The 1,153,433-nt window shown below is 40.5% G+C and overlaps 3 protein-coding genes, 1 long non-coding RNA gene and 1 pseudogene across 9 annotated transcripts; 1 reads left to right on the plus strand and 4 right to left on the minus strand.

Annotated features, from left to right (window-relative positions):
* Nucleotides 1-70,362: 70,362 nt before the first annotated feature.
* Stpg2 (sperm tail PG-rich repeat containing 2) lies at nucleotides 70,363-570,083 on the minus strand. The gene is made up of 13 exons (XM_052178828.1): nucleotides 569,771-570,083; nucleotides 563,951-564,063; nucleotides 544,224-544,352; nucleotides 540,927-541,091; nucleotides 518,058-518,170; nucleotides 511,729-511,840; nucleotides 476,386-476,493; nucleotides 468,461-468,617; nucleotides 465,454-465,614; nucleotides 457,783-457,872; nucleotides 378,178-378,337; nucleotides 267,943-268,061; nucleotides 70,363-70,503 (listed from the first exon to the last, which is right to left on the minus strand). The coding sequence occupies exons 1-13, from the start codon at nucleotides 569,877-569,879 to the stop codon at nucleotides 70,363-70,365; spliced, it is 1,677 nt and encodes a 558-aa protein (XP_052034788.1). The 5' UTR covers nucleotides 569,880-570,083.
* Nucleotides 291,415-304,760, minus strand: LOC127682449 (cytochrome c-like; annotated as a pseudogene).
* Nucleotides 570,084-687,320: 117,237 nt separating the features above from the next.
* On the plus strand, nucleotides 687,321-839,279 carry Rap1gds1 (Rap1 GTPase-GDP dissociation stimulator 1). 5 transcript variants are annotated; one of them, XM_052179136.1, is made up of 15 exons: nucleotides 687,321-687,518; nucleotides 709,623-709,730; nucleotides 743,638-743,760; nucleotides 749,655-749,780; nucleotides 779,114-779,260; nucleotides 803,810-803,938; nucleotides 805,820-805,945; nucleotides 810,344-810,487; nucleotides 810,904-811,035; nucleotides 812,053-812,187; nucleotides 813,367-813,492; nucleotides 814,222-814,361; nucleotides 824,303-824,429; nucleotides 833,653-833,781; nucleotides 837,480-839,279. In XM_052179136.1, the coding sequence occupies exons 1-15, from the start codon at nucleotides 687,515-687,517 to the stop codon at nucleotides 837,605-837,607; spliced, it is 1,824 nt and encodes a 607-aa protein (XP_052035096.1). In that variant the 5' UTR covers nucleotides 687,321-687,514; the 3' UTR covers nucleotides 837,608-839,279. The 5 variants fall into 5 exon arrangements, with proteins under 5 accessions (XP_052035096.1, XP_052035097.1, XP_052035098.1 ...); XM_052179137.1 differs by having other exon boundaries at nucleotides 814,225-814,361; XM_052179138.1 differs by lacking the exon at nucleotides 779,114-779,260.
* A 21,368-nt stretch (nucleotides 839,280-860,647) lies between these two features.
* Tspan5 (tetraspanin 5) lies at nucleotides 860,648-1,039,242 on the minus strand. Of its 2 annotated transcripts, XM_052179141.1 has the most exons (8): nucleotides 1,038,822-1,039,241; nucleotides 901,350-901,400; nucleotides 875,630-875,776; nucleotides 870,994-871,164; nucleotides 868,736-868,861; nucleotides 867,102-867,149; nucleotides 866,880-866,996; nucleotides 860,648-862,743 (listed from the first exon to the last, which is right to left on the minus strand). In XM_052179141.1, the coding sequence occupies exons 1-8, from the start codon at nucleotides 1,038,900-1,038,902 to the stop codon at nucleotides 862,678-862,680; spliced, it is 807 nt and encodes a 268-aa protein (XP_052035101.1). In that variant the 5' UTR covers nucleotides 1,038,903-1,039,241; the 3' UTR covers nucleotides 860,648-862,677. The 2 variants fall into 2 exon arrangements, with proteins under 2 accessions (XP_052035101.1, XP_052035102.1); XM_052179142.1 differs by lacking the exon at nucleotides 860,648-862,743 and having other exon boundaries at nucleotides 866,889-866,996; nucleotides 868,736-868,797; nucleotides 1,038,822-1,039,242.
* A 78,151-nt stretch (nucleotides 1,039,243-1,117,393) lies between these two features.
* On the minus strand, nucleotides 1,117,394-1,132,777 carry LOC127682072 (uncharacterized). The gene is made up of 4 exons (XR_007977344.1): nucleotides 1,132,678-1,132,777; nucleotides 1,125,560-1,125,676; nucleotides 1,124,716-1,124,795; nucleotides 1,117,394-1,119,359 (listed from the first exon to the last, which is right to left on the minus strand). It is a non-coding gene; the product is annotated as an uncharacterized LOC127682072 (long non-coding RNA).
* Nucleotides 1,132,778-1,153,433: the final 20,656 nt, after the last annotated feature.

A 1,153,433-nucleotide genomic window follows, 5' to 3' on the forward strand; every position in this document is an offset into this window, starting at 1 on the left:
TCCTTTCCCTTCTCTTCATTTGGATGTTGAACACCCATATCAAGCTCCTCCCTTTCAAACTTCTTCCCAAAGCTCTTTACCCCAGTGTCCTTAGTTCCATTTCCTCAGAGGCTTAGGCACAAATCTAGAGAGTCATCCTCATGTTCTCTTGTTTCTTATATTCACCTTGTTGATCTCTTAGGCAACCCTGTTGGCTCTTCCATCCAAACATGCCCAGTGTCTGAGCATCTTCTTCTCTCTGCTTTCCTGTTAACACCCGTCTCCCATGTGAACCATACTTTTCTGTTTCTGTCACTAGGCTCTCACTGTTCTCTTTCTGAGAGAGAGACAAGAGTAATCTTGCTAAAATCTGAGCCCAATGGTCCTAAACAATTTAAAATTCCTTTCAGGTGCTCCATTCAAGTCACAGTCTTCAAGACTCTTCCATCGTATCTTTGCCTTCATGTCCTTTTACCCCTCAGTTGGAGCACTGCCATTCCTTAAATAGCACACTCTAACTTCTGACTTTCTAGGCATTTATACTTTATCTGGAATTCTTGTTCATAACTATCACCCATTGTTGCCTGACTTCCTCTCAAACTGACCTGTTCTCAGTGGGACCTTCCTTTCATCTTCAGACTAAAATCTATTTCTCCCTCCCTTTCTTTCCTCCCTCCCTCCCTTCTTCCCTCCCTCCTTCTCTCTCTATGTCTCTCTATGCATCTCTCTGTCCTTTTCTGTATCTATCTCTGTGTCTGTCTCTGTCTCTCTCTCAATTGTTCTCTCTCCATCCTTCCTTCTTTTCTTTCTTCCCCTTCACCTTTTATGTAATTGATTTACCATCCATCCCCACCCTACCACCACCATGAAGCCTGCATATCTTTGTTTTGCTGCATTGCAAGTGCCAAATAGAGATGGTATAGAAAAAGCTGATATGCAATAAATATTTAGTAAATTAATACATGTATAATTCATGGAATAATAATAATGGACTAGGTGAAAATCTTAGGAGAATGAAAAGAGGAAATACAAGAATGAAGGTGTACTAGCTAGATTGTGCATCAGCTTGACACAAGCTGGAGTTATCACAGAGAAAGGAGACTCCCTTGAGGAAATGCCCCCATGAGATCCAACTGTAAGACATTTTCTCAATTAGCGATCAAGGTAGGAGAGCCCCTTGTGGGTGGTACTATCTCTGAGCTAGTAGTCCTGGGTTCTATAAGAAAGCACGCTGAGCAAGCCAGTAAGTAACATCCCTCCATGGCCTTTGTATCAGCTCCTGCTTCCTGACCTGCTTGAGTTCCAGTCTTGACTTCCTTTGGTGATGAACAGCAATGTGGAAGTGTAAGATGAATAAACCCTTTCCTCCCCAACTTGTTTCTTGATCATGATGTTTGTGCAGGAAGACAAACCCTGACTGACACAGGAGGAAAATAACATTGAGAGAGGAAAGAAAAAAGAATGGAGCGTGGTTAGGAGGGGCAGAGGAAGGGAAGGAGGAAGGGAAAGAGGGAGAAAGGATGGGAGGGAGGAAGGGAGGGAGAATGGGAAGCAGGGAGATTTTTCAAATACATTTCTGGCCCATAGACATTATTTTTTCCTATCAAATAACTTAATAAGTAGGAATAACCAATCACTACGAACCTACTTTATTTACCCATTCCTTCTTTTCCAGTCCTACTGCCAAAATCTCTTCAGATAGCAAACCTTTGACATTGGTAGTTTCTGACAAGCCTGCCACACCCAAACAGCTCTGATCCCAGCCTTCTTTCAGCTGATGTATGAATTACGAATAAGGCTTTCCAGCAATAACTGATTATAAGGCTACACATTTCAGTGTCCCAGATTATTGAGAAAATGATGTTATTTCTAAGAGAAAAAAATAAAAACACTCCTTGGAGTCTCTTACATTGGAAGGAATTTTTACTGGGCTGAAAATAATTTTGGAGAAGATAATGTACCGTCAGGGTTGAGGTTATAAAATGGGAGTAAATAATTAGAAAATGAGATTGAAAAGTTCTACTTGGTTTTATATTTCATAAGATTACCAGCTAGTACTTTTCACTACATTTTATGAAAGTCATCTGCTACACAGTGAGCTCAAGCAAACACAAATGACCTTCTATTTCCATCTCTGAAACCCACATCACAATGATTCAGAAGTGCTCCATTCAGAATATAATTCACACACAATTATGCTCCATATTTGTAAGAAATCTAGTACATAAATCTCCAAATGGAACAGTTTAACCAACTTTAAAAGAATGAGCTGCTGAATGGACTCATAATGATATAATGTAGAAGCACTAAAATGGAAAGAATATAGCTGCCTTGTAAATTCTCTCCATTCCATATTTATGCTCTCTCTTCTATTTATTGTATCATATATCAAATCATTCTGCTTCCTTGGAAAGCTATTTTTATAAGAATAGCACTGGAGACACAAGTCATCTAACTCTAAAGGAGAAACTTAAGGATACCTGACCTCCTATTTGCTGCAAACATATAGGGTTTGAAATGCAAAGAAGTCCTGTAGACATAAGTCAAATGGCAATATTTACATGTTCACTAAGCTGAAATTTTCTTGGGTGAACAATGAGTCTGGATAAATGTGTACATTTGGAAAGCAACATAACCCTAGACTTTCTACAGCCAACTAATAGGAGTCATGAATAATGTGGTGGACTCCCCCAAAACAAAAGTAAGTGACTTTATATAGTGAGCGAGCCTTCATCTTAAGTGTCAAAAAGTTAGAGTGGTTAATATACATGCTGGCCTTAGAAATAATGTTGAAAACGGTTGATAAGATTGAATTATTTAAATTGTTACTAAATTGTGCCCTTAAATTTCTTTTTTATGATCAGTAAATAGGCTCACCACATTTGATAACATGGCATCTAGTGCTATTTCATAAGAAGATGCAGGTAGTATGTGGTATTACCTTGCTTAAAATACATTTATCTCACAGGATTTAAAAATTCTTCTATTCATCGACGATAAACACCTAGAGTATGCTTTGACTACCCATGATCAAATATTCATATTTATCATCTTATATATTTATGGCTTTCCTAAATTTAATCTATGAATATTCTTTTATTAGAGAAATAAAGCATCATTAACTCATTACTCAGAGGAAGGCCATGCTACCCGTTTTATTTATCTATAACAGAAATTCAGATGTGTAAAATATTTTTAATTTATAAGGCACTTGCATCTACAAAATAACCATATGCCAGAAAATTCTTAAAGGCTAAGAGCATCTTTGCAAGGCATAAATTTTACTGAGAGGTGAATATGTAAGAGGTTTACTAAAGCTAATGCAATGTAGTAAGGAGAAGAATTTAAAGCTGCACATATTTTTCATACAAAAAATTAATCTCAAGCTTAGCTGTCTGCTCAGAGCATGACATGTCTGGCCCTATAGAACCTTGAGAGATATAAAGAGTCAGAGATTGGTGGCATACTGAATGCACAGCTAGACTATTTTAAACCTTCTAATTGGCATGTGGTAAGGAAGTAAGTCTTAGATATGCCCGTATAAAGGAGGACACTGAGGATAGAAATCCAGTCATCATCGTAATTAGTGAATTGTGAAATATGGAACTATTTTTCAGGTCTTAGATCTATCAGACTAAATTCCTTTCCTAAAATTTATGTTTTTAATGCTCACAAAGGAGAAAGAAACAAAGGAAAACGTAGCTAAAGCCAGGCAGGAGTGGAGTTGGTAGTTATAGGTGACTCCTAATTTATTTATCTATCATAATCTTTATCTATCATAATATTTCAATCTGCCAACCTATATACATTTCTAATTTTCTATGCATCTATTATAAATAGAGTGTACAAATGAAAATTTAAAAGGAAATATTTTTTGATTACAATAATGACTTCAGTGAAACTATTGACTGTAAGACACTCAAGACAGGATTAAGTTACAAGCTAAGTCAGATCCTGGACAGTTATATAGAAATAGAGTATTGACTCTTAAAAGTTGTGCTCTTCCACACAAACACCATACATTCATAAATACAACACACACACACACACACACACACACACACACACACATACACGAAGAAACAATAAGGTAAGAAGTGGAGCGATTGCTCATCAGTTAAGACAGTCTTGCTGATAAACCAGATTCAGTTCACAGCCATCAGTAACTCCGGTTCCAGGGGTCAGATGTCGTCCTCTGACCTCTGTGGACAACAGCCATGTTGTATCTGACACAATATTTCATACTAGTTATGTGTCACCTGTATATTTTGACTTAGACATATAAGAAGGACAATGAAAATTATCTATTCACTAGTCTTTTCTGTGAAAATTAAATGGGAGAATACATATAGCATATTTTGTAAGAATGCAATAAAATTAGAAAGGACTCATTTTATATGGTTTTTGCTTACATTCAACAGTTAAAATTAGAGCACCAGACAAAAGCATGTCTTGATTATTTTAAGGTATTATTTATTGGTTAGTTAAAATAAGATTTAAAATTTTAAATTTCATAAATTTCTATTTTAGGCAATACCAAAAATTTTTAAAAATAACAAAATTAAAGTTCACACTAAAACATTTCCCTATCTAAACTTGATTTAAATTTGGGATTTTAAATATTTTATTAAGCAAATATTTAAAATATGATTGAACATTTAAACACATTTATTTTTGTTCTTCATTGATTTCCCCTTTCAGTGATGCTTGGAATATGAAATTGTGTTAAATCCTTAAATATGTAAGTCAATGGTCAGTGATTGGTCAGATTTTTCTAATGACTATGGTTTACATATGTTTCATGGACCCATTTACCTCATATATTTTGTTGAAGTACAAAACTAACTTTAAGGCACATGTTCATGTACACCCTGAATTTGTTTTATTGATTAACTGCCAATATATACAATTTTTGCCTAATCAGTAGTGTTTCAGTCATATTTTAGCACTCCATACATAACTCCCAAGGTTTCAACTATTTGAAAAGGTTCTGGCAATTTTGATCTTGTCTCTGTAAACACTCTGTCCCTGTGCCCCGAGCCAACATGTAAACATTTGTTACATTTGCCTTTAAATGCGCATACATGGTCTTTGAAAGAAGCCCAGTTATCTCTTCATTCTTCAAAGAACTGAGAAGCTACAAGAAGTTACATGATCCTTTTGTAGACCCCCAACAGTGGCTGACTGGAATTTCACTGTAAATATCTCATTAATGATGTTCCTACCCTCCCATAATCCTCTCCATAAAAATGGGGTAGAAATTGACTTGACTCTATTACTTGAGAAAAGTCCGTCCTCTGACTACCACCCTTGTGTAAGCTGACTGACTTATTCTCATTGGACAATGAAGGACTATGTAGAGAATACTCACTCTCCTGGCAAGTTGCTGCTGACAGCCTACCGCTTCCAGCTCAGTGAGACAGCCAGATTATGTCAAAGCCTTCATTGCATACAGACACAAGAAACTATATTCTGCAGGGGCCTGAACGTGAGCATCCTCCCATGTGAGCCTTCCAGTGAAAATGCTCCCCAACCGTCACTGGCTCTCATCCAGTGAGACTGGATCCTGGGAGCCATTTAAACTGTTAGGACTCCCGATCTATGTAGACTGCGAGGTCAGAATGGTGTGTTATTTTAACTACTAGTGTTAGGGCAATTTAGGAAAAGGTGATATAAAAAACCCTGAATGGGAAAAATGCCGCTCAGAATGTTCTAGAAGGGGAGGCTTGGAAGACACAGTTCTGTTTCCTCCAGAGAACTACACTGCACTGCTGGTGTTTCCTCAGCAATTGTAGCTATGGGTTTTGAAACAAATCCAGGAGGGACTGGAACTCAGAGACAATCCTGCCAAGAGGACAGGAGTTTTCCTCCTTCTCAAATTCAAGTATTTTTATTCAAAAATGCAAATCATCTCCTGAGTCATTATTATTCAGCATCAAGAATGGAATGTTTGAACTGAGATTTTGCTTACTCCTTGGGAGGGGGGGAAATAACAATATTCTTTTGTTTCTCCTGTGTGCCCTGATTTTCCTGGGTGCCCTTTATAAAAAGTCAAGACATACCCTGGGAAAACGGACCAAATTTCAGAGACTTAGGAGCCATGTTGCCTAGTTACATAAACTATTAAATGTCAGGGCAGATCATCTGGAAAGAAGAGCAAAAGTGTTAGTGAATTACTATTACAAACTTTTGGCTGCTGTAAAGTTGTGAAGACCGTTCAGCATGAAATTAACCAGATATAGTGACAAGCAGTGCATAGTTGCTTGATGCCTCCTGTCAAATTTCTTTCATGGTCAAGGCAGAGCACAAACCTAGCATCTTTTTTTTCCATTTTCTCTTTTTTTAATTTGATATATTTTTTATTTACATTTCAAATGATTTCCTCTTTTCTGGTCCCCCACTCCCTGAAAGTCACAAAAGCCCCCTTCCCTCCCCCTGTTCTCTTTTACAACATAATTACATCAGCTTATACTTGTATGGGTAAACACTCTACTAGCCCTAGGAGTTGTTTTTCCCTTAGTTTATAAGGTTAAGGCCAATGTATCCTAGGACTGCTTTTACTGGGATACTATGTGAAAATTCATCCCTTCACTCACTTAGAATCTCATCTATTAACAGAGCCCAGTGCCATGGGGTTGGCTCTAGTATCCTCTTTCCCTGTAGCTGTTAGATGTAATTTTTAGCTTCGAGTTGCTGACAGTATTCTTTGGCTCATTGCCTCTTTCTCCAACTCCAAAGCCAGAAAGAGTGCCTTGAAGCATTCTCATATTTCAAATTTCACCTTCTTCATCTCTCTCCAACTTTTCTCATCCATTGAATCTCTGACTCTAGATAGAGAAATTCCTCAGCATGTCAGGGGTGATATGACTGGACCACACAGCAGCAGGATAATCTCTCATTTCAAAGACAGGGGCCCTCTTCACATAAGCTAAATCCTTTTGCCAGCTAATTATACTCTAGTTGAAGGGTTTGGGGATAAGGGGGAGGGTCCCTTAGAAAGTCATTGCTCCATCTATCATATGATTCTTAAATTAAGATAAATAGCAACAAAAATTATAAACAGCTATAGGGAACCAGAAAAAAATCCTCAAACTCTGGGAAATACTATTCCAAAATAACATTATTGTTTATATTTGATTATCTTGATTAAGAATTGACCAAATTGGCCTAGAGTAAGGAATGTAACCTTTCTCTCATTTTTTTTTTGCACTTAATAAAAAAAAATGACCATTGAGAATTGGCTCATTGGTTATTTCCAGAGAAAGTCAGACAAATTCTTAATTGTGCAATAGTAAATAAGGAATGTATACAAGTTTAAACAATTTTTATTGAGAGAAGAAAATATAGATCCTTCTGTTTCTCTTCATGCATTTTGAAACCATGTAAGTAAAACTGGGCAGCTATAGTTTTAAAAGTCTCTGATCTTTCTTGTCATTTCAAGTTTGCTCTCAGTACTTGTGGCCACACTGTCTCCACCCTGAAGGAGTCTATACCTCAGGCACTGTAAGACAAAAGAACTCTTCCATCTGTTACTTATCATGACCCTGGTGTTGTATCAGAACAACAGGAAAGAAACTAAAGCTACAGAAGTTCATTTTTCTTTATGAGCAATAATATTCTATTCAGTATGTAATTAACATATTTCCCATATTTATTTGGTGGGAGTACATTTCTATAATTTTGTTTAGAATTAGTCAATTCTAGATGATGTGACAAATTCTATTCTTTATTTTTCCCTGGACCCATTTTTGCTGACTATTGCAACACTTTCCATTCCCGCCAGCAGAACATAGCATTCTAATTTTTCGACTCCCTTACTCATGTTTTACATTCATTTCTAATCTAAGGTATCTTGCTAAAGCAGTTTAAGAGACTAGGATAACTGAGAACATTTAGTTTCTTTCTATGTGTTTCTTATTGGTTGGCTTATCTTCTAAGGGGATACATCTATTCAAGTCTTTTCTTCTTTCTTGAAATCAGTTTGCTTCACTTTGTCAGTTTTGCCAATTATTAGTATTTGACTCACATGAAATAAATTATTTAAAAGAATTTCCTACTATTGTGAGTTGTCTTTTTATTTTCTTTTTCAATGTGCTCTTTTAGAAAAAAGATATAGACACAGACACCAATATAGATATAAATACAGAAATAGCCTAAAAGTTTGGTGCCACATTTGAAAACTATTGTGAAACCCGAAATCATAAAGGTTAAAAATCTTTCTTTGTCCACAACATTGTTATAGATTTAGTTCTTACATGAAGTTCTTTCTTTAATCCACAATTTATATTGACTTCTATCTTTTTTCTTTTTAAGAATATAAATTATTATTATTATTACTCCATGTGTGTGTGATGTACATGTGGGTATGTTTGGCATGACATGAGTGTGGAGGCCAGAGAACAATTTTTGAACTTCTTGCAGTCTTCCCACCTTTACAAGGATTCTGGGATTGAATGTCCACAATGAACGCCTTCATCCACTGGGCCATCTTGCTGATTCAACTTCTATTTTTCTAGGATTAAAATTCAAACAACAAAATATTTTGTTCATGATATTGTTATTTGCAATACTGTGGCCCAGGTATAAAATTCTTTCATTTCAAAGGGAAACTTAAAGAATGAACAGTATTGTTCTTTACTTTCTCCATTTTAATAATTAAGAATAGAGATCAGGGATTTTTACAACTCTAGCTGCCCAGGGTTTTTTTCTTACATGGTTTTGAGATGTATGAAGAGAAAGGAAAGGATCTATATTTTCTTCTCTCAATAAGGCATTTCTTAAATTTAAATATTTGTTATTGCATGGCTAAGAATGTCTGTCTGACTTCCCCTTAAATATGATTGCATTAGCTCCCTATTACTTGGATGCAACAAATAACTACAATTAAAACAGGTTATTTTTGCTGATAACTGCAAATCTTTGATTGAAGGTTGAGTTAATTTGGGCCTGTTGTGAGACAGAGGGAATGCATATGAAGCAACTCACAAACCTTGTGAACCAGGAACAAAGAACAGTTAAAAAGACAAAGGTAATATGCTCTCTTCCAGGGGATGACCCTAATGCATTAAGTATCTATGTCTAGGTCCCATCTCCAGGACATTCTACCACATGCTGCTAGTAATAAAGGTTAGGTAATTGTGAAAACATGGAAAACGGGATACTCATCCAACCATAGGATAACCTGAAAACTCATGAAATGTAATGAAGACTAGATAATTCGTTTGTGATTCATTATTGACCCCTCAACTACACTGGATATTTTGTACTAACAGGGTCAATATGTACTATAAAATGCCATCAAATAATTCATGCCAATAAAATTACTTAGGATTGGAGAGGCCCATCTCATAAAATCACTCCATGTAATTGTAGGTCAAAATTTTGACTAAGTGGGTCCTACATTTGGAAGGTGAGAGGAGGACGGGGATTAGACTCAACTCTGTGGTCAATATTTCAGTCAGTCATAGCCTGCAAAATGACGTTTCAAAAAAGTCTCTGGATACTGAAGCTTGAATGAACTGCTCTGACTGTCAATCCCAAGTCTCTAATTTCTATAACTTTCGATTATGACATTTCAACTAATAATCATATGAATGTATAATCACACAAGCCTTCTGTGTTTCTTCTTCAATACAGCATTTTTTAAGTTTTATATAACATTCAGTACAAAGGCCTTGTGCTAGATGAGTTTTGCTCAGGTCTAAACTAATGTAACAATTGTGAGCCCAGGGGCCACTTGGGCAGCCTATGAGATGTTGAATGTTGGCTAAGTCTAGTTTTTTACCCTAGCACATTCTCACTGTGTATGTGTGTGTGTGTGTGTGTGTGTAGCGTGTGTGTGTGTGTGTGTGTGTGTGTGTGTGTGTGTGTGTGAGGGAGAGGATTATATAGGTATAACCTCATCAGAAATTAAAGGACCTCACATTGACATGGAGTGTGAAGATCTCTCTAGGTACAATGAAAGCATTGCACCTGGACTTCTCTTAAACTTGCCTCTACATAGCATCTGTTGGCTGATTCTAATTTGCATCCCATTTCTATGATAAAACTATATGGATTTGCAACACGTTTTGTGGTTTTTATAAAGTACAGATTATGTAATCCGAGTGCATGAGGCAACTAGTCAGAACTTTAAATGTGTAGTAAATCTCGAAGGCTGGCATAGCCTGTTGGAAGACTGTGCCCACGATTCCTGTTTTGCCACATCCTGGTGCTTTGGTCTTGTCACAAGACTGGATGGCAAAGGAAATAGGAAATTATTTGTGGGTTAGAATTATCTTATTGCTCCACATATACATACACACATATACATACACACACACACACACACACACACACACATACAACCCAATCCAAAGCAATTGGATTTCCAACATTATAGAGATATAGTTGAAAACCATGTATCTCCAGAAAAGAAAAAAACTGTTAAAATAGTTAGGAAATAAAAATAACATTAACATCCTTCAACAGATAAAAAGAAAATAAGAATGAAAAACTTAGATTCTAGTGGCACTGGGATCCTATTCAGCTGTAATGAAATTTCCTATCCAAGCAAATGGAAAAAGCTAGAAAATATTATACTGAGCGTGTAAAATTATAGCCAGAAGGACAAATGCCGAATGTTGTGTTATTTGTGTTTCTATGTCATATTCTTTAGATATGAGTGTACAACCTAGACTGAATGCAAAACCTAGGAAAGTAAAACGGGATTATGTGGGGTTGTGTGGAGAGGGAGCGGTCAGCAGGAGGTCAGGAGGAGGACGAGGGAGGGGTGCTATGGACAGGGTCTTGGAAATGAGAGGGAATAACTAATGTAAATGTGTCTGAAAAGGCATGGAAAAGCATATTATATTCATCTATTTTACATATAATGTATGTACAAGTATATATACACATATGTGGTTTAAGTGAAGTTATTTCACTTGTGGTGATAAAGTTTTCCCAAAAGCCATGGATAGTACAACAAAAATCCAGTACAAATCATGAAAACCCTCCTTTCACTTGTTGGTCAAGGAGTTCCAGGACTCTCAAAACCATATAGACTATCCACACTGCCCCTGGTTGTCTCCTAGAAATTTAAAGGAAGCTCCTATTGCTGAAAATATTGTACACTTCAGACACAGAACTTAGAGGAATCTAGATAGATATGATCTGGAAGCCTACAACTCATATGCAAACCTCAGCAAGGATCACCATGTACAAATGTCTCCAAAGAGTCAATAGTCTGATTCCTTATATTCTGGGGATAGCCAACAGCTAGCTGTCTTGTTACAATAAATATCTCCTCAAAATGAGGGCCTTCATTCCTGGTACCTGTTAAGGTGATACAGCCCAGAGGAGAGCACACCACTCACATGTTCTGAGACACAAAATAATCCCTAACTGCCTTCCAAACTATCCTTGTACCTGAAAACAGATAAGTACAGTTTTCACAGTGCATGAAATAAGTTTCTTTTTGCAACAGATGGAGACCATTACAGAGAGCCACAACTGATAAAAATGTAGAGAAAAGAATAACCATGGAGTGATGCAATGGATACATCTATAACACAATGTTGTTATACATCTACGACTCAGGGAACATCCTGATAGAGAGGGCTCAAATATTAAGAGCCAGAATACTAGGATAACTGCTGTAAGATTGTGTCTTTTGTATATGAGAGGGAAGCTGCACTCATGAAATCACAATATTTTTTACCTACAAAAAAGACTCAAACAATGACATCAGAAGACATACATCCCTGAAAGGGACAAATCTCATGTCTATATGAAAACATGCCCCTGATTTGAAGATCTGCAAGTAACTAAAGACTACTGAGAGAAGAGAATCAGTCTTCCTTAGGGATGAGTGCCCCAGTTGGGTGTTCAATTCCAAGTATTTGACCCTAAAAACCATAAATGTGTGTGTGTGTATGTGTGTGTGTGTGTGCGCGCACACGTGTGTAGTATACATAATTTAAATATGTAATAATGTTCATTTTAAAGGGGGCATGAATTTGAGAGGGAACAGGAAAAGCAGGGTTATGGGAGGAAAGGGACATAAAATGTGAAGGCAGTATTCATACATGAAATCCACCACAAAAAAAATTTTCTAAATTCATCTGTGATCGAAACATACCAGCATCTCATTAATCACCTACATCTAAAGCGTTCTTAGAGATGAGCGAACACAACAGGTACTGACCGTGTGAAGAGCAAGCATTTCTAGGAAGAACACTGACTTCTGACAGTTTTCAAAGTAGACTTTTCAGGTCTCAGAAGGGACCATATACTCCGGAAGCAGGAGAGAGTAAAGAGAAGGGGCCAAAGGCTAGACAAGCATGACCTAGTATCATCACAGCTGACAAAGAAGGGGAGGCTGACTGCTGCATAGCCTAGGGATGTTTTTTCTACAGGGTGGCAACTTGCCATACAGAAGAAAAATGAAAACTTGGTGTTTAGATCAGAGTTAGGAGAGTTGAAGGTGATTTTCAGTCACATCATTAAGGCTAAAAGCTGATGTCAAGACTGAAAGGGCAGCAGGGGAGAAAGGAAGGTGGGGCGTGGCTGGGAGGACTGCCTGAAAAGCCTAGGATGAGTGGCATTCCAAGGATGAGCTGAGGACAAGTCCCACCAAGGAGCTGAAGGACAGGGTAAAGGCCACAAAGACCACTAAGCAGGAGAAGAGGGTTGTACTGAAACGAAGAGCTTACCTAAAGGATCGAGTCTCTGTATATAAAGTGCGCCGAGGAAGAGAAAGCCAGATTAACCTGTTCCGGAAGAATCCTCAAGAGCATTGCAGAAGTGGTCATGCTTGCACATGCTCTTGAAGGTAGATGATGCTAGGAAAAAGTATGAATAGGGACCTGGGCACAGAACACTGTGAAGATGTCAGGTGAGCTGATTATCTACTTTCCCAAGAGTTTTATAAGGTGAGGGGCCAGAAGTCCAAGTAAAAAGTGAGAAATTATTTTACTCCTAGAATTTCTCCATAAGAATTATACAATCCAGCTATTAAAAAAAAAAAAAAAAAAACCGAGGACATCATGAGTATTGCAGTCAAATGGGTAGCACTAGAAAATATCCTGAGTCAGGTAACTCAGACCCAAGATGACATACGTGGCATGGACTCACTAATTAGTGGATATTAACCAAAAAGTACAGAATATCTAGGATATAACCCACAGACCCTAAAAAGTTGAACAACCAGAAAGGCCCAAGTGAGCATGTTTACATTCCACTTAGAAGGAGGAAAGAAACAATCAGGGGAGGCAAAGGGAGGGAGGGGCTTTGGTGGAAGGGGGGAGGGGAAAAGGGGAACAGGATTAGGTATGGGGGGGGGTTTCAGGAGAGAAGCCCAGAGGGCCAAGAGAATGAATGGAGATAAGCAACATTGAAGGGTAGGTGATGGAGGGGACCTCAAGAAAGTTCCAGAGACCCAGGAGGTGAGAGACTCTAAGGACTCAATGGGAGTGACCTTAGCCAAAATGTTCAACATTGGGGAGATGAACCTGAAGAGCCCACCTAAAGTGTATAGACAGGGTCTCAAGAAGAGGGATGGTGTTACTGACCCACAGTCAGAATTTATGGCCCAGAACTGTTCCTGTGTAGGGACAAAAATGAAAGAGACTGAAGGAATGGTGGTCCAATGACCAGTCCAACTTGGGATCCATCCCTTGGGAGGACACCAAGACCTGACACTATTTCTGATGCTATGATATGCTAACAGACAGGAGCCTCGCATGGCTGTCCTCTGAAAGGCCCTACCAGCAGCTGGTTGAGAGAGATACAGATACCTACAACCAACTATTGGACTAAATCCAGGGACTCCTATGGTTGAATTAGTGGGAGGGTTGAAGAGTGTCAATTTACCACCCCAGGGAGCTCTCAGAGATTGAGCCACCAAACAGGAGCAAATAGGGTCTGGTCCAAGGTGCAGTATATAGCAGAGGTCTTCCTGATGAGGCCTTAGTGGGAGAAGATGCCCATAATCTTTGAGAGAGTTGAGGCTCCAGAGAAGGGGGAAGTCGGGAGGGGAAGGAAGGAAAACCATCTCAGAGGTAAGGAAGAGGAGGAATGGGATGAGGAACTGTGGGAGAGGGGACAGAGAGAAGGGGCAATGACTGGAATGTAATGAAAGAAAAGAATTACAGGCCAAAAAATTAAATGTTAAGTCCTTGAAAACAAATATAACACTTTGCTATCTATAGTCTAGTAATATGACATATTGTCATCTTCATTTATAAAATACAACACCAGCAAAGAAAGTTTATAGCTCAAAATCCAACATTTATACTTACCACTTAAATTGAAGACTTAAGGTTATTTTGGGGGTGTTCATTTGTAGCCTTATTTTATTTTCAGTTGGACATGTATGGTATAAAGATTATTTTAACAAACATAGTACAAAGAATAAACTCATTCACACTGCTATTAATCAAAAGATGAAAACCATTAATGATAATTGTGTTCTTCCTCAATAGTTATTCAAATCTCTGTATATTTTATATCACTGAAATGTTACAAATATTCATATTGATAAATTGTACTTGAATTGGTTTACAAGATTTGTTCTGTGACTTTAAAGATTTTCAGAAATTATATTGAAGGATATAAAACATTTTAATGTTTAAGCATTTGTCTGCTATAAATATTTTTATTAGTTATTTATTTACATTCCAAAAGTTGTTCCCCTTCCTGGTCCTCCCTCTATGGGTTTTTTACCCCCATCTCCACTCCTCTTGGCTTCTGAGATGGTGTTCTCCCCCACCCACACACTCCTACCTCACCTTGCTAGCATTGCCTGGGGTATCAAGTTTCTACAGGATTAAGAACATCCTTTTCCACTGAGGCCAGACAAGGCAGTCCTCTGCTACATATGTAGTGAGGGCCACCGACCAGCCCATGAATGTTATTTGGTTGGTGTCTTAGTCTCTGGAGTTCTGAGGGGTTACCAATTAGTTTATACTCTTGTTCTTTCTACTGGATTGCAATCACCTTAAGCTTCAATCCTTCCTCTAATTCTTCCATAGGGGTTCCACCTCAATCCAATGGTTGGCTATATACAAATGCATCTGTTTCAGTCAGCTGCTGGTAGAACCTCTCAGAGGAAGTCATGCTAGGCTCCTGTCTGCAAGAACAACATGGCATCAGTAATAGTGTCTGGGTTTGGTGCCTGAGCATGGGATGGATCCCAAATTGGTCCAGCCTCTGGATGGCCTTACCTTCAGTTTCTGCTCTATTTTTTCCCATGTATTTCTTTTAGACAAGAACAATTTTGGGTCAAAAAATTTCAAGATTGGCAAGTAGCCCCATGCCTCAAATGGGGGGCCATGTCTATCTACTTGAGATTGTCTTTAGGTTCTATCTCCCGACTGTTATAAATATTGAGTTTCCCTGTTTTCACAATTCTAAGTGATTTTCATATGTTTGAGTCTCTGTACAATACACTATAATATATTATAATAAATTTCTGCATACTGTACAATAAAGCCAATAAAAGTAATTGATACCAGTTATAATTGCTCTTTCTTTGTTCAAAAACACAAAGACTTGTTTTATATAACTTCATGAATGTCCAAAAAGGTATAGTTCTGAAAAGGACTAGTTCTGGCCTTCTGATTTCTCTTTGAAATTATCATACTACTTTTGTTGGAAATTGTTTTGCAAAATTTGTTCATTGGGGTTGAAAGAAGAGGAAAAATAAAATAAAATAAATCTCACAGTTATGCCAACTGCCAAAAATAGTCGTATATATCCATTATAATGGAATAAAATGTGATTTGTAATAGTATATAGAAGATATTATCTTGTGATATCACGGAGCATCCATGCTGACAGTTGCCTGACAGTCACAGTCAAAAACCATATAATGCTTTATCCCATTTCCAGCGGTGAAATGTAATGCCTCTGACAAAAGACAGTGTGTGGTGATGAACAGATTATAGATACACAGATGATTAGAGATAGATATATAGATAATTGATAGGTGATGGATAGATGATCGATAGATAGATAGATAGATAGATAGATAGATAGATAGATAATACATATGTATAATAAACAGGTAATAGACCTATAGATGATAGATAGGTAATGGGTAGAGAGATGGATGATTTACCAGCCAAAAATACATAGCTGACAGATTTAATGTATTGTATATTGACTGGTAATAGATAAATGATAAACAACTAACAGACATATAGATGATATACAGATAGGTATTCAGATAACAAATAGATGATTGATAGAAATATGTATAAAGAAGACAGATTATAAGCAGATAAACAATAGATAATAATTAATAGGCAGATCAGATAGATATACATTAGATGATAAACAGATATAATAGATAATTTTCTGTGTGATTTTGGTTGGCCGGCAATGGTACCTAACTGGTTAAATGTCAGTCAAGATGATATTGTGAAGATATTTTTGATTTACCTGTAAATTCATAAAGTAAACAACCAGAACAGCTTCTACAAGGTGTTTAAATCCTTTTGTACTTCTATAACAAAACATTTCAGATATCAATGAAGTCAGACTCAAAATCGAGAATAAGAGACATTGAAGGGTTCCATGACAACCTTTGTCCACCCCATCTCACCCCACCCCATACAGGAAGCTATTGAAGAGAGTCCTTAAAATTTGTGATACAGATGCTAATGTGGCTCTTCACAGTTGAGAGTTTCAGGTAGGGGAGCAGGAGCAGCAGGAAGGTACTCAATTATCTTTAAAGGGTTGATCACAGGTAGTTTGACCACGCTCACAATGACTATTTAGGCAAGACAAATTGGGCTTGGCATTTTTTTTTTTAGTTCAGTTTTGTTTTGTTTCATTTTTCTTGTGTGGGTTCACAAGGATGGAGGAATGGGACCTGAGTATAATTGGGGTGCACTGTATAACATTTCCAAATAGATAATAAAAATATTATGTTGGGAGAAATGTCTCTCAGTGAATGGGTGAGTGGATGGAAGGATGGAGGGATAGAGGAACGCACCATGAGACATGTTATGTGATATAGCCAGAGTGTCATATGGTCCAAAGAATCTGGACATTGTGTGAGTCAATTACACCCATTTGCAGCACCAATACCTGCCCAGAATGGGCATAACTTCAAACAAACAACTAGCGGGAGATTTTGTTAAGTGATATTAAAGAAGACTTGTTCTTCCTAGGGAAGCTGGTAAGACGAGTTGCGAGTTGCAAAGGTTCAGAATTCTAATAATTCTTTTACCATATGGTGTCTCCTATTTTTCTTAATTGACAAAGATTACAAGGCTTATCCTCCACATACTCATTTGGATAATGAAGAGAAGAAAATGGTATATCAGAATATGATAGATGAGTACCTGTATTTAGAGAGGCATTCTCTGCCTAGGGGCTTAATTAGGTTATAATTTCTAAAGGTTCTTTGGGCTTCCTGATGCAGGCCCCACCGTATTTTCAAGCTTCCGTTCTTACACACCTCCCCTCTGAAATGTTGTTGCTCACAGACCATCAGCTATGCTAACTGGGCACCAAAATTTCTCTCTTATAGGTGGTAGGATAGAAATTTTAATTTAGGTACTTTTTAGCTGCAAAGTGAAAGTAAATAATTATGTTCCTGTTGTCTGTGACAAATGGTTACAGACACCAAATGTGATGGAGCCTCTCATCTGTTGCACTAGGGGTTGAATGCTGAGATCTCACCCAGAAAAATTAAGTAATCGTTTCTTTGGTTGGTAGTTTTCCTGGTCGGGCAATTGAGTTTTCAAAGTTCTGTGAATAATTGTGGAAAACGGTTTGGTAATTACGGTGAGTGGGACGAACTGCTCTCTGGTTTGACAGGACAATATCTCAGGTCTCAAGCTTGTCCTTCTCTGTCAGAGAACTGCTTGCAAGCAGTTGGCCTCATAGGGCTTAGTTATTAATCTTTTGATGACAGCTCATAATTTGATTAGCTCCTTTTGCTTAAACATACGTATACCTCAAATCAAACCTTCCTTCCTTCCTTCTTTCCCTCCTTCCTCTGTCATTATGTATTATTTATGTGTTCATCTCAATATCATTTTTTAATCTTTTAAGTCCTTGCCCTTATGTGTCTTTTCTCTCTATTTTTGGTCAAAGAACTGATAGAAGGCACACCAATACATTCGCAGTCTACATCTCTACAAGAATATAACAAATGCAGAACCCCCTACCAAGGATATAGAATTTCCCAGAGGCCTCAATTATATATTTCTTTTCTTCTAAACAAAGCAATCTGCGGAAACAACATTTGCCCAGTATTACTATAGGAACAGAAGCCATGTAAGGAAATTCTCCTCTAGATGATGGATACTGAGGGAAATCGTGTCAGTGGGCTCCAGATAGCACCCAGTCTGCTGTGGCTTAATTGTAATCCATCTTACTTTAAACAAAGAGGGAATCGGGAGGACTTAGTTCCAGACACTTACCAGCTATGGAAGTGTTCTATGGCCAGGTGAATTACACACCATAGAAGCAGATAGAATGTACAGAAAAACTCCTGGCTGAACTACAAAGCTTCCTTTAGATGTGCCCATAAAAGACTAAGAGAAGCTGGAAAGTCTCAGCTAAGCAGATGTTTACATGTGAGATTTGCTCCAGGGAAAAAACATCTGTACACGGATAAGGACTTTTCTCATCCCAATGCCCTTGGGAAATCCTTAAGTCTACACATAAAGTCTTCCTGAAAATATGTCCTGATAGACTTAGGTGATCAGGTTGGTCTGAATCATTCTTTTTTTTTTTTCTTTACTAAAAATATTTTTTTAAATTTTTTTATTCGATATAATTTATTTACATTTCAAATGATTTCCCCTTTTCTAGCCCTCCACTCCCCGAAAGTCCATCATTCTTAACTTGTGATTCAATTACATCAATCTTCCAGTTGCCTTTCTTGCTACACTTTAAAGTTTCTTTTTAGGATTCTTTCAAAAACCCAAATTCAAGAAAAACTATCTACAGCTCACACGTGTCTGGGGTTTCAGAAGGAAGAAGACTCACACTCCCTAAAGGTCTTTGCTGAGTGGAATTGCTGCTTTTTGGTTTGGCATTTTCATATTGCTGCAGAACAACTACTCACCCCAAAAAGCCTGGAGGAAGAGGACAAATCATCATCCTACCAGGCTACAGGGTGCTGGGTTTGATGAGGCCAGTACGTTGTTCTTTGATAGGTTGTGTGACACATTTAGAACCTTGGTGGTGGGGGTTGGGGTGAAGGGGTGGAGCCGCCATGACTCCTGCAGGCTGTTAGAGGACTCTAGGGTAACTCCTCCATTTCCACTCCTCTTCCCACAACACTTGGAAGCTGTGTTCTACAAGAAAAGACTCACGGGCATAAAGTAGAAGGGACAGAGAGCACTGTACACTGGAACAGAGCCACTACAACAAGAGACTGCTAGAGAGGGTCTATACAGAAGCCACAGATCCAGCTAGTTCTTGCCCAAAGGGAAGAGTTTGAAATTCCTATGGAGGCATGTTTTAAAACCACTACAGTCATCACTTCTCGGGCCTTATCTGTTTTGCCTCTGCATTTTCCCTGGAACACTGCAGGCATGCCTGACTTCGGTCTTTGCACTACTGTTCCTTACAGGCCCAGGTGAAAGTGCCAGTCTCCCCCAGCACACACGGCATCTCTATTCAGTTCTGCGATACCAGCTAAACCTAAGAAACCCCCACAGATAAACTATTTTGTATCCTCCATTATTCATTTTTTAAGGAAACTTAACCTCACTCTTCCTTTGGTTGGCTTAATGGATCTAGTCATTACTGAATATAGAGTGAGTTGGAGGGCAATTTATCATTGATATTTATAATAATGGCCCAAGTGTATGATGATGTATTAGAATCATAAAATAAGTTGTTTTGTATGAATAATTATTAAAGAATGGAATATGCATTTAATTTTTAAAAATTAACAATAGATATTCATGTAGAAAAATAATACTATTTAGTTCAGGGCCAAGCAGATTATAATTTGAAACGTCTCTAGTCTTCCATTTCTTATCGTCACAGTTCCATTGAGGTAAGCATGGGATACCTCCTCACAATAGATGGCAAATGCTTCTTGCATTAATCTATCTCTGCCTGAGTGTTATGTTCAGAATGTGTGCAGGAAAGTGATGTGATAGTTTCTCAGATATACATTTTATTTTTACTGTCTTAAGAACTGACAATAAAAAACCATTATAATGGTTGAACATTTTCAGGCTTTTAACAAGGTAATTGAAAAATGCACGCTTTTCATGAAGGAGTATAAAATGCTGGAGGGATCATACACTGTTACCAAAATGCCCTTTGATGAATGAGGGAGGAAGAAGGGGCATAATTATCCTATGTCATGTCTCATGTCCAATTAAGCACTAAGTGCCACATGTTCATCTCAAGTCTGTCCATTCTTCTGCGCCCCAGCATTGCACCTTGAATTACACCATCGTCATTGTGTAGACCACTAAGGTAACAATTTCCTAAATGGTTTCTAAGATTCCTGCCTTACCCCCTTTAAGTCCATGTTTGACATTGTCAACTGAGTAATATTTCTTAGGATGAAAGCGAAGCCCGCAGTGACACACTTCCCTGCTTAACACTCTTCACTAGCTCTCTAATGCCCCAAGAGAAATAAAAGGGTGAACTCCCTGTGTGACATCCAGATCTTAAGAGGGAAGCCCCTCTTCCTCCCTTCTGGTTTCAGCCCTTCCCCCTGCAATGGCCATTTAAATATCAGTCTCTGTAGAGCAGAGCTCGACCTCTCTTGTCTCCTAAGCTCTGTCCTTGCACTTCTTTCTTTTCTTTTCTTTTCTTTTTTTATTAGATATTTTATTTATTTACATTTCAAATGTTATCCCCTTTCTTGGTTTCCCCTCCAAAAACCCCCTATCCCATCCCTACTCCCCGTGCTTACCAACCCACCCACTCAGGCTTCCCTGTCCTGGTATTCTCCTACACTGGGGCACGGAGCCTTTTCAGGGCCAAGGGCCTCTTCTCCCTTTCATGCCCAACAATGTCATCCTCTACTGCATATGCAGCTGGTCTCCATTCTTTTACTCTGGAAGAGTAGGAGTCTGACCCCTGTCTGGCCTGCTCTGTCTTCATGAATTGGGGATAGTGCATGTTCCAAGTGTCATGTAAGTAAAATAGTTCCATACAACTGCCATAGTTCTGGCAGTAGAACAAGTCAGGAAGGACTGATGTTCAAGCAGTCTCACACAATACCCAGATGGAAGAACATCCTAATAATATCCACTGACTTTAGGCTGGATGCCTGCTCCATTGCTCAGAGTGGAAATCAGTGGCTATAATCACCACTGGGTTGTTCTGACGTTCTTACAGGTAAAGAAGCCCAGGTGCTCGTAGCTTCCCGGGCATCTTCTGACTTGCATTGGATTTGGTACTTGGGATTTGAGACTTTACAATAGGATGTTCCTCGCAATCCAACTGCTGCTTACCTGCACGATTTCTCTGTTGCCCCTTCTGGCTCTGTCTAGCCTAGGTGAGGCAATGACTCCAGGGAAGGTGATAATCTTAGGCTAGGCGATAGCCCCAGTCTGAGTGAAAGCTCCAACCTAGGATGATGGCCCCAGTCTAGGTGGTGAATCCATCTTTGTGCATCTTAGAAGCCAGTATTTATTTCTGTGGTTTCACCAGCCTCTATTATGAATGCCTCTTTATTATTTCCCCTCCTTATTTGCCTGGTTTTTATTTAACAGCAACTGTCAATAATGCTCCATCATCTACCACATGTCCAATACATCATGGCTTCTGACTTAAAGAAATGAAAAGATTCCTGAGAACTTGAATGCCACCAGAGTTTGCAGCAATCACTATAGAATATTCATTCTCATATGGAGGACAAGGAACGAAATAGGAGAATGCGAGATTCCCTGCATAAAAATTTCATAAGTGACTGGTAAGAACCTAAATTTCAAAATATAGACAGCATTATTGCATAGCCTTAAAGACACAGTTGATTTCCTTGCATTATTTTCACCATAAAAGGAATAAAAACAAGAAGTGTTTCATTATTAAATATAGCAAGGACTGTAGGTCTGTCTGAGATGTCTTAAATCAAACCGAAAGGATTGTCTTTTACATAGAAAACTGGAATACCCAAAACATAATCCACACATCAAATGAGATACAAGAAGAAAGCAGGGAAGTACAAGGGCGGCGGCGGCGGCGGCGGCAGCAGCGGCAGCAGTGGCTGCTCCAGCTGAAGGGCCATCAGCAGTGGAACCAAGGCGTCACAGGGACCAGTTAGGCCCTGCGCCCACGACCACTGACCTTCGCTGACCAGCCGGACAGCAAGCAGCTGCAGTTGTGCGGCGCCTTTCCTGCACGGAGGCCACTTCAGAACTCGGCCTCCCACCAGTCAGGAGAGGAGAATCCATCTTGGTTCCGTACTCCAGGAATCGGACAGACTGAGGTACACAAACATAATCCGAGGCCAACACCGCGGTGGTCTGAGCCCGACGGGCGTTGGCCTGCACCCAGGCCCTGGGCGGGTCGGGGGGCCATCGGGGTGCCAACCCAACCAGGAGGTTTTTTGCCCAGGCCTGCGAGCGCGCCACCGCCATTTTGCCTGCAGGACGACAGAGAGCTCAGGCGGGCAGACCTGTAACAGGCATAGCCTAAGGCTAACAAAGCGGGGGTCCAGGCCCCAAAAGGCACAGGACTGACCCCAAGAACTGGGCGGCTTGGTGGGCCATCTGTGAGTCAACCCGCCCAGGTGATTGTTAGCAAAGCAGACTCTCCCGGCGCTTTCAGGGAGCGCGGGCGCACACGCCCGCCATCCTAGTCACCTGGCAAACCCAATTAACAGTCAAAGCCGTAGGGGAACTTTGCTCGGACCTTGGCCTCCCAGGCTTTTGCCTGGACTCAGGGACTGGGCGGCCAGGCTAACCTTGTGTGCGACAGCCCGGTTGGCAGATCGGCTGCCCAGCGGAGTGAGCGGAACTCAGGGGAGGTCACAGTAGCATACACCGTCGGCACTCCCTGGGAGTGCACACGGGCTCCATCTGCTCCACAGACACAATCTGGGGCAAGGCCTCAGGCAGAAGCCCTTAGCTCTACTCTCTCCGCTTCCGGATCCAGATCAGTCTGGGCGGCAGCATTACATCTCCAAGTCCTGCAAGTGGCTAGCTGGGCTTCCGGGCGGCCAGCTGGGAGAAGTCAGTGTGCTCCAGTGAATCCAGCGGGCCCCAGCGGGAGCCTTCGGGTGCCTGCTTTGGGATCTGAACAGCCTGGGCAGCAGCACACTGTCTACAAGCAGTGTAGGAGGTAAGCTGTGCACCAGAGGCCAACTGGGAAGGGGCAGCTTACACTGGTGAGTCCAGCACTGACAAGATAAACTAACACCAGTGAGATCTAGATGGCAAAAGGCAAACGCAGGAACGTCACTAACAGAAATCAAGGCAATATGGCAACATCTGAACCCAATTCTCCTCTACCAACATGTCCTGGATACCCCATCACACCAGTAAAACAAGATTTGGATTTAAAATCACTGGTCATGATGCTGGTACAGGAACACATGAAGGTCATACGTAAAGAAATTCAGGAGACAATGGATCAAAAGGTAGAAGCCCTTGCAAGGGAAACACAAAAATCATTGAAAGAAATCCAGGAGAATACAAAAGCCAACAAGGAGGAAATGCAAAAAACACTTAAAGAAATACAGGAGAACTTTGCTCAACAGGCTGAGGTCATGAAAGACGAAACACAAAAATCTCTTAAAGAAATACAGGAGAACTTTGGTCAACAGGCTGAGCTCATGAATGAGAAAACACAAAAATCTCTTAAAGAATTACAGGAAAACACAAACATGCAAGTGAAGGAGCTAAGCAAAACCATCCAGGATCTAAAATCAGAAGTAGAAACAACTAAGAAAACTCAAAGGGAGACAACTTTGGAGATAGAAAGCCTTGGGAAGAAATCAGGGGACAGAGATACAAATATCAACAACAGAATACAAGAGATAGAAGAAAGAATCTCAGATGCTGAAGATTCCATAGAAACCATGGACTCAACAGTTAAAGAAAATGCAAAATGCAAAAAGCTTGTAACCCAAAATATCCAGGAAATCCAGGACACAATGAGAAGACCAAACCTAAGGATTATAGGCATAGAGGAGAGTGAAGATTTACAACTTAAAGGGCCAGCAAATATCTTCAATAAAATTATGGAAGAAAACTTCCCTAACCTAAAGAGAGAGATGCCCATGAATATACAAGAAGCCTACAGAACTCCAAACAGACTGGACCAGAACAGAAATACTTCCCGTCACATAATAATCAAAACACCAAATGTTCTAAACAAAGAAAGAATACTAAAGGCAGTAAGAGAAAAAGGCCAAGTAACATATAAAGGAAGACCTATCAGAATCACAGCAGACTTTTCACCTGAGACTATGAAGGCTAGAAGGTCCTGGGCAGATCTCATGCAGACTCTAAGAGAACACAAATGCCAACCAAAACTACTATATCCAGCAAAACTCTCAATCACCATAGATGGAGAAACTAAGATATTTCATGACAAAACCAAGTTTACCCAATATCTATCCACAAACCCGGCCCTAAAAAGGATAATAGGAGGACAACACCAATACAAGGAGGGAAACTTCACCCTGGAAAAAGCAAGATAGTAACCTTTCATCAAACCCAAAAGAAGTTAAGCATTCAAATTTAAAAAATAACGTCAAAAATGATAGGAAGTAACAATCACTATTCCTTAATATCTCTTAACATCAATGGACTTAATGCCCCAATAAAAAGACACAGACTAACTGAATGGATACGTAAACAGGACCCTACATTTTGCTGCTTACAGGAAACACACCTCAGGGTCAAAGACAAACACTACCTTAGAGTAAAAGGCTGGAAGACAATTTTACAAGCAAATGGTCTCAGGAAACAAGCTGGAGTAGCCATTTTAATATCAGATAAAATTGACTTTCAACCCAAAGTCATCAAAAGAGACCCTGAGGGACACTTCTTGCTGGTCAAAGGAAAAATACAAAAAGAAGAACTGACAATCCTGAACATCTATGCCCCAAATGTAAGGGCACCCTCTTTTGTAAAAGAAACTTTATTAAAACTAAAAGCACACATTGCACCTAACACAATAATTGTGGGTGACTTCAACACTGCACTTTCCTCAATGGACCGATCAGGAAAACAGAAACTAAACAGGGACACAATGAAACTAATTGAAGCTTTGGACCAATTAGATTTAACAGATATATATAGAACATTCTATCCTAAAACAAAAGAATATACCTTTTTCTCAGCACCTCATGGTACCTTCTCCAAAATCGACCATATAATTGGTCACAAGACAGACCTCAACAAATATAAGAAGATCGAACTAATCCCATGCCTCCTATCTGATCACTATGGAGTAAAAGTGGTCTTCAATAGCAACAGAAACAACAGAAAGCCCACATACACGTGGAAACTGAACAATACTCTACTCAATGATACCTTGGTCAAGGAAGAAATAAAGAAAGAAATTAAAGACTTTTTAGAACACAATGAAAATGAAAACACAACATACCCAAATCTATGGGACACAATGAAAGCAGTGCTAAGAGGAAAACTCATAGCCCTGAGTGCCTCCAAAAAGAAAATGGAGAGAGCATACATTACCAGCTTAATGACACACCTGAAAGCCCTGGAACAAAAAGAAGCTATTTCGCCCAGGAGGAGTAGAAGGCAGGAAATCATCAAACTCAGGGCCGAAATCAATCAAGTAGAAACAAAGAGAACCATACAAAAAATCAACAATACCAGGAGCTGGTTCTTTGAGAAAATCAACAAGATAGATAAACCCTTAGCCAGAATGACCAAAGGGCACAGAGAAAGTATCCAAATTAACAAACTTAGAAATGAAAAGGGAGATATAACAACGGAAACTGAGGAAATCCAAAAAATCATCAGATCCTACTACAAGAGCCTATACTCAACACAACTGGAGAATCTGGAGGAAATGGACAATTTCCTTGACAGATACCAAATACCAAAATTAAATCAGGACCAACTAGACCATCTAAACAGTCCCATAATGCCTAAAGAAATAGAAGGAGTCATAGAAAGTCTTCCAACCAAAAAAAGCACAGGACCAGATGGCTTCAGTGCAGAATTCTACCAGACCTTCAAAGAAGAGTTAACACCAATACTCTTCAAACTATTCCACAAAATAGAAACAGAAGGAACACTACCCAATTCCTTCTACGAAGCCACAATTACGCTGATACCAAAGCCACACAAAGATCCAACAAAGAAAGAGAACTTCAGACCAATTTCCCTTATGAACATCGATGCAAAAATACTCAATAAAATTCTTGCCAACCGAATCCAAGAACACATCAAAACGATCATCCACCATGATCAAGTAGGCTTTATCCCAGGAATGCAGGGTTGGTTCAATATACGGAAATCCATCAATACAATCCACTACATAAACAAACTCAAAGAACAAAACCACATGATCATTTCATTGGATGCTGAAAAAGCATTTGACAAAATTCAGCATCCCTTCATGCTTAAAGTCTTGGAGAGAACAGGAATTCAAGGCCCATACCTAAACATAGTAAAAGCAATATACAGCAAACCGGTAGCCAGCATCAAACTAAATGGAGAGAAACTTGAAGCAATCCCACTGAAATCAGGGACCAGACAAGGCTGCCCCCTTTCTCCTTATCTTTTCAATATTGTACTTGAGGTACTAGCTCGGGCAATTCGACAACATAAGGAGGTCAAAGGGATACAAATTGGAAAGGAAGAAGTCAAACTATCATTATTTGCAGACGACATGATCGTCTACCTAAGTGACCCAAAGAACTCCACTAGAGAGCTCCTACAGCTGATAAACAACTTCAGCAAAGTGGCAGGTTATAAAGTCAACTCAAGCAAATCAGTGGCCTTCCTATACTCAAAGGATAAGCAGGCTGAGAAAGAAATTAGGGAAATGACCCCCTTCACAATAGCCACAAACAGTATAAAGTATCTTGGGGTGACTCTTACCAAACATGTGAAAGATCTGTATGACAAGAACTTCAAGACTCTGAAGAAGGAAATGGAAGAAGACCTCAAAAAATGGGAAAACCTCCCATGCTCATGGATCGGCAGAATCAATATAGTTAAAATGGCCATTTTGCCTAAAGCACTATACAGATTCAATGCAATACCCATCAAAATCCCAACTCAATTCTTCACAGAGCTAGAAAGAGCAATTATCAAATTCATCTGGAACAACAAAAAATCCAGGATAGCTAAAACTATTCTCAGCAACAAAAGGAAATCTGGGGGAATCAGTATCCCTGACCTCAAGCAATACTACAGAGCAATAGTGTTAAAAACTGCATGGTATTGGTACAGTGACAGACAGGAGGATCAATGGAACAGGATTGAAGATCCAGAAATGAACCCACACACCTATGGCCACTTGATCCTCGACAAAGAGGCTGAAAACATCCAATGGAAAAAAGATAGCCTTTTCAACAAATGGTGCTGGTTCAACTGGAGGTCAGCATGCAGAAGAATGCGAATTGATCCATCCTTGTCTCCTTGTACTAAGCTCAAATCCAAATGGATCAAGGACCTCCACATAAAGCCAGACACTCTGAAGCTAATAGAAAAAAAACTGGGGAAGACCCTTGAGGACATCGGTACAGGGAGAAAGTTTCTGAACAGAACACCAATAGCGTATGCTCTAAGAGCAAGAATTGACAAATGGGACCTCATAAAATTACAAAGTTTCTGTAAGGCAAAGGACACCATCAAGAGGACAAATCGGCAACCAACAAATTGGGAAAAGATCTTCACCAATCCTACATCAGATAGAGGGCTAATATCCAATATATATGAAGAACTCAAGAAGTTAGACCCCAGAAAACCAAACAACCCTATTAAAAAATGGGGTACAGAGTTAAACAAAGAATTCTCACCTGAAGAACTTCGGATGGCGGAGAAGCATCTTAAAAAATGCTCAACTTCATTAGTCATTAGGGAAATGCAAATCAAAACAACCCTAAGATTTCATCTTACACCAGTCAGAATGGCTAAGATTAAAAATTCAGGAGACAGCAGGTGTTGGAGAGGGTGTGGAGAAAGAGGAACACTCCTCCACTGCTGGTGGGGTTGCAAATTGGTACAACCACTCTGGAAATCAGTCTGGCGGTTCCTCCGAAAACTGGGCACCTTACTTCCAGAAGATCCTGCTATACCACTCCTGGGCATATACCCAGAAGACTCCCCACCATGTAATAAGGATACATGTTCTACTATGTTCATAGCAGCCCTATTTGTAATTGCCAGATGCTGGAAAGAACCCAGGTATCCCTCAACAGAAGAGTGGATGCAAAAAATGTGGTATATCTACACAATGGAGTACTATTCAGCCATTAGAAACAATGAATTCATGAAATTCTTAGGCAAATGGATGGAGCTAGAGAATATCATACTAAGTGAGGTAACCCAGACTCAAAAGGTGAATCATGGTATGCACTCACTAATAAGTGGATATTAACCTAGAAAACTGGAATACCCAAAACATAATCCACACATCAAATGAGGTACAAGAAGAAAGGAGGAGTGGCCCCTGGTTCTGGAAAGACTCAGTGAAACAGTATTCAGCAAAACCAGAACGGGGAAGTGGGAAGGGGTGGGTGGGAGGACAGGGGAAGAGAAGGGGGCTTGCGGGACTTTCGGGGAGTGGGGGGGCTAGAAAAGGGGAAATCATTTGAAATGTAAATAAATTATATCGAATAATAATAAAAAAAAAAAAAAAAAAAAGAAGAAGAAAGCAGGAGTGGTCCCTGGTTCTGGAAAGACTCAGTGAAACAGTATTTGGCAAAACCAGAACGGGGAACTGGGAAGGGGTGGGAGGGAGGACAGGGGAAGAGAAGGGAGCTTACGGGACTTTCGGGGAGTGGGGGGGGGGGCTAGAAAAGGGGAAATCATTTGAAATGTAAATAAATTATATCGAATAAAAAAAAAAGAGCTGCTGAACTATGCCAAACGCTATTCTGATTCTACTGTGGTTATTTTTAATTTTCTTTTTAATCTTGTGAGATATTTTGGTAAAACATTTTAGTGCTGAATGAATTAAGCATCCTGAGATAATCCCTGATAATGATCTAACATATTTCATGCATTACTGCATTTAATTTGCTGATATTTTGTTGAGAACTCATGACAAGGTTCATACGTTTCAGATTTACTAAGTTCTCCTGTCAGTTCAAATTTTCGATCTTTCCTTGTCTACGTCAAGATCACCTTAGCTCGTCAACTCCTTTAAAATTTATGTAATTGTTTTTATTCCTGAAAATCTTATTCATTATTTTCCATTTCTTTCTTGTTGTCTTAGGTTGCTTATATTTTCTCTAGAACATGCAGCATATTTCCCATAGCTGTTTGAAATTCTGCCTGAGAATCCCAGCATGTGGTCTGCCATTGAATCTGATGGAGGTGATTCTGTCCTCTTCACACTATTTTATTCCTCCTCTCTGTATCTTAGAAGTTTTCATTACATTACATTATTTTGTGAACAAAAACACAGAAAAGAGTACAATATTTAATTATAGCATTTATTACCTAGAAATATTTATTCTTCTTTTACTACAAGACTGCTAGTATGAATTAATTTAATATGAATATGATTTTAGTCTGTACTTTCTTGTACTTCCAATTAGGTGCAGTAACTATCGAATTCGAGTTACTTGGTAAAGTAATGAACTCTCCTTTAGAAGTAGAAGCTAGAAATACACAGTGCTGTTTTGAAAACAGCATTATGATTTGTGCGTGAGCTTTCAAATATGTGACACATGCTTTAAATTCTTACTGAAGAACACATGTTTACTACTTAAACATGTTTTCAGTCTTTCAAAAAATATTTCAAGAAATTTGGTAATGTATATTAGTATTAATACTGATTAACTAATATGTCCAAAGGATAGAAATACTGTTACAATTACAGCAATGTAGTGTATCCACAGAAAAAAGCAATACTTCCTTCATGTGTGATATGTTCCAACCCATGACAGATTTCAAGCAATGACAATTTCTTTAGATTGCAAAGAACAGGTTAATATATACATTAACCTGAGATCATATTAAAATATATTCCTGATTTAGTACATTTGAAATGAGTTTGAGAGAAGGGATTTTCACTCAGTTTTAAAGTTAGGACTACTCTTGGATCATAGTTTGAGGTTTAGTCTCTTAGTATTAATGTCAGAACTGCGGTCCCCTATTATGGTAGCTAGCTTCCAAAGGACCCCTGCTGATCCAAAATCCCTAGCATTTGTACATAGTCCAACATTGTACCAGAGCTGGGTAAAAAGATAAAAGAGTGGATCCAAAATCCAATTGCCAATGGCTCTGTGACTTCAGCCATAGTAATAACTCTTTTCTCTCTACCTAAGACCACACACCTAGATGCCAACTGCCTGATAAAGTCTAATTGACAACAGGGAACTGGGATGCGAATGTTACTACTGAACCCACAGAGCTTCTACAGAGAGTCAGAACTTCAGACCCTCAACTGGGTTGCTTACATTTCTTGACCCTCAGATATCACTAGAAAACAAATATTTTCTGTTTAAACTTAGGAGATAGTTTCTTACACACGAAACTGATTCAAGTTGCTTCACTTCTACATTTTAAATTAGTATTTTCAGACACACGGGAAGATGGCTATGTGACAACTACAGCAAAGGAAAGTTGGGAAGGCTAAGTGTTGACAACCACTCTCACAGACAGGAGGGGTTCTCAGAGGGTAAGTGGTGCAATCTCACCCAAGAGGCTTCAAAAGGTGTGAGGCTGCCAACCCCTTGTTTTTGGCCTTCTATGATTTAAAATTGTGCAAGAATAATTGTGTGTGTGTATTAAGTTGACCACTATGCAATGTATTATGACAGCTCTGGTATGGGATATAGGATCATCAAGACTGACTTATACAATATAAAAATATATACATACCACTCACCTGTTGAAAAGCCATAATAAGTAAGAATTTCTTTTCCAGTTTCTCTTTTATTATTATTAGATATAGACTTTATTTACATTTCAAATGATTTCCCCTTTCCTGGTTCCCCCCTCCCCTAAAGTCCCATAAGCCCTCTCTCTTTCCCTTGTTCCCCAATCAACCCCCTGCTGCTTCCCTGTCCTGGTATTCCCCTAAACTTCTGCATCCAGCCTTTCCAGGACCAGGGGTCTCTCCTTCCTTCTTGGATATCATTTGATATGTTAATTGTGTCTTGAGAATTCAGAGCTTCTGGGATAATTAATATCCACTTATCAGAGACTGCATTCCATGTGTGTTCTTTTGTGATGGGGTTACCTCACTTAGGAGGATATTTTCCAGTTCCACCCATTTGCCTAAAAATTTCATAAATTCATTGTTTTTAATTGCTGAGTAGTACTGCATTGTATAAATACACCACATTTTCTGCATGCATTCCTCCACTGAGGGACATCTGGGTTCTTTCCAGCTTCTGGTTATTATAAATAAGGCTGCTATGAACATAGTGGAGCATGTGTCCTTATTGCATGCCGGGTAATCCTCTGGGTATATGCCCAGGAATGGTATAACAGGCTCCTCTGGTTTCAAACATGGGATTACAGTATACACATTTGAACTTGAAGCTAATAATCAAAAATCCATTCTAGAAACCACTGAACTTGATGACTTTGAAGCACTAATTCCAATCTTAATGGCTTCAATCCCTGGTGGAATTTTTAAAGTGTATTAATTTATTGTCCCATCATGATTATTTATGTGGGCTCTAAAATGCCATTTGTCCCGATTTTGATGTGACGACATGCATGAGCCTAATTAACTGTTTGCACATTGATATCCCATGTGTTGAATTAGTCACATTAAATTGTTTTGAAGTTGATATCAGCTTTAAAGATAAACATTTATATTTGGAGGGATTTATAATTTCCCTTAAAAAGAACAACATATGGCTCTTCTCCTGAAAACTCCTTCACAAAGAATAGTTACTTTATTTTGTTGCATATTTTAGAATTTTGTGATAAAATAGAAAATTATCAGGATCTGCTTCTCTAGCTTTTGCAAAAAGAATTATTGAAAAACATATCAAACAGATGCTGGATATAAATAGATTTTATAAAGTCAGACGTGTGGGAACTTCTGTGGATCCCACACATCACTTGTAGAAATGTACTTTGATGAAAGAGTTATTGTGTGCTTTTTCAGATCAGTGCAGCAAGAGGAACTTCTTTGTCTGGATGCTAAACAACAAAGGTACGATGGCATCATGGTCTACCTGGCATGGGGGAGGTAAGCACTCCTTCTCTATATACAACTAGAGACTCAGTTGTCTGCAACTACTTTCGAAATAATTCTATTTTGTTTTCTGTTTTGTACAAACACTACCCCAAACACAAAGAACAAAAGTGTTCAACTGGAAATAAAGATTCCTAAATGTACTGGTATGGCTTCACAAAGAAACAACTAGGACCAATACATCAGGACCACAGGCCACGCGGCTTTGAAGAAAGGTTTACCTTTCCACTGCATCAGCAAATTTACCGAAGATGAAGATCAGACCAATTGACAAGCTCCATTTCAAGGAAATTAAGTTTACAACTGATATCAGCATCACACTCAGAGGAATTCATGGAATTCAGGTGAAATAAGTAGCCACAGAAAGGGGGAGAAGGCTAATTGTGTTTTTGAATATTAGCTGTTTACTGTAGGGCAATTCCCGGTTTAGGATGACTTCTGAATATTAACCAGGCAGAGGTATATATCATAAAATATGATTCTCATGCGAGCTTCAATTAAGGTCATCAAAGAGTACCAAGGGAAAGAAACACTGGGGTAGGATGGCAATCAGAACTTTCTCCTAAACCAGAAATAACGTTCCTTAATTGACAAATCTTCATTAGTAGCAGATGGTAGGTGAGCAAGAATTTGGGGGAATGGCCACCTTTTTGACATTATCTCTAATTAAGAAGGTTTTCCTCAGCTACCAGGGCAAGTTTTGAAACCTTCCTATTTTTCCCAGGTCAATAATAATTCAGCAAGGATAATGAAGTCTGTTCCCCTCTGTCTGTCATTTCCTCTAGCTGTTTCCATCTGCTCTAAGGTGAAAAGATGAACTATTCAATGATTTTTGTCTAGACGGAGCACTCCGGAGCCCACAGTGACTCATGAGTGTGACTTCCTATTGGATAACTGTTAGGGGAGAGTGCTCCTAGATACCATGCATACAGACCAGGAAGAAGGATGATGCTCTCAAATAGGTCCATTATTCACAGCACAGACGGCATAACAACAGGAGACAAGCGGATGCCTCTTTGAATGCCATGGAATGTGGCAAAATTGAGAGATAAACCAACCCAGACTAGCACAGCTAGTGAAAACTTCTCAACTATCCTTAACAAGCCACTTACTCCCATCAGAAGATAACTCTGATAAAGAGTTTATCATATATAAGCATCTGATAAATTACACTGAAGAATATCCCCAGTGCAACTTGATTGCTTTAAGTCTATTTGTAAATTAGTTACGGTAGCAATTTTGCAATTTTCAATAGTAGTCCTCAGAATGGCAGTTTCAGCATAATCTTGGAAGTTACTAAAAATGCGCCTCACAATGAGAAATCCAGGGGATAGCCTCAGCAACCTGTTTTAACAGTCCTCCAGGGTTGGAAGCATGCTGTCTTGGTCCCTCATGCTGTTTTTGGTTTAGTGATGTGACCTGGGCATTGCAGTTCTTTCTTTGGATGTGTGATGTGAGAAGATAGCCTGCCTTAGCTTGAGCCAGGGCAGGAGCTGTAACACCAGACTGGTCACCAAAACTGGCACACAAACTGCATAATTGGACCAGGCAAAGAAAGCTCCAAACCACGGGTCTGAAGCTAGGCCTATGCATGTGGCAGGAGTTGGACAGAATGTGAAAAGGTCGTAGTTACTTACCTGTCAGAGTGGCCCTTGGGCAAAGCAGGTTCAGAGGCCAAGGGTGAGGCATGGGGGCTAATGACAGGGAAGGAAGTTTAGCAGGCAAAACATTTTAAGCATCTAAACTCTAAAGGTATGATAATAGAAATATATGTGAGTTGATGGATAACGCCACATAATATAGTAGATTTAACATCCAGCTATTAAATTGGGTTATCCTCACACTAACTAGGTAGACAAGGTTTATTGTTATCCAATTTATAGCCCAAGAGTCAGAGATGCTGGTAGAAAGTCACTTGCTCATTCATTTAATCACAGAACAAAATGCATGAACCAAAGGAAAATATAATAACTTCCCAATTTTGTGAGGAAATACTTAAGGCAGTTTTAAAAAGACAAGTGCAGACCCAAAATGAAAGCATATATATATATATGTAGACATATATATGTATATATATGATATATGATATAGGATTATAATACATGATGCATAACTGATATATATTATATTATATTATATTGTATTATATATTTGAATATAGATATGAATATAGAATGGAAAATATATACTGATATATTTGTGATGGTTTGTATATGCTTGGCTCAGTGAGTGGCACTATTAGGAGGTTAGGAGGTGTGGCCTTGTTGGAGTAGGTATGTCACTGTGGGCATGGGCTTAAGATCCTTACCCTCACTGGCTGGAAGCCAGTATTCTGCTAGCAGTCTTCAGTTGAAGATGTAGAACTCTCAGCTCTGTCTGACTGTGTCTGTCTGGATGCTACCATGTTCCCACCTTTGAAGACACTGGACTGAAAGCCCCAAATATATGTCCTTTATAAGCCTTGCTTGGTCATAGTATTTGTTCACAGCAGTAAAACCCTAACACACACAGACACACACACACACACAAACACACACACAAACACACACACACAAACATACATATATGAAAAAAAGACACTAGAGTTAATGGTCAATACATTTGTGATTAAGAAATGACTTATATGATGAAAATAAAAACCCCTGTATTGTGTTAGAAAAAATCTATGTCTCATTTTAAAATATAATTTAAAGCTACACAAATAAGTATTTCCCTAAATTTCAACAAGGAGGCAGCAATTTGACACATACATTTGATCCTCTCCAATCTTTAAATTGCAGCAGGCAGCTCTTGTATCCGTCCTCATGCTAGGAAGAGACCACAGGATAAATATGTGTAGTTCAGCTTCCCTGGAGACCATATCTGACACATTGTATATTCAGATTTGAACAAAATGAAATACAAACAAACAATAAAATGTATGACACTTGTTTTTAGGAATTTTATAAAAGAAATATTTCATATATCATTTAATGGCCCTGTAAAGAACCATCCCAAGCAGCATGTTAGAATAAATTTTCCATAAGGTACTTCACATCCAGACAGTATTTTCACTGGAGTTTAATGAATCTTCCAGGAAACATAACTGCTCTGTTGAATACGTCTGAAAAAATTTAATTACACTTACTTGTATTTTGTCTCTGTGTAAGTCTTTTCAGAGAAGTTAGTATATTTTGTAAATGCTCAAAGGAATTGTAGCAGGATAAAAGTTCCTAAATTCATAGGACATTTTTGAATGATCATTGTGAGAGTGAGATTAATTATTTTGTAATTTATGACTTAATATCTAAAGCAATATAATTCTGTGATGAAAAGTAATGGTTTACAGTTCTAGGATTCAAGAGACGCACATAAGTATCTACTTACTTCTGGAGATAACCTCTTTGGCCACTTTATATAAATAGATAGTTATTGCAGGACCTTGTGTGTAGATGTGACAGGAGATGGGCAAGTCTGTTTTGGGCCATGATCAGACTTTTAAACACCTATCTTATAAGCCCTAACAAAGACCCAAGAGAAGTACATTGATTCCTTCCAAAGCCACAACCCCAGTAGTCCAATGGCTTCTCACTAGTTTCTTCCGCTTAAGAGTCTTCATCATATTCCAGTATCATGATGCTTGGAAGCCCAGCCTATGACATATATACAAGCTTTAAGGATTTAAAACCCCCAAACCAGAGTACTAGGGTTCTATGGAATGTTAGGACATATTTATATAACTCAACATTAAGATTCCCAGGGGTATCATTTTCTACAATCCTGCCTTATATACTAAGATGCAGAATCAAACTGTAGGTCTGGTTGCACACAGAGTTAGCATAGCACTGAAGAAAACAATTAACATAAAACCTGAGTGCTCTTCTTCAAAGGCTGGTGCTGTCCCTTGTCAGCTACTCATGGCCACTTGTGAGATACTCAACTTTCTATGTCTGAGTCCTCTGTTCTGAAAAACGTCATTTCCCAATAAGACCAGCTACGTAGAGCTGTCCTAAAGATGAATATTTGTAAAATGCTTAAAACACTAACTGGAATTATATAAACAGCACACAGTGTATGTTAACAAATACTTTAACCAATTTGGGGGCTGACATGGTTGCTTTTGTCTTTTGACCTCTGCTTGTCAGCTTATATGCCTCTTTTATTAATTTCATGTATCCAAGTCATGAGTACCTGGCATGTCTTTGGAGGGTTATATAAATGATATCATAAGGCCACACTCTAAAATGAAGCAGATGGGATAAAAGTAGAGAAAATAAATTTCCTCTGTCAGTTTTTTAAAATAAGTGGCAAAAGTCAGTGCTCTGTCATCTTAACGTTAATATAGTCAATGGAGTCCTCCCCAGGTAAACTTTCCTATAAAGACCTAGTTGGTAAAATATTATATTTCTCTTAATAGTATTTTTGATACATGTATTATTCTTTGTTCTATATGAGTAGCTTACTGTATTCTACCAGAGTTTGAACACTGGATGGGCTAATAGAGTTTTGCTCTTATCCTGGCAAAGTAAGGGGCAGAAAAATTGCAGAAGAAGCTGGACTCATGCCTGTATTTTCCACAGTCAGCTCTGCTTCCATTTCTATGGTGAGGATATAGACTCTAGCTAGCATGGATCTTATGTTGGAGGCATCATCGGAGGAAATGGAAAGAGAGGTGTTTGCCATGTGACAGGATTAGAGTTGTGACATGATAATCATGTCAAGATGGAGACCAGGTTTGGAACCCTCCAGTGCTAATGAAGATTTACTCACTAGAGACATTTGATCAGATCTTCTGGGTGGATGCTGAGCTTTCATTAGTTAAAGACATAAAGCAGTCTGCCTGATTAAAGAGGCAAGGGACAGTGGGAGAACCCATAAATTACTAGGGCTCAATTAGGTGCAGACAGTTTAGTGAGTGTTTATTACTAGTACAAAGGAAGATTTTCCAATTAGATTAAAAGGTTTAGAAACAACAGTTACACTCGTAGTGATTTAAGCAGAACTCTAGAATAGTGCATCGTCAGAAACTTTATTGATTAAAATTGAACTGGTAAGTTATTTGTAGAGTTCATTGTTTATCCATAGAACCCCTGATGTGAAGTACAATTTCCCTCCGTGAGATCAATGGGAGGACTGTGCTAATTTCTTCCTGCCCTGAAAACTGATAAGAACATAAAGGGCAGCCCGTCCAATGATGAAAATACCAACATGATTTATTCAGGTTAATCATCAAGAAAGTGGCATAACATAAATCACGGGAGATGCATGGTGTGCCACAGAAGGCCCTTCAGGCTGCTTCAGTGTCAGAGTGGGACCACAGTAAGATGCCTAGGTCTTAATCAGAAAAGTCTTTAGCTAGCTCAGCTGCAAGCAGCTACTCTACACACTGGAAATAGTAAGAAATCAGGGGAGGCTGCACAGATAACTTCTCTGGTGGTAACTCCTAGAATTTATGAGGTTAGTTGAGTGGGGTGGATCCTGATGTTGCATTCTGGGATCTCTTATATCTCATTGTCTTGAAGTCTCTCCAAATGATATCTAAAAGCTCAAAACAAGCTGGAAATTGCTTGACCCGATCTAATGTGTTAAGATCCATATTTCATTGGCCACAAGATTAAATATGAAAGGAAGAAAAGAAGGGCAAGTAACTGGTAGCAGATATCCTGGTGTTTTTGACTTACAGGAGCTGATATAATTGTCACAAACTAACAATGTGATTACAATAAGATAATCACGTTGTGATTACATACACAGTAATCACCTTGAGGGAAAGAGTTGTGTTGTTCCTTTCAAGCTCTATGGTAAAAGAATAGTAAGGATGCCTGAGAAAAAGATATAAGCAATTATAAAATTAACTATCTACCTAAAAGTATCTATCATACACCCTAGTCAATGCATAATTATACATACATGATTTATTGAAAAACTTCCATGTGGGATAAAAATGTTCCTTTCAAGAGCCAAAGGCGATCTAACAAAAATCCCACTGGGCATGAGGAACTCTGTTTTCAGTTGTTGGCCAGGATTGTACAAGTCACTTCCACAACTTTACAGGCTATGGATATTGTCTTTGGCTGACCCCACAAGTGAAGGTAAGTCTTCATTGCTGAAGAAACCATACATCTTCAGACACAGGGCTCAGAAGTGCTAAAACTGATACTGAACTCAAAGCTTTCTCCCTGAAGACTAGCTTTTATAGTTAAGCCCCACAAAAGCTTCCAAAGGAAGGAAGCAAAAAATATTCCTACCCATCTATGATGCCTTTGAAGCAGCATGGCTATGAGAGTGTAGGAGTGGCACACACACTATGACAGTGACCACCAGTTTTTAATTAAAATTAAGGCCCACAAAATAAGTGAGAAACCATACTTGCTACTGGTGCTCAGGGCTAGTGAAATCATGAGTCTTAGAGGTGAACCCAAAACTGAGCCTTACTAAACAGCACAATCCAAAACTGCATTGAAAACATCGCCCTTATACCCACAGGTAACTGTAATCCTCACCCCTCCTCAAGGAAACTTCTTTTGGGAACATTAAAGAAAAGTACAACCACTCAGAATGGGGAGTTGTGCCTTCTAGTTTTCAATGATGCATCTTTTGTACAATTCTGGCCCCTAGAGCTCAGGGATCATTTCAGAAGAGGAGGCAGAAAGATTTTAAGAGTCAGAGGAAGAGGGAATTGTGATAGTGATTCATAGAAATGTTAACAGCTACAGTCACCAAGTCTCACCAACATGACTGCCTAATCATGAGCTGGACAAGGACCACAGCAATAGGCATGAAAACGTTGATAGGGGAAGGCATGAGGACTCAACAGGACACAAAGTGCTGCAGCGAGCTAAGGAAACCTGAGAGCGGGAGAAAAGACCATTGGTTATCTAATACCAAACGGTCAGCCCTGTAAACACACATAGAAGTAACATTACACAAATTGGGCAGGTTGTAACTATATACTTAGAAACAGTGTAAATGTGTCTATATATACATAAAAACATTATATACATGTATATGCATATATAATATGTATATTATATATGTATATATAATAATAATAAATTTGACTATGAGCAAGTAGAATATATGGGAATGATATGAGGGAGAAAAGAGAAACAATATACTTATAATCCCAAAATAGAAGATAACATTTTAAATAAAATATAGCCAATTGATAAGCACTGTTCCCTTTCAAGGCCCATACTGACGAATAGCATTTCTTTTACTCACAGAATTACCACATATGGTTCTACTCTCTTTTATATATTTTTTTCTTAATTTTTCTTTCCAGATAAATTTTGAAATAGGAATCAGTGGTCTGAAATATCCAAAGGACAAAAATATAACTGGTGCTCTGCTTTGAAATTTAATATTTGCTTTTATTTCCAGAGAAACTGCATAATGAATCGTTTTCAAACTGACATTAAGAAATTAAGATCCTAGTACTAGTTGACTACTTACACATGCACATACATACATACATATACACACACACACACACACACACACACACCACTCAGGTATTTGAAATTAGACTTCTGGTTTGAAAGATGACCTGAACTGCATGTCCTAGGCCTTAAATATATTAATAGTGGACTAATTTTGATCACTCCTACCTCTCAGTTTTCTATTCTGGATGAATGTAGATAATACATTTTTAATGTGGTTAAATGTTAAAATGAATAGTTAGGCTACTATGCATATAAGTTGTTCCTTATAATAACTGTCACACAAGAGATGTGCAAAACTGTAAAGTTTTGTTTGCATTACACTTTAGTAGCTTTTGTTCCATTTTGTTTTGCTTTCTGTACCTACATTGAAGAACCACCCACTGATGCAATGCAGTCGATCAGTGCTTCATACAGACTGTTGGGACTTGAAGCATAAGCTGTTTTATGTGGCTCTGTGGATCGACCTCAGGTTTTCATGCTTCGTGTCAAGCACCTTACAAACTGAACTCTCTCTCCAAATGTGCACAAATGTTTTCCCTGAAGGCCTGAGAAGACAGCTCAGTTGAAAGAGTTCTCACCTAGTGCGCATGAGGTACACACCTCTCATCCATTCCCAGCAGTACACAGCTCAGGCATGCTGGCACCCACCCAAGCACTGGGAAGGCAGAGACAGGAGAATAGGAAGTTAAAGGTTATCCTCAGCTATGCAGTAAGATTGAAGTCACCCTGAGATATATGAGACTCTGTCTCAAAAATAATTATATGTATGGCCTTGGCCACCAACGCTAGGAGGCATTCCATGGAAAACTGCCAGCCAGCTCAGCCAGAGATTCAGGTAGGTCACCTTTCCTCTCCCTCCTGCCTCTGACTCCAACCCCAGTATTATCCCCAGTTTAGAAGCAGGCCACCTGCTGTGGTCTCTCCTTCCTCTCTGCCCCCATTCCCAGGAGGCACACCCAGCTTTGATACCTCCTGTGGATCATCTCAGTGCCCTTCCGCTAGTCCATCTCCATTTCTTAGTGTCGCCTCCCAGTACTTATCAACACAGCATCCCAGCGGCCATGTGTGGCAGCATTTATTTTTCCATTAATTAATGCATGTACTCGCTTTACATACCATTTGCAGCCCCCTCTCTCCTCCCAGTCTCCCCCTCACATAGTTCTTTCCTACAGATTCCCTTCCCTTCCCCTTGAGAAGAGGGTGTGACCCATGGGTACTAACCCAACCTGGTACATCAAGTCATTGCAAGATTAGGCACATCCTCTCCCACTGAGGCCAAACAAGGCGGCACAGTTAGGAGAACAGGACCCATAGGCAGGCAATAGATTCAGGAATAGGCCCCACTCCAGTTGTTGGGTATCCCACATGAAGACAAAGCTGTACAACCACTACATATTGGGGGGTCTAGGTCCAGCCCATATATGCTCTTTGGTTCAGTCTCTAGGAGCCCCTAAGGGTATCGGTTAGTTAACTCTGTTGGCTTTCTTGTGGAATCTCTATCCCCGCCAAGTGCCTCAATCCTTCCCCCAACCCTTCCACAAAACTCCTGGGGTTTCATCTAATGTTTGGCTGTGGGTCTTGGCAGCTGTTTCAGTCACCTGCTGGGTGAGGCCTTTCTGATGACAGTTATGCTAGTCTCCTGTCTCCAAGCATATAAGAGTATCACAAATAGTGTCAGCTCCATGTCCCCCACTGCTAAGAATCACAGCTAAAGTCACACCTTATAGACAACCTGGAGCTTCCCCCATCCTAGGTCTCTGGCATATTCTAGAGGTTCCAACCTCCCACCTCACCCCCACCCTGAACTGCTACTGCTTTCTGTCCATTTTCCTTCTCTTCCCAGCACTCCCTACATCTGATCACCCCATTCTCCTCCCCATCCCCTGTCCTACATAGTTCCCTCCCTCAATCGACCTCTGATGATTATCCCCATTTTTTAGTGAGAATCAACCAACCTCCCTTGGGCCCTCCTTGTTATTTAGCTTCTTTAGGTCTGTGGATTGTAAAATTCTTAATATATTATAGATATCAGCCCTCTGTCTGATATAATGTTAGTAAAGATCTTTTCCTCTTTTTGTAGGCTTCCCTTTTGTTCCATCAATAATGTTCTGTGCTTTACAGTAGCTTTGCAATTTCATGAGGTCCCATTTATTAATTTTTTATCTTAGTGCATGAGCTATTGTTCTGTTCATGGAAGTTATCTCCTGTCCCAATGAGTTCAAGGCTTTTCCCTACTTTCTCTGCTATTAGATTCAGTATATCCTATTTTACGTGGAGGTCTTTAAGACATGTGGACTTGAGTTTTGTGCACGGTGACAAATATGGATCTATTTGGATTCTTCTACATGGAGACATCTAGTTAGACTAGTCTCTGCCTCCCAAATTACAGTATTAAAGGCATGAGCAACCACATGCTGCCTACACTGGGCCTTTAAACCCTGGTCTATCTTACCATTGTGGCTAAGTGGTCAAAGCTCTCCTTAGGTGTCCATCTTGTTCACTAAATACTTGACACCATGTAGTTATCTGGAAACTTGAAGACCCAGTGATCCTTACCACCTAGAAAGCTTCATAAAACATATATCCCTGTATAGAGCTAAATTCTAAAGGCAGGTTCTCTGGAAGGAGAGATGGGAACTTGTGGAGACAGACATGGTTTCTGGTTCAAGTCTCAACCTTTAATGCATCTCTCCCAAGATAAAAAATGCAGGCCCAGCCCCTCCCCTGAAAACTGGAAACTGGTTCTGCTTGTTCTGCAGGAGGTGGGCTGTCAGGTTGCTGGCTGCTATGCTTTGAGAACAATGGGCTTGGGAAGATCACATCCCTAAACTCTATTCTACTCTTGAGTTTTTGACCTAACAGGGATGAGTATCTATGATGCTAACACCTGAAATACTCAAAGCCAGGAATATGTAAGGAATGGTAAGTTTTCTTAAATTTTATAACTTTAAAGTACTTCATTCACTTAGTACAATGAACAGCCATGAGTCTTTGCATTATTACCATTTACTGAAAATAGGCTTCTTTGTTGGCTCCGAGACTGTTGGTTAAAGATCAGTAGTTAAAACAAGTGACATAAATGTGGAAATGGCAGAACTTAGTGCACAGTGTGCAGAAGTAGCATCAGCACACAGGTGAGCAAGATTAGTTGCAACACTCAAAATGCTTAAGGAGCTTGAAAACCTAGCCATCCACATAAACTTGTGGTGATATAGTGAGTCACTCCTTACTGATTAAATACACCTAAATCTAAGAAAATTGCGTTGTGAGATGAATTCTTTCTTCTCAACTCCCCTAATGCTCTAACCTGTACACCTCAGAATGTCTAGTAGTATTAGCAAAAGGTTATTGTATAATTGGTGGGTTTAGTGTGGTTATATTGGAGGGGTGGCTTTGCATTATGGTAGCAATGCAAAGACTCATGGCTGCTCATTGTACTAAGCAAATAAAGTACATTAAAGTTATAAAATTTTATATGTAGAAATAAAGATGTAGATGTGGATACAGGAGCACATTTTAAGCTGTAGAGAGAAGTCAGGGGTGCAGTGGGTGTCTGGAGGTGCCACAGGTTGTCTCTTAACCACCAGAAGGAAGCCAGGAGAGTAAAAATGGCCACAGTTATTTCCTATAATCCTCAGGGCAAAGAGAACTCAGTTTTCTTGTCTATAAAACTCCCAGGCAAAATGCTTCTGTTCTTGAGAACAGCTCTAGCAAGCGAGTTCAAAATAATGATTAGCTTAGAATATAGGTTTGAAAACATAAATAATATAAAACATTATACACAAAAACTGTTTGCATGCAAGGATGGTTCATGACATTGTCATTCAAGGAGTCACGAAGCAACTCAATGCACTTTCTCTGGTTTTTTTACTTCTTCAGTGTTTCTCCCTGACGCTCTGTTTTCTTCCCTAACCTCGGATTCCAGGGAGATGGGGCAGGCTAATAAACACCTTACAGCAAGAGAAAGATGACCCCTAAGGTCCAAGGAGCCCTGTGGTATACATCACCCCCAAAATTAGAGTATTTGTGTATGATGGGGAGCTGCACCCTGGAGCAGGAGCAGTCAGTTCAGGTTCCGATTATCCCCCACCATCCAGAGGCAAAGAGTCCTTTTTGAGAGGCCCTGCAGCATCAGAAGTAGCATGCTGATCAACTGGACCGCATTCCACCAGACTACTTAACTGTGCATACATCTTGGGCCCAGCAACAATCCAGAGGAAGGATTGTTTAAATCTGAAGCTCAAATCAGTACCCTAATGATAGACTAGAGGTGACCGTAACCCTTTATCTGTCCCTCCTCCCAGTGGCTCCACTGATTAAATCTTCTTTAGCTGTCTTTCACCAAAGCTCATCCCCTTAATTGACTTAACTGGGACAGGTGGCTGAGGCTCCCCTGTTGGGACTCCCTAAGCCGGGACTCCTGCCTTAAAACTCCAGGAACATAATGATCTGTGAAGGACAAATGTAACATTGTTCTGGATCTTAAGCTTTGAAGCCAAATTCAGAGAGAACTTTATAGAAAGCACGCAGAATTTAGTTTACATTTTAAAGCGATGAGACTTAGAGATTAGTTCCTTTAGTCATTATGTGGGATAGAAAGTTGGCTTTGCAGATTTAATAGTTTGCATTTTCTAAGAGTTTTTAAGATATCTGTGAGTATTTTCGGTTATTTTAAAAATTCTGACAGGCACAGTGGGAAGGGAAATGCTATGTTCTTTCTTTCATGCCCTCTAGCACACTAGCTAAAAATGGTGCCCCAGTGGTCAGAGAGAGTTAATTCATATCCCAGATGCCTTGCTCTCTCCCTAGGAGTAGATTGCTTATTGGCCTGACAAGGTCATTCTTCATTTTAACCATTACCATAACATTTTATATTGTCAAGCACTATGTGGTTTTGCAGTCCTTAAAATCCCCCGGTGAAGTCGAGGAGATGACAAACACAATTATGTCTGATTTACAGACCGGGGAACTGGGACTCAAACAAGAGACAAAGCCATCATTGGTAAGGGCCATCCCAGAAGGCAAGGCTAAGGTCTCTGTTTATCATGTGAAGTACAGGAGCAAGCCTCAGGGATATCAGCTATGCATACAGATTCTTACGTTCTTTGGAACTTTAGCTCCCGCCCAAGCTGATTCTTGGCAGCAACCATCTGTCAATGACTGGAGGTCCACGGAAAGCAAGGCACAAATTTATGTCCCACGTGGAGAAATTTTAGCTACTCAAGATTAGGGGTTGTATGAAGAAATAAAATGAAATATATAACTTGGAATTGGCTCTCTGAAATGATAGCAGAGAACCCAGGACATTCTTTACTATTTGTGTGGCTTTGATAGCAAATAGTTAAAATGGTCAAAAGTCTATGGTTGCTTAGGAAAAAAAAAACCCTGAAAGGATGGAATTATTTATTATTTGGTATAATTTCATCTAAATAGTATATGAACGTGAAAATACCATAGTTTCTAATCTGTTACTAATGTGAAGTTCAGCCTGCAACTTAGCATTCCAACAAGGGCATTTTACCTTCTTTGGCAGCATATAAAACCAGCATTTGTCTAGATACTGATTGTCAAACAAAGCTAGACTTTTTGTTATGTTTGAAGGGAGTACATTCTGATTCAATCCCACAGCCTAAAATCCCATCTCCTAGAAAGTGATAAAAATTTAAAATGAAGTGTCTGAGAAAACCCTTGAGAATAAGTCAACATTTGATTCTCAACCTGCGCTCTAGCAGCAGGCTGAAGGTCAGGTGCGCGGCTGAATTTCAGACTTCTAAGTTTGAATGTTGAACATTTCATGTCTATTTTAAGTCAAATCCAAACATGCAGACAGCCAAAGGAGATGTGATTTTTATGTAATTTAGTGTTTACTTGAAATGTTCTAACCCATTTTCCCCCTGCCAATCGGAGACCTGGGATTGCCCTGATGTTCCATTGATTCTAAAATCAATGACTGTACTCTGGTGTTTAAGAGTATGATTGCTCTTTCAAAGCAAGCTGCAGAGGAGAGGTGGTCCTTTTGAGTTTGATCAATTTTTACCACAATGAAGCAGAAGAGCTGAGAATCAATATGATGAGCTAATTATAATGAAGTTTCTGGGGTTCTGCTGTTGTAAAGATGCACAGACTGAATTTACGATTTGGTGGCCTGACAAGAGTGGGGATAAACTCTGGAAACATATGGAATATGATGCATACCAGCTTTGTACCAACAGACACACTTTAACAAAAAGGAACACAAGTTAGAATTTTATTCTCTCATCTACTTTGTTTCCTTCAATATATTACAGAATTCCTGGTTTCGTGAAATCATAGAGTATGATATGTAAAGTAACTTCCTGACAGAAGATGAAATTGATACTACTCATTCTGCTACAGAATAACCAGCTATGAGTCCCCAGATACCAATACTCTTCAACTTTAAGACAGAATCTCACCTATCATAAATAGAAGTGGTTGTTTGAAGGAGAAACTAAACTTCAAAGGAGTCCAAGTGATCCCTTCATTTGTAGGATCTGTTTTCACTGAATATTTTTATTGAGATAAAATTTCTTTTTAAAAATATATAGCTAAGTGGAATTTAGTATATTTTTTAGGAAGTTTTCAGAGAAGGGGACAGAGTAATAGGGAGAGAAGTTTGTGAGGGTGGGACTGGGAGAAGAGGAGGGTGGGGGTTGTGATCGACATGTAAATGGAATCAATTAATTATTTAGAAATAAGAGTAGGGGGCTTCCATGTGTCTTTTCAGAAGTATTTAGCATTATTAACACCTTCCCTAATCCCTTCTCCACTCTACCCTTTACTCCTGTATATGGATATAAACTTTCTTGTTCCAGTATTCCTTTAAACACAGCATTCCAGTTCATTATAAGTACCTCTCAAAGGCCTCTCTATGGCCCCTTAGTGATTTCTGGACTTCAGTGGCTATTCTCAGCCAAACACACATAGCTCAAGAGTTAATGCTAACAGCCACACATGTGAGAAAACATAATAGTACTTGTCTTTCTGGGTTTGAGTTATACCACGCAGAAAGATTGTTTCCAGCTCCCTCCTCTGGCCTAGTAACTTTATTTTTTTTAGTATGTGAATAACATTCCACTTTTATGCATACCACATTTTTATTGTACATTCCAAAGATGATGGACATCTAGGCTTATTTCGAGTTCCTGAATATTGTGTATAAACAGCCATGAGCGTGGATAAGCAGATATTTCTAGATATGGAGTCCTTCAGATATATAGATCCAAGAGTAACACTTCTAGATCATGTGTGTCATTAGCTTTTTGAGGAACATCCACACGGGGTTGATAGTGGCTGCAAGAGCCTGCACACCCAGAAGCACTCAGTAAGTGTTCCCCTATCTCCACATCACACCATCAGTTATTGACAACAGTATGTTCGTTTAACCTTAGCTGTCTGATTGGGGTGAGATAAAGTCGTAAAGTTATTTTAATTTCAATTTCCCTGATGATTAAGGATATTGAACCTTCGTTTAAATGGCTCTCAACCATTGTATGTCATCTTTGGAGAACTGTTTACTGCCATGGTCTAACCTTTATGATTTTTAATTATTATTTTAAGATAATATATCATTCTCCTCTTCCCTTTCATTCCTCCAATCCCCCATGCACCCCAGATCTTAGCTGTCTTTCAAATAATGATGTCTTAATGGTTTTAAAGTGTGTATGTTCATTCCTAAATATGTAAATACAACCTGCTCAGTCTGTAGCATGTTACTCTATACCATGCTACTAGTCAGTATACATTTTTCTGGCTATCACTTGGAACTGGATAACCAGCTGATATGCTCTCCCCTGAGGAAGCCCTCAGCATTCTTCAATGCCTGCAGTTCTTTGTGCAGGGTTGAGATCTAGTGATCTTCTCCCATTCTGCATCAGTGCATCTATTGGTGCAGCACTTGTTCAGATCATCTTTAGGCAGCCATGCTGTGAGATTTCCCAGGTATAGCTTCTCTGACATTTCTAGTAGACACATTTTCACATCAATCTCCCTGTTCCTCTGGTTCTTACTATCTCTCTGCCTTCTCTGGTCCAATTATCCCAGAACGTTACTTAGGTTCCAGAACTGTATTGCAGATGTATCATGTAAAACTGAACTCTGCAGCTCATTGTGATGGGTTGGGGTTTTCTGTAATGGTCTCTGTATGCTGCAAAAAGAAGCTTTCTTTCTAATTAAACCATCCCCCTCTCCGTTAGTCCTCCCCCATCAACTGCAGTAGTGTTTCTTCACGTCCTTATTCTTTGCAGTTATTCCTGGTTATATACGAGCATCTGAAGATTTGGAGCTTAGTCTCTCAGAAAGAATAGGTGGCCTTTGTCTTTCTGGTCTGGTTACCTCACTCAATGTAATCTTTCCTAGGTCCATCCATTTTCCTAAAAATGTCATGCTTTCTTTTTTTCTTAATAAATGAATAGTATTCCATAATATACATGTCCCATGGTTTCATTCTTTTGCTGAAGGGCATTTGGGTTATTTCCACTTCCAGGCTATTGTGAATGAATTGCCAATGAACACTACTGAGCAGGCATCTGTGGAGAGGAATGTCAAGTCCTTTGGGCATATGCTAAGCAAGGTATAGCTGGATCACATAGTACATTCATTTTTAGATTTCTCGTTTTATGCTTTTTGAGAATTCTCCACACTCGTGTCCAGAGTGGCTGCATCAATTAGCATTCTTAGCAACAGTGAAGGAAGTTTACTCTTTCTTCAAGTCCTTGCCAGCATTTGTTGCTAGTTGTTTTGTTAACCTTTGCCATTCTGATTGGGGAAGAGGAAAACTCAAGGTTCTTTTAATTTGCATTTCCCAGATGGCTAAGGATGTTGAATTTTTTATTTGATGTTGAATATATTTAAAACTATCTTTCAACCATTTCTAGTTCATCTTTTTATAAATCTGTTTATTTCCATACCTCAGTTTTAATTGAGCTGTTTTTATTATGTTGAAATTTGTCCTGATACTTTCATAAAATGCGGGTGACCACAGATATATTCACTTATGTCTATATTCTCTTCTCAATTATATTCTAATAATCTAGATATCTTTCCTTATGCCATTAAAGCACTGCTTTTACTACTATAGCTTTGTAATATTGCAAACAGGTACAACCACTCTGGAAATGAATCTGGAGAGTCCTCAGAAAATGGGAAATAGATCTACCTGAAGATCTAACTATACTACTCTTGGGCATATACCCAAAAGATCCCCCACCGTGACACAGAGGCATGTCTTCCATTATGTTCATAGTAGCCTTTATTGTGATAGGCAGAAGGTGGAAACAACTTAGATGTCCCACAACAGAAGAATCAATACAGGAAATGCGGTTAATTTACACAATGGAATATTACTTAGCTATTAAGAATGAGGACATTCTTAGTTTCTCAGGAAAATGGTTGAAACTAAAAAATATCTACTTGAGTGAGGTAACTCAGATCCAAAAGGACATGAATGGTATGTACTCACTAAAAAGTGGATATTAGCCAATATATATATATAGAAAGAGAGGTATAGATACACACACACACACACACACACACATATTACCCAAGTTACAGTCCACAGAACTCAAAAACTTTAACAAGCCAAAGGGCCCAAGTTAGGATTTGTCAATCCCACTTGGGAGGGAAAAGAAAGCAATCACATGAGCAGGGAAAAGAGAGGGAAGGTCCTGGGTGGAAAAGTGGTCAGGGAGGAGAAGAGAGAAACATGATCAGGTATTGGGTGGTGGTGGAAGAACTGAAACCCTGAGGGCCAGCAGAAAGAATGGAACATAAGAGGTAGAGAGACCCTCCAGAATGTACCAGAGACCTGCAGGTGAGAGACTCTCGGGACTCAAAGGGAGAAATCTTAGATGAACTGCCCTACAATGGGGAGAGGGCACTTGTAGAGCCAATCTCTAGCAGGAAGAGAGGGCATCAAGTGAAAGAGGGGATTGTCATCCCACAGTCAAAACCTCTGACCCATAATTATTCCTGTCTGAAAGAACTGCAGTGACAAAAATGGAGAAGAGCCTGAGGACAAGGAGGTCCAGCCACAGGCCCAAATTGGGATCCAGCTCAAGGGGAGGCCCCTGGGCCTGATACTATTACTGAGGCTATGGAGTGCTCACAAAAATGGGCCAATGGTGACTGCCCTCCTAAAGACCCACCAAGCAGCTGAAAGAGTCAGAGGCAGATATTTGCACCCTACCAATGGACAGAAGCTGCTGACCCCTGTGGTTGAATTAGGGGAAAGCTGGAAGAAGCTGAGGAGGAGGGTGACCCTGTAGGAGGACCAGCAGTCTCAGTTAACCTGAACCCCTGAGATCTCTCAAACAGTGAACCACCAAATAGGCAGAATATGAGGCCCCCAACACATATACAGCAGAGGATTGCCAGGTGTGGGTTCGGTCAGAGAAAATACACCTAACCCTCAAGAGACTGGAGGTCTCAGGGATTTTAGAGGTCTGGTGGGGTGAGGGTGGAGGGTGGGGACATCCTCGTGGAGACAAGAGGAAGTGGGGGGGGAGGTATGGAATATGGAAGAGTCAGAGACTGGACAGGGAGAGGGATAAAATCTGAAGTGCAAAAAAAAAAAGATTAAATAAGATTTTTAAAAAATGGAATTGAAATGGAACTGGAAAACTTCATTGTTTATTTTCAAGACTGCATACTTTAAATTCCTCATAAATTTTAGATTTTTCTTGTCCACAAATCAATGAGAATTTGGATGTAATTATGCTGCCTTTTCTCATGATTCAGAAGATTTCTTTTCGAAACAAGGTTAAAGTTTAAAATTCATTAATCTTGAATGATTTTTCACCTAGTTAGCTTTATGATTTAACATTTTAAAGCTTATTTAAATATATATTCATTACTATTTAATTTGCTTTTATGATATTGGTTTTTGATCTTATTCTACCTCCAGTTTATTGTCTGTTTTCCCCATGGGATTCTTTTAAATAACCCATATTTACAATGGTCAAATTTATAGAAAATTTGAAATATATCTGTCGTACATAAGAAAGACTGTGAGCTGGGTTTGGTGGACTCTGGTGTAATCTGGTCTAATTCCAACCCACTGTGAGGCTGAAACAGGAGGATCATAAGTTCAAGGCCTCCCTGGGCTACAGAGAGTTCAACATCAACTTGGTAAGCTTTCTACGATCTTATATAATATGGCAGGGAGGTAGCCTGTTAGAAGCTGCTTGCCTGGCGTATGCTAAGTCCTGGATTAAACCCCAAATACTACAAAAGCAAAGCAAAGCAAAAAACAAAAAACCAAACATACCAAAAAGCCAAATACAAAACAAAGCCAACAACAACAACAAAAACAAAAAAAACTTAAACAAAACAAACCAAACCCCTCCCCAAAACAAACAAAACCAGAGGATGGGAAGAAAGGGAGGAAGGGAAGAAGATAAAGGAGGGACAGAAAGAAGGAAGGGAAGAAGGGAGGGAGTCTGGGGAGATGGTAGAGTCCAGGGTATGTGTGCACTGGCTGTCTGGTTATCTAACTGTAATAAGCATGACTCAGATGTCACCATAGAAGGTCACAAATATTAGGTCATATTTTTTAATTTATTTTTATTCAAAATAGATTCTCTTCTCACAATACTACATCCTGATTTCTTCTCTTTGCTCTTCCCGGTTACTCCTCCTATTCTTTCCCATTCAGAGCTGCTCCCTTTATGTCTCGCGTTAGAAAAGAACAGGCCTCTCAGAGATGATAATAAAATACAATATAGTAAATATGATAAATAATATATCTTAAGATGTAGTGAGATAAATAATAAAAAATAAGTAAGATAAAAATTAAATAAGATAAAAAGCTATCACATTGAAATTGACTAAACAATAAAACAGAGTGAAAGGAACCTAAGAGAAAGCACAAGATTCAAAGACCCACTCATTCACACAGCCATGAATTCCATAAAAATATTAAACTGGAAGACATATATATAGATAGATATAGAGATAGAGATAGAGATAGAGATAGATAGATAGATATAGAGATAGATAGATAGATAGATATAGAGATAGATAGATAGATAGATAGATAGATAGATAGATGATAGATAGATAGATTCAGAGTGCCTAGTGCCGACCAGTGGAGGCTCCAAGCTACCAAAAGAAAAATGTAAAACACCAAGTCAGCCATAAGCTGTTGGATCTATCCTACCTACAAGATATCTTAGGGCATGGTTGGCATAAAGCATGTGGAGTACCTGATTAATGTCTGGTATGACATAAGCCCTACTCCATGAGGTCAAACACATACCTGACACTAGTTATCCCAGAGACCTGGGGTGGAACCAAATATTTCTGAGGTAAAACTAAATCAAACCAAACCAAACCAAACCAAACTAATAGTAGTGATAAAACAACTCCTAATGTTATTCTATAAACAAAATGTTGCTACAAAGAAAATACAAAAAATATATGCTACAAAAGGATAAGATAATATGGTCAATAACCAGGAAAGTTTCCGGAAAGAAAATCAGAAACTTAATAATGGTGAAATAAAAATTACCAAACATCACAGATAGACTCTAGCTCTGGAATGGTTATATGAATAGAGGTGATGATGATGAGAACTGAATTCTCTAGCACTAAAGAAAAACAGCTCAGGGGATAAATAAATTTGCTCAGGGATGATCATAGGGAACAACTAAACGAGTAAAATGAATCATGCACAGATACAGGAGACGGAATGGGAAAAGCAGGATCAAAATAAAACCATGAACTAAGTCAACAATATGTACAGCTTGCATAACCAGCGTCTTTATAAACCATGAGCCCATCCAGGTGCAACACAGATCTTGCCAGAGGTCTATCTGGCCTAAGTGTGAAGAAACTCCCTGAAAAATTCTTTATATAAAGTAAAGTAAAATCACACAATTTATCCCATCAGTTGCACATGACATGGTAAATTCTGCTTAAGGCACAACCAAAATTTTCTTTAATGATAGCAAGAGATAAGTTACTGCAAGATAAGAGGAGCGTGCTTTCTTAAAGAACATATCATGCTGGCCCAATATATTCAAAAGTTTAAGTCAAAGTCTATAACTGTAGTAAGTCACTTGGCACTCAACATCTTATGGCAATTATCTGAAGAGACGAATCTGCCCCTACAAAGGCTAGCAAGAACATACTGGTGATCTAGAAACTAAAATTCTAAATCGAAAAATATTTTATTCATGAACAAAAGAGTTCTCATTTATAGGTTTTTTTAATGACATAATTTATCAGAGACTTAAAAAGAATTTTGTGTTCTTTAAAAATATCAGTTTAGAAACCATATTAAGAAAACCTTCTTGAAACTCCTTCCATTGGTAGATGCTGTTAGCCATTCAGCACTCAGTTTCTGAGGGAAGATTTTCCCAGACAGCCTGTGCCATCAGATCCTTCAAATGATTGACTCAGTGACAATCAGCCACCTGTCAAGTGTTCATAATCATTTCCAGGGTGACTACTTCCAAAAAAATTGATCTGTTTGGGGATATGAAGGTCAGTCTGCTTAGCCCTGTAGAATATTGGGTATTCCATCTCACAGCCAGAGAGCTCAGGTGTGAAACATGGCTGCCACCAATCCATCCCATCCAGATGATGCTGGTGTGAAACAGGGATTCCACAGATGGAGACTCACTTCTACCTTGGTTCTTTACCACTTCATCTATTTCTCAATGTTGAATCCAAAGCATCTCTTCCCTCTTCCGTGTTCAAGTGCATAGCCAAGAAAAGCAGGCTATGAAAATGCTTTTTTAAAATTTTTGTTAAGGTTGAGACCTCCTGGGATTTTTCTATCCCATTTGGCATGTTCATTGGTGTCAACCTTGTTCAGCTCACATTTTGGTGGTTACATTGGAGAGACTTTATTTATGTAACTCTGATGTTACTATGAGACATAGTCTCACATCAATCTTCTTTATCCTCAGGCTCTTAAATTTTTTCTTTTCCTTCCTCTGTTGTGTTCTCTGAGCCTTAAGTGTAGGAACCCTTCATAAATTATTCTCTGAGATTGAGTTTCATAGTGTGCATTCTGATTGGTTGTGGATTTCTTGAGTGGTCTCTGTCTATTGCAAAGGGAACTTCTCTTGATGAAATCGACGTATTTGTGGGCACAGGACAAATGTTGACAGATTATTGTTAGGGACGTGCTGGTTTACCAAGTTAGTAGCTGTAGGTTCTCCTCCAGTAACCATGATTTCACTAGCACCAGATAATTAGCAAGGTTTGAGTATCCTTCTTTTTGGTTAGGTCTTAAGTTCAATTAGAGAATTGTTCTCTGACAAGGTATGTGTCCCACTACTGCGTCCCTTGTGTCACATTCTCATTGATGTGGTTTATAGGGACCATAGCTGGGACTGTTGTTTGTCACCTTCTCAACTCTATGTGGAACAACTACAGCTAAAGGTTGGAACAGCAGAGGTGGGCCTCCCTAGGAAACAGCATATCAATTAGTCGTTCAGTGTCAAACAGTCAGTCCTAAAAACATGCATACAAGTAGCATTATATGGACTCAATAGGTTATTCAGGAATATATATATATATATTACATATATATAATACATTACATATATATTACATATATATGAATATATATATCTGAATATGTATATATACCTGAATATATATATATATATACATATATATATACATGATACATAGAACTCTGCAATAACAATTAATTCAAGAAAGAGGCTATGAATTTATAAGACAGTAAGGAGAGGTATATATAGGGATTTGGAGGGAAGAAAGAAAAGGGAGAAAAATTTGAACGAAAAGGTAAATAAATAAATCACTATTAATAGATTGTAGGGAGCATTTTTTTAGTTACTAGTCACAGAATAGTATTGGATAGAGAATTAATTTCAAGCTATTCAGATGGAGAAGTCAAAGGAAATAACCACAAGCTTACTTTGAATAATGTCATTTATTGCTTAATCAATTTTAAAATGCTTCTCCATGTATACATGTACTTAACTGGTATTAGACAAAATGAGAAACATTAATAAAGTCAATAGGGACAAAATGGAAAAGCATATTAAAAAATAAATTCTGTGATCAATTTATAAAACCAGCTCACCTGTGGTTTGTTTCTATTTCTATTTCTGACATTAGTTTATAAAACTGTTATAATATTATACATATAAAATAATAGGCATACAAGTACTTTTAGGATATAATTGAAAAATGAAGTGGTAACATTTTCTGATAAAACTGAAGATTTTTATATGACAAATGTATCATAAAATTGAGGATTACATAGGATAAGTGATAATATAAATATTTTTTGGAAAAAAACTCATATACAATGCTAGGGATAGAAATGCATTTAGAATATAATTTTAAAAAGTAAGTGTAGATATTTTATCCTATGTAATCCTCAATTTTGTGATACATATATTATACAAAACTTTTCAGTTTTACCAGAAAATGTTACCACTTCATTTATCAATTATATCCTAAAAGTATTTATATGCCTATTATTTTATCTGAGTCTTTTTCAAAAAAAACTTCAGAATTATCAACTATTCTATGTCTTCCTAAATTTTCACACACAGGATAGATGAAGATCCTCATTATATTCAAAATTATCTATACTTATTTTTCAATTATTTTCTAAATGCATTTGTATGCCTAGAATTGTTTCTGAGTGTTTTTCTGAATAAATCTTCAATTTTATCAAAAACAATATGTCATCCTCAATTTTATCATACATATGTTGTATGAAAATCTTCAGTTTTTTCAGATAATACCTCCACTTCGTTTTTCATTTATATTCTAAATGCATTTGTATGCCTAGATTTGTATCAGAGCATTTTTCAAAAAAATTATTTTATAAATTATTTTATAAATTATAAATTATCAACTATTTTATATCTGAGTGTTTGTATGAATAAATCTTCGATTTTATCAATAACACTATGTAATTCTCAATTTCATCATACATGTGGTTTATGAAAAATCAGTTTTATCAGACAATGTCTCCACTCGTTTTTCCATTATATTCTAAATGCATTTGTATGCGTGGATTTGTATCAGAGTGTTTTTCCAAAAAAATTTTATTTTATAAATTATCCTATGTAATCCTCAATTTTGTGATATATATGTTATATGAAAATCTTCAGTTTTATCAGAAAATATTACCACTTCATTTATCATTTATATCCTAAAAGTATTTTATGCCTATTATTTTATCTGAGTTTTTCCAAAAAAACTTCAATATTATCAATTATTCTATGTAATCCTCAATTTTCACACACAGCAAAGATGAAAATCTTCATTATATTCAAAAATATCTAAACTTATTTTTCAATTATATTCTAAATGCATCTGTATGCCTAGAATTGTTTGAGTGTTTTTCTGAATAAATCTTCAATTTTATCAAAAACACTATGTAATGTAATCCTCAATTTCATCATACATATGATATATGAAAATCTTCAGTATTATCAGAAAATGTTACGACTTCATTTATCAATTATATCCTAAAAGTATTTGTATGCCTATTATTTTATCTGAGTTTTTTCAAAAAATACTTCAATATTATCAATTATTCTTTGTAATCCTCAATTTTCACACACAGGATAGATGAAAATCTTCATTACGTTCAAAAATATCTATACTTATTTTTCAATCATATTCTAAATGCATTTGTATGCTGAGAATTGTATCTGAGTGTTTTTCTGAATAAATCTGAAATTTTATCAAAAACACTATGTAAAAAAAATATTATACATATACATTTTGGTTGGCTATAAATCACTCACATCACTTTCTTGTTTCCTAAAGATTATTTTAATATCTAACAACATGAGGGATTATTTCCCAAAGCTCTGAAGGAAGGATGTTTGCTGTCTCTCTCCAGGCTTCAGGTGGACGTCTGGTGTCTTTAGTGCTCAGGCTCAGCGACCTCACTGTCATCTTTGCCTTCGTTGTCATGTGCTGGTCTCCCTGTGCATGTTCCCATATCCACAGCTGCACTCTTTATAAGAACACAGTTACACTGAGGTTAGCCCCACTCTGATTTCAAGCATTCTCCATCATACAGTCTACTTAATGGTCAACTTTTCCAACACCTTAATTGCTTACTCAATAGAGAATGTGCTCCTGGGCAGGGCTCCAGAGACTCTAGTTCCTCCCAGAATTTAACTGTCAGAGTTGAGCTCCAGTTTCACAAATCTCAGAGTTCATGTTATTCCTGTTGTATTTCTTTCAGACATTATTTCCTCATGTCTCATATGAACTGTGGAGTCTATTTTTTACTAGATCTTTTTCAGAAAATTCAGACAATTCTATATATCTGAAATTCATTCTACAATTTAAAGCATCCTGGAAACCACTCTTTAAAAATAATGTAAGCTTCACATTTTGTAGAAAGATTTTCATTGTCATCTGAATTAATTTCTTTATAACATATTCTGTGGCATGTAAAGCTGCTGTGCCTCTGTGATGAGAACTCCTGATGACAATTCTGAATGATTTATGTTCTGCCCATAAAACACATATACAGGTGATGGAGCAATTTGCTTAGGAATCCATGGCTAGGACTTGAGGACAAAGTCTTCTCCCCAGTGCCTGGTAGTTATGAGATATTTTATACAATTCATTTCAGTTCAATTTATTCAATTCAATACAAGGGTACTTATTCATTGAGGAGTTATCCTGTTTTGTTGTTTTATTATTTTAATCATTAGTGATTCATCTCGGATACATTAAGGAGGATGTTTTGCAACAGATTGTCTTGAATTAGAATTGGAATATCTCCAAAGTACTTGATCTTTCTGAAATTACATTGATTTTCAAATACATGGATAACTCAATTACTATCTAAATAATTTCTGTAGCTCTTTATCAAATCTCAGTGTCAATAATCCTTCTGAAATATGAGCAATGACTTAAATCATCCTGCAACTAATTTGTTTTTCAAAATAGTATTTGTAACAGAACATCTACCAAGCTTTTGAGATTTAATATGTAAACTTGTAATGTGGATGTGATGAACATGAACTGACAGAGCATGAACCAAAGTAACAGAAGAAAACTGAATTTTGAGCATGATTGGGAAAAGGGGAGAACACTGTGAATCAGCAAAGAAATGCCTGAAAACCTGATAGTGAGGACAGATACTAAAGCATTGTAAAGGTAAAACAAACAAACAAAAACAAAACAAAACAAAACAAAACCAAATTCCAACCATAACCCCATCTTCCAATGGGATCCTCCCTAATTCTGTCAAGTGAAAAGTTTGTTGAACAATATCACCAACCCCAATCACAGTAGCAGGCAGGGAACTTAACTGCGGGAGAATTCCATGGTCCCACCTTGCATCCACTGTGGGGGCCCACCTGGTGAGTTTCCTGTCTGCTTTGTTACCTAGTAACCTACTTCATCTATTTCATCCCATAGAAGCCAAACCTCTGCAAAGAGTTCTTGTATCGACACCAATTTTTTAGGTACTGGCGGCTGGGCCCTAATGGAAACTGAGCCATGTTCTGCTTCATCTTTGTATATCTTGTAGTTTTAGGTCCAGCAGATTTCTTAGGCACAAGCTGAAATCCTACCTACACTTGCCCCTTCTGTAATTGCAGAGCTATAACTACTGGTGCTATGGGCAACTTCTGATGCATTGTCAAGGTCCTGGATAAAATTTCCTTTTCATGTTTAGGCTCAGTAACTGGCATTATAACATTTGGCATTACTGATATTTTTCTCAAGGGACTTGGGAATAGATAGTGTTTCCACATATTGAAACTTTAGCAGCTACTGGACACAACCAAATGACATCGAATGTTTATTTCACTGAAATTGGGCATGTACATGTATGGAACCCCATATCCATGGCAAATTTTATAACAAACTTCATTTCCCACTTGATTCTAGATAAATGATACACTTGAAGATACTGACAACATTGAGAAAAAAGAAGAAATAATACCAAAGCCAAACTTAGGTTTTCTCTATTTCAAAGCTGAAGCACCTACTCCACTGATGTCCTATATCCCACATAACAGCGAAACTGTTTTCCCACAAAAGCTACTCCATAAAATTGGGGGAAAATGACCATCAGAGCACAAGAATACACCACTGGCACAAGGAAGCACACATGAAAGGAAACTTGATTTCTCTAAAGGAGAACAGTAATTCTCCAGCAGTAGACTTCCAATGGTAATACCCCAAAAGGAATTCAAAATGAATATTCTAAGGAAACTCTCTTGAAATACCAAGGGAGCAGATAGGTAATACAAGTAAGTTTTAAAAATACTGTGGAATATGAATCCAAAATTCAACAAAGAGATACACATATTTTGAAAAGTCAGAACTTTGGAGCCAAGTTTGCAATCAGTGTGATAATAATTGTTCTTATCTTGTATATCAGACTAGAACAAAGAAAAACATTTCAGAACCTGACAAGTCTTCAGAGTTAATCAATCCAGATAAAGCAAAAGAAGAAAAGAAAGGAAGCACAGTGATGAGATGAGATTTAAAAAACTAAAAACACACACAAAAATAAGCAAATTAAAAATCACAAACAAAACAAAACCTAAGACATCTGAGATGTAATACTATTAACTTAATTTTCCCATTACCATGATTTCAGAAGGTTTAGAAAACAGGAAGTAAAACTTCACATGAAATGAAGTCTAGAGACCTTAGAAAGTTTCAGAGATATAGATATCTATACATAAACAACACAAAGGAAGAAAGCCAAATAGATTTACCCCAAAGGCATGATGCATAGGGTGCTCAAAATTATAAGAGAAGATAGAATTAGAAACATGAAGAGCCCTGTGAGTGAATTGCCCACTAGATTTCCAGCATTGTTCTCAACAGAAAGCCCAACAGGTCAGCATCACATGCCTGAGATCCTAGCACCACAGCAACAGATGTCACTCAGCAGAACCAGCCTTCATAATTGAAGTCAAAAATACTTTTGTGAATAAACATAAGTTGGGAAAATTCATTGCCACCAGATCAACTATATCAGAAATACGTATTGAATACTAGGAATCAAAGATAATAATCACCATCATAGAAGCACATGTTGCAACATGTGCAGAATTGCCATAAGCAATAAAGATTTTCATATACTTCTGCTATGAAATTCTTAAGCAAATGAATGGAACTAGAAAGTGTCATCCTGAGCAAGGCAACCCAGTCACAAAAGATCACATGTACAGAGCCATATTGGGGCAGTCATGCACTTGGTCAGAGTTTGACTTTGGTCAAGGTTAACTTCTCCCAGATAGCCAGGATCCTGCTCCACCTAGGGTGGAGTGCTCGAAGTAAAGGTTAAGTTCATTGTTCCTCCAGGTCTAGGAATTCCTGAATTAAACAGGTGACCCACCCAGCTGCCAGAGCAGTCAAGACGAGGACCTCCAAGAGAAGCTAGACAACTTCCACCGGAACTCAGCCTGGAGTCTGGGGGGAAGGGTTGCCCAAACTGTTAAAAGGTCTGGCGCCATTAAAGTTTCAGGCTTTGATCAGTGAATATTGTCTTAGCCGTACTTCTTTTCGCCCCTCTTCCCTATTTATTCCTCAGCTTCTGTTCCAGAAACCCACTTCGTAATAGCTGCAGGCAGCTATGGAACCCTACATATTGGCGCCAGAACGTGGGACAACCTGGTACGGGAGAATATCCTGAGGTAACCCTATCAAGCGAAGCTTCGCAGAAAAGGTGAAAAGGAATGGTATCCGCATGGTAAGCAACATAGAGGTCAAAACTAGCGCTAGTGGAAAATTGTGTCTATCGTTGTGAGTGCAGAGGGATACGGGTTTTTCAAGCAAACTGTGTTGACCCGGCACAGTGGCCGCTTGGGTTGAAAAGATAGGGAAATATGGGGAAGGAATTTGGTAGGCATTTGCCCAAAGCTCGTAAGAGCTGATTTCGGCGAAAAGAAAGGGGTTTTAAAAATAGGCATATGTCCACAGCCTCTACGAGCTGTTTAAAGAGGAAAATGGATGCAATTGCTTAACAAGCACGCTTAACTTTCTGTGTATCTTTCCGTGTTTGTCCCGGTGCACCAACTGTTTGTCTATGTGTATGTTTATGTCCTCTCTGTGTGTGAATGACTGTTTCATGTTAAAAAGAAAAATTGGTAAGGATTTCATCTGCTGGTAACCTCTTGAGCCAGCCACAGTTTGTGTGGAGATTGATTTAAAGGCGCGCCGCAGCAGCGCAGCTCACTCACCCAAGAGGCAAGCATGGCTGGGGAAAAAGCCGCTTTTAAAAGCCCAGAAGCCTCAAGATTTGGGAAGACTTTGGTTTGGCTTGTGAAATTCATGTAGTCGCTTTATACTTGTTTCTAATTGGTTTTAATGGTATAAGGCTTTACATTTCTTGACTAAAGAGTTATAAATTAATTGGTTATTATTTAAAAGGTATAATGTTGTTAACAAAAGTTAGGTTAAAGCTGGTAGTTTAGGGTAGTCGCCATTTTTAAACAACATGTGGCATGACGGTTAAAGCTGGTAGTTTAGGGTAGTCGCCATTTTTAAACAACACGTGGCATGACGGTTAAAGCTGGTAGTCTAGGGTAGTCGCCATTTTTAAACAACACGTGGCATGACGCAATCCAGGAAATACAGGCCTTTAAGATGCTCCTAAATTGACATGGTGTTTCATGTGAATCTTGGCCTGGAGATTGGACTTAATGAAGATTAAGATTTAAAATATTGTCTCTTTAATAAGTTACACTGTCATACACTTGAACATAAGAACTGGCAGACAAACCTTGTGCTGTAAATGTGTTTGCCATTGATTTTAAAGAAAATAGATTGTTTAAAATTGGGATTTGCTTCCAAAATTGCAATTGTGCTCTAATATTGCAAGAAAACATTGAGTTACAATAAAAATCAGTGTGTCATTGGCTGCAGTTTTCAGTTTGCAGGCTCATAATTGTTAACATTTTGTAATTAAGATAATTTTGAGAGTGATACAGCTATGGGTTTTAGAGGCCCATTGCCACTTTTCCACAAGTTTATAGGCTACAACGGTAGGAGCAAAATTTAACCCTCCAAGATTAAAAAGGAGATCTCAGTGAAAATGTATTTGATATCAAGTAGGTTCCTTTGACCATGGAATTACAGATTTCTTTTGTTTAATCCTCAAAATGTCTTTGCAGGGCTGGGTAGTTTTGGGTCTGGTCTTAGATAAAAGGATCAGATTAGAAGATATTTACATTCGAATAATCTCATACAATGTCCTTGCCAAGGACTCAAGGTGGATCCTAGGGCAGATAAAAAAAATTTTACATTTGAGTTAATGCAAAACTTAGAGCTGCCTCAGGGGAAGCTAGTGAGGAAGTTTTGAGAATTGTTTCTGCCTTACAGGCCCCACCTAGGGAGTGTTTGGCCTTTAAAAAAAAGTTTTTGACTTATCCAGGTGTGGGTTAAAATACAGTTCAAATCTATAAAAGGTCAAGGAGGTTATAAAGGCATTAACATTTGGCCTGTCTACTCCCTACAAAATTATTTTAAATTTAAAGGGTTGGTTTTTTACTTTACATTCTGATAATTATAAAAGCATTTGCTTCTAATTTTAAAGAAACAACAATGCAATTTCATTAGAAAGTTTTTGCCTCAAGGAATGGCTAACAGCCTTACGTCTTGTGAGAAAAAATGTTTGTCTCTGTTTCAATACTAGAAGTTAAAATCTTAATATTCAGTGTATAATGTTCATGGAATGTTTGTTACAGGCCCTTGCTCCTAACTATGGACGTTTAAAATTTTTAGATAAATGGCTTTCAAAAGTTGTTAAGATATATTAATTGGCTTTATCTTATATTTACATCATTTTAAGCTTGCCACAAAAGGTCTTAGACCTCAGTTTTCAAGGTAGGAAACATTTGTTCCTTGCTTCAAACAACAATCAAATTTATTACTAATGGTTGATCTATTACATGACAAACATTTTTAGGCAAAATTAATAATTGTTATCCAAAAGATAATTTATACTATCAGATCACATGTTTATTCCTTTAAGTTTCTCCCTGCTTCAACACAGATACCTGAATTGGGTGCTATAGCAGCTATTTTTAAGATGTTAAAAGTCAAGCTTTTAATAATAGTAGATATATATAGCTCATGGTTTATAATTGCTTAAAATTGGTCCATTTTTAATACTGCTAATTCTTAATTTCTACAGTTTATACAAATGTGATTCAAATTTCTAAGAACAAAGGATATGTTCTCTAAATGACTGTCCTTTAGGTATTTAAAATAATTTTATATTTTGTGCACATCAAATTGTAAAGATTTGTTCTTGATGTCCTCAATTTCTACCTCTACCACGTAATGGTGTTAATCCTAGAGGACTTAGTTATTACAGATAAATGATACTCATATTTCTAATTTAGAAGATTAAAAAATATGTGCATGTGACTAATGATTCATTTTTAGGCTGTCTAGTTGCAACTGCTCTAACAGAAAAAGCAACTAAAAATGCTACGTTTATTTTATATAATTACATAGTTATTGCCTGTGTTATGGTGTATACTTTGTGTTACAACTTAAATTAATAAAACAATATCTTCTTGGAAGAGAGAAGAGAGGGGAAATCGTGTCCCTGTACATATCATTTATATTATGCTTACATGTTTTTAAGAAAAATTTTAAAATTTAGATGCCTAGACACTCCTTGCCAAATTTATATGACATCTTGTAATTAGGCATATTGATGTCTAGGTGAAATGAAGGAATTCACTTATTGACATATGCCATGATCCTGATTTAATATTGGGGAAGGCATGTCCCCTATGTTTTTTCCACAGAATGCTGCAGAAGATATGCTGACTGTGTGCTTGCTGAATGCCCAGACCATGGTAACATAAGAGCTATATTGGGTATATGTTCTTGACTTACCTTAATTGTCAAATGTCCCAGGTTAGATAAATTGCCTAGCTTCAAGCTTTTAGACTTTGTGGGACAGAACATGGAGACTGTTAAGCTAGCTTAGGAAAAATTAATCTAAAGAAGAGTTAAAATGACTCTTCTCCTTATTGTGTTCAGCTGACTCAACCATAGACTGGTCTAGAAATAATTCCAATATTGAAGATTCCAATTTTGAAGATGGCTAACAATCTTCAGCCAGCTGTGTTAATTTAACATATAGTCTCCACTTTTCCTGAGAAGTAAAAGCATATCTCTTGATACACAAGGCTACCTCTCCCACCCCAGAGGCCAAGCTTTGGGTCCTTAAAGTTGTTAATTTGCAACTGAATTGGATACTTCAGGGACAAGTTAATCCTATTCCACCTTTAACTCTTGACCTTGTTTGTTAAGCAGACTAGCTGTCTCCACCCAGGCTCACCTGGATGGAGAGATTGCATGTCTGTTAAAGACACTTGCAGACCCCCCTGGCTTCAAAACTTACACAAGTGGATCTCCAAAGAGGGAGCCACATAGAACTCAGATCTATGTGTGTTTGTTTATGAACAAACATGGGTACCAATGAGACGTGCGAGGCAAAGCACCGCATGGGGAGGTGAATTTCTGCTTCTGAGTCCCCAGGAAGTACACCTAATTGCATAGGAGTTAACGTCGAGAGGCTGTCCTTAAAATAATAAGGGAGCCTATTACCCCTCCTCTGAAAAAGACGTTATACAATATTTAAGAGGAATTACGGTCAATGCTTCCCCTCCTGGTTAAGGCCCGCCTTCTTATGAAGGATATTTATCCACTTGTTTTCTACCTCCTCGTGTTCTAATTAATAAAAAAAGGGAGGACATGTACAGAGCCATATTGGGGCAGTCATGCACTTGGTCAGAGTTTGACTTTGGTCAAGGTTAACTTCTCCCAAATAGCCAGGATCCTGCTCCACCTAGGGTGGAGTGCTCGAAGTAAAGGTTAAGTTCATTGTTCCTCCAGGTCTAGGAATTCCTGAATTAAACAGGTGACCCACCCAGCTGCCAGAGCAGTCAAGAAGAGGACCTCCAAGAGAAGCTAGACAACTTCCACCGGAACTCAGCCTGGAGTCTGGGGGGAAGAGTTGCCCAAACTGTTAAAAGGTCTGGTGCCATTAAAGTTTCGGGCTTTGATCAGTGAATATTGTCTTAGCCGTACTTCTTTTCGCCCCTCTTCCCTATTTATTCCTCAGCTTCTGTTCCAGAAACCCACTTCGTAATAGCTGCAGGCAGCTATGGAACCCTACAATCACACATGGTATGCACTCACTAATAAGCAGAAGTTAGCATAAAACTCAAAATAAACAGTTACGATTCAACCAGCACAGGAAGCTCAAGAAGAAGAACTTAAGTAAGGGTGCTTTAGTTCCTCTAAGAAAGGGAACAAAATACTCACAGGAGCAATAAGGGAGACAATGTGTGGAGCAGGAGCTGAAGTAAAGGCCACCCAGAGACTGCCCTACCTGGGGATTCATCCTATAAATAGTTCAACAAACCCAGACACTACTAAGGATGACAAGAAGTGTATACGAAAAGGAGCATGCAATGGTTGTCTCCAGAGGGGCCCTGCCAGAGACTTACAAATAGAGAGGCAGATGCTAGCAACCAACTATTGAACTGGACATGAGGTCCCCAATGGAGGAACTGGAGGGTGGTCCAGAAGAGCTGAAGGGGTTTACAGCCCCATGGGAAGAACAATGATTTCAGCCACCCAGACGCCCCAAGACTCCCAGGGATGGAACCATCAACCAAGGGACTCACATGGTTCCAGCCAAAAATGTGGCAGATGTGGAAGGAATGGTTCTTGGTTAGGTAAAGGCTCAACAGAGGCCCCAACAAAGGGAAACCGAGGAGGGGAGGTGGGAGTGTGTTGGGTAGAGGGGCATATACGTGGAGGCAGGGGGAGGGAGGAGGGGTTGGAAATCCTTGGGGAGGGGGGAAATTGGGAAAGGTTTTACCATGGCAATGTAAACAAAGATGATATTCAATTTAAAAAAAGATATAAAAAGAGCCAAGTGAATATTCATCTTCCCAAACGGTAGGCCATGGAAAAGGGTTCGTGACAATTTGATTACATTTCCTTGTTTTCCTACTTGTCCATAAAATAAACACAAGGTGAGACATAGTGAATAGTCTTTTGTGATTCTTTTACTTTTATACTTTTTGATTTTCAGAGCAATGGAGCATAAGAAAATTAGCCAGGAATGCAGCGCAGACATGCAACAAGAGCACTTGCTCAACCTCAGCGCGTTTGGTGTTCAGAGCATCACGGCACTCTCTGGTGAGAGATGGAGTCTAAAGTTAAAAAAGCAAAGCTTTCATCAGATGTCTTTATTTAACCCCGTACTTTGTGTGGAGGCATCGAAAGCATGTGTTTATAAAGAATACGATGTAGAATATGAATATATATTTATTTATATATATTTATTTATATATATTTATATATATATATCTTCTGTAATAGAGACATTTGATAGAAAAATAGAATAGACGTTCCTGTCTGTAGAGGTTAGAATGGACTCTGTGTTTTTTGAGCAGCTGATGAAGGATGTCACCAGGGAAATGCATCTCTGAGAGAAGGCTGCCAGTTTACTGTGGGTTATGCGATGTTGTCTTTGGGATGTATCTGTGAGGAGAGAAAAGTTGTTTCAATAAGTTGTGTCTCCCATTGCATAGATGTCTACCTGAGCCAAAATATGCTTTCTGGTTGCTTTTTTTAAATCTAAAACAAGGAGCCAGTGTGGTGGTTCAGTCAAACATCCTAACTGTGCAATACGTTTTAAAATGTGCTTCTTTATTTAAAAAAATAAAAAAAAAACAATTAACTAAGTATTTTCAAGTAGTCCCTCCCCACAAACATGGCCTTTGGGTTGAACTAATGGTCTGCTGGAGACTGGAGATCGTATAAATTAATGTTAGTGATTTGAACCTGCAACCATGTGATGCTGTATCACAAGAGTAGCACATCTACCACTACCCCTCCCCCCCCCCCAAAAAGAATAGCACATCTAAAGAGACAAACCCGAGAGAGTCTAGAGGGAATACCAGTAAATATGCTCTTAATTCCTTTATAGTATAACATAATACACTGTTTTTTAGGAGGGACAAATGGTCTGGGAGCAAAGTTCTTTTACAGCGTTACAGCAACAACAAGCCCAGTGTGGTTAATTATATGATATGCTTGCAGCATGTAAGGCGCTCTGTTAGGATTCATCTGTGGAGAAATGCTAGCCTTTTTTTCAAGCTTTGTGTCTGCGAGATTACATATGACAAATAGTACTTTGATACCTTTGATGGCAAGGAACCCTTGAATACATGACCTGATACAGGGAAACCTGGGAGTGTGAGAGTTTGTTCAGGTTCTATCCCTCTTACCATCTGATGTGATGTGCCAAACCAAACCAAGAGGTGGTTGTTTTCTAACTTTCAACCACAGGGCACTGTTCTGCTGTCTCACTTTGTCCTGTTACACACACTTGGGTTGGATTGGTGTCAGCATTTGGACATAGTAGCTCACTTATCTCCTTGAGAGTTGGTATAGTAGCTCAGCCTAGCAGTAACCTTCTCTCTAATTGTGTACTAATTAAGCATGTGCTTTTGTTTTGCCCAGAAATGTAAGTAAAGATGGAGACTCCAAGTAGCATCGTATTTACTGGAGTGAAAAAACACTCCTACATGGAAATCTGGCAGGTTTCTCAGAGGGTTTGCACTGACAACAGCAGAAGACTGAGAGACTGAGTTTATAAGACTGTCCTTTTTTCAGTTGTAAAATGTCCATTGGCAATACTAGGTTTCAGGAATTGCTAATACATAAAAGAATACTAAAGAACTATGATAATAAAAAATTTTAGATATGGTAATGAGCAATATAGACTATGTATCTGAAAAATCATGTTACTAAGAACTTTTTTGTCTAAGTACACACCAAGGAGGGAGGGCACAGAGATAATCAGAAGAACCAGGAACCTGGAAAAGAAAAAGGAGCATGGAACCCAAGGCTGTGCGCCCTGTGAGGGAGCCAACAGGGCAATGCTGAGAAGATAAGAAATCACTCCAAGAAGCTCCAGCAGTTGACCCAGACAGACCCAGACACCCACGGTCAAACAGTGGATGGAGCTTGGGGACTCTTAGAGAAGAACAGGAGGAAGGATTGCAGGCCCCAAAGGGAATAGGAACTCTACATGAAGACCCACGGCGTCAACTAACATGGCCCTTGGGACTCTCAAAGACTGAACAAGCAGCCAAAGAGCACAAATGAGCTAGACCTAGGCCTCCTGTCACATGCACATATGCAGCAGATGTGCAGCTTGGTCTTCATGTGGGTCCCAAACAACTGGACCAGGGGCTGTCCCAAAAGCTGCTGCCTGTAGGTTGGATATGTTCTTCTAGCTGGGCTGCTTTGTCTGGCTTCAGGATAAGCCTAGCCTCATAGAGACTTAGTGTGCCAGAGTGTCGGGGGATACCCAGGAGGGTTCCCACCCACTCGGAGGAGAATAGGAGGGGGAATGGGGGAAGGATTGTGGGAGGAGGTGACCTGTAGGGGGACAGTGAGTGGGATGTAAGGTGAATACGTAATAAATAAAAAATAACTTTTAAAAAAGAGAGAAACCAGTCACAAGTATGTAAGAGTCTAAGCTTAGATTATGTGGTTTCAGGGTCCTACAGGTAGAACCTGAAGACACAAGAAGAACATGTGGGAACCCCACATCGTACCAACTCTCTAATGGAAGATATTTATCAAAACCCATGTATGTGTGGCCAATAGACCAAAAAGTAGCATTTAAAAGGACAGCTGAAAATCTCAGCAGTGGCAGAGTGTCTAAGTGTCCTCCATTGCCCAAAAAGGAGAAAAACAGACAGAAGAAGGCATGGTGACCCACTGACCACGGGGAGACTCCAGAGGGTTAGTACCTGAGAAATGAGTGACAATAACTAACTCCTGACAAGTGAGGGAGCCATGTTCTAAAGAGGCTGGTGCCAGCCATGCACACATCCCTGTACGGGCATCTCTGCAGTGGATGAACGTGTACATCAGAACATCAACTATGTGGTAAGTTTTCATAAGCAACATTGATATGAGCACTACTAGCCATTTTGTCAGATATGGTGAAGAGACAGAAACCAGGAGGCAGACAAATCCTATAAGCAGAGCCAAGTCTCAGTCGCAGTCAGGGCTGCCTTCTATGCTTTAAACTTTATGGAGAGTGAAAGGCTTAATGCCAACAAGACAGAGCTTATACATAATAGACAAAGTGAAGTTTCGGAGAGGAGATAAAAACATAATTAAATTAAGAATACAGTAGATGCACTTATCTTCAAGTTAGCTAACGGAAAGTTGGCGAGCTACAGGAAGTTCTTAACAATCAGAGAATAAAATGTAAATAAAATAGTTACAATGCTTATGAGAACATGTGGGATTCATCAAACATAGGACAAAAATGCTTGTCACCAGACTATGAAGTTAGGGTGAGAAGGGATATAGAACAGCAATATTTGAAAATATAAGCACTTATATTTTCAAAGTATAGGCTATAATTTTTATGACTAATAAAAAAACCACCAAATTCCACCATGTCCAATATTAGCAAACATCAAAGAACACTGTGGAGAAAGCTGAAGGCAAGAAGATGTAGGAACATGGAGTCTGTGTGGGGGCTGTTGTTTTGTTTTGGTTTTTTTTTCTGATGCTCTGAAAGCAGATAAAAGACCCAATCTTCAAAGCAAAAACAACTCATTAGGAGACTAAGAGACAGATACTGGTGATTTGGATATCCAGAAAGAAAATATTTTCCAAGACAGATTTTATTTTAATTTAGCAAAAACATTTTCCAAAAACTAAAATAAAACAAGGACATTACTTTTCTATACAAAATACTTATGTAGTCACTCCTGTAAAATGCAGATATTCCAATCCAGATCATCACTGGCCAATACAATTATAGTTTTGGACACAGATACTTTTATACTAACTGCAAAAAAATGAAGAAATAAAAACCTTAACCTGCATAAAAATAAATATCAGAGTTATTTATATTTGACCTCAGTGATACTAATAAAAATTTCATTTCTCTGACAATCTGTGATGTATCAGAATTTATAGGTTTAGATGTTTATTAATTTGATAAATAACTTATTTAGAATCTAGTTCTGTAATAATTAATATAAAAATCCTCAAGCCCTGACGTACAATAACTTTTAATAGTATATACACTGAAATGGGAAAGTATCCTTAGATACAGCACCATCAATCTGTTTAAGTCCTATGCTACACTACAGAAAAAATTATCAAAGCCTAAGCTGCTATCATAGTCATTATGAGAAATTCAGTGGTCAGCTTGCAGCTAGTAAGCTATCTGCTAATGCTTTATAAGAGAATATCTATTGTTTGCCTAAATGTACACAGAGATACAATTTATGCAGAAGATATTTATTCTGACATATCATACCATCCCAAAATATCTAGCTCAACAATTTATTATAATACAATGTATATTGGAAAACTAATTAATTGAGATTCCATAACTTAATCACGTTAAGGTAATTCCTTTGTCTTGCCATTAAAAACAAAAAGAAAAACAGAGAATTAAAACCAGATTAGCAGTCCAATGTAAAAGCATGAAGCTCATTTCCCCTATAATCTCTTTAATAAACCAGGCTAATCACCTTGAGGGAAGTCAAGGATCTGACCAAGACATCTATACTGCAGTGAAAGTGCATGTTACATACATGTCTCTCCATGACTGTTTGTCCAGCATACTTACCAGTTACTGTAATTTCTCTCTTTGAAATTTCTGTCCAGCTTTTTGTGATGAACAACCAGTATTTTCTCTATTAGGAGAGGATGAACATGGCAGAGTAACATTGTATGTTCTCTTCAGAATAGAATGTCTTAAAAATGGACTGAGCTGTGGATAAAAAAGAAACAACTTACCTTAATTATATTATCTATATGCCTTAAAGGAGTAGTTTTACATAAATGAACAAAGATCTCATCGATACAAATTAATTTACTCTATCATTCATTAGGATACTACAATTTGGAATAATATCTTTAAATGTTCTTTAACATACAAAAAATTATTAGTCATGACCTTAACCAAATTTTACTTACTGTTCTTGCCATTTTATTCATATATTATATATATTATAATTATACTATAATATATACTATAATTATAGTATAAATATATATTATATTAAAATATGCTACATATAGTATATGTCTGTACATGTGTGTATATATAATACTATTTCAGTATTATGAACATGAGCTAGAAAGATATAAGCCATTTACCTTGCCTTGGCAATATATCAATAAAAACATTGAGAAGAAAAATTTGAAGCAACTTTACAAGTGATTAAATACTAAATAAATGCAATGTTTATTCATCCATTGTTATCTGTCTTTTTGGAGACATTTGTAAAATCATGAGAGTGCTGTGGCACTGCTGTCAGTATTAAATGTAATCGTATATGTGAGCAGACCAAACCTAACACTCGGTGGTAACATAGCCCTTGTCACACATCTTTTCTGAGTTGGACTTCCCTCCCAGTGGATACCACACCGTAGAGTTTATGGATGATCTGGGAACTGAGAAGAATAGTTTAAGAAAACAAGTTTAGAATCCTGCATTCTAGGGCTTATAGTTTTCCATATGGGGCTGAATGTGATAAGACAACAGTTATAGGCTTAAAATCAGCTTCAAATAGGAGGCTGTTTAGCAATTAGCAATGTGTCTTCCAGAAGATTACCCCTTATTTATGAGCTTTAATTTCCTCATCTTTGAAATGGAGTCAGAGCTATTTTACTTTATATTACTTTACATTTGATAGACAAATTAACACAATCAATATGAAGTAGCCCTTATCAAGTCCCTCCTATCTTCAACGTTTCTTCCCTATAACTACCCCACCACTTTTAAGCTACTACCCTGGCACTCTGCAATGGCTCTGGATACTTACTCTATGTTGTGGTGGCTGTCAACTGTAACAACTATTTTTGTTGGCTACTTCATACCTCGAATTTTGCTACTGCTTTGACTTGTCATGTGCATATCTGTGTTCTCTCATGGTCTGAGGTAAACCTGTATAAGGACTATTCGACCCCCAAAGGTGTTGAGATCCAAAGGTTAAGAATCCCGGCTCTAGAGGTTTTCCCCCCATCTGTGGGTTAATCCTAAATAAGGCCTGTGCTGTCTTAGAGATGTGTGTTTCTCCTCCTGCCACCCTTCCATACATAAAAACGGGATTAGAGCAATCATATTCTAATTTTGAAATACTAGGATGTCATGGATTGGCCAAAATTCATAGTCTCTCTCTCTCTCTCTCTCTCTCTCTCTCTCTCTCTCTCTCTCTCTCTCTATCTTCCTCTCCCCATCCCCCTCTCCCTCTCCCTCCATCTCTCTCTCTGTCTCCCTCCCTTCTTCCCTCCCTCTCTCCTTCTCTCTCCTTCCCTTCCTCCCTCCCTCCCCCTCTTTCTCTCTCCACCTCCTCCTCCCTCTACCTCTCTGTCCCTCCATCATACCTCCCTCTCTTCCTCCCTCTCCCTCTCTCCATTCCTCAATCTCCCTCCTACCCAACTCTGTATATGTGTGTAACTTGGGATCACATAAACTGAATAGAGGAGCAGAGATTTAATTCAAGCCACTAGTTCCCATTCCTTACCAACTTCTAAGCAAAAACACTGATTTCAGAAAGGCTAAAAGTTTGCCATGTCTAGAAAATGAGGAAGTGAGGAAAAAATTAGGAACTAAGTTTTGACCTTAGCCATTCTGACTGGTGTGAGGTGAAATCTCAAGGTTGTTTTGATTTGCATTTCCCTAATGACTAATGATGTTGAACATTTCTTAAGGTGTTTCTCAGCCCTCTGAAGTTCTTCATGTAAAAATTCTTTGTTTAGTTCTATACCCCACTTTTTAATGGCGTTATTTGGTTCTCTAGGTTCTACCTTCTTGAGTTCTTTGTATATATTAGATATTAGCCCTCTGTCAGATTTAGGGTTGGTGAAGATCCTTTCCTAATCTGTTGGTTGACGTTTTGTCCTTTTGACAGTATCCTTTGCCTTACAGAAACTTTGTAGTTTTATGAGGTCCCATTTGTCAATTCTTGATCTTAGAGCGAGCATAAGCTATTGGTGTTCTATTCAGGAACTTTTCCCCTGTGCCCATGTCCTCAAGGGTCTTCCCCAGTTTCTTTTCGATTAGTTTCAGTGCGTCAGGTTTTATGTGGAGGTCCTTGATCCATTTGGAGTTGAGCTTGGTACAAGGAGATAAGAATGGATCGATTCGCATTCTTCTGCATGCTGACCTCCAATTGAACCAGCACCATTTGTTGAGAAGACTATCTTTTTTCCACTGGGTGCTTTCAGCTCCTTTGTCGAAGATCAAGTGACCATAGGTGTGTTGGTTCAGAATGGCTAAGGTCAAAAACTCAGGAGACAGCAGGTGTTAGCGAGGATGTGGAGAAAGAGGAACACTCCTCCACTGCTGGTGGGATTGTAAGATGGTGCAACCACTTTGGAAAGCAGTCTAGTGGTTCCTCAGAAAACTGGGCATGGCACTTCCAGAGGACTCTGCTATACCACTCCTGGGCATATACCCAGAGGATTCCCCAGCATGTAATAAGGACACATGCTCCACTATGTTCATAGCAGCCCTATTTGTAGTAGCCAGAAGCTGGAAAGAACCCAGGTATCCTTCAAAGGAGGAATGGATACAAAAAATGTGGTATATTTATATAATGGAGTACTATTCAGCCATTAGAAACAATGAATTCATGAAATTCTTAGACAAATGGATGGAGCTAGAGAACATCATACTAAGTGAGGTAACACAGTCTCAAAAGATCAATCATGGTATGCACTCACTGATAAGTAGATATTAGCCTAGAAACTTTGAATACCCAAGACATAATCCACATATTAAATGATGTCCAAAAAGAATGGAGGAGTGGCCCCTGGTTCTGGAAAGACTCAGTGCAACAGTATAGGGGAATACCAGAACAGGGAAGCGGGAAGGGATAGATGGAGGAACAGGGGGACGGAAGAGGGCTTATGGGACTTGTGGGGAGTGGAGACCCAGAAAAAGGGAAATCATTTGAAATGTAAATAAAAAATACATCAATAAAGAAAAAAATGTAAAAAAAAAAATTAGGAACTAAAGGCTGGGGAAAAAAATAACAACAATGTTGTGAGGCCCCAAGTGTCCACACTGGGTCTGTACTCAGTACAATCTTCAAAGATCATATGATAATTTCAGTTTCAAGCAGACTTAGCACAGAGCTGAGATATTAGTAGATCTGAATTTGAGCACAAAATAGTAGAAACAGAGTGGGTGTGTTAAGGTTCCATCTACATCAGAAACAAAAAATAACCAATTTACCAAGTCCACTAGGGCACAGACTCTTACAAGGCCCTTCGCTATGGGCTCCTCATGCTAAAGATTTCAGATAAGAAATGTCTCCCTCACAAAGACAGACAGAGCACCACCCAGGAGAGAAAAACATAGGTCCATACTATCTAAGGCAGTGGATACTCATTCTGCAAACAGTGGTGAATGAAATAGAAATGTACCTTAAAGTATCAGAATTTTGCATCATATAACAAAGCTTCATTTCAAAAATGGGTATATTAAAAGGATGCGTGTCTGAATGAGCAGATTTTATTAATAGACAGTAAATGATAACATATCATCTAGACATAATGTACCTATAAAAATTAAAACATCTAAATGTTTTAAAAGTTTAATCATAAAATATTAGTGCTTGCTTTGTGTAGAATTTTATTTCAGAAAATCATCCTGATTATAAAAATTAGATAACTGCTTCAAACAAGACAGTGAATTTTATTCCAAAATCTAAGAAGAGCTTTGCACAATTGTGTTTATATATACTAAAACAAGGAGATAAAATGTTGCCTTAATTACTTTACTAAGTTATGAGTGTGTGTTTCCAAACCATGTGAACTCGAAGGATATGTGTACACTACAGGATTTGAACTCACTAGAAAGCTGAACCAACAAAACCCTAGCTGACACTACCAGGCATCCAGTTTAGGATAAAGGCACAAAACAATACGGTGGGGTCACTAAGAGCCTTTGGAGTTACACTACTAGGAAGCCAGAGAGAAATAGTGCCAGTGATGCAGCCATGATGCCAGTGCCGTGATAACCAGAGAGAGCCATGGCTCAACAGTTAAGAGCACTGACTGACTACTCTTCTGGAGATCCTGAGTTCAAATCCTGGGAACCACATGGTGGCTCACAACCATCTCTAATGAAATCTGATGCCCTCTTCTGGTGTGTCTGAAGACAGCAGCAGTGTACAATAAATAAATCTTTAAAAGAACTGAAAAGTCTATGTAGAGGTCTTTAAAATCAATGAAAAAACTGTATGAATATATAGTAATAAAGAAAATATATATTACAAAAACAATTTGACACTGAGCAACTAATTCTAACCCACTGTGAAGACATCAAATTCACAACTCTGTTCTTCCTAACTCGCATGCATGCAGGGAAAGTAGAAAGCTTGCCACCCTTACTAGAGACTGGGAATCAGTCATTTTGCATTTCTCTCAGTTTATGACTGAAGATAGCACTGAATGTGACCATATGCCTTTGGTGTATTTGAGCTTCAGAGAAATCATGTGGAGACTATGGTTTTTAGAACCTGAAAGTCTCTGAACGTACATTCCTGCAATGAAGAGGAGTCTAAAGTCCACTTAAGAATTTTATATTATGCATCATAATTTGTCTTACAAAACCGATTTAAAATTAATCTGAACTTAGACGAATTTATGTACGTTGTTTCCTTTAAATGATGATGAATGGACTTGAGTCATGAATTACAGTTGAGGGACAATCAGTCCACTTTTAAAACCTATGTTCCTGTCTCAAACACTTAATGAAATAAATTTGAATATGTTTTAATTTTCCATTGGTTATGGCTTACAGTAAAGTTATAAATAACATGGCACATATTCACTATGTGCCATAAAATATATTGCCTAAATCATTTTCATCACAAGGGGTTATTAGCACATATTTATTCATATGTTTGCTTGGATTAAAAGTATATATTTTCTTCTCCAGAATAATGAATGCCTTTCCAAATAACAGCAAGATATATTTTTTTTCTTAAAGTCATTACTTTGTTCCTTGTGAGAAAAGAAAATAATAGGGTTGCTACATATATATATATATATATATATATATATATATATATATATATATATATATATATATGTATAAAGATAGAATATTGAAACCATTAACAAATAACTTCAAATGAGTCACAGCCATTTGTACATCTTGGATATTAGCCCTCTATCGGATGTATGGTTGGTAAAGATCTTTTCCGAATTTGTTGGTTGCTGTTTTGTCCTTTTGACAGTGTCCTTTGCAATTTTATGAGGTCCCATTTGCCAATTCTTGATCTTAGAGCATACGCTATTGGTGTTCTGTTCAGGAAAGTCTCCCCTGTGCCCATGTGCTCAAGGCTCTTCCCCAGTTTCTTTTCTATTAGTTTCAGTGTGTCTGGTTTTATGTGGAGGTTCTTCATCCACTTGAACTTGAGCTTAGTACATGGAGATAAGTATACAAAGAACTCAAGAAGGTAGACTCCAGAGAGCCAAATAACCCTATTAAAAAATGGGGTACAGAGCTAAACAAAGAATTTTCACCTGAGGAATATCAAATGGCTGAGAAGCATCTAAAGAAATGTTCAACATCCTTAGTCATCAAGGAAATGCAAATCAAAACAACCCTGAGATTTCACCTCACACAGTCAGAATGGTTAAGATGAAAAACTCAAAAAAAAAAAAAAACAAAAACAAAAAAAAGAAAACAAAACAAAACAAAAAAAGAAAAAAAGAAAAGAAAAGAAAACAGGTACTGGTGAGGATATGGAGAAAGAGGAACACTCCTCCACTGGTGGTGGGGTTGCAAGCTGGTCCAACCACTCTGGAAATCAGTCTGGCAGTTCCTCAGAAAACTGGATATGATACTACTGGAGGACCCCGCTCTACCAATCCTGGGCATATACCCAGAGGGTTCCCCAGCATGTAATAAGGACACATGCTCCATTATGTTCATAGCATCCCTATTTATAATAGCCAGAAGCTGGAAAGAACCCAGGTGTCCCTCAGTGGAGGAATGGATACAGAAAATGTGGTATATTTACACTATGGAGTACTACTCAGCTATTAAAAACAATGATTTCATGAAATTCTTAAGCAAGTGGGTGGAACTGGAGAATGTCATCCTGAGTGAGGCAACCCAATCACAAAAGAACACACATGGCATGTGCTCAGTGATAGGTGAATATTAGCCCAGAAGCTTGGAATACCCAAGAAATAATTCACATATCAAATGATGTCCAAGAAGAAGAGGCCCCTGGTCCTGGAAATGCTTAGTGCAGCAGTGTAGAGGAATACCAAGACAGGGAAAAGGGAAGGGGGTTATTGGGGAACAGGGGGAGGGAAGAGGGCTTATGGGACTTTTAGGGAGTGGGGATCCAGGAAAGGGGATGTCATTTGAAATGTAAATAAAAAACATATTGAATTTAAAAAAAACACAAAAAACCCCAAAAATTCCAATAAAAGAAAAAAAGAAAAACAAAGCAAAACAAAACAAAATAGTCACAGCCCAAAAATACTAATATCAAAACCTGTTCCAAAGAAAAGGTAGCTAGAGGAACACAGTGACTAATGATTTATTCTGGACGTGAAATATTAATCAAACAGGGTAATTAGAATATGATCTATATTACAGATAATAGCACAGTAACAATGTGAGAACCCCTGATTTTTAATCACTGCTTTGTAGTTTTGGGAAAGAATATCTTCCTTGCAAGGAGATAAATTTTGATGTACTTAAAAGTGAAAGATTGTGATACATTATAGACCTAATAATGTCATAAAATGGTTTATAACAGTGTACAGCTATTCATGTGTGAGGGAGAATCAAAAAGAGACATGGAATGGAAGTTTAAAACATATTTCATGCAAGAATTAAAATACTAACGTTTGGTTGTTTTTCAAAATACATTTAACAATGTGTAAATCTTATATTTTTTTTAATTTTACGTGTTTGGGTGTTTTCCACATATCACAATGTGCCCGATGCTCTCTGAGGCGAGGTTAAGGAGGGTAGGATGCCCTGTAATTGGAGTCACAACTGATTTGGGGCCATGGGTGGTGGGTGCGGGGGACTGAAGCTGGGTCCTATGGAAGAACAAGTACATTAAACCACTGGACCATCTCTCTGGCCTCACATCATGCAGTGGTACAGTGAAGTGTCATCTCTGCATCTCTAGCATTCAGCTACTCTTCAGCTGCGGTTGTTAAAATCTGGCTTCCTCTAGAAATGGAAGCTCCGGACTGGAGTGCTGGCTCATCAGTAAAGAGCACTGGCTGTGGAGTACAATGTCTCATTCTTTGGGTGAGCCAAGGAGTCTGTGACCCAGGGAAAGGTTTAAGAACCAGAATACTAGGGAGTCTCCTGCAAAACAGTAACTCCTACACATGGTGGCATAAACAAGATTGAACAACAGCAAAAGTGATGGGCATATTAACACAGAAGAGGAAATGTTTGTAGGGTTCTACCAGTAGACAAAGATTACAGGCAGCTAAAGACTGCTGGGGGAGGGGAATTAGTGTCTCCAAGGAATGAACTCCTTATTGGTTGTCCAGTGTAGAGTGGTCAGCCCTGAAGCCATATATGCAGTCAGTGAAAATGGACTTGGCAGGTTGTATTTACATGTTTGTGCACACACATGCAGATGCATGCACATATGTATATAGAAAGGCTATCACCTCATGGGAGGATCTGGAGTGGGAGTACCAGGGAGGTGCTAGGTTTTCATGCTCAGAATTCTATCCAAGCCCTCCACATGGTATGCATGTACTAGCCTAGCAACGAACTACCTCTGGGCACAGCAATGTCTGCTATGAATGTTAAACAATTCCAAAATTTTTGAGAATGTTGAAAGCTTTTAAATATATATTACTGAGCTACTTTATGGCCCTTCGAATCATCTAATCTAACTCTATCAATCCTACCCAATGCTCTCACAGTGCTAAGTGTTTTCCATTTTCCTCTCAGTATCATCATATAATATGGTTCTTTAATATTTCACTCTTTCAAACAACTCTAGGGTACCACAAAGCAACATGATGTACAATATTGGGGGATACCTCAGAGTCAGGAAACCAGCATCTGAATTAACCTTTGCAGAGAATTTGTAGCATATTTATAGAAAGAAACTAAACTCTGTTTCCTGCTTTATCAACCTGCACACACTACATTTTCCCACCCATCTGCAACTATATTCCTGTATTCTGTTTCTTCAGATACAGAAAGGCTTACTCTGAAAACCCCTTGAAAGATTTCAATATTGCCCACACCCAGCCTGTTTCAGCGTCCCGTGGATGTTTCTGCTTCTCACCTGCTTGCAAGATTGCATCGCGATTATGTTCTGAATAATTTGTTACCTATTCCAGAAACTGTTTTTCTCCATTTCTTAGTACAATACTGGAAACTATATCTGACATTAAAGCACACAAAGTTCTTATTTTGTTTTCATTTGATTTACAGTCTGAGATCATTTGGTCACTGTCAGTTTCTAGAAAAAAATCCTCTGCTAAAATTCTATCATATGTTACTTTCCTATTTTCTTTACTCCCATTTCAGATTGCTGCTACACAAATTTAACTATCACAAGCTACTTACTCATGTATTATTTGAGCCAATATTCATTTTCAAGTATAATATATATATAAAGATATGCAAACAAGCTACGATTTTCAGAAAAGCACTGCTACAGAAGCAGTCCTTAACTAGTTCATCCCTTCAATCTGCCTCATATCTTCACTAGATGGACGCACAGAGAAGACCTCTGTTTGCCTCTGGCTTCATCCATTCATTCGCATTTGGCTTGGGATATAGATCCTTGTGGTTAAGTAGTCTTTTCATTTCATCCATTTACTCATTTTATAAACACACTAAAGTAAAGCACTTTATAAACTGTTTCTGATGATCACTATAGATAGTTTCTAGTTTGGGCTATAAAAATTAGTGCTATTGACCATCAGTGTACATGAATGCTAATACATACAGGAACACACTTCTGTTCTGTACCCAGAAGAGTACTAGGTCGAATATCTGCACATTTAGTTTTACGAAACCGACCAAGGAGTTTCTGCAATTATCTCGGAATTGCATGTGTTTCTGCACTTTTCCCAGTGTTCTGTGCCCTTTGCCCCCCTCTCATCCTTGTGTTTTAGCTATCTTAATGGAAATGAAGTGGTAGAACAGTGCCACAAATGGAATGTCTGTGTGTCCCTGAAGTTCACGTTCTACAACTTATGCCCCAGTGTGTTGGTCTAAAGTGGTTCAATAACTAGGTACTTGTTTTTAGAGGCAGCTCTCAGAGAGAGTTTGGTGCTCTCATATGACAAAGAGGCAGGTAGCTAGCTTTCTGCTCTGTGAGGATGCAAAACCTGGGTAGTCATGCAAGCCTGAGAGAGCTCTTACCAAAACCCAACCACACTGCAGTCTGATCTTGGAATTCTAGCTTTCAAAAATGTGGGAGCAAAATTATTTTGTTTAAAAGCTAATCACCCTATACTATTATGTTATAACATACTGAATTATCAAAAGGAATATCATCTAAATGTATTATCTTTAGCTTTACTATCTATGTGTACACATACATATACACATATATACATACATATGCATACATATACCCACATATACACATGTACATACATGTGCATGTACATACATGATATGTATATACAATGTATATATTCATATCTATATATGTATATATGCATACAATATATAATATACAATTATATAGTGTATATTAATGTATGTTCCTATGACAGTTAAAGCTAACTGTCAACTTGACAGAATCTAGTATCACATGGGATATAACCTCTGTACATGCCTGTGGGAGTCATCATGATTACATTAATTATGAAAGGAAGACCTACCCACTGTTTTTAGCATCCATTCTCTGGTTTAGATCCTGGACTGTATAAATGGACGAAGGAAGAGCGTGCCAACAAGGGTTCATCACTTTTTGCTTCTTTAATGAAGATGAAATGTGGCCAGCTGCTCCCGGCTCTGGCTGCCTTCACTTCACAATAAACCCTTCCCCATTAAGTGCTTTTGTCAGGGTATTTTATCATGCCAATAGGCTAAGACTCTTAGAAACTTACTTTATTTCATTTTTTCAGAAGTTGTACTAAATTTACTTTTCGTGTTTAGATATACAACACATCTAGAACTGTTTATATTTGTGACATAAGGTATCAGTTCTCCTTATTTCCCACACGAGAGGCTCTTGTATACCGTATGGAAGCAACACCTGTTAATAAAAAGCTGATGGTCTCTTAGAAAAAGGCAGGAGGTAGAAGGAGAGAGTTCTCAGAGAGATTGGCACTCTGGGAGATAGTCAGATGTGGGAAGATTCTCCAGCAGGACTCTGAGGAAGTCAGACATATGAAACTGAGGAGAGGTTGCCAGCTATGTAGCAGACATAGAAAGTTTTAACTGGTTAAATAAGTTATGAGTTAGTTGGTGGAGAAATGCTTAACAAAAGGCCATAACCACTGTGTATAAATACGCCTCCCCTTCGTTATCCAGGAACTGGGGCACAGGTGGGAAAGCCAAGGTCACAAAAGGTCAACTGGATGAGCATTATTTCTCAATGACATCAACTTCCCTGGTATAATATACTATCGCTAAATCTCTGAGGTTAATATTTGTTAAATATACTCTTCCATTTGTTTACCCCATGTCAGTTATTACAAAGGGGGTTCAAGATAGGACCCTAATACAAGCTCATGATGACTGAGAAGGAACGCGTTGGTGTGCACCTCACTAACCCTGCAGTCCCTAGCAGTTATTAAGTTTCCATTGCTCAGAATGGCCAGAGAAGTATGTTTCCAATCTGTTGGTTCAACACAGGAACACAGTTGCTGGTGGGTTCCTTTTGCTTTGTGAAGCTGCAGAATTGTTTTCAACACTGCTGCCCAGACACCTTCCTAAGGAGAGCACATTCAGCTCTTACACCAGCGCTTTGCAGCCTTACCAGCCACCGCTTGCAACTGGTTTTTGCATTAGTGATATTTAGTAGTAGTAGTAAGAGGCTACATTTGTGACCTGTGCTGCTGTTTAAAAAAAAAAAAAATTGCTTATCCTTTTTTTTTTTTTTACACTCCAACTTTCCCGCTCCCGGTTCACCCTCTGACTCTTCCCCATCCTGTACCTTCTCCCCACAGCCCTGTCTCCATGAGGTTTTGCCCACCCTCCACCCCCACCCCACCAAACCACTCCACTCCCTGGGGCCTCCAGTCTCTTGAGGATTATGTGCATCTTTCCTGACTGAACTCAGACCTGGCAACCCTCTGCTGTATATGTGTTGGGGGCCTCATATGAGCTGGTGTATGCTGCCTGGTGGGTGGTCCGGAGTCTGAGATATCTTGGGTGTCCAGGTTGAGACTGCTGGTCCTCCTACAGGGTCGCCCTTCCCCTCAGCTTTTCCCTAATTCAACCACAGGAGTCAGCAGCTTCTGTGCATTGTTTGGGTGTAAATATCTGCATCTGACTCTTTCAGTTGCTTTTGACACGCACTCTTACACAATCACCTAATGGCTTTCAGTTGGGAAAAAGGCTCACAATTGTGTCAGATGATGTTCTTTCTCCTAGGGAGTTGTCCTTTATTATCCAAGTAGTTATCTTCTTTCTGGGGACTGATTTCTCAGCTTCTAAAAATTAAAGCATGGTTTAGAGACAAACCATGCTTTTGTACTCCATGAAGACTGCAGTCTCTGCAGAATCGCTGGTTTGTGAAACTGCTCTGCAAGCATCCCAAGCTCCGATGGCCTCTGCTCCAGGTAATGTCTGTGCCAACCAAAATTTCCATTCTGAGTTCTATAATATTGAAGATTTGCTAGTACTGACTCTGCGCACCTTCTGGTCTACTGAAGTGCCACACTGTGTACTGTTCATGAGTGTTAGCACCTATTGTTTACAGACACTCATTTACCCTCATAGTGGTTGTGAGTTGTTGTTCTTGTTCTCTCAATCTTCATGATTAGGGATGAAAGGAAACTCAAGTGAAACCATTGAAAAATGAGGAACAAAAATAACAAAACAAACAATGTCATAAAAATGTTTTTGATTCACATCTACATAGTTCTATAGTTTAAATAATCCTTAAAATCTAATTGTCATTGAACAACATGGAAATAAAAATTGTTATGCATATCTCTGATATAAACAAGCCCAACACTTTAAATCTTCATGATAAGTAGAAGCCATATCCAATCTACAGTACCAAGCCCATTGGAATCCCTGTCCAGTGTTAAAACTTCAGTGAGTTTACATAGTCTTTCCTGATAGATAGTAGACTCATGCTAGAATTGACACCTATCAGTTTTGATTATTAATATTTAGTTATTTCCCAATTATTGCTATATGACTTCTTTACAGTTTTGTTGTAGTGGCTGCTTTATTTTTGTGTTTTATAGAACTGATGACAGAATACATGCACAATGTAAAAACTGACTATTTTATTCTTTCAAAAACATACCTTAGCAGTGCTCAAAATAATAATATATTTATTTATGTCTCACTTCAATACTTAGTTTTACTAACATTATTTTCATGAATTTGCTTTTAAGCTAGTTCATTGACACAGAAATTGTAAGTTCGTGCAATTAAACTATGAATTTAAGCTGTTCAATTCACATTGCTTAATTTATTTTTTATGTCTTACCAGTAACAATTTCCAATCAAGTTCTTGTTAGTTTGGCTAGAACTCAGAAATAACTGGTTCATTTGAAGAATACACCTCGAGTATTCTAAGAGTAACAGGGTAACTCTTCATAACTAACTCTCGTCATGTTAGTTAAGAAAGGTTGTCATCTGAGCCACACTCTGCATATTTAAAGTTATTCACTGTCTCATAATTTTTGTGTGCATCTGGGAACTGAGTCTTATTTTCCATCACTGGGAATAAGCAGTTCTTAAAAAGAGTTGGCTCATAGTAAGTGATCTCTGATTTGTTACTTCTGTCTATTATCATGATTAGTGTAAGGAGAAGTAGGGCACAGGCCCACCAAGGTATGCATATGGAGGTCACAGGACAACTCTGTAGAGTCATCCTATTCTTCCATATTGTACATTCATTTTGAAGTTAAACTCAGATTGTCAAGTATGTGTGACAAGTGATTTCACCTGGACTATTTCACTGGCCCTCTCTGCTGCTGCATTTGTTAGTAATATAACAATATTATTATTGTACTTCTTTCTAAAATGTTAAGTGTCATGATTTTTCATGCATAACATTTTTGATAGCTAAACTGACTACATTTTTCTTTTGTGGGATTCTTCCATTTGTAGTTATTAACATATTATCCATAACTTCCTAGGCTTAGTAAATGTATCCAAAATGGAAATAAACACAGTAAAACTGTTAGATTGGAGCTGCAGAGATGGCTCACTGGTTAAGAGTACTTCCTGCTCTACCAGTGAATCCAAGTTCAGCTCCTAGCATTCCTACCACATGGCTCACAACCACATGTCACCATGTCACTGCAGAGCTAAGGGAGCCAATACACTCTTATCTTCCAAGAGCATCTTCTACCCCCATTCCACACACTACCCACCCTCCTCTCCATCTCTCTCTCTCTCTCTCTCTCTCTCTCTCTCTCTCTCTCTCTCTCTCTCCTCTCTCTCTCTCACACACACACAAACACTCTCACTCACATGCATGCACACACGCACGTGTGCACACACACACACACACACTCACGACTAAGTAAGTAAAATAAACATAGGTACAAACCAAATTAATTAAAATTAAAAAGAATGAAATTAGTTAATGTAAGAAACTAAGCAGGTGATCAATTTCCATGTCTTCTCAGATCTAGTGTATTATGCATTCAAGTAGATGTGATTATATATAACTTCAAAAATGACTCTGAAGTTCTAAAGGTATCTGCAGTAGACTTTTTTGGTACCAATACTAGTGTAGTCAAAACTTACAAATGTGTAAAAAAAATAGTTAACATTTTAGTGACATTTTTTAAAAGTTCACAGCATTCAAACGAAATACTGTAGCTGAGAAGTGGAAAATGACTAAGTTCTCTCCAGCACATAAGAAAGGTCATGAGGAGCGTCTACCCACTGAATCCACCCTCTGCTGGGCAAGCCGGAACCAGATAGAGCTTTGACATTATTACAGGTGGAGGAGATAAGCCAAGTTCATTGACTATATTCAGAACTTAATACTATTATTTCTCTTTGGTTTTCATGGCAACTATTAGAGATTTTCCATTTCTTAAGTTAAAATGTTAAAAGTATACATTTTTCCTGATGGTTTTAATGTTTCAAATATCAAATTCTTAATTATAAAAACATAATTGTACATTAGCATAATCAAAGGCTCTCATTTTACTCACATTTTAAAAATGGAAAACATCATGTTTCTGTACTAATGGCAAATTACAAGAGGATAAGCAGATAATGTCTCAAAAGAAGTGTTCAAGTTTAAAATAAATTGCATGTATAATGAGTTCATTTTACATTCATTCAGTATTTATATTATAATAAGGTGATTTTAAAAAACCTATTAAAAGCAGACCAGTTCTTTAGATGATTATACTATAAATGGAATTTGGGGGAAATTAAAAAGCAAGCAAGTAGGGTAAAAAGTTTAGACATTTGTTGACTGGGTCAGGAGCTATATGTAAATGCTGATGTACTAAAGTTAAATAGATTGGGAGGAAGGAACACAGCCAGGAAATACAAATGACATGAAAGTCATCTTGTAGTCTGAATGGAAATATGTCTAATAGTTATTAAGATTGTTTTGCAATTCCTTTAGAGAGGCAATTCCATATAATGCCATGAGAATGAATTTTTTCTAGGAAGCAGGACATCTATCAGGCATCTATGTAAAGCATTACATACTATAATCTTTCTAGTCTATTTAGAAATGCTAAGTCATCTATAAAAGATCAGAATATCGGAAATGGCCATTGAGATGCTGGCATTATTTTACAACATGACATCTTAAAAGTGAATCCTATGGCTAAATTATAAACAAAACCAATCATGGATTTCACTTATATCCAATAAAGACTAAAGAAATATTTCTACCCAAATATGAATGTTCACAAGGCTCTGAGACATTAGTTTGAGAATGAAATCTTTGAGTAAAACATTTTCTGTAATTTCACAATTCTTTAATGTCTGCGAGAATGGAAAATGCATATTAAATTTATGAATGTTTGAGTGTGATAATGCCGAGTTTTTTCTTTGGAATCCAAAAACTCACGATTAAGCAATTTAAGTTTATTCCTTCATTAGTCAGGAGTAAGAACTTTTCTCCTCCAGTTCATGGGAAGGAAAAGTCCCGTTTATGCACCTTCTGGCTCAGTTCCTACAGTTGATGTCAACAAGAATGAGTGTTCCCTGTGACCTTCACTCTTCTTTAGTGCCTCACCCCAAATGTCTATTTTGCAGTCGTCAAAGATCTCTTTCTTGGACTTTTGATCTTTGTGCAAGGTAAGATCCTGATTTCAAAAAATGGGTTTCTCTGTATATGGTTGTTAGAAATACAGTCACTTTTTCATTTCTTTTCCCTTTGTCTTCTAAGCACTGTAGAGGATCTGACACAGTATCTGAAACACACCAAATGTGGGGCAAATGGACTGTTCCCCTAACAGAAGAATTGGTGAGGTTAAAGTGGGTTCAAAAACCCAGGCAAATCTCAAAATTGGGAATATCACACATTGGAACCAGCTCCCTGCCAGGTTCTACTTGTCCTGGAACACTTAACCACGAAACCCCACCCAGATGTCCCACAATAGTAGAATGGATACAGAAAATGTGGTTCATTTACACAATGGAATATTACTCAGCTATTAAGAATGGGAACATCATGAGTTCTGCAGGCAAATGAATAGAACTAGAAAATATCATCCTGAGCGAGGTCAGACCCGAAAGGACATGCATGGGCTTATCATGAGTATCCTCTGCAAGTCCCAAACAAGCAGATGAGTCAGATGTGTATGTGTATGTATGTGTGTGTATACACACACACACACACACACACACACACACAACCAATAGACAGAAGCTAGTGACTCCTGTGGCTGAATTTGGGAAAAGCTGGAAGAAGCTGAGGAGGAGGGTGACCCTATAGAAAGAACAGAGTCTCAACTAATCTGGACACCTGGGTTCACTCCAACCACCAACCAGGCAGCACACACCAGCTGATATGAGGTCCCCAACACATACAGCAAAGGACTTCTGGGTCTGTACTCAGTCAGAGAAGATGTACCTAACCCTCGAGAGACTTGGAGCCCCAGGGAGTGAGTGGGAAGGTCTGGTGGGGTGCCAGGGTGTGGGGACATCTTGGAGACAAGGGCACAGGGGAGAGTTTGGGATGTGGAACAGTTGGAGGATGGAATGGGAGGGAGATAATGTCTGGATTGTAAAAAAAAAAAGATTAAAGAATAAAAAAAAAACAAGTTGAAAGTAAAAGGATTTTCTTAGACCATTGTTTCTTCTTCTGACTGGATATATTCGTTTTATACAGATAGTATTTCTGGTAATATGTTCCCTTTCTGTTTTTATTTTGTTTAGTGCTTTATCTCTATTTAATTTCTTCAACCAATAAAATTTATCTATGTAGTTGTTTTTTCTTCTGATCTTACCCTCATGCCTTCCATTATTATAGCTAAACTAAAGTACCACATAAAATATGATATAAAAACACAAAACATCATTTTCAATGTCAAGATTTTAAATTAGCATTCTAAATATTTCTACATAGATTAGGCTTAGAATTAAGTTCTATATAGCAAAACTATCTCTTATTCTTTGAGGTAAATATACATTTCATGCCTCAGTCAAACTTTTAGACTTTGTGGGTCAGAGACCGTGGAGACTGTGGAAATTGCCTTCAAAAAAATAATCAGAGAAGTTATAATGACTATTCTCTTTCCTTATTTGTGATCAGTTATTCTGATTCAATCATGGACTGGTCTAGAAATCAATACAATATTGGAAATAACTGTCTTCATTTGGAAGACTGGTCCTGGGCATTTTCAGAGAAATATTCAAAAATTTACCACTGCCTTGTATGAAGTTACATTTGCAGTGGACAAAATTGGACAGAAACTGGACTTCTGAACAAGTGTTAGTGCATGTGTTAAGGCTCTTAATCTTTTCTTAATTGTCATGTTAAAAATACTTTTGTTTCTTCTATAGTATTTAATGTAAGTTGTACTGACTATACACTTTCTAATTGTGTCAGTGTATTGAAAACTGGCATGTCTGTTATAGTGGTCTATCAACCAGCTTTTGTTTTATTGCCTGTGAGTATTACAGGACCTTGGTATTCTGACAAAAAAAAAAGTTTGCAGATACCAAAAGACGTGAATCAGGCTTTAAGCAGAAGCAAGACGATAGTGGGCTTGCTTATTGCTGGTAGAGCAGCTTTAATTACATTAATAGGTAGCACCACTGTTTCTGCTATTGCTTTGACACAAGAAGTTAAGACAGCTACTGTTGTTAATCATTTGGCAGAAAATGTTACTAATGCTCTGAGTATTCAAGAGGATTTAGATGGGTGTTTGGAACAATGGATTGATGCTCTTTATGATGCTATTTAAATTATTGGAGGATGGAAGTTCAGAGTTTAAGAGTAAGAAGCTATCTAAAGTGTCATGCTAAATACCAATGGATTTGTGTCACTTCTAAAATTTATAATGATAGTCACTATAATTGGGAAAATGTTCAAATACTTGCAGGATATTTGGCATAATTCTAACACTTCTCTGGATGTTTTAACTTTGCATACCAAGATTATGAATTTAAAGAATGCTGCTCCACTGAGCTTTGCTGCTGATATTGCTTAGAAAATTATTCATGGCCTGAGGTCAGCATTTTCATCTTGGTCAAGCTTCAAGAATGGCATATATAGCTTGCTCATGCTAGCCCTTCTTGTCCTGGGAATAATTTTATTCTTGCCCATTGTGATAAAACTTGCCTTTAACATGTTGGTGGCCAAAATACATGGCTTTAAACTAAAAATGAACCCCTAGACAGAGTTATTAATTTAACAAGCAGGCAGCCAACAATGGGTAAGTTCTGCAGTCTTACCAACCTATGACAAGTGCATTGTTTTTGATAATGCATATGCCACAAAGGTTAAGGAAAGCATTCTTGTCAGAATGACCTAAGATAAGTACACTCTTGTTTATGAAATAAAAAATGGGGAGATGTGGAGAGCTTTGGGGCTACTAGGCATGAATTTGACATAAGACCATGACAAGGAAGTAAGCTCAGGGAGGAATATAATTTTAGGCTAGAACAAAGAAGTAGGCTTGAGGCAAGAATTTGATTGGACTACAACAGGGAAGTAGGCTCACATATCTTGGTCATCCGGATAAGCCCTTAGAGACTGTGATCACAGGAGTGGTCACAGGGACTTTTTTATTGCCTTTCTTATTTCCTGACCATTTGTGTTTATTGTATTGCTTGTTCCTCAACCTAGAACTGACCTTATTACTTGCATGTAATTAAAATGTCATAAAAGCAGATTTGGAAAAAATAAACCTGCCTCAGCCTCAGAACTGGCTGGGTTCATGCTGAAAAGAAAAAACAAACTATAATTTGGATCAAAAATGATGGTGTTATCAAATCATAATTCAGCTAAAGACATATGTTAAGCTAAGAACAACCTATATAATTTTTTGTCACTTTTACATTAGACAAACCACTCTTCCTAAATTTACATTCTTATACTTAGTATTAAGTTCCATGAACAGGATAAGTATATAACTCCTCATTTAAAAAAATTCAAAACATATTCGATTGTTAATAAAGCAACTTGTTTTTACAAAATATTATAAATTAATTATATTAAAAATGATATCTAGGTCAAATATTAAAAAACATAATAATACACAGAATTTAAAACTTCCACTGACTTCCAATTAAGTAGATTGACTTAAATAGTTCAGGCAGCAAGATGGCTTACTGGGCCCAACTACTTGCTAAAAATCTGAGTTCAATCTTAAGAACTCATGCTGGGGAAAGGGACAACAGTCTGGATAAATTGTCTTCTGATGTCCACATACCATCCTGACTCATAGATGCATGCACACATGCATGTATGTGCATGCAAACACATACATGTAAACACAAAATTTCAAGGATAGACTACTTTAGTGCATGCCACTGTTGAACACCCCTACATCAATGAACGGCTCCAGTCCCTGGGTGTTTACTGCTGCTTCCCTCAAAGTTTTGCTACAATGAGAGGTGAGGAAAGATTGGTCATTGTGCTCCTACATGCCATGGACATTTTAGAGATGTGTTAAAAAATGATTTACACACACACACACACACGTTGAAACTTCAGCAGAGGTAGATGCATTTATAAATTATGAATATGTTAAGATAATAAAGGCAAAGTTATTGAGTAACCTCATTTTCTAGGTTTACATTATTACTTTGAACATGAACGTATCATAATAGTTAAAGGTATTAAAATTATTAACAGTATTTAAAAGATATTAATGGTATTAAAGGTAAGAATTCCTACACGTAAGGAAGGGTTTTCTATAGCTATGTTTTTTTTAATTATTTTATTCATTTACATTCCAGCCATTTCCCCTTTCCAGTCCCCCTCTACAGCTCCTCATCCCATTCCTCCTCCCCCTTACCTCAGAGAGGGTGCTCCTCCTCCCATCAGGCCTCTCCCTTCCCTGAGGCCTCAAGTCTCTTGGGGATTAGGGACAGGCAGTCCTCTGCTGTGCATGTGCCTCGGCCTGGTTGGTTGGTGGCTCAGTCTCTGGGAGCTCCCTGGGAGGTGCAGATTAGTCGAGACTGCTGGTCTTCCTAGGGGTTAGTCCTCCCTTCAGCTTCTTGAATCCTTCCCCTAATTCAACCATAGGGGTCCCCGACTTCGGTTCAATGGTTGGATGTAAATATCTGCATGTATCTCAGTCAGCTGCTGGTAGAGTCTCTCAGAGGACAGCAGTGCTAGTCTAGGCTCCTGTCTATAAGCACAGCATGGCATCAGTAAGAGTGCCAGGTTTATATTTTACACAGGGTAACTAATTTGCCATGTTTTCTTTGCTTTTAACAACTCTAAGTTCTTCCCTAGATCAATACAGAGTTTTAACATTGAACAGAATGCCTTTTGTAACTCTAGGCAAACAAAATAGAGTTGTGTCTGGAGAAAATTATCACACATGCCTTCCTCCAAGATACACACCGAGCTCAGGATTATAGTGTAGCTTCTAGTCATAAAAGATGGTGCTTTGCCTTTCAGTCAGCTGTCTCCTGCTGCTGCAAATACACAAACTCACACACACACACAGACGGACGCACGCGCACACACACAAATAGACACACACAGACAAACACACACAGATGCATGCACGCACACACACACAGACGCACACAGACACACACACACAGACGCAGACACACAGACACGCACATGCGCGCACGCGCACATACACACAGACAGACGCACACATACACAGACGTACACAGACACACACACACAGACGCACGCACACACACACACACACATACACACACACACACATTTATGCTTTGTTTCAGAAAAGCTTTAACCTGAGAATTACCGCATGCCACAGTCGCCAAGTGAACCAGACTGCATAAGCTACAAAACAGCTAGAAAACTAGTTTTGGAAAATAAAATAAACTATTGGGAAGTCACAGCCATGCCCCTTGAACTGCTGCAGGCCTTGGTGCGATTCCACATCTACACTCTCAAATATCCTAAACTCGAAGGAAGTTACTGCAGAGCGCAATGTGTCTCCCAGCAGCAACTGGATCTTGCTTCTTACCTAATAAGTGCCTGCAAATATACTTTGGTTGTTATTTCACTTCTCCAAAGGTGAGGCACACTGTGGGGCGCCCATTTTGCTGACAAATATTTCTTCCGAGGTTGTTTGTCTGTTGTTACATTTTAAAGCTCATGATTTCATCAAAGGAGGAGAAAACAATATCCAAACCAAAGCACTAAAATGAGTTTGTGCTCCTGTCAACCACGTGTGTTTGCAAGGATCCCAAAAATAGAAAGAAAAAACAAAAGTAAGCAAATGTTCATGATTAATCACACTGTCTTTTTAATCCTGGAAGCATGCATAGCCATTTACACAAAAAATAAAAGCATCATTTGAGATAAGTTGTTTAGTTACTCAAAATAAAAATGACAAAATAGTCTGGGAATTTTACTTTTTCTATGTATTCTTAAGTAAGAAGAAAAATTTAAACAGGAAACAACATATGCGAGGAAATGTATATACTTCTGACTGTTTGCCAACTCAGTATACAAAAGCTAGACTGCATAAAATAATACATTCTTTACCATGTCTCCCATGTCAGTCACTTCACGACAGTGTATAGAGGCCTAGAAACTTAATAATGATAAGCTTAATATCACTAATTATCTTATATGAACATAATATATAATATTAGTAGAAGTTTTCCACTTAACATTTCACAGAGTAGAAAAGGCAACACAATTCTGCCCTGCATGTTTTCCATATGGTTTTTCAAACTTTAGGCACTCTGTGCTAGTAGAAATCTTCCAATCAATATAGCAGCTATATTTCTCAGGTTAAAACCTTCCTTGTAGGGCAATGTAAAAGTGCTTGTGGCTAAGCCTGATGAGTTGCATCTCTGGAATTTACATAGTAAAAAGTTCAGACTCTAACAAGTGCCATTTAATCGTCACACAAGCTCCATGGCATGTGTGCCTCTCCAAGGTAAGCAAACACACATGGACACACACACACACCACACATGCATATACACACACATACACACATACCCATATATACATACATATCTAATACATACATACATACATTTACAAGCATACACACATACCCTATATACACATATATACACATGCATAATACACACATGCATATACACACCCATATACACATACATACACATGCATACACACACATATACACACACATACACACACATCCATATACACATATATACACAGGCAAACACACAATTTGAATGTTCAGTATGCATATTCATGTTAGCTTCTTTCTATGAAGTTAATTTGAATTAACTTACATAGAATGCAAAATAATTTCTCAGGAACTACAATCAAAGATTGTGATGTTGTTAGAAGTTTTAAAAGTAATTACCAAATTCAGCAAATCCATAATTTTCTGCATCACAAGACTCTGCCTATTTACAGTGTTCTGAAAGGAGCGTGGCAAAGTATACCAGGTAAATGTGTTTGATTTCAACCCTGGTGAGGTTGGCATGGACCAGGCAGTTAACACTACAGATCTACCCAACTCTTACTAATGTGGTTGCTCTCCTTATCCCTGGGTTTCTCATTATTTCTGCCTTCTATTAATTACTCCATTTTGTTGGTGCCACCTAAATATGTTTTACTGACATGAGGACTAAATAAATTTCAATGGAGACAGACTCAGAATGAGTCCCCAGTTAGTATGTGCAGAAAGTCCTGTAAGAAACTGCAACTGCACACAGCTCTTAATGAGACCTTACCGAAACCAGGGTTCAGTAACACTACTTCTCTTTGCTAAAAAGCTGAGCATATGACTACTACATATAACAGAATGAAATCTAGTGAGCATTAAGCTACTCTGGCATATCCATTGTAAGTGAGCCAGCCTGGCAATTAATAACTTAGTATCTATCATTTCAAAGGCAAACTCCCACGAGAACTTTCAAATATCAGAGAACACACTCCTGAATCACACCGTTCCTTAAGTAGGCAAATGTGTGTTATTTATGTATAAAGATTAATCATATCTTAATATGGCCCATGTTCCTCAGTTTTATTACTAAGTCTAAGTTCTAAGACCAACTCCCCTCACAAACATCTCTGTTAGCAATTGGAAAACTGATTTTGTTCTCAATGATATGAAATGCTGTATGATTCCTAAGTCATAGAGTGTATTTGCTCAGAGTTAAACAAAATAAATATGTAATTACACAATAGAAATAATATCATATAGAAATATTTAAAGTCTACAACAGGGAAAATGTTTTTCTTTAATCCTAAGAGAAGTCATGAGCTTAAAACTTGTAATTAATTGACACACATTCTAACTGAAATATGAAACAGAAACTACCCATGGCACAGGTTACAGGTATGTTTTTAAATATTAAGTTAAAAATAATAAATTCATGCATTTTTGCAAAGATGAGATGGAAACATGATTGAAAATCTGCTTCCCTTAATATTTAACAAAATACAGAAACAGTTCAAGTGCCCGAGCTCTGCAATGGACAAACCGTGAGGAAGGCCCAGTGCGGAGCCCAGGCTAGAAAAGCGGCAGTTACAGCAAGAAAACTGGCATCTGGGTTAAAGTATGACTCTTTCCTTGTCCCGAAAAGGTGACATTTGAATAAAAATTAGTTAAATTGATCCTGAATTTTTCAACAATATTTTCTAAGTTTGAGTTAAGCAAATGATAATCAGGATAAGTCCAAGAATATAGAAACTCCCATGATGCAAGGAACCAGAGTTTCTGGTCCACCAGGGCTTCTAACACAAATGTGTCCTGAAGGATGGGTTGTAAGTATGTGGAAAAGCACAGACATCACATAGCATGGGCTTCACAGAACTGCAACATCAGTCCATTTCTTTTTACCATATCTGCCCATTCATTTATTTCTTCACCGTCCTTTCTTTAGACTCTACTTATGTATCTCACATGATTCTAATATGTATCTCATATGATTCTAGTTGCATGTCTAACATGATCCTAGGCACTAAGGAAATAGCAGTAAAAAAGATAAAAAATTTCTAACCTATGGAATTTAAAACACAATAAAGATAGGTAAATGAACAGAAATGAATTGAAACTATGGCTTGCTGGAATGTGTTGTTTCTTATGAAGGAAATTAACAAATTGTCCTTTCATGACAAAGGATTTCAACATGCAATAGAGCAGTGAAGGAAGGCCTTGGGAGAAGGTGACAGAACAGCAGAGGCTGGAAGACAATGGATGAGCCGTGTAGACAGGTGCAAGTGGAGGTTCCACAGAAACAGCTGATAGAGCGTCAGGCATGGACTGAGCTAGGTGGAAAATAGTAGATGGTAAGATAACAATGAATTGGACTTGAGCTGGGGGCAAAAATAACATGTATGCACAAGGTCACTGTAACTATTTTAATTCCCATAAGGAGTCGGAAGTGAAGACATGAAGAATTTTGAAGTGAGACCGAGTTACTTACTCAGATGTTAAATTTAACGTGATAACCATACACAGTAGTGTGCACAAAGTCATATGTCAACACTCACATATATTTTATTTGGAATTCTCATTATGGTTACCATGACAAATAACAGTAGAAGAAAGTACAGAAGACTCATTTATACAGTTATAATCCTGTATAAATGATTCCAAGAAGAGGTGACGGCAGCAGAAGCATGGGGCCTGCACAAAGACCATGGTATCTGAATGCACACGGAAAGTAGAGCTAATAGGACTTACTGCAGGAAGACATGAAAGACAGGAGTCAGGTTTGTCTGCAGAGAGTCCGATTTGTCTGGAAGCTGGAAGGATCTGTTGCTGTTGAGATGAGGACGGACAGCCTAAAGCTGGTCTCGGAGAGAAGGAGCTCTGTCTTGAGGAGAAGCTCAGCAGGACAAGGCGATGCTGCCAAGACTTCGGATGGAGTGGAATCGCAGGACACACAGTGGGAAGCAGCAGCTGACTCCTGAAAGCTGATCTCTGACTCTACACTTGCGCTATAGCACATGCACGCTGAGCCGCTCACAATAATTGTGCCTACAATTCATTCCTTGGTGCAGCAGAACTGTCGACTCTTAGCTTAGCTACTATGGAGGTAAAATCCTTTGGTGATGTGAAGGACATTGAAGTGCAGCCCTATTACAATGAACTCCAATGTCTAAAAATTGTTATTTTGCGGTTGTACCACAGTAAGAGCCAAGATTTTAAGTTCTGCTAAAACCGAAACAAACAAAAAGACTATTTTTTATGTTCATTTGATAACATGTCCATTTTTATGATTGGTATAAAAATATATATTGTGTTGAGTTTAATAAAAAATTAAAATTAATATAAAAAACCTTTAATGAGTGTGATTTTTAACCTTACATTCAAACTTTGTAATGCCTATTATTCAACCAAGCAGAAACAGACATAGGATTTAACTCAGAGTTCTGGACTAAAGATAAAACACAGGACCAACACAGACAGCATCCAAAGCTCTCACCCAAGTCATAAGTAAAAGTTGTGAACAACCGTCCACTTCTGTGAGGCACTTCACCAACTTCAGAGGGAATCAAAAAACTAAACTGAAAAATGGTTGTTGTGTGAAGTAAAATGTTGTCCTTGGGGTCAAGCACAGAAGTTTCTAGTACGAATGGATGTCAAGTGCTGTGTTAAATGCTGCTAATGATTAGATAAGAGAGGAATGTGGACTGGAGAGACAACCTGGTCACATGGCAAGCACTGTGGACTATGAGAAAGTGCTCTGTCTGCACTGCAGAAAGCGGAACCCTCAGGCTCAGGTAAGCAGAGAACAAGCTTGACGTGCCTTACGCTTTTGTTGACTGGAGACAGGGTATGGGGCAGGGGGCCACCAAACACTTTTGAAATGTGACAGATAAGAATGTGTTTACATACTGCTGACAGAAAAAAAATGAAAACACTGAAATGTAAGGGAAGCAGAGATATTTTTTTTCCAAAAAGATAATTTCACATGAGGAGGGACTTAATGCTGTCTAGTACCAGAGAGGAGGACCGAGAAAGAGGCAGACATGTCAGGACCTTGCCAAACACACAAGCCAGCCACACTGTGGACATTGGGTTACTTAGTCTTTACATGAAATGATGTATATAAAATCAGTACAAAATTTTGAAAATTTTGTGTCCAGCATATTCAGATACACAAAGTCAGAATCCACTCAAAGGCCCCAACAAAGCTGGTCGTTTTTTGAAGGGAGGCGTTTAATGATAAGTTTATGTAGAGTGTTATTTGGAATTATTCAATGGAGATACCAATGGGCAGGCTAACATGGAAGGGGGAAAGTTCATGCAGCCTCATCACAACACAAAGAAGTGAGGGTTGTGTGACAACGATTAAAGAAAAAGAGGCCATTGGTTTAGGAGCGGGGTGGGGGGGGGAGTGCATGGAAGAAGCTGGAGGTGGAAGGCAAAGAGGCAAGAGATGCCTCAGTGGGTGAAAGGTCTTGCTGCCATGGTTAACAAGTGGATCCCCACATCCTACATGGCAGCTCTCACAAAGCTGTTTTCTGATATCTCCTCATGTTCTGTAGCAACTGCAGAGATATGCACACATACACCCACAGACATGTACTTAATGTAAAAAGTAGGACATATGTTTGAATCAATATATATGTATATACATATATGGATGTATATATACATATACAAATATGTGTGTCTATATACAAATACATATATATTTATATTGAATTATGTGTAAGTTATCAGTTTAACAGACAAATAGAAAGGGGATAGAAGTATTACAAGCTAAAGATAAAAAGAAAGAAAAAAACAGCATAAACTAAACAAAAGGCAATGGATTAGGTCACATATAATCCCAGGACTAACACATATTCTCAGCATTCGATATATAGGAGATTTTGATAAAAGCCAAATTCAAACATTATTACTTTAATTGCTGTTCCTCAAGCAGTCTGGACATCACTCTCCCTGGCTATTGAAAAATCAAGGTCAGACTCCTGTAATCCACTAAGTACAGAACAGTTGTCTTATTTAGTCTGTTAGTTTATATTCATTTATTTATTTATAGAATAATAATTTATAAAAGGATACTTCTTATGCATTATTTGCTTGATTGGGAGTTAAGTCAAGTGTAATAGGATAATAAGATTTTAATATTGTACCCTTTGTACACCTAATTTTCAGAATGGTTAATAAGATACTTGCACTACTGTATGGGACTGTGTTACACAGGCTCACATAATGTCAGAAATCTGAAGTGGCATATGCCAGGAAAGCAGGAGTCACAAATACTCCATTTTAAAAGCATTTTGGTTTTCTTGTTTAGATTTGTTTGCAATGGCTTGATCTGATATTTTAAAGTAATACCTGCTTTTAAAAAGACTTTTTCAGAAACTGTTGTAAAGTTAGAAAAATAGAAAATATATTTCAAATTATAATCCATAGTCATAATGCTGAAAGTCTCTTGTATATTTCTTTATGAGATGTTAATATGAGTTTTAATAGAATGTTTAGATGTAATATATACATCTAATAATATGTGTACATTTTATAATTTGTACTGTAAGCTAAAGATCTTCCTTTGTTTAAACATTCATGAATATTCCACCTGAAGTAATAATATTTGTACAATTTTGGGTTTTTTGTAATACATCAATATTTTAGTACATTCACAGTTGAACATTTCTCTTCTATTTTTGATAGCTCTTTAAAAATGTATTTTACAACTTACATTTATAGTAAAGGAATATTAACATCAAGATTACTATTACATATAAATAAACATATATTTCCTATTTTCTACTCAGCAGATTCAAGTTTTACATCAAATTATACTTCTGCATTGAAATGCACTGTAGACCTTTAGACTTGGAAAGAACATGGTACAAAACCAATAATGCTATTAAATGAGAACAACCTAAATTATACCCGTGGGAAATAAGATGAGAAAAACTGCTCTAAACTTTATTTAAAATTCTAAGTTATATTATTCCAAATAACCCATTACATTTAATAGGAAAATGCATATATAACTTTGGTAAAGTTATTTCTTTCTAATCCCTTAATGTCTGAATTTATCCACTTATACTGAAATTTTAAGAGAAAGAAATCCACTGTCAATATCACATATTATTGCAGATTAATAATGAAATGTTCATATGGTATTCTGCAGGGATTTTTTAAATATGTAAATACATGGAAAAAATTGATAATAGTTTCCCATACCAGGCTTGATTTTTTTCTCACGTTGTGTGGGTCTTAAATCCAATTAGAGACTTTTGGTTACCTTCACAGTATGTGAGTCACTACTACACCCTTAGGGTTAGCAGGCCATGCCCTGCTGGTCATCATTGTGAGTCACGAGTGTCACAGCTGGGTAGAACGGAACATGAAGTTTTTAGTAGACTAGTTGAGCACTGAGCATGGAGCCCTGAGGAGCAGGTTTGTCTCTGCTTCTCCCTGTCCAGCTCTGAGAATGCAGACATGGGTCCAGTCCTCACTTCTGTGTGGATCCTGGGGGTCTGAAGTTAGGTTCACATTCTTGCCACTTACATAGAACTTTAGCCGTTGAGTCACCTCCCCAGTAGCAAATGCATATTTCTCTCTCACTATTTCCGACATAATTCAGAGAACTTAGATTAATGTGCTCCTTTGATTTAAGCTGTTCTGTTGTACATTCTAGTTCCTATGTGCACTGTTATGACTCTGTATAGCAACCACTGAGTTACTTTTTGCATTACTTTTATCTGTGTGGTAAGCTATGCCTTTTTTTCTTCTGTGTAAAGAATTCCTTTTAGTTTATCATTTGGCTGGCACCATTTTTTGTCAGTTTTTATTTGTTTAGAATTACTTTTATTCCACCTTCCTATAGAAAAGAACTTTATCCTGTGTGCAGAATTCAGCTTGGAGGTTTTGCTTGTTTTCTTTCTTCTACTGGAGAGGTCTCAGTGGTTAACATCCCACTTTCTTCTTCCAAAAGATGTGAGATGATTACTTTTAATCTAAAAAATTTTAGCTTAAAATATTGAATTGTATTTACTATTTTTCTGGTATTTTATAAAGTCATGTTTGGTAAGATATTCTGTCTCAAAAAATAAGGTAGAGAATAATCCAGGAAGAGATCCAACACTGGTATCTGGTTTCTATAGGGACATACTCAGGAGAACACACACATGTATGTACACACACACACACACACACACACACATACACACACACACACCACAACAACAAAAATCAATCTGATGTCACACATGAAAAATATTACCTTTTGTTTTCCATTTCATTTACTTAATAAATTGGTTCAGACGTTAACAATAAGTTACAAAAACTAGTGAGATCTCTTGTCTTTTGAACAAACTATATAATACAGCATAAAATACAATTCAATATTTTAAGCTAATAATTTTTAGGTTAAAAATAATCATCTCACAACATCTATGTCTGTGTTGCTCGACAGGAGAGCGGCCATGATCCTGATGCTTTGTGGAGAAGCAGCACTGCACTGTAATGTACCCACACTTTTCACTGTGGGCAGTTCTCACAGTTCGATACTTTCCCCATTTCCTTTCTAAATCTGTGTATTGCACCCCTGAACTTCCTGTCATTCAATTGCTGCTTTCCTGTGCACTTTAGCCCTGTAATGCCTACCCATGTACCCAGGACAAAGTCAAGCATCATGGGATAATCCCCACTGCTGGAAAATAAGATCCTTAGGCCAACATAAGCCTGTAGGTTCACTGCATTCCAAGTTTTAACTGAGAACCTGGTTTGTCCTTCTCTTTGCAGTCCTGAGTCCATAGACAACTCTTTGTTTTCCAGGAATGTTAAGGTACTGGTGAGGTCACAGTGTTAAGAATTCTAAGAGACAGGGAGAAGAGATGCCTGTATTGAAACAGTGTTTCAGACATCACAGCACGGCAGTACACATGAACAATTCTGAGGATGGAATAGCATGCACAAGTCCTGCATGAGATCAAGCCATCCAAATCCGAGCATGGACTGAAGTGGCTCATGAAGTCCCAACTTTAGCTGAGGAGTCTTGGCTGCTGATGGCTACGGAGGGTAAAGCCACCCATGCTTCAATAGATTGTCCCAACATCCATATACATATAAGGAGCACAAAGTCTATTCAGTGGGTATTAAATAGCATTTAAAATGAAGTTATATTAATTTCAGAAGAAGGAGAAATACTTGCAGAATAGAAGAGAAATTGGAGGGGAGGGAGAAGGGAATGGATTTTATCAAAATACATTGTATTCATGTATAAGTAATTAAAATAATTGTGTGGAATGGAGGGACAACTATTATAGGACCCTCGAACGGGGAGACCCCACTTGAGTTTCAGGTCTGCATACACCCAAGGAAACGTGAGAGACCGGCTTGATGCAAGAACACGAGGCAGTTTAATGGCAGAGCTCCAGGCCAACACATGCCTCATGCAAGAGACAAAGGAGTCAGCCCTGAAGCTCAAAAGCTAGGGGTTTATGTGGGAAAAGGCAAGGGGCTTTAGCGCACTTTTAGATGATTGGTCACTTCATACATTGGGGGAGGAATTGGCACACAATTACATCAGCGGGTAGTACATGCAGGACAGCAAGTCAGCAATGTAGGAGAGTGGGAGGCTTATCTTTTGTTAGCAGATGTCCTGGTTAACATTAAACTACACAAGAGAAGAGAGGGTGAGGGGAGGGAGCCCAGATGGCCCATAACTCAGCAGAGGTTGTTTAGGCTACTTTCTTATCTTTATGGCCGGCTAGTTTCTGGATTGTCTTTTTTTTTTTAATTTTTTTTATTCGATATAATTTATTTACATTTGAAATGATTTCCCCTTTTCTAGCCCCCACTCCCCGAAAATCCCGTAAGTCCCCTTCTCTTCCCCTGTCCTCCCACCCACCCCTTCCCACTTTCCCGTTCTGGTTTTGCCGAATACTGCTTCACTGAGTCTTTCCAGAACCAGGGGCCACTCCTCCTTTCTTCTTGTACCTCATTTGATGTGTGGATTATGTTTTGGGTATTCCAGTTTTCTAGGTTAATATCCACTTATTAGTGAGTGCATACCATGATTCACCTTTTGAGTCTGGGTTACCTCACTTAGTATGATGTTCTCTAGCTCCATCCATTTGCCTAAGAATTTCATGAATTCATTGTTTCTAATGGCTGAAAAGTACTCCATTGTGTAGATATACCACATTTTTTGCATCCACTCTTCTGTTGAGGGATAGCTGGGTTCTTTCCAGCATCTGGCGATTATAAATAGGGCTGCTATGAACATAGTAGAGTATGTATCCTTATTACATGGTGGGGAATCCTCTGGGTATATGCCCAGGAGTGGTATAGCAGGATCTTCTGGAAGTGAGGTGCCCAGTTTTCGGAGGAACCGCCAGACTGATTTCCAGAGTGGTTGTACCAATTTGCAACCCCACAAGCAGTGGAGGAGTGTTCCTCTTTCTCCACACCCTCTCCAACACCTGCTGTCTCCTGAATTTTTAATCTTAGCCATTCTGACTGGCATAAGATGAAATCTCAGGGTTGTTTTGATTTGCATTTCCCTAATGACTAATGAAGTTGAGCATTTTTTAAGATACTTCTCCACCATCTGAAGTTCTTCAGGTGAGAATTCTTTGTTTAATTCTGTACCCCATTTTTTAATAGGGTTGTTCGGTTTTCTGGAGTCTAACTTCTTGAGTTCTTTATATATATTGGATATTAGCCCTCTATCTGATGTAGGATTGGTGAAGATCTTTTCCCAATTTGTTGGTTGCCGATTTGTCCTCTTGATGGTGTCCTTTGCCTTACAGAAACTTTGTAATTTTATGAGGTCCCATTTGTCAATTCTTGCTCTTAGAGCATACACTATTGGTGTTCTGTTCAGAAACTTTCTCCCTGTACCGATGTCCTCAAGGGTCTTCCCCAGTTTCTTTTCTATTAGCTTCAGAGTGTCTGGCTTTATGTGGAGGTCCTTGATCCATCTGGATTTGAGCTTAGTACAAGGAGACAAGGATAGATCAATTCGCATTCTTCTGCATGCTGACCTCCAGTTGAACCAGCACCATTTGTTGAAAAGGCTATCTTTTTTCCATTGGATGTTTTCAGCCTCTTTGTCGAGGATCAAGTGGCCATAGGTGTGTGGGTTCATTTCTGGATCTTCAATCCTGTTCCATTGATCCTCCTGCCTGTCACTGTACCAATACCATGCAGTTTTTAACACTATTGCTCTGTAGTATTGCTTGAGGTCAGGGATACTGATTCCCCCAGACTTTCTTTTGTTGCTGAGAATAGTTTTAGCTATCCTGGGTTTTTTGTTGTTCCAGATGAATTTGATAATTGCTCTTTCTAACTCTGTGAAAAACTGAGTTGAGATTTTGATGGGTATTGCATTGAATCTGTATATTGCTCTTGGTAAAATGGCCATTTTAACTCTATTGATTCTACTGATCCATGAGCATGGGAGGTTTTCCCATTTTTTGAGGTCTTCTTCCATTTCCTTCTTCAGAGTCTTGAAGTTCTTGTCATACAGATCTTTCACATGTTTGGTAAGAGTCACCCCAAGATACTTTATACTGTTTGTGGCTATTGTGAAGGGGGTCATTTCCCTAATTTCTTTCTCAGCCTGCTTATCCTTTGAGTATAGGAAGGCCACTGATTTGCTTGTGTTGATTTTATAACCTGCCACTTTGCTGAAGTTGTTTATCAGCTGTAGGAGCTCTCTAGTGGAGTTTTTTGGGTCACTTAGGTAGACTATCATGTCGTCTGCAAATAATGATAGTTTGACTTCTTCCTTTCCAATTTGTATCCCTTTGACCTCCTTATGTTGTCGAATTGCCCGAGCTAGTACCTCAAGTACCATATTGAAAAGATAAGGAGAAAGCCTTGTCTGGTCCCTGATTTCAGTGGGATTGCTTCAAGTTTCTCTCCATTTAGTTTGATGCTGGCTACCAGTTTGCTGTATATTGCTTTTACTATGTTTAGGTATGGGCCTTGAATTCCTGTTCTCTCCAAGACTTTAAGCATGAAAGGATGCTGAATTTGGTCAAATGCTTTTTCAGCATCCAATGAAATAACCATGTGGTTTTGTTCTTTGAGTTTGTTTATGTAGTGGATTGCATTGATGGATTTCCGTATATTGAACCAACCCTGCATTCCGGGATAAAGCCTACTTGATCATGGTGGATGATCGTTTTGATGTGTTCTTGGATTCGGTTGCAAGAATTTTATTGAGTATTTTTGCATCGATGTTCATAAGGGAAATTGGTCTGAAGTTCTCTTTCTTTGTTGGATCTTTGTGTGGCTTTGGTATCAGTGTAATTGTGGCTTCGTAGAAGGAATTGGGTAATGTTCCTACTGTTTCTATTTTGTGGAATAGTTTGAAGAGTATTGGTGTTCACTCTTCTTTGAAGGTCTGATAGAATTCTGCACTGAAACCATTTGGTCCTGTGCTTTTTTTGGTTGGAAGACTTTCTATGACTCCTTCTATTTCTTTAGGCATTATGGGACTGTTTAGATGGTCTAGTTGGTCCTGATTTAATTTTGGTATTTGGTATCTGTCAAGGAAATTGTCCATTTCCTCCAGATTCTCCAGTTGTGTTAAGTACAGTCTCTTGTAATAGGATCTGATGATTTTTTGGATTTCCTCCGTTTCCGTTGTTATATCTCCCTTTTCATTTCTAAGTTTGTTAATTTGGATACTTTCTCTGTGCCCTTTGGTCAGTCTGGCTAAGGGTTTATCTATCTTGTTGATTTTCTCAAAGAACCAGCTCCTGGTTTTGTTGATTTTTTGTATGGTTCTCTTTGTTTCTACTTGATTGATTTCGACCCTGAGTTTGATGATTTCCTGTCTTCTACTCCTCCTGGGTGAAATAGCTTCTTTTTGTTCCAGGGTTTTCAGGTGTGTCATTAAGATGGTAATGTATGCTCTCTCCATTTTCTTTTTGGAGGCACTCAGGGCTATGAGTTTTCCTCTTAGCTCTGCTTTCATTGTGTCCCATAGATTTGGGTATGTTGTGTTTTCATTTTCATTGTGTTCTAAAAAGTCTTTAATTTCTTTCTTTATTTCTTCCTTGACCAAGGTATCATTGAGTAGAATTTTGTTCAGTTTCCACGTGTATGTGGGTTTTCTGTTGTTTTTGTTGCTATTGAAGACCACTTTTACTCCATAGTGATCTGATAGGAGGCATGGGATTAGTTCGATCTTCTTATATTTGTTGAGGTATGTCTTGTGACCAATTATATGGTCGATTTTGGAGAAGGTACCATGAGGTGCTGAGAAAAAGGTATATTCTTTTGTTTTAGGATAGAATGTTCTTTATATATCTGTTAAATCTAATTGGTCGAAAGCTTCAATTAGTTTCATTGTGTCCCTGTTTCTGTTTTCCTGATCGGTCCATTGAGGAAAGTGCAGTGTTGAAGTCACCCACAATTATTGTGTTAGGTGCAATGTGTGCTTTTAGTTTTAATAAAGTTTCTTTTACGAAAGAGGGTGCCCTTGCATTTGGAGCATAGATGTTCAGGATTGAGAGTTCTTCTTGTTATATTTTTCCTTTGACCAGCAAGAAGTGTCCCTCAGAGTCTCTTTTGATGACTTTGGGTTGAAAGTCAATTTTATCTGATATTAAAATGGCTACTCCAGCTTGTTTCCTGAGACCATTTGCTTGTAAAATTGTCTTCCAGCCTTTTACTCTAAGGTAGTGTTTGTCTTTGACCCTGAGGTGTGTTTCCTGTAAGCAGCAAAATGTAGGGTCCTGTTTGCCTATCCAGTCAGTTAGTCTGTGTCTTTTTATTGGGGCATTAAGTCCATTGATGTTAAGAGATATTAAGGGATAGTGATTGTTACTTCCTATCATTTTTGACGTTATTTTTTAAATTTGATTGGTTAACTTCTTTTGGGTTTGATGAAAGGTTACTATCTTGCTTTTTCCAGGGTGAAGTTTCCTTCCTTGTATTGGTGTTTTCCTCCTATTATCCTTTGTAGGGCTGGGTTTGTGGATAGATATTGGGTAAACTTGGTTTTGTCATGAAATATCTTAGCTTCTCCATCTACGGTGATTGAGAGTTTTGCTGGATATAGTAGTTTTGGTTGGCATTTGTGTTCTCTTAGAGTCTGCATGAGATCTGCCCAGGACCTTCTAGCCTTCATAGTCTCAGGTGAAAAGTCTGCTGTGATTCTGATAGGTCTTCCTTTATATGTTACTTGGCCTTTTTCTCTTACTGCCTTTAATATTCTTTCTTTGTTTAGAACATTTGGTGTTTTGATTATTATGTGACGGGAAGTATTTCTGTTCTGGTCCAGTCTGTTTGGAGTTCTGTAGGCTTCTTGTATATTCATGGGCATCTCTCTCTTTAGGTTAGGGAAGTTTTCTTCCATAATTTTATTGAAGATATTTTCTGGCCCTTTAAGTTGTAAATCTTCACTCTCATCTATGCCTATAATCCTTAGGTTTGGTCTTCTCATTGTGTCCTGGATTTCCTGGATATTTTGGGTTACAAGCTTTTTGCATTTTGCATTTTCTTTAACTGTTGAGTCCATGATTTCTATGGAATCTTCAGCATCTGAGATTCTTTCTTCTATCTCTTGTATTCTGTTGTTGATATTTGCATCTCTGTCCCCTGATTTCTTCCCCAGGCTTTCTATCTCCAAAGTTGTCTCCCTTTGAGTTTTCTTAGTTGTTTCTACTTCTGATTTTAGATCCTTGATGGTTTTGCTTAGCTCCTTCACTTGCTTGTTTGTGCTTTCCTGTAATTCTTTAAGAGATTTTTGTGTTTCCTCTTTCATGACCTCAGCCTGTTGACCAAAGTTCTCCTGTATTTCTTTAAGTGTTTTTTGCGTTTCCTCATTGTTGGCTTTTATATTCTCCTGGATTTCTTTCAATAATTTTTGTGTTTCCCTTGCAAGGGCTTCTAACTTTTGATCCATTTTCTCCTGAATTTCTTTAAGTATGTCCCTCATGTGTTCCTGTACCAGCATCATGACCAGTGATTTTAAATCCAAATCTTGTTTTACTGGTGTGATGGGGTATCCAGGACATGTTTGTAGAGGAGAATTGGGTTCAGATGTTGCCATATTGCCTTGATTTCTGTTAGTGACGTTCCTGTGTTTGCCTTTTGCCATCTAGTTCTCACTGGTGTTAGTTTGTCTTGTCAGTGCTGGACTCACCAGTGCAAGCTGCCCCTTCCCAGTTGGCCTCTGGTGCACAGCTTACCTCCTGCACTGCCTGTAGACAGGGTGCTGCTGCCCAGGCTGTTCAGATCCCGAAGCACGCACCCGAAGGCTCCCTCTGGGGCCTGCTGGATTCACAGGAGCACACCGACTTCTCCCAGCTGGCTGCCCGGAAGCCCCTGTAGCCTCTTGCAGGACCTGGAGATGTGGTGCCGCCACCCAGGCTGATCTCAGTCTGTCTGATATCTCTGGAGTCCGAAACCAAGATGGAGGTGAGCCTCTCCTGACTCTAGTTTCTGGAATGTCTTAATGACCTTGGGTGGATCATCCTGCTATTTTAACAACCTTGAGAAGGCCCCAACTTGTCTGGGCTTGCCCCTGGCCTGCCTTATGCCTGGGCCGTGGATTGGATTCTGTGAGGTCTTAACTTCGTTTTGTTTCTAACGTCCATCACTATATGTGGTTGTAATTGAAACTATAAACACGGGCTTTAAGATGGCATTAGAGTTGTTAAGTGAGGACTTGTTAAGTGAGGATTTGTGTAATAGTGTGTGATAGGGTATAATGGTGCACGTGTGCGTGCACATGTGCATGTGTGTGTGTGTGTGTGTGTGTGCATGTGTGTGTGTATGTGTGTGTGATGGTATGTCTGTGTATGTGTGTATGAGATGTGTGTGGTGTATGGCATGCGTGTAGTGTGTGTGTGTGTGTGTGTGTGTGTGTGTGTGTGTGTGTGTGTGTGATACCATAAGGTTAGAAAAGAAAAACTGAATAAACTCTTAATACATTTTATAGGAGAAAACTGCATATAAATATTAATCATTATATTTGACACTTGAAATGACAGAAGGATGTAGAAATGATAAAGGTGACGAATATACAAATGTGGAACTAGGGTAGGAAAAGCATCAAACTTAACACTAGACAGAAACAAGCAACATCAAAGACCTTGAATAAATATAGTTTTGTTCCTGGCAAAGTGATCCAGTTTGTTTGGAGTATATAAAAAATATCATATCGGTACTTCTGCAAACACCTGGGGACTATACTAAATTAGTACAAAAGTAAGATTACATCTTATTATAGTCTGTATTTCATAGGCAGTTATATTATGTTCATTTAAAACTAGAACCATATGTCATAGTCTATTAAATTATTTATATCACTATTAACTAACATTTGCAGGAAGCTTTCTAGAAAGTTCCTAGACCCTGAGTTGACACACTTGGAATACTTCATTATTTCTCACTGGCCAAAAGTACCCCTTTACTAAAGATCTAATAAAAAAGATACTATTTAAATTATCAAATGCACTTTACAAGAAAACAAAGAAAAGTATAATGCTGATTACATAAGGCATATGTCTTCCAAAACATTGGCCAATTAATTCTAACTCACAAGAAAACAGTTAAAAGCTTATATACAATTATGAAAAACAGCAAAAGTTACTACTTAAGTTTTGAAAGTGAAACTAAATTTACCACTGTGAACTTTAGAAATCTAATCCATAAAAATAAGAATTGATATTCTCAATTTTAATTAGATTCAGAAAAGAAATCTTATAAGAAAATGTTATACTGTCTTCTCTCAAAATAAACTGTAAAGAACAGTGAGATTTCATTACCACATTGTTCCGGGAGTCATAGAGAAGTTACAAATAGGAAAGAAAATGTGATGAAGAGTGGCTTAATGAGGATGTGTGGTATAGAGAATGAGGGCGCTCTGAAAGAGGAGTGTTGGTGCTACAGTTAGGGGTTACTAACAAGGCTTTTAAGGTGATAAACATGGACTTGCAGTTGATGTGTTTACAGGCCTAACAAACTAACAAATTGCCATAGCTTACCACAGTTTTGTCACACTTTCCCTGAGTGGAAGATTTCATCCACATTTAGAGGAGAAAACAGTAGTTAGTATTTCAAGTTATAGAATTGCAACATAGCCAGGCAGTGGTGGCGCATGCCTGTAAACCCAATACACTGGTTGGCAGAGGCAGGCAGATTTCTGAGTTTGAGGCCAGCCTGGAATACAGAGTGAGTTCCAGGACAGCCAGGGCTACACAGAGAAACCCTGTCTCAAAAAAAAAAAAAAAAAAAAAAAAAAAAAAAAAAAAAGAAAAAGAAAAAAAATAATAATAAATAAAAAAGAATGGCAACATAAAGATGTGTTTTGGGTACCACATGTTATTAAATTGATTACCAGAACTAATTTGGAAAACAGGAACAGTGACTCATGCATGTTACCAAGTGGCAAAAAGAACAGGCAAAGCAATCAAAGATTGAGGGGGAGTGAAAGTCTTATCGCCAGCAGAGTCAGTTGATTAATTCCTGTCAGGGTCAAAGTTGCAGTTGCAGCAATACATTACACCTTGCCATTACAGAGTAAGTGCTGGAAAAAACCTCTTCAACAAGCCATCTCAAACACCTCAGCTGATAACACTTACTGAGACTAACCGTGGGGACTATCTGGAATCAAGGAAGGAATGGAAGTTCTAAATTCTAATCATCTTGGGCTCATAAAATTTTCATATCACGTGTCCACTTTACCTGCCACACAGCATTGGTACAAGTCTGTGGATGCTGACCTAGAATCTTGAGAGTCTGAAAGGCAGATAAACACAACTCATACTCACCTCCAATATCCCAGCCTCCACACATCTCCACAAAGCACCATGATCCTCGAATAAGTCCAATGACAGAGCTACACAGATTATTACCATATTACAAACACACTTGAAAAATCTGATCATGAGCGTCTGTCTGTACAAACTGTTAATTTACAATAGTTGCCTATGTCTCAAGACATTGGAGTGCTGTTATATAATGACTGGATAAGTTAATTTCCTGATGAACTTTACCTACCTAGGTGATCACTGATGGATTATTCCTTAAGAGATTGTGTGTGTGTGTGTGTGTGTGTGTGTGTGTGTGTGTGATCTGAGAGAGCATGGTGACAAAAGGTAATTTGCTGAAAGAAGGAGAAAGTAAATTAATAGGTGGGTAGCACAGATGTAGTGTGACACGTGGCTATCAGAGAAGCCACAGACGTGTCCAGTTATCCATGAATCAAATTTCCACAGCTAAGTGTCAAAGATAAAGCTGGGGCTGAAGGCCAGCATGAAACTGTTTGCATTGTGCTTGTTTACAAGTCAAAGTGCTGCTAAGTGTCTCGTTACATGTGCTTGCTTGACATCTTTCTGAGATTGTGCACAATTCAAAGCTAAAGTTGATCTCACATACTCTTTCAGAGGAAGGGAGACAAATGTCGTTATGACTTCCATCCAGAAGGTCCAATAGGGCATGCTCAAGAAACAGAGATAGACCAAAGTTAACCGTCATAAGTAAAGCAGAATCCAAGACTTGATCTTCCTGTGTCTTGGACTGGCGCAAAGTGAGTAGGCTCTCTAGGGAAAACCCCTCACCAGATAAATCATAGAACTAAAGCTTTTACAAATGTTCTATACGCACGAACTGGCATACAATCAGAAGGTACTAGTCATGCAAAGAGGCAGGAAAATATGACCATCCATCAAGACCAGAAGTGACCAATAGAAGTGGAAGAACAAATGACCCAGACATGGAAGTTATCCAAGAAGAACGCTAAAATAACTAAGATCAATATGTTATTAAGAGTTCAGGTAAAGATTGACAAAATTGATGGAAACAATGAAAATTTCTACAAGGAATAGAAACCATAAATAACCCTCAAGTAGACATGTATAATTTTTAAAAAATTACAATATTGAAAACACGCAACTCAGTTTGATGGAGCTAAGAGTGAACTAGACAGAGAAGAAAACAGAATGGGTGAACTATGAAAATGATCAGTAAAAACTGAAAATGTAAGCACAGAGAAAAACCCAGAAGGAATAGAGTATAGAGGCAAGAGGTGCAGTGACATTCTAGCATGCAATCGCAGAGTTTTAAATCAAAAATATATTTGAACCAATAATGAAGCATATTTTTCTGGAACTTCAAGGTATCAATCCACACATTCCAGAAGCTCACAAGATCAAAGGGGCACAAACAAATTGACGACCACGGCAGAGCACATCATGAGAGCAAAGGGATCCAGTCACATAGTAACTGTAAAAGTGACAGCTGACTCATCCTCAGAAATTCGCAAGTCAGTATAAAATGTGCTGTGTGCACTGCAAGATTTTAAGGACCTCATAAACAATAGAAATCTTTGCAGATTTTAACCGAGTGAAACGTCCTTCTGAGATTGTGATTAAAATATTGTTATCAGCTAAAATTGGTGAGGGCTGAATAAGGGATACTACAAGTGGCTTTTCATGCTGAACAAAAAGTGATTCCAATGGAAAGTCCAATAGTGAAATGACATTGTAGATGGCCAGTGAAAAGTACTTGTTGCTTAGAAGAGAATTATCTCTCACATCTTGTGATGAGCAACATAGGTGGAGGAGATTTTCCTCATAGCGTAAAGCACAGGAGTGAAGCTAAGCTGTTTTGTGGTCTCGGTATTGAACTTGAATGGAAGAAGGTCAGCAATACATTTTGAAATCTCAAGGATAAGCCCTGAGATGCAATACATGAAAAATAAGTAAATATGGGCATTTATAATTAATGGCAATGATGAAATAACAAGGAAAATATTCTTGATTATTCAGTTAGTAAAGAATGATAATAAATAAAAGTAACAAATGCACACAGTAGATCTGGAAATGTATCACAAAACTGTAAGTTTGAACACAGCTATATGAATAAGCATATAAAATCTAAAAATACTAAAATATACAATGAAAACACAGAAATGATCAGAGTATCTAAAATTACCAAAATACACTATTATAAAAAATGTGTCTTAAAATTATGAAAACACATAATAGCAAAAGAAAACAATGGAGAAGATAGTATCAAACATGAGTTAAAGGGGAAAATGCTGTTCAATAAGTAAGAAGACTTTAAGATAAAAAAAATGTCTGGCATCTGAAGTGGAATAATTTAAATGATAAATCAGTAATATTAATATTAAAATAAAGTAGGTTTTAGTTATTATTTAGTTATTACAAGTTCTAAAACTACAAATTTAAATATTTATAAGAAATAGGAAGAAATGTGTCCACTTGTTGATCACAGTAGAGTTTAATATCCCTTTATTTCAGAGACATTTATATTTAATAAAACCTATAGATTATAGGGTAGTGTCAAAGAAAAATGAAATTGCCTGGAATGCCAGCTTGATGTAAGCAACATATATAAAACAGGTTATAAATCAAATGTAACAATTATCTAGTATAACACTGACCAAAATGTATGACTACATTCACTTATAGTAGGTTCACTTATAATGAGAAGACAAATAAAAATTAAATAAAAAAACAAAGTAGCTGATTACATGATTATCCTTCAATATGATAAAAAGAATGTTCACAGGTAGATATGCTTTGACAGCTAAATTAAAGAAAACACTATTGCCGACTCAGAAAGAAAGCTATTCAAATAATGCTACATCTAAGCCTGCAAGCCAGTTATTGTGTGTGGAAAAGGGTTTGCGGTGGGGCTGGAGTAACAGGCAGTCAGTCTGAATGACTTGCCAAGTTTGTGGGATGTCTTCTTTTCAATTTTAAGATTGTATAGAAAAAAAATCCACAAGATGTCAGAGAAAAAATCAAACTAGTAGTTGGAATGTTTCAAACTGACAACATTTAGAAATTAGATTAGAAATACATAGGCCATGGATAGTCACTACAGTAAAGTGGGTGACAATGGCAGAAGAATGGAGAAAGAGCACATGGAAGATGGTCCATTTCAAGTGAGAGCAACAGTAGAGAATTTATGATCCTGGGTGATCTGCATAAACAACTACGGCAAGACGGACGGGCAACACACAGGATGTAAGAGGAACTGGAGCTAGATCAGGCAGGGCAGAATGATCTGTATTTGAGTCATGTCTGAAAGTCTGTAGATGGAATAATTAGCAAAAATCAATAGAGTCTATTTGATCATAAAGAATATTCAAAACTGATGAATGGGCATTCATTTTGTCAGCAGTTGAAGCAGTCATCATAGTTGTATGTGAATTCTAGAGCTGAGACACTGAAAAGAAAATAAAGGGCAAAGGACAAAAGAAACTCAGAGCCTATGTTTAAAACAAAAGTTACCTGGTCCCTAAGAGACTGAGGCATCGATGGAAGAATGCTCACCGAACATGGCCAAGACCCTGAGTTCCAGCTTCAGCATCAAAGATAAATGGTTGCTATAGTTAATTTTATTTTATGTGTATTTTAGCACAATATAATGATTTAGAAAGTTAAACAGTAATTTTCACTATACTCTGAGAACACTTCTAAGAACCTATAAACTCACATACCCTCCCCCCCCAAGCAATTATGTGCATGACTTTAGCTGGTTGTCTTCTCACTCACGTTTGAGATCACCACACAGCACACACTCAGTCCTACAAGGTCTCTACCCTCCCCAAATTAGATGCCATTTGCAAGTCCAGGCTATGCTCTGTACTTCTGACTGCATGGCTATAAATTAGGATTTCCTTGACCCTGTGTATAGTCTATAAATTTATTAGAGTCACTCCTAAAACTTAGGGAAATGCTTCAGCTGATTTTATATTAAAGAATATGAAATGAAGGCTCAGGCACCTCCAGGTGATAGAGATGTATAGTGGAGGTAAGGAGAGGGGAGGGAAGAGGAGGAGAGGAGAGAAGAGCTTCCATTTTATTGCTGGGCACACCACTCTACACAAGTCTACATGTGTTCAACCATCCAGATACCCACCAGAGTCCTGCTCATCTGAAGTCTTACAAAGGCTTCCTTATGTAGCCACAAATTGATAACTATTGGTGAACAATTCAAACGTTACTGACTGCCCATTTCCTACAACCTGGGGTAGACCTGAAGTACCCAACTCTAATTTGGAATTACATCTTGCTCTTTATAACTAGCCTTTACTTTGTAAGCCTTGTGGGGACCCTTACTACCTGTAGTTTAGCCAGTGTCTTATAGACACATCTCACTCCAGAGAGTCCTAGGTTCAAGAATCAATTTGTAAGGCAATACAGAGGCTGTACTCTAACTCTCAGTATTACAAAGCCAATTGAACTTCCCTTCAAAAATGTAATCCTAACAGACTTATGAAGGAGATAAAATTTCCCCCCATTCAAATAAAAGAAAAGCATATTTAGAGAGATAATATTAAAAAAATTGTTAGTCTTTCAGCAGACCTCAGTGAAATCAAGGCTCTTGAAGAAAATAAAAAAATGCATGTGGGTCATGATCTCCCAAAACATGACTAATATATGTTATGAGGACTTAATGTTATAAATTGAACTGCACATCTGTTTTGTTTTGTTGTAGAACACTTTCAGAGATGAAAACATTACTTAAAGGAATTTACATGTCTGTAAATCATGAGTTTAGTAAATCCATGTGGTTGCATTATTATTAATAGTTATGGATATTACTAGCAAGTCGTATATCCTTCCGGCTTTTCAGATTTAGGGTCCTGTACACAGAAATGTACAACCATCTGGGACAAACCATTCGGGAATTTTTAGCAAGATATGAAATTGAATTTTCACAGAAAGTCAAGCTCGTTGTAGAGACCACACTCCAAGTAAATGAGAAAGACACAGACATGCATTCACGGGTCCTTGAAAGGAACAGTGGCAAAGGGGACTGAAAGAAGAAACAACTGGAAAATAGTCACCCCATAAAAAGTCAACCAGTGGCTCTGGAGTAGTAAATCTGTAGTAAAGTTGTGGGAGCAATTTAAAACTGAACCTAGAATGGAATGCTTTTTCATAACTTTCAAGTATGGGATTTTAGGCAATGCTAAGATATAAAAATCTTGGGAGCCACGTTCTTTTCTTTTACTAACATCTCAGTTCTCCTCACTTCTCAGTTCACCTACTATGAACTTATCATCAAAGCACATTAGCAAATATCTTTTTTTCTTTCATAAACTTAATAAACAAGTACATAATTTTTATTGAATTCTAAATTTAAAATACTGAGTTAAATGCTTCTTCTATGTTATTTATAAATTAATGTATAATACTTTTAGACTGATTAAAGACATTACTCTAAAAGTCACTCCATTATTAATAACAACCCCCCTGAAAAGGGGGCATGGGTGGGAATAGAGAGCATAAATGAAATCAAGCCGACCAATCCCCTTTTGTTATTCAGGATTGGCTTCAAGTGGGTCCTGAGAAACTCCAAAGCTCTTCAGCGTGCCCCTGATCTACCTCCATGTAGACCACGGGGCAATAAAATTAGATTAGTGGAAAGTGCCTTGTTCTGAGGTCAGTTATTAACCAATGAATAAAATATCTCTGTCTTTAGTTAAAATACCCATTTTGTACACTAATTTTTATCTGCATTACCTTAGGTGAGAAACTCAGTCACAAATTTAAGGACCAAAAGGAACTTTGGAAAACAATGTGATCAAGACTCCTTTTTAAAGATTTATTATATATACGTTATACATATAATATTTTAGGCCATCTAAGGCAATGTTCCTTAAGTCTTTTATACCGTTCTTGGAAACTTAGAAAAATATCTGTCTTTTTATTACATTTATGAGCTTGGGGCCAAAAGATGCCCCCCCATGTTTTTTTTAAATAGACCCGTTTTTGCTAAAACATTGAAAGAAGTCCTGGAAGCTACAGAGCCATGAGCATCAAGGAGAAGGCTGAATTATGGAGCTCCTTACAAGGGGCTGTGGAGGTCCACACAGCAGTAGCACTCTCATAAGAATCTCTTGCAATCATACTGAGAACGCAGCAAATTCAAACTGTGTCTTATGTCAACTCTACTGGGACTTTTAACCCTTGAACTTAGTATAGTATTGGTTTTAATTTTTTTCAGATTTCAAATGCAATAAACATTACCTCAATGTATTTATTACATTATTTATATTTATTAATTTCACTTTACTTTCAAAATATTTTTCTCTCCAATAATCCTGGATGCCAAAAACCCATTAGTTTGAAAAGCTGCATTACCACAAAACAATAACTTAAAAAATTTTCCCCATGATTAAATCAGAGCTAAAATGTTAACAAGTGAATTAAATTTAATATGCAATCACCTTGTTGGTTTTCCTGTGTGAAGCTTTCTATCCCTGCTTAGCGGTGGGAACTTCAACCATGTTGTCTTTATAGATTGCTCACTTATTCAAATAGCTATTACTCATCTACTAAAAATAAGGTGAATAACAGAGCAAGCTTTCTGAAACTATATATCAAGACGAAAGTTTTATAGCTTTAGTATTGCTTACAAATCAATTCCTTAGACCTGGACTGCCATTAGGAGCTTTTAAGGCTGCTGAGAGCTGTGTCATTCACCGCTATTTTGACACATTAATGCACTAATGGTATGTGCAGGCTGACATAACGTCTCTCACATTCTATTACAATAATTATCAGGACCCTAGGAGACATTCAAAGTTAAGCAAGGTGACAAAGAGTATGTAAATACTCAAGTATTCCTGAAGCATCCGTTTTAAAATGACAGTGAATAATTAAGAAGCTGTAAAAATATCAGGATAAAAACTGTCGGCTAAGAACCTCTTCTGAGGAAACAAACCATAAATATGAAAGAGTCACTAGAAACAGGGGAAGGAACATTCCAAGTATTTCGTGTCACTTAAAATAGGAAATATTGTATTTATAGATTTTTATTAAATAAGGATAAAATTTCTGACACAGTCATATAGATCACATGTTAAGACTGTGAGCTACCAGCAGTCTCAGGTTACATCTATACTTAAGTGTATGATTTCAGGAAAGTGTAAGTGTGTTGAAGTCATTCAGCATTGATGGAAAGATACATGCAGTTCTGTGGGAGAACACAAAGCATAAACACAAATCAGTAAATACAGTCTAGCCGTGAAGTCAAGGCGTTACTGCCAAGAGTGCCTAATAATCTATTTTCTGCACTCTCCCTTTTTTTTTTTTTGCTGAATGTACAAAATGTCTTCAGACAAATTATTATTGTATTAGTTTTGTTAAAAGAGTAAAAATCCTTTTTTTAAAAAATTATGTGCTTTCTTATACTAAAACAAGCTTTTCCCACCTGCACGCTCTCCTAGCTCAACCTGATGCTGGCACGAACTAGCGGTAGGATTGTCCTGACATAGTGATTTTGTTGCCAATGTCTTCCTATGCTCTAAGCATCCAGACACTGGCAGCCCTTCGGTGCTGTGAGAGATACTAGAATCCAAGCAAGACATAAAAATCAAACAACTAATCCAGTGGTTCCTGTTTAAGAAAGAGAATTAAACAGTAACTCCAGCAAAGAAGTAATGGCCCCAGAGGACTCACTAACTCAGCCAATGAAACCTCAGGCCCAAACAGACCATTAAATAAAATGGGGCTTCTTCAACCGGGAACATAAAGCCATAAAAAACCGTAAGAGAAAAGCAAAGGGGAAGGGAAAGAAGAAAGAGGAGACCCAGGGAGGCACAAAGCAAACCGAGAGAGGAGTAAAGACACAAACATAAAATAAATAAATTCAAAAGACAATTTTTTCATAACAGTATTCTTAAAATATTGGCAAGAATATTTGTATTAAAATGAAAAATATTTAGCTTTTGAAGTCTAAATCAGAAAGCTAATGAATAAATTGTGTTTAAATTTAAAGATTATCCTCAACTTTATTAAAGACTAGGCTTATATTTAAAAGTAAACATAAACAAATGAAGCATTCATTGTCTAGAACTGGTAAACGAGTGAATCACATTTCAAAATTGTATTATGGATATACAAAGAGATGGTTATTAACAATAGAGACCTGTTACTTATTTCCCTTTAGTTCATTCTCCTTGGTAAGTGTGGTAGATCGAATAAGATTGGCCCCTGCAGGTTCATATATATGAATGCTTTGGGAGTGGCATTAAGAGATGTGACCTTGTTGGGGGTGGGCTTTGAGGACAGAAGCTCAAGTCAGGCCCATTGTCCCTCTCTTCCTATCCGTCCATATGTAGAAATCTCAGCTCATTCTCCAGCACCATGTCTGCCTTCCTGCTGCCCTGCTTCCCACCTTGACGAAAATAAATTAAACCTCTGAACTGTAAGCCAGTCCCAATTAAATGTTTTCCTTTATAAGAGTTGTCATGGTCACAATGTCTCTTCACATCAACAAAACTTTGACTAAGATCGTAGACATTTGAAAAGTTAAACTAGAATCTCATCTTCAACAGAAGCCTATTATCCAATTTTTTCATAAAGAATTTACATCAAAACTATATTTTAAAGTGAGCCACTAATAATAATATATAAGCTTTGAGTATCTAAAACATAGTTCTGAAGTAAAAAATCCAGGATGAGGTAAAAGACTCTTAATGATAATATTTTCTAAATTTAAACTTAATTTTCCCTTTTAAAAAATAACATAAAAGTATTGCTAATGCACATGTACCTTATGAAAGATCAGTTATAAATCAATATACGTCAGAACAGGCGAGCAACACAGTGAGCACCCCTTAGGCTGTAGCACAAACACTGCTACCTTCTATCAGCCACTATACTTCCTTCAAATCTGACAACTTACAATAATGAAGAGAAGACAGGGGAGGGTAAGGCTCCCTGCAGAACGGCTCCACATACGTGGGTCTGTTAGATGTTTTGATGCCGGAGCTACAATAACTAAGAATGCTACTCACAGGTTCATCAGTGCTAAGTCATGTACCCTCGGGATTTTAGCAATTGTCATAGTTTTTCTCTTTAATGATGAAGACTAAGAAAACCATTATGTGTTTTCCCTTTGAGTAAAATAAAAGTTTATTTTATATGTTTGGAGACTTCCATAATTTTAAGAAACTAAACACTTTCCCCAGCATTTTATATTCAAATATGGTAGAAAAGGTAATTGGTGAAGAGCAGCCTTTGTTGAAATTTGCCTTTCTGACATTCAACCTGACGCTCTACCCAAGCAGAGACTGTGCATTCCTTGAGTGATCTTACTAGCCCTGGCCACATACAGGGCTGAAACACACACATGCAGAAGGATATTAGGACTCTGTTCTCTGTACCAAGAGTACATAGATGAGGAATAAAGAAAAACCATTTGGGGCCCAAAAGGATTTGAGCCTAAGAACAGTGGCTTATCATCTTGACTGAATGCTACATATGTCTAAAGGAAGGGGTTCACAGAATGATCTTTGTGAATTATAAAATTTATGAAATTATGATTTTCATTTCTTGAGATGTTGTATAGCTTGTACCTTCTGAGGCATTTGTCATAGGAGAATAGGGAGTTTCCTCTGCTGCAGGAAAGTGGCTCTTTGTAGCACCTTGCTAGTCAAACAATTTAAAATGTCAAGCTGCTTTTAAAGTTACACCTTTAATGTAATGCAAAGCATTTTCATCTATTATATAAATAGCACATGGCATTTGACATTTTCCTACTGTTTTATGGCTTTAGATATACAACCTTAAATTCTCAGTTCAAAAGTTGAGTCCCTGGGCTGGAATAGTAGACAGCCTTCAGGAAATTCAGTATCAAATCATCAGGATTATAACATAGGTTTTTTCCTGTGTGTAAGCTGAACAAATGCTTACACATTTAGACTCACACTCACCTTCTATAAAGACAGTAAGCATGATAATATATCACCAGGTAATTGCAATGACTAACTAAAGCAATTATTACATGGAGACTATTAAGCACAAAATAGATGCTAAATAAATATCTTATTCTGATCTTATTCTACCAGGTTCATATCCTCCTCACATAGGGCTACATGAAATGTGATTTTGTGATTCTCAGCATGTGGCTACTAGTAATAGATGAATCAATAGTAAAAAACTGTTCATTATATTTTAGAAGCAAGTTAGAGAAAATATTTATTTATTTATTTTTTAATATTTTTATTTTCTATATTCTTTGTTTACATTCCAAATGATTTCCCCTTTCCCGGATCCCCCCTCCCCATATGTCCCATAAACCTTCTCTCCAACCATTTTCACATCACCTCCCTCCTTTTTCTCTGTCCTTATATTCCCTTCCAATGCTAGATCAATCCTTTCCAGGATCAGGACCCCCTCCATACTTCTTCATGGGAGTCATTTGTTATGCAATTTGTGCCTTGGGTATTCAGGGTTTCTGGGCTAATTAATATCCACATATCAGAGATTGCATTCCATGTGTATTCTTTTGTGACTGGGTTACCTCATTTAGGATGATATTTTCCAGATCAAACCATTTGCCTAAAAATTTTGTGAATTCATTGTTTCTAATTGCTGAGTAGTATTCCATTGTGTAAATATAGCACATTTTCTGTATCTATTCCTCCTTTGAGGGGCATCTGGGTTCTTTCCAGCTTCTGGCTATTATAAATAAGGCTGCTGTGAACATAATGGAGCATGTGTCTTTATTGCATGCCGGGGAATCCTTTGGGTATATGCCCAGGAGAGGTATAGCAGGGTCCTCCGGAAGTCTCATGTCCAGTTTTCTGAGGAACCTCCAGACTGATTTCCACAGTGGTTGTACCATCTTACAGCCCCACCAGCAGTGGAGGAGTGTTCCTCTTTCTCCACACCCTCGCCAACACCTGCTGTCTCCTGAGGTTTTGACCTTAGCCATTCTGACTGGTGTAAGGTGAAATCTCAGGGTTGTTTTGATCTGCATTTCCCTAATGACTAATGATGTTGAGCACTTCTTAAGGTGCCTCTCTGCCATCAAATTTCTTCAGGTGAAAATTCTTTGTTTAGATCTGTACCCCATTTTTTAATAGGGTTATGTGGTTCCCTGGGGTCTAACTTCTTGAGTTCTTTGTATATATTGGATATTAGCCCTCTATCAGATGTGGGGTTGGTGAATATCCTTTCCCAATTTGATGGTTGCCGTTTTGTCCTTTTAACAGTGTCCTTTGCCTTACAGAAACTTTGTAATTTTATGAGGTCCCATTTGTCAATTCTTGATCTTAGAGCATAAGCTATTCAGGAACTTTTCCCCTGTGCCCATGTCCTCAAGGGTCTTCCCCAGTATCTTTTCTATTAGTTTCAGTGTGTCTGGTCTTACATGGAGGTCCTTAATCCACTTGGAGTGAAGTTTAGTACATGGAGATAAGAATGGATCAATTCGCATTCTTCTGCATGCTGACCTCTAATTGATCCAGCACCATTTGTTGAAAAGGCTATCTGTTTTCCACTGGATGTTTTTAGCTCCTTTGTCGAAGATCAAGTGACCATAGGTGTGTGGATTCATTTCTGGATCTTCAGTTCTATTCCATTGGTCCACTTGTCTGTCACTGTGCCAATACCATGCAGTTTTTAACACTATTGCTCTGTAGTATTGCTTGAAGTCAGGGATACTGATTCCCCCAGAATATCTTTTGTTGTTGAGAATAGTTTTAACTATCCTGGGTTTTTTGTTATTCCAGATGAATTTGAGAATTGCTTTTTCTAACTCTGTGAAGAACTGAGTTGGGATTTTGATGGGGATTGCATTGAATCTGTAGATTGCTTTTGGCAAGATGGCCGTTTTAACTATATTAATCCTGCCGATCCACGAGCATGGCAGATTTTTACATTTTCTGAGGTCTTCTTCGATTTCCTTCTTCAGAGACCTGAAGTTCTTGTCATATAGATCTTTCACTTGTTTGGTTAGAGACACACCAAGATACTTTATATTGTTTGTGGCTATTTTGAAGGGTGTCATTTCCCTAACTTCTTTCTCAGCCTGCTTATCCTTTGAGTATAGGAAGGCAACAGATTTGCTTGAGTTGATTTTATAACCAGCCACTTTGCTGAAGTTGTTTATCAGCTGTAGAAGTTCTGTGGTAGAGGTTTTCGGGTCACTTAAGTAGACTATCATGTCATCTGCAAATAGTGATAATTTGACTTCTTCCTTTCCAATTTGTATCCCCTTGACTTCCTTATGTTGTCTAATTGCTCTAGCTAGAACTTCAAGTACTATATTGAAAAGATATGGAGAGAGAGGACAGCCTTGTCTAGTCCCTGATTTTAGTGGGATTGCTTCAAGTTTCTCTCCATTTAGTTTGATGTTGGCTACCGGTTTGCTGTATATTGCTTTAACGATGTTTAGGTATGGGCCTTGAATTCCTGTTCTTTCCAATACTTTTAGCATGAAAGGATGCTGGATTTTGTCAAATGCTTTTTCTGCATCTAATGAGATGATCATATGTTTTTTTTTCTTTGAGTTTGTTTATGTAGTGGATAGCATTGATGGATTTCCTTATATTGAACCATCCCTGCATTCCTGGGATGAAGCCTACTTGATCATGGTGGATGATCGTTTTGATGTGTTCTTGGATTCGGTTGGCAAGAATTTTATTAAGTATTTTTGCATCAATATTCATAAGAGAAATTGACCTGAAGTTCTCTTTCTTTGTTGGATCTTTGTGTGGTTTTGGTATCAGCGTAATTGCGGCTTCATAGAACGAGTTGGGTAGAGTTCCTTCTGTTTCTATTTTGTCGAAGAGTTTGAAGAGTATTGGTGTTAGGTCTTCTCTGAAGGTCTGATAGAATTCTGCACTGAAGCCATCTGGTCCCATGCTTTTTTTGGTTGGGAGACTTTCTATGACCCTTTTTATTTCTTCAGGTGTTATGGAACTGTTTAAAAGATCTATTTGATCCTGATTTAGTTTTGGTGTCAGATATCTGTCTAATAAACTGTCCATTTCCTCCAGATTCTCCAGTTGTGTTGAGTATAGGCTTTTGGAGTAGGATCTAATGATTTTTTGAATTTCCTTAGTTTCTGTTGTTATATCTCCCTTTTCATTTCTAAGTTTGTTAATTTGGATACTTTCTCTGTGCCCTTTGGTCAGTCTGGCTAAGGGTTTATCTATCTTGTTGATTTTCTCAAAGAACCAGCTCCTGGTTTTGTTGATTCTTTGTATGGTTTCTTTGTTTCTACTTGATTGATTTTGACCCTGAGTTTGATGATTTCCTGCCTTCTACTCCTCCTGGGTGAAATAGCTTCTTTTTGTTCCAGGGCTTTCAGGTGTGTCATTAAGCTGGTAGTGTATACTCTCTCCATTTTCTTTTTGGAGGCACTCAGGGCTATGAGTGTTCCTCGTAGCACTGCTTTCATTGCGTCCCATAGATTTGGGTATGTTGTGTCTTCATTTTCATTATGTTCTAAAAAGTCTTTAATATCTTTCTTTATTTCTTCCTTGACCAAAGGTATCATTGAGTAGAATATTGTTCAGTTTCCACGTGTATGTGGGTTTTCTGTTGTTTTTGTTGCTATTGAAGACCACTTTTACTCCATAGTGATCTGATAGGAGGCATGGGATTAGTTCGATCTTCTTATATTTGTTGAGGTCTGTCTTGTGACCAATTATATGGTCAATTTTGGAGGAGGTGCCATGAGGTGCTGAGAAAAGGTATATTCTTTTGCTTTAGGATAGAATGTTCTATATATATATATATCTGTTAAATCTAATTGGTCCAAAGCCTCGATTAGTTTCATTGTGTCCCTGTTTAGTTTTTGTTTTCCTGATCGGTCCATTGAGGAAAGTGCAGTGGTGAAGTCACCCACAATTATTGTGTTAGGTGCAATGTGTGCTTTGAGCTTTAATAAAGTTTCTTTTATGAATGAGGGTGCCCTTGCATTTGGAGCATAGATGTTCAGGATTGAGAGTTCTTCTTGTATTTTTCTTTTGACCAGCAAGAAGTGTCCCTCAGAGTCTCTTTTGATGACTTTGGGTTGAAAGTCAATTTTATCTGATATTAAAATGGCTACTCCAGCTTGTTTCCTGAGACCATTTGCTTGTAAAATTGTCTTCCAGCCTTTTACTCTAAGGTAGTATTTGTCTTTGACGTATGTTTCCTGTATGCAGAAAAATGTAGGGTCCTGTTTACGCATCCAGTCAGTTAGTCTATGCCTTTTTATTGGGGCATTGAGTCCATTGATGTTAAGAGATATTAAGGAATAGTGATTGTTGCTTCCTGTCATTTTTGACGTTATTTTTTAAATTTGATTGGTTAACTTCTTTTGGGTTTTATGAAAGGTTACTACTATCTTGCTTTTGCCAGCGTGAAGTTTCCCTCCTTGTATTGGTGTTTTCCTCCTATTATCCTTTGTAGAGCTGGGTTTGTGGATAGATATTGGATAAACTTGGTTTTGTCATAGAAATATCTTAGTTTTTCCATCTATGGTGATTGAGAGTTTTGCTGGGTATAGTAGTTTTGGCAGGCATTTGTTTCTCTTAGAGTCTGCATGAGATCTGCCTAGGATCTTCTCGCCTTCATAGTCTCAGGTGAAAAGTCTGCTGTGATTCTGATAGGTCTTCCTTTATATGTTACTTGGCCTTTTTCTCTTACTGCCTTTAATATTCTTTCTTTGTTTAGTACATTTGGTGTTTTGATTATTATGTGACGGGAAGTATTTCTGTTCTGGTCCAGTCTGTTTGGAGTTCTGTAGGCTTCTTGTATATTCATGGGCATCTCTCTCTTTAGGTTAGGGAAGTTTTCTTCCATAATTTTATTGAAGATATTTGCTGGCCCTTTAAGTTGTAAATCTTCACCTCTCATCTATGCCTATAATCCTTAGGTTTGGTCTTCTCATTGTGTCCTAGATTTCCTGGATATTTTGGGTTACAAGCTTTTTGCATTTTGCATTTTCTTTAACTGTTGAGTCCATGGTTTCTATGGTATCTTCAGCATCTGAGATTCTTTCTTCTATCTCTTGTATTCTGTTGTTGATATTTGCATCTATGTCCCCTGATTTCTTCCCAAGACTTTCTATCTCCAAAGTTGTCTCCCTTTGAGTTTTCTTAGTTGTTTCTACTTCTGATTTTAGATCCTGGATGGTTTTGCTTAGCTCCTTCACTTGTTTGTTTGTGCTTTCCTGTAATTCTTTAAGAGATTTTTGTGTTTCCTCTTTCATGACCTCAGCCTGTTGACCAAAGTTCTCCTATATTTCTTTAAGTGTTTTTTGTGTTTCCTCCTTATTGACTTTAGTATTCTCCTGAATTTCTTTCAATGATTTTTGTGTTTCCCTTGCAAGGGCTTCTAACTTTTGATCCATTTTCTCCTGAATTTCTTTAAGTACGTCCTTCATGTGTTCCTATACCAGCATCATGACCAGTGATTTTAAATCCAAATCTTGTTTTACTGGTGTGATGGGGTATCCAGGACATGCTGGTAAAGGAGTATTGGGTTCAGATGTTGCCATATTGCCTTGATTTCTGTTAGTGACGTTCCTGCGTTTGCCTTTTGCCATCTAGTTCTCACTGGTGTTAGTTGGTCTTTTCAATGCTTGACTCACCAGTGCAAGCTGCCTCTTTCCAGGTACCCTCTGGAAAGAGCTTACCTCCTGCACTGCCTGGAGACAGGGTGCTGTTGCTCAGGCTGTTCAGATCCTGAAGCAGACACCTGAAGGCTCCTCTGCAGGGGCCTGCTGGATTCACCAGAGCACACTGACTCCTCCCAGTCAGCCTCCAGGAAGCCCCTCTTGCCTCTTGCAGGACCTGGAGATGTGGCGTTGCAGCACAGGCTGATTTGGATCCAGAAGCAGAGAGATCTGAGGGCTCCTGTCAGAGGCCTCAGGACTGGAACCTAAGCTCCGAGTCACCGGAGCAAGCTGTGCACTCCCAGTCTGCCTCAGGTGCACACCAGGTCTCCCGCACTGCCTGGAGACTGAGTGCTGTGGCCCACGCTGTTCAGATCCCAAAGCAGACACCTGAAGGCTCCTGCAGGAGCCCGCTGGATTCACCAGAGCACACTGACTCCTCCCAGCCGGCATCCTGGAAGCCGAAAATATTTATTATAAGTGTAATTGACTGTATAATTATTTGATTATCAACAAGATTATATTATGAAAGTAGAGCTCAAAAATAACTTCACAATATTAATTACTAAATGTAAGTAATTTTATTATAAGTATTATAAATTATAATTATAGAAAAATGAGTATAGAAAAATGAGCAACAGGAAAGAAAGAAGTTTGCTGGGTGAAAAAAAAACACTTGTTTTACCTACCCAATATCAAATTATGGTATTCATTTACAACTCATTAATTTAGCAGCCATATGTTGTCCTCACTGCAATCAATGTTCAAAAAATAGTGACAAGAACAGACACTAAGATCATAGATGTAGCCGCTAGATGAGCAGTAAGAGCAAGCAGAAAGACATAATAATACATTTATGATTAAAACTACAGATAAGAAACCTGGGCCTCAACAGAGAAATCAGGCTCAGTAGAAAAATGGAGGAATTTCTAAATAAAGAATTTAGAAAATCATATATAGAGCAAACTAATGTAGTTTTGGTGGTAGATGAACACAATGGAGACACACACACACGTACTACACTGATTACCTGAGCTACAGCAAAGCAAAGCAGAGATTGGGTGTGTTTATTTTGCAATATAAAAGAACAAAATATGAAGAAAGGAATTCAGATAAACCCAACTACCTGTAGGTAAGTATGTTGTGCCTACTTCATAACTGGCATCTTGAGAGACATTAGTTTAACCAATCTCATCAACAGAATCAGAGGTATTCCTCCTGGGACTGGTTGTCTAAACTTGATAACAGAAAATAAAGAAATATATCAGTTTTGTAATGTTTACGATCTTTAGAGGAAATGTCTAAAGGTGTTTGAGGAACGAGGAACAAGGAATAAGGCTCATTTTGTGTCGAGTTCTTTAGTCTTCATTGGTTCCTCCTTGAATTCTCCTTCATTTCATTTCATGCCAACACCTTTATTTCACTTCTGCTGTGAAACCCCAGCAAGATTCTCATGTGAAGGAACTTATTTTCATAGAACAGTAACACATCAGCCCATTTGTTTAACGTAGTCCTCACACTACAGCAACTTTCTATTTAGTAGAATAATTGTTCTGACATTTTTCCTAGTGATAGGAAAATTTTCTTGTCTCCAGCCTGAAGTTTCACTCTCAGTTCTACACAACCAATCACTGAACTTCCCATATGATGCAAGCCAACATGTCGAGAGCTATTCTTCAAACGACATTATTTCCTATCCTAACAAATGCCTATGTTTATGTCCCTCTCTTTCAAATATTAAACTTCTGTATCCCAAACTGAGAGAGATATAAAGATAAATTGACTTTTGAATTACAAACTTGTCATAATATAGAACTTGCACTGTGGAAAGGAAATTGCCTAACAGTTAAAAAAACAAACTATATTTCATCTGAGACTGCCCCATATCCTCTAAAACCATTCTGGCATGATCTACTATTCTCTAAGAGTGACTCCTTGAAGGTATTTATAGAAAGATCAATATTTTAGACTACACCAAGCTTTTTGCTCGAATTGTGCCATGATATGCTTTGGAGAGCTCAATCATCAATATTATATTCAATCTGTAATTTGTACAAGTATTTTTAAGTTGAGTATAATTTACTTCTATTTAAAAATATCACTTCTATTGCTGTTTTATAAAAATTGTGATTGCAAGGGAATTAAACCTTGAAACTTGAGTAAACGGATCATCACTTGTGGCTGTTTGAAGAGGTAGGCCAGGTTATGCGAGATGGCGTTTTTCAACAGCCAACTCATCTGTGAATCCTGTTTTTCTTGTGATGTCATGCTGACTCAAAACAATGTATAATTTTTATAACCTTGATTAAAGTACATCTCACTGTGGCAAAAATAAATTATAAGCCTGATATCAGATTTGTGGTGGAGAAAACATGGCAAACAAGTTAAACCTGTGAAGTTCTTTACAAATGTACTTTAATAATTAGCCAGTACCGGGCACCACACTTTTCTACCTAAGGAAACAAATAAAAATGTTTTCAAGCCCACAATTTGGAGATGACGAGAAAGAGTCCAACAGGGATGTGGCATTTCTTGAGAGCAGAGGAAGAAGGCAACTGAACCTAGCAACTGCCCGTTCCTCCAGAGATCAAGCATGTGACCAGGCAGGCAGCTAGGGGCTAAACAGCTAGAAAATAAGACAAATGTGAAGACGTGAGAGATATGAAGATAAGTAACCCCAAAAGCATATGAATGTGTCTCTTATGTCTCTCTAAATTGTGAACAATAAATGAATATTTTAAGACTCTTTAAACAAAAAAGAACAAAATCACTAGGCCATCATAGCCTGAACAATACCTAGAGTTCACACTCAATTAAGGGAAGTTTAAGTCAGACAAGACTGAGGGAAGAGACTTGGCTGACAACAACTCGCATGTCAGTAAATAAAGAAGAGTTACATTACATGGATTTGGTAGTCACCTTGGAGTAAAGACTAATCTAATCTAAAAGATCCCAGATTTTCTTTAAAATAATTACACTCAGTTATTTGGCAGCATAAACCCAAGAACTCTTTGAAGAAAAAAGAACAATAAAAAATGATAGCCATATTTCTTAGCATCTACCCCTCCCCATACATGCTACAGAAACAAACATTATTGGACATGTGTATGAGTAAAGGCTTTGATTTGTACTAAAACAACAATAATAAAACCATCTATAGTAATAAATCCAAGAGACAAGATAATGTCTTGTTTACCTTGCTTACCACTCCAAAGCTGAGACAGCAGGACCAGAGTCTGAATCCAGCCTGAGCTATCTATTAAGACATTGTCTCACAAGAAAAAAGAAAACAATAGAAATAGCCTTCTAAAAATGCCTGGGCAGTTATCACGAGATTGCCTGTTTCCATTTAGAAATGGAGAGGACCCTGAGGAAAAGAAGGTCCAGTGACAAGCCCAAAGTAGGTTCTAGCTCAAGCAAAAGTCCCAAGGCCTGACACTATTACTGAGGCTATAGAGCACTCACAAAAAGGGACCTAGAATGACTTCACTCCAGAAGACCCAACAAGCAGCTGAAAGAGTCAGATGCAGATATTTGCACCCAACCAATGGACAAAAGCTGCTGACCCATATGGTTGAATTATGGAAAAACTGGAAGAAGCTGAGGAGGAGGGCAACCTTGTAGGAGGACCAGCAATCTCAACCTGGACCCCAGAGATCTCTCAAAAACACTGGACCCCCAACCAGGCAGCATACACCAGCTGATATGAGGCCCCGAACACATGTAGAGCAGAGGACTGCCGGGTATGGATTCAGTCAGAGAAGATGCACCTAACCCTCAAGAGACTGGAGGTCCCAGGGAGTTTACAGGTCAGGTGGGGTGGGGGAGGGAGTGGGCACATCCCTGTGGAGACAGGAAGGTTGGGGGCAGGTATGAGATGTGGAACAGTCAGAAGGGGGACCGTGAGGGAAATAAAATCTGGAGTATAAAATAAGCAAAGAAACAAACAAACAAATAAATAAATAAATAAATTCAAGCATACATACATACATATATACATACATACACACATAAATGCTTAGGCAGTTAAATTTTGTTCACAGGGAATTTTAGGCATCTATTTCAAGCATATTCAAATATTTCAAGAAAAATCCATATACTGGCAAATATGAAAGTGAGGTAAAGTCAATTTTTTTTCAACAATCAATGAGCAATCTTTTTCTGTTTGGTGTTGGAACAAAACCAGACAGCCATAGAGAACTAGATTCATAATGCCCAAACAGGTTAAATTAAGATGACAAAGAAGGAAAGAAAAGAATCATTGAGAACAAAGCAATAAAACATTCAATTAAAACACAGTTAGAATGTCAATAAAGTAATAAAGGATGAGGAAAGCAGTTCCAAATCCCTGGTACATAGTGCCCTAACCCGGATGCACTTATGCTGTAGTTTCGGATAAAATAGATCCGGGAGCATCAAGAGTAACTATATACCAACCCACACAGCCAAGAGCAGACACCCTGAAGCCAGATACCAGAGGGCCACAGTAACTATGACTATGTAAAGAAAATATCCTAATTTCCTCTCATTAAAAACGGGCATACCTACAATGACAAATTAACTGTTAACCCCGGGACACTAGATAGCAGAGGCAATTAGTTTTCAGTTTCATAATGCTAAGTGGATACAAACTTGATTTCTGGAAATATGAATTCTGAAATTTTCTGAAGTTAAAATGAGATATTTTCAGAAAAGTAAAAACATATTCTAATAGGTCACTGCTCATAGAACTTATAAATATAAAATAAATACATTAATTTAAACAGAAGCTATAACATTATTACAAATGAGAATTGCAGCTTATACAAAGAAATGAAGGCAACGTTTCCATTAGAGTTGCTTTAGGTACAACAAACTTGTGAATATAGCAGACACCCCTAAAGCTGCCAAGCTCATGGAGTAGTCAACATGTCAGAGCAACAGAAGACAACAGTTTGGAGACTTTTTTTGTGATTAAATATCTGTATATACACTAGCAATCCAATTCTAAGTATTTTCACAAGTTTATCCAAATGTCATGTTCACATGCAAAAACCTTTATAAAAATATAAGTAAATCTATGCATAATCCTTCAAACTTATAAAAAAAAAAACCTCAAATAGTCTTCAAATGTGAACTGGGTGCATAAATTTTGGTACACTCATAAACTAGAATATTTCAAAGATTATCAAATCTTGAAATATGTAACAGAGCAGAAGGATTTTAGGAATACAGTGAGTAAAAGATACCCCACTTGAGAGGTTTTAGTGCTTTATTGTTTTTAATTTATAAAATGTTTTAGCAAAGGAAAACCAATAGAGTCAGCATATTTGTGGTTTAAGGATGGTAATCGTAGGGAAGCTTCTTTATAAGTTTGTGAGTTTTCTGGCAAGAAAAGCAGAGCAATGCAGGGAGGTGGGAGGTCGGGGGGGAGGGGTGAAGGATGAAGGAGTGGTGTGGAAAGTTAACCCAAGTGAAGAGTTACAAAAAACCCTGGCTATACGATTTAAAAAACAAAAAGGGTTGATTATAGATAGCATTCAAGAGTAAATAATGCCAACCCAAGGTGTAATGAGTTACTAAACACAAACTCAAATTATAGGATTTCCTCTCTGTAGGAAAGGAATGGAGAGGAAACAACAACAACAACAACAACAACGCTCTTTGTTGGTAAGGAATATTACAGGAGCTCACAAAACAATAGAGGGCACTGTGATTCTGCTTGCTTTTCCCACCAGAACTAACTGATTACTACCACATTGCTAAAGTCATCACGCGCCTTGGATACAATGCTAAGAAAAGAAGCTGGAACTGGAGGGAAAGTGTCATCAGTGCTGGCTAGTTGTCATGCTGACAGGTGTTGCTAGGCGGGCTGGAGGGGGAGAACATGGCATCCACTGTCTTGGTGGGCTGTTGTACAATAGTGGCCTCACTGCCTTGGAGGTAACCAACTGGTCCTTATAGGATTAGAGTCCAGTTTCATAGGAGAAAGCCTATAGCTAGTACTATAAACTCAGTCAAAACCCCATTAGGGATGAATCTGATACTGTTGCTTAAATTGATATAGCAACAAACTGCTTCCGAGTACATGCTTATATCCACAGACAAAGGCTACTTTCAGCCTTGATCAGAGAAGCCTCTCTTTACAGCGAATCAGTGTTAATACACAGACACATAGCTGCACAAAATGCTTATAGTAAAGGAGAGGTGATGGTTCATCCACAAAAGAATAAAATAAATAAATAAAAACTAGAAGAAAACAAACAAAAAACCATTGATACTAACTCTTAAGGCCCAGGGAACATTGTAGAAGAGAGAATGGAGAAAATGCATGCTCTAGAAGAGAGAGAGAGAGAGGCAGAAAAATTCCAACTTCGAAGCACAATGTGGCCATGGTAATCATGAAATCATGGCTGCTGTGCCTGTTAACACTGGAATATACAAGTTGCACTCACCAAACAGAGAGTTATAGACGGAAAAAGGCTCATTTAATAATCTGGCAACTGCCAGATTATTGGAGAGGGCCAGCTAGCTTTGAACACACTGGTGAGGGTATGCAGCTCAAACAGACTGCTGAAAATCCATGGTCACACAAACTAGACTGACTCAGAAAAGTGATGAATATGGATATATCCCATATTCGAGATGAATATGGAAAAGAGATGTGCAGGGAAGAGGGGTGTAGAGCTCACAAGATCAGCAAGAGATGGGGACAGAGAAACTAGAATGGATAGCTTTTTATTTAATTTAATTAAATAAAATTAAAATAAAAAGAAACTTAAATAAAATAAAATAAAAATTAGAAAATTCTAATAGGCCAATAGTAGCAAATCTGTGCAAAGGGGTCCAAGGAATTATATTTTGAAACTATATCATTTCAAATCATGTTGCTCATAATATTAAATATACCTGCCAAAAATATGAGCATATAACTCTAAGTTACACTGTATAAAAAAATTAACTCAAAATCAACAATAGATTGTATTGAAAAAGGCAACAATTACAACATCTAGCGATTTAGAGTAAAATCTTGTAAATTTTTGTGGAATGATTGTTTTTCAAAGATAAAAAACTGCATATATTGAGGATAAACAGAACTGTAACTCAATGATAATTTGAAGAATTCAGTAATATTACCCACATTATTATTTAAAATGTACCCGATGTACACCTTAAAGGGGTAAGAATAATACAAAATGATGCTCAACATACTCAAAAGAAAAATTTAAAACCATATGAAATTTCACTATATATTCATTCATAAACTGCCAAAAATCAAATAAAAAAAGTATTGGGTAGGATAAAAAAGTGGAAGTAGCATGTTGTTGGTAGACATATATAATATAGCACAACCAAAAGAAATTCTGTAATTTCCAGTTAGTAAAAACTATCCATTACATGATCCAATAATTACATTTCAAATTACTGTCTAGAAAATATTTATACACAAATAGCCTACATATAGATTTTTCACAGAACTTCCTTAGAAGAATATCAAGTTATAAGAATCTTTAAAATTATTAACAGATATAATAAAGAAGTTTTGATATATTTGCACAACAAAAGATGGACTTGGCAATCACAAAAATAGAATTTGCTCATATATGGAGCATCAAAGAACTTTTTTCAACAAACACTTAAAGTCTTCCCACAACGAGTTCATACTGCATGGTTCTATGACATTATAGTGACAGGAAATATGTTAACATGTGGAAAGTTGCCTGCACCTAAAGAATGCCCAGCACTGAGAACGAATATTTTGTCATAAAGTTGCATCTTGACTAGATTACTGGATAAGTGTGGATTTACATTTGAAAGCTTATCAACCTATGTATTGAAAATTGATTTTAAGGATATTTTATTGTCATATGACTCAGCAGTTATATGTACATGATACTTTTGCCGAGGACCTGGGATCCTTTCCTACAATCTCCTTGGCAGCTCGCAACCATCTGTAACTTCAGGGCCAGGGGTTCAACACTCTCCTCTAGTCTCTGTGGATAACAATCATACACATGATGCACACACATTTAGGTGCATACTCAAATATCTAAATTAAATAGATTTTACCATATGCAATTGATATTTTAATAAAATTAAGAAAATGTAAAGACTACAGATAGAAAAATCTATTTGATCAATATTACCTCCATTTCAATAAGACACCCAATATTCCTGGAGGCTATGGATATTAGTTATGCATGACAAAAATAAATTATAATAAAAAATATTTTCATTACCTATTGTATTTATTTATATGCCACTTTGAGTTTTGAATTCCTAACTTGCAATTTCCTGGCAGTTTATGTGATTATGCATCAATATTCTAACATAAAATATTCTAAATAAAATAGGATCTTCTAATGTTATCAAGGATACATTGCCTTATTGTTATGAGTATTTAAATGTTTATCCTATCTATGAAAAATCAAACTTTGCTTCTCATCCATTGTTTAGTAGCATAAGCATTTTCTGTCAACTCTAACCCACTATGAGCACATGCTGGTAAGACAAATCATTTTTATCACCCCTTTAGGGCACGTTCTATTTCCCTCCTGCACTGTGATGAGAATAATTAATCTATATTATATTTCAGCACGTCTTTCAAGAAGCACACATTCCACTTGCTTTGCTTAATTTAAAGAACGCACATTTTTAGATTTGGCTGTGTAGCGGGTAGTAAGGCAGTTAATTTCCCTTTCACTATGTGCTCCTTTATGGGAAGTAGAAGAAAGGGAACAGTGATGGGCAAGAAGAGGTTTACAGGAAGTGAGGAGGGGCAATGGGGAACATAAGACAGAAGCGTGGACAGGAGACCAGCAGAATACAGTGCATGACAAAAATTCAGGGTGGGAGGTGAAGTAGATTGGGGGATTCAAAAACACAAATTATCCATGAAAATTCTGTAACAAAATTTTTACCTTGCATACTAGTTAAATTCTAAAGTAAATAACTAAGTAGACTATTGTGCTGATTTTTTTGGAATATAATCATTTCCAATCATTTAATAGGTTAAATGAACATTTTAACTTTACTTGATTTAGAATCCTATTTAACTATTGCTAGACCTTTGTGGTGGTTTGAATAAGAAAGGCCACAACTGGCTAATATATTTGAATGCTAAGCCATCAGGGGGCAGTAGTAGTACTTGAGAAGGATTGGGAGGTGTGGCCTTGGTAAGCAGGTGTGGAACTTGCTGGAGGAAGTGTGTCACTGGGCTGGACTTTGGGCCTTCAAAGCCCCAAGCCAGTTCCAGTGTCTCTCTCTCTCTTCCTGCTGCCTGTGGATTTGGATATAGAACTTTCAGGTATTTCTCTGGCACTATATCTGTCTTTGGACCCCTCTAAGATAATGGGCAAAACCTCTGAAACTCTAAGACAGTTCCAATTAAATCTTTTTTTTTTTTTTTAACAAGTGTTTCTGTCTTTTCATGGCACTGACTAAGGCAACTTTCCATGTTGAAATTTGCCTGTGAAACCACTGGAAAATTCCTAGATGTTTCTGAACTGGTCTGATTATATATACTATTTGTAAGTTTTCTTAATTTCTTATATAAAGTTTGAAGTGAATCTGAGTGAGAGATTTCCTCTTTTTACTTGTCTTTTTACTTTACTTTTTACTTGTCTTTCCCTCCCCTGGCTATGTGTAATTTGGATATGCCTACAGTGGCAGTTGGATTAATTGTAGAGATCTGTTGCATTATCATCGTCTTTCTGTGCAATAACCCAATAAAATTCCCTTAAGAGATCTAGAACTAGGCCACTGACCTAATCATTGACCTTTTAACTCCAGATTCCTACTGATATAAAATATACATGTTCTCACAAAAGCATATCCCTTTCTTTATTAGACTACCTCAGGCAGAGGAAAACAATAAGTGTAACAAAATAGTCATTTACTTCTGAAACAAATCAGTGCTCTTAATACCACAGAGAAGACCCTCATAGACTGGAAATACCACATTGGGGTGTGTGAAATTGGTGGGGTTTTTTTTCTTGGTTTTGTTTTACAGATTTGCTTTATAGATTCTAACTGATAAACTTGCTGTTATAAAGCATTAAGTACTACTGGACATAAATGATAAAAAAAAGAAATAATGTAAGTAAACATATGAGTAAATTAATTCCTAACATAATGAAATAGATGTTATAGGGAACATGATAGCTACTGAAAGGAATAAGGAAAGTGTTCTCTAGATTGATAAGATGGAAACAGACATTGAGACGTGGAACAATCAGCTGGCAAGGATGCTCAGGCCAGTCCACTGATGAGACAGAAGCAGCTGGCACTACCACGAAGAAGTCACGTGACTGAACGACCAAGAATGAGGACAAGAGTGGCCCAAACTATGATAGAAAACATGCAGTATATAGAATCTTGAGACAGATATTAAGAAAGCCAAATTAGGTCGTACTGTACGGTTTAACTCTTTTAGGAAAAAATATTCACAACCATAGCTTTCTCCATAAATGGTAAGACCATGGCTTGATTTTTGTAGACCTACTTAATATAATTCCACCATGGCACCCATAAATTTGAAATATCTTCTAATTTACCAGGAATTACCTGCTCACCCACAACACTACCATCTGTTCATTCATAAGCGACATTTTCTCAGACACTATTTCCCCTAGAATGCCCATTGAGAGCTCATGCAAATAGAGCCACTAGACATTCATTCTGATAAACAAGTCATCAGGTTTATGACTCTTCATTAACAGAAATTGATGACTCTCACAGCAGTGGTCTGGAGATTTGTTACAATCACTTGCAGAACAGTTTTCTGAAAAAGAAATCGAATATATGAGAAATTCCAGGGGCTGGACCATGTGACAAAGAAAGAAATAAAATAAGTTTTCTGACTTGTCATAAAAGAAAGGGACTCATTGTTTATCATTTACAAACCATGTCAGGGTTTGTAATCATAGGATCATAGGCATCTATAGTATATTTTCCTACCTAAATGTTTATTCCTGCTTCCACCCTGAAATCTAGTTTTAACACAGTAATAAAACCTTAAATTTAAGGAATGTTCAGATTTCTCAAGTTGTGAATTAGTAAAGCTATTGTTATTGTAGGCTCTCACATATTTACTATTTATCTCATTTATTTGTATCATAAGTTGATTATATGAGCCTTCATCAGGTCTTCTTAAAAGCATAAATTGTTGCTTTAAAAATTTACCACATTTTAGTAAAAATCAGCTGAAGAACTTATAAAATACAAAGATGAATAGCTTCAGTAGATCCTGGTGGGTTTTAAAGATTTATTCAATTGGTATCTTCTTGATACATGCGCTCATGTGCTCAATGAGAAACATTTCATAAAGTTTGAGTGCCTGAAAGGCTTGCCATCATAACACGATTTATCAAAAACAAAACTCAGAATAGGGGTCACACCGAGGATAGCTTAAAATTAAACTTATGTACAAAATAGCATTGTAATAAGGGAATGAAACAAATATAAAAATACTTGTTTGGAAATATTTTTCATAAAAGTTTTGTGCATACAAAATTAGAATTTATAATTAGAGTTAATTCCTTTTTAAGCTAGTATCGCAGAATACAAAATTTCCATGTTAATGGAACTAAAGAGATAACCACAAAAGTGCACAGTGGAAATTCTGATCACAGCTCTGGAAGAGACTTAGGTTTCATGGATTACATCTGCAAATTGTAGAGCTCATTATGAGATGTATACTTGGGGGAAAAGTCAGCATACATGGGTTAGGTAATTTTAAAGATAATGGGAATACCGTTATTCCAAATAATCAAAGGACATTCATAAAGGAAACAGAGCAGCTCTGTGAACTGCAGCAAAAACTACTGAAGATGGGAGCTGTTAGATAAAATGTGTGAGGGAAATAGTCTGTGGCACTCACAGCTACACAATGAGACCTACACACACACACACACACACACAAACACTACAAAACATGAAGAGAAGGCAATTTCTAAATAGCCAGAATATTACAAAGGCAGAAAATTAGCATGGCATTCGACTTTTTCTAATACCGGAGGACCCTGCTATACCTCTTCTGGGCATATACCCAAAGGATTCCCCAGCATGCAATAAAGACACATGCTCCATTATGTTCATAGCAGTCGTATTTATAATAGTCAGAAGCTGGAAAGAACCTAGATGTCCCTTAAAGGAGGAATGGATACAGAAAATGTGGTATATTTACACAATGGAATACTACTCAGCAATTTGAAACAATGAATTCACAAATTTTTTAGGCAAATGGTTTGATCTGGAAAATATCATCCTAAGTGAGGTAACCCGGTCACAAAAGAATACACATGGAATGCAATCTCTGATAAGTGGATATTAATTAGCCCAGAAGCCCTGAATACCCAAGGCACAAATCGCATAACAAATGACTCCCATGAAGAAGTATGGAGAGGGTCCTGATCCTGGAAAGGGTTGCTCTAGCATTGGAGGGGAATATAAGGACAGAGAAAAAAAGGAGGGAGGTGATTGGAGAATGGATGGAGAGAAGAAGGTTTATGGGACATATGGGGAGGGGGGATCCGGGAAAGGGGAAATCATTTGGAATGTAAACAAAGAATATAGAAAATAAAAATATTTAAAATAAGACTTTTTCCTAATACATCAAAGGCTATAAAATATGTATGCAACATCAGAATAAAAAAGAGAAGCTACTGATCTCTATTTCACCCTTTTGTTTTAAAGTTATAACATGAAGTTAAGCATAATGTGCTAGGTAGTAAATTCTGTCAGACAAGAATTTTAAGTCTGGCATACAGCTTCTTGATACCAAAAAGAAGTACAGATTGTCCAGTTAGTCCAGAACCTACATCTAGAAAAAAACCAAACAAACAAACAAAAAAAAAAAAAAACTAACCTTGGAGGCAAGGGACTTAAGGAGTAAATGAAATTTGTAGCAGTTACTATATAATGAACTAATTGTTTCTTATACTGTCATTTCTCTAACTGTGAACTAAAGAGTATATCAGTAATCTAAAATGGCCCCAATACTCACACCTGACTCAGTGGTCTGAAGGGACCTTGAATGCCACACATCTAATAATAAATACCCCAGCTGATTCTGCTTCTTCTGATGTTTGAAATATAATCTCAGTGAAAGTTAAGACAACCGGAATTCATCTAAATGTTTCTGTTACTGGAAAATGATTTAACAAAACCATGCTAGATTTCAATCCAAGACAATCAAGGAGAAGCACACATTTACATCTTTAACAAGTTTTCGGAGTAGTTTAAGTTGTGATGCACTGTGGAGTAGGGGTGGGGGTGGAGATGGAGGTGGAGTGGGGAACAGGCACTGAAGGACAGGTTGGAAGGAGACTTGCTACCTATAAACAATAGCCTTCCTCACACTTCCCTCCTGGGAGCTTTTACACTTTAAAATGTCCTTTATATTAACTTTCACAGGAGTTCAAATGAATAAAACTGTTAAGCAATGAGATTGCAAAATGATTTGTTCAGGGGCCTCTACCCACCTGGGGATGGCCCTAAGCCATTCAAAACAGGTTAAGTGGTAGAAATTGAGTGCAAATAAGTTTCAAATTCACAAGAAGCCAAGAGGTTAATTATCAGGGTCAGTCCAAGATCCAGAACCTTGGGCCTTTGGTTCAATACCGTCCTTAATGATCTTGAAAAGAAGGTGAAGTTTTGAAATTTGCAAGAAAATTTTATTTTAATTTTATTGAGATTAGGGAAATTGGTTGAATTCCAAAAAGTCTTAGAGTGTGAAGTAATTAAGAAATACAGAGATTGATAGAATCCATTCAAAATATGAAAGGGCAAAGAACATTTAAAAAATAAATTAAAAATTTTCCTATAGACTCATGTGGTCTGAGCTAAATGTGATTTTTCTCAGGGAGAAGATTTGTATGTCTTTTATGCAGGGAAGATATTTGTTCACTATCTAGAGGCAATAAAAATGGAATGAGGTATTAAACCATATTAAAAAGAAGCCAAACTATGATACAGAGAGATATCCAATTTCTGAATCAATAATATCTCTTTATCTTAGCTATAGTTAAATAGCATTTGTCTTAGTAGTATCATTGTTTTGAAGCTAAATGAAAACCAGAAACAAAAAGACCAATGAGAAATTGTGATCTTTATGAGGGAAATAATGTACCTTTAAAAAAATGAAGGACACACTTAGCTGAGAAAGAAGAAAATTAAAGGGTATAATATTATATAAGGTAATGAATACTAATAGCAAAGCCAATTGGGAACTCTGATCTTCCCATATTTCTAAAGACCATTTTCTGGTAATAGAAAAAAATATAACTCAATTATATTAGAAGATAGATAAATATTATAGGCAAGGAAGAGTCTTTCGACGAAAAGTCCATTGTAAAGGTATTATATTACCAAGGTAAATAAAATGACAGAAGAAGATAAGCAGACATTGTTTAAAAATAATGGCCTATAACTATAACTGAGGATGATGTGAAGAGGACTAGGTAATAATCATTTAGAATTAGGAAGATGATTTTTCTCTAATTCTTACAGTACTTGGCAGTACAGTGAAGAAAATGAAAATGAAGAGAGGAAATGTGTCTGTGTTTAACCTGACCAACACAGGGGATCTAATTTCTTGGATCAACTATTTCTAAGACAAAAAAAAACAAAATATTTTTTTAAAAGTCATCTACCAGGTGCTAGAGACATCTGAGTATTTCATAACTATCTTCGTTAGGGTTATGTTTCTATGAAGAGACTCCACAACCAAGGCAACTCTTATAAAAACAATATTTAATTTGAGCTGGCTTACAGGTTCAGAGGTTCAGTCCATTAGCATCAAGGTGAGAAAAGGCAACATCCAGGCAGGCATGGTGCAAGAGGAGTTGACAGTTCTTCATCTGAAGGAGTCTAGGAGAAGACTAACTTCCAGGCAGCTTGGATGAGGGTCTTAAAGTTCACTCCCATTGTGACACACTACCTCCAACAAGGCAATAAGTATTCCAACAAGGCCACACATCCAAATAGTGCCACTACCTCTTCCAGCCACTACTATCATGCTCTGCTCTTCCAGAGGACCAGAGCTCCAGCGTTTGGCTTCCACCGACATCAGATATTAACTCCAGCTCTAGGGGATTTCCTATTTATCGGGAAAATGCATTGAAAACTAAGTAAATTTTGGGACTAGCAATATAGATCAGTGTTATAAGATTTGCCTAACATGTAAATGGCTCTGAATTTAATCTTAGCACCATAACATAATATAAAGTCGAAAATACAGATTAAATAGAAGACAATGAAGCCTCAAGCCATGAGATTCTAATTATCTAGTAATCAAGTAATGCATACTGTGTACAAGTACCAAGTGTGGGCTGGGAACTTGCAGCAGGAAAGGTAGAGTCCATGACTTCATTAAGCAAAAAATACCAGTAGTTATATCACAATATGAGAACTGAATCACAAGGAAAGTATGTGAATGTATAATGTTAGAGAGCACATAGAGGCTATCCTGGCCAGGATCAGAGCAACAGGCAGCAGCCAAGGAAGCTGGAGCAGTAACTGAGAGGTCACATCTTGAGACACAATAATGAGTCAGAGAAAGATAACTTGGAATGGTATGGGCTTCTGAAACACTCACATCCAGTGACACATCCTACAACAAGGCCACTCCTTCTAATCCTTCCCAAACAGTATCACCAGCTTGGAACTTGAACTGAAACTTGAGACCATGGGGATCATTTTCATTCAAACTACCACAACCACCCTCAGGAAAATAAAGACATTAAAGAAGCAAATAGGCTGAATAATAGTTTTTTAATTGTGGCACATAACATAAGACTGAAAACATAGCTAGATAAAAGACAGATGATGGAAAGGAAAAGCTACAGGACGGCCTTTTCATTGTGACACCTGCTGCACTGAGCTCAGCATTTTGACTTGAATCAAAGACAATAGGCATTGACATCAGTGGAGAATAAATTTCTTATTGTTTTATTATTTCTCTCTTATTCCAATTGGAATATAGACATGATTAATATCTTGATTTATCAAATGAGTATGAGTTTTGTAAAGAATAAATGATTTTTATTTAAAAAGACTATTATTTTTAAATTGAATAAAAATTTCATTAATTCTGAAAGTATGAAAAGAAAGAAAACATAGGTACAAGTCTAAGGTATTTTGATTAATAATATCTAAGATTTTACTTTCACATTTACCTATTTACTTAGTTGCATGTTTAATTAGTATGCATGTGTGTGTAGGTGTGTGTGGTGAATAAATATGTATATGAGTATACTAATGTGCCCATGAGCAAAGGTCATGTCAGTGCTGTCTTCCATTACTCTTCACATTATTTCAGGACAACTTTGCACACAATCTAGAACCCTCTGTGTAGGTTGGCCAACAATTCCCAAGAATCTGTTAACTCTCTTCAAACCCCAACCTCAAGCTCTTACATGAATGCTAGAGATAAGCACTAAGATCTGTATGCTTAAGCACCAAATATTTTACTGAGCACCTATTCAGCCTTATTAAAAACTTTTTAATTAAATGTTTACATACAAACATTGCCTCACTATATCAGATTATTAAAGTATTCCATACTTAATATTTTTTATTATTACTATTTCTATTCATTCCATTACTATTTTCATTGATAACCTGTTTCACATAATCCTGTGGCCATCAGTCATATGTAGGGCCAGGTTCCTAGTGTTCTGGACGGACTCTACCACTACAATCACCTGGCATTTTCCTCACCCCACAGTTACCCAACAACAGCCAGGTAACCCAGCCCACTATAAAAGGAACTGCAAGGCCCCTCCCAGCTCCCTTGCTTTTTTTCTCTTGCCCTTACTCTCTCTTGTCCCCGTTTCCCCTCTCTCCACATTCTTCTCCCCTTTCCACATGGTCATGGCTAGCTCTTGCCCCTCTACCTTTTCTTTCTCTCTTTACTTCTATATCCCTTTTCTTTTCCTACTTCTCTATAATAAAGCTTTGAAACCATGAGCTGCCTCTTCTTATCAAAACCCTCCATGTAGGAGCAATGAAATGGGCCTCAGCGTCTCCAGCCACCAGCCGTCCCTATACGGGTAGGGCCCGGCCTGCTTTCCCTACAGCTCTGGCCTGCTCATTTTCCCTACAATAACCTATCATAACGATGTTGAAAGAAAAGCTGCATAGGTAGCAGAGGATGGTCTTATCTGGCATCAGTGAGAGGGAAAGCATTTGGTGCTGTGAAGGCTTGATGCCCCAGCACAGGGGAATGTTAGGATGATAATGCGGAAGTAGGTGTATGGTGAGGGAGCACGCTCATAAAACAAGGGGGAGGAGGTGGGATGGGGAAACCAGAAACGGGGATAACATTTGTAATGTAAATAAATAAAATAACCAATAAATTAAAAAAAACTGTGTATACAGGGAGTTTAAGGGGGTGCAAAACAATGGCTGCTCTATTAGAGGACTCAAGCTCTATTCCCAACTCCCAAGGGTCAGCTCGTAGGCACCCATAACTTCAGGCCCAATGTATCTTACACTCTCTTCTGTCTCTAAACTGCCAATAAAAACCGATAAAATGATTTCAAACTTTAGATTAATAAAAATCTCTGGGCTTCTATGATTGAATGATATAAGGCAGTAGAAAAAGCTATTCAGAAATAGAATTATGATCAATCCTGGATAAAATAGAATGCAAACCACCGGAAGGAAGTAGAGCACTATATTCTGTGCCATTTTTCAGAGTTTCTTCCTTATAATTTCTACTTAAACTGCAGTTTCCTAATCACTTCTGATCAGGAGCTGCTGTACATTTCTCCAGTTTGCATTAGAACAAAGCAAATTTCAATTCCTGCTGACTATCCCCAAGGGAGATCTGATTCTGGTCTCCATCCCTACAGGAGATCTGGAGGCCTCAGTCCTTCCTCAGCAGCTTCACACTTCTGATCTTTATTATGCAAATTACCACTTCCAAGTGAAGAATTACTAATCTTGAACCTGGAAAAAAAATGATCTCATTATTCTTTTAAAAGTACTTTCTTGGTTTCTTTGACAATGGTCAAATATATAAATATAAATCAGAAAGAGCTTTCAAGTGAGTTCATAGAGTTGATTGGGCCTTCTGCTTTAGGTACCTGCTTATGTGTGCTTTGACAGGAAGTTATCTCTTCTTGTGCTCATTAAATGAGTTTCAGAGATGACCCTAAAACTTAGATGGTTAACTAATGTTATGACATTATATTATTATTTCAGAACTTTATAATATAAGATGATATAGACATCATGAGGATGAATTGACATGTGAGAAATTTAACTACAAGGTTTTAAAAAATACAAATAAAATATAACAAGCATTTGCATTAGATTGGTTTGTCTCAATGAAGCTTGGGCATCGGGTTGCCAAGGGGCCCTAATAGTGCCAAGAATGAATAGAGATTAATTTTTAAAAATTATCTAACCCTAATCTATGTAAGATATCTCTCCTTTTTTGGTCTCTGATTACTTACCATGAATTATGTATAATAATGGTATTTACTGCATAAGGCCAGAAGGAGAAGCACACCTGACAAGCACTTAGCAAGCTTCTGTCACAGGTTCAGCCCCTGGAGCACACGCTCCTGACACAGACATTCACCAGAGTGGCTACAATGGGATCGTCTAGAAGACTCAGACAGTCAATCACTCGGCTTGCCAATTGCTATGCCCTCCCATTCCTTTCTTGACAAACTGGGCCAGTGTTTATTCAGATCTCTAGTTAATCATATTTTCTATACCTAAATAGCATAACAAAAAAGTTATAAAAGTGTGGATTTGAGCTATTTACAGAAGCAGTAAGCATATAAAACAAATGTATGTGATTATAGAACAGAGGAAACACAAACATTGTGTTAAAATAGAGAATAAAATTTTTGGTTTTGATTTCTTAAATCAATAATAAAGCTCACTTTAAAGCATATATTTTTAGATGTTAAAAAAGAATGATGTAAGAGAAACAGTACAGCAAACCTGGGGACGTTTGTTTCAAGTTTTCAAACGCATGCAAGCAGTTGCTTTTCATGACAGCAACAGCTCAGATGAATTATTTTATTTAATGCTACTGAGTTTAGGTTCTCAAGTCTTAACAAAAGTTCAAGCCGGGTCTTGAGCTACATTCTAAAGCCAATCAAGCTGGACTGATCATCTTAACATTTAATGGCTTTCCACCAGAGTAATAAGTACAATCACAAGGCTCTCTTCAACGCAGCGCTTCTCTAAATAATCTATCCCATTATGGAAACAGCAATGGTCCGCCTTTGGAGTTCTCAAGACTGTCTCCAATTTTCTCTATTATGAAAGCAGTTAATGTCTTACTTTCTATTTCTATGTGACAGGAATACTAACAACAAAAGCCTGCAAGATAAATGACTAAATTGGAATCGAGGGGCTTTGTTGGAAACATTCTTAACCATGACAAAAACTGCAATGGCTTCTGATTTTCTTCTACTTTCTACCATACTTATACTTCAGGACTGCTTCACTTTTTGTTATAAAATAACACATTGCTTTACATGTTCAAGAATAGGTTTTCCAGACTAGTGTGTATGCACCGGTCCTTTTTAAATCACTATCAAATATTATAAAAAGCTTAAATGAGAAACAGATCTATTGTCTATACAAAACACTTAATGAATGTTGACTCTGCACCATAACACTTGTTAGTATTTTCCATGATCAATTTTGATGTGAGAACAAATTTCTAAGTCTCTGCTTAGATTACAAGCTCATTAGTTATTTATATTTTTCAGAGAATCTGAGCACACACAGTGAATTTTCAATAACTGGTCTCAGATTAATTATTCTCTATGAATTTCGCATAATGTTTGGGAGGTCCGCCCATTCTTGTCGTCACCCCCATCTGCCCCAGACAGTTCTGTCTTAGTCTGAGTCAACCTGAGCACCAATGGCAGTCAGCTCGCATCAAACAAGTGCTGATCCTTTGGGTCCATTTTCTCTTTGAGTTCTTATCTTTAGGCCTTCAAAAATTCATTAAAGGTAGCAGCGGCTGGGACAACTGTTCTAATTTCATTTAATATTTCTTAGTCAGCTCAGGAGATATTAGTGTTTTCAAAACACAATTTGTTGCCTCTTCAGGGAGAAACTTGGTTTTTCAACTGTTCTCTCCGTGTCTATCAGTCATAAATTGCCAAATCTATTCATTCCTCATCAGCAATGCTACAGCCATCTCATTACATCCCAAGTCTGACAATATAAAAGCCAATCCTCAGAGATGTCCCTTGGAGACTTTGGGATCTGGTTGTACAAACCAATCCCTTCCCTCCTCTGTAAGAGTGTAGGTACTGAGTGTCACTTCCTTGATGTACATGAATTATGGTGACTGGCTGTCCCAAATATACAGACTAGCTATGGCAAGAGATTTTGTGGTCATTGGAAGTGCAGAAGCCTTTATCATCTTTATACAACAATAGCACTTGCCCATGGCTCTGTCAATGTGCTGGAAGGAAGCACAGATCTTCTTGCTCTGCTATTCTTGCCATGAGTCTCCTGTTTCTATTCTTAAAACTTGGTACAAGGCTCAATAGAGACCCCAGTGTGGGGAAATGGAGTGAGGGATCATGGGAGTGAGTTGGGTGGAGGAGCATATTCTTGGAGGCAGGGTGTGGGAGGATGGGTTAGGGGTTTTGGGGGAGGGGTAAACCTTTGAAATGTAAATGAAGAATAAATTCAATAAAATAATTTTAAAATGTGAGGAAAAAAAGAAAGTGGATAAAAGAGAGGATGTTGTCCTGTGGTAGGTGGTCACATGTAATCCATGTGTGGAGGAAGCTAACACCATGATAACTTCAGGCAACACTCTCCAACTGCAGGGCTCAAATCACTTCTGTTCTTTTAAGGCGTGTGCTCCCTTTTCCTTTGAGCAGTCATGATGACACGTTTTCTCCTCCTTTCATCTCCGCAGAAAGCACTGGCTTACCATGAGGTTCACCATATTATATCAAAACCTTAACTGGAAGAGATATGAACATAGCAAGGCCAATGGGTATCTTCTGAATAAGGATATTCTGTGTAGGTAATTTTGTGTAAATGCACAAACAAGAGAAGCTCTGAAACGTCAGTCTTTTATAAGGGAAATATCTAGCTGTAAAGGAAATCCTCCTCTGCCCCTGTGATTCTCTCTATGTGAAAAAGGGAATGGTTAATGAAATCTCTCTAGAGTATATCAACAGAGAAAGTGTGCGTCTGATGTTCCACAGTTCCACAACACAGTTCTTTGCTTTTGTTGTCTGTTTCCTGCTAAGCAGTCTCCTGAGCACTCTTGTTCACTTGTTTCAGACAAATGTGAGAGCTAAGCTGGAGGCCAGGAACACTTAGAAACTGATCCTTGGCACACCCTCATTTCTCCAGGTGATCTCCATGGGCACATGTGCTACATACGTTCTGTTTGTTTTTCTCTTTTAACCCCTGTCTAATTATGGCGAAAGTCCAGCCAAAACCTTATCAAGTATAGAGGAAGAATTTTTCTCCTTTAAGCTAAGTAAGAGATACTACAAATACTAGGTGAGACTTTAGTCCCCCTAAGGGAGGGAAGTTTATGTAAATTTATTTATCATCCATTATATTTTCTTCCCTGTAAAAGCAATGTAGAAAGAATAACCAGAGAACTGAGGGAGATAAAAACATCACCATTAATAACTTAATGTTGCAATTTTCACCTAAAAGGTAGACAAGAAAAATTATTTATGGTCATGTTGACCTATGAACAGAGGAAATGAAAATTCCTAAGATTAATTACTGAGTGATAAACATTCAGCATACTCTAAGTCTAGCCTAATTATCTCCAAAATATGTATAACATTTGGGATCTGGTTGTACAAACCAATCCCTTCCCTCCTCTGTAAGAGTGTAGGTGCTGAATGTCACTTCCTTGATGCACAGGAATTATGGTGACTGGCTGTCCCAGACTAGCTATGGCAATAGATTTTGTGGTCACTGGAAGTGCAGAAGCCTTTATCATCTTTATATAACAGTATATTACTATATACTATATATACAACAATATACAACAGTATATAATATTGAGAGCAGAATAACATAAGATGCCTAGATGTGGATGGGTAGAGTACCACTCCAGTTTTTACACAGTCAGGGTGGCAATATCTAGTTCTGGTTCTATGTAAGTCACACTTTTTCCAGTATGACACCATCACCTATAGACATTTGTCATTCACAAAGGTCTTTATCAGTCTATATTTTTTAACATAACATATAGCTGCTCTCATATTTTAAAGTCCAAGAGGATTTTAAAAAAACCTTTAAAAAATGGATTCATTATTATATATTCCTGAGTAGTAAAAACATTTTTATGGAGAAACTAGTAGCATCAGAAATAAAGAGGCTTTATTGCATAAATATTAAACAAAGCACTCTTCACTTACTAACAGATAAGCAAGAAAGTGGTCATTAGAATAAATGGTGAACTTACTTAGATTTACATAATAATGCATGGAATTAACCATATTTAATGTTATTAGAGAATAGCCAATTTTTCTCATCATAATCATCTTGATCTACTTCTGTCCTCAAATTTTTAATTCATCTAACTTAAAATGTGTTCAACAAAAGCACTTCACAATATTAGTCCAATTTGCATCAAATGCACTAGAGAAAATTACCTAATACAATTTTCTAAGCCATTTAGTATCATGAACTTGGCACTAAAAGGAGAAAATTGCATTTTATGATTTGCAGGCTGCGGGAAACATCATACACCTGAATTCACACAATCTGCATATATTATATGGTTCTCTCAATGAAAAGCCAAGCATTTAACAAAGCAGAACACTAACTTAAGTGCTTTACTACATCACAGTGACACAGAAGATAAGACATCTAGTCGACTTCAGAAACAAATGGTTTACCAATAAAAACACTTCAATCATTTCTCTCCTATTTTCACAGTAAAGTTATATCTTTCCTTATCGCTACTGTCATTTTTATAATAGTGGATGAATAAAAATTACAGGGACTTAAATTAATATATAGGTATATTAGTAAATTCAAATGCCTTTGAATTTACTATAAAAACTATCAAGTAAAGGCATCAAAGAAAGAGATACTTTTCCCACTAATTTAGTCTAAAGATTACATCATCCATTTTCTCTTTTCACATAGAGGGAGTCACAGGAACAGAGGTGAATTCCTTTTATTGATATATATTTCTCTTACATAACTCTTTTTCCTCTTTTACTTACAAGTGCTGGTATTAAATTAAATAAACTGAATACAGTTATTCATTTAGAAAACTTAACTTGTAAGCTAAGTTTCTTGATGTGTAACTTCAGAGACATCCATCAGACAAGTCAAGCCTTTGCCACTGTGTTCTGTAACACGAGTACCTTTTCTTTTCAAATGAGAACTTCAGGTGCCTATTATTTCTCTCTCATCTTTCTCACAATGTGGCACACAGCAACGCTGACTACACAAGGCATAAATGAAGATCCCATAGAAATTTTTCCAGTGCCATGCCACTAAAAACTTAGAAGGCTGACATTTCAACTCAGATATCCCCAAACCTGACTCATCCCGCTGAAGGAAATATAAAACATCTCTTAAGCTCAGCACCAGAAAGAGAAATAAGATGGCAGAAAAGACACAAGGCAGACACGGATTTTTCTTTTTGCAAGCAAGAGAAGGAGGAGTAGGGCCAAGCAAACAGACAGAAGCCATCGCCAGGGTTAACAAAGAATTCAGGCGGCAGCCATTTTGCTGGGCATATGGGAGCAAAGGAAGCTAACTCTTCAGAAACCAATATATAAAGACTGTACTTAGCGTGTCCTTAGAGCAATTGCACTAGAAGTCAGGGCGCTCTTGCCTAAAGGACAGCATCTTCATAGAGATAACAACACCAAAGAATAAAGGCAGGAAAACGAGACAAAACTGAGGAATAGAAATTAAAGTGGAATACAGACTTTCTTAAACTGTACCAACTTTTGTTGCTTTTTGTTATTCTTACTGTTTTATTTACTTTACATCTGAATCACAGCTTCCCCTTTCTCTTTTCATTCCCTTACTCTTACCCTCCCCTGTCTTCTCAGCAGAGAGACCTCCCATGGATAGCAATCATTCATGGCATATCAAATTGGCAGTAAGACTAGATGCACTTTTTCTATTGAGGCAAGACAGCCCAGTTAGGGAAAAGGGATACAAAGGCAAACAATGTAGTCAGAGATAACCCCTGTTTCCACAATTGTCCAGGCTCTAAGATCAACAATTAATAAATGGGACTTCATAAAATTGAAAAGCTTCTGTAAGGCAAAAGACACTGTCAATAGGATAAATAGGCAAACTATAGATGGGGTAAAAATTTTTCACTAACCCTACATCCCAGAGAGGGCTAATATTCAAAAAATATAAAGAACTGAAAAAGTTGAACCCCAAAACCAAATAATCCAATTAAAAAATGGGATACAGAACTAAACAGAATTCACTATAGTAGAATCTTGAGTGGCTGAGAAGCAAGCACTTAAAGAAATGTTCCAAGTCCTTAGTAATCAGGGAAATGCAAATCAAAATGACCCTGATATTATACCTCACACCAATCAAAATGGCTAAGATCAAAAACTCGAGTGACAGCACATGCTGGTAAGGATGTGGAGAAGGAAGAACACTCCTCCAGTGCTGGTGGGACTGCAAACTGGTATAACCACTCTGGAAATCAATCTTGCAGTTCCTCAGAAAATTGGAAATAGCACTACCTAAAGACCCTGGGCATATACCCAAAAGGTTCCCCACCATATCACAAGGACACATACTCCACTATATAGCATAGCAGCCTTATTTGTAATAGGTAGAAGCTGGAAATAACCCCACATGTCCCATAACGGAAGAATGGACACAGAGAATGTGGTTCACTTACACAATGGAATACTATTCCGCTATTAAAATGGATATAGTAAATGGATGGAACTAGAAAATATCATCCTGAGTGAGGTAACTCAGACTCAAGAAGACATTCATGGTATGTATAAGTGGATATTAGTCAAAAAGCACAGAAAACCTAGGATACAACCCACAGTCCATAAGAAGTGTAACAAACAGAACGGCCCAAGTGAGAGTGCCTTAATACCACTTAAAAGGGGAAAGAAAATGATCATGGGGCAGATGGAGGGAGGGACCTGGATGAGGGAGGGGCAAGGGAGGGCAAAAGGGGAACAGGGTTGTGGGGGACAAGAGAGAAACCCAGAGGACCAGGAGAATAAATGGAGATATGTAGGGGGTTGGGGGAGGCAGAGGTGAAGGGAACGTTCTAGAAAGTATCAGAAACCAGGAAGGTGAGAGACTCTCAGGACTCAATGGGGGTGACCTTAGCCAAAATGCCAATATTGAGGAGAGACTTAAAGAGTCACCTCCAGTAGATAGACAGGGACTAGGTAGCAGAAGGACTAGGTTACTAAGCCACAGTCAATTTCTGACCCAGAATTGTTCCTATCTAAAAGAACTACAGGGACAAGAAGAGAGAAGAGGCAAAGGTGGCCCAATGACTGGCCCAGTGTGGGATCCATCTCATGTGGCTGGGGAGACAGGGGAAAGGCCTGACACTATTATTGATGCTATGACATGCTTATAGACAGGAGCCAGGCATGGGTGTACTCTTTGAGGCCCTACCAGCAGCTGACTGAGAGAGAAGCAGATACTTACACCCAACCATTGGACTGACTTTGGGGACCCCTGCAGTTAAATTAAGGGAAGGAATGAAGAATTCATAAGGGAAGGTGACTCCATAAGAAGACTAGCAGTCTCAACTAGCCTGGACCCCAGAAGTGTCCCAGAGACTGGGCCACCAACCAGGCAGCATACAGTGGCTAGTCCAAGGCCCCTGGCACATAAACAGCAGAGGTCTGCCTGGTCTGGCCTAAGTGGGAGAAGATGCAGTTAATCCTGGAGAGACCCGAGGCCCCAGGGAAGGGGGAGGCCTGGTACACAGAGTGGGGCAGTGGGAGTGTTGAGGGGACATTCTCTCAGAGGCAAGGGGGAGGAGGAGTGTGATGAGGAACTGTGGAAGAGCAACCAGGAAGGGGATGCAATGGCTGGAATAAATAAATAAGAAAGAAAGAAAGAAAGAAAGAAAGAAAGAAAGAAAGAAAGAAAGAAAGAAAGAAAGAAAGAAAGAAAGAAAGAAAGAAAGAAAGAAAGAAAGAAAGAAAGAAAGAAAGAAAGAAAGAAAGAAAGAAAGAAAGAAAGAAAGAAAGAAAGAAAGAAAACAGTCCCATATGAAGACCAAGATGCACAACTGTAACATACATGTAGAAGGCCTACTTCGATCCCATGCAAGCTATCTGGTTGGCAGTTGAGTGTCTGTGAGCCACTGTGGCCCAGGCTAGCTGCCTCTGTGGGTTTTCTTGTGCAGTCCTTGACCACTCTGGCCCCTTTACTCCCTGTTCTCCTCTTCCACAGGATTCCACAAGCTCCACTTAACATTGGGCCATGGGCCTCTGCATCAGTTTCTGTCAGTTGGTAGGTGAAGACTTTCTGATAACAGTTATGCTAGGTACCTGTATAACTGTATACCTGTCTGCAAGTATAGGACAATATCAGTAATAGTGTCAGGGGTGGGCTCCCTCTCAAGGCGTGGATCTCAAGCTGGGACAGTCATTGGTTGGGACTTCCCTCAAATTCTGCTCCATTTTTAACCCCCGTATATCCTCTCCTGTAGACAGGACAAATTTTGGGTCTAATGTTTGTGGCAGGGTTGGTGACACAATACTTCCATTGCAAATCTTTCATGGTTATAGGAGTTCAAGTCCCAAACCCCAAATTCTGAGAATCAAGAACTCAAGAAACTAGACATAAACAAACCAGATAACACAATTAAAAATTGGGTACATATCTAAACAGAGAATTCTTGACAGAGTAATATCTAATGACTGATAAGAACTTAAATTAATGTTCAACATCCTTAGTCATCAGGGGAATAAAAATTAAAAAACAAAACAAAGCTACCAAACAACAACAAAAACACTGAGATTCTATCTTACACCATGATAATGACTAACATAAAAAAAAAAAATTAAGTGATAGCAAATGCTAGGGAGGGTCCCAAGAACCAATGGTGATGACTTTAGCTGAAATACTCAACAAAAGGGAGCTACAACCTGGAGAGACCACCTGCTTTTTATAGACACAGTTATGGTTGAGGGATGGGGCCAATCATGCATCTCAAAATTTATAACCCAGAAATATTTCTGTTCAAAAGAAAGACAGGGACAGAAAATGTAACAGAGGCTGGAGGAAAGGCCATCCAGAGTCTTCCCCACATAGATATCCATCCCATCTGCAGACACCAACCCCCCACACTACTGCTGATGCCAGGAAGCCTTTGCTAGCAGGAGCCTGGTATGGCAGTTCCCTGAGAGGTTCTACCAGCACCTGACCAATACAGATGCAGACGCTCACAGCTAATCATCTAATGGAGCCCTGGGACCCCAATGGAAGAGTTAAGGGAAGGACTGAAGGAACTGAAGGGAATTGCAGCTGACTGTACCACCCAGAGCTCCCAGAAACTAAACCACCAACCAAAGAGTACACATGAAGGGATCCATGGCTCCAGATACATATGTAGCAGAGGATGGCCTTATCAATGGGAGGGGAGTCTCTTGGTCCTGTGGAGAAGCTTGATGCCCCAGTATGTGGGGATGCTAGAGCATTGAGTGAGGCAGGAGTGGGTAAATAGGTGTATAAGCACCATCATAGAGGCAAAGGGGAGATAGGAGAGGGCAAAATGGGATGGGAGATTGAGGAGCGGTAACCGGGAAGGGGGATACCATTTGAAATGCAAACAAATAAAATGATTATTAAAAAAGAAAAACCAGAATAACTATGCTACAGATCACAGACCCAAGGAAGCTAAGTAAGAAGGAGGGCTCAAGGGATGGTATTTTTTTAATGAAAAATTTAACTTTGTATCATTGCTCTATGGTACATCTGTTGGAGTAAATTCTTTTCTTCTTTTCTTTATAAATGTATGAAATGTTTATACACATATACGTATGTGTATATATTTATATTAGACCACTTAGAAATTCCATACAATTTAATATACAGTATCATTCTACAATGAGACTGGTCATTGGTCATTGGTCAAGAGTAAAGGTTCAGGTATTTTTCAATGAAACATGTATGATCTATTAGTAATAAAAGTGATAATTAACATGCTGATTGGAAAAATGTCATGCAAAGCTTTATGGATTTTTTTTTATATCTTTCAGTCACCATCCTATACTAGAGACAGTATAGGTAAACCTCCATGATACACAGCTTTCTAATGTGGCCTCAATGGTCACCAACTCTCATTTCAACCCATGAAAAATCCCTTCTTTGTGTGTGGGTTGACTCTGACTGCTGTAGTAAATTAAAGGATGGGCTCTCACTTCACAGCACGTTATAAGAGTGTGTGTGACCTCCACCTTGATTATACTACATATGACTCTTCTTGTTCACGTCTAAGGGTAGCTGGCTGCCTTGTATGCTGCTTCTATATAGGAAAAATTATATGGCAAAAATGCAGGCCAATCCTTATGCCAGCAGGCAGAGAATGGAGTTCTCAGTTGAAAATTCATGGCCATCTTGCCAAAAGCAATATACAGATTCAATGCAATCCCCATCAAAATCCCAACTCAGTTCTTCATAGAGTTAGAAAGAGCAATTCTCAAATTCATCTGGAATAACAAAAAACCCAGGATAGCTAAAACTATTCTCAACAGTAAAAGAACTTCTTGGAGAATCAGCATCCCACACCTCAAGCAATACTACAGAGCAATAGTGTTAAAAACTGCATGGTACTGGTACAGTGACAGGCAAGTGTGTCACGCCTAACTCGCCAGCAAGGAATGACTCAACACAGGAAGATCTTCTTTAAGCAGTTTATTCCCAGGGGGATTAAAAAACACAGACACAGGTCATTCTGCAAGGAGAATGTCCTCCCCCCCTTTCAAACCTTACTAAGAGACCAGCAATATATATACTAGAGGTCAGGGAAGGAACAGGAGAAAACAATTATAGTTATAGGTCAGGCACCTGGGAAGTCCGTACAACACTGGGCAAGAAGGCAGGAATCAAGCTAAGCCACGGGATGTTTTGCTCTCAAGAAACCTGTGCAAACAGCTCAGCTGGGGGCGTTGAGCCAAGCTCTCTGGCTCCCAACAGCTCCCCCTTTTTTATTTTTTATTGTTTTAAGAATGAATAGCGTCTGTCTTAGGACACCTTCTGTCCAACTCCCATTACCTGTCTCTGGGAATCTCAGCCAGTCTCAGAGCCCCTGTCTTAAGTTGGTGTGGACTGCAAAGGAGTTGCCCGTCATAGACTAACTATTCTTGATATAGGCTGAGCCAGATTTGAGCAGATATATTATCCTGTGCCTAAGCACTTGTTCAATTACTGTTCTGGACTGGTTTTGTTGTTTGCACATATGGTTTAGCAGGAACAATCCCAACGTGGTAGCTCCACAAGCCAAAAACCCCAGTGCCATAGACCCAGACCTTCAGGGAATCTCCCTTCATTATTTAGAGGCATAGACACAATTCCAGGAACCCTTCAACCACAGCAGCATCTTCATACTCTCAGTAGTTTGTCAGTACACACAATCTGCTAGAACAATTCAATTTCTTCTTGTCTTCTTTCTGTTCATTAAAGACTTTTCGAACTACAGAAGAATGGGACTAAAACACATGGTTTAGTATTCATGGAAACATTGCAAAGCACTCTGTTCTACTTTTAATTTAACTGCAGTCTTCCCCGTAGTTCTTTTAATCTCAAACATCTGATCCTTAACCTTTGTACCCAATAGAAGAAATAACCATCAGCCTACTTGCTCTAGAACTTGAGAAGCTGCTGGCCCTTTTTAAAAGTAGCTTTTCTCTAGCTGTGCTTGACTCCCAGCTAAATGCAGGGCAGTTTAAATCAGCCTCTGCTGTGTAAACTGAGACTGATCAAGAGATGGACCTCCAGCAGATAAAGTTTTTACCAATTTTTCTTTTCAACATGAAATAAAGTTTTGTCCCACTTAACCGGGAACTTTATAGTCTCTCAATACCGAGAACTTTACTTTGTCCCACTTAACCGGGAACTTACCAGCGCGCTACCCTCACTGCAAAAAGTTCTGAGCCATTCCTTGGAGAGGAGAGGTCGGGGTCCCAGTACAGGCCACCACTTATTGCGCCTAACTCGACCAGCGAGGAAAGACACAACACATGAACTCTTCTTTAAGCAGTTTATTCAGGAACCTTGAAAAAAATCTTCTGACTTCTGACTTCTCCCCTCTTCTTCTTCTGACTTTTCCCCTTCTGCCTTCTGCCTTCTGACTCCTCCCCTCTTCTTCTGACTGCAAAAAGTTCTGATCCTTGACCCCTCGAACGAGGAAAGTTCTCGGGTTTCGGCACCAGTTGTCGCGCCTAACTCGCCAGCAAGGAATGACACAACGCAGGAAGATCTTCTTTAAGCAGTTTATTCCCAGGGGGATTAAAAAACACAGACACAGGTCATTCTGCAAGGAGAATGCCCCCCCTTCAAACCTTACTGAGAGACCAGCAATATATGTACTAGAGGCCAGGGAAGGAACAGGAGAAAACAATTATAGTCATAGGTCAGGCACCTGGGAAGTCCGTACCACACCGAGCAAGAAGGCAGGAATCAAGCTAAGCCATGGGATGTTTTGCTCTCAAGAAACCTGTGCAAACAGCTCAGCTGGGGTGTTGAGCCAAGCTCTCTGGCTCCCAACACAAGTGGACCAATGGAATAGGATTGAAGACCCAGAAATGAACCCACACACCTATGGTCACTTGATCTTCGATAAAGGAGCAGAAAACATCCAGTGGAAAAAATCCTTTTCAAAAAATGGTGCTGGTTCAACTGGAGGTCAGCATGTAGAAGAATGCCAATTGATACATTCTTATCTCTGTGTACTAAGCTCAACTCCAAGAGGATCAAGGACCTCCACATAAAACCAGACACACTGAAACTAATAGAAAAGAAATTGGGGAAGACCCCTGAGGAAATGGGCACAGGGGAAAAGTTCCTGAACAGAACACCAATAGCTTATGCTCTAAGATCAAGAATTGACAAATGGAACCTCATAAAATTACAAAGTTTCTGTAAGGCAAAGGACACTGTCAAAAGGACAAAACAGCAACCAACAAATTGAGAAAAGATCTTCCACAACCCTACATCTGGCAGAGGGCGAATATCCAATATATACAAAGAACTCAAGAAGTTAGACCCCAGAGAACCAAATAACCCTATTAAAAAAATGGGGTACAGAGCTAAACAAAGAATTTTTACCTGAAGAAATTCAGATGGCTGAGAAGCACCTTAAGAAATGTTCAACATCATTAGTCACTAGGGAAATGCAAATCAAAACAACCCTGAGATTTCACCTCACACCAGTCAGAATGGCTAAAGTTAAAAACTCAGGAGACAGCAGGTGTTGGTGAGGATGTGGAGAAAGAGGAACACTCCTCCACTGCTGGTGGGAATGCAAGATGGTACAACAACTTTGGAAATCAGTCTGGCGGTTCCTCAGAAAACTGGGCATGACACTTCCGGAGGACCCTGCTATACCACTCCTGGGCATATACCCAGAGGATTCCCTGGCATGCAATAAGGACACATGCTCCACTATGTTCATAGCAGCCTTATTTATAATAGCCAGAAGCTGGATAAAACCCAGATGTCCCTCAATGGAGGAAAGAATACAGAAAATGTGGTATATTTACACAAAGGAATATTACTCAGCAATTAAAAACAATGAATTCATGAAATATTTAGGCAAATGGTTGGAACTAGAAAATATCATCCTAAGTGAAGTAACCCAATGACAAAAGAATACACATGGAATGCAATCACTGACAAGTGGATATTAATTAGCCCAGAAGCTCTGAATACTCAAGACACAATTAGCATATCAAATGATTCCCAAGAAGAAGAAAGGAGAGGGCCCTTGTCCTGGAAAGGCTTGATCCAGCATTGTAAGGAGTACCAGGAGAGAAAAATGGGAGGGGGTGACTGGGAAATGGGTGGAAAGAAGAAGGCTTTTGGGACATATGGAGAGGGGGTAACCAGGAAAGGGGAAAGCATTTGGAATGTAAACAAAGAATATAGAAAATAAAGAAAAAAATCCATAGGAGGAAGTGAATCCTGCCAAATCGAAATGCTATCCTACACAGTCACACCTCAGTGTGAGCACAGACTAGAAGACACCTGGACCTCAGCTGTAGAGAAGACTGTGGAGAAGATTGTGGGCACAAGGTCATGGTACACAGAATCCTCAACAAAAGAAACCATTATATAACAAGTGTCGATAGGAGACACTAATGGCGAGTGTAAGCTATTAATCAATAATTGTCAAAGTATACAAGCTCACTTTTTTAAAGTCTTGGTTTATTTTCCTCTAATTTTGGTTCACATATCACTAAAAACTAAGCAAATTGCTGAAACCAAAAAACTGATGGTGTATCATACTAGCAATTTTACAGCTTACCTGAAAGCTCTAGAACAAAAAAGAGTAAGCACACTCAAGAGCTGTATACTGCAAGAAATATGAATTAAATAAAATAGAAACAAAGAGAACAATACAAAGAATCCATAAAACAAAGAGTATTTCCTTCAAGAAAATAAACAATAGAGACATTTCCTTATCCAAACTAACTACAAGACAGAGAGATAATATCAAAATTATCAAAATCAAGAATAAAAAGGGTGTTCTAACAGGGCACTATGGAAATTCAGAGAAATGGCATACTTTAAAAACCTGTACTCCACCAAACTGGGAAATCTCAAAGAAAAGAATAATTTTTTTGACAGGTACTACTTACCAAAGTTAAATCAAGATTAGATAAACAATTTAAATAAACATATACCCTATAATAAAATACAAGCGGTCATTAAAAGCACACACACACACACACACACACAAAACCCAGGGCACAAATTCTACCTGATTTGAAAGAAGAGGTAATTCCAATACTATTCAAATATTTTCATAAAATAGACACAGTAGGAAAATTGCAAAACTCATTTTATAATGATATGGTTACATTGATAAAAAACAACACAAACATTCAACAAAGAAAGTTACAGATAAAACTCCCCTGGGCACATTGATGCAAAAACACATGTAATTCTTGCAAACCAATCCAAAGATACATCAAAAATATCATCCATGACCAAATAGGCTTCATCACATAGATGCAGTGATGGTTCAACATACAAAAAAACAGTCAATGTGATCTACCATATAAACAAACTGAAACACACACACACACACATACACACTCACACACACACAATCATGTTATTGAATACCAAAAAAAGGCTCGTAACAATGTCCAACATCATTTTCATGATGAATACCTTAAGTTGATAACTCTAATCTACAGTAATCTTGCAGCCAGCGTCAGATTAAGTAGAGAGAATCTCAAAGCATTTCTACTAAAAGGAAGAGCAGGACAAGGATGTGTACTCTGTACATACCTATTCAAAACACTTCTTGAAATCTTGGCTAATGCAGTAACAGCTGAAGGAGATAAAAGAGATGCAAATTGCAAAAGAAGTCAAATATCTTTACTTGCTGATGATACCCTATTGTATATGAGTGACCCTAAAAATTCCACTGGGTAACTTCTACAGCTGTAAAACAAGTTCAGTAACGTGGATGAATAAAAATTAATCAGAAATATCAGTAGCCCTCCTGTGTTCAATTTTCAAATGGGCAAGAAAATAAATCAGAGAATTAATGTATTTCACAATAGCCTCAAATAATCTAAAATGTTTGGGGTGACTCACATCAAGGAAGTAAAAACCTTGTATGATAAAAAATTCAAGCCTTTGAAGAAGGACATTAAAGTTGATGTCAGAAGATGGAAAGATTTCCAATGTTCTGGATCTATAAAATTAACATAGTAAAAATGACCATCATACCAAAAGCAAACTACAGATTCAATGTAATCTCCATCAAAATTCCAATAAATTTTACAGATCTTGAAATGAAAATTCCCAACTTCAACTTCGGAAACGCACACACACACACACACACACACACACACAGAGAGAGAGAGAGAGAGAGAGAGAGAGAGAGAGAGAGAAACAGAGACAGACAGAGACTGACAGAGAGACAGAGATAGAGACAGAGAGAAACAAAAACGCAATAGCTAAATCAATTCTGAACAATAAATGAACTGCTGGAGTCTTACCATTCTAACTTTGCTTACAAGCACACCACAGTAAGATCTATAGTCATTAAACTCAAACTTGGCATTCAATAATATAATGTATAATTAAAAATAATTATTCTGGATGTACTAACACACAAACAAATACCACTATTTATGACTATCTTATGTATAAAAAGGCACTGTTTCTCAGATATATGCAGTAACCAAAATAGTGTTATATATGAAGAGTTTATCACCAATTTCAAATGTCCAATCAGTGAGTAAACAGATATAATAAAAGTAACTGTGGATTGATAGCATACTCCAATTGTTATCATTTAACAATGGCTATCTAATCACTAGATTATCATACAATACAGTGAGAATGTAAAGTCAAGGTGCAGCATCAAAAGTAGCCATTCACTAATCCACAATGTAAAAATTTCTCTGCTCTTTAGCATCAGACAAAATGAAGACGCTGCTGATTAGTCTGCAATGAATCTTGAAAAAATTTATTCAATTATTTTATTGGTACCCTATCAAAATTACCAGATTATACATGTATATAAATTATGTCACAATAATCATCATTATGAAACAAATAATATGAATTATCTAATAGGCCACTACTTGAGTAAGTCTTGTACTTACATCTTAAGAAAATTAACACAATTTCCCTGTATATTATCTTGACTGCATTAAAATGATCAATCGTTGATGATCTGCTGCATGAAAAATTTGAAGCTATAACAATCTCTCTCTCTCTCTCTCTCTCTCTCTCTCTCTCTCTCTCTCTCTCTCTCTCTCTCTCCTCTGTGTGTGTGTGTGTGTGTGTGTGTGTGTGTGTGTGCGTGTATGTTCAGTATACAGAAGTTCTTCAAAAAATTATTTTTTAATTCCAAACAGAGAATAAATGTTTTCAGTTTCGACTGAACTACAGAGAGCAAGACAAATCTATGAATGTAATTCTGTACCATACAAGGTAAATATTTAAATGTAAGGCAATAATAATTTCATGGGAACTGAATCATTAAATACTTTGTTCTCACTAATTCTTCACATGCATTTATATAAGTTCTAATTCATTAAGTACAATAAAATTAAAATTTCATGAAGATAAAATTAATTCTAATAAGCATTAATGCTCCTTTTCAAGTTTATATTCTGAAAATACTTTTCTTATCACTTATATATTGATAAATATACAACCAGAAAAATCAAACAGCTTTGATAAAATTTTTATTTTATTCCTTTATGATTCATAGTGGCTATGATATGATTACAATGACCGTCAATATTTTTTTATCACTTTTACCCTTTACATCTATGGTGTACACTGGTCATGAATGGCTAAGTTTCAATTAATTAAAATTAAACACAATTAAAGCTTCATTTCTTTTGTTGGCCTAATCACACATTAGTTGCTCTGTTGGGAAGTTAAATGGAATGCTTCCATTATCTCAGAATGATCTTTTGAGCACTGCCGCTCTGCAAGTGCTAGAGGGACAAGATTATAAGCCTGGGAAATTGGCATTTCCTGAGGAAAATGGCTAAGGCTGAACCTTACATATGCCCTAGAGTCTTAGATTTTAGAACTACACGCAATTGATGGTTGCTGGGAGGGACAGAAACAGTCTTTTCCTGGGGTGGGCCCTCTGATAGTTTAGACAATCCCAAGAGGACTGCTCTAAAAACATAGGCATAAAACTAAATGATTTTGGCAAGTTGTATTTATAAATGTGAGTGTGTATGTGAATATGTGCTTACATGTGTGACTGTGTGTGTGAAAAAATGTGTTATATATACACAATGGAGTACTATTCAGCCATTAGAAACAATGAATTCATGAAATTCTTAGAAAAAATTGATGGAGCTGGAGAACATCATCCTAAGTGAGGAAACCCAGTCTCAAAAGATCAATCATGGTATGCACTCACTGATAAGTGGATATTAGCCTAGAAACTTGGAATGCCCAAGACACAATCCACATATCAAATGATGTCCAAGAAGAAGGAAGGAGTTGCCCCTGGTTATGGAAAGGCTCAGTGCAGCAGTGTAGGGGAATACCAGGACAGGGAAGTGGGAAGGGGTGGATGGGGAAGCAGGGGGAGGGAAGAGAGCTTATGGGACTTTCTGGGAGTGGGGAGCCAAGAAAGGGGAAATCATTTGAAATGTAAATAAAGAATATATTGAAAAAAATAGAAAAAGATGGAGTCATATAAGACATATAAAAGAAAGAAAAAGAAAAAGAGAGAAAAAGAAACAGAGATAGAGAATTATAATTAAAGAATAAGAAACCATGAATTTGAAGAGAGATATACAGGAATTAGAGGGATGGGTAGGGAAAAATTAGGTAAATGCAATATTCATATATAAAGTTCTCAAAAAATGTTAATGAATTTTTAAAAGAACTTTGAGTTTTCCAACTGTGCCTGGCTTTTAGTAAATATTACCCATTAACAAAGATTCTGTTAATTTCTAGAGCGTAAGAAAAATTAAAATATGTGGAATGATTTTTAAAAACTAGAACTTTTATTTGGTCTGATTTGAAAGCTATATACTATGTGAAATATTCTAGAAGCACACCAGGATTAAATTAATTTACATTTTACTAATATATGTATCAAAGAGACACAGGACTCAATCTATTTTCCAACATGATTTGCCACTGTTGCTTATAAAGTCTAAATATCAAGCAACTTATAAGAACACTTATAATGCAACCCTATTGTTTTCCAAATTTCATTTTGCTGTCCATCAAGTAGAAACTGATTATTACAGTATCACATGTAAAGAGAAATGTAGAAAGATAATTATATGTCTTAAAACCACATCCTTGAAGTGGTTTAAAACTATCTCTAATTTCTAGCGGAAAATGAGGCTGTTTTATAAAACAATAGTTAGCACTGCTAAAGTTTCAGAGGACTCCATTTATATCTGGCTGACACTATGGGAAACTTTAAAGTACCTCACAGCAGGGTCACAAGCTCCAGCCCCTGCCTCTATTGGCCCTAGGAAACTTACATGTTTCTAAAATAAGAAGATAAGTATTTCAGTTAGTCTATACCCAGTTCAAAATTATTACTTGCATTTATTGTTTGATTCCTTTCTGCTTTAGAACTTTCAAGACATTTCTTTTTGCCTAAGTTCTGCAGATTCCTTCACCATCCATTCCTAGGATCATAACATTTCTAGAGTAATAACAGCTTTCCCCCTCACACTTCTGCTGTGTTATGTTTATGATTCTCTTATGACTTCCAGAGACTGAACCATGGGTCTTGGGCATGGAGGAAAAGCTCTCTGCACATCTAGGAACATTCCATAGTTCCAATTTTGTAAAATGATTGTATCATTGACTTTACAAGTAACACCTCGCTACACATTTTCCCATGAATGTCATGGCCAATCAAAGCATATAGAGGATGTGTATATCAAAATTTCAGCTGAATCAGTTTAACAGATAGATTAAAGAATGAATTCAATAAATATATAGCTTTGCAAAGTAACAAACACCAGATATAATACAAACATTTTAAAATAATTACATGGTGCATAATAGTGACTGAAAACAAAAATGAAGTAATCCATCACTAAGTAGATCTTATTTTGCTGTGATAATAAACAACAAATTGACTATTACATCTGATATTTCTTTAGTATGAGGTAATCAACACTGAATCTTTCTTTGTCATTAATTTATGTTTTCTTCTTTTTTTTATTTAAAACAATATATTTTAATCACATTTCCCCTCCCCTAAGTACTCCCAGATTTCCCTACCTCTTACATTTCCCACTTCATGCTCCCTCTACATCTCTGTTGGAGCATGATTTTAAAAAAGTAAACAAATAAATCAGAAAAAAACCAAAGATGACAAAAAATCACCAAAATAAAATAAAATGAAACTAACAGCCCACACTCACATAAACATGGACTCAATTCTGTGCTGGTCGACAATGTCTGGGCATGGGACTTGCACTGGGACAGAGTTGATAGACCCAGTGTCATGCTAGTGGGGGGAAAAGATGTTCCTATTTACAGCAGGTATCACATACAATTAGCTTCATGGTTAGGAATGGGACCCTGTATCTTCCTCCCCTTGTCCTTGCTGGAATTTTGTCAGGTAGAAACCAGTGTCAGCATAATTCATGGTGTTACAGACTCTGTGAATTCATGAGTGTCAGTACTGTTGTGTCTGAAAAAGACTGTCTCTTTGGAATCCTCCATTACATCTGGCTTTTAAAATCTTTCAACCTAATTTTCTGCCCAGATCCTTGAACATTGAGGTGGAGGTGTGGGGGAAGTATTATAAAGATATTTCAACTAGGGCTAAAAACTCCAAATTCTCTCACTCTGCACACTATATAGTTATAGATATCTGTGATTACTACCATCTATTATGAAAGGAAGATTCTCTGATGAGGGCTGAGCATTGCACTAACCTATGAGTATGTCCTTAGGGGTCATTTTATTGCTATGTTGTTTTTAATAGGAGTCGTTTTACTGTTTTGTTTGGGGGTTTTTTGGTTTTTTTTTCTTTTTAGGGGTATAATAAAACAGGTTGTCCCTAAGAGACATGACCTATCTATTTCAGGTTCTTGGCCACTTGAGCAGTATCAAGTATGTCATAAAGTGGGCGTTAACTCTAATCAAATAGTGTTTGGCTATAACATTTGAGGCACTATTGCACCAATATATCAGGTAAGTCAATGTAGGTCAAAGTGTTTGTTTCTTATTGATATACACGATGCCTTTTATTCTCTGGTAGCATGCAAAGACCTTCTAACACCAAGAATTCTAGTCAGTAGGGCTGAAGCTTCTAGTTTAAGCAACAGTTCGATTTCACCATGTCCTAAGACATGTAAGTTCTATCTTCAGCAATAAGGCATTATCATCAGGTTATGGAACATAATAAATACTTTTGGCAATAACCTGACATGTTTGAGGATATCTATGGGAACCCTACCACCAAAGACTCAACATGGTGTAAAACATTCATCACAGCACTGAAGAGTTTACTTGGTAGCATAAGATGTCTACTTTTGGCATGCTCTCCCATATAATATAATTCCGTTTAAAATCCATTCATATTTATATATTTCAAGAGGCGTCTATGGTCGTTGGTTTGCATATAGATTCTCAAAAGTCTTTAGTGTTAGTTGTGCCCCCTGTTCCCTTTGCTCCCACACCCTCTTATTTCCATTTTCTCTTTCTAATGCTATTTCTCCTCCCTTGGAAGATCCACTCCCTTCTGGTTCCTTATTAACTACCTAATATATGTGCTTATTTGGGATAATATAAGCATATCTAAAGCTCAAAATCTAACATCCATATGTAGGAGAAAACATTCAGTGTTTGTCCTTTGTGGTCTGGGTTACCTCACTCAGGATGATCTGTTTCCTATCCATCCAAGTATCTACAAGTTTCATAATTTTATTATTCTCAACAGCTAAATATTCCCTTGTATAAGTGTTCTACAGTTCCCTTATCCATTCACCATTTGATAGACATCTAGGTACTTTCCAACTGTGAGGACAGTAGCAATGAACAAGGATGAGCAAGTTTCTCTGGAATAGGATGTAGCCGTGGCATATGCCAGGAGTGGTATAGCTGAATCTCAAAGGGAATCAGTTTCCAGCTTCATGGGGATCCATCCCACTGGTCTCCATAGTTGCCATCACTCCCACCAGCAATGAGAAAGTTTTCCCCTTTCCCTGTATCCCTGCTAGCAGGACTGTCATTTGATATATTGATCTTGCCATTCTGACTAGGGTAAGATAAAACCTCAAATAGTTTTAATTTGCATTTTCCTAATGGATAAGTATGTTAAACATTTTACTTTTCTTTCTTTCTTTTCTTTCTTTGTTTGTTTTTTCTTGTGATAGGATTTCTCTGTGTCGCTCTCGTTGTCCTAGAACTTGCTCTGTAGACCAGGCTGACCTCAGACTCAGAGATCTACCTACTTCTGCCTCCAAAGTGCTGGAATTAAGAGCATACACCACCACAGCCTGGCTGTTGTTATTGTTGATAATGATGTTGATGATAATGATGATGATGATGATAATTGAAATGTTATAACTTTTTAAGAGGTGAATCCTCAAAACAGCCACATTTATAGGTCAAGAATATTTTAATGGATGGCAAATGGAAGCAAAACTGTTGTTTTTTCCATGGTGGGGTAGGGAGACTGTTTTGGCTAGAAAATTGATTTTCAACAATATTGCATTAATAGTTGTCTGTAGCTTATAGTGATATAAAATACCTGCTATAGAATCAAAGGAAGCTCCAATGTATGCTGTAAATAATGTAGGTTTCCAATAAAGCACAAGAACTTCCTAGCAATATAATGAGGCTATTCGTTGTTTTGTTTTGTTTTGTTTTGAGAGGGTCTCCCTATGGAATCCTAACCATATAGTATCTTACTTTATAAATGAGGCTGGCCTTGAACTTAAAAAGATCCTCCTATTCTGCCTCTGTTTCACAAGTGTTGTAAACCCCATTTTTAATTGGGGTGCTTATTACTGATATTCAGAATTTTTATTTCATTTTATTTTACTATATATTCTAGATTCTAGATACAAACCTTATCACATATGTATCATTGGGTAAGTTTTTTTCCTATTCTGTACTACGCTGCTTTGCTCAGACAATGGTTCCCTTTGCTGGTCACCATTGGTGTCACTTTAGTCTATTAGTTGCTATACTTAATGCCTGTTCTCTCAGTGCCCTGTTCAAGAAGTCCTTCCCTTCTCATGAGTACTCAAGAGCTTAAATCTTACTCTGTCTTCTATCAGATTTGGAATATCTAGTCTCTTTGGTATGGGAAAATACCCTGTAGGCTCCAGGAAGGAAAATCTGGGTATTAGCCCAGCCATAAAACTCTTGACCTATAAGAGACTTGACAAGTCTCTCCTGCCTTCAGGATGTGCTGGGGCAATGGTGGCACAGAGCTAGTGGGAGTAGCCAGTGAATGACTGGTTTGACTTAAGGTCCACAGCATGAGAGAGAGAGCCTGATACTGTCTAAATGGCCAAGAATCAGAGACTGGATATCCCAGAGACCGGATATCCCAGAGGCCTAGAGTAGACCCAAACAAGACTGGCATAAGTAAGTAAGTAAGTAAGTAAGTAAGTAAATAAATAAATAAAAATAAATAAATAAATAAAATCAACCAGTGAAAAAATTCCTGATGATAGTCTGCTATACTCATAGGTTGCTGCCTCATCCAATCCTTATCAAAGAGGAATCCTGAGGGGAGCAGATGAGAGCAGATGAAAAGACTCACGGCCTGACATTATGCACAGAGGAAGCCTAAACAGGAGGTCTTGATTGGGTCCTTCCCCTTAGAACTTAGAAATCCCCATGGATGAGGGAGAGGGAAGATTTTAGGAGTCAGAGGGATGGAGGACACTCTGAGAACATTGTCCATTTAATTAATTAAGAAGGTCTGAAATGGGCTCACAGAGGCTGGCGTGTCTCTAATTCTTTGCCTGCCCTTGGGACTCATTCCTAGTTGCCTTGTCCAGCCTTGATATGAGGGGCTTTGGGCTTATCTTATTGTATCACATTTTGTTCTTTGGTTGTTGCTTCTTGGAGGCCTGCTCCTTTTTAAAGGGAAGTGGAGGAGGAGTGGATCTGGGGGAAATAAAAGGTAGGAAGCAGATACTAGGTGTATTTTGAACTAGTATTTGTGGTATGTCAGAGCTTATGAGTCCAGGCCTTCTGCAATTCAAAATTGCCATTGAAAAGCCCAACGTTATTCTAAAGAGCCTACCTTTTTATATGACTTGCTCTTTTTCCTTTGTGTCTTTGAAACCCTTTCTTTGTTCTGTAACATTTTCAGTTTTGATTACTATGTGCCCTGGGTAGTTTCTTTTTTTTTAATTTATTGATATATTTATTTACATTTCAAATGATTTCCCCTTTTCTGGACCCCCACTCCCCGAAAGTCCCATCAGTCCCCTTCCCTACCCCTATTTTCCCACCCAACCCTTCCCACTTCCCTGTTCTGATTTTGCTCTATACTGCTTCACTGAGTCCTTTCAGAACAAGGGGCCACTCCTCCGTTCTTCTTGTACCTCATTTGATGTGTGGATTATGTTTTGGGTATTCCAGTTTTCTAGGTTACTATCCACTTATTAGTGAGTGCATACCATGATTCATCTTTTGAGTCTGGGTTACCTCACTTAGTATGATATTCTCCAGCTCCATCCATTTGCCTAAGAATTTTATGAATTCATTGTTTCTAATGGCTGAATAGTACTCCATTGTGTAGATATACCACATTTTTTGCATCCACTCTTCTGTTGAGGGATACCTGGGTTCTTTCCAACTTCTGGCAATTATAAATAGGGCTGCTATGAACATAGTGGAACATGTATCCTTATTACATGCTGTGGAATCTTCTGGGTATATGCCCAGGAGTGGTATAGCAGGATCTTCCGGAAGTGAGGTGCCCAGTTTTCGGAGGAACTGTTTCTTTTCTAGTTGATGTTCTATATGATTCTTGAACCTAGATAGGCATCTCTTTATTTAGATTCTAATTTCTCTAAGATTTTGTTAAGAGTATTTTCTATGTCTTTGACATGAATTTATTCTTCTATACCTAACATTCATAGGTATGTTTTATTTTTCCATGGTTTCTTCCTGGAAATTTTGTGCATGAATTGTTTTAGATTTAACATTTTATTTAATTGAGATATCCATTTCTTCTAATTTGTTTTTAAGACCTGAAATTTGCCTTTCCATATTTCCTTTTAACCTGTTGGTGAGGTTAACCTCTGAAGCTTTTGTTAGACATCTTGAGTTTTCATTTCTAGTTTTATGTGTATGGGTTTTCTTTGCTGACTTTACTTCTTCATTACTTTTTACTTTCATTTCTTAAATTGTTTTCATTATTTCATTCAGCTGTTTGTGTCTTCACAGCCTTCTTTAAAAGACTCCTAAGATTCTCAAACATATTCATAATTGCTATTTAAAGTCTTGCCTAATACCTCAACTAAATTGCTTTTCTCAGGGCCTCCTGCAATAAGTTTGCCAGCTTCAGCCTCATGGTGAGGACTCAGCATCCCCTAGTTCTTGCCTTTCCTTTTTTTTTTTTTCAACTTTTGAGATCTTTTTCATTTGAAGGTAATCTTAATGCTATTGAATTCACAAATATGCTATTTTTTATTACACAATTCTAATTATCTAAAACACACATTGCAAACATACAAATATCTATTCTCTCTCCACATGTCCCATTCATCATTGTTTTGGAGAATAGATTCCCCTTAAATTGCAAGTCAGTAGGTGTTTTTTTACCATTAACTTTAGCAAAATTCATTCAAAACAGTAATTAACAATGATCTTCTTGTTAACTCACAAGGAAACACCTTCAAAACTCCATTTTGTTAAAGTTTCTGTACTAAAATGTAGAAAAACTGAACTACACAAATATTGAAAAGTTAAATATTCCTTAATTTTTTATTCCTGGTACCACTACCACAATTTACAGGGCAATATACCTGATGTAATGAAAAGAAAAAGAAAAAGAAAAAGAAAAAGAAAAAGAAAAAGAAAAAGAAAAAGAAAAAGAAAAACAAAAAGAAAAAGAAAAAGAAAAAGAAAAAGAAAAAGAAAAAGCTACAAGAGATAGAAGACCTCAGGAAAGTGCATCTAATTGACACTACACTGCATTCATCAATAGCTGCATGTTTTGCAAACTGTGGCTATGACAGTCCTGAACAGGAAGGGTTTCCTGTTTAAGCTGCAGTGACTTTCCTGACTCTGGGTCATCATCATTCCTTCTCTGGCAGATTTTTATAGTTCCTCTAATGCATTTGGGACGACTGTCTCAAAGTAACCTGCGACTTTCCTGACAACTCCTTGCTCTCTCTCCTGCTGAGAACTGTAGCCGTTTCTGTTTTATTTTAAAACCTTCTGCTATCATGTCCACCAATTCCTCCTCCAGATCCATAGGGACTGCCTGAGCTTCTTCCAGCAAAACTGCCCTCCTTCATGGGTCCATAATTTGATGGTTGCTGTCCACTTTAATTTCCATAGTCATTATAGTTCCCACCACCACCATAGTTACCTTCGCCAAAATTTCCTCCTTCATTGTAACCATCGTATCCTTCTCCTCCAACACCATATCCATCACCTTGGTTTCCATACCCTTGTACACCACCTCCATAACCTCCTCTACTACTGTAACCAGAACCACCACCATAGTTGCCACCATCATCTCCAAATCCATTATATCTACGATCATCACCTCCACAACTACCTCTGCTGCCACCACCTCCACCACCATAGCCTCCTCCTCTACCATAGTTTCCTCCATGACCAAAGTTTCCTCCACAATCCATACAGGTGTCAGACCCCCCTCCATGGCCTCCCTGGTGATCCAGCAGACTGCATCTCTTGTATATAAAGGGCCTTTTCCACTTCACAATTGTGCCCATTAATAGTGTGGTATTTCCGAACAACTGGTCCATCACCATTGCCTTCTTCTTCCAGTCTTTAGACCACCTCTCTTTCAGGGACTCACAATCTCTACTCTTCACTGGAATCAAGATATTCAAACCAGTTATGACTCCCAAGAATAGAATATGTTTGAGGTGTGTACAAGAGAAAGTTTAAATCAGTTAATTGTTAGCACTTGCTGTATTTATTAAATGCATCTAAGTATCAATAGTGATGCCAAGAACTACTCAGATATAATTTTAAGTTAACTGTCGCACTGCCAGGCTCTGCATTCTTTACTCTACAGCATGCAGATAAGAGGCCAGTTTTATGGGAAATACTATCAAAAATTGTGGGGAAAGCTCTAAAAAGTGACAATATGGAGAGTGTAAGAGTCTCCTGATAGCTTTGAAATACTGTCAAAATCTTATCAGTGAAATATCCTGAGGGATTTTTTTTTTAATACAAGCAAACACCTTGACAATGTTGGTGAAAATTTTGTTACATTGTGATGCTAGGTGTTAGGCCTTTATGATCTGATCTTGTCACTTAATATGCAAAAGTAGATTTTCTGATTTTGACTGCCCTGGTTTCCTGCAAAGATACAAAGAGAATTGCTGGGTTCAGATTTATCCCATACTCCTATACAGGTGACTATTTTTAGTCTGTCCAGGCTTATTCAGCTTGCAAATGACATCGTTATGCACACTTAAAAATATGCTTATATAAGTCATATATCCCTGCAACACACTCACACAGTAAAAAAGGCCAACTATGAGGCATCTAAAATATTTAAGATGCCTCATGTATAGAAAACAGATGAAAATACTGAGAAGGTGTAAAGATATATTACAATGATTATCATAAGCTTAAATAATGTAATATCCATTACTAACATAGAAAGGAGGGAAAACATGATGTAGATTTATTCTCATGTTTTGAATAAATAAAAGATAGGACTAAAGGCAAAGATTTCAGTTAATAAGCTGGCTAAAGAATAACAGTTTGGAAAAAATAGTCTAAAGAAGAAATATAGACATTGAAATAATAAAGATGCATTTAAGATCTAAGGGCATGGAATAGAACCAGGCAACCTCGGGGAGTAGGAGGTTTGGGGGACCATCCAGAATGCTCCAGAGACCTGGGAGGTGAGAGACTCTCAGGACTCAAAGGGAGGGACCTTAGATGAGATGTCCAACAGTAGTGAGAGGGAACTTATAGAGCCCACCTCCAGCAGGAAGACAGAGCATCAAATGAGGGAGAGGGAGGCCATCCCACAGTCACAACTCTGACCCATAATTGTTCCTGTCTGAAAGAACTACAGGGATGGAAATGGAGAGAAGCCTGAGGAAAAGAAGATCCAGAGACAGGTCTAAAGGATCCAGCTCAAGGGGAGGTCCCAAGGTCTAACACTATGATACCATAGAGCACTCACAAAAAGGGACACATCATGACTGCCCTCTGAAAGACCAAACAAGCAGCTAAAAGAGTCAGATGCAGATATTTGCACTCAACCAATGGACAGAAGCTGCTGACCCCCATGATTGAATTAGGGAAAAGCTGGAAGAAGCTGAAGAGGAGGAGGAGGAAGAGGAGGAGGAGGAAGAGGAGGAGGAGGAGGGAGGGGAGGAGGGGAAGGAGGAGGAGGAGAACCCTGCTGTAGGAAGACCAGCAGTCTCAGTTAACCTGGACCCCCAGATCTCTCAAACACTGTACCAACAAACAGGCAGCATACACCAGCTGACATGAGGCTTCCCAACACATATTCAGCAGAGGACTGCTGGGTCTTTGTTCAGTCAGAGAAGATGTACCTAAGCAGTCAAGAGACTGGAAACCCCAGGGAGTTTAGAGGTCAGGTGGGGTGGAGGTTGAGAGGTGAAGACATCCTCATGGAGACAGGAGGGTGGTGAGAAGGTATGGGATGTAAAACAGTCTAAGGGTGGACCTGGAGGGGGGGGGCATAAAATCTGGATTGAAAAAACAAACAAATAAATAGATAAATAAAGGATTTTAAAAAAAAAAAATAAAGAAGATAAAAGTATAACAGATTGACCTAGTGGAAATTTTAAACAATTTACAAAAAAGAAAAAAACTGTTAACATTTGTGGTTTACAAATCAATTTCTGTGAATGACCTCTAAATTTGGAATTAGACCAGAGGAAAATTTATTGCCTGATAAATAACAGAAAAGATACAACTCAGTCTCAGGAGCAAAGAATGAAAAAATAATCTGTTATTCAGTTTTCTAAAACTGCAGTTGGTTTGCACAATAGTGAAGGCCAGACTGCATCAGATGATCTCCTGCAAGCCAACTCATACACACTTGCTCCATTCCTGAGGCACAAAATGTCAAGTGTAAGGGTTTGGAAAATTTCTGTAGTTATAAATAAAGGGCTCACTGTTTGGATAACTGGATTCTTCCACAGATCATCACACTTGAGGACGAAAAATGATGAGAGACCAGACCGAGGGATGGGGCTCTGAACGATGCACCTTTCATTTCTTTCAAGCCTATGCTGTACCCCCATCTGCTATGGTTCACTGAAACCAAATTGGTTTTCTCTTCTTGTATCAATATCCAAATCACGGCTTGCTCAGAAGGCATCTGCTAACCTTCTCATTAATCCTGTGAATGTCATCAGTCAGGCTGTTGGGAGCTAAGACATGTGCCCACTCACAGGATGTACACAAAGTTTTCCACAATCTCCAGACATGTTTGAAAATAGTCTCTCTACTAAATGATATATACCTGCCCTTCTAAGTAATTCCCCAAGTACACTGTTCTTTGGGTGAATAATTTTTAAAAAATATTCTAGTGACTTAAAAAGATTTGCAATTCAGTAAAATATATGATTCAAAAATAGAAACTACAAAAGGACAGATACTAAAGTTCTTCAAGAAAAAAAATGTACTGAATTAGGTGTCCAACACAATAGCAATTGGAGAGGGAAGAAGAAAAAATAATAATCATTCTCATAAGTAAAATTAACCTTTATAGAATAAAATAAAATATTTCAACATTTCCAATATCTATAAATCATTTCATTTTATAAGTGACAGTAGAAGGGATGAAGGGCAGCTGAATTGGGAGAGTCCTTGCCTACAATGCACAAAAGCCCTGGATTTGAACTCCTAACCACATAACAATGGACTTAGTGAACTGGAGATATGACTCAGAGGTTAGTAGTGTATAGTACTCTAGCAGGGAACCTGAGGTCTATTCCTAGTACTTATGTCAACAACAATCTGCCTCATTCTCCCCTGGTACTTGGGGTCTTTGTTCTCTGTGGCACCTTCACTCAGATGCACATAACCTAATACATACCTAAAACTGGAAGTAGTAATGGAAGCCTCTAATCCTAGAATATGAGTAGCTGAATGGAAGGATCAAACAGTCAAGGTCATTGTCAGCTATTTGATGCTGGCCTTGAGGCTGCATGGCAATTTGACTCAACAAGAACAACAAAATTAACAAACATATAGACAGACAGACAGACAGACAGACAGATAATATAGGTGATAGAGATAGCTACATAATCATAGGTACAAATATTCTGTTCTCAGTTTTTTATGTATATACACATATACGTGTCTTTTTTTTTTTTCAGAGAGGCAGCTCTGCTATATTCAGGGTGAACAGGGCTACATAGTTTTAGGGAACCAGGTGGGACTTCCTACCTGGTGGGTATGTATCATTGGATGGAGCTAGAGTACTAGGCAGGATTCATTTGCAAGAGAAGAGGCATCCTAGGAATTCCAAGTGCTTGTTGCACAGGTTTCTTTATCTGGAGAAAGGAAGTTGGATCTGTAATCTCCCAATATTTACAAGACTACATGAGATTCCTCAAGTAGAGGATCAGCCAAAGAAGAGGAAGCCCCAATGAGAAAGAGGAGTTCTCCATCTTGCACCAAGCTCAAGAGAGCTATGCAGACATGTATCCTTCAGGAGTGGTATCCAACGTATTTCCACACCTCATTCCCTTAGTCTCTGCACTCCAAAACTACCACACTGGCAATGAAGAACCTGACAGCTGAACTTATTCAAACCCTACAAATGCCTACTAAGGTTACAGGCATACCCCCAAGAATAATGCAGTCCTTCTTACAGCCTCTTATATCATTCAGAGCCTGCTCTCTCCTTTTCTTCCTTCTTAATTATTTGTACCTCACAGAGTCACCTAATTCTCTAAGCCTCAAAAGTGTGCCTGATATGCGTATATGTGTATTTTAATGAAATTATGCAATGTTTATTCATTTTCTAGCCTCTTTACAATTTTTTTGAAATTCGTATGTATGTATTTTTTGTTTGTTTTTCAAATATTTTTAAAATTAATTACTTATTTTATTTGTTTACATCCCAAATGTTGCCCCCTTCTTGGTTCCCCATCCCAGAGTACTTCATCCATTCCCTCTCCCTTTTGCCTCTGAGAAGGTGCCCCTCCCCACCCCTGGCATCCCCCATCCCTGGGGCATCAATTCTCTATAGGACTAGGCACATCTTCTCCCACTGAGGTCGGACAAGGCAGTCCTCTGCTATATACATGCCAGGAATCTTATACCATTGGGTGCATGTTCTTTGGTTGGTGGCTTTGTCTCTAGGAGTTCCCAGGTTTCCAGGTTAGTTGACACTATTGGTCTTCCTATGGGGTTACCATCCCCTTCCGTTCCTTCAAATCCTTTCCCTAACTCTTTCATAGGAGTCCCTGACCTCAGTCCAATGGTTGGCTGTAAGTATCTGCATCTGTCTTAGTCAGCTGTTGATAGAGCATTTTAAAGGTCAGCCATGCCAGGCTCCTGTCTATAAGCACAACACAGCATCAGTAATAGTGTCAGGATTTGGTGTCTTCCCATGAGATGGAACCTGAATTGGGGCAGTCACTCTTCAGCCATTACTTCAGTCTCTGTTCCATTTTTGTCCCTGCATTTCTTTTAGACAGGGGCAATTTTGGGTTGAAAATGTTGAAGGTAGTTTGGTGTTCCCATCCCTCCCTCTACTGGGGGTTTAGTCTAACTTCTGGAGTTGGTCTCTTCAGGTTCCATATCCCCACTGTTGGGCATTTCAGCTAAAGTCACACACACACACACACACACACACACACACACACACACACACACACGTTGAGCCCTGGGAATCTCCCCCTTCCCAGGTTTCTGACTTTCTAGAGGTTCCCTCCACCCCACCCTCAGAAGCTGCATATTTCCATTCATTTTCCTGACCTTTCTGGGCTTCTCTTCTGTCTTTCCCCCATATCTGAAATGTCCCCATGTCTCCTCCCCATTCCACTCAGGTCCCTCCTTCCCTCTGCTACCTATGATTATTTTGTTCCCCCTTTTAAGTAGGACTAAGGCATCCTCACTTGGACCTTCTTCTTGTTTAACTTCTTAAGTCTGTGGGTTATATTTACTCTGTACTTATGGTTAATATCCACTTATCAGTGAGTACAAGCATTTGTTTTATATATAAGCAAAATAGAATACTTAGAAAAATTGTCAATGATAATTTCTTAGTATGATAATAAAATAATTATACACATATACTCCTTTTCATTCTTATATTCGTGCCTATAAGATATCAATTCAGAAATTCAAGTACTGAGTTCATACATAAACAGTGTTGATGTTCTCTACACTTGACCACTAATGAATTCTATAATGGTCTCTGTTTTCTGCCCCCCCCAACCATGTTTCTCTGATGGTAGATGAGAGCAAACTTATATATTAATTAATAAATTTGATATAAACATATTTAAAATGAAGTGATTTTGTTAAAATCTGGAGATGGTATTTGGGCTAAATAAAGAGAGGCTGAATTTCAGTGGTGCGAGTTTCCAACACAGGTAAATATATCATATTGAACCCAATAAATACACATGATTAAGTCATGCTAATAAATTCTAGAATGGGAAAGACACTTTTATCATGTCAAGGTGCCTGTCACCAAGCCTGACAACCCAAGTATTATCTCCAGAACCCACATGATGTAAGGAAAGAACAGACTCCCATAAATTGTCATTTGACATTCACATCAGAGACATGTGAATGTGAGACATATAAGGGACATGTCCTATACATGCCCCAACACATAAATGATAGACAGACAATCAGATGGACAGAAAGAAAGGCTGATAGGTAATAGAGAGCCCAAAGGAATGTCTTTAAAAATCTTTTATAAAATCCACTTTGACAAATTGAGAATTCTTTTCAAGTGAAATATCTATCTACGAACTCATTTAAACATGCTTTCTGAAAGAGACAGAAGAGAACATGAGGATGGTGGCATTACAACTTAGCTGTCTACCTGTGAATACCAAGCTCTAATGAACAGTCTCATCACTCCATCTCCGTGAACTAATGTGAGTACAGAAACCCATGCTGCCGCTCTTGAACTGTTAGCTGTTTTAAAAGCAAAACATGTGAATGAGCCTGAGCCTGACTTTCCACAATGGGTGTGCCGGTCCTGACCTTCCCAGTTCTTTTCATAACCAGGAGCTCATGTTTAGTTGACCCCGCACCCCGCAAGCTCTATTCATGGGAATAAGGATTTCATGGGCAGAGAGGGACAAACTTACTTATTCTTGCAGCTGAAAGATCTTATTGACCAGGTCTGAGAGCCAAAGGTGATTTTTTTACTTTAGGTTCTCTTACACTTGAACAAAATATACTAAACACATCAGTTAAACATGATTAAGAGACCTTCCTGTATTCAGTTTCAAAAGCAAGATGATCCTGTGTGTATAACCAAGTCTTGCTATGTAGCTAACCCAGGTTGTCCTCTAACTTTAGTATTCTGGGCTTCAGCCTCCAGAGTGCAGGGATAACAAGAGTACAGCTTCTTCACCAGCTCTGTGATAGCCTTAAAAAATACTATAGACAGATATTATCCTTTCCTTTTGTAACAATGTAATAGAACTATGATACTCTCCAAAGGAAACCCCCCACTTGAACTTCAAATGCTTTCTACTGACCTCAGCTCCCTACTGTGACATGGAAACTATCTACTTCCTAAAACAGCCATTGAGGAGCAGGTTCACCCTATTTGTGTTGTCATTTATGTGGCTTCATGGGCAACCTACTTTCTTCCTTCTTGTCTTGATAGGCAGAGAAAATGTAAGCTCCACAACATAGTGTTGCATTAACTTTCAGTTTCGTACTAAGAAGGGCAAGGGGATATGAGATCTCACTCTTCACTAATACAGTTTTCAAAGTGAATATGAGAAGATTTCCATCCCAGTGAAATGTCTACATAAAAGACTTCAATAAACAATGCGCACATAGCTCTTGACAATATTTAGAATCTCCATCATAAATGTAATGCATATTATATCATTAAATTTAAATATCACATAGAAACCATCTATCTAAAAGTATGTATCAGAAAATTCTTAGTTGTCTGAATTACAAAAATAATAATTGAGAGATCTAGAATAAAAAAAATCTAGTCCAAGATTTCAAAATCCTACATTTTTAATATTGAATAAAATATATTGCCACTTGATATAATGGTAATAACACTAATAGAAAATCACTTATGATAATATGAACAATTATCAATCTAGGATTGATCATAATATAAGTATGATTCTTAAACATGGATGAGAAAGAGTACTTAGATACTAGGACACCTTCAATGTCTATTAATTAATTCAGGTATTTATTAGTAGTGACTCAAAGATTTCAGTTTCATTTTGTGTTTTTACAAGAAACTAAAAATGAAAACTATTTTTGCTCAACTAAATAAAAAGGAGATATAAAAACTCTACATAAGTTTTTCAGTCCCATCTTAAAACATTTCACCAAGAAGCATTTGAAAGGTAGTTCAAAGCATGGCAATTTCATTGCTGTGGGTTTTATATGTGTCATAAAGCTTCCTGCTATGGAATTTTTAGATCTAATTTCCATCCCCAGATAAGAACTGAAAGACAAATTACTTTAAAGCGGCAGCTTAGCTCTATTCACATTCTTCAAAATGATCTGAAATGGTCCAAAGCTTTTCAGAGCACACAGTGTTGACTGTATCTCCTCCCATCACGGAGGCGTCTGCAATCTGACTCTCTGGTCTTCCTGTCTGACCTCTGCAGCCTCGTGGCATGTGTCCATAAAAGCAGCCGTGGTCTCTTGGTGCATGCTGTCTTCTAAATCACAACTATGTCATGCTCCTCTATTTGCAAGGAGGTTTTGTTATTTTATTTTACTACTTATCAATACTTTTTCCAAATATGAATATATCCAGTGCACTGGCAGAGTGGCTGCTCTACTAGGCTGTGCATTTACTGAAAATCCAGAAGGGATGCTGCTAACCAATGAACTGTAGCATGCCAAAAATAAGGAAGAAAAAAAAGTAAATACAGCATAAATGCTAAAATCAAGGTCTTCAATGAAAATTTCCTCTCACGAATATGTTTCAACAAGAAAAGTAATTAAATAGAATACACATTTAATCCACAAACTGCATGTTTTATTTTCTAACATAAGACTTTTGTGAAAGATGCTATTTAAATACAATGCACTACCATATTCTTTATAACATCCCTCTTTATATAGTCAAAGTTAATAATAGATGGCTGTCATAATTTATGTCCTTGAAATTCTTTGTATTATTATTATTGTCTTTTAACATCTGCAAGCATTTATCTGCATTTTGTTATATATTTCCATCTTTGCTATTATGTATAAAATAATGCCTACAGATATATCACTATGATTTTGACAGATATTTTCAACAGACTCAAGGAACAGCTGCACAGAATTCAAGATTAAATTTTAAGAAGTACTATTTGGCCAAAATTAACATATTCTGTCCAAATTTTTATCAGTCTGTAGTACTGTCCCTTCTATATGACAGACTAAAGACAAGTGTCACACAAAACTACTGTAAAAACTACGGTAATGCTTACAGCTTCACTTTCAACATAACAGGATCTGCATAGAAACTTTCCCTTAGAGAAATTAATTTTACCCACAATTTGATATATATGGTGTTTAATGTATTGTTTGTTATATTAACAGGAAAAGTAGCTTCCAAGCTGACTGATTCAATCTGGCCTCTCTTGGCTTCTCACTGAATTTCTCCGCTTGGTCTCAGACTAACTTTGGCAATATGTCCTCGCCTTCCGGCTCTTCCTTCTCTTGCTCATTCTGTCTTTACCTGTGACTACTTTGCTCTTTCTGCCACCTGTTTTTGTGGAACTGTTCTGCTAAAACACACACACACACACACACACACAGAGATTTTTTTTCTCCTTACACTGGTCTAGTCTATCCTCTCCTTCCTGTGCTGTTCTTGTGAGAATTGGGTGCATCCTATTTCTGACTCATTCTGTCAAATCTTTCACTGATTCTTCTCATTGTCTGCCCTTCAATTAGACATCACTTTCAAACATGGATGCTTCCTTCTATAAACTAACCTTAGCTTCACTGTTGGACATTAAAAGGTGTGTACAAAGGGCATGTCTTGATTCTGGCCAGATCAAACTGTAATCCAGAGTGTGTCTGCATTCCAGCTTGATCACATAACCCTAGAAGGTCTTTGGGGGTGGCCCCTGCCAGAGCAGCCACATTGCTGGATTACAACTGCTCTACACCATCCCCCTTGGTGTTTAAGCTAGAAATTGTACACAATTTAACTATTACAACAGACACAATTATCTTTCCAAAAATGTAACCATCCGAATGTCCTTATGGAGGTCCACTGATGCAATGATCCTTTATAACTGCAGTCGTTGTCATGTGTCCTGCAGGAATGTCCATTTCAGCAGCAAGGTTTTCCAGTCTGCCAGTGAGATGAATGATCCTTCCTTTCTTCAGTCAGTAGCTTGGGCTCTCCCCATGCAGGGGGAGGGGGTGTCAGCTTCTGCTTTGTCTGCACTGCTGTCTTCCTGGGTCTCTTCCTTCCTTGAGTCAGGCCTTTTCTGTGTAAGATTCTCTTATTCAGATCACATTTTTGTCAATTTTGATGGAACTCCTAGCCTTTCATCATCTGTGGAAATACAAACGAAGCATCTTCCCCAACATTCCCTGACTCCCATTCAGTAGTTTTGGTTTTGGTTTGTTTTATTTTGTTTTTCTATAATCCAGTGTCTTTCAGGAGTTGTTGTTCCTGTCTCATTAGCATTCAAAATTTTTAAAGTTAATGATGCATGACTCAGTCTTTCTCTGGGAGTTTCTATTACCCCTTTCTGTTTATTACACATCTCCTGTAAGACACAGTTAGATCGTCATGAGTCCACATATATCAAGAGCTAGCACATTTTACCTTTAAACTAGGCACTTGGGCACCCACAATCCCTGCTCTCAGACTCACGGCTGCCTGGAATGGGTGAGAAGCACCACAGATTGCAGAGGGTGGTCAGTGAGATAAGATCTCTTAACAAAACTTCAAAACCAAGGTTTAGCTCTTAAAGTCATGGTTCTTTCACTTTATCTAGGGGTGGCGGGCTGCAGCCATTGATTAATGTACCAAATGAAAGTGAAGGAAGGGCAGCATCTTCACACTGGGCTAAGAAGGCATGATACCTGTGCAAATATCTATTCATCTGCTGTCTGCTCCGAAATGAAAACAGAAACAGCAAGCAATCACTGTTAAATGCCATCAAAGCTTGGGCGCTTTACTGAGTACACAAAAGCTTCAAAGGCCCTATGTTAACAAAGGGAAACAGGACATTATTAAGCCCAGCTTCTCTGGTGTCCTACTTGGCATGTCTAATAAGTAGTGCTGTGCCTTATTAAAAGCACATGAAATAAAATTACTTCTAATTTCCAAGTATTTATAAACAAAGTAACATTTTCTGTGCAAGTAAACAACCACCAAGAAGTTGAAGGATCAAAATAATTCTGATTATACTTTATTAGAATTTATATTTAATTAATTTTATATATAAAGAGAATTAATTTTGGAGCTATTAGACCTCTATAATTAAGTGGGCTTAATTAAGGTCAACAAATAAAACATTACCATTTTTGTTTACCAGAACTAAAAAGTGATCAAAATACATGCAAAACACACACATGTATGCTTTTATTATTACATATGTGTATATATATATATATATATATATATATATATATATATAATAAGGATGATTTATAGCTCACTGTTCAATTGAAAAAAATCCTGAACAGTTTCATATTAAATGTTTAGTACTTTAGAAGTCCTGGTTTGTCCTCCCCAGTTGTCATATGAAAAGATACTTAAAACTGAGAAAACCATCAAAGTTATGAAAGCAATGTCAACTGTGGGAGCTTTCAACTAACTAAAGGTTAGAAAGAACCATTAAATAGATGCTTAAGAAAGAGGATGTAAATTATATCCATCAACCCTTAATGCATAGTCGTGCCTCAGAGACATGGTGACATCCCTGAGTACAGCAAAATAAAATCATTGTCTTAATCAGTAGAAACAGTGTCCTAAGCAACTCAAAGAAAGTTTCTATTGTCTGCCATTACTTCAATTGAGGCTACAGATTAAATCCAATAGTCAACAGTACCCACAAAAGGCCTAGACTGGAAATAACAAATTAAACTTATAAAGACTTAACAGGAAAGGGAAGGCAGAAATAGGCATGAGAGGACTGAACACGCTCTGTGCTACAGTTTCCATAATTGCTTTCAATAGTCTAAAATAAATCCTATCTGCAAAATCACGAGGCAGATGAGGTAGGAAAGGAGAAGGTAGAAGCCCGGCCCAGCAGAGCATTTTAGAGAGAGATCTAGCAGTAAGACGCTAATGCTCTCTAGTATGACTGAGGAATGCTCAATTACACTAACGCACCTGAGGATCCCAATGGTTTCCATTCAATTGTTAGAACAAACTAACAAGTTCATTATGGTACAAAACAAAAAAGAGAACAATGACTCAGTCTGGGTTGTGCAGATTAAAGTTTTGTTCTTTAACACTATGAAATATAATCAATAGAGATTAATTTCTGAAACCAGGTGAATGAGTATTTGTGAATCTATGCTGATTTTATATATGAATGAAACAACATTTTCATGAAAGGTTTATTTTTAAAGTATTAGAATTTCTACTTTCACGGAGTTATGAGCTTAGAGATCTAACAATTGTTTCAACCCAGCAAATAACAGATAATGACACACTTAGTAAATTTGCTCATGTAATGCCATTATGAGGTGCTTTGCTCAGCTGTTTAACACGGTGTGATGGGCAAAATATTTACTGCCCTATGCTGACGGAGCTTGCAATGTAATGTCTAGTGAGACCATGAATCCAAAGGACAAAAGAAAAGGGGAGTGCGAAACAGAATTCAAACTAAAATCACAGGAGAGGACACTTTGTCCTAATAAAGAGAGAAAGGTTAGAACTAAATCTGTCATATGATTCCACTAGCCCACATTTCAGCATATGCCCATTGGACTCAACATTGTACTATACAAATTCCTGCTTGGCCATGTTTATTGCTATCCTCTTAACAATAGCTAAAAAATGGAGAAATCCTGGATCTCTTTCAGCTGATGAGCAGAAATAATGACCATCATAAACAATGGGAAAGTACTCAGTTATAAAGAAAAATGAAATTATAAAATCTGTACGTAAATGGATATAACTGAAGAATAAATGCTAAGTAACACAGACACAGAAAGACAAACTGCATTACATGTTCTCTCTAATTTGCAGATTGAAGTTCCAAAATTTTACACTTCTCAAATTCCTTCCCTTACTGATAAAAAATTGATAAAAATAATTTTATGAAAATGCACAAAGTAAATTTAATTCATATATTAAAAATGATGGTAATTTGAGAAAATCAAGTCTCGTGAACAATTTTAGGATTGTAACAATAAAAATTTTGTCAGCATGCAGAAGAATGAGAATCGATCCATTCTTATCTCCTTGTACTAAGCTCAACTCCAAATGGATCAAGGACCTCCACATAAAACCTGACACACTGAAACTAATAGAAAAGAAACTGGGGAAGACCCTGGAGGACATGGACACAGGGGAAAATTTCCTGAATAGAACACCAATAGCTTATGCTCTAAGATCAAGAATTGACAAATGAGACCTCATAAAACTACAAAGTTTCTGTAAGGCAAAGGACACTGTCAAAAGGACAAAACGTCAACCAACAGATTGGGAAAGGATCTTCACCAACCCTAAATCTGACAGAGGGCTAATATCAAATACATACAAAGAACTCAAGAAGGTAAAACCCAGAAAACCAAATAACCCCATTAAAAAGTGGGGTATGGAGCTAAACAAAGAATTTTCACATGAAGAACTTCGGAGGGCTGAGAAACACCTTAAGAAATGTTCAACATCATTAATCATTAGGGAAATACAAATCAAAACAACCCTGAGATTTCACCTCACACCAGTCAGAATGGCAAAGTTCAAAAACTCAGGAGACAGCGGGTGTTGGCGAGGATGTGGAGAAAGGGGAACACTCCTCCACTGCTGGTGGGATTGCAAGATGGTGCAACCACTTTGGAAATCAGTCTGGCAGCTCCTCAGAAAACTGGGCATGACACTTCCTGAGGACCCTGCTATACCACTCCTGGGCATATACCCAGAGGATTCTTCAGCATGCAATAAGGACATATGCTCCACTATGTTCATAGCAGCCCTATTTGTAGTAGCCAGAAGCTGGAAAGAACCCAGATGTCCCTCAACGGAGAAATGGATACAAAAAATGTGGTATATTTACATAATGGAGTACTATTCAGCCATTAGAAACAATGAATTCATGAAAATCTTAAGACAAATGGATGGAGCTGGAGAACATCATACTAAGTGAGGTAACACAGTCTCAAAAGATCAATAATGGTATGCACTCACTGATAAGTGGATATTAGCCTAGAAACTTTGAATACCCAAGACATAATCCACATATTAAATGAGGTCCAAAAAGAATGGAGGAGTGGCCCCTGGTTCTGGAAAGACTCAGTGCAACAGTATAGGGGAGTACCAGAACAGGGAAGTGGGAAGGGGTTGATGGAGGAACAGGGGGAGGGAAGAGGGCTTATGGAACTTGCAGGGAGTGGGGACCCAGAAAAGGGGAAATCATTTGCAATGTAAATAAAAAAATATATCACTAAAAAAATTAAAAAAATAATTTTATGACAATGCACAAAGTAAATTTAATTCATATATTAAAAATGATGCTAATTTGAGAGAATCAAGACTCATGAACAATTTTAGGATGGTAACAATAAAAATTTTTGTCAAAAGGCTAAAAACAAATGTACCACGTGACCCAGACACATTGCTCTTGAGCACACAACCAAAGAAATCTGTATCTTTTTTTTAATTCGATATAATTTATTTACATTTCAAATGATTTCCCCTTTTCTAGCCCCCCCCACTCCCCGAAAGTCCCGTAAGCCCCCTTCTCTTAGAAATCTGTATCTTACCACATCCACTTTCATTAATGATCTACTCACAAAGCCACTAGTAAATTCCAGATGTTCAGAAATTGATGAATGGATAACAAAAATGTGGTACATTGGCACAATGGAGAAAAGTAAATATTTTTCTTTCTGGAACTAGATAATTAATAAACAAAAACTAGAGAAGTATTCAGAGACACATGTGACTAATAGGTACTAGAAAATCATCATTGTTCACCAGAAGGTGACTGATATCAGAATTGTACAAAATGATTAAGTGCCGCTTACAAGTTACTTAGTAATGATGAAAGCATTTGCTTTGTATTTCTTCTGAAAATAAGCTTACTCATGAAGAAAACATTTCTAAATCTCCAGTATTACATTAGTCAACTTTGCATTATTACAAGAAAATATCAGTCATGGCCTACTTGTCAAAGAAGACAGGTTTATTTAGCTGCACTTTTGAAAGTTCGAAGTCAAAAATCACCTTGGTTTGACCTCTGGTGAAGGTGAACCGTGACAACACATCATGCCAATGTATTTAAGAACAATCTCATCTCCAACCAGCCATGGCAGAGAAAGAAAGGAAGAGGGCACAATTCCTATTTTTTTTTATTTATTCTCTATATTCTTTGTTTACATTGCAAATGATTTCTCCTTTCCCAGTTCCCCCTCCCCATAAGTCCCTCAAGCCCTATTCTCTCTGCCTGTTCCCCAATCAACAGCCTCCCACTTCTCTGTCCTGGTAATCCCCTATAATGCTGCATCAAGCCTTTCCAGGACCAGGGCCCTCTCCTTCCTTCTTGAGAATGATTTGATATGTGAATTGTGTCTTGGGTATTCAGAGCTTCTGGGCTAATATCCACTTATCAGTGACTGCATTCCATGTGTATTCTTTTGTGAATGGGTTACCCCACTTAGGAAGATAGTTTCCAGTTTTCATTTTCCTAAGAATTTCATGAATTGTTTTTCATTACTGAGTAGTATTCTATTGTGTAAATGTACCACATTTTCTGTATCCATTCCTCCATCGAGGGACATCTGGGTTCTTTCCAGCTTCTGACTATTATAAAGAACCGCCAGACTGATTTCCAGAGTGGTTGCATCAGCTTGCAATCCCACCAGCAGTAGAGGAGTGTTCCTCTTTCTCCACATCCTTGCCAACACCTGCTGTCTCCTGAGTTTTTAACCTTAGCCATTCTGACTGGTGTGAGGTGAAATCTCAGGGTTGTTTTGATTTGCATTTCCCTAATGATCAATGATGTTGAACATTTCTTAAGGTGCTTCTCATGGCTGAATAGTACTCCATTGTGTAGATATACCACATTTTTTGCATCCACTCTTCTGTTGAGGGATACCTGGGTTCTTTCCAGCATCTGGCAATTATAAATAGGGCTGCTATGAACATAGTAGAGCATGTATCCTTATTACATAGTGGGGAATCCTCTGGGTATATGCCCAGGAGTGGTATAGCAGGATCTTCTGGAAGTGAGGTGCCCAGTTTTCAGAGGAACCGCCAGACTGATTTCCAGAGTGGTTGTACCAATTTGCAACCCCACCAGCAGTGGAGGAGTGTTCCTCTTTCTCCACACCCTCTCCAACACCTGCTGTCTCCTGAATTTTTAATCTTAGCCATTCTGACTGGTGTAAGGTGAAATCTCAGGGTTGTTTTAATTTGCATTTACCTAATGACTAATGAAGTTGAGCATTTTTTAAGGTGCTTCTCTGCCATCCGAAGTTCTTCAGGTGAGAATTCTTTGTTTATCTCTGTACCCCATTTTTTAATAGGGTTGTTTGGTTTTCTGGAGTCTAACTTCTTGAGTTCTTTATATATATTGGATATTAGCCCTCTATCTGATGTAGGATTGGTGAAGATCTTTTCCCAATTTGTTGGTTGCCAATTTATCCTCTTGATGGTGTCCTTTGCCTTACAGAAACTTTGTAATTTTATGAGGTCCCATTTGCCAATTATTGATCTTAGAGCATACGCTATTGGTGTTCTGTTCAGAAACTTTCTCCCTGTACCGATGTCCTCAAGGGTCTTCCCCAGTTTCTTTTCTATTAGCTTCAGAGTGTCTGGCTTTATGTGGAGGTCCTTGATCCATTTGGATTTGAGCTTAGTACAAGGAGACAAGGATGGATCAATTCGCATTCTTCTGCATGCTGATCTCCAGTTGAACCAGCACCATTTATTGAAAAGGCTATCTTTTTTCCATTGGATGTTTTCAGCCTCTTTGTCGAGGATCAAGTGGCCATAGGTGTGTGGGTTCATTTCTGGATCTTCAATCCTATTCCATTGATCCTCCTGCCTGTCACTCTACCAATACCATGCAGTTTTTAACACTATTGCTCTGTAGTATTGCTTGCGGTCAGGGATACTGATTCCCCCAGAATTTCTTTTGTTGCTGAGAATAGTTTTAGCTATCCTGGGTTTTTTGTTATTCCAGATGAATTTGATAATTGCTCTTTCTAACTCTGTGAAGAATTGAGTTGGGATTTTGATGGGTTTCTTAGGCAAATGGATGGAGCTAGAGAACATCATACTAAGTGAGGTAACCCAGACTCAAAAGGTGAATCATGGTATGCACTCACTAATAAGTGGATATTAACCTAGAAAACTGGAATACCCAAAACATAATCTATACATCAAATGAGGTGCAAGAAGAAAGGAGGAGTGGTCCCTTGTTCTGGAAAGACTCAGTGAAGCAGTATTCGGCAAAACCAGAACGGGGAAGTGGGAAGGGGTGGGTGGGAGTACAGGGGGAGAGAAGGGGGCTTATGGGACTTTCGGGGAGTGGGGGGCTAGAAAAGGGGAAATCATTTGAAATGTAAATAAAAAATATATCGAACAAAAAAAAAGGTGCTTCTCAGCCATTTGAAATTCTTCAGGTGAAAATTCTTTGTTTAGCTCCACAATTCCTATTAGTATCAACTCTCCAAGTACCTAAGAGCTGCTCATAAGAGCGTATCTTCCAATATTATGATGAAAATGAAGCCATCACACCAAGAACTGAGGAATATTTGCACATAACCACAGCAGATCTCTCTCTCTCTCTCTCTCTCTCTCTCTCTCTCTCTCTCTCTCTCTCTCTCTCTCTCTCTCTCTCTCTTTCTCTCTCTCTCTCTCTTTCTCCAGCTTATTGATGAATGGGTATATGATGAACATGGATATTGGATATGAGCTTTATTTGGTCTTCCTTTAAGTGACATTACATTACCTCCGTCCATATGATACTGTATAGAAACAAGTCATGTGCTCTTTTTAACTACAAAAAAATGTTAGGTTACATAGTGATGTAATGTGCAGAAGGCAACCAAACAGGTTTTAGTTATCACCTAGGGAAATCTGCCACATCATCTTTTCCAACCATGATAATAATGTATAGGTGCAAAGATATAAACAAACAACAGTATGTTGTTCATTGATGCTACTATACTGGATATTTCTCTTTATGATTTGAATTACTGTTTCATGAAATAATCAGTGTTGGGGGAATTTTACCATGCTTATTGAATTTACAATTTTTATTATTGTTGAATGTGCATGCACTATATTGTGAGTATGTGGGTGTGCATGACAAAACATGCATGTGGAAGTCAGAAGACAACTCTGAGGGAATCAGTCCTCCCATCTCTATATGAGTTCTAAGGATCAAACTCAGGAAAGCAGGCTTGCATGACAAAGTGCCTTTATGCATGATACTCTAAAATGCTAATTTTCCCTACATATCCCAGATAAGAAGGTTACCATATACACTTCACATCGTACATAGTCATTCATCAAAACTACAAAATAAGCATTGGCATGCTACTCTTAATTAAATTTCAGAAGTTTGTTCCACCAATTTTTGCATGGATGCCCCATTTCTGTTCTAGGATATCCAAGGAAGACACTTAATTTCCTTAATTTCCTTTAATCTATCAAACTTTCTCATTATTTTCTTGTTTACTATGATATGGACCATCTGCCATTTGAAGACTGACAGTCAGATCTGTGTGAGTGTGGGATGTGCATGGCTGTGTGGCTGTATGACACTGTCATAACTGTCATCTAGATTAAGCTGAGATTGTGGATTTGGGAAGGGTACCTAAAGCTTGAAATGCTGTTAATGCCACCACCTACAGGATGAGAGTGGGTATTAACATGGGAAGCACTAGCTTTGATCATGAATATAAGGTACTCCATTTTCTTCCTTTCCAGAATTACACTCCCTAAATTTTAAGTGTGTGTGTGTATGTGTGTGTGTGTGTGTGTGTGTGTGAATATGTTTGTATGTGAACATGAATTGTGGATGGAAGGGGAGGTGACTTATGGACTCTTTCTTACAGGGAAAGCTATCTATATAGAATATTTAAAATTCCCTTGAGGAAAATTCATCCCTTTTTCATTTCTTTATTATTAATGTGTCAATATTTATCTTATACTGTGAATTTTAATGAAATATCAAAAAATCTGTGCCACACGTTTGCTCTCGGTCACCAGTGTGGGCATCAGGATGCTTCCACCCATCGAGGGTCTCCAGCTCGTTTTAAGTCCTCAGCCTTACACGACGTTCTACAGTAATTCTGAATTCTTCCTGACACAGTCCTAAAAATTCAATAATTTTTCTGAGGAGTTCAGGTTTATTTTACTGAAAAATAACATCTGGAAGCCAAAGGCCTGTATCCACAGCTGTCTTCATTTACAGCTACAACGGATGAAGGCTCAGTGCTGATGGTTACAGTGAGAGGAATGGGGCATCGGTGACAAACTAATCAGCTTCAACTGCTCGAGGCTGCGGACTGAATCCAGCTTTCCACTCTTCCGTGGCAGAACTGCCTGGCGTTACATTATTTCTTTTTGTTACTTTTATTTGAACTTTATTAATCTTTTTAATTTTTATGATTTTTCCTTGACAATTTTATTTATGAATTTAATACATCCTGGATTTTCTTTAAAGTTTAATTTAGTTTTTCTTTCTTTTATTCCCCACAACACATCTTCCCACGGAGGACAGGCTAGTTTTAAACTTACTATTTATCTCAGGATGGCCTTGAATCCATGATTCTTCTCCCTTGGCCTCTTAAATGCTAGAAATCACAATGCAGTTATGTGGTACCATACCTGGCTGTCATATTTTTAAAAATCTATTGTTTTAACCATAATATTTTGAATCAGACTTTTCCACAGTATATCATATAACAAATTATTATATTTTATATTTTATTGACATCTCAAGTGTTTGTTCAGGAAATTTTGTAATAGTATAATAACACAGCTTGTATTATTGAATTGGTAAAAAGAGATTTAGCAGTCTTTAACAGCAAGACAAAATTAAGCCATTCAGTGTGTGGCTTTAGTGGAAGATGATATAAAGATGAGATCATTTGAAAAAAATCATAGAAATATATGGAAGTTCTTTAAGAAGTCATGATGATTAAAATATCCAGTTAATGTTTTGTTTCTGGAAAGATTCCATACTATTTCCTAATTCCTTTTAGTGAGATCAGGAGGAAAAAATATTATGCAATATAACCTTAATTAGTAAAGGAAAGAAATGGAATCAATACTGTCCTAACTTTTCATTTTCTCTCCCTACAGAGGTTTCGATTTTTATAGTCCTATTTTCTCAGGCAAAGTAGCAATAGAACAGTAACTATCCATAACAAATTTTGAAAAATAACATGATTTCTCACCTATCTAGAAAGAAAATCCTTTAGGGGCATGCTTACGAGTTTTCTTTCTATTATTTGTAGCTCTTGGAGACTAGGAAATCACTTTATTGTACTAGTGCCTTTGTCTTTTTCTATTTGGCATTATTGATTTGTCTCTACTCCATTTATTTCTGAGCACAGAACTGCACGAGAACTGATTGTTTAATTTGTTGTTTGTCAAAAACATATCAGTAAGGTTTAGGGAGTAGCACGTGCTGACTTAGGCTCACCTGTGCATTACTTCCGAATGCCCAGCTTGCCCTCCACTCCATGATGTAAAGAGGACAACTGCATACAACATGTTTTAGAGACATATTTCTTAGCAAAATCTGACCAGTGTGTGCTGGGTCCTATAGGTCCTCAGGAAATTCTTATTAAGATGTAGGATGATCAAGCGTAGGAATGATTTTCTTGGTATGATAAGGAATTATATAAATTTGAATACATGAATTGTAAAACACATATTATAAATACAATTAAAAACTCTTACTGGGTAGTCTATGGATTAAATATTTTTAATTTTACCTTATTTTAAATATTAGATTATAAACTTACTAATCAAATTATTCTACATATATTCCAACTTAAACAAAAATATAAATAATAAAAAGGATTATTTGGATATAATATACTGAATATATATTAATTTAAATATCTGATAAATCATATTATATGTCAACTTTTTTCAGTCACTATTGCTAAAATTTATGAAAATAAGGAAGGATACACAAACACACACACACATATACACACACACAGGGAGGGACAATTTTCTCCCTACACTTTTAGGTAATTCTCCTTGGGTATGCCCTCACTGACCACCCTATGCAAAAGTATTTCTCCTAATGATTTCAGACCTAATCAAGGTAGCAATTAAGATTATCATAAGAGAAACTCACAGAGAATTATTACCATCACACTTCACAGTTTATATAAGAATGGTGGTATTTGGTCTCTGTTAGTATTCGTTGTTATGTGTTGTCAGCTTTGGTAGCAAGTAACATCTAAATAAAATTCCATATTTGCTTGTAAATCAAAGTAACCCTAAGTAACTGTGAGCAATTGTATCTTCCAAAGACCATCTAACATGTGCTTTGGTAGTGTGTTTTCTATTACTGCAACAAGAGTTCTTCTCTAGGAGCAGGGCAGAGATCTGAGCGGTGAAGAGCACTGGCTGTTTCTCCAGAGGACCCCAGTTGTATTCTCAGTACACATATGATGACTCACACTTGTTGGTACTTCCAGTACCTGGAACTCTGATTCCCTCTTCTGGCTTCTTTGTGGAAGAAATTTTTGAGTTTACCTAATTCCATTTACGGTTAGGTAATGCGGAACATACAGTGAGGATAAACATCAACAAGAAGAGTTATGGCGTTAGTCAACATCTACAACACAGTGCTGTTAGGTGTGAGCAGAGCATAAAGCTCATTTCTGAATGTGTGAGATACAGCCAACACCAACGACTCATTAGTAGGGAGTTTATAATCATCCATCCAAAGTTGCGTGTGATTACTGTAAGAGCTGAGTAAATGTTTGTTCTCATTTCCTTTGTCTGAACACAGACACTGCTTCTCTCTTGCCCTCCACTGCGTGTGTCCTCCACTGAGGAGAGAAAGGCAGGAGCTGAGCCACATTAAAAAGCCATGTGTGCATGAAGAACAGTGTCATAGAGCTCCTGCCTCTGTTGAAATCCAACAATGAACATGTGAAAACTCATGGATCATTGTGTGTGAATGTGTGTTTGTGTGCATGTACACGCCGTGTGTATATGTGTACATCTGATATCTGATATGGCTTGAACATGTCCTTCTAAAGGTCAGATGGCATGGGTGTGTTGGGATTAGAAGAAGGATGGCCCTTTGGGGTGATCAGCTCATGAGCATTCCTTCCTAATAAATGCTTTAACGGCCTCACACTTTGGCTAGCTTGTCCTTCCACCTTCTGCTCTGTGAAGACACACAGCCCCTCCCTGACTTAGCCCTTTCTGTACAACTCAGCCGTTCTAGAACATCCTATCTCCTAGAACTAATGAGCACATTTCTATCCCTTATGAATTACTTGGCCTCAGACAGTCATAAACAGGATGAAAGAGAGAACACGGGTGCCCAGCACACCTGATAATCTTCACCCTCAACCGGAAGACACTTTCACTTTGTTCCATTAGAAACGCAGAGAATATAACCTGGGCGCTACAGTGAAGATGGCTTAACATTATTGAACTTGCCAATCTTCACAAACCCAGACTTAAATATGAGGGATTTTTCTACTGCAGATGCTGATATATATAAAAGCATAATTCATAAAGGTGTTGGGTAATTGAGAAAAATGCTTTGTTTGTTACAGACCATAGTTGCCTGAGGCAGTGTACTCCTGAGCGCTAAGGGAAAAGTATTCTTTGAAGCAGAGGGAAGTGGATGCAGATAGAGGCCTTCCCAAAGAACTTACTCTGTGTTTACCACTATCACTAAAGTTGTAAGCAAAATGTGGAACTCAAAAACGTTTCTTAAAACCATCTGTGGGCATATGGACAGTAGAAAACATACCACATTTTATTTTATAAAGTAAACAGGGATGGATCTCTCATCTTAGTTTATAGAGCATATAAAACAGCAAAGAAGATTGAACTAGAGACATTCTAAAAGACACAGATGATCAAGTTTGTAGTACAAGCACAACTCTTAGGATAAGAACTCAGGCTGATTTATTTTGTAGTGGATGTGAGTTGAGACAATCCACCGCTGACTGTGAAGGTCCCTGTATAAGCTTGTTGTACACCCGAGACAATCCACCACTGACTGTGAAGGTCCCTGTATAAGCTTGTTGTACACCCGAGACAATCCACCACAGATTGTAAAGGTCCCTGTATAAGCTTGTACACTGAGACAATCCACCACTGACTGTGAAGGTCCCTGTATAAGCTTGTTGTACACCCGAGACAATCCACCACTGACTGTGAAGGTCCCTGTATAAGCTTGTTGTACACCAAGACAATCCACCACTGATTGTGAAGGTCCCTGTATAAGCTTGTTGTACACTGAGACAATCCACCACTGACTGTGAAGGTCCCTGTATAAGCTTGTTGTACACCCAAACGTGGTAAGCACTGGCCCCTCTTTTCCTGCCCATTTCCCTGAGTTTGCTTTGACCCAAGCAAATGATGCAGCACGTCCTCCCAAGAGCAACCTGTTTCCAAGGGGTATAAAAGCTGTGACTCTACCAAGCCTAGCCTTTTCTTGGGACAGAGCCTGCACACGCTGAAGTTTCCCTCATGAGTCTTACACAGCCCGTGAACTGTAACCAGATAAAACAGTAGGTGTTCGAAGACCGTTAATGTATAACAGAGTTGATGCTTGTTTTCTGTTTGATTTTAAACAGAAAATAAAAGGAGTAACTGCTCCTTTTTTTCTTTCTTTTTTTTTCATTTCAAAATGTCTACCAGTGCATCCGTGATGGACAGCAGAGAGACATACGGTGGAGGGTCTGCCTAGTTGACAAAGCTGCTTTAGAATGCTGGTGGTTCTGTTCCTTGGACACTACGCACTTTTATATTATGTGTTAATGCTCTGATTCCTAGGACCCAAAGGTTCACCTTGGTTATATAACTGAACACTCTGAACACTCATCAATCTGTGCTTTTTTTAAAATGGTGCTTAAAGAGCCTATCCTTTGCAAATCATCCATGGTGTTCCTTAGGCATTTTATCTTTGCTCAGTTGTTAAAGAGTGGTGGCTTGTTTTCATGGTTTTTGTATTTGTGTCTAATGCACGTTTTAAGATGATAGACGCAATGTAATGGGTAACTACACTTTTATGTAAAAATCAATCTTGTAGGAGTTGTTTTTCAGATCTCCAATACATTTTTTCTTTAAATTTCAAAAAAAAAAAAAAAGGTAGATGTCCAGGTAAATGTAAATTAGATAAACTGTGATTTTCTTAATTTATTTTTATTTTTTAATAAGTGCGTCAACTATCACATAGCATTTACCAATAATGAGAAAAAACTTAACTAAAATTCACATTAACCAGTCTCCTGAACTCTTATCCATGCAATATTTAAAGTATAGATATAAGGAAACAATTTGAATTTCAGGTTTTGGCATTGCTACGATTAATATCAAAATCCTTTGCCTCTGACACAGCAATCAAAATCAAAATAGTGTATTCACTAAAATGTAGCTCTAGAGGGCTTTAAAGTTGATGAGAAGCAATTCTGCCTGGCTCTCATTCAGTGCCTTGCAAGCAGGAGTATTATCTTGTTCTAAGTTTTCATGGATATTTCTAGAGAGAACAGCCTCAGTGGACAGAACATGTCCACCCATCCAATGGTTCTCAACCTTCCTAATGCTATGAACCTTTAATATAGTTCCTCCTGGTATAGTGCTACCTGATGATAAAATTCCCATTGATATTTTGTAACTGATTTTGCTACTGTTATGAATTGTAACATACATATCTGTTGTGTAGGATATCTGATATAAGACTCCTGTGAAAGGGGCATTCAACCCCCAAAGGGTCACGACCACAGGTTGAGAACTACTTATATAAAGACCAGATTTGTTTACTGTTCAGTGCAGTAAACATAATGTCCACCTTTGTTATAACTTTCAGATAGGCTTATTGAATCCTACATAATATTAAAATCTTCCAAGTGGGATGTCTCTCTGCTGTAATGTGACTTGCACACAGGTTCCATCTGGACCTTTTACTGTTACCAAATAGAAAATGGCCCTTGAGAAAATGACATAAACAGTCCTGTATCTGATACTGCTATAGGTGAAACTTGGCCTCATGTCTCAAACAAAAAATAAATCTATATTTTTTTCTTCTCCTTACTAGCACTCATGAAATTGGGGTGAGCCAATTTATTATTTGTAGGTTGTATATATTATGACCTACTTATATATCTTGAGAATTTTGATACTGATGTGTTATTTTCCATATCCCTACTGAATGTTTTGATTCTGGAGCATTTCTACAGGGTCCAGGCGAAGCTCTTTCTCATTGACATGGCAGCCATTCCATGAGGCTAGCGATGGCCACTGTCTTCATTACCTTTATTGCTATGACCAAATACCATGGCCACAGAAACTGGATGAGGAAAAAGATTTACTGGGCCAACTGGTGCAGAATTTCATAAGGGGAAGGCAAAGCAGGAACTAAGCCAAGAGCATGGAGATGTACTACTTACCTGCTTGTTCTTTCTGGCTCACTCTGCTAGCTTTCTTAAACAGCCTAGGAACACCTGCCCAGTTATGTCAAGATGCTCAGTGCCTGGACCCTCCTCTATCAACTAGCAATCAAGAAAATGGCCCATAGACTTGCCTACCTATGGGTAATCAAGGTGCCTTATCCCCTTTGACTCTAGCCAGTGTGGTTGACAAAAAAAGAAAAAAGAACCAAAACAAAACCAAAAAAAAAAAAAAAAAAGCAAAACTAATCCGGACATTTACTTTGGAGTCCTGCTCCTTTATCTTCCATAAGTAATGCTAAAATGCTTGTACTCCCCTGCCTGAGCATGCATCACATTGTAATTTCCTATTTGCACAAGTTCACTATACATAAAGGATGCTACAGTCCAGGCTGGCACAGAACCCTTGTTTCTGCCTTGGCTTTCTGAGTCTTGGGACTATATCTGTTCTCCTCCATACCTGGTATTAGCTAATGTTTTACCCATCAGACACTAAATTTCATGGAGAGAGATATTAAAGTTGAATATGCCTGCATTATTTAGAATTTCTTATCTCCTGATGAAATGTCTGACAGAAGCAATTTAAGAAGCTAACTTGCTCGCACTGTTTAGGAGGACAGTTCCATCAGGGTGGATGAAACAGCTCCATATATGGCAGTGGAAGACTTAACTAGTCACCACAGCTATACCTGCTTCCTATCCCAAGGGTCCATAACACCCCCAAAACTGTGTCACCATCTAAGGACCAACTGTTCAAACATGAGGCTTTAGGAACATTTCACATCCTAAGTACAAAAATGACCTAGGAAAAATAATTGTATAAAATAAACTTATAATGGATAGTTATTGAAAGAGAGTTGGGAAAACAGTGGGAAAAATAATTTCTTTCTGATACATTTGGATGATGTTTAAGAGTGGAGACAGGGCATGATGATGCAGTCCTGGCTGGCCTGGAACTCAATTTGTAGACCAAGCTGTCCTCAAAGTACAGACCTGCCTGCCTCTCTCTCCTGGCTTCTGGGATTCAAGGTGCGCATCACCGTGCTTGTAAAAAAAAAAGAGGTTTCTTTTTTTTTATTCGATATATTATTTATTTACATTTGAAATGATTTCCCCTTTTCTGGCTCCCCACTCCCCAAAAGTCCAATAAGCACTCTTTGAACAGTAGTCTGTTATATGCAGTGGTATGTTGGAAGATGTGTTAAGTAAAAGGACTGAGTCCCACTGTTTTATTTTGTTATTCTCTTCTCAGAAGCCTTTTTCCAAGATGGTTCGCTTAATTTGAGATTTGTAAGATAGCATTTCTGTTCTTGAGTTTCTCTTAAGCACTAATTTCAGTGAAGATAAATTATCTCTAGAAGTGGAATTAAAGCATAGCTAGGAACACATCAGCGAGCAGGCTGAATGAACCTCTACTGAATGGCTATAAAGCACTGAAACCATGCTTTGCAGGTGCCATGCCTCAATTGTGACCCTAATATCCACGCATAGAAGCGCTAGCACTCCAGTGGAGTAATCAGACTAATCGGAGACAGAGCTTTCAGAAGATGATTATGGTTAAACCGGATCATTAGCAGGACCCAAATACCGCAGCACTGGTGAATGTACAGAGATACAGTTATGCAAGGAACAGCAGCATGAGGCCTTACTTGAGGAAAACCACCTCATATTTCTTTCACCAGAATTCACACTGAACTAAAGCTTAGTCTTGAGCATCTAGATTCCAGAACTGTAGTGATGTAAACGGACAACAATGCTTATTCCATGAAGTCTGGAGTACTTTATCATGACAGTAAATCGATGACTCCAGCAAGCAGATCAGAAACTTCGCCCAAGTTTTTTTTTTCTTTTTCATGAGGAAAATAATTATTATTATGACAGGTAGACTCAAATAGATTTGGTTATTAAAATACAGGCATGGGATTCCGCCGGCGGCGGCAGCGGCGGCAGTGCAGCAGTAGCTGGTCCAGCTGAAGGGCCATCAGCAGCGGAGCCAGGGCGACACAGGGACCAGTTAGGCCCTGCGCCCACGACCACTGACCTTCGCTGACCAGCCGGGTGGCAAGCAGCTGCAGTTGTGCTGAGCCTTTCCTGCACAGAGGCCACTTCAGAACTCGGCCTCCCACCAGCCAGGAGAGGTGCATCCATCTTGGTTCCGGACTCCGGGGATCGGACAGACTGAGGTACACAAACATAATCCGAGGCCAACACCGCGGTGGTCTGAGCCCGACGGGCGTTGGCCTGCACCCAGGCCCTGGGCGGGTCGGGGGGCCATCGGGGTGCCAACCCAGCCAGGGGTTTTTTTTGCCCAGGCCTGCGCACGCGCCGCCGCCATTTTGCCTGCAGGATGACAGAGAGCTCTGGCGGGCAGACCTGTAACAGGCATAGCCTGAGGCTAACAAAGCGAGGGTCTAGGCCCCAAAAGGCACAGGACTGACCCCAAGGACTGGGCGGCTTGGTGAGCCATCTGTGAGTCAACCAGCCCAGGGGTTTGTTAGCACAGCAGACTCTCCCAGCGCTTTCAGGGAGCGCAGGCGCGCACGCCCGCCATCCTAGTCACCTGGCAGACCCAATTAACAGTCATAGCCCTAGGGGAACTTTGCTCAGACCTTGGCCTCCTAGGCTTTTGCCTGGACTCAGGGACTGAGCGGCCAGGCCAACCTTGTATGCGACAGCCCGGTTGGCGGATCGGCTGCCCAGCGGAGTGAGCGGAACGCAGGGGAGATCACAGCAGCATACACCATCGGCACTCCCCGGGGGTGCACACAGGCTCCATCTGGTCCACAGACACAATCTGGGGCAAGGCCCCAGGCGGAAGCCCTCAGCCCTACTCGCTCCGCTTCCGGATCCAGATCAGCCTGGGTGGCAGCACCACATCGCCAAGTCCTGCAAGTGGTGAGCTGGGCTGCCGGGAAGCCAGCTGGGAGAAGTCAGTGTGCTCCAGTGAATCCAGCGGGCCCCAGCGGGAGCCTTCGGGTGCCTGCTTTGGGATCTGAACAGCCTGGACAGCAGCACCCTGTCTACAAGCAGTGCAGGAGGTAAGCTGTGCACCAGAGGCCAACTGGGAAGGGGCAGCTTACACTGGTGAGTCCAGCACTGACAAGATAAACTAACACCAGTGAGAACTAGATGGCAAAAGGCAAACGCAGGAACGTCACTAACAGAAATCAAGGCAATATGGCAACATCTGAACCCAATTCTCCTCTACCAAAATGTCCTGGATACCCCACCACACCAGTAAAACAAAATTTGGATTTAAAATCACTGGACATGATGCTGGTACAGAAACACATGAAGGACATACTTAAAGAAATTCAGGAGAAAATGGATCAAAAGTTAGAAGCCCTTGCAAGGGAAACACAAAAATCATTGAAAGAAATCCAGGAGAATACAAAAGCCAACAAGGAGGAAATGCAAAAAACACTTAAAGAAATACAGGAGAACTTTGGTCAACAGGCTGAGGTCATGAAAGACGAAACACAAAAATCTCTTAAAGAAATACAGGAGAACTTTGGTCAACAGGCTGAGGTCATGAAAAAGGAAACACAAAAATCTCTTAAAGAATTCCAGGAAAACACAAATATGCAAGTGAAGGAGCTGAGCAAAACCATCCAGGATCTAAAATCAGAAGTAGAAACAACTAAGAAAACTCAAAGGGAGACAACTTTGGAGATAGAAAGCCTTGGGTAGAAATCAGGGGACAGAGATGCAAATGTCAATAACAGAATACAAGAGATAGAAGAAAGAATCTCAGATGCTGAAGATTCCATAGAAACCATGGACTCAACAGTTAAAGAAAATGCAAAATGCAAAAAGCATGTAACCCAAAATATCCAGGAAATCCAGGACACAATGAGAAGACCAAACCTAAGGATTATAGGCATAGATGAGAGTGAAGATTTACAACTTAAAGGGCCAGCAAATATCTTCAATAAAATTATGGAAGAAAACTTCCCTAACCTAAAGAGAGAGATGCCCATGAATATACAAGAAGCCTACAGAACTCCAAACAGACTGGACCAGAACAGAACTACTTCCCGTCACATAATAATCAAAACACCAAATGTTCTAAACAAAGAAAGAATACTAAAGGCAGTAAGAGAAAAAAGGCCAAGTAACATATAAAGGAAGACCTATCAGAATCACAGCAGACTTTTCACCTGAGACTATGAAGGCTAGAAGGTCCTGGGCTGATCTCATGCAGACTCTAAGAGAACACAAATGCCAACCAAAACTACTATATCCAGCAAAACTCTCAATCACCATAGATGGAGAAACTAAGATATTTCATGACAAAACCAAGTTTACCCAATATCTATCCACAAACCCGGCCCTAAAAAGGATAATAGGAGGACAACACCAATACAAGGAGGGAAACTTCACCCTGGAAAAAGCAAGATAGTAACCTTTCATCAAACCCAAAAGAAGTTAAGCATTCAAATTTAAAAAATAACGTCAAAAATGATAGGAAGTAACAATCACTATTCCTTAATATCTCTTAACATCAATGGACTTAATGCCCCAATAAAAAGACACAGACTAACTGACTGGATACGTAAACAGGACCCTACATTTTGCTGCTTACAGGAAACACACCTCAGGGTCAAAGACAAACACTACCTTAGAGTAAAAGGCTGGAAGACAATTTTACAAGCAAATGGTCTCAGGAAACAAGCTGGAGTAGCCATTTTAATATCAGATAAAATTGACTTTCAACCCAAAGTCATCAAAAGGGACCCTGAGGGACACTTCTTGCTGGTCAAAGGAAAAATACAAAAAGAAGAACTGTCAATCCTGAACATCTATGCCCCAAATGCAAGGGCACCCTCTTTCGTAAAAGAAACTTTATTAAAACTAAAAGCACACATTGCACCTAACACAATAATTGTGGGTGACTTCAACACTGCACTTTCCTCAATGGACCGATCAGGAAAACAGAAACTAAACAGGGGCACAATGAAACTAATTGAAGCTTTGGACCAATTAGATTTAACAGATATATATAGAACATTCTATCCTAAGACAAAAGAATATACCTTTTTCTCAGGACCTCATGGTACCTTCTCCAAAATCGACCATATAATTGGTCACAAGACAGACCTCAACAAATATAAGAAGATAGAACTAATCCCATGCCTCCTATCTGATCACTATGGAGTAAAAGTGGTCTTCAATAGCAACAAAAACAACAGAAAACCCACATACACGTGGAAACTGAACAATACTCTACTCAATGATACCTTGGTCAAGGAAGAAATAAAGAAAGAAATTAAAGACTTTTTAGAACATAATGAAAATGAAAACACAACATACCCAAATCTATGGGACACAATGAAAGCAGTGCTAAGAGGAAAACTCATAGCCCTGAGTGCCTCCAAAAAGAAAATGGAGAGAGCATACATTACCAGCTTAATGACACACCTGAAAGCCCTAGAACAAAAAGAAGCTATTTCGCCCAGGAGGAGTAGAAGGCAGGAAATCATCAAACTCAGGGCCGAAATCAATCAAGTAGAAACAAAGAAAACCATACAAAAAATCAACAAAACCAGGAGCTGGTTCTTTGAGAAATCAACAAGATAGATAAACCCTTAGCCAGACTGACCAAAGGGCACAGAGAAAGTATCCAAATTAACAAACTTAGAAATGAAAAGGGAGATATAACAACGGAAACTGAGGAAATCCAAAAAATCATCAGATCCTACTACAAGAGCCTGTACTCAACACAACTGGAGAATCTGGAGGAAATGGACAATTTCCTTGACAGATACCAAATACCAAAATTAAATCAGGACCAACTAGACCATCTAAACAGTCCCATAATGCCTAAAGAAATAGAAGGAGTCATAGAAAGTCTTCCAACCAAAAAAAGCACAGGACCAGATGGCTTCAGTGCAGAATTCTACCAGACCTTCAAAGAAGAGTTAACACCAATACTCTTCAAACTCTTCCACAAAATAGAAACAGAAGGAACACTACCCAATTCCTTCTACGAAGCCACAATTACGCTGATACCAAAGCCACAAAAAGATCCAACAAAGAAAGAGAACTTCAGACTAATTTCCCTTATGAACATCGATGCAAAAATACTCAATAAAATTCTTGCCAACCGAATCCAAGAACACATCAAAACGATCATCCACCATGATCAAGTAGGCTTTATCCCGGGAATGCAGGGTTGGTTCAATATACGGAAATCCATCAATACAATCCACTACATAAACAAACTCAAAGAACAAAACCACATGGTCATTTCATTGGATGCTGAAAAAGCATTTGACAAAATTCAGCATCCCTTCATGCTTAAAGTCTTGGAGAGAACAGGAATTCAAGGCCCATACCTAAACATAGTAAAAGCAATATACAGCAAACCGGTAGCCAGCATCAAACTAAATGGAGAGAAACTTGAAGCAATCCCACTGAAATCAGGGACCAGACAAGGCTGCCCCCTTTCTCCTTATCTTTTCAATATTGTACTTGAGGTACTAGCTCGGGCAATTCGACAACATAAGGAGGTCAAAGGGATACAAATTGGAAAGGAAGAAGTCAAACTATCATTATTTGCAGACGACATGATCGTCTACCTAAGTGACCCAAAAAACTCCACTAGAGAGCTCCTACAGCTGATAAACAACTTCAGCAGAGTGGCAGGTTATAAAATCAACTCCAGCAAATCAGTAGCCTTCCTATACTCAAAGGATAAGCAGGCTGAGAAAGAAATTAGGGAAATGACCCCCTTCACAATAGCCACAAACAGTATAAAGTATCTTGGGGTGACTCTTACCAAACATGTGAAAGATCTGTATGACAAGAACTTCAAGACTCTGAAGAAGGAAATGGAAGAAGACCTCAAAAAATGGGAAAACCTCCCATGCTCATGGATCGGTAGAATCAATATAGTTAAAATGGCCATTTTGCCTAAAGCACTATACAGATTCAATGCAATACCCATCAAAATCCCAACTCAATTCTTCACAGAGTTAGAAAGAGCAATTATCAAATTCATCTGGAACAACAAAACACCCAGGATAGCTAAAACTATTCTCAGCAACAAAAGAAAATCTGGGGGAATCAGTATCCCTGACCTCAAGCAATACTACAGAGCAATAGTGTTAAAAACTGCATGGTATTGGTACAGTGACAGGCAGGAGGATCAATGGAACAGGATTGAAGATCCAGAAATGAACCCACACACCTATGGCCACTTGATCCTCGACAAAGAGGCTGAAAACATCCAATGGAAAAAAGATAGCCTTTTCAACAAATGGTGCTGGTTCAACTGGAGGTCAGCATGCAGAAGAATGTGAATTGATCCATCCTTGTCTCCTTGTACTAAGCTCAAATCCAAATGGATCAAGGACCTCCACATAAAGCCAGACACTCTGAAGCTAATAGAAAAGAAACTGGGGAAGACCCTTGAGGACATCGGTACAGGGAGAAAGTTTCTGAACAGAACACCAATAGCGTATGCTCTAAGAGCAAGAATTGACAAATGGGACCTCATAAGGTTACAGAGTTTCTGTAAGACAAAGGACACCATCAAGAGGACAGATCGGCAACCAACAAATTGGGAAAAGATCTTCACCAACCCTACATCAGATAGAGGGCTAATATCCAATATATATAAAGAACTCAAGAAGTTAGACTCCAGAAAACCGAACAACCCTATTAAAAAATGGGGTACAGATTTAAACAAAGAATTCTAACCTGAAGAACTTCGGATGGCAGAGAAGCATCTTAAAAAATGCTCAACTTCATTAGTCATTAGGTAAATGCAAATCAAAACAACCCTAAGATTTCATCTTACACCAGTCAGAATGGCTAAGATTAAAAATTCAGGAGACAGCAGGTGTTGGAGAGGGTGTGGAGAAAGAGGAACACTCCTCCACTGCTGGTGGGGTTGCAAATTGGTACAACCACTCTGGAAATCAGTCTGGCGGTTCCTCCGAAAACTGGGCACCTCACTTCCAGAAGATCCTGCTATACCACTCCTGGGCATATATCCAGAGGATTCCCCACCATGTAATAAGGATACATGCTCTACTATGTTCATAGCAGCCCTATTTATAATTGCCAGATGCTGGAAAGAACCCAGGTATCCCTCAACAGAAGAGTGGATGCAAAAAATGTGGTATATCTACACAATGGAGTACTATTCAGCCATTAGAAACAATGAATTCATGAAATTCTTAGGCAAATGGATGGAGCTAGGGAACATCATACTAAGTGAGGTAACCCAGACTCAAAAGGTGAATCATGGTATGCACTCACTAATAAGTGGTTATTAACCTAGAAAACTGGAATACCCAAAACATAATCCACACATCAAATGAGATACAAGAAGAAAGGAGGAGTGGCCCCTGGTTCTCGAAAGACTCAGTGAAACAGTATTCGGCAAAACCAGAACGGGGAAGTGGGAAGGGGTGGAAGGGAGGACAGGGGAAGAGAAGGGGGCTTAGGGGACTATCGGGGAGTGGGGGGGCTAGAAAAGGGGAAATCATTTGAAATGTAAATAAATTATATCGAATAAAAAAAAAGAATCTAATTTCTGAAAAAAAAATACAGGGATGGTTATACTTAGTGTAAAAGATACAATCAAAAATTCTGCCTCAGAGCAGAAGGAGATAAACTTAGCTCATGGTTTTAGAGGTATTCGCCATCATGGTGAAAGACAGTGGCTAGGCAGAGTTCTGATGATGGTAGGAGAGGGAACTGAGCAGGCACTTAGCTTACTTGCTCCTTTTTACTCCCAGCTAAAGAAAGCATACCACCCAGTCTGGGTGTGTCTTCCTTCCCTTCTATAACTCTGCAGAACTGCCTTTACAAGCATATGTCTGATATGCTTAACCAATCTCCTAGGGGATTTTAAATCAAGTTATGTTGACAGTGAAGATGAACTGTCAGAATAACTAACTCACTGTGAATCCAGGGACAAAAGCCTTCCCTTGCCTGAGACTTACGAGCTACTAGTGAAAGTCTCTTATATACCTTTAGCTAACTTAATGCTCTTACATATTACAGACAATTCATAGACTAGTCATTCTGTATACTTGGAAAATGAGGACATTTCTTTTTACGCCTGTGAGAACATGTGATTCTCTTTCCCACTTTATAATGTACTCAGATAATGTGCATGGCTCTTTAAACTCAGGGAAGATACATAATATGTTCAGAATACGTTAAAATCATGTGTGCAGATAATGCACATGGTGGTTAATACTCAGAGAACAGAAATAATGTGTTCAGAGAACAGTAAAATCCGACGTGCCCCTCCGAGTAAGCGCACTAGGCCGTTCTCCCGTCAGCTTCACAGCCTGCCTTTCATTCTCCAAGGCTCACTGCTGGGATTTGCTCAACTCCCTCTTATTCCCAACCAAAGAGAACTGCACTCATCCCCTCCTGGGCACATGGCATCTCTTCCTATTGATCCTTTCTGCATTTTAATTTGCACTGATAATTAGTTTTGTTTTTCAGCTATGACTTTTTCCAGGGCAGAGTCTCACTTCATGCATACCTGAGTGTACAATAGGCCTGCCAATTCCAAATGTGACTATTTTTCCAAAACTATTCCTCCCTCTGTTCTTTCCCCATTTCCTTCTTCTGCTTGCTTTCTTTGGTTATGAAATCTCACAAATTTCATTCCAGTAGATTTACAAATTTAAATTATTAATATCTGGCATATTGAAGAATTTACAATTGTAAATTTTAAGGATCTATATAAATTACCTATTCTTTTAAAACATATACAAGATTTGCCTATATGATAGAAGTTAACATTTTCATTTCCTTGAGATTTATTACATAGTCTTGTTCAGTATAAAATTATAAATAAAACATATTTATTTTAGTAAGCGAAATCTAGTGTTCCAAAAATTGCTTCTCAATAGTAATTCAATAACTGAGATTAGCATAGTAAGGGAAGGTTAAATTTGGATAAGAAGAATTATCCAATTTCAAAGTACTTATTTAACATATGAAGATAAAATATAATGTCAAGTACCTGGTCAGGATCTGTATGATACATTTATTGGTGAAAATTCTTCAATAGCAAAGCAAATCCATGAAACTCAATTCAACTTCTCTTTTAAAGCTCCATAAGAAAATGTTTAAATTTAATTGCTAATAGGAAGGGGATTTTTATTTCAGGAACCTAAGAGAAATAGATTCAATAGAACATGATGCATTATGATGAACTGTCTCAGATATCTGTGGAGAGTGACAAGTCCTCTCACCTGAAGAGCTGGAGACCCAGTACAGTGGGCAGTATGGTTCTGAGAGACAGAGCTTACGAATAATAGAACAGGATAACTAATAACAACCCTGGGAGGTGGCATCCAACATTATAAGATATTTTATCCTGAAAATGTGTTGTCAGTGGAAGGCTATTTTTTTGCTAATCATTTTTGCTTACTCAGAGGCAAAGCTGAGCCGCACCAGTAACTTACAGGACATAGCTCTGACCGGCATGTCTGCATTTTCCCAGGCATCATCAATAGATACAAATGCCACTGATGCTACTTTAAATTGTATAGCAATAGGCAGTTACGAGGTTTGTTTCCTATTTTTGAAAAATAGTACTCCATTGTGTATATATACCACATTTTCTGTATCCATTCCTCCGCTGAGGGACATCTGGGTTCTTTCCAGCTTCTGGCTATTATAAATAGGGCTGCTATGAATATAGTGGTGCATGTGTCCTTATTGCATGCCAGGGAATCCTCTGGGTATATGCCCAGGAGTGGTCCAGTGGTGTCCTCTGGAAGTGTCATGGCCAGTTTTCTGAGGAACCACCAGACTGACTTCCAGAGTGGTAGTACCAACTTGCAACCCTACCAGCAGTGGAAGAGTGTTCCTGTTTCTCCACATCCTCGCCAGCACCTGTTTTCTCCTGACTTTTTGATCTTAGCCATTCTGACTGGTGTGAGGTAAAATCTCAGGGTTGTGTTGATTTGCATTTCCCTGATGACTAAGGACGTTGAATAGTTCTTTAGGTGCTTCTCAGCCATTCGATATTCCTCAGGTGAAAATTCTTTGTTTAGCTCTGTACCCCATTTTTAAGTGGGATATTCGGCTCTCTGGAGTCTACCTTCTTGAGTTCTTTGTATATCTTGGATATAAGCCCTCTGTTGGATGTAGTGTTGGTAAAGATCTTTTCCCAACTTGTTAGTTGTACTATTCAGCCATTAGAAACAATGAATTCATGAAATTCTTAGACAAATGGATGGAGCTGGAGAACATCATCCTACGTGAGGAAACCCAGTCTCAAAAGAAGACTCATGGTATGCACTCACTGATGAATGGATATTAGCCTAGAAGCTTGGAATACCCAAGACACAATGCACATATCAAATGGTGCCCAAGAAAAAGAAAGGAGTGGCACCTGGTCCTGCAAAAGCTCAGTGCAGCAGTGTAGGGGAATACCAGGACAGGAAAGTGGGAAGGGATGGATTGGGGAACAGGGGGAGGGAAGAGGCCTTATGGGGCTTTTGGGGAGGGGAGATCTAGGAAAGGGAAAATCACTTGAAATATAAATAAATAATATATCGAATAAAAATGAAAAAAAAAGAAAAATAGTATTTTAATCGTCATTATGTATTTAGTTAGTGCCAGATTTCTATTCATTACTTAATGAGCATTCATAATCTATTGATTCTAAAATATTTAGTCTTTCTTAATTGAAAACCTTAAATCTGTACTATCTTACAGTTATGAAAAGTTATATAAACAACAAAGAAGGATGGTATATGCTTATAACCCCTGCACTTAGCAAGCTGAAGAAGGAAAAATGTGAGTTCAAGGCCAGCCGGGGCCACATAGCGTGATACTAAGGCAGTCAGGGCTGCAGAACAAGATCTTAGGACAAAAACAAGCTAGCATAAGATGAAATAAACAAAAAGATACCAGACTTACAGGGTGCGGCTTTCCCTCTCAGTAATAAATTTGGTGGCAAGCTATACAGTGTCAGTTGTTCATAACCAAGTTGCTTCCAGAATAACTTATTAATGAAATTTAGAATTAGGACACCTACCCAAGAGCAGCAATCCCATTTTTCATCATTTCTTTACATTGTTTATTGGATTGGTTTTTGTTTCAGGTTTTTTTTTCCAGACAAGTTCTAGTTGCCTAGACTGGCTTTCTGTGTATAGCACAAGCAGTTTAAACACATAGAGATCCTCCTGCTTAACACTCCTGAGTGTGTGTGTGTGTGTGTGTGTGTGTGTGTATTTATACATACATACATATATATTCTAATATAAAAGTAAAAAAATCAAACATTGTAAGTAAGTTTCATAAAATGTCGGTTGCAAATGTATGAAAATAAATTGGGAGCCATGAATTTCCAATAATTAAAAAAATGGTCCTGGAGAAATATTCAAAACACAAGTCACTGAAAGAAATGGGTAGTTTAAGTGTGAATGTCATATGATAACATCAATTACTTCTTGAAAGTTGTACATATTGTTCGTACACAAAAGTGCATTAGGTACATGTTATACATATAAAATGCACATTATCATCAGTGACTTTCATTAATGCTATTCCACTCTTTTTGCTGTAGTAATATATTACTAGCAAATACACAAACACTATAGATTGTTTGATAAGCAAGTGGGAAGTCCTTTAGAAGCAAAATAAGATAAAGATAATACTAGGGTTTTTTTTCTTATAAAACTAAATTGTCGATTTTAAACATACTTATGAGGTAATAGTCATAAAAATGAATTAAAAGTCTAAGAATGCTTTAAGCAAATACAGTGAATTAAATAGAACATTGATTTTCAATTAACAACAAGTATTCTAAGACAATTAGTAGAACAATGACAGAGTTACAGGAGCACTAAACACAGAGAGCAGACACACTGGCAACAGAGCTGTGTGCGGAACCCAGGAGCAGCAACAGTACTGTGAGATGCGAGAGGAGCAGTGGGCAGAAAGAGGTCAGGACTGCAGAACTAACAAGGAGGCAGGCAGTGGGAAGGAACACGATCAGGATGAAAGAAATTCTGTAAGGCAAATATAATTTGCACAGACACAAAAGAATTGGAAAGCTCTGTGTGAAGCAAATGTGCATATTAATCAATAGACAAAAATGCTTATCCTGAAGGAAATCAATCCCACCAATATTGACTGACTGTGAAACAAATCAATGATTACCCACATAGTGAGCATCGTTATCTGTTAGGGCTATAATACCATGCAAATCCTAGCACTGCCACCTCACTATGTCGCCATTTAAAACAATGGGACTCAATGACCAGTTCAACACACACAAAATGATGACACAAAGAAAGCTTAGATTCACTAAAACCACAAAACTCTAAGAACTCAACTTAATGGACTTAGTACTTTATTACAATTACTTATCCCCTCCCAAATGTAGTCTATGTTGCTGTTATATAAAAAGTCTGCTTCAGGGAGAATAGGTTAGTATGGAGATGGGTTAGTAATGCCAAAGACCATTCAAAAAAAGACATATGGAAACCTACTAAAGTAGAAGCTTCCAAATATATAGATGATAGATAGATAGATAGATAGATAGATAGATAGATAGATAGATAGATTAGATTAGATTAGATAGATAAGAGTTAAATGAGTTCACTCACATATATTTGTGTGTATAAAAATGTACATATAAATGTACACATACATATATACATAATACATACATACATACATACATACATACATACATACATACATACATACACACACATATACATGAGTTACAATGGAGATACCCTATTATAGAAAGACAATGTCACTAATAAACACTAGTAGCAGACTAATAAAAAGTCCAGTGTAGGAATGATATAAAGCAAGTTTGCATAGACTCATCTAAACAATGCAGTTCTTTTGTATTGCTCTTGGTTATCCTCCAGAACTTAAAAGGAAGATCCTAAGGCTGAAGTTATTATATACTTGAGTAAAAGAACATGGCAGAGACAAAGCTGGTAAGAACCTAGATGCTTTACACCACTGTTAACTTTCATACTGCTGGAAGATGCTATGATAGAAGAGAAGACAGATAAGGATCAATCATACTCAGCCAGAATTCTGCAAGTAACAATAATGACTGTCCTAGCAAGACATTTGGATTGGTGCAATAGGTGCAAACACATTTTGAGAGTAACCAAACACTTTTTGATTATATTTAAATCCTACTTCATGGAAAGAAACCTATACCTGGTACCTTTATTGGACTAAGAACCAAGACACATATAAGTTGAAGAGCATAGGACAGAATATATTACTATCTTTCTGCTAAATATACACAGAATTAAACCTATTTCTAATGACTTAATATACCCATAGATAAAGGCATCTCGTAACCCTCACCATCAAATGTGACCCAACAGTTGTGTCACCTTCCAGTTGCTTATGGGGTCCAACACCATGATCCATAACTGGCCAAAGTGCAGAAAATAAAAGACCACATAATATTTACACCTACAGGGAACATGAAGACTACACCTTCCCTCCCAAGGCTCAAGAATCATGCAGAAGAGGGTACAGAAAGACTGTAAAAGCCAAAAGTCGTAGATAAATACAAGGAAACATTATCTTGTGAACACAGGAGGGTTGCTGCACATTTGAATTTACAGTAGTTGTGATGGTGCCCAGAAAACTTATGGTAAGGCCAAACCAGACCAAATACCACATGGAGTGGGAAGCTGGGCAGAAAATCCCACCCCTAGCTGTGAAGCTATTGGCACATATTAGCTAAGGTAAAGAAGAGACGATATTCTCTAATAGTATAGCCCCTGGTAACTCAATCATATCCCACTGAAAGACCTCACATTTACATGTATTTGGACATTAGAAATTGGAGTTGAAAAGTCTTTAAATAGAGATACAAGGTTGGTTGTTTAGGGTAAAGAATAAATCTGTGAAGAGTTATGGGAAGGAGGGAATTGATCAAAACTCTCCAAAAATTAATAGCAATGTTAAAAATTAAGAAAAACTATTTTCAAAATGTCTGCTTCAACTGGATAATGAAACAATTTTAACTATTGTCTTAATCCTATATTTTATAAAGCACTATACCTATGATATAATAAGGAAGAAATCAATCCAATTTTTAAACATTAAGTACTATATTTAAGTATGTCTCTGTTGGTCTAATGTTTTATTCTTCAATTGCTTTCATTTAACATGTTATTATTTAAGTATACATTTAAGCTACAATTGCATTTGATACACATTTTAGAAGATTAACATGCAATCTGTATTAGAAAGAAATTATATGCTTCAAAAACATATGTTAGATTTCATTAAATTAGTGGACTGACAACAGAAATATCAAATTAAGTATATGATAATAGAGATTTAAGAGAATATTCAGCTGGAGAAATTAGTCAAAATCAAAATGGCTTGCCTTTTCCGTGATGAGCACTTAAGCTCATGCACACTTCAGACAAAAGTAAACTACAAAGCAACATGTGCAAGCGTGCCAGTCTGAATGGTGTGCATGAAAGTGACACACTTTGGAGACCGACCATATAGTAATAATAATTATAGAGAACAATAAAAAATCTAGGAGTTCATGACTGAATAAAAGAAAAACATCATTGAGATCACAGCCATGATTCATTTAAAATAAATAAAACATCCCAAAAGAGTAGCAACCCTTGTATAAACTTATACAGAGATCATTCATAAAATCCAAAATATTTCTCAATTTTTAAGGTTGATTTTCTATTTCGGTTGAGAATATAGGTCTTACTAATCCTGACCACTAAAACCAGAGGAAACGACTCCAGAGACACCATTTTGGATGATGATCTCTTTGATGAGATATCAATAATATTACTAAGACTCAAATTCAAAATAAGAAATGGGTTTATAGTAATTCAGGGACGTACGTTGCTGGCATTTCATCATCACTGTGAGGACACATTCTTGAGTCCTGGGGGACATTTACCAAGTGACCTGGGTAATGCTCACAAACTACAGCCATTCTGATGTAAAAATGAATGTCTTTGGCAAATAATTAAATATACTCAGCCATGTAGAGAATTCAAAATACACCCATACATCATTTATATATCCTGAAAGATAAAAACTGCAAAACATTTACCTTTACAGAATCTTCAGCTTGGGTGAATTTTTTAAAAAAAAAAAAAAAAACTGCTCTATTAACTTATATTTGAAAAATAATTTTGAGTTTCTAAAAGTCACCTTATCCTTAGTGAGGAGCGTTGAAACAACTGGAAGCAAAGTTTCTGCACAGCAAATGCTCCCAGACCCCACAATAAGGGAGACGAGGCAGAGAAGCTGCCCCGGTCCAGCAGGAATCTTTCTGTTAGATTGCTCTAGGTTGGGTGAGTTTCCAGAATAAGATAAATGGAGCTGGGCGGTGCCATTAACCTGTGACATTTCTGACAGTGCAGGGCTGTGTGCAGGGAGAAAGTGCACTTTTTCCTTTGCTATCTTTCAACTTATAATAGAAATAAGAAAAGATAGGTGAAATGTTCTCATGAAACACAGTAACAAATCAGGATGCCTACCTTGAATAATAGATGTTTTCCTACCATATGAAGAAACAGATTCTCTATCAGGAAGCCTTACTAATGAATGCTATATAAATCAATCTATTTAAAAGAGATGAACAGGAAAATACTTTTATATTCACATGGATAATTATGAACAACAAACCTCTTCACTGAAATTATGACTTGTTCTACAATCTACATGTAAAATTAAGTCACCCCACTTTTTGTGAAAATAAAATTATGCCATTCCTAAAATAATTATTAAGATTTTTAACATACATATCAACAATAGTTTTATTTTTAATATTTTTAAATTTATCAAATATCAACAAAATTTTATCATATATTTTGTATTGTTTAGTTTTCTATTGGCATAAAGAAAGCAGAACAATGAGGTCAAAGCTATCATTTCACAAAATAGAGTGTCGTAATATTTTATGGAAATGGTAAAACTCAACAGGATCATGAGTTCCTGCTGAAGATACTCACTGTTTATTTGGGAGAGAATGCAGTAGCTGATGTTATTCCTTCCTCTCCATGTGTCAATAAAATGACTTCTTCCTGATCCCAAATCCTTTCTCATAAATATGATAGAAATGTGCACAAAATGCATCATTTAAGGACTATACTATAGCACATTTATTGAGTCACAGCAAGCAGGTTCTATGATACAACTGTGATCAATATGCATCAGCAAAATTGATGGATGAGTCAGTATGCTGCAGGGTAAGGAAATGAAGAGGCAACAGGCTGAAGACTTTGAGGGCCACATGTGGCCATATATGGAAAAGGATGTTAACACAGGACCAGCCCCTATATCTACAGCACGGTGAGGAAACATGGAGCCTGGAGAGTAACGTTAATATTCTATAACTGAAAATGCTACGAGCCATCATGACGGGGTGAGGGCTGCCCCCATTGGAGAGATGCTGCTGTGTGGAGAAGAGGGTGTACAGAGCCATATTGGGGTAGTCATGCACTTGGTCAGAGTTTGACTTTGGTCAGGGTTAACTTCTCCCAGATAACCAGGATCCTGTTCCACCTAGGGCCGAGTGCTCGAAGTAAAGGTTAAGTTCATTGTTCCTCCAGGTCTAGGAATTCCTGAATTAAGCAGGTGACCCACCCAGATGCCGGAGCAGTCAAGACGAGGACCTCCAAGAGAAGCTAGACAACTTCCACCGGAACTCAGCCTGGAGTCTGGGGAGAAGGGTTTGCCCAAACTGTTAAAAGGTCTGGCGCCATTAAAGTTTTTGGCTTTGATCAGTGAATATTGTCTTAGCCATACTTCTTTTCGCCCCCCCCCTTCCCCATTTGTCCCTCAGCTTCTGTTCCAGAAACCCACTTCGTAATAGCTGCAGGCAGCTATGGAACCCAACAGAGTGGCGCCCGGACGCGGGACTGGCTAGATTCCAGAAGATTACCTGAGGTGACCCTGTCTTGGCGAAGCTTCGCGGAAAACGGAAAAAGGAAAAGATAGTATCCTGCATGGTGAGTTATAGGATACGGACTAAGTGAGGCAGTATGGACCCAGTGCTGTACTCGCTTAGGGGATAGACAGTGGAATATGGGGAAGGAATTTGGTAGGCATTTGCCCAAAGCTCGTTAGAGCTTATTTAGGCGAAAAAGAAAGGGGTTTTAAAAATAGGCATATGTCCACAGCCTCTAAGAGCTGTTTAAAGAGGAAAATGGATGCAATTGCTTAACAAGCGCGCTTAACTTTCTGTGTATCTTTCCGTGTTTGTCCTGGTGCACCGACTGTTTGTCTATGTGTATGTTTATGTCCTCTCTGTGTTTTTGTGTGAATGACTGTTTCATGTTAAAAAGAAAAATTGGTAAGGATTTCATCTGCTGGCAACCTCTTGAGCCAGCCACAGTTTGTGTGGGGATTGATTTAAAGCCACGCCGCAGCAGCGCAGCTCACTCACCCAAGAGGCAAGCATGGCTGGGGAAAAAGCCGCTTTTAAAAGCCCAGAAGCCTCAAGATTTGGGAAAACTTTGGTTTGGCTTGTGAAATTCATGTAGTCACTTTATACTTGTTTATAATTGGTCTTAACGGTATAAGGTTTTACATAACATCTTGACTAAAGAGTTATAAATTAATTGGGTATGATTTAAAAGATATAGTGTCAGTAAGAAAAAGTTAGTTTAAAACTGGTGATTCAGTGTTGGAGCCATCTTAACTAGCTACACGTGGCCTAACGCAACTCATGCTTTGTTCTTGTTTATAATTGGATTTAAAGGTATATTCTGCATGTCTTGACTATAGAGTATTGGCTTAAGTCACTGGACATGATTTAAAAGGTATAATGTTATTAACAAAAAGTTAGGTTAAAGCTGGTAGTTTAGGGTAGTCACCATTTTTAAACAACACGTGGCATGACGGTTAAAGCTGGTAGTTTAGGGTAGTCGCCATTTTTAAACAACACGTGGCATGACGCAATCCAGGAAATACAGGCCTTTAAGATGCTCCTAAATTGGCATGGTGTTTCATGTGAATCTTGGCCTGGAGATTGGACTCAATGAAAATTAAGATTTAAAATAATGTCTCTTTAATAAGTTACACTGTCATACACTTGAACATAAGAACTGGCAGACAAACCTTGTGCTGTAAATATGTGTTTGCCATTGATTTTGAAGAAATTAGATTGTTTAAAATTGGGATTTGCTTCCAAAATTACAATTGTGCTCTAACATTGCAAGAAAACATTGAGTTACAATAAAAATCAGTGTGTCATTGGCTGCAGTTTTCAGTTTGCAGGCTCATAATTCTTAACATTTTGTAACTAAGATAATTTTGAGAGTGATACAGCTATGGGTTTTAGAGGCCCATTGCCACTTTTCCACAAGTTTATAGGCTACAATGGTAGGAGCAAAATTTAACCCTCCAAGATTAAAAAGGAGATCTCTGTGGAAATGTATTTGATATCAAGTAGGTTCCTTTGACCATGGAATTACAGGTTTCTTTTGTTTAATCCTCAAAGCGTCCTTGCAGGTTTGGGTCTGGTCTTAGATAAAAGGCTCAGATCTAGTCCTTGCCAAGGACTAAAGGTGGATCCTAGGGCAGATAAAAAAAATGTTTTGTCTTTGTTTCAATACTAGAAGTTAGGATCTTAATATTCAGTGTATAATGTTCATGGAATGTTTGTTACAGGCCCTTGCTCCTAACTATGGACCTTTAGAATTTTTAGGTAAATGGCTTTCAAAGGTTGTTAGGATATATTAATTGGCTTTATCTTATATTTACCTCATTTTAAGCTTGCCACAGAAGGTCTTAAACCTCTGTTTTCAAGGTAGGAAACGTTTGTTCCTTGCTTCAAGCAGCAATCAAATTTATTACTAATGGTTGATCTATTACATGGCAAGCATTTTTAGGCAAAATTAATAATTGTTATCCAAAAGATAATTTGTACTATCAGATCACATGTTTATTCCTTTAAGTTTCTCCCTGCTTCAACACAGATACCTGAATTGGGTGCTATAGCAGCTATTTTTAATTTGTTAAAAGTCAAGCTTTTAATAATAGTAGATATATATATAACTCATGGTTTATAATTGCTTAAAATTGGTCCATTTTTAATACTGCTAATTCTTAATTTTTACAATTTATGCAAATGTGATTCAAATTTCTAAGAACAAAGGATATGTTCTCTAAATGACTGTCCTTTAGGTATTTTATATTTTGTGCACATCAAATTATAAAGATTTGTTCTTGATGTCCTCAATTTCTACCTCTACCACGTAATGGTGTTAATCCTAGAGGACTTAGTTATTACAGATAAATGATACTCATATTTCTAATTTAGAAGATTAAAAAATATGTGCATGTGACTAATGATTCATTTTAGGCTTTCTAGTTACAGCTGCTCTAACAGAAAAAGCAACTAAAAATGCTATGTTTATTTTCTATAATTACACAGTTATTGCCTATGTTATGGTGTATACTTTGTGTTCCAACTTAAATTAATAAAACAATATCTTCTTGGAAGAGAGAAGAGAGGGAAAATTGTGTCCCTGTGCATATAATTTAAATTATGCTTGCATGTTTTTAAGAAAATTTTAAAATTTGAGTGCCAAGAAACTCCTTGCTAAATGTATATGACATCTTGTAATTAGGCATATTGATGCCTAGGTGAAATGAAGGAATTCACTTATTGACATATGCCATGATCCTGATTTAATATTGGGGAAGAAGGCATGTCCCCTATGTTTTCTCCACAGATTGCTGCAGAAGATATGCTGACTGTGTGCTTGCTGAATGCCCAGACCATGGTAACATAAGAGCTATATTGGGTATATGTTCTTGACTTACCTTAATTGTCAAATGTCCCAGGTTAGATAAATGGCCTAGCTTCAAGCTTTTAGACTTTGTGGGACAGAACATGGAGACTGTTAAGCTAGCTTAGGAAAAATTAATCTAAAGAAGAGTTAAAATGACTCTTCTCCTTATTGTGTTCAGCTGACTCAACCATAGACTGGTCTAGAAATAATTCCAATATTGAGGATTCCAATTTTGAAGATGGCTAACAATCTTCAGCCAGCTGTGTTAATTTAACATATAGTCTCCACTTTTCCTGAGAAGTAACAGCATATCTCTTGATACACAAGGCTACCTCTTCCACCCCAGAGGCCAAGCTTTGGGTCCTTAAAGTTGTTAATTTGCAACTGAATTGGATACTTCAGGGACAAGTTAATCCTATTCCACCTTTAACTCTTGACCTTGTTTGTTAAGCAGACTGGCTGTCTCCACCCAGGCTCACCTGGATGGAGAGATTGCATGTCTGTTAAAGACACTTGCAGACCCCCCTGGCTTCAAAACTTACACAAGTGGATCTCCAAAGAGGGAGCCACATAGAACTCAGATCTATGTGTGTTTGTTTATGAACAAACATGGGTACCAGTGAGACGTGCGAGGCAAAGCACCACATGGGAAGGTGAATTTCTGCTTCTGAGTCCCCAGGAAGTACACCTAATTGCATAGGGGTTAACGTCGAGAGGCTGTCCTTAAAATAATAAGGGAGCCTATTACCCCTCCTCTGAAAAAGACGTTATACAATATTTAAGAGGAATTACGGTCAATGCTTCCCCTCCTGGTTAACACCCGCCTTCTTATAAAGGATATTTATCCACTTGTTTTCTACCTCCTCGTGTTCTAATTAATAAAAAAAGGGAGGAATTGTACAGAGCCATATTGGGGCAGTCATGCACTTGGTCAGAGTTTGACTTTGGTCAAGGTTAACTTCTCCCAGATAGCCAGGATCCTGCTCCACCTAGGGCCGAGTGCTCGAAGTAAAGGTTAAGTTCATTGTTCCTCCAGGTCTAGGAATTCCTGAATTAAGCAGGTGACCCACCCAGATGCCGGAGCAGTCAAGACGAGGACCTCCAAGAGAAGCTAGACAACTTCCACCGGAACTCAGCCTGGAGTCTGGGGAGAAGGGTTTGCCCAAACTGTTAAAAGGTCTGGCGCCATTAAAGTTTCTGGCTTTGATCAGTGAATATTGTCTTAGCCATACTTCTTTTCGCCCCCCCTCTTCCCCATTTATCCCTCAGCTTCTGTTCCAGAAACCCACTTCGTAATAGCTGCAGGCAGCTATGGAACCCAACAAGAGGGTATGAGTTCAGACCTCCGAACTCCACAGAGAGAGACAGACACAGCAGCACGTGCAAGCCAATAACCAGCACTGCAGACTGGGGAGTTACAGCTAGGTCAGTACCATGGCTTGCTGGCCAGTCAGCCTTGCCTAATCAGCAGGCCGGGGAGAGACCCTGCCTCAAAAACTAAGAACAACCAAACAATCGGAAGGTTGATCTCAGGCCTCCACAAGCATGGGGACAATTTCAATCACCCACCCACAGGTGTACACACACACACACACACACACACAATATACACAGACTGACCCATGAAAACAGGCATAACCATTTGCTCACACAGTTTTTCATCTCAGTTTGTTAAATATATTCTATAAATCAAGAATTGACTCAGTCAATTAAGAAATCCATACATATTAATGGGAGGACATGTAGATATGCAGACAGATTAATAGAAAGGGTGATTTTTTTCCAGCATTAGAAAATATAAGCCTTATACACATATGTCAATTATTTTAGTTTCTTGATTCATAAATTCTTATAATAATACAGTAAATAAATAAATATAAAGCAAAAGAAGAAACACCACTGGATGTGTACAATACTGATAGTTTTAAGTTTTGAATTTTTTTTATTCTACTAAGGTTTCTTTTTGCTGATTTAATTCCAAATATAGCCCAAAGGAAATATATGTTTTGAACACAATCTCTCGAAAGATAATCTAAGCATATAGTTTCATTTTGATGTGGCAACTGCAGTGGAAGATTTAGAAACTCGTGTGAAAATAAACTTTTATATAAAATTCTCTTGTTTATAAATGAAACATATAAAAGTTTAGAAATAAACCTGGTTCACTCTAAGGATTTTAAAAGCCTCAAAGCATCAGTGCTGAACACTTTGACAGTTGGTGAAGTTGCTAAATCAAACATATGTCATATTTAAAAGAATGTAGCATATGAAACCATATCTTATATTTAAAAGAATAAACGATATGAAACCATACACTATTTAACAACACAAAATATAAAGATTACTAAAATATTTTAATGGTTTCTTAATGATAACCAACTTAGAAATAAACATAGCTCATTGATTTTTGCATACATATGTATCAAAACATATTTATATATCAATACATTAATATATACAATGATAAATTTCCAAGTGTATAATGAGATTTAAAAAACTATACACTAATAATAATGGTAAAATTATTGACACTACTTGTCACTAACTTTATGTCAGGATGTCTTTGTGTTTACATATATGAACTCATTCAAGTTTTGTAACCACCACACAAGATAGGTTCAGCTTGCTACCCTGTTAATTAGGCAACACAAAACATGTAAACACCCTGGCTAGTGAGGTCATGCATCATGAGGATGGCCTGCTATGGCCACTTTTCTAAACCTGTATAATTTATAACTGCATTTAAAATACTCATCCCTATATACACGGATAGGTCTTACTCTTTATCAAAGAAACTTAATTTTATAGCAGATTAAGACAGCTACTGAAAGATACAACCTGTCAGGACACAGAAATGACAGTCGGGTGCCCAGCCCCAACTGATACAGCCTTAAAGCAGCTTCTACACCTGAGACTCAGGAACATCACAGAAGAGGAGGCAGAATGATCACAAGAGCCAGAAGACTGAGGCCATGAAACTGGGCTTCTGTACATGACAGGAAGTTTCACCCATGAAACCCCAGCAACACCAACAACAAAGGAAATGCCGGTGTGGACAGAAGAAATCTTCACAGAGCCCCACCACAAGAGCAAGAGTTACCAGAGTGACCGAAAATCAAAGACTGCAGAGGGAATGACTTTTCTTCTTTCTCTTGGGAACGGGCCGCTTAATTGGTTATTATTTCTAAATTGCCTAGATTCTACTTAGTTAAAACTAATTATTACTTTAAGAAGTTTCAATTGTTCTATTACCTTTATCCTGGTGAAAAGGTTATTCCCATTATACTGAAAAGTATTTCCTGTTATGCATAAATCCCAAACAAGGCCTGCCACAATGTCACTTCCTGAGCCCAGGGATCGATTGTCCTGCTGGGTCTCTGCTGCTTCTGTCTGGGCTCAGCCCTTTCAAATGACTGAGGAGGTGGAGGGTAAAGCTCGCTCGCTCGCTCGCTCGCTCACAGACAGCGCACATGCATGGCATCTGTGAGGGAGGCCCAGCCACATTCCATACCTAGGACCCAAACAAATGTGGAGTAAAGACAGAGAGACAAATGGTCTAACCCTTGACTATGAAAGTACTGCTCGTCTCCTACAAGTCACGGGCTTTATTATCTATGTAGAATCTTGCTCTCCTTACACAAATTAAACTGAGGATTTGAAGTTTTTGAGATCCGTTTACTTCAGGGAAGCTAATTCATGAAGAAGTAGTATTTTTTAAAACCTCCAAGGGACAAATTGTGTTTGTACATACTTCAGGTTATGCATAGAGGAAGTCAGATTTATGATGACAAGACAGACAATCTGGCACTCGCCCATCCTTTGCCTCACAGTACAATGGTTATATTATTTCTTAAAGTAACATTTTTACCCATTCCTTGATAATTCCACACATTATCTTTTGACTATATGTGCTCCCTGCCACCCTCAGTACTAGTAAAAGCAAAATATAAAACAAGCAAACAAACAAAATCCCATGTGGCGACTACAGTTTTACAGCTAACTACCCTGGGTGTGGGTGGTGCTCTAGGGTATGGACCATGTAGCAAGTGACAATCCACTGAAGAAAACGGACTTCCCTTTGCACAGAGGCAAACCAGTGCCAGCAGGTTCTTAGTCATATTCCCGTCAGATGCTTGATTGAGAATTAGAAAGGAGCGCTTAATGTTTGTTCTCCATTTTAGTATAACTGCTTTATTTCATGGAGGAAATCAATAACACATTACTTTTAAACATTATATTTTACATGAATCTTAAATAATACATTAACCACAACTAAAACTGCGCCCATAATGAAAAGCAGAACCGTAAGAGCCTATTAAGGCTCTGTATGTGTCCATACATTGAACTCCTATTAACATTACTAATAACATTAGTAACACTATAGTCTTACCAAAAGATTATGTGATTATGCAAACCAATATCTACAAATACTCTTTAAAATAAATTTACACTTATTCTTTAATTTAAAAGAATACATTCTAAGCAACAATGGAACTGTAAGTATTACAAATTATCATAAATTACTCAAACTCTAATAATTACAAGGCTATTTGTTGACTTTTGGAAAATTTAGTACAATCTTTTCGAAGTATTTTTAGCTATGTAATGCCTCTGACTGGATTAAGATTTGATACAGAGAATCTTTTCTCATAGTTTACCCATAAAATTGGTAACATCATTAGAACAGTCAGTGGGTCTCCATAAGGAGAGAAATCTCTCCAGATTAACACTGGTACTGTTGCCTTCTTTCCGTTTTCACTAAGTTAGCAGCAATGGCATTTAATTTTATTCTGGCTCAAGTCTGAAGTATAATTGCATGTTTAGTACTCTGTTATCAATTAAAGCATAATAAGAAATCTGGATCTCTTTTTTACAAAAGTAGGCTAATTCTTCTGGTCATTTGAAAAGGTGAAAGAGGCTGAGAATTGAATTTCTTTGTGCTGTTCATCTTTTAAATCAGCTCTCACTGGTCCTTGCTTACTGAATGGGGAAGACTCAGTCATCCTGCTATGACCTTTTGCCCTTAGGTATCGACTACCTGATTGATTGACACAAGGTGCTACCACTTAGCCCAGGTTGCCCATGAACTTGCAATGCCCCTTCCTCAGCTTCCTGAGAAAGGAGGATTATAGGCATATACCACTACCCTGGGCTCTCATTTATTTTAAACATCAATATTACTAATGACTATGATTAGCTTTCATGCAGTAAATTAGCTGGAAGTGACATTTAACCAAGTGGGTTGAAAACAAGCATTTGCAATTCTAACACCTCTGGGCAACTGACTACCCTCATGGGCTCCCTTAATCTTCTGCTTCTTCCTCCTGCCACTGTGCTACAGAGGTCAACAGCCCATGGTCTTTGTCTGAGGTTACCCCAGACTCCTTGTATCCTTTTGCTCTCTTGCTCTCTAATCTGCCTATTTAGAGGGAGTTGATTTCCACAGAAGCTACAGAGTACTCAGGAACTATTTGAGGATGACGAGGGCTGGAAAGCCAATGGTGTGTGGTCACAAGTCAGCAGCAGGACTCTGATTTGATTTGTTCCTCCAAAATGGAACAGATTACTTCCTTGTATAGTTGGATCTGCACTAGGCAGAAACAGGAGGCAGTCCAATGATGCAGTAAGGTATCTGGCAGTCTAGCAGGGGCAAATACAGTTCAAAACAGTCCCTCAAATCCAAGTGCCTAGAACAGGGAACACTGGAGTAAACAGGAGACAATAGTAAACTCTAGTAGAGGGATAGCCCACATTCCTTCCTAAAGGCTGCTGAGGGGTTACCCATCATCGAGTAGTGAATAAACACAGCATGCCAGTGTTGGAGAAGAAACAGGGTCCTAAGGGATGCAACTGTAAGGGGTCATATATGTATAAGTACCTTTATAGGGACAGAGTCCACTGTACTTATATATTTAGGAATACAAACACACATGTAACAAAAAAAATGAGATCATGAATTTGAGAGAGGAAAGGAGGTACAGGGGAAGAAAGGGAAGAGGGAATGGTGTAATTATACCATAAGTTCAAAAACAAAATATCATAAAAGAAAAGTCAGCATTAAATCTTTAGATTCTGGGGTGGGGGACAGGGGATGGTGCTAAAGTGATCACTGAGACAGATGAACAGTAAGGGTTATTTTTTTTTAAGGTGAACTTTATTAAAAGCCACAGCACATTTCAAAAACATTTTAAAACCACTTAGCATATTACCAAACATCCTTGCTTCCTAGAAAACAGCAAAGACTTTCCACTGCACCCTGACACCCTAGGCTTGAAGTAGGATTCCACTACAAAATACAAACCCGGAAGAACAGCGATGCCAAGATCCAAAGGCATTTAAGTCCAGCTAGGCACAAAGAAGTCCTTCAGTGGCTGAGTGAGTGAAGGAAACAACAGGTGCCCATGCAGAGCAATCTCTCCAGCCTCGCCCTCCAGGAAAGCGTGCAGCACTTATTTACCATCAGCATTTGTGGACACTCAAACAGAACTGATGCATGAGGCGCTGTTGTTAACAATGAAATGGGAGTCTGGCACAATGAGCCTATGCTTTTATTCAAATACATCATAGCTCCATCCTACCATTGATCCTACCATATATAGTGATCATGGACACACCGGTATTGCTCTTTGACACTGTGAGACATAGGACACTATCCTTATTAAAAGTCATGATATCGACTACACAAACATCCTGGAAATTGAGGACATTTATAGATGTTTATGAAAGAGCACTTGGAACAAAACAAGCAGCCCTTGTTGGTTTGTACTAGTGGCAATGTTATTGATAGAATGCATTTATTGGAGCAGCATGGCCTTTTAACAAAATGTCAAGATTCAATACTCAAGATATTTTCAATTAACTTATCTTTACTTAGCCAAATGCTAGACTCCTTTCCATGTTGTATATCCAGGGTCAGGATGCTGCACATCTGTCACTAAGGCCAGTTTGACTAATGGTAATTCAGATATGGTACTTAACAATTACCACTAAAGGCATGTACACCTTCTAAACTTCAGGTTGTGTGCATGCGAATGATGCTAGGGCAAACCATGGTGTCATGATCTTTTCTAACAACAAAAATAAAGTTAACAAGCCCTTAGAATAATTCCTAACTTTAAATTTTGCATATAACAGCAACTTTCATGTATGTGCATAAATATATGTGTGTATGTGATTTCTAAGTGACCACTATCATTTTCAAAATAAAAAACAGTTGCTATTGTTTCTATTTCTTTAGTTTTAGAATGATTTATTTCTAAACAGAATTATGAACATACTGTCAGATAAAAGAGAACACATAATCACAAATAACCAGCACTTGAATTCTAACAGCAGGTAGAATTCTATTATAACTCCACTCTAGTACAAAGGAGGTTCAGACTTAAAATCATGAGGAAATTTTAAAATAACTTACATTGCAATAATTCACATCAATGATTGTGGTGTCTAGAATACTTAAAATTACTAGGAAAGGCAATAACATTTGAACTGTAAATAAAGAAAATATCTAATAAAAATATTAAATAAAATGTAAGTATATGAATACAGAGAAGAGTAGTAAAGCAGATAATATTACAAAATATGGTCTTAGCCAAGCTCATAAATTAAAGATGAAATCTCACTCATTTTGATTTGTATTTCCATGATGGCTAAGGATATTAATTTCTGTGAGTGTTTCTTGACCATTTGAAAGTGCTCCATTGTGATTTCTGTGTTTAGATGAGAACTCCATCTCATCTTAATTGGAGATTTGGTTTGTTGATGACAGTTTCATAAGTTCTTTATATATTTTGGATATTAGCCCTCTGTCAGATGTGTTGGTAGAAACTCTTTTCCACTCAGTAAGATGCCATTTTGTCATAATGACAGTATATCTCTGACACTGACCATAGCACCATTATCCTATGGACTTCCTAGTCCAGCCTTGACATTAAAGATGTATGTGTTCGGTGGACTTCGGCGGCGGCGGCGGCAGCAGCAGCAGCAGTGGCTGCTCCAGCTGAAGGGCCATCAGCAGTGGAACCAAGGCGTCACAGGGACCAGTTAGGCCCTGCGCCCACAACCACTGACCTTCGCTGACCAGCCGGGCAGCAAGCAGCTGCAGTTGTGCGGCGCCTTTCCTGCACGGAGGCCACTTCAGAACTCGGCCTCCCACCAGTCAGGAGAGGCGCATCCATCTTGGTTCCGTACTCCACGGATCGGACTGAGACACAATCTGGGGCAAGGCCTTAGGCAGAAGCCCTTGGCTCTACTCTCTCCACTTCCGGATCCAGATCAGTCTGGGCGGCAGCATTACATCTCCAAGTCCTGCAAGTGGCTAGCTGGGCTTCCGGGCGGCCAGCTGGGAGAAGTCAGTGTGCTCCAGTGAATCCAGCGGGCCCCAGCGGGAGCCTTCGGGTGCCTACTTTGGGATCAGAACAGCCTGGGCAGCAGCACACTGTCTACAAGCAGTGCAGGAGGTAAGCTGTGCACCAGAGGCCAACTGGGAAGGGGCAGCTTGCACTGGTGAGTCCAGCACTGACAAGATAAACTAACACCAGTGAGAACTAGATGGCAAAAGGCAAACGCAGGAACGTCACTAACAGAAATCAAGGCAATATGGCAACATCTGAACCCAATTCTCCTCTACCAACATGTCCTGGATACCCCAGCACACCAGTAAAACAAGATTTGGATTTAAAATCACTGGTCATGATGCTGGTACAGGAACACATGAAGGTCATACATAAAGAAATTCAGGAGAAAATGGATCAAAAGTTAGAAGCCCTTGCAAGGGAAACACAAAAATCATTGAAAGAAATCCAGGAGAATACAAAAGCCAACAAGGAGGAAATGCAAAAATCACTTAAAGAAATACAGGAGAACTTTGCTCAACAGGCTGAGGTCATGAAAGACGAAACACAAAAATCTCTTAAAGAAATACAGGAGAACTTTGGTCAACAGGCTGAGCTCATGAAAGAGGAAACACAAAAATCTCTTAAAGAATTACAGGAAAACACAAACATGCAAGTGAAGGAGCTAAGCAAGACCATCCAGGATCTAAAATCAGAAGTAGAAACAACTAAGAAAACTCAAAGGGAGACAACTTTGGAGATAGAAAGCCTTGGGAAGAAATCAGGGGACAGAGATGCAAATATCAACAACAGAATACAAGAGATAGAAGAAAGAATCTCAGATGCTGAAGATTCCATAGAAACCATGGACTCAACAGTTAAAGAAAATGCAAAATGCAAAAAGCTTGTAACCCAAAATATCCAGGAAATCCAGGACACAATGAGAAGACCAAACCTAAGGATTATAGGCATAGATGAGAGTGAAGATTTACAACTTAAAGGGCCAGCAAACATCTTCAATAAAATTATGGAAGAAAACTTCCCTAACCTAAAGAGAGAGATGCCCATGAATATACAAGAAGCCTACAGAACTCCAAACAGACTGGACCAGAGCAGAAATACTTCCCGTCACATAATAATCAAAACACCAAATGTTCTAAACAAAGAAAGAATACTAAAGGCAGTAAGAGAAAAAGGCCAAGTAACATATAAAGGAAGACCTATCAGAATCACAGCAGACTTTTCACCTGAGACTATGAAGGCTAGAAGGTCCTGGGCAGATCTCATGCAGACTCTAAGAGAACACAAATGCCAACCAAAACTACTATATCCAGCAAAACTCTCAATCACCATAGATGGAGAAACTAAGATATTTCATGACAAAACCAAGTTTACCCAATATCTATCCACAAACCCGGCCCTAAAAAGGATAATAGGAGGACAACACCAATACAAGGAGGGAAACTTCACCCTGGAAAAAGCAAGATAGTAACCTTTCATCAAACCCAAAAGAAGTTAAGCATTAAAATTTAAAAAATAACGTCAAAAATGATAGGAAGTAACAATCACTATTCCTTAATATCTCTTAACATCAATGGACTTAATGCCCCAATAAAAAGACACAGACTAACTGAATGGATACGTAAACAGGACCCTACATTTTGCTGCTTACAGGAAACACACCTCAGGGTCAAAGACAAACACTACCTTAGAGTAAAAGGCTGGAAGACAATTTTACAAGCAAATGGTCTCAGGAAACAAGCTGGAGTAGCCATTTTAATATCAGATAAAATTGACTTTCAACCCAAAGTCATCAAAAGAGACCCTGAGGGACACTTCTTGCTGGTCAAAGGAAAAATACAAAAAGAAGAACTGTCAATCCTGAACATCTATGCACCAAATGCAAGGGCACCCTCTTTCGTAAAAGAAACTTTATTAAAACTAAAAGCACACATTGCACCTAACACAATAATTGTGGGTGACTTCAACACTGCACTTTCCTCAATGGACCGATCAGGAAAACAGAAACTAAACAGGGACACAATGAAACTAATTGAAGCTTTGGACCAATTAGATTTAACAGATATATATAGAACATTCTATCCTAAAACAAAAGAATATACCTTTTTCTCAGCACCTCATGCTACCTTCTCCAAAATCGACCATATAATTGGTCACAAGACAGACCTCAACAAATATAAGAAGATCGAACTAATCCCATGCCTCCTATCTGATCACTATGGAGTAAAAGTGGTCTTCAATAGCAACAGAAACAACAGAAAGCCCACATACACGTGGAAACTGAACAATACTCTACTCAATGATACCTTGGTCAAGGAAGAAATAAAGAAAGAAATTAAAGACTTTTTAGAACACAATGAAAATGAAAACACAACATACCCAAACCTATGGGACACAATGAAAGCAGTGCTAAGAGGAAAACTCATAGCCCTGAGTGCCTCCAAAAAGAAAATGGAGAGAGCATACATTACCAGCTTAATGACACACCTGAAAGCCTTAGAACAAAAAGAAGCTATTTCGCCCAGGAGGAGTAGAAGGCAGGAAATCATCAAACTCAGGGCCGAAATCAATCAAGTAGAAACAAAGAGAACCATACAAAAAATCAACAATACCAGGAGCTGGTTCTTTGAGAAAATCAACAAGATAGATAAACCCTTAGCCAGAATGACCAAAGGGCACAGAGAAAGTATCCAAATTAACAAACTTAGAAATGAAAAGGGAGATATAACAACGGAAACTGAGGAAATCCAAAAAATCATCAGATCCTACTACAAGAGCCTATACTCAACACAACTGGAGAATCTGGAGGAAATGGACAATTTCCTTGACAGATACCAAATACCAAAATTAAATCAGGACCAACTAGACCATCTAAACAGTCCCATAATGCCTAAAGAAATAGAAGGAGTCATAGAAAGTCTTCCAACCAAAAAAAGCACAGGACCAGATGGCTTCAGTGCAGAATTCTACCAGACCTTCAAAGAAGAGTTAACACCAATACTCTTCAAACTATTCCACAAAATAGAAACAGAAGGAACACTACCCAATTCCTTCTACGAAGCCACAATTACGCTGATACCAAAGCCACACAAAGATCCAACAAAGAAAGAGAACTTCAGACCAATTTCCCTTATGAACATCGATGCAAAAATACTCAATAAAATTCTTGCCAACCGAATCCAAGAACACATCAAAACGATCATCCACCATGATCAAGTAGGCTTTATCCCGGGAATGCAGGGTTGGTTCAATATACGGAAATCCATCAATACAATCCACTACATAAACAAACTCAAAGAACAAAACCACATGGTCATTTCATTGGATGCTGAAAAAGCATTTGACATAATTCAGCATCCCTTCATGCTTAAAGTCTTGGAGAGAACAGGAATTCAAGGCCCATACCTAAACATAGTAAAAGCAATATACAGCAAACTGGTAGCCAGCATCAAACTAAATGGAGAGAAACTTGAAGCAATCCCACTGAAATCAGGGACCAAACAAGGCTGCCCTCTTTCTCCTTATCTTTTCAATATTGTACTTGAGGTACTAGCTCGGGCAATTCGACAACATAAGGAGATCAAAGGGATACAAATTGGAAAGGAAGAAGTCAAACTATCATTATTTGCAGACGACATGATCGTCTACCTAAGTGACCCAAAGAACTCCACTAGAGAGCTCCTACAGCTGATAAACAACTTCAGCAAAGTGGCAGGTTATAAAATCAACTCCAGCAAATCAGTGGCCTTCCTATACTCAAAGGATAAGCAGGCTGAGAAAGAAATTAGGGAAATGACCCCCTTCACAATAGCCACAAACAGTATAAAGTATCTTGGGGTGACTCTTACCAAACATGTGAAAGATCTGTATGACAAGAACTTCAAGACTCTGAAGAAGGAAATGGAAGAAGACCTCAAAAAATGGGAAAACCTCCCATGCTCCTGGATCGGTAGAATCAATATAGTTAAAATGGCCATTTTGCCTAAAGCACTATACAGATTCAATGCAATACCCATCAAAATCCCAACTCAATTCTTCACAGAGTTAGAAAGAGCAATTATCAAATTCATCTGGAACAACAAAAAACCCAGGATAGCTAAAACTATTCTCAGCAACAAAAGAAAATCTGGGGGAATCAGTATCCCTGACCTCAAGCAATACTACAGAGCAATAGTGTTAAAAACTGCATGGTATTGGTACAGTGACAGGCAGGAGGATCAATGGAACAGGATTGAAGATCCAGAAATGAACCCACACACCTATGGCCACTTGATCCTCGACAAAGAGGCTGAAAACATCCAATGGAAAAAAGATAGCCTTTTCAACAAATGGTGCTGGTTCAACTGGAGGTCAGCATGCAGAAGAATGCGAATTGATCCATCCTTGTCTCCTTGTACTAAGCTCAAATCCAAATGGATCAAGGACCTCCACATAAAGCCAGACACTCTGAAGCTAATAGAAAAGAAATTGGGGAAGACCCTTGAGGACATCGGTACAGGGAGAAAGTTTCTGAACAGAACACCAATAGCGTATGCTCTAAGAGCAAGAATTGACAAATGGGACCTCATAAAATTACAAAGTTTCTGTAAGGCAAAGGACACCATCAAGAGGACAAATCGGCAACCAACAAATTGGGAAAAGATCTTCACCAATCCTACATCAGATAGAGGGCTAATATCCAATATATATAAAGAACTCAAGAAGTTAGACTCCAGAAAACCAAACAACCCTATTAAGAAATCGGGTACAGAGTTAAACAAAGAATTCTCACCTGAAGAACTTCGGATGGCGGAGAAACATCTTAAAAAAATGCTCAACTTCATTAGTCATTAGGGAAATGCAAATCAAAACAACCCTAAGATTTCATCTTACACCAGTCAGAATGGCTAAGATTAAAAATTCAGGAGACAGCAGGTGTTGGAGAGGGTGTGGAGAAAGAGGAACACTCCTCCACTGCTGGTGGGGTTGCAAATTGGTACAACCACTCTGGAAATCAGTCTGGCGGTTCCTCCGAAAACTGGGTACCTTACTTCCAGAAGATCCTGCTATACCACTCCTGGGCATATACCCAGAAGACTCCCCACCATGTAATAAGGATACATGTTCTACTATGTTCATAGCAGCCCTATTTGTAATTGCCAGATGCTGGAAAGAACCCAGGTATCCCTCAACAGAAGAGTGGATGCAAAAAATGTGGTATATCTACACAATGGAGTACTATTCAGCCATTAGAAACAATGAATTTATGAAATTCTTAGGCAAATGGATGGAGCTAGAGAATATCATACTAAGTGAGATAACCCAGACTCAAAAGGTGAATCATGGTATGCACTCACTAATAAGTGGATATTAACCTAGAAAACTGGAATACCCAAAACATAATCCACACATCAAATGAGGTACAAGAAGAAAGGAGGAGTTGCCCCTGGTTCTGGAAAGACTCAGTGAAACAGTATTCAGCAAAACCAGAACGGGGAAGTGGGAAGGGGTGGGTGGGAGGACAGGGGAAGAGAAGGGGGTTTGCGGGACTTTCGGGGAGTGGGGGGGCTAGAAAAGGGGAAATCATTTGAAATGTAAATAAATTATATCGAATAAAAAAGAAAGATGTATGTGTTCAGTCTTACTGTAACTTATTTTAATGTGTTTAGTTTATATCCCTGGAAGGCTCGCTCTTTTCTGAAGAGAAATAGAGAAGAGTGGATCTGGGTAAGAAGGGAGGTGTGTGGAAGGACTGGGAGGACAGGTCAAAGGGAACTGAGATTGGGGTGTGATGTGTATGACAAGAGTAAAAATCTAAATTTAAAAGGATATGTTGTCGGAATAAAACACATATGACCTGAAAAAACCAAATCATTCCAAATCAGAAATAATCTAAATAAAATATCTGTAGATTCCAAGCCAAAAACTATGATAAACATAGAATTAAAAAAAAAAACTAAAAATACCTAGAAAAATGCAAATGTTTTAACTGGAATCACACACTTCAAACCAATAAATGTACATTCTAAGTTTCACAATAAATGTTCTATCCTGAACCTAAGATGTATATTTCCATATCTCTTATCATTGTATATGTAACCAATAAGTCAAGAAAAATAGAGGCAGTATAATGAAATAATGTGATAAATAATTTGAGGTAAACTTTTGACAATTGCAGGGACTAAAAATGAGCATACTGAATTTTAAAAGCAAATACAGGAAAAAGCAGGCTTACATAATTAAACAGGTTTTGTTTTTTTTGTTTTGTTTTTGTTTTTTTTGTATTTTTAAAAACATTGCCAAATTACCTGGACCCCTGAGATCCCTTGGAGATTAAGTCACCAGCCAGGCAGCATACACTAGTTGGTCTGAGGCCAAGGACACATATATACCAGAGGGCTGCCAGCTTTGGCCTCAGTGGGAGATGTACCTAATCCTCAAGAGACTTTAGAGCCCAGGGAATGGGGAGGCCTGTTGGGGAAGGGGAGAACATACTCTTGGAGACAGGGGGAAGGAAGAATAGAATTAGGAAATGTGGGAAGGGGGACTCAGAGGGGAACAACAGCTGGACTATTAAAAAAAACAAAAGTAATTTTAAAAAATAACATCTGTAGCATAATATAAAACAAGCCTGAAGTTCCTTCACTGACTCCTAGATAAATCCACATGAACTTGTTCTTGTTTTAGAAAAGACTCATGTTCTATGAAAAATAATTATACCAAAAATATCTAGGGTGAAATTGTGAGTCTGCTCATTACTGGAAATCGGAGGTGGTAACAAGTAAGGACAGCAAGTATTCACTCATGTGATCCAAGAGAGTCCCTGTGACATCCGTGCCCCTGCAGGCTTGTCTCAGCCCAAGTGTGCGTGTGTGTCTAAGTGCCCTGAGACATCACCCATGATAAAAGTTTTATGGAGTTCTGATAAATATTTCCATTTTCATATTGTAGTGAAGGAAGCAAGGTCTAGGAAAGACATTTAAATTGGCTGGTACACTGTAATACTGTTTTGCAACTATTCTGAAGCCTGCAAATAGAAAACAGGAAATTTGAAGAATATAAACAATACCAAATGTATCTTCTTCTGTTAAGAGCACATCTTTTTAATCAGTCTTGTTCTTTTTGACTCTGACCACCTAACCCTTTGCTCATGATTTTAAAAGTAGAGAGTACAGGAAATGCTTATAAGCATCTTTTCTGAAAGGAAAGAAAACTGCCAATTGATATTCATCCATAAGTTGGTACATTAGATGCATGGTATTTTGTTAAGTGAAACATACAGTGTTTTAAATCTACATCTTTTATCTAAGAATTCTGAGATGACATCCCAAGCTCACTCTCAGTACTGTATATTGGTATACAGTTAGAAATAAAATTAAATGTATATCTAAAGAGAAACAATGTGTATACATGAAGAATAATGAAATACAACATAAATTTTGTCATTAAGAGTAATGCAAAATATTAATGAAGGACTGGGGAGATGGGTCAGTGGTTACGATCACTGACAGATCTTCCAGAGGATTCTTGTTCAATTCCCAGCTCCTACAAGGCAGCTTGTAACCATGAGCGTTTCTACCGGGTCTCTTTGTTCCCTGAAATAATGACTCTGAGACTTAATAGTTTATGAATAACTGCTTAGGCCAAAAGATTCTGATTGTTTTCTGACTAGCTTATAACTTAACCACCCATTTATTCTACTCTAAGTCCACCCACATGGTTGGTTACCTCTCATAAGTTTCATGTGACCATCTTTCTTGGAGTTCAGGGAAAATCTGTGCTTGACTATATCACAGATGTCCTACTGTGGAGGATGTCCTACCTGGTAACCTTGCCTCAACTCATTGGCCATAGATTTTTTTATTGACAGGTGATGCTTTCTACACAGAACATAAAGATTCTCTCTATAGAAGCTCACAACTGTCTGTCACTCCAATTCAAGAGGAGCGAACATCCTCTTACAGATATACATGTAGTCAAAACTCCAATGCACATAATATTAATTAATTAATTAAAATCTTAATGAAAAACAAGTAGTTCTAAAAGCATATTATGTATGCACAATACTAAATGACTCGGCAGGATGTGTGTGTGTGTGTGAGTGTGTGTGTGTGTGTGTGAGTGTGTGTGTGTGAGTGTGTGTGTGTGTGTGTGAGTGTGTGTGTGTGTGTGTGAGTGCATGTGTATAACAATAATAATTAAAGAAAAGGGGGCATAATATTAAAAAAGAGTAGGAAGGATGACATTTTCTTGAAGGAAAGAGAGGGAGAGAGAAGTGATGTAAATACAATACACAGATAGAAAATTAAAACATATATAATTAATAATGTAATAATAATATAGGATAAGATATGAAAATGGTATTTTATTGTAATTTTTAAAAGCAAGCTCTGGCAAGGAGACTGCATGGGTTAGGACACGAGCTGACAAGCCTAAGGCCTAAGTTCAGTGCCCAGAGCACACCAAGCACAAGTTGTCCTCTGACCTGCACAGGGACACTGCGGTACACTAAAGAGAAAAGAGAAAATAAAGAGCGGGGAGAGCAAGGAAGGAGGGAGATAAACTTTATAAACTTTCATTGTTTTTACATTTTTATTGTATATTATTTTATTTACATTTCAAATATTATCCCCTTTCCTGCCCCTCCTTCCCGGAAATCCCCTATCCCATCCCCCTCCCCCTGCTTCTATGAGGGTGTTCCCCCAAACACCCACCTCCTCCCCCCTCCCTGCCCTGGCATTCCCCTACACTGGGGCATTGAGCTTTCACAGGACCAATGGCCTCTCCTCTCATTGATGACCAGCATGGTCATCCTCTGCTACATATGTGGCTGTAGCCAAGGGTCCCTCCATTTGTACTCTTTGATTGGTGGTTTAGTCCCTGGGAGCTCTGCGGGATCTGGTTGGTTGATATTGTTGTTCCTCCTATGGGGTTGCAAACCCATTAAACTCTTTCAATACTTTCTCTAACTACTCCATGGGGGACCCTGTGCTCAGTCCAATGGTTGACTCTGGCAGAGCCTCTCAGCTTTATCAGGCTCCTGTCAGCAAGCACTTTACAGCATCCACAGTAGTGTCTGAGTTTGGTGACTGTATATGGGATGTATCCCTAAGTGGGGCAGTCTCTGGATTGCCTTTCCTTCAGTCTCTGCTCCACACTGTCTCTCCATATTTCCATTCAGATTCAGTGAGAGACCCAATCTCAAGTGGAAAGTAGAGAAAAAGTGAGGTAAGGGGAGGTGCTTGGTCCTGTGAAGGCTCCATGCCCCAGCATAAGGGGATGCTAGGGTGCTGAGGTGGGAGTCAGCACCCTCATAGAGGCAGGGTAGGGGAGAAGGAATGGGGTTTTGCAGAGGGAAAACCTGGAAGGAAGACAACATTTGAAATGTAAATAAAATATCCAAAAGTAAAAATTGAGGAATGCATTTGACATTTTCCTCTGGTCTCCACATGTGCATATATTCACACAAGCACACACATATACCAGAGGGGGAGATGGAAGGAGCAGAGGAGAGAGAGAAAGAGAGAGAGAGGGAGGGAGGGGAGAGAGAGAGAGAGAGAGAGAGAGAGAGAGAGAGAGAGAGAGAATTATTTGTTACATTGTAGACAATTAATAAAAAGTACATAAGTCTCTAAATTCATAAAACAGAGGAAATGCTATATGCAGTTAGAGTAACAAAACTCCAAACCTTCAAACTCCAAGTGGATCAAGAACCTCCACATAAAACCAGACACACTAATAGAAAACTAATAGAAAAGAAAGTGGGGAAGACCCTTGAGGACATGGGCACAGGGGAAGTTTTCCTCAACAGAAAACCAATAGCTTATTCTCTAAGATCAAGAATTGACAAATGGGACCTCATAAAACTACAAAATTTCTGTAAGGCAAAGGACATTGTCAGAAGGACAAAAAAGGCAACCCACAAATTGGGAAAAGATCTTTACCAACACTACATCCGAAAGAGGACTTAGATCCAAGATATACAAAGAACTCAAGAAGGTAGACTCCAGAGAGACAAATACCCCCTTAAAAAATGAGGTACAGAGCTAAACAAAGAATTTTCACCTGAGGAATATCGAATGGCACCTAAAGAAATGTTCAACATCCTTAGTCATCAGGGAAATGCAAATCAAAACAACCCTGAGATTTCACCTCACACCAGTCAGAATGGCTAAGATCAAAAAGTCAGGAGAAAACAATTGCTGGAAAGGATGTGGAGAAAGAGGAACAGTCCTCCACTGCTGGTGGGGTTGCAAGCTGGTACAACCACTCTGGAAGTCAGTCTGGCGGTTCCTCAGAAAACTGGGAATGATACTTCCAGAGGACCCTGCTATACCACTCCTGGGCATATACCCAGAAAATTCCCCAGCATGTAATAAGGATAAATATTCCACTATATTCATAGCAGCCCTATTTATAATAGCCAGAAGCTGGATAGACCCAGATGTCCCTCAACGGAAGAATGGATACAGAAAATGTGGTATATATACACAATGGAGTACTATTCAGCCATTAGAAACAATGAATTCATGAAATTCTTAGACAAATGGTTGGAACTGGAGAACATCATCCTACGTGAGGTAACCCAGTCTCAAAATGACACTCATGGTATGCGCTCACTGATAAATGGATATTAGCCTAGAAGCTTGGAATTCCCAAGACACAATGCACATATCAAATGATGCCCAAGAAGAAGGAAGGAGTGGCCCCAGGTCCTGGAAACACTCAGTGCAGCAGTGTTGGGGAATACCAGGACAGGGAAGTGGGAAGGGGTGGATTGGGGAAGAGGGGGAGGGAAGAGGGCTTATGGGACGTTCGGGGAGGGCGGAATCCAGGAAATGGAAAATTACTTGAAATGTAAATAAAGAATATATCGAATTAAAAAAAAACTACTTAAGGGGATGTGCTAGAAAATTATATGAAATTAATTTAAAAATAAATGGATGCTGAGAGTTTGTTAAAGGGAAGAAGTGGGAAAGTAGCTCCTCCCTGAGGATGTTGTGCAATGTCCCAGGATGGATGACAATGGACACACCTGTGCAATGTCTCAGGATGAATGACAATGGACGCACCTGTGCAATGTCCCAGGATGAGTGTCAATGGGCCTACCTATTAAATGTCCCAGGATGGGTGACCAAGTGATTAGGGAAGGGAAATGCCTAATAAAGGCAGAGTAGTATAGCTGGAACTGCCACAGGTCACTGCATCTTTATACTGCACAGTAGAGAAAAGAGAGCATCTATACACACACACACACACACACACACACACACAGTATTTAAAAAATTAAGTAACATTGTTCTTTCTCATGGGGTAACCAAATCAATTCCAAGTTAATCAGATCTCAATGTTAAATAGACTTCAACTCAAATCTCAGTGTTAGACTTGAAAGTCTGAGCCGTCTAGAAGAATGGGGATGCATTCAGGGTGTCAGGATGCATTCAGGGTGTCAGGATGCATTCAGGGTATCAGGATGCATTCAGGGTGTCCGTCATCCAGATGCATTCAGGATGCTAGGACGCATTCAGGATGTAGGGATGCATTCAGGCTGTCCGGATGCATTCAGGATGCTGGGATGCATTCAGGGTTTCCAGATGCATTCAGGATGCTGGGATGCATTCAGGATGTCGGGATGCATTCAGCGTGTCCAGATGCATTCACGGTGTCAGCATGCATTCACGGTGTCCGGATGCATTCAGGGTGTCCGGATGCATTCAGGATGCTGGGATGCATTCAGGATGTCGGGATGCATTCAGGATGTCGGGATGCATTCAGGGTGTCCAGATGCATTCAGGATGTCAGCATGCATTCACGGTGTCAGGATGCATTCAGGGTGTCTGTCATCCAGATGCATTCAGGATGCTAGGATGCATTCAGGATGTGGGGATGCATTCAGGATGCTGGGATGCATTCAGGGTGTCCGGATGTATTCAGGATGCTGGGATGCATTCAGGATGTCAGGATGCATTCAGGGTGTCCAGATGCGTTCACGGTGTCAGCATGCATTCAGAGTGTAGACCCACGTAAAGAATTTCTCAATAGAACTTCAGTCACACAGCAAATAGGACCAACAGCCCACAAGTAGGATCTCATAATATTAAAAAAGCTTTTGTGCCACAAAGAAACAGTTAATTGATTGTAAAGGCAATCTCCTGAATGGGAAAAATAATTATTACCAACTATATGTCTGATTGAGGATTCGTGTAGAAAAATATACAAAGAAGCAAAAAAAAAAAGGCAGCTCAAAATTTATGAAAAAGGAGCAGATAATTTACAGAGGAATCAATTAAAATATAGAAAACAAACTTAGTTGTTTTGACAAGGTTGTGGGTAAGCGGACCCCTCATAGTAGAGGTGAAAACTGGTGTACACTCTGGGAATCAGTGTAATGGCTCCTGACAAAACAAAAACAGAATTGCCATATGGCCCAGCTCCACCACTCCTGGGCATATTCCCAAAGGAGTCTATGTCCTACTAAAGAGACACATATTTATCCATCTGTACTGTTGCTCTATTCATCATGGCTAAGACATGGGGAAAGCGTGAATGCCCACCAACAGATGGGTAGAAAAAATGTGCTATCTACACACAATGGAATTTTACCTGCTATAAAATTGATAAATGAAACTTGCAAGTAAAAGGATAGAACTGGAAAACATTATGCTGAGGTATCCCAGACCCCAAAAGACAGCATCCCATGTCCTCCTGACATGTGCATCACGGCAGTGGGTCTTCAGATTTGTGTTTTTAATCTGGAACACCTATAGGACTACCAAATGGGAGGGGAAAGAAATCTATACAGGGAAAGTGGAGAGCAGAGCACAGGAAGTGTGAAAAGGGAAAGTGAGGAAATGGGGGGAGAAGAGTGGGTTGAGGAGTGGGAGAAGAGGGTGAAAAGAGGGGGAGGAGAGGAGGAGAGAGGGAAGGAGTTGGGGGAGGAGAGAAGAGTGGGAGAAGAGGGAGAAAATGGGGGAGAGGGGAAGAATGGGGTGGAACCGTAGGCTGGTATGAGAATTGGGAGCGAATACCCAACACTAAGGATTTTTGAGAAAGCCAAATGGAAGTCTATTTTATAAACTTAATATATGTTTTCATATAAGAGTATAATTTACTTTCCCTCTGTGGGCTCCTCCCAGAAGCCACAAATAAGAAGCTTGGTGCCCTTGAGTTGTTAGTCAGGGGAGTCCTGCAGACCCCCCAAAATAATACAGGCTATGCCAATGCCCTTGACTGCCCTCCAGAACTTAATGATAAGATCCCTCTGATGAAACACCACATACTTTGTCGACCGGGTATGAAGAATTCCAGTCATTACCAACCAGGAAGCTTATTCTCTGCCACAGAATAGGAAAGTGTGGTGAAGGATGCTGGGGAGAACAAGGCATCCAGTCTTACCCAGCTCTGAGTTACTAGAGTAACAGGCCTGGCACAACTGTTACGGGAACATGCAACTATTTTCTGATTGGATTTAAGGCATGCTTCTCCGGGGAGATATGATCTACACTATAAATATGCCCAAGAACCCATGAATGGAAGTTCATAGGCCCCAGAAATGAACCTACTATAATTCTCATATTGACTATAAAACCACATCCCTTAAAATGCTTATTTTTGCAAACAAAGATTATTGCTGCTTTCAGGCCATATCAGAGAAGTTATTTTGTGTTGTGGGTCCTGGATAATGAGTAAACTCACACTGGTCAAAGTTCAGAGAGTACAGGACTGGGAAATGTTCAGGACAGGGACCATTGCTGGAGGGGGAAAGAAGGCCTGTAAGAGCCAGGGATTGTAGAAGACCTGAGTGAAATGATCTCTTCTGGATGTGACAGGAATGCTGTTGTCTTGTTTAATAGCCATTGTGCTTGCCTATATAAGATTTACCAACATCAGCTGGGCAGTGGTGGTGCACGCCTTTAATCCCAGCACTTGGGAGTCAGAGGCAGGCAGATTTCTGAGTTCGAGGCCAGCCTGGTCTACAGAGTGAGTTCTAGGACAGCCAGGGCTACACAGAAAAATCCTGTCACAAAACCACAAAAATAAATAAATAAATAGGATTTGAAAAAATTAATTTTATGTAGGTTATTTTAAGAAAAAAATATTTAACAAGATCAAACCACTTAGCACTCTAGAATAGTGAGGGGAGAGCTGTGGAGCTCCAAGCCCTAGGACCTACAGGAAGCCAATGGCTTCTGGGAGAGGGAGGGTCATTTTCTTCTAAGACTATGGCCCAGTGAATAGCCTCACAAGCATGAGTACATAGGCAACACAAACTGGACTCAGTGTTATGAATAAATGTGTGTGTATGTATGTGTGCGTGTGTGCGTGCGTGTGTGTGTGTGTGTGTGTGTGTGTGTATGTGTGTACAATGTTGAAAGGGCCTAAAGAGATTGGGGGGTGTATGAGAATTTTTAGGGAAAGGAATAGGCATGAACAGAATCAAATACATTGTATGCAAGTATGATATTCTCAATGAATCAAGATAATTCATAGAATAAATTTGATATTGAAAGGGCAAAATTTAATATGAAGCTTAACAGCTTCCATTTCAAATGCCAATTCTAATTGTATATACATTTCTTATGTTTTACAGTCTTTGAGTTCAGTTAATTTTAGTAAGTAATGTTTTTATTTATTTTCAAGTATTTATAAAAAATTATAAAATAAAATTAAAAATTAAACTAAAATAGTAAAAAATCAAAAGTAATATATCAAAAGATGTTGACTATATAATGTATATATAAATTATAAAAATAAAAATGCTATGGGATATACTTTGTAGACTTCAAAACTGTGTATTATTAAATTACCAAATGTCTGTAAAACAGCAATAATGTGGAATAGTAGCCAAATCTAGCTCTGGATGAAAAAAATAACATATTTTTTGATCTTTATACTAATTTTTATGCACCATGTGCTTTTACTCAATAGGAACTATCAAGTTATTTTCACTGTAAGGATGCAGTGAATATAATATAGAAATCTAAAATTGGCTAATAGTTCAATCTCAAACTTAACTAGAAAGTAGTAAATTGAACAAATGTGCAACAGATTTTGAAATGGAAAAGATGTATATAAATCATATATGCTTCTATGTATAACAATATATATACATAGAAGTATATGAAATACCTGATAAAACAACTTGAGAACTGTTATGCAACCTAAACCTTTACCCAGGAAAACAGAAGAAGCACCGAGACAGGATTACTGTGCACTCAGTACCTGCTGCTCTCTAATGGGATCCATTGATCTGAATTTTATAAGAAAAAGGAGTCTACTAAAATCTAAGTTGTTCTTTCTCATTCTTTGGGGGTATCTGATAAAAATATTAAGACAAATATAATCTTTCAATTCAATTAAAAATTTTATTCATATTAATATCAGTTTCCTGTCTTGCTATTTTTAATAATGTAAATGAAATTCCCAAAGAACATAGCTCCATCATTTGTCTAGAAAGCTCAAAACTGTATAAAAGCTACTTTATATTTTAATAATGCCCAGGACACATGACTAGAGATTTTACTAATGTCCTTGAAGCTATCTGAGTTGCTTTTATATCTTACTGGATTTTAAAAACCATGTTCATTGAAGAATCACTGCTGTATTGCAGACTAGTTCTATTTAAAAGAGCAGAGCAGTTGCTCTCCACATCAATGTGGTTTTCTAATCTCTCATGTTTTAACAGAAATTAACCAGACATACATTTTGTTCACACATGGGGAAGTTTATACATGCATAGAACATGCTTTAATAGGGACTACTGCCCAAATCCCCCAGATGCTGACAAGGACGAGGAGAAAGAGGGACACTCCTCCATGTCCTGGAGTGGGACTACAGGCTGGTACAACCACTCTGGAAATTAATATGATGGTTCCCGAGAAAACTGGAAATAGTTCTACCTGAAGACCTACCTATATAACTACTGGGCATATACACAAAGATGCTACAACACATAACAAGGACTCCACTATGTTTATAGCAGCCTTGTTTATAATAGCCAGAAGCTTGAAACAACCCAGAGTCCCCTCAACAGATGAATGGATACAGAAAATGTGGTATATTTACACAATGAAGTACTTACTACTCAGCTATTAAAAACAATGACTTCATGAAATTCTTAGGCAAATAGATGGAACTAAAAAAATACCATTCTGAGTGAGGTAACCTAGTCACAAAAGAACACACATGGTAAGTACTCACTCCAATCCTTTCTCTTTTTTTTTATTCAATATATTTTTTATTTACATTTCAGATGATTTCCCCTTATCTGGCTCTCCACTCCCCGAAAGTCACATAAGCCCTCTTCCTGCCCCCTATTCCCCAATCCACCCCTTCACACTTCTCTGTCCTGGTATTCCCCTATACTGCTGCACTGAGCCTTTCCAGAACCAGGGGCCACTCCTCCGTTCCTCTTGGACATCATTTAATATGTGGATTATGTATTGGTTATTCCAAGTTTCTAGGCTAATATCCACTTATCAGTGAGTGCATACCATGATTGATCTTTTGAGACTGGGTTGTCTCACTTAATATGATGTTCTCCAGCTCCATCCATTTGTCCAAGAATTTCATGAATTCATTGTTTCTAATGGCTGAATAGTACTCCATTGTGTATATATACCACATTTTTTTTAATCCATTCCTCCACTGAGGGACACCTGGGTTTGTTCCAGCTTCTGGCTATTACAAATAGGGCTGCTATGAACATAGTGGAGCATGTGTCCTTATTGCATGCCAGGGAATCCTCTGGGTATATGCCCAGGAGTGGTATAGCAAAAGTCCTCTGGAAGTGTCATGTCCAGATTTCTGAGGAACTGCCAGACTGATTTCCAAAGTGGTTGTACCATCTTGCAATCCCACAAGCAGTGGAGGAGTGTTCCTCTTTCTCCACATACTCACCAACACCTGCCTTCTCCTGAGTTTTTAACCTTAGCCATCCTGACTGGTGTGAGGTGAAATCTCAGGTTTGTTTTGATTTGCATTTCCCTAATGATTAATGAACATTTCTTAAGGTGCTTCTCAGCCATCCGAAGTTCTTCATGTGAAAATTCTTTGTTTAGCTCTGTACCCCACTTTTTAATAGGGTTATTTGGTTCTCTGGGGTCTACCTTCTTGAGTTCTTTGTATATATTAGATATTAGCCCTCTGTCAGATTTAGGGTTGGTGAAGATCCTTTCCCAATCTGTTGGTTGACGTTTGGTCCTTTTGACAGTGTCCTTTGCCTTAAAGAAACTTTGTAAGTTTTTGAGGTCCCATTTGTCAATTCTTGATCTTAGAGCATAAGCTATTAGTGTTCTGTTCAGGAACTTTTCCCTGTGCCCATGTCCTCAAGGGTCTTCCCCAGTTTCTTTTCTATTAGTTTCAGTGTGTCAGGTTTTATGTGGAGGTCCTTGATCCACTTGTAATTGAGCTTAGTACAAGGAGATAAGAATGGATCAATTCTCATTCTTCTACATGCTGACCTCCAACTGAACCAGCACCATTTGTTGAAAAGGCTATCTTTTTTCCACTGGATGTTTTCAACTCCTTTGTCAAAGATCAAGTGACCACAGGTGTGTGGGTTCATGTCTGGGTCTTCAATCCTATTCCATTGATCCACTTGCCTGACATTGTACCAATCCATCTGTCACTACTTCAGTTTCATGACACTACTCAGTGCTACCACCATGTGTGTGGGCAGAGGACCATCTACTAGAGAGCATGGGTAGCTCCTTAGGAAACAACTTAGTTGAGTAGAACTGTCTCTCTCTTCTAATATGCAACCAATTGCCCATAGATGTGGCACCAGGTTCTGAGCTTCCTTCAGGGTATATTCCCCTCCAAGACTCAGAGAGGACAGAAAAGTCCAGAACATCTGGGGTCTGAATTCCACTTCTCCCATGGGGCACTGGGTGCTGCTGAATGCCAGGTCAGAGGGCAGAAGTAGAGTCCTGGACAAGCAGGGTCCCAGTTTGGTTGGGACCCAGTGTGCAGGAGAGGCCGTCTCTGAGGATCTTGAGTGAAGCAGTTCTCTGAGATGATCATCCTTGTTTGCATTTCTTTATTGTAGGTGGGTTTGAATGGATATACTTTATTCAGCATGAACCAAGGGTTAAATAGTTGTTGGAAAAGTATGGGAATATCCAGGGAGGGAGAAGGTCATTGGCTAATGGATAAGACTACTGAGATGCCTCATTCACATGGGGAAGAACTCCAGATGGTAGGTTATATTACTGACTGCCTAGGACCACCTGGTTGGGGGTCACCTGGTTACATCCTCAGTGGGAGGCACTGTAACAGGAAAGGAGTTAGTCCTACTCCTACCAGTCTCAGGATGAGTCTAATCTCAATTTTTGATATTTCTAGGGTTTGGGCATGCTCAAACTCACCTGTTCCATTTCAGTTCCTCTGGTGACATGGTCCACATGCCCTACACATAGTTACTAAGTGAGACATGGACTTTATGATCATCTACCCATCCCATGCAAGAGTTGTGTCGCTTCTTCCTGTACAGGTCTTGTTAAAGAATAAATATATCTACATCTCAAATAGCAGGGCCCAACAGTTATTTACTTTCGAATTTTAGCTTTTCCACAATTTTTTCTACTTGGACTCAAAACATTACCTCAGCCAAACTAGTTGGAAAAATTTTGATGATGTTATTACAAAATAATTTAATTTTGTATGCTAATTATTTTGGCATGAGACTTCTTTAAACTCCCCTGATCTTTTAAGTGTTGTAGCCTCTAAAAGGAACTCAAAGTTGACAAATCCCCTTCCCAGGAATACCCTTGACCAAGCAAGATTCAGTTGGAATAGAAGTTGACGCCATATGTGGGAACTATGGTCTTTTGTTACCACAGATTCCCTAATGTCTACATTAGTTATATGTTTTATTTAGATTTTGGTTCCTTTAGTTATTTGGTTGTTGATTTGGGGGTGGAGGGAGCCTGACAGACTAAGACATTTCTATCTAACTCATTGGACAGGTTTGGCTAAGGAACTCAGTTTATGCCATGCCCAAGACATAGAAAATGGGGGTTGGCATTCATCTGGCTGTCTACTTCTTTTGTCTTTTAATCCCTCAAAGTACTAAGCATGAGCTACGGTACCATTCATACTCATGGTTGTTCCTTCCCCTCATGTTATTCCTCCTTAGAAGGCTCTCTCAGACATACCCAGAGAAGCCTTGGTCTACTGATTGTAAATCTAGCCCGCTTCATAAGATTAATCTTCACAGGGCCCATGCATCTCTCCCCCAATTATTACGTTCATACTAAATTTCCTTGCTATCTTCATTCTTTGCACTAAATTTCCACATTGTTCTCTTTATTATGAAACACTATTAGAAGTATGACTCATGAATTTTGGAGAGTTGTTTTTATTTCATTCAATACTCACATACATGTAAGCAGTCCTTATACACATGTAAACAAATTTTATTTTTCTCAGGTTACTCTTTCTCAGGTCAGTACATGTCTCAGACTCAACAATCAAACTCTTAGAGGGTAAGTTTTCCCTCTGTTGTTTACTTTCATAGTATTCTACAAGTTCTACTGTACACCTCAAACTTATCAATAAAATCATTTATAAATAGACTATTGTCTAAAATATAATTTCATTGCCAACTATCAAAATAAAGAAAGCCTCCTGTATATAACACATCAATCGGCATCTACTCTCCTGTGTCCATCTGACTGTCAGAGCACAGTGGCATGGTCAGCTGTAGCATATTGTGTGAGGTGTGTTAAAACCACTGCCTCTGCACAAAATCTAACTTGTACAGAATAACCAAACTACACATAAAACATATGCATGGCCATTACAAGATGAAGAATTTCAAGACATGAGACACGATGAAGTATTCACAGTGTGTTGTGTCCTTCTTGCTATTCCATGGCAGGCCTTCTAAAATAAGCACGTCAGCATTTCAGAATGATAAGCAAATGATAAAACACAACATAGCAATGATATGTTTCCTATTCTGTGCCAGTGTTAAATATGGTATATGGCTGTAATCTCCAACACTTGAGTGTTTGTTCTTAAGGAGAAATGTATGATAAATTTCAGCCATTGCCTTCCAGTGTATGAGTCATTAATCAGTTTTACAATTCTAGCCCCGAGTGTATAAGATTGGAAACTTGAAAGACAGAAGGTAAAGCAGACTAATTTGTATATGTGCCAATACATCTAAAACAGGGTTATCCATTGATGTGGAGACAGACATGGCCTAGGATACAGCAGGAACAGGTGACAAGGGTAAAAAGGACATCTATAAATAGGCTCCTCCCCCTCAGAGATAGGTCATTTCAGAGTGACTGTCCCATCTGTTTTCTTGAAATCCAGCCTCTTCATAATGCATGCTACACAGCAAATGTATCTCAAAAGGAGTTACATTATCTGGATGAAGAGAGATGCCAACAAAGCCTGGATACCAGGCCTAACTGAGAATAGAAAATAGTCAGTAGAATGGCACTTTGTGCTGAAAGGTTTGCAACACCTTCACTGGAATAGATGTAGACAATTGCTCTTCATAAGAAATTAAGATTTCTCTAAAAAACAGAATAGACATTGTTATATACTTGTGTGTATGCATGTGCATAATGTGAAACTATGTAAAATATTTTCGTATTATTATAGTAGTGCCTATAGAAATACAAAATCAGTTATCTATCCACTGTATAGAAATACAAACATCAGTCAATCAATTTAAGGGAGGTAACATTTAAAAAATTTATAAACCTAATTTTCTGTCTCATTCACTCTTTTCTGTATTGTGTGACTTTCTCCTTTTAAAACATGAGCTTTGTACAACATACTCGGGTTTCCCTCAAACTTTAGATCCCCCCTCCTCCAGCCTCCCAAGTGCTGGAGTCACAGATATGAGCCACCTAGATTTCTCCTACTTATTTGACAAAGCAATCTATGATGGAGGAATGTCCAGACAGAAAAATTACTTAATAAATAATTCTGTTTTAATTTCTATAGTAAATGTTAATAGACAAAACTCACATAAAATCTATCTTGTTGAGGCCCTCAGTAGCTCATTAGAGTAAAAAGTGACTTTGAAAGCAATTCTGTTGTTTGACCAGCTTTTACAGAAGCCAAAGTTACATAATACCTTTATTGATATAGAATCAAAGAGGACCTGTAGTAGATCATCACCACCAGAACAAAAATCTGTTAGCTAGAGATAGAAAAATAATGATTAGATATCAGGTAGGTAGATGATAGATGGATGGATGGATGGATGGATGGATGGATGGATGGATGGATGGATGGCCAGTAAAACAAACAGACCAAACATTAAAAGTAAAATAGACGAAGCCTGTGGACTCTTATGAAAGAATAGAAGGAAGGATTGCTGTCCCTAAAGGGATAGGAACTCCACAAGAGGCCAACAGAGTCAACTAACCTGGATCCTTGGGGCTCTCAGAGACTGAACCACTAACCAAAGGACCAAGGTCTCCTGCACATATGTAGTAGATGTGAAACTTGGTATTCGTGTGGGTTTCAAACAACTGGAGTGGGAAATATCCCAAAAGCTGTTGTCTGTAAGTTGGAAATGTTCTTCTAGCTGGTCTGCCTTTTCTGGCCTCAGTGGAAGAGGATGCACCTAGCCTCACAGACTTGATGTGACAGGGTTGGAGGATACCCAGGTGGGCCCCTAATGACTCAGAGAGGAAGGGGAGGGGGGAAGAGGAAAGGATTGTGGGAGGGGATAACCAGAAGGGGAAAGGTAGCCAGATGTAATGTGGATAATTAAAAAGTGGATGTCTATCTATCTATGGATAGATAGATAGATAGATAGATAGATAGATAGATAGATAGATAGACAGATGGATACAGATAATAGACAGACAGACAGACAGACAGACAGACAGACAGACAGACAGACAGATAGATAGATAGATAGATAGATAGATAGATAGATAGATAGATAGATAGATAGATGATACTATAAATGAAAAAGCTGACAATGCATTCTTTGTTGTTTAACTGGATTGAGCATGTGATAGCTCCACACAATTTGCAGACCATTAAAGATATAAAATAGCTTAATTCAAAGTCTTCTCATTTCAATTACAAGAATCCAGATCACGATCCAGAACTGAAAGATGGTCTGCTTTACGTAGACATGTTATCTTCCACGGGGTGATCGCACGTGGCAATGTGTTCTCATATACCCTCATTTTATGTCAGCTCATGAAGCATGCTAGAAGATACATCAACAAATAAGATTTATTTGTTTGTAAAGAAAACAGAGCCTTGACCTTCTCCATGTCCCTGACAGACTTCAGTGCCAGATCAATGATATAATAAGGACTATTTTGGGCTTATGAACAGTTTACCTAAAATACTGCACATGGCCTCTTTAGTTACATGGTAAATAGTAGTTAGTGAGACAAAGAAGCTGGGTTGTTAGAGCTTGCTAGACCTAATGGGCATGTGTTGAAATGACTTTGATATAAACTAAAGTGTATGCTGTTAACTTGAGACTTGAACACATCAATCATCCAAATGACAACTCATCACAATATTCTTCCTCTCAGCCTGTGACTATTAATTTGGAGGTATTTTTTCTGAGAGAGAAGGGGCATTGGTATATGAAGTTTTGTATTATAGTGATGGATATATCAAATTAGGATTTTCTTGGTAGTTGTTGAGCAACTGAGCTACAAAAAGAGCCCCCCACACATATTTTGACATGAATTATTGGATACTTCATCACATATAATTACTAGAACAAAACTACAACCATGATTCCACTGGAGTAAAGAGGATATATAACCCATGAAAGAAAGGACATTTTTAGTTCTAGGAATGAATGAGAAGTGGCAATTTCTTGATATATAGCTCTTTGATGAAATGCATCTACTAAATAATCAAATATTACTAGATATGAAACTATTGCTATCACTATTGAATCCACATTCAAAATGAAGGTCTGATTACAAGATCCATTGAGCACTTACTGTGGACTAGGTAGATACAAATAAATGTTTTATATGTATTTGTTCATCATATTCAGAAATCATGGAAATTGATATTATTTCCATGGTAATTTATAGATAAGAAGATGGATTTGTCAAGAGGTTAAAAAAAATCACTGTTGTATTTCACATTGACTATCAACCATTCAATACTGATCTAGATAGAATCACTGGAAAGACAGGCCTCAGGGTGTGTCTGTGGAACATTATCAGGGCTAAATTAATTGAAATGGTTTGATCCTTACAAAATGCAGACTGCGTTATTCTGCTGGCAGACATCCTCAACTAAACACAAAGTGAGCTAAGAACAGAATCCCTCTCTGCTTTCTGGTTGCAGATGGGACCAGTTGCCTCAGGCTTCCCAGCTGTGATGGGCTGTACCCTCAGACCATGAGCCAAAGGAAACCCTTGCCTCCTTAGGTTGCTGTTGTCAAGTGTTTCAGTCACAGCAGTGAGAAAATATAGTCATAAAGTTAGTATATGAAAGAGAGTAGTTTAGCGGATTTTTATTATCATCATTCACAATATATATGTTATAATGCTATACAAGTGATATTTATTTGAATTAGGACTCCCCAATCATATGCAAGTGAAGTGAACCTGGCCAAACCACAGAAAATGAGCAAAAAGAAAAAAGCTTATTTTCTAAAAGTTCTAGTGCTTAAAAGGTCCCTATGGATGCAAAGATGTCCTAAATGCCAAACCTGTAAACTGATTAAACCAGTCCAGATAAACCATGTGTAGGAGTCACAACAACAGGTGTAATTCAGTGCATAAAATAAGTCATCCTTAACAAACAGGTCAGTGATTATTGAGAAGTACTTCAGTGTGATGAGAAGCCAAAGAAAACCCTACACAAACCAGCTCAGTTGTGAATGAAGCACAGACATGGACACGGTTCCTTCTTTTAAAGCTGTCTCTCACCAACAGAATGGAGATCTGAGTATCCTTGCAGCAGGGTGTCCCTAGGATTAGCAGATGGATACAAATGTCTTTATGATATGATCAGGTTCTGTGGCGTTTTGAAAATGCTTTGCCCAGGGAGTGCTTAATAAAGAGGTGTGGCCTTGTTGGAGGAAGTGTGTCACTGTGAGCTTGGGCTTTAAGACCATCATCCTAGCTGCCTGGAAGCCAGTCTTCATCTACATTTTCAGATGAAGATGTAGAACTCTCAGCTCCACATGCATGCTGCCATGCTCCCTCCTTGATGATCATGGACTGAACCTCTGAACCTGTAAGCCAGCTCCAACTAAATGCTGTCCTTATAAGAGTTGCCTTGGTTATGGTGTCTGTTCACAGCAGTAAAACCCTGACAGGCTCCTGCAATCCAGAATCACCATGTTGTTTTCTAAGATGAATTATATAAAACTATAGTGTTACTAACAATTTTGTGATTTTCTATTTTTAAGTAAAGAACAACAGATGACTCCAACAAATTCAAAAAAGAATTAGAAAGCACAGACTACATGCTATCAAAAAATCTTTTAAAAATGAAGTGAGAAATGGTTAAAGTCTACACTTTTGTACTATTCTGGGAATAAACTAAAATAATGGAGGTGAGGGCCTTTGCATAGTACCTGAGCATGTTTAGCAGTTACCATATGTCACCCACGAATATCACCATGGCAACTGTTAAAACAATTTCATGCTTGAAACATAAACCATTCTTAGACTCTTAATTCATAGAGACTTATAAATTCATAGAGTACTGAGGTTCAAAACATGAACACAGATGAAAAGATGGAGGGAAGGAACACAAAGGTATCTCAAGTGAGGTTTTATTTGTCTGTTCCTTTGGTTGGTTAGTTGGATTTTGTTAATCATGATACTATCACCTTGACCAGTATTTATTTCTCTGCTATCTTATTAATATATATTCATGTAATATTGATTCAATATCATTAGTGGGAACTCAGAATTGAATCTTGGATAACACTTTCTAAACATACGGCCGAGCATTCTTCCTCCTGGTGTATTTGCTGAGGCTTGTACCCCAGGCTGACTGCTGACTCCCAGCACATCCTTCTGATCCCTCCCCTCCGATGACCTCCGATGACCTCATCTGCTCCTGTCACTCCACTCCTTAAGATGGGTCTCAGGTGAAAGCTCTTACTTTATATGTATTTGCCATTTTTGAATGAGAAAGGAAGGTGAGACCCTGCGACATATGAACAGAAGTGATTTCACAGCACTTTCCGATTGCTTGTCACAGGACGCCACGATCCAACTGCCTCTTACACACATGAAAGCAGGTAAAAGCAGCATGTAAGAAATTGTGATTTTTCTTTTATTCTCTTCTTTCTTTCTCTTCCTTCCTTCTTCTTTTTTGATATAATAAAACCAATGAGGCTTAAAACAAGAAATCTAACCAGTTTTTCAAACTATTAGTGCTTAGAAAACATCAAGTATATGATAATAATATCAAACTGATTCAGAATAATAGACATATCAATTTTTATTTTATCTTAAAATATATATATAATACAATGTCACTTTAATGGTTTCTAAGACTTCTGTGTCCATAGAATTATTTAAGAGTCTGAAGATGCTATATTTAAAATGCGGATAAATAATATTTCACATTTAAATCCACTAACTCTTAAAAATCATTGATAACAAATTACTGATTAATAATCCATAATAAAACTATAACTAAAATTTTCTTTTTAGAAGTTTAAATATTAATTAATTATCAAACTAAAATATTTTGTCAGTTTTAGAGGAATTGAAATTTATATTTTGGGTGTGAGTCTGAGTCTTTAATGGCTGAACCATCTGAAGATAATTCCAATAGGCTAGTCTTCATAGAAATCAACCTGTTTCCATTTAATAAGGTTTTGTGTTTTCACTTTAAAAAGTACACTCCTATGAATGCTCTATCACATTAAATTGTACTGAATAGCATAATAATTGTATCTAACTCCTAGGACTATTCTGGGAATAAACTAAAATAATGGAGGTGAGGGCCTTTGCATAGTACCTAAGCCTATTTAGCAGTCACCATATGTCAGCCATTATTATCACCATGGAGACTGTTAATATGATTTCATGCTAGAAATATAAACCATTCTTAAACTCTTAGGAAGCACACCATAGAAACAAAAGTAAACCAGTAAAAATAAAATAAATTTCAAAAGAAATTTATATAGCTACACATATGAGTAAATCAATTTAAAAGAATGCATATCAAATCAATATTTCATTTGAAAACAAATTAACATTTTAAATATTTATTATATTATATTTTTATTTTGTGTGTGTGAGCGCTCTCGTGTATCTCATGTGTGTAGACGAGGCTGAAAATAACAGAAGACCACATCAGATACACTGGTACTAGAGTCAGAGGCAGTTATGAGTCTCTGGAACCAAACTTGGTTCTTCTAGGAAAGTTCTTCCTTGAACCCTTCTTGCCTTCAAAACCAGTCCCATCTGGGTGACTCTTACCCACTACCAAATATGGCTGCAGCATGAGGTACAACCTTGGCTATCTCTGGAACACAGCTTCTTTGTGCTCTCAGAAAACACTTCTCACAGTCACCTCAGTGATGCTGGTCTCTTCTTGATCACTGCTAATTTCTTAGCTCCAGCTAACCAGCAACAATTGTCCCAGCAGTCCCTTCTACTTTTTGCTCTAAAGCCGGAGCTCCTTGGCCAAAGCTACCATGTTCTGCTGCTTGCTGGGGCTGGAACATGGCCTGCCTTATTCTATTGCCAGCTTTCTGTTTTCTGACTCCCTTTCTACCTAAGCTTGGCTTTCCTGGAACTTGCTCTGTAGATTGACCTTGAACTCAGAGATCTGCATGGCTCTGTCTCCTGTAATCCAGGGATTAAAGACATGTACCACTATGCCTAGATTTAAGCTTTTCTTCACCTTCAAACTCCTTTGTCCCAAGCTGGCCTTGAACTCAGAGACCTGTTGGACTTTGTTTCTGGGAATTAAAGGTGTGAACCACCATCCCTGGATCCAAATTTAGCTGGATAGGGTCTTTTGTTCCCAAATCCCTTAATCCCTAGGGTGCAGTTTCATTTCACTTCCTGGTGCCCCATTAATATTTGAACCATATATTTCATATTTTTTTCCTTTCTAAGCTTGATATACTTGTTCAAAACGCTCTTTACATGACTTAATCAGAGAACGTAGTCTCTGCTGGGCTTTTTTTTGAGACTTCCTTTGTCAATGCAACTAATACAAATCTCTTTACTGTAGACTCAGGTGGGTTCTTCAGACAAAGGCAAAAAGCAGCCATATTTTCCACTAAAATACCACAAAACAGTCTCTAGGCCACATTCTGAAATTCTCCACTGAAAACTCTTGGTCTAGCTAGGTCTGCACTATTCAAATCACACTCAGCAACAAAGTCTTCTATATTCCTACTAGGATAGCCCATTAAGCTCAACTTAAAGCATTCTACTGCTTTCCAAATCCAAAGTCCCCAAATCTACATTCCTCCAAAAAAATAGCATGGTCAGGCATATCAAAACAAAAACCAACTTCTGATACCAACTTCTGTCTTAGGGTTTTACTGTTAAGAACAGACACCATGACCAAGGCAAGTCTTGTAAAAGACAACATATATTTGGCGCTGACTTATAGGTTCAGAGGTTCATTCCATTATCATCAAGGTGGGAGCATGGCAGCTTCTAGGCAGGCATGAAGTATGCAAAGCTGAGAGTTCTACATCTTCATCTGAAGGCTGCTAGTTTGAGACTGGCTTCCAGGCAGCTAGGGCGAGGGACTTAAGCCCATGTCCACAGTGACACACCTACTCCAACAAGGTCACACATTCTAACAGTGCTACTGCATATACAAACCATCACAGACCCACAGCCAAACTTTTAAGTAGAACTTGGGGAATCCTGGGGAAGAGGGACAGGAAGGAATGAAGGAGTCAGAGGGGTCAAGGACACCACAAGTAATAAACCTACAGAATCAACTAACCTGGGTCCATTGGGACTCAGAGACTGAACTGCCAACCAGAGAGCATGCATGGGACAGACCTAGGCGCTCTGCAGTAAAGGTAGTAAGTTACACATTCAAAAAACAACAAAAACCAACAACAACCAAAGAGAATCTTCCCAACTGAAAATTAGTAATTAATACCTAAACACAATTGCTGGGCAATTCTTACATTAAATAAAGGAGAACTACAACCCAGCACTATGCAATCATCCTGCATTTCATATATGTCAGTTGCTATAATGTTTCAAGCAAGTATTATTTAAGACTACAAAATAATAAAAAAGAATAAAACAATAAAAAATTAAGTATAGATGAAATTTCTTAAATCTTTTCATTTTATGACATTTGGAATAGAACAACTATTATTTTTAGGCAAGTAAAAGGTAAGGTTTTAGGGGAAAATGAACAAAACCAACTAATTCATATCTGAAATTTATAACAAAGGAAACAATGTGACAGAGATTGACTTTAGAAGTTTTGAGTTTGTACCTACAGCAGAGGCATATTGGTGAGAGCCCCAGTAGTATAATAGTATAATACCTCTACATGGCACAGAAAATAACATAGGAAAGATTTTGTAAACCTTTCACTCTCTCTGTTTATTTGCATTCTATAACTGCATGCCAAACCAAGCATATCATAGGTGTTGTGGAACTGTCATGCTTCATCCAAGGACATTCCAAGTAAAGAAAATTTGCAAACTGATGGCAAGTGTCTACAGCCAAGCATCATCTCATCACTCTCCACAAGCCCCTGGTCAGTCACTTGAAACTAATTCATTAATTACTTAATGAATTGTGCACACATGTTCAAAGGTAAAATCAAAAGACTGTTGATTGTAGCACTTCTTAGATAAAACTGAAAGATAGTAGCAACCTATTTTGTCCTCAGTAGAAAAATAAAATATGGAGATTTATTTACCAAATTGGAGAATATAGCAATTAAAATTAAACAGCAGAATCCTCACAGTTTGGTATGGTTCTATCTTAAACCAGGTTGGAGTCCAAGAATCAGCTATAAAGGTTGGGCAAAGCATGAGTACATTTATGTGAAAAAATGTATAAAATATACAATGAATATTTAGAATCTGAGTAAGGAAGAATAATCTGGAAGCAAATAAGAAAGACACTAAAGGAAGTAATCAAAACAAAACAGTTCTGTGCCTGAAATAGACAGAAACAGAGAGAGAGAGAGAGAGAGAGAGAGAGAGAGAGAGAGAGAAGGAGGGAGAGAGAGAGAAGGAGAGAGAAACAGGGAGAGAGAGAAACAGGGAGAGAGAGAGAAAGAGATAGACAGATAGATCGATAGATAGATAGATAGATAGATAGATAGATAGATAGATAGATAGATAGATAGATAGATAGACAGACAGACAGGCAGACATAGAGGCAGATATTTTCTAAGGTTAACAGTAGTCCTCTGTATGAAAGGATCAGGAAATGAGGCAGGCCAGATAGTAAGTAGAATATGAAATAACATGATGGCTAGGTTACAGAATCTGAGCCTTGCCATTAAAACTGGAGAGTCAGAAAAGTGAATTCATAAGAGAATAGCATGATCAAATCAATGCTTAGAAAGATAACTGTCAGGTGGCGAGGCCAGTAATCATTTTAAAAGCTTGTTACAATAAGTGAAAAGAATGAAGTGTCTCAGAGAGGAGCAAAGTGGCACAAATTCAAAAACAATTGTAGATGGCAAATTCACTGGGCTTGATGGTCAGTAGAATTTTGAAGAGTTGGAAAAGAAGAGATGAAAGATGACATCAAGGTTTTAGATGAGAAATACTGGTGGGAAAGTGAATGGATGTAATGGGAGAGTCAGGATGCTATCGTTAAGTGATTTTTAAGGAGCATATCACAATAAAAGAGATTTCAAAATAAGTTTCTCACAAGAATTCTTAAAATTTCATCTAGATTTTCCATTTTGCTGAGTATAGACTTTTGTAATATTATATGATGATTTTTTTTTAATTTCCTCAGTTTCTGTTCTTATGTCTCCCTTTTCATTTCTAGTTTTGCTAATTTGGATAATGTCTCTGTGCTCTCTACTTAGTTTGGCTAAGGGTTATCTATCTTGTTGATTGTCTCAAAGAACCAGCTTCTGGTTTTGTTGATTCCTTGTCTAGTTCTCTTTGTTTCTACTTGGTTGATTTTAGCCCTGAGTTTGATTATTTCCTGCTGTCTATTCATCTTGGGTGTATTTGCTTCTTTTTGTTCTAGAGATTTCAGATGTGCTGTCAAGCTGGTAGTGTATGCTCTCTCCAGCTTCTTTTTGGAGGCACTCAGAGCTATGAGTTTTCCTCTTAGCACAGCTTTCATTATGTCCCATAAATTTGGGTATGCTCTGCCTTCATTTTAAATTCTAAAAAGTCTTTAATTTCTTTCTTTATTTCTTCCCTGAACGAGTTAACATTGAGTAGAGAGTTATTCAACATCCATGTGTTTGTGGGCTTTCTGTTGTTTTGTTGTAATTAAAGACTAACCTTAGTCTGTGATGATTTGATAGAATGCATGGGATTATTTCAATCTTGTATCTGTTGAGGCTTGTTTTGTGATCAATTATATAGTCAATTTTGGAGACAGTACCATGGGATGCTGAGAAGATGGTACATTCTTTTGTTTTAAGGTGAAAAGTTCTGTAGATATCTGTTAAATAAATTTAGTTCATAACTTCTGTTAGTTTCACTGTGTTTCTGTTTAGTTTCTGCTTCATGTTCATTGGTGAGAGTGGGGTATAAAGTCTGCCACTATTATTGTGTGGGGTTCAATGTGTGTTTTGAGCTTTAGTAAAGTTTCTTTTACAAATGTGGGTGACCTTACATTTGGGACACAGATGTTGATTGAGAGTTCATGTTGGTGGATTTTTCCTTTGATGAGTATGAAGTGTCCTTCCCCATCTTTTTTGATATATTTAGGTAGAAAGTAAATTTTATTCAATATTAGAATGGCGACTCCAGCTCATTTTTGGGGACCATTAGCTTGGAAAAAAATTTTCTAGCCTTTTACTCTGAGGTAGTGTCTGTCTTTGTCACTGATCCAAAGTGGAATGGGGATGGGATGGGGGATTTGTGGAGGGGAAACTGGGAAGGGGGACATTTGAAATGTAAATAAATAAAATAACCACTAAAAATAAATATAAAAGAATTCTTTTTATTTGATATTTTATTTATTTACATCTCAAATGTTATCCTCTTTCCAGATCCCCCCCCCAGAAATGCCCTAGCCTATCCCCCTCCTCCTGCTATTATGAGGGAATACCCCCACTCACCTATCCAATCCCACCTCCCTGCCCTCGCATTCCCCTACACTGGGGCATCTAGCCTTCACAGGACCAAGGGCCTCTCCTCCCATTGATGCCCAACATGGCCATCCTCTGCTACATATGCAGCTGAAGCCATGGTTTCCTCCATGTGTACTCCTTGGTTGATGGTTTAGACACTGGGAGCTCTGGATGTTTGATATTGTTCTTCTTCCTATGGGGTTGCAAGCCCCTTCAGTTCCTTCAGTCCTTTCTCTAGCTCCTCCAGAAACTGGGCATGAAACTAGGATACTGGAGGTAAGACAGACTAAGACAGAAACTAGAGAGTAGAAACTGGCAATCAAACAAGGCAAAAGACAATGGAAAAGACAGAAACGTAAACAAATGTCAGAGAGAAATCTGAAGAAAAGAAAAGAACAGATGAGGAAGAGATTCTCTACAAGTGGCTAGCTAGGTGAATGTCATGTTAGGATATTCATGACTTGTGGAATAACTAGTATGCAAGAATAGTTCATGTGAATAGTCTTAAGACTTTTGAACGTCACATGCATGGCATATGTTCTGGTCTTGAATGCCATACATATTGACTGGTTCCATGTGTGAACTATATGACTTAGAATGTGTTATTAAAAACACAATTAGTAGAATCAGATCTGGCAGTATAGTTTACAGAACAGGAAACAGAAGTGGAAGATTGATATAAAGAGACTCTGACTTATATCACAACTGATCTCTTTATCTTTATTGAAAAGTTTTTCGTTGAAAGTTCAACCCACCAAGTTTCAACATAAAGCCATTATAATAGTAATGGGGTAATTGATTTTAAAAGATCTTTATGAAAGAACATTTACATGTTCAGGTGAGAAATATAATACATAACAAACTGGATCTGTTCCCAAAGTAGAGAGCCTCTCATTAAAAATAATTGTCCTCACTTAGTATGATGTTCTCGGGCTTACGGGACTTTCGGAGAGTGGAGGGGCTAGAAAAGGGGAAATCATTTGAAATGTAAATAAAAAATATATCGAATAAAAAAATAATTGTCCTGTGAAGCACATTTTTACTACTGTTCTATTCTGTTCTGTACAACTCAAATAGAAATGGTATTGTCTCAGTTGGTTTTCTACTGCTGTAATAAAATACCATGACCTTTTGGGGTCATGTGCAACTTGGGGAGGGAATATTTATTTGGCTTACATATCCATATCATAGTCCACCTCTGAAAGAAGTGAAGATGGGAACTAAAATAGAGACGAAACCCGGAGGCAAAGGTCAATGCACAAGATATGAAGGGGTTCTGCTAACTGGATTGCTTCTCCATGGCTTGCTAAGTCTGCTTTCTTATAGAACTCAGGACCACCAGTGCAGGGGTGTCCCTATCCACAAAGTTCTTAGCCCTCCCCCATAATTGCTCATAAAAAATGCCCCACAGCTTGCTCTAATGTGGAGTATTTTCTCAATTGTGGTTTCTTTCTTATAAATAACCCTCACTTTTGTCAAGTTGCCATAAGCTAGCCAGCACAGGTCACTACTAAATCAATTTAAAGTCCTTATTCAAGAAAAACCTCTGTAGATCATTGGGAGCATTTTTGGATTAGTAATAAAATTCCTACCTTTAAGATTCATATTAAAATTTTTCAACATATATAAATATTACAATGGTACAGCTATTTTACTAATTTCTTATCATGATTTTATTAATAAATCCCCAAATTTATAATATTGATAAATTATTAATTATAAGCCTAAATATTTGATTAAATCAAATATATCCCAGTAGCTCCAGAAAGATTCAATAATCTTCAAGCAATTATTAAAATAGAATCAAAAAATAAAATAAAATAAAATAGAATCAAGAATGGTTAGTCAAGATTTGGACATTTAGTGAATTTCATCAAGAACTTGGCTTAATTAATCTATCCAAATGATCTGTGTAGTGCATTTCTTGAGAACTCTTAATCTAAAACCTGCATCTAGGAAAGGCAAGTGAGTAGAAGATGCTCTTTAGCCTGCAAAGCATTCTCCTGCAATAGACTGAGAGCTCAAATTATACTATTTTCTCTTAGTCTGGTAAATTTATTCTTGACCTTGCCTATTATTACATAAGAGATCACTGCTGAGAATTGCAGTTAACACAGCTATGAAACTTTAATCTCATCGTCGCTTTTTACAAGTGGTGTGATTCCTGTCATTACCGACGTAGCTTGGATTGAGACATAAGCGCAGATGTGGTGACACACTGGATAGCCGTGCAGTGGATGTCGGACACAGGGTAGATTCAGAGGAGGGGAAAGGAGCTTCATAACAGGCCCCATGTCTTGTCATCAATTATGGACCTGTCACACTAATGACTAAGGAAACGCAAGGAGCAGCGACAATGGGAGCATTCATCTTCCTCTTCCCTGGCAACGCTGCACCCAGGTCCCCCCGCACTCTGTCTTCTGCTGCCTCCCGCCTACCTGACTTTTGTTCCCCATGACAGTGAATGTGAGCCTGAGGATGCAGCCTATCCGTCATCCTTTCCTCCTGAAAGGCACCTTGACTGCAGTTAATGGCTGTAATAAGACCAAACAATAGACATCCTACCCTGCCTCTTATGTTCAGGTTTCCTAAAAGTGGATCCAACTGTGACAAAATAAAATCAAGAGATTCCTTCAGAAAGGTGAATGATATTTGGGACCATCTCACATATTTTGCTCTACCAGCTTATGACGTGAACACGAGCTATACTCTGGAGAGAGATGTGAATGAAAACTGATGGGACCAATCTTCTCATGTGAATTACACAGGCAGAAGCAATAAGCCATAAGTGTAGAACATGCTTATGAGCTCTGTACACAGGCTTTGTGGTTTTAGATGAAGTTATCTACAACCAAGGTTTCCTCTCAGGAAAGCTACAGTACCTCTGAACAAGCATCTACACCGCTGACACTACTCTTCTATTCTTTGCAAGATAAATTTATACAATGTGTCCATATAGAAAGACTATTAAAAGAAAAGTATAATTTTGCACTGTATGAAGAAAGGCCATTAAATAAATAATTTTTGTTGAGCATTGGTTTTTTTTTTTCAAGACAGATTTTTTGTTTTATGAGGCTAACTTGGAGCACATTATGTAGTCATCCAAGTTGGATTTAAATTGTGACAGTGCTCTTATTTCAGACTCCGGATTGCTATGATCAGAGGCATGAACTACTATGCCTGGCTAACAGTTATTTTTGAGTAGCTATTAGGTGGCATGTGGCCTTCACATGAATTGGACTGCATAATGCAACATCTTTGTTTTGTCACTACAAGGACTTAAACTTTGTATTTCAGTATCTATATCTTTTTAAGAGCCTCTTCTGATAGCTTCCACCTCTTAAGGTTGTTGCTAGGAGCAACTTGACTAGTAATAATGTCTAAAGAAAATTCTAAATAGCAGTTTTAAAATAATGCTATGTTCTTAAACTCTAAAATTGGAAGAACTCTTTCTGTAACATTAAATATAAAAACTAAGCTGAGCGTGGTGTCACATGTTTGTAATCCTAGCACTTAGGAAGCAGAGATAGCAGGATATTGTATTCATGACTAGCTTGGGCTGAATAGGAACCCTGCTTCACAATGGATGGACAGACGGATGGATGGATGAATGGATGGATGGATGGATGGATGGATGGATGGATGGATGGATGGACAGACGGACGGATGGACAGACGGACAGACTGACAGACTGACAGACAGACAGATAGATGGATGGATAGATAGACACCATGGTTTTTATTGATGTTGTTGCTGGCACTACATAAACATCAAACACTGAAGGTACTTTCAATAATTTTGATTATCATAAGACACTTGAATGGTAGATTGTTATTATTTCCATTTTGCATAGTAAGAAATCCTTACACGTTAAATCATTTGCTAGGAATTTTCAGCATTTATTCAATATTTTGAAAATAAAAGCTACAAAAATAAATACAACCTATTTTTACAAATTAAATGCTTCAATATGAAATAAAATAATCAAGCAATCTAAACCATGTCTGCAAATATTTATGACATAAGCTCACAATCTGTCAAGTATCCATCACCCACAATGTCTCAGACAAGTAGTGTCTGTAATGTCACTGGCACTTTGGTGCAAGAGGCAGGGTTTGGGACAGTTTGCTTGTGCTTAATGAGAAACCGTGGGTATAGGACCCACGTCTAACAGCAAGCTTGTTATGTTCCAGATGTACCTTATATACACATCCTACAAGCAATTTTAGACAGTATTTTTGGAGTATGACTGGCTACATGAAAAGAAGTATAAAATTTTGCCTGTGTATCAATATGAACATTTTTCAACATGCAGAATTTCATAAATACTGGAGAAAAGATGCTTAAGAAATGGTCTTTTTCGAGTGGAATAGAGACAGAGAAGATCAGAGAAAAGGAATTTAAACCTAAAAAGAGCGTGACTGTTTCTGCTCAGGAGGCCAAGATGCATGTGCCTACCAGGACAGGACAGTTACGCTCTCGAGACACACCCGGGCACACAGTACACAGGTGATAACAACTTTAAGGCTCAGGTTAAAATTCATCACTGAGATGAAGAAATTGGAGTTAAAGGCCAGCCCTCAGCGCATTCCATGGGCTGGTTCTAAACACAGGAGACTGTTCACTACCTTTCTCAAATTGACAAACCAGTTCCAGGGGTGGACGTTCTGAACGGGAACCTAGTGATCACCTATATTGCCTCAATATATTTTACCATCTGAGGAAAGCTCTCACTGGTGATGCTTTCCAAATATCAATCCACTAAAGTCATTTGTTTTATTATAAACAAGCTTATGCTACATACTAAATACTAAAGCAAACACGTGGAAAAGCATCAATTATATCTCCATTGTTGATGTGACTGTGGTTGACACAGGAAGCATCTGAAATAGAATATAGGATATACAGACACACCCCTTAAATTTCAGCATTTAGTCACATAAAATAAACATATTGATTTATAGGCACAAATCAATAATCACTGGAACTTTAAGACTGTTTCAATACTATTGGAAATATCTTTCTCCTTTTTGGTAAATACATTCGAATTCCAATACCTGGATAAAATCAAGCAATTGGTAACTAGTATATAAAATTTTTGTGTAAACTTGCTGTTGTTATAATAACTAACTCAAGGTTTGTTTTCACAGAGCATACATCTGCGCATTTGTTTAAGTCTTTATTAAACTGTCAAGTGAGGCCTTAGCCTCTGGCTTCAGTTATGTATGTTCTAAAAGGATTACATGAAAAATATGAGTTTTTACATTGTTTTTATAAAGGCAGAGTCCTGTAATTGTGAAAACACAAACATACATGATTCTTCTGTAACTCTGTAATACATCTATATTCAGAAGATAAATGCATCTTTCAATAATTAGTTTATTGGAGGTACCAGGAACCCAATTTTTCAACAATATTGGAAGCATCTTTTGTGTTAAAATAATTTCTGACAGACCCAGAAAGAGATCTCAGGAGGCAAGGATCAGATATGAATAACAATAAGACAAAATAAATTTTTTTAATTATTTTTGCCCCAAAAGATAGTTTGCTATATCTGAATTTTGAACATTAAAAATATTTTAAGGCTTATATTTGTTTAGGAAAGAACTGAGGAAACATGGAAAGAAGAGAGAGAAGACGAGAAAAGGAGAGAGAATGCACTGGATTAACAACAAACCCTTTCACCCAGGTTTCAGCAGTGTCACCAGGTTTGTCGTCAGTGCGGCCTTGCCAAATGTCGTAAGTGATGGCATTAGCAGATGCATTCTCGAACATTTCTACAAGCTTAGAAATTGCATGTTGGACAATTAACTGCATGTAAATCTCTAGCTGTATAGCTACACCCCGAACAGACAAAAGCGTGCACCTGAATGATCACCTCATTCATGAACGTGTAACTAGCCATCACAGTTTAAGCCCTTTGCAAGTATTTGGTAAGACTGCAGATTTTGATTTTTTCAGAATTAAAACTTTGAGGTAAAATACATTTGCCCCTAAAGCCAGTCACTGGAGCATTTCACCAGCATGAAGGCTGTCTCAGCAACTCCAAATCAAGAAGCCCCTGCTCCAAAGCCACGAAGTGCTCCCTGCAGCTGGGACTGCTCCGGCTCAGAGAAAATGCTTCAAGGAAGAGGAAAGTAGTTTGATGTATCAAACCGCAGAGTACTATGACAGAGATGTCTGTCTTTTACTTTAATAACTTACCACTTTCATAGTAGATGAGGCAGAACCAATTACAGCTATTACAATAATTGAATCATGACAAACAATTGACAAATGGGTTGTAATAGCCAGACCAATTGCCACAAGTTAAAAGTCAGATTTCACCGCCGTCCTTCATGCTCTCCAGTGTGTGCCTACATTCTTCAGAAGGTATGCCATGGACTCTAGTAAATGACTTTACTGTTCCAAACCTTAATGGGCCTCCTTACACAGAGATGGCCAGCCCTGGTTACTCACAGGGAAAGAAAATTATTACCAAATTGAAAACTTAAGATTTTACAGTGAGTTTGGAGTGATGTCTTTCAAAGAGAAGGAAGTGTGTTTTGGGTCATTTCTTCCTAGCCATGGAGTGTGAGTGCCGCCTGCACTGGGCCTCTTGAGCTGCAAGGCCAGCTTTGCTATGTTAGTTGGCAGAAGCCCATGACCTGGTAAATTCAAACATGTTGCCTGAGTCTTCCCTGGAGTTCTAAGCTACCAAGCTCTTCAGTAGGAGAAAGGAAGAAATTTCCATATTTATTCATTTTTATTTTACATGTATCAGAGACTAATCTTAATCAGAATGGGCATTCAACGATTAAAAATTGATTTAGTTCTCATTAAAATTATAGACGTATAATTTTCTTTACAAAAGTCATGAAAAATACACGTGTGATACTTATGCCATCAGACATTGTTCTTTGAGGAAATGTTACAGCACTGCATGCTCAAATGTTTTGTGTTTTTTATGCTTTGTATATGTGAATATTATTGGCTGGAAAATTCTAAATGGAATGCTAGACACTGAAAAACAATATCTCAATAACAATATATAAAATTCAACTTTCACTGATCAGATTCTAAAAAGTAATTTTAAACTTATATTTAGAGTAGCTTCAATTTTCAGTTTCGTAATTGGAACTGCTGAGAAATCGTGCTGTTCATTAAGCACATATAGCTAAGAACTGCACCCTAATGGTGTCTTACTGGGAGAGGTATACCTGTAGCCATTAGGTTATGCCCTCAACAAAGACTACAAATCAAACATGTAGAGAGTGCGTGGCATTTCTTGCATCTTCTCCCATTCAGCTAATACCAAGGCAGCCACCATAATCACAATTATAAATGGAATTTTGCTTTAATACATTAATCATACAAAGACTTGTTTATTTTGAAAATCACTTATAATTTTATGATTTATTGTTTGTTCAGTTGTATTATTAGTGACTTATTAGCTCATTGTTAAGTTGTTGGCATTGAGATTTCAGGTTAAGCCAGCCACATGCTAACTGTGAATGTAGCAACTACTATAACTTTATTTCTTGGGGGAAATAAAGACATAAAAAGGGAAATATTAGGACAAATTACAGCAAAAAGAAAGTAAAGACTCCTAGAACATAATGATTAGTGGACAATGTTCAGCACGTGGAGGTGAGTGCCCACTGGGACCTCTGAGGTAAGTGATCAAGCCGCCTTCCTGACCTCCCTCAACTCCCGGCTTCATCTGAGAAGGCCACGCATTATTAAAGCAGGAGGGCGGGGTGCTGCAGGCTCCAGGAGGGGCCGGCGATGGCCAGCCAGTTCCTCCAGCTCCTGTCACTCACATCTTATGATGTCAATCACTGTCCTATGCACTTTTCTCACGCTGCTTTCTTGCTGTCGAGACTTTATCTGCTTCTGCCATTCTGTTTCTTTAAAACGGAGGTGTCTGTTACTTAATAGCAAAAAGCTAAATATAATTTTAAAATTTATACCATCAAGCAACAATCCATGAGGAGTTTGTTGTTGTTGTTGTTGCTGTTGTCTGTATTCACCCGGACTATTATTTAACTAATTCTCTACTATAAAATTGTTGCCCTAAGAAGAAGTAACTATACCGTGACTAACATCTTGCTGTTAGTTTTTTTGAAAAGTGCTCCTTACACTTCCTCATTTTCACGAACATATTTTTTATAATAACAGCATGTACTCTGTATCTAACAATCTTCTCCCAGCTCGGTGAACTTTAATAATTCTAAGGAATGTACAATTGCTTCCCTTAGCACAGTAGGAAAAGGAAACAGAGACCTATAGCAACTCCCACAGCAAAACTCCTATCATCTAGATAGGGTTTTGTAGAAAGACTAAGATTTGAATTCAGGCATCTAATTTTGAATCATTGATGTTAACCACTGCTCTATACACCTGTTAATTTTTCAATTAAACAAAACATTAGATTATAAAAATGAGCTGACTGACTGTGGAACCGAGCAGGGCAATGGTAGAGGGGCAGTTAAAGGATTTTTAAAAGAACAGGCTTTCGTGCAGACCAGCTACTGCGTCAAGTAGAAAGAAGCAGAAGTTCCATTTCATTGACTATCATCCTCTTTCCCAGCTTCCCTTCCACAACTCCCTCCTCCCCACCCCTTCCCATGTTTCTGTGAGGGTGCTCCCCCACTCCCCCACCAATACTCACCACACTGCACAACCATTCCCCTACACTGGGTCATCGAGCCTCCACAGGACCAAGGGCCTCCCCTCCCACTGACGCCAGATAAGGCAATTCTCTGCTACATATGCAGCTGGAGCCACGAGTCCTCATTGGTTGGGGGTTTAGTCACTGGGAGCTCTGGGGAATCTGGTTGTTCTTCCTATAGGTTGTTCCTCCAGTTCTTGCCCTAACTCCTCTGTTGGGGTCCCTGTGCTCAGTCTGATGCACTTCTTGGCATCAGCAAAAGTGTCTGTGTTTGGTGTCTGCAGATGGAATGGATCCCTAGGTGAGGCCAGTCTCTGTGTGGCCTTTCCTTCAGTCTCTATTCTTTGTCCCCATATTTCCTTTAGAAAGGAGCAATTCTTTTTTTTTTAATTCGATATATTCTTTATTTACATTTCAAGTGATCCCCCCTCCCCAAAAGTCCCATAAGCCCTCTTCCCTCCCCCTATTCCCCAATCCACCCCTTCCCACTTCCCTGTCCTGGTATTCCCCAACACTGCTGCACTGAGCTTTTCCAGGACCGGGGGCCACTCCTTCCTTCCTCTTGGGCATCATTTGATATGTGCATTGTGTCTTGGGTATTCCAAGCTTCTAGGCTAATATCCATTTACCAGTGAGTGCATACCCTGAGTGTTCTTTTGAGACTGGGTTACCTCACTTAGGATGATGTTCTCCAGTTCCATCCATTTGTCTAAGAATTTCATGAATTCATTGTTTCTAATGGCTGAATAGTACTCCATTGTGTATATATACCACATTTTCTGTATCCATTCCTCCGTTGAGGGACATCTCGGTTCTTTCCAGCTTCTGGCTATTATAAATAGGGCTGCTATGAACATAGTGGAATATGTATCCTTATTACATGCTGGGGAATCCTCTGGGTATATGCCCAGGAGTGGTATAGCAGGGTCCTCTGGAAGTATCATTCCCAGTTTTCTGAGGAACTGCCAGACTGACTTCCAGAGTGGTAGTACCAGCTTGCAACCCCACCAGCAGTGGAGGAGTTCTAGGTTAAAATTTTGAGGTGAGTGGGTGGCCCCATTCCTAAAATGGGGCTGTGCCTAACCTCTGCATAAGGTCTCTACAGGTTCTCTTTCCCCTATGGTGGGTATTTCGGCTAATCTGATCCCTGTTGGGTCCTGGTAGCCTCTTGTTTCCTAGCATCTGGGACTTGCTGGTGGCAAGTGCCAGTGTTTCTCTGTGTAGCCCTTGCTGTCCTGGAACTCACTCCGTAGACCAGGCTAGCCTTGAACTCAGAAATCTGCCTGCCTCTGTCTCCCAAGTGCTGGGATTAAAGTTGTGCACCACCACTGCCCAGCTTTATTTTTTTTTAATGCTTTTTATTGGAATTTTTTATTTACATTTCAAATGTTATCCCCTTTCCCATTTCCCCCTCCCACTTTCCAGAAACCCCCTATCCCATCCTCCCTCACCCTGCTTCTATGAGGGTGTTCCTCCACCCACCCCACTCCCACCTCTCCCCCCTTCATTTCCCCTACTCTAGGGCATCTATCAATCCTTCATAGGACCAAGGACCTCTTCTCCCACTGATGCCTGACAAGGCAATCCTCTGCTACATATGCAGCTGGAGCCATGTGTACTCCTTGGTTGATGGAGTGGGGTAACCCAACCACAAAAGAACACACATAGTATGCACTTACTGATTTAGCCCAAAAGCTCTGGATAACCAAGATACAATTCACAGACTACATGAAGCTCAAGAAGAAGGAAGACCAAAGTCTGAGTGCTTCCATTCTTCTGAGAAGGGGAAAAATGCGCACAGGGGTAAATATGGAGGTAAAGTGTAGAGCAGAGACTGAAGGAAAGGTCATCCAGAGACTGTCCCACCTGGGGATTAATCCCATATATAGTCACCAAACCCTGACACCATTGTAGATGCCCAGAAATGCTTGCTGAATGGAGCCTAATATGGCTGTCTCCTGAGAGGCCCTGTCAGAGCCTTGAAAATACAGAGGTTGATTCTCACAGCCAACCATTGGACTGTGCATAGGGTCCCCAATGGAGGAGTTAGAGACAGGATTGAAGGAATTGAAGGGGTTTGAAACCTCATAGGAAGAACAACAATATCAACCAGCCAGACACCCCCAGAGCTCCCAGAAACTCATTTTTATAAGATAATTGTATACTAACACACATCTCTAAATATAGAAAATGGAGTAAATTTACTTAAAGCAGAGGTCTAGACATCTACTGAATGTCTCCATACTTCTTGAATGTGATACTTTGAAACTAATATAGACTCTCAAGTTCTCTAGAAAATTAATTTTCCACAACTGTAATTTTAAACAACCTTGGCCCACTGGCCCCAAGCAACCAAAAAAACAAAAAACATCAAAAACCAAAACAAAACAACAATACCACCTTGAAGGAACCCTACATTAGAAAGAAAATGGATAAAAAATAACATTGTTAAAACATAGAAAGAGCTCTTATATTTTATGGTTGTGAGCCTAGCCTTTAACGGCTGAGCCATCTAAAGCAGGAGTGGTCCCTGGTTCTGGAAAGACTCAGTGAAACAGTATTTGGCAAAACCAGAACGGGGAACTGGGAAGGGGTGGGAGGGAGGACAGGGGAAGAGAAGGGGGCTTACGGGACTTTCGGGGAGTGGGGGGGGGCTAGAAAAGGGGAAATCATTTGAAATGTAAATAAATTATATCAAATAAAAAAAAAGACAACAACAAAAAAAAAAAAAGAAATATTCAGACAAAAAAAAAAAAAAAAACATAGAAAGAGCAGCAGTGTGGTAGTAGTGCATGCCTTTAACTCCAGCACTTGGGAAGCAGAGACAGGTGAATCTTTGTGAGTTCAAGGCCAGCCTGGACTACAGAGCAAGTTCCAGGACAGCTAGGGCTGTAGGGAGAAACCCTGTTCCAAACAAAACAAAACAAAAATATATGTGTATGAGCATGCGCACGCGCACGTGTGTGTGTGTGTGTGTGTGTGTGTGTGTGTGTAATCACAGTTAAGGTGGACCAAAAAGAGTATGAATAGAATAAGAAGTTACAGTGTACACTAATTAACCCAGAATGATAAGAGCAGAGAGCAGAGGAAGACAGGAGCGAAGGAAATGTAAAGTATACAGGAAAAGTTTTTAAATTACAAGAAAAAGGACTTCCGTGTCAAATAATGTAATTCTAAGTAAGCACTTTCAGTTAAAGATTTATAAGCTGGACATAAATAAGAGCTGAAAGGATCTGCTACCTGCGAGAACATCATTTTGATTTAAAAAAAAAAAAAAAGACACAACAAGGACTAAGTGTGACACATTCCACTAAAATCAGAACACGAAGTCAGCAGGGCGTTTGTGCTTCTGATACACGGAGCCTGGAGGAGCTACAGAATTCGTTCCACTAGAAAAAGACTGCAAATGAAGCACAAGAAGATTCCAAACCAAACATATAAATAAGAAATGCCAGTGCTTGTGGGGAACCATGGAGTTGGCCTGAGAGACATGCATTGTGGGTTTTTCAAGTCAGAACCCATGGCTTCTGGGGCAGTGTGCCTTTCAGTTCCGGAGAAACCAAGGCACTCCTTCAGGCAGCGAAACATTCATGCCACCTTTTCATTCTTCATGTTCCCTAGAAGCCAACACAACACATAGGAGCTTGACAGGACAATTGGTCTTACTCATTAATCTTGTGTATCCTGCATAGCTTAAAAATCACCATTGTATCCTGGCAACCACCACTATATTCTGTTTCTGGTAAGGGTATAAAAAGTCTGATTTCTTGCAATAGATCTGTCTCAGGATCAGTCTTGCTGAGACCTCTCCATCCCATCCTTGTTAAGATTCAGTTGTCATCATCCATATCATGTAGCCTTAGCCCAGTTAATAAGTACTAGAATTTATAAGTGCTCATCAAATATCCCATAAAATACACCCAAAAGTATTATAAAGACCTGATCTGAGCACAATAGCCACTCTTCTATACAGATTTAAGCCATACTCTCAGAAAGTCCTCATCTCGGAAGACTGCCATTCACTATGAAGGCAAATGACATCCATGAAAATACTACATATATAAATATATATTTTTAAAAGTAGAAAACATCCAAATGCTTCTTATATCCATAGGAAAGTAGATATGGCAATACTATAGAGGGCATATTTAAAATTTAATACAATGTTAAATTTATAATTCTTCAATATTTTTTCTTAAAATATCAAAATACATCTTTCAAAGCATCATCCTCAGGTATGAGATTCTGATTTGTCAATAATATCAATAAACCAATAACTAAAACTCATTGCACATATGCTTTGTACTTTCTAGAAATAATTCTACTCATGCCATAGCTAAGAGAAAGCTTTGACAAACCTCATATGTTGTAGGGCCAGGAGAAAACTCGTCATGACACTCCTCAAAACGCTTTGGTCCTTTAACGAATGAGATTATGGCACCAGACTTCATTAAAATAGGATTGTAGGTTGCAGGTCCTAAGAGAAAAGAAATATAAATTTAAAGTATATTTTCACTTACTAGCTTTAATTAGTTACCTGTTGCTCTTTGTTGGTCTCTGTTTGTAGCCTACAAAATAAGAAGCATATGCTCTGTAGTTTCTCTAAACAGTTAAGGACTCTGAACCACGATAAGCAGGAAATGGTGCCCATTTATTCAGTTGTAAATGTATGAAAAAAATTTCAAAAAAGAAGACAAAACTGCTTCCTCAACACAAACATTATAAAAAAAAATACTTCACCATTTAGTCCCCAAATATTGATTCCCATTCAGTGAGGGCATCATAGCAGCTGCATTTAAAAAAATATTAAGAAGACTAAAAAAGACAGACAACAAACAAGTTATGCCTGTAATTTCAACTCCAGGGAATCTAATCTTCTATCTTCTGCAGGCACACACAGAAAGAAGGAAAAAAAGAAAGGAGGGAAGGAAGGAAAGAAGGAAGGAAGGAAGGAAGGAAGGAAGGAAGGAAGAAAGGAAGGAAGGAAGGAAGGAAGGAGGGAAGGAAGGAAGGAAAAGAAAGGAGGGAAGGAAGGGAAGAAGGAAGGAAGGAAGGAGGGAGGGAAGGAGGGAGGGAGGGAGGGAAGGAAGGAAGGAAAGAAGGAAGGAAGGAAGGAAGGAAGGAAGGAAAAGAAAGGAGGGAAGATCTTTTTCAATAGAGAAAACAAAAAGATATAAATCATCTATGAAAATGGTAATCTTACAAAAGAAATGACCCAAACAAGGGAAGCATGGAAGGAAGGAGTTACATCATAAGTTTAGTAAGAATGACTTATGCATCAAAGTTGTAAATATTTCCAAGTAATAATATCAAAACAACAAAGCTCAGTAGGAAACTGATCTGGAGACCAAGAATCCACTTAATCACGTAGGAAAAATGGTTGGGACTAAAGGTTGAGAGACCAACAGAAAAAAAGGGGAGTAAAGAAAAAGACAAAGGGAATCTAGTGACAGATTGTGACTATATTTATACAGATTTTTATTTATTTATGAACATCCCCAGAACTCCCCCTACTCCCAGCTCCCGCCTCACAGAGTCCCTGCCCCCATCTCCTATTCCCTTCTACTCTGAGAGGGTGGAGAACCCCTAAGTATACCTCCATCTGGGCACATCAAGTCTCTGCCAGATTGGACACATCCTCTCACATAGAGACCAGATTATAGGGGATTCCACAGTCAGGCTACAGCTTTAGGAAGAGCCTCTACTCCAGTTTTTGGGGGGGCCCACATAGGAGACTGGAGACTGAGCTGTATCTACTACATATGTGCTGTAGGCCTAATTCCAGCCTGTGTATGTTCTGTGGTTTTTGGATCCGTTTCTGACAGCTCTCAAGGGTCCAGGTTACTTGACTATGTGGATCTTCCTGTGGGGTTCCAATTCCCTTCAGGGCCTTCAACCCAACCCCCAAATTTTCCATAAGAGTTTCAATGTTTTGTGGTGGGTATCTGCATCTATTTCAGTCCGCTGATAGGTAGAGCCTCTCATAAGGCAGTTATGCTAGGCACCTATCTGCAAGCATAACAGAGTGTTATTTAAAGTGTCAGGGATTGGTGCTTGCTAATAGGATGGGTTTCAAGTTGGGCCAGTAATTGGTTGGCCATTCCTTCAGTCTCTGCCCTATTTTGGTTCCTGCATTTCTTTTAGACAGGTCAAATTTTGGGTCAAAAGTTTTTTAGGAGGGTTGGAATCCCCATCCCTCCACTGGGGGTCCTGCTTGGCTCCAGGAGGTGGCCTCTTCACATTCCATGCCACTAGGTTAAGCTTCCTGGCTAAAGTCACCTGCATTGACTACTGGGGCCTCCCCCATCCCAGGGCTCTGCAACTTCCTAACTTCATTCACTCTGGGCCTCTCTTTTGCCTCTCCTCCAAAAATTCTTTTATTGTTCAGCATTATTTTGGCTACCCTGGGATTTTTGTTTCTCTGTATGAAGTTGAGTATTGTTCTTAAAGGTCTGTAAAAATTGTGTTGGAATTCTGACAGGGATTGCATTGCATCTGTAGATTGTTTTTGGTAAGATGGCTGTTTTCACTATGTTAATTCTACCAATACATTAGCATGGGAGATCTTTCCATCTTCTGAGATCTTCTTCAATTTTTTCTTCAGGGACTTGAAGTTCTAACAAAGATCTTTTCTTTCTTACTTAGAGTTACACCAAGATATTTTATATTATTTGTGTCTATTGTGAAGGGTGTTGTTTTCCTAATTTCGTTTTTCTTGGATATTTTATCCATTTACATTTCAAATGTTATCCCCTTTCCTGGTTTCCTCTCTGGAAACCCTCTATCCCATCCCCCTGCTTCTATGAGGGTGCCCCCCACCCACCCACTCACCCACTCCAGCCTCTCTGCCCAGGCATCTGCCCATTTATCATCTGTAAAAGGAAGGCTACTCATTTTTTTTGAGTTGATTTTTATCAAACTGCTTTGAGGAAGTTTTTTTATCAGCTGTAGGAGTTCTCTGGTAGAATTATGAACATGGCTTATCTATACTATCATATCATCAGAAAATATATACCTTGACTTCTTCCTATCTGATAATATCTCCTTGGTCTCCTTTTGTTGTCTCATTGCTCTAGCTGTAACTTCAAGAACTATATTGAATACATAGGGAAAGAGTGGGCAGCCTTGTCTTGTTCCTGAAGAAGCTGGGATTGTTCAAGTTTCTCTCCATTTAATTTGATGTTGGCTATTGGCTTGCTGTACATTGCTTTCATTATGTTTGGCCATATACCCTGCATCTCTGATCTCTCCAAGACTTTAACATGAAGGGGTATTAGATTTTCTTGAAGACTTTTTCAGCATCTTCTAAGATGATCATTTAATTTTTTTCTTTCAGTTTGTTTATACAGTAGCTGACATTGACGAGATTTTGTTTATTGAACCACCCCTGCATCCCTGAGATGACACCTACTTGATTATGGTGAATGGTGTTTTTGATGTGTTCCTGGATTGGGTTTGCAAGAATTTATTGACTACTGTTGCATCGATCTTCATAAAAGAAATTGGACTAAATTTCTCTTTTCTTGTTGGGCCTTTGTGTGGATATCAGGGTAACTGTGGACTTATAAAATAAATTAGGTAGTATTCTTGTTTCTATTTTGTGGAATTGTTTGGGGAGTTTTGGTATTAGCTCTTCTTAGAGAGTCTGGTAGAAGTCTGCACTAAAACCATTAGCTATGGGCATTTTGAAGGAGATTTATAATGACTGCTTACATCTATTTCCTAGGGGGTTATGGGACTGTTTAGATACTTTATCTTGAGTTAACTTTGGTGAGTGGTATAAATGTCTAAAAAAATTAATCAGTTTCATTTAGATTTTCCAGTTTTGTGAATTATAGACTTTTGAAGTCAGACCTAATGATTTTTTTTAATTTCCTCAGTTTCCATTGTTATCTCTCTCTTTTATTTATGATTTTATTAATTTAGATACTGTCTCTGCCTTTACTTAGTTCAGATAAGAGTTTGTCTACCTTGTTGATTTTGTCAAAGATATTAGCCTGGAAAACTGGAATACCCAAAACATAATCCACACATCAAATGAGGTACAAGAAAAACGGAGGAGTGGCCCCTGGTTCTGGGAAGACTCAGTGTAGCAGTATAAGACAAAACCAGAACAAGGAAGAGGGAAGGGATGGGTGGGAGAACAGGGGGAGGGAAGGGAGCTTATGTGACTTTCCGGAGTAGGGGACCAGAAAAGGGGAAATCATTTGAAATGTAAATAAAAAATATATTGAATAAAATTAAAAAAAAATACTAAGAGAAGAAAACCTTAAAAAAAAAAAAAAAAAAAAAAAAAGAACCAGTACTTGGTTTTGTTGATCCTTTCTATTTCTTTCTTTCTAATTGATTGATTGTATATCTGAGTTTATTTCCTGTTATCTATTTATCTTGGGTTTGTTTGCCTCATTTTGTTCTAGATCTTCCAGGTGTGCTGTTAAGTTGCTAGTATGAAATTTCTTCGAATTTTTTTTTGAAGGCACTTAGTGCTAGGAACTTTCCTCTTAGCACTGATTTCATTGTGTCCCATAAGTCTGGATATGTTGTGCCTTCATTTTCATTGAATTCTACAAAGTCTTTGATTTCCTCATTTCTTCCCTTCCCAAGTTATTGAGTAGAGAGTTATTCAGTTTCCATAAGTATGTGGGCTTTCTGTTGTTTCTGTTGTTGAAATCTAGCCTAAATATGTGTTGATCTTACAGAATGCATGGTGTTATTTCAATCTTCTTGTATATGTTGAGGCTTGCTGTGTGCCTAATTATATAGTCATTTTTGGAGAAGGTTCTGAGAGGTGCTGAGAAAGAGTATTGTTTTGTTTCAGGGTGAAAGGTTCTGGAGTTATCTGTTAAATCCATTTGGTTCAGAGCATCTGTTTGTTTCATCGTTTCTGTGTTTAGTTTCTATTTCCATGACCTGTCCATTGGCGAGAGTGGTGTGTTGAAGTCTCCCACTATTATCATGTGGGACTCAGAGTATGATTTGAGATTTATTAAAGTTTGTTTTACAAACGTGGGTATCCTTGCATTTGGGGCATAGATATTCAGAAAAGTCATCTTGTGGACTTTTCCTTTGATGGGTATGAAGCATCTTTCCACATTTCTTTTGATAACTTTTGGTTGAAAGTTTATTTTACTAGATATTAGAATGGCTACTCATCTTGTTTCTTGGGTCCATTTGCTTGGAAAACCTTTTTCCAGCCCTTTACTCTGGGCTAGTTTCCAACTCTGCTTCTGGGGTATTTCTTGTATGCAGCAGAATGATGGAATCTGTTTGCATCTCCAATCTGTTAGCCTGTCTCTTTATTAGGGAATTGAGTCCACCAATATTGAGACATATTAATGACCAAGGATTGTTATTTCCTGCTATTTCGATCCTAGAAGTATTACTGTGTGTGTGTGTGTGTGTGTGTGTGTGTGTGTGTGTGTGTGTGTGTGTTGGTGAGTCTCTTATTTAGGGCTTTACTGTGAGATGATTAATTTCTTGTGTTTTCTTGGGTGTTTTCTCCTTTTATTGGAGATTTCCCTTTAGTATCCTCTGTAGGGATGGATTACTAGAAAGGTATTTATTTAAATTTGATTTTGTCATGGCATATCTTAATTTCTCCAAGTATGGTAATTGAGAGTTTTGTTCGGTATACTGGTCTGGGCTGGCATCTATGTTCTCCTAGGATCTGCTGAACATCTGCCCATGATCTTCTGGTATTTAGAGTCTCTGTTGAGAAGTCAGGTGTAATTCTGATACATTTGCCATTATATGTTACTTAGCCTTATTCCCTTGCAACTTTATTATTCTTTCTTTATTTTGTAAATTTAGTGGTTTGATTATTATGTAGGAGCAGGATTTTCTTTCCTGGCCCAATCTGGAGTTCTGTAAACTTCTAGTACACGTATGGCCATCTCTTTCTTTAGGTTAGGGAAGTTTTTCTTCTTTGATTTTGTTGAAGAAGCTTTCTGGCCCTTTGAACTGGGAATCTTCACCCTCTCCCATTCCTAATTTTTTAGATTTGGTATTTTCATAGTCCCAAATTTCCTGGATGTTTTGAGTTAGGAACTTTTTATACTTGGCATTTTCTTTGATTGGTATATCTGTTTCTTTGCTATATCTTCTACACTTGAAAGTTTACCTTTCTTGTATTTTGTTAGTGATGCTTGGATCTGTAAGTTCCTGTTCTCTCTCCTAGGTTTTCCATCTCCAGGGTTGTCTCCTTTCGTGTTTTCTTTATTGTTTCTATTTCCATTTTTTTGGTCTTAGACTGTTTTAGTCATTTCCTATGCCTGTTTGATTGTATTTTCCTGTTTTTCTTTAAAGAATTTATTTGTTTCCTATTTAAGAACTATTCAGTTGTGTTTTCCTGTGTTTCTTTAAGGTGATTATTTATGTCTTCTTTAAAGGCCTCTATCATCTTCATTAGATGAGATTTAAGGTCAGATTCTTGCTTTTCAGATAGGTTAGGATATCCAGGGCTTGTTGTAGTAGAACAGCTGAGTTCTGATGGTGCCATGTTGCACTGACTTCTGCTGATTATATTCTTGCACTTGACTTATACAACCTGGTATTTCTGGTGTTAGTTGGTCTGGGTGCCCGAGGTTGGAGCAGGCTTCCCAGGAGGCAGATGGAGCTGTGGGATAGGGAGTGGCTCACTGATCAGTGACTGTAGATGTTGATGCAGATTGGAAGGAGGATGGAGCGCCTTCCAATGGACATGGCAGGGCAGAGTCCACACTGCTGCTGGGCTTGCTGGGGGCTCAGCAGGTGTGGGATTGGGGTAGGGAGGTTTTCACTTGTATATTTCAGGTTAAAGCAGACCTCCTGGGAGGCAGGCAGAGCTGTGGGGTGGAGTGAAGTGCGATTTTCTGTGACTGTCTCTGGGGTTATCTGCAGTAGTAGATCAGAGCACCATGCTCTACCCCACAGATTTATACAACTTCATAGTGTAAATATAGACAGGTTAATTGCTACACTCATAGTCTGTCATTAACCAATATTAACAATGTCTGCTCCATGCCAAATCCTGTGTTTCAAGAAAGAGTTCTATGAGGTCAAACACTTCAAAAGGACAGACTTCATGGAAGATTATCTTTCCATATATGTGAGGAATATTTCAGGACAGTTGTGATAACTGAAATTAAAACAGGGGAATTCAAGAGGCACTTCAGGAATATAAAATAATTTGTGGCTTAGAATATCATCAATGAACATATGCAGTAATAGTAAACACAAAGACATTAATTGAATATAAATTTAATGCTTCTGCATCTCTAGCCAACATTCATTCAAAACTATATATATTTGCAAGCATGCGTTCCTTGTTCCAAGTCTAATAGCTTTTTAGAATTAATACATTCATATGAATCATTATGATCTGTTTTTCCTTGTAGTACAGCATTTCAAAATTTGGAGAAGAAGACATCCAGGCTTTAGGTCAAACATTCCATAGCAACTGAATTAACAGTTATCACAAGTTATAAACGTCATGGTAAAAAGCTAATGGATAATGACCCACCAAGGCACGTGTATTTTAACCTATCTCTTCTTACTGTAAAGTAACAGTATAAGTGACTTTAGGATAATGTTATTTGTATGGAACTAGAATGTAGTAGAATAACAAATATATTTGTATACAAAATATGTTGTGACAGACTTTCATATACAAATTCAAATATACATAGAAAATGCATATATTGCTGCTGTAATCAGAGAAGAACTACCATTGAAAACTGTCTGTGTAATTCCAGTAGGTTAATTGACAACTGCAACTGTACTGACCTTAATTGACAAAGGTTAATGCAACAGGTAAGGCTATTATCCAAACATTATTTTATTGAGACATTTTATTTTAAATTATGAAGAAATCTAGTCTATCCTCTGCATTCACTACTATGCTACAACAATAGATAAGCATGTTTGCTAATTGCTATACAGATTCTTTCTATATTCTGCAGATATATGTATGCATTCTGAATACATATACATAATACAGATATAGTGAAGCAATTCTTCAAGTATAATTTAGTAGATTTTCTTCTTTTGTTGTAATTCCTCTGAGGAGCATTAAGTAAAGAAAAATATTTCATCATTCATCTTCTTGCATTTTAGCACTTAGTCTGTTTTAAGCTACAGAGTATTAAAAAGGTTTATTTCACTTAGTCTTAAAATATATTTCCAATTATGTATACTTCTGCTCAGATGATACAGGTCAAAGACTTACATCACTACACCAGCTCTGATTCCCAGCTGGATTATACAGAATCCATCTCCTATTTATATACCAAATGCCACATTTTAATCACAGGTTTTAGAAGAGGAAAACTTCTCATCCAACACCTATGAAAAGTCTGACTGAATCCTGACTGGTATATAATAGGAAATTCCATAGCAGGTGATTCTTATAATTACATATTTTCCAGCCCTCTGCCAATTCAGTCTCTATGAAATGTCACCCAATGCCACAGGGCAAAAACAGAAGGGAACAGAAACACTGAGTAATCTAAAATAAAATCTGTGCTCACAGCCCTTCAGTGTGACCATTTTGGTACATAAGAGTGGACTCTAAAATAACCACTTATATATAGAGCTGGAAATCTTTGATTAAAAAAATGGCTGTCTCCACACTGAGTCAAAATTTAGAAATCAAGAAATCATTCTTAAGAATAATAAACTCCTTGTCCTGTAAAATGACAGAAACTCACTTAAAAGTAAATATTCCATGTGTGGGTACAGTTTTATGAATTTAAAAAAATGAGAAAATTGCTTATTTGAGTAAAATACCAGTTACAGAGTTCATATTTTACACAAATTATTTCCTCACAGTGACTTGGTTATTTGTTTTTTACAAATGAAAGAATATCAAAGAAAAAAAGATGAGTCCACCACGCATGCCATCAGTACTAGAAATATGTTTGATTGGCTGTTCTCTACTGTATAGGAGATTCAATTTGATTCAATGGCACTTCAGAGTAGGAACCAGTGTCTCAGTCTATTAAACTGAACTTTCAGATAATGAAGAAAAATGCAGTCTAAATCTACATAAATTTTTAGTAAAATTCTCATGTCTGTGTTTACTAGATCATTAACTTCTCTGTCCAAAATCAAACTAATGTTGCACACGTGTTCTGTTGGTTGCAGGACTCAACCTTTACTGAATAAGCCATATCTCCTGCCCAGCACTGTTACATATTCAAAGACAGAATGCATAAAGATAGTGACTCTTTAAATACTTCCTTAAATATTGAATATTTACATCTTTAAAGTTATTATAGAGCATCAGGAAATACCTGTCAAAGGTCCTTAAGAATATTATAGTACACTCCAAACTAAATATATGAGGGAATTCATCTGCCTAAGCCATGTTCCTGTTAAAACACTGTTCTTCACATTGATTAAGCAATAGGGCTGTCTCTGCTATGACATATAAATATACAATCCTATGGATGTAGCTTCATTGACATGAAGCTTCAGTCAGCAATAGCTGTCTGTTTGTATGTCTTTACAGTATACACTTACCAAAATGTTCACCTATGAGCCCTGTCAAACATTATTATTTCTTATTTTCTGGTAATATAAGAACTTTGTTTTCAAATTTCATTAGACTGAAGGATATAAGCATTAAAACCCAGCATTCCAGGACAAACTATAGGAAACCAGTGGAAGGGAAAACATGTTTGATTTAAAACCCACTGTGTGGGCCACGAGCAGCCTAGAAGTGCAAGAGGCCAGCCTGGAAGTGCAAGAGGATCCAGCCCTGAGGCCTCTGGCAGGAGCCTTCAGGCTTCCACTTCTGGAACAGGAGCAGCCTGGTCCACTGCACCCAGTCTCCAGGCAGTGCAGGAGGTCAGCTGGGCACCCAGAGACCAGATGCGAAGAGGAAGCTTGCACTGGTGAGTCCAGCATTGACAACAAGACCAACTAACACCAGTGAGAACTAGATGGCAAAAGGCAAACGCAGGAACGTTATTAACAGAAATCAAGGCAATATGGCAGCATCTGAACCCAATTCTCCATTAGCAGCATGTCCTGGATACACTAACACTCCAGAAAAACAAGATATGAATTTAAAATCACAGGTCATGATGCTGTTACAGGATCACGTGAAGGACATAAATAAATCTCTTAAAGAAATTCAGGAGAAAATGATCAAAAGTTAGAAGCCCATAGAAGGGAAACACAAAAATCATTGAAAGAAATTCAGGAGAATTCAGAAGCCAATAAGAAGGAAACACAAAAATCACTTAAAGAAATACAGGAGAACTTTGGTCAACAGGCTGAGGTCATGAAAGAGGAAACACAAAAATCTCTTAAAGAATTACAGGAAAACACAAACAAGCAAGTGAAGGATCTAAGCAAAACCATCCAGGATCTAAAATCAGAAGTAGAAACAACTAAGAAATCTCAAAGGGAGACAACTTTAGAGATAGAAAACCTTGGGAAGAAATCAGGGGCCATAGATGCAACTATCAACAACAGAATACAAGAGATAGAAGAAAGAATCTCAGATGCTGAAGATACCATAGAAACCATGGACTCAACAGTCAAAGAAAATGCAAAATGCAAAAAGCTTAAACCCAAAATATCCAGGAAATCCAGGACACAAAGAGAAGACCAAACCTAAGAATTACAGGCATAGATGAGAGTAAAGATTTACAACTTAAAGGGCCAGAAAATATCTTCAATAAAATTATGGAAGAAAACTTCCCTAACCTAAAGAGAGAGATGTCCATGAATATACAAGAAGCCTGCAGAACTCCAAAGAGACTGGACCAGAACAGAAATACCTCCCGTCACATCATAATCAAAACCCCAAATGTACTAAACAAAGAGAGAATATTAAAGGCAGTAAGAGAAAAAGGCCAAGTAGCATATAAAGGAAGACCTATCAGAATCACACCAGACTTCTCACCAGAGACTATGAAAGCTAGAAGATCCTGGGCAGATCTCATGCAGACTCTAAAAGAACACAAATGCCAGCCAAAACTACTATACCCAGCAAAACTCTCAATCACCATAGATGGAGAAACCAAGATAATTCCATGACAAAACCAAGTTCACCCAATATCTTACCACAAACCCAGCCCTACAAAGGATAATAGGAGGAAAACACCAACACAAGGAGGGAAACTTCACCCTGGAAAATGCAAGATAGTAACCTTCTTTCATCAATCCCAAAAGAAGATAACCAATCAAATATAAAAGATAACATCAAAAATGACAGGAAGTAATAATCACTACTCCTTAATATCTCTTAACATCAATGGACTCAATTCCCCAATAAAAAGACATAGACTAACAGGATACATAAACAGGATCCTACATTTTGCTGCATACGGTAAACACACCTCAGTGTCAAAGACAAACACTACTTTAGAGTAAAAGGCTAGAAGACAATTTTACAAGCAAATGGTGTCAGGAAACAAGCCGGAGTAGCCATTCTAATATCAGATAAAATTGACTTTCAACCTAAAGTCATCAAAACAGACACTGAGGTCTCCTCAAAGGAAAAACACACCAAGAAGAACTCTCAATCTTGAACATCTATCCTCCAAATGCAAAGGCACCCTCATTCATAAAAGAAACTTTACTAAAGCTCAAAGCACACATTGCACCTAACACAATAATTGTGGGTGACTTCAACACTGCACTTTCCTCAATGGACTGATCAGGAAAGCAGACACTAAACAGGGACACAGTGAAACTAATTGAAGCTTTGGACCAATTAGATTTAACAGATATATATAGAACATTTCACCCTAAAGCAAAAGAATATACCTTTTTCTCAGCACCTCATGGTACCTTCTCAAAAAATCGACCATATAATTGGTCACAAGAGAGACCTCAACAAATATAGGTAGATCGACATAATCCCATGCCTCCTATCAGATCACTATGGAGTAAAAGTGTTCTTCAATAGCAACAAAAACAAAAGAAAGCCCACATATACATGGAAACTGAACAATACTCAATGATACCTTGGTCAAGGAAGAAATAAAGAAAGAAATCAAGACTTTTTAGAATTTAATGAAAATGAAGACACAACATACCCAAATCTATGGGACACAATGAAAGCAGTGCAAGGAGGAAAACTCATAGCCCTGAGTGCCTCCAAAAAGAAAATGGAGAGAGCATACACTAGCAGCTTAATGACACACCTGAAAGCCCTGGAGAAAAAAGAAGCGAATTCACCCAGGAGGAGTAGAAGGCAGGAAATCATCAAAATCAGGGCTGAAATCAATCAAGTAGAAACTAAGGGGACCATACAGAGAATCAACAAAACCAGGAGCTGGTTCTTTGAGAAAATCAACAAGATAGATAAATGCTTAGCCAGACTAACCAAAGGGCAAAGAGACAGTATCCAGATTAACAATATTAGAAATAAAAAGGGAGATATAACAACAGAAACTGAGGAAATTAAAAAAAATCATCAAATCTTGCTACCAAAGCCTATACTGAACACACCTGGAGAATGTGGAGGAAATAGACAATTTCCTAGACAGATACCAAACACCAAAATTAAATCAGGATCAAATATATCATCTAAATAGGCCCATAACCCCTAAAGAAATAAAAGGGATCATAGAAAGTCTCCCAACCAAAAAAAGCACGGGACCAGATGACTTCAGTGCAGAATTCTATCAGACCTTCAAAGAAGACCTAACACCAATACTCTTCAAACTGTTCCACAAAATAGAAACAGAAGGAACACTACCCAACTCATTCTACGAAGCCACAATTACACTGATACCAAAAACCACACAAAGATTCAACAAAGAAAGAGAACTTCAGGCCAAATTCCCTTATGAATATCAATGCAAAAATACTCAATAAAATCCTTGCCAACCGAATCCAAGAACACATCAAAACGATCATCCACCATAATCAAGTGGGCTTATTCCCAGGGATGCAATATATAAGGAAATCCATCATTGCAATCCACTACATAAACAAACTCAAAGAAAAAAAAACCATATGATCATTTCATTAGAATGCTGAAAAAGCATTTGACAAAATTCAGCATCCTTTCATGCTAAAAGTCTTGGAAAGAACAGGAATTCAAGGCCCATACCTAAACATAGTTAAAGAAATATACAGCAAACCAGTAGCCAACATCAAACTAAATGGAGAGAAACTTGAAGCAATCCCACTAAAATCAGGGACTAGACAAGGCTGCCCCCTCTCTCCATATCTTTTCAATATAGTACTTGAAGTTCTAGCTAGAGCAATTAGACAACATAAGGAGGTCAAAGGGATACAAATTGGAAAGAAAGAAGTAAAATTATCACTATTTGCAGATGACATGATAGTATACTTAAGTGACCCAAAAAACTCCACCAGAGAACTCCTACAGCTGATAAACAACTTCAGCAAAGTGGCAGGTTATAAAATCAACTCAAGCAAATCAGTTGCCTTCCTATACTCAAAGGATAAGCAGGCTGAGAAAGAAGTTAGAGAAATGACACCCTTCACAATAGCCGCAAACAATATGAAGTATCTTGGTGTGACTCTAACCAAACAAGTGAAAGATCTACACGACAAGAACTTCAGGTCACTGAAGAAGAAAATTGAAGAAGACCTCAGAAAATGGAAAAATCTTCCATGCTCGTGGATTGGCAGGATTAATATAGTTAAAATGGCCATCTTGCCAGAAGCAATATACAGATTCAATGCAATCCCCATCAAAATCCCAAGTCAGTTCTTCACAGAGTTAGAAAAAGCAATTCTCAAATTTATCTGGAATAACAAAAAAACCCAGGATAGCTAAAACTATTCTCCACAGTAAAAGAACTTCTGTGGGAATTAGTATCCCATGCAATAGTGTTAAAAATTGCATGGTATTGGCACAGTGACAGGCAAGTGGACCAACGGAATAGAATTGAAGACCCAGAAATGAATCCACACACCTATGGTAACTTGATCTCGACAAAAGAGCTGAAAACATCCAGTGGAAAAAAGATAGCCTTTTCAACAAATGGTGCTGGTTCAACTGGAAGGCAGCATTCAGGAGAATGCGAATTGATCCATTCTTATCTCCTTGTACTAAGCTCAACTCCAAGTGGACCAAGGATGTCCACATAAAACTAGTCACACTGAAACTAATAGAAAAGAAACTGGGGAAAACCCTTGAGGACATAGGCACAGGGGAAAAGTTCCTGAACAGAACACCAATAGCTTATGCTCTAAGATCAAGAATTGACAAGTGGGATCTCATAAAATTACAAAGTTTCTGTAAGGCAAAGGACACTGTCAAAAGGACGAAACAGCAACCAACAAATTGGGAAAAGATCCTCACCAATCCTACATCTGATAGAGGGCTAATATCCAATATATACAAAGAACTTAAGAAGTTAGATCCCAGGGAACCAAATAACCCTATTAAAAAATGGGGTACAGATCTTAACAAAGAATTTTCACCTGAAGAAATTCGGATGGCTGAGAAGCACCTTAAGAAATGCTCAACGTCATTAGCCATTAGGGAAATGCACATCAAAACAACCCTGAGATTTCACCTCACACCAGTCAGAATGGCTAAGGTTAAAAACTCAGGAGACAGCAGGTGTTGGCAAGGATGTGGAAAAAGAGGAATACTCCTTCACTGCTGGTGGGATTGTAAGATGGTACAACCACTATGGAAATCAGTCTGGCAGTTCCTAAGAAAACTGGACATGACACTTCCGGAGGACCCTGCTATACCTCTCCTGGGCATATACCCAGAGGATTCCCCAGTATGCAATAAGGACACATGCTCAACTATGTTCATAGCAGCATTGTTTATAATAGCCAGAAGCTGGAAAGAACCCAGATATCCCTCAATGGAGGAATGGATACAGAAAATGTGGTATATATACACAATGGAGTACTATTCAGCAATTAAAAAGAATGAATTCATGAATTTGTAAGGCAAATGGATGGAACTGGAAAATATCATCCTAAGCGAGGTAGCGCAATCACAAATTGCACATTGAATGCAATCATTGATAAGTGGATATTAATTAGCCCTGAAGCTCTGAATACTGAAGATATAATTAGCATATCAAATGATTCCCATGAAGAAGGAAGAAGAGGGCCCTAATCCTGGAAAGCCTTGATCTAACATTGTAGGGGAGTACCAGGACAGAGAAAAGGGAGGGGGAAAGATAGGAGAATGGATGGAGAGAAGAGGACTTATGGGATATATAGGGAGGGGGGAACTGGGAAAGAGGAAAGCTTTTGGATTGTAAACAAAGAATATAGAAAATAAAAATATATATTAAAAAAACCCACTGTGTGGCAGTCCATAAATATGCAACTCATAATTGATTTTGATCAATAACTGAACAATATGATCAAATTTCACAAATTTCAAGCATTAAAATTGTCCTCAAGGTAAATAGAAGACAAAACTGATCTGAAATACAAGTAGCAATTTTCCCTCCCTAAGTAAATTTGGGGTTTATATCCAACTGCTCATTTTTTGCATTCACTGGCAAAATTAAATTTGCAGACAAGAAGATTATCTAATGAAAAAAATAAAATAAGTCTCAACATGATCACAACATTCTGCGATCACTATCATGTCAACACTTGCTCAACCTGGACTCAATTAGAAAAGCTTAATTTTCAAAAATGTTTTTGTCTCTGAGAATGGTTATACATACTAGCCAAATAATACTTTCCATCCTTGTGAGACATATGATGTCAGAGATCAGGCAAATTCTCTCTTTAAAGGGAAATACCTGCTTTAATCTTAGAATAATGGAAATATTAGAGTAATCTAATTAAACCAATTAAAATACCATACATGAGCTATGATCTAAAACAAACACAAAAGAAAATGAAAGATTTTTCTATTGTAACCACCATTTTTCTCAACTCTAGATAAAGCTAGACACACCACTGAGAGAGAAAGGGAAAATTACTGAAAGGCAATTTAGCAAATCTAAAACCTTTAGTTGTTGTATAAATTAACAAACTCTGCATACAAAGCAAAAATGATACAATAACCTTTGTGCTTTGATGTCATCTATCTTTTTTAATGAATATGTTGGCACATCCTACAATCAAAGAATCAATGAGTTTGAGTCTGGCCTGGCTTATACACAGTGGTGTAATCAAGCAAATGGCTAACTTATGAATTTCAAGTGTCTCAGTAAGCTTTGTGCTCCTTTTTGTCCAAAACCTATGTACAACTTTAAGTATGAATAAGGCTTTTCATTAAGGAACAGTGCTCTGCCCTTCTGTGATCTCCTGAGCAGGCTGAATTGGAATAAAGAACCACAGCCCACTGTAACATACCACTACCACGAGAATTCCACAAATGTTCTTCCAAAGTTTCTTCTCAAATACTACAGGTTTGGGCCAACCAACACTAATAGTATTAGGACTTTTTAATATCACATTTCCTTTCAAATAATTAAAGGGTTTCTTATTGTGAGGACCTATTTTTGTTTTTTACAGAATACTCATTTATACTTGAACTTATTTCATAGCTTGAAATGTCAGGTATTAAAAACAAAGATATTTATATTTATGCATTTTATCCTAGTTCTCTTAAAATGTAGTTCATGGACCACAAGCATCAGAATTATCTAGATGAGGTTCTGTGCTTGTTTTGTGGTGTTTCTAGACATCTTACTCTAACCCAGTTGGCCTCAACCTAGAGATCCTGCTGCTTTAGCTTCAGGAATGCCTGGATTGTAGGTGTGAGCTATCACAAACCTGTGACCAAATCTATCTTAAAATGCAGGTTCTTTTGACCAGCCACCCTACTAGAATAAGCTGTGTTTTATGCAAAATGGACCAAGACAATTGAATTTCACGGAAACCCTTTGTTTTAGACCTCTGGCCTACGACTTAAATTTTTTTTCTGTCTAAAATATATTTAAGTATCAAAAACATTATGCCTCAAATAATCAAAAGAAATGGTGATGCCTATAATCTATCTTCTGAAAGCCCAGATGAGGATATCATTGCTTCTTGAAAGCTAACTCAGTTGCACCCGCCCACAGTAGAGTGGTAGAGCCTCAATAATCTCAGGACATACCAGAGTCCCGTTGATCTATTCATAAGACTTTAAGATGTTTTACTTTTTTCTTAGTAACTGTCTAGAGCAGAAACTGCTTAAATCATATTTCTATTTCAAATGTTAAAATCATATTCAGATTGTATTCTACATGTGACTTTGTAAGCACGTTAAGAACAATTGGTTTAAAAACAGAAGGAAGTGATAAAGACTGGTATTGTAGAAGTAGGAATGGCACTTGCATTGAGCTATGCTTTTGACAGTACTAATGTTTGCCAGATACGTCCTCCTACCTCAATCTTGGACCAATTTTGTAAATATATTTCATAATCCTTTGAACTTTAATCCTTTCTAGAATGACTGTATTTTTCCCTCCATTATTTTGCCCTGGTGTTTTCCAGGATGAGTCTTAGATCTGAAGTCAAGTTCAGTCCTTCTTACTTGCCATGTGACCTTGGTAAATCCTCTAAACTTGCTAAGTTTTAGTGTGCTCCTTTGTGAAGCAGGGGTAAAATGGTCCTGAGAAGTTAAGCATCCCTCAGATGCTACGGTGAGCATGAGCACAGGTCTAAGCTGATTAACCTTAGACCATCACTGAGTAGAAAGAAGGAAGACATCACTAAGAGGCTACAGGAAGCCGAGTTTAAAGCCCACACTGTGACCTGCCAATTGCTGTGCCTTCACATTGCCCTCGGGGTTGCTAGCACCTCCTCAAACTCCAGACTTGCCAGAGGAATATCAAATGAACTAAATGAAAATGGCCTGCTCCCCTGAATGTGGTATGCTCCTAACAGGTGAATGTTTCTAATAAGCTGGAGTAAAGCTGATAAATTAATGGATTTTGCCGCTGGGTGTACTTTCTATTTTATTCCTATATTTTAAAAGTTCAAAGTATAAACACACCAAAGAAAATAAAAATGTCACAGTTCTAAAATCCCTTTTAAACTACCACAGTGCCAGATATCTGGGCTACTACACAAGACTACTTTCTAATCCCATTCAACTGTGCTTCATTTGATGGGGAAGGCTGCCTCTCTGTGGTAGAATATGATTGTGACATGTTTTCTGGGGGACAATTTGTATATCATTCCTTTTTAACATCTAAAAATCTGCATAATACTTGAAAGCACAAAGATTTAAATACAGTATTTTGACCATTATCATATGTTTACTTCATGTTATAAATGTCTTTGAACCTTAAGAAACAGCCTTACTCAGCTAGGAAAGATGGAAAGGAAATGGCATTTGTACAAGTAACAGATACCCGATGAAATAGGTTTGCTCAAATAGAATGGTCACATTAGCTGTCTCGTTTGAAAATAGAAGTCATTATTCACTTTACACTGAGTGACCTCTACTGGTCAGAAAGACACATTAATAGACATCATATCCACCAGAAAGCAGCTGGTGTCTTAATTTTGCCAACAACTGACTCATATATACTGTGTCATACATGTTGCCTGCTGGTCACTTACAATAAAATCATACAGAGATGTCCCATAGCTCAGATACTGAAGACAAGCACATAGATCAAGTAAATAAATTTTAAAATCCTGGTTTCTTGTTCTTCCTCATGGTGACAATTTTTGCTTGAAAGGAAAGTATACATAAAAAGTCTTACTGTATGAGATGCTTAGGAAAGAAACAGACTCTATAAAAAAGGGGGGTCTCAATATTTTGATATTGTTAAGTATACACCAGCGGACAGACACACATTTATACCCTGTTAAATGAAGGCCAAACTGGTTCTCTCTATCATAAACTTGCTTCATTACTCTTCAGAAATAAAGGATTTATTTAATTAAGAATAAAGACACAGAATTAACATATATGTCTCTAAAGCAGAATTTTATTTTTCTTTCAGAAACAAAGAAACTAGGAAACAATAAAGAGAGTTGCAGTAAATCTTTCCCTAAGAGTTCCATCACCAGTGTTACACAAACACCAGTACAGAAACAGCAGATTATTTCCTTGTGGTCTTAACAGAGGTCAAAACGTGAAGTGTACCAGTAGAAACAACAAAGAAGGTTGCCTGCAAAAAGTTTTAATGAAGAATATTGTTATAAATCTTGCCTGCTAATTATTATAAAATCTCCTTCCCTTCTTTATTTTTTTTGCTTTTTAACGACGTCCAAGGGGTGGGGAGAAACAATTTGGTTTCTGCTTCAGCTGAAATCTATTTATATGCAAATAACTTATCCATTATTACTGTGAGAAGAGACTTGTGCATAAAGAGAGAAATAAATTATCACTAGAAGCCATTAATGAAATCTATTTCAAAACAACATTTTACAAGAGCCTTCACTCATGTAATATTTGTTTAAGCCTCGAGGGGAAATGGTGAAATTCTGCACATAGATGAAACCTGATACTACAGTATTTCCCATGCCAATTTGCTTTATATAATGCATTTATCCTTTGCTTAGAAATGACAAACGGCACTCCAGGACATCTCTTTAGAGAACTTCACCAATGAAATCAAAACCGGTGTGTGTATCATACAATTGCCAGACTTTGGAGTTTTCTCTGTTGTGACTGTTACTACTACCATGGGTTTAAAACATCAACATTCTTTTTATTCTGCAACAGTAGCAATGTGCAATGATATGAGTATAAGAAGAAACAAGAGTCCTACAGGACAACTTGAGTTTCAGGAGAAGAATAAGATGATAATAAGAGGCCTATAATGTAATCTGATATGTCCTGTCCCTTTCCTGTTTGGATTTCTTTGTTCTTTAATTTATAATTTCCTTTTTTGGAGAAAAGTGTCCCTCTATTAAAGTAAGTGCTATATCTTTCTTCTGGCATCCTCTTAATTCTGCATAAGATGTCCAAAATGGAACTGAAATCCTTCATCTTAATGTAAGCTATTTTACTTTTGACCCTTTTTATTGCAACATTATTCCCCGATATTTTCTCCTAGGGTTTTCTACTTTTTATCTTTTATCTTTCAACATGGTACTTTGTAAGGACCTAATCTTATTTTCTTCAGTAAGAGTGTCATAGTAAACACTATGTCCTACTAAAATATTAGTCTTTAACCCTTGGGTTGTGTAACATCTATACATTTAAGTGTCTTCATATGTGTATGAGTTTTCCTCTATTGTGATCAGTTTGTTTTGATTTTATGTGAAAGCAGCATTTTATTAATATACAAATATTTGTCTTATGCAATGCAGTGAATACTCTAATTATTCATATACTCTTTACTTAGCTTTTTCTGAACTTTTATTTTTACATATTCTTTTTAAAAGAACTCCAACAGAAATCATAAATCATTTCACTCACTAATTAAAGTGCTAGCTTTATGACATGAAGCTGAGAGCACCTGTTGCTCCTGCACAGGGTCCAGGCTCAGCTTTCAGTAACCACATGGACGATCACAGCCATCTGGGACTCCAGTTACAGGGGAATCCTCCTGACCTCAGGAAACAGGCACTCATGCAGTTTACATGCATGCATGCATACAAAACAATTATACACATAAAATAAAAGTAAAAATAAATTGCTGTAAGGGACTATAAGCTTTAGATTAAAGCAAGCTTATCTTTTCTTCAAAGGTTTCTCTTTCTCCTGTGGTTCTATTTAACTTTGTCAAGAAGATACAGTATAAATAAGTATCTTTGTGGCAAATCCGAATAGAACAGAGAACTCATTAAAAAAGGAAAACCTACAAGGCTACAGATGTGATAAACCATACATTGTAGAAGAGACAGTGTCTTCAAGAAATGATATGGGTAAACACAGATATCCACACAATGAAGAATAAACTAGATTATATATTCCCTCACCCTATACAAGATTTCATTAGAATGAATCCACGACTTTAACATAAGACCTGAAATACTTCAAGATACCAGTATTAGGAAAGGCTTTCTGTAGAGGACTACAATAGCCCAGGAAATAATAGTCCACACGGACAAATAGAAATTAAGTAGTTTCTACCAGCAGGGAAACCAACCGAGTGAAGAAGCCTGTGGAACACTAGGAAACCTTTGCCTTCTGTACTTTTGATTGAAGATTAGAACCTAGAATTTATAAAGAACTCAAATGCTCATCTCAAGAGAAGCAAATACTGCCAGGCAGCGGTGGTACATGCTTTTAATCCCAGCACTTGGGAGGTAGAGGCAGGCGGATTTGTGAGTTCAAGGCCAGCCTGGTCTACAAAGTGAGTTCCAGGACAGCCAGGACTACACAGAGAAACCCTGTCTCGAAAAATCTTGAAAAACAAACAAACAAAAAGAACAAAAAAAGAGAGAAGCAAACCACCCAATCAATAAATAGGCCAATGAATTAAAATAGACAACTCCTAAATTAAGAAATACAAATGGCCACTACTATTTGAAAAAGTGTTCGTCTTTAGCCACAAGAGAAACACAAATTCAAACTGCCCCCCTTCCCAGCGAGAAAGGCTGCCATCAGAGAAACAGGGGCTTGTCTACAAGAAAACATAGCTTGTAATGGGAATGGAGCGTAGTTTATTCTTGAGCAAAACATGAGTGACCATGGCCCAATAACATCAACACAAGTTGCTTTAATAGACATGTGCCATTGTGTGTGTGTGTGTGTGTGTGTGTGTGTGGTGAGGGAGGGTTACAAGAGACCTTATTGACTACAGAATAAGGAAAATCGTAAACTGAAGCATTTACCAAATGCTTGTGTTTGAACACTTGTAGGCTGGTAGCAGCTAAGCAGGGAATCTCTGTAAACTTTGTCATACTATGAGCACATTTTTGGGTTTTGGGTCAGTGTAGGTAGCACTCTGCTAAGCATATATTTTAAATGCTTTGATTATTACCATGATATTAGGTCACAAAAGCTTTATATTTTAATTCAAATATGGGGATACTTGCACATGCACATTTATTGCCTCAGCAGCCAATATTATGAGGAAATGGACCAGCCTAGATATCCATCAACAGATGAATGGACAAAAATTCATAAAACTATGAATTGTATGCAGTTTCAAAAAACAACAAAATCATGATTTTTGTATAGCAATAGAACTAAAAATCATGTTAAACATTCCAGAACTCAGAAATACAGCTACTACATGTTTTTTTCTCATGTACTCTGTGTGTCTGTGTATGTGCATGCATGTGTGTGAGTGTGTGTGTGTGTGTGTGTGTGTGTGTGTGTGTGTGGACATTGGGAAGGAAAAAAGAGTCCTAAGGCTGAAGAGAGAAGGGTTGGTATACAAGACACATAAACACACAGATAGGGCCAACAGTATGGGGGAACGATGAGAGAGGGGGGAACATTAACAAATCATTTTGACATCTCTGTATAAAAATGTTTCAATGAGCTCTCTCATATACTAATTTTAAAAGCAATAAAAAAGGAAAAATAGTGGTATAGATTGTAGCCTTTAACATGTTAAGAAAATTGTAGCCATGATTTTCCATTAATTATGAATTGATGAATACATGATTAAAAGCTAGCTTGGGTGACTTTTTATTACATTAACTCTTCAAAGAGTACAACACAGAAAACAAAAATTCTCTAAAATGCACTGTCACCGAAACGCATCCTGCCAAACCCCAATGTATTAGTTCTTCCCTTGGGCACCTGGGCAATGCTTGAGGCAGCGTCCCCCGGCCCCCATGTCACAGTCACCATGCCTCACAAATGGCCGAGCGAAGCAGAGTGCGCAGAGAAAAGAGGCTACGGGATTGTGTCCGGAGAGCTGTCAAGAGCTCCACACATTTATCTTCACAGCAAACCCTACTGATCCATGTGTGTCCCCCTCTAACATACAGAGTTGAGAGCCAGACCTGTTAACAAAAGAAGTGACAAAAATCTCAAATTTTACCCAGTGTGTGGTGTGGTGTTAAAAGCCTACAATCTCAGCACTGGGGAGGCTGAGAAGGAGGAGTGGAGGAAGAATTTGAGGTTAGCCTGTGCTACACTATAGTGTGACATCATCCCCAAAACAAACAAACAAGCAAACAAATGCCCCAAGTTTGAAAGTTGAAAGTGTTTCTGGAGAAGCCTGTGGTGATCATGGCAGTGATTTTCTTAGTGCCCTTGAGATCCATCCACACTTAAAAAACTTGCTAAGAGGATATGTTTCTGCTACGGTTTCTAAAGAGATACAGTTACCTTTAACTGTAGAAGAAAGAAATGTTGTGTGTATGAAGCTAACTAAATGTAGCAAAAATGTAACCGCCTAGTTTCAACTAGTAAAAAAACCAAGTGGTTTTGGGTTATTTTAGTTTTGTTTCCTTCTGTTTTTTTTTTTTTTCCCTTCTATAATGAATCTCAAGATCATGACTTTTAAATCACAAAGAAAAATAAAACATCCTGTGTTCTTTCAGCTTCGTCATGGAGGGAATTTTTCTTCTTTGTGTTTGAAAGACTTCTGTTTTTCAGGAAGCACTTTGCTGAATTGTGTTCAGTGTTGCTGTGTGTATCATACACATGTACACATACGGACTACATAGATAACTACACATACACTGCATCGGTGTCACCTGATGCCTTCTCCAGGAGATGACTCTCAGTCAGTCTCCTATGATGCTTCCTAAGCTTGACAAGAAGGGGTAAAACAAAACACGCAGAGCGTGAATTATCAGCCATGCTCCAACTCATCTCTGTGGCCTGTGTTTCTAAATCTATGCCCTGCAGGGAGATGGAGAGTTTTGAAAAGATGTTATGATAAGTGAAATGCCCTGCACAGGCTTGGGTTTCTGAAAATTGGTCCCCAGCCTGCAGTGCTATTTAGGGAATTGCCCAAAATTTGAGAACTACGGTCAAACATGAAGAAGCAGGTAGCTGGGCGTGAACCTGGAAGGCAAGCATAAACGTCCTCATCTGGGCAGATGTGACAAGGAGTGACACAAGGTCATGCCAACACAAACTGAGCCACCGCGCCCATCAAACTGCAGCCATGAGGATCCCATGGCAAATAAACCTCCCGCCCTCTTAGATTCCTTCTGTCAGGCATTCTGTCACAGAGGCGGAAAAGTAACTTGTACAGGTATGTGCAGATGAATTTAAATTCCATAGTCATAGGAAAGAATGAGCACGAGGCATGACCATTTACAACCTGTTCTATAATAGTAGAGAACATTGAAAAAGTAAAATTGTATAACAAATGCATTATACATATAACAATATCTATAGCTTTTTAGCTTTGCTGTAAAACAACTGTAGATAAAAGCATGATATTATAGTGTCACATAATAATCTGCCATCTGATGTTTTCATGTTAGTTTAATATTTATTATATTAACAGTCATATTCTTTAATAATATTAACTTAAATTTAAATATACTACCTATTATCTATTCTCAATTACCCAGTGAGAGTTTTGCTGTCATTGAAAGAATGACAGGTTTGCTCTGTGAAAAGTCTAGAGTCAGATGAGGATGACAAGATCTGTTTTACCACTGATCACACACACACACACACACACACACACACACAAAACTGAAACTACTTTTTCTAAGCATTAGATATTCCCCGTGGGTTTTTTCTGCAGAAGGAACAATTGCATATGAAGTTAATAGCTATCACATTTAATTCTGTTATCAAATAAATTTGAGGAAACCTAGAACAAACAAACTGCTGTTATGTAAATTACATTAGCAACTTTTTATTTCAGAATAGCTATAACAATTTTTCAGTTGTATTATTTCCAAGTTGTGATAGAAGTAATATTCGGTGCTGTTAGTAGTGATACAATGTACACAATCTCTGAGCAGGACTTTCTTCTCCATAACTATCCTAAAAATCTTACTTACTTTCTCTTTTATGGTATCATATTGATTTTTTCTATTGCCTGTTAAAACTTCATTTAACTAAGAAAAATGACAATTTCAATTCTGACTATATCTATTCAAGCTGCTGACACAAGCTGAGGAATACTTTATATATGAAAATATCAATATGGAGTTATTTAGCCTAGTTGAAAAGCTTGAACATACCCGTCTATAGATCTTATATTTACCTACAGCACTAATATACAAAATACATAAGATGTGCAACCAATAGCAGATGAAGAAAACCCTAATTTAAATAGGTAAGGGACCTACATCTGAATGATTTTTTTCCACAAATAAGGTTGTACAAACACACACAATAAGTGCATAAAAATATCCAGTGTTATCAATTATTATAGAAATCAATAGCACAATAAACAGAATTATGTACTTATTGGGATATGCATTTTTAAATAATTAATAGTGGTTAATGTCCGGAAAGTTGTGGAGGAAAACAACTCATTTATACTATGTGTAAGAATGAAAATTGGCATAGTCATTGTAGAAAACACATCAGTGACTCCTCAATGCTTAAAATGAAACTACTCTATGACTCAGCATTTGTCTTCTAAGAAAAACCCAAAGGGAAAAAAAGTGACTTCCACATAGAGATGTCTGTACAGTCCTGTTCATTTACATATTATTTATACCAAATTTTATATGATAAAAAGCGTCCATATAGAGATAGCAAGTAAATTGTTTTGTAAATATACAGACAAACACAGAGAGGGGATTGTTATTCACCCTGGAAAATAGAAATCCTGGCAACTGGAAACAGCATGGATGAATCAGAGGACTTATCAAAAAAAAATCTCTACCATAAATATTATATAATCTGTATTATATAGTACTAGTTTAAAGCTTTTTGGTGCTATCTTGAACACAAAGAGGAAAAAAATTTATCAAGTGCTACCTTAAGAATATTCCAGTGGATAGATAAACAAAATTAGACTATAAATAAGGTAACAATACAAAACTGAATATTATCAGTACCATTATTTCTCAGAAGTTCCAAATAAGCAAGAAAACTTATTGGCAGAATTAAAAAGGTCACATAAGAAAGGGTAGTTTAGATTGACATGCCTAAAACTGGGAATAATAGTTTGCTAATTGAGTTCAAGATACTCCTAAGTAAAAGAAATAAGTTGGAATTCTGACAAAGCAAAAGCATAATTTGAAAACAAAACATATTTCTAACATTAATTAGAAATGTCTAATTTAATCATATGATATAACACAAAACTTGATGTTGGGAGAATGGAGAATTGAAAAGCCAGAGCAGGCACGCAAAGTTCAGGCCATCAAGACTCAGCTGAAGGCCATGTATTTACATAGCAACGTGTCTGAGAAAATATGAATGGCATAATCGGACCTGTGTGTTAGACCTTTGAACCACTTGTCTTTCCACACATGAGAATAATAAGCAATAGCTTCTCAGATTACTGTATTCCTTCTGTCTTCAGTAATGGTTCTTATAACTTAAATTTAACAGTTATACTCTTATTGTGGACAGCATTTTGGATAATGCATGATAAGCTATGACAGAACAAGCCACAAGGCAATGATTACTGGGTCTCCTCTGGAAGTCGCATGATTCTTTAGTTATTGGGAGGGAGCAGAGAAGAGCGTCACTACTATCCGGAGGCACTGCCATCATACTGGGCACCCGCAAAGAGGCACTTTTAATAATAGTTTAACTGGATGAGTTGGTTAGTTATGATATATTTCTATTACCAGAGTCAGATTTAGATCAAATTATAAAGTTCAGGGGGAAGACAGCAGTAAATTCCTTCTTCTTCATCATCTAACAGTGTTAATTTAGTTATGGGAGAATTTTCCCTTCTGGGTAATGCTAGGAGGTATTTCCAGAAAGCCCTCCTTATAAAATTGCCTGTCCAGTCAATATATAAACAGGCTAACAGTGGTTTAGGAATAATTTATGAGCTTCTACTAATGGTTCAAACATGGGCTTAAAATTAGATGTTAGTTTGGTGAAACTTAACATTTAAATAGAGATCACCATTCAAAACTATAAGTGTAGAGAAAATGTCCCTAACTGATCCAATCAAGTCAAACACACCAGGAAAGAGCGACTATGACTATATTTAATACTATTTAATTTTAAATAAGTCTATTAAATTATATATTAATTTCTGTACAAAAGGAATTTTTAAACTAAACGTGTTTTTCATTTCCCTCTTAGTCTGTTGATTTCATGAGAAATCCCATCATATTAATTAATAGGGCTTTTCAGATATGTTATAATAAAATGTTATGGCCTGATATATCTAATTAAAATCAACAGTTTGCCATGTGACATTGGCAGTAAAGTTAATAATACCATGACTGAATTGTCTGAACATGGATGGGAACACATACTGCCAATTCAGCAAGCACTTACCTGAGGAGTGCAGCCGACTTCCTATATGCCGGTTTACACAGGGCGTCACTGCCCAGTGTATCTACACTAAAATCCAAGTAAGAAACTAGAGCAAAGTTCACAGGATTTGATGTTCATAAAATATTTATCTGAGTCATTTAAGTATGTGCTAAATGTACCAAAGTGGGGGTCCGCTAAATCTCACTTACTGATAACCATTACTGGAAAAAAATATGGAGATAGTGTTAATATCTGTATTCTAATCACCAAATAAGACACATGAGCAGACAAGGGCAATCATTAGAGCCAATTTCTCTCTGGGACTTAAGCGCCTCCTCCCTAGCTCTGCCCTTTTCTGCATGATCCAGTAGCCGTTCTGTGTGTAACCTGTAACCACTGCATCAGCAACAGTTTGCTCCGTACAGATGGTCACCTGAACATTCTCAGTCAGTGGCATGGCTAAGTAAAGAGCTATGAGGCCGACACACCATGGGAGTGACAAGTGATATTATGGCCTTATTACTGAGCATTCAATGTATTCTGTTACCTTATACATAGAAAAAGTATCAATTTGGATCTTTAACATTCTAAAATGAAAGCTTTTGACAAGTTTTAAAATTGCACATGGCTCTGTTGTACCGATGCTCGTGCCAAGCTCACACAGTATAATATCAATACCCTTGTCTTCCCAGGCGCTATGCGGTGGTACTCCCTGTATGGTGTGCTTGTGCTACTATTCAGTCTCATAGTTAAAACTTCTTCTGTTGGCAAAATTATTAGCAAAAACTGAAGAGAATGTTTTCTATAAAGTGAAACACAGAGAAGCAACTTTAGCTGAGTAGGAGAAGACAAGAAAACGCTGGATTCTTGGGCTGTGTGATTGGAAGGATAAAACTGTGATGTGGAAATGAAGTCCAAATATAGGCAGGCAAATGTCTTTTTATTTTGGCATGTGTGTTTATGTGCGTGTGGGAATGTGTGTTCATGCTTGTAAACATAAAGCTGGAGTTAACATAGACTACCCCCCCCCCATCATTCCACTTTCTGTCTTGAGGCAGGGTCTCTGGCTGATGCAGCTGGTTTGAACAGCTAGCTTTCCTAGGGATTGTCTGTCTTTGCCTCCCTAGGGCTGGGATTACAAGTAGCTGTTGTGCTTGCCTGGTTCTTTTGTGGGTTCAGGGAATGCAGACACTCGTCATGCCTGCAGGGTAAGCAATTTATCTATCATAATATTTCCAGCCCTAGTTAACCAAGATATAAGTGTCAATCACTAGCAGAGAATAAGGGGGGGGGGGGCTTATTCAAGAGGCTTGACCTAATTATTTTGGCAGATAATCTTTCAGTTTTGTTACCTTTTCCTTATTATTTGCCAAAGTCTAAAATATCCCACCTACAAATGAAGAATCTCTAAAATCCTTCAACACATTTTCTGATAACTGGGTCTATTACATGGATTCTGTCTTATGGATTCTCTACAAATGTGTAAAAGGACAGAAACTTTGATGAGTAAGGAAATGGAGGTAGAACAGTATGAATGATCTCTCTCAGAAGAGATTGTACAGAAATCAAAACAGGCACTGACACACAGAAACATAGATACACACACATTTTCCCATGCACTCTCACACTATACACTACACAAAAACTTCTCTTAAAGACTTCTCTTTAGTCACAGAGCTAAGGATGGTTATGTAATCAATCCTATTAGAGAAAAGGATACAGAAAGGATTATTTAGCTTTATATCCTCTATAGCTGAGAAAGCACAAGATAAGATGCATCAGACACCAAGTCTGAAGTATTACTGCTAAGTAGGAAGATAAACCCTTAGTACACATGCCTCGTAGTTTTAATGTGAATGCTATTATTTTGTCATTGTTTGACTTAGTGAAAATGGAATCTTATTAAAGTACACAGTAGATGCCAGATAATAGAAAGACAAGTTAGAAAGCACAAAAAGGTTAGTGCTTTGAAAGGTAATTGAATTGCTACTTCACTAACCCAAAGAGTTCTGACAAGGGCAATTTCACTTCTGATTTGAGAAGGTTTCTAATTACAGAAGGTATAGAGCAAAGGGCTAAGGATAAAATATTACATTTCCCAGTGATTGGATCAGGGTCAAGAGGATTTTCATGCCCTAGCCCAGAGAGTAATCTTTTAAGTTGTGGTCTCTAAGATAAGGCCGTATAAAGTGGTCATAGGCGATGTGGGGATGAAGGAGCATCATTGTATCCCAATAAAAGTTTCTATATATCAACATTAAAATTTGAATTCCATGTAGAGCAGTGTATAACAGTATTCTTGTTTTGTTCTTTTTGAGACATCTTAAATATACAGGTTGTATGAATATAACCAAGTTTGGTTTAGAAGCCTTCACTTGGCGGCTCCTTACATGAGTACGAGTTCTCATAAATTGACATGCTTACATCCAGTTCCCCGGTACAATGAAAAGATTTCTAACTAACATCCCATTAGATTTAGATGTCTGCTTTGCTTTCTGGGATGGAGCCTTGCATAAAGTAGTGGTTCTCAATCAGTTTCTATAAAATTCACTACGAGGAAATTTAATGTGTTGGATCAAGCCAGTGGATAAAGGAGACAAAATCATCTGCATAGTTACCTGGGGATAAAAGTCAGGTTTATACCTGCTGTTTATGTTGCTTTAGTCAAACATGAAAGCTTCCATCCATGATAAAGCAAGAGAGGCAAGTATTATTGCCCTCTGTGTATCTCTTGCCAGACAGACTGAAAAGTATGCATGCCCACTACATTTTCTGATTTAGTATTACTGTCAGTGACTTCAACCCATCCATTATTCACCGTTTTATTATGTATTCGAGTAGATAATTATCTTACAAGAAATATCAAATGCTTAAAAGTAAGATGATGAAAACTTATGGGCTTAGATCAGGAAACAGCTCAATCTGAATTGATGAATTTACAAATTAAATGGAATAATTTAGTGAACATTTTATTAATGTGTAGGAACTCTGAATAAAAATGTATGTAGGATCTGTTATGCACAGGATGACCCTACTTGGCAGTGGGCATAAACAAGAGATGAATTAAAATTCCTGTCTTGTGTGATTACAGATGGGTTGCCACACCGAGAAGTACAGCAGTGGGGGAAACAGGCTGCTAGAGCTTCCTTAGAAAGTAATATTTCTCATTTTCTCACTGACAGTCAAAGATAATTACCAAGAAGTACACAGAACCCACTGCAGGAAACACTTGCACCTAGTATCTCCTTTCTCTTGCTGTACCTCACATGCCTGTTCATATTTTAAATCTTAATCTGTAGTCTCTTCCATAAACAATCATTGAGTATGTGGTTACCAGCACTGGGAGTCCTGGGACCTGTATAATGAAGAATGAGTCTAGAGCAGTCGTCATCATACAAGAACAGGAGTCCGGTGTGAGCTGAGGTTACAGTAACATTACAAATCATCTTCTGGATAGACCTGGTTTGTTGGTTTGTTTGTGAAACAGGTACTACTCATTACTACAGTGCAATACAGGAAAGAAATTGGAAGTCAAACTGAAAATATTTCTACTAAGGAATTTCTGCCATAAGGGATAATGACAAAAGAGTTTGGATGTAAGAGGGTATCTTGAGAAACGAGGCAGAAGAGCGAAGTGGACAGAAACCCCTGACTTCCAGCTAGCACGCAGTCACCTCAGGAGTTTGCTCCATGAATGTAAGTGGCTAAGAATTCCTCTTCATGAAAGTACTAAGAGAAGAAAGTCCCAAAATGGACGTCTAATTTTAATCACTGACTCAACCTTCTGGCTGCCCCGGCTTCTGCCATACCCCTCCCTGCACACATCACTCCCCTCCTAATTTTAAGGACTCAATTCAGCTTGTCAGGAATAATTTTTCAGAATTCTGGAAGATCAAATTCGAATCAATGAGAAAATGATTTATAATTTCTAAGTACTTATTTTTATTTATAGTTTATAAATAGCACTGGCAATTACTACTTTATACAATTCCTAATTTTATTTTTATTCTCTAAGATTTAATAACATTTACTATTATGCACATTTTTAATTATATGCATTTTCTGCAGGATAATATTCCATAGAATTTTTTATAAATTTTTTTCTGTAGCTAATATTTTGTTATGGCACCCCTAAATATAGGTTGAAGTGTTCTCTAATTGGCTTGGTTATTTCCCATTATGAAAAAACATGTGATCCCTTCATCCCAAAAAGGATAAACTGAAGATCAGAAAGGTTATGTAAGTCAGTTATTCGTGTTAAAACTAGATAAAGAAGAGCTTCTCCGGCTTTCTGTGGGAGAATTTCTGACCTCCCTTTCTTCGCCCGTGTGGATTGGCGCCCATTTATTGGTCCTGGAAGAAAGAATGCAGTGCAGTCTCTCTGCTCTACTTAAGCACTGGTTCCAAACCCGCAGAGGGAGAGCCCCACTCTTGGCAGTAGCTCGCAGAGTGCTCTGCGGCTCAGACACTTCACATCAGCCCGGCTCAGAACGAGCCCGCACTGCACCCTGGGAGTCAGGGGGCTCGCTGCAGAACTAATGCTTACATGCCTGTTTCCCTTGCCAAGGTTTAATTTCCTCTTCTTTTATGTGTAGAAATGCTGAAATCTTTTTGGGCTCTGTTCAGATCTTGTATCCTTCATAAAGCCTTTTCAATCACAATAACCCCACTCTAATCTTTTTCATTCTCTGAATTCATAAAACCCTTTTCAGATGAATACAAAGTATCTTCCCATTAGAGGTAAACTATCTCAATTATTCACTCCCATGTCAATTTCCCTGCAATGCAAAGAAATAACTGTACTGACTGCCCTCATTTCAAAGTCATGAATGTAAATGCTGTACTTTTTCCTGTGGTTAAATAAATACCATAATCCTGGCATTTGCAAATGTACTTTCAGATGACATTAAATTAGTTTGAAATGTATTTATCATACTTTTATGATAACTTTTTCATTAATGCAATGCATTTTATCATAACTATTATGATAACTTTTTTATTAGTAATAACTCTCTTTCCCCCACTTGATTCAGCCCCTGGTAACTTATATTTTCTGACTGTGCAATTGTTTATTACAAATACCTGAAGATATCTCACATAGGAGGGACTTTGTGATAGCTGTTCATTGTGTCTAACTTATTTCACTGAACATAGCACTGTAGAGGCTTATCCGTGCAATAACATATAACAAAATTTCACTTCCTTTCATACATTACTAGCATTCTCTGGGAGGTGATATGCTCTTTTGATCCATTCCTTGCTTGATGAACAAAGGCTTGCTACTTTTTTGCCATGGACAACATTATACAAATTTCCACTAACATTTCTAACTTCAATTAATTTAGATTCCCAGAGTTGAAATGTTCAGGTATATGGCAGTTTTATCTTCAAATCTTATAAAACAATAAAACTTCCCCACATTTTACATACCACTTTATAAACCACTAAGATTGTGCAAAGTCCCTTTTCTCCAAACTTCTGTATCTTAAAAACAAGTTTCTATTATAAGTTACGGGGTTTGTACTGGGTGATATTGATGATGCCCTATCTGGAAGTGTGTAGAGTCCCTTCTAGCACAGTGAATACTAGTCAGCAGGTGTGATGCTTCTAGATGGTCATGCGCAGTCTGACTTCTCTGTTTGATGGCATAAGTAAATGTTGTCTTCAGCAGTAGGGCTTGTCTGTCAGGTTGTGGGAGGCAACCAACAGCCTTGGCAAGAAACTGATGAGTCGTGTGCTCCTGGGACCACTTTGGCCAATGACTCAACAGGATGTAACAAATTCTTGGCACTGGAGATTTTATTTAGTGGCTTGTCTCACCTACGATTTAGTGACTTCATTTAATTTTTGTTTTTACCAGATACGTATATTTGAGGAAGCTTCTAGTATAGTAGATTTCCATGTAATTTTTCAAGTTGCCTTAGTGTTAGTTGTCCCTCCCCATAGTCCCTCCCTTATCCTTCTTACTCACCCCCTTACTATGTAACACTCCTATGTGGTTCCCCTCTATCTCTCCATAACATTGTATTCTATTTATAATTCCTTGTGAGCTCCTCCAATCCTTACGCTTTCCTAACTGCTGTGGTCAACAGATTAAATACCATTGGTCATGCTAAAATATCTTGTTTCTGTCTTTGCTCAATATAGATTTGAAACACTACTCAGTGTAAATAGCTAACTAAAAAGTAAACTAAGAAGAAAAATAAGTTAACATCAAAGTTTCTGTTTTATCTTCAGACTTTCTAAACATGCTCTATTTGTGATATATTTAATGAAAAATAACATAATTCTAATTATTAATTTCATTAATCTAGTAAAATGAGTATACCAATTTCTCTTATGTAAAGTGTTCTTAAATCTAACAGAGAGTGACAGTGATATTTATAAGTAATTCAAGCATGCCTTGAACAAAATAGTTATAAGTTGAGAATCTAATACTCCAAATACTGCCAAATATTCTGCCTAAACTATTGGATAACAGGACGCAACAGTGTTCATGTTGCATGTACCAATTCTTCTCTGTTGAAGCCCATAGTACTGTGCTCTGTCACTGATATTCTTTACCTATTCTGACATATGCCTATTTCCCACACATACAGACTACTTTTTTTATCCCTCCTAGTATGAATTGTCCATTTCTTTAAGAAAAATAGAACATTTGCATTCCTTTCATTTACTTTCAATTTTATTTGAAATGTTTATAAAATATTGATCTCTGAGAAATCAGTGTGCAGCTAGATTTGACTCATACTAGATGAGCTAAAACTCCTCACTAATTGATATTTATTTATACCCCTAGATATGCTCCATTGAGGATGGGCTCTATGTTTGTATTAGAAAATGATCCTCACTTCTACAGGTACTCAACCAAAAATTAAACATTCAGACCCAATTGTTCAAAGGGTACACACATGAGAGAAAGCATGTGACATCTGTCTCCCAGGGGCCATGCAGAGGGTGTCCTGACTGCCCTCAGAGCACAGCTGATAGAATGGGGGAAATGCTGAGGGTGGAAAGGTTTAACCAAGCATGGGAACTGGGGGATTGGAGAAATTAAAAGGACAGGACAAAGGGTTAGCCAAAATGAAGAAAATATGGAAAAACCGTATATAGAAGCCTAGATGCCAACTAAAACCATAAATTTAAAAACTAATAGTTAAAAGGGAGATATCCTGCATGACTCAGTGACCCTTCTTCTAGACACTACTGTTCACTGGGCAGATTCCACTGTCAGGTGTGCGATACCTCTCTATGGGTTGTTGGTCAGGAAGAGCACAGGGTCCTCCAATTCCTCATAGTTGTTGACCAGAACCACATAACAAAGACCCTATTGCTTAAAGGACCCTATTGCTCCTGTTGGAAGACAAGATGAAATCTAACTCTGAATTGGAATTTTCCTCCCTGGTACCTTGATTTCACAATGCTGGAAAATGCTATGAAGGCTCCTGGGATATAAATTTTACCCAGCTATGACCTCCACAAACTATAGTGCCATCCTCTAGATCAAGATTTGCCTACTGGTGTGACAGTGACATGACTAATATAAGAGCTTAGTAAGGGTTTTCATTGCTGTGATAAAACTAGAACCAAAAGCCATTTGTGGAGGAAAGGCTTTATTCGACTTACACTTCCATAGTGCATCATTGAAGAAAGTTAGGGCAGGAATTCAAGGCTAGAACATGAAGCAGGAACTAAGGAAGCAGTCACAGGCAAGGCCACCTTACGGCTTGCTTCTGTGACTGGTTCAGTTTGCTTTCTTATACCATCCAGCACCACCTCCCCAGGGCTGGCACTGCCCACAATTGGTTGGACCTTCCATAACAAATAGTAATTTTTAAAAAGGCCACCTAAGACTTTCCTAAAGGCAAACTGATCAAGGTATTTTCTCAACTGAGCTTCATCTTCTCAGATAATTCTAATATGTATAAAGCTGACTAAAAGAAAAAAATATCAGGTGTAACCAGCCGCCCTCAGGCTAGTGCTGAGACCCATTCTACACTACATTTGATTGGGGCTATAGTACAAGACTATGAAGTCACCACCCCTATGGATAATTCACTGTTTTTAGACAAATTGGCATGGCTCAGAATTGCATCCTAAATATTATACCCATAGGCAAATGCTACTCTCGCTCTTCAGAGAAGTTTCTCTTTGCAATGAGAAGCAGTTGTGGCTTGTGGCTGCTCAAGGTGCAGAGAAAATGTGTTGAGAGGGCATTCAGCACTGAACAGGGCATTTATCCCAGCCCGTAAGGCTTGGGGAGCAGAAAGAATGCACTAGCCAGGAGGAAGCAAAAGAGTCATGACCCGCTTTCTTCAGGACACAATATAACCACTGAGAACAGGTTCTTGCGAGCTGCAGCTATATGAACAAGAGTTCCAAAGACTGGGCTTGTTAAGAACCCGTCATAGATCTAGGAGGCATTTATGGAAACCCACTCTTCCTCGATGAACAACCCGACTACTGGCGGATTCTTGGGTGATAACAGTAATTGTTTTCCATTGTGAACCCAATAATAAGCCTACCACATTCAATAAATAGTGCAAGGCCCATGTTTACATAGGCAGTCCTTGTTAAAGATCAGTGTGTTAGAAACAAAAAGATATGAATGTGGAAAACACATGAGGGGAGGATGCATTAGGTTTGTGTGCAAAGATGACAAGACAGATTAAATTGAAGTTTTAGAAGATCCTCTTCTGAAGACATACTAATTTAGTCATATATTAAGAATTCATATCTTTGGTCAGTGTTTCATTTTGAATTTTTAATAAACATAATCAAAAGTCTGACACCTGGCTAGGATTTGCATGATGGAAAGTCCACTGTGACATGAACTAACCTTTCAAATCTGGAATTTCTCCTGGGTTTCCATGTGGCTGTTTCTATTCTGGATATATTTTATCATTCACATTTTCTTTCCAGCCTGTCTCTTTTCTAAAATTTCCACATTTTTAAGTGTTAAATAATCTTTATTTGATATCATACATAAACCACAGTAAGTACCTTTCAGTGGTAAAAGGCAGCATCTTTGATATAGGGAATTATAATCAAAACAGCACTGTCAAAAATAGGCCACTACTTCCTGGTGTTTAGCCATTGCCTATAAGCGGCCAGTGAACACAAAATGAATTACAGGTGAGCCGGGCGGTGGCGGCGCACGCCTTTAATCACAGCACTTGGGAGGCAGAGGCAGGCAGATTTCTGAGTTTGAGGCCAGCCTGGTCTACAGAGTGAGTTCCAAGACAGCCAGGGCTATACAGAGAAACCCTGTCTTGAAAAACCAAAAAAAAAGATGAGAGAGAGAGAGAGAGAGAGAGAGAGAGAGAGAGAGAGAGAGAGAGAGAGAGAGAGAGAGAGAGAGAGAGAGAGAGAGAGAGAGAGAGAGAGAGAGAGAAAGGTGAGTCTTCTTGTTTCTGAGTCACTGATAGAATTTTGCCAGTATTTAAACATATTCATATACCCAGTAATATAAATCCAAGTATGAAACTACTTAATAGGTTTCAGGTGACATCCATATTTTATGGAGAGTGAAAAATTACTAATTAAGTCCAATCTTATCTTGAGAAAGGAAGAGCAGTGGTAGTCTGTGTACCACCAGAATTGTTACTTTTAAGGAGATTATATCCACTTTACCACAAGTCAGTTATACTTAAATCAGGACTGTCCAAAAAAAATTGTTAGCCATTCATCATGTATGAATTAAATTATGGTATACATTAAAAATCGTAAGACATTTGTTTTATAATAAATAAGGCAGTGGAGTTACTCATTAGTAGCCTTTTAAGATAAGCTATTAGGTCTCCCCTTTCTTTCTTCTTGATTTCAGCGAAGATCATTTTTGTTCCAGGGATGTACTTTTTGGGATCCTCCAAATACTCCATGAGGGCATCCTCTGCCAGGGGATGCCTTTGTTCTTGTTGGCATTTGTGTAAGTGAACCCAGCTGCCTGAGCTGTCTTCTGCCCGGACAGACCATGGAGATCTGATCCAGTCTCATCCTTGCCTCCACAGTGTGAACAAAAATCTTGCCCTTTTCAACATCACCCATTCTTAATTCACTCCTGGCTGGTCAATACCACAAATGTCCCAACCAGAAGACAGAAATACTACTTCCTGAATTTCCCCCTTTTATATATGCATTTCTCTGTAAAAATTATTTCAAAGCCTTCTACTATTTAAGAGACATAAATGAATCAATTCCCAGATATAGTCCACCATACCATATTGTTATGTTTTATTGACAAATCATTAAAAAATTAAAAGTACAAAAGAGATTTGACTTGAAACATAGATAATGATAATTCTCTATACATAAAAAATGTTGTCACCATTTCATGAAGAAATCAGTATCTCTGAACAGATGTTCAATAGAGTCCTTGGGTATATTCCTTCCTCTCATTCAAGAACCACATAAACATTTCCTCAACTTTTTATTCTTCCTTATACTTTCAGTGGAATAAAACTAGTTATAAATTATCAGCAGAAAAGGTTAAACATTTAACATTAAATAGGAAACTTGGAAGCTAAAGTTGGGAAGAAAAGAGCCGCACGTTCTCCCTCACGTTCTGATCCTCGCCAATAGTGTATACATGCAGACAGCTGTAACTATGGGTATACTATAATGTTTTAAAATCATGCCAAGAAATTCTCTGTTTGGGCCCATAGCCCATTTTAATTGGAGTATTTGCATTTTTCTATCTAACTTCTTAAGTTCTTTATAGATTAGAATTCTATCAGATGTGGAATTAGTTTTTAAAAATAATCTTTTCCCATTCTGTAGGCTGCTGCTTTCTCCTTCTAAGGTCCTTTGCCTTACAGAAGCTTTTCAGTTATATGAAGTCCTACTTATGGTCAATCTTAGTGCCTATGCTATTGGTGTGCTGTTTAGAAAATCTGTACCCAAATCTTAATTGTATTTATGTGTTTCTGGATTTTTGTTATATTTAATTTCTTGAATTTTTTTTCTTCTTGAATTTTTTATATATTTTGGATATTACTCCTCTATTGGAAAAGGAGTCGGTAAAAAAAGAAGTTAAGCAATCAAATTAAAAAAATAACGTCAAAAATGATAGGAAGTAACAATCACTATTCCTTAATATCTCTTAACATCAATGGACTTAATGCCCCAATAAAAAGACACAGACTAACTGACTGGATATGCAAACAGGACCCTACATTTTGCTGCTTACAGGAAACACACCTCAGGGTCAAAGACAAACACTACCTTAGAGTAAAAGGCTGGAAGACAATTTTACAAGCAAATGGTCTCAGGAAACAAGCTGGAGTAGCCATTTTAATATCAGATAAAATTGACTTTCGACCCAAAGTCATCAAAAGAAACTCTGAGGGACACTTCTTGCTGGTCAAAGGAAAAATACAACAAGAAGAACTCTCAATCCTGAACATCTATGCTCCAAATGCAAGGGCACCCTCTTTCATAAAAGAAACTTTATTAAAACTCAAAGCACACATTGCACCTAACACAATAATTGTGGGTGACTTCAACACTGCACTTTCCTCAATGGACTGATCAGGAAAACAGAAACTAAACAGGGACACAATGAAACTAATTGAAGCTTTGGACCAATTAGATTTAACAGATATATATAGAACATTCTATCCTAAAACAAAAGAATATACCTTTTCTCAGCACCTCATGGTACCTTCTCCAAAATCAACCATATAATTGGTCACAAGACAGACCTCAACAAATATAAGAAGATCGAACTAATCCCATGCCTCCTATCAGATCACTATGGAGTAAAAGTGATCTTCAATAGCAACAAAAACAACAGAAACCCACATACACGTGGAAACTGAACAATATTCTACTCAATGATACCTTGGTCAAGGAAGAAATAAAGAAAGAAATTAAAGACTTTTTAGAACACAATGAAAATGAAAACACAACATACCCAAATCTATGGGACACAATGAAAGCAGTGCTAAGAGGAAAACTCATAGCCCTGAGTGCCTCCAAAAAGAATATGGAGAGAGCATACATTACCAGCTTAATGACAAACCTGAAAGCCCTGGAACAAAAAGAAGCTATTTCACCCAGGAGGAGTACAAGGCAGGAAATCATCAAACTCAGGGCCGAAATCAATCAACTAGAAACAAAGAGAACCATACAAAGAATCAACAAAACCAGGAGCTGGTTCTTTGAGAAAATCAACAAGATAGATAAACCCTTAGTCAGACTGACCAAAGGGCACAGAGAAAGTATCCAAATTAACAAACTTAGAAATGAAAAGGGAGATATAACAACAGAAACTGAGGAAATCCAAAAAATCATCAAATCCTACTACAAGAGCCTGTACTCAACACAACTGGAGAATCTGGAGGAAATGGACAATTTCCTTGACAGATACCAAATACCAAAATTAAATCAGGACCAACTAGACCATTTAAACAGTCCCATAATGCCTAAAGAAATAGAAGGAGTCATAGAAAGTCTTCCAACCAAAAAAAGCACAGGACCAGATGGTTTCAGTGCAGAATTCTATCAGACCTTCAAAGAAGAGTTAACACCAATACTCTTCAAACTATTCCACAAAATAGAAACAGAAGGAACACTACCCAATTCCTTCTACGAAGTCACAATTACGCTGATACCAAAGCCACACAAAGATCCAACAAAGAAAGAGAACTTCAGACCAATTTCCCTTATGAACATCGATGCAAAAATACTCAATAAAATTCTTGGCAACCGAATCCAAGAACACATCAAAACGATCATCCACCATGATCAAGTAGGCTTTATCCCAGGAATGCAGGGTTGGTTCAATATACGGAAATCCATCAATGCAATCCACTACATAAACAAACTCAAAGAAAAAAACCACATGGTCATTTCATTGGATGCTGAAAAAGCATTTGACAAAATTCAGCATCCTTTCATGCTTAAAGTCTTGGAGAGAACAGGAATTCAAGGCACATACCTAAACATAGTAAAAGCAATATACAGCAAACCGGTAGCCAGCATCAAACTAAATGGAGAGAAACTTGAAGCAATCCCACTGAAATCAGGGACCAGACAAGGCTGCCCCCTTTCTCCTTATCTTTTCAATATTGTACTTGAGGTACTAGCTCGGGCAATTCGACAACATAAGGAGGTCAAAGGGATACAAATTGGAAAGGAAGAAGTCAAACTATCATTATTTGCAGACGACATGATAGTCTACCTAAGTGACCCAAAAAACTCCACTAGAGAGCTCCTACAGCTGATAAACAACTTCAGCAAAGTGGCAAGTTATAAAATCAACTCAAACAAATCAGTGGCCTTCCTATACTCAAAGGATAAGCAGGCTGAGAAAGAAATTAGAGAAATGACCCCCTTCACAATAGCCACAAACAGTATAAAGTATCTTGGGGTGACTCTTACCGAACATGTGAAAGATCTGTATGACAAGAACTTCAAGACTCTGAAGAAGGAAATGGAAGAAGACCTCAAAAAATGGGAATACCTCCCATGCTCATGGATCGGTAGAATCAATATAGTTAAAATGGCCATTTTGCCAAAAGCAATATACAGATTCAATGCAATACCCATCAAAATCCCAACTCAATTCTTCACAGAGTTAGAAAGAGCAATTATCAAATTCATCTGGAACAACAAAAAACCCAGGATAGCTAAAACTATTCTCAGCGACAAAAGAAAATCTGGGGGAATCAGTATCCCTGACCTCAAGCAATACTACAGAGCAATAGTGTTAAAAACTGCATGGTATTGGTACAGTGACAGGCAGGAGGATCAATGGAACAGGATTGAAGATCCAGAAATGAACCCATACACCTATGGCCACTTGATCCTCGACAAAGAGGCTGAAAACATCCAATGGAAAAAAGCCTTTTCAACAAATGGTGCTGGTTCAACTGGAGGTCAGCATGCAGAAGAATGCGAATTGATCCATCCTTGTCTCCTTGTACTAAGCTCAAATCCAAATGGATCAAGGACCTCCACATAAAGCCAGACACTCTGAAGCTAATAGAAAAGAAACTGGGGAAGACCATTGAGGACATCGGTACAGGGAGAAAGTTTCTGAACAGAACACCAATAGCATATGCTCTAAGAGCAAGAATTGACAAATGGGACCTCATAAAATTACAAAGTTTCTGCAAGGCAAAGGACACCATCAAGAGGACAAATCGGCAACCAACAAATTGGGAAAAGATCTTCACCAATCCTACATCAGATAGAGGGCTAATATCCAATATATATAAAGAACTCAAGAAGTTAGACTCCAGAAAACCAAACAACCCTATTAAAAAATGGGGTACAGAGTTAAACAAAGAATTCTCACCTGAAGAACTTCGGATGGCGGAGAAGCATCTTAAAAAATGCTCAACTTCATTAGTCATTAGGGAAATGCAAATCAAAACAACCCTAAGATTTCACCTTACACCAGTCAGAATGGCTAAGATTAAAAATTCAGGAGACAGCAGGTGTTGGAGAGGGTGTGGAGAAAGAGGAACACTCCTCCACTGCTAGTGGGGTTGCAAATTGGTACAACCACTCTGGAAATCAGTCTGGTGGTTCCTCCGAAAACTGGGCACCTCACTTCCAGAAGATCCTGCTATACCACTCCCGGGCATATACCCAGAGGACTCCCCACCATGTAATAAGGATACATGCTCTACTATGTTCATAGCAGCCCTATTTATAATTGCCAGATGCTGGAAAGAACCCAGGTATCCCTCAACAGAAGAGTGGATGCAAAAAATGTGGTATATCTACACAATGGAGTACTATTCAGCCATTAGAAACAATGAATTCATGAAATTCTCAGGCAAATGGATGGAGCTAGAGAACATCATACTAAGTGAGGTAACCCAGACTCAAAAGGTGAATCATGGTATGCACTCACTAATAAGTGGATATTAACCTAGAAAACTGGAATACCCAAAACATAATCCACACATCAAATGAGGTACAAGAAGAAAGGAGGAGTGGCCCCTGGTTCTGGAAAGACTCAGTGAAGCAGTATTCGGCAAAACCAGAATGGGGAAATGGGAAGGGGTGGGTGGGAGGACAGGGGGAGAGAAGGGGGCTTACGGGACTTCGGGGAGTGGGGGGGCTAGAAAAGGGGAAATCATTTGAAATGTAAATAAATTATATCGAATAAAAAATTTAAAAAAAATAAAAAATAAAAAATAAATTTAAAAAAAAGAAGAAAAAAAAGAAAATGCAAAATGCAAAAAGATTGTAACCCAAAACATCCAGGAAATCCAGGACACAATGAGAAGACCAAACCTAAGGATTATAGGTATAGAAGAGAGTGAAGATTTACAACTTAAAGGGCCAGAAAATATCTTCAAAAAAATCATAGAAGAAAACTTCCCTAAAGAGAGAAGTGCCTTATGTTGCTTGTTTTTTCTTCCCTTTGTAGCTTTTAATATTCTTTCTTTTTACTGTATGTTTAGTGGTTTGATTATAATGTAGCAAGGATAATTTCTTTTCTGGTCCAACATCTTTGGTGTTCTGTATGTTTCTTATATCTTTACAGGTATAAGATATACCTATTCTTTAGGTTAAGAAACTTCCTTCCATGGTTTTGTTGAATATATTTTCTAGGCCTCCTCTATTCTTATAATTCTTAGGTTTGGTCTTTCATAGTGTCCCAGGTCTCCTGGATATTTTGTGTCAGTAATATTGTACATTTAACCTAACCATTTCTTCTATGGTATTTTCAGTGCCTGAGAGTCTCTCTTCCATTTCTTCTATTCTGTTCAGGAAGGTTGACTCTATGGTTCCTGCTTGAATTCTTAAAGTTTTGATTTCCAGAATTACCTCCAAGTTGTGTTTCTTTTATTTCCATTTTGGGTTTTGACAGTTTCATTTGTTTCTTTCAACTGTTTATTTCTATTTTCAGAGATTTCTTTTTTATGTATTTTTTTATTCAATATATTTTTATTTACATTTCAAATGATTTCCCCTTTTCTGGTCCCCCACTCCCCTAAGTCACATAAGTCCCCTTTCCTCCCCCCTGTTCTCCCACCCACCCCTTCCCACTTCCCTGTTCTGGTTTTGCCTTATACTGCTACACTGAGTCTTTCCAGAACCAGGGGCCACTCCTCCTTTCTTCTTGTACCTCATTTGATGTGTGGATTATGTTTTGGGTATTCCAGTTTTCCAGGCTAATATCCACTGAATAGTGAGTGCATACCATGACTGATCTTTTGAGACTGGGTTACCTCACTTAGTATGATGTTCTCCAGCTCCATCCATTTGCCTAAGAATTTCATGAATTCATTGTTTCTAATGGCTGAATAGTACTCCATTGTGTATATATACCACATTTTTTGCATCCATTCTGCTGTTGAGGGATACCTGGGTTCTTTCCAGCTTCTGGCTATTATAAATAGGGCTGCTATGAACATAGTGGAGCATATATCCTTATTACATGCTGGGGAATCCTCTGGGTATATGCCCAGGAGTGGTATAGCAGGATCTTCTGGAAGTGACATGCCCAGTTTTCTGAGGAACCGCCAGACTGATTTCCAGAGTGGTTGTACCAATTTGCAACCCCACTAGCAGAGGAGGAGTGTTCCTCTTTCTCCACATCCTCGCCAACACCTGCTGTCTCCTGAATTTTTAATCTTAGCCATTCTGACTGATATAAGGTGAAATCTCAGGGTTGTTTTGATTTGCATTTCCCTGATGACTAATGAAGTTGAGCATTTTTTAAGATGCTTCTCCGCCATCCGAAGTTCTTCAGGTGAGAATTCTTTGTTTAACTCTGTACCCCATTTTTAATAGGGTTATTTGGTTTTCTGGGGTCTAACTTCTTGAGTTCTTTGTTTATATTGGATATTAGTCCTCTATCTGATGTCGGGTTGGTGAAAATCTTTTCCCAATTTGTTGGTTGCCGATTTGTCCTTTTTATGGTGTCCTTTGCTTTACAGAAACTTTGTAATTTTATGAGGTCCCATTTGTTAATTCTTGAGCTTAGAGCATAAGCTATTGGTATTCTGTTCAGGAACTTTCCCCCTGTACCGATGTCCTCCAGGGTCTTCCCCAGTTTCTTTTCTGTTAGCTTCAGAGTGTCTGGCTTTATGTGGAGGTCCTTGATCCATTTGGAGTTGAGCTTAGTACAAGGAGACAAGGATGGATCAATTCGCATTTATTTATTTCCTCTTTAAGGGGTTCTACCATCTTTATATCATGGGTTTTAAGGTCCTTTTCTTGACCTACTTCATGGGAATATTCATGATCTGCTATGGTAAAATATCTGAGCTCTTGTAGAGACACATTGCCCTAGACATTAATAATTTCATCCTTATACTGTCCTATAGGTATCTGGGTTTGAAATGATTTTAGGTCTAGGTGCTGGTTTCTGGGTTTGTCTTTTTCGGGTGGTGTTTTTTTTCCCTTGGTTTCTGTTTCCCCTCTGTATTTTTGGAGAGTGTGAGAGCTACATATTGCCTGTTTTTCTGGCCTTTCTGGTGGTGTCAGAGCCTGGGATTCAGAGATGAGCTAGGGGACGGAGCGTAGGAGGGACTAGTCTGGGATTCACAGGAGATATGGGCATGGGATCATGGATGCTTCAGCTGGTGACCTGTTGCAGTGAGGGGGACTGGGTCTGGGGAAACAAAGAGGCAGGAGGTCTGTGCGCAGCCTCCCTGTTTTCTGGCAGTAGTGACTTAGTTAAATTTCCATTTCAGGAAACATATATTCTTTTGGTATCAGCAAGTGGCAGAGAATGATGAAGTCAGCAAGCGACTATAGTCGATTTTACCTAATCAATACTTTCATATGAATCACTGCCGGTATTCTCCTAGCCATTTTACAGTCCTTGGATGTCTCTCCATGCAGTAAGAAATGAAATACATTCCAAGTGAAATACATTGGAAAATATGAATAAAAGCATATGCAACTTAGCACCTGCAGCCTGTCAGGACGCACACGCAGTTCTTCCCTCCACTTACAGTTCAAGTCTATCCCTCACCATTGCACTCCGCCATCCTTTCCTCATAAGCAGCTCCTCCCCACAGATGAAGTTAATTAGATCACAAGCAGCTCCGCTACTAATTGAGCTTACCTACACCACAAATGCATTGTCCCACTTTATTAGGATGAGGTGCTCTGATTGTCAATCAGGGGAGTGCTCTGTTCTACTAGACAGATGATGGGAAGCTAGAATCAAGGGGGAAAGATCACCCTCTCAGATCAGAGTGAGGTGACTTCTGATGCCCTTCACTACAGGAGTGAGTGACAAGTTTCTATTGAATTAGGTACCAAATTTACAACACTTTGTTGCTGCAGTGCTAGCAGATTAACACACATGAAGCACAGTAGCTTCCCAGGTTCTGAAACTAAGGACATTGGCACATTGAAGGGAATATCATTCTGCTAACCAGTCAGTAAGAAAAATGGAAAAAGAAAAAGAAAGAAAAAAACCCAGAAGATGTCTGTCCCATAATTTAACATTAAAAAGATGAATTTTGTTTGGAAGAAGAAAGTTTTTCTTCTACTGTGGGGTACCTTGAGTCTTTTATCATCCATGAAGCCTTCTGAGTCACTGAAATGCTGTTCACCACTGGGATTTTTTTGTTTTGTTTTGTTTTATTTGGGGGTGGGGCATTGTTTGGTAGTGGTTTCTTTGTGTGCTCATTAGGTGAATCCAGTGCATTCCTACATGTAATTCCTACACCTATGTGTAGTTTAGGTGTGCACAGTTCAAACAGCAAACCCTTGGTGAAAAATGCCACTCACAAAGGCACGGAGAGATGAAGAGGCTAGCAAAGCTGAGATGGCCAAACCTAGGTGTGCTGGAGATGCAAAGGCAATAGCTTCTAGCTTCAGTTCTGGGGGTGGGGGTGGGTTGAAAGGATGCATTTAAATCCAAATTGGCAGGTGGCAGAATTTATTTCTATCCATTTTGGAAGAAATATATATATATATATCCAAAGTTGTTTTAACCCTAAAAAAAGGAAAAAACTCACTTTCCATATTTTGTTCTGTCCATTTTATCATTCTCCTTACTAATAGGGAAATACGACACATTTGTCTTTTGAGATGAGGCATGCCCTCTGCCATCCAGTCTTTACAGAACATTCCACTCAGATCTAAGCTGACTGTGGTTGATAAGAGCAAAGGCAAGAGAATGTGCACAATGAGGAATAAACAAAAAGGCACTTCCAGGCAAGCAGGGAGTTTCTCCTGCTGTTAGAAGACTCTGCTACTACACACACACACACACACACACACACACACACACACCTTTAACAAATATGCACACTGAATTCTACACGCATCTGAAATATGGGGGAGGAATACACAGAGAAAAACACAATTTGACAATAGCAATGAAAAATCAAAGATACTACTAACTCTATTTTACTTTTAAGTATTTTATATTAAAGAAATATTTTAATTTCCTTAGCCATTATCATCAAATTATAAAAAGATATTACTCTTAATATCATATGACTAAAAAGTAATAATGTAATCTATTTTTACATAAATGTTACCCTACCTCTTTTCTCTGATATTCAAAGCTTACATATTAAATCTTTCTAATGTGCTCTCAAGTCTCTCAATCAACAATAGAATGTTGTACTTTACACAAACACTGACACAAGAAGAAAAGAGCCTCTATCTACCATGATTATTAATAAACTCTAGCATACAGTTTCCTATATGGGGCACTTATTTACCAAAAAGGTAAAAGTAGTGAATATTTTACCTTAACCTTGGATTATAGAAGGCAAGACAGTAATCATTCACTATAAAGAGAAAAACAAAAGATTTATGAGATGATTCAGAGCCTATTGAAAGAATGTCAGCTCAAAGTTCGCAAGTGTGTTTAGGTGCCAATTCTGTAACTTGTTCCTGTTGTTTGATTTGCTGGATCCCTTCTATATAAGACTTAGCTCATAACTAATGATAAATACAAAACACAGATGTAGTGTGGTTACATGATCCAGTTATTCTTAGACAGTCTTATTTAATGCCATCATCAACAAGAGCTGCTGTCAACTCAAAGCTTTTTAAAGGGGCAATATTACACTGTCCTTCAGTTAACAATATAATCAGGAGAAATAAGATAGAAATAAAGTGTATCTTCAATAAACAACCTTTAAAGTTACATTAATAATTGTACAAAAATAATACTCCTAACCAGGCTCTAGCAGGTTTGTGACAGGAAAACACAGGAGCACATAGTGAGGTCGCCGTTCTGGGTTCCCTGTGATAGGCATGCGACAGCTGAGGCGTGATGCATTGGACTGTTGACCTTGCTGCTGTCTGGTAGCTATGATCTAATGAGCCAAGACTTCTCTTTACATAAAAAAAATTAAAAAGAAGCAAAAACAAAAAGGGAAAATGTTGATGTTTAATAATATATTGATATTTTTGTTACTACCAAGAGGTAGCAAATCTTATCATTCCAAATTGACTTCAAAATTAAGCTAGATTCCTATTGTTACTTTAATGTATTTTGGATTCTGTAAGAAGGTAGAAAAACCTTGACATTGGGATACATGCCTATGACCCCATCACGGGGGTCAGGGGAGGCTGAGGTAGGAGGCTTGGTGTTCCATTTGAAGCCATCCCATACTAAATGTTGAGGCCCTCAAAAATGTTGAGGTCTCAAAAGTAAAATGTGGCGGGCAGGAAAGAAGTCTCCCAGTAAAATAAATAGGAAAACAAATTTTCTCAAAACAGAAATACCTATGTTCTCAAAAGCATAGTGATAAGAAATTAAAGTCTTTTGAAAGGGTCACATGTGCCTTTTCATCTTTGTTTGATGTAGAGTTGCTTGTGTGAGGGTTATTGCCCACCAAAAAAAGAGTTAACAGATACACGCATTCAGAAGTCTGGGGGTCAGGAGAGAAATGTGTGATCAAACATGGGAACTGAGGAATGGAGCGTGGACAGCAGGACCCTAATGTCCAGCGTCAGCTTTAGTTTTGAGGTCAATGCCATACATGACTTTGGAAAAGTGCATGCACTGAATGCCGGCAGCGATTGTGGTCATGAGAATTGTGGATCCTGCCATCAGATCTTATCGACTATGATCAAAAAACTGTGATGGGAACAGATGAAGAAAACCATGTGATGGGACTGCTGTTGGGGTTGCTAGTGTACACCAGTCAAATGTAAGCAATGTCCTCACAAATACCCTAATTAACTATATTTAAAAATAATTTTAAATTTCTATAATTAATTTTATTTTACTGAATTCAAGCAATATTGCTGACATGACATAGCAGTCAGTAAACTGTTCTGCACTGTGCACATGGAGAGCAACATTTTGGCTTCACATGTGAAAGCACACAGATCTGAAGGACTGAGCATACACCCTGTCAGTCACCTTAGTCACAACTCTTCTTACAATAAGGGAATTACAAAGTTAGAGAATTTGGATTCCAAGATAAGACAACTTTTGAAATTAAAAGTAAATCAAGTAGTCAGAACACTTTTCTGACTAATATAAGAACTAAAATAAGAACAACTTAGGTTTGGGGTTTTTGTTTTTGTTTTTGTTTTTGTTTTTGTTTTTTGAGGGGGTACTTGCTTTTATTAATCAAATAAATTTAGTAACATCTCACTTTTAATTGACATAAAAAATTATAAACATCAGTTTCTACCTTTTCTATTTTGTTACACTCAATTTTGATTTATTGTGCATATAATTTCTTATGTATTTAGTAAACTGCAACAATATAATTATACAGTATAATATAATAATTACAATATAATTATATTAAACATAACTACAACTAATGAAAAATGAATGTGATCATCTAAAATTTCAAAATGTTAAGCATAGGTAACAAATACCTTTCTGAAATTCATGAAAAACGTTGTCTTAGATTTCTATGTTTGGTGCTTTTATGATGGAAAAGGTAATTAAGCTCAGTTGTTGACAACCTGAGATATACTTTACAGAGTTTATTCCACGTCTACCTGAGTCTGCTCTTTCTTCTACTATACTGGTGGAGAGAGCGCTCACCCTTTCACCAGGGTTTCCTCCTATGCCTACAGCAAAGGCACGAAAGAGCACAGCGACTCAGCCTGGGAACACGTGAGCCAATGCTTTGTCTTCCTAATTGATGTTTTAAGGTTTTGTCATTTGTTGTAATAAAGACATTTCACTGAGTAGGAAAAATTACTTTAATATGTTAAAATGGATCTCTCTAACAATTAAATGTGACAGTATTTTTAACAGTAATAAACTAGCATCCCTTAGACTTTTGATTTTACAATATTTATATAATTAATTACAAATTAAATATGTGATTTATATTTCTATGTAGTTATCATATTATATCATATATAAAAATACAATTTAAAGCATTTCTTCATTAAAGTTATATTTTGTCTAAAACAATAACTATATAATAAACCTAAAAGTGAACTCTATCGCCTAAATTTGGGGTTCAGAATTGGATTGTTGGTTCACAATTATAATCTCCTCACTGAAGAGGCTCAAGAAAAGAAATATTGAGTTCAAAACCAGCCTGGACAGAATAGAAAAACTGTCAGATCAATCATGACAATATTTAGAAACTGGAGTTTAGACTATCTTAAATTCAGTTTAGTGGATGACAAACAGTCATGGGGCCATGAGGATGCAGTGGAGGGCACGGCACAGAGAGTGCAGTGCCCCTGGCAATCCCTGTGAGTCCCTGAGAATGCAGGCCTGCCTGAAGAATGGAAGACTGGGGCCCTGAGCTGAGCTCTGGGATTTGAACTTGTACAGGAAACAAGAGTCAAGTGCACAAAGTGTCCATCCTGGAAAACAACGAGAAACAGACAGACCAGAGACAAGAAAAAGTAGGATGTTTCCAGTGTGGGTGAGTAGGATTTGACTCTTGTTGAAAAAGCCACAGACGGACAGACGCTTCTGCATCCCACAACTGACGGGCCTTAATCAACTGGAAGGCTGCTGAATGTCCCCACAATGCCATCTACTGAGCAGGCTCAGCAGCGTGCTCAGTACAGAAAGGAAGGCAGAAAGGAATTGGTCTATTTCAAATTCATGTATTGAGAGATGAATTTGGAGCTGAGAGACAATGAATTGATAACAACCATGTATGTGTTGAGATTCATTATTAATATCTGAATAGCAAGTCATGATAATAGGCAAGCATCCCTTAAGTAATTCCACATATATGTATATGGTTGACTTCTATCCTTCAACCAAAATGTAATTATATAATTGGAATTTGTTGTTACAAGGCTAAAAGCTGATATTTATATAGTTTATCACACTGTACAAAACAACTATTAGAAACTGAAATATTTAAACAGTGAACAGTCAGTCTGACAATCCAAACTAAACCTAGCAAAAATATTTTTAGATTAGAAAATGCTTTTTAACAATAAATGTATATAGAAATTTAATTCTATTTTTTCCATTTTTATTGGTTATTTTATTTATTTACATTTCAAATGTTATCCCCCTTCCCAGTTTCCCTTCCAAAAGCCCCCCATCCCCTCCTTTCTCCCCCTGACTCTATGAGGTTGCTTGCCCACCCATGCAGCCACTCCTGCCTCAGTGCCTTAGCATTCCCATATGCTGGGTAATCAAGCCTCCACAGGACCAAGAGGCTCCCCTCTCAGTGGTGCCAGATAAAGCATGCCTCTGCTACACATAAACTGGAGCAACAGGTATGCCCTGTGTACTCTGGTTGGTGGTTTAGTCCCTAGGAGCTTGGGGGGAGGGTCTGGTTGGCTTATATGTTGTTCTTCCTATTAGGTTGCAAACCCCTTCAGCTCCTACAGTCCTGGCCCTAACTCATCCATTGGGGAGCCCCGTGCTCAGTCTAATGGTTGGCTGAGAGCATCTGCATCTGTATTGGCCAGGCTTTGGCAGAGCCTCTCAGGGAACAGCCATACTTGGCTCTTGTCAGCAAGCACTTCTCGGCATCAGCAATAGTGTCTGGGTTTGGTGTCAGCAGATGGGATGGATCAACAGATGGGGGAGTCTCTGGATGGCCTTTCCTTCAGTTTCTGCTCCACTCTTTGTCCTTTTCAACAGGAGGAACTCTGGATTAAAATTTTTGAGGTGGGTAGGTGGCCCCCATCCCTCAACTGGGGACAATGCCTATCCACTGGATAAGGTCTCTACAGGTTTTATCTCACGTTTGTTGGCTATTTTAGCTAATGTCCTCCCTGGTGGGTCCTGAGAACCTCTTGGGTCTCTGGCATCTGAGACTTTGTAGTGGCTACCCCGAGTTCCCCCTCCCCCACTGCTACACACCTACTTTCAGATTCCTGACCCTCTGTACTTCTCCCCCATGCCCCCATATCAGAACTGGACCCCTTTTTCCCTCCCCCTCCTCTCTCCCTCTAGACCCCTCTCTTCCTCTACTTCCCAGAGATTATTCTCTTCCTCCTACTAGGTAGTACTATAGCACCCACACTTTGGTGTCATCTTCTTTCTTCTTAGTCTGTATAGTCTTAGTCTTCTTTCTATATAGTCTGTAAGTTGTATCTAGGGTATTCTGGGCTTCTTGTTGGCTTATACCACTTCTCAGTGACTTCATACCATGTGTGTTCATTTGCTACTGGGTTACCTCACTCAGGATGATATTTTCTAGTTCCATCCATTTGTCTAAGAATTTCATGAAATGGTTTTTAATACCTGAGTAGAACTCCATTATGTAAATGTACCACATTTTCTGTATCCATTCCTCTGTTGAGGGACATCTGGATTGTTTCCAGCTTCTGGCTATTATAAATAAGGCTGTTATAAACATAGTGAAGCATGTGTCTTTGTTATATGTTGGAGCATCTTTTGGGTATAAATATATAATAATAGTATATTTAGGTCTTCAGGTAGAAGTATTTCCAGTTTTCTAAGGAACTGCAAGTCTGATTCCCAGAGTGGATGTACCAGCTCACAATCCCACAAGCAGTGGAGTAGTGTTCCTCTTTCTCCACATCCTCCCCAGCAACTGCTGTCTCCTGAGTTTTTAATCTTAGCCATTCTGACTGATGTGAGGTGGAATTTCAGGGTTGTTTTGATTTGCATTTCCCTCGTGACTAAGGATGTTGAACATTTCTTTAAAGTGCTTCTCAGCCATTTAAGATTCCTCAGTTGAAAATTCTGTTTAGCTCTGTTTCCCATTTTTAATAGGGCTATTTGGTTCTCTGGAGTCTAACTTCTTGAGTTCTTTGTATATTTTGGATACTAGCCATCTATCAGATGTAGGGTTGGTAAAGATCTTTTCCTGATCCATGGATTGCCATTTTGTGCTATTGACAATGTCCTTTGCCTTACAGACGTTTTGCAATTTTATGAGGTCCTATTTGTCAATTCTTGATCTTAGAGCACAAGCCATTAGTGTTCTGTTCAGGAAATTTTCCCCTGTGTCAATGTGTTCAAGGTTCCCATTTCTCTTCTATTAGATTCATCTTATCTGGTTTTATATGGAAGTCCTTGATCCACTTAGACTTGAGCTTTGTACAAGGAGAAAAGAATGGGTCAATTTGCATTCTTCTACAAGCTGACTGACAGTTGAAACAGCATCATTTGTTGAAAATGCTGTCTTTTTTTCCATTGGATGGTTTTAGCTCCTTTGTCAAAGATCAAGTGACATAGGTGTGTAGGTTCATTTCTGAGTCTTCATTTCTATTCCATTGATTAATCTGTCTTTGTACCAATACAATGAAGTTTTTTAATCAATATTTCTCTGCATATGTAAAGCCTGAGTTCAGGAATGGTGATTCCCCCATAATTTCTTTTACTGTTGTCATTTTTTTCCGATATCCTGGTGTTTTGTTGTTGTTGTTGTTTTTGTTATTTCAGATAAATTTAAGAATTATTCTTTCTATCTCTGTGAAGAGTTCAGTCAGAATTTTGATGGGGATTGGATGACTCTGTAGATTGCTTTAGGTAAGATGGCCATTTTTACTATGTTAATCTCCACAAGCCTGGGAGATCTTTCCACCTTCTGAAATCTTCAATTTCTTTCTTCAGAGACTTGAATTTCTTGTCATACAGATCTTTCACTCGCTTGGCTAGCATCACAACAAGGTATTTCATGTTATTTGTGACTATTGTAAAGGGTGCTGGGACCCTAATTTCTTTCTCACTCTGTTTGTCCTTTGAGTAGAGAAAAGCTACTGATTTGTTTGAGTTAATTTTATATTGAGCCACTTTGTTGAAGTTGTTTTTCAAGTTTAGGAGTTCTCTCGTGGAATTTTGGGGGTCATTTAGGTATACTATCATATCATCTGCAAATAGTGATATCTTGACTTCCTCCTTTCCAATTTGTGTTTCTTTGATCTATATTTATTTATTTATTTATTTATTTATTGCCTAATTGCTCTGGCTAGAACTTCAACTACTATACTGAATAGATAGAGGGAGCGTGGGCAGCCTTGTCTCATCCCTGATTTTAGTGGGACTGCTTCAAGTTTCTCTCCATTTAGTTTGATGTTGGCTATTGGCTTGCTGTATATTAGTTTTATTATATTTATGTATGGAGAAATTTAACTAACTTTAAAAGGACTTAGAAATGAGCTTATATAATACTTAATGTTTCAAAAATGTTCAGCACATTAACTTTATAAATTACAGAAGTCTAAGTAACATAAATACACTTTATAGCCATTTGATTTTATTGAGGTTATAGATCATGTTTTGGTAAGGGAGTGGTAAAACAGAGTCTCATACTGTAGCCAAGGATGGTCAGGAACACCCTGCTTAGGTGAGGCTGGCATCAAGTTTCCTGCTATCCTGACTCAGCCCAGAGGGCTGGGATCACAGGCAAACGTGATGATGTGTAATTGATACATCATGAATCTTGAACTGCTGCTATTTGGGAATTTATTTCAAAAGTGTGTGGGAATGATACCATGCCTAGCAGAAGAGCTATGAGTAATAGACAGATGCGGGTAGAGGGAGAGTCAGTTGTCTTTAATGTGCGGCATCTGGTGGACTGACTGTGCTTCCAAGGATGGCCACACAAAAAAGGATATATAAACAGCAGGAAAAAATGTTCAATTGCCTATAAAAAAACCAATAAGGATACAAATTTGGGTGAGTATGGAATTAGGGGTAGATATTGGAAGATTTGAGGGAGGAGGCGTGAAATCAAATTACAATGTATGAATTAATAAGATTTTTAAATAAAAAAGTAAATATAAGGTAAAGACAGAATACTAACTTTGCTACCCTGATAGCAAAGACCTATCAATTACCTGTGTCATGCATGCCTATCCTCCATCCAAGAAAAGAAAACTGCCAACAATAAATACATTTCTACCTATCTTAAAAAGATAATCTGGGCCATAAACATATAAAGAAGACAAGATGTGAGAGATACAAGTGAGACTTTGCAGACTAGTTGCTATTTGAGAAGCCTGCTCCAATACTATGATTTTCAGTTACTACTAGAAAAGTGGCTAGTTTGCTCCTAAGAGGTCATGCAGCACAGCAGGCATACTCAGATGGGGCTGTACTGTGCTGTCCTTGGGAACACCATGAAAGAGCTCCATATAATGTACTAGTGAAGCTGTGCTGTCATCAAAATTTACACACAAGGTCAACAAATACTTATGTGCCTTCTCTAGAGACACATAACCATCTTTGTGCTGCATCTTTAACTCAAACTCACTCTTAATTTCCTCTCCGAAACTTTCCTACATTCTGTTTTGGAAAGCACAATACTGATTTCCATGATTGAAAGGAGGGTGTTTTCAATCGCGTACTTATTTGATTTGACAAGAAAATTGCAGCTGATGCTATTTCTAACAATGACATTGAAATAGCTGTATTGTCATTGTATGAGGCAGTGCAGTATTTAAAAGCCATCTTTATAAATAAAACTATTCACATGATGACAGGAACTTAGGACTGGAGAGATAAAAGCACTCCTTGGTAAGCATGACCTTTAATGCAAATGCCCTTCCAATCACACTGATACAAAGCAACAAAGTAAAAGGAAATTATTTATACCATTACTTTATCACTGAACACATTGTAAAAGCAAATCAAGCTGTAACTGCCATTCATGCCACAGTATGCAAAACTAATTAAGCCATATGTTTTACACCAGGATGGGACACTGAAAATTTAATATGACAAGTCCATATTCCATTGGATATTTATTTAGATTTTCTGTATTTTCTAAAAGAATTAAAAAATATGTTTGTCTGGAAAAAGGATTTTAAATCAGTTATAGGTCATGGGCCACTAGGTCTGTGTCAGAAAGGTTTGGGGGCAGAAATAGGAACTTACCTTCACTTCTTGGGAGGCCCAGTCCCAAAAGATAACATCTACAATAAACTCCTGCACATAAACTCAAGGATCACTGCAGAATGTGCAGAATGTGAGGGCAGAGAGTCTAAAACCAGAGAGAGGAACAGCAAGTTTTCTGTGAGATGGTGATAGAAGCTTCATCCAAAAGGTCTCACTAACATGGCCACATAAACAGGAGACAAGGAGAAACGCACCAACAGACATGCTAACACAGATGAGAGGACACCATGAGATCTTGACCCCACACCCATAAGACTTCCCAACATGGCTGCTCAAACCCAAGCTGAATGAGGACACACAAACTGGCTGGGGAAAGCACATGAGGCCTCAGCCATACACAGAGAAGTGCAGGTGACAGAGCAAAGCTGAAAGTGTGCAAGGTGGCCCTCCCCACTCCCCTGCCCCCCAAAAAACTAAGGACACATAAACAGTTTCTCTGAATAAATGCCTATCCTCACTAAGGAAAACTGAAGTATAATCAATCTGTTCTCTCTAACCTATTACAATAGATCACCTCAAACATAAATAAAAGATGTAAAATTTTAATAGAGAATATATGAGGTTATTGAGAATATTTTAAAAAAAGCATAACGTTAAGTAAACAGCACCTTTGGGGAATGGCATTCCGACAAAAAAGTCACTGAAAAATAAAGAGCAGAAGATAAAAACAAAAGGCATTTAATGAGCTAGTATTTACAGACACAAACTAGAGACACATCTGTCTCCATGGAAGCCATATTCTAGCACATTGGAGGGGATAACATACATGGCTCTACAAAGTCACGTAGAAAACTAGCCACAGAGTAAAATGGCTCACAATATCTTTATTACCTATAATCAATCTTCAAAATATTGCAGCAGCCTTAATAAAGGAAGGGCTATTTAAACTGTTTTATATTTATTTTTTATTGGTTATTATTTATTTACGTTTCAAATGTTATCTCCCTTCCAGGTTTCCCCTCTGCAAATCCCCTACCCCACCCCCCTCTTTCTCCCCTGCTTCCTTGCAGGTGCCCACCCACTCCCACCCACTCACCCACCCACTCCCACTCACCCACCCATTCCCACCCACCCACTCCCACTCCCACTCACCCACCCATTCCCACCCACCCACGCACTCCCACTCACCCACCACCCACTCCCACCCACTCCCACTCACCACGCTATCATTCCCCTATGCTGGGGCATGGAACCTTCACAGGACCAAGGGCCTCCCCTCCCACCGATGCCAGACAAGGCCATCCTCTGCTACATATTGTTAATGAGTATAAATAGATATAGTAAAGAAATAAGCATTGTCATTTTAAATGATACAAAATATCATTAATAAACTTTCATGTTTGGAATATTGTTGTCATTACTTATTTCAATAAAAAAGATAGAGATTTTCACCTTATAAATGTGTGTATGAATGTACATTAATAAATATATAAGTACAATTATATGTAAAATTTAAGATGAATCTTATTTTCATTTAATCCCAATAACATTGGCAACAATATTAGGGTTATTCTATTTTACAAATGAGAAAACTGAGTAACAAGGCATTGTGCTATAGCCTGACAATGGTCACATGGCCCATCAGTGGCAAAATGACTCAGTTCTGGGAGACCGTCCCAAAGTCGTCACTCTTAGCCAGTTCCCCAGGTTTTCTCTGCACCCATTCTTCCATCCCCTGAACACTCCTCTCCATTCTCATTACCTGACGTTTGCTACTATTAGATCTTCTTTAGCAATGGTAAAGTGGTTATTCTCTAAAGAAAATGCTAAAGAGACATCAGTGAATTAGGGAAATGAGGAAAACAAAGTTTTATTTGCCAAGATCTGTCAAATGTCTGTAGGAGGCGGTACATAATAATTCTGGAGTGATAGATGGGGTTCCCATAGGAAATGTAGCCTATAGAGAAAATGAATAATTTTGAAAGTATTAAGGTCATTAATATCCACCACATTAATATAATTAAATAGATCAATCAAGCACAGGAAATCCCTGGAAATCCTCCAAGAGATAAATCCTCTTTATTATCACTGTTGGCAGTTTTTCAGTGTAATGGGATCTCTAGAAGTAACAGTGAAGCAGAAGTACACTGCACTGAGAGCCAAGGGTGCTACAGCGGGACTGCACCACACTAAGAGCCAAGGGTCCTACAGGTGTTCTGTTCTTTCTGATGTTAGGAATGGTGAGAAAATTATTCTTTGTCTATGCTGCCTTTCTCACAATCTTTTTTAAACACTAAAAGAAAAGTAACTGCTAATTACATATAAGTTTGGTCTACAATGGTACATTGCTGCCAGTTCACTAGAGCTTGGTAAATAAAGGCAAGAATAGAATGAGGCACTTCACACTGACAATCCAAGAATAACTCTTCAAAAAAGTGATAATGGATGTTCTTATTCGAAGGAAATTGATGAACCCTCAGCTTATATTTAAAACTGCACTAGCAACAGCCTCTATAGGTTTTCTCACTGTCGGCTTCTATCCAGAAAGTCCAAGTAATAATCCTCTGTATTAGCCTTAACTTAAAGATCTCATTGAGATCCCACTATAAAGAAAAGTTACACAAAGGATAATTTAATTGTGCTATCAAACAGACATAATTGAGGGAAAATTACAAACCCCATAATAGGTGCCTTGTACAGATTCCAGTCTGTACAAACAGTGCTCCTCTGGACCAGGCCATGTCGCCCGACCAGGTGTAATTATACCCAAGGATGAGAGAAAAATTCGCGGGGCCAAAGGAAAAGAAAATGCTCCTTCCCTTCTTTTGCATATATAAGCATTTTGCAGTCAAATGCATAGGATATATAATCATTACTTTTGTTAGACAATCAGATGTGCCCTGGGCAACTATTTACTATTTTAGAATAAATTCTTTAGTCTCAAATACATGGTTTAAGAAAAGTAGAAATGATCTGGATGCCCACTCCTCACTGTATACATCCATCCGCATTACCAAAGGACCTTAGCTAGACCACTCCATTATCTCCACCCACCCCACAACCTGCCTAAAGAACACCTGACCTGTCTGTCTGCATGTGTCCATTCCTGCATACCCTACTCACCACTGCCAAGGCTCCTCACATTCTCATGTGGATGCCCTCATCCCTGCAGAAAACTCAAACCCACCAAGTCTGTTCCACCCTTTCCTGACACATGAACCTTGCCCTTTCTCTGGGAAGAAACCAGACTCAACCCAATATACCCATCCCCACAACCTGTGGACAACCCTTCTCCAGAGAGGGGCACTATATCTATAATCAGTGACTGTAACCAACCCACAAACATGTATGCTATACCTGCCAGCTTATTGAAGATGCTGTCTTTCTCCAACTGAAATACTGACTTCTTTGTAAAAGAGGATAGCTACATGTAGAACAAAGAAACTCAATCTTCTTTCATGACACTGCATTAAACTCAACTCCAAACAAAACAAGAATTTCAACATAAGAGCTAATACCCTAAATCTGATATACAAAATATACTAGAACTCAATGGCAAAGGAATGTATTTCTGAAGAAGACAAAGATAGCACAGGCATTTGGGTCAACAACTAATAAATGGCATTTCATAAGACTAAAATTTCTATATAGCAAAGGATTGTATCACTCAAGAAAAAAAGCAGCCAACATTGTGGGGTAGAAATCTTTATCAAGTATATATCTGATAGAGAGTTATAATTTAGGATGTATAGATGGATGGACGGATGGTTACATACATGCATACATACACACATACATACATACATGCATAAATATATTCATTCATAGATGATACACACACATACATAAACTCAAAAACTTAACCTCAAAAGAACAAACCACCCAATTAAAATGTGTGTCATGGGAATAGACTTCTCAAAAGATGAAATAGAAGTGACTGAGAAACTACTTACTCTTTGGGGTAAAGTCTCTTTATTCTCTCTTATTTTGCCTCTCCTTCAGGGGATCACACTGAGGCCACCCCTTGTTTAGCATTTTACCTGTAAGTTTTTCTATTATATTACATTCCTGAGTAACAAATTATGGGGCTACATCACCCATTATTGATTTCTGGGACTCAAAAGTTGATTTTCATGTGAATGTGTCAACACAGGCAAGACTATGATCTTATTTTTTTTAATTTAATTCAATTTTTTCTCATTCATTTTATATCCTGCTCACTGCCTTGCCCTGGTCACTCACTGCCTCCCACAACCCTTTATTGAGCCCCCTCTCCCCTTCTCCAATGAGCCGGTGGGGTCCCTCTGGGTATTCCCCCTACCCTGGTACTACAGGTCTCTTACAAGACTAGGCACTTCCCCTCCCACTGAGTCCAGGCACGGCAGCCCAGCTAGTAGAAAAAAAGTCAACATTGTGTGTATTCTATCATTAGGATTTTGTAAGATGTTTTTTTTATTCGATATATTTTTTTAATTACATTTCAAATGATTTCCCCTTTTCTAGACCCCCACTCCCCGAAAGTCCCATAAGCCCCCTTCTCTCCCCCTGTCCTCCCACCCACCCCTTCCCACTTCCCTGTTCTGGTTTTGCCGAATACTGCTTCACTGAGTCTTTCCAGAACAAGGGACCACTCCTCCTTTCTTCTTGCACCTCATTTGATGTATGGATTATGTTTTGGGTATTCCAGTTTTCTAGGTTAATATCCACTTATTAGTGAGTGCATACCATGATTCACCTTTTGAGTCTGGGTTGCCTCACTTAGTATGATGTTCTCTAGCTCCATCCATTTGCCTAAGAATTTCATGAATTCATTGTTTCTAATGGCTGAATAGTACTCCATTGTGTAGATATACCACATTTTTTGCATCCACTCTTCTGTTGAGGGATACCTGGGTTCTTTCCAGCATTTGGCAATTATAAATAGGGCTGCTATGAACATAGTAGAGCATGTATCCTTATTACATGGTGGGGAATCCTCTGGGTATATGCCCAGGAGTGGTATAGCAGGATCTTCTGGAAGTGAGGTGCCCAGTTTTCGGAGGAACCGCCAAACTGATTTCCAGAGTGGTTGTACCAGTTTGCAACCCCACCAGCAGTGAAGGAGTGTTCCTCTTTCTCCACATCCTCTCCAACACCTGCTGTCTCCTGAATTTTTAATCTTAGCCATTCTGACTGGTGTAAGGTGAAATCTCAGGGTTGTTTTGATTTGCATTTCCCTAATGACTAATGAAGTTGAGCATTTTTTAAGATGCTTCTCCACCATCCAAAGTTCTTCAGGTGAGAATTCTTTGTTTAACTCTGTACCCCATTTTTTAATAGGGTTGTTTGGTTTTTTGGAGTCTAACTTCTTGAGTTCTTTATATATATTGGATATTAGCCCTCTATCTGATGTAGGATTGGTGAAGATCTTTTCCCAATTTGTTGGTTGCCAATTTGTCCTTTTGATGGTGTCCTTTGCCATACAGAAACTTTGTAATTTTATGTTGTCTTAGGGTAAATTGGGTAAAGGTAGATGGGTCTTCTTTGCATTATTCATTAAATCCATGTTATTTTACAAAATAAAAAGTGTAATATAAAAATTGTGCTTATTGATTCATCAGAGAAGAATAAAAGAGAAACATTTTTGAGTTTGAATCATACTACTGTTAAAAGTTTGTTGCAGTTGGTATCTGAAACCATATCAATGACTTTCTTCGGGTATTATCACATTAAAATCTATTGGTTTATCCTAGGAAAAAACAGTTCAACATACTTAGACCTCGGGGAAATGAAAATGGAAACTTCTCTGAGATTTTATCTTACCCAGTAAAAGTTGCTATGGTCAAAAAAAGTAAAGGACAACAAACATTGACATGAATGTAAGAAAGGAGACCACTCCTCAGTGCTGGCTGGAATGCAAACCAGTGTAGACACGATAAAAGTCAGTGTGCCAGTTCCTGAAAAGACTAAAAATATATAGCTTACTCAATCCAGCTACAGCCCTCTTGGATGTACATGAAAGGACTCTATATCTTACTCTAGAAATATCTGCTCATCAATGCTTATTGTTTTTTCTATGCACTGTAGTCAAGAAATAGAAACAGACTGCATATCTACTAACTTATGAATGAATAGTAAAACTGCAGTATATTTACACAACAGATATTATTCAGTTGTAAATAAAAATGGAGACAAATGAATGGAGCTGTTAACAACCATTCTGAATAAGGAAGCCTCAACCCAGATAGACAAATAATGCTTGTATTTTCTCACTTATGTAGAAAATTGAATTTTAATCTTCAGAAATGTTTTCTTAATTTGAAGTATCTAGAAGGATCATGAAGAACATCTTTCAAGTAAGGAGCATTGGATGCACTGGAATAGTGTTAAATGTGAGTAACGAATCAGGAATGGTTACAGTATGCTGGGGAGTAAAAGACCAAGGAAGGAACATAGAGCAATACCACTAGAGGCATTTCAAAAATATAAAAATGCTACTAATGTAGAAACTTCCCTTGTGAGCATGTGTGTGTTTGTGTGATTATGTGACTGAGTTGTGTGCATGTGTGAGTGTATGTAAGTAAGTGTGTAAGTGTGTGGGTGTCTGTGTGTGTGTGTGTGTGTGTGTGTGTGTGTGTGTGTGTGTGTGCACTCAGCTAAAATGAAGTTTCCCTACCAAAGGGGGGCAATGCCCACTACTAATGACTAAGGCTAATATGAAGCAGTGCAAAGGATGGTTTACCTCTTTTGAAAATGCTGAACCAGTGAGATCCCATAGACCCCCAAACATATCAGGATACTGTAATTACTCTTGGTTACCCTCCAGAATGTGACCATAAGACTCTGAAGACATCACATACTCAAGTCTTAGAGCATGGAGATATCATGGTGGTGTGGACCTGAAAGTTTCATCTCCAGTGGGTACCTTCCATGGTTCTAGAAAATTATATTCAAGATACAAGAGAAAAATAATGCCCAGTCATAACCAGCTATGAGACACGTGAGAGATGTACACACTGGTGCAATAGAACATAAGCCTAATAGGAGTAATTCATTACTTAAGTCCAGCCACACAAGGTGAATCCTATACATGCATTATCTGATGCAGAACATATGAGGAAAGCCTACTACTATTATTCTACTAAAGGAACATAGTATCAAAATGAATCCTGATGACTTAACATGATAACCATACATCAACAAATCTCTCACCATCATCAGGCAGGTTTCTATTGGCAGTGGATGGTTGTTAAATTAACATGGTGAGCCACACCTGGACAAGGTGGAAAGAACAAGAGACTGCAGGGTTTTGAATCCCAAGAGGAGCATATGTAACATGGGCACCCTCCAAAGGTTCGGGGATCGTTGTGCATGAGCAGACAGAATGAGCATGAGCGCCTAGGCTGGAAGCTGGCTCCAAGGAAACAGTACCTCCTGCCAGTGGCAGAGGATCTGCACATATTAAGGTTCAATAGACAGTATGTCCAAAGCTGTGTCAGCCAACCTATACCAAATCACAGCCTGAGCAGGGCGGTCGGGCACACACTGCCACCCCTGGGCAGGTGTTATTGGCACTTGTTAGAGTCTGGACAGAGAGACAAACATTTTCTGTAAGAGTGTAACCTGTGGTAAGGTGACCACTGGCTGTTCTGTGGAGGACCACATATCCAAGAATACTTGGGCAGAAAAAAATGGGCTTGAAGGATTTAACATAAGGCCACAGAGCTGGGTGGGTAGGAAAGGCAGAGATCAATCAGGGATAAGTAGGTGTAGAAGATAAATATGATCAAAATATACATATAAAACTCAAGGGCAGGGAGGTAAGAGTGGGTGGGTGGGTGGGTGGTTGGGTGGGTGGGTGGAGGAACAGTCTCATGGAAGCAGAGGGAGGGAGATAGGAGAGGGAGTTTCTGGAAGAGGTGGAAACCGGGTAAGGGAATAACACTTGAAATGTAAATAAATTAAAATAGAAAAAGTAGAAAAAAACTCTCAATATATCTAATTTTAAAATGTCTATTCAGAAGTAAGTAAATAAATATCCAATTTAAGAAAACAATGCCTATTTAGTTGTTTAGCTCATATTGAATTAACTGTTATCAATTATTTCTCTTGCAATGTCTCTGATAGTCATCCTAAAATATTAAATCATTACCTATTAAATTACTGCTTTTAGAAGCTATCAGCAAAATGTGAGGCATAGATGCTCTATCTGTGGCCTACTTTTTTGTGTGCAAAATTAAATTCTAATTGCTTAAAGTTAGAACAAACAGTAAAATAGGTCTATAATTTGGATAACTTTCTATGCATCAGGAATTCCATTTTTACTAATGGACTATTTACTTGTTTTCCTGATCTAAATTTTCTCAATTTGCTGTTAAATTGCCTCTGCCAAATATATAGGATAATAAATTTTACTATTAGTGATTTAAATAATGATTTTTCTTTTTTCTGTTTTAATGCTTCTAGAGTGAACATTTTTAAAAACTTAAATGATTAGAACCAGAAACAAAATGCATTAGTTATAAAGTTCACATCTATATATATTTTATACAGATTAAAACAAGTATGCAATGTAGTAAGGAACAAAATAAGGAAAGGAGAAAGGGGACGAGAGAAAGAAGGAGTGAGGAAGGAGGAAGAAAGGGAGGGAAGAAATTTGTACACTCTGAAACAGAAACAGTATGACAGGCCTTGACCTTTGAACTTCTTTCCTCATAATCCAATGATTCATGCTGTGAAAACTTACAACATTACTACATATAAACTAAACATTACTTCTAGGCTTTTTTCTAGTTCAAATAATTGTGGACCTCTCTAATTGGCATTGATTGGAGAAAAATATAGGATGAGCTAATGGTTTTAATGAGCTCTTGATGATTATTCTGTGGACATACTTATTGAACAGAATTTCCTTACTATATAAAATATGGATGGTTATATATTATTATATAGTATATATCTAATATACCTGTTTATAGTGAAAGCAAATTTATATAGCACATACACATATGAATATAATAACATAAAATTAGTTATGTATTATATGAACATATATATGTATATTAAATTTCCCTTAGAAGGGCTAGAGGCCATGAAGCTAAGTCTTACTGAACTTTGATTTCAGTCCTGACTTGCTACCACAACCTGTGTGGTAGTTTGTACGTTCCTTACCCGTACCCTTGTGCTCTTACACTTCTGAAAATAAGGGGAGATTGCTTCCTGTCTACCTGAAGCAAGCTACGGTTCTATGCAATTCAATTTAGAGATGTCAAAAGCTTTTATGTCATTTATATAAAATTCACGAGTTGTCTCTCTTTTTCTTTCACTTTGATCAAAGATGACTAAAACTGATCAAAACAATTTGTCCAATTTGTCATCGTGACAAGCTCTCCATCAACTCTGATCCAGGTGTGTATCAAATACAGCTTCTGATTTAACAGTCCGCCAGTCACATGTGAGCCACTGTGAAGTGTTCATGAATGAAACTTCTATTCTCGTTGATTCCGCTTCAGTCCTGATGATAGTTTTCCTTGCAGCAATGCATGTAGCCATAGCAAGGCGGTGCTTCCACACACACACTATCCTTAGCCATCCTTGCCGTGATACAATTAAAGAAATATATACAACCAATCTTCTACCCATGTTTACAAAAAGGTTCTTTTCTCAAGATAAGTGGTAACCATTTTTCCCTAAACTCTAAAAGCTGAAATTAACTATGAAGCACAAAGCAACTGACATAGCTCACAATGTTTTCTATAATATTTGTCTTACTAAATAGAAGGGGAGATGGGAAGGATAGGGAAATTGTGATTTTTTTTATTCTGTCATTTCTTGAAATCTGTTTCAAAAACTACTAAAGCATAAAAACAATATTATGATGAAAATAATGTTATTTTTTAAAATCATAAATATTACTGAACAAAAAAGAAGATGAAATGCATAAAACATCTTCTGTGAATTTCATCTGTAAGTTCTGACAAAATTTATTCTTATTTAAACTTTCTATAATTTCTTCAAAAGAAAATTCAACTACAAAAATATGCTTTAACAAAATCCAAGATAGTTCTGAGTTTTCCTGTGATAGATAAATGAAAAAGTTTGTATGAGGGAAAAATACAGAGGCATCACAGGGTTCTTACAATTGCTTTCATTTGCCTGAATTATTAAAAAAAAAAAGGCACAGGCATACTACAACCACACTAGACACATCTTTTAAGAAGAATATAAGGGGTACATTGTTCCAAGCAGAGATTGTTTAATTAATATGAATTATATTAATCTGGCATATATTCAAATGAAGACACACCTAGTGCCCTGAGAGGACAGTACTGTGAAAACAGTAAAAGTGCCAGGCGCCATTCTTAAAGTCTGTGAAGCACCAGGACACTGTGCATCCATGAACAGTCCATTACATAGAGGACTCCACCTTAGAGAGCTCCACTACATATTACTCTAATCGTGAAAAGAACAGTTGTTAGATCAGCGATCAGCAGCGAAATCAGGTTTCTTAAGCACTTTCTATGTCAGGATATACTATAATTTATACTAAACTATAATTTCCATGGATTTTCATGTATGCAGCTGAATGAATGATTTTTCTCTGAGAAGTGCTTCTGTAAATGTAGCTGAAGATTCACAGGCAGGTAATAATTTAGGTTTCTAATTTTACATTTACAAATCCAACGTTAATTTTAATATAGTTAAACACACCATTTCACATGTCATATTCAAGGTATGGATCATATGTACCAGAAGCATCCTTAGTTTACTTTCTATCCAAACACCTTCCTCTCCACATGTGCAGAACTGTCAGCTTGAAGTAGACCTTGTAGGTAGTCAGTTGTTTGAATTTATCAGATAGCTTTCATTTCAACAGTATTACTTTTTCTGATATATGGACATGGTGTGTCTATCTGCTTCTTTATTTATATGGGAGTAATGCTTTCTGGGCTTCTACTTTCAAATGTCAAGAATAAATTTAGAGAATACTTAAAATTCTCTAAATATTATACATCATCATGCAATATAAATCATATTTTCACATTGAACATCATCTTTTGCATTGCTAACTATTATATTTTATCTTGCCTCCTGTGGACGTGCGTGGATCTTTGTACACAGACGTGAGCATGTGGAGTTTGAGGTTGATATCAGATCCTCCCTCCACCGATCTCCACCTATTCCCCAAGGTGGGGTCTCCTAACCGAACCCAGCCCAGCGTTAGTCTGACTGGCCCCCATGCCCTAAGGATCCCCTCTGGCTGCACTCTAGGCTCTGGAGCCATACAGGCCACTAACCCCCCAACACGCACCTCCTGGAACTATCTAAATCTTTTTACTACAATTACTTCCAATAATATTCTATTTCCTTCAAACTATGTAACTACAGTCTTTATGACTGGAAAGAATATGGAGCCAAACTCCAGGCTTCATGTTTACTGTTGTTGCTCCACAACTCTGCATTCTGATTGGTTGTGGTTTTCTGTAATGGTCTGAATCTGTTGCAAAGAGATAGCTGCTTGATGACAGTGAGGGCTACACATATCTGGTATAAGCTGGTTAGGCAAAAGTGTGGATGTAGGTTTTTCTACAAAACATCTATTTCATTGGCTCTGGATTTGCTAGGTTTCTATGATCAGGAATGGCTTCTCTCTTATTGAATAGGCCATAAATCTGGGATAAAAAAATTGAGATGGGTGGGTGGACCCATGCCTCCACTAAGGGCCATGGCATCTACTGGAGGCATCATTAGGTTCTATCTCCCCACTGTTGGGTATTTTGGCTAATGTCATCCCCATTGGATCCTGGGAGCCTCTCACATCCTTGATGCCTTGGATTTTCTAGTGGTTTCCCCCTGTTCCCTACTACCCACAGCTACATATTTCTATTCATTCACCTAGCCATCTGGACTTCTGTCCTGTCTCTTCCCATACCTAGTTCTGCCCCGCCCCCTTCCCCCTCCCCTGTCCCACCCAGGTCCCTACCTCCCTCTGCCTCCCATGATTATTTTCTTACCCCTTCTAAGAGAGTTTGAAGCATACACACTTTGGCTTCCTTCTTAAGTTTCATATGGTCTGTGAGTCGTGGGTATTCTGAGTTTGGGGCTAATATCCACTTCTCAGTGAGAACATACAACGCATGTCCTTCTGGGTCTGGAATACCTCACTCAGGATATTTTCTAGTTCTACTCATTTGCCTGCAAAAATTGAATTTGAAATTTGAAAATGTCCTCATTTTCTTTTTATTGAATATATTCTTCATTTACATTTCAAATATTATTCCCCTTCCCGGTTTCACCCCTCCCCGAAAACCCCCAACCCATCCTCCCACACCCGGCCTCCAAGAATATGCTCCTCCACCTAATGTACTCCCATGGCCCCCACTTGATTTCCCCACACTAGGGCCTCCATTGAGCCTTCACAGGACCAAGGACCTCTTCTCCCACTGATGCCCCGACAAGGAATTCCTCTGCCACTCTTTTGGCTGGAACCATGTGCACCCCTTGGTTGATGGCTTAGTCTCTGGGAGCCCTGGGGCATCCTGTTGGCCAACATCATTTTTTTCCCATGGGGCTGCAAAGCCCCACCCCAGCTCCTCCAGTCCACCCTCCAACTCTTCCCTTGTGAACCTTGTGCTCAGTCCAATGGTTGGCTGCTAGTATTCACCTCTGTATCTTTAAGGTTCTGGCAAGGCCACTCCAAAAGACACCCATAACAGGCTCTTTTTGGTATGCACTTCTTGTAATCCATAGTAGATTTGGGGTTTGGTGACTGTTTATAGGATGAATCCCCAGGAAGGACAGTCTCTGGGTGGTTTTCTTTCAGTCTCTGTTCCACACTTTGTCTCCATAGTTGTTCCTGTGAATATTTTGTTCCCTTTATCAGAGGAACCAAAGCACCCCCCTTTGGTCTTCCTTCTTCTTGAACTTCTTGAGATCTGTGAATTCTAACATGTTTATTTTGAGCTTTTTGTCTAATATCCACTTATCAGTGAGTGCATACCATGCGTGTTCTTTTGTGATTGGGTTATCTCACTCAGGATGACACTTTCTAGTTCCATTCATTTGCCTAAGAATTTCATGAATTCATTGTTTTTAATAGCTGAACAGTACTCCATTGTGTATATATGTCCTCATTTTCAATTGCTGAGTAGTGTTCCATTGTGCAAATGAACCACATTTTCTGTATCCATTCTTCCATTGAGGTGCATCTGGATTGTTTCCAGCTTCTGGCTATTATAAACAAGGCCACTATAAACATAGTGGAGTATGTGACCTTGCAATATGGTAGAGTATCTTTTGGGTATATGCCCAGGAGTGGTACAGCTGGGTCTTTTATCTCCAGATTTCTGAGGAACTTCCAGATTGATTTCCAGAGTGGTTGTACTGGTTTGTGGTTGTAGTGGCTGTACAATCCCACAAGCAATGGGGGAGTGTTCCTCTTTTTCTGCAGCCTCACCAGCATCTGCTGGCTCCTGAGTTTTTTACCTTAGCCATTCCAATCAGTGTAATCTCATTTCATTGTCCTTGTCTATAGGACAATGCAGAGACAAAAATGGAGCAGAGGTTGAATGAAAGCCCATCCAGAGGCTGCCCCACCATGTGATCCATCCCATTTGCAGACACCAAATCCTGACACTATTGCTGATGCCAAGATATGTTTACAGACAGGAGCCTGGTGTGGCTGTCCTTGAGAGGCTCTGCCAGTAACTACGACAGATGCTTATACCAACAGCCAACTATTGGTCTTAACCCTTAGGACTCTGATAGAACAGTTAGAGGAAGGACTGAAGAAGCTCTGAAGGGGATTGCAAACCCAAAGGAAGAACAACAGTATCATCTAACCAGACCTCTCAGAGCTCCTGGGGACTAAACCACCAAAAGTATACATGGGCCAGTCCATGGCTCCCTCTATATATGTAGCAGAGGTTTGCCTCATCTGGCAATCAGTGGGAGAGGAGGTGCTTGGTTCTGTGCAGGCTTGATGCCCCAGAGAAGGGGGATAGATGAGAGGTGAGGTGGGAATGGGTCGGTGTATAGGGGGAGTACCTTCTTAGAGGCAAAGTGGGGGATGGATGGAGGATTAGAGGAGGGAAGACTGGGAAGGGGGATAACATTTGAAATGTAAACAAATAAAATGATTAATAGAAAATTTAAAAACAAAAACAAAAACAAAAAATAGACTGTAAATCCGTGTAAAAGAGCTGCTGGTTACCTGTAATGTACTTGTGCCATTACTGCACCCTAGAGGGATGCTACCTCATGCTGGCCTTTGCTGTGGTTCACAGTCATCATAGAGAAGTAGAACAGATTTTGCTTCCTTCTATTGAAAGTTTGCATGGTACCTTCTGCTACCACAAAAGCTAGTCTTCAGGGAAGCAGCATCAGGTCAGATCTGGCTCAAGGCCCTAGATTGCTCCTTCTGATTCCTTGTTTGTTTGTTCATTTGCCTGTTTGTTTGTTTTTCAAATTAAGAAGGATTGGATGTACATACATTTTGAATGCCTGGTAGAATTCTGCAGTGAAACCACCTGACCCTAGACACATTGTTTCTTTTTTTAATTTTATTTTCTTTTCAGCAAAAAGGCTTTTTATTATTATTTAAATCTTATTTGATATGTGTTTGTCTAGTTGTTTTCCATCTTAATAGAATATAGGATTTTAAAATATTACAACATTCTGAATTTCTTTAGTGTCTGTTTTTTTAACTTGGATTTTCTATTTATTTATTTATTTATTTATTCCTTTCAACTTGCTCTCTCTCTCTCTCTCTCTCTCTCTCTCTCTCTCTCTCTCTCTCTAACTTGGACCAAAAGTCTGTCAATCTCATTGATCTTCTGAAAGAACCAGCTTTTACATACATTGATTTCTTGTTTCTATTTCATTGATTTCAGCTCTGTTCCTTATTTCTTGCCATTGACTAAGTTTGAGTTCAGTTTGTTCTTTTTCCAAATATTTTGGTTATATCCTTAAGTTATTTATTTGAAGCCTTTCTGGTTATTTAATGTAGGCACTCAGAATAAATTTCCATTTTAAAACTGCTTTCAATGGGTCCCGGAACCTTTGTTGTGCTCTGGCTCATTTTCATTTAGTTCCAGGAGCTTTTTTTCTCATCATTTCTTCTTTGAAACATCCATCATTCAATAATGAGTTATTTAATTTCCATGAGTTTTTGCATTTACTAAAGATTTATTTGCTGTCAACTTTAAGTAGTGTTGCATTTTGGTCAGATAAGAGATAAGGAGTTACATCAATGTTTTTGAATTTGTAGACTTGGTTTTTGTTCCCAAGATGTGATCTATTTAGAAAAGATTCCATTTCCAGCTATGCAGGATGTATATTCTTTGATGTTTAGGTGGAATATTCTGTAGATGTCTGTTAAATATGTTTCATATATATCAATTAATTCTTTTTGTCAAGATGACCTGTCTATTGGAGAAGGTGGGATTTGAAAACACCTTTATTAATAGATGCACATTCATCTGTGACTTTAATCCATTAGTACATTTTTATGAAATTGGGTATACCAGGGTTTGATACATATTTTTAGAACATCAATGTCTTTTCAGTTAAATGTTCCCTTGATCAGAATAAAGGATCCCTCTATCTCTTGTGAACAGTTTTAGGTTGAGTCTTTTTTATCAGATACTGTGATAGCAGTGATTATTTTTTTCCTAGTCCCATTTGATTAGGATTTTGTCTATCCTTTAACTCAGGTGGTGCCTATCATTAAAGTTAAGATGTGTTTCTTTTAGACAACAGACAGGTGGATTTGTTTCTTGATTCACTCAATCAGCCTGTTTTTGTAATTGAAGAATCAAGCTCTTTAATATTTAAAGTTAGTACTGAAATGTGTGTTAACTGTTGTTATCCGGTTGGTTTTTGTGATGATGTTTGTCTTCTCAGTGGTACTTTGCATTTTAATTATCATATTTCTTACCACAGTCTCTCAGATATACATATTCCTCTCTTTAGCCCAAAATAATGCTTCCCATATTTTCCTTTAGTTTGGTTAGTTGGACATAAAAGTTGAAGGTGTTTATATAATATAAAAGGCTTATTTTCTCCTATAATTATGGCAGAAAAGTTTTGCTGGGTATATTAGTCTGAGCTGGCTGCCATGGTCTTCTGGGCTTGGCATGCACTGTTTTGGATTACTCTGACTTTCACAGTTTCCATTGAGAAATTAGCGATGATCCTGAGGCGTTCTCCTTTACATGTGTCTCATTCTTTCTCTCTTCTGTGTGCTTCGTGTTTTAAGGGTGATGTGCCGTGGGTGTTCTTTTGTGGTGTTGTCTAGTGGGATCTATCTGTGGGTGCTTCTGTTTGTGAATCTTGTATATATATCCTTCCCTAGTGTGAGAGCATTTTCTTCTATAAACCAAGTAGAAAATCTGGCCTATGACATTGACTTTAGACCCTTCTCCCCCATCTATGCCTATAATTCAAAGATTTGTTTTCTTTTGTTCTGTTTTTCATGATGTGGTGGATTTCCTATATGTTCCTTTTCGATGTTTTCTCCATATTCTTTGTTCATTTGCCCTAGATTCTCTAACTGTACCTTTAAATACTGATATACTACATTCTGCTCTATCATCCAACTTGCAAGGCTAGTTTTGTTTCCTAGTTTGGTTTTTTTTTTTTTTTTTGAAAAGCATGTTCTTTTATTTAAAAAAGGAAGTAAAAACACTTTATGATAAATTGAAGATTTATATGGTAAATATTTCTGATAAAATAGAAGAAATATATAGAAAAACATGTTAAAATTGAAGAGTATCATGAAAAATAATGCGGATAAAATGATAGACATAAAAATTACTAAATTAATTGAAAGAGGAATTACAAACATTTTCTGACAAAATAGAAGATTTACATGAAAAATATTTGTTAGTCTATGTCTTTTTATTGGGGAATTGAGTCCATCGATATTAAGAGATATTAAGGAATAGTGATTGTTGCTTCCTGTTATTTTTGATGTTATTTTTATGTTTGTGAGGTTACTTTCTTTTGGGTTTGTTGGAAGATTACTTTCTTGCTTTTTCTAGGGTGTAGTTTCCCTCCTTGTGTTGTTTTCCATTCATTATCCTTTGCGGGGCTAGATTTGAAGGAGGATATTGTGTAAATTTTCTTTTCCTAGTTGAGTTGGGTTTTTCAACTCTATCACTGTTCATCTTGCATCCTCACCCATGTTTTCTGTCCCCTTACTGAATTTGGCTCTCAGGCCCTCGATTTTCTTCATTTCCATCAGTCTTACATTTCTTTTTGCTTGGGTATCTCTCAGGCATTTATTCTCCTTACATTACTTTCCCTTAACATCATTATGTTGTTTCTTTGTTTCTTCTTTAAATTCCTTAAAATCTTTGGTAAAATTTATCACCGTTAAATTCTGTGTCCTGGAATTCATCTAAAACATTCTCATTGGCAAAAAGATCTACAGTACTGTTAAGTCTGGAGAGGACACTGGCTTGTCTTCCACATTGTTTGTACTTTTGTGATTAGATCTGGGAGTGTGAATTTGTTTTGTTATTTTAATGTCTAAAATGAACAGAGCAGTTTGAGACAAATAGAGGAAATACAGGAAGGTTAGCTTTAGAAGTTGAAAATAGCTTGGAAGGGAAGAAGTCACGTAGGCAGAGAGTCTGCCTTATGGGGGGGGGGGTGTTTTCTCATCCAAACCTGTGATATAAAAATAGATCTGGCTAGACAGAAAGGCTGGATGTGATGTGGAAGGGGCCTGTGGTTGAAGAATAGGAAGGGTATGTCTTGGCAAAAGTCTAGAGATTGGTTGAGCTCAGCTCAGGCAGGAATGGTCCAGTTATGCTCAGGAACCAGATATGAGACACTGTCTAAAAGTGATATGTTGGGGTAGTTACGTGGAGGTCAGGTAAATTCATGGACTAGACTCTGGTGAAGGACATCCTGATCTATCTGACTGGAGAAGTTGGTATGTGGTATGGAAAGGACTTCTGGGTCACTGGCAGGTAAGAAGATTTTGATTGAGCATTAGACTAAACCAAGACACTGGATTTGAGACCTAAACTAGGTTTGCTGGTTGGGAAGAATCCTTCATCAGGAAAGTAAAGTAGACTCACCAGGCTAGGTCCTGGAGAAGAATGTGAGAGATCTAGCTTGGTGGAGAGGTTGGGTACTTGTGAGTAGTGGAAGTTACAGGGGGGTCCTGGTTGAATTCTAGAGGTAGCTACAGTGAAGGCAGTGCTCACCAGACTAGACAAGGACATTGAACATTGGATCAGAGCTAATCTGATTGGGAAGTGCATGTGGATGTGGAGAATTATATAACAAGCTAGACCCTGGAAGATGATGTGAGCGGGTCACTGAAGTTTTTCAGGTTTAATTTTTAATAAATTTTATTGGAATTGATCAATTATATTAATGTTCATATGTTAACCAAACTTATATTTCAGAGCTCTGTGAGTAATATTAGTAGTATATAAAAATATACTTGGACTTTATTGTATTCATCCTTTAATATTTTAATTTATCTCTTTAACTTGATGAGCCTACCTAAAGTTTATCAATGCCCTAACTTTTTAAATGATGAGATTATTTTTCAAGGTCTATTTTTTTCTCCCTTGGATTTCAAATATTTCTTCTTTTTCTCTTGTTAATATTTAAACTGCTAATTTGTAAAATGGTATATTGGAACTGAAGCAGAAATTTCTGGTTTCATTGGAGACTCAGTTGTGTCATGTGATGTTTTTATGGAAACTGTTTTATGAGAGGATGTTTTTGCTGAAGCAGACCCATAGGAAGATGTATTTCTGAGAACAGAAACATGGTGTGTTTCTAGAAGCTGCCTAGGAAAAGTGGCATGTGATGATTTGCTAGAGCAGATGCTTGAGAGAACACATGATGTTTAGAAAAGGTATAAACATAACCCAACAGACAGTGGATGACATTATGTGGCACTGGTTTGCTGTCCCAGTCTTTGCGGGGCTTTGTTGGGCTTTGTTGATTCTGGTCTTCACTGAGAACTCTGTGGCATTGGTTTTGCCTTGTCTTCTTTGCTGATCAGCGCTTGTCATGACTTTGTAGGGAGAAATACAGCAAAGAACGTCTAGTGGTGTTCTAGCAGGTTCTTGCTGCTTCCACAGTCTCAGGCCATTGGCAGAGCCTTTTGTTTTCCTCTGGATCAAATTCCCATTGATGATTTGTGAACTGTGTTTGCCAGTAGAGTGAGCTACTGCTGCTGATTCTTGTAAACTGAGCTGCTGCTATCCTGACAATGATGATTGGACTGGCTCCAAAGAACTATTTCTAAACAAGCCCATATCCAATTTTGCCCTTTCCTTTCCATTGTCTGGGGAGGGTAGTGGGATAGAAGGGAGGATAAAGCATTTAAGTACTCTCATTAAACTAGGTTTTGAAAAATATAAGTCTACAGGGAGAGTCACCAATTTAAAAGGTATGCTACAATTAGGTGCTAAACTTGATATTGTAGGTTTTTATTACTCCATTTCATTTTCTATCAATAAGTGAAGAAAATAATAATTACCACATAAATTAACTGGATTATTAAAATAGAAAGTAGCTCCAAGTTACTTATGGATTAAGCAAATTATATGCTATTTAAAACTAAAGTATCAATTCATATTAATAAAGACATGATTAAGGAAAAATCACAACTCCAATAACAATATTGCATCTAGATCTCCATTATGTATATAAATTATTTTAAGTCCAAAACAAATATATTAAGGCCAATCTCAGTATCCTTTCACAATTTCTTGGTATGTATTAACTACAAAAATCATCAGTTACTGCTTTCTTCTAATGAATCCACATTAATGCCATCCCCACATCAGGAACTGATAAAATGATGCATCTCAGTTTCAATTTTTAAGTTCTAAAATTATAGAATAGGTAAGAACAACTTAAGACTAAAATTAATTTTCTATTATGGGATTTCTATTATACTATTTTTCATGTGATTAAAAACTATAATTTTGAGGAAGTCTTTTGTTTGTTTTGTTGCTGCTGTTTAGTTTTTTGAGACAGAGGTCTTTTATGTAGCCTTGTAGCCTTGGCTGCCCTGGAACTCACTATGAAAGTCAAGCTGGCCTTGAACTCACAGAGATCCACCTGCCTCTGCCAAGTTCTGGTATTAAAGTGAATGTCACTTCACCATGCTTTTGGGAGGACTTTTAAATGCCTGAATTCCCTAATGTGTTTCTCATCTAAGTGCTCCAGATAAGCATTAATGTGAGAACATTAGGCACATCTATCGATGCCTGAACAGAAGGCGAGGCATCTACTCATTGCCCTGAATGATGACCTTCTAAAGACGGTGGTTTCTCTGTTTTTTTCTTTCAAAATTTCCTTCTTTTTTCCTTCTTACCCCTAAAATGGTAAAATCTCAAGACCATCAAAGAAGTCATTAATTTCCCACTTAGGTGAAAAGCACCCTAACCAATAAGAGGGAGGTCATCGAATCATAAAAATAAATAAATAAATAAATAAAAAATGTTGTTCACAAAGTTCACAAGTCTTATAATAACTGATTCTGCATACATTCATTTGTTTATTCATTGTCTGCTTATCCAACCAGAGTGTATACTATACATAGTGGGCTGTTTCTTATGGTTTTCCTCGAACCTCACAGACTATCGCTGAAACTGTTTGTAGTATAATATTTCCTGTTTGTGATGGCTAATATTAATTGTGAATGTGATAAGTCTGGTTTATCCACTGGGTTAATTAAAGTGAGAAGCCTCATACTGACTACCAGGCTGATGAGAGGGCTAAAAATCAGCATCCACAACACTCTGCTTCCTCCCTGTGGATGTGTCCTGTCCAGATGCATCCGGGTCCTGCAAGCAAGACCTCTTGGCTACGGTAGACTATACCCTTGAACTATGAGCCAAATAAGTCCTTTCTCCTTAAATTGCTTTTATTTTATCAAAGCAAAAGAGAAATAACTAAGATATTTGACTTATTTTGCATGGTAATATTTCAGCCCTCTTCAAGAGCTCCTATTTTCAAAGCAAAAAAAAAAAAATCTTACTACCAATTATTTCAATTTTGCATACTATTTAACAAATTACTACATTTTTGATAACAAAAACGGACAAATTAACCCATAATTATTAGGGTGAGAAGTTTGCAAGTTTCAGCTTGTGTCTCTGCCTGTTTCTCAGAAGACCAAAACAGAAGCTTCAGGGGACTCTGTTCTTTTTGGGGGTGGGGGGCATTCCAGTGGAATAGTCACTTCAAGACTCCATCAGATTTTTTTTTAATCAGATTTGAGTTCTTGAATAGGACGCAATTTCTCTTTACTGGCTCTCAGTATCACAATAAGATCTCAAACTGTCATTCTCTCAATGTTTTGTTTCTGCCCCTTCTTCTGGCCTCAACAGCAGCACTCTCAGCATCTCCCTCGGTTCTGGGTTCTTTGACTCTGCCTCCCACTTCTACTGCATACCTCCTGTTAACACTGCTTCCTCTCTCATTTTAAGGAGCATGTGGTTAAATGGGACCACCTGAAAAATCCAGGTAGCCATCCCTGTTTTAATAGCAGCAGACTGTCAGCATTCAATTTGCTCTGTAAAATCCCTTTGCCATGTAAAACGTTTCAAACATTAAGCAATGGACATCAGAAAAGAGGCCATTTTTTGTTCCCATAATCCAGCAGTCTCAAGTAATCAGTCACTAAACTTTTATAACATTGTAAATATTATAATACAACACCAGATCCTCATATTTGGCCAAACTTTTCAAGTTCTCTAAGCATCCTACAAGAATACTTTCTGAACCTCTGAAAAAAGCAAAGCAGACATTTGAAGGCGTGTTTTCATTATTTGTTACTGACACAGGTTCACTTCAATTTATATTTAATAAAAACTTATGGCTGCTGTATGAGAACTGTTCAGAAAAGGTGCATTGAGATGGAAAACTGTCTTTCTGAACTTTTTCTCACACTAAGAAAAGAAAAATCACTGTATAGTTCAAATAGATAGGAATTGTTACAACCTCTGAAAGAATGTACCCTGCAATGAATTTAATTTAATCTTTACAAAGTAACTTGAGTGGAAAACATAGTTCAGAAGGCCATGCTGAACAATGAATTTCATTTATACAAAAATAAAATGGCTAAGAGAACAACTATAATCTCTACTTCATACACTGTACCAATGTTTGATTTTATGTAACATCATTTTTCTGCCAAGCAGTGAATGCAATTTTAAAGTTGTCAAAGTCAAAAACAGTTCAGAATACAAATAATCTCTGTAAAATTTAGGTTATATCACAATAAGATCTCAAACTGTATCATTCCAATTTGTTCCAAATGTGAGTCTTCTTTTTTCTTGTTGTATTCTATTTTAGGCAACAAAGATTAGAGAAACGACAACTGTGTTAACCAAGATTATTAATCACATAATAGGAGTATTGTAATAAAAATATATGGAGATAACAACCATATAAAAAGTTTTATTTGCAGTTAATCTCAATATAGAGGAGCCCAGTTTTCTACTTTATTTCATAAGTAGATCTGTAATTTGTGATTTTTAATGAATTGGCTTGTAACATCAAGTTTGCAAGTGAATCAATACTTATTCTTTTTTTTTCATTTTTTTATTCGATATAATTTATTTACATTTCAAATGATTTCCCCTTTTCTAGCCCCCCCACTCCCCGATAGTCCCACAAGCCCCCCTCTCTTCCCCTGTCCTCCCTCCCACCCCTTCCCACTTCCCCGTTCTGGTTTTGCCGAATACTGTTTCACTGAGTCTTTCCAGAACCAGGGGCCACTCCTCCTTTCTTCTTGTATCTCATTTGATGTGTGGATTATGTTTTGGGTATTCCAGTTTTCTAGGTTAATAACCACTTATTAGTGAGTGCATACCATGATTCACCTTTTGAGTCTGGTTTACCTCACTTAGTATGATGTTCTCTAGCTCCATCCATTTGCCTAAGAATTTCATGAATTCATTGTTTCTAATGGCTGAATAGTACTCCATTGTGTAGATATACCACATTTTTTGCATCCACTCTTCTGTTGAGGGATACCTGGGTTCTTTCCAGCATCTGGCAATTATAAATAGGGCTGCTATGAACATAGTAGAGCATGTATCCTTATTACATGGTGGGGAATCCTCTGGATATATGCCCAGGAGTGGTATAGCAGGATCTTCTGGAAGTGAGGTGCCCAGTTTTCGGAGGAACCGCCAGACTGATTTCCAGAGTGGTTGTACCAATTTGCAACCCCACTAGTCATTGCAACCCTAATGACTAATGAAGTTGAGCATTTTTTTTTATTCGATATAATTTATTTACATTTCAAATGATTTCCCCTTTTCTAGCCCCCCCCCACTCCCCGAAAGTCCCGTAAGCCCCCTTCTCTTCCCCTGTCCTCCCTCCCACCCCTTCCCAGTTCCCCGTTCTGGTTTTGCCAAATACTGTTTCACTGAGTCTTTCCAGAACCAGGGACCACTCCTGCTTTCTTCTTGTATCTCATTTGATGTGTGGATTATGTTTTGGGTATTCCAGTTTTCTAGGTTAATAACCACTTATTAGTGAGTGCATACCATGATTCACCTTTTGAGTCTGGGTTACCTCACTTAGTATGATGTTCTCTAGCTCCATCCATTTGCCTAAGAATTTCATGAATTCATTGTTTCTAATGGCTGAATAGTACTCCATTGTGTAGATATACCACATTTTTTGTATCCACTCTTCTGTTGAGGGATACCTGGGTTCTTTCCAGCATCTGGCAATTATAAATAGGGCTGCTATGAACATAGTAGAGCATGTATCCTTATTACATGGTGGGGAATCCTCTGGGTATATGCCCAGGAGTGGTATAGCAGGATCTTCTGGAAGTGAGGTGCCCAGTTTTCGGAGGAACCGCCAGACTGCTTTCCAGAGTGGTTGTACCAATTTGCAACCCCACCAGCAGTGGAGGAGTGTTCCTCTTTCTCCGCACCCTCTCCAACACCTGCTGTCTCCTGAATTTTTAATCTTAGCCATTCTGACTGGTGTAAGATGAAATCTTAGGGTTGTTTTGATTTGCATTTCCCTAATGACTAATGAAGTTGAGCATTTTTTAAGATGCTTCTCCGCCATCTGAAGTTCTTCAGGTGAGAATTCTTTGTTTAACTCTGTACCCCATTTTTTAATAGGGTTGTTCGGTTTTCTGGAGTCTAACTTCTTGAGTTCTTTATATATATTGGATATTAGCCCTCTATCTGATGTAGGATTGGTGAAGATCTTTTCCCAATTTGTTGGTTGCCGATCTGTCCTCTTGATGGTATCCTTTGCCTTACAGAAACTCTGTAACCTTATGAGGTCCCATTTGTCAATTCTTGCTCTTAGAGCATACGCTATTGGTGTTCTGTTCAGAAACTTTCTCCCTGTACCGATGTCCTGCGAGTTGAGCATTTTTTAAGATGCTTCTCTGCCATCCGAAGTTCTTCAGGTGAGAATTCTTTGTTTAACTCTGTACCCCATTTTTTAATAGGGTTGTTTGGTTTTCTGGAGTCTAACTTCTTGAGTTCTTTATATATATTGGATATTAGCCCTCTATCTGATGTAGGATTGGTGAAGATCTTTTCCCAATTTGTTGGTTGCCGATTTGTCCTCTTGATGGTGTCCTTTGACTTACAGAAACTTTGTAATTTTATGAGGTCCCATTTGTCAATTCTTGCTCTTAGAGCATACGCTATTGGTGTTCTGTTCAGAAACTTTCTCCCTGTACCGATGTCCTCAAGGGTCTTCCCCAGTTTCTTTTCTATTAGCTTCAGAGTGTCTGGCTTTATGTGGAGGTCCTTGATCCATTTGGATTTGAGCTTAGTACAAGGAGACAAGGATGGATCAATTCGCATTCTTCTGCATGCTGACCTCCAGGGTTACCACATAGTTCAAGTACCTCCTAAACCATAAAAACAGTGGATCCAGTGAGGGACAAGTTTAAAATACAGGGTCTAAAAGTTAAAACCTTTATTATATAGATGTTTAGTATATATTTTACCCAATATACTTGTAATTTTTGAATAGCTATTTATAAAAACAAAACAGAAAACCTACAATAGACTGAGTGCATGAAAAACCCGAGAGATTGAAAATAGGCAAGATTGATAAGGAGACCCTCACTCAGTCGAGCACATGCAAGGAAGAAGGAAGACAACCGTGAAAGGCAGACCTAAGGGGCAACTTGAACTCATTACCTGGCTAAAATAATTAGGCTTCTCCAATCCTTCTCCTGAGAAGCATTCTGTGCTGAGGTGGGCACACCTCCCCCGACACAGTGAATCCCTTCAGTCTTTCTGCTTTAACCATTCCAGCTTCTCGCCTGTACCTGTGTCTTTGTTGTTGTGGTTTGTTTGTTTGTTTGTTTTGATTTGATATATTCTTTATTTACATGTCAAATGACATCCCCTTTCCTGATCCCCCCTCCTCGAAAGTCCCATAAGCCCTCTTCCCTCGCCCTGCTCCCCAATCACCCCCTTCCGTTTCCCTGTCCTGGAATTTCCCTACACTGCTACACTGAGCCTTTTCAGGGCCAGGGGCCTCTCCTTCCTTCTTCCTGGGCATCATTTGATATGTGAATTGTTTCTTGAGTATTCCGAAATTCTGAGCTAATATCCACTTATCAATGAGTGCATACCATGAGTGTACTTTTGTGATTGGGTCACCTCATGCCTTGAGCATATGGGCACAGGGGAAAATTTCCTGAACAAAACACCAATAGCTTATGCTCTAAGATCAAGAATTGACAAATAGGACCTCATAAAATTACAGAAGGCAAAGGACACTGTCAAAAGGACAAAATGGAAACCCCATTACCAATACTACATCCAACAGAGGGCTAATATCCAAGATATATAAAGAACTCAGGAAGGTAGAGCCCAGAGAGCCAAATAACCCTATTAAAGATGGGGTACAGAGCTAAGCAAAGAATTTTCACTTTAGGAATATTGAATGGCTGAGAAGCACCTAAAAAATGTTCAACATCCTTAGTCATCAGGGAAATGCAAATCAAACAACCCTGAGATTTCACCTCACACCAGTCAGAATGGCTAAGATCAAAAACTCAGGAGACAGCAGGTGTTGGCAAGGATGTGGAGAAAGAGGAACACTCCTCCACTGCTGGTGAGGTTGCAAGCTGGTACAACCACTCTGGAAATCAGTCTGGCGGGTCCTCAGAAAACTGGACATGACACTTCCAGAGGACCCTGCTATTCCACTCCTGGGCATATACCCAGAGGATTCCCCAGCATGTAATAAGGATGCATGCTCCACTATGTTCATAGCAGCCAGAAGCTGGAAAGAACCCAGATATCATTCGTCAATGGAGGAATGGATACAGAAAATGTGGTATATTTACACTATGGGATACTACTCAGCTATTAAAAACAATGAATTCATTAAATTCTGTGCCTGTGTCTTGACCTAGCCAGTCCTTACTGGAGTCGATGTTCCCTTGCTGCTCATCTCCTCATTTCCCTCACCTTTCTCTCTTGCCCTTATTCAGAAATCACTTCTCTTGTGCAATGACCACTATCTCCTCTACCTAAAAATGTTCACCTTTGCCTCATTTCTTTCCTGATAATTAATAAGTAGCACATGCTTTAGTATATATTTTATACTCTATATTGTTTGTTGAATATAGCATGTACTAGAATTTTAGTTCCACAAAAACAGGAAAAGTTTATACAGTTATGGATACATATTACATATTCTCTGCAGACAATATACTGACTTAGATGAATAGCTGAGATCACTGCTTAACAAACGTCACTTACTAGGGGATTTCTTCTCCTACTAGAAGATTTCTAAAAGATACCTAAGATTCATTAAAGGTATTTTGGTTTGTTTTTTTTTTCCATTTAAGAAAAATATAAATGACTCTGGAACAATGAACCTATATACAAAACAATAAAGAAAAGAACTCACGAAAGGGAAAAAAATAAAAATAATCCAAATTAACTTATTTTTATTTTTTATTGGTTATTTTATTTATTTACATTTTAAATGTTATTCCTCTTCCCAGTTTCCCTTCAGGAAGTTACAGAAAAGCATAGCTCAGAAGGAGCAAAGTTTTTCATGCTACATATACTTTATCACACATGCATATAACAAACCCAAAGTTTAGTAAAATAAGAAACCAGACTATTTGCCTACAAATAGGAAACAAGTGAAATAGGGGTGAAAGTGTAGGGTGTGGAAGAGGGTTGAGTGTTTGCAATAAAGGAAGATAATGGTGTGTGTGTGGGGGGGGGGAATAGAAAACAGTGTTCAATCTGCTTGCGAAAGTAATAATGATGATGATAATAAAGAGATCCAAAGATGATAATAAAAAGATCCCAATTTAAGAGTCAGATAATAGTGTGAAATAAAAGAAGATGACATACTAAGTTCTCACCTTCTTGTCAGCAAAAACAAAAAATGATGACAGAGGGAGGGAATTTTAATATGATAAAAGGTTCACTTCTCCAGAAGGCTATAATTTATAGTCAACTAATATTATTGACTCCAAAATCATTAATCAAAAGTTAAATAGAAGCAAAAGAGTAATTATAAATTAGATCACTAAGGTGGGAGTTTTTAACATTCCCTCAAAGTAATTATTAAACAAGAGACAAAAATATTAAAAAAATCAATTAATAAGCTTACTTTAGGAAATATCTATAGAACTTTGTGTCCAACTATCTGCAAATATGCATCATTGTAAACAAAAATGGAGTCATTGCAAAAAATGCTAAGCATTTAACTGTAGATTAGATAAGATAATTTTTTTAAAAAAATGGCAATTTTTTTGTTACCAAAAAGCAGTGAATTTACCATTCTGTTATGGAAAGACTATACAGTTTGGGATGATAACATAAGGTTATCTCAGTTGGTCAGTTTCTTTCTTGACAGGCAAAGAATCAACTCCCAGGACCACAAAGAGCAGGTAGCCACGAAGTAGAGGGTCAGGAGTTCAAGGGCATCCAGAACTATAGAGAAAACTCAAGGCCAGTTTGGTGCATAAAAACCCTGTCTAAAAAGTATATAAATATAATGATTTTTTACATTTACAAACATATAAAAATGATAACTATAATTTTAGAAGGAGAGATGACATAGCAAATTAGAATATCTAGAAATGAACGCTACTGTAACACTAAAGATAGAAGAAATAGTGAAAGTACTTAAATAATAACCATTGTTATTTTAAGTTCGTGAGGCTTTGAAATTGCCCTGAAACTATTTAAATCAGAACAACATATAATTAAAAATGTTTCCCTGTTTTACTCTTAAAGCCAAACAGGAATGATCAAACTCTGATAGCAAAGTCATGAGAGGTAAACACCATGAGAGGATCATAAGCCAGCCTCACATGTGATGTTTGCATGCGAGGGTGGGGAGACAGCTGTGTTGCTGAAGCGCCTGAAACACAAGCATGAGAATGTGAGTTTGGATCACCAGCTCCCACACTGAACTGTAGGTGTGGTCACTGTCACAGTAGGATGAGATAGACCCCTTGGATCCCCAGAGCTCCCAGGCCAGCCGGTTAGACAATGGGTACACACCCAGTCAGGAATCATGCCAAAAATACAAGGTGAAGAGCAAGCAAGGAAGGTATCAAACATTAACCCCAATCTTCTACACACACGTGTGCATGTGCATGTGGACCTGTACACATGTACAAATATACCTAAGCTACACACACATAAGAATATAAAACAAATATATGTTTTACATCCTTTGTAAAAATATTGGCTGTGAATTCCAAAAGAGTATTAAGAATATGAAAGGAGGTCCCATTTGTCAATTCTTGATCTTAGAGCATACGCTATTGGTGTTCTGTTCAGGAACTTTCCCCCTGTACCGATGGCCTCAAGGGTCTTTTCCAGTTTCTTTTCTATTAGCTTCAGAGTGTCTGGATTTATGTGGAGGTCCTTGATCTATTTGGATTTGAGCTTAGTACAAGGAGACAAGGATGGATCAATTCGCATTCTTCTACATGCTGACCTCCAGTTGAACCAGCACCATTTGTTGAAAAGGATATCTTTTTTCCATTGGATGTTTTCAGCCCCTTTATTGAGGATCAAGTGGCCATAGGTGTGTGGGTTCATTTCTGGATCTTCAGTCCTGTTCCATTGATCCGCCTGCCTGTCACTGTACCAATACCATGCAGTTTTTAACACTATTGCTCGGTAATATTGCTTGAGGTCAGGGATACTGATTCCCCCAGAATTTCTTTTGTTGTTGAGAATAGTTTTAGCTATCCTGTGTTTTTTGTTATTCCAGATGAATTTGAGAATTGCTCTTTCTATCTCTATGAAGAATTGAGTTGGGATTTTGATGGGTATTGCGTTGAATCTGTATATTGCTTTTGGCAAAATGGCCATTTTAACTATATTAATCCTGCCGATCCATGAGCATGGGAGGTTTTTCCGTTTTTTGAGGTCTTCTATTTCCTTCTTCAGAGTCCTGAAGTTCTTGTCATATAGATCTTTCACAAGTTTGGTAAGAGTCACCCCAAGGTACTTTATACTGTTTGTGGCTTTTGTGAAGGGTGTTATTTCCCTAATTTCTTTCTCAGCCTGCTTATCCTTTGAGTATAGGAAGCCTACTGATTTGCTTGAGTTGATTTTATAACCTGCCACTTTGCTGAAGTTGTTTATCAGCTGTAGGAGTTCTCTAGTGGAGTTTTTTGGGTCACTTAGGTAGACTATCATATCATCTGCAAATAATGATAGTTTGACTTCTTCCTTTCCAATTTGTATCCCTTTGACCTCCTTATGTTGTCGAATTGCCCGAGCTAGTACCTCAAGTACAATATTGAAAAGATAAGGAGAAAGTGGGCAGCCCTGTCTAGTCCCTGATTTTAGTGGGATTGCTTCAAGTGTCTCTCCATTTAGTTTGATGCTGGCTACTGGTTTGCTGTATATTGCTTTTACTATGTTAGGTATGGGCCTTGAATTCCTGTTCTTTCCAAGACTTTAAGCATGAAAGGATGCTGAATTTTGTCAAATGCTTTTTAAACATCCAATAAAATGACCATGTGGTTTTTTTCTTTGAGTTTGTTTATGTAGTGGATTGCATTGATGAATTCCGTATATTGAACCAACCCTGCATCCCTGGAACAAAGCCTACTTGATCATGGTGGATGATCGTTTTTTATGTGTTCTTGGATTCAGTTGGCAAGAATTTTATTGAGTATTTTTGCATCGATGTTCATAAGGGAAAGTGGCCTGAAGTTCTCTTTCTTTGTTGGATCTTTGTGTGGTTTTGGTATCAGCGTAATTGTGGCTTCATAGAAGGAATTGGGTAGTGTTCCTTCTGTTTCTGTTTTGTGGAATAGTTTGAAGAGTATTGGTGTTAGTTCTTCTTTGAAGGTCTGATAGAATTCTGTACTGAAGCCATCTGGTCCTGTGCTTTTTTTGGTTGGAAGGCTTTCTATGGCCCCTTCTAATTCTTTAGGGGTTATGGGACTGTTTAGATGATCTATTTGGTCCTGATTTAATTTTGGTATTTGGTATCTGTCTAGGAAATTGTGGGAAGGGCTGGGTGAGAGAACAGGGGGAGGGAAGGGGCCTTATGTGACTTTCGGGGAGTGGGGGACCAGAAAAGGGGAAATCATTTGAAATGTAAATAAAAAATATATCAAATAAAATATAAAAGAAAAAGAAAAAAAGAATATGAAAGGAGTCCTAGAGAAGATACTTTTACAACGTGTGTATAACTATGGATATAATCATGATGCGGTACCAATCTGGCAGCTCATGGGACAAAGGGGCTTGATGCCAAGCCTAGTGGCATGAGGTCATACTTGGAACCCACATGGCGGAAGGACAGAACTGAATCTTGCAAGTTGTCCTCTAATTTCCACAAACATACTATGGCACAATCATGAGTATACACACACACACACACACACACACACACACACAATACATACATATTACACACACACTACATACATATTAGTAAATAAATAAATGTGATATAAATTTTTAGAAATATGACATATAAAGAACAATATAAGATCAGTAATAAAAGTAATCTAATAAGTAGTGAACAGATTTGAAGAATTAGTTTACAATAAAATATTAAATGATATACAGAATTAAACTTTGCTACTCATAAGGAAAATGACATGACAACCTTAAGGAAATACTTCTAAGTCAGAAGAGACAAATGAAAGTGACTACCAATACTGTACATTGGTAAATCCTAGAACAACTGTAAACCACATATACTTCTTATGGAAATGTAATCACTAGATTCATTTGGGGAAAAATATATTAAGCAAGATCTGTTAAATGAAACATCCAGGTCTTCCTGCCACCATCTGCACCCAGGAGCCAGGCAGCTCCACAGCCTTCAGTGCAAGGCCCGCCAGGGGAGAGGGATCTCCCAGCAGAGCTTTCACTTCTGAGCCCAAGGTTGGCCAGTGAGCCCCAGGGATCTGCCTATTTCTCCATCCCCAGCATTGGAGTGACAAGGGCCTGCATCCACTCCTGGCTTTTCTACATGGTCTTCTCCACACTGCTCTGGCAAGCACTTCAATATGTTCAGCTTTGTTTTCATGTTTATGTACTTGCAGAAAACATTAGGAAAATATTTTAATTAAAATTGTTCTAAATGCATTTAATAAAAATCAAGTAATACCTCTATCCCAAAAACTGTAAAGGGGGATGAAATAAATTTTAAAAAATTTAAGAGAGTTGAGAAGTACAAAATATACACAGATCAGAAAATATAATATCGTTAAGATTTCAAATATTAGGGATAGAGAGATAACTAAGCAGTTAAGAGTACTAGCTTCTCTCTCAAAGGACCAAGGTTCAATTCCCAACACCCACATGACAGCTCATAACTGTCTATAACTCCAGTTCCAGGTTATCTGACACCCTCGCATAGACATACATGTAGGCAGAACACCAATGTGCATAAAATAAAAGATAAATTTAAAAATACTTTAATTCTTTCTAAATTGACCTATCGATAGAACATAATCCTAATCCAAATACTAGGGCAGTTTTGTATAATTGATTATATGATTTCACAGATTGAAGTATTAGTGTCTTCTATGATTTGAAGAATTAGTGTGAAAGTACAGGGATTAAAAGAAGTGGTATTACCATCATTGCAGAAAATAAGGGATGGGATTGACTAAAAAATCAGAAACAAGGCCCATGTATTCAGAATTAATTAACTGTCTACAATCAAAAATAATAATAATCTTTTCAACAGTAGAGCTAGATAATCTAAATTATATGTTAGAAAGTGAGCCTCCTCCCCTACCTCCCAGCACTCTTGAAGGAGAAGCATAAAGAATTAAACTCTCCATCATGTCTGAACCTCAGCAGACGTGATCCTTTGTCTTCGGTAACGGGTGGCCTACTTCACACCATGCTTCTTGAGCAGTAAATTAACATCTTCAACCAAGGCAAGAAATCATTTTTATGCTTGAACCAGAATATTCTGGTGTGTGACCAATATTCCAGACATTAAAGTAGAACCCAGAGGACTCTGGATAGACATTAATGTTCACTAGAAGGTGCGTACATCCTTGACACTTGCATAGTTAATACTGAGTTCTCTCAAATGCTCGTAGCTGCCCTTTGACATGAATACTTTTCACAGTTGATACTGACAAACACAGAATGATTTCTGACCAGCCTTCCTGCTGGGTTGACTCCTCAGGACATGCAACATCTCCTCTTTCTTAATAAATAATATAGCAAGACAGAGCTTTCTTTGATAAAAGCAAATGCACAAATATAAGAAACTATAGTTTTCTAACTTTGTAGTATCTAGAATACTTACAGTAGAAAAGAGTCCTGTTGCACTAAGTGACTTTTAATGTCTAGATGACACTGATGCTGTGTGCATGACATCTAATCTCCAGAGTAGATCTCCTCTGAAATAGTGTCTTATTTCCCAGAATGCTGATATGATTGAGACTGTCTCTATCCTCTGGGTAAATAGTTTTCAAAATATTATGCCCTGATACTAGTGTATTTTGTGGAGCAAGAATGGATAAAATAGAGACTGTGGGATTGTTCCAACATTAATCTTAAGGAGTAATTGATACTTTAAATATGTTAGCCACTAACTCTTCCTTTGGTGGAAACCATGTCTGCTGCATTAATAGTAGCTATAGACAAATTTTGCTCAAATCTAATAATGTGGGAGGTTAAGATTATTAAAACTAATGTACTAGCTGGTCTTGTGAGTCAACTTTACACAAACCGGAATTATAGCAGAGAAATTTCCTCCCTTGAGAAAAATGCTTCTATGGAATGAACTTCTAAGGCATTTTCTCAATTAGTGATCAAAGATGGGAGGGCCCATTGTGGGTAGTACCATCCTTGGGCTGGTAGTACTGGGTTCTATAAGAAAGCAAGCTGAGAGGTGAGATCTCCACCTTCTCTCTGGAGGGGAACAGCTAGAAGGGCACAGGTCATCCAGTCAGTGGAGCTGCTGGGACAGGCGTCTTCCCCGCCATTTGCACCTGAGCCAGGCAGTTCCATGGCCTTCTGTGCACTGACCCTGCCAGAAGAGAGTTGGTCTCCCAGGAGTATCAACACAGGCTTACAGGCCCACAGGAGGGACAAGCTCCAGCCAGAGACAGCAAGACCAGAGATAACCAGATGTTGAATAGCAAGCACAAGAACCCTACAAACAGAAACCAAGGCCACATGGCAACATTAGAACCCAGTTCTCCCACCACAGCAAGTCCCAGATACTCCAACACACCAGAAAAGCAAGAGTTTGATTTAAAATCATATCTCATGATGCTGATAAAGGACTTCAATAAAGACATAAATAACTATCTTAAAGTAATACAGGAAAACATGGGTCAACAGGTAAAAGCCCTTAAAGAGGAAACATAAAAATTCCTTAAAGAATTACAGGAAAATACAAACAAACAAGTGAAGGAACTGAACAAAACCATCAAGGATCTAAAAATGGAAGTAAAAACAATGAAGAAACCACAAAGGGAGACAAGTCTGGAGATAGAAAACCTTGGAAAAAAATTAGGAGTCATAGATGCAAGCATCAACAACAGAATACAAGAGATAGAAGAAAGAATCTCAAGTGCTGAAGATACCACAGAAAGCATTGACTCTGCAATCAATGAAAATACAAAGTGCAAAACTCTTGTAACCCAAAACATTCAGGAAATCCAGGATACAATGAGAAGACCAAACCTAAGGATTATAGGTATAGAAGAGAAGAAAGATTTCCAACTTAAAGTGCCAGTAAATATCTCCAACAAAATTATAGAAGAAAACTTTCCTAACCTAAAGGAAGAGATGCCCATGAACATACAAGAAGCTTACAGAACTCCAAACAGACTGGACCAGAACAGAAAGACCTCCCAGCACATAATAATCAAAACACCAAATACACTAAACAAAGAAAGAATATTAAAAGCAGTAATGGAAAAGGTCAAGTAACTTATAAAGGCAGACCTATCACAATTACACCAGACTTCTCACCAGAGATGATGAAAGCTATAAGATCCTGGGCAGACCTCATACAGACCCTAAGAGAACACAAATGCCAGCCCAGACTACTATACCCAGCAAAACTCTCAATCACCATAGATGGAGAAACCAAGATATTAAAGAGGAAACACAAATTCAATGTGTTTTCTCCATGATAAAACCAAATTTACACAATATCTTTCCACAATATCCTACAAAGGATAATAGACAGAAACCGCCAACACAACAACAAGTATCATGTAAAGTACTTCAAGTACAGAAGTATCATGTAAATCTTCAATTTTATCAAAAAATGTTTGTAATTCCTCTTCCAATTAATTTAGTAATGTTTTTATGTCTACCATTTAATCTGTATTATTTTCCATGATAATCTTCAATTTTAGCATGTTTTTATATATTTCTTCTATTTTATCAGAAATATTTTCCTTGTAAATCTTCAATTTTATCAGAAAATTCTACTTTCAATCAACTTAGAACTATTTTTATGCCTACCATTTTATCTGTATAATTTTCCATGATAATCTTCAACTTTAACATGTTTTTCTATATATTTCTTCAACTTCAGCAGAAATAATTTCCATGTAAATCTTCAATTTTATCAGAAAATTGTTTAGAATTCCACTTTCAATCAAATTAGAAATATTTTTATGCCTACCATTTTTTCTGCATAATTTTCCATGATAATCTTCAATTTTAACATGTCATTCTATATTTTTCTACAATTTTATAAAAAATATTTTCCACACAAATCTTCAATTCTATCACAAAATGTTTCTACTTTTTTTCAATTAATTTAGCAATGTTATTCATGTCTACCATTTTATTCTTTTTCCATGAAAATTGCCAATTGTAAATCTTCATTTTATCATAAAATGTTTTACTTCCGTTTTCAAGAAAAAAAGAAAAAAAGAAGAAACATCCACAAAGATTATGATTCAGAAATTCCATTCCATGTAATGTAATGAAAGAAAATATATACTTATTTGTAGCCTTAAATATATGTATAAGAATGCTCACTATAACATCAGCACCAAGAAGACAAAGCAAATTTCCAAGTCTGCAGGAAAATGGATAAAGAACTGTAATATATTATTCTACTTAGGATGAAGTAAATATAATTGTTGTTTCCTGAAACAACATGCATTAATTAGAGCCTGCAAATTTCAAGTCTAGGGAAAGAAACCATACAAAGAATAATACAAGCTTCACTATTCAGCTCACACATAAACTGGACAGCAGCCAAAAAAAATCATTGGTGGCAGAGACAAAACAGTGCCTACTTTGGGGCAATGGTAATGCCAACATGAAAGATAAGGGAGAGGCTGGAACTAGGGGGTCACCGTGTGATGCTCCTTCATCTTAACCGTGATTACATGGGTGGTTCACTGAAAGAAATGCACAGATATGTATGGTTATGGTTCATATGTATCTCTACACATACTTTATGTGAAAACTTGTATGTGTGGTGTCTTTTGTGTGTACACATGAGTACACACATGAGTGCATGGATGAGTACATGCATGCACATGCCTTTGAAAGTCAGAACAGAGCTTTGAGTGTCTTCCTCTATTGCTCAGGTCTCTCACAGAACTTGAAGCTTTGGCTGGACTGGCTGCCCTGGGAGTTCACAGGGGACTGTCTGCCCCTCCCCCCCCATGCTGGAATTATAAGCCACACACAGCTTGAAATGTTTATTTTAAATTATGGATGGTTTGGAGTTTATGGGTTATAATTAATAAGTAATGACACAAAGATATCTAGTAATATAAATCATGATTTCTATTAATTATTTTGTAACATTTATGATAAAATATTACATATAAAATATGATCCCCAAAATGCTAAATTGAATCTATGTTAGTATAATTTAGCTTTATGTGTGGAAAGAATACTTTTAAAATACACTTTTGGTCTCAATATTTCTGCATCTCATTACACTTCGCCTAAATGCACATCTTTCTTAATAAAGACTAAACAGTCTTTCTATTCTCAACTTGGGGCAATGAATGCTTCTAACAACATGGTGGCATTTTAAGTTATAGGTACTCTAATGTGATCAGGTAACAAGTGCTGACTCTACAAAGTACCTACCAAGATCAATTTTTATCACGTAAAACCTATTGCAATTAGACAGCAATGGTATGGCACTGACACACTAATGGGTCTCAAAATATTTCAAAAAGAATAAGGGAATCGCAATGTGTGTTAATTGAAGTGCAGCTGTGATGAGGATAACAAAGTGGATGCTCTAGCATCCACACGGCTAGCATACAAACTAGCATCCCAGAAGACACTAAGTTTTAATAAGCACCAGCATTGTCTAGCTACATTTTATATTATAATTGCCATACATTGAACCTAGTTTAAACTTACAATATCTTTTAATGAAATGGGAGTTGTTTGTCTGTTCCAGGTATTTGATTTTTAATTTTATTTTAGAACAAGAGTGTAGCATTTCCAAAAAGGATCCAGTCTACAAAACTGGACTTGCTTGAAAGGACTATCATATCTGACCTGGCTGAAACAGTCTTGTGTATTCTACCACAACAGCAAATTACATGAAAATAATTAAACTGGAATTAGACATCAGTTTTCTAATTCCTGGAGTGTTAAATTAACAGGGCAAAAATGATCATCTCTTGCTGGAAAAGTTGTTATGATTATGTATAAAAAGTAGGAGCTCCACAAGGGTATCAGGAGCCTCGATTTCCTATCTGTCCCCATTCCCTTAACCATTCCTTGTCATTTAATAAGTGCCCTAATATCAGTAACAATGTTTCCTGGACTTAGAAGGAACACTCTGACTTCCTCCAAATGTACACATCTTCATTTTTTAATTATTCAACTAGGTCAAAATGCATCATCTTCTTTTCTTTCCAACTTGCCCTTCCTTCATTCATTCTTGGTCCCAGCTCAACCCTGATTCGGCTGTTATACGAACCAGTGAAAATCCTGATATTGGCGAGTAGTGCTGCATATGTCACAGCAATCTGAATGCTTTTAACCATCACCACAGAAGCTGCGATGATTGTGCCAGCTAAACACATGCACAGTGTAGCGTTGGCCAGCAGCATATACATGCTCCTTTCATAATTAGAAGGACACCAGAAAGGAACTTGCATCGAAACTCTAGAATACTCTGTGTCTTCCTTCTCTGGATTATAAATGGCTGTGGGAGTGTGTCAGCTTCTTCCCTGATTTCTGCCTGATGTAGCGAACTTGTGTTCACAATTGACCCTGTCCATTCTCAATTTTATAGTTTCTCTTCCATGTCTTCTCTTAACTTTCTCGAACTGCCTCTTCATGCTTCATAAAGCCATCAGTAAGCACTGAACAAATGCTTCAAACTTTCATAAGGAGTTGATAACTAAAGAACATTTAATGTGGATATTTTAATTTTAGTTCTAAGTCAAGACTAAACCTTAGTCAGCAGTTCTCAAGCATGTACACAAATCAGGTGCTTTGCACAGGGCTTTGCAGTGCATGCACGGTAGGGTCTCAGCTGTCTTATTAAGTGACTCAGGCTAAGGTAGAAAATATGCTGATACTGCTACTGTTGGTATTCTGTCTAAGCTCCACCCCACAATTACCTGGCAACAGCCAGGTATGCCCCGCCCCATAGACCTGGCCTACTATAAAAGGGGCTGTTTGCCCCTCCTCTCTCTCATCGCTCTTGCCTCTTGGCACTCTCACCTCTCTCCCCCCTCTCTCCATGTGGTCATGGCTGGCCTCCACTTACCTACTTTCTCTCTCTCTGCCTTTCTCTACCTCCACTATACCATTAACTCCCATTCTCTGCCCTGAATAAACTCTAGTCTATATCATGTCTGTGTGCATGTGGTCCCTCAGGGGGAAGAGGTGCCTGGGCATGGGCCCGCCTAGGCACCCCCTTCCCCAACACCGCCGTGCCACATTCCCTAAACCCCCCCTCTCTCTCTTTCTCTCTCTCTCTCTCTCTCTCTCTCTCTCTCTCTCTCTCTCTCTCTCTCTCTCTCTCTCTTAAGGCCCCTTCAGCTACTCCAGTAACATCATGGACGAACATGTTTCTTAATGTAAGTGGGAGGCTACCTAAAGTGGCATTCCTCGGGGATGCCTCCCACTGCACCTGGTCCATGCTCCCTGCGAAAGAATACTCCTCTCACCTGTTCCTACAAAAAAGAAAATTACCACACCAGCCAAGGAAGCAGAAACACACCCTGTCTGCTCCCCAGAAGAAACACCTGACAAGATCTCAGAAGCATTTCCTACCAGGAAACCCACCCACAGTTACCACACTCTAAACACACACATCTAAAAGCCAAGAGGAGCAACCAAAAACGAGGCACAAAACAACCACCCAACAAAGACAAACACATCCTTACATATTCTTCATACATCAGACTCTGGAATACAAGGACAAACTGACTTATCCCCTGCCTGCAAGAAGCTCTCAGAGCTTTGTGCCCTCTCCCCCCACCCCCAGCCTTTGTGAGAGAGAGTTTCAAAACTCTGCTAGCCACTGCTTCCTGCTCAGACCAAGGTGAAGCATTGTTTTCCAGCCTCCTGCGGAGCAAGCAGAACCATTTCTGCAGTCCCTTTTCCAGCCTGTTTCCAGCCTGTTTCCAGCTTTTGGGGGAGGGGTCTTGCCCCACATATATATATTTGGAGACCTTCATTAAAGTTTGAGCCTTGAACAAGAAATTCGTTTCAGCTCCATGTTTCTGTTGTCACTCTGTTTCCTATCCCCAGCTTTCCTTCCAAGGAATCTGGTAAACCATTTGAATGTAGCCACAGGCGGCTACAGTGCTTGACACAGAAGGCCACAATTTGATTACTGTGCCATTACTCTATATTTAAATAAAATGTTCCAGGAAACTATTTTTATTAAAAATTATCACCACAGAAATGGGAAAGTATTTGTATGCTTTATAAAATACGAGTACCATGTGGTCAACCCAAATGAGACTTAGGAGAGGGAGGCGGGTGGGCTGGGGGAACAAAATTTTCAAAAGAGGTCAAGAATTGCAGAGGAAGTGGTCATGAATTCTAGAGGAGTCAGGAGAAAGAGTTGGAAAAGGAGAGGAAGGGAAGGAAATAAAGTAAATATAATGTGCTCATATATGAAATTCTCAAGAATTAATAAAAGCAAAGTTCTTAAAAAAGGGATATTTTATTCATTTGTTGTCTTCTGAAACCTTATGCTTTTTTAGTAACCAACAGAAGTAGAAGAAGTTACTTTTACCTCTTTACGGGTACGGGCTCATCTAATGGCTTGAGGTTCAACTCACCATGGATTGTTATTCAGAATCATTATGTGAAATCCTTTTATTCTCTCTTCAATATTTGATGACAGGTTATGAATGGATTTAAGACTAATCTTTAATGTTCTCCTTTAATTTACAGAAATATTATTTTAAATTATATGTATCTGTTCCATGCATATTTGTAAAATTGTGGATTCAAAAGTAATTTTCATTCAGTATGTCTAACATGTTGCTCCTAATTATTCTCTATAATGAACTTGAATAAATAATTTGTGAAAGTGTGACTATTATGATTTCCAGTTCACTGAAGCATTGGTTGGTTTGATGTTGACAGCTTAAAATTCTAAGTGAAAAATCACACAACAAATACAAGTCTAGTCTATATTGGTCCTTTTGTGTTGTATTGTCTACATGGCCATCTAAAAATGCAAAAGTCTGGGTATTTATTCTTAAGCCCCTTTTTCTTGTGATAAATGCGATCTCCTGGGGTTATTTGCAATCTCAAGGATTTAATAATATCCATATTTAACCATCCCCTTTTTTATATTCAACCCAGACAACTCCCTAAGCTTTGTATGATATATATATATATATATATATATATATATATATATAAAACTTATTTCAAAGTCAAATAGGAGGACTGAAGAGATGTCTCAACAGTTGAGTATATAGTATTCTTGCATAAGACCTGAGTTCCATTCACAATACCCTTATTGTGTAGCCTAAAACTCCTAATAAAACTAGCTCCCAGGGATCTAACACATGTACCCTTACCCAAACACAGACACAGATGCAATTAAAATAAATCTTTCAAAGCCATACAATCTCACATTTAATACATATTTCCCACTGTTATACAGTCTTTTTTTTTTGCATTTCTTCTACATAATTTACCTATTTCCATGTCCCTCTGAACCATTCCATGGACCACTCTCCCACTAACTCACTAGCTACCTCTCAAACCCATGGCCTCTTTTTTTTTTAATTGCTATTATTTTATCTATGTATATGCACCATGCACTGCAGACACAGGATGCAGGGGATCCAAACTGTATATGACCTGAAAGTCTGCTCCCTAAATCCTAGCATTCAGAGTACCAGCCAAGGTCGGACTGAGTAATGCCTTAAATGCCCAGGCTTTTGTATCTATCAGATTCTGGTCATAGGGACAATGCAACCAAGAGGTCCAATTCGGTCTGCATATGGATACTTAAAATACATTAAGGACTACACCAGAAAAAAAGATGTATCTGATAAACTCAGTAAAGTTGCAGGATATAAAATCATGACTTCTTTATATATCAATAACAAATTCCTGAGAAAGAAATTAGAAGAAAATGCCTCATCCAAAATAGCATAGAATAACATAAATAATAAACCAACAAAGTGGCAGAAGGTAAATATTGACAACATTAACAGCAATAATTAAAGAAGATACAAGATGTTGGAAAGATCTCCCATATTTCCAGACTGGCAGGATTAACATTGTAAAATGATCAAAAATAATCAAATTGTAAATTTGTAAAAGTAATCAATTACAATCAATTACAATCAAATTGTAAAAGTAATCCATATGCTCAATGCATTTCCAGTTAAAATTCCATTACCATTCTTCACATAACTAAAAAGTAATAACCCTGAAACTCATAAGGAAACACAAAAGGTCAGACACAGGCAAAAAAAAAAAAAAAAAAAAAAAAAAAAAAAAATCCTAAGCAAAAACAACACTGTCAGAGACATCAGAATTAAGATCAAATTACACTACAAAGTTATAATGGAAAATGCAGTGCGTTGACAGTGATGGTATGAAGTAGGCATGTGTACCTGTATAATACACTAGAGGACCATGAAATAAGCCCACATATATCTGGTGATGGCTTGAAGTATGCATGTGCACCCATATAATACACTAGAGGACCATGAAATAAGCCCACATATATATGGTGATGGCTTGAAGTATGCATGTGCACCCATATAATACACTAGAGGACCATCAAATAAGCCCACAAGTTAGGAGCATCTAGGTTTGGGCAATGGTAACAAAAGGTACAATGACAAGAAGATGGTCCATTCAGCAAATGATGCTAGAAAGGCGAGATCTGCCTGCAGAGGAGTGAATGTAAGGGGAATATTTCAAACTACAGGCATAGGTTACAAGAGTCTGAAAAGGACTCCTGTTAAACAGGAAATAAACCCAAGAACTGTAGGGAAGTTTATACAGAGATATAAACTTTGGATCTAAGTAATTTTAATGTGTTACTGTTTTTAATTTGCAAGGTTTTTCTTACAAAAAAGTTTACAGTTGAAAAAATTCTAAAAATAGACCACCTATAAGACCTAGTTATATCATTCCTAGGCATCTATCCAGTAGACTCTATATCCTACTTGGGCATCCATGAATATTGATGCCCTTCACACAATAACAAGAAAATGAAACCAACTTATATCTCCATCAACATGAATTGGTAGCATATGTCAGTTGGATAATATAAACAATGGGATTTATTTCAGACACAGAGAAAAAATAAATTTAGCAAAACTATAGAATCAAATATAGATCTAAGAATCATTATATTAAGAATGGTATATCAAGTTGTAGACAAACACTACATATTCCCTCTCATTTGTAGACATGATAACTTCTAGATTTTACGTATGTGCATATTACATATATCCTTTTATATGTTCAGGATAAGTGCAGATATAGGCCATGAAACTAGAGAGAGGGTCATTATGAAGTGAAAAGAGGCTTTACATCAGGGAGAAAGGGTGATATAGCACAAACATCATAAAATAGAAAGGGGACTACTGAGGATATGGGGTCCAAGTATGGGGGTCAGAGAAAATACCAAGGAAGAAGGATGAGTCAACATAAAGTGTGCATGAAAATGCCATAATGAAATCTGTTATTTTATATGCTAATTGAAAAAATAAAAACTTAATTGAAAATAAAATAATTGACAAGAGATAAAAGGTCTCCCCATGGTGTGCACACCTACACTTGTGAAGCTAAGGACAGGCAGGAAATGATTGTGATTACATAGTGAGGCTATGTCCCAAGAGAGAAAAAGGTAGACACCATGATGTGAAAGATACATGCATAAGTGATGTACTGCGTCCATGAAACCAGCTGGTAACTATAATGTGCACTAGGGTCAAGGGTACACTGATAAAATACCAAAACACAGGCTGAGCAATGTCAAGTCAGGGATAGAGAGGACAACACTTTCAGATTGGCCACGATGTTCTGGGAATCGGACAGTTGAGATTACAAGTTTGTCCTCAGCTAGCTTTTATGCTACATTGAGCTCACACAGATGTTATGACAGTAAGCATGATCATACTGCTGCATGAATATAAAGGGGAGGAAAGTCTTTGATGTGCACCTACATAAAAAAAGTGAGTATAGTATCTTCCAGCTCTCTGAACTTTAGTCAGTAGGGGTGAAGCTTCTAGTTGAGCACCAGCTCAATTCGCCCATGTCCAATGACAAGTTTGTAGTGTGGTGAGCAGCAGGGTCTTACTGCCAGGTGGGATAAGTAACCAACAACACTGGCAATAGCTGTGATGCTACTGGGTATCTGTACTGTTTAGTCAATGACTCAAAAAGATACAATTTGTTCCTGGTGCTGGGGGTAGCTGGGATACTGTTTCTGCTATTATTTCATGACTCCATTTAAATTCCTTTCATATATTCATTTGCTTTAGGAAGCCTCTACATCAGTAGGTTTCCATGTGACTTTTCAAAGGGCCTCTAGTATTAGTCACTCCTCACTATTATCCCTCCCCTCACACTCCCTGTTTAATCCTCCTATTCTGACTTCCCTTTGTATGTATATGATACTGTATTATTTTTCTCTTCCTTGGAGATTTCCTCTTCCGTCCTTAGTAGCTCTTGAGATAGATATTCATACCATAGATATTCTGATCGAAACACACACACACACACACCTTAAGTTTAAAAGCTATCATACAAATATAGAAGAGAACATACAATTGTCTTATGAGGGTTTGGGTTACCTCACTCAAGATGGTTGTTTCTGGCTCCATTTGTTTTCTTAACACAAGTGAATAATATTCCATTGTGTAAATGTACCGCATCTTCATCATCCATTTATCATCTGGTTGTTTCCAGTTTCTGGCTATTTATGATAGAGCAGCAATAACCATGGATGGTCAAATATCTTTTTAGTAGGATTTAGAATCCTTTATGCCCAAAACTGTTATACTGGGTCTTTTGTTTTTATGTCTTATGTAATTTTTATTACTTTTGCATTCAATTGATACATGTCTTAAAGAAAACTACAATCGCCAGGCAGTGGTGGCACACGCCTTTAATCTCAGCACTTGTGAGGCAGAGACAGGTGGATTTCTGAGTTCGAGGCCAGCCTGATTGTCTACAGAGTGAGTTCCAGGACAGCCAGGGCTACACTGAGAAATACTGTCTCGAAAACCAAAACGAACAAACAAACAAAAAAAAAAAAAAAAAGAAAAGAAAAGGAAAAGAAAAGAAAAGAAAGAAAGGAAAGGAAAACTACAATCATATCAATATCACAACCCCAATATTACATTTGTCTTTTACAATGGAATTGAATTTTTTTTCTTACGTATTCACTTTACATCCTGTTCATTGCCCCCTCCCAATGACCCCCTTCCACAAACCTTCTGTGCATTTTCTCTGCCCCGCCTCTTCTCCTCTGTAGGTGGTGGGCATCCCCCTAAGTATCCCTCCAACCTAGCCTGCCAAGTCTGATAGACTGGGCACAAAGGTGGCTCCATTAAAGGCTAGACTCACAACCAAAACTAGCTGGATCTTATGATCTGTTTTCAGATTTCAAAGTACCCGCTGAACATGTTAGTAGCTGTTCCAGTCCACACTCCCACCAGCGTGAACATACCCTATTGGAGAAGGAAAGCAATCATCAGTCTCACCTACCTACAAGCCCCTCAAGCTACAGTGGTGACAGGCTCACAAGATGTACCCACAGATGCGATAGCAGCACAAATTTCATGAGAGTACCAAACACATTCTAATTTGATTTAATCTACGAGATGGAACACATACCTGATACTGTTAATGAAGCAATACACCCAAGTCTAGTCCTGGGTCCTAGAGGAAGCAAACTGCTATCATTCTTCCAAGTGAACATAACAGTAAATAATGACATACTGCTGTACCCATCAGTCAACCCTCATCAGAACAGCTTCTAGCAGGAATATGGGAGTTCCTCAAGACTTGGGAACCTCTGCTGAAGAAGGAGTGGAAAACTTTTAAGAGCCAGAGGTGGTAGATGACTGGAAATAAACAACATCTACAGGATGTAATAAAGACACAACAGGACTGATGCACAAATGAATGCACACGGACTGTGATAACATGGACAAGTCCTCCACAGGTTCGAGTCAGACAAAATCTCAATGTGAAGAAGGGGAAATGAGCACAAATACAACCTAACTGAAAAGCTGTTTGCAATCAATAGATTCTGGGAGAGGGACAATCAATTTTTTTAATTGAATGACACTGAGTATACCAATCACACTCCAGGACAGGCCTTGTTCTAAGGAGCAGTTTGCCAACACAAAACAGACTCCTCATTATTCTGTGTATATTACTTGGTTGGTTGGTTGGTTGGTTGGTTGGTTGGTTGGATGATGGATGGATGATTGGTTGGTACATTGGTTTTGGTTTGCTTTTAGTTTTTCTAAGAGAAATAATATGAAGGTGTGTGGGTAGAAAGTGGGAAGAATCTTGGAGAAGTTGGGAGAGGGCAAACAATATGATCAAAATATATAAGCAGAAAATATTTTAAATATATATTTAAAAACAGAAATCTGAATGTAATTAATATGTTCATATTTTAACTATAATCTATGCTTAGAAAAAATCATTCTCAACTTGTGAATAATTAAGAAATATTTAAAATATGTTTTATAGTAGCTAAAAAACAAACATAATTTGAAATTGAAAAGGTAGTGAAATTAGTTCATATAGTATAATAAAATAAACATATTCCAAAAGTTGATCCTATCATTTCTTTCTCTAGTCAGAATTACCATGCATTCAAGCAGCTCAGAAATATTCCTGGAAGCTACAGATGGGGGAAAAAACCCTCCATGTTTATAGCAATCTGTTGACAGCACTCAATGCGAGGGAAGAACTGCATTTGGACAGGCTTTATGGTACTTTGGGAACCAGAATATTACAAGTCACTGGGAAAATAGAAGCAATAATTAGTTTTCACACTACAGTGATTTTTATATCAAAGGTATTACTTATGTTTATTAAAAGAGAAAAACAGCTTCATGGATTATGTTCAATTAACTTCTAGGATAAATTATATTTGTTTCTTAAAATAATTTCCTTCGGGAATCTGATGCAGAAATGACAATGTTATCTTCCTGAGAAATGAACTATACATGCACAGTAAAGTCAGTCAGTACCTGATTGTCTTAAGCAATAAATATTATTTTACATGCATTGTGCTACTTTGATAATCACTCAGTCAAACAGTGGGATGCTACTAATAAGCATATTTTAAGTTTCAAGGTTCTTTGTCATTCAAAATTTGAGAATAAAACTGGCCAAGAATCTTTATTCTCCCTCCTGTTCTCTAATTCCAATCTCCCAGTCTTATCCCCACCTCCGGAGCAGACCACCTCCATAAATCTCTCCTTCCTCTTTTCCCCCTATCTCCAGGGGATCACTCTCCTCCAACAGTCTTCCCCTATCACCCCATTCCTTTCTCTCAGCTACTAGTTCCCAAAGGTACTTCCTGGAGACTCACTGACCATATCTGCCAGGGAATCTGGTAAGCCATATTCACCCTCCTTCTAGTCCTCCAATTCCAATCCTCTCTGTAGCAGGAAGACTATCTTCCACATTGGGCAGAGCCTGAGCAGAGGAGACTTCAAAGCCCACCTACACAGTGACATACTTCCTCCAACAAGGTCACAGCTCCTTCCCTATGGTCAAGCAATCAACCCACTAGATCCCACACCCTGCTACCCATAGGCTTGCTCAAGCCTGAGTTTATGGGACCATACCTAGCCATAGGATAGTGCAAGATAATAGGATAACATTTAGTCCAACTTCAAAAGACCCCACAGTCTATAAGTCTTAACAATGTTAAATATCCAAAATTCAAAGTCTCTTCTGAGATTCATGTAATCTCTTAATTCTAGTCCCCTATAAAATCAAAATTAAAAAGCAGATCATATACTTCCAACATTACCATCCCCAAACATAGTATGGGTATTCTGAACCAAAGCAAGACCAAAAACCAACTGGGCAAACTCCAAAATCTTCATCTCCATATTTGATGTCAAACTCCTTTCAGCTTTGTTGGCCACAACACAATTCTTTCTCTTGGACTAGTTCCAACCCCTACTATCAGCTTTACTTCACAGGTATCCCTGTGCTCTGGCATCTTGAATATTGTGGGATATCCAAGGAAATTTCAATGTTACAGCTTCTTGTTCCAGTGGCTGGGGTCCACACATGATCTTCTGGGCTCCTCCAAAAGGCTTTGGTCACAGCTCAGCTCTGCCCTCTGTAGCACTCTAGGCTCTGGCTGACTCCTCTCCGCTGCTGCTCCTGTTCATGGTAATCATCTCATGATACTGGCATCTCCAGTTTGTCAGGGTCTTCCGCTGCAACTAAGCAATAATAGCCTCTCATAGGCTCCCTTTATGGTGCCAAGCTGCAACATCTTAGCATGGCCCCTTCAGTCCTAGGCCACCAGCTGAAACTGAGGCTGCAAGTCTGCCCTTCCCTGGCCTCTCACAGTGCCAAGCTTCAGCTGCTCTCCATGACCCCTTCATGCCTTCACAACCAATACCACCTGGGTGACTCTTACACATTAGCAAGTCCAGCTGCAGCACAAGGCACATCCTTGGCTGTCTCTGAAACACAGCTTCTTTATGCTCTTAGAAAACAACTTCCAGAAAAATTTACCACATTGATGTTGGTTTCTTCTTAATTATCACAAATTTCCAAGCTCCAGCTAATTAGCATCAATTGTCCAAGTAACCCCTTCTTTTCTTGTCTTTAAAGCTAGAGTCACACAGCCAAAGCTACTGAGTGCTCCAGGTTCCTGGGGCTGGAACATGGCCCCCTTTTCTTATTACATTTTCACCAGTTCGGCTTCCCAATTCATTGCTTAAGCTTGGCTGTCCTAAAACTTGCTCTGTACATGATCTTAAACTCAGAGGTCTACATGCCTCTGTGTTCTGAATGCTGGGATTGAAGGTTTGTACCACCATGCCTCGACAAGATCTCTAAATTCTGGATTGTAGTTCTTACCAAATATATTCAAGTTGACAAACAAGAATATCTATCACAATCCATCGTTGTCAATGGGACACAAATCTCATTTCAAAATGAAAGCAATATCTAGGCCATAATAGTGCTTAGGTATTAATATCCCTTGTTCAAATGCAAACACATACACAATAAGCTTTGCTGGGTGGAATCTTGCCCTGGGGCCACCACTCCCTTAATCTGTTTATTTCCTGGAACATAGCATTCAGCTCCACTCCACTTCGTGCAGCCCCTTTAATACTTGAACCATACACTTCACATTCAACCTTTCTCTTCTTGATTGTTTTCATCACAATGCTCTTCACAAAAGTGAACTTAGCAACCACACAAAAGAATTTATACCAGGCTGTTTTGAGATTTCCTTTGTTAATGCAATTAATCTAAATCTCTTCATCTTAGCCTCAGGCAGACTCTTTGAACAGGGGCAAAAAGCAGCCATATTCTTCACCAAAGTATCATGAAAACAGTCTCTATGCCACATACTAATTTCTTCTCCTCTGACTCTGCTTGAGCCAGACCACCATAGTTCAAATCTTCCTCAGCCCTAGCATCTTCCACATTCTGATGAGGATTGCCCATTAAGTCCCACTAAAAGCATTCCACTACTTTCCAAATCAAAAGTTCTAGAACCTACATTCCTACAAACAAAATCACAGTTAGGTCTATCAGAGCGATACCACAATCCCTGGTACAAACTTCTGTCTTATTTTGGGTTTTATTTCTGTGAAGAGACACCGTGACCATAGCAACTCTTATAAAGAAAAGCATTCAATTGGCGCTGGCTTACAGTTCAGAGGTTTAGTTCATTATCTTCATGGCAGGAAGCACTGCAGTGTACAGAAAGACACGGTGCTGGAGGAGCCAAGAATTCTACATCTTGATCCAAAAGCAACCAGGAGAGACTATTTCCCTCACTGGGTGGAACACAGACATAGGACCCCAAAGCCCACTCCTATATTGACATACCTCCTCCACCAAGACACCTATTCCAACAAGGCTACATTTCCTTCAACAAGATCATAGCTCCTAATGGTGCCATTTCCTGTGGCCAAGGACTCAAACCACCACATCTGACAAACTGAATTCAATACCAAGACTCAAAGGTAGAAGAGAGAGAGACTCCAGCCAGTTACCCTCTGATCTCCACAAGCACACTGTGGAATGAGCATGTGAAAGCACAAACACACACACACACACACACACACACACGCACGCACGCACACACGCACACACGCACATACACACATGTGCATATATTACATACACAGCAATAAATAAAATGTAATAAGTATTTTTTTAAGAATTTGAATATGTTAGAGCATGGTGACACATGCCTACAACTGTAGCATCAGGGAGACAAAAAATAAGAGCATCTCCAGTCGTACGGCAGCTTGGGCTGGACATGACGACAAAAGATAAAATCAAAACTCAGAGATTACGGCTCCTGTACACTCTCTCAACCTCTCCAGCAGTCAGCCAGAAGGTTTTGTCAAAAACTAAAGGTATTTATTTTTTTGTATTTTATTTTTAAATCAAGATTATTTAAAGTTTTTCTCAAAATTTTAATTAAAAGTAAATATTTTACCTACTATAAAGGAACTATATTCCTAGAGAAAGTGTCTTTTAGTCTTATTCAGTATGTGTTAGGCCCTGGTGATCCAGCGTGAGCGGGTAGGTCAGACGGTCAAAGCGCAGCTGTGTGGAGCTAGCTCTCTCCTTCAGCCTTTACCTGGGTCCTGGAGACAGAACTCGGGACACAATCATATTTGGCAAGCACTTTTACTTGTTGAATCATCTTGCTGACCTAAGAAACTATTTTTAAGTTGATGGGTAAAAAAAGGAAAACAAACTTTCTAACCAGCCTTAGGTAGTCGCTCTAAGGTTATTTTTCTCATAACATGATGTGGGGGGACTCATTCCCACTCTAAAGCCCTGGTCCTTTCTGTCTTTGACCTTGCCCCGCAGCCTTTACAACATATCCCTGTCTGCCTGCATCATCCTTTCCTGGCCATCATCTACTGCTCCGTGTGCCTCGGTCACTCAGGAAGTGTACACTGTACCTGAAACTGCGCCCTGAGGAGCAGGGGTCCTTGTCTGCTGTTCACTGCTGTACAGATGCTTAACACACACCCACACATAAGAGAAGCTTAGAAGGCAAGTGAACAAATGGATTAAATCTATCTTTTTGATGAGATTTCCCCAGTTTATAAAATATATAGCATTTTCTACATTTTTTGTAGATCTCTACTCAAGTTGCTATTCAAATGAACTGAACCACACATTTCATTTAGGAAATTAAACATTTTAACTTCCATTTGATAACTGTCATCAGCAGTTCTGAAATTATGAGCACCCCATTTGGGTAAGTTTAGAAATAGAATTTTGAGTCAGACATCATATATATTTGAAACAGTCTTTTAACCTACCCTTTAGGAATGCAGATAGCAAGTTACACACCCACCTCTAAGCAGGAGTTCTAACTTTCTACTCTCAACAATGTCTTCAACATCCATTTTCTCTTTAAAATTCTAAGCTTTCTCTCCACTAAATGTTCTAAAGCAGGTCAATATAAGAGGTAAAGTAATATTTAAGTACTTTTCCACTTAGCAATTTCACATTACCTGAGCTGGATCAATCACAAAATCATTTACATACCTATGAATTAAAACTTGGAGTAATAAAAGGAGATTGCTTTATAATGTGATACACCTCATTTAATAATTTCTTCATTAAATGATTCTAATGTGTTTTTATTGGTTACACAACATTTAATGGAATACAGCATACTGATTGCAAATATACTCTTTTCCTGTTTAATTTGGACTAATGAGTGAGTTTTATCTTTCTTAAATACATGCACTCAAAGAAAAGGCTTCCTTTGTAATTAAGGCAAAACCCTTCCATACCTGTTAAAGTTCTAAAGCCATTTAAAGCAACTACATGGCAATAAAATGCTGAGTCAAGATACATATTATAAACCTATGAATCTTATAAAATTATTCATGTTTATCAACTTCTGCTCTTTATTTTATCTATCCATATAAAAAGCCAAGAAATTAATTTTAAATTGTAATTTTATTAAAAAGTAAAAAAGATAATAATATATTTTCTTTAATTCTATAAAGTAAACCCCTCCAAATAATATCATAACAAATAACAAACATGTATAACACACTCTAAAACTCAGTCTTATGATTTCATTTTTATTTGTAGTGTAGTACTTGCTGGAAAGAACCCAGGTATCCCTCAACAGAAGAATGGATGCAAAAAATGTGGTATATCTACACAATGAAGTACTATTCATCCATTAGAAACAACGAATTCATGAAATTCTTAGGCAAATGGATGGAGCTAGAGAACATCATACTAAGTGAGGTAACCCAGACTCAAAAGGTGAATCATGGTATGCACTCACTAATAAGTGGATATTAACCTAGAAAACTGGAATACCCAAAACATAATCCACACATCAAATGCGGTACAAGAAGAAAGGAGGAGTGGCCCCTTGTTCTGGAAAGACCCAGTGAAGCAGTATTCGGCAAAACCAGAACGGGGGAGTGGGAAGGGGTGGGTGGGAGGACAGGGGGAGAGAAGGGGGCTTACGGGACTTTTAGGGAGTGGGGGGCTAGAAAAGGGATAATCATTTGAAATGTAAATAAAAAATATATCAAATAAAAAAAAACGTGGGAAAAAAAGTACACACACACACACACACACACACCATTCTCTCTCTCTCTTCCATCATAGTGTAGTTCAGTTGGCCAGAAAAAAAAAAATGAGTTTTTTTTTTTCTTCACACCAGTGAGTTCATTTTGGCCAATTGAACTGCACTGTGACGGAAGAGAGAGAGAAAAAAATAATAATATCATAACAAATAACAAACATGTATAACACACTCTAAAACTCAGTCTTATGATTTCACTTTTATTTGTAGTGTAGTACTATAAAATAATTTGATATATAATGAGTTTTAGATTTAACATGAAAAATTCCTTTCTAGAGATATTAAAGTAAAACAAGGGTCTAGGAAGGTGACTCTGCAGTTAAGAGCTTTGCTGCTCTCAAAGAGGACCTGGGTTCAAGTCCCAGCACCCACATCCATTGGCTCACAACTGCATGTAACTCCAGTTCCAGGGACTCCAATGCTTTTCTCTGGCCTCTACAGGTACCAGTCACGTGCCAGCTGTACACACATGGAGGCACTTATGCATATACATAAAATATGAATAAATATTTTTAAACTAATAAAGAAAACTACCAATAGCTAAATAGCAAGTAGAGTAAATATTTTTTTTTGCTGAGTTATTTCTAACAAGTGGGTGATATAAAAGGACACCATTCATAAGACAAGCACCATCACGTACAAACTGGACGAGCCTCACTGAACTTCACTGTTAATACTCATTCTTCAGAAGTATCAAATACCTTTGTCTCTGGCAAAATTTAAATCTATTAAGAACTGCAAGTATAAATGAGGTGTTTTATCAGAAAACGCATGATCATGATGCTATATACATATATACATACATGTGTATATACATATATATCAAAAGAAACAAAGAATCTTTTATCATTCTAATCCGTTTGGAAGCACTACCACTCCCAGCTAAGATTTTAACTTTGATTTACACCTGAAAGTTGACAATGTAAGAGCAGTACAATATAGCTCAGTAAGGAAGGAAGCAGGTGAAGAAGAAAGGAAGGAAGGAGGGAGGGACGGAGGGAAGGAAGGAAGGAAGGAAGGAAGGAAGGAAGGAAGGAAGGAAGGAAGGAAGGAAGGAAGGAAGGAAGGAAGGAAGACAGCAAGCAAGAGAGAAAGAACAGTTACCACCTTTCGACTTAAAGAGCTTCTGAGGCATTCTGTCACTCATTTGACAGCTTATCATCTCCTACTTTAGTTTCCCACTAAAAACTCTGGAAAAAGAGAGCTTCTTAAGTCTGCTTCACCATTTTCTTTCATGTTTTCCAAAGACCCGGTACAAATTGCTTACATCATAACAAAGCCTTTGCTGCTGTCCTCATCGCCAGTCTGGCTTTGCTGGGTGTGTATGTTTGGCTACATGTACACTGACTTAGCACTGGTCTGGCTTTGCTGGGTGTGTGTGTTTAGCTACATGTACACTGACTTAGCGCTGGACCAATGACTTCTCTTGCTGCTCTGACCTAACCCTGATAAGAAAAGGTTTAAGGGAAAAGCAGGTTACTTGGGATCATGGGTCAGAGGACTCATCCCTCGAGGCAGGGAAGACAGGAGACCACATCCTGCCGACTGCTCGCAGAGACCCCATGCTCTCATCTCCATGGAGACCCTGTACTTGGCTGGCATTCTCCTTTTCCATTTTCATTTATTTCATTACCTCAGACCATTCATTGCCACCACCCTCAATCAGGGCTAGCCTCCTGCTTCAGTAATTGTGCCTGAGAACACTCACAGGAACACCTCCAGCTCCACTGCCCCAATGCTTTGGGCATTTCACAGTCCAATGCACTGACGGAGTTGACCACCGAGACTGTTCTCTTGGTATGTGAAAATATTCCAGTAGCTTATGTAACTGGGGTACACTTCTTCTACTATACCAATTTCTCCAAATGGGGGGAAAGTACTTTTCTCCTTCAACAACTTTTAATGTGCTATGAGTTCTGAGTTTTCCCCAAATAGAATGCCAGATTGCAGTGGTAGCCCAGTGAAGTCTGTAAACATGATATTTTACAGACAGAGGCGAAAGAAAAAAATGTCTCCTGGGAATAACAGACCTCCCTGTATATTTAGAAGCTAAAAATCTCACTAGGCAATTTCCTAAACTCTCCTCTTTCCTTATAGCTGGGACATGGTATAACCAAGCAAATATAGATATGTAAGTATCCATCTTAGAGCAAAAAATTCTGTTTTGCTTTGCTCCAACCACTTATGTTATTACAGTAGAAAAGGCATTCCAGAAATTCCAGTCACAAGTTTCATTTTTGGTTTTCTAGTTACTGCCTTTCATGGCAGATGTATTCCAAACAATAGGCCAAACTAAGGATATTTACATCTAAAAAATTGTATGAGGTCCCTGCCATACATATGAGTATTGGGCAAGGTAGAAAGAATTTACATTTGAGTTGATACCTAGTCCCATAGCTACTACCTTCCCCCACAAGTTAATCCAGTTCCGCCTTTAACTCTTGATTTTGCTTACAGACAGACTATCTCAGGCCCACCTGAATAGCAAGGGAAGTTTATGAGGAACTGGCCTTTTGTGTTACAGGCCTCACACAGGGAGCCCTTGAGAAAAACAACCTTTCTTAGCTTATCCAAATGTGATTGAAAATACAGATTATACTTAATACTTAGAAAGACTGAATTGAGTCAGAGAGAGAGAGAAAGAGAAAGAGAAAGGCAGTAGATAACTTTTACTCAGGGAGGCAGTAGATTCTCTCTACTCAGAGAGATGCTCGAAGGAAGAATGAGTTAGTTCATTCAGGCTGGACCTAAGGGCTAACGGCTGGTTAATTTACCAGGCTGGCCCAAAAAGCTGGAGCCAGTTAGTTAATTCATCAAGCTAAGGGCTAGAGGCTGGAATGGATCCAGCTAATTGCGCAAGGCCTAGGGTGGCCCCTGGGCTGAGGCTAGGGACTACAAGGAACTGATCACCAGGGGCCTTGGAGGGCCTACGATGGCCCCAGGCATGACACAGAGAAGAATACAACCGAAAGACTAGGCAGAAATACTCTTGAAAGACAGCTTCCCAAGCTCTACAATGTCGCCATTTTCGCCAGGAGGCTAGGCACGAGAATCATCCTTCTTCAGCTCCCGGGCTGGCCTGACATTGAGACAAAGATGAAGAAGCAATTTAGCCGCATGGGCCCTGGACTTTGGGTAAACACCCTGTATTACCTGAGAAAGCCTAGATAGCCTTTTACAAATGTATATGATGCTTAATTCGAGATGGTAACTTGACTGAACTTTGGGAGATACCCAAAAATACATTCAGATTTCAAACCACCTCTGTGGTCATGTCAGTTTGTCATTTTCTGCCGGACCTGTGTCTTCCTGGACCGAAGAATCCTGGTTATCCCACAGCAGACCCACAGTCTGTAACACCAGATGAATATATTATCTTAGGCGAAACTGATAAAATGTCTTTGGAATGATTAGGAAACACCTGAGACCCATTTTACATTTAGAAATCAAAAATCTCCATTTCTCTTTGGAGGGCAAGCCTCTGCACTTGCACAACTATCACTGTGAATGTGCTGAGATGGGCTGTTCATAGGGAACATGTGACTTCCCGCAGCCTCCAGGAAGCCTTACCTGGCCCATCAGCGATTTTCCCCAGGCACCGAGGAGCTGCACTCAGGAACGAGGTATGCCTTTTTGTAGCCACCGAACTGCGAGGTGGCATGTACTTATGCTTAACTTGGGACATCTCGAACGATTTCTGAACATCATAGCGGCCAGGAGCTGGAAGACTCTAGAAAATAAGTGCAAAAGAAAAACATAAGCACATTGTATATAAAAGATATCCAAGTACATATTGGATAAATGTCCACACTCAGAAAAGTACTTGTTAAAAATACATAAAAAAAAATAGTTAAAAACCAAGATTGGAATGGAGATTCCACCAACGCTATCTGTATAACAGTACAATTCATTATCCAAAATAAGGGTGAACAGAGTCAGGAGATGTAAGGTCAGGATACTTTAAAGAGCAGGCCTCAGGACACTGGTCGGATGCTCATCTACAACTTTAGTGATCAATACTGAATCCTGTGCAGGGCTCCGAACAATGAGTGTTGCCTCACTGTTCTGACTTTCTCTATGAAATGAGGCTGCTTCTTTCAGGTTTAATAGGCTCCAGTTAAGCTGGAAAGGCCCTGCTCGAGTCACTTACTGCTTTAAATGGTATGAGCTGCATTTGCATTTTAATCAACATGAACCACATAGAAATTATAAGATTAATTCTAAACTAAAATACAAATGTCATGGGCTGGGTATATAATTAATGCCTTGAAATATTATCTAATTGTCTCAATGGAAACTTTAAAAAAGAATTCTGCACAAATTATTTTACATGCTGTATTATTTTGAGTCACTTACCTTATACATGAAAAAAATCTAAACCATTTTGGGGCTGGAGAGATGACTCAGTAGTTAAGAGCAATAGAAGCTTTAACAGTGTTCCCAAGTTTAAGTCCTGGGACCTGCACAATGGCTCATACCCAACCATCTGTAACTCCAGTTTGAGGGGAATCTGAACTGTCTTTTGGCTTCTAGGCTGCAGACACGCATGTGGTACACAGATATATATATATATATATATATATATATATATATATATATATATATATATATGTATATAAAAGCATACATAAAGACTAATGATGAATCACTCAAATGTTCTACATTTTAATTATTTAGTGAGACATAACAGTGTTTTGGTTGAGTGTGGGGTTCAAGTGTCAGTTGCTTGCTTGCTTGCTGTGTGACCCTTTGATAATCACTCAATTTTTGTGATCTTCCATGTATTTCAATTAGTGAAAGCTAATTATTTATATCATGAGATTAATACAATTACAACTCAGGCCTAAAAGGTACAAAAAAATCATGTGAATGTAATCTTCTCTTTCTAGAAAAACTAATTTCAATGCAAGTTAAAACACACAGATAACTAATGAGGGTTCAGACTACTAGGGAATTTTGTTCATGTTTTTGTTCACAGAAGAAAAAAAATAACTAGTTATACTGCCCTGGAAACTTCCTCCCTACTTGCTCACTTACCTAATTTACTTCACCCTATTTATGTGTCATTTGTATTGTCTGAATAAGATTCGTTAGGTGACTGTCCTAAGGTGATGATTACTACAACTAACATGAAACTCTGTGTGGCAGCAAGAATGGAAGTTCTTCCAATATGTCGTGTCCTGAATGAGCACTGTGGTGGGGATAAAAGTGCAGTGGAGACAAGAGCATTCCCCTTCTCTTGTGACCTCCTATACTGCACAGGAGACAGGGAAGGAGCATGAAGAATGGACAGGATGGACATTCCTCCGCTCGTCAGTCTTATCCTTTCCCCAGTGTCTTAGTGTCACTGATATGGTTGTGATAAAATACCCCGACCCAAACACACACACACACCAATCCTTAAAGAGAAAGACTTTATTCGGAGTAAGGTTCCAGGTAACTGTTGTCATTGCTGGAAATTCACAGTGGAAACCTGAGGCAACTGGTCACATCCGCAGTGCAGAAGAGACAGAATAAATGCATGTGTGGCTGCCAGTGCTCAGCTCATACCCTCTGTTTACTCAGTCCAGGGCCCAGCTCAGGACATGGTGCCAACCACAATCAGGGTGTGTCTTCCTGCTTCTAACCCAATTAACAAATTCTGTTGCAGACATACAATACGCAATACCAATCCAGACAATTCTTTATTGAGAGTTCCTTCCCAAGTGATTCCAATTGTGTCCAATTGAAAACACTCACCACCACAGCCAGTATTTGAGCACTGTTCATATATAAGCATGCAGCAGAATCTTCTTCCCAACACAAAAGCTAAAAATATCAGATTCTCTTTTTTCTGATCTCATTTTCCTTTAAAACTAGGACATGAATTTAGGTCATAGGCTTAAATGATAGCTTTTCAAAGAAACAGAGAACATTAGCATTTCATTCCAGTGAGGAGGCCGGCAGAACTAATGGGTACATGTCCCAGGAACAACAGGCAGAAGCAGAAAAGACAGATCCAAGAGGTCTGACGGAATAAAGTGTATGTTCAAATGCAAAGCAAGGACAAATTGGAACTGCCCAACTTCCTCATCCAGAAGGCAAGGACCCTACTCAATGCTCATCCACTTGATGTCTGCAGAATTCTTAGTACAGCAGGCACATCTACTACTATTGTCACAGTCTTCAGTTGGATGGCCCTGTATGAAACCCTTAATGATGACCCTACACATGTCAGAAAAGAGATACTGGCAGGACACTGATAGGAAAACCTTGTTTACATATATATATATATATATATATATATATATATATATATATATATGTGTGTGTGTGTGTGTGTGTGTGTGTGTGTGTGTGTGTGTGTGTGTATTTGATATGTTCTTTATTTACATTTCAAATGATTTCCCCTTTCCTGGATCCCCCCTCCCGGAAAGTCCCATAAGCCCTCTATCCTCCCCCTGTTTCTCAATCAACCCCTTCCCGCTTCCCTGTCCTGGCATTCCCCTGCACTGCTACACTGAGCTTTTCCAAGACCAGGGGCCTCTCCTTCCTTCTTCTTGGGCATCATTTGATATGTGAATTGTGTCTTGGGTATTCTGAGCTTCTGGGCTAATATCCACTTCTCAGCGAGTGCATACCATGAGTGTTCTTTTACCTCACTCAGGATGACATTTTCCAGTTCTACCCACTTGCCTAAGAATTTCATGAATTCATTGTTTTTAATAGCTGAATAGTATTCCATAGTGTAAATATACCACATTATCTGTATCCATTCCTCTGTTGAGGGACATCTGGGTTCTTTCCAGCTTCTGGCTATTATAAATAGGGTTGTTATGAATATAGTGGAGCATGTGTCCTTATTACATGCTGGGGAATCCTCTGGGTATAAGCCCAGGAGTGGTATAATAGGGTCCTCCAGTAGTATCATGCCCAGTTTTCTGAGGAACTGCCAGACTGATTTTCAGAGTGGTTGTACCAGCTTGCAACCCCACCAGCAGTAGAGGAATGTTCTTCTTTCTCCACATCACATTAATCCCCAAACAAACACAAAAGGAGTAACTAGAGAGGGGTTAAGTTGTTAAGCTGCATCCCAGGAAGTTAAACTCGCTGGCTCCAACCACCTTGCAGGAGAGTGAGTCCACCTATTGGTACTGTATTCAAATCACTTCATAAACTTTGTGACTTCATTCAATACTCTCCAGTTGAAAACCTGTGGGAAATTCCTCATATTCAGAACCATTAAATTTGCTCACACTATAACCTCAGGTGCCACTTCCTGCTGTCATCCAAAATCAGAATGTTTCAATTCTAGTGTTTGCTGAGACTTTGACATATGAAATTCCCTGTCTGTTCTGGTCCCAGTGTCTGAAAGTGTACATAGTTGCTAATTTTCCAACACTGTCATTACCAAAACTAATTTAACTGTGAAAACCCTCAGCCCAGCTAATGAATTAAATGAGCATCTGACCCATGAGTTAGTGTTCTTGCTGTAACAAACTGGAAGTAAAAACTGGACCTGATTTTTTAGCATCAGAGTAATATATACATACACATATATACATATATGGAATGTATGTGTGGGTATACATGCATGCATGCATGTATGTATGTATATCTGTGCTTGTGGACTGCTCTAGTGATTTCTTCAGGTAGCATAAAATGAATTGATGAGGATAATCTCAAAAAGTACACATGTGAAATCTTCCTCAACCAAGGGTAAGAAGTCAAGACTCTCAGAATCCCACAGTGACAATCATCTCTTTCCTCTGAAATGGACTGAAATGACTTTGGACAAATTTATCTGGTTAACACCAGAATGCAAAGGATGGCCACACAGTGCACGCTGAGAAACTGGCTCCCTGGGTGCACAGCAGTGCATATGATGTTACATAGCCTCTCTTGGCCTAGCACTGCAACCTTTGAGTATTTTCAGGCTGTGGATACCAGAGATATAGTGCTACTGCTATCAGGGAACCCTCAGGGGGAAATGCACCCCATAGGACAGCTTCTTTCTCACAGCATCTGAATGTACTGTATCCACCATTTCAGCCCATCTAATGGTGGCCGCCAAGTGGAAAGGAAGCTTTTCATATCTGACATTTGTTCTTGTGAAATTTATTGTTTTCTCTTGAAATATAGCACTATAAAATGGTCTACAAGATTCCAACTTTTAAACTGCACCTACCTAGTTAATTAAGTATAGTAAATGAATCTTGACTTTCGAGTTTAGTTCCTGATGTAGTTAGGTCAATATTCATGTTACCTATGTGTGCAGCTGTGCATTTGCAAATAAGATTGGATTGTTCAGGTAAATTTAACCTTTGAAAAATACCATCAGAGACTATCTATTTCTGAATTGCTTTTCATCTGAACACTGTTACTTGTGTATCAACTTTTAAAATTGGTAACCTTTTAATCCTTGTTTAAGGTTATAGAAAAGCTGCAAAGACAAGGGGATTTCATGCACCAAACTCAAGAAAAGAAGGAACACTTTCTGAGCAAGCGGAAATTTCAGGTTGTTTGCTTCCCTGTGGGCATTTACTAGGTCTCAGCAAAGGCCAGAGTGGCTTTGTCAAGGATTAATCTAAGGGAAAGTGGAATTAACAGAACTTTTCAAGGTCATATAGACAAGAACACAAGAAGAAAACCCATGGAAGCTAAAACCACAGCTGATGCTACTGTGGAGCATATGAAAATCCACAACAGGGAAAAGCACTGAGGTCTGAAAATCAGAGTATTTCTCCTACAGCTAAGTGGCTCTCAGGATCCACATTATAGCAAGAGTCAAATGGATACTTTGAATCTGGCTAGTTTGGATCAACTTGACAGGATCTAGAGTCATTTAGAAAAAGGGACTATCCATTGAGAAAATGACTCCATAAGACTGGTCCATAGGCAAGTCTGTAGTGAATCACTTAACTAGTGATTGATGTGGGAGTGTCCAGCTCATTGTGGTTCATGTTACCCCTTGGACAGTGGTCCTGGGTACTGTAGGAAGGCAGACGGAACAAGCGGTAATAGCAAGCAAGTAAGCAGCATTCATTGATGACCTCTACTTCAGTTCCTGCCTCCAGGTTCCTGCCTCCAGTTCATGCCCTGACTTTTAACATGAAATGAACACTTTCCTCTCCAGGTTGATTTTGGTTGTATTCCTTCACAACCATGAAACCCTCTATTAAGACAGATATTACTGTGTGATCCAGAGTACTTGCTTAGGAGTTCCGGTTGTTTGAATAGGAATGGCCCCCATATGCTCCTATATTAGAATACCTAGTCATTAGGGAAGTGTGTAAATGGAGTTTGACTTTGGTGTTTCTTATGATCAAATCAGGCCCAGTGTCTCTCCCTCTTCTGTTTCTTGTGATAGTTCTTATACATATCATATTTTATCTTTAAATGTCAATCATTATAATCTACACTAAAACTGACTTTATGCTCCAGCTGTTCTTTCATGGCTAAGAGATTTATTAAAATAGTTTAAGATTTCAGGCTTTCAGCCTAAGAGTCCCAAATACATAATTATAAAAAGCAATTAAAAAAACTCTTTGACAAAAGTTTGTCATATTGTGAAATGACTTAAAAAGACTTCCCAGCTTTCAACCAAACCTCTCAATCAAAATCTTTAGTCAAATATATACAGTGAAAACTGTGTAGGTCATAAATATCATGAAGCATGTTTGAATATGCAAAAGGCTTTGATTAAAGCAATTTACCAGTACACTTATCCACATTGCTTAATTGAGGCTTTATACAGAAGACATTCAGATGATAATCAGATCATCTTTGTTAAACGCACTACAGATTGTAATTAAGAACATGTTGTCCTTGCTTTTTCAGCATCTCTAATATTCATCACGGTAAACATACACCTGTGGAGATACATGAATGTGAAAACAGTATATCTTACTTTAGAAGACAAAAGCATCTAAAGACAGAAATGTAACTGTATTGCTAATGATAAACAATGGGCACAAAACAAGACCCTGGCTTCATTTTGCATACTCTCTTGGCACATAAGACAACGGGTTATGTAATTATTCTGTTATTAAAGGAACCAGAGCTATGTGCTATCACATTACACATAAAGCCAGGGAAAGGGGGACAACAAAAAAATGTCAAAGACAGAAAGGGTGTGATACAAAACATTGATTCCCCCCTGATGCTCTCAGTGCCCTCTGGGCCAAGCCAGGCTGGCCCGAGCAGCCTACAATCCCAAGGGAATCTCCATTCTCCTACCATCACCTCTCCCCCCACCTTCCTCAACCTGCAGATCCTAAGCTGTACAGGTAAGCTTCCCTTCGCCCTCCCATCTTCAAGGCTCCCTGAACCCTCTTGTCCAAGCCAAGCTACTCTGTACAACCTGCAATCCCAGGAGGTCCTCCATTCTCTCCCCACCTTTCCTCCAAACTTGATCAAAGCTGAGGCTTGTGAAACATACAGGAATGTGGGTCCTAGTCATAGAGACCTGCAGGGCCTGGACCATACAGCCCAATGATACTCATCAAAAACCTGCCACACCAGGACTGACAAAGATCACCTGCCTCCCAATACCTACAACCACAAGAATATCCTGAGACCAAAACCATCCAGCTGGCTAAAGGTTTTGAAAAGAACACACTCAACAAAACCCAGGACAATATGACATCTCCAGAGCACAGCAACCCAACTACAGCAAGCCTGGGATATCCTATCAGAACTGAAACATAAGAAAGTGACCTTAAATACAGTCTTATAAAGATTATAGAAGCCTTTAAGTAGGAAATTAATGAATCCCTTAAGGAAATATAAAACAATCAAACAGATAAAAGTCTTTAAAGGGGAAATGAATAAGTCCTTTAAAGACATACAGGAAAATAAAATTAAACAGGTGAAAGAAATAAATAAGATTGTTCAAAATCTGAAAGCAGAAACAGAATGCAATAAAGAAAACACAAACTAAGGTAATCTCAGAGATGGAAAACCTAGGGAAGAAAACAGAATCAACAAATGCAAGCATCACCAACAGAAGACAGGAGATGAAAGAGACAATCTCAGGTATAGAAGATACAATAGAAGAAATTCATACATCAGTCAAAGAAAATGTTAATTCTAGGAGATAAGAATGGGTCAATTTGCATTTTTCTACATGCAGTTCTCCAGTTGATCCAGCACCAGTTGTTAAAAATGCTGTCTTTTTTCTACTGGATGTTTTTAGCTCCTTTGTCAAATATTAAGTGACCGTACGTGTGTGGGTTCTTTTCTGGGTCTTCAATTCTATTCCATTGATCTTCCTGCCTGTCTGCATACCAATACCAAACAGTTTTTATAACTATTGCTCTGTAGTAGAGCTTGAGGTCAGGGATGGTGATTCCCCAGAAGATCTTTTGTTGTGGAGAATAGCTTTTGCTATCCCGATGTTATTCCAGATAAATTTGAGAACTGAGATCTGTGAAGAATTGATTTGGGATTTTGATGGGGATTGCATTGAATCTGTAGATTGCTTTTGGCAAGATGGCCATTTTTACTATATTGATCCTGCCAATCCATGAACATGGGAGATCTTTCCACCTTCTGAGACTTTCTTCAATTTCTTTCTTCAGAGGCTTAAAGTTCTTGTCATATAGATCTTCCACTTGCTTTGTTAGGGTCACACCTAGGTATGAAATATTATTTGGAACTATTGTGAAGGGTGCCATTTCCCTAATTTGTTTCCCCTCTTGTTTATCCTTTGAGTAGAGGAAAGCTATTGATTTGCTTGAGTTAATTTTATATCTAGCCACTTTGCTGAAGTTTTCAGCTTTAGGAGTTCTCTAGTGGAAGTCTTGAGAGTCACTTAAGTATATTATCATATCACCTGCAAATAGTGATATTTTGACTAATACTATTCTTTTAACACAAGTAGATCCTGATAATGAGGTAGAACACTATTTTACAACTATAATCACTAGGTCTTTCTTGAACAATCAGCCTGATTATAGGCAAATGTTTGTATATAAAACATGAAAGGAATGTTAAAATGAGCAAACAGGTGGCTCAGCAGGCACTGCAAGTTATCTTCTGATCTCTATATATGTGCCATGCAAACATACCCACATACCCACAATAAATTAGATAGATAGATAGATGATAGATAGATGATAGATAGATAGATAGATAGATAGATGGATGGATGGATAGATAGATTGATAGATAGATAGATAGATAGATAGATAGATAGATAGATAGATAGATAGATGGATAGATAGATAGGTTGATAGGTAGATAGATAGATAGATAGATAGATAGATAGATAGGTTGATAGATAGATGATAGATAGATAGATAGGTAGATGAATAGATAGATAGGTAGATAGATAGATAGATAGATGAATAGATAGATAAGTAGGTAGATAGATATGTAGATAGATAGATAGATAGATAGATAGATAGATAGATAGATAGATAGATAGATTGATAGGTAGATAGATAGATAGATAGATAGATAGATAGATAGATAGATAGATGGACACATACACATATACATAGATGGATGGATGATAGATAGAAAAATAAATAACAATTTATAAAACTTTTTGAATTTTAAACATGAAGTCAACTCTTCTAGAAATCCTATGGTCCTCCACTCTTTATAGGAAAATGTTTCAGAAAAACTTTCCTTAAAATCTTTTCTCCTATTTGTTTAAAAACAGATTTGCATAAAACCTCAAGTGGAACTTCTCATGTAGCATCTTGAATACTTTAGCTGAAAATTACTATTATTTATTATTTATACAAATATATATACATAAAATTGCACTAAACAAATATAACCATTTTAATATTTATTGGTTTACTTGTCAGAATAAAGACAATAAAAAGATATGTTTCTGACTAGGATACAAAGTTTTCTCAAAAAAAAAAATCTTACATCTATGTTACAAATGCAGATTCATTGTTGTTCTCTTTCCTGGAAAGAGTGAAACTCCAAGCAGGGAGCTCCAGCATTAGAGGCTCTAATGTCCCTCGGCATCTTGGCTTTTCCAAGTTTCCCACATGCAGATTGTGATCCTCATACTCATAATCTCAAGACACTGCCCAGAGCTCTTTTCACAACAGTCTCATGTTGGAAAGGAAAAAGAAAAATGTCAAAAGCAAAGAAGATATTTTATTAATAACTTCATGAACTGACATAAATTCACTCAAACTTTTCTGGAGGTCACATTAGAAAAGTTTGCTTTCACATTAGAAAAGTTTGCTTTCTTTGTTTAAAAGTATATCAAATAAGTACCATGTGACTGCAAGGGGATGCGTGGAGTTGTTTTGCCTTGGTTCCTTCTTCTCATAAACACAGCTGGGGGTTTTCATAGCAGGAAAGAAAAGAGCAAATGTGGGCTCCATGACCTACAGCTATCAGAAGAGTTCTATGCCTTTAGCGTTATTAGAACATCAAAACTCAACTTGCTTCAGATACTAATCAGGATATTGAACTTCTTGGCAAAATTTTTCACATAAGCCTGACTGACTTCATTCTCTACTTCTGTGTGTGCCTTCTGGAGATGGTACCCATATGCGCATGTGTGTGGAGACCAGAGATCTGTGTCATTCTCAACATTAGTTTTTGAGACAAGACCTTTACTGGGCATGGAGCTCACCCATTTGGTGAGACTGGCTGGCAGTCCCTAGCCAGCCTCAGGGATTCTGCTACTCCTGAGATTACAAGTGCCTACACCATTTTCTAGGATCCCAAATGAAGGAACCAAACTTGCACAATGAGCACTCTCCCAACCGAGTCAGTTCCAGGGCTCCTTCTCTCATTCTTCCTCATCGCCTAGGCCTTAACTTTCATCTGTTGACTCCCTTAGGCTCTTTCTGTCATATGTTCTCAGAAACCGCAGCTCTTACATTTTTACTTGGAATAAATTAACAAATTGATTTTGATACCTTTCTTTAATAAAACCTATCACATATATCCATAAAATATACACATAAGGATATACACATAGAGGCATTCATGTAGAGATAAACACACAGGTATACAAATAGGAATATACATGAGGTATATATATAGAGAGATACATTTGGGGTTATACAGTCTTTATTGGGAACGTATCCATTTAGCTCATCACTATATCTTCAAAGAAGTTAATTGTCCCCATAAATACTGATCAATAATTTCTAACCAGTAAGTAAATACATGAGTTAATGAATGTGTCTAAAGCAACAATGAACCCATATTTGACCTTGTTCCTGAGTCCACTATGATAGCAGCCCACTAAGTATTGAAAGCACTTCCTACACACACACACACACACACACACACACACTGCATAAATGCCTTGCCTGTAAGAATCTCATGTTGAATGTATGTTCAGTTGCTGTTTCCCCTAACAAGGTTCCTGTTTTCAGCACAGGTTAATGCAATGTTGACTTCAGCAGCTTACAAGAATGGAGAGCTCCACTGAGGCTTCACTCAGAGATTAACTCCAAAGAGACATTACAGTGAGTCTCTAGGTAGTAAAATCTGATTAATAGTTGATGGGAGAGCCATTTTCTTCCCTTCTTTTGATATCATGGAGTAGATTTTTAGTTCTGAGTATTGCATTTTCATAACTGCTTTTAACATTGGCTTTTATAGAAAAGAATGAACATCAGTGACCTATAAAACCTACCTCCTCAGATACACTACTCTGACTAAACAAACGCTGACAGCAGCTATCACCGACTAGAGAAAAGGTTTTCTTTTAACTCAGAAGTTACTTTTTTATAACATTTAGTGTGATAGGAAGAAAATGACTATAAAAGAGACTTAATTATCTCAGAATTGGTCGGACAGATTCAGACACTATAATCATCCCACTAAATTTAGAGTGTATAGATTTTGAGTGAGATTTGTGAGGAAAGTACAGATTTAAATGTACAAGGTTCATATTCATTAACTCTGTGGAAAATATTTACAAGTACGATGTCAGAAATGTGTTTTATTCAAACTTTTTTGAACCCAGACCAGCCCTACTTTTATGTACATATCTTGGATGGCAAGAGCTACTTTTTTATGAAATACCACAGAACTCTAAGTCAAAATCCCTAGATTATATTAACCTGATTTTAAGGATTTGGACAGTTCTGGAACCCTCAAGCTTCTGTGACCACCATGCCAGCCAGGGAATTCCTAAGAGCTGTTTCTCTGTATTCAATAAGATACATTATGGAATCATACACTTCGGGAGCTGCTTGAACCGGGTAAAGTTAAGCAATGATCCACATTGGGTTTTGCAAGCTTTAAATAAATCACAATCCTATTAAATACTTCAAAAATAATTTTGGTTACATCTAAACAGAGGAGAGATGTTGGCAAGAAGGAATAGTCATAAGGGAGAAGAAAAGAGAGAGAGCTTAAGGGAAAGGATCGGGACCACAGGGAATGCACAAAGATAGGAAACTATTATGTTAACAGTTGCTGATAAATAACAGTTGTGCAGATTATTGGCTGACACAGGCTGCACATCTGAATAGGGAAGGATAAATTACACTTTTGAACCCTTGTGTTCATAAAACTATGTCTTTAGACAAACTAAATTCAATTTAAATACTCCATCTTCTTCCAGACTTAAGCAGCGTTTAATACAGAACACTATACAACTCCATAAGGTGACAGAGAATCAGTAGCAAATTTAATAGTACATTTCTCGGTGACATAATTTTTTATTTAAAATACAGGTACCAGCTAAGCTGGACTAAACCTAGAAACTGCAGGAAAGACTGTAGTACTGTGGCTATTCTTGGTTGTCAACTTGACTATAACTAGAACGAACTACAATTCAAAATGGAGGGGACAGCTGTAATCTGGATCACGAAGTAGGAAGGCAACATCCCTTTGATTCACATCTTGAGGCTAGAAGGCACAAGGTTTTGATCCAGATCTTGAGATGAATTAACGCACCCTTTTAATCTAGACTTTGAGGATGGATTATACACACCTTTCATCGAGATCTTGAGGCACACCTTAAATCTGGGCCATACCTTATGCTAGAATCCTGTATTAGGACAATGGAAGAAGGACTAGTTTGTTCATTCTTCACCTGCTTGCCTCCACTTTGCCACCACATCCATTCCTTTATGGGCATTGGATCCTATTTCTTTAAGCTTCCAGCTTAAACAGAAGACCAGCTGAGGTGCCCAGATTCATGGGACTGAGCAACTACTAGATCTCAGACTTTCCATTCATAGCTGGCCATTGTTGGATTAATTAGAATTCAGACTGTATGTCATTCCAATAAATTTCATATATATAAATGAATGTGTGTGTATCTGTGTGTGTGTGTGTGTATGTGAGAGAGAGAGAGAGAGAGAGAGAGAGAGAGAGAGAGAGAGAGAGATTCATTGCAAAAAGTCAGTAACTCTAGAGAACCCTGAGTAACACAACTTCCTGACATATTCTTTGCATTGTAAAATTTCATGCTTGGAACCACAGGTCTGAAGTCCTGGTTCCCATGCTATAGCTAGGGTCCGCCCTCTATTCCTAGAAGCTGTGCATGCCTCTCCATGCAGCTTCTCCATCTTCAAAGCATCAGCAAACCGTGGAGTCTTCTCATTCTCTGACTTTTCCTACCTGGAGAAAATACCTGTTTCTAATGACTTACTGGATTAACTGGACCGGATATCAGGAATAACCTCTCTTTTAACATCAACTGGGGCATTTACAGGTAAGCAAGATCAAATGATCAACAGACATATTTATATATATGTGTGTGTGTGTGTGTGTGTGTGTGTGTATGTAAGAATAATAGGGAAAAATGGACCATTGCAATGCCCATGAATTGAAGACAGAGCAGCAGGAGTTAAGCACAGAAAGAGCTGGGGAAGGGGAAAAATTATATAAATCACATGAGATTTCTTTTAATTAAAATAAATAATTAAAAAAGCTAATTGTGCCATGTTATAATTCACCCAGGACTATGGTATTCCATCACACTCACAGATTCAGAAGTTAGAATCAGCACTGACGGGAGACATCTAGATATTTGTGACAAATAATATTATTCACAAGATGAGAAGCATCATGTTATCAATAGTACATATATCTTTCAGAAAGGTACATGCCGAATAACTGAGACAAATCCCTTTAAACATACCACTTAAAATGGGTTTATGAACATTAAGATAGTATATTATACTTTAAATAGCTGAATGAAATATCCATTGGAAGTCTGCTGTCACATAAAGTTATACTGCCGAATTCTTACTATTATGAACAAGATGAAGTCTGAAAGTACAGAATACTGTAGGTGGCAATGGGGTACTGGGAAGAAAGTAGAAGATGTGCAATCTTGCCTCCATTTTCTTCACTACAGATGCAGTGGTGGCAGATGGGGCTGGCCCTGCATTCTGCGAAAATGTGACTATAAAATCCACAGAAGGGGTCCACATGGGCATTATTTTGAATTCTGGCATGGTTGGGTTGGTGGGATGACTCAGGCAGTAAAGGTGCTTACTGCACATACTGACAGTAGAAGGAGTGCACACATGATAATAAAAGTATTTCTGGTTTTTTAAATATAAATAAGTTTATAAATCCCCAGATGTAGCATGAAAATGATGACAGGCTGTCCTAACAGGGTTGTTACTTGGCCATAGAGGAGAAGAACAAAAAAACATACAGACATTTAACTGTGTAGACTTTTAGTTTTTCATATTTAATCACTATATTGTAAATGGCAAAATGTTTTAACCTTTTGTTACATCCCAATTGCTGCCTCTCCCAGTCCCCTCCCAAACAGAATCTGTTGCTCCCTATTCCTCTTCCTCTTCTCATCTGAGAGACCCACCCAGATTTCCACCCTCCCTGGCACATCAAGTCTCTGCAGAGCTAGGCACATCCTCTCCAAATGACCAGAAAAGGCAGCACTGTTGGGGATGGATTCCCAGACAAGCAACAGCTTTAGAGATAGTCCCTGCCTCGGCTATTGGGAATGCACATGGAGACTGAGCGGCACATCTGCTACATATGTACTGGAGAATTCTGTCCAGCTCATGTATGCTCTTTGGTTTGTGGCTCAGCCTCTGAGTATTCCAAAGGGTCCAGCTTAGTTGACTCTGTTGGTCTTCCTGTGTAGTTCCTAGCCCCTTAAAAGCCTTCAATCCTTCCCCCAGATCTTCCATAAGAGTCTCTGACCTCAATTCAATGTTTAGCTGTAGTTAATGTTTAGTTGCATGTTGCAGTCAGTTGCTGAGTGGAGCCTCTCAGAGGACAGTTATACTAGGCTCCTGTCTGCAAGCATAACAGAGTGTCATTAATAATGTCAAGGACTGGTATTTGCAATGGAATGGGACTCAAGTTGGGCCTGTTATTGGTTGACCATTCCTTCAGTCTCTGTTCCATCTTTGTCCCTGCATTTCTATTAGACAGGATAAATTTTGGGCCAAAGTTTTGTGGGTAGGTTAGTGTCCTTAACCTTCCACTGAGAGTCCTTGTTGGCTACAGGAAGTGGCCTATTCAGATTCCATATCCCTACTGTTATTCATCTCAGCTAAGGTCACCCTGAATCGATATCTAGAAGCCTCCCCCATCTTAGATCTCTGGCATGTCCTAGAGGGACTCTCCACACCCCTCCTCACTGCAGCTGAAGTTTTCCATTCACTCTTATAGCCCTTTGGCCCTCCTGTCTCTCCCCACACTTGATCCTAACACCCCATTCCTTTTCCCATCCCCTCTCCAAGCCAGCTCCCTCCATCTCTCTGCCTCCTATGAAACAGACAGGTTGATCAATGGAATTGAACTGAAGACTCAAAAATAAACCCACACACTTATAAACACTAATTTTTGTTTAACATAGAAGCCAAAACCATAGAATGGAAAAAAGAAAGCATCTTCAACAAATGTTGCTGATCTAACTGGATGTCTCCATAGAGAAGAATGCAAACAGATACATATGTATCACCCTGTACAAAACTCAAGTCCAAGTGGATCAAAGACCTCAACATAAAACCACATATACTAATTCTCATAGAAGAGATAGTGAGAAATAGCTTCAAACTTGCTGTCACAAGGGAAATTTTCCTGAACAGAACACCAATTGCTCAGGCTCTTAGATTAACAATTGAAAAGTGGGACCTTATGAAACTGCAAAGTTTCTATAAGTCTAAGAACACTGTTGATAGGACAAAGTAAAGTACAGCCTACAGATTCACAAAAGATCTGCACTAACCCTACATCTGTGAAAGGACTAATATTCAAAATATACAAAGAACTCAAGAAGTTAGACTTCAAAAAAACTAAATAATCTAATTTAAAAATGGAGTACAGAGCTAAAATGAGAATGCTTAACAGGAATCTCAAATAACTGAGAAGTATTTAAAGAATTGTTCAACATCTTTAGTCATCAGAAAAATGCAAATCAGAAGGACCCTGAAATCCCACCTTATACAAATCAGAATGGCTAATATCAAAAACTCAAGGAACAGCACATGCTAGGGAGGATGAAAGAAATGGGAGCACTCCTCCATTGCTGTTGGGAGTGCAAACTTGTACAACTGCTCTGGAAATCAATTGTGTGGTAAAATGGAAAATTCCAGCTTCTTTGGAAAGTCAGTTATGTTAAATGATATTTTGCTGGGCATACAGATGAAAGGATGTTTTGCTATATCAGACATGTGAAAGGATGAATGATGTTTAGAAAGAATATAACATGAAGCCACAGACAGTGGGAGCAGGACCATTGGTTTGTTTTACTCTGCCTCACGAGTCTTTGCCTACAGCATGTATGTATTGGTTCACCTTACACTGCTTTGGTGAGCTTCTCTGGTGGTGACTTGATACAGAGAAACCCACCAAAGAACTTCTCAGGAGGGTCCTGTTGCTTCTTGCCACTTACTTCCTAGGACCCAGGCTAGTTGGTGAACCTCACAGTCTCTTCTGGATTGAACTGCCCTTTCTGATTCCTGTGTGGTGTCCTGAGTGGACTGGTCTGCAGCTGCTGATTTGTGAGTAGTGACTGCTGAATGGACTGAACTGCCACTGCTACTGGTGTTGCTAGTAGAATGGACTGCTGATATCCTGACAATGAATATTGGAGTCACCCACAAAGAACTATTTGTAAACAGGTCTATTTCCCCATGTACTAAAAACTTTTTTTTACCACCTCTGGGTGGTAGGCTAGAGGAGAAATTAAACCCTTATTAAAGCAGGTTTAGGAAAAAAAATTATGCCTACATGGTGGTTTCTCAGAAAATTGGAAATAGTTCTACCTGAAAACCCAGCTATACCATTACTGAGCATATACCCAAAAGATGCTCCCCTATAAAACAAGGACAGTTTCTCCACTAGGTTCATAGCAGGTTTATTTGTAATAGCAAGAAACTGAGAATAACCCAGATCCCCCTCATCTGAAGAATGGATATAGAAAATGTAGTTCATTTACACAATGGGATACTATTCAGCTATTAAAAACAAGGACATCGTAAATTTTGCAGGGAAATGGATGAAATTAAAAAATATCCTGAGTGAGGTAACCCACACCTGGTAAGTGGATCTTGGCCATAAAGTACAGGATATCCATGATATAACCCCACAGACCCAAAGAAGCTAACTAAAAGTGTTTCTTAATTTAGATTCTGGGATTATTTCCCTCTAACAAAAACATAAAATAGGTATTCTTTTATAGGGGTATATTTTTAAGTTAATGTTTTCTTATGTTAATAAGGATATGTCCTTATTAAAAGCAATCAGTTGTTCTATCATATTATCTATGCCTTCTGTGTCTAAAGTACATGAGATTATTGAAGTGCATTATTCAGTAGCTCTTCAGATCTGTTAGAGTGTGTGCCATAGTTTTGAATGTCTGTGTTTTCAACACAGTACTGCGTGGGCATTATCCCATTGTCTGTGGCTTGTGTCTGGTACTGAAAATTATGCTGTTAAAGATAGTTACTCTTTGGTGTCTATGACAGAGACTATGGATATCCTCATTTGCATGGTTTTCAACCTCCTTCTGCTCTGCCTTGCTGTATTTTAGGAACGATAAGGCTGAAAACTATTTTTCATGAAAACTGTCACTGCTAGTGATCCAAGGATGATTTGTTTTTGTTATTCAAATACAGTTGTGAAAGTCTGGATATGGAACCAAATTATGTAAAACAGGAGGCTGGCCATGACGAATTCCTTACTGAAGAAAATATATTCAAGGCAGTGAGGGTCAGGATGACAGCTTAGGCAGAAGAAAACGACTCAGGCGAAGAGCTTGCTCAGCCTGCTGGAGCAGAGGTTCTGGGGCCAGGCCAGGAGCTTGCAGTTGAGACTTCCCATCACAACATCAATCCTAAGTGCACATGAGCAGCACAGCTCCTGGGGCAGCCATGGAGTGAAGTTCCACTGTGTGTGCATTCCCAAACAGCAGACCACTTGTTTCTTAATCTAGTTAATACTGGCTGGCACAAGTGACTAACTGACCTTAAAAATCACTTCTGTTTAAACTTTGGAATGTTTTTTTTTTTTTCATCAAACTATGCATAGTCTGTCTCTGCTGCTTTTGTTGAATAATTTACTTTTCCTTTGGGACACTAATATTTCACCTGCATGCATTTCAATGTATTGTCTGCTTATCTTCCTTAGGGTTTGGTTCAGTGCCTTGAATCTAAGAATTCACATTTTTCTCTTGTATTTCGGGGGAAAACGCTCAGCCATGACCTCCCTATTTTCTTCCCCAAATTCTTTCAGTTGAGAGTTTATAAAATTTCTTTTGACTGTAGCCTTGAGATTCTGTCTTTTCTCCTAATGTTTCTATTGCACTTACCACTGGTTGTCTCTTTAGTACATCTTCAGAAATACTCTCAGGCCTCTTCCAGTACAGTGCTCACTTTATCAGTTTAGTTATTAACAAAACATGGCACCTGAAAGATTTAGCACTTTCCCTGATACGTAAGGGTCTGCACTCCAGGGCTAAGACAGTAGTTCCACTGAGTACCACATGCCCAAGACCTTCCCTTTCTCCAGTAGCCAGGCTAAGAAGAGGTTCACTCTTGTAATGGTCATCTAATAGCAAAATGGGTACCCCACTTGATTCCTAATTGCTTGTCAGGAACATAAGCCTAAATGAATTAAAAGAAAACAAATTGCTATTTATTTAAGCAGCTGTAGGCTGAGAAGATGACTCAACTGGTAAAATGCTTACTGCCCATACATGAGACCCTAAATACAGATCAGCAGCACCTATACAGAATCTTGGTCTTATGGTACTTATCTGTAACTCTAGCACTGAGGGGGGATTGGGACCAGGAAGCACGCCACACAAGCCAGACCCACAGAATTCATTGATCAACCAGAGTATCCAAATTGATGTGCTCTAAGTTTAATGAGAAGCTATGTCTCAAAAAATGAAGCAGACAGTGATTGAGGAAGATACAGAAACTGCACACATACACATGCACACATGCACACACATACACACATGAACACATACACACATATGCACACACATGCACACATGCACTTATACATGTGCACATGCTTGCATACACACAAAAATTAATGCATGCCTCCTCCCCACCACAAAAGCTTTCTAGTAAAATCAGGAAGGCAATTAGGGATATAAAAGAAAGAGGAACACTCCTCAATTTCTGGTGGGGTTAAAAACTGGTACAACCACTCTGGAACTTAATCTGGAGGTTCTTCAGAAAATTGGAAATAGATCTACCTACAGACCCAGCAATACAACTCTTGAGAATATACCTAAAAGATGCCCCACCATGTCACAGGGGCACATATTCCACTATGATCATAGCAGCCTTATTTGTGATAGCCAGATGCTGGAAACAACCCAGATGTCCCACGACAGAACAGATACAGAAAATGTGGTTCATTTACACAGTGGAACTACTTAGTTATTAAGATCAAGGACATCCTGAGTTTTGCAGGCAAATGGATGGAACTAGAAAATATCATCCTGATGAGGTAACTCAGACCCATAAGATATGCATTTTATGTACTCACTAATAAGTGAGTATTAGCCAAAACAATAAAGAAAGAAAAAAAGAAGAAAGTACAGAATACCCAAGATACAGTCCACAGGACTCAAAAAGGTCAACAGGATGAAGGGCCCAAGTAAGAAAGCCTCAGTTCCACATGGGAGGGAGAAGAAAGCAACCACAAGTCAGGAGGGAGGGAGGGACCTAGAAGGGAAAGTGGGTGGGGGATGGGGGGATGAGGGGAACCTGATCTGATATTGGGTGATGGAAAAGGACTGAAGCCCTGAGGGCCAAACAGAAAAAATGGAAACAGGCAACCTCTGGAGGTAGGAGGTTGGGGGGACCCTCCAGAATGCATGAGAGTCCTCAAAGGGAGGGACTTAGATGAAATGCCATTCACTGGGGAGAGGGAACTTGTAGAGCCCACCTCCAGCAGAAAGACAGGGCACCAAGTGAGGGATGGGGTTGCCATCCCACAGTCAAATTGTTCCTGTCTGAAAGAACTGCAGGGATGGAAATGGAGAGGAGACTGAGGAAAAGAAGGTCCAGTGACAGGCCCAAAGTGGGATCCAGTTCAAGGGGAGGTCCCAAGGCCTGATACTATTACTGAGGCTATGGAGCACTCACAAAAATGGACCTATCATCACTGACCTCTGAAACACCCAACAAGCAGCTGAAAGAGTCAGATGCAGATAGGTGTACCAAACCAGAAGATGCTGGCCTCTGTGGTTGAATTAGGGAAAGGCTGAAAGAAGTTGAGGAGGAGGGTAACTCTGTAGGAGGACCAGCCTTCTCAATTAACCTGGACTCCCGAGATCTCACAAACACTGGACCACCAACTGGGCAGCATATACCAGCTGATATGAGGCCCCCAACACATAGACAGCAGAGGACTGCCAGGTCTGGGTTCAATCAGGGATGATGCACCTAATGCTCAAGAGACTGGAGGCCCCAGGGAGTTTAGAGGTCAGGTGGGGTGGGGGTTGGGGTGGAGACATTCTAATGGAGACAGGAGGTGGGGAGGACGTAGTGGATATGGAACAGTCAGAGGGTGGACAGTGGGGGTGGGGAATAAAATCTGGAGTGTAAAGAAATAAAGAAAGAAAAGTAAAATCCAATAAACAGAAATGCTTTAAAAAAATTCATTTGGAATTTTGGAAATGAAAGTTCAACAAGTCCAAATCAAAACTCAATTGAAAGCCTCATATATCTGCTGGATTAAATACAAGACAGATTATCAGGGCTTGAAGAAAAGGAACACAAATTAAATATTCAGGCAAAAACGGTGAAAAAAGGAAGTGTAGGCAGAACATCGAAGACCGGTGAATCACCATTAAAAGACCAGAATGTACAGATGAGGACTAGAGGACAATAAAAAGGGAGGGGCTACAGGCAAATAAGGAAATAGGGAAAATACCAAGTCACAGGAAACAGGCAGACATGGATGTATACAAGGCCTTTAGAATGACAACCATCTTAGAAAGGAATTTCCCATATTGTATCATAGTTAAAATATTGCACATAAAAAAAGAATATTAAAAGTGTTAAGACAAAATTTCCAAGTAACATATAAAAGAAAATCCATCAGAACTGCAACTTCCTTAGCAGAAACACTGAGAACCAGGAAGACATGAAACTATAACTCCCAAGCTCTAAAAGATAAAGAAAAATGTAAGTCTATATTACTTGCTATGCTGAGATAATGATAATTTGAAATTGAAGAATACTGAGGCCTTCCAAGAAACACAGAAGCTATGGAAAGCCGTCTCCGCACGGCAGCAATGTAGAACTTAAGGAATCCACACACACGAGAGAAAGATAAACACAACCAGGAGAATGTATATGTGGACAGAGAGTCAGTCATCACAAAATGACAGAAATTATTACATCATTCTCAAAAATAATCCTGAATGATAATGGTGTCAGTTTTTTTAATTAAAAACAACAAATAAAGCAGATTAGCATTAACCAAACAGAAAGCAATAACAGCAGAACCCAAATCATTTTCTGCCTTCAGGAAATGCATCTCACTAGCAAAGGCAAAACCTGAGAGCGAAAGGCTAGAACAAGGGAGTCCAGTTGTGACATAAGCCAGTGGCATATGCTGAAGAAATGGGGCAGGGGGATCGTGAGGAAAAGACATACAAGAAACGAAACCAAACAGCAAGCTTGAGTAGCTATGCTCTCATCTGTCAAATCAAACTTCAAAGCAAAATTGCACAGAGACAAACTATGTCACTTCATATTAATGAAGGACAATCCATGAATAAGATATAAGAACAATAAATATGCATAAGGTATAGTAACAGTACATATATGTATCAAACGGTTGTTCATTTTTAAATAACAGTAAAGTGACACAAACTATCACACGCTTGCTTGATTTTGAGATCTACCCATATTCTGATATAAATATATATGTATAGAGTGAATGTGTGCCCAAAATTCATAGACCTAAGTCCTCATCCCCAGCATGGCAGTAGCTACAAGTGCTGCATCTGGAAGGTGGCTAGAATGCAAGGTAATGCTCACAGAATGACCCTTATAGAAAGAGGCCTAGCCAAGGCAGTCTCTCTCCATCATAAGAACATTCGGCAGAGAGACCCCTTCACCTTCCAAATCTCTACAACTCTTGAGAAATACAATCCTGTGGCTAAGCCCACCTGATTCCAGCCTGACATACCCAAGCACTGCCTCACTGATGCCCCTTGTTCAGTAGCACTGTAGCAGATGGGTGTTTCAGCCTTCTCATTGCACAGTGAACATTTGGACGCTTTACACTTTGGGATTAGTAATGGTGGTTAGGTTTACAGTGCTGCTATAAATGTTCACATACACTTTACATTTTTCTGTGTAAATATTTGCTTTACTCTCTCTGTTAAAATTTCCTGTAACTAAACATCTAGGTGTAATTTTAATAATTTCATTTTTTGAAACAAAATTGTTTTCCAATGCTGTACATTTTTATTTTTTATACATTAATTTATACAATACATGAGTCTTTATTTATCTCTAATGGCCAATGATTTCTAAAATAGAATTAGAGGAAAAACTTAATGACTTTTAATGTTAAAAAAGATAACATCGAGAAATTATCATGATTTTACAGTTTAAATTTACAGTGGGTATAAATTGAAAATACTTATCTTTTATATTGTACAATAAATATTATAATCCATATGATTGTTTTAAAAATATTAGTTTGATATTGTCTGAAGTTCATCCACAGAAAAGCACAGCTCTCTTGTGCCTTACATGCCATCATTGATTGACTACATCAAAGTCTCAATACTACTGTCTTATAACTTTAAACTTAGATAAGCTAATGTAGGATATAAATGAATTGAAATTATTTAGTATGTAAGATATTAACATTTTACAAGGGGAAATGTTCTATGCCACGACTGGGTTCTAACATGCAATATTTTATGTAATACAGCTGTTGCCAAGACAGGATTCAGATGACATCCTGTCTTCTTTCACATCATGACTTTGTAAATATACAACAAAATTATTAAAGCTTCTGAGATATGGTGCATTTAACTAGAAAAAAGAAATAATCTTATGTGCAACAGAAATTAGATAATAATTTATATCAAAGTTAACATTATTAAAAATGTTTAGCTGGTATGTATCTATTTCACTATAGCAAGCATCAAAATAATTATGATTCTGTGGATGTAATATAATCTCAAGTGAATGATAACAAAAAAATATCTGTCTTCCAACTAGCACATTAGTGAGACTTTCCTAATTAAATCAATTGAATTCCAGTAGAAGAAAAGCCCCCTAAGTACATTATAAGCCTCATATGAAGAAACAGATGTAATCAGGTACTTACAATGCACATTAGGAAATTGCTGGAAAATGTTTAATATGTGAATTATTTTTGGCATGTAGCAAATCAAAGGTCTAAGAAAGATTTTAAACTCTAGTGTAAATGCATAATGTGCAAATTCAGGTTTTAAAAAATCTATTCTGCTAATGCTTCTTTTATAATTAAGCAATGATGTCTAGAAACCATTTTTATAGAATTTTATATGGGACCATAAAATGCATAAATTAATTTTCTAAGTATAAATGCCATATTAAGGGGTAATTAGAAAGGCCTGAGAGACATTATCATTAGCATACATGCTGCTTCCTCCGTTTTCTGGTATTTAGGGAATTGTTTTACTTTTCTGGAACATCTTTTCAATACTATTACTAAAATGTACTTAAAAGTTGAAAATATCCTATCTTTAAATCTGTTTTTGCTCATTCCTTTTTCTTTTCTTTTTTATTTTTTGATAATTCATATTATACATGTATAATAATATGTATAATTACATATATGCAATTATGTAAAAAATAAAAGTAATACATATTTTTAATTTTTTTATATTTACTTTTATTTCTACTTTTATTTTTTTACTGTCCAGGCATTACCCCATCCTGGTCCACCCTCCCAGAGTTCCTCATTCCATTCCTTCTTCCTCCTGCCTTTAAGAGGCTGCCTGGCCTCCCCACACCTTGGGGCCTCAAGTCTCTCAAGGACTAGGCGCATATTCTCCACCTGAGGCCAGACCAGGCAGTCCTCTGCTGTATACAGGTCTGTGGCCTAGACTAGCTTATGTTGCCTGGGTGGTGGCTGTGTCTGAGGACTCCATACTGTGTTTTATCATTCTCCCATTTCCTCACTCCAACTCATCTCATCTCTCTCACTCCTTTTCAAAACATGACCTCTTACACTTTAATTGTAATTGTTACGTATACATTTTTATGTTTATAAATATAATATGCTAAGGTTATTTAGTATTGTTTATGTGTGATTAGGGCTCACCTTGGCATTGGCTAAACAGCCAGGGGGGCTTGTTCCCTTTTCAGCAACCAATAATTGCTATGAGTACTCAATGACATTTACAGCCGTAAGTTCAAAGTCTTTCACAGTCATACCACAAAATAGTTGTTTTTTCTTTATGAATGGAGATAATTCCAGGATGTATATAAACCACACTGTCTTTATTCCTCTGTTGTTGAACACATGGATTGGTTCCATAGAAACCTCAAAAGAATGGTAGTGCAAAAGCATTCATCCGCAATTGTCTCTGAGATATGTTGACTTGGAGTCTTTGCAATACTCAAGAGTGATAGAGCTGAGTTATATGGAAAGTCTAATTTTGTGTGTGTATGTGAGTCAAAGTGTGAATGCAGGATAACCCTACACTCAAAGGCCCCCTGCCTCAACCTTCTAGTGTTGGGATTACAGATGCACCATCATACTGAGATTTAAAATCAGTAAATATGGGAAGTTAAAACTTTGTGAGAGTGTGGAGTGCTGAAGGAGGGAAGTGGTGTATAGATATAGCCATAATGTTGTATACATACATAGAAATTTTAAGCAGTATGTAAAATGTATTTAAAAAGAAGATGAGTACTATTACATACCACAAGTGGCAAATATGTAGAGAACAACTGACTGACTGGCCCAGTACCAATTAATACATCTACCACACAACCTGATACCTAAGGCTTAGGGAACATCATTAAACATCATAGAAAAGTGCACAGAAGGATCGTAAGAGCCAGAAGACCAAGACAAGACATCTGCTGCAAGACAGTGTCTATTATTTATGTCTGCGCCAAGCAAGCCTCAATGAGATGGGTGCCTAACCAAGATCTAAACACTGATGTTTCAACATGACAAGGCAATATGGATGAGCCAATTTTCACAAGGTGTAACCCCTAGAAGAAGAGTTTAATGGGCAGTTCTTGTTAGAGTTTGGCCGATGGGAGTGTTAAGACTAATTCTGACAACAGTGGTCCACATAATGGCTCAGAGGGAGCAAAGGTTATATTTGTAAATGAGATGAGAATTGATCAAAAGTTCCATAGAAGTCTGGCATACATCCACAGTTAAAAAAAAAAAATTAGGGCAGTGCAGCAGTGGCTGGTCCAGCTGAAGGGCCATCAGCAGTGGAACCAAGGCAACACAGGGTCCAGTTAGGCCCTGCGCCCACGACCACTGACCTTCGCTGACCAGCCAGGCGGCAAGCAGCTGCGGTTGTGCAGTGCCTTTCGCTGCACGGAAGCCACTTCAGAACTCGGCCTCCTGCCAGGAGAGGCTCATCTCCATCTTAGTTTCGGACTCCAGAGACATCGGACAGACTGAGGTACATAAACATAATCCGAGGCCAACACTGCGGGGGTCTGAGCCCGAAGGGCATTGGCCTGCACCCAGGCCCTGGGCTGTTCGGGGGCCATCGGGGTGACAACCCAGCCAGGAGGTTTTTTGCCCGGGCCTCCACCATTTTGCCGGCAGGACGACAGAGAGCTCTGGCGGGCAGAGCATAACCTGAGGCTAACAAAGCGGGGGTCTAGGCCCCAAAAGTCACAGGACTGACACCGAGAACTGGGCGGCTTGGTGGGCCATCTGTGAGTCAACCCGCCCAGGAGGTTGTTAGCACAACAGACTCTTCCGGCGCTTTCAGGGAGCGCGGGCGCACACACCAGCGATCCGGGTCACCTGGCGGACCCAATTAACAGTCATAGCCCGAGGGGAACTTTGCTCGGACCTTGGCCTCCCAGGCTTTTGCCTGGACTCAGGGCCTGGGCAGCCAGGCTAACCTTGTGTGCGCCAGCCTGGTTGGGGGATCGGCTGCCCAGCAGAGTGAGCGGAACACAGGAGAGGTCACAGCAGCATACACAGTCAGTGCTCCCTGGGGGTGCGAACGGGCTCCATCTGGTCCACAGACACAATCTGGGGCAAGGCCTCAGGCAGAAGCCCTCAGCTCAACTCTCTCTGCTTCCGGATCCAGATCAGCCTGGGCGGCCATACCACATCTCCAGGTCCTGCAAGAGGCTTGCAGGGACTTCCGGGCGGCCAGCTGGGAGAAGTCGGTGTGCCCCAGTGAATCCATCGGGCCCCAGCGGGAGCCTTCGGGTGCCTGCTTCGGGATCTGAACAGCCTGGGCAGCAGCACCCTGTCTACAGGTAGTGCAGGGGGTAAGCTGTGCACCAGAGGCCACCTGGGAAGGGGCAGCTTGCACTGGTGAGTCCAGCACTGACAAGACCAAGTAACACCAGTGAGAACTAGATGGCAAAAGGCAAACACAGGAACGTCACTAACAGAAATCAAGGCAATATGGCAACATCTGAACCCAATTCTCCTCTACCAGCATGTCCTGGATACCCCATCACACCAGAAAAACAAGATTTGGATTTAAAATCACTGGTCATGATGCTGGTACAGGAACACATGAACGACATACTTAAAGAAAATCAGGAGAAAATGGATCAAAAGTTAGAAGCGCTTAAAAGGGAAACACAAAAAAGATTGAAAGAAATTCAGGAGAATATAAAAGCCAATAAGAAGGAAAAGCAAATATCACTTAAAGAAATACAGGAGAACTTTGGTCAACAGGCTGAGGTCATGAAAGAGGAAACACAAAAATCTCTTAAAGAATTACAGGAAAGCACAAACAAGCAAGTGAAGGAGCTAAGCAAAACCATCCAGGATCTAAAATCAGAAGTAGAAACAAGTAAGAAAACTCAAAGGGAGACAACTTTGGAGATAGAAAACCTTGGGAAGAAATCAGGTGACATAGATGCAAATATCAACAACAGAATACAAGAGATGGAAGAAAGAATCTCAGATGCTGAAGATACCATAGAAACTATGGACTCAACAGTTAAAGAAAATGCAAAATGCAAAAAGCTTGTAACCCAAAATATCCAGGAAATCCAGGACACAATGAGAAGACCAAACCTAAGGATTATAGACATAGATGAGAGTGAAGATTTACAACTTAAAGGGCCAGCAAATATCTTCAATAAAATTATGGAAGAAAACTTCCCTAACCTAAAGAGAGAGATGCCCATGAATATACAAGAAGCCTACAGAACTCCAAACAGACTGGACCAGAACAGAAATACCTCCAGTCACATAATAATCAAAACACCAAATGTACTAAACAAAGAAAAAAAGGCAGTAAGAGAAAAAGGCCAAGTAACATATAAAGGAAGACATATCAGAGTCACAGCAGACTTTTCACCTGAGACTATGAAAGCTAGAAGACCCTGAGCAGATCTCATTCAGACTCTAAAAGAACACAAATGCCAGCCAAAACTACTATAGCCAGCAAAACTCTCAATCACCATACATGGAGAAACTAAGATATTTCACGACAAAACCAAGTTTACCCAATATCTATCCACAAACCCAGCCCCACAAGGATAATAGAAGGACAACACCAATACAAGGAGGGAAACTTCACCCTGGAAAAAGCAAGATAGTAACCTTCGTTCATCAAACCCAAAAGAAGTTAACCAATCAAATTTTAAAAATAACATCAAAAATGACAGGAAGTAACAATCACTATTCCTTAATATCTCTTAACATCAATGGACTCAATGCCCCAATAAAAAGACATAGACTAACCGACTGGATACGCAAACAGGACCCTACATTTTGCTGCATACAGAAAACACACCTCAGGGTCAAAGACAAACACTACCTTAGAGTAAAAGGCTGGAAGGCAATTTTACAAGCAAATGGTCTCAGGAAACAAGCTGGAGTAGCCATTCTAACATCAGATAAAATTGACTTTCAACCCAAAGTCATCAAAAGAGACTCTGAGGGACACTTCTTGCTGGTCAAAGGAAAAATACAACAAGAAGAACTCTCAATCATGAACATCTATGCTCCAAATGCAAGGGCACCCTCATTCATAAAAGAAACTTTATTAAAGCTCAAAGCACACATTGCACCTAACACAATAATTGTGGGTGACTTCAACACTGCACTTTCCTCAATGGACCGATCAGGAAAACAGAAACTAAACAGGGACACAATGAAACTAATTGAAGCTTTGGACCAATTAGATTTAACAGATATATATAGAACATTCTATCCTAAAGCAAAAGAATATACCTTTTTCTCAGCACCTCATGGTACCTTCTCCAAAATCGACCATATAATTGGTCACAAGACAGACCTCAACAAATATAAGAAGATCGAACTAATCCCATGCCTCCTATCAGATCACTATGGAGTAAAAGTGGTCTTCAATAGCAACAAAAACAACAGAAAACCCACATACACGTGGAAACTGAACAATATTCTACTCAATGATACCTTGGTCAAGGAAGAAATAAAGAAAGAAATTAAAGACTTTTTAGAACTTAATGAAAATGAAAACACAACATACCCAAATCTATGGGACACAATGAAAGCAGTGCTAGGAGGAAAAATCATAGCCCTGAATGCCTCCAAAAAGAAAATGGAGAGAGCATACATGAACACCTAAAAGCCCTGGAACAAAAAGAAGCTATTTCACCCAGGAGGAGTAGAAGGCAGGAAATCATCAAACTCAGGGCCGAAATCAATCAAGTAGAAACAAAGAGAAACATACAAAGAATCAACAAAACCAGGAGCTGGTCCTTTGAGAAAATCAACAAGATAAATAAACCCTTAGCCAGACTAACCAAAGGGCACAGAGACAGTATCCAGATTAACAAACTTAGAAATGAAAAGGGAGATATAACAACAGAAACTGGGGAAATTCAAAAAATCATTAGATCCTACTCCAAAAGCCTATACTCAACACAACTGGAGAATCTGGAGGAAATGGACAGTTTCCTAGACGGATATCCGACACTGAAACTAAATCAGGATCAAATAGATCAACTAAACAGTCTCATAACACCTGAAGAAATAAACAGGATAATAGAAAGTCTCCCAACCAAAAAAAGCATGGGACCAGATGGCTTCAGTGCAGAATTCTATCAGACTTTCATAGAAGACCTAACACCAATACTCTTCAAACTATTCCACAAAATAGAAACAGAAGGAACTCTACCCAACTCGTTCTATGAAACCACAATTACACTGATACCAAAACCACACAAAGATCCAACAAAGAAAGAGAACTTCAGGCCAATTTCCCTTATGAATATTGAGGCAAAAATACTTAATAAAATACTTGCCAATCGAATCCAAGAACACATCAAAACAATCATCCACCATGATCAAGTAGGCTTCATCCCAGGGATGCAGGGATGGTTCAATATAAGGAAATCCATCAATGCTATCCACTACATAAACAAACTCAAAGAAAAAAACATATGATAATCTCATGAGATGCAGAAAAAAACATTTGACAAAATTCAGCATCCTTTCATGCTTAAAGTCTTGGAGAGAACAGGAATTCAAGGCCCATACCTAAACATCATTAAAGCAATATACAGCAAACCGGTAGCCAACATCAAACTAAATGGAGAGAAACTTGAAGCAATCCCACTAAAATCAGGGACTAGACAAGGCTGTCCTCTCTCTCCATATCTTTTCAATATAGTACTTGAAGTTCTAGCTAGAGCAATTAGACAACATAAGGAGGTCAAGGGGATACAAATTGGAAAGGAAGAAGTCAAATTATCACTATTTGCAGATGACATGATAGTCTACTTAAGTGACCCGAAAACCTCCACCAGAGAACTCCTACAGCTGATAAACAACTTCAGCAAAATGGCTGGTTATAAAATCAACTCAAGCAAATCAGTTGCCTTCCTATACTCAAAGGATAAGCAGACTGAGAAGAAAATTAGGGAAATGACACCCTTCACAATAGCCACAAACAATATAAAGTATCTTGGTGTGACTCTAACCAAACAAGTGAAAGATCTATATGACAAGAACTTCAGGTCTCTGAAGAAGGAAATCGAAGAAGACCTTAGAAAATGGAAAAATCTGCCATGCTTGTGGCTCTGCAGGATTAATATAGTTAAAATGGCCATCTTGCCAAAAGTGATCTACAGATTCAATGAAATCCCCATCAAAATCCCAACTCAGTTCTTCACAGAGTTAGAAAAAGCAATTCTCAAATTCATCTGGAATAACAAAAAACCCAGGATAGCTAAAACTATTCTCAACAACAAAAGAAATTCTGGGGGAATCAGTATCCCTGACTTCAAGCAATACTACAGAGCAATGGTGTTAAAAACTGCATGGTATTGGCACAGTGACAGACAAGTGGACCAATGGAATAGAATTGAAGATCCAGAAATGAATCCATACACCTATGGTCACTTGATCTTCGACAAAGGAGCCAAAAACATCCAGTGGAAAAAAAGATAGCCTTTTCAACAAATGGTGCTGGTTCAATTTGAGGTCAGCATGCAGAAGAATGCGAATTGATCCATTCTTATCCCCATGTACTAAACTTCACTCCAAGTGGATCAAGGACCTCCATGTAAGACCAGACACACTGAAACTAATAGAAAAGAAACTGGTGAAGACCCTTGAGGACATGGGCATGGGGGGAAAATTCCTGAACAGATCACCAATAGCTTATGTTTTAAGATCAAGAATTGACAAATGGGACCTCATAAAATTACAAAGTTTCTGTAAGGCAAAGGACACTGTTAAAAGGAAAAAACGGCAACCATCAAATTGGGAAAGGATATTCACCAACCCTACATCTGATAGAGGGCTAATATCCAATATATACAAAGAACTCAAGAAGTTAGACCCCAGGGAGCCAAATAACCGTATTAAAAAATGAGGTACAGATCTTAACAAAGAATTATCACCTGAAGAAATTCGGATGGCCGAGAAGCACCTTAAGAAGTGCTCAACATCATTAGTCATTAGGGAAATGCAGATCAAAACAACCCTGAGATTTCACCTTACACCAGTCAGAATGGCTAAGGTCAAAAACTCAAGAGACAGCACGCGTTGGCGAGGATGTGGAGAAAGAAGAACACTCCTCCACTGCTGGTGGGGCTGTAAGATGGTACAACCACTTTGGAAATCAGTCTGGTGGTTCCTCAGAAAACTAGACATGACACTTCCGGAGGACCCTGCGATACCTCTCCTGGGTATATACCCAAAGGATTCCCTGGCATGCAATAAAGACACATGCTCCATTATGTTCATAGCAGCCTTATTTATAATAGCCAGAAGCTGGAAAGAACCCAGATGTCCCTCAAAGGAGGAATGGATACAGAAAATGTGGTATATTTACACAATGGAATACTACTCAGCAATTAGAAACAATGAATACACAAAATTTTTATGCAAACGGTTTGATCTGGAAAATATCATCCTAAGTGAGTTAACCCAATCACAAAAGAATACACATGGAATGCAATCTCTGATAAGTGGATATTAATTAGCCCAGAATCCCTGAATACCCAAGGCACAAATTGCATAACAAATGACTCCCATGAAGAAGTATGGAGCGGGTCCTGATCCTGGAAAGGATTGATCTAGCATGGGAAGGGAATATAAGGACAGAAAAAAAGGAGGGAGGTGATGGGAGAATGGATGGAGAGAAGAAGGTTTATGGGACATATGGGGAGAGGGGATCCAGGAAAGGGGAAATCATTTGGAATGTAAACAAAGAATATAGAAAATAAAAGTATTACAAAAAGAAAATAAAAATATTTTAAAAAGAAAGAAAATTAACTTAACCTGTATTATAAAATGGCCCCTTAAACCCCTGTATTATAAAATGGCCCCTCTAGCTTCCAGCATTCTCTAATTAATACAGAGATTGTCTGACACTTATTACATTTACAAATATTAGGTTGGTTGAGAAGTCTCAAAAGACGGAAGTTGGGCAGGAAGTCATGAAAAATGGTGATACAAACTCTATTATCTTTACTGAATGTAATTTGTATTTTTTGCTTTGTTGTTTGTTTTGTTTTTTTTTTTTTTTTTTTTTTTTTTTTGCAAGAGAGATTACATGGAATTGGGTGTGGAGCAGGGTGAGGACAATCTAATTGGGAGCATCCAATGGAAAAAAGATAGCCTTTTCAACAAATGGTGCTGGTTCAACTGGAGGTCAGCATGCAGAAGAATGCGAATTGATCCATCCTTGTCTCCTTGTACTAAGCTCAAATCCAAATGGATCAAGGACCTCCACATAAAGCCAGACACTCTGAAGCTAATAGAAAAGAAACTGGGGAAGACCCTTGAGGACATCGGTACAGGGAGAAAGTTTCTGAACAGAACACCAATAGCGTATGCTCTAAGAGCAAGAATTGACAAATGGGACCTCATAAGGTTACAGAGTTTCTGTAAGGCAAAGGACACCATCAAGAGGACAGATCGGCAACCAACAAATTGGGAAAAGATCTTCACCAATCCTACATCAGATAGAGGGCTAATATCCAATATATATAAAGAACTCAAGAAGTTAGACTCCAGAAAACCGAACAACCCTATTAAAAAATGGGGTACAGAGTTAAACAAAGAATTCTCACCTGAAGAACTTCGGATGGCAGAGAAGCATCTTAAAAAATGCTCAACTTCATTAGTCATTAGGGAAATGCAAATCAAAACAACCCTAAGATTTCATCTTACACCAGTCAGAATGGCTAAGATTAAAAATTCAGGAGACAGCAGGTGTTGGAGAGGATGTGGAGAAAGAGGAACACTCCTCCACTGCTGGTGGGGTTGCAAATTGGTACAACCACTCTGGAAATCAGTCTGGCGGTTCCTCCGAAAACTGGGCACCTCACTTCCAGAAGATCCTGCTATACCACTCCTGGGCATATATCCAGAGGATTCCCCACCATGTAATAAGGATACATGCTCTACTATGTTCATAGCAGCCCTATTTATAATTGCCAGATGCTGGAAAGAACCCAGGTATCCCTCATCAGAAGAGTGGATGCAAAAAATGTGGTATATCTACACAATGGAGTACTATTCAGCCATTAGAAACAATGAATTCATGAAATTCTTAGGCAAATGGATGGAGCTAGAGAACATCATACTAAGTGAGGTAACCCAGACTCAAAAGGTGAATCATGGTATGCACTCACTAATAAGTGGTTATTAACCTAGAAAACTGGAATACCCAAAACATAATCCACACATCAAATGAGATACAAGAAGAAAGGAGGAGTGGCCCCTGGTTCTGGAAAGACTCAGTGAAACAGTATTCGGCAAAACCAGAATGGGGAAGTGGGAAGGGGTGGGAGGGAGGACAGGGGAAGAGAAGGGGGCTTACGGGACTTTCGGGGAGTGGGGGGGGGCTAGAAAAGGGGAAATCATTTGAAATGTAAATAAATTATATCGAATAAAAAAAATATTTTGTAGAAAAATTTCTATAAAAAATGCTTCCATAAATCTTTTAAGTTGTGGGACACTTAAATTCATTATGAGTAACTCTACTGAGTGATTTTATCAGTGTTCAGGTATATTTTGGTACATCTGTAATCCTAAAGCCTGGAAAACAGGGGCAGCACAATGAGGAGATCAGGAGCATCCTCAGAGGTATGAAAAGTTCAAGGCCAACCTGGGCTACTCGTAAGTAGCCTTGTTTCAAAAAAATTATTTTCAAAACATTTACTAAGTAATATGATTTGTTATATGAAAATAATCTAGTATCTACAATTGATCAGATAAAGGGAAAATCTACTACATAACAGATGATATGAGCTCAAAAAATAAAAAATATATATTTTATACTCTAAGTTATGTACTAGTTCCCATGAGTAACTTCATAATAAGCTGCACTGGCCCAACCATAATCCTTGGCACCAATAACCACTAATTACTAGTGTCAGCGTGAATTCTTGGTATAAGTCAACAATGATAAATAAATGAATTTTTAATTCTGTTTGGAATGCCTGGGTTATAGCCACTCATTTGGAGAATATTAGATGCAAGTTGGAATGTTTTTGATTTATGTGTGAAAGGTCTCCAGATCAATCATGGCTTTCAAAGCTATTTTGATTGTTTTGAGCTAATTCAGACTATGTCAACAAAAATCCTGTTTTGTCAAATATTTTACATAACTTATCTAAAAACCTGTACACCCACTGACATGAAGCCAGAACTTTTATCTTAGCAAACTCCTTTTAACTGCTGGAACTTGGCCTAGATCAAATGTGCCTCTTGGACTCAGAATTGTTTGACATAGAATTTCTTTTGAGTTTTATGGCATAACCTTGGGAGAGTCTGACATGAGACTCAGAACCATGCAGGGCATGAGACAGGCTCAGGAGTTTAGTACAAACGAAAGCAACTTAACCTGTACCACTGTTGGGTTGGTGGTTTCCACTTCCTGAGGAAATATTCAGAACTGAATTTTTACTCATTTTATACTGACAAACTAAAGTAATAATATCAACAAAATTTCAAAACCCATAAGATCACAAGAGGCAGCCAAGGTTAGTGTTAGTAGTGAGAAATGGGCATGTGCTCTTGAATGCAATCCATTACCTAAAAGAAGTGTGTGCAAGTTTCTATAGGAAAAAGTAGTAAAACAAAACATATGGTACAATTTTGAATGCTAGGTTATTTTATACAAATCTCAGCACAAGGATTCAGAATTTCACTTTATTTCATTACTATTATTGTATCTTAGTTAAACTAAATGGCAGAATAATATATCAAAGCAAATAAAGGTTTCCAATTTTTTGTTCTAAATAACATACACTATGACCTTTTCTATGGCATGCCCAGAATGTTGCCGTCTTGAATCAAACTGAATGCCTAAATCCAATTAGTAAAAACACATGTATTTTGATAATCACTATTTAAGAAGATAGGATGGCAGAGGTCAAAATCATGATTTCCAGGATTTGTCATTAATTTCTGTTTATTGTTTTCTTGTCAGCTAGCACATATTGAAAAAATGTGAGGGTACCCATGTGTCCTCTGAATCAATATACCAAAAGAATTACAGTCCTTAAAAATGCAACGTCCCATCTCATAGCTATCGGAGCAAAAATGCTGTGCTGTGTTATCACCTAAGTGTTTTGCTGCTTCTGTTATTAGCAGCCTGAAGAATGGACACTCAAATAGACAGGTAACCACAGCTCAGTTCATATTGCTTTCAGATTTCAAGTGAAAACAGCTTCAGCAAAAGTTATTTTAAAAGCACTATTAAAGCACTCAATTTCCTGAGTTCTCCCTTACCAACTAGATATATTTATTGTTACAAATATGTTTTAAAGGAAGCAGAATCTACACAATTTAAATTGATTGTCACTTTATGAAGAACTGTGAAACACAATTAGATTTCAGATTAAGGAATTTTTTCCCATAGATTTCTCATTTATTTGCTTGTTTGTTTAATTTCAGTTTTCTGCCTGCATATATGCCTGCCTACCAGAAGAGGGCACTAGATCTCCTTACAGATGGTTGTGAGCCACCATGTGGTTCCTGGAAAATGAACTCAGGGCCTCTGGAAGGGTAGTCAGTGTTCTCATCCTCTGAGACATCTCTCCTCAACCCCTCCATAGATCTCTTAACTTGATTGTTTTAAATTTCATTCAAGTATTTATTGGCAACTCTTTAATGTGTAAAAATAATGTATGTGGCCATCTATTTTTCTTTCCAGCATAACAAATATATATGAATCTGACAATTCGTAACTCTGGCTAAGAACCGATACCGATAGCTAGACAGGTAATGGGCCCAGGAAAGAATGTACTGCTATTATGCTGCTGAGTGGACATAGTAGTGAACTGACTCCTAATGATCCATAGGACCAACCACACCATAAATCAAGAAATTGCTCATCCCTCATCTCATACATTTCAATTTTGCAATATAATTAACACACCCAGCCAAGGTGCAAAGAGTAAGAAACTGCAGAATATGCAGCCCAATGGAATCATATCCAACACAAATCCCTTCCCAAAACTCAGGATCATTGTAGAAGAGATGGTAGAAAGAATGTGGTAGACAACTACAAGTAAACATTTTCTTCTGGTCACAGCAGAGGAGCCATGCACACAAATGCATAGACCTTGTACCAGAATGTGCAAAAGCTGTGCAAGCATGGGGCAAGGAGAGGAAATCTGGGCAACTAGTTCTACCCTATCCCTAGAGGAACTGGCAGATGCTAGCTGCTGAGACAGAGACACACTATCTCTAAGAGTGTAGCCATGGGATGCCAACCACTCTCCAGTAGACCACACACCTAAGAATAAGTGAGCAGAACAAGTTTGTCTTAGAGTTTTTCTTAAATGATAGATCAAATTTGGGTGTGTAGGAAAGAGGAGTAAAATGAGAAGGTCAAAAAAATGATCAAAACCTATAGTGTAGCAGAATCTTGCCCTAATTAATTTAATATTAATAGAAGAAGTCTGTGATTGTACAGGGAAAAGGTGCTAAGACTTTCAAAGATGGAGACAGGAAGAGAGGAATGAAAGAAGGAAAATGGAGGAAGAGAAAGATGATCCAGGGAAGGTGCTAAGACTTTCAAAGATGGAGACAGGAAGAGAGGAATGAAAGAAGGAAAATGGAGGAAGAGAAAGATGATCCAGATTCTATGTTTCTTTAAATAGCCACAGATAGATATGAATATCCGATAAGGGATGGATAATTACAGGACAATTTGTCTTATCTAGATGGGCAATTTATATCAATATCAATTAGCTCTGAATAAATTGTATGGACATTTTGTGTGGTGAGAATTTACTATTATAAATTTGACTTGTAAAGTGCAACCCCTAGAGTTTTGATTTTACTGGGTTAGAGAAATTTTAATCCAGCAACATGACTTCTGTGGCAAGGGATCACATCTAAACACATTCTAGGTCTGTGCAATCAAGCTGGAATGACACAACTTTAATCCCTCTGTCTGGAATACAGACAAGCACTTAGTACCCATCTTTAATCCTAAACAATGTAGGTAGGGTTGGTTTGTAGAAAAAGCAGCCATGTTTGAAAGTGACGTCTAATTGGGGGGCAGAAAAAGTGACAAATTAGAGACATATTTGACGGAATGAGTCAGAGATAGGATATGCCCAACTCTCACAAGAAAGCAGAGGAAAAAGAGGTAACTTTGTTTTTTGTATTTTCAATTTATTTATTTTTTTATGTTACCTTCTATTTTTTAATTCAATATATTCTTTATTTACATTTCAAATTATTTCCTCTTCCTCAAAAGAGGTAACTTTAAAAAGCAGCAGCAGCAGCAGCAGTAGAGAGAGACAGAGACAGAGATAGAGACAGAGACAGAAAAGGCAGTTTTACTGGGGTAGTTTTACCGAGATGGGTTGCAGGTGAAGACAGAATGAGCTGGAGAATGAGGAGGAGCCAGAAGACTAGAACATTGCCGGAGTAGTTTGAAGCCAAGAAGAGTAATTCAGTCAGAAGCCAAGAGAAGCAAGTTTGAATCAGCCAGCTTGGAAAGGAGTTTGAGCCAGAACAACTAAGTTGAACTAGCCAGCCAGAGTTCGGAAAGAACTAGAAAGAATGAGCCTATTCACCAGTAAGACCCCAAGACAACAATTATCTCTAGTAAGTAAAATTACATTTACAAAAACCTATTATATGAAACTCTCAAAGAACTAACAAAAGAAAGTCTTATCAGACAATTAGATAAATAGTTCACACTTGAGAAACCAATCTACTATAGTAATGCTACATCAAAAATATGCTAAAATATGCTTACTTAGGCAGACACAAACATGCAAGCCTATATGCATATATTTATACTTGGATGATATAAAATTAGTGCTCTAGTTTTCGGAGGGGGGATTAGTCTTTTTTTATTAGATATTTTCTTTATTTACATTTCAAATGTTATCACCTTTGCTGGATTCCCCCTTCAGTCTCCCTATCCCACTCCCCCTCCCCCTGCTTCTCTGAGGGTGTTACCCCACTCACCCACTCCCACCTCCCCAACCTCGCATTTCCCTACACTGGGGCATCAAGCTTTCACAGGAGCACGGGTCTCTCTTCCAGTTGATACCCAACAAGGCCATCCTCTGCTACATATGCAGTTGGAGCCATCCCTCCATGTGTACTCTTTGGTTGGTGGTTTAGTAACTGGGAGGTGGGGGTCTAGTTGGTTGATACTGTTGTTCTTCCTATGGGGCTGCAAACCCCTTCAACTCCTTTAGTCCTTTCTCTAACTCCTCCATTGTGGGCCCCGTGCTCAGTTCAATGGTTGGCTGTGAGCATCTAACTCTATTTTTCAGGCTCTGGCAGAGCCTTTCAGGAAACAGCTATATCAGGGCTCAGCGATTAAGAGCACTTACTACTCTTCTTAGAGGTCCTCCTGAGTTCAGTTCCCAGCAACCACATGGTGGCTCACAACCATCTTTAATGGGATCTGATGCCCTCTTCTGGTGTGATTGAAGACAGTGACAGTGTACTCATAGTGCTCTAGTTTTTAAAACATATTTATTTACAATTTAGAATTCCAGAGGTTAAATATTCAATTGATTTGTAAGCATTCAGGCTAAAACATGTAGCTGCTTAAGAATGACATAACCAAGCTCAGGTTATTCTTTAACAGTCAGAGTATAGAAAACATTAAAGCAGAAACATAAACAATGAACTATGGTAGAGAAACATGATGAATTATTCAATGGCAGTGATAGTAAATATAAGTCAGATCTGACACAAAAATTAATTATTTAGTTAATTTACTGGAAATATATTACCTAATGAATAAAAGAAATGGAACCACAGGTGGAACAGGGAGTGTCCAGGCACAAAGTCATCCTAGATAGTGCATCCCTGTACCAAATACATAGACTGCTTCTTACAAAACAGTAACTGTAGTACTCTGTTGACAGTCATGACACACCCTCTTATCAGCCTCAGGACAAGCATTCTCTTTTGATCTGTGACCTATCTGCAATACATAAAATTTCATTTTAAAAGCTGTCTACAATTCCCAGGGTTCTAAGAGGGAAAATGATATTGGCACAATTTCTAAAAAGATGAACAAACAAATTAATAATTTATTCTCTCTGTCAAAGTAATTAGCAGAATTAAATGTGGCTGTGAATAATAATAAGTAGCCTTTTTACTTCAGCGCTTTCTTCTACATATCACTTCAACTGTATACACAAATGCGATCACTGCTTTCTCTGGAGAGATATTGATGCGCTAAGATAGCACAAGAATGGTATCACTTATGTAATCACAAAGCAAGCTTAGACATAGGAGACCTGGAACGACTGCACAGATGCAGCTAACAAAACAAATGACACAAACTACAACAACTACACAGTGAGTTTTACTTTGGAGATTTTGAGCTACACAACATGCAGTTAGATATACAGGAGCGTAATTTTTCTTTAAAAGTTATTATTTAAAAGTTATTAATTCATAGGTCTGGTTACATAAGAGAGTTTTACATGAGAGAGCACCCTACATGAAGCAAGATGAAAACTATATCACAAAGGGTTAAATTATGAAGTATATAAATTTACTCAAACACCTCAGAATAATTCAAATTTTGAGGAGAGTTTTTGTTTTTGTTTTGTTATTGTTGTTTGCTTGATTGTTGTTTTGTTTTAGTTTTGTTTTCACTGTGGTGGCAAGTAAAGGAAGGTCCTAGTTAGTCATATCAGAGTCACGAAGCAAAAAATAGATAGATGCTGGTGTTCAGGCACTTTCCTAGATTTTTGCTTTTTATTTAACTTGGTAAGTTAATCTAGGCAATAGTACCTCCTCCAATTAGAATGGGTCTCTCTCTCCTCCCCCTCAGTTAAATCTCTCTGAAAATTAAAAAACAAAAACAAAATAACAAAAAAAAAAAAAAACCCACCAGAAGTATTTATCTTGGTGGTTGAAAATCCAGTCAATACACATTTATTATATTCTACCATAATCTGTATGCAACAACCTACAGCGGTGTGTCATGGAGTAAAGGGTCAATAGGCAAAGCATGAGCTCAAGTTTAGCCACTTGCTCTGTAAAATGTGAGCAAATGACGTCACATCACTGAGCCTCCGTTTGCTTCTAAAAGAATAAAGAAGTTCCTAAAGTATGAGACAAAGAGAAATAAGTAAGAAAACATAACTGATGTCAATATAAAATCATTCATGTTTGAGGAAGCCCACATTTACCCCTCTCTCCTGATGAGAGCAATTTAGATGCCATCTGCTTAACTTCTACTTAGAGAAAGTATACTCCAGTGCACCTTGTTGTATGGCATTCCAAATACAGCATAACCTACGACGAGGATATCATTTAAAGAAATAGGAAATTCTTCTGATAATAATAATATGAGAATGAAAAACTCACAACACATTAGCAATGAGGATATGAATCACATCCAAATGTCTTTTACTGAAATGACAATTCAGATTGGAATATCTGATGTTGAAAATACAGACTTCCTTTAATAAAATTATTGATAGAAAGAGATTAAACTAACACTAAAGATATTCAAAACATAATAAGGACATACTTTCAAAGTCTTTACCCCATCAAACTAGAAAACATTAAAAAGAGAGAGGATGAACTCCTTGACAATATTACCTCCCAAAGTTAAATCAAGAGGAAATGAACAATTTAATACACCAATAATACCAGTGAAATGGAAAATGTCATCAAAACTCTGCCAACTACAAAACCTCAGGGCCTAATGAATTCAGCATAGGAGTATATCCAGCTTTCAAATAAAAGCTAACAAAATACTCTTCAAACTACTGTGTAAAGTAGAAACTGATAAAACATATCCAAAATCTTTGTATGAAACTACTATTGCACTAATATCAAACCCAAAGACTCCAACCTAAAAGAAAGTTATAGAGCAGTATCTTTTGTGAGCATATGTACAATACTTCTCAAATAATTGTACACTAAATTAAAGAACACATTAAAATATTAAACACCATGATCAAGTTGATATGATCACAGAAATGCAAGGATAGTTCAACATACATAAATCAATTAAACATAATCCATCACATAACAAACTACAGAAATCACATTGTCTCAAGGTCACAGAAAACATATTAAACAACATCCATTATCATTTCATGATCAAACTCCTAGAAAGATTAGAAATACGAGGCATATACCTTAACATAATAAAGAACATTTACAACAAGCCCACAATAAACCTCACTGGAAAAAGAAAGAAACTCAAAAGTACTTCCCTAAAATCAGGAACAAGATGAGAATGTCCACCTTCTCTATCCCTATACAACATACTACTTGATATGTTAGCTAGAGTAATAAGGCAACTGAAAGAAATAAACAGACTAAAAACCAGAAATGGAGATGACAAAGTATACTTATTTGCAGACAATATGATTTTACATACTAAAGATTCCACAAAGAAACTTCTATAGCTGAAAAACACTTTCAACAAAGCAGAAGGGTACAAAATTAATGCTTAAAAATCAGCAGCTTCAGCCAGAAGATGGTGGCGCACGCCTGTAATCCCAGCACTCTGGGAGGCAGAGGCAGGCGGATTTCTGAGTTCAAGGCCAGCCTGGTCTACACAGTGAGTTCCAGGACAGCCAGGGCTATACAGAGAAACCCTGTCTCGTAAAAAACCAAATCAAAAAGAAAAAAAAAAAGAAAAGAAAAAATCAGCAGCCTCTCTACACAAATAACGAACATACTGGGAAATAAAAAAATGGAAATAATATCTTTCACCCATCCATAGTGGCCTCAAAGGAAAAAAATATATCTTGAAGCAACTCTAACTAAGCAATTAAAAGACTTGTGAAAATTGAAAAAGTAAAAACTTTGACATTGAGAAAGAAACTGAAGAAGACATTGGAAGATGGAAAGTATTCCTGTGCTCATGGATTTGTAAGATTTGTGAAATTTGTAAAATTTGTGAAATGGCCATCTTACACAAAGCAATCTATAAATTCAACGTAATGCCTGTGAAAATTATAAAACAATTCTTTACAAAAATAAAATAAAATCCTACTTCATATGAAAACACAAAACTCCCAGGATAACAAACAATTCTGATCACTGACGAACCTGCTGGAGGCATGTGTCTACACCCATATCTCTAGTCTACACCCAGTATCTCTAGTCTACACCCAGTATCTATCTCTAGTGATATCAGATGAGATATCTGATAATATGTAATGAGAATAGTATGATAATGTCATGAAAAGCAATGTGCTATTCAGTGATAGTGAATTGAAGACCCAAACATAGGTCTACACACCTATGGATAACTGGTTTTTCACAAAGAAGACAAACAGGCATAGTGGGAAAGAGACAGCCTCTTCAACAGAGGCTGCTGCTCACACTTGATAACTGCATGTAGAAGCACATATGTCAATACTTACCAGCCTGCACGAAATTCAACTCCAAATAGATTAAGGACTTCAACATCAAATCAAATACCCTGCATCTGATAGAAGACAAACTAAGGAATGTGCCTGAACTCACAGGAATGGGAAAGGACTTTCCAAACAGGACCATAATCGCAATTAATTATGGCATAATTAATAAATGGCACCTCTTTAAGTTAAAAAAAAATTTCGGTACAGCAAAGGACACCATAATTAACAGAAAGAGGCCACCTAAAAATCCATACCAATTATACATTTTACCAATGTTAGAATCTAGAATGTATAAAGAAATCAAAAAACTAAATATCAAAAAAAATGAATAAACCAATTAAATTATGTGATCTGGAACTAAACAGTTCCTAAAAGGTGAAACACAGACAACTGAGAAATACTTTGAAAACTGCTCAACATCCTGAGCTCTCAGGAAAATGGAAATTAATAGTACTTTCATCGTATCAAAAACAGAATGGTCAAGATTCATACAAACAAATTACAATAGACATTGATGAGGATGTGGGTAGAGGAGTATTTTTTCACTGCTGGTGGGGTATGAATTGGCAAGCAAGTATAGAAATCAGTATGGAGGTTCCTCAGAAAGCTAAAAATAAATCTACCACAAAATCCAGCTATACCACTTTTGGGCAGATATACAAAGGACTCCTCAGCTTACTACAAAGATACTTGTTAATCCATGTTTGCTGCTGCTCTAGTCATAATTACCAGAGATTGAAAACAGATTTCCATCAACTGATGAATGGGTAATGAAGAGGAACTACATTTATATAATAGAATATTATTCAGCTGCTCAGAAAAAAAAATGAAATTTACAGGTAAATGGATAGAGCTATTAAAAAAAAAAATCAACCTAAGAGTGAAGTAACCCAGACCCAGAAAGGCAAACAAAGTATATTTTTTCTTTCTTTCTTTCTTTCTTTCTTTCTTTCTTTCTTTCTTTCTTTCTTTCTTTCTTTTTCTTTTTTTTTTTTTTGGAGCAGGTGAGGGTGGTGGGTCAAAACAGGGTCTTATTATGTACCACTAGTTGTCCTAAAACCTACTGTATAGACCAAGCTGCCCTTTCTTTAACTTACAGAGATCTGGCTGCCTCTACCTCCGAAGCTCTGAGATTAAAGGCAGGTACCACTGTGTTCAGCTGCATGTTTTCTTATATATGAATGTTAGCTTTATGTTTTAGATATGTGTGTCTCACTTAGAATATCCAGAGAAGTTTGTTAGCTAGAAAGAGATCGGGGGGGGGGGGGGAGGAGAACTATTGAAAACAGTGTTATAAAGGGATAAAGGAGAAATTAGAACACGAAGATTAAAGGGGCACGGGGGAGAAGCAGGACAGAGGAGGGATTATGGGGAAGGATAAATAATAACTGGAGGTGTTTCAAACAGCCATAAGAAACACTGCTACTGTAGCAGCTTTCTAAATATACATGTACATAAAGGAACTTAATGATTTCATCATTTAATAGGAAGACAATGCCCCAACTAGACACCATGTACTACAGAGTAAAACCCTCAGTATCAGGAATTAGTTACACTATTTTCAGTCACTGAACAAGGCGTCTTGAAGGTCCCCAAAGACTAATAGGTATTCCCAAGGTTATTATTTACTCTCCACATTACAACCCTATTGATAAAGACAACATATAATTAGGGCATAGAACATGGAAAATATAGCTGGTACTCAACTGGAAGTTTCACGCCTACTGGCCATTGTCCATAGTCCTAGAAGGTTCCATAAACACTACCAGAGGAAACAGTAATCACCAGTCTATGAAACCTGTAAATATTAACAACATCCCTTCACGATATGCCCATTATTGTGATGGTGCCATGAGTGTTTGAGTGGGTTTAAGGACCGCTCGCTCTATGAGATGGAATGTAGACATGATCCTGTTACTGAGGACAGGAACTTGAGACTATGTAAGCCCTGGGTCCAGAATAAAACCTACTACTATTACTCTGCTAAATGAACACAGAAATAACAGGAATTCTGATGACATATTCTTATACCCTTAAAACAGTGAATCACTTAACCCTTGCCAAAGAAGCCCCTTGCAGTAGATGGTAATTAATACAAAGAGCCACACTAAAACAGAGAGTTAGAGAGGTAATGGAACCCCTCAGCCCTGAATGGAATTTTGTTTTAACACACCTGTCAACTCAAGGATCACTCAGGTGTCCATGTAGAAAATGGGTCAGAAAGACTGTAAGAGATATAGGTGGTGAGTGACATTTAGGGAAATAATATTTTTCAGACATAGCAGGACATATGTGCTCACAGAGACTGTGTTTGCATGCATAAATCCTGCACAAGCTCAAGACAGTTAAAAAAATCTCCACAGGAAGCAGAAGTGGACATAAAGTCCCACCCTTACCTGAGAGGCTATTTATAAATGATAGCTTCTAGAGGATGAAAATTACATGGGGCTTCGTAGCTTTTGTCTTGTTCTTAAGAGAAAAAAAAGTATGAAGTTGGATCAGTAGAAAGTAGGGAGGATCTTGGAGGAATTAGGGGATAGGAAAGAAGATGAAAGAAATAATGTGTGACCTTTTCAAAGAATGGGGGGGGGGGAGAAAAATGGGAAAACAAACAGTTCTGATAGAGCACTAAAATCTTAAAGCCTGTGAATGATCTCCCAACAGCAGAGAGAAATGCAAAGCATGACACCATCTGGCAGGAAGACATTTGCAAGAGTCCTTGCTGAGATGTCTTCTAATTGCCTCATCTGCATTTGAATCATGACAAAGAAAATGAAAAAGATAATCTCTGCAGGGTAAAAAAGTAAACTTGTAATTGAAGACAGAATTTATCAAGTCTTTCAGAGCAAGTAACTTTAGGACAACAAGCATTTTATATCCAACTGAAAAGATCATAGAGATGGTGCCTAGGTTGTAGTGACTGAATGAGAATGGCACCGAAAGGCTCAGATATTTGCTTTTTTTATCCCCAGGTGATAAAGTCCTTATGAAAGATTAGACAGATTAGAAGGTGTGGCCTTATTTGAGCAAGTATGACTCTGAGGTTCAAAAGCCCATGCAAGGCCCAGTCTGTGCCTCTGTTTCTGTCTCTGTCTCTCTGTCTCTCTGTCTCTCTCTCTCCTCTCTCTCTGTCTCTCTTCTCTCTCTCTCTCTCTCTCTCTCTCTCTCTCTCTCTCTCTCTCTCTCTCTCTCTCTCTCTCTCTCTCTCTCCCAATGTCTGTTGCCTAAGTCAAGATGTAACGCTCTCAGCTATTGCTCTACCCCCATGCCTGCTTGCCTCCCTTTCACCATGGATCCTAACATGATGATAATGGATTAACCCTCTGAAGCTGTAAACCAGGCCCCAATTATGTATTCTCTTCTACAATTTGCTTTGTTCCTGTTATCTTTGTTAGTTTGCAGGTGATTCCACTAGGCTCCTCCCAGGGACTCCCAAAGTCATCTACTGCCACTACCTGCAGCCACCAGGTGCAGGTTGCTTAAAAGGACTGCTTGCCACCCCAGGTCTCTCTTTTTCCTCTAGCTCCCTGTTTCCATCTGTCCCCAGCCAGTCTCTTTCTCTCCCTTTCTATCTTTCTGTCCTTCTCTGCACCCCACTCCACTGCCATCTTTGCCCTCATGGCTCTGCTCCCATCTGTCTGCCTCTACCCCTTATCCAGGCCCTCACGCCCCATCTTTCCCCCAAAGAACACTCCTTTACACCAGATGTGTTACATGGCATGATTTCTCAGGGGGATGCCTTGTTATGGGCCCACCAGGTGTTCACCCGCCCATGCTGCATTTTATTGCATAACAGTCTCTTCACAAAAAATAGAATGCTAACTAAAATAGCATTCAAAGATAATATCAGTAATCATCTTCAATTGATTTCTGGCTTTTTTTTTAAGACAGTCTTTTACTGAATCTGGAACCCAATAATTCATCTAAACTAGTTGTCAAGTAAACCCTGAAGCTCTGTTCCTGTAGCACTGAAATTATAAGAGAGCCTGCTTCTACTTTTTAATGTGAATATTAAAGCTCGAATTCAGGTCTTCACAGTAAGTACTGTGTCTACTGAGCCATTGCCTTTGACACTGTAATTACACTAACATTATTTAAACTGCTGTAAGATGGTTTTTAAACCAGAACTAAGAAGCACTGGACTATCAAACTGGATTTTTAATCTACTGCTATTCCTGGGGAAACATGAATAAATATTTACTCAGCTGCAGAAAGGGAACTAAGGTGGATACCACCAAAGTCCAACATTGAAAAAACACTGGAAATCAAATGAGTTCTATTGGGATTACTGAAAGGAGCAGATTTAACTCAAAATGATTACATCATCAAATGTTCACCTCACATTAGTGAAAGATTACTTAAACAGAAAACACAGCCCACACTACACATCTGCAGACAGTTTAAAAGGTTGGAGAATATCCTTTCCAGACAGATTAGCTGGTCTCTGCTTCTTCCAAGCAGTTCAGCTTGTCTAAGAGTGTCTTGCAACACTTTTTACTACTTATGTCTGTTTGGGGAAGGAGGAGTTTAGTAAATCTGGTCTTTTTCAGGTATTTTCTGAAGTCGTTGAGTTGTTAACTTTCTCAGTGAGCTTTCCTGTGGGATGAAATGTTTTACCTCCCTTAAAATAGCCGTTGTTTCTCCTCCTCGTCAACACCCTGTGTCCTAACCAGCTTCCTTCCTACATGAGAGGCTTTAATCTCAAAGGAAGTGCTATACAAATACCACTGAATAAAGAAATATGGTTGATATAATGACCCAATAGTACAACTCTAAAGAGAAATCTGAACCTAATTATAAAGCTTGGGATGGGCTCACCATCAAATCTTTATAAACAAATAAATAAATAAACTTTTAAAAGCAAAATAAAGTTGCATTGGTATTAATGTTTTAGAGAGATGAAGACACAACATGTATTTCATAATGCTACTAAAATCAAACTTCATTTCTATAAGTTGAGCATCAAGAAAAATCTAATTCATTCTTATAAAATCAGGAATGAATCAATAAGGATAATAGATTGTTGCGTTGGAGAGTAAGCCACTAACTTCATTTTCTTCATCTCTATCAGTCAGAATGTATGTTGATGATCCATTTTCTTAGATGCTGGATCAGATGTGAATTTTTGGAGTGCAGAGAAATTGGAATATGTGTAGACACTGGGAAATACATTGTAGAAAGGACCTAAGTCCAGTAAAAAAAAATGTAGTTTTACTTTTTATATAACTTGTACACATAGCTTGAAAGTAACTTTATACAGACTTTAACATACCTGCATTTTGGCTGTAACCCGATGATTAACATCAACAACAGAATTTTCCACTCCTGACAATGTATTGGCACTCAAAAGTGTTATACTTTTTAAACGTTTCAGATTTAGAGTTTCATAATAGGATGCTTAACTAAAAATTAACTTAAAGTTTACTGTGTTCAAAGATGTCTTCTACCTAAATATGGCCCAAGCTCTATTGGATAATAAGTTTTTGCATATTACTGGAATTATGCAGATGAAGAGGGTAATATTATCTAAAATTTGGAGCCTCCATTTAGAATGTTTTATATTTATTGTAACAAATAGAATGCAAGGGGAAGTGTCACAAATACAGCTAGACACTGACTGAAGTTCAGGGGGTAATGGAAATATAGATAGGTCTTGGTTAGAAAAGCCCCTCTTCCTTGGAATGGTAATATCAGAACAGTTCAGCATGGAGATACACACAACCTATAACTCCAGCACTGAGAAAGGTACAGTAGGAGAATGGATGGTAGAGAATTTGAGGCCAGCCTGGACTACATAGCAAGTGAGTGTGAGGCTAGCCTGGGATACATAGCAAGTGCAAGTACAGTCAGTGCTACACAGAAAGATTTCTCTCAAAAGAATAAAGAAAATCAAATAAAAATAAAAGTAAACTCTCAACTATTATTATATAATTTCAAGTTTGGCAAATCCCCAAAGATCATTAACATGTGAATGTTATAAAATAAGTAATATATACATTCATTTCAGCTAAAGACTTCCTCTTGTTACTAAATATGACTACCAGGCAGAATCAATGGGCTTCAAATTTAAAACTTCGTAGTGCATACATAAAACTCAAAATATTTCATGCAATTCGATGCTAAATTTAAAATCTAAGTTGGAATATTTTAAATTTAATAAGCAAGTTTAAATGAGTAAGTTGAAGAAAAAATTTTAACACTTACAATAATAACATTTTTAGGTAACTTCCTGATTTTGAGTGTTTATTTTAATCTGAAATAACAAAATTATAATTGCAAATGCTGAGAATATTCAAGCTTGAATCAGAGCTGTACCTTTAGAACAAGGTACTAAATATAAAATTTCCAAAATATGTAATAAGTATGAAATATAGACATGCGTGCTAGATAATCAAGCCTTTGGACTGACTCATCTGAACTGAATGTGCATTAGAAAAATTCTCCCAGAGAGCTGTCTCCAGGCTAGCTTGTGCCAGAGACAGAGACTGTGTCCTGAATCACATTCTCACCATACATTCCTAAGCAGTCTACGGAAGTGAGCACAATGAAAGGAAACACTGGCTTGGTGACCCAGACTCGATTTCTCAGAAAACTGAGTTAATAAAAGCACACAAAAACAAACTGCAAAATACAAAATTCCAATAATTACTAAGGGAATTAAACCCTTGAAAATAGCCTCCCAGCAAAGACAATCTGTAGGCTTTTACAAAGTAATGAACAGAACTCTTCAGTGAAAGAAGGTAGAGACGCTATCTTTTCAGAAGCCAATATAACTTTGACTCCAAAACCTGTAACTATAAACCAAGATTAAAACATAACTAATTACAAAGAGAGGACATTTGCCTTCGCTGTCCATGCTCCTGTGTCGAGATGCTGTTCTTTTGACTTACACAACTACTTGTCGCTCTTCTACTTTAGACATTATTGCTGACCAGAGACTTTCACAGCAAGAGGAAATAATTATAGCAATGGGTTTGTATCAACATAATAAAAAGAACAATTTCACATTTTCTGGGTCACACCTACCCAGGCTCTACAGCATAAATAAAAGTATCTTCTTTATGAAGGCATTAGAATAAAAGAGCACATGGCCACAGACAAGTGTATCAAGCAACTAAAACCATATATACCAGGACCACCCTAAGGTCAAGCCTATGCCAATAGCCCTCCACCATACACTAGCCCCTGAAGATAAGATCCAGCCATGTCCCCAGTTCAAGTGTAGCTTGACAAATAAAAAAAAAAAATTTAAAAAAACCTTTTTTTTTCAAAATTCTCAATCTCTAAGAAATGCAGTGACTTATACAAAACCAGTACATACCTAAACCTAAAAGGCCAGAAAAATGATCAAGAAATGAAATATAAGTTCCACCTCAAGAAAGAAGCCATTAAGAGGGGAATATAGACCAGAAATTAAATGAAGCAGATCAGAAAAGCAGAAAGTAAAAGAAGGGATGGTGGTGCTGTTTGGCTTGAAGTCATCAGCTCTGGAAGACAAAAGGTTTTGCTTAAGTGAGTATGAAGAATGTATAATCACAGGACCACATCAGCTGGATCAATACATGCTTCCTAAGTGCAGGAGAGGAAAAAAAAAACAAAGTATTAAAATGAAGCAAAGGGTTTTAAAACATATGTTTCTAAACTAAAGATACACGTGGGTCTCTGGGGCTTAAAAAAGCAACCAAACAGATTAAGCAATAAAGATTCTTCCTGAGACATATGATAATCCAATTCCTAAAGGTAAAAGGCAAAGAGAATTTCTGAGTGGTGTTTTAAAAGACCCTCATCTCCTGAATGAAAATCTCTGCAAGACTGCCTAGGATTTCTCAGCAGAATACTTGTAAACCTGAAGAAAACAGGGTGATATATTAGAAAACTAAACTCTTAAAACAGCCAACAGAGATGAATACTACAGCTCCCAAGCCTGACCTTCTGAGATGCAGGATGAACAAGGACATTCTCAGACAAACAGAAGCCGTGCAAGTTCATTACTATTGGGTAACCATATGAGAAACGCTGAAGGAATTCACCAGACTGAAACCAGAGAACACTACACACAACTCAAAAGCATCTCAGACCACAGTGCCACTGTGAGGCTAAGGAGAGAATCAGGTTTGGAAACTGATACTGTGATGACAATCTTTATGATGGATCACTTTAGCATAAGTTTAAATGGCACCTGTATTAAAATAATTGTGACTATGATAGCTTGTTACTGGGTGTATAATATATAAAAATGTAAACAGTGCCATCTAAAACAAACAATAATGGATGAGAAAAGATAGTTGTAAGCTTGAAGGAGACTACTCTAAGATACCTAAGTACATCCCACAGTAACTATAAGAATAAAACCTATGATAGACACACAAAACACATAGAACTGAGCTAAAACATTACCCAAAGAAATCATCAAATAACACAAAAAAGCAACAAAAGATTCTTAAAAATGAAAAAGATCTAAAAACAATATAAAAAAGCAATAGGTCTTTACCTATTTCTTTAAATATCAAAAAATTAAATTCTCTAATCAGAGACAGGAATTGATTACCAATTATAAAGTGCCTTTTAGAAACTCTTTATTCTGGTTTCATGGTACATATCTATAATAAGGAGATTATGCCAAACAAAAGATGGAAAACACCAAAAGACCAGCAAGATGGCTCATCAGGCAAAGGTCCTTACAACCAAGGTTGACAATATAATTTGATTCCCCAAAACCCGCAATAAAGTACCTGAATTAAATTTTTAAGATGAATGACAGATTAAAAGGTTAAGAAATAAAAACACATTACATGTGACCAGGCATGGTGGTGCACACCTTTAATCCCAGCACTGGGGAGGAAGAAGCAGATAGATCTCTGTGAGCCCAAGAACAGAGTTAGTTACAGAACAGGCAGGGCTACATATAGAGATCCTATCTCAAAGGAAGGAAGGAAGGGAGGGAGGGAAGGAGGGAGGGAGGGAGGGAAGGAGGGAGGGAGGGAGGGAGGGAGGGAGGGAGGGGAAGGAAAGAAAGGGAGAAAGAAAGAAAAAAATCATTACATGTGAAACATAAAGAAATTAAGAGGACCTAGACTAATATCATCCAAGACAAACTTTGAGTAATAAAGAATACAAAATGGAGACAGATAAAACAATTTATTCTCTAAAGTTGAATAGACTATAGTCATCAACAGACTATAACAATTGTTTGTGATAGACCCTGAGATGGTACATATACAACTATTTTGCTCTCTTCATGAACTGACAATTTTAATATTATATTAAAGTTTTGTAAAATGTATATATTCTATATTATCCATACATTAATGTATATGCAGAGAAATCCCAATACCAGGCTGAAGACTTTGATGCATCCATTTCCACAACACATAATGATTGTGATAAAAATGTCAGACAGAAAACAGAGCTCGTCTAATGAAGCTGTGCAGAGCACCCAACATGGCAAAATCAAAGGCTTATCATCTCAGACATGCAAAGCACCTGTGTTCGTATTAAGTATATTGAAATGTCTGTTGACTTTTGTTAAACAACAGTCAGCAGAGAAATGTCAATGAAATCTACAATGAGAGATCACCTCATACTTCCCAAGATGACTTGACAGAAACTAAGCTACAGGGATACTGACAAAGATGAGAAGAAAAGAGAAGAGCTCTGGCACATGGTAGTGGGAAGGTAAGTTGGATTTTCTTACTGTGCCCTCTCATAGTAGAAGACAAAAGAGGAAGAAGATAAAGAGCAGGAAGGGGAGGTTCCAGGCTCATCATTTCTATCAAGAACCCACTTCAGAAAACTAGACCACCACTGGGAGAGCAGCATGCATCCATTGTTCCAGGACTGCCTCGTAAAGTCCTTCCTCCTGAGAGGGGACAGCAATACACCCGTAAAACCTTCAGCATAAAAGTTGTCCTGTTTACAAAAGGTTCCTGGATAAAGATGAAGCAGAGACTGGGGGAACAGCCACCCAATGACTGTCCCAAATTGAGACCCATCCCATGAGGGAGAGCCAAGCCCTGACACTACTAATAATACTCTGCTATGCTTGCAGACAGGAACCTAGAATAACTGTCCCCTGAGAGGCTTCATCCAGCAGTAGGTGAAGGCAGGTGCAGAGACCCTCAGCCAAACATCAGGCAGAGCTTTGGAGTCTTGAGGAAGAGTGGGAGATAGAAGTGTGCAAGTCAGAGGGGTCAAGGACACCACAAGAAGATACACAGAGCCAACTCACCTGGGCCCATGGGGCACACAAAACCCGGGCCACCAACCAGGGAGCATGCAGGAGCTGAACCTAGGCCCCCTACACATTTGTAGCAAATGTGCAGCTTGGTATTCATGTGGGTCCTCTAACAGGTTGAGCTGGGGCTGTCACTGACTCTGTTGCCCACCATTGGATGCCCTGCTCCCTATCTGGATTGCTTTGTTGGGCCTCAGTGGGAGTAGTGGGAGAGGATGTGCCTAGACCTGCTGGAACTAGGTTCTCCCAGGGTAGGAAGGTACCCAAGTGGGGACTCCCATTCTCCAAGGAGAAGGAAAGGGGATAATGGGTGGAGGGACTTGAAAGAGTGAGAATGGGAAGAAAGAAGGAAGGGGAGCTGTCATCTGGATGTAAAGTGAATTTAAAAATGGAAGGAAAAAATACCTCACTGATTGAAAAACCTCCTGGGTTTCAACCTCCTAGTTGATAGAACTGCAAGAAATAAATTTCTGTTCTTTAAAAATCACCCACTTCAGATACTGTGCTACATATAATATCGAAAACAGACTCATTTAGAATTTAAGTCATAATTGGTAATTATAAATTCAAAAGTTTGAAGTTTAGTTTTGAAATAACAAAATATTTAGTGTCTATGAATAATTTTCCCAGAAATAAAGGAAATGGTTATATGTGTCTCCTCATCTTGGGGAGAGCTGGGAATGCTTTTGTCTTTAAAAGGCTTTCATAGTCCATGAGGCAGAGGCAAAGTTCTTGCAATAGTGTTGGAAGTTCATTCTCATATCAAAAGACTTTGAGCAGCCAAAGAGGAGAAGTAAACCAGATTCTGAAGTGCTGTCTCTTAACCTTCAAATTCAGAACCACAGATTCTGTATCTGCTCTGCTAGATGGCTCCTTGTTAAATCTGACCAACCCAAGGAGGAGTTAGAGCGTGTTTGCAGGGCCCACGGAGGGGCTGCCAACCTCCCCTTCACAAGGAAGCAACAGCTTTTCCCCAGAGATGCAAGTTCCCAGCATCCTTCCTTCTACTTTATGCTTTTTTTGTGCTATTTTTAGACAAACCTTTGGTTTCTCTTCACCTATGGTTTCTCTTCACCTATGGCATTTTATACGTCTACCAATCTCATCTAACCATATGAATCAGTTAATTTCTACATTTATTTTCTGAGTCCTTAAGCTGATAGGATTTGTTTCTTCATCATTAGAGGTGATTCTTAAAAGATAAATGCATTCCTAATGCTCAAATATACCAGATAAAGTTAATTTCTCATGAATAAGCTCATCTAGAATAAGGAAATTAGACTTTTTAAAGTCAACTTCTAAATGTCATGTTTCATTAATCAGGCATTCTTATGAAGAGATTTTAATGATATTAATACCATGCTATACCAATAAAGAGGTTGCAGATATAGTTAATCTGGCATCAATGACATTAAATGAGAAAGGACAAGGACTTAACTATTCATCAGAAAATCATTTTGAACATACTGTCCTTTTAACTCCCACTTAGTCTACAAAACATGACTGGTTAGCATACGGTGTGGGAACCAGACTGGGACAGATGCCATGAATAAAGCAGAATTTAAGTCTCAGATGTTACGTAAAGTAAATATCTTGTTGGTGTTCACTTTGAATTAGTATAACACCTTCAAAATGGGGACAGTTTTCATTCTCAAAACACATAAAATATCAAAAAACATAAGAATAAAGGCATAATGATTTCTTTATAAATTTATTATTTATATGTGAAAGTTATGTAGTCTAAACAAAAGTAATTTAAAACTTTTGGTTATAACACCAGTCTAGAGTTAAGTTACTCTATTCTGTTTGCTATATTAATTATTGATGGGTGTCCAACAGGAAGAAGGAATTTAGAATGAGGCTTCTCATCATACTTTTCAGACTAGTTGTCTTCTGTATTAGCTCTAAGTCTTGATAGAGATGGCAACTACATGGCTTTGGCTTATGAAAAAACTACATTGAGAAAAAATGAAGTTAGAAAACTAAATAAAAGTATTATAGAAACTTTAAAATAAAAGTAAAGGACATGGGCAAATATACTGTGATTGGTTCCCTACTCTATATGTCAGAAATAGAGTGCCTAAAACCCCTTACATATCCTAGCTGTCCTGCAGTGATGGATTCTCCAATACTTCTTAGAGTACAATAAGATTACCAGCAAACCATTCAATCTGAAAAGCAAACTAAAAACAGATGTCAGAATCTAATAAATAAATATATATGCATGTGTATACATGTATGTATGTATATATGTATGTATACATAGGCATGTATGCATATACACATATACATACATTCATTCTAGTATAAGACAGAAGGAATCAAGAAGATGATGGCAGTGAATACAGTCTTTAGAATAACCCCAATTATAGAGGATATCTCCACTGAAATCCACCTCTACTGTCTTTATAGTGTCCCAGACTCTTATGATCTAGGTCACAGGCAGAGATAATTTTTATTTTGAGCTCCAAAATACTATTACCAGCTGACCTGGATCCAGAGGTCTAAAGGGCTCAGAGCTTCCCAAGCTTAAGTAATTTTGTCCTACTGCTTTTGTTCCTCAGTACCTAGAAGAGATGGCAGTCTCCTGGTTGCTGTCTCCATGAAGTGCTGGTGTTCGTGCCTTTTCAGTTTTCTATTGCTCATAATTGCTCATATTACATTTTCCCAAAAATGTATATTTTTGTCTTTTCAGTGCCCCTGACTGCTAAAAATGTAACACTATAGCATTTGTTAGTAGCAAGAAAGACAGTTATTATTTCAATACCTTCCAAACTGTTAGGTGGAAATCTGAAGCATCCATTTTTCATTGTCTTGGCAATAGTACACCAGAGTCTCTGATGAGCTATCCCTGCTCCCCGTGCCTGTCTTCCCAGGGCTCACTCTCACTTCTGAAGTAGAAAACAGGCATTAATCTTGAATCCCACATTCTCTATTCTCTATACTTGTCCACTTTTCATTGTAGGAAAGGCTTTTTCTCTATGTATCCTGCAATTTCCTACTCTGCTTAGAGTAATACCTTGATACTTGGCCACATCAATAAGAGCATGTCCCACGTACCCTTCTGCTCCTGTGGCCACCTCCATTGACTGTGAGTGTAAAGCCATTTCTCCAACAACTCATGGAGATGAGCATGTCTAAGGAGCCAACAAAGGCAAGACCACAATAAACAGTGTTACTGTGTTCTATGAAGGTTGCGGCTTAGTTCCATATTAATGACACCAAAACCTGCAGCTTTAATCCGAGCTCTGGTTTGAGAATACTTTAAGGGAAGTTTTCAGAAAGTAGAAAACTCAGATAATTCTTTGACATACAGCCTCAGTAAATCTTGCCTGTACCAGACACACAAATAATGTCTCTGAACGAGCTGCAAGAAATGTTTGCAAACTTGAAACTAAATGTATTTTTTTCCATTCCTGTAACACTGTGACACAGTGCCCCAAAGTGAAAAGCTGAGGGGTAATTTCACTTAAATGGCAGTGTGAGATAAGTAGTGCCTTATTTCAGAATGCTCCTGTTTAATAATATGGGTGCACCCACCCCTCCCACTTCCCTGTTCTGGTTTTGCCCTATACTGCTACACTGAGTCTTTCCAGAACCAGGGGCCACTCCTCTGTTCTTCTTGTACCTCATTTGATGTGTGGATTATGTTTTGGGTATTCCAATTTTCTAGGCTAATATCCACTTATTAGTGAGTGCATACCATGATTGATCTTTTGAGACTGGGTTACCTCACTTAGTATGATGTTCTCCAGCTCCATCCATTTGCCTAAGAATTTCATGAATTCATTGTTTCTAATGGCTGAATAGTACTCCATTGTGTATATATAACACATTGTTTGTATCCATTCCTCTGTTGAGGGATACCTGGGCTCTTTCCAGGGGGAATAGGGGGAGGGGGAAGAGGGCTTATCGGACTTTCCGGGAGTGGGAAGCCAGAAAAGGGGAAATCATTTGAAATGTAAATGAAAAATATATCAAATAAAAAAATCAAAACAAAAGAAGAAAGTATAGCCCACTCGGGTCTCCTATGTGCGCATCCAGCAGAGATGAGCTGCTTAGTCTCCTGAGCACAACTGTCTGTCACTGGGCTTACCCTTCAGTCCCAGGGAACCTTGCAGGACCCCAAGAGCCTGTTGCTTCCCCAAGGAGGACTATGGGACTCTACAACTAACCAGCTTGGAACCCTGTCCCATCAATTCCTTCCCAGTTGGGTCTGTCTAAGGCACAGTCATGAGAGGTGAGTTGCATTAGTTTCCTGACCTCCATTGTCCAGAACTAGGCTCACAATGGGGTCAAGAGGAGTCTTGCACTTTCTAACTATGAAGAATTGAGTTGGAATTTTGATGTGCATTGCACTGAATCTGTAGATTGCTTTCAGCAATATGGCCATTTTTGCTATATTAATACTGCCAATCTATAAGCATGGCAGATATTTCCAGTTTCTGAGGTCTTCTTTGATTTCTTTCTTCAAAGATTTGAAGTTCTTGTCATACAGATCTTTCAAATGTTTGGTTAGAATCACACCAAGATATTTTATATTGTTTGTGACTATTATGAAAGTTGTTGTTTCCCTAACTTTTTCTCAGCTTGTTTATCCTTTGAGTAGAGGATTTTTTTTAGTTAATTTTATATCCAGCCACTTTTCTGAAGTCTCACAAACTGAATCCAAGAATGCATCAAAACGATCATTCACCACAATCAAGTAGACTTCATCCCAGGGATGCAGAGATGGTTCAATATATGGAAATCCATCAATGTAATCCACTACATAAACAAAATCAAAGAAAAAACATATGATCACTTCATTAGATGCTGAAAAAGCATTTGACAAAATTCAATATCCCTTCATGTTAAAAGTCTTAGAGAGGATCAGGAATTCAAGGCCCATACCTAAACATAGTAAAAGCAATATACAACAAACCAGTAACCAACATCAAACTAAGTGGAGAAAAACTTGAAGCAATCCTACTAAAATCAGAGACTAGAAAAGACTGCCTCCTCTCTCCCTATCTATTCAATATAGTACTTGAAGTTCTAGCAAATGCAATTAGACAACAAAAGGAAGTCAAAAGGAAAGGAAAAAGTCAAAATATCACTATTTGCAGATGATATGATAGTATACTTAACTGACTCCAAAAATTTACCCTGCACTAAATTCAAGTCCAAGAGGATTAAAGTCATAATATAAATGCAGATACAGTAATTCTAATAGAAAAGAAAGTGGGGTATAGTCTTGAACTCATTGGTACTGGAGACAACTCCTGAACAACACCCATAACTCAAGCTCTAAGATCAATGGTTAATCAATAGAACCTAATGAAACTGAAAGGCCTATGTATATCAAAAGACATTGTCAGTAGGACAAAATTACAGCCAACAGATTGGCTTTTCAACGTATTTTCACCAATGCTACATCTGACAAAGAGTTAATGTCCAAAATATATAAAGAACTCAATAAGTTAGATACCAACATCACAAATATCATAATTTAAAAATGGGGCACAGATTTAAACTGAGAATTCTCACTAGAGGAATCGCTAATGGTTGAGAAACACTTAAAGAAATGTTCAATGTCCTTAGTCACCAAGAAAATAAATGTAAACCAAATGACACCAAGATTCCACCTTACACCCCTCGGTATGGCTAAGAAACCTCAAGAGATACCATATTCTGGTAAGGATGTAGAGAAAGGAGAACACTCCTCCATTGTTGGTGGGAGTGCAAACTTGTACAATCACTCTGGAAATCAGTTTGATAATTGCTCAGAAAATTAGCAATAGCTCTACCTCTTGACCCAACAATACCACTCCTGGGCATATACCCAAAAGATGCTCCACAATCCTACAAGGACAGTTCCTTGACTACATTCATAGCAGGTTTATTTGTAATAGCCAGAAACTGGAAACAACCCAGATACCCCTCAACTGAAGAATAGATAAAGAAAATATGGTAAATGTGAAAAACATTTACACAATGGAATACTACTCAACTATTAAAAATAAGGGCATCATGAATTTTGCAGGCAAATTGTCTGAATTAGAAAATATCATCCTGAGTGCGGTAAACCAGACTCAAAAGAACATGCACGGTATTACTCACTTAGAAGTGGATATTAGCCATAAAATACAGGGTAACCAAGTTATAATCTTCCAAACCAAAGAAGCCAAATAACAAAGAGGTGCCAAGGGAAGACGCTTGAATCTTTCTTTGAAGGGGAAGTAAAAAGATGTCGGAGATAAGGGCTGATATTGGGATGTAAAGTGAAGAAATAAAATAAGATTAATAAAAATAAAGGCATGGTATTGACTTAGTTCTGAACCAAAAGCCTACCATTTACAATTTTTATAGTTAACTTACTTTCACTATGAATAACAGGAAAAGAAGCACTTAATTCTTACTACAATATGATCTCTGAGGAAACAGACTTAACATGTGTCTACAAGGTACACCTGGATTTAGAAAAATTTATTCTTAATCCATAGTTTTGTTCTCAAAACTTTCTGACATACATTTATCATGGATAAGTATGCATATATATGATTAATTCATTTTAGCATATGTTCCTATCATCCAAAGTAAGAAACATTTAAGTCTAAAGAGGCTAAGAGTGTATTGAAAATAATAAGGGCTGGTTCTATGTCTGACAGCATGTGCTAAACTCACTGTTCGGTAAGCTTATATTAGAGGGAACCACTACTCTTGAAGCTTTGTTACCTTTTGCATTGTTGCATTTATCAAACAAAACACTATATAGGATGCATTCATCTCCGCTACAGTTTTCTATAAGAAGTAATTTGGTTGAAATAAAATTCTAAGAATATTTCAATAAATATATTCATGCTTAAATAACTACTTGGGAATATAAATATACAAACTGCCGGTGTTTACAACCCTGAGCTTGAACACAGCCACAGATGGCATTCAAAATATCTAATACTCAAACTAACACGAATTAATATACAAAAGAAAAGCATTTTCACTATTTCCTTACATTGTTTTTATATTACAAGTATTTATCAAGTGATTAAACCAGCAAGATTCCTCAATGGGTGCCTTAGTTAGGGTTATCATTGCTGTGATCAAACACCATGACCAAAAACAAGTCGTGGAATAATTAAGAAATTGCCCTACAGGCTGGCCTACCGCCAGCTCTCATGGAAGCATTCTCTCAGTTGAGGTTCCCTCTGATTATATCTGTATCAAGCTGGCGTGGAACAGCCAGCACAAGTCACCCCTTGTCCACTTGTCACACAAGCTTACTGCTGTTAAGCCACAATCTTTCCTTTCTTCTACATCCACAGGATTACATATTAATAAAGGCATCGCAGTATAAACAAATTAAAAAATATTATACAGATCAGCCTGGGTGGCAACGCCACATCTCCAGGTCCTGCAAGAGGCAAGAGGGGCTTCCGGGTGGCCAGCGGGGAGAAGTCAGTGTGCTCTGGTGAATCCAGCAGGCCCCATCAGGAGCCTCCAGATGTCTGCTTTGGGATCTGAACAGCCTGGGACACAGCAATCAGTCTCCAAGAAGTGCGGGAGACCTGGTGTACACCCAGAGGCAGTCTGGGAGAGCACAGCTTGCTCTAGTGGCACAGACCTGAGGTTCCAGTCCTGAGGCCTCTGGCAGGAGCCCTCAGATCTCTCCACTTCCGGATCCAGATCAGCCTGGGCTGCAACTCCACATCTCCAGGTCCTGCAAGAGGCAAGAGGGGATTCCGGGCAGCCAGCGGGGAGAAGTCAGTGTGCTCTGGTGAATCCAGCAGGCCCCAGCAGGAGCCTTCAGGTGTCTGCTTCGGGATCTGAACAGCCTAGGCAATAGCACCCAGTCTGCAGGCAATGTGCTGGAGGAGGTAGGCTGTGCACCAGAGGCCACCTGGGAAGGGGCAGCTTGCACTGGTGAGTTCAGCATTGACAAGACCAAATAACACCAGTGAGAACAAGATGGCAAAAGGCAAACATAGGAACGTCACTAACAGAAATCAAGGCAATATGGCAACATCTGAACCCAATTCTCCTTTACCAGCGTGTCCTGGATACCCCATCACAAGAGTAAAACAAGATTTGGATTTAAAATCACTGGTTATGATGCTGGTACAGGAACACATGAAGAACATACTTAAAGAAATTCAAGAGAAAACGGATCAAAAGTTAGAAGCCCTTGCAAGGGAAACACAAAAATCATTGAAAGAAATCCAGGAGAATATAAAAGCCAATAATGAGGAAACGCAAAAAGCACTTAAAGAAATACAGGAGAACTTTGGTCAACAGGCTGAGGTCATGAAAGAGGAAACACAAAAATCTCTTAAAGAATTACAGGAAAGCACAAACAAGCAAGTGAAGGAGCTAAGCAAAACCATCCAGGATCTAAAATCAGAAGTAGAAACAACTAAGAAAACTCAAAGGGAGACAACTTTGGAGATAGAAAGCCTTGGGAAGAAATCAGTGGACATAGATGCAAATCTCAACAACAGAATACAAGAGATAGAAGAAAGAATCTCAGATGCTGAAGATACCATAGAAACCATGGACCCAACAGTTAAAGAAAATGCAAAATGCAAAAAGCTTGTAACCCAACGTATCCAGGAAATCCAGGACACAATGAGAAGACCAAACCTAAGGATTATAGGCATAGATGAGAGTGAATATTTACAACTTAAAGGGCCAGCAAATATCTTCAATAAAATTATGGAAGAAAACTTCCCTAACCTAAAGAGAGAGATGCCCATGAATATACAAGAAGCCTACAGAACTCCAAACAGACTGGACCAGAACAGAAATACTTCCCGTCACATAATAATCAAAACACCGAATGTACTAAACAAAGAAAGAACATTAAAGGCAGTAAGAGAAAAAGGCCAAGTAACATATAAAGGAAGACCAATCAGAATCACAGCAGACTTTTCACCTGAGACTATGAAGGCTAGAAGATCCTGGGCAGATCTCATGCAGACTCTAAGAAAACACAAATGCCAGCCAAAACTACTATACCCAGCAAAACTCTCAATCACCATAGATGGAGAAACTAAGCTATTCCATGACAAAACCAAGTTTACCCAATATCTATCTACAAACCCAGCCCTACAAAGGATAAAAGGAGGAAAACATCAATACAAGGAGGGAAACTTCACCCTGGAAAAAGCAAGATAGTAACCTTTCATCAAACCCAAAAGAAGTTAAGCAATCAAATTTAAAAAATAACGTCAAAAATGACAGGAAGTAACAATCACTATTCCTTAATATCTCTTAACATCAATGGACTCAATGCCCCAATAAAAAGACATAGACTAACCGACTGGATACATAAACAGGACCCTACATTTTGCTGCATACAGGAAACACACCTCAGGGTCAAAGACAAACACTACCTTAGAGTAAAAGGCTGGAAGACAATTTTACAAGCAAATGGTCTCTGGAAATAAGCTGGAATAGCCATTCTAACATCAGATAAAATTGACTTTCAACCCAAAGTCATCAAAAGAGACTCTGAGGGACACTTCTTGCTGGTCAAAGGAAAAATACAACAAGAACTCTCAATCCTGAACATCTATGCTCCAAATGAAGGGCACCCTCTTTCGTAAAAGAAACTTTATTAAAGCTCAAAGCACACATTGCACCTAACACAATAATTGTGGGTGACTTCAACACTGCACTTTCCTCAATGGACCGATCAGGAAAACAGAAACTAAACAGGGACACAGTGAAACTAATTGAAGCTTTGGACCAATTAGATTTAACAGATATATATAGAACATTCTATCCTAAGGCAAAAGAATATACCTTTTTCTCAGCACCTCATGGTACCTTCTCCAAAATCGACCATATAATTGGTCACAAGACAGACCTCAACAAATATAAGAAGATTGAACTAATCCCATGCCTCCTATCAGATCACTATGGAGTAAAAGTGGTCTTCAATAGCAACAAAAACAACAGAAAACCCACATACACGTGGAAACTGAACAATATTCTACTCAATGATACCTTGGTCAAGGAAGAAATAAAGAAAGAAATTAAAGACTTTTTAGAACACAATGAAAATGAAGACACAACATACCCAAATCTATGGGACACAATGAAAGCAGTGCTAAGAGGAAAACTCATAGCCCTGAGTGCCTCCAAAAAGAAAATGGAGAGAGCATCACGAACATCTGAAAGCCCTGGAACAAAAAGAAGCTATTTCACCCAGGAGGAGTAGAAGACAGGATATCATCAAACTCAGGGCCGAAATCAATCAAGTAGAAACAAAGAGAACCATACAAAGAATCAACAAAACCAGGAGCTGGTTCTTTGAGAAAATCAACAAGATCGATAAACCCTTAGCCAGACTAACCAAAGGGCACAGAGACAATATCCAGATTAACAAACTTAGAAATGAAAAGGGAACATAAGGACGGGCGGCGGCGGCGGCGGCGGCGGCGGCGGCGGCGGCAGCAGCAGTGGCTGCTCCAGCTGAAGGGCCATCAGCAGTGGAACCAAGGCGTCACAGGGACCAGTTAGGCCCTGCGCCCACGACCACTGACCTTCACTGACCAGCCGGGCAGCAAGCAGCTGCAGTTGTGCAGCGCCTTTCCTGCACGGAGGCCACTTCAGAACTCGGCCTCCCACCAGTCAGGAGAGGTGCATCCATCTTGGTTCCGTACTCCAGGGATCGGACAGAGGGAGGTACACAAACATAATCCGAGGCCAACACCGCGGTGGTCTGAGCCCGACGGGCGTTGGCCTGCACCCAGGCCCTGGGTGGGTCGGGGGGTCATCGGGGTGCCAACCCAGCCAGGAGGTTTTTTGCCCAGGCCTGCGAGCGCGCCGCCGCCATTTTGCCTGCAGGACGACAGAGAGCTCAGGCGGGCAGACCTGTAACAGGCATAGCCTAAGGCTAACAAAGCGGGGGTCCAGGCCCCAAAAGGCACAGGACTGACCCCAAGAACTGGGCGGCTTGGTGGGCCATCTGTGAGTCAACCCGCCCAGGTGATTGTTAGCAAAGCAGACTCTCCCAGCGCTTTCAGGGAGCACGGGCGCGCACGCCCGCCATCCTAGTCACCTGGCAGACCCAATTAACAGTCATAGCCCTAGGGGAACTTTGCTTGGACCTTGGCCTCCCAGGCTTTTGCCTGGACTCAGGGACTGGGCGGCCAGGCTAACCTTGTGTGCGACAGCCCGGTTGGCGGATCGGCTGCCCAGCGGAGTGAGCGGAACACAGGGGAGGTCACAGTAGCATACACCGTCGGCACTCCCTGGGGGTGCACACAGGCTCCATCTGGTCCACAGACACAATCTGGGGCAAGGCCTCAGGAAGAAGCCCTTAGCTCTACTCTCTCTGCTTCCGGATCCAGATCAGTCTGGGCGGCAGCATTACATCTCCAAGTCCTGCAAGTGGCTAGCTGGGCTTCCGGGCGGCCAGCTGGGAGAAGTCAGGGTGCTCCAGTAAATCCAGCGGGCCCCAGCGGGAGCCTTCGGGTGCCTGCTTTGGGATCAGAACAGCCTGGGCAGCAGCACACTGTCTACAAGCAGTGCAGGAGGTAAGCTGTGCACCAGAGGCCAACTGGGAAGGGGCAGCTTGCACTGGTGAGTCCAGCACTGACAAGATAAACTAACACCAGTGAGAACTAGATGGCAAAAGGCAAACTCAGGAACATCACTAACAGAAATCAAGGCAATATGGCAACATCTGAACCCAATTCTCCTCTACCAACATGTCCTGGATACCCCATCACACCAGTAAAACAAGATTTGGATTTAAAATCACTGGTCATGATGCTGGTACAGGAACACATGAAGGACATACATAAAGAAATTCAGGAGAAAATGGATCAAAAGTTAGAAGCCCTTGCAAGGGAAACACAAAAATCATTGAAAGATATCCAGGAGAATACAAAAGCCAACAAGGAGGAAATGCAAAAAACACGTAAAGAAATACAGGAGAACTTTGGTCAACAGGCTGAGGTCATGAAAGACGAAACACAAAAAGCTCTTAAAGAAATACAGGAGAACTTTGGTCAACAGGCTGAGGTCATGAAAGACGAAACACAAAAATCTCTTAAAGAATTACAGGAAAACACAAACATGCAAGTGAAGGAGTTAAGCAAAACCATCCAGGATCTAAAATCAGAATTAGAAACAACTAAGAAAACTCAAAGGGAGACAACTTTGGAGATAGAAAGCCTTGGGAAGAAATCAGGGGACAGAGATGCAAATATCAACAACAGAATACAAGAGATAGAAGAAAGAATCTCATATGCTGAAGATTCCATAGAAACCATGGACTCAACAGTTAAAGAAAATGCAAAATGCAAAAAGCTTGTAACCCAAAATATCCAGGAAATCCAGGACACAATGAGAAGACCAAACCTAAGGATTATAGGCATAGATGAGAGTGAAGATTTACAACTTAAAGGGCCAGCAAACATCTTCAATAAAATTATGGAAGAAAACTTCCCTAACCTAAAGAGAGAGATGCCCATGAATATACAAGAAGCCTACAGAACTCCAAAGAGACTGGACCAGAACAGAAATACTTCCCGTCACATAATAATCAAAACACCAAATGTTCTAAACAAAGAAAGAATACTAAAGGCAGTAAGAGAAAAAGGCCAAGTAACATATAAAGGAAGACCTATCAGAATCACAGCAGACTTTTCACCTGAGACTATGAAGGCTAGAAGGTCCTGGGCAGATCTCATGCAGACTCTAAGAGAACACAAATGCCAACCAAAACTACTATATCCAGCAAAACTCTCAATCACCATAGATGGAGAAACTAAGATATTTCATGACAAAACCAAGTTTACCCAATATCTATCCACAAACCCGGCCCTAAAAAGGATAATAGGAGGACAACACCAATACAAGGAGGGAAACTTCACCCTGGAAAAAGCAAGATAGTAACCTTTCATCAAACCCAAAAGAAGTTAAGCATTCAAATTTAAAAAATAACGTCAAAAATGATAGGAAGTAACAATCACTATTCCTTAATATCTCTTAACATCAATGGACTAAATGCCCCAATAAAAAGACACAGACTAACTGACTGGATACGTAAACAGGACCCTACATTTTGCTGCTTACAGGAAACACACCTCAGGGTCAAAGACAAACACAACCTCAGAGTAAAAGGCTGGAAGACAATTTTACAAGCAAATGGTCGCAGGAAACAAGCTGGAGTAGCCATTTTAATATCAGATAAAATTGACTTTCAACACAAAGTCATCAAAAGAGACCCTGAGGGACACTTCTTGCTGGTCAAAGGAAAAATACAAAAAGAAGAACTGTCAATCCTGAACATCTATGCCCCAAATGCAAGGGCACCCTCTTTCGTAAAAGAAACTTTATTAAAACTAAAAGCACACATTGCTCCTAACACAATAATTGTGGGTGACTTCAACACTGCACTTTCCTCAATGGACCGATCAGGAAAACAGAAACTAAACAGGGACACAATGAAACTAATTGAAGCTTTGGACCAATTAGATTTAACAGATATATATAGAACATTCTATCCTAAAACAAAAGAATATACCTTTTTCTCAGCACCTCATGGTACCTTCTCCAAAATCGACCATATAATTGGTCACAAGACAGACCTCAACAAATATAAGAAGATCGAACTAATCCCATGCCTCCTATCTGATCACTATGGAGTAAAAGTGGTCTTCAATAGCAACAGAAACAACAGAAAGCCCACATACACGTGAAAACTGAACAATACTCTACTCAATGATACCTTGGTCAAGGAAGAAATAAAGAAAGAAATTAAAGACTTTTTAGAACACAATGAAAATGAAAACACAACATACCCAAATCTATGGGACACAATGAAAGCAGTGCTAAGAGGAAAACTCATAGCCCTGAGTGCCTCCAAAAAGAAAATGGAGAGAGCATACATTACCAGCTTAATGACACACCTGAAAGCCCTAGAACAAAAAGAAGCTATTTCGCCCAGGAGGAGTAGAAGGCAGGAAATCATCAAACTCAGGGCCGAAATCAATCAAGTAGAAACAAAGAGAACCATACAAAAAATCAACAATACCAGGAGCTGGTTCTTTGAGAAAATCAACAAGATAGATAAACCCTTAGCCAGAATGACCAAAGGGCACAGAGAAAGTATCCAAATTAACAAACTTAGAAATGAAAAGGGAGATATAACAACGGAAACTGAGGAAATCCAAAAAATCATCAGATCCTACTACAAGAGCCTATACTCAACACAACTGGAGAATCTGGAGGAAATGGACAATTTCCTTGACAGATACCAAATACCAAAATTAAATCAGGACCAACTAGACCATCTAAACAGTCCCATAATGCCTAAAGAAATAGAAGGAGTCATAGAAAGTCTTCCAACCAGAAAAAGCACAGGACCAGATGGCTTCAGTGCAGAATTCTACCAGACCTTCAAAGAAGAGTTAACACCAATACTCTTCAAACTATTCCACAAAATAGAAACAGAAGGAACACTACCCAATTCCTTCTACGAAGCCACAATTACGCTGATACCAAAGCCACACAAAGATACAACAAAGAAAGAGAACTTCAGACCAATTTCCCTTATGAACATCGATGCAAAAATACTCAATAAAATTCTTGCCAACCGAATCCAAGAACACATCAAAACGATCATCCACCATGATCAAGTAGGCTTTATACCGGGAATGCAGGGTTGGTTCAATATACGGAAATCCATCAATACAATCCACTACATAAACAAACTCAAAGAACAAAACCACATGGTCATTTCATTGGATGCTGAAAAAGCATTTGACAAAATTCAGCATCCCTTCATGCTTAAAGTCTTGGAGAGAACAGGAATTCAAGGCCCATACCTAAACATAGTAAAAGCAATATACAGCAAACCGGTAGCCAGCATCAAACTAAATGGAGAGAAACTTGAAGCAATCCCACTGAAATCAGGGACCAGACAAGGCTGCCCCCTTTCTCCTTATCTTTTCAATATTGTACTTGAGGTACTAGCTCGGGCAATTCGACAACATAAGGAGGTCAAAGGGATACAAATTGGAAAGGAAGAAGTCAAACTATCATTATTTGCAGACGACATGATCGTCTACCTAAGTGACCCAAAGAACTCCACTAGAGAGCTCCTACAGCTGATAAACAACTTCAGCAAAGTGGCAGGTTATAAAATCAACTCAAGCAAATCAGTGGCCTTCCTATACTCAAAGGATAAGCAGGCTGAGAAAGAAATTAGGGAAATGACCCCCTTCACAATAGCCACAAACAGTATAAAGTATCTTGGGGTGACTCTTACCAAACATGTGAAAGATCTGTATGACAAGAACTTCAAGACTCTGAAGAAGGAAATGGAAGAAGACCTCAAAAAATGGGAAAACCTCCCATGCTCATGGATCGGTAGAATCAATATAGTTAAAATGGCCATTTTGCCTAAAGCACTATACAGATTCAATGCAATACCCATCAAAATCCCAACTCAATTCTTCACAGAGTTAGAAAGAGCAATTATCAAATTCATCTGGAACAACAAAAAACCCAGGATAGCTAAAACTATTCTCAGCAACAAAAGGAAATCTGGGGGAATCAGTATCCCTGACCTCAAGCAATACTACAGAGCAATAGTGTTAAAAACTGCATGGTATTGGTACAGTGACAGGCAGGAGGATCAATGGAACAGGATTGAAGATCCAGAAATGAACCCACACACCTATGGCCACTTGATCCTCGACAAAGAGGCTGAAAACATCCAATGGAAAAAAGATAGCCTTTTCAACAAATGGTGCTGGTTCAACTGGAGGTCAGCATGCAGAAGAATGCGAATTGATCCATCCTTGTCTCCTTGTACTAAGCTCAAATCCAAATGGATCAAGGACCTCCACATAATGCCAGACACTCTGAAGCTAATAGAAAAAAAAACTGGGGAAGACCCTTGAGGACATCGGTACAGGGAGAAAGTTTCTGAACAGAACACCAATAGCGTATGCTCTAAGAGCAAGAATTGACAAATGGGACCTCATAAAATTACAAAGTTTCTGTAAGGCAAAGGACACCATCAAGAGGACAAATCGGCAACCAACAAATTGGGAAAAGATCTTCACCAATCCTACATCAGATAGAGGGCTAATATCCAATATATATAAAGAACTCAAGAAGCTAGACTCCAGAAAACCAAACAACCCTATTAAAAAATGGGGTACAGAGTTAAACAAAGAATTCTCACCTGAAGAACTTCGGATGGCGGAGAAGCATCTTAAAAAATGCTCAACTTCATTAGTCATTAGGGAAATGCAAATCAAAACAACCCTAAGATTTCATCTTACACCAGTCAGAATGGCCAAGATTAAAAATTCAGGAGACAGCAGGTGTTGGAGAGGGTGTGGAGAAAGAGGAACACTCCTCCACTGCTGGTGGGGTTGCAAATTGGTACAACCACTCTGGAAATCAGTCTGGCGGTTCCTCCGAAAACTGGGCACCTTACTTCCAGAAGATCCTGCTATACCACTCCTGGGCATATACCCAGAAGACTCCCCACCATGTAATAAGGATACATGTTCTACTATGTTCATAGCAGCCCTATTTGTAATTGCCAGATGCTGGAAAGAACCCAGGTATCCCTCAACAGAAGAGTGGATGCAAAAAATGTGGTATATCTACACAATGGAGTACTATTCAGCCATTAGAAACAATGAATTCATGAAATTCTTAGGCAAATGGATGGAGCTAGAGAATATCATACTAAGTGAGGTAACCCAGACTCAAAAGGTGAATCATGGTATGCACTCACTAATAAGTGGATATTAACCTAGAAAACTGGAATACCCAAAACATAATCCACACATCAAATGAGGTACAAGAAGAAAGGAGGAGTGGCCCCTGGTTCTGGAAAGACTCAGTGAAACAGTATTCAGCAAAACCAGAACGGGGAAGTGGGAAGGGGTGGGTGGGAGGACAGGGGAAGAGAAGGGGGTTTGCGGGACTTTCGGGGAGTGGGGGGACTAGAAAAGGGGAAATCATTTGAAATGTAAATAAATTATATCGAATAATAAAAAAAATACATAAGAACTCAAAAAAAAAAGAAATGAAAAGGGAGATATAACAACAGAAACTGAGGAAATTCAAAAAATCATTAGATCCTACTACAAAAGCCTATACTCAACACAACTGGAGAATCTGGAGGAAATGGACAGTTTCCTAGACAGATATCCGACACCAAAACTAAATCAGGATCAAATAAATCAACTAAACAGTCCCATAACACCTGAAGAAATAAAAAGGGTCATAGAAAGTCTCCCAACCAAAAAAAGCACGGGACCAGATGGCTTCAGTGCAGAGTTCTATCAGACCTTCATAGAAGACCTAACACCAATACTCTTCAAACTATTCCACAAAATAGAAACAGAAGGAACTCTACCCAACTCATTCTATGAAGCCACAATTACACTGATACCAAAACCACACAAAGATCCAACAAAGAAAGAGAACTTCAGGCCAATTTCCCTTATGAACATCGATGCAAAAATACTCAATAAAACTATTGCCAACTGAATCCAAGAACACATCAAAACGATCATCCACCATGATCAAGTATGCTTCATCCCAGGGATGCAGGGATGGTTCAATATAAGGAAATACATCAATGCTATCCACTACATAAACAAACTCAAAGAAAAAAAAACATATGATCATCTCATTAGATGCAGAAAAGCATTTGACAAAATCCAGCATCCTTTCATGCTAAAAGTATTGGAAAGAACAGGAATTCAAGGCCCATACCTAAACATCATTAAAGCAATATACAGCAAGCTGGTAGCCAACATCAAACTAAATGGAGAGAAACTTGAAGCAATCCCACTAAAATCAGGGACTAGACAAGGCTGTCCTCTCTCTCCATATCTTTTCAATATAGTACTTGAAGTTCTAGCTAGAGCAATTAGACAACATAAGGAGGTCAAGGGGATACAAATTGGAAAGGAAGAAGTCAAATTATCACTATTTGCAGATGACATGATAGTCTACTTAAGTGACCCAAAAAACTCCACTAGAGAGGCCCTACAGCTGATAAACAACTTCAGCAAAGTGGCTGGTTATAAAATCAACTCAAACAAATCAGTTGCCTTCCTATACTCAAAGGATAAGCAGGCTGAGAAAGAAGTTAGGGAAACGACACCCTTCAAAATAGCCATAAACAATATAAAGTATCTTGGTCTGACTCTAACCAAACAAGTGAAAGATCTATATGACAAGAACTTCAGGTCTCTGAAGAAGGAAATCCAAGAAGACCTCAGAAAATAGAAAAATCTGCCATGCTCATGGATTGGCAGGATTAATATAATTAAAATGGCCATCTTGCCAAAAGCGATCTACAGATTCAATGCAATCCCCATCAAAATCCCAACTCAGTTCTTCACAGAGTTAGAAAAAGCAATTCTCAAATTCATGTGGAATAACAAGAAACCCAGGATAGCTAGAACGATTCTCAACAACAAAAGAAATTCTAGGAGAATCAGTATCCCTGACTTCAAGCAATACTACAGAGCAATAGTGTTAAAAACTGCATGGTATTGGCACAGTGACAGACAAGTGGACCAATGGAATAGAATTGAAGATCCAGAAATGAATCCACACACCTATGGTCACTTGATCTTTGACAAAGGAGCCAAAAACATCCAGTGGAAAAAAGATAGCCTTTTCAACAAATGGTGCTGGTTCAATTTGAGGTCAGCATGCAGAAGAATGCGAATTGATCCATTCTTATCTCCATGTACTAAACTTCACTCCAAGTGGATCGAGGACTTCCATGTAAAACCAGACACACTGAAACTAATAGAAAGAAACTGGGGAAGACCCTTGAGGACATGGGCACAGGGGAAAAGTTCCTGAACAGATCACCAATAGCTTATGTTTTAAGATCAAGAATTGACAAATGGGACCTCATAAAATTACAAAGTTTCTTTAAGGCAAAGGACACTGTTAAAAGGACAAAACGGCAACCATCAAATTGGGAAAGGATATTCACCAACCCCACATCTGATAGAGGGCTAATATCCAATATATACAAAGACAATATATACAAGAAGTTAGACCCCAGGGAACCAAATAACCCTATTAAAAAATGGGTTAACAAAGAATTTTCACCTGATGAAATTTGGATGGCCGAGAGGCACCTTAAGAAGTGCTCAACATCATTAGTCATTAGGGAAATGCAGATCAAAACAACCCTGAGATTTCACCTTACACCAGTCAGAATGGCTATGGTCAAAAACTCAGGAGACAGCACGTGTTGGCGAGGATGTGGAGAAAGAGGAACACTCCTCCACTGCTGGTGGGGCTGTAAGATGGTACAACCACTGTGGAAATCAGTCTGGAGGTTCCTCAGAAAACTGGACATGAGACTTCCGGAGGACCCTGCTATACCTCTCCTGGGCATATACCCAAAGGATTCCCCAGCATGCAATAAAGACACATGCTCCATTATGTTCATAGCAGCCTTATTTATAATAGCCAGAAGCTGGAAAGAACCCAGATGCCCCTCAAAGGAGGAATGGATACAGAAAATGTGCTATATTTACACAATGGAATACTACTCAGCAATTAGAAACAATGAATTCACAAAATTTTTAGGCAAATGGTTTGATCTGGAAAATATCATCCTAAGTGAAGTAACCCAATCACAAAAGAATACACATGGAATGCAATCTCTGATAAGTGGATATTAATTAGCCCAGAAGCTCTGAATACCCAAGGCACAAATTGCATAACAAATGACTCCCATGAAGAAATATGGAGAGGGTCCTGATCCTGGAAAGGATTGATCTAGCATGGAAAGGGAATATAAGGACAGAGAAAAAGGAGGGAGGTGATTGGAGAAAGGATGGAGAGAAGAAGGTTTATGGGACATATGGGAGGGGAGATCCGGGAAAGGGGAAATCATTTGGAATGTAAACAAAGAATATAGAAAATAAAAATATTAAAAAAAGAAACAAGAAAAAAAGCTATCTATAATAAAGCCTGTTTGGTAACCTTAAAAAAAAAAGAATACACATGGAATGCAATCTCTGATAAGTGGATATTAATTAGCCCAGAAGCCCTGAATACCCAAGACACAAATCACATAACAAATGACTCCCATGAAGAAGTATGGAGAGGCTCCTGATCCTGGGAAGTATTGACCAAGCATTGGAGGGGAATATAAGGACAGAGAAAAAGGAGGGAGGTGATCTCAGAATGGATGGAGAGAAGAAGGTTTATGGGACATATGTGTAGGGGTTATTTGGGAAAGGGGAAATCATTTGGAATGTAAACAAAGAATATAGAAAATAAAAATATTAAAAAAAATATTTTACAAACTTAAAAGGTCCCTCAGCCTTACAAATTCAAACACCTTGAAAGTTGTGTCTTTAGACCCACAGCCAAATAGCAGCTGGGGCATGGGGGAAGGTTTGAGGGCCTGAAGGAGATAGGAGTGCCACAGGAAAATGGACAGAGTCAGCTAACCTGGACCCTTGGGGCTCTCAGAGACTGAACCACCAACCAAATTACATACACAGGCTGAACCTAGGCCTCCCTGAACACATGTAGCAGATGTGCAGCTTGGTCTTCATGAGGTCCAGCTACAGTTGGAGCAGAGGCTCTCCCAAAAGCTGCTGCCTGCCAGGGGGCTGGGTAGGGGGAGATGTTCTTCCAACTGGGCTGCCTTGTCTGGCCTCAATGGGAGAGGATGCATCTATCCCTGTAGGGACTTGATGTGCCAGGGTGTGGGGATATCCTTGGGGGCCTCCACCTTCTCAGAGGACTAGAGGAGGAAGGGGGAGGACTGCTGGAGGGAGTGACTAGGTAAAGGCCCAATGAAAGGGATGTAGAGGAAATAAAGAAAAATAAAATGAAAAAATTTTAAAGTCTCTAAACTTATCTAGTCTCTCTTAAAATCCAAATTCTCTGTAAAACCACAAAATCTCTTTTAAAAAAAGTTTAAAGTCTCTTTACTGTAGTCTCCTATAAAATGAAAAATAAATTAAATACTTTCTTACCTCAAGACAGAAGAACCAGGACACAGTCACAATCTGAACAGAGCAAAGCCAAATTTCAACAGTGCGATAATACCCAATGTCTGAGACTCACTCACGGTCTTCTGGGCCCCTCCCTGGGGTCTGGGCCACTTCTCCAGCTCTGCCCTCTGCAGCACACACAGCTCATGTTCTATGCTTCAGATGACTCTACTCTACTGCTGCTGCTGTTAATGGGGGTGGTCACATGGTACTGAATCTGCAAAATGCTGGAGTGTTCTGCTGCAAGTAGGCTGACCGTTCACAGTAGCTCTCCTGGACTCTGCATGATGCCAAGTCTCAGCTTTTCTGCACTACCCCTTTAATCCTGGGCCTTCATCTGCTACTGAGCCAGTGCCTGCATCAGTGACCTCTCCTGGCTGCTCACAGGGCAGAGCCTCAGCTGCTCTCCATGACCCCTCCATGGACCACCTGGGTGACTCTGACACTACTGAGTTTGACCACCCTTCTCATGGATGACTGTAGTTTGTGCCTAGTTGACATGAAAGTAGCTATCACAGTGGGTGAAGATGTTTGTTGCCAAGCCTGAAAATTGAGATTCAATTCCCAGAAACCTCATGTTGGAAGGAGAAAAGCCCACTGCAAGTGATCTCTGACCTTCACAGGTGTACCATGACATACCCTGCACATATAAGAATATCCATAAATAAAGAACATGGAATAAAATGGAAAGACTTTTAAGTATAGTGATGTTTTTCATGAACTTTAATCAATTCCATTTTAAAATACTATGGATTTTGTAAGCTTGATATCAGCTATTCCCAAATGGTGGGCCTTTCTGAGCTATAAATTGACCTAAGAAAGTATGTTGGACTCTTCCAGTGAATTGACTGTGGAAGCCACACTCACACCTACACTACAGTCTCTCAACAACTGGAGTAAAGTTAACTCTGGCAATTTGGCTGGTGCTTGACTTCTGTCCATTTCCACTACACGGCACCCTGAGATGCCCACATTCAGACAGTTCTTCTTGAACAGTATACTGTGCACACCATGCTGTACTAATTTTGGTGAAAATTAATTTTAAGCCATAGGAGGATAACACCACAGCAGGCATCGTCATTGAACTGTCTCTGTTTGCATTTGGATTCTCTCTTAAACTTTAAATTCTCCCTTGATTTCTCTCAGTTAAAGGATGATCATAATTATGATATTCAAATGAGCTTATATCATCTGAACTAATGTACAGCATAAATTAAGTACTAAGTATTAGCTCCTGTTTATACAAATAAACTCAATTTCATTAATGTCTATGGAAGACAAGTATTTCATGGTTTGAATAATTCATCTCATTTAATAAATGAAATATGACACCTTCCCAAGGGCAGTCCTTCTATCACAGGATGAAGACCTACAGATTCAAGACAAGAAATTGCCCTTTAAATCCTTGAGTGGGTGAGAAATGTAGAAATATAGGCATTTTCCTCCTGAAACTGCATTAGAGTCTTAACATATTAATGAATTTTCTCTGAGATTTTCTATCAAGGGTGTCTAAGCTTCCACTTTATCCCAAGGAGATCTCTGAGCCTATCAACTTAAACCTGAAGCTCACGTCGTTAGACAGGCTCCTGGGGTGAAGGCCTCTGCTCTGCCTGCCATTACACATCCCCCTGAATTTAGCCTTTAGCCATTCTGCTTCCATTTTACCTCTTGAAAGATTTCCGGAATATTGGTCTGTCCCTAACTCATTCAGAATTTTTGTTTTCAGAGAAGGAGTCAGCTGAGACTCACTGTACTGCAACACTATTCTAAATGTATACTCAACCTCTTGAGTACGATTTATGCATCTATTTTAAAATTTATTCACTTCATAAATAAAATTCAAGTCACACATAGAGTCTAAGCTGGATAATAACACAGGCCTCCTTCTCTTCCCCTGGCTCCCGTCTAACAAATAGCTCCTTTTAACAGTAATTGTGTCTTTGAGGGTTTGTTACTATGTGGGGTTTTGTTTGTTTGTTCTCTGCACTAATCGTTACATGTAATGCTTAGCAGTGGTTGGTCCACTTCTTACATCCATCAGCTCCACTGAAAAACGGGAAATTTCTTACATACTCTGCCTCTCAATCACTTGATTTCATTATTTTTAGTAGTAGTGCTTAGGTTCATAATGTTTGAATTCTGTTTTCAATTCTAATTTAGTCCTCTGATGTATAATAGGCTGATTTATTTATTGTTCTGTATATAACCAAGTAATGACAACTAAACACACAGAACAGTGCATGGAATACATCATCAAGGCCCTGCCTCTGGAGCATAACTCACGCACCACCTGAGATTGAGTCTTGAATTTTTTTTTCACTTTTCTTCATTTTATGCAGGGAGTGTCCACATCGCCCTTCTTTGGTTTCCTTTGGCCTCTTGTTAATTTTTACTAGATCAGCTCCATCCATGGGCATATAGAAGTCCTAACATTACTGGGCTCTAGAATGCTAGAAAAGTACTTTCTTCATTCACTTCATCAAAATTTTTAATACAGGGAGAAATGTCTATCCAAGATTACTTCCTCCACACACTAGCCAATGCCTCCCCCTATCTTCTCTGGGATCTCAAAGTCACTAACTGTGGAGCAGGCGTGTTCTCAGGTGTTGCCCATCTCTTCATGAATAGCCCAGGAACTTTCCATCCTGCAAGCTGTCAGTCTGGTTTTTACTTTATATTCATCTGGACGTGAGTAAGAATGTGCAGAGAGAACATTCATATGAAAACCTCGGAACTTTACTGACCCTGGGATAATTACACATTTTCTACAGCAAATTTCCCTATCAACTCTTGCATTCTGCTTTTGTAATACCTAATAACTGCCTTTTATTCATATTCAACTATTGTGTTTCTTTTAACTAGCAAATATTTTAATGAGACTTTATAAAAAATAAAGAAATGTATACTTATTAACTGTCCTTTATTTGAATCCAAAGTCTAGCTAATTTTTCATATTCATATTAAATACTTGAAAACTTAAAATAGCCTATCACCTGCTTCGTGGGTGTTTGTGTATGTGTGTGTGTGTGTGTGTGTGTGTGTGTGTGTGTGTGTGAGAGAGAGAGAGAGAGAGAGAGAGAGAGAATTCTAATATTTTTATTTTGAGGTGAAAATTTCATATAAATTCCATCGTTTCAGACATACAAGAGGTTATTTCTAATCTGTTTTGAAAGTAGTAATTTGTATCTTTTCTTGTATATGCATTTATTTCATGCTATTATCACTGATAGAAGGGATTTAAAACAGTGTTTTGTTAACTAGAGTAATTTCCTTTATATTTATATTTTACTAATAAGGCTTTGACACTTAAAAGGACAACATGAAGGGACTAGAGAGGAGACAGACTTCAGTTTCCAAAAACCCACAGGATGGAAAGAGGGAACCAATTCCCACTAATTGTTCTCTGACCTATGCATGCACACATACACGCACGCACACACACACATGCACACACACACACAAGCACACAAGAAAGAAGAAAGAAAGAAAGAAAGAAAGAAAGAAAGAAAGAAAGAAAGAAAGAAAGAAAGAAAGAAAGAAAGAAAGAAAGAAAGAAAGGAGGGAGGGAGGGAGGGAGGGAGGAGGGAGGGAGGGAGGGAGGGAGGGACAGAGGGAGGAAGAGAGGGAGGGAGGGAGGGAACTATAAAGCATACATACAAGGTAAACTGGCTGTATTTATGTATTTAGAAATATATTGCTTATACATATTACAGAGGCATGTAACAACAATTATTTAAAAAGAGAATAATCTGAGACATGGGAGAGTCTGGAGGGAGGAAAGGGAAGTGAGAAATGATGTAATTATATAAAAATCTCAAAAAATTAAAGACCATACTATAAAGAAGTTCCACTCTACAAAGAACAGTAACAGCAATATCCGCATAAGGTAGTGAAGACTGATGCCTGTCTCCCCAAGAGCTCAGCCACAGCATCCATCTCCACTGCTATAAGCAGCCCTCTGCATGCCTGCAGTGCCTCAGAGACAGCAGACGCTGGTCCCACTGCCTGCAGGATTATAGCAGACACAAGACTAAAACCATTGTACACGGAGTCCTCACTTCAGTCACGAATTACGTTAGGAACGTTCGCTGGGCATCCTGTGGGTATCTGGCAATGAGGCACTGAAGGACAGCTCAACCCTGAAGCTCTCCCGGATGAAGACATGAGCAAACTAACCTAGTGCACTTACCGAACAACTACAGAAAGTTCAACCACAGTTTCAGAAGCCACTAACATTCAGTATTCTCAACATGTGGATCATGACCTCTTTGGAGTCACACATCAGCTATCCTTGCATATGATTCATAACAGTTTGAATATGCAAGGATATTCAAACCCTGTAAAAATCACAGTTACGAAGTAGCAACAAAGTAATTTGATGTCTGTTGGTCACCATGACATGAGGAACTATGTTAAAGGGTCACAGACAGCATTAGAAAGGTTTGAGAACCACTGTGCTGCATGACTCTGAACTATATTTTTAAATAGTATCTTTTGGGTCTCAGATCACTCCTATCTCTCTCTTACCCTTCTCCAGCTCCTTCCTCCCACTCCAAAATTCATGACCTCTCCTCTAATTATTATTTTACCTGTCTGTTAATACATATAATATCTACATATGTATATAATTTATTGATTTGCTTAGCTTTGCTTGTATATAAATGTTTGCAGGGATCATCACTTAGGATCAGATAACCTTGTGGGAGCTTATCCCTTAGTGGTGAATGACCCTCCCTCTCAGCCACCACTGTCTTCCTATTGTTCATAATCTAGGGGCACGACAATGTTTTGAACCCATAATTACAAAAAAAAAATTCATATAACCTAATGCTAATTTTGATCCTGTTGCATATATCCAATTAATGTCCTAAAAATTATTTCTGAGTATCATTCACCAAATTCCTATGATTTCCTAAACATTCACAGGTATAGCAATTTTTATTGTTCTTGATTCTTCCTTAATGTATTTTGTCTTGCTCATGAGTTGGTTATTTTGCCACCTAAAAGATTATAAAATAACTCTAGCTTAGCAGGGTTTGACGGCAGCCGGGCTCTGCTTGGTTTTATGTGCTGGCTGAGGATCCTATTTCACCAATTTGTCATTAAAACTATATTTTAAAGATGATCTGATTTCTACAGTATTTGGATGATGCTTTATACACATACATTGTAAACACTGTCTTAGTTTGGACTGCAATAAAATACTCTAAGCTACAGAAATTTATTTCTCCTGTTCTCAGGCCGGAAAGGACAGGATCGAGGCACAGACAGGTTCCCCAGATGGCATGGGCTTGCTTTCCCACCAGCAGGAGCTCCTCGTGGGTGTAATAACCTAGAGAGGCCAAGGGGCTCCAGCCTCCTGACAGCATCATTTCCCAGCACCTCTCATTTAGTGATGTCATGTTGGGGACTCATAAGTCAGCACAGGAATTCATACACACCAACACTCGGCCATGGTAGCATCAGCAATTGATCTAACTTTTTAAACTCTTTTATTTTGAGATGTTTTTAACAAATTCAATTTGAATAAAATAGTCAACTTCATTTCTAAGTTTTATTTGCTCTGCTTCCTCCATTTACCCAGGATGAGTCACCTATAAAATTTTGGTAATTGTTGGAAAAATTCAAATAGACACAATTTTTAAAACTGGCTAATGGAACTGAAGAATCACTGGTGAATCTTAGATTTTAAAATGTAATTAAAGGGAAATAAAGGGAGAAATTCATATGAGAAAACTGAGTTGGATCTAAAGTACACTTTCTGTTTCAAATTCGACACAAAAAATTCAGCTTTTGTGTGTGTCCTGGTAATAATGTTCTCAGACTCTACAAGTTCCATGCACATGCTCTCTTACAGCAATGTGTCCTTTTGCTAAATGTGGAGGTATTAAGCTAGTCAAAGACATTAGAGCAGTTTACCAAGGTCCCTATTTAAGGCTGTAGTATAATTCCTACATTGCATAGTCTGCTGCTCCATTTCTAAAACTCTAAGTGAGTGTGATTGTAGGAGTCTTCTTACCATTCGCCGTACTGGTGTAGTTCTTTCTGCTCTCGACAAGAATGCAGCATGTTTGTTCAAGTTAGGTAATTCATCATGAAGTCTTCCAATCTGTGAATTCCAAAAGAGCACATTGAAACAAAGACGTGAAAGGTATATAGCTTATTCTATCAATGTAAACAGCACAACAATCAATAAACTTGCAATGAAGCTTGGCAATAATGCTCCATCAGTAAAAGCAGACAAATATTCAAAATTAAAAAATTTTTACAGAGAATATAGAAGTAAAAACCTTAAATCCAATGAGTCATACAATGGAAACAGTTGATTCCAAAGCCTCTAATTTAAGTCTAACAGACCTGAATACATTAAATATATAAAGGAGGTCATCTTGAGACTGTCTCCTACAAACGTCAGGAGCTATCTATACCCACCATGTCGCACCAACATGTGCTACCTCACCATGAGCTGAAGAATGGCAAGAGCAGGAGACAAGCTAGTGTGCACAGTGAAGAGTCCAGCAGGCCTCACACACACACTAACAACTACAAGCAACTAAGGAATGCCAAGAGCCAGAGAAATGGTAGTTTCCAGGAAAGAGTACATTCACTGGTTATCCAATAACATCTGATCAGATGCCCTGAAAAGACATATACTAGTAACATTAAACAGACCATATACTTACAGATTTATACTTACATATTTAGGAAAATATGTATATTCATATGCACATATGCATGTAAAAACAATTATTGAAAAATGAGGCCACCAATTTGAAAGAGAGCAAGTAGCGGTGTATAAGAGATTTTGGAAGGAGTAAATGGAGGGTTAAAATTTAAAAATAAATAAATATATTAGGATGAATTTTAGCTATACGCAAATGTCATATTTAGAAATCAATTACTTTTCAGAGTACATTGTAATCTCAATAGAAAATTATAATTTATGTGTTTAGTTATACAGCATTATTTTTAACACTTAATTATTAATACATAAAGCATATTAGCTAAAACTTTAATTTTGTGCAATTCTGAACTAATATGTTTCCTAAGCAAAATGATCAATATTCTTTTAATGTGATTCCCTCACATGCACTGAAGATGCAAATTAATAGACTAGAAGAGGCAGGTAATCTACAATTTTAATTTATAATTAATTATTCCCTGTGAAGTACTATTTCCAATTTAATCTAATTTATTCATCTTATTCATTTAAACTGTATAAATAGTAGCAACCTTCTATGTTTATACAAAATGGATAAAGGCCTATATTCTCATCTTTACAGACATCACTGTTTTCATTTCAGAACTCCATATTTTTATTTAGTTTCTCAGAATTTGACACACAGTGGGCAATGGCCTGATACATGATCTTTACTCATTTATGGCTAACATTAATTTACTAAAAAGCCAAATCTCTTACATATTCTTTCTGTAAAACTGTCAGTTCCTTTAGCAAAAATGCTTAAGTTAGTTCTAGAAATAAACCCAGTTTGTGTCAAAATGACAAAAAAATAAAAAAATAAAAAAATAACTAAGCAGTACAGTGATTTAAAAAAACTGAAAAACTGGGACCAATGGAAACATGCTTCATGTCAGTAGACTGTATGTGTCAGACTTGAACCCAGTATTACAGCAAACAAGGGAAAACTTAAAATATTTCCACTCATATCCAAGGAATATCAGGCATGTCTATTTCCAATAAATATGGTGAAATTGAAGCACTAAGAGTTTCTAACATAAAAAAAAATATCTGGAAGCATAGGAAGAGATAAATAGAACAAAAACTTTTTTAAAGAAATCAAATGCCAATGAATGCCAGTGAGGACGCAAAAAAAAGGAAAGAACCCTTATAAACTATCATTAGGAGTAACACCTAATATGGCCACTATGAAAATCATTATAAATATTCTTTCAAATGAATAAAAAAGGGCAATTTCCATATAACCCACCTGTAGCTATATAGTCCTCGGTATATGTGCAAAGGACACACAGTAAGCATTCCAACAGAAGTATTAACTCAATAGTATTTATTGAAGCCCCATATTTGAGGTATGGAATCACCTAAAGTAATCATCAACAGATGAATGAAGAATATATGTGACCTTTGGTTGTTTCTCAGAGGTTGAAGGTAAGTTCCTACTGCTGAATCACTTCTCCGTTGGGACACAAAACTTGGCTTGAAGGTGGATTCCTGAAAGTCTCCTCCCTTCAATCTAGCTTACATGGTACCAGAAAAGATTGTACAAGCTGCCAAGGGAAAAAGTGACTAATAGCAGTACCCAGATGTAATGCCTAGGAAACTTAATGCTAATCAGCATGGCAAGAGGTGGTAAATGGCATGGGGACTTCGGTAGTAATCGACAGCTGCCTACTTGGATGTAAGGCCCACTCAACAACCAGAAAAGAAGGCCTAGAATTAAAACCTCCAGGACTAGCAAAGTCACTGGAAAATTGTCAACTATTTCTACTGTGTCAGATCACCATAATTCCTTGCTACAGTCTAATCTTGCCTTCATACCCACAGATAAGTTTAACTTTCACACCTGATTGAAGAAGCATCTCTTCACAGCAAATAGAGACTTCCACAGAACACCAGAACTGGATCCAATGCAGACATTAATGATAGAGCATTATCACAGCTTGTGAATCTATGGTCTAAGGGACACCAAGGAAGGAGGTGCAGCAAGACTGCAGGAGCTGGAATATCAGGGAGTCATCTATAAGACAGTCTCTCCTAGAAATAGCTACATAAACAAGGCAGGATAGATGCCAATGATAAGTTTACATGGAAGGACAATATCTCAGAGCACACACACACACACACTCTCTCTCTCTCTCTCTCTCTCTCTCTCTCTCTCACACACACACACACACACACACACACACACTAAACTATAGACAATTAATGACTGCTGGAAGAGAGATATATTGGCCTCTCCAAGGGATGATGCCTTTATGTGTGATCCAGTGCCAAGTGGGCAATCCTGAAACCATATATACACAAACAACAAAATTATTCTCAAGAGATTGTACTTATGGAGCTAAACAAAGAATTTTCACCTGAAGAACTTCGGATGGCTGAGAAGCATCTTAAAAAATGTTCAACATCATTAGTCATTAGGGAAATGCAAATCAAAACAACCCTGAGATTTCATCTCACACCAGTCAGAATGGTTAAGATTAAAAACTCAGGAGACAGCAGGTGTTGGCGAGGATGTGGAGAAAGAGGAACACTCCTCCAATGCTGGTGGGGTTGCAAATTGATACAACCACTCTGAAAATCAGTCTGGTGGTTCCTCAGAAAACTGGGCATGTCACTTCCGGAGGACCCTACTATACCACTCCTGGGCATATACCCACAGGATTCCCCAGCATGTAATAAGGATATATGTTCCACTATGTTCATAGCAGCCATATTTATAATAGCCAGAAGCTGGAAAGAACCCAGATGTCCCTCAACGGAGGAATGGAAACAAAAAATGTGGTATATATACACAATGGAGTACTATTCAGCCGTTAGAAACAATGAATTCATGAAATTCTTAGACAAATGGATGGAGCTGGAGAACATCATACTAAGTAAGGTAACCCAGTCTCAAAAGATCAATCATGGTATGCACTCACTAATAAGTGGATATTAGCCTAGAAAATTGGAATACCCAAAACTTAATCCACACATCAAATGAGGTACAAGAAGAATGGAGGAGTGGCCCCTGGTTCTGGAAAGACTCAGTGTAGCACTACAGGGCAAAACCAGAACAGGGAACCAGAAGTGGGAAGGGGTGGATGGGAGAACAGGGGGAGGGAAGGGGGCTTATGTGACTTTCAGGGAGGGGGGGGCTGAAAAGGGGAAATCATTTGAAATGTAAATAAAAAATATATCGAATAAAAAAATTTAAAAATTAAAAAAAAGAAATTGTACTTAAATATGTGCACATGTATATAAACATATATCAACAATAATCATGATCAAGGAAAAAGCTACTACCCATTTGAGAATGTGGATGAGTTGTGGGGCTGTAGGACGGGTACCTGGAAAGGCTGTAGATCACCTTTCTACCATACACCTGCTAGACCCATGAAACAAGCGCACCATGCTTTCTCTCATACTTATGATCTAAAGTTCATTTTTAAAACAAGACCTGAAATCTCCAGATCAGCATAAGGACATCATCAGAAACAAAGAAGAAGGGACTAGAGAAACTCAAAGGGTCAAGTGCATAATAGATATTTTTTGAGAATGTTATAAAGAAAATCATTAGTTTGTGAAATCAATATATGATAATAAAAGAAAGAATTCCAAAATTTAAAAATGGTGAAATTGAGTATGTGAGTGTACCTGTGTGTGTGTGTGTGTGTGTGTGTTGTGTGTGTGTTGTGTTTTTTAATTCTGATTTGTTTGGGCATCTTTTGTTGATGTTTACATGTTTGCTTGATTCATAAAGAGAAAATAAGAAAGGGCATAGAACTTAGTGCATGGGAAGGTGGGAAGGATCTGTGAAGAGTTGAGAGAGGAGAAGCCATGATTAGACTATATTGTAGGGATAGAATTTGTCAATAAAAAAACCTAAAAAATAATTCAATAGCTTCATTTAGTTTAAAAAGTTTAAAACAGCAGATTATCCTAACAGAAAATTTAAATACCCAAAGATGAAGAAGAGGAAAAGGTGCAACAGGGTCAGAGTATGACGAACAGTCTGACACACGTAGGTACTTGGATCCCAGGAGCAGGAAAGGATATGGCATAAGAAATACATGAAGAAACCAGGGACAAGAATTATTTCAAATGGACGACACACAGCAAGAAAAAAATGGAACAGCCCTGAAAATTTCAGACAGATGTACTGAAGAGAAAGCAACACTTAGTCATACCAAAGATACAAGCGAGAGACACCAAAGCATCCACTCATTTCACAGGAAAATGCATATGTAGAACAACCCACTTCTCACTGGAAGCCACACAGCGGCATCATTAAAGTGCTGAAAATAACTATCAACCTAAAATTTGACATCCAAAGAGTTATTCAAACTCTGTACAACATAGGCCTCTTCAGACACACCAAGCCTACGATAACTCAGCAGTAGCAGACACAAGCAAGAAGCAGTACAAGGTGCCTACCTTTCAGGAAGGCATTGAAAATTCCAGACCATAGCCTGAAAATGAAGAAAGAAATGAATTTCCCAGTAATGGTATATTGGTGAATTGAGGTGATGTAAAGCGATAATATTCAGTTTAAAATATATTAATTTAGAATATGACAATATAGCAAAGTGGCATGAAAGTGCTCTAAGTTAGGTTTGTTGGAGACATGGTGGGACTAGTTGTTTCTATTGGCTGGCAATGATCAAAGGATGCCCCTGGGACCCCGATGGAAAAACACAATGTGTAACTAAAATTAATGAATTAATAATGGTGCATTTTACATAAAGCACAACCAAACGTTCTAAAAACTACTAAAACTCATGACAGGTCCCTCAAAAGCACTAGGATAAGTTTGATGTACTATTTTTATAATCAGAATTAAAATGGGGATATATCAATTAAATCTTTATCAAAGAAGAAATATGTGAAAAGAAATGTGAGAAAAAAGTTTGAGATAAAGTTTACAAATCTAAAAAGCATCTGCTAATCAAAAGACTAAGATCCCGTAGAGCAGCCACAGGTGATTTAACTTTGTTGTTCATTTCTCAACTCTTTAGTAAACTGCTGAATTTAATGGAAATAAGTTAACCATGACCAGAAAACTATTGTGGTGACCTTCAGAATACCCTGTGTGTGTATTCAGGGGGTGGGGGGAAACCTTTGGGGAAAAAAACAATAAATAAAAATGTCTATAAATGATATCCTGCTCCAAGTTGGCAAGTATGGCTAGTTGTGGGCACTAACAGAAGAGCCAAGGCTCCGGAGCCGGAGACAAAGGCTTTGCCCATCCTGACACAGCGAGTGTCGCAGACTGTGGCAATCCTCCTTGCTCAGAGGGCACCCTAGAGACCAGATGGGTGGGGCCACTGGACACCTGCAGACAACAGCTTTCTTGTGGAAGAAAGCATGTGTATAAGGAACCTGAGTCTCTTACGATGGGCAGATAGCATGAGCTAGCTCTGCTTGAGGCAAAGCTATAATAGCTTTAAAAGTTGCTTGCTATAATAACATATTGAAGAGAAACTGAGGCGGGTGGTGGTGGCGTACGCCTGTAATCCCAGCACTCTAGGACACAGAGGCAGGTGGATTTCTGAGTTCGAGGACAGCCTGCTCTACAGAGTGAGTTCCAGGACAGCCAGGACTATACAGAGAAACCCTGTGTCAGAAAAAAACAAACAAAAAAAAAAAAGAAAGAAAGAAACTGTGAAAAGTGTGCAAAGCAATAAAATATTTACATAGGAAACAAATACTGAGGGTGTTTGCTTAGAAAACAAATCTGAAAAAAATAAGCTTCAAAAAATTAGAAAGCTAAAAATATAATGTTTAATCATATGTTTTATGTACAATAAAATGCAAAAATTAATTCAGAACGTTGAATTAAACACAGAATTCCTGCCTTTAAATCCTTAAGCATATTATATACTGGTTTGTTTCCCTATCAGTGCTGATACTTCATCTTAATCAGACTGCCTAGTAAATACTTGCAAAATCTGATTCCAGCTTAATTGCTTCAAGCTATGACCAGATCATCAAGATTTATAAATGTCCTTAGACATTACAATGACCACCAGCTTAGGAAACCATTTCTGCAAAACTGTCAGTCATTTCACATTTTAATACTCTGAATTTTGGACATAGTGTTTTAAAGTCAGTTATAAAAAAAATGGGATGTGAGGTTTCTCTTGTTTCTAGGTTATTTATGCCTTCCATTTTCCAAGCATCATCAATAAACATAAATCCTGACTGATGAAAAAGAAAGAATGTCACTTGTGGCCAAGGAGATGGCTCAGTGGGGAAAGGCACTGGCTGACAAGGCTGAGGCTCAAATGCATCTCAAGAGCTTACATGGTAAAGGTAGAAGGCTGACCCCTGGAAATTATGCTCTGTCCCTCACTGATATCCCATGGCATGTGCACACACACACACACACACAGTTTAAAATGCTGCTATGTAACCCAGTACCATTTCCAGTGAGTTTATACTGAAAACAAACCCTCATAAATTATATTATATATAATATAATTATACAATACATACTTCTCTGTAATCAGTGATACTATATAATTACATATTATATATTATAAAATTATATTGTATTTCATAAGCCTATCCTAAGCCAAAACCTAATTAATAGATTAACTCCTCCATTGAATCAAAATCTCAAGCTCCCACTTTATCCTACTGGCCCCTCCTGCATGCCTCACCCACAAACAACATTCTCCTTACTAGTAAACTCAACATTTTTAAACTGGCCATTCTGTACCAAATATCTCCATTTGTCTGAAGCTCTAAACCTTCACTCTCCTGACTACTTTTCCCTGAACACAGCTTTTTTCCAAACGTGATGTTAGTGATCTCTAGAACTTCAGGTTGCAAGGTTTATTTTTTTGCTTCTGTAATTCCTCTGCTGAGTGTGATCAGTCTTCTACTTTTCATGACACAGAATATAGTAATAAGAAAAGCTTACCATACTTGCCTAGCAATTCTTTTACAACATCATAAATAAAATAAAATGAAAAAATTAACATCTTGATAATAACCTATCACCTGATAATCACTAGGCCCGGGGCCACTGCAAGTTTTTTGCTGAGTTGTGAACATAGTTCGAGACACAGAAGAACCAAATCCAGTTTTCCTTTGTTTCTTCAAGCTGGGTTTTTTAACCTGGGCTTTTACAATGTTGGTTGAGATATCATAAAATCCAGGACCTAAAATTATAAAGAACATTATGTATAAGAATAAGCATACTTTTAATAACTTTTTTTAACTTAGTATCATTAAGTAAACTTTTTAGAAGGAAGTCCATATATTTCTGCATGTATAGTATAGATACTTTTAAAACTTTCTTATCAATGGCTTTCAAAGTTAATGAGCAAATATGAGTGAGTGTCAGAAGCATGCAGAGAAAGCAGTGACAACATTCTAAATGATTCACCTTACATGAAACTTTAGAGAAATTAAAACATATAGGGGCTCAGAGGTTGTCTAAGGACAGGAATGAGGGTGGATACTAGTGTCAAGGGTGCCATGTGAGAAATTTTGCATGATGGGACTATTTCAAAATTTGATAACAATGGTGGTTGCCAGTGTAAAAGAAAGCTGGCAGTGTGGCACCATTTGTAAGCCATACACCACACTGAGCTGTAGTGACAGCTCCAGGAAATCACTGACAGATGAAATCTCAATGTATTGAAAACAGCGGTAGCTACTATCTTCCCCAGTGACAATAACCTGGACCTATACAACATCAAAGCAAAAGCTACCAAAAGAAATTATTCCTTCCACAGTAATTTTTCACAACCTAAGTTATTATCTAAACTTCCTCCTCTTGCTGTTACTAAGGCTTACCTTAGTAACATTCCTAAATCCCTCCCTAATATGCTCTAATCTTTCCTAGGGTCCTAGTTTGGTTTCTGTTGCAGTGATTAAAATATTAGCCAAAGGTAACCAGGACATATAGGAGCAGTCAGATTGAAACAAGTATAAACAGGTCAGTGCCTGTCGTCAGGCATTTACAACGTTCTGGCATGCAAAGGAGACAGCTCCACCTGCCCTGCGCTGCTCCTCACAGCACACACAGCTTGCCTTGTAAACTCATGCGAGCTCCTTCCACACATTCCACTGCTCTTTGTGGTCACCCCACACTCCTGACATCTCCAGCATGCTGAGGTCTGCATTGTAACAGAGGCTGCCTCTCCTGGGCACCCTTCATGAACTCAAACCTGGCTTGAAGGTGCCAGCCTCACCTCTCTCTACAACACTTTCAATCCTAAGGGCTCCACTACAGCTGAGGCTACCCCTGTGTCAGTGGCACCTGCCTTCTCTGCTGGGATTCTAATGCTCCTAAATGGCACCAAGCTGCATCTACTCTCTATGATCCCTCTATGTCTCCAAACGCAGGGCCATGTAGGGTCTTCTTACCCACTACCAAGCTCAGGAACCAGCCTGAGATGCAGTCTTGAACCACATTGTAGGTGTATGTGTGTACATACATACATACATACATACATACATACATATACACACACATATGTATGTGTGTGTGTTTCACCTTAATGATGCTGATATCTTATTAACCACAACTGACTCTTCAGCCATTTCTAACCAGCACCAATTGACCAATTGTCCCAGTAAAGCAAGCATTCCACTACCGGAGATTCTTAATCTAAAATCTTATACAAGAAGAACTAGTAGAATTGTTGCTTCTTCCTGGAACTTCACACGCCAGGCTTCCAGCTGCCACATCTCTCAGCATTCTTGTCTCACAAGCTTCCATAACAGCCTATTAACTTCTGAGCACCCAACAGCTTTTTCTAGCTGAAAGCTCTGAAATCCTCACAAGGACCACAGTCAGGTCCATCAGAGCAACATCCCTAAGAGCTTAGTGCCAGTTTTCTCTTCTAGTTCAGTCTCTCTTGCTGTGATAAAGTGATAAAGCATTGAACAACTGCACCTAGAGGGAAAAGAGGGTTTATCTGAATTACAGATTAACAGCATTAAGGAAAGCCAAACAGAAACTTAAGACAGGGACCTGGGGCCAGGAACTGAAGCAGAGACAGTAGAAGAATGCTGCTTACTGGCTTGCCTCCCCTGTCCTGCTCAGCTGCATTTCATATGAAGTCCAGGCCTACATACCCAGGAAAGAGACTACCCACAGTGGGTTTGGCCCACCTATATCAAGTAGCAATCAGGAAAAATGTCCCACAGATATGGCCACCTGCGAATCTGGTAGAGGCAATTCTGCAGTTGAGACGCCTCTCCCCAGCTAAGGCTAGGGTTGTGTTAAGTTGACAATAAAACTAACCAAGATAACTATGATCTGTGCAACACTGATATCAATTCTAAGTGCTGTCTTGTTTAATATAGCACATGAGCCTCTTTAAATGACAGCTAACTGATATGTTTATCAAGATCACAGACTGTATACTTTAATTATTTTTATTATGGGCAAACTAAATGTCAAAAGAGAATTCATGAATAAATCACAAAGCTAAACAATGATATTAAGTTGATGTAAAATGTATTTAACATGAAAAACTCAGCTATGATCTAATGCTCCTCTGAGCACACTTGCTGCATCTCACTCCTTCCACACAGTAACAAACGTAACTCGGGGTGTTTCCTATAGGCATGGACTGAATGAATCAAGTTTCACATACTTTTCACTCAAAAGAATACAAACAGATTTCTATTATGTTAAATGTTTCTTTTGTTAAGATAGTCAGATACTTGAGATAAATATTTAGTGTGCTCTCTATACTTCAGTTTGTCTTCAAGAGAAGTCAGATTGGGTGAGGGCACATCTATTAGTGAACTGGGGCATATTTGAACAGGACACATAATTTCAGTTATGTGTATTCTATTCAATTGGCTGTTACTTAATCATACTAGAACTTTGCTATATATTAATTTGTCTGCTTACCATAGTCAATATTTATACTTTTTCTACTTTAAATAATACCACCAAACATAGTATGTTAGTAAATTAAATTCCCTCATATATCCACTCTGTTTAGGCTAGTAAGTTATACACAGTTAAAGATTAACAACAGACCTGGTAGCTCCTGAGCCTTGGAGTCCTCTGTGAATCGGGCAGAACTTTGGCCAAATGGCGAAAATGGTCCTGATCTTTTCTTTGGGTACTTGAAAGCAGTTCGTATTTCATTGTATGTGCCAGGAGCTGGGGTACATGATTTGATAGGTGCAAATCTCTAGGAAAATATGTCATTAAAAATTGCAAGTAAGATTCCATCCTTCATGAATTAGAAGCTGCCTTCTGAGTGATGCAGCATCTAGAGGATATTTTTTAATGTGGCAAAGGCAACACAAATGGATTAAGAACTCTTGATCATTGAAACATAAAGTTTTGCATAGCACTTGGTAAAAATCAGCATAGTCACTGATAGACTAATAGAGTCATGTATGCTGTACCACATTTCCCTTAGGAAAAAATGTTGACAGGAGTCTCTAGCTCTGGATGACAGTGTATGGACAGTCTTAACTTTTAAATATTCTTCAAAGAACTATATAGTCAAATATGGTTTATATTTATGTGTGTGTATGTGTGTGTGTGTGTGTGTGTGTGTGTGTGTGCTGTGGGGCAGAGGTAAAGTCAAAAGTCTTCCTTAATGGCTTCACCACCTGAGCTTTTGAGACAGGACTTTCATGAACCAACATCTCACTTATTGGCTAGACTACCTGGTCCAAAAGCCTCACAGAGATCCTCCTGTATTTACTGTCTGATACTGATGTAGTCAAATACTGTAGTTGCCTGGAGCATTTCTTCCATTAACCTCTACACTCTGGTATAAGGAGTCATTGCTCATTAGTTTCTGTTTTATTATAGTTTTAGGAGGGTATTTCATTAACTACTTTATTTTATTTTATATCCCAATATCTGCCCCCCTCCTGCAAGTACCCCTCTTTCAAATTTCTTGCCTCCATTCCCCCTCTCCTTCTCCTTTGAGGAGTAAGATCCCCTAAGTATCATCCTAACATGGCACATCAAGTCTCTGCAGGATAAAGCACATCCTCTCACACTGAGGACAGCCAAATAAGGCAATCAATCCAGTTAGAGGAACATGATCCCAGGAAAGCAACAGAAACAGAGCCAGCCCCTGCTCCAGTTGCTGGGAGATGGGGCATGAAGACCAAGCTGAACACCTACTCCATGAGGGTGCCTAGGTCCAGCAGGTGCTTGCTCTTTGGTTGGTACTTCAGTCTCTGGGAGAACCTAAGGGTCCAGGTTAGTTCACTCTATTGGTCTTCCTGTGAAGTTTTTATCCTCTTTGTGTCCCTCAGTTCTTCTACCAACTCTTCCACAAGACATCCTGGGTTCTATCTAATGTTTGGCTATGTTTCTCTGCATCTATTTCCATTGGCTGGTGTATGAAGCCTCTCAAAGGACAGTTATGCTAGGCTCTGTCTGCAAGCATAAGAGGGGATCATTAGTAGTGTCAAGGGTTGGTTACTGCCTACAGGATGGATCTCAAATTGGACCACTCACTGCTTAGCCATTCCCTCCATCTCTGGCTCATTTTACCCCTTCACATCATGTAGGCAGGACACATTTTGGGTTGAAGGTTTTGTGGGTAGGTTGCTGTCCTTGCCTCTCCACTGGGGTCCTGCCTGGCTACAGCAAGTGAACACTTCTAGCTTCATATCCCCCACTGCTAGGAGTTCATCCAGAGTCACTCCCATAGACTCCCTTGATCCTCGCCCTATCCCTGCCTCAGGTCTCTGGCACTTCCTAGAAATGCACACCCTACCAATTTCCATCCCCCCCTACCCCCGCTACTCTCCCTACACCTGATTCCCAACCCAACCTTCTCCCATCCCCATTCTCTCTCCCACCCAGTTTTCTCCCTCTATCCTCCTCCAATATATATTTTATTTCCCCCTATGAAAAAGATTCAAGCATGCTTCCTTGGTTCCTCCCTGTTATTTGGCTTACTGGGGTCTGTGGATTGTATCATGGTTACCTTGTACTTTATGGCTAATACTCACTTATAAGGGAGTGCATACCATACATGTCTATTTGGGTCTGTTACCTCACTCTGGTTGCTATTTTATAATTCCATACATTTACTACAAAATTCACAATGTCCTTGTTTTTAATAGCTGAGTAATATTCCACTGTATAAATGAAACACATCTTTACCCATTCTTTGGTTGAGGGACAACTGGGTTGTTTCCAGTTCCTGGCTATTATGAACAAAATTTCTATGAACATAGTTGAGCACGTGTCCTTGTAGGCATAGAGCACCTTTTGGTTATGCATCCAAGAGTGTTATAGTTAGGTAAGAAAGTAAAACTATTCCCATTTTTTCTGAGAAACTGCCAATAGATTTCCAGTTTGGTTGTAGAAGTATGCACTCCAACTAACAATGTATAGTGTTCCTCTTGGTGCAACATCCTTGCTGTCTTAACCTTACTGATGGGTGAAAGGTGGAATCTCAGAGTCATTTGGTTTGCATGTATATATTTGGTAACTGAGAAGACTGAATATGTGTTTGTTTCTCCACTATTAGAGATTCCTCTGTTGATAATTCTCTATTTAGATCTGTATCCCATTTTTTAATTGGGATATTTGGGTAATTGGTGCCTAAATTTATAAATATTAGGTATTAGCCCTCTGTCAGATGAAGAGTTTGTAAAGGTCTTTTCCCATTCCATAGACTACCATTTTCTGTATTCAAAGTGTCCTTTGCATTACAGAAGTTTTCTCATTTTATGAGGTACCATTTATTAGCCACTGATCTTAGTGCCTGTGCTATGGTTGTTCTGTTCAGGAAGTTGTCTTCTCAATCAATGAGTTCAAAGCTAGTCTCCACTTTCTGTTCTATTAGATTTAGTGTATCTCTTTTTACATTGAGGTCTTTGATTGCCTTGGACTTGAGTTTTGCACAGGGTAATAAATATGGTTCTATTTGTATGCATCTACATGCAGACAGCCAATTAAACCAGCACCATTTGTTGAAGATGCTCTCCCTTTTTCATTATATAGTTTCAACTTCTTTGTCAAAAATCAAATGTCTGTAGGTGTTTGGGTTTGTTTCTGGATCTTCAATTCTATTCCATTGATCAAGCTGTTTTTCTCTGTACCAATACCATGCAGTTGTTATTACTATTCATCTGTACTACAGCATGAAGTCAGGAATGATGATACCTCCAAAAGTTCTTTTATTGTTCAATATTGTTTTAGCTACCCCAGGATTTTTGTTTTTCCATATGAAGGTAAGAATTGTTCTTTCAAATTGTGTTGGAATGTTTATGGGAATTGCATTAAATCTATATACTGCCTTTGGTAAGATGGTTATATTCATTATGTTAATCCTGCATATCAATGAGCATTGGAGATCTTTCCATCTTCTGATATCTTCTTCAGTTTCTTTCTTCAGAGATTTGAAGTTCTTGCCATACAGATCTTATAATATTTTATATTATTTGAGACTATTGTGAAGGATATTGTTTCCCTAACTTCTTTCTCAGCCCATTTATTCTTTGTATAAATGAGGGCTGCTGATTTCTTGGAGTTAATTTAGTATCCATCCATTTTGGTAAAGGTGTTTTATCACCTTTAAGAGTTCTTGGGCAGAATTTTGGGGGTTACTAATTTACACTATAATATCACCTTTGACTTCTCCCTTTCCAACCTATATCCTCTGGATCTCCTTCAGTTGTCTTATTGCCCTAGCTAGTACTTCAAGGACTATACTGAAGACAGGGAGAGAGTGGGCACACAGATTTTGGTGGAATTACTTTTAAGTTTCTCTCTATTTAATTCGATGTTTGCCATGGCTTGCTGTACATTGCCTTCATTATGTTTAGGTATGGACCTTGTGTCCCTGATCTCTCTAAGATGTTTAACATGAAGGGATGTTGGATTTTGTCAAAGGCTTTTTCAGCATCTAAGGAGATGATGGTATGGCTTTTTTCTTAAAGTTCCTTTACATGGTCGATTACATTGATGGATTTTCATATATCGAACCAGTCTTGCATCACTGGGATCATGGTAGATGATGTCTTTCATGTGTTTGTGGATTTAGTTTGCAGGGTTTTTACTAAGTTTTTTTTTGCATCAATGTTAATAAGGGAAATTGGTCTGAAATTCTCTTTCTTTGTTGAGTCTTTGAATGGTTTAGATATTAGGGTGACTGTGGCCTCATAGAATGAGTTTGACAATGTTCCTTCTACTTCTATTCTCTAGAATACTTTGAGAAATATTGGTATTAATGCTTTGTTTGAAAGTCTGGTAGAATTCTACTCTAAACCATTTGACCCTCGGTTTTTTGGGGGGAGACTTTTAATGATTGTTTCTATTTCCTTGGAGCTATAGTACTACTCGGATAGTTTACCTGATTTTGATTTAATTTTGGTAAGTGGATCCATTTCATTTAGATTTTGCAATTTTGTGGTGTATAGGCTTTTGAAGTAAGACCTAATGATTCTCTTATTTTCTTCAGTGTCCACTGTTATGTCTTTCTTTTTATTTCTGATTTTTGTTAATTTGAGTACCGTCTCTCTACCTTTTAGTTAGTTTGGCTAAGGGTTTATCCATCTTGTTGATTTTCTCAAAGACAGCTTTTGGTTTGTTGATTCTTTGTGCTGCTCTCTTTGTTTCTAATTGATTGGGTTCAGCCCTTACTTTGATTGCTTCCTGCCATCTACTCCTTTTGAGCTTTCAGGTGTATTTTTAAAGCCTTAGTACTAGAACTCTCCAATTTTTGTGAAGGCTTTTCGTGCTATAAACTCTCCTCTCAGCACCGTTTTCATTGTGTCTCATAAGTTTGGGTATGTTGTGACCTTACTTTCATTAACTTCTATAAAGTCTTTAATTTTTTTTCTTTCTTCCCTGACCAAGTGATCATTGAGTAGAGGGTTGTTCAGTTTCCATGAGTTTGTAGGCTTTCTGTTGTTCCTGTTGTTGAAGTCCAGCTTTAATTCATGGTTGACTGATAAAATACAAGGAATTATTTCAATGTTCTTGTATATGTTGAGGTTTGTTTTATGACTGAATATATTGTCAACTTTGGAGAAGATTCCAGGAGATGCTGAGAAGAAGGTATAATCTTTTCTGTTTGGGTGAAATATTCTGTGCATATATGTTATGTCCATTTGATTTATAAACTCTGTTATCTCTGTTTAGTTTCTCACTGAATGACCTATCAATTGTTGAGAGTGGGGTGTTGAAGTCTCCCACTATTAATGTGTGGAGTTTGATGTGTGATTTAAGATTTAGTAATGTTTCTTTTATGAATGTGCATGCTCTTGCATTTGGGACATACATGTTCATAATTGAGAGAGCATTTTACTGGCCATGTTACATTTGATAAGTACTAATTATCCTTCCAGATCTTATTTTATTACTTTTGTTTGAATGTCTATATTAAATATTTGAATGGCTACTCCTACCCATTTCTTTGGTCTATTTCTTAGAAGACCTTTTTTCCAGCACTTTACTCTGAAGTAATGTCTAACTTTGTTGCTGAGGTGTGTTTCTTATATGTAACAGAATGATGAATCCTGTTTATGCATCCACTCTGTTAACCTGAGTCTTCTTATTGGGGGATTGAGTCCATTGATCTTGAGAGATATTAATGACCAATGATTGTTAGCTCCTGTTATTTTGATGACAGCAGTGATACTGTAGTGGCTCTGGGGACAGATTGAGATTCTCTTCTTTTGTTTTTGCTTATGTGAAATTATATAGTTTGTGTGTTTTTGTGGGTATAGTTGCCCTAGAGGTTTTTTCCTAGTATCCTCTGTCAGACTGAATTAGTAGAAAGATATTGTTTAAATTTAGTTTTGTCATGGACTTTCTTGCTTTGTCAATCTATGGTGATTGAAACTTTTGCTGAGTCTAGTAGTCTGGGCTGACATCTGTGATCTCTTAGAGACTGTACAACATCTGCCCAGGCCCTTTTGGCTTTTAAAGTCTCTGTTGAGACGTCTCATGTAATTCTAATAAGACTGCCTTTATAAGTTACTTGGAGTTTATCCCTTGTGGCTTTTAATATTCTTTCTTTATTCTGGACATTTAGTGTTTTGATTATTATGTGGTAGGAGGATTTTCTTTTTTGGTCCACTCTATTTGGTGTTCTGTATGCTTCTTATACATTCAAAGAAACATTCATTACTGCCTCACATTGTTATCTATTCCTGTGTTATCCACTGTGGGGTGTGTGGGGTTCACAATGTATCCATACCATCTTCTTATTTCCATAATATACATACATAATATACATGGTGGCTAATTTCACACTACCAGCATATCAACTTGCAGAAGTCCTGGAAACGACCATTGTCTCATGAAAGTTGATATGGGTCCACTGCAGCCCATCCCAACTCTTTGCCATCCTTTCCAGACAGCCAAAAACATTGCTTTCTGGTTTATCCTCTATGTGTATATATAAAATCAAGCAATTATGTGTATGTTTCCTTAACTTCTCTTTCTTATACAAAATTGCAGTGTATCCGGTATCCTTTCTGCATTTTGGGAAAACAAGTAAATACCAAGGCCAACAACAAAACCTCTAAGAGACCAGGAAAGAGCATGTTGGCTCCCAGGTGCGTCATTTTTACAATCCCCTGGACAGTTATACAGTGTATCCAGAACTTGGAACCATGGTTGCAATGAAAACCTTGTGGTTTGCAAAGTAATATACTAAAAAATAAGGTAATTCATTGTATTTTGGTAAAATACTAGGCCATTCCTGAAATACATCTAAAATTTCCCAGAAACATATCTGCATTTACTCCTATAAGGCAGAAATTATTACTACTGAATCTACTTTCTTAATATGTTTGTTTCTTTTTCTATCACTATAATTCATATATCTTTTCAAATTAAGCTAAACAAACTACCTCTATTGAAGCAATCAGGTTTGGATTTAAATCCTCTGTGTCTTCAGCCATTTTTCTTTCTTTCACTACTAACTATCCCTTTGGTCAAAATTATTATTTTTTTCTTTCCCATTTGTAAAATATAATTTAAATGGTTGCTGCCAAATGACATAAAATTAGATCTACATACTAGATGAATGGAAATCACAAAAACCTCAAAAGTGCCAAATTTAATCTGTATTATTAAAAATCAAAGGCATGCACACACATACACACCATCCTTTATGCATACCTCTTGTGCAGTGCCTTAAGAACTATTATGTTGCTCAAGACTAAAATCTAATATTTACTTTTGAGTCTCCCTGTTCCCTCAATACATCTAACTCATTAAAATACAATCTTAATTATATCTATAAAATATATATTTAATCTGTGTACCTGTCTCCAAGGAGGAGAGAGGAGATCTTAAATATATTGAAAACAAAGTAGTTGTCTATAATAACTTTCCCAAGTTAAATAAAATAATCAGAGCTGCACAGAGTACAAGTAGATAATTTTCACAACTACCTTGTCTTCAGGCTGCAGCATTATAAATGTTTACCAGTATCTTAATTTTCTTTCTATAGACATATCCTAAAGGCATTTGAGTTTACTTGGAATGCTGCTTGAATGGCCTGAAGTGGGTGCTATAGAACAGACACTGTGACTGCAGCATCACTAGTGAAGGTCCCAGGGGCAGGTACCTGTTTGCCCCTATGGTAGGTATAACAGAATACCGTCATATCATCCTCTGCATGTTACATATTTCTACATGGACCCAATACATGGATTAGCAAATTATACTTTAGGAATCAAAATAAATTAGGTATTTATCAACCATGTTCACATATACAAATTTGATTCATAACAAATATTTAATAGATGTTTCCAATTCAAATATTCATCTGTGTATTTTTTGTTAATATTCAATATTACTTCACATAACTGTGCCCACAATTTTGCAATGTTTTGCCCCTAATATATCCACTTCTAATTCTTGTATGTCATTTTGCATTTTATAATCTCCTTAAACACCTTAAGATTTGGTAAGATACCTGTTACACTATGTATATGAAAATGTATATACACCATTACCTCTGATTCAGAAAAGAAAGTAAAAGATGGAGCATACACAATTGCTGACATGGATTTTATCGAATCAAACTGACTTTTAATGTCATACTTTCCAGGTCCTGGTACACCCTAAGTTACAGAAAAAAAAAAGAAATACATTAAGAAAGGATTCTCTTTCTACAACACTTAAGAAAAGATTGCATAATTCTTATAGGTTATCAACAAAGTCTGTCATTAAGATAAAAGCAGGAAAAAAACCATTCTTACAAAGAAACAAGAAAAAGAGAAAGAAAGAAAGAAAGAAAGAAAGAAAGAAAGAAAGAAAGAAGAAAGAAAGAAAGAAAGAAAGAAAGAAAGAAAGAAAGAAAGAAAGAAAGAAAGAAAGAAAGAAAGAAAGAAAGAAAGGTGAAAGAAAGAGAGAAGAGGAGGGAAGGAGGGAAGGAGAAAGGGAGGGAAGGAGGGAGGGAGGGAAGGAGGGAGGGAAAGAAGAAGGGAGGGAAGGAGGGAGGGAAGGAAGGAAGAAAAAAGGAAGACAGGAAGGAAGGAAGTCCTGGTGAAAGTATCATTTGGACCTGAAATCACACTTCCTGAAGCTTTGCTGCCCTCTGCTGATGAAGTGAAAAAGCATTACTACCTTTTCTCATAGCTAACTTAAAGAAATAAAAATGTTTTCAACTATTCTTTCATTCAGGGTATAAATGTAGCCTTTCCCCTTTAAATTTGTCTTGTTTGGAGTACAGATCAGTGGTGAAATTTTTTCTTATCATGTGCACAAGGTTCAACACATAGCAGCAGCAAGAAAAACTTCACTGTCTTCTCCAACTTTCATTAATCAATAGCAAAACAAATAGATAACAGGAAATATTTCTTAAACATTAATACTTGATGTAAAAAATTAAACTTTTACTTAAATACTTTTCAATAAATAAAAATTAATTTTATTAATTACAGGACTAAATTCTTTACTACTGTTAGTAAATAGAAGATAGATAGATAAATAGATAGATAGATAGATAGATAGATAGATAGATAGATTTTCATCACCAAATACTGCACAGCTAAGCTTCCAACTTGTGAAAAATAATTAAAGAAAAACTTAGTCTTTTCAACAAATGGTGCTGGTTCAATTGGAGGTCAGCATGCAGAAGAATGTGAATCAATCCATTCTTGTCTCCTTGTACTAAGCTCAACTCCAAATGGATCAAGGACCTCCACATAAAACCTGACATACTGAAACTAATAGAAAAGAAACTGGGGAAGACCCTGGAGGACATGGGGCACAGAGGAAAAGTTCCTGAATAGAACACCAATAGCTTATGCTCTAAGATCAAGAATTGACAAACGGGACCTCATAAAACTACAAAGTTTCTGTAAGGCAAAGGACACTGTCAAAAGGACAAAACGTCAACCAACAGATTTGGAAAGGATCTTTACCAACCCTAAATCCGACAGAGGGCTAATATCTAATATATACAAAGAACTCAAGAAGGTAGAACCCAGAGAACCAAATAACCCCATTAAAAAGTGGGGTATGGAGCTAAACAAAGAATTTTCACATGAAGAACTTGTGAGGGCTGAGAAACACCTTAAGAGATGTTCAACATCACTAATCATTAGGGAAATGCAAATCAAAACAACCCTGAGATTTCACCTCACACCAATAAGAATGGCTATGGTCAAAAACTCAGGAGACAGCAGGTGTTGGCGAGGATGTGGAGAAAGAGGAACACTCCTCCACTGCTGGTGGGATTGCAAGATGGTACAACCACTTTGGAAATCAGTCTGGTGGTTCCTCAGAAAACTGGGCATGACACTTCCTGAGGACCCTGTTATACCACTCCTGGGCATATACCCAGAGGATTCTTCAGCATGCAATAAGGACACATGCTCCACTATGTTCATAGCAGCCCTATTTGTAGTAGCCAGAATCTGGAAAGAACCCAGGTGTCCTTCAACGGAGGAATGGATACAAAAAAAATGTGGTATATTTACACAATGGAGTACTATTCAGCCATTAGAAACAATGAATTCATGACAAATGGATGGAGCTGGAGAACATCATACTAAGTGAGGTAACCCAGTCTCAAAAGATCAGTCATGGTATGCACTCACTGATAAGTGGATATTAGCCTAGAAACTTTGAATATCCAAGACATAATCCACATATTAAATGATGTCCAAAAAGAATGGAGGAGTGGCCCCTGGTTCTGGAAAGACTCAGTGCAAGAGTATAGGGGAATTCCAGAACAGGGAAGTGGGAAGGGGTAGATGGAGGAACAGGGGGAGGGAAGAGGGCTTATGGGACTTGCGGGGAGTGGGCACCCAGAAAAAGGGAAATCATTTGAAATGTAAATAAAAAATATATCAATAAAAAAAACCTTAGAGCATGGTGCAGTGGTACACATCTTTAATCCCAGCACTCTGGAGGTAGAGGCTGGTAGATCTCTAAATTCAAGGTTACCCTGGTCTTTAGAGAGTTTCAGGATAGCCAAGCAGGCAGAGATAGAAACAATTGAAAATGGAAAGCTGGTGAAGATGTAATCGAGTGAGCGAGCCATGTTCAAGTCCAAACACAGCAAAAATTGGCAGTTTCAGCCACATAGTTCTGGCTTTAGCATTTAGGATGAAAGAAAGGGACTGCAGACTCTGCCTCCATGACTAAGGAAAGCAGGTGAGGCCAGGCGTGCGCCAGAGGTGTCCACGAGACCAGGCATGTGCCAGAGGTGTCCCTACATGGAGTGGAATAAAGGGCAAGGCCCCACCCAGCTAAGCTTCCAACTTGTGAAAAGGAATTAAAGTAAAGCTCATCCAGATATGAACGTTTGTGTGAAACATCCTGGCCAGAAATATAAGCAATATGCAGAGAAACTAGAAGCAGGGCAAGGTTCAGAGAAGGATCAGTTCAATTCTGAATGTTAATTTCATAGTTCCTATATGACATCTAAATAGAGGTGTCATACATTCATTAATTTCTACAGAGTTGGAGCTCAATGGGGAATCAGTGCTGTAAGTGCACAATGGAAGTAATAAGAATAGACAATAATGCCTGAAACCATAAAACTGCATGTATTCACTGGGAAAACTGCCTACATAAAAAAGATACAATAGCTAAAATACCATTTCCTGTTTGTGTGATTCCTGGTATTATATTTGCAGTATAGGAAAACAGCCCCTTCACTTTAAATGAAATCTGTTTTTGATATATGTCCCAGGTATAATTAACACTCACAGTTCATCCTTATGATGGATTGAACAGAGAGCATGTAGCTTGGATTTGGATCACAGAGAGCATCTGTCAATTAAATTTATTTGCATAATTACAATTTTGCAAACTTTGTAAATGTTGATTCATTAAAAAAACATAATGTGTATTTTGATTCTTATCTCAGAAAGCAAAGATTCTCCGGCATTTTTTTAACTGTTCAGATTTAAACAAAATGAAATCAAATAAACATGGCAAGACAAACTCTAAAGCAATTGAAAAGTATCTAATATTATATTAATCAACAATAGCACTATAATTTCCATTGGGCGTCAAATGCCACACTTCGGCTGTATGTCATCCAAAGGAGAATATTAAATTAGAGACAGGAAGTGCTTTGTAGGCTAAATCATGTACTTGTTACCCGTCCATATGTTTAGTAACAGCAATAGAAAACAAAGTAGCTATCTGGTATTAGGCAAGCAAATCAAAAGAAAAATGAAAATGTAAGTTACTGAGCTTGGCCATATATTACTCCTCAGAAAAGAAAGTTGTAATATACCGTACCATACAGAAAACAGAATGAAACTCAGGAATGCTCATAAAAAGCTATTCAGATTCCATAATACATTTGCTGAATAACAATTCATGTCAACACTGGTATTCGTACCTCAGTTGAGACAAAACAGCAATCTGAATCCACATTTTTAACCACAGACTTATCTGCTTTTTCTCCAAGAAAAAATAAATATATATAAAAATAAAATTTTTATAGTTTTTTTTGCAATTACTTCAACCTACATATGTAGTATCTAGTAACAATCAGGATTCATAATGCCTATTTTGGCAAATTGGTTATAATGTAAATGTTTGGAATTCATCAGTTACTAGTATGCAATGTAATGTGAAGTTCCACAGATAGTCAATTTCTTTTGCTTTTAACAACCCTAAATTCCCCTTTCAACATAAAAAAAAAAGTTATTATTGAATAATACACAAAAAGTTGAATCATGAAAATCAAGAAATTTATAAATCTTATTGAATTTATATTATAAATCTTAAATGAATCAAAGGAGCAATATATGGTTAATTGGTACTCACAAAATCCTCACGAAAATATCATACAATGTGTGCTTGGACCAGGCAAACAGAGAAGTATTGAATGGGAATTGGCTCAAATGAAAAGCATTCTCCCTTATACCCAGGAGAAACATTTAATCAAACCTAACTTATTGTTGTAAGAGTTGTTTTGGGGTGTTTTGATTGTGTTTTCTTATTTTAAGCAGAAAATCTGGATTTGTGTCTAAAATGTCACAAGCGACAAGTGTTGGTAACTAACTCAGTTTTAACAACTTTAAATAGGACATGAAATACAAGTGTACATTAAATTCAGCCCACAGGCCATGAGGTAGGCTCCACATTCTTTTCTTTAATGTCTTAGTCTATTTCAAATATCCTTCCATGTGTATTCTTTTATATATTTATATACATTGCAGAATTGAAATTTAAAGATATTTGAGAAGTGACGTGGTGTTCCCATGCCTCACTACAGTGGTTTCCAGAGTGACATTATGATGCTTATCTTGGTAGCCAGTGAAATATGGTACCTGCAGACACTGATAGCTGTGAAATGAGTACTATGATTGTTTAGCTAGATGATTGGGCCATGAAAAGACAACTGATTCGCATCCAACATTCCCTGATTCTATAGAGAGCCTGTGCTTGTCTTCATAATTTCCTGTTATGATATGGAACATTTATTCCTATTCACAAACTTGTGAGCATGACAGATTAGAATTTCTCATGCATTATTCCCATATGAAGTATATGGAGGTAGGCTGATCACAATCAGAAAATGAAGTTATATAAAAGTGAACTCAGCTAGCCCAGCAGATAAATGCCAGGAACAGGTAAATTCACAGTTGTAGATCAAGTCATCAAGTAATGAAAATACCAAAACAAGAATATTCACTGATTCTGTGTGAAGGGATAGAAATACGAATTTATACGGTCAAGATAATTGGGGATGTCATGATATAATAAGCTACTTTAATTACCTATGATTGTTTAAATAAGTGTTTGCTTTGGTTTGAGTGTGTCCAAAAAGTCCATATGGAGGGATGTTAATTCATCAATGTAGCTATCTTGGGGAGAAGAGGAGCAGGCAATGTTTAGGTCATGAAGAGGAACCTTCAGTAATGAGCCTTTTTCATATGAATAGGTTAGCTGTCATGAGAGTTTGGTCCCCATTCTCTCCTCTACTCACCTTGTGCTTTTTCTCCATGAACAAAAATGTATAAGGCCTTCACCGGATGTGACTTCCCTATCTTGAGCTTACCAATCTCTAGAATTATAAGTCAAAATAAATTTTCTTTCCTTAAAAGTTATCCAGTCCCAAGAATTCTTTTACAGCAAAAGATAATAGAGTAAGAAGGAATTTGAAACTTCAAATGAAAGCAAACACTTGTTTATAGCTTCAATAACAGTATTTCTCTGCATCTTACACCTGCAGCCTCCTACATGAGTAGTCAGTACCCATTGACATAACCAGTTTGGGGAAGTTTTAAGGGTTATTCTTAAGGTTCATGAAAATTAAAATCAGGTGTATATTTTGAGAATCAGTAACAAAGTAGTTGTATTTCAATATGAAGAATAATCGTATTTGTAGTCTTTCACTGTGTAGCTATAGGCACCTCAGTGATGGATAGCATAATTTAAGTTGTGTTTGAAATTGCTTCCTTGTGCTAACTCCTATGTGAAATTTGATAATTTAAATTCATAACCATAGATCTCTGTAAATTGCACCAAAAGTTTAGTGGCTGTCAAGTATGTCTATTCATATTAAGCACAAATGGCCCAGAAATTATGGAGAGATGGCTCAATGAAGACTACTGTCAGCTCTCCAGAGATAATAAATTGTAATATTTTATGGCCAAATCTGGAAGGTTGGAAGTTTTCATTGGGAAGACAACAGTTGACTGCATGTCTCTTCCACTATTAAGTAGTCCTAGAAATTATTCCTTCATGCTCTGTTGCAACATATGGAAGTGGTTTATATAATACCTAAATAACACATCATCAGTTTCTTTCTCCAAAGACAGGAAGAGACCTTGAGCTGGAGAAACACTCAAATCTCAGATGCAAGCTACTTCTACTTTCATTTGATTGTTTTCAAGCCATCAGGAGAGAGTTTCAGTATTAAAGAGCACATTGTTTTGGTCTGGGGTGATTATTCCAAACCACAGAGAATACAAAATATTCCATATAAAGAGACAATATAAAATCATAATGGTCTGTAGTGATACTCGCTTTATATTTCACTTTTTTTTTTTTTTTTTGGTTTTTTCGAGAAAGGGTTTCTCTGTGTAGCCCCGGATGTCGTGGAACTCACTCTGTAGACCAGGCTGGCCACAAACTCAGAAATCTGTCTGTCTCTGCCTCCCAAGTGCTAGGATTAAACATGTGCATCACTACCGCCCGGCTTCACTTGCTTTCATGTTGGTATTTTGGTCTCACTCTGTATCCATGGCTGGTTTTGGAGCTCACTATATAGACCAGGCCAGCCTTGACCTTCTGCCTTAGAACCACCAGTGATGGGATTAGAGATGTGTGCCACTGTGCCCAGACATGTATTTCAATTCAGTATCTCATGTAACCACCTGTCTCCTCATCAACATGTTTATAATACAATGAACATTTTTGTATCAATTTCGCATTTCTTCATTACCCACACTTTATAAGTGTTGATCATATCCATACTTTCACTTTATTTGAAACCCAAGATAAAATCATAAGGAATAAAGGATTGAATGGGGCTATTATTTCTTTTGAAAAGTGTAACACTTGAATTCAATCTACTGTGATAGCACTCACTATGCATTATCTTCTCCTACTCTCCCTAACTCCTGATGACCTCCTTTCTTTCCAGCTACTCTCCATCATATATTCATCTCTTTGTATGTGTGTCATCTGTGTGTGCACACACACATGCACACACACACATGCATACACACACATGCACACACACATGCACACACACATGCATACACACACACACACACACACACATGCCAACATGTGGCCACAGCTGCTGTGAGTTCATGATATTGTGGTTGACTAGATTTACTAAAGTAGAATCAACACATTTAAACTTTTATATACTTATCACATATAATGTGATGTTTTGATAAATATATAGCATGAAATGATTAAAACTATGAAACTAAGGAGCATCATATCACATATTATCATTTTTATGTATAGGTAAGGATATTTACGCTACACTCTTAACAACTTTAATGTATACATCTGGTATTATTAACCATAGATTGACCATAAGAAAGCTCTCTTTAGATAAATTGCTCCTGTCTAACTGAAAATATATATCTTTTCACTGAAATCTAGATCTAATCACAAAAAAGCGATCACCAGTCTACTGTTTCTGTGATAAAGCCTGTAAATCCACTGAATGAGACTTATACGTATCCAGATTCTTCCATGTTGTTCCACACAACAGCAATGTGTCTGTATTTATCCTTCAATGAGTGCATGGGCTAACTATATGTTATAGATATTGTGACTAACACTGCAGTAAACAAGGAAATGCAAACATCTCTCTAATGTGTTCTTTATTTTGGAAAAATTCACAGAAATATTTTGGATCATTTGGTAGAAATGTTTTAAGTTTGGTGCATAATTTTGCTACTGTTTTCTACAATGACTGTATTAACATTATCCTATTAACAGTATTGGAAATATATCTCAACAACAACACCTATCCTTTTAAACATTTTGATAATACCTGCTTCAATGGGAGTGAGATGGTATCTCTCTGTAGTTTTGATTTCCATATCCTTAGTGATGAGTGAGCATGCCTTCTATGAACAAGTCATCTCTCTTCTGAGTCAGGGCAGTTTTATATTTATTGCTTAGTAGCTACAGCTAACCCTTTTAGTAATTATATTGAATAATACTATATTGAGTTGAAACCCTTCCCTTCTTCCTTATTTTAACAGTAAAGATGTCAGCATTTTCTACTATTGACTTTACTATTACCAATCAGCCTTCAGTATATGGTCTTTATTGTTTTGTAGATTCTGTCCATACTTGTTAAGATTATTTAATCATAAGTAAATATTGAATTTTGTAAGATTATGTTTTCTGCATTTTGAAGTGGTTTTTATCTTGCATTCTGATCACATAGATCACAATTTCCCAAAATATGGCATATAAGACTATAGTTTATCTGATGCATCTGAATTCAGTTCAAAGGTATTTTCTTGAGAATTTTTATCTATGTCAATCAGAGGCATTGCTCTGTAATATTCTTTCCTCTTTCCTCTGATGATAGGCTCATAAAGTAAATTGGATACTATTCCTTTCTGTGTTTCTATAAGAGCTTTAAAATGGCAGGCACTCTAATACTTTAAATGATCTTAAAATGTTCAGTTAAATTCATCAATAAAATCACCAAGTTCCTAACTTTTTATGCTGTAATTTAAAATTTATTACTTTTAATTATGTGTATAAGTTTTTGGGGTGCCAATGTGCATAGAGGTGCCCACACAGAAACCATATGTATCAGATCCCCTGAAGCTGGATTTATGGGCAATTCTAAGCTGTCAGACTGATGTGGGTTCTTGAAACTAAACTTGGGTCCTCTGCAAGACCATTATATGATCTTAACCAATGAGAAAACTCTCCTATGTGCTCTTATCTACTAAACCATCTCATCAGTTCCATTTTGGGGGGTTATTTTTTTCATTGCTGATCCTTATGTCTTAAACATTATAAAATGTTCAATTTTTTATTCCTTTACAATCCAACTTGAAAGATTATCTAAGAAGTTACACATTCTATCAGTTATCCAACTAATTGGTATATTATTCATAGACATTGTAAATATTTAACAAGTGGGTCCCTCACAACATCCTGTGTATAAAGAAGCAGTCTCCAGCTAATGCCTCTGAGGATGTTCCTACCTAGGAGAAATGGGAGGAGCTACAGGAACTTTCCACATGCCACTCAGGTTCTCAGAAGAGTTCATGCGCTCTGTTATCTGCCAGACACATGCTAGTCAAATGAAGGACACAGACACAGCAGCAGGAAATGTCAGCACTTTGGTGTATAGTTAAACCACTTCCAAAAAGAAGCAGAAGCTAGAAATGTGCGCCTGTTTGTTCCATGCTGGACAGTGAGGTGAACAGCTAGACGCAATCACACACTACTTAAACCTACCTCTTTGTTCTCCTTACTTCTGGGAGATTCACAAAAGCTGTATAGAATTCCAGATCTACCTTCTTCAGGATCCAGACCTCACCACTTAAATGTTCACGTGGACATAGTACTCTCTCCAGGCAAAAGCAGCAGCATTTGGGCCCCTCCCCCAAACTGGACCTAGGTGAGGAGAGAGGGAATGAGAAGTACCACACACCATTTATGATGGTGGGTCTTGATTCAGTTTGAATCAGTCACTAGGAAAACTCTACAACTACACAAAGGAGTCCACCTACCAACCCTGCTGACCCAGAGGCCAGGAAAAAGGGACATTTTCAAAGAAAAGTGGGATTCTAACTCACAGCCCATGTAAAAAGCAACGGCACCAGGTGGGCACCTCCACAGTGACCGAGTATGATGGAGAGGTGGGAAAGATGCAAGAATGGAGTTGTGCTTGCACTGTGGAGAGGGGTGGGACTGGAGATGTAATGGCAGTGTCACGTATGAGAGGAGGCTGAGGTTAAAGGTGGAACAGGCCAGGCCTTTGGCCAGTGTGGTCAGTGGGGTGGGGTCGAGTGCAGCAGACTGGAGCTTATGCAGATGCTGACCCCACCCTCACCACACCTCCGCACTCCCACCCCTGTAGGATTGCCCTGGATCTGGGCAAGATGCTGAGGGCCATGTTTGGGTCACTGGTCCTGATACAGCCCGTTTCAAGGTAGATGTCCATGTAGCTTGTGTTACCACCTACCACCATGAGGATGTTTGTGGTCTGTGTGTCTGCCTGAGGCCATGGGGATGCCTATGATATGTGCCTTCCCTAACACCTGAGGCCATGGTGATGTCTTGGCCTGTGCTGCTGCCTAGGGTGATGTCTTGGTTCATGGCCCTACAATAGCCAGTGTCCATGCTATTAACCACCAAAAACCATGTAGATGTCTATGGTCTATCCTGCAGCCTGAAGCCATCTCAGTGATTGTAGGCTGTAGGCTGTACTTGCCACCAGTGGCCATGTTGAAGTCTGAGGGCCTCATTTGGGTCTATGTTCCTACTACAGTCAGAGGCCATGTTTGTGGTCTGTGCTGCTGCCAGAGGCTGTGGCCAAGCCCATGATGTAGGCTCCAGCTGACTGTGGATAGCAAGGAAGCTCCTCTGACAGTGATGTAGATGACTGCAGATGTACAACTGAGAAAGAGGGACATGAAAAGATTCTGTACTAACCCCTAACCCCACCAAACAGTCCCCTCAAAAAAAGTAACAGCCTACAAAGGAAGCTACCAAAGAGAACTCTTCAAAATTGTGATTAAGGATGCTGAAGTGTAGCTCTCCACAACTGATAGCTTCTAGAAGAGGAACGGGTGGGGTAGGACTCAATTTTCCTTAAGGGTGTGGACCACTGGGAATTTAATCATGTTCCACTAAGAATATGAACAACACAAATTGGACTTTTTCTTATTTTGCTGGGGGTCCACTGGACAAGGAAAGGGGTGGGAGGACATCGAGGGACTGAAAAGCAAGTGGAATATACAAAGTGAAATTCCCAAAGAATCAATATTTTGGAAAAAATGCACAAAATAACAACTGCCCTGGAGATTGTCTGGTCGATGTTCTATTGCATTTGGAGAGTGGGATTATTTGAAAAGATTAGGAAGTGTGGCCTTCTAAGAAGAAGTATGCCACTGGAGATAGGCTTTGTGATTTCAAAAGCTCAAGCCAGGCCCAGTAGATCTCTCTCTCTCTCTCTCTCTCTCTCTCTCTCTCTCTCTCTCCCTCCCTCCCTCCCTCCCTCCCTCCCTCCATTTTGGAGCCCTTTTGGAGGAAGTATGTCTCAGGGAAGCGGGCTTTAAGGTTTCAGAAGCTTAAGCTAGGACAGTCTCAGTCTCTCTCTCTCTCTCTCTCTCTCTCTCTCTCTCTATATATATATATATATATATATATATATATATATATACTATCTCTATCTCTTCTCTTCTCTCTCTCTCTCTCTCTCTCTCTCTCTCTCTCTCTCTCTCTCTTCCTGCTGTCTATGGATCCAGATAAAGAACTCTATGCTCCTTCTCCAGCACCATGTCTGCCTTAGACATGATTCTACTGTACTTCCCACAATGCTGATAAACCCCTGAAACTGAAACAAGACCTAATTAAATGCTGTCCTTTATAAGTGTTGCTGTGGTCATGGTGTCTCTTCACAGCAATAGAACACTAACCAAGACAGTAACCAAAGCACTAACTCTCAAGGTGAAAACAGGTGAAGCAATGTGTTAGATTTTCCCAGGTTCTCTTAGTTATTTCTACTCATAAGATAAAAGAAGATAACATGAAAAGCAGAATATACATAGGAACTCTAGACCCTGCAGAATGGGCAGACACTCTACTTAGTAAGACCTGATATAATCAGTGATGGAAAAAAAAGTAATTAATACAAGTTGGAAAAAATGTGTCTTGCACAAATGAAAAGAGCCAGTAACATTACATACACACACTTTGGTAGATAAAACAAAACATCAACAGAGTACATAAAAGTTTGACCCTCAAATCAATTTTTATGAAAGCTTGGATTAGTTAAGTCATGCCAAATAAGAAGTGAATACTTTACTTGAAACTTTGGAATAAAACAAATTTGTCAGCTATCAGCCCCATGAAGCATCAGCTTGGCCCCATACCTTATAAAGGTTCCAATGTCTTCCTTCTTGGGAGAAGCATAAACAAAAGGCTGAGAAGATGGCTCAGTCAGTAAAGTGAGTTCAGTGCAATTATGAGAGTCTGAGATGACTGCCAGAGCTCACATTAAAAACCTCATTACATACTGTAGTTCATTCCTATAAGCTGAGTCTGTGGAGATGGACACAGGTGTGCCACTGTCTCACTGGCTAGCCAATTCTATTCAGTAAGTTCCAGGCCAATGAGATACCATGTCTCAAAAAAAAGACAGACAGCTCCTGAGAAACAATATCCAAAGGTGACATTGGCCTCTATATGCATTTGCACACAAACACATATATACACACAAAACAAGGATAAATATTATGGTGACAGTAATAACTTTAATATGCCAGAAAACAAATACTGAATCAAATAGTGCTGGGTTTGCATAAAAGTGACTCAGGAGCTAAGTCACTATTTAACTAAATACCATGAATGGAATGTGATGGGCACTAAAAAAGAAAAACACTGATTGAAACATGCATAATATGTTTAAAGTCATGACATTATAGTAGAATTTTTGAAAAACAAATATTTACTATTAAAGGATAATATGCTAAAATGTATTGTTTTGAAAAGCAATAAAAATATAAAGAATCAAGTTTATTGCCGTATCTATATGAACTGTTGCACAATTCCAACAATAATCAAATGGTAACATCTTTCAACTAACAAAAAGTAGAAAATATAACCATTTTTCAGACCTAATAAATAACATGATCTAGATTGCAACTACCAGTGACTACCACCATCACTAGAAGAGAGAACAGACATTATGTCAGTTCTAAAGTAAGAAGTACTTTCACACAATAAATAGTCATGCTGAAAGAATTGAACATTACTTTGAATATGTCCCTAAGCTTGGCAATGTATAGAACATGCAAAAACAAAAGATCTATTATATGAATCAGGAGTAGTCATCAAAGCCAAATAATGGGAAATTCATTAAAAGAATAGTGGTTGGAAAGGTGGCTCAGTGGTAAAATACACTTGCTCCAAAGGACCATAGTTCAGTTCCCAGAACCCATGTCTGGCAGCTCACAATTGCCTGTGACTGCAAGTCACAATAACCTGTATCTTTCCAATAAATATAATATAGAAAAAGATGTATAGGAAGCCTTATAATAAAATAATTATATCAGCCAATTTTATGGTTCTGATTTTAATTCTGGTTGAAACATCGTTTTAGTATGAAGAAATTTTAAACATGGAGGAAATGCTACAAGATCTAAGATGAAAGAAAAAACAAGGATTCTCTAAAAAGGACTCAAATAGCTCAGGAACTAACAAGAATTGGCAAATGGGATTCTATCACATTAAGCAACTTCTTTACAGCAAAAGACAGGTCACTAATTGAGGGTACAGCCAGTACACTGGAGGAAAGCTTTGTAGACTGCCATTTCATATTGACAGGGAATTAATAGACAAAGTAAAGAACTCAAAAAGAAAACAACAAAAGACAATTCAGTTGATAGATGGGTAAATAAACTGAACAAATAGTTACCAAATGAAAAATGCAAAATACTCTAATAAGAATAGCAATCGAGGGAAAAGATGCAGAGTCCCACAGCCACATATTACACAGAGATGGATGAGTCCTGCATAGGAGGGTAAAAAATCAGAGGAATAAGATGGGTCAAGGATGCAGCCCACAGAATCAGCTGACCAGGATTCATGGGGTTCACAGAGATCAGGGAGTTGGTAAGAGTCTTGCCTAGGTCTTCTGCATGTTATAACTAAGTAATTGGTGTTCTTGTGGGATTCCGAACAATGGAGCGGGGTCTATCTCTGATTCTTTTGCCTACTTAAGGGACTTTTTTCATCCTTCTGGGTTGCTTTACTCAACCCTGATGAGATGGTATGTTGCCTGGTCTTAATATAAGCTATCTATGCCATGTTTGGTTGATGTTCCTAGGGGGCTTGTTCTTCTCTGAGGGGAAGCAGAATGGTGGGAGATAGAGAGGTGTGGGGAGGAAGACTGGAAATGGAGGAAGAGGAAACTGCAGTCAAGGTATAATACGAAAGAAGAAGAAAAATGTAAAAAAAAAAAAAAAAAAAAAAAAGAATGGTTACCAAGAAAACAAAAAAAGAAAATGCTTGAATTCCACATGATCCAGTTATCTCATTCTTTGGTGTGTGTGTGTGTGTGTGTGTGTGTGTGTGTGTGTGTGTGTGTGTGTGTGTGTGTTTTAAACTCAACATACAACAGAGATAGTATGGCGTCTGTGTTTATAGGGGTACTACAATAGCCAACATATAGAATCAGCCTACTTGCCCACAAGAAGGTGAATGGATAAAGAACATATGCTCTTTGCCAGGATAAACCATAAAGTAAACCAATCTTCTGTTGCTGCAGAAAATTTCTTTGGAATGGAGATCATCACATTAAGAAAACAAGCCAGATGCAGAAAGACAAATATACTTTTCCCTTGTATACAGAATCTAGGTTTTTACAAAAGACATAAAATTATAGTTGAGACTATCTGGGAATAAAATTCTTGTGTTTTTGAATACAAGAAAGGGAAACAGGATGCAGGAATATTATCAGAGTATATTATATGACTATAAAAATTTCCACAATAAAACCCATTCTTGGACAGATGGTAATGTCACACATCTTTAATCCCTACACTCCAGAGGCAGAGGCAGGAGGAGTTCTGTGAATTTGAGGCCAAGCTGATCTACAAAGCAAGTTCTAGAATAGGCAGGACTACACAGAGAAACTGTCTCTAAGAGAGAGAGAGAGAGAGAGAGAGAGAGAGAGAGAGAGAGAGAGAGAGAGTTATACAATTAACATTTGATAAAACTCAATCTTTATTTTAAATTTTAATTAGTATTAGAAAACTTGTGAAACAGAAATGTGAATAGATTCTTTATTAATAATATTAATAATTTCAAGATGCTATCCAAAACACATTAAACCAATATGGAGTACTCTGTTCAACCCACACTGTTGCACACTAGTAAACCTTACCTTAAGCACAAAAAATACATGGTAATTCTACAAATAGGGCACAGAGAAGGGCAGGAGTTAGAAATACCAAGATTAGCTTAGAGCTCATCATAGGCAACAGGTCTGCTTTAGATAAAAACGAAATCTAAGAAGGAAAACAAGTGAGATACGCGGCTTTACAATGCTAATCATAGAGCAAACAGAACACATGCTGAGGCATAACCATGTTCCTCTCAACAGACTATACAATAAAATGTGGTTTCAGAACCACTAAGAATCTAGACATTGTAGTGTATCTCCATTCCCTATCTTTGATTGTCTGTTAACATTTACATAGAGTCAAGTTCTAGTTTCTTCCCTGAAGATCTGCAAACACAACTAACAAAATAAAAATGTCTACTCTCAAAGAGCTTGAACTTTAGACAAATATATAAATAAATAATGTATAATAATGTTTTCTGTTGAAAATTATGGAAAGAGATTGGTGATTGGGTTGAATGGATGATTAAAGAGGCTCTATGAAAGGAGAAATTTAAATCAAACAAGGGGGCGGGGAGTTCAACAGAAGAGTATTCCAGACAGGACCAAAAATTAATTAAAACATAGTTAAGGAAAGGAAACAGAATGACATGTTCAAACAAAATGAAAAAGGTCAGGAAAACACCTAGAATATGACATGGAGAAAATGTGAAATATACCGTTGAGGGGTACACTGATTCTATATCATTGATAAACTTATAGATACAATAAAATGTATGAACTTTATTCTGAAAGTGGTAACAATGCTTTGGGCAGAGGAACAACATGATCTGATGTTTAATTTTGGAAGATAAAGATAGCACCCAATATATAGAAGTCTTAGGAAAATCCCGCCCCCATATAAAGGACTGTGGTTCAACCAAGATAATAAAAGTGAGTGTAAGTTGGGCATGTTAGGGATATCATACACAGGCAGAAAAGATAAAAATAAAAAACTTAACTATTGAGCATATCTCCAACTCAAGGACTATTCTTATGACTACAGACTCCTCATGGTGCGTGTATAAATCTGATGATGTATATACATCCATGCCTCAACCTGAATATCTGTACTACAGTAAGGCATTGTGTTATAATTTGTGGCATACATTCACACAAGTACATACATATACACACAAATAAAGGTAATTATTTTAAAAATAATAACCTGTGTTTTCTCAATGATACAATATAGAAAAATGTAGAGGAAAATGTACAATAAAAGAAACATATAAACCAATTGCAATGTATAGTTCTGGTTTTAATTCTGGCTGAAACAAATTTTGTGAGCAAATGAGCAGAATTTAATGGGACATTAGTTTCACTTCATTATTTTTACTAGATTATGTTGTGACTTGAAGGGAACTCAATAATCTGATGCCCAGAGGCTTTGGCTTTCCAGACATGATATAAATTTCAACATATTATCAGAAGTTTGGTTTATATATCAATATTCTATATATAATAAACCTAAGTATATAATCTAACCTGAATGTGCAAATTGCTTTAGTGGTCAAGAATCTTACAAAATTGCATGTTTGATAGAAAGTTTTTAGCCAACCATATTCTCAGGAAAGGCAAATACAGTAGGAAATGGAGTATGAATTAATACAGAAGTTATTTGTCAAAATCTAGAGAGACACACACTTTAATATTTATTCCATTTAGAAAAAGAGATCGTGTCACATTCCCTTATCCATATCTAACAAGAAAAAATATATCTTCATCTGTAGGCACATGGATAAAAGCCAGCAGAAATGGCCTTTCTACTAGAATAACTATTAATGTTGCTACCCATGAATCAAAAAGATGCAATATCCATAAATCACTCTCACTATTAAGGGTATTGCATGTACTCAAATTGCATAATTTATTCTCTTCACCTGTAGGTATACAAGTGACCACTTTATTTATTCACACCTTTATTATTTCTGACAATCAATATCAGTTACAGTTCTTTTTATTAGCCATACAAAGTGTATTCAGAAATGTGAAGAAATTCAATTCCCTTTTAAGAGGTTAGCATTTATAGATGTCAAAAGACTCAGCATTCAAATGTGCCCTCATCAATTGTAACAACACATCGAGAAAATGTTTTCTTCTAACCTATTTCTGTAGGAATCTAAGCAATCCATCTGGTTTGTTAAGACTCAATCATTCTCCTCAAATGAAAGCAATTATGTAATGGGGGGCTGAGACTCTGTGTTTGATTATTAGAAAGAAACAGAAGTGAGTGTTTTTCAGAAAGTAATTCTGGATCTGAATTTTAAATGCGTTTTTGGTCAAAGTCTAAAACCCTATAATAAAAGCTATAGAAAATACTTGATCCTGACCAAATACAGTAGAATTATACTATAAGCACCATAACTCAATTTAAAAGACAACTTTAGTTCAATGAGCCACTAAAAGATATTTGGTCATTTAAACAGTAAGTGTAAGAGTCAATTTTTTGAACACTATTTTTTATTATTACATATCTAGAAACCAGAAAATTTAATAGTATTATAATAAATATTATCATAAAGATTACATTGCCTAGGCTAAATTTTTGGAACAGGAAAAAGATGGCAGCATCAAAATATAAAATATGTGTAACATTTTATTGTATAACTTCATAAAAGCCACAGTTGGGCTATTCTATTTGTTGTATTAAAATACTAAATATAAAGTTAAAAGGGACAAGGGAGAGAGCTAACACACTGGGAAAGGTTTTCAGCAATAAACATTTCTTTATCCAAGTGTTAAAGTCTTGTTAATAGTATGCTCCATTGATAGTCATAAACATGATGTTTTGGTGTTTTAAATTCACAGACTTTTCTATCATCCAGAATTTCATCAACCATTTATCATTAAATTAACAAGGCAAAGCAGCTTTATGTTTTCATTTATTTCATAAAAGTTATGCCACTTGGGGTGGTACTGCTCCCCACACCATAGACTACTTAAGAAAAACTCAAATGTTGAAGCCTGGAAAACTTCCAAGGAAGAAAAGCAATCAATAGTCTTCCTCAGTTTTGGTGCCTATGAATCACAGCAATGCCAGTATGGAAATATATCCCAAAAAGTGCAATAGTGGCACTTCTACCTTAGAAGTAACCAACCATGTCTAATTGGAGTTAAGGTCCACTCAGTAGGAAGAAATCATGCATGTTATGATAAAAGCCTAGCAAACTAGCTATGACTAGTGAGGTCACAGATCTTAGGATAGAACTTACTATAGCCACTTCTTAAACCAGTATAATTCCTAACTGTATTCTAAGTACCTACTCTTATATCCACAAGTAGCTTCCCCACCCCACCCCACCCCCGCATCAAATAAGCCTCAGACCATTACAAAGCACCACAAATGGTCGAAATGTACTTTTACAACTGATCTTAGGGTACCCGCACCAACTAACACATCTACAACACAACTCCAGCACCTTAGCAGACATTGGAGAACATCAAAGAGCAGAGTGGAAAGAAGAAGTGTAAGAGCCAGCAGACTAAGGATGTCTAAACAAGATTTGCAAAGAGCTATGCTAACATAGGAAGAAATCTCATGTGGCCATATTCCTTGATAAAGTGCTATAGGCAATTAAAGTCATCTCAGAGAAGGAGAATAAGTCTTCCCCAGAGATGATCCCCTCTCCCCTTGTTTGGTTATTGAATACCCAGTATTTCAGTCTGAAAATAAATACATATAAGCAACACTAAACATATGTAAGTCAGCAGGTTAGACTTATATAATTCTATATGCATATGTATAACAATAATAATTTTTAAAAGAGGCCATAAATTTGAGAGGGAATAAGAGGGTTCAGGGCAGAGATTGGAGGAAAGAAAGGGAGGGGGAAAGTGTGTGTGTGTGCATGTGCGTGTGTGTATATGTTGTTTTTTTAATTTTGTTGTTTACCAAGAAAGAGTTTCCCAGTGTATCCCTGACACTGGAACCTACTATGTAGACTAGGCTGGCCTTGAATTTAGAGATCTGTCTGTCTCTGTCTCTGGAGTACTGAAATAAAAGGTATATGCCAACATACCCAGCTTTATGTCACAATTTTTAAGTTGCAAATAAAAAATTAGTAGTATGATAGCTTTTTATAACCTGACTTGAAAATATATTACAAAACAACATAGAATTAGGGGCTGTAAAAATAGCTCAGCTAGTGCTTGATGTATATAAGCATGGGGACCTGAATTTGACCCGTAGAACCCACATAAAAATATAATATGGTGGAAACCACTCCTAATCCCAGCCAATGGATGCATAAACAGACAGATCTCTCAAGCTTGTTGGCCAGCTAGTTTGGCCAAATCAGTGAGATCCAGTCCTACTAAAAGATCCTATCTCATGCTGATACAATAATGGCACAAAAGTAATATGAGTAAACAACCACTGTCTGCTTGGATTTAAAACCTACTCCATGATATGGAACTCATCCCTGACACTGTTCAGGTGGCCAGAAATCTAAGACTAGATAAACTATGGACCTAGGGGAAAACCAGGCACTACTGTTCCACTAAAGGAACAACCCTAATGATAGTCTGCAGTACTCATAGATCCGTATATTGCCTAGCCATTAACAGAGAGGCTCCCTTCTGCCACAGATAACAGAGAGCTAGATAATGTATGTCTCTAGACACACAGCTAGAGAGCTGAGATCTCAGTCCTAAATGGAATGTCTCCATGAAACCTCTCCCTCAGGCCTCAGAGAAACTTGCAGAAGAGGAAGTGGAAAGGCTACAAGAGCCAGAGGGGACAGAGGACAGAAAAGAGATGGGATCTTCTCAATACAGCAACACTGACACAAATATGAACTCTCAGACACAGTGGCAGCAAGCATAGGGCTTCCACAGGTCTGTGCAGATGGGGTCCCAGCTCTGAGAGGAGAAGTGGATTCAAACCCATCCCTATCCCAGAAGCCATTTCCAAATGGTAAATGCTTGAGCAAAGGATAAATTAATTTTCTCCAACGAATATTAGCAGTGTATACAAAACAATCTCAAAAGACAAGCCCTGTGCCCAATAGGAGAAGGCCAACACAAAATGAACTCTAAAAATGAATATTTTTTTAGGGTTTTTATGTCTCATACTGCTTTATCTGGGAATTTGGGGATATTTGTTGATTGGCTGGTTGGTTGGTTGGTTGGTTGGCTGGTTGGTTGGTTGGTTGGTTGGTTGGTTGGTTGGTTGGTTGGTTAGTTGGTTGGTTGGTCGATTGGCCTTGCGGATCTCTTGCTTATATATCATGGTTTCTGATTTTGTGTTTTTATGAGATTTTTTTTATGTGTATGTCTCTAGATCTGTATCTACTTCTTGTGCTTTTTGTTTTGCTTTCATTTTTCTATTCTGTCCTGCCCTGGTTTGTTCAGTTTCTAATTCAAAAAAGAAAAAAATTTTATTTGGTGGATGTGGGGAGAATCTGAAAAGAGTTGGGAAAAGGAGAAACTATAATAACATGTTGGGTGTGCAGGGGAATTTTAATCCAACGACATGGCTGCTCTGGCAAGTGTTCATATCCAAAGACCTTCTAGGTCTGTGTGATCTGGCTGAATTAATGCATTTTTAATCCCTCTGGCTGGAATACAGACACACCTTCAATACACACCTTGAATTCCAAACAATACAGGTACGATTAGTTTGTTGGAGGAAGAACCCCTGTTTGAAAGTGATCTCTAATTGAGGGACAGACAAAGTGATGAATCTGAGAAAATATTTGCAGAATGAGTCAGAGATAGGATATACCAAACCCTCACGAAAACAGCAGAGGAAGGAGGTGACATATGGAATTAACCTGGCAATGAATGACCAGGTAATAAAAATATACACAATGGAATATTACTTACCCATAAAAATGAAATCCTGTTATTTGCAATATTATATATGAAGCAGAGGATTATATAAAGTGAAATGACAAGCAGAAAAACAAACACTGTGCAGTCTGACTCAGCTGTAAAATATATAAAGTTGATACAAGCAGATGGTGGCTACTAGAAGTGTTTAAAGAATGAAGGTCCAGGAGACATTGGTCAAGGATAGGGCCTTGAAGGGTCAAGAAGGCCAAGAAGACATTGGCTCCAGCTGCATATAAGAAATATGTTCAAGAACTCTTTGGCAAAGCATGGTGATGACAGTAAATAATGACATAGTACAGTTCTGAAAAATGCTGAATAAATATTGCTATCAACAGCATAATGGTAACTATAAAGTATCACATTTGTTAATTAGCTAGAGTCAACCATTCTACAACATATGTATACTTTAAAACATGACTTCAGGTGCCAGTTAACCTTTCCATCTAAATGAATGAATAATAAACTAGAAGGAAAAAGAAGAGGTTTATAAAGTGATAAATACTGAAATTTTCTAGAAATGTTAAATGCTGAGACTGGACATGTGTAATTATTGACATTTAAAGCCATTAAAGATATTTCAAAGTTTGTCTTTCCCTACAACTGCCATTTCAAGCCACCCCATCCTCAGGTTCCCTGCTGACAGTATAATATTAAAGGGTGTGTGACTTGCAAATGCCAGCAAAATCTGTAAAGGTCACCATTATCATACTTCTAAACAGTACAGTGATAAGACCCATGCTCATCCTGTTAGAACTTCAGTGTGTACTTAACTTCCAAACTAAAACAAAGCCAGAACATGCTGGGTATACATCAAACACAGAGCTTTATAACACAGCAGGCACTGCTAGTAGGCATTAGCTAATATGTAGAGAAGGAACGCTGGTGTAGGCACTGAAGCAGCAACCCACCACCACTACTATGCTCTTTACCACTTCGAAACCCACAGTCACTGTTTCCAATGTTTGTTCCAGTGACACATACCCCCCCCCCCGAGAGTCTTTGATAACTCTTTCAGAGGACCTTCAAGATAAAACTTATTTCATGGTTTTTAATCATCTTCTGAGCCTATTTTCTCATCCTCTTATACACACATGACCATTCTACAGTATTGTCACTTTTCAGTTTCAACATATATATTGAGTAACGGTATTTGGAGCCATCCAATGAACCATGTAAAGTGTTTCTAAGAAAAAGTTGGAGAATTGGTAGTCCACGAGCTAAAAGGCATATTAACAGAGAAAACTAAAAGTAAATGTTACTGTTTATTAGAAACATTTTTGCAAATATAACACACATAAAATAATAATAAATTAATCATCATATTTAGTTGCTGGGCCCTATATGTCCAAGAATCAAATATAATGCAAGGGAAGGCAAAAGGCCAAGTTCACCAACATGAAAGTTCCTACTCACAGGACTGAAGATGCTTATAGTATGAATGTGGTCTCTGTCACCTTAAGCTATTTAAATAAGTATCATATTGACCTAAAGATATACTGTGCATATGTCCCACAAAAAGAGTCTCATTCCTTTACTGTCTTGATCCTTAGACATCTTGAAACTGAACACAAGGATACTTTTCCTGATTGGAAAACAAATTCAATCTTAAGACACAGAACTTGAATATATTCTCAAGCATTAAAATCTTTCACATTTCTTCCCAACTGTAATGCAAATTGACAATTACAGGAAAAATAAATTCTAATGAATGTAATTAATCCTAGGCAAAATTCCTTCATTTAATATTATAAAGGAAGTTATACTCTTTTGAAGTTGTTACTACTACAACTTGAAAATTCTCAGCATATATTTCTCTTGGAAAACTTCATGAAGAGAAAATAAATATACAGCTAGTTTTATTTAGGGGAAAAATGGTTTCTAGAATTGCCAAGTACTCTGGTTCTCTGGGACACTAGCCTCCAAGTTTCAAAACAAATAATGCTGTATTTGATGTCCTGTTCACAAAAGGATGGGAAGAGTAACTAGTTCATAAGATATTGTCACAAAGTCAGAGTTGTAAACACATGCAGGCACCTGTGGCCCTGTGGCATGAACAGGAGCTTCTCTGTGGAGTTCAAGACCAGCAAGCAAGAACACAAGCACAAATGTACAGCATCAGAGTCTGAGTCCCACAACCAAGGGCTTAGGGTGGACATGACACCTGCACGTTTGCAAAGTGCTTGCTATCACTCACAGAATGTCCTTTAAAGATATAACTCATCGCTACATTTGCATATTTTAACATTACAAACATAATTCCCCATTTCTTTACATCATATTCACTGTATATAGAAACCAAGCTTGCAGTATCTTAAATGTGGAGTCTTAGCACCTTCTTATAAAGCATGCTGTCTGAAGTCCTAAAGATTAATAGAGGAGAATGTTGAAATATATGGTACCTTGAAACAGATGTGGCATCAAAGGTAATCATGGTATTTAGATTTGACCTGTATTAAATCAATACCAATAAACTAAGATAACCTGAATAAAAATTTCCAACTAGCCATACCTAATTTATAATTTAAGTATAACCTAGTCCTTTTAGATATCCATAATTTATATTTTACTAGACATTGAAATAGCTTCCATTTTCTCCAAAATAATTTGGTATAAATTATTTGCAATCTATGTAAGAATGTTTACAAAAATATCTTAACATTCATCATTTCAAGTGTTTTCCACATGAAAACAGGTAAATGTGTATGTGTGTGGGTGAAATGACTTTGTATGTCCTCTAGGTCGGCCCACAGGGCATCAGTGGCAATAATGACCATCTGTTCACTCCTGGCAGCAAGCAAACTTCTAATGAAGACAGATGTGGGTCACCCTGGGCACACAGGCAGCAGAGTGCTAATGATCGGCCTAGTGGTCACTGCCTACCTCTCCTGACTGATTGATCACCTAAAAGGTTCAGTTTGAAAAGCAAAGATGGCTACTGCAGGTGCTCATTATTCTTACCAAGACACCGCTCTCATTTCCTTTACATACTCTGTCTGTCTCTACCACATATCTATCAAGTCTCAAATATACTACTACTGTATACTATATTCCTTCTGCTAAAATAACCTTGACATCCATTCTGAGAACTTAATTCCTCCTACATTTCTTGACTAATTGATTCGTGAGTTATGAACTCCATATCATGATACAGCAACATATATTTGTAAAACATAAGAAGTGATATTTTCCATCAAAAAATATGGATAATTACGTATAATTTGATTATCAACATAAATCTTTCCAAATGCTACATTGAAAATATTAATGAATATCTCTAGCTTCTTTAAAAATATTTTACTTTGTTAAAATGTTCACTTTTAAGAACCACTTATGAGATACGTATCTGTTTCTGTGAAATACAAAGATTATCATTTTACTTTGGAAAACAGGTAAGAATTCAGAGTCAGTTGCTTTTAAAATAAATGTTTTATCATATTATTCCTAAGCTGTTAAAAAATAACATTGGAATTGTTCTTTAAAAATAACAATCTATGAGTCTTCAACATATAATCTTCAGTGAAAATATACAACTATTTTTAAAATGCCCATTTCATATATAAATAAATTTATAAGAAATACTACTCAATAAGTAATAATTTTAATCAAGTTTGAACGCACAGCAATAGTTTATAAACTACATTTTTAAATATTTTATTTTCTGTATAGAGATTTAAGACAATGGCTACTGCTTCCATCACTAGGGAAATTTACTCCTAAATTGGCTCAGTAGAGTAAGCAAGCAAGCTCGAACTTGACTGAAATCATCTCACAATCCATGACAGTTGCAATTCATGTGAACACAGAATAAATAGAGACACAGACAGACAGACAGAGACTGAGACAGAGACTTCTTAATATTTTAAAGCTTAGCCTTTTAGCTAGGGCAGTCTCTCAGCTACTCCAACCCGACTAATCCTGGCATTACATCCCACCACGTGGTCTCCTGCTCTACCTCTTTGCTTAGCTTTGGTCTATCTATCCATTCACCCCTGTGTCTGCTGGCTGAATCGCCTACTTCTGATTTCTTCCCCCCCAGAGTCCCTCTCTCAGCCTGGAACAACAACCTTCAACTCCAGGCTCAGCTATTGGCCATAAGATCTTTATTACAGCCAATCAGATATAATTCTAGACTGCCTTAGGCAGGCGAGGAAGAATGAATATTTACAAAATAGAAAACCAGTTAACGGGCCAGAATCCTGCCATCATTTATTTAGCTCTCCGCCAGTACAGAATTAACAATTGAATATGCAGAGACAACTTCACACAATGTACCCTGTCAAACAATATAATATATATGTATATGTGTATTACACACATACACCCCTGCATACACATGCTACCCCAATGACTATAATTATCCATTCATTGTTTTTTAAAGTTTTATTATTTATATTTATGTTGCGAGTGATCAGCTGGCATATGTTCATACCCATCACACGCATCCTTAATGAGCACAGATATGAAGAGACGGCCACACCCCCAGAACTGAAGTTACAGATACCTGTGACCCTCCCTGTGGGGGTGCGGAGAAGCAAACCTGGATCTTCTGTAAGAGTGTCAAATGTTCTGAATCACTGAGCCACTTCTCCAGCCTCGCCCCCTAATTACTTTAATAGCTAGGATTAATAAATCTACTTTGCCCAATAAAATACCTAAATACAAAATTTTAAAGGAAAAAATAGAACCAGTTAAAGCTTATCACATTTAAAATATATTTTGTGCAATAGCATCAAGATTAATTGTGAAATGAATAATGTAGTTTATATAAAGGATACATGCCTGATGCAGACATCCAAATAATATCAGAGCATTACCATGAGAAAAAAGCAGGCATAGATTTTTTTCAAACAGCAATAATTAATATCACTTTAATATCTTTATTTTGATATTTTCAGAATTCTATAATTGAATATGCTGTATTTATATCATTTCTACCCATCTTTATTCCTTTCCATCTGTACCGTCACCATGTCTCTAAACATTACCTCTTCTGTAATTATTAGTTACATATTTATATAAACATATATATATATATATATATATATATATATATATTTCATTATTTTTTACACTCCAGACTTCATCCCCATCCCAGTCCGCCCTCTGACTGTTCCCCATCCCGTACTTCCTCCCCACCCCATTTCCACTAGGATGTCCCTACCCCACACCCCACCCCAGCAGACCACTAAACTCCCTGGAGCCTCCAATCTCTGGAAAGTTACTTGCATCTTCTCTAACTGAACCCAGACAGACCCGGCAGTTCTGTGCTGTATATGTGTTGGGGCCTCATTTCAGCTGGTATATGCTGCCTGTTTGGTGGCCCAGTGTCTGAGAGATCTTGGGGGTCCCAGTTAATTGAGACTGCTGGTCCTCCTACAGGGTCACCCTCCTCCTCAGCTTCTTCCATCTTTTCGCTAATTCAGCTACAGAGGTCAGTAGCCACTGTGCATTGTTTGGGTACAAATATCTGCATCTGACTCTTTCAGCTGCTTGTTGGGTCTTTCTGAGGGCAGTCATGATGGGTCCCTTTTTTGAGCGCTCCATAGCCTCAGTAATAGTGTCAAGCCTTGGGTCCTCCACTTGAGCTGGATCCCACTTTGGGCCTGTTGCTGGACAGGCTTTTCCTCAGGCTCTTCTCCATTTTTGTCCCTGCAGTTCTCTCAGACAGAACAGATCAGTCAGCTTTCCTATCCCTCAGTTGATGCCCTGTCTTTTAAGGTTGGTTCAATATACAGAAATCCATTAACATAACCCACTATATAAACAAATTCAAAGAAAAAATCACATTATCATCTCCTTAGATGCAGAAAAAGAATTTGAGCATTTGACAAAAGACAACACCTCTTCATGGTAAAAAATATTGGAGAGATCAGGAATTCAAGGCCCATACCTAAACATAATAAAAGCAACTTACTGCAAACCAACAGCCAATATCAAATTAAATGGAGCGACATACTTGAAACAATCCCACTGAAATCAGTGACAAGGCAAGGATGCCCACTATACCCATAACTATTCAATATAGTACTCTAAGTTCTAGCTAGAGCAATAAGATAACAGAAAGAGATCAAGGGGATACAGATTGGCAAAGAAGAAGTAAACATATCACTATTTGCAGATGATATGATAGTATACATAAGAGACCCCAAAAATTCTACCAGAGAACTTCTCCAGCTGATAAATAACTTCAGCAAAGTGGCTAGATATAAAATTAACTTATCAGTAGCCTTCTTTTATACAAATGATAAACAGGCTGAGAAATTAGAGAAATAACTACCTTTGTAATTAACCACAAATAATATAAAATATCTTAGGATAACTCTAAACAAACAAATGAAAGATCTGTATAAAAATAACTTCAAATCTCTCAAGAAAGAAATGGAAGAAGATCTCAGAAAATGGAGAGATCTCCCATGCTCGTGGATTGGCAGAATTAATATAGTAAAAATGGCCATCCTGCCAAAGGCAACCTACAGATTCAATGCAATCCTGATCAAAATCACAAAATAATTCTTCAAAGACATGGAAAGAGCAATTCTCAATTTCATATGGAAAAACAAGAAACTCAGGACAGTGAAAACAATTCTTAACAAAAGAACTTCTGGAGGAATCACCATCCTTGACCTCCAGCTCTACTACAGAGTAATAGTGATAAAAAAAAAAAAAAAACTGCATGGTATTGGTACAGAGACAGACACATTGATCAATGGAATAGAAATGAAGACCCAGGAATAAAATCCCTAGTGTGTACTTAGGGACACTTGATCTTTGACAAAGTAGCCAAAAATATACATAGGAAGAAAAGAGAGCATTTTCAATAAATGGTGCTTGTCTAACTGGCTGTCTGTTCCTAGAAAAATGACGAGTGGATCAAGGAGCTCAACATAAAACCAGAAACACTGAATCTAATAGAAGAGAAAGTGGGAAAGAGCCTTGAACTCATTGGCATAGGGGAAATTTCCTAATCAGAACTCCAATGGCTCAGGCTCTAAGATCAAGAATTGATAAATGAGACCTCATGAAACTGAATAGGTTCTGTAAGGCAAAGGACATAGTCAATAAGACAAATCAGCAACCTGCAGATTGGGAAAAAGATTGTCATTAACCCCACATCTGATAGAGAGCTAATATCCAAAATATATAAAGAAATCAAGAAGCTAACCACCAAAAAAACCCAAACAACCCATTAAAAATGGGTTATAGAACTAAACTGAGAATTCACAACAGAGGAATCTCAAATGTCTTTGAAGCACCTAAAGAAATGTTCAAGGTCATTTGTGATTAGAGAAATGCAAATCAAAACAACCCTGAGATTCTACCTTATACCCATCAGAATGGCTAAGATCAAAACCTCAGGTGTTGGCAAGGATGTGGAGAAAGAGGAACACTCCTCCATGGATGGTAGGACTGCAAACTGGTACAACCACTCTGGAAATCAATCTGGAAGTTTGAACTGGAAATAGATCTACCTGAAGACCCAGCAATACCACTCTTGGGAATATACCCAAATTATGCCCTACCAGGCCACAGGGGCACGTGTTCAACTATGTACACAGTGGCATTGTTTGTGATAGCCAGAAGTTGGAAACAACCCAGATGTCCCAAAACAGAAGAATGGATTCAGAAGATCTGGTTCATTTACACAATAGAATACTACTCAGATATTAAGAATGAGGACATCCTGAGTTTTGCAGGCAAATGGATGGAAGTAGAAAATATCCTGAGTGAGGTAACTCAGACCCAAAAGGACATGCATGGTATGTACTCACTAATAAGTAGATATCAGTCCCCCCCCCTTAAAAAAAGAGTACAGAATACCCAAGATACAGTCCACAGAACTCAAAACGGTCAACAAGCCAAAGGGCCCAAGTAATGACACAGCTCAATCTCACTTGGGAAAGAGAAGAAAGCAATCACAAGGAAGGACCTAGGTGGGAAAGGGGACATGGAGGGGAAGAGGGGAACACGATCTGGTATTGGCAAAGGACTGAAGTCCTGAGGGCCAGCAGAAAGAATGGTAACAGGTAACCTTGGCAGGTAGGAAGTGGGGGAACCCTCCAGAATATACTAGAGACCTGGGAGGTGAGAGACTCTCAGGACTCAAAGGCAGGGACCTTAGATGATATGCCCTACAGTGGGGAGAAGGAACTTAAATATTTATTTCAATGAACATGAGAAATAAGATGTTACACCAGAAAAGAGCCAAAGTTTTGGCGCCACCTAGTGAAATTTTACTCTGGTTTTTGTTTTTTTTTTTGTTGTTGTTTTTTTTTTTTGTCGCTGAGATTTTCTTTTTTCTTTTCTTTTTTTTTTTTAAATATTTTTATTTTCTATATTCTTTGTTTACATTCCAAATGATTTCCCCTTTCCCGGATCCCCCCTCCCCATATGTCCCATAAACTTCTTCTTTCCATCCCTTCTCCAATCACCTCCCTCCTTTTTCTCTGTCCTTATATTCCCTTCCCATGCTAGATCAATCCTTTCCAGGATCAGGACCCTCTCCATACTTCTTCACGGGAGTCATTTGTTATGCAATTTGTGCCTTGGGTATTCAGGGCTTCTGGGCTAATTAATATCCACTTATCAGAGATTGCATTCCATGTGTATTCTTTTGTGATTGGGTTACCTCACTTAGGATGATATTTTCCAGATCAAACCATTTGCCTAAAAATTTTGTGAATTCATTGTTTCTAATTGCTGAGTAGTATTCCATTGTGTAAAAAATATACCACATTTTCTGTATCCATTCCTCCTTTGAGGGGCATCTGGGTTCTTTCCAGCTTCTGGCTACTATAAATAAGGCTGCTATGAACATAATGGAGCATGTGTCTTTATTGCATGCCGGGGAATCCTTTGGGCATATGCCCAGGAATTATGGAAAATCTTATACATGAACTGTACTGTTTTTACATCAATCTCCCCTCCATCTCTTCACTCCAACTCCTCACATGTGCTCATATTTATGGCCTTTTAATCTTTATTTTTACATATATACATACACACATTTATAAATACAACCTGCTATTTCATTTAGTGCTGCTAATATATACATGTGTTTAGCGATGACTGCTTGGGATGGATCACCTATCAAGGGGCTTATCCCTTGAAGAAACTAGTTCTCCCTCTCTGAGTAGTCGTGAATTGCCTATAGCTCTTCGCCTAAGGGGCTTTATGAGACATCCCCTTTCTATACCGGCATGTCCATTGGTGATGACATTTCTCAGGTCTTGGTTAAGCAACCATATTGTTCAGATTTCATGGTACACTTTCCCTGTCATATACAGAAGATATAATCATTGAACAGATGCTAAATTCATAAAAGAAATACTACTAAACCTTAAATCACATATTAGGCCTAAGACCATGGTGGTGGGGAACTTCAATATCTGACTCTCAAGATCAGACAAGCCATCCAGATAAGAACAAAATAGCCAAATTCTGGGGTTAAATTACACCACAACATAACATTCCACCCACATATTAAGAATATACTCTCTCCTTAACAGCCCATGTAACTTTCTCCGAGTGTGACCATCCATAAGAACACAAGATCTCAACAGATTATCAAAAATTTGAAATAACATACTGCATCCTATCTGACTACCACATATTAAAGCTGTATATCCAAAACTATGGGAAGAGCATAAAGTCTACAAACTCATGGGAGCTGATCATCTCACTTCTGAATAAAATTTAGTCAAGATGAAAAAAAAAAAGAATCCCAACAGTGCAAGCATCAAGACCAACAATAAACAAATGAGACCTCATGAAACTAAAATGTCTCTGTACAGCAAAGCATTCAATTATCTCATATGCAGAGGCAGCCTACAAAACAGGAAACGTCTTTACCAGCTATAAATTTGACAAAGGGTTAGACTGTAGTATACACAAATAATTTAAAAAATTTAAATGTTATGAAAACAAACAACACAATTAAAAACTGGGTCAAAGATCTACACAGAAAGCTCTCAAAAGAATATTCAGTATCCTTAACCATCATGAAAATACAAAGGAAGCTCGTTTGAAATTTCATCTTACCGCAGTCAGGATGGCTGTGATCAAAAACCAAACATCAACAAAACCTTCTGGAGAATGAGAAGACACTCATTCACTGCCAGTGGGAATTCAATTTAGTACAGGCACTATGAAACAGGGTTCCTCAAAAGCCTAGAAATAAATTTACCACATGATCTAGCTATAGTACTCTTGAACATAAATCCTACTAAATAGATACTGACTGTCCATGTTCATTGCTGCCCCGTTTACAAGAAATGTAAACAGCCTAAATGTCTATCAACCGATGAATGAATAATAAAATTTGATACACTTACACAATGAAATATTACTTGACTGTTTAAAAATGAAATTATGATATTTGTAGGTAAATAAATAGATCAGGAAATCATCATTCCAAGGGAGGTAGCCCAGACCTAGAAAGATATCAAATGTTTTCACTCATGGATGTTAATTCTAAATCTTTAGACACTTGTGTTTCATTTACAATTGCCACAGAGTTCAGTAAACTAGCAGTGGGTCCTGGGGAGAGGTGGAACAATGGGAGAAAAATGGAGAAAATAAAAGAGAAAAGGGAAATGGAGATAGGAAGAGTTTGGGGAGAGGGGATGAAGGGCAGAGTAATGAGGGAGCAGGAAAAGTAAGAGCTAACACAAAAAAACCTGGAAAAACTACATGAAACAAACTACTATTGTATATGCTTTCTAAAATAAAAAGCACATACAAATGCTTAAAATTTTAAGTGAAATTACCTATGACAGGGTTCCTACTAGATACCACCAGCTAACAAATAAAAAACCTAATGTCAGGAACAGATTACGCCATTCGAGCTGTTGGCCACGGAGCATCCATAGACTTCAAATATTACAAGTTACTGGTATTTCTTTTGGTTATCCTCCAGAACTTGACAGTAATACCTATTGATGAAAACATCACATAGTTGCATTATAGAACATGGCAAATCATACTGTTATTGACCTGGAAGTTTTATCCCCTCTGGCTAACTTTCATGATAATGGAAGGCATTATGCATGCTACTAGAAGAGAAAAGTGAAGATCCTCAGTCTTGCCCAGCTGTGAACTTTATCAGCTACATTAATGACCGGTTTGGCAAGATATGCTCACTAGTGCAATGGTGGCACAGATGTTTTGGGGGTACCTTAACACTTTCTGTTTGGACTTAAGGCCCATTTGACAAGATGAAACCAATACCACTTTAGTTACTGGGGCCAAAAACTAGACTTGTTAAAGGCCCTAGGGGAGAATGAACTATGATTACTCTGCAAAATAGGCATTGAATTAAACCGACTCTTAATGACTTCTTGTTATACTCATAGACAAATCCAATATGCTGTATTAAATAACAGTATTTATTGCACTTTGTACATAGCTCCTTACATATGACCACAGAGTTGAGTAGTTGTAATATATTATATATCCAAACTAAATACTCTCTGACAATTCATTTAAAATGTTTGTGACCTTTATTTATTCAACCATTCTTCTTTTTCATATAGAATGAACTATTTCTTCTTTTTCTTCCTCTTTTCATGTGTGTGTGTGATGTACATACATGTATGTATGAATATTCACATGTGTAGGAGAACATGTATGTGTAATCATGCATGTACATGGAGGCCCAAGGGTGATGCTTGCAATGTTCTGTGATTGTTTTTCCATCTTATTCTTCTAGGCAAGGTACCTGAAACCATGCCCACCCAACAGTTACACGGGTTCTAGAGATAAGAACTCTGATCCTCTTGTTTGTACAGCAAGCACTTTAATCACTGCGCTAACTCCTCAGATTCTTCAGATCTTTAGAATACCAATGTCTAGAGAAGATGGAGTGAAACGATTATAAGAGTCAGAGGTTGGAGAAGATCGGGCCAAACAGTATCCCCAAGACATGACAGTGCCTTCATGAACTCACAGGAACCATGGTTGTCTGCCTTATACCTATACAGGATCAAGCTAGTCAATGGTCTAAAATGGAGGGGGAAAGGGCTGACAACCCCCTATCCTGACTCAAGATCTATTAATAGTTGATTGTTTCTAAAGGAAAAAGAATCAGTTTCCTTTAAGGATGTGGTCCCCTGATGGGTTGACTACACTCCAATGGCTTCAAAACTGTGAGTATTGGAGCAACAAAAATCAGACTCAGGGCTTTGTTTTGTTTTTTAGAAAGAGAGTACAGAAAGTTGAGAAAGAATGAGGAAATAGAGATCAATCTAGAAAGATTTAGAAAGAAGAGTTGGACGTAAATGTGATCAAAATATACTATAGGAAATTTCCAACAAATTAAAAAATATATTAAAATATGTAAATCTGACAACTACTTCCTTGACACAATACAGTTTCTAGTATTAACATTCATTATATTCTAGAGTTTTCCATGTGCAGCAAATAATAGGGATGTACAATAGGATATTTATGAGATAATATTTTGCCATATATCTTATAATTAGTATAAATGAAAGAGAATGCTAAAAGAGAATGCTGGAGAGAAGAAAGAACTGTAAGTTAAAACAGTTCTTCTAAATGTGAACTAAAAGTTAAAACAGAAATACTATTTATTAAAGATATGTGCTCCTATTTGATATAAAATGACATGACAATATGAGGAAATCATGCTTTTACACAGTAACTATCACTCAAGTCCTTACCATGTCCTAGGCACTATAGTAAATACTAAGAACACCACACTGAATAATGCATGATCCCAAATTCAGAAATATGATCAAAGGAAAAATCGACAAATGTTAATATTCAAAAAAAACAAAACCCATTACATTGCTCTTGGTTACCGTTTGTCGCATTGTTATTTTACCTATTTTTTTTTCCCAATAGTGAGCAGTGTGATAATACAGGCAATCTTGTTTTAACCTTAAAATCATTTCATGTAAACTTTCTCCTTTAAGAAAATGTAAAATCATAAAAAGAAGGTTTTTAATGCAATAGCAACTTTTCTAAACACCAAAAGTTTGCCACTACATATCCTCTTGAGGTGAAATGAATGTTAGCCTAACATGATGGTGCCCTGGATTCTGTCTTCAATGCAGTCAGAAAAATAATTTTGACCATAATTTATTTGTATTTCAATGACAAAAATATTATGTGTACATATAAATAAGTTCTGTTGGTAAATAAAACCTTAACAGAAAGCAAAAGCTTTATTCACCCTTTTCTGAATAAACTTTTACACTACAACATAAAATTGCTTAATACCTCCCCTAGAACCTACTATGCAACATGAATACTTTCTCTCTGTTCTTATTTATAATTGTTATTTTATTAAAACAAATGCATTATTATTGTGATTATATATCTTTTCTAACATTATACTATGTCTTGTCTTGGGTAAATGATTCATTGCTGGTTAGCATCTAAGTCAAGGGAATCTTGGGGAGGAAAAATATCTTACTGAAATAGTTGCTAGAGCTTTCCAATGGAGAGTCAGCTATTCTTACTCTAAATGTACCCCTAATTAAAATTTTACACTACAATCTTTACCTCTTAAGTTAAAACATATTATACAGGAAAAACAAGAGTTTTAGTTGCCTACAATTTTCAAATGGGAAAAATTTTGTCAATATACATCTAAAAGTAGAAAGTGTATCTAAAAGAGTTTTATGTGAATAGAGACACAATTTGGAACAAAAACGGGTGAGAATATTACTTTTGCATTTAAAAACACAGAGAATGTTATGCTTAGTTTATTTTAAAAAGGAGAAAACAAAATTCACAAATTAAGAAGCCCTTAAGACATCAAAAGAACTTAAATAAATTGACATTGAAGGACTTTCAAAGATATCTAGACCATAACCTTACTAGAGAAAGGGAGATAGAAAAGCAATCATGGGTAAGGGAAGGAGAGGGGTGTGGAAGGAATAAGAATGCAAGTGTTATTCTTAATTACTATTCCTAATAGTACTGGTGTTATTCCATATTACTATTCCTAATAATACTAGTATTATTCTTAATTAGTATTCCTAATACTAGTTTTATTCCTAATTACTATTCCTAACAATACTATTCTTAATTAATATTCCTAATAATACTAGTATTATTCTTAATTACTAGTCCTAATAATACTAGTATTATTCTTAATTACTATTCCTAAAATACTAGTATTATTCCTAATTACTATTCCTAATAATACTAGTATTATTATTCCTATTACTATTCCTAAAGGAAAACTTAGGTCAATTTAAAGACATTTGAAGAAAAGAACTGTCTAATACTTAACTAAAAAAGCAGGAACAGTGAGTTCTTATGACAAAGTGTCCAAGCAGAGACAGTGGCCACTGTACTATACAGTAAACATGTACTGTAGCTACTGCTACAATGCCCACTGAAGGACATAGCCATCAGGCACAGAAGACAGATACAGAAAATTGATGAAATACCCCTTTCAACTTACCTTTTTTTCCTCATTCAATATTATCTCTTCATATAGCCGTGGGGAATATGTACAACAAAAATGCTCTTGATCTTTCTTGATGTTAATGTTTTCATAATGTAGTTTCCTTTTCCTTTCAAAAATCCAGATAGAATTTGAGAGTTTTCAATTTTAAATACACAAATACTTTTATAAGCAAAGATAATTTTATAGCAAAAGCTTCTGCTTTTAGTTGGATTTAATAAGGTCAACAGGTTGGGTCAATACATTCAAATATGAAAATACAAGTTATGTTGGTTGGTTTTGCTTTTTAAATGGAGTATTGGGGCTGCCAAGATGGTTCAGAGGGTTGAATGTACTTGATACCACTCCTGATGGCCTGAGCTTAATCCCTAAAACTCACATGGCAGAAGAAAAGGATCCCCACAAGTTTTCCTCTGATCTCAGCATGGATGTGCACATATATACAAACACACACAAAAGGAAGGAAATTAAAACTCAGAGAACTGTTATAAAATGGTTCTAATAATAATTTTTCCACACAGAGTGGAGCTGCTGAGACAGGAGTCTTCTGGCCACCATTTGCACCAGGGAGACAGGCGGCTCCACTGCCTTCAGTGCACAGCCCACCAGGAGAGAGGGATCTCCCAGCAGTGCCTTCACTTCTGAGCACAGAGGTGAGATCTCTGTCTTCTCTCTGGAGGGGAACAGCTAGGACCGCACAGGGCATAAGATCAGTAGAGCTGTTGGGACAGGAGTGTTCTGGTCAACATTTGTACCAGGGAGCCAGGCAGCTCCACGGCCTTCTGTACACAGACCCTGCCAGAAGAGAGTTGGTCTCCCAGGAGTACGAACACAGGCCCACAGGAGGGACAAGCTCCAGCCAGAGTCAGGAAGACCAACTAACACCAGAGATGACCAGATGTCAAAAGGCAAGCACAAGAAACCAAGGCTACTTGGCAAAATCAGAATCCAGTTCTCCCACCACAGCAAGTCCCAGATACCCCAACACACCAGAAAAGCAAGAGTTGGATTTAAAATCGTATCTCATGATGCTGATAGAGGACTTTAAGAAGGACATAAATAATGCCCTTAAAGAAATACAGGAGAACATGGGTCAACAGGTAAAAGCCCTTAAAGAGGAAACACAAAATTCCCTTAAAGAAACATAGGAGAACATGAGTCAACAGGTAAAAGCCCTTAAAGAAAAAACACAAAAATCCCTTAAAGAATTACAGGAAAACAAACAAACAAGTGAAGGAACTGAACAAAACTGTCTAGGATCTAAAAGTAGAAGTAGAAACAACGAAGAAATCACAAAGTAAGACAACTCTGGAGACAAAAAACCTTGGAAAGAAATCAGGAGTCATAGACAACAGAATACAAGAGATAGAAGAAAGAATCTCAGGTGCTAAAGATACCATAGAAAGCATTGACTACACAGTCAAAGAAAATGCAAAAGGATTGTAACCCAAAACATACAAGAAATCCAGGACACAATGAGAAGACCAAATCTAAGGATTATAGGTATAAAAGAGAATGAAGATTTACAGCTTAAAGGGACAGTAAATATCTTCAAAGAATTATAGAAGAAAACTTCCCTAACCTAAAGGAAGAGATGCCCATGAACATATAAGAGTTCTGTAGAGAACGCCAAACAGACTAGACAAGAACAGAAACTCCTACTGGCACATAATAATCAAAACACCAAATGCACTAAACAAAGAAAGAATATTAAAAGCGGTAAGGGAAAAAGGGCAAGTAACTTGTAAAGGCAGACCTATCAGAAATACGCCAGACTTCTCACCAGAGACGATGAAAGCTAGAAGATCCTGGGCAGACCTGATACAGACCCTAAGAGAACACAAATGCCAGCCAAGACTACTATACCCAGCAAAACTCTCAATCACTATAGATGGAGAAACCAAGATATTCCATGATAAAACCAAATTTACACAATATCTTTCTACAAATCCAGCCCTACAACGGATAATAGATGGAAAACGGCAACACAAGGAGGGAAACTACTCCCTAGAAAAAGCAAGAAAGTAATCTTCTTCCAACAAACCCAAAAGAAGATACCCACACAAACATAAAAATAACATCAAAAATAACAGGAAGCAACAATCACTATTCCTTAGTATCCCTTAACATAAATGGACTCAATTCCCCAGTAAAAAGGCATAGACTAACAAAAGTATTTTTCATGTAAATCTTCAATTTTATCAAAAAATGTTTGTAATTCTTCCAATTAATTTAGTAATGTTTTTATGTCTATCATTTTATCTGCATTATTTTCCATGATAATCTTCAATTTTAACATGTTTTTCTATACATTTCTTCTATTTTATCAGAAATATTTTCCATGGAAATCTTCAGTTTTATCAGAAAATGTTTATAATTCCACTTTCAATCAACTTAGAAATATTTTTATGCCTACCATTTTATCTGTATAATTTTCCATGATAATCTTCAATTTTAACATGTTTTTCTATATATTTCTTCAATTTTATCAGGAATACTTTCCATGTAAATCTTCAATTTTATCAGAAAATGCTTTTAATTTCACTGTCAGTCAACTTAGAAATATTTTATGCCTACCATTTTATCTGTATAATTTTCCATGAAATAGTAAATTTTAATATGTTTTTCTATATAATATTTTACATGTAGACCTTCAATTTTATCAGAAAATGTTTTTAATTCCACTGTCAATCAACTTAGAAATATTTTTATGCCTACCATTTTATCTGTGTAATTTTCAATTATAATCTTCAATTTTAACATGTTATTCTATATTTTTCTACAATTTTATCAGAAATATTTTCCACACAAATCTTTAATTCTATCATAAATGATTTCTACTTCCTTTTTCAATTAATTTAGCAATGTTCTTTATGTCTACCATTTTATTCTTTAATTTTCTATGAAAATTGTCAATTTTAACGTGTTTTTCTTTATATTTTTTCAATGTCAGAAATATTTTCCATGTAAATCTTCAATTTTTTCATAAAATATTTTTACTTCCTTTTTCAATAAAAAAGAAAAAATAATTTCTTTAAAGGGGAAATGGGCCATGATACTTACAACATGAACTGATATCATCAAAGGTAATTTTAAAAAAAGTTTTCTGATATTCTACTTACATATATCTTTATCCCTTGGTATTTTAATTTCTGCTTAAAATAAGAAAAATAAGAAAAAAGAATAAAAATAAAAATAAGAAAAACAGCCCTTTCAAATTATAACATAAAGCAGTAAGACAAAAGGCATAACAATCTCTAAGAATCAAAAGTAAGTGTATTTTCACTGCTATTAGACAGTTTAAAGACAAAATAAAACAGCAGTGAACAGTCCCAAGTGTTAAAAGCAGATGGCCTGCCAGGAATCACACCTATTAACTTTATGGCCTAATATAAACCACTCAGTCTCTCTTAGCTTCGTATTGTTCATTTCTACTTGGACATATTAATAATTAGTTCTCTATAATACAATGAAAAGATCAAAAAACAGATGTAGGGTATTTAGTGTCATTCAGGGCCTAATAAACCCACTATAACTTATAGCACTAACCATTGCTAGAATTATATTTAAGTTAACCATACTTGCTGTTTTTCCTATTTATTGAACAGAACTGCAAAGACATTCAACATTTAGAAACATTCTATGCTAACGACACAAAGATTAAAATAACCTGGTAGCGGAAAAGCAGACGCTAGGTTATTTAACAGGTGCCGCTAATTCCAGCAGTCTGTGCTTTCCATTCTGGCTCACTTTCCACTAATTTTATTTGTATCAAATTTTACAAATAAGCTTGTTTTTCATAACTTTAAGTGAGTTTGAATTGTTATGTGATGCTTACGTCCACTTCTTTCCCACAGAGAAGATTGAGGAAACCTCTCCCCATTCAGAGTGTTCAATCCTCCCTCCGTGCCATGTAAAATCTCTCCAAAGAATTCTAACTCACGAACATCCAAAGTAGAAGGAAATAACTAGAAAATCTCCACTACAGGTTGGCAAGACAACTCCAAATAAAATGCATAGTAATGCAGGCGACCCTGGCAGAGCAGAGGGCAAGAGGAGCTGCGGCTCACGCAGCCAAGAGCACAACGCAGCACTGCGACCTGCAGCTCAGCGTGGAAAAGGAGGTGAGCTGGGGGTGAGAGGAGGTCTCACAAACAGCACAGAGACAGGGACAGTGGAAGGGAGTCAACATTGGAGGAAATGCCGTGGATGAGAACAGAACGGCAAGCAAAACCAGAAGGCGCAGCGCATGCTCACAGTTCTGCCTGATCCTCTTGCTACTGAATCTGAAGCAGCAGCGAGCAGAGCGAACCAGCACACTGGAAGAAGGGAGCTTCTGAGTCCAGTGGCCATGGGGACAGCCTGGAGTAAAACAGCTGCAAGACTAAATCAAAGCTCCGGCTCTGGGAAAGGGACAGCAGTGACGAAGGGGCACTGGTCGGGGTATGATGGAGATGGGAAGTGCTGGGTGAGAGTGATCAGAGCATTCCGTACACGGGTACGAAACTTCCAAATTACAAAATTAATAAAGAGCTTTCAGAACACATGAACATAAAATATTTACCCTTTTAAATGCTAAACAACAAAAGAATTTGCCAAAAGAAGGAAGATGAAGTTTGAAGAGTCTATAGTGCTTATCCTGTTAGGAAGAAAGTACAAACTAAATTAAAAATAATAATAAATTTATTTAAGTAATAAATAAAAACACAATTAAAAATAATAATAAAATACAAAGGTATACTTTTCAGATTAGGCGAGTAACACAATAAGAACAACAACCGAGGTATAAGTTCTTCAAAAGAAAAATGGTCTGGCTTGATTTTCACTCCGTTACTATGTTCAACACTAGCACACAGAAATGACTGACAGTGAATGAGCTAGTCGGGAGTCTGAGCTTCCAACTATGCTGACTGATACCATCAGGTGTGCCTGTGCCTGGGCGCAGAGGAAAGATGCACTGGTGTCTACTCAACCAGGAAGAGCTCGCCATGCTTCAGGGTGGGTGAAAGCATTTGCCACAGGACCATAGTGGACAGAGAACTCATGTTCTCTCTGAAGTGAACAGAACATTCTTCTCTGACTTGCATGGGATGAGGAGAGGCTCATGCACACACAATTAATTAAAACAACAAACAGTCAGCCAACCATGTGGAACATTAGCAGATGTACCCTGCAGCTCTTCGCTGGGTCAGAGCTAAGTAGCCTTGCTGTGCTGAGTCTAACCACGGCCCCTATTTTATGTTCCTAACTGCTCCATGTTCTCTGTCATGCATGCAGTTGAACTAAATCTCAAGATGTGAACCTTCCTACCACCCCCTGGAAGGGTTTAAAAGTCAGGTGTTTTCTCTGTTCTAGGAGTTTCTCTGAAGACTCCTCTGGCTACCCTGTATCAGCCCGTCTATGGCCTCCATCTCTTTAACTCTAACTGTAAGCTACCCCTTCTAAAGAAGCTCTTACTGCTTTTAAAAGAAAGCCTCTTTTCTTGAATGCCCTGTTAACAATGGATTTAACATAATGAACTGTGATCTTCCACATGCTTTCTTGTCTCAGGCCTGATCTCGGCCCCACCCCTTCTCCTAACAAAGCTAATTCTGGGTGATAATTATGTGTTAGCTCTTTTCCCAAACCAATGATTACCATTCTTACACCTAAGAATGTCATGGTTGCCTCGCTAACTCTGAATGTCTTCTCACATAGTTATCTAGTCAGAAGAATGGAGACATAAACCAAGGTAAGATACAAATTCTGACCCACCTTCTTTAAAAGACTACAGAATCTTTCATCTATTTTTTTAAATTAAGCCTAGCAAATCTTAGTTATTAGGTACATGAGTTCTGTACTCAAACAGGTCTCAGTAAAAACCTAGTGCTAGCATTTAAAAGGTCACATAATCTTAAACATCTTGTTTATCTTCTCTGATTCTTGAATTTTTCACTAATAAGATAGGCAAGCAATAATCATTACAAAGAGACTTGTGAAGACTAAATGAAGTAATATAGATACAGCAAGAGACAGAATCTGACTCACGAGAAGCAATAAATTTCGTATGGATTATTCCAAAATATAATACTAGTTGGAGTTTTTCATACTAATTTCCTTTTTTAAACAGGATAGCCTTGTCTGAACTAGTGCAGTACTGTATCAATGATGCCTAAGAAGTCATTTCAACCCACTCTGTCCCAAGGTTTCACTGTGCAATCCTGGAGGACCTGAGGACCATTATGCAGACATAATGAACTTTTGAACTTGCAGTAATCCCCCTGCCTCCCAAGTGCAGGAAATACAGTGTATACTACTGTTCCCAGTTGGGGTTTGCCCTTACTTACTGGATGATATCATACTGTCCAGGACCAGGACCTGAGTATTTGAGCAATTCTTGTCTTCCTGTAGCACTGCCAAAATTTACACCTTTATATTTCAAAGTTGCTTTAGGATAATCCTAAAAAGAAAGAAGGAAAGAATAAGAAAAAGGACATGAGGCAAACTGGGAAACGTTACATTTGACTGAGGATTACATACAAAAATCCTCAGTCAACAGAGAATCACCTCCAACGTTAGTCTATACTGAACCAGTGTGAGCAGTTTCCTCTTGGTACTACACTAGGTAATTTAATGCCTCTAGGGCAATAAAGAGCAGCTCCACCTAGAAACAGGCTAAATGTATTATTTGCCAAAATAAAAATAAAAATCTATTTAAACAATATTAATTAAACAGACTTAAATAATACAAATAATGCCAACAAATCTCAGGCAATAATTACATGATATTTAAAAACATATTCATGGAAACTTTTCTAAGAGCAACAGGTGGTTGAAAACAAATACTATCCAATTCATGCTGTTGCTAATATATGAAGAAAATCTAAGGATCATTACAGGCTCAGGACACCCAAGACCAAGTTCTCAGCACAAAGGAGATTTATTTGCCCCAGAGGGACAGAGGACAGCAAATAAGAGACAAAGGCAGAAGATAGAGAATGTGGGAGCAGGGAAGGGAACAAAGGAGAGAAGGTAGGGGCATTTGTCCCAGCAGAGGGAGGAACTAAGGACTGGCTCTGGATAGAGAGGGACAGATGTGGCAGACAGGAAAGTGGTGTTTTATAAAGATCCAAAGGGAAAACCCTGGCCCTGCCTTGGGATGAGGTGTGCCGTTCTAATTGGGCATGTTAACTAGATGAGCTACAGAGATCTTTGGATAGCTGGACTGCAATATTTTGATAGCTGGACCTTGGCAGTCAGCTCCAGGAGGAGGAAGTGTGACCAAGACCAAATACAGGAATAGACCTTTGTGGCTAGATTTAGGAATAATACCTAATGCTTTTTAGCAACAGAGAGGGAACCGGGGAGAACGGCAAAGCCTACCAGAGCCATATTTGCCATGCTCACTAGAGTCCCTTCAGATAAGATCATTCCTTTAATACTAATGAAATAATTTACGTCAGGAAAAAAGTCAACAAATGTTTTTCCTCTAACATTGATAAGAATAGATGTCAAACTTAAGCATGAACCATAAAAAGTTAAAGCACTGGTTTTATCAGCAACTAGAAAAAGAAAATTTAATGCAGTAAGAACAGTGGTTTCTCTTCCAAAGATTCTCTTCTGATACATTCCTCTTTATAAAATCATTTAAGAAGTCTGGAGAGATGGCTCAGTGGATGGGTACAGTTGCTGCTCCTGCAGAGGACAGGGTTCATTTCCCACATAGCAGCTCACAACCATCTGTAACTTCAGCTCCTGGTGTAGCAATGCCCTCTTCTGGCATCTGTGAGCACTGCACTCATGTAGTGCACATACACACAAGCAGACAAAACACTCAATATTGAAGAGTCCAGAGCAATTCCATGCATAGGTCTGCTGTCACCCCCCCCCCCCCCCCCATCTTTCTGCATATCCTCAAGCCCTGTTCTAGTCTGGTGCAGTAAAATCACCTGGTCTGCATGAACCTCTACCTTAGGATTGCCTTGGGCCTACACCAACATCCTGCTGGAGGACTAACACTCAACTTATGAATTCCTTCTTTATTATCCTCTGAACATCTGCTCATGGGTTTATGCTTTCAAAGGGAGCATTCAAGGTCATTGTGTCAGCCCTGAGCCTGACTAGAAGCACTTTCCCCGGCAGTGAATGAAGCTGCTCTTGTTTATTTCTGAGTTCCACGGTCCTTTCTTCATTATTTGTGTGCCCCATGACCGCAACAAATATATAAAATAGCAAATTTTTATTTAAGATATTTATAAATAAATCCTGTAGAAAATAAATCACTTAAGATTTTTTAGCAAACCTGTATTAACAGGTTAGAAGATAAACTCTAGGTTACTTACTTTTAGTTAGTTGGAAAAGCTGACACTGTAGAATGTGCAGGCTTTGTCCCGTGTATACGGCATTTTGCCTGCATGCATGTCTGTGTACACCATGTCTGAGAAGCCAGAGAGAACACTGGATCTTATGGAGCTAGAACTGGAATTGCAGATGGCTTTGTGAGCTGCCCAGAGGTTGCTGGGAATTAAATGTGGGTCTCCCCCACAACCCCCCGAAAAGCAACCAGTACTCTTAACCACTGATCCAGTTCTCCAGGCCCTCAAATTTTCAAACAATCTTTAATTGCTAAAGCCATTACTACATGTTAAGTAAATCACTATAGTTTAACTACATGAAAGAGTATATCAAATGTTCTAGGTGACCTTCTATTTAAATACAATGGAATAAATTCTCAATTATCATTCCGAACAACATCGGTGCAACAAATAAAAGTGTTAGTACCATAAAAGCACAATTTCAGTTCAAACCCCATCTATTGTGCTTCACCTAGACTCTAAGAGTTGTATAAAATAGACACAGGCCAGATATTTTAAAGGATTTCTGGAACAGGCACCCACTGCATGTGAAAAGACCTGCAGCAGAATTCTGTTAACATTTCAGAAAGACAGAAGCTGGAGATGATGGCATGTGTCTGGTGATGAGGTGACCAACATTCAAAGGCTTTGGAGTGCTGTAACAAAATCCAGAAAGAAGCAAACCACTGTATCTGGACACGAGCTGAGTATGGGAAAATGGAGTTACCAGCTGTGGTGTGGCAGTTTCCTCTGAAATTTAAACCTTTCATCTTGGAGAAAAGTGTGTTGAAATGCAGTATGTTAAAGGAGATAAAACAGCAGGAAAAAACTTGTAAAAACACAGGATGTGGAAAAGCAAGAAAACCACAGGCTGGGCTAACATCCCATTCTGAGGGAAGCTCACTAAGCTCAGAAAGTGAACAATTCAACAGCTTTGGGAAGTCACTGAAACTCAACAGACTCACCACCGGTCAGTCCCTCCTTCCCCAGGTGAGCATCAGCACGAGGGGTCACTGAGGCACATGCTCAAACAAGCTGTGCCGCCTGGAACAGACAGAGGTGAGGCAAACCGCCTAGAGGAAACAAGGTTGTAGAGCTGACTGGTGCCACTCAGGTACCTGCAGAGTCACCTGGAAGAGGTTAGGCAACAGCAATGCCAAATACTATTTTCTGTTGGCTGGATTTGTGTTCTTTGGTGTATTAATGCCTATTGTTTTATTATCAAGGTAGAACTGTCCTGAAAGCCTTCTCCTTAAGAACTGGCTCTCACAGTTTCGGAATGTGCTGTGCAAGCAGCCAATGGAGGAAAGTCCTGCAGGCCATAAAACCTAAGACAAAGCCACAGCAATGGCCAGCCCAGAGAGAGATCTCCAATGGTGCAACATTGTACTTTTATCTTGGAAGTAGCCAACATCTATCTAAAGGGCCTAAGGACCAATCAATAGAAGAGAATTAATCCATGCCTGGTACTGTACCTAGTCCACTACCCTTGGCTGGAAAAGTCATAGACTTTAGAAGAGGTCTTTGTAGTGCCACTTTCCAAAATAATCATCATCATCATTATCATCATCATCATCATCATCATCATTATCATCACTACTAACTGTATTGCAAATGCTTTCCCTTATACTTGAAAGAAATTATAGCTCTTACCCCTTATCAAAAATGTTGTTTTGCAGCAAATAGGGGAGAATACAGAGATCCTCAACTGTACAAGTAGAGAATAAATGATTGTGGGGAGTATGACCCCCATATACCCCTATAGCTAATGCTCAAGGAAAATTCAGGAAGAGGGGGCAGAAAGATGGTAAGAGTCAGGAACCAGAATCCCTGCTACCAAACAGTGACTTCTAGACATGACAAAATCTGAACAATATAGCTACCCACACAAGATCTCCATAATGACAACAGGAACTGGCATGCCACTGTAAACAAGGAAAGTTCACAAGGTCCCACCTCTAGATGAAGAGCTGCAGGCAATCAAAGCCTGCTGAGAGAAGGGGAACCTGTTTTTTCCAGGGACAAGCTCCCTGATAGATATCTGATCCCTTCGGATCTAAATATGCATGAGCAACACTAAATGAATTTAGAAGGGAGGGTGTGCATGTGTGTGTGTGTGTGTGTGTGTGTGTGTGTGTGTGTGTGTGTGTGTGTGTGTCAATTACAATGAACATGTCCTGAATGTGAGAGGGAGGGAATGAAACAGATACAGGAAAAGTTAGAAGAGGGTGGACAGGATATGAATACAATACTAGTGTATTAAATACTCAAAAACTTAGGATAGAAAATGAACTTTTTTCTAACACTGACAAAAAAAAACATTCAAATGTGGTGGGGCACACCTTGATTCACAGCCCTCAGGAGCCAGAAGCAAGTGAATCTTTACAAGTTCAACACCACCTAAGACTGCACAGAGAGTTCCATGCCAGTCAGGACAACATACTGAGACCCCATCTAAAAACAAAGAAGCATTGATAGAAAAAAAATAGTGTTATTTTAGAGTCCCTTCTAATAAAGCATAATACCAAAAAAAAAAAGGTATTGATATTATTCTATCATACTGGCTAAAATATTCAGCACAGCAGCAAGTCCTTTGGCAAGGACTGCAGGGCCTGCTGGAGCAGCAGCTGCAGTCAGTACACACAGACTCATACAGGAAGCACATAAGAGAGACCCAAAGACTTCAAGAACCATCTGGGAAAGGGACTTTGAGAGAAGGCTTGGGGTCATCTACTAAGAAAGATACAGACAGACAAAACCCCAATGGCAGAAGGACAGACTGTCTACTATTGTTCATTTTTGTTCCTGCCATTTGATAAAGCATAGAAAATGTGATGTTATATAAATAAAAGTGATTTGTCCATTTCTTCTGGGATTTTTTAGTTGTGCATGGTCTTGAGGTGCTCCTCTTCATGGTGGCATTCAGCCTTAGCACCCTGACGGATGAGTACAGCAGTCCCGTAAAGCACACATCAAAGGAAGATAGATTGTTATTGTTGTCATTACAAGTAGGGGTTCCAATTGATATATGACGATGAAATTCAGCTTCTTATCATGCATCCTAATAGAGGCAGGGGGAGGGAATGAGGGTTAGTGTAGGAGAAATCGAGAAGGGGAATAATATTTGAAATATAAATAAATTATCAATAAAAATGAAAAAAGGAGAGAAAAGTCTATGACTAAAATATGAAAGAGCTATCTCCCAAGCTGTGATATTCTGTGTGTGGAGGAGGGGTGTATGTGGGGGTGTAGAGGGGTGTATGTTCATTCTGTGGGTCTCTTAAGCATATCAAAAAAGAAAATAAAATCTAACATAAAAGGAAATAAGAAAAAGGTATCTAAAGGCTTTAAAATAAATGAGGTCACTTGACTTACTTTCCAAATTCTTCAAAATGACTTACTGGTGGCTGTATTTTCACTAACTAATAATGCCTACTGCTTAACTAAATATTAGAGCATTTATTTGAAAGTACATTAATCCTAGCCTATTAAGGGAGATGTTTCAAGACCCTTTGTGTACAATGGCAAACTCCATACCTGTGAGGGTAACTTTCACCTAGAGGATATAACTTGATATATCTCTCCTTAGCATCATCCCTTGGTGGTTATTAAAAGGGGTTAATTAAATACAAGCATCCAATTCGGTGTGACAGTTGTTCTGATAGGTAGTGTGACTCTTGAAAAACCTTGATTTGGACACACTGGGCATATGATGATCTGCATCCAAGACAGGATGGAAGACACACTTTAAAATACATGGGCAGTTCTGCTGGTAGAAAAATCACCATTTCCCACTTGTATTTTTGTCTTTAATTAAAAGTAAAGCAGAATTTCACAAATGTATAGAAATGTCCAAATAATAATCCAACCATATAGCCACGCTGAAAATCTTAGATATTTTGTGGGTTACACACAGTTATATATCTATTATATTTATTCTAGCCTATAGATTTGTGGAAATAGAGCTTTTACATCATAATCTTTAACCTTATAAAAAACATAAGTCATGTGCAGTAACCCACACCTTTAACCCCAGCACATGAGATGCAAAGATAGGCAGGTCGCCACGAATCTGAAGTTAACCTGATCTACACAGTTAAGTAGCATGCCAACCAAGGCTATACAGTAACAGTCTCAAATTTTTATGGCTCAATCTCTGACCAATTCAAAATCCTCTATATATGCATAAATACATATGCATGTGAATAAACACAGATACACACAAAATTGAAGGCATTAGTAAAATCATTTTACTGTAAGAACAATAACTGCCACTTTATTTAAGCCACATGAACTCACAACTACTTGGCTTATTAACTTCTAGAGTACTCAAATAAATGTTCAATCTCAAATATAATTCCATAGGCTTGAAAAACAGAAAGCAAAGGATAAATTGATGCATATTAATTCTCAAATCACATGAGCTTTCATGTTAAGAATTGTTTCCAATGCCAACTTCAAGGTCACTGTCACTATGGAAAGTTATTAACAAATAAAATATGACTTAATGGAAGCAAACTCAGCATGCAGCTGTAACACTTTAAGTGAACACTGTAACAAAATCTGAAAAATAATTACTAACTGCCATTCTGACTGACAATTAAATGAATGTAGAGGGGACTGTGTAACTTTTACCCCTCATCTTTTCATAATTAAATATGGAAATTGACTTGTGAAGAATTAGATGTCTCAAGGTGTATCCGTCTAAACACTAATGGGCTGCTCTGCAGCCGCTTACATGTCAGCATCATGGTGTCAGTTCCAACCTCCTTGTCAAATCACAATCTAGAATATATTTCTAGCTGTTATTAAAAAAGAGAGAGGCTGTATTTGATCTTTCAGAATGTTATTTTAAATAAATGATATTCAGAATCTCTCTCCAGATGAACGTAGCTGAAATATATCATTTGATTGCTAGTGTTATAAAACAATTCTATATTTAAGCTATATGATATACCTTCCATAGATATGATTCATTCATTAGAAACATCCATAATAATTATGCATCTATCATATCATTATGCTAATGCTTTATTATATTCCCATCTGAACCCCGAGTTCAAACATGATATTATCCCCAAGACGCAGAAAAGGTGCTGCAAAGAATAATCAGAAATTTGGATATGACTTGATTGAGCATTGCTAGAGAATTATTTACATAGCAGGGTCAGAATCTATTTCCTGAAGAAGCAGGAAGAAATGGCACCTTCTGCTAATAAGCTTTGTACCCAGTCTAAACTCAAGACACAATTTCACAAACTATCACAATTCAATTGCAACTGAATATTACAATTAAATATTCACTGAATATTTCTGAATATTGAAAAAGAGGCTTTAATTCCTGTGTAAACCTATGTCCCTATTCTAGGCTGCCCTCGCCTACTCCCTGAGCGGTGTATCGGCACTTCCTGCTAGCCCAACCCCTGACATCTGATGGCATAAGGTAAAAAAGCAGTCTAGCATCCAGCATTTGGTCTGCCCAGGAGTTCACATGCCCTGGTGGGAAGGTGGAACTCAGAACCACATCTGGCACCACAAGGTGGGGAATACTCAGCTGATGCATACCACAGCTAGCGGCCCACGCAAACCCGCCTGGAACTCCAGATTAAGCCAAAACCGTGAGTAACCCCTGGTACTAGCCCAGAAGCCCCAGGCCTTCCCTCTCTGAAGACAAGTACTCTGTCCAGTCCAAATCCAGACAGTCCAACTGACCATTAACAAAAACACCAATCCCCACCCCCACATCATGGTGGCCTTGATGACACTGGCCACTTAAGAGGAGTGAAATGACGCCTGGCACTGCAACCTAGCCATCCATATATGGCTAGGGAGGTCATCCATCTTAGAGGGGACCCTACTACCACCGCGTTCCCAAACTAGCATTAATTCGTATCTCCCATTCTACATACTTATCCTAGCACCCACATGAAAAGGTAGATCCCACTGCTCATTTGATAAGCTTCTTTATAGAGCAGAAAAAAATAATTACAGAAAGGTGCAACTGCTACAAATTAGGGGGGGAAATAGACCATGAAATGCCCATTCTCAACTTATGCATTTACCACAAAGATCTTTCATCCAAAGGTCAGGGAAGATCACTGAAGAGAGACGGGAGATGGCAGCACCCAGAGAACAGGGAAGTCAGGTGTGAGATTGTGCCTTCTAGCTAAAACAAGAAAGCTGTACCCACAAAACCTTGACAGCACAGCTTCCTAAACAACAACTGAACAATTGCAACATCAGTTGACATCCCAGCAGATGAGGGAGGAAAATCTCACAGGGCCCCAACCCCAGGTGAAGTGGTACAGACAAAATCTGTAAAATCCTAAAATTTTTTAGACTTATTTATTTATGTATATGAGTACACTGTGACTGTCATCAGACACACCAGAAGGGCATCAGATCCCATTACAGTTCCCATATTTTCTTTTATTTCTTTCCTTGTTTTAACTAAGACATTGAACACTACATTGAATAAAAGTGGAGAGAGTGGACATATTTGTTTTATTCCAAAATTGAAAGGAAAGATTCTCAATCTGTCACCATTTAGTATGATGTTAGATATAGGCTTGTCATAGATATATTTTATTTAGTCATGTTCCTTTGCCTTTATTTTATGGAGCACTTGGAGAAATATTCTGACCTTCTCTTCTATTAAGAGTTGGCAAGATTCAATAGGGAACTGATCTAAACCCTGACTTTTCTTTGTGAAGAAGCTAGGGAAGCATATTATATTTGTTTTTGTTGGTGGTGATGTAAAATCTTATTTACTGTCATAAGTCTTCTAGGTTGTCAATAGCTTCTTGATTTAATTTTGATAGCTCATACATCTAGGAATTTACTTCTTTTGTATTATCTAACTTCATTCTCTCCCTCCCCTCCCTCCCTGTCCCTATCTCTGTTTCTCTCTCTCTCTCTCTCTCTCTCTCTCTCTCTCTCTCTCTCTCTCTCTCTCTCTCTCTCTCTCTCAAGAATTGCTTGTTTTATGTACACACCAGAAGAGGGATCAGATCCCATTATAGATGTTTGTGAGCCCCCATGTGGTTGCTGAGAATTGAACTCAGGACTTCTGGCAAAACAGTCAGTACTCTTAACCACTGAGCCATCTCTCCAGCCTCTCAAGTTTTCTTTTTTAATAAGAGTTTTCTAAGTACTCTCAAATGAGTCTCCTGACTCCATAAGAGACTATGATAACATTCTTTTCATCTCAAATATTGATTTTTATGTACATATGTGCAAACAAAAGCATAAGTATGTACAATTGTGTGTGTCTGTGTGTCAGTCTGTGTGTGTGTCTGTGTGTCTTTGTGTCTATGTCTGTGTGTCTTTGTGTATGTGTGTGAATGCCATGGTGCGTGTGGAAAGAAGAAAAAAAATATTCAGAAATTGGTTCTTTCCTTCCACCATGTGTGATCCACAGATTAAACTCAATTTGCATAGGAAGTGTCAAGCGTCTATGTCTACTAAGCCATTTTACTAGGCTCCAGATGGTTTACTGTGAACAGTCAAAGCTATAAACTTTGTTTTTAGATCTGCTATAGGTATACCCAAAGCTGTAAGTTGTATTCTGGTAAGTTGTGTTTCTGCTTTAGTTTGATTCTGGAAACTTTTTTGCATATTTTCTCAATGACCTACTAGTTACTCAAAAACATACCATGGAAAGGTACTACAAGCTACCACATTTGTATGGTCACAGCTTACCTAGAAACAAACTTATCTTTAGAAATGAATTAGTTTTTCACTAGTAACAATGCAGACATCAGACCTGAGGTCCAGAATGAAGCCTATCATCAGTCCCTTTTTGCCTCCTGCTAGAATAACACTTCAAGACCAATAGATAAAACCTTGAATACTCTCAAGATTATGCTGGGCAGTAGTGACAAATGCATTTAATCCTAGCACTCAGGAGGCATAGGCAGATGGATCTCTGAGTTCAAGGCCAGCCAGGACCACAGAGTGAGTTTCAGGACAGCCAGGGCTACACAAAGAATCCCTGTCTTGAAAGTAATAATAGACCATCTTGACTCCAGCTGCTCAGCCATGGAAGAGCCTGACCTGCAGAGGGTCCCGTAGTCAGACAAGCCCCACAGTCCAAGGTTGCTAGACACCATCCTGGCTCTGGCATCTCAGCCAGGGAAGAGCCTGACCTGCAGAGGGTCCCACAATAGAGGCCCACAGTCCAAGGTCACCAGACACCATCCTGGCTCTGGCAGCTCAGACACGGAAGTGCCTGACCTGCAGGGAGTCCTGCAGTTAGATGAAGCCCTACAGAGCACTGTGGTCCAAGGTCACCACCATCTTCGCACCTGGGACCAAGCAGCCAGCTCAGCCAGAGAGACCTGTGCCACATCTGACAAGGGGAAGATCCCACTACCTAATACTCTTTAGAGAACCTGCAGGAACAGGTTAATCACTACTGCCCCTTTCCATCTGATGTGGTAGACCTGTGACACATCTGACACAGGGAAGATCCTACTCCCTGAAACTCACTCAAGAACAGACAGAAGCAGGGTATTTGGTAGAAGGGGGGGGGGCATTCGAGAACCAGCATCAGCAGAGCATTTGAAACCCAGCAAAAAGCCCTATCCTGGGCTGTTGGCCCTACAGAGTGATCAGCTCTTGGAGGGGGTCCACACGGTGTCCACCATCTTTACTACAGGGCAGCCCAGACAGGCAACACCAGGTACACAGAGACAGCCTGAGTATAGCATTGCTTGGGGCAGAACATACTAGGGCTTCAACAACACCAAAGAGTAGAACAGCACATCAGCAATCTGTGCCAGGGAAAACCCAGTGGTGCGGAAATAGCCTTACAGGTCCACAGGAGGTTGAAACACCAGCCAGTGACTGTTGTCAATAACCAATAAACCTCAGAGATAATCAGATGGCAAAAGGCAAACACAGGAACATTACTAACAGAACTCAAGGCAATATGGCAGCATCTGAACCCAATTGCCCAACAACAGTAAGTCCTGGATACCCTAACACACCAGAAAAACAAGATTTGGATTTAAAATCACTGGTCATGATACTATTAGAGGAGCACAAAAAGGACATAAATGTAGCTCTTAAAGAAATACAGGGAACCGTGAATAAGTCAGAGGCCCTTACAATAGAAACACAAAATTCACTTAAAGAAATTCAGGAGAATAGGGGTCAACAGATAGAAGCCAATAAAGAGGAAACACAAAAAGCACTTAAAGAAATGCAGGGGAAATTGAGTCAACCGACAGAAGTCGTGAAAGAGGAAACACAAAAATATGTTAAAGAAATACAAGAAAATACAAACAAACATGTAAAGGAACTGAGCAAAACTATCCAGGATCTAAAAACAGAAGTAGAAACAACTAAGAAATCACAAAGGGAGACAACTTTGTAGACAGAAAACCTTGGGAAGAAATTAGGGGCCATAGATGCAAGTATCAACAACAAAATACAAGAGATAGAAGAAAGAATCTCAGATGCTGAAGATACCATAGAAACCATGGACTCAACAGTCAAATAAAATGCAAAAAGCAAAAAGCTTGTAACTCAAAACATCCAGAAAATCCACAACACAATGAGAAGATCAAACCTAAGGATTATAGGTATAGATGAGAGTGAAGATTTACAACTTAAAGGGCCAGCAAATATCTTCAACAAAATTATGGGAGAAAACTTCCCTAACCTAAGAGAGAGTTTCCCATGAATATACAAGAAGCCTACAGAACTCCAAATAGACTGGACTAGAACAGAAATACCTCTTGTCACATAATAATCAAAACCCCAAATGTACTAAACAAAGAAAGAATATTAAAGGCAGTAAGAGAAAAAGGCCAAGTAACATATAAAGGAAGACCTATCAGAATCACACCAGACTTTTCACCAGAGACTATGAAAGCTAGAAGATCCTGGGCAGAGCTCATGCAGGCTCTAAGAGAAAACAAATGCCAGCCAAGACTATTATACCCAGCAAAACTCTCAATCACCATAGATGGAGAAACCAAGATATTCCATGATAAAACCAAATTTACACAATATCTTTCCACAAACAAAGCCCTACAAAGGATAATAGGAGGAAAACACCAATACAAGGAGGGAAACTACACCCCAGAAAAAGCAAGATAGTAAACTTCTTTCATCAAGCCCAAAAGAAGATAACCACTCAGACATAAAAATAACATCAAAAATAACAGGAAGGAATAATCACTACTCCTTAATATTTCTTAACATCAATGGACTCAATTCTCAAAAAAAAAAAGACATATACTAACAGACTGGATGCATAAATAGAACCCTACATTTTGCTGCTTACAGGAAACACACCTCAGGGCCAAAGACAAACACTACCTCAGAGTAAAAGGCTGGAAAACAATTTTACAAGCAAATGGTCTTAGGAAACAAGCCGGAGTAGCCATTCTAATATCAGATAAAATTGACTTCCAACCAAAAGTCATCAAAAGAGACCTGGAAGGACACTTCTTACTGGTCAAAGGAAAACTCCACCAAGAAGAACTCTCAATTCTGAACATCTATGCTCCAAATGCAAGGGCACCCTCATTCACAGAAGAAACTTTACTAAAGCTCAAAGCACACATTGCACCTAACACAATAATTGTGGGCAACTTCAACACGCTGCTGTCCTCAGTGGACAAATCAAGAAAACACAGTGAAACTAAATGAAGCACTGGACCAATTCAATTTTATATATATATATATATATATATATATATATATATATATATAACATTTCATCCTAAAGCAAAAGAATACACCCTTTTCTCTGCACCTCATGGTACCTTCTCCAAAATCGACCATATACTTGGTCACAAGACAGACCTCAACAAATATAAGAAGAACAAAATAATCCCATGCCTCCTATCAGAACACTATGGAATAAGAGTGATCTTCAATAGCAACAAAAACAACAGAAAGCCCATATACACATGGAGGCTGAACAATATTCTACTCAATGATACCTTGGCCAAAGAAGAAATAAAAAAAGAAATCAAAGACTTTTTAGAATTTAATGAAAATGAAGGCACAACATACACAATTTTATGGGACACAATGAAAGCAATGCTAAGAGGAAAACTCATAGGCCTGAGTGCCTCCAAAAAGAAACTGGAGAGAGCATACACTAGCAGCTTAACAGCACACTTGAAAGCCCTGGAACAAAAAGAAGCTAATTCACCCAGGAGGAGTAGAAGACAGGAAATCATCAAACTCAGGGCTGAAATCAATCAAGTAAAAACAAAGAGAACCATACAAAGAATCAACAAAACTAGTAGCTGCTTCTTTGAGAAAATCAACAAGATAGATAAACCCTTAGCCAGACTAACCAAAGGGCACAGAGACAGTATCCAAATTAACAAAATTAAAAATGAAAAGAGAGATATAACAATAGAAATGAAGGAAATTTCAAAAAAAAAATCATCAGATCCTACTACAAAAATCTATACACAACTGGAAAAACTAGAGGAAATGGACAATTTCCTAGACAGATACCAAATACCAAAATTAAATCAGGATCAAATAGATCAACTAAACAGTCCCATAACCCCTAAAGAAATAAAAGGGGTCATAGAAAATCTCCCAACCAAAAATAGCACAGGACCAGAAGGTTTTAATACAGAATTCCATCAGATCTTCAAAGAAGACCTAACACCAATACTGCTCAAATTATTCCACAAAATAGAAACAGAAGGAACACTACCCAACTCGTTCTATGAAGCCACAATAACGCTGATACCAAAACCACACAAAGATCCAACAAGGAAAGAGAACTACAGGCCAATATCCCTTATGAATATCAACAAAAAATTACTCAATAAAATTCTTGCCAATAGAATCTAAAAACACATCAAAACGATTATTCACCATGATCAAGCAGGCTTCATCCCAGGAATGCAGGGATGGTTCAATATATGGAAATCCATCAATGTGATCCACTACATAAACAAACTCAAAGAAAAACACCACATGGGCATTTCATTAGATGCTGAAAAAGCATTTGACAAAATTCAGCATCCTTTCATGCTAAAAGTCTTGGAAAGAGCAGGAATTCAAGGCCCATACCTAAACATAGTAAAAGCAATATACAGCAAACCAGTAGCCAACATCAAATTCAATGGAGAGAAACTTGAAGAAATACCACTAAAATCAGGGACTAGACAAGGCTGCCCTCCCCCTCTCCATATCTTTTTAACATAGTACTTGACGTTCTAGCTAGAGCAATTAGACAACAAAGGGATACAAATTGGAAAGGAAGAAGTCAAACTATCACTATATGCAGATGATATAATAGTATACTTAAGCGACCCCAAAAACTCCACCAGAAAACTCCTACAGCTGATAAACAACTTCAGCAAAGTGGCTGGTTATAAAATCAACTCAAGCAAATCGGTAGCCTTCCTATGCTCAAAGGATAAGCAGGCTGAGAAAGAAATTAGGGAAATGACACCCTTCACAATAGCCACAAACAATATAAAGTATCTTGGGGTAACTCTAACCAAACAAGTGAAAGATCTGTATGAGAAGAACTTCACGTCTCTGAAGAAGGAAATCGAAGAAGACCTAAGAAAATGGAAAAATCTTCCATGCTTGTGGATTGGCAGGATTAATATAGTAAATATGGCCATCTTACCAAAAGCAATCTACAGATTCAATGCAATCCCCATCAAAATCCCAACTCAGTTCTTCATAGAGTTAGAGCAATTCTCAAATTCATCTGGAATAACAAAAAACCCAGGATAGCTAAAACTATTCTCAACAGTAAAAGAACTTCCAGGGGAATCAGTATCCCAGACCTCAAGCATTACTACAGAGCAATAGTGTTAAAAACTGCATGATACTGGTACAGTGACAGGCAGGTAGATCAATGGAATAGGATTGAAGACCCAGAAATGAACCCACACACCTATGGTCACTTGGTCTTTGACAGAGGAGCTGAACCCATCCCGTGCAAAAAGATAGCCTTTTCAACAAATGGTGCTGGCTCAACTGGAGGTCAGCTTGCAGAAGAATATGAATTGATCTATTTTTATCACCTTGTACTAAGCTCAACTCAAGTGGATCAAGGGCCTCCACATAAAACCAGACACACTGAAACTAATAGAAAAGAAACTGGGGAAGACCCTTGAGGACATGGGCACAGGGGAAAAGTTCCTGAATAGAATACCAATAGCTTATGCTCTAAGAACAAGAATCGACCTCATAAAATTACAAAGATTTTGTAAGGCAAAGGACACTGCCAAGCAGACAAAACGGCAGCCAACAAATTGGGAAAGGATCTTCACCAACCCTACATCCAACAGAGGGCTAATATCCAATATATACAAAGAACTCAAGAAGTTAGACCCCAGAAAGCCAGATAACCCTATTTTAAAAATGGGGTACAGAGCTAAACAAAGAATTTTCACCTGAAGAACTTCGAATGGCTGAGAAGCACCTTAAAATATGTTCAACATCATTAGTCATTAGGGAAATGATAATCAAAACAACCCTGAGATTTCACCTTACACCAGTCAGAATGGCTAAGATTAAAAACTCAAGAGACAGTAGGTGTTGGCAAGGATGTGGAGAAAGAGGAACACTCCTCCACTGCTGGTGGGAATGCAAATTGGTACAACCACTCTGGAAATCAGTCTGGCTGTGCTTCAGAAAACTGGGCATAATACTTCCTGAGGACCCTGTTATACCACTTCTGGGCATATACCCAGAGGATTCCCTAGCATGCAATGACACATGCTCCACTATGTTCATAGCAGTCCTGTTTATAATAAATGAATAAAGAACCCAGATGTCCCTCAATGGAGGAATGGATACAGAAAATGTGGTATATTTACACAATAGAATACTACTCAGCAATTAAAAACAATGAATTCATGAAATTCTTAGGCAAATAGTTCGATCTGGAAAAATGTCATCCTAAGTGAGGTAATCTAATCACAAAAGAACACACTTGGAATACAGTCACTGATAAGTGGATATTAGCTCAGAAACTCTGAATATCCAAGACACAATTCACATATCAAATGACTTCCAAGAAGGAAGAAAGAGGTCCCTGGTCCTGAAAATGCTTGTTTCAGCATTGTAGGGGAATACCAGGACAGAGAAGTAGAAGGGGATTGTTAGGAGAATGAGTGGAGGGAAAAGGGCTTAGGGAACTTATGGGGAGGGGAGAACTGGGAAAGGGAAAATCATTTTGAATGTAACAAAGAATATTGAAAATTAAAAATTAAAAAAATAATAAAAAATAAATAAAATATCAAAGGCAAAAAAAGAAAATAATAAAATCTCAATATTATTTTTCTTTGCAATGCTCAGTTATCCATTCTAAATCCATTAAAACTTTCATTATATCACTGGGTTAGGATAAGTAAAGATATTGGCGTATTGAGAGCCAGCTTCCTTGTTATAAGGCAGTCCAAATGAAAAAAAAAGGAAAGGCTAGAAAGGCCATGCTGGGTTTTTAAGGTATATTTAGGTAAATATACCCAAGCTCAAACTCAAAGATTGTGGTAGTAAGCCATAACTATTCACTTCTAACTCTGTTCTGAGATGCTCTAGAAATAATGGTACTATCAAATCTCTATCAAGAGAAAATGGGGTCTTATAAGAAAATGGTAATGCCTCCATGGTGGGGCAAGATGATATGACATGTCAAAATGACACAAGTAGCAGCTCTCAGGAACTCCAAAAATAAAATCTGAAATAAGTTGAGCTTTAAAAATAAGTAATCAAAGTAATATAATATTTTGAGAAAAACAGAAATACATGAATCTGATATAAATACATAGATGAGAATGCAGCTACAATGGTCTCTTTTAAAATATTTTTAAAAGCACCAATAAAAACAGGCATTATTGAGACGGTGAAATCAGAAAACCAACATTTGATGAATATAACACTAAAGCATTCAAGTATCATTAGTAGATGATAAAACTGGCAGCTGGAGAAAGAGCTCTCTAGTGAGAGTCTGACAAGAACTAGAACAACTACTTAGTTTTGAAGCACCTCTCCAAATATTCAAGTTTATACAAAATAAAATTAGAAGGTAGCACCATTACTTTACTGTCAGAAGCCATCTAGGAAAGGCTAAAGGCATATTTGTAACTTCTCTGGAGATGGCCCACCATTTTGCAAGGCCTGGGACAAGTGAACTCTAAGAGTGCAAAGTCCTTAGAGACTTCATTCCAGGGTGGATTCTTGCTGCTAATATTCCTTTCCTGTCTCTATTAGATAGCCTGATGATTCCTGGGCATTAGCCCACCCTCCTGGGCAGATTTCCTGCAGATCAGCATGAAGATAGAGTCTCGTGTAATAATGCTATGTAGACAAATTGATGATTTCATAATTTCTAATAATAATTTTATAGAATTCCTAAATTTATACAAGTAATTTCAAGCCCTCTATAGAATAATAGCTAAAATAGAGTTCTGTAAGCCTTCATGTGTCATGGGCTATTTGCTCTAGAAAAAGAAAAACAAGCTTGGAACAAATTTATGATCAAGAAGAACATTCCTACTAGGTTAGATGTAAGACCATTATCTAGTAACTAAAGGTCATAAACTGGGAAGGCATAATTTATTGTAGGTACAAGAACAAAAAATATAATATTCACTAGTTTATCTATACAAAAGTTCAAAATAATAAGACACAAGGCAGATGATTTGTCTTTTGACAAAACTGTGCTAACTTGTAACATAAAAATTATTGCTTTAAACTTATAATGAACTTATGGGGGTAGTAACAGATAATATTTAGTCAAATATTAGTCTCAATGGAAAGACATGTAAACAATTCTTTTGTTATTCAGTTCTCAATTGATGACATGAATTATTGCCCTAAACTTACTATGAACTTATTAGAATGTATACATATTTAGAAAATGATGTAATTAATTATCCTCTTGTAATAGTTCTACCTGCTAGTTGTATGTGATATTTTTTTAGAGACAGTAATAAATATTGAAAAAGATAATAGAAGTTGTTGGAGCTTTGCTCCATCCACCAAATGTGTGTATGTGATAAACAGACATGTTAATTTCTCCTAATGTAATCCATTGAGACCTCCTGCGAAAACTGTAACATGTGTTATACTTAAATGATGGCTACACTAGTGCCCATCCTTATTACTGCACCACGTTTGACAATAGTTTTATAAAAGAGCAGTTTTATAAGTTACAATAATTTTTAAATTGTTAACAATTCAAAGTATCTAATATCCCCCCAAACTCATCAATATGTAGACATTCATAAACCAGATTCTTTTTAATGTAATTGATCTTAAATACAAAGGCATATAGAAATTAATAATGTATTGGGAGCAAAAGCAGTGAAAGCCTGAGAAGACAGACTCTTTGTCTATGTCTTCCCTTCGGGCTAATCTTTTTTTTTTTTATTCAATATATATTTACATTTCAAATGATTTCCCCTTTTCTGGTACCCCACTCCCTGAAAGTCACATAAGCCCCTTTCCCTCCCTCTGTTCTCCCACCCATCCCTTCCCACTTCCATGTTCTGGTTTTGTCTTATACTGCTACACTGAGTCTTTCCAGAACCAGGGGCCACTCCTCCATTCTTCTTGTACCTCATTTGGTGTGTGGATTATGTTTGTGGTATTCCAGTTTTCCAGGCTAATATCCACTTATTCGTTAAATCTAGCCTTCATTTCTGCCATTTTCCTCACTGTGATTCCTTCTAATTCTTGACCTAATCAAAGTATAAAAATGGAGATCAGCAGAGGGAGTGACTCCCCGCTGCCATCTTCCCTGCCTGCTGGGGCAGAAAAGCAGCCCCAAGTACTGAGATTTCCTGAGTTTAAAATCTCTGGGGGGTGCAAACCACCAGGGGTCTGCATGTGCCCAGAACCTGAGCACATAGGCAGTTCATCTGCCAGCCAGCCTGTCATGGGGCCTGTGTCCTACCTGCAGATCAGCAGAGGGAGTGACTCCCCACTGCCATCTTCTCTGCCTGCCAGGGCAGAAAAGCAGCACCAGATACTGAGATATCCCGAGTTTAAGATCTCTGAGGCTGCAAACCACCTCTGCCTGCACCCAGGACCTGAGCACATAGGCGGTTCATCTGCCAGCCAGCCTGGTCATGGGTCCTGTGTCCTACATGGAGATCAGGAGAGGGAGTGACTCTCCGCCTCTATCTTTGCTCCATGACAGAGCAGTCGGCAGCACCTGGTTCACTGAGACAACCCAAGTATAACATAACTTGGTGCAAGATTCAGCAGGATTCCAACAGCACAAAAGAGGAAGGCAGCATATCAGCAATCTGGGCCAGAGGAAACCCAGGCATCCAGTGCCTCGGAAATAGCCTTAAAGGTCCATAGGAGGTTGAAGCACCAGCCAGTGACAATAAGACCATCTAACGCCAGTAAGAACTAGATGGCTACAGGCAAACATAGGAACGTTACTAACAGAAACCAAGGCATTATGGCAGCATCTGAACCCAATTCTCCAACAACAGCAAGTCCTGGATACCCCAACACACCAGAAAAACAAGAACTGGATTTAAAATCACTGGAAAGCCTTCCAACCAAAAAAAGCACAGGACCAGATGATTTTAGTTCAGAATTCTATCAGACCTTCAAAGAAGACTTAACACCAATACTCTTCAAACTATTCCACCAAACAGAAACAAAGGAACACTACCTAATTCATTCTACGAAGCCACAATTACACTGATACCAAACCACACAAAGATCCAACAAAGAAAGAGGCCAATATCCCTTACGAATATTGATGCAAAAATACTCAATAAAATTCTTGCCCACCGAATCCAAGAACACATCAAAACGATCATCCACCATAATCAAGTAGGCTTCATCCCAGGGATGCAGGGATGGTTCAATATATGGAAATCCATCAATGCGATCTACTACATAAACAAACTCAAAGAAAAAAAACACATGATATTTCATTAAATGCTGAAAAAGCATTTGACAAAATTCAGCATCCTTTCATGTTAAAAGTCTTGGGAAGAACAGGAATTCAAGGCCCATATCTAAACATAGTAAAAGCAATATACAGCAAACCAGTAGCCAACATCAATCTAAATGGAGAGAAACTTGAAGCAATCCCACTAAAATCAGGGACTAGACAAGGCTGCCCCCTCTCTCCATATCTTTTCAATATAGTTCTTAAAGTCCTAGCTAGAGCAATTAGACAACATGAGGAGGTCAAAGGGATACAAATTGGAAAGGAAGAAGTCAAAACTATCGCTATTTGCAGATGATATGATAGTATACTTAAGTGACCCAAAAAACTCTACCAGAGAATTCCTACAGCTGATAAACAACTTCAGCAAAGTGGCTGGTTACAAAATCAACTCAAGCAAATCAGTAGCCTTTCTATACTCAAAGGATGATCAGACTGAGAAAGAAATTAGGGAAATGACATGCTTCACAATAGCCACAAACAGCATAAAGTATCTTGGATTACTCTAACCAAACAAGTGAAAGACCTATACAACAAGAACTTCATTCAGATCTTTGAAGAAGGAAATTGAAGAAGACCTAAGAAAATGGAAAAATCTTCCATGCTCGTGGATTGGCAGGATTAATATAGTAAATATGGCCATCTTACCAAAAGCAACCTACAGATTCAATGCAATCCCCATCAAAATCCCAACTCAGTTCTTCATAGAGTTAAAAAGGGCAATTCTCAAATTCATCTGGAATAACAAAAAACCCAGGATAGCTAAAACTATTCTCAACAGTAAAAGAGCTTCTGGGGGAATCAGTATTCCAGACCTCAAGCATTACTACAGAGCAATAGTGATAAAAACTACATGGTATTGGTACAATGTCAGGCAAGTGGATCAATGGAATAGGATTGAAGACCCAGAAATGAACCCACACACCTATGGTCACTTGACCTTCGACAAAGGAGCTGAAAACATCCAGTGGATAAAAGATAGCCTTTCAACAAATGGTGCTGGTTCAATTGGAGGTCAGCATGCAGAAGAATGTGAATTGACCCATTCTTATCTCCTTGTACTAAGCTCAGCTCCAAGTGGATCAAGGGCCTCTACATAAAACTTGATACACTGAAACTAATAGAAAAGAAACTGGGGAAGACCCTTGAGGACATGGGCACAGGGGAAAAGTTCCTGAACAGAACACCAATAGCTTATGCTCTAAGATCAAGAATTGACAAATGGGACCTTATAAAATTATAACGTTTCTGTAAGGCAAAGGACACTATCAAAAGGACAAAACGTCAACCAACAGATTGGGAAAGGATCTTCACCAACCCTAAATCTGACAGATGGCTAATATCCAATATATACAAAGAACTCAAGAAGGTAGACCCCAGAGAACCAAATAACCCTATTAAAAAATAGGGTACAGAGCTAAACAAAGAATTTTCACATGAAGAACTTCGGACAGCTGAGAAGCACCTTAAGAAATGTTCAACATCATTAATCATTAGGGAAATGAAAATCAAAACAACTCTGATATTTCACCTCACACCAGTCAGAATGGCTAAGGGTAAAAACTCAGGAGACAGCAGGTGCTGGCAAGGATGTGGAGAAAAAGGAACACTCCTCCACTGCTGGTGGGATTGCAAGATGGTACAACCACTTTGGAAATCAGTCTGGCGGTTCCTCAGAAATCTGGGTATGACACTTCCGGAGGACCCTGCTATACCACTCCCGGGCATATACCCAGAGGATTCCCCAGCATGCAATAAGGACACATGCTCCACTATGTTCATAGCAGCCCTATTTGTAATAGCCAGAAGCTGGAAAGAACCCAGGTGTCCCTCAACGAAGGAATGGATACAAAAAAATGTGGTATATTTGCACAATGGAGTACTATTCAGCCATTAGAAAAAATGAATTCATGAAATTCTTAGACAAATGGATGGAGCTGGAGAACATCATACTAAGTGAAGCAACCCAGTATCAAAAGATCAATCATGGTATGCACTTACTGATAAGTGGATATATGCCTAGAAACTTGGAATACCCAATACATAATCCACATATTAAATGATGTCCAAGAAGAACGGAGAAGTGGCCCCTGGTTCTGGAAAGACTCAGTGCAGCAGTATAGGGGAATACCAGAACAGGGAAGTGGGAAGGGGTGGATGGGGGAATAGGGGGAGGGAAGAGGGCTTATGGGACTTTTGGGGAGTGAGGAGCCAGAAAACGGGAAATCATTTGAAATGTAAATAAAAAATATAGCGAATAAAAAAAAGAAAAAATTATAAAAATACAGTAGTGACAAAGGACTATGTAGTTCTGCCTTGGAGCTGAGTAAAACCATACTTTTTGCATACATTATATATGTGTGTGTGTGTGTGTGTGTATATATATATATAAATCATTAACTGGATGAATGAAACTTTGACAATTTACTTTGAATAGTTACAATCTACATGAATGAACTTGATAGACTTGTTTGTTATTTCAAACAGAGAACCTTTTATTTTTTCACAATGATTTGTAGAATAATTGATAATTCTCAAGTCAAATTCTTTCATAAATAAAATTCTCATGATCCTCCTTAGAAAGCAGGGAGAGTCTGCATGTTCCATTTCTAAACTGGCAGAAACGTCTAGTAACTGCCACTGCTCCTTCCTCTTAGATGCAGAATCAGAATACATCCCCCAGCCTTCTAGGTAGCAAAGACTGGCCACGTGTCTGAGTTCTAGCTTCCAAACCTAAAGTTTTTCACTCATTTCCTCTCTTCTCTTCTGCCAGCTAGATAGCAGGCACACATACATGAGGGAAAATTCTCCAGTATGCAGCCAATGAAAATCAGTGTTCTAATTGTTACTTATCGTTACTGACACATGCATGACACATATACAGCAATAAGCAGTATTCTTCCATATGCTATTATCAAATGTGTCATACTTACAAATTGAGGATTGTAGAACGCTGGACCTATTGTGTTGTCACTAGAAGGTGGGGTGCGTCTCATAATAGTGTCGTCGTCATTGAGATGATACCCATGTGACTTTCCAGAAGACGGAATTGAAGGAATATAAATGTTTCTGGAAACTGCAGGTGTTCTACAAGTTTTCTTAAAACATAAAATGTTTGTGAGGAAGACATTTTATGTTATTCAAGCATAAGAAGAAAGAGAACAAAATGTTTTAGTTTATAAAAGGTAATCATTAAATATTGACTCTATGAACACCTAATATAACCCAAAAAAGGTCTTATAAAACTAAGCTGAAGGAGTGCATTCAAATTTTAGCATGCCTTGCAGACTAAAATATAGATACTATTAAGGCCACTGTAAGAACTAAGGATTTACTCTTAACTTGGTCAGCCATTTATCTTACTGAGTAAAGCAAAAAATATAGATTTATAAATGAATGAATGAATGAATGAATAAATAAATGAATAAATAAATAAATAAATAAATAAACAAACAAGGTACTATTCCTGCAGCAACATCAGACACTATGAGAGTGTGTACTATGTAGAACAGTCTATAGTTCTTCCCTTTAGTCAATTTAGTAACATTTCCAGCCTCCATTCCCTGAAACTCATAACTTGTCTGTATATTACCTGTGACTTGTATACAAGTGCTAACTGCACAGACTAAAGAGCAGGAAAATGTCTGTGATAATGGTAAAATGAATGGAAATGTATCCAACTCATTTATATATATGGCATATGTTAAATATAAGTGCAGTAATAAAATATATACCTTAATTCTGAAAGAGCTGTGGCAAAATTGACAATATTAGGTCAGAAGCATTGATTACCCTTTTTTAAAAGGTTTTTATGCTGTGGAAAAATATTTTATAATTTAAATTTAAAAAAGGAAGTAGTAGCATGTATTAGACAAAATAAATATATATCAAACCAAACATTAACATTTAAAAGATTTAGTGGTATAGAAAAATAGTGTAGGATTGCATTTGTCCCAGCATTTTCCAGAAAAATAAATGCAATGGTGAATACACACATGACCATACACAGCTCTACTATTAAAAAGCTGCCACTGCTAGAAGTATTTTTCTCACTTAATACACAGATTGAGTAGCTTCAGTGGCACTTATGAAAAATGGTTATAACATTAAAACAATGCATCAGACAGCTTTCCTTCTGCTCAGTACTTTCCAAGAGGACACATTGAAGGTCTGCAAGGCCTGGCTGTCCCTTCCTCTGGCTTCTGCCAATGGTGCTCTCCCTCAGATCCTCCCTGAGCACGCCATGCCATTGCGCACTGCAGTGTTGTTACTAAGGTTTCCACCACTCCAATGCATTTGCCACCATGTGAGTTCTTCTTTAAGACCAAGGCTGTCATCTCTCCCATCCCCTCCAAAGACTCTCATTCTGGGGTCCTGGTGAGCGTGTTGTTATGACTCTAAGACAAAATTTCATCAACAATGTTGTCCTACATTTTGCTCCATATTAAAACTGTGACTCTTAGGGAAAGGTAATTTGCCTTCTATGTATTAAGAATGTCTAATGTTGTGTTAACTGATAAATGTGGTCATTAACAATTTTTTATGGGTTCAACCCCCAGAACCATAAAGTAAACAAGAATAAAAATGAAGTATGATATTTATATAGTTAAAAACTAAATTTTATAAAAAGTATTTAATATTCATCTAATTATAAAATAACTGCAATATGAATAGTAAGAATATACACAGGCTTTATAGTAAGGCTTTTTAACATTTTCAACATCAAACACACTACTTAGGATTTCATTTTTATTTTATCTAAAAGAACTGTCATTAGAAGCTACTTAAGAAGTGTGGTCATTGACAATGTTTTACAACGAGTAAATGAACACTTATTTTGTCCCTACACATGAAATATATCTGATATCTAAATACATGGCATAAGACTCAACCTTTTCTTTGTACTAACAAAATTCAACTAAGACCTAATCCTAAAATATAAAATGATCTTTTGCAGATAACTGTCTAAAATAGGATTAATTTGAGCTATGTGAAATACTTGAGATAAAAAACATAATCAGTCTAAAAAAAAAACTGTGTTTTGCCAGGAAGTGATGGCACATGACTTTAATCTTACAGAGGCAGAGGCAGGGGCAGGCAGAGCTCTGTGAGTTCGAGGCCAGCCTGCTTTATAGACCAAATTCCAGGACAGTGGGGCTACACAGTAAAACCCTGTCTCAAAAAACAAAACATATATGTATATATATACATATATGTATATACATATATATATACCAACAAATATATATACATATATATATATACCAACAAATATATATATATATGTATATATCAACAAATATGTTTGTGTGTGTGTGTGTGAAAGAGAGAGAGAGAGAGGTATCCACTCTAATAAAACATGACCTAATGTTTGATCTATAAAACATGACCAAATCCATATTTAATGATGCTATTTATTTCAATAGTGTACGGCTTTGGTGTAAAAATAACTGCACTCCATAACTAGAGTGTAAATTCCAATCCTACACTTCAAGGCCCATCTCCAAACCTGTTAACTGTCTAGGTTGTCTGTAATGCAGCATTTCTTTAGGTCCCTAACGCATCTTGATTCATGATCATTCATCTACCATTTTACAAATTTTGTCTTCAAACAGCAACTACCTCTTTCTCCCACAGAAACTGTTGCCTTTCTTCCTTCAGGCATCATGTTTTGTTCTGTGTGGTTCTAGAGCAAGACCTCAGAACCTCACAGAGGCTCAGCAAAGTTCACCAACACCAGACTACACCTGCAGCCCAGGAAGCATGCTGACACCACTGTGCATTAACAGGTATTTACACACAATCACTAAAGGTCAGTTCATAGATCGGCAGGTTTTTAAATCTTCCTGCTTCCTACTAACTGCTTACACTGTGGTTACAGAATAATCAAGAAGAAACCTACAGATATAGCTCAACGGTCAGGCATTTACTTAGCACATACAAGGCCCTGGGTCCAATCCCCAGGACCATAAAATAAACAAGAATAAAAATGAAGTATGATGTTTATGTAGTTAAAAACTAAAGTTTATAAAAAGTATTTAATATTCATCTAATTATAAAATAACCACGATATAAATAGTAAGATATACACAAGCTTTATAATAAGGCTTTTTAACATTTTCAACATTAAACACACTGCTTAGGATTTCGTTTTTATTTTATCTTAAAATACTGTCATTAGAAGCTATTTAAGAAGTGACATACTGCAGATGTTCTTTAGCTTATAGTACCTGTCTGATTGTGATGCATAATGTCCTAAGATAAGGCCAATCATAGCTTGCAGGTCCTGGACCATCCGAAATAAGTTTCTTAAATCGTTTCTCTCGGTTTTGCAGACTATGGCCTCCTTTTATTTTATACTAAATTGAAGGTTAAAAAAAAATATTTATTAATCCAAGAACTACTTCATGATTCCTATTTTATAAATATAAAATATTATCAACAAATAGTTTTAAAGTAAAACCTGAGGAAGACTTGCAAGTCCTTCTAAGAAGATACTGAAATAGTAATTATAATTAATTATTAGTTTTGACTCTAAGCTCAGAATAAAATTTACTATAAAGTATTTTAAGGGAGTACAAAAAAGGAATCAAAGTCAGGATTTTCCAAACCTCCCAAGTAGAGTTAAATAGACTGTTTTACATCACTGGAAGAAATGGATACTTAGGAACTGAATTTTCAGAATATTTTAGTAACAAGTCTGGCCTTCTGTGTGGCTAGTTTTACCTGAACCTGACAAAAGCTATGGTCACTGAAAAGAGAGAACCTCACCAAAGTGATGGTGGTGGGCAAACCTGCTGGGAATTCTCCTAATTCCTGATTGAATGGGGCCGGTCTAGCCCATTCTGGGAGGGGAACATCTCTGGGCTGGAGATCCTGTCTGTGTCCTGTAAGAAAGCAGGATGAGCAAGGAGCAGCCAGTAAGCAGTGCTCCTCAGTGATCTCAGCCAGTAAGCAGTGCTCCTCAGAGATCTCAGCCAGTAAGCAGTGCTCCTCAGAGATCTCAGCCAGTAAGCAGTGCTCCTCAGTGATCTCAGCCAGTAAGCAGTGCTCCTTAGTGATCTCAGCCAGTAAGCAGTGCTCCTCAGAGATCTCAGCCAGTAAGCAGTGCTCCTCAGTGATCTCAGCCAGTAAGCAGTGCTCCTCAGTGATCTCAGCCAGTAATCAGTGCTCCTCAGTGATCTCAGCCAGTAGGTAGTGCTCCTCAGTGATCTCAGCCAGTAAGCAGTGCTCCTCAGTGATCTCAGCATCAGCTCCTGCTTCCAAGTTCCCGTCCTTCCAAGATGAACAGTGATGTGCAAAATGTAAACCAAATAAACCCTTTCGGTCATGGTGTTTGATCACAGCAATAGGAACCCTAAGAGACATATTGGTATCAAGATAGTGGAATAATTGCTGTGACAGACATGGTCATATTGTTTTGGAGAGGATTGTGGAAGGACTTTGGAACTTTAGACTACAAAATGCATTACATGTTCAAAGCTTGGTGAGCTGTTGTGCTTCATTTGGATGGATAGTGTTGAGAGAAATGCAGATGATGGAGGCCTGGCTTGTGAAGTTTCAGCAGGAAGTCTGAGAATACCTAAAAGAGTCTATTAGGGCCATTTGCCATTTTTAATTAAGAATCTGTGGTTCTGGTCAGTTGAGGCTGAAGAATCAGCTGTGATTAACAAGAAAGTAGCACCACTAAAGTGAACATATTTCTTTCTGTTTTGTTTTGTTTTGTTTTGTTCTTTTTTTTTATTCGATATAATTTATTTACATTTCAAATGATTTCCCCTTTTCTAGCCCCCCCACTCCCTGAAAGTCCCGTAAGCCCCCTTCTCTTCCCCTGTCCTCCCACCCACCCCTTCCCACTTCCCCGTTCTGGTTTTGCCGAATACTGTTTCACTGAGTCTTTCCAGAACCAGGGGCCACTCCTCCTTTCTTCTTGTACCTCATTTGATGTGTGGATTATGTTTTGGGTATTCCAGTTTTCTAGGTTAATATCCACTTATTAGTGAGTGCATACCATGATTCACCTTTTGAGTCTGGGTTACCTCACTTAGTATGATGTTCTCTAGCTCCATCCATTTGCCTAAGAATTTCATGAATTCATTGTTTCTAGTGGCTGAATAGTACTCCATTGTGTAGATATACCACATTTTTTGCATCCATTCTTCTGCTGAGGGATACCTGGGTTCTTTCCAGCATCTGGCAATTATAAATAGGGCTGCTATGAAATAGTAGAGCATGTATCCTTATTACATGGTGAGGAATCCTCTGGGTATATGCCCAGGAGTGGTATAGCAGGATCTTCTGGAAGTGAGGTGCCCAGTTTTCGAAGGAACCACCAGACTGATTTCCAGAGTGGTTGTACCAATTTGCAACCCCACCAGCAGTGTAGGAGTGTTCCTCTTTCTCCACACCCTCTCCAACACCTGCTGTCTCCTGAATTTTTAATCTTAGCCATTCTGACTGGTGTAAGATGAAATCTTAGGGTTGTTTTGATTTGCATTTCCCTAATGACTAATGAAGTTGAGCATTTTTTAAGATGCTTCTCCACCATCCGAAGTTCTTCAGGTGAGAATTCTTTGTTTAACTCTGTACCCCATTTTTTAATAGGGTTGTTTGGTTTTCTGGAGTCTAACTTCTTGAGTTCTTTATATATATTGGATATTAGCCCTCTATCTGATGTAGGATTGGTGAAGATCTTTTCCCAATTTGTTGGTTGCCGATTTGTCCTCTTGATGGTGTCCTTTGCCTTACAGAAACTTTGTAATTATATGAGGTCCCATTTGTCAATTCTTGCTCTTAGAGGATACGCCATTGGTATTCTGTTCAGAAACTTTCTCCCTGTACCGATGTCCTCAAGGGTCTTCCCCAGTTTCTTTTCTATTAGCTTCAGAGTGTCTGGCTTTATGTGGAGGTCCTTGATCCATTTGGATTTGAGCTTAGTACAAGGAGACAAGGATGGATCAATTCGCATTCTCCTGCATGCTGACCTCCAGTTGAACCAGCACCATTTGCTGAAAAGGCTATCTTTTTTCCATTGGATGTTTTCAGCCTCTTTGTCGAGGATCAAGTGGCTATAGGTGTGTGGGTTCATTTCTGGATCTTCAATCCTGTTCCATAGATCTGCCTGCCTGTCACTGTACCAATACCATGCAGTTTTTAACACTATTGCTCTGTAGTATTGCTTGAGGTCAGGGATACTGATTCCCCCAGATTTTCTTTTGTTGCTGAGAATAGTTTTAGCTATCCTGGGTTTTTTGTTGTTCCAGATGAATTTGATAATTGCTCTTTCTAACTCTGTGAAGAATTGAGTTGGGATTTTGATGGGTATTGCATTGAATCTGTATAGTGCTTTTGGCAAAATGGCCATTTTAACTATATTGATTCTACCAATCCATGAGCATGGGAGGTTTTCCCATTTTTTGAGGTCTTCTTCCATTTCCTTCTTCAGAGTCTTGAAGTTCTTGTCATACAGATCTTTCACATGTTTGGTAAGAGTCACCCCAAGATACTTTATACTGTTTGTGGCTATTGTGAAGGGGGTCATTTCCCTAATTTCTTTCTCAGCCTGCTTATCCTTTGAGTATAGGAAGGCCACTGATTTGCTTGAGTTGATTTTATAGCCTGCCACTTTGCTGAAGTTGTTTATCAGCTGTAGGAGCTCTCTAGTGGAGTTTTTTGGGTCACTTAGGTAGACTATCATGTCGTCTGCAAATAATGATAGTTTGACTTCTTCCTTTCCAATTTGTATCCCTTTGACCTCCTTATGTTGTCGAATTGCCCGAGCTAGTACCTCAAGTACAATATTGAAAAGATAAGGAGAAAGGGGGCAGCCTTGTCTGGTCCCTGATTTCAGTGGGATTGCTTCAAGTTTCTCTCCATTTAGTTTGATGCTGGCTACCGGTTTGCTGTATATTGCTTTTACTATGTTTAGGTATGGGCCTTGAATTCCTGTTCTCTCCAAGACTTTAAGCATGAAAGGATGCTGAATTTTGTCAAATGCTTTTTCAGCATCCAATGAAATGACCATGTGGTTTTGTTCTTTGAGTCTGTTTATGTAGTGGGTTGTATTGATGGATTTCCGTATATTGAACCAACCCTGCATTCCCGGGATAAACCCTACTTGATCATGGTGGATGATCGTTTTGATGTGTTCTTGGATTCGGTTGGCAAGAATTTTATTGAGTATTTTTGCATCGATGTTCATAAGGGAAATTGGTCTGAAGTTCTCTTTCTTTGTTGGATCTTTGTGTGGCTTTGGTATCAGCGTAATTGTGGCTTCGTAGAAGGAATTGGGTAGTGTTCCTTCTGTTTCTATTTTGTGGAATAGTTTGAAGAGTATTGGTGTTAACTCTTCTTTGAAGGTCTGGTAGAATTCTGCACTGAAACCATCTGGTCCTGTGCTTTTTTTGGTTGGAAGACTTTCTATGACTCCTTCTATTTCTTTAGGCATTATGGGACTGTTTAGATGGTCTAGTTGGTCTATGAGAACTGATGTTGGTTAGCTGGAGCTGAGAAATTAGTGATCATTAAAAAGATCTAAGAAGAACTCAGGGTCGACACACAGAAGCTGTGTTGTAGAAAGACCAAAGTTGTACCTCTTGCTGGCGGTCAAACTTGGTCATGTGTAAGTCTCCCAAGTGGTACTGGATTTGAATTCATAGATGAGTCATGAGAGTAGCTAAGGCTTGACACTCTGAGAGGCCAGAAGAAGCCATTAGTGGAGGTACAGTCTCACTAGCAATTAAAGGCCCAGCAGCAAAAGGGCCATGCAGAGGTGAGGCTTAGCACCTTGAAGAAATCCCAGGATACAGTATTGCAGCAGAAGACCTGAACATTTTGGAGACTTTGGACTCGCGAGGATGAACACCAAGGACAGTCATAGCCATGGTGTAAAGCTAGCATGAGTCTCAGAGATAAACTGCGCAGGCTGTATAGGGTAGAACTCAGAGAAGTAACTCAGGCCCTTAGGAGGAATCCAAAATATTGTGAGTGAATTCCAGAAGTCTGCTCCTGAAATTTACACTGCCGGTCTTTGGTTTTGCTTTATTCATATTGTGACTGTTCCTTGTTCTGCCCTCTTGGAATAAAAATTATTTAACTGCTTTAAAAACTTAAACCAGGCAGTGGTGGCAGGGGCAGTGGCAGCAGCCACAGCGCCAGCTGAAGGGCCATCAGTGGAACCAAGGTGACAGGGTCCTGGCAGGCCCTGCTCCTGCTACCACTGACTATCGCTGTCCAGCAGGGCTGCAAGCATCGGAGGATTTACAGCGCCTTTCACCGCACTGAAGCTACATCAGAACTCTGCCTCCTGCCAGTCAGTTAGGAAAGACTCTCCACCATCTTGGCTCTCAGACACCAGAGAGAACCAACAGCCCATGGTAGGCAGACTTAGCCCGAGGCCAATATCACGGGGGGTCTAAGCCCGACAGGCGTTGGCCTACACCCAGGCCATGGGCTGTTTGGGGTTCATCGGTGTGCCAACCTGGCCAGGAGGTTATCTGCCCTCCAGCACCTCCATTTTGGCTACTGGACACCAGAGAGTTGTAGCAAGCAAAGCTGGTTCTATCAGTCATAGCCTGAGGCTAACATGGGGGAGGGGGGTGTCTAAGTCCGGAAGGCGTTGGACTGCACCCAGGCCCTGGGCTGTCCGTTGGGCAATCTATGTGCCAACCCAGCCAGGAGGTTGTTAGCCGGACAGACTCTCCCAGCACTTTCAGGGAGCACATGCATGCAGCCATCTTGGCTACCTGACAGAACCAATTAACAGTCATAGCCCGAGGCGAACATTGCTCAGGCCTAAGCTGGCCAGGCTTTTGCCTAAACTCAGGGCCTGAGTAGATAGGCTAGCCATGTGTATACCATTCCGGTTGGGGGTGCTGCTGCCCTGCAGAGAGAATTTGGCTGATCCCTGCAGAAAAGGTCCCCAGAGCATGCACCATCAGCACCACCTGGTTCACAGACACAATCTGGGGCAAGGCACACTAGGGCTCCAAGGGCACCCAAGAGGAGGGCAGCACATCAGCAATCTGTGACAGGGGAAACCAAGCCATCCAGTGTTGCAGAAATAGCCCTACAGCCTCATAGGAGGTTCAAACATCAGCCAGAGACAAGACCAACTAACACCAGAGCTAAAAATATGGCAAAGGGCAAACTTAGGAATGCTACTAACAGAAATCTAGGCAATATGGCAGCATCTGAACCAAACTCTCCAACATCAGCAAGTCCTGGATAGGCCAAAACTCCAGAAATACAAGATTTGGATTTAAAATCACTGGTCTTGATGCTGCTAGAAGAACACAAAAAGGACATAAATGAATCTCTTAAAGAAATGCAGGGGAACATGAATAAGCTAGAAACTCATATAATGGAAACACAAAAATCACTTAAAGAAATTCAGGAGAATAAGGCTCAAGAGATAGAAGCCAATAAGGAAGAAACGCACAAAAAAAAAAAAAAAAAAAAAAAAAAAAAAAAAAAAAAAAAAAAAAAAAAAAAAAAAAGAAGTCATGAAAGAGGAAACACAAAAATCTCTTAAAGAATTAAAGGAAAACACAAACAAACAAATGATGGAACTGAGCAAAACCATCCTGGATCTAAAAACAGAAGTAGAAACAACTAAGAAATCACAAAGGGAGACAACTTTGGAGATCGAAAACCTTAGGAAGAAATCAGGGGCCATAGATGCAAATATCAACAACACAATACAAGAGATGGAAGAAAGAATCTCAGATGCCGAAGATACCATAGAAACCATTGACTCAACAGTCAAAGAAATGCAAAAAGCTTGTATCCCAGAACATCCAGGAAATCAAGGACACAATGAGAAGACCAAACCTAAGGATTATAGGTATAGAAGAAAGTGAAGATTTACAACTGAAAGGGCCAGCAAATATCTTCAACAAAATTATGGAAGATAACTTTCCCAACTTAAAGAGAGAGATGCCCATGAATATACAAGAAGCCTACAGAACTTCAAACAGACTGGACCTGAGCAGAAATACCTCCCGTCACGTAATAATCAAAACCCAAAATGTATTAAACAAAGAAAGAATATTAAAAGCAGTAAGAGAAAAAGGCCAAGTAACATATAAAGGAAGACCTATCAGAATCACACCAGACTTCTCACCAGAGACCATGAAAGATAGAAGATCCTGGGCAGATCTCATGCAAACTCTAAGAGAACACAAATGTCATCCAAGACTACTGTACCCAGCAAAACTTTCAATCACCATAGATGGAGAAAGCAAGATATTCCATGACAAAACCAAATTTACACAATATCTTTCCACAAACCCAGCTCTACAAAGTATAATAGGAGAAAAACTCCAATACAAGGAGGGAAACTATACCCTGGAAAAAGCAAGACAGTAACTTTTTTTCATCAAACCCAAAAGAAGATAACCACTCAAATATAAAAATAACATGAGAGGGGAACTTTGCTCGGACCTTGGCCTCCCAGGCTTTTGCCTGGACTCAGGAACTGGGCGGCCAGGCTAACCTTGTGTGCGACAGCCCGGTTGGCGGATCGGCTGCCCAGAGGAGTGAGCGGAACACAGGGGAGGTCACAGTAGCATACACCGTCTGCACTCCCTGGGGGTGCACACAGGCTCCATCTGGTCCACAGACACAATCTGGGGCAAGGCCTCAGGCAGAAGCCCTTAGCTCTACTCTCTCCGCTTCCGGATCCAGATCAGTCTGGGCGGCAGCATTACATCTCCAAGTCCTGCAAGTGGCTAGCTGGGCTTCCGGGTGGCCAGCTGGGAGAAGTCAGTGTGCTCCAGTGAATCCAGCGGGCCCCAGCGGGAGCCTTCGGGTACCTGCTTTGGGATCGGAACAGCCTGGGCAGCAGCACACTGTCTACAAGCAGTGCAGGAGGTAAGCTGTGCACCAGAGGCCAACTGGGAAGGGGCAGCTTGCACTGGTGAGTCCAGCACTGACAAGATAAACGAACAACAGTGAGAACTAGATGGCAAAAGACAAACGCAGGAACGTCACTAACAGAAATCAAGGCAATATGGCAACATCTGAACCCAATTCTCCTCTACCAACATGTCCTGGATACCCCATCACACCAGTAAAACAAGATTTGGATTTAAAATCACTGGTCATGATGCTGGTACAGGAACACATGAAGGACATACATAAAGAAATTCAGGAGAAAATGGATAAAAAGTTAGGAGCCCTTGCAAGGGAAACACAAAAATCATTGAAAGAAATCCAGGAGAATACAAAAGCCAACAAGGAGGAAATGCAAAAAACACTTAAAGAAATACAGGAGAACTTTGGTCAACAGGCTGAGGTCATGAAAGACGAAATACAAAAATCTCTTAAAGAAATACAGGAGAACTTTGGTCAACAGGCTGAGGTCATGAAAGACGAAACACAAAAATCTCTTAAAGAATTACAGGAAAACACAAACATGCAAGTGAAGGAGCTAAGCAAAACCATCCAGGATCTAAAATCAGAAGTAGAAACAACTAAGAAAACTCAAAGGGAGACAACTTTGGAGATAGAAAGCCTTGGGAAGAAATCAGGGGACAGAGATGCAAATATCAACAACAGAATACAAGAGATAGAAGAAAGAATCTCAGATGCTGAAGATTCCATAGAAACCATGGACTCAACAGTTAAAGAAAATGCAAAATGCAAAAAGCTTGTAACCCAACGTATCCAGGAAATCCAGGACACAATGAGAAGACCAAACCTAAGGATTATAGGCTTAGATGAGAGTGAAGATTTACAACTTAAAGGGCCAGCAAACATCTTCAATAAAATTATGGAAGAAAACTTCCCTAACCTAAAGAGAGAGATGCCCATGAATATACAAGAAGCCTACAGAACTCCAAACAGACTGGACCAGAACAGAAATACTTCCCGTCACATAATAATCAAAACACCAAATGTTCTAAACAAAGAAAGAATACTAAAGGCAGTAAGAGAAAAAGGCCAAGTAACATATAAAGGAAGACCTATCAGAATCACAGCAGACTTTTCACCTGAGACTATGAAGGCTAGAAGGTCCTGGGCAGATCTCATGCAGACTCTAAGAGAACACAAATGCCAACCAAAACTACTATATCCAGCAAAACTCTCAATCACCATAGATGTAGAAACTAAGATATTTCATGACAAAACCAAGTTTACCCAATATCTATCCACAAACCCGGCCCTAAAAAGGATAATAGGAGGACAACACCAATAAAAGGAGGGAAACTTCACCCTGGAAAAAACAAGATAGTAACCCTTCATCAAACCCAAAAGAAGTTAAGCATTCAAATTTAAAAAATAACGTCAAAAATGATAGGAAGTAACAATCACTATTCCTTAATATCTCTTAACATCAATGGACTTAATGCCCCAATAAAAAGACACAGACTAACTGAATGGATACGTAAACAGGACCCTACATTTTGCTGCTTACAGGAAACACACCTCAGGGTCAAAGACAAACACTACCTTAGAGTAAAAGGCTGGAAGACAATTTTACAAGCAAATGGTCTCAGGAAACAAGCTGGAGTAGCCATTTTAATATCAGATAAAATTGACTTTCAACCCAAAGTCATCAAAAGAGACCCTGAGGGACACTTCTTGCTGGTCAAAGGAAATATACAAAAAGAAGAACTGTCAATCCTGAACATCTATGCCCCAAATGCAAGGGCACCCTCTTTCGTAAAAGAAACTTTATTAAAACTAAAAGCACACATTGCACCTAACACAATAATTGTGGGTGACTTCAACACTGCACTTTCCTCAATGGACCGATCAGGAAAACAGAAACTAAACAGGGACACAATGAAACTAATTGAAGCTTTGGACCAATTAGATTTAACAGATATATATAGAACATTCTATCCTAAAACAAAAGAATATACCTTTTTCTCAGCACCTCATGGTACCTTCTCCAAAATCGACCATATAATTGGTCACAAGACAGACCTCAACAAATATAAGAAGATCGAACTAATCCCATGCCTCCTATCTGATCACTATGGAATAAAGTGGTCTTCAATAGCAACAGAAACAACAGAAAGCCCACATACACGTGGAAACTGAACAATACTCTACTCAATGATACCTTGGTCAAGGAAGAAATAAAGAAAGAAATTAAAGACTTTTTAGAACACAATGAAAATGAAAACACAACATACCCAAATCTATGGGACACAATGAAAGCAGTGCTAAGAGGAAAACTCATAGCCCTGAGTGCCTCCAAAAAGAAAATGGAGAGAGCATACATTACCAGCTTAATGACACACCTGAAAGCCCTGGAACAAAAAGAAGCTATTTCGCCCAGGAGGAGTAGAAGGCAGGAAATCATCAAACTCAGGGCCGAAATCAATCAAGTAGAAACAAAGAGAACCATACAAAAAATCAACAATACCAGGAGCTGGTTCTTTGAGAAAATCAACAAGATAGATAAACCCTTAGCCAGAATGACCAAAGGGCACAGAGAAAGTATCCAAATTAACAAACTTAGAAATGAAAAGGGAGATATAACAACGGAAACTGAGGAAATCCAAAAAATCATCAGATCCTACTACAAGAGCCTATACTCAACACAACTGGAGAATCTGGAGGAAATGGACAATTTCCTTGACAGATACCAAATACCAAAATTAACTCAGGACCAACTAGACCATCTAAACAGTCCCATAATGCCTAAAGAAATAGAAGGAGTCATAGAAAGTCTTCCAACCAAAAAAAGCACAGGACCAGATGGCTTCAGTGCAGAATTCTACCAGACCTTCAAAGAAGAGTTAACACCAATACTCTTCAAACTATTCCACAAAATAGAAACAGAAGGAACACTACCCAATTCCTTCTACGAAGCCACAATTACGCTGATACCAAAGCCACACAAAGATCCAACAAAGAAAGAGAACTTCAGACCAATTTCCCTTATGAACATCGATGCAAAAATACTCAATAAAATTCTTGCCAACCGAATCCAAGAACACATCAAAACGATCAGCCACCATGATCAAGTAGGGTTTATCCCGGGAATGCAGGGTTGGTTCAATATACGGAAATCCATCAATACAATCCACTACATAAACAGACTCAAAGAACAAAACCACATGGTCATTTCATTGGATGCTGAAAAAGCATTTGTCAAAATTCAGCATCCCTTCATGCTTAAAGTCTTGGAGAGAACAGGAATTCAAGGCCTATACCTAAACATAGTAAAAGCAATATACAGCAAACCGGTAGCCAGCATCAAACTAAATGGAGAGAAACTTGAAGCAATCCCACTGAAATCAGGGACCAGACAAGGCTGCCCCCTTTCTCCTTATCTTTTCAATATTGTACTTGAGGTACTAGCTCGGGCAATTCGACAACATAAGGAGGTCAAAGGGATACAAATTGGAAAGGAAGAAGTCAAACTATCATTATTTGCAGACGACATGATCGTCTACCTAAGTGACCCAAAGAACTCCACTAGAGAGCTCCTACAGCTGATAAACAACTTCAGCAAAGTGGCAGGTTATAAAATCAACTCAAGCAAATCAGTGGCCTTCCTATACTCAAAGGATAAGCAGGCTGAGAAAGAAATTAGGGAAATGACCCCCTTCACAATAGCCACAAACAGTATAAAGTATCTTGGGGTGACTCTTACCAAACATGTGAAAGATCTGTATGACAAGAACTTCAAGACTCTGAAGAAGGAAATGGAAGAAGACCTCAAAAAATGGGAAAACCTCCCATGCTCATGGATCGGTAGAATCAATATAGTTAAAATGGCCATTTTGCCTAAAGCACTATACAGATTCAATGCAATACCCATCAAAATCCCAACTCAATTCTTCACAGAGTTAGAAAGAGCAATTATCAAATTCATCTGGAACAACAAAAAACCCAGGATAGCTAAAACTATTCTCAGCAACAAAAGGAAATCTGGGGGAATCAGTATCCCTGACCTCAAGCAATACTACAGAGCAATAGTGTTAAAAACTGCATGGTATTGGTACAGTGACAGGCAGGAGGATCAATGGAACAGGATTGAAGATCCAGAAATGAACCCACACACCTATGGCCACTTGATCCTCGACAAAGAGGCTGAAAACATCCAATGGAAAAAAGATAGCCTTTTCAACAAATGGTGCTGGTTCAACTGGAGGTCAGCATGCAGAAGAATGCGAATTGATCCATCCTTGTCTCCTTGTACTAAGCTCAAATCCAAATGGATCAAGGACCTCCACATAAAGCCAGACACTCTGAAGCTAATAGAAAAGAAACTGGGGAAGACCCTTGAGGACATCGGCACAGGGAGAAAGTTTCTGAACAGAACACCAATAGCGTATGCTCTAAGAGCAAGAATTGACAAATGGGACCTCATAAAATTACAAAGTTTCTGTAAGGCAAAGGACACCATCAAGAGGACAAATCGGCAACCAACAAATTGGGAAAAGATCTTCACCAATCCTACATCAGATAGAGGGCTAATATCCAATATATATAAAGAACTCAAGAAGTTAGACTCCAGAAAACCAAACAACCCTATTAAAAAATGGGGTACAGAGTTAAACAAAGAATTCTCGCCTGAAGAACTTCGGATGGCGGAGAAGCATCTTAAAAAATGCTCAACTTCATTAGTCATTAGGGAAATGCAAATCAAAACAACCCTAAGATTTCATCTTACACCAGTCAGAATGGCTAAGATTAAAAATTCAGGAGACAGCAGGTGTTGGAGAGGGTGTGGAGAAAGAGGAACACTCCTCCACTGCTGGTGGGGTTGCAAATTGGTACAACCACTCTGGAAATCAGTCTGGCGGTTCCTCCGAAAACTGGGCACCTTACTTCCAGAAGATCCTGCTATACCACTCCTGGGCATATACCCAGAAGACTCCCCACCATGTAATAAGGATACATGTTCTACTATGTTCATAGCAGCCCTATTTGTAATTGCCAGATGCTGGAAAGAACCCAGGTATCCCTCAACAGAAGAGTGGATGCAAAAAATGTGGTATATCTACACAATGGAGTACTATTCAGCCATTAGAAACAATGAATTCATGAAATTCTTAGGCAAATGGATGGAGCTAGAGAATATCATACTAAGTGAGGTAACTCAGACTCAAAAGGTGAATCATGGTACGCACTCACTAATAAGTGGATATTAACCTAGAAAACTGGAATACCCAAAACATAATCCACACATCAAATGAGATACAAGAAGAAAGGAGGAGTGGCCCCTGGTTCTGGAAAGACTCAGTGAAACAGTATTCAGCAAAACCAGAACCGGGAAGTGGGAAGGGGTGGGTGGGAGGACAGGGGAAGAGAAGGGGGTTTGCGGGACTTTCGGGGAGTGGGGGGGCTAGAAAAGGGGAAATCATTTGAAATGTAAATAAATGATATCGAATAAAAAAAATAACATGAAAAATGACAGGAAGTAATAATCACTATTCCTTAATACCTCTTAGCATCAATGGACTCAATTCCCCAATAAAAAGACATAGACTAACAGACTGGATAAGGAAACAGGACCCTACATTTTGCTGCATACATGAAACACACCTCAGTGTCAAAGACAAAAATTACCTTAGAGTAAAAGGCTGGAAGACAATTTTACAAGCAAATGGTGTCAGGAAACAAGCCAGAGTAGCCATTCTAATATCAGATAAAATTGACCTTCAACCTAAAGTCATCAAAAGAGACATGGAAGGACACTTCTTGCTGGTCAAAGGAAAAATCCACCAAGAAGAACTTTCAATTCTGAACATCTATGCGCCAAATGCAAGAGCACCCTCATTCGTAAAAGAAACTTTACTAAAGCTCAAAGCACACCTTGCACCTAACACAATAATTGTGGGTGACTTCAACACTCCACTATCCTCAATGGACCGATCAGGAAAATAGAAACTAAGCAAGGACACAGTGAAACTAAGTGAAGCTTTGGACCAATTGGATGTGACTGATATTTATAGAACATTTCACCCTAAAGCAAAAGAATATACCTTTTTCTCAGCACCTCATGGTACCTTCTCCAAAATCGACCATATAATTGGTCACAAGACAGAAAGTCAACAAAGATGAGAAGATTGAACTAATCCCATGCCTCCTATCAGATCACTATGGAATAAGAGTGGTCTTCAATAGCAACAAAAACAACAGAAAGCCCACATACATATGGAGGCTGAACAATACTCTACTCAATGACACCTTGGCCAAAGAAGAAATAAAGAAAGAAATCAGAGACTTTTTAGAATTTAATGAAAATGAAGGTACAACATACCCAAATCTTTAGGACACAATGAAAGCAGTGCTAAGAGGAAAACTCATAGCCCTGAATGCCTCCAAAAAGAAACGGGAGAGAGCTTACACTAGCAGCTTAATGGCACACGTGAAAGCTCAGGAACAAAAAGAAGCTACTTCACCCGGGAGGAGAAAAAGACAGGAAATCATCAAACTCAAGGCTGAAATCAATCAAGTAGAAACAAAGAGAACCATACAAAGAATCAACAAATCCAGTAGCTGGTTCTTTGAGAAAATCAACAAGATAGATAAACCCTTAGCCAGACTGACCAAAGGGCACAGAGAAAGTATCCAAATTAACAAAATTAGAAATGAAAAGGGATATAACAACAGAAACTGAGGAAATTCAAAAAATCATCATATTCTACTACAAAAGCCTATACTCAACACAGCTGGAGAATCTGGAGGAAATGGACAATTTCCTAGACAGATACCAAATACCAAAATTAAATCAGGACCAAATAGATCATCTAAACAGTCCCATAACCCCTAAAGAAATAGAAGGAGTCATAGAAAGTTTTCCAACCAAAAAAAGCACAGGACCAGATGGTTTCAATGCAGAATTCTATCAGACCTTCAAAGAAGAGTTAACACCAATACTCTTCAAACTATTCCACAAAATAGAAACAGAAGGAACACTACCCAATTCCTTCTACAAAGCCACAATTACGCTGATACCAAAACCACACAAAGATCCAACAAAGAAAGAGAACTTCAAACCAATTTCCCTTATGAACATCGATGCAAAAATACTCAATAAAATTCTTGCCAACCGAATCCAAGAACACATAAAAACGATCATTACCATGATCAAGTAGGCTTTATCCCAGGGATGCAGGGATGGTTCAATATACAGAAATCCATCAATGCAATCCACTACATAAACAAACTCAAAGAAAAAAACCACATGGTCATTTCATTGGATGCTGAAAAAGCATTTGACAAAATTCAGCATCCTTTCATGCTTAAAGTCTTGGAAAGAACAGGAATTCAAGGCCCGGACCTAAACATAGTAAAAGCAATATACAGCAACCATGTTCTTATATGAAAGATCTGTACGACAAGAAATTCAATACTCTGAAGAAGGAAATGGAAGAAGACCTCAAAAAATGGAAAATATCTCCCATGCTCATGGATTGGCAGGATTAATATAGTTAAAATGGCCATTTTGCCAAAAGCAATATAGAGTTTCAAGGTAATACCCATCAAAATCCCAACTCAGTTCTTCATAGAGCTAGAAAGAGCAATTCTCAAATTCATCTGGAATAACAAAAAAACCCAGGATAGCTAAAACTATTCTCAACAACAAAAGAAATTCTGGGGGAATCAGTATCCCTGACCTCAAGCAATACTACAGAGCAATAGTGTTAAAAACTGCATAGTATTGGTACAGTGACAGGCAGGAGGATCAATGGAACAGGATTGAAGATCCAGAAATGAACCCACACACCTATGGCCACTTGATCCTCGACAAAGGGGCTGAAAACATCCAATGGAAAAAAGATAGCCTTTTCAACAAATGGTGCTGGTTCAACTGGAGGTCAGCATGCAGAAGAATGCAAATTGATCCATCCTTATCTCCTTGTACTAAGCTCAACTCCAAATGGATCAAGGACCTACACATAAAGCCAGACACTCTGAAGCTACTAGAACAGAAACTGGGGAAGACCCTTGAGGACATAGGCACAGGGAAGGATCCTGCTATACCACTCCTGGGCATATACCCAGAGGATTCCCCAGCATGTAATAAGGATATGTGCTCCACTATGTTCATAGCAGCCCTATTTATAATAGCAGGAACCTGGAAAGAACCCAGGTATCCCTCAACGGATAAATGGATGCAAAAAAATGTGATCTATATACACAATGGAGTACTATTCAGCCATTAGAAAAAATGAATTCATGAAATTCTTAGACAAATGGATGGAGCTGGAAAACATCATACTAAGTGAGGTAAGCCAGTCTCAAAAGATCAATCATGGTATGCACCCACTAATAAGTGGATATTAGCCTAGAAAATTGGAATACCCAAAACCTAATCCACATATCAAATGAGGTACAAGAAGAACAGAGGAGTGGCCCCTGGTTCTGGAAAGACTCAGTGTAGCAGTATAGGGTAAAACCAGAACAAGGAAGTGGGAAGGGGTGGATGGGAGAACAGGGAGAGGGAAGGGGGCTTATGTGACTTTCGGGAGTGGGGGGCCAGTAAAGGGGAAATCATTTGAAATGTAAATAAAAAATATATCGAATAAAAAAAACTTAAAAAAAATATTTAACTGATTCTCATTTTACAGGAGACCACAATTGAGAGCCTCTGAACTTTTAAAGACAGTTGAGGGTTTTGCAGAGACTTTGGATTTTTAAAGAGAATATTTGTAAAGACCATGAAACTTGGGAAGATTACAAAACATCCTATATTGTGATGGCAATATTAATGCATGATCGGGTAGAGAACAAGAAAGGAAAGGTTGTGGCTTAACAATGATGTATTTGTGTGTCAAGTTAACAAGGAGTCAATTGTCCTACATAGTTTTATAGTAACTTGACAAAAGCTACAGTCAACTGAAAAGAGGAAAATTCAGTTGAGCAAAGGCCTCCTATGACCTGGCTGTAGGCAACCCTGTTGGGCACCTTCCTAATTAGGGCTATGGCACCAGCCAAGCCCATTTTGTGTGTATATTGGGAGTGGCACACCCCTAAGCAGTGCCAAAATAAGGCATGAGGGAGGGAGCCAGGCAACAGCATCTTCTAGGTATCTGCTCATAGGTCCTGATTCCAGCCGACTTCCTTCAATGATGAACAATGAGGTGTAGATGTAAGCCATACAAACTCTGTTCTCCCCAAGTTGTTTTGGGTCCTGGTGTTTTTTCCCAGCTATAATAACCCTGTCTAATACACTGTCTAAGCTTGGTCATCATCAGGCATAGGGTAACTGTGTTTTGGTCACAGACCTATGAGGTCATGCAAAAACAGGAAACAAAGGAGACACAGAAACATTGTGACTTTAAAGTACAGCACAAAAAAACACTCCACTGCTGCCTACATATCATGACCAATTTGCACAATTTTCAGACATCAAAATTCATTCAAGTGTCCCATTCTGCTACTCTTCTGGACCACTGAAACATACAGCCATCTTTTACACTATATGCAGGTATAGAACAATGTCTTAGTTAGGATTTTACTGCTGTAAACAGACACCATGGCCAAGGCAATGCTTATAAGGATAACATTGGGCTGGCTTACAGATTCAAAGGTTCAGTCCAGTATCATCAAGGTGGGAGCATGGCAGCATCCAGGCAGGCATGGTGCAGGAGGAGCTGAGAGTTCTACATCTTCAACTACAGGTCTCTAAGAGAACAGTGACTTCTAGGCAGCTAGAACTAGGGCATTAAAGCCCATACCCACAGGGACACACTTCCTCCAACAAGTGCCACTCCCTGGGCCAAAAATATATAAACCATTGCAAATAATGAAAATTACACAGGAAATCAACAGCAAATGCATTTACTTTCTATTTTCTGAATTATGAAAATACAGATTTAAAAAAAGTTGTTGGGGAGGGAAATAAAATACAGGAAATGGCACTTTATTATTTATTATTGAGACAAGGAATATGTATTCTTTTCTTCTTTTTTTTATTCAATATATTTTTATTTACATTTCAAATGATTTCCCCTTTTCTAGACCCCCACTCCCCGAAAGTCCCATCAGCCCCCTTCCCTCCTGTTTTCCCACCCAACCCTTCCCACTTCCCTGTTCTAGTTTTGACTTATACTACTTCACTGAGTCTTTCCAGAACAAGGGGCCACTCCTCCGTTCTTCTTGTACCTCATTTGATGTGTGGATTATGTTTTTGGTATTCCAGTTTTCTAGGTTAATATCCACTTATTAGTGAGTGCATACCATGATTCACCTTTTGAGTCTGGGTTACCTCACTTAGTATGATGTTCTCCAGCTCCATCCATTTGCCTAAGAATTTCATGAATTCATTGTTTCTAATGGCTGAATAGTACTCCATTGTGTATATATACCACATTTTTTGCATCCACTCTTCTGTTGAGGGATACCTGGGTTCTTTCCAGCTTCTGGCAATTATAAATAGGGCTGCTATGAACAGAATGGAACATGTATCCTTATTACATTCTGGGGAGTCTTCTGGGAATATGCCCAGGAGAGGTATAGCAGGATCTTCTGGAAGTGAGGTACCCAGTTTTCAGAGGAACCCCCAGAATGATTTCCAGAGTTGTACCAATTTGCAACCCCACCAGCAGTGGAGGAGTGTTCCTCTTTCTCCACATCCTCGCCAACATCTGCTGTCTCCTGAATTTTTAATCTTAGTCATTCTGACTGGTGTAAGGTGAAATCTCAGGTTGTTTTGATTTGCATTTCCCTAATGACTAATGAAGTTGAGCATTTTTTAAGATGCTTCTCCACCATCCGAAGTTCTTCAGGTGAAAATTCTTTGTTTAACTCTGTACTCCATTTTTTAATAGGGTTATTTGGTTTTCTGGAGTCTAACTTCTTGAGTTCTTTATATATATTGGATATTAGCCCTCTATCTAATGTAGGATTGGTGAAAATCTTTTCCCAATTTGTTGGTTGCTGGTTTGCCCTCTTGATGGTGTCCTTTGCCTTACAGAAACTTTGTAATTTTATGAGGTCCCATTTGTCAATTCTTGATCTTAGAGCATAAGCTATTGGTGTTCTGTTCAGGAACTTCCCCCCTGTACCGATGTCCTCAAGGGTCTTCCCCAGTTTCTTTTCTATTAGCTTCAGAGTGTCTGGCTTTATGTGGAGGTCCTTGATCCATTTGGATTTGAGCTTAGTACAAGGAGACAAGGATGGATCAAAAAAACTCCACTAGAGAACTCCTACAGCTGATAAACAACTTCAGCAAAGTGGCAGGTTATAAAATCAACTCAAGCAAATCAGTGGCCTTCCTATACTCAAAGGATAAGCAGGCTGAGAAAGAAATTAGGGAAATGACCCCCTTCACAATAGCCACAAACAGTATAAAGTACCTTGGGGTGACTCTTACCAAACATGTGAAAGATCTGTATGACAAGAACTTCAAGACTATGAAGAAGGAAATGGAAGAAGACCTCAAAAAATGGAAAAATCTCCCATGCTCATGGATCGGCAGGATCAATATAGTTAAAATGGCCATTTTGCCAAAAGCAATATACAGATTCAATGCAATACCCATCAAAATCCCAACTCAATTCTTCACAGAGTTAGAAAGAGCAATCCTCAAATTCATCTGGAATAACAAAAAACCCAGGATAGCTAAAACTATTCTCAACAATAAAAGAAATTCTAGGGGAATCAGTATCCCTGACCTCAAGCAATACTACAGAGCAACAGTGTTAAAAACTGCATGGAATTGGTACAGTGACAGGCAGGCGGATCAATGGAATAGGATTGAAGACCCAGAAATGAACCCACACACCTATGGCCACTTGATCCTCGACAAAGGGGCGGAAAACATCCAATGGAAAAAAGATAGCCTTTTCAACAAATGGTGCTGGTTCAACTGGAGGTCAGCATGCAGAAGAATGGAATATGTATTCTTTATCTTTATTGGTATTTTAGCCTAAGATTAGTCTTGAACTTGCAGTACTGGGGTTATAAATGCGTGCCACTGCATCTCGTTAAGAAAACCTGATTGTCATTAACTCAACCACTTATAACACTGTAAACACACCTGTGCTTGTGATACATTGTAGTGTGCTGGCCCTGGAACAGATTTTTCAGGGTCAGAGGAGACATCATAAGCACTTTTTTTGGAACTCAAAGAAAGAAATGGTGCATAGCAACCTATAAAAAAAACAAAAAACAAAAAAGTCACTGCATTGACACATAACATTAGATCAGAGAGATTTCTGAGAAAATATTCTCAAAACATAAATAATCATTTAGTATCCTCAGAATTAAGACTATATTTATTTTCAGAACTAAGATCTATTCATACAAGTTATAACACTTTTAAAATTCTCATGTAAGATGACAATTCTTAATATATCTATTAAATATGAGACCCTATAGGAGTAACCTTACTAAACAACAAAAATACAATTCTCTCTCTCTCTCTCTCTCTCTCTCTCTCTCTCTCTCTCTCTCTCTGTGTGTGTGTGTGTGTGTGTGTGTGTGTGTGTGTGTGTGTAGGTGTGCTGACTTGTAGATAAGTGTATGGAAAGCAGAGGTCAATCCCAGGTGCCTACTTCCATGCCTTTCCAGGGTATGCTTTGAGACAAGACTTCTCACTGATCCTGGAACTTTTCAAATGGTTATTAGACTAGCTTACCAGTGTAGCCCCTACTCCACTCTCTGGCCCTAGCCTACCCCTGCACTGGTTTACAGAACCACATGACTGTGGTTGACTGTAGGTGGGTGCTGAGATACAAACTCAGATGCTGATGCCTCTACAACAAGCACCTTAGCCACTGAGCTGCGTCTCTGGTCTTTTTCCTCTTCTAATCATATGTGACAGTTATATTTAGCTGATAAAACACTTTATCTACTAAAGGCCACTGATTTGTACTTTTAAATAGCAAATATCATATATATATATATATATATATACATATATATATGATACATATTATGTATGTAAATAAAATTATAGACATTGCTAAAGATGTATTTCAGTGATAGAGCACATACCTAGGATGGAGAGAGAAGAGAGAGACAGAGAGACAGAGAGACAGAGAAAGACAGAGAGAGACAGAGACAGAGAAAGAGAGGAGAGAGACAGAGAAAGACAGAGAGAGGAGAGAGAGGAGAGAGAGAAAGAGAGAGAGAGAGAGAGAGAGAGAGAGAGAGAGAGAGAACTGAGATGGAAAGAATTTAAACCAGATTGACGACAAATTATTGATGATGCTTTGGCACATAACTGGTGCTCAATAAATATTTCTTGATTGCCTAATTCTAAACAAAAGTTTGCAAATCCATGATATAAACTTCATTGGAACAAGCAATCACTGTACTAGACAAATCTGGATAGCAAATTTGGGTGGCCTACTAAGTTTATTTTAAGAAGGTATAAAAGGACACCATAATATATCCATTCTTCATATTATTGATGTTAGAATATATAAGAAATATGTGTGGTTTTAAACTCTGTATATAAAAGAAATGGGCAATGAAGAAGAAATCTAGTATTCATAAAATCTTCATTGTGTTTTCCAAAATTAATCACACAGAATCTTCTGTAACAGAGCTCAAGTACACATGGAGTTATGAATACAAGAAAAAACACAAAATGAAAACAATTGTAATGATAATTTCTACATAGAAAGGTCCTCTTCTGTTTTATTTGTGGCTGGGTACTAATGTTTACATGTTTCTCAGAATTTCCAACTGATCTGGTTTTCCACAAACATTGGATCTCAAGTGCTAAAACTAGAGTAATTCCATGCAACCAAGGTGATTGATGACTTTATCGTAATATTCTGCTATTGGAGTGCAGTGTGTGAAGGTGTGTCTCTGTATATTCAATTGTTAATTCTGTACTGGAAGAGAGTTAAATACTGGCAAGATCTTGGTATTGTTATTTCAATAGCCCATCATCTTTCTCATATCCTGTAAATATTTGTTCTTCCTTACCTGTGGATGGAGGGACCAGAGCAGGGTTGTAGGACTGGCCACATAATAGGGTATAATGGCAGGATTAGTGGGGTTAGCATAGTGGGGAGATTGCCCTAGCTGAAAGCCCTAAGCTTTAAAATATTGAAAAAGAAAAAACCCTTCTGTGTTGTTATTTATATCACTGGCAGGTATAAGATAGTCTTGCAAAATACTCTTTACAATCAACAATAAAGAATAACTGGTTTTCTATATTATACATTTTGTTAGTCATTTATAATACTGAATATTTTGTATACTATGTATTCTATAAGCCTGTGTGATAAAGTACAGTAAAAGAGAAAAACCTGATTTCAAAAAAAAATCACACACAATAAAAAAACAATCTGATTTCAAATGACATAGAAATTAAGTAAAGACAATTATCATACTATCTATGCTGCCAATGCCTAAGGTGCAAAATGAAGAGGGCTCCAGGGAATTCGCGTTAGTAGAGTTTGATATGGGGCATATAAATAAGCTGACATATGAAGTGGCACCTTATAATGATAAATCAAACTGACAGAAAAGAGAAATTAAGAGCATGGGATAAGAAAATATTTAAAAGGAATGAGTTCAGTTTGAGATATATTGAGTTTGATGTGCCAACAGCAAAAGATAAATCAAACTGGCATAAAGCAATAAAAGTCCATTCTACAAAAGAAGGCGTCCAGTATGTGATGAAAAGACAAGTTATGCGGCCACAATGACAGCCACAAAGCAAAGTGTGTTCTTCACATATAAAACAATGAGGTCATTGAAACAGGCATTCATCTGCAGGGCCACCAGTGTACACAGCAATCACATATGCATTAATTATCTGAACCTATGTTCCAACTGTACACTGTGATATATGCATTCCCTATTCTGCCTAGCTAGGACAATAAGATCATTCTTGTCAGCATAAACACAGGTGCATCCATAGGACCACTGATAATCTCCTTCCACCCTGTACTGGTGGCAGATAAAACTTCTCCTTCAAAGAAGAATTCTACAAAAGAAAATAATTAGGAGATGCTGTTGTCCAGTTCAGTTGACTGGCACATATTCCATATAGACAGCTAATGTTGGGTGCTGTTCACTTTGTAAGCAAATTTAAAACATAACGAAATACTCCTGATGCCATACCAAGATAGACATGTATTTTTAAAAGAACATGTTTTCTCGTGTGATAAGATGGCAGACGAGGATACCTGTCCTTGGGGAAATTTTGCTTTGGGAAGATATGTTTACTTCTCGGATTAGTTGTAAAAAAGCAAGACACGGCTCCTTTTTTTCCCTGTGGCATTTGAATATCCATTCCCTTCCCCACTCATAAAAGCACAGCAGCTCAGTCCTGATCCGCTAAGTTTGCAAATCTTAGGTAGTTTATTCCTCATCAAATGACCTAAAACCAAGCTATCAATTAGTATATTAAATAGGAAAACATGGAACTACTCTACTGGAGGTCTGGCTAAGTAAGATAAAGAGGAAAAAGGAGGCCACTAGGCTGAGAATATCCTAATGCTACAAAGACTGTTGCTTTTGTGAGGCTTGCTGTAACAATTAAGTTATACAAGGTCCCACCATCCTTCCTTCCCTCATCAGACTCTTAACATATACCCGATCTTCCACTGAAATAGATGGACACCTCTGCACAGTCCAGTGAATTACCTATTAAAAAGATGCATGAAATAGCATGGTAGCTGCTTTTAAATTATCTCAAGAAATCCTACAGAAAAATGCACAGATACACCTGTTCCATCAATTATAAACATGTTGCCCTGAATAGCATAGCGCATGGGTGCATGTGTACACACACACACACACACACACCCCTCCTCAGAGTTCCTAAGCACAGATTTTTAAACTTACTTCAAAGATGAACCAAATGTAATCCTTTAAGTTAGTATACGGGGCTAACTGCATCCTACACATCACCCTTTATTAACAAAAGCCATAGTGTTTTGGAGAAGGTGGGGTGTGTGTATGTATGGGGGGGGGGTTGGGGGTGTGTGTGGGTGTATGTGTGTCATAGAATTAAACTACTACCAAAAAAGTTACCGTAATCCAGAGGAAGGGAAAAGTAAGAATAGTCAGAGAATTTTATTTCAATTAATATCAAGAATAAATAGGAACAAAACAGAGCGGAGGAGGAGCATAGAACATTTGGGAACATGTATTAGCAGGTACAAAAGCACATACATGAAAAAGAATGATCTTAAGAATGTTATCAAGTTAGAATGGCTGAGCGGTAGGTCAAGTATAGGAGCACATACAGGTGTTTGGAAAGATCAGATTAAAGGGAACGTGAGACCAGGGATGAGAACAGAAAGAACTCTACTGCCATTAACGAGTTTAGATTTTTAACCCTGCTGTTACAAAAATATATTTTTGTTTTTCAAATAATGTATGTTTCTATAATGTATGCATAATATATAATGTCAAATAATGTATGTTTTAATAAATGAAAGATAAATTAAGATTCTGAGACAGAAACAACCTGCTACTGATTTAATTGAGAAAAATAATTAGGACTTGTATTAAGTTGTGTAGTTATGAACAGAGGGGAAGAATTTCTGAGAGATTGTGAACATACAACCAATAGTCTTAAAGGCCAAGAGAAATGGCCAGGCAAAAAAAGCAAGCTAGGGTTCTAAAGCTTAGATCAACCAGGCAAGGATGTCCATAAAAGTGACTGACAAATGCAGACTTTAAGCCAGTAGAAAACTTAGGGACATAAACCATTTCTATCTCTATAAAGGATTTCATTTGGGAGTGACTGGATATAAATAGTAACTGAAGTTATAAATATGAATAAGAAAGTGCAATGAGCAAAGCAACAAGAAAAAGATGTAAAGTTCAGTATCTTTTCATTTTAGCCATGCATGGTTAGTAGGAAATAAAAAAAACTGATTCCTTGCTTCAGTACTGTCTCATGTGTCAGGCACTGAACAGCAGGAAAAATGAACCAGAAAGCAACAAAGAAAGTGGTCAGCTGTACCAAAATAAAGGACGCAAAAGCATCATGAGTATGCAAAAGCATCACTGGTGTGCCCATTTCAGGTGGTCACAGGTAAACACTAAGATTCTGGGGAATAAATGTGAATAGCATCTCAACAGCTGTTGGCATAGGTACCAAAAATGCTGAGGACAGAGGCTGAAAAGATGTAAAATTTTAAATCTAAAAGACAGAAAGAATTTTACCATGTCCAGAGAAACTTCAACCATCCATAATGGAGCAGGGTACTTACCCCTGGAACTTTTGTAGGGGACAGGTAGTATTTTGTATCTACCCAAAAAAATGCAAAGAAAATCACTATAATTTGGGTTTACAAAAGAAACCACTATAATTTGGGTGGAATTAAACTCAAAAAAAAAAAAAAACAGAACTTTAAAAGCAGAAAGCAACTTAGAAATGTTTATTAAAAGTTGGACCTAATTCACAAACTGGGGTAAAACATGAGAAATGAGAAAAGCAATTAACTACTTAATTATCAGTCCCTAGGCCACCTCTGAAGACTCTAACTTTTCACAGAATGTAGAAAGAGGTTCTCAGCAAGTGCAAAGCCAGGGATGGTCAGATAATTTCTTTCACTCTTAAGAGGGACAAACAGGGGTTGGGGTGGAAAGGGTAGAGGTGTGGGGAGGAGGGCTACCTGTAAGTGATAATACAAAATAGAAACGTAAACAATTACATCGTAATAAATAAATCTGATTAAAGTGTGTGCAGAAGCAAGTACACAGACTTGTATTTCATACAGTCAACAGAGCCAAGGAATCAAAATTCTAGTTCTGGTATTGTCTCTGCCTGCGATGTGTGCCGTTTCTGAAAAGTGGTCCTTTTTGACTTTGTGTTTAACTCCTAAGGGCAGGCTGAAGGCGGGCGTCTGTCACAGGAAGCTGGCCATCAGCATCTTACCTGTGGCCCGCTGCTTAGGAAAAGGCACCTGGTAGGTCCCAGGACCCACGTGCTCCTCGGTGCCGCCCGGGTTGGCGAAGTCGAGGCAGCGGGGAGCACGGTCGTACATAGTGATGAGGGGCGGGGCTCACGGGGCTGAAAACTAGACGGGCGCTCGCAGGACGCCTGCGTCGTCCCTACACGCCGAGCCAGTGTGCGAGCTGCATGCTGTCGGGCTCAGTGGCGTCAGCTTTCCCGCGGGTCCTCTGGCACAGAGGTAAAGTGAGAGGACAGCAGCAGCCAGAGTCGCCGCCTAGCAGCGTTCAACTCAGCACTCGCGCGCCACAGCTGAGACGAGGCTCAGCCGCCTGAGCTTCCGGCTCTGGCTCCGCCCCTCCCGGAAGCTTTGGAAGGACAGAGGCGGAAAGGATGCTGGCCCGCAGGTGCATTTCCGGCCCTGGCCCCGGAGCATTTCCGGCCCAGCGCTCAGAGCTCAGAGCGGTCTTGGGGAGTCTCCCGGTCCTCTCTGTGCCGGGCAGGGCTGTGCTGCACCTCAGATCCACCTCAGCTCCCTGCTTCCTGTCCCAGACTACCTTCGCTGCACAGAAAAGCCCTAGGAACGCGTTAGAAGGAGGCGAATTAATGTGACCTTGTTTTGCTCTCCCTATAAATCAGGGTGACTGGAAAATAGGAAAACTGCGGGAGCCCGAAACAGGGTTTGAGGTCAGCAAGGTCGCCCTTTACTCCTGTTGCATAGGCAGTCACTGAATAAAGTCACTTCTGATTCTGGCCCGCAGCAATCAACATTTCTAAAGGAAACCTGGGAGCACAGAGGGTTAAGGGGAGTGACAAGAAATGGGAACATCAGAAAAGAATGCTTGTCTACTGAAGCAAGTTGCAAGGGCTGAAAGCTGCTCCTGCCGTTGGATACTGATTAATGGCAGCATTGCCTACAAACGAAGGCATTGAGAAAGCCCAAGCCACCCTCATTGAGCCGCTTGATCTTTAGCAACAGGAGCTGGAAAGTATCAAAATTCATCTCTATATGCTTTGGGTTGTTTTTCCACTAAGACATCTACACGGCTTCTAAGCATCCTTAAAAGCTTAGGCCAGTAGCTCTTAACCTTCCCGATGGTGCAATACAGTTTTGTAATACAGTTCTTTAAGTTATAGTGGCCATATACCATAAAAATATTTTCATTGCTACTTTCATTGCTATTTTCATTTTTATAACTAATTTTGCCACTGTTAAAGATCGTAATGTAAGTATTTTGGGAGATAAGAAATTGCCAAAGGGGTTGTGACCTACAGGTTGAGAACCGCTGACTTAGGTAATCCTTCCATGGCCCTGCCTTACCCACAAAAGAGCTACAATGCCTCAGTTTGTCACCAATACAAACTTAAATTCTAAAATTATTATAGTTTGCTACTAAGTTCTGGATTAATTATACCATCTCTGTTAGAATACTCTAAAAGTGTGTGGTTCCTAAGAATGAATCTTTTAATGTCTTCTACTAAATAGCTAGCTGAATCATTACTGACTTGAAAAGTACTTATTGACAATTATATAGTTCTCTTATTCTCCTAAGTTAACCTGGATACAAATAAAACTAAAGTACTTGTCCCTGGTTGTTCTCTAATTGGGAAAGATATGAATAGCCCAAGAACTGGGCAATCAGGGTGTACAGAATGGCAAGAGAATCACAGCCCTTGGGAATCTTCTTTGCAATGAATTGTTAAGCTTTTTTGTTAATTTTAGTGTTTCCTACATTCTTATAAAACTCATAAGTAGCTGGGAAGTGGTAACACATGCCTTTAATTCTAGCTCCCAAAAGGCAGAAGCAGGCAGATCTCTGAGTTCCAGACCATCCTGATCTACCAAGTGAATTCCAGGACAGCTAGAACTACACAGAGAAACCCTGTCTCCAAAAAATAAACCTAACAGTTCTCTCAATTAACATTAGTCTCGGTTATCTGGCAAGATCCCACTCAGAAGTCCTAGAATGAATGTGCAATGACCTACTAGGAAGAGTCACAGATAAAAGGAGGGAAAATTGTATCATTAAAAGCGATGTTTCCTTTAACCGCCTGTTGGACATTCCTTATACATCATGTGCTTTTGATCATAAAAAACAATATATCAATTCAGACACCATGATCATGCCAGAGTATAACATCCACAGCCTGGTTGTCCTATAGCAGTGGGTAGCTTGGCATTTGTCCAAAATTTGAAGAAAATACATAGGTAGTGAGACAAAGGATTTATTGAAATCTACGAACAGGGATGCTAGCAGGGGAGAGAGTGACAATGCTAACGTGAGTGTACGGAGGAACGCAGCACAGAGCAACACTGTGCAGCTGAGTGTCCCCCGTCCATTAGCAGTAGTGTCCAGCTGCACCAAGATCATCTCACAGTGCTTTTCATTGCACGTGATTAACACAGAGAAAGGGAATTTGGAAATCAGACCACATAAGCCATGATTTTGTTGGCTTCCTAGATTATTTTGTCCTCGCATGGCCAGCATGCCAAGGAATTGCTCAATGGTCCTATAGGGGGCAGGTTTTCTCCAAAGATAGCCTAGTTGGCCATTGCTCCCATGATATATGAGAATGAGTTACTCTGTAGACAGCCCTTACCTAAATGTTCTGATCTCAGCCTGTTTTCTTTGTCACATTGCTCAAAGTCTTGGGAAAAGAAAGGGTCATTTCAGGGTCATGGCATTTAAATGTCCTTCTGAGAGATGATTCACAAGCCCCATGGTTTCTGTAAACAAGGAGTTATAGTCATATCCTCCTCTGGCTGATTGCTGTCTTTAATGGCATAAATTACCCTTTCCTTGAGTAGATTTGGGGTTAGATTAGCAATAGAAGTGGTAGCGGGTTATCTGCCTTCTATGGGGCTTCAGTTTTTGACCATTGAGCCTTACCTAATTTAGGTAAATTCTTCATGGAAAGTAGTCTGATTTAGATAAATTCATCATGAGAGTGTGGGAGAGGCACCACCTCACACTCATTCACAAACCTGTTACAGGGAGCCTGTGCCTGAAGTACCAGCTTGTTGCACAGTGTTCCTTGCCTGTCCTGTCTCCTGGGTGAACATTTCCTCAAGGACTTCATAGGGATGAGTGGATGATCAATGGCAGAAATTCCAGACCCTTAATAATTTTGTAATGCTTGATCTCCAATAATTCTGAGTTCTCGTTAAGTCTTTATTTTTAGCATGGAAAAGAGTCTTCACTCTATATTTCCAGCAAAATTTCCTTCTTGTGGTTCAATAACCAGAGCACTATATAGCATTGGAGGATTAGAAAATACGCTTATATAAGAAAAGTAAATATTTTTAAAAGTCTCTCATTATGATGTTTCTTGAACAGTCCTCATTGAGTGTGCTACTTAAAAATGTTAATAGTAATTATTTATAAGCACGAAATAGATAATTTAGTCCATCCTTTCACAGTGCCTAAATCAAAAATGTTTAATAATAATTAGCAGCACTCTAGTTGACCGTGTCCACAGTATTAGTAAGAACTGTTTGGACTAAAATGTATCTGACCTTAGAATTTATGCTCCCTCCATTTCTACCTAATAACTCCTTTCAGAATAAATTCTTTAACAGAGCTTTACGCAAGCGTGGTGTCATGCACTTTTAATCCCAGGCTTCGGTAAACAGCGATGGACCTTTGTGAGTTCCAGGCCAAGCAGGGCTACACAGTGAAACCCCTTCTCAAGGAAATAAAAAGGGGAGCATAAGTTCAGCAGTTAAAAGCAATGACCTGGGGGCTGGAGAATTGGCCCAGTGCTTAAGAACACTGACTGTTCTTCCAGAGGTCCTGAGTTCAATTCCCAGCAACCACATGGTGGCTCACATTGAGATATATGCATAACCATCTGTAATAGGATCTGATGCACTCTTCTGGTGTATGTCTGAAGACAGCTACAGTGTACTCATATAAATAAAAGTACATCTTTTTTAAAAAATGAAGGAAGGAAAGGAAGAAAAAAAAAAGGATTTGTAGGACCTGCATGGAGACTCACAGCCACCTGAAACTCCAGTTCTGTGGTACCAGTGTCCTCTTCTAAGCCTCTGTCAGCAACAAGCATGCATGTAGTATACAGGCAAAAACGTTCAGGTAAAGCACTTACAGACATAAAACTAAAAATACTTTTTAAAAATGTACCAAAATCAGAATTTAATTAATAAAAAATTTCATGAAATCAACATGATTGTTTATCAAATATGCAGTGCAACTATGTAGTGAAGAAATATACAGGTTAATTTTTCTACATAAAATTTTGATGATTAATTAAGAAGTATGCTATATTAAGTATCGAATGAAAGCAAAAAAATTGTGCTTTAAATAGTCATTGAATACTTTATAATGTAATATGCCAAAATAATTTTAAAAATAATTTCATTTTTTGTTGTTGATTTGTTTTATTTTACTTTTTTGAGACTTGATGTTGAAATATTGCTAGGGTCGGCCTCAACTTATAATTTCACCTTCCGCCTCCCTGCTGCAGTGATTACAGATATACGCTGCCAAACCCAGTTTAAAACTAAATTCTTTAAGTCATTGTGACTTTAGTTTTCCATTGCTTTGCCTATTTGTAAAGGGGAATGAAACATTTTACATTTATCAGAGAGAGCGAAATAAACCCTATCAATGTTGCTGGAGGTGTGTTTCAATGATTGCAAAGTATGTTTCACATATTTTGTTTAATATAACATCTTATTACTCTACATTTCAGGAAAGACATTCAGAAATTATTTCTCTTTCTTTGTTCACTGTTCTTACCAAGCAGAATGTGAGCACTTGACAGGGAGAATGTATATCTTCCACCTCTCTTTACACCCTTTTCCACATTCTTCCATTATATCTTATGCTTTCTCACAACTCATGTATACATTGAGATACATGTATATCCAGGTGTTTGTTTAATACATAAGTGTCCTACGACCACTTCATGTGGACTATGCCAAGACTTAAATCTTAAATTCTTTTTCCTCTCTAGGAATCCTGATTCATTCTCTCTCTCTCTCTCTCTCTCTCTCTCTCTCTCTCTCTCTCCTATTTCTGTTCTAAAGAGCAAACCTCATCCCATAGATAAGGCTGTGAAACTCTTACATGGCTTCTCCTCCCACATGCAAACAACTGCCAAGTTCTGTTACTTCCACCTCTGCAGTCTTGCTAAAATCCACCTCCTCACCCCATTCTCACTGCCATTCTGTTAATGCTCTGAGACCTGCTGGGTTTCTTTTTTCTAATATCTCAGATGGAAGGCCTCCCTCCAGACTCTCTGACGCAGCTTCTCCCGCACAGTGCAGCTAGGTGAACCTTACCAAGGACGGTTTGCTGAACATCACTCCCCTGCTTGAAAATCTCCTGTGGCTTACCTTTAATAAAAGTAGCATTTGACCATCTAAACAATCCTGTTTACCTTTCTCCTCCTGTATTCCATTATTCCTCACCCACAAAATTGACATATTGGTCACAAATCTCTACGTTTGTTCACAAATTGAAACTGCACTCCTGCTACCATCCGTCTTTTATTGTTTTGTTTTATGGGTTATTTTTTGTTTGTTTTTTTCAAGACAGGGTTGCTCTGTAGAGCCTTGGCCGTCCTGGAATTCACTTTGTAGACCAGGCTGGCCTCGAACTCAGAAATCCACCTGCCTCTGCCTCCCAAGTGCTGGGATTAAAGGTGTGCGCCACCACAGCCCGGCACTGTCAGTCTTTTAATGTGAAGTTCTAGAAAGCATCATTTTCTATTCCCATTGTGCTTAGCATAGTACACTTTAAAGCGTACATTTTAATGTTTACTGAATGTGTGTTGAGAAGCAAAATAAAATACAGAGTGGAATAAAACCAAGCAATACTACTTCTGATACCAGCTTAGTATATATTAAATTTGATGAGACAGAGCTAAGACTTTAAAATCTGATAGACCATCAAAACATTACTAACCATTTTTCCCAAGAAAAGAATGAACTGGTTAGTTGATTGGTTTGTTTTTCTTTTTTTCAAGACAGGGTTTTGATATATATATAACATTTCTGAAGAAAGAAGGATGTCAAAATATATAGACTTTAGAATACAAAATGAAATTACTGAAAGAGATAGGTAACACCTAGCAAAATAAGAAGCAGTGATACAGGATACTTGATTGCACTGTGAACCCCAGTATTGTGCTATTTACTGAAGGGAGGGGGAACTGTTTCTAGTTGTGGTGTGGCTCAACCCTTAGCACGCGCCTTTTATCCCTCTAGCTGGAAAACAGACATCATGCCCTTAGTACACATGTTTAATTCCAGACAAAGTAGGTAAAGTTAGTTTGTAGAAGGGAGCACTAAGGTTTGAAGGTCCAGTCTCAAAAGATCAATCATGGTATGTACTCACTGATAAGTGGATATTAGCCTAGAAACTTTGAATACCCAGGACATAATCCACAAATTAAATGATGTCCAAAAAGAATGGAGGAGTGGTCCCTGGTTCTGGAAAGACTCAGTGCAAGAGTATAGGGGAATTCCAGAACAGGGAAGTGGAAAGGAGTGGGTGGAAGAATAGGGGGACGGAAGAGGGCTTATGGGACTTGCGGGGAGTGGGGACCCAGAAAAGGGGAAATCATTTGCAATGTAAATAAAAAAATAAAATAAAATAAAAAAAGTCTTGTCTAACTGAGTGGCAGACAGTGGCAAATCAAAGATTTGACAGAATAGGATATGCCTAACTCTGACGAGAAGAGAAGAAAGAGAAACTATTTAAGGGGCAAGAGAGAGAGAGAGAGAGAGAGAGAGAGAGAGAGAGAGAGAGAGAGAGAGAGGTATTGAAAAGAGGGGAAGGAGGCAGTTTTACCAGGACCATTTACAGAGACAGTTTGCAAAGAGAGAACAACCTAAATAGAACAAGTCAACAAATGAAAAGGAACCAGACGATTAGAAAAGATAGCTAGAGTTAGCTTGAGGTCAAGCAGAGCAATTCTGGAGAGGCCAAAAGAGAAGCCAGATTAAATCAGTCAGCTTGGAGAGGAGATTGAGACAGAAGATCTAAATTGAATCAGTCAGGCAGAAATCAGGAAGAGCAAGAAGGGGTGAGCTTATTGAGTGTAAGTCTCAGAGGCTGAAATTATTCTAGGCCTAGATAAGATTGTACAGAGGCTAGAAGCTTCAAACTAGGCCTGAGTTAGCAGGCAGAGGCAGTAAGCCTACAAAACAACAATTTCATCTGAGGGAATAACATTACGTTTACAAAACAGATCTGGGGAGTTTTAAGGACAGCACAATAAACTTTGAAGCTAAAGATGATGCTCCAGCTGTACAACGTGTAGATATCTGAAGGAACAGCAAACTATTGCTGAGACTCAAGTTAGCCTGAAAGAACTGGGAATGAATATGTCATCATGTAGAGTGAGAAATATAAAAATATCAAATTGGTAAAGAAGAAATCGTAGACTTAAAAGATAAGTCCAAAATAACTAATATTCATTTGTAGGGGTTGGTTTTGATGCTTTAATTGGGACTCTACATGTGAACACTGAAGATCCTGTTCCCTAATTGGTTCTTGGCTGATCAATAAAGATGTTGTGGCTAATGGCTGGGTGAAAGAGGTGGGACTTCCAGGTTCCCGCAGGCAGGCTAGGAGAAGCAGAAGGGGAAAGGAGATTCGCCATGCTTCAGAGGGAGAGAGGGCAACCAGCCATGTGAGATCTCAGGTAAAGTGGCCATTGGCCAATTCCCCAACTAGGCCTGGGGTAACAGGCAGGAGATTGAAAACATAACTAAGCTAAGGGGAGATTTAGGGTGCTGAGCAAGGAGAAGATAACCAGGCAACTGAGTTGAGGGCAGATTCAGAGGTGTTGAGCTGGGAGTGAAGGTAAGGGTACGTCAGCTTAGAAGTGTGCAGTCATTGAGTTAAAAGCATATTAAAAATAAGCTTTGTGTGTGTGTGTATGTGTGTGTGTGTGTGTGTGTGTGTGTGTTTCATCTACAAATCCAAGGGAACCTGGGTGGAGGCTGATAGCTCAGTCCACCTGGAGCTTAAATCAGGGTATAGAAACTATACACTATATCCAACAAATAGACATTTGAAACACAGAAAAGGTCATAAAAATGAAGTAAAACCAAGATGCACAAGATTTTTGACCTCCACATGATGTCACATATGCATGTGCTCACACACACACACACACACACACACACATTAAACAAAATGTAATTTAAAATTTTAATGCTATAGCACAAAATACTCTACAATATACACAAGTACATAAGCATAAGTTTTATTTCTGTTCATCCAAAACATTACAAACGAATAAGAAAAATGCATCTTAATAAAGTGAAGCCTTCAAGACAGAACACTGTGTAGGCATTTTAAAGATTTAACATTCCAGTTAATAATCTTAATTCTCATGAGATACTGTTGAGGGAAAATATTCAAAAATATATGATACCATTTTTTTCAAACTAAGAAGTCTAAAAACATCTATAAATATCAAATATAAAATATAAGCATGTGGAGAATATAGATGGGTGTATGTATGTTAAGCTATTCGTATAAATTTGCTAAAATGGAGAGAAGATGTGTGCAGGAGAAGAATCTGTGCCACATTTTTACATTATTTGTAAAATAAGAGAAATGTTTACATGTTGTTCAATAAAATTTAATGTGTAAAATTTTGCTGGAAGGAACAAAATGGAGAAAGAGAGCCATTGGAGCTGTGAATATGACATCATTATCTTGTTGGAATAAATGTTGTGAAGCAAGGACACAGTCATACTTAAGTGAGGTGGAGATCAGTGAGGAGCAGCCAGAGTCAAGTACAGTGTAGTTCCATGAGGAGCAGACAGAGTCAAGTGAGGTGGGGTTCTGTGAGGACCAGTAGTGTTGCACGTGCAGACATGTGGTCTGCAGTACATGGGAGAAATAGTCACATCCCACCCTATTCATGTGAGACCCAAGTGAAAAACTCAAAGATAAGTGAAGTCCACACTAATTGGAGGCACAGCTACATGTGCTCCAAAAGGAAAGATGTGGCAAGGCAGAAGGAGAGGGTTTAGCACAAAACTTGGGATCGTGCGGCATATCTAAGTTATGAAGAAATTAGTTAAGTGAATTTCCAGAAGTATCTTGGAAAATGCAAATATAATATTTTTCTTACTAACTTTGGCTAAAATCAATATTTGTCGTAAGTCATCTCTTGGGAGAAATAGCAGCTGCTGGCCCTTCTAGTGTGTGACCTGTGGATGCAGGGTTGGAAATCAAAGCAAATGCGACCACTTCATCACTGGCTTCCTAAAGACTGGGTCTTTCTGGGACGTGAGCTCCAATTCAGTTCACTGGAAATTTATCTTTAAAAACCACATACAAGGAAGGCATTACAAATGCACTGGTGTTATATGACATTACCAAATGTAACGAATTGGTAATGACAGTAATAGCTGTTCTTAGAAGTGTGAAGGGATATCATCACATGCTACTTTCCTTCTAAAGAAATAAAGACTAAACAGAGCATTTTTAAAAAGAATTGTGCATAGTTTTTAAAAAATATAAATTGGCAAATTTGACACTTGGAAATTCAGTATATTAAATGGGTATATACTTTGAGTATTGAGTTCAAATCTCATGTGGCTCAACTTAAAAATTTTGAACCAAAAATTTAGTCTACTCATGGTATTTTTAAAAACTACTCTCTTGCATAATGGTCCCACAGGGACTTATTATAGCTTCAGAAGATAGACAATGGTTGGCATTCTATCTCAGTACTGTACTATTTTTACTAAATATAAGAACCTATTTCTTTCTGTTACATATGTACAGCATATTCAATCAGTTTATGATTCTCACTGATTTAATAAGTCATCCAATTATAATCTGTTTTTTAAAGGTCAAGTTAGAAACTGTTAGGAAGGAAATCTTGAACATGTTGTACAAGTAAGCCATTCTCAAAACAAATATATATATATATATATATATATACATACATACATACAAATATACAAATATATATATATATATACATATATATATATATATATATATATATATATATATATATATATATGGTATTGCTTACATGAGGCATGAATACTACTCAAGTTCATGGGAACAGAAAAGTGTAAGGATGGTTGCCAGGGACCAGAGAGGATAAACCTGAGAATTATTTAAGGGTTAAGACATTTCAGTGTGGCCAGGCAGTGGTGGCGCACACCTGTAATGCCAGCACTTTGGGAGGCAGGGGCAAGCAGATTTCTGAGTTCGAGGCCAGCCTGGTCTACAAAGTGCATTCCAGGACAACCAGGGATATACAGAGAAACCCTGTATTGGAAAAAAAAAAAGACACTTCAGTGTGTAAGGAGAAAATCTTCTGCCGGTTGTGGTGGCGCACGCCGGAAGGATTTGCTGAAGGAGGAGAAACTCTTCTGGAGATCATTGTACAAGAATTTGAACATACTAAACATGCTGAGCCATACGCTTAAATGTCTGTCATGTAATTAGCATTACTACAAATAGAAATAACTACCTTATGTTATATACATGATTTATGAACTCCCACAGATATAAGAAGAAGAAAATGTTGATAACATATCTTTTTACCTAGGTATAGAAAAATTCAAATAAATTCAAAGAGTAACAGGTGTCTGTTGATTATCTACTATCAAAAACCTTATCAAGTATGGGAAATAGTTCATAGATCCATAGACATTAATAGACAGTTGTTGGCACAAATTCTAAAGGCATACACGATTCAATGTCAAGAAACTAGTAAAAGCCATAGAATGGCAAATGATGACGATTTAAATGGAAATTAAACCCAAACAGGTCTCATGATGAACATAAATGGTGTCCATATGACTTGTGCATATAACTGGGTAGCTGCACACTTTTTATTTTATAAAGCTAATTCCTTTAAAACAATTTAACCTTTCACAAGAAATGTGATGCTCTTACACAGCTGGAGTGTTTGTTTGTTTTGGCTTTGGTTTTGTTTTTTAGGTACTCAAATTTATCTAGTTTTGCTTCTACCTACAAGGATCTTCTTGATCTTCTTTTTGTTTGTTAATTTGTTTGGGTTTGGGTGGTCGGATGGATGTGGATTAAGACAGTCTCTCTTTGTAGATCTGGCTGGCCTGGAACTTACTATACAGACCAGGTTGGCCTGGAACTCGGAGATGCACCTGTCTCTAGAGTACCATGATTAAAGACATCAGCCACCACACCCGGCTACCTATGCTTTCTTTTTTTAAACATGAAAACCAGGTTTTTCAAAAGTAATCAAACAAGTCCAAATTTAAACAAACCCAAGCCTAGACAGAGGATGAAAGCTTTGTGTCAATTTTAGTTGCTAGAAAAATAAAACAAATGTTTCCCTTCCCCCTGTTTCTCCATCTGTAACCAAGTACCAATTTTTCTCTTCCTATACACACAAAAAAACTGATTCCAGTGGTCTCAGGAAATGGCCTAGTCACTGTAATGAAGTCAGAGAACTCAACCTCCCAGCTATCTTCTTTCCTGTCATCAACCATCAACCACCAAGAATCTCATGACCTAGTGATCTTCAACCCACCTCACACTATATTTTTATTACTTTACATGAATACAATCCAAAAATAGGTCATGCTCAATAAAGCACATCTTAGAACTATGTGGATTGTACACACTAATTCCTAGGGACTGAAATATACTCTTGCAGAAATATCTCATAATTCTGTTTTCATTTTTGTTCTTGTAATTTTTCTTTCTTTAGTTTATAACCTTTACCATTAAAATACTTGCAAATGAAGGAAAACATCACCCAACAAAACTAACCATACCCTAAATTTACACTATACATCAGACAAATAAATTTCTAGATCTGTTGTAAACATTCTAATATTCTACAAACTAAAACACTCTTTAAAACCCACAAGGATTTCTTTTTAGTAAAGATCACTAGATGGCACAATTTCACCAATTTAGGCTAATAAAATTTCACTCTTTTATTAAATTTATATAAAATAACTTAGATTTATAATTTCATCTAAGCAATTGAAATTTATATAACAATTTTTCAAGCTATCAAGGATACATAAAGATCCTGTCTCCCAAAGAACAGCAACAACAAAAGCTTTCTGAAGCAGTATGTCCATTCTTGTGGCCTATGTGATCTCCACACTGGCTTACTATAACCAGGCCAAGAAGATACAGAAGGTGAAGATGCCACCCATTAACTGCATCTTCAGATACTTGCAAACTCTCAGATCTGGGTGAGGCTTTACAAACAGGGGAATGTGTGGATTGGTTCTGATAAATGCATTAATCTCACTTAAATGATGCAGAAGAGATTCAACTGAAAACAAATTCAAGAAAAGAACTGCACTAGGTCATGTTAAGAAGACTGTATTTCTCTGCTATAAAGTTTTCTATCATAACTAATCAAAGCATTGAGAAGTTGAGAATGAACTACAAAGAATATGGGTCTTTTTTCCACAGCCCTTGTGCTTACCAGGTAACAGTAAATACTGTCATATTGCTTTTAACACAATTTTTAAAAATATAAGGGCTGAAGAGATGGTTCAATGGTTAAAAGCACTTGCTGTTCTTGAAAAGAACCCAAGTTCTATTCCCAGCACCTATATGACAGATCACAGCCATCCATAATTCCATTTGCCCCTCTTCTGACCTCTCTCTGGCACCATGCATGCACATGGTATACAGAATAATATGCAGTGAAGACACTCATAAACATACAAGTCAAATAGATCTATAAATAAAAATAATGAGGTTTAAATTATTTAAAGTTATTGACAATATATTTCAAATACTCCATGTTGATAGTCTTATTCTTGAATATAAAAGTGGCCATTCTAAAACCAGATGAATAATTGAAATAATTAAAAAAAAACCCAGGCATTTCTTTGTAAGAGTTTGTTAACTGTTAATTTGTATCAAATATACATTTCAATAATATTGACATATCATAAAGACTATAATATAATGATGTAGAATAATGATACCATTGATAAATGCTTACAACACAGTGTTAGGAGTAAGAGCCTAGAAGCCTGGATTATTTTTTGCCTTACTGCTTAAGATATTTATAACCAAATGTGACCTAAATTTTTTCATATTTAAAAATTAAAAAGAAATAGTGCATAGATAACGGAAAAGGATAGAGGTTGACCAGATTTCATATTCATTTGATGTTTAATTTGTTATAAGTATCATGTTTATAGGAAAAGTCCCAGATCTGTCTAATGTGTTTTCTATCACTTCATTTCTTGGAAGTATTTATAGTTCAGAAAGTTTAACTGCTCTTAGGCTTCATTTTGGCACAGAAATCAGTGTCTGCCGAATAAGGAGGTGATATACCTCACCTGGACCAAATTCTGCCCTGCCTCCTGCTCCTGACTGATCCTTCCTGTGGCTACGGTAAACACTGTCAGCTGGGGCAGTCAACACTGCTAAGTCCTTGCTGATAAGGTTGTTAGAAGCCAAGTCCCAACTTAGATAGATACTCTGGCCTCTTGAAAAGTTCTCTTGTTCTGAGGAAAGTCCTTACCTAGCACAAAGGAAACTGATCCTAAAAGGTCACCTATGAAAAGGGGAATGGGAACAATTACAGTGTGTCATGAGCTAGAATTTTTCAAGCCACACTAGACAACAATAAAAAGACAGACTGTCTTTACACCCCAGACCACTAGACAAAGCATGATAGTAGAAAGAGGGGAAGAGAAGAAAATGGAAAACTCTACAGAAGAACTTTCCAGCAGAGTTAGAGACCACTGAAAGTTGCTGGCTCAGTAGCCATGCTAAGTGGACAGGTTCCTTATAGCAAGTTGTGCCCAAACCCCTAGGATAGCGTGCCTATAACAGCTGTGCTAAAATTCTCTCTGAATCTGCCAGAATTCTCTTAATTCTTACATGAAGACCTGTGATATAAGAGCAGTTGTAATGCTGCTCTGATCTATCAACCCAACATGGTCCAGTTTTCTTGTTAAGATCCTTTATCCCAATAGCATGGAGAAACAGGGCTCTTCACTCAAATGCAGGTTTAACATTATGGTCTTTTTCAAAATTTTTTCTTTTGCAAAATAGTATTTAACCAATATCCTAGGCAACATGTACAATGTATTGTGGAGGATAAAAAAGAACATAGAGTACTCTTCAGAAAATGGCATTCTTTAAAGGAAGCATTATAAAGTAGGCACATAATGAGCAGTGTGTCTTACTCCCCAGTGGTTCCATTTCATCCCTGAAGACTAACTGAGCAAATTACAATAATTCATCCCCCTTGCCAGGGATGACTTGTTCAGCACAAGGCAACTGCAGCTGTGTTAGGCCTGCCTAAAATAGCCACCACCCCAAAGATGCCCATTCCAATTCCCCAAAAGCTATGAATTCAATGGCTGGGATAAGTTTTAAGGCACAGTTAGCCTTAAAGTAGGAGAAGAACTGGCCGAAACTAATCCTATCACACAAGACCTAAAGAGTAAAAGGACTCTTTAGCTGAGGCAAGACACTTGAAAAAGAATTCAAAGCAAGCCCTTGCTGACTAATATAGGCACCCCCTGGAGCTGCCTTCAGTAACTCACAGCTGACAATAAGTAATGAATCAGGGAAATCAGTCTACACAGGAAAGGGGAGAGGATGGAGGAAGATGAGGGGGTGGGGTGAGGAGGTAGGGAGTGGGGAGTTACCAACACTTGGTTGAAATAGAAATCAGTTCTTCAGTCTACCAGACTGAAGTCCAAGCCAGCCCAGCCCACACTTTGACATAGTGAGAGGAAGCTAATTGAAGCCCCTTGTGCTTCTGACCCACAAAACTAGGAGATAATAAATGAATGCTACTATTCTTTGCTACTAGATTTGTGATCATCTGTTACATGCATGGTGGTTTTCTTTCCTACTTCATTGCTAAAAATGAAATTGCAAATGAAAAGTGAAATAAATCCCATGTCAATTGCTACTTCCTTTGCTATAGCAAAGACTTAGAATAAACTTAATTATCCATCAGCAAGTGATATGTTAAAACAAAAGTGTGTGTGTGTGCGTGTGTGTAAAACAAAATACCATGCAGCTTTAAAGGAAAATGAAATCATAAAATTTACAAGAAAATGGATGGACTTAGGGTGTATCGCATTAAGTGAGGTCATACAATCTCTGAGAAAAAATGCATTTTCTCACTCTTATGTGCAATCTAGCTAATAAGTGTGTGTAGTAAACAAATGTATGTGTGGGTACAGTATAACATGTAGAAAGGAGAACAAAAAAGGTTAAATATTAGGAGATGAGGAAGGACAGAATGCAGGAAATGAATATGAGCTATGGTGCTATAAATTTATAAATGTTTTCTAGCTCTAACTCTATCATGGATTGTTTTTAGTGTTGTTGGTTGATAAAAGCATAACATGTATTCAATAGTGAAGGTATAGAATCCAATGTGGAGTTCCACAACTTCCATTCCAAATGTCTACCCTAACCTCATAGATATTTATTGTTGTATAGACTTTGTATATAATTATTACTTTGCAAGGAGTTCTGGGGAAGTTATATTTCTAAGCATGATGATATTGTATCATAATCTTGGGGGAAAAATAAATAAGAAGGACAATGAGCCTCCAGATACAATGTCTCTGTGCTCTTTGGGTGTTGCTGTGTCTGGACTTAATGACTAGACCTGACTTGGGTTGGAGAGGATTGTGTCCATAGAATCCCTAAAAGCTGGAGCACCCTTATAGTGGAAAATAAACTGTTTTTGGTGATACCACCTACGGCACAAATAAACTAGAACCTGAAGGAAATCTGTCATCTGCCTGCCACTAAAAGAGATTACTCTAAAGCCTGCCATGTACCCAGGACTATGACACAAAAGAAATTTAAGGCTTAAACCAGTTATGGGTCAAGATTCCTATAATTTGATGACAAACATTAATGTTGGACATGGCAACTTACACCTGAAATCAACGTTCTTGGGACTTTTGAGCAACAGGATTACTCCAAGTTCAAGGCCAGTATGGATATAGAGAGTTGTAAGCCAACCTGGGCTTACAGTAAAAACCTGGCTCAAGGGAGAGAGAGGGAGCAAGGAGAGAGAGAGACAGAGACAGAGTCAGAGGGAGGGAGGGGGAAAGGGAGAGGGAAGCAGAGAGAGACACAGAAACATACACAGAGACAGACAGAGACAGAGACACAGAAACAGAGACGGAGGGGAAAGAAAGAGGGAGAAGGAAGGGGGGAGGGGAAGATAGAAAGGAAAATGGAAGGAAAGAGACCAGGTATGTTAGTATGTGTCTGAAATCCAAGTGCTTGGGAGGTAGATAAAAAAGAACCAGGAGTTCAAGGCCACCATAACTAGATAGCAAACATCAACCTGGGTTACATAAGACTGTCTCACCCTCATCCTCTCAAAATAAATTAATGAATGAGTCCATTGACTGAAAGCTAGTATAATTATATTACAAACATATGTTAGGTAAAAGAACTAAATACTAAAATCAGAAGCTTGAAACGATAACAACATGAGTATAGCTTAGGAGAAAGTAAGCTAGCAAGCAAAGGCCCTGCACTCCCTCCCCTCAAAAAACCTGTTTAAAAACATCATGGTCCCTCAAACTGGCTACTTATCACCCATATAACATAGGGCAAATCCTGCAGTTTCATTGATCTTTTACTCCTGGATTAAAGAAGGGGAAGTGATAATAACCAATATTACTGCTCTATTGTAATGACTGAATCTGGTTTTAAAAGAGTAAGGTTATGTAGCACAGGGAGCATCTAAACTCCAGAAGTCACTCAAGTCTCCAATCAGAGGTCACAAATACAAATCAAACATTGAGCAAGAAAGAAAGATAGATACATGGGATAAATGTTAAGAAAAAATGTAAATCTTTTAAAAATATATATATAGTAAAAGATAATTGTCAAAAAATTTTAGATATTGGAGCTAGATAGTATAATATTATTATATCATCTACTATTATTACATTTTTTCCTACTTTCATTGTTACTTAAAATGGCTCAATGCCTAGTAAAGTACATAAATTTATCAAAAAGTATGGATATTTAGTATGGATACTAAATACCCACAGAAGGAGATACAGAGACAAAGTGTGGAGCAAAGTCTGAGGAAAAGACCATCCAGAGACTACCCCACCTAGTGATCCATCCCATATACAGTTACAAAACCCAGACACTATTATCGATGCCCACAAGTACTTGCTGGCCAGAGCCGGATATAGCTGTCACCTGGGAGGCTCTGCTAGTACATGACAAATACAGAGGGGGGACACTTTCAGCTAGCCATTGAAGTGAGCACAGGTTCCCCAATGGGGGAGCTAGAGAAAGGACTCAAGGAGCTGAAGGGGTTTGCAGCGCCATAGGAGAAACAATGATATGAGCCACCCAGTACTCCCAGAGCTCCCAGGGACAAAAACAACAACCAGATATAGTACACGTGGTGTTATCCATGGCTCCAGATGCATAGGCAGCAGAGGATGGCCTTGTTGGACATCAAAGGGAGGAGAGGCCCCTGGTCCTGGAAAAACTCGGTGCAGCAGTGTAGGGGAATACCAGGATAGGGAAGCAGGAGAGGGTGATTGGGGAACAGGGGGAGGGAAGATGGGGACTTTTGGGGAGGGAGGACTAGGAAAGGGGGAACTATTTGAAATGTAAATAAAGAATATATCTAATAAAAAAGAGTTTCTTCAGAATTAAAAAAATAAAATATCAATACCTGGTTGAATTGAAAGAAATCAAAGATTATATAAATGAAATCTCTGTGATAATGTGCAGAATTTCTACCTAGTCTTTTATCTCTCCAGTTGAAGGGATGAGATGAGATCCATACACAAGCTCTGTGAAGAGATGGCATGAGCTGAGCCCAGAGTGTTTCTCTGTTCTAACTATCCCTAAACTTAGGCCTGGAAGCTGCTAGCCTCCATACAATCTAATCTTCCAAACTGACTGGTTCAATCTGGTTTCTCTTGGCTTCTGACTGAATTGCTTTGCTTGGCTTCATGCTAATTTTGGCAATATGTTCTAATCTTCTAGTTCCTTCTTATCCTCTTGCTTGTATTGTCTTCACCTGTGTCTAACCAGTAAAATTTTTCCGGTAAAACTGACATACACCATACCATCGCCACCTTCTTTTGCCCTATGCTGCTCTTAAGTAGCCTCCTTAACAGCCTTCCTGGGCTGTTCTGAGAGTTGGGCAAATCCTCTGACTCATTCTGCCAAATCTTTCTCTGATTCATCACTTTGTCTGCCCCTCAACTAGACTTTGAATAATGGTTGCTTCCCTCTACAAACTAAGGGTTTGTAGATTCATTCTTAGGGATTAAAGGTATGTACTAAGAGTGTGTCTATATTCCAGCCAGATTATACTATAATCTAGAGCATGTCTGCATTTCCACTGGAGAGCATAAACCTAAAAGATCATTCGATATGATCCCTTGACAGAGCAGGGATATTGCTAGATTAAAATTCTTCTATAGTACACATAGTTGGAAATTTTAAGGTCATTCAACAAAACCAATGTTTGGTTTTATACATGAAACCTTAAAATGTTGCCAAATCTTTTAGAACTTTGGAATTTTGTAGACAGTTCTATAAATCATAACACGAGTGACAGTCCCTGTTGTAGTACAGATTTAGAAGTGACCATCAAAACATGTATTAGTGATCACTCAAAATGAGTGAGTAGATGTACTTACAGACAAAAACACATCAAGACTGAGCTTTTTCAGGTGGATCTGTAGGAGCCTGTGAAAGAAAATAATAAAATTAGTTAGGTATGTGGCCATATGGGATTAGAGTTAAAATAACTCAGCTAAAAAATATAAGGATGGAATATTGAGAAGTGCTTCTAAAGTAAGTGGAGAGATGAGTAGAAGAGAGATTTTAGTATCACTGAAGAATTTAATGCATTATTTTATCCCAGGAAAAATCATTTGAGTCTGGAGGAGAAAAGGGTAGGACTGGCAGAAGCCAAACTATAGAGGCTTGCACAGTAGGAAGGATACTTCATCTTCTCAGACAGGAGGGAGGAAGTTAGGATAAGTGCAGATGTTTTTCACAAAGAAGATTTGCAAATGTAGGCACAGGAGACTAATAATACAACAGCAGGGTGCCTAAACTCAAGAGAAGTGATTACAGAGAAGAACAATGCTGAAGAGATTTTTCTAAAGCACAGAATTATAGAATCTGAATAGCTGTTGTGTCCAGGAAATGGCTGATACACAGACCTCAAAAGCAGCTGTAAGTAAAACAATTTATACAGTTGTCAGTGCAGAATGCTCTAGTTTGTGATCTTGTTAATCACGAAGATTCAAGGAGAAAGACCACTGCCCCAAACTATCATGGCCAAATTAAAGCAAGCTTTTTTTTTCCTTTTTATTTTCCTTTTTTACTTATATACTCATGTTGTCTCTCCTTAAGGCAAGGTTCAAGAAATGGACATAGGGAAGGTAAGGGTTTTTATATTCAAGAGTAAGCAGGCAAGTAGGCAGGGTCACAGAAGCAAAATATAAGCATAACAATTTAATGACAAAAACGTCAGGTGCAGGGATGGACTGGCATGCTTGCAAGGTGGTCAATAACAAGGCAGTCATAACAAGTCAGTCCTAACAAGGTGATCATAAAAGCATGGCCATAACAATGTGATCATAATAACCTTTTTGAAACAAAGGCATGGTTGTCATTTCCTGGAACATATAGTATCAAACCATTTGTACTTAAGGTTATAGGCTGGGCATAGTCAGTCCTTAAGAAACAACAATGAATATAATTTGTTTTTACCATAAGATGGCTTTTAAGACTAAAATTGAGGCAGGCTAATTTATCAATCCTACAAAAGTTTAAATGTTAGGTAAAGTAAATATGATTACCCCAACAAAGTTAAACTGTGTTTTTTTCATTGGATCCATTTGAAGATAAAGTTATATGAATAATAGCATTTCTATCAATTCAGGAGGCTTTCATTATACTCTATGGAATAGATTTGCATAGCTAATAACAAAAAAAATGATGAAGGTATTGATTGGCCAACCATTTGAGAGGATGGTTCAGACAGACATTATTCCCCTGGATCAAACCCAAGACCTCATTCTGCCTCCTTCAGCCCTTCATCCTTTAGTCCCTTGATATACCTTTCATGTATGTATGTATGTAATGTATGTATGTATATTGTTTTAGGATGGGTGTTGGCGGTGATGGTGATGGTGGTAGTGGTAATTCATGTTTTCTTGTTCTGATTCAGTTTTGTTTGTGTTTGTCCATATTTGTTTGTTTTGAGATAGGGTGTTATGTAGCCGAACATGACCTTGAATTCATTATGTACTCAGTATATACTCAAGGCTGTCCTTGAATGAGACCTGAAACTCTTGATTCTACCTCCTTAATATATGTTTCTTAGCATGTCAATGCACTTATGTAACCAAAGTAAAATGACAAAAATCAGGAGGTTTGTCTCTGGGCATTATTATTTAATATGCAGTAATTTATACACTTTCCCCATTTCGCATATGTGTGTGTGAATATAACATACACACATTTCATACATGTATATGTGAGCATACATTCTATATAACCCATCCATTTTGACCATATGCTCTCTTGGCCCTCATTTTATTGGTGCCCTCTTTTGTCTCTCTTGGTGCCCTCTTTTGTCTCTCTCATCTCTTCCTCTCTTGCTCTCTCTGTCTCTTCTCATGTCCCAGTACAGTCTGCTGGTCATGTTCAGTATACTGCTTTCTCTCCTTTCTCTGGACTCTTCCAGATGCCTCTGTCTGTTCCATCCCTCATGTCTATAATAGAAACCTCCTCCTCAACCTTACCAACACCAGTCATGTCCTCATTTCATTCTCTAAGGATCAATCACTCTACAGTGCTAGAGTTTCAACTGAATGCCTTCCATATGCTAGGAAATTCTTTTAGCACTGAGCTACATCTCCATTCTAGGGTTGCTCTTCATGTTTAGTTTTCATATCTACTTTTTCTTTTTTGACCTGGAATAATACATTATCCCTACATAACACTGACATTTTAAAAGCACAGCAATAGTATTTTGTATTATGTTTCTCATTTTAGACTCATCTGATATTCTTCATGATCTAATACAGATCATGCACTAGAGGCAGAAATGATGTGTAAAGTGTTCTTGTATTATTAATGTCTAATTTGGAGTACCTGGTATGTAATTGCTTTATTTCTGGTGATAAGCTTTTATCGTTTAATGAAAGTACTATCTGCCAGGTTTCTTCATGGTAAAGTTACCTTGTTCTTTATCAGTAGAATAGTTTTGTCTCCTAGCTGATTAAATCAATGACTGCTAATCGATTTTTAATTTTTTCATTGCAGAGGGATGTCTCAAATCTCAATAGTCACAGACTTTCTTGGACTCATGTCTCACCTACTTCTGATAGACAGCTGAGCTGAGTTATTCAGGAGTGCTGCAGACTAAAACTGGGAATTATGGTGGGGACTAAAGGAAACCAACGTTTCAAACCTGAAAGAACCTACTGCTATTATATACTATAGGATATTAATGAGAAGAAGCTGTGAAAAGCAAACTGTGCCCTACTTTCCGTTCCTCTATAATGTGCAAAATCCTTTTTTTTTTTTTTCAGGCTGTGCCTTGCTCTGTAGACTCCATCGTGCAAGAAACAAGTGACTCCATCTTCAGTGAAAATGCAAAAGGAGGATGACTTTGCACCCTAGTGTGTATGTCACCAATACCATCTATACTACCCATGAGTGCAGACCAATAAATAACTTATTTGTAAAGGAGAAAAGGGTGCTACTATATAGATTTGTCAAAGTAAATTTGGAACATATTAAAATCATATCAGGAAAACCATAGTGAAAGAACTTATCAAACACAGCAAAGCCGGGACAGCACTCTCACTCAGACCCCCTAAAAAAGAGAACACCCAACAATATAATGGCAGAGGCACCACTGTCTTGTCATATACCTGGTATGCAAGCCAAAGGTTAGAAAGACTGAGAACTCTCAACTGCCCAAGGGGCTTCAGCTTAGCTTGATGCTTATTGTTGAGGTAACTTATTTAAACTACTGTTGTTCTATCAACACTTTCATCCATAAGAATTTGTCCTGCCCTTTGCCTTTACAATCAACCATCCTGAGCCTCACTTTGTAAGCTCTGCTTGACCCTGTGTTGGGGTTGGTCTGGTGCTGCTATGTATTCAATAACTAAATTCTGTACCCCAAGATTAGCCCAAGACAAGAGAATTCTCACATATACCAGCTTTTGTTGTGCAAACCTTGCTTCCCAAGTAAATAAAAGGCTACAGCCTGTGATTGGGCAGTAGAGAAAGGAAGGTGGAACTTCCTGGGAAGAAGAAAGGACGGAAGAAAGGTGATGGCTCTTTTGCCAGGAGACATGACAAGAGATGTTTATGACCATAGGCCTGGTCGGTATAGCTAGTCATATGGTTGGATGGGGCTAGGTATTCATGTTAATTTACATGAGATAGTTGAGAGTCTGCCCTGCTAAGGCCCAACTTTTGAAAAATTGAAAGGTCTTTGTGTAGTTATCTGGGACACTAGCTGGTTAAGGGATGACTGCTGCTATATTAATGTCCAGCATCAATTAATATAGAGAGAATATATAGATTCAACTCTTGATTCAACTCTTAACACTACACTTGACTCTACAGCAATGCCTTCAGCTGACCTAATTGTGTTAATGTCCCAAAGATTTTCTTTGCATGGCTATCAGAGTGTTCCTTGCCTCTAAGTTGTGCCTCTTTACAAGTCCTTGAACTCTATGTTACCTCTTTAACCCTCCATTTTATAACCTACATATATTTGACATGTAATGTATGTTATATGTAATCTGAAAGGTAATATTAGTGCTTACAATTATTTCCCTTGGCTGTCTATAATGGGAAATCAGGAGTACTTGGCAAACCATTAAGAAGCTTTTGCCCTTGTTATTCAATCAAATCCAACACTGGGAAAGACACAAACAGGTCAATCTATGTTTCTAGCAAGGTGAACTTAGGACACCAGGTCAAGCAAGTGTGGTTTGCTTGATCAACACTGGGTCAAATATGTTCTGCTTGATCATTGTGATTCCTCTGCTCTGCTAGGTTTTTAGAATTGTCATCAATTGAAGTAATTAACTCCTGCCAAGTGATTTCTTGCCACACTTGGGCACAGCCTTGCCTCCTGGAATAATGGTCCCTGTCCAGGACATGCTCTGTTCTTCAATCTGTTACTTTGCTTATAATCCAAGCACTAGATAGTTAGCAGATATGTATGATATTAGCTGGCTTAAAGGTCATAACGAGTGAGCTCTTCCTTCATAATCGCCAGTCTATAAACTGAAAAAATGAAACTGCAGGACTCTGCTTAGTGGTCAGGTGTTTAGATTCACAATGGCTTCTCTGCCTACTTCCCACTCTGATCCCTGAGAGTGGCCCACTTTATAATAAGCTCTGTAATCTACCATGCCATAGAATCTAAAATTCTATGTGTTTTCTCTAACTTCTTGACAGAGTTCAGGAGGATCGGAGAGCTGAGGAGAGATCAAATTGAGGTGACAATAAACTAAGGTGACTGCACAGCTGGGCCAATGACTTTTCCCTGTGCCTTCAACCAGAGTAGAAGAGACAGCCTGAAAAGTGAAGGCAGAGATGACACATTCTCATTCTACATTTAGTTTCTGTTCTGGCTTAGTTGTCTGCCAACTTGACACATGCTATAATCATCTAAGAGGAAGGAACCTCGATTAAGAAAATGCCGCTACAAGATCAGGTTATAGGCAAGACTGTAGGGCGTTTTATTAATTATTAATCGATGTAGGAGGGCCCAGTACACTGTGGATAATGCCATCTCTTGTCCGGTGACCCTGGATTCTGTAAGGAAATAGGCTGAGCAAGCCTAAAGGAGCAAGTCAGTAAGCAGTATTCCTCTATGGCCCCTGCATGAGCTCCTGCCTCCAGGTTCCTGCCCAGTGTGAGTACCTGTCCGGACTTCCTTCAGTGATATACAGTGATGAGGAAGCGTACACCTCATAAACCCCTTCTTTCTCAAGTTGCTTTGGTCGTGGTATTTCATAACAGCAGTTTAACCCTAATGAAGAAAGTTCCTTTTTGGAGCCAGGGGATAAGCCAACACTTTAGCAAAAGCAGCTTCTGAGGACCTGCTTCATTTGCAACAATGAGAATCCAAGTCCACGGATTTCTGGCGCTCTGTTTGCAAATAGTATTGGCTATTCTTTCCCATTTGCTTCTATGAACAAGAATTTCTGAAAAGAAGCTGTTCTCTGGTTGTGAGCAAAAACAAAACTCCTGGAAGGAATTTCTGTGTCTCCAGAGACTGATGGCCCAATTGGAAGTTCAGTACTTTGGAAAGACTGATATTTGGTAGGATCAGAGGCTAATTAGTTTTTCTTGTCATAGTTTTAAACTGAACAGCCAAACCTTCCCTCATTCTGCTTATAAACTAACACCTCATGATAACAAATGAAAAAAACCCTTAAAATCTGTTAACTTAGCAGAATGTAAGCCTCCACCCATCCAAGAGCTAAAATGATTTAGGATTTGTTGTTTTTCATGAAATTGCTTCCACATTGGGACATGGAATTGGGGGTGACCTAAACCTGGGGTTTTCCTGAGCCATGGTATCTGAAAATGGCTTCAGAATAAACTATCTCCTATTTTCTACAAAATGTGAGCTATGGTTTTTATGCTGATACCTCTATGAAATGGGAAACAATGAATATATCTCCAGGCTTCTTCAGTCTATATCCAGTCCTCAGCAGGATTCCTAGGAGATAGAAGTCACGTAATCCTAGGAAATAGAAGAAGCACTAGAAAAATGAAAAGGTAAAAACATTTGGATATTGACAATAGCCATTTGATAAGTACTCAGGAAAGCTAAAATGTGCATGAATTTTTCTATACTAAACTTTTGACACCCAAAATCAATTCATAGGTTATGACCAAGAAACAATATATTAAAAAACAACTCATAGATGAATAATTAATATTTGTTAAGCTCATACATTATGATTTGAGACTGTCCTTAGAAGGAACATGTAACTTTTGTATTTATAGAAAGCACAACTAGCCAAGCTTTGGTGGTACATGCCTTTAATCCCAGCACTTTGGAGACAAAGGAAGGCAGATCTGAGTTCAAGGCCATCCTGGTCTAGGAGTGAGTTCTAAGATAGCCAGGGCTACTCAGAGAAACCATGTCTCTGAAAGTAGAAAAACAAAAAGAAGATGAAATATCAAAGTTCATCAGGATTGCTGTAAACATGGGATTTAAATATTATATGACCAAGATAAAAAGCCCAAATCTGATTATAGATGCTTCCAAATGTTACACGGGAGGGCCACTGTCTGCATCACTCTCATACCAGCAGGTATTTGGGAGCAATGGAAGAAAAGAAATTGCTAAGGTCAAAATGATTTGTAATTTGATTAAAAGAGGTTATGTGTACATCTTTCAAATTTAAATTTGGGTTATAAAAATCTTTGGTCCATGAAAAGAAATTGTTCATCATACCACTTCAGTGATAATGAAATAGCAGCTATTACAGCTTCAGAAAATCCCACAGCTTCGAAGAAATAGGCACTTGAGACAGAGAGAGAGAGATCCATTTGCATAGATTTCCAAATGTTACGCAAGTTATCAGGCATACCAACTGCACAAGCACAGACTCAAGATTTAAAAAAATTAAAATAAGTTATGTGTTAAAGTGATGGAATTGTGGGCATTTTAACTTTTTTAAAAGTCCTTTATTGCTGTTATCTTTGCTTATTATGCAATAAATAAACACCAGGAAGAAAAGTGTTGCAGTAGATTTAATAGTCTTTAAAAAACAAAACATAACAAAACTTTAAGACTAATTCAATCTGAGATAATTTTGTCTAATTTTGTCTGTTTCTTGGCTTTTTTTTTTTTTTTACATTTTTAATCTTTTCCCCTCTGATGAACAAGTCCTTTTGGTCTATGTTGAATCAGTAAATTCTGTCTCCCAGGCAGGTTTGTGTAAATCAGAACTGAAGGTCAAAGCAATGTTAATGCATTACATTAAAGTAAAATAGGATTGCTTTGCATTTCAATTGGATCTATTTGGCTTTGCAAGGTTTAAATGCTCTCTTTGCCAGTATTGGTTATTCTCAGTAGTCTGAATGTTTTTAAGGGCTTGAAATTCAAGGGCTAAGAAACATCTATGAAAGAAAAATTGATTCAAAAAAATGTAAACAAGGGGTCAGGGTGTAGTGCATGGAAGTACAAGCTTCCATGGGCACCAGTTTGTGTTTAACCCCCAGCACTATAAAAATAAAATAAAATAAAATGTTAATAATTAAACAAAAGAATTAGCCAAATAATTCCCCATCTTTGTTAGTAATAAAACACATTGAGTCCTAAATAAAGAAACAACATTGCTCATTGCTATCAATTTAGCAGGTTTTAAAAACAATACTTAGTACTAACCAGAGCGAAGAGAAATATCCTGTTCAAGCCCACAATCGCACAGCCCTGCACACTCCTAATTCATGTCCTCCAGCGTAGAAAATTTCACCTTATTTTTCCTGTTTGCCCGAGCTCAGTCATGTATTTCCTAACTCCTGTCTTGTCACTAAATTCTGAGATATATTTCTGAAATATAATTTTGCCACATTACTGCTTTTATTTTTCAGTCTCTTGGTTTCCAAGGTAGAACAGTTAATATCTGAAGAGAAATAGCTAACCGCATGGTTGCAGCTCAATTTTGTCATGGTTAGTATAGACAATACATTTTCAAGACAACCAAGATTTGTTTCCCTGACAGCCACAGGAAGCCAAATTAGAATTACAGTATTGCTTAATAAGCTCGGAATTAGAATAGGAACATTAGTTATACAATCCGTGCAGTTAATGGCCTCGGGCTGAAGCTGGGAGCTCCTACCTTCCCAGGCCATTTTTATCAGACTGAACATTCCTGGCCTGACAATGCCTTCATGAATATTAGCAACCTTTCATTTGGGCTTTCCATTTTCTCCACTCCAAATAGAACTGACTTTTTCATTTATATAATCTCTCTAAATAAAGTATAATGCGGCTGCTTGGAGTTTTACTTACTGAACAGCACACTCCAGACCACCAGCCTCATGAGATTGCACAGACACAGATTAGTCTGACTGGAGCTTAGGGTGCTCAGAAACTCTTCAGGTCTACATTTCTACAACACCCCAAAGTTTATTTTCACAAAGTCAACAATAAGCAAATAGCCAAGTTTTGCCTCTCCACAAAGCACTATTTGTTGCTCTGAGAATAACCTATAACCTAAGTGGGCACAGTTCCTGTGATGTTTATTTATTTAGATAGTTAGTTTGAACTTAGAGCTCTTGTTTTGTTTTAAGCCATTTAGAGTAGATTTCTCAGAAGGCCATCTGGATTTTATTACTGTTTTGATCTTGGTGGTCAAAAATATATCACTGGAAGATCTCTTAAAAACCTTTAAGTTGGTCTGGGAAGATGACTTGGCAGTTAAGGACATTTGTTGTTTTACCTTCTTACCTTTTACTTATAATCCTACAAAATTACTAACTCATTCTACCACTGTAGAAGCTCCTTCAAATCACCACAGATGAGAAACCCTCCATTAATCTCATGGAACCCACTTTTCCCATATCATGAGGCATCTCCATCCTTCCTATTACTCTGTTTATGAATCTGCCACTATAACACCCTAGACTCCTTCTGTTCTTTGAGGTGCCTGACATTCCTCATTAACAAATGTTTTACTTATTGCAATTTGCACAAATAAAATCATCTCAACTGTCCAGTACATTTGTCTTTACCACACCAAATCACACACACAAATTTGGCCAAGTTTTGATGAGGATTATTTAGCTAATATATAATTAACACATGTATTGACTTTGAGCAGTACTCAATATCTATTATGTACTCAATCGTGAAATTACCTGTAATATCTATGATTAATCTATTCTTTATATTCTAGAATAAGCCAACCAAATAGAGAACAAAGAAAATTATATTCAGTTGGGTCAGGGGGTGGAGGGTTGGTGGGAGTGTAGAGTTATATTCTTAGATGGCTTGGCTTCAATAGTAAATTGCTTTTGCTTAAGAACAAGTAAATAATGACGTAATCATGCCCACATAGGTGAACAAAATTAAATACAATGGCTTACAAGAAAGAAAAACAAAGAAATGTAAAGTAGAAAGGGCCCCTTACTCGGAAAAAGGCTTAAGAGTGAGAGCAATAGGGAGCAAGAGCAGCATAGTATCACCTATAACCAAGGTTATTTATGTGTGTTTACAAGTAAAAATGGTGGCTATAGCAGATTAAATTGTAAGAGGAATCAGAAATTACATTAGATATTGTTCAAGAACTACAATTGGCATTGTCGAAGGTTAATGTGTCTTCTAAAAAAAGAGAACAGATGTGATCTCAGTCTTTGGGCAGCATGGGAGGTAGTATTCTGTTATACATCTAGATCAGCGATTCTCAGCCTGTGAGTCACAAATTCTTTAGGGTTGCATGTTAGATATCATGCATATCAAATATTTACATCAAGATTCATAATAATAGCAAAATTATAGTTATGAAGTAGCAACAATAACAATGTTATGGTTGAGGGTCTCAAGAACATGAGGAACTGAATTAAAGGGTTGCTGCATGTAGAGGTTTGTATATGCTTGTCCCAGGGAGTGTCACTATTAGAAGGTGTGGCCTTGTTGGAGGAAGTGTGTCACTGTGGGGATGGGTTTGGAGATCTTCCTCCTAGATGCCTGAGCATGCCCAGTCTGTTCCTGGCTTCCTTCAGATGAAAATAGAACTACCTCTCAGTTCGTCCTGCACCATGTCTGCCTGCATGCTGCCATGCTTCTGCCTTGATAACAATGGACTGAACCTCTGAACCTGTAAGCCAGCTCCAATTAAATGTTGTCTTTTATAAAATTTGCATTGGTCAGGGTGTCTGTTCTCAGCAGTAAAACCCTGACAGAAGTGGGTACTGGGAGTGGGGTACGTAGAGATATTTCTTCTAAGGTGATAGATAAGTTATTGCACCTCACCCCTCCCACCACCAAGAAAGAAGCACAACATTTAGTGGGTCTATTTGGATTCTGGAGACAGTACGTTCCTCATGTGGGTGTGTTACTCAGGTCTTTTTATCAAGTGACTCAGAAAGCTGCTAGCTTTGGGCCTTGAACAGGAATAGGGTCTTCAACACAGCAGGCTGCTATACAGGCTGCTCTACCACTTGGGCCATATGATCCAGCAGACCCAATGGTACTTAAGGTGTCGGTGGCAGATAGAGATACTGTTTGGAGCCTCTGGCAGGGCCCTGTAGGCGAATCACAGAAGAGACCTTTGGGATTTTGGAGCAAAGCTCTACCATCGTCTGCAGACAACTACTCTCCCTTTGGGCCTTATTGGAAACTGAATGTTTGACAATAGGACACCAAGCTACTATGCGCCCAGAACTACCCATCATGAGGTGGGTGCTATCAGACCCCCCCCTCACAAGTCATAAAGTAGGACGTGCACAGCATTATCAAATGGAAGTGCTATATATGTGATCAGGCCAGAGCAGGCCCTGAAGGCACAAGCAAGTTAGGTGAAGAAGTTGCACAAATTCCTATGGTTTCTATGTCTGTTACAATGCCATCTGCTGCCAAGCATGTGCCTATAGCCCCATGGGGTGTTCCCTATGATTGACTGACTGAAGAAGAGAAGACTAGGACCTGGTTTACTGATGGCTCTGCACATTATACAGGCACTACCCAGAAGTAGACAGCTGCAGCATTACAATCCCTTTCCAGGACAATCCTAAAAGATACAGGTGAAGGAAAATCTTCCCAGTGGGCAGAATGTCAGGCAGTATAGTTTGTTTGAAAGAAGAAATGGCCAGATATATGATTGTTCACTGACTCATGGGCTGTGGATGATCATGGACTTGGAAAAAAATTGATGAGAAAGACGTCTGGGGAAGAAGTAGGTGCATAGATCTCTCCAAATGGGCAAAGGGTGTGAAGATATTTGTGTCCCATGTAACTGCTCACCCAAAGGTGGCTTCAGCTGAGGAGAAGTTCAATAATCAAGTGGGTAAGATGACCCCCAATGAGCACATGAACAAAGTGGCCATGGTGGCTGAGACGGAGGTTATGCTTGGGCTCAGCAACATGGACTTCCACTCACCAAGGCTGACCTGGCTACAGCTGCTGCTGAATGCCAGATCTTCCAACAGCAGAAACCAACACTGAGTCCCAGATATGACACCATTCCTCAAGGTGACCAGCCAGCAACATGGTGGCAGGTTGACTACATTGGACCACTTCCTCCATGAAAAGGACAACATTTTGTTCTTACTGGAGTAGATAAAACTTATTCTGGTTATGGATTTGCCTTTCCAGCACATAATGCTTCTGCCAAAACCACCATCCATGGACTCACAAAATGCCTTATCTATAGTCATGGTATTCCACATAGTAATGCTTCTAACCAAGGAACTCATTTCACAGCCAGAGAAGTGTAACAGTGAACCTACGATCATGGAATTCACTGGTTCCCCATCATCCTGAAGCAGCTGGTCTAATAAAGATGAAACAGCCTTTTGAAGACACAGTTACAGTGCCAATTAGGTTGCAGCAGCATGGGGGGCTGGGGCTGAGTTCTTCAGAAGGCAGTATAAGCTTTGAATCAGCATCTGATATATGGTACAGTTTCTCCCATAGCCAGGATCCAGGAATGGGTGCAGGAATCAAGGAGTGGAAAAGGAACTAGTTCTACTCACTATTTCTCGTAGTGACCCTCTAGGAAAATTTTTTCTTCTGTGAGAACCCTGTCAGAAACAGCAGGCCAGCTCCCCACGACCCAGATTGGGGGCTCAGAGATGGACTGAGACTTTGCATTCTGCCCAGGACTGCCTGGGGGAGGATAGATAAGGAAAAGGCCTAACCAGCAGAACCACCCTGCCTAGGGTGAGGCCAGAGAGGGAAGTGACTCGATAAAAAAAATGCCAGGAAATACCACAAATACCTCAAGGTGGGCCAGACAGTGCCAAATGGCAGAGACAGGCAACCACTGAACTCCCTGCCAAAAGGTTCATAAAAAGGGTATGCTTTGTGAGCTCGGAGTCTCCTCTTGCCTGCATGCTAGGGGACCCCAGTGAACATTGGAACAATAAACCTCTTGCAGATTGCAACGATTCCGGTCTCTGTGGCCTTATTGAGTGGGAGTCTTCTGACAGATTCTTACACTTCCTGTCTCCACAACTCTAGGTTCTGCTGGCCTAGAAATTTTGGTTCCAGAGGATGTAGGGACTGCTCCTACCAGGAGCCACAACAAACATTCCATTGACCTAGAAGCTCAGACTTCCCCCTGGTCTTTTTGGGCTTCTAATGCCCTTAAACCAACAGACTAAGAAAGGAATAACAGTGTTAGGAGGGGTGATAGATCCAGATTACCATGGGGAAATTGGATTGCCTCTCCATAATGGAGGCAAGCAGGATTATGTCTAGAGTTCAGGAGATCCCTTAGGGTGTCTCTTAGTACTACCATGTCCTGTGATTAAAGTCAATGGGAAACTACGACAGCCTAGTCCAAGCAGGATGACAAAGGGCATAGCTTTCAAAGGGACCCGTCAGGAATGAAGGCATGGGTCAGTCCTCCAGGAAAAGAGCCACGACCTGCTGAGGTGCTTGCCAAGGGTGAAGGAAATAACAGAATAGGTGGTAGAGGAAGGTAGTTATAAATACCAGCCAAGACCATATAACCAGCTGCAGAAACAAGGAATATAAAGTAATGTTGAGAGAGCCCCCCAACTCAATGTTTTTCGACCTCTAAACAACTAGCCCAGCACAGAGTAACTTGTTTTTCTGCTTTCAGCTTGAGAAAGATAGCCCACCCTGTTCTAGTTCCAATGTTTAACTATACAATGCCCCAAGGACATTTGCTCCAGATAATCTCTAGCCTTCTTTACTTCCTCATTCTGTACTTCCCCATTCCGTGCATGTTTTGTCCTCCACCCTTGCCTTGTGAATTGTGGCCTCCTACCCTTGTCTTGTGATTTTTTTCCCTTTAAATACTCCTGACTTCAGTTGCACGGGTCCTCAGTCCTCTACCCCTGCGTGGTGTACGGCTGTGGAACCCAGAATTCTGGAATAAAGAAATGCTCATGCTATTGCATCGAGACTTTCTCTCGAGTGATTTGGGTGTCGCCTTCTGAGGTATGGGGTGCTGGGGCACCCTCGGTTTTGGGGAGGTCTTACATTATGAATGTTTCTGTCTTATTTTGTTAAGAATACATTTGTCTTTCTTACAATTCCTTTAACATTAATTGGTATTGAGACACTAAACGAATGTTCCCAAGGGACATTGTCCCATTGTAAATTTGCAAATGCATTTGCGGTTGCAAGAGAAATAGTTATATCATGTTAGGTGTATTCACAACCTTGTTATTGTTTCATGTGGACATGAGATATTATTTGTGTCAGGTTGACAAGGGTTGGATTGTAGTGGCTATTCCTGGTTGTCAACTTGACTATCTGGAATGAATTATAATCCAGAGTTGGAAGGCTCACCTCTGATCCTAATCTGGAGGCTGAGAGATACAAGTTTCTTGGCATGGAGATCCTGAGGCATAGTGGTTATGAATTCCAGAAGATTGAGACAAGGAGATCTCTGAGTTCAAGATCCAGGCATGGTGGCACACACCTTTAACCTGGGCCACACCTTCTGCTGGAGACCTACATAAGGACTTTAGAAGAAGGATTCTTCCTTCTCCTTTACCTCTTGCTCTCTCTTCTTCACCTGTTTGCCTTGTGGGACTGAGCAATTGCTAGATCCTTGGATTTCCATCTACAGCTGCTGCTGACCATTGTTGGGGAGCTGCACTACAGACTATAAGTCACCAACAAATTCCCTTACTATATAGAGACTACCCATAAGTTCTGTGGCTCTAGAGAACCCTGACTAATACATAGCATTAGGAAGGTTGAGGATCACTGATCTAGGTGGTCAGCAGTGTCTAGTCTGAAGGCCATTCCATCTGAAGGACATGTGTATCTGAGATCTGACCAACAAAGGCCTTCTGACTCCATTTTAAATCAGCCTAACCACTACTACTCCATTATTTTCCCTTGATACCTATATTGTCTGTGTATTATATACATAATGTTTATAGTATACAATGTATCTATTATTAAGGTAATAATTATGTTTAATTGATATTAACTCCTAAATGGAAAATATAATACAGAGAAATATACTCATCTATTTGGTTTAATTGTGGTACTGCAATCTGACCTAAATTATCCATACAAAGAGAAACAGGAGAAGATTAGTAGCACATGGTCAAAAAAGGTAAAAAGATGTGGCCCACTCCGTGAACTAGACCTCTAGATTCCCAATGCTATTGCACATTGTACTTTTATTCAAGTTGGGAAAGCAGCCAACAGCCCTGGCAAAAATACCCTGTGATTTTTTTTCTGGTGGAGGCAGGGGCCTTCATGGGATCTCTTTGGACCATGATGTGACAAGATGCAACCCATTCCTGCCACTGGAGGCTTTCCTGTTCATGGTTGACTTTTCCTGTGGTGCTAAAGACATAAACCCAGGTACTCACCCTGGCACAGCAGGCACCTAACTGATGGACCCAGCTCCCCAGCTCTCTAACATAATCTTAACTGTGGTTATTATAGATCTTCCTTTTAAACACCCATTTCCTTTCACCACAGAAGCAAACTATTATTTAAACTGTCATTGGATATATAGCATGTCACATAGTAATTTAAATCCCATTTATACTATTAATATCAAATCAAAGAATAGGTTCATTGGGAGGGCTGGTTCTGCAGCCAGGCTAAATGCAAAAGTATTGAAACTAAGGAGAAGCCTGGCAGTGGTGGTGTGTGCTTTTAATCTCTGTACTCAGGGACACAGAGCCAGATAGACCTCTGTGAGTTCTAGGCCAGCCTGGTCTACAGAGCAAGTTCCAGGACAGTTAGGGCTACACAGTGAAACCCTTTCTTGAAAAACCAATAATAATAACATTATCCGGTTTATATGGCATGTGCCTCGAAGGATTTCTTGTACAGGAAGATGCCAGCTCCCTTTAGGTTGAGCTCGGACTGAATCTTGGCACCTGGATTTTAGAAGAGCAAAAGCTAGAGGCTATGGGGTGGGATAGGGCTGGCATTTCAAACATGATTTTTTTTTTCTTCTAGAAAGATGTGGAATAGATTAGAGACAAATGAATCCTTTGACTTTATAATTCTGTTATATAAATATACAGCAAAATACACAATTAACAAAAGAAAGGGTTTGCTTAATTATATCAAAATGGATGGCGTACTTACTTGGTAGAAAGAAATTCTATACCCAAGACTTCCTCCCTGGAGGAAGTGTGTCCCTAGAGAAGGACTCCTCTGCATCCTGGTTCTGTTACTCTTCTCAGGAGAATGATGGAGGGCATTGCTGAAGGAAGATAAGGACCTGGGGCCAGAGGTTGAAGAACTGTTTACGTAAGGCACACTCTAAGCCCTGGGCAGGAGCGGTGCAGCTCTGAGCTCCAGATGGTGAAGTGTCATATGGAATTGAGGAAGCAGTCTCCTCTGCCCAGAATCTTTCATCAGCTACCACCCCTGAGGAGTGCTGTCAGTGTTTGAACCACAGAACTAGAAACAACACCCATTACTTTCTTCTCCCCCTCTCTCTTCCCTTCCCTTTCTTTCTCTCCCTCTCTTTCTCCCTTCCTCCTTCTCCCTCTTCCTCTCCCCTACCCCCATCTCTCCTCCTTTTCTCCCTGACCTCCATCTCTCTCTTACCTCTAGCGGTATTATTAGCTTCCTGAAAGCAAGCATAGAAGAAGACAGGACTACTAGCATCAGTTCTCCAAGACGTCTAACTCTATTACTCAAAAGCAGGATCTTCCTCCTAGCTCCTTCTGAAGCAATCATGGTAAGATGGTCTGAGGAGGGTCACAGGGCCTATGTTACCTAGAAAAAAGTATTCTCGTGGATCTGATCAGAGCCCCAGTCTAGGAGTTGGATGCTTGTCTGCAGAAAGGGTGAGAGTCAGCTAATGGTCTGACCAAAGTACCTGGCAGCTAAAAACAATAGCACTTGCATTATGTGAAAAGCTGAGTGAGATTTTATTCAGCTCTCGGTATATACCACAGCTTCAGAGTCCCGTCTGGGATGCTGTTCTCTGACAAGCCCTTAAGGAAGGAAAGAATCTAACGTGTTAGAACACAAGCGCCAAGAAAGGCGCACGAATACTTGTGAATGAACATATAGATGAAAATCTGGGTTGGTTCAGTGAGGCATACTCTCATTATATAGCCCTTGCTGGGCTGTAACTTACCTCGTAGCCCAGGTTGGCCATGAATTCACCTGCCTCTGCCTCCCAGGTGCTTCATTCAGGGTGTGTGCCACCATACTCACTAGGATAAACTTTTACTATTTAGTGTTTTGGTTTAAAAAAGAAAAGCAACAGTGCTCTGTGGGATACCAAGTCTCAAGCTTAGCATGAGTGAGAGCCTCAAGTCCCCACTGGCGCATGCATTTCAACACTGTCTGTGGTTGCTGGTGGAGTTGGTACTTGCTGGAGGCAGTACCTCCTTGAAGTGGGCTTTAGTGGGTTATCAAGTCTTGATTCTCTTCTGGTTTTCTGTCTGCTTTGTGTTTACACTGGAAATTAAGGTCACTTAACTACTAGCTGATAGTATTTCTGCCATACTTCCTAACTATGGTAGACTCCTATATCTCTGGCAGCATAAACACAGAGAAACCCTTCCAGAAATTGGTTTCAGTCCTCGTGTTTCATCATACCAACTAAATATACAACAAAACAAACTACATAGAAAGATCTTACCATAATTTGGTTTCTTTTCAGGAAAAGTAACTTGAAAAATCAAGAGAAATCAGTAAATGTCATCACCTAAGGAAAGGTCATGGTGTTATCAGCTTGCCAGATAGAACATTGAACTGGGAAGCCTCACTTGTAACACATGTGCTCATAGCCAGAGACATTGTCTGGGCTGAAATCTGAGTGGTCAGTGAGACCCGTCTTCTAGAACATGCCCTGTATGTTCATGGACCTCCCAGGAACAGGTTGATAACTGAGCTGTGGAAATAACAGAAAGAATATTGCCAACAGCCTACAAAGAGACAACCGCGATGGGCTTAAACGATCAGAGTTTCCTGCGCTCCACCTTGAATTTGGTTGGATATCTTGAACCACTGTGTCATGAATGGTGAGTTCCAGGTACGAAGAGAAATTTTATAGGCCAGGACTATGAGGAGTGTGAAGATGCAAATTAAAAAAACTCCTGTACATGCATTAATTTTTACTTATTTTTCTTCTTCCCAGGCTGGGAATGAAACCCAAGGATTCACCTGTTGTTAGGCTATACACCATGACTGAAGTGTACCCTGGCCCTCCACACTCATTTTCACTTTCTTATCTGGAGTGTGTGAGCACATGTGTGTGGATGTTCACAGAGGCCAGAGGCGGGTTTGGGATGTCGGACTCTCACCATCAACCTTATTGCCTTGTCTCTCACCAAACCTAGAGCTACACAGGTGCAAGAAAGCCTCAGCCATTCTCTTGTCTTCTCCCAGCAATGCTAGGGTTACTGACACCCATGGCTGCACCTAGCTTTTTACTTGAATACTGGTGTCTCAAACTCAGGTCCTTATGCCTGTGTAATAAGAGCTTCCTTTTGAAGCTCTTCCTTTCTTTAATGAGCCCATTTCTATGGTAGAAAATTATACTAAAGAACACAAGCAGGAGAGAATTCCTGCATCGACCATAGTTGCTCTCTCATTAGCAAATCAGAAAAACGATGTAAGTGGTGACATATTTCATGTGTTGCTCACATTTATGCTTTTTTTCTTTTGTTGCCTATAAGCTGTTTCTGAATACAAAGAAGAAGAAGGAAAGTAAGTAGAGAGGAATGTCTTTAGTAATTAACTATCAATTTTGTGCAAATCACCTTCTTACAGGACTCCCAGAAGAACCTATACCACAAGATTCCATACCCATATAATGGGTGAGATTATGCTAGATGTCATGTCAAGATGCTCATAGAGGTTTCCTCTAATGACAGAACACCACATAGAAAACCTGACTCAATGCATAGCTCTTCATTCATGTTGTTTGTAGCTATCCAGCAGCCATGAAAAACTGCGTTACCTGAAAGGGGGAGTGGACATGAAGGACAGGCAGGCAGGAAAAGGATGAAGCCGAGACAAAGGTTTCTGATTAAGACCCAAAGTTTAATTTTCAGCTCTGCATTTATACAGGGAAAACCCACAGACCCATCCTTTGTTTCAGCTGGATTATATTCCAAAGTAAACTCAGCAGGCGGTCTGTTCCTGTAGGAAATTGCCACTCCACATAGGTTGGTTAGGTCTGTGGAAGACCAACTGTGGCAAACACTTAAGGTCTATTTAGCCTGCCCAAGGCTGGGGGAAGAGCACAATTGTATTTTTTTTTTTTACACTGCTAGGGATTGTACACAGGACCTTTGACATGGTAGGCAAGTGTTCACCTACTGAGTTATATCTATAACCTTTTGTGTTAATTATAGTTCTAATCCCTCCTGAACATGTTTCTCCAAAAACACTGTCCTAGTTTTACTTCTAATTTCAATGCTCAAACACCCTGAAAAAAGCAACTTAATGGAGAAAGGTTTGCTTTAGTTCATGATTCCAGGTTACAGTCCATCACTCTGAAGAAATCAAGGTTGCAGGAACCTGAATCAGCTAGTCACATTCACAGTCATTCAGAGAGAGAATAAATTCATGCTTACAATCACTTAACTCACTTTCTCTGTTCCTGTAGTTGAGGACCCAAATACGTGGAGTGGTGCTACCCACAGATCCCAATGGGGAGATGGTGTGGTTCTTCCCATCTCAGTTAAAGCAATCAAGACAGTTTCCCAGATATGCCCATATGCCAACCTAACCTAGATAATTCCTCACAGTGACCCCTTTCTTGGTGATTCTCCATTGTTGCCTATTGGCAACACCAACCGTCACAAAACTCTTTTGAATTTGCTGACTCTCAAGATACCTCTTCCAGGTACTTCTGAACCATTCTCATTAGTGGCAAACTCATCATCAAGTGGTCTCTGGGAGGACCATTCCTCTACCAAATGTGTTGGTGTCAGTGTATCCACAGTATAGAACAACCCACTATTCTGAACCCTTGCACATTAAGATTTATTGTCAGTTTGTTGGGTTTTTATTAAGATAGGGTCTTACTGTGGCTAGCTTTGAATTCACAGCTGTCCTCCTGCCTCAGCCTCCCAAGTGCTGGGTTTATAGTCATGAGCTACCATACCCAACAAGCTCTTTTTATACCTGAATCAGAACCTCAAACTTTCAGCTTCCCTGAGGTTTTTGTTGGAAGTGTTTGGCAAGTCTCTGCTTGAGGCAAAGGCCTGGTCTATGATTATGAATTTCCTTTGAGCATATCTTGCATTGGATTGGGAACCGATTTAGAGAGACATTTTTATCCAAGAGATAGATTTTAAAATCCCCTTAGTCTTATACCCATGGTCTTTGTATCACTATATCTTCTGCAGTTCTTGATAACCAGACCAGATTAATCACAGACCAAATCTACCAAAACCATAAGCCCAAATTAGCCTGTTTTCTCTTGGAACTGGTTACCTATTATTATTATATTAACTGAAAGCTTTTAAACATGCCACTTAATGGTCAAAGTCATGTATGTTCAGTGTGCCTTTCACTGTTAGTGGTCTGAATATGAAAATGATTTCAAGTTAGCTTCTCTTTTACTGGATACACATAAATGTATGATTTTAGATGCTACAGATAGACTAAAGGCCATTCTGTTCTTAGCAGGTTAAATGTGTTTGGACACATTTGCTTAAAACCCTTTCTATATAAACTAGATTTTCTGCTGGGAAACATGAAATTCCTCTGTTCCTCTCTCTGTCAAGATCATTCCTGGCTAGACAGTGTTCCTCTGGTATACAAGCATGGCAGGCATAGGATGTAGTAAATAGCTTTGTTAGTCAAATCTTCTGAGGGCTACTTTGATCTTTGGTAGACAATTACTGTCCAGAAAATAAAAGGTAGATACATATGTCACATCTCTAGGAAGAAGGAAAAAAGTGTAATATTTAAATTTCAATGTTTATTCTTGATTTTAAAAAACCCTCATAATTCCATATTTACTTTTGATTACTCTGGTTTCATAGGATGGGTGATAAACTATGCGTTTTCCTCTATCTGTGCATCTCTTTTTAAATACTTTTGTATCATCATAAAAAAAAGAGAAAATGTTTGACTCTGCAACAGTAGTATAATTACAGTCATTAAAGTTGCTTACCACAGATTCCCAATTATCATTCCAGAGTAATAACAATTGTATATTATAATTAACTATATGTCAAATTTTCTTTTCACAAATCCAGTGTGCTTACTTCTTCTTGGTTCTTAAGACTTTTTTTTTTCATGTTGCATAGTCATCCACACAAAGTTATTTTTAAAAAAGAAAAACACTGGAGAAAGTTCTGGCTAGTACCTCATAGCAGTGATAAACAGTCCTTTCCATGAACAGTCAGTAAGTTTATAAGATCCAACACCCTTTGATTTGAAGTACAAGAGATATTTTGAATTAAGGCACTTTACTGTTATCTTAAAATGCAACTCAGTCCTGCCATGACCATAAATACATAGTTTTACCCCAAAGGCAACATAGCACATAAAAGAAATACAAGGAATATAGTTTAAAATAAAACTCTCTCTCTCTCTCTCTCTCTCTCTCTCTCTCTCTCTCTCTCTCTGTGTGTGTGTGTGTGTGTGTGTGTGTGTGTGTGTGGTAAAACTTTCTGAATGTATGAGCACAATTAACAAGAAGACATAATCAAGTCAGTAGGTGCTTGAAGAATTAGAAAACACAAGGAAATATTTAGTGTCAGGAAACGACAAGCTAATAACTAGCATGTAATCTTCCTGACTGTTCTGGCTGGTTTTGTGTGTCAACTTGACACAAGCTGAGTTATCACAGAGAAAGGGGCTTCAGTTGAGAAAATGCTTCTATAAGATCCAGCTATAAGGCATTTTCTCAATTAGTGATCAAGGGGGGAGGGCCCTTGTGGGTGGTACCATCTCTGGGCTGGTAGTTTTGGGTTCTATAAGAAAGCAAGCTGAGCAAGCCAGGGGTATCAAGCCAGTAAGTAACATCCCCCCACCCCATGGCCTCTGCATCAGCTCCTGCTTCCTGACCTGCTTGAGTTCCAGTTCTGACTTCCTTTGGTGATGAACAGCTGTGTGGAAGTATAAGCTGAATAAACCCTTTCCTCCCCAACTTGCTTCTTGGTCATGATGTATTGTGCTTGAATAGAAACCTTGACTAAGACACTGAGAATAAGTCTGCCTTGGATTAATAATCCAAGAAGATTTGCTCCCTTAGGCAAGGTCCAGGAGAAATTCATTTTAGGAAGGATTCCTGCTATTAAGATGCTTTTCCTGTTGTTATTGGGGGGGGGGAGTTGGTTTTTTGGATTTGGTTTTTAGAGACAGGGTTTCTCTGTGTAGCCCTGGCTGTCCTGGAACTTACTCTGTAGACCAGGCTAGCCTCGAACTCAAAAATCTGCCTGCCTCTGCCTCCTGCGTGCTGGGATTACAGGCGTGCACTACCACCACTCTGCTCCTGTTGTTATTATTAAACACATATAATAATCACTAGGTATCAGCCAACTCCTTTGAGCAGATCTCTGCAGAACTACAAAGATTCACTGTCTTGTAGTGATGCTGTAAAACAAGTAGTTGAGTTCTTAATTCTTGATGATAATCCTATAAGAATTCCTAAATTTATAGTAATTTTAAAGCTCTTTTAAAAACACTGCAATTTAGTCATTTCTGATAGTCAAAATTGCAATGAGAATTCTGTCAGTCTTTGTTCTGGGGTTAACTGCTTCTGATAGGAAGCAAGCATCTATTACTCAGAGCACATTCCAAGAGGTTGTAAAGCCATTATCAAAGAGCATAAAAAGGAAACTAACAATTTGTCATAGGTGCTAGGACAGAAGATAAAATATTGACTGGGTTTATCTATATAAACTTCACTAATAACTTAGTTATGGTTTTTAACTTTCCATGAACCTGTGGAGCTATGACAGGTGATGAACGTTTAGCCAGATAAATACTCCTAATGGATATGCATGTAAACATTCTCTGTCTAAAACTTCTATTTCGATTTATGGTTTGAATTTATTTGTAAACATGTGATGAACATCTTACCATGTGATCATGTATTCTGAAAGATGTATAAGTGCTGAAGACAAAGAGAGCTTCATTCTGCTTTTCCTTTTTTTTCTTACAGAGCTTTCATAGGAAACTTTTTACAACTTAGAAACAAACCCAAATTCATTTTTCAAAGTGTCCCTTTTTCTTCCTGAACAGGGTAAATTAGAGCAGTGTAACTCCTGCAGAAATAGAATGAAGGCAACATTACTTAATTTGTTGTTTTAGGATGAGGTGCTAAGTGCCAGAGACTGCAGTTTCTGGCCTTAGAGGATCACAGAAGACAAATTAGCTACAGTAGCAAAGTATCTTAAACTTAGATAAGTAACTTTTTATTATTATACAGCAACCCTAAATATCTTGTAAGACAAAGTTTTATCCCAATATCTTGTAAGACAAAGTTTTCGCCCCAGGCTCTTCCCCCTCTGCTGCCTCGGGAGGAATCAAGAATAAGAAAAACCTGTCAGGGCTGGCCCCAGGCAGTGCAGCTGAATATTTTTGACACTTTTCTATTTGGTTGACATTTGAAATCACATGAAAAGAACAACAAAATGCAAACTGATCAAAATTATAGTAGTAACTCAAATGTCATGAATGGTGTTGAATGTCATTGGCATGATTTTGCACAATGAGAAATTACTCTTGATACATTTTAAAAGGAAAATTAAAGAGTTTTCCAAAAATATGCCCAGTATTTGCATTCCTGAAAAAATTCCAAACATATTAAAAACCCCATGGAAGTACGTTTGAGTATAATATATGTAAAAGAGTGTCAAGTTCCAGGCTTACAAAATCACAGACAATCCTGTTGACTAGTGAATATATAAGGAACTATCTAAAAGCATCACAGGTTGTCGAGTGTAAAGCCAGAAAGCACTAGGTTGACCCTGGCCTCTATGACCATCATATAACAAACACTGTAGTCACATCTCAGACGTTCTCCAAGACTGAGCAAGTCATATCTACAGCCAACTGCACCACAGAGCACTCACACTTGGAGAGACCAGAGCGTGAGACCACCTGTCAGAGGGCAGACTGTCCTGATGTGTCGTTGTGCTGTGTTCCTGGTATTCATCTTCATAGGAACAAGCCCTGGTGCCAAATGAAGAAAGGGCTTAAAGGGTAAATCTTAGAATGGGTAAAAGAAAAAAAAAGTTTGCTTTTAGAGCTAAGAGATCTTAGGGGTCTGGGATTTGAGAGGCCAACAGGTTATTAAAGAGAAGCAAATGGCCTCTGAAACACAGTAGCAGACAAGCTGGACAGGGAGCAAAGGTTTGTCACAGTAAAGCAAGCCAGATCATGAAGAGAAGCTCTGTGGGTGATCCCCATGAAAGACCTTGAGCCAACTCAACCCTTCTTGTTGTCTGTGGTGATACCAAAATCTAGTGTCAAGTTATCACAGCTTAATCTTAGTGGTCTATTTTGGAGAGTGGTGGAAGGGGAAACGTGCTGAAGAGCTGAGGGTGGGCAACATGTCAGATGAGAAGCGTCACACTCATCATGAGCAGACCTTAGAACCCTACACTGATATTTCAAACCTCAGTGTTTTAATCCTCATTTTGAAACTACTGAAGCAACAAACTTTTAGGATCAAAGAATGAAGCATTTTCATTGGGTCCTTTTCTTAGAACTCCTGAAGATCCCTTTCAAGCATATGTCCCACAGGTAGCACGTCCTTCTAGAACTAGAGTTAACAGTTGGGAGATTTAACGTGTCTCCTCCTGAGCCTCTATCAGTTAGGTCTTTGATACTGAGAAGTGGGAGCAAAGAGGGCAAAGTCACATTTAAAGGCATCCAGTAGCTTCTGACTTTGTTCCCAGACCTTAAACAGCTTTGGGGGGAGGTTAAATTGTAGAATTAAAACCTTAACTGTGATCTAGAAAGGAGACTCAGTCATGAAGCTGTCTCTGCCCAATGCCAGGGAGTGGCTTTTACCAACTTTTAGCGCCTTCTCAGCAGAGTCTTTCTCAGTGGACTATCCCCAATTTCCCGACACATTCATACTGCCTGGGCACCTTCCCTGTTTTCTCCATTGCCCCCTTTGCTTAACATATATTGCCACTCAATGAATTAATGATATAGTTACTTATTAGTGATGATGTAGTGTACTTACACATGCTTGCACATCCACATGAAAGTCAGAGAACAACTTTCAGGAGCTGGTTCTCTCCTTCCACCGTGAGTTCTGGAGGTCAAGGCTGTGAGTCCTGGGCAGCAAGGGCATTCCCTCCCTGGGCCAGCTCATAGGCCCATCAGTGTTTCTGTAACACAATTCTCCCTTTGCAAGTGAGTTCTATGACAGTGAAAGTATCTGTTTTGCCTGCTACCCGCTGATATATCCCCAGTGTATAGTGTAGTATCTGGCATACAGAAGGCCATGGTGTTTTTGCAGTAAATAAGCTCTTGTCTCCAAATGAAAAGCAGCTAAGGCATGACAATGAAACCTGGCTAGGAGCAGAGAGCCTCTGCATTGTTTCATATGAGCATCAGTGTTATCTCTGCTTATTTTTAGAAGTGGCTGTTTTAGCACCAAACACTGTATCTTCATAAAGTCTCAAGCTGAAGAAAGGGCAAAGGGAGGAGGCAGTGTTCCTGCATATGTACTGTCAGGGAAGGAAATCTTTCCCAGAGGCCTTCAGGAGAGTTTTAAAGTCCACTGGCCAGAATGGTACCAAGCTGTCATTTTCAGATAAAGTGTAATTAACATATATACTAATTAGAATGTAACCCAGGGGCTAAACAGAATGCCATTTAAACAAAATTGGAAATCCGTTCAAGAATTAGTGACCAGAAGGAAAGCCAACTATACTTACCTGAGAGGAAATATAGTTAAATATTTATTATAAAATTATGATATATAAATATACAAATAAAATATATAATGCTATCTTTGACTAACTAGCATCATAATAAAGTTCCCTCTCAGTACTGAATGGATAGACAAAATTCTCAGATGATGGTAATTCAATGAAAGTTGCAATTATCTACTAAGTTGTAATTAGTACAGGTATCAGAAGCATAATTAAAATTGATTATCAAAATGTTACTTTGCAAAAAGAATTTGCAAAGTAGGCAGTTGAGAATGGGATGGACAGAATGTCTCTATGATGCCACCAGGGATTCAGGCTTCATTATACTAGGCTGCATACAATGGTTCTTCCTTTGTTCCACAAAATAGTTGTGTTACTCCTTACATGTCCTCCTCTCCCTGCAGAAAAAGAAAAGGAGTAAAGTTTGCCATTCAAGTCACTACATCTCCAAGCATGTCTATACAGGATTCCCTTCTTGTATTGCTTTGCCCATGCTTTATCTAGGTATCCTATGTTAACAGTGTGTGTGTGTGTGTGTGTGTGTGTGTGTGTGTGTGTGTACATGCAAGTATGTGTGTGCATGCAAGTATGTACAAAGTCCACAACATATGTCAAGATCAGAAGACAACTTAGAGGATTCTTTCTATCATGTCCCAGGAATTGAACTTGGGTCTTCAAACTTGGCGGCAGGTGCCTTTACATGCTGAGCCACCTCACCCTCTCCATTTTGGGGCTTTAGTTTGAACTGTATAAAATTTTGGTTCTATTATCAAGAAATGCAGGGGGAAAGTAGTAGATAACTGACGGTGTGTGGTCTGAAGCCTACCAAAGGTATTATCAGTCACTACCATAGGATGATGAGACTGTGGCTGACTTTTATGTGTTCTTGAATTGTTTTAACTTTTTCAACGTGTGTTCTCTAATGTGAAATGAGCATAATAAAGCTGTTTCTATTTTTCAACAAAAAATAGAAAATCTAAAGATTCGCCTTTATAAGTTTCACCAAAATATCTTTGACATTAAAATGTCAGTTTCAAATGATTCTGACAAAATATCATAACTGAACACAGAACATTTGGTTTAAAGTCATTGAGTTTTCGTTGACTTAGATATACATTAAGGACGTTTTACGTAAATTCCAGGTTTACTCATAAGAAGATAAAATTCAAGCAACATAATATACATAAAATAGCATAATGCTCACAAAACACTAGAGATTTTTTCTTGTTTGTGTGGGATACTTATTTCTATTTTGTTCTGCTTTTAATTTATTTCTTTGGCAGAGTCTCATGTAGCCAAGGCTATCGTTGAGGTCCCTGTATAGTTAAGGATGACCATAAACTTCTGATCCTCCTGTCTCCACTGACGAAGTGCTGGGATTACAGGTGTGCACCGCCATGCCCAATTTACAGAGCATTGCTGACTGAACCCCAGGAGTTAATTGATGCAAGGTAATCATTCTACCAAAAAAGCTGCATCCCACCCTAAAGTTAGGTTCTGTTGTAGTACAAGTGAGATAGTGCACATAGTAGAAGTGAGATGACCCTTTTAATTATCTCCATGACTTACTGGTTTCACTGGGCTCTCTTCCACATTCACTCATCTTTACTGAGCATTTACTATGTGAAAAAAAAAAAACACAGAAAGTGTTGCTTCAGAATAGCCAGTGATATATGTAATATTATTATCTACATTTTACAGGTAAGATACATCCTTAACTATATAGTACTTCAGGGGTAGCCTTGGCTACATGAGACTGTCAAAGAAACAAATTAAAAGCAGAACACAATAAAAATAAACAGGAAAAAAAGGCTGAGGAAATGACTCAAGATTTTATAGGAAGGGGGAGTGGAGCTCAAATTAAGATCCCAGCACGTTGAACTACATGTTTTCATCTTTACCTAATCCACAACACAGATACAAAATTCCTCTGTTTAGAAATTATAGAAACGGGCGGCGGCAGTGGCATCAATTAGACAACATAAGGAGGTCAAAGGGATACAAATTGGAAAGGAAGAAGTCAAACTATCACTATTTGCAGATGATATGATAGTATACTTAAGTGACCCAAAAAAAACTCCACTAGAGAACTCCTACAGCTGATAAACAACTTCAGCAAAGTGACAGGTTATAAAATCAACTCAAGCAAATCAGTAGCCTTCCTATACTCAAAGGATAAGCAGACTGAGAAAGAAATTAGGGAAATGACACCCTTCACAATAGACACAAACAGTATAAAGTACCTGGGGGTGACTCTGACCAAACAAGTGAAAGATCTGTATGACAAGAACTTCAAGACTCTGAAGAAGGAAATGGAAGAAGACCTCAAAAAATAGAAAAATCTCCCATGCTCATGGATTGGCAGGATTAATAAAGTTAAAATGGCCATTTTGCCAAAAGCAATATACAGATTCAACACAATACCCATCAAAATCCCAACTCATTTCTTCATAGAGTTAGAAAGAGCAATTCTCAAATTCATCTGGAATAACAAAAAACCCAGGATAGCTAAAAACTATTCTCAACAACAAAAGAAATTCTGGGGGAATCAGTATCCCTGACCTCAAGCAATACTACAGAGCAATAGTATTAAAAACTGCATGGTATTGGTACAGTGACAGGCAGGCAGATCAGTGGAATAGAATTGAAGATCCAGAAATGAACCCACACACCTATGGCCACTTGATCCTCAACAAAGGAGCTGAAAACATCCAATGGAAAAAAGATAGCCTTTTCAACAAATGGTGCTGGTTCAACTGGAGGTCAGCATGCAGAAGAATGCAAATTGATCCATCCATATCTCCTTGTACTAAGCTCAACTCCAAATGGATCAATGACCTCCACATAAAGCCAGACACTCTGAAGCTAATAGAAAAGAAACTGGGGAAGACCCTTGAGGACATCGGTACAGGGCAAAAGTTCCTGAACAGAACACCAATAGCTTATGCTCTAAGAGCAAGAATAGACAAATGAAACCTCATAAAATTACAAAGTTTCTGTAAGGCAAAGGACACCATCAAAAGGACAAATCGGCAAACAACAAATTGGGAAAAGATCTTCACCAATCCTACATCAGATAGAGGGCTAATATCCAATATATACAAAGAACTCAAGAAGTTAGACTCCAGAAAGCCAAATAACCCTATTAAAAAATGGGGTACAGAGCTAAACAAAGAATTTTCACCGGAAGAACTTCAGATGGCTGAGAAGCATCTTAAAAAATGCTCACCTTCATTAGTCATTAGGGAAATGCAAATCAAAACAACCCTGAGATTTCACCTTACACCAGTCAGAATGGCTAAGATTAAAAACTCAGGAGACAGCAGGTGTTGGCGAGGATGTGAAGAAAGAGGAACACTCCTCCACTGCTGGTGGGGTTGCAAATTGGTACAACCACTCTGGAAATCAGTCTGGCGGTTCCTCCGAAAACTGGGCACATCACTTCCAGAGGATCCTGCTATACCACTCCTGGGCATATACCCAGAGGATTCCCCAGCAGGTAATAAGGATACGTGCTCCACTATGTTCATAACAGCCCTATTTATAATAGCCAGAACCTGAAAAGAACCCAGGTATCCCTCAACAGAAGAATGGATGCAAAAAATGTGGTATATATACACAGTGGAGTATATTCAGCCATTAGAAACAATGAATTCATGAAATTCTTAGACAAATGGATGGAGTTGGAGAACATCATACTAAGTGAGGTAACCCAGTCTCAAAAGATTAATCATGGTATGCACTCACTAATAAGTTGATATTAGTCTAGAAAATTGGAATACCCAAAACATAATCCACACATCAAATGAGGTACAAGAAGAACGGAGGAGTGGCCTGGTTCTGGAAAGACTCAGTGGAGCAGTATAGGACAAAACCAGAACAAGAAAGTGGGAAGGGGTGGATGGGAGAACAGGGGGAAGGAAGAGGGCTTATGGGACTTTAGGGGAGTGGGGGGGGGGCAGAAAAGGGGAAATCATTTGAAATGTAAATAAAAAATATACCAAATTAAAAAATATTAAAAAAAAAGAAAAAGAAAGAAATTATAGAAACATCATAAACCAGGTTAAAAATTTATTTATATGCAAAACTTCTTTAACTATTTCATTTGCAAGTCTAGCAAAAATAATTGTAAAATAAGCCAAATGCCTTTTGAAACACACCCAGCCATTCAAACGTTATCTGATCAGATTTTCCAAAGGACAGTGTCCTGTACTCATGCCTGAAAATTCTACTCTAAATTCTTCTCGGAGTATATTTGTGCATACTTTTTTACAAAAATACATAAACGGTAGATTCTCAAGTGAATGCATGTACTGATTACAATTTTGCTAAGTCAGCCTAGAAAACTAACAACCTTATGAAAAAGAATCAAACAGCTGTGCTGCAAAGATAGATTTGTTGGGAAAGTGCTTACTGCACATTATGAGATACTGAAAGTGGAACACGCCAGCACCCATGTCAAATATCTAGACATGCAGATGTGTGCTGTAATCCAGATGTGAGGATCCTTGATGCTCACTGGCTAGCCAGTCTAAACAACAACCAGCCCCAGGTCTGATGAGAGACTGTCTCAAAAATTAAGGGAGAAAGTATTTAAAGAAGACATTTGACATTTACTTCTAGTCTACATACATACATATACATACACACACTCACACATACACACGCATATACTTACAATTCATATACTCATGCACAAACATATATACACACACTAACTTACACACACTCATTCATACATGCTCATGTAATATATACATATACAATCAACCAATCTATAACAGAAAAACAATATGAATTGATTTATAGATGTTGAACTGGCATAGTAATAATATCTGCTACTTATATGACTCCAATGAAATGTTATTTTTAAAAAGTAACCAAAATTATATAAGCAATTTATAAGTTTGTAGTTTATATAATTTATAATATAATTTATATAGTCTATAGAAGTGTTATATTTATGGGCAAATTATACTTGAGGAAGATTAAGCAATTTTATAGCAAGTAATTCTGTAAATTATGAAGTCAGTACAGACGTATACAGCTGAGTTAAGGACTTTGAGAGAAACCAAGTGAGTGTGTGTAGAGAGAGCAGAATACACTGTCTAAAAAAAAATCATTTTTACAAAGTAAGGCATTGGCTGGACTGGTAAGAGCAGAAAGTGCAGACCGCAGAAAGAGTTGGTGATTCTGCACAGTTGTGAGGTCTTCAATGCCTTTAAAGATAAAATTTGAGGCAACGAAGTGATAAGTTGTTGGAAGCAATGCAGGCAATGTGTGGAGGATCTCATCCGTCACAATTGCAGTCTGAGCTCTCTCCAAGGTTACTGCAAGGACATTGGGAGAGATGCTGTATGATTTACATCAGCAAAGCCCTATCATCTGGTATTCCACTTCCACCGTTCTGCCGGAAGACTTGATTTAAAGTATGAAGTATTTTCTTTGCTTGTAATAGCACACGCTGCATTAAAATCTGTTTAACAGTAGAGTAGCCGTGCCACTCTTTTTGGGATAGAGTTTGCATGGTCCAGACTATTCAACACTTACCTTAACTTCTCATCTCCTTATTCTTGAAATCTCTCCTTTGGAGGCTGGAGATGCAGCTGACTTGCTTGTAATATATGCAGCCTGGGTTTAGTGCAGAGTTCTGCAAACAAACAGATAAATCAATCTCTCTTCGCAACATACTGTTGAAGACTTTCTCTCTCCCTAACAATGTTAGTCTTGAGTTGGAATATTTGTTCATATTTATTAATGTAATTTCCTGTCACTGTTTTTTAACCCATCTGTGCCATATTCTTTTTTTTAATTTTTCTACTTCTTTGCATTAGTCAGGCAATGTTTACTTGTTCTTTTTCTCCATTCCAACATTCAATTATTAGTTTTACATTTTAAAATGTTATTTAAGTTAGGCATTTCTGCACAGTAATTTCATAACTATGCTGTAATTGATTTTATTAAGTTTTTCAGTGCTTGAAATTGAAGTTCAGGTTTTGTACAGTCTAGGCAAGTGCTCTACCATGAACTATATTCCCAGATTATTGATATTTTAGACAGAACAACTCTTCATTAGGATTAAGAAAGGGTGATCAATATGTACTATAGGATTCTCAGCAGCATATGTGGCTCCTGCTTATTAGACATCACTAGCATCCTCTGAAGTCATGACAAGCAAAAACAGTCTTGGTTTATTGACACCTATGCCCTTGGGTACAAAATCCTCCTTCTTGAGAACTCTGCTCAAAATCCAGGCTGCCCAATATACAACTAGTAGGCATTTGTGAGAATGTTGTCTATTCTAAATGGAGATGGTACAGTAAGGGGTAAACTAGAGGTCAGATTTTAAAGACTAGTTACAAAACAAACATGACCAGAGGCCATTAAATCTGTTGAGTAATTCTCTCTTCCTCATGCACTATTGCTGTCAATTATCTTCATTCTCTATTATATAAATACAACAAGACTGCTGATATTATTTAAACAGCCAATATTCCCCCATACATGACCCACTCTGTTATTCCTTCCTACCAGAAAGCTGGGTGTCGGAGCATCCAGTTCAAAGCATCTCTATAACTGGTAAGCATGCCCCAGTGCTCATTCACTGAATAGACACTAGAACACTAACTCAAGTTCCCTTTTCTGTGTCATTTGATGTAGATGCATGAATTTTTACTTATAAATACTATTACAGATTAGAACTGATGTGCCCCCTAAAGACTTGGTATAAGAGATGTATCACTATTAGGAGCTGGTGGAACATTATAGGAGGAAATTGAGTTATTAGGGACTTAGCTCAAGATCCTGGCACCTCCTGTGTCTTTGCTTCCTCAAACTCCACACCACTTACTATTGCCTTGACTTAGGCCTCAAAGCCAGAGCCAAACATGAGTCAAAATGAACCTTTCTTCTTAAAAGCATTTATCTTGGATATTTTAACACAGGAACAGAAAGAAGGCTAATATAAATGCTGTTATGTAACTGGAGCCCAAAATAATGGAACAACAATAATACCAAAAACAAAACAAAACAAAAAATCCCTTCGCCTTTTGCCATTCCAAATCTATCCTATTCTCTCTTAACCATTAATTACTGTTGTCTGCTTTTGCTCTTCATTTAACATGGTTCATAAACTATATATTTTATGCCTAGTTTCTTTTATACAGCATTATGTTTATGAGATTCACTGATTTTTTTGCATACAGCATTCAATTCTTGAAAAATATTCCATTGTATGAATATACCACCTTTGGTTTCTCCATTACTAGGTACAATAATATAATATAATATATATTATATATATATAAAATTTTACTCTACATAGTATATATAATAAAAATAGAAATGTATAATAAAATAGCAATATTAGTAATAAACTGTCTGAATGACATAATAAACCCATTAAAAGAAACTGTCAGTTTTGAAAGTAGTTGTACCAATGGACACTCGCATAGTCAATGTATGCGAGTTCCAGTTTCTCCATGGCATTGCTAAAACACAGCTACTGTCAACCATTTGATTCTTAACCAGTCTGATAAACTTACCTTTTGATAAACATACCATAAGATGCATATTAAAGTCATTGTTCCAATGTCAATGTCAGTGCAATCACTCTGAAATTTTGTCAATATCTATTTAACTTCACTATGTAACCTAAGAATTTCATTATTTTGACTTTGTTTTCATTTATTTATTCTTTCACAATTTTATACAGGGATATTCTTCTTGCTCTATTCCTCTTCTCTCTGGAAAAAAGGTGTTGATCTTGTTGTCACTTTAACAAATGATCATAGTCTTAGTGGCTTAAAACAACACAGAAGTGGGACCTTCAAATTCTCCAAGTCAAAAGTTCAAAGGTATTTGGGGGAGCAGAAAGTTATGACTTAAAGAACGGGCAAAGCAAGCGACTTCTAGCCAGTTCATGGGAGAATCTTTCCCTATTATGAGGGCTGAATGCAGATACATGATCCTAACGCTGCTTCTGTAGTTTCACTGCCTTTTGTTCATTCCAATATCTGCCTTGCTTTTAAAAGGAGGCTGATTATATCATGACTGCCAAGAGAAGTATCCACACAATCCAGGATATTCTGATCATATCGAGATGCACACAAAACAAGTTTTAAAAGAGCTCTTGAGTAACATGCCCATCCCTAAGCCCATCACTAAGGCAAACAGAATGCATGTCTGAGCTGGGAATGAAATGTTAGAGCAATGGCCCATGATTTCAATAAGTATTTGGAGAGGGACGCTATCTAAATGGAGAGTTGTTAGCAACAAGCAGAGCGCTCAGCTCAGAGCCCAAATGTACTGGCATGAAATGCAGAACTGTCAGCTTCTCTGGGATGTAGCAGCAACACTGTATACACTTTCTTACTGGTTTCAAGGTCAAGGTCCTGGCACAGGCATAACCTGGGCAGAGAAGGGAATTGGCATTACCTTCCTTAAGATTCTGTGGAATGATTTCCCATCTGTTTCTGGCTCTGCAAGCCTCAACTACGTCTATAAGCTAACAAACAGCTTTTTGTTGTTGTTGAAAATTCCTTTTTTAAAATTTAATTGACAAATAAGAAGTGGGATTTGATTCAGCATTGCAATAAAATAAAATAAAATTGCCACACAAAGCAGACTAAAGTCCAGCCTACAAAAATTCAGATTATACTATAAATTATATATAAGTACTGCAGGAAACACAAAGGGAAGAGCACAACATACACATGTACAGGTAACCTGTTGTATTGTTAGGGAAGCACAGAGTGCTGGCACCTCTGATGTCATGTTGTAGGAGAAGTTTCCCTATCTTTATCTGTGGGTCTTTAAGACACATCAAAGAAGTCTTGACCCCTAGCCTCAGGTGATCAGGGACCAGAATCTTGAAACAAGATGGGGAAGAGCCTTGGCTCTATCCCTAATACTGTGGACTCTGATTTACATTTACAGGGACTATGAGCCGTTCCTCAGATATGATCAGGAGATTAAATGCAGGCTTATGGTTGCATTTAAGGCTAGACTTCTTTGAAGATTCAGCTTTGTCCAATATGATGGTTAACCTTGACTGTAAACTTGATAAGGTTTAGTATCACCTACTAGGCATACCTCCAGATGTGCTTACGAAGTCTTGTGATGGTATTTACAGAAGAGGTTTAACTAAGGAGAGAAAAACTACACTGAATGTAGTTTTCTTCATCCCATAGGCTCGTATATAAAATTGGGTAACAAAGAAAAATGGAGAAAGGCAGTCTTACTGTTACTAATGCTGCAATGATAGCCAAAAGCAAGTTGACATAAAACTAGCCAGGACAGCAGAGCCATCGACTACGTGACACAAACATATTACTGTTGAGCCACAAGCCTTCCTCTCTTGTTTATCCCCAAAAATGACACATTAGCATCAACATCACAATAAAAAACATCTTACAAACTTAAGAAGTCCCACAATCTACAAATTCAAACACTTTAAAATGTAAAGTCTCTTTTTAAACCTAAAATCTCATGAAAAATTCAAAGTCTCTCAGCTGTGGGCTCCTATAAAATAAAATAAAATAAAATAAATAAATCAAATATATCCTTGCTTCAAGAGGGAAGAAAAGCATAGCACAGTCACAGTCTGAACAAACCAAAACCAAACCCAAGCAGTGTAAATAATTCAATGTCCAACATCTGGGATTCACTCACCATCCTCTGGGCTCTGCCAAAGGACTTGGATCACACTTCCAGCCCCGCCCTCTGCAGCACACACAGATTGTCCACTAAGTCCAGGCAGGCTTTGCTCCCCACTGCTGCTGTTCTTGGTGGTCATCCCATGGTACTGGCATCTCCAAAATGCTAGAGTATTCTGCTGCAACTGAAATACATTTTCACCAATAGACTCTCACAGGATCTCTTCATGTAAGAAGCCTCAACTTGTCTGCATAATCTCTACAATCCTGGGCCTTCAACTGCCACTGAGGCTACACCTTCACCAACGGTCTCTCCTGGCCTCTCACAGTACCAAGCCTCAGCTGTTCTCCATGACTCCTTCATTCCTTCTATAACAGTACCACCTGGGTGATTCCCAAGTTCAGCTGCCAGCAGGAGGTACAACCTTGGCTGCCTCTGGAGCACAATTTCTGTGTGCCCATTCTTTGGGAACACATCCCAGAAGATTCCACCTCAACAATGCTGGTCTCTTTCTAATCACCACTAATTTCTTAACCTCATCTAACCAACATATTTCCATTATGTAAAGGTTTCACTTCAATAGTGCCAACTTCTTTTGTTAATTACAGCTGACTCTTAAGCCCCACTTAACCAGAACCACAGATTCCTTCTGAAACTCCACAAGCCAGTCCTCCATTGTCTGCACTGCCTTCAACATTCTAATCCTCCAAGTTCCCACAGAACATCCCACTGACCACTCAACACTCAATGGGTTTTCTAACCCAAAGTTCCAAAGCTCTTCCACATCCTCCACCAACCATGGTCAGGTCTCTCAGCAGTACCCCACTGTAACTTGTCTTACAGTTTCTCTTGCTGCACCAAAACATTATGACCAAAAGCACACTGGGGCAGGAAGGGTTTAATTGGCTTACACTTCTACATCGTAGTTCCTCTTCGATGAAGCCAGGACAGGAACTCAGACAGGGCAGGAACCTGGAGGCAGGAGCTGAGGCAGAGACCATGGAGGGGGGCTGCCTACTGGCTTGCTCCCCCATGACTTGCTCAGTGCACTTTCTTATAGATCCCAGGACACCAGCCCAGGGATTGCACCACCTACATTGGGCTGGACCCTCTCCCATTGATCACTAATTAAGAAAATGTCTTATAGCTGGTCTTACAGAGGTATATTTCTCAGTTGAGGCTCCCTCCTCTCTGATGACTCTAGCTTGTGTCAAGTTGACATGAAACTAGCCAGTACAGGCAGTTTAGGAGAAGTATTAATCTCTGGTTCCTGACTGAAGACTCAATTTAGCCAGCTCCCTTCCATTTCCACTTCTACAGCTTCCCCACCACTGTGAATCCTATCGCTCAAGCTGTGAGTCAAAATAAACCTCGTTCCTTCAGTCGTCGCTATCAGCTGTTGAGTTACAGCACTGTGACAGCCTACTAATATGGCCCACTGGAAGGCTTTGCAGACCCTTGCTCCTATTTCTTGGAAGAAAGCCTGCCCAGAATCAGTCTGGGGCAAAAATATCTTACTTCTAGATTAAATAGTATCCTCCTCTGAGTGTATGTCCACTCAGAACTTCAGAATGTATTCTTATTTGGAACATCTAGATGTAACCAATACCAGTGAGACAAAAATAAAATAAAATAAAATAAAATAAAATAAAATAAAATAAAATAAAATAAAATAAAATAAAATAAAATAAAATAAAATAAAATAAAACAATACAAGGCCAGATTGCTGGCAGCATCCTATTGCAAATAGCATGTGTCTCTTCCAAGCTTTGGGATTTTCTTTGAAACTATGAGAACTTGTACTCAAATCACTCAAAAGCAGCAATAGCGAGGGTTCACAGTAGGTAAATGAGGGTCTGCAAGGCTTCCTGCTCTCCCACAAAGTGATTCTATGGCATGCAACAGACTGAACACATAGACAATGACCAGACTCTATAAAGACTCTGACCTGTAATCTGCTGTGACCAGCCTACAAGATCAATCCATTGTCTACAGAAAGTCATTCTTCTATTTGAAAATTATATGGATAGAAAGTCAGATGAATTCTACTATATTTATCAAACAAACCAGGAAGCTAAAATAATTCTTACAACACTCAAAGTAAATGAACATAGGTCAAGAATAATCACCACTTTCGTAAGGTTTCTTTGCATTTCCAATGTAGGACCAGCCAGAGAAAGCCAAAAATACAAACCTGATTGATCCTATAGGGCAGTCCTCATTCACAGCTAGACTACCTAGAGTTTTCCTAGCTTCATAGTCTCCACTCAGAGCATAGGCCTTCCTTTTTTCTAACCATAATGTTTTCCTGCTCCAGTACCTCTTCTAAACACAAGTGATGACTCTTTACCAAAAAAACCAATGGCAACATCTGACTCCCTGGCTATGCCGACATCCTGCTACCAGCCCTTATTTTGTCTCCTGTATTAGTCTTCAATTCCATACACAGCACACTGTTTCTCTGGGCTTCCAACATAATTAATCTCCAGCAGCCTGCTACCGAACTCCCACTCATCAATGTTCCTGTTATTGGCATTTCCCCTCGGATAGATATTGGTCTATCTCAGTTTGGCTTCTTCACTTGAAGAGTGAAGAGTTTGGCCTGATGCATTGGATCATCCCCAGTACTCTGTCAGCATCTAAATACTGGCTCTTCTGTTGAAGGAGCCCAGTGGAGACAGATCATATTGAAGGAAACCCAGTCTTAAGAAAAGAAATACTCACTTTGAACATTGCAGAGAGGCATTTAAAACTACAATTCCAAATGCTTTAATCATTGTTTTCTTTCTGTCAAAGTGCTAAAACACCTCATTTTTTTAAAAGAATTATTCATTATATATATATGAATACACTGTAACTGTCCACAGACACACCAGAAGAGGGTATTGGATCCCATTCCAGATGCTTGTGAGCCACCATATGGTTACTGGGAATTCAACTCCGGACCTCTGGAAGAGCAGTCAGTGCTCTTAATCACAGAGCCATCTCTCCAGCCCCACCTATTTTTTTTAATTGTGAGACTAGTATCATGGCCTATCATTTCATTAATGTAGTTACAGCATATTACTTATTTCTTCAAGAAAGTAACAAGAAAGTGGTGGTTTGGATGAGACATTGCCCCCACAGGCTCATGTATTTAAACACATGCTGCTGGTGGTACTGTCTGGGGAGGTTATGGAGGTTTAGGACTTAGAACCTTCTCGAAGGAAGTATGTCACTGCAGCCATAAGCATGCCTTCCTGGTATGGACTCTCCCTCTTGAACAAGAAGACAAAATAAACTCTTTGTTTTATAAGTTGTTTTTGGACATGATATTTTATCATAGTAACAGTAAAATAACTGACACACACAGTCATCTATTTTGCTTCTCACAGAGCTAGGAATTGAACGTATATTGCACTGGAAATACAGAAAATTGACAAGGTGTCTAAAGGAGTGTTATTAAGTAATATCTCACTGCACTGAATGTGGTTTACAAGAAAAGCTAATTACTTTTCACACAGCAGGTGAAAACCTCATGCCTCATGTGTGAATGATTTTCATTTGAGTAAATTAAGAGCATTGGCTCATCTTTGTTGCAGAGTTATTTATTTACTTGTAATCAGGAAATATTCACAACACTTGGGAAACCTAGAAATGAATGAATAAATAAATAAATAAACAAACAAACAAACAAACTAGAGCACATTTTCCCTGAAGCCTCTTACTTGAAAATTCAATTAAGATTTATTGATAAAAGACTGCTTCAGCTAAAATATATTACCCTAATTTAGGAATCAATAAGTATTTCTCTGAGTTTTATGCACTATAAATTATTTAATATGTCTATCTGATGTCCAAGTGTGTTGGTAAATGGGAAGCCTGAAGCAACGTGTGGGCTGGAAAGTCATTTGGTTAACATAAAAGAGATGGCATTTGTATTCTAATCATAACAGAGCTCATGAGCAGTTTCAGCAACCTACCTTCAGATTTATGCAGTGTTCCTTCTGTCTGCAATCTTCAACACCTGGCTCATCCACCCACACATCAAGAGAAATTTTAGAAGCCTTAGTCAATTACTTACACATATTCCCATCTCCTTTTGATTTTTGTTTGTGTGTATGCAGTGTATGTATGTGTGCAGTATACTTACATATTTATATATGCCCATGTGCATGTGACCATAGAGACCTGAGGATGGCATCAGACGGCTTCCTCAATCACTTTCCACCTTTTTTTTTTTTTTTTGAGCTCACTATACCCAGAGGTCAACGCTGACTGGGCTTACAGGCACCCACCTTAGTGCCCAGCATTTTATGTGGGCACTGGGGATCCGAACTCAGGTCCTCATAACTGTGTGGTAAACACTTTACTCATTGAGTCATCTCCCCAGACTCCCTTGGTTTTTTCACGCGTGACAGAGTTCCCAGTGAGGCTGAATTTAAACACTAGTGACATGTGAGCAGTACCTCTTATTTAAGTGCCTGTGGCTGGTCTCCTTGGAGATCTTTGTTTGGCTCTTGGTTGGATAAGATGCTCTTGGGATAAGTATCATATCCTCATGGTCACCCAAGGTCTTCCTGGTATACAACGCTTGCCTCTAGGGTATAAGGAGGGGAATTTTTCATGCTAATGAAGGAGCCACTTGAGAAAAAAAAAACCTGACTCAGGAGCTGAGCAACTTCTCGTGGAGATTTAGCATAGTCAACAGATTTCTAAGTTTGGGATGATTTTGTCGAAGGTTTTTAATTGGCAAATGGCATTGCGGTGCTAGCTTTTCTCATTGTTCTCACTAAATGCCTGGCAGCAAGCACTTGAAAGAGGACAGATTTATGTCAGCTGACAAAATAAATCTGAGATGGCACAATCCAAAACAATGGGGACAGCATGGAACAAGTGTCATGGTAATTTCTTATCCCAACAAACTCGTATAAAAAAATTACACAACTCAGTTATTGTATTTATAAGCCACGTGCCTAGATTGGGCAGATCTATCACCATACTAATCTCTTCCCCTGCTCTGAGACCCTTGCTACTTGTGGCTTCTCCAGGCCATGTGGTTCTGCTCCATCTTGCTTCCACCTCTTCCTCCTCCTCCATCTTGCTCTCTTGACTCTTACCCTTCTCTCTCTCTCTAAAACCTCCAGCCCCCACCCTTCCCTGCCACTGCCCAACCACAGGCTCTAGCCTTTATTTGATCTGTTAAAATGGGGAGAAGGATCACATGAAATCATCTGAGTATGTGATCCACTCCTCTTAGGGGCAGCTCTTCTTGTGGAAACAGAATTGATATCAGAATATAAACAGTACCAGGGCGACCCACAATGAGAAAGAGTTGAGCCTGCTGGACACATTGGATCCGTAGTCCAGAAACAAATTGCAGACAGGAAGCAGAGCCCACACAGAGTAACCTACTTCCTCCACTGAAGCATCACCTCAAGAATCTTCCAAAACAACATCACTAGTGTTTATGCACAGGAACCTACCAGAGGGGCAGTCTACATTCAAATTGTATCACTACAAGTTTTGAAGCAGAAATCTCCTTTACAGGGTTTGAGCTTATCAACCAGGCAATTCAAAACTTCTGGCTATCTAGAATAACCAGGTGCTAGTTTAGTCATTACTACTAAGCAAGCCACTGGGTGAGAGGAAAGGTCAAGTTATGCACAAGTGTAAACCTGAAGCCTGACTACGATGTGTCTACAAGGCTGAAAGACACATAAGTATGCCCAGAGTAAGTAGATGGTCTTCATGTCTGTCCTAACTCCCTCTTTTAGGCTAGATGCATTCCTCTAATCTCTTTGTGCTTGGTACCCAGACAAAGTGGCAAGTCACCAGACAAAAATATGTTAGGAAATAAAATGAAAGAATGATCCCATTTTCAAAATAAGATTCTGTGACCAATATAGGGATAAATGAGAGGGGGAAAATGTAGAAATAGCTTGAGAAATGTTGGAGGGTTTATTTTTTTAAAATGAAAGAAAATGCTTTGCTCTGCCCTGATACGGAAGGGTGCAACCAGAACAAAATTCTCTTACAGTTTAATAAGTTAATTCAATGCCATATGCAATAAAATTCCAAAGAGTTTTGTCCTATCTTTTTGAAGATGAAGATGCCATAGTTTGATAAACAACAAGCAAACCCACGCCTAACCACCAGAACTTATCAAAGCATGTGTATGAGGAGAACGAGAAAACATCTGTAAACCAAAGTTCAAAAATAAATCCACACATAGAAAACCAGTGCATGACAGATATAACTCTTCATATTATTTAATAAATGAATTAGTCAGTAAGGTAGTTTGACTAGTTGGTCTAGCATTTTAGAACAAGATCAGAATAAATTCCATATGAATAACTATTTAGTTACATAAAAAAGAAATATAAAGAAAGGAAGAAAGAAAGAAGGGAAGGAAGGAAGGAAGGAAGAAAGAAAAAAGAAAGGAAGGAAGGAAGAAAGAAAAAAGAAAGAGAGAGAGAAAGAAAGAAAGAAAGAAAAGGAAGGAAGGAAGGAAGGAAGAAAGAAAGAAAGAAAGAAAGAATGAAAGAAAGAAAGAAAGAAAGAAAGAAAGAAAGAAAGAAAGAAAGAAAGAAAGAAAGAAAGAAAAGGAAGGAAGAAAGAAAGAAAGAAATTATGACTTGTCTTTCTTATTTTATTTTCCTTAGAGTAGAAGACATTTTTCTGCTTAGCTTTTTGTGTGATGAGATACTGTCTTACCACATAGCACAGCCTGCCACAAACTCACAAGCTTGCTGCCTCTGACTCTTGGACTCCCAGTCCTGCAATTACAGACACATGTCACCATGCCCTGCTGAGCACAAGAATTTTTTCAGAATGACTTGAAACCCAGATGTCATTCAGAAACACATTTCACTGTACTGAGATCCCAAAAGACCACTACAAATTTACAAGTAAAGACAAAATATGACAACTCACTGAAAGAAAACAAAATATTTAAGATACATCACTAAACTTTTAATTTCTTCAACATGTGAAAATGGAATTAATTATAAAAAACAAACAAGACGAAAAATGACACAGACTAACCTATTTTAAATACATTTACTAAAGAACTAATTGATGTACAAAGGGAATAGTCTCTCTCAATCCTAACAGTCTATGATTGCTAGCAAGTAGAACTGCTGCCTAACTGGTGAGCATCTGAATAGTCATTTTTGCTGCTTGTGCCTGATGCTAAGTGACAGGTCTCTTCCAATTATTTTAAGTAGCATCTCTGCAAAGAGATGAAGATAATAATCCATAAAAATGTGCATCAGTTTGCTAACCTCTGCTATTCTGACATTGTGGAGCAGAGGATTCTTTGTGCAGTGACATTCCTGTACAGCGTGGAATACATAGTAACATCCCTGGCTCACAGCCACTGGATACTAGTAGAAGAAACTTTTAAATCTAGACCAGAGGTTACCTAGGGATCACATGACCTCCTTCATAGGGGTTATCTGAGACTATCAGGAAACATTATGTTCTGATTCATAACAGAAGCAAAATTACAGTTATGGTTGTGGGGCAACACAATATAAGGTATTAAAGGGTCACAGCATGCCAGGCAGTGATGGTGCATGCCTTTAATCCCAGCACTTGGAAGGCAGAGGCAGGCAGATTTCTGAGTTCGAGGCCAGCCTAGTTGACAGAGTGAATTCCAGGACAGCCAGGGCTATACAGAGGAAAAAAAAAAAAAAGGTCACAGCATTAGGAAAGTTGAGAACCGCTGTTCTAGACACTGCCAATTGCTGCCCTGCTGCTGACAAGTGATGTATTTATAACATTCCAGGCAGGGTGTTATAAAGAAAAATAAGGCTGGGTGAGAAGGACAGAGCAGAGGCAAAGAACTGAATGTGTGAGCCCCTGCTGACATACAACCAGAGAGAATTCCAGGCTGAAGAAGAAACAGCAAGAGCAGAGACTCTGGGATGAGTGCATAAGGAGGGCCAGTGGATGCAGCAGAAAGGCAAGAAACAAAAATAAAAACAAGAACAAAAAGGAATTTACAAATAAGGTCAGAGAGAAAACCAGGGGCCAGAGCTTGTAGGCTTTTGTAGGTCTCTCTCTCTCTCTCTCTCTCTCTCTCTCTCTCTCTCTCACTCACACACACACACACACACACACACACACACACACACGGAGAGAGAGAGAGAGACACACACACAGACACACACAAATTCTGAATATTTATATTGAGTAAAACAAAGGTCCCCAGGGGGAATTTTGGAGAAGACAAATAGGTTAGGATCTAGTTTATGCTAAGAGGGGAAAAATGAATAAAATATAGCCAAAGATCTTATGAAAAAATAATCAACTTCAATTTAATTAATTCAAAGGACTTTTAAAAATTGATGTAGCACTTTTTCTACTTGGAACATTAAGAAAGATTAGAAAGCTGAAATATCAGAGCTTCTTTAGGGAAACAAATACCCTTTTCTGCTTTCCATGGAAGTCAGAAAGCATCTGCCTGCAAGACAATTTGCCAATACCTATTAAAATTTAAAAATTGATGCATTAATTGCATTAGCAAGAAGCTTAATGCACAATTCTTCTTGCGTATATGTGCAAAGACACATCATAAAACTGACTATAGCAATACAAAGCAGCAAAACTAGCATTTTGTTCAGTGGCCAATCTTGAACTGATTGTAAAAACCATAACAAGACAATTAATAGAAATTGTATAGTAATAACATTTAAGGTAAATCTGTATAAGCTGATAGATCTGGGAAGAACAATGACTTCAGACATCCAGACACCCCAAGACTCCCAGGGACTGAACCATCAACTAAGGGGTACACATGGTTCCAGCCATAAATGTGGCAGAGGAAGGCCTTGTTGGGCATCAGTGGGAGGAGTGGTCTTTGGTCAGGTAAAGGCTCAATAGAGGCCCCAACAAAGGGAAATGGAAGGGGTGGGGGTGGGGGGAGGTGGGAGTGTGTAGGGTAGAGGGGCATATACGTGGAGGCAGGGGGTGGGAGGAGAGGTAGGGAATCTTTGGGGAGGGGGGCTTTTGGGAGGGAGGAAATTGGGAAAGGTTTTACCATTGGCGATGTAAATAAAGAAGATACTCAATAAAAAAAATAAGCTGATACATCATAATCTCCAAAAAGTATTCGGATTTAAGAGAGACTAAGCTATGTTCAAAAACAGATTATAGTATAAAACCACTGTTATTTTACACACATGTGCTTGCTCTAAAATTACTCATTTTCTTCATGGTTCCAAAAAAGTACTCTGTTCCCTATAATTTTCATTGAGCATAAGAAAAGTATGGTTTCTAACAAGTGATTTCTTTCATATGGACGCTTAATTCTTTTATCTCTGTTCATTTTTTTTTTTCAGATACACATTGGAGTCAGAGTTTTATTGTGTAATTGTAAGGTTATCACAGGTTTCCTACAGCTTCAGGATTTGTGAACAGATGTGTGCTTAGCTTACAAGATTTATTCATTCCATATTTAATTAGGTAAGTAATACTGTATAAAGTAAGTTATATTTTATTACTGGTCTTCAGAGGGCCCATTTCTATACAACCTAGGTCAGAGAATATGAGAATATTATTTTAGATCAAGATGAGCTAGCCCATCTACAGTTTGGGGGTTAGGAAAGGTGTTTTGTTTTGTTTTTGTTGAGACAGGGCCTCACTGTGCAACCCTAGCTGTCTTGGAACTCACTATATAGACAATGTTGCCTTAAAATTACAGAGCTCTACCTCAGACTGTCCCCCAGAGGATGGAATTAAAGGCATGTTTTGCAACATCTATCTACAGTTTCTAAAGCCCTTACATTCAGTTTTCCTCAGTCTTCCAAATGCTGTGACCCTTTAATACAGTTCCTCATGTTGTGATGGTCACCAACCATAAAATTATTTTGTTGCTACTTTATAACTCTAATTTTGCTACTGTTATGGATTGTAATGTAAATATGTTCGGAGATAGAAGGTTACCAACAGGGTTGCTACCCATATGTTGGGAGCCACTGTTGTGGTTGGTTTCTCCTCACTGTTCTTAAATATTGCTTTCCTGACCATGACTCCCACCTCTGCCTGTGTATTTGTCTCTACTGTGAAAGGCTAATCCAGGTTGTTAACATTAGGGTGTTTTCAGAAGGAATGATACACGGTCTAGAGGTATGCCTGTCAGGGTTTTCTGATGTCCAAACTCATTTCATGCTTTTTCTAACCTTTATTTTCTGATTTTTATTTCTAACATCTATTTCAGAGCAATTTTCTAGCTAAAATATTTTCTGATTTGTTGACATCTTCAGGGTGAATAACTGTCAGATTCCCATTTGACCTTTCTACTTCTTCAGCTGTAAGCAGATAAACACCACAGAGGGAAAAAAAAAACAGATGTTCATAATCAGCCTAATAACATATGGCTTTGGTGTGTGTGTGTGTGTGTGTTTTTATGCTGCCAATGTCAGTAGTGGAATTGAAATGCAAGTTACTACATGTAAATATCTGCTACCAGTTAGTCTTCCAGTAACTGTCTCCATACTATCAAAATGGTTATTCAGGCCCCTACTCTTTAAAGACTGATGTGATCCTACTGGATGTTTTGAAATGCTAATTTGGTAAAATCTTGTTTTCTGTTTTATTTAAGGAACTCAATAAATATTACCATACAAAACAAATTCTTCAGTTGGTTAAACCAAACCCTTCCTGGCAGAAACAGTTGTTGTTGTGAACATAGTTGTTGTGAATACAGTTGTTGTCGTGAACATGGTTGTGGCCTGGAGAGCAGTGGCCATGGAGTTAAGACGTGTGCTGCACCTAGCAGTCATCCATGTCTTTTCCTTCAAGCAGACCTTCGTGATTCTCACCTCACGTCCATTACTTCCTTCCACTGCAGAGTCTTAGAGAGCTCTGCTCTGCTGAGTATGCTCAGGTTCTATGTGGAAGTCTCCTTCAATCTCTCCTGTGCTTAAAACACACTAATTGTACTAGCTTCTCTTTTCATTGCTACAACAGAATTAACTGCGCAGAGTGGGAGAATGGGTGCAACTTAAGAAAAGTTTATTCTGGCTCCCACTTAAGGGTAAAGTCCACCATGGCAAGGAGTGTGTGGCCACAAGAATCTGACACAGCCAGTCACATTGCTGTGACACAGCAACTGTACCCACAGACAGTGTCTTAGTCAGGGTTTCTATTCCTGCACAAAATAGCACGACCAAGAATCAAGTTGGGGAGGAGAGGGTTTATTCTGCTTACACTTCCACATTGCTGTTCATCACTAAAGGAAGTCAGGACTAGAACTCACACAGGGCAGAAACTTGGGAGGCAGGAGCTGATGAAGAGGCCAAGGAGGGATGCTGCTTACTGGCTTGCTTCCCCTGGCTCGCTCAGCTTGCTTTCTTATAGAACTCAGGACTACCAGCCCAGGGATGGGCACCACCCACAAATGGGCCCTCCCAACCTTAATCACTAATTGAGAAAATGCCCCACAGTTGGATATCATGGAGACAATTCCTCAAAGGAGGCTCCTTTTTCTGTGATAACTCCAGCTTGTGTCAAATTGACACACAGAACCAGCCAGTACCTCAGGAAGCAGACAGCATATGCTGACACTCAGCTTATTTCCTCTTTCTACTTAGTCACCAACCCCAACTAAAAGTATGGTTCCATTAACATTTAGAGTAGGGGCTGCCTCCTCATGTTCCTCTCTTCCAGATATATCTGGAGGTTTCTCTCCTAAGAGATCATACATAGATCCTGTTACCTTGACAATCATCATAAATCATCATATTAACAAACAGGAACTAATGAGCGTATGGCTAGGGTTCTGTTCAGAGAAACCTCTCAACCTCTTTAACATGTTAATCACCTACTTGAGTAAGGTTGTACATTTGGAGCTTTTTATATATTCAGTTATATGAATGACATCTCTTGGTAGTTCACATATGATAAAACAATATTAATTGTATAAACACAAGGTAGTTGCAAGAAAACTCTAAATTGGTATTAAAATAGCCTCAGAAGGATGACTACTACTGTCGCTTTTTGTATGAAGACCTATTTTTCTCTGCTGGAAAAGGGAAAACATGCAAATTGTGCATCACATCATAAAACCATTGGGAAGTGGTAATAATGCTGTCATCTTTCTGAAACCTTGGAAATCCATGATTATATGAAAATTATGCTTTTCAGTATTCTAAAATAAATAGGTTCTGGAAGTTAAGACATGTATTTCCAAAATACATAGGAACGTTACTGAAATCTAATTTTAATTCATTACTTTGTGATCAAATCTAATAACTGGTAATTACTGATAAATATGTAATTCATCATGGGCTGTATCATATTATCTGCTCCAACCAAAAACAGTTCTGCACATTTGTATGTTTCTTTTCAAATAAGGCGGACTCTTCAAAGCCACAAATGAATAAATCATTCAGAGCCAGATCTTTATCTCTCTACTTTGAATGTGTTCTCCTTCTAGAACTTCCTTTGAAGTAATGACAGGATGAAAAATTGAAAAGGGAAATGGCAGAAGGAAATCAGAAATTTGCTGTTGCAAGTTAACATTACTGGGAAGTCTAGTCTGCCAGCTTCAAAGGAGGATGAAGGAAATTGGAGAGGAAAGGATCGGAGAGAAAAAAGTAACAGCTTTGAATGGAAGATCAAGCAACTTAATTTAATTGCACAAATTAGAAGCCAATGAAGCCGAGCTGCAGACTAACATCAAAATCTTTAGTGCTGCAAAGACGACTCAAAGTCTGCCACAAATAAATAGTAGTCAAGAAAGAAGAAAATGAGTGGCCTAAGAATCCTGTCAGAGTAGCCATAGGCATTAAGGAATGCTCGGAGAAAAGAGAGCTGTTGGGGGGGGGGGGGGGAAGGAGGCACTCAAGAAACACTGCACATTTCAGTGTTTCTTGAAGGCACAGGCAGCTTAGAGACCTATTGGCACAAATGAAAAAATATAAAGCAAAAGAAAATCCCAAACTATGTGTGTGACCAGGGAGCTGTGGGACAGAGAGGACAGGCCCAGAGCAAGAGTTGGGTCGAGGCTGTCCAAGCCCTGAGATCAGCTGGAGTGGGGTCACTCCCCGATGCCCTGAGTCTACATGTTCTGAACCATGAAGCCCTGTGCTTCCGGCCCTGCACCCGCCCTCGTCTCACCAGAGGATGCCATGCAGCCAGGAGCCAGCTAAACTTCCTTTCCCCTTATAAGGTCATGTCCTGCAGCACTTGGATTTCTTCCTCATACAAAGAAGGCATCCCCAGTACCCTGGCCCTGTCAATGATGTACACACACTCCATATCCCCTACTCAACCCCCCCAAAGGTTTAAAAAAACCTTTGTTTCTCTTAATAAATAGAACCAGTTCTCTGAAGCTGCGTTCAGGTGTATGTATTCTTAAGCCTCACACTCACAACTGATCAAGATCCTGCCTGTGCCCACCCATCCTGGCCAAGTTTCTCTCCCTCCAGTCCAGCCTGGTGCTCAAAGGGCCTGTTACCCTAGGGGGAGAAGCAGACATGGCCTATAACTATGGTTTTATTAATGTACCAACTGTCTTAGTTAGGGTTTCTATTCCTGTACAAACATCACAACCAAGAAGCAAGTTGGGGAGGAAAGGGTTTATTCGGCTAACACTTCCAATTGTTGTTCATCACAAAAGGAAGTCAGGACTAGAACTCACGGTCAGGAAGCAGGAGCTGATGCAGAGGCCATGGAGGGATGTTACTTCCTGGCTTGCTCAGCTTGCTCCATTATAGAACTCAGGACTACCAGCCCAGGGATGGCACACCCACAATGGGCCCTTCCCCCTTGATCAGTAATTGAGAAAATGCCTTACAGCTGGATCTCATGGAGTCATCTCCTCAAGAGAGGGTCCTTTCTCTGTGATAACTCCAGCTTGTGTCAAGTTGACATGCAAAATCAGCCAGTACAATCGACCCTTTGTCAACTTGACACACAAACACATCATTATTAAGCCTCAACTCTTACTTTTTTATTCATCCCCAAGATCTAAATAACTTTAAAAGTCTCACACAGTCTTTACTAATTCTTGCATATTAAAATTTAAATCCCTTTAAAATATCCAATCACTTTTAAAATTCAAAGTCTTTTTATGATTCAAAGTCTCTTACTTGTGGGCTCCACTAAAATACTTTCTTCCTTCAGGAGGGAAAAATACCAGGACACAGTCACAAACGCAAAATCAAACTCTAACTATCCAATATCTGGGATCCAATTCATGATCTTCTGGCCTCCTCCAAGGACTTGGGTCACTTCTTTAGCTCTGTCTTTGTAGCACACAGCTTGTCTTCTAGGCTCCAGCTGCCTGTACTCCACCGCTGCTGCTGCTGTTCTTGGTGGTCATCGCATGGTACTTGTATCTCCAAAATACTGCTGTCTTCAGCTGTAACTAGGCTTCACCAATAGCCTCTCATAGGCTCTCTACATGCTTCCAAGCCTCAACTCCTTTGCATGACCCCTTCAGACATGGGCCATCAACTACAACTGAGGCTGAACCTTCACTAATGGCCTTCTATGGCCTCTCACAGTGCCAAGACTCAGCTACTCTTCATGACCCCTTCATGCCTTCAAAACCAGTACCACCTGAGTGACTCTTACAAATTACCAAGTCTAGCCAAAGCACAAGGTACAACCTTGGCTATCTCTGGGACACACAGCCTCTGTGATCTCAGAAAACACTTTCCAGAAGATGTCACCTCAATGATGCTTGTCTCTTCTTAATCACCACTAATTTCTTAGCTCCAGCTAACCAGCATCAATAGTCCCAGTAATGCAAAGGTTTCGGTTTAGTAGTTCTGGTATTTTGCTAATCACAGATGATTCTTCAGCCCCAGCTAACCAAAGCCACAGAATCTTCACAATCAAAACAGTAATAGCCCTGATAAGAGTCTTTAATCTTCCCTCTGAAATTTCACAAGGCAGGCCTCCATTTTCTGCACTGTTCTCACCATTATCTTCCAAGCTCCTACAGAATATCCTACAGAGCAATGGCTCTTCTAACTCAAAGTTCCAAAGTCTTTCCACAGTCCTTCCCAAAACATGGTCAGGTTGTCACAGGAATACCCCACTATGCTGATACCAATTTGTCTCAGTCAGGGTTTCTATTCCTGCACAAAACAGAATGACCAAGAAGCAAGTTGGGGAGGAAAGGGTTTATTCAGCTTACACTTCCACATTGCTGTTCATCATCAAAGGAAGTCAGAACTGGAACTCAAACAGGTCTGAAAGCAGGAGCTGATGCAGAAGCCATGGAGGGATGTTACTTACTGGCTTGCTGCCTCTGGTTTGCTCAGTTCTCTTTCTTATAGAACCCAGGACTACCAGCTCTGAGATGGCACCACCCACAATGTGCTAGGCCCTCCCCCTTGATCACTAATTGACAAACTGCCTTACAGCTTGATATCCTGGAGGCATTTCTTCAAGGGAGGCTCCTTTCTCTGTAATAACTCCAGCTTGTGTCGAGTTGACACATAAAACCACCCAGTATACCAACAAAAGCTATTTTTGTGTAGTGACTTAAAAAAAAAAAAAAAAGAAGAAAGGAAAATCATAGCCAAGATAAAGTAGAGGATAAGAATTATCTACTCTACTACAAAAGTTTCCTAGGGCCACTGTAACAAATTCCCATAAACTTTGATGGCTTAAAACACCAGAAATTTATCTTCCCACCATTTGGAAGGCTAAAGTCTGAAATCAAGCTGTCAGCCTGGCCTTCCCTCCCTGCTGGTTCCAAGGAAAAATCACTGCCAACTGTTCTCAGCTTCTGAAAACTCTGAGCACTTCACAGCCTTCCCTGCCCCTCCCCCATCCCAAGCAGGGCTCTGATCCTCACTCCACCACCACATATCCTTTTGTGTGTCCATTCATCTTTTAAAATTTTTGCATATTTAAAAATCTGTCATTAGATTTAGGGCTCGACCTGTTCATCCGGTCTCCTCCCAAGATCATGCCAGAACACATCAACAACCACGCACTTGTAGGGAATATTAGAATCAGAAGTCTGGGTGGACACGAGTATTGGGTAAACACTGCTCAAACTGCTTCCTATACCCATGGGAACAACTCTACCATTTCACAGCTAGGCTTCTATATCTCCTAAGGAGAATGCTACAGTTTTACAGTTTCTGGGTTTTGCAAAGATGCAGAAGGAATCTATCTTGGTTCTGAGGCTCAGACGGGAAAATAACAGCCCTAGTGCTGCAGTAAGGATGTAAAATTACAAATAGAATGCTTGGCTTGAATAAAGTGACACAGGGCATGGAGGAAAGGTCAAGGGTTCCAATTTCTTCTGCACTTACCTCTTCACCACAAATCTTCCCTGAGTAATGGTTTTTGCCATGTATTCTTCTGACATAGTTTCCCTTATTTGTGATAGACAAAGTCTTGCTTTTCTTATTAAAAAATATCAATTGAAATATAATTATATCTCTCCTCCATCCCTCAAAGTTTTCCCATGTCCTCACTCTCTCCTTCTGAAATTAATAGCCTCTTTTAAAATTATCATTGTTAGATACAGAAAAATGCATAAATACATAGAGACGTCCTGCTGAGTCTGTCTAATGTCACTTGTATGTATGTTATTTCAGGCTGACCCACTTTGTACTGGACAACCAATTAGAGAGCTCATCCCTGAGAGAGGCCAAATCTCTCTTAGCAGTCATCAGTTGTCTATGGTTTCTGCCTAGGCATGGGACCCTATGAAATTCCCCCCTTACCGTTGGCATGTCTACTCATACAGTCACGGTTCAGGTCCTGTTTAGGCAGCCATACTGTTGAGGCATCATGGGTAAGGCTTCCCTGTCATTTCTAGAAGACACACTCTCACAGCAGATTCCCTGGTCCTCTGGCCCATGCAATCTTTCTTCTCTTCTTCCATGATTTTCTCAGAGCCTTAGGTGCAGTAGTTATAGATGTACTGGTTGGGGCTGAGGCCACATGGTTTGTCAATCTCTGCATTATGAACTGTTGTGGTTTTCTGAAAAGGCCTCGACTGGCTGGAAAAAGAAGCTTCTTTGATGAGGGGTGAGTTATACTTATCTGTGGATATAAGGGGAAGTTTTAGAATGTAAATAGAAATTATGGTGGTTTAGGAACGTGATGGTGATAGGTTCTGCTCTTAGATCCATAACTTCACTAACACTGGGTAGTCAGCTATGTTTCTACTACCACACATTATTTCCCTCCTATTGAGTGAGTCTTAAGTCCAATCAGACAGTTGTTGGTTATTACAAAGATATGAGTACCAGTGTTGCTCTTTTAGGGGCATCTGGCCATGCTGGTCATTGTGACAGTTCACAGACATCAGAGCTGGTTGGGACCATTGCTTGTTTCCCTGTCTTGGCTATTTACGTACCACTCTCTGGGACTGAGGGCTAGGCTGAAGGAAGGAGGCTTTCAGATTGTTCCCAGCTCAGACCTTTCTGTGTCCTCAGCACTCGGGATTTACAATCAACCTCTGAAAGGCCACCAAGGACCAAAGCGATAGGACATTGTTTTAGAAGTCACTTGGACTACTCTGACAAGCCACTCAAACGGAGGCTTCTCAGGCCGAACACTGCAGTTTTTTGTTAGGTAGTCTATGGCTCTTGTGAGGAGCATTGTCAATTCACGTGGCACACTTCATTTAGTATGAACATTTTATTTGTTGTGTTTAATTTTATGTAAATGCAAAACAATATGATTCCTGGAAACTTTGTGAGATATCCTTGGTATTATTCATCATGAAAAAAAAAAATGTGGGCTGGAGAGATGGCTCAGCCACTAAAGGCTAGGCTCACAACCAGAAAGTATAAGACTTCGGTTCCCAGCACCCATGGCTGTCTCTCCAGCCACTTAAAAAAAATTCCACAGACATAGCATCTCTTTTCATAAAACAAAATCCTTTTTTCCCTAATTGATTTTTAAAATGTACAAATAGTTATCTCTATCTTTCCTTTATTCATTCTAGTTGAGCATACCTAAGCATAACTAGCATATTTTCTCTGAAGCATTCTAATTGTTTATTGATGTAGAATAGAGTCTGGAGGACTGTTAAGATTTTAGTTTATAATTCTTTTTGAAGTTTGCATAAGATGGTGAGTTTTTAAAAAATTCATCACAATTTTTTCCATGACTTTTATTCTTTATTCTTAAATAAAAGGGGGAGTCGTTACAGGAAGGGGTTTTAGAACTATCTTCTTAGTCTTTACAGCTTTCCCACTGATACACCACACACACACACAGACACACACACACACACATACACACACATACCACCACCACCACCACCAACAGCAACAACAACAAAACCCAATTACATCACTGTAAAAACCAAGTAAGCTTTTTCAATGTAAGATCATATTCATTCTACTGTCTCAGTTCAACAAGAGCAGAGGACACAGAATACCAGGGCTAATGGTAAGGACATGAGTACAACTCTGGCTATGCCACTCAAGTGTCAAAGAAGGCAGGAGCAAACAAAGAGTTGCAAAGTGCATCATACGATGCTCACTACAGTGTGGGTGTTTGCAAATTGCTATTATGATATTTGCATATTGCTCTTACCCAGAGGAAGGTGTCACTTGGAAGTGACATTTCAGCTAAATCTGAAAGGATAAGAAAAACTTGGTCGAGCACAGGATAAGTTGGCAGAGAATGTTCTAGACAAATAGACTGCTGTGTTAATGAATGCTCTATGCTGTGCTCAGAGCATGGCAAGAATTACATTGAGCCAAAGAGCAAGGTCTATGCAAGTAGACTATAAGAAGAAAGAGGGTACGAGGGCTAAGAAGATTGACTTGAGGTTTTAGTATGATTTATCCATGTGGTAGGGATAATATTTTACAAATACTAATCCACTGCAGCATCTCTGTGAAAGCAGTTTTGCTTACATTCCCCCACTTCCCAAGTCAAACTATAAGACCTATCAACTCAGGATGGTGGAAATACTACAAATAAAGTAGCTTCAGATAGCTTTGAATCTCAAAGCAGGTTTTGTTAAATCTCTTTTGGAAAACACAATTTGAGAGAGCCATGCTTTGTAAGAGATGTAAAAGGGTGTGCTGGACTCTTTGACCCCTCCCCTTTACACTTCAAAAGATTACTCTATATAGTTCGTGTGTGAAAGAGCTCACTTGAGCACGAAGCTTCAACTAAAAGAGTTTATGCCTTTTTCATCTCTGTGGGCTACAGCAGAAAGGAAAGAGGCAGGAGGCAGGAGGAGGGCCGTGCCCAGAGTGCATCTTCTCTCCCAACCTACTCAAGCCTTGATGCAGTAGAAGAACTGGAGAGGCCGGGGAGTAGGAACACCTGGAAAAAGAGGCCAAGGACACTGCCTGAGAAACATCGGCAAGGTAAGGATACCACAGGCCTAGAAGAACCTCACTCATGTCTTCACTGCCAAGAGCAACATGGTATGAGATCAATTATAGATGCCACCGAGAGCTATCGATGTAAGCCTAGTCGGCATGAGGTCAATACAAATGGTACCAAGAACTTGTGATGTACAACTAGTTTTCACTTTGTAGGAAAATAGCAGAAAAGATGAGTAACAGAAAGGTAGTTCACATCTCAGTGTTCTGAAGATCCTACTAGTTGTATTAAACACATCAAAATGGGTAGAAATTAAGAAATCTCTACCCAGAATCTCTGATGTTCCTGAGTGCTTTAGAGAAAAAAAAAAAAAAAAAAAAAAAAAACTGGCTGAGGAGGCCACCAAACCAGCGTATTCTAGGTCACAGAGAGAGAATGATGTGGGAAGACTCTAAGGTCTAAAGCTAAGACTTTAGCAGCCAGTGTCACCACATAACCACCAAAACTGTATGTTTGCTTGTCACCGGTATGGGAGAATATCCGCAACAGCCAATCAGCTGAGGCACTGATGTGAAGCTAGAGGGATGAACAAGACCAGCAGATAGTTCAGAAAGGACTTTGTCATCAAGCCCAGGGTGGTAAACAGTCAGTGCATGAAGACAGGAAGAAGGCTCTGAAGTGGAATGGAGATATGAAGAACGCAGCGGCACCAGGGTGGACAGAGAGGCCAGAAGACATCGTACCTTGTAGGCCATAGTGACAAGTTTTGTGTTTTATTCTGATAACAGTTAGGAATCAATGAAGAGGAGGACAGTGTTGGGTGTGAGGTGAAGGGTGGCCTGGAAGGAGCAAACTGGAAAACAGTGAGACAATGTAAGAAATGAATAAAGGACATTTATAATAAAATTGTATACAGTCTAGTATATCAATGCTTGAGTTATAATTATGCCTGGAACACATACTTAGGAATATGTACACATCACCAGGCATAAATACAGGCATTTATTTTCTCTAAAATTTTATTATATATGACACAGTTATTCTTTCTAATTAGCCCTTAGAAAACTCAGCATCTATACAAACTTCTGATTTTTTTTCCCTGATCCAAACCATAGCTAAAAGCCACGTGCTCTCCCTTCACTGAACAGAACAGATACAATTCAGGGTAAAGTAGAAATAAAAAGTTTAACATCTGATTTTATTTTTAAAACACCTCAGAGCTAAAGGATCAGAGTTTATAGAGCATCTAAGATCCTCCAAATACATGTAGCTCTGTTAAGAAAATTTAAGTGCTGACCACTCAGTATCAGATAACCAACTAGGGGCTCTTCCCTGGGGAATACTATTTCTCCCACTCTCAGAATTCCTTAGTTGCCTGAAGTTCAGTTGTCATCTCTGACATCATATGCATACAATAAACTTTATACAGACTGAACAGGTTGTATTTTTATACGTATGCATATGTATGTACACACACACATACACACACACACACACACTTCAACAATTTTTTTTTAAAAAATGAGATTTGAGAAAGATGGAGGAGGTGACTGGAAGGGGTTGAAGGGACAAAGGGGGGAAATGATGTAATTATATTTTAATCTCAAAAAATCTTTAATTATAAAAGGAAGAAATATAAAATCTAAGGGATTAAGATATTTTGAGGTTTTTTTTATTCAATATATTTTTATTTACATTTCAAATGATTTCCCCTTTTCTAGCCCCCACTCCCCTTCTCTCCCCCTGTCCTCCCACCCACCCCTTCCCACTTCCCCGTTCTGGTTTTGCCGAATACTGCTTCACTGAGTCTTTCCAGAACAAGGGGCCACTCCTCCTTTCTTCTTGTACCTCATTTGATGTGTGGATTATGTTTTGGGTATTCCAGTTTTCTAGGTTAATATCCACTTATTAGTGAGTGCATACCATGATTCACCTTTTGAGTCTGGGTTACCTCACTTAGTATGATGTTCTCCAGCTCCATCAATTTGCCTAAGAATTTCATGAATTCATTGTTTCTAATGGCTGAATAGTACTCCACTGTATATATATACCACATTTTTTGCATCCACTCTTCTGTTGAGGGATACCTGGGTTCTTTCCAGCATCTGGCAATTATAAATAGGGCTGCTATGAACATAGTAGAGCATGTATCCTTATTACATGGTGGGGAATCCTCTGGGTATATGCCCAGGAGTGGTATAGTTCTGGAAGTGAGGTGCCCAGTTTTCGGAGGAACCGCCAGACTGATTTCCAGAGTGGTTGTAACAATTTGCAACCCCACCAGTTTTAAGCAACTAGAGGTGGTACCTTAGAGGGAGATGACAGCTTGCATCTGTCCCTTGTTGTAGCCCCATCTGTATGACAACTGGATACCTGCTTGTCTTGGTAGAACCCAGAGTCTATTGGGCCTCTCAAGAATAATTGATTTATTCTGACTGATGTCCAACTAGAGAACTGGAAAGTTATGGGTTAAAATACTCCAAGTGTTTTAAAAGTAATATACTACATTCATGATTGAATAGATAAACATGTCACCTTTCTCTATTTTAATTATAATAGAATTATATTTAGGAGGCTTCTTGATAAGATAGATGTGTTTTTAAAAATATACATCATCTGAGTGTTACTAAAAAATGATGACTAGACAGTATTGGATTATTTTAATAACTGGGATCAGAAAAAGGGGTGACAATAATGGATTCAGATCCTAGAGTGTGTCTTCAAACCCAAAATGAGCATTGAGATCTCATTGTGAGGTTTTAGTCCATTTCATATATCGGCACCTAGAAAACAAGGCTGATGCAATTCTCAGAAAAATCCACCAGGGAAAACAACATCTCCAAAACAAACAAAGCAAATGAATTGAGCCCAGTGTTAACTCTAAAACCAATGCTGGGTCATAACAGCAAAACGATCTTAAAATATCCATGTTAAATCACTCTGTTTGGGCTCTGTAGTGATTACAAGAATGTAAGATATATCCTTTATCTGAATTTTGAGAGCAATAGTTATTTATCTCTCTTGGTCTAACAAAGTAGTATTGTTTTTCTGTTAGCAATTGGGTCAATAAGGTAATAAAAAAGAAAGTCTGCAAAGGGTATATTGGAAAACCTCCTACTTTGGCTGTTCCCACCTAAAAAAGTTAATGCAAGATTAATGTTCACAATAAATCCCACAGGATTTGAGAAGATGTTTATGGGTTTGAATAGTTATGTTCTTCTGAGAAACAGTCACATTTTTGCTCCTGCTTTTTAAAAGAGCAAAAACTGTGTACAAGGTAAAGAAAATTTAATTAAAAAGCTTCACAAAATTGTATTCTTGAACATCCACCAAACCATCACAATGAAGTGATCATTTGCTGCTTATCATGGAAAGGGGCTTTAATTTGAAGTACCTTTCTAGAAGCATAAGGAGTTCTCAGTCTAATTTTGATCTCTAGTTTAAAATGTTAATACATGATAATGAATCCACTTTCTGAATGACTAACAGTAAGTAATCACACTGGTATTTGTCCCTTTGAAGGCATCTGATAAAAATTTTGTTCTGTGAGTTTGGCAAGATCTAAAAATCTTGGGAGACTTTCTGTATTTACAATTTGTATGCATAATTTAGTACATATATGCTGTGTTCTTTCATGGATAAGGATAGCAACTGCACAGAATACTAAGGAAATGTGGAAGCCTTACTGGAACATAAAGAACTTATAGTCATTTACTAGGAAACCTGTAAAAAACTGACTTCTGAAATATAAAAGACATAGTGCTAAAAATAAAAGAAAAACATAGCTGGTGTCTGTTCATTTCTCACTGACCTGGGGCTTTACTTGAAATCTGATTAGATTGGCTCCCCAGGGAGCCTCTGGGGTCCTCCTAGTTCTAATGTGCGCTACCAGACTGTTTTATACTTGGGTGCAGAAGAATCTGAACTCTGATATATCTGTTTGTGTATACTGTACCAGCTGGCCATCTGTTCAGCCCCTTCAACCTCCATTTCTTTTTACCTCTGTTTCTTTTACCTCCATTTTGGTATGTGTTTTCAATCATTCCTTCCCTTCTTTTCTTTCTTAGCCATTATAATAATTACTATATATTCAGATCAACTCTTTTCAGCATACACAAATGAAAGAATATATATATTGTCCTGCTGTCTAATATATTTCACTAAACAGAATGACCCTCCAGCTTCATTCATTTTGCTACAAAACATGAGTTATCATTCTTTTCTATAGGTGAATAATATTTCACTGTGTATATATGCCCTGGTTTCTTTCATTTTATTTTTATATTTCTATTCATTCATTACTGAGTATCTAGGCTTATTCTGTATATAATGCTAGATCATAGGCTGCTGAAGTACTTGGTGAATCTGTACACAGACTACCAGAAATATGGCATCCATACATTCAAGCATGTATGTTATATTATTAATTCTATCTAAATACGTATGATGACATTTCCACCTCCAACTTAGAACACTAAGACTTGTTCTGGTAGATAAAATATCTATATTCTTTGATGCCCCAAAGTCCTAATCTCCAGGAATTATAAATATGTTTAGTCACATATAATATGGGAACTAAGGATTTGTCTTAGTTTGAGTTACTATTGTTATAGTGAAACACCATAACCAAAAGTAAATTGGAGAAGAAAGGCTTTATTTGGCTTATGTTCCATATCCATACTCCATCAATGAAGGAAGTTAGGACAGGAAGTCAAAACAGGGCAGGGATCTAGTAGCAGAGCTGATGCAGAAGCCATAGAGGGATGCTTCTTCCTGGCTTGCTCTCCATGGCTTGCTCAACTGCTTTCTTACAGAACCCAGGACCACCTGCCCAGAGTTGGCCCCCATCTACAATGAGTTCTGTTCTTCCACATCAATCACTAATTAAGAAAATACTCTATAGCCCAATCCTATACAGGCATTTTCTGAATTAGGATTCCCTCCTCTCTGATGACTCTAGCTTGTGTCAAGTTGACATAAAATTGGCCAGCACAGAACTTAAATGGGAGGAAGAGCCCTGCTCTCATGAGCCTGTAATGAAAAGAATATGCTGGATTAGCTAGATGAGTGCAACCTATAACTCATGCTCATAAAGGAAGAGGCAGTCAAAAGAATAAGAGAAGAACTTGACGATTCTCTGCTGCTGGTTTTGTTGATGGAGGAGAAAGTTACTAGAAATGTAATCCAGGAAGCTTCTAAAGTTGGAAAAGGCAAGGAATTTTCCAATGGACTCTCCAGAAGAAGGAGCAACTATTACCCACATCCTCATTTTAACCCAGTGCCTTAGGGTTTCACTGTTGTGAACAGACACCATGACCAAGGCAATTCTTATAAGGACAAGATTTAATTGAGGCTGGCTTACAGGTTCAGAGGTTCAGTTCATAATCATCAAGGTGGAAACACGGCAGCATCCAGGCAGGCATGGTACAGGAGGAGCTGAGAGTTCTACATTTTCATCTGAAGGCTTCTAGCAGAATACTGCCTTTCAGGCAGCTAGGATGAGGGTTTTAAAGCCCACACCCACAGTGACACATCTACTCCAACAGATCATACCTCCTAACAGTGCCAGTCCAAGGGTCAAGTATATACAAAGCATGACACCCAGAATATCTATTTTGAACTTTTGATCTTCTGAAACACTTCAGATAACAAAATAAGCAACAGAAAAGTAACCAACTCTGAGACAACGATGGTAGATTCTGACATGGATACAAGCGTCATGGCAGAAAACCCTAATGCCTGGACAATCTTGTACATATTTTTCAGGTAATTATAAGAGTTCAAGACTGCAGTGGTCATATCACATCCAGAAGACAGCGTTCACATGACACCCCTCCTCCACCTTATATGTTCTTTCCTTCCCCTCTTAAAAGATGTTTCCTCACCCTTGAAAGTCTCCCTTTAGGGATGAGCTTTTAACAATCACGTACTGTCTGCACTGTGACCAGTTAGAAATCTCCAGAATAATTGCTGCCTGCCACAGAGAGAAGCTTCTTTGACCAAAGCAGAGGGGCACATTAATAAATGGATATTAAACAGAAACCTAGAGAAGGAGTTTTACAGTATAGCATGTTCTCACAGCAAAGCTTTCCCAGCAATGCCTCTGACTTCCCCGGCCATAGGAACTTTTGGGGGGTGGGGTGTAGGGTTACAGCATAAGACATGAATCCTTTCCTATGGAGCAGACCTCAAATCCCAGTAGAAAGTGGTTGGCTGTCCCTACGACAGTCATGCCGTTATTGCACATGTGAAAACAGCTCATCTAGCAGGTCAAGAGCATAGTATACAGAGCCCATACCTATGACTGTTGAGGACAATTCCGCAGCACTGTGCATAGAACCTTCCAGGAGTATGAAACCATGCTAGCATAAGTTTTCATCTTAGTTCTTGCTTGATATCTCTACGCCCTGAAACCATAGCACCTGTATGCCATTATTTTTTAAACAAATATATGCTTTTCTTTCTACATGAAGGTTAGACAGACTAACTTTTCAGCCCGGGGAAAATTGTAGTCTAAACAGATTCTTTCTAAATGTGCTTTCTCATCTAACCTTTCTGGGGCAGGAAAAATGTTAATATTAGACTTGAAAGGAGGTTTGAGACATTTGTAGTCAAAATGACACTGAAAGTGTTGACTTTCATATCCCCATGCAGGACCAAAAATGCATCAGCAATAAATAAAGCATGAAGAGAAGAAGCCAAAAAGATCTAGTCAGACTAAAATGTGAGATAAATATCCATGGATAAAACACTAAAGTTCCACAAGTTCCCTTGGACTTAAAATTCAAAAATGGTTGGAATTTAGCTTCTGAAGGTTGATAATGGCAGAATCTATATTAAAAAATGGAGAGCTAAAACCAGGCTTGCTGTTCAAAGATGGTGTGTCAGGTAGAACTCAACTCTTATTTTTAAAAAAAATGAAAATTTAAAAAACAATTCTGTATCTGCTTACTCTGGCCATAATTCATGTGAAGTTTCAGGCTTGGGCAGAGAGAAATGTCATTATAGATTCCTGCCCATGAAAGTAAGCAAGTCACCAACAATATCGCCAAGTCAGCATGAAGCAAGGATTCCAAATTAATGTGACTAAAAACTTCATGTTTGTTCTTGAAGCCAAGAAATCTGGGCAGAGATAACCAGGAGACTGACAGACACGCAAGGATGAGCACAGACAAGAAAATGTCAGCACAACACAGAAACACAGGGCAGCACAGATGCCAGAATCCTGGGGGATCCCCCTTGAGGAATTTCACTCAGATAAAGGCAGATATGCCACTAAGTGGAAGAATTTTAGAAATCAGAGCAAAGTGGTGAGGTTACTAAGTAGAGATAAGAAAATGGTACAAATTTTAAATTTAAGCACAGGATTAGGATGGGGAGAGGGAAAGACACTGAGACACTCGCGCTCTGTAAAAGCTGATTTTCTTTTTTTGAAACAAAGAGAATACCATTCACTTATTAATTTTCCCGTAATATGAGTGATTTGAAATGCTGCCTTCTGGATATGACATGGCTGTTACAATCATGAACGCACAGTTGTCATGACTGCCTACAGAAGACCTGCACACAAAAACAGAAATGCTCTTAGGGGAGAAACTACTGAGGAAAGGAGATAGGGAAATGGAGAGGAGGTGAGAGAGGTTAGTTAGGGATAGTAAGTGTGATCTTGATGGTGCATGGAAAAAAAACTCACCATGCTAGCTAGTTTTATATCAACTTGAAGCGAGCCAGAGTTATCTGAAGGGAAGGAATCTCAATTAAGGAAAAAAATGCCTTTAGAAGATCTGGCTGTAGGACATTTTCTTAATTAGTGATGGATGGGGGTCAATCACTAATTAATCATGACCAATTGCTAATTTATTGATCATGGGTGGTGACTCCATTGACTGGTGATCCTGAGTTTTATAAGAAAACTAGCGGAGCAAATCATGAGGAGCAAGCCAGTAAGCAGCCCTCTTCCATGGCCTCTGCATCAGCCTCTGCCGTTTGAGTTCCTGTCCTGACTTCCACCAATAATAGACCATGGTATGGAAGTGTAAGACACTTAAACCTTTTCCTCCCTGTAGAGAGAATCTCAAATGTACTGTGCGGAAGCATCAACAGTCAATAAAAATCTGGTGGCCAATGATCTGAGGCAGGATCAGAAAGTGAGACATCCGGTGGTAGCAAGAGATAGGAATTCTGAGAAAGAGTCAGGTGTGGGAAGATTCACCACTCAGACTCTGAAAAGATGGAGCTGTGCAACTGAGGAGTTATCAAATCATGTGGTTCATATAGAATAAATGGTTCTTCTATTAGTTAGAGCAAGTCAGGGAACAAGCCCAAGCTAATGACCTAGGCATGTATTCATACACAAACAGACTCTTGACTTGTTCTTTGGAAACTGTGGCATGGGTAGAAAAGAGCACAGTTATACCACCCCAACTTGCTTTTGTTTCATGGTTCATGGTTCATCAGAGCAATAGGAACCTACATAACACACCCATCATTGTGGGAGTAGCATGGTGTAGTCCACCACTCACCCACTCTAGGTCACTTGCTACCAGGCTACCAACCTGTACAAAGTGTATTGTGCTAAAAAATATAGTCATGTATAACACAAATATACTATGAAAACATATGTAGTATTTATATAATCTAAACATATTTATAAAAAACTGTTGAAGAAAAATATGGTATGAAGGATTATTTTAGTATTTATTTATTTGTATTGGTTATTTTATTTATTTACATTTCAAATATTGTTCCCCTTCCTGGTTTCCCCTCTGCAAACCCCCATCCCATCTCCTGTCCCCCACCTCTATAAGGGTTCTCCCTCACCCACCCACCCATTCCTGCCTCACCACCCTAGCATTCCCCCTGCATTAGGGCATCAAGCCTCCACAGGACCAAGGGCCTCAACTCCCATTGATGCCAGATAAGGCCATCCTCTGCTACATATGCAGTAGAGCCATGGGTCCCTCTATGTGTACTCTTTGGTTGGTATTTTAGTCCTTGGGAGCTCTGGGGTGGGGGTGGAAGGGTCCAGTTAGATGTTGTTCTTCCTATGGGGTTGCAATCTCTTTCAGCTCCTTCAGTCCTTCCCCTTCAACTATTCCATTGGAGCCCCGTGCTCAGTCTGATGGTTGGCTGCAAGCATCTGCATCTGTTACATATGTGCTGGGTGGGAGGGTGGGGGTATGGTCCAGTCTGTATTTGCTCTTTGTTTGGTGGCTCAGTCTCTGAGAGCTCCCAGAGGTTCAGATTAGTTGATATTGTTGGTCTTTCTCTGGGGTTCCTGTTCCCTTCAGGGCCTCTAATCCTTTACCCAATTCTTCCATAACCATCCCTAGCCTCCATCCAAGGTTTGGCTGTGGGTGTCTACAACTGTTCCAGTCAGCTACTGGGGAGAGCATGTCGGAGGACAGTTATCCTAAAGCTAAAAATGAAGACGCAGCACACCCCTTAGCCTAAGCCCGCACGGCATCAGGGGCATCAGCATCTCTGTCTTCCACCTCCACGGATGCCTCATCCCACAGGAAGTTCTCTGGGTAAGCGCACACATGGAGCTGTCTTCCAGGGCAGCAGCACCTTCTGGACCCTTCCTGAAGGCCCAGCCCGAGCTCTTCCCAAGCCTAAGTCTCTCTAGAGTGGTTTGCTTGCTGCGTTCTCCTTCTCACGGTGGGTTTGCTTGTGAACGGATTGTGCTCCATGGATCCCCAGTCCCTGTTAATGCAGACTTTCATTTGCTTCTGCCAGTGTTTTCAGACTCTTCAGGACTCGGTTAGGGGTCTGGAGAAGTTTCTTCTCAATTCTTTCTGTAAATTTCCCGAAAAGTTTGTCTTCTTTTGATGGTTATTTTTATCTTGGCTTTTCATCAGCTGTATAATCACCAGGTAAGAAGAAACTGCCAACACCATTGTATTGTCTCAGGACCACCATTGTACACAAGATGTGATCCATTGCTGACCAAATACTAGTATATGGCTCATGGCTACACAAAATAAACTCATAGAGACAGAGATAAATCACTTCAGAGATATATGAACATTCTATAAGCTATGCTTCTTTAACTGGATCAAGGAATATTTCTGCCCCCACAGCATTCCAGGGCAGGCAGATTTATTTGTTCTATGAGGTTATCCAAGAATGGTTGTTTTGGTTACATCTCCAGCCAGTCAGGAAAGCGAGAATTCCAGAGCAAGCGTATTTTAAGAGGTTACATCATTTCAACTTAATGCAATTGTCCCAGATTTAGCCAGGCCTTGCTGCATGGGAAGCTGAGGAATGTGACTAATCCATTGGCCGCATGCTTGGGCAGAATGAACTGGAGGCATAGTAAGGTTCTGGGACCCCACTGGCTACCTCCATGTTGCTAAAATGTTTTCCTTTGGGGAGAGATGTAGACAGTGTCTACCCTTCCTCCCAAGGTCTCAGTGACAAACTGAGGTACAATTTCAGCAAAATTCACTGCATCAAAGTCCATGTGTGGGGAACCAATAAGTTTATCAGGCTTATGTGCAGAATGAGTGATGGGCTGGGTGGTGAGTGACCTTAAACTAGCCACTTAGAAAGCCTTCATCCTGCAAAGAGTGGTGTTCGTTCCAGTGGTTGTGTCGGTGGTACCCGCTTCCTCCCATTCTTTCCCAATCTGTATGCTCTAGCTCTTCCCAGAGACCCTAAGGCCATGGACAGTTAGGGTAAATGGCATATTACTGGATGGGAAGTGTGGCTGGATATGCAAGTGAGGCTCCCATGACGTTCCCCATCCTCCTCTTCCGAGAGGGAATGCCAACAGTCAACAAGCCCAGCTGTGAAGGTCTTTGACCAGCAGGCTCACACGGACTCCTGAAGATGGCGGCAGTGTGGCCCACAGGATAATCCAGGACCACACTCTGCCACAAAAGTAAAAGGGTAAGTGAATAATAACATACAAAAAGACTTAAGTAAATAAATTGAAAAATGTTTACAGGATTGGTGGCTATAGTTGCCACATAGTATACTTGTCGTCTAGCTTCACTGTTTACCAAATATAGTATAACGACTCAACAAATCAGGCACCGCACTTTCCAAATAATGGCCTTTACGTACTTAAAACATTATGATACCTACACTTATTTAATTCTAGCTCCCGAATGAGCTTAATAAGCTCTGGAAGTTTGCCTTTGCAGTGAAATGAAAGAGTTAAACCGGCACAAAAAGCCACCACCCAGTCTGCCCTTGGCTTTATGCCCTTTTTTTGAGATTCAGTTGTTTAAAACATCTGAATGCAAGGAGGCCCAGATGAGAAGGAGAGGGCTGCTTAGATTTCCATCAACCCGATGCAAGCTAGGACCATCTGGGAAAAGGGCGCTGCGATTGAGCAAACACCTCCATCAGATTTGGCTATAGGCAAGTCTGTTGAGCATTTCGTTGATTGATGACTAATGTGATAGGGTCCAGCACAGTGTGGGCTATTCCTACCCTGGGGAGGTGGTCCTGGGTTATAGAAAAAGGCAGACAGAGCAAGCCATGAGGAGGAAGCCGTTGTACACATGATGTGATTCATTGCAGACCAAATACTAGTATATGGCTCATGGCTATGCAATATAAATTCATAGAGAATTTAAATATAAATTCATCACTTCAGAGATATATGAAAAGTCTATAAGCTACACTTCTTTAAATAGAATCAAGAAATATGTCTGTCTCCACAGTGTTCCAGGGAGGTGGTTCTGGGTTGTAGAAAGAGGCGAGGACGGAGCCAGGAAGCAGCTCTGCTCCACAGCCTTTGTTTCAGTCCCTGCCTTGAGTTCCTGCCTTGAGTTCCCCTGATAATGGATTACAAACTAAACAAAAATAAACCCTTTCTCTCCAAGCTGCTTTTGGTCATCATGTTCTATTTTAGCAACAAAAACAAAACTGAAACAAGGATCTAAGAAAATATATCCAGTCATGTAACGTATTGATAGAAAGAAAGAAAAAAAAAAAAAGAACTCAGTCAAACACGTGCATCATTTTCTCTGCCTGGATACAATTCATAAAGGTTGATTAAAAAGCAAGATTTATATAGTTCGGTCATCAGCGATGTTTTAGGCAAGAAATCAATAAGTTGCAGGAAAATTACATCTGCTTCTTTCTCTTTCTCTATTGTAATCATTGAAAATAGAAGCTTTCCAAGCATCTGTGAATTTTAATCATGAAAGTACTTATTTACATTTAGGAGAAGTACACAGCGCGGGTAGAAGATGGATTTTAAGACACCAACAGAAGCTGTGTTAAGTGCTGTTATGCAAGAAATTGTCGCAAAATATTAAAATCTGCATAAACAAACGCATTACTGCATATTGTGTGTTTGTGTGTTTTAAATGAGCAGTAAGGAGGAAGGCTACTCTAGTGTCTATATTATCTATGGCTCTGTTGATTTCCCAGTTTTTCTTTTTTTTTTTTGTAGGGATATGCATTTTCTACTTCAGTGACAAATTCCACATACATCATCACGATTCTATGATCTTGGGGGCTATTCTGTGATGAAGCTCTGCCCTAATATGCAAGAGGTTCTGGATCCAATCTCCAGAACTGGGCAGGGGTGGGGGGAGCAGTGGTTCTGGGGTCACATTGGTTCAATCCTTGCCGTCACTGAAATATAAACCAAAAATATATGTGAGAAAAAGACAGAGAGTGGGAGAGTGAGAGACAGAGACAGAGAGTGAGAGAGAAAGAGAGAAGGAACTCTAAGCTTAGTAAAAGTCATTTTTTAAAGAAATGATGACAATATTAATTCATCTATAATGGTCTGGTCTGGATAATTACTGTGATAGCTTAAATATAGTGGATGAGCTGATGTTGGAGCTATGAAACATGTTCTTAGCTATGCAACTGTACCACTTAGAATGGAGCTGCTCAAATTGTCTTCTGGAGATGGCTAATCCACAAACTGTGTCGGTGGTTAAGGAACACTTTCTGCAATATGACAAAAACCTTACATGTGCTGAATCAAAAAACACCTTATTATTCTATTTCCTAGTACTTCATGCTTATTACATATGTCTAAAATCACTTCAAAATTTTAAAACCTGGTTCTCCCTATAACCAATAAAATCCAAAAGTCATGAACGTAAACCCTTACAACTCGAGTGATTTATTTAATGTAACTAGAAAGATGATGGCATTCATTTAGCATTGGATATTTTGAGAAGCTTTTAATTCAGGTGGAACAAGGGTCATTATCCCCATGCTCTGGATAAGAGAGTAAGCCAGCCGAAGCCACACCATTAGATGGGCAAGGGGTAAATAGAGCAACAATCTTCTAAGGCTACACTGGTGTTCTTTCCACAGCTTCCTGCACAGGAGTGGAATATTCACTGGTCTGCTACAAAAATTGAAACCCTAATTGTATCGCTCATCTTTGAAATGAAGTTATTCACGCTTTTCAATTCAATTGAAGCTGAATGTTCCTGGGGATACAGAGAAACAAGAGAATCATTCAGACCTGACCTTCATCGTTTAAGCTAGAAACTTCAATCTCAACTAACCTTAGACTATTGCTTTTATTGTCTCCACAGTCTGGGAATGGGGTAGTGGAATGTTATTATTTTTTGCTGTGTTATTTAAAAGTGAAAGAGGAGATGGAAGGCATTTACTAAGTCCTGATTCAGAAAGTAGGCTCTAGTCAGTGATACCCAATAAGCTATTAAATGTAGGTGACTATTTAAATTTATTTTCATTTACATTTTTAGTTAATTCTTTCTTTCATCTTTGTGTGTGGAGGGGTATGAGTGCCACAGCATGGTGCATGTGGAAATCTAAATTTCACCACTATGTGGATGCCTGGAATTGAACCCGGGTCAACAGGCTTGATAGCAAGTGCCTGGACCCACTGAGCTTCCTCTTCTGTCCTTAAGGTGTAGTTCAACTTAGCCTTGAACTCATGGCCCTCCTGACTCCATGCCTCTAATACCTCCTACCAGCCTGGGCAAAAACAAGTAGCTCAATTTAAATTAAAAGTTTAATTCTTCACTTTCATTAGCCATCATCCAAATTCTCAATCACCACAACAGCTAGTGCTTATCATATTAGGCAGCACAATTATAAAGCATTTCTACCATTGTAGAAAATTTAGTGGGTAGGACTATTATAGTTTGCTTTTGTTTTTCTTTATTGCCAGACTCTTAACTTTGAAAATTTAAAAGTAAATAAAAATCAAATTATGAATATTAGCTACCAAAAATATAGGTATGTATATTGAATGATTATCTTGAAGACAAAATAATTTCATATATAACATCTGGTCCATTAAGGAATCAGAGAGGAACTTATCTTAAATGTGATGGAGGTAGACTGAACAGGCACTGTTAGAAAGGTTCAAAGTATACCTTTGACAGAAATTGAGTGTGAAAGTAAATTTATAAATAATAAATTTTATCTTCGTAATTTTAAAAGAGGAAAGAAAAGTGGGTAAAAGAACTACTGAAAAGATTAAAAAAAATTTTTTTAAAAAGTCACCCTTTGTCACTCTGAGAGCTTACAGCAAAGCCAGCATAGCAAATCAGAACATTATTCTCAGGAACGCAGGCAGGGCACTGTTGGAATTGTGGCAAGCTTGCCTTACCATCTTATAATAGAAATTAGAAATTCAGAATAGAAAGTATAAAATTATAGGACAGAATGAGTCTTTTATAGCAAGCAAATCAACCATGACTTAACGTCCGGGAAGTGCAATGTGTTTTTAAAGCATCTCTCAAGACATATGGCTTGCATCCTAAGCCCTGTTTCCCAGCCAGCTGCCATGCTCAAATCCCACTGAGCATTTCAGGCAAAAGCTCTTTTGACTGTGTGCTGATTTGTTTCTCACTCTGATAAAATACATTTAAGCTGCACAGAAGCCTCAAGGACTCTTTCCGGCCCTTTATCATGAAGCCACATCAAAGGTGGGCCATCATCTCTTCTTCATAGCCTTCCAAAACAAACAATGCCTGAAAACCCATCCAGCCTCCATATCCTTGTCCCAGTGACAGAAAGAAAGGCACAAACGAGGTACCAAGGGGGTAGAAAAGCAGCAATGAGCTAGAGAATATGGCTCCAATCCAGTGTGCCATTTATATCCCTGACCTCTTGCAGGCTCCTTTCCTTCCAGGGAAGAGGAGGAGAAAAGAAAGGGATTTGAGGATTTTTTTGGTCATTAGGAAAGATAGACAAAATACATTCATTTCCAAAACATCTCTGGAGTCGAGTGTGATAACCGTAGACGGTCTATATTTTTAGAAGACTTTGTGAGCGGCTTATCTGAATCTTGCCAGCAGGAAGGAGTCTGTTGGAAATCTAAAGATAGGTGGCAGGCTGGCAGATGTGATTCGAAGTGTTCACGAGACACTGCAGGAAGCAGAGAGGTGGGAATAGAGGGAAAAGAGCTCAGGGTCCAGGGACAGGCAGGCAAGTAATCCTTTGGAACCTGGGTATCACACAGGCTCTACTGAGGGGTGCCCGTCATTTAATCAGATACATCTGGAAGTGTCATGTCCAGTTTTCTGAGGAACCGCCAGACTGATTTCCATAGTGGTTGTACCATCTTACAACCCCACCAGCAGTGGAGGAGTGTTCCTCTTTCTCCACATCCTCACCAACACTTGCTGTCTCCTGAGTTTTTAAGCTTAGCCATTCTGATTGGTGTGAGGTGAAATCTCAGGGTTGTTTTGATTTGCATTTCCCTAATGACTAATGATGTTGAGCATTTCTTAAGGTGCTTCTCTGCCATCCAAATTTCTTCAGGTGAAAATTCTTTGTTTAGATCTGTACCCCATTTTTAATAGGGTTATTTGGTTCCCTGGGGTCTAACTTCTTGAGTTCTTTGTATATATTGGATATTAGCCCTCTATTGGATGTAGAGGTTGATGAAGATCTTTTCCCAATTTGTTGGTTGTCATTTTGTCCTTTTGATAGTGACCTTTGCCTTACAGAAACTTTGTAATTTTATGAGGTTTTGGTATCAGCGTAATTGTGGCTTCATAGAACGAGTTGGGTAGAGTTCCTTCTGTTTCTATTTTGTGAAATAGTTTGAAGAGTATTGGTGTTAGGTCTTCTATGAAGGTCTGATAGAATTCTGCACTGAAGCCATCTGGTCCCATGCTTTTTTTGGTTAGGAGACTTTCTATGACCCTTTTTATTTCTTCTGGTGTTGTGGGACTGTTTAGTTGATCTATTGATCCTGATTTAGTTTTGGTGTCGGATATCTGTCTAGGAAACTGTCCATTTCCTCCAGATTCTCCAGTTGTGTTGAGTATAGGCTTTTGTAGTAGGATCTAATGATTTTTTGAATTTCCTCCATTTCTGTTGTTATATCTCCCTTTTCATTTCTAAGTTTGTTAATCTGTATACTGTCTCTGTGCCCTTTGGTTAGTCTGGCTAAGGGTTTATCTATCTTGTTGCTTTTCTTAGAGAACTAGCTCCTGGTTTTGTTGATTCTTTGATTCAGCTTTTCGCTTTGGACAGTTTTCTATAACAAATAACCTGAAACAATTTCTCAAGGGGGAAAGGTCTTTTTTTGAAGGTTCACGGCTTGAGAAGTTTCAGTTCACGATTGCTCTGTTGTTGTAGGTCATGGTAGATCCAGTACATCACAGCAGGCAGTGTATGATGGAAGTATTGTTCAGGGAGGTGGGGCATGATAGATAAGAGCAAAAGTAGAGAGAAAAGAAGGAGCCATGATTCCCAAATCTCTTTATTGAGGGTACAGCCTTAGTGATATAATTTCCTTCCATTAAACTCCATCTCCGGAAGGTTTTACACCTCCCTATGGTGCCAAAGTCTAGAGCAAAGCCTTAATGTGGTAGTTTGAATGCTTGGCCATAGGGAGTGGCACTATTAGGAAGTGTGGTCTTCTTTCAGGAGGTGTGGCTTTGTTAGAGGAAGTATGTCAATGCATAGGTGGGCTTTGAGGCCTCCGATGCTCAGGCTTTGCAGAGTGCAGAAGAGATACACCTCCTCCCTGCCTTAGGATCAAGGTATAGAACTCCCGGCTCCCCCAGCATCTTGTCTGCCTGCATGCTGCCATGCTTCAAAACATGGTGTCTTTAAGAAACATTCAAGATCCCAGCAACATTTCATAGACAAAGACAAACCAAGGCGACCACAGTCTTTTGGTCTTATTACATTTGTGGCCTTGGGTTTTGGAGCATAGGAATTTGAGGATTGGGGGCAATTTTAAACCTTCTGATCTGAAGAATACTATTTCTTTCTTTTCCTTTTCTTTCCCCTGCCTCCATGTATATGGCCCTCCACCCGATCCACTCCCACCTTCCCCCCCACCCCTCGATTTCCATTTGTTGGGGCATCTTTTGAGCCTTCACCTGACCAAAAAACATTCCTCCCACTGATGCCCAACATTCCTCTGCCACATTTTTTGGCTAGAACCATGTTTACCCCTTGGTTGATAGTTTAGTTCCTGGGAGTCCTGGGGCATCTGGGTGACCGATGTCGTTGTTCTTCCCATAGGGCTGTAAACCCCTTCAGCTCCTCCAGACCACCCTGTAATTCCTCCATTGGGAACCCCACGCCCAGTCCAATGGTTGGCTGCTAGCATCTGCCTCTGTATGTGTAAGGCTCTGGCAGGGCCCCTCTGGAGACAACCATGACATGCTCCTTTTGGTATGTACTTCTTGTTGACCATAATAGTGTGGGGGTTTGATGACTGTTTATAGGGTGAATTCCCAGGTAAGGCAGCCTTTGGGAGGCCTTTACTTCAGTCTCTGCTCCACACTTTGCCTCTTTTATTGTTTCTGTGAGTATTTTGTTCCCTTTCTCAAAGGAACCAAAGTACCCCCACTTTAGTCTTCCTTCTTCTTGAGCTTCCTGTAGTCTGTGAATTGTAACTTGTTTATTTTGAGCTTTGAGGTTAACATGCTCTTATCAGTGAGTACATACCATGTGCAGTCTTTTGTGATTGGGTTACCTTGATCAGGATGACACTTTATAGTTCCATCCATTTGCCTAAGAATTTCATGAATTCATTGTTTTTAATAGCTGAATAGTACTCCATTGTGTATATATGCCACAGTTTCTGTATCTTTCTTTCTTTCTTTTGTCTTTTTAGCATGGGTTGGTGGTAGGGATTCTCTGTGTAAGGCTAGGGAACATGCTTGGGACTTTATCATGCTAGGCAAGTACTCTACCAACTGAATTACATCCTTAGCCCAAGAATGCTTCATCTTAAAGTTATAAGAAGAGAAAACATAGGGCACTAATGGTTCAGGATTATTCTAGATTCAACCCAAATAAGGAAAGGGCAACTGCCCACATCTTTCTAAATTCTCATAGCAGGTACTTGCTGAATGTTTTGGCAGTTTGGCTTTTGACACCATTTCAGGACTTGGGTGTTCTATTCTCTGAATCTTGATGGGAAACAAGATACCGTATACTTTCTTTGGTCAGTCTTTCCCTCTCCCTCCCTCTCCCCCCTCCCTTCCTCTCTCCTTCCTTCCCTCCTTTTTTCTGTCCCTCCATGCCTCCCTCCCTCCCTCCTTTTATCTACCACCTGTGTATTTCTATCTTGCCCTCTCTTTGATTTTTTGAGAAGGGGTCTTTCTGTGTAGCACTGACTGTCCTGGAACTCTGTAGACCAAACTCTGGCCTTGAACTCACAGATAACTGCATGATTCTGCCTCCTGAGTACTGAGATTAAAGATGGCTATCTGTGTATCTCTATATTTGGTTCTCTTGTTCTTCTAGAGACTCTGATATCCATATCTTTATGGTATTCATTTGGTGCTATGCTTAGCAGAGCCAACTTCTATTGTTTGTAACCAAGAATCCCAATCTACCAGGAAAGTAGTCCATACAACATGTCTGTCCTATTAAAAAGCAAATGCTCTGCCCTAGTGCTGAGTTATTGATGGTCACATCATATAGTACAGAGGGTGAAGAATAAAGAAGTGTGTGTACATATACTGAAACCCCTGCCTTTCTGAGGTCACCTGCTAAACTAACTGCCCAGTTCTCTGGATTAACCTTTGTGCTGTATTTGAGGCTTTGCTCTACTTACTTGTTGATGGACAGTTTTAACTTTCATTTTGAGCAAATTGAGAAATGTCTGGGGATAAAGGCAGGTATCTGTTATGCCATTTCCAAAGACAGACTATGGGAATTGTGGCCTGGCAAGTGGGTTGGCTTGAGGGTTTCATTAGATGGTGACATAACTGAGAAATAGTGACACATGGAAAGTGGATCTGCATCTGAGGAAGTAGGACCTTGGGGAGAGTGTTCTTCCTTGACAGTTACATCTTCTCTGGCCTATACCTATGTGTTCCCTTTCTCTATTTCCTATCTTTTGTGTTGGTAACTGCTCTACTTCCTGATTGCCGTGAAGAACTGAACCCAGGAGAAAAATGCATCCTTTCTCACATAAGTTGTTCCCTCAGGTATTATGGTCTCAGTAGTGCAGAGACTTCCTTCCATGAAGAGCTCTGCTCTCCTTTGACATCTAGGAGGTTAACGACTGAACAGAATTAGTGTTGTATTCTCAGAGCATCTTATGCGGCATGACACATGTAACTCAATAAGATTTCAGTGAATAAATGAATTAGTACATTTTACATGTTTACCAGCCAAGGAATAAAGCACACAGGAAACATTGGTCAGAAAAAAAATCATTGTAATCCAGTTTATGAAGCCTGATTTAATTACAGTGACTAATAATAGGCAAGCAAATTATATTGGTTAAGCCATGTATTTTAACTTATAACTTAAACAGATCATCAGTGACCTAGCTCTGGGTGGTGGTCTGAATAGCCATGTTCCCCAAAGATTCATGTATTTGAACACTCGACCCCTAGGGAATGGCATTATTAGGAGGTGTGGCCTTGTTGGAGTAGGTGTGGCCTTTTGGAGTAGGTGTGGCCTTGTTGGAGTGGGTGTGGCCTTGTTAGGGTGCGTGAGTCACTGTGTGGTTGGGCTTTGAGATTACCTATACTCAAGTTCCGCCCAGTGTGGATCACAGTCTCCTTCTAACTGCCTCTGGATCAAGATGTAGAACTCTCAGCTCCTCCAGTACTATGTCTGCTTGCACACTGCCATGCTTCCTGTCATGATGATAATGGACTGAACCTCTAAAACTGTAAGTCAGCCCAATTAAGTGTTCTCCTTTATAAGAGCTGCCATGGTCATGGTGTCTCTTTACAGCAATAAAATCCTAAGACTGACTGTTACCATGCTGACTAATCTATTAAAATCAAGACTTCAAAGGAAAACAAGAGGGCCACAATCCCTTTGGCTGCAAGAACCTAAGGAACTGTGGCTACACAGTCAAAAGTCCTGTGGCTACATAGCTACCTATACAGATCTTTGCCTCAAAAGTCAAAAGTTTAACAATTCCATCATTCTTTCTTTGGAGTTCAAAGGTCACTGGGTTTAATCTTTATCTCATAGAAAGCAAAATCTAAAATTACAAAAGTAGTTTTACCTAAACAAACATGCCCAAGCCCTGTTAATTTACAATTAAATAATATTTGTATCAGAACTGGAGAGATGGCTCAGCATTTAAAAGCACTGTCTGCTCTTCCAAGGAATTGGTGTTCAATTCACAGCATCCACATGGTGGCTCATGACTGTCTATGACTCTATTCTAGGGGAATTCCTTTTGACCTCCTCAGGTACTGCCTGCACATAGTACATAAACATATGTGCAGGGAAACATTCCTAGACAAAAAGCTAAAAAAAAAAAAAAAAAAAAAAAAAGAAAAAAGAAAGAAAGAAAAAAAGTTCCTATCAAGATCAAACTTGTCCCAACATAACCAGATATGAATCTCAAGGGCATCAATTTATCAGAAATGGTTGAAGATCTTTAGCCGGTGAACTAAATCTAGCTCATCATCTGTTATTACTACAATTTTATTGAATAAAACTGTCCATCCATTCAGGTATTGCCCGTGCCTGGCTGTTTTGGCAATGTTGCTATGAGTTAAGTGGAGCATAGCTCACAGTAGACCTAAAATAGTTACTATTCGTTCTTTTACAGGAGAAGGTTGCTAATGCTCTCTGTCAAGAAGACACAGAGAGGGGCTGTAGAGGTAGCTCAGCGGTTAAGAGCACCGACTGCTCTTCCAGAAGTCCTGAGTTCAAATCCCAGCAACCACATGGTGGCTCACAACTGTCTGTAATGAAATCCGATGCCCTCTTCTGGTGGGTCTAAAGACAGCTACAGTGTACTTACATATAATAATAAATAAATATTTAAAAAAAAAAAAAAGAAGACACAGAGAAAGCAGAGCAGTCTAAGTTCTGGAAGTAGACTCCCAGCACGCTGAATGTTTTCCCCTTTATCAACTTTAGAACAAAACTTCTTGGTCCTTCTGCCTTCCCAGCAACATCTCTGCATCGAGAACGTATTGCTCTGTGCTGTCGGAGCACATTCGTCCCATGGCACATCATGATTTCATACTCACTTGTAACTCAGTCAGTTCCTTTCCCCCAAGTCTCAGGGCTCTCATTTTCTGAAAATAATAGTCTTCTTTTTATTGACAGTTCCCCCCTTCTCACAATTATGAACCCATTTCTCTGCTCCTTTCCTCCCCACAATCTTAAGTACACGCCAAGGTTCTTCCAATACATTTTCTTCCAGCTCCCCTGATTGGTTGGGTCTCATTTTTCTGCTTCCATGGCTTTCGAACCACTAATTCTCTCTCACTTGCACCTGCCTTTAAAGCCTCCCTCACAGTGGCATTGTCTAAGGCTGTGCATCTTCACATGGGTGTACAAGGGTTCTGCTCATACTTGTCTGGTTTGACATCTAAATTGTAGTCTCTGCCCACAAAAAAAAAAAAAAAACACAAAATACACACGACACTAGACAGCTATTCATTGTTCATATTCTTAACGTCATTGTATTGTACTCCCACAGGTTGCGAAAGCCAGAAACAAGGGGATCTTTCGCCATCTACCTCCCACCAAACTTGAAATTGTAAATGTTCTCCAGTTTGAAATATATTAGAAATTGTCTCCTCTCTGCTATTTATGACCTTCTTTTATTTCCTTGCCATTGAATGCCTTTAAAATGTGTTGGCTATTTCTCTATGTTATTTCTCCCACTCTTTCCAGTGTTATATTTCTGTAATATAAATCTGATCCTTTAACCAATCTCTTCAGAAATCTCCAAGATTTCCCAGTGCCCTACAAAGCAAAAGTTATTTGGAGTGGCGTTAGAGGATAATTATGTTCGCAACTACCCTTTCAGATTTATTTCAAAGTAAATCCCACCATGAAACATATGCCTGACCTGGATCTTTCTCACCCGGCACACCAAGTAGGATGGCCAGTACAAATACATTTGAAGGACAACAGCTAGTTACAGTTTGGTTGACATATTGTGTGTGTGTTGGGGGGGGGGGTTGGTTGAACATTTTTGGGAAGAAACTCATGAAAGCTACTTGCACTTTGAAAAAGATGCCTGAACAACCATATTAGAAAGGTTTCTGAGGATATTCTGAGCCCTAATCAGAAGGAATAACACAATTTCAAGAGACAAATTTTACGGGAAGAACTGCATTTTAGCCTGTTTTTTTTTTCTGATTATATATTTAGTATGTCTATATTTTTAAGCAATACTCTCACAGCTGAAATTATTTAAGGACTAAAGCTGAATAACTTGAGTAGAATGTGTGCATTAAATAAATTCAAGAATTTAGATTTCTTTTTTTTTTTTTTTTTTTTTTTTTTTAGATTTCTTTTAACTGAGATATGTTTGTCTCCATCTTTATATGGTCAGTCCCCTGGGAAGCAGTAATCATATTGTACAAGAACTGATCTCTGTGCAATTGATTTGAATTCTATCTTGCTTTATTCTGTATTTCTCCTGTAATTGCTGTTTTAATGCTACCTCTCTACTCTAACCTCCCAATCCTTTGTCATACAATTAGCCGAACAGATGAGTTGGCCCCTTTCCATCGTCCTTATCTCTACATAATCCTATCACTGTCCGCAGCGTAGCACTTGCTCAGAAGAGCTCCCTGAGCTTATTCATTCAGCCCCTGACCGTAAGTCTAAAGCTATTAAGATTCTTTAGAAAACAGTTGTTCCATTAGACATTACTCCTGGTACCAAACAGCTGATGCTGGATATGGCCCTTTCTCCCATTAAATAGAATTAGATATGAGATCCTCTTAATGAGGCTGCTAATATTCTGTCTTTAAAGCTCCCTCTTCCACTGAAGTCAATTAGCCATGCAATTGATGTTTGAAAGGAAATCATGTCAGGCATTGTCCTCACAGGGCCAGTCAACAGGAAAGACAAAATCTTCATTTTCGTAGCTGTTGTATCCTAAGCCAGGAAGGAAGCAAACAAATCCACAAAATAAAATATCAAACAGCAAGCCAATGAAGAAAATGAAACAGGGTGATATAGTGACTATTTTAGATTGATTTGTGATCATTCTCAGAGAGAAGCAACTACATTCTTTTCTGAGATGCTTGGTCTGTGCCCTGAATGATGAGAGGGCTATGAAAATATCTGAGGGGAAAAAAAAAACATCCCTGGGAAGAGTCCTTTCAGTGACTGTAAAGCAGCAATGGGCCTGGAATGTTAGGGAAACAGAAAGGTGGTTCAAAGCAAAGGAATTTCAAAAAAGGCACAGATATAAGCATGGGATGAATTACTTGGTCTTATAAGCAGGGTACAGAGCTTAGAGTTTCCTTTATGTAAGGTGGGAAATATTTTCAAGATTTGAAGCATTACAATAACAGGTCTAATTTACATTTTATAGTGATTACTTGGTGTGTCAGGATCAGATTGTGGCTGGCGTCGGGAATAGGAGAGAAAATTAAGAACAGCTAGGATGCTCGTGAAGTCTTGGGGTGAGAAGGCGAGGTGGCTTGTACATAGACAGCCTCGTGCTAGATGTGGATGTGGTGAAAATATTTGAATGGTGATAGACTAGAGGTGGGGAGAGAGAACAAATAATGAAAGAGAAGAACCAACCACTTCCAGGTCATTGCACAAAGTGACGTCATTAAAAACTAGAAGAACAGGCTGGAGGTGGGAAACAGACTGTCTGTTTGGACCATGGATGCTTTGAATTTTTGATATCCACAGGAAATAGTATTATAGGCAGCAAATATAGACCCTTGGAGCTGTGTTTGAATACAAGATGCCTTATGGCCTTGAAACAAAGTAAGCATATCCAAAGGAGATTTACAGAGAAAAGAGAAAATGGAGAGAGAAGGAAGGCCTCCTGTATCAGAGGTCAACACAGAAGGGAGCAGGGATCTGAGGAAGGAGAAGCGCTTCTCTACTGAGCTCCGACATCTATATCCATTGCCAGTTTTATCCTCGCTCTAGACCAGCCAGCAAAATCGTCTTTCCAACGTTTCTGTTGGTAGGGATTCTAGAACTTGATTGGGAGCCACTGGTCCAGTGTGCTTGCTTATTCCAGGAACACAAATGTTTCTGACAACTTCCTTCATTGAAACCATGCTGCCTGTGCCACAAACCACCCACCCACCATTTCTGAACTCAGCACACTGTTATCTGACTTTGGAATCTAGATGTTCAGGCTTTCCCCCATGGTACAAATCCTGTCGTGTCATTTCTTTAGGGAGAATATACGTGTTTTCTTTTTTGTTTCTAGCATTTTGAACCTGATTAAAGTCTATCCCAGTAATCCGAAGTGCTTTTTTAAGGTGGGTATTTGGATAGAAAGCTGGGCGCTTGGCTTACTGGCACCCAAAACACAATAAATTTTGATAAGTGCATGAAGCTCATTTGTCTCACTTTATATAGAGTATACACAGGCACAGACCTGGGGAACCCAAGTGCATAAGTGGTTCAATGTGGGGTTTTGCTTTTTTTCACCTAGAGTCTTATCAACGAGATGTGAGCACGTGTGTGTGTGTGTGTGTGTGTGTGTGTGTGTGTGTGTTTGAAGATTGTCCTTTTATTGGCTGGAAATTTCATACACACACACACACACACTGAGATTTTTTACATTTTAAATGTTATCCCTCTTCCCAGTTTCCCTTCCACAAACCCCCTATCTCCTCCTCCCTCCCTCTACCCACCCACCACCCACTCCTGCCTCAGTGCCCTAGTGTTCCCCTATCCTAGATCATCAAGCCTCCACAGGACCAAGTGGCTCCCCTCCCAGCGATGCCTGACAAGCATGACAATGCCTGACAATGCCTCTGCTACATGTGCAGCTGGAGCCGTGTGTACCTCCTATGTGCTCTTTGGTTGGTGGTTCAGTCCCTGGGAGCTTTGGGAGGCCTGCTTGGTTGACATTGCTATTCCTCCTATGGAGTGGCAAACCCCTTCAGCTCTACAGTCCTTGCCCTAACTTCTCCATTGCAGTCCCCACGCTAGGTCCAATGGTTGGTTGTGTACATCCACATCTGTATATAAAATGAGTTTTGATAAAATCCACTCCCTAATCCCCTCCAATTCTTTCCCTATCCCTACCACCATTTTGGCCTCATCCCCAAGTTCATATGTTCTTTGTTGTAATTGTTTCTTAAGACTTCTTAATTCACTCTATGTACATGTATGTACATGTGGGGCATGGGTATTTCCATGAAGGACATGAATCCCCCTATGTACATGTGTGTTCATAAGGGGCATGAGTCCCTCTATGTGCATGTATGCTCATGAGGGGCATGGGTAGCCTCTCAAGAGAACAATGCCCCTAAAGAAAACTGATTCTCTCTCACCTCACCAGCAGCCATCAATTGCCAATGGCTCTTCAGAAAAGGGAAGAATGTCATGAACTTGTCCCCCACAAATGCTGAGATTTTGGCTTGATCTTGTACATGCCTTATGCATGAAGTCACAGCCACTATGAACAGTCTCTCCATAGATGTCCACTAATTTAGCCCTTACAGTGTTTTTGCCCTCTAGTCCACAAGAACCCCTGATCCTTGCAGAGAGAAGGTGTAGTATAGATGTCCCATTTAATTCTGATTACTCCACAGTCCCTTATTTTCTGCATGATGACCAATCTGGGTTAACTGCTATCTACTATGCAAAGACGTCTCCTTGAGGAGGGTTGAGATATTTACTAATCTATGGGCATAAGGATAAGACTGTAGTGGGCAGTTTATTTCCATGTTCATATAGCCAAATAATAGTGTTCGGTTCTCACTTAGGGATTATAACCTAGCCATCATGAGTATTAGATCAGATTTCAGACATCTTGTGAAGTAAGCTTTACATTTAATCCAAAAGTACTTGGTTACTCCTGTAACATTTGTGCCACTATTGTACAAATGGGCATATCTTGCCAGGCAGTCATGATTGTACCTTACAGGACTCACAGCTGGATAAGTCTGTTGATTTTTCTCACTACATGCATTGTGTCTCCCAGCACTATGAAAGCTAATCAATAGAGATGAAACTTTTTGGGTTAATACCAGCATGATTTTCCCATGTCCTATGACTTAAGTATATGATATCTTCAGCAATAATGTCTTTGGTCCTTTTCACAGAGGACCAAAAGCAATAGCAATGCCCTATAATGTTGGCGGAAGTCTATGGAACCCCACTGACCAATAATTTGAGAAAAGGTAACCCCTACCTAACACTGGGCTTTTTATTAGGTAGCCTATGGTGTTTGAGGAAGGCATTGTCCCCTATTATAGGACACTGTCATTTAAATGTGTTTTATATGTGTTCATGTATATATTTTAGGAAGCATCTAGAGTAAAATGTTTCCACATGGCATTTTCAAAGGTCTGTAATGTTAGTTATCCCTCTCCAGACCCAATGCTCTACCCGACTCCCCTAGCACCATCCCATTTGATACTTTCTGTTCAATCATTCCTCTTTGCCCGTTCACACCACCTGTATTCTGTTTCTCTTGAGATACCCTCCCATGCTCTCTTACTAGTTTCCTGCCCTTTATGGGTATTCTAATATAAACACACATCTAAAGACTCAAAACTAGCACCCACACATGAAAGAAAACGTCACATTTGTCTTTCTGGGTCTAGGTTATCTCGCTCAGAATGATTATTTCTAGTTACATCTATTTGTCTAAAAATCTTGTAATTTCATTTTTATTTATATAGTTTACATTATTCTTATCATCCACTGTGTAAATACATCGCATTTTTATTATCTGTTAATCTGTTGATAGGCATCTAGGCTATTTCCATTTTCTGTCCATTGTGAAGAGATCAGCAGTGAACATGAATGAGCAGGTATCTCTGTAGAGAACACAGAATCCTTTGGGAAGATGCCCTGGAATGGAGCAGCTGGATCATATGGCAGATCTAGGTCTAGTTTTGAAGATGCTCCACACCAACTCCAAAGTAGCTGCATCAGTTTGGAGTCCCACAAAGAATGAGTCCGTGTTCCTCTTTCCCTGTATCTGTACCAACATTTTCTATCTCTTTTATTTTTGGCCATTCTGTTAGAGCAAGATGAAATATCAAAGTAGTTTTAATTTGTATGTCTCTGATGGCTAGGGATGGTTCCAAAAGATATTTCTCAGCTATTTGTGTTTCTTCCTTTGGGAACTTTCTGTTCAGTTCTGTGCTTCAATTTTTAATTGGATTGTTTTCTTGGTATTTAGTTTTTTAAGTTCTTTGTATATTCCAGACACCAACCCTCTGTCACATGTATAGCTGGCAAAGATATTTTCCTATTCTGTAGGCTGCCACTTCCCTCAAATGATGACATCCTTTTCTTTATAGACACCTTTTAGTTTCATGGAATCCTAATTGTTATTTCTTCCTATTTGTGTCTGTTCTACCACAGTGTGTTAGGTAAGTTCTTTCCTGTCTTTCAACCAGAGTTGAACCATGTTCTATTCTTTCTCCTATATCAGATTCAGAGTATCTGCTTTGTTTGTTTGTTTGTTTGTTGCAAGATTTCTCTCTGTACCTGAAGCACTTAGGTCCAGCTGAACTGACTGGCTCATGAACTCCCAAGATCTGCCTGTTTCTGGCCCAAGTTCTCAAAGCTGGGGTCATTAATTGACATGACCATGACAGACTGATTTGCCAGTGTTGGTGATTCAAGCAGGTCCCCTTACTTAGTAGCAGCCACAGTTACCAACTGAGATGTCTTCCCAGAGCTCAACACTAAGATTTTCTAGTCTCATTTGGTAGTTAATAATTTTGTGTGAAAAAAAAAATACACTGCTGATAGAAATCTCTTCACACACCCCCACTTAATTCCTACAACTTGGTGTAAAGTCATTGTTGAAACCATTGCTTATAGTTGATATCAACTAATCATACTGTATTGTGGCTCTTTGGTAGGAATACCCCACCTCTCTAACTGTCACCAGAAGGATAGTCACCTTGAAGTTGTGCCTAGAGGCACTAACATCACTGGTGCAATGTGTCCACACGTCTTCCTCATTCTCCTCAAAGAATGGAGTTTACAAAACACAGTATCTAAAATTGACATTGGGAACCAGAGGAAAAATATATACTTTACATTGATATGTTTTACATCTATGAGAATGAACTTATGCTCCACTAAGGCTACTAAATATATGAAAGACACTGTTTTCCTCACTTGCTCTAGAACTGAGTATATAAAATAGCCCTAGGAGAGCTTGGCAGCAACACCTTCCTAAATCTATCGCCTCCATGCATTATACAGTGCCGTATGTCTGCAGGGTGCTGCCAATGAGGCAAATGTTTAAAATAAGATGTATTCAGATAATAGCAGAGACTTTGTAGAAAGACATAAGCTGACCGAGAAAGTCACACAGTAACCAGCTCGCTGACATCCTATAGAAAAGATACCTAAACTCAAGGCGGAGTAATATCTATATTTCCCGAGAGCTGACATATTCCCAGTATCCTGACATTTACTACAAATGCCATATTTTTAAAACAATAATATTCTCAATCGGTTCCTTCAGGCAAGGGTAATACTTTTAACAAAGATGAAGAAAACAATTGTTCTTCAGAATACTTAAGCTACAAAAACAGCATTTTAAAAAATAAGAATGTTCCCTCATTATGTAATTTTGTTGTTGGAAACAACCTAAATATAAAAATCTTTTAATATCTATATAATAAAAATCTTAGAATGGCATCTTTCAAACTTAAAAATAAATCCTCTAATTGAGTGTTTTCACTGGATTTAGAATCCAGTTCCTTAAAAGTTTTCTTAAACAGCAATTTCTGATAAGTTGCAAAAACTGGTATTAGGATTAATACATACATGTTTACTTGTTAGATTTCAATATTTGCATTGTTGGCTGATGAATTTATACCACGAGGATGGGACCGATGCCAAGTGATTGTTATGAGTTAGCAGTGGTACCTTCTTCCATCTAGACATACTTGTTCAGTGAGATTGCTCTTTCAACTAAAGCATTCCTCAAGAACAACATGGCCATGTGTTGAGCTTTAAATCAGATCTCTGACCCACTATAACTCAAAGTATTTAAACCAAGATTTGCTTTTAATTGATGAGGCACTTTTAATTAATTAAAATGTTCTTCCTAGACAGGTCAAAGGTTATTTATTATGCCATTGACAAAAATAATTTCTATTTTTCCATTTGTTTTACAAAGCACATTTTTTTAACAGCAGACCATTACTGAGCACACAATTAAGATTATAATTATTAAACTTGAGTGTTCAAAATGTTTTCATTTGGGGGCTGGAGAGATGGCTCAGTGCTTAAGAGCACTGACTGCTCTTCCAAAGGTTCTGAGTTCAATTCCCAGCAACTGCATAGTGGCTCTGTAATGGGCTCTGATGCCCTGCCCTCTTCTGGTGTGTCGGAAGACAATGACAAGTGTGCTCATATACATAAAATAAATAAATATATCTTTAAAAAAAAGAAGCCATGGCTTCCATCCCAAGGACCGTGTAAACCCAGCTGTAGTGGCGGCAAACTTCTGTAAAATCCAGCTCTTGTGGGATGGAGACAGGAGATCAAAATGTTTTCATTTAATAGTACATGGTTGGAATGGGATTTGGCGACCACTGCTTTAGTAGAGTGAGTCTCCCATTCCTGTGGTCCCGTTCTCATCGGCTACATCTGCTCTTCCATTGGCAAACTCCTCCAAAGCCTTCTAAACTGGCTGACTCTCCACCCCCCACCTCAGTCTTTCCACTCTACCCTCAGACCTTCAGTCCCAAAGAACAACAGGCTTCCAATTGTCTGCCGATAACATCCTTATATGTGTTCCACATGTTCCCTTCCCATTGTCTTGGTGAATTCTGCTCCTCGAATGGGTTCTGACCCTTGACTCACTTTATAAGGAGAAAGGGGTACAAGTGCCCTGTGCCAACTCTAGTTCAAGATTTCAAGAAGGCCTAGTAGCTTCTGCTCCTGTACTTATGGGGATGTTAAAGTGTCAGGTAAACTACTCTGGTACACTGCTAGCAAGTGTGTGTGTGTGTGTATATATATATATATGTATATATATAATATATATATATAATATATATATATATATGTATATATATGGAGAGGCCACCAGTAGGAAGAGAGCAAAAGCTGAAAAGCTGAGTCTTCTTCACAGAGCCACCAAACAACACATAACTCCTTCCCCCGCCCTATCACAGCCCCATATAATTTCAGCTGCCTCTGAATAGGGTAGATCCAAAGCCATTCAGCTGGACAGAGTCAGCCCACAGTATTTTGAGAAAGAATAGTTGTTTGTTATGGTATCTCAAACTGTAATAGGTTAGACTCCTCTCGTGTATACTCAACCTTCTGGGACCCTATCTTGAGTATCAGGTAACTTTCCACTGAAGGGCATTTTGTCCCCTACCCCATCGGGTGACATGTGTTTAGTCCTGCACAACCCACAGGACCGACAGAGAGGGCAGCTGTTCCCCTCACTTCCCATCGCCTCCTTGCCCAGATCTCTGCTCTCTTGAAGTTCATGCCATCTGGCCACCGAGGCCTCTGAATCTTGCTGCTGCCATCTGCTAAGTTTTTAGCCGTTCTTCTTTACTCACAGATAACCTAACTGCGGCCACACAGTCTGCCCCTAATTTCTTCACCATGCTATGTGGTTGCAGAAATCACATGGACGATAACCTGTGTCAGCTTTCTCTCAGTTTCTTCATTGTCTAGCCATCTATCCATCTTCAGTCACCGCTTCCACTGTCATCATGCTTTGGGATTTATAAACCAAGCCACTTCTGCAGTACGGATGTTAAATTTTGATGTTCCCTGTTTACATGGCGCTATTATCTATCTGCAACTCTTCTTGAGCACACCAGGCTCTTGAACAAGCAAAGAATGTCACTGAAGATAATGACATGATCAGGCTAAAACAGCTCATGTTTCAATTATTACAAACCTTGGATGGACAGTCAATGCTGCCCAGTCACAGCACTTCCGACTTTAGGTCTCAACTCATATTTTTTGCCTCCACTATTTCATGTTCTCCTCCTCTTACTCTCCTCTTCCCTTCCCTCTCTCTTACCCACACTAAGGGCACTCCCTGCACTTTGAGATGAAGTTGTTATTACATCTTCCCACCATTAGATCCACCAACCCATCTTTGTGCCTGTGACAAGATTCATACCAGTGACTTTTCCCTTGTGGCCAGCGCCCCTCGACAGTTCTTAGTCACAGTCCCCCTCGTGTCTCCACAAGTTCTTTCCCAGCCGGGCGGTGATGGCGCACGCCTGTAATCCCAGCACTTGGGAGGCAAAGGCAGGCTGATTTCTGAGTTCGAGCCCAGCCTGGTCTACAAAGTGAGTTCCAGGACAGCCAGGACCACACAGAGAAACCCTGTCTTGAAAAACAAACAAACAAACAAACAAACAAACAAAAAGTTCTTTAACTGCCATTAGTATATTGTCTTAAACCAGTGTATCAGTGTACCATCCACTTCACTGTAAGAGCAAGCTGTCAATCATTTCCACCCCCCCCTCCATGTCTTTCCTCTGCTCACTTCCAAAGTAAAACTTCTCTTGTGTGTATAGAAACAATCCTTGGAAGCCTTCTTCAGATTCTAAACCTGACTTTCCTTCTTATTAGTCACAGACACTATTCTTGCTGAATCACCTACAGTCTCTTTATGTTGCCAAATCTAAAGTGTAATGATTCTGTTCTCATCTTATTCCCTCCCCCACCCCTACACACACAATGTTATATCTCACTACTGCCTTAAATGAGAAATCTTATGCCTCATCTGAATTCCTCCTTGACTTGCTCCTAAATCCAGTTCATCAAGAGAACCCATTCTTTCTCACGGTAGATACCTACATCTCTTGTTTTTCTTTTCACGACTGCCCTGGCACACACTTGGAGTGTATCTGTCCCTAGTGGAGGCAGAGCTTTCTAAATGCCATCTTCCTATCCAGTGTCTCCAGAACAGACTGTTCTTTCAAACCATAAATGTTTGTATCACTCCACCAATGATAACAGTTCATTGTTTGCAGTTATAATTAAATACAAAGAGTTTCATGACATGGAAGATCCAGCTCATGGGAATATTTCATTAATATACATCTCCCTCACTGTGCATTAATTAGAAATTAGAGAACACTCTATAGGAAGAAAAGTCACAGAACTTGTAGCTTCTCTCAGCAACTGTGTCCCCTCTTTTTATCCCTCTGGGCTCCCATCTTACTCTAAGAGGGACAGAGAGAATTCCCATCGGTGAGAAGGAAACTGAGGCAGCACACAGGGCTCCCAGAGGTCTTAAATTCTCTCAAAGGGCTTCTCCTCAGGCATAGCTGCCCTGGAAGTGGTGTGCAGTTCAGCTCTGCCTAGGTAAACAGAGGAGGTAGATTATTCCATGCTGATGGTAGTGAACAACCTATCAGGAAGATTATTCAGCTACAGCTTTTCCACCAGCAGGATCGACACTATTGTGATTTCCATTCGCTAACTCCCAAGTCCCATCTTTCTCATTGGCTATTTAGCAGCACACACCAACATCCTAACCTCTATGTTATTTAAGTTTGTATTACCTCTGAATTTGTCACTCTCCCATGTTTCCTAGGTCTCAGTTACACTGGCCCTCTCCCACTTCCCCGAACAGACAAGTTTTCTGATGTATCCACAGTTGAGCGTACAGCTCTACTCCTCCTGAAACAGTCTTCTGCAGATTCCCCTCACAACTGACCCTTGATCTGCATGCCTTAGGCAGAGTATCCTGATCTGAAAGTGGCCTTCTGCCTCTCAGAGTGACGACAGTGCTTCCTGGGTTCTGTTTTGGTCTCATTGTCAGCACCCCTTACAGTACTGACATTTTGAATGTGATGCCCAATTGCTTATGGTTCATCATTTCAATGGCCCAAATGAGGAACTAGAACCTGGCTCACTAGTGTGTACCCATAAAGTTTAAATCATAAGCCAGAATGAATCATTACATGGAAGTAGCTTGCTGGCTTGATGATTACAAAGTATTTGCTTGTGCTGATTTCCATGTGAAACTTTCCCATTCCCATAATTGTTTTGTTCTCTCCAAGAAGCTTTGGTTGTCCTGAAACTTGGAATGTGGAGCAGCCTAGTCTTGAACTCACAAAAGTCTTCCTGCCTCTGCTTCCTGAATATCAGACAAGACAATGCTTTTAAACCCATACAACAGACTTTCAAAAATGCAAATGCTCTAGACAGATGTCCATTTTTAAGACTCCTTACTTACTGAAGTTCATTGAAATGTAAAGTCTTTTGTTTGCCCAACTTCAGTGTGTGATGATTTTTTTATTTCCAAGTTTCTTTATTGAAAGCTTACTTTAAAAAGAATGCTTAATTGAGCTGGGGATGTAACTCTGTGGTCAAGCACTTACCTGGCATGCACAAAGCCCTAACTTTGATCTGCAGCACCTTAGCGACAAGAATTGTACCAGTTTGATGATGTTTGTTGATAGTATAAACACATAAAGTTCTTTCCAGTAGTGGGGATAGAGTGAGCACTTTGCTACTGAGCTGAATTCCCAATCCCACATAGATCTTTTTACTAGAACTTTTATAAAAAGAAAAGAAAGAACATCATAAATAAATTTATGGTGGATTTGAAAAGATAAAAATGTGTATCAATGAAATGGCTAAAGGACACATACAAAATGAGACGTATTTTCTATCATGTCAGAGAACTTTATTTTTATCAAGTATATTTGCAAATATGTCACTTAGATATCTCTATACATATAGGCTCTTGATTCTCAAAAAAATGTAATAAAACAAAAATAAGTTTAACATTAGCTGCTGAGATGGGTGGAATTCTCTCCCCTCTAGTCTTACGTCCCTGCTCTGAGTTACTCAAGATTGTGAAAAACAGTGCGTTTTCAGGTTGTGCCTAGCACTGAGAGACTCCACTTTACAAGGGGCATTTGAGTCCGTTTTGAGACAAATACAGAGAAAGGATGATAAAGGGGACATAAATAGCACCTCGGTCTGAGGAGGCACAGACTGATAAGGAACCTAGTCCTAAAAGAAAAGTACCACCCTATAAATTTATCCAAATAGACAGAGACCATATCAGCACCTGGCCCTATATTATAACCCAAACCAAAATCAGACCAAAGCAGCAGCAGCAGCAGCAGCAGCAGCAGCAGCAGCAGCAGCAGCAACAACAACATCAACAACAACAACCAAACCCCACCAAAATCCTATCTGGAAAATCAGACCCAACAACTTGTCCAACACACATCAAGGATCAAAGCAGCACCTTTACTAGAAGGATGCCTAAAACTGTGGTGTCATCTGACCACCAGGTCGAGGGACAGACAGGCAGAGAGCTTCTGCCTGTCCCAGAGAAGGCACTGAGACTGATACCCTGCTGAGAGTGCAGCCTGCTTAAATCGACCTGTTTTAGTTTGTTTCCTATGGTTGTGGTAAGACACTGACTAAAACTAGCTTGGAGGAGGAAAGGGTTCATTACACCTTGCAGGTTATAGCCTTGAAGGAAGCCAGGGTAGGAGCTCAGGCAGGAACCTGGAGGCATGAACTGAAGCCGGGATCATGGAAGAGAGCTGCCTTCTAGCTTGCTTCCCCTGCCTGGCTTAGCTAGTTTTCATATACAACCCAGGAGCAGCTACGCAAGGGCAGCACCGCCCACAGTAGGCTGGATCCTCCTGTATCCATTAGCAAGTAAGAAAATGCTTCAGAGATAGGGCAGTTCTTAAGTTGTGATTTCCTCTTCCCAGGTGACTGTAGAAGCTAACAAAGGCTCCGTCCATCTGCTGGTCACACTCTGTCAAGAACTAGTGCTACCCTTTGCCTCTGCGGACTCCATAGTCCCAGCTTCTCTTCTGTGGCTCAACTGAGCTGTCTGTCTCTGTCTATCTCTCTCTTTGGTTTTTTGAGACAGGGTTTCTCTGAGTAGCCCTGGCTGTGCTGGAACTCACTCTGTAGAGCAGGCTGGCCTCGAACTCAGAAATCTGCCTGCCCTTGCCTCCCAAGCGCTGGGATTAAAGGTGTGCGCTACCACCGCCCGGCCTCTTTGTACTCTCTTAATTCTGCTTCAGACTCTTTAACCTTTTGGTAACCAGTCTCTACCTTCGTGCGCACGCGCACACGCAAATAATTGGGATCTAAGTTCCTATTATTAGTTGAAATTGGAATTAAATAACTTATATTACCAACAGCCAGCAATCAAGGGAAATCAGAACTACTTGACAAATTGCAGCTAATGAAACTGATGTAACTTGCAAATTTACTGCTACTCAACACATTTTGATGTTTTGGGGGGAAAAAAGATGTTTGCCTATATTTCAGATGTAACATCATAGCATGCTTACAACAGGCCCTACAATGCCCATATCCTAATGCATGGAACCTGTGACTACGACACCTTATAAAAGGAATTCGTGAAGATGTGTTTACATTAAGGATCATAAGACTGGAAGGTCACCCTGGATTGTCAGAATAGATCCAATATGACCACAGAGGCTGTCTTAGTTAGGGTTTTACTGCTATGAGCAGACACTATGACCAAGGCAAATCCTATAAAGGTCAACATTTAATTGGGCCTGGGTTACAGGTTCAGAGCTTTTAGTCCATTATCATCAAGGCAGGAGGAACAGGGATGACAGCATCTAGTCAGGCACAGTGCAGGTGGAGCTGAGAGTTCTCCATCTTCATCTGAAGGCTGCTAGCAGAAGGCTGACTTCCAGGTAGCTAGGTCTTAAGCCCATGCCCACAATGACATAATTACTCCCATAAGGCCACACCTCCTAATAGTGCCACTCTAGGGCCAAGCATATACAAACCATCACTGAGGCTTTGTAAGGGAAAGAAGGAGCAGAGCTAAAGAGAGCAAGGAGGTGTGGAGACAGAAGAGGGCTGGAGTGGCTGGAAATCAGATACTACCGATGCCTGCAGCCTCTAGAAGCAGCAAGACGAAAGGTCGCAGATTCTCTCCTTAAACCTCCCAAAGGAATCAAGCGCTGTCTGACTTTAGAGATTACCCCTGGAAGATTCATTTTAGACATCTTACTTCCATATCTGTAAGATAATAAATCTGTGCCATTTGAAGCCATTAAATGTGGGGTCATTTGTTACAGCATCATAGAAAGCTACTACAGAGGCATTAAGCACATTTTATATAGTCCTTAGTACTTCAAATGTGTGTAGCCCTTCAGGGTCATCATTATGGGAGTCAATTCTCAGTGAACTGTAAGTAAATAGACGTTGCTGGCTAATGAGTCTTTCTTGGTTCAGAAGGTTGAATGAGCCAGTGTTTATTATGGAACCTTCATAGGTACTATAAATCACTCGATAAAGCCTGGATAAGATTAAATTGGAATATAGCTGTAAAATGCCAAGTTTATACAATTAGTGTTACACATAAAGAACCGTAAGAGCAACAAAAACTCAGTTAGACTACTTCTCAGTCATGCTTTAGGCCAGTCCAGGTTAGAAAGAATGGGGAGTTTGGAGATTTGAAGAAGTGTCTTTGGTGAGTCTATATGCACACGTGTGGGGGCAGGGCAGAGAGAGATGAGTTTGACTGGTAGAGTTAAATGCCTCTCAGATCACGCTCCACAGGACTGATAGTCCCTCTATTTAAATGACAGTTCCTGTTCCCTCCCCCCCTCCCCAGCCATAAATTACCTTTCTTTCCACCTTTTGTCCATCTATTCTCTTCCTTTCCTGTTCCCCTCCCCCTTCTCCACCCTCCTCCCTCATCACACTACTTCAAATGACTATTACTTAAGGCTGGTGAGATGGTTCAAAGGGTAAAGATGCTCACTGCCAACACTCATGCTTGAGTTCGGCCCCAGGAGCCTGCATGGTAGAGTGTATCCAACTTCAAAATGCTGTCCTCAGACTTCTAGACATACACCGTAGCATGCATGTGCACAGGTGTACATACACACAGATATGGACCTAGGCCAGCAATTAAACGCATAAATGAAAAATATTTTATTTAAAAAAGACCTTTTCCACCTCTAATCAACCATCGAATAATTCTTAATCAGTTCAATGACTGTCCATCATTCTTTAACATCACTGCTTTTCAGTTGTGCACACAACTAAACTTTATATATATAAATCTTTTATCTTTTCATAAAGCCTTACCTTCTAGCATGCAGTCCTACTGTGTGTAAGCTTGTTTTGTTTTAACTGCTTGGTGAGCTATGGCGGCTTTTAAGCAGTGGCTGCAACCGATGCTGCATAACTTCTAAACTAGCTGACAATGGCTTTTTCCGGTCTTCTGTTTTAATTTCTAATTCCTTTGTTATCTCTTAGTAAGTGTCATGCTGTGTGTTTTAGAGCTTGAGACTTGAGAAGTCTTGAGACTTTTAAAAAAAAATTCTTTTTAATTCTTTGAGAACTAAATGCGATGTATTGTGATGAATACATTTTGAATATTCATTCCTCACCACCCACCTCCTCCCAGATCCACTCCACCTCTGTACTGATTTTGTGGGGTTTTTTGTTTTGTTTTCTTTTGATAGGTGAAGCCCAGTACTCCTGAGTATGGACTAAAGTCCATACAACAAAGGTTGCATTAAAGAAAACCGACTCTGTTTTTTCCAGCAGCTTTCTGGTGCCAACAGCTCTCCAGGTAGTAGTGGGGCTCCATGGCCGTCTCCCTGCCTGTGCTGGGATTTGTCTGCTGTGAGATTGTGCTTGTGGTCACAGTCACTGTGAGTTTATGTGAGTTCAGAAAACACTGTTCCTTGAAGTCACTCACCACTTCCGGCTTTTACAATGTTTCCATCCTGTCTCCCTCAAAGGTTCTTCAGTCTTTTTTCTTTTCTTTTCCTTTTTTTTTTAAGTGATTTTAAAATATTTTATTAAGAACATTGCAATGTAGACATTAAAGGTTCACCTATATTCTGCCATACACACACACACACACACATACACACACACACAATATGACTAAGGGGATAAGGGGATATCACATTATTAAAACCTTTCTTCTTTCATTTTATAAATCTTATATTTTCTTTTATTAATTAATTTATTTTTACACCCCATATTTTATTCCTGACCCCCCCTTCCACCCTTCCATTGTTCTACATCCCATACCTCCTCCCCACCCCACTTTCTCCATGTGGATGTCCCTACCGCCACCCCACCTGACCTCTAAATTCCCCGGGCCACCAATCTCTTGAGGGTTAGGTGCATCATCTCTGAATGAAGAAAGACCCGGCTGTCCTCTACTGTGTGTTAGGAGACTCATATCAGCTGGTGTATGCTGCCTGTTTGAGAGATCTAATTCTCCTACAGAGTTGCCCTTCTCCTCGGCTTCTTTCAGCCTTCCCTAATTCAACAACAAGGGTCAGCCGCAACTGTCCATTGGTTGGGTGCAAATATCTGCATCTGACTCTTTCAGCTGTCCGTTGGGTCTTCCAGAGTGCGGTCATGCTCGGTCCTTTTTGTGAGCGCTCCATAGCCTCAGTAAGAGTGTTAGACCTTGGGACCTCCCCTTGAACTTTGGGTCTGTAGCTGGGCCTTCTTTCCTCAGGCCCCTCTCCATTTCCATCCCTGTAATTGTTTCAGACAGGAACACGTACAGGTCATAGTTGTGACTGTGGGATGAATCCCCCCCCCCTCATTTGATGCCCTGACTTCCTGCTGGAGGTGGGCTCTATAAATTCCCTCTCCCTGCTGTTGGGTGTGGTGGCTCTTCAGTCTTGAGGGGAGTAGTCTCACCCAGAATATTTTAAGTTTCCCAACAATCTCCCATCTTCTTGTTTGGATTTCCTTCTTAGCCATTTTCTTCTTGAAACAACTATAAATTTAACAACATTTTAAAGCTTAAAAACTCTCTGGGATTGTGGTGTACACATTTAATCCCATCCCAGGGTTTGGGAGGCAGAAGCAGGTGAATCTCTGTAAATTCAAGGTCAGCCTGGTCTACAGAGTTCCTTCCTTCCAGAACAGCCTAGGCTACCCAGGGAAACCTTGTCTTAAAAAACAAACAAATGACAAACCTAAACAAACAACAACCACAGCAAAATCCTCTCTGAGAGTGGCTCTCTGCTGCATTCAGGATAATGTCATCCTCTACCTTAGCTACCAAGGCCCTACAAGGTTGGCGTCCTCTTGTGTAGTCGTCTCATCTTTGCATCTTTGCTTGCTTCACTGAGGCCACGGAAACATCTTGCCGGTTTTCCTGTGTCTAAGCCTGTGCTCTACAGACTTCCGCCTAGTTAGCAGTACCCCTTCCAGGCTTTCCCTGGTAGAGCTAAATATTCCATCCATTAATAGTTCTTCCACAGTACCCTATTGTAGCGGTCATAGCACTGTAACTATTTGTCTCCATTTGGACCAAGGTATTGTTGAGCTCACCCTGTGTACTAATTCCTAAGCAGGAATACACATTCTCAGTACAACTTGTCCTTTTCCTCATTAGTTTTAACCACATTATTGCACTTCTCTGAAACTTTCAATGCTTCCTTATTTTCAATCTTATCAAGTTAAAAACCTCTTCTGTCCAGTTTTCTTCCGTCCTTTGAAATTTGTCTCTCAAACTGAATTTCATTTCTGAAATTTTATTTCTCACAATCTATCTTTTAATGTCTGATCAACATGATATGTGTTGAGGATCATGATGCATCCTTCTATTACAATGAAATTATTTTTCCCCCATCATTTCCTGAAGAAAAATTCTACCCTTCCTTTATACCTTCTTATGAAGTCCTCTTTGGCTTCTTTTCTTTCTGTTTTGCATTCACAGACTTAGGCGATTTTTGAACTGGAAGAGACTTTTAAAATAGACTGATCTTACTCTCACTTTGCATAACACATACCTACAGTTATTTGAGCCTGTGATTCTTGAATTGTTATCTTGATGGGTTTTAGAATCCCCTTGGAAACAAACCTCTTGTCCTGCTAGCAGAGTTTCTACATTAACTGAGATGGGATTAACTAGATTAACCCACCCTAATTGTGAGTAGCACTGTCCCATGGCCTGGGAGCCTGGCCTGAAGAAAAGAAAAGTCCTCCAGTACCAGCATCTACCTCTATGCTTCCAACTGCAGAAGCAAATCCCCAGCTGCCTCAGCTTCTGCTGACATGCCTTCAAAGCCACGGCAGGCTGTATCTTCTTAAACTATAAGCTAAAACAAAAAAATCCTTATTGCTGTTGTCCAGTAGCTGATCACACAGATGAGAAAAGTAACAAACACGCTAACACTGAGCTTACAAGAGATGTTCATTTAAGTAAATGAGCTTCTTAAGTCTTACATCGGGTCTCACAATGCAGGTCCATAATTTTTTTTTTTTTGAAATCTATACACATTAGTTTGAACTGACAGAATATGAAAAAGAAAAATTAGCTTCCACAGGACTTAGGAAATTTTTAATGCTCAATTAAACAGTATAGAGAACAATGAACAGGGTCTAAAATAAGGTTAAAACATTCCAGTGGTTCAATCTGGTTGAACCTAATCTCACTAATGACTACTTTTAAAAAGAAACGGTTTAGGTAGAAAACTTCCCCGTGAAATCATTCATTTTACTGTGGTAAAGTTCAGTTGATTCCTCCAATGAGATCCCTTCAAACAATATTCCAAGCATCGTGTGGAAGAGGCAACTGGCTCCCTCCATTGCAGTAAAAACCTCCTCTCTTCTCTGCTGTCCTCTTTGCAACCCCTCCCCCAGGCCTGCTTCCTTTAAGGGATTTTAATCACCGTCTCATTCACATCACTTAGTGAAGTTTTATCTTTCTCACAGATATTTTCCTCAGTGCTTTTCCTCTCAAATAAAAACCATTTCTCAAGTCAACACCAGTTTCCAAAAGAACTTGTTATCCAAATGAACAGGACACGTACGGACACGTTCCATGGAGAAATTCATAAACCTCTAAGTTGTGCATTACAAGCCTCCTCTTCACCTTTTAATCTTGCCACTGACTCTCTTGCAGTAGGGGAATCGAACTGGCTTCTGGGAGGACCTCTTAAGGAACAACCTTCCCGGTTGTTGTCTGTGATCATGACTAATATTGTAAGCAGCTGTTCGAGTCTTTTACCTTGTTTGAAAGCAGGGATATCTAGGAACACAAAGAGCGAACACAGTACAATACTCAAGCCAGTAGAGAACTCATTGCTAAAATCAGAGTAATACAGAATGGCTGTTATATGTAATTATTGGATAACTGGAGAAGTTTAGGCCTGGTTCTTCTTCTCAGCCCCGTGCTCCCCGAAATAAGACTCAGACTCAAAATATATTTACAAATGCCTTGGCCATATAGCTAGGCTTTATCTTTTATTAGGTCATAACTTAAATTATCCTATTATTTTATTCTACATTCTGCCATGTGGCTGTGCTCAGGCACCACGTGTCCATCTTGTCCCATCTTCCTGGGTGAATCTCCCAGGCTTGGCTCTACACCAGAATTCTTTCTTCCTCCTGGATGTCCCACCTTCTATTCTATCCTTTCCTATTGGCTTAGGTTTTTAAATTGACAGGTGATTCATCCATACAATACACAAGGTATTCTCTCTACAGAATTGTTCTCACTGTGAGGTACCAAGTTTATTTCTTTATTTTTCAAGTGTCTTTTATTCTTAGAAGGGTGTTCATGGATGGATGTTTTGCTGCAGAGTAATTCTGTGTACCACGTGAGTGTATGGTGCCCACGGAGGCCAGAAGAGGGCAGTAGATCACCCGGAACAAGAGTTATAGATGGTGATGCACCACCATAAGGATGCTGGGAATGGGAATCATGTGCTCCGCAAGAGCAGCCCGGGCTCTTAACACCATTCTGGCTCTCTTTTAGGATAGAATCATTAGGAGGGGGATGGACAGACTTTTATTTATACAGTAACTTCCACTAAACATTTGCTCTCTTAGCTCCGTTCTCAGCAATGTTGATCTGATGACAAAAAAGGAAAGGCAACAATTACTCTTTCAGGACTGATGCTTAAACGTGATCGCTAAAGAGCAGACTACATGCCATTCTGGTGATACTATTAAGGAGAAATAAAGTATAGAGGTGAGGATATAAAGTGGGTGCGCAGAGTCTAGGTGGAATGGTATAGAAGGGCTCATACAGAGAACTTTTAACTCACAGCTTCTCATCCTTCCTAGCGCTGTCACCCATTAATACAGTTAGTTCCCCATGCTGTGGTGACCCCCTAACCATACAATTATTTTGTTGCTACTTCATAATTTTACTACTTGTTACGAATCATAAATATCTGTGTTTTCTGATGGTCTTAGACAACACACGACCCCTCCCCCAAGAGGTCATGACCTATAGGTTGAGAACCACTGCTTTAGACAAAAATACTTTTAAGTCATTATATTCATATAAAAGGCGGAGAAAGAATTGTGTGTGGTGGCACATCACTTAATTCTATCATTTGAGAGGCCACAGGAGAACTGGTATGTTTGTGAGGTCACTTGGGCTACACAGAGAGAAGGCCAGCTTGGCCTATTTAGCAAGAACATACCTCAAAAACAACAACAACAACAACAATAGCAAAAACCGAAGAGGCATTACATCATTCCTTAAATGAGCCACTTCTAGGTATAGTCCAATAGTCTCACTGTAGTTACCTGCCAGCTTATTGGAATTCAACATAAGCACCATGACTGACCTGCACTGTGCCTTTAATTGTAGATGTAGGAGGAGCACACATTCTGCTTAAACTAATGCCAGGTGGGAGGGCAAAACCCAGCTGCTTTTCTAATTTCAACTCATACATGCAAACGAAAGCTAAATGATACCCTGAAATTACTGTGATGCAGAATTAGCAAAGGAAGTAACAGGAAACCTAAAGCCACTTGAAACAGAGCATGTAGAAGACATTTGTGAGAATTAAGGAAAGAGAGATCAAACATGTGAAAGAAGAGAAAGGCCTAGCGAAGCCTTTTGCAAACATTTGGGGAGAAAAGATGCGGAACATGGCACACGTATGTTTGTTAAGACTCGGGGTCTTACCGGCTGAATTGTGCCTAGCCCTCATGCTGAAATCCCTTACACATTGGAATGTGACCTTGTTTAGAAATCAGGTCATTGCAGACACCAGAGTCAAGACAGGGAGTGGCCTTCCCGATCTTCATGACCAGTGTCCTCCTCATAAATAAGGGAAAACTGGACACAGTAACACATAGGGAGAATATTTGAAAGCTGCAGTCATACTGACACAAACCAAAGAAATGACTGGAAGTTGAGAGGGGCCCTCAGAAGGTACATTGTCCTTCCCTGGTTTGTCTTCCGCCCTAAAAGGCTTCTCTGCAAGATGATTTTGAGACATATAGGGAAAGTATTTTTCTTCCAAGAACGAGGTACTTAACATCTGTATCAGTCTATGCTTGAGCGGCTGTAAATAGATCACACCTGTCTTTAATTATGTTGCATTTTTATTTCAGAAAATCACATAAGATCCCAGTACCTAACGTATCTAAAGACTCTTGTGATCTGTGCCTGTAATATTAGAGACGGGTCTGTGAGAGTCACAGATGAAGAAACAGCCCTGTCTGACAGCAAGAGCTGCAAGAGAAGAGAGTCCAGGGCTTCAGCTATCTTAGTCCTACAGATCGCCATGGGCCTGGGATGAAGTCTAGGTCCTAATGAATCACACAGGGGTCAGGATGTGTGCAGGACTCCTACTGCCTCCTCTTGGTGCAGAGAACCCAGTCGGGGACGCCGAGCCCCGGGAGCTTGTGTGAGCATCTCGGCCACGGTCTCTTGGCGGCTCATCCTCCACCGAGTTAACTTTAAATGTTTGTGATCTCCTTAAGTCTTCCCTGGCACAGCCTGGAGGGTCCGGCCCGACGGCTGCGGGGTTAAAGGCAAGCGCTCGCCGAGGGTGACCTTGCGGCTGATGTCCGCTGGACCAGCTTTCCCGCCAGCCCCACAGGACAGCTTGATGCGCCCTGGGGACACGCCCGCGGACATCTACGTCCTCCCGCTCCACTGCCCCGCACGTGTCGCTAGGGGCGTGCACTGCCAAGCACGCTCAGGGCTGAGAGTTCCTCCTGGGAGGCTCGGTCCCTGCAGCCTGGCGACTTCAACCCTGCCTCCGCTCCTCGGGCGACAGCCACCAAACGGTACCGCTCGGGTCCGCACCGCTCTGGTCTGTACCGCTCGGATCTGAAGGCGCACGGCCCCCCGGTGGGGCTTAACCTCGCCGGCCATGGGCAGGAGGCAGAGCAGTCTGCACTGAGCATGCTCCGCAGGGAGGGCGGGGAGCTCCGCCGCGCGCTGCGAGGGCGCTGCTCCGCTTGCTCGCTCGCCTGCAGCCGCGCCCGCCGCAGGCTCCGCCCCGCCCCGCCCCGCCCCCCCTCGCTCGTACCCGCCCCGCCCCGCCCCCCGCCGCTCGTCCCCGCCGCGGCCGCGCCGCCCGCAGCCGCAGCCGCTGCTCCTCCCCGGCGGCCGCCCCCCGCGGGTCCCTCCCTGGCTGCGGGAGACGCGGAGGTAGAGGGAGGACGCCGCCGAGCCGCGCCGCCCGCGCCCGAACCCTTCGCCTCGCCCTGCCGGTCCTCACGCTGTGGGAGGAACATGGGTGAGTCCTGCCCGCCGTCATCGCCTGATATTATCTTTTCTCCCCTCAGCGTGCTGCAGGGTGGCAATGCATTTCTCCTGTAAACTTGCCGGGGTCCCCGGGTCCGCGAGGTGCCGGGCGGCGGCCCTCCCCGAGGAACGCGGGCGCACGCGGGCAGCCGGGCCGGCGGGGTCGCGCACGGGGTGGGGTCGGCGGCCGGCTCCGCGCTCGCCTCCCCTCCTCCATGCTTGCTTCCTGCCTGCCGGCGCCGGGCCGCGCGGGGCGTCCCCGGGGCTAGGAGGCCGCCGCGCTGCAGGCTCGGTCCCACGGCGAGCCCGACCACTTGGCGGAACTTCCTTCCCGTGGGCGCGATCGCTCCCTCCCCAGCCTGCCGACGGCCGGCGCCCGCACTGGGAGAGCCGGCAAGTAGTTTGGGAGGGCGATTGCCAGCCGAGTGCCGGAGCAGAAAGCCAGCCTCCAAGGTGGAGGTGACGGCTCGCCCGCCACCGTGGGCACCAGAGGCTAGAGGGAGCCGCTTGCTGTTGAATTAGTGTTGGGAGACGGCGGCGAGCACAGTTCCGGTCCTCAAGCGGTTTTCTCGATTTCTACTGTAGCTGGAAACTGTACTTACGCACTGGTTGTTCTGCTCCAGCTGCCCCTGCTTAAATCTGCATAATCTGGTTCTAGTTCCTTTGGATTTATCGTTAATCCTAAAGAATGGATATTTCAATGCAAATGTTTTGTAAAACAGTTTATATTTGAACGTGAAATTCTCCTCCGATATTGCCTACCTGTGCATAATTACAGAAGCACCGGATACATTCTCTTCTGTTAATTAAGAGCGAAAAGTTTCCTTTGATAGTAACAACTTGGATCATCTGCCCAGTACACGTTCCCCAGTTTGCTTCTATTCTGTAATTTGCATCTATAGTAATTTCCCCTTAAAAACCGGCTTCTTCTGCATCCCTCGACTCGGACTTTGCTCACTCCTTCTATGCAAGTTATTTACGACTGTGGTCTTTTCATCTGTCAGTACAGCGCTCAACCCTTAGAGTCAAGTCATGGCAATACAGAACCCTCAAGGAAGTATCTGAATCCTAGAAAAGATGTGGTAGTGTTTCCCGGAAGACCAAATGCTCTTAGCTTTGAGTCAGATCCTTGTCATTTAGTAGGAAGAGGACCGTTGGGGGGAGAAGGAGGTGGTTTTAATGAAACAAAACAGAACAAAACACCTATGCCCCTGAATTTTATTTTCACTTGTCTTCCAAGTGAGTACTACTGGAAATTGGAACATTTCTATAAAAAATGGTATCCCGTTTGTACACCCCTTTCTCTAGGAATAGAATTTTTAACGAGTACTAATCAAGATGACAGATTAAAATTTGCATGTTTGCAGGATTTTAGTTACATTTACGGGTTTAGTGTAGAAACAAGTCTCAGTTTTTTAAAGGTGAAATTTAGTTTAAACTCATTTTAACTAAATGTTCAAAATGTTGAATCAGTATTTTTTTTTCCATTGGGGGGGATATCCAAGGTTTGTTGTAGCAAGTTAGGGAATAAGAAGACCCAAGCAGATTAAATTACTTAATAATCTTGCAAATCTTGAATGCTGATGGGTGATTTAAAAAGAGAAAAAAAGTCAAATACAAACTCATTTTATTTTGTAGCTTCTCAGAAACTCTTTATGGTCCCTTCTGTTAGCACTTGGGGTACCCTGTTAGAAGTTTTGTTGTTTTAAATAGCACTCACATAATATCTAATGGAGTTATTTGTATATTTAGCTGTTTTGGGCATTTAATTTTATGTTCAAGAAGATAAGTTTTGTGTCTTTTGTAGGAGTTTTCACATAGTAGGGGTTTAGTAAAACTTGGCCAAGTTATTTTCTACACTGTCATGTACTTCTAGCTCTTGAACTTGAAAATGTAGGCCCTGAACAAATACATGGATTGGTTGACAGGGAAGTATCTAAAATGTCTTGCTATAAGGCCTTTCATTAAAAACTGGTTACATTGTTGCAAGGTATGGGTTTTGAAGGCAACCTTAGGTTTTTTTTTTTTTTGGATTTGGTTTTTTCGAGACAGGGTTTCTCTGTATAGCCCTGGCTGTCCTGGAACTCACTCTGTAGACCAGGTTGGCCTCAAACTCAGAAATCCGCCCGCCTCTGCCTTCCAGAGTGCTGGGATTACAGGCGTGCTCCACCACTGCCCAGCTAACCTTAGGTTTATAGTTTCCTTCTATAATGTTATTTCAGTGATTACGATGTTTTTATATGATCAGGAGGTATATAAAATAATAAAACATTGAAACCTTGGGAGATAATTTTATATCTGAGCTATGGAAGTTATGACAACTCCTAAGATAGACTAATAAGGTACATTTTATTTATTTTAGGTAGTCTGTTTTGTTTGTGTTGTCTTGGATAGCTAACCCTAGAGCCTCGTGCATGTTTGAGTCCCAGCTGGAACCCTTAAAAGGGTATTTTTATGGCAATGGTTTTTCTCCATAAGAAAATGAAGGATAATTTCTATGTAACCTCACAGATCCCAGCTATTGCTTTACATGTATATATTATTGTAGCCCAGTATTGATCAGAAATCCATCCTATGGAGTGTACAGTGGGGAGACAAGAATGAGTGAGACAGACACTGCAGGTTTCCTATAATCTTCAGAAGTGTATGAGCCACAAATTATACAAGAAATAAGCGTGTGAGTCGCAGGTGTGAAGGCACACATCTGTGTTCTCACCACAGTGGAGGAAAGGCTGAGGCAGGAGGATCAAGAGGCCCGATGAGTTTGAAGCCAGCCTAGGCTGCCTGGCTGGATTAAAAAGAAAAATTATCCTGTCTCAAACAGCAACATAAAATCTTTATTCAATATGAAGAAATCTGCAAATGATACACAGTATCTTTGCATATATTACAGAGATGTTGGGGATGCAGAGGTTTTAGAGAAATGTTATGTGAACCAAAGGTCAGTTGGGCTTCTAAATGGTAGAAATGAGACTGCCCCCTGGAAAGAGGGGATGGTATAAGTTGAAAATAGATAGGGAAGGTTAGAGACATTTGTAGAAAAGTTTATAAAAGGCCTTGTTTAGCTAGAGAAAAACATAGAAACGTTGGGAGACAGAAGTGAAAAAGTATTAGCAGTCACCACAGAGTGGTAGGTCTAAAAGCCCTGCTGAAGTTTGCACTTGTAGAGGGAGTGAACCATTCAGTGTATTCATGGGGCAGAATGTTGCTCTTCCCTTCCCTGACGATAATGGTAATTTCACAGTAGTGCCTCACGTTTCTTTGACATTCCCTTCTCTTGTGTCTATGTCGTAGGATAGTATAGTAGTATAGTTTTGTTTTTTAGCTCTGTGGTATCTGTTATTGGAGATTTTGGTTTAATGTTAGTTTTAGAGAGAGCAAAATCATCTAAACCAAAGTCTGTTTTGATTATAAATTTCTGATATTTGAAATTCAGGTTTGAAATGTACCCAGTTACCCAGATGGCTTATATTCATTCTGTCTAGGTATGTTTTTCTTTAGTTTTCAGATGGCAATGTCTCCTTCACAAAGTAACTTATGTGTTAGAGTCAGTGTGTTAGCTTTACTAGGGCTGAGATAGGGACTGCATTCAGAGGACAGAGGAATAGAATTTATAGGATTTAGACTGTATTCAGACTGCAGAGGAGTAGAATTTAGGATTGTTCCTTGAAGAATTCCTGGAATTAAGCCAGGGATGAGGATAGTGATAAAGGGGATGGTTATAAATTGGGCTGCAAGCTCTGACCAGCTTATTTGTGAAGTTCAGAGTCCCTCTGGTGATTCTTTTACCCCCCTTTTCTTTCCAGAATAACTTTAGATACCTAGGTACCTGTTTATAAACAGACACACACACCCCCAAAACAAACAAAAACAAAAAAACCCCACAAAAACTTGCTGCAACTTTGTATCTATTAAATTATTAGACAACATTCTATGAAAAATTAATTGAAACTCGTTTGAGTTCAAAGTTAAACTAAATATATAATTAATTGAGATTTAATTTTAGTGATTATCGGTTTGCTAATATGATTATATTGTATATTCACCTTATGGAAATAATAATTTCATAGACACAATAATATAGTAAAAAAGTGATGCTTTGCATAATATAAATACCCATTTTAATGTGTCTTATCTAACTGCCTATCGTTTAATTTTTAATAATGGTTTTAATAACTCTCTCAAATTTTCTAAAAACTAATGAACACATCTCAGGAGGCAGTAGTCTTCAGAACACCACTGAAGTAGTAATTACCCACTGTGGATGTCAGTTATCATGCTATACTTTATAGAACTTAAAATTTAATCTTCTTAGCAGTTAATAGGGTGACACTCCCTATTTTACTGATTCAAAGAAATAGTTTATCCAAGAGGATAAAACATTCTAAAAATCTTGATCTTTAAAGTAGTCGTTTTCAAATTTAGCTTGCCTAAGAATCATCTGGAGAGCTTGTTTAAAGAAAATGACTGGCTAGAGAGATGACTCAGTGGTTAAGAGCACTGGTTGCTCTTCCAGAGGTCCTGAGTTCAATTCCCAGCAACCACATGATGGCTCATAGCCATCTGTAATGGGAATCCAATGCCCTCTTCTGGTGTGTCTGAAGACAGCAACAGTGTACCCACATGAAATAAATAAATAAATCTTAAAAAACAAAACGAAACAAAAACCTACCAAAGAAAAAAGAAGGAAGGAAAGGAAAGAAGGAAAAAAAGAAAGAAAGAAAAGAAAAGAAGAAAATAAGTCACTGGGGTAACTCCCAGTTCTAATTGAGTAGGTTTGCATTGTTAAGACAGTCTCAGGTAAGGGAGTATTGGGAATAACACCTCCACACAGCAAAAGTTGGCAGGCTTTTTCTGTAAAGGGCCAAATGGTAAATATTTTCGACTTTTAGGCCAGGAGGCAAAGTCAAGACTATTAAAGAGAAGAAAGAAGTATATGACGGATGAAAACAAACAACTGCAATCCTTTGGCTGAATTCAAAACATGGTAACATTGATTGGACAGTTTGTGTACTACAAGTTGTTTTGAAGCATCCCGTGACACTTAATTACGATTCTAAGTCACCAAATTATCAGAATTGATTATAGATATTCACCAGTTAGCGCAGAACTCTAATGAAATTTTATGATTTTTGCCTTTGAAGCTTTTCACATAGGTATTGCCAGCTACATATAATTTCTTTCTTGTCTTGGATATGTGGAGGGTTAAACCCAGGGTTCTGTGCTCCTCTGTTCTTCATGGGCCTAGCTCTTGTATAGGAGGCATTTAAAGAATCCTTCTGTGTTCTTGATAGTTCCTAGTCGGCATTCAGATGAACTACGTTCAATTGAAAACTCAGCTCTTAGTGAGCTTGTGGAAGGCTGCAACTGTAGTTTTAGCATGAAAAATCTATGTTGTAGTAAGTGTTATTTGAGGGTTTCTACTCTATCTTAGATCATTTAGTTCCCAAATAAAAGACACAAAACATAAGATGTAAAAAATAAGACATAAAACAACAAAAAACAGACATGAAACAGACGACATAAAACATGTATAATAGGCCTTAAAAATGGTAGAGCTAGGCAGTCAGCCCTCGGTGCTACCTTGTCTGTTTCCCTGTCCGGAACCCCGAGATAGGACTTGCCATGTTCTGTCTGGGCGGCTCCTGCTCCAGCTGACTGTCCCTCATTGCCGTGTTCTCACGATCAGCCCAGCTCATGGCCTCCTCTCTGCTGTCTGTCTTCATGGTCTCTGCCTCTGACCCCCGACCCCCAAGACCCTGGAACCGAAGCCTCCTCACCTACCTCTCTCCTGCCCAGCTACAGTCTCTGGTTAGTTTTATTGACCAGTCAGGGATCACTTGGGAGGCAAGGTTACATAGCATCACTTGGTGTACATCCCTGGGGCCAGGCAGACCTTGGGGGCCAGTATTTAGCCTTCCAATACATAGCAACGCACGAAACCAGTTTGGAATTGACTTCTTGAAGACAAACAAGCGAACAAACAAAAACCAACATGTGAAAACAAGTTGACTTAGGAGCCAGGGAAGATCTTGCTATTATTGTGCATTGTCTATTGCTAGACTGTCTTATAAGCCCCCGCCCCCCTGACTCCCCACCCCCACCCCACCCCTCACCCCGGCACTCTGAGGTCTTAAGCTCTCAATCTTCTCAGGCAAGCACCTTACCACCGGAGCTGTTTCCTGTTGCACTTTTCTTGGGAATCACAGAGGAACATCTGCTCACCCCAGATGGGCATCCAGGACAGACCATAGTATGATTTAACCAACTCCAGCTTGGTGAGACCAGTGAGTTTGTAGGGCTTTCATCTTGGGGCTTACTTTCAGGTTGGGGAGCATACATCCCTGCCAACTCCAACCTTTGTAGGATGGCCACAACATGGAAGCTGTACCTCAGAGCCCTGATTTAAGTAAAACTTCTAATTCCCATATACTCTCTGCATCTCCCAAGATCACTGGCAGCTGGGGGCTGGACGGTGAATCTCTGTGAGGGTCCTCTGTTTCTGACATCATCTACCCCCTAGGGAGTCCCAGTGGCTCTAGTACCATAGTTAGTACTTTAGAGCTGGCTACCACTGCATCATTCTGCTCTAGTTACCATAGCAACCAGGGGCCAAGCTCAAGATGGAATGCTGTTAAGTCTAGGCACAAGGCTGCCGTATGGCACCTGCCCAGACCCTAAAGGGCTGTTCTTAAATAAACTTGAGATTATGCTGGGTTGCAGTCCAATATAATCAACTCACCATGGGTAAGTGATTTTCTTTGCCTGCAAAAGAAGCGTGCCATTTAGAAACTTACTTGGTTTGCGTCTTTGCGTCTTTGCATCTTTGTCTTCTTGAAGGAAATCTACCCTGATGAGATATTCTGTTATCTGTTTCATCATTTCAGCGACCGTTGTCCTGTGACTTGAGAATGTGATGAATGCCAAGAGTGTACTGTATTTTTCTATTATAGCTACAATATATATATAAATTGGGGTCTGTCTATAAACTTGATTTGACATGCTGCTCAAAACAAAATGATGACTTTTTGGGTTTTTTGGTTTGTTTGGTTGGTTTTTTTTTTTTTTTTTTTTTTAATTTTCAAGATAGGGTTTCTCTGTGTAGCCCTGGGTGTCCTGGAACTCACTCTGTAGACCAGACTGGCCTCAAACTCAGAAATCCGCCTGCCTCTGCCTCCCAGAGTGCTGGGATTACAGGCGTATGCCACCACCACCCTGGCAAAATGTTGACTTCTTATATAGTCCAAAAGTGTGGTTCCATTGGGCCTGCATCCCTGCATGACAAAACTGATGAGTACTGAATGGAGAATCCTGCATTAAAGCTGGCACACAGGCGTGCTGTGAAACTCTAGTGTCAGGGATTCATTTAAGGAATTGAATTAATGCAGAAGTATGAACTTTCCAACCTAACTTAAATCTCGCAGAGTTGACTCACGAAGGTATCTGAAGTCATATTATGTGCTATTTCTATAGTTACAAAAGATTTAATTTCATTAAAATGGGATATAGTTGAACTTACCACATTAAGAAAATAAGTTTAAAATTAAGAAGCTGTGAACATTAAATCATACAACTAGTCACTAACCTGCAATAGTTATAAGACACAGTTAAACTGAATTTTCAATTGACCAGAATGAAATAGGAACTAAGAAAAAGACAGAGTAGATTTATTTTCAGCTTTTCCCTAAACTGTAGTAGAGAGATTGAAGAGAAGGCTCAGTGGTTAAGAACACTTGCTGCTCTTGGAGAAGACTCACTTTAGTTCCCAGCACCTACGTGGTGGCTCACAGCAATGAGTAACTGCAGGTAGAGGGGATCCAATGATATTTTCTACTTCTGTGAGCACCAGGCATGCACATGGTTCATATATGTTCATGTAGGCAGAACATACACATAAAATAAATCTTGAAATAGGAAGTGGCATCTTTAGTATAGCTTTTGACAAGCTACTTTAATTCTTTTTGTACCTATTTTATCTCTGGCCTAAAAAAATACTACCACTATTGAATAGAGAAGCTATGACTCATTATAATACAGGACCTCCAAGCTCAAGTGCCTAGTGAGAACTGTGTTATGTCAGACCAAGTGCTGCTACAGCCTTCCTTTATTGTTGGCTTTAGAGATTAATTTCATTTTCTAGGGCAAATAATGGGATCATCAGAGTGCTATTATGTCTAATATAATCTAATAGGGCTATTAAATATTTTATTGTCTTTTAGAAAGCATTCACTAACATGTAAGGCAACATAAAATTGTTACCTATATAAGAACTACAAAACAATAATATGTAAAAAAGTAAAATATATTACTTTTTATTTTTAAGTTATAGAAAAGACTTATAAAATTATATAAAATAATCTCAAATAACTACTGAGATAACTACTGAGGTGTTTTTTTTTTTATTTGTGCTGGGATTTTTTTTTTTAATAGAATAAAGCAAACAGAATTCACGGCACTTTTACAAACTGATGTTTTGAAAGCTGTGAGATATGTATACTGTCTTAGATATTCAGAAAGTAAGAACTTTGTCAGGTTGGGAAAGGTATTATTCTCTGTTAAGTCTTGAAAACAGTCCCGTGTCGGGATTCACGCAGTATTTGGAGCGATCATTACGAGCAAAGCACAGTGAGTGTGTGTCTCAGGAGTGGGGATGCCAACCTACTTTAAAACTGAAAAATAGGTTTGGCTGAAAATATCATTAGGACAAATGTTGAATTTCATGTGAACTGATTAATTTCTTTTTACCTGCAAAGATTGTTTTTTGGAAAGGTTACATTGTTAGGCTGTGAGAGGGAATCACATGGTCCATTAAGACGCGCTTCTGGCTTTACACGGTTTGTACAGGCGCTGTCACCAAGTCAGAAACAAGAGATCAGCAGAGTAGCTGTCACTAGAAAGGTACAAAACAAGTGGAGCAGACAGTCACATCTCACTTTTGGAGAGGCTTAAAGTCTAACTGTAGATAAGAATAATGCGAAGGAAATGGAGAAGGTCCAAACTGAGTCCTCGGAAGAAACACAGCCGCAGGAATGGAGACGATGAGAATTGTGGTTCAGCACCCAGTGCTGTTCCTACACAGTGTCAACATCTGGGCTTCTTCCCTCCAATTGATTTCCTTTATGAATTAAATATCTGTTAAAAGCTAGAGTGTTATCATCCCTTTTGGTACTGTGGTAGAGACTGTCCCTTGCCATAGTCCACTATTTGTTTTGTTTTTAAATATGCATGCAGGCACATAGACAGTTGCTACCTACCTAGTACAGCTGATTAATTTGGTTGGAAATTTTCCGTCTCCGGGAGCATCCATCTACAAAAAGCAACATACAGAAATCTCTGGTTTTGTGCACAACTCTGATCTGTACAGAATGAGTTTATCTGTTCAAAGTGTTAACTGGCTGGACAGAATTTTGATTCATCCTCTGGTTGGTACATAATCTAGGCTGATTTCTGATTTCAACTTGGGTGGCAGCGACTTCACAAAGACGTCCAAGTGGATGTTAATGTCCATTGTAGAATCATGTTTGTAAACCTTGGTCTTATATTCAGAAGTTAAACCAACAAAGAGTCATGCTTACTATACTTACATAACCATGCAGTGGACATTGTTAAGATAGCAGATTGTATTCTTCAAAGATGGCCATAATTTCCTGCTCTGCAAAATTGTTTATAGCTTGCTATCCCCTCTGGGATAGGAGCTACTGGGAGTTAGGAGCTACTTCTCGTGGATGAGATTTGTTGTTAACCAGAAGAGTGCAGAATTCAGCAGAAGTGGTATTGTGGGACTTTCTTGTTCCTGTGATTAATTGGTGAAAGCTGCCCCTTGCGGCAGCAGTGCCCTGTCCAAGCCTGAGTAGTCCGAGCACCCCTAGGCTGCCGTGGTGGGAGGAAGCGGGGCCTTGTGGAGAGGCGCTAGTGTCAGGACCCAGGCAAACAGTTGCAGTGCTCGGACTCTTCTGGCCAGTCATCAGCCCCCTAGTGAACGAGCCAGTGCAGGGCTGAGACCACGCTCAGGATCCAGCTTTGCGGCGACACTTCAGTCACCCCAGGTGACTCCACATAGAAGGTCTGAACCTTGTGGAGAAGATCAGCAACCCACAACGTGCACGTGTGTATTCCTAGTTCATACAGTCTATGTGAACTTTGGGTCACACCAGTAAGTTTGGTGTGATATATTGAACCATGATAACTGGAGCATTTCCTCAGAAACAGGTTGATAGTGAAGTTCATCAGAGAAGAGGATAAGTGCTTCCTGTGTTGCTCTGTTGCCTCACATGCAGAGAACTTGACAGGGCATTTTTCTCATAAGCTCTGGTAACTGGACGGCAGAGTATTATTTCATTCAGTGGTAACACCAGCTTCCAAAAAAGTGATAGTAAGTTACCAGGGGATTAGTAGCAGTCATTCGTAACATGGGGTGGCTTATATTTTGAAGTCTTGTATGTGCACTGCATACATGAGCACAGAGTAGGTCTAGGAGGATGCATGGGAAGTGCTAACAACACCAGTTGCTTCTGGGAATAAACTGGAATATGCAAATGCAAGGCTCACCAAAATAAAAATAATTGTTGTATTGTGAAAATGGGGAGAGCTGTGTTGTGCTCATCTTTCTGTCTTTAGCACTGAGTACGGTGTCTAGTGATTGTGGGCATCTAGTTCATATTGGAAGAAACACAAGTTTGGTGTTATCTTAATTTATTGATCGATATATATAACATTCTTGTCCTTTCTCACACAGCTCTTCATTTCTCATCTCAAGAAGGCTATCTATAGAACTGTATCTGTCCATGTTCAGTCAGGATAAAAACCAAGTATTTGTTAGAGGATGGATGGATGGCTATTATAGCACAACATAGTTTGTTGCATAGAACTTTTTAAATATATTTTATTTAATTTTTAATGTATAGGGTGTTTGTCTACATGTATATCTTCAGCACTTGGGTGTCCGGTGCCCATGTAGGTCAAGGGTGTCAGATCCCTGGAGCTGGAGTACCAGATGGTTGTTAGCTGCCATGTGGTTGCTGCAAATTGAACCAGGATCTCCTGGAAGAGCGGCCAGTGCTCTAACCACTAAGCTGTTTTGCCAGCCCCTGCTTGGATCTTTTCAATGCTGCTCTTCAATCCCAGATCCCAGTTGGGTGGTGTGATTAAGAACCTGGTACTATCTGCACATGGAAGAGCGCACTGCAGAAGAGAAATCCCCAACTTAGGACTCCAGAACATTATGTAGGATCCTAGACAATAAATGTACATATATTCTCTTATGTGTTGCCTTAAAAGAGTTAAAAACAAATCTCCAGAAAGAGGAAGGCATTATACAGTTACGGAATATCTCCTGAGAGGGAGACTTATTTTTCTTACTTTTATTGTACCTTACTTTTTTGCTCAGATAATTATCATGGGACAGAAATGCCAAGAAGTCTAGGGGAAATTATCTCTCACAAAGAGTAAATTTTTTAGGTAGGGGTGTGTGTGTGTGTGTAGTAGTGCATATGTGTACATGTGCTTATAGAAGTCACTGGACAACCCCTGGCACCATGCTCAAAAACATTGAACATGCACTTTGAGACAGGGTCTCCCTTCTTTCTGGAGTTTACCAGTTAGGCCAGAGCCCCTGGCCAGCAATCCTGAGACCTTTCTGGCTCTGCCTCTCAGCTCTAGGATTAGAAGTACAAACAGCGTGACATGTGTACGTTGAATCTGAGGACTGAAGTCATGTTTTCATAGTATGAGGGGAAGCTCATTGGCAGCTGAGGTGTTTTCCCAGCTCAGCAGCCAGTAAATGAAACAGAATATTTACTGTTAAATTATTGAGCAGTGGTAGACCAGGGAACTCTAAAGGGTAAGATAGACCCAAAAAAGGGTATCCAAGGGAGGGGAAGGAAGATTTTCAATAAATATGCACTTTTCTTTCTTTTAACCTTTCGGGTTGAGAGATCAGACCCAGAGCCCTACACACACACACACACACACACACACACACTAACTGTGCTCCCAGCCTTCTGAGTTACAGTTCATTTGGGTTTGTCCAGAGCAAAGCTGGCCCATGGTCACCTGACCTGTAAGAACAACCCTGAAGAAACAGGCTGTGCTGGGGTAGTGCCCAGAGACATGCAGGAGGAAGGGAGGAACTTGGAGCCAGGGAAGCAGTCTGCAGGAACCCAAAGCACCTCTGTGTGCAAAAGAGACTCCAGCATACGTACTTAGAGGGGTGCAGGGCACTGCAGAAAACTCTTCCACACTGAGCTGTAGAGGAGTTGTGGACTCTACCTTGCAGAACTGCATGAGTTACAGAAGGAGGAGGAGGAGGTAATAAAGGCCACAGATGCAGGCATTTAACCCTGGCTGTGAGGTGAACTTGCATAGGCAATGCATATGAGTTAGCTGACGCCCGATGTAATCTTTTGTTGAGAGTTTGTTTTCATCATGTGTTGTATTAGTGTTTTAATCAGTCATGCCTTCCGTTTTTATGTAGACTTCAAGGTTTGTCTGAAGCTATTCTGTGGGTTTTCTCTGCTGTCAGACGTAACCTAGACTATGGGGCAGAACTTGGTGGTCGGATATCGGTTACACCTGAACCTTAAGTGCCAGGAATCAACAATGCATCTTAAACACGCACTTGGCACTGCTGAAGGAGTTGATGCTCGCAGCCTCAGTATTAAGTCTAAACCTCTGTGCTAGCTTGAGGAGCTAAGTGGAATGTGAGAGTAAAGAAAAAAAAAAATGGAGCTTTGGTGGGGCACAGGATGATCGAGTAAACTACTGGGACATTGTTCTGGTATTTCGAGGTTGCAGGTGGCCTTACAGGCATCCTAGGTGTAAGGAACTGTAACAGGGTGGATATGGTTCAAGTGGTTGTTTTATTTTTGTGTTTACACAGTTCTGTATTCTGAAAGCTAGCTTAGGAGTTTATAGTTTGGAAGTATGTCTCTTCTATCTTGTATCCTGGAACTTTTCCCCTGTGTAGAGGTCATTTCAGCAGTTCATAGAAACTTGGAAATGGCAGGCTACATCCTGGTAACATTGCTCCAGTGTGCTTCATGGCTTTTAACAATTTTTACACCCTCTCAAGCTTCGTTCATTTATCTGCATTGATTTTTTTCTTCACTGCCGTACTGGCTGGTTTTGTATCAACTTGACACAGGCTGGAGTTATCACAGAGAAAAGAACTTCAGGTGAGGAAATGCCTCCAGGAGATCCAGCTGTAAGGCATTTTCTCAATTAGTGGTCAAGGGGGCAGGGCCCCCTGTGGGTGGTGCCATCCCTGGGCTGGTATTCTTGGGCTCTATAAGAGCAAGCTGAGCAAGCCAGGGGAAGCCAGTATGTAACATCCCTCCATGGCCTCTGCATCAGCTCCTGCTTCCTGACCTGCTTGAGTTCCAGTCCTGACTTCCTTTGGTGATGAACAGCAATGTGGAAGTGTAAGCTGAATAAACCCTTTCCTCCCCAACTTGCTTCTTGGTCATGATGTTTGTGCAGGAATAGAAACCCTGACTAAGTCAGTGCTTTGTAATGGCTTGGGTCTTGGCCACTATTTGATATAGAAGTATAGTAAATATTTTCATTTATAAGCCTGTGGAGAAGATATTAGTCCAATATTTTTCTTGCTCAGTTCTTAAAACATTAAGGCTGGATCTTTCTGTGACTTGCTCTGTGATTAAATACAAAAGACAGTTATTAATTTGTAATTTGTATCGTGCTGGATGCTAAAGCCATATTTGACAGCTGTAAAACAACAGGAAATGGTTCTTGAACTCTTTTGGTGAATGTGAAGTAAAATTTAACTGCCCTGCTCTTACACGTTAAAGTTTAGTGTTGAAGTCCCGGGGATCAGTCCTGGCCCTCAACTTAGACACAACCGTATAAGACAGCAGTACTTCTCCTTCAGCTGAAGTGGGCTCTTCCTTTCTGGATCAACAAGGCCAGGGCTGTAGCTCAGTGAAGAGCATGTAGAGCTGCTTGACCTCAAAGCCCTCAGCATGACAAAGGGAGGGACATTGCTCAGAATGGTTTTTTTTTTTTTTTTTTTTTGTAAGAAGATTGCTAAGAACCTTTTGTACCAGCTTTTGGAAATAACAAGAGGAACAACTCTGCGGTGATTGAAGTCATTACTTTTTTCACAAGAAAAGTATTTCTTAGTCAAGGCAATTTACATCATAATTTGTAGGAATATGTAAGTAAGGGTGGTGAGGAAAGTAATGTCAGGATCTATTACTGTAACTTTTATTTTTTTTCCAACCTTATTTTTAATGATGGCTCTTAAACACTTTAACCTCCCTTGTACCACAGCAGAGGTAGTGGGAAAAGAGAGGATAAGGAAGTGGACCTGTGTAGAAAGGTCCTTTGGAGCAACTCCCATCTGTGTTTGGGAATCGCCAGTTCAGTTCACAGGTTAGCAGGCAGGCACTTCTATCCGCTTGCCAACACTTCACAGATATATCAGCAGTCCGGTTCAGTAGAGTCAGGTTAGCAACAGTGGTGACACGACCTAGCAGAGACAGCCAGGCCTCAGCCTCTGCTCCAAGTCAGAACTAACAGGGACACCTAGAAATTCTCAGGTGTGCCTTGCAGGACAGCGAAGATCAGCGAAGAAGCAAGACCCACAAGCGTTGCACAGTTAGCTGTCCCAGCAAGCCAAGCGCTGTCTCCGTCACCCTGTGGAGTCCTATTTATACCCCCAGACATCATCACGTGTCCTCCACATGCCTTGCCTCAGCCCGTGCATCCAATCAGCCCGAGTCTCAGGAGTCCCGACAAATGCAGCTCAGCTACACAGTGTAAGGCAGACCAATGCATGCCTACTGTTAGCAAAGAATCCTTCATCATATGTCCTTTCCCTGCTTGTTTTAGCAGAACATCCTCTGTCCTGAGTCTGCTTCAGCAAACCGCTTCTTCACGAGTCTGCCTTCACCTCTCAGACCTGTGTCCACTTAACAAAATGTCCCTTCCCATGTTCGCCCAGCAAAGCACCATCCGACTGACTTCCAAGGAACCCTTAAGTTTCCACTTCAGATTACATTTCACTTGGGAGGGTAATGTGAAAATGTTCAAATGGCCCATCTACTAAAAATATATTAATGGAGTTTTGTGTACATGAAAGTATAAAACTAGGAAATGACAAAATGGAAGATTAGAACTCTATGAATTTCTACAAAAATAGTTTTCTGAATCAGTTTATGTAGAAAGTTACTTAGGTTTCGGAGTTCAGTCACTTGGCATGATGTTCAAACTTAGAAGTTGACTAACTTCACCTGAAGTCTTATTTTATATAGAATCCTAGCCTTGAAGTGAAGGGGATCATTGATAGGAGGTAGCGGTTACAGTTAGTTTAAGAGTGAAGGAGCTCTACCTGGACAGAAGGTACTACGGATGCACTAGTTTCTGACTGTGCTTATACCCTTGACAGAAAGCAGCCAGAGAAGACAGTGTATTCGGCTCCCATTTGAGAGCATGGCCACCATTGCTTGGCATTGAGAGCTGGAGAAGCAGTGTGGGGTGAATGCTCACCTCTTCCACTCCCCCTACCTCCTAGTGTTGAGACCGTTTCTCCATAGCCCTGGCTGGCTGGCCTGGAACTCAAGGCTCATGGCCGCTGGCTTCCTCTCTTTCATTTGGGCCTAGACTCCAGCTCTTGGGTTAGTGCTACTCTCGTTCATATTGAGTCTTAAACCTTTCTAGAAACACTTCCTAGGGTCCAGATGATTTTAAATTCTTCCTGACAATCAAGATTATCCATTAAAGTGGATAAGTGGTGAATGCCCACAGGATTTTGGTGTTATTGCTGCCTGTAGACCATATCGGGTGCAAACACGTGCACATGAATAGGTATTCATGTGCTACAGCAATAAATAAACCAAAAATTTAGAGTATAATTTATGAACTTTAATTTGGAGTTTTCATTAAATGAAACAGCTTGTTAATTTTTTATTCAAACATTGTGAATATCCCTACTTCTTAAATGCTATCTAAATTGTCCTCGAAATACTGCGAATATACATTTTGAATAGTAATTTTTGTTAAGGTATGTCTTTCCCACGTCATGTGTCTGTATGTGTGCTAATGAAGCATGTTTAGTATGTATTTATATTCCTATTAGAGCATGGAATGGCTGTGGTACTATGTTATAAAAACTAAAATGGCTCACTCATTACCCTCTGTAATATTCGAGATTCTTCTGTGACTCAGTAATAGTAAATCACTACATTTTAAATACTATTTTTAATTTTATAGGTGTGTGTGTGTGTGTTTAAACTAGCTGGCATTTTGTTAATAAGCATCTGTAAAGAAAAAAATGATTTTCTACTAACTTTTCCAGCTTGCTATTATAGAAGTTCCTGCTTTGCAGTTTGGTTACTTACCTCAGACTCTTGGAGGATTGCAGTGGTGTTAGGAGTGTGTACTGGATAGTTTTCTATCAACTCAGCACCTGCCTCCAGGTTCCTGCACTGTTTGAGTTCCTGTCCTGATTTCCTTTGATGAGGAACTGTCTTGCTTTTAAAGATCATGAGGCTTTTTAAAAGAAGCTACTCAAAATTTTGCCCAGCCCCCAACCAACTCTGTACATCTCTGGGGATGTCTGTACCATTAGAACGGCCATTCTGAAGCAGTTGAGATTTCACTCAAGATTATTACTCTATCAAGTATGTGTTTTTTCTCTTTGGCTAAGTCATGCACTGTCTTTTATGAAAGAAATATTTTGGGGGGAAGTACTTTGCTATTAATACTCTTTCAAGCTGGAGTATAACTCACTGTTAGAACGTTTACTTATTACATACAAGGCCTTGGGTTTGATTTCTACAAAACAAAAATTTTAAAGAATACTTCCTTTTCCTGAAGGGGATTATTTATTTTCTTTCTTATTTATAGAAATATCAGCAGGAGGAGCTTTAGAAATTTTTGCTGAACAATTCATCATGTAAATTATCAAATACGGGATTGGGGTTTACACCAACAATAATTTGTTTGGTAAGGATTCGCACCTGCGATTTCTTACCGTAAGAAATAAGCTGGGTGATTGTGGAGTCGCCTTTAATCCCAGCACCCAGGAGGACAGAGGCAGATCTCTCAGTTCATGGCCAGCCTGGTCTACAGAGTTCCAAGACAGCCCAGGCTGCTACACAGAGAAACCCTGTCTTGAAAAGTAGAAGAAAAAACAAACAGACCCCGAAAGAGGCTGAAGTGTGCAGTTCCTCTCTGCCAGCCCGGTAGCCAGCTGTTGAACCGGGTTCTCTGTTGTCGAGGTGGAGTCTTGAACTCCTAGGCGCACACAGTCCTCTCTTCACCTCCAAGTTAGCCCGGCCTGTGGTGCATAGCACTGCTCCGGGCTCTTCTCCGACTATTAACCTCATCAGTTATTCCTGTCAGGGAGCGAACGGATGCAGGTGGCTGCCAAGCGAGGAGGCTGGAGGTGTCACCGTGATAGATAATGCTCCATTAGGAAGCTCAAGGCCAGTAGGAAAAAAGTTGTTGGTCTGATCATTTTATTTTCCAATATGTGCTTGTAAAATTGAGAGAGAACTCATGTGCACGCGGATGTTCAGTTTTAAAACTACTACTAGGTGAGTTTTGACAAATGTGTTCATGTAACCGCTACTTAAATCATGATGTGAAACATTTTAACACTGTTTTATCAATGGATTCACAATGAGATTTCTTCAAGTATTGACCTTAATTGATTTAAAGTGCTGAAATCTAGCTTAGCCTCAGCTCCTTCTGGAATAGTGGTTCTTAACCTTCCCCGTGCTGCTACCCTTTAATCCAGTTCCTCATGTGGTGACCCTGACCATAAAATTGTCTCTCAGCTACTTCATAACAGTGACTTTGCTACTGTAGGAGTGGTGACGTAAATATCTGATATGCAGGCTATCTGATACAGCTCTGGGGTCAAAGCCCTAGGTGGAGAACCAGTGCTCTGGATGAAGAGTTTAGTGAGTTTTTCCTAAAATGGTTTCACATTGCTATAGGGCAATAGTTATTTCTATAGAGACTGAATTTTTTTTAATTAATTGGGATTGTTTGTTTGTTTGTTTGTTTGACAGAACCTCTCTCTGTAGTCCTGGCTGTCCTGGAACTCTCCATGTAGACCATGCTGGCCTAGAACTCAGAGATCCATCTCCCTCTTCTTCCCAAGTGCTGGGATTAAAGGCATGCAACCACTTTACCTGGCCTTAATTTAGTTACTTTATGTCTTCAAATACTTAAATTGTGTCAGAATTGGTGGTGCGGTCCTATAGCCAGCATTTGGTTGGCTTAGACAGGAAGGTTGAATTCTGTACTAACAGGTGATGACATATCTCAACAAAGCAAACCACGATGCTCCAGAGGCTGACTCAGTGTTGAAGAGTGCTTACTGCTCTCGCAGAGGACCTGAGTTCAGTCCCCAGCACCTAGATCTAGCGGCTCCCACCACCTGTCCCTCCAGTTCCAAGAGATCTGACTCCCTGGGCTGGGCTTCTGCAGCATCCCAGACTACACGCACCATAATGGGCAGGGATGGTCTCTGAGGTGATGATGGCAGGGATGGTCTCTGAGGTGATGATGGCAGGGATGGCCTCTGAGGTGATGATGGCAGGGATGACCTCTGAGGTGATGATGGCAGGGATGACCTCTGAAGTGATAATGGCAGGGATAACCTCTGAGGTGATAATGATGGGCAGGGATGGTCTCTGTGGTAATGATGTCAGGGATGACCTCTGAGGTGGTGATGATGTCAGTGATGACCTCTGAGGTAATGATGTCAGTGATGACCTCTGAGGTGATGATGGCAGGGATAGCCTCTGAGGTGATGATGGCAGGGATGGCCTCTGAGGTGATGATGGGCGGGGATGGCATCTCTGAGGTAATGATGTCAGTGATGACCTCTGAGGTAATTATGGACAGGGATGGCCTCTGAGGTGATGAGTGAGGATGGCCTCTGGGGTCATGATGACATGAACAATGGAACTTGATGAGAAGGATGCCAAGTATGTCTGTGAACATGAAATGAAAGGAAGTCATCAAGAGGACATAGGTGCCCATGGCAGGTGTCTGTGGAGGTGGCAGCCAGGGATCTGTACAGAGCCGGTTGGTAGAATACATTTAGAGAGAAAGCCGTGTATTTAGTTTTGGATTACTTAGTTTGTTCCGATTGTAAAATATGTAGCAGACTGGATTGAAGGCAAGAACATTAATCTTTGTAGTCATGATCAGTTAAATCAGCAAATTAGTGTTTACTGAGTGGCTTTTACAGTGTACTGCACCGCTTTTTTTTTTTTTTTTTTTTGTAATTTTGAGCAATTTCTTTAAAACCGTTTTTTACTGGGTAGGCACAGTGGTGCATACCTTTAATCCTAGCACAGGGAGACAGAAGCAAGAGGATATTTCTTATCTCAAGGCCAGCCTGGGTTACAAAGTAAGATCTACCCAGGGCTACTTAGTGAGACTCCAAACAAAAGAAAACAAAAGCCCTGTGTTTGCTCAGTGTAGAGATGTTATATTTAGAGACTTATTTTTAAAGTATTATTAGTACAATCTAATGCAACAACCTATAAGTACTGCTTAGTGTTGGGGAGCAGTAGGACCCACAGGTCAGAAGAAATCTGGGCGTTAACCAGAGCAGCAGTTCTCAGGCTCTGGGTCTCAACCCCTTTAGGGGTCACATATCAGATATTTAAATTATGATTTATAACAGTAGCAAAACTATAGTTATGAAATAGCAATGAGAATGAGTTTATGGTTGGGGATCAACACAGCATGAGGAACTGTATTAAAGAGTCATGTTAGGAAAATTGAGAACCACTGAACTAGAGCTTGTTAATTTTCTTTAACATCTTGATATAAATGTTTTAAGTTAATCTTTCCCATGGAGTGCATCATCCTTCTCTTTAAAATAGGGATTCCATATTTTTAGAATTACCATAAGCTGCCATATACAAAACTTGGTGAAAATGTATGCTGTTGGGCTAGAGACTTAGCTGAGTGCTGGAGGACTGAATAGGCCTTAGGTTGGATTCTGCAGCACAGTCATGCACATGCAAACACACTGGAACACACACACACACACACACACACACACACACACACACACACGCACGCACGCACGCACGCACGCACGCGTATTGGAGAGAGTACGCAAACAAATGTGCCTTATTTGAAAGTGAGATCTTATTAGTGGTCTCAGTATTTTCTGTTTATTGCATATTGGTTTTCTTCCCTGAAAATGGTACAGTTACATGGTAGTCATGAGTTAAGAGAGACTGCTGATGTTTTAGTATACATTATAGAGCCCCTGGAAGCCAGAAGAGGAATTTAGATGCCCCGGGGCTGGAGTTACAGGCATTTGTGAACTGCCGTGTGGGTGCTGGGAACCAAACCCAGGTCCTCTGCAGGAGCAGCCAGTGCTCTTAACTCTTAATGCAGTGCCATCTCTCCTGCCCTGGGAGAAACATCTTTTAAAAGCAGGGTACATTATACAAGTTCTGCCAGCGGAAATGAACTTCATGTAAGGCTCATTCGTTGTGAACCGTGGTGATTGTGCAGAATGAGTGCAGTCATGAGTTGTTGGAAGTCCCTGGCTCTGTGGAGACCCTGTCTCCCTCTTTAAACTGGAAGGAGCCAACCCTCTTTAATGTGTCTACTTTCTCACTGATAGTTTGTCACGTAAAGGAGGGAAAAAAAACTTAGCTATATTTGTTGTTGGTAAAAGTAAAATTAAACCTTTTAGAAACTTAAATCACATTTGATAAATTGATAGCTTCCCAGTATTTAATATGCTTGCTTAACAATAAGATTGGCGGTGGTGTGATGCATTTAATAATTTGAAATAGAAAAGTCTGTGAGCACTGAGCTCACTCAGAGACTAATGCTTTTGAATGACAAATGCAGAAATATAAACAGCTTGTGTACACAAAAGATTTTATAGGCAGGAGACCAACAGATTTTAATATAATAGTTGGAAATGATCACGGGTATTAGTTCCTATTTCATACAGCTGCTGAAGAGATGCTACCTGTCTATACTATCACAGCATATCCACAGTTATCTGAAAAGGGTGTAAAATACTAGCTCTTTAACGGTACATACAAGACATCTCTTCTGCAACTACCCAGTGCAAACCGTACATTGTAAAAGGCTAAGTGTGGAGATGTGGAGACTCTGCTGTTCTCTGATGAGCCTCAGGTTGAGCCTGTAAAGACAGTGCCACTCTTTGTAGTTCTGTTTTTTTATACTGCTATTTTTTCATTTAAAGTGTGTGTTTACTTACAAAATAAAACCTTAGTTCTTATTTTGTATTTTAAATAAAAATACTGTAAACAAAAGTTCTTTGGTAAGTCCCAATAAAGTTTCAAATTCTGAGATTCCATGGTCTAGGGCAGTCAACATAGAATTCAGGCACAGCTCACGGCATTCTAACTCAGAATGTTTTGCTTTTTAAAGCAATCAGTAAATACTCTATGAAGCATTTTTCAAATGTAAGTGATAAAAACAGGTTTTGTATGCCATTTAACTTTATTTGAAACTGTTGAAACTTTTCTAAACTTTCATTGTTTTCAGTCTTTATAAGGTGCAGAGCTAATGAGTTGCTGGTGGTAGCCTCTGAACCTGACAACCTCAGTTTAGTCCCTGAGAGACCTGAGGGTCAAAGGAGAAGACTTAGCTCTTCAAGGCCAGACAGGTGCCTGGCATGAGTATACAGACATGTGTGTGCACACGCACACACACACACACTTAATAAGCAAGTGTAAAATAATAGAATAGAACTCAATAGATGTAAAATTAGAGAACAGAAGAAAAGTAGAAAAGCAAACATAATTTATCAAAGTGCTTTCATGACTAATATCATGTGTATTTGGTTTCTTCAGTAAAGCATTATATTGGAAAAGAGTCACGGATAATCTGTAACATTTGTGATGTCTTCTATATGGAGTTACTAGTTCATATTTGGCTTAAACAGACAGTTTTACTTTAAAATTTTGCAATAACTCATCTGTGCTGCATCCAGGACCCCTTGGAGTATATTTGGAGGCTAATTCTGCCCAGTGGGAATGCTAGTACCAACTAGTCACCTTCTACAGTGGTTCAAATATCGAGGGGTCTGATTCTCTTCTCTCTCTGTCAACAGATAATCTCAGTGACGCTTTAAAGAAGCTGACGATACCAGCTGCTGACAGGACAGAGGGCAGCTTGGAAGGATGCTTGGATTGTCTGCTTCAAGCCTTGGCTCAGAATAGTAAGTTTCGTTGTTTATTCAGATTTCCAGACCAAGAACGGATCAAGTCCGCATTGTTTCGGAATCGGTATATAGCCAAGCACATAGCTTGTATTCCCATGGTTTGTATTCTTTTGAATCTCTTTCTTGAATGCTGAAATTGTTTGCAGTGTTCTGTCCGCCTACCCACCCTCCACCCGAAAGCACTCAAAGCCCAACTGATAGGCAAAGGAAAGAAAAGTTGATTGGTCATGGTGACATTTATACCAGCCCCACAGAGGGGCCATTATGGCTTTTTCCCTACGACACCTACATTAGTGCTTTTATAACAGCAAAACACAAGAGACTAAATTGTTTATGTGTGAGGAGGAGACAGGAGAAACTAAAGGGGACTTGAAATGCTTAACATTGCTCTTCTTAGCACTTCTCTTTTAGCTTTTAAAAGAATCTTATTTTAAGATTATATATTTATATATAGATTAAATTGGAAAGAACCATCAGCAGTCATAACAAGCATTTCTCAAAACCTAGGGCCAAGCTTGAAGTTCAGAGTCTGATAAATAACTCTAAAGAGTAATCATGTAATTCTTCATTGACTGTCACAATACATTATTGCACTTGATATAACAGATTTCTACTCACTGATTTCTATATTATCATAGTAAGTGGATTTGACGTGAATGATTAAAATGATCTTTGGTTGTCTCCATAACCTGCTTCATTGTATTTGTATATGATTATTCTGTTCTCCTCATGGACTATGTAGCCTTTGAAGAGTTCAGGAAAGCACATATTGTTACTGTTTCAATTTCAAGCACTTGGCAGTGATCTTTCTTTTTTACTTTAGTTTTTATTAAGCTGCCTAGAAGATGTAAATTAATCAATTACAGCCGTGCTCCTACCTCATGAAAAAGAGCACATTTTGAAGCTATACTGTATTCACTTGTCACTGTGACAAGAGCAACTCAGAGGGAGGAAGTGCTTGCTTTGGTTCCCTGTGTCAGTCCATCCTGGCAGGTTGTGGTAGAGCAGTGTTGTTCAGTGACTAACAACTAGGACGGAGACAAAGGAAGGCACTGGGACCTTTAAAGGAAAACCCTTCCTAATTAACCTCTGTATTACTCTGGGTTCTCTAGAGTCACTCAACATATAGGCAGTCTCTATTTGGTAAGGGAATTTGTTGATGACTTATAGTCTGTAGTCCAACTCCCTAACAATGGTCAGCAGAGACTGTGAATGAAGTCCAAGGATCTAGCAGTTACTCAGTCCCACAAGGCAAGCAGGTGAAGAGAGAGCGAATCTTCCGTCTTCCATTATTGTCCTTATGTAGGTCTCCAGCAGGTGTGACCCAGAGTAAAGGTGTGTTCCACCATGCCTAGACCTTGGATTTGCTTTGTCCCAGATGACCTTGAACTCAGATCTCTTTGCCTTAGTCTCCTGGGATTAAAGGCCTGTACTACCTTGCCTGGGTCTAAGCTTTTCATGGCCACTATGCCTCAAGATCTCCATGCTAACATGCAGGTCAGAAACTTATGTCTTCAAGCCTCAGATCTCGATCACAGGTGAGCCTTCCAATTCTGGATTGTAGTTCACTCCAAATATAGTCAAGTTGACAGCCAGGAATAGCCACTACAACCTCCTTTAGCCAGTACTGACTCCAGAAGTTTCCACCATTTCCCCATAGCATTGAACCTAAGGGCCAGGCAGCATCCACACATGAGGCTGGAGGGCATTTCAGATTCATACTCAAAATTATCCTTTAAAGTTGAGTTTCAGTTAACCTTTCCTTTTGATATTGTAACTGTTTACAGAGGTTACTCAATGAGAATATTTGTACAATGCTCAAGATGGTAAAGAAAACAGAAAGGAAATGTCTGCTTCTGTGCTGCCACCACAGTAGGAGCATGGCTCTTCATGCTTAGTGCAAGTAAGCAAAGCTTCAAATGCTCTCCCTGTTTGTTTTCCAGTAGCCTGCTGGCTGATGACTTGGGAAGTTCACGGCTGTAAAAGATCCCCATAGCCATAGGAAGTTCTCTTCAATAGCGCTGGTCTAGAACCAGAAAGAACACGGTGACCTGATTTTACAAGTGCTTCTGTAGGCAGCTTTCCACAATGACACACTTCTCTAAAGAAACTGAGGATCAGTCCTTTTTGTTGTTGAAGAGTTGTGCTGCTATCACCTTCCCTTGTTTCTCATTGTCAGTTCATTTTTTCGCTTTCTCTCTATGTTCATTTGGGGGAGGAAAAAGGAATTTTTAAAGGAAACCATTAGCTTTAGAAACTAAACGATATAAAGATGGTTTCCTTGGTAACAGGTGGAAAGCGTGAGTCTTCCTCTGGAAAGCATTTGAGGCTAGGGTTGAGGAAGGGAAGTGGCTAAGGGAAGGAAAGGTTAAAGCCCTTGCTCTCCAGAAGCCGTCTAGGAAAGGCTAAGGCAAGTGAGTGGGTTTTCTGGAGGTGGCCCACCTTTTTGCATGGGTGTGATGGGTGAGCTCTGAGATGCAGGGTGGTCCTCAGACTTCATCCCAGGATTGCTTCTTGCTGCTGATATGCCTTTTCTGTCACAATTACATAGCCTAATGGTTCTTGGGCATAATTCCTGATAATGGTTTTATGGAATTACTAAATTGATATAATATCAAACCCCTAATAGAATTAAAACTACAAATGGAGGGAGCCCTATAATCATGTGTCACAGGCTAATTATTCTAGGATAAGAAAGCAGGCTTAGAACAAATACTATCAAGGAAAACATTCTTTCTAGGTTAAGAACAAGGTCATTATCTGGTAACAAAAGCTTATAAACTGGGAATGGACGATGTAGGTACAAAGACAGAAAAATAAATGATGGACTAGTTTATTCATAGGAAACTTCAAAACTAGTAAGACACAGGGCAGATGATTTGTCTCTTGATGAAACTGTGCTAACTTGTGCTATAAAAATTATTGCTTTAAGCTTATAATGAACTTACAGACCTAGAAGATAATGAATGCTTAGGCAGATACTAGTCTTAATAGAAAGACATGTAAACGTTGCTGTTGTAATTCCTTACACATTATGACACGAACTATTGCCTTAATTCCCTATGAACTTATTGAATGTAAGAATGTTTAGAAAATCATGTAATCAATTATCCTGTTGTAATGGTTCTGACAGTCATATGAGGTAATTTTTAGAGAAGGTATAAATATTGAGAACCGAAAGAAAGGTTTGTTGGAGCTGCTTTTTTCTGCCTCCCCCAGAGTAAGTGAGTGGTTTGTGTTGCTTTGGGTTTTGGTTTTTATATGATTATTGTTATTGCTATTATTATTATTATTGTCATTATTATTTGGCATGCCTCTTTCTCTTTTCCTTTCTTCTATTTTCTTTTCTCTCTGGTTCACGAAGAGTTAAACAACTCTAAGCCTCTTGCCTGGCCAGAGAAGGAGCCCTTGAGCCAGAGAGAAAAGAACCAAGTAACTAAAGCTTTTTTTCTTAATTCCCTGCAGCTGTGAGCAGGAGTTAATTACCACAGCCAGTGGCCTTAAATAGCAAGAGTTAAAGGAAGAGAAAAATAGGTAGTAAGCAACTTTGCCTCGACAATCACCAAGACCACCTATTGCTGCCTGCCTCAGTCTACCCTGTATGCTGGGCTGGCCACCCACACATGATTTCAGGGCTGATCCCTTTGTGTTGGTTAATAATATGGAGGCTCTCCACTGAGGAGACTATTTCCTGCTTTCAGCATTCCTTAATGCCTCTAGTTCTGTCTAGGTTCAGGATCCTGTGAGCTTTTCCTTTTCCTTGTTAGCATGCCTGTCAGTGTTGTCTTGTTTGAGTCTTGTCTGGGCAGCCATGTTGTTGAGACATGGGTGTAGCATCGGTGACATTTCTAGGAGACACAGTCTCATAGCAGACTCCTGCTTCTCTTAGAGTCTTCCTGCCCCGCCTCCCACTGTGTTCCCGGAGCCTTGGGTTGCAGTTGTGTCAGTCAGGGGCTGGGCATCACACCTTCATTTGTTTTTCACATCCTTACTGGTTGTGGTTTTCTATGATGGTGCCCATCTATTGCAAAGAGAAGCTTCTTTTTTGAGACATTAAAACTACACTTGTGATTATAAAAAGATGAAGTGATATAAGAATATGTTCTATGGGGGTGAGGTGGGGGGGGTAAGGGGGTACCTCAGTGGGCCCATGCCAAGGCATCCCTTCCCCTTGAGGTACCAGCCACTTGATGGTATAGTGTAGAATAGAGTTTATTCAGGGCGGGGAGGGGAGTTAAGAGGATAGTAGAGGCAGAGAGAGAGAGAGAGGGGGGGGGGAAGGGAGGGAGGTGGGAGGGGTGGGGTGGGGGAGGAAGAGGGAGAGGAGAGGCTGGCCATGACCTCATGGAGAGATGGGGGAAGGGAAGGAGAAAAGCCCAAGAGGGCAAGAGACAAGCAAGGGGTGGGGGGAGGAGGGGCAAGCAGCCCCTTTTATAGTGGGTCAGGCCTACCCAGCTGTTGCCAGGCTACTGTGGGGTGGAGCTTAGACAGAATGCTAACAACACTTACACTTGGGAATAAGAATACATGTTTAAAAGGTATTTAGGAATTATGCTGGTTTAGAAAAGAGTGGTGGTTGTAGGTTCTTCCAGATTTATGACTTCCCCAGCCCCAAGAAGTTGGTTAGGTTTCTGGTGCAAGGTGTGATTTCCCAAGTGTTGAGAAGGCCTGAAGTCCAGTTAGAGAGCAGTTGGTGGACGCCAGAGTGTCACTGCTATGCCTTTAGGGTCATCATGCTATGTCGGCCAGCATCATAGCTGGGTAGGACTGTTGGTGACTCCCTCCCCTTGGAAGCCTGCCTGCAGCTTCTGGTACCTGAAAGCTAGTTCTCAGGGTAGTGGCTTCCAGGGTAGCTAAGGCTCAGACCCTCTGGGCTCTGTGTCCAAAGCACATGGCATCTTCAGCGGTAAGAACTTACCTTCATCCCCCAGGAGGCAGCAAGGACAATGCCTTATAAAGGTTTGGGAATCTCTTGGGCTCCTCTGACAAACAGCTCATAAGGGGCGTCCCATGTCTGGCCTGGGGGTTTTGTTATATAGTCTATGGCTTAGGGGTAGGGCATAAGTACTGCCAAACCAGGTGGAAAAATTCCATTTAAATTATTCATATTTATATGTACTATATGTAATTTTAGGTAAATAATATGAATCCGTATGACCTTTTCAGATACCTTACTGTCATTTTACCCTCTTTCCTTTCATTTTTTTTGGGGGGGGGGGATTTGGTTTTTTCAAGACAGAGTTTCTCTGTATAGCCCTGGCTGTCCTGGAACTCACTCTGTAGACCAGGCTGGCCTCGAACTCGGAAATCCGCTTGCCTCTGCCTCCCAGAGTGCTGGGATTACAGGCGTGCGCCACCACTGCATGACTTTCCTTTCATTCTTTCTGTGCTGAGACGGGGTCACACTAACAGTCATAGCTGTCCTGGAACTTGAATATCTGCCTACCTCTGCCTTCTAAGTGCTATACACCCCCACACCAGGCTCCCTTTTACTAATTCTTGGAGAGTTTTATACATGCAAACAATATATTTTTGTCATTTTCATTCCTGTTCCTCCCCCTAACTTCTGCAGGATATAGCCTCCCCCGGCTTCATATCTTCAGTTAATTTAATGATCAAGTCAATTTTGTAGTATCCATATACATATTGGTCGGGGGCTGTGTGACCCACCTACCAGAAAATATACCCATAAAGAAAACTTCCCTAGTGACCATGAATTACCAAGAGCTTCTCAGCTAGGGGGACCCGGAGTCTGTGAGCCAGCCTCTGCCATCCTGGAATGTTGGCTGGCAAGATCTTGAGCAGGTCTTGTACAGGTAACCACAGTGCCATGAGTTCGTGTGTCCTTCCCAACCTATGACACTTAACCATCTCTGCCCCCTCCCTCCTCCTGTGTTCCCTGAGCCCTGGTGGAGGGGAAGTGGTACACATGTCCCATTGGTCTCTGACGACCCCACAGCCACCTGATCTCTGTGCTTTGGCCAGTTGTGAGTTTCTGCATTAAATACTGTTTGCTGCACAGAGAAACTGCTTTGGTGAGGACTGAGAGCTTGATACTGTTTTAGTTTAGCAAAATAATAGTAGGTTCACCGCTGGGGCCTAGGAGGCCCACGGTATTGGGTTCTAGGTCAGTTAACAGTTCCAGGCATAGGTTTTCTTCTATGTATCAGGACGTAAATCCAAGCAGAAAGTATCTGTTTACCCCGATAACCTTTGGGCAAAGTTCATCTTGCCAGGTCAGACTTTATTGTAGCTCACAGGGTTAGTAGGTGTTAGATAGAGAACCACATACTCTATTAACTGCCTCTACATTGACGTTACCTTGTCCATTTCATGCTACTGACATCAGAATTTTTTTCTTAACCTTGATATATGGTTTTAATGTGGATTTCTTGTTTGCTCCCGCCCTTCATTTGTTTAGTACCCACACCAATTTTTAAAGGCAAGAATTAGAAGACTTAAATGCTCACTAGAATACATTTTGCTTAAGCAAGTATTCTGTATAAATCTCTGATCTAAATTAATAACATTCACTCATACAAATGCTTTGATCTCACTTTTTAAACATTTTTAGTAAATATACGAAGGCCACCAGCCGAGGCATCAGGCTGTTGGTTCTGGTTTCCTTTGGTTCTGCTTATAGCCACATAACTTTCAGCAAGCATTTGCTGAGTTCTAGAATTTAATAACTGGCGGCATCCAAACGTTTTGGAGTCTCAGTCACCTTGCAAGAGAAATTACTAGTTTAAAAATGCAGAGATGAGAAAAAATTAGTATTATATTCATAGTTGTAAAAGTCCTGTTAATTTTATTTCATTTTAAAGCATGATACTGGTACGTCTCTCCTGGGTTGTGGGAAGGGAGGGGAGTGTTGTCATCTATGAAACAATCTCTACCTGATCATAACTTGAACCCTTATCCTGGGCAGTTAGATTGTCTTCATTTTTTGGTGTGTGTGTGTGTGTGTATTTGTTTTTAAATATCTCAGTCAATTGCCTAATGATAAATAGCTCATAATTAAAAAATACACAAAGTTGTTTGTTTAATATCTAGTAAACACTGTGTGGTTCTGTGTTGCTAATCTCACTGACTTGGTAAATTCTCCGGTTATTCGGTAGTTCTCCCGTAGCTCACTCTACCGTTTTTTTGACTTCCACCCAGGTTGTAATTCTAAGCACATACTTTTGTGCACAAGTTTTTCATGTAACTTTGTGTCTTTGCCTTTAGTAGTAACAAGGCTAGCTTATATATAAGGGACTGGAACAGCAGATGTATATCAAAAGCCCCACTAAATTTACTCTTAATGAATGTAGGCTTGTTGCTATATGGAGAAATGAAAAAAAAAAGGCATTGCCTAGAATAGATTTCACTTTTTTTTTAATCCCATTATCAAATACAGAAATAGAAGCTATTTTCTCTGCAGGCTAAAATCAGTTGTTTACTTTTATTTATATTATATTTCTTAGTAGTTGTTTCCATGGTTCATTATATGTTTATGACTAATACTAATGATATACTACAGGTTTTTACTAGAGAAACAAAGCATTCAAAAATATGTGAGGGGCTGGAGAGACGGTTCAGTGGTTAAGAGCAGTGGCTGCTCTTCCAGAGGTCCTGATTTAAATTCTCAGCAACTACATGGCAGCTCACAACTTTGTAAACTCCACTTCCAGGGAATCTGACAGCCCCAAACTCCAACTCCATTTAAAAGATGTGAACGAGGGCTAAAGAGATGACTGCAAGCCAAAGCACTCCTTGCTCCTGCACAGGACCCAGATTCGGTTCCCAGCATCACAGGGGCCTCATAACCACCCTGAACTCCAGATTCCTCTGACCTCTGTGGGCACCAGGCATGCACATGTGCACATACATAAATGCAGGACATAACAAAAGAAAAACTAAAGCAGTCAAGTAAAAAGACATTGGTAGTTCTGATGAAGTGAGTCTTTAAGACTTCCACCAAATGATAGTCTTAACTCCAGACAGTTCAATTAGGAAATAAGATAAACCAATTAATCATATCTAAACTAGGAGGTAGGTTTCACATTATTAGAGAAAAGGGAAACTAAGGGTCTAAGTGTAGCTTACTCAGTTAAAGACACTCTCTAGGGAGATTTTTGCCTCGACTGCCTAAGCTACTCAACAAGAGAACAGGAAACCATGTACCCAAGGGTGAGCGCACACCGTTTCATTGTTCTCTAGAAAGGAAACTCCAAACTGGGTAGGGCAGCTTTGAGACTTTTGTCTTAGTCTAGATTGGATTACTGACTGTTTGAAAGCACACAGGAAACCAAGCCTACTGGTGGTTCCAGCTTGCTGTGGGTCCAGTTAAAGGCTGGAGAGGGAGGAGCTGCAGGCTGAAGACTCACTTGAACCCAGGAGCTCAAGAAAGCCCAGGAAGCATGCAAGGTCCTGTGACACCCTTCCCTGACAAAGAAGGTGCACACATCTCAGGTGCTGAGCAAGAGGACCATTATCGGGAGTGAAGGAGTTCCTGGAAGCTCCTGGGTACCTGGTGAAAAGGGGAAGCAAGAAGGAGACGTTAAGTGTCTATAGAAGTAAGAAGAGCACAAAATGTAAGACACGCTATATTAATTAATTAATTTTGTGTCACCATGACCCTAATACTAGCCAGAGACGAGGAAAAGTTGATTTTTTTTTTTCTTTTTTTTCTTTTTTTTTTTTATTTGATATAATTTATTTACATTTCAAATGATTTCCCCTTTTCTAGCCCCCCCCCCCACTCCCCGAAAGTCCCGTAAGCCCCCTTCTCTTCCCCTGTCCTCCCTCCCACCCCTTCCCAGTTCCCCGTTCTGGTTTTGCCAAATACTGTTTCACTGAGTCTTTCCAGAACCAGGGACCACTCCTGCTTTCTTCTTGTATCTCATTTGATGTGTGGATTATGTTTTGGGTATTCCAGTTTTCTAGGTTAATAACCACTTATTAGTGAGTGCATACCATGATTCACCTTTTGAGTCTGGGTTACCTCACTTAGTATGATGTTCTCTAGCTCCATCCATTTGCCTAAGAATTTCATGAATTCATTGTTTCTAATGGCTGAATAGTACTCCATTGTGTAGATATACCACATTTTTTGTATCCACTCTTCTGTTGAGGGATACCTGGGTTCTTTCCAGCATCTGGCAATTATAAATAGGGCTGCTATGAACATAGTAGAGCATGTATCCTTATTACATGGTGGGGAATCCTCTGGGTATATGCCCAGGAGTGGTATAGCAGGATCTTCTGGAAGTGAGGTGCCCAGTTTTCGGAGGAACCGCCAGACTGCTTTCCAGAGTGGTTGTACCAATTTGCAACCCCACCAGCAGTGGAGGAGTGTTCCTCTTTCTCCGCACCCTCTCCAACACCTGCTGTCTCCTGAATTTTTAATCTTAGCCATTCTGACTGGTGTAAGATGAAATCTTAGGGTTGTTTTGATTTGCATTTCCCTAATGACTAATGAAGTGGAGCATTTTTTAAGATGCTTCTCCGCCATCCGAAGTTCTTCAGGTGAGAATTCTTTGTTTAACTCTGTACCCCATTTTTTAATAGGGTTGTTTGGTTTTCTGGAGTCTAACTTCTTGAGTTCTTTATATATATTGGATATTAGCCCTCTATCTGATGTAGGATTGGTGAAGATCTTTTCCCAATTTGTTGGTTGCCGATCTGTCCTCTTGATGGTGTCCTTTGCCTTACAGAAACTCTGTAACCTTATGAGGTCCCATTTGTCAATTCTTGCTCTTAGAGCATACGCTATTGGTGTTCTGTTCAGAAACTTTCTCCCTGTACCGATGTCCTCAAGGGTCTTCCCCAGTTTCTTTTCTATTAGCTTCAGAGTGTCTGGCTTTATGTGGAGGTCCTTGATCCATTTGGATTTGAGCTTAGTACAAGGAGACAAGGATGGATCAATTCGCATTCTTCTGCATGCTGACCTCCAGTTGAACCAGCACCATTTGTTGAAGAGGCTATCTTTTTTCCATTGGATGTTTTCAGCCTCTTTGTCGAGGATCAAGTGGCCATAGGTGTGTGGGTTCATTTCTGGATCTTCAATCCTGTTCCATTGATCCTCCTGCCTGTCACTGTACCAATACCATGCAGTTTTTAACACTATTGCTCTGTAGTATTGCTTGAGGTCAGGGATACTGATTCCCCCAGATTTTCTTTTGTTGCTGAGAATAGTTTTAGCTATCCTGGGTTTTTTGTTGTTCCAGATGAATTTGATAATTGCTCTTTCTAACTCTGTGAAGAATTGAGTTGGGATTTTGATGGGTATTGCATTGAATCTGTATAGTGCTTTAGGCAAAATGGCCATTTTAACTATATTGATTCTACCGATCCATGAGCATGGGAGGTTTTCCCATTTTTTGAGGTCTTCTTCCATTTCCTTCTTCAGAGTCTTGAAGTTCTTGCCATACAGATCTTTCGCATGTTTGGTAAGAGTCACCCCAAGATACTTTATACTGTTTGTGGCTATTGTGAAGGGGGTCATTTCCCTAATTTCTTTCTCAGCCTGCTTATCCTTTGAGTATAGGAAGGCCACTGATTTGCTTGAGTTGATTTTGTAACCTGCCACTTTGCTGAAGTTGTTTATCAGCTGTAGGAGCTCTCTAGTGGAGTTCTTTGGGTCACTTAGGTAGACGATCATGTCGTCTGCAAATAATGATAGTTTGACTTCCTCCTTTCCAATTTGTATCCCTTTGACCTCCTTATGTTGTCGAATTGCCCGAGCTAGTACCTCAAGTACAATATTGAAAAGATAAGGAGAAAGGGGGCAGCCTTGTCTGGTCCCTGATTTCAGTGGGATTGCTTCAAGTTTCTCTCCGTTTAGTTTGATGCTGGCTACCGGTTTGCTGTATATTGCTTTTACTATGTTTAGGTATGGGCCTTGAATTCCTGTTCTCTCCAAGACTTTAAGCATGAAAGGATGCTGAATTTTGTCAAATGCTTTTTCAGCATCCAATGAAATGACCATGTGGTTTTGTTCTTTGAGTTTGTTTATGTAGTGGATTGTATTGATGGATTTCCGTATATTGAACCAACCCTGCATTCCCGGGATAAAGCCTACTTGATCATGGTGGATGATCGTTTTGATGTGTTCTTGGATTCGGTTGGCAAGAATTTTGTTGAGTATTTTTGCATCGATGTTCATAAGGGAAATTGGTCTGAAGTTCTCTTTCTTTGTTGGATCTTTGTGTGGCTTTGGTATCAGCGTAATTGTGGCTTCGTAGAAGGAATTGGGTAGTGTTCCTTCTGTTTCTATTTTGTGGAATAGTTTGAAGAGTATTGGTGTTAACTCTTCTTTGAAGGTCTGGTAGAATTCTGCACTGAAACCATCTGGTCCTGTGCTTTTTTTGGTTGGAAGACTTTCTATGACTCCTTCTATTTCTTTAGGCTTTATGGGACTGTTTAGATGGTCTAGTTGGTCCTGATTTAATTTTGGTATTTGGTATCTGTCAAGGAAATTGTCCATTTCCTCCAGATTCTCCAGTTGTGTTGAGTACAGGCTCTTGTAGTAGGATCTGATGATTTTTTGGATTTCCTCAGTTTCCGTTGTTATGTCTCCCTTTTCATTTCTAAGTTTGTTAATTTGGATACTTTCTCTGTGCCCTTTGGTCAGTCTGGCTAAGGGTTTATCTATCTTGTTGATTTTCTCAAAGAACCAGCTCCTAGTTTTGTTGATTTTTTGTATGGTTCTCTTTGTTTCTACTTGATTGATTTCGGCCCTGAGTTTGATGATTTCCTGCCTTCTACTCCTCCTGGGTGAAATAGCTTCTTTTTGTTCTAGGGCTTTCAGGTGTGTCATTAAGTTGGTAATGTATGCTCTCTCCATTTTCTTTTTGGAGGCACTCAGGGCTATGAGTTTTCCTCTTAGCACTGCTTTCATTGTGTCCCATAGATTTGGGTATGTTGTTTCTTCATTTTCATTGTGTTCTAAAAAGTCTTTAATTTCTTTCTTTATTTCTTCCTTGACCAAGGTGTCATTGAGTAGAGTATTGTTCAATCTCCATGTGTTTGTGGGTTTTCTGTTGTTTCTGTTGCTATTGAAGACCACTTTTATTCCATAGTGATCAGATAGGAGGCATGGGATTAGTTCTATCTTTTTATATTTGTTGAGGTCTGTCTTGTGACCAATTATATGGTCGATTTTGGAGAAGGTACCATGAGGTGCTGAAAAAAAGGTATATTCTTTTGTTTTAGGATAGAATGTTCTATATATATCAGTTAAATCTAATTGGTCCAAAGCTTCAATTAGTTTCATTGTGTCCTTGTTTAGTTTCTGTTTTCCTGATCGGTCCATTGAGGAAAGTGCAGTGTTGAAGTCACCCACAATTATTGTGTTAGGTGCAATGTGTGCTTTGAGTTTTAATAAAGTTTCTTTTATGAAAGAGGGTGCCCTTGCATTTGGAGCATAGATGTTCAGGATTGAGAGTTCTTCTTGTTGTATTTTTCCTTTGACCAGCAAGAAGTGTCCCTCAGAGTCTCTTTTGATGACTTTGGGTTGAAAGTCAATTTTATCTGATATTAAAATGGCTACTCCAGCTTGTTTCCTGAGACCATTTGCTTGTAAAATTGTCTTCCAGCCTTTTACTCTAAGGTAGTGTTTGTCTTTGACCCTGAGGTGTGTTTCCTGTAAGCAGCAAAATGTAGGGTCCTGTTTATGTATCCAGTCAGTTAGTCTGTGTCTTTTTATTGGGGCATTGAGTCCATTGATGTTAAGAGATATTAAGGAATAGTGATTGTTACTTCCTATCATTTTTGACGTTATTTTTTAAATTTGATTGCTTAACTTATTTGGGTTTGATGAAAGGTTACTATCTTGCTTTTTTCAGGGTGGAGTTTCCCTCCTTGTATTGGTGTTGTCCTCCTATTATCCTTTTTAGGGCTGGGTTTGTGGATAGATATTGGGTGAACTTGGTTTTGTCGTGAAATATCTTAGTTTCTCCATCTATGGTGATTGAGAGTTTTGCTGGATATAGTAGTTTTGGTTGGCATTTGTGTTCTCTTAGAGTCTGCATGAGATCTGCCCAGGACCTTCTAGCCTTCATAGTCTCAGGTGAAAAGTCTGCTGTGATTCTGATAGGTCTTCCTTTATATGTTACTTGGCCTTTTTCTCTTACTGCCTTTAGTATTCTTTCTTTGTTTAGAACATTTGGTGTTTTGATTATTATGTGACGGGAAGTATTTCTGTTCTGGTCCAGTCTGTTTGGAGTTCTGTAGGCTTCTTGTATATTCATGGGCATCTCTCTCTTTAGGTTAGGGAAGTTTTCTTCCATAATTTTATTGAAGATATTTGATGGCCCTTTAAGTTGTAAATCTTCACTCTCATCTATGCCTATAATCCTTAGGTTTGGTCTTCTCATTGTGTCCTGGATTTCCTGGATATTTTGGGTTACAAGCTTTTTGCACTTTGCATTTTCTTTAACTGTTGAGTCCATGGTTTCTATGGAATCTTCAGCATCTGAGATTCTTTCTTCTATCTCTTGTATTCTGTTGTTGATATTTGCATCTCTGTCCCCTGATTTCTTCCCAAGGCTTTCTATCTCCAAAGTTGTCTCCCTTTGAGTTTTCTTAGTTGTTTCTACTTCTGATTTTAGATCCTGGATGGTTTTGCTTAGCTCCTTCCCTTGCATGTTTGTGTTTTCCTGTAATTCTTTAAGAGATTTTTGTGTTTCCTCTTTCATGAGCTCAGCCTGTTGACCAAAGTTCTCCTGTATTTCTTTAAGAGATTTTTGTGTTTCGTCTTTCATGACCTCAGCCTGTTGAGCAAAGTTCTCCTGTATTTCTTTAAGTGTTTTTTGCATTTCCTCCTTGTTGGCTTTTGTATTCTCCTGGATTTCTTTCAATGATTTTTGTGTTTCCCTTGCAAGGGCTTCTAACTTTTGATCCATTTTCTCCTCAATGTCCTTCATGTGTTCCTGTACCAGCATCATGACCAGTGATTTTAAATCCAAATCTTGTTTTACTGGTGTGATGGGGTATCCAGGACTTGCTGGTAGAGGAGAATTTGGTTCAGATGTTGCCATATTGCCTTGATTTCTGTTAGTGACGTTTCTGCGTTTGCCTTTTGCCATCTAGCTCTCACTGGTGTTACTTGGTCTTGTCAGTGCTGGACTCACCAGTGCAAGCTGCCCCTTCCCTGTTGGCCTCTGGTGCACAGCTTACACTCTGCACTGCCTATAGACAGGGTGCTGTTGTCCAGGCTGTTCAGATCCCGAAGCAGGCACCTGAAGGCTCCCGCTGGGGCCCGCAGGATTTATTGGAGCACACCGACTTCTCCCAGCTGGCCGCCCGGAAGCCCCCACTAGCCTCTTGAGGGACCTGGAGATGTGGCGGCCACCCAGGCTGATCTGAAGCGGAGAGAGTTGAGCTGGGGGCTTCTGCCTGAGGCCTTGCCCCAGATTGTGTCTGTGGACCAGGTGGAACCCGTGTGCACCCCCAGGGAGCTCCGAAGGTGAATGTTGCTGTGACCTCCCCTGTGCTCCGCTCACTCCGCTGGGCAGCCGATTTCCCCAACCGGGCTGGCGCACACTAGGTTAGCCTTGTCGCCTGGGCCCTGAGTCCAGGCAAACGCCTGGGAGGCCAAGGTCCGAGCAAAGTTCCCCTAGGGCTATGTCTGTTATTTGGGTCCGCCAGGTGACCCGGATGGCGGGCGTGCGCGTCCGCGCTCCGCGAAAGCACCGGGAGAGTCAGTTGTGCTAATAACCACCTGGGCGGGTTGACACACAGATGGCCCACCAAGCCGCCCAGTTCTTGGGGTCAGTCCTGTGCCTTTTGGGGCCTAGACCCCCGTTTTGTTAGCCTCAGGCTACGCTTGTTAGCAGTCTCTGCCCTCCTGAGCACTCTGGCTCCTGTAGGCAAAATGGCGGCGCGTGCACCGGCCGGGGCAAAAAAAAAAGACTCCTGGCTGGGTTGGCGCCCCGATGGCCACTCGAACAGCCCAGGGCCTGGGTGCAGGCCAACGCCCGTCTGGCTCAGACCCCTGCGGTGTTGGGCCTAGGATTATGTTTGTGTACCTCAGTCTGACCGATCTCTGGAGCCCGGGATCAAGATGGCGGTGAGTCTCTCCTGACTGGCGGGCAGCCGAGTTCTGAAGTGGCTTCCGTGCAGCGAAAGGCTCCGCAGAACTGCAGTTGCTTGCCGCCCGGCTGGTCAGCGAAGGTCAGTGGTCGTGGGCGCAGGGCCTAACTGGACCCTGTGTCGCCTTGGTTCCACTGCTGATGGCCCTTCAGCTGGAGCAGCCACTGCTGCCGCCGCCGCCCGAAAAGTTGATTTTTGAATCGGGTTTCAGAAGGTTGGGTCCGTCACGAGGAGGAGGAGGAAAGCGGTGATATAAAGGGGTTTACATCTTGAAAAGCCAAGCAGCCTGGAGAGACAGGGACAGGAAGGGAAGCAAGGCAGGCTGGGGACGGAGGGGAGCACCCTGGCCTAGCTATTTCTTTTCCTCCTCTTTTGTTCTGCCTCACTCCCACTTAGCCCATCGAGTAACTCAGAATGTGTCTTCTCACACTGATTCTTTTGTCTCTTGAAGCACACTCACAGACACCAGGGGATGTGTTCCTCTGAGCTTCCTTGATGATTGCAAAGTCAGTCAAGTTGTGAGTGAAGAGTAACTGACACTACATTGAGGGCTGCTTTTGGTTTGGTTAGACAAGAGCTTGTGAAAGAAAGTCTAGGTATTCATCCCAGGTCTTTACGCTCACTGTGTATATGTTAGGTGAAATTACTCAGCGAATCAAGGTTTCAGCTGAGGTGTATAAAGAAGAAAGCAGAAAACAAAACCAAAATATTCTAGTATTGAAAACATTCTTTTCCCCAGTAAAAAAAACGATCTATGAAGCAGTTACCAAAAACAACCAACCAACTCACTGTAACCTTCACTAATACCATTAAGTAAGCTTTTGGTAACAAAAAGGGAAAACTGAGTCAGAAGCAGTAAAACCTAAGTGTGTGAACACCAGGAAGATGTAAAGTTAGGATTGATCAGAAGAGAGGAAAAAACGTGACAAGCACTTTAGAAATTTACAGTAAATTAAGCGTGGCTGAAAATATGGGAACTAAAAGGTTGAAAACAAAGGATAAAAAAGAATGAATCAGAGAGGAGATGGTTAATGTCAAAGACCTGTACAGGTACATGTAATTAGAGTCCTAAAGACAAAACGGTCAAAACAATACATAAGATAAACTTCCTACAAATAAAGGAAGACTGGCCTCTATCAGAAGGACTCAGCAGGTTCATGTCATCATGACCCACAGTAAAATTAGGATTTTCAGATTTTATTTTAATATTGCTCATTCTAGCACTGAGTTGCTGTTGGTATAGACTACACGTATGGCAGTCTAGGCTATGTGTTTGAAGTTAACTGACATCTTTTGTCATGTATGAGAGTCTTCCTTATTAGCAGTTGCTGTTGGCTAAGGTACACAAATATGAAAGTTCTTTAAAGAACTCCTGACTTTTAGCGTGCTTGCCTCTCACATTAGCACTACAAGGAGCTGCTCCCTTTCCTCCTGTCACACCCCAGCGTGTGCCTCTCCTGCTTGTCCTTCAGGAGCTGTGTCAGATCAGCTTGTCTGAAAGGTTGACCCTGCTAGGATCTTCTTACTCGTGCTCCAGTGGCCCTTATATTACTTAGTAATGGCACCCAACTCAAAAGTGGTAATGTTTGCCATCTGAGTACCCTAAAGAGAGCCCACCATGTACCCCCTTTAGGTGAAAAGGGAGGGGTTCTCACTAAATGGAAATTAAAAACTGTGTGCCGTTGTTACAAAGGTCTGTGGTAAAAAAACAAATCTTTTCCACCCATAAACTGGAGAAGGAAAGACTTATGCTAGTTGCACTGCTGTGCCTTAAACTAAGCTAGAGATGAGTAGGTGATAAAAAATAGAAAGAACATTAAATTTGTGGGTGGAAACGTGAACAGAAACTGAGTTCTAGTGGGTCACAGTGTATTGTGCCAGATAGTGCTAAGCCTCACTTTATCTTGCCAGGTAGGCCGTGTTTTATCTCGAGAGAGAGAGAGAGAGAGAGAGAGAGAGAGAGAGAATTGAACAGCAAGGTACTGTGAAAGAACAAGAGGGTGTTCACGTACCTTTTGAGTTAACTATTTTGTTTTATTGTTGTTTATTGCTAATCTCTTAATTATAAGCTAAACTTCACCTTAGGTAAGTGTGTTTTGAGGAAAGTAGCATATATTATATATTAATTTTAATATAAATGTATATACTGAATCAGAATGGCTGTTGTGGTATTTCACATCTCGTGTTAGGATTACTTTTATATTAACAATGGCCACAATGTACAAAAGTCATAATGCTGGGTAATCATATATGAAGGAGAAGTTACAGGTGTATGTGTGTGTGTAGTGTAGTGTAGTGTAGTCTGGTTCTGTCTATAATTTCAAACATCTTACAGGTCTTAGGACTTATACTTTTCACATACGGAGAAGCTCCTGTAAGCACTATCTTATTGTGTCAGTTTGTTCTGCTCCAAGAAAAATTTAGGTTTGTTAATTTATAATAGGTAACCAATACAAAATGAATTTAATCTTTGTGTGTGTGTGTGTGTGTAGGGGAAGTGTTTTGTTTTATTTTGTTTTGGCATTTCTTTTATTGCTTGTTCTGCTTATTTATTTAGTTTTGGTTCTAGCAAGTGAGAAAGAACAAAGGTAGGCAGGGAGACGGGGAGGACGTAGAGAAGGCGTTAGGGGCGGGAGAATATATGGTCAAAATGTATTGTATGAAGAAAGCTTTGAAGAGTCAAGACTAAGCTCTAGTTGCTGGAAGAGTCGAGACCTGCTCAGACTTGAGAGCTGCGGGCACCAACATCTGAAGCTTGGAAGCCGCCACACGGACTGCCTTGTGCACGTTAAGTGGGTCGAAAGCCTAGAACTCTCTCCAACTTGACTAGGGCAGTAAGCCTGTGGCTTTGAAACCTTGGAGCCGTAGACCTCGAGCTTTCACGGGCTTGGGGTAATAAGATGCTGAACTGTGAAAACCTGGCCTTCAAGCCTCTGGCGCTGCTGAGGAGAGCGGGAAGCCTGCAAGGAAGCAGCTCTAACCCTTGCCTACTCAGGATTCCATCGTGATAGAATAGATGTCTCTCCATCGTGGTAGAATAGATGTCTCTCCACCACCGTAGGTGGTAGCATTGTTGTGGCAGCAGAATCAAGTAAACCTCAGCATCAAGGTACCAGCAGGAATGGAGACTACTGAACTATCCTATAGTCTTGATAATAGTACCTTGGCACTCAGGTGATAGAAGACAAGTAGCTCAGAGTAAGAGGGCGTTCAGCACCCTGAATATGCTGTTAATCCACTCATGAAGACTGACCCCTGTGGTTTTGTCTTTCCTTTCTTAAAATTTGAAACATAGTGTTACATTGTAGCCCAGGCTGGACTAGAACCCACTATGTAACTCAGGCTAGCCTCAAATGTAGGAGGAGCCTTTCTTGCTTCAACCTCCTGAGAACTGGAATTGCAGGGAGATTGCAGGTAGGAGGCACAGCAACTGGTTCTTTGTGGTTTAATAGCTTCTCAAAAGGTAATGCTGTTGTGTTCAAAACATGAAAATCTGGGTCAAACACAATGCTTTAGTTATTTTGTTAGTCTGAGACAGGCGCTTTAAACCAGACATTTGTTTTGGCTCATAGCGTCGGGGTCTAAAGTCAAGGTGCTTCAAATGGTGTTGTCTTCTGTGGACAAAGCCCTGAAGTGACAGAGTGTCACACAGCCACACTTAGGGGGCATGAGCACCTCGCGTGCCTTTACTGGTTATGTTGGGGCTGCCTAGTTTTATGTCCACACAAACCGGAGTCATTTTGGAAGACATAGCCTCAATTGAGCCCCACCAGATTGGCCTATGGGCAGGCTTGTGGTACATTTTCTTGATTGTTGATCAGCGTAACAGAGGCCCACTTGCTGTGGGCAGGGCTGTCCCTGGGCTGGTAGTGGGAAGCAAGTCTAGTGAGCAGCCTCTGCGCCTCTGCTTCAGGCCCTGCCTCTGGGTTCCTGCTGAGTTTCTACTCTGACTTCCTTTGATGTTTTACAAATGTGGAACTGTTTTTCTCCATACATTGCACTGCATCTGGCATTTTAATCAATAAAGGAAAAGAAAAAAACCCTTAATTAAGACAAATCTCTCTCAAAGTACCAGGAGATTTTCTATTCTCTGGAATTATATTTTCTTTGGAGTTTTCAGCCAGAACGCTACACAATGATCTTCTTGCATCTTTCCCATAAAACTAACATTGGCTTAAACTTCCAAATTAGTAATAAGCATGGAGATATCTGGTGCTGTATTTTAGTTTCTGATATTAATAGTAGTCTTAATGAGTCTGCATTAAATGCAATGCCTTGATTTTATGTAAAACTCCATTTTCATTTAAAAAAAAAACAGTCTGAATAGAGTGGATTTGAAAAAAAAAAAAACAACTACTTTAAATGCCAAGTCCTTCTTATCCAAATCAGTTACTGTTAAAAATAGTAAAGGTCTACTGTTTTTATTATTTTAAGCTAATAAAATTATTGTTGAATAGCACTAACAATCGGTGAACTTTTTCTTAAGTGAAGAAAGTAGAAAATTTATACTGAATGTAATAGTGAGGTTCAGATAATTTGCATGACCTTTATTAAAAAAACAAATGCTGACTTCAGTTAGTACAAAATAATTAAGATTGATAAGAATGTAATTGAGAAAATGTTTATCAATTAATTGGCCTAGGAAGCATAGATTATGGTCTGGAATAGTAATATGTACCTACCAAAGACTTCAAAACTACATTAAATGATTAATTTTACTAGAAAATTTGTCAACAGGCTGGCCACTCGGGAAGCAAAACTAGGCAAGTTTGAGCCCAGTGCGCTTATCCCGCACCATTTCCGGGTGGGTGCTGGGCTTCAGCACCAAGCCGCTGCTCCGGGGTGAGAAAGCTGAAACTGGGGCTCCCTGCCTTCCAGGCCGGGACACGGGAAATGGGGCGCTCGGGCTTAGCTCAGCTGTGGTGATTGTCCTCAGCTTGGTGGAGATTGTGGCTGGAAGCACAGAGAGGCCTTCTGTGGGAGAATTAAACGGCGGTTCCCCATGGCGGATCTTCTTGAAAGAGACAGTCCATGGTTCTAAACTGTTAATTGAATGTTCATCGTGGAAAATGGATGCATACCATACCTACCAACTTCCCAGGGTGGACCTGAGATTAAATTCCTTTTTCAGGGAGGAATGCCTAGAAAGGGAAGCGTATTTGGCAGGGAGCAGGGAGTCGCCCAAGTCTCAGGTGTTTACCCACTGAATCTCCAGGTCTCAGGCCCACTCTACCTTACCAGCTTCCTGCATGGTGTTACTGTCCCACAGCGAGGTTACTCAGAACGTAAGGGTGCTTGCTGCCAACGTTAATGTCTGGACTTTCATCTCCAGGACTACGTGGTGGGTGCAGAGATTCCACTCCAGCAGATTGTCCTCTGACTTCCACCTTCATGCTTCATTCATTACACAAATAATGTAAATAAAAATTTAAAATTCTCCAGCATTTATGCATCAAAGTTAAAAATATTTTCATAACTATAGTCATTCATGAGCCTTTAAAATATACCTCTATGAATTAAGCACTAGTTTATATTCAACGTTGTTGATTATAATTTTTTCATGCTTTTAAAAGTGTCACTTAACCTAGATTTTCATAATGAATTTGTACTATCTCGTGAGTTTAGGTATTTTAAGATTTAATACATATGAATAGAAATCATAGATTAATGTAAAAGTATTTGAGGTTCATAACATTTGCCCTTAAGAGGACTTTAATCTAGCTAGAAAAAGCTGGTATTTAAAATAAACTATTCCCCTTTGAGGGGAAAAATTTGATCGTTGCCTTAATTAACACAAGGCTCTGGATTTTTTCATTAACTAAAGCCAAAGGAAACGTTTCATCATAAACGTATGTTTCATGCTAAGTCGATAAAGGCAGAGCCACTCCATCTCCCTTGTTCCTTATTTACTACGATTTTAATTTTCTTGAGTTATAAATGTATGCAGATCTTATCCCCAACTGTAACATCGTTGGAATGGGAAAATAATAGAAACATTGAAGTTGCAGTAGAGAAAGAAATGAGCTTTGGAGTTGGGAATGTCGCACATAACGAGTCCCAGCAGCCAGGAATCAGGCAGGGAAACTGAGTTGGAAGTGAGACTACACTGTTATACCCAGTTCTTTTCCCAAAAGGAAAAGAAAAGGAAGTTAGCTCTTTCCCTAAAGTCGGCAGAGTGAAGGCAGGATAGCTACGAAGTAGGAAGGATCCAAACTGACAGCTGCAGGAACACATCTTCATAGGGTGATTGTATTTAAAATATACACGCATCAGATACATATTTTTAATTGAATATAAGACACACACCACACATACCACACACACACACCACACACATACACCACATACACCACACACCACACACCACACACACACACACACACACACCACACACCACACACACACCACACACACACACCACATACACCATACACACACACACACACACACACACACACACACACACACGGGCATAGAGTAAGATCTTGATGAAAACTGCTAAGGCCAAAGGCATTATCATTCTTACTCCCCTGCCCTCCTTTGTTCTGAGATAGGATTCATGTATGGAGGGTTGGCCTCGAACTTGTGGAGCAGCCAAGCGTGACCCTCCCCTTCTGATTCCACTGTCTCCTGCTGTGTGCTGGATCACAGGCCTCACTGTCCTGCTTGACTCCTGAAGTTACAGGATTGAATTACGCTTGCTGGGTATGCAGTGTGCCTACTCAGTGTCATCCCCAGACTTACGCGACTGATTCCTGACTCCATGGTTGCGGTCATTTTGCACTATCACAAATCAGCCGTAACTGAAGAAATGAAAATATCCCATATACCTCCTTTTGATAGTAGATTGATTGATTTTTTTTTCCCACATCACATATCCTGACTTAAGATTTTCCCTTCCTACACTTCTCCCAGCTCCTCCCCTTCCACCTGGATCCACCCAGTCCTCTCATGGAAAACAAACAGGCTTCTATGGCATAATATACAATATAATAAAACAAAAACTAACATCAGAATTGAACAAAACAAAAGGAAAAGAGCCCGAGAGAAAGCACAAGAAACCTACTTGTTTACAAACTCAGGAACCCCATAAAAACACTGATATAGAAGCCATGATATACATACAAATAAATAATAAGATTAAAAGGGGGCCTGACATGACATTATGAGACAAGAGACCTCCAGACATACCTTTGAATACCTCATATTTTTAGTAATCTAACGGTCAAGTGCAAATATCTAGGCTAATATATATGTTGGATCATTTAATATGGAAGTAGACTAGTATTTGAACTTACTCATTGCCACTTGAAAAGCACTGTGTGATTCTCTTGAGTTTTAAGGAAGCTAGCTTAGGTGGAGTGAAAGTCATATGTCCTTTTTCTTCTTCTGTTGTTATGGGCTGCCAGGGCAGCGGGAGTGAATAACGTGTGGAATGTCAGGGGCCTGCACATCGATTACCGATGTCTAGAACAAGGCAGTCTGCTTCCTGAATGTAGGCAGACCCATTAGAATATTAGGAAACAGTTCAAATTCAGATGAGCTCATTATGTGCTACGGTGCTGTGGTCAAATGCTGAGCACCTATCCTAAAGCTAGGTTTATAACATTTTCATACTGTGATTTTGTGCCTTTATGAAGCAAATTTTACATCAGTAGCACCCCTCCCCATTTTCAAGTTTCCTAGCACAATATTTTTTTTATTCGATATATTTTTATTTACATTTCAAATGATTTCCCCTTTTCTGGCTCCCCACTCCCCGCAAGTCCCATAAGCCCTCTTCCCTCCCCCTGTTCCTCCATCTACCCCTTCCCACTTCCCTGTTCTGGAATTTCCCTATACTGTTTCACTGAGTCTTTCCAGAACCAGGGGCCACTCCTCCATTCTTCTTGGACATCATTTAATATGTGGATTATGTCTTGGGTATTCAAAGTTTCTAGGCTAATATCCACTTATCAGTGAGTGCATACCATGATTAATCTTTTGAGACTGGGTTACCTCACTTAGTATGATGTTCTCCAGTTCCATCCATTTGTCTAAGAATTTCATGAATTCATTGTTTCTAATGGCTGAATAGTACTCCATTGTGTAAATATACCATATTTTTTGTATCCATTCCTCCATTGAGGGCACCTGGGTTCTTTCCAGCTTCTAGCTACTACAAATAGGGCTGCTATGAACATAGTGGAGCATGTGTCCTTATTGCATGCCGGGGAATCCTCTGGGTATATGCCCAGGAGTGGTATAGCAGGGTCCTCCAGAAGTGTCAAGCCCAGATTTCTGAGGAACCGCCAGACTGATTTCCAAAGCCTAGCACAATATTTGATGCAGCAAAATAAATACTCTTTCTGTAAGAGGCTAAAAGTTGATTATTTGATATGGAAACTGATAGGTAAATGAAAAATTTATAATTTTTCATCAGAAATGCTACAGTTGTTTTATACCTGATGGAGGAACACTTATTAACTGCTGTTAACATAAAATTAACTCAGATCAAAAGGGAATACTCATAAAAGAATCGAAGGCAATGGGAAATAATCTGACTTTTGTAGTTCAACTTAATAAAATTTTCAACTCTTTAGCCTTTGAATTTTTTCTTTTAATCATGTTACATAACGCTATGTAACATGTTGCTCTGTGTAACACAGAATGAATTTTTACTCTTCTTATATTCTAAATGACTTCTGAATGACTTCTTACAATGCACATACTAGTAGAACCAATGCTTTTAGTTCATGAACTTTTTAATTTTTTTTTTAACTAACTAACACACACATGTAAACCTGTGGCCAGCACCCAATGAATGACGCCAGAGACCGTCCTGTGGCTTTGGTACATCAGAACGCACAGGACAAGGAATGACGACATTAGAATGGAGAGAAAGATAAAGCAGTCTGAAATCAGGAGGAAGGATGCACTGCTGTACATAACAAAAAGAAGAAAGCATGCAGGAGACACAGGATTTTACTGACTCGGAGAATGGGGTCACGGATGTGACCATAGGGGCTACAGGCTGCCTCCTATCTAAAGTCCTGGGATTAGATTGAAGCATCACACAAAGAAACAGTTAAGGTATGGAAACAAACCCTTTAATGTCTTCCAAGACACTCACGGCTTGCTTTGGCCGCTGTCCTCTCAGTATTACCAAACGACTGTTTTAAAGCAACTTACTAACCCAGCCTCTTGTTAATAAATGTAGTCTTTATGAAAAGCATCATTTAAAGATGTTTAGTTACATTTATTGTGTGTGTTTACACAAGGGCCACAGCAAAGTGTGTGGAGGTGAAAGGAACCTCCTTCCATCATGTGGGTCCCAGCTGTTGAATTCAGGTGCCTTCCCCTGAACCATCTCGAGCTAGCTCCCTCATCACCAACAACCCAGATACTAAAAACCGTGTTTCTTGTTGCTTTTGAAGCAATGTCTCTCTCTATGCTCTCAGCATAGGCTAGCCTGGAATCCCTGGTCCGCCTGCTTCTAATTCTTGGTGCTGTCATACCTGGTTTTAAAAACATTTTTAATTATTAATCTTCTTTCTTGTAGTTCCTATTCATCTGTCTTGTTTCTAGCTCTCAGGTAAATGTATAAATAATATTTTTTTTTCTGGCCAAATTTCCGTGTTGGGGAATCACTACCATATCCCTTATTTTCTCTGATGTAACACTAGGGTATTGTTTTCCCAAGAAAGGTAACAGCATGTTTTCCTAATCTATCTGTGGCACATTTGCATTCTCAACTTGAAACCAAGTGCTGGAAGAACAAAGGTGATGTCTTCTGCGGAGCACATGTTGAATTCACAAGGAAAGAGGAATTGACGTGTGTAGTTACAAAGGCGGCAGTGGCAGAGTGGACCAGAGCTGGGGAGCCAAAGAGAAGCTCACGTTGCAGTCCGGGCTCAAAAGCAACAAACTAAAGTCCCTCTTGCTAGGGCAGTTGTTGTCTTTGTCTCTGTGTCTTCCATTGATGGTCTGGGCATACCTACATTGTAGAGAGCAAATGTGTTTTACTCAAAAGCCACTGATTTAAATGTTAATGGTATCCAAGAACATTGTCATGAATATATCCAGGATAATGTTTTACTATATAACGTGGATACCGCCATTGAACCGAATTGACAAAAATTAACTATGACAAGTAGAATGTGTATTTCTATTGAAACATGAAAATGAATTATGTGGCACAATAGATAGATTGGAATAATTGCTAAGGAAGGATGCCACTGGAGTGATAACATTATATGCAAAATCTATAATCAATTTTACCAAGAATTATCCTGACCTAGTTTTGAATACTTACTGTTAAATCCCAAAATGAGGCTCCAAAGGCAGGGTAATTTTTTAAAGTAGGAACATATGGATTCGGAGTCTAGATTTTAGCACACAGTGTTCTCTGAGGTGAATTTATTTTAGATGGTTGTAATTTTCTCTTCCCATAGTTGAATGTTCCATATCTTTTCATTATACTAAAGGAGCAAACAGAATGTTTTCCTTTGACTCATAATAACTTAGTCATGGAGTGATTATCTTTTCTTTGTGATGTGTGTCTGTGGGAAGGGTAGTATAAAAGCAAGGCAGTTTTCCACAGTGATTTCTAAAGGCTTTAAGAATATTTTTGCATATGTTTGCATTTGAAAAATATGATCTAAGACCCAAGTAGTCTAATTCAAGCTAAAAAGTTTAGTCCCTGTGTGAACTAATGACTGGTAATTCTCTGAAACTTCTGTTCGTGACTTCAGAATCCTTAATGAGCTGGATAGCACTTGCAAGGCTCTAGGCCCTGGGGGGAAGCTGACAGTGAATCTCTAAACTGTAAGATGATTTCTTTGTGAGTTCAGTGAGAATTACATAATAATGGCACCAATAAAGGTAGCTCACCTATTCGATTTTTATTGCTTCTTCCCATAACACTTTATGCATTATTTTAAGTTTACACCAGTATGTAGTTAATTTTTTTTTTTGTTCCTTTTTCATTTCTTTAATTGAAAATACTTAAGGGCATGGATACAGTTCTTTTTCTACACCATTCATTGGATACCACAATAGAGTAGTTGGTAAGATAAGTTAATACGATGAAACCCTGCTCACCAATGAAACCCTGCTCACCGTGCAGCATTTGCTGACCTGGAACTGTGCTGTCTGGCCCAGGCTGGCCCCAGCTTCTCTCGTCTTCCTGTCTCAACGTCTAGAGTGATGAGATTGGTGGTTGTCACCACGTTCTGCTCTAGACAGTTTGTTTCATTTGTTTTGTTTTGTTTTTGTTTTGTTTTGTTTTAGACAAAGTCTCATATATCCCAGGCTGACCTAGAACTTGTTTTGTGGCTAAAGATGACCTTGAACTTCCAGTCCTTGTGCCTCCACTTCTAGAGTGATGAGATATAAGCACGTTGCTACCATACCTAGATTATGCTGTGCTGGGGATCAAACCGATGGTCTCGTGCTCATTGGGCAAACATTCTACCAACTGTGGTACATTCTCTCCCATCTTCTAGTTTAATGGTTTTCGAGATAGGGCATTTACTATGTAGCTCTGGCTGACCTGTAACTTAGTAAAGAGTCCATGCTCACCTTGAGCTGCAGTGTTGAGATGGAAGGAGTGAGCTTCTTGTATTACTAATGACAGTAGAAAGCTCTGTATAAAGAGCTGGATTCAACTCACAATTTTAATAATTTAAAGACTCACAATTTTAAGACTGTCACAGAAGGAATGACATTTTACTTGTGTCTTAATCAATAATAGGTATTGTGTTCATAAACTTATTCTTTTCACTCTGCTTGAGTTTTCTTCCTATCTTGGACAATGCCAGCCTCTGCCTTTTACTGTTTTGATACAGTCGGAGCACTGGCCAGCTGCTGGGGAAGAAATCGCCTGGTGCACAGTGTTGCCCTTCCAGATTTAGGGTCTCTGGCTTATCTTTTAGTCGGTCTTTGTGTCACTGGGACAGCATTCCTGCCCTGAACAAATTAAGGGAGGAAGGGTACATTTTGGCTCACAGTTCTAGAGGTTTCCCTGCACAGGTTTTGGTTTTTCATTCTGCATCCATGGTAAGAGTATAAACATCCAGGTGTCAAGACTGTTTGGCAGAAACCATCTCACTTCGCAGAAGCCAAGAACCAGACTGTGCTAGCAGGCTCCTCCCATCCCCAAGACCCAGACACTGGCTGTGCTAGCAGGCTCCTCCTACCCCCAAGAGCCAGACACTGACCGTGCTGGCAGGCTCCTCCCATCCCCAAGACCCAGACACTGGCTATGCTAGCAGGCTCCTCCCATCTCCAAGACCCAGACACTGGCTGTGCTAGCAGGCTCCTCCTACCCCCAAGAACCAGACACTGACTGTGCTAGCAGGCTAGCAGGCTCCTCCCATCCCCAAGACCCAGACACTGGCTATGCTAGCAGGCTCCTCCCATCCCCAAGACCCAGACACTGGCTGTGCTAGCAGGCTCCTCCCATCCCCAAGACCCAGACACTGACAGTGCTAGCAGGCTCCTCCCATCCCCAAGACCCAGACACTGACAGTGCTAGCAGGCTCCTCCCATCCCTTTCATTCTGTCTAGGCCTCCGATTTGTTAGGTGATACCAGCGTGCACCAAGTGCACAGTCAGTTCACTTGTTCTTGGAAATGTCCTCCAGATACAGAGAGAGATGCTTTGTTCTCATAGGTGTGTCTCAGTCCATTCAACTATCTATTTAGGCCTTTTATGTCTCCCCTGTTAAATATCTTTCTTCTTTTCTACTTAGAGTATGTCTTACAATCCTTAAAACCTCACCTGGTGGCTGGCAGAAGGCTAAGTGGGTAAAGGACTTGTGCAGACACGAGACCTGAGATTGAATCACAGAAAGCCACGTAAAAAGCTAAGCATTGTGGACACCGCTGTATTCCCAGCTCTGACAGGTGAAGACAGGTAGACTCTACCCCCTATCTGCTACTTCCAGGTTCAGTAACAGACCCTGTCTCAAAAAATATGGTGGACGGTATGACAAGATAGCTCAGAGGGTAAGGAGTTTGCAGCTAAGCTTCCTGAGTCGAGGTCAGGTCCTAGAACCCAAGTGGTAGGAGAGAATCCACTCCCTCAGAGTTGACCTCTGATCTCCACGTGTGTGCTATGGCAATGGGTACACACATGTAGTAAATAAATGTAAACCTTCAGATAGTAAGGTCTTGAAGCTATTGAAGACACCCTGATGTCAGCCTCTGGTCTCCACAGGTGCCCTTATGAGCAAGCACCCTTACACACACACACACACACACACACACACACACACACACGTGCATGCATTTGGAAATTTTCTCTGGTGTTTATGAAACTGTAAAAGCATCCCTCTATAGGAGGATGTAAAAGCATCCTCCTACCTTGAAGGTGGTAGGAATCAACATTACATGGTTTTTAAACTTAACATCTCTTTCCTACTCAATGCATAGCTTCTGATGATGGCTTGTACCTTCTTTATCTGACGGCTTCACCATAAGGACTTATAAAAATATATTCTCCTGCTCCCATGTCTGACGGTTGGAAAACAATTGCAGTACTGTGCATATTTAGCCCTGGGGATAAGCAAGAAGAAGGAATAATGAATTTAAAATGTAATGCACTTCAGCTAGGAGGAAAAAACATCTCAGACGACAGGAAGAGGGTACAGAAAATCATAGTGGGGAAAACCTAGTCCAGTCAGAAACTCAGAACATTCACATGGCCAGCAAGAAGGGCGCACACAGGGGGCCAAGACAAAAAAGTTGGGAGTTGTCTAAGAGATTGAGTTACAAAAGGACTGTGAAGCCATGCTAAGACTGTTGAAAAGTAAGTAAAAACTACATAAAACTTTTGACAGTTTGAGGGCAGCTTGGATGAAGGCCACAAAGAGGGGGAAGGTGTCTTCTAATGAGGTCTTGGGCATGATTCTGTGATGGGTTGTCAAACGAACAGTCAAATTGGACCATTCAAGACAGGAAATGTGGTGACACCTACTCCATGTAGGTTCAAAGCGGTCCAGGTTGGTATCAGAGATTAGAAGGAGGAGATCACTTAAAGGTGATGTAATGTCAGTGATGAGGATACAGCGCGCACACTGTCATTGGATGGTAGAGGTTGGAAAGACATGAGCTGGTTTTGAGAAAAGCCAGGAGGCAGACTATCTCAGGCTTTGTAAAAACTGTATCTACTTATTTTGTGTTTGGAAATGTATGTACCATGGCAAACACGAGGAGGTCACAGGACAACTTTTAAGGATTCGTGCTCTTTTGCACGAATGCGGATGGAACTCGGGTCATCGGGCAAGGCAGCAATTGTATTTACCCACTGAGCCGTCTTGCCAGCCTGCAGGTGTTCTGCTGTGTGTTGCTAGGAAAGTGATCTGAAGTAGGGTTCTATACCTTTTAGTATAATGGTGGTGACTTTGCTACTATAAGGACAGTCTCAATGGCATGTTTACACTATTTGATCTCGTCTCTTCTCAAAATGGTAAGACTCACCTGTCCTGTTAGATAGATACAGCTGTCACTGTTTTTCTAGGGGATGTCTTTGGCCACATAAAATTACTTTATTTTGTTTTTTTTTTAAATACTTTCGTGGCCACCATACATTATTTTTTCTTAGTTTCTTCTGCACCCCAGACCACGTTTGCTCTGTATAGCATGCTTGACTTTATCTGTATAAAAGTCTGGGAACCACAAGTGAGCAAACAACATGGTATTTGTTTCTCTGACTGTGGCTTAGTTCATATAATATGGACTTCTCCCGTTGCATCTATTTTTCTACAGATATAACTTTGTTCTTTATGGGTAAAAAAATAAAAAAATAAATAAAACAAAACGTTGTCTACATATAGCACATTTTCCAAACCTATCCTTTTGTGTTAGACGCCCAGGTCGGTTCTGTAATGTAGCTGTTATGAATGGTGCCTTGGTAAGCATTATTGTGCAAGTGTTCTGTGACTCAGTGCAGCCTTTCCAATAAACACCCAGGGCTTAGAAGGAGCTGGGCTGAATGATTTGCCTGGTCTGAGGCTTTTTGAGAAACATGCATGGTGCCCTTCGTGTTAGCATCCCCACACCAGTGGTGTGTGGCTCTTCGTCTGTGTCCATTTCAGCATTGGTTGGCGTTCTCTACATAATGTGTGTCCTTCTTCCTGGGCTGATGGAATCTCACTGTACTTTTGATTTGTATTTCTCTTACAGCCAGTTAGATTGGACATCTTTTTAGTACATTTTCTGCCCATTATTTTTGTTTTTCTCTTTTGTGTATGATGTACATGCACATATATGTATGCGTGTTTGTTACCTGTGTGTTTGGGTGTGTGCGTACATGCATGCATATGGAGGCTGGAGTTGGACATTGGGTGTCTTGCTTGAATACTTACCACTTATTAAGGCAGCAGGTCTCCCCCACTCTGGTTCCAATCCCTGTCCAGCCTGTATGGGGATCTGGAGACATCAACTCCAGTCCCAGAGCTTTCCAAAATTATAGTAATATTGATGTTCAGTGATTTACCTTTTAAAAACGTTTTCTGCATGTCTTTTTATTTTTTATTTCCCCTGGAAACTGGAGTAAATATCATCTCATCATTGGCATGGATGTGGCAATAATAGTGTGGAATACTACTTCCTTCCATGTATTTCTTCAATTACTCAATTTTTAGATCCCTTGTTAAGACATTGCTTACTTGAGATGTAGAATATAATCTTGTTAGGCTCACTATAAATATTGCTAAATTAAGGACTTTAAAGAGTTCTGCAGATGGCACATTTCTGTAGCTTTGTTTACTTCCTATTTCCCTTCAGGGTATCTAACAGAATGCAGATGGATCTTTATCTGAACATGCTCCTTTGCTGTTATATCCAAAAACTGTAAGACTGGAATGAGGAAATCCACTCTTCTGTAGGGCCAGCACTACTAATTGCTTTGACCTTGGAGATAAACAGTCTAGTTACGCACTCCACCTCCCTACAGTTATTAATGACGTTTCTCGGGGTTTACTTCTGCGTACATGCCTTTCCTTAGTTAACCGCCCAACTTTGAATGTTTACCAGTTGCCTTACGACCTAGTTGGTGATAATGTTAAAGAGGCAAAGCTAGCATATTCCCCTGCATTTTCTAATGATGGTTTTCAAGTGCAGCTTCTACCATAGCTATGGTGCCCATGGGATGGAAATAATGATAAGACTATCAAAATCATCTGCTGTAATTTTATAGGATGAGTCTCACAGATTAATCATTAAGTAGAGCCTGATTCTAATGGCATTGTTATGTAAGTGGGGTTTTGTTCTGTTCTTTATGCTTTTCCCAACGGTATATGTATTCACTCTATGTAGTACTTGTTTAAATAAGGAGGGTTTTATACAAATGTATAATATTCTTTGAATGTTGGTCCCTTTATGATGATGCATATATCTTTCTTTCTTGCATCTCTGCCCTTTTATTTAAGATCCATTGGGAAAGGTTCGCTGAAGGGACTGCCATTTTAACTATTTCTTAATGCCCTTTCAAAACCATTTTCAAGGATGCTCACAGATACCCGAGAATATATAGGTAGTGTACATTTTGAGGATGGAGAGATATTGAGGTTCACCCAAACTGTATTTAGTTGGGTGTGGTAGCACATGGCTTATATCTCAGCACTTTGGAGGAAGAGACAAGCTGATCTCTGTAAGTTCAAAGCCAGCCTGGTCTACATAATGAATTTCAAGACAGGCAGGACTATATAGAGAGACCCTGTCCGAAAAAACAACTACTTCATGTTTATTAGACACTGGCATTTTTGTGACATAGCGTATTTTGTTTGTTATATTTTTATGGCAAAAGAAAATTATAACTCTAGAATATTTGAATTCTAAACTTGTGTAATGGGTGTGGGAGGTTGTCACAGTGAAAGGCTTGCAGTGTTTTGTTGTTTGTCTTACTCCTGCTCCTGACATTCAAATGTGATACTCAATAATCATTAACTTACATTTAAAGTGAACCGTGCTGAGATAATGTGCAGTTTTAAACCTTGCCTTCATGGGCACGTGCCTGAGCCTCACATCCAGTCTGGCTCTGTCCTGTGCCCGCTTCCCGCTGTCAGCCCTCCATGCACAGATGGTGGGTTAGACCCCTGGGGCAGTGTGGGACAGTGTGGGCATGCTGTTTTCAACTGTAGATTCTCTGCAGCAGTGGACAGAAACAAAGCATGTTATCTATCATGGTTGGAAGGGTGTTTGTGTTTGTGTGTGTATGTTTCTGTGTGTGTGTGTCTGTCTGTGTACACCTATGTTTTAGGTGTCAGATTTCCTGGTGGTACCTTAAAAAAATTGTCGAAGATGCAAAATGAAAGTATATACTGGGAGAAATTATGATCCTTTTAACTCAGAATCCTGGGTAGATAAAGAATACATGAAATGGCAGTTTCTAATTTTTTTTGACCAATGATTAAAAATATATTTTATGGAAATTGGAGGTGTAGCTTAGTAATAGGGTCTTTGAATATGAAAAGTTATGGACTTGGTTCCTGGTATAGCAAAAGCAAAATGAGTGAGTGTGTGTGTGTGTAATCATGTTTACACAAATATAATTTAACCCAACACAAAGAATAAATTTTACCTTGATGTATCCATTTTTAATTCTTTTGTTATTGTAGGTGTTAATTCTTAGTTCTCTCTCAACAGCTTACTAATAGATTGGAAACCACAGTGTGAAAGACACTACTTAGGCAATATAGTCTGGCAATATAGTTCAGTGAGTAAGGTTCTTGCCGCCAAGCCTGACGACTCAGGCTTGGTCCCTGGAACTCATGGGGGAAAGAGAACTGACTCCTTAAATTCCCCTCTGACCTCCACAGACATACTATAATGCAAGAGCATGCCTGTGCACACGTGCGCACATAGAAATAAGTAAATATAAAAGTGTCATGAGGACAAAAATCTCTTAGCATTCAGCATGAACTATAAAGGAATACGTGTCTGTGTGTGCTCTTGAATTGCTTGAACAAGAACGATGTTCCTCCTTCATTATGCATGCCACCTGTCTCGTAAGAAATCCACAGGATTCTCTGTTACCTGTATGTTCAAAGATCTACAACCTGTCAGTGTGTTATACAAGTCAAGTTTTAATTGAAGATTTTAATGAGCCCTTTAATTTTCTCATTAAACACATTTTTCCTCATTGCCTATAATCAAATAGTAATTTTTTTTGGCTTTTTCTTATTTGTCATCATCTAGATAACCTGTTGCCTTCTGATTTCTTAGGTTATTCTTTCAATAGTAGATACCTAAAGGGTGTTTAATTTGAAGCTCTTCAGGAGAAGCAGCCAGGAACACTCAATTTTCTGTATCACCAATCAAAGTTTTTAATATCATGGAATTTATTTCATATTTCTTTATATGAATACGGATTCTAACAAGTTATATTGAAATTTCATCATACGGAAGTATGTAATCTTAGCTATCACTCATTACATAAAATTTTTTTGAGGTAGGGGTTTCACTCATAATTGCTATTTTCAATTTATTATACCATTATAGGGCACCATAAAAGATATGTGAAATTATGCTGTTATAGTTCTAAGAATTCACAGGACAAAACTTCTTCTCTTGAGTTGATACCATTGAAACTAAAAGTAAGTAGTTGTCCTGTGGTTGACAGATTAAGGAAACTTTCTTTGCAGTATGACTAAAGATAAAATAGTATGATAGTGTGCTATGTAGATTAAGTCTTGAGGTACAGGCAGATTATACAGCAAAAGGTAGTTTATATGAAATATCTAATGTATATGTGTGAGCTCTCATTTGAATCATTTACTGTCATTTAAATGTTTTACTTTTGCATTACAGAATTTCATGGAAGCCATTTTTCTTTCTTTCAGACACAGAAACAAGTGAAAAAATACAAGGAAGTGGAATTCTTCAGTTGTTTGCAAATCTGTTGACGCCACAGGCCTCCTGCACAGCCAAAGTAGCCAACATCATAGCAGAAGTAGCCAAAAATGGTGAGCTTTGCATCAAGAATTTTCTCCTCGGAACGTCTTCAGTTTTACACCTTACTTGTCAGTATGTTTCATTAATTTATGTTTTGATTTCATAGATTAGACATTTTTTACTTTTTCTTTGACTTTGTTACTGTTTTAGATGACTCCAGTTAACAGTTATTTTCTTCATACATGCCCACGTATTCAGAGTAGAATTAGGGGAACCTACTGTTCCTCTCTGCTGTTCTGTCATTTTTACTTTAGGTTCTAAGATTTTTTTTTTTTAAGCTCATCATCCGTTCCTCCTCTGGTCACAGGAGAGCTGTTTTCCGTGTGTGTTGGTTCGCGTTGTGTCGTGATGCGTGTAGAGAGCCTTGCTAGGTTTCCCTACTCCACCTTTCCCTGTTTTGAATTAACGTGGATAGAAACAGTGCAGTTGCTGTGCATGTCTCCGTTTCACTCTTGCTTTCTTAGAAAACAACTGTGCCTTAAATCCCCTACTGAAATTTAATCTCAACACTTTGGAAAAGCAATGATATCATAAATTATATAATACTAAATCCATCCCATTGTATTATTTATATCCACTGACAGGTTCCTTGGAAGAATTAAGCAAAAGTATTTTTTACATGATTTTTATTTGATCGGTGCCTTAGAGTTTTCCTGCTATGAACAGACACCATGACCAAGGCAACTCTTATAAGGACAACATTTAAATGGGGCTGGCTTACAGATTCAGAGGTTTTCTGTCCAGTATCAAGGCAGGAGCATGGCAGCATCTAGGCAGGGATGGTGCCGGAGGAGCTGAGAGTTCTACATCTTCATCTGAAGGCCTCTAAGAGAGGACTGGCTTCCAGGCAGCTAGAAGTAGGATCTTAAAGCCCATGCCCACAATGACAAAATTCCAATAAGGCCATACCTACTCCAACAAGACTACATCTCCAAATAGTGCCACTCCCTCAGCCAAGCATATACAAAGCATCACAGTCAGTTTTAGGAAACACTAAATAAGTAAAGCAACCTTTAAGCATAAGGGGAAAACAGTAATTATAACAACACTTAGTATGTCTTACTTCAACAGAATTTGGTATTTTGCCTTGTGTTTCATAGATCAGTAGTTCTCACAGAGCTATTTAAACATTTCTGATTTCATTTGAGTAATTACCATGCTAATTGATTTTGCAAAGAACTGTTGTTTGGGCTGGTAAGGCGGCAGTGTACATTTATATAAATTGCCAAGAGTGAAATTGGCACAAAACACTTTCCTTATTTACAGCTCATCAAAATGTTTTTCAAGTGTCAGTGAGAGTCTGTGTTGGTAAATCGTATTTGATTTGATTGTTCACCGAAAACTGGCTCTGAGATTTATTTGCTGTTATCTAAGATAGTGACCTGAGTTCAAAGTGGAGCTTCCCAGTACCTGTTATCTCAAACAGCCTCTTCCAATGCAAAGCGGCCTGACTTTTAGGACGAGTAGTTTATTTTCAACCTCATCAGAGTCACAGTATAGGTTTTGTTGAATCAGAAGGCAAGATTTATTTTTACCAGGAGTCCTTTTTATTTATTATCGCATACATTCAGTTACTCACAGTCCTGCTAGCAGGGGTTTTGGCTAGCGGTGTCTGGAGACCATTGGCTGTGACCTAAAGACACAACAGAATGCTTAGCACTGGCACTTCTCGTCAGGCAGATAAAGAATATATTACTTTACTAGTAAATGGATATATTTGGATTTTTATTGCTTAATTAACATCATCGTTTTTTCAAAAATGAATGGCAGAGAACATAGAAAAAACTTTTATAAATGTTTTCCTTTTAAACATCTAGAAATGCAGCATGATACATCAGCATATTCATTGGGCTTCTGTTTCTCATTAGAAACTTGACAGTAAGAAAAGATTATCAATAGAGGTGATTTTTCTTTGCTTATGAAGATTATGTAACTACAAGGAAGAAATGCTAGCATATAACTCATACGTCCAGATTCAGCGTAGGATGTGCTTAAATTTTATTTGCATATAAAATAATATGTATATTGACATACCCAACTATGTTAAATTCAGTGACACATTTAAGCTTGATATGAGAGTGTAGTTATAGTGATGGACATTTAAACCTTTTAGATAATTGTTCTTGTGTGTGATAGGCTCAAAGCTTGTTTGAGGCAATAGAGAAATGAGCAAGGCAGATACTTATGAGTGATTCTTTCTTTTAAAATTGGACTTGTGCCTGGGTAGATGCTCACCAGGTAAAGTACATACATACTGCACAGTGAGAGGCAGAGTTCAGGTTCCTAGAACTCACATGAAAAATGGTCCAATGGTATTGGTCGCCTGCAATCCCAGCACCCCAGAGGCAGAGATAGGATTACCAAAGCATGCTCACTAGCCAGACTAGCCCATCAGTGAAGTCCAGGTCCTACAAGAGACCCTGTGTCAGAAGATAAACTGGAGAGACATTTAGAAAACACCCAATGTCAGCTCAGGTTTCTGCACGGATGCACATACACCCTTGTGTATACATTGTCCCATGTACGTACTAACGTGTACACACTTGCAATAAATAATAAAAACCAATATTTCGTGGCGTCTATAATACCATAGTGAGTATTTCTCAACATTAGCCGCTATTAAGTGCTTAGATTGTATTGTGTGTTATATACATTGTTCTAAATTCTTGTTGAGGTTTGTTTTAACAAGTCCTCTAGGTGATTCTGGTATGCATACGGTGAAGGACCAAATCTTTGTCCAGAGCAATACAAACTCAGCAGAATGTGTCAACATTATTCTTTTTCTTCCTATATCAAACTTTGTACCAGAATGCCCATAGCATTCATAATCCAAGGGATTCAGGGAAAGGCCTGCCAGAAACATAGGGATTTCTTATTCAGTGTTGTACTTTAATGTATTTTAATTCTGTCCTTCATCCCATACCAGGTAGGTATTTATTTTAATGTGAAATATGTTTTTCCTAGAAGCAGCATCTTGAAACACCAGTGGGGAAAATGTTTAGTAGCTAACGTTTACCTTGACACGTAGTGTTAGAACCTGAACCCATGACTGCCAGAACAGCGTCAGTATTATCTTTAGAGATGAAAACAATAAAGAAAGCGTCTACCAAAAGCAGACGCTTGTCCACTCACCTTAAAGTCATTCATTTTGATTCATGCCTCACATCGAAAGGAAACCGTATTAAGCTCGGAGTTGACAGAGGGAGGTTGATGTAGCACCAGTTAGAGCCCCTCATGAAGGCGCACTCCGCATGAAGGCGCACTCTAGCACTCCCTGCACTTGGCTTGCAGCTTTGGATTAGTGCTCCGTTCTTTCAAGTAGCTAAAACGGAGGAAGGTACACATAAGTCTTATTTTCAAGTATTTGTTGAGTGTATATGTAAATTTATGAATCTGTGTCTTTACAAAGAAAAATAATTTTTTTTGTTTTTCATCTCAGCCTATACTTTATAATGACACTGAATAAATATGTAGTTGAAGTAGGTCTGACAAAAGAAAAAAATTAAAAAATGAGAAATTATGGGTAGTTTCCTAAATCAAAGATTCAAAGAGGTGAGGAATACACTTTGGTTTTTACATTTTATTAACATTGAACTAGAACAATGCCTCTGAATCATAGTTCACACATAATGCAATAAATTAATTAATTGTGTTTATAGACATGCATACTATGTTCCCATGTGTCGTGGTCTCTATTTCTGTGGCTTCCAGCAGCTTGTGCTCAGTGATATACTCTTTTTATATCCTTCTTATACTGTAAGTACCTCCTGGTCTCCATCCTCTGGAGTTCAAGTTGACCAGAGAGTCTGACCTCTCCTTTTCATCACCATTGCCTTGCTTAGCAGATCCTTCAGTGTGGGCTCTTTCATAGTGCTGTACAGACTGGATGTGTGTCAGAATCCAGCCTGGCACAGTCGGGTACAGGTTCCCGACCTAGCTGTGTGTGTGCTGGGAACACCGTTGAACTTTGGCATCCATCCTAGCCATTCTGATGCTTCTCCAGTGTAATACACACAGTATTGTAAACATTCTTGGTAAGTCCCTGAGTTGTATATTTACACACATGTGAGTATACATGCATGTGTACACACACACACACACACACACACACACAGAAGGAATGAAGGATGGTTTCTTATTTTAAATTAGCTAAGGAGCGCTACTCATCTTCATTCAGAAAGGATTTTTAGTTTACTTTCTCCTAAAAGTGGCAACTTGCCTTTATATTAACTGAAAATTGGCATCTTCAGCAGCCTTGTTCTAGCTCTATGCTTCCTAATAAAAATGATCAGAATATTTTATAATTTTTCTGTAGTTTATCTTCTAACATTTTACAAATATCTATTGATTGTAGAGTTCAAGTTTTGAGAAGTTGGTATTAGATAATCAGATTATGAGAGCAAAGAAAAAATCATAATTCTTTGATGTTTGCATTCTTTGAAGGCAGTTGACAAAATAGCGATGTAACAACAGGTACCGTTTTTGAAATAAAAATCCAAATGATACCATTTCTAAATTTCCTATTTACATAGTAATCAATGAAATTATCTTAACTGTTGTAAACCATCTGAAAAAAAGAAGTGAATCAGTTATTTAACTTAACAGTTGAAGGGTTAGATACCTCTGAAATAGGCATTAATGTCAAAGGAAGCCCACTGTAAGTAGATTATGGTGTTGCCTCCTTTGTTCATGAGCATGTATAATGTAATTCATTTTTCACACCATACCATAGTGTGTTCTCTATTATTAAAACTGTCCATGATAAACTTAGAGGTTTAGTAGAAAATATTTTTAATCATGGGAGTTTAAGTTGTAGTGAGGTTTCCGTGATATAAAGATAAGAGATACTGTAGGAATGAAATTCTTGAAGCCAAGCGGCTGCCTCTGTCACTCACAGCTGTCCACAGGGAAACATTCTGTAGGAGTTACTGCTCACCTAACACCCGATATGCTGCACTTTGAGAATTTTTAAATGAAGGAAAAAGAGGAAGATTGCTTATGAGGATAGACACGGGCTGAGTGGAGCAAAAACAGACCAAGGCCTGGACCCTCTTCAAAGTGGGAGTGAAAAATTCATGGCTTTTAGTAAGGTTAACTCTACCCCAGGAATTGTTTGTTTATTCAGTAGAGCATGCCGATGGCCGATGCAAAGTCAGTGAGGATAATTCTATCACTGGCTTTTGTTACCTTTCCTTATGTTGGATTTTTTGGGGTGAGGTGCTAAAAGAACGGAATTTCTTTCTAATCCTTTCTGTGATGGTATCACCGAGAGTCAGTCAGCAGAGAGTATGTAGTAAACCCGAAGATAAGGGAAAACAGATTTTAATGACAAGAAGCACAGTATTGGGTGGGTAGACCTGTAAGCATGCGCACAAAGCAAGAGCAGGTGTGAACGATCAACAACTGGATGTTAACAGAGGTGAGGAATTCTGGATTCTTCTAGGCCTGAACAGTTGAAAAAGACCTGTTACGAAAGGATTCACTGGTACCTTTCATGGTTCTTCTTATCTTCGAGCTTTTCAAGACCATGTAGTGATAAAACTGGAGCACTTGGTAGCTCAGTTTACAGCTTCTCCTTTAGTTAGCTTACTGTGCTGTGACCCTGCCACCGGCACAAGCTGCTTCTAAAGCACACCAGTCATTCCCAGGAGATAGCGCCAGCTCAGCGGTAACGCAAGTTAGCTAAAGTGCTGATGGCTTACGGTGGAGCCTAGGTATGGCGGATAATGTGACCCTACGAGATTTTGTGTGCTTATTGGTTTCATCAGGTATTTAATAGGGTTGTAAGCAGGAAGTTTGAACAGAAACGTGCTTTCAAATAGTAAGCCCTTTAAACTAACAGTATGTGTCTATTTTATTAGGGGAGATGTTTCGGGTTCTAATGAAACATGTCTCTTCTTTTCAGAATTTATGCGGATCCCATGTGTAGATGCCGGATTGATTTCACCACTGGTACAGCTGTTAAATAGCAAAGACCAGGAAGTGCTGCTTCAAACCGGCAGGGCATTAGGAAACATATGCTACGATAGCCGTAAGTATCAACATATTGGTGGTGCTTTTACCACTTTTTAAGAATTTATGAAATTACGAGTTTCAACTTGGTTTCAGTTTGGTGTCAGGGTTGACTTTTCTAGACAGGCCAGTTAGTTTTAGCTCTGCTCATTTAGCAGAACCGATGGAAACGTGGGCCATGGAAACGTGGGCCGTCATGGTCTTAACTGAGCCGTTAGAGGGAGGAAATTCCTGTTTTTTACAAGAGATATTTCATAAATAAATTGCTAAAACTCTTGAGACCTTTAAGTTTAACCAAACTCCACTTGCAAGTCTTTAAATTAGTTCTTATTGAAGTACTTTCTAAGTGAACATGCTTATGGAAAGTCTTAGTTTCTTTGTCTGTCCAGATGAAGTTTTAATTAATTGCCATTCAGTAAAACCATTCGTAAACTCCATCACCTCCTCAAAAGCTAGATTGGCATTCGCATTGACTCCATTCCGTCACTGCCATCCCTACCACCCCCGGAACAAACGCTGTGCTACACAGGGGAAGTAAGAACACGCGGGCTGATTCAGTGCAGACATTACCACAGTTCCTCCTTCTCGTCTCACGTGTACACTGAAAGCTTCTCAGTATAAAGCTCGACCTGATGACACATACTTTTAATACCAGCACTCCAGAGGCAGAGTCAGGAGGATCAGGAGTTCAAGTCCAGCCTGGGCTATATACAGAGAGCTCAACAAACAAACAGCAGACTTTGAGAGTGTTTTCAAATTAATCAGGCATATCTTACTTGTCTCTTGATTTTTATTTTTGAGCCAGAAACCACACACTTATCATTCAAGTTTAAACCACCTACAAAATCAGTGTATGTACAACCAGGATAATTTTACCATGTTTGCCTTGCTGAGCTCATACCTTAAGTAAGTTGTATTTTGCTGTGAATACTAAATAGTTGATTGTTTTTAGTCTAACACAGTGTTTTAAAATGTGATTTATACCTGTGAACCATACTCATTTATAGTAAAATAAAAACAGCAAAAGAAATTGTAGTTATTCCCTGTAATTGTTCTGTCGCACTAGCAGTAAAGTTGGCCTTCTTGTTCTCACTCTCTTCTCTTTCCTGTCCAGGAAATCTAAATGTAAAGTGTAGCATCCATTTTCCAACCCCTGATGATGCACATAAACTTACATATGTTCTTCTTCATTTTATAATCCGCAGTGTGTGTGTGTGTGTGTGTGTGTGTGTGTGTGTGTGTGTGTGTGTGTAAGAGAGAGAGTATATGTGAGAGAGTGTGTATGAATGAGTTTAATGTGAGTATGTGTGTGTGAAGAGTGTTTGTAAGTGTAGTGTGAGTGTGTGTGTATGTGAGTTCGTGTGTATGTGAGAGAGTGGATTAGTGTGTGTGTAATGTGAGTGTGTGTAGGGGGGGGTATGTGAGTATGTATGTGTGTGAGTGTGTATGTGAGAGAGTGTGGGTTTATGTGTGTGTATGTGAGTGTGTATGTGAGTTTGTGTATGTGAAAGAGAGTGTGGGTGGGGGGTATGTGAGTATGTATGTGTGTCAGTGTGTGTATGTGAGAGAGTGTGGGTTTATGTGTGTGTATGTGAGTGTGCATATGTGAGAAAGAGAGAGTATGTGTGTATGAGTGGATATAATCATCATAGATTGTGATCTCAGCCTCTCACAAATGATTCATTATATAAAAACAAGTTATTTTATTAATCCACATCCCTAATCTCTGCATAGTAGTTACCTAATGGTTATATGTACTTTCAGAGTATTATAATTTGTGGTTTCATTCTGACCCTTCTGTGTTTACTGGAAAATTTAAAGCTATCAGAAATCTTTAAATATTATTCAGCTTAATTTTTCTTGAATTTTTTTTTCCTCCAAACATGGGATTATTGCCTCTCATGAGACTCTTGTCCTGGAGCCTCACTTGGTAGTGGCAAGCTAGAATACTGCATTCTCTTCTGCTTCTTTACTTCTCATGGAGACACACAGTCATTTTATTCCCTGTGTAGTTTAAAGAACCTTGAACTCCAGGTGGCAGTTGTCAAGATAATACAGCTATAATTCGATGAAACTGAAGGCCTCTCTGATAGTATTTACAGTGTTTGTTCCTTTGACTTATGAGATATGCAGTGTAAGGTTTTATTGGTACAGTGGAGGCTATGACATGATATACTTTATATAGAGACATTTACAACTATTTCATCCTTCAGTGGAAATTACAGTTAAATTGATAAATAAACACTGACGAACCAAATGTTTTTACTTCTTAGCCTTGGTTAAAGAAACTGAAGCTAAGGGTGTTAAAAATGGTTAACCATAAGTGACTTATTGCTATAAATCATGGGACACAGTGGATTCATTGTGCAGTGTTGTCACGTGTATAACTTAAGACTGCTTTCTTTTCCTTTTATTTTAAATTTATGTCAGCTTCTTAGTGTTTTCTCCAGAATTATTCTAGAGAAACTGGAGTTTATACTTAAACACCAAGATACGAACATTTGAAGTGCATTTATCGTTTATTTTGTGACAATTGGGATTTTAAGAAACCTGAAAGTTAGGCTTACCTGAAAAGACTATGTTGACTTCTAGTTTAAATAATGAACCATTTCCCCTTTATCAAGAAAATGATGATCCAGGCGTGGTGGCGCACGCCTGTAATCCCAGCATTTGGGAGGCAGAGGCAGGCAGATTTCTGAGTTCCAGGCCAGTCTGGTCTACAGAGTGATTTCCAAGACACCCAGGACCACACAGAGAAACCCTGTCTCGAAAAACCAAAAACCAAAAACCAAAAAAAAAAAAGGATGCTTTTGAGAGAAACAAGAAACATTACAAATCAGTAAATTTAAGAGACTGCTTCTTCAAACATACAACATATTTTAAAATTCATATTTATTCTTATTAAATTTAACTTGTCAGACTGAGGTGAGTAGTTTGTTCCAAATGCCTAATTTTTATTGGTATGGCTTTTATTCAGGGAGGTCGTAGATATGCAGTGGGTAGATTGAGTAGATGGGGAACTAGCATTTACAGAAGCCACTGTACACAACTCCCTACAGGAGAGGACGGCTAAGAAGTCTGTCTATGTAACAGACATTTGCTAACATAACTTTAGCAATTTATTTGAAAGAAATAACCATAAAATGCATGGAACTCTAGCAGAGAAGTAGGTCAGGCTTCAGTTTTAGGAACAGCCTTGTCAGTTCCCATTATAGGCGTTCTTCCTAACGGAAGGAAATGTTCTTACATAACCCCCACATCACGAAACAGAGCAGCATACCTACCAAACGGGATGTAGTCGGGCTTTGTTGCTGGAGAGCCTTTGGATGTATCTCTCGTGTGTGGAGATGAAGGAATCACTGGCTGGGATTTAAGTTTTCACTTAAAATTCTTTAGTGCGCTTTCTTCTCTGTAAGTTCTGTGGTGGCATTTCATTACAGATTCCTCTTTCAAAGTAATCAAATAGACCTTTTTTGTTTTGTTTTGTTTTGTTTTTGTTTTTTGAGACAGGGTAGCCCTGGCTGTCCTGGAACTCACTCTGTAGACCAGGCTGGCCTCAAACTCAGAAATCCGCCTGCCTCTTCCTCCCAAGTGCTAGGATTAAAGGTGTGTGCCACCACTGCCCGGCTTCAAATAGACTTTTGATGCAGTATTTAAAAATTTGTGTACCGGAGTAACTATTAGCTTTGCCAGAGTAACTGTTCTTGAGAAGTTTCACATCTTTCAAAGAAGTTGTATACACAAAATTGTATTTTAATTTGTAAAGAAATCAGCAAAGCTCAGGAATGTTGTTTTAATCCGAGAGGTATTGTATTTCAGAAATGCTTGTTCTGTGTGCATGTTCCCTTCAGAGGTCATATTCTAAAACCCAAGAGTGTGATTGCCTTACTTGGAAGTTTTGTAGCATTCTCTATTTTCATTGATTCCTAAAATTAGAGCTTTGCTGATTTGTTTAAGTGTTCCTAAATCTCTAAAAGGTCAATGGAATGTCTCATCTGCATTAAACATTCCCATTTTAATTGGATACATTTAATGGGATACATTGGTTATTGCGGATTTGAGTTTCTGTTTGTTGGTATTACCGCTTGAGTTAAGGAAATAGCATTTGATATGCACACACCTTGGATCCCAGCACTCAGGAGGCGGAGTCAGGCGGATCTCAGAGTTCTGAGTTCAAGGCCAGCCTGGAATACAGAGTGAGTTCCTGGACAGCTAAGAGAAACCCTGTCTCAAAAAAACAAAACAAAGCAAATAAAAACAACAATACAAAGATATGATAGGGACTAGCAGAAAATGATTATATAAAATTCAGTATTTACCCATCTTATATAAAGAGCAAGATTAACACAGTCAAAATTCAGAATTGAGTATGCTGCTAATAATGATAAAGCAATGCCTGCTGCTACATAGTTCTGTTATTAGAACGATAGACGTATTGTAAGACTGTTACATGATGTGCTATCTCACTTCCACAGAAAAGAAAATTACAGTCTTCCTGAGTGAATAAAATAATCAAAACCATTTAGTAATCTGGACTGCCAAAGGCAGTTTTTGTGATTTAAATTCTGTTTATTTAATTCACTTCAAGTATATAAAAGAATGGTCAAATAAATGCATGTTAGTGATTCTTAATGTGTTATGTGGTTGGTTGGTTGGTTGGTTAGTTGGTTGGTTGGTTGGTTGGTTGATTGCTATATGAGGTGGAGGTGGGGGGCTATTGCAGCCACATGGATGTAGACTTTGATATTTTTCTCTGCCAGCCTCCTTATTGCCTTGAGACAGGTGCTATCCCTGGACTAAAATCTTGCTCTTTAGACCAAGCTTGCTAGGCAGTGAACTGCCATGATCAGCTCTGTCCACCCAGCATTGCCAGGTTACAGGCACCTGTAGACATGCCCAGCTTCTTACATGGACCCTGGGGACTGGAACTCAAGTCCTCATGCCTGGATAGCACTCCTGCCTGCTGAGCTACCTCCCCAACTTGTCTGATTTTTTTTATTCGTGGGCCAAATAATCTAATTTAAATTAGCTGCACATGCCAAGAAATAATAATGGCTAAACTATTTTATAATGAAAATTAGATTATTATATGTTAATATAGTGCAGAAATGCTTTGAAATTGTACAGGTAATCAATATTTGCAGCAGCTTTATCAAATAGAGTTATTTATTTTGGCACTCAAAATATTTATTTCAGTGATCTAATTATTTGGTTAGTAGGGTTTTTTCCTTTTTTTTCAATTTTAGAAGAAAGTGAATTATTAGCTAGTAGCATACAAATGACATTCCACCTTAATCAGTCAATTTACTATCAAAGTATGCCATTTATAGAAGAAAAGAATGGATACCTGTTTTGCAACAGAGCTTTTAGATTTGAAAATACTTCATAAAGATGTTCTGTGTGGATGGAAGTAGATGCTGTCTTATAGTGCTTGTAAGCTCTAAAAACATAGATGAAAAGGAGCAGTGCTCTGCATATAGTACAGAAAATAGCATGGCCAAAAGCAGACATGATGAGGGAGCTGGAGTACATGCTAAGTCGTAGCTTTTACTACAGCGATAACGAGACTGTGAGGTCCAGCTGCTTTTAAAATAGGTTAAATAGTGCATTCTAGGAAAGGGAAGGAAAGGAGAGGAAAAGACAGGACAGGAAAAAGGAAAGGAAAGAGGAAAGGAAAGGAGAGGATAAGACAGGACAGGAAAAAGGAAAGGAAAGAGGAAAGGAAAGGAGAGGATAAGACAGGACAGGAAAAAGGAAAGGAAAGAGGAAAGGAAAAGACAGGACAGGAAAAAGGAAAGGAAAGGAAAGAGGAAAGGAAAAAGGAAAGGAAAGAGGTTTTTGTAGAGAGCCTTATTGGGGTGCCATGTCACCTGGCAGGAACATGACATCAATGTGAAGTTCCTCTCCCAGCCTTTGAGTGGGAACTCCTGTGTTAGCCATAATCTCCTCCACCAAGGATGGAGCTCTCAGACCAAGGTGAAGCCTATTGTTCTTCAAGGAAAAGAAAAACTAGGCACCTGTGGAGCAACTGAACTGGTTCTGCTGAGAAGCTTCCAAACTTTGGGGGAAGGGTTTTCCCCTGCCTCTATATTTTGAGTTCTCCATTAAACTTGAGACCTTGAACAGCAATGTTGTCTTGGTCTCCATCTCTTTTTGCCACCTTCCCATACATCCCCAGCTTCCCTTTCAGGTAACCCGTTCTCTGTAACTTCGGGCAGTTACAACTTGTTAAAAGCTATATATATATAAGTATATACATATAAGAGTTTAATATGCCCCTGGAACGCAGGTAATGTAATAGATAAAACTTCAGCTGTACCATTTAAATATGTCTGATCTTTTTTTAGCTCTGAATTATGTTAGGTTAAAATAGAATTGTTTCTTGGATTAAATAGTATTTATGGCTGGGTATGGTAGGACACTTTTAATCCCAGCGTTTGGGAAACAGAGACAAGCAGATCTGAGTTTGAGGCCAGCCTGGTCTACATAGTGAGTTGTAGGACAGCCAGGACTACACAGAGAAACCCTGTCTCCCTGTCCAGCTCCAAGTGGGGTTTGTATACAAAAGCAGAACATAGATTATAAGCCATTATGCAAAGTAAATAAATACTACAATAGTTTTAACTATACTGCAAGTTAATATAGTATATATACAAGTATATACTGTATATTTCCAATGAATATATAAAAGACAGGAAGCTTATAAAGGCAAAAAATAATACTGTAAGAAGCAGGGCCAATGTACTTAACTATAGGTAAACATTAAGTAAATCTCGGCTTTTTGGCACCCATAGTGAACAAAAGAATTGGTTTATATGATTCTTATCTTATGCTAAAGAGGAACGTTATAGTTGTTAAACAGACCCTTGAAACAAATGCAAGCAGGGTGCCCCGGCCTGCAGGGGTTTTCCACTGGGGACCCTAGAAGAGAAGGGCAGAGAAATAGGACAGGAGGCGCGAAGAACGAGGCCAAAACCAACTTTGTTCAAGACCCCCAAAGCTGTATTTTCTCAGGAAACTTGTACAGGCAGGAAAGAAGTGAGCAAGTGGGATTTTCCATGTAGCCCAGGCATTCTGCCAAGGTGAATCTCTGGCAGCTGTAAGATGTTTTCCTCTCCTAGGAGGGCACAGTGACCATTGACCACCCGATCTCTCCAAGGTCTGTAGCTGAGGAGAAGTCAAAACCTAAGCCTATCTTTAAAATGAACTTTAAACATAAAGTAAGGTCAGTTTGGCTCCCGGCAGCAGGGAATTATTAGGATACCCCTATGTGCACGTAATAACAATATCTGAAAGTGTCAGCTGGCATTAGGTATGGTGTCGTTGAACACAGGCTGCCATGTTTGCTCATGTGTGCCACTTAATGACTTTTGTCTGGCTCTTTAACAGAATCCAGGAAACAACACTGTGTAGTTTTAATTGAGAAATGTTGCCCAAGTATCCTGGATTTTGATGGTTCCCTTGAGTACAGAGCTGACTTGTTTTCTACTAGTTTAGCTTCAAACTTAGATACTGTGTATGATATGTCCAGGTTGAAGTCTCTAGAAAGAAGAAAGGGGGGGAAAAGTTTGTTTATTAAGTCCATTGTCAGTCTACTAAAAATCTAATTTGCGTGAAAGAGAGTCCTGAAACATGTGTTAGTGCCACTGCATGAATCTGTACATAGATAGATTGCTCAGACCTGTACATACATGCACACATACACACACAATGAGAAATGATGAAGTCTGAATAGAGCCCTTAGATCTCACTAGTGTGGATGTCCTGGTGGAGATACTGTGTCTATATTGTGTGATATCCTCTTGGGACATGAAAATAAATATTCAGCAAGAGCATGCTATGTTTGGGGCCTTCGATGCCTTGGGTTGATTGGTTTTTGTTGTGTGTGTGTGTGTGTGTGTGTGTGTGTGTGTGTGCATGCGCATGCACCCCCCCCCCCCATGCTTGTGTGTCTCTGTATTCTGGTAGCTTCCTGTGAGCTTCTACATTCTTAAATAAAAAGCTTAAAACGTGTGTATGTCCAGGAGGTAAACATATTCTCTTTTCTGTGACAAATATTCTTGCTTCTTTTAGCATTTCTTGGGATGGAAGCTCTCTCTTTTTCCTTCTGCCCCTCCCCCATGCATACATAAAATTATAAAGCATTACCTCCTAATGCTATTTCTACAGTGTCTGGACAGTTCAAGTGAACAAAATTGCCTGCATGCTTTTGTGTTCCTCTATATTTTTAACAATAAATAAACATACATACAATGAAACCAGTAGCGTTGAAAAGAGATTTAAGAGGCGGGAATAAGCTGGTATGTTTAAAAGAGAAAGAGCAAGTCTGCTTTAGAGAAGACCTTGGTCAGAAGGCCAGCGTCACGGATTCTGACGTGACTTCTGGTTTCCCGGGAAAGTGTACGTTCATAAAGCCCCCAGCACAGTGACGGTGTGGGCCTCGGGAGTTCAGAGACGCGCCGCTCTGTGGGGCGGGCTGTTCATGGAGGTGGAGCTGTTTTCAAGTAGCCACATAGGGATGCAGCTCCCACGTGACAAAGGATGCCGATTTCTCATGTTTGCTAGTATTTGTCATCACCCTAGAGCCCACGTAAGGTAAGGATTTACTGTGCATCCTAAGATGTGACAAGAGAAGGTCTGCAGCGTAGCTGTGATTGACATTTCCACTTTCACAGTAGCGTACAGTTACAGTGTGGGTATGGGGAGAGGTGTGAGGCAGAGGTTTGGGAAGCTGTCCTAACAGTCCAGCTGTGGGGCGGGAAAGAAGTTCAAATGTGAAGTGGGAGATTGGGGTGTTACATAGTTGATTCTTGGTTATCATTTGTACCAGGTTCAATATGGATGTTTAATACCTCAGTAACTGATGTTAAGATAAGAAACCCAAACTGAGTACATTTTTATTGCTCATAAAAAAAATGAGAGAAGAATAAACTAGCTGTTTGTTCGAGCTTAATTAGTTCCCAAGTAGCACTGTGTTATTAAAAAAAAAAAAGTTAGCAAAGACATGGAGTAATAGTTTTTTAGTAATTGTAATTTCACGGATATGAAGGTGGAGCTGAACTGTTGGGGGTATTGCGCATGACAGAAATCAATGATTGGGGTTGGGGGTGTCAATAAGAAGCCACGTATGTTCTTCACACTTGATGTTTGTGTGACTTGGAGGCTAGGTTGATTCCTTGTGCCTAAGTAGGAAATCTGAATGACAATTGACTTGACTCTTCCTGATTGTTAAGGTTTAGGTAATGTAGGGAAAAATCACTTTATAAAGTCCCAGGAAAAGGAATGTGTGAACATTAACTTTTTGTTTGTTTGTTTGTTTTCATTTTACCTGTTAAAGCTGAAGTTTTGACATAAAGATAAATTTCCCACTCTGTTTGTTGAAAGCCTATTAATACATACTATCCTCTGTTGTATTTCAGTAATGGCATTCGTAGGTCATGTGTTACAGAAAGCATGTTTTAGAGATAATTATCAAATAGCCGATGAGAGACATGTGGTGGTGTGTAGAGGTAACGTCAGTTCCAGCAGGCCTACATGTCCGTCCGCAGATGCAGTGCTGAGACCTCAGTTTGAATGGCATCTGTGCTTGGGGATGTGCGTTCACCAGCGTTCCTGTCCTGATCTGCTATTATCCCTGAAAATACATAATTCTGAAAGCCTACATAAAGGCATCATTTAAATCTGAATATAATATTATGTCACAAAATGCAAGTTTATGCTTTTGACATGAGTAATGATCGGGGTGGTTTTATCCCTGTGACTCATTTTTATAATTCAACTAATGGAATATTTATAATGTTTGGTCTCCTATCTATTTTTTTTTTTTTTTTTTTAGTAAATGCTATTAGCACTTAGAACATTTAAAAATATGTTATTTGAGTTTGAGAAATGATGTCAATGTTTGGTAATCTTTCTTCATTTGAAATCTTAAATAAAGATTTGAACATGCTTTTAGTCACATAAAAATTCAGTGTATTGGCAAAATGATAGATAAATTTAAGCATCAGAATTTAATTTTCTCCCCAATTAGATTTATACATATTTTTGTCTTAAAAAAATTATACATATATGTATGTATGTCTGTATTTCTATCATTAACCCAGGAAAATGCTTACTTTTTGGTAAAATTAAACAGAACTATTTATATTATTATATATTAAATGTATTATATATTAACATAGTAATATTTAAGGGGACTAGAAAAAAATCTTCATAAGCGTACAGCTCAGAATGGCAGATTTATGTGGTTCACAAATGGTTTAGATCTTTGCTGGCCGTCCCCTTTAAGTATGAAGACCCCTTTGTGATACCAAACATTTTTCCCTTTCCTTTCAAGGATATTAATTACATAATAAAGATTGTACTTGCAAAGTTTACAGACCGAGAAAATACATTTATACTGTATAAGTACAATATCCAGAATTTGGTGTGTGGGCTTGGGATGACATGGGCTGTCTCTGAGTAACCCAGGGTAACTTCAAACTTGTCATCTTCCTGCCTCAGCCTCCTCAGTCCTGGGGCTGCATTTGTGCTATCTCAGGCTGGTCTTCCTTTATGGGAGGAGGCTTCTTTGTGATTTATAAGGCATTTATCTGAAGTCCAGCCACATTTGTCAGAACTTACAATCAGGAGAATCATGCCACAGAAGGTGGAAACTAAAGAAGGTGGACCTGTTTTTAATCAGCCTTCTATAAACATAGGGAAAAATTAATCCCTACTGAGTAGGGTTGAAATAGAAACACAAAGACTTGTTTGTAGAGTAGTTTGGGGGTTGGGGGGTAGCGGTTAAGTGCCTCCCAGAGGGGGCAGCAGTTTGCTGGTGCAGAAAGGTCAGGGCTTGCTTTGTTTCTCTGGCTTTTATTGTTATTCCTATATGGTTTTTCTTGTTTTGTTTTTTTTCCCTCTGTGGAAACAGTTAAGCCTAAGGTTCTTAATTGACACACACAGGAGGAAATAGCAGGTGTTCTTTGATCTCTCTTTCTGTCATTTTAAAGTGCTGACTAAAAGCAGCTTGGGGTAGGAGAGGATTCATTCACTCCTTTAGGTCACAGTCTATCCTTGAAGGCAGTCAAGGCTGGGGCTCAGGCAGGAGCCTGAGGCATTGTGTAGGGAAGAAAGAGTGTTGGCTTGCTGAGCCTGCTTCCTTACACAGCCTAGGACTCCCTGATGCTGTCTGCTACAATAACCTGGGCGCTCCTGAATCACTTTATCAAGACAGTCCCTCTGCAGACATGGCCACAGGCCAACTGATCTGCGTGGTCCCCCAGTTGAGGCTTCTCTGATGACTCTGGGCTGAGTCAAGTTGACACTTGAGGCTAACCAGGACACAGGTCAGCAGTAGTTTTGTTTTTGTACATTTCGGAGATGAATATTCAAAAAGTCAAAATAATTTCTCATTTATTGAAAGGTTCAGATTTTTCTATTGAGACAGAAGCCATGAGGATCTGGGATAGGGATTGGGGCTACCTGGAATTCATAACGTTTAAAGTGGAGACTTCTGGGAAAGCGATGGCTCAGCTAAGGGCACTTGCTGTTCTTGCAGACTAAGGATTCAGTCACCAGCCGCCACCACCACCACCCCACGGCAGCTCACGATAGTCCAACTCCAGTTCTAGGGCATCTGGTGCTTCCGTTTGACCTGCACAGGCACCAGGCATGCATTTGGTGAATGGTCTACTATGGGCGACTCACACACACACACACACACACACACACAAAGTAAAAATAAATCTTTATAATATGTGTGTCAACTTGACTGAACCACAGGCTAAACTGACACTTGGTCAGACGCTGCACTGTGAGACAGTAAGGTAGTTTGGAGTTGCTGCATTGAATTAAGTACTTTGCCCTCATTCATTCACGCTGTTGAAGTCTCATAGAAAATAAAAAACCCACCCCCCCCAGGAGAGTGGGAATGTCTCATGCAAAATGAACCTGAGAAATTGGTCTTTTCAGAACTCATTTATTTTTAATAATATATTTTATTTGAAACATCCAAACATTTATACAGTGTATATTGATGACGTCCTCCCACAAAACAAAATAAATAAATCTAGAGCCTTTAGATGTGACCTGACTAATTCCTGCCAAATTTTAAATATGCAGAGACTGAATTTTGAGAGTTCATTTTTCAAGATCAGCAGCTCTATCAGAAACCTAACAACCATGTCCCTGGTTCATTGTCTCTGTAAGTAATGCATTCTTAGAAGTTATTACAGATACATAAATACTCCGACATTAAGTAAATACACCTCTGCTTCTACCTGAACAGTTTCTTTCTCCAAGTGAAAATACAGGAATATGCATGTCCTGAGAATTTTTCTAAAATTCTAAAAAAAAAAAATATTCTAAAATCTTAAATGAGCACTTTGTTCAATCTGTTGTAAATTACAAAAGAAAATGCTATGATTTGAATGAAGATGAGTAAAATCAGATGAGGCAGGAAAACAAAATCTTCCTTTAAATATACGTGTGTGAGTGTGCTTACGTTTGACGCTTTACCCTTGACAAGTCTCTCAGTGTAGAAGAGCGTATAAACACCACTTGCTTTATTGTTCTGATTTGATCAAATTTTTAGTAATAAGGTAATCTAGGTAAAAATTTGACAGTTTTGCTGTTGTTAGTACAGTAGAAAAATAGGTATACCCTTCAAGCTCTCACACAGATAACTATGGTTTTATACTATTTTCCTCTTGGTATTGAGTAACACTTAGGAGCAGGGAAAGGCTGGGAGGATTGCCAGAGGAGTCCACAGGAGGACGGAAAGCAGGGTGCTCCTTCAGAATCTGCTTAGTTCCCTGGGAAAGGAGACAGAGAAGGAAGGAAGGAAGGGTCAATCACGAACCCACAGGGTGCCCCAAACCGATAGATGAGAAAAACTGAAATGATATCAGCCTTACAATTGCCCTGGATATTTTCTTCCCTTTCTAGTCTGAAGACATTTGCACTGAATCCATTTACCCTTTTTATACTTTAACTGGATACCCTTTCCAGTTTGTCGCAATTGCAGTTTACTGACTGGCGTGACAAAAGTGAGCTTTGTTCGTTTCGTTTCTGAAAATTGTTTTTCCTTATATTTAACGTGAAATGAAATGGAGCTGAAAACAGCAAGATCTTACTAATGCGCCAGTCAGAAGGGAGGAGTATTTGACCTGGATCTGTTAAGAAACATGTCAGTGAGGGGAGGTGATAGTGTCACAGTAGATGCTCTCCTCTCCCTCAGCTCCCCAAATCCAGGGCCCAGCCTCAGCCCCAAGACTGCAGGGTGACCCTGCTGTGGCCGCCCTTTACCACCGCCTCCATCTGTAATTGATCATATGCATCTCTCCTCAAACGTTCCTCCTTACTCTCGCTGCTTTATCCCTGCCCCCATCCCGGCAGCCATGCCCTAGAAACTCTGCCCCCTGGTGCCAGGGAGACCTGTTAGCCAACAGGCAGAGGCAGATCTTCACCTCCTCCAAATCATCCCCCAGTCTCATCCCCAGCAGACTGGTTGCTGCTGCCACCTTCTCCACTCCCCATCATCTGTGGATCGCACAAATCTTCCCCTCCTAACTTCCTGCACTCCCTGGAAACTCTTTGATAAGGGAAACAGGTACACTAGTGAAGATCTTCACCTCCCCCTCACCCCCTCCAAATCCGACCCCCAGGCCCAGCCCCAGCCCCAGCCCACACCACTTGCCATGGCCCCTCCATCCACATCCCTGTAACCCCGTCGCCAGTGGATCGCATAGATCTTCCCCTCCTGGCTTCCCTGCCTCACATACAGCTTTATTCCAGCTCACAAACCCGGCTGGCACTCTTGGGAGCCCACAGACCACTCCGACCAGGGAAGCAGGGAGCATAACTGCAGATCTTCACCTCTTCCTCCTCAGTTCTGCAGGTTCCAGTTCCTTTCAGTCAGTCCCCAGCTCTGTAGCAGACTTTCCGCTGTCACCCTCCTCTCTGTGTCTCCTTTCCCAGGGAGCTAAGCTGATTCTGATGGAGCACCCTGCTTTCCTTCCTCCTGTGGACTCCTTTGGCAATCCTCCCAGCCTTTCCCTGCTCCTAAATGTTACTCAATACCAAGAGGAAAATAGTATAAAAGCCTTCCTCCCGTGGACTCCTTCCCCCAATCCTCATAGCCCATCTCTGTTCCTAAGTGTCACCACTCAATACGTAGAAACACACTTGACCAAGAACCCCCAGCACCACACAGTCACCACCTCCTCACAAGAACCAGAGACCATAACCAAAGCCCAGGAACAAAGCACCTACTCAACAGAGATAAGACCAGATATCAGCACCGAAAATTACAATGTTCCTAAACCCAGATGCCTAGATGCCAGCATAAAATCACAATATATGTCTCAATTAGAGCCCAGGAACAGTACCACAGCAGGCCCTGAGCATTGTACTATAGCTGATGCACAGTAAAAGCCCTTAAAATAATAGGCTTTATGACTATGAAAGAGGTCCTTAAATAGGAACTGAAAAATGCTTTAAAGAATTCCTACGAAAACAAACAGTTGAAGGAAATGAATAAAAATGTTCAAGACCTGCAGGTGGTAATAGAATCAAAAAAGAAACAACAAAATGAAGGAAGTCTGGAAGTAAAAATGGACAAGCTCAAAACAGGCCCCTCTGAGGTAAGCCCCACAAACAGAATACAGGAAAAAGAAGAGAGACACTTAGGTCTTAAAGAAATGGTAAAGAAGTGGGTACCTTGGTCAAAGAAAATATTAAATATAAAATGACCCAGTGACTTACAAAGGCATAGAATTACACCTCAGTAGAGGCTCTGAAAGCCAGAAGAGGCTGAACAAACATTCTACAAAGTTCATGAGATAACAGTTGCTAGTCCAGATATCAAAACTTTGAACAGAATGGGTAGAGAAAAAAGACATTCTGTAATAAAACTGGATTTAAGCACTATCTGTCTACAGATCCTGCTGTTCAAAAGGCACTAGAAGGAAAACTCCAAACTATAAAGGTTAACCACACCCAAGAAAATACAAAGAATTAACAATTCCAGACCAGCAAATTAAAAAGGGGGGATATAATAAATACACACACACACACACACACACCCCACAACAACAAATAAACATGAAATGCCAAACACTGCTGATTGAATCCCAATATCAATGGTCTTAATTCCCTAATAAAATCACAGAGACTAACACAATAGATGTGGAAGCAGGATTTATCCATCTGTTGCACACAAGAAAAATACCTTAACATACCTCATGGTCAAAGGATGAAAAATGATATTCCAAGCAAATTTACCTAAGAAGCAAGCTGATATCACCATTTAAATATCTGACAAAACAGACTTCAAACCAATGCTAATCAGAAGAGAGAGTGAAGAAACTGACATCATACTCCTCAAAGGAAAAATCCACCAAGGAATTGCAATTTCTAATGTCTGTGCCACACACATGCCGACTGACTCCCAGGTTCATAAAAGAATCACTCCTACAGCTCTAATCACATTGACACACTTAGATATTGGGAGGCTTCAATAACTGACTTTCGCCAATAAATAGGTCATCCAGACAAAAACTGAACAGAAATGCTGTAACTGACAGATGTTATAAATGGATCCAATAGATGTTTACAGAATATTTTACATAAACACAAAAGGATATACCTTCTCACTGCTTTGTGGAACTTTTTGAAAATTTACTGCATACTGAGACATTAAGCAAGTTTTAACAGATACAAGAAAATTGAACTAATATCCTCCATCCTATCTGGCCACCACAGATTAAAGCTATATAGTAACAGTAGCAAACAGAAAGCTTACAAAGAATGGAAACTGAACAGCTCACTACTGATTGTGTCCAGACAGAAATTAAGACATGAAAGGCTTTCTAGAATTGGCTGAAAGGAAAACACAACATGCACAAATTGTATAGAACACAATAAAGGTGGTTGTAAGAGACACATTAGCACTAAGTGCCACATAAAAATAACTAGAGAGATTGCATACTAGTAACTTGAAATTAACTTGAGTAATCTGAAAGCTCTAGAACAAAAAATCAAACCCAAATGGAATAGATAGCAAGAAGTCATCAAACTTGGGGCTGAAATCAATAACATAGAAACAAATAGTACGCTGAATCGGTGAAACAAAGAGTTGCTTCTGTGAGAAAAATCAGTAAGACAGACAAAGTGATGTCCAGGTTAGCAAAGGTGCTGATGAGAGGGGACCCGACAGTAGAGCCAATAGGAAACCTAGAGAATCAGGAGGATGTGCTTTAAAAACTCGTGCTCCACCAAACTGGAAAATGAAAAAGAAGTCGATAATTCTCCTGATATGCACCACTTACCAAAGTTAAATCAATATCAAAGAAGCAATTTAAACAGACCTATAACCCCTAGTGAAATAGAAGCAGATTTTAAAAAAGAGCCCAGAGCCAGATGGATTCAGTGCAGAATTCTAACAGACTTTTACAGAAGAGTTAATGCCAGTACTCCTCAATTACTCCAGAAAATAAAAACAGAAGGAACACGGCGAGATTTGTAGTACATGGCCCCGGTTACCCTAATACCTAAATCACATAAAGAGCCAACAGAGGAAGAAAATTACAGATTAATTTTCCTTACAAACATACGTTGTGCTACGAACCTTTTCCTGGAGAGATAAAATGCACAAGGTACACACACGTGCATATGTGGTGTGCGCGTGTGTGTGCACACACACACACACCATGGATGACTGCACACAAAAGCGCCTGCACTTGTCAGGGTAGCTCTGCTGGTCTGTCTCTGCTGCCTCCAGGCATCTGCTCTGCTCAGAGTCCTTACAGCCCTTCTCCCTCAGCCTTTTTTAAACACAGCTTTACCTCTGAGAGGGACAAGTTTTATTATTTACTCTGGCAGGGACCGACCTGATTCTGGTTCGTTTCAGGGCATTCCTGAAGCCAGGTTTTAGTAGTTTACCTCCCTGCTTAAGCTTCCCTACAGGATGGGAATGTTTTAATCTTGGAGGAGTATTACATAACAACACAGAGTTAACAGTACTCAATAAAATATTTGCAAACAGAAAAGAAAAACGCATTGAAGGGATCATCCAGTATCATCAAATTGCCTTCATCCCAGAGATGCAGGAATGGTTCAATATATGAAAATCAATGAGTGTAATCACCAAATGAACAAGCCAAAAGATAAAAAGCACACATCCTCTCATTGGATTCAGACAATGCTTTTGATAAAATCAAACGTGATAAAAGTCTCCATGAGATTTACAGATAGGCAGTTTACACCAAGCCCGTAGCGGACATCAAGTTAAACATAGAGAAATGCAAAGCAGTTCCACTAAACTCAGGAACAAGATAAGGTTGCCCACTCTTTTCTATATAGAAATATAATACTTGAAGTCTTAGCTAATACCGTAAGACAACTAAAGGATATCAAGGGGATAGCAATTGGAAAGGAAGAAGTCAAGTATCAATTTGCAGGTTCTTTAATAGGACGTAAGTGACCCTAAAAATTGCACTGGGGAATTTCTTATCCACACTCCCTCCCAGGAGAGTGGGATTAACATCAAAATACAAACAGCACCAGGCCCCAACATAAGGGGACTGATGCTTTTTTCTTAATTCCTATAGTTTTGGAATGAATCATGTGACGCTTGAGAGAATTTGGATGCGTTTACTTCACACACATGAGCATGTGATTCTCCCATCCACAGTGCCTAGGAGCCTCTTATTTTCTTCTTTGAGTGTTCTAATACCCAGGAAGCGTCTGCCTCCCCTGTAGGTAGACACGAGGGGGAGTTACTTCAGGAACCAGCAGGTTGAGCATCTCATGCCCTCCCCCCCACTTCATACTTGTTCCTTTCTGTCCCACACTCCATGGAAGGCCTTCTCGAGATGCTGAGTGGATTCCGTCACTTTGCTTTCACCCACGCTTCCGAGTCCCAAGCCAGAGCAACACCTCTTCCCATCCTAAATTGCCCAGTCCCAGATAAGGTGTTACAGCCATAGGAACTAGACTGACACAGAGACACAGAGGAGTTGTGCAGTCCTCAGACACAGGGTAAGAATCCAGACATAACAGCACATATAATGTAAGAATCCATTTCCATAAAAAGCCAAATAATCTGTAGCAACAGAAAACGGTGCTTCCTGGAACCAGAAACCACAGGAGAGGTCGCCTGCAAGCAGGAGCAGTCAGTTGGTTATGATGAAATAGACAGTAGCTTGACCATCGTGATGATTTCTTGATTGTATACAAATCTCAAAGTTTATCAGTTGCACACTTTAAATTCTTATGATTTTTCTTTTGTGTAGTGTCTCTAGGCAGAGTCACCATGTGCACACTTTTTGTTTTTTTACATTCAGGCTTTTATGTCCTTTTGAGAAAAATGACCATGTGTGTTTTCTGACCCCCTTAGGTAAGACATTTCTGTATTTGAACGTCTGGCATAATTTGAACACTTAGTTGTGTTTAAAACTTAAATATTTTCCTCATACTTCTCTTCTTTACCCAAATAAAACATTGAATTGATTATATTTGTGTTCACAGTGTATAATTTAGTATATGAAATACGAGACTTGCACAAAGTCTTTGATTAGTGAGAGAGATTAAAGTTGTCATAGTTTTCTGAGATAGCACATTAAAGTGACTGGTCAGTACATGTAGGTATCAGTATCTCAGATAAGGAACTTACCCCCATTAAATATTGTTGAATTTAGATTAGAGATGAGCAAGAAGAACCATTTTAATTATATACAAATCTACAGATGTTCATGGATTTATTACTTGAAGATGTTAGGTAACTATACTTGCATTATAAACATTTTATTCCTCTAAAGCTTTAATTAAGGCTGTTTCCTCCATTCATCCCTCTAGAAAAGATGTCTACTCTGTACGTCCATGACGTGATGTAAATAATTGTTAAAGCCTTTGTGTGTTTACTGCTCTGTCTGTCTCAGTAGAATAGAAAGGCTGAAAGTGCGGCCTTCCAGCACCGTTATCTGTGTTCAGTACCTTGGTAAAAAGGCTAAGCAGTGAGCACCTGGTCTGTAGCTGTGGATATGCCCTTTTCTCCTGGGTTCTGTTCATTGTCATTGCATACAGTTTGAAGCTTTGTGGGTTTTTTGTTTCTGTATTTTAGATGCTTGTGTGTTTTGGATCAATCCCACATTGTATTATATTGCTCTTTAACTGTGATATTAATTCCTGTTTTGATGTCTCTGGCTGGCAGTATAGACACACTAGCTTTCACTTGTTTGGTGTGTTATCTTTTACCAACCATTTCTAATATTGTTGAGTGTTCTTCTCCAGGTAGGCTCCTTGTAGAGCATGGGTAGAGCTTGCTCCTGTTTTAAGTCTAATCTGATTGGCCATGTCTTCTAAGTGACAGGCTTAGACTTGAAATCTGCCAGCTTCCTAGCTGCTTTCTGGTCATCTGAGCTATTCTTTGTTCCTTTACGCTCCTGCTCTCGAAGGTTTTGGTGATGGTGTAGATAGATAAGGTGAAAGACATTTAATCTCTGGAAATATGCCCATTTTCTCTTACATTGGATTGTTAATGTGGAAGGCAGGTCAAGACAAATATACTCAAGAGTTGAACTGGGTTTATTTTGTTGTTCCGTTACATAAACCAAACCCTCCTGTTGGCGTGCTGTTGTCTCCTGGGTCTCAGAATGCCTCTGCTGGAGGACTTTCCCGAGGGTTCCTGTTTTCCCTGCGGCCAGGAACAACTGGTGCCAGCCTGTGTCATCAGGGAATGCTGCCAAGGTAGTAAACAGGTCAAAAACTAATACGAGTAAGCTGGGACTTAGGTTGTTTTCAAGCGTTTATTCTGTTTATTTTTCCTAGCTCAGCATAAAAAGTCATTTTTATGACATTTCCCTTCCTTTTTTTGAAAATAGAATTCCTAATCTACCATGACCATGTCTAGGAAACATTGCTTTAAAAACTTAAATAGAATTTGAATTATAATGATCAATGATTTGAAAGCCGAAAATAGCAAAACTTGAGGGTTTGTTTCCTATGAGCAGACACGGGTAGACAGCACACATTAGGTTCTTTACATCCACCATGGAGGTAGACACAGTAGGGAAAGAAAGAAGCAGGAAGCCCCGTAGCTCACAGCAACTCAGTGTACCTCCTCCTGCTCCCCTTGCAGACCAGGATGCTGACAGATGCTGAACTACTGTGTAAAGGCAAGCTAAGTGCGGGAGGCTGCAATTTGATATTTTATGTCATTACCTTGAGGATAATAATTTTTTCTAATATTAAATTTTACTGAAGCTAACACTCGAGTTTTAACAAAGAAAAAAAGAAAAGAAAAGAAAATGCCCTTTCTAACAATGTAGAGTAGTAAGAGGGTTCCGCTATTTTTATTCAGTTTTTGGGGGGCCTTACGTGATGACAGCACACCAAAAATTTCCCTTAACTGAAATGTCTTAGGATCTGTTTGAAGTAAACCTTCTCACTGTCTTTTATTTACTGCTAGGTATAACTGAACTAGGAATAAACTGGATGAAAATTGCATCTAAAAACAGTCATGACTGTTACTCTCCTCGTGTCTTTTGTTTACTCTGTGAAGTAGGAAGTCTTCATGTTGTGTCTTGTATAGCCCTACCCCTCTGTCCTCTACAGCCTGGACTGTGTACTCCTCACACTGAACCCAACTGAATTTCCCTATTAATATCAAGATGTGTTACTGTGTTTTGCCAGTTTAAGCCCTGAACTAATTATATGTGAAATAATGTGTCAATCAACTCAGTGCACCATGAGAAATTTAGATTGTTGTTGGATGACTTAATATTGGATGTCTTAAAATGATTTTTGAAAAGGGGACCAGATAACTTTTCAGAAATTAATCTTTTAAAATATCTGCTCAATTGATACTGAAAATTAAACAATACTGTTATAGTCACCACTGTGTGTGATGGCACATACACATAACTCCAGGACTGAGATCACTGAGACAACAGGATCACTAGCTAAAGCCTAGTCTGTGCTACTCAAAATCAGTAGAGTCAAGTGCTGTCATCTTCTCTAAACTAAATGGGAAAGGAAAATACTTCTTTTTAAGAGAACATGAAACTAGACTTCAGACTTTCCAAATTCCACTTGGTGGCATTTAATCTTGATAACTTCTTTAAGCTAAGTATGAGTTAAAATAAAAGCAAAAACTATGAATTATGGTTTCTTAATTTATCAGTTGCTATGTTCTTAGCTCTGAAAAATATTCAGAATCAAAGGTATTTGCATAGAAGTTTCTCAATGCCTAATTTTTGTTCTGGCTGTCAATAACTTCCAAAGTGTCTGCAGTTCTGTGCTCTATAACACACACACAGCGTGCACAGAGCTAGTGTTATTATCCCATGCAGAGTTTATGTGCAGATAGTGTTGTTTAAAACTCATTGAATAAGGCAGTGCATTTATAAACACGAGCCACTGAATGTGTAAAAGAAACTCTTTGGGGCTGGGGATATAGTCTGTTAGTAAAATGAGTTCAGTCCCCACCACCTAATGTAAATTGGTTGTGTTTTTAAACAAGAGAAGTGTTTTTGGTAGAGCCAGGTATGGTGAGGTGGGAGGGGTGCCTCGGTGGGCCCATGTGAGGCATCCCTTACCCCTGAGGGATGATGGATATAGGAGCCGTATGATGGATATAGGATGGAATAGAGTTTATTTAGGGCATGGGGAGGGGAGTTGGAAAGGGAGTAGAGACAGAGATGGGGGAGGAGTGGAGAGAGGCCAGGAACATGAAGAGAGAGGTGGAGAAGGGGCAGGGAGGGAAGAGGAAGAGAAGAGGAGAGTTTAATGTGAGGGTAAGAGAGATAAGAGAGTGAGGAGGGGGCAAATGACCCCCTTTCTAGTCAGTCGAGTATACCTGGCTGTTGCCAGGTAACTGTGGGGAAGAGCCTGGAAGGAATGATAATAACATTCCTCCGTTTCGGTTTAATTAAAAAAGAAAAAACTAGACGGAAGCGATGGTGAAGCAGGAATAGGGTGGTGGCGATCTTTACTTACTGCTTACTCTGGAGTGACTGGTCTCTGGGGAACCTAAGAAAATGAGGATGAGGATGTTGGTCCAGCAGTATTGGCTTGTAATCCCAACGCAAGGGCAGTAGATACAGGACATCCCTGGGATGGGCATGCTGGCTATCTGGCTGTGGTAGTTTGAATGAGATGTTCCCATAGTCTTGGCCATTTGAATACTTAGCCCCAGTTGGTGGAGTTGTTGGGATAGGTGTAGGAGGTTAGGAGGTGTGGCCTTGCTGAAGGAAATCTGTTGCTGGGGCAGACTTTAAGTCCTCAGAAGCTGTGTGCCTTTCCCTGTTTCTCCAGAGAAAACAATGAGCTCTCAGCCACTAGTCACCATGCCTGCCTGCAGTTACCTATTGTCATGGACATGGAGTCCTTTACCTCAGATAAACCCTTCTTTCTATAAGCTTCCTTGTTCATGGTCTTTTATTTGGCTATAGAAAACTAATATGCACCAAACTAGGTAAGCACAGGATCTCAGTGAGGGATCCTCTCCAAAACCAAGGTGCACGACTCCAAGATTGACCTCAAGTCTCTACATCCAACTGCATATGAATCCACACACACATGTGGACACACACATAAACACACTACACAAGTGCTTTTGACTTGCTAAAACTTGATTACAAATGAAATAATTGGATCAAGTATCACCTTATACATGGGCTTTTCATAATTATTTTTTTCTCAGTAATTTTAAACAAAGTTTATGTGAATGTTTTTCAGACTGAATAGTTCTTACTCTTTATTTCTCTTAGAGGCTTAAAATTTTCTGTTCTGCTTTTTATATTACTGCAGTTATGATGTTTACTTAATTATAAGCTTATTAAGTTTTCTAATTTGATGCCTCTAGCTCTCATCTGTTTAACTGGCATAGTAAAAACAAATAATCCCACACAGTTCAAATGTTTGGCTTAATAACTGGCTAATACAAATAACATGAAGTCAAATACCTATTGCCTGATGTCATTAAGACACTAGGCGTCTGCAATACAGTGTGCGGCCCAGAGCTGGTATAGTGCAATATTTGATTCTTCATGCAGTGCACATAGAGAGTAGATCCATATTTTATCCATAAGAATGCTAACCAGTCATGAGGTCATAGATATCCTATGTGAATGGATATACATGAAACATGTGAAACATGAAAAGCCACACCCTGCATGGCTGTGCTCATGAGAGATGACTACATTTTGTAATTGCTGGATGGAAAACAGGAGCATCCTCACTTTCTTATTTATACTTACTGTATAACTCATACTTTAAAATAAACCGCCAACTCGCTAGTTTTTTCCCAACATCTATACGGCATAATCATGGCATTCAAGTTTTATTATTTCTTGCTTTTGGTATTGAAAGGTATTGGAAGTACAGTACCTTTACATATTGCTCTTGGACAATGTTAATATGAAAAAAATTATCATTTGGGGACTGGACACTATATTCTATGATGGACTGTCATTAAAGAATGAGGTAAGGTTTATAGGTGTTGGGTGCCTCCAGGGGCTGCATGTCTCATAATTATGAAGAATTAACATATAAATTACATTTCTATACATACCTACATACACACATGACAAAAATGTTAAAATAAAATAAAACAAAAAAATCCATAAAAAAATACAGAGTTTATTTTGATTTGACCAATTACTCCTGGGCCTGGGACCTACGTCACGGGGTGGTCAGTACTCCCAATGACACTCCATTAGAGCGAACTGATTTTTTCATTTGCCGGAAGGTATCAGTTGCAAATTCTTGGTTCAGTATGCGACCTCATCTAGCTTGAACTTCCCAGGCCCTGCCCGTGCATGTTGCCACAGTCTCTGTGTGTTCCCTGTGCACCAGTCCTGTTATGTCTGGGAAACACTGTTTCCTTGCAGTTACACACCTCTTCTGGCTCTTACACTCTTTCTACTTCCTCTTCTGCATAGATCTTTGAGCCTAGAGGGGAGGATAAAGATGTGCCATTTAAGGACTGATTGCTTCAAAGTCTCTCACTTGGCATGTTGTCTAGATGTAGGTGTCTGCTAATTTTCAACTTTAAGAAGCTTCTCTGATAAAGGTTGAACAAGGCATGGTGGGTACATGATGTGGGTACAGTATCATGTTATTAGGAGTCATGTTACTGCTTTGCTCCTTTAGTAGAGAAATAGTAGTGTGTCTTCCCCTAGGCACATGCTCTATCTAGGTTCTTGGTGACTCTAGTGGTGTCGGGTATGGGTTCTGTCTCATAAAGTGGGTCTTAAATATGTACAAAAATGTTCGGTTAATGGAGTATCATCTGTGCCAGTGCTGCACCGGGGGACCCTGCTGAGAGCTGGCTGTTGTAGGTAGCAGGAGTTGTAGCTGGGTGGTGCCGATGATTACCTTTCTCCTCCCACAGTGTCAAGAGTGCCTCGAATGATTGGCATGGTGCATGCTAGTCAGGAGGGATGATGCTTCTAGGTAGTTAGACACCAGCTTGACTTCTTCATGCCTTCAGCAGCAGAGTCTTGCCATCAGGTTGTGGAGGGCAATCAATAGACTTGGCAAGTATTGGTGTTTGGAGTATTCCATGAGAACCTCTTGACCAGCAACTCAACTAAATGTAACTCATTCCTCTTACTAGAGCATAAGATGTCTAGTCAGGGCATTGCTTTTCCCCATCATATTGTGAGTCTGCTTAAATTTTCTTCAAATATGTCTATATATTTTTTCATAAATATTTTCAATGGACAGCTATGTTTTCTGTGAGACCTTCAGTGTTATTTGTCCCTCCCCATATATTTCCTCCTGTAACCTGCTCTCTCATCCCCACCCTTTTAAACCTACAATTCTGGTTTCCCTCTTTCTTTGTATAAACCTATATTCTGTTTCTTCATCCTTTGGAGAGCCTCTCCTAGTCTGTTACTGAAACCTGACCTCTCGATATTCAGAGTGTAGGACACATATGGGAAGCTTTAGATGTAACACCCACATATTAGAGAAAACATGCAGTATTTGGTTTGTCGGGGAGGTTGGGGGTGGCAGGGTCTGGCTTATGTCACTCAGGATGATTATTTTCTACATCTATCCATTTATCTGTGAATCTCATCTTTTTAGATGGCTGAGTCACACTTCATTGTGTAAATGCCAGGAAAGGAACATGGATGAGCATTGGTCTCTGCAGTGAGGTGTAGGGACCTTTGGGTGTGTGCCTAAGATCTTTTGGTGGATCTCTTGTGAACTGTTGAGGAAACTTCACTCTGATTTCTATAGTGTCTGTACAAGTTTGCACTCCCATCAGCAGTAAGTGTCCCTTTTCCTGGTGTCCTTGACAGCATGTGCTGTCATCTGTTTTATTGGTCTTGGCTGTTCTGTGTAAGATGAGATCTTAGAGTAGCTCTAATTTTCATTTTCATGATAGCCTAGGGTATTGAACATTTGTTTTTCAGATATTTGTGTTTGATCTTTTGAAAAATCTCTTCTTAGTTCTGTACCCCAGTTTTAAATCTCCTTGATTTTATATCCCCATTTTTAAATTGTTTTCTTGATGTTCAGGGTTTTGGTGGTAGTGCAGTGGTATTTGTTAGTTAGTTCTCTATATACTCTAGATACTAACCTTCTGTCAGATACATAACTGTTGATCTCTTCCCATTCTGTAGGCTATAGCTATGCCCAGTGACAGTGTCATTTATAGAAGCTTCATAGCTTTATAAGTTTCCACCTATTAACTGTTGGTCTTACTGTCTATGCTGTTGTTATCTCTTGCTGAGAAAATCCTTGAGTTCAAGCCTGTCTCCGCCTCCTTTTTTACTTGATTCAGGACTGGGCTTGTGCTGAGATCCCTGATCTCTTCAGAGTTGAGTTCTGTGCCAGGCGACAAGCATAGATCGATTTGCATGCATCCTCTGCAGTCCTCTGCTCTGACCTGCACCATTTGTTAAAGGTGCTGCCATTTCTTGAGTTTGTATTTTTGATTTCTTTGTCAAAAATCAAGATCTATAGGTATATGGAATTAATCTGTATTTTCAGTTTGATTCCATTGGTTATTTTTAGGTAAATACCATGCTGTTTTGATTACCATAGCTTTGTAGTACATTTAAGGTTGAGGGTGTGGCAATGCCTGCTGTAGCAGTTCTTTTATTATCCAACTATTTTATTATTTAATTAATTATTTTTATTATTTAATTATTTTAGTTATCTTGAGTTTTTATGGTTCCATATGAAGTTGAATTTTTTTTCAAATTTCTGTGAAGAATTTTGTTGGAATTTTGTTGAGGATTGCAGGCATTTCTCACAGTATTAATCCTTTCCATCCTTGAACTTAGGAATTATCTTTCCATCTTCTGGGGTTTTCAATTTCTTTATTCGATGTCTTAAAATGTTTCATTATTCAAGTCTTTTACTTGGTTATTTATATATGTGTGTGCATGTATGTGTATATTTTTGAGACTCTTTCAAAAGGTTCTGTTTCCCTGATTGCTTTCTTGGTGTTTGTCGTTTGTATATAGGAAGGCTATTGATTTTTCTGCTTATTTTGTATTTTCCTACATTGCTGGAAGTGTTTATCAGCTCTAGGAGCTTCCTAATGGAGTCTTTAGGGACTTTTAGGTATAAAATTTTATTGTTTGCAAATAAATTTGATTTCTTCCTTCTTATTTATCTCCAGTTGTCTTTTTGCTTTAAGACTTAAAGAATTATATTGAATAGGTATGGAGAGAGTGGGCACCCTTGTCTCATTGCTGATTTTAGTGGAAATTCTTTGAGATTTCCCTCCATTTAGGATGCTATGGACTTGCTGTTAATTGCCTTTATTATGCTGAGGTATGTTCCTTGTGTCCAGGACGTTAATCAGGCTAAAGCATGATTCAGAGTAAGTTTGGAGAGACTGGAATGAAGGACAGGTTGCCCACCCAAGTTCCGGCCTAGTGTGACCACTGGACTCTCTGATAGAGAAGGTTTCTGAGTGTTGTGGGAAGTCAAAAAGGAACGGGGATGAGCTGTAAGGCTCAGCCTGAGGAGCTGTTGTTGGGTGATTGATTGATTGATTGATTGGTTGATTTTTATCACTTATGAGCTCTGTCGATAGGGAGCCAGCTTAGCTTTGGACTGACTACAGTCAGCCACAATGACTCACATATCACACCTGAGTAGCTGATGAAGGAGTATTATTGATAGGGTTCTAAGGCCAAGGTTGGTTATAGAGTGAGCTCCACACCAGCCTGAGACAGAGTGAGACCCTGTCTCAAAGTTAGTTAAATGGGCTCAATATAACTGCATGTACTAGGGAACTAGGGCTCAAAATAGGTTTCTTAAAGATTTCTTCTAAGGCTTAAGCATTCACAATTCACATTTTGAAAGTTCACCTTTGCTCTGCAACTGAAGTCAAATTCTATTTGAGTTTTGTAAACTTTTGGTTGGATATACTATATATCCATATAGTAAATATTTAGATTTTTAACTATAAATAACTTTCTAAAATGTATGTGTGTGTGAGTGACTGCGTATAGCTATGTAATGTGTTCATGGGGAGGTCTGAGGTAGATTTTGGGCCATATTATTGTCTACCTTATTCATTGAAGAAGTATCTCTCACTTGAACCCAGAGCTGACCTCTGTGCCTAATGTTCATAGCCAGCTTGTCCTGAGAAGTCCCCTGTCCCTACCTTCTGAGTGCTGGAATTACAGGTGGGCTGCTTTGCCTACCTAGTGTTTATATGGGTTCTGGAGGATCTAAATCCAGGCCTCAAAGTGCCTGGTGAGTATTTTATCCACTGACCAATCTCTCTAGCCCTGAAACTTAACATTTCTCAAAAAACAGCATTCTCAGCCCTGTAGGCATAGAATTTCCTGTAGTTGTAACTGTTCAGTGTTGTAGTGCATCTCTGTAACTTATTAGCATATGGTATGAAATTAAAATAAAATTGAAATGAGTTTCATTTTAACCTGTTTCCTTCACTTTTAATTAAAAAATTAGCATGTTATGCTAGTGTATATGTATATTAAACTAGTATGTATATGTCTATATCAGAAGAAAAGATGTTTTAGGTTTCATATAGTCAAATGATTGAGCGTCATGTATAAATAGATGGCCTTAGCCCAGTGCTTTTATTAATAGAGAAAGTCTTTTATTTAGTAATGTCATGGCACTATTTCCTCTCTGAGGTGTGCTGCTTGTACTGACCCTTCTGCTCCGTCCCTGACTAGACTGTCCATTCTGCCTTAGTGTCTAGTTTGGCGCTTGAGCCACTGAAATATGGTTAGTTTGAATTGAGGGTGATTTTTAGGGTAAAATACACATGTATTTTGAAGGTTTATTATGAAATTTTTAAATATTTTTCTAATAACATTGATTACAGGTTAGGACATTCAATTGAATAAAATTATATTAAAATGTATTCCTTGTCTTACTTTACTCTTTGGGGTGGTTTCTCATAAGTCTGTATTACACATGCATATATTACCATCATGATTCGGTTAGACAGCAATAGTCTGTTGACTGTCTTATAGAGGTCAGATTGTAAAAGGTGCATAACCTTTTAACTTTTCATTCCTGTCTTCAAAGGTTAGAAAGTAATCAAAAGCTGTTTGCACATCATTCCAACAGCTGTGTGGCATTTCTCTTGTGCGTTGTAGGTTTACAAGTCTGTCTGACCTTCACTTCACCACCACTTAGAAGTGGAAATGGAATGATGTAAACTAGAAGAGAGGATAAGGAAAAATAAAGTACAAATCAAGAATCGGAGGACTTTGTGGACCATATAAAACACTGCTAGACTCTAGGACTAGTACTTAGTAACTATATATTGTAACCTAGAACTATAATGTGTCCCCATCCATTCTTCTTTAAGAACAGACTTTGAAAAACACTCATAGAAAAATCCATTTATTGCTTTCTGAGTTAAGAAACACTTTCACTAAACAATACTACTTAGGAGGCTGTGGGCATGGCTCAGTGATAGAATACGTGCCTAGTGTGTGCGAGGCCCTGGGTTCTCTTCTTCAGGAACCCTAGGCCTTCAAGAGAAGGCCATTTTGCCCATGCTTTTTTAAAAAACAGTCTTAACAATTTCATTGTGGAAAGGGGGTGGGGGTGAAATTTCTCTCCATAAAACACCCAGAAGCTCTTTAAGCTCCCATTTTGTACAGTGAAGATATTATTTATTTTCCTCCTAAAAAAAAAAAAAGATTGTCTCCTTACCCCATCCCACTCCCATGTTCATGTTTGTTTTGGTTTCCTTCTGTTTGATTTCTCAACAAGACATTTGATCACCCCACTTGAGTTTATTTTCAATTTATTAAATGAAGAATAGCAAACCATGTTATGTTTTGTATTTGAAATTGCAAGGTACATTTCCTTTTTATTTTATTTTTAATTTAACTCTTTGTTTTACAGATGAGGGCAGAAGTGCAGTTGACCATGCAGGTGGTGCACAGATTGTAATTGACCATTTAAGGTCGCTGTGCAGTAGAACAGATCCCGCCAATGAGAAGCTCTTGACTGTCTTTTGTGGCATGCTGATGAACTATAGCAATGAGAATGGTAAACAAAACTGAACACTTGCTTTATCTGTGGGGGAAATTCTAAAATAATTTTCACTATAATAGACAACACTTATGTAAAAACTGAACAGATTCATAAGTGGCACATAAAACTAAGACTTCACTTTCAGTGTTGGGGAATTATGCAATGGTCTGAGGTACAGAACTGGAACTAGACTTCAAAGGTCACCCATGATAATACCTAAACGTAAAGATCAAGTGGTACAGTTTAAATTTTCTTGCTATGAACATTTTAAAAAGAAACAATGTTAAAGTAGGTTCGTGTTTATGACTTTAAATATAATTTCAAATAAATGTTTTTAGATAGAAAAATAGCTACTATATTTACTTGGAAGAATAAATATTCTTCAATCAAATTGAGCTTTCAGGGAGTGGGGGTCTAGAAAAGGGGAAATCATTTGAAATGTAAATAAAAAATATATCGAATAAAAAGAAAGGGCTAAGGAACAACTGGAATATTTCAGTAAAAAAAATAGAATATCAAAGTTCAAAGTAAGTGTAAATAGATCATTGTAGAAATTGGTCTTTAAGATAATTTGTTTTCCATATAAGACATTTTTAGGACCTAGCAACAAATGGCAAACTTTCACACAGCCTGCAATTATTTGTTACAGGAGCATCCATCCATGCAGTGATAGTAAGTTTTCATAATGCTTTTATATTTTAAGCATGGATCATTTCTCATCATCTATGTAAAATATTATGTGAATAAGTGCTGCAATTTCAGAATGTTCTTGGCATGTAACAGAGGTCTTTCTGTGATTTGTTTCTTGTGGTATTTTAAGTTTTGCAGTTATATATTGAATATGTAGTAATTGTTTATACTGAGTGTTTTTTTTTTAATGGAAAGGTCATATGGTCGGTGATTTTTCTTTCACCTTTGCTGGATCCATTTTGAAGGATTCTAAACATAAATAAAAATAGAACAGAGTCTGGGTAAAGCCCCAATTTGTAGTTGTCTTAGTCAGGGTTTCTATTCCTGCGCAAAAATCATGACCAAGAAGCAAGTTGGGGAAGGAAAGGGTTTATTCAGCTTATATTTCCACATTGCTGTTGATCATCGAAGGAAGTCAGGACTGGAACTCAAGCAGGTCAGGAAGCAGGAGCTGATGCAGAGGCCATGGAGAGATGTTTCTTACTGGCTTGCTTCCCCTGGCTTGCTCAGCCTGCTCTCTTATAGAACCCAAGAGCACCAGCCCAAAGGTGGTACCACCCACAAGGGGCCCTTTCCCCCTGATCACTAATTGAGAAAATGCCTCACAGCTGTATATCATGGAGGCACTTCCCCAACTAAAGCCCCTCTCTCTGTGATAACTCCAGCCTGTGTCAAGTTGACAAAACCAGCCAGTATAGTAGTTTATATCTGGAATTTAGCAGTAGTATACAGGTATCTGAATTACATTAAGAAATTACATTACAGTTGTTCATGTTGCTTCTTTTTTTTTTTTTTTTAACTTTATTTGAGAATCAACCCAGGAAAGTAGAAAGTTCCCAAGTGGAAGAACATTTCAAAATGCCACAAAAGAAACTGAAGCTTTGGATATAATATACATTTTATGCATAAAAACTGGAAGTTTTAGTCTTTTGAGGAAGCTGTTTTAAAATGTGTGTTTAAAAAAAGAAAGAAAGGCTTGGGCATGAACTCCTCAGCCAGTCCCGTAACACCCGCACCCAGAGGAAGCTCCATTTCCAGGTGCTCTAACCATAGAACCCACGACCTAGGATCAGAGGTGAGGAGGACATAACATCTGTCCCAGCACTGCCAGGTATAACTGGGACCAACTGGATCCAGGGACACAGGAACCCCATGCAACCAATGGCATAGATACCTTCCGGTCTGGGCTGGTCTACCTTGGGTGTGTACTTGGAAGCCAGTCCTATAACACCCAGAGGAAGCTCCACTCCTAGGCGCTCAAACAGACACAGGATCACAGGAGCTTGGTCATTCCAGGATCTCAGGGCCCCAGAGGTAGCTTGACTCCCAGGAGCTCAGACACACCCAGGATCTCAGGATCACAGAGACAGCTGGACTTGGAGGAGTTCTGAAACAACCAGAATCACAGGAAGGATAGGCTGCAGTCAGATATAGCAAGGGCAGGTAGCACTAGAGATAATCAGATGGCGGGAGGCAAGCATAAGAACATAAGCAACAGAAACCAAGGTAACTTGGCATCATCAGAACCCAATTCTCCCACCATAGCAAGTCCTGGATACACCATCACACTGGAAAAGCAAAATTGAGATCTAAAATCACGTCTCATGATGATGATAGAGGACTTTAAGAAGGACATAAATAACTCCCATAAAGAAATACAGGAGAATACAGGCAAACAGGTAGAAGTCCTAAAGAGGAAACTCAAAAATCCCTTAAAGAATTACAGGAAAACACAGTCCAACAGGCAAAGGAAATGAGCAAATCCATCCAAGACCTAAAAATGGAAATAGAAACAATAAATCACAAAGTGAGATAACCCTGGAGTTAGAAAACTAGGAAAGAGATCAGTAGCCATAGATGCAAGCATCACCAACAGAATACAAGAGATAGAAGAGAGAATCTCAGATGCAGAAGATACCATAGAAAACATTGACACACGAGTCAAAGGAAATGCAAAAGGCAAAAAGCTCCTAACCCAAAACATCCAGGAAATCCAGGACACGATGAAAAGACCAAACCTAAAGATAGAAGAGAGAGATTCCCAACTTAAAGGGCCAGTAAATATCTTCAACAAAATTATGGAAGAAAACTTCCCTAACCTAAAGAAAGAGATGCCCATGAACATACAAGAAGTCTACAGAACTCCAAATAGACTGGACCAGAAGAGAAATTCCTCTTGACACATAATAATCAAAACTCCAAATGCTCTAAAGAAAGAATATTAAAAGAAGTAAGTGTCAAGTAACAAAGGCAGACCTAACAGATTTACACCAGACTTCTCACCAGAGACTATGAAAGCTATAAGATCCTGGGCAGATGTCATACAGACACTAAGAGAACATAAATGCCAGCCCAGGCTGCTATACCCAACAAAACTCTCAATTACCATAGGCAGAGAAAATAAGATATTCAACAAACCCCAAAAAAGATAGCCTCACAAACATAATTCCATCTCTAACAACAAAAATAACGGGAAGTAACACTTTCCCTTAATATCTCTTAACATCAATGGGCTCAATTCCCCACTAAAAATACATAGACTAACATACATAAACAGGACCCAGCATTTTACACCTCAGTGACACAGACACTACCACAGAGTAAAGAGCTGGAAAACAATTTTCCAAGCAAATTGTTAGGGTTAGGGTTAGGGGTTAGGGTTAGGGGTTAGGGTTAGGGTTATGGTCCCAAGAAACAGGCTGGTGTGGCTATTCTAATACCGAATAAAATCAACTTTCAACCAAAAGTTGTCAAAAAAGATAAGGAAGGACACTTCATACTGGTAAAAAGAAAAATCTTCTAAGGTGAACTCTCAATTCGGAACATCTATGCTCCAAATGTAAGGGCACCTGCATTCATCAAAGAAACTTTACTAGAGCTCAAAGCACACATCACACCCCACTCTCAGCAATGGAGAGATCATAGACACAGAAACTAAACAGAGACACGTTAAAATCAACAGAAGTTATGAACCAAATGGATCTAACAGATATTTATAGAACATTTCATCCTAAAGCAAAATAATATACCTTCTCAGCACCTCATGGTACCTTCTCCACAATTGACCATATAATTGGTCACAGATCAGGCCTCAACAGACACAAGAAGACTGAAATAATGCCATGCACTTTATCAGATCACTATGGACTAAAGCTGGTCTTAAACTCCAACAAAAATAACTGGGTGGTGATGGTGCATGCCTGTAATCCCAGCACTCTGGGAGGCAGAGGCAGGTGGATTTCTGAGTTTGAAGCCAGCCTGTTCTACAGAATGAGTTTCAGGACAGCCAGGGCTATACAGAGGAACCCTGTCTCGGAAAAAAAAAAATCAAAAAAACAAAACAAAAAAAAAAAAACCCAATGGAAAACACACATATACATGGAAGCTGAACAACATGCTACTCAATTACTTGGTCAAGGAAAAAAAAAATAAAGATTTTTTAGAATTTAATGACAATGGCAGCACATCATACCAAAATATACTAGACACAGTGAAAGCAGTAGTAAGAGGAAACCTCATAGCTCTGAGTGCCTCCAAAAACAAACTGGACAGAACTTACACTAGCAGCTTGACAGCACACCTGAAAGCTCTAGAACAAAAAGAAACAAATATACCCAAGAGGAGTAAGTGGCAGGAAATAATCAAACTCAGGGCTGAAATCAACCAAATAGAAACAAAAAGAACTATACAAAGAATCAACAAAACCAGGACCTGGTTTTTGAGAAAATCAGCAAGATAGGTTAACAATTAGCCAGACTAACCAGAGGGCACAGAGACAGTATCCAAATTAATAAAATCAGAAATGATAGGGAGACATAATAACAGAAACCATAGAAATTCAAAAAAAAAATCATCAGACTCTACTATAAAAGCTTATACTCAACAAAATTGGAAAATCTGGATGAAATGAACAATTTTCTAGACACGTACCAGATGACAAAGTTAAAGCAGGATCAGATAAACCATCTAAACAGTTCTGTAACCTGTAAAGAAATAGAAGCACTCGTGAATAGTCTCCCAACCAAAAACAGCCCAGGCCCAGATGGGTTTAATGGAGATTTCTGTCAGACCTTCAAAGAAGAACTAATACCAATACACTTCAGACTAGTCCATAAAATAGAAACAGAAGGAACACTACCCAATTCGTTCTATGAAACCACAATTATTAGCTTATACCTAAACCACACAAAGACCAAAGAGAATGTAAGACCAATTTCCTTTGTGATCATTAATGCAAAGATCCTCAATAAAATCTTGCCAACTGAATCTAAGAACACATCAAAATGATTATTTACCAAGATCAAGTAGGCTTCATCCCAGGGATGCAGGGATGGTTCAACATTAGGAAATCTGTCCATGTAATCTGCTACATAAACAAACTCAAAGAAAAAAAGTAAATGATTATTTCATTAGATTCTGAGAAAGCATTTGACAGAATTCAGTATCTCTTCATGTTAAAAGTCTTGGAAAGATCAGAAATTCAAGGCCCATACCTAAGCATAGTAAAAGCAATATATAGCAAACCAGTAGCCAACATCAAACAAAATGGATCAATCCCACTAAAATCATGGACTAGACAAGGCTGCCCACTCTCCCCCTGTCTATTCAATATAGTACTCAAAGTCCTGGCCAACAAAAGACGCTCAAAGGGATACAAATTGGAAAGGAAGTGAAAGTATCACTATTTGCAAATGATATGATAGTATACTTGAGTGACCCCAAAAATTCCACCAGAGAACTCCTAAAGCTGATTAACAACTTCAGCAAAGTGGCTGGATATAAAGTTAAGTCAGTAGCCTTCCTCTACTCGAAGGATAAAAAAGCTAAGAAAGAAATTAGGGAAATAACACTCTTCACAGTAGTCACAAATAATATTACATACCTTGGTGTGACTAACCAAGCAAATGAAAGATCTGTATGAGAAGAACTTCAAGTCTCTGAAGAAAGAAATGGAAGAAGACCTCAGAAGATAGAATCATCTCCCATGTTTGTGGATTGACTAGATTACTATAGTAAAAATTTCCATCTTAAGCAATCTACAGACTCAATGCTATCCCCTGCAAAATTTCTAATCAATTCTTCATAGAGTTAATTTGCAAATTCATTTGGAAAAGCAAAAATTCAAGGATAGCAAAAACTGTTCTCAACAATAAAGTTCTAGCAGAATCACTATCCCTGACAAAGCTGTATTACAGAGCAATAGTGACAAAAACTGTGTGGTATTGGTACAGAGACAGGCAGGAAAATCAATGGAATAGAATTGAAGTCCCAGAAATGTACCCATACACGTGTGGTCACTTGATCTTTGACAAAGGAGCTAAAACCATCCAGTGGAAAAAGACAGCCTTTTCAACAAATGGTGCTGGTTTAACTGTCGGTCAACTTGTACAAGAATGCAAATTGATCCTTATCTCCCTGTACAAAGCTCAAGTCCAGGTGGATCAAGGACCTCCACATAAAACCAGATACACTAAATCTAATAGAAGAGAAGATGGGGAAAAGTCTTGAACACACATGGGCACAGGGGAAAATTTCCTGAACAGAACACCGATAGCTTATGCTCTAAGATCAAGAATTGATAAATGGGACCTTAAAAAAATTGTAAAGCTTCATCTGTAAGGCAAAGGATACTGTCAATAGGACAAAATGGCAACCAACAGACTAGGAAAGGATCATTACCAATCCTACATCCGATAGAGGAATAATATTCAATATATATGAAGAACTCAAGAAGTTAAACTCCAGAGAAACAGATAACCCTATTAAAAAATTGGGGAACAGAGCTAAACAGAGAATTCTCATCTGAGAAATACCGGATGGCTGAGAAGCACCTAAAGAAATGTTCAATATCCTCAGTCAAGAGGGAAATGCAAATCAAAACAACCCTGAGATTGCACTTCACACCAGTCAGTATGACTAAGATAAATAAACTCAGGTGACAGCATATTCTGGCTAGGATGTAGAGAAAGAGGAATACTCCTCCACTGTTAGTGGGATTGCAAGCTGGCACCCTAGAAATCAGTCTGGAGGCTCCTCAGAAAATTGGACATAGTATTACCTGAGGACCCAATAATACCACTTCTGGGCATATACCCAATAGATGGTCCATCATATTACTAGGACACTATGTTTCTAGCAGCCTTATTTATAGTAGCCAGAAGCTGGAAAGAACCCAGATGTCCTTTAGCAGAAGGATAGATACAGAAAATGGGGTACATTTATACAATGGAGTACTACTCAGCTATTAAAATCAATGAATTCATGAAATTAGGCAAATGGATGGACCTAGAAAATATCATCCTGAGTGAAGTCGCCTAGTCACAGAAGATCACACATGGTATACACTCACTGATAAGTGGATATTAGCCCAAAAGCTCCAAATATCCAAGAAACAATTCACAGATCACATGAAGCTCAAGAAGAAAGACCAAAGTATGGGTGCTTTGGCTCTTCTGAGAAGGGGAACAGAATACTCACAGGAGCAAATATGGAGATAAAGTGTAGAGCAGAGACTGAAGGAAAGGCCATCCAGAGACTGTCCCACCTGGGGATTCATCTCATGTAGTGGATGTCAAGAAAGGCTTGCTGAAAGGAGCCTGATATAGCTGTCTCCTGAAAGGCCCTGCCAGAGCCGTACAAATACAGAGTTGGATGCTTACAGCCAGCCATTGGATTGTGTGGGGTACCCAATGGAGGAGTTAGAGAAAGGATTAAAGGAGCTAAAGGGGTTTGCATCCTCATAGGAAGAACAATATCAGCCAACCAGAGCTCCCAGGGACTAAGCCATCAACCAAGGAGTACACATGGCTCAGGCTGCATATGTAGCAGAGGATGCCTTGTCAAGCATTAATGGGCGGAGAGGCCCTTGGTCCTATGAATACTCAATAGATGCCCCAGTGTAGGGGAATTGAGGGCAGGGAGGTGGGAATGAGGTGGATGGAGGAACACGCTCCTCGAAGCAGGGGGAGGGAGGATGGGATAGGGGGTTTCTGGGATGGGGGTGGGGTACTGTAAAAGGGGATAACATTCAAAATGTAAATAAAGAAAATATCCAATAAAAATAGAAAGCTGGAGAAGTTGCTCCTCTGGTAGCTATAGTGCTGGCAGGGCTCGCATGGTGAGTGGATTTGGATCCCCAGTACCCACGTGAAAGAGAGACAGAGCTTGAGTGCTAAGGGGCCAGTCCATCTAGCTGAAAGGGAGAGCTCCTGGCTTAGTGAGGGACCTTGTCTCAAAAGGTACAGTAGAGAGAAGTTGGGGAAGACATCTGGTGTCAACCTCTAATCCTTTCTCAAGACACAGACAAAATGTCTGAAGGAACCTTCAAAACACTCATCGTGTGATAGAGCATCACAGTGTGTAGCAGGGTGCACATTCACTGTGTGTGTTCTGCAACTACCACCTTCATGGTAAATATGCTTGAGAAGTAATTTAGATACTGTGAGAATCTACATCAACTTTTTCTCATAGTATTGGGCAAATGGTGTTATCTCAAAAGCAACAGAGAAGTCCCTTTTTCAAAACGTAGTCAATAAACAGAAGTTATTTTTAGACTGTTAAAGAGACACAGCAAAGGTCACTCTTCATCCTTCCTGTGTCCTGAGTACCCTTTAACGTGATACGTGGTGTCAGTGCTGATCCAGCCTTTTGTGTGACTACCGACAGGAAAACACATTTATTCTGTGTACCTGGCACCCAGATGAGTCACTGAGACCTAAGAAATTCAGGGAGTACTTTAGATCATCACTCAATGGGAAGTTTCTTTTTACATGTGTTTACATGTTAGGTTTGCTAAATACCTCCCTTCTGTTGTGGTAGGAAAACAAAAAAAGAATGAACTGTTCCTTTGAACACAATTATTTAAGCTTTATCCATAGTGAAGAAGTTTTCAAGGTTTTTTGTTTGTTTTTAAGTTTCAGTTTAGACAGTATGGAAACCGATCACAGAAAACTCTTAACCCAGGTATCTTCATGAAAACTTTTTTTTAAATTACGTATCCATTATGTATCCTAAAATACATTGGCACAGTGCAATGTATTCGTTCAAATACTTGTGTCAGTGTCAGGAGATTGTCAGTATAGCAAAATTTAAGTTCAATAAATAAAGAATGAAAGTTTTCCAGATGCAGGGAGGATGTCTGTGCTGTGAGTGTTCTTGCTCAGTAGAAGCATTTCTGTGCAGCTTGATAAAACTGTATATGTCAATGAATGTTGTTAGTTATTAGATTAACTTAGGCCCATGCTTTTAAGCCATGACCTATTCCTTTTTTTTTTTTTAACCCATTGATGAAGCAGTTATGACTTTTGATAGTATGGTGCCTAGGTTGTAAAAGTATACCACGGAGCCAGAAATTTTAGAGTAATAATTATAAAAACATATTTAAATGTGACAGAATTAAGTTTGGTCAGTAAAAAGTCACTTAAAAGGTTTAAAAATCGTATTCATTTTTTAATACAGTAAACAACATATCAATTGTATATAGCCTTGCAAAATAACCTGAATATTGATTTGATAGAAAAGTTTGTAAAAATTTGACCTTCAGTTTGAAGAAATGTAGCCTTTTATCTGGCTACAACTCAAGTTTTAAGTGAGGAATTCAGATCTATAATTATAGATATTTTATATCATTTTTTGATGATTTTTTTCCTGGTTTGTTAACACTTTTTTTTAAATTATGTATCCATTATGTATCCTAAAATACATTGACACCTTGCAGTGTATTTGTTCAAATACTGTGTCAGTATCAGGAGACTGTAGTTTGAGGACATTAACTGTTCTTGCTCCATTGTCCAGCTGTTAAGACAGGTGCTCTCTGATGGGCAATTGAAGTACATTCCAATCAGTCCATCATAAACTTGACAACAGCATACGTGAGCGCTGCACTTGATACATTTAATCTACTGAACATCATTCTGAGCATCTCAAAGTTCCACTTATTTAAACCATGATCACATCGCTGATAGAACATGGTGGCCTACTGCTTCCCATGACCAGCATCCCTAAAGAGACTTGCTGCACATCACTGGTTTGGGCAAAAAAACAAAAGCTCAAGTTCTGCTGGGTCCTCCTGAACCCATACCATCACCTATTTTAAGTCAAAGACTATCAGTAGTACAGTTCGGGTACAGTTTCTTTGATTATATTGTATCCAGATAACTAGAGTTTTTATTAATAAGATCAGTAGTGAGAGGAAAACTATGCTCTTCAAAAGCAATCCTTCATTATATAAGTTAGAGCCACTATAAATTCTTTATTCTTGTATTAGTAGATATCCCCTATCCAGATAGAGCAGGGAAGACACTGGAAACAAGTAACATTTCCCCTGTTATCTACAAATCTTAGTGAGTCCATATATGTGTACCTGGAAAGAACAAATACACATTTATTCTTAAGGAAACCACTTAGGAGATCAGAATAACTCCTTGTGTGTGGACCTGTCAGTTCATAGTCATCAGTTACAAGTAGGCAAGTCGAATCAGTAAATGACAGAAACTCTACTTAAAGAGTTAATAAATATTTTTTCAGTTGGTTAGTTGGTTAATTTTGATTCAGGGTCTCTCTGTGCAGCCCCAAATGGCCCAGAACTTTCTATATAGGCCACACTGCTCTCAAACTCATAGAGAGCCACTGCCTCTTTTTCCCTGCTACAAGAATTAATTTTGTACACCACCATGACTGACTTCATATTTTTCTTGATACAGTTGTGTTAGAAACACAAATAGAGAAAGATTGTTACAGCTTTAAAACAAAGTTCTAAATGGTGATTAAGAAAACTAAAATAGCAATAAAACTAATTTCTTAAACATAAACCGTGCTATAAAATAAAGATAATAAACATGCCAACAGGAATTAGTTTTTTCTCAGTGTATTAATAGTCAATGGCTTTTTCATGTGACCTTATGTACGCATATGGCCGTTATGTATTTGAATATATCCTTTAAATAAAGACTGGCACAAACATTCTCTAATCTCTGTAGTAGTACCATTGGTTGAAGGGAGGCTGTCTTGTGATATAAAGTACTTTATTCCTTGGGTACTTTTATTGAAGGGTTTGTTACTGAATTTAATTATTAAACTTAGTACTTAAATCAGGTGACTGAAATTGGTCTCTGAAGTATTTTCCGTCTCAGATTTAAAGATTGTTGCTGGGCTATCTAGAATGCTCAGTGGGTAGAGAGGTGTGTGCTAGCAGGCCTGACAACTAGAATGCTCAGTGGATAGAGAGGTGTATGCTAGCAGACACCTGACTTGATCTCTGGATTCCAAAAGGTGCCAAAGAGAAACAACTCCCAAGAGAGTCCTCTGACCCTCATTGGGTGTACGCATGTGCATGCTCATGTGCACACACATACACGTGCACACACATACACACACACACACACACACACACACACGTGCTTAAAAATATGCAGATCATTACACGTGAAATTTTAGCTACTACTTGTACTTCTTCTGTAGGTTTCATTTAGCTTTCTCTTTGAGAGAAAAGCACATAAAAGTTGGGTGCATAGGAAGGTGGGGGATCTGGGAGGATTTGGGGAGATGAAATATGTTATGTGGAAAAATTATTAATTAAAAGAAAATTCTAGACACAAAGAATTTGTTTGGTTTTAAAACTTTAGTCATAGTAGCCATACCTATTTTATGTTTTAAAAGAAGACGTTTATCATTCTTGTCATAGTCCACATGTTTTGTGTATATGAGAAGTAGTTATGTATAGAATCTGTTATATCCCCACCGTGTAGAGCAGTGAACTAGAATGATCGATCTTAGGGTGTGCCTATTAGGTATTATCAGCTGGACTCCAGCGAGAGTCATTTGGAAGTGGGAACCTCAACTGAGAAATTACTTTGGTAAGATTTGTTGGTAGTAAATCTGGGGGTCATTATTGTAATTGATGATTGATATGGAAGATCCCAGTCCACTGTGGATGGTGGCACCCCTGGCCAGTTGGGTCTGAGGTTTTTGTTGTTGTTGTTGTTGTTGTTTTGGGTTTTTGGTTTTTTGGGTTTGTTTTTTTTTTTTTTTTTTTCAAGACAGGGTTTCTCTGTGTAGCCCTGGCTGTCCTGGAGCTCACTCTGTAGACCAGCGTAGCCTTGAACTCAGAAATCCGCCTGCCTCTGCCTCCCAGAGTGCTGGGATTACAGGCTTGCGCCACCACCGCCTGCTGGGTCTGAGTTTTATGTAAAAGTAAGCTGAACAAGGCCATAAACAGCATTCCTCCATGGTCTCTGCTTCAGTTCCTGCCTCCAGGACCCTGCTTGAGTTCCATCAGTGATGGACTGTGATCAGGAACATGTAATAAATAAACCTTCCCTCCTCCCCACCCCTACCCCAAAGCCAGTTTCTTTTTATCGTGAAGTTTATTTCCTTAGTGAATCTAATCTAGTGACTTGGATTAGCTTCTTTTTCTTCACATTTAGAATAGGAGTAAAAATGAATGCAGAATAATACTGATTAAAACACATTCTGTCCTAAGCTGTGCTTATCCCTATGTTTTAGTGTTCATTGATCATAATACATGGGAGCATTTCCTAAATGTTGGATGTTTAGAAAGCTTCTTGCACAAAGTTTAATTAAGATGGCATGGTGCTTCTATACATTTTCTACATACTAGTTTTAAAATATAAATTAATATTTCATGTATACATATGTGTGTGCATATGTGTGTATATTTATTTATAAATTTATTAATATTAATATTTAATGTTATTGTTTATTGTTTTTAAATAAATACATACACACATATAGATGTAAATGTAAAATTGTATATTCCAGTGTACTACATTGAATGTATTTTCTAAATGTTTTCTAAGTTTACAAAGACATGGGCCATATACTTTTAAGTTCACATCTTTTAAATCCCAGTTTGTTAATTGTAATGCCCTAGTATGTTAAGTGAAAGTGAGTTGGGGATTTTTCTTGTGTGGCTGAGTTGTTGGGATTTTTATGCTTTATGCTGTGCGAACTACTGCACTTTATTAAAAACCTACTAGCTGTTGGTTGTGATGTTAAAAGAATTCTGGATTTTTACTTCTTATGTAACAGTGCTTTTGAATCCCTTTGCTGAGTCCGATAGAATTCCTGAAGTTCTACTGCAAATGCCATTTTATTTACAGATGTTTTGTTCTTAATCCCATGTGGTCAAGTGTTGGCTTTACCAGTTATAGCATCAACTTCTGAGTGCAAAAACTTTACATTTTATCTTGGCAAAATGCAGTGGTTGACCTCCTTTGTCTGCGATTTTGATAACCTGATACTTAAAGTTTGGCATTGTATTACAAGCATAATACTTTGTTGGCATTGCTAGCCTCTAAGGTGCTCTTGCTGTTACTGCTGGATATTTGACATTGTAATGCTACATACATATGTAATATAATGCTATATTAATAATATAATGCCCACTGAGGGCAGCAGAGGAGGGAAGGCTGTGTGGGTTTGTATCTCTAACCTGTTTGTTTTCTGTTTTGTCTGTATTTGCCTAAAGTTTGGATTTAAGATAGTTACTCAAGGCCATTGGGTATTATTTTCAAGATTTTCTCATTGTGAAAATTTTAAATGGCAACATTGGTTTTCTAATCCACCCCCGCCACTTCACAAAACCTGAGAATTCCCAAATTGGACTTTTAATTACAAGACTCATTGTATACATGGAATTAAGTACTTTAAAAAAAAATGTTTCTTAGGAATGAATGGATGTTCCGAACTCCAGCCAGGGAAGCAGATAGGAACTGATGGCTCTTACTGTTCCCTCAGCTCCTCCAAATCCAGCCCCCCAAGTCTTATTTCCAGTCCTGCAGCAAACCACCTGGTTTGACCTCCCCCTTTCAACCCAGTCTTCAGTGAATCACACAGATCTTTCCCTCCCCTCATTCATTGCTTTATCCCAGACCCCAACATCAGCTGGTACTCCCTGGGTACCCACAGGCCATATGGACCAGGGAAGCCAGTAGGCTCACTGCAGCTCTTCACCTCTTACCCAGCCCATCCAAGCTCATTCCCCTGTCTCATCCCTAGCTCTGAAGACTGCTCTCTGTATTCCCCAACCCTGACCCCTGCTGTACCTCCTTCCAAACAAAGCCCTGCACATGTATCTCCAATGGACCACACAGATATTCTTTCCTCTTGTGTGTTGTTTTGTCCCAGCTCCCAACCCCAGCAGGCATTTCCTGGAAACCCAGAGGACTTCACCCACAGAAACAGGTGGGATAACTACAGATCTTTACCTCTCTCTAAGTATAATCCCCAGTCGCATCCCTACCTCTATAGCAGTCCACCAACTGTTAATTCCCATTTCTTTGTGCATCTATTTCCAGTGGATCATACAGATCTTTCCCTCCAAACTTCCTTCACCCGACTCATTGCATTATTCTAGTTCCCTAATTCCAACAGACATTCCCTGGGAACCTGCAGTCCAAATTGGTGGGAAAAGTAAGTAGGCTAACTGCAGATCTTCACCTTTCTTTTCATTCCTCCAAGTCCAGTCACCCATTCTCATACCCAGTTGTGTAGCAGACTTTCTGTTGTGGCCTGCCCTTACTCTCTGACCCCATTCCCAGAGAACCGAGGAGATTTTGCTGAAACACCTGCTTTCTGGAAACTCCCTGACCACCTAGCACATCCCCATTCCAAAGTGTCACCATTCAATACCTAGAAACTCACTTTAATGAGGAACCCCCAATGGGCACACCTATCAGGAAGAATTCCCTACCAAGCAAGACACAGCCACCTCAGAAGAACCAAAGACCACAACAGAAACCAAGGAACAAAACACCTACTTGACCAAGATAAGACCACATATTAGTGACTACAAGTACAATGTTCCCAAACACAGCTGCCTAGCTGCCATTGTAAAACATAGTCACAGCCAAGACAACAGCAACCCTACTATAGCAGGCTCAGAGTATTTGCACCATAGCTGAAGCACAATAAAAAGACCTTAAAATAGCCTTTTTGAATATGTTAGCAATCCTTAAAGAGGAAATGGAAAAATGTTTTAAATCTTATAAAAACACACATTGGAAGGAATAGAATAAAACTGTTCAAGACCTGAAAGTGGAAATAGGATCAATAAAGATCACCCAAACTGAGGGAAATCTGTAGATGAGAAATGTAGGACCTGAAACAGGAGCCTCAGAGGTAAGTCTCACAACAGAATACAGGAGATCGAAGAGAGACTCTCAGGCCTTGAAGACACAATAGAAGAAATGGATACCTTCGTTAAAGAAAATGTTAAATCTAAAACATACCTAGCACAAAGAGCATCCAGGAAATCTGAGACATAGTGAAAAGAACAAATCTAAGAGTAATTGGAATTGAGGAAGGAAAAGGAACACTGGACAAAGGCACAGAACATCTCTTTAGCAAAATCATAGAAGAAAAATCCCCTAACCTATCAAAGAGATGCCTTTCAATATACAATAAATATAAAGGATACAAAATAAGAGTGGACCAGAAAAGAAAGTACTCTCACCACATAATGGTCAAAACACTAAATATACAAAATAAAAGAACTGCAAAGAAAAAAGTCCAGGCAATATGTAAAGGCAGACCTATTAGAATAACACCTGAGTTATCAATGGAGACTTTAAAAGCTAGGGGGGCCTAGACAGTCTACGATCTCTGGGAGACCACAAATGCCAGTCCTGACTACTACTATACTCAGCAAAACTCTGAATCACCACAGATACAAAAAATAAGACACTCCATGATAGAACCATTTAAGCAATATCTATCTCCAGATCCAGCTCTATAAAAGAAGCTAGAAGGAAAATGCCAACCTAAAGAAGTTAACTACACCTAAGAAAACACATACATACCACAACAGCAACACAAGAGAGATTGACAAACCCTGGTTGCTGATAAATGAGACCTCAGTGGTTTCAGTTCCACAATGAGAAATACAGAGACTAACAGAATGGTTGCTGAAACAGGATCCATCCATCTGCTGCACACAAAATAAAACACACCTCACCATCAAGGATCGACATCAATGACCTTAGAGTAAAGGGTTGAGAAAAGGTATTCTAAGCAAATGAACCTTAAGAAGCAAGTATATAGTCAAGCAAAAACCAATCAAAAAAGATAGGGAAGGACTTACATACTTATCAAAGGAATAAAATTCAAGAAAACATTGCAATTTTTAATATCTATGGTCCAAATAATAGGGCACCCAAGGTCATAAACATGATTACAGCTTTAATCACACATCAGTGTTCACATGCTGATATTGGGGGACTTCAGTACCACATTCTCTCCAATAAACAAGTCATCCAGACAGAAACCAGAAATGCTGGAGTTAACTGAATGTTTCACCAAATCACAAAAGATTATACCTTCTCTGCACATGACCACATATTTGAACAGAAAACAAGTCTCAGGACAAATACAGAAATTGAAATAACACTCTGCATCTTATCTCTGCAACCATAGATTAAAGCTAGACATAACAAAACAACAGAAATCTGACACACTCATGGAAACACACTGCTGAACAATAAAAATGAGTCAGAACAAAGAAAGAAAGAAATTTAAGACTTTCTAGAATTGAATGAAATTGAATATACAACATACCGAAACTTATGGAGACACATTGACTACAGTTCTAAGTGGCAAGTTCATAGCACTAAGTGCTTAAATTAAAAACAAAAACAAAAAAAGGAGACATCTCATGCTAGTAACTTCAACAGCACACCTGAAAGCTCTAGAACAAAAAGAACAAATCATGCCCAAAAGGAGTAAAGAGCAATAACTCATCAAACTCAGTTCTGAAATCAATAGAAATAAACAACAAAATCAATAAAACAAAGACTTGATTCTTTGAGAAAATCAGTAATATTGACAAACCCTTATTCAAATTAAGCGGGAAGCAGAAAGAAAATATCCAAATTAACAAAATTAGAAATAATAAGGAGGACATAACAATGGGCACTAAGAAAAGCCAGAGGACATACTTCAAAGACCAAATTGGAAAACAAAATGGGTAATTTCCTCTATACATACCTCTTACCAAAGTTTAATCATAATTGGATAAGCAGTTTAAACAGACCTATAACTGTTCATGTAGAAGTAGTAATTAACAGTCTTCCATACATTGAAAGGAAAATTAATACCAATATTTTAAGTTATTGCAGAGTGGCTCATAAGAAACATTGCCCAGCTTGTTTAATGAGGCTACAGTCACTCTGATACTACACCATAGACCCAATAAAGAAAATTATAGGTCATTTTCCCTTATGAACACAAAATGCAAAAATTCTTTATAAAATTCTTACAAAATGCATTTAAAAATACATCAAAATTATCATCTACCATAATCCACTAGGCTGTATTCTACAGATAAACATAGGTATCTATAAATCTTATCTATCATATAAACAGAAGTCACAAGATCATTTCATTGGATGCAGAAAGACCTTTGATAAAGTTCTTCGTGATTAAATTCCTCGAGACTTATACAAGGGTCATACCTCAACGTAATAAAGACAGTTTACAGACAGCCCATAGCCATGCCCAACATGAAGTTAAAAGGAGATAAGCTCAAAGTAGTTCCAGTAAAATCATGAACAAGGCGAGATTGTACACTTTCTCCATACTAGTCAATGTAGTACTTTAAGTTTCAGTTAAAGCAGTACAGCAATTGAAGGAGATCAAAGGATACAAACTGGGAGGGAAGAAGTTAAAATATCTCTTTGCAGACAATATGATTGTATATGTAAACAATCCTAAAAATTCACTGGAGGGGCTGAAAAGATGGTCCAGTGATTATAAGCACCAAAAGCTTTTTCAGAGGTCCTGAGTTCAATTCCCAGCAACCACATGGTGGCTCACAACCATCTGTAATGGGATCTGGAGTGTCTGAAGATGGCTACAGTGTATTTATATGCATGAAATAAGTAAATCTTTTTTTTAAAAAATCTACTGGAAAACTGCAGTGGATAAACACGTTGAGCAGAGTGGTTGGATACAAAATTAACTTAAAAAAAATAGCCTTCCTTCAGACAAATGACAAATCAACTGAGGAAGAAATCTGGGAAATAACACCTTTCACAAATAGCCTCAAATAATACAAAATGTCTTGGAATGAGTCTAAGCAAGCAAGTGAAAGACCTATATGACAAAACTTTCAAGACATTGAAGAAAGGAATTGAAGATGTCAGAAGATGGAAAGACCTCCCATACTCATGGATGAATAGGAGTAATATACAAATAGCCATCCTACCAAAAGCAGTCTTCGGAGTTATTCCAATCCCCATCAAAATTCTAACGCATTTCTTCACAGATCTTGAAAGGACAACTTTTTAGCTTTGTATGGAGACACACAAAAACCAAGGATAGCTAAAACAATCCTGAAAAATAAAGGAAGTACTGGAAGTCACTATCCTGGATTTTAAGTTGTACTACAGAGCTACAGTAATTCAAACAGTATGATAGTAATATAAAAACAAACATGTTGATCAGTGGAATTGAACCCAGATGTAACTCCAGACATGTATGGACACATGATTTTGATAAGACAGAAACTAAACTAATTTTTAAAAAACCTTCAACCAATCGTGCTGGTCACACTGGACATCTGCATAAAGAAGAATGCAAATAGGTTCATACTTATCACCCTATACAAAACTCAACTCCCAGTGGATTAATGATCTCAACATAAAAGCAGATACAATGCACCTGCTAGAAGAGAAGTGGAGAATGGCCTTGAATGTGTTGGTACAGGGAAATAATTTCTGAACAGAACAGCATTATAACAGGTACTAAGTCAACAGTTAATAAATGGAACCCCATCAAACTGAAAAGTTCCTACACAGTCAAGGACACTATCATATAAACAAAGCAGCAACCTGAAGAATGGGACAATATTTTCACCAAACTACATATCCAATAGAAGGCTAATCTCCAAAACACATAAAGAACTCAAAAAAAACACCCTAGATACCAAGATAACAAATAACCAATCAAAAAATGGGCTACATAAGTAAGCAGAATTCTCAAAAGGAGAAACTCAAATGGCTAAATGCTTAAAGAAATGGACAGTATCCTTAGCCATCAGAGAAATGCAAATCAATACTATTCTGTGTCCAGCTATACCACTCTTGAGCATATATTCCAAAAGATGCTTCATCCCCACACAGATACATTTTCTCAACCATGTTTATTACTGCTCTATATGTAATAGCCAAAATCTGGAAACAATTGAGATGTCCCTCAACATAAGAAAATATGGTAAGTTTACATAATGGAGTATTACTCCCATCATTTAAAAAGATTAAATTTGCAGGTAAATGGATGGAAAAATCTGTAATTTTGAAGTGTAAAAACTACATTATTCTAGGATAGTGAATAAAAATATTTTTAAAAGGCAATATCTTATTCTTATAAAATCTAAATAGTTTTATTTCCTTGTTTGCAAAGTATTCGTGCTAAGTATACATTAACTTGGCACGATGTTACATCTACTAACGCTGCTCCAAAGAGTTTTAACTTTAGCCATAGCCAGTTTATGAAATAAGAACATACTTTTAAAATCAAAGTAGACATTCCCATAGAATTAGAGTTTACACTCGATAATCTAACCTAAAAATGGTACTGAGAAATAATGGCTCGCGAATGAAGAGATAATTGCTATGTATCATTGGATTGGGCTGGGAGTAATGGAATGTTGTTCATTTCCTCTTACACGTCTGTGGTTGGGTTTGTTGCTGCAGTTTCCTATCCTGTGTGTGGTACTGTCCTTAACATTTAGAACTTTCTTGAAAGACAAAGCATAGTATGTTGAGACTACTTTATTTTCAAATCCCTGAAAGACTTCTTTGAATTCTCCTTTTATTTCATTAACTTTTATTTTATTAACTTTTAGCATGAGTATATTGGTTACACTCCCAATATTCTCAAGACTAAAGCATCTCGATTTGCTCTTTTTCTTTCTGAAGTTCCTTTGTGTTACTGAAATATATAAACTGGAAATTAATGGGGCATTCTGAATGTGAAGCACATATGCATGTTTCTATTTTTGTTTTTAAAGATTTATTTATTTATTATATGTAAGTACACTGTAGCTGTCTTCAGACACGTTAGAAGAGGGCATCAGATCTTTTTATGGATGGTTGTGAGCCACCATGTGGTTTGCTGGGATTTGAACGAAGGACTTTCGGAAGAACAGTCGGTGCTCTTAACCCCTGAGCCATCTCTCCAGCCCCCATGTTTCGTTTTTTAAAACCTCTTAAAATAATGGATTGGAGGTTGGTTTTTTTTAAATATTAACCGTAATTTTTATACGCCTTAGCACTGGGTTTAGAATAACACTTTCTCTTCCCTGTGTTCCTGGCAATCCCTAAAGTGGAAGTGCATTCATGTAGCCAAGTAGCCCCATTCACCCTCTTAAGGACTCACCCTCACCAGCTTTCATTTCAGTGTTAATGAGCCAAATCCAGCCTGAGGTCTGAAATGTTACATCACCAGAAGCATTTCTGATTTTTAATGTTCATGTCCTAGTATGGGGAATGCAGTCCCATTAAGTCATGGTGGTTTTCTTCAGTCTCCATTATGCTTCCTTGTTTCTTAACCCGTTCCTAACAAAGCATTTCATCGAGACTTCTGCCTTTTGATTTTCACTGTACCAGCTCTTGCTGCTCGTTTACTTTAGCTTAGAGTTTGAATCCAGTATCCTGTGTTCTGTGACTGATAGAAATACTATATAGACTATACTAATGTATAGGCTGTATTTCTATATGGGTGTTTCCTTTTGATAAAGTTTCTTCTTTAAGTCTTACCAATAGGGTTAACAATCTTATAGTATTGTCTCTAAAAGTCTTGGGAATAAGCTAAACATATCCTAAACTTAAACCTATTTTTAGTAATGGATTAACATAGCTGAGTTAATGGTGTTTTAGCATACTTTTGTGCACCTATAGTCTATACCAGTGTTTTAAACATTAAACTTAAAACTCAGGGGGAAAAAGGTTCCTCAACTTGAGATCTTCTCTCCAGATCTCCATTCTTTGGAGTTTCCATGAATGTGACCTGAAGAACTTGGAACCATTGAAATTCAAATGTAGGTAGGTAAGTGCTCCCACCAGCGCATGCATTAACTGCCTTCTCTCTCTGTATATGCATCTGTATTGCACCCCTCAGTGCCTTTCTTCCTCCTCCTCCTCCTCCCCTCATAGATCATGTAGGGCCTGTGTCATCTTGATACAATGTGGTTTTGTAACTCTGTACTTTGGTCAGTATTTGTCTGTGTTGTGTGTCAGAAGCAGTTGTAGAAAGTCTTCAGACATTTATGACATTGTGTTGTCTAAAAGCTGTCTCACGCATACGTGTTTGCTGTCTGTGGGCCTGGGTTGTATCGTGTGTTTCTGTGTTTGTAGAATCTCTGATACAAAGTCACCTAGAGCTGTTGATGTTTGTTAAGGGATGCAGATGTCACAGTCTCACTCTTGTTCCACGTACTTTTCAGTGTGTTCGGGAAATGTGAATTACTTGTGGTTCTACAAAGTCCTGCCTGTTGGTCTTTAAGTTAAAACTCTTGCTCCAGGTTAGATTTATGAGAGCATGGATGTCAGATGTTATCTGTTGAAGAACATTCACAAGCTTTCTTTGGATAAGCAAAAAAATATCAGTTATAGAGTATTTCCATTAGTAAGAACATCCCACACAAGTAAGGTCTCTACTTAATTGAAGACTTTCTTAATGATAACATACATAGTTAGTTATATCTGAAATAAACTAGATCTGGAATAGTCTTCTAGTCCCAAGTCGTAAGCCCGTTCCAATAATCAAGATGAAAAAATAAGATGCTTTAGTGATGTAATTTCTTTCATAGTATCTGGAACCAAAACCTAGTTATAACATGTTTTCTCTTGTTGCTGCGTTTTCCCCCTTGTAATTATTATATCTAACAAGTATTTCATTAACCATCAGACTTTTTTCCCATGATTTCTTCCTCCATCATTTAAGCGTTTACCCTCAACGCTTAAAAAAATTATGTAATTCTTATACAGTGACTCTTAAATGTCTGATTTCTAAGTCCTTTTAGTTTTAAAAATTGTGAAAGATCTTGAAGAATTTTTTATTCAAGTTATTACTAGCAATGCTTACTTACAGTGATAGAAATTAGAATTTTAAGTTTTTCCTATAACATTTTAAAGTGATAAGCACATTATATATTAACATGAACAATCTATAAAGTGTTTTCAAAAATAATGTTGCTGACAAAAACATAGGATTTTAACTGTGAATATTGTAACCAGAAAGAATCTAGAAGTTATTTAAGTGCCACTGCCTAGATTCACCAGAGTGCGAGTGTTTTTAATGGTCATCCTTTTACAGCATCAGCACACATGCCAACATTGAAAACAACAAACAAAATACTGGCATTTTTATAAGACACATTTTCCTTTGGTAATCTTTCTGGAAGGGTTTCAGCAGTCACTAGAGAACCCTAGGTGTTCTAAGACACCTCTATCCATAAAGTGAAAGTTTGTACTTGCTCCGTTCATTTTTCTCTCCTCTGGGTCTTCAGTATCCAAAGAGAATTTATGTATGCTGTGAAAAAAAAATCGGAGTTATTTGAGTATGATTATTGCTGTTAGTTAACATCAGAGAAATGAATGCACCCAATTGGTCCAAGTGAGTGTCCAATTGGGTGACTGTACATTTTCTCTTGTATGGAAATACATGTTTTATATGTGAGTATATAGTTAATTTGGCTCCTGGATAGTTTTTAAACATGTTTTTAAAAGAGCCAATTTTTGCAAATATGGTGAGTAGCACCACTTGGCTATGCTGCCCTTCCTAATGATATGCTCTAATTCAAATGTTACTGGTGCAGTTTGCATTTTAAAGACTTTGTTAAGCTCTGCTTTCAATTTTTTTCTCTTTTACCCTGAAACCTAAATTCATGACATTTTTAAAGTAGTCCAAGGAGGTGATGTCAAGGTAGGGGGATGTGAAGAGCCTCCATCACCCTGTTGAGTTAGTTACCTTACTCAAGAAATGCTATTCCTCTGATGTGCTCGCACTGTTGGGTGTTTATAAAGCGCATCCTGACAGTCCTGAGGGGGTGTGTAATGCTTCCGTAAGCAGCCAGAGAGCAGAGTTTGACTCTCACTCAATGCATGCACTAGTGCTGACACTTATGTACCTGAGATGTCGAACAGTTCTGCAGTCTGTGAGGAGCTAGAATGAGGAGATAGAGTGCTAAATGAGCAATGACGGGCGGGGTTGGTCTGTCTGTGCCAAACGCTGCTGGTAAGTAACCAGAATAGTCTCGTAACTCAGAAAGGCCCTTGTGCATGATCATGACAAATACAAATATTTACAAATATTGACAGTGGAAGTATTCAGCCTGTGTATACGTACTGCACCGTATTCTATAACATAAGCATTCTGCTTGTAAGTATTGAGACTCGTTCATTTAAACACTTCATGTTATATTCAGGAAAGTTTTCTCATTAATGTATAAAAGCGCATTATTTCATTGAGTGAACGTTTTACTAGATCGTTTGAACTGTAAATGTAGCTCTCGCATTTTCTCAGGCCTACCTTCTTTTCTTGTTTTTGATAATAGGCTCCTTTCTAGTACAGACAGGCCCCAGTAATCATAATTAGCTGTAATTGCCGACTGTGGTTTTCAGGGGCAATTATTAGTCCTTGACCATCTCTTCATAATTCATTCTAAAAGCCATAAAGAGTTAACAACAAAGACCACCAGGCGAGTAAGGGGCTGACTTGTCAGAGAGCTCAGAACTTCCTATGCATTGTTGCTGAGAGTCACCCTGTCCTCCAGGTGAAGAGCTTTGAATAATGGGATTGGTAGCTATCAAGGGATTTGTGCCATGAAGAAAGTGTGTTTTATAAGAAACAGTTTCGCTTTAAAGAATTTCGAGAGAATTATTAGTTTTTAAATAGTGTATCATTTCATAGTTGGGGGGAAGCCTTGGAAAGAATTCCTGTCCTCACATGAACCCATTACTCACAGAGGTGCTTCGTATGAATAAATGCACAAATTCTTGCCATTCTTCTCAGCTTGTTCCAAGAGGTACTACTGCAGGTTTTCATTTGGATTTATTTGCCTTCAACCGTGCTGCAGGTATTTTATTTATTATCACTGTCCATGAAGACACACTGTGGAGATACAAGGCATGTTTAGTGACCTAAAACTAGTTCCTTAGGAACTGGAAGCCCCTGTGGCAGTCTTGCCTCCCCCTCACCTCTCATGGCATCTGCCCCCTGAGATGCCCCATCTCTGTAATTACGCAAAGAAGGTAAAGAAGATACTTTAGAATACTCCCCTCTTGTTAGAACTGCATTCCTTCCTAGCAGTCAGTGCAGAGCAGTGCAGTGCTGGCAAATACTCAGAACCAGTCATTTTGCTTGTTACCTGTTTTTTTCTGATTTTGAAGGAACTGTATTTTAAAGATTCTTTTCTTGGTCTCTAAACTTCCTATTTTTTCTTAGTCTTTGCATATATTCTGTGAGTTGTGGTTACACAGATGTTTCTAACCGTTTCATTTAAAACCAGTGCTGGATTTATTTGTGTATCTTAAAAGCCTGATTGTTAAATGTATTAATGGTATATGAAGACGATTTGATAATATCTTTAAAACTATTTCATTTCTGATTTTCTGATAATCATTGAAAAGATTTAAAATTCAGGTCTTCTGAACTACTGTGATTTAATGAGGTCAGTCTAATGAGTGTACTGGGGCTGGAGATGGCTCCACCACTGCAAGCTTACAACCAAAATGGCAGGCAAACAAGTGGACTTTTCGCTTGCCTTCACTATAATTCAAAAAGAGCTGAGTTCCAGAACGTGACGTGCTTGCTAATATAAACACTTCTTCCCATTTTCTCTTTCTGTTTTTACAGATTCCCTTCAGGCTCAGCTTATCAATATGGGTGTTATCCCAACCTTAGTAAAGTTACTGGGCATCCACTGCCAAAATGCAGCTCTTACAGAGATGTGTCTCGTTGCATTCGGGAATTTAGCAGAACTCGGTAAGTCTACACCACAAGTCACTAGTGTCATTTCCCTGTTAATGCTCTTACAGTGACTATTTCTTTATGAACCCAGGATCCACTAAATTATTTTAGTTTTTATTTTGAGCATTCAAAATACTTTCTTCGGTGTTTAAAAAATAAATCAAATTAGATTTTTTTTGGTAATTTGTTTCCAATTGTATTTTGCTTCTCTGATTATTTTATGTATTAGGATTTAAATTTCAGGAGCTTTGAGTATATAGCCCAGAAGTAGAGTGTTTGTAAGAGTTAGCAAGAGCCTGTGGTTTTACTCATACTAGAACACACACAAAAAATAAACATTATAATTTCTTTTCAAATATAATATTTGATTATAGAGCCTTAAAAGTATTAGCACACTGAAGTACTTCCCCGTCTATTTACAAAATCCCTAAAAGTGTCAGCTTTTCTATATATGATAAAATATACACATATTTTACATTTAGAGGTTATATCATGTGTGTATGCAGGCCGCACAACTTGAGTGTGGAAGTCAGAGGATCACTTGCAAGAACTGTCTCAGTCCTTCTACCATGCGGGTCACTGGCTTTGAAATCAGGTTCCTGGTTACCTGCCCAGCCATCTTGTGGGCACTTATACATTTGCAAGAGTATTATGATAAGCAAAAACCAAGGAACCTTTGACAATGAGAAGACAGGTAGAGCAAGTCCAGTGCCCCAGGCATTCCTTTGTCATGACGAAAGGATGTCATCTCTGCCCTTTGTCTCTTTTTCCCTCTGTTTTCTGTATTTCTTCTTTCTCCTTTGATTCTTGTCCAATTTTTAGGATGAATCATTCCCACAGCCATGTTTATAATTCATTATGTTTGCAGGGAAGTCATTAATGTTTTGCCCTAATATAATAGTTGAAGCATAAATATATTTATTAATCTTCTACTTTATCATGAAACAAAAGGCACCAGTTCTTGACTATTGATTTTTCTAAAAGTGTGTGTTCTTTACACACTATAAATTGAAAGCTATTCAGTACTTTAGTTTGACTCGAAGTTTAAAATAATAGGGGTGTGTGTGTGTGTGTGTGTGTGTGTGTGTGTGCGTGCTTGTCTGTCTCTGGAGATTTGATGGCAACTTTGGTAAATCTCTCCAGTGTGGGTTACAGATATCAAACTCAGGTGTTGCATGCCTTTAATCCCTGCACATGGGAGAAGCAAGTGGATCTCTTGTGACTAAGAGGCCAGCCTGGGCTACTATGAGGCTAGCCAAGCTATAGAGTAAGACCCAGTCTGGGAAAAAAAAAAAGAGAAAGACTTTAAACAGGTATTTCCAGGGCAGGTAAGGTAGCTCAGTAGGTATTACCCAGACATACTGAACCAGATAGAGGGCATGGCTTCAAGAACACTTGTGGGTTGGCCTTAAAATAGTGTCTGTGAGCTTGTGTCCTAGTGATAGGGGACAGGCAGAAGGCCTGAGAGACAACAAAAATACAGTGGTCGTGTCAGAACCAGTACAAAAGCATCTCAATTAAGTGGTATTAAAGATACATTGGTGTCATTTTTTATTCAGCAATGTAAAGTATAATTTGTTCTGAACATTTTTCTCCTTTGCATGAAAGCCTTGAAAGTGTGAATTTATGACTTAGTGATTTTTATCGTTGCTATGGTTACCTGTATGTTTCACCGTGAACAATTTTTATGGCTTCAAATGAAACTGGGTCAGAACATTTTCTCTAAAGTTTTAGACATTTTATTTTTCACAGGCGTTAAGGGTCAGCTTGATTGTTCGCTGTGTGTGAAGGGCATTTGTGTTCAGTAACAGTGCAAATGAGTGTCAAAAGTAACAGCAGACAAATCTCTGCATTTAACTTTGTTTGCTTACTCTAGATTGTTCTTCTATTTTTCAGAGTCAAGTAAAGAACAGTTTGCTAGCACAAACATTGCTGAAGAGCTGGTAAAACTATTCAAGAAACAAATAGAACATGATAAAAGAGAAATGATTTTTGAAGTTCTAGCTCCATTGGCAGAAAATGGTAAGGAAGAAACATATTTTGATGTTTGGTTGTGTCGAGTTTCTTAAGTGCTATAATAACAGTTCTTAATTCAAAGCCTTTCCTTGTGCTATTAATGTTTTATTCTTATAACTCTAACTTCGGCTATACTATCTATTCCATGACTGCATCTAAACATGGAGATGCTGCTTTCTAAGTTTGATTTTAAAGTCTTAGCAAAGATGCTTCTATAATTATTTTTGCTCTAATGTAGAAGATAGTGAGGGTTGTGGGGATGGCTCAGAGGATGAGGTCTCTGCCACTCAAGGGCCAGGTGGCAGACCATGTAAGCCAAGTGTGGCAGCCAGGGGCGGTAGAAACAGACTCCGCCCAGTGGGTGAGCCTCAGATTCAGTGAGCTATCCTGTCTCAAAAAATAGGCTCAGGAAAGGTTAAGGAAGACTCCCAGGATTCACATCTGGCCTAAATGTGCATTGTTGCACATAGACACAGAATTTTAAGAAGAAAAATAAGGTAAAGAGATTAATCCTATATGAACCCCTCTAAAAACACAAGAGGATAACAGCGAGGCTTTCTAGGCCTGTCTACAATGAGAATATTGATGAGTCACACCATCTTAAGAGAGAGATCCAAAAAGATAAGAGTGTATCAGGAAGCAGACAGCCTGCATTATAAGTTATATTTCAAATGTAACGTCTTTTACATATTCAGAAGATGACAAGACACTGATAAGACAACACACTAAGATTATAAGAACAGATAGCACTGACTCTCCAGATACTGGAATTACTATCCACTGATGTAACGTAAGGATGCTGGGAGCTGGGAAGGATGGTACTTGCTGAGTAAACTGCTTGCTGGGCCAGTGTGAGGACCTGAGTTCAAATCCCAGAACCCACATAAGCCCGTGCGTGTGGAATCCCAGTGCTCCTGCAGCAGAATGGAGGACAGTGGCCTGCTGTGCCCAGCAGTGAACCCGAGAGAGACTGTCTTAAACAAGGCCAAAGGTGAGGACCAACGCTTGAAGCCGCCTGGCCTCTGACCTCCATGTCTGCACCACAAGCACCCACACTCACGTGCGCACACACACAAAAGGATAAAGCAGGGCAATTAGCTTGTTTAGAGAGATGAAAAACAATCTTTAAGAAGAATCAGAATGAAAGTTTTAAATAATAAAGATGTGACACAGCAGATTTAGAAATAAATAGAAATTCCAAAGTTGATGTTTCCAACTTAAATTAAGTACTTGCTGTCAAGACAGGCTTAACAGCGGGTTACATAGAGTTGAGTTATGGAATCTGTGAGCTGAAGTACCGGTAGGAACTCCTGAATGCAGTCTCTAGAGAAGGAGAAAAGTTACACAGAGGAGGTGGTTGTGGTGGTTCTGGTGATGGTGCTGCTGCTGGTGGTGGTGGTGGTTTGGTAGCAAAAAAACTAGATGCTTTGTGAGTGGATAGTGCACAGGCAACATTTAAAGACAGCAAGCAGAGAAGATCTAAAATTACAAAAAATAGCAAATTCCTGGTCAGCGTGGTAGACAGAGCAAGATTTTACACAGCCAGGGCCACCTCAGAGACGCCCTGTCTGAGAAAGACTTCTGAAAGGAAATGCATATGCACATAACTTAAAATACAGCAGAGAATGAAAAGTCAGACTCTGCTAAGCAAACCTGGGAACAAGGAACAATACAGTTGGCGGCAGTTCCCTTGAGACAGGGCCTGTCTCTGCTATGTAGCTCTGGGTGCCCTGGAACTTACTATGTAGCCCAGGCTGGCCCTGAACTCAGAGTTCCACATTGCCTCTGCCTTCCAAGTACTGGGATTAAAGACATGTGTCAGTATACCCAGGTCTGCATTAATTATTAAAGTTGATTTTAGATAGGTACTGGCTTCAAACTAGAAAGTTTATCTTAAAATATAGGAGGCTGTCCTGACTAAAGGCTAAAATCCTGAGTTCAGTCTCCACAGCCACATATATAAGTAGAGAACCAATTCCTGTAAGTAGCCACCTGATCTCTACATGAGCATACATTCCCCCTTATACACACACACACACACACACACACACAGAGAGAGAGAGAGAGAGAGACAGAGAGACAGAGAGACAGAGAAACAGAGAGACAGAGACAGACAGACAGGCAGAGAGACAGAGACAGACAGAGAGAGAGACAGAGAGTGCGTAATAAGTAAAGAGCATACATTAGCTTTTAGGAATGTTTAATTGGTGAAATAATAAAATATGTGAGTGATTTGTCATAACAACCAGGGTAGTAGTAACATTAGACTTACGAAAGGAGGCTTGTGATCAGAAAGGAACGTATAGAGGGACTTCTTGGATTGTTGACAATTTCTTGATCTGGGTAAAGAATACTTTTCATAATTGCTTATGTTTTATATATATATATTCTACAAATAGAGCTTTTCTTTGCCTTTTAAATAAAAGTTATATCCTAGATAATCTTGATTGCCATACTGATAGGCTTAGGTTGAGAAGGTCCTAAGATAAAGGCATACCTCTGAGTGTTTGTAATGGTCTTCAAGGTTAACTAAGGGGTAGAGCCTGTCCTTACTGTGTCCAGAGACTTCCTAGCGATGTTACCCATTCTTCAGTGTGACCTCCTAAATTATGAACCCAAGCATAGTGTACTGTAGGCTGTTTAATATGTCTATGTGATATACACATGCAAACACATTCAAATTAGTGATGAAGATAGACCCTGTGTGTTGATAAATGTGCTAGGATATCTGCTTCGCCAAAATGTCTGGCTGGTCTTAACTAAGGCAATATAAGGTTTCTAAATTGGTGATTACTCCTGTGAGGAGAAAGATCTGTAAGATCTTTACATATTTTACCCATTCTAAATGCCTTAAATCTCACTCCTTTTCATCTCATTCCTTGGCTCTACAAAATGAAATGTTGCCCTGGTCTTCAAGGATTATGCCAAAGAGTTACTGTAACCTCCTTACAGAGTGTCTGCATAGTGGTGTTTTTATTTACTGCTTGTTTTCTTACCACATAAACCCTGTTGAATAACTGCAGGGCTCAGAGTGATGGACCTTTGAAAACTTGTTTTTGTATTATTATTTGCATCCTATCTATGATCTGTTTTGCTTTATAAAAAGAGTAATTGATACTTTGTATCTGTAGTTCAAGGCTTTAGAATTTCTAAGACTTTTTTTTATCATAGTTTTCAATTCTAGTTTCTGCACATCTCTAGCCCTAGCGTTCTATATGCAACCAAGTAAATGTCCTACTTAGGTTTGGCCCAATACAGGTGCTTTTTTAAAAAAAGTATTTAGTGTATTTAGAGATATTCAAAGGAAAATTAATAATCCTTGTGATAAAGTTAAAATTTTCCATGCTAGTTACCTAAAATTATAAACATTAAACATATGTATATTTTAAACTCTTTATTCCACACAGCAGGACACTGTCATTGTGGTGTGTGACTCATATGTAGCTTATGGAATCCAATGACCAAAATAAAATACCAACCAGAACAATAAAATTACAGTTTTTGACAGGAGCAGATATGGCTACAGATATAAAGTCCTCAAGAATACAGTAGTATAGTAATAGAATAAGATATTGGAACTATAAAACAATAAATAGACTTAGTGTTGGGGTGAAGTTACCATTACAGTCATTTTTTTTAAAAAATGAAACTATCATTTTTTCTGAGATACTATAGCTTATCAGTTAAATATGGAAGTTTAATTTTTTTTTCTTTTCAACTGTATTGTGAAGATTTTAAAGAGATACTGGGAAATAGAATTTAGTGTAAGGAATCACCATGTATTCATGATCCAAAGATGGTTTACATTAATGAAAACTTGAAGCTCTTTTTAAAAACAAAACTTACAAATTTATAAACCATACTATAAAAGTTGTATCTATACAAATACCAGTCTGTGTATACATACTTGTATGTAGGTTCACATTTTCTAATAGTACCATAATTTTTAATGCTTTTTTATTCAAATCTCATAGTAGATATATTTTAACTTTACATAACAAATATGTGTATATTATAGATATATGTGAATATACTATTGCATTTTAGCATAATCATAATATCTAAAAATATAGTGGTATTGGTTGTTGTCAGGGCTAAGAAAGGCCTGGGTTTTTTTCTTTGGGGGGGGTGCTATAGGACATTTTAAGAGGATAAATAATTTCAAATAGAAAAATGCTTCATCTTGAAACTCAATTGTTCAACAGTAGGGGGTTTTGGGGGGGTTGTTTTATTTTTTGCTGTTGGTGGTGGAGGTAGTAGTAGGTATTTTGTTTTTTGTTTTATCTAAGTTGTACATTAACTGATCTTAAAATACACTAGTTAAAATTCTTCATGACAAGTCACTGTGCCAGCTGCCCCGTGTCATCAAAACTTGTGATTTTGTTCACATTGTTCTTTATTCAGATGCTATTAAACTGCAGCTGGTTGAAGCAGGTTTGGTAGAGTGTCTCCTAGAGATTGTTCAACAGAAGGTGGATAGCAACAAAGAGGATGACGTTGCTGAGCTTAAAACTGCTTCAGACCTCATGGTTTTATTACTGCTTGGAGGTGAGTCTTAACTCCTGCCAACCAAAGGACATGGCCAGCAGATTTTTAGACCTGTTGTGCCTTTCGTGAACACAACACTAGGCCTCTTCTTACTTTTGTATCTCGTTTACTGTTGCTTTGATGGTTTGGGAACCTTGGACACACTGTGAAAAGAATAAGAAAAGACAAACTTGAGGAACAGGTAAGTCCCTGCTGTCTTCAGAATCTGAAGACCTGTTATGTTATGGAACACAGCACTGAAGGCTGGCTGGCTCTTGGAAACTCGAGCCACACAATTCACAAACTCCAGTGTCTAATTGCTACTAATAACCCATTTCAAGATTTCTAGTTTCCTTGTTGGATATCCACTTTGGAACTTGGGTTTGTTACCCCCAATCATAATTCCTTATTTAACGATTTGTTTCATTTCCCTCCAGATGAATCCATGCAGAAACTTTTTGAGGGAGGAAAAGGCAGTGTGTTCCAAAGGGTGCTTTCTTGGATTCCATCGAATAACCACCAGCTGCAGCTTGCTGGGGCATTAGCAATCGCGAATTTTGCCAGGAATGGTATGCACTCTAGTTATTCCTTGTGAACCAAGATGTCTGCATTTTTTAAGTTTCAGCTTTATCCATCACATGTATCAAAAGTGTTCCATTCAGAAATGTTTGTGTTATTTCCTCAATCTTTTAGAAGTCTCTACTGACTTACTAATATATAACATATTTTGTATAGCCATCTGAATTATGATGTTTAAAGATCAATGATAACGGAATGGTTTTGAATACTTTGTACTTCAAGTTTAGTGGCCTTGAGCATATACATCTGATGGGTCATATGATCCTTTCCCAGTCATGTTATCTTGGCTGTAATAATCTGAGTATTTATTTTTGGGTTATTGGGTTAGATCCTTATATCTGTGTTTATATATCAGTAATCCTATGGCTGTACAGTATTTAGTTTAATATTTCAAAGGCACTGAACTTTGTGAAATCTGATACTGTATTGATAGCTAATCTCAGAACTCTTATTATGTCTAGAAAATATGAACTGTTTTTTTTTAATTCAATTTGACTACAGTGTGAACTATTCATATGTAACTCAGGTTGAGTATCCCTTAATCCAATGTGCTTGAGACCTAACGTGTTGTATTTTCTCGGGCTTTGGAATATTTATATAGACATTAGTCAATGTCTTGGTCAGAAGACCGGCACTCAAACATGAAATGATCTGTTTTCTGCACTGTTTGTGGGTGTGTCCTAAGAATCGTTCCGATGATATTTTTAGTGCAGCCTTGTTGTGTCTGGTTGATCACATGAATTAAGTTACAGAGTTTCAACTCACAGAGTCATGTCAGTACCCAGATATTTAAGATATACGCAGACTATAAGGTCAGGAATGTTCAGTCTTACAGACTTCTTTTGTCCTCTCTTCTCTTTAGAAGAAATATTTAGTAAAGGTCTTAAGACTGGCAGAATATTAGGCTTCTGATATGGATCAGTGGAGAGTGTAAAAGATTTAGTGCTATTAGGATGTTTATACACTCTTTTTTAATAAAGGAGGAAATTTGCCTTTGTTTTGTGTAGATGGAAATTGCATTCATATGGTAGACAATGGGATTGTAGAAAAACTCATGGATTTGCTGGACAGACACGTAGAAGACGGGAATGTGACGGTGCAGCATGCAGCACTAAGTGCCCTCAGGAATCTAGCCATCCCAGGTAAGCAGCTGCAGCAGATGTGTGGCTCGTGGACTTCCCTAGCAGGAGTCAAGGCGGAGAGCCAGCTGAGTGGCACATCCAGAAGTCCCAGCCCTTGGGAGGCAGAGAAGTTGTTAGTGGCCAAACTTATGTAAATAGTGAGTTTCAGAATGCTGTCTCAAAGGGGGCTGGAGCTAGGAAGAGTCTTTAAATTATTCATCTTATTCCTAGCTAAGAAATGGAGACCATGTGTCAAATGCATTGTCTGTGACAAGACAAACTGATCTCAGATAACTGATCTCAGATAACTAAAAGAATTGATCAAGCTCATGAGCTCTTTGCTTTTCTTTATATTACGTGCTTGAGAGTTCTTAGGTTCTTCAGGTGAAGTGAGACATGGCCTATATGAGCAAAGTCCCCTAAAGAAACATTGTTTAAGGCCGTGGGCTCTTTTCTGATTTGTTTCATCCCATAAGCCGATACATACGTTTTGAAAAGAGCCTTGGTGTATCTTTGGATCAACAGTTTTGAGTCATGGAGAAAAATCCCGTAGATGATTGTTTAATTGTTTAATCCTTTTATTCTCCTGTCTGAAACTGAATGTCTAACAAATCAGTGTGATGATGTGAAGCTCTGATTGACATGGGTCTGATTTGAATAGCGTGTTGACAGTATCTAACAATGTCTGTCACATTATTAGTGCAGCTTAGTCAAATACAGTAATAAAGAAAAACACTAAAGTAAGCGAATGAGTATTTTGTAAAATGTGAACATTTTCAGATTTGTTTTACACAATTTCTAACTAAATGCTTTAAAGTTTTGTTTAAAAAAAAAAAACTAGTATGATTTATATCTGCTGTGTTCCTGTAAACAGGATACCTACATATACCCAGTCTCATGTTTTATTTGTGCCCCCACCCCCCCCCCCACATACACCCTTTGGTCAGGGGAGTTGAGATAGGTTAGTCTCAAATTCGTTATGTAGATTATAAGGACCTTGAATTTCTGATTTTCTCACCTCAGCATTCCACGCCCTCACTGCTGGCAGCCACCAACATGCCCAACAGTCCCACTCTTAACATTTCTAAACAGTAAGTTATAAAATGGGGCCTTAAAGCCAGTAAGGACCAGATGCGTGCTGAGTGGATGTCCATTGAGAATGTTAGCACCATTTTAACCATAGCCTCTTTTTCTTTCTAGTTGTAAATAAAGCAAAGATGTTATCAGCCGGGGTCACAGAGACGGTTTTGAAATTCCTTAAATCTGAAATGCCCCCAGTTCAGTTCAAACTCCTGGGAACGCTAAGAATGTTAATCGATGCCCAAGGTAAAAGAAATGGTTTCCAAGTCACATTCTCGGTGCAGTGTTCTTCTGTGTCCTTAGCTTTTTTAAAGGGACTTGATTTTCTAATTGTCAGAATTATGGACTTGTAAAATGGAAAAGGAAAGTTTAGAAGAGATTGAGTTTTAGACTTAATTTTCATGCTAAATGAATAAAAATCGTGTTGTATATTATTGTTAATACCTAAGTCCTGTGTGTGTTGATTTGTTACTGATCCCTAAGCACCCTTTGGGCTTAGACATTTCATACCCTTGTTTACCTTGTCTGGAAAACCATGTTTTAGCACAGTGATAGTCAGAATTTTTACAAATTTACCTTGAATTTTCTATTTGATGACACAATAATAAAAACCACTTCTAGGAGTGACCTGGTTCTTTTTGTTTGTTGTCTTTATGCTTTTTTCAAATTCTTAATCCTTCTCTGTCCTGATTGCCTGGAGTCTTTTGAAAACCATTTGTTACAGTCTGCCAGAGCATTAACAGAGTGTTAGGCTTCACCACAATATGAAGTGTCACATTCATGCATCTGTGTGAAAGCCTGTAATGTTGTCAAGTAAGCAGAGTAGCCCATTAGGCAAGGACCACGTACAATAACTGCTTTTATAAAATTGCTACCCTCTGTCCTAGACCCACCTTTCCTCCCAACGCCTGCGTTCATGTCTCTGATTGCCTGTCAGTGATTTGCTCTGTTTTTGGTTTGCCTTGTTTCCTATAGCAGAAGCTGCTGAGCAACTGGGGAAGAATGCTAAATTGGTGGAGCGTTTGGTTGAGTGGTGTGAAGCCAAAGAGCATGCCGGAGTGATGGGCGAGTCCAACAGACTGCTCTCTGCCCTCATCCGACACAGCAAATCAAAAGTGAGTCTCACAGGATGCCAATACACAACTGTAGATCCGGCTCCTTATGCCTCCGTATTCATGGGTTTTCTATAAGTATGCTAATATCCATTGCCAGCAGGAAATGAGATTGGGGTTGTCATTTAATTCTGTTACAGCATACTTAAAGGTGAGGCTGTGATGGTAGGAGTGGGCAGAAAGTGAAGAAGGACTTTTCCAGTCAGAGATTGTGTACACTTATACCCAGATGTCAAAGGGCAGGGTTTTAATGGAACACAGCACGTGTGGATCTGTTGGAGAGAGTGAACAGGGGGTATTATTGGAATTAAGATGAATTATATGCCAGGTAAAGTGTCTGGGTTTGATTATACAGAAAAGTAGGTCTGCTATGCCCTTCACTCCAATATTCCTGGGGATTAAATCAGATTTGGATATTTTAGAAGGTACTCTACCACTGAGCTGCATCCCCAGCTGTTACGCATTTTTCTTTTTAGACAGTGTTTCATTGACAGAGGGAAGACAATAGAATCGGCAGGGCTCTATCTATACGAGCGATACTGGAGGGGGCAGTTCTTTAAATAGGTCTTAGTTTTGTGCTTGGTATCAGATAGGGCCTTGCCGGTCACATGACAAAGCAAGCAGAGCAGCTCCAGTTCCCTCGGTTGTATGTTCTAGGCCACTCCCCCTAACTGTGTTAGAGCATTTGCTTTAATCCTTCTTTGCCCCAGAAGATTTCCCACCAACAGTTCAGAGTGCGTACAAGGCATCATTCCTTTAACTATGTTATATACAACAGCAAAATGTATGAAACTCTCAGATAAATACCTGTTCCATTTGGTAGCAATGAAAAAACAAAAACAAGCAAAAGTCCACGTGACTAAACCTCAAATTTGTACATGAGAAAATTCATACCAACTTTTAAATCAACCATATTTAGGAGCCAAAACTTTTTAAATGCTATAATACTGAGTTGGAATTTAAATATTAAAATGTTTTATGCATTTCATTTGTCATAGGTACCCCTTTACTTTATCTGACATCTACACACGGCCCCCCCCCCCCCGAAAAAATAAACATTTTTAAATAGCCATCACTATGTAGGTTCTTAGATGAAAAAAATATGTCCTGTATCTTTGGAAATGTATATGCCCGTGTGCATGTCCATATAACAGAAAAGAACGGGGAACTCTGTAGGAGCTGGTCACATAATTTCAGGTTTAGGTTTACAATTCAATACACATGGCTGGTTTGGTTTTTGGTTTTTGGTTTTTTTACCTCATGTGTTGTCTTAGTTGAAGGTTTCTATTGCCAGGATAAAACACCGTGACCAAAAGAGCAAGTTGGTGACAGAAGGGGTTTATTTGGATTATACCTCCATAGTCCATCATTGGAGGGTCAGAACAGGAATCTGGAGGCAGGTGCTGATGCAGAGGCCATGGAGGGATGCTGCTTACAGAATGCTGGGGCCTTCCCCATAGATCACTAACTGAGAAGATGCCCTACACCTGGATCTCATGGAGGCATTTTCCCAACTGAGGCCCCTCCTCTCTGATGTCTTGTTTCGAGTTAACACAAAGTCAGCCAGTGCATGTGTCTTTTTCCTACCTTTGAGAATAAGCTGCTATACAGTAATAGAAACACTCGTTTCCACGTGTCTACAATCAGCATTTAAGGTGTAGTCATTACATGAGGTCCAGACTAGGGTGGTTCATTTAAATTATTTTTTAATACAGCGAACATTGAAGTGTAGTCAATGTTTACTTTTGAACATCAGATTTTAAAATATCCTATTAAATAATTATTCCAAGAGATGACACCCCCAAGAACAAGGTTGTTTAGACTGGGTGTGGTGGTGCACAGCAGGCAGAAATAAGGTCATCTCTAAATTTTATGTCAGCTGGAATTTCATAGGCCAGCTCAGCCAGGGCTACATAGTCAGACCCTGTTTGGAAAAAGAACAGACGGACAGACACACGGTTTTATGTAGGATTAATTACAGAAATAGTGTGGCCCCTTTTATTGTTTTTATGGTTAACAGCATACACCCTACATCCAATAGAGGGCTAATATCCAATGTATACAAAGAACTCAAGAAGTTAGTCTCCAGAGAGTCAAATAACCCTATTAAAAATGGGGTACAGAACTAAACAAGGAATTCTCAACTGAGGAAACTCGAATGACTCTAAAGCACTTAAAGAAATGTTCAGCATCTTTAGTTATCAGGGAAATGCAAATCAAAACAAAACTGATATTCCATCTTATACCTGTCAGAATGGCTAAGATGAAAACATTCAAACATTTCTAATAAACCCTCTATGACCCTCTAATAACTGATTGATTTGTCCAAGAGTTTGTTTTTTTAAGTTGCATCTCCAAACTATATAATGACCATACTTTGGGAAAAGCTTTAAAAACATTTTTTTGAAATAATTAAACAATGAATGCAGAGTTTTCTCAGTTGTTATCTCCTTGGTTTTTTGGTTTGTTGGTTTGTTTTTTGTACAACTGTTGGGTTTTTGTTGTTGTTGTTGTTGGGTTTTTTTTGTTTTGTTTTTGTCAAGTGGCAACATTATTATTGTTCTGGGAGTGAGGAATTACAAAGTTCTATTAAGAACTGTTTACTGGTCTAGTTGGAGGTATGAACCCGAAAGAGTGGGGGCCTTAAGATGAGGTGGACTGTAATCCCAGCACTCTGGGAGGCAGAGGCAGGCGGATTTCTGAGTTCGAGGCCAGCCTGGTCTATAGAGTGAGCTCCAGGACAGCCAGGGCTATACAGAGAAACCCTGTCTCGAAAAAACCAAAATCCAAAAAAAAGAAAAAGATAAATAAATAAATAAATAAATAAATAAATGGTGGACTAAAATGTCATGCAATAGCCAACTTTATTCAGAACACCAGACTATTTTATACTCTGAGGGTTAAGAAGAGTCACCCAAATAAAGTTTACCATCACAGGAATAAGCCACAAGAGGCAGAAACATGTTTTTCTGTAGAGGCATATGAATTATACCAGCTGAAGTAAGCTCACTCCTGTCTGCTCCGCCGGGAGGAGCACAGAAACACATTCCCAGAGCAATTCTGTAGTTAGAAAAAACTAAGTTACAAGACCAGCTTGGTTCCTTAGAGTTTTCTCACAAGCACTCAGAAGTTTCACATAACTCCATTTTTGAACTGTGTTCAACAAAGAACAACTAGTTTCCCTAAGCCTCACACTTGTACAAATCCTTCTCAATTTGAGGTGGTTACTAATGCTTTTGGTCATTAACCAATCAAAATAAAGCAAAAATGTAGCCATCTTTAATTCTTATATTGGTTAGAAATGGATCTAAAGTCAAAAAGGGTACATTAAAGATCCCAGCCAGCCAGGCATGGTGGCACTGCTCTGTGCTCCATGAACTTAGGAGGTCGAGGCAGAAGGATCACAATTCAAGATCAGCCTGGGCTACTTGAATTAAACAAAACTACACCAAATTATTAGATATACAAAAAAAAAAAAAAAAAAAGATGGAAAGGCCTCAGACAATGCCCTACAGTTCTGAATACCAGGTTTTGGGCTAGTCACATAGTGACAGCTACTACCCTATAAACCTGGGACTTGGGACTTGTTAAGTGTTTAATAATACATTATGAATAAGAGAGTGCTGGTTTGAATCCATGCACTACCAATTAATAGCTGTGTGAGCTTGCATGTTCCAAACCTGTAAATTATTAATTGTTCAGAGTTATGAAAGCTACAATGTGATAATTTTATACACACACATTGGATAATATGTCAGGGCAGTTAACATTCCCTTTAAACATTTTTAAATATTTTATTAACATAATCATATATATTTATGGCTTAGCAGATAGAATTTTAGTGTGTATTTAGTAGGTACTAGTTAGTTGGCATAATTTATATATCTTTTTTTTTAATCATTTGTGTCTAAAACTTCTGGACTCCTCACTAGTAGTTATTCATTAAATATATACAGTAATTGTAAACTCCAGACGTGTGCCCTCACTACCACCACTGCACCGTAGAATAAAGGAACTATTATTTCTACCTACGTTGGGTCACCCTAGTGACTCGACTTCTCCCGTAAGCTTTCTGTGGGTCTCCCCTCTGTTGTTGCCTGTAGTTGTCACTGTTATACACTCTGGCATGAAGATCTCCTGTGTGTCTGAGGTATTTTACTTAATGAAACCTCAGTTCATCCTTTTTGGTATAAATGGCCACATTCTTAACAACTGATTCCATTGTGTGTATGCCTCTGAATGGGTACCCAAATTATTTGCTATTTCCATCCTAAGTTCTTGAGAAATCTCTAGTGTCTCCTGGGTAGCTGTACTTATTTCTAGTTCCACCAATGGTGTATGAGGATATAAATGAGAATCCACTTTCCTTTTCTCCATATCCTTTGATAATCATTAGTGAGATGGTGTCTGTGGTATTGACATTAATTTCCTTCTCTCTGTAAATTTATTGGCTATTTGATCTTGAGGATTATCAATTCATATCATTTGCCATTTTTAACTGGGTGATTTGGAATGAGCATTTTAAGATACTTATATATTCTGAATATTAATCTTGTCTTACTGTGGAGAATCATTGCCCACTCTGTCACTGATCTGCTTTGCTGGGCAAAAACATTTCTCTGGTTTTACTTCCATTTCTCCGGTTTTGCTTTGGTTCCCTATACTTTGGAGTCTTACAAAGACAAAAACCACCTGTTCCATATCCCAGTGCTCTGGGATTTGTTCTGTATTTTCTTCTAGGGTTTTCATAGTTTGGGTGCTATATTTAGGTTTTTGCCCCCTGCCTTCCTGTTTAAATTAATTTTCATGTGGAAAAAAAAATCGCACATATTGCCTGTAAGTAGTTTTCCCCATGCCATTTGCTGAAGAGTCCCTTTCTCCACTGCTCACTTTTGATGCCTTTGTCGATGATTAGTTGTCTCTGAATGCAGAGATTTATTTCTGGGTATTATGTTGTATCTGTCAGTCCGTGTCTACTTTATGCCATTGTCATGAAATTTGAGTTTTTATACCTTGTGAGTACTGCATTGGGACGGTCAGGGTAACTCGATACACTTCAGCTGTGTTTAAAGATTGCTCTCTCGGGTCTTTCTTGCCTCCGAATGGATTTTATGATTTGTTTGATGGATTGTGTAGCTGTGTGAGGAGATCACAGGCTTCATGCGACCAAAGGCTACACATTCTGAACAAGTTTCCTCCTCACCATGGTTCCCAGGTTGCAGGTGTGCACAGGTTGAGCATGTGTCTAATTCCAGGAGGTTTCTGGGTGTGGCTCACAGCTGTGAGTTGGCATTGGCCTTCATCTCCTTGCAGATCAGAGGGTTAAAGAGCCAGCTCAAGAGGAGAGTAGATCTCCACTTACAAATCCTTTCCTTTTCTGATGGTTTCAACCCCATGTCCATATTCATTGCCTAAAACTCATACTTGATACCCACATTCAACTCAGTTGTCAGTAGTTGCTGTTTGGACAAAAGAGTATTCTTCCCTTTCTCCCAGAGCCCTTGAGAATTTCATCTGCTTGAGCGCTCAACCAAGGCCACAGAACAACTGTGGATCCCCAAACAGTTTAGTAAGGGTCTAGCACTTTCTCCCTACCGCCCCCTCATGATTTTTGACATGACTCTGTGAATGGCGGTGCCTGTTTCCTGAGGGTGGGCATGCTGCCTGTTGACCATAGGCATGAAACAAACAAGCAAACGCACACTGAAGCAGCTGGTCAGTGGGAGAGGGTGTAGCTCTTTCAGACTGTGGTCTTCACAGAGTTGGGTAAGTAGGACGTGTGGGGCAGGCTGCCGGTCAGCAGTGTGAATACGTCATCCGCTGTTTCTGCCTCACCTCGCCATAGTGTCTGTCAGTGGGCATTTGCGCTGCTGCTGCAGTGGTGCTTGTGGGTTGTGGGTGTGGATGAAGCAGCAACCTTTCCTAGTCCGTCTCATTCCATTTTTTTCCATTGCCAATAAGAGATCTTATGGCACATCCGGTGTGGTGTGTTGGTGAGCAGCGTGTCAAAGGACAGCTCGCCCGGCAGCCCCAGGCTACTTGCTAGCCAGTCTGCCTCTTGGGGAACCTTCTGTGAGCCGTGCCCTTGAATTTGCGGTATTCGGTAATTGAGTAAAGCTCTGAAATTGGGATCCTCAGTCACGGAATGATAAGTGGGGCCCACCACCCATCAAGAGATCTCTGCCCAACAAGATCCCAGGAGGGAGCCAGGAACTTTAGTAAGGATTTCAGAGGGTCTCAGGTCTGGTCTAGCATTAATATTCCACTTTCAAATTTGTCTTGTCTAGTCGAACGTGAAATTTTACATTGTGGGCATATTGAGCTGTTCCTGTGGTAGTGTCCACGGATGCTATACCTAACGGACATTTCCATGCCTGGCAGGCCTATGATCAACCCAGCACAGGGCAGAGCACATGCGTGTCTGCACTGACTGAGCTGTCTTACTTTGGACTATTATATGGAATATTACATCTCTTTCAGAACCATTCTGAATTCTGTCTTAAGATTTAGCGCTCCAGAAGTCTCCACCGACTCACAGGTCTCACATGGTCAGTCATCTCAGCCATGTGCAGTGGTTTCCTGTGCACATACCATGAGGCGGGTTCCTGCTTCCCACCTGCAGGGAGTGAAAACAGACGAGCGGAAGCTGCTTCTGCTAAGTCGCCCACCTACCCAGTAGGCAGACTACTTCACACTTGAAAAGTGTCATGTTCCCTGGCTATTAGGTCTTTTAAAAGCCCGTTCAGACAAATGTGCTTACTCACCAGCTCAGTCATCCAACATTTATTCAAGGTTCTGAGCAGGCACTGATACAATGCTAAAAAATGGAAAATTTTATTACATGATTCATAAATTGGTGATCTAAAATCCAAGCCTATCCCAGAACATTAGATTGTACACATTGTTACACAGTTTCAAAGTCTTGAGCTGGGCTCATTTCAGTAATTGGGGAAACCAACTGTAAATGCTAGAGGTGAGACTGTTAATGTAGATTATTTGTCTTGGTTTCTGTGTTCCAAAACTTGATTTTCTATTTAAAACACGACCAAAAAATTTCATTGAAAAATAAAACTGTAAAACATCGTTTCAAACCTAGTAAAATATGTCTAAAATTTCTAGGGACTTTGCAGCTATCCAGGGTTTAGATAAGACTCCTTACTTAGTTTGTTCATTGCAATTGAAATAGTTTAAGAGAAGCTAACTGAATAGCTAGATTTATTTTGTGAAGAATATCATTTAAGTTATACTCCTTGGACAGTCTTGGTTTCTGAAATGCTGGTAGTAGCCTTTATTTCTGGAAAACCATCTTGAAGTTGAAACATAACTATAAAGGCATTTGTGAAGCCTCCTTGGACCATGTAAAGCAACTGACTATGTGCTGTGAATGCAGCAAGTCTACATTGGCTTTGTCCATACGTGGCTTGGAGCAAGGGTCTGGGTGCTAGACTTCTGGGATTTGAACCTTTGCTTTACCTTAGTCCCAGTCTGACTTGGACAAATATCACTTTTCATTTATCAAATGGCGAATGTCTCCTGCTCTGGGAAGCCTCTGCAGGATAAAAATGAGCTGTGTCTCTAAGCTCTTATCATATTCTGTCAGAAAAATCAGCCATATGGAGAAGCTGTTGAATAAAACTTTCATTGAAGTAGTTGCAGATATGATAGACATTTGAAAAAGAAAATACTCAGATACCTGTTCTGATGAGAGGTGGCATGCTTGAACTAAGTGTTTGGACTCAAAGGCTATTTCTCATTACAAGCTTGCTTCCTTCCTTCCTTCCTTCCTTCCTTCCTTCCTTCCTTCCTTCCTTCCTTCATTCATTCATTTCCTGCTATTCGGCCACAGTGTACTATTGATTTAAAAAGAGAAAGAAAGAAAAATAATCACAGACCTTCCTTAGGGGACTACATGCATCTGTTAATGTTTCCTGGTCTTTAGTTGGTAAGTTCCTATGAAGCTTCCATGAAACTCTTGAATGTTTTTATAAATTATATTCAAGATTCTAATAAACTCTTACCTTGATAACAGATGGTAATACTTAGGAAGTTAGAAAAGGTTTTTAAAGCATCATTTCTCTGGAACATGTGAGGTGGTTTAGTGGGTAGTGGGGCTAAAAGGAAGGTCTGATTTCTCAGAGTTTGATCTCAGGATCCCACAAGGTGTTAGGAGAGAATTCCCAGGACTGTTCTCGGACTTGTGTGAGCACACTTGCACTCACATGCACGAACACGATTAACAAAGGGGGGAAGACTCAATGGCCGCCAGAGCACAGCTGCCTAAGAAATGTAATTCTTGGGCTGGAGAAATGGCTCAGCGCTTAGGAGCACCGACTGCTCTGAAGGTCCTGAGTTCAAATCCCAGCAACCACATGGTGGCTCACAACCATCAGTAACAAGATCTGATCTGACTCCCTCTTCTGGAGTGTCTGAGGACAGCTACAGTGTACTTACATATAATAAATAAATAAATCTTAAAAAAAAAAAAAAGAAATGTAATTCTTAGGTGCCACTGTGATCACTAGGCTGAAGGAATGCTATTTCTATAAATGGTTAATTTAAAATTTTATGCGAAATAGAAACATAAAGGAAACCATTTTTAAATAGTTTAGAAAATTATAAAAGTAGCCATAATTGCCGGGCAGTGGTGGCGCACGCCTGTAATCCCAGCACTCTGGAAGGCAGAGGTAGGCGGATTTCTGAGTTCAAGGCCAGCCTGGTCTACAGTGAGTTCCAGGACAGCCAGGACTTTAAAGAGAAACCCTGTCTCGAAAAAACCAAATCCAAAAAACCAAAAAAAAAAAAAAAAAATGTAGTCATAATGACAGATTTGTTCATAATTGAAGTTAACAGGAAATAACTTAACTATTCTGAAATTTAGATTTTCGATGAGTCACTATGAACTTTTTAATGTAAGAGTTACAAGCTAACAAAATTCATATGAAAACACACTAGTTCCTAGGAAGAACTGTAACTGCATCTGACTTTTTACCACATATCTTATATGTCCTTTTATATAATAACTTTGTAGTTACTATAAAACATATGAAAGATAAATTAAGTTGCAGAACAAGTCACTTAAGAGAACACAGGCTCAGGAATTTGCTTTGTCAAAGTCAGTGTTGATATTAGGACTTAGCTACACATCTCCCACCACCTTTCCTTAGAGTTATAGTAAGAAATTGTGGCAAAAGTTCTTTCTATTTAGGTTTTGTTGTTGATGATGAATGTGTGTGAGTGTAAGAAAAATAAATGTATATGCACTATTTTTTTTTTGCAATTAAAATCTCTATTCCCTTCCCTCCAAACATTCCTATATACACCTCTCTCTCAAATTCATGGCCTCATATCTCACTAATTGTGTGTGTGTATGTGTTTGTGCGAGTGTGAATATGTGTGTGTGTATGCACTCGCACATGCGCGTACATGCATACATACATACGTAACATGCTTTTGGGACTGATTGTATGGTATTGGACAGCCAGTTGGTATATTTTCCAGGAAGGCTTTTCTCCTGCTCTCAATTTTTTGACATGTAATTTTCTCAAATTTGTCAAATCAAACAAAAGAGTAAAAGGTAATTTAAAAATTGCTTTTAATTATTAAAAACAAAAATGTTTGCCCAGAGCTTCTAGAGACCTGCCATATAGGTCTGCCATATAGGTGGGGAGGTGGGAGATGAAATGGGACTTTTAGCTCTTTAGTTTTGGGAGCTTTGTAGCTTGCTTGATAGGAAATTAAATGGTCTTTCTCACCTAGGCGGCTTAAGTTGTCATGGTTGGAAGAATTTACCTAAAGCTAAAAGCTTTTCTTTAATGTGTGGCTAAAATGCAATGATTCCTACAGGACACTGTCACATAAGCAGTCAACAATGAGCTAACTGATTGGAATGCCATCTCTTCATGTGTAATTACGGCTTGTAATGCTGTGATATTTATTTGTTGTAGGATGTAATTAAAACCATTGTACAGAGTGGTGGCATCAAGCATCTGGTTACCATGGCAACTAGTGAACATGTAATAATGCAGAACGAAGCTCTTGTTGCTTTGGCTCTAATAGCAGCGTTGGAATTGGGTAAGTACCTTGCTGACAAACTTATTGTTTCCTATTTTTATCTTGGACTAAAGGAAGCAGGGGAGTGGAATTGAAATCAAGTAGCACCTTGGCTGTGGACGTATCTTGCTGCTGTGTACTTAGTCTGAATCTGTGGGAAATCGTGTGTACGTTGCAGTCACAGGAGTTTCCAGTGGCTATGCCCTGTGTGACATTTTTAAATCAGCACTTTGAGGCTTAACTTTTAAGTGGTATTTTACTTAGAAGATACATAACACATTTTCAGCAGGGTTTATAGATGATCGAGATGATAACCTGGAATATCTATCACACCAGGAACCTGGAGCTGGGCTGTAGCTCAGTTGCAGAGTACTTGCCTGGCATGCAGAAGGCCCTGAGGTCCATCCCCATGTGCCTGTTAATAACCTCTATAGATGTTTTACATCGTTTTGTAGCACTGCCTCTGTCTACTCTCACCTACGTCTTCTGTACGCGTGTGTTCAAAAGTTCCCATGAAGCAGAATGAAATAAAACTGTTCTCACATGCTTGCTGGTGGCGGTGAAGTATACAGTATCCATGTGGGCAAAACTCCAGGAGAAGCCAAGACACAAATAGCTTATCTACGACACCTATTGGTTCATTAACAGACCCTGATGTATCAGCCCGGGATGGTGTATTAGAGCCACATAACCTCCGGGTAAGACTGAGAACTGCTTTACAGCACCCTCTGCCCCTCGGGACCTTTAAGTACAGAATCATGTTCTCTGCAAATAGGGATGATTTGACTTCTCCTTTCCTGTCAGTGTCCCTTTCTACATCCTTCTCTTACTGCACCAGCTAGAACTTCAAACACTATTAAACAAGAGTGGGCGGAGTTCTGGATTCTAACAGGACAGGCTCCCTGCTCTATTTCACAGTTAGTATAGCACCGTAGCTGTGCCTACAGCATGTAGCCTGTAATATGTTAGGTGTGTTCTGTCTGTTCCTAGTTTCTTGAGTACTTCTATCATGAAGGCATGAAGGGATGTTGAACGTTCTAATAAACCTTTTCTTTGTCTATCATGATGTCCTTAAGACCTTTGCTGTTGTGTATTTAATGGTTTTCGTATGTTTACCAAGCCTTGAAACCCTGGAATGAAACCAAATTATTCATGGTTCATAATCACCTTAATGTGTTTATGGACATTGTTGTTTCAGTCTTTTTCATTAGCTTCTTTCCTAATATTTCTTTTCCTCCATATGTTGGGGTCTTGCCTGTCTGTCTTTCTGTCTGTTCATATCTATAGCCTTTTCTTTTTAATGCACCTTCACTGTATCCCAGATGTCATGATAGAGATAACACTGTTAAGATTCTAGGAATTTTATTTTTTGTTTCAACAACTACTGTTCATTTAATAGTCTAATTTTTTGCATATAAATATCTGTATAGTTTCTCTTGCTGTTGAGGTCTAATTTTGCTTACTGTGGCCTGCTAAGGTAGAAGGAATTATTTAAGGCCTTTTTGTTTGGTTGGTTTTTTGTTGTTGCTTTTGGGCATCTGTTAAGGCTTGTTTCAGGATCTATAACATGATCAGTTTTAGAAAAGATTCTATATGGCACTAAGAAAAATGTATGCATATTTCTTATTGATTAGATATCCAGGTAGTCTGTGCTGCATAATTTAGCTTTGAGGCATCATTGCTAGTTTGTTTGGAAGCTCTCTCTTAATACGAGAGTGAAGTATTAGAAGGCCCATGGGATCCTTCCTTGTGTGTGTTGAAATTCCAAGCACCAACTTGGTTCCTAGACTCTGTCTTCTTGATGGACAATAGCCCACATCCCTTCCTAACCAGTCCAGAGCTAGAATCTACTTACTAGACTACAAGAACAGATTTTTTTCTCTGCCAGTTAAAGACAGATTTTATTAAGAGTGAAAGCAAGAGAAAAAGCATCCCCCCACCCCCAAAGAAGGGAACAGAACTTGAGTCCACCTTTCTCCCAGGGGAGGTGGAGGTTCCATTTGGATGAGTCTTTGTTAGAGAGGGGTAAATTTTTCCAATGCTTCTTCTCTGTTGGTTTACTCAAAGACAGAGAGCTGACTGGTGTGCAGCCTGTGTCCAACTGCACATGCCTGGAGCAAGCAAGCCTGCGCAGTCTAGATATCGTCAGGGAAGAGGAAGAGGAAGTAGGTGCCATCCCCACCATTGTAGGACATGCCATACGGAAACTGTCTACCCAGGGCTCCCTTTTCCCTAACTGTTGTACCTTCCAAAAGACTCACCCTGACCTCTGTCCCTTGTACCAGCTTGCTTACTGCTGTCTGCCTGGTGGACTTACGCATCCTCTGACCCTCCGTTTTTGTACATCTTTACTGTGTTTCTTGGAGCCGACAGGTCACTTAGTCTGAGACTTATAACTGGTGGATTGAGGTCTTTTGCATTTAAAGGTATCATTAAGGATATGCTGTCTCCCATGACAGTTAGGTGATGGTGTGATTGGTTGGATTGTCCTGTCTATTGGCAATTTGTAGCATTGAGTGCAATTGGTTCCCTCTTGGCTCTCTGTTCCTCTCATGAGATGTGTGTGCTCCTGTGAGCTCATGGACGATGCTGACTGCTTCTTCTATACACACTCCTTTAAAAATCTTCAATAGTGGTGGCTTGGTTGTCATGAATCGCCTAAATTTGAGTTTGTCTTGAATTATCATTTCTCATGAGTTTTAAGAAATTAGTCACTTACTCTCAGGGCTTGAGCTGTACTATTCCATGCTTTCCTGTGTCCAGAGGTTTTCCTCTGACCTCGAGTTGTTGCTTTGGGAATAAAAATTGCCTGTCTCAGCTTCTCCTGCCTTTGGGTTCCTAGGTTTTATTTCTTGCATATATCCCAGATTTCTTGGGAGTTTTTTGGGCACGTTTCTTTTTTTCTTTATATATGTCTGAATTTATTATTGTCTTGTTTTGTTTTTTTGTTTGTTTGCTTGTTTTGCTTTGCCTTGTCTTTTCTCGTGTTGATTTTCTGGTGAGATCAAGGTTAAAACACAAATAGAATAGTAAATAATAACTAAGGCACAAGTCTTTAATCCCAGCACTTGGAAAGCAGGCAGATCTCTGAGTTCAAAGCCAGCCTGGTCTACAGCTTAGGCTTGATCAGTGAAAAACCGCTATATAATATAGCACAGTCAAGATGTCAAAAATACAAAGAAACAATATTAAAAGTTATAAAGGAAAATATACCAAAATATAGTATCTTCCGTTAACATTCTTACGAAACAGGAAAGCATGGAACAATAGAGTTCAGTAAAGAATCCTTGTCTCAATAAAACAACAACAGAATAGAAAAACCAGTTATGATCCACCCAGCAGCCAGCACAGGTGAGACCAGCCCTGAAGATTGGAGGATCCTGTCCGGAGGCCTCTGGCAGAAGCCTTCTGGTTTCCGCCTCCGGATTGGGAACATCCCCTGCCACAGCACACCATCTCCAAATGGCTCAGGAAGCCAGCTATACAACCAGCTGCACAGAGGAGACAGCCAGCACAGCCAGCATCCAAAGTTGATCGGGGCCACAGAGCTACATACCCAAATACAACTACAAGAGAAAGGGTCTCGGCTGCCATCTTTGTTCCTGTGACTGTATAACAGATTGGTAGGCAGGGATCACCAGAGTAGAGGATCACTCCACCAGGACTCCACCTGCACCCAGGAGCTCGGCAGCACCACAGCAATTTGTGCCAGGGGAAAGCTGGTCACCCAGGGTTGCTGAGATAGGCCTACAGGCACACAGGAGGGGCAAGCACCAGCCAGTGACAGGAGGACCAACTAACACCGGAGATAACCAGATGGCAAAAGGCAAATGTAGGAACGTTGCTAACAGAAATCAAGGCAATATGGCACCATCCGAACCCAATTCTCCCACAACAGCAAGTCCTGGATACCCCAACACACCAGGAAAGCAAGATTTGGATTGAAAATCACAGGTCATGATGCTGATGGAGAGCTTCAAGAAGGACATAAATAACTCCCTTAAAGAAATACAGGAGAACACAAGTAAACAGGGAGAAGCCCTTGAAGAACTAAAGGAAAACACAAAAGAGGTGAAGGAATTAAACAGAGCCATCCAGGATCTACAGAAGGAGGTAGAAACAATAATGAAATCACAAAGGGAAACAACTCAAGACATAGAAAACCTAGGAAAGACATCAGGAGTCATGGATCCAAGCATCAACAACAGAATACAAGAGATAGAAGAGAGAATCTCAGATGCAGAAGATACTATAGAAAGCATTGATACAATAGTAAAAGAAAATGAAAAATACAAAAAACTCCTGACGGAAAACATCCAGGAAATCCAGGACAAAATGAGAAGACCAAACCTAAGGATTATAGGTATAGAAGAGAGTGAAGATTTCCAACTTAAAGGGCCAGTAAACGTCTTCAACAAAATTATAGAAGAAAACTTCCCTAACCTAAAGAAAGAGATGCCCATCAACATACAAGAAGCCTACAGAACTCCAAATAGATTTGACCAGAAAAGTAATTCCTCCCATCACATAATAATTAAGACACTAAATGTACTAAACAAAGAAAGAATATTAAAAGCAGTAAAGGAAAAAGGTCAAGTAACATACAAAGGTAGACCTATCAGAATTACACCTGACTTCTCACCAGAGACTGTGAAAGCCAGAAGAGCCTGGGCTGATGTCATGCAGACCCTAAGGGATCACAAATGCCAACCCACACTGCTATATCCAGCAAATCTCTCAATTACCATAGATGGAGAAACCAAAGTATTTCATGACAAAAACAAATTTACACAGTATCTTTCCACAAATCCAGTCCTTCAAAGGATAATGAATGGAAAACACCAACAAAAGAGGGGAAACTACATACTAGAAAAAGCAAGAAATTATTCTTTCAACAAACCCAAAAGAAGATAACCACACCAACATAAAAATTACATCAAAAATAGCAGGAAGCAACAGTCACTATTCCTTAATATCTCTTAATATCAATGGACTCAATTCCCCAATAAAAAGACATAGACTAACAGACTAGATTCGTAAACAAGACCCAACATTTTGCTGCATATAAGAAACGCATCTTAGTGTCAAAGACAAACACTACCTCAGAGTAAAAGGCTGGAAAACAGTTTTCCAAGCAAATGGTCCCAGGAAACAAGCTGGAGTAGCCATTCTAATATCCACTAAAATAGACTTTCAACAAAAAGTCATCAAAAAAGATGCAGAAGGATACTTTATACTCATCAAAGGAAAAATCTACCAGGAAGAACTCTCAATTTTGAACATCTATGCCCCAAATACAAGGGCACCCTCATTTGTAGAGGAAACTTGACTAAAGCTTAAAGCACACATCACACCCCACACAATAATTGTGGGTGAGTTCAACACCAACTCTCCTCAATGGACAGATCAGGGAAACACAAACTAAACAGAGACACAGTGAAACTAACAAAAAATTTGGACCAAATTGATTTAATAGATACCTATAGAACATTTCATCCTAAATCAAAAGAATATATCTTCTTCTCAGCACCTCATGGTACCTTCTCCAAAATTGACCAAAAATTCTCCAAAACTGGCAACAAAACAGACCTCAACAGATATAAGATGATTGAACTAATTCCATGCCTCCTATCAGATCACTATGGAGTAAGGGTGTTCTTCGGTAGCAACAAAAACAACAGAAAACCCACATACACATGGAAGCTGAACAATGCTCTACTCAATGATACCTTGGTCAAGGAAGAAATAAGGAAAGAAATCAAAACCTTTTTAGAATTTAATGAAAATGGAGGCACAACATACCCAAATTTATGGGACACAATGAAAGCAGGAAAAAGGAAAACTCATAGCTCTGAGTGCCTACAAAAAGAAGCTGGAGAGAGCATACACTAGCAGCTTAACAGCACACCTGAAAGCTTTAGAACAGAAAGAAGCTAATACACCTAAGAGGAGTAGAAGGCAGGAAATCATCAAACTCAGGGCTGAAATCAACCAAGTTGAAACAAAAAGAATACAAAAGAATAGTCCAAATACAAAAGAATACAAAGAATTAACAAAATCGGGAGCTGGTTCTTTGAGAAAAATCAACAAGATAGATAAACCTTTAGCCAGACTAACCAGAGGGCACAAAGACAGTATCCAAATAAACAAAATCGGAAATGAAAAGGGAGACATAACAAAAGAAACTGAGGAAATTCAAAAAATTATCATATCCCACTACAAAAGCCTATACTCAACACAACTGGAAAATCTGGATGAAATGGACAGTTTCCTAGACAGATACCAACTACCAAAATTTAATCAGGATCAGATAGACCATCTGCTATATATAAGAGTCCCATAGCTCCTAAAGAAATAGAAGTGGTCATTGATAGTCTCCCAACCAAAAAAAGCCCAGGACCGGATGGTTTTAGTGCAGAATTCTCAGACCTTCAAAGGAGACCTAATACCAATACTCTTCAAACTATACCACAAAATAGAAACGGAAAGAACATTACCCAACTCATTCTATGAAGCCACAATTTTGCTGATACCAAAACCACACAAAAATCCAACAAAAAAAAGAGAAACTTAGACCAATTTCCTTTACAAATATTGTTGCAAAAATACTCAATAAAACTCTTGCCAACCGAATCCAAGAACACATCAAAATGATCATTCACCATGACCAAGTAGGCTTCATCCCAGAGGTGCAGGGATGATTTAATATACAGAAATCCATCAATGTAATCCGATACATAAACAAACTCAAAGAAAAAAAACCACATAGCCATTTCATTGGATGCTGAAAAAGCATTTGACAAAATTCAGCTTCCTTTCATGTTAAAGGTCTTGGAAAGAAAAGGAATTCAAGGCCCATACCTAAACATAATAAAAGCAATATACAACAAACTAGTAGTCAACATCAAACTAAATGGAGAGAAATTTGAAGCAATCCCACTAAAATCAGGGACTAGACAAGGCTGCCCTCTCTCCATATTTATTCAACATAGTACTTGAAGTTCTAACTAGAGCAATTAGACAACATAAGGAGGTCAAAGGGATACAAATTGGAAAGGAAGAAGTCAAAGTATCACTATTTGCAGATGATATGATAGTATACTTAAGCGACCCAAAAAACTTCCCTGGAGAACTCCTACAGCTGATAAACAACTTCAGCAAAGTGGCTGGATATAAAATTAACTCAAGCAAATCAGTAGCCTTCCTATACTCAAAAGATAAACAGGCTGAGAAAGAAATTAGGGAAATGACACCCTTCACAATAACCACAAACAATATAAAGTATCTTGGTGTGACTCTAACCAGACAAGTGAAAGATCTGTATGACAGGAAATTCAAGTCTTTAAAGAAAGAAATCCATGAAGACCTCAGAAGATGGAAAAACCTTCCAGGCTCTTGGATTGGCAGGATTAATATAGTTAAAATGGCTATCTTGCCAAAAGCAATATACAGATTCAATGCAACTGTATAAAAATCCCCATCAAAATCCCAACTCAGTTCTTCATAGAGTTAGAAAGAGCAATTCTCAAATTCATCTGGAATAACAAAAAGCCCAAGATAACTAAAACCATCCCCAACAGTAGAACTTCTGGGGGAATCAGTATTCCCGACCTCAAGCAGTACTACAAAGCAATTGTGTTTAAAATTGCATGGTATTGATACAGTGACAGGCAAGTAGATCAATGGAATAGAATTGAAGATCCAGAAATGAACCCACACACCTATGGTCACTTGATCTTTGACAAAGGAGCTACAACCATCGAGTAGAAAAAAGCCTTTTCAACAAATGGTGCTTGTTCAACTGGAGGTCAACATGCAAAAAATGCAAATTGATCCATTCTTATCTCCTTGTACTAAACTCAAGTCCAAGTGGATCAAGGACCTCCACATAAAACCAGACACACTGACACTAATAGAAAAGAAACTGGGGAAATTTTGGTGAATGAAACACTAATAGCTTATGCTCTAAGATCAAGAATTGACAAATGGGACCTCATAAAATTACTGAGTTTCTGTAAGGCAAAGGACATTGTCAAAAAAACAAAAACGGCAACCAACAAATTGGGAAAAGATCTTTACCAACCCTACAGAGGGCTTATATCCAAGATATCCAAAGAACTCAAGAAGGTAGACTCCAGAGAGCCAAATAGCCTCATTCAAAAATGGGGTACAGAGCTAAACAAATAATTTTTCAGCTGAGGAGTATAGAATGGTGGAGAAACACCTAAAGAAATGTTCAACATCCTTCTTAGTCATCAGGGAAATGCAAATCAAAACAACCCTAAGTTTTCACCTCACACCAGTCAGAATGACTAAGATTAAAAACTCAGGAGATAGCAGGTGTTGGCAAGATGTGGAGAAAGAGGAACACTCCTCCACTGCTGGTGGGATTGCAAGCTGGCACAGCCACTCTGGAAATCAGTCTGGCGGTTCCTCACAAAACTGGGTTGGCACTACTGGAGGATCCCTCTGTACCACTCCTGGGCATATACCCAGAAGATTCCCCCGCATGTAATAAGGATACATGCTCCACTATGTTCATAGCAGCCCTGTTTATACTAGCCAGAAGCTGGAAAGAACCCAGATGTCCCTCAATGGAGGAATGGATAAAGAAAATGTGGTATATTTACACAATAGAGTACTATTCAGTCATTAAAAACAATGAGTTCATGAAATTCTTAGACAAATGGAGGGAACTGGAGAACATCATCCTAAGTGAGGTAACCCAGTCTCAAAAGAACACTCATGATATGCACTCACTGATAAGTGTATATTAGCCTAGAAGCTTGGAATACCCAAGACACAATTCACATATCAAATGATGCCCAAGAAGAAGGAAGGAGTGGCCCCTGGTTCTGGAAAGGCTCAGTGCAACAGTATATGGAATAACAGGACAGGGAAGTGGGAAGGGCTAGATAGGGGAACAGGGGAAGGGAAGAGGGCTTATGGGACTTTTCGGGGAGTGGGTTCCAGGAAAGGGGAAATCATTTGAAATGTAAATAAAGAATATATTGAATAAAAAAAGAAAGAAAAACCAGTTACAAGTTTTAGGGTTTTTTATTGTTGTTTTAAAGCAGCTTACCCAGAATTTCACCTTCTTTCTTCCCCACACCCTCTCCTACCCTTTTCTAGGAGATCTCACCAGTCTTTTGGGGAAGTTACCTATGAATAGTGTGCAGGAGAGAACCAGTCTTTAGCCTGATGGTGTTTCGCAACAGTTGACATGCTTTGTTTCCATTTAAAGGTCCTGCTGAGAAAGATCTCACAAGTGCTCAGCTTGTACAGATCTTACACCGACTGCTTGCAGATGAGAGGAGTGCACCGGAAATCAAGTACAACTCCATGGTCCTGATCTGTGCTCTCATGGGGTCTGGTAAGGCTTCCTCTTGTCTCTCTCTGTAGCTGTATGTGACTTCTGTCAAACGTTAAATGTATTGTCATAACAAATGGTGACTTGGGTTTAAACAATGGTGACTCAGGTTTAAAAGGAAGAAGAGCTTAGTTTGAGAGAGAATGCAGGAACTTTCTGTCAGAGGGCAGAATGGGGCATCAGGTACCTGAAGCTGTAATCCTTGGCAGTTGTGAGTTGCCAAATTCAGGTCCTGGGAACCACGCTCATCCCTGTGTCTTGCAAGAGCAATAGTAGATGCTTCTGACTGCAAGAGCAATAGGTGCTTCTGACTGCCGAGCCAGCTCTGCTTTGAAACCGAAACTGTTCTGAAAAACTTCTGTAAGAGAAGGTGTCATAAACTAAATACAGCAAAAATGTGAATACTCCAAAAATGCCAGGTTAAATTTTATGCCAATAACAAGTTTTGGTATCATATATTGTGGTATTAGCTAAAGACTTCATTCAAGTAATTATTAATTTCATGTGTGTGTGTGTGTGTATGGATATATATATATATATATCCAATATACATACACACACATACATACATACATATACACACACATATATACATATACACTTACACACAGGAGATATATGTGTGTGTGTATCTATATAGACATGTATATATGTGTGTGTGTGTGTGTGTGTATATATATATATATATATCCTGTTTTCTTGCTGATTTCCTGAGTGTTGTTAGTTGTTGAAAGAGGAATATTGAAGAACCCCCATCCTCAGAATGATACATCTGTCTTTTGGTCCTCATAGCTGTATCAGTTTTTCTTAGAATGATGTAAAACAGTGTTGGTAGGCACATAGGTCCGCTGCCATTTCTTGGTGAATGACTCTTATGTCCCAATGTAATGTCCCTCTCAGTCTTTTCTGGCTTCCTTGCTCTGAAGTCTGATTTATGTCGTGTTAACATATTAGTCCTATTATTCTTGAGTAGCATTGTCATGACTTTTCTTTCTCTCGGTTTCAGTCTGCGGTGTTGGTATACATCCACCATTTATATTTAATGCAATGTCATTTCCTTTCTACTTAGATATAACTACTCCAGCCATTCTAAGTTAGCTGTTAGCAAAAAAAAAAAAAAAAAAAAAAAAAAAAAAAAAAAAAAAAAATCATGTTTTTTTTCCTCACTTAAGAATGTACTTTATCAACCCCTTCATTCATACACACACAAAAAAATTCTGTAGTCAAGCGATTTTTGTTCTTGTTCTTTTCTGTCTACACAAGAAAGATGTGTTCCTATCATGGTTTCTAGTGAGAAATCCACTGTGTTCTGTTTGTTTTCTCTATCGAATTTCTGTCTTTCAATTTCTTTATTGTAAAATGAGTCTTAAAGCAAATCTGAGTTTATTTTGTTTGAACTTTTTCTGCTTTTACAATCCATATGTCTCTTACTAAATAGTCTGTAACTGTTATTACTTATGGCTCTTTAAATGTCTTCTTCTTGCCCAAGGTCTCCATGGCACAGATGTGAGATCTTTAGTGGTTCTGCTGCAGGCTTCATCTTTTCTGTTTCATTTTTTTTTTTTTTGCTCAGACAATAATTCACGTTGACTTATCTTAGAGTTTGGCGGCTATTTCCTCTGGTCTTTTTGTTCCAGTATTAGCTGCATCAAGCGTTTCCATTTTTCTAAAATAGTCACTCTAGCTCTGGGATTGCCACTTGCTGCTTTGTTGTGTTCTCCTTTCTTCCTGACATTGTGCTCAGTTGTGCAGGACGTGTTCTGAACTTTCTGTTGAGATAGGTTGCTTGTAATGAAGTATAGAAAAGCGTAGCAGTACCCTACCAACCGATTCCCAGTGTTCGTTTCAGAAGCAGTAAATATACCCCCATTGCTTCCTCACCACCATCTGTCTGCACAGTTTTCCATTCCCCCAAACTGATCCCATATCCACCCAGCAGGAGCTCCCAGCCGTCCCCAGCCTTGCCCCTGGCTGCTGCAGTTCTATATTCAGCCTATCATTAGTAGTATTATTGTCATTGTTGTTATATTTTTATTATTACAGGCTTATTTCTTGTATGATGGATAATAAAATATTTGTTCTAATGTTAAGTAATATCCCACCGTGTATGTATACGATAATTTTTTCTTTATAGTGTCTGTAATAAATACAAAGAATCTAACAAACAAAAACTTGGCTTTAGCAAACTGTATCTACATAAATATCTTCTTAACTCTAACATTCAGTTTTCTTCACATAAAGCTTTGCATGATTTTATTACATCCAGATTTATAAATATCCCCCATTCTGCTGGTTGTCCTTTAATTCTGTTGATAAGGTTCTTTGATATATAAAAGTTTATTTTGTTGAAATACCATTTTTTGATGAAAATCATTTTTCTTTTTGTTGCCTATGCCCTTGTTGCTGTAGTCAAGAATAAAATCTCAGTTTGTAAGGCAGCATCAGCTCCATTCCCTTACATATGACAGCGTGTTTGTTGGAGAGCTCCGCCCTCCCTGAGCAGTCTTGATACCCTATCAAATCATTTGACCATGTGTGAGAATTGGTTTCGTCTCTCTATTCTGTTGCTCTGTGTCTGTCTCTGTAACAGAACTACACTGAAGTCAAGAAGTGGGAGGCTTCTGGTTTGTTCTTTTTCAAGATTATTTTGTAAACTTCAGGTCTTAGGATTCTATGTGACTGCATAGAACGGTCATGAATGGTCCTACACACTTTTAGGATGTGTCCAACTGGCCTACATAGTGAGTTCCAGGACTGGAGAGGTGTAGAGGGAAACCCTGTTAGAGAGGGGTGGGGGGAGAGGGAGAAGGAGAGAATAGGAGGGGAGGGGAGAGGAGGGGAAGAGAGAGAAGAGAGAGAAAGAGGAAAAGAATTCTGTGTGACTTTAGGATGGATTTCCTTTTTCTGTTTCTGATAAAAGATTAGTTTTGGTATTTGATGTTGAACATACCAAATCAGTACATCAAGAACCAAGGAGTCAGCTCCGTGGACAAAGGCACTCAATATAAACCTTTGTGAAAGCTTGAGTGTAGTTCTTGGGATCCACATGGTTGAAGGAGTGTCAACTGCTACAGATTGTCTTCTGACAACACATGCTCTGTGGGCATGAGCACACTAAAACACACATGTAAATAATGCAAGCAAAAAATTAAAAACCCCACCAGTTGAGGAGCGCTGATTGTATTAAACAGTTAGCCCCCTTTCTTCCCCGTAGGTTCCTGGTCATACTAGGAGCCCTGTACCTCCTTACAGTTAGGGCTAAATGTGTAAGAGAAGGCAGGCTAGGAACTAGAGAAGAGGAGACTTCCACAGAATTTACTAAAAGTATATGAAATGAAATAAACTTTCATGTGTCACAAAATTCAACAGGTTTTAGTAAACTAGCTCTTTCTTTGAACTGATGATGATGGTTAAGTTGTAGATTACTGCATGCATGTTGAGATTATGATAATGAGCTGTTTTTAACTATATCTTATTATTCTAAACAACTGTGGACTGTAGAACCTAATGAAAATCTTTATAAATAACAATGCACTCCTGAAAACGACCTCGCTAGGTACTGTTGGGATTCTTGTCTGCGTTATTCCTAGTTTTATAGCTCTGTCTAATCAAACAGTAAGGTCTGTGTTTTGGGTAGATTATAGAGTAAGATTAGAGCAATCCAGCAGGAATGTATGCATTGTCTTGCTTTTCTCTTCCAGAATCTCTATACAAGGAAGTACAGGATTTGGCCTTTCTAGATGTTGTATCCAAACTTCGAAGTCACGAGAACAAAAGTGTGGCCCAGCAGGCGTCGCTTACAGAGCAGAGACTCACAGTGGAAAGCTGAGACCTGGCCCGCCCGCCCGCCAGCAGCAGGCTTCACCCCGGCTCCGCCTACCCCACTGTCCTCCATCCGGCTGCTTCTTCCACTCCATTCTCTACTACATCACTTGTGCATGCGTGTAATGTTCCAGTACCAATGGAAGAACTGCTATAGGTACCTGCCTAATAAGATTTCTAAACCCATAGTTAATGTGAACATGACTGTCAGAACAAGTCTCCACCCGTAACTGTTAAATCCCGTACTCCTGATGCCTGAGCTACATTAAGTACAACGTGCATGTTGTAGTCCTATGGTGATGTAAGCTTGGTACTCCATGCTGACTTGCTCCTCACGCGCAGTAAGCTACATAATAATGTACTGGTAAATTAGAAACAAAGAATGCAGCAGGATCTGTCTAGCTTACTTAAAGATGAAACTGAATTGTCAAAGTAGCACCGAATTTTTTTTTTTTTTTTTTTTTTTTTTTTTTTTTTTTGTGCTTGAGAAGCACAGCGATCAAAAGACCTGTCTGGCTGCTCATCCGTTAGTCTTCTACCAACATCAGACCTGTTACACCTAGAGTTGAATAGGTTCAACACTCATTCTTTTCCTACGGTTTCTCTGTATAGGCAGTTTGCTAAACAGCACAGCCAGCCTTCCTGAGGCTCCTGATTCCATCTTTAACTGACATTGGTACAGAGGCCCAGGGCTGAAACATGTTTTTCAGTGTGACCAGAAAGTAGGAAGCAGTTAAAGAAACCCTAGCATACTGGACCACTTTGGATCTTGTCTGTGTTTTAGATTCCGATGTGTGTGCGGTTACATCTCAAACTTCCATCAGTTAACTGGCTTTGTCGACACGTGTCCCTAAAACGTCCTTGGCGTTTGTTCAGTGAAGGAAAACTGAGGATGGCTTGTTTGGTGAAGAATGGATTTTTTTTTCCCCCCTGGTTTTCGTCGTTCAGGGCGAAAGCAGGGAGGTTCATCCTCCATGCTCCTTCTCAATGCGCTAATTCTAGATGGACATAGGAGGAAAGCTGAAGTAGGCTTGTCTACAAAAAAAGGAAGGCCGGTTTTAAAAGCCATAGTAGCCAGTCCAGTACATTCTGCAGATGGCCTCATAGCAGTCATTGTTAGAGTTCTTCACCTCCACTTTGCCACTGAGAACCACAATAATCTCCCAGGCTGCAAGCCAGGACTTGATGTAAAAGACTCTTCTTGGCAAAATGTAGTGTGCTGGTCACTGCCACTAAACCACCACCAAGTGCGTTTTTAGAGCTTTGACACACAATCTTTATAAATTAACCAGGATTCCCTGTGACCCGCCTGCCTCCTCACACCCAAGTTTGAGCCCTGCTGATGCCCAAGGGAGGCTGGGCTCCGTTACAGAAACGGAGGGCAGTGAGAAGGACTGCTGAGAGGGGACCAGCTCCTTCCTCCCTGCATCTCTGCATTCTGTAAATCAGACTTTGCTCTTCACACTTTTAAATTCAAGAGAGATTTACCTAATGTAAGTAAAAACCCGACTGACAATTCCCTCTGATGTCCAGACAAGGGAACTTTGGTGAGCTCTTGTGTTTGCTCACTGTAGAAATGAATTCTTTATTGTCTTTCTCCTGGGCTGGATAAGTGGACTAATGTTGCATAATACTGTCCATATTATTAACTTAATAAATAAATAGTATATGAAACTACAGTGAATTTACTTGGTTTCTTTGTGTGTTATCTATATCTTCACTTCCAAGAACAGGGTTCACTCCTAATTGGGACTGTGTGCTGTTGTTGAATGCTCACTTTGAGTTGCAGACAGCCATCAAAAAATTTCCAGATAAACTGATAGCTGAGATTTGGATAGTTCTAATTCCAGAACTTTCAAAATAAAATCAAAACACTTAGAGATTGCTTTCTTACTGAAAAGCACTAGAGAATAAAGATTGGGGGGGGGGGGCGGACTTAGAAACATCCCACGATCATAGATTTGAAAGATGGTACCATGTAACGTGGCTACCAGCAACCAGGCTAATAGGAGCTGCTAGCTCCAGTAAAACCAAGCCCAAGCCAACAAATGAGGAAACTCGCTGCTAAGCCCAGGTAGTTGGTAGACAAATGAAGACTGGATAACCTATCATCTCCAACTAATTAATCTCAGTTTCACAGGGCTAACATTAAATCACTTGACTGCCCCACAGATGGCAGTTTAAAAAAAAAAAGTAAGAGAATTTTCCAGAAAGTCCAGAAATGTCCTTTCTTTCCCTTAGTCCCACCAGAAGCTTGGAGTTGCCTGACCACCTTCCTACACTGTAAACGATGTGTTCAAAGCAAATTTGATGAAGACTATTCCAGATTCTGACGTTTTCCTCAGAGTCGAGTTTTGCACATTCTTTGATATGAATAGGGGTGTGCAACAAAAATTTAACAATGTTCTAAAATGCTGACCTGGCAGGGAGTGGACCACAGCTACTTGCAGGGATTACTGTAAAGGTCTGAGAGGGCCTGCATGTGAAGAACTCAGGAGATTAGGCTATCCAAACTCTGACGAACATTTGGACTGCAGATACATACTTGTTAGGATACTCATAGGAGAGCGTCCCTCTTTGGATCCAGCTGTGACTTCAGTGAATAAGCTAAAATCTACTCGACTCTGGGTAGCCATAACATTTCAACTATACAGGTGTAATCAAATGACATAAAGTAATGTTTGGGATGAAGCCTCTTAATATTGACTAGGAATATAAGTCATTTTTTTATACAAGTGTGTGACCTCATAAATTTACATATATACTCAGAGACAGAAATATGCCATGTAAGTGTATGTTGCATAGGCATAGCTGAATGAGATATTGAGGTAACTGTACTTTAAAAGTATAATATAAAGCCAGCAAAATGGCTCAGTGTGTGAAAGCACTTGCCACACAAGCTTAACACCTTGAGTTTGATCCCTGAAACTTAGAGTAGGAGATAACCAACTCCTAAAAGTTGTCCTCTAGCCTTACAAACTATACCACTGCACACACGTCAAGCACAGAGCACTAGTACAAACTTCCAAGCAGAGTTATGAACTTGGTCTTTGGACACTGATGTAATTCTGGCTTTGTTACATTTTGGCTTTAAGTAAGAAAACTTACTTAAAACTCAGCTTATTTTCTCTTCAGTATAGAACACAAAATAGTCCTCATGATTTTGAGAGAGAACTTTTGGATGTCCAAGATAAAGTGAATAAAAATGTGATATACTACGGACTGATCTTTTCTCGCTCCTCTACAGTTTTCCCACAAAATAGTTTTGTTTTTTGGTTTTGGTTTTGGTTTTGGTTTTGGTTTTTCAAGACAAGGTTTCTCTGTGTAGCCCTGGCTGCCCTAGAACTCACTCTGTAGACCAAGCTGGCCTTGAACTCAGAAATCTGCCTCCCTCTGGCTCCCAAGTGCTGGTATTAAAGGTGTGTGCCACCCCACAAAATAGTTTTAAAACCAAGCTAGGAGTACAGCATGGTGCCACACTTAGTCCCAACACTAAGAAGGAAGAGGCATTCAGGACTCTGAATTTGAGGCAAGTCTGGTCTACACAGTGACTTCCAGGGCTACATAGCGAGACTGACCTAAAAATAAGTAATAAATAAAAATTGTAAAAGCTTTTTATAAAATGAATTTTAATTCCCATCCAAAGAGCATAGATTATTTTAATCTTAACACATCAAACATAGAAAATATATATTGTGGCATTCATAATTTCAGATATGAACATATATGTTGACTGCTTTGTATTCCAAAGTCAAGCCTTTATGAAACCAAATGTGTATCAAGTCCCTGCATTCTCTGGCCTTTGTTCCCTCAATCCCGACCCTTCCTCCTGACAGCTGTTGCCATACTTGTCCCGGAGGCATGGAGCACTTCTCCCTTTGTAAACAAACCAGAGGACAGGTTGCCACATCTGTCAGGTGTACCCCATACTCAGGGCTTGGACGGGCACGAACATCCTGTACACAGCCCAGTCGTCTGTCCACCTGATTTCATCCCACGTGAACCATTTCCAACCTGCAGGCCCAACCCTTTCTTCTGCACGTCCTTTCTTTTGCCCAAATCTACTCTGTCAGTATTACCACTAACGAGAATTCCACATGCCCAGATCTTACTGAAAATGTGCAAACAATATGAAAGATTGACCTAGTATCTCCCTTCTAAAAACTATCTGTCCTGTATAAAAGTTTGCCAATGAAAATTACCTTGATGAATCCAGGGAACAATTTAAAATAACAATAAAGGGTTTTTTTTTTAATTTTTTAAAAATGAAATTAAGCTCAATGAAATTAAGGAGAATAATCACCAGAGTGATGCCCAAGAAAATACAAACATAGGCTGGCGAAATGACAAGGACATTCTAGTACTTGAGAACACTATTCGGTTGTGAGATAGAAACACTGGAGAGGCTTCAAAGGAAATGAAGATGAAATTGAAAAATCCAATAAAATAACTCAACTAGAAAACTCAAAGCCTTATGAGTAGAATGGATCAAAAATAAAAAAGAAGATAGTAAAGGATATATACCAAATAAACAAGGAATATCATCTTAAAAACACAGGAACACGCAGGAAATGTGGGCCACCTTGGAAAGACCAAACCTTCAGGTTATAAGCATGAAGGAGAGGAATCCCAAGTCAAATGGCATAGATCTTCAAAAAGATCACAGAAGAAAGTCTTCCCAAACTACGGGAAGGCATACCATACCCATTCAGATTAAAGAAACACATAGAACACCAGATAGTTAAGACCAGAAAAACAAAGAAAAACTCCCCAAAGCTTATTATAGTTAAAACATTAAGTATACAGAACAAATAAAGGAAAACTTATCACATGTGATTTCTCGGTGGAAAATTTGAAAGCCAGAAAAGCCTCAGTGTGTTACAAATGTCATTAATAACTTTAAATATCAATTACCTTAATTCTTCAATAAAAAAATCCATCTACCTGTTCTCTACAAGAAACATACTTAGCTTTAAGATCTGACATTAGAATAAAGGGGATAAACAAAGTACTCCAATCAGATGGAGCCAGGAAGCAAGCAGGCATCACTTACTAATAACTGACAAAATAGATCTAAAACTATTCAGAAGAGATAAAGAGGGGCTGGGGAAAAAGGAGGAGCGGGCAGTGTCGGAGCCCACATAGGAGAACTCTGGAAGGCAGAGCCCACAAAGGGGGATGGGGACACTGGGAGGCCCGCACACCGCACCGGGATGGGGACTGCGGGCACCAGGGTACCCATAGGGCAGGAGACCGCCTGGCTGGTTAGCTGAGAGGGGTTTTGCCCAAAAGGCGGGGCCATTTGCAGGACCCTGCTATACCTCTCCTGGGCATATATACCCAAAGGATTCCCCGCCATGCAATAAAGACACATGCTCCATTATGTTCATAGCAGCCTTATTTATAATAGCCAGAAACTGGAAAGAACCCAGATGCCCCTCAAAGGAGGAATGGATACAGAAAATGTGGTATATTTACACAATGGAATACTATTCAGCAATTAGAAACAATGAATTCACAAAATTTTTAGGCAAATGGTTTGATCTGGAAAATATCATCCTAAGCGAGGTAACCCAGTCACAAAAGAATACACATGGAATACAATCTCTGATAAGTGGATATTAATTAGCCCAGAAGCTCTGAATACCCAAGGCACAAATCGCATAACAAATGACTCCCATGAAGAAGTATGGAGAAGGTCCTGATCCTGGAAAGGATTGATCTAGCATTGGAAGGGAATATAAGGACAGAGAAAAAGGAGGGAGGTGATTGAAGAAGGGATGGAGAGAAGAAGGTTTATGGAACATGTGGGGAAGGGGGATCCGGGAAAGAGGAAATCACTTGGAATGTAAACAAAGAATATAGAAAATAAAAATATTAATAAAAAAAAAAAGCTTGACTAGCCGAGAGAAGGCTCAATTCTTCCCTGGTGGCTGGAAACGCTGGAGCCTGCTCCTTGTTCTTAGACGGCAGGTTTTGATAAGAAGAGACAGTTCATAGTTTTAATGCTTTATTATTAAAGGAGTCGAAAGAAAAAGGGAGAGAAAGAGAAAAGAGGAGATTAAAGGGATGAGAGCTGGCCATGACCACGTGGGAAGAGGGGAAAGAATGGAGAGAGAGGGACAAGAGGGGTGAGAGATAAGAGGTCAGAGAGAGGGAGGGAGGGGCAAGAAGCTTTCTTTTATAGTAAGCTGGGTTACCTGGCAACATCCAGTTAACCGAGGGGCAGGGAAAGCCTTGCTATAGCCAGGTGACTGTAGGGGTGGAGTCCAGCCAGAACGCTAGGGGCCTGGGACCTGGCCATACATGACTGATGGCCACAGGATTATGGAGTTGAGGAGTCAGCAGTCTGGGAGCATAGCTCACCGGTTCCGTCTCTTGTAGAATGTTCTATTGGGTCTCTGGAGTGGCCTTGCTTCAACCAGGCTACAGGCTGTCTCACACCGTGGTCCCACAAGGGACACTTCATAAATTAGGGAATACTTAACCAAGAAGACACTACTTTTCTAAACATACATGTACCAAACTCTGGGCTACCCAGTTTCATTTAAAAAAAAAAATCTACTATTGAATATAAAGACACAAATTAACATCAGCCCATTAATATCAGGTGATTTCAGTATCCCAATTCACTCAATGCACACATCATCTGGACCCCCCCCCCCCAAAAAAAAACACCGAAAAATATCAGAACACAAGTTGGCATCATACATCAAATGCACTTAGCATATCTACAGAATGTTCATTCCACTCAGAAACTGAACAGGACACACTCTTCTCAGCAGTGCTCTGAAGCTTCTCTCTAGAATAACCCAGATTCTGTGGCACAAAACAAACCTTTGCAAATCCAAAGTGGTTGAAATACTTTCTTATATCCTATCTGACCACCATGCAATAACACTTTATACTGATGGCAAGCAATCTCCAGTAAATGCAAAAACCTATGGAGATTAATCAGCTCAATGCTGAAGAGCTAATGGGTCAAAGAAGTGAAAGAAAGGAGGGAAATCCTAGAGCTAAATGAAAATGGAAACAAAACCTCTGAGACATATTGAAGCAAATCCTATGAGAAATGGATAGCTCTGAGAACCTTTATTTAAAAACCATTAAAAGCACAAAGAAATGACTTGCTGATGCAACTCAAATATTTGGGAGAACAAGAACAAATCAAATCCAAACCCAACTGACTGCAAGAAATAATAAAAATCAGAGAAGTTATCTTAATGTTTCTATGACTGCAATGAAAGACCATGTCTGTCTGAAACAAGTCATGTAGGAAATAGGTTATTTAACTTACTCTTTCACATCACTACTCATCATCAAAGGAAATCAGGACAGGAACCAAGCGGGACAGGAACCTCAGAGTGGAAGCTGATGTAGAGGCACAGAGGAGTGCTGCTTCCTGGACAGCTCTGCCTGTTTTCCTATAGAAATCCGAGCCCACCTGCTTAGGGATGGCCCTGCCCACAGTGGGCTGAGCCCTCCTCCATCAATCGCTAATTAAGAAAATGACCAGTGGGCTTGCCTACAGCCCAGTCTCATAGATGCATTCTCTCAATGGAGGTCCTCTCCTCTCTGACGACGCTAGCTTGTGTCCAGTTGACATAAAACTAGTTAGTACAGAAATTAATGAACTAGAAACAACTAAAAAAATATGAAGAAGCAGTGTTAAGAGACAGTTCTTTGAGAAGAGGAAGCTGGACAGATGTTTATCTCATCTAACCAAAAGAGATCCACTATCACTCTAATACCGAAACAGTAAAGACAAAAAACAGGAAAAACACAGGCCTTAAGAACATAGACTGAAAAATACTCAATAAAATACTTGCAAACAGAATAGAGGCACACACAAAGATCATTATCCATCATGACCAAGTTGGTTTTATTCCTGACATGCAGCAATGGTTCAACATACAGAAGAAGTCAATGTTTATAATAAACATGTAAATGGATTTAAAGACAAAGAAATTACATAATCACTTCAAACCTCTGAAGGAATCCATGCCTTCATGATAAAAGTCATAGAGGATATAGGGCTAGAAGGAACATACCTCGACATAATAAAAGCTATATATGCAAAGCTTACAACCAACATCATCCTAAATCAGTGGTGATTGACCAGTCCCATGTGGAGATTTAAAGTCACCTAAGATCACCAGAAAACACTGATATTTACACTGCAATTTTTAACAATAACAAAATTAACCATTAAGTAGTAACAAAAAAAAAAAAACAATTTTATGGTTGGGGGTCACCAGAACACAAGGAATTGTATTGAAGAGTCACAGCATTAGGAAGGTTGAGAACCACTGTCCTAAATGAAGAAAATTTTGAAGCAATTCCACTGAAGTCGGTCATACAAAAGGAATGTTCACTATCCCCATTCTTTCAGTGCCGGGCTCGAGACACTATTTGGAACAAGGGAAGGTAATTAATTAAAAAGATACAAACAGGGAAAGAAGAAGACAAACCACCCCGTTTTGCAGATGACATGACATTATACATTAGTGATGTATTAGTGATCAGAAAACTTCTAGAAACATTTTGTCTAAATTCAGCAATGTGTCAGGATACAGAATCAACTTGCACAAATCAATAGAGTCTCTATACAACAAACATACAAAGAAGATCATGGATATGTTTCCTTTCACAATATCTTCAAAGATGATAAAATATCTAGTAATAAACCAAACCTAGAAAGTGAGGGGCCTCTACAATAAAGATTTTAAATCTTTGAAGAAAGAGATAAAGATACTACACAGTGGAAAGGCATCTCGTGTTCTTGGGTGGGTAGAATTAATATGAATATAACCATTTTACCAAAAGCTATTTACAGATAAAAGGCAATCACGATCTGAATCCACAGATTTGTATTTTAGCATCTTAATATCTGAGAAAGGTGTCAGCATAAGCCAGAGAAAAGGCATTGCCAGCAAATGGTGCTGAGAAAACTGGATGTGCCTTGCAGAAGATGTAACTATGCCAGAATCTCTCACCTTGCACAGAAACTAACTCAGAATGGACCAAACACCTAAGCATGAAGCCTGAAACTTCTACAAGAAAACATGGACAGTAGGCTCTTTATGTGATGTAGATATAAGAAAGAACTTTCCAAATAGGCCTCCATCTACCCAAGAATTAAGGGCAACAACTAACAAGTGAGGCCTCATGGAACTAAAACTCTTCTGCACGAGGGAAGAAACCACCAACTAGGTGAGTAGGGAGCCCACAGGATGGGAGAGTGCCTTTGCTGGCAATACATTGGACAGGATTAATATCCAAAATACATAAAGAACTCAAACCACAGAGTCAAAACAAACAAATGACCCACTTGAAGAATGAGCCTGAGACCCAGAGAGTTCACAAAAGAAAAAAAAATGATTAATAAATATCTCCAAAAACTGTTGATCATTTCTAGCGATTGGGGATTATATAAATGAAATCAGCTTTGAAACTCTGTTTTATCCCAGTTAGTATGGCAAAGGTCAACAAAACAACTGATAACAAATACTGGAAAGGATTCAAGGAAAACCCCTCATTCATCTTTTGGTTGCATTGCAACCTGGCACAGCCACTGTTGGAAGAATTCTCCAAAAGCAACAACTAAGTCTATCATATATGATGCAGCTAGACCACGCCTTTGCACATACCCAGGGGACTTGACGTCCCACCACAGGCACTAGGTCAGCCATGTTCGTGGCTGCTCTAGTCACAACGTCTAGGAAATAGAAAAAAGCTTCGGTGTCCTTCAGCTGATGACTGGATAATAAAAATTTGGTACAGATACACTAAGGGATCGAACTAGAAATTCATATAGAGTGAATAACTCAGACCCCAAAAGGCAAATGTCATGTTCTCTCAGTTACTGGGGGTTCCTAGCTCCAAATCTTCAGATGAGATTATGTGTCCCAGAGTAACTACAAAACTCAGGAAAGTGAAAAGATACCATTGCTAGAGTGAGGAATAGAGGAATCAACACAGGGGAAGTACCGGGGTATACGTGGTCTGATTGACGAAATGGAAAACCCTGCGTCGCTAGGTATGGAGGAGATAAGCAGACGAGAGGGCGAGGAGAGTAAATAGGACAGTAAGAAGACCTGAAAAGGTCGTAAACAGCCCTACTACTAACGAGCTTCCTATGCGTATAGTTTAAACAAAATTTTATCAACTGCGCTGGCAATGCTTTTTCCAAGAGTCAAAGACTACCACCAACCCTAGGCTCTGGGTTTGACCCGCAAGACTATGAGAAATGAATAAAAATAAATAAATAAACACAAACTGGGAATCATTAATCACATTCTGGGACCGAGATGACTCAACGAGTAAAGCGCTTGCCATGGAAGACGTGAGGAGCTAAATTCTGATCACCAGAGCCCGTGTAAAGCTAGGCACAGCGGCACACGTCTTAGTGTTTCTACAGAGAGATTGGGTGGGGTGGGAAGGGGCAGGGTGACCCAGCTAGCTGTCGTGTGCAGCGGTGAAAAAGGCATCTTGTCTCCAGTTGGAGGGCAAGGACGGAGACCCAAGCTCATCTCCTGATCTCTATGCACACAGTGTGGCCTGTCCACAGGCTCATACACACACAAACACGCACCGTACAGAACATTCTCTGCTCTTCACTCCTGCTGTCTCATGTCCCAGTGACCCACATAAATGAGAAGTGACAGCAGAATAACCATCTCCAATAACCGCTAACTCCTCAGCCTGCCCGGTTCCCGCCAGGCCACTGAGAAACGCAGTGATTCCCTCCGAACCACAAGAGAATGAGAGGAGCTTTGTGAAGAAAAGCGTCTGATGAAAACGCACTTCCGGTTGCTTTCCCAGGACCGCTTCGCCATGCGTCCTTAAGTATCACACCTTCGTCTGACAGCTTCCGGTCTGTGAAAAGTGTGCTTTCTCATATCGGTGACTGACGTCCAAAGTAAGTTTCTACAACCGTGTTCTGCCGTGCTTTTTGTAGTAAATGCCCCGAGTCTGATATCATTGAACTACACCACAGGAAGTAGTGGCTTTCCTTGTAGCATTTTCGTATATGCTTGGGTTTGGTAGACTCGCCTCATCCCACCCTCTCCCTCATCTCCCTGTTCCCTTCAACCAGCAGTTGCCTTCCACTTTCACATCATAATATTGCACATCGCCTTCGGTTACTTGGACGTCCGATAGTCGCCTAGCCTTTCCTCACATGTGGATGGTTAAGGCATCTTGAGCTTTGAACCCCCCACCCCCACCCCAAGTGTTAGGTTGTGGTTTTAGATGCTACTAGTTCCTCATTTAAAAACCATCTGACCTGGCCAGGTGTTGTGGTGCGCACCTTTAATCCCACCACTTGGGAGGGAGATCTCTGTGAATTTGAGGCCAGCCTGGTATATGTTGTGAGTTCTAGGACAACTGGAGTTATGCAGTGAGACCCTATCTCAATAAACAAACAAACACAACCAAATCAATGATCTGACCCGTCCAACCCTTCTGCTTTTAGTCACATCAGCACCTCCCTCTGGGTCTCTGGCGCTCACCTACTCACCCCGCCCCATCGCTGTCCAGTGTGAGTGTCATAAATGAAGAGCCCAGGACTGCTGTCAGCACCCATGGAGCTGTGGGGTAATGGCCTCTCAGCACCGCCAGCAAGTGCTCATCAGAGTCCCTGACCCTCTTACCAGGCTGTGACCCTCCACTCTGATTGGCCCCAACCAGTCAGCAGCACCCTGCAGACCCAGCTCGCATGGAAAGTAGACAGAGATGGGAAGAATCATCACTCAGCACTCTATCCCTTCCTCATAAGTCGGCGACGGCATGGAGGACCAACGCGCTTGTTTGGCCCACATAGCATTTGTTAAGACAAAACAAAGTAGACGGCGGCGGCGGCAGCAGCAACAACAACAAAACTATAGACCCATTGAAATTTTGATTGACTTTACATAGAGATCTAGTTCTCTTGGCTTCTCTCAAAATAACTCTAGACGGTCAGTGATGGGGCGGCTCACCTGGTAGTGTCTTGATGTGCAAGCATGAGGACCCGAGTTCAGATCCCCAGCGCCCACTTACAAAGCAAGCATAGGGCACGCCCACATCCCCTGGACAGACAGAGATGGGAGGCTCTCGAAGCTCATTGGCCGGCCAGCCAGCCAGCCAGCCTAGCAGAGCTTGTGTTCTCTGGGGGAATCTAGTCTCAAAAATCACGTGGGAAGTAGCAGAGAAAGACCACTCATGTTGGTGCCAGGCTTCCACACGCACACGCACATATGTATACAAACATACATGTGCATGCTGCATGTACAGACTAGGGAGATCTGTAGGGAGGCTGAGTGTGCACTTCAGTGGTAAAACATACATTTAGTATGTGGATGGCTCTGGGTTCAGTCTCCAAACCACAGGGAAATGGGGAGGAGTTTTAACAATAAAGGGCCTGCATTTCAGGGGCATCATGCAGCTCCGAGCCTGCTGTGGGTCCCATATGGGAGAGTTCAGCTCACACCACCACTGGATGGCTCGTGGGAGGGTGACCTGTGGAGACCTCCCATGGGAAGGAGGTAGGTTTTCAGAACAAAAAGCAATACTACCGGGCAGGTCACATGCACAGGAAGTTGGAGTAACTGACTCCAGGGCAGTTCTCTGACTCATACAGAGTTGCACTGTATTTATTGCTGCAAGGTTCTGAAGGCTGGCGAATGCTGTAGGCCAAGTGAGAAATGACAGGAACTCGAAAGCACGGTAGCAAACCATCCCAAGCCTGTGCCCACCCCCATCTTGCTAACGGGAAGGAGCCGATGCTGGCACCAGTGTGTCATCACAGCACTGGCACATATCCTGTGGTGACAGCAGGGATTTACAATGTCCCTTCTTGATCACAGGAGGAGTGCAGCCCATTGTCACCTGGTGTCTCTATGGCTGTGATAATTTCATGACTGTAAGCAACATGTCCACATCATAGTCCATCATTGAGGGAAATCAAGACAGGAACTCAAATCGAGAATCTGGAGGCAGGAACTGAAGCCGAGGGCATGGAGGAATACTGCTTCCTGGCTTGCTCTCCTGCTTCCTCAGCTTTCGTAGACAAGTCAAGACCACAGTGGTGGCCCATAGGCCTACAGGCCAATCTGTTAGCCGCAATTCCTTAGTTACATTTAGTTAAATTTCCAAGTGGTTCTTGTTTGTATCAGGTTGGACAAAAACTTTCCAACTCACAGCCCATACTTATTGTGATTCACTTGGCCCTGATGGGGGCGGGATCTGGCAAAGAGAAGCTCTCTACTGGAGATGTCATCCTACAGTTTGCACTGACAAACCCCCAGGATGACCCAAGCACCTACAACTTCCACTCTCCAGTCTGCCCTAGGAAAATACACCTCCTTGGTTAAACGGCTAACCAATTAGAAGCTTTGTTCCACTACCACCCAAGGCCCCAGTGAAGAGGACACCCTGCTGACAAAGTATTCAGTGGTATCAGGCACATAGAAGGATGTGCACTTGAGAAAGAAACGCCCTCTAGGCTGAGAAAGAGAAAGATTATCCTCCAAGTCTTAAGCTATCAAAGGGCACACAGGCGTGACTGAAGGTGGCAGTCACGCAGTTGCAGTTGCCACCAAAGCTGGTTTCCACTGGAGTTTGAACAACCAGGAAGGAAAGTTCAGAGGAAAGTTCCAGAGCTCCTTACCCCTCTGCTCTACTTGAGAAGACATGTGGCATCAGCGAGAGGGTGTAAAAGTGCCCTGCTGGCAGCATTGCAAGTTATTTACCCAGTATCTGTCTCTACTCTCTTTATTTTCAGAACTCCAGTTTTCTTCAGGAGCCGATATGACAAGCTTAGAAAAGTCTTAGAACCTGGAACTTCTACATTTCACACCCCAAGGCACAGCCCATTCCATATAACATTGAAGATTCGCTGGCTATTTACTGCAGAAGGAGAAGACAGGAAACAGTTTGTTAATGGATATGTAGAGTAACTGTTGGGTTCATAAAAAGAGAGAGAGGTTTAGAGAAAGTGGTTTACGGGGGTGTGGGGAAGGGGGTTCCCCAGCCGGCCCATGCCCAGGCATCCTTTCCCCCTGAGGGACCAGACACACACAGACATGGTATAGAGTAGAGTTTATTCAGGCCAGAGGATGGGAGTTAATGGGGTAGTGGAGGCAAAGAAAGGCAGAGAGAGAGAGAGAGAGAGAGAGAGAGAGAGAGAGAGAGAGAGAGAAGGGGAGGGGAGGGGAGGGGAGGGGAGGGGAGGAGACGGGACGGGACGGGACGGGACGGGACGAGAAGAGAAGAGAAGAGAAGAGAAGAGAAGAGAAGAGAAGAGAAGAGAAGAGAAGAGAAGAGAAGAGAAGAGAAGAGAAGAGAAGAGAAGAGAAGAGAAGAGAGAAGAAGAGAAGTAGAGGAGTGGAGGCCCGCCATGACTACATGGAGAAAAGGGGGAAGGGAGGAGAGCACAAGAGGGGCAGAGAGGTGAGAGTGCCAAGCGGCAAGAGCGATGAGAGAGAGGGAGAGGAGGGGCAAGCAGCCCCCTTTATAGTAGGCCAGGTCTATGGGGCGGGGCATACCTGGCTGTTGCCAGGTTATTGTGGGGTGGAGCTTAGACAGAATCCTAACATAAACAGTGTTGTGAGTCTAGCTGACTCTGGGCTCTCTGCATCCTATGGGAAGGGGAGGAAACAAAAGACCCGGCTTGAAAAACATAGATGGGATCTGAGATGTCTTAATGCTTTGTTGTAGACTGGGAAGGGCAACCCCAAGGTTTTTGAATAGAAAATTGATTTATTTGTTTTGTGCTTTGTTCCAGAACCAGAATTGTTGCTAATAGGAAGGCAGGAAGGAGATGTGCCTCGTCCCGGGAGACTATTCTTCTTGGGTGTCTTCTGTTTCTGTATTTCTGCAGAAAGACAGAGAGGCTTTTGTTTGAAGTTCTTTTCAAGGCTGTTTAGATAGCAAGCGGGCTTGTGTAGGAGATGCAGCCGTTCCTCCTCCTCTTCCTCCTCCTCCTCCTCCTCTTCCTCCTCCTCCTCCACCTCTTCCCTCTCCTCCTTCTCCTCCTCCTCCTTCTCCTCCTCCTCCTCTTCTTTTTAATGTGCAGGCAAATAAGATGAAGTCTCTCTTGGGCAAAACTGGGCCAAGAATGTTTGCAGACCCTTTTGTCGGTTATAGACCTGGGCTTTCTAGGCTCCTAAGGCTCAGCTGTGTGTGTAGCACCCATCTGGGCCACAGTTTCCAGCGAGCCTCAGAGAAAGGATTACAAAAACACCCAGATTTCCTGTGGCGCTGTTCAGCTAGCCCAGGAATCCTGTGCCTTATCTCACCACCTCCGGAAGTGAGGCCTGCTGGCTTGTGAGCTAGCACTCCAAGCTGCTTCTAAGTCCTTAGGCTTCACCTATACGGGTGGGAGGAGGGGCGACGGGACTGTCGAGAAGTGGAGAAGTGGAGGTGGAGACGGGTGCTGAGGAGCGTGAAGTGTGTACTTGGTGGCTGGACAGGAGATGATGGTAGAGTTGACCCTAAGAGAGAACTCGAAGAAAGACAGGCAATGGCTGACTTTCATGGGTGGACCAAATCAGTGTGGCGAATCTGCAGGAGTGCAATCCAAAGGGCAGGGCCTTGATTCAACTGAACCTTGGCTTCAGATTGGCTGAAGGTTCTTAAAACAAAAACAAAACAAAACAAAAAGCAACAAAACAACAACAACAAAAAAAACCCCAAACTTTATGAAGCACTTAGGGACTCAAATTCCTAAAACCTGGGAATCTGAATTATTTAAGGATTTAAAGGTGAGTCTACCCTTTTTCTGTGATAAGGGGGAAAGCACTAGCCTGTTAAAAACCAATAGCATTCACACATCCCTAAAAGAAATATGTATTGTAGTTCCTGTCTGTATGCCAGCCCATAGGAATCTGAAGAATCAAGAGTCTAAGGGCCAGCCTGGGATACATAGTGAGCTTCCTGTCTCCAAAACAAAACAAAAACCTATATAGAGTAAAACAGCCAGGTGACCATTTACTACTTCAATGTGTGTGGACTATTGTTCAGTTTCTATCCGGAAATTTATTTACCCAGAATGCAGTGGCTCCAGAACTCAGGGGTCACCGACCTCTGACTCAGGGACCCATTATCGCTTGCCAAGGAAACCGTTGCTCCTTCCTGTGAGCAGGCTTCCTAACCAGCAGCTCTGGTGCTAGGTTCAGGTAGACACTGTCCCCAGGGATAGTCCAGAGACCTTGCTGACCCTCAGAAACTGGCCTCCAGCAAAAGAATCAGGATAGCTCATGCCAGTCTTCCTGGGAACAGCCCCAGATATGACCCCAGGACACCTTCACCTACTCCATGACTGTGGATACGAAGCTAAGTCTGTTCAGACCTCGGAACCTCATGGATTCCTATGGAGCCTGACAAAGGACATGGCTGGATTCTTCATCAGTGCCTAGACTTCCGGAGCTTGCCATTGTCAGTGTGTGGTCCACAGCCAGCCCATGTGTGGGTGTGGCTGTCCCCACAAGGAACCCTGTCTTAGAAGCTATTAGATCTATGCACATCCATTCATTCTTACTATTACTTGACCCAAGGGGCCAAGATTCATGTGAATGCCATTTCTTCCCATCAGCATGACAGTGTCTGTCACTCTAGCCTGGACCCCACCTCCTACAACACAGAAGTTCCAGACAGAAGTTGGTTGAGAAGCCCATTAAGTCTGGAGAAACTCAGAATTTATTAGCAAACGAATTCTTCAAAGGTGGGATTTCCCACTGGAGTTTGATCTCCAGAACCTACTTGGTAAAAGGAAAGAACTGTAAGTTGTACTCTGACCTGCACTACATGTTCCTGCCTCTATCTATCTATCTATCTATCTATCTATCTATCTATCTATCTATCTATCTATCTTTCTTTCTTTCTTTCTTTCTCTCTGTCTCTCTCACACACAGACACACACAAAGAGAATAAATAAATTAAATTAATTTTTACTGTAAAACTTTATCCATCATGTGGCCCCAGTTTGCACAGCTTTAACTAAGACTTATCAGTAGGAATCATAAATCCGATTCTTTTAATAATTTGACTCAACCATCCCACGATCAGAATATCCACAGCTACATGCAAAGCCTAGGCCATATAAGAAAGGGCCCAGCAGCTGTGTTCCGTTGTGAAGAGCTGAAATGAATTAACAGTTGATGGGCAGTGGCCTGCTAAATGCTAGCTACTCCACACCAGTGGCTGCCAAACGTTTTGAACTCTGGGCTCTTTACTCTTTGAAAGAAAGCTAAGGGCCCTCAAGAGCCTTTATTGGTGTGGAATTTCTGTGAATATCATGCTAGAAATATTAAGAACACTGAAGATTACAAGCTCAGACCGGCTTTGCCTGAAAGTGGACGCCACTGCCCTACGCCATCTCTGAAGACCTCCACATCCACAGAATGAGTAACAACGAGGACAAATAACGGTTTAGTATTAGAAAACGGATTAAATTCTGGGAACTCTTGCACATTAAGAATTGCACAAAGTCCATCCATGGGCCAAATATTGAGTACATACTCCACTTGAGCACTAGGTAAGCTAGCATATTATCACTACATAAACTATACTCACTAACACTGAAAAAAAAATCCTGATTTAGTGAAATGAAAATATTAATGGGCATGACATGATTGTCCCTCCACTTTTATTTTATTTTTTATTTTTTGACAGTCTCACAGGTAGCCTTTCATTTGCTTGGCTCTCCTGCCTCTTGAGTACTAGAATTACAGGTGGGTGTGGCCACACACTCCCTCTTACTGGACAACTTAAAAACAGAATTCTTAAAAAGTCAACCTTCTTGTACTACAAGTATATACCTCTAGATGCTAAACACAGATTTACGCTTTTGATTTTTCTGCATTGAGATTTTTTTTTTTTTTTACTTTTGCAACCCAGTTCCAGCTAAGTAGTAAGAAGACGGCAGCAAAACTGGCCAACGATAAGGTACTCACATTTTTTTGTTTGTTTGTTTTTGTTTCTTCTTTTGATGTTGAGGATTGAGCCCAGGGCCCTGTGCATGCTGGGTATACATTCCACTGCTCAGCTGTTCCCTCGACATCGATCCCAGACAGGCCAGCCAGAGTTGTCTGCAAACCACAGCCCATCTCACTTGGAGCTTGGTAGAACTGTGACTCTCCAGCCCCATGAAGAGCTCCAAAGTCAGAACCTGTGCTTAGAACCTGCTAATCCCTGTTCATTACCCCCATCTCGGAGCTTAGAAAGACAGATGCCTCAGAGGGCTGCTGGGATTTTAGTGCTCCCAGCAGGCTTGGGTACCGTGCATGCAGAAAGTGATACTTTAATGTTAAGATCTTGGTTCCAACCATGAAAAGAGTAAAATTGAAATCTCCAGAAACCACTGCTTTGAGGCTCATGCACCCCAGCTGTCCCCAGCATCCACGACATGTGATAACCTCCCTACCAGTTCCCAGGTCCCAGGAATTTCAGAGGAACAGAGGATTTGGGTGGAGAGTGGTGACTTAGTCACTACTAAAATAAGTGCCTTAGGTTGGTAATTTATAGACAACAAAAGAGCATTGTTTACAGTTCTGTGGGCTGTGCAGAAGGACATGTTTCAATGTCTGGTGGAGACCCAGTCCTCCCAGCACATTCCAGACTTTTGTACTTGCCAGAAGGGAGGACACCTGCCCCAGGCCTCCTTCACAAAGGCATGGAGTCTATTCCAGACCATGGGATCCACATACACAAGTCACCTGAAGCCCCGCCCCCTGCTAGTGCTTCACCGGTGGCACTTTCTTTTACAAGTGTTTTGTCTATGTGTACGTCATGTATGTGTGTACAACGTGTGCATGCCTGATGTCTGCAGAAGTCAGAAGAAGGCTCGATCCCCTAGAACTGGAGTTAGGGATGGTTGTGACCCACCATACTTGGAATTGCCCGTTGGTTCCAGTTTGACTTTCCCATGCTGGGTCCCCTACAACCCTTCCCTGTCCACACTTGACCTTTCTGCCCCAAGTCTGGAAATCATAAGCTCCTCCTCCCACCCCCTGTCCCCCACTCCCTGCCCCAAGAGCAGCCCAGGTCTTATCTCTTAGCTCTCTTCCTTTGTGGAGCCTCTAGAGATGGTTCTCAACCTGGAAGTCTCTACCCCTTAAGGGGTTGCCTGTTAGATGCTCTGTTTACTTACATTGTGATTCATAACAATAGCAAAAATACAGTTATGAAGTAGCAACGAAGTGATTTTATGGTATGGGGGTCACCACAATACAAGGAACTGTATTAAGGGGTCACAGCATTAGGAAGGTTGAGAACCACTCCTGGTTTATCTGTCCCAGGGAAAAATGGCAGCTTAACTCTTAACAAATAGAGACCTTTGGCCTGTGGAGATTCCACTTTCGTTTCCATCTCTGGAACTTTCCTGGAGCTCGAAGCAGTGCCTGGAACAGAGTATACTTTTACAACCCTGCGCTGTGGGGGTCAAGGGGCGGATGAATTGTTCGCTCCAGTGGCCGCTTGCAACTAACTGTGAACCCAGCGAACTACTGGGTTGCTTTGGTGACAACATAAGGAGACTACAGAAGGCATTGATCATTTGGTTGGACTGCCACAATCTTAAATATAATAATGCATTTCTCATTTAGTGTACCCCATAAAAGGTGTTTAAGACTGGCCAGGCACAGTGGTGCACACCGGTAATCCCCGTGCTTGGGAAGATGCAGCCTGAATTTTACAGCAAGCTGAAAGCTAAGTAACCCAAGGTGTGCACCAAGAGCCGATCTTAACAAAACTAGAACTCGGCAAGACATTACAGGAGAATAAAGCAGACAGTTATCATATAGACCACACAGTGTTCAGCTGCCTCCAGTCAACCAATGAGAACAACGGGGGAGCTCTGGACTCTGGCGGGGAAAGCATCTAGCTTGCAGCAGGTCCCTTCAAGTATAAAAGCAACAGGCATGGAACTCTGTTCAGTGGGATGACTTCAGCACAGCACTGGTCCCTTGGAGTACTTGCGGTCGGAACTGGGTATTCTTTGTGCCTTCCAGTTTCTGGGCTGTGTTTGCAGTTCCTGTTTAGAATCTCAGGGAATATAATATTGAAAGACACAGTTGAACCCATGATAAACTCCCAACATGTAAGCCATGGTTTCTCCAGTCTCTAAAATCAAGGTTGTAGACAGAGGCTCCGAGCTTGTTGGAATAGCTCTTGGCAGCTGATACAGGGGGATTGCTGCCGTTTGAAGGCAGCCTGAGACACAGAAGAAGGACAATCAGGCCTGTTGGGGGATACTTAACAAGATGGTGTTAAAGAAAACACCAAAACAAGATAGAAATCTTGAACCATTTCCGAAAAAAAATAAAAGGAGATACAAATTCTCAAATCAAAGCTAACTCCACTAGATCCTCAGTCAGTTTTGTTTTTAGAGGGAAGTTCAGGAGAGCCTGCTCCCTTTGTCCTGCACAGTTAGTGTTGAAGACCTGAGGTGCAGCTTAGGACCTGGATCTTGTCTCACACAAAACCCTCAAGTGGGGATTCTGTGGCCTGAGTGAGAGGCTGCAGCCTATCATACCAATTCCATTAGGATGAAAGGTGCCTGCAAGACATAGCACCCGAGAGTGTCCGATGGACACTCGGTGGTAGTGAATATCTTCTAGAAACTACATCCGAGACTGTACAGGAGGGCAGGGCCAGCTTCCGCCAAGCCTGCCAAGCCCTGCTGCAACAAAGTAATAAAACGCCAGTGGCGAGATCAGCACATAGATATTGATGAGAACAAGATGTTCAGTGCCTGGGTTCCCAGAATGAGACCCAGCTTTCAGCAGCGAGAAGTAGGAACGCGCCTACCCTCGCTAAACACCTGCCCTCGGCCCATATCCAGTTCCCAACACTGGAGTACAGCTTGCATCTGCAAGGAACTTCCCTTTCCAACAGCAGCCAGCTGTGGTTCTCCACGGCTGACACTAGAGGGCAGGCCACTAAAACTTTCCTGGTGCAATCGGCCCGCAAGTTCTGGGAGGCGAGGACCACATGGGTAGTAGCATGTTTTACTGGACCCTGGTTCTTTGTGGAATTCATGCGTACCGTGTAAAACCATGGCTCCACCCGTTCTTCTACTTTTAAAGTACATTTATTTTAGCCTTCGTTTCTAGAAGTGGAGGTGTCTAGCTCAGTCTAACTGGGAGAGGATGGATCAAATTTGGGGCAAGTTTACAAAGGAAGCAGCAGGCCCTCAGAGGGAATCGATTAATTCCACAAACCAAGAATGTCCTAAGAACCACCCTGTAATAGATTCTGCTGCTGTGGCAAGTCTCTCAAAAAATAAAGTAATAGGCTAGGGGAATGTTAAGATGGCTTTGGTACCTTTAGAGTTTAGTTTCTGTTTCCTGCTTCCTGCGTCCAAACCCTGGAACATCTGAGTACTGCGCCCCTGGCCGTGCGTGTTTCCACTATTAAGTCACAACTCAGCCCCGCCTACAGCAACATTTGCAGTCCCTTAGTTTCCACTTGCTGACAGTGTCTCGCTAGTACCGTCCCTGCCCTGGTGTTCCGGCCACAGTAGCCAGCGTTTATGGAGAAGTTCCAGATCCTTCCTTGGAGGTCTGCAGGATTTCCCAAGAGAAGGAGCAAGCGCCAATGTACCACTGGCCAAGCTTGGGGGGAGGGGCCTGCCAGGTCACTGGGCTCCGACCCCCATTGTTCGGCCCACCAGCTTCCCAGGGCTCTTCTCCAAGAGAGCCGGAAACAGGCGCTGGGCGAGCCACACGCGCGGCAAAAACGATTCCATTCCTGCCCACACATACACCAGTCCGAGTGAGCCAAGGCTTTTCCAAAGAAGCAAAAGCTTGCTCAGAGTCACTTGTAAGAATCTCCTGGAGGGGAGTCAGCCTGGGACCTGGAGCAGGAAGCGAGCCCATAGAAATGTCAAGGGGGGGGGGGTTACCCTGGGGAAAGAAGTAGGAGTTTCAACCACTCTCTGATGAGAAGCTCTGGCTTTTACTGTTCTTTTTATGAATAGCAATTTTCAAATATTTATCACAGAGGCAATCTTTGTGGGAACCAGAAGACAATAAAAATCAAGAAAAGTTTAATCATTTTCCCCAAAGTCCATGGTCTTCATGAGGACAAAAGTCCTGCTAGTTTTGAGCCTTGCAAACAAAGCATAACCTCCTCCGCACTGCTGGTCAGAGCCTGGAGGGAGTTACCAGGCCCCGCAACGTCAGATAAAGAGACATCAACAGGGCCTGCCCATCTTCAGTCATGAACAAGTTTAGTTTTTTGTGTTTTTTTAAAATCGAAATACTTCTGCTTTCTGTCTCTGCTTTTCTTGAGACATTTCTCTTCTTGGGACACACTGTCCTGTCTGGTCTTAGAATACTATATGACATGGAAGCTTTTCCTTCCGTTTGTTCTCAAAAGTATCCTGCAGTAACAGTTCACAATAGAAAGACACTTAAGCTGGTATTTTCCAGTGGGTTAATATGACAGTTTCAAGGGACTGCTGGCAATTACTTTCTTATAAAAGCTGTAATTTTTATCTAGGGCCACTGTGTATTAAATGTTCATAGAACTTTAAATATATGCATATACATATACATACATACATGCGTGTGTGTGGGGGGGTGGGGTGGGGTGGGTGTGTGTGTGTACCCAGCCCAGAATGGCAGGGTCAAGGTCTGGGATCTGTGTTTTGTAAGATTCCCAAGGCATCTGTAACAGAGGACAGCCCTTGAGACAAAGAACACCTATTTGCAGGAACTTTGTCTAAGTTTAGCAGCTCAGAGACTTAGAGCCCCTACAGCCACAAATTTCCCCTCCCCTCCAGGACTGATCAGTGTTTTTAAAAATCAATGTGTGTTCTCATCAGCATCGTAGGAAGTCACCAGTGCAAGTCCTGGAGCTCCATCCCGACCTACCTCCTCAGGAATTCTGGAAAATGGTGGTTTCAGAGACATGGGGTTGAACCTGACGTTCCAGACACACTACACACGAGCTGTGCCCCTGGCCCACAGGCCCTTTGTGTTTTAAGGAGCCAGTCCAGAGCGTTTTACAGTAGCCAGCATCTGAGAAATAATTCAGAAAAGTAAGACGACGTGATCCCACGTAAGGTAGAACCGAGTTTATTAATGACAGCTTTTATTACAATCACTCTCGAGTGTAAAAAATAAAGGGTGATTAAAATTTAAAACTCGCTTGGGCTTGTGTTTTGGCTTTCACTGGATGTGCCACGGGGTGGGGATCTTGCCTGATTCTGAATCAACTGGCCAGATGCAGTTCACTGGAGAATGAGGTAATAAGAAGACAGAAGTGCTAATCCGAGAGCACGAGTGTCCACACTGAAGGACATCACGGGTGACGGCTGTGGTATAGACAGGGGTGAGGTCACGTGACCTCACATCCACGTATGGAACGACTATCTCTACCTATAACAGACACCAATACAAACATGCAGAGCCACATACACCCAAACTGTGGAGATGAGACTTTCGAGGAGTGCCTGACCTCCCTGTGAGCGGACAGACTGCGCCCATCAGTCATGGCGACGCACGTGCTGCGGAAATGGAAAACCGGGCTGCATTACTCCGAATGCTGGCTGGCGAATGAGCCGCTACCACAGGGGCTGCGGTCTGCCCAGCAACTCACAAACTAAAATCTGCTCCCCATGAAAGCAACATCCGGGAGTTATCACAATCTGGGGGGAAATCTGGGGCTAAATTCCACCCTCCCAGTGGGCATGAGGCAGGAGAACCTGAAGGTGGTTTCCCACCTAGCGTCACAGAACCCTGGCTGGCCTTCGGTGCAGGCCCTCAAATATTTGTGCTTTGTTACCAACCTGAGGCCACCTCAGCGAGGACAGAGCTCCGGCCATGCACTAAACTAGGCTTGTTTTTTTTTTTTTTTTTAATTGAATATACAACAAAACTAAAGTTGCAAAAAGGGGGGAGGGGGGGAAAAAGAAAAACCGCATGAAATGCGTTTTGACTGTGTCAGCCCTGCTGTATATCACTCAGTGAGGGAGGATGGGGACCGGACAGAAGCCGAGGGGGATGTCGGGAGAGATGCTGAGCCCACGGGGCATACAGAGACAAGGCTAGGACAACATGCCACAACCACCCGAGGCTGGATACCTATGACGTAAACACCAATGGACACTCTCAAATGTCTCTCTGAAAAGAACATGGTGGATTTGTGGGGATGGGGAATCACGGTACATGCAGGTGAAGGGTCTACAAAAACTTACTATTTAAGCTGCATAAGAAACCATTACAGAGGACTGTGTCATAGCCTTTGCCTTTGGGAGACAAAAAAAAAAAAAAAAAAAAAAAAAAAAAAAAAAAAGAACCAAAATAACGACTGATATAAAAGAAATAAAACAGAACACAGCCCAGAGTATTCCAGAATATCCGAAGAACCCAACCACTAGACTGGTAAGGTGGGGTGAGGGAGTGTTTAATTAATGTCTCTCATTAACCTCATTTTCTCCTTGGATGTCACTGATAAAGCTCAGGCTGGGGTGGGCTGGCCACTCAGAGGGAAGATCAGTCCTGTGGAAACGCAGATCACAGCCTCTGCCACCCTAGCTTGCTGTAAACACCCAGTTCTCTTAAGGGGAAACTCAGGATGCGTTATAATTCGGCCCATTCCACCCTCTCAGAATCTGAACACGGGCAGCTGTTTTCTTCTCTGGAGAATGGCTGCAACGTTTATCCGGAAATGTGCATTTTGAGATTTCGAGACACCTGGCCCTAGGCGGGGCATAAGGGCCCAAGCTGTAGCCAAGATGTGGACAGCACTGTATTCTCCATAAATTCAAGTACATGCGGTGCTCAACCTTTCCCCCCTCTGGTAGCATCCATCCGTCCACCAATTCACAGCTACAGTAGAGATTCACTGCACATCGATCAGCGACCTGCACACTGTTTTGTTTTTTTTTTTCTTTTTCAAAGTTCCATCCGTGAGCAGCACTTCCCAGTTCTACCCCCACGGAAAGTTTAAGTCCTTGGCAGCTCCAGGAGGTGAGACGGCAGGCCTGTGACAAGACCTCTGCAGCCCCGCCATCAGCCGGCCAGCGCACAGAGGGTCAGTCATCGAGGGGAGATCAGTCCAGTGTCTGACAGCAGTGGTTGCAGGGGTCTACCAGCTAGCCCTGACAGCTTCAATGTCACTCACCAAATTCTGTGCCAGGCATATCCCAAAAATCTAAAAAAGGAAAGAAAACCAAGTTAGACGGCGGAATTCAAACGTTATTGGCTTTTCCTTGGCCACTGGGTCTGCCGCCGCCTCCCTGCTTGGTAATCTGATTCTTAAATGGATATTCAGAGGATGGAGATGTAGTTCAGTTGGTAGAGTGTTTATCTCACATACATAAAACCTTGGGTTCTATCCCCAGCCCCATAGAAAACCAGGCATGGTGGTATACATCTATAATCTTGGGTAGGAAGAGGCAGGCATGTCAGAAGCCATCCTTGGCTACACAGCAAGTTTGAGGCCAGCTGGGGATATATGAGACCTGCTCTTAAAAAAAAAAATCTTTAAAAAAAAGAGTGAAGAAAGAGATACTTTTAATATGACTTTATATCTTCAATACTAAATACAGAAGCTGTTCATCTCTCTCAAGCTAACCCTATCCCAAGAGAAGCCATTTCCAACCCTCCCTATGGCCGAGATAGTTCTCACCTCCCTTTTCTCTCTCTGTGGATCTGCCTGGTCTGCACATTTCATGAAAATACCTTCAGACAACATGTGACAATACTGTGACTTCTCTCAAGCACCAAAATCATCTCCAGGTTTGTCCAACGATGCAGTGACTGCTCAAACGTGAAAAGCCCACGCAATCTCGTGGGTTTGCATACTCGTCTCCAGCGAGTGACACTGTTTTGGGAGGTCATAGGATGTTTGCGATGGTAGCTTAGCAAGCAGAAGTGTGTTGCTAGGGACAGTTGTCAAAGGAGTTACCTGCCTCCTGAACTCTATGGCCTCTGTGCCTTCCCCACCACGGGCCCAGTTCTCTGAACCATGGGCCTGAACAAACCTCTCTCCATTTCCTCTGCAAGGTATCAATCGCAGTGCTATAAACATTCATGACCCAACAATGAATTTTCTTCATTTATGTGGCACAAATTAAAGAATTTTAGTGAACATTTTACATAAGATAAAGAAAGCTGAGGTAACCACAACATGCATGCACGGCCTTCATAACTAGGGAAGTCACACATATGGGAGTGTATATGGGAGTGTATATGGGACTGTATATGGGAACGTCAACTGAAGCCCAGCTAGGGCTCTTATCTTGCACAGGTAGGTCACAGCCCAGTTCTTCTATGGATCTCACGGGCTTTGTCAGGTAATAAGCTTTAATATTAAGTCACACATGCAGGGAACATTTTTGCTGGTGACCAGCCTGTCTGGCTAGGGTACTAACTGATCCATTCACCACCTGATGCACCCACCCTGTTCTCCCTGCTGAGGTCAGGTCTATGACCTTCTGAGGGCAGGCTCCACCACATCAATGGGTCTGCAGCCTCCTCCCTCTCCCCCTGAGAGTGGTGAGCCCCATCAGCAAGGTCACAGTGGGAGGCAGAGCTCCAGGCTGACTAGGTGGGTGATGGTTCTGAGTCAGGGACTCAGGCTGGACTGAGAAGTGGGCACCCTCAGGGCACTGTGAAGATGTGGTGAGTGGCTGGTCCAGGGGGCTGACTCAGATGGAAGCAGGGGTGGGGTGGGGGGGTGGGAGATGTTGGGGGGGGAGAGGATACAGACAAGGGATACAAGTGCTGGGTATTATACAGAAGCAGCTGCAGAAAGTAACCATGGCAACTTGTAAGGAAATACCCGGCCAGTCTGCTCTGTTTGTTTTGTCTTGCTTGCTACTGAGGCAGGGTCTTCCTCTACAGTCTAAGCTATTCTGCTGCCTCTGCTTCTGCCTCCCTGGGGCTGAGACTGCAGGCTGAGACTAGCCAAGTCATGCCTTTCTGACGGCTGAGTACTGGACCCTGCCATAAGGACTTACCAGTCTTTAAAAGTCTATGGGTGGATTCTTCAGCGTTTCCAGTTCCTGCTGCTATGTGCACGTGTGTGCAGATGTTTTGGTAAATGTCATTTTTCATTTCTTTTGCATTCGTGGAAAATTTTAAGGTCACACAGTAACTATATATTATCTTCCAAAGAGATGAGCCGTTCCTGCTCCCCAGCTCTAGAAAGGTGTGGGTGATCTCCATCCCCGTGAACAAACACCCACCATTTTTTTTTTATTCATAGCCATCCTAGTGGGTGTGCGTGTGCAATGGTTACCTCACTGTAGCTCAGACGAGTTCTCTGATGGCAAGTGATGCTGCAACTTTTCATGGGCCATTTCTATCTGTGCTGGAGAAATACTAAATACTCTGTTCCTTTTTTATACCGGACCTTGGTAGGTAGCCCAGGCTGACCTTTTTTCTTGTTTCCTATAAGCCATATATGTATACATACATACATACATACATACATACATACATACATACATAGTGTGTATGTGTGTATGTGTGTATGTGTGTATGTGTGTGTGTTTTAGGAATTAAGATTCCTTTCAGGTAACTACTCACAAATACTTTCTGCTATCGTGTGAGTAACCTGAATTGTACTGTTTTCAGTGTGGACGTTTCATATTTTGATGAAGTCCCATTATTTCTGCTTCGTTAGGTGGTTTTATTTTTTATTTCTCTGAAACTCTTTGTCCAAGACTAAAAAAAAACCCTACCAATTTACACTATATTTTCTTCTAGAATGTCACAACTTGGCATTTTTTTAAAGATTTATTTATTTGATGAACGTGAGTACACTGTCTTTAGACACACCAGAAGAGGGCACTGGATCTCAAACCACCACCATGTGGTTGCTGGGAATCGAACTCAGGACCAAGCAGTCAGATCTCTAACCACTGAGCCATCTCTCCAGCCCACAGCTTTGGCTTTCACAGAGAGAGCTTTGCTTATTTATTTTACACCAAGACAGGGTCTGAGTGTGAAGGCCGGGCTGGCTGTGCACTCTTAAGTGACCATCTTGCTATCCTGCTTCAACCTTTTTTTAATGGCTTGCATTATAGGCATACAGAACACCACACTTAGATTTGGGTCTTAAGTCTATTTTAAGTTTCTGTTTATATGTGGTATGAGATAGGCATCTAAACATGATTCTTTTCTAGACAAAAAAAAATTCAGTATTCCTGCACCATTTTTCAAAAAAAAATTTTTTTTAAGTTTTTTTTTCTTTTTTTAAATGTGTATAGGTATTTTGTCTACAGGTGTGACTGTACACCACATGCATACAGTGTGGATGGGGGCCAGAAGAGGGCGTGGGATCCCTTGGAACTATAGTCATAGATAGCTGTTAGCTATCATGTAGGAGCTGGGCATTGAACCCTGGTCCTCTGAAAGAACAGCCAATGCTCTGAACCACTGAACTATATTTTTCCAACTTTGAAAAATCTTTTTTTTCCTTCCCCATTGACTAGTTTCAGTTCCTTTATCAAAACAAAGCTCACAAGAGTTCTGTTTGTAATTTAATCCCATTTATCAATAATGGTTAGTTAACTTTACATGCTTACAAGACTGTCTTGAACCCTATGACTCTGTAGTAAGATGTATTTAGGAAACCAGAATTCTTCATCCTGCTATTCTCTTTCACTGTGTTTGACTACTCTGAGATCTTGTTTTTCCCTGTGAATTCAGGCCCAGCTAGTCCATGACTGAATAAGGAGGTTGGGAGTGAGACAGAGAACACAGAATCTCTAGATCAACGTGAGTGCTGATGCCACTTGAGCAACACCGAGTTTGTAATTTGTGACACAGGATAGCTTCCTATTTAAGTTTAAGAGACCTCTTCAGCTTCCTTCCACTGTGCACCCATCTGCGACCCTCCACAGAAAGCATCTTATCAACCGTCAGCTCCCAGGACTGTCCTCCCCAGTACTAGGGTGAGCTGGTCCAGAGAGACAAAAGACATTGTGCAACTCCACAGAGCTTGGCCTTCCTGCTGAGGTCCCTACTCTGATCAGCCATGTCTGCCCCAACTGTCACAACACAGTTCTTTAAGCCCCTGGGAACAATGGGATGCCAGCTGAGATCCTGGAACCTATCCACGTCTCTGTGGTGAAAGGGAGACAAGATTTTCTAATGTATTACTGGATCTAGACTCTGGCCTTCAATAAACACAAATCTATTAGTTCCAGTCTGTCCCCCAGGACCTCCAGTGTGTCTCAGAAGCTAAGGCATTGAGAGACAAAACAAAGACCTTGGACTGGGGCGGTCTTTCTGGGCACCACTGTCAGAGCTAGCTAGCACCAAGGACCCACATCTTACCTGTAGCAATGCAATGCCTATGAAAATACCAGCCACGATGGTTAAATTGTCCTGTAGCCACTTCTCAAACTGGGGCACACAGCCTTTCGTGTAGATTACAATCTGTTGGTCAACTTCCTTTACAAGGGAAGAGAGCAGAGTGTCACAGATACAGCCTTGTGCATGCGCAAACGCTCCTCCAAAAATCCCTGTGTGCTAAGACATGGGGTGGGTCCCACTCACCGGTTTCTGCCGGGCATCGTAGCCACATTGAGTGTTGATGACATCCTCCTGGGGAAGAAAGGAAGAGAAAACTGAAACTCATTCTTGTTCAACAGAAAGCCCATGCAAGAATGGGTGGGGACTACAGTCCAGTATTAAACATTATAATTAATATTATTTAGCAAATATTATTATTAAATGCCATGCACTTATGAGAGCATCTTCAAAAGTATGTGGTAGAACATTGGGGGCCTTAGACATGAAAGCTGAGGTCCATTATGCAGGTCCATTATGCTGGCGTGTATGTGTATGTGTGCATGTGTGTGTGTGTGTGTGTGTGTGTGTGTGTGTGTGTAGGCGCGCACAATCAGATCTAGGGTCTTATGCATGGCGAATATGTGCACATGCCTTTTAATCTGTAACATTCTGTTATTTAAAGTGTTTTATTTTAATTTTATAAAAAAAGCATTATGTGACTAATTACAAAACAAGACACTGCAGCCCAACATACAGAATCTGTTTGGAAACACTATAGGCCAACTGCCTCCTCCCCTCTGGGGGTCAGAGTTCATGTCATAAGACAGACCTGCTGAAGGATCTGTTGCCTAGCGACTCCTGGAGACTCTTCTTGTTTTTACCAGGGACAGTTGATGTAGGACCCAGAGAGAAAACAGGGAGCGTGCTGGCAGGTACACGCCCAGGCTACCTGAGTGGGTACCATGGGTCCCAAGCTGGGCATCCCGCTGCCACATGACCCGCCTCAGAGGAGGAAGACAAGCTGGCTAGAAAGGGGTCACAGGAAGGGTGGCACAGTTCTGAGTGATGCTCTGCCCCGCTGATGTGCCCTCCAGAGTATGCGCCTGCAACTTAAACCTTAAACCTGAAACCTTAGCCTCAGGAGAGAGCACCATAGCCCCCAACCTTGCAAGAGGCGAGCCTTAGGGACTCGCCTGCGCCCACTGTGCTCCACCATGGGCAAGGGCAGGCTTGCCCAGGAAGGGCAACAGTCACTCCCCACATGGGGCACACTAACGCTTCGTTCTGGCTTCTCACTTATAATACAGACAGTTCATATTTTCATTCTACGAACCACGAACGTGGTGTGAAGTGTAAACGGGTGTAGCTTGCGGATGGACTCTGTTTTCTTTCTAGAGTAAAACCACAAACAGCAGCCACTGCAGCCATCCTGCCCCCACGCCACCCACTGGGCCACTGCAGCCAGCGTCCCTCCTCGTCCTGCCTTCTTTACTCCTGAGTCCCTTCCCAGAGACCAGGCGAGAAGAAAAGGCTTACTAAACCCAAGATACTGCAGATAGATGGCTCACATGTTATAAGGAGGGACAAGTAACAGTCACTCCCGGCTTTGTCCCCTGTCAGCACTGTTATTTGGGGGAAGTCATTTATACTCTATAGGACTTGGTGGGTTTCGTTTTCTTCCCCAGAAAGGGACCTCCCATGAGTCAACACACACCAAGGCTCAGAACAGGAACTCATGCCTGCTAAACTAATTCCCACTATCCTGTCCTGACTGGCAACGCCGGAGCAATCGCCCTCCTCTAGGACCTACAGTTAGGCTGAGCTTGTGAGAAGAGATTTTCTGAGACAGAAATCACTCTGCTGTCACACCCAGGCCAGCCGTGAGCTGCCGCTCTTACCGCAGGGTCTTTAGTGCAGCAGGAGAACGGTACACCGCATCGCTCTCGGCTTGCATTGGAATCTGTGCAATTGAAGTAAATATTTAGGTTCCAATCATCAGCTCCAAAAGCCCCACAGCACTGCCACTAGAGCAAACAGGAGAGAGTTAGAAAGGACGTCTCGGGTGGAGGTGACCAGCTACCCGTGCTCCACCCACACGACACCCATCCCTGCCAGGTCCGGCACCTCAAACGTTATTAAGTTAAAATGAACCTAAATAGACCCTGGAAAGCCTTCCAAAGTAATGTAGGCTGAAGGTTCCTACAGATGTTTTGGCGTGGAACATGTGGTGGGGAAGGCAAGGGCAGTATACGGCAGGGCTCACGGTAAGTTTGGCTTGGTCACGTTCTAGGATAAACCAGAACATTCTAAAAGGAAAAATAAGATGCTAGCACAATGGTAACATAAAACAAGGCAACCCTGGTTGTGCTTAAGTTTTGATCATATCCTACCAGTTCTTAAACAGTTTCACTGAGTTTAAGTGGTATCAGGTACACAGTAGACACTTTTGATGAGTTCTGATATGTGGGTAACACAATAGAACAGTAGCCACGTCACAGGACAGTGAATGTCAGGGCTGATGTCAAACACAGGTGAGTATGCCTCTATAATCATAGAGGCATAACTTCTCATTATATTCATCATTTATTTATTTTAGGTATGTGAGCACACTGTATCTGTCTTCAGACACACCAGAAGAGGGCATCAGATCCATTACAGATGGTTGTCAGCCACCATGTGGTTACTGGGAATTAAGCTCAGGACCTTTGGAAGAGTAGTCAGTGCTTTTAACCACTGAGCTATCTCTCCAGCCCATAATTCAGTTCTTAAATTCAGTTCAATTCAAATCTTAAATAGGGACTGATCATGTACTGGATTATCTTGCCTTCTTTTGTTAAATAAAACTAATAACCCTTGGCCATTCTAAGGCTTTCAGGACTAACAGCTACATCAAAATATGTTTAAATCCAGAAGACCAGAATCACATGAAAGCAGCGTTGCTGAGCAGAGCAGGCAGCACTTGGGAACACATGTGAACATGGGTTCTGCAGGCTCCGCCGCTCCTCTGGGCTAGGGCCGGACACCACAGGTTTCCCGTAAAGCCTCATCGGCTCTGTCACGCCAACTAGTCAGGGAGAATACCCGGGAAGTGGAGAGCTTGCATCCATTACGACCTAACAGCACGGGGGAATCGCCTGAGCCGGTGAGACAGGGCTCAATTTCACACCTGAAGATGCTTGCTCTAGTCAGAAGCCACTGAGTGAAACTAAGACCTCAGTCCAGTGATGAGCGCCTGGAGTAGAATGGCCTACCTCAGTACCCACCCCATGCTGACGCAGTGTGGCCTTGACTCAAGCCAAATGTGATCCCAGCGCAACCTGGATCTGTGTGGTCTCCGATCCAGCTCCAAATACTAAAGCCATGGACACCAGGGACCAAGGTCACTTGGACTACTCCAAGTTTTTTTGTTGTTGTTTTTTCCCCCCAGGGCAGGTGTGAGAGGACCTGCCAATCTGTAGGCTAGTAACATCTCGGGCCTGAGATGAGACCATGTGCCGCACTAGACTGTCCCAATATCCATGTGTACTAGATAGTAGCTCAGGTTTATTCTCATTTTACCCTCAGGAAAAGAGTTCAAGTTTCTGTCAGTCCACAGCCTATGAGTCAGTGTGTCTCTTGGCTCCTCGACACTCTGAGTGACATAACATCTGCCTGTTTACAGCAGTCACATTCAGAAACCTGTGTGGCAGGCAGGGGCTGCCTATCTTCCACTTGTTAGAAGGCAGCGGGCCTTGCGAGTCTCTAAACTTTTAGTTTGGACTACACACATGTGGGCACATCTGAGGGACTTTACAAACAAATAACCTTGCTAATTATATCATTGTGAGCTACAGGGGAAAGAGCAAGGAAGGCTTGTGTTTAATCAAATAAAACTCTAAACATAAATAAAAGCAATTTTCTCCGAAGGCTGACAAGAGGGTAGCGTGGTGATTGCCTTTTTGCTTAAGAGTTGCTATCTTCCTCTAATTTAACACATGCTGGAAGAGGTGAAATCAGAGAGTCTCTCTCTGAGATACAAACAGGAGCCGTAGAGCGAGGAGAAAGAATCAAACAAGCAAACAGCCAGAGACCAGGCAGAAGGGAGTCAGCTGGGCTTCTCCAGCTGGCAAAGACACACAAGGAATTATGGGAGAAGATGTTTCCAATCGCAACTTACGTATTCCTGGGTGAAGTCTATGAGGTTCTGCAGATCAATGTCATCTCTGTAGGCTCTGATGTTGTTATTAATGAAGAAGTACAGCTGGTCTTTGATCCAGTCTTTGAAAACAAATGCCAACACCCCAGCAGTGAGTTCCAGGAAGAAAATAATCCCCAGGAACACAGAAAACTAAGACAAAAGAAACACACAACAGGGAATGGGTTACAAGGCCTTAGCTCACAAGGAGAGAGCAGCTCCTCTCTGAAAGGCAATGTAATTACAGTCGGTTGCTACACTTCTCCAAACTGGGGATTTCTGATTCTTAAGGTTTGTTAATGGAATATTATACTCCAAGAAAGGACTTTAAAAAAATTAAAGATCACTTCATAATCGCATTTTGGAGTCTCTGGTGTTCCATTTGATAATTAACCAACAAAGCCCAAATCAAACATTGAGTAATAGGAATTTCTCATTAGCTCCACATTAAGGCCTAATGAATTGCTCCTGATTAATGTACTGCCAGAGATGCATGAACAGTGCTCTGCCTGACCTCTAGGAAGCCTCTTTCCTAACTTGAAAGGTAGATTATCTCATGTTTTATAATCACCTGTCCCCTGCAACCGTGGCTTGACTCCACACACACTACATTATCGCGTTGGGAAATAGATCTGCTCATCTAAAAGAGGCTGGGGGGGGGGGGAGGGGGAAGTAGGAGGGGCTTGGGACTGGAACAAGAGAACAGTTTCCAATCATGGAAATGAAACTGGGGGCACTCTCTTGCCTCCTGCCTGGGAACCAACCAACACCAGGAAACCCTTTAAATAACACCCCAGTGCAATCAGAAGGGACTTCTGGCTAAGGCAGATAACAAGGTGTCCGGCTAGAGAGCAGGAGGCTCTGGGGTAACTGCTCAGCACCCTGGGGAAATTTCCCTTCCACCCAGACACTTCAAAGAGGCTCCTTTTAGTCATCCTGACTGCCAGCTCCGCCCACGGCCATTTCCACACCTCCTTCCTCCCACATCTTTACCCTCTGCAAACCATTTTGTGATCTTGAGGTGCAAAAGTGGGAGGCCATGGTGGGTGGACGGTGGGGTGTGGGCATTCACACGGCATGGAGTGACAGGTGCGTCTTTGTGGGGGTGTGGGGGGAGAGAGCCAGAAGGACCAAAGCAGTGCCTGACAATCTAGGATGCTGATGCCAGGGCACAAACTCCACTTCCAGTACCCGGGGTTCCTGCTTGTCTTTCCTCGGTGAGGATGGAAAATGTGAAGTTTTTATTTACTGACAGTACCAACAATTTGTACCTGGAAATAAAATGTTAAGTTATTAATCATGAGTGGTACCAATAATTTCAAATTGGGTTTTTCTTAGAGAAGAGAAGAGAAGAGAAGAGAAGAGAAGAGAAGAGAAGAGAAGAGAAGAGAAGAGAAGAGAAGAGAAGAGAAGAGAAGAGAAGAGAAGAGAGAAGAGAAGAGACGAGACGAGAAGAGAAGATTAGCATTTGTGCTCCTGCAAGCCCCTTGTCTGTACTGGGCAGTGCCCAGTACATAGACACATGCAGTCCTCACACCAGTGATAGAACAGAGCCTGAGCTGCTACATGAGACAGCTAGGCAGTCACAGAGAGACTGGATTTCTGCTCTCACCCCCAAAGGATAGGTATGTTCACTGTGCAGTGGCCCTGGGAAATTCTCTCAAGTTACATGATATACATGTCAAATATTGAGTCCAAACTCAAAATCAAATATTTGGCAGAGGCCTTCATGCCCAGCTAACTCCCCCATTTCCAAAGGGGCAGCAAGTGACCTGAAGCTTTGTTTGATGGCATCGGTCAGCTAGGAAACGCCACTTCTATTTCACAGTCCTGCCTCTTGCATTTTCCCCAGAAATCCTCCTCGTCTTAGGACAATCTGATCTTTGAGGTTGTTTGGAGGCACGGTGACATTGTTTCCTTCTTAGCTCACAGCCTTGCTGGGAGAAACTTCTTGGCCAGTTTCTATTGTTAGTTCTAAACAAAGAAAGGCCATTTAAATAGTCTCTAACACAGAAAGCTAAGAATGCAATTCTTTTCAAATCCAATATGGGACTTTAGGGAGGAGATTACTACAAGTAAAACCATGTTCAAGGAAACCATATTAAAGGGACCTCGTATTTGGAAGCATGGAGGTTTCAAACTGTCAGGTCGTGAGGCAGATAATGGGTCACAGCAAAGCTGAGTGAATCCAGGTCCCCGCTTCGCGATGCCTCTTAAGACTCCGTCCGTCTTTGACTCAGTGAAGAGAGGGGAGAAGGGAGAGATCACATGAGCTTGTGTAGCAAGGGGCTAATCTGGAAGATAAGGCAGCTCTACGCGTGGAAAACTAGCCACCCCCATCACGCACAGGAAAAGGAGGCTAGCTGCTCGTCAGACTATATCTGAGAGTGATGGCGCCCAGGTCTTCCTGTGTGTTGTGAACCACATGAAGAAGGGATTCAGGATTACAGCCTCCAAGGCTTTCAGGGAGCCAGGGCTGGGCCAAGTCAAAATGGGTTCCTAGAATGGACATGGGAGTCTTTTCCAGAGATGCTCAAGGAAAAGGTACCAGAGAATATTCTAGAAGATGCAGTGGGGCAGGAGAATCACACATTGTGTGGCTGTTCACACTCATTCTAGGACAGACTCTGGTGTGGATGGCTCTAATAAGGGGCACAGCGACCAAAGCTGTTCTCCGGAAATTCTCCTGGCCTCCCTCATCATGGGAAGGCGGGTCCTTCTGATCCTTTCTCTGTTCTTAGAGAAGAGAGTGAACACATTTTCTATAGAAATCACTAGAATGTCCATCTCCACACACAATGAGGCCAAACTCAATTCATACCAAGTATCTGGCAGAAACTGACGGACTCGGGGCCCTGTGATCTAAGGCCTCACTTTCCAAAGGTGCAGAAAGCAACACGAAGTTACATTTGATGACATTAAGTCCTCAAGGAAACCATTTTTGTATTTCACATTGATCACTCTTCTGATTTCCGATCCAGATCCGGAGCCCATGCCGCTGTTCTGCTGGAAAGGAGCCCCAAAGGGAAGGCTTTCCCTGCTCATTCTCTGCTGTGCCCCAGAATCCTCCACACCTCCTGCTAAGACCCCTCCTCTACAAATACAGCTGGTCAAACAAAGGAGGATTTTCACCTTTACTATATCACAATGGTTAGCCAAATGGCGCAGGCTGGACAGGCTATAGAAGCTGGGTCACTGCCTAGTTTCCCAGGGCTGTTATCTGTACAGCTTTCTGCTTACAATATTCACCGCCAACACGTGCACACTCAACACCCCAGCCCCCATACATCTCATTCCTTCCTAAAACTACTTTAGGGATTGAAGTCAAGTCTGTTGCATTTGGTACAAAATCTCCACCCATGGCAAGACAGGGTGGTGTTTAGATTGCCTAAGAGCAGGAGTCCAGGGCAAGGAAAGAGCAGGCAGGATTGAAGAGCGCTCTTGATCTTCCTTCTTCTTGAGCTTCTTGTGGTCTGTGAGTTGTATTTTGTTTATTCCGAGGGCTAATATCCACCTATCAGTGAGTACATACCATGTATGTTCTTCTGTGATTGGGTTACCTCACTCAGGATGACACTTTCTAGTTCTATACATTTGCCTAAGAATTTCATGAATTCATTGTTTTTAGTAGCTGAGTAGAACTCCATTGTGTAAATGTACCACATTTTCTGTATCCTTTCCTCTGTTGAAGGACATCTGGGTTCTTTCCAGCTTCTGGCTGTTATAAATAAGGCTGCTATGAACATAGTGGAGCATGTGTCCTTCAAACTGTGGGTGCTTCAGTTTTTCTGAGAAAGGGAACAAAATACTCACAGGAGCAATTATGGAGACAAAGTGTGGGGCAGAGACTGAAGGGAAAGACTGTCTTACCTGGGGATTCATCCTGTAAACAGTCACCAAACCCTGACACATTATGGATGACAAGAAGTACATGTAGGAAGGAGCCTGTTATGGCTGCCTCCTGAGGGGCCCTGCCAGAGCCTTACAGATACAGAGGCAGATGCTAGCAGCCAACCATTGGACTAGGCATGGGGTCCCCAATGGAGGAGTTGGAGTGCAGACTAGAGGAGCTGAAAGGGTTTGCAGCCCCATGGGAAGAACGACAATGTTAGCCAACCAGATCCCCCAGGGCTCCCAGGGACTAAGCCATCAACCAAGGAGTAAACATGGTTCCAGCCGCAATTGTGGTGGAGGAATACCTTATTGGGAATCGGTGGGAGGAGAGGTCTTCTATCCTATGAAGACTCGATAGTTGCCCCAGTATGGGGAAATGGGGGAGGGTGTAGGTGGGAGTGGGTTGGGCGGAGGGGCACCTTCTTGGAGGCAGGGGCTGGGAAGAAGGCTTGGAAATTTTCTGGGAGGGGGGAAACTGGGAAAAGATATAACATTTGAAATGTAAATGAAGAATATATTCAATAAATAATAATAATAATAATAATAATAATAATAATAAAAAGAGCTCTCTTGAAATAAAAGTGGCCTGGGCTGTATTTTTTTTTTTTTTTTTTTTTGCCCAGGTCTTTGGTACACTTACTATCCTGCCTGCAGTTAAGATTGTCATCTTGGTGTAAAAGAAGACTCCGGATCTCAAACTGAGAGCAGGGTTTGCAGTACTTACAAACTTGAGAAGGAAGGTGTTTTCCCGAAGTGCTCCGATACACCCTGCAAACCCCAGAATGAACATCACTCCTCCCACCACGAGGAAAAGCCACACAGGGTCAAAGCCACCGAGGTCAGTGATGGACGAGATGTTGGAGAGGACACCCTGGGAGATGAAAAAAAAAAAACACACAAGGACTCAGGACACTAGGCCAAGCTGTCAACAGCGCCTTCCCCTCCCAAAGGACTCCTCCAGCAGTCATCTGGCAATCAGAATGACTGCAGTCAAGAGACCATGTAAGGGAAGAGGAAGTGGGGAAAGGAACAGGGAGGGAACAGGAAAAGCAGAAGTAGGGAAAGACTGAAGGACAGGAAGGGAGGGAGGGAGGGAGGGAAATGAATTTCTTTGCAGGATCAACCGTGCTTATATTTTTGGTGAAATTATAAATAGCCAACCAACAATAATAAAAACACTGTCATCAGGCTCTGGATGGAGAAAATATAACTGGTGTCTTTGCTGCCGTGCCCTCAAATACATACTGGTCTGAGTAAAGAGAGAATGTAACAACAAATACGCCTCCTTGGACAGAAAGTCATTCTAAGTCGCCCAGGGCCACTGGCAAGCCCTTAGTGTGGTTTTAGACATATGGGGTGGCAGAGAAGCTAGGAGCTTAAGAATGAACTTTGTAGGCTTTGCTGCAAGTGCTCACAGGCCTCCCAAGGTAGAGCCCCCCCCCCAGACTCCACCCTTGAGCCTCACGGGAGGCCCCATCGAATTTAGGTCCCAAAGATCCCACGCGTCCACTCCGCGTTCACATGCTCCTCGTTCACATGAACGCGCTCCCTGTCGGAGGCATTCGCTACACTTCAAAGACTGAGATTAAAAACGAACAAGTCACTCCCTTACTTTCAATTCCTTTATTCTTCTACTACATGAGGAATCCACAGTGATCTTATTTCCCACACGCAATACCCATTTAAAAGAACTCCTTTCTGAAGTATAAGAACATGTCAAAGACTGCCAGAAATTATGATACCGTTTCTTTAAGATGTAATGTACATACATGGATTTGGTCCATGAAGGCCAGTGACAGTGTTTTGGGAATCGAGAATCAGAAACACCCAGAATCCTCACTATTTGATTTTCCTATTAAATTTTTTTGAAACCTTAAATCAAATCAGCTAACTGAAGTGTGATTTGCCATCCAATCTGAAAAAGATAGAGAAAGAAAATCTTTTTACACGGCACTGTCATTGACCTGGAACAGGCCTGACACATTTGATTTTGGATGAGGAAGATGTAAGCTGCAGCAGTTTGGTGATGGGCTGAAGGTCACGGGTTATTTTAGAACTGGAGCAGATGTCTGTCTCAGCACTTCCTGATCAGGCAGGCCACGCAGTTGCCTCCGTGTGCTTCCCAGGCAGTGCCAATCAAACCAGAGTGTAGGAGTCTTCACTTTCAATCCATCTGAAAGTTGTTGAAACATTTGGGAAATAGCATTTTAGGGCTTTTGAGTTGTTTCCTTTTAGGAGTGCCAACTTTGGGACAACAAGATGTGTTTAGTGAAAAACTACAACATCACACTAAACTGTAACATTTTAACATAGTAGAAATGACAGAGGGCTTAAGTAAAGTCAGAGAGGAAGGCTGGGCAGTCTCCAAGCGGGGAGACAGAGGTTGTGTGCCCTAGGCTGTAGCACCTCCAGCACAGACTCATGGCTAGGCCCAGTTTTGTGTTTAAGCTTTGAACTTGGACATGCACCCCAGGTGGAGAAAACTGGACAGAGAACACAGAAACACCAAAACAAATCTTCACTTAAATAATTCAGAGAAAAAAAATGTTGCCAGAGAAATCAAATAGAATGTAGCCAGTGGTTCTCAGGGCCCAGCTCTGGAAGGAGGGCAGCCCCTCGGCTTGCCACAGCTGTGACAGTCTTCACACCTTGTTCTGTCAGCAGACAGGCAGGCTTTGAGAGCACATGATGCAATTTGAAAAGTTCATTATTGGAGAAGTATTGATTTGCTTGGCATGAAAGACAAAGAGGTGGAGGCGGAGGGGAGAGGGAAACGTGTTTCTTTTTCCTCACAATTTCTAATTAAATATCTTAAATCGATGCATCAGAATTCCTTTTCAGTTTTAAATGTATTAAGCATTTACAGTGTCTCTGTGTGTGCATATGTACATTGTGTGTGTATACATGTGCAGTGGTGTGTATGTGTGTGTGTGTATACACCAGAGGTAAACCAGAGGGTGTGTGTAATTCTTCAGGCATCATCCTCTTGATTTATTTTTTACTTTTATTTATCTTTTTGAGACAAGGCTTCCTCACTGGAGCTCGGGGGCTGGATGATTACCCTGGCTTGTCTGGGCCCAAAACCCCAGCGTTCTGTTTGTCTCCAACTCCCCGGCTCTGAATTATAAACAGAAGCCACGAACAGCTTCTCACATGAATGTCAAGGGTAGAATGCTGAGGACTTCAGGCTTGTCCATGAAGCATCATACTCACTGAGCGATCTTCCCCGCTCTATTAGGTTTTTCAATTGTATTTAGTTATGTAAGGCAAGTACAACTATATAATGTACTTTGAACTGGAACTCCACCTCGGACTCCCAGTCCTGCTAACCACCCCTTCCTGGCTTTCCCCCATCCCTCTAGTCCTCTCAGTTTCCCTAGACAGTTTGACCTTCACTTTGGCATCATCTGCACACACTTGATTTTATGTACATATAATGTCTAATACTCATAACATTGAGAAAAACATTGGAATCTGTCACTCCAAGGCTGAACTTGTTTGCCTAACTGGATGATCTCCATCATTCGTTTCCTACAAATGACAAGTTCGTTATTCTTCATGGATGAAAGCAATCTCTTGTGTGTACACACTGCGTTTCCTTCATCCATTTCTATACTGGTGAGGCTGGTTCCATGCCTTAGCTGTGGAGAATGGTGCAGTAGCAAACAGTGCTGTGACAAGTGTCCTTGTCCTGTGTGGACTGGACAGGAAGACAGCTAAGTCATATGGCAGTCTCGTGTTCTGTCTTTTGAGGACACTCCACACTGAGTCTCAGTGACCTGATTAGTTCATATGTCCCCAACAGGGCATATGGGCTCTCTTGTGTCCCCACACAACCACTGTCTGGTATCTTTGTCTCAATGACCACTATTCTGATAGGATCTCAATCTTGCTTTTACTTACAGTTCTCTGATGGTCAGTTGAACAGTTTTTGATGTTTATTGGCCATTCGTATTTCTTCTTTGACAACTGTCTGTCCACTAGCCCCTTTGGTTTGGTTCATTTGGCATTTTCTATTTCTCCATATAGTCTAGATATCAGTCCTCCGTTGAGCCGCAAAGATTCTCACCTATTTTGCTGTGACTTCACGCTGATGCTCCCTTGACTGTGCAGAAGTTTGGTCATTTCATGAAATCCATCTGTCAACTGCTTTCTGAGCTCTGCTTCCTCAGAATTGGCAGATGTCAATATTTTTTTTTACAGGTTTTTCTTTTCTTTCTTTCTTTCTTTTTTAACTTTCATGTGTGTATATGCACACTAGTGTGCAGGCACCTGACGAGGCCAGAAGAGGAGTCAGAGCCGCCCCCGGAGCTGGAGTTAGGTGTGATCTGCCAGATGTGGGTGCTAGGAACCAAATTCCAGTCCTTTGGAAGAACAGCAAGCACTCTCAACCAAGAAGTCGCCTTTCCCACCCCATGCCAGTGTCTGGATGCTAAGGTCTTAGATCCATTTGGAATGGATTTTTTTTTTTTTTTTTTTTTTTTTTTTTTTTTTTTGGTGCACAGCAAGAGATAAGGATCTAGCTTCTATCTTCCACCATTTGTTAAAAAGACTCTTTTCCCCACTGTATAGTACTAAAATCTTGTCAAAAACTCAGGCAGCTGTAACTGCCTGCCTTACACCCAGCCCCTCTATTCTGTCCGACTGATCTAGGTGTCTATTTCTGTGCAGTAGCAGGCTGTTTTGTTACTACCACTCTGTCGTCCCTGAAATAGGCTATGAATCAACTTGAAATTGTTCTTTTTTTTTTTTTTTTCGTGAAGATTCTATTGTCTGTCTGGGATCTTTTGTGCTTCCAGATGACTTTAAAATTTTTCTTCTATTTCTGTGAAAAAATAGCGTTGGAATTTTGACAGGTATTGAACTGAATTTTGGCGACTGCTTCTGGTAGCATATTCACAATATTAATGTTTCCAAACCAGGAGCAATGGGAGGTCTCTGCATCTTTCTTCAGGGTGTTAACGTTCTCATGGTAGAAATCTTTCACCGCCTTGGTTAAGTTTATTCTTGTTTGGGTGACTGTGAATGAGGATGCTTCCTGGTCGACCCTCTCAGGACGTTTGCCACAGTATACGGGCAGACAGCGGATGTTCTATGTGAATGTTGTCTCCTGTTACTTTGATGAAAGTGATCATCAACTCTGAGTTTTCCAGCAGTGTCTTCAGAGCCTCTCGTGTATAGATTAGATCAGCTGTAAATAAGGAAACTGATTTTCTGTTTGTATTTCCCTATCTTATCTTATTGCTCTGGCTAACACTTCTAAGTACTACATTTAATAGAGTGAGAAAAGTGTGTGTGTTGGGGGGGGGGGGGAGTCTGAGGAAAAAAAAGCTCAGTGAACAAGAGATCCCTGTGCAAGCAGAAGGACCTAGAGCTCTGTGGCATGCACATAAGAACCAGGTGTGGTGGCATGTGACTCTAATTCCAAAATGGGGGTGGGGAGTGGGAACAAGCAGACCCTGGGTTTGGTGGCCAGACTGACTGCAAACATAAGCTGCTAGTTTAGTAGGGTGCCCTATCTTGAACACAAAGGGAAGATAGAGAAAGACAACTTGAAGCTCTGTTCTCTGAGGGCACCTGCACGCACTTGTACACACACACATACACAAGATTTAAAATAATAAAAATAAATCCAAGTAACGACCTTACAGAACTCAATAGAAGGAACATAGCTCAACAATGTGATAAACCTACCATTAGCATTATTCTAAATGCTGAGTCATTTCTGTTGAAATCAGGAACAAAACAGGAACGCCTGCCCACAGAGGCCACTTATGTCAGATCCCCCCAAAACTGGAGTTAGAGGCAAGGGCCATGCATGTGATGATTGCATTTACTGATTTATGTAAACCAGCTTTGCACCTCCCAAATAGAGCCAAGTTGATTATGGTGGATATTGATCCTTCTGATATGCCCTTAAGTTTGGTTTGCAAGGACTTGGTTGAAAATGTTAACTGTTCATTAGGAAGATTAGCCTTCCTTCCTTCCTTCTGTAGCCGCCAGCAGCTACATGTAAACCAGGTTACCTGTTGAGAGAATTTTGGGGTCATAGGGAAGAGCAGCGAAAAGAAAGTACGGCTAAGTCAATGTTCACTGATCAAAGCCGTAAACTTTAATGGCGCCGGACCTTTTAACAGTTTGGGCAAACCCTCCCCCCAGACTCCAGGCTGAGTTCCGGTGGAAGTTGTCTAGCTTCTCTTGGAGGTCTTCGTCTTGACTGCTCCGGCAGCTGGGTGGGTCACCTGTTTAATTCAGGAATCCCTATACACGGAGGAACAATGAGCTTGACCTTTACTACGTGCACTCCACCCTAGGTGGAGCAGGATCCTGGCATTCTGGGAGAAGTTAACCTTGACCAAAGTCAAACTCTGACCAAGTGCAAGACTGCCCCAATATGGCTCTGTACATGTCCTCCCTTTTTTTATTAATTTGAACACGAGGAGGTAGAAAACAAGTGGATAAATATCCTTCATAAGAAGGCGGGCCTTAACCAGGAGGGGAAGCATTGACCGTAATTCCTCTTAAATATTGTATAACGTCTTTTTCAGAGGAGGGGTAATAGGCTCCCTTATTATTTTAAGGACAGCCTCTCGACGTTAACCCCTATGCAATTAGGTGTACTTCCTGGGGACTCAGAAGCAGAAATTCACCTCCCCATGCAGTGCTTTGCCTCGCACGTCTCGCTGGTACCCATGTTTGTTCAAAAACAAACACACATAGATCTGAGTTCTATGTGGCTCCCTCTTTGGAGATCCACTTGTGTAAGTTTTGAAGCCAGGGGGGTCTGCAAGTGTCTTTAACAGACATGTAATCTCTCCATCCAGGTGAGCCTGGGTGGAGACAGCCAGTCTGCTTAACAGACAAGGTCAAGAGTTAAAGGTGGAATAGGATTAACTTGTCCCAGAAGTATCCAATTCAGTTGTAAATGAACAACTTTAAGGACCCAAAGCTTGGCCTCTGAGGTGGGAGAGGTAGCCTTGTGAATCAAGAATTAAGCTGTTACTTCTCAGGAAAAGTGGAGACTATATGTTAAATTAACACAGCTGGCTGAAGATTGTTAGCCATCCTCAAAATTGGAATCTTCAATATTGGAATTATTTCTAGACCAGTCTATGGTTGAGTCAGCTGAGCACAATAAGGAGAAGAGTCATTTTAACTCTTCTAATTAATTTTTCCTAAGCTAGCATAACAGTCTCCATGTTCTGTCCCGCAAAGTCTAAAAGCTTGAAGCTAGGCAATTTATCTAACCTGGGACATTTAACAATTGAGGTAAGTCAAGAACATATACCCAATATAGCTCTTATGTTACCATGGTCTGGGCATTCAGCAAGCACACAGTCAGCATATCTTCTGCAGCATTCTGTGGAAAAAACAGAGGACATGCCTTCTCCCCCAATATTAAATCAGGATCATGGCATATGTTAGTAAGTGAATTCCTTCATTTCACCTAGACATCAATATGTCTAATTACAAGATGTCATATACATTTAGCAAGGAGTTTCTTGGCATCCAATTTTAAAATTTTAAAATTTTCTTAAAAACATGTAAGCATAATTTAAATTATATGCACAGGGACACAATTTCCCCTCTCTTCTTTCTTCCAAGAAGATATTGTTTTATTAATTTAAGTTGGAACACAAAGTATAAACCATAACATAGGCAATAACTATGTAATTATATAAAATATAGTTGCTTTTTCTGTTAGAGCAGTTGCAACTAGACAGCCTAAAAATGAATCATTAGTCACATGTACATATTTTTTTAATCTTTTAAATTAGAAATATGAATATCATTTATCTGTAATAACTAAGTCCTCTAGGATTAACACCATTACGTGGTAGAGGTAGAAACTGAGGACATCAAGAACAAATCTTTATAATTTGATGTGCACAAAATATAAAATTATTTCAAATACCTAAAGGACAGTCATTTAGAGAACATATCCTTTGTTCTTAGAAATTTGAATCACATTTGTACAAACTGTAGAAATTAAGAATTAGCAGTATTAAAAATGGACCAATTTTAAGCAATTATAAACCATGAGCTATGTATATCTACTATTATTAAAAGCTTGACCTTTAACATCTTAAAAATAGCTGCTATAGCACCCAATTCAGGTATCTGTGTTGAAGCAGGGAGAAACTTAAAGGAATAAACATGTGATCTGATAGTACAAATTATCTTTTGGATAACAATTATTAATTTTGCCTAAAAATGCTTGCCATGTAATAGATCAACCATTAATAATAAATTTGATTGTTGCTTGAAGCAAGGAACAAATGTTTCCTACCTTGAAAACAGAGGTTTAAGACCTTCTGTGGCAAGCTTAAAATGAGGTAAATATAAGATAAAGCCAATTAATATATCCTAACAACTTTTGAAAGCCATTTACCTAAAAATTCTAAAAGTCTATAGGAGCAAGGGCCTGTAACAAACATTCTATGAACATTATACACTGAAAATTTTAAGATCTTAACTTCTAGTATTGAAACAGAGACAAAACACTTTTTCTCACAAGACATAAGGCTGTTAGCCATTCCTTGAGGCAAAACTTTCTAATGAAATTGTTTTGTTGTCTCTTTAAAATTAGAAGCAAATGCTTTTATAATTATCAGAACGTAAAGCAAAAAACCAACCCTTTAAATTTACAATAATTTTATAGGGAGTAGACAGGCCAAATGTTAATGCTTTTATAGCCTCCTTGACCTTTCATAGATTTGAACTGCATTTTAACCCACACCTGGATAAGTCAAAAACCTTTTTTTTTTTTTTTTAAAGCCAAACACTCCCTAGGTGGGGCCTGTAAGGCGGAAACAATTTCTCAAAACTTCCTCACTAGCTTCCCCTGAGGCAACTCTAAGCTTTGCATTAACTCAAATGTAAATTTTTTTATCTGCCCTAGGATCCACCTTGAGTCCTTGGCAAGGACGTCGTATGAGATTCCTCAAATGTAAATATCTTCTAATCTGAGCCTTTTATCTAAGACCAGACCCAAACCTACAAGGACAATTTAAGGATTAAACAAAAGAAACCTGTAATTTCATGGTCAAAGGAACCTACTTGATATCAAATACATTTCTACAGAGATCTCCTTTTTAATCTTGGAGGGTTAAATTTTGCTCCTACCATTGTAGCCTATAAACTTGTGGAAAAGAGGCAATGGGCCTCTAAAACCCATAGCTGTATCACTCTCAAAATTATCTTAATTACAAAATGTTAACAATTACGAGCCTGCAAACTGAAAACTGTAGCCAATGACACACTGATTTTTATTGTAACTCAATGTTTTCTTGCAATATTAGAGCACAATTGTAATTTTGGAAGCAAATCTCAATTTTAAACAATCTATTTTCTTTAAAATTAATGGCAAACACATATTTACAGCACAAGGTTTGTATGCCAGTTCTTATGTTCAAGTGTATAACAGTGTAACTTATTAAAGAGACAATATTTTAAATCTTAATCTTCATTAAGTCTAATCTCCAGGCCAAGATTCACATGAAACACCATGCCAATTTAGGAGCGTCCCAAAGGCCTGTATTTCCTGGATTGCGTCATGCCACGTGGTGTTCAAAATGGCGACTACCCTAAACTACCAGCCTTAATCGTCATGCCACGTGTTCAAAATGGCGACTACCCTAAACTACCAGCCTTAACCATCATGCCACGTGTTCAAAATGGCGACTACCCTAAACTACCAGCCTTAACCTAACTTTTGTTAATAACATTATACCTTTTAAATCATGTGCAGTGACTTAAGCCAATACTCTATAGTCAAGACATGCAAAATATACCTTTAAATCCAATTATAAACAAGAACAAGGCATGAGTGGCGTTAGGCCACGTGTAGTTAGTTAAGATAGCTCTAACACTGAATCACCAGTTTTAAACTAACCTTTTCTTAATAACACTATACCTTTTACATAATAACCAATTAATTTACCGCCAGCGGCTACATGAATTTCACAAGCCAAATTTTCACCCACCCAAAATGGGGGTGGGGAGTGGGAACAAGCAGACCCTGGGTTTGGTGGCCAGACTGACTGCAAACATAAGCTGCTAGTTTAGTAGGGTGCCCTATCTTGAACACAAAGGGAAGATAGAGAAAGACAACTTGAAGCTCTGTTCTCTGAGGGCACCTGCACGCACTTGTACACACACACATACACAAGATTTAAAATAATAAAAATAAATCCAAGTAACGACCTTACAGAACTCAATAGAAGGAACATAGCTCAACAATGTGATAAACCTACCATTAGCATTATTCTAAATGCTGAGTCATTTCTGTTGAAATCAGGAACAAAACAGGAACGCCTGCCCACAGAGGCCACTTATGTCAGATCCCCCCAAAACTGGAGTTAGAGGCAAGGGCCATGCATGTGATGATTGCATTTACTGATTTATGTAAACCAGCTTTGCACCTCCCAAATAGAGCCAAGTTGATTATGGTGGATATTGATCCTTCTGATATGCCCTTAAGTTTGGTTTGCAAGGACTTGGTTGAAAATGTTAACTGTTCATTAGGAAGATTAGCCTTCCTTCCTTCCTTCCTTCCTTCCTTCCTTCCTTCCTTCCTTCCTTCCTTCCTTCCTCCCTTCCTTTTCTTTCTTTCTCCCTTTTTTTCTTTCTTTTGCTAATGAGATTCTTTGTATCTTCATGCAGTTTTGGTACCCAAGTAACAGGACGTCATGAAATGACAGTATTTGTTCCTCCTCTATGTTATGGAATAATTTGAAATAGTGTTCTTATTTAAACGTTTGGTAGAATTGGAATGAATTCATTTGGACCTGGTCTTTATTCTTTTATTTTAGTTCAGAGTTGTTTATTATTATTAATACTATTATTATTATATTACTACTACTACTACTACTACTACTACTACTACTACTACTACTGCTACTATTATTTTAGTTCAGAGTGGTTTATTATTATTGTCATTGTTGTTTGAATATTTAAAAAATAGATCTAAGTTATTTATCTAAACTTAGTTTAGTTTTGGAAAGTCATATGAGTCCAGAAATTCATTTCTAAAAGTGTTAGGGCTGGGTCCTGCTAATTTTCACTGGTGTCTGTTACAATGCCTCCCCTTTTATCTCTAATTTTATTAATTTGCATCGACTTAGTTTGGCTAAGAGCTTGTGAATCTTGTTTCTTTTTCCAAAGGTCCATCTCACTAATTCTCTGTAATCTTAGTGTTTCACAGCATTCATTTCTGCCCTGATCTTGATCCTTTGTTCCCATTTACTGGCTTTATGTTTGGCTTGTTCTTGTTTTGCCAAAGCCCTGACATGCATCATTAGCTGGTTTCTCCTTTTAAAATAACTTTTAAATGTTTTCGATGTGTACAGGTGTTCTGTTTGAATGCTTGTCTGTGCTCCACATTTGTGCTAGAGGCCAGTAGAGGTATCAGATCTCTCTGGACATGGAGTTACAGCTGCAATGTACAGTCACAGTCCGCCATGTGATTGCTGGAAATTAAACCCAGGGCTTCCTTCGGAAGAGCAGCCAGTGCTCTTAACCGCTGAGCCATCTCTCCAGCCCTGAGCTCTAATGTCTAAGTGTACATACTTGTAGCTATGAACTAACCTCTGAGATAGCTCTTATTGTATCTTCATCCAAGAGTGTGTTGCTCTGTCCACACCTCTGTAGCCTCAGCAGTTCCTCTTGATCTTCATTTCAAGCTCTATTCCACTGTGGTCAGACAGTATCCAATTTTTCCTCGAGCTTTGGAGAAGAATGTGTATTCTGCAGGGTTTAGGTGGACTGTCCTACAGATGTCTCCTAGGTCCATTTGACCTGTGTCCTTTAACTTAGATGTTTTTGGGTTTTGTTGAACTGTGGGGTCCTGACAGCACTCACTATTTCTGGGCAGCGGTTAATCTGTCTCTTTGAATCCAACAGTGTTTATTTTATAAAATTAGGTATATACATGTCTGGTGTGTACATGTTTCAAATTGTGATTTCTTTTTATCAGTATTAAATAACTTTCCTTATCTCTTCCACCTTCGTGGTTTCACTTCTGCCTTGTCAGGTATTTGTGGTATACCCCGGTTTCCTTCTAGTTCCGCAGGGCTGAATAACCTTTCACCCTCAGGATTTTGTCTCTGATGGTAAAGTATGTTTCTTGGGGCAACAAACAGATGCGTGTGTGTGTGTGTGTGTGTGTGTGTGTGTGTGTGTGTGTGTGTGTGTGAGAGAGAGAGAGAGAGAGAGAGAGAGAGAGAGACTGCTCCTGTGTTTGTGGACCAGCATGTTGAACTTCAATCCACATTAGTTTTTGAGAACTGCCTCTTACTGATCGTGGGGCTCACACATGCAGCTAGACTGGCTGGCCAACAAGCCCTAGATTACATCATCTCTGTCTTCCTAATGTTAAGTACTGGAGTCTGCTGCTACATCTAGTTCTTCTATGTGACGTCTGGAACCACAAGGTACTGGTCAGTACTTCCAAGTAGACATCTCACCTGGCTCGACAGGTATGCAATTATTGTCTTTTTAAACTTTATTTTAAAAAATTAGATTTATTTATTATGTACATGAATATTTTGGCTGCACGTATGGATACCACATGCATGGTAGTACCCATGGGGGTCAGAAGACAGTGTCAGATCCCTGGAACTGGAGTTATAAGTGGTTGTATCTGCCACGTTGGTGCTAGGAACTGAACACAGGATCTCTGGAAGAGTAACAAGTGCTCTTAGCCACTGAGTAAGCTCTCCAGCCACTTACCATGAAACACAGACACACAGATACACACACACACACACACACACACACACACACACACAGGTGCATGGATGGACACGCACAAACACATCAAGGAAACTCCCTCACAGACTTTTGGATATCTCTTTCCCTCTTCCTCCTGCCCTTCCCATGTTTCTTCAATTCCTCTTTCTCTAACGCTCTGCCCCCCAGTCCATATGTTCTTGAAGTTTCTACAGGTGTCCCAGGCTGACTTCAGCTCATGATGCTCCTGCTTCAGCTTTTAGAGTACTGGGACTATCAGTGTGCACCTCCACACTCAGATAAGTTCCATCTTAGACAGCCATCTGTAGCCCAGCAGCGTCCAACAACCACACTGAATGCTTTCCTTAGTGGGATAGTGTGAGGAGTGAAAGATGTCTCAGTGGTTAGCACTTGCTGTTTTTACAGGGGACCCAGCACCTACGTGGTGCTCAAATTTATCCATAATTCTAGTTCCGGGGAATCCAATGTCCTCTTTTGACTTCTGAGGGCACCAGGCATCATGCATGTGGCAAACAGACATACATGTATGAAACACACTCATAAATTTAAAATAAATAAATCTTTTTTATAAGTATACCATGAACAACCTCTGTTACTATATTCTGGAAAGGATTCCCAAATGGATAGGAAGTTAGTTCATAATGACCTACAGGTTCTTTCCAACTTAGGATTCTTCTAGGATTTCATTAATTTAAAAAAAGGGGGGGGGCTTTTTATCTGTGACTCACATTCATGTATGTGCAAAGCTCAGACTGTTCTCAAACATCTCCGTGATCCATGGGCGAACATAAATAGCTTAGCGGATAACAGGGCAATTATCTAGGTGGCTCTGCCAAAGCCAACAAACATGCTACACATGAAATACTAAGATAAAATTCTTCTCTGAATGGGAAAAAATAATAGAGACTCCAACTAGTGCGCTCGCTTGCTCGCAGGTTCCCGCTCCTCTGCCCTCGCTGGCTTTGCTTTGAGGATAACTAGGCTTCTCTGAGCAGCTCATTTGAATACTCTCCCTAGCCTGCGGGGACACTTTTAATTGAGGGGCTTTCAACTGTTTCCATGGAAACGATGATAATTTGAGGGCCTAGTTTCCTTATCTAATTCTAAATTCCAGGGAAAGACAGTGCTGAAGACAGGTACCCCCGAGTGCTGGGGCCTCTGTGCAGCACAGGGAGGACCCCTGAGAACTTGACTTTTGATGAGTTCAGAACACATCCAGAGTTGTTATCAGTTGTAAATTAATTCAGACTTTTTCCCAGAGTCGGGGTGGGGTGGGGAGACCTTGAACCACAGGAACAGATGACCTTACATACACTGCCATTATGGTGGCACATGCCTGTAATCCCAGTATTCAGGGAGAAAGCAAGGCATCTCAACTTGGAGACCAGCCTGGGCTAGAGACTCTGAAACTAGCCTGGGCTACAGAGGGAGAGAGAGAAAGGGAGGGAAGGAGGGAGGGGAGACGGCGACACAGGAAGGAGGTGGGGGGTGTCCCAGAATGTGAACAGCAAATAAAAATTGTATTACCTAATAAGCTGGATGGTTTTAAAAGGGGTGTGTGTGTGTGTGTGTGTATGTGTGTGCTGGAATGAATAAATCCATATAACAGTCATCACCCCACACAGTTCTACCTTTTTTCTGGGGAGAATAGTGCATCCACGCTTAGTACTTTTCAAGAATACAGTATATGAGGTATGCTCACTGTCATTTGGAATGAGGTCAGAATCTTCCACGTGGAGGGAAAGCAGGCTGAGGTTCCCGCCCGTGCGGTATTAACCCCTGCTTCAGAGAACTGCTCTATTTCTGATTACACAGGACTTAAACAACAAACTGTATATCGCCCTGATTTTTAGATCACAAAAGCCACGGGAGCCAAGATGTCATTTTTCTGGTGTCATGAGCATGAGGCGCTCTCGCTGGACTTTTAATTCTGTGGAGCTGAATATGACAAATTAGGAAGAAGTGCCGGTCTACACCTGCTGAAGAATAATGATAATGCAAGCTGAAAGAACACAACTTTAAGGTCATAGGTCAGTCAGCCAAGGGTACAGCAGGTGCTGATATCTGCAGTAAATCCTGAGGAGCCTGTGAGGAGAAAACAGTAGCCACCGGTTACCAGAAACCTGGGGAGCCCACCCGTTTCTGTGGGGACTCCTCCTCTTCACCTTCTTCATCCCAGTCAGTGCTCCTCAGCTTCTCAAGAGCCCCTCCTAGTCCCAGAGAGCAGAGACCGGGATGCAGACATTTATGACAGGCATTTCTCTATGGGACTAGATCTCGGAAAGTGCACACCCAAGAACCACGTAGCCACGTGCAACCACATGTGGAGATAATTTTTACCATGTAGAGAAATATAAAGGTGGTGCTTAAGAAAAGCACCACAAGAGTAGGGGGGATCCCATCCACTTAGTGGGCATGCAAGCCTGTGGCCCCAGCCCTTTGGGGGTGGAGGCGCAAGGATTAGAAGTTCAAGGTCTATTAGTTTCAGTGTGTCAGGTTTTATGTGGAGGTCCTTGATCCATTTGGAGTTGAGCTTAGTACAAGGAGATAAGAATGGATCAATTCGCATTCTTCTGCATGCTGACCTCCAATTGAATCAGTACCATTTGTTGAAAAGGCTATCTAATAGAAAAGAAACTGGAGAAGACCCTTGAGGACATGGGCACAGGGGAAAAGTTCCTGAATAGAACACCAATAGCTTATGCTCTAAGATCAAGAATAGACAAATGGGACCTCATAAAACTACAAAGTTTCTGTAAGGCAAAGGACACTGTCAAAAGGACAAAACGTCAACCAACAGATCGGGAAAGGATCTTCACCAACCCTAAATCTGACAGAGGGCTAATATCTAATATATACAACGAACTCAAGAAGGTAGAACCAAGAGAACCAAATAACCCCATTAAAAATGGGGTACAGAGCTAAACAAAGAACTTTCACATGAAGAACTTCGAAGGGCTGAGAAGCACCTTAAGAAATGTTCAACATCATTAATCATTAGGGAAGTGCAAATCAAAACAACCCTGAGATTTCACCTCACACCAGTCAGAATGGCTAAGGTCAAAAACTCAGGAGACAATAGGTGTTGGCGAGGATGTAGAGAAAGAGGAACACTCCTCCACTGCTGGTGGGATTGCAAGATGGTGCAACCACTTTGGAAATCAGTCTGGCGATTCCTCCGAAAACTGGGCGTGACACTTCTGGAGGACCCTGCTATACCACTCCTGGACATATACCCAGAGGATTCCCCAGCATGCAATAAGGACACATGCTCCACTATGTTCATAGCAGCCCTATTTGTAGTAGCCAGAAGCTGGAAAGAACCCAGGTGTCCCTCAACAGAGGAATAGATAAAAAAAATGTGGTATATTTACACAATGGAGTACTATTCAGCCGTTAGAAACAATGAATTCATGAAATTCTTAGACAAATGGATGGAGCTAGAGAAAATCATACTAAGTGAGGTAACCCAATCTCAAAAGATCAATCATGGTATGCACTCACTGATAAGTGGATATTAGCCTAGAAACTTTGAATACCCAAGACATAATCCACATATTAAATAATGTCCAAGAAGAATGGAGGAGTGGCCCCTGGTTCTGGAAAGACTCAGTGCAACAGTATAGGGGAATACCAGAACAGGGAAGTGGGAAGGAGTAGATGGAGGAACAGGGGGAGGGAAGAGGACTTATGGGACTTTTGGGGAATGGGGAGTCAGAAAAGGGGAAATCATTTGAAATGTAAATAAAGAATATACCGAATTAAAATAAAAAGTTCAAGGTCATCTTTAGCTATACAGTGAGGTCAAGGACAGGTCATACAGGACTGCCTCAAAACACAAAACAAAATATCAAGAAGCAGGGGGAGCCTAACAAGGATTACAAGAAAATGTTCCACTTGGGTTTTTAACCTGGGCCCAAAGAATCTTGCTTTGATGCTCCTGAATTTTTTTAAGGAAGCATACACTGTCTAAAACTAAAGCTCACACCCCACACTGGAAAGACTGGAGTATTGTTTAGGGGCATCAGACAAGGAGAGAGAAGTACTGCATCTCAACTGATCGCTTCTCCTGGCTAGCTGATGTTTCAAGTCAACGGTAATTAAGGCTGGTCCTGCCTCGTTCGTGAGAAATGGCTTTCAACTCAGCATTATCAGAGCCGAGCAGTCTGGACAGAACCTGGATGGGTTGTAGCTGCACACCTGTCCAGCAAGACTACCACAGCTCACATCCTAATTCTGCAGGTAAAGTTGAATACTCAGCTTTGGAGTTTAAACACTTTAAAATTTTGAAACTTATTTTTAAAAACGGGCAGACCCTGGAATCTAGTCTCTGACCTCCCAGTGCTAGACTTAGAAGTGTGTGTCACCTTGTCCTGATGTTACATGGATGCTGGGCACCTGGTATGCACAGTAACCACTTCGCCCACTGATCCACCTCCCCAGACATGACAGTTTTGTTTTTAATTCTTCATTTGAAACAACCTCAGTCTGTGGCTCAGGTTGGCCTCAAAGTCAGTGTGCAATCCAGGCAGGGCTTGAACTCAGTAGGATCCTCCTCCCGTAGCCTCTGGGGTGTTCAGATTACCTGCATGTGCCATTTCTCCTGGCTCTTACCTCCCTCCCTCTCTCTCTCTCTCTCTCTCTCTCTCTCTCTCTCTCTCTCTCTCTCTCTCTCTCTCTCTGAGGGACCTCTATTCCTTTCTTCACAATAGCCATTCTAATTCATATTTCTACCCACCGTGCAAGGATTCCCTTTCCACATCCTTCTTAGCCCTTGTTATTATATTTCATCTCAGTTCTTCTACTTACTGCCTATGTGATCCTAGGCAAGCTACCTCACCTGCCTAAGCCTCAGTTTACACATCTGTGAGATTATACCACAGGCCCCAAGGTTATCATGAGAATGAGATAAATCAAGTGCATGCAAACACTCTGCCAAGCACCTGGCACAGAGAAGACTCCAGCGGAAGCTGAGCTCTATCATCCGCATCCCTATTCCGTTAGAACAAGGGGAAGCCACCGCCTCCACAGGAGCATCAGGGAGGAAGGATGTTCTGGCTGGCTTTGGGTGTCACCTGGACACAAGCTGGAATCATCAGGGAGGAAGGAGCCCAGTTGGCCAGCTGAGGAAATGGCCTCCAGGAGATCCAGCTGTAAGGCCTTTTCTCCCTTAGTGACCAGTGGGGGAGGTGCCATGCCTGGGCCGTTCTGTAAGAAAGCAGGCTGAGCGAGCCACAGCAAGGAAGCAGGGAGCCACTAAGCAGTGCACCTCCATGGCCTCTGCCTCAGCTCCTGCTTCCAAGATCCTGCTTCAGTTCCTGCCCTGACTTCCTTTGGTGATAAGTAGCAATGGGGAAGTGGAAGCTGAATAAACCCTTTCCTGCCCAACTTGCTTTTTGGTCATGGTGTTTTGTCTCAGCAACTGAAATCCTGAGACAAATTCTAACATGCACGCAAGCACGCACACAGGCACACGCGCACTACCTGAGAGGAATCTCTAGATCAGAGTACTTCCCCTGCCTGAAGCCTAAGGAAATCTGAGGCCACTCTGTTGATTTCACACAGTGAGGCACCAGGATCTGGAGCTCACTAATTGGATCTTTGTGGGACAGGCAGGCAGGGGGTAAAATAATAAAAGCTGTACAGAAGAAGGCAGAGGGGAGAACCAGGAGTGAGCAAAAGCACGACGAGGTAAAAGCCTCTCTGGGTAGGTACCCAGAAGCAGCACACAGGAGGGAGGAGACAGAGAAGTCACAGCGTCAAGGGACAGCTGGATACTTCTGTAGCCAGGGAGCTGACGGTACATGGCAGCTGTTGGAATCAGAGCTCTGCAATGATCTTCTTCTGGTTGTTCAACTCCAGCCTGTCCCCATGAGCTCCGGCTGTTCGATGGCTTGAAGAACACAGTATGTCTGTCTCAGTGAGAGTGTAGAAACATCCGCCAGCCTTCGTCCCCACCGCCTCACCAGCACCTCATCTGCCCAGCCATCTCTGCGACTGAAGCAGCGTCTCGTCTCCCTCATGGTTCCGCTAGAAGGGAGACTGTTCTGGGTAACAATTTCTTCTTCAAAGAAGTTGCTTTGCGAGCGCCAGAAACAAGAAGGCAAACAAAGCTGTGGTGTGTTCCAAGCCAGTACACTTCAGGAGTGTCTGTGGTTTTCCTCAGCGTCGGCACAGAGCAGCCTCTGTGTGCCACCTGGCAGGCTGCTGTTTCTTCTGTCAACCCACACAGAGGAGAACTGCAAAAATTAGGAGGAATGCACCCCAGGGCCTGGGGCTCTCCTGCCTTTTCATACACAAGCACGTTCCTTCCAACGGCTGGTCGAGAAACAGGGAGGCAGGCTTATGAGATGTGTGCAAACCCAGACCAGATGAGTTCCGCTGAGATATTTATGACACTGGGTCCTGATTTACCTACTCCTCCACACACTAGGCCATACAGTGATGGTGGGCCTGGAAACGCCCCCAGGATATGAGGGAAGGAGACAATGGCAGGTGCAACATTTCAAGACCATGCGGCTACTCTTAGAGACGGTGTTCCTGGAGAATTGTCTGCTTCTGAAGGATGTCCACCGAAGGACCAGGCAGGGGACTATGGAAACACATCGAAGACCCTTCAAGGATGTACCATGGCAAAGCCATTTTGTAAAAACCCAAGTCTCCATCTACTGGAGGGGTGAACTGCCTCAGAGGCCCACCTGAGGAGGGAGGGGTGGAGGAGTGCCAGGAAAGCTTGTCAGGAGATGTGACGGGTGGGGCAGCTTAGCTAGAAAAGCTCACAAGCAGGAAGGTAAGCTGCTCCAAAGGCACAAGATCCCTTCCATTTTACCTTGTCAAGAAAGTTCATCAGAGTGACGCAAGTAATCCTTTCTTGCACATTCAAAAAAAAAAAAAAAAAACAAAAAACAAAACTTCATGAGGTATCTTTGAAGAGATGAAGAGGGGAACGATCATCTTTTAAGCCTATACAGAATCTTGCAGCCAAGCAGTTGTTGGGAGCAGCTGGGCCACGTTCCACAGGCTGGCACTGCTCACAGGTAGGGAAGACACAGTCCCCGCCCACACGGGTGAGCGCCCACTCCCGCAGACACAGCTCTGCACAGAAGTGTCCCCACATCCTAAGGTCCCTGTGTTCCTTGCCACTTGCCATATTTTCTTCATGTATCTAGTCAGAAAGCAGAAAATAGACTTCAGAGCATTCTAGCCTTAAACAGAGTGTTTAAACAGAAATAGCAGTAAAGGCTCTCTGTTTAGGACTGAATGTATCTCCAGCCCATTAATAGGTTGAAACGTAATCACCACCGGTTGTTGAAGATGATGTCTTTGAAGGATTGTAGGCTTAGAGAAGGTCATGAGCCTAGAATCCCAATGACCTGACAGGGGTCTCTCATCCTGCCCTGTGAGGATGCAGTGAGGATTCACCCCATCTGCAGACCAGGATGACAGACAGCCTCCTCTTGGAATTGAACCGGCCAGTGCCTTGATCTAGACGGCTGGCCGTCAGAGCTCCGAGAGATGAAGGGTTATCATTAGCCATTTCGTCCACAGTATATTATCTTGTCTTAGTCTGCAGCCTGAAGTTGAGATGCCAAGTACTCTGTCAGTTGTGGGCTTTTAGAGGGAGGTTCAGGGACAGCCCACAGCCTGTCTACAGGGAGAGGCTTTTGGGCAGAGATCCAAGAGTGCCTTCACGTGCCCGGAGACGGAAGGCCGTGTCAGCAAGTGTGGAGACACAGAAGCAACTCGGCCAACGAGTCTCTCTGTGACAAATGATGAAAACAGAAAAGGCTGTTAGGGTACTACTGGGCCTGTCCTTAGGGCACTTAGGTGAGGAAGGTCCAGGCATTGCTGTGGCGAGAAGGTCTGTGGAGGCAGGCAGTGGTTAACTAGGCCACTATGAAAGCAGCTGGTGGCCCAGTCCTGTGAGACACCCTGCTGAGCACGGAGTATGTCCGGCCCTGGGAGGCCTGTATGACTTCACCTTCATGACAAACCTTCCAGCTGGGCAATCCAGGTGGGAAAACAGAAAGGGAGAGGGGCTGAGCTGCCAGATCACTGCATAGAGAAGAACCCCCCCCCCCTTCGGCTGCAGGGATGCGTATCTAGGTCACATGGCTACTGAGCTGCAAGGTCCTGCCCTCTTGGTGCACCCTACTGAATGACAAGTGCTGTCCTCAAGGAGTTGTCTGCCAAGAAGCACAGGCTGCGTCAGAGAAGGCAGGGGACACTGGAAACCCAAAAGCCACACGTAGGGTCAAGGAAGGGCTTTTTCCTATTCTGGGAAGTGGAACCCTCTTGTCCCCCGTTAACAGTCATAAAACTCTCCCTTGCAACAGTCAGGGAGGCAACTCCTCCCCTTGCCCTGCAAGGAACTAAGTAATAATGAGCAGAAAAAGCAGGGGAGGGAAAAACACCTAATTCTCACACAAAACAGGGTCATCATGTGGAGTCCCATTCTTATCAAGAGAAATAAGAGGCCATTTCCCGGAACTTACAAGTGTGTTATTCCAACGGCTGCATCACTCCTATCAGATATCAGAAACAAACCAGGTGTAGCTTACCTCCTTTTATGTAGTAAGACGTGTGACAATAGTCAGTCCACTAGAGATCTTAGGGAACTGCTGATTGGCTGCTCAATGCCAGAGGCCACGGAATAGCCTGGGCTTAAAAGGATATTCATCTCCTCACTCGTGGCTTAAAGATCGTAGCTCTTATCACTGCTTTTAATACCGGGCCTTGTTGTGTGACCTAAGCTGTCCTCAAATTTATAACCATCTTTCTCACACTACTCCCAAGGGCACGTGTCACCATGCCCTGTGTAAACAATACGGTTTCTTCTTTCTCATTCCCCCATTTCCCACTTTTTCTTTCTTTGAGACAGGATCTCAACTACAAAGCCAAGGGTGACGTTTAACTCCTGCCCCCCCTGAATCCACCTCCAGAGTGATGTGGGACTAAATGCACAGATTGCTGTCTCTGGTTTATGTAGCAGAGATGGACCCCAGGGCCTTGAGAACCCCAGGGATCCACTACACCGCCCGAGCCACATCTCTAGCCCCTGGAGAGCATTTCTGGAGCATGACACTAAAATGTGCCATTCAGGGGCAGGAGAGAGGGCTTGGCAGCACAGAGCACAGACTGCTCTGCAGAGGCCCCGGGGACAGTTCCCAGCACCCACATCAAGAAGTTCTAGGTCATCTGAGGCCCTCTGCAGAGGTGGACTCAGGGCACAGGCACCCCAAAATTTATAAGTCAAGGAGGTAATGTAGAATTAGCAAAAATGCAAGGAAAGAAAACCAGGAAAGCATGATCTAGAATCAGGAGAGCGGAAGAGAGGAGTGAGAGGATGGTGGCCCTGGATCTATGATGCGTTTCTGGGAGCCCCACGGATGAGAAACCACACTCTGTGCGTGAGAACGAGCTATGAGGAGGGACCCAGTGAGGGCTCGGGAAGAGAGCAGAAGGGTCAGCTAAGCTCCTGGGCAGGCCAAGCCATGGAGGGACAGCAAGTGAAGGCTGCTGCCTGTGACCGAGAGGTGATCTGATGCAGTGGCAGAGATGACACAGCCCCCATGCCTGACCCCAGGGTACACATCAGCCGAACCAGTGTTGATCTCAAAGGACAATTCTAAGGGCATGACTTGAGCTATGTCCTTCACCCAATCGGCGCTCCGGTGGCCTTCATTAGTGACGGTCACTACAACAATTGAGAAGGCTGGGGCAGCTAGTGTTCACTGGGTCACCCCGGCCCTTTCTGAGTGAGAGTTTCGTATTTATGGAGGGAGAGGGAAGGCTGAAGGAAGGAAGACATGACTGAGGAGAAGGAAGTGAAGGGCACTGATCAAAGCATGTGGCCGACGCCACACTGAGCGGAAGGGTGTCCTTCTAGATGAACGGTTTGGGCTCCAGAAATGGAAAAGGTGGACATTACAGTGGGCATGCCTATAATCGTCCACTGACCCTCCAAACCCAGACAGATGTGTCAGTCACACGGTAAGGAGCTGGAGCTTTGGGCTCCAGAAATGGAAAAGGTGGACATTACAGTGGGCATGCCTATAATCGTCCACTGACCCTCCAAACCCAGACAGATGTGTCAGTCACACGGTAAGTCAGGGGCTGATAAGAAGCTGGAACTATCTGCAAGCTGTGGTCTCAGGGATGGGCAGTGGATCTCAAACCCCATGGATACCCAAAAAGGGAAAAGGACACAGTCCATATATTTACACACACACACACACACACACATATATATGTATGTATATATATATATATGTATGTATATATATATGTATGTACATATATGTGTATATATATACATATAAATATATCAAATATATATACATATATCAAATGCTTGCATAGGATCCCCTGTAACTGAAGTTACAGAAAGATGTGAGCTTCCATGTAGGTGCTGGGGAAAATGACCCCGGGCCTTCTGCAAGAACAGAAAGAGTTGTTAACTGCTGAGCCATCTTTCCAGCTCCTCAAGTGTCCTCTCAGTGGTGGAAAGGGCAGACCACACGGATGCCAGGGGAGCATGACCAAGAGGACGGTGGTGTCATTCCAGTCCACAGCATGTGAGGACCACTCAGAGACAGGATGCTCTGCCTGCTTGCCCCAAAGGAAGCAGAGCTCTATCTTGAAAATCCCCAAGAGCTAACAGGAGAGACCCCACTCAACAGAGTGAAAATCCACAGTGATTTGAATAGTAAAAGTATCCCAAATACAGAAACGGCGAGGGCAAGATGCGGTAGGAACTCTCCAATGCACAACCATCCGACCAGCACTGACTGCAGGATTATCGTAGGCACGTCTTTAGGAGTACACACTCACCCTTCCAGAATCTGAGTGTGAGAACACAAACTCTGCTTCATCTCTCTAGATCCAAGATCAGGATCCGTCACAGGCTATGTGTTCAATAATGCTATCGGAAGTAATGAGTTCACTACATGTCGTCAAGGGTGTTGGAGAGGTGATTGGCACCATGTAACTGTCAACGTTCCTTCTAAGGAACAGATCCTGGGATCGAGGCAAACAAAGCAGACCAGCTTCCCCGGAAGACACTGCCATGCTTTGTATCTTCAAGGGCAAGTGGAATTTAGGTAAAAGTATTTAATAATTATTTCTAGCATTCAGCTGCTATATTAACCAGGACTGAAAGATACTAAATGTGAAGGGTAGTTATTTTTGCCTCCATGGCTTCTGTCCTCCAGGTAAGGGTGCTTAACATTGTTTGTATACTAAGGAAATCTGATGCCCACAGTGCATCATTGCAGCTTTCGTCTCAGTTCAAAGTCCTTCCCTCCTCCTTTACACAGAATGTCACAGCTCTGTCCGGGCTTTCCTGACTAAATCTGAGGCTAACTCAGCACGTTCAAGACTCCCTCCACCAGACTGGGGTTCACTCTGAACCAGAGATCTGCCCTGGCGAAGACTCCAGGGTCTCGGACGAGGGGTTTCTGCAGTTACGAAGGCAGAGTCAGCATGGCTCTAGTCACCTGAGCAGTAGCAGCTGAGTGACTTGCACCATGTGACTTCAGTTCTCGAGAAAACCAGTCCACTTACTGGCAGAAGCCCTCACAAAGGACGGATATGTCATCCTTTTCTGAACATGGTGGCATCCCATGTATTCGGAAGCTGCTGCCAATTTTGTAATTTTTTTTTATTTCGTCAAAAAAGACATGTGAGGTAACCAATAAAATAGAAACATAATTGTATTTCATAAAGAGGAAAAAAATCTTCAAAATGACCAACTCCCTGTTTATTTCAAGAATAGACAATTAGTTCATTTAATGCCTTCCAGGATCTTTGTCAATGCTGCCAGAAATGGACTCTTAATAAAGGAGTTGTAAGAAGCCTCACTATCTGGCATTTAGCCAGACAGAGAGCTCTAAAAGGGGAATTTCTGAAATTCCACCAGAACAAATCCCAAGGCTTACCTGGGATGAAGAAGCAGCTAGCCGCAATCCAAGAGAAGATTGGTATTCAACAGAGACGTTTCGAGGGATGAACTTATCTGTTCGGGGAACTTAAGTTGTCTTACTTTGTATAAGGAAGGCTTTGTCTCAAAAGGCTACTGTTTGCTGGGCAGTGGTACATTTTCCACGACCTATTTAATATATTATAGAAGCATTTCATAAATATAAGGAGTGATACCTTTTTCTCAATATTCTTTAATATATTATTACATTTATGCATTTAGTGTGTGTGTATATGTATGTGTGTGTGTGTGTATGTGTGTGTGCATTTGCATTCACAGATTCGGAGTGCTGTGCAAGTCTGGATTCACATGCATGCACATGCACTTGGAGCCCAGAGGTTAGCCTAGGGTTGTCATTTGTTAGTTGCTATACAGCTCATGGTTTTGAGACAGGGTCTCCCACGGACACCTGAAGCTCACTAGCCTGGCTCCAGGATCCTGTCCCCACCTCTCCAGCATAGAATTAAAAGTATGTTCCACCACACGTGGCTTTTTTATGTGGGGATGGACGGAGGTCCACATGTTCACATGGCAGGCATTTTACTGACGGAACCCACGTCCCCTTTTATGCACTGTTGGGGACTGACTCCAGACAATGCTTGACTCCTGCGTAACCCCCGTATGCTCTGTGGTTTCACTCTGTGTTTCATGGGTCTGTCTGGAAGAAGCTCTACTTGTAGAACTCTCATCGGCACCTCGAAGTCTTTAGTTTGGCTGAAGCACCGGTTTGGGTCTCCTTTCTCTTTACTGATAACAGCTCTTAATATATTTAAGACAAAAGACATTAAGGCAAAAGAAACTTTGCCTTCAAGGAAAGCCAGGCTCAGAAGGACAAATACCCAGGAGATAAGAGAAGGGTTTTCCTGAAGAATAAGCTAACTCGTAGGTTTGCCAGACCACTCACCAAATTCTAGCACGGTTCACCCTCACAGGTGGGAGATGGTAAGAACACTGTAGCCACACCATGCTGCGAGCGATTTCACTCCACACAGGGAGGAAGAGGGGGGGTTGATTTCCAGGTTGGGATTTCAGTGGTAAACTGAGGGATTCAGAGAAAAATCAAAACATGCAGCTGGGAGCATATTGGAAACAAGGGTGTGGCTCACCAGCACCGCTTAGGACAGAAACTGCCCAGAACCCCGCCTTCACCGCGATCTGGATTACATAACTTGATTACGTCTGGATTTTCCTTTCTCTATACAAGGCATGACCATTGACTCTGAGCATTTCTTGATTATTTATGACCAGTGGCTGCCTGTTCATGTTTTTTGGTATCAGTGATAAATTTATCTGATATCTAAGCATAAATTGATATTTGGCTTCCAGCCCACCCCACAGCCTAATGAAAAGCCATTTTTAATCATTTAAGTCATCTTCCCAAAGGGTTCAAAGGAAGGGAGAGGGGGAATGAAAGGTTACAGGTCACATGGTGACATTTATAAGCAAGACTGAGGTCATGGAGGCTGGGTGAGGCTGTGCCTTGGAATCAAACTCCAGTCACATCCTCTGTTGTACAGCCTCACAACACTGCGGCTCTACTGATTATTTTGATGTCGTGATCACTTGAAACACCCAAACAGTCTTGAAGAATGCTTCCTCTCATCAGACAACGGTTTGTTTGTACCCTGTGCTGATCAAAGACCAAGGGGAAATACTCCAGACGAGGCGTGGCCTTGAACCAAACCTGTTTCTCTTCACAGCGTCCACTTACCTTCTCATTCCAGGCCCACAGTCCGATTCCAAGAAACGTTATTCCCAAAAACTGAAAGAGAAGAGGAGATCGGGGTAAGTGTTAGGGAAAGCACCACATGTTTCTTCGTGCAAATAGGTTTTCAATTAGTTGCTTTAGTACATAACTTGATCAGAAAAACAAGACAAGACAAAACAAAACAAAACAAAAAAACAGCTTTCTTTAACATCTGAGTTACCTAAGAAAAGAAATATCTTGCCTACTTGCAAATTATTTTAACATTGAGACAGGGTGGGAACCCATAGGTATCTGAAAGTCATTCAAATCGTAACTTATAATCTTTAGGTAGAATCTTGAATGAAGTGAGTGTTCAGAGTAGAAAGAATGAGCCCAAGAAGCTACGACACTGTTCATTAGACGTGAACATTCAGGGCACGCATTAGAGATGCCTTGACCTCTGTCCTACCAAACCATTTTGAGTGGGCCAGGTAAGAGAGAGAACACAGGAACCCCATGGAGGGACCCACGGCTCCAGCCACATGGGTAGGAGAAGGAGGCCTGGTTGGACATCAATGAGAGGAGAGGCCATTGGTCCTGTGAAGGCTCATTGCCCAGGGTAGGGGAATGCCAGGTCAGGGAAGGGAGAGTCAGTGTGTGTGTGTGTGTGTGTGTGTGTTAATGAGCAGGGAAAGGGGCATGGGAACCAAGGAAAGGGGCTATCATTTGAAATATAAATAAAGAAAATATCTAATAAAAACTGTAAAAAGGTAAAAAGAGAGATGCCTTGATCTCTGTCCTACGGATCCATTCCGAGTGGGCCAGGTAAGGGAGGGGCTCCACACAGGAGCCCCACGTCCTCTGACCAACCCTTCGCTGCCACTCCTTCAACGGCATCAGGAATCCCATCCTATGATCCCCGTGATCTAAATAGTCCTTAGATTGTTTGGCTTTTAGACACAAAACTGTGGTTCCAAGGACCCGCTTTACTCTTCCTAGTCTAAAGTGAGTCCCATCGCTCCACCTAAAACTCGGCACACACATGACCTGCACAGTAAGTACATGAAGGCAGACTTCCTCACAGCACTTAGGATGGGGGAGGGGTAGCCATGCTGCAAACAGCAGCGGGACAGGCTTCCCACTTTAGTTGGTTCTCTCTACACCCTGTCTCCTCCGAGAGGCGCATTTAACATCCCTGAAACTGAAATGTGGTTTAAAAGGCATGGTATCATCCCCCACCCCCTACAGTATTGAAAACACCAGTGTGTCTTAAACTGTGCCACCACCACCGCTGAAGATCGGGTGGCAAGCGGACAGCGCTGCCCACCCACGAAGAAGCCAGGGCCCCGGCGGGGGCTGAGCGTGACTGGACTCCACAGAGCCTCCGAGTTTCCTTTCCAAACACTGAAGTGGTGGGGGTGGGGTGACAAGTGGTTTTCTGGTCTGCCCGTGTAAGAACACTGTTTATTTTACTAACATCTTGATTAAGTTAAATGTCACAAGAGCTCTCTGCGGAGAGGGTGTCGGCAGAGCCCAGCAGTGAGAGAGGTGGTTATCCCTCAGGTTCAAGGGAGTCTGAGGATCTTGTCCACCCAGTAAGATCTTGCCACTCATAGCAGGGAGTTCTGACACTTTAGAGGCAGGGGACAAGAAATCCAAGTGGTGAAAGACAGCACAAAATCAGTCACTCAGAAATGCGGTCCTATTTCACAGAGATGTTTTACAGAACATCACAGCGCTTTAAAAAAAAAAAAGATAAAATACAATATACTTTAAGCACCCACGGAAAAGCTTCAGTGTGTCTTCAATTTGGGGGAAAAAAGTCTCTATTCTCCCTACCCTTGCTGCAAGAGAGCTACTTTAAAAGTGCTATTGTCGTGATAAAACACCATAAGCAAAATTAACCTGGGGAGCCAAGGGTTTATTTCCACTTCCATGTCACAGCCCATCACTGAAGAAGGGCAGAAACTCAGGGCAGGATCGGATGCGGAGGCCAAGGAGGGGTGACTTACTGCTTTGCTCTGTCCGCCTTTGATACGATCTAGGACCTGCTGCCTGCCCCGGGGTGGCACCACCCACAGTGAGCTGGGCCCTCCCACATCAATCATTAATTAAGAAAATGCCTCCCCAGATTTGCCGATCTAAGTCTGCCCACACACCAAACTTGTAGACAGCGAGTCTCCGAGTCCCCATTCCCAAATGGCTCCGGCTTGTATCAAACTGACATAAAACCAGCCGGCACACATGCTTAGAAAGATTTCTTGTTTTCAACGCCCACGAAAAACCTACGGTTCGCCCTTCTGTGGCCTTGGTCAGTGTGCTATTTCATTTTATGTTCCTGATATAAAACAAGAAAAAGGTACAGGAACAAAACAACCTGGCACGTTAGTATTGTATTTATAGGTTCCAGACAGAATACGGTCACAGCCGGCAGACAGGAATACGCAGGAGTCTGTCGGATCAGGGATGCATGCTCTAGAAGGCAGAGTTCAGGCTTCCCTGCATGCAACCGGAATCAAATGCACCCCAGCGGGAAATATCTGACCTTCCAAGGCTAAAGCTCTCCGTGGACAATGGTCACTGCCCGATGCAGTGGTCAGCCACCGTGTCACCGTCAGCAGTCGATGGGATGGAACAGACGGGATCATGGTCAAGTCCCTGTCTCGCTGCTGGAGGGTGGGTGCATGTCTGTCCCTGCCAGCCGCTCATGCTACTCTGCTTTGGATTACAGGCCATGCTCGCCGCTCACTGAGTGCGAGAGCACCTTCTTTGGGCTCTAGTTTCACTTTGAAACTGGCACTGTAATGGCCCCCTTTGCAGCAAAGGGGAAAACAACTATGGGTAAGCTCTATAAGCACACAGGTCCTATGTGGAGGAACGGAGGGTCTGACAAAGGGCAAGAGTTCTTACCGATGAATTCCCATCCCCTGCCCAAGATGGCAAAGGGATCTGAGCCAGAATTCTCTGAGATATGGCCAGGACATCCCATATCTTGATGGCAGCCAGCAGAGAAAGGGAGGTGGGTGTCTACCTACAACCTCAACCCTTAAGAGGAGGAGACAGGAGGAAACAGGAGTTCCAGTACAGCTGGAACTGTACAAGAGACTATCCCCAAAAAAGGGACACCATGTCACCTTCGCTTAAGGACTGATTGTCTTGTCAAAGGGACATTCTCCACGCTAGTGTTGACCATGGAGAAAAGGGAGAAAAGTGAGAAATTTGGCTGGGGCGTGGGGAGGGCTTTCTTCCCTTTACACACACAGTTTTCCTTTCTCCTCTTGGCACTTCGGGGAACGTTTTTAAAAACCCAGAATGAAAAAATTGAGAAGATAAGGTTGTCTACAGAGGAGACAGAGGAGAGTGATGGGAGAGAGAGAGAGCAGAGACTCACAATTTCCTTTACAATTTTGCTTCGATGTTTTCTGCTTTGACTTGTGTCTTTCCAAAGGGAGTTGAAGAATTTGGAGAAGGGGCACAAGTTGAAATTCACAGGACCCGTTCCATACCTAAGTGAGTAACTAGAACAGGGCGGGGCCTCGGCCTGCTGCATAGCTTCAGGGCTACATCAGCAGCAAGCGTCTTCCCGGCTGCTCTCAGCCCATGTGTTTTGTTTTAAAATCAAATCGTTCCAGCTCCAAATAATTAACAGCGAAGAGCCAAAACCCAGAGACAGGCACGCAGCGCGGGGAAGCAGTTTCCCCTTTCCCCTTCCCGAAGGAAAGACGCTCAGAAACCCCACACTGACCTCACTGCGAAACCCAGGGGGACGGGGGCAGGAGGGGGGGAGAGGGGGGCAGGTGGAGGAACGCTGGAAACTCTTCATGGTGACCAGTTACTCTACTGAGGTGGAATCAAAACCAAACCTCACACTCTTCCCACACAGCAGTGTATGCAAATATTGGCACAAATGTCTATCCGTCAAACTGAAGTTGTAAAATGAGTAACAATACTTTTGTTGGATGCTACATATGAGCTAAGACACTATTTTCATTTCTGGTTTCGGTACTAGGGCCAACTCTGGGCCTCTTACACAGCTAAGCAGGTGTCCGTCACTAAGCTATACTCTCTGCGCCAAGATACTAGATTTTTAATCTATCGTACTTCTATACAATGATCTGTATCCACCTTGAATTAACCCCTTCTCCTTCCCCAGGATCCCCTCACCTCCACGTTCTCTCTCTTTCATTAATAATTAACTCAGTGAGTCCAGTTAGAGCTGTCCCCATGAGGATGGGCCACATTCCCAAATTAAAAATGGCTCCCCAGCAGGCTTCAGTTGCCAATAGCTCCTCAGGTAGGGGCGGAGCTTCACAAGCCCCGCCCTCACCCCTGCTGAAATTATAGGACTGGCATGATTTTGAGCATGTCTCATTCAGGTAGCCACAGCTGCTCTGGGTTCCTATGTTGCAATGGCTTTAGGGGGATTTATATAAATGTCCTATTTAAGATAGAACATTTATCCTCAACAGTTCCTTATTCTCAGCATTTTGACCAGTTATTTGACCCATTCAGCCACTGGGGCTGGAGAGATGGCTCAGCAGTTAAGAGCACTGACTGCTCTTCTAGAGGTCTTGAGCTAAATTCTCAGCAACCACATGGTGGCTCATACCCATCTGTAATGGGATCCGATGCCCTCTTCTGGTGTGCAGGAAGACAGCTGCAGTGTACTCATATACATAAAGTAAACAATTCAAAAATAAATAAAGCATCCTTTCTTTTAAAAGAAAAAAAAAGAATCTTTCCTGACTATTGCTTATTGCAAAAAGAGGCTTCCCTGATCAAGACTGAGAGTAACACTAACCTACTGGTATAAACATACAGATTCAGAAGAAAGTTTAGTAACATGTCCGTTTGCCAAAACAATAGTAGCATGTATCCTCCAAGGACCTATGACCACGTCAGCTACTGGCCTTTGATTTCCAGGCTGGGTACATTTTCCCTGTAAGGTTGGTATTGCAGTATGCAGGGCTCACGGCTGGGGAAGGCCATTGGTGACTTCTGCTCCCCAGCGGCCTGGCTAATGCCTTTGTCACTATGAAAGCTAAGCATTAATTAGTAAAGAAGATTCCAGGTCAGTTCCAGCTTGATTTCTGAGTCCTGCAACCAAAGTCATCCTCAGCAATAAGGTCTTGCTATCAAGGACACTTTGGTTTTTTGAGACATATCTCACCAAGTCTCATCTGGTTGGCCTGAAACTTGCTTTGTAGATTTAGGCTGGCCTTGAACTCACAAAGGTCTATCAGCCTCTACCTCCCAAGTACTGGCACTAAAGGTGAGTGCCACCATGTGTAGCCCCATGATACAGTTTTTAATGTAGATTTCCAAAACCAGTATGGACAGTGTGGTCAGTACTAGCCAGTGATCGCCCGAAAGGGGACTAGCTCGGACCAAGACGCAGAGGCAAGTGTTAAGTGCACACCACTTGGAACCAGGTTCCAAGACTCAGGAACAGTGAAAAAGAACACCATCCCCTTAGCTGCCGTATTGTTGTTTATTCTGTTTTGAAGTGTTAATATGTTATTTGGCAAATATCAACATGTAATTAATTTTGTCTTTTTTTTTTTTAAAGCACAACTCCTGGAAAATATAAGCTTGCATTAAATTGCATTTGTGCAGAATAATGTTCACCTAAAGTATCCAGCACCAATTCCATGCAGTAGATGGATATTTGAGATCACTTTTATTTAACAGATAACAGAATACATTTTAGAAACATTGTTTCTTCCAGCACTGCACAGGCCTGTGCTTGAATTGGGTCACTCAGGGAATACATACTACTGAATATTCCCTTTAAAAAATTTTTTTTTAATTTCAAAAATATTCTACTTATTTTTATATGTATGGGCGTTTTGCTTACAGTGCCCATACAAGCCAGAAGAGATCATCCAATCCTTTGGAACTGGGTTACAGACATATACTGCGTGGATGATGGCAACTGAACCCAAGCCCTTTGGAAGAATAGCCAGAGCTCTTAACCACTGAGCCATCTCTCCAGCCCCTCTTAACCACTGAGGCATCACACCAGCCCTACATATCTCTCTTACTAAAATGCTTGGAACCCGAGTATTTCATATTTCCGAGTTTACTGAAATGGGGTCTATGTGCATAGACTTTGCTGGTCACTATGGTTAAACAGCTTTAGCATAAAAAACCAAAACTTTCAGTCATTAGAGTGGAACTCAAAAACCTACGGTTTTTCACATCGAGCATGTTCACCCTGTGTTTCCCCCAATATGTCTAAAACGCCCTCTATAAACCAGCTCTCGGTGGAAACATTGGGAAGTGCTTGCCCTAATACTCTAAGTTGCTCCTCTGATGTCTAGGCATCCAAGGTGCATTTGTCTGCTAGAACTGAGAATGGCCCCATGGGAACAGAGTGGTACACTGACTGAAGCTAGACCTGGATTCCAGGGTCAGCAACTGATGTTTTGGCAAAGCTGGAAAGGAAAATAGTCTCGGGTGTCACTGGGTGACTCCAGAAGGATGCATCTGCCACACTGTCAAGTGGAAAGACTCTTCTTCCATATCCAGCTATTTTCACCCTGGCTGACTCCATTGTTTTGAACTGGAACAGTGTCTCATCCTAACTGGCACGAAATGGATACTTCAAAAAGCCACCAATCCATCCCTTTCCAGTATTCCAAGTGGCTTTGAGTTCCAACTTCGTACTTGACCTTACACGTCTCAAGATAAACAGAAATAAGGAAAAAACAGACACAGCTCTTGTTTACAATGGGCTTATAGTTCAGAGGACTTTCAGATCATGAAAGAATAAAACTGCCCAGTAGTAAGAAGAGAATTACAAGTCACAGAGTCTATAGGGATCGAGGTGTGGCTAACTACAGCAGATGAGCGGGGCTGGCGTGCAATCGGAGACACAAGTGTGGCACGGCACTTTTGGACCTTGTAAAGTACCCATTCATCACCCTGGTGACAGGAGGATTCACAGGGACCATCTGTGAGAATGTGTGGTGGGAGGGAGTGGGTGGGACAGGCTGGTACTGATGAGAAGAATCACCATGTGGGGTGCAGACGTCTGGATCCACAGAGATCCAAAGGAAGAGGCTTGGAGAGGCAGACAGGAACTGATCATGTTCAGAGTATAGAGGAAACGTGGGTAGGACCGAGAACTACTGAGAAGTTGGTGACATTTTTGGTAATGACAGGATGGAGGTGTGAAGGGTAATTGATCTTATACCTGGAAACTATGGCCCTTCAACATTCATTCCAACGTGGGCCTGAGTTGCAGCTCAGTGGACAGTATTTTTCAAGCATACAATGGACCCAGTCTTCAACTTCCCAGGACAGAGGAAATAAAACCCACTGATCTGCAGATAGAATCAACTTCTGAGTGTCATTCTCATGGTTAGTTGAGATTCTGAAGGATGTTTTTCTTGTATGAGTACTTGGCTGCTATCTGAATTCTCTGCCAAGCAAATCTCCCATTTTGTATTTTTGAAAACTAAATTATTTTAAAATCATCATATATTTCTGTCACCTCTGCTACACATATTCCTAAAAAGAAGCAATTACATACCAGGGCCCAGCTCATCCAAGTTCTCAAGCAGCTTCTAAACTAAACTCTTTACTCCAGCTTGCTTAGAATGTAGAAATTTTCATGCCTGGGACTGGTCCAGACTGAAACAAAGTTTCTGATCAGCAAGACAGGAAGCTGAGCCTCTCCAACAGCCTAAAAAAACGTGGGATAACGTTCTGCGAAATGTAAACCTCTGCTTGGATAGGCAGGAGACGTGCACCTAAGGCTGTCTCTGGACAGAGACAGACGAGCCAGCAGGGAAACTCACATTTTCTGACTCTTCTATTTTTCTGAGCCAACACTTCAGCTCTAGCAGATGGGTGGCCAGTTTACATGGGTTTCCTAAGCACACACACGAATACAATACCTGTCTTGGTAGGGTAGGGACTTATTTCAGGAATAAAAAGACCCTGAGTCCAGCTCCTGCCAAAGCAAAGAAGGAAGTGGGAGCTGGTGGGAAATTCAATGAACAAAAAGTCAATCCTACTCTGGCCGCTGGGTTCCAATGTCCCAGTTTACAACTGCCCAGAACAGTCTCAATAAGATGGTGTGACAGACAAAACTCGACTCTGTAAACAGGACAATCCCCATGGAGGCCAGGGCCAGTGTCTCTCCCTTTACATTGCCACAGGGCCATTTTCAGCGTGGCCCCAGTACATATTGCCTACGGACCTCTAGCTCGGTGCTGCACAGTGCACGCGCACAAGAAAGGCAGTGCTTGCAGGGCAGCTACGATCGGCAATGCAGCCACTGGAGGGCTTTGGATAAGTCCGCGGATGGCGCGCGCGGACAAGTGGCTACTTTGTAGCACTCACAGGCTAGCTGGGCTGTGCAAGGCAAGACAAGCAATACAAAGTGCGGATGGCGCGCGCGGACAAGTGGCTACTTTGTAGCACTCACAGGCTAGCTGGGCTGTGCAAGGCAAGACAAGCAATACAAAGTCACAGATGAGCGAGTGGGCTGCTCAGGGCTGCTGCTGGGGAGGACCGCAGGGAGAGGAGATGAAAGCACAGAGGAGGGCAGGTACAGACACCACAGTGTGCCGGGAGCAGCCACCGGAGGGCAGGGATTAGTATCTAGTATCTGATGACTCAGTCCGTTAAGAGTTTGCTGTTGCTACAGAGGACTAGACTTGGGGTCTGAGCACCCATGCTGGGCAGCTCACAACCACTGGCTCAAGCCCCAGGGGATTAAACATCCTCTTCTGGGCAAACACATAGAGAGACACAGAAATAAAAACAAAATAAATATTAAGGAAAAAAAAAAAAAACAACCCATGTTCGCTGGGCGCCGGGAAGGGATGAAGGAGCTGATTGGCGGATGTCCGAACAGCGCCTTAGCTGAAGCCAGACATCTGGACGGAGGCCCCGGACAGATGGGGACAAAATGAGATACAAAGGACCAGGAACCGAGAAGCACGGCCCAGAAGCTCCCAGTAGCCAGGCCGTGTCAGGCTGCATGGGCCACCGTGAAGGCTGTACTGTGTCCCCAGAGAGGACAAGAATCCCTGAAGGGTTCTTTGGCTTCCCAGAGTTCTGCAGTCCTTGTCTGATCTAACCAATGCCTAACGCGATACTAACTGCTGCAAACTGTGAGGTCCACCACAGCCCATGAGACACAAGAACAAGCAGACCCCACTGCCTAGGACAGATTATTCCCTGCCCCTCATCTCTCCTCAGACATTCCCCCGTTTGCTCCTCAACTCCTACCACAGTGGCCACCCTAACAGGCAGCTCCCCTTTTGGTGTCGGAAAACACCCAGTACAAGATGAACTCAGGCTCCCTCTCCTCGGCGCTTCCCGTTCACAACAGGCCTTGTCCTGTCTACATGTATACACAGGACTGGAAAGAATGACAACACCTGGTGTCAGACAGCAGGACAGTCCGGGCCTACATTAATCACTACTGAGCATGTGTACAATTAAAGCAAAGGTGACAGCACTTGAGCTCTGCTCTCTTTCTTCGGTCACCGGCTTGAGGATCCTTCCAGAACAGCGCACCAAGTATCTACGTATTTAAGAGACACTAACGAGCTCTAGTTTGAGATCTATTCTACTCCTTTTCATGAATGGCTATAAAATACCTACACACACGGTTTTGGGGAAAGCCACGTAATTCTCATGCTGTGTGAGCAAAACATTCAGAGTAGCTTAGAACCACAGTGCTGGGGGGGGGGGAGGGGGGCTTCCTTTGTCCTGTAGGAGGCTGTGATTCTTTTCAAGGCAAATGAATGAAAACCCCAGATGTTCTAAACTGCTGGGCCAGCTGTTGTGGCAGGGTATGAGAGGGAATACTGCATAATTCAGTCTACAGCATCCACCTGAAGGGCCACCCCTCTGCTGGTTTATGGAACTGTGGACAGGGACTGCTGGAGCTTGAGGCCAGGGACAGGATCCAGAGCCCGGGAAAGGAAAAGGGGCCCAGGAAGGGGACTTCTTTGGAACTGCCCAGCACCAAGAGCCTGCAGTATCTTCCCAGAGAAGATGAAATGGCTTTTCCCTTTGAATGCACGCTGTTCCGGGAGAAGTCCTTAAAGACACGGCCGCAGTCTGAGACAGTCTGGTTTAGAGAACTCTTTGTTAGAATGTGGACCTTGACATTTTTAGTAAGAGCTTGTAATCGGAGATGGGGAGGGGGAGAGCTCCGCAGGCAACAAAAATCCATATTCTTGGAAATTACCCAGGCAATGCAAGAGTATAAAAAAGGAACACGAGGGATTAGCTATCCACTTCTAGATAGAAACGTGGACGTTACAGGCTTACAGCTCACAATCTTTGCTTGTCTTACGGTCAAAATAAATAAATAAATAAATAAATAAATAAATGAACTGCTTGAGCCCTGACTGCTGCTCCATTGGTCTCCCCTCCCCCAGCCATTAGACAAAGCCAAGGCTGAAAACACACCAGAGGGGTGCTCTGAAGGCTGAAATGGACTGGAAGTCTGTCAAGAAGAAAGTTAACTGCAGTCAAACAGGAACCTCTGTGGGAGTGGGCTCCCCGTGTCTGAGTTAAGCAAGTGCAAGACACAGAGTACTCACCAACTCTGTCCAGAAGCTTGGGTGCACAGCTTTTGTGCCAAAAAAAACCCCCAAAATACCAGAGATGTGTTTTAAGACCTAAAACAAACAAATAGTTAACACAAAGAAAATTCAAAATAGGATTTCTCTTTGTAATGGGGCAAGAAGGATTATATCAGTCAACACATGTCATACGTTCAGTATAGAGCGGGCATCATGCTAGGTGCCAGGGACAGAAAGGGGCATGAGAAAGCCAGGCAGAGGTGGCACACACCTTCAATCCCAGCACTTAAGAGGCAGGGGCAGGTAGATCTCTGAGTTCGAGGCCAACCTCGTCTACAATGTCAGTTCTAGGACAGCCAAGGCTATGTTGGGAAACCCTGTCTTGAACACCATCACCCTCAGTCCCCCAAAAGGGGAAAAAAAACAGATGATGTCTTTTATTAAAGAGCTAATTGGGGGCACATAAATAAAATCACAAGTTAGGTGCAGGGAATGGAGCCTTCCTAGAGGCATGGACAAGTTGCCATAGGAACAGAGGCATTGGGGCTGGGGGTACACTGACAGAAGGAGCAACATTCTAGCTGTGTTTCAAACAGGAAGACAAAGGGAGCCCCTCTCCTGCAGAGGCAACAGCTGATGCAGAAGGATCAAAGTCTGGCACCCTGGGTCCCTTCAGGAGTCTGCAAGTGTGCTACAAGGCTCAGGTCAGCAGTGGTCCTCACAGGATGGCTCTGCACCAGGACTAGCACCAGGGGACTTACTAGAAATGCAACCTCTCAGGAATCCCTCGCCCACTACGTGGAAACTGGCAGAAGGCAGCAAGCTCTCTCAGTAACATGCCGGCACGGTCACTGTGACGCATGGCTTTTTAAAAAAAAAAAAATTGGTTTTTATTTTATGTTCATGAGTGTTTTACCCACATGTATGAGTGTGTCATATGTGTGCCTCGTGCCCACAAAAGCCAGAAGGAGGCACCTGGAACCAAGTTACAAAGAGTTGTGAGATACCATGTAGGTACTGGAAAACAGACCTGAGTCGTCTGTAAGAGCAAGAGGTGCTGTTAAAGGCTGACGCGTGGCCTTTTAGGCTTGAGAACCTGGAGGCCAAAGGGCTAAGCCAGGGCGTGGCTAGCACACCATGTGTGGCGTGTACACCCAGGGACCACCAAGCCATGGGAAACCAAGGGAGAGCTCCAAGGAGAATAAGGACCAGGTTTACAGCTTGGAAAACTTATTCACTACAATACGGAGAAAGAATGAAGAGAAAGAGGCCAAGCTGTCGGTAGTTAGGCTCACGGGGAGGCCCCTGAGAAACACAGCAGCCCAAGAGAAAGGGGGCAGGGACATCTGGGTGAAGACTAGGAGGAGCCTTAAGTCCAGAGGACTTAGTGACAAGAAGCAGAAAGGTGAATGGTGACAGCAATGGGCCCTTAGATAAATGTGCCAAGGTTTGCTGACAGTGAGGGACTGAGACAGCTCTGCCCAGCACCACCATACGCACGGTCTGGAGACTCTTCCTACGGGCCTCATTTATGGGCCTCAAGTTTGCCTGAATTCACATTCATGGTTTCAAGACAGAAAAGAATTTCAGGACTACCAGTTCATAAAGCAGAGTTAGAGTATTTTTAAATGGGCTGTAGAATAAGGATTAAGAGAAAGAGAGGGGCTCACAGGAAAATAAGACAGACCCACATGCATGACTGGGGTTCTAAAGAGTCACAAAGAAGCCGGGCGGTGGTGGCTCACGCCTTTAATCCCAGCACTTGGGAGGCAGAGGCAGGCGGATTGCTGAGTTCGAGGCCAGCCTGGTCTACAGAGTGAGTTCCAGGACAGCCAGGGCTACACAGAGAAACCCTAGCTTGAAAATAAATAAACAAACAAACAAACAAATAAATAAATAAGAGTCACAAAGTGTATATATATATATGTTGAGCTTTTCAAGGGAAAGTCACAGTTATCTTGATATTAGCCATGCATACCATTTTGGTGGCTCTGAAGTTACATCTCAGAAGAGGGAAGATATCTTTCTTCCTTCCTTTGTTCTTTTGACATGTGAGATTACAGGGAGGCTCTGAAGATGCCTTACCTGGATTATAATAAGAATAAACCAGAAGCCACTAGGGTCACACAAGGGTAATAAGTTAGTATATGTCCTTTTCCTGTAAATGGGGTTTCTGGGGAAATTCCTAGCAACCTGTAGGTTTATAGCTGAGAAGGGAGAAAGGCCTTAAGCAGTTATTAATAGCTCTGAAATTCTTGTTTTGATGCATGGCTGGTATCAACTAGACTCCTGGTTGAGAAGTATTGCCTTTCCTTCTTGGGATCTCCAAACATTTCCCTGTGTTTCTATCTTGAGTCAGGTCTGAACCCCAAACATATAAGCCTGGTCAAGTAATTCAACCTCGCAGTTCCTCAGTTTCCAAATACACAAACTGGGGGTACTTATGGAAGCACAAGCTGCCCAGATGGAGTGATTTTTGTCTCTGTGACATGCAAATGTGTCACACACATATATGTGCCATGTATGATTCTCACACATACCCAACTGTACACTCAGCCAAAGCTAATAAAGGAAGCCATGTTGAACAGACTCGTTTCTCAGAAGAATTAGAATAAAATTAGACTACTTCAGAAATGAATTTATATAGAACAACCCCAAAAGGCCTCAAAGCACTTGGGTCCCTCTTCTAACAGTGACTGACGCCCCCACAGTGGGCCCTCTGAAATGGTAAGTCCTAAGAGAAAAGCACCACTTCCTCTCAGAACACCACAGAGTTGGTCCCACAGCTATTACAAGTTATAATTCTCATCAAATCGATCACAAGAAAAGTGGTAGCAGGTGCCTTCATTTCCGGGCCCACGTAAAACTCCCTTAATGTGTTTACTGGGTTGGCGTCATCTCTCTGACCCTTTACATCCAATCAAAACCTAAAATATAAATAAATAAGGATGAGATGGAGGTAAGACACAGAGACCACAGAGGGGATCCAGAGCCATTGATTATCCTGTGAAAGAAGGTCCAGAAGCAATTAGCCCTTCGTTGTGGAGGACAAACAGCCTCCATAAGAAAACTCTATAGGAGAGGCATCTTTGATGGCCTCCCTGGCTCAGCGAACTCACAGATGGGGTTGGGGTGGACGTCTGAGGACCAGCAGCCTGCCGGCAGCACTTACTTATTTATTCTGTATGTTCAGTTCAGTTTTCCCCCTTTCCAACTTCTCATGATGCTATAAAAAGAACCGGGATGGATCCTTTTCAGCCAAGAACAGCAGCTCTGCATACTAAGGAGCCCAGGCTTCACAGAAAAACCCATATATGCCACCAAGTTCCGACCTGCTCTCTCAGGGGATGAGTTTTGACACGTCAGCCATTTCTATGTTCTTTTATGTGAGAGTTTATTCCCCCAGACTCTTGGAAATTCATTTGCATACAGGACAAGCTGTAGCCATAGCCCTCGCAGCCTGAGGAGGGGAAGCTGAGAGCTCTCACCAGGCGCTGCCCTGGAAGCACTCCATGTGAACACACTCCGGAATTTTCCTTTTCTATTAGCATTTGTTTTTCTTGAGAGTGATGAAAAACAGCAAGAGGGCTATGGATAAGCTATATTTATTTCTTGCTCAAAGATGCCGGTTAACTTCTTGTTCTCTGAATAAAGCACTGTGAGGCCGAAGTGAGAGATGAAATAATGTAACCCGTATCAACATGCTTCGAAAATAATTCAGATGGAGGTAAAGACTCAATATCGGAATAGACATTGCATTATTAAAGATAAAGACCGTTGAACCACCCCAAGGTAAAAACAATGGCGAACTGTATGAATTATAAACAGTAATCTGACCTGATAAGGGAGAACTTGAATGGACAAGCTCTGGTTCAAAACTGGCCCCAGCATTTACCAAATGTGACCCTGGGCAGCCTGACAGGCTAGGTGTTGCATCGATACAGTTACTATATTCACAAAGGCAGGCATAAGAATAAATGGCTAAGACGTTTTTGTGTGCCGTAAGTACTTAATGAGCACACCTTACAGCTGCAATTAAAATGTAATAGAGAAAGTTTCCTAGGCTTACTATAAGGTCACTTCTCAGATAATGGCAAGAAACATCTGTGCCTTCTTCAATTAATCTAGCAGATTTTTTACCAGAACTGAAAGAGTATATACTATGGGAGAAAAAGATTACAAAGATGATTTTTTTAATCCCCTTTTCCTCATCTGAAAGAAAAGTTCTTTTCATACTTAATATAAAATTTCATTTAAAGCTGTTTAACCAGAGAAGACCGCCATGGGAGAATAAACCACTGACAGAATACATTAGGCTTGCACTAATTCATAGCGGCAGCATAATGCCTATGAAAAATAAACTGGCGGGTAGCCCAAGGTTTGCCCTTGAGCCTCAGCCAGCAGGGAAGTTTCATGCAATATGATTAGTGAATGGAGAGACCCTGGGTGATTAATTAGTGCCCCACGTCAATCCTATTAGAACAGCTTTCCGCCAGCAATGTAAATAAGCCACCCGATTTTAACTTCCTGATCTCAAAACCAACTTCCATGTGAACATGACTTTGTCAAGCACTTTAAATATTGAAGAACGATTTTCTCCAAATCTCCTTTAAGGCGAGCCCTGCTTCCCTTGACATACATTGTAGCTTGGCTAAGTGGCAGGCAGGATGGGAAGGAATCCAAAAAAGGCAGCTCTCGTCTGCAAATTCGCTGAGTGCAGAATTAAACTAAACCCATTTCAAAGTCCATGAGTGTTTGATGCTCAAAACCGAAATCTGCCTATGGATGAGCAGATTTGCTAAATATGCTGAGATGTCCACCAAGCCCAGAAAAGAAGCCATTATAGGAAGCAAGCAGCCGTTTATACCTAGTCAATGCTTGCCAGGGGAGGAAGAGACACGAGAGTTATTGGAGGCCAGCTGGGCAGGGTTAGAGGAGTAGCTGGGTAAGAGAGACAAGAGGGTGAACACTGCGAAAACATTCATGTATGAAAATGTCCTACTGAAGTCCACTGTGAATAATGCAAACTGCCAAAAGCATACATTGGTGACTAGCTCTTCCTTAAGCTCTGACTTCCTAGATATTTCTGGCAGGCAGTTTTTAAGAATTTTATAAACAGCATACATTTCTTTCTCAAATTTATAGAGTCTGGGAAAGTCCAGGGATGGTATATATTTTAATCAGTCACTGCTCCAAGACGGATGGAGCTATGGATGCATCTGTTAGTCAAGATGGTACAGGGCAGGTTATTACATCAGTCAAGCTTCTGAAATTAGATTGAATGGGGACAGCCTTCCTAAATCCAATCACTTCCTTTAAATAAGGTCAGCCTTTGGGTAGTTTTGTGTCGACATAAAATGGGTCCCGCTCTTCTGTGAATGCCATCATTAGAGGCACAAAACAGAGCTAAAGATGTGAGAGGTGGCATATGATTAAGATATCTGTATTCTTTCTCCTCATGTGTTTTCACATTGCAGACAAATGGCTCCAATATAATAAGTAAAATGTTCCGTATACATACCATTCTGTCAAGGATCTCCAAATCATCACAAAACACATGAAAAGCCTGCTGTAAAAGGCAGGCTGAAGTAATTACCTGTTACACTGCAAAGGTCAAAGGTTTAAAGATTTGCAACCTCAACCTAATCTCATTCTTTTTCAGATATGTAACAAATCAAGGCAGCCCAGTAGATAGCCAGTGTGATTTGGTGGCTTTCACGTGTCAGCACAGAGCTGGAGGCTCATACAGGCACTGCGCACTTTCCAAGGGCTCCGGCAGCCAGGCCACTCTGGGGCATGTGTGTGTTGATGGATGAGGTTAGCACGGAGCTCATGCCCTGACCGCACTCACCATCACGCCACGGAGATAAGTTGTAAATCAGTAATTAGCATAAGAGCCAATTTGCAGTAAATGCTGTAAATGAGATTGAGGAAAGTGATAAGGTCAGAGGAGGCACCAGATGCCGAGATGAGAGAGGATTTCATGAGGGGGACAAGTCTCCAGGGAGAGAATCGAGGACAGAGAGTCTCTGGCCCACTGTTTTTCAAATAGCAGGTCACAACCCCCTGCTGTCTGTTTAATAGGTCAGGGCCATCACTTTCATCCTTAATGAAATGGGATACAATGTTACTGAGTGTGGCAAGATGAAGGACTACTTCAAGATGCTTCCAATTCCCTGTTACAATGAAGCACAAAGGGAGGGGCCTTGGCTTGGAAAGTGTGTCCTGATTCCTGGTAAATGAAAAGGGAAATTATCTACCCAGCTAGAAAAGGACATGGTTATGAGGTCATTCCCGGCCCTAATGTACAAAATGGCACTGAGGACTTCAGATTGGATAATCGGTGTGCAAAGAGGCCATGGGGGGCTTTTAGCTTTTCATCTCTTCCACCCTCTGCTTCCTTGGCACCTGCAGTGCTTAGCGGTTCACCCTCGGGCTGCTTCTGCTTCACTGCAGGCTCGGTCTGTCCTTCGAGGTAGCACTGACTACATCCATCCACCACAGTGAGATTCCCAGTGAGACTGACAACCAGCCCACAAATGAGGCACGTCTCTGAATCCGAAGCTCAGAATAGCCAAAAAAGATAAAACTATGGCGTGATCAGAGCTGGGGCTTCAGGAAGTTTAATCTTGTACCTTCAAAGGATGAATGCCAGTAGACCTGTGTCACATGACTGCTCTACTTGAGGACTTTCTTTTGATCACTCAATTTCAGAATATGAGATCAATCTAATACTCTCCGAGTCGCAGCCCCGCCCCCCAAATTACATAAACACTCAGGAGTTCAGCTGTTCTTTCTTAGCAACTCCCCCAGAAAGGTTTGAGCGAAGGTTCTCATCTCTCACCGGCTGCATTAAATCTCTCTTAGTTCATTTGGCAGCAAAGAAGTTAATGGCTGTTATCACTTGAAGAATGCTTTGAAGAAATTATAAAAACAGGTGCAAACGCAAAAGGCAGCCTGAAGCAGAAATCCTGATATGACAGAGGGAACCCACTGCCTTTCCCAGATTCCCTCAGTGTGGACTGCCTCCGTTCTCACCCTCGGGCATCCTGTCTGAACCTGCCCACCCCAGGAACCCCTGAAGACTCAGGGTTTAGCCAGGAAAAGCCAGGGCTACAGATAATCCAGACACCAGCACTCAGGATAGCTGGGGACATGCCAACACTCTCAACCGAAAAAAAAAATGTAAAAGAAATATTGATAGATGATGGAACAATGGTGTGTCTAATCTAAAAGAGAAAAGATTGGAAGTCATTGTTCCTGATGAATAGCTCTCCGGAGGTGAGGCTACCCAGCAAGGAAAGGGAATCAGTATCCCCTATTTCTATAAAAACACTTTGAAGAGTCAAAGCAGCACTTCTGCATACCCGACTGCCAGGGGAGCCAGGACACCAGCTGGGTACCAGTTCTGCCACCAACCAGAAAAGCAGCTGTTTCTGCTATCCTCCCACATTCTCCGTTATCCAGCCCAGGGCGCCTCTTCACGAAGAAGAAAGAGACCCATGATGTGGACATGTCGATAAAATAGCCTTTAAATGTGCAGACGCAGAGAGTGGTACAAAATCCCAGATGAATTCATCAATCAACTGCAAGGAACATTATCAAACCAACAGAGCTCACACTAGCCCCAAGTAGGAGAAGGAACAGATGATGTTTTCTCCCTGTCGCTAAAACACTGATGTAGCATGCGGCCTGCTTCTATATTTAATCTGTTTTGGTATTGTGCCTTCCACAAATGTTTACATAGAGAACACCTGTTTACATAAGTAAATTGAACAAAACAACCAAACCAGAGGCCAGACTGGAGTAATTAGCCCTGGTACTTAACCCAAGCCAGCCAATTATAACAAGGAGTCACAGGGCAAGTCTTGGATTCATTTGAAGAGGGAACATGGCAGCAGTAGTGAGATTCGGGCTGATGTGGGTGTAATCCAATCTCTGCTGAATGAGGCAGCAGTGCAGCTTTCTCCTTGTCTATTTACCAGATACATGGTGGCAGGTCAGTTCTATGATGCCTACAAGGGCGCCCGCCATTCTGCAGGAAACGGAAGCACGCTACCCATTTAAGAATACGCATGCTGCACATCAACTTTCATTTCTCTCAGTCTTGGATGTTGTCTTGCGGGGAGGTACTAAGTGCAACACATTTTATGGATGAGGGGGCAGGTTAAGGAACCTGTGTAGGTCACACAGTGGTAAAGACCAGCGGCAAGACCCCAAAACCTGATTCCACCACCCAAGCTCCAAATCACAGAAGGCTCTTGACCACTTCAATCCTTAAACGGTGCAGCATGCTGCGATGTTACATTATCCCCCTATACACACACACACACACACACACACACACACGGGGCTGCCCTCTACTTAAATATTTACTTATAATATACATGGCTCCAGATTCCAAAGGCACTAGCACTTTACCTGTCTACTAGAGAGCCCCATACATTCAATTAGCACAGGTATCCATCACCCTCAGAGGTCAGAGAAATTGGAGGCGGTCTCTTTCAATGTAGAGGGTCTGATTCAAATTTAAAACCAATCAAACCAATCACAACTATTTTTAAAAGGTAAAACAACTTCAGGAAGCAGTCACATAGTTCAAAAACAATATACTCCCTAGAAAGAAAAATGAAAACGATAGGAATGAAGGGAGGTAGAAAGAGAAAGGGAAGGAGGGAGAGGAGGGAAATGGAAGGGAGGGGAAGGGAGGGGAGGGAAGGGGAGAGGAGAGGAGAGGAGAGGAGAGGACAGGAGAGGAGAGGAGAGGACAGGAGAGGACAGGAGAGGACAGGAGAGGACAGGAGAGGACAGGAGAGGAGAGGATTAAAAAGACAGCACTAATGTTCTTATATTTATCATGACCTTGTCTACGTAAGCACCTGGCTTGAGCATCTCAATGAAGTCTCAAACACCAGTCTATGGCTGTAGCTCAGTGGTACAGCACTTGCCTAGAAAGCATGAGGTTCCAAGTTCAAATCCCAGTCCTGAAAAAAGTTAAAAGTTAAAAGAACCGGAATATACCTCAGCAGCAGAGTACCTGCCTATCATGCATGAGGCTACAGGTTCGGTCTCCAGTGCCACAGAAGAAAAGAAAAATGTATTTCTTCAAAGGTAAACTCCATCCACTGTCCAATTATGGACAGCAAGCTTAAGACGGTGAGTTTAAGAGGCAGCAGATGTCCAGGGCTAGACCAGTTGCCTATCCAGTGAGTAGGAACCTATATTCAACCCAGTTCCGAATCACGTGACTCTTCAACCTCTATAGAAGGCTTAGAGAAGATCAGTGAACATGGGGCTGGAAGGACAGCTGTTAAAAGCACTTGTTGGTCTTCCAGAGATCATTTACACTATGTGGCTCACAATTCCAGCTCAAGAAAACCCAATATCATCTTCTGGCCTCTGTGGGTACCCTCCTGTGCCCTGGGTACCCTCCTGTGCCCTGGGCTGGGTCCTTCAGATTCTTGCTAACAAGGAGACAGGGAAGATAGTATGGTCCTGATGAGAGGCACTGTCTGGTGCTCCGATACATGAAGACCAGCATCCAAGATGCTTCCTTTTTACATCCCCAGCAAGAGGCTCCAGTTTTCCATTCATGTGCAGAGAGAAGCATCAGATCTAGCATAGGAAACAGACTCTGGGTGCCAGTCCCCAAAGACAAGGTTTCGTAATGCATGGTTATAAAGTGGTTCCACCCTGAAAACCAGGACGTGACTTGAATACTCTGCCAGGAGTAGGGACCAGTACCTCTGTGGTCACCCTGCCAGCTCCTCTACCTCCGTCATTAGTGGAACTTTTGAGAGCTGGAGAAATCTTTGGGTGGCTCTGGCTGAGGGAGGGAAGGCCAGAAACGAGTGGCCACGTGGACACTACTTTATCCCACTGCCTCCTTCGTCTGAAAGAGAGTTTATGATACAGGCAGGAGTGGAGGAGAGGGTCAGGATGTCAGGGATCTACTTGGTGACTGGGACTCATGTGCAATAGCAGAGACAGGATCATCAACTAGGGTGAGCCGCCTAGTGAAAATTAGTTTTATTTCCCCTATTGCCTGATATGAATGTGCTATTAGGTAAAATATTATTGAATGCAAAACACAGAAATTCCTTCAAAGTTAATATTTTATGATATACTTTGTATCAGTTTAGGCTGAAATATTTATCAACATGTTCTATGACTGCCCGGGGAAGGAATTTATTCAAATTTATTCCATTTTGCTATTTGTCTCGTACCGATTGCTACTGATAAATTTCCTGACTGTACGTACTAAAGAAGCATTCATTCAAATTTATTTCATATTACAATTTCCTTTTTATTACCATTATTCACCAAAGTATATGTTTGTTTTTAAAAGCTCAGAGGATGTATGACAAAAACATCCTCTACCTGTAAATTACATCAGCCACTGTTTACCCGTAAGTTTCCTCTACTGTCAACAACGACTTAAGAGTCGATGAGGAGGCTGTAGAATAGTCACTGTGACTTCCTACCCTGTCCCAGGACACAGCGCTTGCAAAATAGCAAGATGCTTCTCTCTCCACAAAGGGGGAGGGGTTCTACTTTCAATAATTTCTGTTTTTGAAGTACATAAATATTTTCTCTCAAAGAATTATTCTAAAATGTGGAATGGAGTTGGGGCTGGAGAGAACTCAGCAGAAAGAACACTTGCTGCTCTGGCAGACGCCCATACTTTGGTTCCCTGCACCCATATTAGGAGGCTCACAGCTCCTGTAATTCCAATCTGGAGAGTCTGACACCACCTCTGGCCTCCATGGGCACTACAAGAATTGACAAATGGGACCTCATAAAATTACAAAGTTTCTATAAGGCAAAGGACACCATCAAGAAGACAAATCGGCAACCAACAAATTGGGAAAAGATCTTCACCAATCCTACATCAGATAGAGGGCTAATATCCAATATATATAAAGAACTCAAGAAGTTAGACTACAGAAAACCGAACAACCCTATTAAAACATGGGGTACAGAGTTAAACAAGGAATTCTCACCTGAAGAAATTCGGATGGCGGAGAAGCATCTTAAAAAATGTTCAACTTCATTAATCATTAGGGAAATGCAAATCAAAACAACCCTAAGATTTCATCTTACACCAGTCAGAATGGCTAAGATTAAAAATTCAGGAGACAGCAGGTGTTGGAGAGGGTGTGGAGAAAGAGGAACACTCCTCCACTGCTGGTGGGGTTGCAAATTGGTACAACCACTCTGGAAATCAGTCTGGTGGTTCCTCCGAAAACTGGGCACCTCACTTCCAGAAGATCCTGCTATACCACTCCTGGGCATATATCCAGAGGATTCCCCACCATGTAATAAGGATACATGCTCTACTATGTTCATAGCAGCCCTATTTATAATTGCCAGATGCTGGAAAGAACCCAGGTATCCCTCAACAGAAGAGTGGATGCAAAAAATGTGGTATATCTACACAATGGAGTACTATTCAGCCATTAGAAACAATGAATTCATGAAATTCTTAGGCAAATGGATGGTGCTAGAGAACATCATACTAAGTGAGGTAACCCAGACTCAAAAGGTGAATCATGGTATGCACTCACTAATAAGTGGTTATTAACCTAGAAAACTGGAATACCCAAAACATAATCCACACATCAAATGAGGTACAAGAAGAAAGGAGGAGTGGCCCCTGGTTCTGGAAAGAATCAGTGAAACAGTATTCGGCAAAACCAGAACGGGGAAGTGGGAAGGGGTGGGTGGGAGGACAGGGGAAGAGAAGGGGGCTTATGGGACTTTCGGGGAGTGGGGGGCTAGAAAAGGGGAAATCATTTGAAATGTAAAGAAATTATATCGAATAAAAAAATCAAAAAAAAAATACTAAAATAGTTTGTGTTTCCCTGATCTGTCCATTGATGAGAGTGTGGTGCTGAAGTCTCCCACTTTTATTATGTGAGGTGCAATGTGTGCTTTGAACTTTATTGGAGTTTCTTTTATGAATGAGGGTGCCCATGCATTTGGAGCAGAGATGTCCAGAATTGAGAGTTCTTCTTGGTAGATTCTTCCTTTGATGAGTATGAAGTGTCCTTCCTTATCCTTTTTGATAACTTTTGGTTGAAAGTTGATTTTATTTGATATTACAGTGGCTACTCCAGCTTGTTTCTTGGGACCATTTGCTTGGAAAATTGGTTTCCAGCCCTTTACTCTGTCTTTGACACTGAGGTGCATTTCCTGAATGCAGCAAAATGCTGGGTCCTGTTTACATATCCAGTCTGTTAGTTCATGCCTTTTTATTGGGGAATTGAGTCATTTTCCTTAGCAGCTGTATAATATTTCACTGTGGATTTGTACCATATTTTCCCTACCAATTAGTGATGTACAGCCAAGCCCTTCTCATTTTCAGGCTATTGTGAATAGAACAGCAACAAATAGATGAATATATATCTCTGTGGTAGGAGGTAGGATATAGACTCCTTGGGGATATGCCCAGGAGTTTACAGTTGGTTCCCATGATAGATCTGTTTCTAATTTCTTTAAGAACCTCTGCACTGATTTCCGTATTGGCCAAACCAGCTTGCACTGCTATCAGCAACCGTTAAGTGCTTCCTGCCCTTCACACCCACTCCAGGGTTTGTTTTATACATACATTCGATTCTGGCCATTCTGACTAAGAGGAAATCTCACCAGTTGTGATTTGCATTTCTTTAATAGCTAAGAACGCTCTATGTTTTAAGAATATTTCTCAGCAATTTTTATTTCTTCTTTTTAGCTTCATGCCCCAATTTGTCATTGTATTTTGTTTGTTTGCTTGTTTGTTTGTTTTCCTGGCCAAAAAATATAATTTGGGAAAAACACAACATCTTTACCCAATGGTGCTAATCAAACTGTGGATAGCAACATGTGGAAAAATTAGCCCAGCTCCTAATACCACCCTGCACAAAGTTCAGTTCTGAATGGGTCAAGGACCTCAAAGTAAGACTGAGTACTCTGAATCTCCCGGAGAAGGTAGAAAATAGTCTTTAGCTTCCAGGCATAAAGCTGGGCAGTGGTGGCGCACGCCTGTAATCCCAGCACTCTGGGAGGCAGAGGCAGGCAGATTTCTGAGTTCGGGGCCAGCCTGGTCTACAGAGTGAGTTCCAGGACAGCTAGGGCTACACAGAGAAACCCTGTCTCAACAAAACCAAATCCAACCCCCCCCCCAAAAAAAGAAGGGGCTTTCTCAACAAGATCCCAATAGCATAGGCATTAAGGTCAACAACTGACAAGTGGGACCTCATGAAACTCAAAAGCTTCTAGATAGCAAAGGAGGCCAACATGATAGATAGTGAAGAGGCAGTGTGCTCACAGCAAAGAAAACGCTTTACCAGTTATAGGTCTAACAGAGGGTTGGTGTGTACCACATATAAAGAACTCAAACAAACAAACACAAAGAAGCTCTCTCTTCATCTAAGAAATGAGAATGAGGAGTCATGAGCCTCTTTCTTGCAAGTTTCAACTGGACTGAATCCTAAACACTCTGTGCCATCTCCAAGAGAGTTGGATCCCTCAAAGGACAGATGAAGGCAAACCAAGGTGCCTCATTCACGCGATTGCCGCTACTCTCCACCTTCCTGAGCTAAGCCGCACAGGCAATACACCACAGACGTCCAAGGCAATCAGAAGGCTTCTCAGTTCTCAAGCACAGGAGGGCGGGGCCCCTACCACTTACCATTGCGTTCCCATCACAGTGGCCTCCTGGTGATCTTTTACTGTTTTCAAGACTTTGGGAGGAAGAGGGGGGAACTCTAGGTTCAAAGTCAAGTTGCTATTGCAAAGTTATAATTTGCACATTGTGGTTGGCAACCTTCACAAGAGGCCCTGACGGTCACTGATAATGATGATGAATGGTAGCAACACCCACAACCCCACCAACTCCCCTCTGCCAAGATGCCATACTCAGTCCAAGTATGTGACCAGCAGAACACTGCACATGGGACGGACAGTCAATGTGAAATAAACTTATCCAGTCTGTTTTAGCCACTGTTGCATGGCACCAAGGGAAGTTATGTTGTCCAACCGTTGGGAGAGGTCTACATGGAAGAACAAAGTGTCCAGCCAGCATCTCTCAGAGCAACTGTGAAAGCAAATTCTCCACACCCTGGGACCAGAGAGCCTCTGCCCACAGCCTGGCTGCAGCTGAGAGCAGCAGCTAGGCCATTCATTACGAGTCTTCTCATTCTCAAATCATGTGTGACCTTAAGTTTGCTTTAGGTTTTGGGTGATCTGGAAGACGGTGATAGGTAACTAATACATCTCAATATCCACCTTCTCCTCACAGCTTTCTCTAGCTGTGACAATGTGAGTTACTTCTGCAAACGAGAGAACAGATGGAGTGGCTTTATAAGCTTCGTTCTCTGCGGACTTAGTCTTTGACTTCCCAGCTGGGCTGCGTTTTCCAACACTGTAACAAGCGTCAAACAGGACCAGTGAGAGGGTGGGGCATTTATCTTGGCTCTGTGTTTGAGGGAATGCTGACCATTGAGGCAGAGAGCCACGGTAGCAGGAGCACTGTTGGCAGTGGAGGCAGCTCAGTGGGTAGACCAGGAAGCAGGAGTCAGATCTGAAGACAGACACAGTACCCAGCAGTCTTCTTCCTCCAGCTAAGCCCTATCCCCTAATGGTATCATGGACTAGAAAACACCACCCCAGCTGAGGATCAACTGTTCCAACACAGACTGTCCATGACACTCCAAATCAAATCATAATGCAGGCAGGCCAAGGAAGGGCTAAACTATGAAAAGTGGTGACTTTTCTCTTGATGTTGTTTGATTCCTGGGCTGAAAACCATGTCAATGGGGCTTAAGATGCTACAGTGCAGATGTGAGCACAGGCAGGACATCGTTCTTTCTGACGAATCCCTTGATGACTACTGACGTCTAACCACAGCCAGCCTGGGTCTATTTTTCCCACTCAAATAAGTTGGTCCACTACTGCTTTTGTTGACTATAAAAGATTCCATTAAAATACTCTGCCATTGAATCAGGTGTGAGAGTCAACCATAAAAAGCTAGTGGAAAATGCAGGAAAAATCTACAGCTTATTACAAATGCTACTGAGGTCTAGACGCACTGCATAGACTTGTAACTGGACGCTGTGGTAGATAAGTTAGTGCTGACATTTATACAGAAACAATGACTGAATCAGAGGCCATGGACTGAGGAGAAGGCCTCAGACCTACCTCTCAGAACTCCTGGTGCTTATAATTTTATATGAGTGTGGATCACTGGGAGAAGGAACACCCAGGGTCTCCATTTACAGAACAGTAATGGGGAAAACAAAATGCTAATCAACATGGAACTTTTCAAATAAACATTTATCATATGGCTCTGATTTTCAATGTGGCCTCACCACTTTAACTCACCCATTTCCTGTCTTAATTGTAGTGTAACACCAGTACTTCAACCCTAGCAGTATAAAATAACTGTTAGGTCCCCAAGCTCCCATAAGAAAACAAAACATAACTGATACGTGTATCTCACCCAGCAAATTTTTTCCTTGTTGGTTGATATTTCAAAGCAGGGCCTCTCTGTATAGCTCTCGGTGTCCTGATCTGTAGGCCAGGCTGCTCAGACTCAGAGATCCACCTGCCTATGCCACCTGAGTGCTAGGATTAAAGGCATACACCCTTACCGCCTGGCTCACCTGGCATTTCTTATGTGATGCATGTATACACATACATGAACATGACCATAAAATAATTCTAGGACCTGAGAATGTTAATGTCTCCAGAGAATTTTCGATTTTTCCCCCAAACAACATACCCTTTGAAACTATCTGAATTCATAGCTTTGCTTATATATGAATTTGCAATATTTGACTTATCAATTCCATACAGTTTTAAATAGTGCAACATAATATTGTCTTAGGATAAAGGGATGCTTGCCTTGTACCGAATTTACTGTAATTAATTAAGTATCTCACACGGCAGATAAAAGGCTCTAGGGTGTGTCAGAACTTTTCTGGCTCTAGATGCACAATTCTCTTAGATTCTCTGCCAACCACATTGTACCATCTGCAGTCCCCACTAAACTCAAAGTACTCACTATCCTGTGTGTGTGTGTGTGTGTGTGTACACATACATATGTATGGTCGCAAGGGACCCTAAGGGCTGTCTAACAAATGAGAGAGTTTGAGTTTTGTGGTTCATAATGAAAGCAACAACTATTAAAGGGATAACTTCTAAATCACAATAAAAAGATGGGCTGGCGGTTAAAGAACTCTTTCCAAGTTGATTTGATGAGAAGGGATGACTCATCTATGGACACCATAGGGGAATACATACAGAATGGAAATGAGGGTAGCTTGCAAGAAGAAGGTCTTGGGTGTTAATGTTGTCCAGTTGGGGGTTATTCGACGCCGATATCTTACGAAGAAAGTTAAGCACAGTGGAAGGGATGCCTGCTGCAGCACTGGTGTCTGCTGGGACCCCCCCCCCACACACACACACACACCCCACCCGCGCAGCACGGTGCACTCCATTTTACTGTGTGATTCTGAGTATGGGCTCGGCACTTAGGGGGGATATATGCTACATGGCGTCCAACCACCACCATCTCTCTTAGCCAAGTGTCTAAAATGCGCAACAAGGGTGGCCTTCGTCTAGCTGATGACTCTGTCCATCAAAGGACTAAGCTAAAACTACCATGTCGGGGCTTTGTGCATCTGCTTGGAGGATGTAAAACTAGAGCAGTTGGCAGCTGTTTCTAGCACTACCTGGGGACAGGCTTGCCTAGAAATGAAGCCAACACAGAAAGGCAGAGAAAGGAATGATGAGAAAGAGATTTCTAACATTACTGGGGCACCTGGATCCAGCCAATACCAAATGAAATGATGATCATGGACTCTTCCACCATGGAACTAACAAATTTCTGTTAGTATATAAGTCCATCAGTGTGCGGAAAGTAAAGTGTCTCAACCAGCTTAGACTGTAAATACCTTGGTGCAACTTATTGTTTCCATTCAATCACACTTATTAGAGTTGATGCTTCAGGACACAGAGATTATCCCTACACGTAAGCCACCTAGTCTTCATGGGTTTCAAATGCCACCCAACTAGGGATGTGGCTAAAATTCAGATACAGTATCAACCATTCTAAAAGCAAGGGTCTACTAACCTAGAAAAGGTAGATATGACTTTAAATAAATGTTGACTATTAGTACTATAAATGCTGTTAATATCTGTGCATTATAGGATCAATATCTGTGGAATATAGGATTCATAGATCAGCCCTCCCAACATTTGAGAATAAAAGTTTTATACATTTATTGTGCATGAGGAGGAGTGACTCAGGGAGAATGAGAGACTTACTCAACACCACAGCAGATGGGAAGGTCGGGGCCCAGATGGAGCAGAACATGAGAGCCAGGACATTTGCTCTTGGACAGTCTCTGCCACTCTTCTAGAACATTCCGCTGCTACGGAAAGGCCATACACTTGGCTCTGCTGTGCTCAGCCCTTAGCCCTAAGCCATCCTTTACTACAGTGACCTAAAAGACCACAGTGTACAGAGCATCTCTGGGGTGGGGGTGGGGGTGAGGATGGGGGTGAGGGTGTGGGTGAGGGTAGGGGTGTGGGTGGGGGTGGGGGCAGTTTTCACACTACAGGTTGCAAACATGAACCAGTTACAGCCCTGGTTTACTGAATAGAAATCAGAAAAATATTTCCCCACACAGAAGGGAATATATTCTCAGAATATGGTATGTATATTTCTTATAAGGGTGATTATATATATGTGTATATGCACTTACATATATACATGTATATATATGGGTGTGTGTATATATATATATATATACATACATACATACATAATCGCATACATATGTCTGTGATGACTGAGTGCCATGCTACAAGGCGTATTTCATTATAGAACCACTGTCAGAAACCCTTTGAAGGCTGCAAGGCAGAAGAGGAAGCTGTGTGAATTTTGGTCGTAAAACTGTCTAAACCACAGTTCACAGGCACAGGCAGTGGATGCCAAAACTGAACATCCTCCCAGGTAAGAGCGATGTCAGAACTGAGCCACAGAGACATCCATTTGCCGGAAGAAAGCCTTCCAGCTCATGTGCCTAAGCATTCCCCGAGGACCCTTCGCTGACACTGAGCATCAGAGACCAAGCGCCCTGGCAGGTCCTTGGTATCTGAGGCTCATATAGATCCTGAATGATGCTGCATCACTGAAGGCTGAAAAGCACCACAGGGCTGACGGTGAGACAGAATGGACTGGACACAAGCTGGACATGTGTCAGTTTGTATAAGAGTGGGGTTCTCTGTTGGGAACCAGAGAGCTTGGCTCAACGCCCCCAGCTGAGCTGTTTGCACAGGTTTCTTGAGAGCAAAACATCCCGTGGCTTAGCTTGATTCCTGCCTTCCCGCCAGGTGTGGTACGGACTTCCCAGGTGCCTGACCTATGACTATAATTGTTTTTTACTGTTTCCTTCCCTGACCTCTAGTATATATATTGCTGGTCTCTCAGTAAAGCTTTGGCATTCTCCTTGCAGAATGACCCATGTCTGTGCTTTTTGTTAATCCCCCAGGCCTACGCCGGATACTCGATACCATGGCAGTGCAGGCGCTGTCAGTTCTCAATACCAACACACACACACACACAGAGACACACACAGACACACACAGACACACACATACACACACGAGGCTGAAGTCAGAACTCACTAGGGAGGCTGAGTTCAGAATGTGGGGTGCAGGGGGGTGGAGATGTATAAGCAGAACTGGAACCTCAACTGAGTTAAAAGTCTCAGGCCCCTATTCACCCTCCCTCCATCTTTTCCTGTGTATCCAAACATGGAGTTTGGAAGGCTAGGAAATATGGAGAGCCTTCAAGCCTGACCTTAAGCTTAAGTTCCCACCAGGACTCCCTGGCTCTCCTCCTTGGAAGGAAAAGGAAGTTCCTGAAATTTTTATTAAATGGCTGTCATAAGTTGCTTATGAGAGTAAAGCCACAATTTATCACGTTCCCTTTCTCTTCCAAATGGCAGGGGGTGGGCCTGAGCCTGTGTCCGAGCTCTGGGCCAAGAGCAGCTGGCAGTGAGTTCCAGCCATTGCCTGTGAAACTGGACGAGCCAAGGAAGCCCATTTCATTACAGGTTCATCCATAATACATTATGTTCTAATCTTGTATGAACCAACTTCATTAACACAGCCAATAGTATATCCTCAGGCTCAACCGCTTTCGTGTTCTTTCTGACCGGCATCACGCCCAACCGAGAAGTATTTAATTTCCGGGAGACAGGAACCACTTCCTCTCTAGTAACAAAAGGCATTTGCCATCAGTGGTTGGAAGCCATTTGTGGGTTGGGGAGCCCTCGTTGTACACGTAAGGACAGTTCCGCACCTCTCTCAGGAAAGGTCCTCACAGGTGTGGACATGTGAGAGGGTCTTGGTAGGACTCCTAAGAGACATGTGGCCAGAAACCCTTCATAACCTCTTAGGAAGGTGTATGAACCTTGATTCCAATCCATACCACATTTCAGTTTTAGGTGTGTACGTCTGTTAGATGGTGTGAAGGATGGATTCCAAGGCCTCATGAGTAGCAGGCAGGCTCCCTCACTGAGCTGTATACCCTGCTCCGTGTCATGTAGAACAATGTTAAACATACTCGTGGCCAAACAAAAAAAGCTGTCCACTTATGAAGTTATTTTCTCTCAATGATACTAAAGCAACATAAGCAAAAATAAAAACAACTACGAGTGATCTACGAAATGTTTTGAGAATTAGTTATTTAAGGCTATTACCCTTCAGAAATGACCGGTTAAGTATTTAAAGTTCAAATTATTTAGAATTTTAAGAATGATGTAAAGTATTTAAAGTCCAAATTATTTAGAATTTGGCATAGGATGGTGCATATATATATATATATTATGTATATCACATATAATTGTGATATATATCACATATAATTGTAATATATATATATCACATATAATTATGTGATATATAATGTCACACACAATTATATGTGTGTGATATATTACACAACTACATGCTATATTAAACGGTCCAGCTAATAATTTAATGAGTCAATTCTCATTCCTCATCGTTCCTTTCACTGGACACTGGGGCTTGGTGGGTGCTACAAGTCCGTTCCCCTTTTTCCTGTCTCTGGATAGGTGGTAGGAAGCTGGCGGCTCAGCCGCAGCGTGAGATGGCAGATTTAGGATCCAGACCTGGTGATCGGCCTGGGAATACCAAGCCATGAGGCAAAGGACCATCTCTGGAGTTCTTAGGAGGCATCTTCCCAGGGTTTACTTGAGACAGTGTCCCTCCCTAGCCCGGGGCTTTCCAATAAGCCAGCCCGGTGTGCCAGGAACCCTGCACATCACCTCCTCCCCATGCTGCGAGACAAGCCTGGCTTTTCCACATGTCTTCCAGGCTTCCCCCCAAAGCCAGAGATTCTTCGTCAAGTATTAAACCTGCCTATTAGAGTTGTTAAACTGTCCGGATGCCAGGGGAGGCTAAGAGGGAAGCCAGTCAGAAGAAGGCAAAGGCAAGCACGGACAGGGCATCAGGACTCAGGCAGACCACGGCATACGGCATTGCAAGCATGTGAGCCTGTATCCTCCATCTCCCAATAATGCACCTGAGCCTGTATCCTCCATCTCCCAGAATGCACCGAGAACAGGGTCACCTCTGCTCTCTTGATTCCTCACCTCCCCAAGCGCAGTTGGAGCATGCAGTGTTCACACGTGTATGTGGCGGATTTAAAATGATTTGTGACCCGTCCACTGCTATCTTTCCTGATGTATCCGCAGGCCAGTTAACAGACAACAGTGTCCACTTAATGAACAGTACACGTTTTCAGCGTCTCATGGGATAGATATTTAAGTTCAAGGCTGTATTTTACGCACTAACGTCTTAAAACGAACAGTAAGTAAAATAGACTGCTAGATAACACTGTGAGTATTAAATCACCTAATTTTCCATCTAAATGTACTAGAGTAAATTAAATAAAAGCTGAACCAATAAAATAGCATTTTAGAGCCAACCTTAATCTCCAAGAAGCAGGAAAATTAAAGTTGAGGCCAAAAACACTAAAATGTATCTTAAACATTAGGTTGCTTAAAACTGTTATCCCTAGGTGGCAGTATTTCAAAAATTAGAAAAAAAAAATTGAGAAGACAGGGAGGGAGCATTTCCAAATGGTCCATCTAAATCACACAATCTCGATAATGGGGGTGGGGAGAATGAGCATTCAGAAATAAAAGACAAGGTAATGATCTAGATTGAAAATAATGATATCCTCCTCCCTTTAAAACGCTGTTAGAATGGACTCGCTCCATAAAAAATTATTCACACGCTTTTATGGGAAGAATGTCTCAGTGACCAAATGCACATCTTGGCATTTTCAGACGTGGCCCCAAGTTGCTTCTGAGGATGATCAGTTCAGAGGGCCGCACTGAGCAGCAGCAGCTGGGGCAAGCCCACGTCAGATCAGATCTTCCAAAGAAACCGCCCAAAGCGTTCTTGATGATAGGTTAAATTCTAAAAGACTCAATGAGTTTTTTCTCAAAATAGTCCACACCTGTTACACTTGATGTTTATTTTCCTAATACAAAATTCTTTTATAAAAAAGAAGCATCTTGCCCCAACTCCCTAAAAAGATTTAAGGCATTTGGTTCCAAGCCCAGCATATAATATTTTAGTAACTTTTATTTTTTAAACCTGAACCCCACTTGATTTGAAATGTGAGCCTACTGAACCCAAAGACCCACCAGGACGTAGTCAGGCCCCAGCTGCACTCTCTTTGTTCCCAATGCGAAATGTCAAGGAGTAAACAGACAGGAAAGTGCCCACTTCACAGCCCACACCCTCTCCCACACCAGTTACACAACCTCAGTCGCGGCCCCCAAGAAGACACCACTGGACAGGTCATCGTTGTCCTCAAGGCTCACTCTAGGGCTGGGGAGCCATCTCAGTCAGAAGATGGCTTTCCTAGCATCAGGGAGCCCCAGGCTTGGTCCCCAGCACCAGGAACTGGGTGCATGGGACCCACACACTTCTCATCCCAGCACTCCAGAGGGAATAGCAGGGAGCTGAAGTTCAGGGCTGGACGTCAACATGCTTCAGTGCCAAGCCTGATGAACAGAGTTTCGTCTCTGGGAAGAAGAGAACAGATGCCTGCAAGTTGTCCTCTGATACTACACAGACACTGTGGTGTGCATGGACAAAAATATACAATCACACAAACACACACATGCAATCACACAAACACACATGCAAGCACACATACAAACAAATACATACAATCACACAACATACACATATACAAGCACAATTTAGTTTTTTTAGTTTAAAGTCATTTTCAGCCACACAGTGAGTTTGAGATCTGCTTAAGTTACATGAGAGCCTATCTGGAAAAATGAGAAAAACAATTCCTTATGGGTTACCTTTAAAAGTCCCATCTTAAATTCAAAGCTATCTGAAATCACTCTATTTTATTTACAGTTTAAATTTGATTAGGTGCCTACGGGGTTTTTATACAAAACTCTGGATTTAATGAATGACATATCCTGAAGTATTCTGATATCAAAGAGTAAATATAAACTGGGTCAACAATAAGTATTAAATATGCATGAAAATGGAACAAAAGTCTTGGCTTCGACCTGAAGGATGAACACACAGACCTGAGGACATGCCTCCGACAGGGCAAGTCTTGCTTTCTAAGCAAGGGAAAATATACGACAGCACATATAGAAAACAAACAAACATTTACCAAGTACTTCCAGGTATCAGTTCGAGGTGCTCATCGGGGGAAAAGACCACAGGAAATATCCTGCATGCTGCACTGTTTTAGGTCACAGAGGCCGTATGGAACAGACTGCAAACTCCAGAATTTTCCCTGAGGTAAGACCGGGATCATAAGTGAACCTGACCTACAAAGACAGAAGAAGCAGGTGTGGCAGAAGCACCCAGCAAGGCCCCCGTGGTAGCAGAGGTGCTGCTCCTGACCCAGGTGTGTCTTCATGGGTATTTTCAGTGTGAGAAAACATGTCACACATGTCCTTTTCTAAGGAGACGACACATGGGTCCCTGTACCTCTGCCCTACTACTACCTGAACAGCCTCACATCCTGCTGTTCTTTGTAGTCATATGGGTCTAGTCTTCATTCCTTCACCCTCTCCCTTCTCATCCACTGAGCGTCATCCTCCTCCTAGAAGAAAGGGCCACTCTCACTAATCGAGGTTCACTTCACGTAGTGCCTCAAATAAGCCTGTTCTGGCCACTTACGATACTTTATCCACCATGCTCAGTGGCACACAAGTCCTGTCCTAGCAATTTGGGAACTGAGGTCGGAAGGCAATGGAGTCAGACCCTTGTCAAAACAAACACAAAACAAAAGCCTAACAAAATAACTTGGAAATCTGATCCTGCCTTTTTTAAATAGAAAAGACTCACCACAGTGTTGGGGGGGGGGATGGTGATTAATCATTCTAATTAATTCTATCATAAACAGAAATGCTATTAATTCATCCTTTCTATACAATAGGACTGGTAAGTGACTCTGGGCACAAGCACATCCATTTACAGCCGCATGTGTGTCGGATGCACACACAGACCTTGCTGGGAATGCTCTAGGAATCAGTGTAATTCTTGCATAGTGTTGGCCTGAGATGCAGAGGAGTTGCATGCCAACGTTGTGGAGGGAAAAGTGAATTCCATCCTTCCTGCACAAGGATGTACAGATGACAATGACATCACCAACGGCCTTCCTGTCCGGGGAAGCTCAGGGGGTCCTAGCTGCCTTCCGTTTAGCAGGGGTGGCAGTCAACCTTGCTCAGAATATGAATCACCTGGATGTGAAGCTGACTTGGAGGAAGAGCGAGGAAGAACGAGGAACAGGGAACACTGCGATAGTTCTGTGTCTGCCTATGAAATACCATTTTTCCTTAGATGAAAAATGTGTATGAGAAATATGTAAAAAGCAAAATCAAAACCCCCAGACTTTGAACTTGTGTTCTCAAGACGATAATGGAGTGACTGAATTATCTGCTGCCTTTGAATTCTTCTGCTAACAATTTTTATGTTATTTCTCATTTGTTTTGGTAATGTTCACCATCAGGGATGTAGGGGTCAGATGCTAAGAGTTTAAGGAAAACTAATAGGAGAAAAACCTTAAAACTGGGAAATTTACTTCTATTAACCTCCTTTTCTTCTTCAGGCTGAGAACTACCACTACTCACTTTCAGGGATTGATGGCAGGTTAGCAGCACATCCCGTGAAACACTGAGGAAGGACAATGCTGTGACTTTGCTACTAATTCTCTGCTGAAGCCAGGGGCAAAATATGTAGACATCTATGCTTTCAAAAAAATACCTAATTCTCATTGACTATGCTCAACAAAAGTGATTGAAACATAACTCTTAATTAATAAATCCATAACAAGTTCTTGGAATACTTCAACAAAAAGCAAAAAAAGGAAAACAACCCAAGAACCGCACACACAGTGTTGAATATGAAGTAATCAAATATTTGACTACCTTTGAACATCTTTAATTATATCCCAATACTCTTATTAGGAGTAACTTCAAGTCAGAGGCCATCAATGGGTATAAAAAGATACCAACTGACAATTATGTCCCTGTAATACTGAAACATGTATTATTTATTTATTTATTTATTTATTTATTTATTTATTTATTTCATGTATATGAGTACACTGTAGCTGTCTTCAGACACACCAAAAGATGGCATTGGATCCCCATTACAGATGGTTGTGAGCCTCCATGTGGTTGCTGGGAATTGAACTCAGGACCTCTGGAAGAACAGTCAGTGCTCTTAACCTCTGAGCCATCTCTTCAGCCCCAATACTGAAACATGTTAAAATGGAATATGTTTTCCTACTAGCATTTTTTCTAAACAGGATACATACACGCAGAAGTACAGATAGGCTGTGGTCTCTAAAACTGCCTGTGAGCCTACTGAAGCAGAACAGAGCACACAAATAGAGGTGGGTCTTGACCCAGAACAGGCATGGGCAGCATCTGGCATGTTTGGCACAGTAAGGCAAACCCCGGCAGAAGCTCTGCGTCCATAGTCTCTGATCAGGGCTGGCTGGATGCAGTTTGAAAGGCTGCTATTTATTCCCTTCAAATAGAATAAAATGGTCACTGCAGTGAGTTTATAACCACAGTAGATATAGCAGCATTCTACTGTCAAAGGGATTGTTAAAGCCATGTGCTTAAAAGATAACAAAATTTCAAGTAATTTATTGAGAACCTCTACTCAAAGCTAGTTAGGGGGCAGTTCCCATTCATTAAGCATATGTGTGTGTACAGTGACTTCCCTCTAAAAACACAGTGGAGAAACAAGAGGACAAAAGAGGGACTTAGAGCCAACAAACATGTTAGGTTCTACTGGACAGATGGTCATATGGCGGTAACTCATGCCAACTAAATGTCCTAAAAAGGACCAAAAAAGGGCACTTTATCTGGGATTTTCTCCTCTACCCAGTGAGTAGGGGGAGGGGGGCAGGGATGCATATTCTGGTATGTAAGTGTGAATGTATGTTGTCATGATACAAACCTGTGTGCAAACATGATGCAAACCATCACACAAATATGAGGAAAATCTTGAGTGTTAGAATTCACTTTCTGCTCTGAGGTGCATCTTTTGCTGTTCAGTGTTGTACTTGATACGTTAGTTGGCCCATGATCTTCCTGGGATTCTCCCCTCTTGGCCTCCCATCACACTGTACTGCTGAGATTACAGACACTGACTTATATGGGCACCAGGGATGTGAACTCAGGCTTCATGCTGGCATGCCAAGCACGTTACCCACTGAGCCATCTCCCTAGGTCCTTTATTTGGTCCTTTCTCTAGTATGTTCAAAAGAAATATATGAGGCAAATGTTAATTGTGGGGCACTCTACAAAAAACAGCATTCGTCAGGCCTGTCAAATACAGTCTGAGAAACTACAAACCAAAAGGAGCCTGGGAAACCATGATGATGTATAATATAGTAACTTGGAACTGAAACGGATAACTGGTCAACCCTACAAGACTCAGATCCAAGGTATGCAGCCCAGCAGTAGAAAGAGTATGCTGCCTAGTTTTATGTCAACTTGACACAAGCTAACTAGAGTCATCTGAGAGAAGGGAACTGAGATGTAGGTAGGCCTGTTGGGTATTTTCTTAATTAGTAATTAGTGGGCAAAGGTACAGCCTATTGTGAGTAGTGCCACCCCTGTGCTGGTAGTTCTGGGCTCCATTTTTTTTTAAAGGATGTTGTACAAGGCATGAGGGGTAAGCCATTAAGCAGCAGTCCTCCATGGCCTCTATATCAACCCCTGTCTTCAGTTCTTGCCCACTTTGAGTTCCTGCCTTGGTTTCCCTCAAAGAATTATTATTCAGCATACATAAACCCTTTCTTCCCTGAGTTGTTTGTGGTCTTATACTTTCAGCACAGCAATGATAATCCTAACTAAGTCAGTGGATCATGTGTAATAATACCACATGCAAACAAAAGAAAAACCTATTAAGGTTATGGAGAAAGCATGTTCTGTCCCTTAATCCACACTAATGCATCCATTCTACTTCATAAACTGCAAACACACGATGGTTTTTTTAATTTTTTTTATTCGATATATTTTTTATTTACATTTCAAGTGAGTTTCCCTTTCCTGGATCCCCCCTCCCCGAAAGTCTCATAAGCCCTCTTCCCTCCCCCTGTTCCCCAATCCACTCTTTCCTGCTTCCCTGTCCTGGTATTCCCTGACACTGCTGCACTGAGCGTTTCCAGGACCAGGGGCCACTCCTTCCTTCTTCTCGGGCATTATTTGATATATGCATTGTGTCTTGGGTATTCCAAGCTTCTAGGCTAATATCTATTTATCAGAGAGTGCATACCATGAGTGTTCTTTTGAGACTGGGTTACCTCACTTAGGATGACATTCTCCAGTTCCATCCATTTGTCTAAGAATTTCATGATGTTAACATGAGGTCTTAATAACAGCAAGTTGAATGCTGGGTAAATGGGAACTCGGCACTGTCCGAAAAATTTTTGCTAATCTAAAATTTCTTAAGTTTAACTTTTTAAAAAAAATTATGATTGAGTATGGTGGTTGGAATGAGAACCATAAACTCAAGGATTTGAGTACTTGAACACCAGGGAATAGCACTATTTGAAAGGACTAGGATGTGTGTCACAGGGGGTGGGCTTTAAGCTTTCAAAAGACCAATTACAAGCCCAAAGTCTTCCTCTTCCTGTTGTCCTCAGATCTAGATGTAAAACTCTCAGCTATTTCTCCACCCCATGTCTGCTGCCAAGTTTCCTTCCATGACGATGAACTTAATCTCCAGAAGTGTAAGCCAGACCCAATTAAATATTTTCTTTTATTAGAGTTGCTATGGTTGTGGTGCCTCTTCACAGCAGGAGAACACCAACTATGACACTGAGTCTAATGCTTTGGTTTCCACATAAAGACAAAGCAGAAATGCATCTCTGGTATTTCTGTCTATCCTTAAATTTTGTTTTAAGTCTTTGAGACAGTAGTTCTTCTATGTTGAATGAACACAAAAGAGATCTTAACCAAATGGACCCAGATAGGAAAGCTGTAAGGCCATTCATGCCACTCTCCCCATAGGGACCAATGGTGCCTGAGAAAACACCCGAGAGGAGAAGTTCAGGGGCTGGGATTTGGGGTGTTGATGCCACGCCCACAACCTCAGCAAGCTGTGCACAGTGAAGAGGGTTCTCCGCAGCATCTCCGAACTTCTCAGAGCACAGAATTGACTTGGTGTGGGGGGAGTGGCTCGGCAGGCTGAAGTCTCACAATAGAGTTTTAGTAAAGGTAGCTGTTTCTGCATCCTGGACAGTCAGGATGCTGGCTCCCTGCTCTCAAGGCTTGGAAGAAGTCCTTTTCGACATCCACTCCAACGTCTGTGCAGGAGTTATCAGGGTCTGTGATTCTTGGCACTATATACAGTAGTTGCCAAGGTGTGTTTAGTTACTGATACAGGAAGCAGGGGTCTCACACTAGAGTTGTTCAATGTTCTGCAAGGAAGGTGAGGGCGGAAGCCCAGGCAGTCGGCGAAAAGGATGCGGGACTCAGACTCCGGAGAAGATGCTTTTTCACCTTTCTCACCGCTCAGCACCCACTGGGCTTCGGTGTAAGCGAAGAGCTACCGCATACAGTGGGTATTTCTTGAGAAACTATGTAAGGAAGAGCTACCGCATACAGTGGGTATTTCTTGAGAAACTGTGAATATGATAGTCAGTGCAGACAGCACAAGTTCTCCACAAACTCAGAGGACCTGCAACAGCCTTCACACTGATTTTCACTATAATAATAATAATAATAATTATTATTATTATTTAATGTATATGTTTTTTCTGCACATATGTCTGGGCACTATGTGTATATCTGGCATCTATGGAGACTGTAAGAGAGTAATAGATTTCTTTGGGCTGGTGTTACTTCTGACAACTCAACCAGAGCAGGTAAAGAGATGCAAACAAGTTCACCATGAAAATAAAACATTTTCAAACTCAAAATTTGTCCAGTCTGGGTCTGGAGAGTTAACTCGGTAGTTGAGTGCTTTCTACACAAGGAAGAGAACCAGAACCTGGATCTCTAGCACCACATAATGTTGAGTGGGCGTGGTGACTCGACTGTAATTCCACTGCAGGGACAGGAGCCTGGGGAACAAGACGAGCTATACTGGCAAACTCTGGGTTTGACTGGGGGACACTACAGAAAGCAAATACCAACGCCAATCTTAGGCCCCTATACACATGTTCGTATAGAGATATGCTTACCCATATACGCACATCTGTGCACATGTGCGTGCACACATGCATACATATTAATAAGCACACATGAGAAAAAATCAAATTTCTTCACTTTTTAAATCTTGTCATTAAACACTCAACCTTCGTTGCTTAAACCTTCAAGTACACATGCTCGCAAGTGTAACGTCCACACGGCAAACCAAAATTTTAATTCGATTTTATATGAATGATAGCAAAAGATCCTCCAGTCCAACCCATGCTAGCTAGTTACATTTGTTATAGTATAATACGTCAATCATCTAGGGGTGAGGATTTTATTGAATCAAAACTTAGTTGGCTGAGACCCAGAAGAGGGCACAGAGCCCTCCCTTAGAATCATTTGAGCTTGGGCCATTTTGTCAATCACTCAGATACTTTCAACCACCATGGCTAAAAGCAAGCTGACAAAGATAAAAGGTATGTGCGTCTGAAAGAACTTCCCATCCCAAACCCAAGAGAACAAATGGGCTGGGCTGGAGTTCACAGAAACAGCACTTGCCTACAATACATGAGGCCCTGGGCTCAACTGCAGTGTGATAAGGAATAAAATAAAACATTTCTCTCTGATGCATAGTTGGGCGATACTCTAACCTTCTGTTGATAGAAAGCTAAAAGCTCCCAATCTCTGGTTTAACAGGAAGTCAGAACTGAGATTAGTGGTAGCAGTGGGATGAGGCCCTGAGCAGCCTGTGGAAGCGGCTGCCTCCTGGCACCCTCTGCCCTCACTGGGGACTTCAGTCTGCTGGCCTTTATAGGTGGGCCACCTTTGCAACTCCTGGTTAACAACATATCCAGAGCATCAGAGCTCTGAGAGCGTCCTTCTACCAACTCCACATGCCAGCCGGCGACTCCTCTGGGCTCTAACATCCTTTCTGCTTTTCTGGCTGCTCCATCAGTCTCCCACGTCCACGGGCACCTGTCTACGTCAGGGAGTCTCAGCAAAGCCGAGATGCTCCAGTACAGAAAGTCCATCAGACGACTGTGCAGGGGCCACAGTCACGTCCACCAGACGACTGTGCAGGGGCCACAGTCACGTCCACCAGACGACTGTGCAGGGGCCACAGTCACGTCCACCAGACAACTGTGCAGGGGCCACAGTCAAGTCCATCAGACAACTGTGCAGGGGCCACAGTCCAACTAAGAGGCAGCAGGATTTCTCTGACTCCTAAACAACACATTCAAAATAATAATTTCTTACCTGTGGCAATGGGCACAGGAGGGTAAACAGGTTCTTTAGGACCCTGATAATGTCAGCCCTGCAAATACCCTCACTTTAGTAAGAATGACACAGAATAAGCAAAGAGAAAGAACCAACTCCCCAGTAGAGTGGAACAGCAGAATCCTAACCCAGGACTCTGCTCTTTCTGGCTTGTAAGATCTGTTTCAAAGTATATCCATGCACTGCACGCACACATGTACCTACACACACACATTCATGCATGTGCAGATAGAACCATCTCAAGATGAAAGAAAGACAATGTTTCTTTTTAGTTTTTGCAGCAAAATAGCAGGAATGAGGTTAAGCCATCAGACTCTCTCTTTCCAACCTTCCAACCTTAGAAATCTTGAACAATAATTTAAACTATAAAAATGGCTAAATAGGACTGTATATTCAAGATGGATGCTACAGTTAACCTTCCAGGGGTGGTTTCAGTGTTGTCTACTATGTATTGGGCCTGAGCTTCCAACCAGAACATCAGAAAAAAAAAGAAAAAAGAAAACTAAAAAACAAACAAAGCAAAAGCCCACATGCAATAATTTAATAAGTTAGTTTTATTATGAGGGAGAAAATTGGTATTCTGCCTTATTCATCTATCCTTTTGCAAGAAGAAAAAATTATCAATGAGTAATAAAGCATGGGATGATAAATTAACTAGGAGATCCCAGAGGATTTATAACCCTTTATATATGCAAAATTATTAAATACGCACTCTATTTTCTTGAATGGTATTTTAAGGCAGCTTCCCCCGCCCCCATTTTACTAATATTAGGCTCTGTTTTCTTCCTGAAACACCTTAAAAAGCAGTAGGTGGAAGGACTTTACAACACAGGGAGAATCCCAATGGTCTTCTGCATTTGCAAACACTGCATTTGCAAAAAAACCAAACCAACACATCTTCCAGCTGTGTCTTCAACAGAGTCCAGTCAGTCAGATTCTGCTCACATTAAGTCTCTCCACTTGGTAGAAGTAGAGTTTGAGTCAGCCAACCACCCCAGCCCACAGAACACCAATGTAGTGGTTTGAATAGGTTTGGCCCCCTTTACACTTGTGTTTGAATGCTTGGCCCATGAGAAGTGGCACTATTAGGAAGTGTGGCCTTGTGGGAATGTTTCATTGTAGAGGCGTGGCTTTAAGGTCTTATCTGCTCAAGCTCCACCCAGTGGGGGGGATGACAGTCTCTTCCTAGCTACCCATGGATCAAGATGTGGAACTCTTGACTCCTCCAGCATCATGTCTGCCTGCATGAAGCCACGCTTCCCACCATGATGATTACGGACTGAACCTCTGAAATTGTAAGCTAGCGCCAATGAAATGTTTTATGTATAAGAGTTGCCTTGGTCATAGTGTCTCTTCACAGCAATAAAATCCTAAGACAACCACTGACCACTTTATTTTCCCTCAGTGCACTACGACCTCTCAAATGCATGGAGCTGTATCGAGTTTCTACCTCCAGAGAGGTTATTTCCCTGAGGATTTCCCACCAGCATGCAAATGAATTTTTTCACAAAACAAACTTACGCTTTCTCCTCAAGCAAATGTTTGCTGTTTCTATCTGCAACACCCTAATATAGAAATAGTAGTTTTATTCTTTTTCTCTCCTAGGTAGATCTTCAGATTGAGCACTTCTACTCCTCAATGACATAGCATTCCACCCAAACAACAAGACAAGCTGTTAACTTAGCATTGGATGACAAATGTCTCTTTCTTCCAGCTCCTCCAAGGCCATTACTATTAGCAATTAGGAGACTGTCCTATTCATACGCAGAGATTTTCAAAGACTACAGTGGAGTAGAGATTTTTGTTTTCTCAAAAATTCCTTCCATGATCTCAAAAATATTTCATTTACATTAGCATGATTTCTTATAATTGTAAGTATACTTGTAAATAATATATTTCCTTACAAGGAGACTTTGAAGTATGTTATTTACTAGTTCTTTCATGCTACAAACAAGCAGTGCTGAGAAATACCATTGACTGAGGTACAGAACAGAGGTGTGTCTAAGGACAGCAAGGGTCTTCACACCAAACCCAGCAGGTCGCTGTAACTTACCTACGACAAGAGCTGGGCAACAAGGATTTACTGACATAGAGATGACAAAATCTACCACTGGGGTCCAAGAATCCCTCAAGTCAAGTGCCAGACATGACTCTAGGCTCAACGTCAAGCCATCAAATCCTGTCTGCTCATATCAGGCTCCAGTCAGGTATATAAAATAAAACCATGTCACAGAATGTGAGCCACAGAAAAGATGGTGCGATGGTGTAGACAACTCAGCCAACTCTCAGATAAGACAGGATTTAGATCAGGAGACAGTGCAAACTCTGCAAATGCCTTCTGGTGACAGAAATGTCTGCACAGAGGTCATTATTTATACACTACAACTAGTTCAGAGGGGTGTGTGGCTAAGCTGTCCACCAAAGCTGTTTGCTCTATAGGAGGTACCCAGTGAGCCCACACCTCAGATCCTCCCGAAGTCTGAAAGGCTTGTGATCGTGTTAGTTGATGGTTAGCAAGAGGCAAATGTACAGTCTCCTCTTCCCCCTTGTACAGAAAACAGAGCCCAGCATTGCTAACAGAAGGACAACAAAGAAGCCCTGGGTCCCTCAATCACAGCAGGGAAGACAGCCATCCTGTTGAGATTTGGTCTTTTGCTATGTATTGTAAATACTGCCCTTCCCAAAGGCCTGGCTGCCCCAGCAATGAGAGAATCTTCACATAAACAAGTGATGTGCTATGTGATTGCTCCTTAATTTAAAACTATAAAGTTTTCAGCTGAATAAAGACGCCGAGAGCCTCTAGCTGGGCTGAAGGGAGGTAGGTGGAATTTTGGTTCCTGCATCTGAGGCAGATCATGAGAAGGAGAATAGAAAAAAGATGAGAGGGGCTGGAGAAATGGCTCAGCCGTTAAGAGCACTGACTGCTCTTCCAGAGGTCCTGAGTTCAAATCCCAGCAACCACATGGTAGCTCACAACCATCTGTAATAAGATCTGACGTCCTCTTCTAGAGTGTCTGAAGACAGCTATAGTGTACTCATATACATAAAATAAATAAATCTTAAAAAAAAAAAGAAAAAGAGAAGAGAGGAGAAGACCCCATGGGGTAGATAAGTCATGAGACACGGCCATGAGGGCTGGCCAACTGGAATAAGAGCAGCCGACGTGGAGCACGGCTATTCATGTCTTCATGTTATTGGCAGGGAAGCAAATATAACAGCATAGAGGGTAGATATCCTCCGAGCTTCAGTGCTGATTAAGGTTTATTATAAATATAAAAGTTGTGTGTCTTTTATCTGGGAACTGAATGATCAAAGGCGGGGTAGAAACCCAGATGGAATTTAAATATTTACAACAACACTCTCCACTGACCAAGCAAGCAGAAGACAGGAACAAAATAGGCTCCCTTGAGACAAGGGTCGGGTCTTTTCAATAGTCACGGCTTTAGAATCTAGCTAAACGCAGTTACGATCGGCATTTACTCCGTCGTGCCACTGAAGCAACAACAAGCAGACAGATCTGTCAATAGGAACCCAGGAAAGGGCAGGGGGCTGCAAGAGTGCATGATAAGGACTTCTTTTTAAGTCAATGATCTCACTGAAGACAAATGGACTAGCATTTCCAACTCGAATGGATATAAGCTCTGCTGACAGCTTGCTGAAGTCCACAGTCAGAGCTGGTTGGAGGTCATGGCTGAGTAGGTTATAAAAACAGAGTCTACGATGTCCCCCTGGCAAGGATTTCTTACTAAAAGTCATGTGACAGTGACAGCCCAACACAGTTTCGCTGTCACAGTACAGATGGCACTAAACCAACATACAAGGGCATGCCACCAGGGTGGGCCACTGTCCCTGCAGTCAGAGGACACAGAAGTGCGCCACTTTCTGTAAAGCTGGCCTCAATGACTACTCCTGTCTCTATCTGCATGTGCCCACAGGACCTGCCTGATAAATGTTGGTTTCCAGTAAACCAGCAATGACAGTTCTCACTGACAAACTCAACTAGAACCCTCTGAGTAGGGTCTGGCTTTGACTTTTTTTCCTTTTTCATATAAATGCCAGCCTGTGTGCAACTGTCAAGATGCATGCATGAGAAGCTTGGGTGGATGACAAGGTTCTTTTTAAGAATGGAGTAAGTCACTTAGAAGCAACACGTAAAGTCTTGGCGTGTGTATTCCCAGCAGGAGAGGAAGAAAACAAGACACCTTTGATGGATCGCAACCTCAGGCCACTCCTACTGCCTTGAGGCATTTCCGGGTGACCAGTTAGCAGTTAGTTCTACTCTGGTACTGAAAGCCGGACACTTCACATCACAGGCTCACTTAAGTCTGAGCGCAGCCCTAAATGGTAAGCTGCAAAACAAGCACAAAACACGGAGTACTAATTCTATAGCGTCAGGACACCATTGCCCAGCCCTGACTTGAAGCTCTAACAGACCCTGTGTGGGCAGGTCCCCGGGCAAAGGCGAGAAGAGCATTGAGTTCAGGGAACTAAGAGTCCAGCCCCCTTAAAGTGGCTCCAGGAAGAGTATGAGGACTCATGTCCCTCACCATGGATTCTTTCAGCCTAGACCAGGCCATGAGCTCTGCAGACTGGGAATGTTTGGAGACTGAGGAAGAATGGATAAAATCAGGCTAGAGAGACACCAAGAGCAGCAGGGCAACAGAAGGCCTCACATCCTCCCCCGGGGAACAAGGAGGTTAGCGGTGCCTTCTTCTTTCTATTAAAAATATTCTGGTTTTGTTTGTGTGTATGTTTGTGTGTGCATGCTTTGTGTGTTCAGGTGCCAACAAAGCAAGAGGAGGGTATCATTCGGGGAGACAGAGTTAGAAGCAGATGCGAGCCATCTAACATGGTGTTCTGATCCTGGATGCCCTGGAAAAGCAGCAAATGCTCTAAACCACCGACCACAGGCCCTTGTCTCCAGCTACAGACCTTTTTGGGGGGGAGGTCTTCAGGGGGGACGGGGGTTTTCAAGACAAGGATTTCCTGTGTGGCCCTGATTGCCCTGCCTCCTGTGCCGGGTTAAAAGCATGTGCCATCCCATCCTTTCAAAAAACCTAGGCTGAAGAAGTGATACACAGAAAGGGGCAGCACTTAGACACTGAAGCCTGCGTCCCCAAGAAAGAGGGGACAAACAGTGAAACAGGACAGACTAAAGAGAATGGCCGTCATGGGATTTAAAAAACGTTGTGTGTGTGTGTGTGAGTGTGTGTGTGTGAGAGAGAGAGAGAGAGTGTGTGTGTGTGTGTGTGTGAGAGAGAGAGAGAGTGTGTGTGTGTGTGAGAGAGAGAGAGAGAGTGTGTGTGTGTGAGAGAGAGAGAGAGAGAAAAAGAGAGAGAGAGAGAGAGGGAGGGAAGGAGAGAGGAAGGGAGAGGAGAGGAAGGTGGGAAGGGGAGGGGAGGGGAGAGAGAGAGAGGAGAGGAGGTAAGGGAGGGGAAAGGAGGGGAAGGAGGGGAGGGAAGAGGAAAGAGGGAGGGGAAGAGAAAGAGGAAAGAGGAAGAGAAGGAGGGTAGAGAGGGAGGGGAAGAGGGAGAGAGAGAGGGAGGGGAAGAGGGAGAGAGAGAGAAAGAGAGAAAGCGCGACCCCCATGGGTTTCACTAGGACTGTTTCCTAGTGCACAGGTACACCACTGAAGAAAATCCCACTCTCATCAACTGCTAACTAGCTGTAAATCCCGAGGGAGGGGTAGGCCTGAGCACCCGCCCCCCTGCCCGGTCCACGACAGTCAGCAGCCTGTTGACAGCTTTTGCAGGTAACCACACAGCCACTCTGCGTTCAAGGGTACAACTTAGTGCTTGTCTGTGAAACAAATTCTATCATCTCCGTCACATTCTTGCCCTGAGGATGGTCTTTAGGAAGAAGAACAAAAGCTATTATTTCCAAGAATCACATAAACAATAGCAATGACCACCAACGATGATGAAATATAAACAGGGCCGCTTTGATCATTGTTCCTCAGCCTATTAATATGTACATATTAATTCTGCCAGTTCACTTAAGACTAGGGAAGAGCTTCAACAGAAGGAAGTAAGATGAGAAACTAGCAGAGCTGGGTCGACCTCACTGGCTCCTCTGCCTTAGAACCAGTTCCTGCTTCCCATTCCTGACCCCATCCGCCATTCATGCCTGTTCTCAAAACCTTAAGGAGGGTAAATTCCTCTCACGCATTTATTCAGAGGCATCATGTTGTCATTTGCTTAGGTCCTGACAGTAAAATCAATGGTGTCTTAAAACTGTAAGGTTCTTCAATGTGGGAAGCCATCCTGAGCTATTCGGACTATTGCTTACTCATGGCCCTAAGGTGGTGGCTGCTAAAATATAAGAACAATTAACAAGAGCCTCTCCCGTGGGCATTGGTTTAGTCATTGTCTCGAAGATAACTACAGAATGATCCTGCCTGCACCATCACCCACCGACTCCGGTAATTGCGATGGAAGGAAGTCCTGAGATAACTGCGGCAGGCTCCGGCCTGTGCAAACACCTGTTGTCTCCACCGGAGGACCCTTATCTCCTCCTGCTGAAACTGCTAATTGCCCTTCCTTCCTTTGTCCCTACCTTGGGGTACGCCCCTCCTGAAAGCCTTATAACGTGGGTACCCCAGAACATTAAACGAGGCTTTGACACAACTCAGAGTGACTCTGTCCTTCTTTGCGCTTGGCCTCCGTCTCTCTCCCCACCCCTTTTGACCCACAGGTAGCACCCCTTCGGAACCCTGGAATAACTGACCCGCGGGACGGGTTACAGTGGCGCCTGAACCAGGGACCCGAAGTACGGTCAACTACCGGACGACGGAGGAGAAATCCCGGGAAAAGGAATGAAGGACCCCACAGACCGCATCGCTCGTGCGTCGCTGGAGGGGCAGGTGAGTGGCCAAACATTGTTGTCCGATTGTCATTGGGGAAATAAAAAAAGAGGCTAAAGAGGCTTGATTCATAGGAGAAATCAAGCAATCATTCAGGGAGAGAGGAGTAAGAGTTAAGAAAAAAGATTTAATTAAGTTCTTTTGTTTTGTCATGAGAAATGTCCTTGGTTAATTTTAAGTGGACCTGACATTCACCCGTTAACTTGAGATAAGGTTGGTAAAGAAATTAATAAGATTTTAAAAACAGGTACAGGTGAACCAATGTTTGATACATTCTTTAGTTACTGGAGGCTCATTCAGAGTGCGAACGAGGACCCTGCTGAATATTGCCTCCGCCCTTTGTCGCGGGCAGCTTCTGTGACCTCACTTTCCCCTAAAAAGAACTCTCCAAAACCTTCCTTGGTCGTTATAGACAGGTCTGAGTCCCCGCCATCCGCTCCTGTAACTTCTCTTTATCCTCCGCTCCTGAGGGACCCATTCCTTGCTGATATGTCATTAAGTTAAGAGACCCCCGGGGAGAAAGCCAACTTAGAGGAGAAAAGTTGCAGAGAGCAAGCAGTCCTCTTAAAGGAGCTACGAAGGACAAATGGTCATTCTAACTTCAAGATTTATTTCAAAGTCAAATGCCTAGAAAAAGCCAGAGCCAAAACAAGCCCCTCCACGTGGCCCGTCACCCTATACCCAGCGATAGGCATGCAGCACGGCTCCTCTCAGCAAAGTCCCTCAGACCTTAACTGGGTCCAGGCAATCACCAGAGATCGTCCTATACTCAGCCTTAAAATAAATGGTAAAAGCTTTGAGGGCATCTTAGACTCAGGTGCCGATTCTACTGTGATCTCGCAATGTGCTTGGCCCCCTGCTTGGCCTTTGCAAGCCTCTCTGACCCATCTGCAGGGGATTGGACAATCAAAAAAATACTCTCCAGAGCTCAAAGTTGCTGACTTGGGAGGACAGAGGGAAATACTGGCTCTACTCAGCCCTTCGTAGTTCCTGGTCTGCCTGTTAACCTCTGGGGAAGAGACATTCACTCTCAAATGAAAGTCCTTTATGTGTGGTCCCAATGAGGTTATTGCTCAACAAATGCTCTCCCAGGGCTATCTCCCTGGACAGGGACTAGGCAAAAATGGACAGGGGAGACCCATGCAGGTAGAAGTCAGAGACTGCTGCTGAGGCGGCCAGAGAAAAACTACTCATAGGCAGCATGTAAGACCTGGACTGCAGAGAAATTCCTGGGCTCTCCTCCCACCCCTCTCCACAGGTGTGTGTGTTCGACTAGGCATCCTCCTTCCCCCTTGTTAAATCTTAATCAAGAGAAAAAGCAGGTTACAGAAAAGCAGTTTTTCCATGTGTAGGATACGGTATCAAAAATAAATAAATAAATAAATAAATAAATAAATAAATAAATAAATAATGGTTAGAAGCTATTTCAAAACTCTCCTGGAAAGGAGAAGAAAACGGGAGACGTCCTGTTTTCTCTCTGAAACCTACTGGAGATCTCCTTAGTTCAGGTTAAGATATTTGGATCTTTTGGGACATGAAGTTCCCTCGTTGTCTATTGTACGTCTTTGGTGCACCAAAACTTGTCTATATGTGTGTCAATTCATGTTGTCTGTTGTTTTGTTTGGCTGAATGATTGGTTGTTTTTATGTTTTATGTAAAAAAAAAAAAAAAAAAAAAAAAAAAAGGTAAAAAGGCGTTATCTTGCTGGCAGTCCTGCCAATTGTGGTTTACACAGAAGAGGCTAATTTGAGGTGCCTCACATTCTAAGGTAAGAGTCTAAGACAGCTGGGAAAAAAAGCTGCTTCTTAAAGGGCCAGGTGCCGGACAAGTGGAAATGGTTAATTCTCCTAGAAAAAGTTCTACAATGATGATGATTGGGTTCAAAGTGCTTTATTCCTCTGAAGTTACAGCTAGAAAAAAATATATATTTGGTTTAAATTTATGAGATTTGTATGATCGCTTCATTTTTATTTCTAATTAGCCTTAAAGTTATAAATGTTTTACATATCTTGGCTATAGAGTTATAAATTAATTGGTTATAATTTAAAAGGTATAGTGTTTTTAAGAAAAGGTTAGTTTAAAACTGGTGATTTAGTGTCAGAGCCATCTTAACTAGCTACACGTGACATGACGCAACCCAGGAAATACAGGCCTCTAAGATGCTTTTAAATTGACATGGTATTTTGTGTGAATATTGGCCTGGAGATTGGATTTATAAGAAATACGATTTAAAATAATGTCTCTTCAATAAGTTACAAAGTCATACATTCAAACACAAGATGATGCACAAACTTTACAATATAAAAATATATTTGCCATTAATTTTAAGGAGAAAAGATTGTTTAAAACTGGGTTTTGCTTTCAACAAATTGTAGTTATGCTTTGATATTACAGGTTCCTTTTGTTATTTGACCTCTATACAATAGGGTCTGATTACAGGTTACTCTTTACAGGACCTGGTGGGTGTAGGTCTGGCCTTAGAGATAACAAACTCAAATCAGGAGTTTTACATTTGAGTTAATACAAAGCTCAGAGCTGCCTCAAAGCTGCTCAAAGCTGCAGAGGCTTGAGAGATGCAGTTTTGTCTTGCAGGCCTCACTTAGAGAGTTTCTGGCCAAAAGAACATTTTTAACAGATCCATACAGATGTGGTTCAAAATGAAGTTCAAACTTAGATCTAAAATTTTGGCCTGCCTACTACATACAAAATTATTATAGATTTAAGATTTTCATTAGAAGGTTATTCCTCAAGAAATGGTTTGCTCTTAACATTGGGCTTTTAAATTTTTTAAGAAAATGATTTTCAAAAGATGTTAAGATAAATATTTTGCCTAAGACACTGCTTTAAGTTTGTCATTTAAGTCTCTGATGTTCTCAAGATAGATGCAAAACAAATACTGAGAGACATAACTTGGAGAAAGCTACCATAAGTATTTGTCAACAGTTTATGATATATGCTCACTTCCATTCCTTAACAAAGAGAACATTAATGTAAAATCTCTCCAAATACGATTTTGACATCCTCCAATAAAGATTTGATATAATAATAAAATGTTACAAAATAAAATAAAAAAAATATTTTAAAAAGAATGTTTTAAGAGCATGATAAAATGTTTGTTCCTTATTTTAAACAACAATCAAATTGATTATTATTAATTGTTAATCTATTACATGACAAGCCTTTTTGACAAAATTAATAATTGTTATCTAAAAGATACAATTTTGTTTTAAAATGTTAAAAATCAAACTTTTGATTTTTATATTAATAATATACATATATAGCTCATGGCTTGCAATTGCTTAAAGTTGTTTCCTTTTAATGATACTAATTCTTAACTTTTACAATTGTTTGTACAAATACAATTCAAAAAATTAATCAAAAATATACATATGACTATTGACAGCTTTTCAAGCTTTCTAGTTATAACTATTTTAACATAAGAAACAAAATATAAATTTAGTTGTTACATATGTTATTTTTTAATACTAAATGTTCCAAATCAGATTAAGACAAATATTATAACTGATTATTATAATCAGTCATTTGAGATGTCTTATTAACAATTTGATATTGGTCATATTACTGAGATTCCTCATAATTCGCAAAGACAAGATATTATAGAACAAGTCCATAGAACTTTACAATATTTTTATAATAAAAGAGGGGAGAATCACATCTCTATATACCACAAAAATTTAAAAATTTTAATGCCAGGGAACTCTAAGTGTAGAGAAGAGGTATGTTTGTGTTCTTTCTACAGGATGCTGAAGGAACATGCTAGCTGCCAGAGTATGCTGATGCTAAGATTTCACCCTGGCTTTCCACCTTGCTCTCCAGCCTTTTGGGGCCCCTCCTGGGTCTTTTGTTTCTTTTGTCATTTGGCCCCTGGGCCTTTAACAGATTAACCAGTTTTGTTAAATCACAGATTGATTCTGCCTTGACAGACGTGGAGGTAGCAACCATCGGCCTTCAGTTCTCTACCCTTGCTGCAGGCACAGAGCTTTCTTGGTTCCATAAGCGGTAGAAACGTCAATGCCAGGGAGGGTGACCTCCGGCTCCTAATAGTGGCTGAGGGCCATAAGCTGTGGAGTAGCCAATGACGGGAAATATTGTGGTGCCACAAGCCAGATGCACACCGCCTATTGGCTGCAGGGTGACTCCATGACGGGATTATTGTGAGTCCGCTACCTGGAGGCCCGTCACACCCACCAAGGGCCTGATTAAGCCATTGGAGTGGGATGTGATGCCAGGAGTGGATGCAACTTACATAGCCTAAGACAGAGGCCCTGCCCTACTAGGATCAGAAAAGGGCCTAGTTACTGCGGTGCTGGACGTGGGGGCAAAACCACATAGCCTAAAACAGGCTCTCCACCGACCCTCTTTCCATAGCCACCCCTCAACTTAAGAAAGGAAAAAGGAGGAGATGTGGGAAGCCATCCTGAGCTATTCGGACTATTGCTTACTCATGGCCCTAAGGTGGTGGCTGCTAAAATATAAGAACAATTAACAAGAGCCTCTCCCGTGGGCATTGGTTTAGTCATTGTCTCGAAGATAACTACAGAATGATCCTGCCTGCACCATCACCCACCGACTCCGGTAATTGCGATGGAAGGAAGTCCTGAGATAACTGCGGCAGGCTCCGGCCTGTGCAAACACCTGTTGTCTCCACCGGAGGACCCTTATCTCCTCCTGCTGAAACTGCTAATTGCCCTTCCTTCCTTTGTCCCTACCTTGGGGTACGCCCCTCCTGAAAGCCTTATAACGTGGGTACCCCAGAACATTAAACGAGGCTTTGACACAACTCAGAGTGACTCTGTCCTTCTTTGCGCTTGGCCTCCGTCTCTCTCCCCACCCCTTTTGACCCGCAGGTAGCACCCCTTCGGAACCCTGGAATAACTGACCCGCGGGACGGGTTACACTTCAATGTGTACTGCCACCACACTAAATACAACAACAACAAAAAGGTTCCTCTCAAAAGCCCTAGACCGCCACCCTCTCACCTTCCCCGGAAGAAGAGATGGGCTGTTTGCCCCTGACCAACGTGCCACCATGCTGGAGCCTTTCTGACCTTGCACTGAACAGGGAGGCAATGCTACCCTAGGTGACTGCCCAGGAAGAGTGACAATGGCTGATGGATTTTCATGGGACATAAATCATAGCTCAATACCTGCCACCTTGCAGAGCTGCTCCTCATAAACCCCACGTCCAGCACAATGCTGCTCGTTATAGCCTCTGACAGGTGCCGAGCAAGCCTTTGTGTGAGGGGATACACAATTTCCTTTTAAGAGATAGGCTTTTCCTCCTCCCTGCACGATGACATTTATTTTATTGAAATCACAGTCGCATCCAATCCCCATGTGTCAGCTGAAATGTAAAATACACTCGCTGCCTTCGTGTAATTGTCTAGTGTTTTAGCGAGACTCTTGAAGTCACACTTAGCTGATGATCACTGCTTGACGAGGCTCCCAGCGCCCCGGCTCTCCTGCTGTCAGAATTAGTTAGACACGAACTTTTCAACAACTTTTCAGTCCCCTTTAGGGGTAGGGCATCTGTGAAAATTTGAAGCTAGATGTGATGACCCAGGAGGCTGAGGCAGGAGGATCATGAATTCAAGGTTAGCCTGGGCTACATGGTGAAACCCTGTGAACACATGCTTGCTGACTGGAAAATTCTATACAAATCTCTTAAACTCACCTAATACTCTTGAAAGAAAGTTGTTGAACGAATCACGATCAAGACCCTGTTGCTGCTGGGACACCATCCCGTTCAGGAAGTTGGCTGGAGGGTGGGGGATGGAAAGGTAAAACCACTCACTGAGAGCCTGGTCAGTACCCATACATGATAGCAGGGGACACACTCTCCTGCAAGTTGTCCTCTGACCTTTACAACCTTGCCATGCATGCTAAATATAATAAAAAAAAAAAAATTAAGCGTCAGCCGCACCCTGGCTCCTGAAATCTACGCTTGCAACGCGGAACTCTTTCTAGGGTCAGGAGAGGCAGGCGGCTCACAGAACTGGAACAGAACGAGAGTTACAGGTACTAACTGTGTTCTGTGTGGAGCAGGCCCTGCATTTTTCTCAAGTGGCTGAGCATACCGGTGAAGGAGGAATGAGGATCTGCCAAAACACGCTTCCCAGGAGGACAACATGCTCAAGGAACAGACCTTGGCCTGGGACGAAGGCAGCAGAAGAGAGGCACGCCCCAACCCCAAGGCCAGACCACACCGCAGAGGCTAGAGCCCAGCTGCAGTGGCCCCTTGAAAGAAAGATGCCATAGAGGAGGAGGTGAGGGCCAGAGCCACTGGAGAGGGTGAAAAATTGGTGCTCTAGTGCCACAAGCAGCAGGCTTGTTTCCTCCTGGGAGCCGAGGATGTTAGAGGCTTTTATAGGGGAAGCCCAGCTGCTGGGAAGCAGGCAGGTGGCTGGTGCACACACTGCACCTTACTCTCAAAGGCTGGGATTCTGTTACCACCAGGTCAGCAGGGGCAGGGCGAGTCAAACTAGGATGCTGGTATGAGAGACCAGTGGGAGGTATGGCCTCAGTCAGGCAGAGCACTCTGGATGGCAGACTCAAGCCCTAGGAATGTATTCCCTGCAGACCAATAGGCACGCCACAGACAAATAGGCTTCCAGCAGAGGCAGCAGACTCTACAGAGGGCTGCTGTGGAAACAGCTGGGACCTGTGCAGGGGACCTGTGGGCTCCTGGTTGGAGCAGAAACAAAGATGTCGCCAGGAGGCTCCTAACCAACCCTTGTAAAAGGAGGGACTGGTGAATGATTTATGCATAGCATAAATCTGTCCTTTGAGTCTCTTCACTCCCAGGCCAAAGTTCCAACGAGGAGAACCAGCTGAGCCTCCATCACTCGCTAGGCCCATGAGGATGCAGGAGAATGAAAAGAAACCCCCGCTGCCCGGATGTCCATCAACCAAGGAGTGGAAAATGGCGACATGGTGCACAGAAACAATGGAGTTTTATGCAATCACAAGGAAGAAGAAATTACGGATGTGAAAGATGTTCCCACATGCAAATCCTAGCTTCATATGTGTGTGCATGCACAGGTGAGAGAGCGGTGCATGTGTGTGCATGTGCATGCACAGGGTGTATGTGTATGTGTGTGTGTGTGTGTGTGTGTGTGTGTGTGTGTGTGTGTGTGTATGTGGGAATGAGTATAGATGGAGGCCAGCAAACTAAAAAGGGGTCCAGAAGAGAGGGAAGGCGGCTACGAGGGAAGGGGTGGGGGGGGGTAATAGAACACATGACATTGAAGGGTAATGGGGATGGAGAAAGGGGGGGGGCAACCAAAACTAATTATGTATGAAATTTTCATAAAGAATCCTGTTACTTTGCAAACTAAAAATCATGAAGGGCGCTCTCAGTCTCCAAGAGGCTTAATGCCCTGCAGGCCACGGTGGGTGGCCTCTGACAGCGGATCCATCAATTAAACGGCACAAACCAGCATTGTTACAAACACACACACACACACACACACACACACACACAAGCTAGAAGAAAACATCCTGGCAAAACTGGGAATGTTCATGGCTTCCAAGTCACAATATTAAAGAGGAGTCGTGTATTACATAATAATGTTCCTGACAGCTGGCAGTCTGAGGAGCCCACTGCCTGGGGGCAATGTGGCCATCTTGGTTTAGGTAAGTACACCGTGCTTAAACAATAGTAATCTCAACCTAACTCTACATTTCTCAGAACATACCCATGCTGGCAGAAACACCTGCCAAGATACCCTGGACTCAGTAAGAAGTCTGAGCAATAGCTGACGTGTGGCAAAGGCAGGGGAGGGGGATCTGTTTACAAAGAAACTTTTTTATAGAATCTGCTAGGAACCTCATGAGGCCTGTTTCGCAGTGAGCCAAAGAGTTTTGCCAACTTGTGCCAAACCACACAGCCGGGCTCTAGGGTCACAGCAGACTGGTCTGCTTCTAGAATATCCTTCAGTATCTCTGGAGTTCAGAGATGACAGACAGGGAAGCGGGGTGGGGGTGGGGGGATGGAAGGCACTACCTGGGGCAGAGAGACAGAGATAGGGAAACAAGCTGGGCTCATCCCAAGGAGACAGGGAGGCCAACCAGGAGTGCAGCTGGGTGCATTAAAGGACACTGGACATTCAGAGCGGAGGAAAAGGGGACCCAGGTGGTTCTAACCAGCCTGAGATTCTGGGCTTCCCCATCCTCACCTGTCAAACACAACTCACAACCCAGCACTGTATAGGAAACAGTTGAGACCAGATGTGGCTTGAACTGGGGAATTCTTTTGGATTTCAGAATTCTTGTATAGACTTTATAGACTGAATGACCCTAACCTGAAAATCCAAAGAGTCTCAGATTTCAATTTTATGACTCAAAATGTCCCTCCCTAATGGGACTAACTAAAGTGTGTACCAAGTGGCTTCCAGGGGAAGCTGTGACCGGGGAGCACCCTGCGCCTCTAAGGGAAGTGGGGAGTGTCCGGCTGGGCTTTTAGAGCTCAGGGCACTTCATCAGAGACAGGCAGTAGATTATGACAGGGCCTGGACCCAGGCACCTTTCTAAAATGGAGAAGAGCAGAAAAGCAGGCTGGCTGGCTGACTCTGACAGGCTGGGCAAGAAAATCAAGCAAAGAAAAATGGGATGCCAACTCTAAGAACATGGCCTTAACTGATTTCAAGGAAAGAAGATGGGGAGACAGGGCACAGTGGAGCTTTGAAATGAGAAAACACATCTGCTCTCAGAGATGAACTCTGAGGACCAGATGTGCCACAACCCCTCTTAACACACACATCAAGTTAAAAGTTCTAAGTCTAGGAGAACGTTATCTATCAGAAGGGGCTTGGCCTGACTTGTGCAAACAGACAGGGAAGAGCAACAGCCTTACGCTTGGCCTGGCATTCCTAGACAAAGGGCAAGGGGCAACTTGTACAGTGCCACACTGGAGGCCCTCTGGGTCCTACTGGTGACACTGTAGACTTGGCCCAAAGCCATCTGACACGGGACTTCTCTGTTTCTCACATGGGCCAACAGAGCATCTGACTAGGATCTGACTCCTTGAGGGGGCCTGGCAAACAGGAAGAGAACATGTACTGGTCATCCGCACACCAACACTCCCAGGCCACAGAAGGGAACTAGAAACAGCTTGAGCCTGGTCGGAGTCAGTAGGCTACGATCGGGAGCAGCCACATCCTGAGTGGGTTTATCAGGATGGAGAGGTCAGTTCTTTTTATGAGTAGAATTTAAGAGGGCGGAGGGACATGAGGCACTAGGGACAAGCAGCAGTGGTAGGAATGGAGGAAAAAGAAGAAGATACAAGAGAAGCCTTAGGGGAGTGTATTCACTTCATTTCTTGTTGCTGTGACAAAATACCTGGATATTTTTTAGCTCACAGAGGGTCCCGTCCATCACAGCGAGGATAGCACTGGCACTGGGAGGGAGGGAGACAGCTGGTGAGGAGCATACACCTCCAGGAAACAGCAGGATGACACTGGTACCCCGCTGATTTCTCCTTTTGATTCAGTCTAGGACCCCAGCTCAGAAAATAGTTCTGTCCACATTTACAGTAATTTTTTCCACCTTGAATCTATTCTCAAAAAATTCCTCAGAGCCTAGCACGCTATCAAATATTAACCATCACAGGGAGTAAGAGTTACAAAGATGACCCTGAGAGTTTCAGGGTCTCGGGGATCGGAGAAAGTCCTGGTCTGTGCCACGGGGAAGCATTGCTGAACTTGGATTTGATTTGTAAAGGGGTTGTTTGAGAGGCCACCCTCGGTAGCTGTCTACTCCAAGGGCTTGTGGAAAACAGGGCATTCTAGACGCCGTTCAGCACTTCTTTCACTCCTTAGGTGCTTGCTGAGTTGCTATGCTGGGACCCTGTGTTCACTGAGCTTAGAGCACAGCAGAGTTTACAGCACAACTCGCCATTTTAGAAATACAGCGAGTGCTGTGACAGGAGCCCACACAAAACACAATGAATAATGAACACGGTGGGGGAATAGAACTTACTCAACCAAAAGATTTAACTCAGTTTTATGGAAAAGTACAAATGACTTTTTTCCCCATCTTTTTGAGGTGTATGTGAGACGCCTGTAATGGGTCTATGTGTATACACGTTTGTGTGCATGAATATAGGTGTGCAAATGTCACAGAGCATGTGGGGAGGTCAGAGGACAACCTCCAGAGTGGGTCTCATTTGAGACGGAGTCTCTTGTCTACACTGTGACAGTGTATGCCAGGTGAGCTAGCCTGAGCGCTTCTGGGGCGTCTGTTTCTGCCTCCCATGTCTCTCTCAGAATGATGGGATTAAAGAGACATGCTATCTGGGTTCCTGAGGAATCCACCTTGAGTGCTAAGTTTGAACAGTAAGCACTGAGACTACTGACTGATTGATGGCTGACTGATTATCGATCAACTGATTGATTATATGAGTGTATACTAGAGTGCATCTGTACCAGGTGCAGATATCAGAAGAGGGTTTTGGATTCTCTCAAACTGGAGTTAAGAGTAGTTGTAAGCCCCGTGTAGATTTGCTGGGAATCAAACCCCAGTCCTCTGCAAGAACAGTGAGCACTTTCAACCTCCGAGCCATCTCTCCAGTCCATGTTTTTGAAGGTTTAAATCCACAGAAATGGCTATTTTTCAGTTAGACAGCAGCACGTGGTAAAGCCCCCAGGAATGAAACAGAGGCACAGGCCAGACCTGTGAAAACGCATGGCCAGGCAAACAGCTAACGCTCTGGCCACAGCTCAAACCCTAGGGCAAGGCTCACACCAAGACCACACATTCATTCAGCTTCTTCATCTGACACCACATTTCCAAACTGTAACCCAAGTGATCTGAATTCCCTAGTCACTGAAAGAATTCCAGGCCATGCCCAAATGCCCTTTCCAAGAATAAGGTCAATTGAACATAAGACAGAGATGACATGAGACTGCCAAACACTGTAACTTCTTGATAGAGCATCGTCTCCCTCAATCACTGGATAGGAGAAACAGAAGGGAAAATATAGCTGAGCACACGGCATGGTGGGTATTTAAAAAATGCAGACAAATAGCAAGAAGCAGAAATATAGTCTTGATTGGAGAGCTATGTCTAGACTACATCTTTCTCCTTCATACACCTTTCTCCTTATTCACCACTTATTCACCACTTATCTCACTATAATTTCCCTGCTGTCTCTGCAGAAGACTTGAAGATTGGGAGCAAATATTTCAACTATGCTCCTCAGACCGTTGGCCTCTGGCAGACTGCTCTTGTTGGGCCCACACTGAGGGTTATCTTGGGTCTGCCTTAAACATATTCTTACCATAGGAATTTGACTAAAGATGGTTCTTACTTTATTGTATTACATATATATTACAAAGTATCCACTTTATTACATATATTATAAAGTATCCACTTTGTTGCATATATTACGAAGTATCCACTTTATTACACACACACACACACACACACACACAAAGTATCTAGCCACTTTATTCCATATATGTTACAAAGTATCCACTTAACAAGGCCCTCTGATTTCCTTCAGTAGAATCATTTATTTTGTAGTAAGACCTCGACTATGTGTCCCTTTTTAAAAGTGAATAAAAAAGTCTTTTTACTATCTACCTTTCCTTTTTGAATTAACCCAATCTACTAAATACAACGGAACAACAAAAAAGACCCAATCAGAGATGAGGAGACAGGGAACATCTCTAAGAAGCTACCCTTGGGTGACAGTGACCTTGAACATGCGGCCACAGGCTTGGGCAGGGAGGAGCCAGGGCAGAACTCTTAGGGGTGACCCTTCCCACCTTTCTCATCCAAAGCCTGACACTGCTCCGGACAGGCTGCTTTCAGGTGGCAGGGACATTGGAAACTTCCATTCCAAGTGAGTAAAAGAACTTTAACACAGTAAACTCCTCCAGGGAAACAGCCCCTAGCATGATGGCATCGGTGATCTGTTTGCTAGTACAGGGCTGGATCCAGGGCCTTACACACACTAGTCCTCCGTTGTGCCACTGGGCTACACCCTACACTGATCTGAAGGTTTGTCGTACTCTCAAATTTTCCTGATTTTCTTTGTTCTTTTGGCCAGGAAGATCAATATGCAAATGGAGCCTACCAAGAACTATGTTCCCTCGGGTGGCACCTTTCCTCATTCACCTGGCACATGTTTACCTGGTGTGACAATAAACAGTTCAGATTGTCACCTCATGAGTAAGAATCATGTCACAATAGCGGTGATTTGTTTAAAGAATGTCGCCCACTGCATAATTAGCCTATAGGTTGCCATCTGTCTCCAAGTCCTCATAAAACTAACCATATGTTGTTTTTGTCAGGGCTGATCCAGTCACCCACCCTTCCCCAGAGGAAAGGATACGCATTCTTTCCTGTGAGGGAAGGAGTCTCGGAGTATGCGTACCAATGCCTTTCTACCCTCGTTCCTTTCAGGTTAGACATGTCTCCTTTGTTTTACCACGGGTTGGCCATGGCGACCATCCCAAGCAACACTAACGATTTCTGCAAAGTTCTGAAGGGCCCCTGGAGACACTGAGGAGTATGCAGGCATTAAATCCATAATTGAGTTTGTCCTCTGTGGTCTGACCTGGAGGTACAAGGAGAAACACACTTAAGCAAATACATCTCAGGAATGCTTTTCCTTACCAACATCTACTGCAGTTTAAAAACTCCACGTGCAGAAAGGGCAGGTTCCAAAGCTCAGGAAGTCCTCTCTCACACAGCTAACAACTAGAAATGAATTTAAATCATCACTTCAAATGGTGTGGAAACACCCATGTAGTGCTGCTTTGAGTGACAAGACTGAGAATTCTCCAACTGTTAAATGCTGATTTCATAACTCCCACCAACGACCAACAAGCAGCATCAGGACCAAGCGTTCCGGACCTCAGGCTGGCTTGTCTTACTTTTTTAAGCGATATGTGAGTGGTGATTATCTCCCAAGTATGCCTGTGATTTAAAATAATACTGCAGCGAACACAAAAGCACTTTGGTGCCTTAAGAACATGGGCTCTCGGGGCAGCAGTGGACCATTAACATAGCTGCTGGGTGTGGAGATAGCAGTACTCCCAACGACTGGGTCCCTTAGGGCAGGACTGAATTAATCTGACCCAAGGTCTACAGACTCAAGCGTAAATCAAAGTTACAGAACTGGCCCGATGTCATCATTTTAACACGCCGTGGGTTTCCGCCAAGGCAAATGGACCACTCAGCCTGGGAAAGTATGCGTTCAACGGAATTGAATGGTGCCGAAAGGAGGATTTTAGCTTTCTACCTCTCTTAATTCATTAATCCCTAAGGTAATCCTTATCACCCCAAACAGCCAACCTTCTCAAACCTTTAAAGGTGTAGCATGCATTTCACCTCCTCACTAAAGCTGAACTACATGTCTACCACTGCCATCCTGAGGTATCAACGATTAACAATGGGTAGACTCCTCCTCAGCAGCTGAGGTCTGCTAGAGGGGATTCCCCTCTCTGCACCAGCAGCAATTGATTGTCTCTCTATGCAATAAATGGGTTGGGCTCATTCCTGGCCAGTCTTGAACCCTTTCCCAGGGGCCTTCCTAAGTCCAAGCATTTCATTCTGGATCTCATGGGAATACTCATGTCCAAAGAGCGGTAACAAACACAGCTCACAGGATGACAGGGACGGACAGTCACTGATAGAGGCTTCTCTGGCATAGTGAGACAGGACAAAGTAAGCGCGATAGCATACAGTTGAGGATACAAATATTCAGAAAACAAAAGTCACAGGAAACACTTTTATAAAGCTCCGGTACAATCGTAAACTTTCAAAAATTTCTCAGATCACCCTCGTTATATATATATATATATATATATATATATATATATATATATATATATATATATATATATGCAGGTTTTCTAAAATGTCACTAAAGACTTGAGTGTATATCCAGTTGGCTGGGCAGTTCAATTTTAGAGAAGAAACAGCTCGTCACTGTCTGTCCATCCAATGAGACACTACCAAGGAGACTGCTAAGCCCTCAACCCCTTGACAGATGCAGGTGGGGGCAACATGGGGGCCTCGGGGACCAGCCTCCCCAGATCTCCTACTTGGTTTTGCTCATGCTGAGGTCTGTTCTGGCCAGTCAGGGAAGGGGAATGATGGGGGGTAGGAGGCAGTAATTCTAGAGCTTTGTTTCCTTAGATTGGTCCAGGGGATCAAGGATAATATCTCATCAATTTTCTATCTCAATTCACAGCAATAACAATCTCCCATTAAAAAAAAGAAAACCCCGAAAACTAAAAGTCTCCTTAACAGTCCCCCCCTTAAATAACCAACATATTACACATCTACACAATATTCTGAAAACTTTTTCTGTTTCCACAGAAACTAAAACACACTGATACTCAAGTATCAGCATATTGCATTTCTTCCCTGTCTCAGAAGGGCTACAGTATTTTATCACCTTCTGGGTGTGCACATCGTTTACAAGAGGATTAAAAAAAAAACATCAGAAAGTATTGCTTTTTTCTTTGTCTCACGATTTATAGGCACAATCGACTTTCCCAGTGTTATTAAGACTTCGACATCAAACCCATTTCATACACTATCACTGAAAAGAAGAAAACCCACTACAGAATCAGAACTAGAAGCAATTAGCTTTGTACCCTCTTCCATAACTCACGTCAGTTACCTGCATTCAATCCCTCCTCAGACCCTAACATTCAGCCTTTCGGGTCTACAATATGAACAAATTTTACTTTTTAATGAAAATAACCTAGGTGTATATTAATCTCAGTAGACCATCCAAGATGGCCACACGGTCATGTCTAACGATTTTTAACACCTATTTATTTATTTACTACACTTCATTGAGTCTCCTCATTCATAAAGCTATACAAAAACTACTGCTTTAAAGTCTATTATTAAGAGTAAAAATTAAAACCCAATTCGGAAAAACCATACCCCATACATCTGCCTTTTTCGGATTTCTGCTCATTCAGAGACAGATGCCGGGTCACCAGTTTTGGACTTCAGTGAAGAAGTCACCTCTCCTTTGGAAGCTACTGGGGTGCTACTCAATCCACTCTTCTAGTTTCCCAAGAGCCTGCCTACCAGAATCCTTAGCTGTGTTTTCCCGGGGAGGCTCCAGTACCTACCCTGCTTGGCTTTGAGGCTCTGGGTTTCTGCTACTATGAAACAGTAGCACAGAATCACCCAGCATCGACTCCAAGGCCTTACAGGACCATGATCTACCATTATGCAAATGATGTCATTTGCCTAAAGACTTTTATTTTTAGGTTTATTTATTATTATATGTAAGTACACTGTAGCTGTCTTCAGACACCCCAGAAGAGGGCATCTGATCTCATTAGATGGTTGTGAGCCACCATGTGGTTGCTGGGATTTGAACTCAAGACCTTCGGAAGAGCAGTCATCTGTCCAGTCCCCTGAAGACTTTCTTAAGTTGGGTTCTAAATTAGGAGCCATTTATTTGGGACCTTTCCTATACCCACAAACTTGCGTGTTTAGCACATCTGACCAGAGAGTTCACAGTGGACCTGAGAAAGGATGCTGCAATAAAGACAGGCTGAAGATACCACGGGGGGCCAGGGGGAGTGGCTGGCCCGGCTTGGAGGAGCACTGTCTCGAGAGTCTGGCCTCACACGTCAAACGCAGAGCTGCCTAGGCACTGGCAGCGTCAGCTTGGCAACCGGCCTCGCTGTGGAGATGGGGATTACCACAAAGCTAATCTTAGCTCGATAATCCAGGCTGGCTGAGGATAACCTTGAACCTCTGTTTCCAATCTTCCTCCTTCCACTCCCAAGCACCGGGTTCACAGGTGTGCATCACCGTACCCAGTCCATGTGGCAGGCGTATACCACGATGCACCACCGGCTCCTGAGGTTCTGCAGACTGAACTGAACCCCCTTCCCCAACCCATCATCCCTCAGGTGCGGGCAAAGGCTCTGCCACTCAGAGGGGGGCTGGGTTCCAATAAAGAGCTAACAAAGGGAGTGGCTGAGATGCCCTAGGCACACATAGATAGCAGGAGCTTGGCCCAGCGGGCATTAACTCCTTCTAGAGAGCTGTTTACCAGCTCAGGAACTAAGAATACCTTCCCGGACCCAAAACCGTTAGTTAGATTTGTCTTCCCTGGCAGCCGCCTTCATCATGTCAGATCACAAGATTCAACACACATCCTGCATTTTTTGGCACTTATTAATTCTGGAGAGTTAATTTAAAAAGTGGAATTTATTTTAGGGAGGGATTGCAAACAGAGATACTCGGTTAATCAATTACGCAAAGCTGAACGGTGAGGAGGCAGACCAAGTCTCACAAAACCTCCTCCCGAGACAGAAACTGGCGATGTGAGCGGAAACCCCCACACCTTTATCTCTGACAGCTCTGAGGGAGTTCACTCACATCCCACCCACCCCCCAAATACTTATATTTCGATAAGAGAAAATAATCCTGAAGTGACTCTCAGCTCATCTAGTCCAAGGCAAATTCTCCTCTCAGCTCTGTTCCAAGAAACCAGGCCTGAACTTTTTTCCCCCCAGTTAGCACTTACAGTCTGCCGGCCCCTGTGCTGGGCTTTGGGGATAAGATGTTTAAAACAATAAATAATAAATAAAATGAAATTTTAAAAAGGTAGTCCCATGCCCTCTCCAGCCTTGGAACCTGAGAATGGTTCCTTTGGAACTTTGCAAAGTTTTCTGAGCCTAATGCTGAGTGGATAAGACTGGTGAGCTACAGCAATGGGCTGAGAGGTCTGGCGCTGTCTCTTCCAAGGAAGCGCAGAGTCTGGGTCGGCGGCCCCTACAGCTGCCTGCTCTTCCCAGTTTTTGTCCTTGAACTAGAAGCCACTTGACTACAGAGGAACGAACAGGAAAATGATGCCTGCTGGCACTCATCAGCCTGCCTGCCTTCCTCACCTCCCACCCAGGCACCAGCTCAGAGATCCCTTCTGCTGAGCCAAAGGTCCTCCGATGCTTCCTAAAGACGTGCACTGACCCCCCACATGCCGGCCGGAAGCTTCAGGGGGGTGGCAATGGCGGCTTCTCACTCGTGGGTGCATCTGAAACACTGAATGCATCCTCCGTTCCAGCCCCGATGTCATTATTGATGGCAGGGAAATAAAAACCAATGAGGCTAGGCCCAGGAGGAGAGGCTCTCCTCCATACTGGCCCCTGAAATACAGCACCCGCGCCCCGCCCCCACGCCCAGCTCTGGCTCACCAGCACCCACGCCCCGTCCCCTTCCCTGAGGTCCCAAGGGGGCTATACCATCCCCTTACTGCACTCTGGCCTCTTCCACCATCCTCAAGCCCTCTTCCTCTGCTTTGGGACCAACCCAATGTCACTACACACGAAAAACAGCGTCTGGCCTCCGTGGCAAACCTGGTGTACACAGGCACAGCATTTTCACACAGATCTCAATGCCTGGACTTGAACTATCAAGGGCACGGTGTTAGCACCAAGCAGATCAGCTCTATAGAAAGTCCTCATGGTTTTCAGAGAGACGTGACAGAAGGCAAGGCAAGGCAAAAAAAAAAAAAAACAAAAAACAAAAAAAAACAAACAAACAAAAAAACATGAATGTTTAACAAAGGCCGAGGCTCCGTTTTCAGCTACATTTGATTATTTTTTAACCGCTTCTTCAAAATAGTGTCATTAGTAGTTTCTCCACTAAAACCATTAAGATAACAAGGCAGACAAGAAGATTGCATTACGTGGAGCAGTTCAGCACAGAGGCTTTCCAACAGCTCTGTCTCCCTATTAAATTTCCCAGGGACTCCTCTACTCCCAGCTATATCTGGAAGGCCAAGGCTGCAGAGGTGTGTCTGGTCAACCCTGAGTTTCCTCAGCAGTGTAAAGGGCAGACATCTACAAATCACAAAATAACGACATGATTCTCTGCAGGTCTCTGTTGCTTGCCAAACCCCAGTTGAAAATGAATGAAAGTTCCCACCCACCTTTATGAAGATCAGAGTATCCACACAGTTTGTGATGGTTGGCTAGGACACTGTGAGATTCTTTCATTAGTGATTTGTCTATAGAATACACTTTTATATTTCTAGTCATGGTGGCAAACATACCTATCATATCAGCATTTGAGAGGCAGAGGCAGAATAGTGCATTGTAGGCCAGCTTCGGTCATGTTAACAAAAACCTGCATATTTTTTTAAGGGTTGGGAACATAGCTCAACTGGTAAGGTGCTTTCCCAGTATCTGGCCAATACCATATAAACTGGTTGTAGTGGTGCATGCCTGTAACATCATCACTCAGAATGTAGAAACACAAGGGTTAACATTTCATGGTCATCTTTGCCTCATAATTGAGCCCAAGGACACCCTGTACTATCCAGGATCCTTTCTCAAACTAAAATTCTGTTTATATAAGAGATTAGACATGTTAGTTGAAACTAAAATTTCAATTACCTTCTTTGAATGAAAATAAACTCTTACTCATCATAATTATAATCATCCTCATTTCTATCTAGGCTTCATATAGTCGAGTCTCTGAAAACCCATTTTAGAGTGGGACCATCCACTGTCACCAAGCTAGTGCTGTCGAGCGCAGTGGTGCAAGTGACACAGTCAGGTTTACCTGGTTCTGACAAAAAAGTCACATAAACATCACCTCGGCTAGACTGCAGATTCCAGCCGACCCCTAAGACTCTCTTGCAAGCCAGAGAAAGGTTGTGCAGGTAAAGTCACCTCAGGCTCACACTTCCCAGGCAGGCTGGAGGCCCGTGCATACTCCCAACAGAACTGGAATAGCAGAGCGAATAACCCAATGCTCTGAAGGTGACCTGTGGCGAGTCTAATGTAACATCCTGCTGGGCGCAAATGCCGAGGAGCTGTGTCCTTGGCAGCAAGAAACCAAAAGAAAATAAAAAAGTATACCCGATTTATTTCTGCTACTTGCCTTTAAAGCTAAAACACAAAATTTTTAAAAAAGTAATTATACATTTTTAATTCCAGACTGGAACCTGACAACCTGAGAATATTTCCAGTGCCAGCCAGAGGGGCAATGGTATAGGAAGAAGGCCCTCTAATTAGGCAAGGCTGGGAAGGGCAGAGACGGTATATTGATTCCTGGAACCTTCTCTCTCTCTCTCTCTCTCTCTCTCTCTCTCTCTCTCTCTCTCTCTCTCTCTCTCTCTCACACACACACACACACACACACACACACACACACACACACGCACTTCTTTAGGAAACCAAAGATAGCTCTGGATTTTCTCTGCCGTCCTCTGACTTCTCAAATCCCTCCTGTTTTGATCAAAGTTAATGACTTCAAGCTAGATAAGCACCGGCTGGCCATTGAACACCTCAGAGTCAATAAAAAAAAAAGGGCAAGAAAAATGAACCAGAATGACTTGTCAGCACTCCGAGGCCGACCAAGCTACGACACACAGCCAGGAACCCAACGGCAGAGGGTGACAGACTCATCTGGCTTTCGTCTTCATGCGCGTGTGCTAGTGCAAACAATGACCAAGACCTAGTAAGGTCCAGAAATAAGAGAGCCTCTTAGAAAACACAGGAAAGCCATGTTCAGTCGGGGCTCGTGGCTTATTTGGCAACCATGCCACTTACAGAGCAAGCACTCACAGGTCTATCTCAGATCGGGGTCACTTCCGATTTGGGTCACCTGTGTAACTCAGGTTCGTGGCCCTCATGGATGTGAAATGTACATTCAGGAAAGATAAAAACCGCCTCGGGGAACTGCGAGCCTCAGCACTAAAGTCTCCTGTCACCTCAGCAGCCCCACCCCCCTTGTATCTCCTTTTTGACTCCTAATCCCTCTGTAGGGTTTTAATTACTCTGTCACATTGACGTTTCTCCACAAACAAGAGCAACACAGTGGAGTCCAAAACAGATTAGTTTTTTATTTATTGCATTTTCCTCTCGACTTTTTTTTAACTGCATCATTAAGACATATTTTGCTGCACATTAGACCAGTCCATTGTCTTCAGTTCAACCTTCTTCCTTTAAAAAAAAAAATAGAAATATTTTTAAATATTTCTAAATAATCTGTGGAGCCAGTAATTTGCCTTCGAGAGAAAGGTCATGTAGGTAAAGGCAAGATGGCTGGCAGGGTTCCGATGGCATGGAGACCCGGGATTAAAGACCAGCTCGCAGCTGGGTTACAGGAGTGCCCAAGAGCACGGCTGATGTGAGAAACCACCACCAGCTCACCCTTAGGTTCAATGCCTACGCGGGAGTCATGCATCTACAGCGTCTCCTATCCCCAGGCCACGACTCCAACCGTCTCCACCGTGAAGCCAGTGCCAACCCCAAGCACCGGTTCACACATCCCACGACTCTGCTCCACTTACACCGGCTCCTCGGCCCACTGCCCAGAAACTGCCCCTAAGCCAAAGTCCACAGGCCCCCACTCTACCCTCAGACACAGGAGACTCAGGAATTATTCTGACCAGAACAGTGGGACAAATACCACTGTGTGAAAGACTGTATGAAAAACCAATCTAAACACTCCCACTATATGTAAGCGATGAAAATGTTCCTCTCAGGGGCTGTGAGCCGGTGCCGTAGATCTCATGAGAGCTGGAGGACCTAAGTTCAGATTCCGCACATTCACGTAAAAAGCCTGGTTGTTGAGGTGCAGTGCTCTTATAATCCCCTGCTGGGAGGGGGAGACAGGAAGATTCAGGGGTTCACTGGCTGGTGAGTCTAACTGTGAGCTTCAGGTGCTATGAGAGACCTTGTCTGCACAAAGGATGGACAATGGTGGAGGAAGCCACCTGCAGCCACACACATGGCATTTCCGGCTACACACACCATGTACGCGCACACACACATACACACACTTCACACCATACACTTCATACACATACAGCCATTTACACCACATACACACACACCATACATACACCACACACACCACACACCACACACACACACACACACACATATATATACATCCACCCCATACATGCACACATACACACAGACACAAATAGCACACACATACACACCACACTATACATACATCACACACATGCCCAACCCCCCCATACTCACACACACACATATACACCCACACCATACACACACACATACACATAAACTCACCATACATATACCCACTACACACACTCACACACATATACACTCACACCATACACACACATACACACATATATACAGTCACCACACACACACACATATATATATATATACCCACACCATACATGCACACATACACACAGACACACACAGCACACATATACACATATACCACACCATACACATATCACACATATATACACCACCCCCACTCCACCACCACCCCTACTCCACCACCACCCCCACATACTTACACACATATACACCCACACCATATACACACACATATACACTCCCCACACATACACACACACATACATACACCCACACACACCACACACACACATACACACAGATGCACACAGCACACATAAACACACACATACACACACAGACCATACCACACATATCACACATATATACACTACCACCCACACCCCCCCCACACACACACCCCACACATACACCCACACCATACACACACACACACACACACACATACACTTTTTAATCTGAAAATGTCCTGAAACCAATTCAGCACATATGCCCAAGTCTCACCAGAGGCTATGAGCGGTATCCAACTGAGGTTTCCAGGCGCCCTCACAGTACAGCAGGCGCCCTCACAGGGTACAGCAGGCGCCCTCACAGTACAGCAGGCGCCCTCACAGGGTACAACAGGCGCCCTCACAGTACAGCAGGCGCCCTCACAGTACAGCAGGCGCCCTCACAGTACAGCAGGCGCCCTCACAGTACAGCAGGCGCCCTCACAGTACAGCAGGCGCCCTCACAGTACAACAGGCGCCCTCACAGGGTACAGCAGGCGCCCTCACAGTACAGCAGGTGCCCTCACAGTACAGCAGGTGTCCTCACAGTACAGCAGGCGCCCTCACAGTACAGCAGGTGTCCTCACAATACAGCAGGCGCCCTCACAGTACAGCAGGCGCCCTCACAGTACAGCAGGCGCCCTCACAGGGTACAGCAGGCGCCCTCACAGGGTACAGCAGGCGCCCTCACAGTACAGCAGGCGCCCTCACAGTACAGCAGGCGCCCTCACAGTACAGCAGGCGCCCTCACAGTACAGCAGGCGCCCTCACAGGGTACAGCAGGTGCCCTCACAGTACAGCAGGTGCCCTCACAGTACAGCAGGCGCCCTCACAGGGTACAGCAGGCGCCCTCACAGTACAGCAGGCGCCCTCACAGTACAACAGGCGCCCTCACAGGGTACAGCAGGCGCCCTCACAGTACAGCAGGCGCCCTCACAGTACAGCAGGCGCCCTCACAGTACAGCAGGCGCCCTCACAGGGTACAGCAGGCGCCCTCACAGTACAGCAGGCGCCCTCACAGTACAACAGGCGCCCTCACAGGGTACAGCAGGCGCCCTCACAGTACAGCAGGCGCCCTCACAGGGTACAGCAGGCGCCCTCACAGTACAGCAGCCGCCCTCACAGGGTACAGCAGGCGCCCTCACAGTACAGCAGGCGCCCTCACAGTACAGCAGGCGCCCTCACAGTACAGCAGGCGCCCTCACAGTACAGCAGGCGCCCTCACAGGGTACAGCAGGCGCCCTCACAGTACAGCAGGCGCCCTCACAGGGTACAGCAGGCGCCCTCACAGTACAGCAGGCGCCCTCACAGGGTACAACAGGCGCCCTCACAGTACAGCAGGCGCCCTCACAGTACAGCAGGCGCCCTCACAGTACAGCAGGCGCCCTCACAGTACAGCAGGCGCCCTCACAGTACAACAGGCGCCCTCACAGGGTACAGCAGGCGCCCTCACAGTACAGCAGGTGCCCTCACAGTACAGCAGGTGTCCTCACAGTACAGCAGGCGCCCTCACAGTACAGCAGGTGTCCTCACAATACAGCAGGCGCCCTCACAGTACAGCAGGCGCCCTCACAGTACAGCAGGCGCCCTCACAGGGTACAGCAGGCGCCCTCACAGGGTACAGCAGGCGCCCTCACAGTACAGCAGGCGCCCTCACAGTACAGCAGGCGCCCTCACAGTACAGCAGGCGCCCTCACAGGGTACAGCAGGCGCCCTCACAGGGTACAGCAGGCGCCCTCACAGTACAGCAGGCGCCCTCACAGTACAGCAGGCGCCCTCACAGTACAGCAGGCGCCCTCACAGTACAGCAGGCGCCCTCACAGTACAGCAGGCGCCCTCACAGGGTACAGCAGGTGCCCTCACAGTACAGCAGGTGCCTTCACAGTACAGCAGGCGCCCTCACAGGGTACAGCAGGCGCCCTCACAGTACAGCAGGCGCCCTCACAGTACAGCAGGCGCCCTCACAGTACAGCAGGCGCCCTCACAGTACAACAGGCGCCCTCACAGGGTACAGCAGGCGCCCTCACAGTACAGCAGGCGCCCTCACAGGGTACAGCAGGCGCCCTCACAGTACAGCAGCCGCCCTCACAGGGTACAGCAGGCGCCCTCACAGTACAGCAGGCGCCCTCACAGTACAGCAGGCGCCCTCACAGTACAGCAGGCGCCCTCACAGTACAGCAGGTGCCCTCACAGTACAGCAGGCGCCCTCACAGTACAACAGGCGCCCTCACAGGGTACAGCAGGCGCCCTCACAGTACAGCAGGCGCCCTCACAGTACAACAGGTGCCCTCACAGTACAGCAGGCGCCCTCACAGTACAGCAGGCGCCCTCACAGTACAGCAGGTGCCCTCACAGTACAGCAGGCGCCCTCACAGTACAACAGGTGCCCTCACAGTACAGCAGGCGCCCTCACAGTACAGCAGGCGCCCTCACAGTACAGCAGGCGCCCTCACAGTACAGCAGGCGCCCTCACAGGGTACAGCAGGCGCCCTCACAGTACAGCAGGCGCCCTCACAGAGTACAACAGGCGCCCTCACAGTACAGCAGGCGCCCTCACAGTACAGCAGGCACCCTCACAGTACAGCAGGCGCCCTCACAGTACAGCAGGCGCCCTCACAGGGTACAGCAGGCGCCCTCACAGAGTACAACAGGCGCCCTCACAGTACAGCAGGCGCCCTCACAGGGTACAGCAGGCGCCCTCACAGTACAGCAGGCGCCCTCACAGTACAGCAGGCGCCCTCACAGGGTACAGCAGGCGCCCTCACAGTACAGCAGGCGCCCTCACAGTACAGCAGGCGCCCTCACAGTACAGCAGGCGCCCTCACAGTACAGCAGGCGCCCTCAAAGGGTACAGCAGGTGCCCTCAAAGGGTACAGCAGGCGCCCTCACAGTACAGCAGGCGCCCTCACAGTACAACAGGCGCCCTCACAGTACAGCAGGCGCCCTCACAGTACAGCAGGCGCCCAAGATGAGCGGAGCAACCGCTAAATCCCCAAATAAATCCACAGCCTGCCTAGGCTGGAGCTGGGCGTATGAAGGAAGATACATTTGCCAAGGCAGGATGAATGCACAACAGCAGTCAGAAAAAAATTCCACACCGTCCCCACTACTGCACAAAACGTGTGCCTCAAAGGCACAACCAGAATACTGCACTGTGCTTAAAAAGTATCGCTTTCCTCAAGGTCCATTTCCAAAGTGTCTGTCCTTCCCTTGGGCTAACATGTTCGATATCAGATTTTAAGAAGGAAACGTCTGAAAGTCGGTGTATCTCCTCATGTGGTAGGTAGGTCACTATAGAAAAGCAAAGAGAGGGGGACTTCACAAAACAACAAACAAAAAACCACAACAGTTACCAGGAGGACGGATCATGCTTTGGGGGGGGGGGCACATTTTTGACAATTTATGTGTGTAGCATCCTTTCATTGCCAGAACAAGGGACTTAAAATGTGAGGCCAGGTTGCTTTTTTCTAATTCCCATTTGCCAAGCAAGCTGACTGCTACTTGACTTCAAGACAAAAGCTTTCTCAGCCACCTCCCTCTCTCAGCCTCAGCTTCTGAGCACACGATTAATCGGGGGTGGGGGTGCACAGTAAACTTTGAGTCAGGAATCCTGGATTCTAGAGCAGATTCTGCGCCGAACGAGGTATGACTGCTGGGTGATTCACCTCATCTCTGGATGCCGGGTTTCTCACCCCTGGAGCAAAGAAGAACTTTCAGAACTTCCAAGGCTCCCTCATCCCACCCGGACGGGAAGGCAAAGTCCTCAGCTGAGGAGGCAGCCTGCAGCTTCCTGGCTACCAACCGAATCTTATTTTTAAAGAACTTCAACTGAGTGTTCTCAAAATGTTACCAGAAGAACACATCCCTCCCTGTTGTTCCCCCACTCTGCTCTCCTAACCCCTGAAGATATTTTAGAAAAACTGTAACCTTTCTCCTGTTCCTCTGTTTTCAGCTGGCCTTATACAATGTCTAAGCTGGGGCACTGTTTCCAAGGTAACAAGTTTAAAAAAAAAAAGGCACAGATAGGTGTAGGACATTGACTATGTAGATGAACAGGTGACCCTCTTGTTATTTCATAAACATGCAAGGAGGCAGATAAACCCTTTTCCACGTACACCAGGGAGAATATGAGGTTTTTACAACATTTGCAAATGACCCTCCTTCGGCAATGCGGTTTCTAAAATATAAAACTCCAGAGGAGGCTTCAACAGTGAATCCAGAGAAAAGCCGCTTCTGCAGAGTCTACAGGGTCTACACAGATTCCAGGGAAAGGGGCTCTTCGGCATGGGGTCTAACTACAGATGCCCTTTCTACAGCTCCCTCACAGCCACAAGTCATAGCACGGCGCTCTCCCTGGCCAGCTCGCCACACCGGGAGTGGTGACAACCACCCTTTCCGATCTTCACACTGAGCCGCTTGCATGCATATGGAACACACAGTGCCCTGTTGGAGGACCAACTTTGACTTCCAAATGAAGATGGGGAGCCAAGGAGGTGGTGCCCACCCCCCACCCCCAGACAAAGGCAAGGGACTGAAGCCCCTGGCAGCTAGAAGGTGGTACAGCCACCAGCCAAGGGTGAGCGGGCAGAGGGATAGCCATTCTTCCTGTGGCGGATGTCCTGCCGTGGCTGGCACCCAGGGCACAGCACTGTGTGCCAACGGGGTTGTTCCCATGCCTTCCTCCAAGAAACATGAAGAAGCCAAAGAAGGGAAAAGGTGGTACATTCGTGCCATGGTAGATACAAAACCAAGCAGATGCTAAGATGCTAGGAAAGACATGGTATGCAGTGGGCACCAAGAATCTAATTACAGAGCTTGTCTGGCACAAGCACAATCTGCTGTAGATACAGAATGATCTAGAAGCACCCAGACTCCACGATTTCTAGAGGTCTGGGATACAAAGACCTATCAGTGTTCTCTTGGATATCCACACTGCCAATTTGTCTCTCACCTTCTAAATGAACCTAGTTACTCGGTCTCATCCTAGGCTGTCTGCCTTTCCTTTGTCTCCAGGAAAAGCAAGCACATACTGCTCTACTCAAAAGTGGGTGAATCCTGACCAGGAACTGTGCAGCAGGCAGGACAGGCACAGTACTGAAGCCCCTCAGTGCTCTGGCCTGGGCCGTAAACACGGCACTTCCAAGCCTTCTAGTAGCTGGTCCTCTGTGGTGTCCTCCTGAAGGTGTTCCTACGTAGACTCATCCCATGGGGATGAGATGCAGGGCCTCAGGCACACAGCACTTCCGCCCTGTCCTCACCACGCCCTTTGCCAGCCAGCCACCCAGTCCGGTCCCTGAGGTTGCTCCCGCCTGCCCTGCAGACTGGTTATTCTATCTCGGTCCTTCCAGCCACCTTTCATCTTCCTGTTTTGTAAAACCAGTCCGTCTCAAAAAGTTAAAAAGGAATTAACTTCCTCGTGGCCCCGCAGGATGAAAGAGGTAAAAATGTGTTCCGTCTCATAAGGCTTTGCTGAGCCTTTTAGAACAACCGAGGTAGCGAAATGCGCCCGTGTCACACGACTGCAGGGGATCACAGAAATCCGTCCCTGCCTTAAGTCTCACTGAGCAAAGAGAGGGCAGCGTTGGTGTTAACTTCAATTTTCCAGAAATGCTACAGCCCCGCATTTCATTCCCCGAGCCTGCCTTTTCTTAAGACGGACCTTGGGATGGCCACGGCCAACTTTCACAGACCTCCTTCTCCTGCCTCTTGCTTTGAATATGCTTAATAGAATCTTCTTCTCTCTTCCCACAGGCCTCCTATTTATTTCTGTTTACTGATATTTAGAAAAAAAATTCTTACAGGTTTCCCATCCTTCCCAGTACTCAGAAATAAAGGACAGAGCGGACTAAACAAAGGAGAGGCAGGCGGAAGACAAATAAAACCCAGTTGTGCTGCTCAGATTCAGTTCCCTGAGGCATCTTGATGTGCTCCAGAGGGCTTCGAGGAGGGAAGGAAGCCACAGCTCTACCACAGCACAGGAGCTCCTAGAAGACACAAGTGTAACACTCTCGGATAATGTCACCGAGCATGTAGCTAGTCACAGCCTACACCTGTGGAAAGCTTTGTTTTTTAAAGATGTCTTCGGGTATATCGTGCGCCATGCTATTCTTCGGGTGAGAAGATAGATTACAAACTGTAGACGGTGCCCGGAAAGTGACAAGGTTCACATGAGAGAGCAGAGTGAACAGATGTGCGAAGGCGGCACTCTTGGGGCTACAGTCACTTCCCCAGGACCCTCTCAATGTCCCCAACATAGGAAGAGAGGTTCCCAGGACTGAGGCAGCCTGCAAGCCAGACCCAAGTCATCTTTAACGCCAGACAGCTGTACACCAGAACACCAAGTTCCCACAGAGCCAGCAGAGTCAGCAAGCTGGAACAAGCGCATGCTCGCCCTATAGTATTTTAGGGTCAACTAATCTCCTGGAACTAAGATCAATCCTGCTCCCAAAGCCACGGAGCCCCCAAAGGTGGGTGCGTATCAGCTGAGAGGCCAGAAACACTCTGGCCTTCACTTAGGACTCCTACAACGACGACGATGACGATGGCTCCACCAGACAAAGGAAGAGAAAGCATCATTACCAGACAACTTAATTCCCCATAAACACCAATTTTCTGTAATTGGCCAGGGGGCGAGGGCTGTCTTTCTTGCTCCTTGGCAGGATTTCTTTACATTAGCTGGATAATTGTTTCCTTTCTCCCACTGCCTAGATCTACATCCAGGGGCCAGGCTGCTGGCCACATGGAGCACACCAGAAAGAAGTCCGAAGATGGAACGCCAGTCATACAATTAAGCTTTAAAAAAATACTTATCATGACCCCCCCCCCCAAATTCCATTACCTTGTGATAAGTATCGGGGTTTGTTTATTTGTAGAGCGGAACAAAATACAGTGAATTCTCATCGGATGTTACAACGCCGCTTGCTATCGGCATGTGAAAGGGATACCAGTGTGGAACCCCCACCCCCACTCCACCCCCGCCACCCGCCTTTTCTACCAACCTGCCGAGTTATTTCAATAGCACATCAAGCTCCATTTCCACAGTCAAATCTTCCCCCTGTGTCTGCAATCACAGGTAATGAGCCTCCAGTGAGCACATCTACTCTGAGCCTGGCTGCCATGGTCTGTGATTCTAGTCACATGCCTGCGTATTAAGAAACTGAAGTGCAGAGCAAACCAGGAAATGAAGGGACACTGTCCCCATCTCAAAAAGACCACGTTGCTAACAAAGCAGCACCTGTGCTTGCAAATTATTCTGGCCTGGTTCCCTTCCCGGCCCCTGGATTTGCAAAATGAACAGGGCGTTACCAGACACGACGAGGCGTTACCAGGCAGTCGGCTCTGCTCTGTGGCAGCTGGTCCAGGGCCAGCTTCCCAACGGAGAAGGGTTCACAAAGGCCTGCCATGCTCCCTCGTCTCATCTGATGTTCTACACATCCCTCTGCAGGGGTTACTTGCCGTGACAATGTACCTGACAAAGCAACTTAAGGAAGGGAGCCCTGATATCGGCTCATGGATACAGGGTGATGTCCACTCCATCAGAGAGTCACAGTGGCCACAGATACAGGGTGATGTCCACTCCATCAGAGAGAGAGTCACAGCGGCAGGAGCCTGAGGCAGCTGACCTGGTTGCCTCTGCAGTCGGGAAGCCTAAAGAGACTTGCTTCCTCTCAGTTCATGGTCTCCTTTTTATTGACTGTCAGGTGGATCTTCCCATCTTAGTGAATCTAACCCAGAAAATCCCTCACAGACACACCCAGAAATGTGTCTCCTAGATGACTATAAACCTCATCGAAGCTGACAGGGTTAAGTAGCACACTCAGAGCTGAGACCCCAGAGCTCACAGGATAAGCTATCTCCCCGAAGGCAGAGAGTCCATCAGGGTCATGGCTAGCACACCCAAGCTTCCTGACCCACACAATGTCCCCAAGAGGGACCGGGCTCCATCGTCCCAGTTGTCAGTATTGAGAAAGGCCTGAAGGTCATCTTGAAGAAGCTGGGAGAGAACTGCTGCTGTTCTCTCTGGTCCGCTTTTTCTAGGAAAAGGGCAAGTCCAGTTCACCAACCGTAGACGGCCTACAGCCTGGCCCTAACTCCAGCACTCTATCACACACCAGCCCTCTCCCCTTAAAAATTCAATATTCCACTTTAATGCACACTTGGTCCAAAACATGCAAGAGACTGGGACCTTCAGAAACACAATGACCGTTCATTATTTTAGGTTTGTCGTGACGATAGATCACTGTGAAATTTTGAGGTCTTAGACCATAAGTTTCTTAAATTGCTGATTTCACAGGACCGGGAGGAGGAGGAGGAGAAGGAGGAGGAGGAGGAGCAGCAGCAGCTGCCACACAGGACCCAGGTTTGTGACACCCCAGATTTCCCAACCCTAGTGCTTATCAAGTAGCAATCAGCTCCCACACTTGGCTGCCCTCACTCCAGGTGGGCAGACGCCAGCATCCTGTCCTACCCAGCTTCCGCCAGGCACTGTAGGCTTTCTCTTCATTGGGTCTGTCTGCAAAGGACAGGGAGCCCATGTTCTAAGTTCAAAGGCTGAAGGGAGGGGAACTGCAGACTGATTTAACATAAAGGAATCAGGACAACAGGAAAGGACAAACGAGTATGCCAAAAAAGAGCTCTCCTCTGCTGTTATTTATACTTTTGAAACAATGTAAGTATGAAGCTTGCCAAAGAAGTACAGGAAAATCCTGGGAAAACACGCACTTTAAAAGGTCTCCAAAGCCCTCTGAAAATAATGGAATCCAGAAGTCTGTTTAGAAAGAATTAAAATGGAATAATAGTCTGAGAATAGGAACAGTTCCCCCATTTTGCACAGATTATAATCTAAAACGTCACTTTTACATGCTTTGAAACTTGAACTTGTTCCTACCTATAGGGAAAAAAAGCCATAATTGATAACAAAATTTATAAGGAATGGGACAAATGTCTTACATTTAAACATGAGCCTTTAAAAAAATACTTTGATATATAACTCACTTAAAATCCACTCCTGTTGCATGTACAGTTGTTTTGACAAGTGTATATATCCATTCAATCATCTCTACAACCAAGATCAGTACATGATCACCACAAAGTCCCTTGTCGACCCCTACATCCTGAACCCCAGACATCTACCCATCTGCTGTGTATAACCACAGATTAGTTTTGTCTACACTGGAATACCATCTAAATGGATTAACACAAGCTTCTGAGTTTCCATGCATGTTGCTATATACATTTAGAATTCCACTCCTTTTTTGTTGCTCAGTAGTATTCCATTGTATGGACATACCACCATTCACCAAGTGATGGATACTTGGATCAGTTACAGGTTTTTGTGATATTATAAATAATGTTCTTATTTATATTCACAAATGTGTTTCTGGAGACACGTGTTTTAAATGATTTGGAGTAACTCCTACATGCTTTTCAGAAGCTAATGTACTACTCTATACTGTGATAAACAGTAATGATTGAAGGAGGACCTACAAGTGTCCTTTAGCCTATAGGTCAGCACTGGTGGAATAAGGGAGTAAGCGTATGGTTTAGACGACACTGAGGAAAGCTCTCCTTGCCCATTTTGGCCGTGTCAAGGTTTCTTTTTGACAAAGTTCTATTTGTGCCTCTCTCCTTTCCCTGACCTCTGTAAATGCCTGATACACAATGCTCACACCGGCCCAACCTTACTGAGGGGGTGGCCACTTGGTGTCCCACTCCCAAAGCAACATGTCCCCCTCATGTTGTCTACCCTGCCCCGAACCAAAACACCTTCCCCTGCTAAACTTCTTGCATGGATTGGGAAGGCCATCCGACCAGATGCCACCCTATGCAAAGAGCTGGCAGCCCCTCAACAACAGTGGTCCTGAGTTTTCGAGACAGGAACCACTGCTGCACCACACGGCTGCTCTGCTTCCAGATGAACTGACAGGCAACAGACAACAACACATGGGTGCCTTGACGCAGGAGGTGGGGATGCTTGCTGGAAGGTAACTTAGGTAGTTCAGGGCCGGAAGGTCACTGACTTTACAGGGTGGACCTGTCTCGTCATATCCTCTGCCTCTCTGCATTATTGATTCTTTGGTTTCTTTCCTCCTCTGCACCCCAGAACTCACAGATTCCTACACTGTCTCATGGTCATTTGCACCACGTGGTGACAACAGGATGCCATGTATAAACTGCAGGTTGTCATCTACACCAGAGCAAGATGGTTCCATGCTACCTTCCAGTTCCTCCAGACTACATCCGACCTGGCATTTTACACCACTGCCAGCATCCTCAATCTTTAGATCAAACATGCCCGGCTTGCTGCAGACGCTTCTTGGTGACGTCTGTTCAGTACCACAGACTTCCACGGAGTGACTGAAGGAGATTCACCCTGGACCTTTTAGAAAAACCACATCTCAGAAGCTCAAGTCATGGGGCAATTCTGAGAGGCCAGATGGATGACTCTGTGCCTAAAAGCATCAGCTGTTCTTCCAGAGAACCCAGGTTCAATTCCCAGCACCCACATTCATAACAGTCTGCAGCACTGGATCCAGGGATCTGATAATCTCTGTCAGCACCAGACACAAATGCAGGCAAAACACCCATGCATATAAAGAAGAAATTTTAAAATTTAAATATTTGAAAAGGAAGAAATTTTGGTACTGATGCCAGTAAGTTCCCCATAGATCTGAAACCTGGCACTGTCATTGGTTAGCCATCTCACGCCAGGGTAAGGAACAAAAAAAACGTCAGAGCTATGAACCACTCCACTGTCGTTTTCATCTTCCACTATCTTAACCCCAAGAGTAACTCTTTCTGGCTTGTGCAAATCAAATTGTCTGTTCAGCAATGAACGGACGTGAAGTTCACCAGCCATGCTGGGTACTGCCATCAGGTGAGCGGCTGGGCAGCAGGATGGCTCTTCTGGGATGTGTTTGCATCGCCTGACCCACAATTCCGACTTCATCCCCGCCCACGCACCTCCCCTTCGACCCTCTAATGGCTCTGCAACAGGCAGTGGGCCCTGGCCCCAGAGCATAGCAGAGCCAGCCACACAACCCCTTCACCCAGCCATGCACTCTCTGAGGTGGCCCAACAGGGACGTCAAAAACAGTTCCTTTCTTGACCATCTACAATGACTTAGGTCATTTTGAACTGCCGCGGTATCTGCTACTTCCTGTCCCTGACTGACACAGGTGAGCCTAGAGAGGTATGAAAGCATGCTGAGCCATGACAAATAAAAAGGACGGACGGATGGACGGACGGACGGATGGATGGACGGACGGGTGGATGGATGGATAAATGGATATAGATAGACAGAAGGATGGATGGACAGACAAATGGACAGATGGATGGATAGATGATAGAGATAGATAGACAGACAGATGATAGATTGAAAGATGGTAGATGGATAGATAGATCGTAGATAGATATGTGATAGGTAGATAGATATGTACACACTTGCATGCTCCCATACACATACACACACACACATACACACATGCACACACGCATCATCTAGCCTCACATTGAAGCCTTGTTCTTTTATCAAAAAGTCATGATTTTTAATAATGTAAAAAAAAAAAAATTATCTACTTAAAGGTTTCCAAACTACAAATTCCAAAATAGGAGGAAAGGCAAAGAAACCATGTACTAAGCACATATTTCCTGCCCTTCGGATGTCTGACAATTATCTATCTCACGTAGCCAAGGCTAGCCTTGAGCTCTTGATCCTCCTTCCGCTGGGGTTGCCAGTGTACAACACCACTCTATGCTAATGCTGTGGCGGGTTAGAACGCCTGGCTTCGGTATGCTAGGCAAGCATACTACCAACTGGGCTACATTCCCAGCCCCCAGAGTCTTTTTAATTCCTTAAATTTTGTGAGTATTTTTAAAGGAAGAGAGAACTCTTCAGCTTGGTAAAGCAATCCAATTTGAAGCTCAAAAGCTTTACCGCATTCTCGTTCCAGTGTTAAAAATACACTTTCATCTTGCCAAGGCATTTCTGAATAATCGTCAGGAGACCGATTTGGAGGAAGATGGAGGATGCAGGACTTCATGGAGAGGCAAGGGGAGATGCTGGAGCAAAGGCTTCCCACCCTCAGCTCAGCAACCTCAGGGAGGAAGGCTGGGCCCTTCCTTCACCATCAGACCCATCACAAGCTTCTGAGCCGCCATTTTCTGAGGAGAACTAACCAGCATTCTCACTGTCCACAGCCCCCAGGATCTCCTCAGTGCAGCCCCTCCAGCTCCTGGCAGTCCCACAGGTAAGTCTGCAAACTGAGATCACTGAGGAGCCAGTGCTAAGGCCCAGACCAGGAACCTCTCAGGACTCCCAGGAAAACCCAACTGCAGTTGGAAAGCCATCACAGAATGCGATACCTCTCGGTGTCTGTCCGGTAAAGCCAGCCAAAGTAAGGGCACATACAGGGACAGCCTGTAAGACCTCAGAGGTCAACTACAGAGTTGCTCACCTCTTGACACAATGTCTGTATGTGGTTTTTTGGTTTTGTTTTTTGAAGAAAGATTTCTAGGAAGATTTAATGGTACAGGCCTTTAATTTCAGCTAATTGGAAGGTTGAGATGGCTGGCTGGGTGGGTGGGTAGCTGGATGGATGATGGATGGATGGACGGACGGATGGACAGATGGATGGATGGATGGACAGAAGATCAGTCAGACAGTAAGTTCAAATCCAGCCTATGCTACAGAATATATCCAGGGCCAACCTAAGGAATATAGCAAGGTTCTCTGTCTTTTTTTCAGTACCGGAAAAAAAAAAGAAAAAAAAAGAAAAAAAAAGAAAAGAAACAAAACAAACAGGGAAAAAGAAGATGAAGATGAAGAAGAGAGGACGGAGAGGAGGGAGACGATCACCCACTGTGTTTTTCTTTGCCTTGGTTTCCAGGACGCTCACATGTAAGTATCGTGCTCCTCTGTAATGGGTTTGATAGTCTAAGGTAGCTTCTCCTTTCCTGGACACAGCTTTTCCACATTTATTTGCACGTATCCATCTTTATATATAATATATATGTCTGTGTGTGTTGTTTTAGAACACCGGCCTTCCATCCTTAGACACTTTCCATCTGTAATGAGAGTGCATGGTTTTTAAAAAAGGAAACCATTTGGGATGCTCTACATGAAATCTATAGACACCGCACCTATCCATAAATTGACACTTTTCCCCACAGGATTTCACGAGAAACACTTTTAACTTGGAGCCTGATTCATTATAGTGTAACATGCGAGACACGCGCTGCTGGGGTGTGAATGAACGACGTCTGTTTGAACTCACAGGATTCTAGACTGTGGTGCAGACACACCCCCACAGGGTGCCTGCGACAGGAGCCCATGTCTCTCCACTCAGCTATCTGTGACATGCATCCATGCACACCCCACAAGGCTGCCTGTAACAAGATCCTATATGCCCCACCACCACCAAATACCTGTGACAACGACCCATATACCCTCTCTCCAAGGATACCTGTGACAGAGACCCACATGGCCCATATGACACAGACTATTTTCTTTCTTAGATCTATGCTTTTTAAACACACTGAACCTTCCCCCCTAAACGTTGGTGTTTCTTGCCCTCCAGATGCTAACACATGGGCCTGGAGCATTCAGAGACCCCCACTCCATCGAGGCTCCCCCGTCTTGCTGCAGCAACTCTTGGGAGAATAAGTTCACACTGAGGTGGAGTCTCCTGGTGGCCCACAGTTCCCCCAGGCCCACTCTGTCAAGCTCTTTCCCTGTCCCCGGGGATCCGCTAAAGGCCCAGACTTTATTATCAGGTCCCAACACTGGCTGGCGACAACAGCTAATTGAAGCCCAAGTACCCTGGCCCCAACGGGGTCTCTAGCACGTTTTAGCCTCTTTTAACGTAGCATGTCTCTCTCCAAAAGGAATGAATGCAACTCCCCCAGGCTTCTAGAGGAGAAACTTGCCATTTAGACCCATGCCTTTGACCCACAGGTATGCGTTCAGGGTGCATCCTTATCCAGTCTATCTACTGTGGTGCTTTCTGGTTTAAATTATTTGAGGACTTTTTCCTTTAAGTCCAAAACTTTAACATCATCAAAAACATGTCCATTTCTTTCTCCTATTCATGCATCTAAATTGTTTTGGGTCTTCTTGTGGTTGTTGGTAGTGGTGGTGGGTTTTTTTTCCTCCTCCAAGAAAAACATGGACATCAATAAACTGAGTTTTTCTGTTTGTAAGGAAGCTCTCTGTCACTCTGAAATATTAAAGGGGTTTATACAACAAGTCAGGGTGAATTCAAGGTGGTCTAAAGACTAGTGACAAGAATGGAGAGGTCAAAATAATAATTAATAATAATAATAATAATAATAAATCAGCAACAATGAACAGGAGAGCAAGACATTCAAGCCCAGGTGCTACATTGAATCCAACTAAAAAATAATCATTTAGTTAGAAATGCGCTGACCATGCCCCACAAATGGCCACCAAGCAGAGTGGTACATGCCAGGGAGGGTGCAGGATACAGGACATTAAAACGACCCTGTTCACGCCACGTGGAGCTGCGGCAGAGAAGACCAGTCCAGACTCAAACAGGGAGCAAACCAAGATGTGGTCTCTGTGTGCCTTTTTCTACCGGCCCTTCCAGGCAGGCACAATCAGCCCATATGGGTGTCTGAGAAATCCATTTCTAAGTAGCAATGGTGGACAACTGGAGACAAGAGAGGGAACCGAGGAAGGAAGATCCTTGGTTTGAGCTGCAGCCACTCCATGATCATGGGGTCTGGGCATTACTGGGGGGGGGGGGGGGGGCGGTTGTTAAAAGATTGCTTCCAGCAAATTCTTCGCCATTCACCTTCACTTCTCAGAGTAGAGGACTGATGCCCCTAAATCCCTCCTCCGTGTGTGTGTGTGTGTGTGTGTGTGTGTGTGTGTGTGTGTAAAGGCAGAATGTATCCTTTGCCCTCAGAAGGCAGGAGAACGACTTCCAAAGCCCAGGCTTACAGGGAAAGGAGAGCAGCCAGTGATGAGCTTGGGAGAGACATCTAGTGTGACTTGTAGGTGTGCGGAGCAGTAGTGCCCTCTGTCAGCGTGTACAGGCTACAGAGATCTGCAGTCCTCAGCCCAGCTACAAGGAAGGACCTCGGGCTCAGACAGCAACTGTCTCCAGCTGACCCCACTGCAGTCCTCCCAGCAGAAAAAAAAACATTAAGATTTGACACTAGCCAAGCCAGCTTCCCTCTTATTGGGGTTCACATTTAGTTATAAAAGTAGGGCTTTCATCATGAGCCAGGTTGTCAGAGGCCATCTGACAGACACTTCTAATTACTGGGCCCCTCAGCACTTACCACATACTGGTGGAGTGAACGAACTAAATCCAAGAAGCACATTCGAACTGGTGTACGGAGAACGGGCTGGTTAATGAAGGACGACTGTCAATGAATGATAACATGTCAGGGGCAGCCCCTCAACTGTGTCTTCATTAGCCAACCCCTCACCTGGGGTCCCTCGCCACCCTGATGCCAGATGAGGGAAGAGAAAGGACCAATGTGATAGGTTAGGCCCTAGAGCCTCCACGCTCCTTTTAGTACTAGATTCCCCAATGCTGCCTGGTATGGCTTCCAAGGCAGAGACAGGGGGACTGCTTTAGGCAAGGAGTCCAAGGTCAGCACAAATTAATCAGCTCTTCAAACACCCATAGGTGAACAGGCCTGGCATATGTCCCCGAACCCTGGGGAAGACCACATTCACCAAGCTCCCTGGATACTGCTATAGTCGGTAGGATATAATTTGACAGGAGGCACCTATCTTTGAGGTCACCTTCTCTCTCCACTTTGGGGAGAGGGGCAGTATTGGGCATCAAACTCATGGCCCTATACCTAAGGTTCAAATGCTCAACCACAGAGTCATATCCCTGACCTTGAAGTCACTCACTTAAAGAAACAAGTCACTTATATTACTGGCTAAGACACCGTGACAAATGCAGTCAGCAGTGTAGTTCATAAGAAGGCAGGGCTCCCCCTCCAGACCAGGCTGCTCACTCTGCTGTGATCTGAGTCTCCACTCTATCCAGGGATGCCTCTGTCCCAGGAGGCAAAAACTGCTTGCCAGCCCCAACTCCATCAGTTAAGAAAAGAACCTTCTTGGGGTCCCTATTGCTTACTGAGTGGGACTGTCTCCCAGGCAGAGCAATGGAGAACTCTTCAGGCTGAGTGGTCGGAGTGTTTTTCTAACAAACAGAAGACATTCTGAACTGACCTAACCCCATGCCCTGGTCTGAGCCTTTGGAGGGTGGTGAGTGGCTACGTTGCGGTGGATTCTACCTGTGCTTGTCCTAGGCTGAAAGCACTGGGACCCCCTTACCAGGTCACACAGACCCCTGTCCCACAGTGCATGTGGCTGGACCTAATGATTTCCTAGGAACCGGATACCAGACTAGGGAATAACCACAACCTACCAATAAATGTACCAGAATTCCATCCCTGGAAAATGAATATAGTTTGTTATAAAGAATTAACTGGGCGAGCTTTCTTTCCTCTCCCAGGACAGAGAGGGAGGAGGGAGCCACCTCTAAACTTCACAAAGAGCTGGAGGTGAAGGCTTTTCCAGCCCAGCACTGCATGCAGCTGCCAATGAGCAAAATGAAAAGCCTACGAGACAATGGCCAAACATCAAAGGATTTACACGAACAAGATGCGGCCTTCAATCAAATTCTCTTGCTTAAACTAATCTTCCAGTGCCTGTAATGTTTTTCAGGTGAAGTCCATTTACAGCTCCTCAAACAAAGCCAACAGCGGGGAGGATTTCCTTAGCAGGCCTAAGCAGGGATAGGGCTAAAGCTGACAAGCTCTCTGAAAGCACAGAACCAAGGAATCACGGGAGACACAGCACAGAGTGACCATGGCCACCACCCCCAGGGTCACAGTCCCTTCACCATGTCCCTCCACACACGGTTCTCAAGGCCATAAGCCTGGCTCTTCAGACACCCCGCCCTCCGCTTTCTTCCATCGGGCCCTCTCGGACACTGTCCCATGTAAAAGCAGCCTCGGGCTCTGCGCACGCCTAGCTCCTCCCCATCCCTTGGTTTACACTGCATCTTCTCCCTATCTAGTATTCCTTCCTCTCACTCTCACCTTGGCCCTCTCCCGTGCCCTATTTTCTCCGGCACCAATAACCCCAATGTATAACTATGAAATCTTTCCCTGTGACGTATTTATGTATTTATTATCAAGCTCTGAGATAGCTGGACGGATATCACCAAGCACACAAGCATTGGTGTCTTACTTAAGGTTTTACTGTGGTGAACAGACACCATGACGAAGGCAACTCTTATAAGGACATCATTTAAATGGGGCTGGTTTACAGGTTCAGAGGTTCAGTCCATTATCATCAAGGCAGGAACATGGCAGCATCCAGGCAGGCATGGTGCAGGAGGAGCTGAGAGTTCTACATCTTCACGTGAAGGCAGCTAGGAGAAGACTGACATCCAGTCTGCTAGGATGAGGGTCTTAAGCCCACGCCCACAGTGACACACCTACTCCAACAGGGCCACACCTCCTCATAGTGCCACTCCCTGGGTTGAGCATATACAAACTATCACAGCTGGTTTGTCTCTTTTTTCCCCAGCGTTTTAGTGACAGTGCCAATCACCAAGCTCAGAAGTCAGTCACTAAAAGAACACAGGAAAGTAAAACAGACACATGAATTTGAGGTTCAGTACCCAGGGCTCCAGAGATGGCTCAGTCTCGAGTGTTTACTGCTATCATAAGGACCAGAGTTCAAATCCCCAGTATGCAGGTGAAAGTGATCATACTAGATCCAAATGCCATCCTAGCTGTGAAGAGGTGGAGACAAGACCCCTTGGAGCATGCTGACTAGCTAGTCTTGACGAAATGTGAGCTTAAGGTTCCGCAAGAGACCCTGTCTCCAAAAAAATATATAAGGAGGTAACACAGGATGCTGTGGTCTGGCCTCCACAAACACACACAGATACATACACTGCAGCACAGGTCCAGGCCCAGCACTGAGGGCTCAGTCTCAACTAATCAGGAGCAAACCCCAAGCCTGCTTTTTTCTGAGTTGCATGGGTGAGTCAATGCCCTTTGCAGAGGAATATATGAACTTGACATTTTCCTGGCAAAATAATATACTGAAATATAACGAGGTCCAGTAAAGACCTCGATAGGAAGGGTCTCAAGAAAAAAAATTCACAGTAATGTTACCATTTCTGGTGAGCACCATCTCCCCACAGAGAAGCAGGCTCTCAAGGGGCGCCTGTGCTCCACCCTCGTGAGACATCTCAAGGTGCATTTACTATGCCATAAATGACAGGAGTTAAGGACCCACCCAGTGCATTCTGGTCTCAATAAGCACACAGAAAAGAGTTTGTGAATGAAGAAGAAATCTGCATCGCCAGGCTATTGTAGCAGCTGCCAACACTGTATCCATAATGCTGTGTTCTCTAACCACGCAAATGTAGCCTTTGCAGAACACTGAGGTCCAAAATCCCTTCCTTCATAACACAACAGGGTCTGGGCCTGCTTACTTCCACATCTGTCCACACGCCAGCTTTTTTCTCTATAAAAGCCTCTGGTCCCCTTCTGTAAACATCAAAGTTTTGGCCAAACAACAAACATGAGTATCGGATGCAGTCCAGCCGGGCCTAAGCTATCTTCTGAGGGTAGTTGTATTATAAATTATTACAAGTTATAAAGAGAAGCTTGAGGGAATTGCGTGCTGGAGGGTGCTGTGTAGATCTAAAATTGTGTGTCTGGAACTACCGAATATCAAGTGTTTACCCTGATCCCCCCACCCCCACCATCACCCCCCAGTGGCTTAAACTGCGTTTTCGAGTTGCTTTCCAATTTTAACCCTCCCTAGGCACCGCCAATTATCACTTTCAGTCTTCATCTGGCTGACTAAACGGCCCCTTGCAACTCTTTATCCGCTCCTCGTTTCTGAAATTGTTTTATTTTCTTTCCACAGAGTTGTCTATTCTGTAGCTTTTCTGAGACAACAACCAACTGCCTGAACAATCACTTCACTCTAAGGAAACAGGTTAGCAGTGGCATCTCGGACGTGATTGACAGGGTCCCCAGGGTTTGTGTGATCTCCCGGCACTTTTTAACTACGGATGCAGAAAAGTTAACTTCGGAAACTTCAGGGCGCGCGCACACACACACACACACACACACACACACACACACGCACGTGTGTGTATGCTCTTAGGCAGCATTTCCAGAGGGCAGAAGCTAATTCACACCCCTGGGGCAAAGGTTTCCATAAGCCGATGCCTCAGTCCCAGCTGATTGGACCACACATTAGCACATGACCCAGGCCAGCCAATTGCAGAGGCCGTTCCGCAGGCCTCCCAGAGGTCAAGAGAGGCCAGGGCCACGCTCAGAGATGTTAAAAATAGAGAAACGGCGCAACATTTCAATGCCTACATTGAACAGATTAACATTTCTAACACCCAAACACTCATGACTAATTATGCCCTCCACGAGACAGTTACAAGAGTTATAAAACATATTAATTCATGGTGCACTACAGGCAGAATGTCTGTTAATGAGAAACAAATTTAAATTTGGATGATGAATGCCACCATCGTTTCATCCTGCCAGCTTGTCTCTGTGACTAAATGCGTAAGTTCAGGAGGATAATGGGAAAGCGCGTGGGCGGCAGGCCTGAGCCCCAGCCTCCCCCACAGCCCACGTCCACCTGTTCCCTCTGACCAGCACAGACCACACCCTGATGCCCCACAGCCTGTAACCACGGACCTCAAGTTCCACTTTTGCAGAAATGATGGTTACTGGCCCGTCGCTGTCATCTTGGCAAAGATTTTGATAAATTGTTAGTCATAGACTATTTTCCATGTTGCTGTGGATCTAGAAGCATCTGTCAGTCCAGTACCCATGAGACGTAGCCAAGGACCACCCTTCCTATCCTTAGCTACCCTCGAAGTTCCCATCCTTCCGCCATGTGCAATCTGCTACAATCACATCCCTGCTGGACAGGTCTTGCATCTTGAAACCTAGCTAACCTCACAACTTTCTTGCCAACCTTGAAAGGCTGCTGTTGAGTAAGTTACGCCAGCCTGAAAACCTCAGGTCAAGAAGACAATCGTCCCAGGACAGTCATGAGGGCGTTCTCCGATCACTCTGCCACAAGTATTTAAGTACTTTGAACCAAACGCCATGATTTGCATATAAGCGCTACATATCCTCTGGTATACTTTAAATCATCCCTAGGTTATTACAGTACTCAGTGACGTGCACTCCTGCAGTAGCTGCAGGGCAGTTCCGTATACAACAGGACCCAGAAAGACATCTGTGTGTGACCAGAGCAGATACAAATTAAAAACAGAAATTAAAATAAAATCTACAGTTATCAGGGATATTATTATAGTATTATCAGTATGACAGTATTATCTGAATACTCAGTTGTGGAACTCAACAATGCGGTGAGGTTCTCCCTCAAAAAGAAAATAACTACATCAAATGCACACACTAATTCTTAAGTGTTCTAATTTACTTTCTGTTGTGGTGATTAAAAGAAAAAACACTCAGACCAAAAGCACCTGTGGAGGAAGGGATTGATTTCATCTTATACTTCCAGGTCAGGGTTCATCATTGTGGACATCAGGGTTGGAATCTAAGGCAGGTGTCTGAAGCAGGCTAAATGGAGAAGGGTGCTTGCTAGCTCCTTCCCCGTCCCATGCTGTGCCAGCTTTACTTATGCTGACAGGACCATGCCTAGGGGTGGTGCTGCCCAGAGAAGACTAGGCCTCCCGCATTAACTCATAATCGTGACACAGACCCTGACAGACATGTCCAATAACCAGACTGACAGAGCCACTCAAGTTACTCAGTCAACTCCGGCTGTGTCAAGTCTAGGCCAACAAGGGCACTGAGGTTAGCTGGGATTTCAGACATTTAATAAACTAATGCTTTAACATGAAGAGAATGTCCAGTGAGGAAGAAGAGGCGGAAGGCGAAACGACGGACTGAAGCTGGCTGCAGAGCCGTGTGAACCGTTACGGGGTCTTCGGTAGGTACAGGAAGGCGGACAAGTAGAAAGGAAATGAGTTGCAGGCAGGAACCCAGTTCCCGGGACTCACGCCCACCCCTTTGAAGCATTCTAACTCCACAGAACTTGGCCAGCAAGCCATGTAGTGACACCAGTTAGGTGAGCGGGGCCTGCACTGTGGTCTCTGAGCTCCATGTGAACACAAGTCCCTTAGCCTGGCTTTCTCACACTCCACAGAATGCCCCTTAGTCCCCCATCCCGTTCCTTTGCTTGCCTCTCACAGGTTAAGACCCCAGGTAGAAGGAAGTGCAGGTAAGGATGCTTCTAAAATTACACCTCAGCCCTGAGCTCTTCTGAGAGGTAGCATGCTCAAGAGAAAAACTGGAGCTCCTAAGTTAGTTCTACCTTAAAATGATGCTGCTGGACTTGGGTGAGGTCCAGACAGCATTCCCACTGTCAGGTGAGAGTCCGTGAGAGAGATCGTTCTCCGATCACTCTGCCAAATACCACTGAACGACAGAGAAAGCAGGCTAAAAAGCCAAGGGGTGGAGATGCTTAAAGCTCACCTTCTGCACTTAGAAGTCTATGCTGAACACCCATGTTCACCAGAAAACATTCTAAGGCCTCTATCTTCCTCTTCTCGGCATCATGACTGACTGGGTAGCCTCTGCGTGCCTATAAAGAGCTCTGGTGGTTCTCCGGCACACTTTCCGGGTCTTTGCTCCCCAAGAGTGACAGCCACTAGTGTCGTCCCAACAACAAAAGGAACGAAACAATTCATAAACATCGACAGAAAATATGTAGGTCCTTAACAAGGTGACAGTAAACTGTAATTCCCAAACACTTAAACACTAGTCATTGAAAAGCACTCTCTAAATCCTTAAGAAAGAAAAAAAAATTAAGAAAGGTACATGTCTTAAATAAAATTCATGAAGCTCACATTTAAAAAGAAAATACCAAAATACATTTTAAAGAAATCAAAATTATTAAATCATATTTGGACGTAAGATATCATCTAGTACAGGTTTTCATTTTATAGACAAAATAAGCCAGTCGTAGAGAGATTAATAATTTGCCTAAGGACATGCTGCTAATGAGAGGCAGGATAAATACGAGAATCCAGCCAAGAATGGTTTATGTATTCCAAAAGGGCGCTAGTGAACGTTAGCAGTGTCTGGAACAGGCTCGTAGCCTTTGGAGGCTAATGTCAAGGGGACAGCCAAGCCCTCCCAGTGTCGCTCCATGTTCCACACAAGCCAGAGCTCCAGGCTGATGAACGTGGGTTGCATATACCTTAGGTTCCTACGGTCACACCTTTCCATCCATGCCAACGGCGGCAAAATACCGCACGACGCTACAGCTGATACCTCTTCTAAATCTGTGGACAACTCCCACTCAGTCACAACCCTCTCAGAATCCAGGCTCAGCTTCCCGTCTCATTGTTGCTATTGTAACACACACACACACACACACACACACCTCACTAAACCCCAGGAAGCCAATGCCAACTGTGCCAGCCCACCAGCTGAGCAGCAGCAGCTGTCCCAAAGACATCACTCTAGGACCTCACTTCCTGTTCTGGCAACGATGCCTGTGCCTGTGCCAGTTCAGGGTCTGGTCCTTCGTTTTCAAAGCTTAGAACTGGACAAGCCCCAGATATCCAAGAAACCATCTGTTATAACGTCCTCCTCCCTCCTCCCTCCTCCCTCCTCCCTCCAACTTCGCTCCTCCACCAGCCACAGCATCTGCCGCCATCTTTGCTCTTCTGAATAGAGGACATGGGGCGCTTGTCCACAAGGCTCATTCAGACCTGGCCCTGAAGGGGAAGAGCCATCAACTTTAAATCCAATGTTAGGAAACAACCAAGTCCACACATTCTACCTGGCAGCATAAGCAAGCTATCACAGTTGTTAAGAGAATAGAAAAGTACATTCAGTCTCCAAATGTCCTTATTCTGTGGTATGCATGTGTATATGTGCGGGGAGGGGTGCACACACACACACACACACACACACACACACACACGCAGTCCCAATGTTGACATCCAGTGCCTTCCTTGATTGCCTTATTTATTGAGGCAGGCTCTCTCAATTGAACTCAGAGCTCACTGATTTGTCCAACTCACAGGTTTGCTCCAGGGATTGCCCTGTCTCTGCCTCCCGAGTGCTGGGATTGTAGGCATTAACCATATGGCTTTCTCACACAAGTGAGAAAGCTAAGGATTTGAACTCTAGTCCCTTACATTTAAGCAGTAAGTGCTTTGACCATTGAGCCATCACGCCCGGTATTTATTCTTTAATAGAAGCTTTCAAAGCAAAATCCTCAAGGATAAGCTAAGACAAGCTGAGAAGAATCTCACTGTTATATACTAATATTCCAGACCTAAAACAGCATAAGTTTTTCCTTCCAATGGGAAACAGAGCCAGAATAAGAGTAGTCTTAAAGAGCTATTCAAGTACTCCCCAATATACACTCCAAGTACTCCCCATATACACTCCAAGTACTTGCCCATATACACTCCAAGTACTCCCCCATATACACTCCAAGTACTCCCCCACATACACTCCAAGTACTCCCCATATACACTCTAAGTACTCTCCATATACACTCCAAGTACTCCCCCATATACACTCCAAGTACTCCCCCATATACACTCCAAGTACTCCCCCACATACACTCCAAGTACTCCCCATATACACTCCAAGTACTCGCCCATATACATTCCAAGTACTCGCCCATATACACTCCAAGTATTCGCCCATATACACTCCAAGTACTCCCCACATACACTCCAAGTACTCCCCATATACACTCCAAGTACTCTCAATATACACTCTAAGTACTCTCCATATACACTCCAAGTACTCCCCATATATACTCTAAGTACTCCCCCATATACACTCCAAGTACTCCCCATATACACTCCAAGTACTCCCCCATATACACTCCAAGTACCCCCCATATACACTCCAAGTACTCTCCATATACACTCCAAGTACTCTCCATATACACTCCAAGTACTCTCCATATACACTCCAAGTACTCCCCATATACACTCCAAGTACTTGCCCATATATACTCCAAGTACTCCCCATATATACTCCAAGTGCTCCCCATATACATTCCAAGTACTCTCCATATACACTCCAAGTACTCCCCATATATACTCTAAGTACTCCCCCATATACACTCCAAGTACTCCCCATATACACTCCAAGTACTCCCCCATATACACTCCAAGTACTCCCCATATACACTCCAAGTACTCCCCCATATACACTCCAAGTACTCCCCATATACACTCCAAGTACTTGCCCATATATACTCCAAGTACTCCCCATATACACTCCAAGCACTCCCCCACATACACTCCAAGTACTCCACATATACACTCCAAGTACTTGCCCATATATACTCCAAGTACTCCCCATATACACTCCAAGTACTCCCCATATACACTCCAAATACTCTCCCACATACATTCCAAGTACTCCCCATATACACTCCAAATACTCCCCCACATACATTCCAAGTACTCCCCATATATACTTCAAGTACTCCTCCACATATACTCCAAGTACTCCCCATATACACTCCAAATACTCCCCCACATACATTCCAAGTACTCCCCATATACACTCCAAGTACTCCCCATATACACTCCAAGTACTTCCCATATACACTCCAAGTACTCTCCATATACACTCCAAGTACTTCCCATATACACTCCAAGTACTTGCCTATATATACTCCAAGTACTCCCCCACATACACTCCAAGTACTCCCCATATACACTCCAAATACTCTCCCACATACACTCCAAGTACTCCCCATATACACTCCAAGTACTCCCCATATACACTCCAAGCATTCCCCCACATACACTCCAAGTACTCCCCATATACACTCCAAGTACTTGCCCATATATACTCCAAGTACTCCCCCACATACACTCCAAGTACTCCCCATATACACTCCAAATACTCCCCCACATACACTCCAAGTACTCCCCATATACACTCCAAGTACTCCCCCACATACACTCCAAGTACTCCCCATATACACTCCAAGTACTCCCCATATACACTCCAAATACTCCCCCACATACACTCCAAGTACTCCCCATATACACTCCAAGTACTCCCCATATACACTCCAAGTACTCTCCATATACACTCCAAGTAGGCCCCAAGCAGCGGCACATACGTAACTAATAACTAACAGTGACTAAACACTGTCCACATGACGGCTGCAGGAGGATCTTCACAGGCATGGCCTGTCATCTGACTCCTCTATCATTCCCCTTCCTTGTCGTGAAGGGCTCGGGGAAGACACATGGGATGTGCCTGACTTGCCTAAGGTTATGTCAATAAAAGGTGATAGGGTCAGAGTTCACACTTGGCAGCGTGCAGCTCCGTCCGGTGCTTTTACCGCTCCTCGGCACTACCTTGAGGGCTTGGTGGGGTCTCTTGTTGCAGAGGAGAAAACAAAAACTGCACTTTCAATCACAGAATTGCCTCGCCCTGCATTTTTAAAGGTCCCCTGCAAAGCCTGCCTTGAACTTCTACAGGCCAAGAGAGGAGACTGGCACTCACCTAAGGAGCCCAAGGCAGCTGTCAGGCAGGCAGCTGTGCAGAAGTCGGGGAAGAACTGGACGGCGTCTGGCAGGGTTACGCTTGCCTCTACCTGAGACTGGCAGATGAGAGCCTCTCATGCTAAATCCCACAGGGAGAGTTAAATAAACATGATGGGCCCCATGAAACTCTGACAAAGGCAGGCTGTTCAAACTAAGACACTGTAGCACGTCTACCTTCCCTTTCCCCAATAAACACAAACCCATGAGCGCACGGGCCCTATTAGCGGTAGCCTATTTAAATCTTAAATTTTTAATTCTGTTTACTCGCTTGTGTAGAAAGCACTCAGCAAACACGCAGCCTCGCTTTTTACTTATGTTGCCGTGTCTAATGGCGGCCGTCAACAAGACTTGGCAGCGTTCACGAGGCAGCCTCAGATTGACCGCAGAATCCAGACAAGGAAGATGATCCAACCAAGCCTCCCGGGGTGCGCCTAGGGTCCATGCAGGCTGGGTCTGGTACTGTCTGCCGTGCAGGTTCTCCATGCTTATGGCTTTTCTGGTTCCATGATTTTCAACTTACATCAACTTACCAAGCCCCTTGTCTGTGCCGGCCACCGAGAAGCTCGGAATCCAGCAGTTTGAAAAAATAAAAATAAAAACAGCTCACCGTCTCACTGGAAAAGCAGAAATCAATTAAATCATGATCCAAAGAAGTGAGCGGTTTGCCGAGGGGCAACGTGACGGAGCAGAGATTGATTAGCGGCTGTCTGTACGGGCGACTGCTAAATGAAATTACCAGGGAGGAGTAACTAAAAACCAGCAGACATTTCTTCTCACAGTCTGGAGGCTGAGAAGTCCAGGGTCGCAGCACCTGACGATGCGAACGAGGCTGCTCACCGCTTCCTAGTTGGGCTTCCTTTATAGGAGCCGACATCTCGCATCACTGAGAACCTACTCAGTTCAGAAAAGCCCCAGGGTGTAATATTATAGGACTGGGGAATAGGTCTCAACATTGCTGGGGGTGGGGAGGAGCTTCAAACGCTGGGGCGAGGTAGAACTGAGGATTATTAAAAATGGCCTCAGACTCTTCGTTTGCCAAGAAGTGAGATCCTAGGCCATTCCTTGTGCGTCTGGGCAGGCCTGTGGTGGAAATGACGTTATGTGACTTTGGGCCTAGGTTTGGAGAGGCCATGCTGTTTCTTGCTTACTTTTATGTCTGGAATTCTGGTTCTTGGAGCTCTAAATGCCCTGGGAGAAGAGTGAACACCCTGAAGTGACCTGCTGTGAAGACATCTCAGCTGCATGAAGCTCAGGGTAAGCGCTGAGTCTTTGCTAGTGCAGACACACACCTGGAACTGCACACACACACACACACATACACACACACACACACACCCGTGTTCTCATCTTCCCAGCGAGGCTCTCTACCAGAGGACAGAGGTGTCACCCAACAGCCTGGCCTCCTGGCCCACAAAATCTGTAAAGGAAAGGTGGCTGTCTGACTGAGCCTGCGTCACCTGGAGGCAGGTCACCTGAACACAGTACGGCATGTGACCAAGAGGCAGCAGCCCTATGGCGGGAGGTGGCACAGGGGACGTCTCCTGCAATGTGACACTGGGCCTGTCACCCAAGGGTGAAGAGACTCCATCAGTCGGAAGAGAGAATCAGGCTGTGGACACAAACCAGCTGCCAGGCAGAGGGACCAGGCAAGCAGAGGCTATGTGGTCAGACCATCAGCTGACTGAGGTTCACAGGGGCTTCGATTGCTTTCTGTGTATGTCTTTACATCTGTCTTATTTTTGCTACTTGACTGTAAACTTCACTGTTTATTTGTGTGTGGGTGGGTAGGTGTGGGGGTGAGGTGTGTGTGTAAGGGTGTTTTGCCTGCATGTGTGACTACGCACCACGTGCATGCTTGGCGCCCAGGAGGCCAGAGGAGCATGCCGAATGCCCTGGGACTGGAGTTCTACTTGCTAGGAATCAAATCTGGGTCCTCGGTAAGCAGAGTTCTCTTAACTGCTAAGCCATCTCTCCAGCCACTTTTCTTTTTTAAAAAATTGAAGTGACTCACACTAGATAATAGTCACTGCTATAGACTAAATTGAAAACCACCCCCTCTCAAGTCATATGTTAAAGTGATAGCCAGCACTTCACAATGCATTTGGGAACAGAGTCAATGCAGGTATAATTGGTTAAATTGAGGTCACCCAGGGTGAACACTACTCCACTCTGACTGTGTCCTAATGAGAAGGGGACTCGTGACAAACACACAGGGAGAATGCCTCATGACAGTGAAGACAGAGATGGGGAGAAAGGTCTCCAACCCACACACTGCCAGACTGGTCACCGGGAGCAGCAGAGAGGCCTGGAGCAGACCTATCCTCAGTCTTTACGGGGATCCAGCCCTTCCCACACCTCCACCTCCATCTTCCTGCCTCTCAAACTGGCAAGACAACAGACTTCTGTTGTTCCTGCCACACAGCTGGTGGCACTTTAGTAGCACCATCCCTGGGGACTCATGTAATCAACACTTAGACTATTTTTAAGTGGCCAACTCAGAGATTTTGATAGCTTCACAATAGAGTACATCTTTCCAAAGATAAAACAGTTTTCAAATCCAAAGAACTTCCATTCCTCTCCCCTGCACTCTGATCTGCTCCCTGTCTCTCACCCCTGCACTCTGATCTGCTCCCTGTCTCTCTCCCCTGCACTCTGATCTGCTCCCTGTCTCTCACCCCTGCACTCTGATCTGCTCCCTGTCTCTCTCCCCTGCACTCTGATCTGCTCCCTGTCTCTCTCCCCTGCACTCTGATCTGCTCCCTGTCTCTCTCCCCTGCACTCTGATCTGCTCCCTGTCTCTCACCCCTGCACTCTGATCTGCTCCCTGTCTCTCTCCCCTGCACTCTGACCTGTTCCCTGTCTCTCACCCCTGCACTCTGATCTGCTCCCTGTCTCTCTCCCCTGCACTCTGATCTGCTCCCTGTCTCTCCCCTGCACACTGACATGCCCCCTGTCTCTCACCCCTGCACTCTGATCTGCTCCCTGTCTCTCTCCCCTGCACTCTGACCTGCTCCCTGTCTCTCACCCCTGCACTCTGATCTGCTCCCTGTCTCTTACCCCTGCACTCTGATCTGCTCCCTGTCTCTCACCCCTGCACTCTAATATGTTCCCTGTCTCTCTCCCCTGCACTCTGATCTGCTCCCTGTCTCTCTCCCCTGCACTCTAATATGCTCCCTGTCTCTCTCCCCTACACTCTGCTCTGCTCCCTGTCTCTCTCCCCTGCACTCTGACCTGCTCCCTGTCTCTCTCCCCTGCACTCTAATATGCTCCCTGTCTCTCTCCCCTACACTCTGCTCTGCTCCCTGTCTCTCACCCCTGCACTCTGACCTGCTCCCTGTCTCTCTCCCCTGCACTCTGACCTGCTCCGTCTCTCTCCCCTGCACTCTGACCTGCTCCGTCTCTCTCCCCTGCACTCTGACCTGCTCCGTCTCTCTCCCCTGTACTCTGACATGCTCCCTGTCTCTCACCCCTGCACTCTGATCTGCTCCCTGTCTCTCTCCCCTGCACTCTGACCTGCTCCCTGTCTCTCTCCCCTGCACTCTGACCTGCTCCCTGTCTCTCTCCCCTGCACTCTGATCTGCTCCCTGTCTCTCACCCCTGCACTCTGACCTGCTCCCTGTCTCTCTCCCCTGCACTCTGACCTGCTCCCTGTCTCTCTCCCCTGCACTCTGATCTGCTCCCTGTCTCTCCCCTACACTCTGACCTGCTCCCTGTCTCTCTCCCCTGCACTCTGCTCTGCTCCCTGTCTCTCACCCCTACACTCTGATCTGCTCCCTATCTCTCTCCCCTGCACTCTGATCTGCTCCCTGTCTCTCCCCCCTGCACTCTGATCTGCTCCCTGTCTCTCACCCCTGCACTCTAATATGCTCCCTGTCTCTCACCCCTGCACTCTGATCTACTCCGTCTCTCTCCCCTGCACTCTGCTCTGCCCCCTGTCTCTCACCCCTGAACTCTGCTCTGCTCCCTGTCTCTCTCCCCTGCACTCTGACCTGCTCCCTGTCTCTCTCCCCTGCACTCTGACCTGCTCCCTTGTAGGGTTGCAGACCCTGTATCCACCCCACCACAGGGCATGGCCACTGGGGAGTTTGACTACGCTTCCCCCACTCGCTGGGTGCCTTAGGGAAGTGCTGAGGCACCACTGGGATGGAAAAGCACAGGCTGAGGTGCGGGGACCACCAGAGCTGAATCAGGGGTCCGCCAGCCTGCAACGAGGCCGGAGCTGTCTGGTTCTTGGCGCCACAGACTGTCTAGCCTGGGGCCAGGGGAGCACCCGCTGGTCCCACAGGGAGAGTCTTTGGCTTTTGTCCTTACAAGACTGATGGCCACAAATCTATGGGGGCCTGTGGCTAGTGACAGGGGCCTGGTGCCTGAGAGCAGGCAAGCTCCTACCAACGGTCTCCAGGGCTTCAAAGCCTTTAGCTCCACAGAAGACCAGGCTACCCCTCATGGTCCACTGCCCCACACTTCCTGTCTCTCTCTCCTGCCTCCTGATACCCTCCCTGTCTCTATGGGTTTGCATCTTAGAAAGTAATCACACAGCATGCAGCCCTCTGCAGATGGCCACTGTCACTTAGCATAACCTTTCCTAAGTACACTCATGTAGTAACAAGCACCACCATTGTCTCCTCTTTACTGCACTATATGAGACTATCACAATTTCTTTATGCGGACTCATCCCTGATGGACATCATTTTCCCCCTTCTTTTCGCAATATTTGGAATAATGCTGACACTGAGCTCAGGTGTGTCCACTTCATCTGAACACTGGCTTTTCCATTCTCTTGGGAATACACATATGGAGTGCTGGTTCTTACAGTAGTTGTATGTCTGTCTGACTGTTCAGAAGCCTGTCTAACTGGGCCTAGAGTGACGGTGCCTTCTCCATCCCCACCAGCATAGCCATGCTGGTGTGAGGCCACAAGAGCCAGCTTCCGTGAAGGAGTGAGTGGCAGGTGTTCTATGGACGGGTCTGACCTTCAGTGGGTGTGCTGCTGGGTAACACAGTCACTCTGGCTTAGAAATGAGGTCACCTGGGACTCGGTAGGAAAGAAAAAAAAAAAAAAAACAGATCTCTCAAACAAAACCTAAGAAGAGGTTTGGGTGGGAGTCCTTGGCCTAAGCTTTTAGGAGCTCTGAAATAGCGTTGGACTAGAGGGAAACAGTCTGCAAAGAGGAGTACAGCAAACACCCTAACGAAACTACAAGCCAGCCATGAGGTCAAGGAACTACTAAAAACCAGACAATCTGAAAAGGGTCTAAATTCCGAATACCTGAAAGATGAGTGCCATCCTGTTTCTGTCTTTCCCTGTCCCTTTTTGGAAGGAGGTCAGCAGCGCCAGAATGGGAAGCTGTTAGCTCTCCCGCTGCTGTGTAAAAGGTTAAACCACCTTGACCCGCTATCAGAACTGGTGAATAAACACGTCTCAGTGCACCTGCCAATCCTATCTGCCTTCAAACTGTCTTTTCCTGGTGAATCTGTGTGAACAGAATCCCATCATGTCCTTAACGAAGTCTATTGTTTCTTCCTAGGACCTGAAAGCGGGAGGAGACAGCTGGACCCCACTTCAAAGGCTCACTAAGATTAGCAGAGATTACCGCAGGTGAACATTATCACCCCTCTACACGCCCTCCTCGCTGACGAGCAGGTTATTTAATTACAGAGTCCAATCAAAAGGCAGGACTCCCAAGACCAAATCTATAATAATATCCTCTGTCCTATTGCAAAATAACAGTTCAGAGGTCTTCTTCCTTAGAAGACACAATTACAGAAATTATAAAAGTTGTTTTACGCATCAATCAAGAGTAAACTAATCCTTTAGGTTTACAATACAAGGGATTGAATTGTAATTTAGTAATCATGGGAACAAAGAGTTTTGGGGATTAAACAAACATTGCTTTGAGAAAAAAGCAGGAATCAGCCTGATCCCAGGCAGGGGGACTCATGGGTTCCTGTCCCGGGATGTCTCAGGAACCTGACCCACCCAGAGCCACTCTGAACTCCCCTAGTGGTTCAGTGTCCATGCCAAACAGGGACGAGTGAAACAGTGAAACTCACTAAATTGCCTCATTTGAATATCACACATGCATTCACATTCTCTAAAAGTGGGCAGAAGAAGAGTCCACTGAGACCCAAAGAAACACCTTTGACTTCATATATTACCAAATAGAGTTACTCTGAAAAAAATAATAAAATCATTGTGTTGGCGACATTTAATAACTATTCCCAAATAGTAGGTATTAACATTTCCTAATCTTGCCTCTACACACAAACTTAATACAAAGACTTAATACAACACTCAGTACAAACTTAATAGATTTACACACACACACACACACACACACACAGTCTCACCCACCCAAGACCGTCATAAATCTGTCACGAGAAATTCACAAGGCTGTTGGGGTGTTTAGACGCAAGCAGTACACATAAGATGACCAAGTGTCAAAAGTGAAAGGTGCGGGTCCCCAAACCTAATTAATTGCTATGAGATAGCACTTTCTTACCAGAGCCTTTGGAGAAATTGCCCCATTAGAGTTCTTTCTTCTCTAGCAGGGGAGGTCTAGAGTTTGGGGTATGGAAAATGGTACATAAAGCAAGAGGACACGGTTTAAAAGTTTCCCCATACTACATAAAGGAAAGCCCCTGCTTCAGAGAGCAGTTTGACGCTAGCACTCAGATACTGTCAGCACAGGAACCGACGCTCATTAGCACTTAATGGACTAGAGCCACAAACGTCAAGTTATTCATTAATTTCACCACACATCCCTGAAGGAAGCTGGAGCATCCCTCTTTGACAGGGAGAGACAAAGGCGATGTTGTACACGGGCAGCAGGCTGCTTGTAGCCACTGCTGACCGTAAACACAGGTTTAACAACACCAAACCCTGAACACCGTGTGACCTGAGGACCCAGAAGCACATTTCCAGCCATGACCCATGCTGGCTACCCTTACCCCAAACTGAGAGTCTTCGGTATTCCAGAAGGCAGACATAGGCTTGAAGTCACTGAAATATGCTCATTGGTGACAACAAGGGTAATAGCAGGAAGGAGAGGAGAAAAGGCTAATTGTTGAGGGTTTATGTCAGACTCCACGGTGCCACACAGGCATTGATTCAATGAACTTAGGAAGCAGGTACTAATTGTTCCTTCCTTGGAGGAAGCCCAAGGTAACAACCCTTGCCCATCAAGACCCAGTTCGGTTCCAAAGGATGTGTGCACTTGACCTGAGCATCACCTAGGTAAAGTGTGACTCATTTTTCTTAATTGACCAACACTATTCAGGCAAAATGGAAGTTAATTCACAAAAGAACCAAACATCCTTCAAAGCTTTGGTCCTAACAGCCTCTGGTCAGAGGCCCAAACCCTCTCCTTCCTTGAAGTCCTGATGTAATGCAAGGACAGGCAACCTGGTCCACTGGGCCCAACATCCTGTACGCTCTCTTATCCATCTTTAATAGCTACATTTAACTCACTTCCAAGTCCGACTTCCTACTGAAACATTTAATAGCTTCTCTGTGGATGAATGGTGCTGGTAGCATTTATTTATCCTTTCTGAAAACCATGTGTTTAAGGAAAGAAAAAGAACGCCAGAGCCTTGTGTTTAGTTCATAAAATATGTAACGTCTCTCCTCAAAAAAAAAAAAAAAATGCTGTGTCTGGTGATATCTTTTTGTACCAGATAAATATCGAGAGAAAATTCATACAACCACATCTTTAAGCTGAGTAATGTGTTCTTGAAAATCAAAAGCAGTTAGAGTGAAAACACTTCATAGCTAAGTATCTCTAAAGAACTTTCCAGAACCCAATTGCTCACTCATCCCAAAACAACTCGCTCCTGTATCTATCAGCACAGGCTTCGACGACACTCTCACACTAATACAGGTGAGACCGAAAGACTTCCAGGTTCCTAGCGAAGCAGCCAGCTTCAAATAGCACTTACAAATAGCCCAGGAAAGCCCTGTGCGCTCTAAAGTTTGGGAGAGGCAGGGAGAACTGGAGAGCAGCATGTCTGCCTAACAAGCATGAGATTCTAGGTTCGATCCTCAGCCAAGGATGGTTGTGCACACACAAGGTGGTTTTTGTGAAGGTACAATTAGTACCTGCTTCCCAAGTTCACTGAGTCAATGCCTGTGAGGCACCATCAACTCTGACATCAACCCTCAACCGTTAGTCTCTTGTCCTCTCCCTCCTCTGTTACCACTGTGATGGCCATGAGCGTGTTTCATGTCTGGCTACTCTGAAGGCAGAAGCAGATGGATCTCTGTGCGTTCAAACGCAGCCTGGTCTACATAGCGAATTCCAGGCCAGGTAAGGCTACTTAGTGAGACCCTGTCTCAAAAATGATGCTGATGCTGACGGAGAGGGCAATAAACTCTGACGAGCACCGAGAGCCTCTGATGTCCCAAGAGGACATGCCACTGTGCTGTTTACCCCAGCCTGCTTTAACTCTTCTCCCTTCTGCCTTTAACCTTGTACCTCACCCACTCTGCTCTACAAAAGGTGTTCTTTATAAGACACAGGTCAAATCGTAAGGCTTCTTGGATCGGAACTCTCCCAGGGACTCTCATCTCCCTAACAACCAATACTGGAACAACACCTTTCTGTTCCCTCCCATCTCCAGCTACCAGGATGCCTCTCCACAAGACTTTGCTCCAGACGTTTCCCTGCCCAAGACCATTTGGCCACTTCCCTGGGATCCTTGCTCCATAATCAAATTCATGGGGGACCTTCCCTGCCCTCTTATCAAGAACATCGGTCTTTCTCTCTGTTCTCTCTCTCTCTCTCTCTCTCTCTCTCTCTCTCTCTCTCTCTCTCTCTCCTTCCCTCCATCCTCCTCTCCCTCCTCCCCCTCCTGACTTGACTCTCTTCCAGCATTTATCATGATCTAACTTATTAACTACTTATTCATTTGTTAACCCCATTAAAACATAAGCTGCACAAGGGCAGGGTTGTATTACTAACCAGCTGTCCTCATAAGTGTGACCCGTGTGGCACATGGGAGTTCCACAGCTGTCCCTCAGTGTCCTTATGGGAATGGTTCCGGGGCTCACAAGAACACCAAGTCCTTGGATGCTTAAGTCTCCTCCATAAAACGGTACCTTGTTTGCACAGGACCTAAGTGTATCCCGTGATATGTTTCAGATCTCCTCTAGACCATGTATTATTCCCAGAAAATGTAAATTGTGTGGAAACATCCTTTACATTATGCTGTTTAGGAAATGATATGACACATGGTCTGTAAACAGTCAAAAATTCTGAGTGTGTGTTCTGAGACAGGGCCTTACTATAGAGTCCTGGATGGCCAGGACGAGCTCAATATTTAGACCTGGCTGGCCTCAAAGTAATAGCGATCCACCAACCTCTGCCTCTCCAAGCTGGAAATAAAAGAACACGCCATACACCCTGCTTCAAAATATTTTGTTTCATTTATTGAATGCATGAATTCAAAAATCTCTGTGTGTTTGAGTGTATGTGTGTGTGTGTAAGTGTGTATGTATGTGAGTGTGTGAGTGTGTGTGTGTGTGTGTGTGTGTGTGTATGTGTGAGTGTGTGTGTGTGTTTACTGGGTAAAAGAATAAATATCACATAAATACCCATTTAAAGAATATGTAACTAAGGAATCACTGTAGTGATCTAGAGGGGAGAAATCCAGGTCTTCATGGACACACTCTGCCTCTCCCACAGAAAGAAACCCAAGCTCAGCCAGTAGTGAAGGAAGGGAAGAGACTGGAGAACATCCTCTGAGGGAAGAAAGGATGTTCTGTGCCATCAACTGACTCCATAATCAAAAAAAAAAAAAAAAAAAAAATCACAACCAAGGCCAGGTATAGTGACTCACTCATACTATAAATCCCGCACTCGAGAGGCCAAGGAAGGCTGAGGGGAGTTGCACTCCAGCCTGAGCTGAAGGGTAAGACCTTTTCCCAGAAATCCAAAAATGTCACTGTCAAAAGGTAGGGAGAAGGAAGAATTCACACAGACCAAGGTAAGGCGGGAGACAGGAATGTGAGGTGTGCGCCCGCCACGGTGAGGACGAACCTGGGGAGCAGCATGGTACGGATGGACACGGTGCCCCGTTTCTCTTTGCAGCTTCCCCTCAGTTTGAAATTGTTTCAAAAAAAAAAAAAAGAGGCTAGAAAATTTGAGTCACGCCTGAAATATTCTGAATGAAATACAAAGAAAACAGGGGAACAAACTATTGCTTCCAAATGTTTCTGTTCACCTTGCTCCCTGCCCTGCACCACCCCCACCTCCAAGAAAGTCACGGGGCATATATCATGTTGGCTTAGAGTCAGCCCATATATGGTCATTTTTTTTCTTTCAGTGTAAATGCAAACAAACCCCCTGGACGACAGTGGAAACGCGGCACGTAGCAGAACATTCGTCTGTATAAACTCTGTTGTAAATGACATCTCTCTGCTCCCCACAGAGTCCGAGCCTGATCCCCACGAATGGCTCTAACTCAAAACATACTTTCTACATAAAATTAATGACGGGGTTGGAAATAGAAAAAGTAAGTCTTTGGACTGGCCTGGTGCTGCGAGCCGCAGAGAATGATTAAATATAGAATGGGGGGGGGGAGCAATTGCACTAGGTTATAAAAGAACAGATTGACATAGATTTTTTTGAAACTGGAAGTCGCAGGCAGCATGCCTAGAATTTAGATGCCAATATTAAGGACCAAACACTCGTCCAAGCATCTACAGCTCCCCTGGTGGGTCAAATCTCATTACAACAAACACCACAGCTGTAAGAACCCCTGTGTAATGTAGAGCAGGCCCAGATAACGACCCCTTAACTCACACTGTATGTGTTACCTAACAGTGTTCCCCGTTCTGAACAAAAAGCACAAATGTACAAAAGAAACATCCTGAGTGATTACTCACTCGAACTCAAGAAAGGCCCCCGTCTTCTATCTGGTGGAAGAGAACACTTACATTTTTCAGGGAGAGAAAAAATTAACTTGCAAGCAGCCATGGCAAAGCGTAGATGCACACAGTATAGTCAAACCTTCGAAGGACAATGAGAGCAGGCATGTGACCGCGATGCCAAGAGAGTCCATAGACCTGATGCAGTAAGGTTCCAAAGTCGACCTCCAGCCCCAGGACTGTCTAATGTTGTTTGTTCTCATTTGAATTTTCTTTCTTCTTGAGTATTAAAGTTTATAAATTCTGAACTGAAAGTATGCGGGGCTCCAGCTACTACTAGAAGATGATTAGATCTGGCAACATATTCCCAGGTCAACTACCAGCTGGGGTAAAATCCCATCCCTCTAAGAGGCATAAGAGTTGTACAAATTCCAGAACTCCACAATACATTCCCAGCATTCCACACTACATCCCCAGGACTGCCCACCTCCAGCCTACAACCCTAGATCTTAAAACAAGGCCCCAACCAACACCTGTATCTTACACATTCTACCCTAGAAAGGCTTCAGAGAGCACATGTTGGCTGGTATTGCATAGAAGTGGCTTTCACATTTCTCTACATGACACTCTCACAGGCACCAGTGGCAAAGACAAAACTCATCCTTTGCTTTGGAAGGGATGATGTTTTGAATGTCTCGTAGCAATGAAAATGTGACAACAATGTTTTCAAATGGTTCGAAATTAACCATCATAGCTATGTACAGTTTAGCACAATTAAAGAACGGCAATACTAAATAATCATAAACATATATTTCTTTTAAGAAGCATTGAGCATAAGCTGGCAAAAGAATATTATTGTTTCTTAGCAATTTCAAAATCTCTCAGTTGTAAATCTATACTGTATAACCAGAAATCTCCAGTTTTGGAGGGGTTATTTGTGGGCACAAAGCGATGGCCACGGACATGCCACACAGCGTTCCCATACCCCAGGCCTTCCCCACCCCACATGAGGAATACTGCAGGCTCCTCAGGGAGCCACCTGGGGTGTTGCCCAATTTGGCATGCGTAAGTTTGTGCACACTACATCTTAGGTGCTACTCGAGAAAAGTCAACAGAGACCACTGCCGGCCTTCTGATATCTTGACACACTGGCCTCCATTAACAATCCACACACATCTTCATCTCCACCTTGGTATGTCAGCCAGAAGAATTTTCTACCCAAAGCGCACACTCCATTATTATCAATGTAAGTTGCGGCTAAGTCTCACAAGTCATTAATAAAATGTGGTGATTTCTCAAAAGGTTTATCTTCTAAAAGGTACTTAATAGAAAAGAATTAACTCTAAGCCACAATCTAAGTGATAAAGATTTATCAAAATAATTATCAAGTTGAAAGAAAATCCCCAGAGCAGTAAAAATAGCCAAGATTCAAAAAAAAAATATCACTGAAGAGAAAGATCTGGTCACATAAAAAAGGTATAGGCTGTGAATGAATGAATGAATGAATGAATGTATGAACGAACAAACAAATGAGTGAACAGACATCAAGTGAATGATGAGGAGTTGGCCACCATAAGTCTGTGCTTTTCTAAAACAAAAACAATAGTGTGTGTGCACATCAGGAGTGTATGTGTGTGTGTGTGTGTGTATGTGATTGTATGTGAGTATGTGTGAGTGTGTGTGTAGTATGTGTGAGAGAGTGTGTGTGTGGGAGAGTATGTGTGTGTGAGTGTATGTGTGTATGTGAGTGAGTGTGTGTGTGTGAGTGTGTGTGTGTGAGTATGTGTATGAGTGTGTGTGTGAGTGTGTGTATGTATGTGTGTGAGTGTATGTTTGTGTGTGTGTGAGAGTGTGTGTATGTGTGTAAGTGTATGTGTGTGTGAGTGTGTGAGTGAGTGTGTATGTGTGTGAGTGTGAGTGTGTGTGAGTGAGTGTGTGTGAGTGTGTTTTAGTGTGTGTGTGTGAGTGTGTGTGTGAGAGTGTGTTGTGTGTGTGTGTATGTGTGTGAGAGAGAGTGTGTGTGAGTGTATGTATGTGAGTATGTATGAGTGTATGTGAGTGTGTGTGTAGTGTGGGGGGTATGAGTGTGTGTGTGAGTGCATGTGTGTGAGAGTGTGTGTGAGTGTATGTGTATGTGAGTACATGAGTGTGAGAGTGTGTGTGTGAGTGTGAGTGTATGTGTGTGAGTATGTATGTGTATGAGTGTGTGTGAGTGTGTGTGTATGTATGTGTGTGAATGTATGTTTGTGTAAGAGTGTGTGTGTGAGAGTGTGTGTATGTGTGTGAGTGAATGTGTGTGAGTGAATGTGTGCGTGTGCGTGTGCGTGTGCGTGTGTGTGTGTGTGTGTGTGTGTGTGTGTGTGTGTGTGTGTGTGTGTGGAGCGAAAGACCAGAGGTTGGGTATCTTACTCTTTTGCTCACCACCTATTTTCTGAGATCAGTTCTCTCACTAAACCTGGAGCTCATGATTTGACTAGTATGGCTGGGCACTAAACCCCAGTGATCCCCCATCCCCAATTCTTCGAGCTGGGATAGCAGGGACACGCCGCCATACTGGGCCTTTAAGGGAAAAGCAAGAGCCTAACACACATCCATCCAGTATTACATTGGCGGAGCCACCTCCCCAGCCCTACAAAAAGCACCACATTTTCAAAACCACACAAACTGCTATATTTAAGAGTGGTGTTGAAGGTCACCATGGTCTATCTGGCCCTAACTCTGCCCGAGCCGGCCATTTGTACTAACTGCATTTGATGCGGCCGCCTGCCTTCAATAGGTTACAGTCACGGTTAGCAAGGAAAATAACAGTCACTTCAGAGCATCCATGGGACAGTGTAAGGGCTTCAGTAGCACACACCCAGGGTGGGCTGGAAGGGTTCTCAAAGGGACTGAAGGACAAGAAAGCTGAAGACAGAAAACACAACCCTCAAGAGAAGCCTGGTGGCTATCAGAGGAACACATAGGGAAATATGGTCGATGGACACTAAGTACAGCAAATCCCTAAGGGTCCTCAACTGGCCCAGCCTTGAGCGCTCACTTCTGCCCCACCCTCAGGCTTACAGGCCACTTTCTTCTGGCTGTGTATTCACGTGTCTTCCCTCCCCTCACCACCCCCACAGTAGAAGACGTAACCCAGTTATCCCATAGCCCCAGACAAACTCAGTCTATAAGCATCACTGCAGTGAATGCTTCCCCGTCTCAACGCCAGGTACTGACAGAGGCTGGGCCGCAGCCTCAAAAGCAGTGTTCACAGAGCACTGCAGTGTGTACTTTGCTGCCCACAGGAGGGAGAGCCTCTGTCTGCAACGAGCAGGGCCCACTTAGATGACAGTTCTCAGAGAAGGGCTCTACTCAGGGGGTCATTTGCTATTGAGAAACAGCTTCACCCCTGAGATTTGAGGCCTGGTGGCTTTTGGTCTGTCTTTTCAGTGGGGACGAATATCTCAATATGTTGTTGCCTAGACTGGCCTCAACTGAGAATCCTCCTGCCTCAGCTTCCCAAATGCTGGAATAACAGGTGTGTACCACCACCACACCAGGCCTCGTACAAGGCCTTTTAAGAGGCACCAGGCCTGTTGTGGCACCATGTACAAACAGGGAACGAGGGTTCCCTGGGTCACACCGAGGAAAGGACTGAGGTAACCCTGGGCTTGCAAAGCTCTCTTCTGCTCGCTGGCTCAGAAGCTGCCATCTGGAAGGCGAGGGGCATTGCCACCACTCTGCTGGAATATTTCTGGTTGGCAGAGAACACAAGATGCCAGAACTTGAAGAAGAAAAAAAAAATCATATAACTATGATTACCTCATTTCACACTGCTTCTCAGCCAATCTGACTTCTGCCTGCTGTAGATATTTAACCATTAGCAAAACCTCGCAAAGACTCTGCTGAATCATCTGGCTGGCACATCATCATGAGGCCTGTGAATCCCCCACACTGGAACGCCGGAGTGACTCTATTCTCCGCAGCAAGCAAAGCACACTCCATCCCATGACCTTGATACTCAGAAAGAAACGAAACGGAGCCCCTCCCCCCAACCTCATCTGCATCCTGGCATGGCCAAAGCATGCGACACATCATGAGCACACTCCACCCAGATCCTGCGAACATGAACACGAGAACTGTGCACACCTGCCCTCGGCAAGCACAATCCACCTGCCAGGCTCTCGGGGTTTGCCTCATTTTTCTGGCACCTCCTTCTGACTGTGCAGGCCTCTGGGAGGCGGGGTAACATTCCTGGGGTACCTGGACCTGCTGCAGGGCCAGCATGAAGGAATCGGCCACTTCAATCTGGTCCAGCCCGCAGTGCGGAAGCCAGGCCCTGGAAGGGCTTTTTGCTGTTATTGAGACCTCAGGCTACAGAATCTGATAAAAATTATCTTCAGACCGATGTCACAAAAAGCCCTTTTCCCCTGAAGGGACCCAGCAATTTGAAAGTCTCTTGCAAAGCACACAGTGCTTCCTTCTTCAGAGCCTTCCCTGAGGCAGGCCAATGTCAGCAGAAGCCAAAGGGAGGACCTGAGTCTCCAGGGATGTCACCAGAGCAGAAACCAGGGCCTCACGCCACCTTTCAGGTTTTCTTTCTTTCTGATTGATCAAGCTCACTGGGCACTGTCCACCCCGCCTTCGGCGAGTACTTCTGGCTCCCACTATCACATGACCCACCCTCATCAATGGCCCCACAAACTACACAGTCCCTCCACTACCCACATGGCCTTCCTGACCACAGTCTCTCCAACCATGCAGCCCAGCTAGTAACAACCGCCCACTGATCACATACCCACACACACACACTAATGGTATGTCCTCTCTAACAGGTGATCTGGCTAATCACACGCCCCACTAGCAGATGGCTCCATTAATCATGTGGCCCCCACTAATCATATAGCTCCCCTCACTAATGGCTACCTAGAGACAGGGTCCTTTTGAAATGAGAAAAATCCCCCAAAATACAAGCAGCAGCCTCCACCTTTACTGATCAAGTCTGTCAGCCTTTGACTGGCAGAAGGGCCTCCATTACCACCCTCTGTTTATCTTCCATTTCTGTAAGAGCCCAGGGCCCCTCGCCATCACATTCCAAGCCCCAGGTGCACAGAGAATATTCGTCCCCCTCAGGAGAGAAGAATGCCTCTGAATCTGCATGCGGTGCCAGGTTTTAGAACAGAATGGATCTTCATAAAGCCGCATCACCTGCAAGCAGGTTCTCCATCCCTAGAAGCCTGAAAAACGGGATCCTTTACTTCACCTTCTTCACACTTTGGGACTTTAAGAAAGATCACCATACATACTGTCCCCTCAAATTAGTAACTGTCAAAGTCAAAGGGGTCACTCTTAAGAATTTTGCAGGGACTATGGGTGTAAACCACATGGTCACTGAAAACCAAATCTCCCAGAGCACTCATCAGCCCTGTGTGGGTGTGGAATACACTATATCAATGGCTCTGTGCACTTAAAACAGAACGCTTAGTTCCCAATGAAGCACCAGAACATGTAACAGTGATCTGATCCAGTTACGATAGATACTTGGAAGGAAAAGCCCTGGGAAGTAGGACAGAGTCCTTTAAGGGTTAACCTAACTGGGAGGCAGGAGAATTGCTGAAGTGAGAGGAAGAAAAGTGTAAGACCTCACTGTGGGTAACGGTGGGGAAGGGAAAAGAGTCACTTTGGGGGCAAGGACAGACAGACACAGGTGATACACAGACCATAGGAGAAAATCCGGATGTGGGTAAGCTGCAGGGAGGAGGCTGGAGGCTGGACCAGGGTGATGTCAACACAGAACGACTACTAGACCCACGCCAAGTCTGGAAGTGAGTGAGGTTACCAAGATTCTGGGTCAGCTAGAAAAAAACGGAGCCTGGATGTAAGGGAGCAAAGAAGATTCCTTATATAATCCTAAATTGCCTGAGGGTGGCCTTGTAATCTTGTTCGTGCAGCCTCAAAATTCCCTGGAGATTGTGGTAAAATGAAATGTAAACGCTAAAAATTACCCAGCCACGGTTTTCCACATCCATAAATCACCACACTGTTCAGCGATCCTAACCAGACACATCCACCTAAACAACTCGGTAATTCTCGTGTATGCGGTGACCTGTTCAGAGCGCCACCCAGTAGCACTGCCAGGGATGAGGTTGCTAAGCACTGCCAGGTTCTGAGTGATGCTGAGTGCTGACAGCAGCCTTCCTCTGTCGACGGAGCACCAGAATCCGGGGTGCTTTTCCAAATTGAAAATCTTAAAATCACATCTGGTCTCCACATACTTTCATCATTTCTGAGGAACAATTTTGTTTCTCAAGCAGAATTCACAATGATCCACAGACATCCTTCCGGAGAAATCTAATAAATAAAGGAAGCGCAATGTTTACAAAGATGGCACCACCCTGAACCAGTATCTCCAAAGTTATATGACATTATATGAAGAAATACATCCTAAGTAGGCAAAGAAACAGCATCCAGACTCTCCTACATAGAAAAAAGCAAGGATTCCCAGGCACGTATAAAATGATCAGGGCTGGTGACAGAGCCCATCAGGTAAAGATACTTGTTGCAGAAGCCTGACAACCTGACTTCAATCCCTGGGCCGACATGGAGGGAACGATCAGCTCTGATCCTCCCACCTGAACACTAACGGGTAGGCGCTCACACAAACACACTCAACAATTTGTTAATTAAAACAAAATCATCATCACAGTAGAAACTATTGACAACTTTCATTTCAAATACTATCACACGACATGCAGGAAAATGTACCTTTGTCCTTTGTTATCTGTAATAAATTCCACTCATCAAATGGATGGTTTATCCCGTGCAGATTGTAAATGTTTGCTACAGAAATAAACCCACACATGGAAGGGATGCATTAGTAGCTGCTCTATCCCAAAGACAGACTCTAAAAACACATAGTGACTTTGCCTTTATCCTACCAGATATACCCCAGCTCACTCAATAGAGGGTTCCAGAAATCACCCAAGAATGATAAAAGAGGTCTATGGCTCTAGGAGAAAAGATACTTTAGACACAAGAAAATGGTAACATAAAATTCCTACAGATGAAGACAGAGACTTTCTGGGGAGAATCAGGTGGGACTTATTAAAGGGTTAAAGGTGTTCTAAGTCCATAAGCTGAGAGTGGTAGAGGAGATGGACATCATCCACCTTTTAGAAAGATCTCTGGGTTTGTTATAAATGGATAATAGGAGCTGGGACCATCTGCTCCTTAGAAACTGTTCCAACTGTGGGGTGGTGGTGACTCATGCCTTTGATCACAGTGCATGGGAGGCAGAGGCAGGCGGAGCTCTTTGAGTTGAAGCCAACCTGGTCTACCGAGTGAGTTCTAGGACAGCCAAAACTACACAGAAGGAAGGAAGGGAAGAAGGGAGGGAGGGAAGAAGGGAGGGAGGGAGGAAAGAGGGAGGGAGGGAGGGAGGGAGGGAGGGAGGGAGGGAGGGAAGGAAGGAAAGAAGGAAGGAAGGAAGGAAGGAAGGAAGGAAGGAAGGAAGGAAGGAAGGAAGGAAGGAAGGAAGGAAGGAAGGAAATCCTTCACAGCCTAGTCTGTCAACCTTTCAGGGCAGGGCAGAACGGCTAGAGCAGAGGAAGGCAAGTGTGGGGCATTTTCCATCGCCCCAGATCTCCACAGCTCTCCCCCACCACACCTGAGCATCGGTCTACTTTGCAGCCGGGGACGCAGTGGGTGGTAGAGGGGGGATAGTAGCTCACACGTGACTAACACTTTACAGTTAACTAAGCATTTGCATGTTTTCTTAGTCACTCAGGCGTGCAAAACAATTTATGGAATGCCTTCTGGGAGCCAAGGTTTGCCAAAGCCTAGGGTGAGAGTCTCTCGTCTAGATCTTCTCCCACACAAAAGATCCAAGTGAGTCACCTCTGGGGGGACATCATGACAAGGAACTGTGACGGTATCATCTACCACGGGACCCCTGCGTGAGGCTGTGGGTGGCTGACGGATGTATTCATCTTGGCACCATTGCTGAAAACTGTTGTGACAGTATACCTAGCTGGACCACAGAGTGCATCTCATCTGAAAGCCTGCAAAATTCACGTTAATAGCATGCTTGTACGTCAACCATTAAAACACAACCTTGATACATCCCTTAAAAAACAATCTGCCGTGACTCAACGATCATCACGTAGAAGATGGGGTGCAGGGAGAGAAAAGGGCAGACTCCCAAATAATAAGGAAGGCAGCCCAGAGCCAGCCACGCCAGAGAGACCGCAGGGCTCCAGTGGCACTTTTGACTGAGAGAGCACCTTATCCACACTCCATGTGCCAAACTGACCAAAAGAAAAAGATACTTTACCTGTCCCTTTTAATTTTACAACGAATTTAGAATTTTGTTTTTGTGATGTTACATACTAGACCAATGGCTAAGCACACATTCCACAGTGACCCACATTCCTCAGTATTACACATGACACATGTGCGTGTGCGCACAAGAGAGACAGACAGACAGACAGCCAGAGACAGACAGAGAGAGAATGAAGACATTCAGGAGTTAGTTCTCTCCTTCCACCTTACAGGATCTAGGAATCAAACTCAAGTCAGGCCTGCACACAAGTCCCTCTAATCTGCTGAGCCACCTTGCCAAGCCCATAAGTATGTTACTGATGACTTTAAATCTTCCTGGGAAACAGCTGTCAAGAGTATGTGCTGAAAGACTCAACAGACTGATGCGAACACCAGTAGAGGTTGGGACACTCTGACACCACTCTTCCGATGACAGCAGAGGCAGTGAGGGGGGCGGAGAACACGGCTCCTGAAGTTGGTATTCCGCACACACACCCTCCTTCCTCTTTACAGCTTCATTTTGGTCTACACCGCATACTCGGGAAGACAGACATGGTGGACGAGTCAATGAAGGCAGAGATCACCACAATGGTATAAGGTTGGAGAACACAAAATAAGGCCCAGGTCCTCAAGCTTCGTGCCCCGGGGAGGCAACTGGACAGGCCAGGTGATGCCTGCCTATGCTATAGATTGCTACACTCCTCAGGCCGGAGAGCAGAATACAGAAACAAGAATAGAAGGTATGAAAACATAGAAAAGTCCTCATAAGGTGTTTGGTATTCATCCTGTCCAGAAATCAGCTCTACCACTAGAGAAGTGGAGGACACAGTGCCAAGAAAGGGAGGAAGGGAAGGGAAGGGAAGGGGAGGGAGGGAGGGAAGGGAGGGAGGGAGGAAGGGAGGGAGGGAGGGAGGGAGGGAGGGTGGGTGATATCATAATAGGCAAAACAGAATGGCCAGAGCCCACAGGTGAGATCTAGTGAGAAGACCCTCATCAAGTCAAGATTAAGTATTACTAACTCACAGTAACATTTAAGTACCGGCCTACACAGATGCTAACAAGCTACCCAGACAAGGCACGAGACTCTAGGGTTGGAGACACAGAACGGTTTACTACAGCAAAGAGGAAACCAGTGTCAGTTTCCCAAGCCCAACTTTTCAGTAGTGGACGGTACTCCACAGTTCCTTGTCATAATGACCCCCGGCGGTCCTGACTCAGAGGCCCATTTCCCAGTGGCTGTCTGGGTGCTTGTGGGAGAAGATTTAAATGATGGGGTTTCATCCAGGGTTCTGGCAGGCCTTGGCTCCCAGAAGTCAAGTACTGGGTCCCCAAACCCAGACTGCCACAGGTCACTGCCAAGGGCTCACAGGGTAACTGAGGATTTCTGAGCTTAAGGAGCCCAACATTATGTGACTGTCATCAACCTTACATTATGTGACTTACATCAACCTTACCTTCTCATTATACAGACATCTTTCAGGTCTAAAACAACCAATACCCTAACCAACCCCCATGCAAAAACACAAGTGACCTCAGAAGAATTGTCTCCCAACACACCCTTGATCTTTAAGGAAACCAAGACTCATAACAGGAGGCAAAATAACTCTCCTGGAAACCAAGACAAATGAGTGCTGGGAAGTAATACAGTCACAGAGAACTTGTTTTGGTCTCAATCCTCAGCACAACCATCAGAGACAGAGACAGAGAGAGGCAGAGAGAGAGAGAGACAGGGAGAGACAAAGATAGAGATAAAAAGATTTTCAGATTCAGACCCTCTAATGCCAAGCCCTACTGTCTTCCCCATCAAAACTCTGAAATACAAGCCCTGTGTGTCTTGTAGAGAGGCAGAGGGAAAGCAGGTGACAAACAGGACAGGTCCTCTAGGCTCTTAGGGAAACATCTGACCCAGCTCCTCTGAGACAGGAGCCAAGAGACTGGGAGAAGTTAGAATGGGTTTCGTCACAAGTCAAATGGTAACCCAGAGATAGGTTCTTACAGCAGGCAACTGTGGTGCTCGGATGTGAGGGTGAGAACAGCCCTACTTTAAGCGTATCTTCAGTCCTCTCCAAACCCTGAAAGGAAAAAAATACCTTTAGCATTTTAGAATTTATGTTCAATGGCACTGAAAAGTGTGTGGACATTCAATTCTTCCTTTCCTTTAATTATTTGCAGTAAAATAACTATATGATAAAAACTATCTTTCACCAGGCATGGTTGCACATGCCTGTGTTCCCAGAACTTGGAAGGCAGAGGCAGGTGGAACTATGTGTTTGAGGCCAGCCTCATCGACATCATGAGTTCTAGGACAACCAGGACTATATAGAGAGATGGAGAGAGACTATGTATCTTTCTATTAACATATACATTTCAACTAGATAATATCTCACATGCATAATTAAAAGAAAAATTACTTTTTAAGAAATTGGTATGCTCTCTTCACTTTGGTAACAAATATACTGTGTCCAGGAGTTGAGGTAATTACAGACTACTACTCGACATCCGCCACCATAAACATGTGAAAATTGATGTGTAGAGGTTTTTTTTTTTTTTAATGAAATCATTAACTAAAGATAAAAAAGAACCACAGCCATCGAATGACAATTTTGTCCCTGAATGGACATGCCCACTCTGATTCACACAGGTAAACAGTGCTCCCTTGGCTTCTAGGGCAAGGCTTCAACAACCACTGGGTTTGATGTTCGTTGAGGGGGGGGGTGGGGGGGGGACCCGGCTGAGAAGCACTCACAGTCTTTCTGCAAAGTGCCCATGCCACAGCCATCTTGGAGGAGACTGGCAAGGAGCCATACCACAAGAAGCCTCTCAGTCCTACCACCAAGATTCTCTCCAAAATGGGAGAGGCAAGATGGGAATGCCCAAAGACATTTGACTTTACAAGGACCACCCGCTTTCTATGTCAACTAAAGCCTGGAGAGTGGTGGCTTAGGAGCCCTGACTCCCCTCTCCCACCCCTCCCACTTCCAAATCACACAGCACAGCACAGCACCAGTGGAAATCATCAGCCTAGGGAAATAATCCTATCAACTAGCCATCAGATAATAGGGGTCCCCCTCCTGTAGATACCTTATTAAAATCCATTTCCTGATCCATGATTATTTTTACCTTGTTCCCGACTTCCTAAATTCTAGCTTGATTCACATTGGATCTCAATTAGCAGCCACAGCAAGTTAATAATTTTTCACATATCATTAAGTGAACAAAAAATGCCATTTCCATTTAGGGTCTGACTTGATGCCTGTAAGATTCATCCTGGAAACCATAGGAGTAAGGGTCAACATCACATTCCCTACCTGGGTATCTCTTACCATCTAAAGTCTTAATTTTAAACCTGATTATTACATATTATTCTTTCCGACAGGGTGGAGGAGGGCTCCAATACAGAGAGGAAATGCATATAGAGCTCACAAAGAAATGAACTCAAAATTGCTCTGAACCAAGGACGGTCCTTGGCCCTGACCAGCTGCACAACTGTTAATCATAAATCCTTCCCTAACTTGCCTGAGCCAGCGTGGAGGTGAGCTCAGAGGCATTCTCCAACAGCAACAGCCTGAGAACAACTTATAAATACCAGACACAGATTTCCAGATCTTTCTGGCCCCGTTTCATCAGAGGCCAACTGCCGTCAAGACGGGCTGTGGCTGCCCTGCGGTAGGAGCACCTCACTAGGACACGTCCATCTGTTCTAAAGGCCCAGGCACCTGGCCAACTCTGCATTGTCTGCCTCAGTCGGGCTGCAGCTTGTCCCTGAAGGGACTGCCCACAGTCCTGGTGTCAGACTCCTCTTCCATGGCCAGTAATCAATCAGACTTGGACTCAGCTTCAATCTCATCCAACAGAGGACACAACTCCTGAAGGTACTGTGGTCTGTCTCCTTTGCCTGCTGGAGACACTCTGGCACAGAGACAAGTATCTAAGGTGACATCCTTGGGGCTAAGAAACCTGACAAATTATGAGATACTACCAACCCTCGCCTTCCCAACCATGATCTCTGTGGAAGGGGCCCACGTGAGTACTTCCTGTGCAAGACTTGTGGAGCACATCTAACTGGATATATAGTTAAGTTGTACACAAGATACCCAGTCAGGTCTAGATTGGACTTTACCCCATAGACAAGGCGATAAATTAACTGGTGTCTGCTTTTTGAACCCTGGAAGAAGGTAAACGTTTCTGGACCAGACACTAAGAACTTATCTTTCATACAGAACAGAGAAGGCAACAGGAACATCATTCTGGCCTAGGTTCTCTTTTCTCTAAAGGGCAAAGATGGAAGCTGTACGTGCAGTGGGTAGGCATCATGGCTGAGGACCAATGTTTGGGATTCTGGGGCCCCACTGTCCACAGAGGCTGCTCTTTGTCTGGAGAAAGACATTACACCATGTCTGAAGGCTGAAGGCTGTGAACACAACCAGAGCAATGGCCCAGGTAAGGCTCACACTCACTACAACTGCCTGGAAAGCTGTCCAAGAGATCAACCAAGACCTGTGTGGGCTTCCAAATACAGATGAGTATCCGTCTGCGCTCCCAATGGCAGCCATTGCTTCCCATGAGCCTTGATACTCTTCACATCACAGGTTACAAAGGCAGCAAGCAGTAAGGAGCCTTTGACATCCGCATGACTTAACTCCATGAAGCCATTGGCAGAGCCAATGTTGGCCAAGCACATCCCTCGGTGCGGTAACCAATCCTAGCTCTGGCTTCTCGTCCCCATCCCCAGCCCATTTTTCTTTTCACCTTTAGAAACTTGTCTGTATTTAGGGATGTGCCAAAAAACAAGGCAGTGAACTACAACACCGTGCAGAGGCAGAGGGTGGCCTCAACATAAAGGTTGAGCTCCAAGAATCTCCTATGTCAAGGAAGGAAGAGAAATCATCTGTGATAGGTCAAAAGGTGAAAAAGCAATCTAAACCCTGCTTGCAGATGCTCCCAACAGAGCACAGGCCAGCAATCCTATACTATAACATCAATGTTTTCCCTTTAGACCTCTCAGACAACTAAAAATGCCAGAGCCCTTAAAGTTAGGCAGTTCACAGACACCACTTGTTTAAAAATATTTTAAAAATTATAAGCATACAAGCGTAAATTCAATTAAGAGAATGTAATAATCTGGATGAGTTATATGTTAATAAACTAATTTCATAAGTATACCTATTTGTATACAACAGTTTTTTTGTAATGGGGGCCAAATGGATGCTTATTTTGTTCCTAAATGAAAAATACCTCAAATTTAATTAAATTATTTCAATGGATAATTATTACTTAGTATATTTTAAGCACGTTTTAAGCAAACTTATGTATATTTAATTATAATTATAATGCATATATAAACAGCCTCAAAAGGACCCCCTAGCTGGGAAGATAATTTAGTTGGTAAACTGCTTGCTATGCAAGTATAGGGAACCTAAGTTTGATTCTCTAGAACCCACTTTTTAAAAAAAAGCCAAGCACAGTGGTACACATTTGCAATCCCAGTATTACCACAGCAGAGACAAGAGATATCCAGCACCCCAGTGTGGCCTAATTGGTGAGTTCTAAGTCAGGGAGTGACCCAGTCTCAGAAAACAAGATGGACCGCATCTGAGATGTGACATCCGCATCACACCCATGCATACCCATGCACACGAGCTCCTGCACACACAATGCACACACACAGGGTCCCCACGTAAAGAGGCAAGTTCCGTGACAGCAGGGGAGCACCCCATCGCCACACACGGACATGGTGAGCAGCTCAGTCAGACGTGAGAGCATGTGGTCCTCAGGCCAAACCTGGATCCACTAGCCAAGGAAAAGGACGGACTCCCAAGTTCCTTCCATGGGAGAAGGACAATGGAAAGCAAGCTTGAAAAGTGAGATTCCATCCTTCAGGGAACACATCCTGGGCCTGACAGCACCTTCTCAGGTGACACCGTGACAGTGAGGCGCTCTCTTGAAGCCCCTGTTGAAGGGCACTCCTTAGCATGCTGGTGCCTGAGATGATCCTAAAGATGCTGCCTGAGCCCAGGCTGTCCCAACCCCACTGCAACATTCTCTGCCTAGCCTGGGAGGGGGAGGGAACAATGGAAAGAAAGAGAAGTCTGTTTTCTCACAGACTATGTTTTTAATTCTCTCTGGAGCTCATCAGTGCAAAACAAACAACAAAGATTCCACAGATATTTGCGTCCCATCATAAAAATACAAAACAGGACATATGTTATCCGGAGATGCTTTATCACCCCCCCCATCTTTAGACACCTAATCACTTTCTTGAATATTGGAGACAACAATTTCAAACAACGCCTTTGCGTTCTATCTTGATCTACTCAATATGCAGCCTATGTGCCAATTAATTGTGTTTCTTCTAACTTAACAGCTGCATATGGAGTCCATATGAGGCAGAAGTTTCTTGGCCACTCATTCCAAAGCATGAGAGTAATACATTATAAATAACCTGAATAGTTACTTAACATAAGCAAGGTTGATGTTAATCAAAATGACGGAGCCAAAACTGTCAAGTTGAGCCAAATGGAGTGAAAGAACGGGGACTTGGCAGCTTGGGTGATTCGACACTCTGGCACCCTACCAACAGCATTGCCAAATGCCACCTTCACCCCAGATCAGTGTGTAAATGGTATGCAGACATCCTCGCCACTGGCCCAGGCTAAAACCTGACCAGCGAGCGAGCCCACAGGGACTCCCTCTCTCTACACACTGTCCCTACCAGTAAGGCTGAGGGCATCTCAGACCTATAAGAGGATGAGCTGCTGGCAAAAAAAGAAAAAAAAAAAGAAAGAAAGAAAAAGAAAAGAAAAAAAAGAAAAAGCTCCGTCCCCTGTTTTATAACTTGCAGCCAGAAAATAAAAATCCACCCTTAAGAGAGAAGAGTAGAAAGATAACTAGTAGGTAACAGAGACTAGATGATTTTTCACATCCCTTTTCAACATGTAAGTCCTAAGGTTACATAATCAGGTCTGCAGACAGCCAATTAAAGCTCGGTTCCTTCCAGTATTCTGCCCTAAATAGACCAACTAAAGAACAACAGATTAAATATTTGCACAGCCATTCCTCTTCAAAAGAATCCCAACCTTCTATTCTGTCTGCAGTAGGCTAACCTTTTTTTTAAAAGACTAAGAGGGGTTTAGCTTCCCTTAAGAAGATTCCCTGCCTCCTCAATTCTGGAGTTAAAGTCAGAGAAAGAAGGGGGCAAGAAAGGGGAAATTCCTTAGGAAGGAACTTCAAAATTAAAACTGTGTTTTGAAAAGTGCTCAGCAATAATGAGTGAGCCGTTAGTTATCCCCAGCTGTGGTGCCATAATCTCGCAGTTCAGGGTGAGAATATTCTATATAGTATACATATGTTTTCTAGTCCCATCTACAAATCGGAAACACAATAGTGTTCTTTCTGTGTGTGTTGTAAATATCGAAGCTGATCTCTAGACCTTATTTTGAACTTCAAAAGATTTTGTTTCATCAGGTCTGGTAGCTCATGCCTATAATTCCAACAGTGGGAAGGCCAAGACATAAAGACCGCCATGAGTCTCAGAACAGCCTATCCCAAACAAGCAAACAAATGTCCCATATAGCTTGAAATGTTATAGTATACTCTAATAAAGACATTTTCTTCTCTCAACATGGATAAAAATGTTTAGAGGTCAAGTATCAGTAATTCCAATCATTACTGTACAAATCAATGCAAAGAGAGTACATATCTCTATTTAAAACAATCCTAAGCTTTAAATTGGTATTTAACAGCCATCAATGATACGTATCTGTATTCAAATTGAATCACAATATAAGATACATTTCCAGGCTGTTTGGTGCCTTCCATTCTTTCTAAAATGTTGATTCATCTTACGGAAAAGTAAGTAAAGCACTATTTCAAACTTTAATACAGTTGTTTCAAATTCTCACCAGAGCAGACAGAGAGAATACCAAGAATGATTAAATTTTGCAGACATAAGGGAAATGAAAATGCCATATACAGTTAGATCACCCAGACAGCTCTTCACTCAATTTATTCTCAAGACCAGCAGGCAAAGCGAAAGGAGACGGAACCAAGGAAGCACTGTTCCCTTAGGATTCCTGCTATGACGTTCAAAATCTAGGAAGGCTACAGAGCTGTTCCCCTTGAGCTGTCACAGGGGCAGTGGCTGCCCTTCCTTGGCTTTGTGGGGCACAGCCAAGCAACAGAGAATCAGGAAATCCCAGCTACAATGTTCTGCACAGAAAGTCATAGTCAAGGGCTCAGAAAACGAAGAGATGAGAGCTATTGTTTTGCAAAGTTCCTTATCACTGGCAATTCCTTCTCTTAAAAGTACACAGTTTCTCAAATGCCTGCAGGAGGTTTATTGATTTTACTTTCTTTCCCTCTTTCTGGTTGACTGAAACCAGTGTTTATTCACAAGGTATTGCTCTGTATGCTGAAAACACTTAATCTAAATGTTGTCCTAAGGGGGAAGACACTAGTAAAATCAAAACAGATGCTTAAAGGGTAGTGATGTAAGAGTATAGACTTCAAAGTGAGACTAAAGTCATAGCCTCACAGATGACTAGAGCAAAACTCTAAGATGGCTGGCTGGTGGGTAGGCTGGTTGATTGGTTGATTGATTGGTTGGCTGTTTGGCTGGTTGGTTAGCTGGCTGGCTGTCTAGTTGGCTAGTTGATTGGTTGGTTGGTAGGTTAGATAGATGGATAGGTGGATGGATGGATGGATGGATGGATGGATGGATGGATGGATGGATGGGTGGGTGGATGGGTGGATGGATGGATGGATGGATGGGTTGGCTAGATGGATGGTTGGTTGGTTGGTGGGTTGGCTGGCTGGATGATTGGTTGGTTGTTTGGTGGGTTGGTTGGTTGGTTGGTTGGTTGGATAGATGGATGGTTGGTTGCTTGGTTGGTTGCTTGGTGGGTGGGTGGGTTAGATGGATGGATGGTTGGTTGGTTGGTTGGTTGGTTGGTTGGTTGGTTGGTTGGTTGGTAGGTTGGTGAGATGGATGGATAGATGGATGGATGGATGGATGGATGGATGGATGGATGGATGGATGGATGGATAGATGGATGGATGCATGGTTGGTTGGTTGGTTGGTTGGTTGGTTGGTTGGTTGGTGCGTTGGATAGATGGATAGTTGGTTGGTGGGTTGGATGGATGGATGATTGGTTGGTTTTGTGCATTTGTTTGCTGCTCTCAGCATTTGCATAGCAGTTTCCAGTTCCAGCTGAATCCAGTGAAAGTATTACTAGGATTATGAGCATCCTTACTTCAAAATTCTATCACTGTTTTTATATTGCTTTCACAATAGAAAAGCACACAGTAAGTGTCCTGTTTTTTAAAAAGTGCATCAAATAACAAGACTTACTCCCAAGTTGAGCCCAACAGTAAACAGAAGGCAGATTTCAGAAACATTTAAGGTTAACCTCTTGTGAGTCTGAGATAAATCCCCATATTACTTTCCCTTTGTGCCTCAACTCTAACTACTCAGTGGCCATGGGGTTCACAAGTTTTCTGCTCCCCATGCCCAGCTCTGTACAGAAACAGAACACAGAAAAGACAAACATGTCAACACATTCCGCAAACAGAGCACCTCCAGAAACTGTGACTTTCAACTCATAAGCACATATGGCCTTGTAAACTGCTTAAACATGGGGTTTCCCAAAGTAAGATTCTCCAGGATGTGGGGGTTCCAAAGGAGACAACTTCAAACCATGGTTGTAAATAACCTTGACTGGGGAAGCTCTTTCCTCTCCATTCTCTTAATTCTTTGCTCTAGTCGAGGAAATATGCTTTATCTGATGCCAAAACACCAAATGCTCTTATACCTGTCAACCTCCACTATAACAAAGGAAACAGGCCTTGGCCTGCCAGCAGTTTCCAACAGCTACCGACAAGTTAATAGGCCATATTTTTGTTGTCCTGTACCTCTGAGTAGAGATATTTTTAAATTTCCCCCTCTTAAACAGTAGACTTAATGAAGCACAGCATTCATCTAAAAGAAAAGAATAAGCTTGAAATGGAGTTTGTGACTCAAAAATGTCATCATCAGACTGGAAGCATCAAGTGGGAGATGGCTCAAGATGCATGCCACACCACAGGTCCCTTTCTTGACTACGGAACCAACGCATGGGTTACAGGAGTCCCACACAACACGCAGGCACTTGAAAGACTCTGTAAAGACACAGGTTTGTCGAAGACCATGCTGCTCCTACAATGACTGGCCCTTGGAGCTTTGCACTTGGAATCAGGAGTAAGATTCCTAGAGATGTGGGGTTCCAGAGGACAACGGGGGTCTTCAGCATACCCTCTACAGGGAACCCAGTGGCAAGGTTCTTTATGCCTCCAGCCTTGCATGCCCTGGGATGCCTTTTCTTCCAGGAATAAAGGAGCCTAGCCAGCAGGAAGACTGTGGTGAGATACAGACAGCGGGTACCTTCTATGTCAGGTGGCTATATTGAGATACAAGTACACAGCACATCCCATTTATGTACCAGAGAAGCCAGTCAGTCAGTCACTCATTCATACAGATGAGTGCCCCACTCCTTCAGTGATCCGGGTGGTGCAGGCCAAAGAGTGGATGGGCATCCCCTGAAAGGGCACATGAGGGGAACCCACAAGTCGTTGCTATCTCTGGCAGGGCTTTCATTTTTATGACTTGAAGAATGCAGTGTGTGTGTGTGTGTGTGTGTGTGTGTGTATTATAAACCATGATACTGATATGCAGTGTTTACATGACAATGAAAAGCTGAAACTATAGTCAGGCCACCTAGAGAGCTGTAGAATACCTACATTTAGCAAATGCTAATAAAGTCCTTCCAGTCCTCATCCTACACCCTGATACTAGATGTCAGGCTTAGTAATAGAGCTGAGTTTATGAAACCTGACTTCCTGGTACAAAACTCTAATATGGTTGCAAAGAAAATGAAGGTTGGCTCTAACCAGCTGTGAGGGTTCGTCTCCACTGTCAAGTTGACTGGATCAGCTAGAAAACACAAGAGCCAACGTTCCACTTTCTCCACACCGTGGCCTATCGAAATGTGAGGAGGTCCAGCCATATGATCACCCAGCCATAAACACAACATTCCTTCCCCACCATGATGGACTATACCCTTGAAATGTGAGCAAAATAAATCTTCCTCCCTTTAACTGTCTCTCACAGGTATTTGGTCACAGCAATAAGAAGGTAATAAATTCACTGGGTACTGGAAGTAAGAAATGAAGAATAAATAAACAATAGCTATGATCTCATGGCCTGGTCTTCATGATAAGCATTTTATTCTATCCAGGACAGTATGAAGAGCACTGAAAACATTTAATGGGTCTATTTCTCTTCAGTTATTCTGAGAATACACTTAGGCACACAGAACATTACAGAGAACAGAAAGTATATGTTGCACGGTACCATTATCTTAAATGGTCCTAAAGAAGGGAAAGAAAGCCCAAAAGACAGGATGGGGTTGAGAAAAACAGTAGGACCTGCTAATACAGATAGAACATCCCAGGGAGTTTACACACGTCTTTCCTCTCATCCTCAGGACTGAGAAAGATTCTAGGTTTTAATGCCCCATTAAGAATATTAATTAACCAATGGTGGTTCATTCCTTTAATCCCAGGACACAGGAGGCAGATCTCTGTGACTTCAGGCCCAGTATGGTCTACATAGTAAGTTTCAGACTAGGCAGAGATTATATAGTGAGACTATGTCTTAAAATAGGGGTGAAGGGGTATATAAATTGCTGGGGATGGTAAGACGCTTGCTTGCTTGCTTGCTTGCTTGCTTGCTTGCTTGCTTGCTTGCTTGCTTGCTTGCTTAGCACTTGTGAAATACTGCATTCCAATACAGGTCCTAGCACTAAAAATAATATTAAAACTACTACTCTTTTGTTTAGCAACAGAAGAAAAGACTTTACCAGTGACTAGATAATTTGCCTAAGTCCCAAGACTGGAATGGAATAGAAGAAAAATTGCCCCATTCTTGAAGCCCAGACTCTTTTTGTTTTTTTAAGATTTATTTATTTATTATATGTAAGTACACTGCAGCTGTCTTCAGCAGCCCAGAAAAGGGCATCAGATTTCATTACGGATGGTTCTATGTCACCATGTGGTTGCTGGGATTTGAACTCAGGACCTTCAGAAGAGCAGTCAGTGCTCTTACCCACTGAGCCATCTCTCCAGCCTGAAGCCCAGACTCTTTACCAGCAGATTCCACATTGCCCAAGAGCACCAGGTGCCTCAGTCAGGATGCACTGCGGGTTACAGTGTGAAGCCACATCATGTAAGCATCCATCTCAGGGGGATGTGGCGGCACACATCAGAAATCTCAGCGCTCGGGATGCTAACGCAGAAGAGCCGTGAGTTCAAGGCCAGTCAGAACAGACCACCTCAAAAAACAAAGTCCAAGAACTTGCCTAGAAAGTGAATGAGTTGCCTCATCACTTCAAATATATGGACCAAGCAGAGCAGACTTCAGGACTGACCCTCATCATGGATGGGTAAAAGACCTACTGAGCGCAACAAAGTTTCAAGATTGCTTGGGAGAATTATTAACACTGGGAGAAACTTTTTTTGTTAGAAACAAAACATTATTCTTTGAGAAATGCTTCGGGCAAGGGCTCCTCTTTTATTAGGACTACTTAATTGAGTACAAAGCATTAAAATAGCTGGCCTGAATATTTATTAGAGCAGCAGCTGTTCCCTCCAGATTTTTAGAAATTCAAGCCTTAGTGCCAAGAGTAATTTAGAAAGAACGTTGGGCAAGTAGATGAGGCTATGTGGTGCAGTCGACATCTACTCAGTAAACACTTGCTGGAAGCGGGCAGAATATCGCCAGAATATCACCAAGCCTGCAGTGAGGGGGCAAACTGTCCTACCACGCACTCCTGAAACTGCTCTGCTAATAAGACTGGTGATTGTACATTTTTAAATTACACCTAACAATTCATAATTAGCAATCCTCTACACACATACGGGTAGTATCGCCGGGACAACGTTGTTTTTTGTATGCAACTCTGGTTTTAAGGTTTTTGTTTGTTTTCCTTTTGTTTTCTATTCCAGGAGACGGTCCAGCCCCAGTGAAATGTCTCGGATAATGGATGTTTTTATTCATAATTTCAACTTTTTCAAAATATCTCCACTTTGGCTACCTGGCTATAATCAAAATATGTAATTTTTAAGGGGTTGGGGGGTAGAAGAGGGTCAAAGAAGGAGAACAGTGAAGGAGAGAGGAAAGGAGGGAAGGAGAGAGGGAGGAAGGGAGGGAGGGAAGAAAGAAGGGAGGGAGGAAGGGAGAGAGGGAGAGAGGGAGAGAGGAAGGGAAGGAGAGAGGGAGAGAGGGAGAGAGGGAGGGAGGGAACTGCTTTGTGCAGAATGCTTTGGATAATATACACTGAAACTTCTTTGCAAAGAAAACCGAGACATCCTATTTGCAGCCTGCATTTCCTTTGCTGTCACCTGTCCTGGTGGCCATACTAATGAACTGGATCTGGGAGAAGGAATGTCCCCTTCCATGAACGTCAAGGCCTCCCTCTAAAGAGAGTGCTCTCAGGGTCAGAGGGCTGGGTAGCCCAGAACAGGGCAGCTGGCAGGAAGAGCTGCTGAGGCTGGGAGAGGGGTGCTCCTGAGGGAGGACGGTGTCGGTTACACCGTCAGACCCACAGGCTGGTACAGAGATTTCCACCCTGCCTGCTCTAACTGGCTTCCTTCCCTGCACAGCCCTGCCTGTTGGCACACCCACGGCGGGCACACGCTCTCTTTAAGGACATGCTCTCGTTTTGTTTTTAGGGCCCACCAGTTTAAAAATAAACCGGCACTTTTGGATTAATAAGAAATTCCTTGTGGGATTAACTGGGCTACATTTTTTTTTATCCCCATAAGTGAATAATAGCAGCTTCCTGTGCTGGTGCAATCAATCACCCTTTGCAAGTATTTGCACACCACCCATCTGCCTCCTTCAAAAAACGGGAGGGTCAAGTCACCCTGAGAAAATAAACCACAGCCTGGGTATCCCAGATGACTTTTTTTTTTTTTTTTACAACACTAATGAAAAGTTTGAGGGTTTTTTTAGCTTGCTGTTGGGGGGAGGGGTTAAAAATGCAAACTGTCATATTCCCCAGAAGTCTCGTCACCCATGGTGAACACTGAAAGAGAAAATCCCATCTGAGCACAACTGTTTAATTTATTTACATACTTACTAACTCCCTGTCATCCAACCATCTACCACCTGCCTACCATTTTGATTTTTGTCACTGAAGGCGATACAAGCCAGGGTCCTGTGCATACTGAGCAAGAATGCCACTGGGGAGCTACAGCCTCAGCATAGGCATCGGGTTTTTAAAACTTACCTTAGCCATTCGGGCTTCCAGGTCTGGAAAGATGAATCCCATAGACTTCTAAAGACTATAGTGCTTCTCCTCTTCCTCCTCCTCCTCCTTCCTTTCCTTCTCCTCCTCTTCTTCCTCTTCCTCCTCTTCCTCTTCCTCCTCTTCCTCCTCCTCCTCTTCCTCCTCTTCCTCTTCTTTTTCCTCTCCTTCCTCCTTCACCTCCTCCTCCTCCTCCCCGCTTTCTTCTAACTTAAGCAGGAATACTTTGCCACAGTCTGTACCACAGCACGTATGACAGTCTTCAGTGCAGCCTCTGTGCTGCTAAGGGCAGCTGGAGCCTTTACATGGGGGCTTCTCTGGAGGAAGTGGGGTCATCGGAGGCATAACCTTGAAAAGGGTCCTGGACCACGACCCCTCTCTGCCCTCTACCTATGACTCAACTACCAGGGCAGGAGAAGCTTCTTCCCCGACACACTCCCTCCCTCCATGATGGTGCTCTGTGTGAGACCACAAGCAACAGGACCACAGAACCATGGAGCCCTGAAACCGTGAGCCAGAACCCTTTCATCCTCCTAAGTCAGTAGCTACCTCAGGTATTTTGTCAGGGTGAGGGAGGCTGACTAACACCCGCCCCCAAGAAAAACACCCGATGGAATTCCAAAATAATAAAAATAACAGCCAAGCTTCTCTGGAGAGAGAGACACACACCTGCTCAGCCTCCCTGTGTAGAGCACGCCTACAGCTCTTAAGGATGCTTACGGGTGCTGCTAAGTTTGAAAGGCAATGGGCCAGAATAGCCATTTAAGTAGGAGATCTATGAAGTACCAGGTCTGAACTGAAAATGGTTGTGTAAAGGTTAAGGTTTCAGAGACTAGTGTCCACCCTGGATGGACAGACTTAGCAGAAGTTCCTTGAAAAGAAGACGGAAGGTTTAACTTGCTAGACATTCAACCTGAGCCAGCAACATTCCCTGGCTGTTGGGATACGAGTGCAGCTGAGCCTGGGTTAATAACTAATGTTTACACTGGGAGATTTGCCTCTTACCAAGTGCTTACACATGTATAATCTCATTTAATACAGGATGACGACTCTGGAAATGCATTGCCCAGACTTTCAGATGAGTAACTAAAGACCACTCTCCAATGTGAGAGTAACTTCTTCTAGGCCAAATCAGCATCATCTGGCTCAAGATGCAGCTCTGTGGAGGAAGGGGGAGCTCAAGGGTGACAGCCCTCCAGAGGGACTGAACAGCTTGTGGAAAACACATTCCATTCTAGTCCCTACAGTAAGGAAAGTACATGCAAATGAGACCTTGGCCAGAACATCATGACCAGAGGCCGTGACCAGGCCAGAGCACAACCTGTCCATGAGACACAAGGAGGACCTAGGATCCTCTAAGGATGAAAAATGGCTTTAGAAATGGTATCGTGGCTATTTTTAAATAAGGAAGGACCACAGGGGAGGAATATAAGTGTCTGGATAGGACCAAGCAGCAGCCTTCTTTTAAAGGCACAGGTATCAGAAGGATGCTGCAGGAGTGAGGGATGTCCCATAAGGATGAAGGGCTGTGGACCAGGATGCCCGTGCACTGGCAGGTAAGAGCAAAGGGTTGAGGGTCAGGATCAGGTGTTTAGAGAGACAGGAGAGAGGGCCAGGGGGGGCCAGGAAAGTAAATGTAACTCTGCAGTTGCTGGTGGTGGGGTCTAGGGGAAATCTCTAGGAAGTCCCATAGACCTGGGATGGGGGAGGCTCTCAGGAGTCAATTTTGATGATGTTAGCCAAGAGAAACATAACCGTGGGGATATGGAACCTGAAGAGGCCACCTCCCACAGCCAGACGGGACCCCCATAGGAGGGATAAGGACACTAATCCAACCCACAAATGTTGACCCCAAATTTGTCCTATCTAAAAGAAATGCAGGAACAAAGATGGCGCAGAGACTGAAGGAATGGCCAGCCAATAACTGGGCCAACTTGAGGCCCACCCCATGAGTAAACACCAGTCTCTGACACTATGACTGATACGGTTAGGCTTGCAGACAGGAGCCTAGCACAAGGCTGAGAGGTCGATCCAGCAGCTGACTGGAACAGATACAGATATCCACAGTTAAACAAAGTTGGCCAGTGGTGACTCTTATGGAAGAGTTGGGGGAAGGATTGAAGGCCCGGAAGGGGATAGGAACTCCACAGGAAGACCGACAGAATCAACTAACCTGGGTCCTTAGAAGGTCTCAGAGACTGAGTCACCAACCAGAGAGCATACACGGACTGGACCAAGGCCCCCAGTACCTATGTAACAGATGTGCAGCTCAGTCTCCATGAGGAGCAGGTCTCTCCCTAAAGCTGTTGCCTGTCTATGGAATCCACTCCCCCAACAGGGTTGCCTTGTGGCCCTCAGTGGGAGAGGAAGCACCCAACCCTGCAGACTTGATTTACCAGGGTTGGGGGGAGGGCTACCCAGGGTGGGGTCGCACCCTCTCAGAGGAGAAGGGGAGGAGAGAAAGGGGAAGGAACCTTGTGAAGGGGGCCCCTGGGGAGCAGCAATTGAGATGTAATTAATAAATTGACTTTTTACAAAAGAGCAAAAGGTTGGGTGCTTTTCTTATCACTGTGACCAAATACCTTACAGAAGCAACTTTAAGAGAAGAGGGGTTAATTTGGGTTCATTGTTTGGAAACATATGCAGTTGGAAAAGGAGAGGCCATAAAATGCTACTGGCATACATTAATTACTGATATGAAGTCAAGGAGAAATGGGCTATTCTATAGCTTCCAAGTGACTCGCCAAAAAAAAAAACATAACTTATAACAAAGTTGCCAATGGAGCAAAAGTAGCTACATGAGTAGTGAGGCTTGGCAGACAAAAGTAACAATCTAAAGCAACAAGCACTGCCGCCCGAGGAGATGCAAATCACCCCTCCTGGACACTGCCGCCCCAGAACACAGAGCCATGAGGAGCCTCCAGGCACCCCACACTGAAGCAGCCAGCACAGCCATTCCTAACCAAGCTCCTGAGAGTGAAGGGCTGGGCGGGACCTGACATGATGTGTCATTCCGGCCTGAATTCCTGCGCTTTAAATGGCATTATTGAGATTGGGAGAATGAAGGAGACCAAAGGCCTGGGCGGTAGAGTAATTTCCTAGCTTTGATGGTGGTACTGTGGGTATCAAGAAGAGAACCCTTCGAGACAAAACTCAGTTTGTGAAAGCCATCAGGTGGACAATTTTGTCCTTAACCATGATTAAAAAAAAAAAAACAAGTTGGAAAACTTAAAGATAGATGAGAAACACGACTGAAGTAGCAAACTTTATCACTTGTTTCCTCTAACCTTTCCTGTAGGTTTGAGATATGTGTTAAAATTCAAGTGAGAAGTCAACAGCAGGGGGGCTGGAGAGATGGCTCTGAGGTTCAGAGTGCTAACACCCACGAGGTGGCTCACAACCATCTGTAACTCTGGTTTCAGGGGATCCAACATTCCCTTTGGGCTTCTGCAAGATCCAGAAATGCATGTGGTACACAGACATATGTGCAAGCAAAGCACCCAGATACATACATTTTAAAAAAAAAAAAAATCTTTAATTAAAAAAGAAAAATCAACAGTAAATTAGGAGGCTGAAAATGTCAGAGAGGTATTGCATCTGGTTTGAAGACAGATGCAACTCTCTAACTAAATGTTCCAAAGGCAGATTTCCCCTTAGATGCTGGCTGCTTCTTGTAGAAGAAAAAGCTTCCTTGGCTAGAAAGATAAATCCCACAGGCTTTCTCAACATTCTGAGACTCATTCACTCAACAAGTAGTTATTAAATACCTATGTATTTCCAGACAACACATGGCACACAAGGCTTACGGAAACGATTAGGAGATGGTCCCCACACAGGGGCCCTTATCATCCCATACTGAACAATAACTTAGAACCCTGACATTAGTCATCTTAAGGTAGTGAGTATTATGCATAGAAATAAACACATGACTCAAAAAATACCCTCATTAATACTCTTAATTGTCATTTATGAATTTTTCAACAGACTACATAATAATTTATTACCCTAGCATACTCTTTTAAGAACATTTCATCCTAAACTTTGTGTGTATGTGTGCTTGTGGGTGGTGTTAATTGTGGCATATGCAAAAACGTTATCACTTTTCAATTATGAACAGATGTAAATGACTTACTTGATGTTTAATTTTAGAATAACAAGCATCTTCTAAAATAAGTTTCAGACTGAGAAACTGGGGCTCTAGCTAGAATAGACTTAGCACTCCCAAAGCGAACCCTGCAAATTCCCCAACACCACCGAGAGCCTCTTCACATCTCTGTGCTCCAATTTCTTTTATTGGTCACAAAAATATCACCATATGTTTTTGTCAGATACTTCTACAGGCTTTTAAAAAGGACATCATAATGGTAAAGCTGTGGTTTTTTGAAAACACACACCGTTCTAGGCACAGCAGACTGTCTCTAAAGCTTCAGCCACTCGTGGAGACTGAGGAATATCACATGAGCCAAAATTAGAGACCACACCAAGTTAAATAGCAAGACCCCAAGTAGAAATCAAAAGAGTGCATTGCTTTCACCTGTTGTGTGGAAAGGCAGGCCAATCTGAACGTTAGGACGGAGAGATCCAACTAAATGAGCTCCCAGTTGCAACTTTCATGCATGGCGGAATGCTAACTGGTTTTCCAACTTTTGCCATTGGCTCCATTTCAACCTTCAAGAACATCGTCCATCGAGAACGCCTCTGCCCCACAGTGAAACGCGGGAAGGGGGTGAGATGCTAGGCAGTCTTGACTCTCCGCCCCTGAGGTCTGCATACCTTCCCTACTTTAAACTTCCTAGCCACATTTAAGCTTTCTTCCTACTCTCTCCCTGAAATCCAAAAGGCAATTTAGACTCCCATATGGTTGCCATCGAAGCTAACAGATGTCTAGCAAATTAAAACAAAAATTATGACTTATAAACGGCTGATGTACCATCATTCCAGAACATCTAGAAACTTATACTGAATCATAAGACATCCTACTTGATGCCCCACCCCGCCACCCAAGATTCCTTGAATCTCCCTCCTCTTGAAATGTAAGCCCTGTGGAAACAAACCATAAACAACATTCTGCCATCTACTCTGGATAAACCTCCACCCGCAACACAAAGCAGTATCTGAAAGCACACCAAAGAAACATTAGGCTTTAGCCGACAGCAGTTCTAGTCCCAGGACAGCACGGAGAACAAAACATCAAGTGGTCCCACCAACCAACTCAAGGCTTCTGCTGACCAATCCGCCAACATTTTCTACGAAATCATTTTCCAACGATGGCTGGAATACGCATGTCTTAGTTAGGGTTACCATTGCTGTGATAAAACACCATGACCAAAAGCAACAAGGGGTGGAAGAGAAGAAGTTATTTCTCTTGCAGTTCCATATAACAGTTCATCCAAAGCAGTGAGGGCAGGAACTCAAGCAAGGCAGGAACCTGGAGGCAGGCGCTGATGCAGAGGCCATGGAGGAGTGCTGTTAACTGGCTTGTTCACCATAGCTTGTCCATCGTGGCTTTCTCCTCGTGGCTTGCTCAGCCGGCTTTCTTATAGCACCCAGGACCACTAGCCCAAGAATAGCACCACCCACCAAGGGCTGGTCCCTCCCACATCAATCACTAATTAGAAAATGCCCTATAGCTGGATCTTATGGGGGTATTTCCTCAATTGAGATGCTCTCAAATAACTGCAGCTTGTGTCAAGTAGACATAAAACTAGCGAGCCCACCGAATAACCTGCTTCAAAGTGACCCTGACACTTCCCTGTCCAAAGACGGAACCTTCAATTGAGCAGATTCCACAAGGACATTGACTGATGTGCCAAATGGCAGTACAGTTAAACTGCCCGGAAGCTGCGTCAAGTCTCAGAGAATCCATGGGCCGTGCTATAGCTGACAACCACCCTGAGCCATCGCTAAGCATCATCACCTGCCAGTCACAGGTGAGCACCAGCCCAGGTACCCCACCCAAAGGAGACATCAAAAAAACTCCAGCCACAGCTCACGGCAACGGCACAGAAGCCCCCTATTCGAAGTATCCCTATGAATAGTAGTCAAATCACAGAATTGCGAACGATCATAACGAGGCTTTTGATCTGAAATTCTAAAGTTTGGGGGCTTGTCATGCAGCAATAAGTAATTAGGATGTTGGCATTCACTTACTTTCTGAGAAACAGTTAAGTGCCAAGGTCCAGAACAAAACATCTACAAATGGCCAGTGATGGGATAGAGGAATTAACTCCCCAAAGGACTGACCTTAAAACAAATCCCTCTTCCCTTCTCTCCTCCGCCCGAAAGACAACTCAGAGCTGAGACATGTCTTCCTCTGGTGACACCCTCAATAAAATCAATTCCTGCTGGCTTGAGTTCTTCCAATATAGAGCAAGAAAAACAAGGCTTTCCCCCACCACCCTGTGCTAACTAACAAGAAAGGAATCTGTACAAGATGTTGACTTTCTTACTCACAATATCAGCACTGTTATATAAAAGAATTAGGATCTTACACACGAAGCTGTGATTCTAATAATAAAAATATAGCTAATGACTCAGATCATCATACTTGAGATTCATTGGAGAGATAGGGAAATGTGCGTGCCATACAGATAACTCAACGGGAGAGGAAAATTCAGGGAAAGGTTTTAATTTTTTTAGCTGAAAAAAATTATAGAGGAAGAAATGAAAAATGAATTAGTCTGTGAGCATGTCTAGTAAAGGGCCATCTATAACTAGGCAAGATTCCAGTACAGGCCTTTTCCATTACAGACTACTGCTCATCCCTGAGACTTGCTCTTGCCCGGTGTATTAGAAATGGACAAAGTCTTTGTCAGAGACAGAGCGAACCTCACCATTCAACCAAATTCTTCATTCCCATAGCTGAATAACTAACAAGGGCCCAGGGCAGTTAACTGACTAACACAGTCAGAGTGCTCATTAGCAAGAGATCCGGGCTGTCACAGCCGCCACTGTGCGCGCCCTTCTATTTTACAAGAACTATTACGTTCAAATGTTTTCAATGAATTTCGAATTTAGTCTACACGTCAATGCGAAGATGGAAGATCATCGGGAGCCCGAGGTCTCTGTTACCAATTCCTCCATCAGAACCGAACAGCTGAAGGGTCAACTCTGCTATCTCCGGCAGTCACGGGCAGGTTGGTGGCTGAAGACAGATATTTGCACTGCTTTTTTTTGGCAGCTGCTGCCAGATCTCCAGTCACTAATATTTTGGTGTGGATTGCTTTTAATTATAACATGGGCATTTTCCTGCTGATTTCTGCTAGAGCCCACTGGCCCTGGTAAAACGGAACATTTAAATATGAGGTCATTTGGGCACAGGCGCAGTATAGAAAACATACCAGAGGTGGCCCTCAGCACTCAGCACTCAAAGGACAGAGAGAGTAAAGGACTCTCCGAAGTAGGCACCTACTTAGCAATGCTGCCCAGGGCTGCTCCTTCAGTTTCACAACCTCAACCTGTTCTCTCACTTGCCACAAACCCACCAACTGCCCACCCACAGTAGGAATACTTCAAAATCAGACAAGATGTGGGGCCTATTCTGGAACTCTCCATGCAAGCAATCTGCAATTTTGTTCAAGCTCTCCACAGTTCAGGGGGTTTGCTGCAGCCCTAATCCAGACACTGGGCTAAATTTGCCTTTGTGCTCGATACAAAATTACACCAAAGTGCCAGGGAAACGGTCCCCAATCCTTTTAATTTCCCTTTCACTTCCCCGCTATGAAACTGCAGAGAAAGCCCGTGGGTGCTTTTTGTTGCCTGGTAGCTGAAATGGGCAACTTTTAGAAGTGTTGGAGCAGAATGTAGAGGCCCGGGCACACCACCCCTGCAGCCCCATGTGACAGCCCTTGCCTCTCGTAGTTCAACGCAATCAGAATACCTCAATGGGAAACATGTCTACCCACCACTTTTAAACATTTCCAGAAAGGGTCCAAGAGAGAAGAAAAAAAAAAGGAAACACATTTCCTCTTGTTGCAGCAGGAGAGTAGAGGTGGGGAGTTGCTCCCAGGAACCATATATAATCACTGACAGAAAAAACAAAACTGCCTGTGAATGGCTGTATATGGTATTTATTCCCACACTCCCTCATCAATCTGGTCCAGTCCTGAGGAAAGATGACATGCTGACACAAAGTCCATTTCCTTTCCTTTCCTTTCACAAAACACACATAGCCATTCTGAAAGAAAAGAAAATAAGCTGGTGAGGTGGGGGGAGGGGGGGAGGGAGAACATCAGTGTATATATAACTATTCTCACAGATGTGTATGTCTACAGTGAACAGGCACAATGAAGGGGAGTCCAAATTAAAACGTCCTGGATTCAGACCACTGGATCATTGTTTACGTCGCAGAAACTTGAAGCTATCCCCCATGGACCGGACCGCCACCATCTTTACCTCCCATGGAGAGAGGGGTGCCAGGGTGGAAGGCGACCCGATGGGAAGAGGTGGGCTAAAAAGGAACATGGTCTGCCAACCAATGCCAACCAACCAACCAACGAGCCATTTCCCCTCTCGTCCTGGAGAACTCTTTGTCTGGTGGTTGAACACGTTCGTAAGGTCTCCGAAAAGAATCAAAACAAAAGAGTAGGGTCCCAGCTTGATTACAATAGGCTCCCCCGCACAAGGCAGTGCCAAGCAGAGCAAGGTTTGGAGCCGGTGTGCAAGCAGCGGCTCACCTGCTTAGCCAGTAAAACAGGTCCTACACACCTTCTCTCCTTTGCATGTCTCCGAGGGCTCCTAAAACCCGGCCCGCTGTGTGTCACCCCTTTAAAAAGGGAAGACGTGAGGCACGCGCACACCGAAACATATGTTGACTGATGACTAGTTATGCCACAAGGATACACAGAGAAATAAATCCCCCTCCACCCCGCACGCCCACTAGGCCAGTCCATTATGCAAAGGGAGCGCTCTACCGCCGGAGAGGAGCATGCAGGACGCGTTATTTACGTGCACATTACAGAGCCACACACCACAGCATCTACATCCTACACAAAGCCCGAGATGGTGCAAGGAGATACACGCTGAGCACCGCACAGACCAGCCGCGGCAACACCGAGCCAAGCCCTCGGCCAATCAGATCGGCGCTGGAAGGTGGATCTCGGGGTCGGCTCTGCCCGATTAGCCTGCCCCATTATGACACCACGCTCTGCCCAACATCCAGATCCCACGGGAAGCAAATCTAATCCGTGTGCTCGCTCGTTTCTCAAACTGCCGAGCCGTCCTCCCATCCGTACCCAAGCTATTCGCCGCCCCCCGCCCCCGGCCCCCTAAAAAAAAAAGAAAAAGAAAAAAGAAAAGAGAGAAAAAAAGCCACCCTGAGGCCTGGCTGCCCCCTGCCCGGCTCGGTTCCTCTTTTCACCTCCTCCGGGTCCTGGAAAGGATGAAGTGTTTCTCTCCCCCGCGCTCGAGCCGGGAAGGCGGAAGGTAGACGCCTCTCGCCGCGACTGGGGCAGGAGCCCCGGGGGCGGCGAAAAGTAAAGGCAGCGACCACGGCGGGGGACTGTCGCCCACCCATTCGCCACAGCACTTGGAAGCCCAGGAGCGCTCCAACTTACCCAAAATATGACATTGAAGCCAAAAATGAAGTATTTGATGCAACAACTGACTTCAGGACCCTTGTAGTGCTTCCCGGACATCCTCTGGGTTCATGAAGACACTTGCCCCGCCAGCCCGAGTTTGGAGCCCCGGAGCACCGCGGCTCGGAGCAGCCCGGCGAGCAGTGGGGCACGCGGGGCTCAGCCGCGCGGACCAAGCGGCTCCGGCACCTCCAGCCGCGGGCCTCCGAGGCCGCCGGGGCGCGGTGGCCGCAGCCTCCGGGAAGCCTGGTCGAACCGGCACGGAGCACAAAGCAGGAGCTCCGCGTCCGTGCGCCAGGCGGCGGGTCCGGCGCTCGGTCCCCGGGCTCTAGGCAGAGGCGGCCGCGCAGATGCCGGCGGAGACGCTGCCCGCTGCCCGCCGCCCGCTCGCTCGCTCGCGCGCCTCCCACCGCTCGCTCCGCCCGCCGCTCGCTCCGCCCGCCCCAGCCCGCAGCTCCGCCCGGCGCCTGGGTCGGCGAGGCGCGCGCGCGCGCGCTCGACTCGTGCTCGGGAGCTCCCGAGAGGCGGCCGCGCGACGCAGCCGCGCCACCTCTGTCGCGGACCGCGTGTCCCTCTGTTTCTTCGCCTCCTTGCTCCCCGCTCCTTCTTCCCGAGCCCCTTGCCGCCGGGAGAGACGAGCGAGCACCCCGCAGCTCGCCGATCTAAAGCAGCCAGGGCAGAGGGACGACCCCGGTGGTTGAGCTGCACTGGTCCTTCTCTCGGCCAGCAGCAGCTCCAAAGGGACCCTGAAAAAGAGAGTGGCTTCGGGGCTCGAGGGCTGGGATAGCGCCCTCCTCCAACACACCCGCGCGCGCGCTCGTATACACACACACACACACACACCGGACATGGTCCCCTTGCTATCTAACCTAACCACACAGACCTCCTCTTGCACCGCAATGAGGAAGAGCCCAACAGCAGGGCAGAGTGTCGTGGGTGGGCTTTGTTGAAGTGTTCAAGAGGGATCTAGGCGGTTAAAGAGGAGAGAATGGGGGAGTGGGTATCTCAAAGGATACTCTGAATCCCTCTATGATTAATCCACTCTTCCCAATGGCCAAAGAAACGAATCTCATCCTGCAAATGGAGGCGAGTAAGGGGAGCTGGCCCAGAGGAGTTCTGACCCAGGTCCACTTCCACAGCACGAACTTCTTCCTAACCTTTGATGGAACATCGTCCAAGGAACACACCTGCTTCCTGTCTGAAGAAGGGATCCGGGAGTTACATCCAGGACTGTCTTCCTCTGGGAAATCCCCGTTGGGTTTATAGATGCAGGGCACTCCTGACCTCTGGGAAAGGACGGAACTCGAGGGTGGAAACTGAGAAGCACAGGTGAGCAGGTACCCAGCAGTTGTGTCTGTACACTCTTCAGGCACTTCACACAAGTGCAGGAAGACAGGTGCCAGGGGTCTATAGGAAGGGAAGGGCAGCTTAGAGGTGTATGGCAACATCTAGGGGAATTTACTTATGTCTTCAGACATCCTTGGTTAAAAAAAATAAATAAAAAAATAAGAATTTCCAGAACCACCCAGCGAGTCTGGGCCCAAAAATTTGCATGTTTAAGAAGCTCCACAGGTGACGACTTCAGGGTGGCGGTGGAGGTGGAGAAGTTGAGTGTCCTGCCTAGAATTTTGCTGAGTAACTTCGACTGCCTCTTGCTCAAAATCTGCAAACGTGCAGTCAAGCTCTGGTAAGGCAAGAAGTTTACTTTTTACCTGTAGTAAACTCTTTCTAGATGGGCCTGGCTTTCAGGGGGATTGAGGCTATGCTACAGTCTCAGTTGTGAATCAGGGTACCCAAAAGGCAGGAGGGCCAGGAACACTACCCACTCCATACCACGTCCACTCACAAGCAGCGGATGAAAATGCCCTGGCTCCCTCCACCAAGCTCAAGCAGAGGTGCCCACCCAGCAACGATTTCCTTATTAACAGAAGAGAACTGATAAGCTTTCCCTCAGCCTACACATGCTGTCCTGTCGTAATGCTTTCTGTATATAAATAGAACCGGAGCACGCAGGAAAAGTCAGAGGCGGAGTCTCTCTTAGGCTATGTGGCACCTTTCAAAAAAGGACTAGAATTAAATCCAATTGATGGCTTAGCCTGATCCTTAAGTGATACCCCAAGTACGCTGCCCTCACAGAGACATGGTTTCTCCTTCACTGCCACTCCCCACCAACTCATTTGCTGCAACTGATGAACCTTTTCTGACACATAATTATCACTCAAAGTCCAGAGCTCATCTAGGGTCCATCTTTGGCACTGCATAGCCATAGCTTAGATGGAAGTCTAATGGCATGGGTTTCTCTCATTAGAACGTTATACTATATGTTTTCTCTGTCCTAAAACACCCTCTGGGCTCTGCCTAGACATTCCTCATTCCCCTCACCCCCCAAGTCACTGATGTTCTATTTTTCCATAGTTTTGCCTTTGGCGGGATGTCACATAACAGAAATGCCATAGTATGACGTTTTCCTCCTCCTTCACTATGAATCTAAAACATCTCTCAAAGTAAAACCTTAAACATCAATAGACCATGGTGCTGTGTGTCTGTATTGCCAGCACTTGTGAGATGGGGATGTGGGGGTGGGAGTGTCAGGGGTTCAAAGTCATCCTTGGCTACACATTAAATTCTGGACCACAGTGGGATACCTGAGAACCTATCTTAAAAAAAAAAAAAAGAAAGAAAGAAAAAGGAGTAGAAGAAGAAGAAATGATCAATGAAGAAGGTACAATTCAGATCATTCGTTGGCAATCGGAGAACGGCTAAAAAACAAAAGACAAACAAAAAAACGCTAGATGAAAAGTCACATAGCACTTCATATATCCAACATTACTTCTGTGAAGTTTAGTGCATTAAACATATTTTTAAGCAATGCAGAAAGTAGGATATTTCTTAAACTTCCGGATAGAAATATTCCTGGACACTGGGCAGTGGTGGCGCACACCTTTGATCCCAGGACTCAGAAGTCCTAGGCAGGGGGAATCTCTTGAGTTCAAGTCTAGCCATGGCTACACAAAGATACCCAGTCTCAAAACAATAAACACATAACAAGACACAGAAAAAAGCATCTAAATTAACACATTTGGAGTGATTTAACTTTCTGCTAATCAGATGAACACCGCCTTCCGCATAGCATGGCAATGCACTACAGGGTCTATGCACTTGCAACACATGAGAGATGCGGTCCATTTGGAAAGCATTTTGGCTCTATGTCTCAGGTCAAACGCTCACATTTCGACTCAGCAGCCCCGTGTCTGGGAATGTAGCCAAAGAAATACTCTGCGATGGGAAAGGCTATCTGCTGTAAGTTATGTGTGGTAGCATTATTTATATTGGAAGCTCGACCACAAGTTGATAGATCAAGTAGTTGGGGCTGGACCCAACTCTTTACAGTCACCTGACCAGAGTCTTCCCCACATCTGTGCCTTTGCTCATGCCCCAGTCTCTGGCTAGAGATTTGCCTTTTGTCTTTTTTTTTTTTTTTTTTTTTGTCTTGCCTTTTGTCTGGGACTTGCCTTACCTACCCTTTGACACCTCTGCATGTGACTCCTCTGCATGCAACTCCTCTGCATGCGTTCCTGGAGGCTTTCTCCTGTACTGGCACTTAGCAACAACTTGTAATTACCTGTTTACCTGGCTGCTTCTCCACTCCTTTAAGGGTGCGGTTCATCTCCTCTTATCTAAGAATCACCTGAGCTTTGCAGGTGGCTGGTAAATAGTTATTAAAAGATTGAATGAATCATAAAGCCGTTAAGGATGATGATTATAAAGAGTGTGCCAAAGTATTGGCAAATTTTAAAGTTTAAAGACATAGTGTAAGGAGATAGCTTTAAGCAATATTGTTAAATAACAAAATGTATGAATAGCAACTCTGTTGGCAAAAAGTGTACGTGTACACATATTTTCTTAGTGAGCAAGCAATCCATTTTAGTTTGCTTTCTATTGCTGTGATAAGACACCATGACCAAAAAGCATCTGTGGGAAGAAAGGGTTTATTTGGCTTGTGGGTTACAATCCATCACTGAGGGAAGCCAAGATAGGAACCTGGAGACAGAACCTGAAGCAGAGGCCACAGAGGAAGGCTTGCTTCCCAGGGGCTGCTTAGTCCATTGTCTTACACACCTGAGGACCACCTGCCCAGGCCTGGTACCACTGTGGCTATCTGGACCCTCCCACACCAATCATTACTCAGGAAAATGTCCCACAGACTTGCCTACAGGCCAGTCTGATACAGGCAATCCTCAGTTGATATTCCCTCTTCCCAAGTTGACAAAAACCAACCAACACACTATGGTAGAAAATAAGAGAAAGTGCAATAGGAGACCTAAACTAGGAGACTCGAAAATACCAGTGAGAGACCTCTTTATCCGTACATGTGTATTTGTTTTCTAAATCTTGTCACATAAGTGATAATTTGTTTATCATATCCTTGCACCATGTATATGATATTCTCTACAAAATGGATTGCAAGCCTATGTAAAATGTTAAGAGTCATTCTGGAGAAACAATAGTGGTGGGGTGCGGGATGTAGTTCTGCCTGAGGCCTGTGCGGAGCTGTTCTACCCTCAGAGTGCTCAGAGCACAGGTGTTTGCCTCCGAGCAGGTCATCCACTCAGACTAAGACCACCACTGCCTCTGAGCAGAAGCTCTCACCAGAGCGAGCTAACCGTAACAAGCCTAGCCGCAGCGGTCTGAAGAAACCCCCAACACGGGTGCAGAGAATTCCATGCCTTAATGAGCATCCATCCGGTCTGAAGCCAAGTGGCTCGTGGCGTCTTACACTAATAGCTAGTCGCAAGAAGAAACAAACATACAATTTAAAAGATCCTCAGCAAAATAATGAGTTGTCTGCCTAGTCGTCCAGATATATGTCCCATTCCACAAGACTGGCCACGTCCCTTTTGACTACTGTAAAACTGGGCATATCCTCTCCCTCCCAAGTACATCCGGTCTCTAGGAGCCTCCAGACACAGGGATGCCCACCAAGACTGTGGAATTGTAGCCTATTTTGTTTTCATGTTTCTGACGTCCAATTTTTTGAATATATATATATTATAATTAGAAAGCAAATTATAACTAAAAACATACATAAATAAGCCATCATATTTCATACAGCTCCATCACAATCCAATAAAGTCTGGCTTTTACTCTGAGGCGAAAAGAGACCTGTGGGGATTTTGGTTCGACCATCTCATTTATAATTCTGAGGTTGAAAAATGGTTAATAAGTTTAATTATAAAGAGCTAATGGGTTTTTTTAAATGGCAGTACAAACAGGTAAAGCGTGTTCTAACAGTTACGTCGATGAAGCACGAGATACAGCAACGGCGCGTCTGCTGCAGACGCTGCATTAGCAGCTTGCCTGCCCGTCTCCATCTTGTGCCTTCCCTGAGGCCTCAGTATTTTCCCAAGCTCTGAATTTCCCATTATCCACTTTATAGCCCATGTTACTAATAGCCCGCCATTTCTTTCTTTCGCCCAGAACCTGTGCTTGCCGGTGCAGAGACCTCCCTTTCTTTTCTGTCATGTATGCTAAAAAGAGGTTTTTTGGGTTTTTTTTTTTGTTTTTTTGTTTTTTTGTTTGTTTGTTTGTTTGTTTGTTTGTTTTTTGGAATCTTCCTGTATTTAAGAAATGACATCCTGTCCTATGCCTTGAGCTCCACTATGCTGCATATGACACCTGGTCCCTGGTAATAAAAACCACACTAAGGACAACAGAGAGACAAACAAAGGAATCTAGGCTGTCACACTACAGTGTGAAACTGATCTACCCGGTCCTGAAGGACACTTTGCCCATGTCACTGCTGTTTTAGTTGTGACACTTGGAGAGAGAAGGCACCATTTCTACACATATGAAAGAAGGCCCCTTGTCTTGACCATTTTCCTCTTGAGGTTCTGTCAACTTGACCCAGAGTGGGAATGACTTCAGTTGAGGAATCGTCTCTGTCAAACTGGCTTATGGGAGTGTGTGGGGGGGGGGCACTTTCTTGATGACCAATCAGTGTAGGAGACCTAGCCAACTGTGGGAGGTGTAAACCCTAGGCAGGTGGTTCTGGATTCTTTAAGAAAGCTGGTGGAGCAAATCACAGAGCAAATCACAGGGAGCAAGCCAGTGAGCGCTCCTTTGTGACCTCTGCTTCAGTTCCTGGCCCCAGGATCTGGCCTTGAGCTCCTGTCCTGACTTCCTTAGGTGATATACTCTGTATGACCTTGGAATTATAAAATGAAACAACCCCTTACATTTTGTTTTCTCCCTTAAGTTGGTTTTTTTTTGGTCAGTGCATTATCACAGCAACAGAGAAACCCAACTGGGTCAGTTTCTTATCCATCTTCCAGAATGGTCTAGATTCGTCTTCTAGAATCACCACCAAAGTCCTCCCAGATTTCTCTCACAACACCATCTCCATGCTTTCGTCTTTCTCGCCCCAGTTTCTGTCTCTATTCAGCATACACAGGGGACCCCTCGCGGGACCTAACAGCTCACACCCATTCTTTTCTCTCAGACTTTCACAGCCCAAGGACCAGGCCCTCACAGCAACCAGCCAGGATGAATGAAAATTAGGTCAACCCCAGGCCCCTCTCCCTCAGCTGGGATCCAAAAGCAAGGGTATCCCTGACTGCGGTTCAGGTGGAAACAATGTTTCCAGGCTTTGGAATCAGGGAACCAGAGCCTCCCCTGCAGAAAGAAGGGAGGGAAATGAGAAGAAAGCAAGGCCCTCCCACAGCGTGGGCAGCCACAAGGCTCATGGGCAGCTACAAGGCTCGTGGGCAGCCTCAAGTCTCGTTGGCAGCCACAAGGCTCACGCGCTTTGCCCTCTGGAAGAGTGAGGTCTCTCAGACTTTGCAACAGGGCTCCAGGCCTGAGATTTACAAACTCTTCCCATCTCACCTGGCTTTAGAGACTTTGACCTGAGTGCTAAGCAAAGAACCGTGATCAAAACCATGGTCACCCCACCTCAAACACAATAAAATTTAACACCACTTTGGCTGTGTTCATGAATATTGTACTTCTTTTCCATTGCAAAGTAAGCAAGATCCCACTTCCCCAAAAATTATTCCACTATTACGGCCCTCTGGTTCCATGTCCCATCCATACCCATGAGATAGGAGGAGTTTTCAGAATCCCAAGAAGAAGATAAAAAGAGGGAACGTGATTAAACAATCCTATATAGGGCATAATTGTTACACTTTAAAATCATTATAACTTGGGCTGGTGAGCTGGTTCCACAGAACGGGGTGGGGAGGGGGAGCATGACAACCTGAATTCAGTCCCCAGGACCCACATGATATAAGGAAAGAAGCCACACCCACAGCCATTCTCTGGCCTTTGCTCTGGAGCCGTGACATAGATGTGTGTGTCATGGGCATGCATGGAAATAAAATAAAAAATATTACAATTTGGTAATGAATTAAAAATATGACAGAGGAGATAGATAGATAGATATAGATATAGATATAGATATAGATAGATATAGATGTCATTCCATTTTTTGGTAATAGTCCCTCAATTTCTTCTGGCTTTAGAAACAGCTGGAAGCCAGGCCCCACCCTCTCCGTAAGAGGATTGGGGCACAAGTTGCCAGAAGCTCCCTTCCTAACACAGCAGGGCGAGGGACTCACAGGCACACCTGGACCTCTTCCTTGGCATCCGTGAACAAGCCTGATGCTGCCCGCTGCCCTCTGCCACTCGGCCCTGTTCTGGTTCCCTGGCCGGCTGCTCCTTCCATGAGGTAGCCTGTTTCTTTTCAATGGACTGACTTCCTTCCTGACTGATTTAGTTAAAGACTCTGTCTGCATCTTAGTCCCGAACATTCTAATCAATACAACATGATCTTTCAAAGCTTCGCCTTACAGAGAAAAATAGTATAACCTCATTATCTAATATTTAGAAGACACCTTTAAAGGATCCTTCATGGAAATTGCACAAAGAAAACTATTAAGTGTGTTTTTGGCATATTTTTCCCCATTAGTAAATAATAGGCTTGATCTTATTGTGCAGAAAAACATCTTGTTCATTAAATCTTCCATTTGTCAGTGCCCAAAACAGAGCAGAGAAACCCTTCATCAGATTGGGAGCAACTTACTGTTTCCTTTTGAGACTATGATTTTCAAGGCAGAACCCGCCCTCATCACCCACTACATCCTGGAGTGGCTTCCCTCTCAGTCTGCTTCATTCATTAAAGACAAACTGTTTGCATATGCCCCCTTTATTTCCAACCTCATTCCCACTCCCAGATACCTTTGAAAGGCCACCCCCCCTCACAAACTCCTCCTTCCTGCCCATCACTGACACTTTCCCAGGTGAAAGAGTCCAACTCTCTCAGTAGCCCGTTCCGTTTAACTCTGGGCATGCTAATTGTATCCAGCAATTTCCTCTATTAACATTGATTTTCCTTTACCTCTAAAACCTTTGTTTCTGGGGCTGCAGATACAGCTCAGTGATTAAAAGCACTCACTGCTCTTGCAGAGGACCCAAGTTCAGTTCCCAGCCCCTCCCCTACGTGACAGCTAACAAGGGTCTGTAACTCCAGTTCCAGATTCCATGCCCTCATCTGGCCTCTTTGGGTACTATATACATGGAGTGCATTTCCAGGCAAACAGAACACCCACATCAAAAAGAATAAACAAAATCTCAGTTTACTTTTTCAAAACAAAACTCTGGTTCTGTGACATATCACTTTCCTGTGTGACTGTACTTGGTGTCAAGGCACAGGAGTGGGAATCAGCAGACACGTCGGGCATTTGTTCAGGTTTTATTATTCACGATTAATTCACTCAACAGCAAATATTTACTGAGCATGTTCTTGTGCCCAGCCTGGTCTAGTGATGCATGGCTGTAATCCCGGTACTCATAGGTGGAGGCAGGGGGGTTGTGAATTAGATTCCAGCCTGAGATATATAGTCAGATCCTATCCCATCTACCACCGCCTTTCCCACACATATAAACAAATAAACAAGAAACCTGTATCCATGGTTTCTGATAAAGTCAGCAACTGGAAGAAATAATAGTAAAAACATGGGTCAGAATAGATTAAATGGAGCATGCATGATGCATGTGGTTAATGTTCATGATGCAGTTACTAAAACACGCACACACCTAATTCTGTTTTTCTTCCTTCTCCACGCCCCTCTCCCTCTGTTTTTTTCCTCTCCTCTCCTCTCCTCTCCTCTCCTCTCCTCATAGCGTTTACTGAAGACAACTACCAGGAACAAGAATACATTAATCAAGACTATCTTACATCCGAGTTGTGATTTGAATGAGGTCAAGACTGAAAGCATGAGTTTTAATTTCTACATTTATCCATTAGGTTGTAGCTGCGGTGGGCAACTCTCAGCACCCATAAGTCCAAGAAATTCCAGTCCTATGCTTCCCTCAAAGAACTGAGGATAAGAAACAAACCAACAGATGAGTTCAGTGTTGATCCATCAAAGGGTAGAAACCAACTGGCTATCAACAGTTAAATAAAGTGTTACATATTATCATATAGCAAAACTATTTGTCATATAATCATATATGTGTAGGCATAATGTTTTTGTGCACCCTGTAGAGTTTATCCTTGTGTTGTTCAAATCCTGATTTCTCTGCCCTCTCATCTTGTTGTGATCCGGACACAACGCTGTAAAGCTTATGTCAAGAATCTCCTGTCTCAAGTTTGTGTAAACAATGCTCCTCATTTATCCTCTGCCTTGTCAATAAAAGCTGGAATAGCCAATAACTAGACAATGGAGAGCATGAGGCAAGATTTCCACCAGCTGGGGGAAGAGGGAGAGAAAAAGAGGAAAAGTGGAATCACCATGAGGACGAGGTCTGGAAGACATCAAGGCAGAACACACCTGAAGCCCAAAGGGCCAGACCAATACAAAAATGCAAGTATCTTGAGTGTTTTGGCTGGCAGGTAACCTGATTAGATTAGAGAATTAGAGTATAATTATAATGCCTAGTTACTATAGCTTTTGGTCTTTCTGTGTCATTATAAGAGAGCTAGCTAAGATAAACATCTACTGTATTAATTTACGGCATACATTTATATTAAAATTACTATTCCATGTATGATGGTTAGTTTTAATGTCAACTTGCCACAAGGTTGCTGTGAAGAGGGAACATCAACTGACAAATTGGCCTATGGACATATCTCTAGGACATTTTTTTTCTGATGGCCAGATGATATTGGAGGGCCCAATTGATTGTGAACAGTACCATCCGTAGGCAGAGAGGTCTGGACAGTGAAGAATAGTAACTGGACCTAAGTCTGGAAGAAAGCCAGTAAGTAGCACTCATGGTCTTTGATTCTGGTTCAGTTCTTCCCTTGGCTTGATGATGGCTTGCGACCTGTAAGCTAAAATAAACCCTTCTGCCCCCAATTTACTTGTAAATCACAGCATTTAGCATAGCAATGAAAAGTGAACTACACCAGCAACTACACTTAGTGTATTAAGTATACAGTATTTCCACCTTAACAAGAAAAGACATTCTGACAGCTTTTTAAAGTAATACTCTGTGTGTGTGTGTGTGTGTCTGTGTGTGTCTGTGTGTGTATGTCTGTGTGTCTCTGTGTGTGTCTGTCTGTGTGTCTGTCTGTGTCTGTGTGTCTCTGTGTGTGTCTGTGTATGTGTGTATGTGTCTCTGTGTGCGTGTGACTCTGTGTATGTGTGTATGTCTGTGTGTCTCTGTGTGTGTCTATGTGTCTCTGTATATGTCTGGGTCTGTGTATGTGTATATCTGTATGTCTCTGTGTCTGTGTCTGTGTATATGTATGTCTGTGGGTTTGCGTGTCTGTGTGTGTGTGTTTCTGTGTATGTTTGGGTCTGTATATGGGTGTATCTGTGTGTCTCTGTGTGTGTATGTCTGTGTGTCTGTGTTTCTATGTGTGTACATGTCTGTGTGTGTGTCTGTGTGTGTGTGCATGTGTGTTGGTTCCCTCCTTCCACATTGTTGAGGGTCTCTTGATGTCTCTGCTATTCTGCATTCTCTAGGCTAGCTGGCCAGTAAGCGTCCAGCCATTCTCCTCTGCCTCCTTGCCTGAGGAGTCCTGACTGAGAAGGCAGATGTCAATCACCTCATCTTGGTTTTTTGTGGGTTCCAGGAACTGAACTCGGGTCATCAGTCTTGCATGGCAAGCATTTGACCCACTGAGCTATCTCACAGGAGTGAAATTCTGGTAAATGTTACAATATGAATGAAGTTTGAAAGTATTAAGACCCTGATGAAATAATCTGGGCACAAACTAATAAATGTTGTGTGATTCATTGTAAGAGGTACTTAGCATAGCCAAAGTCATAGGTGCAGAACTAGAACCAAGGTGTTACCAGAGATGGAGGAAAGAGAAAGGGGGCATTAATGTTTAATGAGTACAGAGTTTCTGTTTGGGATTATGAAAAGTTCTAGAAACAGTCAGAGGTGGTGGTTGCAAGGTGCTGTGAATGTATCTGTGACTGTAGAACTGTGCATATAACATGGTGAGGAGCATAGCTATGACGTCATACATAGTTTACCATAGAAGCAAAATCCATGTTAACAAGGGACAAACTGAAGTACAGTTCAAGACAGAGAAATAAGCTGCTCTGTTCAAATGTGATAAAATTAGGTGTCCATGACATGTATTCTACAGTTGAATTGTGTGTGCCCTCACTCTGGGAAATCTAATGGAACTGAAAATTGAGTTAGAGGTGGTTACATAGCTTGGTGCATGCCTTTAATCCCAGCACTTGGGAGGCAGAGGCAGGTGGATTTCTGAGTTTGAGGCCAGCCTGGTCTACAGAGTGAGTTCCAGGACAGCCAGGCCTGCACAGAGAAGCCCTGTCTCAAAAAACACAAAAACAAAAACAAAACAAAACAAAGAGCTGGTTACATGAAAAATGATGCTTTGCTCCATGGTTTACCCCAATATTCTTTTTTATAGAGAGCTGACCCCCTACTAAACTTAATCGCTAATTGGTCCTTAGACACCGCCCCCCCCCCCAAGACTACTGAGAAAAGCATTCTTTGGAAGGAGGATCTAGAAGCCCCAGACCCTGGGTCCCTCTAGTGGTGCCATACAGGCAGTCGGGCTCTTTGGCCCCCTCTGCTCTCTAGAGGTGCTGAGTACCCCACAGGTGAGCTGGGATGTGCCTCTGACAGCAGAGCCACCTTGCTTGGGCTGTTCTCCTTGCAGTGATTCAGCATCTTTTCCAGGAGACTGCCAGCACCAGGTGTGATCTGTACTGTGCTGCCTCTGGAGAATTCTACACTGGCTCATGCACAGCACTATTTGCCAGATAAGGAAATCACTGAATGAATTAAAGCTTCAATAGAAACGTCAGTGCAGGGTCCAATAAATGGCTATCAGTCTTCTCCAAAATTCTATGCACTTAAAAATTTAAAGCCGGGTGGTGGTGGTGCACACCTTTAATCTCAGCACTTGAGAGGCAGAGGCAAGCAGATTTCTGAGTTCGAGGTCAGCCTGGTCTACAGAGTGAGTTCCAGGACAGCCAGGGCTACACAGAGAAACCCTGCCTCGAAGAAAAAAAAAAATTAAGGGATACAAACAAGTTTATACTTATTTACTTGTTAGGTTTTTAGAGGCAGAGTCTCATGTATTAAGTAACTGAGGGTGATATTGAACTCGTGACCTGCTACCTCCTGTCTCTTCCTTCCAAGAAGAGAGATCACAGGACCATACCACCACACCCAGCTGCCATAATTTTACAGGAGTACTCCTCAGAGCATAAACTAGAAAATTTACATTGGCCCTCCCCTCACCAACAAAAGGGACATATTTTCTTCTGCTTTTGTAACTCAGTCCCAGACCCAGATAAACCGCATGCACTGGATTCATAGCAAGTACAACTGACGGCATGAAGGACAAGGTAAAAAATAGCTTGTGGTGCTTCTCATTTTTTTTACAAATGTGGAAAGCATATTAAATCAGCTGCTGATTAAAAACGTGCATGTTTTGACTTGCACATGAGTCAAATTAACATACATAAATCCAACATCTCCATACCGCTCGTGTAATAGCAATAGCTAATAGTCAGTATTTTTTTCAAATCCATCAATTCCAGAGTGACACGCTAAAGTTACTAGGCATAAAATACAAAGCAATTTATAATCAAAACTAACTTTTGTTTTATTTCAATCCAATTATCATTTATCTTCTATTTTAAAAAATTTAAAAGGCATGAGATTTAAAAAAAAAAAAATTCATTGTATAAATTCTTAATATCACCTAGGGAGACTGAAGTTTGAACCAGAGACTAAGAATTACCATCCCTCGTTATGATGAATTAATACTATAGCAAGTACTGTATGTTGAACTGAGTACCTTCTTGTCTTATAAAACCCCAAAATGATCAGGCTTCCAACTTACAGCTTCTGTAATGTCACTTTCTACCTGCATCTCAGTTCTGAGTGTCCTGTCACCGCCTCGCCTCTAACAGTGTCTGGGCAGAGAAGTGAATCTGGGAACTGGGGACACACTGTAGAATGTCACACTGATGGACCAGGCCACCATTGGAGAGGACGAATGGGTCCAAAGAGCATGTCTGGGACGGAACAGAGCCTGGTTAGAGCCAAGGCGAGTAGAAGGAGTCCGATTCTTGTTATGAAAAGACAGCGTGTCCCTTCTCTTAACTCCTTCATCCCTCAGGGCTCAGCGGGCCCCAGAATGCAGCCGTGCGGACCAGCCACTCCTTGCATCGGTGTACCTCTGACACCTTAAACCTGGCGCTATATAAATGCCAAGAACTGTGGTTCCTGGGTCTTCTTAAACTGCTGGCATGGAGCCTCAGAAAGCAACAGAGATCTTCATAGAGTAGTGTTTCCTAACTTGGCGTGATGGCAAGAATTTTATAGAAGATTGATATAAACAGATTTGCAGGCCCTTTCTCTAGGTGCTTATATTTATGCATCTGTTTAGGATCCAGGAATCTGTTTAAAGGAAGCAGTGCCAATATGCTGCTTTTCACTAGAGAACCCTGGGAAATCCTAAGCTTACATCATCTTCAAAGTGTTCCCCCAAGTGATGCTACTGGGCTAAGGAAGGCTTTGTTGACAGGAAAGAGAAAGCTTTTCCCACAGGGCAGGCTATGCAGATCCAGGGCCTATGGTTACTGTCATGGTCATCTACCTTTGTCACAAGCACCAGGTACTATGCAGAACCTGGGTGAGCTGCTCCTGAGCACACAGGACTCCGTGAGCAGCCACAGGGCCCCAGGACCCATGCAGGGAGGGGGAGGGGGAGGGGGTGAGAGGTGGGGGCCAAGCTGGACTCCAGAAACCAATGCGCATGCATTTCAATCCGCAGGTGCTTCAGCTCCTGCTATAAATCAGACAGAGAAGATGGGAGAGGCAGGGAGGAAATGTAAACAGCTGAGCAAATTCAATCCTGTGTTAAATATGAATTTTCAGATATTCCAGACTGAATGTTAGTTGAATTATTCATTCTCCTGACTTCCAGTTTTATTTTTAGTACTACCGTGTGAACAAATCTGAGGTTGGAGACACAACTAGATGTTGGGACGGGCACCCGTGTGAGCACCCGCATGATGAGTTGCCATACCAGGTGGGGTGCTCCACTGTTCCCTCATTAAAACGAGGACAGAGTTGGGAACGGTTTCTACCCCGGCAGGTTTGCTGTTGGGTTCCTATAAATTAAAGATGCATCTCTGTCTTTGTCAGGGTTTCCATGGCTGTGATGAAGCACCACAACTCAAGTTTGCTCTTCCGTATCGCTGTTCATCAAAAGTCAGAACAAGAACTCAGGACCCTGGAGGCAGGGGCTGATGCAGAGGCCTCGGAGGAGTGCTGCTTACTGAGTTACTCCCCATGGCTTGATCAGCCTGCTTTATTATATAGAGTATATAAATATATTATTATATATTATATTTGTAACATATATTATATATTTCAATTCAATATATAATATAATTATAATACATATTATATAAATAGATTTATTATATGTTTATTGTAGTGGAGATATAGAGACTAGAGCAAGAGAGACTACTGGGCTGGGGCAGCCCCACCCACAATGGGCTGGGCCCTCCCATATCAATCACTATTTAAGAAACCGCCCTACCGATTTCCCTATAGCCTGATCTTATGGAGGCATTTTCTCAATTGAGGCTCCTTCCTCTTCCTCTTCGTGTCATTTAGACATATGATTAGGCAATGTCTCTTATGACAGACATTCCCAAGGAGGTAAGTTGTAGCCAGGAGATGACTCTGGTATCATTAACAAGTATGCATGCAGTGCAGAACATTTATAGGTGGCGAAATGACCTTACTGTGGCCTCCTTTGACAGTTTCCTAGGGCGTGCAAAGGTCACTTAATGATTTCCCAATGTCAATGGTAAACTCATAGGTCTCAGTACTTTTTCCTAAAGTGAATAAACACACACACACACACACACACACACACACACACACACAAAGTAATTTCCATGGCCATTCTGCCGATAAAATTTCAATCACTAAAACTTTCCCTTTAAAACCAACAAGGCTTTTTATCTCCCCGCAAGGGCCAGATAACGACTACACTGGCCGCTTGGAATTACCAAAGAGACTGAAAGTGGAGCAGCTTAGATAAGTGAGATCACTGTGGAGACGCTGCAGAATCCAGGGCAGTCCAGCCCTACAGCTCTTTCCTCTCTTGACCTTAGCGCGAAGCTGCGGTGGGTAATTTGATTCCCTGTGCTTCTTTCTGTGGGGACAGACAGTAAATGACCAAGATGAACCCAGAGAGGAAGAGAACACGCTATATGAAGAAGGAGAAACTGCGTGAGGATTTAGGAGATGGAACCTAACCATCTATACTGCCTTCATCAGTCAGTTTCCACTGGAAAAACAAACGAACAGCAAAATAACAACAACAACAACCACCACCACAACAACAACAAAACCCTCCCTAATGTGAAGGCTAAAGCCGGAATGAACCTGCAAGGAGAGATTTCAAAGGACTTTTCAAAGTGTCTTTGTGAAGCACGGGGGAAGCCAAATGGGTTCTGGGCTATGGGTCTTTCGAACGGTTCTACTTTTGTCTGCTCATAGAGTGGGATTTTGTCCTGTGAAATGTGCCTGATGCTAAGGAAAGTTGGAGAACCCCAGGATGAAAATCCTTTTTGTTCCCAGTTGTAACACCTCTGATTTTCAACATGCAGTGGCAAAAGGAGAAGATTGTCAGCTAAAGCAACCAGAAGATCTGTCAGAGCATTAACCAGAGAGCAATACAGGTGTCCAAAGAAGAAATGTTTGGAATGTGCAAGTTATAGGCACGGGCGGGGCTTCAGCACAGGCATGGAGCACTCCCTGTCTTTCTCTTAAAGAGGTCTCAGCTCTTGCTGCCCAGAGGAACCACAGTGCAGCGGGACCACCAGTACAGTGGGACCACCAATGCAGTGGGACCACCAGTGCAATGGGACCACCAGTGCAGTGGGACCACCAGTGCAGTGGGACCATAGTGTAGCGGGACCACCAGTGCAGCGGGACTACCAGTGCAGCAAGAAGAGGAGTGCACCCATCACTGGTGTCATGCATCCAGTTTCTTTATTTCCCTGTGTTTCTGTGCTCATTGTCAAATTCCCTGTCACTATGAGACTGTCTCCTTCCCTCAGGAATGACAGGCACAAATGCAGTTGCAGGGGATACAGACCAGCATATCAGGGTGGAAAGACCTCCAAGGATGGAATGTTTAAACCCTTAAATAAGATATAGCACCGAGTCAATAGCCTTGTCTAAAAGAACAGTGTTCTTGCAAAGGGAACAGCAGAGTATAAAGATGCTGGCATAGAGCTAGGCTTACGGCCACCCAGAGCAAAGAATGTATTGCTATTGGAACAGAGTAAGAGATCTGGGGACCAAATGGAGATACCTGAAGCCAGGGGAAGTGTATGTCAGATCATGTAGAGGCCTACAGACCATAAAAGGACTTGCAGTTTTGTCTTCAGTCTGATAAGTGAATTTGACAAATTTAGGACATGTTTTATTTGTTTAAAAAAATGTTTTATTTGTAAACAATCTATCTGAAGCCAGTTGTATAGGCTCACACTTAGACTCTCAGTACTTGGAAGTAAAGACAGGAGGACAGTAGTTAGAGGCCATCTTGGCTATATAGCAAAGGCTAGCTTGGGCTACATGAAACCCTGATTCAAAAAGGGGTGGGTGGCTGGGGAGACAATTCTATGTTCCTGGAGCAAATGTGAACACATGAGTTTAAACCTACAGAACCCACCTAAAAAGTAGGGCACAACTCCATATGACCTCATGTGACCCCATGTGACCCCACATGACCCTTCAGGTTCAGTGAGAGAGTTTAGAATGACAGAGTGGGATTCCTGAAGCTCTTCTCACCTACAATGCATGAGTGGGTTCATGCACATGTACACACACACACACCACCTGTCTGATACACACACACACACACACACCACCTGTCTGATACACACACACACACACACACACACACACACACCACCTGTCTGATCTAAATCATGAGGATGGACAGGTCAGAGATGGTCAGAAAGGAATGAAAGCAGAGAACTACATTCAATAATTGAGATCAGAGAAATGTGATCATAATATTCTTGGGATAAGGCCAAAAATCAGATTTCTTGTCACCAAATATGGGCCTGATAACATGTACCTGTAACATCAGTACTCAGGAGGCTAAGACAGGAGGATCTGAGTTCAAGGCCAGCCTCTGGTCTTCACGTTGAATTCCTGTTTCAAACACAACAAAACCAAACAAAATAGAAGTCTTGCTGGTAGACTGCATATGAGGGTTGGGAAGACAAAGGGATCAAATCTGTCTCCCAAGTCTTGCTCTGACACACCTGTTTGCTGACCCCAGTGAGGAAGGCCCTGCTGAGTGGACCGTGCATGAGACTTCAAGTGGGGGTAGTGAGTAGGCAACTGCTCTAGTCTGACTCTCAGAGGAAACATCCTTGGTCATCAGCAAAGAGACAAGAGCAGAGCCTGGGCAAGGTCATCTGTTGGGAGATGCACTGGAGGCTCCAGAATCACCGGCATCAGATCCAAGAGAAAAGATCCAGCAAAGGAGAGAGAGAGGAAGCCTGAAGAAACAGAAGACAACCCAGGAGAGTTTGACATCCCGGAAGACAAGGAAGTGGTTTAATATAAATCCCATTAAAGTATCCATGCTTTATCTTTATTAACTGACAAAATGATTCTAAGCCACGCCAGAGAAGCGTAATATAGGCCTGGGATAATGGACCATTCTACCACATCCTTCCCTTTTTAGCAATTGATATGGATACGGTGCTTTTATGATCTTGAAAGAGGAAAACAAAAACATTACTTTAAAAAAGAAAAGCTCCCTTCATTCTGTTTTCTACAACATAATACCTCCGTGTTTTATCCTGGCACACTTCTCTCTGTCACCTTGCTGGCACTCTTGGATAAAATTAATAACATGCAGCGTGTTCTTGAACTAAATCTTGTCTAATAAATTTGGGGTTTCAGATTCATGGATCGAATGCATCTTTGTTTTTGTTTTTGAAACAGGATATACTGTGCAATCTAGAAAATGATCTATGATAGCCGTGTTTTGGGATTTGAATGTATAAATGTATTAAATGTACAGCAAGCCAAAGTAAAAGAATAAATAACAGCAAGTAGACAGACAGCAAAACATTATCAAATTGGACATTCAGAATATCCAGCAGTTTCCATAGTTCCAGAAGGAGCTGTGCAGAACGCTGGAAAAGAAAAGACATTAAGGGTCTTAACCAGCACTGGGGCCTATGTGCTACAGTACCAACCTGAGGCAAGATGTGCTCATTGGAACAGCAGAGACAGGACTTCTATGGGGTAACTAATTGGATTTGGGGCCTGTTCCACAAGAGAAAATTGCATGCCTAATATTGTAATCCTTGTCAAAAATGGTGTCTGAGAAGTCATAAGCCCTAGGTCAGAGCATGTTGTTATTATTATTTTGTTAACTGGTCATGCTGTCAATTTTTTCCTAAATACTTATGTTTGCACTGATACACCTGACCTACTCTCAATCTTGATCAGGGAAGTTTCCTTTTGCAATGGGCAGTAGTTGATGCAGAGACTCCTAACTGGTCAAAGTGCCAAGACTAATCGAGTGTTCAATCCTAAACAGAACACCTATATTACCCCACCACCACCACAGAACACCTATATTACCCCACCACCACCACAGAACACCTATATTACCCCACCACCACCACAGAACACCTATATTACCCCACCACCACCACAGAACACCTATATTACCCCACCACCACCACAGAACACCTATATTACCCCACCACCACCACAGAACACCTATATTACCCCACCACCACCACAGAACACCTATATTACCCCACCACCACCACCACCAAAGCTCAGGAACACCACAGAAAAGTAGGTAGAAGAAATATAAGCACCAGAGTATGTGGCTATTGCATTCACGAACTCATAGCAGCCGCAGTTACCTGCATAAGACCTGCATAAGATCAAGCCAGCGGAAATTCCATCAGAGCTGGGGTAAATGATCTCATGCTAACTAAGGACCTATTGGCAGCTGAGAGTTGCTAAGGAAGGGAGAATCAGTGCTTTTGAAGGGTAAGGCCACAGATCAGAATCCCATGCTCCAGAGAATGACCTCACACTCACACACACATGGGCAGCTGTAACTGGAATTAGTAGGTTAGAAGGGAGAGGGAGAGGAGGGGGGTGGGAAGAAGGAAGGAAGGAAGGAAGGAAGGAAGGAAGGAAGGCAAAGAAAGCAGAAGACAAATTGGCAGTGGATGCTTTGAGAGGGGCACATGGTGAAACTGAATGGGGAAATGTGGTTTGGATAAAATCATATTTCATCATTTACCTCTATGAAAGCCTCAAGAATAAAGAAATAAAGTTAACCCAGCAGAAAGCAACTAGGGATGTCCCTTTAAGGCAGCTACTTGAAGTTCCCAATAGAGTGCCCTCCCCTCAGGTAAAACTTCCAGGTAAAAGAACAAATAGAGACAAGGGGCTGCAGGGACACCCAGCAGAAAGCAGCTAAGGGAGTGTGCCCTTCTGCGCCTGCTGGAGAGCCCCGTCAATCAGCAGGAGCCCAGCAGGGTGTGTTCTTCCTAAACAGCAACAGGTGGCGATGACAACATCAAACTCAGTGTTCCCAACAGTCAGCAGAAACTGGCTGGAGAAGTTGAGGCTGACAGCTGGAACTGAGCTGTTTTTTCCCACGGCTGAACTCCTGGCTTTCCTCTCCCACTGCGGGCCCTTTCATAACCTAAGATAAACAATCGTGGAGTTGGATGGAAACAGTTCACCGTCTAGCTGTTCTCAAGGACGCAAAGTTCTTACTTTTGGGTTGCACGTTGCTGCTCTTTTCCCTCCCTGCCGCAGAGTCAAGAGGAACAGCTCATCCCCAGATAAGGGGCCTTGAAGGACACTTGGAGACCAACTGTTGGGCCTGAGTCTGGAATGGGGAGGTGGACAGCCTTATTCTCAGAGCTAGCTCCTCAGTGGGTTCAACCAGTGCACGCAGCTGACCAACCCGGTGTATATTACACAGGGTCTCTTCTTGGCTGGCCTTCAAATCATGTCCCTCCTACCCCACCCTCCACTGGACGGACGGTCCATCACACCAGACTGAGTGCAAAAATGAAAGTTCCTACATATAAAAAAATTACAATGTAAGTAATTAAATGAGAAGCTGTTTCTAATAAAATATTAAAGTTGATGCACTTTCTATACCAACAGCTCATGCAAATAGATATGACCATCAGTAATTCCCCAACTAGGAACTAGTCAATGAAATATTTGTGGCACCTTCAGTAACCATACTCTTATTTCTCTAAATGTCAACCTGTCAACTGGTGTTCATAAGCATGTTGAGTTTTCATGGCAATCAAAAAAGTAACACACATTAAACCCAGCCCCTGGAGGACGGAGGCAAGTAGATCTCTGTGAGTTTTAGAGCAGTCTGATAACGCAGTGACTTCTGGGCCATCCAAGACTGCACAGTGAGACCTTGTCTAAAATACATACACACACACACACACACACACTCCCAAAACCCAAACCAAAAAATTGTGATTATATTTCATTAACACTATTAGCAAAGATTAGCTTTCAAGGGGCTCAGTAAAGAGGATTCCTGGTGTAAATTCAGAGAAGCAATTGGATCCTTGCTCAAACCCTTTCCTACATAAACATCTATATTCAACTGGTGGCTCAGAATCAGCCCTTACAGACTATCTGAAAGAGGCACAAACCTTTCCACAGAATAAACAACATATAACATTAAACCAATATAGTGTTATGTATCAGCATCTCTAAGTGAAAATAATGTAAACATTTCTGCATAAGCAATGGACATGTAATAGTTAAATTTTAAAAGGATTTTTGTTCTTGTCACAGCCAGAAATAATTATTAATAATGTTTCCAAAGCAGTTGGTTGTTGTGCTCATATTTCTGCAGAGTGGGATCTCTCTGTAACCATGACCTTGGTCAGTATATTACTTTGTCAAACAAAAGAGAATTTAGCTTTCTAATAATACAATGCAGGCAGGAACTGGAGACCAGAGACCGGGGCATGTAGAGAACTCAGATTAAATGGAGACCAGAGAACTACCGGGCTGTGGGAACAGAAAGCAGAGTGTCTCCTAATAACAAATAAACAGGAGTAAACAGATTGTGGGGCTTATTGAAGGGAACGAAATAACGTAATAAAATAGATGACAATTATTATTTTTAGACAAATTCAAAGCAAAGACTTCTGCAGGAAATCGGGGCGTTTTGAAAGATGGGGTTTCTGCAAATGGGATGAGATTACTGATAGAAAAGGACAGAGAAACTCAGATGGAGGATCATCAGGGGACTGTGGTGCGGCCATCTTGCGGGATGCTCTTCCGTGAGGCCATTTCTTTATTATATTTACTCATTCATCCATCACCTCAGCCGGTATATGCCAGACACTAAGCAAACAATGAGGGATACCTTAGCAAAAATAAGTCAGCTAAGGGAAGGGTGCCTTCAGAGACATATCATTGTGGCAAACTTCCCACCAAAGTAATAATAATACCCATTATTGTTTACATTCAAATGAACTAAGTAGTAAAAGATAAGTTTTGAGATCCACTGAAGTGAACGCCAGAGGAATCTCAGGTTTTCCAGAAGAACTGACATTTTTAAGATATTTGAAAGATAAGAATTTGAAAGATAAGAAAAATTATAGAGCTGAGATGATCACCGTTACCAGTTTCTTAGTTCAGAGGGAACAGGGAACTGAATCATTTGTGACTCTGAATAAATAACAGATATTTGTCCTATCTACTTAATTTAAATGTAAATATAGTTTCATTTTATTGTGTGAATTTCATCATGAATAGAATTAATACATTCTATTATTTTCATAAAGATGCATTTATTGTTTTATAAAGACCTACGTTGTGCTGGATACACGGGTTAGAAGAAACTTCTCATTTACTTAGTCCAGACCCTAGTGTCTAACAAACTTACCCCATCTGGGCATTTTAATCATTGCTACAACATCAGCATAGGTATAGGCATCTCCACACCATGCAATATGTATTTAGTACATGCTAATTTCTGGGTTTGAAGCTGGGGAGAGGAAGCCAGGCAAGGTCTTTAATTTTATGGCATTTTTAAACATAGCATGAAGTTAACTTCTGTTTCAGATGATCTAGATGATAATCTTATAACAATATATAAGAATTATCACTTTGACGTGCATATTGTTTTTTTTAATTGTGTATATGTTTGTGTGTGTGCAAGCGTGTGTGTGTGTGTGTGTGTGTGTGTGTGTGTGTGTGAGAGAGAGAGAGAGAGAGAGTGTGTGTGTGTAGTACAGGTGCCCATAGAAGCCAAAGGTGTCAGATGCCCTGGAATTAGAGTTACAAGCAGTTGTGAGCTCCCCAGTGTAGTTTCTGGGAACCAAACTTAGATCCTCTGCAAAAACAATATGTGCTCTGACCCGCTGACCCAGCCCTCCAGCCACAGAAATGATCATCTTACCACGTTGTATGCTCATCAACATTTGGCATTATCTCTGCTTGCTTTTTATAATGAAGAGAAAATTCTAATAGGCCTTCAGGCAATTCCAGGTTGAACTGTGTCTCCACAAGAAGACATACTAAGATCTTAATCTTACTACTGTAGAATTGGAGCTTATCCGGAAATGGGGTTTCTGTGGCTGTAGATAGGACAAGAGGTCATTAGAGTGGGTGCTACCCACCGTGGCTGACACGTTTAAAAAGGCAGGAAACCAGTTAAACATGGAGGCTTCTGTCTCAGGAGAGTGAAGCAGGAGGATGGAAGATTTGAAGCCATCCAGGGTCACAAAGTGAAGCACTGTCTCAAAATTAAAGAACAAAACAAAATAAAAACATGGGAAATTTGGGGCTCAGTGGTCAAGCTTGCTTGACAAGTACAACTCCTCAGATTTGGTAACCAATGCTGCGGGGGTGGGGGCAGTGAGGTAGAGAGGGAAGAGAGATGGGAGTGGGGAGGACCAATGAATTCTGGGCCACACACACACACACATACACACACACACACAGGGAGAATGTCCTGTGCAGGCGAAGTCACAAGGACAGAGGCACAGCTAGAGGCCAGACAACATTGACTCCATCAACCACCCAGAGGCTGAGAGAGAGACCAGAAAAGATTCTTTCCCAGCCAGCCCTATCTGACATTCTGGCCTCTGGCACTGTGAGAAATTAATTGCTATTGGTTAAAGCCACACAGTCGGTGGTACTTTGATATGTCAGCTTTAACAAGCTAGCTCTTAATTTGGGGCTCCCCTGAAAACAGAGACAGAGTGAAGAAAAAAATGTAGGTGCTAACTCATCTGTATTTGACCCTTGTGCTCAGAGTATCAATCTAGCTCCTGAAACTATCACGATGAGCTGTTGGGTCTCCTTCTCTGTATTGCCAAGGGAAGCAAAGGCTTTCAGTGGCTATGAAGCACACATTGTCAAATATGAGAAATAAACTATTTCTCAAAAACCATGCAGGCTGGGGATGTGGCTCAGTCCTGTATAGGCAGAGTCTTGGGTTCAATATTCAGCCAGTTCAAGATTCACCAAAACATGTGCCAAATTAAATATGAATATAAATTTGTTTAGAATAAAATCTATAAATCATCAATACTACTGTAATCATAAATACTATAAAGTTCCTGCTGTGGGTTGATTATGCTTACCAAAGCCCATGTGTCAGGACCTGAATCCCCCATGCCACGTTGCGGAAAGGTATGGCCTTCAAGTAGCAATTTTTGTCACTGTCACAAGAGTGACTCCCATTAGCTCCCTTCCACTTCTCTCTCCAGTGTGTTCTCTTGTCTGTCTGCTTTCTCTCATGAGAGACAGCCGTGAGAAAACCTTTAGCAGATGGATCCCATAGCCTTGAACTCCCCACCCTGAAGGAAATAAAAAGGACTCTGTTCTTTATAAATTACCCAGCCTTAGAAACTGTCATAGTAGCATAAAACGCATAGAATACCCCTGAATATCTAGAAATATATATGATTATTTTTCAACACTCTGGTTCTCTTTTATAATCCATCTTCTACATATTTTTGATGCATATTATTTTATCATCTCTTTAAATTCTATCAATTTTGTAACAAGACTTTCTATAGAATGAAAAAAGGAATTCTCGACAGATAGTTTTGTATTTAGTCTTAAAAATTAATTCTTATCTAGAATTGTCGGTCACAATTTGTATCTTATTATTGGCAGAATGCATAAAGCATATAACCTCACGAAGGTACAGTAACAGAACTGTGTCTAACTAAAATCTACTCTCAATGATAACCATAAAATATATATTTGGGTTTATAATTGTACATAATGCATTATCAAGCATGCTCCTGACAGGAGAGTTTTTGTCTTGAAAACCTTGTCCTTGGCTTAGAGATGTTTTCACAGAACAGCTTCTGGTTCTACTTAGCTTCTTTTTTGGATCCTTTCCCTCCAAGCCAAGATGGGTAGGACATGTTCTAATCCTCTCCCTTCAGCAGGATGCCAGTAGTTGGCCATGGGAACAGAAGCCATACTAGGACAGGTCAGTTAGATCAATCTAACTATATAAGGAAATGACTATGTCTCCCATAGCTATGTCCCATTAAACCAAATCCTAATGTCCTAGTAGACTGCAGCACTGCAGATGGCCAAAGTGGAAAGACATAATGACAAGTTACAATCCGAGTAGTTTACTTCGGGGACTGCTATAAAACTCTGTAACTGAATGAATGTGTCACATGGAGCCTTGGCAGCAGGCAGCATTACTGGAGGACCCATGATGAAAGGCATGAAGCCCAGGTCTCATTAGCTTCATGTCAGTCCTGCCCCTCACAAAGCTTAGTGAATGGCCCCTGTGAATGTGCCACTAGTGTACTCTACATATGTTAATTAAATTAATACATTAACTTTGGAGCATTTAGCCTTTGGCAGCAGGGAATGAAGTTTAGTTGAGTCCTATGGGGTAAGCAAGCCATGGGCACAAGACAGAAGAAATGAGAGAAAACTACAGAGGGTGGGAAGGAGGGAGCATGGGTGGTTTTAGCAGTGTCTGAGCGGAGGAAGGCGATTCAATCCCTTCTTATACAAAAGCTAGCTTATTAAACAGACGTCAGTCCTCGGAGTCAGAATGCTCCGGGATCGGGGTTTTAGCCACTATCAGACATGTGAGGGTTAGTTAAAGGCATTCACATGTACCTTATTATTATGCATGCCTTAGACTAAATCCTTTTCCTTCATGAGTTTGTACATGGAGATTATCTAAAGTTTTGTTTTTATCGATGACAATAGAATGGAAAATGACCAGTATTATTTACAGCGGTCATATTAGTTTGAGGGCCTGCCGGATTTTGCTTGGTTTGTATTTAGTCCAAGCAACACCATCAGTGTTAAGGGAAGGTGAATGAATAACCTTAACAGGCTTCACTGTGAGAAGGGGGCGGGCACTCTCGATAAATAACGAAAGGTTGGCAAGGTAGCGTCTCTCCGAGTCTTCCATCCTCGCTTGGTCGTCTAAAGCCAGTTGGAACAGATTCCTGACTCTTCAAAAAGATGAGGTAAGTCAGGGCACTCCTGAATAACCCAGGACACTCTGTATCCCAGGGCCATTAATCATACCTTAAAATCCCTTTTAGCCACAGAGGGGAAACTCTTCACTAGTTCTGGGGGTTAAAGTGTGAACATCTTTGTGGTCCCAACTACAGTCCCTACTTAGTTAAGTCCCTACAGTCCCCAGAGTCAGCCACCTCCTTAACTCTATTGCAAGTGACAACTTAGAAAACATCCCTGTTCCTAACCCTTGAAGGCCAGAGCTTTCCCGACATTGATAGTGTAAGTGTGAAGGGCATGGAAAAGAGCTTTTCCATGATGATGACAATGATGAAGATGAAGACAAAGACTAAGACAGAAGACAATAATGATAAACAAATAAATGATCAACACTATCGAGAGACCTCTCCTCAGGAGATCTCGTGTTGATATTAGTGACTGAGTAGCCTGACCAAAAGATGAATAAGAGTCCTCTGACTATTATTTCTCTTGGCCTGAATTGAATGCTGGTTTTACAAGGAAACCAGGGGCATCAAAGTCCCCTTCCGGACTCCTAGGAGGTCCACCCCTTTCATTGCTGCTTTGCCATGTTGTGATTTCCTGATTTTATCCAAATATTTGGGATTTGGATGGAGGCCACAGTTTACCCTCAAACCCAGAATTCTTTTCACCTGCGTGCCATTATTCAACTTTTAGTCTAACAAAGTCACTTTGAACTTTACATATCAAAGAGAAATCATTCTTTTTTAGAGTAACTTCAAAAGCAGCCCAGCATACATGGAGGGAGATGTCACAGCGGCGAGTGAAATAGAGACCCAGGGGAACTCTTTTGGCAGGCTGTCCCCACTGTCTGCGGAGGCTGCTTTCAGAAAATTATTGTTTTCCACATAGGTGTTGGCTTCTACTAACATTCTTTCATCCTTTGCCATCAGAATTATTTATATTCAGGACACAGATTTCAAGCGTGATTCTCATTTTCTGTATTGTTCCAGGTCTACCACCACGACAGCTTTTTATCGTGGTAATGATTCAATAGGTGAGTGAGTGATCAGATCTGGCTTACCTAGGTAAGCCAGATCTGTGAAGGTGTGGTTTCATCGACTGAGAGTAAGGTATTGCAGGCCATGTTCTCAGCATGCAGGAGGCAGACGCAGAAGGAAAGCAAGTCCCATGCCAGGCTGGGCTGCATGTTGAGTTCCTTTCTCATGCCCCTCTTTCCTGCCCTGGGGGATGGGGGTGGGGGATGGGAGGGGGCATGCTCAGGGTTTCTACCCTTCAGCTTTCTCACCTAGAAATGTGAGTGATAATGCCTGCCTTGCAACTTTATTGTAAGAATTTGAGACAATTTATGTAAAGTCCATGAAACACTGAAGCAGGCAGTACCTCCCCCGCCCCCGCCCCTGTCTCTCTCAGCAGGAGTAATTAACCAGTGCTTTGCTCTTCGGGGATTACACAGCTAACCATCCATAATCCACATGTGGTTGTTCTCTCTGCAAATCAGCTCCAGCACGATTTTTGAAAGTAAGTAGATTTTTACCCCCAGGAGTTCCTTGCTTACTCCTGGCTGAGTTCCCACCCCCCAATCTTGTGTGTGTTTATAAACATACAAACAACTTATTATGAAATCGTGTATTAAGTTAGTAGGGAGGGAGTTGCACAGCCACAAGTTAGATGCATTAAAAAAAAAACTAAACACAGGAGACACGTGGATCCTCTGACCTGCAGTTCCTTCCCAACCTGGAAGTTACTTCACCAACAAGCTGCTGAATTTGTAAGAGGTAAGCAGTTTAATTTATTGCATGGAGAAACAGAGCGAGCTGTTATGTAGTTTTGTAATCTTTAATTTCTTGACATAACTTTGTAATCATGCCTGTGTGTGAACACCAATATTAACTTTCACCCAACGGCCTTTTTTGACATCTAAAATATTTGCTGTCCCTGGTTCCGCTTTGGATCATCAGATCACCCACGGCTGCCCCCAGTGCCTTGCCTCAGTCCCAGGAGAAGTGCACCAGTGGAACTGTGGCTAGCTCATGGGGTAGCATCCACTCCAAGAGTCTGAACCATGAAGATTAATGGAGACGTGGCAAGGTCAGAGCCACGGAAGAAGGTTGGGATGTAAATACAAGGGATGCTTAAAATGCAGTGGTGGAGACCTGAAAACAAGGGTCTTGGGTTGTCACTGAGAAAAAAGAAGCATAATAAATCCAGACCAAATTAAAAGTACAGATTTCCAAATTAGAAGTAGTGCCTGCTACAAAAGGCCGGTGCGTGCAATTTTTTTTACATGAAAATAATCATTTTATTTTTTATGAGATATTTTCTTTATTTACATTTCAAATGCTATCCCCTTTCCTCATTTCCCCTCCAAAAATTCCCTATCCTGTCCCTCTTCCCCCTGTTCACCAACCCGCCCACTCCTGCTTCCCTGTCCTGGCATTCCCCTACCCTGGGGCAATGAGCCTTCATAGGTCTAAGGGCCTCTTTTCTCATTGATGTTCGACCAGGCCATCCTCTGCTACATATGCGGCTGGAGTCATGGGTCCCTCCATGTGTACTCTTTGGTTGGTGGTTTAGTCCTGGGAGCTCTGGGGTTATTGGTTAGTTCATATTCTTATTCCTCCTATGAGCCTGCAAACCTGTTCAGCTCCTGGGGTCCTTTCTCTGGCTCCTGTGTTGGGGACCCTGTGCTCAGTTCAATGGTTGGATGTGAGCATCCACCTCTGTATTTGTCAGGCACTGGCAGGGCTTCTCTGGAAACAGCTATATCAGGATCCTGTCAGCAAGCACTCATTGGCATCCACAATAGTGTCTGGGTTTTGTAATTGTATATAGGATGGATCCCCAGGTGGGATAGTTCCTGGATGGTCTTTCTTTCATCTCTACTCCACACTTTGTCTCTGTATTTCCTCACATGGGTATTTTGTACACTATCTAAGAAGGACCAAAGTATCCACACTTTGGTCTTCCTTCTTAAGCTTCATGTGGTCTGTGAATTATATCTTGGGTATTCCGAGCTTCTGGGCTAATATCCCCTTATCAGTAAGTACATCCCATGTGTGTTCGTTCTTTTGTGATTGGATTACCTCACTAAGGATGATATTTTCTAGTTCCATCTATTTGCCTAAGAATCTCATGAATTCATTGTTTTTAATAGCTAAGTAGTAGCCCGTTGTGCAAATGTACCACATTTTCTATATCCATTCCTCTGTTGTGGGATATCTGGGTTCTTTCCAGCTTCTGGCTATTATAAGTAAGGCTACCATGAACATAGTGGAGCATGTGCCCTTACTACATGTTGGAAAAATAATGGTTTTGAGCACTCCTGAGATTTGTTGAGGCAGAAAAAATATAGGTGGGGAGAGGCAAAAGCAAAAGGCTTCACTGGGGGGGCAAGACCGTGTCAGCATCTTCCACCTGTAAGGAAGGTTGGGGAGGTTTTCTTATTTGCTAACATTATCTATGACTGTATAAAGTACAGAATCCATGAAAGCCACTATTTAAAAATGAATGAATCAATGAGTTTTTATTATATTCAGTGTGTTCGTTTGAATTTTGTCATGATAATGAAATACCTGAGGAAATTAACTTATAAAGAGAAACGTAAATTTTGACTCGTGGCTCTCTAGCTCTCCAGCTGATGAATCCTCACACTATGGGATTCTGAGGAGGGCATCACCTCAGGGTGGTGTGGGAGGGATACCTACATCACAAGCCAGAAAACCAAGAGAATCATGAGCAGGGTCTTTGAGATCCCTTCCGGGGATATCCCCCAGTGGTGCTCCTACAAAGTCATACCTCCCCTGGTCTCCACAACTCTCAGCAGCCCCACCCCAGGAACTAACTTTTAAAAATTCTGGCAGGAAATCTGATCCAAACGATGAGATTTGGGTGTGCAACCGTCACAATTTCAGGACATTTTCATCATCTTTAAGAGAAAACCTAGACCTTTCAGTGAGGGCCCTCCTCATGTCTTGGTAGTCTTCCCCTGCGCAATCCCTGACCAACTGCCTGGCTATACATTTCCTATTATAGTGACTTTATTAAAATGGAATCACACAATCTGTCATATCCTGAGCTGCTGTGCTTCCCCTGTTATGATGTTCTCAAACCTCACCCGTGGGTGGGGGGAGGGGTGCGTGTATCAGTGCATCATTTTTATATTAGCTTTAACCCTGCAAAGTCTTCTAAGATGGCATGAGACATAGACATCAAAACTGTGAAAATCAGTTTGTGGTACTTACAAAGTATCTTCACAGGAACATGATTACATACGCCGTGCATTAAAACAATTCTGATAAAAATCACACAATTACGCAGAGAAAAAGAAGCTTATTCACACGCAGTCTTTTGGTTTTTTTTTTTTCAGATTAAATACAACTAAAGATGAAAAGAACGCGTCTGAAGTAAAGACTGCATATGTGTCCCTGTGGCTGTGTCATACTGAGCGTGTGTGATAAGATTTGGGGTTAGAGCAACCATCTTGTTGGCTACCAGTAATAAGAAAGCAGAAGCCCGCAAAATAAGACAGCGGGCAGGTGGATTAGGAGTCCGCACCGCAGTGCTGAGACTCTGCCAATCAGCCTGTGCCTGCCGTTGCCAACAACTAGGGGGTAGCTATAATCCTTTCACTGAAAACATTTGTGAGCATTTGTGAGCAATGATAAATTATGTTATATGTGTGTGTGTGGATGCTGGATCCTACCCCACAGGGAGAGCATCCCACCCCCAAACAATTCCAAAGTGGAAATCGAAGGCAGAAATTCAAAAAAAACTCAAAGCTTTTTTATCACCATGGAAAGAGTGACTTTGACTGACGAGATAGCACTGAAGGGGATGAGGAACAGGCTTGCTGTGTCAGTAGGGGACACCTCAACCTGTTCTAACACTCCACCACTGCGATAATTACCATGTTATTATGATTGGTCTACCTTTCATTTTCTACTCCTGGTTTTAATTACTAAAACACTGTTTCTTTCTTGTAAGCTATCCCTTCCCCCTTGTGTGGAAGGTGTTTTTCCAAAATATGTTCATGAAATTAGACTGTCATTTTCCTGCATGTGTCATTCTTACTAGTCCCATTGAAGGGTTTCTCTTTTTGTTCCAGAGATTCTTATTTCGGCTTGATGTTTATGTCATATCTTGGTCATTTTCCTCAAATTCTTGATGAATTAAAAAAATGCATCCTCCTATCTATAAAATATGCTCAGAATTGCACACTATCTGTTGTGTGCCTTGGTGTCTCCACAAGAGTCATGTTAGTATCTGTCCACAGTGAACGCAAGTAATGGCAGCAGGAGTCCTGGGCGTGGACACTCAGCCACACTGGTCAGGTCTCAAGGCCTTTGCCCATTGTCACTTCATGCTGTCCTGTATGTTAAGACTCCCGACTTTGATCCTTATGATTAGATGCCATATGCCAAAGGCCCTTAGAGACGTGCTTATAAAACTGAGCTTCCTTCCCACTTGTTTTTCTTCTTATGCACGTATACATTTTAAATCTAGGTCCCACCCATGAGAGAAAACATTGCTTTCCTTAGTCTGCCTTATTTCACATGTTGTGATGATTTCTTGTTACGTCTAAACATCGTGATTCCTTTTTTTTTTTTTTTAATGTATGGGATTACACTGTGACTGTCTTCAGGCACACCAGAAGAGGGCATCGATCCTGACAGATGCTTGTGAGCCACCATGTGGGTACTGGGAATTGAACTCAGGACCTCTGGAAGAACAATCAGTGCTCTAAACTGCTGAGCCATCTCTCCAGCCCCGATTCCATTTTTCCCCATGGCTGTATAAAATTCCATTGTATGCTGCATGATATTTTCTTTGTCAGGTCATCTATTGATGGACATCTGGGCCCTGGTCACCATGAATATATGCAGCAATAAACAAGGCCACATGTTTAATAATAAATAGTAAACAAGCATCATGATAGCGTCCTGAATTATCGTCCTTCAGGTGTATGCCCAACAATGTTATGTATGGTCTATTTTTGGAGTTTTGAGCATCTGCCATACTGGTTTTTTGTTTTGTATATGAACAAGAAGCATCCCATTGTACTGCTATATTCCTATGAGTTTATACTTTCATTAACAGATAGACCCTTAGATTGTTTCCACTGTCGATATATCACTACTGTAGCAAATATTATGGATGAATGTATGTGTAGGTAGACAGACATCTTGTGTGGACATGTGTTCCCATTTTTTGTTGTCTACATACCCAGCAGGAGAACTTCTGAGCCGTAGGTAACCCTGTGCTTAACTAATAAACTGCCAGGCTCTTCCTGGAGCAGTCACAGCCGTTTACTTCACTAGCAACCTGGAAGCTTCTCCACATCCATGCCTTGTTATGCAATCACATTTTCAGATTTCTTTAGGGGCAAAGGGACTCGTCTCTATTAATATGCAAAGAAAGGCATTATGCCTACTTTATGGTTCTACTGTAAGATGACTTGCTTTTTGCTTTTGTTTTCTTGGGTTTTTTTGTTTGTTTGTTTGTTTTTCCATGACTTGCTTTTTGAAGATAGACTACAACAACTGGGAGAGTGAAAGGGAACGCAATGTTGAGTGTGAATTTTATATATATATATATATATATATATATATATATATATATATATATATATATATAATACATACATATTGTATATAATATACATATGTATTCTACATTTCCTCTTAGTAAATAGTTTGAAGTCCCCAGCACCTTGTGTTTCTTGAACATCTTTTCAAGTCACCGTCTTACGATAGGTCACTCTGAGGTGAGGTTCCCACAGCACCCCCGCTGGCTCCCATTAAACATACATCCAAATTGTCTTATTCTTATTGGAAGAATACCTGTCTTGCCCAGTAGCCTGCCAGGCACTGGGGCAGCGTAACCTTGGCTGTCTCCCACTGTGACTCCAGCAGTTAACACATGTATGTACTCAATGGATTTGCTGACTGAAGCAGTGAGGAGGATTTCTGTGAAGTTTTCTTGCTTACGAAGCCTTTCGGCGAGTGCATATAAATTAGTTTTCACTGAGGTGTGCGTGCTGTTGATGAAAACCCTGCGCTGTATCCGCTTTCCGCCACACTTGAGAGCCAGCTTGTTTTTCCAGCACATTCCTCCGAGTCAGCTAATGCTCAGGTATTTGTCTGGAAACAGCGCCTAATCTTCCCTAACACAGGCCAGAGCGCAGCTGAGGCAGCTCTTCTGACATACGGAGCTCTGATGCTGTCAGTAACTCTCTCTTCTTTATCAAGTCTCTCCAAAGCAGAACACTGTTTTCCTGTCGTCTGAAGCATCATCTCCCACCTAATAAGGCTCAGCTGCCTTTCTGTTCCTTTAGCAAGCAGGGAACCACCTGTCCAATTGAAATCAGAGATGTGGGTGTCAATGTGTCTCCTTTTATGTAGAGGAGTAGCTGTCAGATCAGGGCTCAAAGGTTCGACTTTAATGAAAACGAGTCATTTTCATCAATATGACCGCAGCATTTATATGAATACGGATACCTGGATCAAATGATTGGCACTTCTATTGCCAAGCTCCTGCCATCTGAACAGTGATTTGTTTGGTGTCACGCACATTTTCTCCCACATCAAGGCCTCTGGTCTCCACTCTCCAGTCCTGCCCCTTCTGCCATGGCTCCCATGCCAGAAATCTCACAACAGGTCTCATGATCTGCGCTTGGGATGTTTTATTTCACCAAAACATTGTAACATTTATTTTACAACTTAAGGGCCAATATTTACAAATTGGAAATCATCACATAAAAAATCGCATGAGGCTTGCGGATAGAACTCAGCTGGTAGAGCCCTTCCCCGGCATTCCCGAAGCTCTGGTTTTGATCCTCAACCCTGCATTAACTGGGAGTGCGATCCGTACCTGTGATCCAAGCGCTTGGGAAGTGGAGGCCAGAGAACAGAAATTCAAAGCATCCTTGGTTATGTAGTGAATTCAGTGCCAACCTGAGCTACATGAAACCCTGTCTCAAAATATAAGAGAAAAGGACAAAAATTAGGACAAAAAGTCCTAATTTTCTTTCACTGGCCAGACTGAATAGTGTCCCTAAAAGCAAACATCATAGCATAGCTACACAGCCGGTCCCCAGTCACCCTTATCTTCTAGTGTGCACAGCCTTGTCCAATGTCCTCCTGAGTGAATGAATGGGTGAATGACTTCTCTCTCTCTCTCTCTCTCTCTCTCTCTCTCTCTCTCTCTCTCAATCCAGGGTTTTTCTATCTAACCCTGGCTAGCTTTCCTGGAATTTGCTCTGTAGACCAGGCTGCCCTCTGCCTCCCAAGTGCTGGGACTAAAGGTGTGTGTCCCCACCCAGTCATTGTGTGTCCCCACCCAGTCACTGTATGTCCCCACCCAGTCACTGTGACTCACTTCTAATTAACAGAATACAACAACCACCACAAAATGTCATGTCTAAAATTAGGTCACAAAAGAATGAATTCCGTTTGCTCTGTCTTCTTTTTGTGTAAAAATGTTATTGCTTATTTGGTAAACTGGACCCTTCAATTTAGCTAAACTTGGAAGAGAATCAGAAATATATGGAGCCTGAGGAACTGCAGTGAACACATAGGAATCATGGAGTCCTGAGGCCAGTGGGTTCAGGGGTAGGGTGAGGGGTTGCGCCTTGAACAGAAAGAATGGTCTACTTGAGATAAGCACAAATCAGAAGTCTTGTGGTCCATAGTTGGTATTGGCAGTCTTTTCTCTGGTCTTGCTGTTGCGGCCACACAATGCTCTGTGGGTTCATCACATCTGTGCACACGTTCTCCTTCCCAAGGACCGCATGCTTGCCATCTTGATCTAGTTTGAATGTGAAATGTTTTCTGACAGGTGATTTGTTTGGTCCCAAGCCAGCATGTGAAATGTTTTCTGACAGGTGATTTGTTTGGTCCCGAGCCAGTGGCCAGCGGTGCTGTTTTGAAAGGCTGTGGAACCTAATCTAGGAAGTCACAACAGGAAGTGAATGATTGTGCAGCTGGAATGGGAGCTGATCAGTTTAATACCTTCTGGTTACTCCTCTCACTGGTAACTCCAGGCAGCTGCCATAGAGACCCGTGATTAAATTTGCAAGTGGCCCTACCCTGGTTAGACCACAGACACCTGGACTGTGGCCTTCTCACTGACTCTAGACAAGAGACTCCTAGTCAGGATCCCTGACCCACACACACCGCACAAAAATATGAGCTTGTTGCTTTAATCCAGTAAGTTGGGGTAATTTTTTACCCATCGGAAGATAACCAACGCAGTAAGCATTTGTCGCCCCTTGCTCCACGCTGTGCAACGTTTTGCCATCTGTCCCCATCAGGACCCAGCATCATCCCTCACCACCTCTGGGCTGTAGGAGCCTCTGGATCCGTCTCTCCTCCTTCACGAAATTGTTTTCATGGCTCAGTCCCTCATGCTGTCGCTGTCACGACCGGACGTTAGCCACTGACTCCTAATTCCTCTGCTTTCTGCCTTACTCAGCTCCAATCCATCTCTTCACACTGAGACCAGACACACCTCCTCAGCTCGGTCCAGGAAAGCATCCTCACCTTTAACCTCCCTCGCAAAGCCCTCTGGGAGTACCCAGCTAGCCTCCCATTTCAGCTGCACCTCTCTGCGTGGTCCAGAAACCTTAAACTCCCTACCAATGCAACACGTGCCAGGCCATCATTTTCGGTGCATCCTGGGCCCTGCCCACAATAAAATAATAAAATAAAATAAAATGAAATAAAATGTCCTTCTGTCCCTACGCTGCTTGCTAACAAGTACTTCATCTTTCCAGAGCTACCTGCTCCGTGAATCCATTAATAAGTCATGCCTTAGGTAATCAGCCACTGCTTCCCGGTGCCTGGCAGCCTCAGCTCATCTGCTTGCTGTGCTCCCCGCCTTTCTGCTCAGGATCCTTCTGCCGGGAAAGGCACAGAGATCAGCCCAGCGCTTCCACCCAGCCTTGTACCCAAGTGTGCATAGGGGCGGGAGTGCAAACGACAGCACAGAGCTATGCCAGCATCTTCCTTGAAGTTACCCTCTAGCCATTCTGCCACTTGGAACAGCAGCCTCTCCACTGACCCCCTTCTACTCATCAATCCTTCAAGCTACAGCTTAAATGACACTCCTTGAGAGGCTGTTTCCAGCCTGAGATGACCATGATACCCTTTGGTAAGGTATGGTTGTCATGACATGCCAGTCTGGTGCCTAGATTATAATCCAGCTCATTTCAATCCTATTATTCAGCCTTGCTTATTGTACTGGCTGGTTTTGTGTGTCAACTTGACACAGGCTGGAGCTATCACAGAGAAAGGTGCCTCTCTTGAGGAAATGCCTCCATGAGATCCAGCTGTAAGGCATTTTCTCAATTAGTGATCAATTAATTGAGGGCCCATTGTGGGTGGTGCCATGCCTGGGCTGGTAGTCTTGGGTTCTATAAGAAAGCAGGCTGAGCAAGCCAGGGAAAGCAAGCCAGTAAGTAACATCCCTCCATGGCTTCTGCATCAGCTCCTGCTTCCTGACCTGCTTGAGTTCAAGTCCTGACTTCCTTTAGTGACGACTAGCAATGTGGAAGAGTAAGCTGAATAACCTTTTCCTCCCCAATTTGTTTGTCATGATGTTTTGTGTAGGAATAGGAACCCTGAGTATGACACTTATCTCTAGTTCATATATGGAGAAACTGAGGCATTTGATCTCTGACAGTCTTGGGATTTGTGAATCTGATCAATTTAATACCTTCTGGTTACTCCCCTTACCCCACATAACCATGCAAACATGCTATTAATAAGAATTTTATAAAAGGTCCAAGTAGCATTCCTGAGAGCAACCAGGCATGTGAATGCTAGAACCTCAGCATTATACTGGGGTCCTTGGCCGTGGGATGCAACTCTGAGCATCTTACCTCAAAGAGACAGACAAGTTGACATCCTTTGTGACAAGATCAGGTGTTTGCAGCTAAGCAGTGCCAAGGCTTCTTGCCTAAACTCATCTTTTTTTTTGATTAATTGTCTCATGTAACCCAGAACTTTGAATTTGGTACCTAACGTGGGGCTTGAACCCAGGACTCTGGAATTAAGAGTTACAGTGCTCTACCAACAGAGCTAGCCTGATGCCAAATGTCAGGGTTCTGGGTTACACAGATCGATTGATTGAGGAAAGGGAGGTGACTCTGCAGGGTGAGTTTAGGCTTCTCAGGAAGCTTGGGATCACTCTCCCAAGGACTCTTCACTGCTGAATGAATGCTAGCAGCTTCCTACAAGTTCTTTTTATTGTTTCATGAAAGGCATTTTTAGCAAGTCAGTTTCCACATCCCAAAACCTTTTATCTGATCTAGAAGTCGTCTTGAAAGAACCATCACCTTAAGGAATTCCCAGCCGTCCAGGGCTTCCTGGTTTGCCAGGCATGTCTCAAGACTAAGTTATGCAAAGGCTGGGAGACTCCTTCTAAGGAACAATCCCATAAAATCCCAGACAGCAGTCACTGACAAAATGCTACTTCAAAACCTAGGTGCCGTCACGCCAGAATTTGTGCCATGGACATGGTTCTGCTAAAATTCTGTTATAGCAGCTGAGCTCCATTACTGGACCTGTGTGCCCTCGATGGCTGCAGATTCAGCATTGGATTCAGCATTGACCTTGAAAATGCGTCAAGTTCTCTTAACAAGACCTCTGTTGTCTACTGAGCCTCCTAAAGGGTGCCACAAACTCCCCCCGCCAGCCAAGACCTATAATTATGAGTCAAGCTTTGCTTGAAGGTTTGGGATCACAGAGACTGTTCTTCAGGGGCAGGTCTCTGCATTCTGGTACCAAGAAGAGCTTGCAGTGACACAGTAGACTGAAGGAGTGTTTGTTGAGTGAACTTAGAAGAAGACAGGAGACTTAGGTGACCTATCTGTTGTGGTCACACTCAAACTTTCTTGACTGTCCATGTCTACCCCATGCAATAGCTGACATTGTAAATTTGACAGGATCTACAGTCATCAAGAAGACAAGTCCCTGGCCATGTCTGTGAGGAATTTTCTAGATTGCATTAATGAGGTAGAAAGGCTCACTCTAATTGTGTGAGGTACTATTCCATGGCCTGGGATCCTGGGGTGCATAAAAGGGGGAAAGCCAGCTGAGACCCACATTTACATCTCCATTCCCCTCAGCGTGGATGGACTGTGTCCAAGGGCCCATACTCCTGCCCCCATGTCTCCCACTGTGACAGACTGTACCTTCACACTGTGAGCTCAAATAGATTCTTCCTTCTTTTTCTTGTTTTTGTTGGGTGTTTTTAACCACAAAACCAAGAAAAGGGACCAACAAGCCTACAGACTTTCCTATTCCTAAAACCTTCTCAGTATTGAAGGATTTTGAGGGCTCAGGGTTGAGACCATCTTACCCAGAACTGGAGAGCAGCTCCTGAAAGCTGGACTCACATAGCTTGGGCTGCTATTCTGTCAGAGACCTTGGAAAGTCTTTAATCCTAAAATGGCAGCTGTGTGAATCACATGATTCCCACCACGATTCCCAAGCCTGTCTTTCCCCTTCACCATCATTGTTTGGGGGGGGGGGGGGATAACAAAGCCAGGCAGGCTTTCTTTACCCACCCCTTTCCCTGAACATTCCTGAACCTCTGATGTCCCCCTGTCAAAGGTACGCCTTTCAGGGCTAACTCCAGGACTGGATTAAAAGATACAGCCCTGAACCAGCATTGGCCTGAGGCCGTGTGCTGCATTTTTAAAGCCCCAGAGAGCCGCTGAGGTATAAAACGGCACATCTGACGTCCTTTCCATCTGTAAAAATGCTGGCCTCACTATTTCTGTGGGTTATCTTTACATATCTCTCTTTACAAATCTTGGAGAGGAATTTCCATCTTCCTTCTCCAACGTGACAGATTTCTGAGATTCAGTTTCCACTCTGCAAAAAAACAAAACAAAACCAACCGGTCGCTTCCGAAAGCACAACTTGACCCTGGAATCAGGTGAACGAGTCCAGCACTTGCAGAACAGGAGCTTCCAGAAACAGTTCGGTGCCCCCTGCCTACTCTGCCTCCTTGGCACGTGCCCATAGGAATCAGCCCCGTGGTGGTGGGGGGGGGGGGGGGGGCAAGCACAGAGGAGACAGGAAGGAAGGTCTGTCGGCATCTGCTAGAGAAACCTCCTCACAGACGAAAAGATAGGTGAGTTCAGGAAACCTGTGCTATTGAGAAAATATGTAACTGGCCATATGTATTAGGAGTGACGCCATTGGTCTCTAAATGGTTAACTTGAGGCTCACAAATAAAGTAACTGTGTATATGTTAAAACAGTTAGGACCAGAGTTGCCTGACCGTTAAGAGGTTGAGAGACATTAGATGTAGAGCAGATAGATCAAGGCTGAGGTGGAAGAAGAAGACCAAGACTCTTAGTTTGCCATTGTCCACTTTGGCAACTAATCTACTCTCTCTGAGCCTTGTTTTCTTTATCTCTAAAATAAATGCAACAATATTTACTCTGCGGCGTCGGCGTGAAGAGAGTCACATGCAAGCCACTGACATGCGGTTTCTAGGTCATTAAACTTCAAGCTACCTTCCCCCCTCAGCATGCCTGAGCCTAGTACACTGTCATCTTTCAGTGCTGGCTCCTTCTCTCTCCCTGAGTACTCTTGCGATTGCCAGTCAGAGCACAGGGAGGGAATCACAGGAGTGCAGCTGAAAATGTAGCCTCTGGCAGGGAGTGTGAAATGCTGGAATAGGCGGCTTCTTCAGCAGCCATCCGCTGGTATATACTCATTAAGAGCTTAATGCTGCTGGCTTGCTGGGTTTGGGGAGCATTGATACTTTACCCTCAGCACCCTGTGACATATTTACCCCCCACCCCCACACCCACACCCCCACACCCCACACCCCCCACCCCGAAAACTTGAAACCCTTCCTCCATTCTAGAACCTGCGAGATCTCAGAAATGAAAGGCCGAACAGCATCCAGGGAGAGGCCTGTGGTCTGGACAGAGGCTGATCCCTTATGACAGCCCCAGGACCATGGACCCACAAAACATCCTGTCCTTGGTCGCCTCAGATAAGATAGAGAGAGTTGTGTAACACGTCCTTGGTGTGTCAGTGCTGATTAACTTCGGCATTTGTATCCCTTTAGCTTTGTCACGGAATGTGAATTCATTAAGGTAAGATCCCACTGTTTGCAAAGGGTTAGAGACTCACCTCCAGCAGGGGCGTGCAGGAGGGAGCTGTGGGGGGATGAGACCATTTCTAAAAATGTGGGATGTCGGTAACTGTAGGGTGGAGCTTAGGCAGAGTTCTAACACGGGATAAGAAGGACAACGCAGTCTCCTGGAAGTGGAGACTCTCCTGCCTTACCCCCGTGCACACACGTGTCCAGACACATCCACGCACACGCACCTTTCATAATTTCCTCTGTCATTCTCCACCTGATGCAACCCTGGCTTCATGGATTCTGTTTCTCCACAGGACTTCAGTTTACATGTCCTATTATCCCACCACTGATGAAGCCTAGGCTCAACACCGCAGATCCTTAAACCTAAGACTTAAACAGTCACTGTCTGGCTGTGAGCACTGGTGTGTGTTCAGCTGGGTTGTAGAGAGATGCTAAGTTTGAATCAGATGGTAGATTTCTTCTTCTGGGCTCAGGTTTGGTGGCCACCAACTGAGCAGCTGATAGGTCACACGATACTAAATCCTGACCACAGAATGCACACAGGGTCACGTAGGTTCCAAGCAGAAGATCCGCTACAAGCAAAACCTGCAGGATTCAAATTTTACTTCGGAAACTTTTATTTTCATTTTCTCTTAGATGATAATAAATCCTTCATTCAGGTCAGTACAGTGGGCAAGTGGGCTAATTGCATGCTCAAAAGCATGGTGTTCCTGGTTAGACAAAAGCCGTGGAGGCCAAAGGAGAGCACATAGTCTTAGAGTCAGACCTGGCCAGAAGTCCAGCATCAAGGGCAGGCAGAGGCAGGAGTCCACACTGGTGGCTGCCTTCCTGCATCTGGAGATACTGCACAATATGTCTCCTGCATGATATGACTTCAGCGGTGTGAGGGGACCGGATATCTAAGCAATGGAACTGTGTCAAGCCTGCGGTACCTTGGCTGCAGCTGCCTGGGAACACTGATTAAGTGACATTGTGCCCGCGAGTGCTAAGGCATGTGCCCTCCTCCTCGGTTCCTCCCGGTCTGCGTTCATCCATCCAATCTCCTACCCTTGACCCACATACCCTGATTTGAAATGCCTCATGCTGAAAGCCTCTCACACGACCACAGCTGCTTCCAAAGCAGCAGCTTCGGCAGACAGTTTGAGACGTGGAAAATAGTAAGCATCTCTGGATAGCTGTCCTCTGTCAAGACGCCTCACTCCTCTGACGCTTCCCCCTGAGTGTGGTTTGGAAAACTGATTTAGGAAGTGGAATACATGGACAAAGATAGGAGACAAACTTCGGAAGGCTCTGAGGTGTGAGGGCTGGGTCAGACAGTGATAATGTTCACAGACAATCTTGCATTGTTGGACAGGTCACTTTGGGAAGCATGTTGCAGTTCACAGGTGATGGTCTACAAACTGCTGGGGAAATTCTGCACACAGGTGTGAGATGGTGAGAATCTGCTTTACGGTAGTCTACCTCCTGTAAAGAATGTCAAGTCAGGAAGGAACAACTTATTTACCGCCATTTGCAGGCAGCGGAACTCTGTCCAGATGAGAAAGGTTTACATGACATTAGCATTTGCTGTTAAAGACCACCTTGAGTTCCATTTGACATTTACTTGAATTTTGAAAAAGATTTACTTATTTTTATTTTAGATATGTGAGTGTTTGCCTGCTTGCATGTATGTGTCCCACGTGTGTGCCCACTGCCAGTGGAGGACAGAAGAGTACATTAGATCTCCTGGAGATAGCGGTACAGAAGTTGTGTGCTACTGTGTGAGTGCTAGGAGTGAATTTACATCTTAGCACTGAGCCATCTTTCCAGCCCTGAGTCCCTATCTGTCAGGGATAGATTTCAGGACATTTTATTAAAATAGCATGGTCATAGCTCTAGGGATGCTTTTTTTTAAAGAAGTTCTTGTGGCTGTTAAAATCATATGCTGACAAATAATATACAACTGTAGGAAGGACAGATTTTCATATCTAAGGTAAGAGCAGAAATCCCTTACCAGCGTCTTAAACGCAACAAGAGTTGGTCATGATTTCAAGAAGGAGAGGTGTCTCACACAGAGAACCAGGGGCACAGATTTCTGTTAGGGAGTATGTTCTTTTGGGAAAGGTACAAGTTGGAAATCTGATTTCCCAGAGGTTTGAACTGCAACGCAGACAGCCGGGCTAGCTAACTCAGAACAAATTGCCCTTCCTGGAACTGACAATAACAGTCCCTGCCAACATCCTGCCAGGATTCCAACGCTCAGAACTTCATTCATGATCTGTAATAGTACTATGGAAAACCTGGGCAGGGCTGGTAGCACCTGTTATTTGTGGGCGTATTAGAACAAAAGCACATTTTCTATAAACTGAACTCAGGTGTGAACTTAAAAAAAAAATCTCACCTTAGAAATAATGGTAGGTGGCCAGGCATAGGTAGGTGGTACACTCTTTAATCCCAGCATTCATGAGGCAGAGGTAGGCAGGTCTTCTTTCAATAATGGGTGGCAAGTTCTCAATGCCTGAGTTTTGGGGACATTTCACATGTGAGCCATACTGTGCCTGATCTTTCCCAGCCTCACATTTCCTGAGCTCCTGATGAGCACGGTTTTATCTCTGCTATTCTGAGATCAACTTTGCTACATTCCACAGACGAGCAAGGACTGTGAGGCGTGGCTTATTTCGCTTAGCATAATGTCTTCCAGGTCCACTCACATTACTAAACATGACACCATAAAGAAAGGAAACTGTTTGAGGTGACGATACCCTAATTACCTTGATATGATCATTACATAATGCATATATGTTACGTGTCAGTTAAAAGTGAAATAAATAAATTACATATATTTGAATCTTTACCATAAAATTTGTTCTTGGAAAAGTTGGACCCTGAAACTCTATATGGGTCACAGCTCAGCAGTGAAGAGAGCTTATTTGTCTTGCAAAGGAACTGAGTTCAGCTCCCAGCACCCACATCTGGCCAGGCAGCTTTCCACCATCTTTAACGCCAGCTCCAGGAGATTCAAACTCCTTTTCTGGCCTCTAAGGACACATGTGGTATACTCTCACAGACACAAATGCATTGACAGCGATAAAAATAAAATTTAAAAGAGAAACTAACCAAACCATGAAATAAATACAAAGCGAAGACAAAATATATTAAATTCTTAGTGGAATTGTAATGGGAGTGTTAATCTCATTAATGGATTAATTCATACAATAGTTTGTAGTCGAATGGGCTCTTGGGAGGTGAGGCCAATTGAGAAGCATTGCCCACTGGTCTATGCCTACCTGTTTTCTCCACTTCCTGCCTGGTGTGAAGTGAGAAGCTTTCCTCTGTTGTGCACTTCTGCCTTGTCACAGACCTAAAAACAACTGAGCCAGATAACTACACACTGAAACCACAGCCAAATAAACTTTGCTTCTTAAGTAGCTTCCCCCCCTCAGGTATTTTCTTATAGCAGTGAAGGCTGAATAACACAGAATTTTACTTACTCATTCATCCATCTATCTATCTGCTCATCCATCTACCCATCCATCCATCCATCTACCCACTCATCCATCTACCCATCCATCCATCCATCTACCCACTCATCCATCTACCCATCCATCCATCTACCCATCCATCCATCTACCCATCCATCCATCTACCCATCCATCATCCATCTATCCACTCATCCATCTACCCATCCATCCATTTATCTATCCATCTATCCATCATCTACCCACCCACCCATCCACCCATCCATCTATATACATCTATCCATCCATCCACTTATTTATCCATCTATCCATCATCCACCCACCGATCCATTCATTTATCTATCTATCCATCTATCCGAGCCTTCACATCTGAAAAGATGGCCTTACACATGTTAGATGAAATGTTCTACCACTGAAGTGTTTTCATACATAATTTATTTTTTAAGGCGATGCCAGAAAGCACACATAAGATGATGTGAAGACATACGAGGGAAAATTTTCCAGTCACTATTGCTAATCTATGTCAACCTATGCTAACCTATGCTAAAAATATGTCTTGGTCATACAAAACAATCAACACATATTACATAACATTTTCTTCAGCTGGAGCCCAGGATCTTTGAGATAGGCATGAGCTTCAGGCATTGGGTGGCTCTTCTGGGCTATCAGGTGTACCTGAAGGTCAACCAGGTTGACAATGAGCTACATAGCACAAGGACTTGTGTTGTCAGACCTCTCACTGATGTGTGAAACTTCCAAAGCGAGTCTGAGATTTGATCACAGAACAAACACAAGGCAATGGCTTTGTATAATGCCACTTGAATACCGTACAGGGCTGGAGAGATGGCTCAGTGGTTAAGACCATTGACTTCTCTTCTAGAGGTCCTGAATTCAATTCCCAGCAACCACATGGTGGCTCACAAACATCTGTAATGGGATCCGATGCCCTCTTCTGGTGTGTCCGAAGACAGCTACAGTGGTGGCTCATGCCTTTTATCCCAGCACTTGGGAGGCAGAAGCTTATGGATTTCTGAGTTCAAGGCTAGCCTGGTCTACGGACTGAGTTCCAGGACAGCCAGGGCTACACAGAGAACCCCTGTCTTGAAAAACCAAATAAATAAATAAGTAAATAAATAAATAAAGAGAGAGAGAGAGAGAGAGAGAGAGAGAGAGAGAGAGAGAGAGAGAGAAGCTGTACAAGGTCACTGATGCATTAATCTTTCAGTTAAAGCAGCTGTGTGTCCAACGGAGACAGGATAGAGATGCAACCACTGCATGAGAGGACTGCTGCATAACTTGATAAGCAAAATCACAGCAAAAAATCTATGTAATTAACCTAAGAAGTACTGTGTTATAATCAGCACTGAGCTTTGATAGTGAAATCTTCAAAACCTGAGTGTGGAGAACATCACAGTTGCCTTCAAAACCTGAGTGTAGAGAACATCACAGTTGCCTTCAAAACCTGAGTGTGGACCACATCACAGTTGCCCGTAGGGAAGCTGAGGAAGGTAAGGCGCCAACTTGCCATCAGCGGTTGGTCAGGGCTGGAGGGGAGGACAGCTGAGCGGTCCCCTAGCATAGGGTCTCCTAGAATAGGGTCTCCTTAGCATAGGGTCCCCTAGCATAGGGTCTCCTAGCATAGGGTCTCCTAGCATAGGGTCCCCTAGCATAGGGTCCTAGCATAGGGTCTCCTAGCATAGAGTCTCCTAGCATAGGGTCTCCTAGCATAGGGTCCCCTAGCATAGGGTCTCCTAGCATAGGGTCTCCTAGCATAGGGTCCCCTAGCTTAGGGTCTCCTAGCATAGGGTCCCCTAGCATAGGGTCTCCTAGCATAGGGTCTCCTAGCGTAGGCATCCAGCCCGTTCCTGGCCAGCGGAGAGCCTCAGGCAGAGCAGTCGGTGTCCATGGCAGGCAGCCTCTTGGGGACGGAGTTGCGCATGGAGCGGATTTTGAGCAAAGAGCTCAGTCTCAGAAAGAGCATTGTTCTTTGTCATTAAATATTCATTTTGACAACTTCTAATGGTTACACAGATACTTTACTTTAATTAACATCTTTTTTCATAAAGAGGAGAAATAGAAAAAAAAAACCCACACAGTTTTGCCAATGAGTGCCACTAACCTAGACCAGCAATTATATATCTTACTGCATTTTCCTAGTGTGCTTCCTCTCCTCCTGATTTATTTAGTTTTATAAGTAGGTGTATAATTAAACAAGATAAATGTCATTAGCATTTGCATGCATGAATATCATGGACTTTGATCTTCTCAGGCTAATATCAGTCCCCTTCTTTCCCAAAGTCTCCTTTGTGTCTTTAAAAAAATAAAAGATTCCATGTATGAGAGAAACCATGCAATCCTGAGGTTTTATTTTTTATTACTTCTTTATTATTTTCTATATTCTTTGTTTACATTCCAAATGATTTTCCCTTTCTCAGTTCCCCCCCTCCCATCCCCACAACTCCCATAAGCCCTCTTCTCTCCACCAGTTCCCCAATCAACCCTCTCCCCCATCTCTGTCCTGGCAATCCCCTACAATGCTGCATCAAGCCTTTCCAGGACCAGGACCGCCTCCTTCCTTCCTTCTTGGGAATGATTTGATATGTGAGTTGTGTCTTGGGTATTCAGAGCTTCTGGGCTAATATCCACTTAATCAGTGACTGCATTCCATGTGTGTTCTTTTGTGAATGAGTTACTTCACTTAGGATGATATTTTCCAGTTCCAACCATTTGCCTAAAAAATTCATAAATTCATTGTTTTTAATTGCTGAGTAATATTCCATTGTGTAATTAGACCACATTTTCTGTATCCATTCCTCCATTGAGGGACATCTGGGTTCTTTCCAGCTTCTGGCTATTATAAATAAGGCTGCTATGAACATAGTGGAACATGTGTCCTTATTGCATTCCAGGGAATTCTCTGGGTATATGCCCAGGAGTGGTATATCCAGGTCCTCCGGAAGTGTCATGCCCAGTTTTCTGAGGAACCACCAGACTGATTTCCAGAGTGGTTGTACCATCTTGCAATCCCACCAGCAGTGGAGGAGTGTTCCTCTTGCTCCACATCCTTGCCAACACCTGCTGTCTCCTGAGTTTTATTACTTTTCTAATAGAATTGCATCACTCTCTCCTTCCTCCCTCCAGCCCCTCCCATATACTTTTCCTCCAACCCCTCCTATGTCCTATCTCCAACTCCTTTCATGCCCTCACTCTCAAATCGATAGCCTCTTCTTCATTCGCTATCACTGTTAGATACATATATATGTTTGTATACACATGTACAAATACACAAAACACAACCTACTGAGTCCATTTTTGTTATTTGTATGCATATGGTTTCTGACAACTTTGCATTGGACAACCAAGATGGAGGCTCATCATTAGGAGAGGCCAGTTCTGCCTCTCTCAGCAATCATTACTTGTCCGTTGTGATTATTATTTTTGTTTTGTTTTGTTTGCCTAGGGATGGGATTCTACGGATGATATTTTTCTTCCTCTACCTTAGCATATCTATTGATATTGCTGTTGTTCTGGTCTTGTTTATGCAGCCATTTCTAGAAGAGACTGTCTCACAGACTTCTTGATATTCTGACTCTTAGCATCTTTACACCTGCTTTTCTCAAAATGGCGCCTGTGCCATAGATGCAAGAGCTATAATACAGATGTATCCACTGGGGCTGAGCAAAAATTTTTGTATGACCATATCTGGCCTCATTCATGGCAATGATCAAATCCACCTGAATGAGAAATGTCTTCCATAGGCTCACCTATTTGAACACTGGAAAGGTTTTAGACCCTTCAAGAGGAAGGAGAGCCTTACTGGAGGAATTGGGTCATTGTGGATGGACTTTGAGAACTTATGATTCTCCCCACTTCCAATTTCTACCTTATCTTTCTCTTCTCCCTCTCCTTCTCCCACTTCCTCTTTCTCTCCTCTGAACCCTATCTTTTTTCTAAAATTAATTAATTTATTTTATATATGTGAGTACACTTGTTGCTCTCTTCAGACACATCAGAAGAGGACATCAGATCCCATCACAGATGTCTGTGAACCACCATGTGGTCTCTGGGAATTGAACTCAGGACCTAACTTAGGACTCAGGTCTTCCTAAGACGATTTGCAACTTCAGAGTTTTGAGTCATGCTTACATTAAACCTACATGAAATCAAGCCAGACACAATCCCAGCATGGAGGGCACGAAGAAGTCCCATCTCTATCTGAGGAGCTATGGGCAGTTGACAGCTGCTGGAAGAGGGAGCGGTGGTTTTCTCTAAGAGTCCAGTTCATGGTAGGTGGGCAGTACTCCAGTGGACGACCACATGGCTAAGAATAGATGGACAACATAAATTAGACTAGATGTGTTTAATAGGAAAAAGAGGTTGGAAAGTTCAGTGGCTATGGAGAGGGGCTGGATATGGGAGGAGTGGAAGAGATGGGGAATAAGATCTAAACACATTGTGTAAAAATTTTCAAGGAACTAATTTAAAGACAGGGTTCAGGGGTGCTGGAGAGATGGCTCAGTGGTTGAGAGTGCTGGCTGGTTTTCCAGAGGTCCTGAGTTCAATCCCCAGCAACCACATGGTGGCTCATGAGCATCTATAATGTGATCTAATGCCCTCTTCTGGCATGTAGATATACATGGTAACTTCAAATACATAAAAATAAATAAATCTTTTTTTTTAAGTGCTAGAACCCAAAGTATGAAATGGTACAGGCCACATTCACAATGGAAATCCCTCACAGGCATGCCCAAAGGCTACCCTAATCTACCCACATCTCTCATAGATATGATCAGAAGCTAACCTGATCTAGGTAACCCCTCACTGGCTATGTCCAGAGGCTCCTTTCCTAGATGGTTCTACTCGATAATCAATATAAACCTTCACACTCCGGATCAGCCAAATGGATAGCAAGGCCACAAACAATGGGACCCTTCCTCCTTCCTTTATCTCCATACTCCTTTCCTCACACTATACACCAGTCACATTGATTCTCTATATAACGTGAACACCTCGGGCTCTTTCTAGATTTAAGGCCTTTGCACATTCCATGCTTCTGCCTGCTTCACTCTTCTGTACTCAGTTCCTTCTACTTAACTAAAGTATGGCTCCGGTGGAAGCTTGAATCAAAATAGCTCCTATACCCTTGTAGGGAGTGTGGCATTATTGGAGCTGTGGCCTTGTTGGAGTAGGTGTGGCCTTATTGGAAGAAGCGTGTCACTTGAGGATGGGCTTTGAAGTCTCAGCAGCTCAAGCCTGGCCTAGTCTGTCTACACAAGACAGGCACACTGTCTCTTCCTGTTTCAGCTACCTCTCCAGCACTGTGTCTACCTATGTGCCACCATGCTTCCCATCATGGTAATAATGGATTAAACCTCTGAAACATAGCCCCAATTAAATTGTTTCCTTTATGAGAGTTGCTTCGGTCATGGTATCTCTCCATAGCAATATAATCCTAAGACAGCCTCTATTTGTATGTGACTTCATCATGAAGTGTTTGGAAGTAGGTCTCCATTAATAACTGCCTCATGTTTTGGTTTTTCTCACAGCATTTATCACTGTTAGTAAAAGGTTTTGCTTTTGCCTCTTCTTCCAACTAGAAGCAATCCATTAAAACCTCAGGGTATTCAGTAAAAAGCGTGATATGGAGAAGGGTCTGGAAGTCCCTTCATCACACCACACATGAAGTTAGAAAGTGAAGACTAGAAAGATGCCTCAGCAGTTAAGAGCACTTCCAGAGGACCAGGGTTCATCTCTAAGCTCCCATCACTGGGTAGCTCACAACTCCCAATAACTCAAGTTCCAGCGGATCCAATGTCCTCTTCTATACTCTGCAGGTATGGTACCTATGTGATGCACATACTTACACTCAGGAACACACACATTAAATACATAAATAATGAACTTAGTTTTTATAAAAGCGAAGGCATATAGATCCAACTATGAGTCCCAGTGATAGATATGTGTTGCAGGAAATATTTAAAAATGAACCTACCAACTCTCCATGCTCCTGCTTCTCTCAACCCACCAACTTGGGTTGAGAGACCCCTCTCAGACCCCACCAGGCCATGTTTCAGCTCTAGACCGGCACCAGCAGGCCACAACACTGGATCCTGGCGGGGTTCCACCAGCTCTGCCCCACATTCTGATAACCAAATAGATCCACCATCCTCCCAGTTTGATAGCACAATACCCAGTAACCCAGTAAAAACAAGCAAGACTCAATGCTTATAGTTAACCAATCAGATTTTTATATCAATAGATTCTCAGTACACAAGATGCCAATTTGATAATTTCAGAACCAATTGATAATGATAAAAGCTGCCCACCTAGATTAGGCAAATTATCCCAATATTCTAACCTTTATGGTATCATAACAACCTGTGGCTGGTCATAGTCACACTGATTCATGTCCACCACCATCTTTTTCTCTGCTACCCCGAGACGCTCCCTGTCTCTGACACTCTTAGCTCTGCCTTCCTTTTCCCTGTTCAATCACAAGCCTCCCACTGCCATAATGTAACTGGACAGGGAAAATCCTGCAGCATATCACCCTTTCTGCTTAATTAAATTAAAAAAAACTTTCAAAATATAAATTGAGCACAGCTATCACCATTTTGTAATTTATATGGTATAAGATAGACCTAACACCCAGTCCAACATTTTTGCAAATAAAATTGAACACTGTCCTCAATCCTAACTTAAAAGACTATAGTTCTGCACCTGGCTTATGTCCCGGCTTCAGATAGAATGCCATCTGAAAACCATCCTCTCAAATCTGTTCTCTCAAAGTAAATAGCCTGGGTTGGCTATGAGACTATGGGTTGGTTTCCTCAATGCCATCAGAAATCCAAGAACAACTGATATTAACTGAAAATATATAGGAAACCCAACACATCTTCCAAAACTTAGCCAATTTATAGAGACCACTGATCACCTTTGAAGTAAGGGACGGTCCCTTACTTCAAAACGTTGCAGCTTCAGTCTTCAGCCTTCTGGCCCAGGGCCATCTGACAGAACTATTAGAGAAACAGGATATTAAGGACTAGCCTACTGTGTCTGAGCAGAATCAAGTTGCCCTAAACCTGTAATTGTGTCCTTTCTTTGGACAGTATTATGTCTGTAGATGAAAAGAGGCAGTTCTTGCCTAGTAGCTGTCTCAACACAACTGGAGTAACTCGTAGATGCTCAATTTCTTCTTTGAATCCAAGACAGGGAAAACTGTCAGGAGCAGACTAGTCTCAACAACCAGTAAATAAATAACATTAAATGTCATATTCTGTGGATTTCTGATGTTTTTGAAAAACCAGTTATCTATGTAAAGTTATCTGGACTGTTGTCCATTAACTACTCTCAGCTATTTCTAATTAAAATCTTGGAAACAACCTAACAATAAATTCAGAACCATGAATTTGCAATTTGGCCCTAAACTCACAGGCTTAAACATCTCAGATCAGATTAAAATAACAGAGAAGGACTAGGTTTAGTCCTTGTACTTATAAAATTTTGTATCTGTTGGGCAGTGGTGGCATACACCTGTAATCCCAGCACTTGGGAGGCAGAGGCAGGCAGATTTTTGAGTTCAAGACCAGCCTGATCTACAGAGTGAGTTCCAGGACAGCCAGGGCTATATAGAGAAACCTTGTCTCAAAAACAACAACAACAACAACAAAACAAAAAACAAAAATTTGTATCAATAGAAGAAATTTGTACCCTTGATTTTGCACCAAAATAAATTATGTACCATTTAAGAAATTATGACTTCAGCTTAGTACCAATTAAAGAGATTTCTACCAAATGAGATTATGACTATACAATCAATTCTAGCTATTCCTCTCTGTTCCAATATGACCATTTCTACATCCTCTAGAAAGGCAACCTATTTATAACCTTCTCTAGCCCTAAAGCCCAGGGAGCTGGGTCGATGACTCTTCATAACTTCTTCAAGCTGAATATGGGCATTGAGATATTATGAAGGTGGGGGGGGTTGGGAAAATAGGATTGATTAGTCTCTGATGTCTGTATCTTGACTGGACCCGGCTGAAAGTCCAGGACATCAGGAATTCAAGCAGGTCAGTTGAGCATGTCTGATGAGGAAATTCACAAAGTCTGTATATTCTGTGATATATCTCAAAACAAAATTTTACCATCATCAAGATATATTTTTTGTTTGATTCGCTGGAATCTAGTCCTCTGGAGATCTCCTTTCATCATATCTGATCCATATAACTCTGGAAGGTATAAATACCTTAATCACCTTTTTCAAAAGCACAAAGACAAAACCTTTTCCCCAAATCAGCATATCCTTGAGCCAGTATTCAGAAAACCCTTTATTTAGACCTCTCTCTCCCAGAGGAATAATTTAACCACAAAACTCAAAATCACACCCATTTTGAAAATCAAAACAATCTAAAACAAATGAAGTAAACTGAGATACTGTATGTGCCTATACTAAGGCCTTTCCTATTTTGCCAAGCAGGATAAAACACTCAAGATTCCCATGGAACCCAAGTTAGACAGAATATGAGCATCCTGTTGTGACTGGTTAAACAATATATACCGTCTTTCTGTTTGGCTCTCTGCCCAGAGCCACAACCATATTTTATTAATATCTGTATAGTATCTGTCTGTTAATCTCTCTACCTGGAGCCACAGACATTGATAATTAATACCTGTTCAAAGCAGGCAATGATTATCATTGCACTCTCTACTCTGGAGTCAGTGACTAATAGTCCCTATCTAGTTCCAAACTGCAGGCAAATTTTCCCATGTGATTCGGACAGAATCTGAATATAAATCTATTCTAAAAGCAAATTATCCCAATATTCTAACCTTTATGATATCATAACAACCTATGGCTGGTCATAGCCACGCTGGTTCACATCTGCCACCTGAGATGCTCCCTCTCTGCAACTCTTAGCAGAGTTCTCTTAGCTCCACCTCCCTTTTCCTTGTCCAATCACAGGCCCCTCACTGCCCTAATGTAATTGGACAGGGAAGATCCTGGGACAGATATGGACTACTATTATTTCTGGGGAGACAGGATTTCCTTCCATCCACACAGTGGGAAGAAGGGGGAATATTGGTTTAAACTTGAAAAATGACAAAAATATTTAGAGAAAGTTTTATTTTCAAAAGAGAGCAACAATCCCTATCTTTCACAGAATTAACATTCTCAAAGAGTCTTTATGCTGGGAGCTTTGCAAGCCTGATTTATTACAAGTTACAGGGGGAAAAATGATCTTAAGTTCATGAATTTTCTTCTGCTTCTATCCTGCTAATCCCACATTCTATGGGGCATTTTGGAGGAAGCCAAAACAGAGTGTTAAATAATATATGTTCCATTAAATAAAACAAGATACCTAATTCAGAGATGTGGGAGAGTCACATTATAGTCTCAAACAAGGGTTTTTTTCTCAAATGTGATTGAGATTGTCACTGTGCTAGAATTTCCTTCTTTTCGAGGCTGAACAAGATGCCACTGCAAATCTCTCCCACAGTTTGCTATCCATTCTGCTTGGGCAGGCTCTTGGGTTATATCCATTATTTAACCATTGAAAATGAATTGAGTTTATGAATATTTCTTTATTACCCTGTTTTATTTGTTCTTTGGATGGATAAAACCAAACTTAAAATTGCTGTATGGTAATGATAATTCTCTTTTGAGGATTTTCAGGGATGGCCACGCCATTTCCCACAGCTGTACACTGTTTTACATTCTCACTAGCAGTATGCAAGGTTGCTTACTGTCTCTCCACGTTCTCACCAACCATCCTTTCTCCCCTCCTCTCCTCTCCTTTTTCCCTTCCTGTTTGTTTTTGACATCATCCCCCATTTGTGTAAGATAATATCTGTTTGCAGAGTTGATCATATTCTTATGTATGTGGTAGGTGATTGTAGATCTTTGGATGAATATTTCTAACCCTTTTGGCCATTTACAATTGAGTATCTTGTGATTTAGGAGTTTGATACTTATTGCAGATAGGAAACCTGTATCAGATGTGCTGGCTAGTTTTATGTCAATTTCACAACAAGATAGAGTCATCTGAGAGGGGAGAACCTCAATTAAGAAAAGACCTTCACAAGACTGGCTGATAGGCCAGACATTTTCATAGTGATTGAGGTTGAAGGACCCAGACCCATTGTGGGTGGTGTCAACCCTAGGCTTATCTCCTGAGTTCCATAAGAAAGAAGGCTGAACAAGCCAGAGGAACAAGGCAATAAGCAGTATCCCTCCATAGCCTCTGCATCAGCTCCTACTTCCATGTTCCTATCCTGCTTGAGTTTCTGTCCCAAATGCCTCATATTGAAGTATGATATGGCTGTGTAAGCTAAATAAACCTTTCCTCCCCATATTGCTTTTGTTAAGTGTTTCATCACAACAATAGAAAGACCTAAGGCATATACATACATGCACACACATATATGTATAATATATACTTATATATTATATTATGCATTTTTTCTTTCTCTTATTTTGTGGGTTACCTTACTATCCTGTTGATTGTGGGGTTTGACGCACAAAATGTTTACATTTTTTGTGCAGCTCAATTCATCTACTTTTTGTTACTTTTTTTTTTAATCCAAGAAATCATTCCCAAATCTAATGGTGTTTAGACTTTTGCCTACATTTAATTCTGAGAGCTTTATAGTTTTAAGTGTTTGATTCATGGTGAGTTAACTCTTTGTTATTTCATATGGTTATTACATATAGTATTTGGTGGAGTCCAAGTTCATTCTACACTCACTGGTGTCTAGTTTTGGGGTCTTATTTCAGAAATGTCTTCGGGGGATGTTCTTGGCACACTTACCAAAGAACATTCGCTTACACATGCGAAGATCGGTGCTCTGCTCTGTTGGTCAATATGGATGCCCTTATGCCAGTGCGACAGTGTCTCCATTACTGTGGTTCTGTAATAAATTTTAAAGTTGGAATGTGCGAGCCCCACCACTCCTACAGACGTATTCTTTTTCTTAATGGCCATTGTGACTATTCAGAGTTCCATGAGATTTCATATAAATATTAGGATGGATTTTCTTTCTTCTACAAGGCCATAGGGAGTTTCATGGAGATTATGTTGAGCTTATAGAGTGCCTTGGGTAGTGTTGTGGTCTGAATGTGAAAGTCCTCCATAGCTTCATGTGTTTGAACACTTGGTCCAAGATAGTGATGCTGTTGGGGGAAGGGGGAGTTTGTGGGATCTTTAGAGATGGGGGTCTTACTGGAGGAAATAGGTTACTAGGGACGGGCATTGAGATTATATACTCCAACTCCTTCTCCTATTCATTACTCACTTCCTGAACACTACCAATGCACTGTGACCAGCCAGTCTCCCACTCCAGCCACTGTTCTTTCTCTGTCATGATGGTATGCATCTCTTCAAAATGGAAGCCAAATTTTTTTTCTTAAATTGCCTCTTCTCAGATGAAGAAAACAACAAACACAAACAGTATTGCCATCTTAGCAATGCAAAGACTTCTAATCCACTAACATGAGATATAGTTCCATTTATTTATGTTTTTATGATTTCTTCCAACAGTGTTTTATATTTTTTCATTAATTAATTAATTTATTCACTTTATATCTCAGTTGCAGCCCCCTCTCTCTCCTCTTCTCCCAGTATAACCTCACAAATCCTTCTCCCCACTATTCCCTTTCCTTCTCAGAGAAGGGGAAGCTTCCCTGGGGCACCATCCTGCCCTGTGACATCAAGTCACAGCAGGACTAAGGTCATCCTCTCCCACAGAGGCACCACCAGGCAGTCCAGGTAGGAAAAGGAGATCCAATGGCAGGCAGCAGAGTCAGAGACAGTCCCATGCTCTAATTGGTAGGGAACCCACAGGAAGACCAAGCTGCACATCTGCTACAAATGTGGGGGGCCCTAGATCCAGCCCTGCATGCTCTTGGGTTGATGATTCAGTCCCTGTAAGCCCCCATGGGCAAAGGTTAGTTGACTCTGTGGATCTTCTTGTGGTGTCCTTGACCCCCTCAAGCTAGTTCAATCCTACTTCACACTCTTCCACATGACTCCCCAAACTCCACCTGATGTTTGGCTATGGGTCTCTGTATCTGTTTTCATCAGATACTGCTGGATGAAGCCCCTCAGGAGACATTTATGCCAGGCTCCCATCTACAAGCATAGCAAAATATCATTAATAGTGTCAGGGGTTGGCTCTTTCCCTTGGAATGAGTCTCATATTGGGCCAGTCCTTGGTTGGCCATTCCCTCAGTCTCTGCTCCATCTTTATCCTTGTGCATCTTGGAGGCAAGACACATTTTGAGTTGAAAGTTTTGTGGATGGGTTGAGCTCTCCCTCCCTCCACTGGAAGTCCTGCCAGGCTACAGGAGGTGACCACTTCAGTTTCCATATCCCCAGCTGTTAGGAGTCTCGGCCGAAGGTCATCCCCACAGACTCCAGGGATCCTCCTCTGTCCTGGAATAGTTTTAATTAGGCAAATCTTGCCTTGGAAAATCCCTAAGTATTTTGTTGTTCTTGATGCTCTAACAAGTTGAATTGCTTTTGAAATTTCCCTTTTAGGTTGCTCATTCTTAGTGTATAGAAATTCAACTAACTTTTGTTTACTGATGTGTATTTAGCAGATTTCTGTGGTATGTGTGTGCATGCATGATGTAATCACTAGAATTTTTTTTTTTTTTTGGATTTTTTGAGACAGGAAGAATTTTCTATATACAGCACCTCCCATCTGTAAGGAGGAGTAATGTTGCTCCTTCTCTGATTTGCATTAAAAATTATGTATTGACTTTATTTCCATTTTATTTTTAACTGATTTTCTTTTCTTTTATTATGTGTAAAGCTTCCAGTATTTTGTTGATTTAAAAAAAAAAATGTTTGAACAAAGGCAGCTGTAATTGTTCATGCTTTTAGTGGAAAAGTGTTTGACCTTTCAACATAATTTTTAATGTTCGCTGTAAACTTTCCTATTGCCAATTATGATATGGTTCCTTCTATTCCTGGTTGGTTTTTTCATCATGAAATGTATTAAATTATATTAAATGCTTTCTTTCTGAATCCACTGATATGATTATTTATTCTGCTAATGTGTATTCATTGACTAATTTTAATGGGTTAAACTATCCTTGCTTTGTGATAGTAAGTTCTTGTGGTGATTCAAATGAGAATGCGCTCCCTTCTCATCCCCCCACCCCTATCAGGCTCATATGCATGTAAACATATGCATGGCCGGGCGGTAGTGGCGCATGCCTTTGATCCCAGCACTTGAGAGGCAGAGGCAGGCGGATTTCTGAGTTCGAGGCCAGCCTAGTCTACAGAGTGAGTTCCAGGACAGCCAGGGCTACACAGGGAAACTCTGCCTCGAAAAACCAAAAGAAAAAAGAAAAAAAAAAAAAAAAGGAAAAAAAAAAACCATATGTATGGTTAATTGAACTGCTAGGAAGGATTAAGAGGTGTGGTCTTGTTGAAGAAGATATGTCTCTCTCTCTCTCTCTTGTCTGCATATCAAGATGTAAGCCTTCAGCCCCATACCAGCCTGATGACATGTTTTCTGCCTTAATGGAAAGGAACTAACTTCCTAAAAGTCTAAAACTGTAAGTCCCCAGTTAAATACTTTCTTTTATAAGAGGTGCCTTTGTCTCCTCACAGTAATAGAACAGTAATGAAGATAGATTTCCCTTGGTTATGGTGTACAGTCCTTCAAATAGGTAGTTAAATTCAGTTTGCTAGTATTTTGTTGAGGAATTTTACAACATAGTGCCTAAAGGATATTGGTCTGTAATTTTCCTATCTTGCAGTGATTTATCAGGGAATCAATCAGGGTAATGCTTGCCTCATAGTATAATCTAGTAAATGTTTCCTCCTCTTCAAGTTTTTGGAAATTTTTGAGCAGAATTGACGTCATTTCCTCATTAAATATTTGGCAGAACTCAGTAGTGAAGGCACTCGGCCCAGGACTTTTGTAGAAAAGTTTTTGATTACTGATTATGCAACTAATAACAGATCATCAAAATATATTGGAGCAAAACTCCAGAGCACCAAAAGAAGAAACAGAGAGTCCTACAACAGCTGAAGACTTCAGTACCACATTCTCAGCAATGGTTGTAACAACCAGACAATATAAGTAAGTATGGATTCTTAATAATATATTGGCCGTAGGTTTCTTCCTATTCCTTTGTGATTTCTCCTTAGGGGATTTTATATTCAATAATTGGTCCTTTTCATTTTGGCTATTCAGTGTGTCAGCTTCTAGTTGTTCGCAGTTCTTATAGTACCTATAGAAATACTATAATATCTATAGTATCCATAGAAAATTTTCTAGTTTTATTTCTGATTTTAGTAATTTGAATCTTTTCTCTCTTTTAGGCTATCTAGCTAAATAAAGACTCCCTCAATCATTAATCTCTTCAAAGAAATTTCTCTTGGCCTAACTGATTGGCCCATTGTTTTTCAATTTTCCATTTCACTTGCCTCTTATCTAGTCTTTACTATTTTCTTTCTGTGGATAGATTTTAGAATTTGGTTGTCCTCTTTTCCTCAGTTCCTTAAATTGGAAAGTTGGGTTGTCCATCTGAGATTTTGGTTTGGGGATTTGTTTTTGTTGTTTGTTTGTTTGTTTGTTTGTTTTAACCTAAGCATTTGTAGCTATAAATTTCCCTTCAGTTTGTGCTGCTTTGAATATATATACTTGCTTGCATATATATATATATATATATATATATATATATATATATATATATATATATACTTGCTTTTTTTTCCCATTTGCATCCAGCTCTAAATGCTTTTAAATTTCTCCTGTGATCCTTCTTTGACCCGCCGGTTGTTTAGAAATGTGGTGTTTAATTTCCATAAATTCAGGACTTTTCTAGTGTTACTGGGGCTACTGATCTCTAGCTTCATCTTCTGTTGCTACCTGGCCTTCCACATTCACTGAGACTTAGTCTGCAGAATAGCATATGGTCGTCCTGAGAGTGCTGTGAACCAGCAGAGACCATGCAGTTGCTGCCCCTGGCTGAGTGCTCCGCAGGGGGCTCTGGGCTCTACTGGCTCCCTGGACCACCCTTCCCCCCTCATGGCTGATACTTTATTCACTACTGAGAGTGAGGTGGTTAAGTAGCCAACTACAGTTGGAAACCTATCCATATCTCTTTCCATTCTGCTATGCTGTGCTTCATATATTTTTAATGGCCTGGTGCATAAATATTTACAGTTGACATCTCTAAATTTATGTAACCATTCATTAGTATAAAATGCCTATCTTTTTCTTTTGTTAACTTTATGAATTTAAAATCTACGTTTTCTGCAGTTACTATGGCTTAACCCTGCTCTCTTTTGTTTAGTATTAAAATTCTCTTTCCATTCTTTCATGTTCAGAGGCTCTAACATCAGTCTCTTATAGACAGCATATTTCCCCTCATGTATTCATGCTGCCAATCTCCTTCTTATAATAAAAGAGCTTCACACATTTCCATTGCAATCAATTATTAAAAAGGAAGGTCTTCTAATGTCATCTTGCCACTTGTTGTCCATATGTTTTATAACTTGTTTGGCTCTTGGATTTTTTTTTTTTGATTGTTTTTCCTCTTATTTTCTTTTGTATCTGGTTGATTTTTTTTAATAACACATTTATACACTTTCTCAGTTATATCCAATAGCTACTTGTTATAGCTCACATGTGAGTTCCACTTAACCATACACTTTATCCTGAAGCCACAGCAACCTATTATAGATTAATAGAATCTTAAATTCATTTCTCTCTGGAGGCACTGCTCCTGATTGACCCCATTCCTACTCATGGCTGTTGACATCACAGCCATGACACTACATACTCTCTACAAGATGAAGCAAAGAATCTTTTAGATTACAAAGAAAACAGTGCATAAAATACAGACTAGCTTTAGAGTACATTTCCATCCTCATTTTTATAAAGCTGCCTTCCCTTAGAGAGAGACAGTCTGACAGTTTTTGTTTGTGTGCTTGCTAGCATTTGAAGTTACATTTTTCTCTTTTTTGTTTAAGAATTCACTGTGAGACTCAGTTGTCTTCTTCCATCACATGGGCCCTGGGGATCAAGCTCAGGTTGTTAGGTTTGGGAACAATGGGCTTTGCCCACTGAGAAATCTTGCTAGTCCATCATTTTGTTTTGGCTTTTGCTGTTGTTGTTTGGTTGTTTGGTTTTTGTTTGTTTGTTTGTTTGGTTGGTTGGTTGGGTTTGTTGTTGTTGTTGTTGTTTAGTTGGTTTGGATTTTTTTGTTGTTGTTGTTTTTGGTTTTGTTTTTTGTTTTTTGTTTTTTGTGGGGTTTTTTTTGTTTTTTTTTGTTTTTTTTGTTTTTTTTTTTTTTTTTTTTTTTTTTTTTTTTTTTTTGCTATTAATGGGACAGAATCTCAGGTAGCAAAATTGACCTCAAACTTACTAGGTAGCCAAGGCTGGCCTCAAACTCCTGATCTTCCTGCCTCCACCTTTCAAATGCTTAGATTTGTTGTGTGACTGAGGCCTAGGCTGATTAATTTTAAGTACATTCATTTCTCCTTTTAAAAAACAAAGCAAAAAACGTTTTATTGATTCTTAGTGAGATATCATGCACCCCAGTCCCGCTTATTCCCTCATTCCTTCACATCCATCCTTGGTCTTGCAGCGCACACACACACAACTACAACTACAACAACAAAGACCAAAGCATAGGAATTATTTCATTGTAGAAGCTGTAGTAAGTCACAGTGTATCCCCCAATAAATCCTTCTGTCCATACATCTAACCTTGAAAATGATCGTTGCAGAGAGTCATTGGTCTGGTTTGAGATCTCTGGCTTCTGTGAGTTCTGTGATACCGTAAATATCAGATCCTCACTGGTTATCCCATTGTTGCCCTGTATCATGGACATCCTACAGCTTTGGATCAGCAGGACTGGTCCTTTCAGGCATCTCAGTTGTTTGCAAAAGATATAGACTTTGGGGGTGGGCCAATTCAGGGCCCTGGATCTGGCCTAAGTATAACTGAGCTGGTCAGCCTGAAGGAACCAGGGCAAGCTCTCCAGTACAGCTTTGGCTGGCTGGGCCACCCAGTGTCACCATTGGCAGGAGGTAGGGTCAGCTCTCCTGCTTCCCTGCCCTTGGGCAGGTCCATCCACATCAGTGCCTCCAGAGCCAGCTCCACAGTGCTGCCCAGTCAAGGTGCTGCACCTACTCTCCCAAGTACTGCAGCCTGGGAGGGCCAGGGCCAGTTCTCCTGTTCACACCCTCGGGGCTGGCTCACCCATACCTTTGCCATCAGGAAGAGCTCCACTGTGATACCCAGGGGAGATGCAGGGCCTGCTCTCCCAAGTGATATAGCCAGAAATGGATAGGGCCAGCTTACCAGCTCTTAGGATGCCAGGGCTAGATCTCCCAACTGCCACAGGTAGTGAGCGGCAGGGGGAGCAGGAAAAGTATTACTTACAGTTATCTCTTTAATCATTGGTCCTGTTTAATCAGTTTTTTTTTTTTATCATCTATTCCTCTGAATTACTTCAATTTCAGACTTACCCTGACCTGTGTTCCAGTTTGCTGGTGATCTCTTCTGCCTACATAGATATTCCTTTGACGCCTCCCACCAAAACTTTTTCCATCTCAGTTTCTGACCTTTCAGCTCCAGAACTTTTTTTTTAAAGATTTATTTATTTATTATATGTAAGTACACTGTAGCTGTCTTTACACACACCAGAAGAGGGTGTCAGATCTTGTTACAGATGGTTGTGAGCCACCATGTGGTTGCTGGGATTTGAACTCAGGACCTTCAGAAGAGCAGTCGGTGCTCTTAACCACTGACCCATCTCTCCAGCCCCGCTCCAGAACTTTTTATGGATCCTTTTTCAGATTTTTCTAGATTTTTCTTTCTGAATGCGAATCTTTACCAGGCATGAACAGTCTTTTTCTAATTGTCCACATCTGTGTACATGTTCTTGACTTCTGAATAACTAGGACCACAATATCCTGAGAAACAGATTAAGGGAGGTCTGATTTATTTTCTCATGATCTTGGTCCATCATGGAAAGGAAGGTATGGCGGAGGTTCTTTAGATCACATCAGAGCAGGTAGGAGACCAGCACTTAGCCCTAAAGACCCACTCTGGGCAGCATGCTAGGTAGACCAGTTCTACTAAATGTTCCATAGGCAGCACCACATGCTGAGGAACAAATGGTTAAAACACAAGCTTCAAACCGCTGCTTTGAGATGTAGCGCAGCATTTCTCAACCTAGGTAGGAGTCATGACCCATTTAAAGGTCAAATCATCAGAAAACTCAGAGATTTACATTGCCACTTGTAATGGTAGCAAAATTACAGTTATGAAGTAGCAACAAAAATAATTTTATGGTTGGAGGTCACCACAACATGGGGAACTGTACGAAAGGGCCACCATCACTAGGAAAGTTAAGAACTGGCATAGGGCTTAATGTCTGCCGTCTAAATGGGATGAAAGAAAAGAATGAGGCAGAGAAGAGGAATCCAGTTCCTTTTCATCACTGAAAATCATCTCAGCATCAGCTGCTTCTGCCAGGAGAAGCTGAAGTGACTTGTAATAGAAGGAATTGTTATAGAGGAATTCAACAGCAGAACCTGCCACCTCTATGTCTACCGCTGTGACCAGAAGCGGTTACCAACACATGGCGTCCCTGACACTCGGAGGATAGGTTTCCCTTTGTCCATTTTAGCATTCACAAACTGTATAAACTGTCCCAGAAAACCATGCAAACTTACCTACCTGTCATTATGCTGATAATAGACTGTGAATAGGTGCTACAAATGGTAAACACTGGAATTCACTTCACTTTGCCCCCACTGCCTTGCCAGTAGAAGTTGCCAGCCTTCAACAGACTCCAGAGTTCCAAGACAGCCACAGGACAGATTTGGCAGGGCAGGCCGATCCCTTAGGCTGTGTGTCAGCCTTGCTTCTGTCCTGAAAGTCATGTGATGAGTTCACCTCCCCACACCTACTAGGTAGGAATTCTGAAGGCTGAGGTTAAAATCAAGGCACTTTCAGCCTCAAAACACACAGTGGCTAGATAACATATTATTACTCTTGTTGGATTTCCCTCTAGTCCAATGTACTGGCACAGAGGACTCAGGAAATAAGCCACAAGCACTCAACTCTGTTATTCTTTCCAAGGGGAAAATGCTTTATTAACATAATTATTCCAAGAACAAAAATGCAGGGCAGAGGGAACTAAGTGTTTGATACATGGTTTCTAGAATTAGAAATTAAGTTGCTCAAGCCCTGTGTGCCCACCATGTCTAAAAGGAACTCTGACCTTGGTGACAAAAAAAAAATGACTGGAAAACATTTAAATTTCTTATTCATAAAGCCAGATTGATGCCCTGTTTATGTCCCAGTTTCCCTGGGAAAACAGAAGGAGGTCACCCTTGTTCCCTGATCCCCTTTACTCAAATAATCAAACCAGGGCAAAGCCTGCTTTGGATCACCTTCCATGGGCTCCAGATTCCTGTTTTGAAACACTTCTCTAAACTCTTTCCCTTCCTTTGCACCCTTTCTCTGTCACCAGATGCCACTTGCCCCAAGTGTTCTCTTGGATAATTATGGACGTGTGATCTCTCCTCCTGGTTCTCACGACTCCCACATGACTACGTGGGCTCCTTTATTTGGCATTAGTTACATAAAGCCATTTAGCATCCCGAGGAGGAAGCCCGCTTATAAACAACCACTCGGAGCACTACCATGATCAAGGAGAAACGCTGTAAGTGGGGCAGCGTGTCAGGACTCTGTTGACTCACAGCTGCTTCTCCTGTGGCGCGAGGGCCTCATGTAGGCTAGGCGAGTACTCTGTCAGTAAGTGTCCCCCTTAGCCTTGTTTAGTTTCTTAAAAATCTAGCAGCTTCTTGAAATTGGAAAGCTCAATTTATTTTATCCTTATTTATGTAATGAGTGTTTGGCCTGCATATATGGTAAAATATTATATATGCCATATATGTGGTAATATATATTATATATTATTGTCTGAGTATGGGTGTGTATGGGTGTGTGGGGGGGTGTTTGGGTGTGTGGGCGTGGGGGTGGTGCCAGGAGAGGTCAGAAAATGGCATCAGAGCCCTTAGAACTAGAGTTGCAGGTGGTTGTGCCATATGGGTACTGGGAATCAAACCTAGCTCCTCTGCAAGCTCAGTGAATGCTCTTAACTGCTGGTTTACCTCTCCAGACTACTTTTTAATTTATTTAAAAAAAAAAAAACACTACTTGAAGCAAGCATCTAGTGTTAGGTTCTATATTGCTTTAAATGATTTCCTAAGGCAATTTTAGCCACTAATGAACCAAAAGCCAAAAGATTGAGTTTACTCCTAATCTGCAAACTGTGTCCAAGACCTAAGCCAAGCACATCTCTACACAGGCACAGATGTGTACACTTGTGTACATCAGGTACACATCTGTAATCCCAGCAAGTGAGGGGCAGGGGTAAGAGGATTGTAAGTTTGGGACTAGCCTGGGCTACACAGGGAGTCTTTGTGTCACAGCAAACAAAACACATCCTAGAGACATCAGAAGGTCAAATCTCATCACTTTAGTGATTGACAGCAAGGGGGGAGGGACAATAGAAAAGCATCATCACAACAAAGGCACGGACTACAAGGGGAGTGGATGAGAACGTGCATTGATTGCATGCTTGGTGTGCGACAGGACCCTCCCAACCGGTTCCTATATGCTGTCTTATATTGTTGAAATACTATGAGACATTCATCATTGGGACCTGTTTATAAAAAAGGAAATGGAGAGGATAAATAGTTTGTCCCAAGTCATGTGGCCAGGAAGCCATAGGGCTGGGGTGCTTAGGGGTCAAATTCCTAAGTTTATCTTTCTGCCACAAGACTCACATCTCCACCCCTATCCCCTGACATGTGTGTGTATGTATGATGTTAGTTTTTTCTTATCTTAGAACTTGCTTTGTATTGAACTCTAGACAGCTTTATTTCTTTGGTAGAATACAGAGTGCATGTTGGGATTCTTTAGAGGCATGAAGCAGGAGAGCAAGCATGCTCTGTTGATTCCTCACAGATCAATCCTCTCCTTGTGTTTTCTAGGCCATGGGTGGTTCATGAGGGAATGGAGTTAAATAGTGCGTCTGTTTAGCTCCTTGAGCTGAGTAAAAATGAATACTAAAATACTTCTAAGTTGTTGATATTCATGAAAATAACTGATGGGTGGTAGTGGTGCACACCTTTAATCTCAGCACTTCAGAAGCAGAAGCAGATAGATCTCTGTGAGTTTGAGGCCAGCCTGGTCTATAGATCAAGTTTCAGGCCAGCAAGGGCTACATAGAGAAACTCTGTCTCAAAAAACCCAAAGGGGGAGGAGGAGGAAGAGGAGGAGGAGGACTAATCACACTAGTGACATTATAGTAAGATTATAAAAACCTTCGTATAATGTACACAGACACCTCTTTTAGAAGAGAGCTGCATTAAAGGTGGGGCTCAAATGTGCTTCATGCTCCCAAAGAAGCCTGCAGAAATGGTGACATGAGAAAATTACTGCAAGTCTCTGAGCCATGTTCCTTTGTTAGTCAAATATCTATCTAGCAAATTCTCAGCTGCCATCCTCTACCCAGTCAGAGTGCACATCTGTGCTGCGTCTGCTCATGGGTTGCTTCCAAATCCAAACGCCTAATTAACCCTGTGTCTGTGCAGGTCACAGTGGGCACCACAGATAGTGTCCTGATTCTGAATGTACCTGAGCTAGAATCATCAGGACTTGACAAAAAAAAAAAAAATCACTCTATGGATGGGAGACTATTTCAGCAGGTAAAGACACTTCCTACCAGGCCAATGACTTGAGTTTGATCTTTGGGACCCACCTGGTGGAGGGAACCAACTCCCCCAAGTTGTTCTCTGACTTCCATATGTCTGTGTACACCTATAACCACTGTGTGTGTGTGTGTGTGTTTGTGTGAGTGAGTACACATATGTACACAGTAAATAAATAATACAGTTTCTTTGAAAAAGATAACTTTAAGGGGTTGGGGATTTAGTTCAGTGATAGGGTGCTTGCCTAGCAAGTGTAAGAACCGGAGTTCTATCAATCCAACACTTGAAAGAAAACAAGATTAGCTTTAAGGATTTTCACTAAATCACACAGGTGTCCTTTCTCCTCTACACACTGTTCTGTTTAAAGGTGTAGAGGGATTTTAATCCAGCAACACGGCTGCTCTGGCAGGGATCACATCCAAAGATATGATCCAGCTGGAATGCAGACATGCCACATACTTTTAATTGCTTTGGCTAGAACACAGACCCACCTTCAGTACACCTTTGAGCCCAGATAGTGACATCTAATTGAGGGGCAGACAAAGTGACACATCAGAGAAATATTTGACAGAATGAGTCGGAGTTAGAATATGCCCAACTCTCACAAGAGCAGACAGGATAGAGAGGCTGCTTAAGAACAGTGAGGAGAGGGTCAGTGGAGTTCAGTCAGTGGAGTTCAGTCAGTGGAATGGAGTTTGTATCGAATGCAGTTGAGCTCAGTTCCGGGCAGAGCAGTTCAATCAGAGCAGTTCAGTTCATGGAGTTCAGAGGTAGTCTTTCCAAGCAGAACCATTCAGTCAGAAGCCAAGAGAAGTCAATTTGAATCAGTCAGCTTGGAGAGGCGTTTGAGCCAAAACAGCTGAGGTGAGCCAGCCAGCTAGAAAGAGCTAAAAAGAGTTTATTCAGCAGTAAGTCTCGGAGGCTGAAACATTCTAGGTTAGCAGATAGAGACTGGAAGCTGCAGCCTTCAAAGTCCAGGCTTGCAGAAAATTGGATTGTAGGTAGGCTAGAACTTCCAGACCTAGGCCTAGGCATAGTTAGATAGAAACACTCTGGGCTTAGCCCAAGCCAGATTATTTGTAAAGCTTGAGAACATCCTGCATCTCATCCCTTCATCTCAGGAAATAGAACCAATATTTACATTTACAGAAAGGTACCAACATTCTCCTCACCAGCTACTGCGTTAAGAATATGCATGTAACCTGATAACATCCAACTGGATATGAGAGTTCTTTAGCTGGGTGCTTGTCTGTTAAAGGAAGAGAGACACTCTTTCCTGTGGGTGTAATTGTGCCTGGAGGTGATACCTGAGGAATCTGCAACCATCCTGGCACCAATCTGAGGATAATGCAATATGGAGGTAGGGCTGTGCTGAGTGCTAGAAGGACCAGGAGGGCTGAATGACCACAGTGACCACAGTGAGGCAGTGATGATGTGTCCCTGAGTCTCGGACCTGGGAGAGGATATATTTCTGTGTTATTTCATACAGCTGGACAGACACAGATAGATCCCTGTTAGCTGCAGCTCCAAGTACCTAAAGTCAGAACCTGCTTTTGTAGGGCTTCACAACCCATCCGTCTTAGAGTGAAATAGCAACGGATTTAGAAATGTTTCCAATAGACCCAAAACAACAGACCTGACAGTATAATACTCTTGGCCTGAGGAAAAAGATTTGGTAAAAGGAAAAGGGGTGGGAAAGAAATCAATTCCAGTGGGAGAGCAAGCAACAAATCATACATACACTGATTTATGACACAGAAGGAAACAAACCAGTGGAGAAATTGTGCGTGCAAATCCCCAGTGCCCCAGAGGGTCTTCCAGTTGTAGTCTATGACCTGCTCATAGGTCACATAAACAATTTATTGGGTCTAGACTAGAACTCAAAAGGTGGAAAAGAACAGATAGGATATGATAGGCAGCCCAGAACTCTTACAATAATGAGGTTGGGCCTGGTAGCCACACTGCTCAGTCCTGATTCTCCAGGGGACAATCCCAGGGGTATTAAAAATAAACCTGAAGTGGCAGTGGATGTAGCTGGACCTTGGAAACCTCAGATAGTGGTTTGTACTCCAGCCCTGACTCTGTTTCCCTGCCTTTCCTTCCTGTCCTTCAGGATGACCATCGAACCACAACACAAGTGCCAAGACCCTGAGTAGGAGGAACTCTAACATCAGGGGAGCTAGTAGTGAATCTGAATCGACAGAATCAAATTGACTTGAAGAAAAAAAAACAAAACTAAATCAAGCACTTCATGAACCCCAATAAAGCCTTTGCAATGGTGTATCTATAGATGGATTTAAAAGGATAGGGAACAAATTTTGTTTTTAATTTATTATTATTGTTATTATTATTAAGCAGCAGCATTTTTTTTCCGTTTCTTTTTTGTTTTGTTTTGCTTTTGCTTTGGAGATAGCATCTCTCATTGTAGTCCTGGCTGCCCTGGAACTTGCTATGTACACAAGTCTGCCCTTGACCTCGCAGAGATCTTCCTGCCAGTGTCTCCTGAGTACTGGGATTAAGGTGTGTGCCACCATGCCCAGCATAGGAAGCAGTTTTATTTTAAAAAAATGACTTAGGGGAACAAAGATGATCCTTGAAGTGATAAAAAAAAATGAAGCCAAAATATAAAAATTAGTGGCAAAATTTAGTAATTGTACAGAACAGAAGTTAATAGTCTGTGATGGTTTGAATGAGAATGGCCCTCATGACAAGTGTGTCACTGGTAGTAGGCTTAGGGTTTCAATCTCCCATCTCTCTCTCTCTCTCTCTCTCTCTCTCTCTCTCTCCCTGCTGCCTTCAAATCAGGATTTAAGCTCTCAGCTGCTGTTCCAGCTCTATGACTGCCGACCTGCATCTATGCTCCCTGCCTTGATGATTACAAACCCTCCAAAACTATATATAAGCCAACCCCCGGTTGAATGCATAGTTTTATAAGCTGCCTTTGTATAGTGCTTCATCATAGCAAAAATACATTAACTAACACATGGCCTCTGATCCCATTTCTTGTTTGCCAAGGAGGGACAGCCAGGCACTGAAAACCTCTTCAGAAAGGAGTTGGGAAGGCCTCGCTTCATGTCTATACTGACTAGAATTCGCAGAAAAAACTGGAGAACAGAGAATATTTTTAAAAATAATCCTAGAGAATGGTCTTTCACAAACATCTAAAAGGAAGAAAAAATGAGTCAATTGAAAAATATAATATTCCAAATATGGTATTATTGTCCTTAAAACATAAAGTTGTCACTGCTTTTGAGAAAATTAGAAGGCAACTGCATTAATGAAAGCACTAATGAACAAAATGTACTTGAATATCAAAATACGGCCTCATCTTCAGATGCTCAAAGACAATCCACTTAGCTGAACGGTCCTTTGGGCGAGTTGGTCTAGTATAAAGCGGCAGTTTATAATGCGTGGTAGTTCCCACTTAATGTTTAAAATGTTTTTATCGGAAGTGTGTTAAACATCTTTCTGTATTTTCTTCTCTATATATTATCTAAGAAGAAGAAGAAATTTTTAACATGTATGTTGTATAGATTAAACTCTCATACATCTAATCATTAAAATAACAAATGAATCTTTTTAAAACAACAAAAAAGGATACTTTTAGCAGGGTGAGTTGCCATCCAACCTTGTTTTAGGATATCACAAATGGTGCTTTGGTCTATGTTAACAGCATTCTTCTGCCTTGACATACACTGACAGAGTATGACCTACACAGTCTGAGAACCTATAATTTTTTCTATATTTAACCTTGGTCGGGCCCTCATTAGCGCTGAGTCGAGCTTTGGTTTCTGAATTTCTAGAGAGCTAAAGAGAAGTTGGAAAAGGGCCAAAGGGAAGTGAGAAAAACCATTCAGAGAGTGGAGGCTGAAACCTGGGGAAAATGAACAGAGCTGAGCTGAGCTCACCTTGGAAGATGCAGGCTGAGGATTGACTCTGATTTAATAACTTTCCTCAAGAATTGCGGTTTGTTTAGAGGAAGATGCTAGCTGGCTTTTCTCCATCTCTATAGAGATGAACACAATTAGATTAGGATGCAACAAGAGAGTCCTCTTTGACCCAAGGCAGAACTCAGCCACACAGGTGATTAAATTCTGTCATTACCAGCACTGGGGAGCTTTAGTGACCACAGGCACAACGACCATTAGTGACAGCATACTCAATGACCATTAGCCTGGAGTAGCTTGGGCAGCTCACTGAAGAAGGAGATCCCTTTCAAGTCTGTGCCTTCATAAATTCTCAAAAGCCACAAAAAAGACAGAGATGGCTCATCAGTTAGGAGTGTACACTGCTCTTCCAGAGGATCCGAGTTCAGTTCCCAGAATCCCTGTCAGGCAGCTCACAGCTGCTTGTAACTCCGCCTACTGAGGTGTGTTACGTCTATTGAATACCTGCTACGCTTCAAAGAGTATGTTAGTCCTGGGGTTCCCAATGCAAGTAGAACAACATCTTAGCCTCCAGCTAGGCAGGTAAGTGTGGCGAATCCTTATCAGTCTGGGACTCCATCTTGCCTGGGGCTCTGTGAATTCAGTGCACTCTCATTTGTGCGTACGTTGTGCACATGACTCTTCTAACAGTATATTTAACAATCTAGAAAAGCCCATACTTGTACTGTGTGTACGCCCCACTATGAACAGCAGATTAAGTTTATCTTTCCCTTAGTGCACACCTTTAATCCCAAACAATGAAAGTAAAGTTAGTTTGTAGAAGGAAGCACCCATGTTTGAAAGTGATGTCTAATTGAGTGGCAGACAAAGTGACGAATCAGAGAAAGAGTTGACAGAATAGGATCTTCCCTACTCTCATGAGAAGAGAGAGGAAAGAGAAGCGACTTAAGGGAGAGACAGGCAGCACAGGAAGAAGAGAGTGCAGTCCAGGAATATAGAAGAGTTCGTGGAGAGCAGTGCAGTAGAGTTGAGAGAAAGAGTAGCGCAGCCCAGAGAGCGGGCAGGAGGCAGCTTCAGCCAGGTGAGTTTTACAGAGACAAGCTGAGGAGAGAACAAACTAGACCTCGGTGAAGACAGAATGAGCAAGAGAATGAGAAGGAGCCAGAAGATTAGAACCAATTACTAGAGTTAGAATGAGGTCAAGCAGAGCGATTCAGAGGCCAAGAAGAAGAAGAAAGCTAGATTGAATAAGTCAGCTGGGAGAGGAGTTTGAGCCAAAACAGCTGAGCTGAACCAGCGAGGTAGAGTTCAGAAACAACAAGAAAGGGTGAGTTTATTCAGCACCAAGTCTCAGAGGCTGAAAACATTCTAGGCCTAGATAAGATTGTGTGGAGGCCTGAAGCTTCCAGAACCAGGCCTAGGTTAGTAGACAGAGACAGTAAGCCTCGGAGATAATTATTCAGGCAAATAAAACATACTTTTGCACTCATCCTTTTGACACCATAAAAAGAAACCCCAAACAATAGCTCAGAGTCCCCTTGAGTATTCTATCACTCAGGTGACCCATTGGCCATGTGACCAAAACTTACGCTTTCACTGAGTTTCTAAACTTCGTGTTGGAGTGTGTTGTTTTCAATTCTCTGAATAAGACACTAAGATTCTGGAAGCACATGGTCCAGACAGTAGCCACAAGTCACACTAAGGGTGACAATCAGATAGGTTCTAGAGATACGCTGCTGGATAGCACTGGAGAGTGTGTCAGGGACAGTACAATGGGGCCCCTACAGTAGGACAGGTATTCAGGGAACATCTCCCAAAATAGGGCTCTAGGAAAGAGCTCTGGAGAGAGATCCCCTGTAAATTTACACAGGAGGTATCTCTCGGAGAGAGTAAGGCTTTCTGATAGGTGCTGGATGTGGCAAAGGCTCATACCTTTAATCCCAGCACTGGGGAGGCAGAGGCAGGTGGATCTCTGAGTTGGACCACCCTGTTTTATGGAGTGAGTTCCAGGACAGCCAGGGCTACATAGAGAAACCCTGTCCCTGAAGAAAAGACTTCGCAGTGCTGACTTTATCCAGGTGATGTACTTAATTCTAGTGAACCCTTTCCATCGCCATGACACACACATCTCCTTTATTCTGTCACACATGTGACTCTATGTTCCAGAAATAATGCACACCAGAGTGAACCAAGCACAGAGTCAGTCTCTCAGCTTCTAGTGCAACAGAAAAATGTACAATAATTATGGAACCAGTCTGGATGTTTCAACAGGGATTTTAAGTGACTTGCTGAAATTAGGACATATTTATATAAGACGAAAAGTATCCCCAAATTCTATATTTCTAATTAGATGTGCAAAACAGTTAATGCACTTAAGAAAACACTCACGATTCCGCTTTTAAAGTTAGGGATACCCAAACTCACTATCCCAATTAAAGCTTAAAAATGGGAGAGCAGAGCCCAGCGAACCACGTCCTGTGGAATTGTTTTGCTGTGTTCGATCTAATCCAAGACTAAAATGTCTTAATGCTAGGCGATATGACATTGTTCTTTTTCTTTGTCTTGTCAAAGATCTACAGAACGGCCACCGCTTCACTCTTTAGGTATTAGGGGCATTGATTTGTTTGCTTCTGTGTTGGGAAAGATTGCTTCAGAATGGCATAACCTTGAACTCCGGCTTCTCGTGCCTTGCGTGCTTAGACCATAGGGATGTACCACCCTGCTTGTACACAGTGCTGGGGATCAAACCCAGGGCACGTTAGACACTCGACCAACTGAGCTCCGCCTCCAGCCTTCATTTATTTTGGAAAACACCTCATCTGACCAAAGCTCTTTTTTCATTAGTGTTGCTTTACATGGACACAGAATGCAGGAGGATTCCCGAAAAGCCCGTTACACTTGATCATAATAAGCATGTTTTTACATACTGACAGGGTAATTTTTAAACAGTCACATCAAAATATTCTGCTTTGGTGGTATTGCATGAAATTTATACAAAAATTAGATTCCGTGTTTACAGTCTCTGTCTGAGCAGTCTCATTTGTCAGATCTGGTTAGAGGCATTTTGAAAGAAAACCAACTCTACTGTTAAATGGAGTCTTCCTTGTTTTTGTGTTATCAGGGCAAAGCAGCCCATATGTGGCCCAGGGAAGAGGAAGAAGACCTTTCCAAGATAAACAGGGCTTCAAACACACACTTGCATGGCTTTATGAACACACACAACTTAAACATGCATATTTAATACATATATTTCATTACGTATCTATGCTTATTTAAAATAATTTATATTATGTTAATATGTTAGTCTGAGATAAAAACTACTGAATTAGGCTTAGAAGTAGCAAGTTTGTAATGACAGCAGAACGATCCCATGTCTACACACATGTGCATGCAATTATACATATACATATTTTACATACACACATACATGTCAACTACACTTAAATGCACATGTTGAAAGTATAAGGGACAGGATTATGATAATGCCTATTTGGGGCTTGAGCAAGGAAACTTAGTTTTTTGGTTTATAGGGATGTGAGATCAGGATATGGACAGAGCTGGTTTTCCTGTCATCTACTGGTTCTCCCTGTCTGTGCTTCTCACAGTTGGGTGTGTGTGTGTGTGTGTGTGTGTATGCATGCACACACTTTTGCCTTCTCTTTTTACAGAGACAAGGATCACATTCAGTTAGGGTCCAGCTGTGGGACTCTCATTAATTTTCTGATTAAAGGTCCTATTTCTAAATAATGCCTAACATTTACTGAGCAACTATAGACAGAAAGTGCTTTGATATGTGCAGTGATTAAGAGCACTGGCCCTTCTTCCAGAGGTCTAGAGTTCAATTCCCAGCCCCCACATGGTAGCTCATAACTGACACAGTCCCATGGGATCCAATTCCCTCTTCCGGTATGCAGGTGTGCACACAGACAAAATACCCAAATACATAAAATACGTAAGTAAGTAAATAAATAAATAAATCATTCTTTTAAAAATGTATGCATATGTTAATTAGATTGTCATCTACCAACCACAGAAGACAGGCTGTATTCTTATCACCATCTTGTAAGGGTTGGGAGGAAGAAATAAAAGAACCCAATAAAATAGCAAATATATATATCAAGGTAGGAAAGAATGAATACACTGTTTCAGGATGTCAGCAAAATGGTTACTGTGGCTGCTGCTGCTGGGTTTTCTCCCACTTTGCTACCAGAGGCAATTTCTGGTTTTTCTCTTTCTTCTTCCTGCATTCTGGTTCAAAAACAGGTGGAGGAACAGCTGAGCAATGTTGCAAATGGAAATGGAGGGATCTAAGATGCAACTGGAGAAGTTATGAGTAGAGGTTGAAGCATTTGGGAAGCAAAAAGCACCAGAACAGGGAGAAGGAAAGGTTCAGACCTGGTAACCAAGACCTGGTGACAAGCTTCCCACAGGATGAAAGAGTGAGGCAGACTGGACTGGAAGGTGGAGCACTGCTCTACTCTGTGTCATGCAAGTCCCACAACCCCTGGGCAGGACAGAGAGCCAGGAGAAGGAGGCTGTGCAGGGTCACGGGGTTAAAGAAAAACAGCTTCCCAGTAGTAGCCAAGGTCTTAATATCAAAATGCCTGGTGCTTCAGTTGTGGTAATTCAGTCATTTGAAATGAAGTTGTGACCAAGCCGCTAGACGTTTCAGAGCTCAGAACCTCCAGTGTCTTAACTCTGGGGTATAAGGTACTTTCCTCTCTACAGGCTAATAAGCCATGTTTAGTAACAATGGGTTCTCAGTAAGAATGCCTAGAGTCTTCCCAGGGTTTGCAGACATCGTGTGTGGTAAAGGGTAAGTGAGTGCAGGTTCAGGAGGGACAACATACAGGTAATTTTGGGATCCTAGTTCCAGGTACAAGTCATTTCAGAGAGGAGAAGCTGAGAGTCACAAGGTTATAAAAAAACAAAACAAAACAACCCACTGACCTGAAAAGCATTTGTCTCACTAACTAGGAAAGTAACAAGTCTCAAATATTTTATATTTGTATGTATTATTGTACATTGATAGAAATTTAAGGTTATTTTGTTTGAGTTTTGCTTAATGTAAAACATATTCAACTTTAAAAAATGTAATAATGTAAAGTTCTAGTCTTAGGAAAGCTGCTATTACAAGCTGTTTAGGATAACTAGAAACACAAGTCAGTAGTTAGTCACCTATAAATGATCTTACTTGTCATCTCTAGGTACTAGTTTAGTTAATTACAGAAATAAGCTTTATTTAGCCCCTAGCATATGTTTTCAAAGTTAAGCAGAGAGTGAATAGTTAGAATCAAGCAGCGTTTGTCCGTTTAGATATACTGGGATAGATGCTTGATCGTCAAACACTTCAGAGAGCTACAGACACTTTAATAATAAAAGGCTTTTCTGGCAGAGAGACAGCTCTGCTCCCTTCAGCACCCCCAACCTACTTCAAAGAGGAGGATGGGCACGGAAGAACCTCCACCCAGAGTTTGCTTCATTTGTGGTAGAGATGACCACTGGGCAAGAAACTGCCCTTACCTCAACAGCTGACAGCAGGCTGTGGATAAGCAGGACACTGGAGAGTTGGATGTCCAGCTTGCAGAGACAAGGCAGGCCAGCCCTTCAAAATTCCTGCTTCACAGATAGGTCTGTCAGAAATTCTGGGCCGGTAGGCTGATGATTGGATTCCCCAATGACACAGAAGAACTCTGGGTGACTGCCCAGGCAGCCAGCAGTCTGTCATTTCTACAGTTGTGGAAACTGCTTGTTCCTCACTTCCTGTTTACTCAGGAATATTTATCCTTCTCCGGTCTCTAGTGAGAGTGAAGACTAGACAGTTGTAGTCTCACAGTTTTCTTTATTAAAGATTAAAGACATAAAATCTTAAGATGTTTAGGACCTAGGAAATGCTTTAGGGTTTAAAAGGATGTTTTAAAAGTGGTAAATGTAAGTTAATGGTAAGAAAGTGATTGAAGTACAAAACTTTGGACTCACGAGGATGGGATAGATAGTGGAATACTTTCTCCAAGCATTCCAATAACATGATGTAAGGAAGCCAAATATATGGACTGGACACTGCAAATATAATTATTACTCAATGGTTCTCATAATTGTTCTTATCGTATATAGTTTACTGATATTAAATGGAAAAACCATTTTTGGACTCAAAGGAGGGAAGATAGTGAGAATTTTGGTTTCTTTAAAAACCCAGTTATGTTACGTCAGTATGTTTTTGTTTTAGTCTCAGGTGTGGGATAAGAGGCTGCTTCACAGTGGGTGATTATGATTTGCCTCATGCACCAGGAGGGGTGTGACCTTTGTCAGCTTCAGGCAGTTTAATTCTGGGGACTGTGCAGAGCATGTAAATGAGAGAGCCACAAAAGGGTCTGTTGTAGCTGCTGCTCCCCCTGCTACTGTCCCAGATACTGCCCATTCCTGTTTCTGCAGTTTGTCAGGTGGTTGTGAGCAAAGCAACTAGAAAAAGAATTGGAGATATCCTGACAATGAAGACTGGACTTGCCCCCAAGGAACTCAATGCCCCTAATCAGCAGGAAGTAGTCAAAAGTGATCTATGTCCCTTTCCCCCTCTAGCCTTCTTTCTTTCCTACCTAGCGTGTACACACACACACACACACACACACACACACAGCACCAACCGTCTTGTATCTCAGATCTGCCCTGTCACCTGTCTGTCGCAGCACAAATCTCTCTCGTAATCTTACCTTTCTTAGTCTCACACTATAGTCCAGCCTCCTCCTGCTTGTCTCCTGTTGGATTACAGGCATGTGCCGCCATGACTGGCTTGCACCCTTCTCATTTATGGAAGCTTCCCTAGTCCCATTGTTCACATTAGAGACCTCAAAGTCTTCCCTAATTCCCCACCCCCACCTCTCCCTTTCTCGGGCATAACTTGAATGGTGGCACAGGCAATAAATACACCACCCAAGGCAAAGGAAGTGAGCTGTGGTTTCCACTTTTGGACAGGTTTGTGTACTAAGAACCCTCATTGTGTAGCAGCCAGCGGTTTTGAAAAGCAAGCACCCAATAGCAATCTTCTAAGAGACAGAGGGGAAAATGTCTTGATTACAGGCATAAGCGTGCATTTACCTCCTACAACGAATTGTTCCAAGCCCTCCTGGCCTCCACCCTTCATATTCAGGCACTCAGTGCAGCAGCGCCACAGCCAGTCTTACTTTGTGCTGCAAGTTTCCATCATGCCTCTGCTCTGAGTCCTCCAGAAAGCTTTCAGAGAAAGCAAGCCAGTCCATACCACAGCCTCTGGGCTCCATCCCTGGATGTTGTGGCCTCACCCTCTGTGCACCGAATTCCCTTCCTAGGGATCTAAGCCGCCCTTGGCTCTGCCCCCTTTCTCCCTGGTTCCACTCTCGCTTCCTTTCTGCTTCCAGGTTCTCCCTCAAACCTTTCAGGCTCTGCTGGATGCAGCCTTTCTTTCCTAGGAACCCTGCTGAAAAATCACAGCTCTGACCTGTCATTTCCTTTGTAACTTTTAGGTCACAGCACATACTGCCACTGAAATGTATGTGTGTGAGTAGAGTGCAAGTGTCCGTGTGTGTGCAAGTGCACATGTGTGTGCAGGTGCACATATGTGTAGGTGCACATGTGTGTGTGCAGGTGCACATGTGTGTGCAGGTACACATGTGTATGTGCAAGTGCACATGGGTGTATGCAGGTGCACATGTGTATATGCAGGTGCATATGTGTGTGTATATGTAGGTGTACATGTGTGCAGGTGTACATGGGTGTGTGCAGGTGCACATGGGTGTATATGCAGGTACACATGGGTGTGCAGGTACACATGGCAGGTGCACATGGGTGTGTATGCAGGTGTACATGTGTGTGCATGTGCACATGTATGTGTGCAAGTACACATGTGTGTGTGCAGGTGTACATGGGTGTGTGCAGGTGCACATGTGTTGCAGGGGGGCATGGAAGTTACTCTCAGCTGTCATTTCTTGGAGCCTCCATTTTGTTGTTTTAGACAGGGTTCCTCACTGAATAGGACAGGCTGCTGGCCAACAAGCCAATGCTCTGCCCCTCTCTGCCTTCCCATGCCATACCATGGCTTGCCTTGCACATGGAAACCGCTCCCACTCAGGACCTCACTTTGCCCACTGAGCCTTCCTGGCCCACAGCAAAGCAGTTTGTTGATTGTTACATGATGGCATCCTATGCCCCCACAAGGACAGTGTTTAGTCTACTTGATTTAGTGTGGACCTTAGCATTAGATCAGTCCCTGGCAGAGGAAATGCTCAATAAATGCTTGTTAGCTGCTTCTACCGATTAGAAAATAGAGACTAAGAAGGGTTTTGGTTTTTGGTTGTTTTGTTTTGCTTTGTTATTTGTTTTTTGTTACTTTGAGTTTCTCTGTGTAGTACTAGCTGTCCTGGAACTTGCCCTATATCCCAGGCTGGGCTCAAACTCAAAGATCCTCCTGCCTCTGCCTCCCAAGTACTCTGCCCAAGAATGTGTTAAAGCACTTTCAAGAAGTCAGTTGCCAAATTAGGATGCAGACCCAAAGAATTAAATTCAAATTCTGTGTTCTTGGCCTCCAGCATGGAGGGCCGTGAGTGCCACCAACCACACGTCTTTCCAACAGCAACTATGGCGAGCACAGCTGAAGCTGCTTTTAATGCAATATCCGTGAAGCAGCTCATCAAGTTCAGAAGAGAAACCCTCACATTTTGGCACCCCAACCCTCATACCATCAAAGTATAGCTAAAGACCAGAAATGTCTTTTCATAGCCCAGAGATCAACATAGACTTTACTCCTCTGGTGAAAGGCAGATGCCTTAGTTAGGTTTCTATTACAGTGATAAAGATCATGACCAAAAGCAGTTCAGAAGAATGTGGACTTACATAGCCTGATCACAGTCCATCCTTGGGAAAATCCAAGGCAGGAACTCAAGCAGGGCAGGAAGTTGAGGTAAGAACTTAAGCAGAGGCCATGGAAGACTGCTGCCTACTGGCTTGCCCCCCATGGCTTCTTCAGCCTTTTTTTGGTTTTTGTTGTTGTTTTGTTTGGTTTGGTTTGGTTTTTCGGGACAGGGTTTCTCTGTGTAGCCCTGGCTGTCCTGGAACTCACTCTGAAGACCAGGCTGGCCTCAAACTCAGAAATCCACCTTCCTCTGCCTCCCAAGTGCTGGGATTAAAGGCGTGTACCACCACTGCCTGGCCTTTTAGCCTTTTTTCTTATAGAACACTGCCCACAGAAAGCTGGGCCCTCCCACATCTGTCAAGAAAATGCCCCCACAGATTTGCCTACAGGCCAGTGTAATGGGGGTATTTTCACTTGAAGCTCCTTCTTCCCAAATGATCCCACTTGTGTCATGTTGACAAGAAACTCAGGGTACAGAGAACTAAAGCAACTATGTACGCATTTCACAGGAATTAATTGAGAAGTGTGTGTCTTTGAAAAAGACATAGCAGTACTATCCTCAAGTTCTTGATTTCTTTCTCCCAATTTATTGTTCTCTTGTTCATTCATGCATTTGTTCTTTCAGTCGACATCTGTGGGATGATTGCTTTGTGATAGCCTACCCTGAGTTTAATGGCTATAAAGATAAAGATGTATCCTGCACTGAGATGTTGAGAGGCACGTATGAACAAGCGAGAGAGACAAACAGGAGGATAATTCCACTCTGAGCGTGAGGTTAAAGGGCAAGAACTCTGCCCTTCAGAACAGGAAATCCCTAACCAACTCCTTCTAGGCACTCGGGAGACCTTCCTGGAGATAACTAGCCAAGGTGAGGGCTTCAGCAAACAGGATGGAAGAAGTCGGCTTCTGAGCATAGGAAAGGGTTTTCACTGGTGCACAGGCATGACATGCCAGCTGTGTGAGAGCTGTCATCCTGCTATGACTGGAGCTGGGAGTCTGGGAGGTGAGGAGTCAGAGGACTTCAAATGAGGTCCTTAGATCAGACCTACCTCTCACAGAAATCTCCCAGGAAGGGTGGAGGGGGCGGGGCGCAGAAGGACTGAGGCTGCCGAGCCTGGCATTGCAAGCTGCCGCTTTGATGCAGGTGTTCTGGATGGGGTAGTTTGAGTTGACCTAAAGGTGATTAAAATTTCAGCTTTCGCAAATTACCAAGTAATTATGCAAAACAGCTGTCTCACCTCAGCCCAGATTTACAGTCCCTGCCATCTCCTGAATCCAGGATAAAGCTCAGGGGAGGGGTGGAGCTTGGGGCCAAAGCCAGGGCCACGAGGAAGGTGAGAATTAGACATCTGACTAAGGAAACCACACATACCCCAAAGACTGTTCACCACAGACTCCATCCCCATTAATATGCAGCAAGCACACGGTTCTTTGAGACCCCCTGTATTCTGTGTGAACTGCACTTCAAGATCTCTGGTTCTGCCCTTGCTGTTATAGGAGCGGGGCTGGCTTATTGTTGGTGGACAAATGCTGTGTTTATCGCTTCCATTAAAACCATTTAGAGAATGAATATCTCTGCTTTTATGGCTTCTGTATAATATTCAATTTATCTCCTGCTGGGAGGGGAGCTGAAGAGAAGGAGGGTCTATCGGGGAGTTAGGATGATTTAAATTCTAAGGAATATAAAAGTCACTGGTTTGAAGCAGCTCAGGACTGCCTTTCTGAAACATGCCACTGTGCCCTGCTGGTAACCTTAAACTAAGGGAACTTAGGGAACAATGGTTACAGGTTTGTTGTTGTTGTTGGAGGCTTGGGGGTTTTGTTTGTTTTGTTTTGTTTCTGAATTACATTCTGCAAAGGTAACCACACTTGTCCGGAATTGTAGCAAGCAGGGTATAGCAAGCAGGGTCATAGGAGAGGAACAAGGCCCAGGCAGATTGTGTCACAGGCTGTCATCTGTCCTCTGAGCCCATCCATCTTCCTTAAGGTCGTTCCGTTTCCTCTGAAATGTCTTTGCTTCTTCTCCCCTCTCACCTATGAGAAGGGTGAGTGAGCTGCTAAGTCTCTCTCGGACTCTGAGTGTGCATTTCCTTCCATGTGATAGCCTCATGCATGTAATAAATGTGTGTGTTTCGCTTGTTACTCGGTTTTGCGTGACTCTAACAAAATACCTGAATTAGTCAACTAAAGCGGCAGCAAAGGTTCGGACTGGAGAGGTGACTCCCAAGTTAAAAGTGATGGCTGTTCTTCCAGACAACTGAAATTAGGCTCCTAGTACTTAACAATGGTCCAGCCTCAGCCTCAGGGGATCCAACTCCTTCTTCTGGCCTCTGCAGGCATCTACATGTATGTGCCATACACTACACACACACACACACACACAGAGAGAGAGAGAGAGAGAGAGAGAGAAATTAATAATAGTAGCAACAACGACAACAAAAACTAAACTAAAAAACAGGTGCTAGGCAACCTGCTTAGTCCACACAACCACAGACGTCCATTGCTAACCGAGGTTGCACATCCTGTTCTCTGGTCCAGATCAGTCATTTTTGCCTAACCCCAGACCTTACCTTAGTCTCATATTGAATACACCTACTCAGTATGCTGAGTTCTCCCAGGACCATTCCCAATCTCCAGGCATCACTCTGGTCTCATACCCTGTGGACCAGCCCAGTCTGGTGGGTCTGTTAGACCCTAGCCCACCCGTGGCATACCCAACATCCAGGATAAGCCTAGGCCACACAACCTGTGTACTGATCAAGTCTGGTGATTTTCCTAGACTCTAACCTACCTATACCATATCCAACCCAGAGGCCCATTTTGGAATGCACACTTGTGTGTCAGTGTAGCCTGAAGAATCCCTTGCTGGCCCATGTTGGTCTCAAATCTCAGGCCCAGCCTCAGTTGCACACCCTGTATGCCAGCCTAGCCTGGTGAGTGCCCAAGACCCAGCCCACTTACACTCCCCACATTCCCAGGCATAGCTCAGGCAGCACAGCCTGCACACCAGCCCAAGCAGATGGAGCTGTTTGTCCCAGCTGCCATTTGTTCCTATTTAGCTCTGAATTTTAATAAACCCTCTTCCTCCAATCCCAGGTGAGGAAGTATCTGAAGGATTAACCAACCTACTCCTTGTACCTGATCCAACTCAGCCAAGCATGACAACTAGAACCAGACTTCTACTCCACAGGGATAACCTAGAATCTCACATCAGACACACACCAATGAATAAAGTCAGCATGCCAAGGTCTCATCACAAAAGCACAAACAATACGAGAAGGCAAAGCAATATCTTATAAGTTAATCCACCAACCTTATAAAAATGTTCTCCTATCTCCAATGAGAATTATTTAGATGAACCACCCCCCCAGGATACAGAATTTAAAAGAACAATACAAACATTTTCAAAGAATTTAGAAAGTTTAAAAAGACCTAAACAAATAGCTCAATGAACTTTAGGAGAATAGCAAGAAAGGTCTGCGTGATTTAAAAAAATGAAGGAAATGGAGAAAGAAAAGAAAGGAAGGAAGGAAAGAAGGAAGAAAGAAAAAAGAAAGAAAGAAAGAACAAAAGAAAGAAGGAAAGAAAGGAAGAAAGAAAGAAAGAAAGAAAGAAAGAAAGAAAGAAAGAAAGAAAGAAAGAAAAAAACTCATAGCATACAGCTGAAGGGCACAATGGTGACAACTGAGAATTTAAAAACTGAATTCAATAAAGACGTAGAAATATTGCAGGCAACTCGAGCTGCAATAGAGATAAAATTGAAAAAAAAAAACAAAAACCTTCAATAACCTACATAGAAAACCCAAGGGAGAGCCTTCTAAAAAGACTAGATCAAGTAGAGACTTGAAGATAAAGTAGAGGAATTAGACCACACAAGTAAGGAATTGAAACAGTCAGATATCATGAAAAGACCAACTCTTCAAATTATAGATATCTCAGGTCAGTGGCATAGACCATATTTTCAATAAAATCAAAGAAGAAAGCTTCCCAAATTTGAGTAAGGACATAAACAAACAAGTGCATACAGAACTCTAAATAGACAAGGAAAGAAATTTCGGTCACCATATTGTAGTTAAAACACTCAACATTCAGAACAAAGAGAATGCTAAAATCTTCTAAAGAAAATCACACTAATCACTAATTTCTCAATGGAAACTTTAAAAGCACGAAGAGCTTGGAGCAATGAGCTTCGAGTTCTTAGAAACTATGGATCGCAGCCTGGATCACTTACTGTACACAGTGAACTATCTGATGGAGCTGAAGGGAGAAAGGAGCCTTTCCCATGATGTAAGCAGACTGAAATAGTTCATCATCACCACAGAGAACACTGGAAGCAAAACTCTGGGCTCAGAAGAGTGAGGATGGCTAAGAAACGTGTCTTAGTCAGGGTTTCTATTCCTGCACAAACATCATGACCAAAAAGCAAGTTGGGGAGGAAAGGGTTTATTGAGCTTACCCTTCCATGTTGCAGTTCATCACTAAAGGAAGTCAGGACTGGAACTCAAGCAGGTCAGGAAGCAGGAGCTGATGCAGAAGCCATGGAGGGATGTTTCTTACTGGCTTGCTTCCCCTGGCTTGCTCAGCCTGCTCTCTTATAGAACCCAAGAATACAGCCCAGAGATGGTACCACCCACAAGGGGCCCTCCCCCTTGATCACTATTTGAGAAAATGCCCCACAGCTGGATCTCATGGAGGCACTTCCCCAACTGAAGCTCCTTTCTCTGTGATAACTCCAGCCTGTGTCAACTTGACACACAAAACTAGCCAGTACAAGATGATAAAAAGAAATTAAATGAAGCTGCACTTCGTGAAACACAAAATAAGACCAAGAACACAAAGAGTTTAAAAAAACAAAATTATGGCAATCAATACAACCTTTCAATAAATAACTGTAAATATTAATGTCAAGTCCCCAGTCAAAAAAAAACAGTTAAGCTGAATGAACCAAGAAATAAAATCCATCTTTCTGTTGTCTAGGAACTACTTTAAAGTGAAAGGAAGTAGAGGAAATATGTGAAGCAAATGGCACTAGGAAGCAAGCTGGTGTCACTGTCCTAGTATCCGACAAATAGACTTCACTAAGACAAATCAGGCTAGATACAGATGGAAACCTCATTCAAATCAAGGGAACAATTAACCAAGAAGACATTACAACCCTAAACATAAACATGTCCAACACAGGAGCATTCAATTTTACAAAAGCACTCTATTAGAGAAAAATCACATGAACATCTCAGTAGATGCAGAAAAGGCCTTTGATGGAATTCAGTATGCCTTTATTATGTTGAGGTATGATCTTTTTATTTCTTTTCTCTCTGAAGGCTCAATAGAGGCCCCAACAAAGAGAAACAGATGGGGAGGTGGTGGGAGGTGGGAGTGTGTCGGGTAGAAGGGCATATACATGGAGGCGGGGAGTGGGAGGAGGAGGAGGAGGGAATCTTTTGGGAGGGGGACTTTTGGGAGGGGAGAAAATGGGAAAGGTTTTACCATTGGCAATGTAAATGAAGAAGATACTCAATAAAAAAAAGAAAGAAAGAATAAAGACTATATATGGTTAATTTACTGCCAACATCATCCTAAATGGAAGACAACTCTAAGCACTCTCATTAAAATCAGGAACAAGATGGTGCTGTGCAGGCTTATAGTTTTCAAACCCTACTTTAATAAGTATACTTAACCTCCCTTCTAGCTCACCACTCACCAGAGGTAGTGAAAAGAAAAGGTTACTAGGGCAAAGAAGGGTGTGGACCTGTTTAGAAATAGTACTTTGGGGCAAATCCAATCTGAATTGTCAGGATAACAGTGGCAACTCTATCCAGAGAAGCTGTGTAGCTCTGCCCATCAGTCTGAGCCTGCAGAAGCAGCAAGAAGCTACCTAAACACCACCAGAAGGTCTTGGTACATCTCTCTCTACAAATTCATGACAAACTCAACAAAGAAAGCAAGGCGAACCAATGCCACAGTGTCATCAGTAAAGGCCAGCATCAGCAGAGCCTAACAACGACCAGCAAAGAGTACCAAGGTGAACCAATACCACATAGCATTGTCCACTGTCTGTTGTATTATATTTATACCCTTTCCAAACTAGCAGAATATTGGCTTCCAGGCATCTAGGACAAGGGTATTAAAGCCCACATCCACAGTGACACACCTACTCCAACAAGGCCACACCTCCCAATAGTGCCACTCCCTGGGCCAAGCATATACAAACCTTCACAATGCTGTATCACTGAACTACTACAGTAAGAAAAACAACATGGCATTGCACAAAAAAAAAAAAAAAAAAAAAAAAAAACCAGACATGTAGATCATGATTGGGAGATGGGAGACAGGCTGGAGAAAGGGGGTCAGTAGGACAAAGGGCTGTGATGGAGAAAATGAGAATGATGACAGGATTTACAGAAGGGGGTTAGTACTAAAGGAAAGGGAGGGAGAAAGGGAAAGAAAATTAAGGGTGATTGAAATGGTCACAGGGAGACATTATTGTATGTTCATTTAATATATTTTGCCAAGTTCTGCACATCTTCATGCAGTAACCTAACTAGCTGACAAGAGAACGAGGGAAGGATAGAGACATAGAAGCTGGGATGGTAGGCTGTGCTTGCTGTACTAGAGTGCATCAACTACAGCCAGGAGCCTCTGCACGCTTACCTAATATGTCTGATTCAAGGAGGCAAGTTTACTGTATACAGTTGAACAAGCGGGCAACTTTAATGTTTGCATGAGATCTTTGTAGGGAGTCACCTCGGGCTGCCATCATCCAGGAGCAGAAAGCTGTGGCTGATAGTTTCTACTTACACTGGCAACATCCACCTTTAGAGCAGAGGAAGGTTCTACATCCCTCTGAGTATCACTAAAGGAAGACTCTGCCACTCACACGGGTCTGAGGCATTGGCATGCTTATGTGTCTGTGACTATGTCAACAACACTTCATCTGCTCTTCACATTTACCTGAGGCTTCCTCTGCTCCTCACTACACACACACACACACACATACACACACACACACACACACACACACAAATTATATATATATACATACACATATATGTATGTATATATGTATGTATATACACACACATATTTTAACTACATATAAGTATATACATAATTTAAATGAATTTAAATAAGGTGTGTTTAAACATAATTTATATGAAATTATGTTGCTTGGCATGATAATGCTCTCCCAAGACCTATAGATGACTTAACAAAGCATCCAGTGCCAGGCATGGAGAATAGCCCTTCAAGCCATGTCAGAGGTGTCCAAGAGACTCCCCAGACAATAAAGGCCATTCATGTTGTTCTCAGTTGCCTAGAACTTTAAGTTAGCTACCTATTGCTAAACACGCCATACACTTTGGGCATAGGGAATTGTGCTGGAACTAATCTGGAAGCTTACTCCCTGAGGACCAGCTCTCAGAGCATCCAAAAGCGCCTATGCAAGCTGCCAGTGGAGAAAAGCAATGAAAAGTCTTTACCTTATAAAGCCTTTGAACCCATGCATTGACTGCCATGCCCTAATAGACCAAGGGTAATCGGACCTAAAGCCTTTTCAATAGGTGGGAATTTGTACCTGATACTGTAAACCAATTATTTGTGGCTAATGAGGTCTTGGACCCTAGAAGAGACTACTATTATCATGTTCTTAAACCCATAAAACTCCCAAATACATTCTAAATACCTCCCCTTATACCCACACAATACAGGAGTTCTTACCTCTACTTTTGGCCGCAGACAGAGCTCTACAACTGGTCAAAATTCACAGAACATCTAATCATGGGACACGGTTGATGCATCTACAACACAACAGTTACACCTAAGGCTCTGGGACCATCAAGAGGTGGCAGAAAGAGTGTAAGAGCCAGAGGCCCAGGCTATTTGCTAGGAGATTGTGTCTTTTCTATGTGACAGGGTTTTGCACCTATGAATCTAAACAATATGGTCACTTAAACAAGACCTGCACAGTGACAATCTCAGTTGATCAGTCAACATGGATGGGGGAAATCTCACAAGGCATTCATCTGCCTATGGAGGGTGGCAGGGTCAGGAGACTGAAAGTGTCTAACCTATAGAAAGAATATAGGACATTGGGGCTGGAGAGATGACTCAGCAATTAAGAGCACTGACTGCTCTTCCAGAGGACCTGAGTTCAATTCCCAGCAACCTCATGATGGCTCACAACCATCTGTACAGCTACAGTGTACTCATATACATAAAATAAATACATCTTTAAAAAGAAAAAAGAAAAGGAGAATATAGGACATCTATGGGGTGAAGGGTTTCTTATGCCTGAGAAAGAGGAGGGTATCATAAGAAATGTCCATTCTAATATGGTGACCAGGTAATATGTTGTTCAAACCAAATAATACACATTCAAGGACAAAAGGCACAGACTTCGGCAATCTCATCTTCCTACCTACTAGGGGGAAGTTTCTTGCCTGGTAAGCAATACTTTATTTTTACTTCCAGGTGCACAAAAAAAAAAAAATCTCAATTTAATACTACACACACACACACACATCTTTTATTCTTATGTAGCCCAAGTCAGTCTTGGACTCACCCTGAAGCCAAGTTCATCTCGTCTTGGATTCCTGATCCTCTGCTTCACACTCCTGGGATTCCAAGTGTGCTTCACCATAGCCGGCTTCCCCAGTTAGGTTCCCAATAGTTCCAATAGCTGTAATTTTATAATATGTGCACACCATAATCAATAACTTGGAACTTGTTTATGCTTTGATGGCTTTGCTATCCTTTATGGGTGAACCTTGGCTTGTTAGAATTCGGAACCCCCTTTTTTTTTTCCTAATCATAAAGGTCATCTTTAAAAAGACCTCATTAAGAATAATACTGTATAATATAGATATGACTAAAGAATAAAACTCGAGCCCATAATGGAAGCGCAGGATAAAACACAGTAAGTGCTACCAGTAGGCTTCAGTGGTGCCAAACAGTGAACTCACGTACAACCAGGCTGACTTGGGCTCGATTTTGTTTTGTTTTGTTTGAGACAGACTTTGAGATGTGACTCAGGTTGGCCTTGAACTTATAGTCCTCCTGCCTCAGCCTCTCCAGTGTTGAGATTACAGGTGGGGGACGGGGACATTTTGTTTGTTTGCTTTTCATTAACTTATTTATTTATTCACTTTGCATCCTGCTCGAAGCCCCCCTCTGTGGCACCTTGTCACCACCATGTCCAGACAGCTTTCCTGAGCTCCGAGCAAAATGGAGGACTCCCTCTCTTAGCATGCTTCCTCTTCCCCACCTGATCTGAGGAGCCTGACCCGCCAATCTTCTACCTGAAGATTGTCACATGGTACTTGGTGAAATTACAGGTTCGACTTCCTGGTACGCCTCTCCATGGAAATAAGGTATCCCCAGAATCTTAAACCTCAGCCAATGAAACTTCACCCTAAGAACTCTTCCTACTTTCCAAGGTTCATGTATATAGATAGCACTTGATTCACCCCAAATAAAGTGAATGCTTGCAAGCTGTTAAATTAAATATCGTCTAGGAGAGCTGTAATACTAAAACCCTTGGAGAAGCCTTCCCTCTACTCCCCGCCCCAAGCCCCTGCAGGCCTTCACTGCTGCACCAGGATCCTGCTGACCAACCTGTTCTGGTCTTCACCCTGTCCCTCCCTGCTTGATGTACCGCAGTGCCTGGACACCCCCCAAAGTGGAACCACACCCCTCCCTCCTATCATTCCAGTCCTACCATCCCACTCCCTTTCCCCCTTCTTGTCAGCAAGGGGAGGCCAACCCCTGGGTACCAACCCAGCCTGGTTCATCAAGTCTCATCAGGACTACATGCATCCTCTCCCACTAAGGCTAGACAAGGCAGCCCAGCTAGGGGAAAGGGACCCAAAGGCAGGCAATAGAGTCTGAGTCAGAGACAGGTCCTGCTCCAATTGTTAGGGGACCCATATGAAGACCAAGCTGCACATCCTCTACATATGTGTAGATATATATATGTACATAGAGGGTCTACATATATGTACATAGAGGGTCCAGGCCATGCGTGCTCTTTGGTTAGTGGTTTAGCCTCTGTGAACCTCCATAGACCCAACTCAGTTGACTCTGTAGGTCTTCTTGGGGTGTTCCTGACCCCTCCAGCTCCCCCAATCCTTCCCCTCTTCCACAAGACTCCCTGAGCTCCGCCTAATTTGGCCGTGGGTCTCTGCATCTGTTTCCATCAGCTGTTGGATGAAACCTGACCTGCCCATTTTTATTGGAAGACTTAGAAAACTCATAGGGAGTTAGTGCGAGAGTCCAAAGGTCAAGTGGAGCAGCTCGGTGCCGGGCTGTAATGTGGGGCATCCCGAGGTTTACCTAAGAGCTAGAGTCAGGGCTTGCTGACAGAACCTGAAGGGCAAGGCAGCGTTGAGTTCCCAGGTTTGGGGATTAATAAGGAGTACAAACTATAGGAGGAAAGGGGTAACTGGAAGGTATGACACGAGTCTCATCTGGGTCTGATTTAATCTATACCTTCGTTCTGGGAAGAAAAAAAAGGCAGCACCAGTGCGCAGGACTGTTTTACGTCAACTTGATACAAGCTAAAGTCGGCTGAGAGTTGTGAACCTCAGTTGAGAAAATGCCTCCAAAAGATCCAGCTGTAGGGCATTTTCTTAACTAGTGATTGATGGGGGAGGGCACAGCCCATTGTGGGTGTGGCCATCTCGGGGATGGTCCCGGGTTCTGTAAGAAAGCAGGCTGAGCAAGCTATGGGAGAAAGCCAGAGAGCAGCACTCCTTCTAGCCTCTGCAGCCGCTTCTGCTTCCAGCTTGCAGCCCTGCTTGAGTTCGTGTCCCGCCTCTCGTCAGTGATGGACTACGATGCGGAAACATAAGCCACACAAACCCTTTCCTCCCCAACTTTCTTTTGGTCATGGTGTTTCATCACAGCAATCGAAACCCTAGCTAAGACACCTGGTGAAATATGCCAGCAATTTTTAAAACGAAATTTTAATGGAGTCAAGATAGTACTGGAAACATTTTATCTTTTCCTTCCCACCTATTTACTGTCAGCCTAGAGTCTGGAGACAGCTAATTAGGTCTGCTTTTCTTTTCCTCCTGCCTAGCAATGATGACAACATCCTAGTTCTATCGCATGTCGGAACACAAAATTTGGAGTGACATAAACCTGTGTTCCTGGGCCTCAGTCCCTCAAAATGGCTCCCACATAAACTATTTTTTATAACCTTTAAAATGAGAGTTGTGTTTTTCAAGTCAACAGGGTATATATGCTTCATTTATAGGTATTTAAGATCTAATGCTATGCAAATGAGAGTCTAAAATAATTACTAAACATATTCACAGCAAGTTTGAAAAAGAACCCATAAAAAAATATGTGGGGTCGTTCTTTTTATACCTTTGAGAACTGGAGGAAAATCCACGCCCATAGCAAAACCCCTAAAGGCTGATGGGTTGACCAGACCGTCACACCTGCAGAGAGGTGGGATGTTAAAGATTCAGAGCCAAACCAGCTCGAGCAGGTTATTGTTAGTCCTCTCTGTCAGTCCTCTCTATCTGACCAAATATCTTTTCAACCAATAGGCAAAGCACCGGGAAGGTAGCAACAGAATACTAGCTTCCACCAACCCAAGAGCTCAGCATGTCATCAGATGACATCTGAGACGCATAGCCGACGTAGCCTCCCTCCTGTCTATAACCAGCCTGTCTGATGTTCCCATGAAGCATTTGGAAAAGTCCTTGATGTACGGGCTTGTTTTGTTGTGAATAGAAAAGCCGTAACTGCCTCTACACTGTATCATGTTATATGCTGTAATCAGGTTACACCCATATTCCATGCCATGGTCACGTTTGGCTCAGGATGAACTCTCTCTTATTCCCTTTGAAGTGAGAATTGCCCAATACATGAGCCCCATCTTTGAGCATTAGTGGGTTTTTTTCTTTTTTTCACCACAGCTTGTATTTACTTTCTGTGAATTTTGTTTCCAAAGTGTTAACACAGAGCTCTTGACCAGTTTTCTGTAGAGAGTTGCTTTTTCTAAGTTCTGTGGTTAAAACAATGTCTAATGTAAATATCTGAAGCCCCAGTCGGCTGATTTTTTTCTAGTAAGAGAGCTTGTTTGGTGGCTGGCCTCTCTGCTTCAAGCTGAGATCTTCAGCAGTTCCTCCGCTGCCTCCTGCAAATTCTGCCCAAGGCTAATTGTTGCCGCTGGAGGCAGTGAGAGGCAGGCCTGCCGGTTCCATCTCCTAAAGGCTCAGCTGCACTTGTTCTGTAGGAAGGGGTCTAAAGCACACACTGCTAATGGCACGTTTACCCTGCGTTAACCATCTATCTGGATGTAGTCCAGACAATTGGCTCCGTGGGAATGCTAGACCTGTGACCTTGGTGTTTGTGACTCCTCCCCCTGCTCTGAGGGAGGAGACTGAGAGGAAGAATGGCATCACCGTGCCTCAAATCTCAGAGACAAGACTGGTCACCTGATCCTGGGGACAAGACTGATGATTGATCACCTGCCTTTGCTCCCCCACTTTATAATCTGCCGGCTAACAATGAGACGAAAGACGGATCGATGCTGACCTACTATCTTCTCAGATTGCTGGATCTCGGAACAAAACAGCTTAAAGATGCAGGCGTGAGCTCTTCATATGTGAGAGGTAGCAGAATCACATACACTCCTCCAGCTTACAGTGAGTCAGCACTGCTCCTTTAGCCTCCGGAGAAAAGCCAGGGCTGTGGTCCGCTGTGGTCCCCAGGGGCAGCAGAGGTGACCCCCATGGGGAACAGATGCTTGATGGACAGTCGTATGGGAAGACACTGGAAGGATTACCGGGAGTCGATGAGTTCATTATACATGTTATGTCATTTAAATCTTAGTTGTAATTCTATGAAGTGACTACAAATATTGTCCCCCGCTTCCCGAATGAGAAGACAGAGCCTGCGAAGAAAGGTTAAAGAGCTCACTCAGCATCCCACGGTTAGAGCTAAGTTACCGTGCACTGTGTCTCAGTGAGTCAGAACTCAAGCTTTCAGCCCTGGCTCTCCCGAACATTCCATCCCGAAAGAGGATTTTAGCGTTAAGATTCTTAACCCTCTGAAAAGTTCACTCTTACAGTCTTGTATTTAGCTCTCCGTGTTTTCTTGAAGCATTTCATGGAAATGAGGGCATTGTATTTCATAACTAGAGATAGCCCATCTCCTGTCTTACAGGCTCTTAAATCGTGAGATCAGGCAGAGAGTTCAGGAGCAAGGAACATCGTGATGCCACTCTCGGGAACACAGAATTGAAGCCGTTCCAAGGATTCCAGGCTCAATCGGCCAAGCCTTCGCAGCATCTCCCATTAAAGTGTCGGTCTTAGGTTACATCCAGCGTTTGGTTCACTCGAGCTAATGGAGAACATTTTCTGGGCTAGCTCCATTTTCTTACTGCTGGTGTGTAACATACCCTGCTTTGGTTTAGCTCAGCACTCCCTAATGGATTCAGGCCAGTTTAGGTTGAATTCAATTCACATCTGCAAGTGAACGGTGACCTTCAAATGTCGCAGGGTGGGTGCGCCCCCTCCCTTCCCTGTTTACCCCTGGCCTGCTGCTGCGCTCGAGCAGAGGTGTCCACTCAGTGGATGCCCACTGCTGTGCTATGGGATGCCGGGATCTTTGCTCCGCTCACGGAGTATTACAAGGGCCACACTAGATCTTCAAGTATAGTCAAAAAAACTTTAGAAGCCTGGGCCCGTGACAAGCAGCGTACTTCAGAAATCTCTTTTAATTCTGTCTATTGCTGATTGGTTGGGGAAAGCATGCATGCTCTTCTGACGAGAGCTTGGCCCTGTGAATCAGACCATGAGTGACTTTCCTGTGTAGTGAAGGGCAAGGCGCTCCCAGGTCTGAGCCCCAGGTGCCTTACCACAGATGTGTCTTCCCTCTAGGGCAGGTGTGAAAGACAAGTGAGAAGATACTGTATTTGAAAGCACACCCCAGAACTAGAAACGTCATGAGTATGTAGTCATAATAATTTCAGTTTTATAAGCTGAGGAGGCTCAAAACTCAGACAGATTGAAGCCATATGTCCAGTAACATACAAAGCAGGGGGGGCGGGGAGTGAAGGCTGGCTCAGGGATTGAGTTCTGTTTCCAGCACGCCTGTGGAATAGCTCACCACAGCCTGTAACTCTAGCTCCAGGGGGATCTGACACCTTCTTCTAGCCGCAAGGGTAGGAGCACATCTGCAAACATGTTTATATACCCACACACTTGTACACAAATAAAAATAAGTTACGCGGGTGTATTTAAATTAGGCCTAAGTTCAGAATTTCTTTCTTACATATTGGGTTCAGATTTACTGTAAATACAATACTATTGTCATAATGTATGCTTGAAGTTTTAACCCTGTTGCAAAAGTCCCTCAAACTATCTCAAATGACTTCAGTGCAGTATCTAGCACGAAAGAGTTAAGACTTGCATCTTACAGAACCGAGAACCAGGAACAAGAAGAATATGTAAATGACAGCCCCTATGGTATCAACTGTTATTATTCAGTGGCTATTTTCTTAAATGAATTGGCTCAGAATGCAGAAAACTTCCTATGTGTATTCTCTGACTTTTGAATCCCTGTGCCCTGTGAATCATGGTGATGTAACATTAAATTGCTACAGGTGGCATTCCACAGTACTTTTGCCAGTAGACACAGCAGAAAGCAGAAATCTGCTGCCCCTTAACCAAGGACAGGATGCTAATGGACTGTCGGACAAAGTTGCTAATTAAAATATAATACTTTGTAGAAAAAAAGTAAAAGCAATTCAAAAGGAAGAAAATCTGAGCTATTTTTCTGCTTTCTAATTCCTAATCTGGTCTAAAAGTTAACGTACATGTTGAATTTGGACCATCCGTTTGTCCACATGTAGCAAACATTTTTCTGCTGATTTTCAGTTTCTGATTCAGTATCTTTCTCAAACCTGGCTGTATAAACTCTACTCATTAGCCAACACTAACCGCTCTCGTGTTGCCGTGGTGTGAAAGGTTCTGATTAGACTATCTATAAATAACAGACAGGCGGCCATGCTTCTGCAGGTGCAGTCTGCCGTGTGAACACCAACAGCAGTGAACTGTCATTTCTTGGCAGGTGTCTAAAAGTGGTTCCTTTCGTTGTCTGGCTATGCATTAGGACTGTAGCTCTCCATTGGGCCAGTGCGTTGGGTGAACGGGCAAAAAGAGATCCCACGTCTCTTGGAAAGGGATCAAGAGATAAAACCCAAACAAACAAGCAAACAAACAAACAAAACCCCACGAAGCTCAAACGGGGGGGGGGGGGAATGAGCCATTACAATTGATGAGTCATTCTTTCCAATGCAGAGAAAAAGCAAAAAGGACCAGGTCTCTGAGATAGCATAATCTGATCTCTGGGTATGCTGGTGAGAATGTTTGCAGAAATGATTAACTGGGCAGGGTAGACCAACCCTGCATGTGGGTGGAACCAATCCATGGGTTGGACATTGAAACTTAAGACAAGGGCCAAGAGGGAGAAAGAGGTTCAAAATCCCATGCCCTCTGTGCCCTGATCCACGGAAGGGCCCCAGCTAAGCATTCTCACCACCAGAAACCCTGCCATGCCTTCCCAGCTGTGACTCACTATCTTAGTTAGGGCTTTACTGATGTGAACAGACACCATGACCAAGGCAATTCTTATAAGGACAGCATTTAATTGGGGCTGGCTTACAGGTTCAGAGGTTCAGTTCATTATCATCAAGGTAGGAACATGGCAGTATCCAGGCAGACATGGTGCAGGAGGAACTGAGAGTTCTACATCTTCATCTGAAGGCTGCTAGTGGAAGATTCGCTTCCAGGCAGCTAGGACGAGAGTATTAAAGCCCACACCCACACTGACACACCTACTCAACAAGGCCACACCTACTCCAACAGGACCACACCTTCTAATAGTGCCACTTCCTGGGCTGAGCATATACAAACCATAAAAACACCCATTGAACCCTGTGGAACCCAAGCCAAAACAAATCCTTCTTAAGAAATCCAGAAAGAGACAGAGAGGAAGAGAGAAAAATCATGTACACAATGTTTGACCCAGAAGTCCTAATTCTGGGTATGCATCCAAGAGAAATGAAATCGGTTTGTCAAGGGACATCTGCACCCCAGGTTTATTTATTGCACCATTAATCATAGCCACCAAGATTTGGGATCAACCTAAATGTCCATCAGTATATGGATAGGTTGATAAAATGAACAACCATTTCACCTTTAGAAGGAAATCCCTCATTTACAACACAGATGATCCCAGAGGACATCGTGTTAAGTGAAATAAGCCACGCACAACAATCAGTATCTCACGTTCTCACTTCTCTCATGAAAGCAAACTCATGGAAGCAGAAGGAGGTTACCAGGGCTGGAGGCAAAGAGGACACTAGAGACTTGTTGGCCTAAGGGACATAGTTTCAGTCAGACACGAGTGAGTGCTAGAGGTATGTTATGCAACATGATGCCTACGGCAGCATCATATGATTTGACAGTTGCTAAGGGAGGTCTTAAACGTTTTCACCAGATGAAAACATACATAGATTGGGAGGGGGGCAATGTTGCATTTAATAATTTAATAACCAATGTCCTTGATTTAATAATTTCAAAGTGGACACACAGACCAGGATAGCACACGGAACACTGTAAGAACATGCAGGACTTTCTGTCAGTTAGAACATACAAGTGACTGTGTTTTGAGATTTCAATCTCCTTTTGGCTTTTCTTTCCTAAGCCCTGCATCTTATGCTTCTTGTTTATTTTCTGGTGGGGAGCTCCTCCTCCTCACAAGCTTGGGAAAACCATTTTTATATTTTAACAAGCATTTTTCCACACGTTGCAAATATTTTTCCTAGTATGTCATTTTTCTTTTACTTTGTATGTTTATATGTCTAACCCACATAAAAAATTGTTATAGTATTTTTTGACATTGTACATGTTAGACATTTACCCCAGCACTGGACTATACCGCCACCAACCAGAATTTAACACTTACCCTCTAGGTTTAATTAACCTTTCCTTCAATACCTCCTCTCTCTAGCACTGTGTGTACAGTGGTCTTTCCCTCTCTAGAGACTGACCACATGACAATCACCAATCTGTTCTTTTGCCTTTCATATACTTGACAGAGGTGAAATATCTTCTGCTTTATATATTAAAATAAGGCTCTGACTTTATTCCTTTTTCCAAAATAGACAAGCACTTTCCCCAGGATTCTCTGTTGAAGAATTGTCTTAGTCAGGGTTTCTATTCCTGCACAAACATCATGACCAAGAAACAAGTTTCTTGGGAGAAAAGGGTTTATTCAACTTATATTTCCACATTGCTGTTCATCACTAAAGGAAGTCAGGACTGGAACTCAAGCAGGTCAGGAAGCAGGAGCTGATGCAGAGGCCATGGAGGTATGTTTCTTAATTAGCTTGCTTCCCCTGGCTTGCTCATCTTGCTTTCTTATAGAGCCCAAGAATACCAGCCCAAGAATGGCACCACCCACAATGGGTCCTCCCCCCTTGATCACTAATTGAGAATATGCCCCACAGCTGGATCTCATGGAGGCACTTCCCCAACTGAAGCTCCTTTCTCTGTGATAACTCCAGCCTGTGTCAAGTTGACACACAAAAAAAACAGCCAGTACAAGAAGCTAACTATAAATACTTAGAATTGTTCTAATTAGGAATCGGTGAGTCTGTTTCCCATTTTTTTTTTTTCAATGCAGAGGTAAAGCAAAGCCGGAGGAACCAGGCCTCAGAAACATAGCAAGGCCTGAAGTCATTGTCACACTGATCCTACAGAGCGTAGTGATGGACTAAAACCTAAAAATGGAAATCCTTTTCAAGTGTGTACAAGATGCTGAGGGATGTTTTCCTCTCAATTTTCCTTTGATGGGGCCGGTTTTAAAATCTGAGCTCAGAGCGATGATTATACATAAATTATACATACACTTAAGAATTCATTTTCTATACTAGTCCACGATAGTTTTCCTCATAAATAATGTATTAGGAAGAAAGATTTTTTTTTTCTAGTACAATCATTTGTCCCTAGTCACAAAGGCACAGCAGATTAAATGCTCAGTTTAGACAGAAATAACTAGCACAGGAAAATTTCCCCCCCTTGAAGTAAAAATAGAGGTAAAATGTTCCCTCCTCCTTCAGTAAGGACCAAGGCAGAACCGGCTAGTCACTGACAAGTTTTGTTTTAATGACCCTGAGAAAAGATTCTAGATTCTCTCCTCATAACTTGTTCCAAGCTGTTAATGATCTCTGTTAAAATAAAAATCTCCCAGGCAGCAAAGGAAGCAGTTCCTCCTTTTAAACCGAAACACCTGATTACTTAGGGATGATTCTCCTCAGGCTTAGTCTTGCCACCAAGTACACAATCCTCCCCCACACCCCACCCCCAGCTCAGTGGTTCTTAATCTTCCTAATGCCCTGATGCATTAATACAGTTGCTCCTGTTGTAGTGACCCTCCAACCATAAAATTACTTTTGTTGCTACTTCATAACTGTAATTTTGCTACTGTTATGACTAGTAATGTAAATACTTTTGGAGATTGAAGTTTGCCAGGGCTTGATCCACAGCTTGAGAACCACTGCCCTAGACAGATAAAATCCTTATTTTGGGCTTACAAACATCAAAGCAACTGCAGATGCCAACTGAGGGCCAAAGAAACACACGAAACACGTGAAAACCCACACTCTCTCGTCATACAAGTATTTAAGGCTAATCGTGTGTTTTCCATTTTAATTCTGAAATCTTTTCTCTTCATTTGCTTCTTCAAAGGTAATGAATCAATTTCCTTTTTATTTCAATAAAAACTCAGAGAAAAGCTCAATATGATCTTCCCTCTGTGGGGGCAGGGAAATATGAGATTGACTACCGAGAGGCAGAGATGTGAACTTAAACATCCGATGTTCCTTGCCCAGACGTTGCGCAGGGCACAATGCTCTGAGTCTGAGCTTTGAGTCCAGAGTGTGTACTTTCCTAGGGAACAGGGCTAATAAATGACCTGTGAATACAGGAGATGAAGCCGTTAAAGGGAGGGAGAAGGGAACACCAGGGGTGGAGCAGGTCTTTGAATAAACGGAGTTCACAACTTCCCAACTGAATTCATCCTAAAAAACCTACAAGAGTGTAGTTTGTTTTTGTTTTTTTTTCAGCCAAATTCTGGGTCAAGGGATCTCAACCAAATAACTGGTCTTAGCCTATTGAGGTTGCTGTGTTAAAAATGTCTTACACTATTTGTCCTCCTCACTGTTCTATTACTGTGAAGAGACACCATGACCATGGCAACTCTTATAAAGGACAGCATTTAATTAGGCATGGCTTATAATTTCAGAAGTTTAGTCCATTATCAGCACAGTGGTAGTGTGGTGACAGGCAGGCAGACCTGGTGACAGGCAGGCAGACCTGGTGACAGGCAGGCAGATGTGGTGCTGAGAGTTCTGCATCCTGATTGGCAAGCACCAGGAAGAGAGAGAAAGCCAGTGGGCCTGGCCTGAGCATCTGAAACCTCAAAGCCCACCCCCAGTGACACACTTCCTCCAAGGTCACGCCCACTCCGACAAGACCACACTTTCTAATCCCTTCAAATAGTGCTACTCCATGGTGACAGACTATTCACGGCTATGAGCCTTTAGGGGACATTTTTTTTCAAGCCACCACTACTATTTAATTCATAATTAAAATGTATTGTTCATGGGACTGGAGAAGTGGCTCAGCGGTTAAGAGCACCAACTGCTCTTCTAAAGGTCCTGAGTTCAAATCCCAGCAACCACATGGTGGCTCACAACCATCCATCCGTAATGAGGTCTGACGCCCTCTTCTGGTGTGTCTGAAGACAGCTACAGGGTACTTACATATAATAAATAAATAAATCTTTTAAAAAATGTATTGTTCATCCTTCTGAGGTCTGGAAGGTGGCCCCTAGATTCTGTGACAAAGCACCTTTATAAGGTTTACAAGACAGAAAAATGTAAGTCGAACTCTTCTTAAAGAAAGGCAACTACTATGCATGTGGGATTTGGTTTGCGATCCATTTCCAAAGTCCGGGTGCTTTCTCACTTTTGCTTTCTCAACTAAATTTCAACACAGAAATGTGGGCCCATGGCCAAATGTATGGATTATAGGAGAAGCAAGGAGGCCAGAGAACTGCTAGCTTTCTATAGAGTGTCCATTCACGATCCAGAGGCCAGTTTTCCCCCACAGCCCCCTTCCGTCTAAGCCACCATCAATCTCCCTCATTCTTGCTGGTAGAAAGCTCGGAGGCAAGGCCATGGGATACAATGTGGAACCACCGAGAGGTGGCTTCTTCATCAGAACGAGATGGTGGGAGTCTAACAGGACGAAGAAGCACAGATCCTGTTTCCATGAGACTTGGCTAAGTTCCTGCTTTCTCTTTTTAATCTTTTTAATGCACGCAGCACGTTTACCATCTTGCACACAGCGCGCTTACCACCGTCTTGCACAGCTGTCACCCACTCTCAGAGGTGGCCGTAGAACCGGGTCACATTGAAATCACCTAGATTAAACACTCCAGGGCAACGTGCAGAAATGATGCATCCATAAAATCTCCTAATCCCAGCAGTTAGGAGGCTGGGGCAGAAGGATCGACGTGAGTTCAAGACCAGCCTGGGTTTTAAGCGGTAAGGCTTTATCTCAAAAACAAAACAGCAAACGCCATCTTTAGATAAGCAATGCCCTTTCTACAATCTTATCCAGTTGAATCTGCACAATGGCAAACTGGGAGCTCAGGGCGAGGGAACACCGTGGCAAGCTGGTGTGTTGGTGTCTTCAGACGTGTACTAAAAAGTGCTCTCAAATTCAGCTCCGTGTTTGAAGGATGCATCAGCTCTGCTGATGTATAGGAAGCAGGAGAATATGGGCTATGGGGAACAGAGGGTGGTGGGAAGAACGGGGAGGCTGTAGGATGGGGAAGGTGGGGGATGGGGGAAAGGGGTGAGGGATGGGGGAGGTGTGGGGTGGGGAAATATGGAACATGCAGAGGGCAGGACTCAGTGACCCTGTTAAGCCACCAATTCTGCTCTGAGCTCTCCAAAGAAAACAAAGGTTTGGTAACTGCGCTCATCTACTTTAGATCACAGTGAAGAACCAAGTCTTTTTATTCAAGGGCGCCTCTTGCAGGTTCCCAGCCCCAGCCTAAGTAGCTGCACTGTATTCCATGACCCGTATCCTGTGACCTGTATGCATCACTTGCCCGGGAGAAGAATTTAGTAAATGCAGTCTTCACCGCCTCACAATAGTTTTAAGGTCTCCATGTGCACCTCTGCACAGGTGACACATACACACACACCACCACACTGGCCTGAGATTGGGATTCTTGGAAACTGTGTGAGTGGCCTGTGTCTAACCTGGTTGTTCACCCACTATCCTGTCAACTCACTGCAAACAATACAACCCGGTTCCTTACCCAGGCAGGGCGATTCACAGAACACACCATGAGAGGTCTGGTTCTCAGATTGTACACACAGGCAGGAAGTGTTTTCCAGCAGGTGGCAGAGCCTCCCTCCGTGGGATTGTTTTGTTTAGGAAACAACCCCTCACATAGGCCGGCACACTGGAGGCTCCAGAAAGCCTTTGTTGTTTTAACTTGGGAGCGTGGTGTTTGGCCAGCTGCTCTGATGTTCATGGTGTGAAGTGACTCAGTGGAAGAAGCAAAAGGCAGCGAGCCTTGAAGCCAAGCCTGGAAACCGTTCTAGAGAAGACGCGCAGCAGCCGAGAGAACTGAATGGATACATAGACAGCAGGCATTTTCATATCGCCAAGCTCTGAGTCCCTTTGAAAGTGGTGGCAGTGGGCGTCTGGAAGTGGGGAGCATTCCTTTTACTTTAAGTTGTTTTTCTTGCTGGGTGAGATGGCCCATGCAGAGGCAGAGGCAGGTTGCTCTCTGAGTTCGAGACCAGCCTGGTCTTCAGAGAGAGAGTTTCAGATCAGCCAGGGCTACACAAAGACACTCTGTCTAGGGAAAAAAAATGTTTTTTTCAATCCGTGCTTAGTGCAACAACATTTAAGGAAAGGTTCAGGTCTAGGATGAACTCCCGGTCCTGAATGTCTTGCTTGAGCGGGCTCTCTCCGACAGGCAGGGACTTCGCGCTCATTCCTGCTGTGCTCAGTAATTATGAAATAAAACAGATAGCCAGGAAAGGGTCCCACCACGTGAGCAGGGACGCGTCTCCCCTCCGGAGTGCGGATGCCTCTCAGCTCAAAGCAAGATTAGGAGAATCCAGTGCTGGCAACAGATAAAGGGATCAGGGGAAGGAGCAGCAGGGAAGGCCCCAGGAAATTTACATAAGCCTGAAGACCGAGTGGCTTAGACTGCCAGGAGGGCACGCCCCTCCCCCCCAGCCCCACCCCCGAGAGAAAGCAGACCAGAAGAAAACCTCTGTATGAGCTTGGAGGCCCGTGGGCTGCAGAGGGTCAGAGCAGCCTCCCCTCCACCTATAGAACAACCCAGCAGCTGCCACTGCAAACCCGTCTGCAGCTGGCATTTCGTTTATTGCCGTCCTCCCCTCCCAAGGCTGCTGAGCCTTTGAAGTGATCCTGGGTGCGAAAAGCTGGGTGGACTTACTTTGAAACAGCCTACACCGGGCGGGCGGGCGGGCGCACCGGCGGGGAGGCAAGGCTCTGGAGACAGCAGCTACGTGGTGGCTAGCTAGCTAGCAACGAGCAAGCTTTCTTAAAGGGTCGAAGCTAGGGGACGCCCAGCCTAACCGGCCTCCTCCAGTGCTGGAAAGAGGCTCCCTATTTCACTCTGGCAGCAGAGAGGGCAGAAGACACGGTGATCCTAAGAACGCTCCTCTAAGCCACAGAGAATTCCCTAGGACAAATAACTTTTGAGCCGTTCAAAGGTTCAGTGACATCGGGGTGGGGGTGGGGCGGAAATCATCTACAAGTTGTCCTCTGATCTCTACATGTAGGCCGTGGCATATTCACCACACACATGTATACTTACATACATTCATAAATAATTTTAAAATGAAAGAAAAACAGCTTTGCCAGGATGACAACATGCCCACAATTCCAGCACTTCGAGGTGGAGGGAGAAAGACCAGGAGTTCAAGGCTAGCCTCAACTGCACAGCGAGACTGAGATAAGTCTGTGCTACATGCAAACAAAACAAAGCAAAGCAAAAAACCCAGAAAACAAAACAAAACAAAAAACACAGAAACAAACTATCAAAAAACCAACAACAAAACAGAAAGAGAGCTTTGCTGATCTATGCTCAGGAATAAAAAATAAACAATGATTTAAATGTTTAACATATTAGCTCTACCAAAGGAGGAGGAGGAGGAGGAGGAGGAGGAGGAGGAGGAGGAGGAGGAGGAGGAGGAGGAGAAAATGGAAAGAAAGCAAAACCTAGTGACTAAGTTGTAGGTGGCAGAGACAGCAGAGAGTGGCACCCGCGCCTGCTGAGGCAGACTTAGCAGAAGAGAATATAGGTGCAAAGAGAAAGAGTCTTTCCTCTACAGCAGGCGCTGCGGGCCTGGTGCCGGACTGGAAAGACTGGAGCAAGAGAGAGCACAGCCTGTCCCAGCTCTTCAGACTTCCAAGCAGCCCAGAGGGGGATTTGGGGGAGGGAGTATGGGGGGGGTGGAAGAGAGGGGCAGAGAGAGGGAGGGAGGAGAGAGAGAGAGAGAGAGAATGAAACCCCATGCAGCCCACAGTTGCAGAGCGAGAGACCTGAAGGTTGGCTCCACCTCCAACAGGAGCAAACCGGCGCTGGAGTCTGTGTTCCAGGAACAAGGCTGAAGTCGGGGAGGACAACTGTGGGCCCGGTGTCGTCCCCTCATGAATCCACCAAAAACTGTGCAAAGGTTTCACATAGGCACCAGAGAGTGGAAGATTAAAAACTCCCTGGCTGTTCTCCACCAGGGGAATAGCGCTGAGAGCCAGCCACACAATCCAGACCAACACTGGTCAGGGACCCCAGGCAAAGTGGAGGAAGCAGTTAAGAAGGAGAAATTAACAAAGTAACTTGTCAGACTCATCTAATTAGACAGGTCTAATGAAATAGATTCTTGCATAACAAAGTGGCATTTGTAGGTAGTGGCCATGACCATGTTTTTGATTTCTTCAGACTCCTGCTCAAAGATGCAAAGGTGTCCACAGGCTAGCACAATACACACAATGGTATCAAGGATCATGTTGGAATATACAGCACATTACAGTAATGCTAAATATGTGTTATGTTGTTTTAAACCAGTGGTTCCAGGTACTCAAGTCCCTTTCAGGTTTTTTTTTTTTATTTTTCCCTTAATAATATTAAATGCATTTTTGTCTGTTTTAGTTTCATGGTTTTGCATGTAGAGTTCTCAAGGCTGTAAGTCTCTTAATGCCACCGTTGCTCCAAGACCTGGTAGGAGCTATGCTTGCACACGTGCGTGTGATGTTTGTGTGTGTGTGTATGCATGTGTGTGTATGTAAATATACATAAATGTATATATATATAAAACTATACATATATATGTATGCATGTGTGCATACATGTAGATGTAAATAAACATCCCAGTGGGGGCTGGAGAGAGAGCTTGGCAGTTAACAGTGTATGAGTCTCTTTTGAAGGGCTGGAATTCAATTTCCAGCACCTGAGTCAGGGGGCTCACAACCCACTGTAGCTCTAATTCCAAGGGATTTGTCTCCCTCTTCTGGCCTCTGTCGGCACTGCACTCACATGCACAAACCTAAGCTCGGGCACCCATGAGCACGCACTTTTTAAAAACTTAAAAAACATTCCAGTATTACTTACAATATGCAAGTATTGAGACACTTTATCCCAAGAACAAAGCCTTTGGAGTACTCAATAATTTATTATCTCAAAGGAGTCTTAAAACCAAAAAGTGTGAGAACTCAGGCCTGGGAAAATCTAAAAGTGAAATTGTGCTACTTACTGTACTCAGTAATAAAACTTAGCATTAGAGATGCAGAAAACTTAATTTTTGTGAAAATGTTTAATGTAATTGGGTTAAGTCTACTTGAAAATTTGAAACTCAGTCATATTCAAATCTGTCTTTGAAAGTTATCAATCATGTTATAATTTATAAGTACCTAAGAAGAAAACAACTTTTCATATAAAAAGTTACTCAAGTGTTTTAGATATTTAGTAATCCAGTATTAAAATTAAAATATGTGCAATTTATTTAAGTAAAATATTTAAATTTCAATCCAGAAGTATTTACTAACAGTCAGCCATAAATGAGGTTAAAAAATATTTCTTACAAGATGAGGAATCCTTATCTACAGAAATAAACATTTAAAAAGACAAAAATTATGTGATATAAAGAGATAATTGTTTACTAATTATATTTTTTCTTCATTATTCTTTTTTTTTTTTTTTGCTTTTATTTTGTGTATGAATGCCTTGTCCCCACTTAAGAACAGGTGCGTCCTGTCTCCTGAAGAGTCCTGGAGAGGGCATCGGAGCCTCCAGTGGGTGCTGGGAACTGAACCCAGATTCCCTGCAGGAGCGGTAAGTGCTTAGCCGTCTTCCCAGCTCCATTTTACCACTCCTATAAAAACGACTAACCCACCATTAGAACTTCTATAAATGTACAGTAATAAATTCCACAGTTATTTTTTGAAGTTTTATATACACATAAAACCCACAGCTCAACACCAGGTTTTCAATTTCATCAGAGTAAAGGTGGATTTTGTATGGATCTACCTGTGAAGAGTAAAAAGACAGTCCTGCTAACACACAAGATGAGGGCTCCTAGTGTGTGCTTGCCTGGGCCTTGGAAGATAGGGCGGCGGCTCATACACAGTCAGAGCCTCACCTAATAATCTTCTGAAACAATTTTCATATTTCTACACTGCATGTAAGTTAATTGAACCATAGGGAGATTCAGCCTTAACCAGACTAGTCCACCCATCCCCTTAGGCTGGGCTTGGGCTCTGTCCCAGACTGGGATAAATCAGAACCTGCAATGTCTGATAGACATGAAGGGAACAAGAGGGGGATCTGAAATAGCCTGGAGGGTGAGTGCATAGAAGATCGGGGTTCGTTTTGTAATGTTTTTTTCTGAGTATAAACTAAATACATGTTAATATAGAATTTTTTATTTTATGTGCCTATGTGTATGTCCGTGTACCAGGTGCATGCGTGGTGCCTGTATGGACTAGAAAAGGTCATAAGGACATTGGATCCTCTGGAGCTGGAACTGCAGACTGTTATTAAGTTACTACGTGAATGCTAGGGCTTGAATGTGGGTCTTAAGAGAGAGCATCCCATGTTCTTTACCACTGAACCATCTCTCCAGTCCTTATATATCCATTTTAAAGATAAGGAAACGCTAAAGAAATAAAATACCTTTAAGTCATCTACAGTCCACTCTCTAGAGTGAGCTACCTTAAGATACAGGGGGCATGCCTTTCCAGTTTGTTTTGCTTTGTTTGAAATGCACACAAGCCCAATTACACACTTCTTAACTGTGATGGCAGTATAGATTAAGCAGCACTCTGTCTTTCTGTCATCCTGTGACACCTTGAAGTAAAATCAGAGATAAGCATCTGAAATGAAACTTGATTCCAGTTCCACAGATGTCGCTACCTGCAGAGCGCCTCCTCAGTGATGAACATTAGACAGTTGCTAATACACTCACAAATCTTCAAAGTCTTGGTGTACTTAGCTGATTATTTTCTTAGTGGTAACCGATGATACTTCTGACGCCGTTGGCAGACTCCCTAACGGCAGTTATTACTTCGAGCGGCCCTGATGACGCCATCTCCGAAGACCTCTGCCTGCACAACACACTTCCGGTCTTTCACTTTGCTTTCATCTTTGCCAGTTTCCCTGGCTACTGTGATAGCTCATAATTATTTAATTTGTATTTCTCTGATTACTGGTAAAATAAAATATATTTTATTATGCCTGCTGGCTACTTTTACTTTTTTAATGAACTGGTTTGGTTTTTTTAAATATAGCCAGGCTCTTCACGTGTTTCCAAATTGAGATGAGTGTCATATTTTTAAAGATGATTTTCAAGAGTTTCTTTAGCCTACTTTAAAGCCTTCAAGTTACTTTCAAAAGTACACTTTCTTCCATACTAAAGAATGTATGTATGTGTGGTGTGAGTGTATAAGAGTGTGTGTGTGTGACTTGTGTGGGAGTATGATATGTGTGTGTTTTGTGGGGATGTGGTGTGTGTGTATGTATGTTTGTGGAGGATGTTGGGGGAGTCTATGAATATGTCTGTGGTGTGTGTGTGTGTGTGGTGTGTGAGTGATGCCTGTGGTATGCATATGTGTGGCCTTTGGGGAGTATGATAATGTGTGTGAGTGGGGTGTGTGTATGTGGTGTATATGGAGTGTGTGTATATGTGTGGTGTGTGTGGTGTATGGAGGTATAATGGGGGCAGTGGTGTATGTATGTGGTGTGTATGTGTGTGTGGTATGTGTGGTGTGTATGTGGTATGTATGGCATATGTGAGTATGTGTGATGGACCTTGGTGTGTGTGAATATATGTGTGATGGACCTTGGTGTGTGGTGTGTGTGGTGTGTGTATACGTGTGTGTTTATGCATGTGCACATGTGTGTGCATGCGTGCCCACATGTATTCTTGGAGGCAGAGGAGGGTACCCGACCTTCTCTTGCTGTCAACCTTATTCCTTTGGAGCAGGTCTCTCCCTGATCCTGGAGGTCTCTTGTTGACTAGGCCAACAGCGAGGAAGCCCCAGAGACTCTCTTGTCCCCACTCCCCCAGCAGTGCTGGGTTTACAGGCATGTGTGAGACCAGGCCTGGCTAGCTTTGTGGGTGCTTGGCTTTGAACTCAAGTTTCTATCCTTGTGCAGCAAGTAATTTTAACCACTGTGCATGTGTCTGTGAATATCAAAATGTGAGAAACACTGTGGAGAAAGGGTAAAATTGCCCATAATTGCACTGTATTATCTTCTTAAGATGCACAAAACAAATTCAAATCTCTTCCCTCTGGTTTTGACACCACAGCTCTTTCTCTCAGGGAAAGACTTTCCCAAAACAAGATCAACATCGGGAGCGGTGAAGAAACTATGTGGAAATTTTAATTAGATATTTTCCATTAAACTTTCAGATTCTTTTCTTAGGAGATAAGTAATCATTCAATTCTATATCCTTGTAATAATTATATGCTTTCACTTTCGACAATTGGCCCCTTGATTCATCATCTGGAATCTATATCTAGCATATGGTATAAAGCAATGATCTAACTCAGTACTGGCTAAGCCACGATCCATTTCACATATTTAATTGTCCAGTCTTTTAAATTGGCTACAGGGGCTGGAGAGGCAGCTCGGTGGATAAGAGGGCAAACTGTTTGCTCCTGCAAAGGTGGGAGTTTGTCTCCCATCACTCGGGTCAGGTGTCTTATCACTTGCTTTGAATTCCAGTTCCAGGGGGATCCAGCGCCCTCTTGTGGCCTCTGCAGGCACCTGTACTCACCTGTGTGTATGCAAGCGCACACACTCAGACACACACACACACAAATAATAATAAAAATCTGGCTCAAAAGTGGCAATCATCCCTTGGTCCTTTGTGCTGCCTGCTTTTGTAGTTTCTGTTTCACACCGGATCTTGCAGGACAGTTACAATGTATCACTCTTAATCTTCTAGCTATTCAGTTTATTCTTCTGGTGAACATTGGAATTACTTTGCCAAAATGTATCAGGAGTTTGAGTAATTATGCCACACATACATATTTTGTGAGGACAATTGATAATTTCTTTATGTTCTTGTTTATATTTTCAGGCAGAGTCTCTCTTACTAGCTCAGGCTGATCTGGAATTGTTTATGTAGACCAGTTTAACCTCAAATTCAAGATCCTTCTGCCTCTGTTTCCCCGGTGCTGGGATGACAGACATGTGCCACTATGTCTGAGGCAAACCGGTACTTTCAACAATGACCATTCATCCTGGACCACCACACCCTTTCTCTGTAATCGTTAAATTATTAAATTCTTTCATGTTCCTCAGTAGAGCTCATCTGGATTTTTTTTTTTTTTGATAAATCTCTTTGTACTGTTCTTATTGGAGTACTTTTTATCCATCAGGATGTCTGACTTGTCATGACTAGAAAAAGATGAAAAGTTTTTTTCAAAAAGTACGTTCAGGACTGTTAGTCAAAGTCAGTCAAGTAGAGCGAGGGACCATCGGGGAAGGGAGGACACCCAGCCTGCTGTTCAGGAAAGGTTCATGGAAGGTCATGAGAAATGGGTTTCTGTCTCCTCAATAAGGCCTATTAGTGCCCAAAGAAATGCTATTTTTTAAGTGTTCTCTAGTGTCTAATATAACTCACAAAGGAATCAGTTCTTCAGCACCTATTGTTATATTTTCTGGCAATTTCCTTTGCTACCGGCGACAAGAGAACGTGAGCTGATTAGCCTGTGACTGCTTTAGCTCCAGAGACTTTTGTCTATGTGTACGATATTCCCGAAGGCCTTAACAGGTCTTCTATATCTTTAGTTAGCATCAAGTACAATGAAATGAACAAAATTATTTTAAAAAAAAAGTGTGGGGGGGGAAACATGCCTCCTTTAGTGACCTTACCCCAAGTAGCAGGTTGATGGCCCTTAAAATTCTAAGTGAGTAGCCGGGCGGTGGTGGTGCACACCTGTAATCCCAGCACTCTGGGAGGCAGAGGCAGGCGGATTTCTGAGTTCAAGGCCAGCCTGGTCTACAGAGTGAGTTTCAGGACAGCCAGGGCTACACAGAGAAACCCTGTCTTGAAAAAAATCAAATCCAAAAAAAAAAAAAAATCTAAGTGTGTAAAGGCAGCACCAGTGCTTTTCTAAACAAGTCACTGTTGGAATATATTTAAAACTCAGGTGATTCAAAACTGGATTACCAGAAGAACACGGATACACAAATGGACAGGTGTAAAAACATTCTTTTCCTTTGCTCAGCTGCTTCCCAGGAGGAGGATCACGCCCGACAGCCAAGAAAGCCTCAAACAGACAAAGCCCTTCAGGAGCAATGCTAAAACAATAGCTGACATCCCATATGTTGCTTTTTCTTTTTTCTTTTTAAAAAGATGTATTTCTTTATTTTATTTATATGAGTACACTGTAGCTGTCTTCAGACACCCCAGAAGAGGGCATCAGATCCCATTACAGATGGTTGTGAACCACCATGTGGTTGCTGGGAATTGAACTCAGGACCTTCTGAAGAGAAGTCAGTGCTCTTAACTGCTGAGCCATCTCTCCAGCCCCATTCCTTTTTTCTTTAAAATATGTTCTGGCACCAAACATTAAATCATTCTGTGGTGCTAGTGTGAATTAGCTCAATCAGTCCAAAGAGTAATTAGACATTATTAAATAAGGCTAGTCTTCCTTTATAATCCAACAGTTCTATACCTGTTTCTATTCCATAAAGAATTGTTTGCATACCTCTTGTATTAGTCAGGGTTCTCTAGAGTCACACAGTTTATGGAGTGTTTCTCTATATTGTGGGACTTTATTGTGATGACTTACAGTCTGCAGTCCAACTAACCCAACAGTGGACAGCTGTGAATGGGGAGTCCAAGAATCTAGGAGTTGCTCGGTCCCACAAGGCTAGTTGTTTCAGCTGATCGCCTGTAGAAATAGGTTCCAACAGATGTGCTGGCAAGTACGTGCAGCAATTGAAGAGGAGTGAGTCCCCCTTCCTCCGTTGTTCTTAGGTAGGCCTCCAGCAGAGAGTGTGGCCCAGGGTGTGTACCACCCTGGTGTGTGATGCCTGGATGTGGACTTGCTTTGTCTCAAGCTGACCTGGAACTCAGAGATCTTCTTGCCTCAGTCTCCTGGGATTAAAGGCATGTGCTACCTTGCCTGGGCCTAAGCTTATCATGGCCACTGTGCCTCAAGATCTCCACGTCAAGATCCAGGTCAGAAATTTGTGTCTTCCAGTCTCAAGATCTGGATTCCAGGTGTGCCCTCCAATTCTGGATTGTAGTTCATTCCAAATAGAATCAAGCTGACAATCAGGAACAGCCACCACACCTCTCAAGGAAATACATGTTAGGATGCTGTGCAGTGTTGTTTATAGTAATGTGAAATTGGAAGCAACTTATAAGTTCATATTAACTGGAGATCCAGAATATACATCTATTACATTGGATTGTGCTATGTTGTGTTGCACTGTGCTACAGTGCATTGTGTTTTGTGTTGTGTTGCATTGTGCTTTGTTGTAGTGGTGAGCTTTCCATCACTGTGACAAAACACCCGATGCTATCTACTTTTCAAAAGTGGGGTAGAAACTGGAGAGATGGCGCAGAGCTTAAGAGCACTGGCTGATCTTCCCAGAGATGAAAGTTTGGTTCCCAGCATACACATCCTCTTGGTCTCACTGCTTCTGGTTTATGATGAAGCATTAATGTGATGGTGCAAAGTGGAAGAAATTGCCCTCGCAGCAGCTGAGAGGCAGAGAGAGAAGGAAATGGGCGTGAGCTACAGGATCCCCTTCAAGGGCACTAGGAAGGATCTAACAGTGTGCCCTCACTAGGCCCCATCTACTAAGGGCTCCTCAATCTCCCAGAGGCGCTCTGGGTTGCCAGTCAGGCCTTCAGCACATGGGCCTTTGGGAGGATGTTTCAGATGCAAACTCAAGAATGTAGGTTCAGAAAACCTTTCCTACTGATCCAAAGAAAACTTCAGACTCAGAGTTTTGGGGGCTGCTGTTGACAATGAGTCACCTGAAATGACTGCGTGAGGTTAACTATTCACTTCCTAAAAACTGAACACTAACAGAAAGTACATGTTATTTTTCCACTGGGCTCAAGGAAGGAAAAAGCCTGTTTTGCCAAAAGATATTAGAATTTTTTATAAGGTAATAAGAATGTGTGATTCACATTCCCTTTATGCCTGTATTTTCAGAAGGCTGAGGCAGTGTGGTAATTAGAGTCTGCATCGTGTTTAAGAGTCTAATCCTAGACAATCACCGTCTGATGTATCCTACATGTTGTTAAATTGTCACGGATTGTTATCTGCTCCACGTGTGGATATGTTTGCTGTCTTCTTAGGTCCATGTGGACTGAAGTGCGTGTCCATGTAATAAGTATGTCATTGTTGGGCAGTGGGTGGGTAGAAGGGTTTATGAAGCGCAAGACTGCATTATTAATTTCTTCTGAGAAATATAACCACTGAGTAGAGCGAGAATTTTTTTCATCTGCTCAGTACATTTGTGTGACTTATGAAATCATACTTAGGGAAAAAAAACCTAAGAGACTGAGGAGATGGCTTCGTGGTTTAGAACAAATAGTGCTATAGCAGATGACCCAAGTGCAATTCCCAACTCCCATGCGGGCAACTCACCATCCGTGTAACTCCAGCCGCAGGGCTTCTGATGTCCTTTACTGGCCTACAGAGGTACACACACACAACACACACACACATTTCTCACACTCACACAGAAACGCTCATACACATACATATACAAATTAATAACAATTAGAAATAGTATTCTAATGCCATTGTATCACTGTCCCTCACCCTTTAGAAGTTCCACATTCTCTCTGGACTCATACAGACCTTCCTTAGCAGGGTATCTACTCCAGTGGAATTAGACTCAGGCGAACACTTGTATGTCCTTTGTGCCCGATGTTAGCTGTTTGTCTCAGCCTACCTGAAAAGCCAATAGTTCTCTGAGCACGCCCCACCTTCCCAAATTTGTCATTCAAAAATACTGTGTCTTATGTGCTTCCCCCACCATAGAATGCTTTTGATGCAAACCAGTCTGTCTCAGAAGTAATTTGATGGCAACAGTAGCTATTCATGTGAATTTACTTAACCCCATGTAACTCTATAGATAAGTGTTAGTGACCCCATTTTACGGATGACGAAAACAAGTTCAAAGAGGCAAATAACTTCTCCAAAGGTAAACAACTCATGAGAGATGGAGCTGAGATAAAACCCAGCCAACTCGGCCCCAGCATCCTGCTGTGGCTGGCCAACATCTAAAGAATTTCCTGGCTCTCAGCCCTTAGAATGGCGTGTAAAGCGCCTCATTCTCTGCGTCCCCAGATAATGCCTGTCTCTCTTATCCTGCTGAATATGAGTTGGCGTGTCTCTATCTGCTATGTAGTGGGTAAGATCTCCAGACTGGATGCCAGCTCAGTCACTTATCACACTTGTAACTTTAGATAAGATAGTGAACTTCTTAGAATCCTAAGTCCCTCGACCAGAGTGCCTTAGTCAGTGTGTTATCGCTGTGAAAAGTCATTGTGACCGCTGCAAATCTTATAAAGAGAAGCATTTATTTGGGCTGGCTCACAGTTTCAGAAGTCTAGTCCGTTGTCATCATGATAGGAAGCGTGGCTGCAGGCAGGCAGGCAAGGTGCTGGAGGAGGAGGTGAGAGTTAGATCCACAGGCAGCAGGGAAGGAGGGAAAGGGGGCTGGGGAGGGGAGAGTGAGAGAGGGAGAGGAGAAGAGGGAGAGGGGGAGAGGGAGGGGAAGGGAGGGGGACAGGGAAGGGAGGGGAAGGGAGAGGGGAGAGGGAAAGGGAGGGAAGGGGGAGAGGGAGAGGGAGGGGAGGGGAGAGGGAAAGGGAGGGAACGGGGACAGAGAGAGGAGGAGAGGAAAGGGGAATGGGGAGGGGAGGAGAGGGAAGGGGGAGAAGGAAGAGGGGGATAGGGAGGGGAGAGGGGGAAAGAGGGAGAGGAGGAGAGGGAGAAGGGGGGAGGGGGGATAGGAAGGGGAGGGAAGAGGGAGGGGAGGAAGAGAGGGAGAGGGGAGGGGAGATGGAGGGGAGGGGGATAAGAAGGGGAGGGGAGAGGGAGGGGAGAAAGAGAGGGGGGAAAGGGAGGGGAGGAAGAGAGGGGGAGGGGAGAGGCGGGGAGGAAGAGAGGAGGAGAGGGAGGGAGAGAGGGAGGGGGAGAGGGAGGGGAGGAGGGGGAGAGAGGGAGAGGGAAAGGGGAAAGGGAGAGGGGGAAGAGGGAGAGGAGGAGAGGGAAATGGGAAGGGGGAGGGGGAGAGGGAGGAGGGAGAGACTGAACCTGGCCTGAGCTTCTGTACCGTCAAGCCCACTTCCAGTGACACTTTTCCTCCAACAAGGCCACTAATGACCGTGGCGGTTTGAGTAGGAACGACCCCCATGGGCTCATATATTTGAATGCTTGGTCATGAGGGAGTGTCACTACCTGAGAGGGATTAGGAGGGGTGGCCTTGTTTGCAACAATAGAACACTAAGACACGGAGAATCTGTAATAAAAGCTAGATAATTGCTTACTGAATGCTTTTTAAAAAACTTTTTAAAACAAGCTACATATCCCAGTCATTCTTTCAGTCAATGGGGGCTGTGGAACTGAACCTTGGTTTACGGTATATAACAGAAATTATGTCGCCCACCCCCAGGCTTGGTCCTTAAACCTTCCCACAATCTCTTCTGCATGACTTCTCCTTGCACACATTCTTCCTGGGTACAAGAAAATGCACTATAGCTCTAGAAGGTGGCGGAACCATCAGACAGGAGCCAGGAGCCCTGGATGTCAAGCGATTCCCTCCTCCAAGTCTGTTCTCACTCGCCTGAGAGGTGATTATGAAACAAGGCTGACTGCATTCAGCTGCTGAGAACTGGAGGTTGTGAGTTAGTCTTACTGGGCCACCCCATCATCACCATTAGGTCCTCTATAACCCCAGAATCCATATTCTGCTTTTTAAAACTTCTTACATATGTATCTATTTTGGTGAGGCAGGGCTGGGTGTATACAAGCCACAGCTCCGCGTGGTGGTCAGAGCACAACTTAGGAGAGTTGTTTCTTTCCTTCCACCGTGTGGGTCCTGGGAGTCAGATTCAGGCTGTGTGCTTAGTGCTAAGCCCCTTTACCCAATGAGCCATCTTGCTAGCCCAGGGGCTTGTCTGTTGGCTCATGAACCTGATGGTTATGATGACTCCTTCAAACCTTCTCCTGGTCCCTTAGCCATCTGGGTTTTTACTTACTCTAAGAACACTGCTTCCTTTTAGCACAGAGAAAACCATGCGAGGCTCTATCCCAACCTTCTGTTGTCCCCGGCAGCACGCGAAAGCCCTGCCCACTCTCCTGTTGCCCTCCTCTTCCTAGTCTCTGGTCCTGTCCCTTCATTTATCCAGAGCCATAATCAATACCTGTTCATTTCTATCACCAACCCCCATCTCTCCCAAAGCTTCCGAATCATCATTTTAACATGCCCAGCCACGCCCATCTTAAGCGTAACCAAGGTAACGACTTCTCTGGACCCCACTACAGCCTCTGCTTCTTCGCAGCTGTGATCTTCCCTTTCGCATTCAGGATTTTGAAGGGTGTTCCGCAGGCTCCTGGCCACTTCGGCTTCAGCAAAGGTTGATCTCGCTTCCACCCGTGTCACACCTCTGATCCTTCGCTACATTCCAGAACCTGCTTCAGTTATCAGCTCTCTAAAGTTTCTCTCACACAACCCACTCCCTTTTTCCTTATGGACCCATCTTTTCCTGTCTTGTATCACATCTCCTTTGGCTTCTCATCAAGAGTCTCCATGGTAGGTCTGTCCTTCTCACCGATGTCCTGTTCTCAGATCATCTTCTACCTACAACGTGGACTCAGTTACCATCTCTGTCCTCATGGATGTCACCTGAACATTTGAGTCCTCAGCTCCTGCCCACCGCCGGACAGATTGAGGCTTCAAGCTACCTACTCCAAATCCCCAAAGAAATCTCAAGGTCGACACGATTAAAACAAACCCAACATCGTTACAGCTTGATTTACTCCCCGCTCCAAAAAATAAATTCTTAGTCCCCAGTATCTTTGGGGGGGGGGGGAAGTGGTGACAGGGTTTCTCTGTATAGACCTGGAACTCACACTGTAGACCAGGCTGGCCTCGAACTCAGAAATCTGCCTGCCTCTGCCTCCCAAGTGCTGGGATTACAGGCGTGCGCCACCACCGCTGCCTGGACCCCAGTAACTTTAAGGGGGTAGAATGCACGCTTATTTGGAAACAGAGTCTTTACAAGGTTATCAGGGTAAAAAAAAAAAAAAAAGTGACGGTTCTCTGCCAATATGATTGATGTCTTTATAAAAAGGAGATATTTCACAGGCATGATGGCTCACACCTGTAGTCTGACACTTTAGGCTGAAAAGCAAGAAGTATGTTGTAAGTTTGAGGCCAGACTGGGCTATAGAATGAGTCCCTATTTCAAAAAATCAAAAAGGTGGGGTGGCCCGGGGTGGTGGTGGGGCAGTTATAGGGAAGAATTTGGACACAAAACACTTTAAAAAGAACACAAGTAACATAAATGACAATGAAATAAATTCTTCTGATAGTCTACAAGATAAAACAAAACCAGTTGCCCATGTTTCCAGTGTAACTGCTAACAGTTAAGAAACTCCTTGAATAAATAAATAAATAAACAGACAAACAAATAAAGATGGTTAGCTTGTTATGCTAACTCTTTCTGGTTTATCTTTACTTTCATAGCATATACATTTATTAATAATAAATATATTTTGTAAGGCTTGGAAATCCATGCATGTTTT

This window comes from Apodemus sylvaticus, chromosome 4 (genome assembly GCF_947179515.1).
Source record: "Apodemus sylvaticus chromosome 4, mApoSyl1.1, whole genome shotgun sequence".
Taxonomy (NCBI): Eukaryota; Metazoa; Chordata; class Mammalia; order Rodentia; family Muridae; genus Apodemus; species Apodemus sylvaticus.

Bases quoted from the DNA above. Each gene is read 5' to 3' on its own strand.
- Tspan5 (XM_052179141.1), bottom strand. From the start codon at position 1,038,902: ATGTCCGGGAAGCACTACAAGGGTCCTGAAGTCAGTTGTTGCATCAAA. The intron at 867,150-868,735 runs GTAAGAGCGGCA...TTTCTTCCCCAG, and splicing joins GCTGCACTAAAGACCCTGCG to GAGGATGTCATCAACACTCA. The intron at 862,744-866,879 runs GTAAGATGTGGG...TTCCTTTTTTAG, and splicing joins TAGGCATTGCATTGCTACAG to ATTTTTGGGATATGCCTGGC.
- Stpg2 (XM_052178828.1), bottom strand. From the start codon at position 569,879: ATGTACGACCGTGCTCCCCGCTGCCTCGACTTCGCCAACCCGGGCGGC. The intron at 511,841-518,057 runs GTAAGTAAGGGC...GATTTTTGAAAG, and splicing joins GGACAGTATGATATCATCCA to GAAAAGGAAACTACATTATG. The intron at 457,873-465,453 runs GTGATAGGTTAT...TGGAATTCACAG, and splicing joins CCGGGCCTAGTGATTATCAG to ATTGGAAGACTTCATGATGA.
- Rap1gds1 (XM_052179136.1), top strand. The intron at 810,488-810,903 runs GTGAGTCTTAAC...ATTTCCCTCCAG, and splicing joins GGTTTTATTACTGCTTGGAG to ATGAATCCATGCAGAAACTT. The intron at 814,362-824,302 runs GTGAGTCTCACA...TATTTGTTGTAG, and splicing joins TCCGACACAGCAAATCAAAA to GATGTAATTAAAACCATTGT.